This window comes from Aethina tumida, chromosome 4 (assembly GCF_024364675.1).
Source record: "Aethina tumida isolate Nest 87 chromosome 4, icAetTumi1.1, whole genome shotgun sequence".
In the NCBI taxonomy this organism is placed as follows: domain Eukaryota; kingdom Metazoa; phylum Arthropoda; class Insecta; order Coleoptera; family Nitidulidae; genus Aethina; species Aethina tumida.
This window is the reverse complement of record NC_065438.1, coordinates 12,717,311-13,725,797: the sequence shown is the minus strand read 5'-3', so window position 1 is coordinate 13,725,797 and position 1,008,487 is coordinate 12,717,311. Positions and strand designations below refer to the sequence as shown.

Here is a 1,008,487-nt window from a genome sequence, read left to right as displayed (position 1 = left end):
GTTAACATTTGTTTCCACGAAAAATCACAGAGGTAAAATATAGATAAATGCAGGCAATCAAGTAGAAAACCATAAAATTTTATAATTGTTTAAATTCATTTAACTCTCTACTTTTAGTATTTAATATTAGAAAATTGGTTTTAAATAATTGTATTGTTTAGACAACATTTTTTATTACTACTTTTATAAGTAACATTATTTTTGAGTTTAAATAAGTAACTTGACTTATTGTGATTGATAATATTTTAGTAACATCATGATGTTTTGGCTTTGAGTGTAACCAATAATGTATTGGTACTCTTACCCATTGGTTTTTGTATAAAATATGTAGTATAAGCTTCCTAGTGACTTGTTGAGAGTCGCTGGTAGTTGAGGTTTAATAAAAGAACTCTGAGCCGTTTCAAGGTTATTTTACAACATTCTTCGCTGACCGTTGGTTCATTGGAGACTGTATGAAGGCGACCGTTGAATCGCCGCAATTTGAAAATCAACCGAAACACAACAAAATTTTAAAGAAATATTTTTAATCTAAAATATGACGAATTTTACCATAAAATAATATATTTTCAAAGATTGCTTGTTTTTTAGTTAACTGTATTTAAGATTTTTAATAACACTAAGTGACTATATTAAAAAAACAATATACATGTAATGTCTCTCCTCTTAGACTCAGGGACTTGCTGACATTATTACACCGAAATAAAATGATTAATTATTATGATTACATTCACCAAAACCATCAGCACACAATCTAAAGCAGTGTGGAATTGATGTAAATAAATTTTAATCGGATTTGATGCGACAAAAGCCCCATAATTTCCAACGGCCGTGTCCGTTGGTCCGTGTGATTCACTGGTACCGTGTACCTTACGTTTTTGTTTTCATTGTACCTCCCTTACCTGGTGCGAGTCATGATTTCAAGCAGGGCCCCTCAAACTACAAAGCCCGACAACCATCATTCATTTACCACTAGCAACTTTGCATCCGTTCGGCGTTGCCATCATCAATTTCGAAGATTTCTCGGTCTTGTGGTCGAATACACCGCTTGGAAATTGTAGGTGTAAGGAAAACCGGTGAATCATTAAAAACCTTGACTTATAATCGCTATTGAGTCATTGATTTCTACTGATAGTTTTAGGAATATAGACTATAGTTGCATCAGATATGTAGTAGTAAATTTTAATGCTAATGTAAATGTTGTACAAATGTTTTTAATCGATTTACAATTAATATATAAACACTTAAAATTCTTATTTCCATTTTATTGCGTTCTATTAGGTATAGTTTTAATATATTATACATTATCACGTGATAATAAATAATTATACACATCATAAAAGTATAAACCTCAACATATTTTTATCAAAGTTACCAAGTTTATGGGCTGAGTGCATTTACAAACAGCTATAGCAATTACATACATCGTTAAAACTACATTACCCAAACTATTTCCATTTAAAGGTAACCAACTATACATATGGATGAATATACTCTTGATAGAAATGAGACTAATACGTTTTTATAAATTATCACTTTAGTCTTGGAGAACATACTGAATGTTTATTTTAACATAAAACATTATAAAAACCTGTGACGAAAGTATTAAAAATACCGTAATCCAACACTAAAAAGACAATAAAAAAAATATTACGTTATTTTCTACATTTTACTTATTTTTATTTTCGATTTCCCCCCAACATTCGCCGAACAAAGAATTGGCAACCACGTCGGTTGCATCCGCAGGTGAGCGAGCAACCTGGGGGAGGTCAAGTGTAACTCAGGTCACACTTGCCGTTTTTCAAATTTATTCGATCAGGAAAAGGAAATTACCATGTTTACCGTAAACCTGTAGAAAGTTGCGTTCGTACCGCTGCGATTATTATACCGCCGGACAGATGAGAAATCAAATCGAACAAATAAACCCACACCGTTCCAGTAACGATGCGCATTCGATGAAATGCCGGAAGGTGAAGTGGGCATCGAGAATAAAGGTCCGATGTGGAACACTTTAATTTGCAATCGATGTTCTGCGGAATGATTGTTCGACTGTCGACCGCAAACAAGGGAAAATGCAAATCAAGCTTCCACCGTGACTCTGTAATGCTTCTGCGGAGGGCCTTTGACTTTAAGAATTATGATTTGAAGGGATTTTCGTCGTTTAATTGTTTTGCTGTGCGGTTTCTCTTTGGAACGTTAATATTACTCAAGATCTTATGTTTTATAATAAGATTTTAGATAAAAAAATGTGTATTTAGATAGCTGGGGAAGGTATAAAATGGAGATAAACAAGTAAGTAATTAAAGCAATCAAAAAACAAGGATATCATTAAGAAGATAGTAAAAGAAACCTACTGAAATGTAGTATAAATGAGTAAAGAAACCGAATGCATGAGGTAATTAATAGTTGCGACCTAAGAATCGAAGGAAGATGTTAAGGGAGATGAGAGAAGACATAAAATAGGGGAAGTAATTAACCAACAACTATGTAATAGTAAAAGAAACATAATGAAATAAGTATAAATAATAATAGAAGCAGCCGAAGAATAAGAGGAAGATGATGGGTGAGGTTTGAGAAGACATAGAGTGAAATGGGGCAAAACACCAAAGCAATCAACAAACAAGGATAACAATGAGGTAACAGTAAAAGTAGCATATTGAAATAATCATAAATAAGTAAAGAAACCGAATGTATATGGAGAGATCCAACTTGAGGAGCCATTAAGAGACAAATATGCAGAAATCATTAGACTGAACATGCATGCAATCAGTTTAATTAGTGGAATGTTCAATCGCAGTAGTAATTGATAAAAATCCCAATCCACATCGATAAATTATCGCGGACAAAGTACCAGAACAGAATGGCGCATAAAATGGTAGTTTAATGGTGTACCTAGACACCAGATGAAAGTGAGTTAATGTCTTGTATCAGCAAAAACCGCAGTGCACGAGGTGATTAGTAGTTGCGGCCGAAGAATACGAGGAAGATGATGGGGGAGATGGACAGGAGGCAGGGAGGTACGACGAAGAAAAACGATCCGGGAGATTGCCGTGAACGTTCATTATAGATCTTTTTGTGGCTCAAACAATCACGAACAACATCCTATTCGCCGCCTTTACCTTTAATGACTGACAACATGGGAAGAGTGAGCTTGGATTGGAACAGTGTCGGTACATTGCAAAGGTTCAGTCCACGTAAAATCCACCCCCAGTTTTAGAACCACATGGGGGTGATCACAAAAAATCAATTTGCACTTGATATCAATTGGCTGTGGAACTGGGGCGTTGATAAACGAAAGTGTTCAATCGCCAATTAATGACTCGTCATTTATGGAGGCATGCGGGTGAATTAACTATGATTTCACCCCCATTAATATAAATCAGCATCATCAACGATGGCGTGGAATAACCCTACAATACTTTTTGTCTTTTTATTGTTATTGAATGAGTATCCGCTATTATTTAATTATGCTATCGGAAAAAGTACGTGACGCTTGGATGGAAACTTGAATTTATGACAGGATGACTTGAAACAGACCGGTTTTGTTTACTTCCACTTCAAGAAATTGTCACTGTAATGAAACGGTTAAGTATGCACCGAGATAATTGATATATCACCAATTCACTCACATGATTTAGTGTGCAATTAACATACTTGTTATTAGTTAAAATTGACTTTTATTAGGTATATTTATAGTTATTTATTATCACACACGAGCAAGTCTGGGATAATCTCACACATTTTTACCGAAATTCCAGTTAAGTTAATCAGATTGTAGGTAAGCAATTATTAAACGATTTGCTCGAATTATTTTTTGTTGGATTGCGGCATTTCTCACGCATAAATTTACTGGCCTGGTAACCAAGCTTATTAATTGGGGTATGGCTTAAGTGTAAGTGCTGCTTGGATAAGGTTTTCACTTTTCAACGATGCATTGTGGAGCCAGTTGGTCAACTTTCATTTTTTGAAACTCCGTTTCCCTTTTTTCCTTCAGACCCGCATTTATACAAGCATCAATGATGGTACTGGGCTGAACCTGAAGAAGTTACCAAAGCAGCACAACAGTCATAGTCGCGATGGCAACTGAGATTGAGCTGAGCCTTCCCTATCATTATGGAAGCACACACACAGGTACTACACTAACATGCATAGACATAACGAAACAGATAAGAGATCTAAGCTTCCTCGACCATCAATTCGTACCGAACTATAATTTAAATTCCCGTGTGCAACCAGTTCATTTGTCCTGCCGGGCTGCCCGAACAGTTAGTTACAAAGGCGTGCAAAAGAACTGATCCACTCCCACAAGTCGGGCAAACAGTCATTTCTTTTGTTTCACGACGAAAGTTGCTACGCTCGCTGGATTTCGCCGCATATGCTCGGCTCTACGCCGTCGACGCGGTTCCCTTTTTTTATTATCATTTGTTTCGTTTTCTTTTCTCGTCCCCTCCGCGATTATTCTCCGTTGCGTACGCTCGACTGACTCATGTGCGGGACAAGCCACGTGAAAGCGTCTTCCTTGGGTTGTTGTGTTGCCTAAAAATAACTTTACTACCGTTTTAACTCATTGTGAAATTACGTTTTCTATACTTTTCCCCTTAGATCTGGACATTTTAGTTTTACTACTGCTTTGCACAAATGTCAACACTGTCTTTAACCTAGCCTATTAGTTTCTAGAATCATTAGGTTTATTTAGCATATTAACACTCCTCTAGGGCTTTTCAAATTTGTCGAATTATCTTTAAGCTTCAACATGTGCCTTCAGTACAAAATTTGAAACTTCTGTATTAAAATCGTCACTAGACTTTATTTAAACAACGATGCACATTCGATGAAATGACGGAATGAAATTCGGATTCCACCATGACTCTAAAACGCTTCCAAAGACTTCTTTAGTCTTTAAGACTTCTGATATATAGAGAGATTCTTCGTTTAATTGTTTTGTTGTAAAGATTCTATGTCAAATATTAGTATTGGCTTAAGATTATAAAAATAAAAGCATTTGGATAACTATAAGAAATATAAAATAAGAGAAAACATTTATAAGTAACTAATACAATCAACAAGCTTAAAGGACAAGGATGAAAGAAGATATAAAATAGAAAAAACACTTCTAAGTAACTAATGTAATCCAAAAATTTAAAGAACAAAGATAACAATAAGATAATTGTAGAAGAAACTTATTAAAATAAGTAGAAATAGAATGCTCCAAATTATTAGTAGTTATGGACGGAGGAAGATGATGAGGAAGATGAGAAAACATGGGGGAAAGCTCTTATAAATAACTAATTCAATAAATAAACATAACGAACAAGATTAACAATGAAGTAATAGTAAAAGAAACCTATTGAATTAAGTATAAATGAGTAAAGAAACTGGATAAATGAGGTGATTAGTAGTTCAGGCCGAAGAATAACAGGAATATGATGGAGGAGATGAGAGAAGAAAGTATTTAATGCAATCAAAAAAATATAAAGAACAAGGATAACAATAAGGTAATAGCAAAAGAAACCTACTGAAATAAGTATAAACAAGTAAAGAACAGAATGCAAGAGGTGATTAGTAATTGTGGCTGAAAAATAAGAGGAAGATGATGAGGGAGATGAGAGAAGATATAAAATGGGGAAAAACACTTATATTAACTAGATAAACTAAGAATGCACGAGGTGATTAGTAGTTGTGATCGTAAAATAAGAGGAAGATTATGAGGGAGATGAGAGAACATATAAAATGGGGAAAAACACTCATAGTAACTAATTCAATAAAAAAAAAACATAAAGAACAAGGATAATAATGAGATAATACTAAAAGAAATTTATTGAAATAAGCATAAACAAGTAAAGGAACAAAATTCATGAGATGATTAGTAGTTCTGGCCGAAAAATAAGAGGAAGATGATGAGGGAGATGAGAGAAAATATAAAATGGAGAAAAACACTTATAATAACTAATTCAATAAAAAAACATAAATAACAAGGATAACAATGAAATAATACTAAAAGAAATTTATTGAAATAAGAACAGAATTCATGAGGTGATTAGTAGTTGTGGCCGAAAAATAAGAAAAAGATGATGAGGGAGATGGGAGAAGATATAAAATGGGGAAAAACACTTATAGTAACTAATTCAATAAAAAACATAAAGAACAAAGATAATAATGATATAATAGTAAAAGAAATTTATTGAAATAAGCATAAACAAGTAAAGAAACAGAATGCATGAGGAGATTAGTAGTTGTGGCCGAAAAATAAGAGGAAGATGATGAGGGAGATGAGAGAAGGAAACACATGTAACTAATTCAACTAAAAACTAATTTAATCAAAAAACAAAACGAAGAAGGATGAGAATGAGGAAATAGGAAAACAAACCTATTGAAATAAGCATAAACAAGTGAAGAAAAAAAAAATAAATGTCAACATTTACTGTAGCCTAACCTATAAATTACTAGGATCAGCATGTTTATTTATTAACACTCCTTTAAAGGATTTCAATTTCTCGAAATATCATCGAGATTCAATATGTGTCTTCAGTTTATCATCTAGCAAAAAAATCTGAAGGTTCTAAACATTGCAAAATTTATATTAAATTTGTCTTTAGATTTTATTTAAGCAGTGATGATATTTTCAATAAAACGATTGACGAAATCGTCAATGAATCACTTAAGATTCGTAAATTATTCAATCAGCGTCTGGTCGAACGAATCTGCGTGAACGTCTGTCATTTCAAAATTGAAATGAGTTTCGTTTTATCTTAGTGAATGCACGTTTGTCGAGGGCCCGCGATGAGTGATGTGTACAAATAAATAAGAGACATGTGGGACACGCGACCGTTCGTGACTGCACCAATTGAGCCAATTACTGGCTCCTCTCGTTCTAGCGCTGGGTCATAGTAGATCGTCACACGACTACCCGCATTGAAAACGTTACGATCCCGCCAGACTAGAGACGTTATGAGGGTGAGAACGAGGTAAAAAATTGTGCCGATTATCGGGGGAAAACTGGATGCAGGACTATTGTTGTACTAGTTGCAACATTGTGCAACACCAAAGCTGAGTTTAAGAGGAAAAGGTTGCGTCAGCTTTTACTTATTGGCGGGGATGACCACCTCTTGTGTGACTCAACTTCTGCAGCCTATTTTCTCGTGGTTCCATCCAGATTTTGGGCTTCAAGGCACATACGAGAACTGCGTCACTTTCAAAGATAAAAAGTTGCCCGTGGACCTTTTACAATTCCCCTTCAATTCATCCGAATGAATCTAAAGTGTTATTATGCACGATTCAAGCCCACTCTCTGAGCGTCGATCTCGATCCAGCTCTCACAAATCTCTTGCGGTGTGCCATTCGAAGTAAATAATTTTTTTTTACGAGTATTGCGTTAATACGAATCGTGACTTTCAATTTTATTCGAAAACTGCAAGTTGAATAACCTGTTTACACAACAATTCCCAATTAAATTGTGGCAGCCTGTAATTATTGTACGTACACGTAGAACAGTGCGCCGGTAAAATGTTGCCATACAACGCAACTTTCAGATGATTATTATCGAAACCTATTCAGTCAACGTGAACACGTCTCATTCGCTTTTGGTCCTTTCAATTTCGTCTGATCGAGCCGATTCAAAACTTTTTTTTGTTCGCATTTAAACTGCGCTTTCTCTATAAATTTAGATTTGTATGTACAGCAAAATTTGAGGTATTCTATTGAAAGGAATCTTGCACCAAACAAGTCAACACGTCCACCTGTTATTGATGCCGAATCAGCCGAGTGTAAAAATTTAGTTTAGCAGTTTGATACACCTGTGTCTGTTTTCTTTCTTATATACCTGTCTCTCCCTCTCCCCCTGTCAACGTTGTTTATTGCCTACCTGAGTGAAATTCCATTTCTCCTGGTTTCATGCCCGTATTGAATATAAGTTAAGGAACCTCACAATAAAGAATTATGTCAAATGGAGGGATTGCTGTTTTGGGAATACATAGAGTAGAGGTAATATATACTATACAGAGTGTTGCTCATTAAAAGATTATGAAGAACCGAAAAACGTATTGATTTTAATTTTTGATAACAATTATAACTTGAACTACTTTTGTAATTTATTTTGAAAAAATTTCAAGTGTCATCAACTTTGTTGTTTTCGGTGAAATACCCTGTATATTTTTGGCATTTTAAATATAACATATAATTGTAAAAAATAGCTGTCCTATGTCTTTTATATAAATCCAACAGTTTTTAAGTTATTTATATATTTTATTTTTTTCAAAAATTGATAGATTGATTTGACTAAAAAAAGATTCTTTATTATTTTTGACATCTTTTAGTTGTTTATTATGTTGTTTCGTTTTTTGGTACAAGCTTCAGGAATATTACTTTTATTTTAATATTGATTATTATTGATCTATTTTTTATATTATTTTAATAACTAATGTATTTTCAAAATTTTCTTCGAAATGTTAACTAATTCACTAATTAATTATTTAAAAAAAACAGGGTGAATCACCTAACTTATTCATTAGAAATTTATATACCGAAAAAGATATTGAAGTGAAATTTTTATAATGATTTTAACTTGACTTGAACTACTTTTCTAATTTATTTTGAAAAAAATTCAACTGTCATCAATTTTGCTACTTTCAATCGTCTATATATTTTTGGATTTTTAAATTTTATATATAATTGTAAAAAAGGTGGCTTCATACGACTTTTATATAATCCCAATAGTTTTTGAGTTATTGATTTTTTTATTCAAAAACTTTGATAGATTATTGATTGATTAAAAAAATTTCTTATTATTTTGTATGGTCATTGTTTACTTGTTTATAATGTTGTTTCGTATTTTGGTACAAGTTTCAAGAATATTATTTTTATTTTAAGTATTATCTACTATCTAAAACTAATGGATTGTTAAAATTTTCTTCGAATTGTTGACTAATTAAGTAATTAATTATTTGAAATGGATTAATTAATTAATTGATTGACTAAAAATATTTTCTATTATTTTTATTTTATGTTTCAGGAATATTATTTTTAAAATAAAAATTTTATTTATATTCTATTTTCTTATATTATTTTAATAATTAACGAATTTTTAAAATTTTCTTTGAGAACAGAGTGATTCACTTATTAATATGGAAATCTTATTAAATTATGTTATTGGATTTTGAAATTTAACATATAATTGTAAATAAAATGACTACATGATGTATTTTACCTAAACCCAACAGTTTTTGATTTATTCATTTTTTTTTTAAATTTTTGACACTAATGGTTTAGCTTAAATGATTCTAAAAACAACAAAATTTAATGCTGGAAAGTTCATTTCAGCATACACGTTAAATATGATGTATCCAGTAATGAGTCATTATTAGTATTCTCAAATTTTATACAGGGTGTTCGTCATTTACGTTTAACTCATCAACTTTGTTACTTTCAATGGATTACCCTATATATTATTGGATTTTTAAATGTAACATATAATTGTAAATAAAATGGCTACACTATGTATTTTACCTAAACCCAAAAGTTTTTGAGTTATTCATTTTTTTTCAAAATTGTTGACACTAGTGGTTTAGCATAAAGGAGTGTAAAACCACCAAATTTTAATGCTGTAAAGTTCATTCTCAACATATACATTAAATAAGGTCTATTCTATAATGTGACATTATTTGTATTTCCAAATTTTTTACAGAGTGTTCGTCATTTACGTTTAAGTCATCAACATTGTTATTTTCAATGGATTATTAAATTATGTTATTGGATTTTGAAATTTAACATATAATTGTAAATAAAATGGTTACAACAAATATTTTACCTAAACCCCCTGTTTTCGAGTTATTCAGTTTTTTCCAAAATTTTTGACACTAATGTTTTAGCTTAAAAGACCAATTTTGATGCTGGAAAGTTAATTTTCAGCATACACGTTAAATATCGTCCATCCTATAATTAGCCATTATTAGTATTCCCAAATTTTATACAGGGTGTCCGTTATTTACGTTTAATTTTATGCATACTAAAACATCAATAATCTTGTTATTTTCATCAGAAGCATTCCTTATATATAAAATGAATATTATGAGAAATTTTATAAAAAATGTAAAAATAACGATTATTTCCGTATGTTTACTGTTAGTAGTGTACCATGTATGACAATATTACCTCGCATTTTTGGTAAAACCGTTAATATTCAATTTAATCATTATTAAAATACCGTATATATGGTTATATGCATATAAGTTATTGATGTTTTAAGATGTACAAAATAAAACGTAATTAACGAACATCCTGTATAAATGGCTAACAATGGCTTCTTCAAGGATGGTCCCTGTATAACGTGTATGATGAAAATTAACTTTCCAACATTTAAATTAGTAGTTTTAGAGCCATTTTAGTTAGATAATCAATACAGAAACAAAATTAGTAATCCAAAAACTATTACATTACTATTTGCTATTACATGTAGAATTTAAAAATCCAAAAATATACAATTCATTGAAAATAATTCGCTTTAAGCGGAACCGGATATAAAATTTTGTTCAAAGTAAATTAGAAAAGTAGTTCAAGTCAAGTTATAGTGATAATAAAAATTTCAGACCTATATCTCTACAAACTTTTAAGTAGAATAAGCACAAGAAAATAAGATTTTTATTCTAGAACTGCTTTTTATCAGAAATTAACTTGTTTGGATTCCCTTGTAGAATTTTAAGGGCTAAACCTAAATCACAGTAAATATTGTAAAAGATTTATTTTCTGTCGGACAATGTTAACGTATAACATAAAAGGAGCAGGTAGGGACGAAGCCGAGATCGGATGTTGCTTTTGTGACGGTCGTTTCTTATTCCAGCTCGGTTCATTGGCTAAGCCAACCGCGAAATCTAGTGCCCGCCGGCCCTTAGGCCCCTACGCTCTACCACTGCACACAGGGATAAAATCACTGAAACTGCTTTCCAATTTTTCGACTTCATAATTGATTCCAGCTCTCGTTTCTGTTACGTTTTTAACATCTGTAATTGTCACTTTTGAAGGCAGTCTTCGAGTAAAATTCAATAACATTTCCCCTGCCTGAAAATAGTTGTGGCATCCCTCTGTGCGTTAGCCAGGTAGTTCGAGGAACGTTGTTGTTTCTCTCTTTGGACCCCTCGGCCACCTGCTCACCACCCATCGCCATGGGCGTACCACGAACAGGTGGCCGAAGATGCTGCTCCTTGTGCAAAAAGCAGATGCAACATGGACGGAAACGGTGCAGATAAGAAGACAACACACGGACACCATTAACCTTGCTAAAAGCAGAGTTTGCAAACCGCCATACAAGGAATGAAAATATGTTCGATGGGCGTAATTCGAGTAATTTTATTGAGGATGGGAACAATTGATTTGATTTAGAAACATGACTTGACAATTGTATTGAATTGAAGTGAATGTACTTTGTTAGAGGCAGTTTTCTTTCTATGTTCAATAGAAGTTATAACTAAGTACTTCATCAAAAGGCAAAAATATAGTAATTCAATTGATTTTCGACCAAATTGTCTTCAAAAAACAATTCTTGTTTTAATACATTTAAAATTATTCCACAAATAATAGTCAATTAATCAATAGCAGCCAATTAAGAAGGATTACAAAACGAAGCAATATATCCTGACCTGCCACTATACAAACATCAATAAGTCAAAAAGTAATTGTTACGGTAAAGTAATGGGTCCCCTCGATGGTTGGGATTTTGGTCTCTGTTGTAAAACTACCTGTTACTATCTAGTTACGATGGTAACAAATCTATTGTTTTTAACGAGCTTTTTGATGGAACTGTACTGGATACGGCTTTAGGAGATTTTACCTGGGATACGTTCGAATTGTCCGTCCAAAGTTCTTGAACTAAACAACAATTATAAGATATATAAAAGTATCGTTTTGTATTTTTATGAATTTATTTTTATGGAGTACGTACTTATTTTTATGAAATATAAAATTAAAAAGTGAAGGGGAAGAATTATTGTAGACAATGTAGAATTATTGTGATAGTATTTTCAAATATATATAGTTTTATAGCAGACTAAAACAATGGAAAAATTTAATTAAGTTTATTCACATCAGGATAAACATATAATTTTAAATAAATTTTGTACTGTAGTACTAAAATATATTTTTATATCACATTTATAAAATTACTGTTGGATCTTTTACATATTTTAGGATCAAATTTATTCACATCAAGAGAACAAACATAAAATTTTAAACAAATTTGGTACTGCAGTACTAAAATTTATTTTCATGACATTTATAAAATGACTGTTGGATCTTTTACATTTTTTAGGATCAAAATAGAGCAATTGATACAAATAATGAATTTGTTTTGATGTACCCAGTTTTCTTTAGATAAGTCTGGTAGTACCAAAATAAATAGTTTTATTGTAGACTAAAACAATGAAAAAATTTAATTAAGTTTATTCACATCAGGTGAACAAACATATAATTTTAAACAAATTTGGTACTGTAGTATTAAAATATATTTTTATATAACATTTATAAAATTACTGTTGGTTCTTTTACATTTTTTAGGATCAAAATAGAGCAATTGATACATATAATGCATTTGTTTTGATATGCCCAGTTTTCTTTAGATAAGTCTGGCAGTACCAAAATAAATAGTTTTATTGTAGACTAAAACAATGAAAAAATTTAATCAAGTTTATTCACATCAGGAGAACAAACATATAATTTTAAACAAATTTGGTACTGCAGTACTAAAATATATTTTCATATTACATTTATAAAATTACTGTTGGTTCTTTTACATTTTTTAGGATCAAAATAGAGCAATTGATACAAATAATGAATTTGTTTTGATGTACCCAGTTTTCTTTAGATAAGTCTGGTAGTACCAAAATAAATAGTTTTATTGTAGACTAAAACAATGAAAAAATTTAATTAAGTTTATTCACATCAGGTGAACAAACATATAATTTTAAACAAATTTGGTACTGTAGTATTAAAATATATTTTTATATAACATTTATAAAATTACTGTTGGTTCTTTTACATTTTTTAGGATCAAAATAGAGCAATTGATACATATAATGCATTTGTTTTGATATGCCCAGTTTTCTTTAGATAAGTCTGGCAGTACCAAAATAAATAGTTTTATTGTAGACTAAAACAATGAAAAAATTTAATCAAGTTTATTCACATCAGGAGAACAAACATATAATTTTAAACAAATTTGGTACTGCAGTACTAAAATATATTTTCATATTACATTTATAAAATTACTGTTGGTTCTTTTACATTTTTTAGGATCAAAATAGAGCAATTGATACATATAATGAATTTGTTTTGATGTGCCCAGTTATTTTTAGATAAGTCTGGTAGTACCAAAATAAATAGTTTTATTGTAGACTAAAAAATGAAAAATTTAATTAAGTTTATTCACATCAGGAGAACAAACATATAATTTTAAACAAATTTGGTACTGCAGTACTAAAATTTATTTTCATGACATTTATAAAATTACTGTTGGATCTTTTACATTTTTTAGGATCAAAATAGAGCAATTGACACAAATAATGAATTTGTTTTGATGTGTCCAGTTTTCTTTAGATAAGTCTGGTAGTACCAAAATAAATAGTTTTATTGTAGACTAAAACAATGAAAAAATTTAATTAAGTTTATTCACATCAGGAGAACAAACATATAATTTTAAACAAATTTGGTACTGCAGTACTAAAATTTATTTTCATATCACATTTATAAAATTACTGTTGGTTCTTTTACATTTTTAGGATCAAAATGGAGCAATTGATACAAATAATGAATTTATTTTGATGTGTCCAGTTTTCTTTAGATAAGTCTGGTAGTACCAAAATAAATAGTTTTATTGTAGACTAAAACAATGAAAAAATTTAATTAAGTTTATTCACATCAGGAGAACAAACATATAATTTTAAACAAATTTGGTACTGCAGTACTAAAATTTATTTTCATATCACATTTATAAAATTACTGTTGGTTCTTTTACATTTTTAGGATCAAAATGGAGCAATTGATACATATAATGAATTTGTTTTGATGTGCCCAGTTTTCTTTAGATAAGTCTGGTAGTACCAAAATAAATAGTTTTATTGTAGACTAAAACAATGAAAAATTTAATTAAGTTTATTCACATCAGGAGAACAAACTTATAATTTTAAACAAATTGGGTACTGCAGTACTAAAATTTATTTTCATATCACATTTATAAAATTACTGTTGGTTCTTTTACATTTTTAGGATCAAAATGGAGCAATTGATACATATAATGAATTTGTTTTGATGTGCCCAGTTTTCTTTAGATAAGTCTGGTAGTACCAAAATAAATAGTTTTATTGTAGACTAAAACAATGAAAAATTTAATTAAGTTTATTCACATCAGGAGAACAAACTTATAATTTTAAACAAATTTGGTACTGCAGTACTAAATTTAGTTTCATATCACATTTATAAAATTACTGTTGGTTCTTTTACATTTTTTAGGATCAAAATAAAGCAATTGATACAAATAATGAATTTGTTTTGATGTGCCCAGTTTTCTTTAGATAAGTCTGGTAGTACCAAAATAAATAGTTTTATTATAGACTAAAACAATGAAAAAATTTAATTAAGTTTATTCACATCAGGAGAATAAACATATAATTTTAAATAAATTTAGTACTGCAGTACTAAAATTTATTTTCATATCACATTTATAAAATTACGGTTGGTTCTTTTACATATCTTAGAATCAAAATAGAGTAATTGATACATATAATGAATTTGTTTTGATGTGTCCAGTTTTCTTTAGATAAGTTTGGGAGTACCTAAATAAATAGTTTTATTGTAGACTAAAACAATGAAAAAATTTAATTAAGTATAGTCACATCAGGAGAACAAATATATAATTTTAAACAAATTTGGTACTGCAGTACTAAGATTTATTTTCATATCACATTTATAAAATTACTGTTGGTTCTTTTACATCTTTTAGGATCAAAATAGAGATATTGATACATAATTGAATTTGTTTTGATGTGCCCAGTTTTCTTCAGATAAGTCTTGCAGTACTGATAAATTGCTCTGTCGAAACCATAATCTATGTGTGACTTCCTTATAAAAATCCCTGACCCCAACCAGACTAACCTACAACCCGTCCATCTCGCAGGATACCCATAGAGAGTGGAGTGGCGTTTCGCGCTCCTCGCCGTACCAAGATCGGCCGCGGAGAAGAGATGACTGGCCTTGAACTATCGTCGTCGTTCACGTCGACCATCCGGGGGTAACGACGTACGTCCTAACTGACTCCGCCACGACCGATTCGCATTATCTACACCTCGGGCTTCGGTTCTCTTCTTTACCTTCTCCGCAGAGGTTGCCGAACCGAAACAAAGACCCTTGTCTATCCCATTCTGCCGACATCATGGAGAAACTGCTCTGTACGCTCTCCGATGTCGAGAAGGAAGTCCAATAATTGAAATTACGTTTACTAGTGGTAGTACCAAATTGGTACATCAAACCAAAGAAGAAGATTTTTCAGCAAATTTTAGAAGGAATGAAGTTGTTTTCAAATCAAGACTTGGTGTGAAAGACTAAAAAATGATTTTTGGACCACCTGTCAACATCCGGTTCTAAATAAGTAACCGGCATTTCGCATTGAAAAAACAAAATTAACAGTCTCCCATTAATAATAATCATGGCTGTCACTCAAAGTAAATACGAAACTGCCCAACAGGTAATTCGGAATCAGTTCCAATATTTACACATGCAACCTAAGGAAAAATAAAAGAACAACCATCAATGGTCAACATGATGTTGCGCTTTATCATAAAATAATTCTAGATCTGCAACCACGTGAGTTATCATTGAAATAAGCCGAGATTAATGAACCGGCTTCCAATACCATCTGATACCCCCCATCGACGGAAAAAAAATCTAGAACCGAATCAACCGTGACGTAAGAATTAATGGTACAATTAAAATGGGTTCCCGAGCGCGGTTTTTTCTCCACGACTCCGCGTACGTTTATGGTAAGAGGTAGTAAGAATAGTACTAAAATCCGCATAAAATCGAAATAAAACGTTCCAGTTCATTGACAACTTCACCAATGGGGACGATGAGCAACATCATAAAGGAACACTGTTGTCGGTTTTACGGACTTTCGAGTTTTACTCGTTTACTTGGACAAAGGAATCGAGTGTTTTTGAATTAAATCACGTTTTATCGGTCGTTAATTAATGGGCATCAATAGTAAAACACGTACAAATGAAGACTGACTACAAATTTACAATGGGAATGTTTTTGGAAGGAGATAGTTGATGTAACTTCTTGGTTAGTCACAAAAGGAATGTAAACAATGAAGTGTTTTGAATGTATGTACTAATTTCTGTTAAACACCATTTACTTCTGGCTCTTTACTCTTTATGTACTTACCATATAATAACGGGAAAAAATGTGTCTAAAGCATAATCTCAAATTTTATTCGTTATATAAATGATTATTAATGCACATGATTTTTTCCAATGAATAAACTAAATTTTAATTCTCTATACATATTATTCTTTTTTGGGATAAAATATTCACATTTGTGTGAGTATACCACTCACGTTCAAATGAATCATGAATGAATATTTAATATATTTGTACTAATCCGAATATTTATTTAACTAATTTTGTGAGTAAGAGTAGCTATCTCAATGATTTCATAAAAAACATAAAAACAAACGCACAATTCAAAATTAATAAAAAGTCCCAAATTATGTTACTAATTGTATGTATTTTTTACATAATTAAATTTTAAGGGAATGGATAAAATAATTTTTTGTGTATACATATAACTTATTTTCTGAAATGATATATACATTGTTTAACGGACTATAAATGGAAATGATTGTTAAGAATGGTTAAAATAATTATTTAGAGGTGTATATACTAGGATGATATATACATTTTTATATTTATACATTTAACTAGTTGAGTGAGTAAGAATAGATTTTATCTCAGTGATTTTATAAAAAAATTAACAAAAATACAATAATAAAACAAACATTAATGAAAATTAATGTTTAGGAAGAATAAAATAAATTTTTAAAAGCGTATACAAATTATTTATTTTCTGGGATGATATATACACTTTTGAGTGTATACACAGCTCATAATAATTTATTATCAGCGTTGAAATGAATTATAAAGGTTAATAGATGTTGAATATATTTGCATTGATTTGAAAATTTATCTGACTAGTTGTGTGAGTAAGAATATATTTTATCTCAGTGATTTCATAAAAAAATTAACAAAAATACTATAATAAAACATAATTTAAAAATATTAAAGAATCACAAATTTTATGTTAGTAATTGTATTTATTAAATGACTGATTATTAATGAAAATTATTGTTTAGAATGGATAAAATAATTTTTTAATGTCTATACATATTATTTATTTTCTGGGATGATATATACACTTTTGACTGTATACACAGATCATAATAATTTATCAGCGCTGAAATGAATTATAAATGTTAATGAATGTTTAGTATATTTGCACTGATCTGAAAATTTAACTGACTAGTTGTGCGAGTAAGAATATATTTTATCTCAGTGATTTTATAAAAAAATTAACAAAAATACAATAATAAAACATAATTTAAAAACACTAAAGAATCACAAATTTTATGTTCCTAATTGTATTTATTACATGAATGATTATTAATGAAAATTAATATTTAGAATGGATAAAATAAATTTTTAAAAGTGTATACAAATTATTTATTTTCTGGGATGATATGTACTTACACTTTTGACTGTAGACACAGCTCATAATAATTTATTATCAGCGTTGAAATGAATTATAAATGTTAATGGATGTTTAATATATTTGCACTGATCTGAAAATTTATTTAACTCGTTGTGTGAGTAAGAATAGATTTTATCTCAGTGATTTTCTAAAAAAATTAATAAAAATACAATAATTACTAATTATATTTTTTATATGAATGATTATTAATGAAAATTATTGTTTAGAATGGATAAAATAATGTTTTAAAAGTTTATATATATTATTTATTTTCTACATAGTATATGTAGTGTATACTTTTGGGAAAATATACAACTCATAATTAACATTGAAATGAATAATAAATGTCAATGAATATTTAATATATTTACACTAACCTGAATATTTATTTAACTTGTTATTATATTAGTAAGAGTAGATTTTATCTCCATAATTTTATAAAAAAATTAATAAAAATATTCCTTATTTTTTGTTACTAATTGTTTTTATTGTATAACTGAGTATAAATAGAAATTATTGCTTAGTATGGATAAAATAATTATTTAAAAGTAGGTTGATGTATACATTTTTGTAGTGTATAGACTTTAATAATATATAGTCATAATAATTTATTATTAACGTTGAAATAAATCATAATTGTCAATGAATATTTACTATATTTTTACTAATCTGAAAATCCATAACATTTTATTAGTTGTGTAAGTAAAAATAGATCTTATCTCAATGATTTCATAAAAATCAACAAAAATATTACATTAAACACAATTTAAAAATACTAAATTATGTTATTAATTGAAATTATTGATTACAATGAATAAAATAATTTTTTAAAAGTGTATGTATATATTATTCATTTTCTTAGTAATATATACATTTTTGAGTGTATATACAACTCATAATAATTCATCTTCAACGTTGAAATTAATCAAAAATACACTGATTTGAAAATTTATTTAACTAGTTGTGTGAGTAAGAATAGGTTTTATTTTAGTGATTTCTAAAAAAAATTAAGAAAAATACAATACAAATTTTATGTTACTAATTGTATTTATTACATAACTGATTATTAATGGAAACAAATGGATAAAATATAAGTATATACACATATTTATTTTTTAAGAAAACATATCCACATTGAAATGAATCATAACAAATTTAAAAAATTCGAGCTAATCTGAAAGTTTATTTAACGAGTTGTCTGAGTAGGAGTAAACATTATCTCAACGATTTCATTAAAATTTAACCAAAACATAGAACCGAAAACACAATTGACAAAATATTGACATTTAAGTAAAACTACAGTGGTGCAAATAAAAAATATTATCCCAAATACCACAGTTTCATAAATTTCGAACAAATCAACAGAAAAAGGTGACAGGAAACACCGATTATAACACCATAACACACGTGTGTTTACCACGGTTCCACCGAATCCCAGAAACAATACTCCAGTTTGTGTGTCCCACGACAACTCCGCCGTGCACAATTAACGGCGGCGGTCCAAGTGTACGACAATCGGACATTCGAGACAAAGGTCACATTGTTTTTGAATGGGAAAAACGCCGATCCGTTCAAAACACTATCGTGGCGGCGGGTCGCGTTTCGTGATAATTTTCGTATTGTGCAAGCGGTGCGTTTTTCGTGCCAGGATAAAATCACGTCCTGCCGACCGATTTCGCCGCTTCGACGTGGCGGTCGGCCCGGCCGGCGAAAGATTTTAATTTATTTCTATTTATGCCGGTGCGGTGCGTCCGCACTCCATCCATTCGAATTATATCTCTTCTATGAAATTGTGCTGTCCTTTTCCTAGTAATGAATGCAATTAATCGGAGTGCTGATTTGTTTTCTCAGCTGTTTATGAATCAGGCAATGAAATAAATGTTTTATCTTCCAACATGTTCTTCGGTACAAAGTAAGAAACTGAATTTAAATGTAAATTGAAGTGAATAAATGAATCGTCTCTGCATTATGACGTGAAAAAAAATTTCTTGGGTACGAATTAAGAATGAAAAACTTACTTATACAGGGTGATGCACCTAAGGTATTCATTAGAAGTGTATGGAGAACAGAAAAAGGTATTAATCTGAGTTTTATAGCAATTATAACTTGACTTGGACTACTTTTCTAGTTTCTCCAGAAGTGACATCTATTTTGTTATTTACAATTGAACACCCTGTATATATTTCGAATTTTTAAATTCTACATATAATTGCAAATTAAATGGCTATACCATTTCCTATACCTAAATAATGAATTATTTTAATTTTTTACTGAAAATTTTGACAGCTTGATGGTCTGACTAAATTGTCTGTGAAGCCACCAATTTTGTTGTTGAAAATTTCATTTTTGACATATACGTTAACCAAGAACCATCCTATAAGGAGCCATTCTTAGTACCCTCAAATTCTATACAGGGTGTTTCTAACCTACATTTAATTTTGTGTATCTTAAATAATCAATGTCTTTGTTATTTTAAATGGAACACCGTATATGTTTTACCATAATTAAATTAAATATTAACGGGATTTTACTAAAAATGTAAAAATAATGATCATTTTGCTATAAGGATAGTAGTGAGCTATAGATGGAAGTTATTACGTATCTGACATTTTTAATAAAATCTCTGTTAATATTCAATTTATTTATAGGGAATGTTTATAGCAATCGACATTTTTTATTATGGCTTCTTATAACATAGTCCTTGGTTTACATGAACTTTTCAGTATCTAAATTTATAGACATTTTAGTTAGACCATCACCAACCTGTAAATTTTTTTGAAAAAAAAAAAAATTAATAACTGAAAAAATAATGGATATAGGTATGGCACATGGTAATGCCATATTTTTTGCAATTACATGTAGAGTTTAAAAATCAAAAAATATACAGGGTGTTCATTTGAGAATATCAAAGTAGATGTGACTTATAGACAAAAAAATAAATTGGAAAAGTTAGGTGTACCACCCTGTATAAAAACTATGTCAACTATGTAATACGATAACTTTTAATAGGAATATTTTATTAGAACAAGAACCAATGGAATGTTTCGGTATTCCATAGATTATATCCTCATAAAAATGAAAAAGCAATTAGTGGAAATTAAATATCTATATATGTCTATTTAATACGATAACATTTTTTTAGAACTGTTTTAACCAATTTAACCAAGGCTCAGTGGAAGGTTACAATATTTTAAAGATTGTGTACCCAGAAAAATGGAAAAATAAGAAGGGAAAAGTATTTTAAAAAATGTAAAAGCATATTTCAGCATAATAAAACGGTAAATATATTTATTGTATTTTATATATATTTGTATTTTTTAAAGGTATTAAAAAAATAAAAAAAAAAACTGAGAAGAATTAAAATTTCAGTAAAATAAATATTAATTTAATGTTTAGATTTATCCTTATGAAAAATGAAAATTAGTAGATATTAAAAAACATTTTAAAACATACACAAATGTCTTTTTAAAAGGCAATATTTTTATAATACAAGAGTATAAGAACATTTTATACAAATATTTTATTCGGTTTAATCGAGGCTCAATAGAATAACACAATATTACATTCGTATTAAAATAAAAGAAAAAACAAACAAACAAACAAAACAGAGAAAATTAAAGAAAGAAAAATTAAAAACTGATTTCATCAGAATAAAATTATAAATAAATTTATTATACTATTGCTAAAATATTTTTAAAGGTTATAGGTTCAAAATATAATGTTTAATTAACACGAAAACTTTTTATAGGATTATTTTACCTTATTTAATTCAAACTTGGTGAAATATTGGAATAAAAATATAAAAAATCAATTGTACAAAATTGAATAATATTTAAAAACATTAAAATGATAATATCCTTTTAAAACTTTTTAAAAGACTCTATTTAATTTTTAGAAATATTTTAATTGATTTAACCAAGACACAATAGAATGTTGCAATTATTCATAGATTATATACTCAGAAAATTGATACATTGAAGAGAAATTCAAAAGAATTAAAAACATTTAATCGGAATAAAACGATAAAGATATTTACTGCACCCATATTGTTACAATTAAATCCTCTTTAAAGGTTGTATATATTCAAAGTACAATGTTTAATTAATACGATAATTTTTATAGGAATATTTTCCCAATTTAATACGGAAGAATATTGAAATATTCTGCAGATTTATGCTCACAAAAATGAAAAATCTATTATGGAGAATTAAAAAAAACATATTTTAACATATTAAAATTATAAATATCCTTTTAAAACGATTTATATCATATTTTATAAAAATAATAACAACATAAATATAGAAATATTTTAACTAAACTAAAAACAAAGATTCAATGGAATGTGACAATATTTCATAATGTACACAAAAATAAAAAACAATGAGAAAAATTAAAAAAAAAATAAAAACACATTTTTAAAAAATAAAATAATATATATATATATATATATATATATATATATATATATATATATATATATATTGTACCAACGTGAAAAGATTTTATTTTGATAAATGAAATGAATTTAATTTAATAAGTCAACTTTTTATACTCAATTTAATCAAGACTCGATGGTTTGTTGAAATATTCCATAGATTTATCATTACAAATATAAAAAAGCAATTAGTAACAACTTCAAACAAAAACATTTAAGAACATTATATTTCACAGGAACAGTAAGATAAATTTATTTACTGTATAAAGTAAGATAAAGAATTTAAATATAAATTGAGGTAAATAAAATAAAGTTTCCTCATTTTTTGATCGAGGACGAATTAAAAATGAATAACTAACATGCAAACTATTGATGTCAAAATTGAACCCTTCTAAAAGGTAATATTTTCATAGTATAACGTGTAATATGAATAATTTACCAAATTTAACCAAAACTCCAAATATATCCATATAAAAATGAAAAAGCAATTAGTAAAATTAACAAAATTTATAAAACGGAATTATTTCAGCATATTAAATCATTTTAAAAAGAAAACTTATTTCCAAATTGCAAAGTATAATTAATACAATACCATTTTTACAATATTTTACCCAATTTAACAGTACTCCATAGATTATATCTTATATAAAAATAAAAAAGTAATTAGTAGTAGTAGTAAAAAATAACATTTAAAAACATTCAAATGTTAAACATATGCATTACATTAGCGATGCTAAAATTGAAACTTTTATAAAAATAATGTCTTCAAATTAGAATTAATGCGATAACTTTCTTTTCCCATTAAAATTCAAATCCATTGTAAAAAACCTAAATATAAATATGTCGGTATTAAACGAATGCATAAAATAAATATTTACACACCATAGATTAAAAAATGCAAATAATACGAAACAAAACATCTGATCTTAAAGAATTCTGCTTAGTCGCAATTTCCAGAAACCAACCACGAACATTCTAATATTAAAACATGCGATTACGATCCGTGACACGAAAACATTATTGTCGTAGTAAAAGTATCGCATCCTAACGTGAAACCGAAAGAGAATCACACATAAAATATAAAATCGCATTAATATAAAACTGGAACGGATATTGGATGGCAATAAAGCTGTTCAGCTGACCAGACTGGTCATCCTTCATGTCGTGCTGGAAGCATTGAACCCGACGATAATAACCAAATTTCTTATTACATTATTCTGTAACAAAACGTGCCACAATAGACAATCAACTTCAGAAACTAGTTTGAAGATACACGACGACTCTTTGTGACGACCACTACGCTATTAAACCAAGAAAATAGGTTACTCACAATGTCCAATAACCGTGGACTTAATTATTTTCGTTTTTTAAAACTGACCTTATCATTTTTATAGTGGTTTTAAACGAACTGTGATAGTCTGAGAAATGGCACACGTTGGTATCTTAATGTTAATTAGGCAACGCGTACCTCTATTTAAGTAGTTTATATTTTATTTAAAATAATTACACCCTATTGTTTCTCCCATTATTCACTTTGTATCTAAATCAAAACTATTTCTACTTAAATTAACTTACTTATGAAAATTATATGTTTATTAAATAATTTATACACAAAATAGTTAATACTTTGTTGTGTACCCTGTGTTCATTATAATCACCTCTAAATGGTGTGGCAATGACTCCATGAAATATGAGAAATGGTGGTTTGAAATTAAATTTCATCTAAAAATCATCTAAATTTGATGTTTTTCGATATTTAAATAAAGATTAATTATCTTTCCATAAGTTTTCAATTGTATTTAGATCCGGAATTTACATTTGCCATTCGAGAATCTAGACATATGTTTTAACCAATTTTGAACAATTTTAGACTTACTTTCATATGCCTCCAAAGTGGATGGGGTCAATAGATACATAAGAACATTCAGAAAGAAAAATGCAACAATAATTAACTTAAATTAATGATCTTGGTTTTTTCACAGAGTCAATAAGTAATAAATAAACATTATATATTAATAGAAGAAGAGTATACGAAAAATAAAAAGAATGTATTTGTTCCTTATTATAATTATAATTTGCCAAAAGACTGAGACAAACCAAAGTTATGGATTTGGCTATAAAGCGACAAAGTTGTGTGAAAATGAAGATTTGTAACAGTAGAGCCCTATTATATTTTTAGTTTACTGATAAAATAGAAATAATGAATTGGCCTAAATGCTATTAAGAATATCAAATGAGGAAGAAGTAGATATTCTTTACTTTAACATATAATTTATTAAATAAACTCTGATATATGAAATTATGGTATTTTAATTATACCTTACATAAATTGAATTACCTTTAAGAACCCCTCAAATACAAATTTTCTCATCCACCTCTAATTAAATGTAATAAAATATTTAATAGTTTACTTAGAATAATTACACCCTATTCCTCTCAGTATACATTTCGTACCTAAACCAAAATAATTTTTACTTAATTAATAAATGTGAAATGTGGTGGGTCACAAAAATGGTTCATTTTAGAAAAATATATATTTGTTTAATAATTTGTATATAAATTTAAACAAAATTGTTACCATCTATAATAAATTCATTTATTGCACAAATTAATAGAATAAATTTAAATATAAATTGAGGTAGATAAAATAGTTTCACAATTTTTTGATCGAGTACGAATTAAAAATGAAAAACTAACATAGAAACTATTGATGTCAAAATTGAACCCTTTTAAAAAGTAATTTTCATAGTACCACGTGTAATACGATAACTTTTTTATAGGAATATTCATATCCATTTAAAAATAAAAAAGTAATTAGAATTAACAAAGTTTATAAAATGAAATTATTTCAGCACATTAAATCATTTAAAAAAATCTTATTTCCAAATAGTAAAGTATAATTAATACAGTATTCCATAGATTATATATTCATAAAAATAAAAAAGTAATTAGTAGTAGTAATTTATTAAATAATCTCTGATATATGAAATTATGGTATTTTAATTACAACTTACATAAAATGAATTACCTTTAAGAACCCCTCAAATACAAATTTAAAAAATTATTTTTTTCTCATCATCCTCTAATTAAATGTAATAAACTATTTTATAGTTTATTTAGAATAATTACATTCTAATCTTTCTCCCATTATTCATTTTGTACCTAAATCAAAATAATTTTTACTTAATTAATAAATGTGACGGGTCACAGAAATGGTTCACTTTTGAAAAATACATATTTGTTTAATAATTTATATATAAATTTAAACAAAATTGTTACCCTATGTTTGTTGTAACCACTTATAATAAATGGTGAGGCAAAAATTCAATGAAATATCGGTAATGGTGGTTTGAAATGAAATTTCATGACTCTTAAATTAATAAATTACAAGTCGCTTTACAAGTTTTTAATTGTATTTAGATCTGGACTCTACGGTGGCCAATCGAGAATCTCAAACATTTTTAACTTTTAACCAATTTTGAACAACTTTGGATGTATCGCATCATTATCATGCATAAAAATTCAAGTAATTAGTAAAATATCGTTATCAAATGTTTCTGTTTCATTTTTCAAAATGTCTCGAGATAAGGAACAGTCCATTTTACCAATAATTATTTGTAATGGTCATATACTAGGAAAGGGAATCTCAATCTCAAACCAAAACTTTTCCTCAACTGTGTTTCAAAGTTTTTGTAGTGGAGCTTCATTATTTCAGAAGTACCCTCACCAAAATTCTGGAAGACAATCTTTTAGTCTTTTCCTTTGATACCATTGGTACCAACAAATTCTTTTTTGATACCAATGATTTCTTTACTGAAATACTTTATAAACTTGCAAGTTTTGTTCATTCAGTCGACGTCTGATTGTTCTATTAGACACACTGATATTGTATGACTCAATTAATCCATTTTTTATTTATTTAGAGGACAATAAAGGATATCGTTTACTGATTTTTCAAGTTAATCTGTCAATAAGACGAGTTGTTTTCTTGTTAGAACATTTTTATATTGTATTTTCAATTAATAACCATTGTAAACCATTTTTCGTAGTTTTTAGCGATATTTAGACCTTGATGTGTCATGTTAATTATTATTTTCTTCTTAGGAGAGCATTGTTTCATCTTTCTCACTAAAATAAATTTATTTAATAAAATAATTTAAAACATACTAAGAATAAAATTATAGCTATTAAAGAGAATTGTTAAATACAATCACAAAACTTATAACATACATTTGAATGTTATTTCATTTGCCAACCAAATCAGACTCCGACTTGAGTAACAAAAAAAAAGTATTGAATATTGAAATATATTTATTTATTAATTTGAATTAAATACTTTTATGAATTATCTTACAAAAGTTTGATTTTAAATTCTGTACTATTACTCCCCCACCACTGTATTTAACTTTAGATTGAGATTGGAAAAACACTAATCAACATAATAATTGTCTAGGAGTACGAAAGCAATGATTATTTAACAGTGTGCAGATCTCATAATTTAAATTAAGATAATTGTGCAATACCACACCCAGTTTTTAAATTATCCCATGGTGTAATAACAATATTATATAAAACTATGCACACGAACCACACAAGAAAAATAATCAACGACTTAAACAAAACGAAACGAAAACGTTCGAGGAAGTGAAAATTAATAACACATCGAACACATCCCAATGCAAATTTGTCGCAGGAAGTCGTAAACAAATTTTGAAAACTTGAACGTATAATATTTGCATGTCGGATCGTCGTGCCGCGGCCGCAAATCTCCGTCAGCCCGCGGGCAAGAACTGGCCGGCGCCAAATCGGCCTGGATGCCGTAATGAGATGCCGAATAAAAAAGCATTAATTATTGTGCCTAGCTACTGTCCCATCTACCGTTACAATCCGATTGACAAGACTGATTAATGGCGACGATCAACTGTGTTACTGGGAAGATTGTCGAAAGGCACACCAACCTGAAACTAATTTATTTTATTCGCCAAGGTATTATTCGCCGATGAAGCGGACTGAATGAAACAATATTTGCCCGTCAATTATTTAATTGTCATGCAAAATAAAATCACAAGATTAAAACGTATAGTCACAATAATAATTTTTTTAGTGGTGTTGTGTTTCAGCGATAAATATATATAATATCTAATTCTAAGAATTCATTTCTCATCCAAACGACTTCGTTAGTCAACTAAAAGCTTCTCAGACGTGTAATTAAACAATTCAGTTTGTTGACTGAATGTTCTAAATATACCAACCGGAGGAAGTATTAATTCATATTGCAAATATTCCTAAGAGTCATACAGATGTAACTTTCAATAAAATCATGTCTGATGGCGTTCCACATCTGCGTCATTAAGGCGGTCCAATTTTCCGGATAAAACAAATACGGGGCGAAATTATAAAAATCCCGCGGCTAATTTATATTTAATGACATGTGACTACGTCCATCGTTCGCTCCGTTCTCGGAACCAGTTTCTGTTCTCGCTTTTTCACGTATTTTCTTCGTGTTCTTTATGTACCGTGTGGATAATTAGTTTTGAGTACGTGGCGAGTCAGAAACACGGCTAAAATGTGGGAATTATAAACTGTGTTCTTTTTTTTAATCCTTTTGTTTGTGTGAGGAAAATGCGAAGTTTTATCTGCGTCAATATTATCGGGAATTATATCAAGAGAACGTTTTAATTGTCGGTTAGTGTAACTAACTGTCAGTTTCCCAAGGTTATAATTTGTTCAACTAGTTGTAGTAACTAATAAAAATTAAGGAGGAAGAAGTTGTACAATGTTAAAAAGCAGTAATTTATTTGGAAACCTCCATTCTTCTATCTTGTATTTCGAAATGTCCACCACAACATTGCAATAAAAACTGAATAATAAAAGGCTATTGTTGTTATGATTTTCTATGCTCTGATTCAATCAAATGTGTTTTTTAGTTCAACAAAGCGCACAATAATAAATAAAAATTGAAAACAAAGAAAATTTTAACGTCTGCGTTGTTTTTATTTTATTTATTTAAAAAATACCATTTAACATATCCATAATAGTAAAATGTGCACGTGAATAAAAGGTTTATTTTGTATGGTTAATACTTCTAATCCATAATTTAAAAACATACTTTGTTAGTTTTAATTTTAAATCTACTATTGTTAAATTTTTTCACTTTCCCAGGTTACTGATTTGGTCAACCAGTTGTACTTATTAATAAAAATTAAAGTACACCAGTAATTTATTTAGAAACCTCTATTCTTTAAACCTTTTCGCCATTTAATTTGAGGCTTAAAAAGAGTTAATATATTTATGCTATGATAAAAAGATAGTTTATCAGTTTTAATTTAAATTACTTTATTTTCCAAATGTTATTAATAAAAATTGGAGAACACATATTTTAAAAAATTTTTACAGTGTTTAAATATATATTTAGAAATTTCTATTTTTCAATATATCGTTGTTGCATATGATATTCATTTTATTCAAAATAATCTGTCGGTAATAATAGAACAAAATTTGTAGTCAAAAAAATATTCATCAAATACACAACAATATTCATATTTTTATCTATGAATTTTCAAAATAAGTTATAAGATTTTCCATCACTTCATTTTAAAGTTAATGAATGATCATTTATTTTAAAAAATAACATTTAACATATGTATAACAGCCAAAAGTGTGTCTTAAATGGTTTAATTTTATTTCTTAGAGTTAATATCTTTATAATATTTCTCAACGTTCTAATTTGTTCAATTAGTTGTATTTATTAACAGAAATTAGTTGTATTTATTAACAGAAATTAGTAGAAAGTACACAAATTTAAAAAATAAAAGAGACACCAACAATTTACCTAAAAATCTCTATTCTTGAATCTACTGTTATTACATATAATATTTATTTTGTTTAGAATAAATATGTCTGTAATAATGGTACATATTTTGTAGAAATATGAAAAAATCATCATATACACTACAATATTGATATTTTTATATATGAATTTTCAAAATAATAAGTTATTTAAATATTTTTAGCCAGTTAAACTAAAAGTTGATGAATAGCACACAAAATATATAAACATTGGTTTCACAAAAAGTTTATACGTTTCATTTATTTTGCAAAATACTATTTAACATATTTATATTACTAAAATATGCACCTGTCTGGATGAAAGATTTAATTTTATTTCATATTGTTAATACTTTTAATCTATGATTTAAAAAGATATTTTGTTAGTTATAATTTAAATTTCTTCAGCTTCCCAAGGTTCTAATTTGTTTAACTAGTTAAGTATTAATAAGAACTAAACTATAAAATGTTTTAGAATTTATTTAGATTCTATTCTTTTTAAAAAATATTACTTAACATATTAATAATGGTAATAATGCATGATACATTGATTATGTGGGTAAAATGTGCATGTAAAACTGGACAAAATGTTGATTTTTTTTAGATATCTAATGTTCCAATGTGTTCCGAGTTGTAATTATTAGTAAAAATTGTAATAAACATAGTTTTAAAAAAGAAATCGTAGTGCTAAACACCATTAATTTATTTAGAAATTCCTATTACTTTTAAAAAATATTAGTATTAGTAAAAATTTGAATAAATATAGTTAGTTAGTTAGTATATTTTTACACCAGTATTTCATTTAGAAATCTCTAGACTAGAATTTTGTATTTCCATTTTTTAAATCAATTATTGTTACATATGATGTTAATTTTGTAATGTTGTAGGAATAAGAAAATTAATTACAATCCGGAGAATTTTGACAAAGTTATTTCCCGCCATTTAATTTAAAAGTTTATGAAATAGTAACAAAATATATAAACATTAGTTTGACGGAAAGTTTGTATATTTTATTTATTTTAAAAAGTACCATTTAACATATTTGTATGATTTAGAACGATATTGTATCCGTTTTAACTTAAATTACTTCAGGTTTCCAAGGTTCTAATTTGTTCAATTAGTGGTATTTATTAATAAAAATTAGTGTATATGTTGTTCAATGGTAGTTACATTATTTAGAAATCTCCATTTAACTTTTGAAACTGATTAAATATTACTAAACAAAATATATACAACTAGTTTAATTTATTTAAACAATTTGCCTTCTAAAGTATATAGAATTGCAAAATGTACAAGTACAGGGTGCGAAAAAAGTTCCATTTTATTAAGTTTAATTAATACATACTATGTTTTAAAAAATCACCAATAAACTATAAACCAATAATAACTGGATATTGATGGTTTTGCATCAGTAAAGTTTAATTTATTCAACAGTAATGTAATTATATATGTAAGAAAAGTAAAAGGGCAATATTTAAATATACAAAACATACAATAAACAAACTCGTGTTGATCTCATTTTCCGTTTTTAGTTCTACTATTACAAAGTTTAACTTTTAAATTAGTATACGAAGGATTTTTATGCTAATTAGTCGTAATTAAATAATTTGTAAAAAATTAATATAAAAATATTTTTAATTACTAAAAAAGAGAAATTCAACACACAATACTAAAGTTTAATGTCACATGACTAAGAAAAAAAAACATAAATCACATTACAAAGTCTTAAATCTTAACTACCACACGAAGGATTTTAAAGCTAATTTGAAATAATTAAATTATTTGAATAATAAATAAAAAGAACTGCAAATAAAAAATTTCTATAATGAATAAAAATAAAAAATTGAAGCCAAGTTAATAGAAAATTTTAATGTTAATGAGTACGAAGAGCCATTAATCGTTATAAAAATAAAAATCGTTTATGGAAATTTCTAATTAATTAAACAATAACTATATATTTTTAAAACGCAGGGAACTATAATGTAATCCGAAATGGCAAATTTTAATTATTCCACTCCGCAGTTTCGAAGCACATCTGGCAAGTCACAAAGAAACCTTTTTGCTTAAGGTCGGTTTATGATGGTTTTTATGGTCGAAAGCAGGTCAAAAATTATAGGCTTGTTTTTCAACTTCTTCTCGGAAGGTTCTCAATTACTTTCAACCTTTTGCAGCTTCCTGGAATCTGGGTAGTAAATTCTATTCGGAGCTTAGCCACAGATTTTTGACAAAAGGTTGTGCTTGAAATTTGACTATTGTGAATAATGAGTCTTTATAATTTTATTCATGATTTAGTGAAGATTTTTTTAAAGTAAATTTTAAGATCGTTAAACCCAGACGACCTAGAAAATAGATAATCTAGCGTTCATTTAAAGTATAATTGCTGTTTTCAACCAAATCATTTCAGTTAGCAACTTTTGAACAATTAACCAGAAGGTCAAACAATATTTGTCGAATAATTTAAGTCCCAGCAAATTTTAAATTCGACACTCACAAAATAAAAGGTAACGTTTCGGTTAAAATCATTGGTTACAGCATTTTCAAACTTTCCCAGACAAAAGTAACGTTCAGTCCGTTCTTCAGACGCCAAACAAAGAAGAGACGCGTCCGCTCGTCCGGCCCCCCCGAGGCGTTTTGGCGGGAACCAAAACTTCCACACCGGACCGACGCAACATCCGCGACAGGTTCACCGTACTTACCAACAAATAAAAAAGTCACAACCGAAAAAACGCTGCTCGGGACTTTATTCTTGGATGAGTGTGGATCTAGTCACGAAAAAATCAAATAAACGTGCACCAAACCCCCACCCATCGAAAAACAAGAACCACCAGTTCTTTCGGTACGTAGCCCCGGCACACAATCAACCCCGGCGAAACACTGGCGCAAAATAATAATAATAATAGGCATCCCGTCACGTCGGAAAACGGCACCGCGAACCACCGACGTCGAGGTACGAATTCGAATGGACACGGATTTATTTTGAAAAATCGTGCTCGAACGGTCGCCGGGGTGGGGGACGTAATAATAGGTGCGGGCACCAATGGCGTGGCGACGCTCGGCCGCTTGGCGGGGGACGTAAGGATGCTGGGACGCTTGGGTTGCGTATGTCGATGATTGATTTCGTGGCGATTGTGTTTGGGATTTAATCGGTTTATCATTATTTTAACGCGGCGGGCAAAAAACTACACGACCGCAGCGCAATTTGTTCATATTTTATTGTACGGTAAGACAAAGGAGTACAGTTGTACCAACTTTGGTGCGCGGAGCGATTTTTATTCCTCTATTTAATTTACCCGAATTATTTTACATTCGTTTCGACTGCGTTTTGAACGTAAATCGTTGTTGTGCGACAAAATTACGTACTTGTAGCAAAACTATAAACACTTATTCTTACATTTACATTAACACTTCTATAAATCATATATAAGTTAAATATTCTATCCAAGAGAATAATGTAATTTGCAATTTTATATATTTATTAAGCAATTAATATCATTTATGTATGTTATGCTTTATTAATAAGCAAAAATTTTCTGAAATTTTTATAAAATTCGTGTTGATGTAGACCCGATCCGCATTTGAAACGTTCATTATCGGTAGCGTGAACGTAGCGTGACGTCACGATGGTGTAAGTTGGTATGGTTCCGCATCAACCACGGTCGCGACCAATAAAACTGCCAGCGAACTGCAGTTTCCCTTGTAATGCTGTGATTAATTCTGGTACAAAGTTACGAAAATACCGTCTAAAAGCGTGCAAGGAGTAGGTGTGAAGTGTCGCGGACATGGAAAGGTGCCGGGAATAGATTGGATTGATCGTATTTACGCTTGAGAAGCATAAAACATAACCTTACTATATTGACGTTTGGGCGAATATATAAGTGTCAAATTATAATAACAACTATTGGAACGGGCATCGGATAATCAACTGCCGTACTGGCGATTATAATTTTCGTATTACGGGTGAGAAATTTTGGAAATAAATGCGATGTTCAACACACCCATCCCCACCATTGTGACGTCAGCTAGTCAATTTTATAACTTGACCTAACTAAACACATTCACCGAGATAAATATTTCGATGCACTCGTTTTTTTTTAAACAAATATATGCAAATAGCAGTAACCATGGCGTTTTTCCCAGCTATTAATCATCAAATTGATCAAACCTTAACCACACAATATTTTAGGTAAATGTAAATATAAAACAACAACAACAATGTCCACATCAAACCAATACCACCTAAGGGAAACGGGTATGTAGCCACCAATGAGTCCTATATTAACGTATTGCATTCACAAACAAATTCCAGAACACCAAAGGTTTCAATCTACTAGCAGTGCTGAAGAAGAGAATGAAACAGGCTCCGAAGATGAACAGCCAATGTACCAGTTTAATTATGTTAGTGAGAACTATGTTGGTGAACAAAGGACAGTTAAAAGGAGAGGCCATCTGCCAAAAGATTCAGTTAAAATCCTTAAAAACTGGCTTTATGAACACATGTTCAATGCTTACCCATCCGAAATTGAGAAACACATATTGTCCCAAGAAACAAACCTCACTGTTCTTCAGATCAGCAACTGGTTTATCAATGCAAGGAGAAGGTATGTTAGGTTGCATGAATCTTGATTTGATTGGATTTGCTGCAGAATGTCTTATTTATTGAGTTCAATTGATAAAATATGTTATTTTATGCAATAAAATGAAAATAATCACTAATATGGACAGATTAACAGTAGATGACTTCTTGTCATTTGTCACATGACAGGCAGACTTATTGTCAGTACATTGTAAAACTTCACAAATTTCACTATAAGTGACAAGTTTCCTACTTCTAAAATGAAGGATTTGAGACAGTTCCTGTCAAAATGTCAAACAAACCTTTTAAAGCATAAGAAATGGCAAATGGCTCTTATTTAAAATTGTCTCAGAAACATTTATTTTTCTCATAAGATAAAGTAAAGGAAATTATGTTTTTAGTTTTATGTAATTTAAGGCAAAATTCGATAGTTACTTATTACAACGTTTATTTAATATGCATGAGTCACGAAAATTTGATGAGAATAAATCTCTTGTTTTTGCTATATTTCAAAATTGAAAATGCACTGGTGGCCAGAGAAATATCACACATTACTATTTATTGTTAATTAAAAAAAAACAAACCTCTAATTAAATGGATGCAAAATATTTTATATTTTATTTAAAATAATTACAATATATATTTTCTCCGTTATTTATTTTGTACCTAAATCAAAATTATTTCTACTTAAGAAATAGCACACTTTTGATAAATATATATTTGTTAAATAATTACTACATAACTTTAAACAAAATTATAAATATTTTGTACCCCTTGTTCATTATAACTATCTGTAAATGGTGAGGCAAATATTCAATTAAATACCGGCAATGATCGTTTGAAATGAAATTTTACGAGTCTTCAATTAATAACCACAATTCATCTAAATTTGATGCATTTGATTTGTATTTAGATCCGAACTTTGGCCAATCGAGTCATTTGAACAACTTTGGACGCATGTTTCAGATCATTATTATGCATAAAAGTTGTTGTAACTGATGGTAAATTAGAGTTGACAAATGGTACCATTACATCTCTCATAATATCTCTATGTGAAATTGTCTATTTTACCAATAATCTTCGGTAATTGATTACCATCAGATCATAGTCTATTGCACTTGGATCATAACTCCAAAATACTTTTCACCAAAATTTTAGAAGTTAATTTATTTTTGTACAAACTTTAGTCCAGTTCGAATATTCTTTTTTTTATATCTATATATATATCATTTGATATTTATTGAAATATATCCTTGTTCACACAGTCGACTTCTGTTCTACTAGACACGTTGATATCGTTAATTCAACTAATTCACTTTTTATTTTCCTGGGAAACAAAAAAGGATTTCATTTACTGATTCTTCTAATTTATCGTTTTATAAGATCTTGTTAGGATGTTTCATTATTGTGTTTTCAATGGGTGTTGTATCATATTTGATAATAACATTGTAAACAATTTTTCTGGAGTATCTTAAGTTTACAATGATGTTAGCAATATTTAGACCCTGATGTTTCATGTTAATTATTTCCCTCTTCTCTGGAGAGCAATGTTTTTTTCCTCCTACTGAAAGTGAGTTATTCAATAAAATAATACAAGTGTTACTAAGAATAACTTCTTACTGTTAAAGAGTATTATTAAAAAGAGCCAAAAAACAAATATATTTAAATTTGCTATTTCAAATCATACGTTTAAATTAATATCTTCGTCACTTCTAAATTATATAACAAAAAAAAAAAAAACAAAAGGAACAGAAGTAGAAGCACAAGTAAAATTATTTTAAAAAACAGAAACTTGCTAAGAGGTCAAATCCAATATTTACCCTTCCAGATACCTTCCCGAAATGATGCGACGCGAGGGCTACGACTCAATGCACTACACGATCACGCGAAGGCGAAGGGCGGCGGCTCGTCGCGGCAACGGCGATGTGTACCACAAGGGTAGCAAGCTGCTACGAATGGACGGCGGCAGCGAAGACAGCGACGACTATGACGAGACGACGAACGGCTACACAGAGGAGACTGAGGGTGACGAGCAAGTGCGAAAGTTCAATCCGTGGCAGGCCGACATTCATTACGGTCTCACCGTTAATCCTTCAGATAAAGGAGGGTAAGGACTGGAAATGCTTTTTTGATAAGGTGTTTGTGACTGCTGATTTGAACAGGTCTGAGGCGTTAGAGGTGGGACACACGGAAGAAGTGGAGAGTTCAAGTGAGGCGACGACCGCATCCAACTTGTTGGTGGTTAAAACGTCATCGGGGAAGAATGTTTTTCTTAAAGTTTTACCGCAAGGCAGCAAATCAAATTCTAGTGTAAGTATTCTTGTTCGTGTTTTTGCACATTTGCCCGTTGTGATCCATTGTTTTGTACAGTTTGTGTTGCCGAAAACGTACCTGCTTAAGTCTAGCAACTTATTGAAACAGCCCACGTCGACCAATGTGCATGTTCTGCAGCAGAACGAGGAAGATGAGGAGTCGCAAGATGCGCACATCAACGATGAACTGAATTACACTGAGGAAGTGGAGGAGCAGGAAGTTGTGGAGACTGAGGAGGTGCCGCACCTGTTGACGGATGGAATCGAGGAGGAGGTCCTTGAAGATCAAGTTGTACAGGAGGATGGTGTGGTCATAGAAGACGGCACCTTCCTTAGTGAGAACATTTTCGAAACGGCCTTCGTTCCGGAAACTGAAGAAGTGTTTGTGAACGAAGTCACACTGGAGGACAATGTTAATGAAGTGACCATCGAGGAAAACGTAGCAAACGAAGTGACTATAGACAATGATATCTCCAATATCCATGAGATAACTGTAGAAGATGAGGTTATAGTGAAGGAAGAAATGTTAGATATGTTACAGGAATAATTTAGAGCACCTAATTTAATGATTTATTTATTTGATTATGAATTATTTTTGGTTAAGATGCCAGTTGGCTTTTGAAGCCTATGTGGAAAGTAACTGATCTCCAATGGCATCTTGTAAGTCTTTAAATATTACAGTTTTTTATAGAATCACACACGAAATTGAATATTAATGATTTAACAGATCTATTATCAAAAAAAAAAAAAAAAAGAAACTGTCTTATATAAAGGTTCTACCCTTGCTTACATGTATGCCAATATTCAAGAATTATGGAATAATTTATATGGTGTATTTTATTTTGTAAAGCTAGTAAAAATTTTGATGTAAAGTTAATTTGTTTGTTAATGAACGATGCCGTAAAGATAGTGAAATAGAATATTTTTTATAAAGCTGTTATTGATTTTCCATCATTAATTTGTCTTTAAATTTGGTCAACTAACTTGATTGTACAAAGGAGACCGACCCAACAATTTACACAATTATACAATACTATACGTAAAATGTAATGTTCCCATTTTTATTTGATTCAAATAAAATTTTTGGAATGCGTAACGTAATACCGTTTTATTTTATAACCTGAATGATAAGGTAAGTATTTAATATTAACAGATCCAATAAATGAATCAAATATTTGGTTGCAGTGCGTCATTTCTATTTCTTTTATAGAAAAGGAATGTGATGCATGTTTACATTAATGAAAGTTAATTTAATAAAACGTTTCAAGGTCAAAATTTATTTGATTTAAAACTGATTCTATAATAATTATATTATAAGGTGAAGTGGAAAAATGTACTCTTCTATCTATAATTTTTTATTAAAATTTATAACACAATATAAAACAAAATACATATATATATCTTAAGTATTAGTTGGATATAAAAATTTAAACTTCCAACAATTAAAGCTGGACATCCAATATTTTTATTTCTTAATTAATTTGATAAAATTAAATACAATTCAGTAATAAATAAATTATACTATTCTTCAGCAGTAATTTTAGGTTCTAGTGCAATTTCTAGATCAGTCATGGCTTTATCCAATTGGCCAAACAAAATCTTAATTGAACTAGTAATATCATTATATTGTTGTAAGCATTTAATAACATTATGGGTGTATTCTCTATTTTCATCATAGATTCCTAAATTAGTAACTGCAAGCTGTTCCAACTTTCCTGATAACTCTGTAACTTTCATTATGTTCGCTGAGTCTGTATAAGGAGTGAGACTTTCAATAGTGGAAACCAATTGGACAGTGTCCTTTAACTCAGGATACAACTCTAAAAGAGCATGTCTTTTTGCATCAATTTCAAGTTCACTCTCTCCATTGTTCGGATCCAAATAATCATTAATTGTGTTCATGTAGTTCAAGATGGTGGTAATAGATTCACGACAACTGAGGGCGGATTGCAGCATCGTGTGCGTCTGCATTAATAAATCGGTTATAACCTGCGATCCCGTAACATCACCGTTTTTGGGCAAAACTTGAAGCTCTAGTGCTGCAATGCGTTTTTCGAGCAGGTCTAGCACGTCCATTGCTGAAAATCTTGAAATGTACCTCACTAATCATCTAGATAATTTTAAACTTACTGTTATTTGATAATATATTTGTTTACTGATATTTTGACAATCACAAAGTTTGACAAATATGACAGATCCGCAGTAGATCATTTACTGGTAGTGCCATCATATGATAATTGGCGCGCTTTTTAAAATTTCACTTAATCAGCCCTTTAAATTAATTAATTAGCTTAAAAATAGTACAGTTTCTAATTAGTATAAGGTTAAATGTATCTCAGAATTTCGTAAGTAATAATTATTAATATTACATATACGAATTTAAATTGAAATTTAAGCAGTACTATGAAATGTTTAACATAAATTTTTATAATTATTTTTTTTATATTTCCAAGTAATCAAGGAATCATAAATTTTGAAGGACAGTAACATATATTGAAGAGACTAAAATGTAAATCATGTTTATACAAATAAAATATAAATATTTTTTATTTCTCTGAAATTAATAATTTACATTAAAATTTGTTGTATAAATAATAATTAATAATCAATAATGGATGGAAATTTTCTATTACGTTTATTAGTTTATTAATAGTATTCCAACATTATAAAACTTAATTGTTATATTTAGTATACAGTAATGGCCAAAATTATAGAAACTTATTAAAATGTATTAAATAAGTTTATATATTACTATATTGGTTTATAAGATGTATAATATTTTTTTTCTGTGATTATTGTATCCACTATGAAGCTAGTGATTTTAATTTTATTTTTTAAAGAACTACTGATATTTTTTATTTTTCATTGGACATTCTGCCGATTATTTACCAGAGGTTTTTTGTTTATTATAATTATTTAATAATGGGTCATAGTCAAGCAGAATCATGCGCTGTAAGAAACATTTTATTCAGCCTTACCAAGACATAGAAAGACAACTAGATATTTCTATGAGTTTACAGCTAAAAATCAGTGGTTTCCTATATTAAAAAATATGTATATAAACAGAGCAAGCTGCTCTAAATGGAACATGCTGAAATTTAGTTTAATGACTGTGAAAATAAGGTTAATTGATGGGGTTTGTTTGGTTAGACACCTGTAAAGAAAACCATGCTTTGTAATAAGAATTTGGAGGCCTCGATCTCGATTTGCTCAGGATGTGGACTCAATCTAATTATTTAAAAATGATACTTTAGGAAAAAAACTACTTAAATTGTCTGTTGTACTCACTGTGAAACATGGTGGTGGTTTAATTATGGAATAGGAATTCTTCTCTGCTTCTGGAGTAGGCCTCCGTCATCGTATAGAAGGACACATGAGCTCAATTACGTACAGGGATTAAACAACAATTTACTTCCCTATATTGAAGAAACGATGATGTTGAGTGATGTGTTTCATCATGATAACAATCCCCAAACACAAATTTAAAATTGTGACAAATATGTTAAAAGATCAAACCACCAGTGCCTTGGTGGACGCAATCTCCAAATACCAACCCTACAGAAAACATGTGGGAGGCTTGGAGGAATATAGGTCTGTCATATATGGTCGAGTCTATGCCTCGGAAATGTGCGGAAGTTATAAAACAAAAAGTTTATTATATTTGGTCTATAAAAAATCCTTTCAAAATTGGATAGAGTATTAAACAACATTAGTAAATTTATAAATACAATTTTAATAGTTCACATTAAGTAAAATAGTAAATAGTAAATCGTAATATTTAACTTCTTATAAAGTTGTTATAATAATGACCATTACTGCATGTATGTTTACAATTTAATCACTAGATATAAAATGATTAATCTATCCGCAATGAATATAACTACTATACAAACTCATTCGTTACGAGTCATAACAATGGCACCAAAATAAGTTTTTATCATTATCATAAAATCCCCCGGACCCAGACAATTGCCTATTATAACCCTTATCCATTCTCCTTCTGTCTGGGATTTATGGATTATCCAGAGCCTCGTGTATCCAACCAGATCCGTACATTTAAAACTCAAAATCTAGGTAAAACAATCACACATTTTAAAACCGTGCACATTAGTGCACTCGTGCAATCATCGACCCTAACAGGTTGCAGATTTGTTCCGGCTGGAGCAGTGCGAAGCTGAAAGTGCTTCCCCGACCTTGGCATTGCCAATGGACATATGCAAACGGCGGCGGATCGATATCGTTGTAGCATGCGGTAAATTGGCGAAGAACAAAACGAACAGTACTAAAAATAGTTCGAATTAAGAGCCGCAACTCGTCGGTGCATAGTGCCTTTGATTTACGGTCGCCAGTTTTATATTCGAAATAGCCTCGGCTGCCGCTGAAAAGGGACACCGTTCATGCGCAGTTTCTCTCCATATTTTTTTTATTGGTCCTGGATGGTGGTGACGGAGGGTGGTTTTAGAGGTTTGCAGGATTAAAGGAACACATACACGACAGCAATATGATTATATATTACTAGGGAATATAGATAAATATTCTTTATTGAACATTCAGCTCTAGCTGCACTATACAGGGGTGGAATATTTTATTAAAATTCATAAAAAATTAACAATAACTCCAATATTTCATTATTTTGTGGCGTAACTTTTGGCTTCTATCACTGCTTAGCAATCTGGTGGTGCTCAGTGACTGAAACATCCCTTCAAGCACAGTTGGGATCGTTGTCTAGTTGAGATATCCAATTAAGTGGCATCTCTTCCTCAGCAAATGTTTTCCGGTGTGCCCCTGTATTGAAAACAATCCACTTGAGTCAAGGGTCTAACTTTGGATCACGAAAAGTATCTCCAAATCATAATGCTTCCGCTATCATGTGTCACTTTAGGATTTGGTATTTAAAATGGAATCGTTGCTACATTGGTTGTCTCACAAATGTTCTACCATCCGACCCAAACAAATTAAATGTACTTCCGTCACTCCATGAATGATACTCCATTTTTCTTGAGCCAATGTCTTTCTTTGTCTAGAAGAAAGATGTTATTCCCTTAGCGTTTTACCTTGGCCATCAAACTCCCCAAGCCTTAATCCATTAGAAAAAGTATGGATGTATTTTTTATTTAATTAGTAAAAAAAGTGGTTTCTATTTTTATTGCAATAATTTAAAAATATTTTAAGTGCTCCCTGCACACTTTTACTATATTTTTTTTAAAAACACCTTGTAACTGAGTGAAATCGCGAATAAAGCGAATGTAGTTATTTTTTTTAACTTTTGTAGTAATACATCATATCAAAACCTATTTTGATTTATAAATTTTGAATTATTCGGTATATTAAGCACATATAAAAAAACTGGATTGTTCCGATCGATGCCATTCCGACCCTTGACAACCCCGCTTTAGATTGCTCCCCAACCCTAAAGCATCGTGCAACATCGGCAGTTCAGTAGCCGAAGCTCTCCATGACATGGCGTCTTGAAATCATGTTTGCCACCGTCGGATCCGGATATTCGCAAAAGTAAATGGACAAGCAAGTAGAGCAGAATTTAGTCTTGTTGCTAGAATAGTCGGCTTTGTAGAAACGTTTAGTAAACAGCAGCTGTTAGAGCATGACTTTGGTTGACTTGCGAAATTTCACTGTTGCTCGGGAAGGAACACGTGTTTGACCGTTTTCGGCGAGATCAATATCTGGTGGACGGAAAAGTTAGCCGGCTGTTAATGTTTTTAATCACCATCTTAATTTTGATTGATGCCTCAATCTGACCTCATTATGTGGGATTGCAGGTCGAGGGAATTTTTTACTACTAGATTATCAATCAATCGATAAGCTGTCACCGTGAATCATTTCCCGCCTTTCGGGGATTCGCTGGGAAGTGTGACAGGATGCAAATTGAGAATTATCAACATTGCATTACAGAATGTTCCTGACAGGATTAGCGAATCAGAAAACTAACTTTGGTTCCATAGTTCATGCGATTAATCGATTAATCCTCGAACAAAGCTGTGACTTCTGTTGCATTATTTAAAAGCAGAAAAGTTTCTGCTGTAGATTGAATTTTTAAGTAGTTTTCTTATGCAGAAGCAGGCACGAGAGAAATACTAAGGTGAAAATAAAAATATGTACATATTAAATATCCTCCATTTGTTACAAACTCCAACATCAAATATTACAAGCATCTTTAAATATTTCACACATTTCATTCATAAATCAAAATAAAAAATATTTATTTTTAATACTTTATTAGAAACTAATTTGATTATACATCATATCCATATCATAATGACATAACTAATAAAGACATTTTTCAGATCATCCTCATCCAAAATGGTTGTGTATAAAGAATAACATCTAGTGCCATCAACAGAAAATTTCTGTAAAAATATACTTTCTTTATTTTCTTACACACTTTCAAATTCGTAGTTTGGAACAATGTTAGAACCGTACTCACCCGCCTTACTATGGCTCATAGTGTTAGGATTCGTTATCGCTTTTGTTCTGGCATTTGGTATTGGGGCCAATGATGTTGCCAACTCCTTTGGTACCAGTGTTGGTTCCAAAGTACTCACCATCTTCCAGGCTTGCTGTTTAGCCACCTTTTTTGAAGTTGCTGGTTCAATACTCATTGGTAAGTAGATTTCATTTCCTGGTAACTCAATATTAATCAGCATTAATTCATCTAGGATACAAGGTTTCGGATACCATGAGAAAAGGCATTTTGGACATATCTGTATACAATAATGCAGAACTTGAACTGATGCTTGGCTCGTTAAGTGCACTGGCTTCAAGTGCAGCCTGGTTGATGGTGGCAACATTCTTCAAATTACCCATTTCGGGTACTCACAGCATCGTTGGAGCCACTGTTGGTTACAGCCTTGTCGCCAGGGGAATGGAAGGCGTCCAATGGAAAACTCTCGGAAAAATAGGTAACATAACTAACAAACGTTAAATATAACACACCTCAATGAAATGTTTTGTCTAGTTGGATCATGGTTCATTTCGCCGGTACTCAGCGGCTTGACTTCAGTGACTCTGTTGTGGGTGATAAAGACTTGCATCCTTTCGAAACCGGATCCGTTAGAAGCTGGCCTAATGTCTTTGCCGCTCTTCTACAGCTTCACCATCCTCGTGAACGTCTTCTCCATCGTCCATGATGGACCGAAACTTTTGTACATGGACAACATCCCGTTGTGGCTCGCCGCAGCTATAAGCGTCGGCATTGCTCTATTTTTTATGGTGTTTATTTGGCTAGTCGTAGTACCGTGGCAACGAAGAAAGATACTAAGAGAAATGGGCCATCCAAAGTCTCCCGTCAATTTTAATATCGGCGAATCATCGGATACATCTCCGGAAGGTAGTCCAAAAAAATCAAATCGGAACTCTGCGCTGTTAGAACGTCAATTAACTGTTATATCGGAAAATACTGAATTACAAGCACTAGATAACCGTATAACTGCTGCAAAATACATGTTTCCAATTCAAACTAGTGATAAGAACGGTTACATGCCACCTACCGAGACTGAAGTACAAACCAGACCCAAAGAGCTTAAATTCGTAGAAAGTACTGGTAAGTGGAGCTGTATTGTTAAGTTACCTTGACTTAAATAGTTGTTTTTGATTTTTAGGTGACGTTAATCCTACTTTGTCCCCAAGTTCAAGCGGAGTTCCACTAATAATGAACAAGAGCTTCGCCAAACAAAACGACCAAGGCATCTGTGCAATAGAACTGCAGGAAAACCCGGAATTGCTCATGGAAAATAAAAGTGTATCAAAACTTTTTAGTTTCCTGCAAGTGTTGACTGCTATGTTTGGAAGTTTTGCTCATGGAGGTAACGATGTAAGGTAAGACATTTTATTATTTTTTTAACACAACACAACATAATAATACAATAACTTTAAGCAATGCAATTGGGCCTTTGATAACTTTATGGCTTATATACACGGAAGGAAGCGTCCAACAAAAATCCGAAACACCCCTTTACATACTTTTGTATGGTGGTTTTGGTATATCAGTTGGTCTTTGGTTATGGGGTAGAAGGGTCATTGAAACAATCGGTGAAGATTTGACCACTATTACACCGTCTACGTAAGTATAAAATTATTTCAATTAACAATTGCTCAAACATTTATTTTTAGTGGATTTACAATAGAGATTGGTGCTGCGTTTACAGTGTTACTGGCCAGTAAAATTGGTATACCCATTTCTACAACACACTGCAAAGTCGGATCTGTGGTATTTGTGGGATATTTCAGCGCGTCTAAAAAAGGTGTCGACTGGAGTTTATTTAGGTAATGTCGTAGTTGAAAAACGCAAATACATAATATTTATAATGAATGTGTTTCAGGAATATCATCTCTGCCTGGGTAGTCACAGTTCCAGTTGCTGCTCTCCTTTCAGCTGGCACAATGTTACTGTTACGTTTCATAATTTTGTAAAACTAAAACCAAACCTCTAGCTAATAGTGCTGTGGTTAGCGATTAGTCAATGTTTAACAACAAAGCTGTTAGTTTAGATTCTATCAGTATCGCATCGCAAGTTTTTTGTTGCATTTTTCATTATAGTCATAACTTTGTATTTAAAGGACCACTACTGCCATCGAACAGTAATTAGTAGGATTTTATTGTGGGCTGTGTGACCTCTAAGCACTTACAGGGTTGAGTAACTCGGCAGAACTTAAAAGAGTGCAATGAAAAATTTGCCATGGGATATTTTTTAATGATTTAATCAAATTACTAATTTTTATACTTACATTTTTCTATACCAGTATTATTTTGTATATGGGTTAGAACTTAGGAAAACATGAGACTAGTTGAAATATAAAACAGGCAGTATACAGTATGGTTTGTTTCTTGGAATTTCTATTGGGACAAGAATAATGAAATCAAAAATGTACTGTATAATGTATTCCTCAATTACCTAATTGTAAGTGTCCTATGTATTAAAGTTACTAGACATATTACATTAATGTTATAACATTTTTTTATCGATGTATTATTAATCACAAGCATAGTAGAAAATTTACAAGTGTCTGGCATCAAACTTAATTCAAAATAAGCAATTTTATTACTTATATAATATATTGTTAGTATATATTTTACAACTTTTTGATAACAAAATTCTGCATTTTTGTCAATAAATTCACAAGTTGGGTGATTAATAGAACCATATAATTATAAAATTAATTTATTTGAAATGATATATTTTTAAAGAACGGTTTTATACTTGCCATCCATGTTCACATATATTTAGCCAGTACTCATTGTACTTTATAAATCAATGACCGTTTTTAACCCCTATAATGGCATGTCTGTGATTGCAAAATAATTTTGCCAGTGTCTTGTTCTTGTTCAAAAAAACACTAATAAGGAATATTGTTATAAAATATTATATTGTATTTTTTAATCAAACGATTATTTCGCATTACATATTTATTTTTTAAACGTGTACGTACGTACTATGCAAATAAAAGGTATAGGAGTTAAATCTGGTGTTATTTGAACTGACAGTTTCTAATATTTTCTCAGAAAAAACTAAAAACCTAATTATGTAAAAATTTTATTGAATGAACATAATATAAATTACTTATAACACAGAATATTAACACACCAACCTGTAAGAAATATATCGACCAGCAGTTTCAGATGGCCTGATAATCTTCACCACTTGGCCTCTTTTCAATCCAAAATATCTAGCGACAGGATCCCCAGCTTGTATTCTCATCAACATATTTTCTTTCAGTTTGTATCTTGCTAGCAGTTCAGATTTCTCCTCGGGTGTCATCACAACATGTTCAGGTACCAATTCGTGTTCAGTAATATTAATCAACAGTTCAGATTCAAGAAATTGTTCAAGAATATATTTAGGTGCCATGTCCACCAGAGATTGTTTGGCTGAAGGAGTCATACCAGCTTGTACAACAATGATGGCTCGATGAATGTTTTCATCCTGCATTCTCTGACAGTAGGTTTTAATTGTTTTTATACCGATTTTCGGTTCGTCGGGGAAGAATACGAACATCTGATCCGTGGGATCGTCGTTGTGGGCGACTAGTACGATAAGGTCGGACCTTGAGGGTCGTTTTTCACTGGAAAGAAAAAATGTTAGTTAGTTTAAATTGAGGGGATCATATGCAATTAGGTGTTACCTGGGTTTGTCTCCGAATTGATTTTTGAACTGGTCTAAAGTTTGATCCAATTCATCTTGGGTTACTAAATAACCTCTGTCGTGACAGAGCTGCATAACTGTCTTACGGATCCTCCACAGTTTATAAGTTTCCGCTTCGTCATCCATGGCTTTTTTAAATATTCACAATTACGAACAAAAAAATAATAAACAATGTAATTCACGATATATATAATATATTCTTTCAACGAAGACTGTAAAGTATGCGTGAGATCAACAAAATAAAGGTTATGATAATGTTAGTAACATAACCTATTTTCAGTCGTTATCGTTGTATATAATTTTCTAAAGATGTTGTATACAAAAATTTTCTAAATTTGTTTTATTTAGATATAAAATATATTATGAACTTTTGATCGATATAGATAAGATACGTCTTATCGGTACGGTTATCCGTTTAATCCTTTTTTTAAATTATATCATAATATACAGTTTTTTAGTCATAACGTTCCTAATTTCGCATTAGAATTCAAACTTTACATCCACAAATATATCATCTAACTGTAATTTATTTACAATAACCTTTTCCTAAAAATTCATAATAAAATATTATTTATTAATTCAACACTTCTATAAACACTTAACATTTTTATGACTAATGAAGTATTTATATCACTTAACTAACTCTTATCGTTAACAAATATTAAAAAATAGTCAATTTATTGGTTTTAAAAGACGAGTATAACAAATTTAGAAAGGTTTTGTATATACATAACTAATTTAAAAAATATAACAATAATAATAAAATAAGTTAGTTTCAAACTATTCGAAGAAACCTATTTTTGAGAAATGTTTTATGCAGGTTTTTTAAAAAAACTTGAAGCTAAGAAAAGAGACTAAGTTGACGTCATTTAATCGTACAGACTTTGATAAATTATATTTCATTATATAATCAGGCCCAACTTTCGTCAGGCCATACAAAAAATTGTTTAAAGACTCATTTGAGTTGTGCCTCTCCACGGAAATCTTTAGTAAAAGGCGAAAGATTTATTCGCATACTGAAGAGACACCAGAGTGACGAATTTGCGGCGAATACCACTACTTATTCAGGGGCGTTGATATAACGTGAGTGACTTGTATTGCTCAGCGATGAGTCACAGTAACTTGTTCACTAACATGAGATTCTGTTGCCACCTCCCTGGGTGAGGATTGGGCTTGCAGTTGATCCGTCGGCCTCCCGCCACCACTCACTTGTGGAGCGGGACTGCCCGAAGATGATTATAACAAAAAATAAATTACATGTATAAAATAAAATAAACATTTTATATTAATTATAATGTCAATACGACTTATTGGGCATCTTTGAGTACTCTTCCGCTCGTTGTGGAGGTTTTTTTATAAATAAAAATTTTAGGTAAGGTCTGGATCAGTGCCACATTTGCTGTACATAGTAAAAATATTATATTTGATTGAGGTTTTCCTCATCATTCTTCAATTCAGTGTATTTTTTTTTTTTTATAAGGGGAAAGCCAGAGACAGAAAACCCCCCCGGGTACCGATCCTAAAGTTTTTTTTTTTTTTTTTGGGACAGAGAGGGGAAAGTGTAAACCCCTCTCCGGGTGCCGATCCGGAGATCATGACCAATCGGGAACCATATGTGCAAGCACATATGGAGGAAAGAGCGCCACCACTGGCTTGTGGAGCGGTACTGCCTGAATATGATCCTAAAGATCACAACCCAGATGGATAACGCATACGTGTAAACGTATGCGGGTGAGCTGAACCAGAAGACTAAAGCTGACGTAGACGCCAGCCCACTGTCAACTGGTTCGGGAAGAACAAGTCCAATCTGAGGAAGATCTGAGATCTTCCTGGGGATGGATTGGACTTGCAGGTGTTGGATCCGTTAGCTCCCACTGGCTTGTGGAGCGGTACTGAGCCCCAAACCACGACAAGGTGGATCCATCCTGGGGCAATTCAGTGTATGATTCAGAATATTCTTATTCATTTTGACATTACTCAAGTGTTTGTTGACTTTAAAACAATTCTGAATTCTAGATTAGATAAAGACGACCCTTAAGAGCGGCGTTTACTAGACAAGGAATCACACTTTCGGCCAGAAAAGGATGCAAAACAAAACATAGCCCGTAATGTGGTGCCGCCACGAAATCAAACAAACATTCGGTTCTAAAATGTTCGTCTGCAATTTTTTTTGCATGAAACAGCACCGCACTTGAGATCTCATACATATAGTGAATTTACTGGTTGTAAATAGATTATGAAATTTATAATAGTAATGAATTCTTAATATATTTTTATTAATAAAAATTATATAAAATTAATATATAATACAATAATATATATAATACAAAACTAATAAGTTTTGTGATATTTTCTTTTTTGTGAATTCTTACTATATTTTTATTAATAAAAATTATATAAAATTAATATATAATACAATAATATATATTAAAAATATAATAACGTATACAGTTATTAACTTTTTTTTAGCGCTAATAAGTTTTGCGATATTTTGTCGTATAGTTAGTTGTAAACCAATCACATTTTATCATATAAACAAATATAATAAATACGTTATACAAATACGGAAGCCGATTTAAAATCTATTATTATCTATTAACCTGGGTGTAATTTTTTGGGTCGAAATTTAAGTGAAATGTAATAACAAAACAAATGGATTTTTTCTGTTCGTGGTGGTTGAAAAAACATCAGTTTCAAGCAGAGAAACAAATTAGTCTTTTTTAGTCATCAGACGAAGTGTAATTTGTTATAAACTTTTAAAGGTAAGTTTTTTATTCAATTTTAGTTTTTATATTGCTGTATTATTGTTTCGTATGTGTTATGTATATTTGTTAATGCATGTCATCAATTGATTAATTTATTTTTACTTATATCTGTCACAATTTTAATATTATTTCATATTTTTGTGTCCTTGGTTTTCCATTGGAAGCGTCTGGATGGATTTGTATTCCATGTTCATTGTTTGTTGTTAGTTTTTCTCCCCATGAAATTATGAATAAAGATTGATTCATTTGAAGAATGTATTATGTTAATTTCAAATCGACTTTAATGTATTTAAAATAAATATGATAGTTCGTTTTTTTTTTATTTTTTTTTATTAAATACATATATAGTTTTTTTTGTTCATATTATTGGTTCACCAAAAATATTAATATTCCTGAATTATTTCTATTATTTTTTCGTGTTGATACATAACTTGTCTTTGAGCTATTTTGTATTATGTAGTTAAATTAACTTAGATTTTATAAAATTGGAAAATCAAGTGACACGTAATTTTAATATGAAATTTAAAATCAAAGAAGCATGTACGATTATATATTACAGTATACAATAATAAAATAAAAGCAATATTAATTTTAGAAAATGCCAAAAACGCGTAGATTTGCTTCTTGGTGTAAGAAAAAAATCAAAAGTTTACATTTATTTGAACTAAGAAACAGGAAACTGAAGAAAATATGATCATATATTGTGGATAATATTTAGAACGAGATGAGAAGTATAACGAATCTACCCAATGTTCACAATTTATTTTAAATGAGATATTAGATCAATTCAAGATTACTAAAAAAGAACAATTTAAATAAATGAAAAAGCAATTGGCAATTTAACAACCCATATTATTATTAATAAATGCACCGGCTTACTGCTTCTAATTTTGGAGATGTTAAAATTAAAAGTATCTTATGTCAATATAGTTAAAAAATTAATAATTTTTCTACAGAAGCTACGAATTACAGGAAAATTAATGATTTGGTAGCAATAAAAAAATTTGAAGAAGAATGCAATAAAATTGTAAAACCTGCTGGTTTATTTGTAGATGTTCTTCATGGATATTTATAAATTATATTGTGTATTTTTATAATTAAATTTTTATATTTTCAGGAATTATTTCTGAAGTCGAAATTGTGGAAGTCAAGTGTTCTTATGAGACGATTATAATATAGAACTTATAGAATATTACTTTCAGATATAAGATCAATTAAATATTATTGGAACTAATCTATGCTATTTTATTGTATATTCAGGTCCAAAAAATAAACTTCTCATTGAAGTAATTCATAAAGACCAATTTTTGGAATAACAAAATGATTTCGAAATTAGAAAGATTCTATTTTAATTGTCTAGGACAAGAGATACTATTAAATTGAAGAGGGTGAAATTTAAAATGTTTTGATCCACCCTAGATCAGAGAAGCGCAGGAAAAGAGGACAAAAAAATGTCAATTTAATAAAATATTAATTTTTAATTCCATTCAAATTACAGTTTACGCATTAGTTTACTGTAATAATACATCAAAAAATATTGTATATAAAAAGTGTTTTGATTTTAATTTATTAAATAATGAAAATTGTATTGTATTATATTATATTGAACAATAAGCCGAATTTCCTGTTTAGATTTCCAGGTTAAAAATTTATTTGATTAATGATGAATAATCAATTATCAATATTTTTTAAAAAAATATATATTTTTTTGAATTTCTTGTGTGATACAGACTCACATGTCAATGGCTTTCTTACATATGGCCACTTTGTAATTGTGAAATTAGTAGTATTATGAATAATGAGTGGAACACATGACATACCCCCCTTCCTACTCCGCAATCACTTATACTTACAGATTTCTATGATTATTCGGCTTACGTATGAAATTTTATTATTTTGTTAATTTGGAGCAAATCTAAAAAACGCAATATTTTTCTCGGAAAATTGTCACTGTACAGTCTTGTTAAATATCTAAGCTTTGACATGACATATTTTATTTACCAAAATATTCTTTATTTTTTGAGTTATTTGCTGTACAAAAATGGTAGAAAATGACCTAAGTTTGACCATCAATAACTTTGTTATTAAATAAAATTACGACTTTAAAACTATGTCATGTCAAAGATCAAACATTTGTTAATCCACACCCAAAATTTGAAATAGATTGATTGCGTAGTTTTTGAGATTTGCTCCAAGTCGTCGGCGGCGTTTGTATAGAGAATTTAACATAGGGAGACGCCGCTCTTAAGTAATTATTTAATTGAATGTGAGGGGAGGAGTAAGGTACCGAAAGTAACCAATATTAAAAATAATATATAACATACATATGAACACGAATAACCACTTTGATTTAATGCAATATTCATTAAACTTTGTTATAATATATCCCTAAAATGGAAATTTTGTTTAATTAAATATTGACCGGGATAGCGCGTACGCAGTCCCGACTACCAAAAATTGTGCGCCCGAGTTATCCACATTAGGGATAATCGCAGGGGTCAGCCCGATCGTAGTGCAATGAAAGGGCCTCACCCTGGGGGAACCGCCTTATTGATCACGGTAGACCCCTACGCCAGGTAAGTATGCTGATTTTGGGTTCATTCCGGCTACATAAACTTCTCCAACGCTTCAACGACGGTGAGATGTAAATGCGCTTCTGTCATTTAGAGCTTCTCAATTTTTTTACGATAGGAGAATCCAAAATATAAATATACATGTCTATATATACATAGAATATATACAATATTCGTATATATCTATAATACATCTTTTTGATATTATCAATAAATTATTATTAATTTTAATATATTATTAAGTATTTAAAAGCTTATAATTAATATGTAATATTGTTTGGGAATCCCTGGATATAAGGTTATGCAACCCATGTTACTTAATACTGTTTTTAGATAGATAATTAATATGACAAGACTTTAAAGCTCTTAATAACACTGTACGCCAAAATTAAAGGGTAATTTTATTAATAATAATTATAAAAAGACGATACATCTTATTTATTCGGATGAAAATAAATTATTAAATATTTGAATAAAAGTGTTTCATTTTTTCAAAAACCCTTTATGTTCAAGTATAAAATAAATTACTATCATGAATTAACTCCTCTGGTATTAATCAATTATTGAATTTGGTATTGATTGATTTCATTTTAAATTTCGGGCAATCTTAAAAAAGATCATTTCATTCATTAAGAGAATGAGTTCCAACTAATAATGAATAATATTATTAAATTAAAGTTTATTATATAGTTATTTTCCAAATCATGCATTAATTTTGACGCATGTTTTTTTTTTCTAATAAATAAAACAGTTTCTAATTAATTTTTATTTTTGTATATAGTATAATTTTATTACACATTATAGTAATATAATAAAAATAAAAGGAGTATTTACATGGTCTGTACCGTCTTGTTTTGCGCATTGGCACTAAATTGCTATATGACTAGCGATTCAAAAAAATTTGGAAGGACATTTTTTTGAAAGACGGTTGGACCTTCGTTAGCCTGTTTACATACAAATAAAATTCTTTCTTAAATATACAATATTTACAGAATATTGGTGGAGAACTAAATAATAACTAAAAATATATAAATTATTAAATAGGGGTTGCTGATTTGTTTTCCCTATCTATCCAGAACAGAACGGAGAAAACATTTGTTATATAATTATGTAATAAAGAAGTAAAAACAATAAACAAACTGGTAGATCGCATATAACAATTAAAATAATTGGTACTTATTAATACTAAACTCTAAAAGATAATTGAGCTAAATACAAAGAATGGCATAAAAAGACTAATATACAAGTAATTTTTTTGAAAAAATCAATATCTATCATCCGTTAAAGTCTTTACAGTTTTTGACTGATCTGCAATCATTACTTTTAACGTATCAGGTTGCAACAAATTCAGGATTTAATTTATTTATAAGAACATTGAAGGCAAAATAATAGATTTAGGATTCATATACAATTAAATATACAGTCTATTTTCTTTTTACAAAAGTAAGTCGTTCTTAATCTTCATCCTAATTCTTAATGTCCATCAATAATACTACTATTAAGGAACGACTTGCTTATCAATCAAAAAATCACAGCGATTTATCCAGCTACCTCCGTATTCAAACAGTTCGCGTCAGTGCCTTCCTGCCAACTGTGTTGAGAATCCATTGCCTTAGTTTCTCTGTTACCGCCGTGTAAATTGCTGGGTGTTTCGTCCTTCCGCAGTTCTCGTGACTTGAAAGGACTCCCTGAAGTTCCCACGTGTTTGTCGCGTCGTCGAAGCACATTAAAGGAGCTCCTTCATCGTTCTAAAAATATACAATTAATGCAATTAACATCACCACTGAGTAGTTATATCCAAGTCTTACATAGCAAGGTGTTTTGTCTGAATCTGAGTAACCAGCACAAATTTTGTCTTTGGTGAGCATGCCATTGTAATGCTTGGTGGAGTTACATTCCTCGCGGTCAACCAATGGAATGGGTAAATAGTGAAGGTACTGTTGCTTGTTAGATTCTGCAAATATTAATATTAGAATACATTCATAATTTGAAAAGTAAAGGTGTTACCTCCAGGTTGACTAGTTCCCCAGCCAGCAATTACACAAAGTTGTCTTGGTTCGATTTCCTTGTCAGGTAAACAAATTGCGCTTACATTTGTGCTTAAAGTCAAAGCAGCGTTCAAACGAATTAGAACTATGTCGTTATTGTATTGAGTTTGAATGAATTTAGTCTGTAACAAAAACTCCATAAATAAACTGCCTAATATAAGTAAGTACAGAAAATACCTGTGGGTGCGTTATTATTTCTTTCACCAATCTAGTTTGTGTGCTTGAATTATCTCCACTGAAGAAGTTGGTGCTGCCAGCATATAAAACCCATTCTCTTGGAACTAAGCCACTGGGAGACGATTTAGTTGTTATACAACTGTAACTAGCAACAGCCCACAATGGGGATAATACCGTTGCCGTACATTGAATGTTTTGGTTCTTGTTGTATAAAAGTGCAAGGCTAGACCATTGTGTATCGGATGCCTTGCTTCCACCTACGATTCTGGCGATTGGCGGCTCACTTGTTGGAGTTCCACAACCTATTAAAACATATTATTATTATTTAAACTATTATTTTAAAATGAATAATTACAAACTTACCAAATTCTTGACAGTTGAGTAATACTAAAGATTCGCAACTATCGGTCTTTTCTAGTTGGGATAAAATAGGTGATCCAAATGTTAATTGCGATTTTAGTTTGTAATAACTATTAACATCCAATCCCACAGGTTTAGAAACGGATTCCAGTAGGGAAGCCTCCGAATATCCAAGGGTTTGACAAGTCAAATCAGCATATGTGCGATTCCAGTTGTCATAGCACACAGGATACCAAGTATTATTGCTAGCTTGTACCTATAAAAACAATATGATTAAAGATGAACTTAACCTAATGAAATGATACTTACTTGAAGCAATGGTTTGCTATCTATGTCCTCCAGTCTAAGACAATCCCATTCATCCGATCGATCTGAACACTGATAGATACCATCACATCTTTGGTCATGTAAAACACATCCTGCAACTGTAGCACATTTGAATTCGTTTTCTCCACAATCGCATTTCATTTCATCTTCTCCATGTTGACAGTCTTTTTCGCCATCACATAGCCATGTAACTGAAATGCATTTGTTGCTTGCCGGACAGTTAAATTGATCTTCGGAACAGGTGCAATTAACTTCATCAATACCGTTTGGACATTGAGATTTGCCGTCGCATTTCCATGCGGATGGAATGCAACGATTCTTTTCTCCACATGATATTTCATCGTCGTTACATTTCCATTCATCTAAATATGAATAAATGTTTAATTGTTGAATACTTTATGTGAAAATTACTTACCGCAATTAGCTTCATCAGTTCCATCGTTGCAGTTAATGACTCCATCACAGACTAAATGTCTCTTCAAACACTGTCCGCTTGCACACTACAAAATAAGACACATTAACTACGTTAACATAAATAGAATAAAACAATGCTTACTTGGAAGTTGTTGGGACACCCTTTTTCCTTGCAATTGAGTTCATCAGATCCGTCCGTGCAATCGTCAACCGAATCGCACACATCCAAAATTGGAATACAATAACTGCCATCTTTAGTGGACGTTCCATTAATACATTGGAATTCATTGTTGTTACACCGTGAGAAACTCTGTAATGTATAATCTTCCGTAACAGGTTTTACCTCAGAAGATTTAATCGTTGTAGGAATTTCATCTGTTGTTACAACGATCTCCTTATCGAGTTTAAGTTTCTTTTCAAAATATTTATTTTTGTCCTCCAAATAACTTTTCTTATTGTATTTTTCGTATTTGTCTTCCGAAGGTTCTGGCAAATCAGTAACCGGTTCAATTGTTGCTTCTTTTGAAACATCAGTGGTGTCTAAATTATGTAAGTCATTGTGATGGAATTTGTCTAGCACACTCTTTTCTTCATCAGAAATGTCATTAAAATTATTAGAATCAGCTGAGTCTAATTGATTAAAATGTTCTTCATTGTGTAGAAGATTGTCTTTATGCAATGGTTCAACTGTTAAATCTTGTTCGTTAGATAATTCCAAATCGGCAGCTTCTGTGGTGGATTTGGTTGGTACAAAGAATTTTTCAGTTGTAGTAATATCAGTCACAGCTTCATTAACCTTGTATTCATGTTGTGCTTCTTGTGTTGATGAGGCCAACTCAGTAGATGAAGACATAGTTTCATTTGAATTTGTTTCAGTTGAAGCTTCGGATGATGATGATACGACACTTTCAATCGATGATAACTCCATTGGCGGCATTGTTGTTTCAACGGGCGCCATAGTAGTTGGTTGTGCTTCTGTTTCATTCATAACATGAACAATTTCAGTGACTGTGTGTAAAATTTCTGCATGGATTGTAGTTCCAATAAGTTCGTTTGGTTCAGTGTTTATTTCTGAAACAGTTTGAGTATGTTCTTGAGCAATTTTCTGCCCATTTGTTGTAGTTTCTAAGGCTATCAAATCTTCAGTGCTGGAACTAATGTCTTTAAAATTGTTTACGGAATTAGCTGGGTGAGCAGACTCTGGTGTGGTAGTTACTGGAAGAGGCGTTGTAGTAGTTTTTTCAGATTTTAAAATTGCCTGTTCAAAATTGATATTGCTGTGTACGTTATTGATGATCTCAGGAGCAAGAGTTATCTCATCTTCAGTTTCTCTATTTTCTATTGGCGTATCATCTTTCTGAACAGTGGCCACTGTAGTACTTTCTTCACTAGATAAATTAACTTCATTATCTTCAGAATGAGTTACATTATCTGTTTTTTCTTGATTGGATGAAATCGTTTCAGTTTCCATTTTTGGTGGGAGCATAGTAGTAATCGTTTCAGTAGATATATCTTTCTGAACCATCATATTTGGTAACGTAGTAATTTCCTGTTTTACTTCTACGACTTGTTCACTCTTGATGTCATTTTGTGTTTCTGTACCAACTTCTTTCTCAAGCATTTCATTTGGTGTTGTAGTAATTTCTTGTTTCATTTCATCAACTTTCTCACTCTTTTCATCAGTTTGTGTTAGAGGAATTACTTCTAAAACGGTTGTATCAGTAGGCTCCGGATCTTGTGGGTTTGTGACATTGATTTGATCATTGTCCAAACGTGGCGGTTTTACTTCTGCGTCATTTTCAGTTTCATTATCATTGTGTACCATAAATCTATGATCATCAAAATGTTCATCTGTATGAAGAGTATTATCAGTCTCAATGTATGGTAAGAATGGACTCATATCAACAGTATTTGGATGTTCCGTTTCATAAAATCCGTGTGAACCGTTTACTACTTGACCATGTTCTTCGTGACTTACTATTGTAGGTTGTGAAGTAATTTCATAAATTTTTCCTTCAGAGGAAGTTGCGTTTGATTGTATGTCAGGTAAGCTGTTTATGGAGAGAGCGATTGTAACAATTTCTGGAGTAGTAGTAGTAATTCTAACAGTCGTGGTGTGTGTTTCAGAATCCTCTTGACTTACAACTGGAACCAATACATCATGGCCTTCATGTTCTGGTGCGTCTGTTTTTGTCTCCTCAACTTTTGATACTTCTGTTGCTGTTTCTTCAATCAATGTATGGCTTGAATTTTCATGTTCTACAATTTCTGGGACAAGAGTGTTGGTTTCATCTAACACGTTTTGAGTAGTTGAATCATGTCCAACATTGACTGGAAGTAATATGTTGGTGTGATCCATTATTTTATGAGTTGTCATTTCATGGTCATCATTCATTGAACTTTCTTCTATATTTTGAGTTGTTTCGTGCTCTGTAACGACAGGAACGGAAGTGTTACTCTCTTCAACACTCTTGTGAGTAGTTGTTTCGGCAACAACTTCTACTGCTGCAAAACCGTGACTTCTTCCTTCTTCTAGCGGCATTTCGGTATTAGATTCCTTTAATTTCATGAGGGAATCCTCTGGCATTTCAGTTTTATGTTCCTCCTGTTTCTGAGTTGTAGTTTCATGCAGAATAGCTACTGGTACAAATATTCCGTCATGGGGTGTTATAGTCTGTTCCGACTCTTCCTTGTTATTCATAACGGTAACCTCGACATTTTCTGTTACTGCTTCCATCATTGGATGTTCTGTGTCAATTACAGACTTGTCTTCTTCCATAATTTTTTGGGTTGTTGTTTCGACTCCAACTGCAACGGGTATGAAAACATCATGCCCCCTTGCTTCGTTATGTTCTTCAACTTCTTCAACTGAGCTCATCGTTATATGTGCTTCATTATTTTCTTGTATTTTTGGAGTGGTAGTGGCTTCTTGATTGTTTTCATCAGTCGGTTCATGAATCATGCTTTCGGAATTATTTCCTTCTTCTATCTTGGATTTTTCTATGTCTGTCATCACCATAGTTATGGATTCATGATCGTGCGTGGTTGTAGTCTCAGGAATCATAGTTGTAGGTATATGGTGAATCTCAGCTAAAGGAATGTGAACTCTTTCAGTTTCGTTTATTACTGGAGTTGTTGTGGGTGTTTCTTCGACTTCATGTCCATTTACAATTCCACTTGCTAAAGTGTGGGTTTCAGGTTCAGATGTTGGTTCTGGTTCAGATTTAGGTTCAGGTTCAGCCGTTGGTTCTGGTTCCGATTTTGGTTCCGGTTCCGCCGTTGGTTCAGGTTCCGCTGTTGGTTCCGGTTCGGCCGTTGGTTCAGGCTCAGCAGTGGGTTCAGGCGCTGGTACTAGTTCTTCAAGAGGTGGAAGTTCCGTTTCGTGGATATCTTCGTGGGTGTGTTCAGGTTGTATTGTAGGTTCAGGCTCAGCGGATGGTTCAGGTTCGGCGGACGGTTCAGGTTCAGCAGATGGTTCAGGTTCAGCAGATGGTTCTGGTTCAGCAGATGGTTCTGGCTCTGCAGATGGCTCTGGTTCTGCGGATGGCTCTGGTTCTGCGGATGGCTCTGGTTCTGCGGATGGCTCCGGTTGTACAGATGGTTCGGGTTCTGCTGATGGCTCTGGTTCGGCAGAGGGTTCAGGTTCTGGCTCAGCAGTCGGTTCAGGTTCGGCAGCCGGTTCTGGTTCTGGAGATGGGGCAGGTTCAGGTAGAGAAGTTGGTTCTGGTTCGGCTTGGGAATGATCGTTTTCAAAACTTTCGTGTGTGTGGACAATGTGAGAAGTAAACGCATCTTCAAGTTGACAATGTTTTCCGTCTTCTTTCAGAACTGCACCTTGTGGGCAAGTACAAATGAAATCAACAATGGTGTAGTCAAACTGGCATTCATGTTCACAGTTATTGTTATCGATTTTACACAAATCTACGACATGGTTCGATGTTACAGTGCTTTCTGGAATATGGAAGTTGTCCATGCTGCTTTCGCTGTTGCCAAGTTTGGTGCGTACCAATTCGTTCAACGATTTGGGGTCTAAAATGTCTTCAGTGTTGTCATCTGCCTCCCAAGTTATGCGGTATCTAACAACTATACTTCCAGGTCTAAAATCATAAAATTATTAGACATACAACACTAACAATTACAAATCTACAGATTTCTTACCCAAAATCCATGACTTTAACTTTGAAGTTTTTACTTTTCAGTGAAGGATCAGCTAGCAACATTTCTTTGATTTGTTCTTCGAGTTGTTTAGCCATATCTTTGAATTCGGGGCTGTCATGGTAACTTAGGGAAGGATCAAATTGGTGATTGTCTATTATAAATTGTGATTCCAAAACTCTCGGCACTAAAATAATGTTACAATTTGCTGCCATGTTGAACACTATAGTTTAGATAATTTACCTTTGATCATTGAGGTTTCCGTAGATGGTGGTATGCTTGAAATAGTACTGCTAGGTGGTGATGGTGTTTTTCTTTCTCCTACAACTCGTCCAACGTCATTTGGGAAATTTCTTCCAGTTATTGGTTCCGCAGTTTGATTGCTGAATAATCCAACTAAAAATAGTTCATCATTTAATTTTACATTGTAATTAGTATGTAAGTTATTTGTCGCTGTACTGCGTTCTAAACTTGTATTGGTACAGGAAAAGTCGTTTTAGTCACGTTTTTTAAATGTATGTATTTGTTTACATAGCTTTGCATAATAGAAAACAGTTAGACTTTATAAAAAAATCTTAATGTTATTCAAATAGCTCGTTGAATCTTAAGGTCAATGTTGTTCCAGTAATTAAGATATCGGTAAGTTCTACATTCTTGTTGCAATCACATCAGCTAGTGTCATAGTAAAACTCGAAGAAATGACAAAGTGGTGACGATTTAAAATAACAAAACTATTTGACGATCTTCAATATATAAATAATTATAGATGTTAAAATCCATTATGAACTGACAATGTCTAATTTCAATTTTAATGATAATAATTTTAGATACCATAACATTACATAACATTTGTACACAGCGTAATTACTTTAAAATTACACAATACCAGTCTTAATCTGTTATATATTTTTTTCATTCCTACAACATGTTTTCCTTGAGAAACTAAAAATGTACTAATTTCTACACGAACGATTATACGTAGGATACCAGAAGCAGGCTACATAATGATTCATTTACTTGCACCTGGAATTAGCCAAAGAAAAAATCGATTGATTGTATGTTGGTGAGTCAATGGGAACGAAACTTATTTGTAATGGCAACGATAAATTTTAATTAAAACTAGAATTAAAGTAACCCTGATTTGGACGCTTGATCAAAGGCGTTTTAATTAACTGGTATGAGTACACAAATGGTATGCTCCTGCTATATGGCATTAAAAAAGTAAAATAAGGTAACTAATATGCCTTTTTAGATTTGTCTATATCAATTGCGTAAATTACATATAAGCGTTTTTTGATTTTTTTGTCGAAATGGTAAACAATCACTGGAATAAAACACTAACCTGCTGCGCAGATGGCCACAATTATGGCTGCAGCGATTATACAAATGCACAGTCCCCAACAGAGACATTTGCTTCGAGACTTCTTGTTCCTTTTGTCCATGGTCAAATACAGTTTTTCGCCCCTGAAACAAGTTCAATCAGTTATAAATCTGAAAACATCCTATTGAACATCTTGGGATTCAAATGTGAATCCTGAAGATGTTCCTTTCAATGCTTCAGCGGGGAGACTAAACATCTAAAATCCTTTGGAACTTGGCAAATGTAAATGTTAATGCGCATTAGCAATTTTTTATACCGTCACCCATTCATATCCACCATTACCATTTTTCCCATGGAGTATCGATCATCTCTAGTTGTTGTCTGTATTACGTTCGTTTTGACCTTTCCCATGTTACAATATTTATAACTAAATTACAAATCACTATTGGATTTTTCTTTTCGATTTCTCATAGGCAAATGGGCACGTGCAGCGGTGTGACTCAATACCGTGCACGTTGAAAATTTAATAAATCTTTAATCGGTCCATTGGACTTTGTGGTGGCATTCCTGACATGCCTGTTGCCTCAACGGAATTATCCAAAGACAACAACGAGAGTGAAAGTATTGGGTTCGTAATGTGTTGTTCAGAAGTACAGTTACGAACGGACTAGACCGCTGTTGACAACGGTTCTTAGGAAATCGGATGCATATAGGCAGCTGCAATGTGAAAAAAATAATGCTCGGAGCCGAGTGAATGGTCCAATTCCAATATTAATTTATTCGTTAATTATTATCACACTGGTATTGGAATGTAACAATTATATCACTGGTAAGGATAATAGTTACGTTTAAGTTGTGTTGGACAAAATGAAAACAATAAACTCATAATTAACTAGTAAATCATGTTTTAATGACATCTGGACATTATCTTCAATTACAATTAAATATTAATGAGCACAAGGATCATAAACGTTTGCATTCTACAACATCAGAACTTGTATGCAGCTAATAAAATCCTTGCTAACAATTCAGGATAATATATTATTTACTGTTTTACAATTTAAATATCTGAGCTGAGGAAGAATATTTTTATTTTTATTACCGCTGTGAAAATTACTATTACATAATTTATTGAATTATTCAAACCGACAAATGGTTAATGGTGATTCCAATAAAACACCAATGAGTTTCTACACGTGCTAAGAAAAGGATCCCACAATTTCCTGATCATTATGTACAACAAACTTGAAAGTAAATTCATTGGATATTTTAATGGTTTCGAAGGATTTGACAAGTTGGAAACTAGATATGGGACTCAAGCCAAAATGGCTGCTTGTTCATTATTTGTCATCAATGCAGCCGCATTTATATGCTCCATGTAATGGATAAATTTGAAAGTAATCTCTCAAGCCCATTTATGAATGTACTTCTGGTCTAAAAAAATGGCTAATTGTGTGGCATATGAATGAATGCGGTACCGTGGGTTCTCTAAGGATGTCAACCAATTGGGATAGTCCACGACTCCATCGCCCAGCGACCTTAAGGCCACGCCGTCGCCGTCGTCGATTCCCGAGTTACTGCTGGCGATTGTCTCCGCAAAGGTCACACTGCTTCGACCTTTTCTCGTTCGACTACAATAACAATGGAATTGGATGCAGTGAAAATGACGCATTGGCTTTATTAAATGAGGATGGTATGCGTTTGGTATTTGGATTAATGGCTTCTAATCATGATGGACGAGATGATGAAAGGATGGTGACTGTAGGCGCATCTATCTGAATCTAACGGAACTTACCTTACAGTTAGTGGTTTTAGAAAGAAAAATCTCGTTTCCTTTTGAAACATTCAATTTATCAACACTATTTTCTGGTTTATGTTAGTTTAAACTAACTGAAATGTTAGTACAAATGGTGATATTAAAAATATTTTCAATTTTGTTCTTGTACAGCCTTGAGAAATGCCTAGAATTATTGTTAATTTCCAAACACAATCGCAAGTCTTTTAAATTGGTAATGCGTTATACCCACATGCAGTTGAAACTTGAATATCAATTAGTTAACGTAGGATATCATGATGATAGCGAAAGTTTAAATAATCAGCCGTTATAGGAATTCAAGATGCCGGTCTCACTAGGCACTTCCTGATCAGCGAAAAATGGTCATATTGAGAATACAAATAGCCTTTCTACTTATTTCCATAAATAAAACAACTCAATGGAAAACTTGGATAAAAATCTAGATTCACTTTTACCAAGATGAATTTTAGTTAAATCAAGGATTTCCTGTTTGTAATATCAAAATCATGACCAAGAATTATTTGAATTACACCATTTAATAGTAAGAGAATTGAAATAATTGTGCTCAAGAATACGAATTTGCTTCTCATAATGTGCAATTAGTGAAGATTGAAAGTAACCAATTTTTAAGAGTACGTAAACCACGACCTTGATGAACAAACGCATGTAACTCGTTTCTTTTAATAGATTTTGTGGTTGTACATCTAACATTGTTGAGTTGGTTTTGTAACACTTTTCTTGAATTCCAAGCTCAGGATGTTGTTACCCATGTTACGTTATTTTATTGTTCGTGTTCCCATTATTCTATTATTAAAATCATCCAAGCTGGTGTTTACTTTTTTATGATGGTTTTGCACGTTATTATTTGTGACAATTATATGGTTTCTTATTAACATAATATCGTTTCAATTTAATAAAACCGCAAAGATTACTTGAGAATTCCGTAATTAATAGTTTGAAATTAATTAATGAGACATTTCCAAACGGATGTTGCCTTGAAGGTGTTTCAGCAATTTGCCACAAGTGCATTACAAATTTAATAGAAAATTATATTTTATGTCGTTTAACAGAAATCAATTGTCACGTTTCACCAATTAAAGTTTATTGAGAAAGAACCAAACGTAATTGTTATTGGAAATGAGGGAAACAAGAAATAAGCAACTAATAATATTTCTGCATTGCTCATGTCAATGTTAAAATGTTACAATCGTTAATTTTTTATCAATATTAAGTAATTTACCACAACGTATTTCCTGTGCTGATAAACGTTGGTCGAGAATTTCAGAAAATTTCTCGTATTATACAACAAAATATTGTCTTTGTTAATTACTCGACAGATTTCACAGACATATGTCCAAATAGTAAAACTGAAACATTAACTACCTACATTCAGGTTAACATGACTAGAGTGTGAGACAATTTGTTACACGACCATTGTGCCTGGACAATGTAAAAATGCATTCCTGAGTCAATTAATGAAGAAAGTATAAAAAATGCAACGATTAAATGCTTGAATTTCTTTGAAGGAACTTTTAGTTAATGCTGTTTTACTATTATTGGCTTTCTAAAAAGAGTTATAACTCTTTTAATTTGTTAGAATTAATTACTAAGGTTGTTATTTTATTTGTGATGGCAATAAAGCAGTGAAGATTTTTTTAAAATGTTAAATTTAACACTTTTACTGGTCACTTGACCTTAACTAATCTGAATTTTATAAAAGAATATAATTAATACTGTTTTAAAAACCCAACAACAACTGTAATCAATTAAATTAAGTAAAAAATTATACAACAATGTCATTAAAAATATGTATAATTTTCCATAATAATGAGAGATAATGGTTGTGAGCAATTATTCATAAGTTATAATGTCTACTCATGTAAAATTATTGAATTAACTTCCACACAGGATACAGACGGGTGTGTGAATAACATGGATTTGTAATTTTCGTTGGTTAATTATTACCATTATGAACAATACAGCTACCGAGCTTTAGTTAATAACAACTGTTATCAGAAACTGCAATAGTAAACCCATTTAACACGTTTTATGTAATAACATACCTCATGTATTTCTTGTGTTCGTTGACGGGCACAAAGTATTCATCATAGGGATTACCAGGTTCGTCGTTATCTTTTTTAACTGGTATTCCGGTGGTACCATTAGTACCATTAGTACCGTTGGTCATGATGAATGGACCCGTGACATCTTGGCCCGCTCCAGGTCTCAGGTTAATCAACTCCAAGTTCACAGCCTCCGCCATCGGCTCCTCCGCCGGAGGTTTCGTTGGTGACGACATGTTCAGTTCTGTAATTAATTAAATTTGTAACAATTTTGTTGTGTTACAATAAAGTAGGGGGAGGATTTTACCCGGGTAGTTTTTCTTAAGGTCCCCGTTGTAGGGTTTCTTGTTGTCGAAGGTGCTCTTCCTGTTGTCGTTGTTGGGTTCGTCCTCCTGGAAGGCCGGATTGTCCACGCCAACGACCACGTCTTTACCAGTCGGGGGATCGTCCATGTTGAGATAGTTGGTGGACTTGTAGTTCTTGCTCATCTCCTCCAAGTTGCTGTGATGCTCTAGCGTCTCGTTGATGTTCAGGTTCGCCGTGGACAAATAATGGGGTTCTTTCGACTTAGTAACTTGCACGTCATCAGTTTCGTCGAAATTGATGGGTAGGGTGACTTCGTTCTTGTGGTAGAACTGTTGGGGCTCCTGTTCTTGCGTGGGGGTGGCCATGTGGTGTGTGGCGGTTGTGACTTCTATTTCGTTGTGGGGCAGGGTCGTCTCCAACGATGAGTTGGTCTCGTGACCTGAGTGGGAGTCCTGAGCTGTGTCGCTCCCACCGTAACTACTGTCTGCGTCCATGTCTAGAAAATGAGAATTAATTAATATTTGACACTATTTTTTAAAATAATATTAAAAAACTACATTTATTAGTAACCCCTTTATAATACTAATTAAAATGGGAGACAATTAGGTGATTTTTGGACGGAAACAAGTCTCATTATAATTGGTATCTCGTGGTCTACTGGTTTCGTTTCACCCTGGGTTCCTTCGTGACTACTAAGAAATCGTTTGGTGTAGTTCCTTTCGGCGTTATCTTCAATAAAGCAAATTAATTTATTGTTTGGAACAATGAGGCACACGCCACATTGTCCAGCGTAAAAGACGACCGGACGGTAAATTTCCATATAATCAAGATCGATGTTAATCGAAACGAAAGAGTGCTTGATATTTGTCGATATACATCACACGTAAATAGTTTTCAGAAAGGTATACCGCAATTATACTCGAGATACTCTTCAGGAAACGAACTTTGATTTATTAATGATGCTGATTTCGAATTAGAAAGGGAAGATTCACCTCAACATTTATCTTGAGACTTCTTCATATTGATTATTTTTAATTGTCTTATTCAGGTTATTGGAAAGTGGCCGCCTTATGTTATGCCTTAATTAATTACTTTACTCAACAAATTTTGGGAATTACAACTGTATGTAAATACACTGTACACATTTTTTATTATATTAACCACAGAACAGCTTGCAATTGCATTTGAGGTCGAATTTAATGCAATTACCTCCCGATATCACATGGCCACTTTCCAGTCTTCTTAACAGAGTGTCTTCTTCAGCTTGCACCAAGGTCATCAACTCTTACCATAAGAACCCAAAGAGATATTCATTGTCCATATAAAAACTGCAGTGAAACTAAAATTATGAAGTGAACTTCATACATTAAGTTTTAACGTCTTGCCACATGGCAAAAATTATTCACTCCTTTAATTAATATATAATTTCGTTGTTTGAGCAACCGCCGGTCACATTAATTAAGCAAATTATTCACAATTAGAAAAAAATCCTGAGGCATTTGGAAACAACGTTCAACAATGCTGTACGGCAAAGAATTTTAGCCTGTTAAGGTCGTGTGCTGATATTTTGCAATTTTAATTGCTGCAAGTAGGAAGATTATGAATTTATGCAACATATTGGTCCCACATTCTCTCAGCACACGCAAACTTAGCTGTTCGAAAAAGTAAAACACAAATAGAGTTTTAAACCACTTATGTACAATCTAAACATTTGCATAATTACGTATGAACGTATTTGTATTTAAAATGTAGTTTTTTCTTTGTTTTAATTGTTTAATTTTTAACTACATAAAATTTTCTGAATAAATAATTTGGAATTATTTAACTAGTTTTAAGTGCATTAGAAAGTAACAAAATACATATTTTTTATTTTAACTGTTATTATTTAGTCATTTATTATTATTTTTAATTTTTTAACTTTTTTATAGATATTTTTTAAGATATACTCGAAAAACTATAAAAAATAAAATCAAATTACTGATATTTGTTAACTGTTGATATACTTTTATGTATTTATTAAATACACACGTATGTCACAAAAAATTTCATAATAAAAATTATTTTCAACGTTTATTTATTGTGTTATATAAACATTAAAATCAAAAAAGTTGTTGTGCATATTTAACATATTTATGTTAAAATTACTAAATTAAAATGTACCTGTTAATATACTGAACTGAAAAAAAATATCACATTTTTATATCTATTAATATAAAAAATTCTGTAAAATAAAAAATTTTATATTAGTTAACTTATCTTAAATGGGTTAGAAAGTACAAAAAATACATACATGATTTTTTATTTTATCTGCTGGTAATTTATTTATTTTGAATTTTTGTGTTTTCTGGAGATATTTTTCAAGATTTATTTGAAAAACTATAAACTATAAACGTAAAATGAATTTATTAATATTAAATAAGTTTTAATGATTTTATTTATTTATTAAATATGTAAAAATTCACAGTAAACATTATTTATGACGTTTATTTATAGCATTATGTGAACATTTAAAATCAACAAAATTGTTGTGCATGTTTGACATATTTATGTTAAAATTACTAAATTAAAATGTACATGTTAATATAACATACTGAATTGAAAAAAAAATATCATATTTATTAATAATTTTACAGAATTTTCTTAATAAAAATTTTTAAATTAGTTAACTTGTCAAGATTTATTTGAAAAACTATAAAATTAAAATGAAAAATAAATAATAATAAAATAAATCATTAAAATTTACTAATATTAAATAAGTTTTAATGATTTTATTTATTTATTAAATATGTGTCAGAAAAAAATTCACAGAAGACATTATTTAAGACGTTTATTTATAGTATTATGTAAATATTTAAAATTAACGAAATTGTTGTGCATATTTGACGTATTTATGATAAAATTACTAAAATATAATGTACACTTTGATATACTAAATAGAAAATGTTATAACATTTTTCTATTTATACTTTATTATTAGTTTTACAATTTTGTAGCACAAAATTTTAAGCATAAAAGGTGTCAATATTTTTTAAATTATATACTACAACGAAATTCATTCAATCATTTTTTTGTGTTTTAATTGCTTAATTTTATTGCATAATATTTCCTGAATAAATAATTTTAAATTAGTAAACTAGTTTTAAATGCAGTAGAAAGTAAAAAAAATATTCATTTAATTTCACTCTTTTATCTAGTTATTTATTCATTTAAAAATTATTATTAATATTAAATTTATAAATTTATAATAATTAAGAATTTATTTATTTAATAGAATGATTTTTAGTGAGATAAAGAATAAGAGATTTCCTGAATAAAAAAAATTAAATTAGTTAACTAGTTTTAGAAACATTAGAAAATATATAAAGATACATATTTAATTTTTTTATTTTAACTTATACTTATTTATTCATTTATTATCTTGATGTTTGTGTTTTCACAATTTATTTGAAAAACTAAAAAATTTTATAAAATTTAATCGATGTATTTATGTATTTATTTAAATATATTTATTTATTTAAATAAAAATTTTCACAATAAATATTATTTTCGGCGTTTATTTATTGTAGAGTTTTATATAAATTTAATAAAATTAACAATATTTTTATATATATTTAAGAGACTTTGTTAAAATCATTTAAAACAAAATTTTAAGATACTGAATTGAAAAAATATCAAATTTACATAATTAAAAATTATTAATATTAATTTTCTTATTTTATAAAAACCTATAAAAAAATTAATTTAAAAATTTTAATAGAATTGTGTCTAATGATTTTTTAATGTGACATGTCTAAAATTAACATTACTTCTGACATAAACATAGTTTCAAGATTTTTAAATTATATTTTACAACAAAATTCCTTCACATTTTCGTTTTAATTGTTTAATTGTAAACTACATGAATTTTTCAGAATAAATAATTTTAAATTATTTAACTGGTTTTAAATTCATTAGAAATTGCAAATATAGTTGAGTTTTTATTGTATTTGGAAAACCATTTATTAACTTGATAAAAATTCTTCAAGTTTTAATTGTTTAATTTTAAATTGCGCAGTATTTCCTGAATAAATGAATTTAAATTAGTTAACTAGTTTTAGAAGCATTAGAAAATATAAAAAGATACATATTTTATTTTATGTGGTACTTATTTATTCATTTATTATCTTGATTTTGGTATTTTATGAAGACATTTTTCAAGATTTATTTGAAAAATTAAATTATTAGATACCTATCAGTATGAGATGAATTGAATATATTATCACATATATATAAATTATTATTTATAATTTTACAATTTCATAATAATATCAATAAAAAATTTAATTTAAAATTTTTATTATATTTTTTTCTTAACAAAAAAGTTAATATTTCTAAATAAATTTTGTATTTTAAGATTCATTAATCTCTAAAATTAACATTCTTTAGTATAAAAAGTTTAGGAGTAAAATTCCTTAGATTTTAAAGAATTTAAATTTATAATTATTGGACTCTAAAGTAAAAATGGAAGTACAGGTTTCATGGCCTTTCTGTGGAAAACCACAATTACAAGTTTTTTAAGAATTTAAAATATTTATGTTTGTTTTGTATTAAACTATAAATGACAGTACAGTAATTTCTGTGGAAAACTATAATTTCGACACTTAATAATTTCACAGGAAACTGAACATTTTAATTTATTCAAAACACAGTTCATATCTTCCGATATTAAACCCGGTACGTGGCATCACACTCTCACTATTCCTCTTTCAAACTACCGACAATAGTGAATTTTATTATGCAGCCGTACTGCCGGTTTCAATCAGAAAACAAGTAAAAATCCCCTAATTTGAATATTACACTTTCTACTTCAATTAAAAATCAATCGAATCACGCTACTGCATTATTTAATAAACATTTTATGACCAGCAACAAAAATCAACACAAAAACCGTCATTAAAATACGATAAATTACAAAGATCAGTGAGGTCGTACCCCCCGGTCGTTACTTTTACCTCGCACGACGTATCATTTAATTTAATTATACTTAATTATAAACGAACGATGTTTTACGATTGAACACCTAATAATCGATGAATACAGCCGCATCTTGTCAGTTTTAGAAATTCGGAGGAATTTTATCGGAGTGGAGAACGGACTGCACGCAGTTCTGTAACCCAATTATGTCTGCAGTTTTCGTTTCTCTCTTCCGATGATTAAAAGGTGAACATAACTCATTTCGTTACAATAATAAATCGATACGTGATCGTAAATGAGACTCGCGTATTAAAAACTGATAAAAAAATAATTTGTTGTCGAGTAGATGTAATGTTACTGTTTTAATTTTAGATGGATTAATCAACGTCCTCAGTACATGCATAAAAAATTGATTTAATAATGCCATACTGGAAATAATTGACTCTATTGCGAATTCAAGGTTCTTCTTATTTTAAAAATGTGACCATTGTTGTATTAAATGTGATTTAGAAAGCAACAGTTAAAAGATTAATGACTGATCACATACAAACTAATTGGAATAAATTGATCGATAAAAATTAATTAACGTTTCAATAAGGCAGCACATCGGATTTTTTAAAATTAATTAAACATCCCGGGTACACAAATTTCGGTTTAATTGTTTATTAATTTGACAAACATTTGTGCTGCATTCTGGTTTACTTTTTACGGTGACCTAGAACAATTAAGATTTATAGTAAAATTTGAATATCAATAAGCCATATGTTTTCTGTTATTTTATGACAAAATCTGTTGTTAACTCTCTATTTTCTAATTATGTTTCCGCTTTTGATTGGGATGTTTGAGTTATATTATAGGATTAAAATGTGTTGAAATGAAAGGCACTTTTACTGGAACAATTATTATTTATTGATTTAAATGTGACAAAACAACTAAAACAAATTTCTAAACGTCGACAGAAAAAGTAAAAAATAACAATAAATACTTTCATGTGTCGTTAAAGCTGTGACCATTTAAGGTTTCCATTTTATTTATTATTAAAATACTCCATTAACCTTCGTAAAAATTAATGTCTTAAATATAAGCAGTTTAATTTTGTCATCCTCTGAAGTAATTTTTAAATCTACGTCACTGATTTTCAATGCAAAAACCAGACGAACACACACACAACTTAATTCACGCCTAGACTGATGAGTATGACGTCACGTGTGAGCATATAATGGTGGCGGTTACATTACAGCACACGTCCACTCTACCTGCTCAATGTTTTAGCACTCGTACGTGCCTAACCGATGTTTTCCTGCCGAGTCTCTTTGTTTTTGTTTGTACATAAATCCTCTTTTGCTATAAAACGTCAAAAAATACTCGCAGGAATTTTTTAACTGAAAGAAATTAATTTTTTTGTTCGGAGGAATAAGCGACGACTAGTCTTGGGGTTTCAGTCTTGATCCAGCGTTCAATCCCAAATTGGTTGTCTTTTGATGTTACAAGTATTTCTAGACTGGGGAGAGAAAAACTGATTTGAGTCTGCTTCTCAATTTTTTTTTCCAGTTAATTCATTTATATAAATAATATAAAAAGGATGTTGGTGATTATTTATTTTGCTTATATTAAAATCCTAATTTTAAATTCACAAATATTCACACAAAAATTGTCAAACAAAAATTACAACTTTTCAAATAAATTATTGATGGTTAAGATTTGACAACAATAATCAATTGCGATTAATACTATTTTAATTTAATATTTCGAAAAGTTGAAAATATTTAGAATCTTGAAATTTTAGGGAGATATTTATTTGAGGTAAAAGATTATTTTAGGTATACTGTCTGAAAGTTTCACATAAAATTTGTGATGGTTAAGATATGACAACAATAAGTTTGTCAAATATCATAAAATAGTTAATTATAATAAATACTATTTTAATTTTTATTTTAATATTTCGATAACTATCAGAAGATAAATTAAAATATCATTAATTAAAAAATTGAAATTTTAGGGAGATATTTATTTGAGGTAATAAATCATATTTTAACATATTGTCTGAAGAAAATTTCATAATTGAATATGAATATAAAATGTCGGAAAAATCATATTTTCGATATGTTTTCTTAAATTTTGAGATAGTTAATATTATCGCCTATAAAACAAAAAGGAAGATACGGATAATTCATATTGTTTCACACAAAAATTGTGATATTTTCAAATAAATGACAACAATAAGTTTGTCAAATATTATATTTAGCAAATTTAAAATTGTCAATTATGATAAACATTATTTTAATTTTTAATTTAAAATTTCGAAAACTATCAGGAACATCGTTATATCTCAAGTAAAGATAGATAAATTAAAATATCACTATTTAAAAAGTTGTAAATATTTATTATCTTGAAATTTTAGGGAGATATTTATTTGAGGTAAAATCTTATATCAGGTATATTGTCTGAAAAAATATAGATAATTGAAATTGAATATAAAATGTCTGAAAAATCAAATTTTTGATATTTTTTGTTAAATTTCGAGATAGTTAATATTGTCGTCCATGGAACAAAAAGGATGATACTGATTATTCATTTTGTTTTACACAAAAATTGTGATATAATATCCAATTTTAAAATAAATTATTAAAGGTTAAGATATGACAACTATAAGTTTGTCAAATATCATATTTAGCAAATTTGAAATAGTGAATTATGACAAAGACTTTAAATTTTTAATTTAATATTTCGAAAACTATCAGAAACATCGTCATATCTCAAGTAATGATAAATTAAAATATCATTAATTAAAAAATTGTAAATATTTATTATCTCGAAATTTTAGGAAGATATTTATTTGAGGTAAAACCTCATATTAGGTATATTGTCTGAAGAAAGTTCCATAATTGAAATTGAATATAAAATGTCTGAAGAAACAAATTTTTTATATTTTTTGTTAAATTTCGAGATAGTTAATATTATCGTCCATGAAACAAAAAAGATTATACTGATAATTCATTTGTTTCACACAAAAATTGTGATATAATAACCAATTTTCAAACAAATTATCAATGGTTAAGATATGACAACAAAAAGTTTGTTAAATATCATATATAGTAAATTTGAAATAGTGAATTATGATAAACACTATTTTAATTTTTAATTTAATATTTCGAAAACTATCACAAACATCGTCATATCTTAAGTAAAGATAAATTAAAATATCATTAATTAAAAAATTGTAAATATTTATTATCTCGAAATTTTAGCGAGATATTTATTTGAGGTAAAACCTCATTTTAGGTATATTGTTTGAAGAAAGTTCCATAATTGAAATTGAATATAAGATGTCGAAAAAATCAAATTTTCGATATGTTTTCTTAAATTTTGAGATAGTTAATATTGTCGTCTATGAAACAAAAAGAACGATAACGATTCATTTTGTTTCACACAAAAATTGTGATATAATAACCAATTTTCAAACAAATTATCAATGGTTAAGATATGAAGTTTGTCACATATCATATTTAGCAAATTTGAAGTAGTGAATTATGACAAACATTATTTTAATTTTTAATTTAATATTTCGAAAACTATCAGAAACATCATCATATTTCAAGTAAAGATAAATGAAAATATTATTCATTAAAAAGTTCTATTATCTTGAAATTTTAAGGAGATATTTTTTAATTGAAATAGCTGTTACATTATTTCGAAATCTGCTAAAAGTTAGTCACTGATATTTCAGAAAATATCCATATATAATATGGAAATACTTGTCAATGACAACCCATTTGGGCCACTCTGTACAGTAAGTCAGACTAGATGATGCAAATTTAGTAAAATTGTACAACACCATGATGTAATATTAAAGAAAATAATCACTGTTTAGTTTATTACCATAAAACACCCATAAAGCCCACCAGAACTGCAGCTGACTTTTAACTTCATCGCAAACAAAAATGGGTTCAGTGGTCTATGATATCGGGTGGTAATTTATTCGAAAAATGCAAAAATCCCATTTAGAAACTGTTTGCTGTGCCCACATACTGTCAATTAGTTTAGTCGTTCTAAAACCGTATGTAAATTATTTTTCGTAACGTGTCACAAGGACGTGTTCTTGCTCCAATTAGATATATTTAGGTACCATTGGCGAATTTCCTTATTACCCCATCAAGAACACACAAAAATATTCGTTAATTAATTTTTCAAAACTATCTTACCGACTTGCACATGAGTTTGGTCCGTGACATTTACCTGAAATAAAAACAAATATTGTTTTAATATGCGTAAACTTTGCAAGTAAAACATTGCTCAATGTGTACCCAAGAAACAGGTTAATTAAACATTTAACGACTCTTATGCTAATGTGGCGGCTCAGTTATTAAAATTCCTATTACGTTATTCTATAATATTTATTTTTCTACGCCACTGCCTTCTAGGTAAAACAATAAGACGAGTCTTTTAATTACCGTACGTAAAAAATTAAAATCCCAGCCGTCTTTGAACTACGCTTCGTGATCCGCACGTTCATTGTTTGGGGCGACTTCCGTCATTTTGAAAAAGGTTCACATGAACTTGAACCGAGACGTGTTATTTAGACACTAATGTTGGCTGTGACATAACGCAAATAAGTTGCTTTGATGTGAATTTATCGGGAGAAATTTGCGAATATTTTGCAGGTTCGTGCAACCTAGAACCTAAAAACTGCATTCGCCAGTAGGTCACAGTTGAAATTGGCAACGTTTAACCTTATAAATAATGAATGAGTTGATAAACCAGTTAGAACCATCTTGAATCCACACACGTGCATTATTGTTTATTTACTTTCTTCAATAAACAAATGAATCCTTGCGGTCTAACATTTATTATTAAACCGGATTGACTTTAAAACATGTTTAATACGAAGTCGTACCATCAATAGCGTTTGGTACAGCACCAGACAATAAGATTTTTATCGGTTGAAAGATCAGCAATTATATGTGAGTTAATAATACTTGTGTCTCAGTATCTTGATACAGATAAAGCTTAATTGGTTGCCTCAGGTAACAGTGATCTAGTTTTCAACTCTTACTTACTTACAGTACCACACGTGAGGCCAATAAAAAGGAACAATTTCAGCTCCTTTATGATTAAGCAACTGAGAGGACCAAGTCTGGCCACCAAAGTCGAAATCAATTAAACCCAATTGAGCTAGACAATAGATGAAATCAAAAGGTAACAACAGAGTCAAGTTGGGCAAATGTGCTCGCCCGCAGCTTTGGAGAATCGAAAATGTTAATTGTGACCCATTCAGAGCTGCCATCAAGTGTATGGTCAGAGACAAAAGCACAGGTGAATAAAAAAAAACAATGTACCAAAATCGAGGTCAAGATCAGTTGAGAGTCGAACTCATTGATAATAATTTATGGTCGATTATGGGCACAAATTCACCGCTTTCGTTCGAAAAATGGTACGAATGGGTTAATGGTCTAATTAGTTGTAATGGTGCAAATTTGTTGTGATGGGATTAGCGTTCGAGATCTTTGTTAAAAATGGAAAAATATGTTTGTTGTGTTACTTTCGAATGTAATTGGCAATTTTACTTATAATTTACTTAAATTAACCAATCCGTTCCAATAAAATCAACGATGGAAAATGTAATATTAAATCAGTATTCTTCAAAAACGTAATTTTAGTTTTGACGAATTAAAAAAAAGCTTTAAAACCTGAAGACTGAAGTAAAAAAAACTAATTATTTCAGTTTTTTTTTAAAAATAACAAGATAAAATGAAATTTATAAGAATGAATTAATGGTCTAATTAGTTGTTAAAACGATGCAGATTTATTGTAATGGGATTAACGTTCAAGATCTTTGTTAAAAATGGAAAAATATGTTTGTTATGGCACTTTCGAATGTAATTGGAAGTTTTATTTATAATTTACTTAAATTAATCAATCCGTTCCAATAAAATCAACAATGGAAAATATAGAAAATGTAAAATTAAATTGGTATCTTCAAAAATGTAAATTTTAGTTCTGACCCATTAAGGACACAGATGGTCTAATTATTTGTTAGAACGATGCAAATTTGTTGTGTTGGGATTAACGTTCAAGATTTTTGTTAAAAATGGAAAAATATGTTTGTTATGGTACTTTCGAATGAAATTGGAAATTTTATTTATAATTTACTTAAATTAATTTGTCTGTTCCAATGAAATCAACAATGGAAAATATAGAAAATCTAAAATTAAATTTGTAATCTTCAAAAATGTAAATTTTAGTTTTGACCAATTAAAAAAAGCTTTAAAACTTGAGAACAAAGATAAATTATTTCAGTTTTTCAAAAAAATAACAAGATAAAATGAAATTTATAAGAATGAATTAATGTTCTAATTAGTTGTGAGAACGATACAAATTTTTTGTGATGGGATTAACGTTCAAGATCTTTGTTAAAAATGGAAAAATATGTTTGTTATGGTACTTTCGAATGTAATTGGAAATTTTATTTATAATTTACTTAAATTAATTAGTCTGTTCCAATAAAATCAACAATGGAAAATATAGAAAATGAAAAATTAAATTTGTAATCTTCAAAAATTTAAATTTTAGTTTTGATCAATTAAAAAAAAACTTGAAGTCAAAGATAAATTATGTCAGTTTTTAAAAAATAACAAGATAAAATGAAAAATGATAAAAATGGATTAATTAGTTGTTATAACTATGTAAAATTTATTGTGATGGGATTAACTTTCGAAATCTTTGTTAAAAATGAAAAAATGTTTATTGAGTTACTTTCGAATGTAACTGGCAATTTTATTTATAATTTACTTAAATTAATCAAACTATTCCAATAAAATCAGCGATAGAAAATATAAAATTAAATCTGTAATCTATACAATTCTTTATTTTAGTTGCGACCAATTTAAATAAAAGCTTCAAAACCTGAGAACAAGAGTGCAAAAAATTAATTATCTCAGTTTAAAAAAAAATTAACAAGATAAAAGTTTAAAAAACTCATAGTAATAAATAAAATAAATTAGCATGCATATTAGTAAATATATTTTAGTGTCAAAAGAATTTAAGTCAGTATCTGATTAAAATAAAATATATGTTTTTTTTATAGCAATAATTAAATCTAGTTAAAAATATAAAAATTCTTAGTAACAAAGTGCTTATTCATGAAGTAAGGAACTGAAGTATTCTCAGTATTCTAACAATAACCGCATATTTCTGCCGAAGGATAACAACGAGTGTACAAAACAAAGCGTAAACCAGCAATTTTCCGCGCAAAATTTCCAATTTTCCCTCGAGTTCTCCACGTCCAAAACACACGTGCCGGGAAAAAAACTAACGGAAAAAGCCGGGACAAATTGCAGCGGTTTGGGTCGCAAAAATCGTGGCGGATTCCGTCGACTTTTACTCGGTCCGGTTTCGTGTCGGCGAAAGAAAGGAAGAACGGTCCGAAAGGAAAGAAAGAGGAGCGACGCGAGGAAACAAAAAGACGACGACGGTTTCGGTATTTGTGTTTCGGGGTTGGCACGGGCGTGAGACGATACGAACCGTCTGGCTTCGACCGCCTCGAGCGCCAACAGGTGAAACTGCACTTGAGAACCGCCGGCCGAAGCTTCCATTCGACGCACACCGAACGATTTTTTCGAAAATTCTGACAGTTCATTAATTCAATTTTCCTGATTGCACATACTGGATGATCTATTTAAGATGGTCACCCCAATTTTTTATTTATAATGAATAACAGCCTTAAAAACCCAAACAGTTTTCCCATTAATGGGAAAAACTGAATAGGCTATTTTTTATATAAAAAATAAGATCCTCATTGAATTACACATATAAATTTTTTTAAAATGGAAATAAATTTTATAAAAAATATTGCAGATTCTTGACTGCACATGCAGTATGGCCTATATAAACTAAATTTCCTTTTTAAGTTTTATATTTATAATGAATAACTTAAAACATAAACAATAAAAAGAAAAATTGATTAAGCCATTTTTTTATAAAATGTTTTATATTTATAATGAGTAACTGCTTAAAAACTAGACGACAAAAAGCTCTATACATGATAATCGGTTGTATATCACCAGACAATAGTATATTTTATCATTTTTACAGTCTAAAAATGAGGAAAAATTGAAAAATAAATAAGTTCTTCATTGAATTTACATATCTTTAAAGTGGATATATATAGAATTTTATAAAAAATGTGACTAATTTCTGATGATACATACTGTGCGGTCTATTTAAGATGCACATCCCTTTAAGTTTTATATTTAAAAAGTGGACTAAAAAAATCTTCATAAATGACAATCGATTGTACATCATCATTCAGAAGTATATTTTATCATTTTTACAGTCAAAAATGAGAAAAATTGAAAAATAAATAATTTCATTGAATTTACATGTCTTGAAAATGGATATATACAAAATTTTATAAAAAATGTGACATATTGCTAATGGTACATACAGTGTGGTTTATTTAAGATGCACATCCCTTTAATTTTTATATTTATAATGAATAACTGCTCAAAAGATGGACTAAAAAAACTTCATAAATGATATTCGATTGTACATCATCATACAGATGTATATTTTATCACTTTTACAGTCTAAAATGAGAAAAATTGAAAAATAAATAAGTTCATTGAATTTACATGTCTTTAAAATGGATATATACAAAATTTTATAAAAAATGTGACATATTCCTGATCGTACATACAGTGTGGTCTATTTAAGATGTACATCCCTTCAATTTTTATATTTATAATGAATAACTGCTTAAAAGGTGGACTGAAAAAAAACTTCATAAATGATAATCGATTGTACATCATCATACTGATGTATATTTTATCATTTTTACAGTCTAAAATGAGAAAAATTGAAAAATAAATAAGTTCATTGAATTTACATGTCTTTAAAATGGATATATACAAAATTTTATAAAAAATGTGACATATTCCTGATGGTACATACAGTGTGGTCTATTTAAGATGCACATCCCTTCAATTTTTATATTTATAATGAATAACTGCTTAAAAGGTGGACTGAAAAAAAACTTCATAAATGATAATCGATTGTACATCATCATACTGATGTATATTTTATCATTTTTACAGTCTAAAATGAGAAAAATTGAAAAATAAATAAGTTCATTGAATTTACATGTCTTTAAAATGGATATATACAAAATTTTATAAAAAATGTGACATATTCCTGATGGTACATACAGTGTGGTTTATTTAAGATGAACATCCCTTTAATTTATATAATTATAATGACTAACTGCTTAAAAGGTGGACTGAAAAAAAACTTCATAAATGATAATCGATTGTACATCATCATACTGATGTATATTTTATCATTTTTACAGTCTAAAATGAGAAAAATTGAAAAATAAATAAGTTCATTGAATTTACATGTCTTTAAAATGGATATATACAAAATTTGATAAAAAATGTGACATATTCCTGATGGTACATACAGTGTGGTTTATTTAAGATGCACATCCCTTTAATTTTTATATTTATAATGACTAACCGCTTAAAAAGTGGACTAAAAAAACTTCATAAATGATAATCGATTGTACATCATCATTCAGAAGTATATTTTATCATTTTTACAGTCTAAAATGAGAAAAATTGAAAAATAAATAAGTTCTTCATTGAATTTAGATGCCTTTAAAGTGGATATATACCAACTTTTATGAAAAATGTGGCATATTACTGATGGTACACACAGTGTGGCCTATTTAAGATGTACATCGCTTTATGCTTTTTATTTATAATGAAGAACAGCTTATATAATAGACATATGAAGTATATTTTATAATTTTTATAGTCAAAAAATAAGAAAGAATCAAATTTTTTATATAAAAATTGTAAAAAAATTGTCGATTGAAAAAAATAATCGAAGTGAACTTTGTTTTCATAAATAATGTCATGAATTTTTGTTAATTAACAAACATTTTTGTTAACATGAATGACAAAAATTAGTAGTATTTATTAATCATTTTGCATCAAGTGAAATTTCTAACACAATGAGGCCGATAAAAGGCCTAAAAAATTTGATCATATCGTTCATTCATTCATAAAACGATTATCAATTCAATTGTAATGACTAAGGTGGAAGAAAACTACAAACAATGGTGAATCAAATCTGATCTAATCGTATATTTAACAATGTAGTTGGTATTTTTTGAACGTTTTCGTTCTAGTCTTTAATTTCTAGAAAATTTTTCCGTGTGCGTCCTTACCGATTGATGGACGTTTTATCTGACCTGTCCGTTCCATCTGAGGCAGCACAAAAAACTGACCTACCTGATAGATGTTTTTTTGTAATAGCATTATGTTTGAGAATGTAGGAATTTGTTGACTTTTATAATAATAGGGCAAGAAAAATTTTTTATATAATATTAAAAAAAAAAACTAAATTTTTTATGAAATATATAAGAAATACATATCATTTATTTTGAAATAGTTATGAAAAATTGTTAAATTAATTTATTTTTTGCAACAGAATTGAATTAATTTCCTGTTGCTTCAGATTGATCACGTAATAACGACTCAATATTTTGATAATTATATAAGCAAATTGTTGGCCCATATCTAATTAGAAACATAAACTATTTAATTCCATCATGAAGTGTTTCATCAACAGAATAAATATTTCTTTGTCAAGCTCATTATTTACTATTTTAAGATAATATAATATAATATTTTACTGTTTAAAGATTAGATATGAAGTTGATTTGACACCAATCAGTGTTGACTCTCTAAGACTTTGTATTGCTTCTTTAACAAAGTAACAAATACATAATGTAAATCTTATTATTACCATTCACATTGTTGGATATTTAATACAATCCAATTGAAATTTAAACCTCTTTAAACACTTGAAGTGTAAATTTCAGCTTACCACAGAAAGTAAACTTTCAGGCTGTTAATATGTAACAATTGCTTTTAGAGAAATGACTGGCAAAATTTTATTAACATTACATTGACAATTAAAAGTTCACTGCTAAAAGAACACTTATTACCATGTTTTTCATAGATAAAATTTCTTTTCTAATGTCAAATATTTAATTAGCAATTGATGGAGTTTTCATAGAAAGCAAAAATTTGCTGTTAATGTTAAAATTGAAAATGATTATTGATGAAATTTGAATACTGATACTCAATACACAAAAATTTCACTTAACCCCATATTGAAAACTGGCCAAAAATTAGTAGATTTAATCTAGTAAACTGCTTTGAATAAATCTAAAATTTAATTGACTACTGATGAAACTGAAAAAAATGATCTTTATAATTTTTCAGCAGTCAAAATATTACTTAACTGTGGGATTAAAAATTGGCCAAAGACGAAGTAGACTTATCTAGCGAACGAACTAAGTACAAAGTAACAAATACAGTCTGAAAACGCATTTGCGAGGCAAATCCGGTCTGTATGGCGTACGTGTGTTTGGTTCGGTTCGGTCTTCGAGGTCTGGTATCGCCGTGGTGTCCGGAGACCGTTAACCTCGCAACCAGCAGACTATTGCTATCGTAAAACGTAAGCGTTCGCAACAATAAACCTCGTGGGCGGGTGTGCAATTATTCTTTCGGTGTCTTGTTACCGACCACTTGCCGTCGATGGTGATTTTCAAGAAGGTCTCACAGACCCACCGATAAATTGCATGCTGCAGGAGCGAACGTTATCGAATTATAGAATCGATTATTCTGATTGTTTTGCTGGTTGTGTGCGTTTCTTTTATTTTGCTTGTGGATTTAATCTGGGGTGGAGGATGATTGGCTGGGGAGCTTATTGAATTCATGCTTTCCATTTAAAATATTGATAAAATTACTAGTAAACTAACAAAATGCGTCACTTAGCTTCAGATATTTGAATAAATTTAATAGATTTTAAGCCGAGAATTTGTTGATGTAAAAAATTTGAAACAATTATAATAAATAAATTATTTTAAAAAGAAATATGACAATTTTTACAAAAGATGTTAAGATAAAAAATAGAATAGATATATAAAAATAATTTTGGATTGTAAACTTTTCAGAATTTTATAAATTATACGATCTACCTCAGAAAATTTGACATTCAAATGGTCATATATTTGCTTATATATAATTTTTAGTAAAATTAAAATAAAAAAAATATTATTTTTCAATAATTCCTTTAAAAAATAATAAAAAAAACGAAAAACTAGAATATGTATTAATATTTATGTTATTTTGCCTTAACATTTTGAAATTTATAATTTTAAGATAAAAATTAAAATAATAATAAAAAATAGAACAAAGAAATAAAATCTACGACAGTATTTACAGAAAATTATTTTTTACAATTAAATATTTGTTAATTTTTAATAATTCTTCCTTAAAAATACATAACAAAAATCTAGAATATGTATAAAAAATTAAGTTATTTTGTTTTAACATTTTGAAACCTATAATTTTGAGAAACATAAATAAAAAATAATTTTAGATTATATATTTTTCAGTAAATTTATAAATTATACAAACTTACGAGATAATTTACAGAAAATGTATAACATAACAAAAAATTACATTAAAAATACAAAAAATTAGATTTATTTATTTTATATTTTAACATCTATAATCTTAGAAAGAAAAAAAAAGAATAAATAAAAATAATTTTTCATTATATATTTTTCAGAATTTTATAAATTATGCAATCTATGAGGATATTTACAGAAAATGTAATTTTAATATTCAAATGGCCACATATTTGTTCATTTAGAATTTTCAGTAAAATCAATATTAAATAAGTAATTAAAAATTTTCAATAACTATTCCTTAAAAATACATAACAAAAACTAAAATATGTATCAAAATTTAAGTTGTTTTGTTTTAATATTTTAAAATCTATAATTTTAAGAAAAAAATAAGAATAGGTAAATAAAAAATAATTTTTCATTATATATTTTTGAAAATTTTATAAATTATACAATCTACGACTGTATTTATAGAAAAATTTTAACATTCAATATTTGTTCATCTAGAATTTTTAATAAAATCAATATTAAACAAGTAATTAAAAATTTTCAATAATTTTTTCTTAAAAACACATATCAAAAAACTGGAATATGTATTATAATTTAAATTATTTTGTTTTAATATTTTAAAATCTATAATTTTGAGACAATAAAATTAGAATAGACAAATAAAATATAATTTTTGATTATTGACAAAAAAATTAGAATAAGTAAATAAAAAATAATTTTCCATTATTTTTTTTTCCAAAATTTATAAATAATAATAATAATGTAATTTCAACATTCAAATGACCACATATTTGTTTATATAGAATATTCAGTAAAATTAATATTAACAAGTAATAATTCTTCCTTAAAACACGTAAAAAACAGAATATGTACTAAAATTTAATTATTTTGTTTTTTATAATACGAAATCTATAATTATAAGACAAAAACTTAAAATAGGCAAATAAAAAATAATTTTCGATTATATATGTTTTAGAAATTTATAAATTATACAATCTACGATTGCATTTATAGAGAATATAAATGTAACATTCAAATGGTCACGTATCTGTTCATCTAGAATTTTCAGTAAAATCAATAATAAACAAGTAATTAAAAAAATTCAATAATCCTTCCTTAAAAACAAATATCAAAAAACTAGACTATGGATTAAAATTTAAATTACTTTGTGTAACACATTTGTATTTACAATTTTTAGTAAAATAAATAAATTAAAAGTACAACATATATTAATTTTCAATAATTCTTCCTTAAAAATATGTAAAAAGAGTTTTAATATTTTTAACATTTTGAAATCTACAATTTTAAGATGAAATTAGTTGAAAGGGCAAATAAAAAATAATTTCTAATATATATATTTTTCAGAAATTTATAAATTTTGCAGTCTACAATATATTAATACATAGAAAATATAATTTTAACATTCAAATACTTAAGTGGCCACATATTTATTGATCTATATCTATATATCTATAGATTTAGTGAAATAAACATATAAATATATAATAAAAATATTGTTTAAAAACGCAATTAAAATACATATTAAAATTTAATTGAATTTTATAATTTAAAAATAAAAAAATTAATTATATATTTTTTAGAAAATTATAAATTTTATTATATTCAGTGGTAATTATTTCCCGTGACAAAAAGCATTTTGATTACTATGATTTTAAGCTGAATAACTGTACACAAAATGTAATTTTGCCACAAGTTTGCACATAATTAATTGTCATTTTCAAACAATTAATAAAGTTGCATTTAAAATGATTAATTTGTGTTGAACAGTGTGAAATATTGTGAAAGAAGTTTCTAAGTAAATATTTCGTAACACAATTATTAAAAATGCAAATTCCTATCCTTGTTAAAACTGCCACTTTCTATGTTTATTTATCCATCCCAACAATTAATTATCCATTTTAATTATTGTCCGATCACATATTTAAAACAACACAATGGTTTCGCGCGTATAATTAATTAAAAAAAACTGAATAATATTTGTCGAAATACTTCGAACAAACTGGAGCAATAACAGTAAAACAGTGAAAGGTTATTTTAATAGAACGTATGGTACAAGTTACTCATACTTTCGCTATAATATTATGTGCCAAGTAATGTATAAAATATTCAAAACAAAATTTTAACTGAACCACGAAATATCGGTACTGTTTTGTCTGAATTTAACAGTTAACAGAGTACTAGGTTAGTCCGTGAGATTTGGGACTGTCCCACATGTGCGAATGTGGCAAATTCTTGTTGCTGTTTAATGAGAAGGATTGTTAAACCATTTCGGAATTCTTTTTTAATGAACACAACAAAAGGTAATGATTAATGTGAGATACATTTTTGTTTAATAACTTTTGTTAATCAAGAAAAAATGTTGTCGAACTTTATGGACTAACTGAAGATAATAAAGTCTTCATACAATAAAATTGGTTTTTCTAAAGTGTGGAATGTTTTATTAGTAAGAAAACTCATTCCTTGATCTTTTGAACAATGCAGTTGATCTTTAACCTGTGAAAAAATCCAATAAACAACCTATTTTCATTGATTAAATATGCGAAAACCGGTGCAAAAAATTCGAAGACCGCTTCACTTAAATGTAACCTTAAGGCGCTGACAACAAATCATTGTGAACAGTCCTTGTGTTCGTAAATACGCTGACCTGGTTCTAAAAATATAAAATGATACCAATATAATAAACATTTGAGAAATTTTAATGAACGATTAGCAACAATGGTAACGGCTGCTCACGATTAAAACAGTCACCTCGAAATTCCAAGAAAACTGACTTTTATATTGTTAATTAATTTTCGAAACTGAAATCAATTGGTAAATTCAATTATCTAACAAATTCTCACGTAAAATCTCTTCTTCGTTGCTTAAATTAAACAACAATTAGTTTGTTACGCTGTTATTAAGCAGCGAAAAAACCGAGATATTACGTATTCTAATTAAAAGTAATTAAACCAAATAATTGACTTATTTCGAATTCAATTCCGGACACACTTTTTACCAAATTCCATAACAAGCAACGGACAACTTTTACTTTCCAATTGCCTAGGATAGTCATTCTCTGTATCGAATCGACTTTGGTACGATCCGAAGGAAAAAACACGAGACACAAGGTCGCATTGGACAAATTAGCAAATTTAATGATTCATAAATTTTATACCTCTGAATATTTAAATCGTTGACATTTAATTCACTTGACATTAAAAGATGGGTTCGTTAGATTCTCGGAGTGAGATGAATAGAAAGAACACGAGACGAGTTCGTCACTCCACATTAAATATTTATTATCTGAACAATTACGTATTGTTGTTGGCGAAATAAAATATGTTTTATGGTGTCTCTTAAGCTCAGACAGAAGTTCAGAAACTCAACCGTTGGAAATCCGGAATAATTATCGTTATCCAGTCGCTTTCCACGACTGGTGATCAATTGAAGGTTGTTTTGATTTTTTTGTCATTAGCGGAACCGTTATTGATTGGATATTGTGGGCTTGTGCTTAAGATTTAATTAAAGGGCATTCGTTCCTCAACGAACTGAAATTTGTTTCTGTTTGTTTGTTACTTGAGGAAAATTTAAGTTGATTTGGAAGGAGGAAATAGACTTCACGTTTCTCAAAGTCGTTGCTTTAGTGTTTAGTTTAAACAAGTTCTTTTAAAAATATGTAAATTACCATGCATAATTAGCAATATTCCTAATTAAATATACGGTGTAATGTATTAAATAATCATATGCACTTAAACAGTTATTAACATTTATCTTTGTACATTAATATACGTTTATTATATTAAATTATTTTGTGTAAGGCAGTTTCTTTATTTGGTGAACGCTTTCACGACCAACTAATAGTCCAATTAAACTAAGCTCTCTTATCACCCAAATCCACGATTTATTATTTTTACAATCCACGATTATAGATCAATAAAAAAACTTTCTAAAGGTACAACCCCGGGCATATCAGATAGACACACGTCCTCTCCAACGAAAACGCTCCAATTTCGTTACGTTCCGTCGAACCCGCCGATCGGTTCACTGATTCACGAATCAGCTTTTCAATCGTTCGTCTAATTCGTGTGAAAAAGAATTAATCAGATGCGGACCGTCAAACAAAAACGGAATGGTTAAGACGCGACGAATCGGCGTAATTAATTCAAACATTCACTGACACGGTGCCTTGCCTGGAAAGAAGCCCGACGTTAAATAGATTGTTGGCTCGTCTGGCGTACGCGAGCGTGAAGGACACGACGAATTTGAAAAGGGAAAAAAAGGAAAAGACGGTGCTCCATGGGTGAACGCCGAAGACGGGATTTTGCGGGAAGAAACGCCGCCACGTTCGATAATCGAGATAACATCCGCGGTTTATTAATTGCCGGAATCCTGCGTTGAAACCGTACAAAACAGTACCTTCGTATAAGTTACGTACCAACCTCGAGCGGTACAAATGAACGCTCACGACAGATCATTAGAGCTGCAGTTGCAGGACATAAATTGTTCATTAAATAAAATATACATTGTAAACAGCCATTACCTGCGTTTTTTTTTCGTCGACGTTTACGTGTAAAATTTACCGTTAGGGCGTTACAGAAATTGTTACATATACATGAGATATAATCTGAATAAATAGTTCCTGCAAATGGAATTGATAACAACACATTAAAACTTGATAAGTGACAATAAAACGGTATGACCACAATGTTAATTGGTGTTTTTAGTGTTAATACAATCGGGGTATTTAATAAGACAGTAAATGATGTGATCTTTATAATTAAATGTGAGTCATTCAGGGAAACGGACTTTTTGTTTGTTTGTAACTTACGGTTTCTGCCGAGGATTTACGCAGTTTATTTTGTTTTCATCAATGAGTTACTCATACTTTTGATATAGGGGATTTATTCATACATTCTGGTGGTTTCAAGTTTGTGAATGAAAAAAACATTGATGATGCAAGCTGTAGAATTTTATAATACGTTTATATTCTCAACAATTGCACAATTTAATATCATCATAGAAATTGGCATGTACAAACTGTAATAAATATTTTTATTTGAAATTTAAGGGTTGAAACAGTTTTTATTTGTTAATAACTCTTCTCTTCCATTTTTTACATAAACACTTTTTTCACTGAGATATTCATTCTTTTAAAATATGGTATTTAATAATTCATGTGATAAGTCGAATAATCAAATGGATTGTAAAAGATACTTAGTTAAAATATAGGTATTCAAATATGTTATGTTTTTATGTAATTTACGGGTTTTTAGAGGCTCTTTACGACTTATTTATTAAATTTTATCGTCAACTAATTATTTATTTTTTTTTTGTAAATGGGTATTAAATATTATATTTTGTGCTCTTAAGTTTTTGAATGAATAAAATGTCTTAAGAATGCAAGGTGTATAATTTTTTAATATTTTTTTCAATTTCCAAATTTAATAGTACCATAAAAAAATATATATGAATTGTAATGCATATATAATTAAAGTCTGAGACTTCAAAGCCTTTTGTTTGTTTGTAACTTATGGTTTCTTAGTTTTATACAGTTTATTTATTTTGATTTCTTAATTCTCATCAAAATAATTTTAATTTTTCTAAAATTGGTTAATTTAATTTTCTAGTTTAATTAAAAATCTGTTTTATGTAATAAAATAATCTGATTAAAATAAAAAATAATCACTTATCACAAATCTTCATCAAATATAAATTTTTTTAGGACGTTCATTTATTATACGATAAATTACTAAATAAGATATTATTAAAATTATTAGAATAATCTTTAATGCAATGAAGAAATAAAGTTGCTTTCTTTTTCAAAACAAGAAATGTAAATTTATAATACAAAAAAAAATATTTCCTAATTCTTAACAAGATAATTTTAAAATTTCTAAATCAGGTTAATTCAATTTTTTAGTTTAATTTTTAGAAAAAGTATTTTACATAATAAAATAATTTGTTTAGAATGAAAAATAATTATTTGTTACAAATATATTTATTTTCTCTAGGACATTTATTTATTGTACAATAAACTACTAAATATTTATTATTATTATTTGTTTTAAAAGAATTCCTATAATTAAAGCAAAATAAAATTATTAAAACAAACTTAATAAAATTTAGAAATAAATAAATTTTTCTTATTTAAAACAAGAAATACTAAATTATAAAACAAAATAATTTACCTATTTCTACAAAATTATAATATAAAATAATTCATTTATTTCTTAACAATAAAAATTCAAAACTCTTAATACATTTTAATTATTAAAAAGAATATTTTAGATAAGAAAATAATCTTATTAGAACCACAAAGAAATACCCATTGTTCATTTGGCACAGTATTTTTATTCATCAAATATTTATTTTTTATGAAACATTCTTTTATTATAATTTTCCCAATAAGGTATTATTACACAAAAGTATATTCATCAGATATCTATTTTTTTATGGAACATTCATTTATTAAATTTTTCTCAATAAGGTATTATTGATAAGATTTTTTAGATAATTATCTTCAATTTTTACTATTACAATAATAAAAACATAATGACTTCTATAGAAAAATATTTTTCTAATAAAATAATTTGTATTAAAGTAAAAAAAGCTTATTATACATAAAATAAAATATTTGTAATATTCAGTAACCAAATTAATGGAAGTACTATTTTTTATATACAACAGAGTTACCTCATTTCTCCTCGTGCTGAAAACCTAATTTATTCTTTCTCAATGCATTTAAATAAAATATACCAACGAATAATATCCCATACAGAGTATAATCGTAAATTGAACAATGCACATACTTTTATCAATTAACATACTCAATAGACATTCATAAATTCTTAATTATTGTAAACGGATAATTTCCTTATGTACAAACCGCGGACAATATTTACAAATTATATGTTAATGAAATTCATAACTTGTTTAACTTTTAATCGCATTGACTCTCTCCGAAAGGCAAACCCTTTTCGATAAGGACTTTCTCTAAGCAAATAAACGAAATTGATACATAATTATTAATGCATTGAACTCCGAAACAATCAGCCATTCAATTTACTAAACCCGTCAAAGTCGTAAATTCAAGGTGCGCTTTCATAAGTGCACAAAACTTTATCTATTTGCGTCTGACCAAAAAACTTCGCAGCATCCGGCTAGTACGCATTCGTAATTATTGTCTTGTGTAATATTTAATGCGTAACACACATCGATATTGGACAACACGAAACTAGTTCAATGTTCAATCCGTCTGGTTATTTTTACGCCGGCTACTCCGTCACAAACAGCCTTTTGACCGTGTCCTTATCGTAATTAAAATCTGGGCGTCACATCAACTCCCTGTGACTTACGCTCCCAAAGGCAGGAAATTGCTTTCCGATTTGTCCGATCAGAAATTGATTTCGTTGTGTGGCATCGGACTTTTTAATTTGGTGAAACGAAAAATCATCACGTTATAATTGGTGTGATCTCAGTACTTCGGTGGGCGTTAGATAAAAATGCTGAAAGCTATTGTTAGTCATGAGGTTTATCTAGTCGTCATTTTTAGTTTAATTTAAAAATTTGTAGCCGACATCTGCGTATTGATTAATGCAGGAATGTTCTGCAGGTTTACAACCTGTTCAGTCTTAATTTAATACGGAGCCGTTTAGAAAGCCCGCCAATCTTCGAGGAATTTTTTACTCGGGAAAATACATTTTAATTATAAAGCAATAAATCATGTGAATAATCCTATTTGAAAATTAGCATGATTATGTAAGTTTTAAACACTTAAAACAAAAAATTTGGAATACTAGTCTACTTTTTTGCATGTAGGTTATTTGTATCATTTTCCCTTAAGCTACGTGTAAAATTTGAAAGGCGCATACGTACAGATGTTGAGGTTTTTTTATCGTAAAAAAATGTCGAGAAATTTCCCAAATTAATTCGTTAAAAATTCGTGCAGAACAGGGCAATTTACAAGTATCAACATGTGGCCGGTAAAACGGTCGGCTTAATTAATAGCGAATGGTCTTGATTAATTGAAAGGCCTGAAAAAGAAATCCGCATGTTTTACGTAGATAAATGTTTACTTTGTTGGACTTCCACTTTCTGCGGCCAATTAAGCGCAAGGAAACGATACAATCCGGTGATCTCTGGACGAATTAATTATTAATTTGTTAGTGGATTAATGGTATTTATTTACGACGGAAAACCGAACAGAAAACTGGTCTTTGGATTTATGCAAGAACAGTGTTTTATTACTTTAATGTCAGATAATTATATCAAACAGTAAAAGTATATATGTATTTGATTAATGTGGTGCACATTCCCTTATAATTATTGAATATTAAGATTTTTTGATCTTTCAACGTGCACTATTTTAAAAGCGGATCTTTTTCAAACCGGGTGAGTCATAATAGATAAAATCGTGTTCTTAGAATTTAACATTACTTTGGACTGCAATGAGATTACTCAAGAATTTACCACTTGAGGAATGCTACTTTCCAGCATCATAATCACCTTTGTCCATTCACGTGGACTCGAGTGTTTGAACCCTCAGATTTTAACTAAATAACTCGGATTTGGAACCATCACATATTTTAGTGAAGTTACGAACAAAGAAAAAGTGTTTGTATTCCCTCCATAATAATTTTGAAATTTCTTGTTTTAAACAAGAATTCAACCATATTTCTTCAGTTTATTAAGTTTGTTTTAATAATTTCCTCATGTTTTAATTGTAGCAATTCTAATGAAATACTAGAAAAAATGCATATTTGTTGAATATAATTTTTGTGACAAGCAATTATTTTTCATTTTAATAAGATAATAAAATAATCTTTTTCTAATAATTAAATTAGAAAATTTAATTAACCAATTATTCTGTATTATAATTGTGCATTTCTTGTGTGAAACAAGAATTCAAATTTATTTCTTCATTTCCTTAAGATTGTTGTATTAATTTTATTTTATTTTAATTGTAGGAAATTAATAAAATATCAGTAAGTAATAATACCTTATTCAGTAATTTATTGTATAATAAATGAATACCCTAGAAAAAATGGATATTTGATGAATAAAACTATTATAAAAAATTTAATTATTAATTTTAGAAAATTTAAAATTATCTTGTTAAGAATTAGTTAAATTATTTTTTTATTATAATTTCGTTTTAATAAGAATTCCATTTTATTTCTTCATTTCATTAATATTGATTTAATAATTTTATTTTTTTTTAATTGTCTTTATAAAATACTAATAAGTAATAATATTTTATTTAGAAATTTATTGAATCATAAAATGGATTTTCGTTTTAATAAGAATTCCATTTTATTTCTTCATTTCATTAAAATTGTTTTAATAATTTTATTTTTTTTTAATTGTTTTTATAAAATACTAATAAGTAATAATATCTTATTTAGAAATTGATTAGATCATAAAATGGATATTTCGTATGGATAATTGATGAATATAATTTTTGTGGCAAGTAATTATTTTTAATTTTAGTCAGATAAGTATAAAACTTTTTATAATAATTGCGCTAGAAAATTGAATTAATGAATATTAAAAATTTTGAAATTATAATTTTAAGATTTATTTAAATTATTTTATATTATAATTTGTATTTTTTTTCTTATTATTAAGGTTGTTTGATTAATTGTATTTCGTTTTAATTAAAGTTAATAAAATAATATTAAGAATTATTATATTAATGTTCAATAAAAAATATTGATATTTGATAAGTTTTCTGACAAATGAAAATAATGGTAATATTTTTTATTTTTAATTCTAATCATTTAATTATTTTTTCTAATAAATATGCTAGAAAATTTAATTAACTAATTTTAGAAATTTTGAAATTAAGTTCTTCAGAATTAGATAAATTAAGTAATTTTATGTTTTATTTTGTTTTATGTCTTACAGAAAAGAAATTTTATTTCGTTTTAATAACTATTAATAAAATACCAGCAAGTAATAATTATTAAGAAATTTATTATTTAATAAATTAACGTTCCATAAAAAATAGATAATTGATGAACTGAACTGTTATGACAAATGAACAAGAAACATTTCTTTTTAATTCTAATTAGATTATTTCATTACATAAAACCCCTCTTTTAATAATTGTATTAGATTATAATAATACTTTACTTCTTCATTTTATAAAGATAAGGATGGTAATCTTCTTTCTAATCCTATCCAGATTAATTTTTAAAGTAATTTACCCTACAAAATTATGTGTTAACAGATTTTTAAAATTTTAAAGCTTATGATTAAAATGTAAAATGTTATTTTATATTAGAAAATATCTCTTTAAGATTCTCTTGTAGAACATTTACAAGCAACAATACTTTTTCAAGAAGTATATAATAAATGAATGTTAAACATTGATGGGTAAACAAAACTAATATCTGTCCGTTAATATTGTTCAAATGTGAAATACATTGTTAGTTATTGCACAAATGCTTTAAAAATATAATATATTATTCAAAATAATAAAAAAAAAATACTGGTTGCGTAAAAAATAGTAAAAGTGTCATATAATTTTAAGTATATCTATAATTATACGTTGATGATAGCAAACTATTACATAAAATTTATTCTCTGTTAATCTAATCTACACAGCCATTTTCTTATACGTGCTAAACGAGATCCAGCAAAGAATTCCAGTAAACGAGACTCGTCGACAAAACCGGAAGCCATAGAAATTTGTCCGCAAAGCCCGGGAGAATTTTCCAAACCATTTGAATTTATCATCATAACGAGAAAGCAATTGAATGCATAATAAGATTTAAACGGTATTGTAATGTCCGCGGTTCTTTTTTTGTGCTATACATTCAAAGAAAGTGAAATCGGACAAAAAGTCCTTGTTGCATTGTCGCTTTCAGCCGATTTGAATGACGGCGAATGTCCCGAATGAAACGGAAAGTGTCGCATTTTTCAATTGTCGTCGCATTCATAATCGAAAATTTTCTTCCAACACGAGCGAAATATTTTAAGCTTGTCGACTTTCACGTGTCGCACCGATTTTACCACCGCGAGGTATGTGGGCACTATCGGACACACATGATTGGTTCGTGTACGGCACAAGGTTTATCTTGTTGGTGTTATCGTCTAGTAGGAAATTCAATTAGGGCATAAGAAATGGAGCGAGATATCGATATGGGCTGGCTTACTTTACAAATTAACATCCGAGTATTAACCGTGGTACGATGATGTAAAGCTGAGACCAACAATGCACTTTAACATTGTGCCATGCCTTATCAAATTGTCGGTTATTTGTTTACAGAAACTGTACATGGATCGTTTTAAAATTGTGGCAATTCCAAGAGACCCCAATTAAATTTTCATTGTACTTTGTTACGTTATGATCGTCTGGTGTGTTGCTAAATTTTCACACGAAACTCATGCATTAAATCTGTATGTACAGTTACCGTAGAAGATTGCGATCTAACAGTTTTGCGGATTCTGAGACGTCCGTTATTACCCGATATACCTACTCCGATCATTTAAATATGTTTTGTCGACATTTTCGCCGAACGTGACTGAAATACTTCGACAGACGTGCAGGAAAAACCTAAACTTATCAAACGCTCTTAGAATTTTTATTCGTTGTTATGCAGTTTAATTTATGTTAATGACAGTTTTTACGTCATCTCTTGTTAGAAATATTTACTTCCTATTGCCAACAAGTTATTGAGTTTTTTGTTATTAGGTTTTTTAGCAATGAATATTCTTATATGAAATCATTTGGCCACTTATTCAGAGCTTTAAATAAATCAATAATTTATTTGTCCAATAGTAAACGTGTATATAAAATATGAAAAATAATAAATCCCTATAAAATAAATAAATCAAATGAAGGCTTGTTATTTATGACACATCACAAATACGGGTGCACGTCTCAGTATGTTCAATCTTGGTGTTGGTGTATAAAAAGACGATCTTAACGAAGTCGTAAGCATCCAGAATGATAATTTTTAAAGAAGATGAGGGCAGTCAACGTCGTGGTTGATTAATTTATGTAACAAGTTAATTATCTCTCCCTAGTTTTTAGGGGTGTTAAATTGATATAATAAGCAAATTTTGTTAGGTCTGTTTATATTTTTGGATTCCAAGAGTGTTTTCCTTTGAGGATTCCAATTGTAAATGAAATCCATCTGAATTCGTCTGCCAAGGGTTTCACTTGGTTATTGAGAATAAGAAGCAAGATTTGTTGTAGTGGATTGACTACACATAAAACCATTTTGACTTTCCGAGATATATTGTTTGGTATTGAAGTATATCTGACTCTACAATATCTGTTTAAAAAAAAGTTTTGGTGAAATTTGAGGACCAAAGATTTATCTTCTTCAGAAATAATTTTAGCAGTTTTCTATTTTTCAGGAAAAATAGCAGATTTTATCGTAATGTTGATAATTTTACTCAAAGGAGTAGCAAATATACAACTACAATAATTAGAAGCAAACTGGGTCTATTGTCTAGCCCTACTGTAAATTTGTTGAGAAATTTTCTTTAGGATCGACAGTTTTTGGTCTGGTGATAAAGATGATGCCTTTATGATTCTGAAAACGACATTTTATTGGGAGTATTTGTTTCAAACAATTGAAAATAGTTCCAGGGATACGTATAAAGATATGCTTTTGATGAAAATGTTTCCATAATATTTATATAAATAAATATATGGAAAATATAAATATTTGTGTTTACATTTTTGTTTAGAAATGCTGTATTATAAAAACTAAATTAACAATCAGTTTATTATCATAAATTATTATTATTAGTATTAAAAATTTGTTATATTAAAATTTCTCATATTAATTCAATAAAAAAATCCATAATTGTAATGTAACATTCAAATTAAAATTTTGATTAAGATTTATTTTAATCCCACATGTTCCTTATATTCTCAGATTAAATTCTATATTCTGAAATAATACTGGAGCCTTAATTTCAGAAAGAAGTGCTGTAAATTATGGTGATCGTCAGACTCCTCAAATTGCAATTATAAAAATATTTGTGTTTACATTGTTGTTTAGAAATGCTGTATTAATAAAAACGAAATTAACAATTAGTTTATTATCATAAATTTATGGGAGTATTAAAAATTTGTTATATTAAAATTTCTCATACTAATCCAATAAAAAAATCCATAATTGTAATATAATATTCAAATTAAAATTTTGATTAAGATTTATTTTAATCCCACATATTTCCTATATTCTCAGAATAAATTCTATATACTGAAATTAAAAGTAAAAGTAACTATAATGGCATCCTGAAATAATATTGGAAGGTTAATTCCAGAAAGAAGTGCTGTAAAATATGGTGATCGTCAAACTTCTCAAATTGTAATTATAAAAATATTTGTGTTTACATTGTTGTTTAGAAATGCTGTATTAATAAAAACGAAATTAACAATCAGTTTATTATCATAAATTTATGGAAGTATTAAAAATTTGTTATATTAAAATTTCTCATACTAATCCAATAAAAAAAATCCATAATTGTAATATAATATTCAAATTAAAATTTTGATTAAGATTTATTTTAATCCCACATATTTCCTATATTCTCAGAATAAATTCTATATACTAAAATTAAAAGTAATAGTAACTATAATGGCATCCTGAAATAATATTGGAAGGTTAATTCCAGAAAGAAGTGCTGTAAAATATGGTGATCGTCAAACTTCTCAAATTGTAATTATAAAAATATCTGTGTTTACACTGTTGTTTATAAATGCTGTATTATTAAAAACGAAATTAACAATCAGTTTATTATTATGAATTTATGGGAGTATTAAAAATTTATTACATTAAAATTTCTCATATTAATCCAATAAAAAAAAACCATAATTGTAATGTAATATTCAAATTAAAATTTTGATTAAGATTTATTTTAATCCCACATGTTCCTTATATTCTTATATTATATTCTATGTACTGAAATAATATTGGAGCCTTAATTCCAGAAAGAAGTGCTGTAAATTATGGTGATCGTCAGACTCCTCAAATTGCAATTATAAAAATATTTTTGTTTACATTTTTGTTTATAAATGCTGTATTATTGAAAACAAAATTAACAATCAGTTTATTATTATGAATTTATGAAATTGAAAATGGTTCCAGGGATACGTATAAAGATATGATTTCGATGAAAATATTTCCAGTACTGAAGAATTAGACTCAAATGGTTCTTATTCAGATAAAATTTTATTTGAGTTGAGATTTGTGTATTTTATAACGCAATAACTTTCTTGACAACCTGACACTAACAAGAGTTTATATTGAAAACTACATAATGAATTTGAAGAGCGAAATTGAATATTCTTTTGCAATAAATCAGTGTCATGAATGACTAATCTGTAAGTTACACAAATATCTACTTGCAATTGTATTTTTTTTTTTTCAATTGAGGTCAGATTTGTTATTGACACCCGCAATATCTTACAATACCAATCATTAGCACAACAATTCATCTTTCGCAACTATGAAAGTAAAATTTCGATCACACCCGAAGATGATGCCAAAACTCTTCGTCCCATATAATCAATAAATAACGTTGGGTGTCACTTAAAATGAAAGTCCATATTATGTTCCACGTAACCGACACAATATTAGTTACAAAGCCGTAATTTATATACATTTATGTACAGCGTCCGAATATTGATCTCTGATTTCAGTGTGCACCTGCGACGATTTTCATGTGCGATATTCGTCCGTCGAATCAACGCGTGAAAGTGGACATCGGACACGTCACTGGTTTTCATTAATTCGTGTAAAGTGTAAATATGCACTTGTAAAACGCACCCATCAATTTGAAAGTGAAAAGTTGTTTCTATCAAGAACGGTCGGATCGTATTTGGTCACATTAAGTGCACGTGCTGCAGGATTTGCGCTGCCATAAACTCGAATTTATGCGACTTAAAACATTGTTTATAATGTCAAGAATGACTATTTCTGGGATGCGTTTAATCACATTCGTTGTGACTTTGTACGGTGCTAGTATTTAAATTCGCCTGTCGGGCACTTAGCAGTTTTATTTTTTCGATTGGTGTTGACACAAGAGTTTTCGAATGCGGAGAGAGTGTTTGTTTTTTAGAGAAGGTGTCAAATTAGAAAAAGACATGGATGAAAGGCACGTGAAATGTGCAGACGGCCTTTTACAAATATTCGACCTTAACCGGTGATTGGAGTTATATTAAACTGTTGATGGTAATCCAATTTATCGAAAAAAAGTTAATAAAGATCTTACCAAACCGCAGGAAACCCGGCGAAATTTATTGAATTTTTGCAACGCGACTAATCGGTGAAATGTTCATAATTTACCTTGACAGTGGTGGTAATTTACAAAAAGTGAAAAGGTATAAGGTTGTTTTAAGATTTATTTTATCCATAATATGTGCACGGTAATTTACTGAATGATTAAGCAGTTATGTGAAAGTTTATGTAATAAAATGGCAATAAAACATATTAATATAGAGTTTAAAGTTAATTAAAATCCCAATGTTTACCTTATGTCTATAAAAGGTAATACAAGAGGATACAAAATTTTATGATGAATTTATAAGTTTCTAAACAATTAGCGCCAATAAATTTGAAAACGTTTGACACGGATAAATAATAAGAGTCATAGGTTACACTGATCGTGGTTAAGGATTTGCCATAGTGAGAATGTTTCTAACAAACAAGAAAATCGCTAAATTATATATATTTTGATGGCATTCAATTAATTAATAATTTTCATTTTCAGAGAAAGTCAATCTATGGAGATGTTCATTGAATAATTATAAAAATCTGTGTTTACATTTTTGTTTAGAAATGGTGTATTAATAAAAACGAAATTATCAATCAGTTTATTATTATGAATTTATGGGAGTGTTAAAAATTTATTTTATCTTAAAATTTCTCGAAGTAAGTAAGTAAAAAAATTCATAATTGTAATATAATATTCAAATTTTGATTAAGATTTGTTTTAATCTCACATGTTCCCTATATTCTCAGAATAAATTCTATATACTGAAATTAAAAGTACTTGAAATGAGATCCTGAAATAATATTGAAACTTTAATTCCAGAAAGAAGTGCTGTAAATTATGTATGGTAAACGTCAAACTCCTCAAATTGCAATTATAAAAATATTTGTGTTTACATTTTTGTTTATAAATACTGTATTAAAAATTTATTATATTAAAATTTCTCATATTAATCCAATAAAAAAATCAATAATTGTAATATAATATTCAAATTAAAATTTTAATTAAGACTTATTTTATGTTCCCTATATTCTCAGAATATATACTGAAATTAAAAGTAATTGAAATGAGATCCTGAAATAATATTGAAACCTTAATTCCAGAGAGGTGTTGTAAATTATGGTGATCGTCGAAGTCCTTAAATTTTAAGTCACCATTTAATAATAAATTCTGAATAAATACATTGTTATTTTTATAGGACAATTTTGAACTGAGGAAATTATAATCTCACCCATAATATAGAAGAATATGATGTAAATGGAAAAATGTAAGAGGAATTTTTACTAATAATGAATATTTATGTGTGAATATAGAATAATTTTTAATTTGTTTATTGTTAGTAAGATTATCTATGTGATTTACACAGTTCCAAGAAATTGATGCATCACCAATAATTTTGTAAATAACTGTAATGGCTTCCTGAAATAATATTGGAAGCTTAATTCCAGAAAGAAGTGCTTTAAATTATGGTGATCAGCAAACTCCTCAAATTGCAATTATAAAAATATTTGTGTTTACATTTTTAATTCAGAAATGCTTTATTATTAAAAACGAAATTCACAATCACTTTATTATTATGAATTTATGAGAGTATTAAAAAATTATTATATTAAAATTTCTCATATTAATCCATTAATATAATTGTAATATTATATTCAAATTAAAATTTTGATTAAGATTTATTTTAATCCCACATATTCCCTATATTCTCAGAATAAATTCTATATACTAAAATTAAAAGTAACTGTAATGACATTCTGAAATAATATTGGAACCTTAATTTCAGAAAGAAGTGTTGTGAATTATGGTGATCGTCAAACTCCTCAAATTGTAATTATAAAAATATTTGAGTTTACCTTTTTGTTTAGAAATGCTGTATTATTAAAAACGAAATTAACAATCAATTTATTATTATGAATTTATGGGAGTATAAAAAATTTATTATATTAAAATTTCTCATACTAATCCAATAAAAAAAATCCATAATCGTAATATTATATTCAAATTAAAATTTTGATTAGGATTTATTTTAATCTCACATATTCCCTATATTCGCAGAATAATTTCTATATACTGAAATTACTGTAATGGCATCCTGAAAAAAGTTCTCAAACTTCAATTCACCATTTAATAATAAATTCTGAGTAAATTCATAGATATTTTTATAGGATAATTCTAAACTGAGGGATTGATAATCTTATTCATAATATAGAAGAATAGGATGTAAATAGAAGAATGTGAGAAGAATTTTTATTAATAATGAATATTTATGAGTAAATATAGAATAATTTTATTTTATTTTTTATTGTTAGTAATATTATCTATGTGATTTACACTGTTCCAAGAAATTGATGCATCACCATTAAGTTTGTAAATAAATTTTTCTATTTAAATAAATAGTACATTGTTTGATCATATCTGGAACATTCTTGGAAAACCTTTAAGGGACCATTCTAATATAAATTAGAAGATGGGAGCGTCTTCTACTTGAATTTTGAGAGAATATGGACCAAAATGAAATTCGAACCCAGATTTTGACTATAAAGAGAAGATGTGAGGCTGTTATTTATAGTAGAAGAGGAAATACCCCGTATTAAGTTCTATTTTTGATTTTTTTGTAAATATCAAATTTGTTAATTTTTAATTTTTATTAAAAATCAATATTTTTTAAGATTTTCTGTGACAATTATGAATAAAAACCTACATTTAAATAAATATACGTATAAATAAGTATACGTTTATTTTTCCTGTTTTCAGAAAATATTAATAATAATTGGTATGGCGAGTTAATTTCTTAAAATACTCTATTTGGGGTGTGAAAACGTGCGCATTCACCATATTTTTAACACCCTTTTTTCATTGTTCATTGTCGACCGTCATCATCAAGTTCTTTGTGTAGGAAGTAAATACATCTTCTTTTGGGCCTTAGATGAAGTTTTGATCAGGCGAAGAACCAGTTTGACTTAAGATATTAATCAATAATTCAACTAGATTCAAAAAGATAAAATAAATAATCAATTAGACAAATTCGATGTATAATATTTGTAATAATATAATTATAAACAACTGTATTTTGTGTATGAAATTTCAAATATAAATGTGATAAAATAATATTATTCGTAGTTAACTTCAATCAATAAAGTTGACCATGACAACGTAAAAATAAACATAATGGAAGAGTTATTTCGGGTTTGGTTATGACGGTGAACTGACGCAGATACAAAAAGATAGTTCGCCGTCGTCGTCGTCGTTGTGCAGCAGGCCGAGATTGTGTGTGGTGACCTCCGATTGAGGTAGACAAAGGTTTCCGCGCCGGAGACTCGAACGCCCGGTCACGAAACGAACCCGCGATCCGTTTGTCCACTACGATTCTCTTTTTCTCTTACCTTTCAACCGTTCACAGTTCACTTATTCTCAGCACCGTGCAATTTTGACTTGTATTTTGTTTGTTTCATATCGATCGAGATGTTTGCCTACCTGGAAATTAAACAATTCAAATTAGGGAAACAATTAAAAGAAACAATGGGTTAGTTACTTGATTGAAGTTTACGTTCAAATGGTGTCTCCAATTGATTTGTTTATTAACGTGTTTAGAATTATGTGAATAATTACATTTATTATACCATATGTTTTTTAGAATATTTATTGTTTGAACTCTTTACTATTTTTAGATTATATAATTTAGATTCTTTCTCTCTTTTATTCATATCACATTACTGTATATTTTTTTAATAGTAACCTCTAAACTTTTCGATTCTTATATGTTCTTTACACCAATTCAGTCAATTTTATTCTTTCTTTGCATCATTTAGATACCCTGAATTCCTTAGTTTCTATTTCTTTTATCTTAGAAGAATAAATTAGAATTTTTTACATTTTTTATTTTTTAATTCATTTTTAGTAATTTTATTTTTGTATTTCATTTGCAAATAATATTGTTTATTATTGTTTGTAATTTTCAGATTTAAATTATTTACCATAAACGTTTTCAGTCACATAACATGTGAAATTATCACGTGACCTTATAAAAAACTCACGTAACACCATTAACTGAAATTGAAATCACGATGGCAATCTCGAGAATCATAAATATACATTGACATGTATTTCTCTATAAAACTGCTAATTATAAGAACTTATTTCTCTGTTGTGAACTAATTAAAATAATGCAGGAGAATTAATTTTACATCACATTAAAACCCGCTTGTTTGACGTTCAATTAAGTGGAATTATGCAAACGTTAATTGTGATAATCTTACGTACGTATTTCTATTTTTATTAAATTTAACTTTCCACGTACATTTTTCGTAGTAATAAAAATGATTGGTTATGACCGCGTGAAAATGCACTTAATTTATGCCGTTTTATTAAATTATCACGTGAAAAAGCAAAACAGTTATCCGCACTTAGGGGGCAAAAAACGTTTCCTGCTCGTACCATGAAATCAATTACGATCTGGTTAGGAACTACCTCTTCGGTCGTGCACCGCTAGAAACGAAATCGAATCGATCCAAAACGCCCAATATTAAAATTAATACGATACCCTGACGAAATCACTTTCGATCACAATGTAAAACTAGTTTTGGAGCCGTTCCTAAATGCCTCTCACGTAGGCAATTGGATTATACGAAGAACTACTGTTGACATAATGTGTTTGTATAACGAAATATTTATTAATCGGTGACATAAATGGCTACGTCTTCTGAATTAATTCACACGTACGTTGTAAATCGATCGAAAGTCGTTGGGCAACGTTTCAAAATCGGGATTGCCGTATTTTAAATCTCGCCTTTCGACGAGATTAATTTACTTAGATGGTAGTTGTAATTTAAATTTTTTTGCAACGAAATTATGGCGTCGCTGCTTATAAATTCAACAACCAAACACAAATGAATAGACCATACAATTGACGAACGAAATTGCACCTCCGTGTAATAGTGGAACATTATCCATAAACGGTATAACCATTAAAATAAATAAAAAACATATTAGTTTATTTACCGACTGGATTGACAGTATGAGAATGTTCATTAGCGCATGTAAACGTGAAGCAACAATTATATTATCCGTTTTATTTCTTAACCGCCCAACAATCGTAAGAGAAGTTTTATCCTAGATTTGCACTTACAATCATCTTATATTTCTTATATAATGGACGTTGTGCAATTTGAACAATGGTGCATAGAAAAAAAAAATATGGAAACACGCGCATCTTGTTATGTGTACACAAGCTGATTGGTTGGGAGCATCCTTAATTTGTTTCGTTGTTTTTGAGAGCAATTTTTCATTGTTTGTGTTGTTGATATTTCTTGAAGTAAAGTTCAATATAATTAGAATGGTAAAAGAATAAAAGAGACGAGTATACTTTAAAAATGTGAAGAATTAGTAGAATAAATATGAAAAAGAAAAATAAACTAGGGAAAACAAAGAATTAAACAAAATCTTAAGTAATCAAAATGATCTAAATAATATAAAAAAATCAAAAAAAAAAAAAAAAAAAAAAATAAGAGGATTTAAAATATTAAAAATAATAAAAAAATAAAAGATACAGACTAAATATTGTATATAATTTAAAAATTAAATATTATGAAGGTCATAAATAATTATAAGACATAGATAGAAACTATAAAGCAAAGAAACTAAGGAATCTAAGGGATCTAAATTATGAAAATAATGAAAACCAGGAAACAACAAATATAAAAAATAAAATTTGGAGAGTCAAACAAGTTACTGGTTATTCTACTGTATTTTGATCAATTTAAAAATATCAAAAATAATTAAGCTTGTAATACATTTCCATAAATATTTTGTAAATTAATTTAAAGACTGTAATTTACTAAAATAGTTCAAAAGTCTTCTCTAGAAGCTCTGTATGTACCAACTGTTTCACTAATTTATTCCTAAAACATTTCACTGGAAATATTTTCTACAATTTAACGTAATTATTAAATCATAATTCCTAATTAATAAAGAAAGTAAAGAATTATCACAGTTACGTAAATACCAATTAAATTTGATTTGTTTTAAATTATCCTCGCTGAAAATTACCACAGATTCTGTTAAAAGAATGTGAAATCCTTCCTCGACGTTACGTTTCCTCATCAATTAGATGTTTCCTGCAATTCCTGCTGTTGCCATATGTCTTTATAACACTGGAATAATTTTACAGCGACAGTTATCATTTATTGTTACCATTTTAACACATTTCTTGATTAGCAAACTGAACAATTGTTACTTTCTCGAACAACGATTATTGCAACTAATAGATATTATGTAAAAACGGTAAAATCGTGGCCGTTTTGCATAAAAATATTTATGGTGTTCATAGACGTGTTACTAAAGTTTTTTGTAATTTAATTTTGGTATTCTAATTTTAATGTGCATATTTTAAACTAAGTCAGTTAAATGTTTATTTCAACTTAATCTTTTATGTTAACAAATTAAAAGTTGCAATAGATCGTAAATTTACAATTTTAATTCTTCGCCATGAAATGGTAACATTTCAGCGTTTTTATGTCATTGTAATGGATTTGGGTAAAATTGCGAAAATGTTTAAATATTTCAGCAAATGCCATTATAATTTTAAATAGACATTTAACATAAATTGCAAAATATTTGAGCTTCACCCTCGAGTTTTGGGTCAATAAGAATTAATACGGTCTCATTTTGTTAACTTATAGGCTGAATTATAAAAATTACATTTTCACAGATAATTTGTATGCTTGACTATGAAATGGTAACGTTCCAGATATGGTGGTAATACCTATTACTTGTAAATGTGTGCGAAAATGTTTAATTCAACAAAATCTATTATAATTTTAAATGTGAATTTAAACAAAATTGCAAAATATTCATGACTTGTACCATACAACTTCAGCGTTCCACTTTTAATTGTAACAACCTATCAAAAATGTCAATTACAACATAATACATATAAAATATGATGTTAATTTCCCATGTATGTAAAAACATAGATTCAAAATTGAGCATTTTTCATTTGGCCACGAAACGATAACGTTCCAGTTTGTTTGATACAGAGAGAAACCTTAAACCGCTCCGCGTATGCAAAGTGATTGTGTGTCTGCATGGAACAACTTTTAGATTTGCAGTCGACAACAATAGCCAAGGTGTTCCACTCTCCGCTCGGCCGGCGACTATAAATATTGATTTATTTATTTGAAAATCCCGACCGGCACATAAAATTATTTGATTTAAGAGACTGCTACAAAAACATTTCTGGCCGTTGTTGTACGGCTAATGACCGGCTCAGTTTTGCAATTTGGTTTTTGTTGTCGGTTTCGGAACTGTCGAACACTGGAGACGGCGTGGGAGGGAAGCCGTACATCTTAAAGTCGAAGTTTTACAACGGAATTCGTCACCGCACAATCCTTGAACTTAACATCCTTTTTTTATATTTAAATAATCGATACGACATGCGGAAATGTTTTCTTGAGAGGTGTGAAAAATTTGAAAAAATGGCTTTAGAAAGTAGTAAATCTCAAGTTCATAATGACTTCCAAGAATGCCGGGAACGCCAATGAAGCATTAAGATTACATCTATCACCTTTTCACAATATAAAGTATAAATAAGACCTCTGCAGAATCTTAATAATCGATGGAGCTGCATAATTTCAAAACAAAAAGTGTGAAATTCATAAGTGAGTGCATGAAGCTATGCATACAAAGTGTTGCCTGCTAAATAATCACTTAAATATGAGGAAATGTAGTCACTTTTTATGGGTGTGAATAATCTAAGTATAAGCATTAGAAAAAGAATCTTTCTAGGTTTATAACTTGATCTCATTAGTTAGTTTGTAAAAATAATTAAGAAAACAGCTGTTCAATATAAATTATAAACAAAGTATGTGTAATATTTTAATAATTGAAAGGGTTGTATAATTCGAATACTTGAATATGAAGAAAACTAGTTATTTTTTATAGGTGTGAAAAATCTGAAAGATAGCATTAGAAAATGATTGAATATTGTTCTTATTGTAGTTTGGAAGAAGAATTAAGAGAATATCTATAATATTTGTTCAATATAAATTAGAAATAAAATATGTATAATATCTTGGTTATTAAAAGAGTTGGTTAATAGAGGAATAAAAAGATTGAAGATATTAAGTGATTAAAGGAAGATATTGTTGTAAAGAGTTTTCCTTTAATAACGACTTGAATATGAGGGAATGTAGTCTTCTTTTGATAGGTGTGAAAAATCTGAAAAATAACATTAGAAAATAATCAATCTCAAGTAAATAAATTGACCTCATAATCTCGAAGACTTTGAAGAGTTTTATAAAAGTTATTCAAGAAGAATATTTTTCAAATTTGATTGTAGTTTGGAAGAATAATTAAGAAAATATCTGTACTCTTTGTTCAGTATAAATTGTGAACAACATGTGTACAATATCTTGATAATTGAAAGAGTTACATAATAGAGGAACAAAAAGATTTAAAGTATTAAATGAGTAAGTAAAGGATTATCCTTTAATAACCACTTGAATATGAGGATATGTAGTTTTTTTTGGATAGGTGTGAAAAATCTGAAAAATAACATTAGAAAATAATCAATCTCAAGTAAATAAACTGATCTCATAATCTGGAAGACTTTGAAGAGTATTAGAAAAGTTAATTAAGAAGAATATTGTTCAAATTTGATTGTAGTTTGGAAGAATAATTAAGAAAATATCTGTACTCTTTGTTCAGTATAAATTGTGAACAACATGTGTACAATATCTTGATAATTGAAAGAGTTACATAATAGAGGAACAAAAAGATTTAAAGTATTAAATGAGTAAGTAAAGGATTATGCTTTAATAACCACTTGAATATGAGGATATGTAGTTTTTTTTGGATAGGTGTGAAAAATCTGAAAAATAACATTAGAAAATAATCAATCTCAAGTAAATAAATTGATCACATAATTTGGAAGACTTTGAAGAGTTTTAGAAAAGTTAATCAAGAAGAATATTGTTCAAATTTGATTGTAGTTTGGAAGAATAATTAAGAAAATATCTGTACTCTTTGTTCAGTATAAATTGTGAACAACATGTGTACAATATCTTGATAATTGAAAGAGTTACATAATAGAGGAACAAAAAGATTTAAAGTATTAAATGAGTAAGTAAAGGATTATCCTTTAATAACCACTTGAATATGAGGATATGTAGTTTTTTTTTGGATAGGTGTGAAAAATCTGAAAAATAACATTAGAAAATAATCAATCTCAAGTAAATAAACTGATCTCATAATCTGGAAGACTTTGAAGAGTTTTAGAAAAGTTAATCAAGAAGAATATTGTTCAAATTTGATTGTAGTTTGGAAGAATAATTAAGAAAATATCTGTACTCTTTGTTCAGTATAAATTGTGAACAACATGTGTACAATATCTTGATAATTGAAAGAGTTACTTAATAGAGGAACAAAAAGATTTAAAGTATTAAATGAGTAAGTAAAGGATTATCCTTTAATAACCACTTGAATATGAGGATATGTAGTTTTTTTTTGGATAGGTGTGAAAAATCTGAAAAATAACATTAGAAAATAATCAATCTCAAGTAAATAAACTGATCTCATAATCTGGAAGACTTTGAAGAGTTTTAGAAAAGTTAATCAAGAAGAATATTGTTCAAATTTGATTGTAGTTTGGAAGAATAATTAATAAAATATCTGTACTCTTTGTTCAGTATAAATTGTGAACAACATGTGTACAATATCTTGATAATTGAAAGAATTGCATAATATAGGAACAAAAAGATTGAAGGTATTAAATGATTATATTAAGCTATTGTTGTAAAGGGTTGTTCTTTAATAATCACATGAGTATCTTTTGATAGATGTGGAAAATCTAACAAATATCATGAGAGAATATTAAATCTCATATTCATAAAATGATATCTTAATCTAGAAAACTCCAAAGAGTCTTAGCAAAGTCACTCTAGAAAAATACTGAATATTTTATGACAGTTTGGAAGGATAATTAAGAAAACATTTATTACCTATGTTTAATATAAATTGTAAACAAAACCTGTGAAATATCTTAATAATTGAAAGAGAAACTATTAAATGAGTAAATGAAGCTATTGATGATCACTTGAATATGGGGAAATGTAATCATTTTTAATAGGTGTTAAGAACCCAAGACATAATTTTAGAAAGTGTAAAATGTCAAGTTTATAAATGAACCTTACAATATAAAAAACTTTCAAGAATCTTAAAACCTACTATTATTATAACAATAATTGATAAGAGTTGCATAATGCCAAACCATCAAGTGGGTAAACGAAGTTATGCACACAAAACGTCCTTTCAATTTAACATAAAAATGGTCGATTTCTACAAAAATTTCATGTAACTATCACCGTTTTACCATAATGTGCAATTTCTCCCATCCATTGCACAATCGTCGTGGCAAAATCAATGCTAATTGCATTCGCATAACTATAGGCCTGATTGCACTTTCGCTGCTTTCGATATCTAACTGTAAAACGCGCGTACGACGTTTTTCTTATTCGACATTTTATTCGCAATTTATCCGCAACCTTGCGGTGCGGTGTGTAGCGGTACCGTATGCACTAATCGAGGATAATGAGGCCCGCCGCGCCGGACTCTTGGCAAAGACCGAAGGGGGCGCGTCAGGAATTTCGCCAATGACACTCGATGGGATGCATGAAATGTGGATGTGGGTGGGTGACACGATGCCAGGAAATTGCTCACTTACTGCACCACGAACAAATTAACATGTTAATTTTTTTATTGCACTTTGTGTTATTCCTAATTTGGTTGTAAATAACTTGTATAATTAATACTCATGTTTTTTGGACAATGTCAATTATAACGGTTACATACTCTTGATATGAATATCAACAACTTAAAGAAATGATTGGAAAGAGTCTAGAATGCCATGAAGCTTAAAAGTCTTCAATTATGTTGATTTAAATACTAAGAATATTTAAAAAAATGTTGATTTTAAACTAACAAATTAAAGAACCAAAATAAAATCATCTAAGTAATCAACAATTTAAAAGAATCTAAAGATTACAAAAAGGTTGAAGACTGTAAACAAGTAAAGTACTTACAAAATATCTCTCCGGTTTAAAGAATCTGAAGAATTTTTTTATTAAGAGAATAAATTAATCTTAGAATTATACATAAACATGGCAAATCTACAATTTCCGGGAATCTAAAAAATGTAAAGAATTTAAAGAGTCCAAGTAATGTAATTATTATGATTAAACAAAATATGAGTTTAAAGAATTACATAATGATAAGTTTTTTTCATTGAACTTCGAATAATTCTAATTTTCTATAAATAATGTTTTAGCAATTAACACTTACCATTGTATTTTATGAGTTTTTAGGCTTTTAAATCTTATATTATATATTAGATCATAATAATATTCAGAAAATAGAAATAGTAATCTTAAATAATATTTTAGTTTAATCAATATTTTTTAAATATGTGGAATATGTAAAACATACCATTTTGCTATCAACATTTCCACAGGACAATATTAGACTCCTAAATACATGTTTTACACAAAATTAATTATTTTAAATAGGAATAATGAGAATTATTTTTTAAAAGTTGGCCATTTTTATGAGGCGCCATCTAGTAGTGTATACGAGTTACTAGTACGTTGACACATGAAAGAGGTAGGTAATTTTTTTAACATCTTCCAATGTGCATTTGTATTATTTGTAGTTTATTAATGTTAAAACGAATTTGTTGTTTAGTTAATCTAAAGATTATATATTATATTTGCTTTCTATAAATTCATAACGTTAAACAATTTTAAATTTCTGATGATTATTTTACATGCACACAATACAAATGTCAAATATATTGTTGTATGTATTCTCTCTTCCTCAAAACAGATACTTCATGGTGGGTAGGCTCTTAAATACATATTTTACACAAAATTAATAAATTTAAATAGGAATAATGTTGACCATTTTTATGTGGCGCCATCTAGTAATGCGTATCAGTTACTACTACGTTGACACATGAAAAAGGTAGGTAATTTTTTAAAAATCTTCCAACGTGCATTTGTATTATTTTCTGTTTATTAACGTTAAAACAAATTTGTTGTTTATCCACAGATTATATATTATTTTTGCTTTCTGTAAATGTTAGCAACTTTTATAGTGACTATTTTACATTCACACAGTGCATGCGTCAAAAATATTGTATCCATCTCTTTCTATCTCAACACAAATACTTCATAGCGGGTGTACTTCTTTCTTGCATTTAGGATCTGATAAGACAAATCCCAATTCAAGATTGGCTGCACTGTTCGTCAGAAATGTCAGAAATCATTTGAGGTAATTTTTTTTAGACTCTGCAACTTCCACATCAAAGTCAATTTAGTTAGTGACTCCTGTTATTTTTATGTAAGCCTTAATCTTTAATTCACATTAACCTTTATCATTATTGTTTTCAGCGGTAAGATGTCCAAAGATAGATCAACTAATCATCAGTCATCAAGCAATTCTGATGAGGAGTAAGTGCAAATCACTATTTTAAATATTTGTTATTATGACTTTGCGTTTTAGGGGACTGGATGAGGCTAGCGGTTCCAGCTATGTTAATATTCATGGCAGACCCTTGAATGCGATTGAAAATGAAGTAGGGGATATTTATATTCCGCTCAAAGAGCTTGAATCCACTGGTTTTACAATTTTCCACCGTGATGACTTCCAACCCTCGTGTGATAAGAAGTAAGTGTTGTTAAGTTAAAATTATTTTGTATTTTTGATTAATTTTTAGCAAAATTGGCATTGATTTCCACCTGTACATGTTGAGAAAGGCACGCGAGTATATACTCAATAATAAGGCAGACATTGATCTTGATTATGCACTGGACACTATTGAAAAGTAAGTACATAAATATATTTGTTATTGATTGAATAAATTTGTAAGTAATAAGTATTCAAAATTAGCACCACTCACACTAATTTATGGAAATTTGCAGATGTAAGGAACAAGTCTTGGAAACAGTAGTACCAAGTCAAAATCAGGTGAAGGACAAGCCCCCAGGCGGAGTTCCTAATGACATAAAGAATGTCAACAACCAGCAGCAAGATGAGCCATCCAAAACGTCCGCAGACCTTGGCTATAACAATTCACTCCTCTATCCAAGACTTCAAAAGCAACCAAATGCAGGTTTAGTACAGTACCCACCGTCAACAGAAAGCCCGATAAGCGATGGTGTCGAATTAATCAAAAAGAACTTGGGCGAGTCATCTTCTTTCAATGATGGCAAGTACTTCATTCATTTGTTCATGAAGCAGGTTGAACTGGAACCACTTCAGCTTCAAAAGGTGATATTTGCCATAACAGTTGGTGGAAAATTAATTTAAATCGATTTTAGGTGAAAATTGTCTCTATTGAGAAAAAAGGTAGAGGTGCATGGGGAGTACTTGTTAGTAATACCCACATTGCACAAAAGCTTTATTTCGATTTGAACGAGCAGTTTGATAGAATGCCCGTAATTGAGAAACCCACCTCAGGGACCGTGGCCATGGCCCTATTTAAGGATGTTTGGTACGCTTGTAAGTTGTTTAATATTTCACAGTCTACTTGTAAATTGCAGGTGGAGAGTGTTGGTCATCAATGCCAAACCACTCTACGTGCAGCTTGTTGACCGCGGTGTCACATACTGCGTCACGTGTGTGAGGAAGTTACCGAGGAGTTGTGAATCTATACCAGCTCAAGCCATGAGACTTGTTTCACCAGACGTTGGTGACAACGAATGGGTCCTTGGCCAGATCGTAACAGTTATCGCCAGGAAACGAGTACGTCGAATTTGTTTATCAAATTCACTTATTTAAGTTAAGTAATTTATTTTTAGTATGAAAATGGTACTTACTTAGTATCAATACAATCATCACAATCAAAAGAGAAGGATGATGTTAAGGTTATTAAAGACAACAAAGTAATGCCGCCAATAGGAGGTGCTCAGGTGGAGAACACTCCTAAAATGGATAATCCTAAGAGTCCAACCGATTTTTCTGCTGGAACGGAGGTCCAACTTCTTCAATATAAAGCAAATGACTTATTCATGAGAACTAAAGAAGACGCAGAAAAATTTAAAAATATTTTTGATCACATTCAGGCTAATAGCACAGGTGAACTATTTTATGGCAAATATCCACTTAATTAGTCACATAAGTCAATGTTTCAGATGATTTATATGATACCCCTTCTCTCGACTTCCAAGTTGGCCAAATGGTGATGGCACAGAGGGACGCGTCTTCTCCATTGATACTAGGTGAAATTACAAAAATTCTGGACACCACAGTTCACGTCAAATTTATCGATGTAATTGGAGAAGCCGATGTTTCCAAAATATTCGTGAAGAACGTGGATAAATTCCTGACCAAGCAGGACGTCACGCTTATTAAAATGGAGCTGAAGAACCTCGACAAATATTTGCAGGACAAAGAAGTCGTGAAATTCTTGGACAAATTAGTTTTGGAAAAAGAAAATTTCTTTGTCACATTGGACGATGGTTTCGGCTTGTTTATGAAGGATGGTAAAACGTTGTCGGATGTTTTGGAAATGATGTTCAATGATAACTTGAAAAAAGCGACTGGTGATAAAGTTCCGGAGCAATTGCCACGTATTATGTACGACAAGATGAAGTCTGTACAGCTGCAGTTGGGCGAAAATGAGTATATCTGCTACTCATACATAGCTCCAAAACAGATTACGCTTTTGTCTTTGGGAGACCAGGAAGTCGAATGGCTGAATATTGTAGGCAATATAAAAGTCACTGATTCTGAGCCTTACAAACCGACGGAAGGAGAAATGTGTTTAGCTCTTTATAAAGATCCAAATAATGTTGAAGGTAACGAAGCACTTTTCTAAAAATAACTCTTTATTATTATTATTTAGTTTCATGGTGCCGTGGAGTGGTTATGGGAGGGGGTAAGCACAGGTATCACATCTTGTTTGTTGATTTTGGTAATTTTGCTAAGGTTGCCGCAAATAATATTCGAAGATTTCCCAGTTATCTTCAAGAAATTCCAATTCTTGGTGTATTTTGTGAAATACAAGGTAACATTTTCTTCCATTATTAAATAATTATATGGTTTACAAATTGTCTGTACATTTCAGATGTTCCAAACAATCCTGCAATTTCCTGCAGACTTAAACAATTGCTTGCCGACAGCAAGAGAATCATTGTTGATGTAAAAGAATTGGGTAAATTCAAAGCACAAATTGTAATTCCAGGTGTAATGGAGGAGCTGAATAATGAAGCACTTTAGTTAGTTAGTTAGTTTTTACATTGCTCTTTGTCCGGAGGTTGTAAGGCAAATGTATTATTTTGATTGACGGATTCGTTCATTCAATGTTCTGTGATTGGTTTATGACTATAATTTTACTTTATCTCCATCAAGAAGTGCATTTGCTGCTGCTTAAATTACTTCGTTACAAAATATATATTAAAATATATATTTTATAAATTTGATTTAATTTAATTCATCCAAAACCAGTATATTAAAATTAAGATCGTTTGCAACATCTTAATTAAATTTTTTATGTTAATCCATCAGTTACGAAAAGTGAATCTCCTACCGCATACCTAAACACCAAAACCCACAAACAATTCCGTTTGAAAGTAAAACCTACTCCACATGCCAACCTAACCATAACCCAAAACAAGCCAATTAAGGCATTCTTCTTACATAATTTACATTGAAAAGGTACAATCAATAGTTGATGAAAGAGGGAAAAAATGGCTGTGAGGTCCAGTATCTCACAGATACGAAATGTGTAACGGGAACCCGATTGTACAAGTAAAAAGTGATCGGGTAAGTCGGTGTCCTTCAGGCATTGCCCATTCATAACGCTGTGCCCGTTGCTGGATATGTTCGTTATGCGACACGTCACGTCGTTTTGCAACGGTTTTACTTATAATATGATTGTGTGAGATGTGGGATTGGTCCTTTGCGAGGCTGTGCTGTTGATGTTCAGCAACAGCATTCAGTTTTGTACAGTTAAACGTTATGGTTTTGTTCGTGCATACTTGTGCAATTGTTCGTATTATATTTTATGAATTCATTTGGCAAAGTTTAACAGAAAAAATTGAATATTATTTCATTATAATTAAAGAATTATATATACTATAATAAAAAACAGATTATATATAGAAAGATAAAATAAATCTTTCACTTTATTTTTACAAATAAAAGTAAGAGAGACGCCATACTTGTGCAATTGTTCGTATTATATTTTATGAACATTTGGCAAAGTTTAACAGAAAAAATTGAATATTATTTCATTATAATTAAAGAATTATATATACTATAATAAAAAACAGATTATATATAGAAAGATAAAATAAATCTTTCACTTTATTTTTACAAATAAAAGTAAGAGAGACGCCAAATAATCCATCATTTTTTAATAAAAAATTAAAATATTTATTTTTAATATTTCCATATATAATTTTGTAGAAAAAATTGAGTTATATTTCGATAGTTTATACCTAAAGAATAACGTACTAAAATATCAAATAGTTTTTGAGTTACAGGTTTCTAAAGAGTAGTCAAACATCAAATTCATCAAATTTTCCGGTAAAATTGGATGCTTTTTTTTAAAACTTTGCCATTTTTTTAAATTTTTAAATTTTTTACAATCGTGGGTACATGTATAGTCAATATCATCTAGTTAAATAATATGAAGGCCTTCAAAAGTTCTTCCAGTTGCTCTTACACTCTTAGTTTGTAAATGATTTCAAACTATTTTGTTAAATAAAAATTGTACAAAATTTGGATAATCTACTTTTGTTAGTTTCTGAGATATATCATGATAACTACATTTTGAGGTCAAAGTATGTGATTAATTTTTGTGCAGTGGCTTAAGAGACACCCTGTATATGTATTTTTCGATTTCAATAACGGTCCAGTGGGAGAAAATGCAAATAACTCGCTTAAAATATTTTTTTTATTTGAAAATTTCACTGTGTATTCATCAAATCCTTCAAATTTTAAAATATTTGATGCACTAGTTTTCTCAAAAATTTTTTAGACCATCCCAGTAGATGTGCCCCATAAGTAGGCATTAAGAAATTATGAAAATTAACTTATCTATAATTTAATTATTGTAATGTGTAATTATGAAATAAATATTATATTTAAAAATACTTAATAAAATGGTTATGTGAGATGAGGGATCCTGTGCGAAGCTGTGCTTCAGATGTTTAGTGTGACATTTATTTTTGTACAGTTAAATGTTATAGTTTTGGTCATACAGTTGAAATTGTTAATATTATGAACATTTATTCAAGTAACATTAAAAAAAATAAGTATGATGTTATTATGATTTAAGAAGCTTAACTAACTAATATTTTGATAAAATTTAATGCGAGTAAAATAGTATTATTTTTATTTTAATAGTTGTTTTAAAATTAAAATTAATAGTTTATTTTATGTCTTACAAATACAAACAAAACAGACTTTATGTAATTCTAATTTACGTTTTTTAATAGTAAATATTAATTATATATTTATTTTTATTTTTCTATAAAAAAAAATATATTAAAGACTTAATACATAAGTTAAGTAGGTTTTAAATAATTATGAAAATTAACTTATCTGTAATTTAATTACTGCATTGAATAATTATTATCTGAATATTACAAATAGTTAACAAAATGTTTGTATAAGATGTGGGATTGGTCCTTTGAGAGGCTGTGCTATAGTAACATTCAGTTTTGGACAATTAAATGTTATAGATTTAGTCATACTTCAATATTTGGTCAAAAAATTAGACACAATTAAGTGTTATTAGGATTTTAGAACAATATATAACTACTATTTTTATCAAATTTAACAATGAGTAAAATAATTAATAATTTTTTATTTTATTTTTTGTTGGGAACACAAAATTATTCTTTTACTTTGTCTCACAAACACAAATAAAACAGACGTCATACAAATATAAATTACAGATTTATTTTTAATATTTCCATAAAAAATTGTATGGTAAATGAAATATTAACTTAACAAATAAGTTAAGTAGGTTTTAAGTTATTATGAAAATTAACTTATTTACAATTTAATTATAGAATTGTATAATTATTAACTAAACATTACATTTAAAAATAATTAGGAAAAAGAATGTGTGAATTCAGGGAGTGGTCCTTTACGAGGCTGTGCTGTAAATGTTCAGTAACAGCACTCAGTTTCATTTAGTTAAACGGTATAGCTTTGGTCATACTTGTGAAATTGTTCATGTTATGTTATAAACATTGGTTCTAGTGTATTAGAAAATAATTAAAAGCATTATTTTATTAGAATTTAAAAATTATATGACTAGTACTTTTATAAAACATAAAATTAATAAAAAATCCGTTATTTTTTACTTTAATATTTGTTTGAATGATAAAATTATTATTTCATAAATGCAAATAAAACCTACGTCGTGTAATCCTAATTTACATTTTTTAATAGTAAGCTAATTCCATATTTATTTTTAATATTTCTATAAACAATTTTATAGGTTAAGTAGGTTTCAAGTAATTATGAAAATTAACTTATGTATAATTTAATTATTATTATGAGTTATTATGAACTAAATATTACATTTAAAAATAATTAATAATGTACACTATATCAGGAGAAAAAACTACAATGTTAATTTAATTACAATATTAAAATTTAATAATCTTGTTCTGACGTTAAAAAATTAGACATGGTAATAAAAATATACAATTTTAGTTATTTTATTGTTGTGCATTTCATCAGTTATTTAACTTTAATATTTAGTACATAAATTTAATTTATTTTAGATGTAATTTTACATGGGGTTATATTAAACAGAATTAACATCCATATACATACTTATGTGGGTATATAAATATTAGAAATTCTTGAAAATTAATCAAATGTAAAAATAATTAAAACCGTCTTCGGTGACCTTTCAATTAAATATCTATAAAATCCAATGTAATCAAAAACAATCTATAAAAACAAATTCTTTAGATTGTTCAACAAAATCCTTTATAATTCCTGATGTGAATTTTAAACACAATGGCTATTAACTTAACTAATGAATTTCAATCAAAATTAAAACATAAATCGGGCTTCACTTTCGGATGTGGTTGACCTTCTAGTTTAGGTGTACTGCGATTTATCCGATATGGTCAAGGCAAATAACCAATTCAAAAATTCAGTTATTATTAGACATGGGTCTATAAAAAAAATAATAATTTATTCTGTGTTGCAATTTTAGAAAATATTAATATAAGTTTCCTGTGTGATATATCCCATATGTTTACAATTAAATCAGAAAGGAAAAAATTCACACGTTCAATATGTTCATAGTGTGGTTTTATGTGACTGTACAAGATAGAATAGTTTAACCTTGTAATGGTAAAAATACAAAAGAAACTTGTTAACCAATGGTCAAAAAGAAATCGATTTCTGTTGACACAACCAGTTTGCACGAATTCACCAGGATGTTCAAGTGTTAAAAATTATAATGAACAACATGTCACTGTTTGCATTACCAATTGACAGACATGTTAAATCAGGTTCTCGTGTTAATCAGTGATACAAACGCAGCAACGGATTAATTGAAGATGCGAAAAATATTCGACTATTGTCTAAAACAGATAATGGGCACAGTTTCACCACTACTAAAAAATAAAAACTGTCAAATAGTGTTCTTGAATGAAACAATGCCGGTCTTTTGTCTAAACATTTAAAACAGTTCGTTAATTTAAAAAGGCGCATTTTTAACATTACGCAAAAGATCCATTCGAAATTTGAAAGTACAATACGCTTAGAAACTGGCAACAATTACCGCCATTATATTTATTAGAAACTGAAAATCTGTTTAAATTGTTATGTATTAGACAATTATCCTATCGGCCGCACTCTTTCAACGGGGGTAATGCTCTCGAGGTTTTCATTATTACGAACCGAGTGATATTTTAATAAGTAGTAAATTAACAATTAGCAGCTTAATGCCAGAGAAAATTGATAAATAATATGTGCATTGGTTAATTTGCATATTCAATGGAGCTAACTCAATTGTGTGTTAATTATTTGAGAGTATTATTGTTATAATTTATCCAGTACAAATTAGAGATCTAATATTTTTTAAATTTGTACCAGTAGAAAATTATATATTAATATTAAATAAAAACAGTGAATATTAATTTTTTGCGAATTGATAATAAACATTCAGTGACTTAAAAATAAAACAATTTTTTATTGCGTGTTTAACAGTTAAATAAAAAATAATTTATAATTATAAAATTACTTATTAAAATATTAAAATAAATATTTAATAAGTTATTTCACATAATTAACAACCACACAATTTAAAAATAGTTATTAAATATTTAGGGAAAAAATTAAAATATAATAAATTATTTTAATTTTAGATTTTCACTGGACATAAATTATAAATATAGATGTTTCTATGTAATTTTTAATAGCAAAAATAATAATTTAAAAAGTATGCTAAATATTTAGAAATAAATAACAAAAATATAATTAAAACATTTTATAAAATCTATTACAATTATTTTTATTTTTTCACTTTAAATAAATTAAAAAATTGAAAACAGCTCTAATTTTTTGTTGTTAAACAAAATTTTTAATACTTTAAAAATGTATATCAATAAAAAAATGTAGAAGAAAATGTTTGTAAAATTTTTAATTGACTTTTAATAGCAAAAATAATAATTAAAAAGAATATTAAATATTTATGTAAAAATAACAAAAATATAACATTTATTTATATAAAATTTAATACACATTTTTATTTTCCACTTAATTTTAACAGTAAAACGAATATTTTAAAAAAATATTAAATAAAAATATAATCAAAAAGAGTTCTAATTTTTAATTTTCAAACAAAATTTTTAATGCTTTATAAAGTTATATCAACAAAGATTGTGTTGTTGAAGAAAATTTTTGTAAAATTGACTACACTTATTTTTTATTTAGTTTTTAATTAACTTTTAATAGCAAAAATAATAATTAAAAAAATAGGTTAAATATTTATGAATAAATAACAAAAATATAATTAATATATTTTTTTAAAAAATTATTTCATATATTTTTATTTTCTCTAATTTTAATACAATACAAATAAATTACAAGAATTTTTTAAACACTTTGTTATTAATAAAAAGATATGAATAAAATTTACTTCATTTATTTTTTTATTTAGTTTTTAATTAACTTTTAATAGAAAAAATAATAATCTAAAAAAATATGTTAAATATTTGAGATTAAATAAGAAAAGTATAATTAAAATTTGTTTTATAAAATTTATTACACATATTTTTATTTTTTACTTAATTTTAATAGCAAAACTAATAAATTAAAAGAATATATTAAATACTTTGTAATAAATAAAAGTGTAATTAAAAGCAACTCTAATTTTTGATTGTTAAAGAAAATATGTGTAAAATTCATTGGACATAAAAGATAAAACATTTTTTATTACACTTTTAATATTTTTATCATAAAATGATTCAGTGCCAACAAAATATTCAATTTTTATATCTTAGAATTTAAATTTAACAGTTATTAAACAAAATTTTTGTCTTATTACTTCACATATTTTTATTATTATTTATTACTTAATTTTTAATAGCAAAAATAATAAATTTAAAATATATATTAAATCTTTAGAAATAAATAACGAAATATAATTAAAAACAGTTTTGATTTTTATAGAAAATTATGTAAAATGTACTTGACATGAAAGATAAATAATTTTTATTACACTTTTAATATTTATAAAAAAAGTAATTCAATAAAATTACGTTAAAAGTTCATACCAATTTACCATATATATTTTTAAAAATTTTTTACTTAATCTTTAAAATATTTAACTGAAATATGGGAATAAAAAAATAATTTATCATTAATAGAAATATAATAAATATTTTTAATCATCAAAATTCATACCAGTCGTCAGAAAAAATTTAGGGAAAATTTACTAATCATATATTTTAATTGCTTTACTTAATTTTAAAGGCAAAAATAATAAAAAATATGTTGTTGTTAAAATTTACTACATTATTTAATAGTAAAAATAATAAATTAAAAAATATATATTAGATATCTAGGAATAAATAAGAAATAAATAAATACAAACAATTTTAATTTTTGATTGTTAAAGAAAAATATGTGAAAGGTACCGGACATAGATAAAATATTTTTTATTACACCTTAAATTACAACTTAAAAATAATAAATTTAAAAACAATAAATAACAAAATAAAGAAAGTATTGAGTACTTAAAGAAAATTTGTATAAAATTCAAAAGACATAAAAAATTTATATTAAATATTTAACGTTATCACAAAAAATAATTCAACAAACAAAAATGCATTAAAAGTTTTTTATATTTTTAAATATTATACTAATAACAATAAGTTGTTGAAGAAATTAATGAGAAACTTATTATACCATACATGTTGTTTCTTATTTAGTTTTTAATATTAAAGTATAAGGAAAGTAAGAAAATAAATATTAAATAAACATTTAATGTCAAAATATTTAACTAAATAATTATTTCTTTAGGTAAAACTTTCTTTAAAATCAGGTTTAATTATATTTTTAGCATCTACCTCCTTTAGTATTGTGATAAAAAAAGTTATTGACAGTTTCTTATATAATTATGATATTAAATAAACGTTCACTTTGTAACTTGGTGTATCATATGATTAAAATCGTTGCATAATTGTCAGTGTTAAACTTTCCACTTGAGACAATTATCTTATCGTAAAATTATTTTTTTTCCTAAAACCCACACGGTTATTTCTGTAGAAATTCTTTAAGAACCATTTAACCGACAAATCACCGTGCTTATCTAAAGCCACATGCCGCAATAAAAATTCAAATTCGTTCATTACAAAAGTTCTTTTCTGCCTGCCCAACATTATTTCGACAATAAAGATAAACTTATTAAAGTTTTGCGTGAGAACAACTCGGTACATTGTCGAACGTCAAGTGCTTAAACTGTCCATAAATTTCAAGAGCTTTTAAAGCGATGCTTACGACTGCATAAAACGTTAACACCAATTTATTGTACCTAAATATCGGCTCGGCTAATTACGTTTCGTGTTTCCGTCAAACAAAAGCGTCCGACGAGAAGTATTGTTTTTATCGCCAGAACGAACATAACAGAACATCGACGTGTCCCAGAAGATGTCCGTACGGTTCACGTCTTCAAAACACACGCCCGGAAATCTACCTGTTCCCACCCTTGACGTCCGATCGCGGCTCCGATTCACAAAAGAGCGGAAATGAGCAGTTTGAATTCGCGACGGTTGAAGAGGAAGCGGACCTGTCCGAAAGGAGGGGATTACGTAACCCACCGAATTCGGTTTGATTTTTGGGATGGGGCCATTAATGCAATTTGTGTGACAAACGAGCCATTTAAAACGACAGTTATTCCACGTTCAAACACGACAACAACAAATTCTTGACCATCGCGAGTGAATACCGAAATTGTTTACACTCACATCAACGGTTCCGTGCACCATAAATAATCTCCAAACCAGTTTCTTTCCTTTTCCCAGCCGGTACATACCTGATTTTGTTTGCTGTTATCCCGATTCTCCAATTTATTCCAATGTGCACTGTATCATATTACACTCATTCACAAAAATAGTTCCTGGGCACAAATTCGTCGGGGGTGGGACTGAGGAATCTATCTAGAAGAGGAAAAACAACGTTAAAATCACATTTGGCATATAAAATAAAGCGATTTATTAAAGGAGGATTGTGGTTTTATTGCACAGTTGCATCACATCGCCGTGAGGCATCTGCAACATTCAGATATCTTGGGTTAATCTCAGTTTTATTCATGACTTGTTCGTTTATTTATTTGTTTAAGGTGTTTTATGATTTTGATTGTGGCTGATTGAGTGAAACTAAAAGTATTTATAATGGGGCTTACAAGTGAAATGTCTGTAAATATTGGTCCTATCAAGATTGTTCTTAACATTTATCAAGAAAGTTGTAGAAATTGAAGAGTATTTATCATTTTTTACAAAATATCTTGTTCTTCATTTACAGCTTCTCATCTCTCTCAACCTTATGAATATCAAAAGTTATTCAGATATACTCAAGTAATCCTTTTAGTTTCGAGCATGCAATTGTTATTCAAAAGCAGCTTCTAGTAAATATATTCACATCTGAGGAACTAGTTTCACATAAATTAATTGTTAGTTTATATATTTGTTTAAGGTGTTTTATGGTTTTGATTGTGGCTGATGGAGAGAAACTGAACGTATTTATAATGAGGCTTACAAGTGAAATATGTATAAATATTGGTCTTATTAAGATTGTTTTCATCAACTATCAAGAAAGTCGGAGGAACTGAAGGGTATTTTTATTATAATTTTATCAATTTTTCTAAAATACCTAATAATGTTTTTCATTTATAGCTTCTCATCTGTCTCAACCTTATGAATATTAAAAGTTATTCAGACATACTCAAGTAATCCTTTCAGTTTCGACCATGCAATTGTTATTCAGAAGCAGCCTCCAGTAAATATATTCACATCTGAGGAACTAGTTTCACGTAAATTAATTCTTAGTTTATATATTTGTTTAAGGTGTTTTATGGTTTTGATTGTAGCTGATGGAGTGAAACTAAAAGTATTTATAATGAGGCTTAGAAGTGAAATATCTATAAATATTGGTCTTATTAAGATTGTTTTCATCAACTATAAAGAAAGTCGGATGAACTGAAGGGTATTTTTATTATAATTTTAACAATTTTTCTAAAATACCTTGTTTTTCATTTATAGCTTCCCATCTCTCTCAACCTTATGAATATTAAAAGTTATTTAGATATACTCAAGTAATCCTTTTAGTTTTGAACATGCAATTGTTATTCAGAAGCAGCCTTCAGTAAATATATTCACATCTGAGGAACTAGTTTCACATAAATTAATTGTTAGTTTATATATTTGTTTAAGGTGTTTTATGGTTTTGATTGTGGCTGATGGAGAGAAGCTGAAAGTATTTATAATGAGGCTTAGAAGTCAAATATCTATAAATATTGGTCTTATTAAGATTGTTCTCATCTACAATTCAGAGAGTCGGAGAAACTGAAGGGTATTTTTATTATAATTTTATCAATTTTTCTAAAATACCTAATAATGTTTTTCATTTATAGCTTCTCATCTGTCTCAACCTTATGAATACTAAAAGTTATTCAGATATACTCAAGTAATCCTTTCAGTTTCGACCATGCAATTGTTATTCAGAAGCAGTCTCCAGTAAATATATTCACATCTGAGGAACTAGTTTCACGTAAATTAATTCTTAGTTTATATATTTGTTTAAGGTGTTTTATGGTTTTGATTGTAGCTGATGGAGTGAAACTAAAAGTATTTATAATGAGGCTTACAAGTGAAATATCTATAAATATTGGTCTTATTAAGATTGTTCTCATCAACTATCAAGAAAGTCGGAAGAACTGAAGGGTATTCGTTATAGTTTTATCGATTTTTCTAAAATACCTTGTTTTTCATTTATAACTTCACATCTCTCTCAACCTTATGAATAATAAAAGTTATTCAGATATACTTAAGTAATGCTTTTAGTTTCGAGCAAGCAATTGTTATTCAGAAGCAGCCTCCAGTAAATATATTCACATCTGAGGAACTAGTTTCACGTAAATTAATTCTTAGTTTATATATTTGTTTAAGGTGTTTTATGGTTTTGATTGTAGCTGATGGAGTGAAACTAAAAGTATTTATAATGAGGCTTACAAGTGAAATATCTATAAATATTGGTCTTATTAAGATTGTTCTCATCAACTATCAAGAAAGTCGGAAGAACTGAAGGGTATTTGTTATAGTTTTATCGATTTTTCTAAAATATCTTGTTTTTCATTTATAGCTTCCCATGTCTCTCAACCTTATGAATATTAAAAGTTATTTAGATATACTCAAGTAATCCTTTTAGTTTTGAACATGCAATTGTTATTCAGAAGCAGCCTCCAGTAAATATATTCATACCTGAGGAACTAGTTTCACATAAATTAATTGTTAGTTTATATATTTGTTTAAGGTGTTTTATAGTTTTGATTGTGGCTGATGGAGAGAAACTGAAAGTATTTATAATGAGGCTTACAAGTGAAATATCTATAAATAGTGGTCTTATTAAGATTGTTCTCATCAACTATCAAGAAAGTCGGAGGAACTGAAGGGTATTTATTATAATTTTATCAATTTTTTCCAAAATACCTTGTTTTTCATTTACAGCTTCTCATCTCTCTCAACCTTATGAATATTAAAAGTTATTCAGACATACTCAAGTAATCCTTTAAGTTTCGAGCATTCAATTGTTATTCAAAAGCAGCCTCCAATAAATATAGGCACATCTGAGGAACTAGTTTCACATAAATTAATTGTTAGTTTATATATTTGTTATGTTTGTTATTGTTATATATTTGTTTAAAGTGTTTTATGGTTTTGATTGTAGCTGATGGACTGAAACTAAAAGTATTTATAGTGAGGCTTACAAGTGAAATATCTATAAATATTGGTCTTATTAAGATTGTTCTCATCAACTATCAAGAAAGTCGGAGGAACTGAAGAGTATTTACCATAATTTTATCATTTTTTTTCTAGAATACCTTGTTTTTCATTTATAACTTTTCATCTCTCTCAACCTTATGAATATTAAAAGTTATTCAGACATACTCAAGTAATTCTTTTAGTTTCTAGCATGCAATTGTTATTCAGAAGCAGCCTCCATTAAATATATTCACATCTGAGGAATTAGTTTCACATAAATTAATTGTTAATTTATATATTTGTTTAAGGTGTTTTATGGTTTTGATTGCAGCTGATGGAGTGAAACTAAAAGTGTTTATAAAGAGGCTTACAAGTGAAATATCTATAAATAGTGGTCTTATTAAGATTGTTTTCATCAACTATAAAGAAAGTCGGAGGAACTGAAGGGTATTTATTATAATTTTATCAATTTTTTCCAAATAACTTGTTTTTCATTTACAGCTTCTCATCTCTCTCAACCTTATGAATATTAAAAGTTATTCAGACATACTCAAGTAATCCTTTAAGTTTCGAGCATTCAATTGTTATTCAAAAGCAGCCTCCAATAAATATAGGCACATCTGAGGAACTAGTTTCACATAAATTAATTGTTAGTTTATATATTTGTTTAAAGTGTTTTATGGTTTTGATTGTAGCTGATGGACTGAAACTAAAAGTATTTATAGTGAGGCTTACAAGTGAAATATCTATAAATATTGGTCTTATTAAGATTGTTCTCATCAACTATCAAGAAAGTCGGAGGAACTGAAGAGTATTTACCATAATTTTATCATTTTTTTTCTAGAATACCTTGTTTTTCATTTATAGCTTTTCATCTCTCTCAACGTTATGAATATTAAAAGTTATTCAGACATACTCAAGTAATTCTTTTAGTTTCTAGCATGCAATTGTTATTCAGAAGCAGCCTCCATTAAATATATTCACATCTGAGGAATTAGTTTCACATAAATTAATTGTTAATTTATATATTTGTTTAAGGTGTTTTATGGTTTTGATTGCAGCTGATGGAGTGAAACTAAAAGTGTTTATAAAGAGGCTTACAAGTGAAATATCTATAAATAGTGGTCTTATTAAGATTGTTTTCATCAACTATAAAGAAAGTCGGAGGAACTGAAGGGTATTTATTATAATTTTATCAATTTTTTCCAAATAACTTGTTTTTCATTTACAGCTTCTCATCTCTCTCAACCTTATGAATATTAAAAGTTATTCAGACATACTCAAGTAATCCTTTAAGTTTCGAGCATTCAATTGTTATTCAAAAGCAGCCTCCAATAAATATAGGCACATCTGAGGAACTAGTTTCACATAAATTAATTGTTAGTTTATATATTTGTTTAAAGTGTTTTATGGTTTTGATTGTAGCTGATGGACTGAAACTAAAAGTATTTATAGTGAGGCTTACAAGTGAAATATCTATAAATATTGGTCTTATTAAGATTGTTCTCATCAACTATCAAGAAAGTCGGAGGAACTGAAGAGTATTTACCATAATTTTATCATTTTTTTTCTAGAATACCTTGTTTTTCATTTATAGCTTTTCATCTCTCTCAACGTTATGAATATTAAAAGTTATTCAGACATACTCAAGTAATTCTTTTAGTTTCTAGCATGCAATTGTTATTCAGAAGCAGTTTCACATAAATTAATTGTTAATTTATATATTTGTTTAAGGTGTTTTATGGTTTTGATTGCAGCTGATGGAGTGAAACTAAAAGTGTTTATAAAGAGGCTTACAAGTGAAATATCTATAAATAGTGGTCTTATTAAGATTGTTTTCATCAACTATAAAGAAAGTCGGAGGAACTGAAGGGTATTTATTATAATTTTATCAATTTTTCTAAAATACCTTGTTTTTCATTTATAGCTTCTCATCTCTCTCAACCTTATGAATACTAAAAGTTATTCAGATATACTCAAGTAATTCTTTTAGTTTGGAGCATGCAATTGTTATTCAGAAGCAGTCTTCAGTAAATGTATTCACATCTGAGGAACTAATTTCACATAAATTAATTGTTTGTCTATATATTTGTTTAAGATGTTTTATAGTTTTGATTGTAGCTAATGGATGAAACTGAAAGTATTTATAATTAGGCTTACAAGTGAGATATCTGTAAAGATTGGTGTTATGAAGATTTTTATCATCAGTTGTCAAGAAAGTCGTAGGAACTGAATGGTATTTATTATAATTTTATCAATTTTTCTAAAATATCCTGTTCTTCATTTACAGCTTCTCATCTCTTTCAACTTTATGAACAGTAAAAGTTATTCAGATACTCTCAATTAATCTCTTTAGAGTTTCGAGCCCATAATTGTTATTCAGAGGCTGTATCCAGTAAATATATTCACATCTGAGGAACTAATTTCATATAAATTAATTGTTAGTTCACATATTTATTTAAGGTGTTTTATTAACTAAAAGTATTTACGAGTGAAATATCTGTAAATATGGATGTTATCAAAATTGTTTTCAACAACTATCAAGAAAGTCGTAGAAACTGAAGAGTATTTATTAAAATTTTAGCAATTTTTCTAAACTAACTTGTTTTTCATTTACATCTTCCCGTCTCTCTCAACCTTATGAATATTAAATGTTATTTAGATCGTCTTGCTAATCTTGTCTGAGCGTTTCGAGCTTTCAGTAATTATCCAGAAGCCGCATCCAGTAAATATATTCACATCTGAGGAACTAGTTTTACATAAATTAATTGTGTAATTTTAATAATTCCCACATTCCGTTTTATTTCCATCGCACCGACACAAATAAATTGTACAATTTCATAATGGTAACCTTCTGAAATTCAAGAATAAAAGAGGGAATTTCGCAAAGTTTGAATGATGAGCCTAATAGGAAACGGCGCCACCAAAATTGTGCCTTAATTATATTATTTACACACATATTATAGTATTGTAACCTTGAAAACAACAAAAATAATGTATCAAAGCCAATTGTGACCTTGCCGTGATTCAACGACACCACAAAATTACCCAAGACATATCCCATTTGGCAGATGCGATTCATATTTTTATGGTAATTAACTTTTATTATGATTGATATCAAACGTTGCGACGTAGTTAGATGTCCAAGGTCCTAAATGTAGACCTGCAGCAAATTAGCTTCTTGTTGAAAAACACACGAACGCATCGAACAAGAAGGAAACCGACACTCAGGCTTTTCGAAGAAAACATTCGTCGACCTACGAATAACGAAACCAGTATTGCCAATGTTGACATTGAATATTTTAACACATCCGGTTTTCCCTGAAGATTCGAACGACCGTCGTGACTCACCGATTTGTGTTTCGTTAACGATCTAACAAATTAACGTCGTATGACTTTTAACTAAACGATTGCGGAACGTGTCCACCTACCGCACCGCACCAAATTGGCAAAATGGCAAAACAGGACTGGATTGGGGAGACGGTTTAAAGGCTAATTCGACGGTTTTGTGCACGAGAAAGCCGTTCTCATGTGGATATAAGATAAAAGATCTGAAATTATGTTACGTAACGAGATGGCTATTACGGTAACGTCTTCAAATCCCATGCTTGTTTAACAATGCGAACGTGTAATCTTGATTTCACTTCCAGATTTTCCAGGACAGTTTTTCGTTTCTCAAGTGTTCATCAACCGGACGCGTAATCATATCAATTTTGAGATAAGTGGACGTGTGTTAAGGTTAAAGGCCAACGTGGTTTGTTTTGTGGTACTCCGTCATGTGGATTACTGTTAATTACAATCGACAGTGAAAACTCTGACGTGATTACTTTACTGTTTATCCCATTGAATAACAATGCTACGTACTACGAACGAATTCCCTTCAATTCAATTCATCTTTATGGTCGGTGATTCTGTTATTTATTTTTAGTAACAGTCATTGACTGCATAATATGTGGTACGCAGACGGGGAAATTATGTTTTCCGATACAGCAATACCAAAACGTTAAGCAGATGGCAGCTTAACTGTGAAATCCGACAGTTATATATTAAAATTTTGTTACGCTTTAATTGGGATTTATTATAATTTTCCACGCATTTTTTTTGTAGCAATCACTTGATAAATTTCAGCATCAATTGCCAATTATATAAAAACGTGAAAAACAAAAAAAAAAAATTGCATTCCTGAGGGTGAAACTCCGATTAATCCCAATGGTTAACTCTTAATTACAATTTAATAATATTAGAAGATGCAATAACTACCAGTGGTGTATTGTTAAAACGCCAATTAAATGAACGTTGCGTTAAAAATGTTTCTAAACTCAGCAACAATTAACGTTACAAGATACGAATCTCTTCAGCAATTAGTCGTGGTTCACACAAGAGGACATCGAAAGCAAAACGTTCTACAATCCACGACAGAAATTAAAAGTTGCGCCTCCGCCACTTTCGATAAATCACCACACGACACAAAGGAAAACTTATTAATGCCTCAGCTTCTGGTTGTTGGTGGCCTTATCGAAATTAATAAAATTCCATCGGTCTGCGACATTCAAGCTCAACGGCTTTTATTCATACCTCACCTCAATTAATATTCACCACCTGAGACGGACACGTGACCTTTTTTACTGATGAGAGTTGACGCTTAGGTCCTAAAACAAGTTTTGTATTTGTCGGCAGAAGGTTTTCATTGTTTTGTTTGTGTGTGTGTGGACAAAAATCACAACACTGACCAGTCACTCAATAATGGTTGTTACTTAAATAGACCAGAACAAACCTTTTCACTTCAACAATCATAATTATTATGGCGGAGAGGTTTTGGTATGCTCTTGTGGATATTGCAAACAGAACAAGGAATTGGGCTCGATTTCCTCAGTTACTTTATTGAATTCATTAATAGCTTTTGCTGTATGTGTCTTGTTTTCGGAATCGACACTACAATAGGTGATTATCATTTTCGAATTATCTTGGAAGACTCCTCATTGTGTACATCATTGTTTAATGCCTGATAATTTAGACAATAAGTACGAATTAGTCATAATGGGATAATGAAGAATTACTTGAAATATAACCAAACTGTGGTAAAACGTAGTCGTGTCTGGACTCAGGTAAAACGATACTTCCCGAACCTATTTATTTATCATTTGCTAATTAATTTTAAATGTTAATCATTTAATAATATTCATTGTGTCAGTAATTACGTTTATTAGTTGATTAGCTCAGATTGGCTCATAATGGAAGTGCTATAATTAAACTAAATAAATGCTTTTACTTTCAGAACATCTCGACACGATCGTAATTGTACGGTTTCTAAGGAATTTTTTAATTTCACTGTGCCCAAATTACGTTTGATTTAATTGTCTGACATTTATTAATGGAGAGTAATTTGGCACAATCACCGCAAATGATCTGTATGCTTAAGACTTAATTAAGAGAGGTTGGTAAAAATTGAGTTAATTTTGTACTTTCATCTAGTACTACAACAAAATTTATAAATAATCATTAATAAGGTGACATCAAATTTGTTCTAATGGTTTTAGTCTAGTCTTTTATGGACGTCATGCCATTACTTGTTTTTACTTTTTAAATTGTTGTTAAATTGTGTTAAATGGGGTATAATTTAATTTATATTTTTTTTTTAATTTTGCAAATCAATTTAAGACTTCTTAAATTTAAGTTTAATATACAATAAATTAAACAGTTAATAAATAAGATTAAAGTATTTCAAGAAGATTTTTAATTAATTTTTAGTTGGCTTTTTATATATGAAATTAAAATAAAAATAAACTAAAAAAATTAAAACAAAAATGAACAATATTCAATTTTTTATATTTTATTTTCCAATATTTTCTAAATTAATAAGAACTACAATTTTCATAATATTATTTTAATATTAATTTTTTACTTGCAACTAAAAATTATGAACGAAAATTAAAACAAAAATAAGCAAAAAAAATATATATTAAAGGAAAAAATATAATAAAAATATTAAAAAAAATATATTCATTAAGTCATTTTTCTAAAATAATAAGAACTACAATTTTCATAATATTATTTTTTTATTAATTTTTTATTTGGAACTAAAAATTATGATAGAAAATTAAGATAAAAATAAGCAAAAAAAAAAATATTAAAGGAAAAAACATATAATAAAAATATTTAAAAAAAATATATTACAAATAATTTAGTTTCTAAATTAATAAGAACTACTAATAGAAAATTAAAATAAAAATAACCTAAAAAAATATTAAAAGAAAAAAATTTAAAATAAAATATTAAACGTATTATAAAAATATTTTCAAAGTAATTTATTTTCGAAATTAATAAGAAGTAAAATGTTCATAATATCATTTTTTATTAATTTTTAATTTGGAACCAAAAATTATGATAAAAGCAAAATAAGATAAACTAAAAAAATATTAAAGGAAGTATACTTATAATAAATATAAAAATATTCAAAAAAAAATCAAAGTAATCTTCTAAATTAATAAGAACCACAATTTTCATAATATTATTTTTTTACTAATTTTTAGTTTGCAACCAAAAATTAAAATAAAAATAAACAAAAAAAATTATTAAAGAAAATAATTGAAAATAAAAATTAACAATATTATAAAAATTTATATTCAAAGTAATTTATTTTCTAAATTAACAAGAACTACAATTTTCATAATATTATTTTTTATTAATTTTTTATTTGGAACTAAAAATTATGATAGAACATTAAGATAAAAATGAGCAAAAAAAAATATTAAAGGAAAAAAAAATATTTGAAAAAAATATATTACAAATAATTTATTTTTTAACTTAATAAGAACTACAATTTTCATAATATTATTTTTTTATTCATTTTTTATTTGCAACTAAAAATTATAATAGAAAATTAAAATAAAAATAACCTAAAAAAATATTAAAAGAAAAAAAATTTAAATAAAATATTAAAAGTATTATAAAAATATTTTCAAAGTAATTTATTTTATATTATATATATCATTTTTTATTAATTTTTAATTTGGAACCAAAAATTATGATAAAAGTAAAATAAGATAAACTAAAAAAATATTAAAGGAAGTATACTTAAAATAAATATAAAAATATTCAAAAAAAAATCAAAGTAATTTTCTAAATTAATAAGAACCACAATTTTCATAATATTATTATTTACTAATTTTTAGTTTGCAACCAAAAATTATGTGTAGAAAATTAAAAAAAAATTATTAAAAGAAAATAATTGAAAATAAAAATTAACAATATTATAAAAATTTATATTCAAAGTAATTTATTTTCTAAATTAACAAGAACTACAATTTTCATATTATTTTTTTATCTCTTATCTCCATATTTTATTATTATTTGTTGTTAAAATGACACATTATAAAACTTGTTTGTACGAACCAACTTTCATTATCTAAATAACACTTAATTATTATAAACACACATATAAAAATTAATATTTTGTTGTTTAACAGTTTTAACAGAAAGATTGTAATATTTTTTAATGAAATATTTATATATTTTATATAAATATTTTACGAATTACATACATACATAACAAATATTTATAATTACTTTTGTTAAAGATGAAGAATATATTTTAAGTAAAGTTTAGAATCAACACTAAAGAAAGTGAAAATCAAATTAAAAATTGATTTAATAAGTACTTGACATACGTAGGGGTTGAAAAAAATATATTACCAAAATTTGAAAGGTCAGCTTGAATTAAAATCTGACTTAATCATAAAAAAATAAATGATAAAGGTGGGGTTGTAAAAAAAATAGAAAACATATGGATATTTCCGATATTTGAATGCACTAAACAAAGTTATAAATAATAAAGGAAAAATCAGACTAAAAACAGATTTAATAATCATCAAAAATAAATTATAAAAATAGATAATTTATGTAAATTAATTCTATCCAAAATCCAAATACGTAGAATATAATTTTATTGTTCACAATCTACACAATATAAAAAAATCTAAAGTAAAAAAAAAAAGTGAAAATGGTACCCCATTGATTAGTACCACCACCCAGATGTACAAACCGCACGATCGATGCGATCGATTTTAAGATTATAATCCCGTGAACAAGACCAGATCATCCACTAACCATCAACAATAGATCCACACACAGTCACTCGCGCAGGGCACTGTTCGGTATTTTGGAGTGTTCCAAGGTTCCGCGCCGGTACCAACGTGTGTTCGGTCTGCGTTGTGCGTACTATGCGGTTGCCGAAGAGACTGGGTGTTCTGGGTGCAGGTAAGCGGGTTCACCTGTCCGTCCGTCGTATGCCGGCGGAGAGAGCAAGGTGGGGCACCGCGTCGCTCACGATCCAGACCCCGTCGCCCCTGTAACCGACTCTCCGGCTGACTCACGTGGCCGAATTTTTCTTATTTCGGGGGATGATCTCAAGAAAATGAGCGGCGACGATGGAATCTTATCTGTTCGGACGTTGGAGTTATTGTTTTTGAGCGGTGAACTCATGCTTTTTCTAGCAAATTGGTGATTCAAATGTTCAGGTATTTTTTATCTAAGCCGAAAGTCATGTAAGATTCAAGAAAAATATATTGAGCTGTTGTGATAAAGCATAATGTTACTTAAAATAAACAAAAATGGTCTAAAAATAAACTAATTGTTTATATTATTTGTTAAGAATCAACATCTGTAAATTATAAAGGTAAATTAACATAGTAAACTTAAAATTTTCATAACTCTAATGAAATTACGTACCAAGAATGGAAATTACGTGTTAACTCGAACGTCAATAACAACAATATTTGGCATTAAATACTATATTTTAGAGGAAATTCCTAATTCAATTAATTTTTATGACTGTGTCCAGTAATTGCATTTAAGTGACAAATTAATGCTTTTTCTAGCAAATTAGTATTTGAATCATATTCAGGTATTTTTATCTAATCAAAGTCAATTAAGATGTAAGAAAAATATACTGAGGTTTTGTGAAAATACTAATGTTACTTTAAAATGAATGAAAATTGGCTTAAACTAAACTGAGTTTTTATAGGTTTTGTCAAACATTTTGAAAAATTAAATAATTTGCATAAAAAATTGATGTGTTAAGAGAGAGAGAGAGAGAGAGAGAGAGTTACGTTCTTACTTGAATGTTTATATGGGATGTAGAAAATATAAGGCACTAAATTTAATAATTCTAATTTTTGGAGGAAATCTGTTACTAACCTCTGTAGTTTTTGAAAGGAAACAAAAGAGCACAAAGTTTTACAGTTATCATTAGGGGGGCTAAAAAATTGACAATTTTGTTTAACTTCACACACTGAAAAATTGTTTCTCCAAAGATGAGCTCTTAATTTTATTAGGAAGGACCTCCCCATCTCAGTTTTCCATATGACAAAATTCATATCTCGTCATTGATCGTAACAGAAAATTTCTATTTACATTTCTTGAAGGAAATTGAACGTTCTATAAAAATGTATTACATTACAATTTTTTCATAACTCTCACCATTTAGAAAATATAGGAGGTCAAAATTTTAAGAATTTAATAAAAAAATATATTTTTTACATCTAAATTTGTTAACTCGAAAATAAATAAATATTATAAAATGTGCAATATATATTATTGTAATTAATTAAAATCTCTACAAAAAAGGTTTGTTGTAGTTAATGGATTACTATAACCATTTAGGAGATATTCGTATTTGAATACCAAATGGCATTGTTTGTTTTTTTTTTTGTATATTTATCCATTTAAGTGAATTTTGAGCCAATTCATTACATATTTCAGAAAAAATAAACCTTTTTATTTTTAAATAGGCTCAAATTTTTATGAATTTTTTCAAAATTCATGACTTAACCTCATTTAATATAATAATGTTATCTTAAATAATGTAAAATTTAAATTGAAATAAAAAAGCAGTAACAAGAATTGGCTTCTAAAATTGGGGGCATAAAATATTTATGCCGAAACCAGAATTAACCACAGTTAATTGCGTTTTATGCAATATTTCAATCAACTTTTAATTAAATTTCAAAATTTTATTATATCCAGTGAAATTTAAATGAACTCAAAGAGTAAAAATCAGAAAAATAATTAAACTGTTTGTAAATTATATTAGAAGATATAGGAGGTCAAAATTTTAAGAATTAAAAAATATATATTTTTTACATCTAAATTTGATAACTCGAAAACAAATAAATATTATAAAATGTGCAATATATATTATTGTAATTAATTAAAATCTCTACAAAAAAGGTTTGTTGTAGTTAATGGATTACTTTAACCATTTAGGAGATATTCGTATTTGAATACCAAATGGCATTGTTTTTTTGTATATTTATCCATTTAAGTGAATTTTAAGCCAATTCATTACATATTTCAGAAAAAATAAACCTTTTTATTTTTAAATACACTCAAATTTTTATGAATATTTTCAAAATTCATGACTTAACCTCATTTAATATAATAATGTTTTCTTAAATAATGTTAAATTTAAATTGAAATAAAAAGCAGTAACAAGAATTGGCTTCTAAGATTGGGGGCATAAAATATTTATGCCGAAACCAGAATTAACCACAGTTAATTGCGTTTTAAGCAATATTTCAATCAACTTTTAATTAAATTTCAAAATTTTATTATATCCAGTGAAATTTAAACGAACTCAAAGAGTAAAAATCAGAAAAATAATTAAACTGTTTGTAAATTATACTTTGAAATTATTCAGTTGGCTTAAAAATTGAATTTGAATTTTATAATATTTATCTGCGAGACAATATTTATGTCAAGATAACATTCACATTGTTTATTTATTTATTTTAAGTTGTAGTTAAGTTTGTGGCTAAAATGTCATTTTCAATAAATTCTATTATTATGAAAAGTTGTTAAAAATATATTAACTATAATTATTAAATACAAACAAAAATTAATACTTTGCTGGATTCTAGTACACAAATTAATACTCTTCATTTCGAAATAAATTAAATCTTTTATCTAAAAAATAGAATATTGATTATGATAAATGATATTAAAGTAAAATTTTATTATATTTATTCTAAAATGATTTTAGTAAGAAATTAAATTGTGAACATAAAATAATAAATTATTTCTATGTTTTAAAATAAAATTGAGGACATAAAATATTTATACTATTATATACAGAATAATGTCATCAATAGTTAATTAATTGTGTTTTAAGCAATTTTTCAATCAATTGAAGGTTATAATTTTATTATATCCAATGAAATTTAAATGAATCAATGGAAAAAAAATAATTAAATTGGGTATAAAATTATTAAATTAAATTAAAATGACTCACCTGAAATTTAATTTGAATTTGATTTGGTTTACGAGACAATATTTTTGTTAAAAACATTGTCTATTATTTATTTTATTTTATGATATAACTTTAACTAAACTGAATAAAAGAACAAGTGGGACGAAATTCTTATAGTTCACACAAATGAATAATCTGCAGCGAAGACATATTTTTTTACTCTTTTAATTTTGAACTGTTTTATAGATTATTAATTTTAAGACATACCATTGAATACTTTTAATATTATCGAAGAATACATGAAAGAGAGATTTATCTGTTGCTAATCCAATTTTTGTACATTCTAAATTTAACAAGTAATTAATATTATATTATTAATATATATAAAACCTAACATAACCTAAACTAACACTACCTTAAATAACCTAAAAATTGATTGTATCTTGAAAATATATTTAAGTTGATATTGAAGTATTAATTTTTTAATTTCATTTCTGAGAATTTTTATATTATGTTAATATATTTGCGTCACAACAGTATGAGTCATGTATAATTAGTAATTATTGGTTTATCAATAAATTCATCGAATTTGTATATTTATAAATTAACAAATTAAAAGCTAAACAATTATATCAGTTCAATTAGGGACACTTCAAAATTAATAAATGAATTTTAAAATATTTAATTTTAATAAAGAAATTATTATTATTAAACTATTACTACTTTACATCTCACCGTTGTTAAAACTACGACAATAGCTACATGAGTGAGTAGTGTATGCAATATTGGCGGGAGGTATGAGCCACTACGGATAAAGATTCAGTACGAAGTTTAAGCAGTTCAAGCAGTTTATGTAATCGATTAAGAATTTACTTAAGTTTGCACCGTTAGTGGTAGCTGTAACCTTCCTTTTTACAATTTTATTAAATTAGAATTTATAAATGTTATTTAAACAAACTTTCGTTACAATAATAAATTAATAACTTTTTTAAGTTTATGCTTGTTAATTGTGAAATATGCTGTATAAGCAAATTTGTAAATGTGTTATAAATTAATGTTTGATAGGTTAATAGATTAGACATTAGATAATATTGTTATAATATTATTATATTATTGTAATAATTTTGCACTTCACATAAATGTAAATGTCGTGACAAATTTCTATCTAATTATAGTCATAAAATGTTGAAATCACAGTATTATTTTATTAGTTAAGTATCACTTTTTCCTAATAAAATAGCTTAATTTATAAATAGTCATCTAATAATTTGGTATATTTGGTATTAAGTTAATTGGAAGTGATGCATTGAAGCGGTTTATTTTTATAAAATGGAGGAAAGTTTGAGGTTGTGAATGTCAGTTTGTTTTGAAGAAGCTTGAGTACTAATTATAATTGTTGGATACTTTCTCTCCACAATCGAACACTTAGGCAAATTATAGATAATGATTTATTCACCCAAGATTTGTGGTCTCGCATTGTCATCAAGTAGAAATGATCAGTCATTAAAACGTATTTCCTGCAAACACTCATATATTACATGTAATTATTTTTAAATATCCTAATTAAAAATAATCCAATAAGATATTTAATTCAGATATTTGTCTCAACGCAGTAATTCATACAGCATAACGATGGAGCGTTTCAGAAAACCCGCTAATTGTTTCTTTCACCTACCATTGTTCCCCTCGCGTTTGAATTACAGGAAGTGGACTTCTTACTGGAACAGGTGGTTGAATAATATACGTGTAAGAAAATACGTTAAAACAAGATTATTGTTGGGGTCTTCCAAGGTTAAAGAATTGGACTGGCACAAAAGATTTCGTGTTCGGAATTAAATTCAAATTCGCCGCATCCATTCATATTTCCAATCTGACCCGAAAGGTCAAACACATCTCTGGGCATGACTGAGTATCAACAATCACCAGGAAACAAGCCGGAAACCATAACAACACGATTCTTCTTCAGCGGATTGATGTAATGGCCAATACACAAACTGAGTTTTTAATTGCCTCTATTTGTTTTTCGTTCTGTTGTACAGTAATCATGGTTTATAGTTGCCAATCAATCAAATTGTAAAAATTACCGCTTAGATTGGTGGAACCGAACTGGTTCTTAGATTTTAAGTGTACGGTGTGTTTGGAAAGATTGCAGTTTTTGTGTGGCTGGCGATTATTCATGGCTTGATTTAAAATTCCTTAGGAGTATTGTAAAGTAAAAGGAAGGCCTTTCGTTGTAATTTTATTTAAAACTTAACATTACAATAAAACTATAAATAAAATTTACATAAATATAAAATAGTTGTGCGCTTAAAATGTGTAGTAACTTTTGATTGGCGACAAAAAACAGATTCAAAGTTTCTCTATAAAAAATTCATTAATATCACAAGTAAAAACAGCTGACAGATGAACGAACAATCCTGAACTTAGTTATTATGATCTATCGTAAAAATGATACTTAAAACAAGTCTATAAATGTTATGCAACTCCTTGGAGGTACGAAGTAGTGGGCCTTCTATCTACAGTTCCATAACTGTAACTGTATGGTCCCAAAGTTAAACTGCTGGCATCCCTTGTTGGCCAGGCCTGGCTTTTGTAGCTGTTGCAAGCGATCAGGCTGTTCATACCAGGTGGTCGACTCTTTTCTATCGAGATGCCATTGCCAACAGAACGGATGCTAAAACACAATAAATTAATGTAAGGGTTAATGCTTTAGTAATTATTTTTTGAGTATCTATATTTGTCATTTTGAACATTTGGACCATAGAGTATATGGGAAACCTGCACACATTGATCAGTATCTACATAAATTATCCAATCACCATAAAAGTCAAAAACAAGGGTCATCAAAAGATAACCCAACCAAATGAGCCAAGAGGATATGTGCCACACACCACCTCCCTAAAGAACAAGAGCTCTTAGACCAACGGATACAAGAGTATAAGATAAATAATGAGACCTCATACTAATAGGAAAGAACCATTTGTGGGTGACTACGATTGATAAAGCTTTAGGTGTCTTTAAACCAATAAAAAATATTCAACACAGTTTCAAATCCACCAAAATTAAGCTTCTGGAATAGTTAGGGAAGCAATTGAGATCCATAAACACAGAAATAATTTCAATACAAAAGAAGAAACCCATGAAATATGGTCACCGTTCCTCAGAAACATAAAAATGATTAAATAGATAAGAACAACCACTGAACAGAATGAAATATCTTAAACATCAGTTGTCCTTTAGTTCTTAATAATATGTCAAAGAGACATCAACCACTAATTCCAATCAACAAAACATGAACAAATATAGATACACATTGAATGATCTTTAACATTACTAAATTTGTTGAAATCAAACCTTTTCATGCTTTCAGTGACACTATTTTGTGCCGTCCTGACACCGGTATCAACATCTCCGTTAGCTGTCTTCTCGTCCTTGAGTTCCACATAAGTTGGTGGTCGCTTGTTGCAAATCACGAACAGCGATATGATAAAACCGACTAATAAATGTGTGACGACTATGAACATCGAGGCATTCCTGAAGCCTATGTTATCGTACAGTATCCCACTGATTGACGGCCCTATGAAGGCTCCCAGGGCAAAAGTGCTGGTCCACAGTCCCGATATCAAGCCGTAAGTTTCCAGATTGTTAGGAAAACCGTGGGCCCTGCAATGGTTTTATTTAATTATTCAGCGTACGAAATGCATAAAATATATACGTACACACTGGTTTTGAGAGCATCGCTGAATGAAGACACCAACTGTGCAGCCATGCCTAATCCGTGAAATACCAATCCAAGTATGGAGACCCATAAAATTCTGGAAAATGTTGCAACAGTGAATTATTGACAAACAATGGTTTAATCGACACAAATATTTGAGCTGTTTTAGAGAAACTATTTTAAGGCCAGTGCTGAACCTTGGCACACCTTGAACTGTTTCCTTACCGTCTACCGCTCATTAAAAATTGTTGCCTGTGTTCTTCGACCTTAAGTTGCACAAACCGATTTATTAATTAAGCCGTATAGTAAAAAGCACAAAGTGCTGAGGCCCATTAAACTCGATTACACTTCGAAAAATTTGAAATAACAGGTCGTTGATTCGATATCGTTGAAGATGGTCGAGGAACCGAATCCGCCGAACATTAAAACATCATTACGTCTTGCTTATGGTATAATCCAATTTGATTTTGAAGATTTATCTAGAGTCACAATCAGTCGGACAGTGATTTATATTAAATTGTTCCGGGAAAACAAGAATACCGATCTGGCAGATGTGTTTTAAATTATGTAATAATCATTTTAATCCATTATAATATAATAATCATCTATGAATTGAATGAAGTGTCTTCATTAAAGAATTTATCATAGTACTGAATTGTAAGTTACTTTTTTATGCCGATTAAATATAAAAGCCAGTCAATCAAAATTTTTATTATACGGTGTGTTAAATCTGGTACCATCAAGTCTGAACCCCAAAATCAAAGATCAATTTATTAAAACTCACGTCGGTATTGGCAAGAAGGGCGCCGGTCCGACCAATCCGAAGCCGAAAGCGGTGAGGATCGTTCCAAAAATGGTGACGGCTTTCGGGGAGCAACAGGTGTCGCACAGCCAACCGAAAGCGGGGGCTGTAAGTGCGTAAGTGCCGCCGTTTATGACGAACATCAGACCAAGCACAATGGGGGGAAGGCTGAACTGTCTCAGATGGGGTTCGAGGGTGGCCTGGAGGAAACCTATCGACATACTCGTTACTATTATGCTGCTCGACGCCAACAGCACCCCTGGGATTTTGAGGACCTTCAACATTGAAGCTGAAAAAATCCAATTAAATTTAGTTTTAATTTAATAATTAGTTAATTAGGATTAGAAAAAAAATATGTTTTATACTTGTGGGAAACATTGTTTTAATAGCAATAAAGTATTTATTAATAGTAGTATAATAAAAACATAAATAAAAAAGCATATTTTACATATTCTTAGAGTATTTCTAAACATTTTTATATTCTGAATTTATTCAAAGTTACTATACCATATTATACAAGTTTATAAATTTGTCATTATGCAACTCAGAGTACGACAACAAATCATATACTGTGGTGACTAGAAAATAGCATAAAATTCAAAATTAAACATTTTGTAAGTCATTTTATAAAAGGATTTAATTCAATTTGTCCCATATTTCAATATTCTCCACATTTTATTGTTTATTTTCCACACATCTTAAAAAAGACCGATATTTTACTTTAAATCCATATATTAGTTGGCCAAAGAAATAGCTCATTCAAATATATTTACATTTTGTGTCAGTATTTAACAATACTAATAGTAAGACTTTATTCTTAGTAGGAAGTAAAGAAACCATTGATGTCAAAAAAGAATATTTGAAAACTTGAAAAGTGTTATGAAACTGATGATATTTAATTAGAGGTATACAGCTATTTCTTTGGCCACCATTGTAATAATTTACATGAACAATCAAGATCTAAATATTGTTGACGTTGCTAAATGCTTAAGAAGCTCCTGAAAGATGCTTTACAATGTTATTAACAAATATGAAACAATACATTCATTTGAAAATACAATAAGAAAAGATACTATTAAGAAAGCAACTTCTTCAATCAGACATTAATTGAATGAGCCTTACTTTCAAGAGAAGAGAGAAGATTTGTACAAAAGTGGAATATATTAATTATCTTCCAGTCTTTTCACATTGGAGTGATGAATCTAAGTTTAATAAAATAGAATTAGAAACAGTAGATGTTTAAAATTTAATTTAAGTAATAATTATTTTGTATTAGATGTGTGCTAGTTCTCTACCATCAGTATACATGACAATTTTGAGCAGTTTGATAAATGTTGTTAATGTTACCTTTGAATTGTCTAAATCTCTTTAAGAACCTAGAGAATATTTTGAAAGATAAAGAAGCTATATTAAAAAGAATAATTATAGAATTTATTTGTACTTACGTCCTTTTTCTTTGTCTGTTCCATCTTCATGTTTTGGTAAAACTAGAGCAGTTAAAATTGCTGACATGAACAAAGCTGAACCCATGACAGCAAAAGGCAAAGTGTACCCTCCTAACTGGAACAAAGCACCACCTACTGTTGGACCAACAATTAAACCAAGTCCGAAGAACGTTTCCAGAGATGCCTGTTAAAAAATAAAGATTTGTTAAATTAAAATAGAATTTTTTCATTGATGTACTTACAAACATGGTGGCTACATTGTTTGGAAACTCTTTGGCTATGATAGCAAAGCTGGCAGTGAGAAAGGCGGCGTTTCCCATTGCTTCAACTATCCTTATAATAAAGCTTAAGATAATAAACGGATAATGACCTTCCACTTTGTCTAGAAGCCTAAAAAACAACAAAACACAACTATGTCAGTAGGTTTTACTTTAATACTATTATAATTTTATTTATTAAAGTAGGTATTAGGTGTTTACAATAAATACTAAAAACCAAATCCAGTAATTTACATATTTAATCTTAAATAAGTATCAGTTTCAGGACTTTAGTTATAAACTTACCCGAATAAGACGGCACATATCCCTGTTGTGTAAATACCTGCATTAAATGTAAGCTTGAGGCCTATCTTATTTAAGTGCTGCCCATATATTGGGCTTATAAGGAATACTATGAATTCGAAAATGCCGAACACCAAACCATACTCGGTGGCCGTACAATGCTTCCTTTCCGCCTGAAAAAATAGAAACGTGACACTTATCATAGACTTAAAAAGAATTGTTTTGTGTAATTAAATTGCCTAAAAAATTTTAACAAGATGCGTAGTCATAATATGTAATAAAAGATAAGACACAAATTGGCCTTCTCCGGTTCATATCATTCAAAACATTTATAATTAGGTGTTGGAATCATTAATTTGGCAAATTGCAAGAAGAGATTAGAGTTGCGTGTTACATCAGTGGGGTCCAAACAAATCTATTTTTATTTCATTTATCCGTCCTAATCTTTTTTCAGTTTTTTTTTTTCATTGTAAACATGTTATCGATTGTGTTTTGTTGTTGTAAAATTTGCTAAATATATTTTATGGAAAATATTTTTTGTTCAAATATTCCTGCTATCGCTTCAGAGTCAAAGATTATCTGCTGCTGAAAAGTAGGGAAGAAAAAAGGTTCTAAAATTTCCAAGAACCAGCAAGACAATAATTATAGCACCAATTAAAATGATTTTTTCAATACAATCAACTAAGAAATAATAAAAAAACGTTATCAATTTGAAAGTTCAAGATGCGTAATAAATTTCATTGCGTTTTGGAAACGTACACCACTGCGAACGGTGCCCGGAGACACATTAAGATTAATCCTGCAACCGATAACAATTTTTCACCATTAAATGCACCATTTAACGTGTTGGCAAAATATAATTTACATATTAAATAATCTTGTTCTTCAAATGTGTACACATTAAAATTAACTAATTGTAAATAGAGATAATGCGTGTCCTCCAGATATATCCAACTAATTTATTGAATGCATGCATGTCGCCATGTCTGTGTAAACATTTTTAAATGCGTCAATTAACTTTTAGATGTATAATCTAGGAGCAATGAGGTCTGCGACTATCACTGATTTGGTTCAGATGAAGTTGAATTAAAGGGTTCAGAAATTATTTTATTTCTTATCAATATTTTGGATAGTGCCAACTATAATGACATCTTAATTAATGTAATATTAACTTCAAAAATATAACAATTTAATTAATATACGATTATGTAATTATTAATAATTTTGAAAGTTATTTAACGGATTTATTTATTACTTTATGTGGATAGAACTGCTTTTTTAAATTTGTAATTTTAATTAATTCATATTAATAATTTATATTACTTATTAGTAATAATTATATTTTTTCTTTGTTAACAAAGTATTATTTTACATTAGTATTTAATATTTTTTTCAATTTATATTTCTTGACAATAATGATTTGGTAGGAAGAATGCAATGTTACAAAATAAATAGATCTGATCCAGTTACTTTAAAACTTTATTCTAAAATAAAGTTATATTTCAATTTTTTAGAAAATTTACCAAGAAAACAATTATTTCCTGATAATAATTAACTGTTCAATAAGAGTAATAGTTGTGAATATTTTATATGAAAATTTTGAATTAAAGAAATTAATTAAATTGAAAAATTGTTCTATTCCTGTTTATTTTTTTTTGTGTTTTTAATAAATTTGTTTATTAAAATAATATGTATAATAATATTAATTATTTAATTATTCAGACATAAATAAAATTAATTATATTAATCTGGAATAAATATTTAATTATTTCATGTAAGTAATTTTCACTCATTTAATTTTTCAGAGTCATGATCTGACTGATTCTAACCAATTTCTTCTCCAGTTTCCTTGATTTATTGTAACAGTTGTAAATGTGAATACTTTATGTGAATATCTTGAAATTAAAAATTCAATTTTGAAAAATTGTTCTTTTCTTTTCCTTTATAGTTTAATTTAATTAATTATTTTAATTTTTGAATTATTAAAACATATAAATAGAATAATTTATTTTAATCTGGAATGAATATTTTATATTTTTAAGGGGGTAATTCGTACTCAGTTTATTTTTCAGAATTTTGATTTATTTTACTAAATTTAGCAAAAAACAACTATTTCCTAATAATGATTAATTAATTTCATCTATATTTTCTTGATTTATTGTGCCAACAATAGCTGTGGATATTTTTTGTGAAAATCTTGAATTTAAGCAATTAAATTTGAAAAATTGTTCTTTTTTTTCTCCTTTTTGAGTTTTTTTAAATTTAATAACATTTTTATTAAAATAATATGTATAATAATATTAATTATTTTAATTTTTAAATTATTAAAGCATATAAATTGAATGAGTTTTTTCAATCTGGAACAAATATTTTATTTTTTTAAATGGGCACTCTATTCATTTTTCAGAATTATGATTTACTTTACTAAATTTGATCAAAAAACAACTATTTCTTAATAATAATTAATTAATTTCTTCTCTACTTTTTAATTTGTTGTACCAACAATAATTGTGGATATTTTATGTGAAAATCTTGAATTTAAACAATTAAATTTGAAAAATTTTTCTTTTTTTATTTTTTGATTTTTTAAAATTTAATATTTTTTTATTTAAGTATTATGTATAATAATCTTAATTATTTTAATTTATGAATTATTAAAGAATATAAATTGAATGAATTATTTTAATTTGGAATAAATATTTAATTTAAGTGGGTAATTCGCACTCATTTCATTTTTTTGAATTCAGAAAATCTTAAATTTAAACAATTAAATTTGAAAAATTGATCTTTCCTTTTTCTATTTTCTGAGTTTTAAAAATTTGATATTTTTTGAATGAATTATTTTAATCTGGAATCGAAATTTTATTATTTTAATTGAGTAATATTCACTCACTTAATTTTTGTTCTTTCCTTTTTTCTATTTTTTGAGTTTATTATTAATATTTTCTTAATAAAATGATATTATTATTATTATTATTAATAATTATTTTAATTTTTTAAATATTATAATAAACAAATTGAATTTGTAATAAAAATATTATTTTAATGAGTAATAATCACTCACTTAATTTTACAGTTTCATTTGTTTCTAAATAAAAATACAATAATAAAATAATTTTTAAAATATTCCTAAATTCACTTTTAATGTTTTAATTGAATTTAAGGATTATGTAATTTACTTTAAATAAAATTATTAGATAATATTTTGAATCCTTATCTGGTCACCATATTTTTCAGCATTTTTACCTTAAATTCGTTAAAGCCTATACAAAATATTTAACAGTTGCACAGTCATGCACAAAAATCTTTTCTTCTTGATGACATTTCTAAGTTCATCTTAATAACATAATAAACTAAATCAATCTCCATAAATTTCTGTTAAAGAGTTTCGCTGTATCAATATTTCAAGATTGTCTATCTACTCCTTCACAGATAATACTCCCATTCTACGGAGACTGATTAAAAATATGAAAAACAAAAATAAAATAAAAAGCTTACCTCTTGTGGATAAAAAGGCGCCTGCAGTGACACACAAATAGCATTGCAAAAGTCCGCAATACTAATTACAATTAGAGTCGACCACTGTCTTTTGGTAAACTGGACCATGTTAACTGACTAGACAAATTGCCTCACTGCACAGTACGTACAAAAATCGATGCAGTCTTTTTATAAGCACTTTTTACTTATCCGATTCAAGAATCGACACTGGTGCTCTGCTAAAAAATCGCGTAGAAATTCGACAGTTGCATGAAGATTAAATAGTTGTTGTAGAAGAATTTCCTATTTATCATATTGCACGCGACCACGACTCTCTGAAGGCATCGATGGTTTTGCGACCATTTGTATCGGTTGACGAAAATTAAATGAATCTGAAATTATTTTTCTGGAATCCGACTGTTTTCTTCTGATAGTGGAGGCGCCAATTTCGAATGTCCGCTGTCCATTCGTCGTCTTGCTTCAAGCAGGGTAAAAGTTCAAAGATTAGAGGCAGTTCATCGGTTTTAGCGGAGATAATGCTCAACAATGTGGAGTAAAAGAAGTTGTGCCTATTATTTAACAAAAAGATAAACCATTCTTCCTTCGGAGGTAAATATTTATGGAAACAATAACTACGTATTATGAGCTTACATCCATTCATTCATTCAAATAAGAACATTCATTCCCCTTCTGTAAACCATAAGATGAATAAAATACAATTATTAATTAAAAAAAAAAACTATTAAATATTAAAAATTTAATGAATTTTCATTAAATTTTTATTTTTATTAGTTGAAACTTTTACAGTAATCTAATGAAATTAAATTTACAACTGAAAATGTAATAATAAAAAGATATCTTTCTGTGTATTCACATATTAGAATTAAATATGCAAAATTACAAAATAAATTGTTAAGTAATAAAATACTTGATCAAAGGGCAAATTTAGGCGTGTAAGATAAACATTGCACATTATTTACACTGTTGACTTGAATGGCACCATCAGAATCGAAAACAAACACCAAAGGGCAATATAATTTGTCTGTTTCAAGGCATGAAATTATTGTTGCGTTGACTTGAGGAGATTATGCATTTATTTTTAGAATAAAATGAGCGTATTGTGCATCTTAAGTTTATAGGGTCACTCTCACTGGTCTATGAAACTAGTAAAATCTAAATAATATTGAGGATAAATATTGTACTTTTTAATTGTTATCTGTGGTGTAAAGGGGTAAACATTCATTGTCTATTATTACAACAGAAACTGCTGATTATAATTATTTCTCAATTAATTAACATACGATTGTGTCGGTTATTTTTCTTATGTATGTATTCAAGCACATTTTAATAAAATTAAATACAAATATTATATTTAAAATAACATTGGCCATAAAAAGACTCTGTTGTTTTCTTATTTAGTGAAGCATAAAATGACTTTTATCAAGTAACTTGTAATGAGAATTTATAATTACAATTTAAACTGAGATAGACAAACAATTTATTATATTTTTTATTATCTTTATTGCAATAGTAAGCATAATTGCACATTCCAAGAAATAAATATGGTGTCATATGGTACTCAAGAAGTATTATTAACGACAAATGAGCATTCTTTAAAAGTCGTCTGAAGCAACTTGTCATTTAAATTTCGGGGATATCTGAAAAATATAATGAAAGATATAGATTACACTTGTGTACGAAACTTTGATGCCAATTAAACTTAATTAAATTCTTTAATGAAAGTTGTATTTTTGATAAATTTAATGAAATATCAATGTCATATTTTGTGTAGAAAGTGACTGATGTGTTTGTGCAAGTTTAAGCTTTTTCCATTTCATTGATAGAAGTCCAAGCAATATTGTTAAAGGCTTACATCATTTGACACAACTTCAATGTCAATGTCAAAAACATAATGCGATAATACTTTAATAATAGGTCATCATTCTTACTATTAACGTTTTACAAAATTTTAAATCAGACAATTCCGAAATATTTTTTTTTTTTGGCTACTTTTTTCGGAAAATCAATTTCAATTAATTTAGACCCTAATGTATTCCAGATTTTATAAATAAAAGTTCATTTTTAAGAACTTTTGGCTATAAGGAGTAAGAAAATCATAGAATATCAAAACAATTTTTTTTTTGTTACTTATTTTTGGAAAATTAATTTCAATCTTATTTTAATTTATTCTAGATTTTACACATAAAGGGTCATTTTTGGTTATTTTTATCAACAAGGAAATTACAGAATTCCACAATAGTTTTGCTTTGTTATTATTATTTTTTTTTATTAGTTTCAATGAAACCCTAACCTATTTTTAAAAACTTAATTCTACTGGGAGTAAGGAAATTACAGAATTTCACAATATATTTTCTTTGGTTACTTTTTTTGAAAAATTAGTTTTAACTAAACACTAACCTATTCTAGATTGTATAAATAATAGTTTGTTTTGCAGAATTTTTGTGTATAAGGAAATTATAGAATTTCAGAATCAAATAAAATTTAACCTGTACTAGATTTTACACAGCAAGGTTTTAATTTTAGTTATTTTTATCTATAAATAATAAGGAAAATCAAAGAATTCTATAATATTTTTTTTAGTCACTATTTTTGGAAAATTAGTTTCAATTAAATCCTAAACTATTTCAGATTTTCTAAATAAAAGTTAATTTTTGCTTATAAAGAATAAAAAAAATCATAGAATTCCATAATATTGTTTCTTTTTTTTGGAAAATTAATTTCTTCTTTCTGACCTATTCTAAATTATACAAATAAAAGCTTAAAAAATTTTGTCTATAAGGAACAAGAAATCAAAGAATTCCAGAATATTTTTCTTTGGTTACTTTTTTTGGAAAATTAATTACAAATCATAGAATTTTATAATAATTTTCCTTCAGTTACCTTTTTTGGAAAACTAATTACAACTAGACTTTAACCTATTCTAAATTTTAGACAGAATAGTTCATTTTTATCTAAAAGGAGTAAGGGAAATCAAATAATTCTACAATATTTTTTGTTTGGTTACTATTTTTGGACAATTAATTTCAATTAAATCCTAATTTATTCTAGATTATATAAATAAACTAATTTTTGCTCATAAGGAGTAAGAAAATCATATAATTTCAGAATATTTTTTTTTGTTTATCTTTTATGGAAAATTAATTTCAATTAGAATTAAATCTATTTTAGATTTTATACACAAATGTTCATTTTGAGTTATTTTTATCCATAAGGAATAAGAAAATTAAAGAATTCCACAATATTTTTTCCTTGAATATATATTATTTTTCAAATTGATTTCAACTAGACTTTTACCTACTCTAAATTTTACACCTAAGGTTCATTTTTATCTATAAAGAGAAAGAAAAATCAAAGAATTCTGTAATATTTTGACAATTAGTTTCAACTAAACGTTAATTTATTTTAAATTATACAAATAAAAATTTATTTTTAAGAATTTGTGTCTACAAGGAATAAAAAAAGTATGGAATTCCTTCACTAGATCCTAAGCTATTGTAGATTTCATTTTTAAGAATTTTTGTCTATAACGAGTAAGGAAATCATAAAACTTCAGAATAATTTTTCTTTCGTTACCTATTTTAGATAATTAATTTCAACTAGACTTTAACCTATTCGAAATCCTATACATAAATATTTAATTTAAGTTATTTTTATCTCTAAAATAGATAGTAAAAGGAGTAGTAACGAAAATAAATTAATTTTACTTTATTTTTTCTTTGGTTACTATTTTTGGACTATTAGATTCAACTAAACCATAATTTATTCTGTATTATATAAATAAAAGTTTATTTTTAAGAATTTTTGTCTATAGGGGGTAAATAAATAATGAGTAAGAAAATTAAAGAATTCCATCATAAGAGTTTTTGTCATTTTAAAAAAATTCTGAATTCCACAATAATTTTTTGGAAATTTCGTATCAAGTAGACTTTAACCTATTCTAGATTTTATAAATAAATATTTAATTTCTCTGTAAGGAGTTTATATATCCATTTGGAAAAAGATGTTACATTTTAAAACAAATATTATATAGTTATAATTTTAAAGTAAAACTGATTCAAAAGTATTAAAATCAATTACTTAAAATTACGTATTGTATGTTCGTATTTATCAAATATACAAGTTCTAGAATATAAGCAATATTTTTGGACATTTGTATTTATAGTAAAAATCGTTATTAAAACATGTAATTATAGGTTTATCGTAGTAGACCTATAATTACAATTTACTTCTAAATATAGCATCTTTAAAACTATAAAACTGTTGACTACTTCGTCTTTTTTTAGAGGGTCTATAGGTCATATTTTGTAATTCCCTCTAAATTGTCATCTGCATCGTTAATTACTTATTTTATTTACACAAAATTTTAAAATGCGTGTTAAAATTTGATAATTAGACCGAACATACTTTACGATAAAATTCAATATTTACATTTCGAGCTATCAACGGGTCACGCTTGTTCGACCCCAAAAATCGCTGTTATTTTAAAATTAACCTAGTTATATAAACAATCCTGTCAATATATTGATTTACTAAGTGCTATAGTGTAATGGTGGACACTTTTTTTGGTAAAAGAGTGTCAACGACCTAAATTAATCTGATATTATGATGGGATTTAATAATAATAAAAAATTTTGGAAGAATGAGTAAACAAGAATAAATGCTATAATCAAAAATAAATAAATCACATTTTCACTTAGTGTAAACAAATTTAATTTATTACATCAAGATTCATAGAAATAACAAGATGATGGCAGTTTAAAAAAAAGCTTTCTAAAAACATTTTTTATCGTAATTGAACACTTGTAGTCTCAAATGTATTTTGATGTAAATTAAGAGAAGTAATATCACCAAAACTACATATTTGTATGCGATTTATCAAGAGGTCAGTAAAATAAAACAAATTTAATAAGTCTCGCCTCATTAACACTTTGTGGCGTAAAACTGTCCAACAATAAAATTAATCAGAATCGTGCATGAAAATAAAAGACAAATTTAAAAATTAATTAAATATTTATTAAAACTAAATATTACAACATTTAAATACAGGTTTGTACAAAAATATGAAGACAGTGCATATAATAATAAATTAAATAAACGGATCAATAAAACCTTTAAAACCGAATAAATAATTTTTCAATGCTAATGGCAATTTCCTATATTTTTGTAGAGATCACATTCACGTCATAATTAGAAAGGAATGCTTTGACAACTTATTTATCTTATAGAACACAATCATTTTGTCATTAATTATTGATTGGAAATATAGATATTGAATCAAATTGTGATTGACCCGTTTATAAAATTCAAATTTCAATTTTCTCAGTGAAATCTGAAGATCACAAGTTGCCTTCCTTTAGTTTTGGCAGTATAAACTAGCTATATGTGCTTCAGCGCCTAAGCACCTAGCAACCAGATTTGCAGCGGTATCTTCAGGAAGGCGCTGTTCAGGAATCCCTTGAAATGTTTGGCTATTGCCGTTGTGGCCGCCGGTTTCATTTCTTTAATGATTTCTTCCGAATTGTTGTTCAAGAACTGATTCATTGCTTCACCTAAATCATATTTGTTCATTTTATATGAAGACTTGGAAGATATTAGTTGTGATATATTACCTATAACGTTGCCGTGATTGATTATGTCTCTGATTCTGAATCTGCTTTTAGTCAGACGGAAGTCAACCAACATTTTTTCAATCCTCATGTACCTGACGTTGTCGATTTTGACTTCTTTGCCGAAAATCCTTGCAGCAGCATCCACATCCACTTATAAAGAGACACAGTTAGTTTTTGCTGTTTGTTACAAACATGTGTACTTACAAAATATTGCCCAGAAATCACCCTTTGATCTAACTGGGAACAGCAACACGTTTCCGCTTACTTCATACTTTCCTCTGATCTCAATTCTTGGAAGTTTGATTCCTAAGTCTAACACATAGTTATCTACATCAGCTCTGAAACATTAAAGAACATTATTACCTTCTTAATTGTTAATTGTGTGTAAATAAAAAAAAAATGTAGAATTTCTTAACTCTGAGCAAGCACGAGATGAAACACATTAAAATTTAAATACCAAATGGCTCCAGGTGAGGCATTGTATGCAAAATGTTATATAAATTGACAATTTCTCTAGTTGCATAACTTGATATTTACATGCACTTAAAATTTGCGCCTATGAGTTTAAAATTCATTGATTCTTCAGTAAATATTTGTCCGCCATTTTGGTAGTAAGTAAGTTCTTGAATTTTTAAGCAACAAAAATAAACAAAACAAGGCCCTTACTTAATAGTATTTACACTGTAGTTACTGGCACCGGTGGCTGTGACATTGTTGAAAGAGGCCCGTACTCTAAAAGCTCCTTGACCATTTTCCATGACGATCCTCTCAATTTTGAATGGATCTATGCTGGGCACATCAATGTCCTTCAGTCCGTTTATTAAGTATGGCCTAAGGTGGTTGAACGTCCCGACCAAACACTTGTTTATGTTCGGGTCTGTTTTGTTGCATGGTAAAATGTATTCAGCTGAAAAAAATGTGAAATATGTAGTCTTGAAGGCTGCATTTCATGTTAGTTACCATTTGTATGCAGGAAGAAGCAAATGTGTCGCAATAAAATGCATTATCTTGCGTTAAATTAGAAGGCTACCGCAACCACTGAATTGTTATTACAGTTTACGTATAAATTTATATTTATATTGAATAAAGCAAAGGATTTTTTGTAATTAAGCCGTTTACAATGGGATTATGTAAGTTTAAGTAAACAGACATTTTTGTGAAACTAATTAACTTTCATCTCCCAACCTAAATCAGCAAATTGCATTTTAATGCGGTTGTTGCATCCGATCAGATATTGTTTGATGCACTTGTTGCAACATGTGGAAAAATTGCGAAACAACGTAATTAATTTTTAATACATGGGTATGTTTACAAAATAGGAAATGCGTAAAACGCGATTCATTGTATTAAAATTCTAAAAGCATCATTAAACAAAAATGCACCAATTTTTAATACAATTATTTATAATGAGGCAGAATTACCACAGAGAATCATAATCATAATTGTCAAAAACAATTCAAGCCGTCAAATAAACAATACGAGTTTCTCAAAAGTAGGTCAGTGTGTATAAACTTCTTTACAAGAACTAGTTAAGAAGAGTTATATAATGTGGCAGTCGGTACGAGGAATGATAGTGAAAGTATTACGCAGCTTGTAGATGAAATGTTTTCTTAGCCATATTTACGAAAATATGACTTAACTTTATTGAAGATAAAATCTCTTAAGGGGTCAGGTTATCTTGGAGGTATTCCGTTGCGGTTTAAATTTAAATTAGTTGTTATTTTATTAATATTAATTAGTAAATAATAATTAAATAATTAATAACCATTTTAAATCGTCTCAATTTTAGATTAAAATATAGAACAAAAGTTAGATTCGCTGAAATTGGGTTAGGTTACGTCAGATTACATTAGGCTTTTTAGGTTAGTTTAGGTTTAATATTAATAACTAGAAAGTGATAATTAAAAAAATAATGAATTTAATTAATGTCTCATTTTTAAGTTAAAATGAACAACAAAATACTACATTTTTTCTATATATAAATTTGCCTTTAGTTAGAGTTAATAAGGTAAAGTTAGGTTAGGTGAGCTTTGAAGTATTCCTTTAGGACTTAAATTTAAAGGCAATTAATCAATTAGATTTAGTTATTTTATTAATACTAATAATAAGGAAATAATAATTAAAATATTACTAAGAATTTTAAATTAATGTCTCATTTTTAGGTTAAAATACGGAACAAAATACTATATTTTACTAAGTTAGGTTAGATGAAATTGGGTTAAGTTACGTCAGATTACATTAGGCTTAGTTAGGTTACTTTAAGTTCGGTATTAATAGTTAGTAGGTGATAAATAAAAAATTAATACAGATTTTAAATTAATATGTTTCATTTTTTAGGTTAAAATGAAGGAGAAAATACTACATTTTTTCTGTACATAAATTTAATAGGGTTAAGTTAGGTTAGATTAGATTTGAAGTATTTTTTTGGGACTTTAGAGGCAATTAATCCATTTGTTTTTGTTATTTTAATAATAAGTATAATAATAAATGAGTTAAGTTAGATTAGTTGAAATTGGGTTAGGTTAAGTCAGATTACATTAAGCTTAACTAGGTTAGTTTAAGTTTAATGTTAATAATTGGTACGTGATAATTAAAGAAATAAAAAGAAAAATACTATATCTTTATTATAGGGATCTTTAATTATAGGGTTAAGTTAGATTTGTAAGCGATAATAAGGATTTTAAATTAATGTGTCTCATTTTTAGGTTAAAATGAACAAAATACTATATTTTTTCTGTACATAAATTTGTCTTTATTTACGCTTAAAAGGTTAAGTTAGGTTGGTTTAGGTTTAATATTAATAATTAGTAAGTAATAAAAAGAAATTTAAATTAATTTCTCATTTTTCATTTTTCTCTAGTTTAAAATGAAGAACATACTTTTTCCGTATATAAATTTATCTTTATTTAGGGTTAATAGGTTTAAGTTAGGTTAGATGAGATTGAGTTAGGTTAGGCCAGATTGCATTAGTCTAAATTAGATTGATTTAGGATAGGGCAGTTTAGAAATAAATTAAATTAAAAAACATATTAAATAAAAACGGGAAATGGCAATAGTTTAAATATTTTTTATATTTCGTAAGAGTATTTTTTAAAGTTGATACACAAAAACTGATCCTTTGCGAAACAACTTTCTTCGCATTATAATGTTGGTAACGCAATCATCTTTATTGGACATTAATTTTAATATAATCTAGAAATAGACATTAAATTTCGTTGTACAGAAGACATAAATTTAACCAAAAAATATTTGCAAGTTTTCAGCGCAATAAGCACCTCGTAAAAAATCCACGGAAATTACTTAACCAATCCGTTATGTCATTGAGGCCGTTACATGCCCACAAGCTAAAGTAGTTTCGATAGCAAGTTACATTTAAACATTTTGAGCTCATGCAATTAGATTAAATAACGAAACGTGGTGCATTATTACATTTAATAAACATCCAAAGCTGTTTGGTAATGTCCGTACAATGCTTATGTAATTTAATTACTTGAATGACGAATCCACTGCAAAATTTTGCAACAACAACCTTAATAATTTTACAAAAGTTTATCAAAATTAAATAGGTCATATTTTTTTTAAGAAATTAAAATTTTGTGAGGAGATGAGTAAATCTTCTAATCATCATTTCCTCTTCACTGCACAGATTTAAAGATAAAAAATATCCAATTTTGCGGAAGTTTTTTACAAGGCTAATGCACTATTTACACGCATCCGTTAAAAAAGAAATTGCCTGAATTCACTTTCTTCGGTCCAACTAATAATGCTGACATTGACCCAGAGAAGGTTACCTTTGTTGCTTATGTAAATCAATTAGTAGGTTAGACGCGTAGCTTTCGTATTTTGTAACAGAAATGTGCGTTTTCCATTTTATTAAGTAAATTAAACACAGACGATTGTCTAAGATCGAAACAGTCTTCGGTCTTCTCTTCTGGGTTACGTAATTGATGCTTTGGAGACAGGAATTCGACTTATGAAATTGGTTTCCTCTTTGCGGAATTTAGAAAAACTACCAGATTATTTAATTTAAACGTAACACTATATTTAACTTATTATTTACTGGTGAAATAATTTATGATAATATTCTTGATTTTAGAAGAAAATTGGTAAAATTACTCACGTGTTTCAAAAATTTTGGTGGTGTTCTTTGGGGTCTCTTCCGCCAACACAATTTTCATCAAACAAAATGCCACAATAAAAAATTTCTCCATTTTTACAACTAAATGTCACGGGTGTTTATCACAAAGGTATTTCTTCTGCACTGCTTCGTCGTCAAGTATCGTTCAAGGAAGCTGCCAAACATAAAAGTCCAATTGGTTTTTACTTGTTGCGTATAATCTTGTGTGAAATACAGAGAAAGCATGTTACTTTTGGTTTATATGGGGGGCTAGGATGGGGAGAAGGGGCACGTTTCGTACGCACGCAGGACATTTCGTTTATTTGTTTGGGGGGATTCGTTCAGATCTTGAACATTGAATGAGTCACATGTTCTAGACAATTTTGAAATTTGTTGTCATTAAGCGGAGACACAATGGCTAAAATAATGTATGTTTTGTGGTGTCATAATTCAGATACTAGTAAAAATATCTTTAAAATGTCACATAAAATGAATACTGATTTTTTTTAAATAATATTAAATCTTTTCACAAATATTATAAAAATTAAGTATTCTTCATTTAAAAAAAGATGTGGTTAGACAAGCCTTAAATAAGTGGGACTAGAAAATTATGTGAAATAGTAGATTTTTGTGGTTTTTCAAGCAAAAATATATTTTTTTTATTGTGAACAAAAATCCAAATTTTACAGATATTTTTAAATCTTAAAAAATATAAAAGTTATTATTTTTTTGATTTAACATTAACATTCAATAACATTCCATAAAAGATTTTATGTTCTTATAAGATGGTTGAAGGAAATATAGAATTGTGTTCAAATGGGCAATGGGCACTTTGGCAATAAAAATAAATTTCGTTCTTTAACTGAGATAATTTAACTATATGATAATATAATAAATAAAATAAATACAATGTTTACTATTTTTTTAATTTGTAATTTAACAATAAGTATCTTTGTTACAATTCTGTAAAAATTAAAAATATTTTTGTGTGGGGCTGAAAAATTATGTGAATTTGTTTTTTTTTTCTAAAAATGGTATTTTTATTATGAACAAAAATTTATATCTACATATTTAAACTTTACTAATTAACACTATATTAAATATAATGGATTAACAGTAAATATTATTTTTAGAAAGATTTATATTTGAATTAAATAATTCACATAAGTATTATTATTATTAATTAAGTAACTATAGAAAATTATGAAAAATTAGATAGATAGATTTACGTAGTCTTCATTGAAAAATATAATTTTTTATTATGAAAAAAAAAAAATCAAAATCTAATTATTATTATTAACAATATATATCAATTATGATACAAATTATGATATATGTTTTTTGTAAATTAGTATCTTAACAATGTTCTTTGAAGAACTTAAAATTTAAAGAAATATAAATTTTCAAATATTAGTTAATTTTTTTATTACTTTAGTACCAGTCAAAAAATATTATGTTACTTACATTAATAAAGGACATTCAAATAAGTATTAATTCTTTATAAATTAATTTCTAATGATTTTTTTTGCATTGACACTAATTGATTTCCTCAATTACACCACTTAAATACTGCGTATTTATTTAAATCTTTTATAGTTATGAAATATTCATTCACTCATTGAAAATTACTGTCTTGTACTCAAATAACCAACAAATAGTTTCAAGGCGATTTAAATTTTATAAATTATATTTACCAACTAATATACATATTTATTAAGAATACTAAGTTTATAAAAAATAGGAAATAATTTTTTTACTGAAATAGTGTTACAAAATATTATGTTTTGTCAAATACATTCCTTCGTTTTGTTATTGTAGGTATGGAATTACCTAATTTGAAATACCTTAAACAAGATAAAATATGTTAAACAACTTTTGGCCTAAATTTTGAAATAAGATTATATAATTATATTCCCGTTAAACATATCTACAATATTATATTTGTAGAAGTACGCACATCCTGCTAAATTCAATGTAATAATACTATAAAACAAATAATACATTGTGCTTTACATAATGAAAATTCATTGTACAATATTTTCTCAATGACTATGATATAATTGCAAAAAAAGCTAGATAATTAAAGTTCGATTAAGTGAAACCGTTAAATTAGATTAATTTTCAGCTTCTATAACCCTATATGTAATAGTTTTATATAAATTGTTACAAATCAGTGGATAATTTATCATGACTTCAAGTCTTCAAATAATGCGCAAGATGCATTGTTAGAAAATACATTTGAAGAGAATTAATTTTCAATTTCTGTAATCCGATTACTTAATACTCATAGTTTCTTTAATGTTTATATACGTTATTTATGTATAATTAATTGAATATGTTTAATTTTTGTTTTTTACAAAACTATTTTTGTTTTCATATACATTACATTTATTATAAAAAAATATTTGTTTTTATATATTTTTGATGGAAAATAATATATAAATTAATAATGAAAATGTGAATATTCAAAATTTGAATATCAGATAAAACAATCCTCCTACATAGGCAACCCAGATTACACTGAATAAATATTGTAAAATTGTTACATTGTTGAAAAAAATTAAAAGTATATTTGAATCATATTAAAAATGTTTGCCGTTATTAATTTTAAATATTTTTATCTAATTTTAATTTAAAAATTGTTTCTTAAACTAGACAAAATAAAATAAAACGCTGTAAATAATTTGATATTTATTTATAAACAAACTTCTTAGTTACTAATAACACAAATTTTTTATCAAAAACATAAAAACTAATTTGTCATGTGCTCAACAAAATAAATATTATAACTGATGTTATGTCAGTTATCATTTATTTGCAGCTGTTACAGCTTCAGTCTTGTTATTCGAATTCTGTTCTTCTAAATATTTTTCATATTCTTTGTCAGACAATAACCACAAGTCTGTGGGAATTTTAGTGAAAATGTTGTTCATTAGATCTTTGAAGATTTTTGCCAAACTTTCACCAATGGATTCTTCCAGTTCATCTATAATTTCCACGGCGTTTTGGTTAATGAAGTTGTTGACAGTTTGTCCTAAAAATTAAAATTTTGTCATAATTATTGTTTTTATTAATTTATTTACTTCGTTTACCAAGAATTTTGTTTCCATTAAACAAATTTTGGAAGTTGACTCTCATACGACCCACTTTAAATTTGACTGTCATGTCGATTAATTCTAAAACTTCCCGGTTCTCTTTAGTTACGAATTTAAAGTCTGTCGTAACTTTCGTTTTAATTTCTGAGAGTTTAATTTCGCAATCGCCATGGCCCAACAGGGGTAACACCAAAATGTTTCCTTTTAGGTTGTACTGAGATTTTATGTCTAATAATGGAAGGTTGAGTCCGAAGTTCCAATACTTTTTCTCCTCATTAAAACTAAAATAATTCGATAAAACATATAAATGCTTTTTGCATGATTATATAAGACGTTACTCGCTGTAGGTTGGCGTGGAATTGGACGGTCCAACCACAATCATGTCATAAAGACTTCCTGCTAGAGTTATAGCTCCGGATCCTTTACTGATTGACACTCTGTCCAAAGGAAGTGGCTCGAATTGGTCTACCTTAATTTCAGGAATACCTAAAACGTCAAAAAACCAATTAGATTCGTGTTATTAAAAGTAGGAATCATCAACTCACCAACGGCTAAATACGGAAACATATTCCCGAAGAGTTCGTTGACACAGGAACTTATTTCAGGGTCGCTCCTTCTGCAGGCTTTCAGCCACGGGGCTAAAATAAATTGACAAAAATTGTAAAAATCTGCCTAATTATTCCAGTTTCAACAAAATAAATTAGAAATTGGTCACAACTCCATTGATATTAATTTAATCAATTGATGTTGAAAGGGAAAGGTTCATAAAAAGTAGAAATCGTCGGCGTGCAGTACTCAAAATGTGCAACCGTTGTTGCTTCATTGAAGAAGAACAAGTCGCCTCCACTTAAGCGAACAGGATCGGGTTATGAGCGAAATGTTTCCATGCAGTAACAACGTTCGACACATATTTCGTTACCAAAACAAACATCGCGGGCAATGCAATTTCACGTTGCGCAATCGTCCACTAGTTAGATAATGTTGAATAACTTTTAGCATTTTTGTTGTACTTTCCTTTTTCTAGCACACTGACACATTTCGCGTATCGTTTCTTCTCAAATCACAATTAATTCTTACATAATTCGGATAATCATAAATATTCCGAGTTGCTTTGTTAATATTGGATTATTTGTGCAGTCGAGGGTGTTATTTATGATGATTATATGCATCTATAATGGAAATTCGATGAATTATTGCTTAATAATGAATATTCTGAGTGGACATAATCAACTTTTTTACATATTAATTGACGAATACATAAAATAATAAAATATTTCCAAATATGTAGATCTAGTATATAAAAAAATGGATACATATAGGAATTTAAATAATTAAGATTTAAGGAAATTTTTTACATAACCAGAAAACTTTCAAAGAATTATTATAGTATTAATTTTTATATATATTTTTATATGTTGTTAATGAATGGATTAAACTTACCTATAATTATAATAACGAAATAAAAATATTATTTAAAAATATTGATTTATTATTTAAAGGTTTACCTTTTTTATTCAATTAAAATGAACACACTTTAAATTTCTATTTATACGTATTTAAATTATTTACATATTTTTTAAATAAAATTAATCATTGAAGGTATAAAAAAATAAATAAAAACTTACGTCTGTATGTTAAAAGTGGGGCATCCCGAACTTTATATCCATTTACATCTTGATAAATTGCCACAAAAACGAAACAAACGATAATTCGAATATGTTGCATTTTTTTTCTTCTGTCTTGTCTCACCGAGGTGCAACGTTCTCGCGCGAATTCATCTGAATTAGTAATGCAAAATAAAAATAAATTCAAATTTCGTTTCTTCCCCTAACCGCACAAAAGTGAGTAGAGGTTGGGAAGGAGCACAAGCGATTGTGGGATTTGTGTTGGCGGTATTTTCGGTCGATTGTTGCTGAAATCTTGGCCTGGTGAAAGTTCTGGTTAATTTTTCATTTCTCTGCTATCATAACATTGTTATTACGGTTAATATATTGAATCGTCTCAGAACAAGTCGGACAGCCAAAAAGTAAACTTTACTTTGTATATTTCATTTTATATTTTCTTGTTACTGAAACAAAGTATTTTAAAAGGTAATTAAAGTAAAAAAAGTATTATTGTGTCAGTGTGAGGTTATTTGAGTACAGAATAATTAGAAAAAGTTTCATGATTGATCCCAAAAAAATAATTTTTTATCATGACCACTGATTAAATATTTTATTTATTTAGTTCAAAATCTATTTATATTTTTTATTTCTTTCTTTTCTCAAAAAATAAATTTTACAAAATTATTTATTTTTATAATAATTAAAATATTATTAATAAGATGTAATAATTGGAAAACAATTGTATTTAAAAAAATAATATATAAAAATCATTTAGTACTACTTTGTGTTTACTGCAATTGGCAAAAACTGGTATTATTCAACAACAAAGTTTAATTTTAATGTATTAACTATGTGTGTACTTTCTAAATACATAATAAATACAAAAGAATTTGCAAACTGCACATAAAACCAAAGAATTTAATGCCTTATTACAAAATATGCCTTTTTATTTTAGTAACACGAAAATTTGTTTTATCATTAGCACTTTCTCCTCATAAAGTAATCAAGACTGACGATGGTAACGAGTGAAGTAACAGATGAACTTTATGAAAGTAATATATAATGATTTCTGCTTATAATTTGTACTAATTTATTCGATTCAACCTTATAATCAAAAAAATATAGAAGAATAAATAGATCAACAATAAATAAAACCAAGTAAATGAAAACAAGTATGATGCACAGTAAATAGAAACTGATGATGAACTTTATGAAAGTAATATATTATGATTTTTACTTATAATTTGTACTATTTTATTCGATTCAATCTTATAATCAATAAATATAGAAGAATAAATAGGCCAACAATAAATAAAACCAAGTAAATGAAAACAAGTATGATACACAGTAAATAGAAACTGATGATGAACTTTTTGAAAGTAATATATTATGATTTCTACTTATAATTTTTACTATTTCATTCGATTCAACCTTATAATAAAAAATATAGAAGAATAAATAGGCCAACAATAAATAAAACCGAATAAATGAAAACAAGTATGATGCACAGTAAATAGAAACTGATGATGAACTTTTTGAAAGTAATATATTATGATTTATACTTATAATTTTTACTATTTCGTACGATTCAAACTTCTAATCAAAAAAATATAGAAGAATAAATAGGCCAACAATAAATAAAACCAAGTAAATGAAAACAAGTATGATGCACAGTAAATAGAAACTGATGATGAACTTTTTGAAAGTAATATATTATGATTTCTACTTATAATTTTTACTATTTTATTCTATTCAGCCTTATAATAAAAAATATAGAAGAATAAATAGGCCAACAATAAATAAAACCAAGTAAATAAAAACAAGTATGATGCACAGCAAATAGGAACTGATGATGAACTTTTTGAAAGTAATATATCATGATTTCTACTTATAATTTTTACTATTTTATTCGATTCAGCCTTATAATAAAAAATATAGAAGAATAAATAGGTCAACAATAAATAAACCAAGTAAATGAAAACAAGTATGATGCACATTAAATAGAAACTGATGATGAACTTTTTGAAAGTAATATATTATGATTTCTACTTATAATTTTTACTATTTTATTCGATTCAGCCTTATAATAAAAAAATATAGAAGAATAAATAGGCCAACAATAAATAAAACCGAATAAATGAAAACAAGTATGATGCACAGTAAATAGAAACTGATGATGAACTTTATGAAAGTAATATATTATGATTTCTACTTATAATTTTTACTATTTCATATGATTCAATCTTATAATAAAAAAAATATAGAAGAATAAATAGGCCAACAATAAATAAAACCAAGTAAATGAAAACAAGTATGATGCACAGTAAATAGAAACTGGTGATGAACTCTATGAAAGTAATATATTATGATTTCTACTTATAATTTTTACTATTTTATTCGATTCAATCTTATAATCAAAAAATATAGAAGAATAAATAGGCCAACAATAAATAAAACCAAGTAAATGAAAACAAGTATGATGCACAGTAAATAGAAACTGATGATGAACTTTTTGAAAGTAATATATTATGATTTCTACTTATAATTTTTACTATTTCATACGATTCAACCTTATAATCAAAAAAATATAGAAGAATAAATAGGCCAACAATAAATAAAACCAAGTAAATGAAAACTGATGACTACAGCTAAATGATAAAACAATAATAAATAACTCAGCAATAAATTATAAGTACTGCAGTTTTTCGAATTACTTTAGTTTAGTATAGTTTAAGCTTAGGTCTAAGGATGGGTATTCATAAGTTACTTTTAATTACCTTGGTGTGTGTGTTCCTAAATTTAGTTGAGGCAAAACCGAAACTGCGTAAGTTCATCATGTCACTAACGGGACCTACTTATTAAATTTTTTGGTAAATTTCAGCCACGTTTATGAAAGTATGTCACCGTTCGGATCCGAATTTGAAAGACTGCATCAAACAGTCGGTGGAGCAGCTGAGGCCTCTTTTGGCGAAGGGTATTCCGGAGTTTGACATTCCCAGTTGTGAACCACTATGGATCCCCGAAGTCTCCATCGATCAAGGAACGGGATCCGTTGCCCTTCAGTCCAACTACAAGGACATCAAAGTCTACGGACCCTCCAAGTTTGTGATCAAGTTTGTCAAGTAAGTCGATGATCACCTTACGGTAAGTTTGAAAATTATTTGACCCGATTTTTGTTTAGAATTGATGTGGACAAGAACAAGATGAAGATCAAGATTTGGCTGCCACGACTCGAAATCAACAGCAACTACACGATGGAAGGTAGAATTTTGATGATGCCAATCCAAGGAACTGGAACAACCACAGGAAATTACAGTGAGTTGCTCAAATCGCATTAAATTACGTAATAATTTAATTGAACATTTCAGCCGACATTGACGCGACAGTCTTGATGCAAGGAGAAAGAGTGAAGAAAGGCGAAGAAACCTACTTCAACATCAAAGACTTCACCGTCGATTTCAATATTGGCAAAGCCGAAATTCAATTGAACAACTTGTTTAACGGTGACCAAGAATTAGGTATTGATTAATTTAAGTTGTCACGGCAATTGTTTACTGTTCCTTGTTTTTAGGGGAAGCCATGAACCTGTTTTTGAATGACAATTGGAACCACGTTGCAAATGAAATAAAACCTGTTCTAGAAGACACCATTGCGACACTTTTCAAGAAATTCGCCAACAAAATTTTCCACAAATATCCATTGGATCAGCTTTTGCCAGAATAATCCATCGTTTTAGGGATTATGATGATATATTTATTTGCGTTTACATGGGTCTGTTAATGAAGAATAAATTTTTTAATGATTGACATTTGTAGCTTTTTTATTTACCTCTTCATTAGAAAATGTTATCTATACATAGAAGTAATGAGTATTAGTCATAGGTAATTCGGAATGATTAAAATTTATATTCCTCTCAATATGCAAATCACAATTTTCTAGTGATATTTAAAAATGTGGGCAATGTTGAGAGCATAAAACTGGTTTCATTAATGGAAAAATTTTATTATTTTATATTTCTTAGAAATAAATGTGCAATAAATTGTTAATTTGTCGGATAAACATGCAATTAATAATATATAATAATATTTTTAAAAATGTTAATAAACCAAGTTGTATTTTAAAATAATTTTCGAGGAAACGAAGTTATATATTTATACTTCCAAAATATTTATGTGAAGATACAATAAGCAGATTGTGATGATTTTGTTTAAAAACCTACATATCCGTTAACTAAACACACAAATCAATTATGATCAATGAAAAAGCAATTTCTAATAAACGATGATTAGTTACGTGTTTGATTTCATCGACGAACAAGTGCATTAAAAATGAAAAGCAATCAAATAGTAAATATTTTGCTGAATGTGATTTTTGTCGTTGTGCAAATTACGTCGTCTAAAGAATTGCGTAAGTATAGACATTAATTGTTTAATTGACGTAAACATCTCCCACTTTGCATAAAATATTTTGTAACACTAAACAATTTTTTTTGTTACTACGCTTGTTTACAAATCAGCTTCTTGGATAAACAAATGCAGAGCCGACGATGAAAACATAGGAAAGTGCATCCAACAAAATGTGGAAGTGGTCCAGACGAGACTCCTGAATGGAGTTCCGGAGCTCCGGTTGCCTTCGTTCAATCCTTTGGAAATCCAGGAGGCGACCATACAAAATCCCGGAGATTTTAAAGGCCGATTCACCGACATCAAAATCTACTACGCCGATGAGTTCCTGATGCCGTTTTTGAAGGTAAATTTGCCTTCGAATCATGTGGAATTGAAACTGAAATTTCCTAGGATGCGCATCAACTCCACCTACCATTTTAGTGGGAAAGTTTTGGGACTTAACATTGTGGGGGAGGGGCCTTCAGACGGTAACTTCAGTGAGTATACAAAATATTTTAGTCTTGTTATTCAGACGAAGTAAATATTCATTTTATGATTTTAGCAAATATTGAAGGAACATTTGTACTAAATGGAACGAGGATTAAAAAAAATGGACAAGAATATATTAAATTTAACGACTTAGACATGGATTTAGATATTGGCAAACCGAAGTTCGAATTCGTGGACTTGTTCAAAAACAACAAGGAACTGACTGACAGAACCAACGAAGTAGTAAACGAAAACATCGAAAGTATAATTGAGGAACTGCATCCAGTGCTAAATGAAATTATTAAAAACGTAGTTTTGTCATTAATTTCTGGAGTGTTCGATAAGTACTCCTTTAATGAACTGTTTTCATAACATTAATTAATAATAAAACAACAAAAATATAAATAAAAATGTATTAAGTTGATAATGGGTATAATTTTTCAAATGGAACCCTATTAATAGACTTCAGGATCACATCTCTAAATAGGTTGGTCATAAGTTGCTCCACAGCAGGCTTCATCTCTTCCACAACAAGTTTAAATTCTCCTTTAGGGCAGCCTGCGTTGCTTTAGCTAAAAAAATAATTTAAGCACTAGATATTGATAAGGTCTTGAAAAATACCAAGCACTTCGTTGTCATTAAATAAACCATCCAATCCATAATCGGTTATTTCTCCAACTTTTATCCTTGTTTCCATATTTTCAATTTCCATGTGATGCTCCCCCTTCTTTGTCACCAATTTACTTTGTATATCTAGTGTCCCATCGGAGTTGGCTAGCAAAATTTCAACAACAATTATTTTAAAGGACTTAAATAGAACACACCATACTTATGTTGGAGAAAAATATTCCTTCTCCTTTGATGGGTACATTCAAGAACTTTCCATTTATTACGTAAGTACCTTTCAGATAAAGATGAGGTATTTTTACCTCACAATGGAATGTTAAGTTTTCGATGTCAAAACTACAAATTTAATTAACCAAAACTATAAAACCTTAAGTCATAATTTACTTACTCGTTTCTAATAAATTTATAACCATCCAACCCGTACAAGGAAACATTTTTGGCATAGGCTTGGTAGTTTGTGGTGTCTGTCCCTTGTTCCAATGAAATTTGCGGTATGATGAGCGGTGATATTGAAGGAATTCCCAATTCAGGAACACCTTTTTGCAGAAAAGGACGAACTGTTTCTGTAGCTTTTATTAGGCATTCCTCCATTTGTTGTCTTGATAGGTCGCTGTTGCATTTTGGAAAGTAACTAGCTGCAATAAAAATAAATATTGAGTAAAAGTAGAGTACTTGCAGTAATAAATAAAAAGCAATTTAAAATGCCACAAGTAACACACAGTTATCCTTGGTATAAATGCATCAATATATGTGCACAAGATGGCACGGTGTAAAAAAGGCAGTAAACCTTGCATTTGACACACTTACTTTCAGAACTTGACATAAATAATACCTAATTCATAAATAAATTAAAAGACTAATCTCTGTTTTAATTGAGGGAATAAACTTAATTGTAACAAGTGATGAATAAATTTACTATGATCAAAAATTGAAGTACATTATGTAAATTTTAATTAAAAAATATATTATTATAGATTTTGCATTAATTAAGTCGATGTTTACACACAATTTACTTAAACAACAATAAAATTATACCACCACTCCACTGAATATTTTTTGAAGATTAAAACAAGTATTAGAAATCTGCAAATTTTGTCAAAAATACACAAGTTACTCACGTAAATCCTTAACACAATAACTTTGTCCGATAAGAAGGATCAGGACGATACTGTCAAGTAACACGGCCATTTTTAAGTGCACGAATAAACTGTTTTGCGAAAACGTGTTTGTTTATATTACTCCCATTTTATGACATTGAATTAACCTAGTCACATCTTGTAAGTGCATATTCAAGTAAATATAATCGATAATTAGTTATTATATGTAAATTGTTTTATAATTAAATAATAAATAATTTTAGTATCTTTTTTTTATTTTTAAAGCTGTCATTCCATTTTATTACAGAGTATGTAATAAGAATATCATATTAAGTTACCCTTTTAACATCTGTTTTGCCTTTTTTGTCGAAATAATATTAAAGTAAGAATAGAAACAAAATAATAGGTTAAAAATAAATTATAATTAAGAATTAGTTCCACTAAAACAATCTTTTTAAAAATTTAAATTGTTAATTAATTAAATGGGTTTTGCAGTTTCATTTACATATTTTGCACATAATTAGTAAGTAATAAATACGTTTTTATTGAAATACTAAATTAGTATTTTATTTCTTAATAAAATTATAATGTGACCTGATATTTTATATATTTTTATAAATTTTAATAATTAAAAATATGTACTAAAATTTATAAAATTGTATTTTACTAAAATTTAACTTACATTTAGTAGAAGCCATTTATTAAAAAACAATATTTATCAATATAAAACAAAATAAATTAATTAGAAAAAATTAATGCATATTTCATTATAAAATAGTTCCAGTTTAATCAAGTTTCCAATACAGGTTGTTAAACAAACATCCAAAATACTAAGATTTGCGTCTTATATTTTTCGTGATAAAAATATATTTTGAATATTCTTAATCAATGTTAATTTTGAGTATTTAAGTAATAAAGAACCAATAATAATAATAATAACATATTTATTAACAATATAAATTTACAGCTTAGTTTTCTCTTGGAGGAAACAGAATATCATAGGGTATCGTATCCAATTTCTTAAAGTATACACTTTTAAACAAATCTGTTATTACTTGCTCAACTGCCGGCTTCATTGTTTGCACCAAGTCGTTGATGTTGTTTTGAAGTGTGTCTTTAACTGCCTTAGCTAAAAAATATGGCATAATTAAAAACATACAATTTAACAAAAATATTTACACTTACATAATACTTCGTTGTCTTTAAAAAGCCCCTCAATGCTGTGACTAGTAACTGGACCAATATCCAGTTTCAAATCGTATTGGTAATGCTTAAGATATTCGACACCATCTACTTTTTCCACTTTCGAATTGACATCTAATACAGCCTTAACGTGGCCTACAATTAATAATCAGTAAACGTGCTAAAAGTGGGTAATTTGAACTTACTGATGTTAAATTTGCACAGCCCTTCTCCTTCAATGGGTGCGGACAAGATTTTACCACTGATGACATAAAGTCCCTCAATATAGATCCCGGGTATGTCCACGACAGCAGCAGTTTTGTGTTGTTCAAAGTTGAAACTGAAACAGGAATCAACGTTTCATAATTACTTTTACAAAGTGGTTTACTGAACTTACTCTAGTTTTTGAAATTTGTAGTTTTCAAGTCCAAAAACTGCTACATTCTTAACGGACGCTTTATAAGTGGCAGAATCAGATCCCTGTTCCAGGTTAATTTCCGGTATTACCAAAGGATTGAGGGGAGGAAAATTTAATTTTCTTATTCCAGGTATGAGTATAGATTTAATTTTTTCAGTTGTCTCCAGCATACACTGGTCGATTTTGCTTTTGTCACCTTTTCTGCCACATACTGGGAAGTCCTTAGCTGCAATAACAAAATAAGAAGTTATAAATTACTCTATGTTGTAAAATCAAAATTTCTAAAATTTTCAACATATTTATTTAATACTAATTATATTAAATAATGAAATTATATAATCCTTTAATTTGGATACATAACATAATATAATAAATACTAAAAAAATATTTAAAATATATATTTTTAAGCAAATATATTACTATTATGTATCCTTAAATAATATAAAATTTACTTTAATAATTTAATATTCATAATACATATTACATATTTACAATGCATATTAATTTTGTTGTTAAATTTATTTATAAATTTAATAATATACGTACGTTTTTAAATCACTTTTTAGAAATATAGTCTGTAAATTTATTTAATAATTTTAAAATAATACAAATATTTGATTTGATTTGAATTATTCTTTTATACTGACATAAATAAGTACCAAAAAGAATATCTATAAAATATTTTCTTGTAAAATTGCATTAATATATATGATTTTATATAATTTGAATTATATTATATAGATAGAACAATTTAATAATTTAATAAATAATACATATTAATTTAGTTGGTAAATTTAATAAGATACGTGTATAAATTAATTATATTTTTTAAAATTGTTATAAATAAATAATATTAAAAGAACATTTTTTGGTAATATAATATTATTAATATTAAATAATAAATTAAATAAAATATTTTTTCTCAAATAAATATTTACAATAACAAATTATTAAATAATTCAAAATTTAATTTAATAATTTTATACAAATTTATAATGCATATTGATTTTATTGATAAAATTATTGGTAAATTTAATAATATACGTATGTATATAAATTATTTTTTTTAATATAAAATCTACAAATATATTTAATAATTTTAAAATAGAAGGAATTTTACTATTTTTAAATGATTTAATTATAATAATTAAGAAATAAAATAAAAAATTAATATTTTACTTACGTAAAACACTGGCAGTTGACGCCAATGACACAGCAACAAAACAAACAAAATAAAACAAATACATCGTGAGGATGCTGTCCAGCTGCACCAAGTATTTTTGCTAAATCCGTCCAAACTACTGTCCTTACGAATTGCGGTGTCACATTATATAGTCTCAGTCTGTTTTGATTCCACTATTTTATTAGTTTTTGTTTAATGAATAAACAAATTATATTTTTTACAACCTGTTGTTGATGACTTGATATAGGTATGGATCGACAAGCCGAATATGTCAAGTTTTTAATTTATGATTTCGAACAGGGAAGTGGACAAGATTTGTTAAAAGTTTAATTAATTAATCGTCGTATATTCACAGCACATTTGTAAAATATATTGTTTCCGTTAATTTGCGTCAAGCAAATTAACCCTGAGCGTCCGTGATTTAATTTGTTAAGACTGCATTAAGTTCAGAAGTTAGCTTTGGTACACACATTTATTTAATTTAGCTATCAACGTAAATTAATGACCAATTAATTTTAATTTTAATAAAAACAAAGATTTTTTTAAGTTATGAAAAGTGTTTATAACATATGATTTAACAAACTAATAAAGAATCTAGACATATCAAGGATGTTTTACTATTTTGAACTTTTACATTTTATATATAAAGTGGTATATTTTATACTTAATTAATTCTAAAAAGCTACTGTTTAAAAAGTGGGACTATTATTGTCTTTTTGTTTATTTCTAATAATTGAATTTGAAATATATAGGGGTCTTTCAAAAGTAAGTTTTAAGGAGACAATGGTTTAGTTTATATTAAGAAATATGAATGGAAAAAATTGACTTTTTTCAAACATTCAAACAGAAATATCTCAAAAATGGTCGTGTAATCAAAATTAACCTATTGTTAAAAAAATAAGAAAAGCTTAATACTTTTAAAAAATTATTGATGTTGTAGAAAAAAGGGTGTGAAAAAGATAAGACCTCTAGACTATACGTTAGGGTATCATTATGAAAGAAGTTTATTAGATTCAATTGTAGTTTAAAGATTATACATACTAAATTAAACACAATTGAACCAAAGTTTACAGAAATATGAAAAAAAAAATGAAATTTAAATTTGGGAGGCTGTATTTAATTCAAGAAAAAATTATTTAGATTTTCTTTATTGTTGGACTATTCCCAAATGTTGACCCCTATTTTAAAAACACCCTATATGTATTTTTTTACGATTAAAAATTGAGAGAAATTATTTGGAACAATTTTTATGGGAAAGCTGTTTATTTTATAAAAAATATTGCTTATTAATCACAGTATTATTAAATCACGTTTTCTGTTTAATTTTACGTTGTGCCTCCTGATCAAATAATCTGACCAAAGAATTTGTTTTGACAATCACGTTAAATATCACCTGTTAAAATATCTTTAAATGTGCCCCGTGATTCTTGTTGGAACTAATTGTGGGAACTATTTATTATACTGGAAAATTTTTAGCATATATTCCACGTTTTGATTGATCATAATAACTATTTTTAATGTTAAAGATGAAAAATTTTATGTTACTATTTTTTCATAACCAAATCAAATTTTTCCAGTTAAGTATATAAACAACAATTTTTATAATGTTTTCATTTTAAATGAACACTGTGTTTTCCTACATTACATATATCCAGGGTGTACCTTAACTAATGGGTTGTAGATATATTTATGGCTAAACAATGTTACCACTTAACCAAACTTACCTTAGTCAAAAGTATACAGGGTGACACGAAACTAACGGATAATAGTAAAATCTGTATTTAAGAAAATGTTGAGAAATATTCAAAATTGTCCTATTCAAATATTAGTTCATTATAATATAAAAATATGTGGTTAATTTTAAAAATATATTTTTTTTAACTTCTATTTAAACTATTATTTTTGAACAAAATTACGTAAATAGATATTTCTTGGTGTAATTTTTTAAACATATTATTTGTTCAACTATTCTATTTAGTTTTAGTATTTTAAAATGGCACTTTGTGGCAAAAATTTAATTAATTTGGATTTCAAAAAATAAATTTACTAGCAATTTTGTGATAAATTGAATGATGTCACTACTTAGTTTTGTGACAAAGTCGCTGTTTCCTATTTTATACAATATGAAAGAAAACCTCACTGTCAATTTTTATGCCCAATTATTACAGTAATTATTTATGTAAAAATTTGGGAATTGCAGTTTATATTCTCTACAGTCTAGAAACTGAAAACATTTAAGACATACGTATACTCAGTTGAAGCTTTTTTCTTAAAATGAGTCCAAGATTTTTTTAATAATATAATAGTTCAAAAGGAAGACAATAAGAAACTAATATATTCTAAACTGTTTTGTGTATCATCCTAAAGAGGTCTTGTAATTTTTGTCTCAGAATTATAGATCACATTTTTTGATTAATTTTAATCTAATCAACTAATTAATCATTTGTTTTGACAATCATTTTAGTGCTTGGTGAAATATCTTGGCCTAGAAACATAAATAACAATTTTTATGGTGTTCATCTTAAATGAATCACATTGAATTTTGCACCCCTTCCTGTAGCTCTATACAATATATTATATTTGTAAAAAAAGAACAATACGACTAAACCACAGTTACTTTATATAAGAATTACATACAGGATGACACAAAACAAACGGATCAGAGTAAGTATTGTATTTAAAAAAAGATATTAAATATTCTATTAATATCAATCTGAAAATATTTTGGTGAATAGATCAATTTCACATAAAGAATTAATTTTTCAACATTATTTTGAAGTAGATTATCCGGGTACATTAAAAGTTAATAGTGAAATTGGTGTTTCTTGGTAAAACCTGAAAACATCACCCTTTTCAGTCTGAATAATAACATAACATGACATAACACTACCTATCATTCCCAATCTGAATGATAATATCACTACTTGTGTAATAGTTATTTATGAGAATATTTGGGAATTGTAGTTTATATTTTTTACAATCTAATATTTTGTATTTTTTTAAAGGCTTCTAATTAAAAATAACAAAAAAAAAAATTAATGAAAATTATTTAAAAAGTGTTTTTTTTTTTCTATAATTTTAATAGTCGTACATGAAATTTTGTAATTATTTTTATTAATAATAATAATATGAATTTCACAATACCATATCTACAATAAACAATAACTACCTACAACTAAATAAAATTACGAACACATCTGATGCAGACCATATCACACGGGACGAAAAATTAATTGATAATTTAATAAATACATTTTTATACACTTGATTTATTTCTTTGGTGGGTAAAGATCGTCGAAAGGAATTTGGGTCTCGAATGCCTGTAGAAGAATGTTGTTGAGGACATCAGTCAAAATTTTCTCTATCACAGGTCTAATTTCCTCAAACAGCACGTCCACGTTGTCGTTAATGATCCTGTTTGTTACCGAATCTGAAATATAATTTTATCATTAGTATAAATGTACACAGAGGATTATTTTTATCGGTATTTTCGACCTTTAATAAATTGTTGTCATGGTCTCGGGTCACATAATGATCGAGATTTGCATGCGAAACATCTAAATCAATTTCCATTGTCTTAGTAAATCATTAAATTGAAGGATAATACGTAACCAATATTGCAAGTTGCACAAAAACAAATTAATAATACTAATACATATTTGCGATATTTCACAGAACCGTGCTAAAATTTTGGATGAAAAACAACAAAGTTCACCTTAAAGACTGGTTTTTTTTATATTAATTTAAATCGAACTTGGACCAGTTTTGGTAGACATTAATCTTGTTCAAGGTACTCAGTTTGCACTTACTCAGTTCCTCGTTTCCACCGAAGAGTCCGGTCAAATGGGCCTTCGGTTTGTCCACTCGAATGGAAGTGTTGGTGTAGGTTGGTGTGAGGAATTCTATTCCTTTTTTGTTTTTGGTTCGTTGCACTTTTTGGTAGAAGTCTACATCGGCACTCTCTAAAATTTAATCAAAGCCTCATTAAATTATTTCATTTTACACTGAAATGTTATCATATAATATTAATATATGATTATAGTATACTCTATTCAATTTAGGTACGGAATACCCATGACAAGCACGTGACTGATGGATAACTTGCCTGTTAAAGGTCAGTTCGAATGTGTTAAATCGTGTCTTATTGATTTAATTTATTATTTGTATTCATTTTTATGCTAAATTATTAAGTATAAAATAATATTGTTTTGATATTTGTCTAAAAATATTATTTGGATATAATTAGTTTTAAATACGGTCCTGTAGATAATCACGTGCTCTGTGCATGAATGGCGCATGACTATTGTTTACTTCACTCCGTACCTTATGTGAATACACTATAGTTATTATATATTAGAATTTATTTCAAATCTTGTTGATATTTTAGTATTTTAAGAAGAAATTAATTCAAATAAAAATTATGTTAGTAAATTATATTATAATTTAAAAAAATATTGACATATTTAATAAAATATTTATGCACTTATATTTTGTAAGTCAGCATTTATAATGCATCAAATTAGAATATTACAAATATTGAATTAAAAAATTGATTTATTGAATTTGCTAATAAAATTATGCTAATCTCTAACTTTTTAATAATTAAATAAAATTGATATAGCCTTCTAACAATACCTTTCTAATATACTAAGAAAAAAATAATTCATGTTAACTGTATCGTTTTTTATACTCCTATTTGTGTAATGTTAAATAATGATTTAAATATTTCTCACCTATGGCAGCAGTGAATTGACCCTGCCCTTCAATTGGTGCAACCAAAATTCTACCATTTACTTTATAATCTCCCTCCAAACTGATTGGCTTCACAATGGCTTTCGCCCTAAATTCATATTTTTCGACGTCAAATCTAAAAGTACAACAAATTATTTTAATTAAACAAAGAAATTTATATAAAAAAACATACTCGAATTTGGAAAACTTGTAGTTGCCCAAACCGTGGATGGTCGTGTTGTGTAAAACGGCTTTGATGTTCAGGGCGTCGGTTCCTTGTTCAAGGGTCACTTCCGGTATTCCGAAGGGCTCGATTGACGGGATGCTCAGTTCCGGTACGCCTTTCAGCAGGTAAGGTCTGACAGTTTCTGCGGCTTTCATCAAGCATTGGTTCAGTTTTGGGTCGTCTCTGCTGCATTGGGGAAAATACGAAGCTGAAAAAGTTTTAATATTAATAATAAATTTAATATTATTAATTGATTAATTAAAAACATTTTATAATGTTATCACTTTTTTTACTGTGTGAAAAAATTTAATTTTCAGGTACTTAAATTGTCATAAGCAGTATTGATCTACAAATCCAATTACCCTTATTAATGTTACTAATTACTATGATGAAATGTTTATAATTATATATTGCGTTCCCCATTTCTGTTACATAGTCCCTTTCAATTAAATTTATTTATAAATAAAGTAAACTATAATGTACTGTTAAACAAATATAATTTTATAATTAATTATAATTGTAATGTTTTCATCATTAAGATATTTTTTTCCAATGATGTCTTGTGATGCATATTGAATTGCATATTATATTACCTCAAACGTATTTTGTATTCCTTACAGGTAAACTAGATATTGTATGGAAAACCTGTTATTATTAATTCTAGTTTAGTTTTTATATATGCTATATGTGAATAATGTATGCATTTGTACAGTGAGAGGGTTTTGGATTAATTTCATGTTAATTTATTTATATTGTTATTTATATACTCAAAATTACCAGTTTTAATAAACTAATCTACGAAAATATTTTGTCTAAATTGTTTTCAATGCAAAAGAAAAAACTATTAAAAAGTATTTATTGATAAAAGATTTATACATATTTAATTGTGTAGATACGTATATCGTATGGTAACTTTTTTTTTTGAATAAAAATATCAATAAATTTGTTAGTTTTTTTAATTAAAAGTTTGTACATTTTTTTTATTTTAATTAGATCATAATCTGTGGAATTTTATTTTTTATTAATTATGTGTTTTACTTTTTTTTTTAATTTTTAACATATTTAAATACACAAATAATAAGTTCTAAAGAGATCAAACAAAACTCAAAAAATATACTATAAAAATTGCCCTTTTATTTGATGACAAATTTTATTACTTTAATCATCAGATTTTCATAAAATTAAAATTAAAAAAGAAATTTAAAATTTCATTTATTGGACTTATTTCACTTACGTAGTTTTTTTGCTGATTGAACCATACACAAACAAGCACAAACTAATAGGACGTTGTAGAGCTTCATTTTTTCAATATTGTGTCTTAAAAGCTCATAGACGCGAAATAGTAACGCTTTGTCGAAGGTGTAAATATATATGTGGTTCTAGACTGAATGAGCCTTGACATTGGCATTAATAATTGAGAACCAATGAAACTGTAAACACTGATGTTTTATCTTGCTCTGAAGAAAATCCAATGCAGATTTCGTTTAAACTGGCAAAAAGAGGAAGTTTTAAATTTATTTCTTTAACTGGAATTTTGGTTTAATTGAAGGCTTCTTGAAGTTTGTCCTCAACGTTTTATTTACATTTTAATTAATGGGAAAAAAAATTCAGTAATTTATTATGGAAATAAATAAAATTATTAAAAGTATCTAGAGAAAAACAATAAATACAACTCCATTGCACATTATTTTTTATTTAATTTTTTATTGATGATGAGATATTTCTTAATAAATTGTGGAAATTTTGGCGTTGAACCTGTTTCAGATGCAACATTTGTTTAAACACTTAATTAAAAAACGATCAATTCATGGTCAGATTGCATTTAGTTGATTTTATTAACATGGTTTAGATTGTTTATTTATATCGGGGTCGTCTTTCACTCATTTACCTAAATCGTTAAGATAAATGGTACAACCATCTTTTCACTTGGAGACAAAATTTATAACAATATCGATATACAGGGTGATTCATCTTACTTACTCATTAGAAGTTTGGACAATGGAAAAAGTTATTGATTTAAAATTTTTAATAGCAATTGTAATTTAGTTTATTTTATAAATAGTATAATTTACTTTGAACAAAATTTCATTTCAAAAAAGTAATCAATAATTATTCAATTTTTTATGTATTTTTAATAATTAGATCAACTTTTTTTTTTTTTTTTTTGAAAAAATTCTGGTTTTGGTGAGGTTCATGAAGTTAGGTTAGGTTAGGTTAGATCTGGTTTTTATTGTTATATAGTTTTTGTTATTATATAAATATTTGAAAATAATGTAAAAATTTTTATAAATTTGAAAAAATATAAAGAAAAAACCTTAAAAATTTAAAATTAATTTTTCCTTAAGATATTTCCATTTTTGTCAATCTACTAAGACATAATCATCGCGCTAAAAAATATAAAATTAAAAAAATATATATTGATTTTTTATGGTATAAAACGTGAAACCTGAATTTTAAAAAATTCATAAAAATTGAAAAATAACGTTATAGACAATTTTTTTAAAGCATGCTAGTTTGATGACCTTTTTGAAAATATTAAACATATATTTTTTCCAATTTAAAATAATTTTTTCTATAAGAAATCGTATTTTTTGACTCGATCAAAACGTATATATATAATATTTTTTTGTTTTTTTAAAGATAAAAATAGATAGAGATGCGGTTCTAAAAATAATAAAATATTTTAATTTAGATCAATCACACATTCTCATTCTTTTTTTTTTTTGTAACAAAGAATAATTATCAATAACGTCATGTTTTCTAAACAACTATTACTTTCTTATTGTAATTGTATATTACGTCTTGTATTTTATATAATTTTAACATTAATTAAACATGTTTTAATTGTATTAGTTCCAATTTCCTTGAAACTATTTATAAAAGATTTTAGTAAATAAATTGTGTACAAAAATAAAGTTTAATGTGAAAATAAAAGAAATAACAAAATCTAATTTAAATAAGTAAATTACTCAATTAGATATGTAAAGTAATTGCATGTTTACTAGTTTGATTAAAAATGTGCTTATACACAGGTGTTGAAAAAACATATTATTTATGTTCAATAGGAAAGTTACTAAATGGTACCATTTTAATTAATATTCAATTTTTATTTAGTAGCAATTATTAAGAATTTCTAAAAATTATTCTATTACATTAGTCATATTTTTGCAAAATATTAATTCTATATTGACATTACGTTCTCACTTACAATTAGTTAAAAATATATTGATAAATATTTAAATTATAGTGTTATTATAGTGGTTGCAAATTACATATTTTTCTTTTTTTTTGAGTAACTAAGAAATTGTGGTTCGTTGAGTTCAGTGAGCTTGACCTGATCTCACTCGTCTGATCAAGGACTCTTTTCACAATTCACATTAATTAAATTAGTTAAAAATAATGTATTCTAACATTTTTAATTATAAAGGTCATTTTTATTATTTTACGTCAAAATCAACTTATTGTGAAACTCATACAAGAATATATATATTTCGATATATTAAAAATTAAAAAATTCTCGATGACAATCACTTAATGTGTGAAATTCGGATGCATGTTTTATCTCCGATGAATCAGTTAAGAAGGTTAAGAAGTTCTAATTTCTTAATTTTTGTTTTAACATTCTCAAATACTCTAATAGATTTTATTAATTTTTTTTTATTCAAAAAATGTGACAGGTAAGGTTTATCTAAGAAAATTCTAATTTTTATTATTATTCTTTAAAATATTGTTTTATCTAAATATTAATTAATTAATTACTTAATCAACAATAATTAAGTAAGTAAGTAGTAAATAAACTCAGCACCAGTTTTATTTCTAGAAGATTAGCTGTACTTTTTTAATATATTCTTTGGTGTCAACAATGTCAAATACTATAATACATTTTATTTATTTATTTATTTATCTTTAGATCAAAACATTTGATTGACAAGTTTTATTTCCATTGAATCAGAAATTTTAAACATTTTTTTTTAAATATGTTGTTTAGTCTAAACAATTTCAAATACTAAAATAAATTTTATTAATTTATTTATTTTTTTAAGTTAGAATATTTAGCAGGCAAGTTTTATTTCAAATGAATCAGTTAAGAAGATTAGAAAGCTGTGATTTTTTACTTTTACTTTTACTTTTTTATCACATTGTTTTATTTTATAAAAAAAGTTATAAAATTGTAACTTTTTGTTTTTATTATTTTTTTTTAATGTTATTTTGTTTGAACGATCTCAAATATTACAATAAATTTATTTATAAAATTTAAACATGTCACAGACATGTTTTATTTTCAATCAGTCAGTTAAAAGGTTAAAAAATCTAAATAATCCTAAATGCTACAATAAATTTTAATTATTCATTTATTCCATTTTAGAACATTTAATAAACAAGTTCTGTTTTGATTGAATTGAATCATCTAAAGTAGAAAACTGTATATTTTTTATTATTATTTTTTTAATATATTATGTTAACAAAAAATTAATAATAATTTTTTACCTCTTTTGATATCTAGTTTTAGTTTGAATATTTTAACAAACAATGTTTGAGTATTTTAACAATATAAGTACATGTAATGCAAGTTTTATCTTCAACAAATATATTAAAGAGATTAGGATACTGTAATCTCAAGTACTTCAACAATTTTTATTTATTTATTTTTTTAGAACAATTGATTGACAAGTTTTATCTTCGATGAAACAATGACTAAGATAAACAAGTTGTAAATTTTTTTTATCCCTAATCCCTAATATCCCTAGTCCATCATACTATAGTCAATAAAAGTATAGTTAATATGTAATATGTAACATAGGAATAAATAATTTAAAATTTTAATTTTTTAATAATTTAATTAATAAAAGCAATAATTCATTTGATTTGTTCCATTAATAAAATTACCATTACTTAATTATTATCTCAACTAATAAATTATTTTTAAAAATACAGTCAAACATCAATTAATCGAATTTTTGGTAACTCGAAGTAAATTGGTTCACTCCAGTGTAGAAATTATGTTCATTACTATTTTTTTTGGCAATTCATGGTTCGATTGTATGTATAATAATAGTATATAACATATTCAGAAGATGGGATTATTTATCAAAAATAAAATTAACTGTTTGTTTATATAATATTATTGATTATCAACAATTTTAATAAATGTAAAAAGTATCAATGCGACTTGAGTTATCTAAATCCAATAATAATGTTCTAGGGTAAATTTTTACATATTATGTATCTTTACATTACACAGATAAGAAATTGCGAAAATATTAAAATATAAATGGCAATTTAAAATATTAAAAATTAGCAATGAAAATGCGAATTTCTTAATAGAAGTAATGAATTACTTAATTTGCATAATTAATAAAAATTGCCATTAGTTAATTACTCATTGACTTTGTTATTAAATTATTTCTAGAATTATATACATTAAAAAACTTTCATTCTGAGTGTGTCAAATAAAAATATATTTGCTATATGTACAGCAACTTTAAATTTTCATTTGTCTTGATAAAAATGTATGTTTAAATATCCATGTTATTGTCAGTTATACAGTATATTTTTTGATAACAACAATACGGCAATAAAATTGTCTATTAGTAGGTTTAGTTAGGTATTTATTATTATTTGAAAAAACTACAAAAGTAGAGCAACTATAAAATAAAACAACCTTACGTGCATTTAACCTTCCTTTAATCATCATTTTTAATAACTTCTAAACACCTTTTTTACATTGATTTCAGTAGATTTTAAAAATAATTATTCGATATTTCTTTCCACTAATTTTGAACTTCTTTGTAGACTTCATTCAAATTTGAGAGTCTTGACAGCACTGATTTCAGATCAATTTCATTCCAAAGGTTTTCAATTGTAATGAGGTCTGGGCTTTGTGCTGGTCCAGACATTACAATTACTCCTTGAGAAGCAAACCTTTCTTAACTTAAACTCACGTTATCTTTGGCAAACGGTTCACTCTCCCACCTATCTTAAACAGTGGGTCCATGCAAAATCCAGAAAAACATTCCCAAATTTTGACTACCTTTCATTAATTGGTCTTCTCAACCATCAGATTTTAATAATTGGAACTGACTTTTATTGGAAATCAAAATTGATTGCAAATTTTCTGCCATAGAGACAAACTGCTTATAATCTTCATTTTATGATAAATAAATCAATAAAATTGATAATAATATTGTTCAATTATAATTATTCTTTGATGCTTTCAACGTATTCTAATAGTATATAACCAAACTTAATAAATAATTTCAAAACAATTTAATTATATATTACAACAATCAGACTACAAAAATAATTTCATAAAATAAAGCACATTTAAAAATACTACCGAATAAAATTCGATAGCCAAATTATAAAATCAAATAAAACTAAAACATTTTATTTTTCTGGCACCCATTCACTGGCTGGGAGTGTGGCAAGGATCTGATCCATGACAACTCTGAACAACTCGTTGGAGGACTCAACGAAAATTGGATTAACAGCGTCCATCACACGTCTGGGATTTTCATTATAGAAGTTGGCGATAAGATCGGCTACAATTGAAAACAGTCATTAAATTATCTCTCATAATTATACTAATTATTGATAATTAATTGATCAAATACATCTATTGTTATTGTATGTTTACCTCCAAATTGAAGTTCCGGATTCTTGGCGACAAGTTTGATATGACCATCGCCCACAGTGATTTTGGTGTTCAGCTTTCCAACTCTGAAATACTCTTCACCTTTACCGTCCTTTTGGTATCTCCTTACGGATCCTTTTACGTACAATTGGGTATCAGCTAAAATAGAGTTAATTCTTCAGTTTCTCACGTAAAATAACGACTAACGACTTACTGAAGTTGCCCTGGAAGTATCCTTTGCTGTGAAGTGGAATGGAAAGGAGTTGACCGGACACGTCGTATTCCATTTCCAAATCGCAATAGGGAATGCTCAACCTAATTTCTCCGGTACCGTTGATGGCATCAGCTCTAAAAACGATTTTAATGTTTAATCATAGAAATAACAACAATAAGTTTATATTTTACTTCAAATAATCGATGACTGTGTTTCTGGCACCCGTCATCTTGACGTTCCTGAGGACGGCCTTGATGCTGACCAAGTCGTTGATGGTTCTGTCGACAGTCATCACTGGTAATTCGAAGGGGTCCATTGGGGGCAGTCCCAATTCCGGGATGCCCTTCATGAAATAGGGGCGGGCGCTTTCGAAACCTCTGAAGACGCATTTTTCGAATTCCGGATCGTATCTTGTACACGCAAACTCCCTCAGATATTCAGCTAGAATAATTAGTTTAAAATAAATATTTTTCTAATGATTATTAGATTAATAACACCTATTTTCTTTTATTATTATTTATTTGTTTCAATATACTCATGTTTATAAATATATTAAAAAATGTTATACATTATTAACAACAAATATAAATTTAATTTTAAGTTGTTTATTAATTAATCAGCTTTAAGACAAAAAATCTTAATCATTAAATTAAAATATATTTAAAATAAAATTGTTTATTTTACAAAATAATATTATTATTATTTTAAAATAATACCTTTCAAATTTGTCATTAATTAATTTTAGTAATTTATATATAAAATTTTTATCTTATTAGTAGAATAAATAATTTTAAATATTATTTAAATATTATAAAAAAGCTTTTCAACAAAATACAATTTTAAGTCCGGAATTCTTTGAGAAAATTTTATATATCTCATTTCTTTAATTTTAAAATTATTTCCTTTAAATTAAAATTTTTAATTGATTAATTTTAATTTGGAGTAAATATATTTTTATGTATATGTTTTTAAATAAATCAGTTTAATCTCAATATTGTTCAAGCTTATTAAAATAATTATCAGAGTCGTATGTAATTTTCAATTAAATTATAAATTTTAATTAATATTTAAATAATTTTAAATATTTTTTCTTTTGATTCATTTTTAAACATCTTTTAAATTAAATTGTATATTGATAAAGTAAAATAAATTTTTATTTTAAAATTATTTTCCGTAAATTAAAATTTGTAATTGATTAATTTATATTTAGAGTACCTTTAGTTTAACCTCAATTTTTTTAAAATATTATTAAAATAAGTATCAGAGAAAATAAAATGTAATTTTCAATTAAATTATAAATTATAATTAATATTAATTATGAAATAATGTAAATATTTTTTCTTTAAGTAACTTTTAAACATTTTTTCAACAAGAAATTTTCAAAGTAAGTTTTAAAGTTTTTCATAAAATTTTTATACATTTTCTCAACCAACCATAATTTCCTTTTAAAATTAATCTATTTGTGTATTTCGCCTCATCACAATTAATAATATTTATTTCAATATATTTAAAATAAAATTATTTTTAAGACAAATTAAAATAAAGTTTATTTTAAAATTGGTTTCCGAAAATTAAAAGTAGTAATTGACTAATTTTAATTTAGATAAATATATTTGATGCATTTTTTTTTTAAATAAATCATTTTAAAATATTTAAATTGTCTTTTATAATGGACCGTTAGTTTAACCTCAATTTTATTCAAGTTTTAATTTAATTCAATAGTTTTCAATTAAATTATAAATTTAAATAATTGTAAATATTTTTTTCTTTAATTATTTTTGAATTTTCAGGGTGTATTAAAGTTTTTAATAAAATTTTTATACATTTTCTCAAAAGCAAATATATTTTTTATCAACCAATTGTAAATTATTATAATTTCTTATTATAAAATCACTTCCTTTAAATTAAAATTTGTAACCGGTTAATTTTAGTTTTCAAATAATACATTAAGAATTCTCATGGTAAACTTTTGAGGAAAATTTTCACACATCTCCTCAAGGGCATACGTAGTTTTTTGCCAACCAATTCTAATTAACCTTTAAAATTAATCTGCTCGTGTATCTCGCTTCGTTGTAATTTATTTCTTGTACGGCAGTGAAGAAATGTTAACTTCTTTAACATTATTCTCACGACCATTAAATTATATTCAATAAAAAAAGTTAGTAAAATTGCATTTTTTTGCATTTTTGGTTCATACATATTAATAATAAACACATGCAATCGATTTATTGCACAAGAGTGTCGACGATGCCGTGCAACTCAGCCAATATAACGCAAAGTACTTTCCAATTCGCGTATTACATCAGACCAAATTTGCTTTCACGGTGGACCGCTTAAGTTAACCTCGGGCTATTGACAAAAAAATAAAAATAAATCTTAAATGTTACAAAATTCATTTTTTCCGTGTTTTAAATTAAGTGTCATCGAAATGTTATTATTAAAGTCTCACAATAAATCGACATCTTTTCGAGGGCAATTGTTACAGATAAAAATGATTTTATTGACATTTTAAATTTAGCTTTGCGGTTTTGTTTATTTGTTTATACGCCCAAGGCCTACAACATGTTAAAGTAATGTGTTTTCAGTGTTTTCATTCCATAACCAATAAATTAAGTGCGTTCAAGTTGCATCGTACGTGACATTGTTTTTTCAATTTCAAAAAATGGTGGATGCGTTTTAGATTTATTTTAATATTCATGGAAGGTTTTAAGACAATTTGGGCAAGATATTAACAAACAAAAGCAGGATGTTTATAGTCACAAATCATTTAATTATTTATGTATATATGATTAATGTTACTGATAATAATTAATTATTATTCGGGAGGAAAAAGTTCATACAATCAAAAATTTGTTTGCTAAGTGACCTTGAAAATCTTATAATAATTTATAATAATAATTTATAATAATAATACAATAAATAAATAAAATTAAACTGAGAAAACATTGGCATGTTTGGGAATATTTTGTAAAACATTTTAGAAAAACATCAAATTCCAAAATTGACTAGTTCTGTTAATCTTAATCTAATATGGTAAATAAATTTGTACGTTTCGTATTGTTGAGACATGCAGTTTAGCTTAACCCTTACACAATTCATTACAAGGTAAACTTCAGTAATTTACAGTATGAAATTCAATTTAAATTGATTGATCCCATAAATTGCAAAATAGTTTTGATAATAAACAGACAATATGGTTTATAAAATATAGAATTGTGTCAATAGCAAAGTATATTCCAGTAGTAACAATAAATAAAATTATTACTTATTACATAAAAAAGCAAATTTGTTAGTGAAATTATGTTTAACAATAAGCTTTGTATTTTTTTTGCGTTTCCCTATAGCGTTAATATGACAAATAAATATTAATATTTATTAACTTACGTAGTTGCCTCCCTTGTACAGCTACCAAAGCACAAACGAACACAATCAAATACTTCATTTTGTTAGCCGGTCTGTAACTGAGTCGAATATGAAAAGTTAGTAGACAACACAATTGAATTAAAAGAGTACCTGCCACCACTCCCGGTTTTTAAAAGCCGTTTGGGGGTCAATGTGTGGATAGTCAAGAAGAACTCCATAATTATAAACATTTATAATATATATATTTATATAAACTTAATAACTTATATAATTTGCTAAAATTATAATTTGTTGCACTAGGATATGAAAGTTTTGTTGGACGAATTGCATAATTTAACAGCATATTTTGATTAACCGGCTTTATATTTTAGTGAAAGATTTCACTTTGTTTTAAGTAAATATTATAAAATTCCCAACATATATATTTTAATGATTTTAATAGTTTTTTAATAAATATTTTAAATTTATCCATTTAAGAGACGAATTTTGAAAATATTCATAAAAATTTGAATTTATTTTGATAGAATAACAATTAGTTTTATCGTTTATTCCGGAATATATTTCTTTCTGATCAATTTTTTAACAATATTTTCTTTTCATATTTTTTTTCTTTTTCATTAACATATTTAATAATATTTCTTAAATAAAAAACTAATAAAATAAATAATGAACTATCTCAAAATTGACTTCAACGGATAAATTTAAAATATATATTAAAAAACTATTAAAATTAGTAAACATCGGTATTCCAATGGGAATATTCTCTAAATGATTAGAGTAATCGTTTAACCACAAAAGACCTTTTTTGTAGAGTATTTAATTTTCTACAAAGATATATGTTGTGCATATTCATTTATGTATGAATAATAAAATTCAGAAGTAAGTTAAATTCTTCAAACTGTGACCTACAATATCTTCTAAACGGTACGAGTTACGAAAAAATTGTAAGATACCTTTGTTGTAGAGCATTCAATTTCCTACAAGAAATGTGAATATAAATTATCTTTACAATTAAATAATGATAAGATATGACACTGAAGGAAAAATGGAAAGCTGAATGAACCTTCCTATTAAAATTAGGGAAGCATTTTGTAAAATGTAGGAACCAATTTTTCAGTATAGGAAATAAAAAAAAATAGTCCATATTTTTGGCCCAGCCTTAATTAATATTTTTAAAATATTTGCTATAATTATGACCACTACTATACATAATAAATAAATAATATATTATTTTACTTATTCAATAATAAAGGCCTTCCATCTAAAACAATAGAAATCTCGCCTCGAAATAAATGAAATAAAGTTAATTATTTAATTTATAATTTTAATTGTTTATAATGATACTATGTCGTACCAACATAAATCCAGGTTATCAAAGTTGGTATCACAAAATAATTATATTTTGTAATAATTGATATGTTATGTAAAGAATTTCTAAAACCTTCTACAACAATAGTTAATGTGGCAAGAACCCAGTGTTTAACAAAATTATTTAATAGAATCGTGCCATATTCATTGTTGATAAATAATTGTACATATTTAAAATTAATTAAATATCAGCATTGTTCAGCAATATTTTAAATTCGTTTTATATATTTTACCGATTTAATTGGGTTCAACGTTTTATTGGTAATTACGTGCAATTTACTTGATTGGACTCAATTTGCACATGCTTTCACTCTTTGTATTCTCTAACGAACTGTCGCATTTTAATAAGAGTTCTTGTGCCATTCGATCGTTAACTTGCATAAATTTATGCAGGAAATGAAGAAATTTAATGAAAATTTATTCATCACAAATGAAAACAATGATAGTTAAATAAATTTAATTTGCTTTTAAATATTTTAATGTATTATAAATTAAATATGTAACAAAATGATCATTTCGCATTAAATCATGAAATATATAATGATTTACAAAAATAAATAACTCATTCACGGTTTTTTCGATTTTTTTCTTTTAACCTTAATCTTTTTTATGATTTCACAATTCTCATTTTCCCCATATAAACTCTTAAGTTCGTGAGTGATATTGCCCAAGAGCAAATTTGAACTTCTTTCCCAAACGTCATAATATTTTTGAAGTTTCGCGTTACCAGATCCCTGAGCCTTAATTCCGGGTTTATGAACCAAAAAGGCATTATCCAGGATATTAAAATTATACTTCATCAGACACAGAGAGTAAACCTAAAACGTTAATTTAATTAATTAATAACTAATAATTGAGGACTGTTCTTTTTCAAAATTAATTTGAACTTACTTGATCCATTCTATCGCCTGATCCTTCCCAAGGGATGCGCTCATCAAAAAGTGGCTCCTTGTGAGTTTGTACGAAAAAGGGCTCCCAATGTTTTTGTTTACCTTCTCGATAGCCCTTCGTTAGGACGCCCAATCCGGGGGTTTCTTTAGTTTTGATCCACATATCACTACCGATAACGGTGTGACAATGAGCACACATACTCTTATGGAAAATGATTGCACTCCCGTTACTCAACATTGTCTGCAATTCCGTTTTCGAGGTAGGTACTTTTACGTTCGACGCTACCTCAAACACAGGCAGAACGAAGACGTTTTTTTGATCGTCCGCAAATAAATCCGGGTTTTGACGTACCATACCCAGAAATTTGTCTATGAAATTCGGTGACGGGAACAATTCGATATCTGAAGGGAACACGAAGTGAGTTTGGGCTGAATCTCTGGCAATGTTCCTAGCAACATTAAGCGGGTACAAAAGTTCATGTTTAGTTTTGTACATCTTTGAACTATTGTAATTGTAAAAGGGTGCGCCTTTGAAGCAGTCGTACTCATCAACATACAAATCTTTCAAGGCTTTGCTCTTAAATAGTTAATCACTGTTAATTAAAGCTTGAAATTTGTAAATCAACTTACCGTGTTGTAAATCTGGTCTTGTTCGAAGAAGATGTGAAAAGTAACGTACTCACTTACGTCAGGATTCGTGCATTTTCTTAAATAAGCGATGGACTTCAAGGTTATGGATAAGTCAAAACCAGGAGCGTGTAAAGCTATGCTGATAGGTCCCTGCCAACGTTGCACCAATGGTGCTACGTTGTCCAAGAACCTAAAGTCCGCAGGGGCTGTTAGTGTTATGCTTTCGTCACATCTGAAATTCCTCCTAGCCCTAACGTAGTTGTAAAGTACCCAAAACGCACCTCTTTGTTTTATCGACGGTTTGAGTATTTGGTCGTTGCACTCTATGATACGTGTGGATGGATCTTCGTGAGATATTTTTAACACAGGAACTACGTCACAAACTTTAAATTTTTTTTTTATTAGTATTGTTACTAGTAACACCAAGCAACATATAAAAAGTACTTTGTTTATCTGCTTTAGTCTCATTATTGACAAATTGCTCGTGGTGTTTCATGTTTCAATAACACATATCTGATAGGATTTGCTTTAATTGACGACAATACTTAATTTATCTTATCATTTTGAAAGCGGGGGATTATTATACAAGCCAGGCCCGAAAGTCTAGACTACACATGCCAGAACCGAATGTGTAGGTGGCACAGGGTTACTCACTTAAACTGATCACCACATCTTAAAAACCACCGCATGGTGATTTTAAAAAAATCATTGAAAAAGCAACTTAAACTTTTATATTGTTCCCACACATAAGGTGAAAAATACATTTTTTTTTTCTAATATCGAGTAATTCCGCCTCTGCTTCCTATTACAGCTTATACCCTATGTGGCATACTTCTTATCAGGTCATCCGGATGATTTTGATCCAAAGTGTCCCATAATTCTATTTTAATTCTCTGACAGTATGAGCAGGGGAGCAGGGAGCAGGAATTAATGATCTTCCAAGCATATCCTAGGCATGTTGTATACAATTCAAATCAGATGACAAGGCTGGTAAGGGCAGGAGCTCAATTTGAACATTCTTTAAGTAGATGTGGAAAACCCTAGCTCTGTGTAGTCTAGCGTTGGTTCCAAATTCTATCGATAATGTTCAACAATGTTGTCGTTAATGTCTGTCGCATAAATTTCACCTGTCATGCTACGGTCACAGATGTAAGGCTCTGCTTATCTCCTACAAAAATAGCTGCCCAAACCATTATGGACCCACCTTGGTATGCATAATCTTCCTGCACATAACGTGGATTTATTCTTTCTTTTTCTGCTTTTATTTGTAACCATTACAGTACTCCACACTCCACACCTCAATTCCTGCCACCAAGTTAATTTCGCAGCACGATGGACAAGCTGGAGGGGAAGGTGCCTTATGAGTATCCTGCAATAGACTCCTAGATCATTTAACCAATTGTCCTTGGGTTTATGTGACATCCAGTATCCAAAATCAGGTCTGAAGTTTCTTATTGGTTCCGATCATGCTCCTCTGATTAATAACCTGTCTTTCCGGTTAGATGTAACTCTTAGTCAGCCTTTTAGAAACTGCTGTTCGTACAGCTTCTGAAAGGCTGAAGAGTTTTATCTTAACATTTCTATTCACAAAGTATAATTAACGTATACAGAGTGTATAAAAATATATATTTAAATTTATATTTTGGTTGAAATATGCTTTTTTTCGATTAGTTTTGGATGGTTATGATTATTTGATCAAATTTTGTCATTAGACACTTAAGATAAGTGGTCTAGACGTATATTTACATATGAAATTCATTTATTTTCTCTCATCTTAACTTCAAGTAAGTGTCACTTTTTATTTACTTATTATAATTAGCTCCCTAGTTGTCTGAAGTATTTTAGATTTTTATTAGTAATAGTAGTAATCTGGGTTGCATAGATATAATTAACTAAAAGAAAAAAGAAATGTATAAAAAAAATAAAAGAAATTTGTTTTAAAACTCAGTAAATTAAAACATGACAATAAAAAATTTATTTAAAAAAATTATGCAGTAAAAATATTTATATATATACATTTAGACAATATAATTTATAAAATTATTAATCACTTATTCCGCAACACAATGGTGTTTACTATAAGTAGATTAAATATTTGCTAATACATAATTTTCAGAAGAAAAATAACCATAACATTATTTCTTTAAAAAATTTTAGGGAAAAAGTTCGTCGTATGTGAATCGCTTTGTTATTTGATTTGCAATGTTGGTGAACTTCACCGCCAACGAGTTCTCCAAAACTGGTCGAATTTCCTCCAGGAACAAATCACTATTTTCTGAAATCACTTCGTTTGTAGCCTTTGCGATTTGCGGATCTCCGGCAAATATGTTTCCCATTTTCAAAACCGAGTTGGCACCTATGTGGACGTGTATTGCCATTTTTTTGAACTCCAGATACTGCTTGTCGTTCCTCGTGATCCTCTTACCTCGAAGCACGCAGTCGAAAGTGTAATCAGCTGGAATGAGAACCATTAAATGTTTAGCAGTAGTAATTATACCAAAAGTCGCACTTAGATTTCCAGTAATCGGCCCCTTGCCCTGGAACTTCAGCAGCAACAAGTTCAAGTCCACATCGTAGTCACCCTCGAAGTACAAAGACGGAATCGTTGCCTTAAACATGAACTTGTTCTTCTCCAAAACGGGCCTGAAACATACAGGTCAATAAAAAGCACCCCATTAAATCAGCAACGACGTACTTGAGACTCAAAATTTTAAAATCGGACGCGCCCCAGACTTTGAGGTTGGTGATGTTGGCGTCGATCTTTGCGGTTCTCGGTCCGCTTCTCATTTGTATCTCGTCGAGCAGCAAAGGTTCGATTGGTGGCACGTTTAGTTCTTCGATTCCTTCCTTCAGTTTCGGCCTGAGTTCTTCTATGGAGTTAATTATGCAGCTGTCCAAGTTGACGTCATTGGATTGACAAACTTTTATGTAGTTCGCTAAAATTCAACAAATTTGTTGATGTTACGGTTAGTGTGAGGACCGGTGTGCAAAATAATTATTTTTCTTGACGTGAATGCAAATCGACATTAACCTTATTTATTATTCTGAATGCGTGATGATGTACTTGAAAACTATATCGCTGCTCATAATTGCCTTCGCAGTTAAAAAAAATGAACCTTTGCAACCTTCTAATGAATGTAATTGAACTGATGGTATAAACACAATCGGAATCGATTATAATGAGTCACCGTTTATGTACGTATAAACAAAAGAAAAAAATCTAGTGTTTAATTGCAATTAAGATAAAAATATTGGTAATCATTAGAAAGTGGAACCTAATGTGGATTTCAAGATTATATATTGTGTAACATTTGCTACACCGGAAAATTTTAAGATTGCGTTGCTGTTCGAAACGTTTAATATCGATTTCGTTTCAACTTTTTCGGCAATTTTAAACAATTATATGCGAAATTTGATTAGTAGAACCATAAATATTTTTATGATGCTTTTAATGATTAGTTTATAGCAATAACTACACAATTTACATAATATGCACTTATTATTGGTAATTAAATATTATTATTTACATTAAAATGTAAAAGTTCAATTATAATATTTATTAAATTTATTATTATAAATTAAAATTTAATACATGTGCCAAACAATAAAATATGTTTTTTATTAGTTAACACTTATTTGAAACAATTTGAGTAAGTATAATAAAATTCAATTTTAATATAAATTCTATAATAAATTTAATTTTGAAGAGATTTATGGAATTTATTATTAAACACTAAAATTTAATATTTTTATTTAAAAGTTACCAAACAAAATATTCTTCTTAATTAAAACTAATTTGAAACAATTTAAGTAAATGCAATAAAGTTCAATTTTAATGTAAATTCTATAATAAATTTAGTTTGAGGGGGTTTATTAAATTTAATATTTTTGTTTAAATGTTGCCAAACAATAAAATATATATAAAACTAATTTGAAATAATTTGACTAAATATAATAAAGTTCAATTTTAATATAAATTCTATAATAAATTTAATTATTATTATTATTATTATAATTATTATTATTAAAATTATTATTTTTATTATAATTATTATTATTATTATTATTATTTGTAAAATTTATTTGTTTACTTAAATGTTGTCAAACTTTAAAATATTTTTTTAGTTAAAACTAATTTGAAATAAATAGAGTAAATATAATAAAGTTCAGTTTTAATGTAAATTCTATAATAAATTTAATTTAAGGCGATTCATTAAATTTATTATTAAGTAAAATTTAATATTTTTATTTAAATGTTGCCAAACAAGAACATATTTTTTTATTACATAAAACTAATTTTAAATCATTTGAGTAAATATAATAATTATAATATAATTTCAATATAAATTGTATAATAAATTTATCTTTGAGGGGATTTATTAAGTTTATTATTATATAGTAAAATTTAAATTTATATTTAAATTTTGTCAAAAAATAAAATATTTTTTGTTAGGTAAAACTAATTTGAATTGATATAAATTCGATAATAAATATAGTTTGAGAGTTTTCATTAAATTTATTATTATGAAGAAAAAAATAATATTTATATTTAAATTTTGCCAAAGAATAAAATATTTTTTGTTAGTTAAAACTAATTTGAAGTAATATGAGTTAATATAATTAAAAATATATTTATTATAATTATTTTTGTAAATACATATGTTAATTTTAAGAAAATTTGAATTAATTTTACTAAAAGTGCATTTTTTGAAGAAAAAGCAAACAATTTTATCTCTTATGATTTGTATTTCTTGATTATAAATGTCAATCAACAATTACATAAAATTAAATTAACTTTCATTATTTAATATTCGGTTTAGAACTAATATGATAATTTATTAAATACCACAGTTTCTCTAGAGAAATTTTGTATCATAACTAAAAAATTCAACCCAGTTTAAATAAATGTGTTTTTTATAAAAGAAAATGGTACATAATAAGTCAATTAATTTTATAATAATAATTTTTTATTTTATATTATGAATATTTTTTGATAAATTTTAATTCATAATAAATACTTAAATTTAGGCCAGTTTACACAGTAATTATTATAATGTAATTAAATTCAGTGATTTAATAAAGTTGAAAAATTGATTGAAGCCACAATTTTCTTTTTTTTTTTAGGAAAAAGTTTAAAAATTTAAAAAGAGTACTTACGCAGTTCACAGTACACATATGCAAGAACCACTAGTAAAACAATATATTTGTCAATCATTGTTAATCGGTCACTAACCACTTAATGTGAAGCTCAGAAACAGATTGGAACGATGTAGTTTCTTATAACGTGCAGTATTTAGTCCTTGGGTTTAAACGGTATTGCTTTATTTCGCTTAACAACTGTGTCGAAGATTATCCTTGCGCGAGAATTTTCACTTTATTTTTTAACGCATCCCCTCTAACGCCGCAAGAGATTTTACTACGATTGTTGCGTCAAAAAATGGCAACAATTCGGTGTGTCTATAATTTTTTATCGTATACATTAAAATATTCCTGCATGCATTTCGATCCGGATTTGTGTGAATTACGTTGCATTGTGTTGGTAAACAACACATTATACTTATGTGTGTAATTTCACGGTACACGATTAAAGCAATTACATCAAAATGTTTTTAAATAAACTTGCACAATTATCAATTTTATCAAGCTCACGATAATCCATAAAAATGTGGATATTTACTTACGTAAAGTACATTGTACAGCTGCGGTGGCAACTAATAAAATATATTGTTTAAACATTCTTATCAACTTATTAAACTTACAGTTCGTACAGCCTTTTATATGTACTATTCATATAATCAATTATTCTGGCATTACACTATTCAATTTATTTTTTGTGTTTGACAACGTACATCTCATTAGTAATTAATTTAAAACTTAACATGGACGTATATCCTTTGTTATTAGACTAAATTAAAATTGAACTTAAATTTTGCCAAAAAATAACTTAATAATAATAATCAGTAATAACCAGTAATAGAGATAAAAAAATAGTGAAAATAATAAATAATCAGAATCTACCAAATTTAATTAAAATAGATTTATATATTTAAAATTTTATTAAATAGATTTTAAACAATAACTTCAAAGTTATTTTGAATAGTTATTTTGTTTTTTATTATAAACATTATTATAAACTATAAATAAATGACAATATTGTTTGAAATATTTAAATTTAAAATTCGGTGATTAATAAAATAGTAAACAATTTCCAGTTCAGTTTATTTTTGTCAACATTTTTATTAAACTTTATATTTAAAATTTAAATATAAATACTTTGCAAATAGCAAAGACATCAATGACATAAAAAAAATAATATAAAAATAGTTTTTTCTATAATATACTTAAGACAATAATCAGAATTTGTTAAACTTCAATAAATAGATATAACTCAAAGGTTATATAACCGTTTAAAATCTAAAATAAATAAATTCATAAAATCAAAATTTTATTTTGATATAATGAATTTATATTATACAAATTTTTCCAAAGTTTTAACTTTCTAAATTTATAAATTTATTTTCAATTAAGTTAAAAGATCTGTTAATTTGTTTTTTATTATAGTATAAAGACTTTTTAACTAACTTGTGGAACTTGTGGAATAATTTTCCAAGGTACTATCGCGTTCATAAGTGGTCTGCCACTTCAACGACGTCAGGCCGTAAACGGTCACATTCTGTATTACCGTGCACTGCCGAGACAGTAGTGCACGGTAATACAGAATGTGACCGTTTACGGCCTGACGTCGTTGAAGTGGCAGACCACTTATGAACGCGATAGTACATATATTCTCAATAAAATAATCGAATCTATTAAAGTTAATTGAAACAAAACATATAAATACGTTTGGAAAGTTTACTATCACAGTTTCTTGATGTCTGAGTTACATCTATATATTGGATAGTTTACTATTAATACTATAAAATAATGTCTGAAATGTTCAACTCTTAAGTTCAATTTATCTTACCAACGTTTTTTATTAGCAATTATATTTATAATTTAAACATATACGTCTGAATCTTGAGAGAGACATCATGCATGACAAAGGCAGTAAAAGTCTCCCACCACAGAGCAAATTAGGGACTTTTACTGTCTCTGTCGTGCATGATGTCTCTCTCAAGATTCAGACGGGGTAAACCCTTTTCTATTGGTACACTTAGTAAATACCAAGGATAGAAATAAACAGTAATAAACAAAAAAAAAAAAATACTGGAATCATTTTTCTAATTACATATATTTTTAACAAAATAATCAGAATCTGTTAAACATAATTAAAAATGGATTTATAAATTCAGAAAATTAATAACTTATTAAAGAGATTTTGAAATTCTTAATTTCTAAGTTATATGTATATATTGAATGGTTCATTACTTTTTACTATACCGTATCAAAAATGATGAGCGTGTCTACTCGCATATTGAGACGGAACATCAATACCCCTTTGTAAACAAAAAGGAAAGATATACATGCAATTATGTGGGCGGGCCGAACTGACTGGAGGGGATCATTTGGTTTTGCTGCGTTTAGCATGCGGTTCGTCTCCGCAGACGTTGTTTTTAGTATATTTTATTTAATTTTTGGGATACATTTTTATTTTGAAAAAAGTAGTTTATTTTTAGAATACTTATTTTTGTTTTCGATATACCCTCAAAAAATATTTCATTCTACAGATTGAAAATTATACAAAGTTACGGAATTTAAATGGAGCATCCGAAGAACTCGAACTACATCCCTACGCATACGGAGAGTTACTAAATGCATTCGCAAAGATTAATTTACATTGTGCGCCGGCGCGCACCAGCACGGCGCATTGTCTCTGAGAGTAGGGATTCTTACTACCGGGCAAAACTTTTCTCTCTTTGTCGTGCATCCATCTCTTACAACATCCAGACACGAAGAGCATTTTTCGTACGGAATACAAAATAAGGACTGAAATGTTTTATTTAGAAACTCATTGACTAATCAAATAATATATATATATATATATATATATATATATATATATATATATATATATATATATATACATATATATATATATATATATATATATATATATATATATATACATATATATATATATATATATATATATATATATATATATATTGTATATACTGAAAAATCAAAACAATAATATATATAATAATTCAAAATATTGGTTAGGATGTTTAATATCTAAAGTAATAAATATTTTTCATTTCAATTTATTTTTGTAAATATTTTTATTAACACAAAATGTAGGTATAAATTCTTAGTAAACACCGAAGATAAAAATAATAACGAATAAAGATAAAAAGAATAATGTTTGTAAAATGTGAACATTGGAATGGTGCGTCATTAATCAATTTATGGGTTATTCTCTAATTGTCAGCGATTATAAATTGTATACTTAAAAAATATATAAGTAAAACTAAATTACAAACAGATAATTTATCATAAATGTTAACAACAAAGTCAAAAAATAATCACATGGAATAGTTTACTAATTAATTGTTGATATAAGTATTGCTAAAATAATCTATTTAAATGATCCTTCTTGTAAAAGTTTAATATGATCTAGTATTAATTTATTTAAATTTATTAAAACAAAAAGATAATAAAATTGAAAAAGATATTTATAACTTACTTAAAATATCGGGTTATAACCGATTTAAATTTTGAAAACACAGAGTAAACACGTTTATTTTTATTTTATTTGAAAATAAATAGTTAAAAATGTATTATTTCCTTAATTACGATATTTTATTTATGGCATAATGTAGGGTTTTAAATTTAATGAAACCAAATATACAGTGCGGTTATTAATTTATTATAAAACAATTAATATTTGTGGTTACTTCAAGGTTTCTGTTCAAATATTGTCTTTTCGTAATAGTTTTCTAACATTTTTAAATGCACAATACGGAAAATAAATATTTGAATATCGGATGCATTTAACATTTAAACTTTCGAAAAATTATACATATTCAGCACCGAGTTAATCAAATACGTCGAGATCCAATCAGACACCGCAAAAAAACCAGTATCACTACTTCTTTATTAATATAAATTATTTTGTTATAATATATACTTTGCACTCACTCTGTTATGAACAATTACATAATGGCCTTGTTTTTTGCATTCTGTAACAAATATACGTAAATAACTCTGGTTCTTCCATGAATTAAAAATTAAAAATTAATAGTTGTTATTTTTAGGACTACCACACATTTCCCTATAACACTGTATTAAGGATAAATTATCCTTAAATAGGAAATATAAATATTTAATTATGTACATATTTTTGCCTTGTTTAATAAAGGGTACATTGTTATTTACATAAAATAATAGAAATTTGTACCATATAAAAAATTCTTTATAACACCATATTAAGGATAAATTATCCTTACATAGGATATATAAATATTTAGTTAATTATTTATTTTTGTCTAGTTTAATAAAAGGTACATTGTTTTTTTTCATAAAATAATTGAAACATGTACTAGAGACACCGAAGATATTAACTCCGTATTAAGGATCAATTGTCTTTACATAGGAAGTATAAATATTTTATTACATACATATTTTTGCCTAGTTTATACAATGTAATCTTCGTTTTTTTACATAAAATAATAGAAAAATGTTATTATAGATACTTAGGATATACAAAACTAAAAGTTGTTTATTTATATAATATATAATATAGTCCTTAAACCGTATTAAGGAAAAATAGACCGAGCATACATATTGAAATATAAAACTTTATTGATAAATACTTATTTATTATTTATTTTAGTCCAGTTTAATAAAATAAGAATTATTTTTTCACAAAACAATAAAAAATAAACCACATATTAAATGAAAAAACTGTTAGAGTGAATTTATTTATTTATTTTGGGACTTATTTATATTTATACTCCTGGGCCCAAATTTATTAACAACGCAAAAAACTTTAGTTACCTTGAAAACATCTAAAAATTCCCACTAACTAACAAAACAACTTTTTTGTTATTTTTAATTAAATAATATGCCTAACTTATATAATACTATTAATTAAATTAACATCTTCACTAAAATCAGAAAGATGGAATTGAAGAAGGAAAAAAAATGCAATAACCTCGATTATGATAAAATTATGCATTTGCAGTCACGGTCACCTGAAACAATAAAATCTGGTAAAAATACATATTAATATTAACTGTTAACACTTGTTCCGGCAATTCAGATCCCCACCTGGGAATATCCCATAGACCAGGCGCATCCCAAAGGTCGCTTCCATGTTAAAATCATTTTTTTTTTATATATCAACCAGTCTTAATGTGACGTCAGGAAAACGGTCAGTATATATACAAAATAATTTTCCTGTTGGCGGTGTTTTGTTTCGGGTAGTTGAAGGACAACAATCAAGGAAGATGAAGGTGTTCTATTTTGTTTGTGCTCTGATTGTCGGTATTCAAGCTGGTACCATACGTAAGTAGCATTTCATTTTTACAGAATTTTTGACTAATAATTTTCATTAAATTAGCATTTATTTATTAATAAAAAAATTAATAAATTTTAAATGTACATTAGTATATATTCTAATTTTTTATTTTTTAATATATTTTTATGATATCAGTTACAAATAAAAAATTTTGTCAAAAATTTATATTCAATATATTTAAAATTTTAAATGGTTAATTCATTTATTTTTTATTAATTTATTACCAATATAATTTTTACTTCTATATATTAATGACCAACCTAAAACACTTTTATATATTTAGTAAACAATTTAATTTAAAATCATATATAATATATATATTTTTTTATAAATATTTGAATAAAATTTTTCTAAATATATATGTTAAAAATGTAATTAGAAACTCTTAATTGTTTACAAATCAAAAATTAAATTAAATACCTTCTATTTCATTTATTTATTTAATATATTTTTATGAAATTAATTACGAATCAAAAAACTTATAATCATAAAAATATTTGTAAAAATTATATTAATGCATTTAAGATTTTGAATCAATAATATATTTTTTTAATTTATTATCAATATAAACTTTATTTTAGTTTAAGAGACAATTTAGTTAACAAAAATTTAATTTAAAATTTTCTACAATTATAAATAATTTAATACATTATTTTCCAATTCTAAGTATCAAAATTCGCATAAAATAATTAGTAATCAAAAAATATATGTTTATTAATGTTTTAATCTATTTTTGTGAAATCTATTACAAATTAAAAAACTCAATAAATATTTCTAAACATTATACATTTCAGTCTTTAAATTTTTAACATTTTTTTTATTACCACAGTTTTTAATTTTAAGTTAATTAACAATCAAAAGACACTTAAATTAAATTTAGTAAACAAAAATTAGTTTAAAATTTTGTACAGTCGTAAATAATTCTATATTTTTGACAAATATCAAAATTTTATTTAATAGATTGTCTAAAACAAATTTAGAACAATTTTATGACCCTTGAGATAAATCAATATGTTAATTTTTATTCTTATCATTTTTTATATCAAAAATAATTTAAAACGTTATTGGGAATGCTTAATTTAAAAATTTAATAATAATGTTGATTTACAGTTGATAATAACAATGAATAAATTATACCTTAACAATTTTTATATGAAAACTATTGTATAATTAAAGATAATTCCTTTTAATCACAACACTAATGTAAAGAAATTTGTTTCTTGTTGTAGAACTACCTTGAATAAATTAGATGTATCTCTAAAATAATCCAGCCAACATTATAAATTTTTGATAAACTTGTTTTAAAACACGGAAGTGCACCTATTGTCACCCCAACAAAACTAGTTTGATGACCTTAACTGCATAAAAACAAATAAATATGCCAAGCCAATTTTTATAAGAGATCCAGAGCTTCAAGGATGAGTATTTATTCCTAAACGAGCAATAAATATTGACTATTAATCATTTAAATAAATGATAATGTATACACGACAATTATGCCATTATTATTATTATATAATAAACAGCGTATAATTTTTAAATTTGTACATTTCACCACCACAAAGCTAAATAAAACATGTACATTTTAGCCAGCTACATCAAAATATGCAAGAGGAACGACCCGGCTGTGGTAAAATGCATCAAAACGTCAATCGAAGCCATTAGACCAAAGCTAATGAGTGGAATCCCGGAAATTGGAGTGCCAGCAATTGAACCAATAACACTCGAAAAAATCGAAATCATTCCTGCAAGCAACGGTATCAAGGCTGAATTGAAGAATGTTGTGGTTCACGGGGCTGGCAACTTCCAACTTACAAAACTGAAGTAAGAGAATCACCCTTTTAATACTATTGTTGGATTATTAATGTGTGTTCTCCTAGATTGGACATCCCCAAACAAACATACCACTTTGGTATTAAAATCCCGGAGCTGAAACTATCCGGAGACTACGACATCGATGCCACCATTGTTGGAACACCAATTAGGGGAAAGGGCAAATTCACAGCTGATGCCAGTAATTTTCTCACCACCTAAAGTTACTTCATAAACTAGTTCTGTTTTATTTCAGCCAAAATTGAAGGCTACGGTATCTTAAGAGGAGAAATTGCCCAAGGAAAAGGTCACTCCTACCTGAAATTCAACGCCTTGGATTTGGCACTGAAAATTGACGACTACAATCTCAATTTCGACAATCTCTTCAACGGCGACAAAGTTTTAAGTAAGTAGCTTTGACCTACACATATAAATTACTAAACACTACTTTTTTCTGTTAGGTCAAGCGTTGCAAGATTTGATCAGGGACAACAAGAAGCAACTCCTCGAAAACTCAATTCCGTTCATCCAGACGAGACTTTCTGATTTCTTCGTCGACGCCGCCAACAAAGTGACAGAAAATCTCGACTACGAAGAAGTATTTCCAGAAAAATAAACTATTTTTGCGTCAAGAAACGTTTGTGATATTTAAAGTATTTTTGTAAATATTCTAAAAAAGCTTTCTAGATATTGTTATTGGTTGTTTTAAGAATAAAATTTGCAAATTTTAAAAGATTAAAATGTTTTTTAATGTATTTTAAAACGAAACAGTTTAATTTGATCAAAAAATTGTAAAATATGGTGCTCAGAATCAATAAAAGGATTAATGAAATTAATTAAGTTGTCTGGACCAACGAAGAAAGCTAAGCTAGGTTACGTAGGGTAGGGGAAATTAAGCTTAAGTAAGGTAGGTAAAAGTGATAAAGAGACCAAAACCATTTTATAGAGCCCACACAAGACAAAATGGAACGACGTAGTTTACAAACAATTATACAGGTACTGACTGAGCATACAAACATTACAATTAACAAGTTTGAAGGATTTTTGATTATTTTTAGAATATAAAGAATATTATTATGTAAAGTGATTGATAGTTTCACAACACTCAAAACAATATCCAATTTTCAGACTTTGGATTTGTACTAAATCCTGTTCTTCCAAGTCTTCTAAGTTTTTAAGAAAACCCACATGTTTATGCTAATCTCATCTCACCCCCGAAGAATAATAATTCATCAGAAAAAAACCCAAACGATTTCGGTAAACAATAAACTTAATTTTTCATTCATACGGTGCTCACTTCTCGAAACAATTTTTTTTTGGCCAGTCTTTCCTTTGTATTACGGACCTCCTTAATATTCATGGCCAGTAAACCTAATGACACACTTGATTTAATATTAAAATATTAGTAACCTAGCTGATTTATATACAACTAATTTTCACTTTCATTAGCTACATAGATTTTAAAGGCGACACAATGTGGTGGTACAGTTGCCTCTTAATTTTAAGTGGTTGTGGTTTCATTAAGATAACCAGGACAACTGAAATACGTAAGTAAAGTCAGCGCATGTTTGGGGTTTTATAAGGTGAAATGATTTAATTTGTAGCCGATTATATCCACATTTGTAAAAGGTCTGATCCGAAACTGACGGAATGTATTGTCGAAGCTGTGGACTCTCTGATGCCGAAACTTCAAGTAGGCATACCAGAAATTGCGGCTCCACCAATTGAACCTTTTCTTTTAAATAACATAACTATATTTAGTGGGGAAAACGCTGCTGACTTCAAAGCTAATTTGTACAATGTAAGGGTTAAAGGAGTCAGCAACTTCCACATTGATCGTCTTAGGTTGAAAACACCTCCTTTTTGTCGTTCAAAATGATTGTTACAGTTACTTTCAGGATAAGTCTAGGCGAAACTCTTGTAATAAGATGTAGCTTGTCGTTTCCCCTGTTAGATATTTTAGCTGATTATGACATTAGTGGTAGGATAATATTCTTGAGACTGGAAGGAAATGGTAAATTCGTTGGAAATGCAAGTAAGTCACACAAACTAAGTTTTGTTGAAGCAAATGTTTATTGTAACTTTCAGCAAATGTCGACGCCAAAACCATCATGAGAGCGGAAGTCGTCCAAAATGGAGACCACAGACAAATGAAATTTAAATCCATGGATGTTAGGATTAAAGTGGGAGATTACAATGTTGTTTTAGAAAATTTATTTGGTGGTGACCCTATTTTAGGTAAGTACTTCATTAAAACACAAAATGTTTCCATGTACAACCTCATTTACGTTTTGTTTCAGGGAGAGCAACGAACGAAGTCATTAACGAAGCCAAAGATGAAATGTTGGGGGTTGTTATACCTTTATTGGAGAAGGAATTTGCCAAAATTATAGTAGATTTTGCTAACAGAATTACAGAAAAGTTTGACTACGACGAAATATTTCCAGAGAAATAATTCACATTCCTAATATTTGTGTTCTGTACTTAATTATACGCTTCAATTAAAAAAAACTGGTAAATAAAATAAGGATTTATTTAATACCTGTTTTATTGAGGGAACAGCTGGTCAAACGTAAAATCTTTAACAATATCGTTACCAATATTTAAAAATATATCAGACAAAGCTTTTTGTATTCCTGGCATCAGTTCTTTGGCAAACATTTCCAAATTCTTATTGGCAACGTCGTTCATAATTTGCACTGAAAACAAGAACATTATTTAATCGAACATTAAAAAGTAACTCCATTTTCTATCATCATTTTGATTTATATTAATCAGACCACAAATAATGACCACATCTTTCTAAATGAGGACAGAAAACAGAATATCCATATAAGAAGGTGATTTTTTGGTCACTCATTTTTGACCGCTCCGTATTTCTAAATCACAATTGACTATTAATTCCACCTTGGAATATTCCATTAGTTACCCAATTCTTGGCATATCATAACCATGGTTTTCACATCTCGACACATTTATCTGAATGTTTAGCAACGTTCGCTATTTCGGGTTTTCTTTAAAGATTAAAAAAACCAATCAATATTTCTACACATGCATATGTAATTGCATGCGATTGCTATTTCTGTCTGTGATATACTCAAATTATGTAATTAACCATGTCTGTCTTCATACCATTGAGTAATTAATTCGAAAACGCGTATACCTGGTGAGGTCGTTGTTTAACACACTCCATTGAAGCAAGAATCGAAAGATTTTTATGGTAAACTGTTAATTACTGAACTTACTTAGGACTTTATCTGCGCTTGGATTTTCTAATTTCACAACGCCACCACTAAACTTGGCTTTTGTATGGACTGAGTTGTAGTGCATGTATTTGTCGCCATCTTTTTCCACAAACTCCCCTTTAAGATTACTGGTGGAACAAATGTCAGCTAAAATTACACAATTTTATTAACTGTAACTAAGTTTTTATTAAAATTTTTACTAATATTTGCTTGGAACAGCCCCTTTCCGTGAATGTTCAGCATTAGAAGTTTGCCATCAACATTGTAATCAGCTTCGATGCGAAGTTCTGGAAAGTCTATATCCAGATTACAATCCAAAGTTTCCAAATTCATTCTGAAACGTTTGATTAACAGCAATGAATACATTTTCGAATGCATACTTACTTAACACTATTAACAACGAATTTACTGCATCCATAAGCTTTAACGTTAGTGATATTCAACACCAAATCCTTCAGCTTATCAGCAAGTAGGTCACTAATGATCATTGGTTCTATACTAGGGATGTTATACTCAGGCACTCCTAAAATTGTCAATTAACAATTTTGGTGTTTACCAAAGAAATTTACAGCAACCTTCTATTAAAATGGGCCTCAAATCCTCCACTGATTTTATAATACATTTCTCCAAATCCGGCTCGTTTCTGTTGCATACATGCAAGAAGCTGGCTATAAAAGACTAAGCTTCAGAAAGTCTTCAGGTTAAACGAACTTAACTTACGTATCTCTTTGGGGTTTCCACTAGATACATAAAAAATCACCAACAATACGAACAATTTCATTTTTCCTTGCTGAATGAACGTTATTGTGAAGTTGCTTGTTTAAATGTAAGTATCAAAATTATATATTACGCTTCCTGCCTGTTGGCACTAAATCATCTGGCAGGAAGAACTTATTAAAAATACCAAGCACTGTTGTTTTTACTATGGTAATGGTATAATCATAGAAAATTACAAGGGGTTTGATTTTTAATTTATTTTACTGGGAAGGTCACATACGATTTAGTTAATAATAGCTAATAATATGTAATAAAAAAATTTACATGCCAAACTATCTATTTAGTCTGTTATAGATACAGTACATAATAGTATATAAATCAATGACAAGTTTCTGATAGTGCTAAATGATATTAACTGAGATTAACTTAATTTTGGGTTTTGAATTATTAGACTTAGCTTTGAAGATTAGATAATAAATGTAAAATATGTTTTTCCAGAAAAAGATAAGAAAGAATATTTCAATGTTGGATTGGGTTGTAAACAATTTACAAATTCTAAAGGAATAGGGAACTACTAAAATTAATTTATTATACATTTTATAACAACAGATTTGACAATTCAAAGATAAAAAACACATACATTCTTGATAAAATTCGTATAATATTTTTTCTAATACATACATACACATATTTATTTTAAATTGTTACTAAAATAGTTAATTATGTCTAGATTTGTTCTTCTTTCTATTAGACCTGTTTATGTCGTCTCTGTATCTGTTAATACGATAGTCATCATCATCTTCTTCAGAACTGTCAATTACGCTGTCAGAAAATAACTCCTTCAAGGTGAAAGGTTTAGCAATTGCATTAGATATGTCTAAGAGTAAATCTCTAACAGCTTCTTTGACTGATGGAACTAGCTGCACAACAATGTCTCTAAAGTGATCATTTAACATATAGTTAACTGGTCCCTCTGAAAAATAATCATTAGGAAATATAATTCACTTAATTACTTGTACATACGATAATTTTTGTCGCCGTTCTTGATATCCTCAATCATGATTTTGCCCCCATCAACCTTCATTCTTATATCCGCATCCATGAATTTTATTTTTCTGTCTCCATTTTTCATGTACGTTTTGCCGTATAAAATAGCTTTAACCGAACAATCAGCTAAAAAAAATAAATGTGTGTTATTGAAATATTTCAACCTGTAATTGGACAATTACTCATATTGATAGTGATTGGTCCATGGCCTCTGACAGGAATTACTGGAAATTGCATCAGTCTACCATTCATGCTGTAGTCACCCTTGAGTCTTAATTTAGGAATTTTTAATTCAAAAACCATTTTCCTGATGTTATCAATGCTGAAAATACAATCTTTAAAACGTGACTTAATTATAAAAAACGTACTTTACTCTATATCTCCGACAATGTAGTCACTTAACCCATACATATCAAAATCTGACATGTTTATGGTCATCAGAGAAACACGTTGCTGAAATTCTTCGTCAATGGGGATTTTTTCAACACTTCGTATTGAATAATATCGAGAACCTACAAAATATCAAATGGAACTCGTTGTTTTACAGAGATTATTTACTTACCATCCTTCACGTAAGGTCGAAGATCTTCTAAAGTGGCCTTCCAACATCTTTCGAAGTCCAGATGCTCCTTTCGACAATAATCCAATAGAGGCACTAATACGAAAAATATTATAAAATTACATTTTTATCACCATTTCTTTTACATTATCTCACATAAATCATTTGCATCATCATCTTCCCAACACTTTCTTTCGGCTAAGCCCAAAGAGATGGTTAGGCTCACACACAGTAGGTAATTTATTACAGTCATGTTGATTATCAACTTGTCACTGATATTGATTTTTGCATGTAACAGATATTTATATTATTAACGTACTATTTGATTTTCTTTTAAAAACAGTGTTTATCTTCAGAGAAACATGTGATTAACTGATTCAGCTAACTATGTGGTACGGTATTACCCTTCGTCAACAAAATATATTTGAATTTTTCTATGAAGCGCGATGAGATTGTTTTTTTATTGTTTTACCAAAATATTGATTACATTATAATACTGATTTGTTGTACTAATATATACTTAAAATTAAATTAATATTTATTAAATGCAAATTTTAGAAAGTCATTTAAGGTACCATCCTATATTTTTTGAACATAGTATTTATTTATTTTAATAAAAACATGTGATTAACTGATTCAGCTAAATATGTAGTACCCTTTGGCAACAAAATATATCTAAAGGTCGAATAATTGTTTTGCCAAAATATTGATGATTATATGTTTACTTAAATTTCTCTAAACGTTATTCATTTATTTTAAATCAATGTCATTGTTAATAATTACTGTGTAGTAGATAAAATGGGGATAAAATATATTACTAAAAAACTATTAATACATTTTATTAATAACTTAATAAATACTTAAATACATCTTTGTGAAATCAAAAATTCTTAACGAATCTAATATAAATTAGGTACTTCATACGATCCACGCGTCGTAAGGGATCTTTTCAAACAAATTATCGACAAAGTTCTTCATCAATGTTATCAGCTTCTTCTTAAGCGCTGGTTTCATTTCTTTCAGCAACTCTTGGCCGTTGGAGTTGATGAACAGATTCAAAGCAGCTTCTGTAATATACGAATGTTTCAACTAACTTACACAGTATTACCTAGAAGACTTACGTAAAACACTATTTCCGTTATGGACGTTTTCAACACCCATACTGATTTCTTTTACGCTGAAATCCATTTTCAGTTGTTGCAGTCTTAGGTAAGTTCTTCCACCAACATTTATTGGTTGGGCTTTGAAGTAAACTTTGACTTTCACACCCTCTGGAAGTTAAGATTTAGAAAATTGTAATCTAAGAGAATGACCAGATATTACCATATTCTCCCCAATAGTCTCCACCTCCGGAAGCTTGAACCAAGATCAACACCCCAGACGATTCATACTGAGCCCTGGCGGAAATCTTTGGAATGTACATAGTTATTTGGAATTGGTTTGTGTCAATGTCTGACCTAAAATCAACAAGTTAATCGTTTAATTTCCGTGAGGAATTGTATCAGATAAAATTACCTAACGTTAGTGACGGTGACGTTGCTGACGCCGAAGGCCCTGATGTTCTTGAATACGGCCCTGTATCCATCCGGTCCACTTCCCAAAGCTAACTGGATCTCGTCGATCACTATTGGCTCGGGTTCCGTTATCCCAATTTCTGGGATGCCTTGACGCATGTTGGACACCAAGAAATTCGCCGACTGCTTCAGACATTGGTTCACGTTCTCGTCGTGCTTTTGACATTGTTTTATGAAATATGTTGCTGAAATTATTAATTATAATGAATTAATTAATTATTCTAAAGAAAAAATGGAAATTCAAAAGCTTAAGAAATTTATTAAACTATTTATTTATATATTATTTATAAAATTTTTATTTTTATTTATTTTAGTTTATAAATAATCCTATAATTAACTTTTTTTTTAATTTTATTTTAATTCAAATTAAAATGTGATTTTACAATTTATTTTATATTTTAAAAGTTTATTTATTTATTTATTAAAATTAAAAAATAAGTACCAGTTTTAGAAATAATTTAAACTGAATTAAAACTTTACTTTTTCATAAACATAAATAAAAATTCTTATTAATAATTTTAAACAAATAAATAATAGATAAACATTTTTTTTGTAATTAAATTTTAAATATACAATACATACCTAAAAATATATTTTTACTTTTCCCCTTAATATTATTAAATTTTAAAATAAATTTATATTATAATTATCAAAATATTTTATTTATTATTCCATATGTATAATTTTTTGAATTATAATATTGTTAATTTCAATTAATAATGCTCAATTATTATTAAATAATTAATTATTAAAAATATAAATATACCAATGATTTTTTATTACTACTTAATTAATTAAATTTTCAAAATACAAAATATAAAATAAATTTAACATTTTCTCCTTAATATTATTTAAATTTTAAACAAAATTTACTTTAAAATTGCTAAAATATTTTATTTTTTTTTATCGTGTGTAATTTTTGATTCATAATATAGTAAATTTCAATTGATAAAATTTAATAAATTAAAGATATAAATATACATTTTTTTCATTCATAATTAAAAATTATTATATCCATAATGTTCAGTTTGTATTTTATTTTTTTAATATAAAATATTAACATTATTAAAACATTTTAATTATATTTTAAGAATAAAAAAGAATTTACAGCATGAAAAACAATATTAAGCAATGATATTTTATTATTACTTTATTACTTAAAATTTAAAAATACATAAAAAAATTAAATTTCATCTCATTATTATTATTTAAACTTAAAAATAAACTTTTTAATAAAATTCGCTTATTTAGAAAATTTTTATTTTTATTTATTTATTTTATAAATAACCTTGTGATTAATATTTGTTTAATTTTATTTTAAGTAAAAATTAAAATAAATAAAAAAGTAATTTTGCAATTAATTTTATGTTGTAATATTTCATAAATTTATAAATTAAAATTAAAAATTCAATTTATTAAAATAAACAGAAGAATGAAGAAGAAGAAGAGAGAAGAAACAATGTAAATAGAATTAAAACCTTATTAATAAATACAACAATATTTCTTTTTATTAATAATTACAAAAAATCTTGATAAATATTAAATTTTTATTGCATTTATAAATAATATTATAATTAACTTTTGTTTTATATAAAATTACAATAGATGAAAATGTAATTTTTTAATTTATTTCAAATTTTAAAATCTTTTCTATTTATAAATTAACATTTTAAAAAATAAATCTTTAATTTATTAAATTATATATTAAATTCACTTTTAAATTAATTTTATAGGATAATCAAGTTTCTAAGAAACTATATAAACTATCGAAGTTTCCTTGAACATTATTTTTACCTCAATAAATTTTCCTGAAACATATATGTCTTTGATAAATCCAGGTAGATAAAAATATATAAGGTCGCCCTTCGTTTATTAAAAAATCCGTTTAAAAAATTTATAATAGTATTAATTTCGTATTTAAACGAGAATTATATAGGTCATAAGGAAAAGTGTCAATAACATCACGGTAAACTGCTTTGGTAATGCACCAATCAATGTACCATTGTTGCCAATTTACCACTCCATTAACCCATTAAAAGTCAAAATGCCAGTTTACCGTTTCAGTTCGTTGAACTGTACTTACTACCATTTAATTTTACGTTCATTTGGGGCTAAATTTACAGTTAAAAATTTTAATGATTCCATAAATCTGCTGGAGGAAAAAAGACGCATTAATGTTCTATATATAATGCCAAGTTAATTATAGTAAAAATTAACAACACTCGTTAAATTCATGATAATAAATAATTAAGATTAAAGGGTGAGGATTCACGTCTGACCGACCATTGAAGTCTCCACACAATCCTTAACTTACTATAAACGTTAAAATGGTTTGGCAACTGTGCATAACAGTACAATAGATTATAAATAATTGAAGAAAGGTGTTGACGATTGTTTCAATCAGCTGTGGATCAAAGTCCACTAGAAAACACACCGACGAAACTTCTCATAAGTTGTGTCAAATATTTATTCCATGGAATTCCCTTATTACTGACAGAAGTGTGAACGACAATTAATGAGCAAAGTTCACGTGTGGTGAAAGTAAAAAAACTGTTTGTTTTGATAAGTCTAAAAATCAAATTTAATTTCTACTTTCAAAAAGAAAGCATTTGGTAATATTAAAGCACTGGCACTTCTATAATGAGTTTCCTCCCGCAGTATTTTTCATTAATTATACATATTACAGATCACAGACAAAAGTGAAAACGAAATAATTGGTTGTAAGTGTATATTATTTTAGGACAAACGCGTTAGGAGGAAGTGCAATTTCAATTTTTTCAATTTATTACAAAGTGAGAGTATTTGACATTCTTAACTTGTACTGTTACGAAATTTAAAAATGAAATAAATAACTACATTGTGGAGTGACTAAAATTATTTATATTTAATTATTTTTAGTGTGTATTTTGTTTTTAATTTAATATTATCTATAAATATGATAATAATAAATATATAATAATTTGTATAAAAACAATATTTTTAGTATGTATTTAAAATTCTTCTTTTTTAAATGTATTTAATATTATAAAAAACATTTTAACTATATTAAAAATAAAATCGTATTTAAAGCATGAAAGATATTATTTAACAATGTTTTTATTATTACTTTAGTTTTTCATTATTTAAGATAAATTTATATTACAATTATTAAAATATTTTATTTATTGTACTCTATGTATAATTTTTTGAATTCTAAATTTCTTTCAGTTCTAAATTAAAAAGTTAAAAAAACATAATTTTTAGTATGTAGTTTAAATTCTTTTTTATATAAAATATTCATAATATTAAAATATGTTAAAAATAAAAATGTATTTAAAGAATGAAAGAGATTATTAGGCAATGTTTATTATTGTTACTTAGTTAATTATGTTTAAAAATACACCTTTTACCTTAATTTTATTTGAATTTTAAAATGATTTTATATTATAATTATTGAAATATTTTATTTATTGTACTGAATGTGTAATTTTTTGAATCATAATATTGTGTGTTTTAATTTATAGAGTTTAATTAATATTAAAAAATAGTGAAAAATTAAATAAAAAATATAAATACATGTTTTTTAAATATATAATGAAACATATTGATATTAATAATATATTTTAAATATATTTTAAAAATAAAAATGTATTTAAAGAATGAAAAACATTATTATGTTCTTTTATTATTACTGAGTTAATTAAGTTTTAAAAATATAACACCTACTTCAACGTATAATTTCACCTTTCTCATTAATTTGAATTAAATTTTAAAATTATTTTATACTATATTTAGTAAAATATTTTATTTATTGCACTGAATGTGTAATTTTTTAAATCATAATATTGTTAATTTTAATTAAAACAGTTTAATTAAGAAATATTTAAAAATCAAATTAAAAATATAAATATAAATTTTTTATCCTTATATTATAAAATATTATATAAATAGTTTTTAATATGTAATTTAATTTTTTTTGTGTAAAATATTGATATTATTAAAACATTTCAAGTATATTTTAAAATTATAAACGTATTTAAAGCATGAACGACATTTTATTTAAATTTTAAAACATATTTAGAATATGTGTATTTTTTATTCATAATTCCAAATAATATTAAAAAATATTATAATCATAATTTTTAGTGTAACTTTCAATTTTTTTTAATATAAAATATCATTAAAATATTTTCTCTATATTTTAAAAATAAAAAAGTATTTAATATATTGTTTATAAAATTGAATCATGATTTTATTAGATTTAATTAATCTTAAAAATACTGACAAATTAAATTAATAATTTATATAAATATTTTTTTATTCGTATATTACAAACTAAAAAATATTACGTTATCAAATATTATTAATTTTTAATGAAATTTTGTAGATATTATTCTTATTTTTTAGTTTTTTTCTTTAGTTACCATAAAAGTGTAAAATTTATGAAGTAAATTGATCTTAAAAAGTTAATTTTGATAAAACAAATATAATAAAAGCTATACTTACGATAATCCGATAGCGAACAATGCACCAGGACCAGAAAGACCGCTACGTATTTGTACATATTGACTAAGTGACACCACAAACTTCCCAACTACAAACTACCTTAAAGCTTAAAAACTAAGACTCGGTTGTTACTGTTGTGTTCCAATGCCGTTCGGCATCTGGATGAAGAACTCGAGTGTCGTGACCTCCTGCAGTGCCATAAATTGACCATGACACTGAACTTGCTGCGGTGGGGAGAGCTCACTTGGGCGTCCGACTGGAAAAAAAATGAATTTCACCCGTTCTCTTTCGACTTTGACACCGATGAAAGGGATGATGGTTATAACACGTCTGTCATGTGAATTAAATAATTATCATAATTCATGCGTTTCGATTCAGCTCTCAGAAATTAGACGATACATCATCATATGTTGCTGTTGGTCGTAGAAAGTGGTATTAAAATATCTAATAAGCAGTAAATGACTGTGGAGTAAAAAAAAGCAATTTTATATAATTGATGACCAATTTTAGTTGGTCAATTATGTTTGAATCACTGCGTTCAAATAATTTGGTGGTTCCAACTTACTCTAGGTTGTGCTAGGTTGATGGAGAAGAAATTTACTTTGTGGTGAAAACAGGTTTTACTAGTAACATAAAGACCTACAAGATTAATTTGTGTCTGATATGAATTTTAAATTTTTATTGAACGTCCTTTGTGTTTCTTATTTAAGTACAGTGATGCCTAAAGAAATAACACATATTACTATTTAATGTTAATTAGGAAATGCAATCAAATTACTTTATATCATATTTAAAATAATTATACTAATTTTTTCTACAATTATTTATTTTTTACCCAAATCAAAATAAACTCATAAAAATATCACATATTTATAATTATATGGTGGTGGCCATAAGTATAGCAACTTATTAAAATATGTAAAAATGTGAGCTGTAGTACTTGAATTAGATGCCTATAATGTTTATTGTTCTTCTAGTTATTATTTAAAAATTGCTTACTTTTTAATTTTTCAATGGAAAAAATTATAGCAATTTTTTACTTTATGGTCTTTCAATACTCTCTGTAAATTTAGTTGTCAATCAGATATCAAAGTGACAAGAACCAAATGAGACCTCTGAAGATGGTAGCGAAACGTCAAGAAATAATTCCGACAAACGTCGACCTATAAACCTGAACAACTACAGATATTTAAATCGATTATTCACTAACGGGTTTTTTAATATAGTTAGTTAATTATTGGTGGAAGAGAAACTGTAAGAAAAATTATAATTCAGTCATTCAGTCTAAAAGTTTACTGATAAATAAGTCAATCATTTTTCGTATTATCTGAATTCTTTGCTGAAATGTTAAATCTTAAATTTTATGGTATTTATCTTATTGAACAGGATGATTGTAACTCGTTTTAGTGGTTACAGTTTGTGTTATTAAAAAAATTAACTATATTCAAATATTTTCAACATTATTTTTATTTAATACTCTATTTGAGCATTTTCTCCTCGTTACATTATTAATATTTATTTCAATACATGGAAACATAAAAAGAGAAATTTGCTAACATGAGTTGAATTTAATAATAAGTATTAATTACATTGTGGTGTTGAGGTAGAATTTAACCATTTCCTCGTATCATCATCATAAATGTATTCTTCAAAGAAATAAAAATAAATGTATTCTATTGTTGAACAAATTTATATCCTTAATTTCGAGAACAGTTACGACAACTTCTTGTAAGACAAATAAAACACAAAATTTAATGTAACTTTAATAATATACACATATACATATAATACAATGTCATTGCTTAATTTGGTACAAATCACTTTATCTAAATCACATACATAACTGTTTTGTTGAAAACATCCCTCACTAGCAAGAATAAGGCGAATTAACATTCTAATGGTAACTTTATGTATATAATTCTAAAATAATATTTTATTAACATAATCATACTACTGACGCATTCCCTTGCTTGCTCAGTGGCACGTAGAACGTGTGAAGCGGTACGTGAGTTAGAAGTTGATTCGAGATGCTCATGAAGAGGCCAGATAATTTTTTTCTTAGCTGGGGCAACATCACTTTGAACACCTCCATTCCGTTATCACGAAGGAACAGATTTATGGCTTGAGCTACAAAAAAATGTTTGAATAGTCAAGTCATTGTGGTTTAAGGAAAAGTGTGAAAATTTGCACGTAGATAGACTTACTTAATATTTTATTGTTCTTATAAATATTCTTAACCGCCATCCTTGCATTTCTTACTGTTACGTCCACGTTTAAGGCGTCTACGTGTAGGTATTCCAAATTGTCCTTAGTGTGTACGCTGACTTTGCCTTTGACGTACGCACTTAGATCATCTAATAAATAAAAAAGGCATAATCGGTAAATTGCACAAATGAAGAAATTTATATGCAATAATTGTACATCATTTCATTGTTATTGACTAATTTCCCTTATCATCGTAGTTATGATGACAAGTAATTTTTACTGGGTCGTTCATACAAATCCATTTGATTATAACCTAGTGAATGATTTAATTATTGGTTACCAAATTGTCCATTAAATGTGCCATTTCCACTTGCCGGAAGTATGATCAAAACACCACTACTGGTATATCTAGAATTGATACTCAACAGTGGGATGTTAATCTTCGCTTCGAAGGGCTTGCCATCTTCACTTAGTCTGCAAATTTAAAATTAAATTAAAGCTAGCATTACTTTACAAACTCACTTAATCTTTTGGACGGTGAAGTTACTTGCACCATAAATATCAATGTCCTTAAGAGATACTTTGTAACCATTTGGTCCGGTGGTAAGTGACAAACTCAGTTCGTCCATGAGGAACGGTTCGACTGATGGCAGTTCGATTTCAGGAATTCCAGTCTTAAGATAAGGCCGTAAATGTAACAAGGCTGATTTGAAACATTCGATCACCTGTGGATCCCCCTCGTAGCATTGCTTGACGTACGGTGCTGCAAATTGAATATAGGCAACTCAGATAACGCGTGGAATTCGTCTTTGGTGAAAGTATTGTGTAATTTCTTGACAATGATCTTGAGTAAACAGTTGAAACGATAAGAATAAGACAATTAATTCGTATAACTGATAATATAACAATATAATATTGGTATATAAAAAATGTGCCAAAATGTATAATTTTTTCTATCAAAAACATGATAATAAATATTGATTAGATAAATTACGAAAGAGTTGGATTGTATTATAACTTCTGTTTTATGGCTAATTGTAGGTATATAAAGCAGGGTCATAAAATATACATTATCTTGACGTTTTTATCTATCATATATATTGAGTTAATAAATATTAAACCAATATTAATAACGTTAATTAAACGAAATTCAATGGAATTTCGAAATAATTAACGTCTGCGAATTACTTTATACGCACAGCCATATAAACCAATTAATTCTAAACAAATTAACTTATACACATTTGCAAATTTTTATAATAAGATTAAGCAACAATTTCGCAGTTTAATTGGTCATAAAATTAACACAAGCAAAAAGTCAATAACGGCACTGATTTCTCAATGTTGATATAATATAAAAACTAACGTTCGATCAGAAAGTGAAGTTTTTGCAGCTAATTGATACGCCTCTCCGGATTTTATCCTTACGCTCGGAGTCAATGCCTCGAACTTTCTTTCCATTGATGATTTTTCAATTGCACTTCAGTGAAAGTTATGAAATGAATTATATAAACCGACATGAATCTTAATTATTTAATAACTTGACTAACAAAAAATTTAGAGAAGAAATCGCTTTGCGTAAATTATGTAAGCCGTACGAAAATAACAATTTTAAATGTTTATTAATAGAACGTATTGTTATGTTTGTGTTTGTACTGAAGCAGTTTAATTTGAGTGAATTAAGGTTACTTGCCGATTTCAAAATCCAGTAATCAGAGGCTTGCATGTTCACATTGCAGCAAATCAAGTAAATTATACATTAACTTGATTAATTTTATTGACCAAGAGATATTTCATAATTGCTTTGCAAAATAGTTGTTTACTCTAATTTAAATTACCTTTTAAAAAATTAAAGTTTTATTATTATTATTATTATTATTATTATTATTATTAAATATTATTATATATAATAATTTTAATATACAATAATATTCAATATAGTTAAAGTTCAGATTATAAAAATTGAAGTATATTGAAAACTGAATTGTTAATTATGTGTTTGAAAAAAATAATATTAAATAAAATAAAAAATTTAAAACAATGAAAATCGCATTTGAAAATGGACAGAATATATTTTTGGTGTAATTACACCTTTACAGTTCATGATAAATTTTCATAGTCATTGTTTATTATAATTTAATTTACTTTATATCACTTTTATTATAATCAATATTTTATTTTAATATTTATTTCTATTACAAAACATAACAAATTAGGGGAAGATTCTCATATATTTAAATTGCCTTTACATTGAATATCTTACAGAGACATTTTTTATATAATTGTCCATTGAAAAACTCATGGAATGTTTGCATATTATTTGTTTAATAAAATTTAAATTAATTTATGACCCTTTTATTGTTATCATGATTTAAGGTAGGTTTAGATTTCAAAACACAATCAAATAGAGTGAGATATTTAATTTAATAATATTCCCATTCATTTTAATTAATAATATGATATGAAATTAATATTTTAAGATAATTAAAGTTAAATAAAATGTCAATAGAATAAAATTTTTAGAATTTATGTAATTTAACTTTTAATCGTAATTTTGCATAATGGTTGTTTATTATAACTTAAATTAATTTATAATACCTTTATTATAATTAATATTTTAATTTTATATTTATTTACATTACAAAACAAAATAAACTATGGTGAGATTTTTAATTTAATAAGTCTCATATAATAAAATAATAAATAATTGAACATTTAAAACTCCTGAAAGGTTTGCATAATAAATATTATAATTTAAATTAATTTATAATAATTTTATTATAGTTAATCTGTTAATTTAATATTTATTTACATTACAAAACAAAATAAAATATGTGTTTAATTTAATAAAATATTAAAATAAAATTAATATTTTAAGACAATTAAATATAAATAGAATTGCAATAAATTAAAATTTTTAGTTTTTGGTGTAATTGAACCTTTAAAACTCATCTCAATTTTGCAGAATAGTTATTTATTATAATTTAAATTAATTTATAATACTTTAATTATAATAATGTTATAATTTAATATATATTTATATTACAAAATAAAATAGAATATTTAATCTAATAAAATATTTATGAATATAATCAATATGATATAAATTTGATATTTTAATATTATAAATATAAGTAATAAAATTGCACCAGATTGGTTTTTGAAATTTGATTAAACTTGAATAGATTGAGAATTTTAAGAATATATTTTTGGATATAACTGAACACTTAAAACTTACGGAAGGTTTAGATAATAATTCTTTATTATAGTTTTAATTAAAATGATATAAAATTATTGTTTTTATATAATAAATATAAATAAAACAATAATAAATAAATAAATAATTGAACATTCAAAACTCCTGAAAGATTTGCATAATAGTTATTATAATTTAAATTTTTAGAATACATTTTTGGTGTAATTAAACCTTTAAAACTCATCTCAATTTTGCAGAATACTTGTAATCTAATCTAATTCAAATTTACATACCAAAACAATATAAAATAGGGTGAGATATTTAAATGAATGAGATTCTCATACATTTAATTAATAATATAATTAAAATTAAAATCTTAAGATTATAAAGATAAATACATGTAAATATATGTATAAATGTAAAATAATTATCTATTTTGACAGTTAAAAATTTAAAAATATTCCATCTCAAACCAGTTCACAATGATGCAATTATCCGGTAAGCACCAATATGTGTAAGTTTCGGCAACGCTCTTATATAATTGATTTGAATCAACAAACTCCGAGCAATTTATATTATTATATAATCTTATAACCTGCAATTGTGTTCAGCAATTAATGCTAATAACAGTACTTACAAAAACGTTTACCAATTACCAGTAAACTGATTTATATTAAATGCAAAAATAATTACTTACGAACTTCTCCGTCTTTCAACCCGAAAACCGCACCGAAAAACGCTCCTAAAACACAAAAACGCAACATTTTTTCCGCAACTTCAAAAACAAAAATCCGCTAAAATATCTATGCACGTTTACTATTAGACTTGCGGTTGTCAAATGAACCTGCCAAAGACTTAAGGATACCGACTTTCTCTCAAATTAGTGATATTAACTTATAAAGACGCTAATGCACATCTAGCAGTATTCGTATTCGTTCGAACGTAACATTTTTTTTTCAGTTGATTTGTTAATTAAAAAAAAAAAATTAAATGTCTCGGTGCTGTTTTACTTGGTGCAATACTGTCGTCTTGGATGGGGGCACAGGTTTTTAAATCGTGATGGATGAAGGTTAACTCTACAAGGAAATGTAAATTTTGTTTTCATTTTTTTAGGTGTAACAATGGTTTACAAATTTACAAAATTAATATTTACATGTCGACGAAACGTTGCTAATGTTTGTTTTTAATTTAACTTCGAATGGTTTTAAAAGTAACGGGTAAAATGTTAATTTCGTAAGTTTGTGCATGTGTTTTAGCTACCTGTCCGCAGCAAGTGAAAGTAAAAGTGATTTTTTACATCTCGTTACAAGAGAGGCTGAGAAGAAAGGCAAAAGAAATGACTGTTTTCAACAAACAATTGATGTCAACTATAATATAAGAGTAATAGTATCTTGGACACGACTGTACATAAATATAATTAGATTTTATCAATTTACAGTAGCGGAAAAAAATATGGATTATTTATTTACTTGACACAATATTACTTAATGTTTTCTTTATTCTGTTGCAAATCTGATTTACTGCAAGATCGGTCCATTAATCACAATGATCATTACATTCATTGGTTTTTCCTTTTTTTAATAAAACATCAATTTGGTCTGGAAAAAACTATTAAAACTATTTATTAAAATTCATAAAAAATTAACAATGAGTCAAATTTTGCAATATTTTGTGGTGCAATCTTTGGCTTCTATCACTACTTAACATATTTTAACAAAAATTTCAACTACTCTTTTCCTAAATTGAAGTGAAAAGTGTTTAGGCATTATTAGGGATAAAAACCCAATTTATGAAAATACTTCATACTTTTTTCCACCACTGTATATTTTTGTTATAAATTTAAGTAGCATAAATCATCATTTAAGTTTAATTAGGCTTTTATTTTTTAGTCATTTATGGAATATTTAAGAAAAACACTTACGCATCCACCATTTTTTAAATTCCAAAAAAATTGAATAATATTTTATTTAAATTTTACAATAAATTTATGCTTAAATCAACATGATAATTAAATAAAAACAGTAATTTACGCATTACAAGAACTAATTTAAGCAATACGCACGCATCACCAACTCAATTTATGCTTATTAAATTATACTACCACATTTCTAAAAATTACATAAATTTGCTAACATCGTTATCTCAGCTGTTTCGGGGCGTGATCCACGCAACGTGTTAAGTAATAATAACATACCGTCGATTTGTAGAAAGTAGATTCAATCTTGCAAGATAGTACAACTAAAATGGGCTGCCATCCACTGAAATGAACACAACTAGTGGGGAATGCATTGCTAAACAAAATATACGGCTTTTACGTTCATCAGTCGTTCTTAAGATTAAGGTAAAAAATGTTTTGAAAATTTTTTTAACCGACGTCGTGTGTGAGTACTGTTTTCGAAAACGTTGGACAACATGTTGCTGTGTTTGTTTGTATTGGTTGGTGTGGTTGCGGTTAAATGTCAAGTGAATTTAGGTAAGAGATTTAAGTACATGTGTATGTGAGTTTATGTAATTATTTCTACAAGTGTATTACTGTTCAACCTCGCCCTTTTTCAATTGGGAGCAATGTAACCTCAACCAATGTTTATATTTAGAAATTGTTTGTCAACAAACTAATACAAAATTTTATTTTAAATTTTCTCCTAAGTTACAACAAATAAAAATTTAAATTAAACAAGATAATTTACAAACGATACAGGATGTCTCTAAATTGAGTGCACAAAAATTAACCACATATTTTTGACCTCAAAAATAGACAGGAGGAAGTATATAGATAAATTAAGTCGAATAGGCCTATTTTTAGGTCAAAAAATGTGGTTAATTTTTGTGCACTCAATTTAGGAACACCCTGTATACTTTTTATTATTATTAATAACTGAAACAGCATAAAAATCTGATGAATTTTAAGATTTTGTTGCATCTAACCTAATTTTAAGTTAAATTAACATTTATCTATAGGTTGTCTTTATATCAATGTACAAATATTTAATTTTCAATAATAATAATTGTGATGTTAATAAGGAAATAAGGAAGGATTCTTTATATTTAGCCATTTTTAATGTGTTAAAGAGACAAATAATATTTAAATCCCATGTGGGCGTCCTTCATGCTACATTCTCGTACATATTGCACACTCTCTTTGAGTTAGCAATAAAAGTGACTGCAGATGTACATATCCCAGAGTAACGCTTTCTTGTATTGCAAATGGCCTAGATCACCGTTATTTAATACAATGAATTATAGAACGTATTATATCATCAAGTTTGTACAAGAAAATATGACTGGTCAAATATTATTTCTGGTATTGCAAAACTCGTACCGCAGACTGACCAGTCACGCTAACCGGGATGGTTAATTGAACAAAACAGAGATCTCCTATGCAAATTACTGGAATCAACTGTTTGAAACATGCGATTTTATACAAATACATGCATCAACTGTGCAATTTCCACATATTTTTGTGCTTTAAATTAAGGCTTTTCACAGTGACACACCAGACGTTTCCTGTATTATCAGCAAATTCCGTAAGGTTCAATTTCTTTGAATTGTTGCAGAGGAGTATTTTAAAAATTGCAAACTCAACACACCCACCTTCGATGCCTGCGTGAAGGATGGAATCAACGACCTGAAACCCTTTTATCAGTCCGGTGATATTATTAGAAAATTAAGCGTTGCTGTTATTACTGAAGGTATACGTTTACAGGATTACCAGACTACGGAATACTGCCAGTGGATCCATTCTTTGCTGCTGAAGTGCCACAGAAAAGGAGTGGTCCTTTCTTCAATTATAAATTGGTGCTAAGGAACGTCACTGAGTCTGGCTGGACTCAATCACAAATTACTAGTTTTAGGTAAATCACTCTCAGAGTACCAGTTACAACCATAGTACAACTTACTAATTTTTACATTAGGTCTGACTTGAACAAAAATCAAATTCAATACACTCAGTTTTTCCCCGACAAAAGACTGAAGGGTTGGTACGAAATCAGTGGCACGTTCTTGGGACAAAAGGTGAACAACCAGGGTTCTTGGGACTTGAGATTAATCGATTATACACAAACAACGACTGCCACGAGAAAACCTTACAGAGATTTCAATGGCCTGGAAGTCAAAAACCCAGAACTTAAGGTCAAAATTGAGATCAAAACCTGCAAGAAACTGGAACTGCACATCGGAAATCTTGCTGGTGGAAGAACCATTTTCGGTAAGTACTACTATTAATTAATGCTGCCAAATGTAATATATTTCCTCATTTAAATATAGTAAACAAGAGTTTATATTAATGAAATTCTTAAACTAACTAATATGAGCCTTCTTATTAATAATATTATAATAAATAGTAAGTTTATTCATTAAGTATGTCTCAATTAACTTTCTAATTAAACAAACAAATCAGCTTCTACAGTGTGGCCCATTTGAAAGCTGAACACCTCCATCAATTTGTATTTTTGTCCAATTTTGAAAATACTTTTTTTTTCAATTGTAAAACATGTACCTGTAGACAAAATGTACTGTTTTTTTTGGTCCAAAATCAAAACTATGAAAAAAATTGCAGAAATTATTATTACTATCAATATTATAATAATTATACTGTACCTATACTAAAGCCCTTAAAATCTGTCTAAAATACAAATTTACTGACGGTGTCTCGCTGTCTAATGGGCCACACTGTATATATTTATTTAATGCGGGTATTAGATCAGCGTGTTATTTGGGTTGCCTAACAAACGCGCATTAGATTAAAATATTTTTTTGCCGAACAATATCTTCTATGGCAAAATGTAATGAACTTAAATAAACATTGATATAGGATGATAACAGCGTTAATAAATAAATTATTAATGAACTAAATAAAAAAATATTAATAACCAACCAACAAATGGGTCAAGTTATTTATTTAAAACAATTAAATCCGTACGCAATACATTGTTTTAATTAAAATTAGCGAAAACAATCACAATAAATAATAATTACACGGAAAATAATAAACAAACTCACGCTTGTTGAACATGAAATATATTTTCGTACATGCAAAATATAAATAGAAAAAATTATTTTGAGAAGCGGCGTATTTTCACATTGATACGTCCATGAAATCCATATTTACATCTCATATTTACAATAAACAAAAATAAAAAATACACCGTTTATTTTTAACCATTAACGTGTAAATGTAGCAGGCAGCGGTCGCGAGTGAGAACAAAAATAGACGTAAAAGAATAACAAGAATGGAAAGCAAAATAAAACATGTGTACAGATGTTTTCGGTGCGGGTTGGCTATTTTTAATTTTAATTTGTTATTAATTGCCTACTTCTGACACTGTTCCACAGTTTAATATTTAACAGGACTATTACGATAGTTCGGATGATATTTTTTGTGTGTGTTTCAGAAAATATGCTGGACTGGATAATTAACACGGCCTGGCAACCTGGTTTCGTGGTTCTCAGTCCATTGATCAACGATCTAGTCAGCACGGCTTTTACGGAGATTTTCAATAAAGATTTCCAGTACTTCCCGTTCGAAACGGTTTTTAAATAATTTGTTATTCGACTCTTAAAACATGTTGTTAAATATTAATTATAGATTTATTTTTGTACATATTTTATTATTAAAGATATACTAATAAGTTTTAATTAAGAGAGTTTTATTTCCATACAATCCATGTACATACAATGGTGGACAACAATATGGAATATTATTAAAAATTGGATTTTTATCCCCAAGGATTTTTTATATTTGCTGTGTAAACATAAAAAACAAACATGAACTTTTTCAAACCATACTGTAGATATATTGTTGATATTGATAGATTCTATGCCTAAAAGACGCCAAGTAGTTAAAGAAGCCAAAGATTACCTCAGAAAATATTGAAATATTTGAGTTGTTGTTAATTTTTTATGAATATTAATAAAATAGACAGACCAAATTGATTTTCTATTAAAACTAATAAAAACCTGTGAATATAATGATTATTGTGGTTAATGAGCCGATTTTGTAATAAATTAGATTTGCAACAAATTAGGACAAACATCAAGTAAAAGTACTGAATAAAAATATTTTATTTACTTTTTTCCACCATTGTACATTTATACAAGTTTTGTCAAATTTATCGGAGATTTTATAATTATTTGTATAGTTGATTTCTTTCATAATTTTCAACAAAACTGAATATATTGAATTAATTAATATACCTTTATTATATATACATATATATATACTGAGTGGCTCATTTTCGTCTAAAAATGGGCCAAAAAAGCGTGACTTTTTACTTACAATTGAAAAAAAATTTGTTAAAATCGGACAAAAAATACAAATTTTATGAGGGAGTCCCGTCTTCAGATAGGCCACACTGTAAATAATTAAAATAATATTAATTTTTAAAATTTTTCTTTACAATTATGGAAATGAAATAATTTTAAATTTTCTATTTCAAATCAAATTTTTTTCATTTATCATAATATAAATTTATTAATGAAAATAAACCATACAATTTTACATTATATTTAAATAAAAATATATAAATTGAAAAAATATCAGATTAATGAGAAAAAATTTAAGAAACTTATTTAATTAATTCGATAAATTTTATCAGATAATATATTTCAATTTTATCACCTTAATGAGCCACAATTTTTCTCTTTTTATTTAAACAATCTAATTATGTGTACTTAAAAAACCTCATAAAATATATCAACAAGATGAAACTGTTGGTTTTGTTAATAAAATTATGTTATTTTACTAAATTAAAATGTTTAAGGATAATATATAACTCATTTTATTTAATATTTTAAAATGCAGTCCCAATACCTCATAATATACCATTATTACCGAAAACAATGTACACCACACACTTACTATTATTATCAAAGACATTTAATAAAAAAATATTATTAAAAATATTGTATTTTTATTCCCTGGGATTTTTCATAACTGTTGAATATTTATATATATTTATATTATGGTTTGGAAATACATTTCTTGATCCAAAGTTGGGCCCAAAGTGGGTGGTAAAATGGATCGTTTTGAATACAGGGGCATACACCATATTTCCATTTGCCAAGAAAGACTTCGTTAGATATTTCAACAAGATCTACGATCCCTAACACACGTCTAAAATTATTAATGAGTGATTTCCAATGAAAAACTTAACTGTCCTTGAATGGCCTTCTCAGTTCCCCGATCTATATCCTATTGAGCACCTTTGGGAAGTATTAGACCGTCGCATTTAACAAAAAACATCAAAAACAAACAAGAATTTCTTCAAATCATACAGGAACAGTGGCAACAAATTCCTGTTGAAATATTTGAGTTATTGTTAATTATTTATAAACATAAAAAATTATAAAAAATAAAATATATTTTTTCCAAACCAAAGTGATTTTTTATTAAAAAAAAAAAGTAAAATCAGTGAATATAATGATCAGATTTGTTCAGATTAAGGGAAACATTAAGTAACATTTGTAACAAGTAAATAAGTATTCCATACTTAATCCACCACAGTACGTGCAATTGGTTGCATTAATGTAAGAACTAGATGTCTCCCGCAGATTATGAGAAAGTGAATAACTGAAGACAATATAAAATTTGCTACTAAAAAAGGAAACGTGCGCTTATAGTTTCCGTTGCATACGCCATTTGTCATATCCGCCTTAGAACTTTAAATGCTCGTTTATATCGAGTTTCTGGTTAGAAACCCACACTAAGAGGCTATTATTGTCAAAAAGATCATAGAAAATAATGAACGGGGGGAAAACACCGACGAGTGGGCAGCATAAAGGAATTTATTGTTCTTGAATATATGAGAGAATTTGAAACAAACAACAATACAAGAGTCACAGGATCAGATATGCCAATACCACATTGTATTGTTTATGTATGTTATCCATGTTGGAATAATAATTCCTGATTTACTGTACAATTATTGTGTGATAATGTCAAAAACATGTCATCCAGCAACAATTTTATTCAAATTTTATGATCTGAGCGAAGGCAAAAGTAAATAATAACCGGATAAACGCAGCCATTTATTAAGAAATTATCTATGCAAATATCTGTGAATAGAAAAGGAGTAAAATTTTATGTGAACAATCATTTTAGTTACGTGACTGAATGGGGATGACCTAGCCCGTAAGTTATTCTAATTATTTTAAAAACTAATGGCCACTAAACATACAAAACCAGCAACAAAACTGTTAACAAACATTAAACCACCGAACGCGGTGTGGCCCGGACATCTTTAGTGTGCCAGCCACACTATATCAAGCGAAACTTTATTTCCAGCCACCATCCATAACATTATTTGACTTCAATACGTCCACAAGGTGGATAACAAATTACGTGACGATGTCTCGGGACGGTTCGCGGAGGGAAAAAAAGGCTTGAGAGACGTTCGTCGGACTCGACGCAGTCGGTCTGCGGTGCACGGGGCATAAATAGCATCCCATTCATAAAACGGCTTCCGGCGAGGGGCTTCCTTCTAATTTAGCTTGGCTGCTCCCATCGGCAAGTGTTTCCGTCTTGGATTTTACGCCCCCGGTCCACTGGCACCCGCATGGCGCCTAATTCCAACGTGGAATACGCATTAAAACGAATCAACCGGCATTTTTCTCACCTAACTTAAACTATTTTTAAATTTGTGTTATAGTTTTGCTTTATTGTCCCGTTGAGAGGAACACAAAACAACTTGTAAAACTATAAATAAAACGATCTTAAAGTGTGGCTCAAATAACCCGGTCTAAGTGTAAAATAAAATAGTCTGCGTGCACAATACTTAACCCATTTAACAAATAATAAACAATATTCTTATTGTAATGATGAATACAATCGTTGCGTACACAGTGTTTGTGTAAATATTTAATCAAAGATAAGGACTGTATTTCCTGTTCACGTCCACGCTCCATATTTGTTTAACTGTATTTTGCATTCAGATAAATATATCTATATTTAAATCGAATTGGACCACCCAACGTTTTTTCATTGTTCCTAATTGTACTTCCATGAACAAATCAAACTCACCAAAATATTTACATGTTTCTTATGGATTCGAAGATTTTTTTTCAGTGTTCCGAAAACAATAATCTGAATTCAATGCTCAATTTGTTAATGCGCATTTATAATTAATTAGTGATCAATTTCTGGGAACGCCGTTCTTAATTAAAAGGCACGTGCTTCTCGGAAAATGACCGGTGAGTTCCCGACGAGCATAATATATTTGTTTCCTGCCGCTCCACGGTTTTTCTCGGTACATAAAAACCACGAAAATCACGCTGCTACTTCCTTTTAAGTTTTCGACATGCCTTCATGTCTTCAAAATAATTTTGTATTGTTAATATGGCGTTCGATATGAATGTTAAACATGAAAGTAATTACTTTACTTAGAAATAATATTTGGTATTTAAATGTCGTAAATATTGTTAAATGAATTTGAAAATATCGTTAACATCGTGATTAAAATGTGAGAGATTATGTCACACTGCATTGAGGAATGTTGCAAAAACTACATCGCTAGTATAATTTGAAGTTTCTCAATATGACCGATTTCGTCACCGTTTAACTTTCCATATTTATAGGAAACACACTCATTACATGACTGTATCAATTTAAAATAAGTGAAGGAAGATTTTTCCTGCGAATAATTTGAAAATAACGTTCACGGAATAATTGGTAATTTGAACAATTTTGCTTACTTATCATTCTTAAAAATAACTAATATATATTTATTGAAGAAAATTACTTGATAATTTGCATGATTAAACAGTGGATTTTACTAATATTTTTTTGAATCACTGAATTAAAATAAATTTAAAATCATTGAGACTATTTAAAATTATGCATAATAATATAATTAATTAAATTAATAATAATATGAATAAATTAAATAAGAAATCGTATATTTTCAATTCAAAGTAGTACTAGTAATAAAGAAAAACGGAATTATATAGACATAATAAATTAATTATTTTAAGTTTTTACGAATGAAATTAATATTTTAATTACAAAGAACATTTGATATTAAATTTATTAACTGTTTCAATGATCTTCATGTATATGTGATAATTTAGAATGGAATCGATTTTTTGGAAAAAACTTTTGAAAATGACAAAACAATAGAGATAATATCACAAGATTTCTAAAAGTTTCTAAAGATAAATACTTATAATGAAATGTCTAAAATGCACCTTTATTTTGGTAATGAAATTGCCAAATTGAAGTTAGAGATTTTCCTTCCTCCATCTTTAAAGTGGTACTATCACTTTATTTTAAGAGATACGGTAAGAATATTATAATAAAAAATATAACAAATGTTGTCAGAATAAATTTTTAAATGTTTAAAATGCACGTTTATTTGGTAGATTAGAAAGAAAAATCGATTTTTTGATAAGTGAATGAAGTTAGACCCTTTAGTGCCCATCTTAAAAAATTAAAAATGGTCATATTGATATTTCTATCAACTAATGTACATTAGTAAAAATGGTATGAAATCTAGACGATTCATCAATTAAAACTCTATATTTTGATATTAAATGTATTGACTTCTGTTCAGCCAAATTGAAGTTACTGAGTTTTTCCTTCCTCCACCTTTAACATGTTGCCATCACTTTATTTCAAGAGATACGGTAAGAATATTATAATAAAAAATATAACAAATGTTATTAAGATAAATAATTAAATGTCTAAAATGCACCTTTACTTGTAAATTAGAAAGAAAAATTTACTCTTTTGATAAATGGAATTAGTTCCCCTAATGTCTATCTTAAAAATTTAAAAATGGTGATATTGATGTATGTAGCAATTTGATGCAAAAATGGTATAAAATGGATTCTCAAAAAAAAAACTCTTTATTTTGATACTAAATGTGTTGACGTCTGTTCAGCCAAACTGAAGTTACAGAGCTTTTCCTTCCTCCATCTTTAACGTGTTGTCATCACTTTATTTTAAGCAGTGATACGGTAAGATATTATAATAAAAAAAATAACAAATGTTATCAGAAAAAATATTTAAATGTTTAATATGCATATATAACAAATGTTATCAGAATATATATTTAAATGTTTAATATGCATCTTTATTTGATAAATTAGAAAGAAAATTTGATTTTTTTGATAAATGGATGGAATTAGGCTTTCTAGTGCCCATCTTAAAAAATTAAAAATGGTCATATTGATATTTCTAGCAACTGATGTAAAAATGGTATCGAATATAGACGATTCATCAATTAAAACTCTATATTTTGATATTAAATGTATTGACTTCTGTTCAGCCAAATTGAAGTTACATAGTTTTTCCTTCCTCCATCTTTAACATGTTGCCATCACTTTATTTTAAGAGATACGGTAAGAATATTATAATAAAATGTTATTAAGATAATTAATTAAATGTGTAAAATGCACCTTTACTTGTAAATTAGAAAGAAAAATTTACTCTTTTGATAAATGAATGGAGTTAGTTCCCATAATGTCTATCTTAAAATATTAAAAATGGTCATATTGATATATGTAGCAATTTGATATAAGAATGGTATAAAATATAAAGGATTCTCAAAAAAAAAACTCTTTATTTTGATACTAAATGTGTTGACGTCTATTCAGCCAAATTGAAGTTACAGAGTTTTTCCTTCCTCCATCTTTAACGTGTTGTCATCACTTTATTTTAAGTAGTGATACGGTAAGATATTATAATAAAAAATATAACAAATTTTATCAGGATAAATATTTAAATGTTTAATATGCATCTTTATTTGATAAATTAGAAAGAAAAATTGATTTTTTTGATAAGTGGATGGAGTTAGGCCCTCTAGTGCCCATCTTAAAAAATTATAAATGGTCATATTGATATCTCTATTAACTAATGTAAAAATGGTATGGAATATAGACGATTCATCAATGAAAACTCTTCATTTTGAAATTAAATGTATTGACTTCTGTTCAGCCAAATTGAAGTTACAGAGTTTTTCCTTCCTCCATCTTTAACCTATTACCATCACATTATTTTAAGAGATACTGTAAGAATATTATAAGAAAAAATATAACAAATATTATTATCATAAATAATTAAATGTCTAAAATAAACCCCGTGCGTTTATAAATATTATTAAAATTATTATTAATTATTTAATATCAAGTCTTGATAAGTCGACATTTTTCACGCTTCAAATTATCGAAGTTAGTCTATAATTATTTAATTAATAATAATAACGCTAATAACGTGATCAGAACTCATCGATGCAAATACAGTTTTAAACGCGCACATCAAATTAAAATTTAACATTGTTGCACCGATAATTCATCACCTTCCTTAAAAAAGATCATCGATCAATGCGGACACATCAATAATCGCTGCGTGATAAATCCACCTCATTAACAATCTCCGGGGCGCCCGACGCAATCTAAAAATAAACCGACGGAGAGAGAATGTACGTAATATAAATTAAATCATATCTGTTTCAGCTTAAATAAACAATTGCAACAATATCCGGTATTGATTTTTATTCCGAAAATAATATATGGCCGCGCGGCGAACGGATAATACGCCAACTCAAATATTTACTTAACGTTTTTCGCACTTCCGGTCGTGGTTTTAAACTTTCGCTGCACTTTTTTTTTTGTCTCCTTTCGTTCGATTTTACGTTCGCGTGTGGGCGTCCGGCTAAATTGTGCACGCGGTGTAGCACGATTTAATGTTTGTTCGCCATTAACGTGTGGCATATATAAACCTGTCGCGTTATTAATGTCGACGTTTATGTGATTGATTAATTACGGCGGTTTTGCTGATTTTGAGAAATTCCATACGGGTTCTACCAAAGACGAATTTTTGATATGTCGAAGCAAATTGGTCGGCAATGGCGTCCGGGGTGTAATTTTTACTTGATAACTCGAATTTCTATTACACGAATATCCTGATAACTCGAACTCAATTATTATTTGGCACACCCTTCATTATGTCTGTCGTTATCTGCCTCATGACCGAACTAAAACTGTGATCTAATAAAATCATTTTACTTCCATTTTCACTCTTTAGTAGTTTTTATGATAAATTTAAAATGCCCAGATCAATATATTGTCAGTTATCTTCACTGTTTGATTAAAAAAGTGTGAGTGTAATTTTTTTACTTCTTATAATGACTGGTCAGATATAATCATTTTTACAATAAACCTATCTTATTTCCATAGTAACTAAATTTTGGTGAAAATCTGTGAAAATTTCTTCATTTTCAACTTCTAAATTAGGAGAGAGGTAATCCAGTGAAAATCCAGAAGTATATACAGTTTTATAGCTTTTATATAACTAAGAGATTCCGTTCAAACGACATTCTTCTCTGTGAACTCTCTACTTTCAAGAAAAAAAACAATTGCATAAGCAAAATTTTACCTGTTTTCAAAATGTTCTCAAATCTACACCTTCCAAAGTATATGGTTAAATAACTGTTGATATATTTTGTGGAGGTGTATTCTGTTAATATCTGCCCATATTTTCCTTAATTGTCTTAATTTCGTTATTACACAGCCATCCAGTTTTTTAAAAAACTTCTATTTTCATATGGCTTTTTTCTCTGAACTTCGATTTGCTCCAAATTTTCAGAGATGTTTGTCTATTATGTTCCCAATAAGGTCTGAAAATTTCAACCATGGTATTGAGCTTGTATCCGTGGTGTATTTCAAACACCTCGAAAATTGTATTGAAATCAACAAGTAATTTCAACGTATGTTATTATAATTTAATAGTTAAATGATGATGATAACATAACCTCTCAAAGTAGAGAGTTCACATAGAAGAATGCCGTTTGAACGGAATCTCTAAGTTTTATAGAAGCTGAGACACAAATTTTTGAAAATTCTCCAGTGGCCGGATTAGCTTCCTATACCAAGATGGTAAAAAACGAAAACCAAACCTCCATTATTACTCACCTTGATAACAATGAAATAGTAATCTCAATAACAAAGATTCAAGGAGAATTTGGTAAACCTACCTTTCAAACCAGTAATTATTGCATGTAAATGTAAAATATAAGAAGAAATTGATATTTATTAAAAGACATGTTAACAATAAAATTAAAAAGATGATGAGGTTATTACATTTTTTCTAAATTCGAATACTCGTAATTACCAATTGAGCTATATCAAAGTTTAAAATTTTCGATTGCCTTTTCTCTACATTTTAGACTACAATACCATAATCTTTTGTTTATTAATATTTCTAAAACGAGGCTAACTTGAAAAAGGAAAAATTAAAATTTTCGAATAAAATTTATTATAAAATAAAAAATATTTTGTTGATTTGATTCAACAAATTACATTCTCCCATTATTTATTTTCTATCTATTTCTTTAGATTCTTTAGATTTTTTAGATTCTTTAGACACTTTGGATTCTTTGGTTTCTTTGGATTCTTTGGTTTCTTTGGATTCTTTGGGTTCTTTGGATTATTTTGATCTTTTGGATTCTTTGGATTCTTTGGATTCTCTAGATTCTCTAGATTCTTTATATTCTTTAGATTCTTTAGACACTTTATATTCTTTAGATTCTTTGGATTCTTTGGTTTCTTTGGAATCTTTGGATTCTTTGGATTATTTGGATTATTTGGATTTTTTGGATTTTTTGGATTCTTTGGATTCTCTAGATTCTCTAGATTCTTTAGATTCTTTAGATTCTTTAGATTCTTTAGATTCTTTAGATTCTTTAGATTCTTTAGATTCTTTAGATTCTTTAGATTCTTTAGATTCTTTAGATTCTTTAGATTCTTTAGATTCTTTAGGTTCTTTAGATTCTTTAGATTCTTTAGATTCTTTAGATTCTTTAGATTCTTTAGATTCTTTAGATTCTTTAGATTCTTTAGATTCTTTAGATTCTTTAGATTCTTTAGATTCTTTAGATTCTTTAGATTCTTTAGATTCTTTAGATTCTTTAGATTCTTTAGATTCTTTAGATTCTTTAGATTCTTTAGATTCTTTAGATTCTTTAGATTCTTTAGATTCTTTAGATTCTTTAGATTCTTTAGATTCTTTAGATTCTTTAGATTCTTTAGATTCTTTAGATTCTTTAGATTCTTTAGATTCTTTAGATTCTTTAGATTCTTTAGATTCTTTAGATTCTTTAGATTCTTTAGATTCTTTAGATTCTTTAGATTCTTTAGATTCTTTAGATTCTTTAGATTCTTTAGATTCTTTAGATTCTTTAGATTCTTTAGATTCTTTAGATTCTTTAGATTCTTTAGATTCTTTAGATTCTTTAGATTCTTTAGATTCTTTAGATTCTTTAGATTCTTTAGATTCTTTCTTTAGATTCTTTAAATTCTTCAGATTCTTTAGATTTTTTAGTTATGTAATTTTAGAAGTTTTCGAATAAAATTTATTATAAAATGAAATTATATTTTGTTGATTTGATTCAACAAATTACATTCTCCCATCATTTATTTTCTATTATTCATTAATTTCATAATTATATAGTTATTATGGTTACACAGTTGGAAGATTTTTGTGCACATTTATTTTTGGATCAGTTATTTAATACGCTGTCGCAGTTCGAATAATTTGGATGCACTCCGAAGAACCTGTCCGTCCTCCTGTCAATCCGAACGATATAAAACACGCTGGTGCCCACAAAGCGAATTTTATTTACGGAAATGTCACTGGGGAATTCAAAAGTTCAAGTATTCTAATTGGTGAGGCCTGCCAAAAATAATACAGTGACAATCGCTAAACATATCAATGACAGTGTCGCCCGAAGAATCTCAGGAATTACTCCGTTTTACGTTTACCATAAAAAACGTGTTAGAAAAAAAGGCATTGTGTTACTTAGGACCACATATTTATTCAATGTTTGCGCAATATCCCGCATACGTGGATGCATAAAAGTATCGGGTTCGGAATAAAAATTAGAGGCGACCAGAAATAGTTTACCGGATCCCAGTGATTCATGTTCGTTGTATGAGTCAATCCTACATAAAGCAAGCACTAAAAACCACATTAAAGTCGGACCATGTTCATAATAATTTCATTTTAATGTACTGGATGAAATTGAACATGGGTTATTTTTGTCATGGTTTAATGTAAATTCGATTCAAATGGAAAGTTTATTGCTAATTGAACGCTTATGACTTTTAGGAGGTTGGGATCCATGTCGATTGATTTGCAGAAAACGACCGCATCTGTTATGCACAATTGTTAATGTTTGATGGAAAAAACAATTATAATTTGCTAATGAAGATATAGCTAATGGTGAATCGATTTGGCACCGCTATTATTTCTTTCTTCCATTAACACTAATGAATATTTATTGAGCCTGAGCTCGATGTCGTGACCATTTACATAGAATAAAAAAATTAATTCATCATGATTCATTTGTAAATATAGATAAAAAACTGTCTAAAGTTGAATTAAATGTTAATTGTATATTTGAATGTGATTGAGCAATTTAATCAGTCCTGATAACGATAAAACTGAAAAACGATTGTATCTGTGACGTCAGGCTTGTTCATAACTCTTACATTCAACTCAGTGTACCATTACATGTAAGATTACTTACACTTATCTCCCGAAATGTTGTTAATAACATTAAATATACTCGTAATTTATATTTATAAAACAAGCAGAGATGATCTAAACCCAGAATTTCTTCATTGTCCTCAGGTGAACTTTCTCAGTATTACCATATCATTCACCATATTTCACGGAAACATAAAACGGACTTTGATTAACACTAACAAAAAAATTACAAAGAAATTAAAACCTTGTTAATTCAAAGCACAGTAATCAAGGCTCTTAAGACAATGCCTCCAGTTTCCTACGATTTCCATCGACATTTTCTTACAATTATAAACACGTTGACCACGTTTCATCATTAGCAACAATAAAAAAAGATTAGTATCGTGGAGTGCGTGGGAAGACGTTTGAAAGCATTAATTTGACGAATGGATGTGTGCGCGTCGCTGCGAAAATGCGTTATTATTCAAATTTTTGCTTTCGAAATATTCTGCGTGGACTGACGAAAACAAAGAACACGAAATAGGGCAATTGTTTTATTGTGGGAAAACGTGTGACGTTCGTTATTAAGCCGCGGTTGCTCTACTATTTTTGGTTTGTGTCTGACAACAGTTAATAGGACGTTGGGAAATTTTGTGTGAGTTATTTACAATTATCGAAATTACTTCTTTCCTGTGAGTAACTTTGCTGAAACGTCATGTGTATTTTAGTAATCAAACTAAACATTATGACATAGTATTTATTAATCAGCAAATTAAAACGGTATTACCTCATACACTTTTCATTTTTATACATCTGCTGTTAGGTACCAGAAAAAGTACTTCAGCGTTAGCTTTAAAATAACAAAATAATCAAAATGATCAACCTCAACCGTATATTACCTAAATATCTGGTCAGTGATAAGAATAAATTTAGGCACATGGAAATCTGGATTATATGGAAGATAAGGTAACTTTGAGTCTTTGACATATGAGTACTTTTTTAGACTTTTTAGACTTTTAGTAAATGTGTCATGAACTTGATCAATTTGGGTAATATTGATTGTTTTGTCTCTTGGCAGGTACTGTTCCACCAGGATTGTCAGCTTTAAACAATTGTCTTTACCTTTGTCAATTGCATTCTACTCATTTTTCATGCAAGGTGTTTTGTTAATTAATAAATATCTAATTTTGTTGTCTTAACTTATTTATGTTGTTTGTTTAACATGTTGATGAAATTCATTGCATGAAACCTCTTTCTAATGATAAACACACAGCAGTTTGTGTCCAAAATATGCTTTACGAGAATTGTCTTCATTAATAGAAGTTTCAGGACAACTCTGACGTTGATCATCATTGCATTCATTGTCACTGTTATACTAACGAAGCCAAAATTGTGTGACTTCATCACTTACACAAAGAAGAAGAAGAAGAAATATACTTAGTTAGAAAGAACATAAACAACTTTTGTAAGGCTCAATTAGACTGATTTGATTAGCCAAAGAAATATAACAATATCATTTACGTTTTGTGGCATTATTTAAGAATAGCCTTTATTTATATTTGTAAGATTAACATTATCTTCACTTTCTGTGAAATGATATGATAATTTACTTTACTAACAAAAAAGTTACTACTTTTATTGACAGACAAATTGAAGAAATCAGTAGACAACATCCTTTCTTGTCCTCTAAATAAATAAAAAATAAATTAATTGGATTATTCAATATCAGTATTTCAGTAAAATTATACGGAATCGTCTAAAAATTAGGCGAAACTGTGTTTTATAGGGAAAGAAATATATTTAAGAACAAATGTTACTACGTATTTACATTTTATTATTAAGTTTCGACTATTTTTTTTAGAAATTCATTCTTGTCAATACTGCATCTTTTACTGTTGTATGAATTATCTTCCAAAATTTAGGGAAGGATACTTTGAAGTTATAAATCTATGTTCAATTAAACAAGATCAGATGGTAAAAATGTTATTCAACGTTTCCTAATAAAAATTTGGATCCCACATTCACTATAAAAACTTTGAAAGTCAAAGGAGGTATGGTATAGTCATTACAAAAAATGGACTCTATAGTATATAGAGAGATTATGAGAGATATAATGGAAACATTTGTCAACGATAATTTATCAATTACATTGATTTTTATACCTGATAATGATACAAAATATGCATCCAAAGTTGTTAAAAGATAAAATGTTGAGTTTTTCGATTGGTCAGCGTAAAGTCCGTATCTAAATCCAATTGAAAACTTATGGAACAATATTTAATCTCGATTAAAACACCAAAAAGCATATGATTTAGATTAATCGAAGAATTTCCGATATTTCATTGAATATTTGCCTCACCACAGATGGTTATAACAAATAAAAAATATCCAACAAAATATTTCGCATTTATTTTGTTTAAAATTTAATGTAAGTAGAAATTATTTAGATTTAGGTACAAAATGAATAATGATAGAAAAAATATAGTGAAATTATTTTAAATAAACTGTAAAATATATAATACATATTTTAAAATAAATGTTAAAATATAATGTAAATATTTACTCAAATAAATTATGTACCAAAAAACTAAATTAATTCTTGAAATTAAAAGTATTCTTAGTATTAGTAAAAAATCTAAATTTCTTTGAAAAATTCTTTTTAACTCTCTTTTCCTCACATTTCTGATAATTGTGTCTGTTTTATTGAATTTAATTATAATAAGTAACTCAAGTTAATGAACAATGCCTGACTTTGTTTACTGATTTATGACATAAACAAACAAACATTGTGATGAAAGCTTAATGAAAGTTTTCCGCGAATATAGTTATCTTTAACCATGATATAGTTAAATTACAAACAATTGAAATTAAATGTGGATGCTCGAACACCAAAATAAAAATCATACATTGACTTTTAATTTTAAGTTTATTCTAAGTAACTCTTAGATTGTGTATAAATTACATATAATAGTGTCTGATTACAAATTGTAATTTACAATTGAATAATAAGACTTAAATACAATTAATGCAAATCGAAACATTAAAATACAGTTTAATTATAATTTTAAATACATTATGTACCTATATACCTACCGGGTGAAACGTTTACGTCGAGCACCACTTCCGGAGGAAAACAATAAATCAATAAAACCATAGCAAACAACAAACGAACTTATCTTTATAATATTCCATAAACTAAATTTAGAAAGGCCATTTCGATACATTACCGGACATCGTAATTTTTGGAATGCACGCATCATTACAAAACACACTGTGAAAAATGTGCTGAACGGTAATTCCATAATAGAATTTATGAACGTATTATGTTAATAAGGTTGCACGCACTCGAAATTAGAGAAAGTCCGTAGGATCGAAAATGGGACCGATAAAATTACGACTGTGAGAATATTTATTTATTTATACCTCCGTTCTCATATTGTTAGTTAGATTGAAGTAACGAAACGACCCGCGGATTCGGTCGTGCCGATCATTACCATTTAATTGTGGTGTCGTTCCAATCATTAATGAACTTTTTAATGAATCGAATCATTCACTACAACTGTGTAACAGTTATTCAAGGTTATTATGCAAAATTCTAGCGCTTTTTTTTCTCTTCTTACAATAAAGTCGCGGTTTTAATTGAATTGACCAATCCCATTATCTGTTACGTGTAGATTCGGTCATTCACGATGAGTAAACAATAGTTTCGTAGTCAATGGTTTTAGTGTCTATGTGAAATTAGGTGCTACTTTGTTTGCGGTTGAATTTACGTCTAAAATCAATATTAATTTACTTGACAAATAATAAAATTAATAAAATTCACACGATTACTGCTGCAGGTCTTAATTGTTTATGACATAAATGTGTTTGAAAATGTTAATAATGCATTTTACTGTTAAGAAACTTTTCTTTACCTGTCGTGTCTTTGTTCAACAATTTATGATATATATATAAATAACCCATTAAGTGCATGTGTGCTAGAAATAGTTGTTATATTTTTGAGGACGTCTGGTTAATTGTTATTACTTAAAATGGTCACACTGGTAAACGTCATACTTGTAGGGAAAAAATATGAAAAACATATGTATTTATTTTCAATAATAGGACACGTATTAATTATTTTATATTTTCATACTTATTAATTGATTAATTAAATTGCAAAGTCACACTTGCAATAAAATCAAAAAAAGTCAAGTATTTTATTACCATATTTATATTATCCAAAGTACATATTTAAATTATAGGCAATTAATCACACTTTTTTCTGTAAATCTACTGATATTAATTAAATATATGTATATGTATATTATTTCCTTAGTTGGTTAATAATTATTATTTTAATTGACAAATACAGTGAATATTCTTTTGTCATTTTTTAGAATAATTTGTATGTAGTTGATGTAAAAAGTATAAAAATAAATTATTATTATTATTGTATTAGTATTAATAATCTATTTTATATAGTTTACATAAAATATTTATTTTTTTTTATTAGAATCTTTTTTTTTACTGCGAAATACATACCTTTTAATTGTTTGTATATTTTTATAATTATTATAACTAAAAACAATTGTGTTAAACAACAGTTTGAATAGCACAAAACACTTGTAACGGAATTTAAAATTGTGAGAATTAGTAAAAATTTCATTATAATATTTTAAGATTTATCTACACTAATATATGGTACAACAATAATATAACCAGACAAACATTTTTAAACAGTTATTTAATAATAATATAGAACAATACAAAAGTATGATATTAATTGTTTTGCAGACAACTTTTAAACCAATTAAGATTATCAGAAAATACTTTAAAATAAATTATATATATTTTTATATTATTTATAAAAAATACACTTTTTAAAAAATACTTAAAATTAAATTTAGTTTTATTATTATTTACAGCTTTTAGTTAGTTTTATTTATTATAGTTAAAAACACATACAGCAATAATAATTATTTTAATCAACAAAAGTAATAAATATTTTTGGCATTTTTTTTTAATTGTTTGTAAATATGCTAATGGTAAAAATATATAAAAGTAATTTACTATTATTATATTAACATTTATTTTATAAACACTACATTAAAATAAGTTTTTATGTACTTTGCTGGAAATTAGTAAACATTTTAATTTTTAACGTCTGTGTTTTTCTTCGAGGAACAGATCTTTTAACTGTTTATGTATTTTTATAACTAGAAACAGTCGTGTTAAACAGTAGTTTAAAGACCACAAAACACTTTTTATAACTGACTATTCTGAGATCTATATACACTAATATGACCATATTAAAACTGAATAAACATTTAAAGAAAATTGTACAATCAATCAATATACTGAAAGTATTTAAACAAGTATGATATTATCGTTATAACTTATTAATCAATTGACAGACATGCACTTAAACTGTATATCTCTTGGGTACTTGTAAAAGACTTCAAGTTGTTAAAAAACATTATAGATAATTTAAATTGTCAAATTAATCAATCTAGTAAATCTATTTAAAAATATACAAATAAATATCAATTCAAATATTATAATAAAAAACATACATTTTTATTTAAAATACCATATTTTTTCTATTACTTCAAATTCATCGAAAATATATCACAATGTGTGTCAATTTTTATATTTTTTTATGTTTTAAAGAGCATTTTATTTTTGATTCAAAAACTTTTCTGTTTTTAGATCAATTTATTTTCGGTTTTAAAGCTTTTAATGATAAAAGTAATATACTATTAGTATAATTAACATACTACGAGTAAAAATAATTTTTTTTATACAAATTACACTAAAATAAATTCTTGTGTATTTTGCTAGAAATTAATAAAAATTCCAATTTTTAAAGACTGTGTTTTTTTTTACGAAAAACAGATCTATTTATGTATTTTTATGATTAAAAATAGTCATCTAAAAAATGATATAAATAAATAAAATTGTTAAGGTGACAATAATAATTATTTTAATCGATAAAGGTAGTGAATATTTATGTCAATTTAAGTTTAATAATAATAATATTTTTTTCATTTTTGGAATTTGTTAGAGTTTGATAAACCCTTTAATTCTAAAGTTTTTCTGAGAGAATCAGTAGATTTCATTCTAATACTTATTCTATTGTAAGTTATAACAATATTAGATAACGATATTAAAACTACAACCATTTAAAAAATGTGTTATCAAACATTGTAATGGAAGTATTTAAATAACTATGATATTAAATTTTATTAATCAATTTACAGACATGCACTTAAAATATATATTGAACACTTAAACAATTGAAATTGTTTAAAACTACTAAAGATAGTATAAATTGTTTGTTATCAGTTTCACAAATTTAGAATTAGTTTAAGCTATTTAACAATTTATAAATTAATTTCAGTGCAAAGGCTGATAACTTTTTTGTATTATTTAAAAATATGAGAAAATATTTCAACTTTATTTTTTTTTGAGTATTTATAATGTGGGGCAAATTATTAATGGGGTTGGAAATAAAATTGGCAGGTATTTGTGAAAACTGTGATAGTAACTATTAAAAATTAAATTTCGTAAATTTGGAATTAGTTTTTTATTTAAAAATTTATAAATAAATTTCAATAAAAATATTATAAATAAGAAAATATGTTACTGTAAACAAATAATTTTTAAAAACTCTCTGATAACTTTTTTATATTATTTTAAAATTATTGAAAATATTTTGGTGCTTTTTTATTTTTCAAAACATTTATATTTTGGGCCAAATTATTATTAAGATTGGAAATAAAATTAATAGGTGAAAATTGTTTAAATTGTTTATTTATTTATAAATAAATTTCAATGTAAAAAAATATAAATAATGAAAATATGATTTTGAAAATAGGTGTTTAAAAAATCAGGTTGATAACTTTTTTGAATTTAAAATAAAATTAGAAAATATTTCAACATTGTTATTAATTTTCAGAATTTTTATTTGTATCGAACGAATTGTATTTGTGAAAACTATCATGGTAACTATTAACTTGAACCTAAATTACTATTAATGAAATAGTGTAAAAAAACAGTTCATTCATGAAAATGGCGCATCGTTATCATGAATAGGACCCGCATTGAGGTTATGTTTCAGTTTGTTGGCGGGCAAAACCGAATGGCGAACAAAAGAAAAATGAATGGGAAATCGGCGCGCACCAATTTCAGGAACATCCCCGATTAATCATGAGCGAGCGTGGTTTTTCATTCATGCGGACGGCGGAGAGTGCGTATTCGGGCGGCGCGATCATTTCGCGCACTCCCATTCATGAATTACCCCGTGTGCTTTAATGCCGTCCACACGTGCGTTATCAGTCCGCCAGTCGTCGTCGATGGAAGAAAATGCGTCCCGTGAAAAGTCCGCTGTCGCAACAGAAATCCACGCCGAGAGTCTATTGAAACACAGCGTGTCTCTCTCTCAATGCGTGAGCTTCGGTTAGGTTCGACTCTGAACCAGTCGTACGCCGAGTAAGCGGATGTCAGTTCATTCATTTTTTAGAGTAGTGAAATAAACATGGCGGACGATTCAGTCGTTCCCAGGTTGGAGGAACGTTTAAAAATCAAAATCGGTGAGTTACAACCCCAATTAATACGTTATGGTGTGCATTTCCACCTCGTGAACGGTCACACAATCGTTTTACGCTGTTTTGGGCACGGCAACGTGCAGTTTTAAGTGATTGTTTTCGTTTTGCGATCGACTATCTATGCAGGTGGTGTTTTAATTTCACTTCCAGCCGTGATTTTAGGCAGTGCGGCCCAATTCGCTTAATCAACGTGTGTTTTTAGGGGAAGCAAAAAACTTACAGCCGAGAACGGCCAGCTCGTCACAGCCCAGAGATGTGTATTGTACCTTATCCCTTGACCAGGAGGAAATATTCAGGACAGGCACACAAAACCAGACCTTAAGGTAAGTTAATCACAGACACATTCACCACAACACAGCTAACCTAATTTGCGATTTCAGCCCGTTTTTCGGCGAGGAGTTCCAGTTCGAGGTGCCCAGGAACTTCAGATATGTGTCAATATACGTGTATGACAGGGACAGGCACCTGAAGCAAGACCGGGTGCTGGGCAAGGTGGCAATAAAGCGCGAGGACCTCGCCAGGTACAACAACAACAAGGACTACTGGTTTCCCATAAAGGCAGTGGATGCAGACTCGGAGGTGCAGGGCAAAGCCAAAGTGGAGATCATGTTTGATCCAATCTACAGCAAGACCAATCCCACCTATGCAATCAACCGTAGACTCACCGTCAAAGTGGCTGAGTGTCTGGACTTAACATTAAACAACGGGGCTTGCGATCCCTACGCTCAAGTACGTGTCACCTACACAAATGGCAAATGCATCACGAAAAGGACCAAGGTCAGAAAAAAGACCACGAAACCTGAGTTCGATGAAGTGTTTGTGTTTTACAACACCGAGGAGAAGGATTCTATGTCGGTGTGCGGTAGTGATAGCGAAATCTGTGAACTGAACGTGTCTATATGGCATGACACCCCCGGCATGAGTGACAATGTGTTCCTGGGTGAAATCAAAGTGCAATTACAGGGTAACCAACAGCAGAATGCAGCTCATCGGAGTGCATGGTGAGTTTTTCCATTGTGATTTGGTTTTTTTAATTTGTTTATCTGTATTTGATTTTTTTTTTATTAAATGACCTTGATAATAATAGTAAGTGTGTGGTGTACATTGTTTTTGGTAATAATGGTATTATCAGGTATTGTGACTGCATTTTAAAATATTAAAAAAAAATCATTAAACATGTTAATTTAGTAGAATAACATAATTTTATTAACAAAACCAACAGTTTCATCTTGTTTATATATTTTTTGACGTTCTTTAAATACACATAATTAGATGTTTAAATTAAAAAGGGAAAAATTGTGACTCATTAAGCTGATAAATTTAAAATATATTATCTGATAAAATTTTTATAAATATTATCGGATTAATTAAATGTTTTTTAAATTTTTTCTCAATAATCTGTTATTTTTTCAATTCATGTATGAATGATATATATTTTTTTTATTTAAATATGAATGTAAAATTGTATGGTTTATTTTAATTAATAAATTTATATTAATGATAAATGAAAAAAAAAATTATTTGAATTAAAAAATTATTTCATTTCCATAAATTTTAAAATTTAATATGATTTTAATTATTTACAGTGTGGTATATTTGAAGACGGGACACCCTCATAAAATTTATATTTTTTGTCTAATTTTATCAATTTTTTTTTTCAATTGTAAAGCATGAAAAATGTCACGTTTTTTTTGGCCCGAAACTAAAACATACTGGATAATTTTTTAGGTATGAAAATGAGCCACACAGTATATATTTAATAATCTTATATTAGTTAATTAAATATATTCACTTTTGTTGAAAATTATGAAAGAAATCAAATATACAAATAATTATATAATTGTCTCCGATAAATTTGACTCAATTTGTATTATTATTAAAAAGTATTATACGGTGGTGAAAAAAAGTAAAGAAAATTTATTTAGTACAAATCTTTCTTGATGTTTTTCCTAATTTGTTGCAAATCTAATTTATTGCAATATCGGTTCATTATCAAAATAATCATTATATTCACAGGTTTTTATCTTTTTTTTAAATAGAAAATCAATTTGGTCTGGAAAGAAGTATCGAATATTTTATTAATATTCTTAAAAAATTAACAATAACTCAAATATTTCAATATTTTGTGAGGTAAACTTTGGCTTTTTATAATTGAATTTTAACAATAATGGAAAACTGATATGAAAAATCCCAGGGCATAAAAATCCAATTTTAAAAAATATTCCATACTTTTTTCCACCACTGTACACACTCACTTTTTATGTACAATGATTATATAAAGAATAAAACTCTTTTAATTAAACATTATTAGTATATTTTTAATAATAAAGTACCTACAAAAATAAATCTGTAATTTAAATTTAACAATTTTTTAGTGGAAAACAAATATGAAAAATCTCATGGGATAAAAATTCAATTTTTAAAAATGTTTCACACTTTTTTCCACCACTATGTACTTATTTTTTATGTACATGGATTATATGGAAAATAAAACTCTTTTAATTAAACATTATTAGTATATTTTTAATAATAAAGTACAAATATGAAACATCCTAGGGGATAAAAATCCAATTTTTAAAAATATTCCACACTTTTTTCTACCATTATACATACTTATTTTTTAATAGTTTTCATCATTCATAGTTAGTTACGAAATTTTGTTACCATATAATCAATTAATCCCACAAATCATTCATAGCAATAAAAAACTGTAGATTTTTTGGGCAATTAATTACCTTGTTTATTATTTAATGTCGTCTGAAATACTGAGTCGGCTTTTAAATTAATTAAAAATATTAATAGAAGCAGGAGGGGTACTTCTGACACAAATTCAGATTTATAAACATCCAAGACAAACCCATCGAACAGAAATGAAACAACTTGAACAGGTCGAAACAAGTTATGTCCTCGATTTACGGCATAAGTTCCGAGAATGCACAATCACGAGGTACTGAAATATGCATAAAGATTGTCCGGACGCATCCCGTGCATCCGAAATTCGATTCGTCTCAATTAAAATTCACACTTGTCGCCCAAACCGAAGTGATCAACAATCAGAATTGTCTCACCTCATCGGAATATCGTTTCGTTGGGCGGACGAACCCCGCACGAGGGATTGGTCATACGCAAAAATGTTAGTTAGCTCTCATTAATAATTCATCTTACGACGACAAAGACGCTGCTGCGGTGTGCTGCACGTAACCCACATGCCCGAGACAAAGGACCCACGGGCCCCGCGGAAAGAAAACCGAAGAGAGCGGGCGTGACGGGGGGGAAATATCAACAATGACACTGGATTGTTTTAAAAGGCATTGTTCATTGTGTTAATGGCTGCTTTGGCGGATTGTTTTTGTTGCACGCCAAAAGGGTAATAATCTCCCACGAGTTTCGAAAATTCGATGTGAAAAAATGCTCGGTGCACTACTGATAAGTTGGACGTGGTGCCGGAGTACCGGTGCCGCACCCACGTTTGGAAATTATTAAGTGAATTGGGTAAAACTTGAGCTGAAAAAGTCCAGATCATTTCCTCTGTCGACTTTCGAATCTCTGTACTTTGGCAAATCGTTGTTACACCGTTGCGCCTATTGTTGTGGACGCCCACACGGGTAATTAGGGCCCCACGCCTCTAATTTGCGTTTGCGAAATGCAAAACTAGGAATAATTGTGTGTTTGTATCATGTTACTTTCGTATAATAAGATTTGATAACGAGATAAACTGGTACGTCATTAATTTGTAGTTGAAATGTTTGAGTATTTAGGCTTGTGACTTAGTCATTCAACGTTTAATTATCTAATCCGTCTACATATTCCAATTAACTTCAATATTTTTTAACACATCAACACCAGGAAACCCCAAAATTTATCAGACGATAAAAAACTTTATATTTATAACACAATAGTTAAGTACCAAAATTTTGGCCAGTTTTAATCCGATTTTAAAGCACAAACCCCCGTGGGATCCGCTTCCCTTGACTTTTGACCGTGGAACGTGAACGCAACGTTCAAAAATCAGGGGCGGTTAATTGAAATCTTGTTTTTTGTGGGCCGTTGGTCTTGCACAAGGGACGTACATCCTGTGCGTTCGGTTTGAATGCCTTCACTTGGCTTATGGGCGAAGGCAGTCGGTTCGGATATGCGTAATTACAAAAGATTTCCTACTCGGGCACCTTTCCTGTTCGCAAGGGGCATGGGATAGTTTTCGTGAAGCCCCATACGGAACGCCCACCCCGTTTCACGTGTTGCGGTGGGAAGCGTTGGTTGACGGTGTGCCGGTTGTATGGGTTGCGAAAAACAACACGAGATTCGAGGTCGTATTTCTTCGGATTATGAATATGGATTGGATGAGATAAATCTCGTTAATAATATTACAATATTTTTTTGACGTTGGTTTTAACTTAAATATATAAAAAATTAAATTATACCACAGTTTTATTCATAATCGAAAAAAAAACCTTAATTTGGATATAATGAGATTGTTTCCAAATGAATAGTTATATGTATTTTTAATATCGTGGATATGGATCAATGACACTAAATAACTTCGACGTCATGGATTAAACTATAGAAACTTGTTTCCGTTTGTTCAAGATGGATAACTTTTAATTGGTCAGGTGTGAAGGAAATTGCATAAAAATGTAAAAAATGTGAATCAATTACACTAGTTTAAATTTTTTTAAAAATTGGTCTTAATTTAAAAGTTCTCATTTGAATAATTTCTTACGGTTAATTTATCAGTTCATTTCTGATTAATAAATATATAAATTATGGATTCGTCCGTTACTTTAAAGAATTTTATTTTTGTTTTTTTTTTACTAGAGGTCTAATCTATTACAAATAAAATAAATTGGTGACTATCAATGTTGGTCATGTATTTATTTAATTTACAACAATTTTTATATAATATTTTATATATTTTGTTTATTTACTTCTGATTGAAGTCTGATCTATTAAAATTGGTTTAAAAATTTAAAAGGTAGTTAAATTTCCTATTTTTTTAATTTACAATATTTCTTAAATTAAATGATTATTTTATACTTGATAATAATAATAACTATGTCGATATTTTTTTAAAAATTTCACATTCATTTGAATACAATTACTTTAAAGAAATATTTTTTTGTTTCCTTACTTTAGATTGAATCAATCAATATTGGTCAAAAAATGTAGAAGGTAATTAAATATTTTTTTATTTTACAATATTTTTGAATTAAATTATCAATTGATTCTCATTTTCAGAAAATTTGAAAATTAACTTATTAAAAATTTTGGTTTAAAAATGTAAAACGATATTAAATTTTTTAAAATTAATTAAGTATGTCGACATTTTTTATACAATTTCTCAGAAAATTTGAATATTGACCATTTATTACTTTAAAAAAATATTTCTTCTGTCTACTTGATATTGAATTCTGCTCTATTACAAATAAAATGAATTGGTGTCTATAAAAATTGGTCTAAAACTGTAGAAAGTAATTAAATTATCATTTAATTGATTAAGTATGTCGAAATTTTTTTATAAAATTTATCAGAAAATTTGAATATTAACTATTTATTACTTTAAAAAAATATTTCTTCTGTTTTTACTTGATATTGAAGTCTGCTCTGTTACAAATAAAATGAATTGGTGTCTATAAAAATTGATCTAAAAATGTAGAAAGTAATTAAATTCTCTATTGTTTAATTTATAAAATTTCGTAAATTAAATTATCATTTAACTTTTTTTAAAGAAATTCATAGATAAAATAAATTATCAATTTATACTTCATTAATAAATGTCGTTATTTAAAAAAAAATGCTCACAAAATTTAAATACAACTGTCTATTACTAAAATAAACTGGTGTCTATCAAAATTGATCTAAAAATGTAGAAGATAAATAAATTCCCTATTTTTTAATTTACAATATTTCTTAAATTAAATTATCAGTTGTCGACATTTTTTTAAAATTTTTACAGTAATTTTGAATACAACACTTAATTCAGGTTTCTTACCCGGATATTAAGGCCTGTTCTGTTACTAATAAAATAAATTGATGTTTATCAAAATTGGTTTAAAAATGTAGAAATAACATAAACATTTAATCAAAAGTACTCCAAAACGTTGAAGTTGATTAAAACATTTTTTAAAAATGTTTGAAACAGATTATCTGGAAACCTTTTCAACTTTTTAAATATTTGTCTGTTTTATTTATTTATTTATTATTTACAATTTCCATGTGTCTTGTGCATTTTATATGCCATCATTAAATATTAGTCAGCCCATCATTAGTAAATATAATATTGCATTGATACTTTTATTGCTATAAACTTGATATTCATCAGCATTTAAGTTGAAATACATATTAATAATCTGAATCATTTTTAAACAGAACTCTGGTGGTAACTAAAATAAAAACGGGAATTTTTAGAATTGCACGTAAAAATAACAATGAATTTTTAAGAAAAATCAGATATTTTTATATTGTGCTTCATACCGGACTATTTAAAAACTGAGCCTCAGACGTTACAGTAAGTAAAACAATAATGTAGAAGAGTAAATTACATCAAATAGACAACTTCCTCCAGTACACAGTGTCTTCTTTATTACAACATATTAGACATATGAGGTATTTAATTGTGTGTCAGGAAGTGGTTTAACGCAGCGGTTATGCAGTTACACCACTTATCATCTGAACATTCCTTTCCGGATTTATTTAATCGATAAAAGTTTTTTTCGCCCGTTCGATTAATATTTCAATAACGAAATCGACGCATAGTTCTGCAATTTAACAAGTACGTGTTTTGTGCTACGTCATCTCCGATTCAAGTGTCGACTTAATTAACGATTTGGACGATTCATTTGTAAGCTCAGCGTATTTCCATTCAAAAATGATGTCAGAGCGTGCCATTGATGTGTCGGTGTTTTTTTAATATATACACATTCGTCTGCGTTTGTTTCACCTTGCTATTTGCTGGGGTTTTTGATTGACGAATCCCAATTTCGATGTGTTCGTGAAATAATATCGATTTGCATTATTCATAATTAGACGGCGATAAAACTTGTTGATCTAAGCTATAAATAGAATGCGCTATAACAAAAGTGCATTCGTGAAAAAGTGAAGGAACACGGACGAGATCTCGCACCGACACCTACAGTTCATGAAACACTTCTGCATCCGTGGCGCTGGAGAAATTCTTGACAACGACCTTTTCATACAATTGTGGCGATACGAAATTGCGGTCACGGTTCAAAAGGTTGGATTCCCAACAATGATCCAATTGTATTCGTATTTCTAGTTCTCTTCGATTGCCATCGCCCTGGACTGTAGACGGATCTGACTCTGAATCGCCGTCGAATGTTGCACTTCACCACGTCCATCTGTGTTTTAACTATGCTTTAAATTACTTTTTTTTTCAACGATTATCATGGACAATATTTTGCCAAAGTTTTACAGGCAAATTCATTCAAATCTGTGGTCTTGGAACCTAATAAATGATAAATTTGGCCTCCTCTTCAGAATTGAAGGACTGTTTATTATGTAAAACATTGTTTAATGACAAAAATTAGTCATACGATTAAATATCAATTTATTCTCGATTAATTATTATGATATTTTTTATATAAGTTCTCAGAAAATTTGAATATTAAATATTTATTACTTTAGCAAAATATTTCTTCTATCTTTACTTGACATTGAAGTCTGTTTTATTACAAATTAAATAAATTGCTGTCTATAAAAATTCGTCTAAAATGTACGTCCCTATATTTTTAATTTATGATATTTCTTAAATTAAATTATCATTTGATTAATTAAGTATGTCGTCATTTTTTTATAAAATTTCTCAGAAAATTTGAATATTAACTATTTATCACTTTAAAAAAATATTTCTAATGTCTTTACTTGACATTGAAGTCTGCTCTATTACAAATAAAACAAATTGGTGTCTATAAAAATTGATCTAAAAATGTAGAAAGTAATTAAATTCTCTATTTTTTTAAACTATAGTATTTCGTAAATTAAATTATCATTTGATTGATTAAGTATGTCGATATTTTTTTATAAAATTTCTCAGAAAATTTAAATATTAACTATATATTACTTTAAAAAAATATTTCTTATGTCTTTACTTGACATTGGTGTCTATGAAAATTGGTCTAAAAATGTAGAAAGTGATTAAATTCTCTATTTTTTTTTTTAATTTGTAATATTTCTTAAATTAAATTATTTTACTTTTTTTTCTAAAAAAAAAAAATTATAGAAAATTCACTATTTTTTAATTTATAATATTTCTTAAATTAAATTATCAATTTATTCTCGATTAATAAGTATATATATTTTTTATATAATATATCAGAAAATTTGATTATCAGCTATATATTACTTTAAAAAAATATTTCTTATGTCTTTATTTAATATTGAAGTCCGATTTATTAAATAAAATAAATTGGTGTCTAAAAATATAGAAAGTAATTAAATTCCCTATTTTTTAATGTATAATATTTCATAAATTAAATTAATTTTATACTTCATTAATAAATGTCGATATTTTTTAAAAAATGCTCAGAAAATTTGAATACAACTGTATTAATTTAAAGAAATATTTTCTATTTATTTGCTTAAGATTGAAGTCTAATCTATTTCAAATGAAATAAATTGGAATCAAAATTGATCTAAAAATGTAGAAGGTAATTAAAATCCTTATTTTTTTAATTTACTGATTAATTAATTGATTATTTTATGTTAGATTAATAATTATGTTGTTATTTTTAAAAAAAATTCACATTGTTGAACACAACACTCAATTACTAAGTTTTACAAGCAAGTTCATTCAAATCTGTGGTCTTGGAACTGAAAAAAAATATCAATTTTACCGTCTCTTCAGAATTGACTAACTGTTTATTATGTAAAACATTGTATAATGACAAAAATTAGTAATTGTTACACAATTAAATATCTGGACTAGATAGGTAGAACTTTATTTAATATTCTCAAGCTTTGTTTGAATCTCCCAAATTAGAGTTAGAAGGAGCGTAAGAAAATATTTCAACAATAGTAACAAATATTATTTTAACAGTCCACTTTAAATCTTTAAATAAAAAAGTTATGACTAAATTATTTAACATTTTAAAAAGTTACTATATTAATGATCTCCACTATATACAATTGTAAAGTACAATACAAAAATTTACCCAAAGAAATCATAAACCAAAAACGTAAATCACCTTTTCCAGTACCTAATATATAAGGTATTGTTCGACCCTCCAAAACATCTCATTTAACAGATAAACGAGCCCAGCATCTGCCCTTGTGATTTCTTAACGTCAGCCAACCGGACTAACAATGGCCGACTTGAGGCGAAAACACGAGATCAGGCAGCTGCAAAAAAAAAACGACGTCGTGTTTCGTGTGTCCGCATTATCTTCTGTTTACATAGACGCGTGTCGGTTTACTTGATCCGGCGTAAAAACGATACCGGAAGTCGATCCCGTATCATAATGGTGTTATTGGTGTCGGCTGATTTTACCGGGAAACGAGGATGCGGTCTTTTGCTGAATTGTGAGAACTTATTGTCTCTGTTGTTTGTGTTTAATTTTCGTTCTGCAAATGTAACGAGTTACTGGATACATTTTTTTTTTTTGCTGGCTGACAATATATTTAGACTGCTCCTTGAATCTTGGTGCGTTGATTGAGGTTTTGAAAATGCATATCATCTTTCATCTGGCGTTAAATGAGTCAGATAGTCGAACAAGTGGAATATTTCGTTGGCCCGGGCATGTTTTCCACGAAAGCGTTTGATCTAATATCACTTGCGGGAAAAGTTTTACACAGAAGAATTTTTAAAAATAAAGACGTCACTTGACGCACAAACTACATATAAATAGTGTTGGTGATGAAAATCAGGACAAGCATATCATAAACAATTATGAGTATTATAACGATAACATTGAAACCATTCGATTTTAGAGGGCATTATTTTATGATGACCTTCAAAGAATACAAACATACTCTAAAATCTTGAATTATTATTAACATTTTTAAGAGTTATTGGAATTGTATCTTCACATCTTAAAAATTAGTTTTTTAAAAGATTGAATATGTCTCAGAAGCTTTAATGTTTTATGTCCACAGTGTCTTTTAAAGAAGTACTTTAAGAATAAATTATCCAGTAAACAAATAATAAATATACCTATATGGTATTAAGTAATAAACTTAAAATATTTTTTCAGCTTGAGCTAATTAAATTATCTCTTCAATTTTAATGTTCAATGTAGTTTACCTTTGAAAGAAGTGACTTGGTGGAATTGAAATATTTTTTTATAAATCTAAAAATGTTGCAAAAGCTTTAAAAATATATAAAATTATTTTGAGGTAATTAAGTTTTCAGCAATTGTGTTTTCAATTTTCACAATACACAAAATTATTTTGTCATAATTTAGTTTCCAGTAATTGTATATTGAATTTTAATTGAGACTTGTTTATAATTTACATTTGAAAGTAGTTTAAGAATTATTTATCTAATGGAATTTTCTTTTATAACCTTAAATTATTATTTCAACAATCTAAAGCTGTTCAAAAAGCTTAAAAATTTCAGATAATTAAGTTTCCAAGTTTAATTTTAACTAAGACTTATTTATAATTTGTCTTTCAAAGAAGTAATTTAAGAATAAATTGTGAGCTAGAACAGGTCAACCTTTACTTGAGATAATTATATTTCCAGGAATCGTATCTTCAATTTTAACTGAGTACTTGTAGCCTGTTTTTCAATGAATTACTTTAAAAATAAGTTATGTACTGTAATTTTGTCTTAAAAACAAATTGTATTTTTAAAACTTTAAAATATCTCAAAAGCTTTAAGATTAAGTAATAACAATCATCAATCAATTTTTTTTGAGATCATTGTTTCCAGAAATTTTAAATGAGATTTATTTGAAGTATATCTTCAACGAATTACTTTAAAAATAAGTTGTGTACTGAATATTTTTTAAATAAATTTTATTATTTTAAGTGACCTAAAATATAGTTTTAAGATTAAACAGGTTGTTGAGATAAATGTTTCCATGAATTGTATCTTCAATTTTAACTCAGAATTATGTGTAGTGTCTTTCGAATAACTATTTTAAAATTCCCATATCTTTTAGAAGAAATCTAAAAATGTTCCAAAAGCTTTAAAAATATATAAATTATTCAGCAATTGTGTGTTTATTTTTAACTGAGATTTAATTACTTGAATTATTTTTTCATCAACCTAAAAATGTTCCAAAAGCTTTGAAAATATATAAAAGTATTTCCAAATAAGTTTTCATAATTGTATCTTCAATTTTAACTAAAACATATTTATAGTTTATCTTTGAAAGAAGTACTTCAAGAATTATTTGTCTTATTATTATTTCAACAATCTAAAACTCCTCAAAAAGCTTTAAAAAATTGAGATAATTAAGTTTTCAAGTTTAATTTTAACTAAGACTTGTTTATAATTTGTGTTTCAAAGAAGTACTTTAAGAATAAATTGTGAACAGGCCAAAATTTACTTGAGTTAATTATATTTCCAGGAATCGTATCTTCAATTTTAACTGACTACTTTGTTGCCTGTCTTTCAACGAATTACTTTAAAAATAAATTGTGTATTGGGAATTTTTCTTAAAAACAAACTATGTTTTCTAACCGACTTAAAATATCTCAAAAGCTTTATGATTTAGAACAGGTCAAAATTTGTTTGAGATAATTGTTTTCAATTTTAACTGATATTTATTTGTAGTACGACTTTCAACGAATTACTTTAAGTATAAGTGTACTGCATTTTTTTAAACAATTCATATTATTTTAACAGACTTAAAATATCTCAAAAGTTTTAAAATAAAACTGGTTCTTGAGATAATTGTTTTCAGGAATTGTATTTTCAATTTTAACTCAGATTTATTTCGAGTAACTACTTTAAAAATAAATTATCTTCCTCACTTTTCTTCAAAAAACTAATTTTTAACCATTAAAATTGTTTCAAAACATTAAAGGGGAATTGTCTTTTGTATTATTAAAATATTTTAAGAATAAACTGTAATGTTTTCAAAGCTAATTCAGTCTATTTTCATGAGTAACATTTTCCAACATTCTTTCAATAAATAAACCCATCGGAATCCGAACATTAGTTGGAATTAAAGAGGCCATAAAACCGATGCCTTCGATTCAAATTAATGTCACAAAACCAACTAAAATCCATCTCATGAATAATACATCGGCCTCCCGTAATTGAAAGCACCAAGATCATCAGCACAAATTCGCGTGGCCATAAAAACAAAAGCGAATTAATATTTATTTACTACAAAAAGAGTAAATAAGGCTTCATTCATGATAAAAGCGGGTTGATGTCACCGATACGAAATATACGTGGGCCCGATAATTACGTTCTCTCCTCGTTCACACACATACACGTCGGATGAGCAATATTTGTAGTGGCCTTCGTCGTTTGGCAGTGGCACTAGAAAAAATAAAATACGCCCGATTAAAAACGTAACGTGAGAAAGCGGCCATAGTTTTTTGGTACATTCCTTTCGGCGTGACATGTTTAATTTCTGGCTATAAATAGTCCGGGGCCCCGTTTAAATATTGGAAAACGCCGAACGTTTATCTAAGAACCAATTCGATGATTAAGCCGGGACGATTTGAAGCGAATGCAGCACGTTTGTGTGACGTTACCGGATACCCGGCTATTTTCAACAACGGCGACTTGTCTCCCCGACAGTTAATGAATTTATAATACAAGTCCACCATTAAATTGTTGCTAATTGTATCTGCGAGGTCAATTGGTGTCAAATGCGGGGCTGGTGTTAAAGGTGCTCAGCCACACGATTAAAACGAAACTAAAACTGCGACAATAACTTTCACAATTCACAAGATGCACTCATCACTTATTGGCTCCGAACAAAAATCGAACAGATAACCGCTGACCACATTTGTTTTATTAGTGTCATTGCAACGGCGTAAATATAACCGATAAATTTATTACGGCTAATTTTTCTTGTCAGCACAGGAAGCGGGTTATCGGTTTTATCAGCTAAAAAGGTGCCGATACAGCACAAAGTGTCTTCTATATTTTGCCGTTTATAATACATGAATTAAAAAATATTGGTCCGGTTGTTTGCTAATGAAGAACAAACGGGAGCGTGAGAGTAGCGCCAATAAACAGTATCGTGTGTCACATGCATGTTAATAAACTTATTAAATGATACCATTACACAATTATTATTTGTTTTTTTTATCGCACGGATGGTGCCACTTGATGTCCGTTCATAAGGAGCACATTTCTATTCAATAATTTTTGTTGCAGGTATTTGTTGCAGCCGAGGTCGGGCAAAAATCGGCCGACGACGCACTCAACTCCCCGCGGCACCAGGTTGTCGTGCGACAACTCCCTGGGGTCGTTGAGGCTGCAGATCCAGTACACGGAGGACCGGGTGTTCCCCGCCAACGTGTACAACAAACTCAAGAACCTGCTGCTCGAGAGCATTCACATACAGGTAACACTGAACCCATTTAACGAATCCCTTAAGTGCCCGTTTTAGCACCACAAATATTTAGCTCTGTTAATGATTTCGCACTTGATTAAGAGCGGGTCCGAGTGGGGCGATGTCGAAACGGGGATAATAATAATAAAAAATTAAGCTAAACATTGTCGAAACATCGTCTATTTTTATGGTGCCAGATGTTGACGGTTGCCCGGCTAGGTTTACATGAAATGAACCTTCTTAACCCGTTCCCGATTTATCACGCTCCACTCTAATCAAGTGTGGACGTATCACGTCTGAAAAAGAAATTAATCATCACCGGCTAGAGCGGAGGAGATTCGACTTTTTGTTGTTGTAGGACTGAATTTTGGCTGTGGGACGTTTTATAAATCGGGCTAAAAAGAAATAGGCGACATGACTGGTACAGTTTATTGCACCCACTTTGTTCCGGCAAAGTTGTGTTCTGTAGGAAACGTTCATTTTGCTTCGGCGTACAATGTTAATGTTTAAAAGATGATGTAGTTCTTGTACTTATTTTAAATCCATACTATTACGCCACATAATTATTTTACTACATCCTTTTGGTCGCGTTCTCATCGTTCAAACTATGCATTTAATGTCACAACCCGGTGATAGATTATTAAACTTTCCGGTAATTTAAGCAATAATAATATTAAATCAATATTTTTTGAGTTGAAATTATCTGTTAAAAGATTTAATAGATTAAAAATGTCTCAAAATCTTTAAGCTTTAAGAACATGCCAATTTTTTTTGGCTTCATTATGTTTCAGGAATTATATCTTCAATTTTAAACTAAATTTTATTTTAATGTCTTGTCTGTCTGAAATTATCTCTTAAGAGTTTTTTAATATATTAAAAATGTCTCAAAATCTTTAAGCTTTAAGAACATGCCAAATTTTTTTGACTTCATTAAGTTTCACGAATTATAACTTTAATTTTAACATAAGTTTTATTCTAATGTCTTTCAAAAAACTACTCTAAGAATGAATTCTTTATTGAAATTATCTCTTAAAAGTTTTTTAATAGATTAAAAATGTCTCAATCTTTAAACTTTAACAACATGCCAAATTTTTTGACTTCATTATGTTTCAAGAATTATATTTTCAATTTTAACTTAAGTTTTATTTTAATATCTTTCAAAAAACTACTCTAAGAATGAATTCTTCATTGAAATTGTCTCTTGAAAGTTTTTTTATAGATTAAAAATGTCTCAAAATCTTTAAGATTTAAGAACATGCCAAATTTTTTTGACTTCATTATGTTTCAGGAATTATATCTTCAATTTTAACTTGTTTTATTTCAATGTCTTTCAAAAAAACTACTCTAAGAATGTATTCTTAATTGAAATTATTTCTTAAAAGTTTTTTAATAGATTAAAAGTGTCTCAAAATCTTTAAAAATTTTCTACTGGAACCTAAATTAATTTTTTATGAACTAGAAAATATCTCCAAAGTTTTAAGCTTTAAGAGCATACCAATTTTTTTTATTCAATTATGTTTTCAGGAATTGTACATTCAATTTTAATTGAATCTTTACTTTAATGTGTCTTTCAAAGAACTACTCTAAGTATAAATTCCTCATTAAAGTTTTTTTAAATTGAGTTTTTTTGACAGGCTACAAATATCTCAATCTTTAAGAACATACATTTTTTTTTTTAATTTTATTATCTTTTTAGGAATTGTATCCCCAATTTTATTTGAATCTTTATTTTTCTGCGTTTTTCAAATAACTATTTTGAGAATAAACTCTTCAGTGATATTTAAGAACTTAAATTAAGTTTATTAACAGACTATAAATGTCTCAAAATCTTGAAGCTTTAAGAATATGCCAAATTTGTTTTGACTTAATTATTTTCAGGAATTGTACCTTCAATTTTTATTGAATCTGTCTTTCAAAGAACTACTTTAAGAATAAAGTTTCGACTAGAATTTCCTTTTAAAAATATGAGTTAATTATATTTAACAAATTAAAATGTATTAAAAGCTTTAATCACAGATCAAATATCTCTTGAGCTAATTGTTTCTAGGAATTGTATCACCACTTTTAACACAGACTTATTTATAGTGTATCTTTCAAAGAATTATAAGAATAAATTTCGTACTAGAATTTTTTTCTTTTTTGCCATTGTAAATTTGATTATGGAAGTAACGGGGCTAAACAAAAATAGACAACTTGTATTTCTGGTATAGTTTATTGCACTCACTTTGTTCCGGCAAAATTGTAGTCTATAGGAAATGTTCATTTTACCTCAACAACGTAAAATGTTAATGCTTAAAAGATGTATTTCTGGTACTTATTTTAAATTCATACAGTTATGCTAAATTATTATTTTTATTAGCTTCTTTTGGACCATCACCTCTCATCTCACTTTTCATGTCACAACCTTTATACTGGTTTACAAATTTCAACGTCAAACAACTACAAAAAATAACATGAATTACTGCTGTACAATATTCAAATTTCATGCAATTTTCAACTTATATATCTTTTTCTTTTTATAACATTTTTGTTTTTTATCCGATATTAATATGTCAGAGTTCAAAAAGTAATTGGATAATGTGATGAATAAAAATGAAATAAAATTGCTTGAAATTTGAAGAAAAAAAAATTGAATATGATTCCTTAATCTTCGAGCTCATCACCGGGAGTAATTAGCCCAGAATCCGGGAAACACTCACCAAAGCGACAAAATAAACCGGTCAACATTGAATTAACAGGAAAGTGTAATAGAGGTGTATGGTATCTGGTTTTTTGATGGGGTTTTGTTATCGAACAATGAGAAAAACGTATTGTAAAACGCGTCCCATTTAATATGCACGTTTGTTTCAGCCCATAACCGCAACATCCGTTTACATCTTGGGCGAAATAATTAATAAAATGGACATAGCGCAGCCTTTGGTCAGGATTTTCTTGCATCATCAGGAAATCGTACCCATAATCAGGGAGCTGGCGAACGCAGAAATAGCCACGTTGACGTAAGCAAAAGATTTATTGAGACTACGAATTCAAATCTTCGCGTGTTCCCCCTAACCTTTATGCGGAAACAATTATTTGCCGCGATGGTTTTTGCACGGTTGCATCATTAGTGACTAACTGGCAAGATGCAATCGATCCTGTTGCGATTTCACAACAAAACCTACGCTCGGGCAAAATAATCGTTCCACGGTTACACATTCATTAGCCCGTAATCGACCATTACTGAATGACAGGTTTTTATTGCCGTAATTAATTAGATTGTAACAGTAATGATGAATCAGTCGGTGTTTTGATATAGGATGTGCCCAACTGGCAACTTGTGTGTTATTCGTTTTGGTCTTTATTTTGGCTTGGGCTTGATTTAATCTCGGGAATTAATTGACTCGAACTGATCAGTTATTAGATGCATTTTCACCGTTACTAACTGATTAACTTTATTAATCCGAGGATTTCACAAAAATGTCCATAAAATCGAAAAAAACTGTTACATGGCATAACTGAATCGTCGCCCACTCTGGAATTTTATGAATGGACACCTATCGCGTGTCGGGCAAGTCGGTTGCTAGGTGATTTAATGTCACATGATATCGTAACAGCAATGGGCCTCGAACAATGCGAGTTGTCCACCAAATTCGACGGTTACACAATTCAGTTTTAGCCCACGCTGATCTTTATATTTTTTAGTTTACCGTTTACGATTGTGTGGCACAAAATGCTGAATAGGTGTTGTAAAATCATATTGTTTGGCGTTCATGATGCTCCAGTGACGAGTACCTGGTGCCCAAAGTGACCATTTCTCAGAAACAACTAATTGAATAAGTTTCAAAAATGTCTATTATAGAAAGAGTTTTCTATGGATGTTGTAACATATGGTGTGGCACACGTACGCCAATACTAATTGAAATGATAATATTTTATTAAAGAGGAATAATTGAAAATTAAAAATATTTTCCTCATTTGGGCTCCTATTTATTAATAATATAGTTTTATATATTTATTCGTTAACTAGTTTTTGGAATATGAACGACGAACCATCTATAAAAATAAAGTATAAAAAAATTGGACTTTCTTTTATTATCAATATAATTTTATATATTGTTATATACATTTAAGCCATATATAAAAATAAAGTATAAAAAACCAAAGAAATTGATGAAAGTTGCATCATAATATCTGTTTTCATATCGAAGATGTAATCAAAAATTTGAAAATTAAGTACTAAACACTGATCTACAGATGTCAAAACATATAGTATGAGACACATATGTCTGAACTAACTGAAGTGACAATAATTTTACTAAACAGAGAATTGAAAAATCAAAATATTTTCAACATTTGGACTCCTTTTTATTAATAATATAATTTTATATATTTATTACATCCCTAATTTGTGAGGTATGTCCGACGAAATCCAATATTTTGGCCACTCTGTACATTTAAACCATATGTAAAAATAAAATATAAAAAATCAAAGAAATTGGTGAAAGTTGCATTATAATATCTGTTTTCATGTTGAAGATGTAATCAAAAATTTGAAAATTAAGTACTAAACACTGATCTACAGATGTCAAAACATATAGTATGAGACACATATGTCTGAACTAACTGAAGTGACAATAATTCTACTAAACAGAGAGTTGAAAAATCAAAATATTTTCAACATTTGGACTCCTTTTTATTAATAATATAATTTTATATATTTGATAGATTCCTAATTTGTGAGAGATGTCCGATGAAATCCAATATTTTGGACACTCTGTACATTTAAACCATATGTAAAAATAAAATATAAAAAATCAAAGAAATTGGTGAAAGTTGCATTATAATATCTGTTTTCATGTTGAAGATGTAATCAAAAATTTGAAAATTATGTACTAAACACTGATCTACAGATGTCAAAACATATAGTATGAGACACATATGTCTGAACTAACTGAAGTGACAATAATTTTACTAAACAGAGAATTGAAAAATCAAAATATTTTCAACATTTGGACTCCTTTTTATTAATAATATAATTTTATATATTTATTACATCCCTAATTTGTGAGGTATGTCCGACGAAATCTAATATTTTGGCCACTCGGTACATTTAAACCATATGTAAAAATAAAATATAAAAAACCAAAGAAATTGGTGAAAGTTGCATTATAATATCTGTTTTCATGTTGAAGATGTCATCAAAAATTTGAAAATTATGTACTAAAAACTGATCTACAGATGTCAAAACATATAGTATGAGACACATATGTCTGAACTAACTGAAGTGACAATAATTCTACTAAACAGAGAATTGAAAAATCAAAATATTTTCAACATTTGGACTCCTTTTTATTAATAATATGATTTTATATATTTGATAGATTCCTAATTTGTGAGAGATGTCCGATGAAATCCAATATTTTGGACACTCGGTATATTTAAACCATATGTAAAAATAAATTATAAAAAATCAAAGAAATTGGTGAACGTTACATCATAATGTCTGTTTTCATGTTGAAGACGTAATCAAAAATTTGAAAATTATGTACTAAACACTGATCTACAGATGTCAAAACATATAGTATGGCAACATTTATGCCTAAAAGAACTCAAATGACAATAATTCTACTATATTGAAAGTATTAGAAATTTAAAATATATTCCATGATTTTTCAAGGCCGCTTTTATAAATAGTATTGTTTATGTATCTATTCGATTACTAGTTTCTAAGATACGCCATAATTGAAAATCGAATTTTCTATCACTTTCCCAGTTATGCACGAGATCGGCGTCGTGCCGAAAGAGGCGCCGACCCGTGTAATACAATTAAATAAATTCCACATCCAGCCAAGCATAAAACAGCTATTTTTTAGAAAAGCTTTATTATTCAGCCGATAATTGCGCATTGTTTCATTTTGCCATTAATTAACCCACTTCCCAACGACATACGGGGGTGGCGCAAATTGCACTTTCACATTCTGCCGCGGCGGTTCTATTTTAGATTATACGCAATTTTAAATGGAGAGCAATTTTCCGTTTCGTCACGGATAATTTATGGGTGCTGGGAAAATTATCGAACACATAAAGTACCGTTCGTTGCCTGGTTGCCCGTGTTTTGTGGGAACGAATTGAACTAAATTTATTGTTAAATTTCCGAGAATCGCTTATCTGCTCTAACCCACTAAGAATTAGAAACGCATAAATAATTACATCAATTACGTTTCGTGCTGATCGAACCGAGTGTTTCGCATTAAATCGAAGAGAGGCGGTTCCATAAAAGTGACAGAAAACAACACACAAATTTTTATTTAGCCACGAACCTCTTCGGAAGCGAAAAATATTTCGACGCCGATTAATTGCGTGAACGAGAAAGTGTTTATTGACACACGTTGTACGTGTGCATAAACACACGCACGGCCGTGTTGTGTCTCAGTGATAACGAAAATTCGTCGAAACGCGCCTCCCCCATTCGGAACGCAGCGCGGACCTTTCGGAATTGATGAATGGGAATCGGCGACGGATCCGCCGCCCACGCGCCGCTCTCTGGACCCCGCTTTTGCGGGCCGCCCACGCGTCCGCGGCCGTTTCGCGGCCTGAATAATTCACCACGGTGTGTTTTCGTGCGCCCACCCCAATCGATAGTTTCGTGCGGCCGACGGCGGCACGCACCGCCGCCGTTACTGTTTCACTGGGTCAGATGTGAATCTCTTGCTGTGTTACGTGAACTAGTCAATTACGTAGAGAAAGCACAATATGTTTGTTAATTTTGACAAGAAAATAAATTTGAATTAACAGGAAATTTTAAAAATTTGATTTTAAGATCAAAAAACATCAATTTTATAAAAAAAGTCAGTTAATTTTTGTCACGTTTCGGAAAAAATTAAGTGGCAAAAATAATTATAATTAAAAAGAGACATATTTCTAAATTTAATGAAAAAAACTTTGTTAAGTTTTGAAAATTACTTAGAAAACAAAAGAAATTTTTCAAAATTTATCTATTTTAAAGCAAACATCGTTAAAAGGTAACAAACGTATAAAATTTAACAAAAAAATTAATAATTTTGTTTATTATTGGGACATAAAACCTTCAAAATAATAAACTGTCCAGAATTCCAAGTTCAAAATATTTAAACACCAACAAATTTTATAAAAAAATTAAATAATTTTTTACAAGATTTAGAGAAAGATGTTAAAAATTATTACAAAAGTTAATATTACATACACAATTAAGATTTTATCTACAATTTACAAAATAATAATAATAATAATAAATTTTTCTATTCTATTTTTGTCAAGTTTCTGAGGAAGATACAAAAAATTATTATAAAACTTAATCTTATAAAATGTGAAAATATTGAAAAGTAAATAATAATTAAGATTACAATTTCATTTTTCCAAAACTATGAATATTTTACAGCAAAGATTCCAAACATAATGACAATCTCTTAGTTTCTGTGAATTACTTAGACAAAATTGTTCAAAATAAGAATATTTTCAAAATTGGTCTATTTTAATACAAAAATATAAAAGTTTTAAAATAAATCTGCTAATTTTTATCAAGTTTCGAAAGAAAAATTTTTTTATAAAAATGTAAGATTTGCTCAAAAATTTACAACAAAAAAAAACATAAATTCCAAAAATTATAAATTTTAAGGCAAATTGTCTAAAACTTTCTAAATTTAACACAAATATTCTGTTAATATTTATAAATTGTTTTTTAAATTAATGAAATTTTCAAAATTTTAAGACAGATATCCATAAAAAACTACAAAAGATTGTAGTACAATAAAATAAACAATAAAAAACATAAATTGTTCAAAATATGAATATTTTTAAAATTTGTCTATTTTAATAAAAAAATCTTTCAAATATAAAATTTTTTTAAAATAAATCTGCTAATTTTTGTCAAGTTCCGAAAGAAAATCAATTTTTTTATATAAAAATGTAAGATTTGTTTAAAAAGTTAAAACATAAAAACAAAAATCTCAAAAACTATAAATATTAAGGCAAATTGTCTAAAACGTTCTAAATTTAACAAAAATATTATGTTAAATTTTATAAATTGTTTTTTAAATTAATGAAATTTTCAAAATATTAAGGCATATATCCGTAAAAAACTACAAAAGATTGTAGTACAATAAAATAAACAATAAAAAACATAAATTGTTCAAAATAAAAATATTTTTAAAATTTGTCTATTTTAATACAAATATCCTTAAAAAATCAAAAATTTTGTTTATAATAAGATTTTTTAGAAAATTTCCGTTCACATAAAACAATTTAAGATTGTAGTACATAAAAAATAAATTATTAAGATTTTATTCCATAATTTAAAATAAAAAATAAAAAAAAATTAAAAACTATAAATTTTAATATAAATATACAAAAAAAGTTCCAAATTTAATGAAAAAATCAATCAATTTTTATAAATTATTAAGACAAAACCTCAAAATGAGAAATTTTCCAAAATTTTAAGATCAAAATATATAAAAAGCACCAAATTTTATGAAAAAATCAGCTAATTTTTTATAGATACAGAGAAAAATTAATTTGTTCTAAACTTTACAACAAAAAAATTTGAAAATTTTTCAAAATTTTTCAATTCTAAGATAAAAATCGTCAAAAATCAAGTTTATAAAAAAAATCAGCTAATTTTTGTCAAGTTTTAGAAGATAATCAAAAAACTTAAGATTGTAGAATGGGAGGGAATATATTAAAATAAATAAGAAATTAATTTTTTTTCTTAAATTTACAATAAAAAACAAATAATTTTTCCAAAATTATGAATTTAAAGCAAAAAAAACCACAAAGGTCCCTAATTGAATGAAAATATTCTCGTAATTTTTGTAAATTACTTAGACATGATTATTCAAAATTTGTTTATTTTAATACAAAAATCCTCTAAAAACAACAACAACAAAAAATTTACAACAAAAAAACTACAAATTTTAAGGCAGAGTTTAAAAAAATTAATGAAAATCTACTAAAAGTAATAAATAAAATATGCTCCAAAATGTATGAAAGAAATTTAAGTAAAAAATCTTAAGGAATCAGGTAATTTTTGTTAAAATTTTAAGAAAATTCAAAAATGCAAAATTATTATTAAAAAATCATAAAGTAAACAAATAAAGAATAAAATTATATAATTAATTATTCAGTGATATCTTCATATTTGCGTATCTCCGATTATTATCTCCGAAATATTAACCAAATTAATTAAAATGTGGTAAGGAAAAAAATAATGAAAATTATTGCAAAAATGGTAAAACTTATTGAATGTCGAAATTTCTATAATAAATTATTATGTAAATGGGACAAATTTATTAGTTTATTGCCAAAATGTAAAATGTGTGTTTATGATAATATTAAAGTGACTGTTGTTCAATTGTCGACAAAATAAGCAAACTTTCAAACACCAAACCAAATTTGGAAAACGCTAATCGATGTAACCGCGGAGAAGGGGCTTTACAATAGCTCCTAGCCCGAATGCGTCATCCCCAATTAAGGGACCATTCCAACAATTAGACACACGCTGATTAATATGCGTCGGATGCGCCGAAAAAATTCCTTGACGCCTCGTTTTTCGTACGGCAGACGTATTCGACATTTGTCACGAACCGTCCTGCTGAACATTCAAATATTCCTTTGAAGACAAAGCCACACGTAAACGTATATATCATATTCCGGCCGTATTATGCCGCTTTTATTGTCCCGCCACACTCGCTCTGTTAAAACGTTCAGTGCCGCCTTTTTTTTATCTTCTGCATTGTTAATTACAATGCGGCGACCGGACACACTTTATGGGTAAAACAGAAGCTGCATGTAATCGCACAGAAAATAATAATAAAAGGTGCGTTACATGATTCACTGCTGGGCCGGTGACAAAGCGGGGAGAAAGACGGCGGTTTAGAAAGTGGATGTCCAAGAGAAGGAAAGACGTGAGTCAGCCATCGACTCGGTAATTGTATGGTGGTGATATGGGATGTTTCTGCTGTCTATTAATTGCAGCAAAGATCTGGTCATTCTCCTCGAAGCGGACGGTTGTAATTACGATAATTGATTGGTAGTACCGAACACTGCATAGATTAATATTCAGGTTTTGCCATTTTTTAAACGAAAACAGTAATTAGAAACGATCAGCAGTTAGGTTCAGAAATTATTATGTTTATATATGAAACGTTGTGCAAGCCAGTCTTACCTTGAATAATGTGTATTTACATTGAATCAGTGTGTTGGATTTTATTTAACAAAGGAAATGCGTGTTACTTAACAAGTTATTATCCGTACTATACTTTTCTTCCATTGTTATTAAACCCGATGTTTCATGCAGGGATCCGACAACGATATTCAGGGGTAACACCCTGGTGTCCAAGATGATGGACGAAGCGATGCGACTGATCGGACTCCAGTACCTGCACAAAACGCTGAGACCGACGTTGGAGCTCATCTTCAACGAGAAAAAATCATGCGAAATCGATCCGACCCGGGTCTCCGACCAGAACATCAGGACCAACATGGAGAATCTCAAGGGCTACATCCAGAAGATCTTCGACGCGATCACCACGAGTGCCGTGCACTGTCCGGCGTTGATGTGTCAGATTTTTCACAACCTGAAGGAGTGCGCCCTGATGTACTTTCCTGATGATCGGGGGGTGAGGTACTCGGTAATATCGGGCTTCATTTTCCTCAGGTTTTTCGCACCGGCCATACTAGGGCCCAAACTGTTTGATCTCACCACCCAACCAATTGTAAGTTGACAGTTGTGATGAGTTAATAAGGGGTTGTCTTGAACGTTTTGTTATTTCAGGATTCGCAGACGAATAGGACGTTAACGTTGATTTCGAAGACGATTCAGTCGCTTGGTAACTTGGTCAGTTGTCGTTCGATGCAGCAGGTCTGCAAGGAAGGCTATATGGAGCTGATATACAAGGAGTTCGGCACCGAGAAGCACCACACGGCCATGAGGCAATTTTTGGAAATCATATCAGCCAACTCTTCCAATCCCCAAACGATCGACGACACTCCAGTTACACTCAAAGAAGGGTAAGGCTTTGATATTGCTAATTAATCATTATGATGGTGCTTATTAGTTTAATCTCCAATCTGTCTTCAAAGAATAAAATTTATCTTTGATCTTATTGAAAATTCTCTCTTGTTTTCTTTCACGCTGCTTAGAGAGATTACAAGGTATGTTTAGGACTATATTTCTGTAAGAATTTATTACCTGTATTTAAAATAAATGCTATAAATGAATTAATGAAATAATAGAAAAACTAATCAATTTGCAGACTAATGATCAAACGTGCCCAAGGCAGAAAAAGGTTTGGACGTAAAAACTTCAAGCAACGGTACTTTAAACTCACCACGCACGATTTGAGCTACTCTAAAAGTAGAGGTATGTAGATATCAATTTAATTCATCATTTCAATCACATTGATAATTATAAATAAACATGTAATTAATCTTGTCATTGTAATTTATTTGTAATCAATAAAGATTATTTGGTTTATTTATAAATGAAATAAGTAATATCTAATTTATTTGCTCAATTGATAAATTAATTAATAAAGTTTACCTATATTTTTCGAATTATAGACAAACAACATAGAAGATCGTATAAAAGCTTAGATTTAATAATATTTCCGAAAATCTTCTGTAGATGGTTATCTCCCACAGGTAAAACTAAAACTTTCGCTTTAAGTTTGATTTTGAACATGTGTTTTTTGTCTGCTTTTGATGAGTGTCCCATTTTGTGAGATTTTGATCAACGATTGATGATCTCAGATTGATCTCATCTAATATGATTAGATGTGAACTTTATAAATACGCATTCCGATCTAGAATAGGCTGATAAAAATAAATAAAATTAAATGTGGCTACTTCAGTTGTCGTTTTATTTTATTTTCCGCGTAATAACACATTTGTCATCTTTTAGGACGAGACGCGCTGTGCCAGATTCCGCTGAACGACATTTTGGCCGTGGAACGTCTGACCGAGACCTCGTTCAAAATGAAGAACATGTTCCAGATTGTGCAGCCGGAACGGGCCCTCTACGTGCAGGCGACTAACTGTGTCGAGGAGAAGGAGTGGGTGGACCTGTTGAACAAAATTTGCCAGACGAACGCCAACCGTTTGAAAAAGTATCATCCTTGCGCATTCATCAACAGCCAATGGATGTGGTAAGTGGCACATTCCGGACCGACACAAGTGCGGCATTGATTGAACGTTTCAATTTCAGTTGTAAGTCCCCGAACGAACTGGCGCCGGGATGCAGGGAGGTGTCGCGAACGGATGGCAACTACCACATGACCCTGGATCCGGAACGCGATCTGCAACGCATCCATTCGCTCATCTACGCGCACCTCGAGAGATTCGAGAAGGCGATACAGTTGCTGCGCGACAAGCCGACCCAGGAGCCGATCATGAAGGTGCTGGAGCAGCTGAGGGAGGTCGCCTATCAGATTGAGCAGCAGCACCGGTCGTACAAACGCAAGCAGGACAGGAACACCAAATACGGCAGCCTGTATGTCGTCAATCAATTATTTCTGATAGTTCTCTATAATGAGTATTATTTTTTGTAGGGCTGCACCAATTGGTGATGACAACTACCTCCTGGCATCCCGCATGAATCTCGACTCGTCGAAGCTGCGGAAATGCATAACGAACGATTCCAACGGGCCTTAGCGCTGTGCTCTTCACTAATTCCATTTGTTTGGAAGACACAATTTATTTGATATATAAATTATATATTGTACTATTACTTTAGAATTCACGATTCTCATTTGAAAGACTGCTAAACTAATGATTACGGTAAGATGAACACCAGTGTAATTAACGCTGACCTATGATGATTATTCCATCCCGGTCTCAAGCCCAATTTACAAGAAATTGAATGTTTAAGTGTTATATAGTTTGAAAGATTTTAAATATTTTTATTAGGTTAAGTTTTACATAACTAGACAATCATTGTATGCTGTAAAAAATGCTTGTAAATTTACATGAAAGCCTACAATATTAATTAATTTTCTGGTATAAATTATACATTGATATCAATGTAAGGAAACATTTTGAATTTGCATGCATTTTTTTAAATGTAAAATTTACAATATTATCTTACAAATTTGTTTGTATGTAGTACAAATGTGTCTTAGATGTGGAGATTTGAAGGATAAAAGTGGTACCAAGTAATTGTATACATTTAAATCGTATTATTGCTGCTATGTATATTTTTAAGAGATTATTACACAGTTGCTTAGTTCCACTTTATTTTTTACATCTTCAGGAGCATCCCATTAAAAATAAAACAAGTCTGCAGGGTTGTAATTTTAAGCAATAATTGAAAGTGACATTTAGCTGTTGTATAAAAACTATTGTTTCTTCAGTTTTAAAATGTGTTAGTGTTATAGATTTATTATTTTTGTTAATACGCATGTTTTAGACTAATATCATATTGTATAGTGTATATATTTTACTCAAAAATGGCCATTGATTTTAAAGACGGGCATTTGTCTTAACATTTTGTTTGTATTACATATTTATTTGCAGTTTTTTGTAATCCTAAACCATATAATTTTTTTATTTTTATACTTATTCGTAAGTAATTTCTGGCTATTACAGATTTGAATCTTATAACAAACTAAATCCCATTGTATTGTATGTTACTATTTTATCTGAACGAAGCTTTCAGAAAAATATTTTGCTTTAACTTGTTACTTGGTTATTATATCGTTTGTGTATATTTTGTAAATTGTACTGAGTTTTAGTTATTTTCGCATTTAATGCATTTTTATACTTGTTCCATATAACTTATTAAACTTGTAAATTATTTAAAACTTCGTATGTTGTTTTTAAACTAGATTCACTTGTAAATTTTTTACTCATTTTAAATAAATTATTAGGAAATTTTATTATTAGTGTTTTATTGTTACCCTTCCTAAGAATTGCTATAGACGTAAATAACAACAGTGGAGACCATAATTATCCATAATCTAATTTAATTCATTTCCCATGGACAAATTTATAGGAACTCTATGAATTTAAGTCATTTATTTAACAACAGTTTTTTACGTATAATTATTTAATTAGTAAAAGTGGAACAGAAATTATAATATAATTATTATCAAGACCTAGAGAAACAAGAAGCTATGGCTAAATTTAGAAAAATTAGCCAAATGGGTGACTGGATAACTAAAATCTCAAAAAATATTCGAAACTTATCAACAACTGAAATTAAAGGCTTTCTGAAGTTAGTTCAAGGAGTGCGACATGATTGTTAGTGGATGGGGCTTCATTTGACCACAGAGATTTGAAGCTCTCGACTGGCCACCACAAAGTCCGAATCTAAGCCCAATTGAAATATTATGGAATTTAATTTCAAACGGTTGAATAGAAATTATTTAGAAATGAATATGAAATGAATAATTGTAGGAAGATCATCGAGTAATTATCATTATAATTTAAATAAATTCTTAATAAAATATTTTTATTGCATTTGCTATTTCTGTGGTCACCACTATTTGAAATATTGAACTAATCAAGAGTTGCGTCATCTATGAAAAAATGCTTAAACCAACATAAATTTCCTACAATTTTCTTCTTTGTATCAACATTTCATATAAACTTTCTTGTTATTCAACTTATTTATTTCTATACACTTTCATCCCATGAAATAAATAAACAATTCATGTATTATGTATGTGTATGTAATTATCAGCAAATTATTTTTAAATTTCAATACCAATATGTCATTTTTTGAATAATAGATATTCTATTATAATTTTTTAAATATAAAATAAATATATTTAATTGTCATAAATTTTACTTAACATTATTAAATATGTAAATATAAAAATAAATATACACTTTATGATTTAATATTTTTCATAATTATAATGCTGAAATTAAATACAAATAGCAATGTATTTATTAATTTGATAATTAATAGTTCCATTATTCAAATAGGCTAAAATTAATTATACATATTTACTCTATCTATCTATATAATCAATCGGAATTACTGAAATATATCTGACTCAGATCCGTACTTTGATGATTGGTGATAAAAAACAGTAGATAACTAATATTGCATATTTATTTAGAATATTTAAGTTAAAATAAAATTAATGTACAAAATTTTTAAGAATATATTACCGATTGGTACAATCTTTATTTCACCTAAATGTATAATGTAATCCTCAAATTAATTTTATAGAGAAACAAACGGTTATTGTATGTAGTGTCAATTTCTTGTATGGACATTTAATAGATCAACAAGTCCTGCTCAACAATTTTCCTGCTGTCCATTTGTCAACCACACAGTGTAACAGGATCGATAAGCCGCCGCTCATACCTTCCCGCAGGACTACGGTCCTGCTCGAACGGGATTGGGCGGCATCCGTCTCTCCTGCCTTCAGTATTGTCACGGATGACACGCAACGCGCGCTAAAACCACTCTCAGAAATGGAAAACATTTACCACCGCTTCAAAAAGGTAAACCGCACACTCATACCAGCCAAGCGATTTTCAATTACTTAAGCTTAATGGCTCTCCTTATTAAAACGCTATTGGTGGAGGTAAATCACAGTGTTCCGCGAATGATGCAATTGGTCAGTTTTGTTTTGGTTGGCACAGGTTAACTTTGTGGTGGAAGTTGTGAGGGGAGGATGAATGTACATTTAATTTCAATCAACATCAAGAAACTTTTCTTATTAAAATATAAAAGATAACTGTATAAAATGTGTTGTTATTAATTCAATTGTTAAATAAATTAGAGGTGAGTACAGATAAACATTGAAACAGAGACAAAAGAGCTTCCGGATTGACCTTTGTAAGTGTAATAATAGACTGATGTAACATTTAAATATTAATTGTAATTAAGAATTGCCAACGCATAATTCGCGGATTAGTTGCAAGTTGCCAAGATAAAATCTGATTAAGATGTGTTTCCAATAGAGCATGGTTTATCCCGAAAGATTCAGTCTTAACCAAGTAAGTGGCAAACCTATGGCCAGATCTTCATCTTCATGGTGCGATTCAAACATGGAACGGAACCACGTAATAAGATTAGTGTCTTCAAATCCATCAGCCACCCCACAAAGTAACGGAACGGTTGAGGACAATTTTGGTGAACCAATCCACGATAATCAACCAGTTCTTCCAGCTTTGCCGAAAAGCAGCCCCAGTTTAAATGGTAACAAAACAATAAGTGACAATAGTGACAGAGTTAACTCTGCTTCATCCAGCTCGTCTAATGCGTAAGTGATTTAAATAATATTTTCCCTAGGGGGTAACTTGGTGGGTTTCAGGAACGCCAACCAACAGTTTATTCAAGACAGAATAAGGCATTTGGTGTCCGCCTTTTCGTCCAGAGCTCAAGCCGCGAGAGAAAAAATCGACGCTCCTGCCACCCCATCATCAATCAGCAGCAGAGAAACTATAGAGCACACACCTGTGCCACTAAAACCCAAACCCAGCATCTCATTCTCGGATAAATACATCGAAGATGATGAAATCATCTTTAAAGGACGATCGTTATTAAGGAGATTAGATGAGAAAATCATCGACCCCAACGGCAAGTAAACATTCATGTAATAACCAACCAATTACTTAAATTTACTGTAAAATTCCAGGTAAAACATATATGACCTGGATGTCATTCGCGGCGATGGCCGTGCTGTACAATGCATGGGTAATCCCCTTGAGGAGCACGTTCCCTTACCAAACAAAGGATAATAGAGCTATATGGATGACGTTCGATTATATAGCCGATTTTATTTACATTGTCGATATGATTATAATACAGCCGAGGGTTAAATATTTGAACGAAGGGTTCTGGGTCACGGAAAGGCGGTCGCTTAGGATGAATTACATCAAAAACAAACATTTCAAGGTAATGGAATTGGTACTGGCAAAATCTTTACATCTAAAACATCACGTCCCTATGTTTGCCTTCTTTAGTGTAGCAACCAATCAATAGTGTAAACAATATTCATAAAACAAACTCATGTAACCTGTTTTGTTGCAGCTGGACCTAATATCCCTAACACCCTTGGATTTACTTTACTTCCTGCTTGGCCCAGAGTTCGTAATACTGCGCTTTCCACGTTTCTTCAAGATGCACACTTTCTGGGAATTTTTCAGCTACGTAGACAAACTTCTAGCCAATCCCTACGTCATAAGAATCACCAGAACTCTGATGTACATGATGTACTTAATCCACCTCAATGCTTGTGCTTATTATGCCTTCTCTGACTGGGAAGGAATTGGCACTAATAACTTCGTATACAGCGGAAACGGAAGTGCCTATATCAAATGCTTTTATTTTGCCACCAAAACTGCGACCTCCATAGGAAAAAATCCTAAGCCGACGCAAGAAATAGAATACATGTTCATGACGTTCTCGTGGTTGATGGGTGTCTTTGTTTTTGCTCTGTTAATTGGTCAAATACGAGATATTTTCTCGACAGCTCAAAGATCCAAGACTGAATATAGGAAACTGGTGGACGAAACATTGGAATACATGCGTAGATTGAATCTGCCACAAGATATGCAACGAAGGGTGCAATTATGGTTTAATTACACATGGGAGACTCAACACACCCTTGGTAAGAATTTGAATTAATGCAGTTAATTTTAAAACTTAAGGGAAATCAATACTTTTCAAGGATAACTTTATTATTTCTAATATTAGCACATATTCAAGAAAACAGCCATTTATTTTCAATTAATTTGTACCCCCAGTATTAGTTTATAGAACAGGAGTATAATTAATTCGGGTTTATAAAAGGAAGAATTTATGATGTACCTGGTTTTAAACATGCAAATGATAATTGTTATTTATAGTTCCTCAATTGTATTATGGAAAGCAATTAACCAACCTAATAAAGTAGAAGACACAATTAAGTTTGCGTGATGTCTTTCGAGTTTGACATTCTGAAATTAATGTGAATCGCTTTTAAACACGGCACGTTACAACATACAATATTAAGATCGATTAACTGGTTCAAGGAATAACAAAGAACGAATTGTATATTATTTGATTTTCTGATATTATGTTTCTTTCAGACGAAAATACAATAATGGACTGTCTGCCGCACAAAATGAAAACTGATATTGCAATTAATGTGCACATACAAACTTTAAGCAAAGTGAAACTCTTTGCTGATTGTGATGAGGCATTACTTAGGGAACTAGTTCTTCAGCTCAAGTCGGTTATTTATTTGCCAGGTAAACTGTTGTAAACAGCTGTGCAATGAATATTTATAACAAATTCATGTATTCTAGGTGATATAGTTTGTAAGAAAGGGGATGTTGGAAAAGAAATGTACATAATCCAGTCAGGAAAAGTACAAGTAATCGGTCTCAAACAGGATGAAGTCCTGGCAACCCTATCAGAAGGATCAGTGTTTGGTGAAATCAGTCTGCTTGGCATTCCTGGGATGAACAGGAGAACTGCAGACGTTCGGTAATCCAATTATTTAACAATGTAATTTAGTTCTAATAATTATATTACAGATCACAAGGTTATTCAAATTTATTTGTCCTAAGTAAGGCAGACTTAAATGCTGCCTACCCGGAAGCTCAAGACCTACTGAACAAGAAAGCCAAACAACTGATGAAGAAAAACGCGGCACTGGAAAGGAAACACAACGCCATGATTATTATAAACAATCCAACTTCTCCAGAAAAGCAAGCCAAACTGCTGGAAACTGTTCTGAAAGTCTTGCCTCCCGATTCTAAAACCAACAGATTGTTGAGGTTTGGAAGCAGGATGAAACCTCGAGGGAATCCTGAGAACGACATTTTTAAATACAGAAACAGCTTACCGACCATTCGAAGAAATTACGATGATGATGATGATGATGATGAAGACGACAGAACTTTCCAGGCTAAAGTTACAGTTCATAGAACTTTAAGTTAGATTGATTAAGATAATTTCATATTTGGTTAAACGGTATTTACCTAATTTTTAAGACTGATTATTTAATCAATTTATATTTTGTATTAGATGGATAGTAAATTATACAATGTTATAGTTAAAATTTTAGAACTGATTTAGATTTATATATTGTTTATTAAAAAAAGGACCAGCCCAAGTAGTGAGAAGAATAATGTAATAATGGACTGTTCTCATTTCAATTTAAAAAGGGCATATATGTAAATTTATAAAGGGAATATATTCATAATAAATTTTACAAAATGTGTAGAATAATATATGTTACTATTTTTGAAAGCAATTGATTATAATATTTTAATAATTATATAAATGTTATACATTAAAAACTAAATTAAAGAAAATAAAGTTTTTTTGTAAAAATTTTGGTTTTATTTAGTTTAAAGTATGAGAAAAACCAGGACAATGATTTAATAAGAATATTAGAGGGGCCAATTCGTCGTGATTACGACAAATCACTAGAAATCCTAAACTATTAATGAACGTCAATGTTCAATGATCTACAAGGATTATTTATTGGCCACAAAGCTAGGGTTTCATTTAATTTACTGCTTTCACCATGAGGGGAAATCTATAAAACTGTTCACTATGTGATTTACAGATTTCTGTCGAATAATTGAAATGCTGAAACTGAACAGTGGGCAATGTCATCTGTAATTAAATAAACTGGCTCCTGTTTCCAATTATCGATATAATTTAATTTAACGACAACTGTGAATAGACTAGGCAATTCTAAGAAGTAAACTAGGAAAGTTAAATGTAATATTTATACATATAATAACATAGATTAAACATTAAATATAATTCAAGTTTGAAACATCATTTTAAAGCTTTTATGATTAAAAATTAAGTGCTTTTATTAAAAAAAGTGCAAAAGTTTAATAAAATGTAGTTATCAGAGAACTATTTGTTTAATAAATTGCTTTATTCATTAAATACTTAATATAATCCAAATGATAAATATACCCACTGACATTAATTTCTGATATGCAGTAATTAACCATCATTTGAAATTTGTTGTGATAACCAGAAATGCTATTGATTTTCGTTTGATATGTCGACATCGCATGCGGTTTATTGCTTTCAAATAAAAACATGATTTCATATTGAATAAAACGAATATAATTTGACCTTTCATCATGTTACTAGTTTAAACAAATAAGTGTTTCATTGTTTCAACTTCAATGTTCAGAAATACATTAACATGTGTACAAACAGGTGTCATAAAGTTAATTACATTTTGTAAGTATTAAATTTCACATTAATTTTTGGTGAGTCACCACAGCAATAAACAATGCAAAACAAAAATCCAAACCCACAATTCATTCGTAATCCCACATTGTACTCACAAAATTCGGTTGTTCACACAACAACATACGAATCGATTGGATCTTATTAATATTCAATTCAGATTACAATCTTCGTGTTCACAGTCGAATACTCCAGACAGGATTAAAATACACCGCTTAATAATTTCACCGCGGTTGCCTCAGTATAATTTCCCTCGTCGAATTGATTTGCAATGCAATGCAACTGTATAGATCGAGATGGCTCCATCCGGCCATAATTTCCTCAGATTGCTTCGTGCCAGTTGCTACTTCCCAACCTAGGGGAAATTATAAATCAATCTGGATCAAATTGCGTTTTACTCCGTTTTTTTTCTGCCTGACGGTTTACTGACCAAATGGCGGATTAACGAGCTTCAGTTGCAGAGAGGATGTTAATTAATGCTGATTTATGATGAATCTTACAACAAAGCAAACAAAGCAATTAAGAATATATTAAAATTAATTGACCGAAGATTTATGTTTGATGAAACTTTATATTTCAGTGAATAAATTTCTCTTACATTAAAAAATGTGTAACCAAAGAAATAAAAAAATATAAATATCTAAAACGTCTACAGAATCTGAAAAAACTGAAGAATCTGAAAAATATGAATAACCTGAAAAATATGAATAAACTAAAGAATCTGAAAAATATAAAGAAACTGAAGAATCTTAAAAATACGAATAATGTAAAGAATGTAAAAAATGTAAAGAATCTAAAGAAATTAAAGAACCTAAAAAATCTAAAGAAATTAAAGAACCTAAAAAATCTAAAGAATCTAAAGAAAAGTATCTAAAGAATCTAAAGAATCTAAAGAATCTAAAGAATCTAAAGAATCTAAAGAATCTAAAGAATCTAAAGAATCTAAAGAATCTAAAGAATCTAAAGAATCTAAAGAATCTAAAGAATCTAAAGAATCTAAAGAATCTAAAGAATCTAAAGAATCTAAAGAATCTAAAGAATCTAAAGAATCTAAAGAATCTAAAGAATCTAAAGAATCTAAAGAATCTAAAGAATCTAAAGAATCTAAAGAATCTAAAGAATCTAAAGAATCTAAAGAATCTAAAGAATCTATAGAATCTAAAGTATCTAAATAATCTAAAGAATCTAAAGAATCTAAAGAATCTAAAGTATCTAAATAATCTAAAGAATCTAAAGAATCTAAAGAATCTAAAGAACCTAAAGAATCTAAAGAATCTAAAGAATCTAAAGAATCTAAAGAATCTAAAGAATCTAAAGAATTTAAAGAATCTAAAGAATCTAAAGAATCTAAAGAATCTAAAGAATCTAAAGAATCTAAAGAATCTAAAGAATCTAAAGAATCTAAAGAATCTAAAGAATCTAAAGAATCTAAAGAATCTAAAGAATCTAAAGAATCTAAAGAATCTAAAGAATCTATAGAATCTAAAGTATCTAAATAATCTAAAGAATCTAAAGAATCTAAAGAATCTAAAGAATCTAAAGTATCTAAATAATCTAAAGAATCTAAAGAATCTAAAGAATCTAAAGAACCTAAAGAATCTAAAGAATCTAAAGAATCTAAAGAATCTAAAGAATCTAAAGAATCTAAAGAATCTAAAGAATCTAAAGAATCTAAAGAATCTAAAGAATCTAAAGAATCTAAAGAATCTAAAGAATCTAAAGAATCTAAAGAATCTAAAGAATCTAAAGAATCTAAAGAATCTAAAGAATCTAAAGAATCTAAAGAATCTAAAGAATCTAAAGAATCTAAAGAATCTAAAGAATCTAAAGAATCTAAAGAATCTAAAGAATCTAAAGAATCTAAAGAATCTAAAGAATCTAAAGAATCTAAAGAATCTAAAGAATCTAAAGAATCTAAAGAATCTAAAGAATCTAAAGAATCTAAAGAATCTAAAGAATCTAAAGAATCTAAAGAATCTAAAGAATCTAAAGAATCTAAAGAATCTAAAGAATCTAAAGAATCTAAAGAATCTAAAGAATCTAAAGAATCTAAAGAATCTAAAGAATCTAAAGAATCTAAAGAATCTAAAGAATCTAAAGAATCTAAAGAATCTAAAGAATCTAAAGAATCTAAAGAATCTAAAGCATCTAAAGAATCTAAAGAATCTAAAGAATCTAAAGAATCTAAAGAATCTAAAGAATCTAAAGAATCTAAAGAATCTAAAGAATCTAAAGAATCTAAAGAATCTAAAGAATCTAAAGAATCTAAAGAATCTAAAGAATCTAAAGAATCTAAAGAATCTAAAGAATCTAAAGAATCTAAAGAATCTAAAGAATCTAAAGAATCTAAAGAATCTAAAGAATCTAAAGAATCTAAAGAATCTAAAGAATCTAAAGAATCTAAAGAATCTAAAGAATCTAAAGAATCTAAAGAATCTAAAGAATCTAAAGAATCTAAAGAATCTAAAGAATCTAAAGAATCTAAAGAATCTAAAGAATCTAAAGAATCTAAAGAATCTAAAGAATCTAAAGAATCTAAAGAATCTAAAGAATCTAAAGAATCTAAAGAATCTAAAGAATCTAAAGAATCTAAAGAATCTAAAGAATCTAAAGAATCTAAAGAATCTAAAGAATCTAAAGAATCTAAAGAACCTAAAGAACCTAAAGAATCTAAAGAACCTAAAGAATCTAAAGAATCTAAAGAATCTAAAGAATCTAAAGAATCTAAAGAATCTAAAGAATCTAAAGAATCTAAAGAATCTAAAGAATCTAAAGAATCTAAAGAATCTAAAGAATCTAAAGAATCTAAAGAATCTAAAGAATCTAAAGAATCTAAAGAATCTAAAGAATCTAAAGAATCTAAAGAATCTAAAGAATCTAAAGAATCTAAAGAATCTAAAGAATCTAAAGAATCTAAAGAATCTAAAGAATCTAAAGAATCTAAAGAATCTAAAGAATCTAAAGAATCTAAAGAATCTAAAGAATCTAAAGAATCTAAAGAATCTAAAGAATCTAAAGAATCTAAAGAATCTAAAGAATCTAAAGAATCTAAAGAATCTAAAGAATCTAAAGAATCTAAAGAATCTAAAGAATCTAAAGAATCTAAAGAATCTAAAGAATCTAAAGAATCTAAAGTATCTAAAGAATCTAAAGAATCTAAAGAATCTAAAGAATCTAAAGAATCTAAAGAATCTAAAGAATCTAAAGATTCTAAAGAATCTAAAGAATCTAAAGAAAGAATCTAAAGAATCTAAATAATTATTAAAATTCAAATAATATACAAAAAATATTGAAATTTTAAGATATCTGTTTACAATAGATTTAAAAATTTAATTTAAAAACTAAATACTTTGTACGAGACACATTTTTCTCAACCATGAACGTGTTAGAAAAGTTTAGGTGACACAAATTGACTATCGATTAATGAGTCCTCGTTGAATACTACAAACATCCCAACGGTGCGTTGCCGACAACCTGTTAACGAAACACGAGACGTCGACGAGGTAAAAACGTCGCGACGGAGGCCTGAGCGACCTGAGGTTTTGTTTGCGGCCGTTTCCGTAATCAGTTGCCGCCGATTCCTTATGGGATCTCTGTCCGTCCGCTTCCACCCCCGGTTTCCTCGGTCGCCGAATTGTAGACGTTGATAATTTATCGGTTTCTGTCCTGTTCCTCCCATTCATATTGGTAAGCGAAGCTTATGAGGGAAGGGGCCGTCTGATACGGAGGTCGATTTATTGTATTATCGGATACGATTATCACTTTATCAGCTATAGTTGGCACGTTGGGGTTTATTTGCAGAAGCACATTTATCAGTCGTCTGTTTGCTTGTGTTATCGCTTCACTTCAAATTTAATAGGTGCACTTATCACTTACATTTAATCTTAAACAATCTGTTGGAAATAATTTATCACATTGTTTGTTTGCGTTAAGTATATTAGTGTTGAATATCCACAAGAATTTTACGAAGAGGAGAAGCACAAGTAATGATTTTAGGATATTTAGAATTTACCAGAAAAACTAAAATTGTCATTTTTAATCTGTGTGAAATTCACAAGAAAGTGGATAAGAGAATTAGATATTAAACTTACAAATATACTTTAACTTATGATAATATATTGATAATTAATCATTCAAATGTAATTGTAGTCCTATTTTTTCAGTTATGAACCAATTTTTCCTTATATATTCCCTATATATTAATTAAAAATATTAATTAAACTAATTTTTTTTATTATTAATGAGATTATAAAGACATGAAAATAATGGAAACGTAAAAAATATATTTTAAAAATGTTCTAAATTAAATTAGTAAAAATTAAATTATTAGATGATGATGATATTTAACATTTAATTTGAATAGAATAAGATATAACTTTCATAAGGTGGATGAAATATGAACTATTTTTTGTATCTTTTTCAATATCTATTAATTAATAATATATAAAGGTGTAAGAAAAACCTTTTTATTTATTCTAAAGAAAAGATTAATGTTTTATTATTAAAAAAAGTAAACGCGTCTATTCAGAACCTATAAATAGAAAATTCAAAGAGAATATAGTATACTCCTATTTACCTATTAAAACAGACAGTTTAATATTAATTTATCATATTATTTGTTCAAATATTGTTAACGGTTGTTAAGGATTCATAAGATAGTTGGAAAAAGAAGAGAAGCTATTTTGGGACTTTAAGATCAACCTGAAAAATATGTATTAGTTAAAAAAATATGATATTATAATTGACATTTTTAATCTGTAAAGACTTCATAAGAGAGTTGAAAAGAGAATAGATGTGAGGAGAATGTCGTATCAAATTGAAAAATATATTTTTAACAAGAAAAGATGATATTATTATAATTGTTAGTAATTTTAACAATACTATTTAATTTTAATTGTAATAATACATCTTGATTTAGAACGAGAGCTTTTAATAAATAAATATGAAATATTAAATTATAGATTAAATTAGTAAAAATTAAATAATTAATAGGGTTTTAGTAAAATTATTAATTAAAATATATCTTAAATATTTACCTAGTAGAACAAATAGAAAATAGGCAGTATCTATAATTTTAATTTATCACATCATTTGTACGTATTAAGTATTATAGTGTTAAAGACTCACTAACTGAGAAAAAGCACAAACTAATAATTTTGAGAAATTTAGAATCCACCTGAAAAATACATTTTTCTTAAGGAATATGATGGCACTACAAATGTCAATTTTAATATGTATGTAATTCACAAAAAGGTTAAAAGTATTATATATTAAAAATTAAATATGAAATTATTAATTAATTTAATAAAAAATAAATAATTATATTCAGCGACATTTAATATTTTATTTATACTCATTACTACCTGAGATTTAATAATGCAATTTTTATAACGTAGATTAATAAAAAATATTAAGAAAAGCTTAAAGAAAATAATATTTTGTTATAAAAACAAGAAAATACTATAAATAGAAAATTAATAGAAAATACATATTTACCTAATAAAGCATATGGGAAATAGACAGTTTTATTTCAATTTATCACATTACGGTGATTGTATATATTGTAATGTTAACGAGAAAGTTGGAAATAAAAATGACTCATGTTAATGATTTTAATTAAGAAATATAATAATATTACAATTGTATCTGTACTGAAGAGAAGATATGTGAATTTTAAAAATATTATTCAAATGTATTAAAATATTAATATATATATATATATATATATATATATATATATATATTTATTTATATATTTATTTATATATATATATATATATATATATATATATATATATATATATATATATATATATATATATATATATATATATATATATATATATATATATATATATATTAATAATATATTTTAAAACTACTAATTTAATTAATTTATATTATTATCAATGAGATTATGAGCGTATCAATGGATATGAAAAGTAAATAATTTAATAAACTTCTAAATAAAATGAAAATATTAAATATCAATTATTTATAAAATTAGTATTTTATTCAATACTATTTAATATTTTATTTGAATAAAACAAGAGATTTAGTAACACAATTATCATAATGTTCACTGTGTTATAATAATGTATGTATGTGAAAATTTAATATTTTATATCTTCAATATCTATTAAGAAATAATATAAGTATTTAAGAAAATATTATAACTTATATTATAATATAAGATTAAATCTGTAATCTATATACAAAGAATCTTGAGAAGGGAAGAGATGTGAATAGAATTTGGTGTGAATAAGAAAAAAATATTTTTAATTAATAAATAGATTAATATATTTGTTAGTAATTTTAAAAATATTAATTAAACTAATTCCCTTTTTTATCATGGGAAAAATACTATCAATTATAAAGACAAAATGACAATGGCGAAGAAAAGTAAATAGATCGTTGAAAAAAAAAACCCTGTAAACTAAAAAATAATTAACATCAAATTATTAATTAAATTAATAGAAACTGAAATAATTAGTAGTATTTTATTAAGTGATATTTAATATTTTGTTTGTTCAAGTGGTTGAGAGCACATCTAAATTCTAGTATTTTTTTCAATATATATTAATTAATACTATAAAGATTTAAAAATTTTTTATTATAACATACACAAAACAATTAATTAAAAAGCCTAAAGAAAAGATTAATGTTTCGTTATCAAAATAAGTAAACGTATCTATTCAGAAACTTATAATTAGAAAATTAAAAGAGAATATAGAATATTTACCTGGTAAAAAAGATAGGAAATAGACAGTTTTTGTGAACGAAAAAAATTAATTAAGAAGTAAATTAACCATATGATTAGTATTTTATCGATAAAACTGGCATCATAAAGTCTTTTCATTCAGTTTAATATTTTTTTACAATTAAAATATACTCTCAACTAGGTTTAACTGGTAAATTAAGATTTATCTGCAATTAATTAATTAGACAATTATAAAGAAGACATGTTATTTGTCTAATATTGGTAATAAGTAAAGAAGTTTATTGAACAAATTTAATTGGACAGTTAGTCTTGTGAATTATACTTTATCGACAAAACTGCCACCGAAGAATTGATTGAGAAACTTAAAATATCATGCATGGATCGCAATTTTACATATTTTTTTGTTGTTAAGGGTCGCAATTTTAATAAATTACTTTAATTCCCTCTCCACAGTTCGGTACTATGCCCGTCATGACCCAATTCACATCTGATTGCCAACGTCACGTCACACTAAAACAAGGAATATAGCTGAAACAACACTGATTGGACACAAAATTGCATGTATTAAATGTAATGCGATGTCATAACGTAACCGCGTCACTAAAATGTTGATATAAAAATATTGCGCTACCGCAAAACGTTACTCATTAAATTAATCCGTTGCGGAATTTTCGTTTCCCATTTCGCGTAGTTGACTGGAAAATGTTTGATGTTTCTTTGAGTCTCCGGCAAACATTCATTTTTAAGGTAAACGTATTTACAGTGGTGGAAAAAAGTACGGAATATTAATTAACTTGTTACAAATGTTGCTTAATGTTTTTCCTAACCTGCTACAAGTCAAATTTACTGCTAAATCGGTCCATTAATGATTGAACATTATATTCACAGGTTTTTACTTACTTAAAAAAATTGTTAGGTTTGAAAAAAATATGAAGTATTCTCTCAATATTCAGGCGAAATTAACAATAACTCATATTTCAATATTTTGTGATGTAACCTTTGGCTTCCATCATTGCTTAGCATCTTTTAAGCTTAGAAGCTATCAATTCTTGCAATATGTCAACAGGAATTTGTTGTCACTGCTCCTGTATGGTTTGAAGTTAATTTATTTGTGTACAACAATATTTCATATTTTTTTTTTCAGGTTAGTCAATTTTTCCACCACTGTAGATTTGTAACAAACATTTTAATTACCAACCGTGTGGTTGATGTTGACTGAAAAACATTTTACAAAGAAAGCTCACCCTGAAGTAACATAATTAAGTCCGGTCTAAAAATAACAAACATGTTAACTAATAAACCACCCAAAGGATGAATTAAACGTACCACATTTCGCTCATTAATTCACAGTTTCTATTTGCAAGACCGTATTATTTTATAATTATGACTGATATGACGTTTTATTAATAAATTGCTGAAAGCTTTTATACGTTTTCGCATAATATATGGACGTGACAAATTGAATGATTCATTGGATTAATAATTTAATGCAATCTATAAATAAAATCACGTCGGTGGTTTCTGCGAGGAAACCGAAAACGACTAACCCAACCGACTTTTTGTCATTTATTAAATAAACTGCCGGCAAAGGTTTTTTATACAACTCCATGTGTGAGATTAACAATCGATCATTTCGATATTATTTGTCAACCTCGAATTTCGTGCATAATCCCTCTGCGACCTTCCTCAAAATTAAATTTTTGTGATAAATTCGCTTTATATTTGTACGACACGCTTCTCCAGAACCTAATGTATAATCAATTCGAACAGGAGACGAAGTTACAGAAATAGAGAAATAAATGTTAAACATACATCAAACGAGATTTTATCGACGCACATATCGAAATAAAAAGTTTTTAGTCATCGCTTTTTTTATTACACTTGCATGTCTGTAACATTTTTATCGAAAATGCCGTTTTGGAGGTTTCCAGTCGCTTGGGGTTGTTTGTTACGGCACCATTAAGTTTATCCAGTACGAAAAATGTACAATGTTAAGGCCGCCTTGAAATGTGCAAGTGAGTTAAGTAATTTCGAGATGGATAATAGTGTTATTTATTTCCCTTACAAATACTTTATATATGTCAGTATGTCTAAGGTTGTTCAAAAAGAGAAAATACGGTAAACGACAATGGTTAACAATTTAAAAAATAAACGAAATAATGAGGGTAATTAATTAACGCACCAGACATTTAGTAGAAACAAAACCGCACGAAAGTATTCTTAATTTATTGTTTGTTTAGTTCTTTTCTTTTCGTAATAAAAATAGTTCGTTAGCAAATAACAGCTGCATAAAACATTTAGAATTAACAAGGAATCTGGGAAAGTTTCGCTTTGTGAACTTTTATTTTTTAATCGCATAATTATATGCAAAGAGATATGCAAATTATTGCTTAAATCAATTTTTTGAGTATTTTATTATTTATTTATGGAAAAAAATGGAATAAATTCTTCCTAAAATATTTTATATGAGTTGAATTTATTCAAAATTCATAATATTCTTGAATTAATAACCTTTTTAAATATCAAGCGGATTTTTTTGTCCTTAAAATTTTAACTAAGTTGATATTTATTTATTAAAATATGTTGGTGAAAACTGAAGTTTTATTAAAAATATATTTATATATTATGTAATATTTGTATAATTAATTAAATAATCTTAATATAAATATTTTAAAGTAATTAATTTATATATAAAATATTTCTCCATAGAAAATTAAAATACTAAATTTTAATTTAATAAAAATAATATAATTTATTTTCAAAAAGCAATATTTTAGTATACAATATTGTTGTACTTAATTATCTTTAAAGAAAGGAATAAATTTTCCTTAAAATATTTTAACTGAGTTCAATGTATTTAAAATTTATATCTTTATTGAATTAGATATTTTTTGTCCTTCAAAATATACATATTTTTTTCTGAAAAATTATCCATATATTAAATAGATATTCGCATAATTAATTAAATAAAAAATCTTAATATAAATCTGAAAACTTAAATATTAAATAAGCTTTTAGAATTTATTGAAAATTAAATAGATCTTCCAAAAGAAACATATTTTCTTTAAAATCTTTGACATATTTAAACTTATTTAAATAAATATTTTATTAAGTACTTATAGGTAACATGGAACAAATTATCTTTATTATAGTGATTAATTAATTAAAATAATTAAATGTGTTTTTAGAATTTATTGAAAATAATTAAATGACTTTCAAAAAGAAATATTTTAGTTACTTTGTTCAAAATTGTTTTAAAAAGTACTTTATTATTTATTTACATAAAACGTTGAATTAGTCACATAGTTACATTTTTTAAAATGTATGTTATATTAAATAGATTAGACTTTTTGGTGATATAATTTTTAACTAATTTTGAGGTAATTTTTTTAAGGAATTTTTTTAATATCTTGATATAAATATTTTAAACTAATTCATTTATCAATAAGGTATAACAAACAAATAAAATTAAGACTCTAATGAGTTTTTAGAATTTTCTGAAAAAAATAAATCTCATTTTCATATAATTTATTAAATATGGGTACATACTATATACAAAGATGTATTTTATTAATTAATAAAATAAAATATTTATGATAAGTAAATTTAATAATATTAATATTTAATAAATTAATTTAGTTATGTTTTTAAGATTTATTGAAAGTAACAAAATAAATCTAAAATCTTTTAAATGTACAAACTTGTTTTAATAAAAATTTTATTATTTATTTGTAGACAACATGGAATAAATTGTGATTATTGTATTTTTTTTCAGAATTTAATTATAAAAGGTTTTAATAAATCACCAAAATTGTACTTTTTGAATACATTAAATTATATTAAAAAAACTAAATAACAAAAACAAAAAAGTTATACAATAATTCTCAATTTATTTGTATTTTTAGAAAAAAATTGTCTCAATAATACTTGATTTGAATAAATTATATTTATGATATATTTAAGTATATGTTAAAATTATAATTTATAATTAAACTTTTTAGAATTTGTGTAAAATTATTATAATTTAATTTAATAATAATATTAGTATTTAATATAAAAAAATTATAATATATTTCAATTAATAAGAACAAATAAATTCTTCTATAGTTAAATATTTTTAACAAACTTTTGGGTCAATTATTAAAATATGTTACTATATGTTGTCGTTTCATTAAACAAACTATTTCATCCTTTTAAATATAAAATTAAATTAACAAATGTAAATTTAATATAATACAAACATAAATGTATAAATTCTGAAGATATACTTAAAGTTTATTGAATAAATAATTAGATCTTTTAAATGAATAAATAAAATTAAATCTACAAATGTAGTTATGTTAAAGGTTTTACATGTACAAAACCGTTTTGATAAGTATAAAGTTTCATAAGTACATTTTTCAATCAAAAACTGCAAATTTCTTTGTCACGAGCTCAAACTAATTTCTAAAAATCACGGTGGATTGAACAATATTTTGTCAAGCATAATTTTTTCAGAGAATTTCACGATGGACGATCAAAGAAAACGTCAAAGAACCGAATCAATGGTAAAGCTCACAAGTCAGAAGAAGGAATCAAAGTTATGGTACGAGGAGGCCAACAGTCACATCAAAAGCGAAAACCTTTCGAAAGCACTTTACTCATACAATAAGGTATTTATTATGAATTTTATTTAACGTACGGTATTAAAATATTAGCATTAGAGCTTCGCTTTATACTTTAGAAATATCGAGGTGGAGTTACAAGTTCTTTTAAGGGAGCTTAATGGAACAATATACTTTCGAAGTTTTACACCTAACATATACAAAATATAAAAATAATTGTAGGTTCACGTGTGTAAAGTTACCTGCACTTACACGCCGTTAAAATCTATAAAGTTTGTGCAAATAATTAAAACTCAAATAATATTATCGTTTGAAATTATTCATCGTGAACCTTTTAGCAGGAACTAACTGAACACACCACCTACCTTCAGGTGTATATGTAGACATTTACATTGAGTTGCATGCAACGTTCGGTCTAAAATTAAAGCCCTTTCAAGATACAACCATAAAGATACACGGTTCCACACCCACTGCACAATCGGTCGCTGATTTATGCACGTTGCAATTAGAATTTGGGAAAAGCTGCATTCGATGCCTCCGCGAAAATTACGGGCCGTAAATTGTTTTGCACTGTGTCGAAACCGTTGCTGAAATACGAGAGGAGATCTAAATTTAATTTCACGACCATTGTGTTCTTGAAGTTCACATATTGTTCCAGACTGAACGGAATTCGCATTGGGGTAATATTTGTTTCGTTATATTTCTGTTTAAATAGGGTTCTCGAGATACCATTATTACTGGGGAAATTATTCTTGTTTTTCTTTTATATGTTGAAGACGCAACGACTAGCTACGAAAGGTTTGCGTTCGCATCAAACGTTTTGATTGTGACCTCAATATTTGTTCACTTGTCCAATTTCGGATCATCCCCTTTCAGCCTTCACACAACACGCAACGTTTCAACCGATGGAATTCGATTCTGCGATGCAACCCCGTTAAACTTTATCCATTAAAGTAAAACAATAATTTCCGGATGTATAAAACGGATAAAACAACTTACAATTGCACCCCCAACCATATTAGCAACTTTATGTGGAAGAACTAAAAATAAATTCGTTCATTTTGGAAACCTATTCAAAGTTTGATGAAATTCGCCGACGATGCAAAACTGGTTGCGCCCTCCAATTAAATTTTAATAAGTTTTCTGGCTTTCCACTATTCCACAGTCGAAATCGGTGGTCTTTAGTAAATTATGTGAAATGTTAAGCGCCAAAACTCAAGTGTTGATGGCGCTTAAGCCCATAACAGTTTACAAAACAACTTCAACTTTCGGGAAGTCCATTTATCCTAAATTGGGGTTCCAAAACCAAGGTCCGGTCATCCACTATATATTTTATAACGTGCTGAAGCTTTAACCGATGGTTCGGGATAGTTCTCAGACCCTTTTCACTATCTAATGACACGTGTGGGATCGGAACGTCTCACTCAGCTGATAATTCTCCGAAGGTATTATTTTATTTCCACGTACGATTCTCCCGTGGCCATTTTTACCGTTTTCTCTCTTAGGTGGTTGATAAATATTTAAGAGGTAATTTAAGAAGTGCTGCAATGCTTCAATTTTAAAAGGTGTTTTGATAAATATATCTATTACTGCACTGTGCCATAATAACAGGTACATAAATGTAATTCTAAACCTGTATAAACAAGACATTCCCTGTCAAAAAGTAGATATTAGACGTTCAAAAAAATTTAGAAAAAGCACTATTATGGCCTTGAAATATACAACCAGAGAATATTTCACTGTCAGAAAATTTAGTCCAATAAGTGTTGAAGATTTAGAAAAATTCATTGAGTTGAAGAGTTGTTAATCTAAAGAATAATATAAATACATGGGCTGATGACTGAGCCAAAAAGTATATAATAATTTTCGGTATACTAAATATATTTAAGTAGTAATAAGATGATTAGTAAATGAAGATCAAGTCAACCGGTTTCTCATAAACTAACCAACAGACTAAAGAAAATAGTCTCTACAAAGAAGAAATTCATGAACTGATGTAAATGTAGATCAAATCATACATACAGATCCCTTCAATACATCCTCGTTAATTATCCAATGGACTGAAGAAGATGAAGAAAGCCAACTGATTTGCTCCTCATTAACTATCCAATCAGATGATGTGCTTATATATCTATGATCCATGTCTCTATAGAAAAAGTATAACTTTTAACAAGGTTCAGATATTATCAATGCATTCTCATTAACTATCCAATGGGCTAAAAAGTAAAATCTCCCTATAGAAGAAGTATGAATTCAAAAAAGGCTCAAAGAAAGCGACTGATGAATAAAATTCATGAAATGATGTAAATGTAGATCAAGTCATACATACAGATGCCTTCAACACATCCTCGTTAATTATCCAATGGACTGAAGAGAATAATTTTCCTATACAAGAAGATGAATTCTAAGAAGAAAGTAAACTGATGTGCTCCTCATTAACTATACAATTAGGTGATGTGCATATATGTCTATGATCCATGTCTCTATAGAAGAAGTATAATTTCCAATAAGGCTCAAAGATGTTGTCAATGTATTGTCATTAACTATCCAAAGAAAGCGACTGATGAATAAAATTCATGAAATGATGTAAATGATCAAGTCATACATACATATTCCTTCAATACATCCTCGTTAATTATCCAATGAACTGAAGAGAATAATTTTCTTATAGAAGAAGATGAATTCTAAGAAGAAAGCAAACTGATTTGCTCCCCATTAACTATCCAATCAGATGATGTACTTATATGTCTATTATCCATGTCTCTATAGAAGAAGTATGACTTCTAATAAGGCTCAAAGATGTTATCAGTGTCTTCCCATTAACTATCCAATGGGCTAAAAAGTAAAATCTCCCTATAGAAGAAGTATGAATTCTAAACAAGGTTCAAAGAAAGCGACTGATGAATAAAATTCATGAAATGAGGTAAATGTAAATCAAGTCAAATACACAGATGTCTTCAATACATCTTCGTTAATTATTCAATGGACGGAAGGGAATAATCTTCCTATAGAAGAAGATGAATTTTAAGAAGAAATTAAACTGATTTGCTCCCCATTATCTATCCAATCAGATGATGTGCTTATATGTCTATTATCCACGTCTCTATAGAAGAAGTATAACTTTTAATAAGGCTCAAAGATGTGATCAATGCCTTCCCATTAACTATCCAATGGGCTAAACAGTACAATCTCCCTATAGAAGAAGTATGAATTCTAAAAAAGGCTCAAAGAAAGCAACTGATGAATAAAATTCATGAAATGAAATGTAGTCATACATACAGATGCATTCAATACATCCTCGTTAATTATCCAATGGACTGAAGAAAATAATCTTCCTATAGAAGAAGATGAATTCTAAGAAGAAAGCAAACTGATTTGCTCCCCATTAACTATCCAATAGTAGCTACAGAGAAGTACGATTTCTAAGAAGGATCAAAGGAAGTAAGCTGCATACAAAATATTTAGTAAAATGGATATGTTGAAGCTTGGATGCAGAATATATATGTATATAACATATGAAACTAGGTTTTTTTTATTTTCATTTAATTCTATAATAACATCTTTGGCAAATTGAGAATCAGAATAAGATTGAAATTATGGCGAATGCGCAGGTTTATTTCTTTACAAACATTTGACGTTAATTCTAATTTTGAAAATTTTCTTCTTTTCTTCAACATTTATTTAAATTTCAAGCTCTAGAAAATATTCCTTATTTAAATAATTTAAGTCAGTTTATAAATTTTTAGTAACTATTTTTTTTTCATATTATTAAAATATGTCCACAATTTGAATTTTCTAAATACGATCCTGCAAAATATGGTGTTGAAACAGGGTCCAAAACTTACACTAAAAGCGCCAAGAATTGATCACGCAATCCGTCGTCGTCATAGTAACAACCCATCCGAAGTGTCAAGAGTGCTAGTTAAAAAGTGCAAGTTAAAAACAAGTGAAAACAAACGGTCCACCATCCTTTGATTCATCCGGGGAATAAAAGCCACTTTACCCCCCAACCGAATCTTAAGCGTGCGATGATGGCGGACACGCTCCAGCTTCACGCGCTGGATAAACGTCTGAGCATCACCCGCGAAGCCGAACTCCTGCAGAGTTTCGTGCGGATCAATGTGGGTGAGGACGAGGGCGCGGACGAGAGCAGGAGCCAAATTGCCGATGTTAAGAAGGAGGAAAAGCCGGAAACGACGGACGATGGTAAAACGAAACGAGGGTCGGCGGACGATGGCAAAAAGGCGGACTCCCAGACGCACGAAGTTAGGAAAAAAGGTTCGGGTTTTGGATTTCTTTAATTGGTTCGGTGACGTTGGCTCGGGGTTAATTTGTAGGATTTTTTCGACGCTGTTTGTTATTTATTAATGGGAAGATACATTAATCATTGTTTTTTCTGGAGCAGATCAACTAGATTAATTACAGGGTAGTTTAATTATCTCAGATCTTGAGCTGTAAAGGCGAGACATTAACTGTCTATTCATTAAATTCATCTATTTATTCATTTATTAGTTTTGATTCTAATTAACATTAAATTTAAACTGAGATTCTTTCATTACATAGTTAAACATTCTGGAAAAAATGATGCTCAGAAGTTTAATCTAAAAAAGAAATTAAGGATATGGTATCTTCCCAACAAAACTACCTCTTGCCCAAACACAAACTAACTTCCGGGGACGTTCAAAGGAAAACGTCGCCGACGCCGTAACGGACGGCACGAGGAGCTGTACTGCGACAAGGACCGGGCGGCCGCCGTGAACATGGGCTCCAAAGACATCAAGCAGTCGCTGAAGCTGAAGAGGAAACAGGACCGATCGAAGATGCTGCAGATACCGGAGGAAGCGGAACCCAGCACGTTCCTCGCCCTCGGCAACTACGAGATGGGACGCGGCGACTTGGGCATCGCACTTAATTTCATGACAAAGGTGTTTCCGTTCTCCAGCTTTTTGCATCTGCACGCTTTCACGGTTTTTGTGTTCGTTTTCGTAGCTGAATAATGCACAAACGAACGGGCTGAAAGGGAATATTAAAGTTCTTGGGAGTTACATTGAGTTTCCTTTTTAATTGTCTTCGACGACATAATCTTTTAAACTGGCTGGCTGAATTAGGATAATGGTCGACGTTTTAAGATGTTCTGGAAAGTAGCACAATCAAGACAATCAAGTCACGTTTAATGGCATTTCGTGTTCTACAACAGATATGAATTTAAAATTGGACGCTTAAGCTATCAATAATAAGTGTAATTAAATTTATATATATTTATATTAAATGTCTGATAAAATTAAACATATATTATTTTAAATAATGGGATAACGATTTTTTTTAACTGGTTTTTGATGTTTTAATCGAGACTTCATGTCGTTCCATAAGTTTTCAATTGGATTTAGATCCAGACTTTGTGGTGGTCAATCGGGATTTCAACATGTTTCTTTTAATCAATTTTGAACAATATTGGATGTATGTTTCAGATTTTACCAATAATTTTCTGTAATCACGACAAGAATTCTAAAACCACAACATTTCCTCCGCTTTATTTCTCTTCCTTTGAACTTGGAATCATCACTTCAATGTATTCTTCAATATTCTGGAGGATAATTAATATATTATAGTGAAAATCTTTAGTCTTGTTCAAATATTCTTCTTTGATAACAATGGTTTCTTTACTGAAATACACCTTTTTTACAGTTTTAATCATTTAGACAACGACTGATTATTCCACTTGATACAACGATAATGTGTAACTCAATTAAGTAATTTTACACCTTAATTTTTCATGTTAATTATTATTTCTCTTATCTCTGGATTGCAATGCTTATTTTCTCCCACTAAAAATGAGACTTTTATTAAAATAATATAAATTTTACTAAGAATAATCCTTATTAATATTAAAAAATATATTTTTTATTTTGATTATACAATACTTTAATTAAATATTTTTGATAAAATATCCTACAGAATGTTTAATTTTGTGCTAATTACTTTTTATTTCAAATTTCATAGTGAGTATTTTTGAAATATATGAATAAAATCAACAAAATATATTGTTTGTGATATATTTCATTTAATTATCTTTTACTATGAAATAACTGTAGAAAACGGTAAATTTTAACACTAATATTAATGTCTATGTATCATAGAGGGCGTTGTTTTAAAAAACTATTTTTTATATGTACTACAGTGATGAAAACTTGATAAATAAAATAAATTTCTTATTAATATTGGAAAATATATTTTTTATATTGACTAGACAAATTTTGAATTAAATATTTTTGATAGAATATCCTATAAAATGTTTAATTTCGTGCTAATTACGTTTTATTTAAAATTTCGTTTCTGATATATATGTATATAATTATTCGAATTATTTATTTAATTAATTACAAATATAATTTAGTTTTTAAAAAAATACTGCATTATAATTTAATTTTGTATTATTTAACACTGCATCAGTACTTATATATATATGAAACTAAAATATTTTAATTCAATTATTCCAATACTGGAATAATTAAATGTGTTTTGAAGTTATTCTAATTCAATTATGTGCTTTATTATAAATTTTAGTTTATTTATTATAATTGTCATCACTATTAATTATCGATTTAAATTAATTTAAATTAAACATGTGACAATAATAATTTGAGACTAAAAAAAGATATAAACTTATTATGGATCGAGTCTATTGTTATTACACTGTTCAAAATAAATTATACTAAAACAATATAAGTACTTAATAAGTCTTGATAAAAACACTCATTCTTTTATTTAAATAAGGTGTTACGTGCAGACAATGAAACATAAATAACAATAGCTTAAGAAATTTTAATTTCTCATGACATTGCACTCTTAAATAACTATAAATTGAATTTTATAAGCAGTAAATATTTTTACTACTTCAGTGTTATTACTTTTATAATTTCAGCAACTGTAACGTCAATTTTATAAACCGTTAATGTTTTTAGAGTATCATTTCTATTAATTTTATAATTAATATTAATCTAAGAATTAATACGTTTATTAAAAACTACAAAATAATGGTTCATATTCAGCTTAATAACGTCCAAATTTCATGTTAAAAAAATTCTTATCTAAAATTAGAAATCTTATTCAAAAGAACGGAATTTATACAAATTCGCATTTGGAACACATTCCATTTTCAGATATCAATCAAAATTTCTGACACTGACAAAGTTTTAATGGACTTGATTATAACTTGGAAAATCCACAATTTATTAAAACAACGAGGCACCGGTTTTTATTAAGCGAATTCCCGTCGACTTAAATTCTCTTTGCATCGTTACATAAAGTGGGTGCTTCGCAAAACGTCGAGAAAATAATTTTATCTAATTTTAATTAAAGCTGGCTTTATTCACTTTAATTATGAACCGGTCTTGTCAAAGTGGAGAGCTTATTTTTGTCAAGCATTAAATTATTGCCATTATTCAGTCATTCCTCCATTGTGTTGGTCGGTTATGACGTTATTAAATTATTCGCATGCTTTTGGTTGTGAGTTGCCGAAAAAGATTTACGTCGTTGAGATAAGAACGCACTTAATATTCCGGATAGACTACAATGGCTATTTGTATCTACAGACTTCTGTGTATTTTTCTAAAATCAGTGTTTACGTATAAATTCTTTCTAATGACGTTGATAAGTTTGTTTGTATACATGAACGCAAATGTAACCACTTATCTGTAAGTAAATAAATAATGCGATCATTTGTGTTGTCACGTAATACAACATTTGGAATATGCAATTCGAAGGAAAATTGTCCAAATAGTTTCGAACTATTCAGCCTAATGTTTATTACAATAAAAAAGTGAAAATATACACTCGTTTTGGTGTTTTCAAAATCATTTCCATCTATTAAGATTCACAAAACAATAAAATTCAAAATGTTATGAATTGAAGAAAAAAATAATAATAATAATTGTTAATATTAAAAACTAATTCTAAATATAATAATACTAAAAAAAATTCTATAATTAGAAGTTCCCAAGAATTATTTAATTTCTAAAATTACAAAATATTTAAGATTTTTAATTTATAAATTCAACTTATATTCTGAATTATTCATCCTTGGCATAGATAAATTGGATAAGTGGTTTTCAGTGTTTGTAATAAACTATTTATTGTTTATATATAGCAAGCTGAATAAATTTTACATAAGCTGTATGGGAGTTAAAAAATAATTTAAATTCATAATGTATAATATCGATTTGTAACCCTTAACAATATTTAAAATAGAATAAATATTTGGAATTTTAGAATATTCATTCACATATGTAAAAAATTGTTAATAATATTCATGTACATCAATTTCAATAATTAAGTAAATTTTTATTATTAATATTAAATAATTTAATTTTTTAATATAATATTATAGTTCTTTAAATTAATAAATATTTTAATTTTTAAAATAAATTAAATTTTTTTATTAATAATATTATTTTTTTAATTTAAATTATATAAAAAATGTATTATAATAATATAATTTTTTATTTTATTTAAATTAAATATTTTTTATTAAATAAATAAATAAATATTTTTTTAAAATTTTAAATTAAATATTTTTTTTATTTAAATTAAATATTTCATTATTTTTTTTTAATTAAATATTTTTATATTATTTTAATTTTTAATTAAATTAATTTAAAAAATTAATTTAAATATTTATTTATTTTTTTAAATTTAAATTAAATATTTTATTTTTTTTTTAATTTTAAATTAAATATTTTTGTTTGAATCTAAATTATATATTTTATAGTATTTTTTTAATTTTAAACTAAATATCTTGTTATATTTAAAAAATTTAAATTAAACATTCTATTATTTTTAGTAAATTTTTATTATTTAAATTAAATAATTTAATGTATTTAATATATTATAATTCTTTAAATTAATTAATATTTTAATTTTTAATATAAAAGAACTATTTTATTATTTTTTTAATTTAAAATATATAAAAAAGTTTATTTAAATATATTTTTTAAATTTTAAATTAAATATTTTATTTTTTTCTAAATATATTATTATTTTATAACTTTAAATTAAATATTATATTGTTTTTTATTTTATTTAAATTAAACATTTTTTATTATTTTTAAATTTTAATTGTAAATTAAATATTTTAATTCTCATTTAAATTTAATTTAAAATAAATATATCTATTTATTAATTTTATACTAAATATGTTGTTATTAATTTTTGAATTATGTATAAATTAAATATTTTATTTTTAAAATTTTAAATTAAATATTTTTTTTATTTAAATTAAATATTTCTTTATTTTTTTAATTACATATTTTATGATTTTTTAAATTAAATATTTAAATATTTCTTTTTTTAAACCTTTTGCAATATTTTATTGATTAACTTAAATGTTTTATTACTGTCTTTTTAAAATATAAATTAAACATTTTATTATTATTGTTTATTCATTTTAAATTAAATATTTGTATGTATATCTAAATTATATATTTATATTATTTTTTTAATTTTAAATTAAATATCATGTTATATTTTAGTTTTTTTTTTTTTAATTTATTTATTACACATTATGTATATTTTTCTTTAAATTTAAATTAAATATATAATATAATATTTATTGTAAATGAAATATTTTATTAATTTTTTTAATTTAAAATAAATATTTTATTTTTTTTTAATTTACATTGATTTCAATCATTAATTAATTAAATTTTGAGTCAAAGGTTTTTTACAAGAATTTATATTATATAGATTTGTTACCCTTTATAATATTTAAAATAGAGCAGTATTTTCAATTTTACAATATTTTGATAAATTATTGATATTAATATATACTACAATTAATTAATTATATCAGATCTGTCAAAATAAAATATCCACATTTATATTTGTTAATTTGTCTGCACAAACATTTCCATAATTTCTGAGCTATCAGAAAAGAAACCAGACCAAAACTGCTTAGAATATCAAATGGACCAGTTAAATGAATAAAAACAAAAGTAATGCAAGACAACACAACACGAAAGTGAAATCAAAGAAAGCTCGACAAATCGTCACCTCCGTGCCGAAAACAAATCCTCCTTAAACCATCTAACCCAAATCTAGTGACAATACCGTGTGATTCACCGAGCGACAATTTTTATAATTCAGCACACATTTTATCGCGTTGACTGGGTCACAACACGCAATAAACAATTTGCTTTTCAAAATTGTGGGTGTGGCCGACGATTTAAATTAATTATGGTTGTTGTAAATATCCGATGACTAAAACACTCGAAATTGTTGCGAATATCATGAAGAAATGTTAATGCCACAGATGAATCACACGCTTTGCCGGAATATTGCAGCGGTGTGACTAAACTGATTCGTTACATTTTGTTGCAGGCTTTGGAACTGAATCCGAATGAAAAGAACTCTTTGGTGGCGAGAAGTAAGTGCTACATATTGCTGGGACAGCCCGAAAACGCCTTGAAGGATGCCGAAACCGCCTTGAAAGGGGACCCTAAGTTCCTGAAGGGAATCTATCAGAAAGCTGAAGCTTTGTACTATCTGGGGGACTTTGAACATAGTTTAATGTACTATCATAGAGGTCTTCACATCCGTCCAGATCATAGTGACTTTAAATTGGGCGTTCATAAAGCCCAAAAGGCCATAGAAAACGCCATTGGTTCAGCTTTTTGCAAACCTGTCTCTAGAACTAGCAGTGCTGTCAAGCAGACTGCAACAGTCAGTAGCTCAAGAACTTCTAACAGCAGAACTAGTGCCAGTACTACAAGTACAAGTTCAAAGTGCACAACTCCAGTTAGCAGTACTCCGAAAAAACCAACCAGCAAGTCAGCCACCCCTGTTAACGTTAGAGTCAAGTCCTCTAAGAAGAGTAGGTTGTTAAGGGAGTTGGGAGCTGATAAGGATTACTTGGATAATTTAATTAACAATCCGAATATTAAATGCAAATTCAAGGAGGACGATCGTAGGATCGAGGACTGTATTAAGGAGACTGTCGATTTCTTGAACAAAAGACAGGAATTTTGGAGGCAACAGTTGCCACCTAACCTTAAATAGATAATTTCAGGAAAAGTTTTATTATTATTAGGGTTTTATCGAAAATGTTGTAATCTCATTATCCAAATTTATAACAATTATAAAACACCATTATTTAAGTGTGATAAGCATAATTTTAAAGTTTATTGTTCCACTTTTTAATTAATGAGTAATGTATGTTTTTTGATGAGATATAAATCAAACTAAAGTTGTTTATTTAATAATATTTTATTTATGTTCCTGTGTAGGATTATTCATAATATTCTGAGAACTCTTTCAATAAATATATTATAAAAAATTGTTTTTTAAATAAATCTAATATGCACAATAGCTGAAGTGGCGTTTCAAATTTAAAATGTAGTTGAATAAAAATAATAATAAATGTTAATTTCAATTAAAGTTTAAATAAATGTAAATACTAAATTTTTAAATATACAAATTTGTTATTTAATGCCTTCAAGTTATATTATTATTATATTATTATTACTGTTATTAAAATATTAATGCCCTTAAACATAAATTAAACAAATTGTAGCGAAACACATATATTTTTTATAACATAGATAGGAATAATAATAATAATTATAGTTCTCCTACATTGAATTTAATCGATAATTTTTAATTTAATAATTTAATTTAAATTATAGGCTATTAATAAAAGTTAATCATAATTAAGAAAAATAAGACAATTTCTCAAATTTAATTTAGGAGATATTTATATGTAAAAATTAAAAAAAAATATCTTAAAAATATTTTTAACTTTAACTGTCTTAATATAACTTAATAATATTCCATTCCAATTTCATTGGAACACCCTGTATATTCTTGGTGCTTTAATTTTACCTGTAACTGCAAATAAAATAGCCACATCATGCCCTTATACCTAAATCCAATAGTTTTTGAATTATTAATCTTTTCTCCAAAAATTTTGACAGATTAATGATTAACTAAAACGTCTATAAAGTTATAAATTTTGATGACAAATTTTTTGCAGACGCGTTATCAATGGTCATTCTGACCAAAACTGTCAAATTATACACAGGGTGTTCGTGATTAAACTTTAATTAAAATAGCTTAAATTTAGAATATATTTGAATGAAGTAAATACTAATTTCTAATGAAGAATAATTAAATGTAAATACTATTATTTAATTATTAAGTTAAATTTGTTTGAGATTAAATTTAAAATATGTGTTTTGACGTTTTTGTTATTAAAATATTTTTGTTTTTAAAATATTTATACCCTTAAACATAAATATTGTTTATACTTTTGAGACGAAATATTTTATTACAATCCAAAAATAACTTAAATACTTTGACAAAAATTTACTGATTTACTCGTTTAAACAGTGATATTTTATTACAATGCTGAATAACAACTTTTTTCTTTTTAAAATCATAAAGTCTACAGACAGCACATTACAAAATTATGACTTAGGTCCACTAAATCTGTTTAGAAGGTAAATAAATCCGACTTGTTTACAGTCCACTCACAGTGCCGTTATTGTGTATAATTATGAAAGCGCCGCCCCCATAAATTTACAACCCTATGCATAGTCAACAATATTGTGGCGCCATGATCCCCGTTGATAACGAACGTAATTAAGTTTTCGGACAGAGACTCTTCCATTCCCATGTTGTTCAATTTCACTCGAATTCGTAAGTCACCATTCGACGAATTCGATTCTGGAGGCTTCAAATTTCAAGGAGCATTTGTTGGTTGTGCTTCGAATGGAAAAACCGACGTCGCTAGACTAAATAACTGTCCTAATTGCCATGTTCCTGGAGGAATTTGTATTTATCGCTGCGATTGTAATTTAAACAAACAATTTGTTTACACTAGCAGATAACAACAGAAATTAACATTTTACAAATTAAGATCTAATTAAGTTTTGTCTCTCATAATTTGTTTAATTAGGAGTTACGTGATTAACTGATACTGTTAGTTCCCTTTAAAATTGCACATTGTATAAACATAAAAATGAAATCAGTTTATTAATATTCTAAAGTAACCATAGGAAATAATTATAAAAAATTCAATTAAACGTATTCATGACCTAGCACAAAAGAAATTTCGCACACTCTCTTAATAAGTGTTATATAGCACAGCATTTCATTACTTATATGCCTTTGTAAGAGTGCTCATTGATATGCATATTAATTGAACGATTTAATCGTCATAAAATAAAGAATTATTCAAAAAAATTAAATTTCCCTCTTACAGATTATTTTAATTATAAATTTTATTATTATTTTAGATTTATTAAATTTATTGATAAAATGATACAAATATAATAAAAAAAAAATAATTTTTCAAACAGTGTATTAAAAACTATACCTATGATAAATTTAAAAATCTTAAATATTGAAAAAATAAATTACAAATGCATCCAATTTAGATTTTAACACAATATGTTTTTATTATAAATATGCATATCTTAATTTAATCTAATCGATAAACATAATAATCAACAATAGTAGTTATACAATTTTTCAAATAGAACTTTTAATTTAATAATTGAATATAAAAATATTAGTAACTGTTTTTTAGCAACAAAAATATTACAAATAGCTTCAATTTGTACTTTTGCATAATATTTTTATTATAAATTTACATATTCTAATTTAATTTAATAGATATAATACAATAATAATAATGATGGTAAATAAATGATTACAATTAAATTATGAGTAATTTCTCAAATAATGAATACAAAAATTAATTCTAATTTTAATTTAATTTAAGTTATCTATCTACCTTACTGTATCACAATAACTTTTAATTTATATTGACAAAATTAAATTGTTCCAAAAAATATTAGTTGACTGATTTTCTAAGCTTTCTTTTAAAATAGAATTACAAATAGATCCAATTAATATTTTTTATTGTATTACAAACCTTTCATAGATAGAAAGAATAATAATTACTATTAATTATAATTTATATTTGGACAATGTTTTCAACACTGAATTTAAAAAATATATATTATTATATGTAAGTAATTCAAAAATTTTTAATTTAATAATATAATTTGAATTTTAGAAAACAATTATATACTATTTATATAAATATTTTTGTCAGTTTTTTACTAATAAAAATATTTTTTTATCTGTATATATAAAATTTAATAATTACAAAATTGAATATAAATTATTTTAATTTTAATATTAACTGAACATTTTTTATTTGATAATTACAACATTGAATTGTACTAAAATATTAGTTATTAAATGATGTATAAATTTTCTTTTTCAAATAGAATTACAAATAGATCCAACTTTTTTATAATACAAAAAATGTTTTAATCTCCTTTAATTTAATATTCAGATATAATAATAATAATATCAATTAAATTATAATTAATAGTTGAGGACTTTCTCCAAGTTTAATTTATGTGTAAATAACTCAATAATTTTTAATTTAATAATTTTTTATAAAAATATAAAAAGCAATTTTATCAAACTTTTTATAGTGAAAAATAAGAAATTTTGTAAACTCTATATATCTCAATATGTTATAACTTAATTTAATTATAATTAACAATAGAAAGCAGTTCCCTTTAATTTAATAATTAATAAAATATGTATATTTTTAATTTTTAATATTCTACATGTAATTAAAAATAAAATGAATATATATTGTCCTATTTCTAAACCCAATAGTTTTTCTTACCAAAAATATTGACTGAATTTTAACAGCCTAACTAAACTGTTTGTAAACCCATTTTTTTAACCAAGGACCATCCTGTAAGGAGCCTTCATATGTACTACCAAATTTTATACATTGAGATCGATATTTACGTTAAATTTTGTGTATCTTAAAATATAATATGTTATTTTTAATGAAATATCAGGTATGTTTTATTATAATTAAATTGAATATTAAAATACTTTTGATTTTGCTACACATAATATGAATATTAACAGAGATTTTTACAAAAATATTAAAATAAAGCTAATTAACCTATGTATCATAGTAGTGTCAGGGGTGGCATTTATTTTGTATCTGATATTACATTACATTTTTGTAAAATAATACTATAATAATATTCATTTTGCTATAGGGAATACTTACACCAAAAAACAGTAAATAACGAACACTCTGTATAAGATTTGGGTGTACTAGTAATGGCTTCCTATGGGATCGTCTTTGATTAAAGTGTATAGCAAAAATGAACTTTCTAGCTTCAATATTAGTGGCTTTACAGAAATTTTAGTCAGATTATTAATTAGTACGTTAAAATTTTTGAAAAAAAAGTAACTCGGCAGCAATTTTATTTGCAATTACATATAGAATTTAAAATTCAAAAATATGGTCCACTGAAAATAATAAAGTTAATGTCACTTCCAGCGAAACCGGAAATAAAATTTTATTCAAAATATATTGGAAAAGTAATTAAAGTCAAGTTTTAATTGCTTTTCATGAATAAAACAAATTTTTCAATTGATTTAGTATCCCCAAAATGGGTATATATAAACTTCAAAAAAATGTTCAGAACTATGTACATACATATATGTAAAAGAGTCATGAGGAAGATTCAATTTTAAATGGCCCACACCGCATAAACCATAATCCTATCTTTATTAAATTCATAAAGAAAAACTCCCTCCCTACCACAACCAAAACAATTTCCAAAACAAAGCAAAACGATTTTTCACCGCATTTACCCATCCATTTAGATAACGACGAAACACCTCCAGCTTTTCAACTTGGCTTTCCACCTGCGAACATTACGCCGACACTAAAACGGCAGGAAAGGATCAAGGAGGCGGAAACGGTGCGGTGCGATTCGCAATTCGCCCGACATCCTCGAGATGCACAAACATCCACACACACACACACACATACAGCGAAACACACGCGGAATTGGAGAAGATGCAATCGTCACAATCTCCGGATGAGATCTTGGCTGTTGCTCCACGTTCCACTCGTGTCTATTAAATGTTCACGTGCCGCTGCACTTGCAGGATATTTTAATTAGATCTACCGTTAAGCTGTGCCGCCGGATTATGATGTTTGCCGTGACACAGTCCGTGAAATAAAAAATGGGAGGTAAAATGCAACTGCATAATTTTGTTTAATTTCTCAGAAGACGTTACTGTCTTTGGTAAAGCTGGATGGTATTTTAAATGGATTACGAGAATCTAGTAACTGATTAGTATAATATTTCAAGTGCTGCTACACTTTTGGATTAGTTAAAGGGTTTATTATAACACTATGTTAAATTAAAATGGAAAAATAATTTTCTGTCTCTGGTAAAGCTGAACAATATTTTGTAAACATTTTAAGGCTTTAGTAACTGATTAGCACAATATTTATAATTGATGATTAGTTAGGATTTATTGTAATTTAATATATAAAACGGAAAAAATATTTAAAAAGAATCGTGTTTGATAATGATTACAAAAATCAAGTAATATTAATCTTGATACTGCAGTTAAGATAACAAAGGTAACAGATAACAGTACCGTATATGGCGTTAAAAAACCAATTTCAACAACTCGATTAAATCAGATAAGAGGAATTTCCGATTCAACTTATAAATCATTCCTCTTAAAACAAGACAATTTTTCTTTGGTTAATCGTTCCTATTTTAAAACAAGCCGAATTGGCTTGAACTGGTATCATTAATTTTAAAAGTGGGATTAAACAATTAGGTCGCCAAGCCGACACATCGCCATTATCTCCATAATTTAGGAGTCCCGACTCCGTAGCTTAATCCTCTCGCCTAAAATTCGCAAGTCTCTCGGATAACGTTCATGGAAATTCCGTTTGTCGATAATGATAACCAACAATTGACGTTTTTTAAGTATAACATGACGCATTAAACATTTTTATACATCACAAATTATACTGTGGTATAAAACTGGATAAAACTTTTTTCAGCTTTTTTGTCACTTCTTGTTAGAGACAAGTTTGCGCTTATTTTTGAGCATCCCCGCCTGTCAGGTTGACATCCCCGCCGACGTGTGGCAACGCGAGGACGTTAAATCTGCGGAAATGATGAAAAAATCGGAAGCAATTCCCAATTTTCCAGCTATCAGTCATACAAATGAGATTCAACAACTCTGGTTTCCTATGCAAAATGCACGGGCCTGTTATTTTAGTTGTGCCTTTCTATGGCACTACAAGTATTCAAAACTGATCAATTTGCGATGAGAGTTTTTTGTGTGCTTGTTGCAGTTTTGTGTTGGAGTTCGTTATTTTTTAATGAGACGATTTTTAACGGCACGTCGAAATGTAGTAAAAGCATTTAAGCATACGGATTTTATAAAAATTGCTTTCAATAAATAATTTACAAAATTTAATTGAACAAAAAATACAAATTAGGTTATTCAACTAAATTTTAAATGATTTTCGAGGACTTTTGTTAACTATAAATGTTGTGTATCATGTACTTAATGTAACATAATAATTACAAAATTAATTTGTTCCAAAGTAATCAAAGATTTAAAAATAAATTACTTACAATTTAGATTTTTGCACCCTTCTCCTATTAATGTATAATAGATACAATAATAATAATGATTAAATTTTAAAAATTATTCAATATTAATTTATTGCATATAAACTTCTTAAAATAATATTTTTACATAACAAATTAGCTCTTAAAAATAAACAAACAAATTAAAAAAAATATTTTGAATAATATGATACAATTTATTTTTACAACTTCAATTTAATAAACAGATTAATATCAATTACAATTATCAGAGCGAGTGTAAATTAATTATTACTCTTTTAAGTCTATACAGAAAACATATGTATTATATGATTTTCAAAGCTTTTTAAGAAAAAAGCACTTAAAAAAAGTTTAACAATACTTTTCTATTATATATTAATTTAACCTAATAGATATAATACTGCTGAGAAATATTCAAATGGTGAATTTAAATAAAAGAAATTTATGTATAATAAATTTTAAACTCTTCTAATTAATTGTTTTAATCTTAACTGACAATCTTAATATGATACAAAGATATTCACAAAAAGAATTTCGCAGAAATTTCGTTAGTTTCAGAAATGGTGGACATTAAAATAATATTAAACAACAATTAACTTAAATGAACCAAAATTAATAGGTAAACTTGTAAAGCAGTAAATCCAATAACAGAAACAGTTATAATTTTTATTAAAATTATTGTATTTACTCACTCAGAGTTGAAACTTGAATTTTCATTAGATTAAGATGTAATCTTATTTTAAAGAAATGATAATTAATGATATACCATAATGAATGAGAACCAATTTAGAAATAATAATTTAATAAAAAAAATATAACTAATTATTTTTTATTATTAGTTGAATTTGTGTATTTGTTGTTAATGACATATAGGTTCTAAGCTGCTTGTAATTACAGAATCACGTAATAAGCCAACTTAAAATTAAATAAATTAAATTAAAATTTAATTGAACACTCATTCATTAGTCCCTTAAATGTTATTTCAAATGTTATCCCATTTAAAATAGTAATAAACATTACAAATTTAAATTAATGTTAAAATAATTAAAAAAAAATAATAATATTGTATTGTATTTAACTGAAAGTAGTAAATAATCTTATGAAAACAAAGTAAAAATGAATATTATTAAAAAAGTAATGATTACTCATTTAAATTCTGTAACTTTTAGATTAGTTAAAGAATTTATATTAATTATATACTAAATTACAACGAAATAAAAAAAATACAAGTCTGCTTCAAAATTTAAAATTAAGAATTTTTTATATTTGGTGAAGCTAAATACGTTTTTACAGTTAGTAAATAATTTTATAAAAACAGCTAAAATTAATCTGATTAAATAATACAAATTTTATATACACAATCAAACTAATTATTATATATATATATATATATATATATATATATATATATATATTCAGTAATTTTATTATTATCAGTTTTAACCATTATTATTAAATATTATTATTGAGTAGATTTAATTATTAATTAATAATTAATAATTAATATATTAATATATTAATATATTAATTATTAATTATCAATTATCAATTATTAATTATCAATTATTAATTATTAATTATCAATTATCAATTATTAATTATTAATTATTAATTATTAATTATTAATTATTAATTATTAATTATTAATTATTAATTATTAATTATTAATTATTAATTATTAATTATTAATTATTAATTATTAATTATTAATTATTAATTATTAATTATTAATTATTAATTATTAATTATTAATTATTAATTATTAATTATTAATTATTAATTATTAATTATTAATTATTAATTATTAATTATTAATTATTAATTATTAATTATTAATTATTAATTATTAATTATTAATTATTAATTATTAATTATTAATTATTAATTATTAATTATTAATTATTAATTATTAATTATTAATTATTAATTATTAATTATTAATTATTAATTATTAATTATTAATTATTAATTATTAATTATTAATTATTAATTATTAATTATTAATTATTAATTATTAATTCAGTTAATAATATTGTAAATAAATTTTTGGCAAAGTTCCCTTTATGTTCAATAAGCATCGACCAGACGAAACAATAATCTTTTTATCAAACCCCCAACATCTTTCCGACGCATGGGGGCCACGCCGGCCGAAAATTCGCATGTCCCCACCCCCACATCGCACTGATAACCGCGAGCCTCGTCTCAGTTGTCCGTCGACCGCAGCAGTTAGCAGGTCGACTCCGCGCCAAGCAACAGTTGGTCGTCAGCGCAACGTGCTCGTCGGACCTGGTGCATATTCGAAACCGTCTCACCGCTGGGGGTTGATACTCCGGGACTGATTTTCCTTCGTCGTTTTTTTTTTCTTATTTCTGTGTGTCGCGATGTTGGTGCAACCTGAGTGCGTGTGTCCGGCCGTCAGGCCCCGGACGTCCCAATTGCCGCCGGGCATCCTCGACTCCCCCACGTTGGCGAGGGTGGAGAGGGCCATGCTGCGGCACGAGGAGGGTGGCGGACAGGGTCAGGACGCGAGGAGAGCTGGATTCACTCAGGTTGGTGCGAGTTTCTTTTTTTTTTTCTCTTTAATTATTGTTGGAGGTGACTCACGGAGTTTGTCGGTGTTGGAACGGAGTTAATTTTAATTTTTTTTATAATTTAAATTATACCGTGAAGGTGTGCTTTTAATTATTACTGTTTGATGATTAAAGTCCAATTAGAAGTTGTATTAATTGTGCGATTTCTCGACGCATTTTGTTGATGACAATTGTAATTACGAGGAAATCCTTAAAATTGTGCACCTACTAAATTATTCATTACCATTAAAAATATTTATTTCCTATTAGGCAGTAAATATGTAAATGTGTGTATCCTTGTAACTGTATAATTTTTTACTTACTTCATTATTTACTGTTTAATTAAGCCATTAGAATGATTATGTTTTGTACGTATCTATTTTAAAATTACTCGAGTACACATTAAGGGGATTTGTTTTGATTATTTATTATTACAAACATAATCAAATATATATATATATATATATATATATATATATATATATATATATAGAAATAAATAAAATATGATACATAAAATATGTTCTGATGTATAATAATAAATCAATGATGATCAATAAAAATAGACTCGAACTACACCAACACACAGACCTTTATGGTTTTTAAATAAATCAATCAAAACATATAAATATATAAATTATGTATGTAACAACATTTTGCGTTATTTAACACACCCTATCACATTTAATTAATTTATTGTACCGTTTTCTTTATAAATTTCTAAAAATTCTTTGATTTATAAAAATACTAGAATATTAAATTTTATTAATTTTAGAAATTTTTAAATTTTGAATATATATATTTATAATAAATTATATATGCTTAAGTAATAATTTAATATTTTGTTAATTTTTTATAGAATAAAATTATAAAATTGCTGTTTAAAATTTTATACACACATATATACAGTATGGCTCAGTGTAGATTTTGATAAATATAAGTTTATTACTTAAAAATAAATGAAATTATTTATTGTATTTTTTATAAATAAGTAAATAAGTAGTCTACTGAATTTAGGGTACTTTACAATATGCCTGTGACAATAAAAATTCATATTTTTCTGATAAAAATATGTTTCCCAATAAACTAAATTATGTAGATGATTGTACAGAATGGGACAAATATATAAAAATATTCCAATTAGTTTTCATAATCAGTTTAGTAATTTTAACACATACATATATACGTATAATTCAACAGTGAAAATCATATTTAATTTATTTATTGAATGTTTAAAATAATAGAATATTAATATTTGAGTATTAATTAAACTTAATTTTAATAATCTATTTATATTGTTTTATCAAATTTCATTGAATTTTATAGAATATAATTATAAAAATTCTATTAAAAATCATATTTATAAATATATACAGTATGGACCATTAAAGATTTTGAAGAATAGAAAAAATAAATTTAGAACAATTTATTAATTAAGAGAAATTATGATTATTTCATTTTTTATATAAAAAATAAGTTGACCTCCAAAATTAGTATACTTCAAAATATCCATTTTTTGTAAATTATAATTAAAAAAATAATTATATCATTTAATTTTATTCCTTTCATTGATTTTTATAGTTTAAAATTACAAATATGTTACTAAAAGATATTTGAAAATATTCCAATTAGTTTACACAATCAGTTTAATAATTTAAAAATGTGTAACTTATGTGGTGACATTAACATATACAACATAATATTAAAAGTCATCTTTTTATTGTTTTTTGTCAAAATTTCTAAAATAATAGAATATTAATTTGTGATTTTTTTCTATATCACACAAGAGAAAGAAATAATTATTTGAAATTATATATGAATTTTATATGAAAAATAATACAATTGAATTTGCTATACGTGTGACAATTAATATTCATATTTTTCTAATTAAAAGTCCCAGGATAACAAGAGGTAAAATGAGCATTAATGTTTAGAATTTTGGAAATTAGGTACTAAAATACAAAATTTCATTCTAAACAAGTAAAATATCATCAATTAAAAAAATAAAAAAGTTTTTTTCATATGTTAGTCAGGAAATTAGTTTTATTAAAGATTATTTTTTCATTAGACAATATTCATCCTTTAAGGAACCTTCCAAAATTCGAAAAATAAATGTCCATTTCAACTCTTGTTACATCTATTGTGGGACAGTGTATTTTAATCAGAATAATGAATATTAATTGTCATAGGTATATTTTGAAGTATGCTAATTTCAAGGAAGAGGTAGTGACTTAACCCATTACTTTTTATTATCAGTTTAATAATTTTAAAATATCTTTAAAAGTGTATAAAATATGCGTCATTATCGGTGCATATAGTCTGACAGAGAAAATAGAATTTGTGTGTCTCGTTGACATTAAAAATTATATTAAATGTGATAATTAATCCTTAAATGATTTTGAGATATTTTTAACATTCCAGTTTATAGTTTTTTTGATCACAGGGAAAATAAATAAATAAATACAAATACATGTGTTTATGAAATTTTGTGTATTTTCATCTTGAAATATGGACCTGTAGTTATTAGAACTGCCAAAACGTTGAGTCTAACTTCAACAATGTGCACTAAAACTTATTTTACAATATTTTAAATGTCATTGTCTGTAATTTTAAATAAATATACATAAAAATCACATACAACAACAACTACAGCATATAAAAAAGGTTGCAAAAAATTGTTCTTGATACATATCATAATTCAAATCATTTCAGGCAGGATGTTTCGAAACCAGTCTAAAATTCATATTGCCATTATCTCCACAACTGCAATTAATTTTAAATCAGTCAACTTGAATCTAATAAATATTCAAATTTTGCGCCTTTATTTGGAAATACGCAATAGAATCTAAATCATTATTATTGCTTCACCTCGGACTTAATCATAAATTTCGTTCCTGACTATTTATTGCAGCAAGGATTCAATTAACAATAAATACTTGAGTGGGGATTATTTTACATGCCATCTAGTCGTAGTTGTGTTTATCGAAACACCTCCATAAATTAAATTAATCGATTATTAATGAACGTCATTAAACGTACGTTGTTATTACTATAAACAATACGTAAACAAATTAAGTGAGTCTTCCAAATTCTTACTCAACTTTACATATTTGTATGAGGCCAATTGTACAACTCTCGAACGTTATTTTATTGATCAATATTTATTTATATTTTGGAGGTCAAATATGTTGTTAACAATTCTAACCCTAACAAACATTTTTTGCATTCAACGACCAGATAATCATACTTAAGTCTTTTTAAATTAACAAACATTTTTAGTGACTGATAAAGTAGGCATTCAAATAACTTATTGTTATAAGTGAGTCACGGTTAATGTGTTCGTAAATACTTTTTAATTTACGGCGGCATTCCAAAAAAAAAAAAAAGATTGATCCGATTTTTTAATTCACATTGTTGAAATACTTGGTAATTAACGCCGGGTTGTAAATACACATGTTTGTTATTAAAATTTTTGTGTAATTTGCTTTATATATGGCATATTAACCTTCTAATTAAAACTAGAAACGTTGTTTAATTTCGTGTTTGAACTAACATAGTTCCCGTTGATACTGTTATCTTAACTCTTTGTAAATATTATGTAAATATTTTATCTATATTCTAGTTGACAAGAAGTTACTAGTAATAAAATTGATGATATACATGTGTTGATTTTTCACAGGAAGGAAGTTGAGTTTTTTCAACGAAACTAAACATTAATCAAGGTTTGAGAAACGTTAACATGATTACCTAGAAAACTAGGTTAAATAATTTAAGTTAAAAAATGTATTTGTTGTATATAAGTAGGTAAACGATCTCTTACATACATGTTCTCCTTTTATATCTGTATAAATTGTCATTAGTTTGAAAGGCATTAACTTCAAATAGTGATTTTTATATTTATAAATTTGTAGTCCAGTTTACACTTGACAAATCAGTTTAATTGGAGTTACAAAATGATTCGTTGAACTAGATTATCACATTTTAGTTTTATTACAATGAGTGTTTTGTAACCACAAAAATGCAAGGAAAATATCTTACGGTGTAATCTGTAAAAGAATTATACTGTTACAAAGCAAATGGATAGAGTATATTTTAAAAATACAGTGTTATTAATGAACTAATTAAAAATTTAGAATTTTAATATCAAAATTGATAAAGGTTGATGAATTTATGCATATTTTATTATGCATATTATTTATATAATTGTTATATTTATATTAATTGCGGTAGGATTTACACATTACAAATCAACTGGTTTTTTGAAATAATTTGCCTAACTACATTATCACATTTTCGTCTTATTACAATGACTAAATTGTAACGAGAAGAATGTAAGGAAAGGAAATTTTGCTAGATATGCTTATCAAATGTTAAACATTTTTCTATTATACAAAAAGGAGTTTGAGGTAAAAGTATTAATTTATGCATAATTTCTGATAAATAATTTTATATTTATTAATTATTAAATTCATATAAATTATATATTAACCGAATTATCACATTTTCTTATTATTACAATGATTAATTTGTAACGAGAAAAATGCAAAGAAAAAAACTTTTATTAGATTATACTTATGAAAGTTAATTTTATTCCGCCTAAAATAAAGATGATAAGATATAGTTTCAAAATACATTAACAGTAATTACTTAATGAAATTATAAAAACATACTTTTTAAACAAATATTTCAAAAAAATAGTTTCAATTAAAATTTTACTCCATACGTAGTTTGAATGAAGTATAGTTTTATAATCTCAAAAATAGGGAGGATAAGGTATCGTCTCAAAATAAATAAACTGTAATTATTTAATGCATTGAAAGTAAAAAGGAAATAGTCGCAAATTGTCTTAGAATTTTAGTATCAAAATTGGAAGGTAAAAATTATTAATTTTGGGTGTATTTAAAATTAATTTATTAATAAAAAAGTAAAATAATTAATTTATGCATAATTTTTAATAACTACTTTTATATTTATATTAATGTTTAATTAAATTAAATAAATAATTTTGATAACAAAATTGAAAAGTAAAGAAATATTTAGAATTAATTTATTAATAAAAAAGTAATAGAATTTTACTTCGTACCTAGTTTGAATGGAGTATAGATTTATAATGTCAAAATTATGGAGGATAGTCTCAAAATAAATAAACTGTAATTATTTAATGAAATGAAAGTAAAAATCAAATTCTCTCAAATTATTTTAGTATTTAATAATAAAATTGGAAGGTAAAAATTATTGTCATATTAATAAATTTTTAAATTAAAATAAATTAAATAAATGAAATGAAAAAAAAGATAGAAAATAGTCTTAAACTGTCTTATAATTTTGATAACAAAATTGGAAGGTAAAGATATTAATTTTAGATATATTTAAAGTTAATTTATTAGTAAGAAAGGTGTTAGAATTTTATTTCTTACGTAGTTTGAATGGAGTATAGTTTTATACTGTTAAAATTACAGAGGATAAGGTGTACTTTCAAAAGTACATTAACTGTAATTATTTAATGAAAAGAAAATAGTCTCAAACTATCTTAGAATTTTAATAACAAAATTGGAAGGTAAAAATAATTAATTTTTGGGTATATTTATGGTTAATTTATTAATAAAAAGAAAATAAAGTAAAATTTACTCATTATAAATCAGTTTAAATAGTTTGTTTAATCAAATCATCAATACTAGTTAATAAATCATTAAATAAATACTCAAACGTGGTGATGAAGATTATAACAATCATCACCTATCGGTTTCCAAATCGTACGTGATCTAATAATGTAAATAATTTACTAATGCTCAATCAAACAACATAATTGACTAATAAATTTAATATTGATTTCACAGTTGATTTATACGATTGAGTAATTACTGTGGGGGAACAGTTTGGGATCAGAAATTCAGAACATTATTACCATTATTGTATTATTCCCAAACTGGCAAAACAATAGACCTAATGGTTGTTATAATAATTTAGACCAACTGTAAAAATACAAGAAAAAAATACAATTTAAAGTAGAAAATCATCAATTTCCAAAAACATTTTTGCTCATACAGCTCAAAAATAGTCACCAAGTAATATATGATTTAATTCCCTCTGACTTCTAGTTCTTCTCACAACTTAAAAAATCTGAAAATATCTATTGTAAACCTGAAAAATCACACCAAAGACAGAACCCATCATTTCAGGCATTTCTGGAATATACGTGTTGAATTCGAGTTTAAACTGAAAAATAAAAACATTTTTACAATTGTGGGATTGTATTTTAGTGTTGTTACAATGATTACGCTACAATAAAAGTATTGTAAAAAATGTATACAGTTTATTTACTTACTCACACCTAAACCGCGTTATTTAAACACAAACGCCCCGTTTTGCGGTTGATTATTCTCGTCTGGTCGGGGAATCCCGGCCGCGTTCCCGTATTTATGGAATATGTGATGGCCAAAGCGCACGGCAATTTTTAAACCGGCGTGATTACGGTGAACGGGCCCGAAAAGCGTGATCGTGGATGAATTAAAAATCCTAAGCATGCATTTCCGCTACCGCTTACCACCTCGCATAATGTTTAGGACGGCAAACCCCGTGTCCATCGTTGTCGAACAACGCTGTTACACACACAACTTGGTGGAGTGGACAATGCATAAATTATACGTGTGCCTATTAACATTTTTCAGTAGTTTTTTATCATAATTAGATGTAAAAACGGTCCACTTATCCTGTGTAACTTGTGTAACTTAATTAGGATTGCGCAGACGTTGGGTAACACATATTCAACATATTTTTTTTTTTTTAACCTAAATTTGCTCCCTTGAAGATGGCCTGGCGAGCTAATGGGATAATTAAATTACGAAAGTATGTAAAACCGCGTAATTACAAAGAAAAAAATATGTATAAGCGCTAGTCCAATGAATGGTAATTTGCAATCTAGTTCTGTGGGCTTTCTACGGTTGCACGGCGGCAAAACATGGTAAATTTATGATTTTATGAAAGTAAAAACCGTACATTTATAATCTAATTTCGCTTTTAAGAAAGCTGCGAGTGGACGGATGGTCGCACTCCGGTCTGTGTCTCCGTAATTAACTAAAACAAAAGCGTCGAGTCGACAGCTTCTAAAAAAGGGTATATGAATGGCGGCGAATTGTCGATTTGCCGTTGAATTACGGGAATCAAACGTCGAAGAGTTAGAAAGCAACCGAAGCATTTTAATTGGATTTCAACTTTTTAGTTGTGTTTTTGTTGTTCGCAACATTAATGGGTGACCATAGTTTCTTTGCAACACCGTTTTTTCTTCGCAGAATGTGGATGGCAACCGACTAAAATTAGAAGAATAGTCGATAATGACTCTTCGCATTGAACACATTTGTTCGTTTGACACTTCGCCGACCGCCTGTGATCATCTGTTATTTTTTCATTATTTCTAAGCCCGTGCTTTTCACTCGAGCTTTTACGACTTTTTTACGGCCCGTCTAGAAAAGGTGTCTTGGATTTCCAACTGCATAGACGAGTTATCTCTAAATATTTATCAGCCTTTGGGAGGTCTTGTGCTGCCAAAGTGTCGACAAACTTGTACTTTGAATTCTAAATAAACTGCTTTATTAAAGATTTTGTATGACCTGTTTGTGTACAAACCTCATTAACATATTTCATGTTTGGGGGTTTGTGCCATAAAATCGGTGAAGATGACATTTTGCATTTAACCCTTGTTAAGTAGTTTGAAAGGGGACACATTAAAATATTATCAGATGTATAATTTAAGGACTTTTTTGACAATTGAGTGAGGTGGGATGACATTTTAATTTGAAGTTTCTGTTAATGTAGTCCCATTTAAATTTTTGTAAATATAAGGAAAATCCAAAATTTACTTCAAAAAGGGGTTTACTGATAATTATCACTGCATAAATTATGTATAATTATAGAACTTCTTCGACAATTGAGTAAGTTGGAACTTAATTTATGTGAAATTCGTTACATGATACTTCTTTCTAATGTTTGATTCTTTGAAGTTTAATGACTGGTCTATTTTCATGTTGTACGAATATTTTACAGGAGAATTGCTTAATTTCTTCTTTGAAACAGGTTTCTAGTCGACCTTGTCGTTGTTCATCTTCAATGTTTCATTGCCATTTTTAAATTGACTATACCAAAATTGTATAACTTCATCATTTACATCATCTTCCTCAAATATGATACTGTCAGATGTATAATTAATTACCATTAATTTTAAGACTCTGTTGATGATGTTACCATACAATTTTTTTGAAAATATAACTTCATCACTGTTTGTGAAAGTAGAAAATTTGCTTCAAAAATGTTTTACAAATACAAAATTAAGCAATTTAGGAAATTAATTTATGTGGAATCCAATTATACAACTTTCTGGTGAAGTATTGATGATGTATCTTTGTAATGGTTGATGCATTGAAGTTTAATGATTTGCCTACGAAGATTTTGCTTGAAATACTTAATTTCTTCGTTGGTACAGATGTCAAATGAACTTTCAGTGCATTGATTGCCACTTTTGAAATTTAAGTCCCTGTTGAAGTTATCATATAAATTATGTATTTTTCATCAGTTTGTGAAAACGAAAAATAGTTTATGGACTCTGTATTTACAAGAATAACAAGATTAAGATTAAGTTACCAAGAATAATTTCAGTAGCTGATGGTTGTCGCCAAATTTATGGACGGTTGCATCATCGAAACAAGACAAAATAAAACCGGACAGTTTTAAGTAAGAAATAAAGAGTTCCCAAGAGTGAAAATAAGTAGGCAATTTAAAATTTCCATTGTAATTATCCCTCGTTAAAGCCGTGTCACGTCCCGACTGTAAATTAGTGAGTGCCATGTTTTTAATTCGGCCACAGAACATGCCATATCCCCCGTTCGTTGTGCCACTGCCAGTTTATTTAGTGCCCATCTTAATCCGTCCATATTTTATGCCGGTTAATGGAGTAATGCCCGGCTTTGCAATCGAAATTAACGCGTTGGTCGGGGGAGGCTGGTGGTGCGTTATTTTTAACTCGTTTCGAATGTTTGACAACGTGCACGATAAGCTGTGTGGTTGGGCGTACAGGGGGATTTTCTAAGATATCGGCTGGCGGATTTCGCTCTATTTACGCCGGTTGATATGAAACGGGATATCGGGTGGCTTATGGATGGTCTTATTTACAATATGAGCCCGATAGCGGGTTTTCAATAACTGAAAAGGGGAACATCTATTCATGCAATTGATTATCCAATACTTTTGGAACCGTTCCACCGATGTAAAACGACTGATAAAGGCCGTACTCAAAGGAGATTTCTGAGTGGGATAACTGTTAAATTAATTGGTTTGTATTTCCATTCAATTCAGCTTTGTTGGAATTATTTTTGAGTTGTTATTCATAATATGTAATATTTGCCTTTTTATCTTTTGGCCAAATACAAATACGTTGGTATGTCTGGAACATACTTTGATTTTATCAAATAATTTAATGTCCACATACATATTCAAACCAATGTTGACTTTGTTCATTTTATTTCTGTGTTTTTATCTGTGATCAGTTACTCTTGTACCACAAATATATTATAAAAAATTCAGTTAGTTTATTCTTTATTATTATATTAATATTATGTTGAAATTTAATATATTTTAAAACTAATGAAAATACATTTGGAATTTGATATTTATAAAAGATTAGTAAATATTCAATTTTGTTAATTTTATAATATCTCTTTTATTTTAAAAACAAAAATGAATATTTAAAGAGTAACTATTGTTTTTGAACAGGGTTCTAAAAAATTGAAATTTACATTGAATCTCGGATAATTACATTACGTTTTTAATACATCCAAAATTACTTATTTCCTTATTAAAAGGAGTCTTGAATAGTTAAACAAGGTATAAGGTAAAAAATAATTTAAATAATTTATAATAAATACGTTTTATTTATTATAAATAGTACAAATATATAATTAAACTTATTATTAAAAAAATATTACTTATAAAAAACAAAGTCAAATTTGTTCTGAATTAACTAAGATATATATATATATATATATATATATATATATATATATATAGTGGTGGAAAAAAATATGGAATATTTTTGAAAATTGGATTTCTTGGAATTTTTTAGAGTAAAACAAATCGTTTTAAATACAGGGCATACAGTTAAACATTTAGGAGAAACATTAAGTAACATTTGTAACAAATAAATAAATATTCTATACTTTTTTCCACCACTGTATATAGAACAAAAAGTAACAGAAAAATAATTTTCTTAAAATTTTCATATACACTAAAATCTAAATCCTTTTTTAATTCAATTTTTGTGTGTCAATAATCTAATTTTTTTCTGAAGATAATCTGTCGACATGATCCATATAATTGATCCCAAAACTTTATATATATTATAATATCCCTTTATATATATTATAATACCTCTTTTATTTTTAAAACAAAAATGAATATTTAAAGAATAACTATTGTTTTTGAACAGGGTTCACAAAAAATGAAAATTTACATTGAATACCGGATAATTACCGTTTTTAATACATTCAAAATTATTGATTTCTTTATTAAAAGGAGTCTTGAATAGTTAGGTAGAAAATAATTTAAACAATTTATAATAAATAAGTTTTATTTATTATAAATAGTACAAATATATAATTAAACTTATTATTAAAGAATATATTATTTGTAAAAAACAACAAAAGTCAAATTTGCTCTGAATTAACTAAGAAAAATATATATATAGTGGTGGAAAAAAATATGGAATATTTTTGAAAATTGGACTTTGATTCCCTGGAGTAAAACAGATCGTTTTAAATACAGGGCATAGTGTTAAACATTTAGGGGAAACATTAAGTAACAATTGTAATAAATAAATAAATATTCCATACTTTTTTCCACCACTGTATATAGAAGAAAAAGTAACAGAAAAATAATTTTCTTAAAATTTCCATGTTCACTAAAATCTAAACTCTTTTTTAATTCAATTTTTGTGTGTCAATAATATAAATTTTTTCTGAAGAAAATCTGTCGACACGATACATATAATTGGTCCCAAAACTTTCCAAATATCATCGTGGCTAATAATTTTCAAGTCTTACCATATGTTAAGACAACGTCCTTATAATATCAATTGTTTAGATATTACATAGTATATATATAGACTGATTTTTTTAGATTAACAATCGACGAGTTCTAAAGGAACATATTGTTGACTTACAAGATAATAACAGTTTACAATTCAGTAAACACCAATTCTTAATCAGATAAAAAATGTACGTCCGTAATTATAACTCTGTGTAACTGTAACAACCATTAAATCTCGCCAGTTCCAAAGAGCGTTCCGATCGAAGCACCAATCTGTAAAACTTATTTCATTCATCATATAATTATAAACATAGAAGGTCAAGTTATTCCCGGTTGAAAAAACTTCGTAAATGCGTTAGTATCTGGTATCACAACATAATACTGATAACACATAGACAAACAAGAAATTTGCCATTGAAATCGGAGTTGATTTCGCCAAAGTTTAATAGCACCGAAGTAAACGTGTGAATGTACTGGTGGTGTTTACGTTTTTTCGTTCTTTGTTCGTTGTAATGGTGCGTAACGCACAAATTCTATAAAATTCCATTGATGTATTGTACACAGTCAGACATCTGTTCCGATTTAGCTTCGGTTTGGGAAACGTCGGCCTGGGAACCGACGTCTACAGGTTGACAAAAAGGTTTTCGTTTACGAATTTATGACGCGAAGGCGGCCAAAGAAAAACGGTCCATGGAATGGTTGCCGTTCTAAGAAAATATACGATTATAGGTTGCGGTGTGGACTTGAATAGTAATTAGGATTAAAGGTAATTACACAAATGTTTCAGATTGCTTTTGTCCACAGGGTCAGATTACTTAAGCTTACGTTGAGAATATGGTAATAGTCATTTGGTGTATAGTATCTCGATAAATATCGAGATTTTTACTTCTAAAACTCGCCTAAAAACTTCTAGAATAACAGTTTGCCCAAAAATAAAGTGACAAAACATGAAAAATTATATATTAAAATACCTAAGTGAGAGAAACGATTGAATAATTTTCTCATATTTAAAACTTTATTCACATATATCAGACTTGCCAGATATACTTTTTGTAGTAACAGCTGTAAAGAAATGAAAAATTTTCATTGTTATTACATGTACTTTTTTGTTAAATGTAAAATTAAGTTTCATATTAATTAATCTTTAAATGGACGAATAAATTTATTGTTATAAATAATGTACTAAATGAAATAAATAAATAATTTTGTTGACATTGATGGAAATGAAAAGGATCAAAGACAAAAAAGTAAGCAGCGACATGATATTTTTTAAGTTTCAAATTAATTGATATTTATAAAATTTATAATAATATATTTTTAAATTATTTTGTTACGAAATAATCTAAAATTAACGTGTAAAATTATATTTTAAATTCTTTAATATCCTCCATTCTTTTAATTTAATGAAAAAAATATTGTTTTAAATGAAATAAATAAATAAAATTTTAAACATTAATGGAAAAAATACACAAAATTTTAATAATAAAATCTAAAAAGGGTCTAAGACAGAGAAGTAAGCTGTGATATTTTTTAAGTTTTAAATTAATTAATATTTACAAAATTTTTAATAATATTTTTTAAATCACTTTGTTAAAGAATAAATTAATATGTAAAGTTAAATTTCCATTTGATTAAACATCCTTCACTTCTTTAATTGGATTTAATTTTCTAAATGAAATAAACAAATATATTTTTTGACATTAATAGAAATGATACACAAAATTTTAGTAATAAAATGTAAAAAGGGTCAAAGACAGAGAAGTAAGCAATGGGATTAAATTTTTTAAGTTTAAAATTCATTGATATTTACAAATTTTTTAATAAAGTATTTTAAATCACTTTGTTAAGAAATATCTAAAATTATCATGTAAAATTAAATTTCAAATTGATTAATATTTTTCACTTGTTTAATTGAACGAAAAAATTTATTGTTTCAAATAATTTTCTAAATGAAATAAATAAACAAATAAAATTTTTGAAATTAATGGAAATGATACACAAAATTTTAATAATAAAATGTAAAAAGAGCCAAAGACAGAAAAGTAAGATGTGATATAGAAATTTTTAACTTTTAAACTAATTGATATTCAAAAAATTTATAATAATATTTTTTAAATCACTTTGTTAAGAAATAATCTAAAATTAACATGTAAAATTAAATTTCAAAGTGATTAATGTCCTTCACTTCTGGAAGAAATTTATTGTTTTAAATAATTTTCTAAATGAAATAAACAAACAAACAAAATCTTTGACATTAATGGAAATTATGTACCTGAAATAAAATTACAAATTGATTACATTCTCTCACTTCTTTAATTTAACGGAAACGTTTATCCTTTTTAATAATTTCATATCGATTAATATCGATATATTAATATAATATGGAAAATTTATAATTATACTTTTTATATTACTTTGATAAGACAAAATATATAATTAATATGCAAAATTAGATTTCAAATTGAGTAATCCCTTTAAATAGTTTTATACTAATTACTTTGAATAAAAAATCTACCAAATTTATTATAATATATTTTAAATCACTTTGTTAAGAAGAAATCCTAAATTAACGTATAAAATTAGATTTCAAATTGATTAATATTCTTTAACTAAACGAAGTAAATTTTCTAAATTTGTAGTAATACTTTTTAAATTACTTAATTAGTGCGTAAAAATTTCAAATTGATTCGAATCTTTCAGTTTAATTTGACGAAGAAATTTATCCTAATTTATACTTTTTAAATTACTTTGTTGAGAAAAAATATGAAAATGTGCTAAAAAATTAAGTAATCCATTTAAATAATTTTATATTGATTAAGTTGAATAAGTTTTTAATTACTTTGTTAAGAAAAAATATAAAATTAATATGCAAAATTAGATTTCAAATTAAGTAATCCCTTTAAATAGTGTTATATTGATTAAGTTGAAAAAGTTTTTAATTACTTTGATAAGAAAAAAATTTAAATTTAAAGTTAAATCCAAAACCATTCACGCCTCTGCTGCGATAAACAAACTTTATCTTTTTCCAAATGAAAGAAATAATATTTATTTAAATCCCACATAATCATGCCAACACCCATTTTATGCCAGCAAACGCACATTTAAACAATAATTAAAGCAATAACACTAACTTAATTAGCTTGTCTTTGTCGCATATCTAAATTTCATTAACCGAACGAGTAATTTACGTTTCGAATTATGAACCTGGTGCAATATACCTACATTTTACAACTTGCCGACGTCACTAATCGGAACTTTCACGGGGTACGTCGAATAATCCGGTACTTTCGATTTTTTACAACTAATTTAGGAAGTATTTCGACCGTAATATAATCAAACAATTTTTATATTTCATAGCAAATACGAGTAAAATTGAATTGTAACATACCGTAAAATTAATTGTAGTAAAAGAAAGTTGTGCACATGCTGTGACTGAAGTAAAACATCCATTACTTATTTGCAAATGTTTTATAATTATTTAATTAATTGACTATGGTAGAATAGTTGATTTACATGTGCATAGAAAAGCCTTAGTGTGTTATTTCTCTAAAATAAGTTAAGTGTGATAAGTCAAGTCAGAATAGTTATTTAATGTTTTGGCGTTGCAACATGAACAACAATTTATTTTGCGTTGTGCAATTTATAAAATACCATTTATCGTTTGTTGACGATATATTGCTGAGACTCCAATAGTGTTCATTCATCCTAAACATAAATAAAACTATAAATATGTAGTGCAACTCTACAAAACAAGTTGCCTGTTGACAAATAGTTTGTTGTTTATACAATTAATGGATGCTATAATAAGTTTTTCGCTGTTTAAATTGCATAAAATAGTAACGTAATTAACAGTGCACACTAGTGGGAAAATGGCAAAAGCTCGTGTGTATTCAAAAAGCTTTTATCGCGTTTTAATCAGGTTATTTATGTACTTCAAGTACTCCACAAATCCATTTAAAGTTTCATTATTCAATTATCGATTTTTGTAATCTTGATTTTTCCAAGATTTCTCTGTTTTGCTTTGTTTAACTTTAAAATTTGTCCTTTTATAATGTTAGAAAGTTTCGTTTTGGTAATGGAACATCCGTGTTATGACGCCCAATAACTGAAATCCAATAACTGCACGAGTTTTCGTCTGTGAGGCACGTTGTTTATTTTGTTTTTGTGGAAACAGAGAGTCACTTAAGCCCAATAAATTGATGCGATGTTTGGTTATATATGACGTCAAGTTTTGTAAATAAATTTTTCTATTTAAGTAAATAGTACATTGTTTATATTAACTTTACCCTCGTATATGGAGCCTGGTAACTATACTAGGAAACCAGGTCAGGGTACAACTCCTGCTCAATATCATTTTTTGAGACTTAACTTTGAGACAACCAAAGTAAACTGAATTAATATTATGCCTCGTGGAAAAAAATTATTTTCCAAATTAAAAATACGGATTGTATCGTTCTTTCAATTCGATGAAATCAATTTTCAAAATTTGGTAATGTAGAAGGAAAAAATAATACTGGAAGGCCATGAAAAATCAACAGGTTTCAGGAGAAACAAATTTTATCCCACTCAAAAAAAAGATTGGATTTGGAATGGATCCTCTCTTTTGAGAATGTTAGAAAGTTTCGTTTTGGTAATGGAACATCCGTGTTATGACACCCAATAACTGAAATCCAATAACTGCACGAGTTTTCGTCTGTGAGGCACGTTGTTTATTTTGTTTTTGTGGAAACAGAGAGTCACTTAAACCCAATAAATTGATGCGATGTTTGGTTATATATGACGTCAAGTTTTGTAAATAAATTTTTCTATTTAAGTAAATAGTACATTTTTTATATTAACTTTACCCTCGTATATGGAGCCTGGTAACCATACTAGGAAACCAGGTCAGGGTACAACTCCTGCTCAATATTATTTTTTGAGACTTAACTTTGAGACAACCAAAGTAAACTGAGTTAATATTATGCCTCGTGGAAAAGAATTATTTTCCAAATTAAAAATACGGATTGTATCGTTCTTTCAATTCGATGAAATCAATTTTCAAAATTTGGTAATGTGGAAGGAAAAAATAATACTGGAAGGCCATGAAAAATCAACAGGTTTCAGGATAAACAACTTTTGTCCCACTCAAAAAAAAAAGATTGGATTTGGAATGGGTCCTCTCTTTTGAATAGAGGTTATCTTAGATCATTTTATGTATACAGAAATATTGAGGAACAACGTGGAACCGTATTCAGATAAAAATATGTCACTAAAACATAATTTTCAACAACTTCAAAATATTTGAAGCAGTGGATTTTAAGGGAAACAATGAATGTTATGAACTAACTATGTCAATTTCCTGATCTAAACTTCATAGAAAGCTTATGGAAGATAGTGAACAATAAAATAAGGCACAAAGAGTATAGTAATCAGCTTTAGTATAGATTCTGAAAGAGGCCTGGATCCAAATATTATGGATCATCTGTTTCTTTCCAAGAAAAAGAAGTGTTTAAAAGTTATTCATAATAATAGGAATTTTACAATAAATTAGTGTAGGATTAATTAAAATGCTAATTACAAATTATTACTTTTTCCCAGCCCAAAACAAATAATTATCAGTAAAAGTAAACTCTTTATTGTTTTTATTGCTTAACTGTGTAATTGTTAAATTTATAAAGGGAAGTTAATTTTTTAGTATACATATAAATATTAATAATAATCAATTGTTACTGGTGTGGTGCGTTAATTTCTTGGAACAGTGTATGTTCATGAAAGTTAACTGCGACATGGCCTTAATAAATTAAATAGACCTCCTCCTTAAACTTTGAGTTTGTGACCAATTCGGGTCAGAGAGCCTGCATAATTTTATCTAATGACGTCAGTGCAATGAAAATTATTTTTGAAAATGCAAAGGTTGGACGATAAAATGTAGAATAAACACCAGAAAACTGGGTGTCTAGTTTCGAATGCAATTTCTCGATACTGGCAAGGTTTGTTGTTACAACTGTCTGGTCGTTTTGCCTATAATAATAAAGTCAAACACAGAAAAACCGGGGATATTAATTATCCGGATTAGATTGTTAGTGCCAAGGCACACAGGAAAAATATATACCTTGTCAAACCTTACGTAAAAATGTGCGGGCAAACGCTGATTAATGTCGTACGTTTTGTTCAGTTTATGACTACATTCTCTGTCGTGCAATTAAATTCCGGATTTTTTAGAATAAATTCAATTAAACGTGCACTCGACTCGCCGGTTATTTTATAATTAAGACTGGCTACAGTTTTCTGAGCGGCCAACAACATTTCTAGGCATCATATTCATAAATCCGCCGATCTTATCTTCAATTATTTTCCATTAACTTTTACAAAACTGCACATTCTGTCCGCTGGTAGCAATTTGCTGGGCGTGATTCATTACGGTTTAAGCCAAACTGACGGGGTTAAAACACAGGGGTTTTTCTAGGTCGTTGATAACGTAATTAGATCTATTTTTGAAATTCTTTAACATGCAAAATAATTAATTTAATGTGCAACTACAGTCCGCTGCGTTTTTAATTAGTGGGACTTAATTAGAGACTTTGTATAAATTTAATTATTGTTATAACACAAAGGATAAAAATGTTTTGGTGGATTAATTTGCATACATATTCTAATGATCAATCTAAAATAATGTCTGTCTGTAAAATTTTATCATGGGTTTTATTTAATCTTCTTCGACTGATTTCTATAATCTATATAATATGTACACAAAACAAATCATCGAATTAAATAATCCCATTCATTTAATATATTTTAATGTCCATTTATTTTATTTTCATAAAGAGCCTTTAATAAATACATGCAGGTATTATACATCAAAATAAATAATGATTTTAAATTAATTTTCTACTACTAATAATAATTAATTCGTTTGAATAAATATTTTTTATTCACATTTAATTAAATTGCCCCGTCAAAACATTTATTTTAGTACAGTTTTAAATAGTTTAATGAATTTTATTTCAGTATTAATGTTTCACGTTATTTAAATTAATGGAATAGTCATTGTTTTTGTTGCAAGATTAAATTTATTGATTAAATTGTTTTTATACATTTTATATCATATAAAAATTAAACAGACTACTTATTTATATTTGATCATTTACTAAATATATGAAAAAATATTCTTTCTGTATATTTTAATAATTTTGAATACAGTGTCATTCAGAGAAACATTCCTTTAACTTTTTAACTCTATTTTAATTAATAAATTTAAAAGAGAATAATTAAATATGAATTTTTGTTAATATTCATTAAATAGAAAAAATACAATAACTTTCAAGCCTATTTTGATTTAAAATGGGCCACACTGTATATATATTACTCATTATATTTGAATTAAAAATAAAAATAACATTTGAGCTCATTTTTATTTGAAAAGGAACACACAGACCTCTTTCAGGTAATATAGAAAACAATTTTTATGATATGCATATAATTTCATAGGTTTGAGATATTATTCATCAAAATCAAATTAAAAATAAAGTGATTTCAAGGTTATTTTCATTTGAAATGGACCACACTGTATACATAAGATTATACCTTTTCCAGTTGACATACAAAACAATTTTTATGGCATTCATATAATTTCATAATGTCTATCTTTTGAGATATTACTCATTATATTTGAATTAAAACTAAAAATAACATTTGAGCTCATTTTTTATTTGAGAAGAAACATACTGTATACAAAATATTAGACCTCTTTCCGGTAATATAGAAAACAATTTTTATGACATGCATAGAATTTCATAGTATATATCATTTGAGATATTATTCATCAAAATCAAATTAAAAGTAAAGAAATTTCAAGGTTATTTTCATTTGAAATGGACTACACTGTATACATCAGATTACATCTTTTGCAGTTGACATAGAAAACAACTTTTATGGCATTCATATAATTTCATGTCTATCTTTTGACATATTACTCGTTATAATTGAATTAAAAATAAAAATAACATTTGAGCTCATTTTTATTTGAAAATGAACACACTGTATACAAAATATTAGACATTTTTCAGGTAATATAGAAAACATTTTTTATGACATGCATAGAATTTCATAGTATATATCATTTGAGATATTATTCACCAAATCAAATTAAAAAAAAAAAAGAAAATTCAAGGTTATTTTTATTTGAAATGGACTACACTGTATACACAAGATTACATCTTTTCCAGTTGACATAGAAAACAATTTTTATGACATTCGTATAATTACATAATGACATCCTCCGGGTAATATAGAATACAATTTTTATGGCATGCATATATATGTCTATATTTTGAGATATTATTCATCAAAATAAAATTAAAAAAAACTTTCAAGGTTATTTTCATTTGAAATGGGCCACACTGTAGACAAATTCTTAGATTTCTTTGAAGTGTTATAGAAAATAATTTTTATGACATACGTGGAAGTACTTTTTGTCCATTATTTATTAAAATAGAATTAAAAATAACTTTCGAGGGCACTTCCTTATCAAATGGGCCACACTGTGTACAACATATTATACCTCTTTCAGGTAATGGAGGAAACAAAATTTATGGCATCCATAGAATTTAGTATTTTCTATCTATTTAGATATTGCTATTTAAAATTGAATTAAAATTGAAATAGAAACAAGAGAGTTTTCATCTTAAATGGGCCACGCTGTATATAACATATATAATTTTTATATATGTTTTATGTGCAAAAATCAAAGACTTCAAATAGACACAACCATGGTGGAACACACAATTATTATTACACAACTCCCGTCCCGCAAAAGTTGTAAGCTTTGTAAAAAATCCACTAGTTCATCACAAAGGGAAACAGTCGTTTTCGAACTGATTAAAACGAATCCTCCCAGTTGCAAACTGGCCTTTTTACCAACTGATTTTATCACCGTCGGCTTTTCCGAATGTCGGCCTGTGTACCGCGAAATGTTTCCAACTTTCAGGTGGAACGTACTCATCACAATATAAATTCCAGCTTTCGGCGATAGGGGGTTGCTGAAAAGCGTCCGGCCATTCCGGCTAATGACCCCCTGAATTATTTACCGCACACACTTCTGACGTTGATTTTACATTCCGGGATAACATTACAAATTAGGTCGGTCATTCAAAACATATTTCAACTTTTGTGCGGGGGCCAAATTAGTTCCATTCAAACGAAAATCCACACGGAGGTACTTAAAAAAAGAATCCGTACTGTAACCGATGGTGTTGTGGAAACATGTACCGTAACCGTAGTAAAGTCTAATTATAGTTGTTCGAAGAATTCAAAGACTTATTAATATATTTAATACGTATTGAACTGGTTCAGGGTAAAAGTGAGATGATCATTCATTTCCAGGTAGACTTTTTAAATTGGATTCCATTTCAGTTTGCTTTACTTATTTATTTTGTGCTCGTGAATGGAAACGGCAAGTCATATGGGTAGCGAATATGCACCGCGGTTTGATTTCACTTATTTAATTGACTTTAATTGAAATTCACATCGTTAAATTATTATATAGTTATTGTACGACGATGCGGTCAATGTGACATTAATTTATTTTATTTTTTCCAGGTATGAACATAAACCGCAAACTGCACGGTGGTAAAGTATGAATGATGTTTCCAATGTTCGAGAGTTTCTGATCATTTTCACTTTGTGACGTTCGGTTATGTGCGATAGCTGTTGAAACATTTAAGATACGTTCGAGACAAAATAAATACAGATATCTCGATTCTCGAAGGCGAAACGGCCATGCGAGGATGCACGTATTTCAAATGGAATAAAAATATCCGAGTGGAAGCATTGGCAGATCTCCTTAAGGACACACATTCTGCCACAATGGTGGAAACCTCAATTTGAATGCATAATTTGTTTTGTCTGTACCAAGTTCCTCTGTGGTATGTGAATAATATTATTGTTTATGGATGCAAATATTCCTTTTTATTTTAGACCACATTAATAAGTTGATATTTTATTTATTTTAACAAATAAATTGGATGTAAATAACAAAAATATTTTTAAAAAATATTTAAAAGAATAAAACTGTTTAATATTTATATCAAAACAACAAAAAATATTGTCAGTTTATTTTCTAACTTTCTAAATAAAATATTTTTTAAAAGCAGTTAAAAATAAAATAAAAAATAAATACCAGACGAAATTGGTGCAAATTTTCGAATACGTTTCAAATCATTTTAATAAATTGATATTTTATTAATTTTAACAAATAAATTAAATTTAAATATCTATAAAATATTTAGAAAACATTTAAAAGAACAAAATTGCTTAACATATACATAAAAACATCATAAAATAATATGTCAGTTCATTTTCTAAAATAAAATATTTCTTAAAAACAGTTAAAAATCAAAAAAGTAGCAAATAAAAATCAGACGAAATAATTAACTAAATTAAAGGAAATTTTCAAACCACTTTTATAAATTGAAATTGTATTAATTTGAACAAATAAATTAAATTTAATTATCTATAAAATGCTTAAAAATATATAAATTTAAATAGAATATTTTTAAAAAGCAGTAAAAATAAAAAAAAAAATGACAAATAAAAACCGCTTTAATAAATTGAAATTTTTTTAATTTTAACAAATAAATTAAATTTAATTATCTATAAATTGCTTAAAGAACATTTAAAAGGACAAAACTGTTTAATATTTACATCAAAACAACAAGAAATATTATGTCAATTTATTTTCTCAACTTTTTAAATAAAATATTTTTAAAAGCAGTGAAAATAAAAAAGTATCACATAAAAATCAGACGAAATAATTAACTAAATTGGTGCAAATTTTAGAATTCATTTCAAACCACTTTAATAAATTGAAATTTTAACAAATAAATTAGATTTAAATATCTATAAGATGTTTAAAGAACATTTAAAAGAACAAAACTATTTAATATTTACATCAAAACGTCATAAAATATGATGTCAGTTTATTTTCCAATTCTTCAAAATAAAATATTTCTTAAAAGCAGTTAAAAATAAATAAATTACAAATAAAAATCAGACAAAATAATTATCTAAATTAATGGAAATTTTCGAATTAATTTCAAATCACTTTAATAAATTGAAATTTTATTAAGTTTCACAAATAAATTAGATTTAAATATCTACAAAATGTTTAAAAAGCATTTATAGGAACAAAATTGTTTATATTTATATCAACTTTTTAAATAAAATATTTTTTAAAAGTATCAAAAAAAGTATCAAATAAAAACCAAACGAAATAATTAACTAAATTGGTGCAAATTTTAAAATTCATTTCAAACCAATTTAATAAATTGATTTTTTTTTTTTAATTTTAACTAATAAATTAGATTTAAATATTTAAAAAACATGTATATAAACAAAACTATTTAGTAATTTTAAAAAGCAGTTTAAAATTGAACTAAAGTGGTGCAAATATTTGAATTAATTTAAATTTTAACCATTGATTAAATATAAATATCTATAAAATATTTAAATAAATAGTATAAAAAGAAAACATAAATTCATATTTCGACTTTCTAAATTAAATACTTTTTGAAAGCTAGACTAAATATTTAAAGGACAATTGAAAGAACAAAACTGTTTAATAGTCATGATAACATAAAATATCATGTCAGTCCATTTTCAGAACATTCTAAATAAAATATTCTTTAAAAGCGTTTAAAAATTCAAAACTGTCGTAAACAACAGTCACACGAAAAGTGTCACAAAAGTAATTGAAAATAAAGATGAAACTCCGGTAAATATTGACTTTCAATTAAAGATATCGTACGAGCAGTAATGCGTTCTACATAAATAATTAAATACAGGCGCACTAAAGAAAGTCGCGAACGTCCGATAAAAACGGCCAGTTTTCATTTTATTTATAGTTTAACACGGCCATCAGCGTAACGATGTAATAACATTTTCGAACTACAACCAAATACGGTGGCCAAATTAATATTAAATATAAACACATGTTGGTAATAAACGTTTAAATTTATCGTGTTTTGATGTGGCGTCTTTATCAAACGATTGTGAGTGGCTAAAACGACTTAATCTGATTAATTAATAAACATGATCTCACCAATGGTGTTAAGAATGTTTTGCGTGTTCTGACGCAATTTATTTTAAAAATATTATTGATATTGATTTACGCAAATAACACGAATAATTCCGGAAATCAACAAGCAAAACTTCTCGGAATTTATCTGTGGATAAGCACCGCACCATATCTGAAGCCACCCGAAAGCGGTGTTTTCAACTCGCGACGAATTGTGCCGTTGTTCAGTTTTCCAAGAGTTGGTCATTGTCGACGAAACGCATTCATACCAGTCCATTTATCCTTTTTGTCACGTCCTGATTATTACCGTCGTCGCAGCTTAAAAACGTGTTGTGCAGTTCTTATTTGCGAAATAATAGAACACGAGTGCTGTTCCAATTCGAGATGATACCGTTTTTCCTCCTGGCCGTCTTGCACCGTGGGAATATTCTAAATTTATCCCGTCATACCCGCTAGACACATCTGTGTTTTCGCGCTACAACAACGCCGGTTTAATTTATATCAAAGACGTTTCACAAAACAGCTGTACATACAAGTGTATTTGCGGAGAGGATGCTTTAAAAATCTTTCCTCGGTTTAACCTATTTTCTAACGAAATATTTCTGACACATTTACGGTTTGGGACGCACCAGAAACAGCTTTAAACTTGACAATTGTGTTTATAGTTGGTTGAAAAGTAAACTAATTCTAATATTTCAGTGACAAACAAGTGGTTTTGCTGAGAGGATCATTTAACTTATTTTGTACTGAATGTTTCTGACATTTAAGGTTTAGAACACAGTTTTAAATTTGGAAATAATCTTTGTAGTTAACAGATAAGATATTTATCCCAATTTTTTAATAATTTACAAGCGTGCCTACTGAGAGAATTTTTTAAAATTTGTCCCAGAATTTAATCTAGTTTCTACCGAAAGATTTCTGATACATTTAAGCTTTGGGAGGCAACAAAAACACTTTTAATCTTGACAGTGATCACAGTTGACTGAAAAATAAACTAATTCTAACATTTCAATAACATACAAATGTTGTTGTTGAGAGGATTATTTAAAAATTTTTCCTCAGTTTAACTCATTTTCTACTGAAATGTTTCTGACATTTAAAGTTTAGAATACAGCAGAAACAGTTTTAAATTTGACAATAATCTTAATAGTTTGCAGAAAGAAACATTTATTCCAATTTTTCAATAATATACAAGCGTGTCTACTGAGAGAATCTTTTAAAATTTGTACCTGAATTTAATCTAGTTTCTACCGAAAGATTTCTGATACATCTAAGCTTTGGGAGGCAACAAAAACACTTTTAATCTTGACAGTGATCACAGTTGACTGAAAAGTAAACTAATTCTAATATTTTAATAATAAACAAATGTTTTTGCTAAGAAAATTATTTAAACATTTTTCCTCAGTTTAACTTATTTTCTACTGAAATATTTCTGATATTTAAAGTTTAGAACACAGCAGGAACAGTTTTAAATTTAGCGATAATCTTTATAGTTAGTAGAAAAAAACATTTATTCCAATTTTTCAATAATATACAATCGTGTCTACTGAGAGAATCTTTTAAAATTTGTACCTGAATTTAATCTAGTTTCTACCGAAAGATTTCTGGTACATTTAAACTTTGGGAGGCAACAAAAACACTTTTAATCTTGACAGTGATCACAGTTGACTGAAAAGTAAACTAATTCTAATATTTCAATAACAAACAAATGTTTTTGCTGAGAGGATCATTGAAAAGTCCTTCCTCAGTTTAACTTATTTTCTACTGAAATGTTTCTGACATTTAAGATTTAGAACACAGCAGAAACAGTTTTAAATTTGGCGATAATCTTTATAGTTAGCAGAAAAAAACATTTATTCCAATTTTTCAATAATATACAATCGTGTCTACTTAGAGAATCTTTTAAAATTTGTCCCTGAATTTAATCTAGTTTCCACCGAAAGATTTCTAATACATCTAAGCTTTGGGAGGCAACAAAAACACTTTTAATCTTGACAGTGATCACAGTTGACTGAAAAGTAAACTAATTCTAATATTTTAATAATAAACAAATGTTTTTGCTAAGAGGATTATTTAAAATTTTTCCTCAGTTTAACTTATTTTCTACTGAAATATTTCTGATATTTAAGATTTAGAACACAGCAAAAACAGTTTTAAATTTGTCAATAATCTTTATAGTTAGCAGAAAAAAACTTTTATTCAAATTTTTCAATAATATACAAGCGTGTCTACTGAGAGAATCTTTTAAAATTTGTCCCTGAGTATTTTAGAGGAATAAAAATAAATAAGGAGTGAACTGAAAGACTTCTAGAAAATGAGCCTTTTATGAAGATTTTAAATCGGTAATGGCTTCTTCTAACGGTGTCCAAATTTAAGCATTACATCAAACATCTAGACAATTGCATTTCTTTGTAGTTTTCGAATAATTTCCCACAATTTATTCGCACACAATTTTGCATGCCATGCACCGAAACTCCGCATGACATAATCGCCTTACGAAATGATTCACAGCAACGATACAATCAACCCATTTAACACTTATGATCTTTGGCTGACGCCCGATTAAAAACGGCTCGTCGCTCCGTGTCTGTCTCGCGTGCGTGTTCGTTGTTTTTTCCGACCCGCCCGCCGCGAAATCCGGCATAAATGAATAAATAAACGGCGGGACGTTCGCTTCGAAATGCGACTCCGCGATCCGATGCCTTTCGAACGGGATGTCGTCGGTTAATGTCAGTAATTTGGAACCTGCGATCCGGCGACAATGCTAATCACACCGAAAGTCAATAATACATTTGTGCGGGACGAAGGGAAAAAGGGTCCAGACGCCGCAAATGCACGGTTTCAATTGGCAGATTACAAAGGGCGCTGTGGACGTTTGACTACATCATTATCTTTGTATGACAAGTCTGCAGTTGTGTCTCAAATTAAATTGCCAGTGTTCAAAGACTCTGAGAATTAACAATTTTGTAAAAACGTTTACACCCTTTTAAATATACGAGGGTATCTCAAAGTTAACACAAATGTGAACTATTTATTTAAATTGAAAAAATTATTTACAAAATTATAGGTGGTTAATATCTTGGAACAGTGTACCAAGTTATAGATTGAAAATGTCAGTTAATATCAATGTACTAAGCATAACCACAGAGGAAATTGTTTCCCTGCTAAAATTAGTAAAAAAACCAATGAAGAACGAAATGAGATGATGACAAACGAATGAAGTCTAAAAATAAAAAATAATACAAATATTAGGATTGTCTTCATTAAATATTGTTATAAGTATTAATAAAAATGGACAAAAAACAAACGAAACAGTCTCAGTATGTTATAAGCCATGTTAATATGATAAATAAATATTTGAACGCCAAAAAAGGCAAGACCGGTCGTAAAATTTTTAAGTCGTAGTAAATAATGAGTAATTGTCCTGTTTACTTAATTAAATTATTAGGATGAGTTTGCTGCCACGGTGACTAATAGATCGTCGACAATTTGCATTTTCTGAGTAAACCGTGATGCAAAAAAAAAGTTTAACATAAACCATAATTTAAATGATCCACCGCGAACGCGACCTGAATGAGGAATATCCAGGAAATTAATAATAGATGAGTTTCATTGCTCTAGACATTTTTGATTAATAAGTACTCGGAATTAATGAACTGTTCGGTTTTGGTTTATTAAAATTTCGTTCGAAATCACATTCTTTCGACTAGGTACAATGACCGAAACAACAACTGACTCATTCGTTAAGTAATAATTCACGCAATTTGGTCGCGTGTTCGTACCGAAATTCTAAAGAGCAACGCTGACGTACTTGAATGGAGTTATCGAAGTGAGATTGTGAGTCCATTTGTATGTACGTAAGCACATCTTAAATTTACGATTAGGGAAACAACTCATAAAACATTGTTCTATTGTAATACCGTTACTGAAGTTATAGAATTAATTTACTTTAGTTAACTGTAATCGTTTTAGTCATGTTTAAAACTGTTTCCTTTGCATCCTAAACCTTAGATCTGCGAGACGTACTAGAAATAATTTACTTTGTGATCATTGTCATGATTAAAAGTGTTTTTGTTGCCTCACAAAACTTAAATATATCAGGAATCTTTCGGTAGAAACTAGGTTAAATTACCTCAGTTTAACTTATTTCTACTGAAATGATTCCGATATTTACGGTTTAGAACACAGCGGGAAAGGTTTTATATTTGGCAATAATCTTTATAGTTCACAGAAAAAGATATTTATTCCAATTTTTCAATAATATACAAGTGTGTCTACTGAGAGAATCTTTTAAAATTTGTCCCTGAATTTAATTTAGTTTCTATCGAAAGATTTCTGATACATTTAAGCTTTGGGAGGCAACAAAAACACTTTTAATTTTGACAATTATCACAGTTGACTGAAAAGTAAACTAATTCTAACATTTCAATAACAAAGAAGTGTTTTTGCTGAGAGGATCATTTAAAAGTCTTTCCTCAGTTTAACTTATTTCTTCTGAAATGTTTCCGACATTTACGGTTCAGAAAACAGCAGGAATATTTGGCAATAACCTTTATAGTTAGCAGAAAAAAAAACACATTTATTATTAATTTATTATACTACTCAAAAAACATTATTAAAACTTTCATAATTATTGAATAAAGTCTAACAAGCACTCCATATTTCTTTTTATTCCTGTAAAATACTTAGACACAAAATTTTCTTCTGTTTCAGCAAATACTTCTTCTAACGAATGTTTTACTCTGACACTTTAAAATTTTGTCCTTTTACAGCAAACACTTTGATAATAATTATAATGTATTAAACTACTCAAAAAGGGTGTTAAAATTTTCATAATCATTGAATTAAGTCTCATGCAAACAAGTATTACTTATCTCTTTTTAGAAGTCTTTTAATTAGTCTTCCATTCTTCTAACGAATATTTTTCTTTGACATTTGTACATTTTCTTCTTTTATAGCAAACATTTTGACAATAATTATATTGTATTACATTTATTCCACTACTCAAAATCATTGAATTGAGTCTCACGAGTAATTATTATCTCTTTTTAGAAGTCTTCTGACGAACTGACTACTGACTACTTTGACATTTTGAATTATCTTTCTGAATGATTTTTTACAATGTATTAAATTTATTAAAACATTGATAAAACTGAGACCAGCTGCTTGTCTATATAACGTAACATAACCTTTCTGATAACTTTTTTATTTGTTTAGTATCTTTTATGTATCACTAAAATACAATTTTACAATGAATAATGTTGATAGTGTGTTAAAAATAAAGTAATACGATGCGGTAAATGAAGCATAACAGTATTGTATTCTTGGAAATAAAAGTGTAGGCGTACATCCGATATTCCGGCAATATTTTTAGCGAAAGATGAATTCATGACTAACTAGACACAATCAAATAACCTTCATCAGCCCACTCGTTAGGAAAAACCACCGTTGTATATACGAAAAATCAAAAGATCGTAGCGAAAGGGCTTCCGCCCGTATCGCGTTAACAATTAACAGTCGTGCATCTAATTAGAGGAAAAACGGAAAACACCGAACAAAACTAATTTCGCATTGCCAGACGCGTGTGCATTGAGTCGTGGAAATGCGCCAAACTTATAGACCCGACGGTGACTCAGGAAAATCTGATTTGTCATCGGCGAATAACAACCAGACACAATTAAGCTTCCCCGTGTGTCGTTCCCAGAAGCGAGGCAATATGAAATGTAGACGAGCATTATGGGGTACACGGCTTTTGTGATTGTCTGGTGACTTGCGGAACAAAACGAGGAAAGGCCCGTCTGAGATAAAGTCTCGAGTACGGAAATTACATTCATAACATACGATATTTTTTCTCGTTCGTGGAAAAACAAATAAAGATGATCTGTTTGTGCCACGAGGCCAGATGAGTTAGGTGCACAAATGTGGCATATTGTATTGCATGCAGTATTTTTGTATACTTACAGTAGTCGACAAGATTGTAGTGACTTTTTAAAATGTTCCCATAATTATGTCCACAATTGTATTTTCAAAATTGTCTCAGAACATGGTCTAGGCTGTATAAAGAAAGAATGTTAAACAACCTTCTTGGCTAGTCAACAGTTGTATGGACACAAGATAACACGAACAATTCTTTGAAAAGTAAAAGGATGTGAAACCAACTTTTACAAGCAATTTTACTTGTTTATCCATTTTCCAAAGGCAACTCAATAATATAACATCCAAACAGACGTGAGTTAGTGTCAAGTTTACATGGCATTCGTTCCGTTTGTTATATTTAAACATTTACCATTCATAAATATAGTAAATGTCAAACCAGAAGTGAAAACACAAATTGGCAAAACTAGGCGTGTTAGTGCTGCATCAACAAAAACTCCATCGTACGATTTTAATTGTCCAATGCAAGCTCCGATGAATTGTTGCTGTTGTGCGACAATTAAAACAGATAATTGTTATTAAAAACGACCGAAAAGTGTAAATAGAAAATATTTACGTTTTGTGCCGGCGTATTAAAACAGCAGCAGTTTAAATATAGTTCATCACGTTTTTCGCCACAACGAAATTTTCGAATGGAAGTGCATTGTTTCGAAATGTGGAAGCAATTAAGCGTCTGACACCCAACTCTGAATATTTTGTAAAATGCAACACACAGTATTTAATGGTGATGATCAACAGTTGTTTTGTCGAATCATTCAGCAATGGTATAATTGGCGCGAACCAAAAATAGCATATAAATGATGATGAATAAGAGGAAATTTGTTCTAATTCTGTTGTCATATGCAAACGCCTCCGAAATATACAAAAATAAACTTTAAAACAGATGGTTCAAAAATGTATCATTTCTATCCACTAAACGATTCATTGACTTTAACCACGACGTATTTTTGCAACGCAAACAATAGATTTAGAGTTAATTTAAGCAAAAGGTCAATGCAATAATTATGTTTATTTGCACACTACTTGTTTTGATATCAATTGTTTTGAAGTTTATTTTTAGTAACTATTCTTGTTTTTTTTTCGAAAACATAAAAAAATACTTGTGCAACATGGATCAAGAATTGGATTCAAGGAAGTTCAATTTGAGGTCATTATTCTACGCCATTGAATGTGGTTTTGCTTTGATATTAATCTAATTAAGGATTGAAATGTGAGAGGTAAAAATGAGTATTAAATTTCTGGATTCATTTCAATTTTCTAAAACAGTCCTTTATTTGACTTTATTCCAATAAAAACTCCAAAGCAATTTCAAAAAGTATCATCTCTTCCTACCTCTTATTCAGTTCATTTGAACACCATTTGCTTAGAAAAAGTCTTTGACAACAATTTTATTTAGATTTATTATTAGAAACTTCTTACTTTTCAAAAACAAAAAATACTTGTGAAACATGAATTAAGAGTTGGATTCAAGGAGATTCATTATTACTGTGGTACTGAATGTGATTTTAATTTGTTTTCAAGCTAATTATGGTTTAAAAACTGAGTGACAAAAATGAAGTTAATTTTCATAAACGAATTGCTAATACAGTCATTCATTTGCTTTTATTCCAATAATACTTCCAAATCTAATTTCAAAAAGTATTAGTTCTTCCTTCCTCTCATTCAGATCATTTGAACATCATTTGCTTAATACATCAATTTTGTTTAAGTTTAATATTAGAAACTATTATTACTCTTTGAAAATCATGTGAAACATGGTTTAAGTATTAGATTCAAAAAGATTCAATTTGAGGTCATTATTCTGTGGTGTTGAATTTATTTTGTATTTAAGTTAATTATGGTTTGAAAAGTGAGAAGTAAAAATGAGTATTGTATTTCTGGAATCAATTTCCATAAACGAAATTCTAATACAGTCCTTTATTTGCCTTTAAACCAATAAAAATTCCTAATCCAATTTTACAAAGTATCATTTCTTCCAACTCCTCGTTCAGTTCATTTGAACACCATTTGCTTAATACGCCTTTGACATCAATTTTGTTTAAGTATTATATATTATTAGAAACTATTCTTGCTTTTTGAAAACTTGAAAAGCACTTGTGAAATATGGATTAAGAATTGGATTCAAGGAGATTTAATTTGAGATCAATATTTTGTGGTACTATTATTTTATTTTGTATTTCAATTCATTATGGTTTGAAAAGTGAAATACAAAAAGAGTATTGCTTTTCTGAAATTAATTTCCATAAACCAAATGCTAATTCATTTCATTCATTTGCTTTTAATCCAATAAAAATTTCAAATTCAATTCAAGTCGAATCATTTCTTCCAACTACTCAATCAGTTTATTTGAACACCATTTGCTTAATAAACCTTTGACATCAATTTTGTTTAAGTGTATTATTAGAAACTATTCTTACTTTTTGAAAACATAAAACTTGTGAAACATGGATTAACAATTTGGATTCAAGGAGGTCATTATTTTATGGTGCTAAATGTCGTTTAATTTTGTATTTACACTAATTATGGTTTGAAAACTGATAGTTAAAAATGAGTATTGCATTTATAGAATTAATTTCCATAAACGAAATGCTAATACAGCCCTTCATTTGCCATTATTCCAATAAAAATTCGAAATACAATTTCAAAAGGTATCACTTCTTTCGATCCCTCTTTACTTACTGTTTATTTTTGGCTCCTGTTGTACGTCAAAAAATTTATATATTAAAGTTTAAATTAAACCTAAATATAACTTGAAAAATGATTTTTATTTCTAGTACTGATTAGAATTTTCATGAACCAAATGCTTAAGCAATCCTTCGTGTGATCACCATCCAATAAAAATTCCAAATCGAATTGGAAAAAATATCACTCCATCCGACTCCTCATTCAGTTAACATGGGCCGTAGCTCCCACCGCCGCAATAAATTTGGATGTAAACACGAAAACCACCATTAAAACTTGTACGTGATGGAAATTAAGACTGGCCGAGGTGCAGTCATCGATTTTTAAACAGACTGAGAAAAGGTGCCTTACCTGTCCGGTCATCACGCCTTGTACAGGAAGTCTGCGGATTACAAATAGTCCGGGCCCTTCCATCCTTATAAAAATTCATAGTGGTGGACGGGCCCGATGGTGAATCGTGCTTTTTACCAATTGGCATTTGTTGTCGTTGACCCTGGGACCATTGTTTATAGACAACTGAATTCGTGCATTTACGATGAGACGGCGTAGGTGGTCACTTTTATTTATGGGTTTTGTGATTGACACGACTTCACCATTTTTATTAGTTCTCACACTCTCTCGAGACCAAATTGCGCTTAAATTGATAGTTTAGTTAATTGGATGTAATAAATAAATTTCGTTTTGTGGGCTGCATCCAAAAAGGAGACATCCATTTTTTTATCACAATAGAAATTATCCTAAATCATTTTCTCTCATTTATCTTCTTTGCCACGAAACAAATACGCGTGTATTCTATCAATAACCCCAAAACAGCGTGGGATTATTAATCGTCTTGGATCTGGCAAATCCTGAGGGAATTACATGATTATCCTAAAATGTTTCGTCTCCTGTCACGAAATAACATTGAGCTGCCACGTTTGACCTATTTTGACCGGTCTCATTATTTTTTGGAAGACTGGTCTTTCAATTTATATGATGTGTTGAGTTTTTGTGGCAGAGTAAAAATTGGAAATATGTATTTTTATTCATTGATTAGCCAGTCATCCATGACAAACGATCTGTTAACATGAAATATTGTGTTCTGACATGAAACGTGGGAGTTACTCTATTATTTGGGACTTGTTATTCACTTAATTTTTGTTAACTACAGCAGATAGATCTCTTGGATTATTTAATCGAATTGATTTGATTTAAAACTCCTATTTTATCTTCCAAACCATCAATGTAGCCCATTTTAAGGTTATTAAATTATAAATATTATACTTCAATTAATCAAATGTTTCCATTTCCACCACCATTCCACCATTTATATCAAACTAATAGTCCAGCCAATTTTGAAGTTACTAAACTATTAGTTACTAGTTTTTCTTATGAACTGTTCCAATGGACATATTTCTTCAAGTGTTAACCATATTTTATTTATCCTGTCCCCATAACAATTACTCTATTATTTGGAATTTATTTTTCTCTTAATTTTTTTTCTAGAATGTTGATCAAGGTTATTTTGTGAAGTTATATTATAAACTATAGAAGATAAATCTCTTGGATCCTTTAATATAATTAATTTCATTCAAAACTTCCTTTTGGTTACTTGAATTTCTTATGAACTCTTCCAATGAAGATATTTCTTGGTAAAACACCTTTAAGCTCCAAGTCATATCTTCCAAACCATCAGGGCAACCATTTTTGAAGTTACTAAACTATATCATCCTTTTAATGAACCAAATATTGACCATTTTTTGTTCCCTCCCTCTCCATAGGAATTACTCTATTATTTGGAACTTATTTTTCCCTTATTTTTTTTTTTTTTCTAGAATATTTATCAAGGTAATTTTTTGAAGTTATATTATAAACTATAGCAGATAAATCTCTTGGATACTTTAATACAATTAATGTCATTCAAAACTTTCTTTTGGTTAATAGTATTTCTTATGAACTCTTCCAATGAAGATATTTCTTGGTAAAACACCTTTAAGCTCCAAGTCATATCTTCCAAACTATCAGGGCAGCCATTTTTAAAGTTACTAAACTATATCATCCTTTTAATGAATCAAATGTTACCATATTTTGTTCCCTCTGACTCCCTAGCAATTACTCTATTATTTGGAACTTATTTTTCTCTTAATTTTTTTTCTAGAATGTTGATCAAGGTAATTTTGTGAAGTTATATTATAAACTATAAAAGATAAATCTGTTGAATCCTTTAATACAATTAATTTCATTCAAAATTTCCTTTTGATTACTAGTATTTCTTATGAACTCTTCCTTTAAGCTCCAAATCATATCTTCCAAAACATTAGGGCAGCCATTTTTGAAGTTACTAAACTATATCATCCTTTTAATGAATCAAATGTTAACCATATTTTTTCCCTCCGTCTCCATAGCAATTATTCTATTGTTTGGAACTTATTTTACCCTTAATTTTTTTTCTAGAATGTTGATCAAGGTAATTTTGTGAAGTTATATTATAAACGATAGCAAATAAATCTGTTGGATCCTTTTATACAATTAACTTTATACAAAACTTCCTTTTGGTTACTAATTTTTTTTATAGACTCTTCCAATGAAGATATTTCTTGGTAAAACACCTTTAAGCTCCAAATCGTATCTTCCAAACCATCAGTGCAGCCATTTTTGAAGTTACTAAACTATATCATCCTTTTAATGAATCAAATATTAACCATATTTTGTTCCCTCTGTCTCCATAGCAATTACTTTATTGTTTGTAACTTATTTTTCTCTTAATTTTTTTTCTCGAATGTTGATCAAGGTAATTTTGTGAAGTTATACTATAAACCATAACAGATAAATCTCTTGGATCCTTTTATACAATTAACTTCATACAAAACTTCATTTTGGTTACTAATTTTTTTATGAACTCTTCCAATGAAGATATTTTTTGGTAAAACACCTTTAAGCTCCAAGTCATATCTTCCAAACCATCAGGGCAGCCATTTTTGAAGTTACTAAACTATATCATCCTTTTAATGAATCAAATGTTACCATATTTTGTTCCCTCTGACTCCCTAGCAATTACTCTATTATTTGGAACTTATTTTTCTCTTAATTTTTTTTCTAGAAAGTTGATCAAGGTAATTTTGTGAAGTTATATTATAAACTATAAAAGATAAATCTGTTGGATCCTTTAATACAATTAATTTCATTCAAAATTTCCTTTTGATTACTAGTATTTCTTATGAACTCTTCCAATGAAGATATTTCTTTGTAAAATACCTTTAAGCTCCAAATCATATCTTCCAAAACATTAGGGCAGCCATTTTTGAAGTTACTAAACTATATCATCCTTTTAATGAATCAAATGTTAACCATATTTTTTTCCCTCCGTCTCCATAGCAATTATTCTATTGTTTGGAACTTATTTTACCCTTAATTTTTTTTCTAGAATGTTGATCAAGGTAATTTTGTGAAGTTATATTATAAACGATAGCAAATAAATCTGTTGGATCCTTTTATACAATTAACTTTATACAAAACTTCCTTTTGGTTACTAATTTTTTTTTATAGACTCTTCCAATGAAGATATTTCTTGGTAAAACACCTTTAAGCTCCAAATCGTATCTTCCAAACCATCAGTGCAGCCATTTTTGAAGTTACTAAACTATATCATCCTTTTAATGAATCAAATATTAACCATATTTTGTTCCCTCTGTCTCCATAGCAATTACTTTATTGTTTGTAACTTATTTTTCTCTTAATTTTTTTTCTCGAATGTTGATCAAGGTAATTTTGTGAAGTTATACTATAAACCATAGCAGATAAATCTCTTGGATTCTTTTATACAATTAACTTCATACAAAACTTCATTTTGGTTACTAATTTTTTTATGAACTCTTCCAATGAAGATATTTTTTGGTAAAACACCTTTAAGCTCCAAGTCATATCTTCCAAACCATCAGGGCAGCCATTTTTGAAGTTACTAAACTATATCATCCTTTTAATGAATCAAATGTTACCATATTTTGTTCCCTCTGACTCCATAGCAATTACTCTATTATTTGGAACTTATTTTTCTCTTAATTTTTTTTCTAGAAAGTTGATCAAGGTAATTTTGTGAAGTTATATTATAAACTATAAAAGATAAATCTGTTGGATCCTTTAATACAATTAATTTCATTCAAAATTTCCTTTTGATTACTAGTATTTCTTATGAACTCTTCCAATGAAGATATTTCTTTGTAAAATACCTTTAAGCTCCAAATCATATCTTCCAAAACATTAGGGCAGCCATTTTTGAAGTTACTAAACTATATCATCCTTTTAATGAATCAAATGTTAACCATATTTTTTCCCTCCGTCTCCATAGCAATTATTCTATTGTTTGGAACTTATTTTTCTCTTAATTTTTTTTCTCGAATGTTGATCAAGGTAATTTTGTGAAGTTATACTATAAACCATAGCAGATAAATCTCTTGGATCCTTTTATACAATTAACCTCATACAAAACTTCATTTTGGTTACTAATTTTTTTATGAACTCTTCCAATGAAGGTATATTCTTAGTAAAACACGTTTCAGCTTCAAATCGTATCTTCCAAACTATCAATCTAGTCACTTTCGAAGTTACTGTTTCACTATTATTTAGGATTTTTTCCCATAATTTGTTTAACAAAAATATTGATCTAGTGAATTTTATGAGGTTATTTTATAAATTATAGCAGATAAATCTCCCGGATCCTTTAATGTAATTAATTGCTTCCAAACTTTCTTTAGGTTACAACTTTTTCTTCCAATTAAAGTATCCCTTCTTAAAACACGTTTCAACTCCAATCATATCTTCCAAACTATCAATCCGGTCAATTTTCAAGTTACTAAACTATACTATACTTTTAATGAACCCAATATTAACCGTCTGTGGTTCTCTTCCTCCCTTATGAAAAATTTGCGGAGTTTCCAACTAACTTGGGTATTTAATGAACGGGAGCGCTTTTAAAACATCGATCGCTTCGTAAACTTGGATTATTAACCAAACACCACCGCACCAAATGTTGTTGACGGACACCTAATATAAAATAGGTGGGTTAAAACAAAGGACAGTGCTATCAATTACCGTGCGGATTAATTTCCTGCCCGCAGCCAGTTTCGCCGACCGTGGCATATCTATCTGCACACATGCACGGGCCTTATGTAAGAGGAATTAAAACACCTGACGTAATACGTTCGTTTTTGTTCATTACTTCTTCGTTGGATCAATAACAACTAACGTGGTCGCGGTGGTCACGGCACCTGACTACGTTGGAATGCAATTTTAATCGTTCGATCATTTAAAATAATATTTGTAGGTTGATAATCGTGTTTACTGAATGTCTCCGACGTTGTTTTCTTACAAATTGTCTGTGGTGGAACCACGACAAAGGAGTTTGTGCCTTCGGCTCCTCGAAGTAAATTAGGAAAATTGTTTGACCAAAGGAAAACGATACGACATAAAAGATTCACTCAATTAGTTTCAAATCCAGATACAATAAAACCTTTTTATTCCTTTCCGACCAATTAAAGTTCGATTAAATCCGAAGGCAAACTTCGATCATAAAAAGGCTCAATTAAAAAATTGTCACGTCGCAAACAAACTTTATTGTGCGATTAAGTGTGTCGTAAAATGCACTCACTTGTTGTTTTAGTGCCAGTTTTACTGGATGATTATGCTTTCAGAAATGTCTGGGGCTTATGTATACAAGAATTTCGAATTGTGTGATAATTGACGATAAGTTGCATCAGTTTGGGACATTTCCTTTTGTTACGCTTACTTAAGTACTTGCTCAATTTTCGCTTTCTTTCTGTTGCCTTGTCTTGATTCTGAATTTGCAGATTTCTAGATACTTGGTTCTGAAAATTCTGAAGTCATTTGTAAATGACTAACCCATTGTTTAATGACCAATTCATTAATCAACCGATAAAATTAATGACCTAAACTCTTAGGGGTCTAATAAGTGAATTGACAAATTATTTAGACATCTGTTACAAAATAACTTCGTCCCCTGAAGCATTTTTATGATTACAATCTGTATAATCATCCAAACGTTGCCAATTATAAAAACTAATCAAGAAACTAGACTAATTTTGCATTGTAGTTGTCCTTGTTTGAAATCCGTGGTATTTGGGTCATTTTTTGGTTAAATTCCGACCGGTCTCGTAATTCAAAACCATCAAGATCGGTCTTCAAAACGCGGAAATACTTCGCTAAACTGTGACTCATCAAGGTTCAGCGGTTTTGCATACAATTTACAAGTCTAGTCGGTTATCATGGCAATTTTAATAGTTTTTCAGTACCCGTCGGTGCATTCTAACAGTTATCTAATGTTTATTATTTATGTAGCACAAATAATCCACGCGAACTCATCCTAATGAGCCATGTTTTATCGGTGGATTGTGATAAAGTGTTCTACTTATTTTCACATTTTGCCCGAAGAATGTGAATACTAATGGCATTTCAAATACGTTTATAATGGTGCAGATAGAAATGCGTAGGTACTTAAAACTTCATTAGCGTTGATTGACACCTTCGATCTCGGCCGAATCCGCATCCCAAAGATCATTATTAATGAATTCCGACTAGGAAAAAAGAAGGCTTATTTCATCAGCTTCCCCACAATTTATTAACGATGCTAATTAACACAAATATTTGATTAGCAAATGGAGTATCCAATATTTACCAGTTCTCGCATTCAGTATCAATTCTAAATGTGGCCCGACAATATTTGCCATGTTCAACACGGCAATGTCTGAGGCCTAGATGCAGGCTCGGTACACAGAGACGGTGTCATCACGTATGCGGGGGCGGCACAAAACTACAAACACGCCGGGGACCAACTAAAATCAACACGTGTGGGTGGCGTTACGCATTCGGCGGCAGGAAATGCCTGCGGAACTGGCACGGCGGGAAATTAACAAAGGAATCAATCGAAATTGATGATAAACTTCCAAAAACTATAAATAATTTACTGATAAGGTCTTGATTCGTAAGAAGAAACAAAAACGAATTGCAGAAAACTGTAATAAAGTCATCTCATATAAATGGAAGACTCTATTAAATGAATTTACAACTTATTAATAACTATAATTATAAAATTAAATGATAAATTAAAGAAATTAATCAAAATTGATGAAAACTTTCAAAAACTATAAATAATTTAATGATAAAGTCTTGTTTAGTAACAAGAAACTAAAACGAATTGAAGGAAACTGTAATAAAGTCGTTTCATATAAATGGAAGACTGTTAAATGAATTTTCAATTTATTAATAACCATAATTATAAAAATAAATGATAAATTAAAGAAATCAATCAAAATTGATGATAAACTTTCAAAAACTATAAATAATTTAATGATAAAGTCTTGTTTAGTAACAAGAAACTAAAACGAATTGAAGGAAACTGTAATAAAGTCGTTTCATATAAATGGAAGAAGACTCTATTAAATGAATTTTCAATTTATTCATAAACATAACATAATTATAAAATTAAATGGTAAATTAAAGGTATCAATCGAAATTGATGATAAACTTCCAAAAGCTGTAAATAATTTATTGATAAGGTCCTTACTCGTAAAAAGAAACCAAAATGAATTACAGGAAACTGTAATAAAGTCATCACTTTATTACAGTACTTCATTTTGGTTTCTCGAAAATTTATTTAAGACGATTTTATTATAGTTTCCTGTAATTCACTTTGGTTTCTTGTTATGAATGAAGAAATATAGTTTTTGGAATCAATCAATCATTACTATTTAATTTTATAATTATGTTTATTAATAAGTTAAAAATTCATTTAATATACTCCTTCATTTATATGAGACGTCATAGCGACGAAATTAATCGAAATTGATGATAAACATCATGATCTTGATTCATAACAAGAAACCCAACTGAATTACAGGAAACTGTAATAAAGTCATCTCATACAAATAGAAGACTCTATTAAATGAATTTTCAACTTATTAATAAACATAGCATAATTATAAAATTAAGATGTAATGGAACTCGTTGATGAATGTAAGAGGTAGTCATGAAGACACTTGGAAAACTGTCACTATAATCTTTATGGACCAAAAGGACTATTAAAGTATTTTAACGTCTATACCGTGACAGATAAATGTGATCTACGTGGTAGGGGCCAAATACATAAGCTTATATTCAAGAGAAATGAGGGAACGTGGCCATTAAGTGATTATGACTTGTCAATTATTTATAATAGAGTTAGAATTTATAATATTCGAAATATTATTTGGATATAAGTCGTACGGCGGAAAATTAGCTGTGGGATCAAACGAAACTGATAATAATCTTCTAAAATCTGTAAATAATATTAATTAATTAATTAATATTAATACGTGACAACAATCCAAAATCAATTACAGGAAACTGTAATAAAGTCGTCTCTTGTAACTAAAAGGCTTTATTTAACAAGTTTCAGCAAATTAATGTACATAATTATAAAATTAAATGGCGGTTATAAACAAAACGATAATTTATATCATTAAACACAATGTATTTCGGTTATCAAATAATAAATGTTATAATAGCAGTGTGTTTAAGATAAACAAAACAGAGTTAATACCGTAATTACAACAGTTATTAATCACAACTATAAGTAAATAGTAAACGTTGTTAAACAATTCTAAACAATCTACAAATGAGATGTTTAAATTTTGTAATATGATCATGATTTTAGATCTTACAAGTCACCCTCTGTGATTGGATTTAGCAACTAGTTGTTGTTTGACACTGAAAGTGCACGTTTAATTTTCGCCTGGCGTATCTCGTTTTAGAATTTGACGATAGTACAAAAAAGGCACGTCACGTAGCCAATTGTAAAACTGATGGCGGCCAATAACGAATTTCTTGGGAAATTTCGAGGCTGCCGCACTGAAAAGTAGAAAGGAAGTCGTCCCATTCGGCAACCGATTGGCGATTACGTATGCCGTGCCTGTAACGATTGTGTAATAACTGTTTTGTCTGATATTTTTCATTGGGCCCTTATTTGGTAGGTTGTGCCGCATTTTCGGTTATGTAAATTCGTCCATATTTCATGTTGGTCCCCAGGCGGGCCAGCGTTTGGTCACGTGTGAGATGCGGATATTAAAGTCCAAATTTATACTAGACTGCGACTCGTCAATAAAAGGAAAACCTCCTATATTGGACGATCATTTTTTATCTGTCCGAAATATTAAATTCGCATTGTTGGACGTGAAGATGAAGGATGGTGTGATGTAATTTATGACGCGAACGATTACCCCAGTTTTCAGGACCAATTTGAGCCATTATCCAACGTTCGACGTAACCGTCTCGAAATCATTTTTTTTTTTTGCTGGCTTCCATACGAATCGAAGAAGTCGGTCTCGGTGCCGGTCTGGAACGAGTTTTTCGGTTAATCGTTACGGTCTCGGTGGAACAACACGCGACTAACCAAATCGGAAAGATGTCAAGGAAGCCTGCGCTACAATTTACTGCGGTCCGCGTCGCCGTGCGTTACTGTTTCTCGGCACAAATCCATCGGAAAATGGCACACATGACCATCAATGCATTCAATTAGTTCTTGATTCTTCGTATGTCTGGCTTTGAAATGTTACGTTGCATGTTATGATCCTCGTATAACGTTTCTTCGGCGGCTGCAATCACTTTTTTGAACTCTTCTCAGAGAAAACTGTGACAATTATGACTGTTATGGGTAGCAATTTGTTGGAACAGCGTGTAATAACTAACTTTTCGAAAAATGCCCCATAAATTATTCCTGTAATTGTTCCTTTTATGCCACACTAGTTGTCTAATGATTCTGATCCATCAAGAAGCCTTTTTGGTTATGGAGAGTTTGCCATATTAGTCAATTCTGAAGGAATACATAAAAATGAAAATGATTTTATGTCATACCAGAAACCAGTAATGATAATTATACCATTATGCCATTTATAGATTTCAATAAATCCCGTCTTTGTATTGGGCATCTTTCCAAAAATTCCAGTTAATTACTTCTGTAAATATTGAATCTAATGATTTCTCTTCAAATTTAATATAATAATAAAATTATACAAAAATAAATTTAAGATATTTGTGTCACATTAAAAAGCCATTCCAAAAATCAATTACTTTCTAATGACTACTTTACTACTTTGCATCGATCTGTAATTATACAATTTACAGATTTAGATAAATCACACACATTTGTGTGTTTCAGAAATAAAAATATCAAGAAACATATTATAAATTTTCAAAAATTCTTAATAATTATTTCTTTAAATATTGTCTTTATGTCACATGATACCTCTCCATTAAGGAGCCTTTTAAATTATCAAAAGTTTGGTCTAATGATGAATTCTCTGAACATGCACAGAGATAAAAATAATTGTATCAAATTTATGCCATACCAGAAAATCATTGTAAAATTGTTATTCATTATAAAAGACATAAAAATTTAGTATAATAATCCAATTGTATAAAAATAAATTTTAGTTACTATTGTCATTCCAGAAAACCATTCCAAAAATCAATTATTTTTTAATGAAAACTACTTTGCATCGATCTGAAATTATATAATTTATACATTTAGATGAATCTTAACACTTATATGTTATAAAAATAAAAATATCAAGAAATATATTGCAAATTTTCTATAAATATTGTATTTTTATGTCATACTAATTATCTATTGATATCTCTCCATCAAGGACCCTTTTAAATTATCAAAAGTTTGGCCTAATAATGAATTCTCTGAACATACACAGAGATAAAAATAATTGTATCAAATTTATGCCAACCAGAAAGTCATTGTAGAATTGTTATTCATTATAAAAGACATAAACATTTAGTATTATTTTCTATTGACAACTACTTTGTATCTATTTGTAATTATAATATTTACAGATTTAGATAAATCATATCATTGTTGTATTTTAGAAGTCAAAATATTAATTATTTCTATGAATTTTATGTTTTTATGTCTTAGTAATTATCTGATCATTCTTCTCCATCTTTTTAATTATTAAAAGTTTGGCGTAACAATCAATTCTGTAAACCTGCATAGAGATAAAAATAATTGTGTTAAATTTATGCCACATCAGAAAGCCATTATAAAATTGTTCTTCTTTATAAAAGACATCAAAATTTGGTATAATGATACAACTATACAAAAACAGATTTAAGTTATCTGTGTCATACCAGAAAGCCATTCCAAATATCAATTATTTTCTTATGACAACTACTTTTTGTTGATTTGTAATTATGCCATTTATAGAATTCGATAAATCCCGTCTTCTTTGTACCTCAGAAATCAAAATAACAAAAGACATTGTGTAAATTATTCAGGAGATGAAAAGAAAAACATAATAATCAACCTATCATCACAGTGTGAAGAAATTTTACCATTACAAACACACAACAAAGGCAAAATGATGTGCACAAAGTGAAAAACAACCTACTTTAATATTATTCACGAGCTAGATTTGTACGTTATGTAGAATAAACATGAAGCGTTTATTTTCCGAATAGATTAATTCAAAATTATTCGCATCACTTAGACCATATTACACCGAACAAGTTTTTCCAGACGGATGGCACCGCGTATACAAAATGGAATATCATTAATTTACTCCTCGCCTCCATCCGATCATAAATGAAATTACGAATGCATTTTAAACCACTCGCAATTAATTTTATTCTGCCAGCGTCTCGTAAATTCATCGGTCATAATGCAATGCAAATGACTGGCGATGAAAATAGAATAACCGCACAATTAAAAGGGATATCCATATCCAGTTTGCATGTGCTATTCTTGTTAACGAATCATCGGGACGATGGTAAATTGAACGTTACACTCGATCTGCATTTTAGTCGGCCCGATGACAGATAATCACGAAATAAATCATCAATCAAAATTGCCCCGTGTACGGGCTGGATATAAAATGGTGTTTTTAACCGCCGTAAAAAGTGGATTTCTTCTGTTTTTGCGACTAGTCTTGGGACACAGGAAACCGCCGAGAGGAAGTGAAAACATGGACTGTTAATAAAATGTAAATGTCTTCGAGATTTTTACGTGTACATTGTTTCAAGCTATTAACGTATCACCTATAATTTTGTAAATAATTTTATTTATTTAAGTAAGTAGTATATTGTTTGTATTATCAAATTTGAAACACCCTGCAGAATATGTGATGCTGTCATTCGTAGTAGAGGTGGAAATACCTAATATTAAGTTCAAATTTTTATTTTTTATAAAAATGAAACTAATAAATATTAACATTTATGTGTTCCAGAAAAATTGAAAATATCAAAATTATAAAATTAATTTTTAAAAATTTCATACTAATTATCTGATGATACCTCTCCAACAAGGAGCCCTTTAAATTATCAAAAGTTTGGCTTGGAATTCTCTGAACATGCACAAAGATAAAAATAATTGTATCAAATTTATTCCATGCCAGAATGTCATTGTAGAATTGTTATTCATTATAAAAGACATAAAAATTTAGTACAATAATACAATTGTGCAAAAATAAATTTTAGTTATTTGTGTCATACCAGAAAATAATTCCAAAAATCAATTATTTTCTAATGACAACCACTTTGTATCGATCTGTAATTATGCTATTTATAGATTTGAATAAATCCTAACATCTATGTATTTCAGAAATCAAAATATCAAGAGACGTATAGTAAATTTTCAAAAATTCCTACAAATAACTTCTATAAATATTGTGTCTTTATGTCATACTAATTATCTGAAGATACTTCTCCATCAAGGAGCCTTTTAAATTATTAAAAATTTAGTCTAATAATCAATTCTCTGAATATGCACAAAGATAAAAATAATTGTATCAAATTTATGCCATACTAGAAAGTCATTGTAGAATTGTTATTCATTATAAAAGATATAAAAATTTAGTACAATAATACAATTGTGCAAAAATAAATTTTAGTTATTTGTGTCATACCAGAAAATAATTCCAAAAATCAATTATTTTCTAATGACAACCACTTTGTATCGATCTGTAATTATACTATTTATAGATTTGAATAAATCCTAACATCTATGTATTTCAGAAATCAAAATATCAAGAGACTTATTGTAAATTTTCAAAAATTCCTACAAATAACTTCTATAAATATTGCGTCTTTATGTCATACTAATTATCTGAAGATACTTCTCCATCAAGGAGCTTTTAAATTATTAAAAGTTTAGTCTAATAATGAATTCTCTGAATATGCACAAAGATAAAAATAATTGTATCAAATTTATGCCATACTAGAAAGTCATTGTAGAATTGTTATTCATTATAAAAGATATAAAAATTTATTACAATAATACAATTGTGCAAAAATAAATTTTAGTTATTTGTGTCATACCAGAAAATAATTCCAAAAATCAAATATTTTCTAATGACAACACTTTGTATCGATCTGTAATTATACTATTTATAGATTTGAATAAATCCTAACATCTATGTATTTCAGAAATCAAAATATCAAGAGACGTATTGTAAATTTTCAAAAATTCCTACAAATAACTTCTATAAATATTGTGTCTTTATGTCATATTATTTATCTGAAGATACTTCTCCATCAAGGAGCTTTTAAATTATTAAAAGTTTAGTCTAATAATGAATTCTCTGAATATGCACAAAGATAAAAATAATTGTATCAAATTTATGCCATACTAGAAAGTCATTGTAGAATTGTTATTCATTATAAAAGATATAAAAATTTATTACAATAATACAATTGTGCAAAAATAAATTTTAGTTATTTGTGTCATACCAGAAAATAATTCCAAAAATCAAATATTTTCTAATGACAACTACTTTGTATCGATCTATAATTATACTATTTATAGATTTGAATAAATCCTAACATCTATGTATTTCAGAAATCAAAATATCAAGAGACGTATTGTAAATTTTCAAAAATTCCTACAAATAACTTCTATAAATATTGTGTCTTTAAGTCATACTAATTATCTGAAGATACTTCTCCATCAAGGAGCTTTTAAATTATTAAAAGTTTAGTCTAATAATGAATTCTCTGAATATGCACAAAGATAAAAATAATTGTATCAAATTTATGCCATACTAGAAAGTCATTGTAGAATTGTTATTCATTATAAAAGATATAAAAATTTATTACAGTAATACAATTGTGCAAAAATAAATTTTAGTTATTTGTGTCATACCAGAAAATAATTCCAAAAATCAAATATTTTCTAATGACAACACTTTGTATCGATCTGTAATTATACTATTTATAGATTTGAATAAATCCTAACATCTATGTATTTCAGAAATCAAAATATCAAGAGACGTATTGTAAATTTTCAAAAATTCCTACAAATAACTTCTATAAATATTGTGTCTTTATGTCATACTAATTATCTGAAGATACTTCTCCATCAAGGAGCTTTTAAATTATTAAAAGTTTAGTCTAATAATGAATTCTCTGAATATGCACAAAGATAAAAATAATTGTATCAAATTTATGCCATACTAGAAAGTCATTGTAGAATTGTTATTCATTATAAAAGATATAAAAATTTATTACAATAATACAATTGTGCAAAAATAAATTTTAGTTATTTGTGTCATACCAGAAAATAATTCCAAAAATCAAATATTTTCTAATGACAACACTTTGTATCGATCTGTAATTATACTATTTATAGATTTGAATAAATCCTAACATCTATGTATTTCAGAAATCAAAATATCAAGAGACGTATTGTAAATTTTCAAAAATTCCTACAAATAACTTCTATAAATATTGTGTCTTTATGTCATACTAATTATCTGAAGATACTTCTCCATCAAGGAGCTTTTAAATTATTAAAAGTTTAGTCTAATAATGAATTCTCTGAATATGCACAAAGATAAAAATAATTGTATCAAATTTATGCCATACTAGAAAGTCATTGTAGAATTGTTATTCATTATAAAAGATATAAAAATTTATTACAATAATACAATTGTGCAAAAATAAATTTTAGTTATTTGTGTCATACCAGAAAATAATTCCAAAAATCAAATATTTTCTAATGACAACACTTTGTATCGATCTGTAATTATACTATTTATAGATTTGAATAAATCCTAACATCTATGTATTTCAGAAATCAAAATATCAAGAGACGTATTGTAAATTTTCAAAAATTCCTACAAATAACTTCTATAAATATTGTGTCTTTATGTCATACTAATTATCTGAAGATACTTCTCCATCAAGGAGCTTTTAAATTATTAAAAGTTTAGTCTAATAATGAATTCTCTGAATATGCACAAAGATAAAAATAATTGTATCAAATTTATGCCATACTAGAAAGTCATTGTAGAATTGTTATTCATTATAAAAGATATAAAAATTTAGTACAATAATACAATTGTGCAAAAATAAATTTTAGTTATTTGTGTCATACCAGAAAATAATTCCAAAAATCAAATATTTTCTAATGACAACTACTTTGTATCGATCTGTAATTATACTATTTATAGATTTGAATAAATCCTAACATCTATGTATTTCAGAAATCAAAATATCAAGAGACGTATTGTAAATTTTCAAAAATTCCTACAAATAACTTCTATAAATATTGTGTCTTTATGTCATACTAATTATCTGAAGATACTTCTCCATCAAGGAGCTTTTAAATTATTAAAAGTTTAGTCTAATAATGAATTCTCTGAATATGCACAAAGATAAAAATAATTGTATCAAATTTATGCCATACTAGAAAGTCATTGTAGAATTGTTATTCATTATAAAAGATATAAAAATTTATTACAATAATACAATTGTGCAAAAATAAATTTTAGTTATTTGTGTCATACCAGAAAATAATTCCAAAAATCAAATATTTTCTAATGACAACTACTTTGTATCGATCTGTAATTATACTATTTATAGATTTGAATAAATCCTAACATCTATGTATTTCAGAAATCAAAATATCAAGAGACGTATTGTAAATTTTCAAAAATTCCTACAAATAACTTCTATAAATATTGTGTCTTTAAGTCATACTAATTATCTGAAGATACTTCTCCATCAAGGAGCTTTTAAATTATTAAAAGTTTAGTCTAATAATGAATTCTCTGAATATGCACAAAGATAAAAATAATTGTATCAAATTTATGCCATACTAGAAAGTCAATGTAGAATTGTTATTCATTATAAAAGATATAAAAATTTAGTAAATTAATACAATTGTGCAAAAATAAATTTTAGTTATTTGTGTCATACCAGAAAATAATTCCAAAAATCAATTATTTTCTAATGACAACTACTTTCTATCGATCTGTAATTATACTATTTATAGATTTGAATAAATCCTAACATCTATGTATTTCAGAATTCAAAATATCAAGAGACATATTGTAAATTTTCAAAAATTCTTATTAATAACTTCTATAAATATTGTGTCTTTATGTCATACTAATTATCTAAAGATACTTCTCCATCAAGGAGTCTTTTAAATTATTAAAAGTTTAGTCTAATAATGAATTCTCTGAATATTCACAGAGATAAAAATGAAATTTTATTTTTAATTTTTAATTTCTTAAAAAAAACAATATTTTTTAAGATTTTTTGTAATAATTATAAATAAAAAGCTATTTTTAAATAACTATAAAAACAGTATATACGTTTATTTGTCCCGTATTCACAAAATATTAATAATAATAATCAATTCTTAATGATGTGGTGCGTTAATTTCTAAGACAAGTGTATAAAAATGGTACACTAGATGGTAGAGTCGAGTGAAAGGAAAACTCGTTAAAAATGGATCCTTCCACGGAAACTTAGGAAAGCGCCGACCAAGTTTTTCTTCAGTGTCGACACACACAATTGTTTACAACAATAAATTTTCACGGCGCCTCGCGGCCAATAGCATAAATTTTACATCCGAAATGTCAAGAAACAACGACTAAATTAGAAGTGGGTGGTTTGTATTACGTAATGGAAAATAAACAGATGTCACAGTGTCAAGGGCCGTTACGTGTGTGTTGCGATGCCGAAATTGAGAGAGTCGAACCGCGGCACAATGATTTTGTTGGCGGAAAATTATTTTCCAGGTTATCGTGCGTCGTAAAACGTACAAGTTTAATTGGAAATTCTGTGAGAAAATCGAGTCTCAAGACTGGCGAGTTGCCGTTAAATTTGATAATGCTACAGCAGCCGCTTTAGGTGTACTATGCACAGAATGCCGTTATTAAATGCCTCGGAACTTTATTAATATTAATAATTATCACCTGCAAGAACACAATATGTGGACTATATCGCAATTATGTTCCGGGCTTTACGGAATTCCCGACTATATGAAATCTTTCGTGGGGATTAATTTTGGCCGAAGACAATTTAGGAATATTTTAAATATATAATTTTATTTATTACCACCCGCTAAATAAATTATGAAATTTAATAAGCAGTATTAAATTATTTAATATTTAAAGAATGTCATAATTAATGAATGATCTTGTTATCTTTTATGATAATATTTACAAATTGCATTTAAACATACGATAATTTTATGTCATTAACGAATTATCTTGTTTATTTTTAACTTTATCAGCTTTAAAATTTGAATATCTAAATTTAAAATTATACAAATTCAACTGCAAACTAAGTTAAATATTTTTTTGGATTCAATTAAAAACGTAATGTAATGATCATAATAAACACATTTGCTTATTTTTTTTTTTCTTTGACTTTTTTACAGTCCAAAAATTTTAATCTCTAAATTTAAAATTATACTTACTATACTATATTATTAATTCTAATAGTTAATTTAAATATTATAATACACAAATTGAACAATTACCTAATGTGAATATTTTTTGGGAACAATTTGAACAAAATATTGTTAAATACATCATAATTTAATGACTTTAATGGACGATTTTGTTTATTTTTGATTCCTCGATTCAGTTTTAGAGTTCTAAAAATTAAATATTTAAATTTAAAATGGGACAGACTCAAATATTACTTAATTTAAATATTTTTTTGGAGTTAATTTTAACAAAATACAGTTACAAACATAATAATTTAACATATTTAATGGTCACACTTGTTTATTTTTGACAACTTCATTTAGTTTTAAAATTTTAAAATTTTAATATTTTCATTTAAAATTACACAAATTAAACAATTACCTAATATAAATATTTTTTTGGAGTTAATTTTAACAAAATACGGTTAAAAACATCAATTTTTATTGACTTTAATAATTTAAAATTATGTTTGACTCTTCGATTTAGTTTTAAGGTCTTAAAATTTGAATCTCTAATTAAAAATGGTACAAATTCAATCATTACTTATCATATAAATATTGTTTGGACTTCATTTTAACAAAATACAGTTAAAAATACAATAAGTTAACATATTTAATGGACAATCTTGTTTATTTTTGACATCTTGACTCAGTTTTAAAGACTTAAAATTTAAAATTCTAATTTAAAATTACCCAAATTGAACAATTACCTAATGTAAATATTTTTTGGGGTCAATTTAAACAAAATATAGTAAAAAACATCATAATTTAATGACTAATGGACAATCTTGTTTATTTTGGATTACTAGACTCAGTTTTAAAGTCTTAAAATTTTAATCTCTAAATTTAAAATGGTACAAATTCAATCATCACTTAATATAAATATTTTTGGGAGTTAATTTTAACAAAATACAGTTAGGAACATAATAATTTAACATATTTAATGGACAATCTTGTTTATTTTTAACATTTTGACTCAGTTTTAAAGACTTAAAATTTGAATTTCTATATTTAAAATTACACAAATTGAACAATTACCTAAGGTAAATATATTTTGGGGTTAATTTAAACAAAATATGGTTAAAAACATCAAATTTAATGATTTTAATGTACAATCTTGTTTATTTTTGACTCCTCGACTCAGTTTTAAAGTCTTAAAATTTGAATGTCTAAATTTAAAATGGTACAAATTCAATCATTACTTAATATAAATATTTTTTTAGTTAATTTTAACTAAATACAGTTAGAAACATAATAAGTTAACATATTTAATGGACATCTTGTTTATTTTGACATCTTGACTCAGTTTTAAAGACTTAAAACTTGAATTTCTATATTTAAAATTACACAAATTGAATAATTACCTAATGTAAATATTTTTTGAGGTTGAACAAAATATGGTTAAGAACATTATAATTTAATAATATTAATGGACAACCTTGTTTATTTTTGACTTCTCGACTCAGTTTGTTTCAAGTCTTAATATTTGAATCTCTAAATTTAAAATGGGACATATTAAATCATAACTTAATTTAAATATTTTTTTGGAATTAATTTTAGCAAAATACGATTAAAATCATCATAATTTTATGTTAATTTTTTAGATCTTGACTCAGTTTTAAAATTTTAAAAATTAAAAAAAAATGTGTTTAATAGAAAAATATCATCCCTTCAATAAATTTTAAATTATTAATACATTATATCAATTATTTATCATTTGATATAGGATATATTAAAAAACAATAAGGAAGCCCTCATTAAACTTGTGCTTAAATATCATATTGTCCCACATTCAATTTTTTATTGAAACTGGATACGTACTTCAAGTACACGTAATTGTCGGGAAATTAAATTCCCCCTCACCACTTCCTTCTCAATTTTGGCGTTATCACATCCGTTCGACGGGATTTATCGCCGTACCGTACACACGGACACAATCAGCGTTGTAACTTTCGTTTTCACATTAAATCGATTAAGTTATGCCGCTTTCAAAAAGAATCGGAATTCGCCCATTTAGATGCATATTTCTGTTAAAATTAAACCTGCACTCACGCTGCAATTAACACCAATTAGATTTGCCCGAACGCACTGTGATTTTACAATCATTATACAAATGATCAATTAGAAAAGTTTTGCGGGCCGTAAAACGGGACGGCCGGTTTCTAATGCGTGAACGAACGATCAATATTGATCGTTCCCACACTTCGACTCAATTAGAATTGCACACGGTTAAAAATAATTTAATTTTCCTCTTCCGAGAAGCCGTTCCGACAAATTCGTCGCATTTTATAACTGGAAGATAAAATTTTTATCTTTAATAATTTCAAGGTAGCATTAGCATAAATACACGGGGCCCTCAGGTACATAATTCTTTTCATCTCGCACCTTAAATAACGTTCCGCCGGTACATAAACTGATTCGAAGTTGAGTGTATGTAGGGTTATTAAATATTCATCTAACGCTCCCCTAAGTGTAACTAAAGAAGGCACCGGACATATCTCAAGTCTCGCGGGGGCGGGTGGGAGCATCTCCGGCAATATTAGGCACATAAAATTCCACCCTGATATGATTATGTATTACCTGGCGTATCGTTAATTCTCACGTAACACCGCGTAGCTACGTTTTTGGATTTATGTTTACGGTCGTACACGGGTTTTTTACGGCCAACAAGAGATTCGTTGTTGGTTTTTTATTAAGAATATGATTCTGGTGTTTGTCGGATGTTATTGGAAATCTTTCGGGTGATCGGTCGAGTTCACGGCACCCCTTTATGCAGCTAATGAGAGTTTTTCGAACAATGGCAGCATTTCACAGAGACAGATAATGTTACATGTCAGAAGCCACAGTATCCTTCCGCTCCGCACTCTAATCTAACGAGTGATTAAAATGGCGGCTAGTTGAAACGGGACGGCTAAATTTGAAATGTTTGATTAGATTAAGGTTTGTCGGTAGTCGATTCCTTATCTGCACATTCATAAATAGCTACGTGTTCCGCGTTATCGTTGACCTCTACAAATTAGACTTCCTCTTGTTAAAGTACCGATTATTTTTTTGCACTCACTCTTTTCTCCGAATTTCGGTTGCACCACCAAATCTTTGACCGCTTGGTGACTGTGTAATGGGAATCACAGGAGTCTTTTCACCAATCATAATACCACCCTAACACATTACACTTCCACCTCTATATTTGATGACTGCTCTTGTTAAAGTACCGATTATTCTTTTGAAGTCAATCCCTGATTCAGTTTTGAAGTCCTAAAACTACAACTTCAATCATTACTTAATTTAAATATTTATGGAGATAATTTTAACAAAATACAGTTAGAAATATAATAAGTTAACATATTTAATGGTCAATCTTGTTTATTTTTGACATCTTAACTCAGTTTTAAAGACGAAAATTTGAATTTCTTTATTTAAAATGACACAAATTGAACAATTACCTAATGTAAATATTTTTTGGTGTTAATTTGAATAAAATATGGCTAAAATATCATAATTTAATAACTAATGAACAATTTTGTTTATTTTTGACTCCTCGACTCAGTTTTAAACTCTTAATATTTGAAACTCTAAATTTAAAATGAGACATATTCAATCATTACTTAATTTAAATATTTATGGAGATAATTTTAACAAAATACAGTTAGAAACATAATAAGTTAACATATTTAATGGTCAATCTTGTTTATTTTTGACATCTTGACTCAGTTTTAAAGACTTAAAATTTGAATTTCTATATTTAAAATTACACAAATTGAACAATTACCTAATGTAAATATTTTTTTGGTGTTAATTTGACCAAAATATGGTTAAAACATCATAATTTAATGACTAATGGACAATTTTGTTTATTTTTGACTCCTCAACTCAGTTTTAAAGTCTTAAAATTTGAATCTCTAAATTTAAAATGGTATAAATTCAATCATTACATAATTTAAATATTTTTTGAAGTTAACAAAATACAGTTATAAACATAATAAGTTAACATATTTAATGGACAATCTTGTTTATTTTTGATATCTTGACTCAGTTTTAAAGACTAAAATTTGAATTTCTATATTTAAAATTACACAAATTGAACAATTACCTAATGTAAATATTTTTTGGTGTTAATTTGAACAAAATATGGTTAAAACATCATAATTTAATGACTAATGGACAATTTTGTTTATTTTTGACTCCTCGACTCAGTTTTAAAGTCTTAAAATTTGAATCTCTAAATTTAAAATGGTACAAATTCAATCGTTGCTTAATTTAAATATTTTTGGGAGTTAATTTTAACAAAATACAGTTAGAAACATAATAAGTTAACATATTTAATGGACAATCTTGTTTATTTTTGACATCTTAACTCAGTTTTAAAGACGAAAATTTGAATTTCTATATTTAAAATTACACAAATTGAACAATTACCTAATTTAAATATTTTTTGGTGTTAATTTGAATAAAATATGGTTAAAATATCATAAATTAATGAGTAATGAACAAATTTGTTTATTTTTGACTCCTCGACTTAGTTTTAAAGTCTTAAAATTTGAATCTCTAAATTTAAAATGGTACAATTCCAATCATTACATAATTTAAATATTTTTTGGAGTTAATTTTAACAAAATACAGTTAGAAACATAATAAGTTAACATATTTAATGGATAATCTTGTTTATTTTTGACATCTTGACTCAGTTTTAAAGTCTTAAAATTTGAATTTCTATCTTTAAAATTACACGATTATCTGATGTAAATATTTTTTGGGGTTAATTTGAACAAAATGCGGTTAAAAACATTATAATTTAATGATTTTAATGGAAAATCTTATTTATTTTTGTCTCTCTGATTATATTTGACGACTCCTCTTGTTAAAGTACCGATTATTTTTGCAGTCACTCCTTTCTCCGAATTTCGGAAAGGATTCAACGCACGCTATCAAAAGGGGTCTCTTGTGGCAGCAGCGGGATAAGCTCTTCAGCAGATGGAAGGAGAGATATTTCATCCTGACCAGAGACTACCTACATTGTTTCCGGAGGGCTTCCGGGTCCGATCGAATATCCGAAATGGGACAGTTCCTGTTCAAAGTTAAATTGGTGAGTGTACAGCGAAACTATGCTAAACTCTCCGACAAGTCCCGCAATACGTGCACATATCTCATATCCCGTTTCGTTTCAGGTGGACGTCGACAGGGTGGAATGGGAGAACAAGAAAACTTACAGCACGGTGGCTCTGGTGTTGGGCAGGGATGGAAAGATTTACTTGAGGGCGGCCGATGGCTTGGAAGATTGGTTTGAGCTGCTGGAGGAGTGCATGCTGACCAGCAAGGAGCGTCGGAGGGCCCTTCGGTTCTCGCACGACGGCAAACCCAGGGACAACAACAACATCACCAACACGTTGGACGAGTGGTTGGCTGCTCGACAAAAAATACGTGAGTATTTATTATTTCTCGTACTAAAAACGGGTTATTAAATTCGATAAAAGCGAATATTTTAAAAAGGGGTGTTATGAATATAAAATTTTTCAATTTTACTACACATAAATTTGTTTCAACTGACGGTCGACTATATGAAAATACATCAAACGAGCCATATTTTGTAAATCCTTTGATACATTTTTATTTATGGTATTTTATTTGCCATGACAATTCATAAAATACTATTGACTCCGCGTAGTCGGCAGTTTATGACGAAAATAGAATAAATAAAAATGTACAATATCCAATTTTATTGCTTTCCGGTGAGATACTTCAGAAGGAACGCTTTTATTTGGAATAAATGTAAAATATATTTACTGCACTTTTCAGTTTACAAAGGCTGGAGTTTCTAAAAGAAGTTGTGTTCCGTGAATTTGGAATCTTCTGCATATAATTCCCTTGTTATTTAAATTCTTAGAAGTTCCCTCCATTCTTCGGGCACAAGTAAACTTCCAATTAAGTTGCTAATCAATCTTTCAGAACTCTACAACTTCTTGAAAACAACTCAACTATCAAAACATTCATAGTAATTATTTTCACTATTAAAATGAATAAAATGCCTGACACTATACTTCCATTAACCTTTTTCAAATCGGTTTTCAATTACGGATCGTTTTTTGCAGGTCTATTAAAGTATGAATGAAAATGGTATTCTGAATAGACCCAGACGAGGTATTGAAACAAAACGAGTCCATAATGAGACCATCAAAGCCTTCGTTATACTTGCTGTATTTTTAATTGATTCCTCCATTGTTGCTCCAACTCACCCTCGTTCAAAACCTAAAATCAACGTTAATTTCTGCCCTTTAATCTCATTTTTAAATCTCTTTGTCCTGTCCAAGAGTCAACATGTCCTAAGTTATCATCATTTGATGAAAAAACCTGTTACTCCTGAAGGAAGGAAAGTTTTAGAGGGAGGAGACGAATGAACAAATTGGATTTGTAGGGACAATCCGAGAGTGTTTTAAGATCAATCGTGACACAGATGATTGTTTCATCTGTTAGAGTTGTATTCCATAAATTTGAAATCTTCGGCACATAATTCCCTCGTTATTTAAATTCTAAGAAGTTCTCTCCATTCTTCTGGCAGAAGAAAAATTCACAGAACTAGCCCGAATTCAACTCTACAACTACTAAAAACAACTCAATTATCAAAACATTCATAGTAATTATTCTCACTATTAAAGTGAAGTGAGTTCCATTAACCTTTTTCAAATCGGTTTTCAATTACGGACGATTTTTTGCAAGTCTAGATCCAACTCTATTAAAGTATGAATGAAAATGGTATTCTGAATAGACCCAGACGAGGTATGAAACAAAACGAAAGGAGTTCATGATGAGACCATCAAAGTCTTCGTTTCACTTGCTGTATTTTTAATTGATTCCTTCATTGTTGCTCCAACTCACCCTCGTTTGAAACCTAAAATCAACGTTAATTTCCGTCCTTCAATCTCATTTTTAAATCTCTTTGTCTAGTCCAAGGGTCAACATGTCCTAACTTATCATCATTTGAAGAGAAAACCTGTTACTCTTAAACGAAGGAAAGCTTTAGAGGGAGGAGACGAATGTACAAATTGGATTTGTAGGCACAATCCGAGAGTGTTTTAAGATCAATCGTGATACAGATGAATGTTCCATCTGTTAGAGTTATATTCTATGAATCTGAAATCTTCTGCACATAATTCCCTTGTTATTTATATTCTAAGGAGTTCTCTCCATTCTTCTGGCGGAAGTAAACTTCTAATTAATTAATCAATCTTTCAGAACTATCCCGGATTCAACTCTACAACTACTTAAAAACAACTCAATTATCAAAACATTCATAGTTATTATTTTAACTATTAAAATGAATAAAATGCCTGACACTAAACTTCCATTAACCTTTTTCAAATCGGTTTTCAATTACAGACGGTTTTTTGCAAGTCTCTATCCAACTCTATTAAAGTATGAATGAAAATGGTATTCTGAATAGACCCAGACGAGGTATGAAACAAAACGAAAGGAGTTGATAATGAGACCATCAAAGCCTTCGTTTCACTTGCTGTATTTTTAATTGATTTCTTCATTGTTGCTCCAACTCACCCTCGTTTGAAACCTAAAATCAACGTTAATTTCCGTCCTTTAATCTCATTTTTAAATCTCTTTGTCTTGTCCAAGGGTCAGCATGTCCTAAGTTATCATCATTTGAAGAAAAAACCTGTTACTCTTGAACGAAGGAAAGCTTTAGAGGGAGGAGACGAATGTACAAATTGGATTTGTAGGGACAATCCGAGAGTGTTTTAAGATCAATCGTGACACAGATGAATGTTACATCTGTTAGAGTTGTATTTCATAAATTTGAAATCTTCTGCACATAATTCCCTTGTTATTTAAATTGTAAGAAGTTCTCTTGATTCTTCTGGCAGATGTAAACTTCTAATTAATTAATCAATCTTTCAGAACTAGTTCGGATTCAACTCTACAACTACTTAAAAACCATTCAATTATCAAAACATTCATAGTAATTATTTTCACTATTAAAATGAATAAAATGCCTGACACTAAACTTCCATTAACCTTTTTCAAATCGGTTTTCAATTACGGATCGTTTTTTGCAAGTCTATTAAAGTATGAATGAAAATGGTACTCTGAATAGACCCAGACGAGGTATTGAAACAAAACGAAAGGAGTTCATAATGAGACCATCAAAGCCTTCGTTTCACTTGCTGTATTTTTAATTGATTCCTTCATTGTTGCTCCAACTCGCCCTCGTTTAAAACCTAAAATCAACCTTAATTTCCGTCCTTTAATCTCATTTTTGAATCTCTTTGTCTTGTCCAAGAGTCAACATGTCCTAAGTTATCATCATTTGATGAAAAAACCTGTTACTCTTGAAGGAAAGAAAACTTTAGAGGGAGGAGACGAATGTAAAAATTGGATTTGTAAGGACAATCCGAGAGTGTTTTAAGATCAATCGTGATACAGATGAATGTTCCATCTGTTAGAGTTATATTCTATGAATCTGAAATCTTCTGCACATAATTCCCTTGTTATTTATATTCTAAGGAGTTCTCTCCATTCTTCTGGAAAAAGTAAACTTCTAATTAATTAATCAATCTTTCAGAACTAGCCCGGATTCAACTCTACAACTACTTAAAAACAACTCAATTATCAAAACATTCATAGTAATTATTCACTCACTATTAAAGTGAATAAAATGTCTGACACTAAAGTTCCATTAACCTTTTTCAAATCGGTTTTCAATTACGGACGGTTTTTTGCAAGTCTCTATCCAACTCTATTAAAGTATGAATGAAAATGGTATTCTGAATAGACCCAGACGAGGTATGAAACAAAACGAAAGGAGTTGATAATGAGACCATCAAAGCCTTCGTTTCACTTGCTGTATTTTTAATTGATTTCTTCATTGTTGCTCCAACTCACCCTCGTTTGAAACCTAAAATCAACGTTAATTTACGTCCTTTAATCTCATTTTTAAATCTCTTTGTCTTGTCCAAGGGTCAGCATGTCCTAAGTTATCATCATTTGAAGAAAAAACCTGTTACTCTTGAACGAAGGAAAGCTTTAGAGGGAGGAGACGAATGTACAAATTGGATTTGTAGGGACAATCCGAGAGTGTTTTAAGATCAATCGTGACACAGATGAATGTTACATCTGTTAGAGTTGTATTTCATAAATTTGAAATCTTCTGCACATAATTCCCTTGTTATTTAAATTGTAAGAAGTTCTCTTGATTCTTCTGGCAGATGTAAACTTCTAATTAATTAATCAATCTTTCAGAACTAGTCCGGATTCAACTCTACAACTACTTAAAAACCATTCAATTATCAAAACATTCATAGTAATTATTTTCACTATTAAAATGAATAAAATGCCTGACACTAAACTTCCATTAACCTTTTTCAAATCGGTTTTCAATTACGGATCGTTTTTTGCAAGTCTATTAAAGTATGAATGAAAATGGTATTCTGAATAGACCCAGACGAGGTATGAAACAAAACGAAAGGAGTTGATAATGAGACCATCAAAGCCTTCGTTTCACTTGCTGTATTTTTAATTGATTCCTTCATTGTTGCTCCAACTCACCCTCGTTTGAAACCTAAAATCAACGTTAATTTCCGTCCTTTAATCTCATTTTTAAATCTCTTTGTCTTGTCCCAGAGTCAACATGTCCTAAGTTATCATCATTTGATGAAAAAACTTGTTACTCCTGAAGAAAACTTTTATATGGGAGAAGTTGAATAAACAAACTGGATTTGCAGGAACAATCCGAGAGTGTTTTAAAATCAATCCCAACACAGATGAACGTTCCGTCTGTTAAAGTTCGTATCAGGGTGCGAGCGGTTTGATGCTGCATCATCCCACTCCGGTCCCGGATCGATTTGGCGCGACTGCTAATGGGAAACTGGGAAAAATATTTCGCGTTGCAGTGTGCCACCGTCGCAGAGTCCCCCAAGAATCTATAACTACATTGCCGCCGCAATCAGATATTGCGAATTATGCCGCCAGACGAGATAAAACCCCGGAGTGACGGGTTGATAATGGGGCGCGAGCCCGGTTCGGCTGGTTGCGAAAATGCACTTTTGAAATTTTCATGGAGCATTCCGCGCGACAAATTGCGGTAAACGGCCGAAGTGGATTACGAAGGTAACGGGGGGGTTTGTAACGAATTGAATGCTCCAACTACTTTGGAATTATTCCGAGTGGCTTTTATAGGGGAGACGGCTCCAATATTTTAGTGCCAGTTATTAAATTTTCTATAACGGCGTGGAAATTTTAGTTCTGCTCAGGTTGGGGTTTGTAATCTCAATTATAAATCCGTGCAAAGCACTAATTTGCTGGAATGAATGCATTCAAATTTTCTAAACCAAAACAACCAGGTTTAGAATTGTGAACAAAAGAGATTACATCTAATTGGTTATAATCTAATAAATTCATATAAATATATAATTATGTACTTATTAATTGGTTGTAATTAATAATTAAGGATATTGTGTGGTTGGTATGTAGTTACATACATACATGGATAATTAGATAATATAAATTTACATGCTATAATTGATAAGTGTTACATTATTAGTTAAATATCTTAGTTTAAGTGGAGGTAATAACCGTTAATAACATCATGGGTAAAATCATAAATATTGTAAAATTTCTTTCCTAATATTTATTATCTGTGTATATCAATATAAATTTTACATTTAAAATTGCATAATTTGTTCTTCTCATTGTCACATTTTAGTATAAAAAAATAATTAATAAAAATACAGAGTTATTCACCTAATTTATTCGTTGCATATTTATGGAGATTGGAAGAAGGTTTGAAAAATAACAATTATATATTGATTTAAACTACTTTTTTTAATTTATTTAATTTTTGGTTTCTCCCAAAAGGTCATCAAATGTTCAATGGAACACCCATATATATATATATATATAAATATAAATAGTTTATACAGTTAAAATTGCATAATTAGGTCTTCTAATTATCACATTTTAGTATAATTAATAAATATACAGGGTGATTTTTCAATTTATTTAGAAAAAACATTCTTTTCTGGTTTCTCCGAAAGGAACATCAAATTTTCAATGGAACACCCTGTATATTTTTTGGACTTTAAATTCTACATATATATATATACATATATATATATATATATATATATATATATATATATATATATATATATATATATGCAAATATTAATGGCTATACCATTTCCTATATCTAAAATCAATAGTTTTTGAGTTATTAATTTTTTTTTTTTCGAAAATTTTTTTCAGTTTGATGGTCTAATTAAAATGTCTGTAAAGCCACCAATTTTGACACAGGAATATAAATAAATTATACAGTTAAAATTGCATAAGTTGGTCTTCTAATTATCACATTTTAGTATAATTAATAAATATACGGAGTGATTTTTCAAGTTACTTAGAAAAAACATTCATTTCTGGTTTCTCCGAAAGAGATATCAAATGTTCAATGGAACACCCTGTATATTTTTGGACTTTAAATTCTATATTTATATGCAAATATTAATGGTTATATCATTTCCTATATCTAAAATTAATAGTTTTTGAGTTATTAATTTTTTTTCGAAAATTTTTGACAGTTTGATGGTCTAATTAAAATGTCTGTAAAGCCACCAATTTTGACACTGAAATATAAATAAATTACACTGTTATTATCACATTTTAGTATAAAAAATAATTAATAAATATACAGGATGATTCACCTAATTTATTTGTTAGATATTTATGAAGATCGGAAGAAAATATTGATTTGAAATAATTAAATATTAACTTAAACTATTTTTTTCAATTAACTTAGAAATATATTCATTTATGGTTTCTCCGAAAGGGACATCAAATTTTCAATGAAACACCCTGTATATTTTAGGACTTTTAAATTCTACATATATATACAAATAAAATAGCTATACCATTTTCTATACCTAAATTCAATAGTTTTTGAATTGTTAATTTTTTTCGAATATTTTTGACAATTTGATGGTCTAATTAAAATGTCTGTAAACCCACCAATTTTTTTGAGTTTAAATAAATTATACAGTCAAAATTGCATGATTTGTTCTTCTAATTATGACATTTTAGTATAAAAAATAATTAATAAATATAAAAAGTGATTTACCTAATTTATTCGTTAGATACCTAAAATCAATAGATTTTGAGTTATTAATTTTTTTCGAAAATTTGACAAATTGATTATAATTTAGAAAAATTGTTTGTCTAATCATAATAGCTATAAAAATTTAATTTAAAATTAAAGATGGATAATCGAAGCAAAAAAGAGAAAATAAAATTTTATATTCATTATTTAAAAATGTTTTGAATCACCCCCATACAGGGCTAAAAGTTGCAGTCCACCTTAAATTATTTTGACAATTTGATTCATTTATTATCTGTTCTATAAAAGGAAGAGAAATCGGGTCTCTTGGTTCCTTTTGTTGATTTCAACCTTTCTCTAGTATCCATTTGTAGTAAAGTATTATTTTTCCTAAAATGCTTAACCTTCCAAATTTCAATATTAGCTCCGTTTATAAGAAATCTTACAACAGATAATGGAAACAAAGTCCCACTTTCCATCAACGAACAATATGTTACTTATAATGTGCAATTAATATTTTAATGTGGTCGTTGCAAATTATATCTAGATATTATCACCTACTTATTTCATCCTGAATCGTGTTAATGTACCGCAATCTATTTCAACTTAATTAAACATTATATCTTAAATTACCCACAATTACAGTGAACAATTATCTATATGACATTAAATGATTTACTGCGATACAAATCTAACTGTTTTGAAGTAATAATTGATCAGTTATATTAATCAATACAAGCGACAACTGTTTATAGCAACTGTATTGTTTATTGAGCAGTAAAAGAAAGTGCAGAAAGTACAACAATGACATTCAATTCCATTCCATAAACCGAGATAAGGAGAAAACTTTCAACCGCAATACCCCTCACCAACATTGCACTCGATGAATGCAAAAAAAACTGTACACGTAATCTATATTTTCCCATGCATGCAACTTCCATAAAAGTGTGAAGTGTTTGCATTGGTATGCAGATACTCGGCATAAAATCTGACAGCAGTCTAAGCGCCGAACAATCCTCATCAAGTCCTCCATAAATCTTTTTGATGGCCCATTGGGCATTCGAACTATTGGACGTATCACGTCCTATTGATTTTATTATTGTGTGTCTCATTATGTCGATTCTGAATTGAGGTGTTTACATACTTGTCTCGACATTGGGGGCATTTGCAAATTCGTACGTTACCTAGTGAGTTGTTGAAGGCGTGGAAAGGGCGCCACAACCGGGGAACGGTGAGGGATTTGCCTAATTGATTTTGTATGAGGCTTGTCTTTGTTTTGGTGGATAGGAGCTAATTTCTTATGAGTGATTTACAATTAATTTGGTTTTCGGCTTATTAGGTGTTTTCAGAAAGAGAAAGGATTTGATGGAAGTTATTCTGGATAAGAAATCATCAACAATATTTATTATTGATAAAATTTGTTTGTCGTTTCTGTTTTGGGGGAAAGGAGCTAATTTTTTATGAGTAATTTATGTTACAGTCAATTTTGTCTTTGATTTATTAGAAGTCACTTTGGGATAAGAAATCATAATCAATATCAGAAACTCGTCAAACCATCCTCATCAAGTCCTCCTTAATCTTTTCCATTTCCCATTGGGTATTCGAACCACTGAAGAGTTATAGAAGTTCATATCTCTTACTATCAATTTTATTGTTCATTTAGTCATCCCCATTCAGAACTTTGTAGGCTTGTCTCGACACTAGGAAATATTTACAAATTTACACATTATGGGGTAAGGGTGCCACTATCAGAAAACGGTGAGGGATTTGCTCAATTGATTTTGTGAGAGATTCGTCTTAGTTTTAGAGGAATTGAGCTAATTTCTTATAAGTAATTTACAGTTAATTTGGTCTTTGATTTTGGGGATAGAAATCATCAACAATACAAGATACTCAGCTTAATATCTGACAGTAGTCTAACCACCAAACAATTCTAATCATGCCCTCCATAAATCTTTTTCCCTATCCCGCTGGGTATTCGAACCATTGGAGACTATTTAAGGCACGTATCACGTCTCATCGATTTTATCGTCCATCTAATTATCCCGAGTCACAACAGGGATGCTTTCTCGCTTGTCTCAACACTGAGAAACATTTACAAATTTACATTATCTAGTGAGTTGTTTGAAGGCTGAGTGCTCTACCAGGAAGCAGTGAAGGTTTGCCTAATTAATTTTGTATGAGTCTTGTTTTGTGTGAAAGAAGTTAATTTCATAAGAGTAAATTTTAGAAAGGGAAGGTTATAGAAGCAATTTTGGAATAAAAAATCATCAGCAATATCAGATACTCGGTATAAAATCTGACAGCACTCTAACTGCCAAACCATCCTCATCAAGTCTTCCATAAGTCTTTCCATTTCCCGAAGGGTATTCGAACTATTGAAGAGTGTTTGAGGCACGTATCACGTCCCATCGATTTTATCGTCCGCCTAATTATCCCGATTCAGAACTGGGGCGTTAGCAGGCTTGTCTCGACACTGAGAGACATTTGCAAATTGACACATTATGTACTGCGTTGTTTGAAGGCGTGGAAGGGTCCCACCATCAGGAAACAGTAAGGGATTTGCCTAATTGATTTTGTGCCTTGTCTTTGGGGAAGGAGTTAATTTTTAATGAGTTTTGTCTTTGGTTTATTAATTGTTTTCAAAAGGAGAAGAGATGATGCGGAATTCTGTGGAAAGTTACCATCAACAATACAATTGGATATATTGGACTGTATTTAATGAAAGAACATTAGATTAAAATTAATCACATTTTCATTGCCCATAACACATTACAAATTAAACTACATCAAATCCAATTCCTACTATTCTATTATCCGTATATGGTTCGACGTTCCAATGTAAATAAATACAACCAACGTTCCTTATCTAATGCTAACGCTTCGTTTTTAATAATCGTAAAGGTCACTGAATTATAAAATGTCAATTTTTATGATCGTGGCCGTTTAAACTTTTCACGGTCTTACGAGTCCCCGCTAATAAAGTGCTTAACGTCTTTTGTCTCCGGCGTTATCAGTAATTAACGTCGATTAATTTATTTATGGTCGTTATTGTCGTTGCATTTAACAATTTGTTCTGATAACATATGTGAACTCATGTGCGGATACGATTTTTTCCTGCCATAATTTCGATAATCCATTTGGAGCACCGCAGCTGTTATTTACTACACACAATTTTTCGAAACCCACGTTTCCTGAAACTTTGCACAATACACAAAGAGTTAAATTTTTCGACTCCTCCAGGGACACTTTGTGTTATACTTATTGTTAGAGTGCCTCGAATTTGTGGTTTGTTGCAAAAAAATAACAGTTTTTTATGTATTGAAGGGGTTTTTGCGGATTCGTCCCCAGAATATAATGGATCTGGCAAAGTTTCTTGGTCCTCCTGGGACGCCGCCGAAACTACAAAGAGCGATTCAGGAAGTGTGTACCGAAAACTCAATTTATGATTTTACAATGGATGTGCTAATTTAATTCCAGTCCGAAGCATAACGAATCGATCCCCATTCAAACTGTCGGCTCAGATATACACTGTTCCAACAAATTAACGTGCCACCAATAGTTTTATAAATATTTTTTTCTATTTAAGTAAATAGTACATTGTTTGTATTAACTTTGAAGCCCCCATATATGAATTTAATTTGCTAAATTAAAGTTATGGCCTGGCCAGCTCACAGTCCAGACTTTAACCCACTAGAACATATGTGGGACATTCTTGGAAGACTTCCTAAAAGTTCGAATAACTTAAAGGATGTGGAGAGTCTTCGACTTCTATTCGAAGTTTGGAAGAATTTGGACCAAAATGAAATTCGAACCCAGATTTTGAGTGTGAACAGAAGATGTGAGGCTGTCATTCGTAATAAAGGTGGAAATATTAAGTTCAAACTTTATTTTTTATAAACATTTTGTTAATTTTTAACTTTTTTAGAAAAACGTTTTTTTTTTTTAAATTTTTTGTAACAATTATAAATAAAAATCTATTGTTAAATATATATACATTTCTCGTTTTCAGAAAATATTAGTAATAATCAATTATTGGTGTGATGCATTAATTTCTTGGAACAGTGTAGTATACAGAATGTTCGTTCTTGAGTTATTTTTAAGTGGCAGGTTGATGGAACACCTGCAACTTTTAAAAAAGCAACGGAACCGTGCTTTTAATCAAATCTTTAAGAGCCTTCGAATTCGATTCTGCGAAAGCTATTCCCGTCAGACGCTTTTATCCGGCCGAATAATATTGATGGTGTTTGATTTTTGTTGCAGCAATGGGCCAGCGACTGAACGTGACAGACAGCGTGAGCACCGCCTCCAGCAGACAGGAGACGTCGGAGCCGGTGATGAGGCGTCGCGAATGGACGCCTCGGGACGAGGACTGGGAGAATCCGACGCTCGACAATAGACTATCACGTAAGTACATTTGCTCAGCTACAAATCCCCCAAGACTGCCTCTCCACCCCAACAATGGGACGAGGTGGTTAATATTGATAAAAAGTGTGGCTGGATGAACCCCTTTTAAGATATTAAAATACTTATTGTGGTCTTCGGTGTTTGATCATGGTGCAAGAGAATATCGGTAACGGGAACCTTTATCAGCAGTTTCAGAGTTAATTTAACTTTGCAAGCAAACAGTAGGACGATGCCCACATCAAGATAGTTAGAAACTCTGATCGAATTAAACGTTTAACTTGATTTTTAACTTCGGGAACGAACGCTTTGTCGGCAATAAACTACTTTACCCCTATTTCCAGCCACTCCACAGTTTGACTACGACTTTTGTTGTACGGTTAAACATAACTTCGTGACCAGTAAAAGTCATATCCTGCCACTACTGCAATGACTAATCATTTGAATATCATTTATTGATTTTTATCAAAGTGACCATTGAAAAATACGTTCCTTATTCATGGAATTCGACTATTGTTTTGTTTATTGACCAGTTTTACATTGAATTAACGCCCATTTCATCGAGACTGTCGCATATGTAAACATAATTTAATTTTCTATACATATTAATTAGATTTATTGTCCTATATAGCAGTCACAATAAGCGTGTTCCAATTCTCCTCATAGAGACCTATGTAATAAATAATATCCCCAACTACCTACACATTGATTTTGCCACTACGTTGTATTTATGCAAACCGATTTTTCTGGAAAATTAATAATTGATGCTGTATCACTGAAACTGGGTCAAATGCATTAGTTGCAAAATGCGGAGTGGTATTAAATTTTAAATGCTTTTATGCCTAAATTTTCAAAAATAACTTATTTATGTGTAATTTAACCCAATTTTGATGTCATATTATTTTAGTAAAAGCGCCAATTTTTTTTAACATATCACATCAAAAAGTTTCAGACAATTGGATTAGTTTTGAATAGAGTGAGCTCGAACAAAGTTTATCCCCTCATATTTTTAAATGGAACAAGTACAGACCTTGGTAATATTTCTATCAATTTTTCCAACGTGTTCATTTTATCTTACAATTCTTTTTTACGATTAGAACCAACTTACTAATTTAATTTCTTGAGAATAAAATAGTTGACTCTTTTAACAACCTCAAAAAGTGATTTAATCCTTAAATATTAATGAATATTTATGATTAAATTCTGTTTAAAATAATCCAGGCAATTAATTTATTAATTTTGTAAACAAATTTATGCTGTATTAAACAAAAAAGTCTTATTTTCTAATTGTAATTAATTCTAAAATTTATTTTATAAATATAGAATTTGTAATATTTAAAAATTAATAAACATTTAAAATTAAATAGTATTTAATTTTGTTTTAAACAATTCATTCAATTAAATTATAAATTTTTAATTTCATTTATACTGCATTAAACAAAAAAATCGTATTTTCTGATTATTTTTAATTAATTAAATACTGTTTAGTTCTGTTTTAATTTATTATTGTTATTTTATTGATTTTTAAATAAGAAAGTCTATTTTCTAATTAAATATTTCTAAAATTTATGTTTTTCCATGTAATACATGTAATACTTAAATATTAATGAATATTTACAATTAAATGGTGTTTAATTCTGTTTAAAATAATTCAGTTAATTGATTAATTTTTTTAAATAAATTTATACTGCATTAAACAAAGAAATATTTATCTAATTGTTTATTTCTAAAATTTATGATTATCAGCATAATACCTCTAACTCAGTTAATTTATTAATTTTAATTAAATTTATATTGCTTGAAACAAAAAAGTCCTTTTTCTAATTGCAATTAATTCTAATAATTATTATTTTAATGTAAATTGTAATACTTAAAAATTATTAATTATTTAAAATTAAATAGTGTTTAATTCTGTTTTAAACAATTCATTCAATTAAATTACAAATATTTAATCCCATTTATACTGCATTAAACAAAAATGTAATATTTTCTGATTGTTATTATTTCTAAAATATACGATTATTGGTATATACCTCTAATACTTAAAAATTAAAGATTTTTTACAATTAAATGGTTTTATTGTTTATCTATCGATTTTTAATTAAATGTATACTGCTTTAAATAAAAAAGTTTTATTTTCTAATTTTGATTATTCCTAACATTTAGGATTTTTCATATAATACAATACTTAAATATCAATATATATTTAGAATTAAATTGTGTTTAACTATAATAATCTAATCAATTCATTTATTGAATTTTTAAATATATTTATACTGCATTAAACAAAAAAATCTTATTTTCTAATTGTAATTAATTTTAAAAATTTTAATTATCAATTAATTTATTGATTTTAATAAAATTTGCACTACTTTAAACAAAAAAGTTTTATTAAATAATTATAACTGATTCTAAAATTTATTATTTATAATATAATAATATAATATCTGTAATATTAAAATTTAATAAATATTTATAATTAAATAGTATTTTATTCTGTTTTAAACAATTCAATCAATTAATTTATTGATTTTTAATTAAATTTGTGTAATAGCAGTAATTACTGAATTTTAGAATAGAGAATTCAGTTAGTTGATCTATAGATTTTTAAAACACCATAACAAAATATTTCAGTCAATTTTGTAAACATTAAATACAATATTAGTTTCTGTAATAAAAAGAATGGTATCTTATTTGAAGAGTATTTTTGTCCTATATTTAATGGTATTTTAACTTTATGTGTTTATTGTTTAAAATAAAATAGTATGACCTGAAATTCAAAACTTTTAACAACCTCTCTGTTTAACCTTATTCTAAGGAACTAATTTCCTTAAAATTCTTTTGTGGGTGTGAAGCAACACGAACAAACACCGCACTTTATTATAACACCAAGAATATTATGCAAATACATCGAGACGATATTCCTGCAAAAATACCACTTCCCGCAATTAGGCTCACATGTGGCAAGCGTTTTACCCCCGAAAACACGTTACGGTAAAGGAAAATTTCCCTAAAATATTCCCGGGGTAAATAAAAATGGGACACCCCGTGTCGTATCTTTAATAAAATAGAGAAGCCGTTGTGCAGGTCCGGAACGGCATAATATATTGTGGCTTGCATGGAGAACTTAAACTATGCATATAATGTACGGGCGTCGGATAGTTTCGGCGGTGCGAACAGAACGGCCGACGCCGGAAAATGGAAAAACTACGTTGCATAAAACGAAGTTGTTTGTAATTTATGAGATTTTTTTCATGATTTAAATCGAATCTGGCTTGTTTCGTGAGAAATGCATGTTTCAGAATTGAGTTTGTTGGAGCTGGGATCGATTGGATTAAATATGTATTCGTTGGATTTTAACGTTTTTCCTTCAAGTAAGATCTTACTGAGATGAAAGCAGAATATTCATTCGTCTTTTTAACAGAGTATTCGAATATTTATTTGAATGAGTTAATATTCAATAACTTAAGATAGAAATATGACATAAATGTTCCAATATACAAAATGACTTGGATGACAAAGACTAAAAAATGTTTACTATCACCATAAATTCTCATTATTAAAATCACTCGACATGCTAGAAAAGGCCGTTGTTTTATCTTGCAAATATCCATTCTCTCGTGTGATTCTTGTCGTAGTAATCCCGATTATTCGACCTGTTTTTATCACCGCCAGTCTAGACCTTCAGATAAAATTACTTTAACTTTAGTGGAAGGTTAAAAAAAGTCATGGAATGGCAAAAAAACCGTAACGGGGTAGTTTAAGGTTAGCAACCAAATGTACTTTAAAATTGCTGCGATTTATGAGGTACATGTGAATTAAAATTTACCCCCCAAAAAACGAAACGAACGTGGAACATAAATTTTTCCCTTTGAAACTAAATGATTTTATCATGAACGAATTGAATTCACAATTCAAAGGCACACAAAATAGAAAAAAAAATCGTTTGACCTACGGCACAATTTTTTTTAGTACCATCCACATTTATTTTATTTTATTATCTCATTCTGTATTCAAAAGATAAAATGTATAAATGAGTATTTCCTCATTTTTATTTAGCTGAAATATAAATCCTTTTATGTTATGATTTTATACATTTACAAAATTAAATAACTATGCTTTGTTAGATTATATTAATTAAATTAATTTTGAAATTGGTTTTGTTACATGTATTGTAAATATTTGTTAATAATTAAATAGTTTATATTTCAGTTTTAAACAAGCCACTCTGTTAATTTATTAAATTTGAATTAAACTTACATTAAACAAAAGTATCTTATTTTCGTTTGTTTCGGGTTTTAATACCTCTAAAACACAATTATAATATTAGTTTATATATATTTTGATTAAATTTATACTGCTTTTAGTTATGTAATCACATTTTTCAATTGTAATTATTTCAATTACTAAATATTTATTATTAAACGGTGTTTAATTCTCTTTCAAATAATTAAATCAGTTAATTTATTGATTTTTAATGAAATTTATACTATTTTTAATAAAAAAGTCATATTTTTTAATTATAATTAGTTCTAATATTTATGATTTTCAATGAAATACCTCTATTACTTAAAAATAAATAAATTTATAGTTAAATGGTATTTAATTCAGTCAGTTAATTTATTGATTTTTAATTAAATTAAAAAAATAAAAACTAAAGTCTAATTTTATGATAATTATTTTGTGTAGTGTAATGCCTCTAATACTTAATAATTAATAAATATCTATTATTAAATGATATTTAATTCTCTTGCAATAAATTCAGTTAGTTAATTTTTTGATTTTTTATTGTTTTATACTGCTTTACACAAAAAATATCTTATTTTCTAATTATAATCGTTTCTAAAATTTTGGTCTTTCAATGTGATATCTCTAATATTTAAAATTAGTAAATTTTTATTATTAAATAAAGTTTAATTATATTATGAACAATTCAGTTAGTTAATTTATTTATTTTTAAACAAATTTATACTACTTTAAATAAAAAGTCATATTTTTAGTTGTAATTATTTCTAATATTTATGATTTTCAATGTAATATCTCTAATTATTAAAAGTTAGTGAATATTTATAATTAAATTGTGCTTAATTTTGATTCAATCAATGCTGTCAATTAATTTTTTGATTTTTAATTATATTTTACTTCTTTAAACAAAAAACATCTTATTTTCTAATTTTTAAAAATTATGATTTTTAATGTAATATCTCTAATATTTAAATATTAGTGAATATTTATTATTAAATGGGGTTTTGTTCTATTTTAGACAATTCAGTTAATTGATTCATTCATTTTTAATAAAATTTTTACAGCTTTAAACAAACCATGTTTTTTAACTGTATTATTTCCAGTATGTATGATAATCAATTTGATATCTTGATTAGTAAAACATTTTTAATTAAATAATATTTAATTTAGTTATTGATTTTTTATTAACATTATACTGTTTTAAACAATAAAATGTTATTTCCTATTTGTAAATATTACTCATGCTTGTGATATTCAATGTAAATCTCTAATATTTAATAATTAATAAATATTTATGATTAATTCAGGTGAAAAATATTAAAATTAGTTAGTTTATCAATATTTAATTAAACAAAGTTTTAATTATTTCAAAAATTTATTATTTTTGATAAATAAAATTTTACAATTAAATGATGCATAATTCTGTTTCAAACATTCAGTAGCTTTATTTATTTATTGATTTTTAATTAAATTGAAACTCTTAAATAAAAATAAAGAAGTCTTATTTTCTCTTTGTAATTATGTCTAAACAATCAATGACTTTCAATTTAATATCTCAAATATTAATAAATTAATAATAATTTATGATTAAATGATGTTTAATTATATTTTAAACAATTTAGTTAGTTATTTTATTGATTTTTAATTAATTTATACTGCTTTAAACAAAAAAAAAATTAATTTTCTAATTACAAATATTTTTAAAATTTATCATTCTCAATATGATGTATGTAATAAATCTATTTCAAACGATTCAGATAATTAATTTATTGATTTTTAATTAAATTTATACTACTTCAAAAAAAAATTGAATTTATTTGCAAAAATTCCAATGTAATATTTCTAAAACGTAATAATAAATATTTACTTAAAATTAACAGCAGTTGTTTTATTTTAAACAATTTAGTCACAATTAGATTGCTTTAAACATAAGTGTTTTATTTTCTAATTGTAATTGTTTCTGAGTTAAATATTTATAATTAGATATCGTTGAATCCTGTTTCAAACAATTCAGTCAGTTAATTTACTGATTCTTCATTAAATTTGTACTACTTTATACAAAAAGAAATATGATTTTCTAATTGTACTTAATTCTAAAATTTACGATATTCCATTTAATGTCACTGAAACTTTCTATAGTTAATTAATAGATTGGATCCATTCTGTTCAATATAATAAATAAATTTGTCTTAAACAAACCAACCGCCATTGCACAATAACTTTGGCGTACCAATTTAAATATTATCAAACGAAACCTAGTTCCTAGAAGCATGAATTTCCGCCAGGCCCGTTCGCATAGCAAACCGGGCGATGCATGCACATCGATCGTAGTACGGAATGTTCATTCCGACTTAATATAAAAATACCCCATGTCGAACCCTCGTCATATAAAAAATTGAAAAACAAAGACGATCGCCCCTCTGTACGTCGCATGTGTGCGGCAAATTGTTTTCCGCCGCTTCGCGCCTTATGAATAATTAAAATTCGCGGCTCGATGGCCACGCAGAAAGGAAAATGCACGGTGAAAATGCGGATCAACCGGCGGTGACAACCGACAATTCACGTCCCAGCTGGTATCCAATCCGGGAGAAATCAATTCCTCATCGGAAACTTGCGACTTACTGTTTGGTGTGACCGAAAATGTATCATCTTTCCGTCATCGTCGCGAGATTAAAGCCGACCCCGGACAATAAACCGGCCGCGACAGGCGAAGAAGTTTAATTAAAACGTCGGACTCGTTGAATAGAATGTTTATCAAAGATAAATCTCCCATTTGATTTCCAACAAAACGGATCGGTCAATAGAAAGTAAACATGGCGGAAGAACGGAACGCAACGACTGGCAATATTGGCAGGATTAACGGTTTGAACAGATTCACTCGACTGACGGCCATATGTTTAATTGGAAGGTGCATTACGATGCACTTCGTCGGTATTGAATGGTGCGGTTCGGATGCGTCATTTCGCAAAATGCTAACGCTTCCGGACGTGTTTGCTTTTGATATTACCACCCCCCCAGGTAACCACGATCTGTTCAGATAACTATGTTTATTTTCTGCATGAATGCAAATACAGTAACTTTTCTGTAACTCGAATTTTTGATTACTCGAGGCAAATAAAGGATAAAAACTGTATTCTTACTTGATAACTCGAATATCTCCTGTCTCAGGTAGTCTCCTGTAGGTTTATCCTCTCCGATGATACTTCCCAGTCGTTCTTAGATCAATTATCGATTGAGTAGAGTAATACCAGAAACTCCTACAATTTATACTGCTAACAAAAAAAAAAAAACAAAACCAAGATATAATTGAATTATTTTATTTTTCTAAGTAAAATATTAAGTTATTAAGAGTCAGAAGGTACAGTACTGGTAGAAGTAGTTTTTTTTAAATTCGAATTTTTTTGCCCTGAAAATTATGTTCAAAAAAATGTATATTGAAAATTAACTTCCCTTTATAAATTTAACAATTACATAGTTAAACCATAAAAAAATAAAGAGCTTAATTTTATTTGTTTGAGGTTGGAAAAAAATAAAGCAACTTATGTTATTTAAAGTTTTATTACTACAAATAATTTGTAATTAATATTTTAATTAATTCTACACTAATATATTGTAAAATTCCCTTTTTTCATGGAAAGCAACAGATAGTCCATAATATTTGGATTAATATTTTATCAGGACTCTTACAGAACCGTGAATAAATCTTACTGATTATTATACTCTTTGTGTCTTATTTTGTTGTTCACTATCTCCCATAAGTTTTCAATGGAGCTTAAATCAGGAAATTGACATGGCCAGTTCATAACATTAATTATTTCCCTTAAAAGCCATTGCTTCAAATATTTTGAAGTGTGCTTCGGGTCATTATCTTGTTGAAAATAATATATTAGTGGCATATTTTTATCTGAATACGGTACCATAGAAGCGGCTCCTTCCAAATCTCGAAAAGCTGCCCCATATCACTACCCACCTGTCACCCTCTTTAACTTTGGGTTAAACTTTTCATGAATAGGTCAACTTTACATATAAAATTCAATCACAGCTAACCAGATTAAACTTCAGATCGCTCCTTTCCAATCATTTAAAGTCCAATGTAAAAGGGATCTGGTAAACTAAATTCTGACTCATCTGTTCTTCTCTGATAGTAGTTTGGCCTTCTCGCATGAAGACTCCTTTACGGCTCTTGAAGAAACATTAATTCCAAGTTGTGTCTCAAGTAGGCCTTTTATTTTGTTGGAACTCAAAAAAGAATCTTTTTTGGAGTAGGATAAAATTTGTTTACCCTGAAACCTCTTAGTTTTTTTGTCGTCCAGTTTTATTTTTTTCTTCCACATCACCAAATCTTGAAAATCCGTGATTTTAATTTGGAAAATATTTTTTTCCTAATTTATACTATTTTAAATAAAAAGTCATACATGATTTTCAATGTAATATTTCTAATAGTTAAAAATTAGTGAATATTTATAATTAACTTAATTTTGATTCAAACAATTCTGTCAGAAAATTTTTTGATTTTTAATTATATTTGACTGCTTTAAACAAAAAACATCTTATTTTCTAATTTTTAACATTTATGATTTTCAATTTATTATCTCTAATATTTAAATATTAGTAAATATTTATTACTAAATGGCGTTTTGTTCTATTTTAAATAATTCAGATTTATTCATTTTTAATAAAATTTATACAGCTTTAAACAAATAGTATTTTTTAATTGTATTTTATGTTTATATTCCAGTATTTATGATATTCAATTTCAATATCTTTGATTAGTAAAACATTTGTAATTAAATGGTGTTTAATTTAGTTATTGATTTGTTATTAACTTTATATTGTTTTAAACAGTAGTATTATTTCCTATTTGTAAATATTACCCATATTTGTGATTTTCAATGTAAATCTCCAATTTTTAATAATTAATAAATATTTGTAATTAATTCAGGTGAAAAATTTAGTTAATTTATCAATATTTAATTATATTTATACTGCTTTCTTACAACTTTTGTTTGTAATTATTTTTAATAAATATAATTTTACAATTAAATGATGCTTAATTCTGTTTCGAACATTCCGTAGGTTATTATTGATTTTTAATTAAATTTATATTGCTTTAAACAAAAATCTTATTTTCAATTATAAATATTATTAAAATTTATAATTTTCAATCTCTAATATTTAAAAACTAATAAATATTTATAGTTAAATGATGATTAAATCTATTTTAAACAATTTAGTTAGTTAACTTATTGATTTTTAATTAATTTATACAGCTTTACATAAAAATGTCTGATTTTGTAATTACAAATATTTTTAAAATTTATCATTCTCAATAAGATGTATCTAAAAAATCTATTTCAAACGATTCAGTTAATTAATTTATTAGTTTTTAATTAAATTTATACTACTTCAAAAAAAAAATTATTTATAAAAATTCCAACGTTATATTTCTAAAATTTGTAATAATACATATTTATTTAAAATTAACAGCATTTATCAATAATTAATTATATTTATACTGCTTTAAACAAGATGTAATTATTTCAAAAATTTATTATTTTTGATAAGTAAAATTTTACAATTAAATTCTTAATTCTGTTTCACACATTCAGCAGGTTAATTTATTTATTGATTTTTAATTAAATTGAAACTCTTAAATTAAAATAAAAAAGTCTTATTTTCCATTTGTAATTGTGTTGTTAATTTTAAACAATCAATGAATTTCAATTTAATATCTCAAATATTAATAAAGTAATAATAATTTATGATTAAATGATGTTTACAAACCGTTGTCTTAATTTGGAAAATATTTTTTTTCCTCGAAGTATTAGTACTTATCTTAGTTTGCTTTGATGTATACTGTAAAACTAAAAATTATTGCGAATTTTGTAGAAATTAGTGACATTTAGTAAAAAGTTGCTCAACATTTTGCCAATCGAATATTTAGTTTTTTGATTGTAGCTAACAAAATTATTTTTAACACAAGAAATATTCACCTATAGGTTTGTATACAGTGTGTTCATTATTATATTATATTATTTTAAAGTTCTACTGTATCTCTTTGGGATGTAGTATGTTGCTGGGAAAGCAGAAATGTTAAAATTCAATTTCAGCCTGGTGACATTTGGAGTGTTAATTAAAAAGTGTGGGCTTTAATAAAAATGTAACATATGGGGAATGGGAATTCCTGGGAGACGAACAGTCACTGCATCATAATCCTGATTTGTCTTTTTATCGATTTATAAATGTAACGGAATTGCCATAAAAATGTTGAAGGCTTTAAAGAACACAATAGTCTCGTACAAGTGAATAAATCACTTTGTTTCTTAATATCCTGACAAGATATAAGATATAAATATATTAATTATACAAGTAGCACACCGCCTGTATTAGTCCGCAATTAGTTTCATTTTATATACTTAATAAACAAGTCGCAGTTTTCCACAACAATAAATGAGTCAACGCAAAGGACACACTTTCTTCTGCGAACGTATTTTAAGTAAGCGTGAAATGACGTAATCTATAAGGTTGGATTCCTCCGTTCAAGTACGACAAGTGCTACTACTATCCAATACGATAAGCAATGACTAACTGTTAAATAATTATTTAGATATTACGGTTAGCTATGAAAATAATTGTGCAGGTGCATTATTTCACTCTGTTGATTGATTTTTACTGTTGACTTTTCCAGGACTGATTTGTATTTAACTGCCATATTACTGGTTAAAATAATCTAAAACAAATAATGAGTTAATTAACTAATTTATTGTGGAACGTTATTCCAAACAAAGCAATGTTTAAAGTCTTTTAATTAACATCCATTTTCAGTTAAATTAATCAACACACTGCAGCATATATATTAAAAAAATACTTGGTTTATACATACATACAACCAAATGCTCTCTCCGGATGAAACACAAATAAAATACAATTTTAATGAAATTGTACTCTGATCATGTCGTTGGTAAAACGATAATAATTACAAATTTACAAGGCAATAATTTATGGATAAAATATTATGAAATTTAAACGACATAATTTATTCATTTTACACGTTTATTTAATTTAAACGTCACAAATTTAATGAACAATTGCATGTTCGAAATGATAAAATAATAATGGCTATAAAACTTTGTCAGCGGCTTAAACAATTATGTGTCATTACAAAACTAAATTTACTAATGATGTCAACAAAATGTTGATTTTTATCTTTGACGTAATAGATTTGCTGCTGTATATGCATCAATCATCTTTTTTTAATGTTTTATTTATTACCTATGTTGAATCTCTTTCTCAGCTCAATTGTATTTAAGAATTTTGAAATAGGTATCTTTTGTCATTAATAAATATTGGGACAAGTTTTATCTTTACTAAATCAATATTTTTTTTTGATAATACCTATCTGATATCTGTGAAATTTATATATAAAAAATATAAAATTTATTTATAATTAAACGGTGGATAATTTTGTTTTAACCAATTCAGTGAGTCGATTTGTTAATTTTTAATTAAAATTATACAGTTACTTTTATTTTCAAATCATAATTATTTTTAAAACATCAAATAATTCACTCAATTAAATTATTAATTTTTGATTAAATTTATACTGTTTTAAACAGATATGTTTTAATTTCTAATTGTAATTGTTTCTACAAATTAAGATTTTCTTTAAAATGTCTCTAAAATTAATTAATTTTTATATTTAAATTTGTTTCAAACAACTCTAATAGTTAATAGCTAATATTTATAATTAATTCTGTTTTAAACTTTTCATTCAGTTAATTTACTAATTTTTTATTAAATACTTTTAAAGAGAAAAGTTTTTTATTTATTTTCTAATTTTAATTATTTCTAAAATTTAAGATTTTCTTTGAAATATCTCTAATACTTAAAAATTATTTAATTTTTATAATTAAATTTGTTTCAAACAATTCTAATAGTTAATTTATTGATATTTATTGCTTTAAACAAAAAATGTCGTATTTTCTTATTGAAATTATTTCTGAAAATTTATTATTTTCAGTCTAATATCTAATATATAATTGTAATTGTTTCTAAAATTTAAGATTTTCTTATACTTAAAAATTAATAAATGTCTATAACTAATGGCGTTTAAACTATTTCAAACAATTAAATTATATCTTTTTAAAGAAAAAATGCCTTATTTTTTAATTGAAATTATTTCTAAAATTTATTATTTTCAGTCTAATATCTCTAAAATTTAAAAATTAATAAATATCTATAATTAAATTGTGTTTAATTCTATTTCATTCCATTCAATCAGATAAATTATTAATTTCTGATTAAATTTATGATGTATTAAACAAAAAAATATTTTCTAATTATATTTATGTTGTAATTTTAAATTATTTGAGAATTTTTAAACAGGAAACGCTTATCAACAGTAAATATTGTCTCAAGGTTTATTTTCATCCAGCAAATCAGATCTTAGAATTTAAATTAATTAGACTTTATTTATGGTTGTTTTAAGCTTTAATTCTGTCAAAACTCCGATAAACAAAGATTGTTTTAGCCCCAACGAACTTGAACACACCTCTAGTTTCCCAGCCGCGAAACTAAATCAGATAATGACACGGATTTAATCAAAATTAGAATGTGCGACGGTTCGTTCGTTAGCGCCATGTTGATTTTTAATTTAATCCGTATACACTTTAATCAACTTTGCATTAATTAAATCGGGCCGTGCGGTTCAAGACACAGGGTACACATGTTCTTCGCCGTGACTATATATCCACTTTGCTTCCGGTACAAGATCCCAGATTCCGATCTCGGTTGCTCCACACCGCCAGATGCATAATCCCACAGCCCGTTTCCCGACGGTTTTTAATTATTTTTAATGGCAAACGGGAGCGTCCCATAGTTCGGATAGGAATTATTTTCATTAGTCGAAACTTTCAACATGAAAGTTCCAGCAAAAAAACGTTGCATCATTTTAATGGAGGCGCTAATTAATACTTTTAAAGGGTAATGAAAAACGTATCTTTTAATTGGATCAAGACTAGCCCCAAATGGGTAAGTTTTCAGTCGAATTAGTTCGACTTTTTTTAAGGAAAACAATTTCATTTCAAATTGCGGAGTTCCTGAACTTTATCCGCCGGAATGAAAATAGTGTGGGATTTGATGCATCACGGGTTACGAGAAGACAAATAGACTGCACCTGATGTACTCTTGCGGCATTCTAATTACGGCCGGAGAAAACGATTTACAGTTCGGACTGCCGGTCTAGGCTTACTCGTCCGACAAAGTTTTTATTCTCAATTACGTTTCATTTAATTTACGTTACAAGCAGTAGGCTGGGTTCTCTTTGAGTTTCTCCAGTTTTTCATAAGATGTTATCGGAGAGAAACTAATTGCAGGCTTGTTCATGATTATGTTTTGCTAATTTGTTAGTGAATTTTTAATGAACTCTTCGTCTGAAGCCTGAAACAAGTAAACTGTATGTTTTATTCATTCAAGTTGGATAAACGGCTTAGTTTCCCCGATATAATCTTATATTAAGTTACCCCATACTGATCGTGCCATTTAAAACCACCATAAAGCATCTTAGATTCCTCCTAACACCCCTTAATACCACAAACCAAGAGGGTGGGTCCTCCCCCTTCACTAAGTATGAGTCACCACTTCACCGCCCAGACATCTATAAGATAATCTGGCCGATTACCAGCACTAATAATAACCGTTACTGTTACAGTTTTGACCGACATCGATATTAACTCTTACGACGACAGCACCCTGGGCGCCCCTTCAGTCACCTCGTACAGAATGAACGAAGACGTTCTGTGCATCCAACCGCCATCACTCAGAGCTTCAGGATCGTTCAGATCCGCCAGGGACCAAGTCCCATTACCTGTCAGGAGGCCCGCCACCAATGTTCCGGATACTCAGTGTCAGTTCATTAAATTCAGAGGTGAGCAATCAATGATTCAGTGGATCAGAAGATTAATAACGAGTTGCATTTGATTTGCACAAGACCTCTCTGGCACCGTCAAACAGTTATAATGAGTAATGCACACTTGTTGCACAATTCAAATTCACAGAGCATGTAACAACGGTTTATTTATGAGGGAGCACGTAAATCAAATGCCTTGTGAATTACACGTACGATGAATAATGGAGTGACATCTATTGGTTTCAGAACGTTCATACAGCGACATTCAGCGGGTGGATAGGAGACCGTGGCGCGCTCTAGCAATGTGCCAGCGTCAGTGCCAGTAATCGACTACGGGATGACGCTCTAGTCACTACCAAAGCAGAATAAATTGGTACCTTCGCTCCATATATTATCGAATATTTGATATAAATGTTTTTATAATCCCAATTTAGGCGTAATCAGTAGACGACATCAATTTAGCTAAGTGTTTTTAACCCATCCGCTTTTTGCGATCGTGCGATTTTTTATTTGGTAAAGTTGCAGAATCGGTCACTCTAAGGAATATTTGTAGCGCATGCGTCAACTGGATTTGAAATCGTCTGTTTCGGAGATTTTAGACAGCATAGTTGCCAGATTTCATTTTTAACGAAATATGTAGAGAAATGATTTTTAGAAAAATATATATGTAATTTATTATGTTTTTCATGTATGACTTATATTATTTATGTGGTTGAATTCGAAAAGAGATAAAATTCGGCAAATCACTTTATTAATTAGTATATTCATTTTTTATTTACTCTATATTTCTTTGGTAGTTTAACTATCTAATTAAAAGTTCTTTATTAAATAATTAGGTAAATTTACAACATTAATATAAAATTAACAAAAAAGATATATTTATATATTTTATAATAAAAAAAAATTAATTAAAACAAAAAAAACTATTCCACTGGATATTGCTCACTAATACAATTTAAAATGCTCATAAACATATTATGATTTTTAAATTTATTTCTCCATATGAATTCGTGGAGGTACGATGGAAACAGATCTTCCGAGGAACAGTCATGGTCTATGTAACTCGAAAAAAATTGTTCAATACAAATATAGTATAAATTTATTAATAAATTGGAATAAATTAAAAAATAATAAAAATTAAAAACATTTTTAATTAAATACAATACAATTATCTATATAGTAAAATATATTAATTAATTAACGACCCGTATCAATAAATTAAGATTGTACAAAAAAAAATAATAAATGCAGCACACAAATAATCTATAATGTAAGATAACTTAAAATATGACTGCTAACAAATTAAAAATAATCTTACTAAAGGAATAAAAGTATAATATTTTAAAAATGAGAAAGATCTATAAAGTAAAATATATTAAATGAGCATACAAATAAATTAAGAAAGTAATTAGCAGAAGAATAGGAATAATATATTGTTTTTAAAAACGCCATGAGAATATAATCTGTAAAGTATAATATTTTAATAATGAGCAATAATCATCAAATTAGAAGAAATAATATACTTACCAAAAAAATAAAAAGTATAATACATACACAACAACACAACAATAATTCAACCATAAAAAATGATTCGAATATTTTGACCGTTGCAAACCGACAACACTGCACTTCAAAATGTTCAAGAAGCGCGAAATCAGCGCCTTACGACGCATGCGCTATATAATGTTCCTTAGAGTGACCGATTCTGCAACTTTACCTTTTATTTTTCTATCCCATGTACCGAATCCTTTGATAACGTGTTTTTTGATAAGCGTATTTAGGTAATACTGACGTCACGTATGGTTCGTCAATTTATTTATGTGTGTAGACATAAATTTACATAAATATAATACATGCATATATATGTTAGTCATATCTCTTTATTTCTCTATTATGGATTACTTTATAGTTGATATTTATTAGTCGTTAGGCAAAATATTGTTGTGATTTAGCTAATATCTAATAAAATGTTATAATAATTATATAAAAAAAATAAACTAGTTGACCAAAGATGAGTGATCATCTAAAGAAGTGATTTCCTCTGCATGAATATGTAATTTTGTCAATTTAAATGTTTTTCGCTTCTAATAGACAATCTGTATGGATATTATTCAAAAATGTAACTTAAATGTATGATATTTATTGAATAAATTTTTGTGGTTACTAGTTTTGTCTATTTTTAAACCTCTCCCATGATTTTATGTGACACTCATACAAAATTGGAATATCAATCCTTACTAAAGTATAAGTAATAATAAAACATTTCTTTGAAAACAATTGATAATAAAAAAACATACTGTACACTGTAAACTGAACTTTTTCATATATTTACAGTAATGAGAAAAAGTATGGAATATTTATATTCTTGTTACAAATGTTACTTAATGTTTTCTCTATTGTCTTCTGAACTTACTGAAGACCCACATTAATAAGACGAGTTCTCACTTCTATTAACATGGATTAAATTGTGTCGAAACTTTTAAAAATATTCTTTACTTTTTTCACCACTCTTTGTTATTTAGGGCAAACGTTAATTATAAAAAATAGCTTTAAAAAAGGATTCTGTTTAATTTTAATACATAAATTTTGATTCCTATGCCACAAAAGAAATTTTCTTCCCAGAAGCCCATGGTTACAAAAAATTAATAAAAAATTTATACATATACAGTAGTGACCAGAAAAATAGCACATGGTTAATTAGGAAATGCACACCTCCAATTAATTGCAACAAAATATTTTTATTTTATTTAAAATACTTACATAATATTCTTAATATTAATACTACAATTATTCATTTTATACCTAAATCAAAATAATTTCTCCTTAAATTAAACCTTAAACAAAATAAATGCACAATGTGGTTGGACACATAACTAACACACATTTAAAATATATATATTTTTTAGATAATTTATACATTACTTTAAACAAAATTGTTAATATTTTGTTGGGTTCCCTTTGTTCATTATAAGCACCTTTATTATCTTTTAATTAATTTTGAACAACTTAAGACACATCCTTCAGATCATCTCAAATGTCTCTACATTTCAAATTTATTTCAAATTGTCTATACATGACACATGAGTCTATTTTATCAATAATTTTCTGCAATGGTTCTAGACTATGTCAAGTAAAGAAATGCCCAATCATAACTCCTCTTCCACCATGTTTCAAACTTTTGTAATGTATCAAGGGTTCAAACTTTTATGTGGAGGATATGAAAATGTTGTTTACCATCTAATTCTATTCTATTAAACTTCAATAGGTTCATTACACTAAACTTAGAGTCTAAAGTATTCTCCGTTAAAATTTTAAAGGATAATTAACATATTTTTTTGTCAACTTTAGTCTTCGAATAATCTTTTTTTGATATCAATGGTTTCTTTACTAAAACACATTCTTGCAAGTAACATATTGTACATTCAGTCAGTGTCTGTTTATTCAACTAAAATAAATTCTTATTAGTAAAAATATGTTTAAATAGTGCCACAAAGTATAAATATGTCTGAATGTATTAACCAAATCAGACAAATATGTGTATTTAAAGTAATATTTCTGTCGTTATTAAGATATGTGACAAAAAAAGTATCATTTTATGAAATATCTTATAGAATGTTTAATTTTAATTTTACCACTTATCTGGCCACCATTATATACAAAAAATTAAGGAATTAAAGAATAAGTTCAGAGAAAAAACATTATTTTTTGTTAAATTTGTATAATTTATTAATTTATATATTTCCATATTTCTAAGCTGTAAATGTTTAGTGGTGTTTATATAATATTATCTATCGTTTTTTATTTATATATACTTAAAATGTCACTTTCATTTAAATTCATTTAATTATAATTTTTAATTAAAATTCTGAAGGTAGATAAAAATAACAACTGATGTGTGACAAAAAAGAAACATAATGTAAACAATATTGAAATATATTTTTATATTGACTGGACAAAATTTGAATTAAAACCTTTTATGAAATATTTTTCAAAATATTATTATATAATGTATATTATTTTATAATTCTGTGTTATTTCTGTAATAAGCACTAAGGAAGCTTTAAGAACTTATCTTCATTAACCTAGTATCCTTGACGAAAAGCATTAAAATTAATTATGAGAAAACGATATACTATAAATATTTTAAAGGACCTCCTAAACTGTGTATAAACTCTTAATCCTTTTTTAATGTCGTTTTTAAAAAAATACTTATAATTAATAGTATTAATATTGTCAACACTTAACATTTCTTATTTCTAGTAGTTTTTATTTTTAATTTAAAAAGGATTAAAAAATTATTAATTTCTGTAGTAAATATAGTTAAATGCTTTTTTGAAGCTTAAAAAAAAAGAATCAGATAAAAATATATAGATTCTGAGATTTCGAATGTTCCTAAAGACACCGTTTGTTAAAGATGGCATTTGTTTTGTTTCTCCGTTGAAAAATCTCATCGATTCGTTTATATTAAACAACCAATCATTACTTACCTACCAATTCCAAAGCGTAATCAAGGGTCATGTCTCAGAGTCGATACGGAATCGCCGTGCGCCATGAAAAAAATCGAAAGTACTCCATTAAAAAATCATCGTTGCGTAGACTGCACCCAGCTTTCGGCCCGGCACACAGAAATGGATAGTGACGCTTTGTTGGTTGCCTAGCGACAGTGTTGTCAAGCACAGAAGCGCATGGAGATTAGACTGCGTCCGGGCAATACATTTTCACTTGAGCCTCTTATCGGAACATTTCCCAGTTTCTTAACGACTCGATACCGATTCCATTCGAATTATTCGACTGTACCGATGCCGTATTAGGTCGTGACAATGGTGTGTTATTAAATTATTGTGACGGACGTTTCGGTACATAACAAACTACTTAAGCGTGTGCTGCGGGGGCTGAACGAGTGTCGGCAATGGATACGTTCAATAGTACTTGCGTATATTATTTGGGTAACGAAGGAACGTCGAATGAGCAAAGGTAATTTCACTTTCATCACTGTGTGTGGACCCATTAATTTCACTTTTGTTCGTTTCGAATTTGCCGCAGTTGGCAGTCGATTCTTTCGTTGGTTCCCTTGGTGTGTTTAGATGGCGTCCGCATGCACTATTCAAAATGTCATCGGCGAAACGGGCATGAATCGCCTCGATTTTCGTTTTTTCGGAGCCATTCGATGTTTTATTGACCACCCCGTGCCTAATTCGGTTTTAGTTTGTTTGGTACGGTGGTAAATTCGTAAAAAATAAGCCGCGATGACAGGTGCATGGAGACGTTTTGCCCATAACCTTGAATCCGACCAATGAGAGTGGCAGCCGCGTTGTACAGACCAATAGCGAACGTCACTACACCAGGGTCAACAAATCCTTGTTGAAATAGCCGAGTTTTGGAGTCGGCCATGTTGAAAACATTCTTTTCTTCTACGTGTGCTATTTTTCGGTATTTTCCTGTGTTTATGGGTGATTTGAGGGATTAACGATTATTTCAGTGTGGTGTATTGGTTTCCCTAGGGAAATTCGTGCTGTGCATTGTTGTTAACGTTTCTATTTAATGACAGTTTACCATGTTTTGAAATACTAAGACCTTGAATTTGTTTGGCTTCCAAAAGCAGTATTTTTGGTGTTTTGGATAGGTCTCAGTATGCCTTTTAACGATTCAGGTAAGTCTGCGGGCAACGTAGTTGCCGTTTATTACAATCGATATGCTTTATTTTCCGTATTACACCGTCGAAACGTGCTTGAAACATCCAAACCAAAAAGGTTAGGTTAGGTTTCACGACTGGTCCGAGTAAATATGCATGTCCGTGCATTTTGTTTGTATTGAACTTTTCTGCGGCTATTTTAACTATTGCAATGTGTTGCCGGACCTGTATCCTGTGTAAACTGATTAAATATCGTCGTTTTTAATGTGTTTGTTTTCAATGTTTACCTTAGAATTGTTGACATACACAGTGACTTTAATAGTTAATAACAAATGGTAATCAAACACTGTAGTATCGTAACTTTTTATTATTGTAATTTTTTATTCATGAAGTTTGTTCTTATTAGACGCCCTGTATTTACAATTTTTGAAATTTCCTAAAAATACTCGCACTGTTTATCTAATAAAATGCAGTTTTATAGACACTCTGTAATTTAATTTATTGTAGTATGTTTTCTTTTATTTTTAAATAATTGAATATATTAATGAATCATACTAATTGAAGTCTTGAATCTGTTATTTAGGACAAATCGCCAATATTAAATTCTAACTGGAAAAAGTAATAAAACCTTAACAAACCCACAAAAAATGTGTAATGATAATTTAAAGTTATCAATTAAAAATTTAAAATCATTACCATTTAAACGTCAAAGTTTCAACGAGGAAAAATAATACATCATGTTTACGAGTAAGTGTGTAATTACTATAAAAACACAGTAATTAACGTATTTAAAAAACATTACTACTTTGTAAATAAAATGACAAGAAAATTGTATAGTGCAATACTAGAATCACTAACATTAACATGGCCTTTCATGTTTCTGGTCTAATAGAAAGTATCAAATGGATATTTTTTAAAAAATTAAATGTCACTACTACATTTTACCCTCATTTCAAGCGTATATTTAATGTAAGTCATTTGGCTCAATTCACACGTTATTTCTAATTGTATTTCCATCGTTTAAAGGGTTTCTTGTAAGAATTACAAGACATATTAAAACAGTTAGTTTTTATCTGTATTTATTTGAAATAAACATAGTAAAATATAATATTATATTCCTCTTTTTGTCAAATAAGAAACAAACACCTGTTTCTTTAATGGCCTGGCTATGATCTATTATGATGGTCAGAGGAATAGAACACTTTATAATTTAATGTTAATTAGAAAATGCACACCTGTAATTAAATACAATAAAAACATTTTACATTTTATTAAATTATACTATATTCTTTCTCACATTATTCATTTTGTACCTAAATCAAAATAATTTCTACTTAAATTAAACCTTAAAATAAGTGTGAAATATGGCTGGTCACAGAACTAGCACATTTTTGAAAATTATATGTTTGTTAAATAATTTATATAAGTATTTGAAGGTATTTGTGGAGTATATAGGATCCAATTCTTTATTAGGACGATGATGAATCTATGTTTTCCTACATAATATTGTTCTATTGAATGGATTCATCACTTTAAAGTACCCTTGGCCCAAATCGTGTAGGATAATTAATACATTTCTGTGCAAACTTTTAGTCTTGTTTGAACATACCAATGGTTTCTTTACTAAAATATATCCTTGCAAAGTGTGTTCATTCAGTTGTCGTGTGATTGTTCTATTAGATACCCTGATATTGTATGACTCAATTAATTCATTTTTATATATTTAGAAGACAAGAAAGAATGTCGTTTAATTTCCAATTTGTCTATCAACAAAAGGAAATGTTTTTTTTTTGTTATTTATGAATATTTTTTATTGTATTTTCAAGTGAGTGTGTTGTTTAATAAGCATTGAAAACTATTTTTCGAAAAATCCATATGTTTTTAGCAGTACAAGCGATATTTAAACCTTGATATTTCATGTTAATTATTATTTTTCCCTTCCCTGAATATTGAAATAAATATTTTGTATTGGTTGGATAAAATTTAAATTAAATTTCTTTATTTAATTCAATTTTTATTTTAATATTTTAAGTTTAAATTTTGTGCCATTTCTTTGGCCATCACTGTACATGCAAAATTAAGGAATTAACGGTTAAAAATATGAACTGAGAATAAAAATTTTTGTCGAATTTATATAATTTATTAATTTACATACATCTAAGCAGTATATTTTTAGTTGTTTGTATATTGTCTGTCGTTTTTTATTTATATATGGTTAAAATGTCATTTTCATTTAAATTCTATAATAACTATTATTAATTAAATTCCTTTTAAAATAGATGTCGAATAACAAGTTGTTTTATTTTACACAAAAAAGTTGGTATCATAATTATTTCGGATACAGTGAGATTTACCAATATTTCGCCACATAAAAGTTCAACAAAAAATGAACCCAAAGCACATTCAACCCCTCGGGCGGATTGTTTAACCAAAAACCTCCGAAACACGAGTCATTTGGACGTGTCAAAATCGTCGACTGCCATAAAACGTAATGGCGTTTTTTGCGTTCGCAGCCACTTGTTCGAAATTGTTGTAATAATATTTTCGTTCCACCCTCGAAATTTTTTTCCCATTGAAAAAGCAAAAAATCGACACGCCATCGAAGCCGAAACGGCCCCCGTAAATGCCACGTCCATAAACTGTTACCCAGTAAAAATGTTCGGCAATAAAAAGTTTATGCGGCAAACAAAACTCGACGATCTTCAACGCAAACAATAAACCGGCACAATTAAACACGTTTTTGATGGTGTCAAAAGTTCGAATCATTTTCGAGAGTGAAAGTGTGTTAAAACGGAAAAAACGCTCGTTTATATTTATTTTTTACTGTATATGTGTGTTATTGTCGATTGAGCGCCGTATTTGTGTTTCATTTCGTGTCGTTAATTTAATTTTACATATAGAGATTAATTGATAGTAAACTATTTTTATTGTGTTCTGTATTTGGTTCGGGTTTCAATGTTCGGCTTGGGATTAAACGAAAAATTTCGTTTTTAACGAAGTGAATAACGAGGTTTGTGTGACTGTATGTCCATAGTTCTCATATATAGTACAAGTACTTACTTGTGTTTATATCAACACTGATTGCCATTGTTTTTCGAAAACTATAAATTAAATTGTTTGTTCAAATGCATTGAATTTTGAACAGTTCGTTCACATTGTTGGTGAATTGCAATTGTTTACGACTTCAATTTCCAATTTTATTGCTTTCGTAATAAAGTTGTCTTGTAATAATCGTGACTGTTACAATTATTTTCATGTAGAAAACAAATTAAAATTGCGGTGACTATATTGAATCTATATTTATAATCGGGTTAATTATAGACGTTTGATTCAGTTAGAAATGAAAAGGTATGTTTTTTGACATTTTGATTAAAAAAAAAAATAATGATTATATCTTAATTAACTTAATATAATAAAAACAAAATTAAAGATCTTAAGATAAATTAAAGATTTATTCATTAATTTAATATTCCAGTTTATAATTATGTATGTATCTTTTTCTACAGTTAGTTAATTACGAAGCTGCTTTGAGGCAATATTATTTTGTATAATATATCAAGATTACTTTATGAATACGTGAGTAGCAGTCGGTTAAATAATTGAAGGAAATACAGATATTTGTCACTAATTTACATGTGAAACTAGATTACATTTCTGAGCATGAAACTATCAATATATGACCATTAGTATGTTAATTTAAACTTTTAATTTTTCAATTACAAACAATTTTTAGAACTTTTATTAATATTCTATAATTTTAATTCTTGGAGTTTATAATAATAATTCTTAGGATCAAACATTTGATTAAATTTATAATCAATAATAATTATTTTTTTTTTCCAATTTTCATTTTAAAAAATATTTTATTAATATTACATTTTCATAGAATTCTACAATTTTTGAATTACTAATTAATTTATGTTTTCTAATTCTACTAATAAATTTACTTACTATTTTCGCAGATTTTGTCTATTCATAAATAGATAATTAATTTCTAAATCAAAAATATAGAATCCTATTAGAAATTAATTATTCCTTTTTTAATTTTTAACAATATTTTAATGAAATTTATTATTCTTTACTTTTTTAATTATTCTTAATTTAAACTGATGTTCAATTTTTTTGAAAATTTAAATTTCTAATTTGATATGATTAATCACTTAATATATATTCTGAAAATATTCGTGAATTTGTTAATTTAAACAATTAATTTTTACATCCCTGCAATTTCATTAATTTAGTTGTTTAATTTTTGTTAATAAAATAATAAAATTTTGGTGTTACTATTTTAGTAAGTAATTTCTAAATTTAAATTATGTTTCACTTTTCCCACTTTTCATTTATAAATTTAATATGTATTTGATGAATTTTAATTAATTAAAAAATTTTCTAAATATAAATAAATATAAAAAATTAAATTTTTAGTTTTACTTTTTTAAAGAATTTTTTACACCCATTTCCAATTCTTTGTTCAATTAAAATAAATTTTTCAATTTAACATTTAATATTTTTTGATTAAAATTAATTAATAAGTTGTCTAAAAAAATATCCCCTTAATTTTAACATTTTTTTATTAATTTGAACCAATTTTATTTTTCAAATCAATTAAATTAAATAAACTTTTCAATTTTAAAATTAAAACTATTTTTGATTTTATTTTATATTTTTAATTGTCTAAAACTTACTAATTGAACAATTTTTTGTTAATTTTTAACGTTTTTCAGATTTTATTAATTTCCAAGGCAATTAATAATTTATTATTTTTTTCCTTTAATTGTTTTGATTATAACATACGTATTTTTGATAAAATTTCTGGTTTTTCTATTTTAAGCATTCTTTAATTTTAATTAATTATTAATTCGTTCTATTTTCGTAAATATAATAAAATAAATTTTATATCTATAATTTTAGTTAAATAATATATTTTCTTAAATATAGTTGTTATTTTATTATTATAAATAATTTTTTCTTAATGTTTAAGATTTTAGAAAATTTCTACAATTTTTGAATTAGTAATTAATTTATTCTTTTAATTATTAGGAATAAATTTTTATTGAAAATTCTAATTTGTAATGTTTTATGTAAGTATTTTTTAATTTAAACTACATTTTAATTTTTTTAATTTTCTTGTTTAATATTTGTAATTAATTTTAATTAATTAATATATTTTCTAAATATAACTAAATATAGTAAATGAAGTTTCTAGTATTTATATTCTAGAATTCTTTAAACTTAATTTTTAATTTTATTTTTTCTTTTCAATTCAGTTCAACTCAATTCAAATAAATTTTCTGTTTAAAATTTAAACTAACTTTCAATTATTTTTTTTAATTTTCACTTTTAATATTTTTTAATTAATAGTAATTATAAAATTTTCTAATTCGTTTAATTTAAACAATTTTTAACATAATTTTCAAATTTTGTTCTATTCTTATTTATAAATTTTATGTATAATTAATTTAAGTTAATCTAATTTTTATATTTTCGATGATTTTTTCAATTTCAAGGATTCTCAATATTTTTTAGGAATAAATATTTAATGTCTAGTTTTCACTTTATTTAATTCAAAGCAATTTTATTTATTTATTTTCTGATTAAGATTAATTATTACATTTTCTAAAAATATTACTTAATTTATTAATATTTTTTTAAAATTTTTTCTTGTGTTGTATTTTATTGTTGAACATTTTATGAATTTCAAACACACATTTCAACATAATTTATTACTTTGTTCTTTTTAATATATATTAAAAAATATTAATTGAAATTTTTAGTTTTTCAACTTCAATTAATTTTATTTTTTTTTTTAATTCTCATTTAATATTTCTAATTTATTTTAATTTTTTTTTTTATTTTGTAAAATTTGTCAATATCAAGGTAACATAAATTATTTAATTATTAGTAGCAGTAAATATTGAAATTTTTAATTAAGTTTTTATATTATTCATTAATTTAATATTCCTGATTTATTTTAATTAATTAGTATCTTTTCTAACATAATATAATTATTAATTCTATTTTTATTTGTTAACATTTAGTGATTTTGCAACTTATTATTGGTGCTATTATATAAATTTCTAGATTTAATTTCTTACAAGTATTCTCCAATTTAATAAAGCTTATGCATTTTATTTATATGCCGTATTAGATAGATTTCATTTACAAATATTAATTGATATTCGTTTAATTTACAAATTTAACTAGATTTGACATGAAAAGGAACATTTGTTATCCATAATAATGTTGGTTAAAGTTAGTAGCATAGCCTTTAGTGATTGAACAATTTATGCGCCACAGTATATCGTTGCAAAATAGAAATATTTCCCTCGAATCCCTTCGGCAAAGGAACGTTGCGCCGTTTAAGTTACGAGCCGCAGTGACGACGGATCGGCCGTTTGCATTGCGAATCAATCCGCCTCTTGAAATACCCGCGCGGCTCTTTGCGGCAATTGGTGCGTGACAAATCGCTAATTAATCGACTGAAAATGGGCCCGAACATTATTTTCAACACCTGTCTCGGGCGCTAAACAACCAATTTACAATCGTGATTGCGTACCGGCCTATTGCCGATCCAAGACCGTTAAGTGTTTGCCTCGTCCCCCTCGGGCAGATGCAAGAAAGACTCTTTGATGTCGGGACGTGAATTGTGCATTACGCTGTGTGTGTCTGTGGACGGCGTGGGCATCGTAAAATTTTAGTTTCGACGCACGGTTTATGGGGCATACGTGCCCGTTTCTGAATTAAAATTCGCAATCGTACGGAGCAGTAAAATCAAAGTAGTAAATCATCAGAAATTCTTACAACTATCTTTATCTATAAATAGTAATAAAATAACAAGGATATGCACAAACTACATAAAGGCATTAAAATATTGATTGAAGTTTTAAATTTTGTAATAAACAAATAATTTATTGTAATTATCAAAAGTACAGCAAAAATAAAATATTTGTAATATGTACTAACTGTACCTGTAAATTTTATAATCATAACTGTTTAGACAATTGTCAACAACGATATTTAACAAATTAATATGTAAATATTTATTAATTTTCTGGAATTATCTGCCTTTTTAAATTTTTGCTTAATTTACCGATTTTCAAGGTGTTCTTTCCAACTTTTTATTTCTAATATGTATCTTCTTGTAATGTTTTTTATGATTAAATATTTAACGAAATTTTTAATTCAAATTTCTTTTAAATATTCATTAATTTAAACAAAATTTTTATTTTCTAATACTTGATTAATTATAATTAACTAATGTTTTCTAAAAATATTGGTTAGTTTACTAATTTATACAATTTTTTTATGTTTTTATGTATATTTTATTGATTTTCAAGATTTTGCTATTTTTTATTTAATAATTTAAGAGTAGATATTTATCGAAATTTGTGATTTCATTAAAAAATTGTTAATTTTAAATAAATTTCAGTTTTTTCCATTTTCATTTACAAATAATGTCTAAAAATATTGATTAATTTGAACCATTTATTATCAATTTTCAGAATATTGCTTTCTTATTTAATAATTTGTTAATTTAAGCATGTAATTCTTTTGAGACAACTTTAAGGATTAATCCTTAAATTTAACGAAATTTTACCATTTTTTAATTTTAATTGTTTTTAATTTATACTTACATAAAAGATAAATTTTATTTACAAATTAAATATTTCTGATTAATTTTAATTAATTAATAAATTATCCAAAAATATTAGTTAATTTATTAATTTATAAATGGTCTTATATTTCTTCTTTAATTTTTATATATATTATCGATTTTCAAGATTTTACTTTTTTACATAATAATTTTTTAATCTAAGCTTTTAATTCTTTTGTGACAATTTTAAGGATTAAGTATTCAACGAAATATTTAACCTAATTTCTTTTAAGTATCCTAAAATTTTAACTAATACAATTTTTATTTTAATTTTTATTTACTTATTTAATATTTCTGATAATTAATATATTGTCTTAAGTTATAGATTATAATTTATTAATTTGTACTAATGTTCTTGTTTTTTTTCTATAATATTTGTCTATTTTATTAATTTTCAGAATGTTGCTATTTTTATTTAATAATATATTGTATTAATTTAAGATTTTACTTTTTCTGTGGCAATTTTTAGGATTAAATATTCAACGAAACTTTTAACCTTAATTTATTTTAAGTATTCTTCAATTTTAACTAATTTGTACAATATTTATTTTAATTTTTATTTACATTTTGATTTGCAAATTTAATATTTCTCTATAATTATAATTAATTAATACATTGTTTAAAAATATTGATTATTTTATTAATTCTTATGTTTTTTTTCTTCAATATATATATATATTTAATCGATATTTGAGGATTTTGCTATTTTTTATTCAGTAATTTATTAACTTAAGTTTTAATTTTTATTTGAAATTTTTTGGTATTAAATATTCAACCAAATTTTTAAGGTTAATTTCTTTTAAGTATTTTTTAATTTTAACTAATTTGCACAATATTTAATTAATTAATACATTATTTAAAAATATTAGTTAATTTATCCACTTCTACAATGTTCTTATATTTTTTCTTTCATTTTTACATATATTGACAATTTTCAGGATTAAATATTCAAAGAAATTTTTAACCATAATTTCTTTGAAATATTCTTTAATTTTAATTAATTTATACAATTTTTATTTTAATTTTTATTTACATAAATTACAAATTTAATATTTCTAATTCATTTTCAGGATTTTGGTATTTTTAATTTAAAATTTATCGACAATTTTTAGGATTATATAGTCAATAAAATTTTTGACCTTAATTTGATTTAAATAACTTTTAATTTTAACTAATTTATACAATTTTTATTGTAAATTTTATTATTATAATTTAATATTTCTTATTGTCTAAAATTTTTGTTTAGTATATTAATTTGTACAATGTCCTTATGTTTTTTTCTTCAGTTTGTGCATATTTCATCTATTTTCAGGATTTTGATATTTTTTATATTAATTTAAAGCTATTAATTTTTGTATAATAATTTGTGAGATTAAATATTCAACGAAAATTTTAACTTTAATATTTTTGAAGTATATTTTTATTTTATCTAATTTGCACAATTTTTTATTTTTATTTACATAATACATCATAGAACTGATTTTCAATTTTAATATTTCTAATAAATATAATTAATTAATATATTATCTAAAGATATTTTATTAATTTAAACAATTTTTACATATTTTTTTAATACCTTTAATATTTTTATAAATTCTGGGTTTATTTTTTATTTAGGAATCTATTAATTTAAGTTAAAATTTTGTAACTCTGTATAAAAGATGCATATCAACATCTATAACATTTATACGAAAAAAATAAAGACATATTTAATAATTATTTTTGACATAACGTCATTAATGTTTATTTCTCATTAAAATGTCTACAATCTAGGATTTGAAACGACTAGTCATTTTTTATGTAATAATTTATACTATAATACATAAAACAACTTTTTTAAAAATGAATAAAACACTTCAACGAACATTATTAAATCCCATGATTTGCAAATTGCGCATTAGCAAATGTTTATATAATTAGTTTTTTTCTGTCCCAAAATTGTTTTTAATTTTCTGCTGAATGCACATAACAAAACCACCTCAACACATGCTCCAATATACTTTTACTTGTAAAACAAATGCGGAAACCCGCCGACCGTTTTCTCTACGCACATTTACAGTTTCACACATCCGATTAGCATAATGTTCGCGTAACATAAAAATGTATCGGCACCGAAATCTCGGTACCACAACAAACAAACAATGGAAACAACAACCGTGGTACGTAATAACCAACACACCTGAGGAGCGAAGAGTAATTGGTAGCCTTGGTAACCGCCAAATATAGTTTTGAATCGGTTGTTATAATTAAAGGTGAACAGATGTTCTCGAAGGCAAGAAAAAATTGCCTCAACTATGTGGAATGGGCGAATGTTGCGCATACGATTTTCAATTGAAGTGCCGAATTATGTTTATTAGTTAGCCATTATGTTTTCCAATCGATAACATTGGCTTGTAAAAAAAAAACTATAATGGGCAACAAGTGTCTTGAAGGAAGTTTATCGTTAATCATGTGTGTGTGTCGGTCGACGAAAATTTACTTTCATGTACTTACATCATTTTAACTCAATTACACCTCTGATTTGTCCGTACAAGTCATGTAATCTTTTGTTTGTCGACAATTGTTGGTTGTGTTTGAACTATAAATTATAATAATTATAATTCAAATATTTTTTTTTGTTTGCTAACTGGTTTATTAAATTCTTTATTGATAAATGTTTATTTAACACATTGACAATATGGTAATTGTTTCAATATACAGTAGTGGTCATTATTATAGCTTTTTAAAACGTTAAATATTGTGGATTTAACTATTTTACTTAATGTGGACTGTTAAATTAATATTAATTTACTCATATTATTTAAAACTCCAAAAACCAAAAACTATTATTTTCTTATTCTATAAAATATTACATTTATTTTTCTGATTTGAGGTGGACATAAATAAAGCAACTTTAATTTTGAAGGAAATTTTAATGAATATTGTTGAAATTCATTAATACTTTGTATAATACTCTTTGTTTTATAATTTCAGCACGTCTTCGACCCAAAGATTCCACCAATTTCCGAATATATGGCCTGGTTATATCCCTCCAACCTTCTTGAATTGCCATGAGGACTTCTTCTAAATTTGTTTAATATTTATGCCGAATTTAGTTACCAACGTATTTCCACATGTTTTCTGTAGGGTTAGTATTTGAAGATTGTATTGGCCAAGGCAAGACATTGATGGTTTGGTCTTTTAACTAATCTGTCACAATTTTGGATTTGTGTTTGGAATTGTTATCGTGTTGGCAACTTAAAGGCATTGTCTCAATATATGGAAGCAAATTGTTGCTTAGTATATCCCTGTACATAAATTGGTTCATGTCTTCTGTACGATGAAGGAGGCCTACTCCAGAAGAAGAGAAGGATTCCAATATCAATTAAGCCACCTCCTTGTTTCATAGAGGGTGTAACAAATGTTTTGTGTAGTCTTGTCCCTGTAGAACATCTAACATATCCTAAGACTCATCTCTAAGAACTACTTGTACCCATTAGTTTGTAGTCCAGTGGGCGTGATCCTCAGCAAATCGCAGGTTCTTAGTAGAAAGCAAACTAAACAAACTCCAATCCATTAACTTTCTTCCTCACAGCCCTGAAATTAAATTTCAGTAAGCCCTACTCCTTCCAGGTTGGGTATAATTTGGGTTGACGATAAGAATTGATTGTTTTTTGATATTCAAATTATCCATTTATCGATTCTTTCAAGTTATTCGAATTTGCTAAATATTTTTTTTAGCGACTCTTGCCTCGTTTCTCTATTTATTTTTGTATTAATACGGGAAACGACTGACCCATTCTCTAAATTCTTGTCAGTCTCTTCTTGGTGATATCGAATTTGGTAGAGCTGAATTATGTTTCTTAGAGTTTATTCACATACTACGACCCATTATTAAATAATTGTACCAAACAAAGACCTTTGATGGCACAATTTTGTCTGTAAATTTGAATTCTACTCACACAAGTTACTAACAGACTAATAGAAAAAGTAACCAACATATTCTGGAATTTAATTCAAGTATTATATATGACTCATATTATTTATTATTTTAATAAGCTGCTATATTTATGGCCACTACTGTACACAATTATTCTTTAGTAAATACAAATATTTACTAAATAATAATTGTTAATTTTTATATTAATAATTAACTTTTCAGTTAAAACATCCATTTTATTTTGTCACTTAAAAAGTGAAGAAATTAAATATGTAAAAACGAAGAATTTTATTTAGAATTTGATAAATAAAGTATTAGTTCCATTTGTCTACATTCATTTAGTGTTTTATTTAACAAACTATCATTGTTGTTTGTATGTTATTAAGATATCAGACAACTTAATCATTTAATGTATTTTAGATGACTAGATTTTTGTCATTTCCAATATTTATGTCTTCCAAATTTCATTTTAATTGCACTAACTACCATATTGTCAAGATAATTGTGTAGATTATGAATTTGGATTTCGGCAAATTCAATAAATTAATTGAGCACGCGTTCAATCCCGAAAATGCGATTCCAACAAGGCTAATTACCCCCCGCAGAACCGGAACCTTGGAACACGTGCCCGCGGGACGGAAGGGAAACGTTACGCGATCCTGTTTACACAGATTTCGTTTTTATTTCCGGGTGGCGCACTCAGGGCCGCTCTCCTGCGGGAGATCCCGCCGCGAACGTCCTTCCGGCGACCCGTGGGAATCCGCACGCACGTCCTTGCCATGCAATAATTGCATACTGTTTCATTCGATTTGCACACGGCATTCGACTCGTCGAACGTCCTGATTGAGTTACCGCCACCCGGTTGGAAATGGATTTTGTGGGGGCGGTGCAGGGAAAACATCTTTCATCTGGCTTCTGCGTTACATTGTGGGACGTAATAGTGTATAGTGTCTTAATTAATGTATTGTGTTTATTAAGGGATTACTATGTTGTATCCAATAAAGAAAATTCATTGTAGAAGATAAAGTATCATTAATATTTTTCTATATTTTTAAAAAATTTACAGTTTATAAAAGTTTTATATTTTTATTTTTTTTTAAATAGGGTATAGATGTAGATATATAGATTAAAGTTTCTGTTCAAGTGTTGTAAACAATATTTATTATTAAATTTATAAAATTTTCAAAGTTTTGAATATATTTTTTAATTTAATTTTTTTCTAGATATTTTTAAATTTTTAAAATCTTTTTTGTAAACTAACTTTATTAAACCACTTGAATGAATTTTACTTATTCTTACATTTTTAAAAGAATTTTCTTGGAATATTATATAAAATAGCATTTTCAATCTACTATTTTTTTTAATTGATATTTTAAATAATAAAGTTTAATTTTGTAAAAACATTTCTATATTTTATAAAATAGTCTTCTCAATTTACAATTTTTTAAATATATTTTTTGACGCTTACATTAACATTAAACATTCTTTCTATTTTGTTTCTGAATATTTTTACACTTTCAGATTTTTAAAATCTTTTTATAAACAAATTTTGTTAATAAACTTTAGAAATTTTACTTATTTTTACATTTTTGAAAGTATTTTCTTGGAATGTTTTATAAAAATAACTATATTTTTATAAACATAATTTAAATAGTCTATATTTCATAAATCTGATTAGAGTTTATGTTTGTCTTTGTTGTAAACAATTTATGTTATTAAATTTATAAAATATTAATTATTTTTACATTTTATCAAAGTGTTTTCATTAAATTCATTATTATCATATTTTAAATAATTTTATATAAATTTTTCTATATTTCTTAAAATATTCTTTCAATATATATTTTATATAAGTCTTTATAAATGTGATTAGAGTTTCTGTGTATATGTTGTAAACAATTTATGTTATTAAATTTATAAAATTTTAAATATTTTTTACATTTTCTAAAGGTGTTTTCATTAAATACATAATTATCATATTTTAAATAATTTTATATAAATTATTCTATATTTTTTAAAATATTCTATTCAATTTGCAATTTTTTAAATATATTTTCTTGACATTCAGTTTTTAAATTTATGTTACCTTTTCAGATTTATTAGACATTATTTTATTTTATTTTCTGTATATTTTTACATTTTTAGATTTTTAAATTCCTTTTATAAACAAATTTTGTTAATAAACTTTAGGAATTTTAATTATTTAAATATTGTTTTCTATATACTATTTTTTATATATATTTTAAATAAGTCTTTATAAATCTGATTAGAGTTTCCGTTTATATGTTGTAACAATTTATGTGATTAAATTAATAAAATTTTAATTATTTTTTACATTTTTAGGAAGTGTTTTCTTTGATTACTTAATTGTCTTATATTAAATATTTTTATACGGATTTTATATATTTTATGAAATATTTTCTATGTACATTTTTTTTTTAATTATAATATTATTTTAAATATTTTTTTCAATATTTTTATAGATAACACATTGTTTCTAATATCTCACATTTTTATTCGCATCTTGTAGATTTTTTTACATCTTTCTAAAAACAATTTCAGTTATTAAATTATAAAAATTTTATTTATTTTTACATTTTTTAAAAGAATTTTTATTAAAAGATTAAGAATATTACGTGATTTTTTTTTTGTAAACATTTTGTGTTTTTTTATTATTTACATTTATCTTCAAATAATCTTATTTTAGATGTTTATTTATAATAATTATTTTCAATTTATAATAATTTATTATTATTTTTTTTTTTCAACATTTTCTAAATAATTCTTTACTTTTGAGTATTTTTATATGTATATACAATTAACACATTTTTTATAATTTTTCCAGATATTTTCTATATTTTGTAGATCCATTAAAATCCTTTTGTAAACAGTCTCTGTCCTTAAATTTTTGGTATTTTATTTATTTTTATTTTAGAGTTACCTTTGTATAAATAGCAAATATATATTTTATATATTTTTATATAATTTTTTCTTATATTATTTTCAATTTATATATATTTTTAAATAATTAATGTATATTTTTTTCATTTTGAGTAATTCTCTATTAAAAAACGAATTCAATAAAATTAGTGTTTTTCATTTTTTGATATCCTAATATTTTTCATTTTAAGAATTTTAAAATTTTTTAAACTTTTTAGACTTTCTCTCCCGATATTGTTAGAAAAGACATTTTCAGGTAAAAGAGTTTTAAATTAAATAATTAGTTTTACATATCAACTATTATTTTATAACTAGTTTTTTTTCAAATTATTTATTATTTTGTATTTTTAGGACATATTACATTTTTGTATAGTACATAGAATATTTGATTTGTAAAATCCCTTCTTGTAATACAAACGCAATTTTTATGTTTGGTTATTTCAATTCCGTGTATAACTGGACAATGTATTTTCTACCTCAAATACGGAATAATAATAATGTCCACTTAAGTTTGAAATTTATGTGATTTTGTGCCCTTAAGTAACGAGCTTTTTGCCGGTAAATGTAAATAATCGGTGAGAATGTGAAATTTCCGCACTTATTTTCTTGTCATTTCAAATCCGAACGGGCACAGATCGTTAATTTCGATCTCGCGGCGCTCACACCTCCAGTTTTGCATCGTATAACGCGGCAATAATAATAATAATGACGGCCGACCGGGTAATTTTAAAACCGTACGCGTTTCAGAGAGTGTATTCAACCAGATCGCCCACAGGTGCCTCTCTTGGCAGCGCCTTCAAAAGAACTTACGTGTTTTCCCAATTTTTTTTTTCTCGGAAAATTCGACGTCCCTCCCGTGCTCAGATGTTTGTTACGTTGTCGCAGTCAGATGAATAATTGGCCACCAGATTTTATATTAACGGCATGTTAAGTTTTATGTGTTTGCCGAAAATCAACGAACCGAACGACGGATGCTCCCTGTTCCAGATGGGTTTGCGTAGTCAGATTGGGAAATTTGTTTAAGGCTCTATCTAGTAATCGGGTTTTAATGCCATGCTAGATGGGATGGAAGCTTCGAGTCGTTATCGGGGGGTTTCCATTCTGTGAATTTGGCAGGTAAACACTTATCAGTTGGTTTGGAATACGATCAACTGCTCCACACATACCTCCAATAATATTGATGAATCGGGTCGAGAAAATGGATTTTTGTTTATTGTGGATTAAATTATGTTTTCTTTGTTTTTTAGTCTACAGATATCATCTGAGCTAAAACTAAATATATCTAAATCAAAATAATTACAACTGTGATTATTTATTATTATTATTATTAAATAACGCATATTTAAAAGATATATATTTAATAATTATTTTATATATAGCTTAAAAAAATTGTTAATATTTTAGTGGGTACTCCCTGCTCATTGTTCGTTTAAAAGTTGAAAGTTTCTATCTTTGGATCTATAAATAAAATCTTTTAAAACTGTAACTAACAACATATTCCTTCGTAGATAAATATATGTATATATTAATTAAATTATTCAGAAATTCAGTAATTTAATATATTGTATATTTTAATAAATTAATACTTAATTTTTGTTTAGTTAACTATATTTCAAAAAAGTTATAAATTTCGCAGATTCATCCCAGTTGATTTAAAATATATTTCTACTCCTCTAATAAATTTAATATATTATAATTTATATTCAATTAAGATTTTAATTTTGTATAATTAATATATAATAATTTATGGAGTTAAAATTAATTCAATTGTATTATCAATATATAATATATTTCAAATTTCAAAAAAAAACTGAATTTTGTAGATCAATTGATTTTGAATTTTTTTTCAACCCCTCTTAACACATTGTTCTAATAATTTTAATGAATTAGAACAAAGAAATGTAACTAACAATGCATTCCTTCGTAGAAAAATATATTTAAATAATATATTAATTAATATCTAATAATTTAAGGAGGCAAAATTAATTGATTGTATTTCAAAATTCAAAAAATTGAGAATTTGGCAGATTAATGACAGTTGAGTTGGAATATCTCTCAATCCCCCTTAACACATTGTTCCTATAATTTTAATTAATTAAAACAAGGAGATGTAACTAACAATGCATTCCATCATAGAACAATTTATTTAAATAATTTATTAATTATATTAAATTTATTGACTGAATTTCAAAAATTGAAAAACGATTTATATAATATAGAAATTTAATATATTGTGTTTTTAAATAAATTAATACTTCAGTTTTGTGTAATTAATTAATATAAAATAATTTAAGAATTTAAAATAAAATCAAAATTTTTTATAATTTAATTTAAGAAGAAATCAAAATTAATTGCCTATATTTCAAAATTCAAAAGGCGATTAATACTATAATAATAATTTAAATTGTTAAAATTTATAAACTGAATTTCAAAAATTGAAAAACGATTTATATGTTATAATATAGAAATTTAATATTTGTGTTGTATTTGTTTTTAAATAAATTAATACTTAATATTTCAAAATTCAAAAAAAAATATGAATTTGGCAGATTAATACGAGTTGAATTGGAATATTTTTCAAACTCTCTCAACATATTGTTCAATTAACTTTAATTAATTAGAGAAAAGAGATGTAACTAACAATATATTCCTTCGTATACCAATATACGTATATAATATGTTAATTATAATTAACACATAATTATTTAAAATATTAAAATATATTGACTGAATTTCAAATATATAAAAACGATTTCTATAATATAGTAATTTAATATATTGTATTTTTTAATACATTAATATTTCAATTTTGTTTAATAAATTAATATACAATATAATCATTTAAAAAGTCAAAATTAATTGACTGTATTTCAAAATTCAAAAAATTGAGAATTTGGCAGGTTAATACCAGTTGATTTGGAATATCTAATGTTTAAAGTTCATTGGCTGAATTTCAAAAACTGAAAAACGATTTACATAAAACATATATATATATATAAATATATATATATATATATATAAATTTTGTGTGAAATTAATTGATATATAATACTTTAATAAGTCAAAAATAATTTACCATATTTCATAATTTAAAAATTTTGATCATTCGACAGATTAATACTGTCATTTACAATATTGTAAATTTGGTCGGTTAATACTACTTTATTTGTCCACCTCTCCCAACTCATTATTCCAATAATATTAATTAATTGGAACAAGGAGATCGATTTTGTTGCTTCATATTTTGTCTCAGCTAAAACTAACGGTTAATTTATTCTAATATTGTCACATTAACAAATATCATAAACAACAAATTTGTTTAACCTTAAAGGTTGGAAAGTATCTGAATCCTTATAAAAGAAAAAATAGAAAAAAAATATTTAAAAAATCAGTTTCAAATTTATTATATAAAACGTTTGATAGTTTGTGGTAATAATTTATTTACCTTTATTTTGTCCATTGGTAATTTATTTATTTACTTGAATACAGGGTTCGTCTCGGCTGAAACATAAATTAATTTATTTTTATTCTAAAATATTGCCACAAGGGGTGACATATATCTCACCAACAAATTTGTTCTTGTTGTTCTAACTTTAATGTTTGAACAGTGTGTAAGAACTATAAATTCAATCCTAGAAAACAGGAACTAACAATTTAATCTTCCCTAAATAAAATTTATTTAAAAACTATTTGGAATTTTTATTTTTTAGTAACGTTTCATAGTTTGTGGTAGTAATTAACTTTTCTGTTCTGTGGTTCTACCCTAAGTTTTGTCTTATAAGGATTTAATTAAAAATTTTAACAGAGGCGGAAAGACAAATACATAAAAACTTTATATGTCATAGAGGAAACCAATATTTTATTTTGACAACGAATTATCGTTGAAAGATTGTCCAGCTTAGGAGCTATATATTTTGTTTCTATACATTTCCCCTGTCCACTTCATAAAATTGCCATAATTGGAAATAATTTATTTATTGCCCTCGGATATTATATTGTCTAACGTAATCCTATTTCCAGAAGCTTATTAGAGCGTATAAGCCTCCATAAACTGATTCCATGACCTTATTACTTAATTGACTGGTGACCAATTTTGAATTGCAGGGCAAACTCGATAAGCCACCCCACACTTATCTAAAACTGCCCCCCAAGACGGAACGAGGAACCCCAAAAACCCCGTAAAAAGATGCCGTCTCCAAAGCCGCGAGTAATGTCCTCAAAGGTAGTCGCACAGGTAGCGGTAAACTGGAGCATGATGATCGGGGGAGGCGACGACGGGTTGTGTCGTGTGAAACCAGCGAAAGTCTTCGCCGTCTCTGTTCCGCGACCGGCCCGTCCTGGCCCTCTCTTCGCACACCGTCGCTGCTCGCTCTAATGGGGTTACATAAGCGAAAACAGATTCACTCTCGATCGGCGGCGACTTTGTTCTCTCCCTCTCTCTCGCCTGTTCTCGCTGTTTCATCTGGTTCACCCGCGACTCCTCGCCGAAACAATAAATACAAACAAGCAAGTGTTTGTGTGTGTGTTTGTATGTTTGGGTGGCTCTCGTCTCTCTGATGGATGCTGAGGATGGGACTGACGAAGCCAATTACTGGTTATGTCGATACACTCAGACAAGAGTTTTCTTAGGGGAATGTCGGTTTTTATCGAATATAATATAATATACATAGGATTCCTCAAAATACGACCTGCCCCTTTTTTAAATTAATGGATGTACACTATTCCAAAAAAGTAAGGCCACTTCAATAACAATTGATTATTATTAATATTTTCTGAAAATGGGAAAAATAAACGTATACACTCTTTGTATATTTATTTAAAAATAGATTTTTTATTTATAATTTTTAGAGAAAAAATTAAAAAATATTGTTTTTCTAAAAAAAATAAAAATTAACAGAATTTGATGTTTATAAAAAATTAAAATTTGACCTTAATATGAGGTATTTCCACTTATTGTGGTCCAAATTCTTTCAAACTTCGTGTAGTCACAAACCCTTATCTCGAGAGAAAAAGACTTAAAAAACGAACTTGAGCAGTATTTCTACCCTGTCTTGCTCTCCTAGCATGGTTGTACTAATTTACCAGAATCAGCATATAAAAAATTAAACGTCTTGTTAAAACTTTAACACACTTTTTAAAAGTAATATGTGATGTAATTATATAAGTAATTTATACAAAAAACATACTAAGTACCATCTACTTAAATATTTACAAAATTATAGGTGGTGAGTTAATTTCTAGGAACTGTGTATATTAGTGACAATTAGAATAAAAAATGTGTGTGTCAAATCTTCATTGTTTGGATCGTGACGAAAACCCTCAATTTTAATTTTTAATGCCTCGATAAATATTTAAAGGCCCATTTCATATTTACAAAGACTGTATAATGTCGAGTAATTAACATATTGTCAGACGCAGAAAATTGAACATAAAAAGCTGTACGTTTCGTCAATTTATCCATTCTAGAAATATGTAAAATTTATCAATTCATTGTAAAGTAAAGATAAAGTGATTTTCAGAATTTTGTATTAAAAAGTATTTCAAAAGCAAGCCATAATTTTTTCAGTTTCATTTGAATTTATTGAATTGTTTTTGTGTCATATGCATAAAACAATTTATTTGCCTGTCTGTTTCAAACCTAACTTTTGTTTGCATAATGAATCTGTTACATGCACATCTATGCTTTTACGTTGTTCAGAAAAAATGTAATTTTCCCATTATAAATTTAAATTAAATTGACTCCTGAAAACATACGTAATTATTGTTAATGATTGAGTAGTTTATTATATATTATAATTAGGTTGACCTTTGTTGAACTTTTTGGACTTCTTTGGGTAAGTGTACAGGATGTCCTAAATTGACACCTGACATCAGCTTTATTATTTATAAAGACCCATTATTAATACTCCTTAACTTTCTACGAGATGTTCATTATTTACGTTTAATTTTATATATTTTAAAAAGTCTATAACTTTGTTATTCTCAATAGATTATATTTGGATAGATAGATAGATAGATATTTTTGGATTTTTAAATTATACATGTAATTGTAAATAAAATAGTTTATATTTTAAATTACTCATTTTTTCCAAAAATTTTCATACATTGATGATCAGAATCATTGAATTTTAAATTATCTGATAAAATTCAGATTTTCAAAAATATTTAAATTTTGTTATTATATTATCGTTTTTCTAGATACAATACAGGAAAAAAGTATAGAATATTTTCTTACTTGTTACAAATGTAACTTACTCAATGTTTTTTCTAACCTGTTACAGGTTTTTACTTTTTTTTTGTTAAAAAATTAATTTAGTATGGAATATTTTATTAATATTCATAAAAAATTAACAATAACTCAAATATTGCTATAACACAAGAATTTGTTTAACACCATTAAAACACATATGAAAAATCTCAAAGGATCAAAATCCAATGTATAAAAATATTCCTTACTTTTGTCCACCACTGTATATTAGAACCCGACAAAATATGAAAATTTTTAAAAAACTAGAACACAAAAATTTGTTTAACACCATTAAAACAGATATGAAATATCCCAAAGGATCGAAATCCAATTTATAAAAATATTCCTTACTTTTGTCCACCACTATATATTAGAACCTGACAAAATATGAAAATTTAAAAAAAAATAGAACAGAAGAATTTGTTTAACACCATTAGAACGGATATGAAAAATCCCAAAGGATCAAAATCCAATATATAAAAGTAACCCATTACTTTTGTTCACCACCTATATATTAGAACCTGACAAAATATGAAAATTTAAAAAAAAAATAGAACATAAGAATTTGTTTAACACCATTAAAACGGATATGAAAAATTCCAAAGGATCAAAATCCAATTTATAAAAATATTCTTTACTTTTGTCCACCACTATATATTAGAACCTGACAAAATATGAAAATTTTTAAAAAAAAATAGAACAGAAGAATTTGTTTAACATCATTAAAACGGATATGAAAAATCCCAAAGGATTAAAATCCAATTTATAAAAATATTCTTTACTTTTGTCCACCACTATATATTAGAACCTGACAAAATATGAAAATTTTTTAAAAAAATAGAACAGAAGAATTTGTTTAACACAATTAAAACGGATATGAAAAATCCCAAAGGATCAAAATCTAATTTATAAAAATATTCATTACTTTTGTCCACTACTGTATATTTAAAAATAAATTTTTAAAAAACAAACTGTGTTTTTTATATCAGGCCAATTTGGAACAGCAGGATTTCTTCGCAGGCGTGTGTGTATCTATGGTTTTCATTGTAAAGAATTGTATAATTTTTTGTATCCATCAAAATTCACTGAGAACCTCACCGCTCGTCGAGGATAAAGTGCTCAACGTTCTGCGTCGCAGACTCCACGTAAAAACGATATCGGTGTTTACACTGGTGTTGGCGCGAAGACGCAGGAACGGATCTCCCGTGCGCCTCGCGAACAATTCGAGAGATCGTGCAGGGGACAGAAAGGAGAGATTTCCCGAAACGGCATGACATCGCAATAAGCCCGTTCGTGCCGATAGCGTCGGCGAGATATTACGTTTTTGTCACGTAACGATTAACCACACGCACACAACACACGTCCGCGATGCCTACACACCGGCGATGCCGTTCTCCCGTTGCCGCGATCGAAGGCAAATCTCCCGCGACGACCGTGTTATTGCCTTTTCGACGGGGATGTTTACGTACGATTGATTCCGCCACCCAGAGAATGTGTTGCCCCCGTTCGTGTTTAATTAGTTCGGTTCCGTTGCGATGTTTTCCCACATATTTCCGCACTATTTTTAGATGAACTTCAACCTTATTTTATTTTCTAAGCGGTACTTCAAGTTGTTTGTACGGTATTTTTCTGAATCATTCATTATTTTACCTAATTATGATAAACTCTACAACAAATTAAATTTTTATGTCAATAATTTTATTGATAATTTAAACACTTTTCTGGTTATGTGTCTGTTTTTGAGAATTTATTGAATATTTCTGATAATTTTGATCAATTTCAATCAAATTAGAAAAAAAATTTCATACTTTTGTTGGCAATTTCCTAATAATTCATTCAAACAAAAAAATATTTGATTATTTACTTTTGAATATATGATGATAATTTTTTGATAATTCTTTACAAATTGGTTTCTTTCCTTAAAAAATCACCTTTTTGAGAATGTGATAGTTAGTTTTTGATAATTTTGAGGTTTTTTATGAATGTAATAAAATCTATCTATTTATTCAAAAGTTGATCATTTATCTATTTTTGAGAATATGATGATTATTTTAAATAATTTTCATGTTTTTTTATAAGCTTCGTACAACGATATTAAAATGATGATATCATTTTAGTTAATTTATACTTTTTTTGTCAGATTTCTGTTCACTAAAAAAAATCTATTTTTCTTATTTGATCATATTGACGATTTTTTATGAATTTTATTTAAGAAAATTCAGAAAAAAATATTCCCCTGCTTTACTGAAAATGTTTTATAACTAAATTTAATAAGAAAATCATTCCACGGGTTTATTAAAAATTTTTCTCAAAGAAAAAGAGAATATAATTATTCTTTTATCTAATTTTGATGATTTTTTTTAAATTTCCTTTAACAATTTAAAAATATTCAATGATTTATTATGTTGTTGTTTGTTAATATTGTTGTATTTTTTATGTTCCAGTAGTTTTATTGAAATTTCAATTTTGTTTCAATTTTAAGAATAAAACAGTATTCAAAATGTTTATCAAATAAATTTCATCGATAGATTTCTAATTTTTTTTTATTATTATTATGTTAGAAATAATCTTTTGCTTTTTTATGTGTCTTGTAATAAAAATTGAATATAAATCATTCTAAAAGTTTATTGTCAATTTTCTTTACAAGAAATACTTGATTATTTTATTTTGAGAATATGATGATTGTTTTAGTTAAATTTCTATGTTTTTTTTTCAAATTTCTATTAACAAAATTAAAAATATTCTACAGTTTTATTGGCAATTTGCTGTTTTCTTACAAAAAATCTTAGTATTTGTCTTTTTTTGATCACATTGATGATTTTTTACAATTTTTTTAACAAAATTCTGAAAAAAATATTTTACTATTTTATTGCAAATGTTTTGTAACAAAATTTAGAAAGAGAATCATTCCACAGGTTTATTAAAAATTTTTTTCAAAGGAGGAGAGGATATAAATAATAGAAACCTATTTTTAGATTTTTAATTTATTCCTTCAACACAATTAAAAATATCAACAATTTATTAAGGTTGTTTTTTAATATTGACATAACCTAATTTTTATGATTTTTAATTAAATTTTCATTAACACAATTTACTAATGTTGTTTTTTAATATTGACCATTTAAATTTTTTATGTTCCAATACTTTTATTGAAATTTCAATTTGCTTGTCGAATTTGAGAATATTTTTTACTTTAACAATGTTTAAAATATTTACTAAATAAATTTCATCTATGGATTTATAATTTTTACTATTATAATCTTTATTCATTTTAATCTAAAAATTATTAGAATATAAGTTTTTCCCTGATTTATTTTCTAGTAATGTACTATAAAAACTTCTTTTAATTTTACTTCTTATATCTCTAATTTTTTTGATTATTTATTTTGTCGTTTAATTACTGTTACTTTTTTTAAAATCAAATATTGAAAAAAATTAAAATTTATGCTAAAAATGTAAATGATTATTATTTTATAATAGCTAATTTTGATGAATTTTGCAAAATTTATCTCTTTCAAATTTTTGTAAAAATTTATATATAATTTTTTGTTTTCTCTTATAAAATTAAGAAAATAGTTCAAAATTTTGAAATTTTTTTCTGTTTTGAGAATATTTTTTTATTTTTTCATAATTTAAAATATTTAAACTAAGTTTAAAATTTAACAATTATTTAATATTGTATTTAATTATATTTATTATAGAAACATACGATTTTTATTGAATATGTAACAGTAATTAATATAAGATTTTTGGGAAATAATCAAAAAATAAATTAATAAATTTATGATATTAACAAAACATTCTAAATACATCCATGAACTCAGTATATCTTTTTTTAGTGCAGTTCATACATGTATAAACATATATTGGAATATGTATTAAATAAATCTAAATATTGAAAATATTTTTATGCAATAATTGTAATTAAATAGTTCTAAAATAATTTCTTCGTTGGACAATTTTTAAGATTGTTCTTGAACGTTTTACAATGACATTTAAAATTAAACTATGACTATTTCTTAACTTGTGTAAACATTATACTATCCTATTTTTTGTGCTGTCGATAAAATATTGTCACGTAGTACAACATTTTCAACACACTTTCCAGTTTATAATATATTAGTTAATAGTTTGAGGTTGACATTGCATTAATTTATTATTATTAACGGTCGGAACAGGTTTCTGAATCGATTCTCAGTGAGGCACCGAATGGAAACCGGCCCTTGGTGGTTTCTTGTTATTAATTACTTAATTAGCATCGGCAACCGGAAGCAGACATTGCTTATTAATTTACCCGATACACTTCACATGTAAATTACAATCATTTTTATACGATTTTCGAGTAAAATATATTAATTTCAACAGCCACGAAGCGACTGCGACATTAATTGGGCAAGGTGAACCGTTAATCGGTCCACATTTCAAACGTGCGTAAACACAATTTCAATCAGTCAATCCGATTGAACGTCACATCGAACGGGGGAGCGTAAAAACCGCGCCGGCAGCAAAAAGGCCAAAAGAAACCGTCCGTCTGTCGGGAGGATTTGGCAACGGCCGTTACTGAGAGATGAAACGTCGGGCGGAATTACTTCTGATACAGATAAAAGTCAAGGGAGGACTCGTCATTTGGAGCGATCGCGAGATTAGGCGTTCGTCGTCGGTAATGTCTCGGGGGCGTGCATACTTAATGGGGAACGTTGTACCACTTTTTTCCGCCCGTGTTATTTTATTTACGGCCAATACGTTTGTGGTTTGAAATCCACGTGGAATATACGAACAAATACAAGAAACGTTGTGTTAATATGAATATTTTATTGCTTGCGAAACAACGTTCCAGGCATGCTACGTCTGGGGGTGATTAAAGTGCTTAACTATTCGTTTTTTTGAGTGGTAACTGACACTAATAATGGGAGCCGAAGAGTTAAAAGTGAAATTCATAGATCACCAATTCGGATTTTACGGATGAACAGCAGGACCGGGGCGGCGTTTCCTTTCCAATTAGCGAACCGAAATGCAAATGAGCGGGCCCGAAAAAAATGTCTACGACCGGAAACGATGAAAGATACCGATGCAAATTATGGCCGGTCGCGTTACCTACCTCGTACGTCATCGCAATTAAAGCCGACCGATAAATGTCACGAATGGCATTAGGCTTAACTAATAGATAATCCTTGGAAACAATCGTTATTTATAAATGTACGGTGTACTTAAGTTACACCGATAACGTTTAACTGTACGACGTTATAAAAAAGTCCGATAAAACGTTTTTTCTTACTTTTTGTTTACAACGCAGTGATGATGATGGTAACTAAATAATAGTTTATTTAACATTAAAACTGTAATAGTAGAATTCTAATAAAAGAAATGAAGAAAAACGTGGCATCATATTTCTTATTAGGTCATCTACATGATGAAAACATATATCTGATTTTATGAAAAGGTTTAACTTGTATGCTTTGATATTTATTTGAGAGACAGAAAGATTCTTAGTATTTTTGACCACAAGTATTCAAGTATTTTTGTGTTATTAACTTTTAATTAAAATAAGTTGGATAAAGAGAATTTTTGGATAGACTGCCATTCCTAAAAAAAATCTAATTAACCAGATTTACTTAAAATTACTCTTGAAAGACCAATCTTCTGAGATGAATACACTGAAAGAGTAAAAAAGTATAGTACAAAACATATATCTGAGATTTTATGAAAAGGTTTAACTTGTATCTTTGGCATTTATTCGAGGAACACAAGATATTTAATATTTTTGACCACAAGTATCTTTGTGTTATTAACTTTTAAATAAAATAAGTTGGATAAAGAGAATTTTTGGATAAACTGCCATTTCTAGAAAAAATCTAGTTAACCAGATTTACTTTAAATTACTTTTGAAAGAACAACCTTCTTTCACGATAAACTGAAAGAATAATAAAGTATAGTACAAAACACATATCTGACTTTATGAAAAGGTTTAACTTGTATGCTTTGGCATTTATTTGAGAGACAAAGATATTTAATATTTTTGACCACAAGTATATTTGTGTTATTAACTTTTAAATAAAATGAGTGGGATAAAGAGAATTTTTGGATAAACTGCCATTCCTAGAAAAAATCTAGTTAACCAGATTTATTTAAAATTACTCTTGAAAGACCAATCTTCTGAGACGAATACACTGAAAGAGTAAAAAAACTATAGTAGAAAACATATATCTGATTTTATGAAAAGGTTTAACTTGTATGCTCTGGCATTTATTTGAGGACAGAAAGATATTTAATATTTTTGACCACAAGTATCTTTGTGTTATTAACTTTTAAATAAAATAAGTTGGATAAAGAGAATTTTTGGATAAACTGCCATTTCTAGAAAAAATCTAGTTAACCAGATTTACTTTAAATTACTTTTGAAAGAACAACCTTCTTTCACGATAAACTGAAAGAGTAATAAAGTATAGTACAAAACACATATCTGACTTTATGAAAAGGTTTAACTTGTATGTTTTGGCATTTATTTGAGAGACAAAGATATTTAATATTTTTGAACACAAGTATATTTGTGTTATTAACTTTTAAATAAAATGAGTGGGATAAAGAGAATTTTTGGATAAACTGCCATTCCTAGAAAAAATCTAGTTAACCAGATTTACTTAAAATTACTCTTGAAAGACCAATCTTCTGAGATGAATACACTGAAAGAGTAAAAAAACTATAGTACAAAACATATATCTGATTTTATGAAAAGATTTATCTTGTATGATTTGGCATTTATTTGAGAGACAGAAAGAGATTTAATATTTTTGACCACAAGTATCTTTGTGTTATTAACTTTTAAATAAAATGAGTTGGATAAAGAGAATTTTTGGATAAACTGCCATTCCTTGAAAAAATCTAATTAACCAGATTTATTTAAAATTACTCTTAAAAGACCAATCTTCTGAAATGAATACACTGAATGAGTAAAAAAGTATAGTACAAAACATATCTGATTTTACGAAAATGTTTAACTTATATACTTTGGCATTTATTTGACAGACAGTATCTTTGTGTTATTAACTTTTAAATAACATAAATTGGATAAATAATGTCATATAAAAAGAATTTATGGATAAACTGCCATTCCTATAAAAAAAATCTTGTTCAGTCTTCATATAATTATTATATTTACTTGATAATTGTCAAGCCACAAAAATCAAGATGGTGCTCGAAACAAAACCTGTGAAACAAAACGCCATTGAAACCCAAAGCACAAACATAAATAAAAAGCCTCTCGTATACAATAGAGAACGCGACGACGAGAAAACAGAACAAGTAAAACAATGCAATACAGTTTTCATTTCATTTCCTCACTCCCGACTAATTATCCGAAACGAAACGAAACTTCAAACGCGCTTTTTCCGGAGCACTCCGCTCCGCCGTTTCCTCCGGTTTTATTTTCAATCGTCACTCCATGTGAAAATCACTCGCCCGTATTCCGACACTGGCGTGAAAATTGCTGATATTCAATTCGCCGAGAGGTATTTTTCTAAAACTGCACAACAAAGGGAACCCGCCGCGTTCGAATAAAAGGGCAATTTTCTGTCGCGGGCGTTTTATTTGTTTAATGTTATCGCTTTGTAAGACAAGACGTCCGTTTCGTGATCGACGTATCGATTTTAAACAGTCGCAAACTAGAATTTTCTTTATGTTATACTTACAGTGGCCTTTAAATTAGTCCCACATTGTTTAATTGTATATTCATGACATTTTCAAACATTACCATTGATATTTACCTGCGTTTAGAAATTTAACAATTATTCGATAATTGTTATACATATTGAACATTTTGCAATCCTAGTTTAAAGAATTATTAATTAATTAATGAACAATCTTTATGGAAATTTTTAGTAAATTAATTACATTACATTACTTCTTAGGCTGGTCTTTAAGTTTGTAAGCTTCTTGTTTGGAGTCTAAAGTAGCTTGGTATCTCTGCATTTTGATATGGTAGTTTTCGAATTCTCTTATCATATTTTCCAGACTCGCTATGATCATCTTCAACTCATAGTGTATTCTTTGATCGAATGGTTTAATGCGTTGAAGTCGGAGATGAGGATTCTTCTCTACCATTTCACTGTATTTGCCACCACAATTCACAGAACAAGCACTACTAGTTTTGGTATTTTGACAAGTAAACTGCCAAACAAATATTACCATGGATATTTACCTGGATACATAATGATTAAACAAACAAGTTTAAAGAATACTAGATGAAATTAATAAACAATATTTATTGAAATATTTACTAAATTACATTACATTACTTCTTAGACTGCTCTTTAAGTTTGTAAGCTTTTTGTTTGGATTCTAAAGTAGCTTGGTATATCTGCAATTTGATATGGTAGTTTTCGAATTCTCTTATCATATTTTCCAGACTGGCTATCATCATCCTTAACTCATAGACTATTCTTTGATCCATTGGTTTAATGCGTTGAAGTTGGAGATGAGGATTCTTCTCTACCATTTCACTGTATTTGCTACCACAACTCACAGAACAAGCACTACTAGTTTTTGTATTTTGACGAGTAATCTGCCAAACTAAAATTACCATGGATATTTACCTGGATACATAATGATTAAACAAACAAGTTTAAAGAATACTAGATGAAATTAATAAACAATATTTATTGAAATATTTACTAAATCACATTACATTACTTCTTAGACTGCTCTTTAAGTTTGTAAGCTTTTTGTTTGGATTTTAAAGTAGCTTGGTATCTCTGCATTTTGATATGGTAGTTTTCGAATTCTCTTATCATATTTTCCAGACTGGCTATCATCATCCTTAACTCATAGTGTATTCTTTGATCGAATGGTTTAATGTGTTGAAGTCGGAGATGAGGATTCTTCTCTACCATTTCACTGTATTTGCCACCACAATTCACAGAACAAGCACTACTAGTTTTGGTATTTTGACAAGTAAACTGCCAAACAAATATTACCATGGATATTTACCTGGATACATAATGATTAAACAAACAAGTTTAAAGAATACTAGACGAAATTAATAAACAATATTTATTGAAATATTTACTAAATTACATTACATTACTTCTTAGACTGCTCTTTAAGTTTGTAAGCTTTTTGTTTGGATTCTAAAGTAGCTTGGTATATCTGCAATTTGATATGGTAGTTTTCGAATTCTCTTATCATATTTTCCAGACTGGCTATCATCATCCTTAACTCATAGACTATTCTTTGATCCATTGGTTTAATGCGTTGAAGTTGGAGATGAGGATTCTTCTCTACCATTTCACTGTATTTGTTACTACAACTCACAGAACAAGCACTAATAGTTTTTGTATTTTGACGAGTAATCTGCCAAACTAATATTACCATGGATACTTACCTGGATACATAATGATTAAACAAACAAGTTTAAAGAATACTAGATGAAATTAATAAACAATATTTATTGAAATATTTACTAAATTACATTACATTACTTCTTAGGCTGCTCTTTAAGTTTGTAAGCTTCTTGTTTGGAGTCTAAAGTAGCTTGGTATCTCTGCATTTTGATATGGTAGTTTTCGAATTCTCTTATCATATTTTCCAGACTGGCTATCATCATCCTTAACTCATAGACTATTCTTTGATCCATTGGTTTAATGCGTTGAAGTCGGAGATGAGGATTCTTCTCTACCATTTCACTGTATTTGCTACTACAACTCGCAGAACAAGCACTACTAGTTTTGGTATTTTGACAAGTAAACTGCCAAACAAATATTACCATGGATATTTACCTGGATACATAATGATTAAACAAACAAGTTTAAAGAATACTAGACGAAATTAATAAACAATATTTATTGAAATATTTACTAAATTACATTACATTACTTCTTAGACTGCTCTTTAAGTTTGTAAGCTTTTTGTTTGGATTCTAAAGTAGCTTGGTATATCTGCAATTTGATATGGTAGTTTTCGAATTCTCTTATCATATTTTCCAGACTGGCTATCATCATCCTTAACTCATAGACTATTCTTTGATCCATTGGTTTAATGCGTTGAAGTTGGAGATGAGGATTCTTCTCTACCATTTCACTGTATTTGTTACTACAACTCACAGAACAAGCACTAATAGTTTTTGTATTTTGACGAGTAATCTGCCAAACTAATATTACCATGGATACTTACCTGGATACATAATGATTAAACAAACAAGTTTAAAGAATACTAGATGAAATTAATAAACAATATTTATTGAAATATTTACTAAATTACATTACATTACTTCTTAGGCTGCTCTTTAAGTTTGTAAGCTTCTTGTTTGGAGTCTAAAGTAGCTTGGTATCTCTGCATTTTGATATGGTAGTTTTCGAATTCTCTTATCATATTTTCCAGACTGGCTATCATCATCCTTAACTCATAGACTATTCTTTGATCCATTGGTTTAATGCGTTGAAGTCGGAGATGAGGATTCTTCTCTACCATTTCACTGTATTTGCTACTACAACTCGCAGAACAAGCAGTACTAGTTTTTGTATTTTGACAAGTAATCTGCCAAACGAATATTACCATGGATATTTACCTGGATACATAATGATTAAACAAACAAGTTTAAAGAATACTAGATGAAATTAATAAACAATATTTATTGAAATATTTACTAAATTACATTACATTACTTCTGAGACTGCTCTTTAAGTTTGTAAGCTTTTTGTTTGGATTCTAAAGTAGCTTGGTATATCTGCAATTTGATATGGTAGTTTTCGAATTCTCTTATCATATTTTCCAGACTGGCTATCATCATCCTTAACTCATAGACTATTCTTTGATCCATTGGTTTAATGCGTTGAAGTCGGAGATGAGGATTCTTCTCTACCATTTCACTGTATTTGTTACTACAACTCACAGAACAAGCACTACTAGTTTTTGTATTTTGACGAGTAATCTGCCAAACTAATATTACCATGGATACTTACCTGGATACATAATGATTAAACAAACAAGTTTAAAGAATACTAGATGAAATTAATAAACAATATTTATTGAAATATTTACTAAATTACATTACATTACTTCTTAAGCTGCTCTTTAAGTTTGTAAGCTTCTTGTTTGGAGTCTAAAGTAGCTTGGTATCTCTGCATTTTGATATGGTAGTTTTCGAATTCTCTTATCATATTTTCCAGACTGGCTATCATCATCCTTAACTCATAGACTATTCTTTGATCCATTGGTTTAATGCGTTGAAGTCGGAGATGAGGATTCTTCTCTACCATTTCACTGTATTTGCTACTACAACTCGCAGAACAAGCAGTACTAGTTTTTGTATTTTGACAAGTAATCTGCCAAACGAATATTACCATGGATATTTACCTGGATACATAATGATTAAACAAACAAGTTTAAAGAATACTAGATGAAATTAATAAACAATATTTATTGAAATATTTAGTAAATTACATTACATTACTTCTTAAGCTGGCCTTTAAGTTTGTAAGCTTCTTGTTTGGAGTCTAAAGTAGCTTGGTATCTCTGCATTTTGATATGGTAGTTTTCGAATTCTCTTATCATATTTTCCAGACTGGCTATCATCATCCTTAACTCATAGTGTATTCTTTCATCGATTGGTTTAATCCGTTGAAGTCGGAGATGAGGATTCTTCTCTATCATTTCACTGTATTTGATACCACAATTCAGTGAACAAGCACTACTAGTTTTGGTATTTTGACAAGTAAACTGCCAAACAAATATTACCATGGATATTTACCTGGATACATAATGATTAAACAAACAAGTTTAAAGAATACTAGATGAAATTAATAAACAATATTTATTGAAATATTTTCTAAATCACATTACATTACTTCTTAGACTGCTCTTTAAGTTTGTAAGCTTTTTGTTTGGATTCTAAAGTAGCTTGGTATATCTGCAATTTGATATGGTAGTTTTCGAATTCTCTTATCATATTTTCCAGACTGGCTATCATCATCCTTAACTCATAGACTATTCTTTGATCCATTGGTTTAATGCGTTGAAGTCGGAGATGAGGATTCTTCTCTACCATTTCACTGTATTTGCTACTACAACTCGCAGAACAAGCACTACTAGTTTTTGTATTTTGATGAGTAATCTGCCAAACTAATATTACCATGGATATTTACCTGGATACATAATGATTAAACAAACAAGTTTAAAGAATACTAGATGAAATTAATAAACAATATTTATTGAAATATTTTCTAAATCACATTACATTACTTCTTAGACTGCTCTTTAAGTTTGTAAGCTTTTTGTTTGGATTCTAAAGTAGCTTGGTATCTCTGCATTTTGATATGGTAGTTTTCGAATTCTCTTATCATATTTTCCAGACTGGCTATCATCATCCTTAACTCATAGTGTATTCTTTCATCGATTGGTTTAATCCGTTGAAGTCGGAGATGAGGATTCTTCTCTATCATTTCACTGTATTTGATACCACAATTCAGTGAACAAGCACTACTAGTTTTTGTATTGTGACAAGTAATCTGCCAAACGAATATTACCATGGATATTTACCTGGATACATAATGATTAAACAAACAAGTTTAAAGAATACTAGATGAAATTAATAAACAATATTTATTGAAATATTTACTAAATTACATTACATTACTTCTGAGACTGCTCTTTAAGTTTGTAAGCTTTTTGTTTGGATTCTAAAGTAGCTTGGTATATCTGCAATTTGATATGGTAGTTTTCGAATTCTCTTATCATATTTTCCAGACTGGCTATCATCATCCTTAACTCATAGACTATTCTTTGATCCATTGGTTTAATGCGTTGAAGTCGGAGATGAGGATTCTTCTCTACCATTTCACTGTATTTGCTACTACAACTCGCAGAACAAGCACTACTAGTTTTTGTATTTTGATGAGTAATCTGCCAAACTAATATTACCATGGATATTTACCTGGATACATAATGATTAAACAAACAAGTTTAAAGAATACTAGATGAGATTAATAAACAATATTTATTGAAATATTTACTAAATTACATTACATTACTTCTTAGACTGGTCTTTAAGTTTGTAAGCTTCTTGTTTGGAGTCTAAAATAGCTTGGTATCTCTGAGATTTATTATGAAAGTTATGGAATTCTCTTATATCTTCCAGGCTCGCTTTCATCATGTTGAACTCGTGATTTAACCTTTCTTCAATGGGGTATTAATGCGTTGAGGTCGGGAAGGTCGATCATTCTGTATCATTTCACTGTATTTGCTACCACAATTCACAATAAAAGGACTATTAGTTTTTGTATTTTGGCAAGTAATCTGCCATGGATATTTACCTGGATGCATGAGGATTATACAAAATCTGAATCATTTGATATTTCTTATACATATTGAGCATTCCATAACCCTAGTTTAAAGAATACTAAATGGAATTAATAAAGAATCTTTATTGAAATTTTAATTAAATTAATTACACTAAATTACATGTGCTGATCTTCATGCTCGTAAGCTTTTAATATGGACTCCCATAAAGCCTGGAATCTCCGTACTTTGTTTTTGAGGTTATGGATTTCTTCTGACAAATTGTTCACTCTCATTTGAAGTATCCTTAGCTTTAGCTTATGGACCAGCATTTCTTCAATCAAGTCTCCTACATTTTTAGGTCCAAGAGAAGGATTAATCTGTACCATTTTACTGTATTTGCTACAACAATTCACAGCACTGCTAGCTTTTGTATTTTGACAAGTAATCTGTCAAATAAATATTACCATGGATATTTACGTGGATGCATCTGGATTAAACAAAAGCTCACAATTACTTGATATTTCTTATACCTAATGAACATTCTGTAACCCTAATTTAAAGAATACTTGATGATGGATACATAATGATTAAACAAACAAGTTTAAAGAATACTAGATGAAATTAATAAACAATCTTTATTGAAATTTTTAATAAATTAATTACATTACATTACTTCTTAGACTGGTCCTTAAGTTCGTAAGCTTTTAGTTTGGAATCTAAAATAGCTAGGTATATCTGAAATCTGCTATTGATGTTACTGAATTCTCTTATCATTTCGTCCAGCATCGCTTCAATTAATCTTAACTCACGGTTTAACCTTTCTTCCATTGGGTTATTATTGTGTTCAGGTGGAGCAGGAGGATCAGTCTGTACCATTTTACGGTATTTTCGGCCACAAATCACAGAATAAGCACTATGACTTTATATTTTGCCAAGTAATCTGTCAAACTAATGTTACCATGGGAATTTACCTGGAAACATCAGAAAATCTGATAATTATTGGATATTTCAAATACATATTGGACATTTAAGAACCTTCTATAATACTAGATGGAAATTAATAAACAATCTTTATTAATTATTAACTTTATTAATACTTTAAATAAATTAATTAGAATACATTATTAGTTATGTGGATCTTCAGGTTTGTAAACTTCTAGTATGGACTTCATAAGAGTCAGATATTTAATAAATGCCTCATTAATGTTCTGAAGTTCTCTTAAAATATCATTCAGACTCTCTCGAAGCAACCTTAATTCATGCTGTATCATTTCTTCCATTGTGTGCTTATTGCGTTTAGGTCGGCGAGGAGGATCAATCTCTACCATTTTACTATATTTGCTACAACTTGGATTAAACTTTACTAGTTCTTGTATTTTGACAAGTTAATTTTACAAACAAATGTAACCATGGTTAATTTATTTGGATACGCCAATATTAAACAAAGTTCCTCAACTACTTCCGTTATCATTGATAGTAGTATATCATCCAAACGACCATTACCACAGATATTTATCTGGGTACGCCACTTTTAAACAAAATCCATGACAAGTTTCATCAACTGTAGCGAGATTGCTTCAACTTTTAAAGGATTCGTCCGGTCGGAAACAAAAAGGAACGAATCACGGGATTAGTGTTCCTTTTAATTAGTGTCGCCGGACCAGAGCGTCACGGGCGTGTTACATGGGGCGTGAGAGTCCATCCGTCGTGTCCCCAATATCCTTAACGTTACATTAACCGAAAGAATTCGATGTGCCGGCGACGATTTCGCGGCCAATTTCTTCGGCATCGCATCGAGTGTCGGCCTCAGATACACTGTCCGTGTCCACATTCGTTTTACTCCTTATCTTTACAGATGCGGCTCGGATCTCCGGTGGGTTTTTTCATCCACGATGGGGAAGTAATGGGCGTGTTCGGATCAAATCGACCAAACTAAAAGGGAATTGTGCTTTAGAGCCACGCGGCATTGTTTTCGAAGTTTCCACTTTAACTGTGAAAGTAATTGTGGCGATTATTCGATGTATTATTGTTTGATTTACATACGGAACAATTTTGAAATGCTAGAGAAAATTGATGACTGTGTTACAATAATTCAGTACTATAATAATGGTGCCATTAAGTGTTACGATGGCCCTCCGCAAAACGTTTTGACCCGCGTACGAGCCGGATCGTGTCCGTAAGATTAGTAGTTCCTTATCTAACCAAACAACGTATTAATGTTGAATTTATAGCCGATTATCTTCTAAGTAATATTTAGCAGTTGTGCCTTTCATCTGTCAGAGGCATTACCCTCTGACAGTAATAATCTTCATTAGGGCCCCGGATTGCCAATTTACTCATGTTCGAATGCGTGCGAGATGCCTTTACGTAAGATTGGTTACGTGTCGGGTTACAATATCACCTGAAATTGATCCGATACGATGAAACGTTCTGTTTTGAGTTGCAGTAAAAGATATTTTGTGCTTGGGTATCTTTCGAATTAAAAATTTTAATCCACTTGCTGCTTTTCATATGAATGAATCAATTAACTCGACCGGTTTGGGCGGAATGTTGCATGATGAAAACTTTATAAATAGACCCAATTTTAATTGAAAATAATAAACAGCGTTAACAATGACAGGACGACCTAAACATTTAAGCACTAGATAGGTCAGTACATTCGTATTTTTGTAATATATTGCGGTAATCAGAGTTTACGAAAGATTATGTTTACACAAAACTATGTAATTTTTAGTAATATTGGTTAATTGAGCAAACTAAATATGCACAACAATATAAGTTTAAAAATTAGTCCAATTTTGGTGTATTATATTTCAAATACCAAATTAAACATAGAAATTTGTTTTAAAAGCTTTCAAGCAAATTTGTTAGAAATTCTTTATGAAATACTTAAATTTTTAAATATTTAGCATTTAGTATTTTGTATTTATTTATGTTATTATTTTGACTTTATATTTTTCTTTTTAAATAATTTTTAATTTGTTTTTTTATTTTTGTTTGTTTGTTATGAAATTCTAAAAAAAATATATGTATATTTTTTAAATTTTTATTTTTGTTTTTGGATACATACATTTTCGTATTTTGAAAGCTTTTAAGAAACTTATTAGATATTTATTTCTATTTAATTTGTTATCTTATTATTTTTTTAAAAGCGTTATTATTATATTTAGACATTTTTTCATATTTTGAAAGCTTTCAAGTAAATTTGTTAGATATTCTTTATGAAATATTAAAACATGTATATTTTTAACCCCGCTATTTATTTATTTTTTTAATTTGACTTGTTAAAAATTTATTATTTTTGTTTTGAAATATTTTTTTTAGTATTCTGAAAGCTTTTAAGTCAATTTATTAGATATTCTTTTTGAAACCAATAAATATATATTTTTTACATAATATTTTTTATTTTTTTTTTATTTATCCTGACACATAAATTGTAAAAAACCAATTATTATTTTTGGATTTTATTTCGTATTTTGAAAGTTTTCAAGAAGATTTCTTACATATTCTTAAAAGTACTTAAAAATATATATATATTTTTGTATTTTGCTTTTTTGCTTTATTAATTTGAGATGTTTAACTTGCTAGAACTTTATTATTAGATATTTTTTTCATATTTTAAAAGCTTTCGAGTAAATTTTTTGATATTTTTTATGAGATATTAAATAATATACATTTTTTAAATCGTGCCTTTTTTAATTTGTCATTATTATTTTTCTGATTAGATATTTTTTATGGAATACTAAAAAATATATATTTTTACATATTCCATTCATATTTTTTTAATTTGACATGTTTAATTTAAAAAAAAATATATTTTATACTTTTAATTTTTTTATATTTTGAAAGCTTTCAAATATGTGAGATATTCTTCAAGGAATTCATACATTTACATCGTCCTTTTTAATTTATCTTGTTTGATTTGTCAAAAACTTATTATTTTTGATTCTATCTTTTGTATTTTGAAAGTTTTTAAGAAACTTTATTAGATTCTCTTTACTATTTACTTAAAAATATATTTTTTACGTCTTGCCTTTTTATTTTGTTAATTTGACTTTTTTATTTTGTTAAAAACTCATGTTTTGAATTTTTTTATATTTTGAAAGCTTTCATGTCAATTAGTTAATTAAATATTTTTATTTATCCTAAATGATTTGTAAAAAACCAATTATCAATTTTGGATATTATTTCGTATTTTGAAATCATTCAAGAAAACTACTTAGATATTCGTTATTATTATTTATCCTTTTATATTTTGTTTTTGTATTTTATTAATTTGACATGTTTGACTTACTAGAATCTTATTATTTGTATTTAGATATTAAAAAATATACATTTTTTAAATCGTGCTTTTTATGTTAAAAACTTTATTTAACATTTAGATATTTTTTAGTGTGTTGAAAGTTTTCATGTGAATTTGTTAGATATTTTTTATGAAATACTAAAAAATATATATCTTTTTACATATTCCATTTTTATTTTATTAATTTGGCAGGTTAATTTGATAAAAACTTATATTTTGTATTTTTAATTTTTTTTATATTTTGAAAGCCTTTAAGTCAATGTGTGAGATATTCTTTATGAAATACACAAAAAAGTATATATATATTACATCAACCTTTTTTATTTAATACTAAAAAATAAATATTTTTTATATCTTTCATATTAATTTGTCTTGTTTGATTTGTTAAAAAAATATTATTTTTATTTTTGAATATTGTCTTCGTATTTTAAAAGCTTTCAAGAAAATTGTTTACATATGGTATACTTAAAATATTATATTATACATTTTTATTTTTATTTAAAGTTTTATTTAAATGCTTAAAAATATGTGATAAAATATTTAAATGATAATAAATTTTTCTAAATTGTATTTTTTGCTATTTTTTATCTTTAATTGTTTGACTAATAAGTTAGTAAATAAGTGTATTATATCACTTATTCCATTTTTTAGATAAGGTTTTATCAAAATATTTATATTGTAAATTATCAGTTGTCAAAAATATGTATATAATTTATTTTGTTAAAAATGTATCTTTAAAATTACCTTTCGTTTTTAAGGATATTTTGGCTTTTTTGTTGAGAATTCCTATTCCTGTTTTAAATTTTTTATACTTTTTTTAAACAAAATTTATATCTATTTATCATAAGCCTCTTTAAATCTCCATATAAAAACAGAATCTTATCTTAAACTCTTACTTCTGCAGTCCCCCTAAAAGTTAACTCAAATAATCCAAAACAAAATGCTACATTAACAAAAAAAAAAACTTTTTAAAGTTATTGTGACGATGTATATGAATATTCATCCGCCGAAGTAAAAAGCATTACACTCGAAACGTCGTTTCGCAAAGCCCCTCTCATCTCGACCGTTATCTTTATCTGTCGCATTCGGTTTGGGCGGATGAGCGTAAAGTGTCTTTTTCAATTTAATGTTTCAGAAAAGTGAACCGTCCCAGTCTTAGGCATCCATTCCGTTCCTAATCTGCCCCGGAGCACTCTCCCCGTCCATTAGACGGCACAATGCGACACACGTCTGATAGGTATCGCGACAAATGTGACTTGTTTACGTTTGAAGTTTAATTTTCAACGTTATAAAGCAATTCTCTTGATGCGGGACCTCGCGTCGTTCGACGAAATGACACGGAAAATAACGTTTCGCTCTGTCTTACATAAAAACGAATTATATATTTTTTACGAGACGTGGTCAAAACTTGTTGAAACACAAATTGGTCCGAGTTGACGTCGTATGTAATTGCTTTGTGTACGCCGGGAGGCTGTGACATTTCATTGTCGATCTACAAGAAGTGTTCAATTGCTTCTCGCTCCGTTACCTTTTTCCGGAGTGTGAACTTTAATTAAAAACTTTTTTCACTTTGTCAAATGTCAAGCATGTGTTGCAACCGATAGAAGTTTCAATGACGCCTGAAACGCTGCCATTAGTGATTTTTCTCACTCGCATATTAGTTTATTGAAGTGTTGCTTTGAACTATGTGTATATTACATGTTTTAGTTCTAATTATTATAACATTTGCTTGCTTAAATAAATAGTACAACTTTATATTGGATATATGATGTGTTATATTTAATTAAATTTTAATGTGAAGGTTGTCACGAGTATTTACAGATAAGATAAAGAAAATCTGAGATAAGTGCCCGGGTTTTTTTTTTAAAAAAAAAGTTGATTACCACCAACATTTTGTAATTTCTGTCAGTTTATGAAATATCTACATAAACAGATATTTGGCATATTTAGAAGAAAAGAATTCTCGTATTTAGGAACTGATGAAAAGAAAGATGTACCTCAATCTTGACTTCTCTTTAATAATTAAATCGTTTATTATGTAAAAATTTAGACTATAATAAAAGTAAGTACGTCACCTGAAGACATATCGGGAATATACAGGACCGAAAAAATATGGATTTGAAAACTGTTTTTTTAATTTATTTTGAACAAATTTTATTTTCAATTTCGGAAATGACATATTTTTAAACTTTGTACGTTTTAATTTTTTGTATTTGTCTTGATTGGTTTGTTAAAAAAATATTATTTTTATGTTTTGGCGTTTTTTTGTCAATTTATAAAATATTCTTTTTATAAGACACTAAAAAATAAAAAAAAATTTTTTTACTTTTTCTATTTGACTTTAAATCGTACATTTTTTTTTTTAAATTTTTTTGACTGAATTGTTAAAAAATTATTATTTTATTTTTGTGCATTTTTTGGAACTATGAAAACTTTTAGGTCAATTTGTTAAATATTCTTCATGAAATACTACAAAATATATATTTTTTAAAATTATGCTTTTTCATTTTATTAGTCTGATTTGTTAAAAACCTGTTTAACTTTAAATATTTTTTAATTTTTTGAAAGCTTTCATGTACTCTTTCTTTTTTTAAATCGTGTTTGAAAGCTTTTAAGTCAATATTTTGGATAATCTCTTTGGAATACTAAAATATACTTAAAATTACATATTTTTTTTTCATCTTACTTTTTTAGTTTATTAATTTAATTCGTTTAACTTATTAAGAACTTAGTTTTATTTTTAGATATTTTTTCGTATTTTGAAGAAAGCTTTTTAGTCAATTTTTTAGGACAAACTTTATGAAAAAATATATTTTTTACATCGTGCATATTTATTTATTTATTTAATTAATTTATATTAACTAATTTTGTATATTTTTTCGTATTCTGAAAGCTTTTAAGGTAATTTTTTGGATACTCTTTTTGGAATATTAAAATATACATAAAATTATATCTATTTTTTATAACATTCTTTTTTGCTTTATTAATTTGATTCGTTTAATTTATTAAGAATTTTTTATTTTTAAGTCAATTTTTTGGACAAACTTTATGAAATACTAAAAAATATATTTTTTACATTGTACATTTTATTTATTTATTTATTTATTTAATTTGTTTTGTCTGATTTGAATATTTTATGGCTTTTAAGTCAATTTTTTAGATTAATTTTATGAAATATTAAAAATTTATATTTTTTACATCGTGCCTTTCATTTATTATTTTTTTTAATTTGTCTTATCTGATTTGTTAAAAACATATTTCTTTATTTTATTTATATATTTTTTTTGTTTATTAAAAGCTTATAATTAGCAATACTGAAAAATATGTATTTGTTACATTTTGTATTTATCTTTTTTAATTAGTCTAGTGATTTGTTATTAATTTGATTTTTGAATATTTTTTAGTATTTCAATGGTTTTCAAGAAAATTTGTTAAATATATTTTATAAAATACTTAAAATTATATATTTTTTACATCTTACTTTTTTATTTTATTAATTTGATTCGTTTGATTTGTTATTATTATTTTTACTTTTAAATATTTTCATTTTTTAACCGCCGAACTAATAAAGCAAATTCATTTAAACCCAAAAAAAAAAACGACATAAAGCATAAATTGGTTAAAATATATAAACATAAAAATTTATTCTAATAAGTCACGAATGAAGAATGCAAATTAGTTTATTAAGATTTAATAGTGTACACAAATTTATTACTTTTAAGAATTACCGTTTGTCAAAAGAAAGTATGTATGAAAAAGTAATTTAGCAATGTAGTTTGGATATTTACAATGTTTTACACAGTTCAATTACGCATAACTAATTAAATGAACACAAATGAGTAACAATTTCTGACCCAGTATGTAAATAATTAAATAAATCAATGTTTTTCCTAAATTATATTTAATACCGATTAATTGAATATTGCAGGACAAAGTTTATTTCGATAATCAAATAATATGCTGACCTTTAAATGATAAGTGCATTGAATAAATTGAATCGACACATGATGTGAATCAACCGTAACCGAAGATCGAAATTGTTTACTTTATTTAAACCAATATGTGTTACACTGTCAATAAACATGTGCGATAATTTCAAGCACCAAATATTTTTTATTGCAATTCTTCCTTCAACATTTGGGCACGACTTGACCCGGTGTGCAATTGACCCACAGGTCCGTGGGAGCGAAACCGTCGGGCGTCGCGACGCCGACTAGTAAAAGTGATTGGCAATAGTCCTGAGCCGGTTGCATCCGATTGTCCGGCGGCGTGTTTGTCCATGCAATTAGACGGTTCCTGCCGTGTATGTTGATGTGTGTGCGCACAATTCGCACAAACATGTTTACTGGTGACGCTCTCGTTCCGAGACCGGGTCGTAAAAACTGTTTGATTACGTGTCTGGTGGCATCGGGGTCTGTGCTGTGTCGAGTTAAAAATAAATTTGTTGCTGTAGGTCAAGAAGCAAACTGCTCGTATCTATTGCGTTCGATTTTGCTTTATCGCTGTTTGTTTGCGCATTTTGTTTTATTTTATGTGTTTTGTTTGTTTATTTTTTTTTTTTTGCCGCAGCGCCGTCACATTGTTTACTTTCGGGCGGTGTGCGAACTCGGAATTCGGTGTTATCTCGTTAATTGATTGGTTGTTGTTAACTCGTGGGTTGACGAAAAAGGTCAACTGTAATGGGGTTTTGTTTCACGTGTTAATTGTAGCGGCTGCGTGGTTATTATGAAATGCATTTGGTGTGTTCATGATATTCTAATCAGTGAAATTTAATGTTATACAGGGTGATTCACTATGAGTTTATAGGGAAGTTACAAAGAAATGCAAATTGCAAATAATCCAAACCTTAAATTTTGTTTATATACACAGTTAACGTATTTAAACTTTTATTTTGTTGCGTTTTTTAATTTTATTTAAATTTTATAAATTATGAATTAATATAAAGCTAATTTTTATTTTATTTACTTTAATAATAGGTCAATAAAATTGGAAAAATAATAAATGATTTTTTTATTTAACTTGTTTGATTTTATATTTTATTAATTTGACATGTTTAACTTGCTAGGACCTTATTTTTTGGATTCTTAGATATTTTTTCATATTTTGAAAATTTCGAAGTAAATTTTTGGATATTCTTTATGAGATATTAAAAAAAATACATTTTTTAAATCGTGCTTTTTTTGTTAAAAACTTATTATTTTTACTTTTTGATATATTTTAGTGTTTTGAAAGTTTTTAAGTGAATTTATTAGATATTTTTTATGAAATATTAAAAAATATATATCTTTTTACATAGTCTATTTTTATTTTATTAATTTGACTGTTTTATTTGTTAAAAACTTATGTTTTGTAACATTATTTTTATTTTTGAATATTTTCTTTATATTTTAAAAGCTTTCAAGAAAATTCTTAGATATTTAAATCGTACTCTTTAATTTTTTAAATTGACTTGTTTTATTTTTATTTTCAAATAGTTTTTCGTATTTAGAAAGATTTCAAGTAATTTTTTAAAATTTTCTTTAAGGAATATTTAAAAATATATAGATTGTATTAAATTTTGCTTCCTTTAATTTTTTTATATTTTTTTTGAATTTGACTTGTTTGATTTGTTAAAAACCTTCTATTTTTAATATTTTGAAAGTTTTCAAAACTCAAAAATTTTAAAAATTTCTTATGGAATAATAAAAACATATATTTTATTTATTTATTTATTAAATTCACTTGTTTGAAAGTTTGTTTTATTTTTTGTTGAAGTTTCATTGAATTTATTATATTAAGATCAATCAAAAATGTGTGAGTCTTCTAAATTGTGATTTTTATTATTATCTTCAGTTGATTTAACAAAAACATATAAAATATATAAAAGCAATAATGAGTTTCATAATTTTTTTCTAAGCAATTTTTTAGATATTCTCTATGACATATACTAAAAACCATATTTTTTTTAAATGTCTTTAATTTTTTTATTTATTTGTTAAACTTATTATAGAAATTTATTGAACTTTTTATAAAATATATATTTATTATTAAAATAATGCTTATGTAGCATAATTTTTTGATATTCTTTTGAATTTTAAAGTTTCTTGGTGAATATTTCTGAATCATTTTTTATCTCGATTTGTTTGATTTGTTAGTTATTCTATTTTCAGTAACGTTTTGTCAAAATATTTATATTGTAGAAAATTTTGTTAAATAAACTTTATGATATACTTAAAATTATATATTTTTTATATCTTACTTGTTTATTTAATTAATTTGACTTGTTTGATTTGTTAAGAACATATTTTTATTTTTAGTATTTTGAAAGTTTTCAAATTTTTTGATATTGATATATATATATATATATATATATATATATATATATATATATATATATATATATATGTATTTATATAAGTTTCTTAGCGAATATTTCTGTATAGTATTTTTTATAATTTTTTATCTTGAGTTGTTTCATTTGTTATTTATTCTATTTTTAGATAAGGTTTTTTCAAAACATTTATATTATAAATATTAATGATTACTGAATAATAATATTTTGATTATTTTCCTTAACTCTGAAAGTAAATCATCTATCTCATTTTAAAAATTGGATCTTATTCGAATTAAGGATTATAAGAAATATACAATGATTCATATATAATTTACATTATTGATTTGTTAGAAATTTATACAAAATTAAAATAAAATATAAATTATCAGAGGAAAATTTAATGGCTAAAAAAATTACAAAATGGTAATTTAACTGATTTATTAATTACAGAACTAAAAAATATTTTTTCTGGAATTTTAGTTACTATTCCTCGATGACATCTATTTTTCTAGTTTATTAGAATGATTGATAGATGATTAATTGATTAGAAAGATTAATAAATTGACATGAGAGAATATTTCAACACAAAATCTAAATTTACTGCACAAAATTTTGAAATAATATACATTTTTAATTACTTTTTGATTTTTTATCATAACTTTTTTCTGAATTACAATTTTACGCATTTTATATTTAAAACACGATTTTTAAAATGCACAGTAAAATTTGACGTAGATATAATTAATAAAATTTTGATCCTATAACATTTTGAGTGACTCTCCTATATTCACTTGTTTTTGAGATAATTTTTTTTTTAATTTTTACATCTGTAATAGTTAACTAAAATGTCTGTATTAGCAAATGAATATCTTACCAATACTCATTAATAGTATTCCAAAACATTATTCTGCTTTGAATTTCTGTTTACATTTTTTTTATTACTTTACATACCAATAACTCTTATTTTAAATGGATTGACCATAAAATTTTGAAATAAGAAAGTTATTATCATTTAAAATAGTGGAGACACACATCACATCCCTCTAAATATTGATTTCAGCAGAAACCAAAATTTCATATTGTTGTTTTTTAGTTCTCTGTAAACTTCTAATGAATCAGTTAATTGAATCATTCTATCATATTATTTATCAAAAAATTAATAGAGTAAAAAATAATTGTAACAACTAATTACTGAAAAGAAAATTTGCACCTAAAATTGCATATACAGCGTGTCCTTAAATTAAACACATTAAATAATCATTTTTTTTTTTCATTTTATACTTATAAATCTCAAATACCGATTTTTATTGGCTTATTTATTCATTTGATGTATTTTCACAATATAAATTACTGTTACTTAAACATTTAAATAAATTTGTATTTATTATAAAGATGTATGTTTTAAAGACAGTCTTCAATTATGTACATATGTATATTTATATAATTATACATCATTAGATGTATATTATATTGATGACTATCCATAATTAGTAGAATTGTAAAGTTTTAAAGAAAAAATCAATTCATAATAAATTAAATAATGTCTATGTTAATTGTATTGATTTTACAGAATATAAAAAGTATGAATTAATGTTGCAATTGTTGTATTTTCCAATAGATTTATTTTAAATAATTGCTTTTAAATCCAATTATTTTAAAATTTATATCCACCCGTTTAAATAAATGGTTTATTAAATAATTATGCCTATAAAACAGAGAAATTAATTTTTATCAACATATAATTTAAAAATATAATCGATTTTATAACTATCACGTGTCGCCTTTAATGTATTTATTAAAGATGCATTCACCATTTTCTTAAATATGAGTTTAGGCTCAATTATTTTATAAAAATTTCTAAGTATTGATTTTATTAATTAATATATATTTAAAATAATTCATAATGCATAATTTTACTTAACGTTAAAAAGTGGCAGCATTTTTATAATATTTTTTGCTTAATATAATATAAATTCACTATGCAAAAAAGCCATTTTAATTTGATTATCCTTTCATCATTTCAGAAATGCACTGAATTTTTTTATGTAACGTTGCAGCCCCCAGTCAGGATGAGCATTTAATAATAAAGACGTGCGGCGAGTTATTTTCGTCTACGCCTTAAATGACTCGGAATTTATGATTGGATTATTGTGCGAGCAATAAAATTTTCAATAAAAATCCTTTTATTGTTCTTTCGGATTTGCCTGCGAAAGCGTCCGAAGGTCTTAATGAAATTTTTCATGTCGTCACGACAAGAAATGGACAATTACAAAATGAGACGAAGGACAAAATTCAGAAACATTATTTACTCTCGTCTTTTTTTCGTAACTAAATTATTTCGCGTAATAAATTTGTGCTTTTGTCAAGTTTTATTCGTTTAATTAATGCATAGTTGTGGCAATTATTATCATCTCGATCTCGTTGTATCTCGTAGCACAATTATTTGTGAGTGACTGTTATGTTATTATTTTAATTAAAAATAATTTAGATCGATATCCAATTAAATGATAATTAGAGATTTTTGCAATTAGCGTAAAAACAGGAAGCTGGCAATTTTTGCAGAATTCTATAATGAACTGTTTAATCAACGCATATTAATTAGCAATGATCTTGAAAAACTGCCTAATTGGAAATTAATGAATAATCTGATACTGACATCTTTTCATAACTGTGCAAAATTATACTTATTTAAAGAGAAACACTTTTAAAGTATAATCAAGTGCTGTTGTAAAAAACAAAGGAAACATTTAAATATATTATAAAGGCATTTACGTTTATCGTAACCAGTTAAACAAATAAATTAGTTACATTACGTAGAAATATATCTAAATGAGGTTGACTTCTAATCACGTGTTAATACTGATTAATTTCTTTGTTCCATGCAAGAACTAACGATTTCTTTGTTTCAAAAATTCTTAAACCTAATTAATTATCACAAAGGAAACAAACAAACCGCTGCGTTTCGATTTTTATCAAATCGAAATAAAACAGGTCCAAAACTTAACACGCCCACGTACGATTCGCGGAAGTCCGAGACCTTTGTCATTATTTTCGGAATGTCCGATTAATTATTTACAGCTAGTTAAATCTCAAATTTGTTTTGTTGCCACTCGGGAGCATTGAAGGCGGCCAACGAAGCGGATATTTTCGAAAAGTCGTCAACCGTCTGTTCGGACGTGTCACGGATACTTAAATTAATTGCTTTCCTCCAAAGTTCCAATCACGTTAGATCAATGAGGCCCGATAAAAATAATATCGGTTATGCAAATGTTCTATGAATAGCCGTTTTGGAAGTGACGCAAAATGTAAAACAACTCCGAACACCAGTGTTCGTAAATGCGGTGATACTTGTTTGAAAGTTTTCTAATAACTGGAACTGGAAGCTTAAATTTATCTGAGTAAACTGGTGTTTACAGCAAAGATATAGAAACTTTTCTGTTGCATGGTCTCATGATAATTCGGGTGTCCCAACGCTAAAATTATATTGTTTATAGATTAGAATAGATAATGGCAAATTTGTGTTTTTCAGTTTATCACTTTACTTAATGTAGCGTCAAATTTCATACAGTTTTTGACCATTTTCAGTTACTGTAGCCATTTGAGTATCTTTTTTCAACAACAAATAAGTCTAAGGTCCCAAGATTTACATTTTTAATCGTTAGTTTATTCATGAAGACTAAAATGAAATAAAAAGTGAAAGAAAAATAAATGAATATTTATTTATATTCTAAATGTTTAAGTGATTTTAACTGTTTAAAGCTTCGACATATACTAGAAGAGATACTAGAAGTATTTTATCGGTCATATCTTCTCATATAAGAAATCAGCTATACCTTTCTACTATTTGCTCGTCCCTGAAGCTTTGATATATTCTTTATATTTCAGTCCTATGTTGGTGAAATTTGTCACCTTGTTCGACGCTTTGACGACCTAAATTTTCTGGAAAGAGAACCAAATGACTGAAGGGGAAATGGATTTTTAATTGTCTTATATGAAATTGGAATCTGAATTAAATATTTTGGTATGACATGTACTTTAAAGTTTCCTATCGGTCATATCTTCTCATATAAGAAATCAGCTATACCTTTCTACTATTTGCTCGTCCCTGAAGCTTAAATATATTCTTTATATTTCAGTCCTATGTTGGTGAAATTTGTCACCTTGTTCGACGCTTTGACGACTTAAATTTTCTGGAAAGAGAACCAAATGACTGAAGAGGAAATGGATTTTAATAGTCTTACTTGAAATTGGAATCTGAATTATATATTTTGGTATGACATGTACTTTAAAGTTTCCTATCGGTCATATCTTCTCATATAAGAAATCAGCTATACCTTTCTACTATTTGTTCGTCCCTGAAGCTTTGATATATTCTCTATATTTCAGTCCTATGTTGGTGAAATTTGTCACCTTGTTCGACGCTTTGACGACCTAAATTTTCTGGAAAGAGAACCAAATGAGTGAAGGGGAAATGGATTTTTAATTGTCTTATATGAAATTGGAATCTGAATTAAATATTTTGGTATGACATGTACTTTAAAGTTTCCTATCGGTCATATCTTCTCATATAAGAAATCAGCTATACCTTTCTACTATTTGCTCGTCCCTGAAGCTTAAATATATTCTTTATATTTCAGTCCTATGTTGGTGAAATTTGTCACCTTGTTCGACGCTTTGACGACTTAAATTTTCTGGAAAGAGAACCAAATGACTGAAGAGGAAATGGATTTTAATAGTCTTACTTGAAATTGGAATCTGAATTATATATTTTGGTATGACATGTACTTTAAAGTTTCCTATCGGTCATATCTTCTCATATAAGAAATCAGCTATACCTTTCTACTATTTGTTCGTCCCTGAAGCTTTGATATATTCTCTATATTTCAGTCCTATGTTGGTGAAATTTGTCACCTTGTTCGACGCTTTGACGACTTAAATTTTCTGGAAAGAGAACCAAATGACTGAAGAGGAAATGGATTTTAATAGTCTTACTTGAAATTGGAATCTGAATTATATATTTTGGTATGACATGTACTTTAAAGTTTCCTATCGGTCATATCTTCTCATATAAGAAATCAGCTATACCTTTCTACTATTTGTTCGTCCCTGAAGCTTTGATATATTCTCTATATTTCAGTCCTATGTTGGTGAAATTTGTCACCTTGTTCGACGCTTTGACGACTTAAATTTTCTGGAAAGAGAACCAAATGACTGAAGAGGAAATGGATTTTAATAGTCTTACTTGAAATTGGAATCTGAATTATATATTTTGGTATGACATGTACTTTAAAGTTTCCTATCGGTCATATCTTCTCATATAAGAAATCAGCTATACCTTTCTACTATTTGTTCGTCCCTGAAGCTTTGATATATTCTCTATATTTCAGTCCTATGTTGGTGAAATTTGTCACCTTGTTCGACGCTTTGACGACTTAAATTTTCTGGAAAGAGAACCAAATGACTGAAGAGGAAATGGATTTTAATAGTCTTACTTGAAATTGGAATCTGAATTATATATTTTGGTATGACATGTACTTTAAAGTTTCCTATCAGTCATATCTTCTCATATAAGAAATCAGCTATACCTTTCTACTATTTGCTCGTCCCTGAAGCTTTGATATATTCTTTATATTTCAGTCCTATGTTGGTGAAATTTGTCACCTTGTTCGACGCTTTGACGACCTAAATTTTCTGGAAAGAGAACCAAATGACTGAAGGGGAAATGGATTTTTAATTGTCTTATATGAAATTGGAATCTGAATTAAATATTTTGGTATGACATGTACTTTAAAGTTTCCTATCGGTCATATCTTCTCATATAAGAAATCAGCTATACCTTTCTACTATTTGCTCGTCCCTGAAGCTTAAATATATTCTTTATATTTCAGTCCTATGTTGGTGAAATTTGTCACCTTGTTCGACGCTTTGACGACTTAAATTTTCTGGAAAGAGAACCAAATGACTGAAGAGGAAATGGATTTTAATAGTCTTACTTGAAATTGGAATCTGAATTATATATTTTGGTATGACATGTACTTTAAAGTTTCCTATCAGTCATATCTTCTCATATAAGAAATCAGCTATACCTTTCTACTATTTGCTCGTCCCTGAAGCTTTGATATATTCTTTATATTTCAGTCCTATGTTGGTGAAATTTGTCACCTTGTTCGACGCTTTGACGACCTAAATTTTCTGGAAAGAGAACCAAATGACTGAAGGGGAAATGGATTTTTAATTGTCTTATATGAAATTGGAATCTGAATTAAATATTTTGGTATGACATGTACTTTAAAGTTTCCTATCGGTCATATCTTCTCATATAAGAAATCAGCTATACCTTTCTACTATTTGCTCGTCCCTGAAGCTTAAATATATTCTTTATATTTCAGTCCTATGTTGGTGAAATTTGTCACCTTGTTCGACGATTTGACGACTTAAATTTTCTGGAAAGAGAACCAAATGACTGAAGAGGAAATGGATTTTAATTGTCTTACTTGAAATTGGAATCTGAATTATATATTTTGGTATGACATGTACTTTAAAGTTTCTTATCGGTCATATCTTCTCATATAAGAAATCAGCTATACCTTTCTACTATTTGTTCGTCCCTGAAGCTTTGATATATTCTCTATATTTCAGTCCTATGTTGGCGAAATTTGTCACCTTGTTCGTCGCTTTGATGACTTAAATTTTCTGGAAAGAGAACCAAATGACTGGAGGGGAAATGGATTTTAATTGTCTTATATGAAATTGGAATCTGAATTAAATATTTTGGTATGACACGTACTTTAAAGTTTCCTATCGGTCATATCTTCTCATATAAGAAATCAGCTATACCTTTCTACTATTTGCTCGTCCCTGAAGCTTAAATATATTCTTTATATTTCAGTCCTATGTTGGTGAAATTTGTCACCTTGTTCGACGCTTTGACGACTTAAATTTTCTGGAAAGAGAACCAAATGACTGAAGAGGAAATGGATTTTAATAGACTTACTTGAAATTGGAATCTGAATTATATATTTTGGTATGACATGTACTTTAAAGTTTCCTATCGGTCATATCTTCTCATATAAGAAATCAGCTATACCTTTCTGCTATTTGTTCGTCCCTGAAGCTTTGATATATTGTTTATATTTCAGTCCTATGTTGGTGAAATTTGTCACCTTGTTCGACGCTTTGACGACCTAAATTTTCTGGAAAGAGAACCAAATGACTGAAGGGGAAATGGATTTTAATTGTCTTACCTGAAATTGTAATCTGAATTATATATTTTGGTATGACATGTACTTTAAAGTTTCCTATCGGTCATATCTTCTCATATAAGAAATCAGTTATACCTTTCTGCTATTTGTTCGTCCCTGAAGCTTTGATATATTGTTTATATTTCAGTCCTATGTTGGTGAAATTTGTCCCTTTAACGACCTAAATTTTCTAGAAAGTGAACCAAATAACTGAAGGGGAAATGGATTTTAATTGTCTTACCTGAAATTGTAATCTGAATTATATATTTTGGTATGACATGTACTTTAAAGTTTCCTTTCGGTCATATCTTCTCATATAAGAAATCAGCTATACCTTTCTACTATTTGCTCGTCCCTGAAGCTTTGATATTTTCTTTATATTTCAGTCATATGTTGATGAAATTTATCCACCTTGTTCGTCGATTTGATGGCCTAAATTTTCTAGAAAGAGTACCAAATGACTTAAGAGAAAATTAATTTTAATTATCGTACCTGTCATTGAATTCTGAATTAAATAAATATTTTAGTAGTTTTCTTATGTCAGATCTCATATAAGAAATCAGCCATTTGGTCATCCCCGAAGTTTTGAAATCTTCTATATATTTCAGTTATATGTTGATAAAATTTAACACACAATTAAGTTACAAAGAATTAAAAATTTTCATCTAGAACATTTTATACCTGCAATTAATTTATTATAATAGCCACAGCTCCTCAAAGCCCTTTGTCGTAAACCCCTTGTTAACTGGTTATATAGTTAAAACACCATATTTAGGTATATTCAAAATAACACGTGGTAAACGTAACATTAAAACACGGTCGTTTTGCTTTGATAATGAATATGTTAGACGTGGACTCCCCGGGTGCACGTTAAAACACAGAAACGACATTTTTGAGTCGCGAGTATGCGACATGTTCGGGTTGTACGTTTAATTTCTGCTAAGTGAAATGTCATGTAGCCGCGTCCGTCAAAGGGCCTCCCACGACAGCCGACCCAATGCGTGACTCAACCTAACTCCAAATGCTGAAATTTACAATGTACACGCCTCACGACAAGAGTATTTAGCCTCGTAACACAATGTTGTTGAAGCAATCATGAGCTCTATGTTCAAGTTGAGGTGCTCTTTCCATAATTGCGTACGGTGGTCTAAGCGAGTGTCCCAATCTCAACTTGAATAACCTAACTGGCTATTCTACAGTTTTTTCTGTATAATCTTTGTTGTTATAATATGCTTCCTCTCACATCGTAACGTCGTTGTTAAAGAATGGAACAGTTATGTAACAAGATAATGCTTACCCTAATTTTAAAAAGACACCCTTGAAATGTCTTCAATACTTTCCTATAAATTTGTTACCTGGAAGATTGTAAATTGAAGATGTGTGATATCCTCTACAAGAGACTCCTCTTCAGACACTTTGGCGAACCTTCAGTACCAAGTGGAGATGTTAAGGAATTGGTACGACAGAAAAAAAAATGGCCATTTCATTAGATCAGTGGTAAGAGAAGTCAATGAGAGTTTGGATCATTGTGAGTGCCATCTTTAATCTCCATTATCCAAACACTACTCCAATAATCAATGAAATCTGTCCACTGGATCCATGTGTCCCATTGTCCGTGTCACTGCTCATACAAGCATTACATTTTTTAAAACCCAGCACCAAAAACAAAGCTGGATGGCAAACAATACCAGTCCGCGAAAGAATTACTCATTTGCAGGTGTTAAACACCATCATCGTCGCATCGGACGCGGCACAGCCTTGGCGCACCAACAACAAAAAGAGAAACGCGATCCGTAAAATTGTTGCGTCGTCCATTGTCGTCGCGAGCCGGTCATTTAATACCGAGGGAAATCACGCAACGAATTCCCGTCATACAGTGCGATCCGTCGTCACTGTGGAAGGTGCAATTATGCAATTCATAAGCATCGTCGTTACTTATTCACGGTTTGGCGCACGGCAGCTGACAAACCGGAGGCTGGGACCATATTATTAATATTGCAAGGTGCCATTTAAATATAAAGCGAATGGAAATCAGGACGGTGGTGTAAATGCACTTTTCCACATTTTTTTTGTTTTTGTTTTGTTTGCGTTTTAATTATACTTTTATCAAAGCTCAAACAATATTATCTTGCGCTACCGGACTGTTATGGGAATCCCCGGCACATTAATTTCATGCCAACTTCTTTTATCTCTCATTTTATTTAATATTGTAATTAATAATGTTTAATTAAACTGGATGGTTTATGGCCAGATTTGTGCAGCTTTTAACTGTTTTATTTAGAATGTGGTGTTTAGTTTGAGTTAATAAGACGCTTTTGTTTCACGTGCCTGAACATGAATAAGTACAAAATATTTCACTGTACGTGTAAAAAAACAGTAAAAAAGAGCCACTTTGTGAGGGAAGGACTTTAAGAAGCTACTTCTTCTAGTTGTCTTAATTAAGAATTATTGGTTTTAATTACTTACTATTAATAGAAGGTTTTCAAAAACTACCAACCTATTAAACAAATACAAAATACTAAAAACTCACCAAGATTTTAATAGTAAAATATTATATATCATTTTGTACATCGTGATATTGATATCAAATAAATATCATAATTCATGATATGTATCGAGTTACCAACTTTAAAGTTGTTCATAGAGATTTTAATGCTTCTATATTATATTATTACTTTGTATATCGAAATATTTTATCAAATATATATTAAAATGTGTGATATATATTGAGTCATCAACTTTAAAAGGGTTCACCAAGATTTTAATAGTCTCATATTTTATATGATTTTGTATATCGTGTTATTGATATCAAATAAATATCACAACTCGTGATATGTATTGAATTACCAATTTTAAAGTTATTTATAGAGATTTTAATGGTTTTATATTATATTATTACTTTGTATATCGAAATATCTTATCAAATATATACTAAAATGTGTGATATATATCGAGTCATCAACTTTCAAGTGGTTCATCAAGATTTTAATAGTCTCATATTATATATTATTTTGTATATCGTGATATTGATATCAAATAAATATGATAATTCGTGATATGTATCGAATTACCATTATTAAAATTGTTCATAGAGATTTTAATGGTTTTATATTGTATTATTACTTTGTATATTGAAATATTTGTATCAGATATATACAAAAATGTGTGGTATATATCGAGCCATCAACTTTAAAGTGGTTCACCAAGATTTTAATAGTCTCATATTATATATCATTTTGTATATTGTAATATTGATATCAAATAAATATGGTAATTCGTGATATGTATCGAATTACCAAAAATAAAGTTGTTCATAGAGATTTTAATGGTTATATTATGTTATTACTTTGTATATCGAAATATTTTATCAAATATATACTAAAATATGTGATATATATCGAGTCATCAACTTTAAAGTGGTTCACCAACATTTTAATAGTCTCATATTATATATTATTTTGTATATCGTGATATTGATATCAAATAAATATGATAATTCGTGATATGTATTGAATTACCAATATTAAAATTGTTCATAGAGGTTTTAATGGTTTTATATTATATTATTACTTTGTTTATCGAAATATTTTATCAAATATATACTAAAATGTATGATGTATATCGAGTCATCAACTTTCAAGTGGTTCACCAAGATTTTAATAGTGTCATATTATATATCTTTAAGTATATCGTGATATTGATATCAAATAAATATGATAATTCGTAATATCTATTGAGTTACCAATTTTAAAGTGATTCACCAAGATTTTAATAGTTTCATATTATATATCTGTTTATATATCATGATACTGATATCAAATAAATATGATAATTCGTTGTATGTATTAAGTTACCAATTTTAAAGTTGTTTATAGGGATTTTAATGGTTTTATGTTATATTATTACTTTGTATATGGTAATATTTTATCAAATATATACTAAAATGTGTGATATATATCGAGTCATCAACTTTCAAGTGGTTCACCAAGATTTTAATAATCTCATATTATATATTATTTTATATATCGTGATATTAATATCAAATTCTTTGTATCACGTTACCAACTTGAAGTGGTTCATAGAATTAATGGTTTCATATTATATTACTACTTTAATATATATATTATATGTTTATTTATTTATTATATATATATATATATATATATATATATATATATATATATATATATATATATATATAACATCATTAGTAAATTAATATTATTTTAATAATTCATAATAAATATAAGGGTTATGGTATGTATTCAATTTAGAAAGTTATTTTGCCAAAAAGAATAGCAATGAAGTCACGAACATTACATCAAAGGAATTTGAAAATTATTAGAAATTAAAGGAAGAGAAGGAAAAACAAAATTTTAACAACTGCCAATTTAAACCAAGTGTTCTAAATTAAAGATAACTGTTGTACATAATTTAATTCGTCTTTCGTGATATTCATAGTTAATTCTCATTCAAATTTATTTATAAGACTCAAGATAAATTATGATATGGTAGGACCATAAATTATAATCCAATCAACAATAATTTAGTTGATGCTTATTAAACTCAAATGACTATTTTTAACACATATTTATTATTGAATACAAAAACAATATAGTTGTGAATAGTTGTGCAACAAAATAAATTTAAAATTAGTTTTTAACTAGTGATGACCACATAAAATGACTCATTCTTCAAACTCAGTGATTCTCATTCCCACTCCCATTCTATGCTTATCTATAAAAATCCTTCTAAATAAAAATTAAACTTAAGGTTGTATTCTAAAATTACACAACTGGTAAAAGATGAATTCAAAACACAACCACAATTTGGATGATGGACATTCATAAGCGGTATTAGTGAATGTTCCCAGGAAACTGTGCTTAGATGGAAACTTATTAAACCGAAAGAGCTCATCACTTGTAACGGCTTAGACATTAATCAAGATTATGCCAATAAAGCAAGATTCCACTATCGCATTTCTTCCCACTCGTCCAATCTCGGACAGAGATTATGTTGTTCGCGTCCACATCTTCATGCCGCCGCGAAAGCAACGACGAAACAATTGTTTATACGAGTAAACTGAACCGATTTGCACTCGCTGTACATCTTCATAAATATTTATGTTAACTGCGTCGTAGAATTTGGATGGTCTTTGGAGATTATACACCGGTCACATGTGACATTTGAATCGGGACGACTTGGTTGACTCGTATAATCGTTTTCAGTTGCACAAACAAAAAAATCGTCTTCGTCATTACGGAAATAATGATGCAATCACGAACTTGTGGCGAACCTTAATGAGTGTACACACGAACGCCAATTTGGCAGGCCGAATAAACAGTCTAATTGAATAATGAATTTGAGTTGTTTAAGTCACAATCATACCGCTCATTTTCCGTTATTGACTCTTTTTATACTATGAACTTGGTAATCACGATAATTTCGTCTTGAGCAAGTAACGAAAATGGATTATAAATTATAAATTGATTTTAAATTACCTAGTATTATTTCAAGGTATTCACTGTGAACAAACGATTGATGAGAGTACCATAGAGTAACAGTAAGTTGACACTGTCTAATATTAGTCACGCCCCCTCCGTTGCGCACTGGTTTCTGCGCATTTGCCAACTTAAACAAACTATACTTAGCTTAGAACATGTCCAAACTATCGTATTATACGTTTACGAGTGAATTTCGTCGTGAAATTCTCTTATAATTGCGGCGCAGCGCAAACCATAATCCCCGGCATAACAGCTCGACTAATTTAAAATCCAATAACCATCACCAAGACCGAAACGCGGACGAAATTATACGCACAACGTCGAGTCCGCGATCGCTGGCGAACATCGACGGCGGCGGGCACCGGGAAAGCTGACCGTCGAAGACCTTGCGGTGCCCCATGGTCTGCGCCGTAACGAATTGAACCTGTCTGTGTGGCGGCCGGTCGCCTCTAAATTAATTATTTCCCAGAATTAGACGACGACGTTTTGTTGCGGTCGTCCCCGCGTACACGGGATTAGTTTTCCTTTGTTCGGAAGAAGACCCGCTAATTTCGTTTGCCCTGACAAGTAATATTAGACGGGTCGGAATATCTTGGTGGAATTATAGAATTTTTTTTTATCATGGGCGTTTTGTTGGGGAGGTCTCAAGAGGTAGAAATTAGTGATATTGTGAGCTAATAATATGCTAAATTTATTGTAAATAAACGAGATTTTTCTACTAAAAATACACAATGATTTAAGATATATAATGATATATTCCAAGAATGAAAAAAGTTACAATGGTTTTAGAGTGGGTAGGAAGTCTTGTATGTCTCGTATGCAATTAAATGATCAAAATTTAACTTCTTCAGTTTAAAAGAAGTTCCCTTTTAACAAAAAGTCTGCTTAAAGGCTGAATGAAATCATCAATTTCATCATATTTCTGACAAATTAATATATAAATTTGTTACATATCGATTTATTTAAATAGATTCAACGATATATTAATAGTCTCATGTGTATTACGATATGTATTGTGATATCTAATAAAATAAATATCAGAATTCGTGATATATATCGAGTTATCAACATTGAAGTGGTTCACCGAGATTTAATAGTCTCATATTAAATATTATTTTATATATTATGATATTTATATCAAATAAATATAATTCGTGATATATACCGAGTTACCAACTTTGTGATTCACCAATATTTTAATAGTCTCATATTAAATATTATTTTATATGTGGTGATATTTATATCAAATAATTAAATTCTAAAATGTATCAAGTACCATCTTTAAAGTAATTCTTCGTGATATTAATAGCTTCATATTTAATTATTATTTTATATATTGTGATATTTGTGTCAAATAAATATTAAAAATTTTGATATATATCGAGTTACTTAATTTAAAGAGGTTTACCGAGATTTTAATAGTTTCACATTATATTATTACTTTATGTACGTGATATTTATAACAAATAAATATCATAATTCGTAATATGTATTGAGTTATCACCTTTGAAGTGGTTCACCAATATTTTAATAGTCTCATATTAAATTTTATTTCATATGTGATGATATTTATATCAAATAAGTATATTCATGATATAACCAAGTTATCAACTTTAAAGTAATTCTTCTGGATATTAATAGTTTCATATTATATTGTTATTTTATATATTGTGATATTTTTGTCAAATAAATATTAAAATTTGTAATATACATCGTGTTACCAATTTTAAAGTGGCTCACCGACATTTTATTAGTTTCACATTAAATTACTATTATATGTACGTGATATGTACAACAAATAAATATAATAATTCGTGATATGTATCGAGTTACCACCTTTGAAGTGGTTCACCAATATTTTAATGGTCTCATATTAAATATTATTTCATATGTGACGATATTTATATCAGATAAGTATATTCATGATATATACCCAGTTACCAACTTTAAAGTAATTTTTCTAGATATTAATACCTTCATATTATATTGTTATTTTATATATTGTGATATTTTTGTCAAATAAATATTAAAATTTGTGATATATATCAGGTTACCAATTTTAAAGTAGTTCATCGAGATTTTAATAGTTTCACATTAAATTATTACTTTATGTACATGATATTTACAACAAATATATATCATAATTCGTGATATGTATCGAGTTACCAACTTTGAAGTGGTTCACCAATATTTTAATAGTCTCATATTAAATATTATTTCATATGTGGTGATATTTATTTTAAATAAGTATATTCATGATATATACCAAGTTACCAACTTTAAAGTAATTCTTGTAGATATTAATAGCTTCATATTATATTGTTATTTTATATATTAAGATATTTTTGTCAAATAAATATTTAAATTTGTGATATATATCGAGTTACCAATTTTAAAGTGGTTCACCGAGATTTTAATAGTTTCACATTAAATTATTACGATATGTACGTGATATTTACAACAAATAAATATCATAATTCGTGATACGTATTGAGTTACCACCTTTGAAATGGTTCACCAATATTTTATTAATCTCATATTAAATATTATTTCATATGTGGTGATATTTATTTTAAATAAGTATATTCATGATATATACCAAGTTACCAACTTTAAAGTAATTCTTGTAGATATTAATAGCTTCATATTATATTGTTATTTTATATATTAAGATATTTTTGTCAAATAAATATTTAAATTTGTGATATATATCGAGTTACCAATTTTAAAGTGGTTCACCGAGATTTTAATAGTTTCACATTAAATTATTACGATATGTACGTGATATTTACAACAAATAAATATCATAATTCGTGATACGTATCGAGTTACCACCTTTGAAATGGTTCACCAATATTTTATTAATCTCATATTAAATATTATTTCATATGTGATGATATTTATATCAAATAAGTATATTCATGATATATACCAAGTTACCAACTTTAAAGTAATTTTTCTAGATATTAATAGCTTCATATTATATTGTTAATTTATATATTGTGATAATTTTGTTAAATAAATATTAAAATTTGTGATATATATCGAGTTACCAATTTTAAAGTGGTTCACCAATATTTTAATAGTCTCATATTAAATATTATTTTATATGTGGTGATATTTATATCAAATAAGTATATTCACATTAAATTATTGCTTTATGTACGTGATATTTATAACAAATAAATATCATAATTAAAATGGGTTTCAGCGAAATTTTAACAGTTTCATATTATAATAATATTAATAATATTATTAATAATTAGTAATATCACGATATTTATATCAAATAATAAATATATGCCAAATTTGAAGTGGTTCATTAAGACTTTGATAATGTCATTTATATGTTACGACATATATCGTGATATTTATATAAAATAAATATCACGATATATATATAATGTTGATTAAGAATCATGTCACAATAACTGCGGTGGAGTCTTAGAAAAAGTATAGTAACTACCAATATATTTTTTTTAAAAAACGATAAAATTTGTGATTAATATTGGATACTTTGATATTTTTAGAAATAACGATGTTTACCATCATCAACATTAGGCCGAGTCATTTTCTCTCGACTCAAGAGCCATAAAGCCGAAACTATTAATAATTTTACCTCCAACAGACGATTAATTAAATCCCAAGAAACAATTATTGTATGCAGTGGGTGCGTACAAGGCGAAATGAATAGTAATTTGTTTACCCACCTTTTGGACACACATAGGTGCGGAGAGACAATCTCAAGATTGTTTGCTTCTTCAATTCCCAATTAAGTTATCGTTTGTCATTTCCATTACGGAGCCGATGAAACGGACGTGCCAACACAACAATTACAATTACATTGTGCGTCGTCGCCGTGTGAATTTTTGCGTGGTTCCCTTGAATTTTTCACAGGTTCCAACGCCGCTTAACAACGGCAAAAATAATGGACTCTCGAATAACTCAGCCGCATAAATCCAGCCAGTTTAGCCGGTTGACGATAAATCAAATTAAAAGCCTAAAAATATTGTAACTGGAAGGCAATTAGCGCTCACACTGAAAGGCCAGGAAAAAGATTTATGTCTGTATTTTACATCGGGCGGATTTGTTGTATATTTACCAAGTGGATGAGGTGATGAATACCGGCGGCGTAATTCAACCCATTCGTCTAGGCGTTAATTGTTCGCGCCATTCATGGCGTTTAATGCACGAGTAAATGTTTTATGCGAACCGTTCCGGGTTTTCGATTGCAGATTTCAGATTTTGGAAGATAACCCACGAATTGATTTGTTATTCCGTGGTAAAAACAATAAATTATTCATCGTAAACGCTTTTGTCCGAAATCGCTGTTTTGTAAAACTCTGTCGAAATTGTTGCTACAATCTGTTTTGTTTTTTTGTTGCAGGTATGTCGAAAACATAATTGTTATGTAGGTGAGTTTTAAACTTCGTGGTTACTGTTGCGATATAAAATTCGTAAGGTACCTTAATCTCCTTTGAAAAAAGTTTTTCCATTACGTTGTTGGAATATCGGTGCGGGTTATTAAAAAGCAGTTTTAAACAACGATTATAATAATGTTCCAAAAAGTAAACTTGGCTATTGAGGACGCACATAAAAATGTATTTTTAATTTCCTTATTTTGGTTATTGAAAGATGGGCTTTTTGTTTTATTTTATCCATTTGTTTGTATATAAACTGGTTGCTTCGAAAACACTTTAATGAGAATAAGAGCCACGGAATTAATGTCACGGGTACTTTTAATTTGTGGTCATTGTCTGGAATGTATGTTTTTATGGTGATTTATGGAATGTTTTTAATGAAACTACGAAATAATAATTTGTACATCGTTCTTCTTTTCTTTTTATTCAATTAAAAATTACTCTAATCTATTACTATGCTTGGAGTCCTAATTGTTGAGTTTTACTATCTTAAAAATGTATTTTTTAACATCAATTTTGTGGATGAGATGGAAAAGAAACTTAAAAACATAAATTTTAATTTAAGTAGCATACAATACTACTTAGTATTATTCACTAAGGTCACTAAGAAAATTTATTACTACATAGTTAATAATCTTAATTTCTTCTGTGTGGTAGTTTTTAGTTTAATCATTTTTTATTTAAAAATTTGTTATTAAATTTAATTTGAAATGTTTAAAAATTATATAAAATTATTTCATTTTTAAATTTCACTAAAATTAATATTTGCTTTAAAAATACTGAAAATTTAATATTTTTCTTTTTAACTATTTGTTTATAATATAATGTTAATATTTTCAATGAATTTCCATCTAATTCAATTTTTATTTTAAAAATATTTTAAATTTAACAATTTTTTCAGATTGTTTAGTAAATAATATGAATATTTTCAATAAACATTACCTAAGTTGATGATTATTTCAAAGAATTTGAAATGTTAACAATTTTTGAACAATTTCTTTAGTCAATAATGTACTTGTAAGAAAATTGATAATTTACCATTTTTTAACAACTTGTTTAGTGAATAATGTGAATTTTTTTAATAAGCTTCACCTAATTTAATATTTCCTTTAAGAATACTGAAAATTTAATATTTTTTAACATTTCTTTTATAAAATAATTTAATAATTTCAATGAGTTTTCACCTAATTTAGTTTTTACTGTGAGCAAATTGTAAGTTAACAATTTTTTAACAGATTGTTTAATGAATATTATGAATATTTTCAATAAACATTACCTAAGTTGATAATTATTTCAAGGAATTTAAAATGTTAACAATTTTTGAACAATTTCCTTAGTCAATAAAGTGAATATTTATCAATAATGTTCGCCTAACTTAATTCTTACTGTAAGAAAATTGAAAATTTACCATATTTTAACAACTTATTTAGTGAATAATGTGAAATTTTTTAATAAGCTTCACCTAAATTAATATTTCCTTTAAGAATACTGAAAATTTAATATTTTTGTAATATTTCTTTTATAAAATAATGTTAATATTTTTAATTAGTTTTCACCTAATTTAATTTTTACTTTGACAAAATTGAATGTTAACAATTTTTTAACATATTGTTTAGAGAATAATATGAATATTTCCAATAAACTTTACCTAAGTTGATGTTATTTCATATTTGAAATGTTAACTATTTTTGAACAATTTTCTTAGTCAATAATCTGAATATTATGAATAATCTTCGCCTAACTTAATTCTTACTCTAAGAAAATTGAAAATTTACAATTTTTTAACAACTTGTTTTGTTAATAATGTGAATTTTTTCAATAAGGTTCACCTAAATTAATATTTCCTTTAAGAATATTGAAAATTTAGTCATTTTGTGACATTTATTTTATAAAATAATGTTAATATTTTTAATAAGTTTTTACCTAATTTAATTTTTACTTTGACAAAATTGAAAGTTAACAATTTTTTAACAGATTGTTCAGTGAATAATATGAATATTTTCAATAATCTTTACCTAAGTTAATGTTTTTTCAAGGAAATTGGAACAATTTCCTTAATCAATAATGTGAATGTTATCAATAATCTTCACCTAACTTAATTCATACTCTAAGAAAATTGAAAATTTACCATTTTTTAACAACTTGCTTAGTGAATAATGAGAATTTTTTCAATAAGATTCACCTAAATTATTATTTCCTTTAAGAATACTGAAAATTTAATATTTTTGTAATATTTCTTTTATAAAATAATGTTAATATTTTTAATGAGTTTTCACCTGATTTAATTTTTACTTTGAGAAAATTGGAAGTTAACAATTTTTTATCGGATTGTTTAGTGAATAATATGAATATTTCCAATAAACTTTACTCAAGTTAATGTTTATTTTAAGGAAATGGAAATGTTAACCAATTTTTAACAATTTCCTTAGTCAGCAATATTAATATTATCAATACTCTTCACCTAACTTAATTTTTACTCTAAGAAAATTGAAAAGATAACTGAAAACTGAATAATTTTTTAACAATTTGCTTATAAAATAATATTAATATTGTTAATGAGTATTCATCGAATTTAATTTTTTAACAGATTGTTTAGTGAATAATATGAATATTTTCAATATCCTTCGCCTAAGCTTTTTTAAGAGAATTGAAAGTAATATTTTTGCTTATAAAATAATGAGAATGTTTTCAAGTTCTAATTTAATTTTTACTTTGAGAACATTAAAAGTAACAATTTTTTAACAAATTCATTAATGAATATTATGAATATTTCCACTAGACTTGTCCTAAAATAATATTCGCGTAAAAAAATTGAAATTTTTTAACAATTTCGTTAGTAAATAACGTAAACACATTAAAAACGCTCTGCCTAACTCAACCGGCGTAAACATCAATCAGGCGACAACGTGCGTCCATCGATGGGGGGCAGTGGGCCAAGAAGAGCTCGCACTGCGACGGGCCCCAACCGCTACAGCCGGGTGAGGAAGGGGGCCGTCAGCCGTGTGCGTCGCACGGTTCCCGGGCCGGTGCTGCCTCCTGGTTCGGACGGCGAAACCGCCGCGGCGGGTGCAAGCACCGAGCCAAGGCCAAGGCTCTCGACGCCGCGGACCCCAAACCCGAACGAGCGCGGCGACGACGCGATAAACATTCGTGTGCTGGCCATTTTTCTCTCTCGATTCGATTTCTTGTTTTCGTTTCTCGGGGATGGCGAGATCGACCGGAAATCTGGTCCTATTAATTTTTATCTTTCATAACAATGGTGATGTCTAATTTATTCGGGCAGTTTCGGCTTAATTAAATGTTATAATTGTTTTTTCAACCTTAATAATTGTACTTGGAACTGTGAAGTTAATCAAAATTTATCAGACTTTTACTGCTTCATTCGGTTCGTGTTTATGCATAATAAAAAAAAATAGTATTTACATAGTTTTGCATTGAGTCAGATGTCATAAAATAATAACATAAAAATACACTTAACTCATATAAAATGATTTATTAAATTCCTTACTAACAATATACTTGAATTTATTGCATCTATTTCGTAGATATATCATGATATGTATGACGATATACATTTGATGATATTTATGGTAATCAATAAAAATAATAAAATTTCAGGACGTAAAAATCCGGTGTGAAACAAACTTGATTCAATAGTTTCAAATTAAATTCTGTTTTTTGAATCACTTGAGGATACATGGGTAAACACTCAAGATATTGTCCTAAGTATTGTAACGGAAATAGATATTCCAGATAAATCCGATGATGACTTTACCCCGACTCTAATTACAAAAGAAACAAGGTAAAAAATAATAAATTTCGAGACTTAAAAGTATCCTAAACATTTGATATTTTAATACTCTCAGAAAATATGATGATATTTACAATGGTTGATATCAAATCAGTCAAGAGATATAAAACCAAAACTATTAATAATATTCACAGATACATAATTTTAATATATCTCGTTGTTATGACACTGAAATTTATTTTGAAAAACAAAAAGTTTATTTTTTTATATTTTCGATTGAGAATGTGATGATGTAAATATTTATTTGATTATCTAGTTTAATTTATCATTTGCTCTTATTTAAATATTTTCATAGATGAAAAATTTTGAAATATTTCAAAGATATTCGAGATTTCAGTGTATTCTAAATATTCGATATTTTGATAATCTCAGAAAATATGATGATATTTGCAATGGTTGATATCAAATCAGTCAAGAGATATAAAACCAAAATTATTAATAATATTCACAGATACATAATTTTAATACATCTCGTTGTTATGACATTGAAATTTATTTTGAAAAACAAAAAATTTAATTTTTTATATTTTCGATAGAAAATGTGATGATATAAATGTTTATTTGTTTATCTAGTTTAATTTACCATTTGCTCTTATTTAAATACTTTTATAGATGAAGATTTTTGAAATATTTCAAAGACATTCGAGATTTTAGTGAATCCTAAATATTCAATATTTTGACAATTTTAGAAAATATGATGATATTTGCTATCCTTGATAATAAATCAGTCAAGAGATATAAAGCCAAAACTATTAATAATATTCACAGATACATACTTTTAATACATCACGTTGTTATAACACTGAAATTTATTTTGAAAAACAAAAAAAATTAATTTTTTATATTTTCGATAGAGAATGTGATGATATAAATGTTTATTTGTTTATCTAGTTTAATTTACCATTTGCTCTTATTTAAATATTTTTATAGATAAAGAATTTTGAAATATTTCAAAGATATTCGAGATTTCAGTGTATCCTAAATAGTCGAGATTTTGATAATATCAGAAAATATGGTGATATTTGCAATCGTTGATAATAAATCAGTCAAGAGATATAAGACCAAAACTATTAATAATATTCACAGATACATAATTTTAATACATCTCGTTGTTATAACACGGAAATTTATTTTGAAAACCAAAAAATTTAATTTTTTATATTTTTGATAGAGAATGTGATGATATAAATATTTATTTGTTTATCTAGTTTAATTTACCATTTGCTCTTATTTAAATACTTTTATAGATGAAAATTTTTGAAATATTTCAAAGACATTCGAGTTTTTAGTGAATGCTAAATATTCAATATTTTGACAATTTCAGAAAATATGATGATATTTGCTATCCTTGATAATAAATCAGTCAAGAGATATAAAGCCAAAACTATTAATAATATTCACAGATACATACTTTTAATACATCACGTTGTTATAACACTGAAATTTATTTTGAAAAACAAAAAAATTAATTTTTTATATTTTCGATAGAGAATGTGATGATATAACTGTTTATTTGTTTATCTAGTGTAATTTACCATTTGCTCTTATTTAAATATTTTTATAGGTGAAAAATTTTGAAATATTTTAAAGATATTCGAGATTTCAGTGTATCTTAAATAGTCGATATTTTGATAATCTCTGAATATATTCAAAGATACATAATTTTAACACTTCTCCTTGTTAGAACAGTGAAATTTATTTTGAAAACAAAAAATCTAATTTTTTATATTTTTAATAGACATTATGATATTGATGTAAATATTTAACAGTTAACTTCATTACATTCATCGACTCCTATTAATTTAATATTTTCAAAAACAAAAAAAAAAAATTGAGATATACTAAGATATTCGAGATATATGTGTATAATAAATATCTGATACTCTTAGAAAATATCATATAATCGTTGATTAGTCAAAAGATACAAAAGCATTACTAATTTACACAGACATATAGTTTTAATACTTCTTGTTACAACATTGAAATTTATTTTGAAAAAGAATAAATCTGATTTATATATATATTTTATATAAATATTGTGACATTGATATAGAGGTTTTTATGTACTTTTTCATGTTTTTTTTTTTTAATTTTTATTTGAACTTGTTCTACTTATTTTATAGACAGTGTGATGATTCTTTTATATTGCGTTAACGCTATTCTAGTATTTGGCGCATTACACAAGGGCAAATTTATATAATCTTCCCGGCCAAAAAGAAGACACGTGTAACCTACAAAATTTTATTTTCAGCCAGTTGTATAAAAAATACCGCTACCTCTCCATCCAAAAACCAATATTTTTTACATTTAAATACGTTTGTTTTAATTAAGCCGAATTAAAATCGTATTAAAATTGACACGAATAGTGACCCACTGTTGAGTAATTTCAGTTATTATTTTAATGTTTAGCGATTACGGCGCGACGTGTAACGTGATCATTTAAAAAATTTAAAATAATAATAAATTCAATTACAGCCATTGCTCATATGGTCCCCAGTTCAGACGGCAGTAATTACACGGCAGCAGTCATAAATAACGACACACAATACCACGATCTCGAAAGAGATACATTAATGTTCCAGTTTAAAACACAACAATTACTGCCGTTTTGCCATTTCTACACTCACATTTTCATGTTTACGTCGGTTTTAATGCATGGGCTCGTTTCCGTTTCAGATTTAATAAACGTATTAAATTTTTTAATTTATGCTGAATTCAAAGAGGCGTCGGGCTTATTACTCGGCGATTTGGCCAATTTGTAAATTACAATGGGGATATTTCATCTTATCGCGGACGGAGGATCGGCCGTAGGGGCGATTAAAAGCAATATTAATAAACGCGAATGAATAATACGGTTTCACGCATCATTATCCGCGGAACGATTAAAAACGAAGCCGTGGCGCATTTGTCAACAATTATCGTGTAACATTAACGCAGTGCGCCGGTGAAGAGACGAGATGAAGATGAGTGTAATTTACATAAATAGATGCCGGTTGTGGCGAGCGAGTGTTCTAAACATTTTAAAATAATCATTTGTTATTGCCAGGGGCCTCATCAATCCAAGTCCGTTGTATAATTGGCACAATAAAAACAATCCCAACTATTGCAAATGGCGAAAAAATCCAGGTTGATGTATGGGCTCGCTTCGGCATGTTGTAGATGAAAAAGGAATAGTCTTGAAGCGCGGCAAGATTCAACCTGGTTATTTTTAAATTATTTTACATGCGATCTTATGAACGCTATTTATTTTCCTTGCTCGTCGTCTTTTTGTGTTTGTACAAGTCGAATTTTACTTTTACTTGACTTTTACATTTACAGACGAGGGAAATATTTAATTCTTCCTTTAATGTACCCAACACAACTTCTTTGTTAATAATAATTGATACTATTAACTATATGTGAGTTACAATAATTAAATTTCTTAAGTTGGTATTATAATGTATCGCTCCGCCCCTTTTGATGCGCATTGAATTTTATGCATCTACTTCATCAAATTGAGCAAACTTCAATAATTAACTTTTTATTAGGCTATACACTGACGTCAGACATTTATTTATGAATTTTGACTTAATTAACTATGTATGTTTGTAAATTGTTTCTGAGTACAAAACTGGGAATTCGTAAGAAGTATGTGAAACTAAAATTTTTAAATTTAACCTAAATTTACCAGTTAGTTCTGAAATTTAGTTCCGTTTTTCAAGTAAATAATATCAAAAGATTAAAATTGGCAATTTTATTAAAAATTTTTAAAATTTGCATGACGTTGAGTTTTGTTACAATAAATAGTTTTCTTAGGTTGGTATTATAATGTATCGCTCCGCCCCTTTTGATGCGCATTGAATTTTATGCATCTACTTCATCAAATTAAGCAAACTTCAATAATTAACTTTTAATTAGGCTATACACTGACGTAATTAACTATGTATATTTGTAATTTGTTTCTGAGTACAAAACTGGGAATTCGTAAGAAGTATGTGAAACTAAAAATTTTAAATTTAACCTAAATTTACCAGTTAGTTCTGAAATTTAGTTCCGTTTTTCAAGTAAATAATATCAAAAGATTAAAATTGGCAATTTTATTAAAAATTTTTAAAATTTACATGACGTTGAGTTTTGTTACAATAAATAGTTTTCTTAGGTTGGTATTATAAAGTATCGCCCCTCCCCTTCTGATGCGCATTGAATTTTATGCATCTACTTCATCTAATTAAGCAAACTTCAATAATTAACTTTTTATTAGGCTATACACTGACGTCAGACATTTATTTATGAATTTTGACTTAATTAACTAGGTATGTTTGTAATTTGTTTCTGACTACAAAACTGGGAATTCGTAAGAAGTATGTGAAACTAAAAATTTTAAATTTAACCTAAATTTACCAGTTAGTTCTGAAATTTAGTTCCGTTTTTCAAGTAAATAATATCAAAAGATTAAAATTGGCAATTTTATTAAAAATTTTTAAAATTTACATGACGTTGAGTTTTGTTACAATAAATAGTTTTCTTAGGTTGGTATTATAAAGTATCGCCCCTCCCCTTCTGATGCGCATTGAATTTTATGCATCTACTTCATCTAATTAAGCAAACTTCAATAATTAACTTTTTATTAGGCTATACACTGACGTCAGACATTTATTTATGAATTTTGACTTAATTAACTAGGTATGTTTGTAATTTGTTTCTGACTACAAAACTGGGAATTTGTAGAAAGTATGTGAAACTAAAAATTTTAAATTTAACCTAAATTTACCAGTTAGTTCTGAAATTTAGTTCCGTTTTTCAAGTAAATAATGTCAAAAGATTAAAATTGGCAATTTTATTAAAATTTTTTAAAATTTACATGACGTTGAGTTTTGTTACAATAAATAGTTTTCTTAGGTTGCTATTATAAAGTATCGCCCCGCCCCTTCTGATGCGCATTGAATTTTATGCATCTACTTCATCTAATTAAGCAAACTTCAATAATTAACTTTTTATTAGGCTATACACTGACGTCAGACATTTATTTATGAATTTTGACTTAATTAACTATGTATGTTTGTAATTTGTTTCTGAGTACAAAACTGGGAATTTGTAGAAAGTATGTGAAACTAAAAATTTTAAATTTAACCTATTTTTTTTACTAGCTAGTTCTGAAATTTAGTTCTGTTTTTCAAGTAAACAATATCAAAAGATTAAAATTAGTAATTTTATTAAAAATTTTTAAAATTTGCATGACATTGAGTTTTGTCGCAATAAATAGTTTTCTTAGGTTGGTATTATAATGTATCGCTCTGTTCCTTCTGATACGCATTGAATTTTATGCATCTACTTCATCAAATTGAGCAAAGTTCAATAATCAACTTTTTATTAGGCTATACACTGACGTCAGACATTTATTTATGAATTTTGACTTAATTAACTATGTATGTTTGTAATTTGTTTCTGACTACAAAACTGGGAATTCGTAGGAAGTATGTGAAACTAAAAATTTTAAATTTAACCTAAATTTAGCAGTTAGTTCTGAAATTTAGTTCCGTTTTTAAAGTAAACAATATCAAAAGATTAAAATTGGCAATTTTATTAAAAATTTTTAAAATTTGCATGACGTTGAGTTTTGTTACAATAAATAGTTTTCTTAGGTTGGTATTTTAATGTATCGCTCCGCCCCTTTTGATGCGCATTGAATTTTATGCATCTACTTCATCAAATTGAACAAACTTCAATAATTAACTTTTTATTAGGTTATACTCTGACTTTAGATATTTATTTATGAATTTCGACAAAATTAACTAAATATACTTGTAATTTGTTTCTGAGTATAAAACTGTGAATACATTGAAAATGTTTTTTTTTTTCAGGTTTGTACAAGTGAATTTTCATTTTACTTGCCTTTTACATTTCCAGTCGAGGTAAATATTTAATTAATCCTTTAATGTACCCAACACAACTCCTTTGTTAATAATAATTGATACATTAACTGTATGTGTCTTGGGTACGCCTACCCATTCGTTTAATTATTAATTAAAAAATAACACACGGTATCGTAAACCATAAATAAATATTTGACTTTCTATTTCGAGCAACCTTCAAAGCACCTTCGTTAACATCAGCCCTTAGGAGAGAGCACATCCCAACAAACGCAAATACCACGTGTAACGATTATTAAATAAAATTCCACTTTGCCTTTGATCTTTCATAACTGCTCGCGATTTCACGTAATAATGCATGAACGTCGTGCATTGTAATAATTTTCGGGTCACAGCTAATAACTTCCACATCGCTTCCTAGTTTCATGTTTAATGCAATTGTGTGTTCGTAGTAAACAGGAAAGGGGACCTATCGGTAAATGCGAAATTAAATTGTTCCGTGATGTTTGACAAGACGAAATTTTTAACCGCAAATATTCCGGTCGTTTAAATAATAATCTGTCATCAGGCACGCCGTTTTCATTGCACTTAAAACGAGTTTAAACTTTTGTGAGGATGTGATTCACATTGAAAGCATTCGGAACGCGTTTTCGAGGGACCTTCACAAAATTTACATTTTTATTGGGCTACATTGACATCGGAAAGTTATTGTTGAATTATGACTAAATTATCTATGTGTGTTGGCAATTTGTGTCTGTTTACAAAACTGTGTCGATTTGTTGGAAATTTGAGAAACGAAGCTTTTAAATTTAAGCCATTTTGAAATGTCAGTCAAATTTATAATGTAGAAAGAATCATAAATATATTAGAATATGATTAGATTCTGTTACGGGATTTAGTTTTCTTAAGTTGGTCCTTTAAAGTATCGCCCCGCCCCTTCTGATGCGCATTGGGTTTTGCGCATATGCTGAACCAAATTGGGCAAACTTCAGTACTTTTTATTAGGATACACTGACATCAGATATTTATTGATAAATTATGACTAAATTAACTCTGTGTACTTGTTTATTTATTTCTGTGTTCAAAACTGTGAATTCGTAAAATATAAAGGATATAAACGTATTATGGTATGTGTATTTCCTCCCCTTGTGATGCGCACTGAGTTATGCGCACACGCTCCACCAAATAGGACGAACTCCAGCAATGAACTTAAACTCCCCGTTGTCAATATTACATGAAAATCACCTGTAAAACAACAAACAAAACGCGATCCGTGCATGTGGGGCCGCAGTTCGAGCAATCGAACCATCTAGAAACGTGATCAATCTCGGCATCTTTATTGCCGGTGCGCCTCGCCACGACGTAATTACCGGCGGGACGGCACGGGACAGTCCTCAAAGATGCGACAAGAGAGCCACGGCAAGAGTAGATCGGTATCTCCTGCGGAAGACCGTCGGGCGTACGCCGTACGGATCTTGTCATCCGCAGGTCGACACGTGGCCTCTCCGACGGCCACACGTGACCAACAGCCACGCAGGAATATCGATTGTGCGTGATTATTGGGGAAATTGCTTTTTTTATCGTCACGAACTACTACTACTATTACAAAACTTTGGTTACGATCAAGAAATTATTTGCACAATACATTTAGGAGTTGTTTTTTGTGCTAATATGAATTAGTCACAATGAAACACTTCAAAAAGTGTTTGTAACTTTTTATTTAATAAATATATAGAAATGAAATTTTGATTATTTATAGCTAACAGCCGTATAAAAACAATCGAATAATAAATTTACACAATTTAATCACAGTAGAGAAGGGCGTAACAAAAATGAATGGATATTCAAATTAATTTAACATTATAAAATGTCAAAAAATTAAATATATTTGTATATATTTAATAGCCTCTACATCTTCGAAGTTCGACGCAACATTGAAGCATTGATTGTATCAATCACCGGATCAAGTCTTGGACTATATTGTTCCATTCTCTCTGAAGCTGTTGAGCTAATTTTTGAAGTTATTTTTTGGGGGATCCAGATTTATTTTGCATCAACCTAGAATGTCCCAAAGATGTTCTATCGGATTCATTTCGGGATTATTTGTAGGCCACTCCATAACCCCCAAGTTATGTGGTATGATTTTAGTTTTACTACTGATATTAAAAAAATAAAGAAGTTTTTTGTAACATTAAAATGTACTGTAGTGTGTAATCTATGTAAACAAAATTATACATGATTATCTCAAAAAATATGCGGACTGTTTATATTTCAAATATTGATACATATTTCATTGTGACTAGTTTAGTACGAAGAGATCGTAAAATTTTCATTGTTTGAGACGTAGAGAACGAACGCGGACGTCGGGGCAGCACGGATAAGAGAGCTGGAAGACTGGCGCCCGGTTGACGCTTCGGCCCGTCTGCATTACGATCAGGAATCCTGCGACGCCTTCAAGAATGCATCTTTGGCGTTGCACTAGCTCGCATCCAGACGTGGCGGCATCGTTTCTCCTCCCCATTAAAATTTCGCAGCTCACGCACAAACATCCCAGCTGACGTCATCCACGCAATTACAGCGGATGAATTGCTAAACGAGACACGCACCTCGATCAATCCGTGGCGAAATTGCGTAGGACCGAACTGGTCGTGGCGAAAATGTAAACAAATCGCTTACGCCTAAGACGGAGGTGCGCTCACCTACGAAAACAAAAGTTAAACGATTAATAATGTAATTGCAAATCGGTCGTGGCTGTGCAAAAACAAAATGTTTGGCAGGCGTTTGACCTCCGGGCCCCGTGGTACATTTCAAGGTCTCCTGCTGGCAGGCGTTCGCATCGAAAACTATTGCACGCCGGGGAAAATGGGATTTTAATGTGTCATCAATCATTTTAGCCGAACAAGCCTGGTTGAGTGCATTAAATCAGCGTGGTCTTGGTACCGGGACTTGGAACGATGTTGGGTAGTCGAATTGTGGCCAGGAAATGGCTTACTGACATTAATATGTGGCTTGTTCGCCCAGTTAATTTCGGAATCAAACGAAGGAACGTTACTAATTATAAAGTTTCTTTGCCAACTTATTTTTTTTTTTTAAATATCACAATGTATTGACCAAATAATTTATCTATAAACTCTGAATCAACTACAATATTCATTTTATTTGGCTTAGTGACACATACTATATGTTTAGATGCCAAAATTAGTAATCAGAAGAGAAGAGAGACAAAACCTTACCATATGAAGTGATTGTATATATAAAATTTATGACAATGACACTCAAATACCCTTTTTTTCTTCATTGTCTTCAAAATTGATACACTAATAAAAGTTACGACGATATCAATCAGAGGCTCTTTTTTTCTTCATTATCTTCGTTCCCTGTCAATTTTAATTTATATTACATCAAAATTCTTGAATATATTTTTACTAGATTCAAAAATTATGTATGAGAAAAAAGAATTCTTTTTGGGAGTTCTATGTTTTTTTATCAAAAGTCTATTTTTATTTATTTATAATTTATTAACCACTAAGGAAAACCTTTATTAATTAAGAAAACTTATCTAAAATTTATAATCTTTTAACTATTTAAGCTCATAATTTTACTTTTGTTGTTTTTTAACAATGTTTAAGTTAAGGAATTATCTAAAAAAAGCAAAATATATTCTGAATATATCTTAAAAATATTTTTTATACTTTTTGAGACCCATTTTATAGTAAAATATTTAAATAGAAATAATTTGCTTTAAATATTGATAGTTCTGAAGGATTTTAACTTAAAAAATACCATTCCTAATTTATTAAAATATACTTTTATTTCTGTAAAAAATAAAAAGATTTTAATATAAATCAGTAAATTTATGACTATTAGAAATGAGATTTTTATACAATTCCTTTTCTAAATAATTAATAGATATTTATCATAAATATAGGACTTTTTGACTCCTAATTTTTATCTTGACTTATAATAAAATACATAAAGGAAATCTTCAATAATAATAATGTTAGATTCTCTCACTTTTAATTTTTAAAGGAGGAAAGGCAGTTTAAATATTACAAATACCATTCATAATAATTAATACATACTTTTATTTCTGTAAAAAGTGAAAAAAAAAAATTGTGTTATAAATACCAAAAACGTGTTTTCTTATTAAATTTTGCTTTTCTTTTTTTAAACTAATGAAATATAATATAAAATTAAAATAAGCAAGTTTAAAATACGTAAATTTGAACTTCTCTTTTATTGTTATTAGATGGTGTAATTTTTAATTTTCAAAGGAGAAAGGACAATTTTAACATAAAAATACCTAATTATTAATATGTACTTCTACTTTGTTAGAAATATTTGATTTATTAACTCTATTTTGATTTATTAATTTTGATCTAGAATTGTAATAAAATAAGTGAAAGGAAATAATGTCAACTTCTCAGTTACTGATGTTAGATCCTCTCATTTTTAAATTTTAAAGGAGATGGAAGTGTTTACATAAAAAACACCATTCGTTTTAAAATTAAAACACATTTTTATTTCTATAAAGGTGATTTTAGAAGAAAATTATAATTTTATGAACATCAGAGACGTGTATTTTATAATATTTTTATTTATACCTTTTTTAATTAATATAGTCTAATTAAAATAGGCAAAGTAATACTTTTGAATACATCAAAAATTAAAAATTCACATAATTTATTAATTTTTATCTACTGTACTGTAAAAAAAAATAAAGAAAAAAAAATTAATTGAACTTCACAATTACTGATACTAGATTCTTGTTTTCTAATTAGAAAAAAATAGTTTATATAAAAAATACAATTCCTAATTTATTAAAACACACTTTTATTTCTGTAAAAGGTGATTTTAGAAGACAATTATAATTTTATGAATAATGGAAACGTGTTTCTTTATAAAATTTTTATTTCTACCTTTATAACTAATTAAAATAGATATTAGAAATCATTTTGAGAATAGTAAAAATTAATAATTAACAGATATTTTTTAGAAATATTGTGTATTTTTAACTTTTAATTTTTATAACCTTTTAATTAATATAATGTTAGGAAGGAAATAATTAATAAATAATTAAAACAACAAATAAACTTATTAAAACACACTTTTAACTCTATACAGGATGATTTTACAAAGAAATTCTAATTTTTTGAATAAGAGAAATGATAAAAATTTTGTCTACCTTTTTCATCTAATATAATTTCTAATATAATTCTAATATATTTATTAATTAATTTAATTATAATTTAATTTATATTATTCCTAGATTATATATAAATAATATACTTAACACAGCCAATTAATATTTAAAAAACTAATAGAGTATTTGTGTTAGGTGTTATATCTGATTTTTTATTTTAGTCAAAAGCTTAATCTAATTTTGCTATTCCACCAAACTACTGCTACATCATTTTAGATATACAAGCATAAATAGTGACATCAAAGTCTAAAATTTCATTTCATGCATCTAGGTCGTATTAATAGGGTTGATTTTGGCAATAATTTTAAACTCTCTGGAGATGTAGAAGCTAACATGTTTAATAATCTGATTTTCGGGATTGGAAAAAATACTCCTATCGAAATATATTCAACATTGCTCATATTTTTTAGATAGTTGAAAAATAAAATAACGTTGCACTTAAGACGTGCCAAAAAATGAAAGAGCCAGGTTGTAAACAAGTGTATGTGTATAAAATTGATCACTATCAGTCGTTTGTTATGCTGAGAATAAAAATACTCGAGTTTGTTTACTTGAAATGACCTGAGGGTAAAATCTTAATAAAGAATTCTTTCTATTAGTAAAGTAATTATTTAAGTTGCAGCCTTTTATTAAGTAATAAAGATGTATAATGAAATTTTGCTGTTACCAAATAGTATGAAACCATCAGAGGCTTTTTTTTCAAAATTGTAATAAGAATTATATCAGTATGGTTATTTAAGCTTCACTAACTTCACAAGAAAACGGTCCAATTAGATTTTTTATCAACGAAAACGACTTCTTCAATTGTGCCGTCCGTATAATATTTCTGACGAAACGAAAACTTTCAAACGAACATCTAAATTCGACGTGACGGTCCGGGCAGCAACAAACGATGATTTACATGGGTCATTACGCGCGACAAAATTGCCGCTCTCGTCTTTCGTCAAACGGAGATGAATCATCGTTTACACAAGAGTGGAGATTTGCAGGAAATTCAGACACACTGCCGTCTGACAAAAAGAACCGGGCCGGACCGCTTCGCGACAATTTCGTGTTATTTACGATGACACATCGCAGCCCGAAACTGACTCCCAACGACTGTATCAAATTATCCGGGGCGCATTCATCCCCCGAGTATAAAGGGGAATGCGAGCCGGATTGCTTGGAAGTGTTGGCCGATAAAACTTTTCGATGTAGCACCGTGATTATGAAAAACCCGCCGTTTATGTTGAAACTCAAGAATTATTGTTAAAGGCACCGTTCATCAGGCCGACTTTGTACATGTTGATGAAGACGTATTCATCAAGTCGGTGAAGTAATTAATTTAAATATTCATTCCTTCCCCCTGTTTTAATTGCAGTTTCCATGCAACTCACCCCGTCATCAAAATTGTTCCATACAACTTACTCCATTTACAAACTGACGGCTTAATTCCATCTTGTTGCGAAAGCCCCCACATTATCTTGAAATTTGACATGACTCCAGCCCGAAGACGAGGCGAAAATCAAACAAAAGCGGAGCGCACAGCAAATCGTTCCCATGATTATTCATGAACCCATTTAAACTGGTGCGTCTTGAGAGCCGTTCATCCTTGGCTTATTGTCATTGCCGTGCAAATTTTTGCTGGCTTTCAAGTTGTTAATTGCCGTCCAGATGTAATGAAGGGGAAAGACCACCCCCGATCAGTTTATAGAGGCCGACACAGCCGCCCACCGTCGATGACGAGTTGTCGCCGGCCGATTGAAAACAATTGCGGTGGATTAATTGATATCGAGTGCGCCTACACGCGAACCGGCACACATGCATTTAGATAGTAAACGGCTGAAAACTAATTAGTGAAATTAACGAAATGGACGGACGGGGACCGATCGGGCAACGCGACGCATCCGGTTCAGTCGCATGCAACGACCTACTCGGGCCGTGCATGCGTTTCAGGATTGGCATGTGAACTTTTGCTTGTTTTGTTTTTGAAATTCTTTAAGCGAATCTGGACATGAGAAATTGATATTCTTTGAAGGAGGGAGGAAGTTCTTAATGTAACAAATTGCCCTTCCCAATTTGTTAAAACACCTCTATTACTGCTAATTTGATTTTTAATAAAATTTTTCTCTGTCACTTTTTAGCTAACAATCTCTTTATTATTACTGTAAAATATAATTTTATAAAAAAACTGTATTTTATGAAGACTAGAAAAGTGTATTTTAATTAAATTTTTATCTCATCATTTCTAATCTTAAAATGAATAAAATATATATTATAAATATATACAAATATTGAATTCTTTCAACTCTGCTTTTTTCATCTATTATTTCATGTATAGTAAAATACAAAAAAGGAAATAATTTGTAGTTTTCACTTAAGTACATTTATTTTATTTTTAATTTTCAAAGGGGTAAAGAGAGTTTTATAATAAATATTACCATTCATAATTTGTTAAAGCTAACTTATTTTCACAAAGGGTAATTTTATAAAAAAAAATATATTTTTTTCTGAATACTAGAAGGGTGTAGTTTATTTAAATTTTTACCTTATACCATTCCTAATCTACACAATCCCTTTAAAATAAACAAATAATCTTTCTGAATACATCATACATTCATAATTAATTTTTTACAAATATTGAATTCTGTTTTTCATCTATTATTTCTTATATAGTGAAATACATAAACAAAAATAATTTGTAGTTTTCACTTACGTTAATTTCTTTTATTTTTTAATTTTTAAAGGGGGAAAAAGAGTTTTATAACAAATATTACCATTCCTAATTTGTTAAAACTAACTTATTTTCACAGTGAGTAACTTTATAAAAAAAATTTAATTTTTTATGAATACTAGAAAAGTGTATTTTAATTAAATTTTTATCTTATACCATTTCCAATCTACACAATCCCTTTAAAATAAACAAAAAAACTATGGTTCTGAATATATCAAACATTCATAATTAATTTATTACAAATATTGAATTATTTCAACTCCGATTTTTTCATCTATTATTTCTTGTATAGTAAAATACAAAAATAGAAATCATTTGTAGTTTTCACTTAAGTTAAATTCTTTTATTTTTAACTTCCAAAAGGGGAAGAAGAGTTTTATAACAAATATTACCATTCCTAATTGGTTAAAGCTAACTTATTTTCACAGAAGGTAATTTTATAAAAAAACTGTAATTTTTTATGAATACTAGAAAAGTGTATTTTAATTAAATTTTTATCTTATACCATTTCTAATCTACACAATCCCTTTAAAATAAACAAAATAATGGTTCTGAATATATCAAACATTCATAATTAATTTTTTACAAATATTGAATTTTTTCAACTCCGTTTTTTTCATCCTATTATTTCTTGTATAGTAAAATACAAAAATAGAAATCATTTGTAGTTTTCACTTAAGTTAATTTCTTTTATTTTCAATTTCCAAAGGGGGAAGAAGAATTTTATAACAAATATTACCATTCCTAATTTGTTAAAGCTGACTTATTTTCACAGATGGTAATTTTATAAAAAAAAAATGAAATTTTTTATGAATACTAGAAAAGTGTATTTTAATTAAATTTTTATCTTATACCATTTCTAATCTACACAATCCCTTTAAAATAAACAAAAAAACTATGGTTCTGAATATATCAAACATTCATAATTAATTTATTACAAATATTGAATTATTTCAACTCCGATTTTTTCATCTATTATTTCTTGTATAGTAAAATACAAAAATAGAAATCATTTGTAGTTTTCACTTAAGTTAAATTCTTTTATTTTTAACTTCCAAAAGGGGAAGAAGAGTTTTATAACAAATATTACCATTCCTAATTGGTTAAAGCTAACTTATTTTCACAGAAGGTAATTTTATAAAAAAACTGTAATTTTTTATGAATACTAGAAAAGTGTATTTTAATTAAATTTTTATCTTATACCATTTCTAATCTACACAATCCCTTTAAAATAAACAAAAAAACTATGGTTCTGAATATATCAAACATTCATAATTAATTTTTTACAAATATTGAATTTTTTCAACTCCGTTTTTTTCATCCATTATTTCTTGTATAGTAAAATACAAAAATAGAAATCATTTGTAGTTTTCACTTAAATTAATTTCTTTTATTTTTAATTTCCAAAGGGGGAAGAAGAATTTTATAACAAATATTACCATTCCTAATTTGTTAAAGCTGACTTATTTTCACAGATGGTAATTTTATAAAAAAAAACTGTAATTTTTTATGAATACTAGAAAAGTGTATTTTAATTAAATTTTTATCTTATACCATTTCCAATCTACACAATCCCTTTAAAATAAACAAAAAAACTATGGTTCTGAATATATCAAACATTCATAATTAATTTATTACAAATATTGAATTATTTCAACTCCGATTTTTTCATCTATTATTTCTTGTATAGTAAAATACAAAAATAGAAATCATTTGTAGTTTTCACTTAAGTTAAATTCTTTTATTTTTAACTTCCAAAAGGGGAAGAAGAGTTTTATAACAAATATTACCATTCCTAATTGGTTAAAGCTAACTTATTTTCACAGAAGGTAATTTTATAAAAAAACTGTAATTTTTTATGAATACTAGAAAAGTGTATTTTAATTAAATTTTTATCTTATACCATTTCTAATCTACACAATCCCTTTAAAATAAACAAAATAATGATTCTGAATATATCAAACATTCATAATTAGTTTTTTACAAGTATTGAATTCTTTCAACTCCGTTTTTTTCATCTATTATTTCTTGTATAGTAAAATATAAAAATAGAAATAATTTGTAGTTCTCACTGATACTAATTTCTTTCATTTTTAATTTTCAAGGGAGGAAGAAGTGTTTTCAATAAATGTTACCATTTCCAATTTGTTAAAAATAAGATGATTTTATAATATAATTAATTTTAAGAATAACAGAAAATTGTATTTTAATTAATTCTAATTTATACCTTTTTAAACTTACTACTTCTTTAAAATAAAGAAAATAATGGTGCTGAATATGTAATAAACTCAAAATTAATTTATTTTAATTATTGGATATTCATCAATCAATCCTGTTTTTCATTAATAATTTAAAAAGTAGGGGGAAACTCCTCTTCGTAACATAAAAAATTACCATTTCTAATTTGTAAAAACTAATTTTTATTTGCGCAAAAGGTTACCTTTAAAAGAAAATTTTAATTTTATAAATACCAGAAACGTGTTTTCTGATAAAATGATAATTTCATGAACTGACAAAATAACTTAACATAATTTTGTTTTTTGTGTGTGGAATTAAACTTTTGCCGATAAGAGATGCCTTCGCCAGAGAGGTTTTTTTCGCCAGACCAGAATAAATTACCATATTATTCCCCGGCGAAGGTATCGACGGCAAAAACCATTTGAAATGAAACATTTTAATTAAAGTAATCAGCGATTTTATAAAGCAATAATTTTCGTTAATATGCAAACATTCCGCTATCGGACGACAAAAATACCCGCGTTATCTGCCAGTAGTTGACGATAAAAGTTCATTATGCACCGGCCTGAACAGCTAATATGGTTGTTTACCAGTTTGGGCCCGTTGAATACATTATAAACACTTCGCATGAATACATATGCAAATATTTAATACTATTTTAATGAGTACGCCACAGATTGCGGCTGATGCGACGCTACGCACAACACACACACGGCCGGGGACGACCGTGGCCCATTTTTTTTCGTGCAGCCACACCGGAGATTATTGCCTTGCATAATGCAACCGATCAATTTTCCAATTGCCGATCGTACCTTGAATCGGATTGATTCATTACGTGCGGGTAGGGTTTCCGTACGTACGGATTTATCCGGACGTGATTGGGTTTTTAGGGTGTCCGGAGATGTCCCACCGGAATTTGAAAGGGAATAAGTCCGTAAAAATTATATAAATTTTTTGAACACGTGTTCATTATTAGTTATATAAAAAAAAATAAACAAAATTTTCGCAGTTTTTAATATAATTTACCCTTAACAATACACGTAAAAAAATTATCTTCAATATCTTAAGTAAAAAAGTTAATAACAAATTAAATATTTATTAAAATTAAATAACCATTTGAATATTAAACATAAATTGATTTGAATAAAAAATAATTGTTTTATTTGAGTCCAACTTAAAAAAATCAAAAAATATTAATTAAAAATTGATTTAAACTAATAATAATTGTTTATTACAATTAAAATTAAAAATAAAATTTATAATTTAAATAAAATAATTGTTTTATTTGATTTAAAATTCAATAAAACAATAAGATATTAAAAATAAAATGATTTGAATGAAAAATTATTGTTTAATTTGAATTAAAATTAAAAAAATAAATTTTATTTATATTAAAAATAATTGTTTTATTTGACTTAAAGTTAACTAACCAATTGAATATTAAATATAAATTGATTTCAATTAAAAAAATTGTTTTATTCCACTTGACATTGAAGAAAAAACAGAAAATATAAAATAAAAATTAATTTAATTAAAAATAATTAAAAATTAAATAATCAAAAAATTATTATACAAAAATTGACTTACATTAAAAATAATTATTTTATTTGATTTAAAATTAAAACAACAAATTAATAAATATAATTTTATTAAAAATTATTTGTATTAAAAGTAATTGTTTTGTTTAATTTTATAAAAAAACAATAAGATATTAAATATAAAATAGTTTAAATTAAAAAAGAAACAATTAAATGGCAAATATAAATTGATTTATATTGAAAATAATTGTTGTATTTGATTTAAATTAAAAATAATTGTACTATTTGAATTACCATTAAAAAATGTTAAATATAAATTTAAGAAATCAATAAAATATTAATAAAAATTGATTTAAATTAAAAATAATTTTATTTTATTTAAAATTAAAATAATCATAAAATATTAAATATAGTTTAACTTATATTAAAAATAAAAGGATAATTTGAATTATAATAATTTGAGTTAAAATTAAAAAAAATATATATAAATTTGATTTGAAATTAAAAAAGACAATAAATTGTTTTATAGAAAAATAATTGTTTTACTTGAATTAAAATTATAAGAAAAATAAAACATTAAATACAATTTAACTTGTATTAAAAATATTTGTTTTATTTAATTTTATGTAAAAAACAATAAAATATTATCTACAAATTGATTTAAATTCGAAATCAGAGTTTAATTTGAATTAAAATTAAAAAATAATAATAAATATAATTTAAAATAACACATAATTATTTTATTTGAATTAACAATATAAAATACAAAAAAATATTAGATTTAAAGTGATTTTAATTAAAATATTTTTATTTGATTTAAAATTAACAACAAAATATTAAATATAATTTAATTTATTATTATTATTATTATTATTATTATTATTATTATTATTAAAAATAATTGTTTTACTTAATTTAAAACTAAAGGAACAATAAAATATTGAATACAATTTAACTTGTATTAAAAATATTTGTTGTATTTCATTTTATTAAAAAAAAATAAATTATATATAAAATGATTTAAATTAAAGATAATAGTTTAATTAGAATTAAAATTAAAAAATAATAATAAATATGATTTAAAATTATACGTAATTGTTTTATTTGAATTAACAATTAACAAAACAAAAAAAATTAAATATAAAGTGATTTAAATAAAAATAGTTGTTTTACTTGATTTAAAATTAAAAGAACAATAAAATATTATATATAATTATCTTGAATTAAAAATAATTGTTTTATTTATTTTTCTTTAAAAAAATAAGATATTAAAAATATAATGATCTAAATTAAAAATTATGGTTTAATTTGAATGAAAATTAAAAATAAAAATGTGATTAGAAATTTAGTTTTATTTGATTTAAAATTAACAAAATATTGAATATAATTTAATTTATTATTATTATTATTAAAAATAATTGTTTTAATTATTTAAATAAAAATAAATAAATATAAATTTGATTGGAAATTAAAAAATTGATTTATTTTAAAAATAATTGTTTTATTTAATTTTATTTAAAAAACAATAAATAAATAAGGATGTTTAAAATTGAATATAATCGTTTGATTTGAATTAACATTAAAAAGAACAACGACAAATATTAAATATAAAGCAATGTAAATAAAACTAATTGTTTAAATTATAATATCCATAAATTAAAAATAACTGTTTTATTTAAAATTAAAATAACAATAAAATATTAAATATAATTTAACTTGTGATAAAAATAATTGTTTTATTTAATTTGATTTAAAAAAACAATAAGATATTTAACGTAAAATGATTTAAATTAAAAATAATAGTGTAATTTGACTAAAAATTAAAAAGAAAAAAAAATAATTAAATGGTAAATATAATGATTTATAATAAAAATACTTGTTTTATTTAATATAAAAATAAGTAACCAATTGAATATAAAATAAAATTGTTTTAAATTAAAAAAAACAATAAAATATTAAATGATTTCAATTAAAAAAAATCAAATGGTAAAATCAAAACCAATAGATATTAAATATAATGTTAATAAAATTTAAAAAAATGGAATTAAGATTAAACAAAAAAAAACGTAAATTGTTTTAAATAATATTAGTTTTATTTGAATTAAAATTAAAATAAAAAAATCCGGATTTGAGAGATCACTTATCCTGCTTTTCAAAAAATCTTTATGGACACCCTATGTGCGGGAAATCATCTGTGCGATCATGTTCGAACCTTTTGTTCTGTCGGCCACCAGCGCACGAACCCGGTGTGTGGGCTCCGTCCCGAAATCTTTGAAGTCGTCCATCCGTACGCGCCGACAAACGTGTCTGTGTCATCGTCGTAAAGTCTAATTTTATTGTACGGCCAGCGTAACGGACCCGTTTGTACGCCGGACACGAATACTGCATCGCGTTTTATGCAAAACGCTCTTGCAGTTTATTATATTTACGATTTGGTCATGGGGAATTTAAAGGCGGCGAAATGGAAATATTTGGGGCGACGCGTCCAAGAAATTGGTAAATAGTGCTGAAATAAGTTGGTTGTCAACTAGGACAACACGTAAACGTTATATACTAAAATGGGTTTTCCTGCTAGCGTCCATTTCATCTCCGAAGCTCCTGAGGCAGAAGGTTTGTTGGGCAATTCACATTCGATTTATGAACAAAAATACGTTCCGTCATCGGCACGACGAAGCGCATGATTTCGTAAAATTCTGTCTCCAGGACAAACCTGGCAAACTAACTGGGGGAAAAAACGTTAATGAACGGGACAGTCGAGCGTTAGACGCTCGTTTAACCAATTAAATTTCAATAATTGGTGCAAATCACGGAACTGCGATTGGTGCCGGAAGTGTCCGTCTCTGAAAGTTATGTGTTCTTAATCAACTCGACAATTCAGGGAAACATTTTTTTCGACTGACTGGATTCAATTATCAGTTGAAACATTTTCAATTCCAAGTTTTTAATGAGCAATTTGAAATGCCACTGTTAAGTCATTAGGAAATAATTTCATTTATATAGTCAAGTTTGTTTCGACAGTTATGCATGAGATAATAAATTGCTAGAGTGGCATAAAATATTTGTTAATTGTTTTGATAACTGGTTTTACGTGAAAGTCAGACATTCTTGTTCTAATACAATCTTCAGTTGGAGAAATTATATATTCTAAATTATCAATTGCTTCTCTAAGTTAGTCAAAGCAAACACATAAATATTAATTATCAAATTGCCGTTAGGAACTGCACTTTTATAGTCGCTTGAAAAACCTGAAAATTCGTAAAATTTGTAATATTAAGCAAATTGAATGATTTTTTTCATCATTTTTATCGATATTAAGAAATTTTATACCAAAAATTAGATTCAATTATCAGTATATAAGAAATAATTAAAAAATAGTAATAATTTTGAAAAAGAGGAATAGAAAATGTTCATTAAATATAAATATTTAGTTTAATATTAAGAGCAATTTTTAATTTGTAATTTTTTGAGTAATTTCTAAAAAAATAACGAGAACTTATTAGTTCTGAGGAAGAAGTTTGAAACAAATGTTTATTTGGTTTAATATTAATAAAAATAACAAAATTAAAAAAAATATTCTTATTTTTTGTAAAATGTTTCATTTTAAACTCAAAAATCTAAAATAAAAAAATATACATTCAATTTCAATTAATATTAATAAATTAAGGTAAAAAATTAAATATTTTGAAGAAATTCCGAGATATTGAGCCTTTTTACAAAAAAATTGTTTTAAGTTGAGTATTGAAAATAAAGTTGTATTTCACATTAAAAAAAAAGCAATAAAGAAAAATATTCTTATTTTTTTAAAAAATTATTTTTTCAAACTCAAAAATCTAAAATAAAAAAATATATATTCAATGTGTATTAATATTATTAAATTAGAGTAAAAAAATTAAATATTTTGAAGAAATTCCGAGATATTATCATGAAGCCTTTTTGCAAAAAAAAGTTTTAAGTATTGAGAATAAAGTTTAGTTTCAAATTTAAAAAAAAAAATAAAAGTAAAATCAGGCCATTTTTTTATATTTAGTTCTGAAAAAGAGTAATCTAAAAGTTTTAAAACAAAATATTTAATTAGATTTCGTATATATTAACGAAATTGTTTTTGAAAAACTTTTTAAATATGATTCTGAAGCACTTTTTACAATGTTTAGTTACAAACACAAAAATGGAAAATTTTAAAAAGTATATCTAATTTATTTACTACTAACAAAATTGGGGCATACAATAACATTTTATAAAGAAATTTTGAAATGTTTCTAGAAAATCATTTTTACAAGAAAAAAGGTACAAACAATTTAGTTAAAGTAAAATATTTAAATTCTAGGAACAAAATGGAAAGTAAAAACACTTGGTACATTTCTTTTTTGAAAAAATTACAAACAAGTCAAAATTTCTTTAATTTGATTTAATATTAACAAATTTCGGACAAAATTCATTTTTTTGAAGAATTTTAGCAATATTATTAAAAAAATTTGTACAATAAAAAAATTATAAGGTAAAAAAATGTTTTGTTTTACATTCAAGAATTGAAAGTAAGAATATTTGATACAATTTTTTCACATCTAGGTCTGAAGAACAGAAAACTAAAAAAAAAATATAATTTAAGATTACCAAAATTTGAAACAAAACTTTTTTCTTTATTTTTTAATTTACAGAATGTTAATTACTTTCACAGTCTTAAAGTAAAACTAAAAATATCATTACATGTTATTTTATATATATATATATATATATATATATATATATATATATATATATATATATATATAATTAGGTCTGAAAAATTGAACAATCTGAAAAAATATTCATAAAATTCAAACAAAAATTATTTTTGAAAAATTGTTATTTTTTGAAAAATTTCTGAAATGTTATAAAAAAGTTGAAAATGTACAGTTAAAATAGAAAATATTTTATTTACTTTCAAACTCTAAAAAGAAAAGTAAAAACATTTGATATTTTTTTTATATATTTAATCTTGAAAAATTTAACATTTTTAAGAAAAAAATACTTAATTTGTATTAACAAAAATATTTTTTTTTTAAATTGTTATTTATTTGAAAAATGTCAAAATAATCAGTAATTCTACTTTTATTTTGCCCTATAGAAATGTCGTCTAACTTATTTACATTATTTAACTGACAAATGATTTCATACCAAATTACAAAAAGCTAAGGGGAATCCCAAACGAAATTTGGATTTAATGGACGTTCATTAACTGCGATTATACTTCGATATCTAACAAAAATTACATTGTTTTAAATAATTCAACTGAAATGAATTACTGTTCATTATTATATTAATTCTGCTGTGTCTGTTTGAACAAAGAATTTGTTGAGTTGAGTTACATTCGTGTTATAGATTTATTGATTATCCACAGATAAGCCGTAACTGCCGGAGAAAATATCTGTATCTACTTACAAAGGTATTACAAAACGATAAGGAGAATAAAAATGCTTTCAAAGAATAATAAAATGAAAGCTATTTATAACGTCGTTCTTGAGAAAGGAAAAAAAGAACGTGTAGGAAACATGTAAATCGCGATAACAGCACGCTGTCGAACATCCTGCTGGAAGTAGGAAGTAAACAACACCCCATACGCTTGTCTCCAGCCGACGCCAGATAACTCGATCCAGTTGTGGGACGAATCGCGGAAATTGGTCGCATTATTTCGCCTGCCTCGTTCCACACTAACCGACTTTATCGATTGGCCGCATCCCATGTGTTAACTTACGGTTTTGATTATGCTCCTGCCCTCCGACGCGTCGATACCTAACGTTCTTATCCTGCGATACAAAAACAGGATGCCGACAGTCGGTCAACAAGAAACACGAGACCCGGGCAAATATGTGCCGGTGATAACCGGCTGTTTCTTAATTTTACGTCGCACGTTTGTTTTCCTTTTCCTCTCGGCCATCCTTGATTGGTGGATTAGGTGCATGATTGTCCAACGTGACGAAGGAGCCAATATAGTCTGGAAATGGTCGCCATAGGCATCAAATTTATTTTATTTCAATCGGCCGGTACTAAAATAAATTTGACACTTAATTAGTATACAGGATGATCCATTTAAAACGTACCGCCAAGTATTAGAAGCTGGGAAGACTCCAAAAACACGTCGTTTGATTATCAGAAGGACAACTTTCAGCCTCCTAAGTGAGGAGTCACTGCCCAAATTTTTTCAAATGGATATGAGTTCTAATTGTGCCTAATTAAAAAGTGACTTGACGTGTTTGTGGATTTTGTTGAAAAGTTCTTTCCCAGCCTGTAATACCCTTGTAATATATTTTTATAGTGATGGCCATAATTATAGCAACTCATCACAGGAATTCATGAAACTTGAAGGAATAAGGACTTGTTATATATTTGGAAAAGAGTCGAGTATATGCCACGAAAATGGACCAAAATTATAAAACAAAGTGTTTGAAAAAATTCTGATATTTTTCTATAAGGTATAAAAATTTTAAGTCAAAATTTGTTTAATTTGGTTTAATATTAACAAAAGTCGGATAAGATTAAATTTTTTGAAGATTTTTCGCAGTATTATTAAGTTTTTTACAATAAAAATATGTTTAGTTTCAAATTCAAAGAATATGTGATACAATTTTATTATATTTAGGTCTGAAGAATAGAATAATAAAAAAATATATTTTAAGATTATCAAAATTTGAACCAAATTTTTTTTATTTATTTCTTAATTTCCGAAATGTTAATTACTTTCAAAATCTAAAAATAAAAGTAAAAATATTTGATATTTTTATATATGTATTAAGTCCTGAAAAATTGAACAATCTGGAAACAATAATAAATAAATATGTAGTTAATTTTTATTAAGATTCATAAAATTAGACCAAACATAAATTATTTTTAAAAAATTATTATTTTTTGAAAAATTTCTGAAATGTTATTTAAAGGTTGAAAATATACAGTTAAAGTAGAAAATATTTCAGTCACTTTCAAACACTAAAAAGGAAAGAAAAAACATTATTGATTATTTTTTATATATTTAGCCCTGAAAAATTTAACATTTTGAACAAAAAAAAAAAACCAATTTGTATTAACAAAAATTATTAAAAAAAAATATTTGAAAAAAATGTGATATAAAACTCAAAAACATTATTTACAAGATATAAAAATTAATAGGAATTATAATAGAAAAAAATGTAAAATAATTAATAATTTTACTTTTAATTTGCTCTGTACAAATATTATCTAACTATGCCATCAAAATGGGCCAAAATTATAAATTAAAAAGGATATTATACAAAGTGTTTGAAAAAATTCTGATATTTTACTATTAATTTAAAATTCGGCAAGATTAATTTTTTTGAAAATTTTTCGCAGTATTAAGAGGTTTTTTACAATAATAAAATTATAAGATAAAAGATACAAAAAAACGTTTGGTTTCAAACTCAACAATGGAAAGTAAGAATATTGATACAACTTTTTCATATTTAGGTCTGAACAACAGAAGAATAAAAAAAATATATTTTAAAATTACCAAAATTTCAAACAAAAATTTTTTTTTAACAATCTGGAAACAATAATAAATAAATATGTAGTTAATTTTTATTAAGATTCATAAAATTAGACCAAACAAAAATTATTACAATTACTTATTAATTACTTCAAAGTTTAAAAGTAAAAATATTTGGTATTTTTTATATATGTAGTTAGTTCCGAAAATTTGAACAATCTGGAAAAAATAATAAATAAATATTAAGTTAATTTTTATTGACATTCATAATATTAGACCAAACAAAAATTATTATTATTTTTTGAAAAATTTATGAAATATTATTAAAAGGTTCAAAATAAACAGTTAAAATAGAATTTTATTGGCTTTCAAACACTATAAAGGAAAGTAAAAACATTTGATAATTTTTTATATATTTAACAATTTGAAGAAAAAAAAATACTTAATTTGTATTAACAAAATTTATGTAAAAAAAATATTATTTGAAAAAATTGTGAAGAATAAAAAAATATATTTTAAAATTACGGAAATTTGAACCAAAATTTTTTTCTTTATTTTTTAATTTCCGAAATGTTACGAAAATTTGAACCGAAAATTTTTTCTTTATTTTTTAATTATCTAAATGTTAATTACTTTCAAAATCTAAAAATAAAAGTAAAAATATTTGGTATTTAGTTGTACCTAGTTTTGAAAAATTGAACAATCTGGAAAAAATAATAAATAAATATGTAGTTAATTTTTATTAAGATTCATAAAATGAGATCAAACAAAAATTATTTTTGAAAAATTGTTATTTTTTGAAAAATTTCTGTAGAAAATATTTTATTGAAATTCCAACACTGGAAAGGAAAGTAAAAACATTTGATAATTTTTTATATATTTAGTCTTGAAAAATATAACATTTTGAATAAAAAAAAAAAATACAAAAATTATTTAAAAAAAAATGTTATTTGAAAAAATTGTGATATAACACTCAAAAGCATTATTTACAAGGTATATAAATACATAGAAATAAGGAAAAAAATGTCAAAATAATCAATAATGTTACTTTTACTTTGTCTTGTACAAATGTTATCTAACTATGTCATGTAAATGGGCCAAATTTATAAAACAAAAAGGATAAGTGTTAAAGTTAAATTAAATAACACGGATTTAATCATTAAAAATCCCTTTCAAAAGTTGCTATATTTATGTCCATCACAATTCAGAAAAGAGGTATAGTTAAAATATTTTATATTTAAAGAATTGCCATAATAATGATCACTACTCTATATTGATTTGTATCAGCTCTTGCTTCAAGCACCTTACATCACGCCTTGTCGTATTATCAACTTAGATATACTCCACAATTATCATATGTACTTACATTGAGAGATTTTATGCTAATAATAAGATTAAATGTTATTTATTATACATAATAAAACATACGTAATTACTTTGATATTTCAAGCTGAAAAGCGATTTACCAAAGAAGGACAAGCCTACATTGTTAAGTTACCTAAACCGACAATCATAACAAATAAGCGAAATATTCGAATTAAAGCAAATGTAAGAACGACTCAAGGTTGGTAGTGAAATTGACGTGACGGATGTGGATGGTCGGTTGGCTATGTGAAACTGATAAAATCGATTTCTGTCCACTTAATAACTTAATGCCATCGCAGGCCACAACTTCAGATGCCTAAACATGTTTAATTAGCAGTGACAAGTTTTTAATTTTTAGATACTCGTCGATACCTATAGTTATTTTAATCAATAATTCTTGACTTGAATGTTTTACTAATTGTTGTGGTAGATCGTTTGATCACTTGTTGCATTGGCGAGATATAAAATCTGGTCGGCCAACCATAAAACGCTCGTGCATATTCATTAGACCATATTTCAGGTGAACAAGTCCTGCAAAAATTGAATTTCGATCATTTTTGTTGTGGTATTTTGTGGGTCATATAAAACGAATGTCGTAAAACACCATCCAACCAACTGCGACCAACCGTGGATATATAAAATTAAATAGGACCTTGAAACAAGTTTTACTTTTCCTTTTTTTATTTCCAATCCATGTTCCGCGAAATTTTATTAGCTGCAAATGTGGTCGCGGATTTTTACTGCCATTGTAACGCTCATTGGCATGTTCCAATAAAATATAATTTAATAATCCACGTCATATTTCATTTAATTTGTTTTATGGCATTGCTGGCTGGCAAAATACAGGTGTACATTAAGCACATGACATGAACGTACATTCCATTAATACCTCGGTTGAAATATTGTCGTCGTACACTTTAAAGACAACCGGTCATTCGTATTTAAAACAATTTCAGACCAACCCGAACAACTGTCCGTAAGACCACCTTAAAAAAACCCGATACAAAATGCAAAAATTAACTCGCAGTGATCACTCGTGGCATCCATTACGGCAGTTCATCTTGTAATTTGTCTAATTGCGGATGTTACGGATTAGCATCGCCACTTGAACGCCATATTCTTTTGTTCAGCGTGCCCCATCCATTGTTTCACCTGAGCACGACCACGTTCGATTGTTTTATTGTTGCAATAATACTGTTTGCCTATCGTGGCTAATGTAGGTGAGAAGAAACGCCGCCAGGAACGAGCCACGAACAATAATAATGAGTTTCTGCGTTTTAAACTTTTGCAAGATCTCGGATCGAGACACGAAATCTTTAAATGTCCCACCAATTAAAAACAAATTTTTGTTATTTGATAGAGATCACATTTTTGGGGTAATCAAATGGTGATTATGTGGAATTTAGGGATGAACTGGAAGAACTATTTTTATCTTAATAAATCTTGTATACAATTATAAGTCATTCTGCAATTTAATCCCGCAGTCTGGGCAACATACTTATTTTTAGGTTAGGTTATTTTAGTATGTGTAACCTGTACATGTTTGTATACAAACTTTATTTATGTAGTTGGTAGGATTAAAACTTACTAGAAAATTGTCTAAAAATAAAATGTGTTTCATTTGCCAGCCATTTAAAAATTAGCCAATTTTTATTATTCTATTTAATAAATATAAAAATATAGATTATAATTTTATATTATTTAAACCGAAATTAAAAATACTTTTAGATATATATTTCAGTATACCCTAATAATTATATAATAACCATTTTTGTATTCCCTATAGAAAACCAAAAAGAGCAATTTCTCCAATATTAATTTGTCTTTTTACAAACCCTTCTTCTCTATTGTAATTTTTTGAATGCTCTTTTTCTTTAATATATTTTTATATACTCAAATTATTTAGAGTTTAATTAAGTTGAGACTGGGATATCTTAGGTTGTGCAGAAACCTCTGCGCACTAAAAGAGGTGTGGCCATGTAGAACTATTTTTTATAAACGTAATAATTAATATAAATAGATTAAATAATTTTAAATACTAGTCTATCATTTATTATAAATATAAACAATTAAAAAAAAGTTTTTATTAATAAGGCCCATTATAAATAAAATAAAGAAGATTTAGGAACTCTCGTTATTATATAGAGTTTAATGAAGTTGGCGTGTGGCCGTTAGTTAAGATAGACTGGATAATCGATCGTTTAGTTCATCGTGACATTGTGGAGAATCATATACTTGCTGAAGATAACATGTGTTTAAGAAAGAATGGGTCGCTTCTCAAGTAGAGAAATCTGAACCAAAACCTATTTGATAGAGTATACCAAATCGATGTAAGGCATAATAATTATAAATAACAATAACAAGGTATAATTATTATAAATAACAATAATAAATATTTGGAAATTTGGTGGGTGTTATTATTTTAATTTTTAAAGGGGTTGTAATATCATTTTACAATTTATTTTATATTTAATTTTTAATGAAGTTGGCAATGGTGGATCTTGCGCAAAAACTAATGCGCAGTGGAAGAGGCGTAGCCATACAAAACGACCTTTATTTTAATAAATACTACCGTATTTTTTAATTTTTGAATGGGTTATAATGTCATTTTAGAATTTATATTATATTTAATTTGTAAAAAAAACTCGTTTTTATTAATTTAGTATATTTTCACACACAAATGAGTAAAAATGCATATAAACCCGTCCGCCGAGATCGTTCTAATAAAGATCGAGCCGGGATATATTGGAAGCGAAACATCAAGTGTATCGATACCGAGTGGGCGATGTACTACCAAGTGGCTGCCTCCTGAGTGGTAAAATAAATAGACTTCCGTCCCGTGCAATTTCATTACTTGTTCATTTGGTTTTATTGTAATTTAACGCTCCCGGTCCCATGCGAAAATTAAACGCAGGCACCCGAACAGGTTCTTGCTTTCAAATTATCACATCCTTAACCGTGTTTGAAAAGCATTAATTTTTCTCGGACATCATCCGCGCCATATATGTTTTGTGTGCGATGGGAATGCGAGATAAATCCGATGAACGTCACCGAATTATTAATCTTTCAAGAAAACACGACTTTAAACCACACATAAATCTGTATAATGCAAAAATTATTCGCGACCAGTCGAGTACACAAATTTTACTGCTGCATCCTGCTTGTCGAAAATAACTAATGATGCTCACACACAGTGGGACCAACAACAACTGCATTTAAAATAACCATTAAATGAATATTATTTTAGAAAAAGGAAAATACGTGTACTTATTCATAAAATTGCTTCCTGAGGACACGAAAGCAAACCTAAGATTAAATTGAGGTTAATCTACAAGTAAATTGTAAAACTATTATAAAAAGAAAGTTACAGAGAATGGTTGTTACATTAATTTTATACAAAAACACTCAGTTTACATTATTAAAGCTGCTGTAGATTATTAAAGTTTTTGCATGGCATTAGTTTTTCAAATTAAATTACAATAGAATAATGCAGCAACAAAACATCGAAGAAGTTTATAACTAGAAGGGACTAATGCTGTTGCAAAAATTTAAAAGCGTCGATCGAAAATTGTGGGTGCCCCACAATGGGTAGTGACCAAGAGGTCGTTGCCGAGGACTGGAGTCTAGCCGCACGGCGACTTTGAAGATGGGGATCGCGGGGGCGATTCCACTGACGCATTCTCGATTTGGTCAGCGGCACAAGGTCGTCATCTCAGTTTCCCGCGATCATTATGCACTTTAGTCTATCTATTTGCATGTGTGTGTTCGGCTGCTTCAAATGCAATTGTTACGATCCGATTAAGATGTTTTGATTATTTTGAACATTGAACACTACGGATGTTTACATACAAAAATTGTTCATGAGCTAATTAAGTAAAAACTAAAATAAATAATAATCAAGGATTTTTAAAAAAGTCGTAATTATACAGACAATTTTTATATAATATAATGAAAAATATTATTTTGTTTACTTCAAACAGATATGTATAATTAAATAATTAAATAAAACAATTTATTTACATGATTTTTACCACAAATTATAATCTCGCATTATTAAAAAATATATTCCATTTTTCTAAGAAATGAATCAAACAACATAATGAATTTATTTAAAGAAAATTTAGAAAATTTAAAAATTTTTGAACAATCTGGATTTAACTATCAAAGCATAATATTATAATAATGATCATCGTGATAATTATCAGAGAATATTGAAATAAAGAAATAAAAACATTAAAAGTCAGAGACAGTTTTTACATTTGGTTTAAATAACATGAAAATCTAATCACATTTTATATTTATGATCAAGTAGAATTAAAAACAATTAATTATCTACTTTTATTATTATTTTATGATACAAAAAATGTGGTATGATTTATTAAATTAAAAGTCGTTCTGTATGGCCACGCCTCTTCCTCTGCGCATTAGTTTTTGCGCAAGATCTACCATTGCCAACTTCATTAAAAATTAAATTTAAAATAAATTTTAAAATGATATTACAGCTCCTTCAAAAATTATAAATAATTATCAGAGAACTCTGAAATAATGAGAAAAAAACATTAAAAGTCAGAGACAATTTTTACAATTGATTTAAATAACATGAAATTCTAATCACATTTTATATTTATGATTAAGTAGAATTAAACAATTAAAATTGTTTTATTTATCTACTTTTATTAATATTTTAGAATACAAAAAATATGATAATATTTATTAAAATAAAGTGGTTCTGCCTGGCCACGCCTCTTCCTCTGGGCATTAGTTTTTGCGCAAGATCTACCATTGCCAACTTTATTAAAAGTTAAATATAAAATAAATTGTAAAATGATATTACAACCCCTTGTTATTTATAATAATTATCCCCTGTTATTGTTATTAATAATTATTATGCCCTACATCGATTTGGCATACTCTATATCAGTCTATGGAATAAGTTTTGGTTTAGATTTCTCTCCTTGAGAAACGGCCCTTTCTTTCTTAAACACATGATTTTCTTTGGCAAGTATATGATTCTCCAGAATGTCAGGATAAACTAAACGATCGATTATCCCGGGCTCATACCAAATCCAGAACATCTCCATCATACTTCACACTAGGTCTAGTGTACTTGAGATTATACCTTTCATTAATTGGTCTTTTCACCCATGAAATACTGTAATTTGAATAATGGAACCGACTTTCATAGGAAAATAAATTTTGTTTTCCATTGCCCATCTGTTCAGCTCACAGGTTCTTTTGCAAAGAGTAGTCTTGCAGCTCTATTTTTTGCAGAAATGAAGGGCTTCTTTGCTGATGTTCTATGATAGAGACCAACTTCTTTTAGTTTTATGATACTCACCGAGACACTGACTTTATTTCTTGATTTATGCCGGATGCACTGATAGAAGGTTCTGTTAGTCCTTCCAGTGTTTTCCCTCTGTTAAAATTGGAAATCGTTTTCCAAATGATCGGTTTATCATAATATATGTTTTTTAATTTGTTGCTGTCGCAATGTAGAAGACAGTGTATTGGTACCAAGTTCTTGAAAGTGTACATCTTCCCGAAATACACATCACACAAAAGCTGCTGCTCATTAAATGAATTTGGATCTTATATTGAAGACAGAAAAAATTGTACAAAACTCATCTACTTGAAGGTTTTTATGACTCAGAAGATGGTGATTAAGTATTACAATTAGGAAATTGTAAAAACCTGTGCTTATTATTCAATAGATGGTGACTAAGTATTGATTTGAAATAAAAGAAACCTCCCAATGATACATACATAATTTAAAAAGAGATGGAACCATTGTTTGAAGATTAATAATATGTTTTCTTAAGTAGACAGAACATTTGGTAGCCCCATTATTGTCAATTGTCGAACATTAGACCTCCGACAAAGCATGAAGGCCCGATAAAGCGTGGTTTATTAATAATTTATGCCGCCGTTTTCCGCACAGCCCGGCGCAATTTTAATTCATAAATCTGTTCGAATTGCTTGTTTGTCTATGCGTTCACTCCATACAATTACCCGGCGACGGCACTTACGATATTGGATGGATGTGCCTGTGCAGTAGGTTGAATGTGTGTGTGTGTATCGTTGCCGTGTTTGAAAAGATCAATCTCGTGTGACAGCGCTTCCGACAGCCGGAGTGAGTTATAGTTCAATCTAAGACAATTTTCCGCGATCCCGATGGACAACCGAAGACAAATTGCCGGTAGACGTTTGCCCGAAGGCCGGAGCGATATGCTCCGCTCACCAACAATAACTTTATCTATTTCCGAGCCGTTCTCACAGTCGCACTTTTGCCAATTTGCACCGCCGTAACTCCGAACTGCGACGGAATATTGGTTCAATTACTTATTGACGGCGATTATCGTGGAAATGGAACCGATGGGGCGGACCGTGCAATATCGTTTCGCAGAAACGTGTGTTCCGGGCGGGCAATTTTTCCGGATCCGCAACGATCAAAGCTTGTGACGTAGTCTATTGAATGAGCCCAGTTCGGTGGGCGAGTGCGGCTGCAGCTCCGGGGGAGTAAAATGCACACGTATGCACGCCCGCTAAATGTTCATGAGCGAGAGCCTTTTACGTCAAACCATTGAGAAAGGCCGGGCGCATCATCCGGCTCTCTGATGCACAGGCAAAGGTTTTTTTAAAGCTGTGCAATTTTCTGCTGCATCGATAATAGTGTCACTAGGTTTTGACGATGAGTGGGCAATTTCGTGGGTGGGTCGATTCCGTTTTTGTCACTGAGGAAATTTAATTATGGTGTTGTGTGAATGTGTATTTAGTTTATCAATACCTCTTTATTAGAATATGACAATATTTTTAAAGATATTATGTTTACAAATAAAATTACAATTAGTTACAAGTTGTTAATTATGTTTTAATTATTTCATAATAATTCGTATACTGGTATTTAAAAAATATTCAAATAATGTAAAAAAAACGTATGTTAATACTATAAAATTAATATATTAATAAAAAATTATTAGTTTGTCATAAAAAAGTAACTGCCATAAATTATTAAAATCTCTCAATTTTTGTTTTATTATTATTAGAATAACATGAATTTTAATATTATTCAATATTTATCATAAGATATTCATCGAAAGTGGTGAAGATTCAGGATTAAATTTTAAATAATTTCTAAAACTGGATAAATTACGTTTTTATCTAAATTTGCAATAATCAAACGGCACTTAGTTCGTAAATTTAAAAATTATTCAAATACTGTAGAAAAAACACCGTTTATTACTAAAAAATTAATTTATTAATTAAAAATATAATCTGCCTTTTAAAAGAGTATTTATAAAAAGTCTGTTATAAACTATTGAAAGTACTTAAATATTTTTTCTTTTCTTTCAATTTTTGGTTAATTACAATTAAAAAACATGGTTTTTAATATTATTTAAAATCTGCTTTAAAATATTCGTCGAAAATGGTGATAGAAGATTCAGAATTAAATTTTAAATAATTTATAAAACTGAATAAAGTTAATTTTTAAGTTAAATTTACAATAACCAAACGGCATTTAATTCGTAAATACAAAAATAATACTGTAGAAAAACCACAGTTTATTTCTAAAAATTTAATTTATTAATTAAAATATTCAGTTTTTCATAAAAAGAGTATAAAAAATCTGTTATGAACTATTGAAAGTACGTAAATATTTTTTCTTTTCTGTTCTTTCAATTTTTGTTTAATTATAATTAGAAAAACATGGATTTTAACATTATTTAAAATCTACTTTAAAATATTCGTCGAAAGTGGTGATGGAAGATTGAAGATTAAGTTTTAATTTAATTTATAAAACACAAACTCGACAAATTACTTCTTAAGATAAATTTACGATAATGACACTAAATTTCGCACGTATATTTAAAAATTATTAAAAAACTGTACAAAACCCACAGTTTATTACTATGAAATTAATTTATTAATTGAAAATGTCTAGTTTACGATAGAAAAGTATTTTTATTAAAAATCTGCTATAAATTATCAAAAGTATGTCAATATATATTTTTTTTCTTTCAATTTTTGTTTAATTACAATTGGAAAAACAGGAATATTAATATTTTTAAAAATCTACTTTAAAATATTCATTGAAAGAGGTGATAGAAAATTGAGGATTAAGTTTTAATTAATTTATAATACACAAAGATGACAAATTACTTTTTAAGTTAAATTTATGATAATGAAACTACATTTTGTTCGTATATTTAAAATGTATTCAAACACTCTAGAAAAATCACAGTTTATTATTATAAAATTAATTTATTAATTAAAAATATTCAGACTGGCATAAAAAGAATATTTTTATTAATCTATTATAGACAATTAAATGTATGTCAACATTTTTTCTTCTTTTTCAATTTCTGTTTAATTATAACTAGATTAGATAATTTATATAAAATTTACCTCAAAATTTCATCGAAAATAGTGTTAGAAGATTGAGTATTAAATTTTAATAAATTTATAAAACACAAAATTGGACAAATTACTTTTTAAGATAAATTTACAAAAATCAAAGTGCACTTAGTTCGTATAATCAAAAATTAATCAAATAATATAGAAAAACGACAGTTTATTACTATAAAATTATTTTAAAATTAAAAAATATTCAGTTTACCATAAAAAAAATATTTTTTTAAAATCTGTTATAAACTATTGAAAATGCGTCAGTAATTTTTCTTTTTTTTTCAATTTTTGTTTAAATATAATTAGAAAAATATGAATTTTAATATTTTATAAAGCCTGCCTTAAAATATTCATCGAAAGTGGCGATAGAAGATTGAAGATTAAATTTTAATTAATTTATAATACACAAAAGTAGACAAATTATTTTTAAAGTTAAATTTACAATAGTCAAACAGCAGTTCGTAATTCAAAAATTAATCAAATACTGTGAAAAAACGACAGTTTATTACTATAAAATTAAATTATTAATTAAAAATATTCAATTTGCCTAAAAAGAGTGTTTTTATTTAAATATGTTATAAACTATTGAAAGTACGTCAATATTTTTTCTTTTCTATCAATTTTTCTTTAATTACAATTTGAAAAACATGGATTTTAATATTATTTAAAATCTGCTTTAAAATATTCGTTGAAAGTGGTGATAGAAAATTCAGGATTAAATTTTAAATAATTTTTAAAACTTGATAAATTACTTTTTAAGCTAAATTTACAATAACCAAACGGCATTTAGTTCGTAAATTAAAAAATTATTCAAATACTTTAGAAAAACCACAGTTTATTACTGAAAAATTAATTTATTAATTAAAATATTCAGTTTTTTATAAAATCTACCTCAAAATATTGATCGAAAGTGGTGATATAAAATCTGCTGTAAATTATTAAAAGTACTATTTTTTATTTTCATTCAATTTTTATTTTACTTTACAATTACAAATAGAAAAACATGAATTTTTATAATATTTAATATTTAAAATATTCATCGAATGTGATAATAGAATATTGAGCATCATTAATTTGTAAAACACAAAAACAAGTTCACATTACTTTTTCAAATGATTTACAATTAAATTATTATTAATTAATTCGTTTGTTATTGTTATTTAAGAATTACTCAAATAATGTAAAAAAAGGCAAATTTTACTTCTAAAATATTAAGATTATCAAATTGGACGAGTACAATCTGGATAACTTTTCTGAATATTTTTACTATTCTTATACCACATTTACATACATAAAAAACGACTAAATCACCGATTATTGACGTATCTAATTTAAATCTGATCTTGTTGGATTTAAACGACGAACGCTCCGACGTCGATCAATCGCGCCCAACATCGCCAAAGTAACAATTAGAACTAGCTCCAACAAACGTCCCATTTCACGAACGAGCGCCTCGAATTCCAATTCCTGGATGGAATCCCTCGCAAGATAATCGAGGCCCCGGTCGCACTTAATCCGCCAGTCATGTCCGTCTAAGCTGTTTCGCCTTCGTTTATTAAAGCCCATTTAGTTTTGCATGCGAACCGTCACCTACACAACGTCCGAATTAAAATTCCGGAAAACTGCCAGTGCATTTCTACATGGCGCTCGTTCGCCACGGAACCCGGCGGATTAATTTTGTATTCGGTCGTCCGGTTTTCCTCCATTGGGTGTTTAAGATAATGCCTTAAACAGGTGAAGCAGGTTGTTTGTTTTAACGAAATGTCCGACTGATTTCCTTGGGCTTTAATTAGAAGACATGTAAACTGGTCACAATGAAATTGGTATCACTTCAAAAGGTGTTTGACTCCCGTATAAAAACGACTGAATAATAAATTTTAGAGAATTTAGTCTTGTTGGAGAAGGGTATAACGAAAATGAATATTTGCATTAATATTCAAATTATGTAACATTATAAAATGTCGAAAAAACTAAAGGTATTCCTTTATTTAATAGTTATGTCCTCTTCTACTTCTAAATTTGACGCATCTGAGGCATAGATTATATCAACCGGAGGATCAAGTGTTGGAATATATTGTATCATTTTCTATGAAGGTGTTAAGCTAATTCTTGCAAGTTTTTTGCGGGTTACAGATTTCTTATGGGTCCCTCTAAAATTTTCTATCGGATTTATATCGGGACTATTCGCTGGCCACTTCATAGCCCCCAAATTATGCTCTTCAAAAAAATTTTATTGATTCTTGAAAGTTAATACGATAGGTTGTAGAATATCATTAATGTATACAATAGATAAAGGTCCACCAAGACATGAAGGACGTCGATTTGAAGTTTTACCACCCCTTACCATTATAGATCGTCTTCCAAAAGCTGTTCTCTTAGCCATAGTTGTCTTCAAATATCGTTCTCCTCGGTGTCTATAGACTCTTTGTCGTCATCTGTAAAGATAACCTGACTCATGAAGTCTGTTACGTACAGTTTGAGTAAATAAATGTGTCCCTGTGGCCACAAAGGGCAGGTTTCCTAACTGGTGAGCTGTTCCTCTTCTCTCTTAAACCGAATGTCGATCTTCTCGAGGAGTAGTCAGTCTCTGACGAGTAATACGTCTTCTGAGAAGTCTTCTTTGTACAATAAGTCTTCCAAGTGCATCATTGTTCATGACATGATGAAGACGACGAGTCTATTCTGAAGGAATTTTGTAATAAATTAGAATTATTTTAGTTTTTCTACAGATTTAATAAAAAATAAAGAAGTTACAGGGTAATCTCGAAAATATCTACTTCACTGTGACTAGTTTATTTCAATTTGAGCTTTCAGGTAAACAATTTGTTAAGATGGAATTGAATGAAATAAATCCCAAGAAGGTGTGCAGTAATCTAAGAAGATAAAGAGTGAGTTTCGGATTGCACGTCGAGAAAGAACTTCCGTAAACAGTCTCGAGATGCATTATCGATAATAGGAAAACATTTATAGATGTGAAGCCACAACACGAACCGTTTGTGTGTGTGTGTGTTTGTGTGAAAACGGTCAGTTCCTAAGTAACGGTTCGGCCCGTCAGAAAATTGAAAATGATGACATACCGGCGCTTGTAGAGTAGCCACGACGTGTATGTTCGGATCCGGCCATTTCCCACGTTTGTCCGGTCCCGAGGCTCGCCTGGGTGTGTACAGCCCCGAGATAATTCATGTACAGTTAAGCCGACAATGAATAAGATATTTTCCCGTATATTGTGCACGATTTCGACAGTGCGGTCCGTTCTCGCCGACCAGATACCGTCGATGTGCAGATGCCATCTTTCCCAGAAACCTCCGGATTCAGGAATTCGGGACTGTGGGCGGTTTCTGGAAAGTCGACCGTGCAATCGCTTCCACCAAATAAAATTCTTGCTTAATTCGTTTGATTTGCGCTGCAGGATAAGCCGGACTAATAAATAATCCAAAGGCAATTTCGAATGCTGTTGTTTCGATGCCAACTTTAAATTCAAACCGAATCGATACGAGGTTTAAATTTTAAAATCGAATTACCGCCCGACTTGTATCGGCTGATGCGAAACTCAATTATAAATTTTCAAGATCAGCCAAGTTGGAAATTGGAATAATCTTGGCTCGAGTCAACATCAAAGAGATCGGCTGTTTAGTCTCTTTAATATTCGGTCGGTTTAAAGGAGCTTCACAGATTTTACTACTTTATATTTTATGTCACATATGGGGATTCCATTAGATTAATATTTTTGTATGCAATTGCTGAAAAGTATTTGCATATTTAATATATTTATTTGCTGCATGCAGAACGAGACTTAACTTTAATGCATCAATGAAATTCGACGTGCATTTCCATATTATATTCACATTTGGTTCTTTTCCCAAGAAATTGCTTTTCAAGATTTGTCAAACAGTTATTACATTTTTTATTTATGCAGAACTTTCATATTTAAAAAGTATATTATTTCACGTCTTTTTCAAAATTTAAACTTCATTATTTTTCACTTTACGTACGCCTTTATTTGAATTTTAATTAAATTTGTCTTTAATAAAAATTTATTATGTTTTTCATCTACTATTAAAATTATTTTGCATATCACTAAAATCTGTTTCCATTTTTGAATTTTAATTATTGTAACATAAATAAACCTTTATATTCTACGTATCTATTATAATAATAAAAACGGTTTGAATTCCTCTTTGCATATACATATGTATGTGTATGTGTGCAATTATAATTATATCGTTTTAATTTATTTTGTTTTCCTTTATTAAAATTAATATTTATTTTAAATTTTACTGTTATTGTTATTCTCGAGCTTTATGTTTAATATAAATGTACAAATATGTAGATATGATGTTTTTTCATTTTTTCTTCATAAAAAGTATCTAATCTCAAAATAACTTTCAGTAAAAACACTATTTTTCAACTAAATGCAAATCACTATTGAAAAAAAAAATTTGAATTTTGTATTGTTCTTCTTATTCAATTTTAAACCATTTTTAAATAACAATAGATTTTATAAATTTCATAGATTTCATAAATTTCATAGATTTAACAGATTTCATAGATTTCATAGATTTCATAGATTTCATATTTTTCATAAATTTCATAGATTCCATAAATTTTATAGATTTTTAAAGATTTCACAGATTTCATGGATTTCATAAATTTCATAGATTTCAGGATTTCAAAAATTTCGTATATTTCTTAGATTTCACAAATTTCAAAAGTTTTATAGATTTCGAGATTTCATAAATTTCTTAGATTTTACAGATTTCATGGATTTTGTAGATTTCATAAATTTCACAGATTTCATAGATTTCATAATTTTCATAGATTTCATAAAATTCTTGGATTTCATAGATTTCATAAATTCTATAATTTTATAGATTTCATAGATTTCATACATTTTATAGGTTTCATAGATTTCACAGATTTCATAAATTTCATAGATTTTATAGATTTCATAGATTTTAAAGATTTCATATGTTTCATATTTTTCATAGATTTCATAGGTTTCATAGTTTTCATAGATTTCATAGATTTCTTATATTTCATAGATTTCTTGTATTTAATAGATTTCATAGTTTTCATAGATTTCACCAATTTTATAGATTTCAATGATTTCATAGATTTCATAAATTTCATAGATTTCATAGATTTTATAGATTTCAATGATTTCATAGATTTCATAAATTTCATAGATTTCATAGATTTTATAGATTTCCTAGATTTCATAGATTTCATAGGTTTCATAGGTTTCATAGATTTCATAGATTTCTTATATTTCATAAGTTTCATAGTTTTCATAGATTTCATAAATTTCACAGATTTCATAGATTTCATAAATTTCATAGTTTTCATAGATTTCATAGATTTCATAGATTTCATAGGTTTCATAGATATCTTAGATTTCATAAATTTCATATATTTCGAGATTTCATAAATTTAAAAAAAAAAAATAATTGAATTTTGTATTGTTCTCATTCAAATTTAAACCATTTTTAAGTAATAAATTGGACCAATGATAAATATAAATAATAGTCATATGGATTTGGTAGTTAAGGTATAACTTCTCATTATACTTAGTGTAAACACAGCAAAACAATATTTTTAACGCAAAAAAAGTTTTAAATACAATGAAAAGAAAATGAATAAAATGTAAAGTCATGAAATAAAACAGTAAATGACCTTTTTTTAATTTAGTTTTTTATTAATTGAATCAAATTTTACTTGTGCTCCATTATTATAAGGATGACATGTCAATCATGTATTTGTCTCTCTGTAAAATAAAATAGCCAAACGGACAAATCAATTTCGCCCGAATTGACTGATGTGACGGAGCAACGTCGACGCCGGAGACTCACCTGGAGCCGAAAATAATAAAAGAAAAATACGGCAGCGAAATTGAAATCACGGCCCCGTCAGTCCGCGTCGGTGTGTCCGGACGGGCGGAAAAAGGACGTGCGCCGAACGGAGAGACAAAATCGTCTCTATTTATGATCTGTTCAATTTAAGCGACGTTCAAATGTCAAGCGCAATCCACGTTGGGGCCGATATTGGACGGTGGAAGCGACGGAAAACGCGGCGAACTGAATCGATACGAAACAGAAAGTAAATATGTGATGAGTTAAATTAGTTTTCTTTGTCGTGCTTTTGGTTCGAGGTCGGTAAATAATGAGTTTAACACGTTTGCCATCGCTTCGCACACACGAAAAAACATATTTTGTGAGGAAGTTGGGGGGCTTCACACAATATAAAAGGAATCGAACGGCGGAGATTCGTCTAAATATTAGATTTTTTAGTATTTTTTTTCTTTTGATGCCGGAAAGGCATTTAGGACATTTTTAATGTGGTGGTTCCAAAAATGTCTTCAGACATTCTCTGTAACATCTACTTATTAAGGGCTCATTGAAATTAGTTCTGATTATATCTAACATACTTTGGTGTTTATTTGAAAGACCCTCTCATAGTTTTCATAGATTTCATAGATTTCATAGATTTCATAGATTTCATAGATTTCATAGATTTCATAGATTTCATATATTTCATAGATTTCATAGATTTCATAGATTTCATAGATTTCACAGATTTCATAAATTTTATACATTTCTTAGATTTTATAAATTTCAAAAATTTTATAAATTTCGAGATGTCATAATTTTTTTAGATTTTACAGATTTCATGGATTTTATAGATTTCATTAATTTCACAGATTTCATAAATTTCATTGTTTTTATAGATTTCATAGATTTTATAGACTTCATTGATTTCATAGATTTCATAGATTTCGTAGATTTCATGGATTTCACAGATTTCATAGATTTCATAAATTTCATATATTTCTTAGATATATCACAGATTTCATAAATTTCATAGATTTCATAGATTTCATAAATTTCACAGATTTCATAGATCTCATAAAATTCTTGGATATCATAGATTTCATAAATTCCATCAATTTCATAGATTTTATAGATTTCATAGATTTCATAGATCTCACAAATTTCATAAATTTCGTACACTTCTTAGATTTTATATAGATTTCACAAATTTCAAAAATGTTATAGATTTAGAGATGTCATAATTTTTTTACATTTTACAGATTTCATAGATTTCATAGATTTCATAGATTTCATAGATTTCATAGATTTCATAGATTTCATAGATTTCATAGAATTCATAGATTTCATAGATTTCATAAATTTCATAGATTTCACAGATTTCATAGATTTAATATATTTCATAGATTTCATAGATTTCATAAATTTCATAGATTTAATTGATAGATTTCAAATATTTTATAGATTTCATTGAGTTCATAGATTTTATAGATTTCATAGATTTCATAGATTTCATAGATTTCATACATTTCATAGGTTTCATAGATTTCATAGATTTCATAAATTTCATAGATTTAATTGATAGATTTCAAATATTTTATAGATTTCATTGAGTTCATAGATTTTATAGATTTCATAGATTTCAAGAGTTTTACAGAATTCGAGATTTCATAAAATTTTCATAATTTACAGATTTCATGGATTTTATAGATTTCATAAATTTCACACATTTCATAGATTTCATACATTTCATAGGTTTCATAGATTTCATAGATTTCATAAATTTCATAGATTTAATTGATAGATTTCAAATATTTTATAGATTTCATTGAGTTCATAGATTTTATAGATTTCATAGATTTCATATATTTCATAGATTTCATAAATTTCACAGATTTCATAGATTTCATAAATTCCATCAATTTCATAGATTTATAGATTTCATAGATTTCATAGATATCACAGATTTCATAAATTTCGTACATTTCTTAGATTTTATAAATTTCACAAATTTCAAAAATTTTATAGATTTAGAGATGTCATAATTTTTTTTAGATTTTACAGATTTCATGGATTTTATATATTTCATGAATTTCTAAGATTTCATAGATTTCATAGATTTCATAGATTTCATAGATATCATAGATTTCAAAAGTTTTACAGAATTCGAGATTTCATAAAATTTTCAGAATTTACAGATTTCATGGATTTTATAAATTTCATTCATAGATTTCAAATATTTTATAGATTTCATTGAGTTCATAGATTTTATAGATTTCATAGATTTCATAGATTTCATAGATTTCACAGATTTCATAGATTTCATAGATTTCATAGATTTCATAGATAATTTCACAGATTTCATAGATTTCATAAATTCCATCAATTTCATAGATTTCATAGATAATTTCACAGATTTCATAAATTTCGTACATTTCTCAGATTTTATAAATTTCACAAATTTCAAAAATTTTATAGATTTAGAGATGTTATAATTTTTTTTAGATTTTACATATTTCATGGATTTTATATATTTCATAAATTTCTAAGATTTCATAGATTTCACAGATTTCATAGATTTAATATATTTTATAGATTTTATAGATTTCATAGATTTCATAGATTTCATAGGTTTCATAGATTTCATAGATTTCATAGATTTCATAGATTTCATGGATTTCACAGATTTTATAGGTTTCATAAATTTCACAGATTTCATAGATTTCATAGATTTCATAGATTTCATAGATTTCATAGATTTCATAGATTTCATATATTTCATAGATTTTATAGATTTCATAGATTTCATAGATTTCACAGATTTCACAGATTTTATAGATATCACAAATTGGATTTTGTCTCAAAAAAATTAGTTAGGAGCAATTAAATCGTCGACACCAAAATAACAAGCAGATTTATTCGACATTAATTCTATAATTTTTGTTTCAGGTGAGATACCCATCTAACATAATTGGAAGCAGTGAGTCAGCAAGTCTGTTACATTATTATTAATCCGGGTACGTCGAATTTATTTTGTAATTCGTCAAATTTCATTCAGCACCATTGTGTTTTGTGTACACCCATAATAAATGGCAGGTTACGCTGGAAATTGGACGAGATTAGTTCTGGGAAGTCCCATCCATAAGGTCGGGCGCAGTTCGGTGTTACCGGGCAACCGGCACATATCAGCGCAAACGAGACGTCACATTTTTTGGGTCTTTGACCGTCAAAATCGGGGCGTCGAACCACATAACACACAAGATACCACTTGTTTACTTCGCTTAATTCGCTTTATCAAAAATTTAACCACCCAGCAATAACAACTCGGCGTGCTCGAGTAGGAAAGCTTCCCGGTTCAAGAAAAACATCAATGTAATGCATTTGATTTCGTTACTTTCGTACTGTAAAGTTTTAAACAGTTAACCCAGATTCTTGGCGTGATAAGGTACTTAATTTTGAAGGTATGACATTAATAAATGGGATTGCCTGAAACAAATAAAGGATGAGATGTTAAAAATCCGCATCTCTTAAATTAATATACTAATTAAAAAATATCAGACAAACATTATATATTTAAATTATGTTGTGGTTTTGTGTTTAACGAAGGATACAGAAATTAAAACATGAGTATTAACTACATAGACTAAATGGGCTATGAAAAATATTTTTTTATATATTTATAATAACTAAATCATTAGTTGAATGAATGAAGTAATTTTTATATTTCGTATTATCTCATCGATCTATGTTTTTTATGAATTTTTGTTTATATGAATAGTAAGTAAAAATGCTTTAATTAAAAAAATACTATTAATTAATTTTTACATGTAGTTTTATAATTAAAAACGTAAAATCTACTTTAATTTATTAAAAAACATCATTAATTATTAATGTTTTTGTATAGTTTCAGTTAAAAAAACTAATGTGTAAAGTTCAATTTTAATAGCAAATATGAAATAATCTAGTTTTAAATATTTTTAAAATCAATGATATAAATTGAATCTTTTATTACATTTAATTAATTTAGTGATTGTCTAAGGAAATATACAGTCAAAAATTATGTTCCGCCAAAAAAAATAAACAATTTTATTTACTAATATTTTTTATTTGGTAAATGGACAATAACGCAGTCAACTTAAATATAATTGTGTAACTTTAAATAGAAATTGAGTATTAAATTTTTATCAGAGTAATCGTTTATAAAATTATTTATATTTACAGTCATAAAGTTCTGTAAATAGCTTGATAAAAATATTCATTTTCTCATAAAATAATATTATGTTACTGAAAAATACTTTTTTTAATAGTAAGTTGGTAATAATAGTTTTAGATGACTGAATTTAATTATCTTTATTTAAATTGAATTTTTTATTATATTTAATAGAGTGAGTGTGTAAGAAATATATATTTTAATATTTACGTTCACAAATTTATTAATTATTAATTGCAATAATTAAATCTATTTTGAATATAAAAGTAAATAAATAAGTTGATAACAATATTCATTTGACTAATGGTTATGTTATGTTGTGAAGAACCATTTAGGCCATCAAATTTTTTAAATAATTTTATATGTATATATAGTTTTACTTAAAAATTTCTTTTTTTTTAATTGAGAAATAGATAATTCTAATTTACACTAAATTAATTGATTTTTGAATTTTAAATTTTAGTTTTTACTAAATTTAACAAAATAATCGTTTATAAAAGCAAAAACTTATACATACAGGCATAAAATTTCCATCGAATAACATTATTTAAAATTAAAATTTTACATTTAATTTTATAATTAAAAAAGAGGGGGATTTTGTTAATTCATACAATCTTGTGTAATTTATTAAAAAAACATCATTAATTAATGTTTTTTTACGGATTCACAAATGTATAAATAACAAATTACTTAAAAATAGGTTTTAATGATAAATAGGTAATAATTTTTAATTAATTTTAATTACTTCATTCCATTAAATTTAATTTAATTGACTGATTGCCTAAGAAAAATATAATTTAAATAAAATAAATATTTACAGCCACAAATTAAGATTATATATAATAAATAGGCAAATAAAATATTCATTTAACTAATGTTAAGTATTAATGTGATGTAATTTGTAAATTTTAAAAATCATATTAAATAATACAATACTAGTATTTAAAATTCAGTTTTTTATATTTTACTTAAATCTATTTTTAATTAATTCAATAAAGTTTTATTTAAAAACAGTTTTTACAATTCATAAATGACTAATTAAACTGTTTTAATTAATTTTAATTAATTCAAAGTTCATATTTCGTTTAATAATTTCATAAAAAGCTTATTATTTTTATATTTATAAACAAATATTCTGTTATTTCGTCAGAACAATTTAATCGATGTTTTTAGTAAATGAGAATAAACAACAACAATAAAAATTTTCATTTAACTAATGATATAGTTTTGTTGTGAAATAATTTTTAGATTTATTACAGTTTATATAACACAAACAAGAAATTAAGGTTTATTAAGTTGGTCAACTTTTTATTTAATTATCCCTAATCACATCCTCAGTCTCCTCTAAATTATTTACGACTGGTTGGTTCCTTTTTCATTACTTTCTTTATTAATACATAAACCCTTTAATGAATCTTTCAGCAATACAATTTTGTTTACTTTCAATAACTCCGAATTTTAAAAAGCATATTATTTATTTCATTACATTTCAAATGTCACGAAAATTGTGTTAGTCATGATTAAGTCAAATGCGTTTGACAAGTTAATTAAAATTTGATTCAAATTAAAAAGGTTAAAACGGTTAATTAAGCGTCAAATCTTTATAAGAATTAACATTACATACTTTTTAATGATTACCTTACGAAATTGAATTTTTTAATCAATAGTTCCTTTTCGTAAGACGTATTTTTAAAGTCGATTGAAAATTTGCAAAAACAATTCAATTACCGGTGCCTTTAATTACACAACGTTCCATTTAAATTTCCTGCTGATAACGGATTGCGAAGGGAAAAAAAAAACGCCGGGAAGAGTGTTAACAGTTCTGGATTGTTCGTGCTAATTAAATACTTCCACCTAATTAAGTAAAACACCGAAATATTTTCGTTGGCTTTTTGCACCGGCAATTTTCTTGAAAACGCTTTGTTCGAAATTCGCTACTAATTAGTACGTCGTCCTTTGAACGTTCCATTCCGCTCTGTTTTATAAATAACCAAAGCGAAACGGGGGCGGAATTTCGCGTTTCTGTTACAGTCATAAAGTTATTAAATTGATCGATCCTTTGCCTTCGCGAAAAATCTCGTTTTTCCGAATGAAATTCCACGTACGGAGCCCGCATAACCTTCATTCACCTTTGGCGTCGTTCTTGGTTTGGTTCGCGGAAGGCGAGGTCCGTCGATACATGTGCCCGTGTTCGATTTAATTTGCGGCTTCCTTACAAGCCTCGCCCGGCCGATGTTAACGACATAAACGCTTGCTTGTCTATAGGCGAAATCGTAAACGCCTGTTGATTTAATGGTCCCGGTTAATGAGGTACAAACAGCCGAGTTTCTGTTTTCGGGGCTCATATTGTTTTATCAAATTAATTAACGTATAATATTCCGGGCCTCGACGATCTAATTAATAACTGTAGCTTAGTCATATTTTATACTTTGTATTTAAAATTGGTGGATGCGCAGTACGGGGTTATTAGTTATATTTTGGCACCTCCATTTATTTTATAAAGCATTTTATCAACGACAATAGGTTCTTTAAATAGTTTATTTATTTTCATTATTCTTTATACAAAGAGAAAATGTTTTCAAAATTTCAATTGGAGTAAAAGCCATTTTATCAATAATCTAATTATTAATAATAATGACAACTATTTTTATTATCTTTTACATAAAGGAGAGAATATCCTGTTCCATCTGGTCTATTTTTAATACTTTCATGTTTAAACTGTGTAAAATCTATGTATCTATGTATTTCTTAAGTATTTAATAAATTTAATTTTTTAATCAGTAAATTTTTTGAATACAAACTTAAATTGCATAAAATATTTTTATAAAATATTACTATTAGTTATTAAAATTTACATGATTTACTTTTTAACAGTATAGTATATTTTTGCACAATTATACGTATAATTGATATGATTTTTATTAAATTACAAAAAAACTATGTATATATACAATGAAAAATATATTTCTTTATTTTATAAATTTCAGAAATTTATAAATTATTTTAAAATATGTAATTTTTTAATTGCTTCCAAAACTGAATATTTTTTATTTTGAAAGTCAACAAATTAAAAAACATTTTAGTCATATATATAGAAGCTAAAGAAAAATTATAACTTTTGCATAATTGTTACAAGACATCTTATCTTTTTTATATATTTTTAAGTTAAATTATTTTTACGTGTTTAGGAAGTACAGAAAAATGTAAATTTTTATTTTTTCTTTATTTTTTGAAAATATAATTTGTATATATTCTATATTATATTTCCTAAAGATTTCAGTATTTTCCATTTTTTTACAAGTATATAATATAATATAACAACATTACAAGTATATAATAAATAAATAAATTTGTGAATTTTAAATATTCTAGGTAAGTTAATTTAAGAAATTTTTAACATTTTGTTCATATTTAGGCAGTATAAAAATTTAAATTTTTAATTTTTCCGTGTTTTTTGAAATTAAATTCTTCATATGTTCAATATTATACTTCCTAAAATATTTTAGTAATTTCTTATTTTTCTATAAGCACTAACTTTTTTTAATGTAATATTAAATGCTTTACACAAATTAAAATTATATTTATTTATTTTATAAATTTCAGAAATTCATTTTTTCTAAATAAGCTGTAAAAAATTATAAATTTTGGATAATATTTATATAATTTTTAAGTTACTTTAAACGATTTTTAACATTTTGTTCATATTTATACAGTAAGTAAATAATAAGTTTTTTGAAATTATATATAATTTTATAATTTATAAAATATTTAATTATTCACTTTTATATACAAGCAGTATTTTTTTTGAAAATAATTAAATAAATTGTATAAAATGTTTTTTATTCAATAAATTATAAAAATATAATATAATAATAAATTATATAATTTTTCTTATTTATATTAATATTATACATTGTTTCTAGGAATTTGGAAATGTTTTTTGTATCACTATTTTAATGAAAAATATTTTATTATATTATAAAAAAATTAACGAATTTTTTCCTTTACAATAAATTATGTTAAATATTCAATATTTTACGATAAATAAATAAAATATTTTGTAAGAATTTTATCAATAATTAAATTGCTAATAAGAATGGCGTATATTCCTGCTGAAAATACATACTTATTTTTATTATTCCTTAAAATATTTTCAATATCTAATTGCAGTATAAGCAATACTTATCAATACTTTATATACTTTATCAATAATCAAATTGCTGATAAAAAATGCTTATATTAGTGCTGAAAATGACAACTTTTATTTATTATTTTTTACGTAAAGAGAAAATATTTTTAATTTTTTAACTGGCATGTCATTTTATCAATAATTAAATTGTTAATAAAAATAAGTTATAATCCTGCTGAAAATAAACACATATTCTTATCTTAAATAGAAAATATTTTCAAATTTTGAATTGAAGTATAAGCCACACATTTTCTCACCAGATTATTAATCAATTTTGATTTCAAGAGGTATTTTATTTTGAGTCACTTGGTTTTCTTTCAGGAACCATCCAAGAGGTGATAGACAAAGATTAGACAAATATTTTTAAATTTATTGCAAAATCTGTATATGGTTCATCCATTTGAATTATGTAAATAACATCGACATGAACTTTCAGGAGTAATATAATTTTAAGAATTTTCTCTTGAGTGACCTTTCCTGTCAGGTTCTGTAGGTGCTCAAATTGATGACCAAGGTAAAAGGTTTTACAAAATAAATATTGTATGATATTTATTTATTGATCAAGATGTTAAGGACTGTGCCACAGTACCCTAGAATTAGCCATGTGCAATTTTAACTGTTCAACTCAAAACATTAGATTAATTTTAAGCAGAACAAGTGAAGAGACTGAAAACAATCTTTGTAAACTGATCACTTTCAGAAATACTAGTATAACTGCAGTCACATCCTTCGCAGTCATACCCACCGACTTAGTTCCGCCAGAACACTAACCGTTGACAACATAAAGCGATAATCGACCGTTTATTGATCGTGCCAGTCGTAAAATCTATGCCATAAAATCTAAATATAATCAACAGCTATTAATTGGCCGTGTGTACCGTAATGCACACATAAATCGCGTCGGTGCGGCAATTTCCCGTCGTCGGGGGACCCGGTTACTTTATAAAGTGTACTCGTCGACATTACTTCGCGCAACACATACACACACACGGCCACGGATCAATGAACAATTCCGCGATTGCGAGAAATGTTTAGGCCGTGTTTACAACTTCGTGGCTCTTTTATCTGCGTAAATTAATTAATTGGACGGCTGCAATTAGAAATGCAGGCGTAACACACTTGCACTTGCCGCAACTTACTTACTTTCGACCGCATGATTTGTGGTTGGTAACCATTTAAGGTACCGGGATATTGGTTATATTTTAAATCTTTATTAATTATTTAATTATAAGAAATCCAAAAATATCTACTACAGATACATCTGTGCAAGTCGTACCAATTGGTAGACTATTATACAATAAATTAATTGTTTATGCTCATAGTTGGTAAAATGGCTTACACTTCAGTTTAAAATCTCATTTTTTTTTACTTATGAAAAGAAGAATAAAAAATTAGAAGCTGGTTTAATATATAACATTAAGTTAAGTCATTTTTATCCCCAATTTTGTTATTGATGTACTCCACTAAATTTACTGAAAAATAATGAAAAATTGTACCAAGTAGTACCAGTAAGTACAATCACATTATTCTTAAAATTTTAAATAAAATATGTAAAATCAGAAATCATATTTGTTAGGCTGCTAAATTTGAGTATATTTTAAAATAGAGGAAGGGAATCTTAAAGACAATGAAAAATGAAAAAAAGTCCTTACAGTAAGTTCTTTTAACATATTTCAAATTATATTACTTTTGGTTTCTTTTACCAAAATATCCAATGAAAATTTTGAAAATATTTTCTATTAATGAAAAGAATAATAAAAATAAGGGTTTATTTTCAGCAGGATTTTAAGTCATTTTTAATACCAATTCATAAAATGACACCAGTTGAAAAATTGAAAATATTTTCTCTTTATGTAAAAAATAATAAAAATAAGTTTGTATTTTCCTCAGGATTTTAAGCACTTTTTATCAGCAATTTGATTATTTATAAAATGACATAATTAGTACGTATATATTGAATATTTAACATAATTTATTGTAAAGTATTTATTGGTAAATTATAATACAAATTTTTCATTAAAATAGTGATACAAAAAAATATTTCCAAATTCTTAGAAAATATTGAATTTATTTATATTTTAAAATAATGTATAATATTAATATAAATAAGAAAAACAACAATAAAGATATTTTAAAATTATATATAATTTCAAAAGACATAGGAAAAAAAATTACATACTAAACTAAACATGCACAAAATGTTAAAAATTTCTTAAATTAACTTACCCAGAATATTTAAAATTTGCAATTACACAGTAAATTAATTGTTTATGTTCATAGTTAGTAAAATAGCTTATACTTCAGTTTAAAATCTCAATTTTTTTTACTTATGAAAAGAAAAATAAAATTAGAAGCTGGTTTAATATATAACAGTAAGTTAAGTCATTTTTATCACCAATTTTATTGCGTGTGTGTGAACTTATTTAATTAATTTTTGTCCTGGATACTATATTCAAAAAGCCACTGCATCAAATATTTGGAAGTGTGCTTCGGGTCATTATCTTGTTGAAAATAAAGTTTTTGTGGCATATTTTTATCTGAATACAGTACCATATTGTTCCTCCATATTTCTTTATAGATAAAACGATCCATGTTACCCTCTATTCAAAGGAGAGGACCCATCTAAATCCTGAAAAGCAGCTCAGGAACGAATATTTTGATTTTTGATTTATAACTAACAAAATTATTTTTGTACAAGAAATATTCACCGATATGTTTGTATACAGTGTGTTTATGGTATAATTTATAATAGATTTGCATATACAGTTGCTCTACTTTTTGCCAATACTGTAAATAAAAAAAAAAATGAAAAATAGAATATTTAGCAAAAAAACCTTACTGCAAATATTTTCACATTAAAATTTCAAAAACAAAACATATTTTAAAATGGAATATCAATTTAAAAAATATTTAGATTTAGAGAATATTCACTACTTGAATTTAAAAATGAGAAATCTAATCAAGAATTTCTTTCAGTAAATACTTTCACATTATCTATAACATTTCAAATTAAAACATATAATTAAGTTTAACTGCTAAATCTCTTCTTTTTAATATTATGGTTATCAGTAACTAATAAATTAACAGTTATTAACAGATGTAGACTAGTAACATATAACAATTAATCTATTTCAAAAATAGCCAACTTCCTAGAGAATAATTAACAATCAAAATAAATTGTGGTCGTGTCCACCTCCGATCGTTTTCAATTAATTTCTTACATGTCTTATCCGCTCGTATCTCCATTTCAATGTGCGTACGAATTCGTCCGCCTACTGAAGCATAAATACGTATCTGATTTACCGGTGCCATTAAAATAGAAACGGCGGTCGCACACTTGTTTTCCATTCGTAATAGTACTCGACTACTGTAAATTAAGCCGACCTTTAATGTGTCCAAGGAAAACGGGGGATTATTATAAAAACGAGCCTCGCATCACATAGATGTCATCAAATTCGCCCTGATCCCGTCGAATCCCGCCGATGAGAGTGCAGTTGCGGCGTGGATTAAGGCGCCGTTTAAAATATCAGACAATTAAAGAGGTTCTTAGCGTAATTGCTGAAACTTGCGAGCGACTGATCCGCCAATTTACTGTATAAACACTCCTTCTTGGGACCGTTCCTCCAGACCAGACCGGGGCCGGATTAATGTGTGTTCGGCGAGGGTGGATTTGCGAGACGTTCGTCTGCATGCATGTACATGGGAAATGCAAAACTAAGGAGGCTGGATTTCGACTTGGAACCGGATAAGGAGATATACGTGACGGGCTGAACTCGTGTAACCGTCGTCCGGGATAAATTATTACGTCGTGCATTAAATTTTGAGCGGGTCTGCGCTGGATATATCGCCGTTGTGTTGTGGGGCTGCGCCCGGAACGTGAGCCGACTGGACAAGTTAACCCCTTCGTAAAGTTGATGTAAATATTTGTTGTTTAAGACTTAACGGAAATAATATAGTCGGTTGTTTAGTATGCTTTATTTTTCAGTTTAATCTGTCTCAACTTCAGAACGTTGTTACAACGATCCTCCAATTTGTCTACTCTATTTCTGAAGGTTATGAAATATAAAATCTTATCAAAAGGAATATGGCAAAAGTCAGAAATCAGTGGTGAAATTCACCACTTGGTAGTTTAGTTCCGAGACTTTTGCCATGGCTTTTTAGTGACCACTTTCTTTTGTAAACCGAATGTTGTTTTAATTATTTTTTACATGAATTTCCATTTACTTTAAGCTTTTTTATAAAGAATCTAATGATTGTACAACTTTCAATTTGTTTAATTATTGAAAAGTAGACAGAAAGTTTAACTTTAAAAATCTTGTAAACAATTGATTGTCTTTTCTTTCTTCCAAAACCATATTATGAATTTATGAGCCCAAATTTTGTGGTGATGCAGTTTCTGAATGTTCTCCACGTAGATTAACTTTAGTACTTGTATGATCACTTTTAAACAAACCAGTCCAATTTCAAACATTACTTCTAAAGGGGAATACACTTCTAACTCATTCTACCATTTTTTATAAATTTCCATTGCTTTTAAGCTTTTTAACAAGAAATATAATCATTACAAGATGTTCAATTTGTTTCATTGTTAAAATTAGACAGAAAATTCAACTTGAAAGGGCTTATAACGAATTGATTTGACAGATCGAAACGAAATATTGTTTTTTTGACCATCTTCAAAAAACCATATCAGGTATTTTCGAGACTATATTTCGTGGTGATGCAGTTTTTGAAAGTCCTCCACGTAGATTGTCTTTAGTACTTGTATGATCACTTTTAATGAAACCAGTCTAATTTCAAATATTGCTTCTAAAGAGGAATATACTTCTGACTGATTTACCACTTTTTGATGAATTTCCATTGCCTTTAAGCTTTTCTACAACAAATATAATCATTACAAGATGTTCAATTTGTTCTATTGTTAAAAATTAGACAGAAAATTCAAATTTAAAGGGTTTGTAATCAATTGATTTGACAGATTGGAACGAAATTTTGTCTTTTTGACCATCTTCAAAAACCATATCATGTATTTTTGAGACCATATTTCGTGGTGATGCAGTTTTTGAATGTCCTCCACGTAGATTGTCTTTAGTACTTGTATGATCACTTTTAAACAAACCAATCCAATTCTAAACATTGCTTCTAAACAGAAATATACTTCTAACTCATTTACCATTTTGTGATGTATTTCCATTGCCTTTAAGCTTTCCTACAAGACATACAATCATTACAAGGTGTTCAATTTGTTTTATGGTTAAAAATTAGATAGAAAATTCAACTTTAAAGGGCTTGTAAACAATTGATTAGACAGAACGAAACGAAGTTTTGTCTTTTTAACCATCTTCAGAAACCATATCATGTATTTTTGAAGATTTGGATCACTGATCCAATTGAAATTTTATATTTTTGTGCATCTTTCAAATCTATATAATCTATATAAATTTTAAATATTGTGAATGAATTTCTTGTGCATATAAACTTCTTTTAAAATAGTCTAATTTTATATTTTTGACCATCTTCCAAATCTATATTATATATTTTTGCAACAATTTCTCGTGTTGATGCAGATTTTGAACGTCCTCCACGTTGAGTGTCTTCAAAGCTTCTGATTACTTTTAAAGAAACCAATCTAATTATATATATTATATATTATATATATATATATATATATATATATATTCATTTGGCAAATTTATAAGGAATATTTTAATTGATTTGAAAAATCGTAATGAAATCTTATTCTTTTTCTTGTTCTTGTAAAAATTGAAATATTAAAGTGTTTTACTGTGGTCAAATAGTTGGTACTCCACCAAATTATTAAATAACTTAATAGTTAAACGGATTTTTCATTAAAAAACGTAACAAAATCATGTAATAAGTATGGCTGTTACCGAATTAGGTACGAGACTACTTTCACTGAAACACTGTTTGTTCATTGTTGACGAATTCAAAGCCGACGTTATTACACACAATAACGTTGGCAATGATTACATACATGCAGCCTCGAGTGCCCGATTCAATGGTTATGATGTCACTGTTTGGAGGTCAAAGTCTCCAAGGACAATTTTTTAGCCTTGATTCATCATAGTTGTTGCGCTTTCGTCGCAGGTCGAAGTTCACCATGCCCATATCAAAACTGTACTACACTTAATTTTATATCTTTACTTTATGAATTTATTTATTGGTTACTAACTGGTGGTGATGGATTAATTTTTGATAAAGCTTCTTCGTATTATTGTGACCCTTCAATCAATCTGGTTTGATAATTGTGCCTACGTGCCAATGGACACGTAGTCTCCAGTTAATTCAAATCAAATAATTCCACGTACTTTTAAAGACAAGTGAACTTTCCTTATTTATGTGTGCATGTTCCTCCGAGCAGTTCCGTTCCAGATATCAGATTTCAGTAATAATCTCCCGAGACAGGATCGCAATTTGCCGTTTCTTTGTTCGCCGTTCGCGATATTATACACGTGTTCAATATAAATTCCACCATTGTCGTAATCAGCTCTCTAATTGTTCCGCGTTCAGTTTGGCTTGGGCCCCGTGTTTTCGCACGCTTCACAATAAATCCTGCGGCCCCAATCCCCGGGTCTCGGGCGTGCGTTCAACATGAACAGGATAAATAGAATTAAATCCTTAAACGCCCACAATTTATACGTCCTTACTCCACTTCAAAACTGTTTACTTTGTGCATGACCCAGTTCCGGCTCCGCATCAACGGCACATTCAAACAACAATATACGCGGATGAATTTCGAGTGCTCAGGTCCCGACCGCGTCGTCGACGTCGTGTGTGTGTGCACTTTAAAGATCGCAGATTAGGTTCCGGATAAGTGGATTTGCGTATCCTCCGGGGGATCGTAAATAAAATTTTAAATGTTCCGCCTCTGGCCGCCCCGGTTGTATGAAGACGTCAATTTTATTGTTAACCTGCGCCAGACGCAACTGCTGCACTCTCTTCCTTGTTGTTGATCGTAACTTAACTAATGCAATTCCACCAGTCGCAATTGTTGTAACCGACTTTATCTCGGTTTATATTTATACTGGATTTGGCTTCAAGGAAAATAAAATATATTTAAATTGAACAACACAATAATTTTACGTCGACTTTGATTAGATTGTTTTATTACTAGATATTATCAAACCAATGAAGATTTTTTAAAATATTTAAATATAAAGTAAATGTAAATGTACGACATTTGAGTATTATCTTTGAATTTCAACCAATATATTTTAATACTTTTTTCTTCGATAATTCCATTCATTACAAACAAGGTGACCTGCCAGAGTACAAATCAACACGTAATAGGCCAAGATCAGAAAAATATATTTAAATTTATTGAAAATCTTGATACGTTTCATTCATTTTATTGTATAAATAACTTCGACATGAATTTTCATATTATCATTTAGTCAAATCTTTCTTACTAAATAATATATTTTGCTTTAAAATTTTAAGTAATATAAAAGTACTTATTGTAAGTTCATTTTCCATTATTTTTCAAATTTTTAATTAATTTCTCTATTTTAAAATATACTAAATATAATATGTTAAGAGTAATGTGAAAGTACTTATTACGTCTTTTCGTGGTTCGGTCTTTCATTAATTTTAAAATTTTTAAATTGCTCTTCTAATGTAAAATATTCTAAATAAAAAAAATTTTTTTTAAATTTGATTATTTTTCAATTTTTTCATACTTCTATTTTATAATTGTTATATTTCTCTTATTACATAATATTTTGATTTGAAAATTTGAGTAATGTGTAAGGTCTTTTCTTAATTTGATTTTTCATTAGTTTCCAAATTTTTAAATTGTCCCTTTATGTTATGATAAAATATGGTAAATAATATATTTTCCTTTAAAATTGTAAGAGTAATATTAAAGTACTTATTATAAATTCTTCTTTTTGATTCTATTTTTGATAATTTTTCAAATTTTTTTAGATTTCTATTTTATAATTGTTTCATTTCTCTTATCACATAATATTTTGATTTGAAAACTTAAGTAATGTGAAAGTACAAACTATAAGATCTTTTCTTAATTTGATTTTATATTATTTTTCAAATTTTTAAATTATCCCTTTATGTTATGATAAAATATGCTAAATAATAAATTTTGCTTTAAAATTATATGAGTAATATGAAAGTAATTATTGTATTGATTCTATTTTTGATACTTTTGAAATTTTTTCATATTTCTATTTAATAATTGTTACATTTCTCTTAGTACATATTATTTACATTTGAAAATTTAAGTAATGTTAAAGTACAAACTGTAAGGTCTTTTCTTAATTTGATTTTTCATTATTGTCCAAATTTTTAAATTGTCCCTTTATGTTATGATAAAATATGGTAAATAATATATTTTGCTTTAAAATTGTAAGAGTGATATGAAAGTACTTATTGTAAGTTCTTCTTGATTCTATTTTTGAGTATTTTTCAAATTTTTTCGTACTTCATCTATTTTATAATTGTTACATTTTTCTTATTACATAATACTTAGATTTGAAAATTTAAGTACTGTTAAAGTACAAACTGTAAGGTCTTTTCTTAATTTGATTTTTAATTATTTTCCAAATTTTTAAAATGTCCCTTTATGATATGAAAAATATGGTAAATATTATATTTTGTTTTAAAATTTTAAGTGTAATTTGAAAATACTTATTGTAAGTTCTTTTGATAGATTCTATTTTTTATTATTTTTAAAAAGTTTTCTATAGTTCTTCTATTTTATAATTGTTACACTTCTCTTATTATATGGTATATAATGTTTTGATTTGAAAATTTAAGTAATGTGAAAGTACTTACTATAAGGACTTTTCTTTATGTTAAATAAAATATCATAAATAATATATTTTGCTTTAAAATTTTGAGAATAATATGAAAGTACTTATTTTTTGTTTCTATTTTTCATTATTTTTCAATTTTCCTCTATTCTATTTTTATTACATTGCTCTTTTATTTAAGTAATATGGAAGTACAAATTGTAAGGTTTTCTTATATATCGATTTTTCAATATTCTCCAAATTTTTAAATTGTCTCTTTATTTTAAAGTGTGGCTAACAATTAATTTTTAATATTTTGATAATTGTAAAAGTATCATAAAAGTACTTATTGTAAGTTTTTTTTCTTAATTTCATTTTTTATTATTTTTCAAATTTTAAATTGTACCTCTATTTTAAAATATTATAAAATTTAGCAGTAAAACTGAAATTTAATCGGTTATGTGAAAGTACTATAAGCTCTTTCCTTGTGAGCATTTTTTACTGTCTTACAATTTTTTTTTCATAAGTTATGTTATAAAATTTACAAAACTAACATATTCCCATCCCCATTGTTAGTATTGTGATAACCAACTTATATATTGACCTATATTTGATTGTAATTTAGACAAAAAGAAATAAACTTTAAATTAAAAACACAACAATATTATGTCAATTATTGTTTTCATCAGGGATTTTACTGCCAGTCTGTTCTTCAATTACCCCAGTTCTTGGCCGAGTCCAGTGGATTTTATAGTTTTATATTAAGCAAAAATCTAATTATTTCAACTTTATAAAACAAGGTCTTGGTGTGGATAAGTAATAGTGGTGGCTCGTCACACGTGTTTTTAATATGCGGTCGGTTTTACGCTTAATTTCACTTTCCCGTCTGACTCAAACAAGAGCAAAAACAATAACATGCACGGTACAGTGTTTTAACTGCGGTATAATTTAATGAGAATAATGTGACACCCCTCTCATAAATTCAAAGTGAGATTGATTATGAATTTCACAGTAATTATGTCCGTATGATTACCTTCGTTATGTGATGGAAATGGAGATTTAAGTGCCATTAGACCGTTAATAAATTAACCCGAGATTATTTACAGCCCAACATTTTGATCGGGCGAATTGATCGATAATGCAACTTTTACGGGCGTATGAAATTTAAATCGTCATTTAGCCTCCGTCCATTATCAACGGTTGACGTCGGTTGAAACAATTTACCGACTAACTAACCCGTAATTGGTAGTTTACACCCGTGTATGTGTGTTTAGATGTAATCGACAAAGAAACGCCACCAATATCAACCGTTTCAGCGTTTAATGTCGCACAACGACATCGATTTTTCGGATCTGGAACGAAATATGCAACAAATAATAATTCCCCAGGAGAATTTAGTTACGTGCGAATGACAGTTCCATTAAAAACGTTTCACATTGGCCGCATGCCGCTAATAAACAATCCACTTGTTGGGTGGGATGGGTGTGTAGCTGATAGATTAAGTGGACGCCCGATGGCCTGTGACAAGAAGCGATATTTTCCATCTTACGCCGTCGACCCGGTGACTGATGTTATTGCCGGTTGACACCCTGAACCGATTAGTCCACCCCCGCTCCCCGTCGCCGTGGATGAAGATTTGTAAAATTCCTTTAATTAAGTCTAATCCGATATTTACGGCGTTGGGGAATGGCGGAATTCGAGGCAAGTTCATTGAAATTATTTGAACCGTTCGGGCACGTGGGCGCACTTTGTGAATGGAACGAGAGGGAGCGAAAGGATTTTTGTTGGCGGATTCCGAACGCGAGGTAACATCCGACAATGACGGCATCGCGAAAATAATCCCCCCGAGGCGAATATAAACATCTTTGCCGAATAAGGAGTATGCATTTCGATATCTATAAATGTTTGTGTATTGGGACAGTAATTGTCGATAAATATAATGGCTTGCACATATCAAAGTACGAATGCCGTACTGTATTTATTGGATGTTTTGCTTGTGAATTTTTATGTTAATAAATCAGTGACTTTAATCGATTGTATCAATTTTATCATAGACGTGGAAAATAATAATTTTCTCATCAAAAAACTACATAAAAAATTTATACAAAAAAAAAACAGTAAAAATCAATATTATTTTAGTATTTTTAAATAATTAAATAAATCTAATCTATTTATTATATTAATATAAAATTTAAAAAAATTAATATAAAAATAAATATTAACTTGATTATTTAAAATATATAAATTAGGAATTTTAAAGAAATGATAAATATATCGATTTTCTATTAATATTAGAAATTTTTTAATCTAATAAGAATAATTAATTAATTAAGAAAATGGTGGTTTTAAATAAAAAATTTATTTTATATTTATTTATATAAAAATTAAAATATGTAGAAATTTTTAAAAATATTTTAATATATTAAAAATAAAATAAAAAAAAAGAATGTAGACTGTGATTCTGAATTCTTATATTGCCTAACAATATTTTCAATCCATTTTTTTATATATAAATATATATTTTTTATCAGAATTGGAAGAAAAAATAATTTTCTTATTAAAAACTTTCAAAATCTTTTTATTTAATTCTATTAAAAATTCATTCAAGATTTTCGAAAATTTCATAAATAAAAAGACAATATTATTTTACCATTTTTAATTACTTGAATATGTTCATATAATAATAAATTATTAACAAACTTTAAAAAATTAAAATATGGATTAATAAGAATAAAAAATAAATAAATGTAGACTGTGATTCTAAATTTTTATATTACCTAACAATATCATCAAACGTTTTTTTATGCATAAATATTTTTTATACCAGAATTTGAAAAAAAAATAATTTTCTTATTAAATATATCAAATTACGAAAATTTAATCAATTAAAGGACAATATTATTTTATCATTTTTAATTATTTAAATATGTTGATATAAAAATAAATTATCAACTATATTGTTTTTAATTTATTTTATTTTTAAGAAAATTAAAAATAAATAAAATATAGATTTTTTTAATATATGAAATTTTTAAAAATCTTTTAATATAATACGAAAAAAAAATATTAATGTACACTATGATTCTAAAATTTTATATTGTCCAACAATATCTTCAATCTTTTTTTATAATAAAATTTTTATTATCAAAAACTATCAAATCTTTTATTAAATTCTATGAAAAATTCCTTCAAGAATTTTGAAAATTTCATCAATAGGACAATATTACTTTATCATTTTTAATTATTTAAATATGTTGCTGGTTTAAAATATATTAATAATTTTAAAAAATGGTTGTTTTGAAGAAAATATATACTTAAAAAATTAAAATATAGTTTTTTTTTTTAAATTTTATAGTTTTAAAAATCTTTAACCTAATAAAAATCAAAAAATTAAATTTTTTTAAAAACTTATTGAATTTATTAAAAATGCACTCAAGAATTTAAAAAATTTCATCAATAAAAGGACAATATTATTTTACCAATTTTAACTATTTAAATGTGTTGATATGAAAGTAAATTAATATCTATATACTTTAAAATATATTAATAACTTTAAAAATTAGTTGATTTAAAGTAAATATATATATTAAAAAATTGAAATATGTATTTTCTTTTAAAATTTGAATTTTTTAAAGAACTTTAATCTAATAAGGATAAAAAAATAAATGCGGTCCATGATTCTAAGTTTTTATATTAATTAACAATCGAATTTTTTATTCATAAATATATATTTTTATACCAGAACTGGAAAAAATTTCTCTAAACTCTTTTCAAAACTTTTATTGAAGTCTATTAAAAATTCACTCAAAAATTTGAAAAATTTCATGAATAAAAGGACAATATAATTTTATCATTTTTAATTGTCGTTATAATATTAATTGAAAATATAATATAAAAATTAAAATATGTATTTTCTTTTAACATTTGATATTTTTAAAATTCTTTTAATGTCATAATAAAAAAAAATGGACTGGGATTCTAAATTTTTATATTATTATTTTTTTTAATATTCAATTTTATTAATAAATATTTATTACTATTTTTAATTAATTAATATAAAAATAAATTATTAACTATATTATATAAAATTTAATAATTTAACAAATGATTTAGAGAAAATACATACTTAAAAACATTTGATTTTATTTAATATTTGGAATTTCTAATAATCTAATATAATAATAAATAAAAAAATAAAATAAATGTGACCCATGGTTCTAAATTATTTATTCGCTGACTTCAACAGATTTTTTATATATAAATATATATTTTTATATTTGAATTGGAAATGTTAATTGTTCTAATGAAAGTTACTGAAAACTATCTCAAGAATTTTGAAAAATAAAAAAGTAATATTATTGTACTATAGTTAATTAGTTATATAAATATTAAAATAATTTGATTTCAATTTTATATGAAATTTACTTCATTAATAATTTTAAACTAAAAATATTTTTAAAATAAAATAATTTTACTTAAAAAAATATAAATTTTCTTTTACCATGTGAAATGTAAAAACTATATAATAACTTAAAGTAAGTAAAAAATTAATGTTTCTTGGACTATTTTTATGTTTATTTCGATTAGTGACATAAATAATAATAAATTACGTAATTCCGTTAATTAATCATAATAACGGAAACTTTTTAGAAATTCAATCAGACTTAAAACGTTTATTGCCGCATTTTAAATCAGACTTTAATAATGGTTTACACTCTGAATTAGGATTGGCACTCCTGCCACACCCAGTCTGGCACTTATCGACTTTCACTGCTTTTTAAGTTTAAAATATTGTTACAAAATGTCAAATGCGTATGATAATTAACTTCGAGTTGGGCATAAAATGTGTTTTCAAAAAATAGTGCAACGATCATTTCTTGGCTATCTAGATCCCACATTTGTTATCGTTATTTTTCTACTCTGTTTTCGAGATGTTATTTTAAGTGGCGGGGCCACTAATTTTAGACAAAAGCAATAAAAGCTTAATTTAGCGATTCTTGGGTAAAATTATAATAATGACGCATCCAAAAAAAACTTATTACACTGAATTGTATGCGTTGTTGTAGTACGCAAAAGTAAGAGTGGTGACGTCGTCAACGTTTTTAAAGAGCGTGATAAAGGTAATTTTCTCATAAAACAAATTTATGGGATAAATATCATGTACGAGCCCTATAAAAAATTATTTAATTAGTAATTATTTTTTATCCCCATGAGTATACAACACAATACATGTTTGTCTATGTATTTTTGACATTAATGATGGAAAATCTTAGTTAATGTTAATTACCTCGACAATTAATTTAATAAAATTTCATATAAATTATTTATTAATCTTGTTAACTATTTTATATCACATATTTTATTATATTTTATGATACCATAAAAGAAAATTAACAATTAAAATTTCGATTAATAATATATAATGTGTATATATATAAAATATGATTTTTCTCAAAACAACTTCCTTTTTCGAAAAAAAAAAAAAATTGGTATCAAAACTGTGCTAAATGCTTTCGAAATTTAAATTTAAAATTATTTTTTTCATTCTTGTCATGTTTAGAAAAATCCTATTTTTTGCGACTCTATAGGGTGATTCAACTAATACATTAGAAGATTATGGAGAATGGAAAAAGATATTCACTTAAAAATTGTATAGCAATTATAATATATCCTGACATGAATTACTTTTCTAATTTATTTTGGACAAGATTTTCTGTTCCGCAGGAAATAAGTAAATGGAAACTTACTCATTTCCTGCGAAAAGTTATTTTCAATGGTACTGTATATTTTTGAATTTTTTAAATTCTACAAATAAAATGGCAAAACCATATCTAAACACAATAATTTTTGGCTTAATAATATTGTTCCAACAATTTTTTCATATTAATTAAGTGACATTAACTTATTAACATTATTTTCAACAAAACACCCTGTATATTTTTTGATTTTTCAATTCTAGGTGTATTTCCAAATAAAATGCGAATACCATGTCCTATATCTAAACATAATAACTTTTGAGATACTAAATTTTTTCAAAAAATTTTGTCAAAGTGGTCTAAATATAGTGTCTGTAAAGCCTCCAATTTTGATGCTGGATAGTTTATTTTTGGTATACGGGTTAACCAAAAACCATCCTATAAAAAACTATTATTAGTACCAAATTTTGTACAGGGTGTTCGTTATTTACGTTTAGTTTTGTACATCTTAACACATCAATAACCTTATCACGTATAATGGGGCACATTGTATCTTTTAGCATAATCAAAGAGAATATTAACATGAAAAAATTAAATAAGAATATCATGTACAAACCCTATAAAAATGATTTAATTAGTAATTAATTTTTATCTCCATGAGCATACAATGCAATACATGTGTGTCTACGTATTTTGATATTAATGGTGGAAAATCTTAGTTAATATTAATTACTCAATTATTTTAATAAAATTTCATATTAATTATTTATTAATTTTATTAACTATTTTATCACATACTTATCATATTATAAAAGTAACTTAACAATGAAAATTTTGAATAATGTGATTGAGAATCATCATATATTTATATAAAATATTAATTTTCTCAAGAAAAACTTTACAAAAAAAAGTAATGCCATCAAATTTGTGCTTAATGCTATGTAAATTTCATTATAGAATTTTTGGTCTCATTTTTATGATGTTTAGAAAAATAGTCTTTCATATTTTGTTCAAATATATAATACAGGGTGTTTCATCTATCTTATAGAGAACGGTAAAAGGTATTTAGTTGAAATTTTTATAGTAAATATGACTTGACTTGAACCATTTTTCTATTTTATTTTGAACTAAATTTTATCTTGTGTTTCATCGGAAGTGACGTTAACTTTCCATTTTCAATTGAATACTCTGTATGTTTTTGGATTTCTCAATTCTCAATTTTGGTGTTGGGAGATACATTTTTGGCATACCCGTTAACCACTTATTTTTAATTTTGTGCATGGAATAATTAAATTGAATATTAACATAAAAAGTAAAACATAAATCTTCACAATTATGAGAAGATTTGGTACATATGAGGACAAAATTTGGTTAAATATTGAAGTTTCTTGCTAAAAAGTTTACTGCTACAGATTTTTATACAATTTTTTGTTTGTTGAAATCCAAATGATTAATCTTATTATTAAAGATCAAAATTGCTTGCCATTACCACCAAGATTTCCGGACCTATCACCGATTGAACACATGTGGGATATAGTCAGAAGACTCCTTCTACACATACTTCGTTGAACCTACAGCGTCTATCCAATTGAGTTCAACTTTTGTTAGTTTTAAAAAATGTTATGTTCAGTAATTTTGTCTAAATTTTTAATAATTTACTTAATACTCTCTGTTACTAAACTTTAAAATAAAATCTGACCACTGGATTTAAAATAAATGTCCAAGTAAATAACAAATTAAAAGTTACTAATCAGTTCAGTGACTAAAGTTTTAAAAAGACAAATTTAGTTGAAAGTTCTTAAGGGTGATTTGTGTGCACGCCAGCCGGTTCATCAGGTTGGCGATTACGTCACGAACTGACCATGGTTAAGCCGATCAGGCGGTGGACAGGAAGAGAGGAGGCGCTGCGAGGTATCGAGAGAACACAGAGAAATCGTCCTTGTACGAATCCGACTTCCAACCACGTTTGCCTGCAAAAACATTATCATTATTATTGTCCTACCCATTGAAACAGCATATTTGCAGTTCAATAACATCCATTGACACACGTACACGACACAAGATAGCCACAGAAGCTCGAACTGGCCATTTTCTTTCTCATCTACGTTACGTGCGAGCAAATCGTTTCTTGCCCGGCATGAACTATAAAGTTAACGTTACATAATTGAAAAGTTTAAAAAAGAGGCAAGAAATCAATCGTGCCGGGACACCTGCAAATTAAGTTTTCCATTATTGAGCCACGTCCTATTTATTTCCTTTTAATCAATCAACTGAATAAAGTGGCGTAAAATGAACACTATTACCAGAACGCATTATAATCGAGCCATTGATATTTGCAATCATAACATACTTAATAAATATGTAAACTGCACGTTGTTATTGCACTTGCAACTCGAAGTTGGTTATGCATTCTTCCGGACGAACGTGCCGTACACTCTAAATATTGCATTTATCAACATTCAGATAAACTTTATGGGCCGACTTTATTGACAAATGTTAACAACCCATCGCGGATCGTTCCATATGGGTTCGGGACACCCACCGAGCGTTTTACCCTCTTTGTGTCACACTTCCTGCAAATCTGAACGGTGACGTGTCTTAGACACAATAAAACACTTCATTCACAATCAGAATGTCATTATTCATATCTCTTCGGTTCCCATACTGCGTCCCGGACAGTTTTTTAACGATCCCATTTGCACAAAGCAAGCGCACACGCTGGGCACTCGGGTTCATTTAAAACCGTGATGGATTGCTTTTGATGGTACATACGTGCCCCAAACCATCCGACATTATTTCAATTATAACCTGCTCGTACCGCCGAGTATTTATTCCACACGAACCACTCCACGCCTTTTAACCTGTGTGGTTTTTTAGGATTTATTACATGGAATTATTGATTAATATATAACATCATGTTATTAGAGTAAACTGTGATGGATCGCGCAGCGGACACGCCCCTTTTAATGCGCAGCAATTTTTTATTTCAGCGCATGTTCACTGTATTAATATTAAAATTGACAAAAGTTTATTTTAACATTCCCTTTTCTTGTTAAAAGTTTAATTACAATTGTAATACATTTTCAGAATGTAACAAACTTATTAAAATAGTATCATACATTTTTTTTTTAATAATTATAAAGGACATCAAGAATGAAGAAATGATTTTTAAATAAAAATAAAAAATTTTGACTTATTTCACCTAAAATTTTGTGTTATGAACAATGAAATACCAAATTTATTCAAATCTAAGTTGTAAGGAAGTTCTTTATACATAATTTAATTTATATATGATTCGTTTAAGCAAAAGTAGTTACAAAAAAGTTTAAAGGAATGTGTGTGCTAATTATAACTAAAAGTTATGTCTATTTGATCAATTACAAATAACACCAAGAATGAAAAAATGGATTTTGAAATAAAAATAAAGATTAATTTTTGTGTTGCTTTTGATTGAATTTTAATTATAGTTAAATTTTAACTTATTTCACCTAAAATATAAAATATAAAATATAAAATATAAAATATAAAATATAAAATATAAAATATAAAATATAAAATATAAAATATAAAATATAAAATATAAAATATAAAATATAAAATATAAAATATAAAATATAAAATATAAAATATAAAATATAAAATATAAAATATAAAATATAAAATATAAAATATAAAATATAAAATATAAAATATAAAATATAAAATATAAAATATAAAGTATAAAATATAAAATATAAAATATAAAATATAAAATATAAAATATAAAATATAAAATATAAAATATAAAATATAAAATATAAAATATAAAATATAAAATATAAAATATAAAATATAAAATATAAAATATAAAATATAAAATATAAAATATAAAATATAAAATACAAAATACAAAATACAAAATACAAAATACAAAATACAAAATACAAAATACAAAATACAAAATACAAAATACAAAATACAAAATACAAAATACAAAATACAAAATACAAAATACAAAATACAAAATACAAAATACAAAATACAAAATACAAAATACAAAATACAAAATACAAAATACAAAATACAAAATATAAAATATAAAATATAAAATAAATACTAAATTTAAATTATAAAATATTATATAAAATTACAATTGAGTATGCTTTTAAGCAAAAGTAGTTACAAGAAATTTTGAAGGAATGAGGATCAAATGTAAAACTTATTTCCAAAATAATAAAATCTGTTTGCTTAATTATAAATCACACCAAGAAAGAAGAAATGGGATTTTAAATCAAAATAAAAATTAATTTTTGAGTTGAATTTAATTTTTTTTATAATATTTAAAGTTCTTTCTACAAAATTAAAATTGAATATGATTCTTTTAAGCAAAAGGAGTTACAAGATAATTTGAAGGAATCAGGCTCCAAAGTAAAACTTAAAAAAAAAAAAAAATATAAATCTGTGTGCTTAATTATAAATGACACCAAGAAAATGGAAATGGAATTTTAAATAAAAATAAAAATTAATTTTTGTGTTGAATTTAATTATTTTTTATAATATTTAAAGTTCTTTCAACAAAATTAAAATTGAATATGATTCTTTTAAGCAAAAGTAGTTGCAAGAAATATTTAAAGAGTGAGGAGGAAAAATGAAACTTATTTAAAAAATTATAAATCTCCTAACACTAAAAATGAAAAAATGAATTTTAAAATAAAAATAAAAAATAATTTTTATTAACGACAAAGACTCACCACATTTAAAAATAACTCTAAGTTGTAAATTTTCTATTATTAACAACAAAAGCTTTCAATTCAATCAGTTTGATTGAAACAAAAGAGTTTAACATTAAGTGAACACTAGAATATAAATAATAATTTAATAGATATTAAAATTAACCTTTATACATGGCTATTACTCTTAATTAAATTTTTAGAACAATTAAAGTTTGATTTATTTTACATAAAATTGTTAATTATAAACTATTCAAAGTTCATAAATTTAACAACGTGGTTTTCAGAACGTAATAAATTTTTTAATTAAATAGTATAATCAAGTTAAATACTAAACAAAATACATAAGAGTATACAGAAGACGTCCTCTTTATTGCGCAGCAAATTTTCGTGTATCTGCGCATACTTTGCCGCTGCATAGCATTAGTGACAAGATTGACAAACTATCGATTGGTTTATTTTTACACTCCAGTCGTCCGCCACAAGTTTAATTACACAATAAAAATAAGAGAACGACAAAACCGAACGCTAATAGCTGGAAGTTTTTGCTCGTCGTTTTACTATCGCACAGTATTAATAGAGTTATCCATACGATATACATTGTAGTCAATTAGATGTTCCTACGTGCCGCTTTTATTATGTCGGTTCGAGATGCGGAATGGGCTTGAAAAGTACGCAATTTGCATATTCAATGGACATAAAGGAAGTGATAACGGCGAAGCGATGCGCGTTAGGATGCCATGATTATAACATAATCCAGGATAATCTGTCTGCCATATTCGTCCATCTTACCCTCCACCAACTGGATTTCGGTTACGCCGCCAATGTTACGGTTCCGTTCTCAACGCAACACGACCGATTAAAAAGAAAAACTTCTTTGCCCCAAAACCAAATTGCGTCTAATTGAAAAATTAACCGGGTATCGTATCACAACGACGCAGCGTGTACCAGAAATTACCATTCATTAGCCTCACTCCTCTTGCGTTGACGTGTAATGGTACGGCACGAGATGTATCGTCGACATGACTGATCTGCGTCCTTACGTAACTGGTCGGTTCCTCTCGATGGCAATTACCGTCCCGTATTGTCGAAAATGTGGGCGCACCTATATACCACACACACGCACACACTTCGAACGCAAATCGACAATTTAAAACTGGAAACAAGTCATGAGCCGAATACATTAATTTCGTGAAGTGTACTTCGTGTGGATTGATTCGGTTGTTGAGTGATGGATTGTCGGAGGGAAATGGGGGATTGGTTTCAAATCAAAACTGTGTAACGGTGCTATTTATAGTTAGATAGATTAAAATTGCTTTTAACTAAGCATTTATTTTTGCTTCCAGTTTTCTAACATTGTGGTAATGCAAGCTTTAAATGGAACTGAGAAAATGTCCTTCTAAATGAACAACATTCAACAATTTTAAGGGTTTTTTATATGTGTATATGTTTTAATTGGATTTTGAAATAATACAAATAGAACAAAGAATTATAAATGGGTTTTTTTAGTTATAAATTTCAATTGCTTTAATTTATTTCATATTTGGGGAAAATTTCGTTTTATGAAGAATAAAATATTTAATAAAATAACTAAAAAATTAATTATTAACAATACACAAATTGGAAAGATACTGTCAGAAATAAGAAAATATGGAGAGATGAGGAAGTATTTTTTATGTCAAATTATTAATAATTACTATATAATGGTTCCTCAATTTTTTCTCTGCAATTTAAAATAATTTTAATCTTTCAAAATGATCTAAATTCAATAAAATGTTATTTAATTATTTCTAATCTAATATCTAATAATCTTCCAACCACCTAAACCACTGTATTTTACCAGTGTCAAAAATATCTGAGAATATAAGTGCTTGAAATATAGAAAATGCGGACAGAAATAACAAAAAATATTTTTTATCTTCTGTCTTTCGTCTATATTTGAAAATAATTTTGCATCCTTCAAAAAGAATATACAATGGTAGAAAAAAAGCAGGGAATATTTTTAAAAATTAGATTTTCACTCCTTGGGATTTTTCATAAGCGACAAAATATTGAAATATTGCTATGTTTTATGAATATTAATAAATATTTTTTACTAGAACAAATTGATTTTTTATTAAAAAAAGTAAAAACCTGCGAATATAAAGAACATTGTGATTAATGGACCGATTTTACAGTAAATTAGATTTGTTCACTTTTGCAATAGATTAGGGAAAACATCAAGTGACATTTATATCAAGAAAATAAATATCCCATACTTTTTTCCAACACTGTATGTGTAAAATTTATCATATATGAGACATTGTATAGTTTATTCATACAAGGACAAAAAAATAAATGTAAAATTTGTAAATAAATATTCCACACTTTTTCCTACCACTGTATATTAATTTTTATAAAAAATATAATACTCTTCTAATGATCTTCCAGTTAAATGAGCCACAGAATACAGTGTCAAAAAAATATGAGTATGTCAATGCTTAAAAGGCATAAAATAAAGACTGAATGAAGAAAAAGTATTTTTTTATGTTAAATTGCCCAAATTCGACAATTATTGTATCCTATAATGGTTTAAAATATTCGAGCAATAAATTCAATAAATAATTTCTACAAAACTTAATTAAAATGTAAATGTGAAAAAATCCTTAGACGACGCGTGAAAACACCTTCATTAAACTATGAATAGGTATGAGGAGTCTAATTCCAATTAATTTTGAACTTTTACAGACAAACAAAAACCATGCCATGAAGGTTACACGTCTTAAAATCAAATAAATTATTAACAGAATAAAACTTTTGGTGCGGCCATGCTAAAAGTCAAATAAATTCATGCTTACTTAACGAACGTAAAACTCAATATACACATGAATTGTTCTTAAATAATGGTCATAAACACAATACACTCACAATTCTTAATTACGACTTCATTGTGCAGCTTTACATGCTTGCCTTTTTCATCTATTGGCGCATTGTGTTTTTTTTTTTTTTTTTTTTCGTATGTTGCTGGCTCGTTTAATAATGCCAGATAAAATTTAACAGACTTTGTGGCGGGTTGGCAATGACTCGGTCGGATTATTTTTCGTGCTATCAATAAAAATTGTGTCCGGCTTTGTGGAATTTTTTAATAAAACCTTCATTATTTTTTCAGGTACGTTTTCCTTGACATGTAATGGAAAAAGTGAGTCTAGTATTAAATTTACCTCTTGATCTTTCCGCCTTGAATGCCACAATATTAAGTAAGCAACGTTGGGAACTTGTCACATGTAAATTCTCCTGACAGGACGCTTGTTTATGGTAATTTAATTTGTGATTTATATTAGGGTTGTTTAAAGTTCTACAAGCAAGAGGACTTACTTACTAATGAAGTAACTAAATTATAGTTGTGGTTGTCACACTGTTAATCGGGGTTTTTCAAATTTTATTGAAACAATTGCTAATAACAAAGAAAAAAATTACAACTTATGTTGTAACATATATTTAGGGGTATTTAAAGTATTCTAATTACAAATTTATGTTCGAAAATTTCCCACCACGTATAGATGGAGTTATAGAATAGATCAGTCTTTTTAATTTTCTTCTAAATATTTCATGTAACAAAGCATAACTCAAAAATCTGACGAGTTAGGAATATTTTACCAAAAATTAACAAATAACATCCTCTCACCCCACAGTCACAAAATGACTGTACAAAAACACAGTTTGTGTCTAGGAAAGACCCATTAAATATCGAATTTTACTCAACAGACTTTAATCCAATAGAAAATGTATGGGATGCTATGAAAAGAAGACTTTTGAATCGCCAAAACCATTATGGAGACCACCAACAGCTAATTCTAGCGGTACAGGGAGTGTTTATTTGCTTATGTTAGTATTATATTGAACTTAAACCAAATAAATATTTAATATGAGAATATTACTTCCCTAATGAAGGGAAACAAGGAGCCAATTTTGATTCCGGGTACGTGTACTCACCTGTTGTTTCTCACACATAATGTCCGAGTATTTTATCGATTCCACTCCACCAGATAATGTAAAGTTCATTAAATATTTCATTTAACCAGCTGGTGGCAATACAACGAGAGTTAATAAGATCTAAATATAAATACAGATGGGAGGTCCTTTTTTGTTTGTGCACTATCCAGAAATAATTCATTTAAAATGCCGTCTGTATTGGGCAAATTGATTTGAATAAATTATTCCGTTTAATTTGTTTTCCTTGTTAGTGGCTTTTGGTAAGGTTTGATGTCGTGTTGAGAACGCAACCATGTGATTTGAATTCGGAGACTTATCGACCGTGAACGTATAACATTTAATCACAATCAGGGCAAAGTAAAGAAAAATCAATTGATCAAGTGAGCAGTTTTCATTGATTTTTAATGTTCATTTTGGGGTAATATAGAGTGGGTAAATAATCAAAACTGACAAAAATATTGAATGATAAGTTGGACCTCAACGATAGTCCAGATACTCAATAACTCTTATTGACTTTGATCAATTTCACCAATAATAATTGATTATTATTAATGTTTTCTTAAAATGGAAAAAATAAACGTAAACACTCTTTATATATTTATATAAAAATGGTTATTTATTTATAATTCTTACAAAAAAACTAAAAATGAACAAAATTTGATGTTTAATTCACATACAAATTTACATCACTCAATATTTAGTATTTACTGTCCTCATATACACTAAATTTTCTGTGTCATTGGGTGTAATATAATATACAATAATAGCCTCAAATAGAGGTAAAATTACAATTTACCAAAGTAGGCATTTTTTCACTTGGTAGAACGTGTATTATTCAAAATACCCCGACATTCCAACCATGTTATTAAAAGTGTGGCGTGTAATTTTAACGAACCTCTAACCAGTTTCTAATAACACACCGGAGCGCCATTCACACCGCATTAGCCGGTCATTAGCTGAAACATGACAGAATCAATATTTTCCGAGTTTAACCGGTATTTTTGTTCATTTCTCACTCATTAACCCGACAATGGCGGCGACGTTGAGACACACACAAACACACGTATCCGTAAATGGTACGGGGCGCAATCGTGGTACGTCACGATAAATTGGCACGCGGTGACGGAACAAGATGCGGACCTTAATTGCGCCTTGCCCGGATTCCGGGAACCGGACCCGATCAGCTTTTTTCGCCGCTAACGGAACCGCGATGCTGTAGGTAGAAAAATGGTACACTGTGTCGTCATGCTGCTTAAAGTTGTACGTGTGGCTTTATTGAGGGTATTACAAGCGGCAAAGGGGCCTAAAGCATGAAGGAAGGACTTTTTATAAAATTCTTGACGTAAATTATATTCAGGAGTTCCGGAAAACCGATAAAAATCTTAAAAACAATTATAACTCTGAAGGTTTGTTCAATTTTCAGTAAAAGTAATTTCAAACTTAAACTTTTTCTTTTTATAATCTCAGTAATTTTTTGATATAATTATAATCATTTTAGAAGTCAAAAACATCAGTGGTCTTTTACACAAGTTTCTCCTCCTTTTAAAAGTTAACCAGATAAGGAAACTGGTTTTCCGAGCAAAATTTATATTTAATGTTTGAGTTGTTTTTAACTAGATTTTGAATTTATTCAGAAGTTGTAACTTAAGTGTAACTTATTTCCCATTGAATTAAAATTTTTAGTATAAAAAATAAAAACTTTAAATAATTAAAAATGTGTTTATATAATTTTAATATGAAGAATGTAAAAAAGAATTTTCATACTTAAGGAACATTATAATAATATGTATAATTTACTAAAAAAATTCTTTAAATATAAATACTAATAAAAATGTACCAGTAATAAAAACCATCTAAATTCTCTTTCGTTTTCTTTATTCAAATCAGTTAAAAAATTTAGTATTTTACATATATAAAAAAAATTCTATTTATTTAATTTTAAATATTGTCAAAAATGAAAAACAAGAATAAGATTTTCTTGAAAAAAAATTGATTTTTTGGTTATATTCGACTTATATTTGCATTAAAATATAAATGTTTACCAGAAATAGAAATTATTTTCTATAAGTCTATAAAAAATCATATTTTAAACATAAAAAAATCAGTTTTTAAAAATTTGGTCATCAAATTAAAATTTGGGATTATAAACAATAAAAAATGTGTTTAGTTTATTTATTTTGTATTAAAATTTAAATGATTACAAGAAATTGTAAGTTAAACCCAAATATATTTTTAAGAATGTCATATTTTAAAAATAAAAAAAATATTTACTTTGATTTGACGTGTTTTTCAATCGTTTTTTCTGTTTAAAGTTATAGGATAAAAAAAGAAGTTTAGCTTATTTTCACATCAAATTAAAATTTGGTATTGTGAAAAATAAAATATAGAATTTAATCAAAAAATTAATTAACATAAATTTTTAAATATTAGATTAAAATAAATAATTTTAAATTATAGTTTAATAACCTTTTTTTAATTTACATTAGAATGTTAACAAATAAAAATCATTTTAAATTCTATAAAAAATATATTTTTTTGTAAGATTGTCATCATATAAAAATAAAAAAAATATATACATTCTTCAATTGTTTTTTTCTATTTATAGTTAACCAGATCAAAAATGAGTTTATAAAAAGTTTAGTTTATTTAACATCATATTAAAATTTGGTATTGTGAAAAATAAAATCTTACAACAATAAAAAATGTGTTTATTTAATTTTAAATAATATCAAAAGTGAAAAAAATTATTTCCTCGAAACGAAATTTAAAAATTTTAGATATTTAATAGATTTACAACATTAAAATGTTGACGACAAATAAAAACATTTTAAATTCTACAAAGAATTTTTTTTATAAAATTTATAATTATACAATCGTTATTTTTCTATTTAAAATTAACCAGATGAGTTTTTAAAAAGTTTGGTTTATTTCAATTTAAATTTTGGTATTGGAAAAAATAAAATCTTAAAATAATAAATAATGTGTTTAAATTAAAATTTAAAAATTTTGAATAAAATGTATTTAACCCCAACATTTTAAATTCTACTAAAATATTTTTTGTTTATCAAAAAATTAATTACATTTATGATTTTGTGTTTTCAAAAGTCCTTTCTCATTTCACATTGAATTCAAATAATCTATTATAAAAAATAAAGTATTAAAACAAAAAATATATTTTTAAATAATATCAAATATGAAAGAAATTAAACTTTCAAAACGATACGAAAAATGAATATTATAAATAATGTAGACTACGTAAGTAAATAAAATGCAAATAAAATATTAAAAAAAAAAGTTTTTGCATTTTTTTTTAACAAAATTATTATTTCTTTAAAGTGTAAAAATCAACAAATGTTATAAAGAAATTATTTCTAACGAAACAAGTTTATATTTATTATAATTATATATTCAACAAAAAATTGTTTTATAAATTTATCATTTCACATTAGTTACGTATTCAGTTATAATTTAGAATAATCAATTAATTCAATGATTTCTCGTCAATTTTCTCCGTTTAAGGCTAACCAGATAGTAGAACGTTTTGTTTTTAACTTTTACCACAGTCCACAACAATTCGTACTTTAAAAAAATTCAATTCTCAACCATGTTTAGTTAACCCACATCCTGTGATTAATATTTTTTGCACCGAGTCTGCATAAAACATTGATATATGGACCTCTATGTTAATTGTGGTAAAATCGAGTGTGTATTTATGGCTGTAAGTACACAAATCTTCTCATGTACGAGTAACAACCAGATCGTTCATAAAAATCATCTCTGCCACAGACCTGGTTCTGCGAGCACTAAATTACACGACTGTAAATTGTTACTTGGACACGCAAATAACAATCATTATCCCTCCACATTGATGCATTTTGATAAACGATAAAAAAGACGTGCAGGGTTTACGAACCCGCATATACCCAAGTCTATAAAGTGCAGTTTAATGTTATTTATTATACACGTCCTTAAATAGGTTTAAAGAGAAGAAAAGTGTGTTATTTATTCTTACCATTAGTTTCAATCTCCGGATTTTTTTACTGAGCTCTTCCGAATATTTTTAAAACTAGTGAACACATTTTAACTATTTATACATATATATTATGTAATTTTTGTGATCGAGAATGCTCGTCAGAATTGTTGTAGCCTGTACCGTTTTCAACAGCCTCTAAATCTGTACGCCGACAACGAAAGTAATCACATGCTCTTGTAGAAAATAGTTTCGTATGTGTGCACACTAAAAATACCGCGATTGTTGATCGCAATGTTTTCTTATTTCATTTAATTTCCAACAAAATTTAAATAACGATGTTGTGATTGTGCACGGCTCTAATGGACGGCGTTTTTGGCCGGGCGCACGAAAATAAACGCACAGGTTGACGTTGCAAGCAGCATTTCTGGCAGCCCGATGCAAGACCAGATAAAACGAGTGAAAGTGTTGAATGACGATCCCGCCAAGGCTCCCGCGGTCCACGACGTACGTGGCCGGCCCGTTTCTTGTCCGCCCGAATAATCCGCAGATACATAAAGCGCGGTTCTTTAATTAAGTGCGAGTGTGTCGTAAAGAAATTCTTATTGGCCGTTTATTAACCATTTTATAATCTCCATGGGGGAAATTTACGTTTATGGCGGTGACCGTTCCACATTCATGGTGCGGTGAGAGATTTTTTATGGCATGCCTAAATATGTACTTTGAAATGTTGCCAATAATCAATATGATAATTCTCCTGGTACTTGTAGCTGGGAGCTGTAGCTCGTAAGTTGAGAATGGGGTAGCTTCAGACACGCCCTTCACCTGCACATTGGCTTGTGCGCACACATACTCTGTACCAAAGTTAACTTTTACTTATGTATAAAATATCTGTCTTTCCTGTTAATTTTTTTTGATTAATATTTATTATTAAAACTAATCAATAATAACAAAAAATTTAAATTTTATTTTGTTTATTTATTATTTTTATCTTATTACTTTTATTAACTCTGTATAATTTCTGTTAGATAAGAAAAATAATAAAGATTTTTTAGAGTAATAGTTTGTTTTTATGAATAGAACTAATTATAATTTGAATTAAAGAAAATTTGTTTTTAACTTTCCATTATTATTAAGCTCGATCTCTGTAAAATAAACAAAATGATAATTTTCATTATATTAACATCGATAACTTTTTAAAAAATTATCAATTTTTGATAATTTATTATAAATTTAGAACACTGAACAAATCCCATCACATATTTACAAACTGAAAATGGAAGAACTTAGACACACCCCTCAGTTGCGCATTAACTTGTACGCATCAACTTGTGCACAGGGTATTGTACCAATCTCAACTTTTTCTTACATATAAATAAAATATATTTTTTATCGGTTTTGTGAAACATTACTATGTTTTTTATAAATAAAACTAATTATAATTTGAATTATAAAAAATTTATGAAAATTTAAATTATTTTTTTAACTTTTTCTTATTTTTATTAAGCTGGATTTCTATAAAATAAACAAAATGAAAATTATCAATATATTAACATCGATAACTTTTTAAAAAGTCCTCAATTTTTGATAATTTAGTATAAATTTAAAACTCTGAAGAAATTCTATCACATATTTACAAATTGAAAATGGGAGAACTTAGACACACTCCTCAGTTGCGCATTAACTTCTGCGCATCAACTTGTGCACAGGGTCTTGTACCAATCTCAACTTTTTCTTACATATAAATAAAATATATTTTTTATCGGTTTTGTGGAATATTACACTGTATTTTTATGAATAAAACTAATTATAATTTGAATTATATAAAATTCATGAATTTTGAATTATTTTTTTTTAACTTACTCTTATTTTTAGTAAGCTGAATTTCTATAAAATAAGCAAAATGATAATTTTCAATATATTAACATCGATAACTTTTTAAAAAATTCTTAATTTTTGATAATTTCTTATACATTTAGAACTCTGAAGAAATCCCATCACATATTTACAAATTGAAAATGGGAGAACTTAGGCACACCCCTCAGTTGCGCATTAACTTGTGCGCATCAAGTTGTACAAAAGGTCTTGTACCAATATCAACTTTTTCTTGTCTATAAATAAAATATATTTTTTATCGGTTTTGTGGAATATTACTCTGTTTTTTTATGAATAAAACTAATTATAATTTGAATTATAAAAAATTTATGAAAATTTAAATTATTTTTTTAACTTTCTCTTATTTTTAGTTATCTGGATTTCTATAAAATAAACATAATGAAAATTATCAATATATTAACATCGATAACTTTTTAAAAAATTCTCAATTTTTGATAATTTATTATAAATTTAGAACTCTGAATAAATTCTATCACATATTTATAAATTGAAAATGGGAGAACTTAGACACACCCCTCCGTTGCGCATTAACTTGTGCGCATCAACTTGTGCACAGGGTTTTGTACCAATCTCAACTTTTTCTTACAAATAAATAAAATATATTTTTTATCGGTTTTGAGGAATATTACTCTGTTTTTTATGAATAAAACTAATTAAATTTGATATAAAAAAAATAGTAATTTATTTAAATATAATATAAAATAAGCAAAATAACAATTTGGATATACTAACATCGATAATTGTTTAGATAATAGTCAATTTTTGATAATTTATTATAATAAATTTTTATATAAGTTGAAAATGGGACAGTTTAGACACGCCCTTCAGTTGCGCATTAATTTGTGCGCACACAAAATCGTGTACCAATCTCAACATTTTTTCTTAGTCACAAAACAAATGACTGAAATGCAAATACGTATTATAATACGTGTATCAATCATGTCCGTTAATGTTGTGCACCACCCTATTGATGCCGCGATAATCGGTAACGTTGTCAAGTACCACACACCGCTCCCAGGTAAATTCTTCCTGCATGTCAACCGCGATCTGATACGTCCCGACGCAGAACAATGGAATTAATGATCTCGATATAATAAGTGCACGAACGCGATGGCAGCCGTTCAAACGCAAGACGAACCAGGGTATGTGACAAATTGGAGCCGGTCTCATTTTAATCGGCCGCATAATTGACCACTGTGTTCGACCGCTGTAATTGTACACTCTATATATCACGGTGGGTACGTACAGTTTGTCGGATGCACTCGTGTTTTACCAACTCCGGACTTAATTGCTTCTTGCCCCGGGACGCCTGAATTATTGCAGCGTTTCCTAACTGTAATAAACATAATTAGGCTGCACTATGTTATTAATATGTCTGAGTATGAGCTTACAGTGATTTTAACTAGCATAAATCTTTTATAAACTGCTCTTAACTATAACCATTATGGTACATTTTGTGGACTAGTGTTTCGTAAAGTCCCTAATTCAAAATCTGTGGCACGACTTTAAAAACTACGTTTTCCTTTGATTAATGGAAATGTTTGAGAAATTGGCTTTAACTAGTTGGAAATTGGGATGAAAGGATATGAGGAAATCCGGGATTTGCTGATAATTATCTTCATACTCGTGCCTCAATAATTCATTCAAAGAATCTCAAGAAAATAGCAGATTATCCAAGCAAAATCTGTTTATTATTAAAAAATTCGTAACGTAAATATATTTTCTTATTTATTTTTTAAATATCGTAAATTTCTGTAAAATTATTAAAAATTATGTTGATTATCAACAAATTTTCATAATCTTATTCCTAACTACTGAATTTCTCGTAAGATAGCTAAATATGGAATTTTTAATATTTGTGGAACTCCAAAGAACGTCCAATCTATAGATATAGATCATTTGCTTTTTGATTTTATAACAACATAACAATAACTTTGTTTATTATTAAAAATTATTATAATTTAAAATCAAAAAAATTAAAAAATCTCAACTTTTTAATTTAATTCCTTTTTTAACTACGCTGAAAATCTACAAAATAAACAATATATTAATTTTAAGTGTATTAAAAATTGATAATTTTCTTTATAATTATCAAATTGTGATAATTATACCGATAATTATTATAATTATTGAAATTTTTAGTTCTATGGAAAAATCCCAAAATAACATATGGTAATCGAACATTACTTTGCTTCTTGATATTCATAATGTTGCTTTTCTTCATTTTAAATATTAATAATTTAATATAATTGAAATAAAGAAAATAAAAAAACAATATATTTCTTTCTGAATTTTTTTATAAGATAAGCAAAATATTAAAATTTGATTTTTTAAAATTGACAGTTTACTGGATAATTATCAAATTTTGATAATTATCTTATATTTATTATCAATTACGATTTGTGGTGCTCCATAAAATATATAATCTGTTTATAAAAGATCATTTGCTTCTTGTTTTTATATATTTATTACTAAAAATTATTATAATTTAAAATCAAAGAAACTTAAAAATCTTATATTACTTTTTAATTTAATTTCTTCTTTAACTATGCTGAATCTCTACAAAATAAACAATATATTAATTTTGAGTGTATTAAAAATTGATAATTTACTTTATAATTATCAAATTGTGATAAGGAAAATTAAAAAAGTATATTTTTTATCTTGTTTCTTATTTAAGTACCTCTTACTCTCGTAACATAAGCAAAATATTAAAGTTTGATAATTTTAAAATTGACAATTTCGTTGATAATTATCATTTTTTGATAATTACAGATTATCAAATTTTGTTATTATCTTTTATCTCTTAAAATACAGGATTTGTGGTAATCCGAAGAATTTCCAGTATATAGTTATGAAAGACAAATTTGTTTTTGATTGTTCTTATCGATCATTATTTAAAATCAAGAAAATTAAGAAATCTTAGATTAATTTTTAATTTTGTTCCTTCTTTAACTATGTTAAATCTCTGTGAATTAAACAGTATATTAAATTTGATTATATTAAAAATTGATAGTTTCTCTTCTAATTATAAGATTTTGATATTATGGCCATCAAGACCAATTCTTATTTTTTCATATTAATCGAATTTATTATAATTGAAACAAAGATGATTAAAAAAATATACTTATTTGTTTTGTTCCATTTTTAACCATTTGAATCTCCTAAAATATTAAGTTTTAATATATTAATTCAAATTTTGATTCTATATTTATTAAAAACAAGCTTCTCCAAAAAATGCCAATATGTATTGAAGAGCATTTTTTGCTAGTAGATGTTCATTTTCATGTTTTTATTGTGTTTGAATGACAATTATTATTAATAAAATATGTGACATTCAGTTTAAGAATTTTAAGTTAATTTTTTCTTTAACTATATTGAGTCTCTGTTAAAGCGATGTATTAAAAATTGATAATTTTCTGGATAATTATCAATTTTTGATAATTATATGGATAATTAACAAATTTCGATCATTATACGGATACATATCGGATTTTTAGTACTCTGGTAAAATTTCAGCATATGGTCAGTGAAGACCGTTTTGTTTCTTGGTGTTCATAGTTTCAGTTTTCTTGATTTTGTAAAATAATTGTTTAATTTTTATTATCTTATTTCTTTTTTAACTATACTGGATTTAATAGTTGATAATTAGCTAAATCATCCTATATTTATTATGAAGACTGGATTTTTAGAATTCTAAAATTCAGAAAACTTACTTCTTAACGACGAATAAAAAAGGAATTTATAGTTATGAATAAACTTGGAATTTGATAATGAACCGAGCCATTCGCAATCTGGGTTCCATTTTTCTAACCGCAGGATAGTAACCGCCCCACGTCGGGCCGTTGGTCTATTTAATTAAAAATAATTGCAAGGACATAACTACCGTGTAATTTATGTTCAACGCGGTAACGATCCTCGTCAGTTTCGCGTTTTGCGAGGCCAATTCCGTCACTTACCACTTCATTACGGCGAAAATCCCACTTTAATCCGTCAGGAACGGCGGCGGCCACTCGTCCATGTGCACCATTAGCGGACAATTCGAAATCATTAAGAAAATGAGTGGTACCGCGGGCCCGATTTAATGGACGCGTTTTTTGTAACGCCTAGCCGAGTTTATAACTTTATCACTGTCTTAGATCGTCGTCCGGACGAGGCTATCCAATCTCGATGATGGAACATGCCGACGCACGTAAACGGGCTCCATTCAATCATTGTTTGTGCCAAAAATTCGACTTGGCCGCAAAAAAAAATCGCATTCAACACGTTTGAATTAGTGTCAATTACACCGCATTAAATTCGCATTAACATATACGAACGGCATGTTTAATTACAAAGTTGTTGCGAAGGTGAGTGTTAATTAACGTTTAAGTGAAATGTGTAATAGCAATAGTAGCAATAGCATACATAATAAATTATGATGGATCTCTGATTAAGCAGAAATAAACGAATTGCATGGAAATGTTTTCATTAAATTACGGCAAACGGTCAATTAACTGCTACGAGCCGATATTATTTATACAAATGCATTTAATTGCATATACACTATTTATGTTATTTGCATCAACAATTTTTGAATTTTCAATGTTGTTTTTTAATAAAATTGCAGTTTGTAAATACGGAAAAAATATGAATGCGACTCATTTTAAGCGGATATTATCATTTCATATAACCGTTGCTGGTAATCTATATTTACACAAAGCTAATTTTATAAAGTAGCTTTTTCAAATTCAACTTCATTTCAATTTCATGAATTTTTATATTTTACGTGTCTGTTATTTATCATGATATTTGGGCCTTCGTAATAAATTCCCACAGAAGAAGTTTTATGAATTCAGGTAAATAACTTAAATATACTTTTTATATATAATGTATAAGCTTGCCTTAAATAAAGATGTACAGCAATGGCCATAATTATAGCAACTATTAAAATATATTTAGAAAAAATGAGTACTACTTGAATTAAACGCCAGTACTTCTGATGATAATATTGGTCTACAAAAAAATGACTAGAAAAAAGGATGTTTTTTAAGTAATGTAATGATGATAATTTTTTTATTTTAAATCCCTTAATTTTCAAAATGGTGGACAAAATTTTTCATGTTTTTTGTTGTTAAAAGTATAGATTTTTATTTTTACCAACGATTTGAAAAATTTTCTCATAAAAAAGTTAAATTTATTTATTTTAATTTCCTTAATTTTCAAAATTTTAAAATTTTCAAAATGGTGGACAAAATTTTTCATGTTGTTTATTGTTAGAAGTACAGATTCTTATTTTTACCAACGATTTGAACAATTTTCTCATAAAAAATTAAATTTATTCATTTTTATTTTCTTAATTTTCAAAATATTTGAAATATTCAAAATGGTGGACAAAACGTTTCATGTTTTTTTTTGTTGTTAGAAGTACAGATTTTTATTTTTACCAATGATTTAAAAATTTTCTTATAAAAAAGTTAATTTAAATTATTTTAATATCCTTAACTTTCAACATATATCAAATTTTCAAAATGGTGGACAAAATTTTTCATATTACTGTTTTTTGTTGTTAGAAGTGCAGATTTTTATTTTTAACAGCGATCTGAAAAACTTTCTTATAAAAAAGTTAATATTATTCATTTGAATTCTCTTAATTTTAAAAATATTCAAAATTTTCAAAATGATGGACAAAATGTTTCATGTTTTTTTGTTATTGGAAGTACAGATTCTTATTTTTACCAACGATTTGAAAAATTTCCTCATTAAAAAGTTAAATTTATTTATTTTAATTTTCTTAATTTTCAAAATATTTGCAATTTTCAAACTGGTGGACAAAATTTTTCATGTTTTTTGTTGTTATAAGTATAAATATTTATTCAACGACCAGAAAAATTTTCTTATAAAAAAGTTAATTTAATTTATTTTAATTTCCTTGATTTTCACAATGGTGGACAAAATTTTTCATGTTTTTCTGTTAATAGAAGTGCAGATTATTATTTTTACCAATGATTTGAAAAACTTTCTTATAAAAAAGTTAATTTTATTCATTTTGATTCTTTTAATTTTCAAAATGGTGGACAATTTTTTTCATGTTTTCTTGTTGTTAAAAGTATTAATATATATTTTTATCAACGATTTGAAAAATTTTCTTATAAAAAAGTTAATTTAAGTTGTTTTAATTTCCTAAATTTTCAAAATATTTTAAATTTTCAAAGTAGTGGACAAATTTTTTCATGCTTTTCTGTTGTTAAAAGTGCAGATTTTTATTTTTACCAACAAATTTGAAAAATTTTTTTATAAAAAAATTAATTTTATTCATTTTGATTCTTTTAATTTTTAAAATATTTGAAATTTTCAAAATGGTGGACAAAATTTTTCATGTTTTTTTGTTGTTAGAAGTATAAATATTTATTTTGATCAACGATTTGAAAAATTTTCTTATAAAAAAGTTAATTTAATTTATTTTAATTTCCTTAATTTTCAAAATATTTTAAATTTTCAAAGTAGTGGATAAAATTTTTCATGTTTTTCTGTTGTTAAAAGTGCAGATTTTTATTTTTACCAACGATGTGAAAAATTTTTTTATAAAAAAGTTAATTTTATTCATTTGAATTCTCTATTTATATGTACTAATAAATTAATTAACTGAATAGTTACACACATTACATAATATTGATGTAATGACTTCTAAAATCTTTGATAAGGAAATCCTTTATGAGGATCAGAATATTTAAATAGGAAAAATGTCCAATAAGCAATTTTCCTATGTTTATATTTATAGTGATGAGGTTATATAAACTTTCCACGTATTGAACAACCTTTAAGGAAACAATTGCGACTTGATAATCTAACATATAGTTCTTGAATGCACGAAAACCTGTCGAGTCACGTGAATAAACGTCGTACGTCATTCGATCACATTACAATGATATTATATGCATGTGTCGCTGTCAAATCAATATTTCCAGGCTAAATAACATTCGCAAGCCGTAAACTCCAAAAAAACCTCTTAGATCTAAATGAAGTGAAACGAGAAGCAACTTTGATTAGTTCTAAAATAGATTGCCAACAGAGATGAATGAAAGAAATAAGAAGACCACGGACATTGATGGCTTATTATGGTTGCGGAATGCAGGGTCGGTACAAGGATGTTTTAATCCGCAACTTGCCTGGCTTGGTACAAGCCTCGCCAATTTAGTTTGTTCCGGGAGGTTTGGGCAGTTAAAATTTCCCAGAATATGTCACAGGGATGGGACGTCGAATTGCCTCTCTCGAATCAATCGGCCTCAGATTCGGCCCTGCAACCCGAGATGATGAAGGCGTGGGCATCGTTTTCTCGTCTGTCACGGGACCGGCAACGTATTCACTCAGTGCCCCGTACTTACGTATAAATGTGATTGATCGTGGATGCTGCTTAACATAAATTTCCATCAGCCTTCATCTGGATGCATTATCGTTCCGCGGCCGCACGGCCGGCTCTTCATCATATGCATCCCCCGTTCCGATGTCTGATGGATGGTCGCAATACGCCGCCACTTTATTGCGCCGAGTTTTCTCATATTCAATTTTCCTTATACGGGATGCACTCTCGATCGATTCACTCGCCGGACCGTTACTGGTTGTTTTAATGCGGGATTAAATCGTTACCGTCTGCAAAAATGATGGCGTGCAACAAATGTCATCGCGGCTCCAATAACTGAGGACGGAGACGTTGAATTGTGCGGCAATATAGAAAACACAGTGTGCCCATCGTCCGACACGTTCTCTCTGTTATTAAATTTTTTAGAGCCGCCACGGCTCTTACGGAGCCATGACTCGGCATTACACCACGTGATTTCAGGAATGAGACGGTAAAAAATCATGCACAAAGGACGATTTTTCAAAGGATTTCATTCACAATTCAATTCGAATATCGACAACCAAACTCAACCGTGTGTCTGAATGTTCATGCACCATTATTACATCCATTCATTTTATGAACCCTACTGATGACAAAAGGGTGGAATTTTAAATTTGACACATTTTCTAACTTTGTTGAAATACACTGCCCCAAAAAATTAACGTACCACATTGATAACAATTGATTATTATTAATATTTTCTGTATATTCTTTGTATATTTACTTATAAACTGATTTTTAATTAAAATTGTTACAAAAAATCTTAAAAAATATTGTTTTTCTAAATAAATTGAAAATAAACAAAATTTGTGTTTATAAAAAAATAAAATTTGAACTTTATATGGGATATTTCTACTTATTCTACGAATGACATCCTCACATCTTCTGTTCATTCTCAAAATCTGGATTCGAATTTCATTTTGGTTCAAATTGTCTCAAATTTTAAGTAAAAGCATTAATCCTAACGTGGTCGTCCATTATCCTGCAGTAGTAAAAATTATGGACTTATAAAAGGGTAATATGTTCTTCTAGAATGTCCAAAATGCAACGCTCAGCATTATGGTTCCCATTATTATCCCCACCAAGTGGGTATGTGCTGGTAAAGAAGTGCCCCCAGTATCATAAAATATAAAATATGAAATATATAAAATAATATACAAAATATATACAATACATAAAATATACAAAATATATAAAATACATAAAATATGTATAATATATATATATATATATATATATATATATATATATACATATTTATAAAATATATAAAATACATAAAATATATAAAATACATAAAATATACAAAATACATAAAATATATAAAATATACAAAATATGTAAAATATATAAAATATACAAAATAGATAAAATACACAAAATATATAAAATATGCAAAATATATAAAATATACAAAATATACAAAATATGTAAAATATATAAAATATACAAAATATATAAAATACATAAATATACAAAATATATAAAATATATAAAATACATAAAATATATAAAATACATAAAATATATTAAATACATAAAATATACAAAATACATAAAATATATAAAATATACAAAATATGTAAAATATATAAAATATACAAAATAGATAAAATACACAAAATACATAAAATATATAAAGTACATAAAATATATAAAATACACAAAATATATAAAATACATAAAATATATAAAATATGCAAAATACATAAAATATATAAAGTATATAAAATATACAAAATATATAAAGTATATAAAATATATAAAATATACAAAATACATAAAATATATAAAATATACAAAATATATAAAATGTAGAAAATATACAAAATATATAAAATGTATAAGATATATAAAATATACAAAATATATAAAATAGATAAAATACATAAAATATGTAAAACACATAAAATATACAAAATATATAAAATATACAAAATATATAAAATAGATAAAATACATAAAATATGTAAAACACATAAAATATACAAAATATATAAAGTATATAAAATATACAAAATATATAAAATACATAAAATATATAAAATATACAAAATATATAAAATAAAGAAAATACATGAAATATACATAAATAAAAAAAGATGGGGGTGATAAATGAGTTGTAACGAAACGGCGCCCTGCGGCGACAGTTTAACCTGTTGTACTAAACTAAACATCTTGTAAAAACGTTTACACACTTTTTTTAAGTCATATACGAGGGTGTGTCAAAGTTAATACAAACAAAGTACAATTTACTTAAATAGAACAAATTATTTACAATTTATTTATTTAGGTGGTGCATTAATTCCATGGAACAGTGTATTTGACCAGTTTTTAGAAAGGATGAAAGGCTAACAAACAAAAAACTCAATTAACGGTGGCCATATGGCCTCGTGCAACGATTTCCATATTCTTCAGCGGGATTTTGTTCCCCGGTTAATCCCTTTGTCTTTGTTGTTTTCGTTCGGCCGATGAAAACTTGGCGATCATTACGCTGATTAGTAACCCGTAGTTGGAAAAGTTTTAAAAGACGACCATTACACACGAGAGTCGATTACCGCTAAAGTTCTCATTAAAACTGATTGGGCCGAAACAGAATCTGTAAACACGCAGCAAAGACTCCGATTTTATCGCCCACTAAAATAACCCCTACTTTATTACCAATGCATTGTTTACCTTAATTAACAATGGAAAAGCCGAAATTCGTAATTAATTAAAAAGAATGCGTTTTAACATTTAATGGTTAATATTAAAATATCTCCGGGGATATGAATTTGAAATGTCCATCAAATTCCTACAACCGTGACGTGCACGTATCATTAAAAAACCATTTAAATATTTTTAATGGGAAAATAAAGTTCAGTCACACATACGTCGAATCACTGATACGTGAGTGTAATAACTTTATTTTATTTGTTGCACGTCTGGAAAACCAGAAATTAAATAGATTAAAAGTAAATTTGGAGCGCGACACGGACAAAGGCGCCCCATAATAAAATTATACATTAAATTGTCCAGAAAAACTCTCGAAATCTCAGAAATTTATTTAATTGCCAGGCGGTGGCAATGACTTTTTTAAGACCGGCGATTACATTTTAAACAAATCACTACTTCCTTTTCCGTCAACCGTCAACCGGAGTTTTTTCTAGATAAGACGTAAACCATCAGTGATGCACCACCATAAATGACTAAAATTTTATATTATAAGTGACAAAACAGTCCCAACAGGTTTTAACAATAATGTTGCATTAAAATTTAATTTATCTTAAAATGATTAAATTTTATTATCAGTTTCATGTATTTTATTGTTGTTTGTAACAGGTTAGCCTTCGTCGGCGTAATTATTTCTGGAGAAACACATTGTTAACAAATCTTGTTACCAAATTAATTCGACTTAAACTTTAACTTCAAAACTATAGAAACGACTGCTCGTGAATTCAAACTAACGTAATTAATGGTGAAACTAATTGGGGAACAAATTGATTTTGTTAAAATTTGTAGACAGACATTTATTTATAATTATTTCATTTAGTTTTATAGGATACGTAATTTAATTAATTTGTGAATTTTATGTTAATATTAATTAATTTTAACATAAAATACTTCAAGGTAAATGTGTGCTATTCATCTTGTATATATACGTTTTACCTATTTACAGGAAAATCAATTTAATAGATTTTTTTTCTTTTTTTACATACTTTACAATTATAATTATTATTGTGTTTTAATTTATTATTTTTATAATCAGAATTATTCTGTTTTTATATAACATAAAAAGTCAAAATTTATCCTGTGAGGTCATTAAAAGATCCCCTCTTTGAACTTTATATTAACTTAAATTACTTAAATCAAAAATAAAATAATAATAATTTATAATAAATATAAATTATAAATAAGAATAATTTATTTTTGCCTTCAAAAACAAAATGTACTTATAGAAATAGTTTCATTATTAAATCATGAATCAAAATTTGTTCTCAACTTTGTTGAATTTTATTTTTTATTCTTTTTTTTCTTTTTTGAAACCAACTTTTTTAAAATAGCTATGTACAATTAGATTCTTTTCCTTTTTTTCGTCAAATTATTTGTTACAAGATTAACTTAAATTACTCGTATTAAAATTAAAATCCTTGAAGGTAAAAAGATGTATTTTTGCTTTTAAAAACAAAATTGTTCTTGTAATTTCTTATTAGCATATGAACCACTATTTGTACCCATCTTCGTTCAATTTTACCTTTTGAAGAAACCAACTTTTGAGAATATCTGTGACAATTAATTAGATTCACTTGCCTTCTCTTTCTTCTTTCAAGTTATTTGTTATAGAATTACATTAACTTAAATTACTTCTAATAAAATTAAAATTTTTGAAAATAGAAAGATGTATTTTTATCTTTAAAAAATTGCTCTTCTAGAAGCAGTTCAATTTTTTATTGGAATGTGAACCAACTTTTGAAAAGAATATTGTACAATTTGTTAGATTCATTTATCTGATATTAAGTTATTTGTTATAAGATTACAACATTAACTTAAATTACTTGTTCGTAGAAAGATATATTTTTACTTTTAAAAACAAAATTGTTTTTATGGAAACAATTCAATTTCTTATTAATTAAATCTTTTTTCAACATTTTGAAAAGAACGTGTACAATTTATTTTATTCATTTACCTTCTCTTTCTTCTTTAATCAACTTATTCATTGCAGGATTGCATCATTAACTTAAATTACTTGTACTAAGATTAAAATCCTTAAATGTACAAAGATGTATTTGTTACCTTTAAAAATAAATTGTTCTTATAGAAAACATTCAATTTCTAATTGGCATATGAACCATAATTCGTTCTTTGATTAATTGTATCTTTTTTGAAAAAACAAAATTTTGGAAAAAACTGTATAATTTATTAGATTCATTTGCCTTCTCTTTTTTCTTTCTTCAAGTTATTTGTGATAAAACTACAACATTAATTTAAATCACTTGTATTAATCTTAGAGATGTATTTTTACCTTTAAAAACAATATTGTTCTTCTATTTGAAAAGAATAATTATCAGAGTAAAAGTAAAAGTAGATTTATTTGCCTTCTCTATCTTCTTTCATCAAGTTATTTGTTATAGAATTACAACGTTAACTTAAATTAGGTGTATAACATTAAAATTCTTGAATATAGAAAGATGTATTTTTACTTTATTTTATTAGATATATTTATTTGTTTTCTGCTTCTTTTTGCATAAAGTTATTTTTATACATTTACTTAAATTATTTTTTTATTCAAAAATAAAATCCTTGAAGGTGAATTTATTAACATGTGAATCACGTTTTGTGGCTTCGTTTAATTTTATATTTTTTCAAGAAACTGTTTATTATTTAATAAACTTGAACCTAATTTTTAAGGTCTTTCTTCATATTTAAAACAAAAAATCAAAACTTTTATAGAAACAGTTCAATTCCTTATTCTTGTATAAACCATATTCTTTTAATTTATGTGTTTTGAAAAAATCACCTTTTACTAGTACATAAAGACATTTATTATTATTAATTATTATGACATAGTTACATTTTAATTAAATAATCAGTAGCAAAACTAATTTTGTTCAAAAGTAATTACACTATGAAATTAAAATAATTACTATCAATAAATAAATCTACTTCGATGTCAAGTATCTGTAATTTCAGATAATTTACCATTAATAATCTCGTCTTCATGCCGAACGATACCTAATGATAGTTTTGAGAAGAACAATCTGTCAGTTGTGTTGTGTGTGTGTGTGTGTGGGTTAGTCGGTCTTCAAGCCGGCAACTTTGAGCATGTCGAAACCGAATTGCATAAATAATTGTACGCTTACATACACACGACTTTATTACATGCAATTTGTTGTTCCTTGCTACTGTAATTAGGAAACAATGGGCCTTTACCATACGTACATCGGATCATCTACATTTCAATTAACTACAATTGCGAGCTGTGCATTTTTAATTTTATCCCAACATATGTCATAACACACAGAATATAATTGTGGACGCTGAAAAATTGTGACGACATCCATCAGCTTCGAAATGTGAACCTGCGGTGGGAAACATTTGCAGCTTGCGTCTAGCAGGTTTTCGTGCCAAGTTCTGTGAACGTTGTATCGAGCGTTTTTACATCACAATAGACGACAATACGCTGGAAAGAAACATTTAAGAAATGTCTTGTACAACTGGTGTCCTGCAGTTTCATAACCAAACGCTAACTGTTCTCGATATAAAAAAAACTACGGACAAAGTGACACAGTTGTTAATTATTCTCGGAACCGTTGCTCCATATACGAAACGAGTTTCGGTGGTTTAAAAATAATAATAAAATAAACACCACACAGATACAGCACCGCGTCACAAAAGGGTCTCGTTTTAATAAATGAACACTCAAGAAAATGACTATCCATCAGTTTATTATGACTGGAATGCGACATTTTTCAGAAACTTCGGACGGATTACTTCATCTGGCGTAACAATGTCCCGGAGCGAAGACAAAAACAAATAAATGCCGGCGGAATATATTGTTATTTAATCCAGTCCGTCACGGCTGTCAACTATCGCAAGTCCCCTGCCACCACGTCTCACTACTGTCTTTCTACCACAATGGTAGGGGGTACAAATATTGCGTTAGTAACAATGAATGAAATTACAAAGTCATTGAAAATTGTTGAAAGTTCCAAGTGAGTTAGCTCAATTTAGGAAATGTTGCAGGAATTGTAACGAACAGATTAAAAGTTTCCGTACCAACGAAAGTTGAACGTCTGGAAAAGTAACTCGTCCGTGTGTTTGTACGGAGACGTTAATCTAATCAGACGTAGACAATATTTTGATGAATTTGTCGGTGGGGGGGTTTATCAATCACTTAGACGAAGTCGAAGTTCATTTATTTTGGACATCTATCTTGTGACATTCGATTAAATAAAAGTAAAATTACATTTGGCCTTAATAATTTATTAAAAAAATGCTGTGTGTGTAAGAAAACCAATGTGCGGGGAAGGTTCTCTATTTTATTCCAGTTCGGTGACTTCAGTTGCCTTCTTTGTGTCTTTTCAGAAGCAATACGTTTTCTAAGGGAAGATTATTATCTTCACCCCATTGGATAATCACTGAGTAGCATCGACAGCATCTGCATCTTTGGCTTTTTCTACGTTTATCCCATTTTCTGATTCTGATTTTAATATTAATCTCTAATACTACTTAGATTTCTTTTGTTATTCGTCAATTAAATCAATGACAAATTCTTTTCTTTCCATAGTACATGCAGTAATGACTTCTTTAAATATTTTACATTCATTTGTTAAGTCCTTGTATGAATAAACTATACAATATCCCATATATGATAAATTTTACATATACAGTGTTGGAAAAAAGTATGGGATATTTATTTACTTGATATAAATGTCACTTGACGTTTTCTCTAATTTGTTGCAAATCTGATCAAATCTAATTTACTGCAAAATCGGTCCATTAATATCAATCATAGATATTTAAATAAAAAGTCAATTATGTCTGGAAAAAAGTATGGAATATTTTATTAATATTCATAAGAAATTTACTAGAACTCAAATATTTGAATATTTTATGGCGTAACCTTTGGCTTGTATCACTCCTTGGCATTTTTTTGACATCTACCAGTCTCTGCAATGAGTCAGCAGGAATTGGTTGCGACTGTTCCTGTATGATTTGAAGAAGTTCTTGTTGGTTTTGATGTTTTTTGTTCGGATGCGACGGTCTAACACATTCCAGAGGTGCTCAATAGGATTTAGATCGGGGGACTGAGGTGGCCATTCAAGCACAGTTTTTATTAGAAACCACACTTTTATAATTTTAGACATGTGTTTGGGATTGTTGTCCTGTTGAAATATCCAATGAAGTGGCTTCTCTTCCACGGTAAATGGGAACATGGTGTATCATTTTTTATTAATACAATAATTATATTAAAAAAGTGGAAATCACATTTTTCTAAGAAATTCAACCCTTCTGACTAATTTCAGTGTTATTTTACGTCATCAATCTTGTGAAATTTTTAGTCAATTAATATGACCACATTCATACTAATCACGTAATTCTATTGTTCAAAACTTAATTGCGTTCATTTTTCTGATTGTTACAAATAATTTGTTGTCTAATTAAGTGTTTCGTAGACATAATGAATCAAGAACACACAAATATTGACCTTCTCAACTTCTTTATAATCACTGGATAATGTAGTAAAATTGTAACGATAACTTGTAACACAAGATACTCAAATGTGTGCGCAATTACATTAAAATTATGCATACATAGATAATTAATTATTTTTGTCAGTGTGAAAGTGATAATATCTCCTTGTTTGACGTCCTAACACCAATTTGCTTCTAAACGCCTCAGTTAACTATGCCACTGTACAATACGAAAATAATGATTAATTTCTATATTATTATTATTATTTATAGTTTACATATATCAAGTTAACCTAGTTTTGTGTAGCCTTACAAACACAATCTACTCGAACATGCAACGCCACACGAACAAAGGTTCGATTTCAACAATTAATCTCAAACATCGAGACATTTTTCTCCGAATATTTCCTACACGAATTTGTACTTTCGTTAATATTGATTTTAAAATCTAGATCGTGTTTGTTTTAAAACCATTTCAAAGGATAATGGTACCGGCACAAACAAATCAGGACACACTGAACATCATTGAAACGCATTAACAGGGCGGATCCTATTGTATTTATCGAAGATAAAGAAGATGTTTTCGTGACAAAGGCAAACACAAATGCAAAATCCTCGACATATATTTGCCTACTGAGATAATGTGTGCATCTAAAATCAATAAAAACCGTATGTGACTGCATTTCTAAGGAACATGGTGTTTAACCTGCTATGCACGTCATATTCGAGTCATGACGCATTTCAATACCGAAGCCTCACAACGTACACGTGGATAATTATTACTGGAAACCATTTGTACCAGCTTAGAGACTACAATTAAAAAACACCTTTATGAATTTTTATAAGCTATAAGTCATCTAATGTGTTAAGGATCGACAAAATTAATGACAAAGAATTGTATATCACAATAATCATTTTACTAAAAGAACAATTATTTTTTATCTAAATTAATTTTTTAATTATTCAGTTAATAATTTAATTCCCCCCTTAAAGCTAAAAATGTCTTGAGATGAGAAGTCCAATTAATGAAAAGTATAATTCCAAGTACATTAATCTACTGTGAAAAATGGTGGAGGAGCATTATGGTTTGGGGATGTTTTTCTAGGTTTGGCATGATCCCTGGTCAATTAATATTTGTCGAAGATCACATGATTTTAAGGTGGACCTTCCAGCACAATAAAGTTATTTAAAGAATGGTTTGCTCCTCAAGGAGTACGTATAATATCTTAGCCAGCACAAAGCCCAGACCTCAATCCAATTGAAAACCTTTGGGATGAAATCGATCGAAAATACTGCAAAAAGATTGTCAAATTTGAAATGAAGCCTACAAAAATGTGTGGAAAAAATATGGAACGATTATTTTGAAAAGCTACTGAAATCAATAAAAAAAAGGTGTTAAAAATTACAAAAATATTGAATATGCTGCTAGATACTAAATAGAGGAAGGCTAAATGTATGTACGATTGTTTTATTTCATAATTGTTCTATTTTTGACCATTGAATTTTTTTCAAATATTAATAAACACTTAACTAAACCCACTGACAATAAAATGGATATTTAAACGTACACTTTTATCAAGACAAATACAAATTTCTAGTATTAAGCAAATATTTAATTTGATATTAAGATATTTTAATAAATGTTTTCTTAGTATCGCCATAAGTGAAACTAAAATTATATTTATGCACATCGCAATAGCGGAAAAACAACAAATAAATTGTACAATTTAAAAATACATTAAACAGCAATTTTCCTTCACAATTGCACAACGCCTGACTCACCCAACATCACGGTGGAGTCAAGAATATACCGAAACGTCACTTACTACGTAAGTACATCGATGCCTCATTAGAAGTCCTGAAGTGAATTAGACTAAGTCGGTATGTGTCATTGTCGATTTTCTTCCCGTACAATCTCACGACACTGTCCATTATGCCGAGCTGATTACTCCGGCACTCGATTCTATATCGATTCTCTGGGTAGTATCGGTCCAAATTGCCGATTACATGCTGTCGTAATGTCCAATATCATTAACGTTGTGGCATGCCATGACAGGATACCATTCAGTTTCGCAGTTCTCGTGTATTTCTTTTTTTTTGCTCGGCGTTTCGTACGACGATAATCAAGACATTGCATGAATACGCGGTGTACGATAAAAATTTGATCTAGGTTAAATTACAATGTCGCTTGTTGTCAAGGCGCTGCACATTCGCAAGCGGTTTTGTTTATTCATGGGCGTCGAGTAATGATTTACAACGGAAAAATGTGTGAGAGAAATTTGCAATTTGCTTTGCGTTATGGGTTATTTAAAAGAAATTTCAGCATGTTAATGTGTATTGCATTTATAATTTCTTGCCGTACTGGAAGGCTTTTAGAGTTTTGTTTTTGCACGAGGGATTGTAAAAGAATAATTATTTAATGTGTTATGCGGTTTTATGGTTTGTAATATAAAATCGGTTCTCACGTGTCATTAATTTCAGGGATATATTAAAATGATTTTATACCGTTAAAGTCAAAGTTTATGCTAAGAATGGGGCACAGGTGCGCATAAGTTAATTTCTAAAATTGTGCGCAACAAATATATGTCACCTATTTTGTCCCATTCTCAACTTAGAGATACTTCTATTGAACACGATATATTTTTTATCAAATAAAAATTGTTTAGAAAATGTTACAAATAGATATTTCTTTAACTAAATAAACACTTTATATGTGGAATGTATTACTGTAATATTTTTTTTATAAAATATATAAACTAATATTCATAAAATTCGTTTCTTACATCATAAGAATTTGAATAAGTGTTTTATACAATTTGTAGGTATTATTGAACATAATACATATTTTTCATATATGTTTTCAGAAAATTAACATAAATAATTAAACACACTTTTTTGAATTATCAAAATACTTAAGTAACTTTGGTTCATATTATTTTCTTAATCTGTCAAATGAAAAGTTCTGTTTGATGTGCATTTTATTTTCAAAAATTTGTATAAAACAACACTTATATCATAAATACAACTTTCTTGACATCTGGTCTTCAATATTCGATCTTCTTTCTACAAGAAAACGGCTTAAGCTTATCTGCGATGGGCGATTACTAAATAAAATATCTATTTTTCATAAATTTCTTGAAAAAATAAACTTAGGCACTTAATCAAACCATTCTTGAATCATCAGAATCCTTAAATAACTTTGATTTATTTAAATTTCTTAATATTCTCTCTTCATTGTGAGATCCTTCTTTTTCTCAATAAAGAGTTACTTACTTCATCCTTTGTGTGACTTATATATTCGAAAGATATATTATTTCTTCCTTCAGCTGAATGAAAAATAAATAGTGTAAACTTGTTTCAGATAGGTATTACTAGATAAAATATCTATTTTTCAAATTTTTACATCAGAGTTCTTAAGTATCTTTGATTTATACAATTTTCTTTTTCATATTTTTCTTCTGCTAAATGAAGTGTTGGCACCTTTTGTGTGATGTGTATTCTCTAAAGATATATATTTTTCAATCATCAGAATCTTTAAATAACTTTGATTTATACAATGTTCTTATTATTTTGTCTTCAATATCAGATTGCTCTTTGGGTTTTCGGATGATACATATTTTTTCAAACACTAAACATTAGTACTACCCTTTGGATAATAAGAATCTTTAAGTGCTCTAAGCTCATACAACTTTCTTGATATCTTGTCTTCAATATACGATCTTTCTTTGACTAAATGAAAAATAAATAGCTTAACCTTGTCTGTGATGAGTATTACTGGATGTAATATCTATTTTTTATATATTTGTTGAAAAAATAAACATAGATAATTAGTCAAACTATTTTTGAATCATCAGAATCTTTAAATAACTTTGATTTACACAACGTTTTTATTATTTTGTCTTCAATATCAGGTTGTTCTTTTGTTAAATGAATATGATATATGTTTTTCAAACTTTGAACATTAGTACTACCGTTTGAATCATAAGAATCTTTAAGTGACTTAAGCTTCTGCAAGTTTCTTGAAACGTAAATAGTTTAATCTTGAGTGTGATGAGTATTACTGGATATATTTTTCATATATTTGTTGAAAAAATAAACCTAGATACTTAATCAAACTGTTTTTGAATCATCAAAATCTTTAAGTAACTTCGATTTATACAATTTTCTTAGTATTCTGTCTTCAGTATCAGATTCTTCTTCTGCGAAATGAGGAGTAAGTAATTTCACCTTCTGTGAGATCGTAAAATTAAAAACTAAACAGTACTACCTTTTGAATTATAAAAATCCTTGTTTTATATAATTTCTTGATTATCCTGTTTTCAACATAAAATTCGTCTTCAGCTAATTAATAGGCAAATAGGTTGGGTTGCCAAATAATGGAGGTTGTTGGCCATGTACCATAAAGTACTGCTTGAACAGGTTTAGAAAAAAAAAAACATTAACAATAGTGGCATTTAAAAAAATTGAAAATATAATTAATAATCTTCTATTATGGCCGTTAGAAGCTTAATACCATCGACTAATTACTAAAATCAATTTTTCTTTCTCATTTGCTGCCTGTAGAAGAATTTAAGTTATTTGATTATTTATATTGTGTTTGTCATATTATTTTTTTTTTTTGCAACATATTTTAAAATAAAATTATGGGACCATGTTAAACCAGTTTTATTATCTTCTATATTTTATTTTAGCTATTAAAATACTAAATTGACACTATAACTTAGATTTTTCCAAAAATTGTGCTTTATTTTTATACATACTTAAGTAAAGCTTAAAAAAGTTGTATTTTGAAACCTTTTTTCTTTACTACATACATAAAAAAGTGTAAAGGACTTAGATGTGGTCATATAAAAAATTCACAGCCACAACTTGAACACAATAACAAGTCGTTGCTATATTCACCACGTCATTTTGAAATTATGTCGCAGCAAAGTTACAGCAATCAAATTCTGACAAGGCGTTACGTTTCTTTCTCAACGCCAACCTCCTTCAGTTGAGACAATGTCAAAGGCGAAGATTTTGAATAACTAAAACATTTCCAACTCCAACAACAATATTCCGAGAGTGATGACACGTAAAATATATTTAATGCAAGACGAAAAAAATGGTTAAAAGCTCACGCCGACCGCCTGTAAGTAACGAGAGTGCAATTAATAATTCAAATCGCTCAAAATGTAAATTGCAGTTGTGAAATATGGCCATTGTGTTTGCTATTCAATTTGAATAATTAATGGTCTTAATAATCGCATTACGTACTGGAGGTACGTCGTAACTAACGGACAACGATTTTATCTTTAATAACGTTGTTGGCCGTTTGTTGTACGGTCGCTGTTGGCTGCCGTTGTTGTTTGTGCGTTGTATAATTTCAGGGCAAAACAAAAATCCGAATGATTGAATCTACAGCATTATGTCGAGATACACACACAATATTATTACACACTGTTTTGCGTCTAATCTGTTTCGGTTCTAATGAGAAGGCAGTGTAATTAATCTTGTATCAAGGCTTGCCATCATACTTTCGTAACAACTAGAAGGGAAGGAGATTTTAGTGGAAGCCACTTAAGAGTCAATTATGTTCTGGGATTAATAAAGGAAGACGCGCTCGTGTCGATCTTAAATTTGATAAGGATAATTAACCGAACTGGGTACGTTGTCATTAAAAAGGATTCAAAGTTGGCTTGGTTATTAAATTTTCGAGTGTGGCAACAACAAAGGAACAATCCAGGAAATTGTTTATTACACGATTCGGTTGTTTAATTAGACGTACCCATGACACACGTGTGTGTGTGTGTATTGCAATTAAATTAAATTTATTTATAAACATAATAAATTGTTGTAGCGTTAATTATAATTATAAATCTCCGTGCAATATTTATTGATGTGCTTCTTTTTGAGATCCATTCTTTCCAGCTGCGATCCAATGATATCGCCGCATGCCGTACACAGTTCCTTGCGGCGCACATTTTAATTACCGGGGTGTATTAACGATTAAATCTGCAACACACACATACACACACACACACAATCAGTCATGGCCAAAGGGCGAATTCTGGTAAATCTGTTGTCGCGCATCTATCTGAATATACAAAGCGGTTGTAAATTATCATAGACAATGGTAAACATTATAACAAAACCGATAACCTTAGAGGTATATACAACGTGTTGCTTTTTATACAAGATTCGCCATTATGTGCGCTTCGGGTTTCCATCCGCGTTATTTGCAAACAAACAATCGTTGTTTAGATACCGCAGTGTTGGTAACAAATTGAATAAGTGTTGCTAATTTGGTTGCGTTTGTTGGATTTGGCAATCGACTGTTAAAATTAAAATTGATTAAAACTTTGTTTATGTAACTGTTTTGTTGAACGAGGAAAAAGGACAAAAAATTAAACAAATATATAAAATAAAGCTCATGAAAAGGTTTAAATTATATTTGTGTATACAATTAAATCAATATTTGTATTGATACTTTTTTTTCTAATTTAAACGAGTAAATCTCAATAAAAAATATAAGTAAATTCATTAAAATTGTGATATTAATTATAGTATATTAATAATTTATTTTTTTTATTTTTATGTATTGGAGTATTTAAATTTTGCCACAATAATGAACAGATTAAAAAATATTAATTCTTTCTAAAAACAACAGTATTGAATGTCTTAAAAACAAATGAAACTAAAAAATAAAAACAAACAAAAGTAGGTTTATTTAAATTTTTAATTGAAATTGAAACAAATCGTTTTCTACTATATTATTAAATAAATTATAGACAAAAAACTTTTTAACAAAATAATTTACTTAGATAATACGTATATAAAATAAATTGTTTAGTAATTATGTATTTAACATAAACTGTTTAAACAAATTATTTTTTTATTATTTTATAAGCCGTAATTTTTGTTGATATAATTGAAATTCTTATTACAGTAATTTTTATAACAAACATATAATCAAAAGTCATGAAAATTAACTAAATTGAATTCGTATGTAATTGTAATTCTATATTTTACATTTACTATTTTACATTTTACATTTTATATTTTACATTTTACATTTTACATTTTACATTTTACATTTTACATTTTACATTTTACATTTTATATTGCATATTTTATATGTTTTAAATTTTAAATTTACACTTTACTCTTTCCTCTTTACATTTTAAATAATTTACGATTTAGATTTTATATTTTACATGACATTATTATTACTATTATTAATATTATTATTATTAATATTATTTGTTATTATTTTGCGTATTTTACAAATTTTATATATTATTTTCCATATCTACATATTTTACTTATTTTACTTATTTTACTTATTTTACATATTTTACAAATTTTACATATTTTATATATTTTACATATTTCACATATTTCGCATATTTCACATATTTTACATATTTTACATATTCCACATATTTCGCATATTTCACAGATTTCACATATTTTACATATTTTGCATATTTTACATATTTTACATATTTCACATTTTTCACATATTTTACATATATTACATATTTTACATGTTTTACATATTTTACATATTTCACATATATCACATTTTTATTTTATGTATTTTATGTGTACTACATATTTTACGTTTTACATTTTAGACTTTAATTAATTTAAGTTTATCAAAAGATGTTCTCATTTATTCATTTGAAATTGAAGAAACTTACCAACAAATCTTTTATATAATATATTTTATAATAAATATATAAATATATTTTTAAATATCAATATTTTTATTAGTTTTAAACAAATAAGTTGTTTCAAAATTTCTAAACAAAACTAATGAAAACGTATGAGAATTTGAACATTCATTTCATTAAAAATAATGAATTTATTACTAAATTCTGAATCAGGATTGTCAATTATTTTATCCGAGAATTCTTTGCTTATTAAGGGAAAATAAATTTAATTGTAAACAAAATTAAGTTGTTTGTTAAAAAATTCAAAAATATCACAAAAAATCAATGAAATAAGTTATATTTAGTATTTTTTAAATTCATTATTCATGTAAATCGATATTTGTAATAAACTATGTATTACCTTTTTTTCCTACAATAAGTTTCTCATTAAAATTTCATTCATTTTTTAATCTGATCTCATTAAACATTAAATAAAACTGAAATATTTAATTTATAATAAGATACTAACTGTGATTTTATTTAAATATTTAAATTTTTTATCAGTTCCATGAAATACGGAAACAGAAATCTAGCAATTCTTATGTTAAACATTTTTATAAAGCAATTTTCAGCCATCACATGAATGCCTTGTTTGTTTGTCGAGAGTCGAATAAAAGCAGTGTCGCTTTCGAATGTGGAATAAAGCATGGATTACCGTCGAGTATCTTGTTTATGTTTCGATTTGAATATAAAATGTTCTGTTTGGAATTGGATTAACGACGTAACACAGGGGCGTACACACGAAAATAAATCGTCTGGTAACCCCAAAAGCCTTCCAGATTTACTACAAAGACATTTCAGTGGAACAAAAACAAAAACATTGCCACCAATTTTACTTCCACCGGGAGCGAATTCTTGAAAATAATCGATGCAGTTTTAAAACGGGCATTCCTCCGTTTCCGACGTGGATATTTGCTCAAATCAGCTGTGCACCGGGTGACAGTGAAGCTATATTTAGTCGAAATTCCCCCCCGATTTGTCGCTGCGCCCCTGGAATAGTGTCTGGTTGGCATAGTTGTAAATGTTCGTGTGTTGCTCTGCCTCCTTTAAAATGGTGTCTCCCGATGCCGTGCATTCTTTTTCTTTGGATGCCGAGCGGAACATAAGTTTTTTATGCGGAATATCTAGCTGTTATTTTAAATAAAGACGGTCGTCGTCTGCGCCACGAACCGACAATTCCATTTGAACTATCTGATTTTTCGAGACATGGAAACGAGTTGAATGAGAGCTTTGCCCCGGCGCACACACCCCGCCGCCGCCGCCGCCGCCACCCCCATACGAAACATAAAAATGGACGCAATACGAAACGTGCCCGTTCAAAATTGTTACGTATTTATGTAATATTTAGCGTATTTTGCTGCGTGTAAATAATACTGAATTAACAATCAATCGAATCGAATCGTTTTAAGCGGCTTAAAGCTTGGAAAATAGATTTCCACCGTGCATTTTGTGAAAATAAACGGTGTAATTATAAATGTGTTTATGCGATTTTGTGTGTGCCTTGCCGTACTAATGCGTTGTTGAATCGGTACATTAAAATTTAAACACCATTTACAGTTGTAATCGATAGATTACAATTTTCAACCTATCTGAGTAAAAATGAAACTATTTGACTGACAGCATGCAGTTAAGTAGCTGTAATTTAGTGTGTACGTAGATAAACTAGTGTGAACTGTGTCAACTTTACCTTGAATAACAATTGCTCGTGTTTCCTTTTCAAAGTGTATGATGAATCATTTCAAACTGTTTTGTATATTTCTGTATTTTCACATGCACTTTACCTGAAAAATACGGTGGTCTGTATTAAAACTTCAAGCCCCATTCACTCACATTTATCAGGAACGAATTATATGTTTGGAACGTTGTATTTTTGTTTTTTATACAATGAGGCTCTTAGAAATTCTGCTGAACAACACATAGACGTGCCAGACAATTATTTTTGTATGAGTCGATATAGCTTTGTCATAAAAATGTTATAATAAAAATTGTTTAGGACATAAAAAATCTTCCACAATCACATTTTTATAATAGTTTTATCCCTTTTAGAAAAAATGGTTAAAAATACCTCATTGTATCAGATACTGATATAAATAAATATTCTAAAATATTTTTTATATTTTATTCAAAAATTAAGTTAGCTTAATTGATCAGAAGATATAAATTAAACATTGGTTACTTCACTTCACCTTATGTGAATACACTATAGGTGAATGTGGAGGTCGTGAAATTACTTCATAAGCTCCAATTTAAAATACAAGGGTGCAAATTGTAGCAACGTTTGGTTTTATTTAAATCATGACATTCTTGAATACCAATTTTTGTTACACCAGAGACAGAAAATAAGAATATTTTGTCCAAAGTTAACAATTTCTAGATCAACACAAATTGCCCATTAATGGGCGTACTTAATTTGATGACTGGTGCCATTATTTTATATTTCTATTTCATTGTGGATGAATGATGAATATATAAATTCGACTCTATTTGTTAATAATAATAGTAATAATGATATTTTTATAATGATTAATACTTCATATAAGCTAACAATGATTACCAAACTATTAAAGCAATAAAAAAATGACTTACGGAAATTGTTATGAAGGTAATTAAAAAAGACACAAAGCACAAAACGATTATCTAATTAAAACTGTAAAACTGAAATACGGATTCGTTCCTTTTAATAAACATTCTGACGCACTTCGAACGACATTTTTTTAATTACCGTCCTAGATCTGAATTTGCCAGTTTCCCCAAGTACATGTAACATTCGAATCAGATCAGAATTTAAATATTTAAAGGAAGATTTTAATTACTGTGTTTTTGTCAAAGCACGCTCAAAAAGTCTTTGTTGACGGCAATTTTAATAAAACCTTTTCAATTTTCTGAATTTAATGAAAATCCTGATTAAATACTGCTTTGTTATTAACTTTACATAAAGGAAACTGAAATATGAAAGTGGAGGTGAAGTGACGTAATTCGTAAATGAATGTAATATAATATGTACGTATGTTTCAGACTTTTTCGTTCTTTATTAAAAAAAAATATATTAAAAGCAAAAGTAATAAAAAACATTTTTATTTTATTGCAGGAAAATTGAGTGCTAAAAATACTTTGTTACGTGCCTTTTTTTAAAGATCATTAAACTTTCAAATAACGGATATGTACAGGTCATTATTAAAAATGTAATAAATAAAAAAGTTTCAAATAACATTCTCGTTATTTCCACAGGAATTGGAAATAAATTTCTCCTTCTTTGTGTCTCTTTATTTTTATTTTTAATATACAAAAAGCCAATTCTATAGAAATAAATTTATCATATAAATTATTATATTAAAAAATTAAATACTTATAAGCTGATTTCAGTATTACTTGAAGTGTAACATTTCATAAAAGTCGATTTGAAAATTATAATAAATAGTTTCATAAATGTTCAATTTTAATATTTATGTTAATTAATTGAAAATTTTAAAACTGATGGATGTGTTTTTAAGGAAAATATCCATTTAATTAAATGTTAGTTATTCATTTATATTTTCACCATAATTTGGATTTTATGTAAAAATGTATAAATATACACCATATACAGTGTGACTCATTTAAGATGAAATATTGAAAATTTATATTTATTTTAATAGATATTAGCATAAAAGATATTTTTTTATGTCCACTCATTTTTACAGTCAAAATGTGAGAAGAAGTTATTTTATTAAGCAATTTAAATTTGACATACTTCGAAATAGAAACATAAAAAATTGTGTATTAGTAAGTCTGTTATAAATTAAAAAATAACAATTTTTTATTGAAAGTCCATTTTATGGATAAATAAATTAAATAAATCTTAGTACAGAATGTAAAATGGTTTAATTGGTTAGAAGGAATAAATGTGATTCTTTAATGTTATCACAAATATATTAAAATGCTAAATTCAATGGTTTTTTTCATATTTTATTTGTAAAAATGTTTTAATGGAGCTGTGGTTGATCTATTAATAATTAAAATTTAAAAGCTTATGTCAGTATTTCTATTTTAAATTGACCTCATTGTATAAAGACGAAAATACAACTTTCAAATCATAGATTTTATCCTGATAAATAAAGTAATCGAAATTTTGACAAATTTTGGATATCAATAAGTCTATGATTTTTATATTAACATAAATATCTTAAGATACTAAATCCATTTGAGAATTTGTTTTTTAATGTCCTCAGCAATTTTTTTCATTTTTTATTTATAAAAATGTAAAGATATTTATCGACTTATATTAATCATTAAAATTGATAATATTATGGCAGTATTTCTATTTTCAATGGGACCCTTTGTATAAACACGAAAATATAACTTCCAAAGCATAGATTTTTTTCTGATAAATAAAAATGAATAGTTTTGACAAATTCTGTATATGAATAAGTCTGTCTCAATTAAAAAATCATATTTTTCTTACAAATTTACATCTTCTGATCAACTAAGCTAAATTAATTATTGATTATAATATAAAAAATATCTAAGAATATCAAATACTGACTCACTAAGTCACTACCTGATGCAATGTGGTACTTTTAACCATTTGGTCCACTGTTTACTCCGTAAAAAAGAATAAATTCATTAGAAAAATGTGATTTTTAATGTTAACACAAATATATTAAAATGCTAAATTCAATGGAGAACTTATTTTTTATACCTTAAGAACTTTTTCATTTATTTATAAAAAAATTTTAATGGAGCTGTTGGTTGATACAGAGATTTGTTAGCTTATTAATTAAATAATTTAATTAAAATTAAAAAGCATTATTTCTATTTTAAAGGGACACAGTGTATAAATACGAAAATACAACTTCCAAAGCACAGATTTTTTCCTGATAAATAAAAATAAATAGTGACTGAAGTTTTGACATATTTTGGATATCAATAAGTCTGTCTCAATTATAATATACTTTTCTTACAAATTTAATTCTTCTGATCAACTAAACTAAATTAATTGTTGAATATAATATAAAAAATATCTAAGAATATGAGATACTAACTCACTAAGGCGCTGCCTGTGTTGTTCTAGTGTATATAAACAATTAAATACCAAATTTTATCTCAAAAACTAGATTTCATGACACTTTGGATTCCTCACCCACAAATTATTCAGGAACAGTTGAAAAATATATAGTATTTTATTACATTGAAGGGCAAAATTTGAGTTTATTGAACTTTGGAGTATCTACTTCGTCCCCTTTTGCTTCCTACCCTTCCATTCAACCTACACATAATTGGATATTGAATACTATTTAACCTCCTTGCAAAAACATGATTACTTTTGGTTCCCACTGTTCCTTGCATTTGACAATCAAAAAATTTAGCGCACATAAAAGGCTATTTTTTTGAACGTAGCATTAAATTATCAGTGCCAAAACGACGTTATTCATGAGCTGCATTGTGCGTCCGATGCAATTTCGTCCGGCACAAATATGGTGCGGTCTCCGGTGAATGGGTTTCATGGGCTGCGTAGCCGACAAACGCGGAATAACGGGTTCCAAATTAGCATAAGCGACGATTTCGGCAGAGGGCCATCAGCCCGCTCTCACCCCCGGGCTAAACCGCGTCAGTGAAGGGGTTTCTTTTCGGATTGCGTGTGCAATTCGAAACGAAACCCGTTTGCATTCGCCGCGTCCATGGGAATGTGGACGGTGAAAAAGGTTCTTTGCATATCCGACTTCCCCTTGGGAATTTCTGCACGCATTTGGATGGCGTAACGGGGGTGAGGTTCGGACACGTTGCCGCGACGCTTTTTCGCGGAGACCGCCACCCGCAGACGGACGGAGCTGACGAAAGTGCTGAAAACGAGCCCGATTACGCCGCAGGATTGGACGTTTCGGAGGCGTCGCATTTTGTCGAGGCAAACGACGCAGAAAACGAGGAAAAAATAAAATAAGTTGCGGTGCGGTCGAACGCCGCGAAACAACGGGTCCCGAGTCTGCTGAAGAATCGGTCTTTTGAAGTGGGGAAATTGTTCTGAAAGGGAAATTGAATCCTATCCAGCTGCTAACTTTAATTTAAAGGCTCAATTGCCGCTGCTTGTCTTTTTGTTGTAAAAATATCAAGTTACGTTTTAATCTCGGCGATGGTTAATTAAAAACTCTTACAAACTTATTATTTTTGTTGATCTGGGGATCATGGACTTTTGCTAATCGAATATTTTTCTTTTGCAGGTACGAAATACGTTTGTTTTATCGTAGTAAGTAAAATGTAATATTAAATTACAGTTATTAATTAAAAATATTTAATGAGTTTATTACGGATTATTCATGCAAATAGTTGAAACATGAACAAAATGTTGCGTCACACTTATGTTTTCCATTAATTATTGCCCCTTTAGTTGCACAAATCTTCACTTGAGATTTATTATTTTGTCATTACGAATCGATCAAGGATACGCAATACGTCTTCTCACAAAATCTATAAATTATTAATAAATCCTGTAGTTATTTTTAGATGTTTTGGCATAAATCGATTCTTCTCAAGATAATAATGCTATCGGACTGTTTTTTATTGCTAGGAACTAGTTTATGCTAATTCGGCGTCTAGCTCCGTTATAATACACATTATATAACTATTCAATAAAATCAATTCCTCAGATAGATTGCAAAATCTGACGTTGGTGTTGAATTATTTAAATAATTATCCGTTATTTTGTTATTTTATCTAAACTAATCGAAAAATAAGATTTTTTTATTTACACTCACCATTGTGTCTTGAAATTTTTTATAACAAAATAGTAGATCTTGAGGAGTTATTGGAAACCTGTTTTTAACGTTTATTCGCCAAATACAGAGTGTCTCATAACTAACGGATTATAGTTAAATACCGGATTCAATCAAGTCAGAAAGGGCTTTTTAACTGTATTATTTTGTCGTAGATTGTTTTAGGATCATTTCTTATAAACCCCATTGTATTTTAAAATCGTTGCACAAACATTGATGTTCACATTCAGGTTTGACAAGATGTTAAGCAGTGACGTTGTCTTTCAGGTTTGTCAGAATGAACACAAATTTATTAGTTATCTATCAATTTTTTTGTTAGAAAATTAATCAATCAAGTTAATGGAAATATTTCAAAAAATCATTTTAAAATGTAAAACTGAATATTTTAAATCTTATTTGTAAGTTTAATTTTTAATTTAAATTACTGTTTTTATTTTGTGTTTTAATTTCATTATTAATATGAAATTTTTAATTTTTATTATATTTTCTAAATTTAAACAAATTTAATTTTTTGAATTTAAATTTCTAATCTTATTTATTTATTTACATTTAATTTGTTTATTGTAATTATTTTATTATTTAAATTACCAATTTTGTTTTATTTTATTTATTAATTTTATTTTTTTTTTAATTATATAAATCTAAATACCAATTTTATTTTATTTTATTTTATTTTGTTAATTTGTTCTTAATTTTTTATTTTTTTTTTTTAATTTTTGAAATACTGAATTTTTAAATTTAAATATATTTTTTATATTTATTTGTACTTTTTTAAATTTTATAAGTTTAATATGCGAATTTTATTTTTTTATGTACCAATTTTATTTATTTATTTTTTTTTTGTTCAATTGGTTAATCTTAATTTTATTGTATAATCTTAATTTAGAATAGAATTGATCTATTTTTGTTTAATATTTAATTTGTTAATTTTAATTCTGTTTTAATTTCTATAAATTCAAATAACTAATTTTACTTTTTTTTAATTTTTTGTTTGCTAATTTTATTTTTATTTAAATTTGTTTTTTATTTTTTTTTAATACAAATTCTAATTTTTTAAATATAAATTATCAATATTTTTGTTATTTTTATTATTTTTTAAATTTTTACTAGTACTACAAATTTTTTAAATTTTTTTAAACTTATAATTAATTATAATTTTTTACATTTTATGAATTTAAATTACCAATTTTATTTATTTTATCATTATTTAAATTACGAAATTTATTTTTTTTTAATTTTATATATTAAGTTTTTTTTATATATAATTTAATTATATATTTTTACAGTTTATTTGTTAAAATAATATGTTATAATATTCCAATTTTATTTCCTTCTAATCTAATTTCTTTAAAATTTATGGATATGAATAAAAATTTTAATTTTTTAAAACTTCAAATATTTTTTAATTTTACAAATTTAAAACTAATTTTCATTTTTTATTAATTTAAGATTTAATTTAATTTTATGAATTTTAAAATATTAAATAAAGTAATTATTATAATATAAATTTAATCTACTTTATTTTTTTTATTTTTGAGAATTTTAAAATACTAATTTTATTATTGTTTTTTATTTAAATCATTGTATTGTAATTATTTAAAATTTATGAATTTTAAAATACAAATTTTAAGTATTTAAAACTATAAATTTAATCTACTAGTTTTTTTATTTAATTTTATAATTTTAATTTTATGAATTTAAACAACGAATTTTCATTTTTTTATAAAATTGAGTTGCTTATTTTATTTCTTTAATTTGTTAATTTAATTTATAGTAGAAGTTATTTAATAAACTAAGCAATAATTTTAAATTTGACTACTGTATTATAAAAATCAAATAACTATAGGTGATAGTAAATGGTGTGGTACAAGTTAAACGAGTTTGTAAGGTAGTTTGTACCTTATTGTTTGATATTAAAGGTAGGGGTCGTTGAACTTGAGGGGAATAATATCTTATGAATTTTAATTCATAATCAAATTAACCTTCCCATTTTGAGAGGTTAAAATTTTGAAAATATATATTGCAAATATTAATAAAACCTGTAATGTAGAAAATATTATTAACAACAGCTGCAATAGTTAATGAACCCAACCAGTACAAAAGGGAAAAATATATTCCTCTAGATCTAAGAAATAAATAATTCGTTTCCCGCATCATTGCCCCTCGATAATTATTTTTTCAGCAGAATGGAAATGACTAATGGTCTGCCTATGCAAATCGAGTCTCGAGATGTCCATTTTCAATGAACCAGCCTACATAAATTTCAGTAGTAATTAATTGTATTTTTAATGTACTGAGTAAACAAACAGCGTGACGCAGAACCTTGCGTTTAAATTAACTTCTGAAGTTGATTTTTTTGTCCGTTCACACGTGCACACATTTCTTCAGTGTTAATAATAATTCTGTTATCGCTGATCCGATTCCGTGTAATTAAGGTATTAATTTATTCAACGGAAAATGGGCTATTTGAGAAAGAATCCAACAAAGTTTTATGAGTTTTCAAAAGAACCAAAGGGGAAAGTATTTAAATGCCTCTTTCAAACTCCTGCCGTAATGATTCGGGTGAACGTTTTCAGAAGGTTGATGCACGATGAAAAAGCTCCTCTCACAAAGAAAATTAATCTTAATTGGATTCGCGATGGAGTTTAAGAAACTTCATAATATACGTGGATTTATGTTTTTAAGTATTTCAGATAAAAAGTTACGTAAAACTGGCTATTAAAACTGATTATATTATTTCATTTTCTAGTCTTGCATAATAAAACAAAACTACAAAATTGTTTATCTAGATGACACATTTCGCAATCGTAAATAACAAAAACGTTGTATTCTTCCTGTACGAACGTACATTACGACTCGCAATTAATTTTCGTAATTGTTCTTTTTCCTGAAAATCCTGTTTCATTTTAGACGAGATGGTAATTATGCTGATCGCGTTATTAGCACTGTTTTATTAAATTTAAATGCCAATGGTGGCATGCACTGGTTAATTTAAAATTTCATTTTCACGTAATTGCCTCGGCCTTTTTTAATAAGTTTGTTTTTCTTAATTTATTAAACTTGTTTAGTGGGAACAAAAATGAGAGTCTGTTTATAAATATTTCATTTGACTGTGTAAAAACACAATTGTTAAGGGAACAATTTTATTTGTGTCCGCAATTAAACTTAAAAGAGAAAATTATAAAATTTTATTTGTCCACTAGGAACAAAAATAAGTGTTAGTTATTAAATAGTTATTATTTAAAAAATAGTTAAAGGCGTAATTTTATATCTGTCACCAATTAAACTTAAAAGAGAAAAACAATGATATAATTATATATTTTTACTGAGGAAAAAAATAAGAATTAGTTACTGAATAGTTATTATTTATAAAATAGTTAAAGAACTATACTCTTCACAGAATTAAACCTTAAAGAGCAAATTATAAGATTTTATTTATCCACAATGAATAAAAATAAGAGTTAGTTACTAAACAGTTATTATTCAAAAAAATAGTTAAAGGTATAATTTTATATCTGTCATTAATCAAACTTAAAAGAGAAAAACAATGATAAAATTTTATATATTCACTGATGACAAAAATAAGAGTTAGTTACTGAATAGTTATTATTCATAAAATAGTTAAAGGGTCTATACTACTTCTTCCAACAATTAAACCTAAAAGAGAAAATTATAAGATATTATTTGTCTATTGGGAACAAAAATAAGAGTTAGTTACTAAATAGTTATTATTAACAAAAAATAGTCAAAGGTGTAATTTTATATGTCATCAATTAAATTTAAAAGAGAAAATCGATGATAAAATTTTATGTATTCACTGAGGACAAAAATATGAGTTAGATACTGAATAGTTATTATTCATAAAATAGTTAAAGGGTCTATACTACTTCTTCCAACAATTAAACCTAAAAGAGAAAATTATAAGATATTATTTGTCTATTGGGAACAAAAATAAGAGTTAGTTACTAAATAGTTATTATTTAAAAAAATAGTTAAAGGTGTAATTTTATATGTCATCAATTAAATTTAAAAGAGAAAATCAATGATAAAATTTTATGTATTCACTGAGGACACAAATAAGAGTTAGTTACTGAATAGTTATTATTTATAAAATAGTTAAAGGAACTATACTACTTCTTCCAAAAATTAAACCCAAATGAGAAAATTATAAGATATTATTTGTCCACTGGAAACAAAAATAAGAGTTGGTTACTAAACAGTTATTATTTAAAAAATAGTTAAAGGTGTAATTTTATATCTGTCATTAATTAAATTTAAAAGAGAAAATCAATCATAAAATTTTATATATTCACTGAGAACAGAAGTAAGAGTTAATTACTGAATAACTATTATTTATAAAATAGTTAAAGGGGCTAACTACTTCTTCCAACATTTAAACCGAAATGAGAAAATTATAAGATTTTATTTGTGAACTGGGAACAAAAATAAGAGTTAGTTACTAAATAGTTATTATTTTAAAAAATAGCTAAAGGTGTAATTTTATATCTGTCATCAATTAAACTTAAAAGAGAAAAACAATGATAAAATTTAATATATTGGCTGAGGACAAAATAAAAGTTAGTTATAGTTAATGAATAGTTATTATTTATTAAATAATTAAATCTAAATGAAAAAAAAAATAGCTAGAGGTTTAATTTTGTCAACCATTAATTAAACTAAAAGGGAACAAACAATCATAAAGTTTTATTCTTTCCCAGAGGACAAAAATAAGCGTTGGTTGCTGAATAGTTATTTAAAAAATAGTTAGAGGGTTTACTTAATTTATGCCAAACCCAAAAGAGAAAATTATAAAATTTTGTTTGTTCACTGGGAATAAAATAAACGTTAGTTTCTAAATAGTTATTAGTTACAAAACATTTAAAGACATTACTTAATTTCTGCCAACAATTAAACCAAGAAAAGGAAATGGAAAAACGTTATTTATTCACTGTCGACAAAAAAATAAACGTTTGTTACTAAATAGTTATTATTCAAAAATAGATAAACGTGGAATATTTATTTTTGCCATCAATTAAACTTGAAAGAGAAAATCATAAAATGTACGCCATTCAATTAAATAAGTAGCAGTGCGATAAAATAAAACACTGTAAATTTTCTTTCTGCCATGACAACTGAAAATGATTTAAGGTCATAATTTATGGACTTTCTTTCATATCGCCGCGACCCAACAAATGGCACGAAATTGCATAATTAAGTTTGACAACAAACGGACGGTAATGAGTGATTCTTTTGAATACGATCTGTCAAAAACTTCCCACATTAAATTAATGAACCAATTAGTAGGCAAACATTCGATGTAATCATGCACACATACGCTTACACAAAATGAATTTCTTTATTGTTCTGCATCGCGTGGACCGCATCATTAATTCATCGAGATTTACTGTGTCAATGTTTCTTATCTCTTCTTATTATTTATGGTTTTACAGAAAGATACGATGCTTGCCAAATGAATTTATTGTTGGTGCGTCTTATTTTTTACATTGCCTGCTAATTGTCGCTTATCAGTCCAATCAGTTTTCCTATTCATTACAAGATTAGCATAATAATTTTTTCTTTGTTCACTTTTTTATAGCCGGTTATTTAGTTAATTAATATGAGTTATTCATTCATGAATACTTACCGTTAGGCCATGATTATAATTTCTGTTTGATTTGTGGGCTGAAAGCTCACATTCAGTTTTGTACTTTTAGCAAATGAAATCTGATACAAATAATTAATCACGTTGATTGATCAAACAATGTAACTAAATTAATTTTAATTACACCTGTAAACAATAAACGCATGTAAATATGATCGACAAACCGCAAATTAACATATTGATAACATTTTTAACATCCCGGTGAATTATATTATATGCCCGGTGGATAACAAAACAAAAACTGTATGAAAAACATAAAACATAGTCTAGATAAACAGGATGCAATTATAAAATTATACGTACAGCACTTCTGAAATTATGGACTATGAGGATGAGTGCATTAATAAGTGAATGCCAACGTAATTTTTATGTGGAATACGGTGTAATTCTCGTTTCGAAATTTAAATTATTATCATTTTAACGACGTTTTAAATGTTTTATCAACTTTAATTAACTTTTTTTTTTATAAATGTACGTTTTATTTATTTATTCTCCACCTGTAATGTCCGCCTTTGTGAGGAGTCGACTGGTCACAGGGGAAATCACTTAACCTAGTAAGAAGCTGACAAATGCCTCTTGAAATTTTATGTTTTAAACTAGTTTCGAGGAAGTTCCGAAGGCAAAACGTTTAAAACAACGTTACGACGTTATTAAGCAACAACTGCAAAATAAATTTATAAAAAGTTGTGTCATGACAACGTCACGCTGCATTTTAAGCGGGCAACTTTGAACGGTTATATCTTTGAAAAATTTGTTGAAGACATGTTTTCATAACGTTAATGTTAAAAAGTAATCTTATTAAAAATATTCAGGATATCCGATATTTTTAATGTTGATTCGCATTTAAAAAAAGTCAATTTTTGTTATTTTTTTATTTGAAATAGATGTCTGAAATAAAATGTGAGCTAAGATAAATATTATTTAAAAATTATTATGGTTATTTTGCAATTAAATTTTGCTTACTGACCACATCAAATTTTATTTAAATTGAAAAATGTAATTCTTCTAAATATAAATTAAATATTTTATTATTATTTTTTTATTTTAAATTGAAGATTTTATTTTTTTATGTAAATTAAATATTTTAATTGTTTTTTTAAATTTAATTTAAATTATATATTTTATTTTACTTTTTTTTAATTTTTATTTCATTCTTTAAATTTTTTTTTAATTTTGAAAATTTAAATGAAATGGTTTAACTTTTTTTAATTTAAATTTTTTCATAGAGAATTTATATAAACTGAATGTTATAGATCTGTGTTTTTTTAAATATTTTATGTCCATTTTTTTACAGTTTTTTTAATTTCCAAATTTTATTATTTTTTTTTTTTGATGAAATTATAAATTTATTGATGGAGAATATGGAAATAACATGAATAAAATTGAAAATATTAAAAAAAAATTGTATTTTTTATATTGTATGTCAATTAATTAATTATTTTCTAAAAAATGTCAAAATTTCCAATTACAACAATTCCTGTTCTATTTTAAATTAATTAAAATTTAAACTTTCATTCATTTCTAATATATAATTTGAAAGATAATATCTTTTAAATATAAATTATATATTTTATTATTTTTTTTTAATTCTAAATTATTTTTTTTATTATTATTTTAATTTGAATTATATTTTGTTATAATATATAATATTTTGTGTTTTTTTAATAATTTATGTCAATTATTTAATTTTTTGATTTTTTTATAGTTTTTTAATTATATTTAATGATTTATTTTTTTAGTTTTAAATTAAATATAATAATATTAAATATATTATATAGTTTAAATAATTATATCTTTATTTAAATATTTTGTAAATTTTGGATAATATTATGTAGTATTATATATTATTAAAAATACTAATTACATCAGATTTTTTATGTTAATTTACTTTAGAAAGGGAATACTCAAAAAGTAGCTTTAGTTGTTAATTTATTTAAATTAGATGTTTCGAATAAAATGTAGAATAAATCTTATTAATCGTTTTGAAAATTATTATTAAAAATCCGAATTACCAAAAAGACCAGATTTTTTTAAAAAAATTTGTTTATATGAGTTTATTTTTTTATACCCCTTTTTTAGGAAATAGAATTCAAAATTTACAATTACAACTATTTTTTTAGTTATCCCACTTTTTTTAATTATATTCCACATTTTTGATTTTCGATCAATCCAAATTTCAAATTATATATATAGTTTGAACGATTATATCCTTATTTAATAATTTCGTTTGGTAAATTTGGTAATTTTTATGTTGTTTCACATTAAAAAGTAAATATTGTTAATATTTTATTTATATATTTATTTATCTTATTCTAATAATTAAAATTGATAATTTTTTGCAGACAATTTTTTTTCTGACATTAAAAATGTACTAATAGTAAAACTAGAAAAAAAAGAAAAATAAATTAATTAAAATTAACAATAATAAACTAATTTGTGTTTTTAATATTCTATACACATATTTAATTTCTTGTTTAAATTTAATATTATTTAATTTTTTTAATTTTTAACCTTTTCCTAATTTTTTTAACTTTTAAACTTAATAATTTTTTACAATTCTTTTTTTAATTTTATATATATATATATATATATATATATATATATATATATATATATATATATATAACCAGTTGAATGACTATAATATTATACAAAATAATACACAAAAAAAACATTTAACTGAAATAATATGTGGACTAAATAAATTAACTTAAAGCTATTTTAATGTAGTTTTAATTAAATTCAATTCATATTTATTTATTTAATTCTAACAATTAACAGATTTCATTTTTGGCAGTTAAATTTTACTTAGGGATTAATTAATCAGTGAATTTTTACACGTTGTTTATTATTTAAAATATTAATCCATATTTGAGTATTTCAAATGATTTCATTGGATTTCAAAATAATTTGTAATACTTTAATAACGGAAATCATTAGCTATTTAATTAACAACACGATCGTCGTTTCTACAATTTCAATCTTGAGTTAGAATTTTTAAATAGTTAATAAATAATATAATATTAATATACACTTTATATGTATAATTAGGAAATTACATATGCTTGTGCAATAAACATTACGAAACGGTTCATTAAAAACCTCGTGTTTCATTTCAGTATAATTAACGTGCGATGATGTTTAATATTGTTATTACCACTTTATTCTAATTAGTATCCTTTAATTGCAAAAAAGTTTAATCTGATAAATAATGTTCCACCATTGGTGTGTGAATAATTTAAATAATTAATAGAGGATTACCAATTTTAGAGATTCGGCCCGAGTGGAAGATACAACTTAAGGAACGCATTAAATTGGAAATAACGAAAAAAAATCCCATTAAAGAAGGCGACTCCGAAGTGTTATTACCTTGAGAATTTTATTGAAATTCTATTCGCCAACTGCGAATGACGGTGCATAAAACAAATCTGGCAACCATTTTTAATACAACGATAAAACCGCATTGTTTGTTTTCAGCCGCCGAGGCCAATATTTTTCGTGGTGTTTGTGTTTTCAGTTTTATTATGTACACTACCGGTCATATGTGGAGCAACAAATAAAAAAAACATTTATTAAAAGAACGAATTAATTTTATAATTACACAGATACTTTTGGACCCTCAATCCCATTAAAAACCTTTGGGATGAAATTATTCAGGAAACCCTTGAAAAATGACTGTAAAATTTGAATGAACTCTACGAAGAAGTTCTAAATCAGTGGAAAAAAATATCGAACGATTATATTGAAAATCAATCAAAAAAAGGTGTTTAAAATAAATATTTAAAGGCACACTTTTATCAAGACAAATGAATTTTTCTAAAATTGCTCCACATATAAGCACAGTTCAAACCATACTGTTAAACCATTATTTTACACAGTTTTAATGTTAATTGCACATGGACGCGTGAAATTTACGAAATTTCGTCGGGCAAAACGACCGAAAACTTTGCGGCAACAACAGCGAAGATTGGGGGGCGGCTCGCACGTAACGACGTCGGCGGACGGCGTGCCGTTGGCGTCCCCGGATCGATAGCGGCGGCCGGCTTGATTTGAGGGGTCCCCTCGAACGCAACAGACAGACGGACGCGCATCAAATTCCGATACGCCGAACAATGTAGACGGTGCCGGGGGACCCAACCCGGTGTGTGCCGATTGATCCAGAAACGGCGGAACACGGACGCACCGATGTAAACGACGTTATTGTTTTTGCGAAACACGATATGTTGGGTAGTCTGCAGACGATACGGTGATCGGAGGCGATATTTCATTGGCACGTCGAAGTGTAAAAGGGTCTCATCAATTATTAACGCACAATCAGCTCAATTTATTCCCGTACATTATGATGGTGAAAAATGAATGAGTGAAAATTAGTTTAAATGGGCCACACTCTATATGGGGTGTTTGTACGTTGTAGGGAGGGGGTTCCCCCTATTTCAGTACTTGTCCACAAACTTTTGAGCTTATTTGGACAATTCATAGCTGCCTAATTATCAATTGAATTATACTGATTGAAGTAAAAAATTATTTACATACAAATATTTTATTTCTTTTACATTATTAAAATTAAAATAAACATCAATCATATCATATATTCCTATAAGGCCTATTATCTTATAAATAATAATTAATTCAGTAACTGTGGTTCCTATTTGCTCCATCTTTCATTAAAATTATAATTATTTGCCCTCATATTTTGATTTGCGAACAAAGAAATTATTTTGTCATACTTATATTGTGTCAAAGATTAGATTTAAATGCATTATGAAATTTAATCTTTACCATAAGCATTCATTTAATTAAATGCTTACTTCACCAAGTGCCACATTTCTTATTTATTACAAATATAAATTAGATTTTATTTATTTTGTATGTAAGATAGTGGAATCCCTCAATATTTGTTTCATCACAGGTCTACACACCTTAGAATTGATTTAGATTAATAAAAGTATAGAATTATTGAGCAATTTATACAGAATTAAATAAAAATTATTTATCAAATGACTTATTTCATTCATATTATTATAATTAACAATAAATTACAACCAAAGATTTATTTAATCTTAGTTCTGTTCCTATTTGTAATGCATCTTTACCTTTCTTCATATAATGAAATTAATTATTTAACAACAAGCTGTGACTTTTGAACAAGGAAAATTTGTTGTCACATTTAATACTGTTAGCAAGGAAATAATATTATATGATTTATTTGCCTTATAAATTGAATTTTAAACACAAACTTTATTTTTATTAGGTATTTATATCACGAGGTGTCAAACTTATTATTTATTAAAAAATACACTGCATATTCCATGTATATATAGCTGCATTGTATTGATCAATTTATGTAAATTTAAATAAAAATTATTTGCAAAAAAGGCTTATTTCATGCAGATTATTATAATTAACAATAAATTACATCTTCGACAGATTATTTAATCTTAGTTTCAAGCTTAATTAAGAAACAGCAGTTCCATTTGTAATGCTTCTTCATTTTTCGATAATATAATTAAATTAATTATTTGTCATCATTTTCTGACTTGAACTATGAAAATACTTTGTCATACTTAATACTGCGAATAAAAAAATAAAATTACGTAATTTATTTGCACTAGAAAATTGAATTCTAAACACAAACATTATTTTTATTAGGTATTTAAGTCACGAGTTATCACATTCTGTTATTTATTACTTTTTAGTTGATAAAACAATTAAATAATAAAATTTTACCAATTTAGTCAATTGAAGTTAAATAATAAAACTTAACATATTATATCAATTTTCAACTAAAATTAAATATTGTAACCTAAAAATTTATTTGAAATTAATGGAAATATTATTTTAAAATATTAAATATTAAAACTTTCTTCTAAACAAAAAAACAAATAACTAAATAATAAAATTTTACCTATTAATTCTACACAAACACAAACATTATTTTTATTAGGCATTTAAATCACGAGTTATTACATTTTGTTATTTATTACCAAATATAAACATTTTAAGTTTGAAAATTATTTCAAATTGAACTTACTGTATATTCCATGTTTATATGGCATATTCTAGGGGATTCCCCCTTAATCGATGTTTGTTCCATTATTGGTCAACAAACATTTGAACTGATATTAGATTTGGAGGCTTCAATAAAGCAGAATAATTATTGATTAATTTAAATTTAAATAAAAAATATTTACATAAAAGACTTTTTTCATGCACATTATTTTAATCAACAGAATATTAAAATAAAACATTTCTACGAGAGATTATTAATTTATTTTTTGTTTCAAGCTTACTTAAGAAACAGCAGTTCCTATTTCTAATGCATCTTCACTTTTTGATTATATAATTAAATTAATTATTTGTCATCAAATTATGACTTTTAACATACTTAATCATGCTTGTAAATAAATTAAAACTATATGATTTATTTGTAATAGAAACTTGAATTTTAAACACAAACATTTTTATCAAATATTTTCATCACTTATATTTGTTATTTATTAATGAATACAAACTTTTTTAGTCTGAAAATTACTTTAAATTGATCATACTGTATATTCTATGTACACATGATATATTCAAGAGGATTCTCCCCTTTTACCCCTATGTTTGTTCCATTATAGGTCAACAAACATTTGAACTGATATTGGATTTGGAGGCTTTAATTAAGCTGAGTAATATTGATCAATTTACACAGATTTAAACCACTCATTTCATGCATATTATTATTATTATCAGCAATAAATTACAACCAAAGATTTCTAGGAGAGTTTGTTTATTAATTTCAAGCTTAATTAAGAAACAGTAGTTCCTGTTTGTAATACATCTTCATTTTTAATCATATAATTAAATTAATTATGTTATATTATGTCTTATGAACAAAGAAAATATGTTGAAAAGTTGTCACATTTTCTTATTTATTAACAAATATAAACTTTTTAACTGAAAAATATATTAAATTGAGCAGACTATATTCCATAATATATTCTAGGGAATTCCCCCTTAGTCAATGTTGCATTATTGGTCAACAAACATTTTAACTGATACTGTATTTGGGGGCTTCAATAAAGCTGCATAATTGTTGATCATTTTATACAAATTTAAATAAAAATTATTTGTAAAAAGGACTTATTTCATACACATTATTATAATCAACAATAAATTACCACCAATGAGATTATTTATTTAATCTTAGTCTGTGATTTTTGAACAAAGAAAAAATGTTGTCATACTTGTGAATAAAGAAATAAAATTATATATGATTTATATGCGTTAACAAAATGAATTTTAAACATAAACATTTTTTCATTTTATTATTTATTAGGAATTACACAATTTTTGATTCTCAAAATTAGTTTAAATGGGACACACCAACGTGGGTACGTTTGTTCCATCATTGGTTAACAAACATTTGAACTAAATCACTACAAAAGATTTCTGCAAGACATTATTTATTTAATTTTAATTTTAAGCTCTATTTAGACACTTTTCCTATTTCTAATTCATCTTTATATTTTGAGCATAATGAAATTGAATATTTGACATCACGTAGTGACATTTGGACAAAGAAAATATGTTGTCATACTACTGCTAATAAAGGAAAAGAATTATAAGATTTATGTGCATTATGAAATTCAATCATAATCACAAACATTATTTTGATTGGACATTTACATCACCAGGTGCCACATTTCGATATTTTACAACAGATATAAATTAGGTTTAAATGTCGTAAACCTAATAAAATTGCCAAATTAAGTAGATTTACTAAAATTAACAGATGTTCGATATAAAGTCAGATAATAGATAGGAGTAATCACAAAATAAAAATGCACCATCCTTATCCGAAACAGTGTCTATCGCATCTCCAACGCGATTTTGAATAATGGGCGTTGTTCCGGAGGGGCGATGCCGCGATAATCATCTGTATCGGCGGCGGCGTGGCATAGTGCGTTGTCGGCGGGGGCCAAGGTGCGAGAGAGTGTGTTTGGGCGGCGGCAGGCGGCGGTGGATGTTTCACGGTTGTCCTTGACCCTCGACTAACCTGCCTCACGGCCGCTCGATAAGTGGCACTTGTGCCGTCGCACCCGGCCGCTCCCCTCCGTACGCCGCCCCCGACGCCGTTCGCCACTCCACACGCCCGCACTCACACACACACACACACACATACACAGAACGCTCTCTCGACGTTGATTCGGAATTATTATTAATGATGGATTCGGCTTAATATCGTCATTGACAGGAAAGTGAAATTTATTACGTGAGGACTGTTCCAGAAGCGTCTTTGCCCTCCAATGTGTCAAGGAACGGGGTTGCTATTACAGTTATATAACTGGAAGTGGTGAAAATTTACCGAATTGGGAAATCGAACATTTTATATTTAATTTTATTTTAATATTATAATATTATATGAAATCTTATACAAGAAATATGTTATCTAAATTAAAATTATATATCATTTTACAATAATAAAATATATTTGAATTAAACAATAGAAATTTAGAAATCAATATAAATATATTTAAAGTCAATATATCATCAATATAAATTTTAAAACATTCTACGTTTTAGTGGATTATAAATAATTAAATAGCAAAATAAATATTGAAACAGAAATTCATCTGGAAATAAATGAAATATTATTTTATCTATATATCTAAAATATAAAATTATTGAAACTCTCTTTTTTTTAGTGAAAAAAAAAAATAATTAAATAAAAAAAACTGCCTATTAATTCAATCTTTCAGCTAATATTAAATATTATGACACAGAAATGTATTTGAAATTAAATATTATTTTAAAATTTCAAAATATTTTCCAAGATATAAAAATATAAAAAACTTTATTATTTTTTGTAAAAAGACATAAAAGTTTATCTATTAAATCAATTTTTCAGCCAAATTTAAATATTTAACTAAGAAATTCATTTGAAATTAATTGAAATATTATTTTAAAATATTAAATATTAAAACTTTCTTCTTTTTAGTAAAAAACAAGTAAATAATTAAATTGTACCTATTAACTCAATTTTTCAATTAAAATTAAATATTGTAATCCAAAAATTCAGTTGAAAACAATTAAAATATTATACTAAAATTCATATTTTCCAAAATATTAAAATATTCTTCTTATTAGTGAAGAGAAAAAACAAATGAAATGAAATTTTACATACTAAGTCAATTCTTTAGCTAAAAATATTATAACCCAAAAATTCATTTGAAATTAATTGAAATATTATTTTAAAACTTCATAATATTTACCAAAATATAAAAATGTTAAAATATTCTTATTTTAGTAAAAAAGTAAATAACCAAAGTAATAAAATTTTACATATTAAGTCAATTTTTCAACTAAAGTTAAATATTTTAACCCATAAGTTAATTTGAAATTGATTGAAATATTATTTTAATATTTCATAGAATTTTTCAAAATATAAAAGTATTAAAACTTGCTTCTCATTTGTAAAAAATAAATAAATAAAAAAATTTTACCTATTAAGTCATATCTTCAGCTAAAATTAAATATTTCTATTTTATTTTGAAATAATTGAAATATTATTTTAAAATTCATATTTTCCAAAATATTAAAAATAAAAAATAAATTAAATTAAATAATTAATATATTATAATTTTACCTATTAAGTTAATTTTTCAAATAAAATTAAATATTGTGACCCAAAAATTTACTTGGAATTAATATTATTTTAAAAATTAATAATATTTTCCACAATATAAAAAGTTAAAAATTAAAAAATTTTTAATGAAAAAAAATATATTAAAAATAAAGAATTTTTTTTCAATATGTTCTTCAGTTAGACTCAGATTTTTGACAGAGAAATTATTTGGAATTTTTGACTTTAGATCAAAATTAATTCTGTAAAAATATGTGATGTATTTGTAAAGTTATCGTTTTGGCCAAGATTTAGATATTATTTAAAAAATTTATAATATTTTCAAAAATATAAAAATATTAGAACTTTCTTTTTTTAGTGAAAAAAAAAGGAAAAAAAATATTAATACAATTCTTCAGTCAAATTTTGTAAACTGGAAGACCAATTCTAATTTTTCGCTTTATTCTGGTTTTGAAATTACAATTAATTCTTGGTCCTTGGTCAAACTTCTTTATTTATTCCTTTTGATACAAAAATAAATAAAACAGTTTTATTCAGTAGAAACTAAATTTTATCCAACTGAAATTTGTCAAATTAAATTATATATAAAATAATAAAATATAGCCAAATTCACATTTAATAAATTTAATTTCACCAAGATCGAGGGTATCATTACCGGGAACATCCCAGTGTGCGTTGGCAGAGTCTAGATAGGACGGGCGCGTCCCGAGAGCGGAAAACGGGCCCACCCCTTACGCAACGCGGCGTCGTAGGCAACGACTACCGCCGCGGCCGCCGCCCCCTCCCTGCGGAACCTACCTAACCTTGCCCAACTATCCCCCCAAAGAGGACAGGAATCGTCGTCTTTGGTGCCGGGCGCCCGCAAAAAATTTATGGAATCCTTGAACCCGGCCAGTGTTTACTAGCGCCTTACGCACACCCTTTCGCTGCCGGTCGCCTCCTTTTTTTTCCCTCCGTCGATTGTTTCGTTGTGCCGTCGGAGACACGCCCCGCGTTGTTTCTAATTATGTTTATTAAATTAAACGATTGCAACCGTGCCGGGCCGGCCATAAAAAATGTTTTTCTATTGGTTACGGGGATGTTGAAATTTATTTCGGTGAATGTCTGCACAGATAGTCCTTTATCGCTTTACGTCTGGGTGTGTCATTTCGGGACGGTGGTGGGAGTGGGTCCCCCCGGTCCCTGGAGGCTTTAGGCACTACAAAGGTTTCCAAAGCATATTTGCAAGGGTTAGTGTGGTGCTAGTTTACATCCTATTCTAGGAATCATAATGCGATAAAATCAATTACGCTGCAGGTCAAATAACTGCGGACTGGTAATGGAATTATTACATACTCGTCTAGTGAACACGCATCATAGTGTGATCGTATGGGTTACGAGAAATACAAACTAAACGTATCAACGGTCGACACGCCACCCCTCACCTTATTATACGTATCAGCAGTTGTTTTGTACGTCAGCAAGCTTTCAGCATGCACTCGTCCATTATGAGCCAAATTAATTAAAACCCCATGTGAACCCGGAGAGCAATAAGGATGATTACATAAGAAGTTGCTGAACTCCAGACGGCATCAAGAGTGCGGATGGCAAAAACGGGTATGACGCAAAGCTGCAGGGCCGGATCGTATTAAAGGGAAACAGTAGATAGTGTTTTGGCGGTGCGTGATCCAACTGCAAACGGCCCCGAAAACTGCGTCTGGGTCGTCGTTGGAGAGAATCCATTAGGGCGTCTGGCGAGAGCCGACGGGTTGGGCCTGGCAAAACGGGAGGAACGAAAAGGCAGACGGAGACCTATCCCCCTTTCTCCCAAATACATAAATCATGCAATCCCCCCGGATAACACGGACAGGGAACACGGAGAACGGCTCCGGGGGCCCCCGCAGTTCGGTTTGCCTAACCGGGGATTCCCTTTTTTCACGCCGGCTCGGATCAACACTGGCTAATTGATTTTGAGGCGGGTTTTCGGCTGTTCAAGATTTGTGGGTCTGACCAGTTCAACGGCTGCTTTCGGCCACCATCATTCAGACTCGATTTTATTCCGTATATATATGTATTTGGCATTTTCAAATGTATAATATACCAAGTTATATATTTCAAAAGTATATTAATGACATCATCATTGTGAACTGAGAATTAGAAATGAAATTAATAGAAGATAGAGTAGAATGTTTACTCCGATTGAAGTGCTCAGTGATCAACTTTATCCTCTGAAATAAACAAAATTGCTTGAGATTATTTTGAAAAATCCATTACATTGAATTAATGACATGGTTATCTGACCTTGAACTGGGAAGTGGACATTAGAAATCGAATTAATAGTTACCCCTTTGGTATCTATGACCATTTTTTGATAAAAGAATAACAATTTGAAATTACAGAGGCTTGTCAAGTTGGGAATTGTACAAGACACACCCATTGAGGTGCTCAGTGATCAACTTTATTCTACTGAAATAAATGAAAGTGCTTAAAATTTTTTTGAAAAATCCATTACATTGAATTAATGACATGGTTATCTGACTTTGAACTGGGAAGTGGACATTAGAAATCGAATTAATAGTTACCCCTTTGGTATCTATGACCATTTTTTGATAAAAGAATAACAATTTGAAATTACAGAGGCTTGTCAAGTTGGGAATTGTACAAGACACACCCATTGAGGTACTCAGTGATCAACTTTATTCTACTGAAATAAATGAAAGTGCTTAAAATTTTTTTGAAAAATCCATTACATTGAATTAATGATATGGTTATCTGACTTTGAACTGGGAAGTGGACATTAGAAATCGAATTAATAGTTACCCCTTTGGTATCTATGACCATTTTTTGATAAAAGAATAACAATTTGAAATTACAGAGGCTTGTCAAGTTGGGAATTGTACAAGACACACCCATTGAGGTGCTCAGTGATCAACTTTATTCTACTAAAATAAATGAAAGTGCTTAAAATTTTTTTGAAAAATCCATTACATTGAATTAATGACATGGTTATCTGACTTTGAACTGGGAAGTGGACATTAGAAATCGAATTAATAGTTACCCCTTTGGTATCTATGACCATTTTTTGATAAAAGAATAACAATTTGAAATTACAGAGGCTTGTCAAGTTGGGAATTGTACAAGACGCACCCATTGAGGTGCTCAGTGATCAACTTTATTCTACTGAAATAAATGAAAGTGCTTAAAATTTTTTTGAAAAATCCATTACATTGAATTAATGACATGGTTATCTGACTTTGAACTGGGAAGTGGACATTAGAAATCGAATTAATAGTTACCCCTTTGGTATCTATGACCATTTTTTGATAAAAGAATAACAATTTGAAATTACAGAGGCTTGTCAAGTTGGGAATTGTACAAGACACACCCATTGAGGTGCTCAGTGATCAACTTTATTCTACTAAAATAAATGAAAGTGCTTAAAATTTTTTTGAAAAATCCATTACATTGAATTAATGACATGGTTATCTGACTTTGAACTGGGAAGTGGACATTAGAAATCGAATTAATAGTTACCCGTTTGGTATCTATGACCATTTTTTGATAAAAGAATAACAATTTGAAATTACAGAGGCTTGTCAAGTTGGGAATTGTACAAGACACACCCATTGAGGTGCTCAGTGATCAACTTTATTCTACTAAAATAAATGAAAGTGCTTAAAATTTTTTTGAAAAATCCATTACATTGAATTAATGACATGGTTATCTGACTTTGAACTGGGAAGTGGACATTAGAAATCGAATTAATAGTTACCCCTTTGGTATCTATGACCATTTTTTGATAAAAGAATAACAATTTGAAATTACAGAGGCTTGTCAAGTTGGGAATTGTACAAGACACACCCATTGAGGTGCTCAGTGATCAACTTTATTCTACTAAAATAAATGAAAGTGCTTAAAATTTTTTTGAAAAATCCATTACATTGAATTAATGACATGGTTATCTGACTTTGAACTGGGAAGTGGACATTAGAAATCGAATTAATGGTTACCCCTTTGGTATCTATGACCATTTTTTGATAAAAGAATAACAATTTGAAATTACAGAGGCTTGTCAAGTTGGGAATTGTACAAGACGCACCCATTGAGGTGCTCAGTGATCAACTTTATTCTACTGAAATAAATGAAAGTGCTTAAAATTTTTTTGAAAAATCCATTACATTGAATTAATGACATGGTTATCTGACTTTGAACTGGGAAGTGGACATTAGAAATCGAATTAATAGTTACCCCTTTGGTATCTATGACCATTTTTTGATAAAAGAATAACAATTTGAAATTACAGAGGCTTGTCAAGTTGGGAATTGTACAAGACACACCCATTGAGGTGCTCAGTGATCAACTTTATTCTACTGAAATAAACGAAAGTGCTTAAAATTTTTTTGAAAAATACATTACATTGAATTAATGACATGGTTATCTGTCTTTGAACTGTGAAGTGGACATTAGAAATAGAATTAATAGGTACCCCTTTGGTATCTGTGACCATTTTTTGATAAAAGAATAACAATTTGAAATTACAGAGGCTTGTCAAGTTGGAAATTGGACAAGACACTCTCATTGAGGTGCTCAGTGATCAATTTTATTCTACTGAAATAAATAAAAGTGCTTAAGATTTTTTTGAAATATACATTACATTGAATTATTAACATGGTTATCTGTTTTTGAACTGGGAAGTGGACATTAGAAATCGAATTAATAGGTACCCCTTTGATATCTATGACCATTTTTTGACAAAATAATAACAATTTGATATTACAGAGGCTTGTCAAGTTGGGAATTGGACAAGACCGTCTCATTGAGGTGCTCACTGATCAACATTATTCTACTGAAATAAATGAATGTGATTGAGATTTCTTTGAAAAATACGTTACATTGAATTAATGACATGGTTATCTGACTTTGATGTGGGAAGTGGACATTAGAAATCGAATTAATAGGTACACCTTTGGTATCTATGACCATTTTTTGACAAAAGAATAACAATTTGAAATTACAGAGGCTTGTTAAGTTGGGAATTGAACAAGACAGTCCCATTGAGGTGCTCAGTGATCAATTTTATTCTACTGAAATAAATGAAAGTGCTTAAGATTTTTTGAAAAATACGTTACATTGAATTAATGACATGGTTATCTGACTCTGAACTGGGAAGTCGACATTATAAATCGAATTAATAGGTACCCCTTTGGTATCTATGACCATATTTTGACAAAAGAATAACAATTTGGAATTACAGATGCTTGTCACATTGAGAATTAAACAAGACTCTCCCATTGAAGAGTTATTTGACTTTGAACTGGAAAATTGCCATTATAAATCGAATTAATAGAATTGATATTTATAAACAATTTTTGAAAATAATAATCTAAAATTACAAAGAAGTTATTCTGATTTTCTGATATATTTTAGACATTTAATTTCGTGGTTTACTTAATCAGAAGAAAATCAGAATATTATTCCAAAGAATGGCCATAATTTTTCATTTGAAGAAAACAATAAAATTATACAAATGCTTATTTACTTAAGAACAATAAGATTTTTTATGCAAATACTGCACTGAATAATTAATACGATAAATATTTTGCAAAAAAGCACCATTTATCAGTACCTAAATGCAACTGTACTCTTTTCACAAGTCTGCCGCTCAAAGCTCCTAATCATAACGCTAATCTTGGCAAGATTGTTCATTACCAAGCTAAACAAAGGAATTACATCTTCCTTTCACGTTTTACCTTCACTGGTGTGAATAATTATAATTAGCAAAATAAAAAGACTGTTGATGATATAAATAATAATTCATAAATCTTTATCTTAACTATTCCGTTTTGCAAGACGTTTTCAAATTCAATGTCCATTTCAAACAACAGTGAATTATCCCATTAAGTTACATATCCTAAGCAAGGCTTGATAATTGTATGCAGACAATCCCATTAAAAGCAAAAATGAAAAAATTTCTTGAGAATATTGTGCTTATAATAGATTAATTAATTTGCCATCAATCAATCAACATTCGGATTATATAACTGAATTAATTCCCCATCACCCACATTTGCATTGTGAGGTGGCAACTGTTTTTTTTTTCTGTGCTGTTCACGATCGAATCCCACTCGATCGTGAAGGCGTATCGTATTTAATTAAGCACGTCAGTAATGAGCGTTATTTAATTTGGAAATTGTATTTTTAATCGTCACAATTTTGTTACAGGTGAGAACCGGGAAGCCAACATACCACATATCATTACCATCATGAAGGTAAATCCGAAGCATTACTTCATCGTCGCCTGTTCATATGTGCATGTTAATTAATAAAAATATTATAGCATTAAAAACAAGTCGTAAACTCTAGTAAATTATGGTGCGCTTACTTTATTTTTCCGCATATGCCTTACGACAATTACACAATTCTCATAGTCAATTATTTTTAAATTGCTAGGCGGGGGTTTTAACTGATGACGTCCAAAATTATGGTAAATTGTTGCGATACGACTTGAGCAACAGTGGCAAAGCAAGTAACCACTAATAACACTTAACAATGTAGTTATTAAAACAGAAATGTCAATGTTAACTTTCAAACAGTGTATGAATGATGGTCGTCCAAAACGATTTTCAATCATTCCTCACCATAAACGTCGACCCAGGCACCTTTCTATCATACATTATTTTTTCCAATCGGCCCAATAATTTACGACAAACAATAAACAGCGGACAGTAGAATGTGCACACCCTATTGCCGGTGATTTATTATTCGGGCGCTGCTAGTGAAAATTACATGTCGTTAGCGAAATTTCCACGAAAGCACTGTAATCAGCCGGTAGTAAATTCGTATGTAACTCGAGTCCCTCCTCCGTCAAATGTATCGTTCTGCACGGGTTTCTTGCTCCGGTCGTACGTATCAGGTTTCCGATACCCACTGAGAATAATGGTGCCATTGTAATATAAATTGCAAGTGTGATTGTAACTGTAAATTCCATTTAAACTTGCCAAACAGCTTGTGGATTAAAGAAAACGAATTAATAGGAGCCCCTTTGGTATTTATTACAATTTTTTTTGCTGAAGAGCAACAATTCGATGAAACAGGGGCTTGTCATGTTGGGAATGGGACAAGACACTCCCTTTGTCGTGCACAGTGATGTCATTCTATTAAAGACTGGCTTTGAACTGGGAAGCTCCAAAGGGGAATCGAATTAATGAGACCACTTTGGCATCTATGAGTATTTTTTGATGAAAGAGTATCAATTTGAAATTGCACAGGCTTGTCTAGTTGGAATTTACACAAGATACACCCATTGAGGTGTTTAGTGATCAACTTTATTTAACTGAAACAAATGAAAGTGCTTGAAATTTTTTTGAAAAATACGTTACATTAAATTAATAACATGGGTATCTGATTTTAGCTGGAAAGTGATCATTAGAAATTTACTTAATAGGAACTCTTTCGGTATCTATGACCATTTTTTGACAAAAAAATAACAATTTGAGATTACAGAGGCTTGTTAAGTTGGGAATTGGACAAGGCAGTCCCATCGAGGTGCTCAGTGATCAATTTTATTCTACTGAAAAAAATGAAAGTGCTTAAGATTTTTTTGAAAAATACATTACATTGAATTAATAATATGGTTATCTGTCTTTGAACTGGAAATTGGACATTAGATATCGAATTAATAGGTACCCCTTTGGTGTCTATGACTATTTTTTGACAAAAGAATAACAATTTGAAATTACAGAGGCTTGGCAAGTTGGGAATTGGACAAGACTGTCCCATTGAGGTGCTCAGTGATCAATTTTATTCTACTAAAATACATGAAAGTGCTTTAAGATTTTTTTGAATAATACTTTACATTGAATTAATGACATGGTTATCAGTCTTTGAACTGGGAAGTGGACATTAGAAATCGAATTAATAGGTACCCCTTTGGTATCTATGACCATTTTTTGACAAAAGAATAACAATTTGAAATTACAGAGGCTTGTTAAGTTGGGAATTGGACAAGACAGTCCCATTGAGGTGCTCAGTGATCAATTTTATTCTACTGAAATAAATGAAAGTGCTTAAGATTTTTTGAAAAATACGTTACATTGAATTAATGACATGGTTATCTGACTTTGAACTGGGAAGTGGACATTAGAAATCGAATTAATAGTTACCCCTTTGGTATCTATGACCATTTTTTGATAAAAGAATAACAATTTGAAATTACAGAGGCTTGTCAAGTTGGGAATTGTACAAGACACACCCATTGAGGTACTCAGTGATCAACTTTATTCTACTGAAATAAATGAAAGTGCTTAAAATTTTTTTGAAAAATCCATTACATTGAATTAATGATATGGTTATCTGACTTTGAACTGGGAAGTGGACATTAGAAATCGAATTAATAGTTACCCCTTTGGTATCTATGACCATTTTTTGATAAAAGAATAACAATTTGAAATTACAGAGGCTTGGCAAGTTGGGAATTGGACAAGACTGTCCCATTGAGGTGCTCAGTGATCAATTTTATTCTACTAAAATACATGAAAGTGCTTTAAGATTTTTTTGAATAATACGTTACATTGAATTAATGACATGGTTATCTGACTCTGAACTGGGAAGTCTACATTATAAATCGAATTAATAGGTACCCCTTTGGTATCTATGACCATTTTTTGACAAAAGAATAACAATTTGAAATTACAGAGGCTTGTCAAGTTGGGAATTGGACAAGACAGTCTCGTTGAGGTACTCAGTAATCAATTTTATTCCACTGAAATAAATGAAAGTGCTTAAGATTTTTTGGAAAAATACATTACATTGAATTAATGACATGGTTATCTGACTTTGAACTGGGAAGTCGACATTATAAATCGAATTAATAGGTACCCCTTTGGTATCTATGACCATATTTTGACAAAACAATAATAATTTGAAATTACAGAGGCTTGTCAAGTTGGGAGTGGGACAAAGATTTCCTACTAAAGTGCCCAGTCAACTTCATCCGGCTGTAATAAATGAAAGTGGTTGTGATTTTTGAAAAATGCATCACATTGTTTTAATGACATCGTTATCTGGCTCTGAACTAGGAAGTGACAAACGCAAAAACATCTTTCCACTATGCAAATTGCGTTATCAATTATTGCAGATGACTAACAGCAGTTTCATGCAAAGTTTCTAATTCCATTAACGTTTTGTGAGCATACGGCAGCGTCGAATCGGCCTACGCGATCCGAAATGGCTCATAAAACAAAACTGCCGCTTATTTTTAATCGTGTGGTGCGCCGATGTTGGATCGTGCCTAAATGCACTTTCGATTTGCATAAAACAATAAAGACTACAACAACGAACCGTGACATCATTCCCAAGAATTTTCTTAATTATCACAGACAAAATTAATGTTCATTAAAAATTTATAGACTATTAACTACTAATTTGCTTAAGTGCTGATCATAAGAGCCAACGAGGATTCCTGGAAACTGTCTGCTGTGCACTCGACATAAATCAGCTTTATTTTTTTGCTTTACTAATAATTTTAGCATTTAAGGACTAATTACGACTTGAAATATGACGACAGTTCCCACGCAGCCTTCATAAAACATCTTCAGCAAAACCATTTCCAAAGTTTCGATCTTTATAGTTACCCCAAAACTAAATCTGAATAATCTTCCCATATTCCATCTAATTCCGCATTCAAACCTCCACGGAATTCCTAAACGATGAGTCTGTAATATAAACTGTAGTAGTGGCACAGGGGGATCGAGTGATTTACCGTATCGATCTTATGTAAATTGTAGTTATTTTCAATTTATATCGACAGTGTATTATGCAATATTTATTAACTCTAACGAGGATTTATTGATGGACGCCCGGAAATTTATTGGACGCGGTCTCACATTTATTGCACGGTTCTATGATTAAGTGCCACAAAAATACCCGGAAACGATTCTGACCGGAATATATTTTATTACTATTGTTGTCGGACTTGAAAATTTGGACAAATCACGTGGAAAGTGAAGTGTATAAGGAACAGATATGTTACTTTATAAGCTTTAAAATGTGTTATTGAGCTGTGATGTCACTGGTGCCTCTCTAGATAGTTTTCTCATAAGTAATGATTATAATTAATCATTAATTCTTCCACCAAAATCTTTTATTGGAAAATTCAACGAGATATACTAATAAAATTTTGATAGCAAAGTTGAGCAAATAATATTTTTCATGCCAACCCACATAAGAATTAATTGAAATATTGCAATATTGTACCATTAAAAAAACTTCAATCACGATCAGGTAAACGTTTTTGATGAGTTGTCAACGAAATTTGGGTAATAGTGACATTCTTAGAAGATATTCATGATCACTTAAATCACTTAAAATATTAATAAAATTTATTTAATAATTTTACTTCGTTTTATTGAAACTATTAACTTTTATTTTTTATAATATGTATAATTTTGAGGAAATATTTTAAATAATTAAATTTATGGAAAATATTAAATAAACCATAGTTATCTTTTGAATCAGGCAAACAAATATGGTGATATCACTATAATTTTTTTAATCAATAATAGAAAGAGGTTGTTCCTAATTATAATGTAATAAGAGCCAAGGGGAAGAAATGACAGTCCATGGTCTTTGTTCCCGTTCTTAAAAAATGTCTACCAGAATAAATGTTGTATTAAAAAAAAAATAAATTATTTAACTAAAATTGAGAATTATTTAGATAATTTGTCCAAATTTTATTTTATTTACTATATATTTAATTTTCTAACAAAATGAATGACATTATCAGAATCTAATTTCTTAAGTTAAAAAAGACCTTTTCATCAAATTAAATTAAATAATATTGAATAAAATGGAATGTAAAATTTTTTGAATAATGCACAATGGTACATTCAAATTTTAATAAAATTATTTAATATTTTTTTTTTCTCGTTGTGTTTAAACTATTGATAATTATCCATATAATTATCTAAATATCTTTTTATTATATACAATTTTTTGGCAAAATTTAAAACATCTAAATCTAATTTCTTAAGTTATTAACACCATTTCACCAAATTTTGATTAGTTAGGTTTAAATAATATTAAATTAAAAGAGAAATTAAAATTTAATGTTTTTTAAGTTCATATCTTACTTTTTATTATGTTTTAAATAATATAATTTGATAATTATGAGACAACACTGTACAGGATGTCCCAAAATCCCAAATTTAATATTTTGCGGGAATTTGTACATTTATAAATTTGTGGTAACTGGTGTCTTTTGAATAAAACAAATTTGGTAATATCATAATGTCATGTCATAATCCTCCAATAGTGAGATACCCTATACAGGATGTCTCCAAGTCATAGAGAACTGCTGCCTTAAAATTTTAAGAGTAGTATATTCAACTTTTTATGTCAAATGTATTATTAACTATTATTATCACTGATAACTTGTTCGAAAATAAATAATTAAGTCACAATTTTTCAATGAATATAAAATTTAGTTTTCAAAAATTATTAAAAATCGAAATTATCAGTTACGTCTACTTTGTTTCAGAACATATTAATTATTTTGAAATTTATCAAAAATGACGTTTTATCATCATCATTTTAAAGGGATGTTTATCTAAAAAATGTTGTACATACTACGAAATTTTAAAAATATGTATTTTTTATCAAATACTTTATAAAAAGGAGCCTATTTTTACACTTTATCAAAAAAAAAATAATAAACAAACAAAAAGTTACTCCACTTTTTTTAAATATTTTAAATGCCAGTATTCATAGATGTTTCAGAAGCATCCAGATTCATGGATGGATATTTCAGTCGACTGATTAACCTGACCTTTATCTGGTCTGAAAATATTTTGGGAAGCCCTGAATACGTATATTGTATGTGTATATATATATATATATATGTGTGTGTATTTACTGTAGTATTGAAAGTGACTTAACTCTGCAATTGGAATATAATATATATCTAATATTAACATAAAACGGCACAGTTTTTCCTTAGCAACCGCCAGATTAAACGCCGGTTTATTTACCCGCCCAATTTTTCTAAGCCGCACTCGGTTTATTATAAAATACGTTAGATGTAAATATTTTTCATCTCCGCTGAGTAAAGCGGACCATTTGCGAATATCGCCGCTCGGTGTTAACGAACGCTCGGTTTATTTTAAGAGTCGACCGAACCGCGTGCAGCTATGCAAATTTTAGCGAAATAATAATAATAAAAATAAAAACGCGTTTCCGGTTGCATGTATCGTTCGCCTCCCGGCCTCTCGCGTGGAAAAACCGGCTCGCACACACTGAACATCTCCGGGACCCCGGGTGACAATGCTGCGACCGGAAGAGGAAGATCGCGGATGACTACCATGTGTGTTCGACTGGTGCGAGAATTGCACGAGCTGTTTCAGACTGGAATGAAAAACGGCTTTGTTTGGAACGTTTTTCTGGAAGGATGCTTTAGGATGTGCTGGGAGCGAATGCGTGATTTGTTTTTGCTCCGTGGAATAAATTCCGGGTTTAAAAAATACATTTTTTATAGCTATATTTTCTTAATATCGAAAATAGGGAGCGTCCCCAGTTTTGAGACATGTGTTCAATCCGTCATTTTGGACACATTAGTTAGCCTTGCCTTCTGTTAACTGAAATATAAAAAAATTATATGAAAGAGTTTAATATATTTTTTTTTAAACCAGGAAAAAATCAATCACTTGTTGAATGTCCATACAATAAATAAATGATCCTAAACATAGAATTATTATTAATTTTACGTCATATTTTTTCCATTTTTCAAATGTCAAAGTCAATTTCGTCTGATATCTTATTGAAAGTTCATAAGATGAATAAATGATTTTAAATATACAATTAGTATTGGTATAAGTTCATATTTTTACATTTTTCAAATGTCAAAGTCAATTTCATGTGATAACTTATTAAATATTCATACAATGAATAAAAAATGATCTTAAATTTATAATTACTGTCAATTTTACTTCATATTTTTACATTTTTCAAATGTCAAAGTCAATTTCATATGATAACTTGTTGAATGTTCATATAATGAATAAAAAATGATCTTAAATTTATAATTACTATTAATTTTACTTCATATTTTTACATTTTTCAAATGTCAAAGTCAATTTCATGTGATAACTTATTGAATGTTCATACGATGATTAAAAAATGATTTTAAATATATAATTATTATTAATTTTACTTTAAATTTTTACATTTTTCAATTGTCAAAGTCAATTTCATGTGATAACTTGTTGAATATTCATACAATGAATAAAAAATGATCTTAAATTTGTAATTACTATTAATTTTACTACATATTTTTACATTTTTCAAATGTCAAAGTCAATTTCATATGACAACTTATTGAATGTTCATACAATGAATATAAAATGATCTTAAATATATAATTACTATTAATTTTACTTCACATTTTTACATTTTTCAAATGTCGAAGTCAATTTCATGGTGATAACTTGTTGAATATTCATTCAATGAATAAAAATTGATCTTAAATTTATAGTTACTATTAATTTTATTTCACATTTTTACATTTTTCAAATGTCAAAGTCAATTTCATGTTACAACTTGTTGAATGTTCATACAATGAATAAAAGTGATCTTAAATTTATAATTACTATTAATTTTACTTCATATTTTTACATTCTTCAAATGTCAATGTCAATTTCATATGATAACTTGTTGAATGTTCATATAATGAATAAAAAATGATTTTAAATTTATAGTTACTAATAATTTTACATCATATTTTTACATTTTTCAAATGTCAAAGTCAATTTTATGTGATAACTTGTTGAATATTCATACAATGAATAAAAAATGATCTTAAATTTATAGTTACTATTAATTTTACTTCAAATTTTTACATTTTTCATATGTCAAAGTCAATTTCATGTTACAACTTGTTGAATGTTTATAGAATGAATAAAAAATGATCTTAAATATAAAGTTACTACTAATTTTACTTCAAATTTTTACATTTTTCAAATGTCAGAGTCAATTTTATGTGATAACTTATTGAATGTTCATACAATGAATAAAAAATTATCTTAAATTTATAGTTACTATTTATTTTACATCATATTTTTACATTTTTCAATTGTCAAAGTCAATTTCATGTTACAACTTGTTGAATGTTCATACAATGAATAAAAATGATCTTAAATTTATAATTACTATTAATTTTACTTCATATTTTTACATTTTTCAAATGTCAAAGTCAATTTTATGTGATAACTTGTTGAATATTCATACAATGAATAAAAAATGATCTTAAATTTATAGTCACTATTAATTTTACTTCAAATTTTTACATTTTTCAAATGTCAAAGTCAATTTTATGTAATAACTTGTTGAATATTCATACAATGAATAAAAAATGATCTTAAATTTATAGTTACTATTAATTTTACTTCAAATTTTTACATTTTTCATATGTCAAAGTCAATTTCATGTTACAACTTGTTGAATGTTTATAGAATGAATAAAAAATGATCTTAAATTTATAGTTACTACTAATTTTACTTCAAATTTTTACATTTTTCAAATGTCAGAGTCAATTTTATGTGATAACTTATTGAATGTTCATACAATGAATAAAAAATTATCTTAAATTTATAGTCACTATTAATTTTACTTCAAATTTTTACATTTTTCAAATGTCAAAGTCAATTTTATGTGATAACTTATTGAATGTTCATACAATGAATAAAAAATGATCTTAAATTTATAATTACTATTTATTTTACATCATATTTTTACATTTTTCAAATGTCAAAGTCAATTTCATGTTACAACTTGTTAAATGTTTATAGAAGGAATAAAAAATGATCTTAAATTTTTAGTTACTATTAATAAATGTACTTCATATTTTTACATTTTTCAAATGTCAAAGTCAATTTCATGTGATAACTTGTTGAATGTTCATATAATAAATAAAAAAAATGATCTTAAATATATAATTACTATTAATTTTACTTCAAATTTTTACATTTTTCAAATGTCAAAGTCAATTTCATGTGATAACTTGTTGAATATTCATTCAATGAATAAAAATTGATCTTAAATTTATAGTTACTATTAATTTTACTTCATATTTTTACATTTTTCAAATGTCAAAGTCAATTTCATGTAACAATTTGTTGAATGTTCATACAATGAAAAAATTATTATTGTCACATTTTTACATTCTTCAAATGTCAATGTCAATTTCCTGTAATAACTTGTTGGGTGTTTATACAATGAGTATCATAAAAGATTTAGATTTAATATTACTTTTACGTTGTATATTTACGATTTTTAAATGTGAAAGTCAATTTCATGTGATTACTTGTCCAATGAATAAATTGTCTTCAATTTAAAATTAGTTTACTGCGCAATATACATTCCTGTCCTAACGTCTATTTCACAATTTTTTCAGACCACACACAACATTTTATTATTGACCAATTAAATTTTTATGGGGGCTTAAGAACTGAAAAATCTCCATGTTGCGTCTTAGAGAAGACCTATTTCCACACATTCCCATCCAATGCATCTTTGGCGTACTAATTTTTAAAACGACTTTATGAATAATACATGCCCGACGTCCACTCGAATTAAATAGATGGATCACGTGACCTTAGTTATTCAATCAATTTATCAAACGTGTTGGCTGATAAATATAATATTGAATATGTTTATGGGCCGCCCGGAGGCAGCCTCCCTTCCCCCGGCGTGTTTTAATTAATGCTCAATGGAACGTCGATCAAGAGGCCCTGTTTATTTCATTATCGCAGTTACTCGATTGTTAATTAACGACCGAAATTTTATTTAAACCGATTAATTGGAAATTAATCTTGGAGATGGTATTCAATAACGATAACTGTTATTCACGAATGGGCCGAAGTTAATTGCGAGTACGCATTTGATATCGCAAATGGACTACTTTTCTTTATTGGACCGTCCGAAAATTGATGATCGTGCAGCGTTCTGGATAATTTGTCTCCGCGACGACGAAACGGTGCAGTTTCAATTCAATTTCCATCGATTTAGAACAGGATAGACTTTCTAATTGTTGTTAAACAGCTTAAAGGGACTCGCGGTACTATTTATGACCCACCACGTTCCTTATCAATGCAGTATGTCACGTATTATGATTTAGCAACGTGCGGCCCCCGGGGCAACCGTTAATAAACAATTATCGTATAGTTAGATAAAGATTTATTCCGTGTATCCGCACTTTTCGGTACGTCGAGCAATAAGTTTCCGAATCGGCCCACAACCGGTGCGCCGGCCGGCCAAGCGACAAGGCACATTCGCTTTGAAATTGAACGTGCTGTGTACGCGGGGCCGTTATGTAAATAATAATAAAACTGTCCCATATCCCGGCACGGTATGGCATCCGAGCAATGGGCGATTCACTTCGTACAACTCATACGCCGGTTACTGTTAGATTCGTGTTTTTTAATAGAGGCTCGTGATCGCCTTGGAACATATCGTCCAGTGGAAATTGATAGTTACGTAATCCCGATAGGGCCTGGAATAAATTTCATCCTCATACAACCTTTACGTGACATCCATTTGTAAAATTTTTATAGCGTAATTTAATAATTTTATTATAATATTTAAGAGAAATTAAGAAAACTATTTCTCTTAATATTTTCTAATTTATATATTATTTGGATCAGTTTAACTGATTTTTATTATAGTATATTGAACTAGAATTGCTCAGCATATTTTCTTATGGTTATTAATCAACAAAAAATTATTCCAATGTACAATTTTTGTCGATGATTTTATTCATTTTCTTTACTTAAGTACTAATTAAATTTTATTTGACATACAAATTAGTTAAAATTCAGGAAACCTATAACAGGGATAGCAGGAAGATCATTTTCATAAAAAATAATTTTCTCTTTAAATACTCTGGCCTGATTTCAAACATTTAAAAGTACATAACTAAGTAAAAATGTTTTTCTAATTAATATTTCTCTATCTAACTAAACTGACTGTTTCATTTTATTTATTTAATGGTAAAGTTTGTTCTGTATATCATATCAACTTGTCAAACTTTTATATCCTAATTTAGTAATTTTATTAAAACAAATCATATAAATTATTATTTATTAGATTCACTACTTTTTGATGTTTTGTTGATTTTTTTCATTTTTTATACAGTTTATTTGAGTAATTTCAAAAAAATTTTGGCATATTGGATTTCATCAATAGAAATATATTTGCTTTTGTTAAAATTGTCTTCTTATGGTTATTAATCAACAAAAAATTCTTCCAATGTACAATTTTTGTCGATGATTTTATTCATTTTCTTTACTTAAGTGCTAATTAAATTTTATTTAACATACAAATTAGTTAAAATTCAGGAAACCTATAACAGGGATAGCAGAAAGATTATTTTCATAGAAAATAATTTTCTCTTTAAATACTCTGACCTGATTTCAAACATTTAAAAGTATATAACTAAATAAAAATGTTTTTCTAATTAATATTTCTTTATCTAACTAAACTGACTGTTTCATTTTATTTAATTAATGGTAAAGTTTGTTCTGTATATCATATCAACTTGTCAAACTTTTATATCCTAATTTAGTAATTTTATTAAAACAAATCATATAAATTATTATTTATTAGATTCACTACTTTTTGATGTTTTGTTGATTTTTTTCATTTTTTATACAGTTTATTTGAGTAATTTCAAAAAATTTTTGGTATATTGGGTTTCGTCAATAGAAATATATTTGCTTTTGTTAAAAGTGTCTTCTTATGGTTATTAATCAACAAAAAATTCTTCCAATGTACAATTTTTGTCGATGATTTTATTCATTTTCTTTAGTTAAGTACTAATTAAATTTTATTTAACATACAAATTAATTAAAATTCAGGAAACCTATAACAGGGATAGCAGAAAGATTATTTTCATAGAAAATAATTTTCTCTTTAAATACTCTGGCCTGATTTCAAACATTTAAAAGTACATAACTAAGTAAAAATGTTTTTCTAATTAATATTTCTCTATCTAACTAAACTGACTGTTTCATTTTATTTATTTAATGGTAAAGTTTGTTCTGTATATCATATCAACTTGTCAAACTTTTATATCCTAATTTAGTAATTTTATTAAAACAAATCATATAAATTATTATTTATTAGATTCACTACTTTTTGATGTTTTGTTGATTTTTTTCATTTTTTATACAGTTTATTTGAGTAATTTCAAAAAATTTTTGGTATATTGGGTTTCGTCAATAGAAATATATTTGCTTTTGTTAAAAGTGTCTTCTTATGGTTATTAATCAACAAAAAATTCTTCCAATGTACAATTTTTGTCGATGATTTTATTCATTTTCTTTACTTAAGTACTAATTAAATTTTATTTAACATACAAATTAATTAAAATTCAGTAAACCTATAACAGGGATAGCAGGAAGATCATTTTCATAAAAAATAATTTTCTCTTTAAATACTCTGGCCTGATTTCAAACATTTAAAAGTACATAACTAAGTAAAAATGTTTTTCTAATTAATATTTCTCTATCTAACTAAACTGACTGTTTCATTTTATTTATTTAATGGTAAAGTTTGTTCTGTATATCATATCAACTTGTCAAACTTTTATATCCTAATTTAGTAATTTTATTAAAACAAATCATATAAATTATTATTTATTAGTCTCACTGCTTTTTGGTATTTTGTTGATTTTTTTCATTTTTTATACAGTTTATTTGAGTAATTTCAAAGTTTTTTTGGTATATTGGATTTCCTTAATAGAAATAAATTTTCTTTTGTTGAAAGTGTCTTCTTATGGTTATTAATCAACATTATTTCAATGTAAAATTTTAATCATTAATTTTATTCACCATTTATATTCATTTTCATTTATTTTACTTCAGCATAATACGTAAGAAGAAATTAATCTTGAAAGCATACAACATACAGACATAAAAACATGAAGTTTTTCATAAAAAAATAATTATCTCTTTAAATATTTTCACTGATTTCAAAAATTCATAACTAAATGACTATTCATTAAATGTCTAATTGACTATGCATTAAAAGAAGTCAAAAAATAAATATTGTTGCAGATGTTCAAAAATTATTTTCAGTAGTAAAGAATTAATGCTGAAAAAATAAATAAATATATGAAATTTTATTTTTTTGACCCATGCCTAACAAATGAAGTAATTAAAATTCACCAAACTAATTACAAAGATACAAAAATAAAATAAATTGTGATAAAAAGTAACTTTCCATTTTTAAAAGTGTAAATACTCTGTTGATAAGAACAAATTAAGAGTACTTAACTGCATAAAAATGTTTTACAAAAATTTCACTGCATCATTGTTTTTAACTTGAAATGTACTGTTTCATTTTTTTTAATTGGGAATTTTCTTATTATCTTTTACTGCACATTAGAACAAGTAGTCAAAAAAGCACCTTGAAAATTTCCAACAATTTACAAGTGAACAACGAAAAATGTAATTTAAACAAGTATTATTAATATCACATAAGCATTAAATCTATTGTGTAAATTAAATGTTACAAAACTATTTTTGTCTGTCTAAAAGTAATTTTTTATGTACTACATAACATAGTTGTTTTTCTAGGTTGGTAAAACTTACACTTAATGTTTTTTTACTTTTACTATACATTAGAAAAGAAAAAAATCCAAAAATTTTTGTTTCATTTTTTTCTTTTAACATGTACTTAACAAATAAACTAATAAAAACTCATTTTAAGATCGTTTTTAAAATATTATTAAATATAAAATATATACTTATCATTTAAACAAATATTGATCCAAAATTAGTAGTCCCGAACAAGAAAGTTTTAATAAGTTTTATTCCCACTTTATATCTAAATATTAACTGGGAATTTCCAATTAATTTTATGAAATTTTGTGGTTAAATATATTTTACTATATTGAAAAGTGTCAACGAATGTAAAAACTTAGATTAAATTTGTTAATATTTTGTTTTTACTTTGCAGTCAATTGGTAAATTTATTAAAAGTCACAATTTTTAATGAAGTACGTTCTGAAATAGGCAATCTTAAAACTAATAAGTGCTTATAAAAAAACTAACACAAGCACATCAAAAGGGAACGAATCATTATATAAATACTTTGCTTGAGAACCATTTAAAAATTATAATTTTCAATTTTAAAATATATTTTGTAGACTATGACAAGAGGAAATTGTGAAATGCAATTTTAAAACAATTTTCAGTATAAATAATTTACTTTATCAATAATAAAAGCTTTAATATCCTTGACTAAGTAAAGGAGATCTAATACATAAAAGATATTTTAATTTACTCTTAATGTTTAAGTCAGAATTCTCATTAAATATTTTTATCAATTTCATATATCTCAACTAATTAAAAATATGTTTAACAATATTCTGAAGTATACTAATGAATAAAATGTAATCTACAAAGAGTTTTTTTAATTAAATACTTACGAAAAAATTTCAAAACAAACTAAAAAAGGAAGAGACATTAAAAACAATCAATTTATTCAATTTTAAAATATCATTGAATAAACAAGAAGAAGGAAATGTAATTTTAAAACAATGTTCAATTTAAATAATTTACTTTACCGATGATAAAAACTTTAATGTCCTTAACTTTATAAATAAATTCTAATAGATAAAAGTAATTTTCTATGAACTACTTCATAGATTTTTTTGCTTGATCAAGTTTAACCTTAATGTCTTTTCCTTTATGTCAACTAAAATGAGGATTTTGTTTAAGTATTTTTTAAATTTCTTTAACATGGGCACAAATTAAAAATTACAACATTTGCTTTGGTACAATCTGAAATTGAGAAATATTCTCATTTTTTTTAGATAATGAATAAAAGATAATTTTAATTTTAAATAAATATCTACACAAAAACTTACCCAAAAGAGAAAACTAATTAATGACTAAATAACTTTATTTTAAAAGTAATCTAAAAAATTCAACCTATTTTCAATTTCAATTACGAACAATAGTTTTAAAACAATTTTCAACATAAGTGATGTACTTCACTAAAAACTTTAATGTCCTCAATAAAGAAGTTCTAATATATAAATATTATTTTTTATAAACTGTTTCATTGATTTTTTTGTATACTTTAATTTAGTAAGAATTCTGATTAAATATATTTATTAATTTCATATATGTGAACTAATTAAAAACCATAATTTTAATTAGGTACTTTCTGAAGCTTATGTATAATAATATATATTTACTCAAAAATTCTCTCAAAAATATTAAAAAAGGAAGAAACATTAAATAAATAATACTTTACTAGTAAACCAATTAAAAACTACAGTTTTTAATTTTAAAATTACTTTTGTGAACAATGACAAAAAGAATTGAATTGTGAAAAGTAATTTTAAAACAATTTTCAACTTAAATAATTTACTTTAGCCGCCATAATATTCTTAATTAAATAAGGAGTTCTAATACATAAAAGTCATTTTCTATAATGATTCTATGATTATTTCGGATTGTCAAATTTACCCTTAATGTCTTTTATTAAACTTTGGGACTTCGCAACAAAAGAAAGAACTAACAAAACTTTAATCATTTATTTTTAATACCTGATTCATTTCAACAAAGGAACTTAAAAATCACTACTTTCATCTTTAAGTATGTTAAATATAAAAAGCTGTCTCAAAATAGTTTTTTTTTTAATTTGAACTATTTAAACATTACCCAAAATAGTCAAAAAAGAGGAATTATTGAATAAATTAAGAAAAGAAAAAACTCAGAATTAAAATTATAAGTTAATCCATATAAGTTTATATTACAATAATTTTTTTAAATATTATTTATTAAAATATTTTTAAAAGTGGTCCAAAAAGATAAGAGATAATTCAACTTTTTTATTAATAAGGAGTGGTAATTTAGTTATTTATGTTAAAATCATTTTAAATTGATATCAAAATATAAGTCAACGTGAAAATTTTTAATCCTTAATAAATTCTTAATATTTTTTATTCTTAATTAAAAGGTACTCTCGAAACACCTTTTCTTTAATTAATTAAGTACCTTACAGATCACAAAACTGGTTCTTCACCTGAACAGCTAAAAATCAAAAGAATTTTAATCGTGTCAAAAAAAAAAAAAATTAAAAACGTCAATTTTAATAGGCAATCAATGGTTTTAATTCCAACAATGGACCTTCCGACAAGAACGTTTCGACACGCCAATGTCCGAGGGCCCGTTAGTTGCGTCGTTGCCGATCGCACGCACGATTGGTCGTTGTGTCGTTCTGTATGTGTGTGTGTGTGTGTGTGTGTGTGTGGACAAATTCGCTATTTAACTATTAACATACTGCTGAGCAGTCGGCGAGATGCACCGTTATTCCCGCGGCACCAGTTGGAAATTTATAAATTGTGGGTAAATGGGACATGCGTTTATGCTTTTTACACATATGCAGTCGGCGGCGGCCGACTTGTTGCGAGCCGGCGTGTTGCAGGCCCGCAGGAAATTGCCTGCCTAACTGTTCGATAACGGAAAAATTAATTGGCATTTTTATTTTCGTTTGCCGCTAATTGATTCGGCTTGTGAAATTAAATTGTTTAGAAACGTGCCAAACGGTCGTCACACGTTATTCGATGATGTTAATTGTGTAAAATGTGTTTTTGCTGCACAATTACTTGCGTTATAAACGTATTAGTGTTACCGTTATTTTTAACGCTGCCAGAACATCCCCGGTTGTACGTTGAATTTTTTTTTTTTTATTAGCAGGAATTTGAAATTTCAAATCATGCTTTTTTTGGGGTCAAGGAAATGGGATTTCGAATAAAAAATACCGACGTATTTTCTCCGTACTTTGGCTGGAACTCATGCACGACACAATGACGAACCGATGGATAACCGTGTTCGACACGTAAGCATTTTATGTTGACGCGTTCAAATTCACTATTTACCGATGTCCTACTTTGAAACGGTAACCGTGCACAATGAATGAATAATCTTTGAGGATGATAACCACACGGTTGTTTCGTAACTGGAGTTTTCCGCTGAACAATTATGATAATTAAAATTATTAGGTTGGGCAAAAAGAAATCCATCATTTTGTGATCGATATCTCGTAAAGTATCGATCAAACAATTTCGGATTTATGCTCGTTGTCAAGGTTATATTTCGCACTAAAAAAATTATTTTGTTGTTTTTTGTTTGATCCTTTCAGTTGTGAGTTAGAGTGTGTTAAAAATAGAAGTCAACGAAGAGAAAATTCGGCACATTTAACAGTTGTTTTTCGATAAATAAATCGATCTCTTCGAGGACGATTTTAAATTTTAACAGAAGGAATACACTGAGTTCCCAAAAATGGTTGAAAATGCAATACTAACTTGCTGTTCGAGACCTTTTTATCAGTGAATCCCGCAGAAATCAAGAAATAAATGTGTGTCGGTGTCTGTGTCATAAAACGAAGCCTAAAAGAAGGTCTCTATGGTAAAAAATCAGCAAAGAAGTACTTCATTTCTGCAAACAAATAGAACAGCTAGACTACTTTTTGTAGAAGAACGTGTGAACTGGACGGATGGGCAATAGAAAACAATTTTATTTTCCGATGAAAGATTAGATTCTTTAGTTTCTTTAGATTCTTTAGAGTATTTAGATTCTTTAGATTCTTTATATTCCTTAGATTCTTTAGATTCTTTAGATTCTTTAGATTCTTTAGATTCTTTAGATTCTTTAGATTCTTTAGATTCTTTAGATTCTTTAGATTCTTTAGATTCTTTAGATTCTTTAGATTCTTTAGATTCTTTAGATTCTTTAGATTCTTTAGATTCTTTAGATTCTTTAGATTCTTTAGATTCTTTAGATTCTTTAGATTCTTTAGTTTCTTTAGATTCTTTAGATTCTTTAGATTCTTTAGATTCTTTAGATTCTTTAGATTCTTTAGATTCTTTAGATTCTTTAGATTCTTTAGATTCTTTAGATTCTTTAGATTTTTTAGATTCTTTAGATTCTTTAGATTCTTTAGATTCTTTAGATTCTTTAGATTCTTTAGATTCTTTAGATTCTTTAGATTCTTTAGATTCTTTAGATTCTTTAGACTCTTTAGATTCTTTAAATTCTTCTGGCATTTTATGGATGAGAAGACCAATTGGTGAAAGGTATAATCCCAAGTACACGAGACCTACTTTGACGCGTGGTGGAGGAGGCATTTATGATTTGGGGAGGTTTTCTGGATTTCGCATGGGCCTTCTGGTTAAGATTTCGTTTATTGTAACATTCTGGAGAATTAAGGTGGACCTTCCATCACGATAACGATACGAAACACAATTTAGTTAGCTTCTCAAGGAATACGTGTAATGTCTTGGCCAGTACTGAGCCCAGATCTCAAGCCAATTGAAAACCTTTATAATGAAATTGATCTAATAATCCAAAAATTTGAATAATGAACTCTACGAAGAAGTTCAAAATCAATGGAAAGAAATATCAAAGGATTATATTGAAAAGTTACTGAAATTAATAAAGAAAAGGTGTTTAGAAGTTATTATAATGATGGATATGTTAGTAGTTACTAAATAAAAGAAGGCTAAATATATGTAATGTTGTTTTATTTTATTGTTGTTCTGTTTTGACCCTTGAATTCTTTTCAAATATTAATAAATACCTAACTGAATCCACTAATAAACAATTATATTGCTGTATTATTGTTATTAAACATACTAACATAACTAACAGTAATATGGATATTTATACGTACACTATCAAGAAAAATGAAAATTTCGAAAGTTGTTCTTCACATGAGGGAAATTTTAAACCACTTCCACAAAGTTAAATTCAAAATGTAGCTTGATGTTTGGGTGCCACACTAAAAAACATGATGAGTCGAATTTCTGTGAGACATGACATAGTCAAACGAAATGAAATTTACTCATTTCTGGTAAATGAACTAGGGAAGAGAAATGAATGAGCAGCAGCTCAAAATGTGGCAAAACCAAGTCTAAGATCCAGAAAGATTCTACTGTGGAAACTGAAATTAATCATTTATTGTGAGTTGCTTCCATATGGCCTCTCTACTGTCATCAACGGTACCGTTTGAAGCTGGCGATTTACCAGAAACAAAATTGGCCAACTAAAGAGGTGTTGTGTTCCATCAGAACAACTCCAGGTCGAAGACGTCTTTAGTGACTCGTCGGGAACTAGATTGGGATGCGTCCGGCATATAGTCCGGATCTGGCACCATTGTCTTCTTTTTCTTGCATTGCTAAATTTTTTTAGCAAAAAATATTTGAGTTTGAGGTTTTTCGCCTACAAAGACTAAGGTTTCTATGGGAGAGGCATTGTGAAGTTACATTTAAAATGGCAACTATTTATAGACCAAAACGGTGCATAGTTGACCCAAATCGGAAAATCCGAAACATGTTAAATAAAGTCTTGAAGTAATGGATTTCTTTTTCCCCAACGTAATATATATTACAAAAAAAACAATGAACTCTTTCTATTCTCTTTAAGTGACGCAATTTTACTTTTGTAATTTCATTTTTCATTCACCATCATTAATTATCAGTTATTTATAATTTCCCATTATTTATTTTATTTTTTTTTGTTAATTTCAGACTTCTGGAATATTGCCATTTATCAATTCTTTAAACAGTAAATGTAAGTAACTTGGGTTTCCTTTTTTTCCATCATATTATTACAACATACGTGGATAATAAGTGTAATTACGTATCGAATAAAATATTATTAAATAAATATAAAACGAGTTATGCATTATAACAAATTACAGTTAATAAGCCTGCTAGAAACAAGTTGTAGTTCGTATTAAACCGCTAGATGTAAATAACAATTTATTTAAGCTGTTTTACTCTCTAATTGCATTATTGGTTGTTTGTATTGTTTAAAATAATTGCACAATTTCAAACTTTATTACAAATATTTAACGTACTTACGTGGAGTAACGTTTAATCTAAATTATCAAGCTCATTAATTGAAATTCGTTTTACGCACACGATTTTAGTGGCTAAATTTCCATTGTTTCTCCGATGCTAATTCAAAACTCGGTTGCACCTCGTTACTTATACAGTACGGTTAATTTTATCAGATTAAATTAATTTACGTCGCTTTTCGAAAAAGACGTTCGACTCTTTATTGTGCGACTGGTTTTCTTCCTTATAAGTGACGCGCAGCCGGGGAAGCCTTTTTTATGCGCCGCCTCCGGAGGAACGCACATGTTTATTAATTGGTACGGTCTTCCGCAGTTTCAAAGGATACGAAAAACCGACGAATCAGATAAAGTGGGTACGCCTGGAAAACTGAACCGGTGCCCATGTTTGGGCGATTGGAAAAAAAATATATATATATATATATCGATTGCCCGTGTAGCTTGCCCCCATAATGCTTGTGTAATTTCAGAATGTTTGCCTTGCTCGAAAGAAATGCCTCACGACTATTAATAACCCGCATCGTATTTTGACAACAATCGACCATTGCTAAATTACCTTCAAACGATGCTTTGATGATGGGCAATTTTAATAATTAGTCTGGGTTTTGTTGTCGTTAATGCGTTTTTAGAATTTCACGAATTTTAAGCTGCGTGTTTCTGCGTATTGGGTACATCTGTCTGTGCAATGGACAAGTATCAAGTACTTGTAAAAGTTACTTAAGCTGGAATCGTCTTATAATAAATATCCAATTTTGACAATTTTATAAATTCGAACTACATATGTTATATATTGATTAAAATAAAGATAGAAAAATCCAGTTTGATTCACTTAAATATAGTAAAGATGTTTTTACATTTTTAAAGAAAATATTTAAGACAATTTTTCGTTTTTTATTATATGAAGGAAGATTCTCAAAAACATGGAAGTACTGAATTGACAAATAGATAATTGCAATAGAAACCACTAATCGAATACATGTAAAAAATTGTATTAATAAAATGGCCTCAAAAACATTTCTAGATGAGATTACCACAACTGTCTTATCAGAAAAATCCATTTTTTCCTTCTATTCACAAATTAAATAGCACTTAAGATATTTGATGCTTTAATTTGAAAACATTTGCCACATTTTATTTTAAAATCTTTTTACTAGATCTCTTAAAATAATGTTGATACTTAAGATTAATACATCTAACTGGTTATAAAAATCTTTCTCTTTCAATAAGTAAATTAAAGGTGGTCTTAAAATATTTGATTATTTATCTTGGGAACATTTTATATCAAAAATCTTTTTATTGCATCTCTTAAAATAAAATGGTGGTACCTCGAGATACATATTGATTAAAATAAAGTCAGATAAATTCAGTTTGGTTCACTTAAATATTAATAAAGATGTTTTTACTCTTTGAAAGAAAATATTTCAGACAGTTTTTCGATTTTTATTATATGAAGAGAGATTTTCAAAAACATGGAAGTACTAAATTGACAAATAGGTGAGACTGCAACAGAAACCACTAATCGAATAGATATAAAAAATTGTATTAATAAATTGGCCTCAGAAACATTTCTAGATGAGATTACCACAACTGTCTTATCAGAAAAATCCATTTTTTTCTTTCTACTCACAAATTAAAATAATACTTAAGATATTTGATGCTTTTATTTGAAAACATTTGCCACATTTTATTTTAAAATCTTTTTACTAGATCTCTTAAAATAATGTTTATACTTAAGATTAATACATCTAACTGGTTATAAAAATCTTTCTCTTTCTATAAGTAAATTAAAGGTGGTCTTAAAATATTTGATTATTTATCTTGAGAACTTTCGTCACATTTTATATCAAAAATGTTTTTATTGCATCTCTTAAAATAAAATGGTGGTACCTCGAGATACATATTGATTAAAATAAAGCCAGATAAATTCGGTTTGGTTCACTTATATATATAAAGATGTTTTTACTCTTTGAAAGAAAATATTTTAGACAGTTTTTCGATTTTTATTATATGAAGGGAGATTCTCAAAAACATGAAAGTACTGAATTGACAAATAGGTGAGACTGCAACAAAAACCACTAATGGAATGGATGTAAAAAATTGTATTAATAAAATGGCCTCAAAAACATTTCTAGATGAGATTACCACAACTGTCTTATCAGAAAAATCCATTTTTTCGTTCTATTCACAAATTAAATAGTACTTAAGATATTTGATGCTTTAATTTGAAAACATTTGCCACATTTTATTTTAAAATCTTTTTACTAAGATCTCTTAAAATAATGTTGATACTTAAGATTAATACATCTAACTGGTTATAAAAATCTTTCTCTTTCAATAAGTAAATTAAAGGTGGTCTTAAAATATTTGATTATTTATCTTGAGAACATTCGTAACATTTTATATCAAAAATCTTTTTATTGCATCTCTTAAAATAAAATGGTGGTACCTCGAGATACATATTGATTAAAATAAAGTCGGATAAATTCAGTTTGGTTCACTTAAATATTAGTAAAGATGTTTTTACTCTTTGAAAGAAAATATTTCAGACAGTTTTTCGATTTTTATTATATGAAGAGAGATTTTCAAAAACATGGAAGTACTAAATTGACAAATAGGTGAGACTGCAACAGAAACCACTAATCGAATAGATATAAAAAATTGTATTAATAAATTGGCCTCAGAAACATTTCTAGATGAGATTACCACAACTGTCTTATCAGAAAAATCCATTTTTTTCTTTCTATTCACAAATTAAAATAGTACTTAAGATATTTGATGCTTTAATTTGAAAACATTTGCCACATTTTATTTTAAAATCTTTTTACCAGTTCTCTTAAAATAATGTTGACACTTGAGATTAATACATATAACTGGTTATAAAAATCTTTCTCTTTCTATTAGTAAATTAAAGGTACTCTTAAAATATTTAAATATTTATCTTGAGAACTTTCGTCACATTTTATATCAAAAATATTTTTATTGCATCTCTTAAAATAAAATGGTGGTACCTCGAGATACATATTGATTAAAATAAAGCTAAATAAATTCAGTTTGGTTTACTTAAATATTAGTAAAGATGTTTTTACTTTTTGAAAGAAAATATTTAAGACAGTTTTTCGACTTATATCATATGAAGGGAGATTCTCAAAAACATAGAAGTACTGAATTGACAATAGGTCAGACTGCAACAGAAACCACTAATCGAATAGATGTAAAAAATTGTATTAATAAAATGGCCTCAGAAACATTTCTAGATGAGATTACCACAACTGTCTTATCAGAAAAATCAATTTTTTCTTTCTATTCACAAATTAAATGAGTACTTAAGATATTTGATGCTTTAATTTGAAAACATTTGCCACATTTTATTTTAAAATCTTTTTACTAGTTCTCTTAAAATAATGTTGATACTTAAGATTAATACATCTAACTGGTTATAAAAATCTTTCTCTTTCTATAAGTAAATTAAAGGTGGTCTTAAAATATTTGATTATTTATCTTGAGAACTTTCGTCACATTTTTTATCAAAAATGTTTTTATTGCATCTCTTAAAATAAAATGGTGGTACCTCGAGATACATATTGATTAAAATAAAGGTAGATAAATTCATTTTGGTTCACTTAAATATTAGTAAGGATGGTTTTACTTTTAAAAAGACATATATTTAAGGCAGTTTTTCGATTTTTATTATATGAAGGGAGATTCTCAAAAACATGGAAGTATTGAATTAACAAATAAATAGATGAGACTAACAGAAACAGAAATTGTATTAATAAAATGGCCTCAAAAACATTTCTAGATGAGATTACCACAACTGTTTTATCAGAAAAATCCATTTCTTTTCTATTTACAATTAAAAGAGTACTTAAGATATTTGATGCTTTAATTTGAAAACATTTGCCACATTTTATTTTAAAATCTTTTTACTAGTCCTCTTAAAATAATGTTGACACTTGAGATTAATACATCTAACTGGTTATAAAAATCTTTCTCTTTCTTTTAGTAAATTAAAGGTACTCTTAAAATATTTAATTATTTATCCTGATAATTTTTAACTTAAAATGGAATCACGAGATACATATTAAATAAAATATAACTTCAATTTAGTTCAATAGATATTAATAAAGATACTTTTGAAGTAAGGTTTTTCAGTTTATATGTTATGAAAACATTATCTCAAAAATAAATCGAATATATGTAAAAAATAGCATTGAAATTAACACAATTGATTTCTCAGAAAAATTCATTTTTTCTTGCTATTCGCATATTAAAGGTGTACTTAAAATATTAGATTATATATCTTGGGAACTTTTGTCCTATTTTATATTCAAATCAAATTGAATATTGAATTGAATTAATACATTTCGAGTTATGAACTTTCTAAAAAACCTATGTACCCACCCATTAGCCAAACACCGAAGTTCAGTAATTCAAGAACAAATATTTAAAAATAGAACCTCTTCACAGTTAATATTTAAACAGCGTAATGTGAGTCCAAAGACTTTCTTTATAAGAAGCTTTCAAACGAACGTAAGTAAAAAAAATGTTTTTCTCCCCATTTAAGCTGTTTTAAGTCTTCTCGATACGCAGACGAAATAATACGCAACGAAAAAAATATTGCGTAAATGTGTATTTTATAAGATACATGTCAATATTCGGCGAAAACCCGTAAATGGAGAATTCATGTGTATACATTTCCAACACAAATCGGCTCTGATAAATTTACATTGTTAAATAAATACGAGTCGAAAGTACCTTGTGGAATTGGGAAACTTTCGGGGTTTCGTACACATTATTCGCGTTATTCGCGTTTGTATTGTTTATTGTGGAGGAGTCGTATTCCGAGTTGTTTGTTTGCTTTCAGACAATTTCCACATTGGCATTATTCTTGCCGTATCGAATTAGTAATATACATGTTTAATTTTTTTTTTTTTTTTAATGGTCGGTTAATAACAAATGTGTTATCCTGCTGTCGAAGGAAACCTATAATTTTTATGGTGCTTAAGCAAAAAAGACGCCAACAATAAATTACGGTGTTCCTCGAGTCGCATTATTGTTATTAGTATTGAAGTCCAATATGTAAAACGAAGTTTTATGGTTCCAGGCGCGAAAACGGGCCCCGCAATCAGTTGCATTCTTCGCGGCACAATTAGAAAATAAAGTAAAACGTCGTCCGGGAATGCAAGAGATTCCGTGTACAATTGTTCGACCGTCGTAATTCGTTTGACGTAATTTCAGAATAACTCCCGACATTTCGTGTCGTTCCGTCTGATTGTCGCCGTGGCCTTCGCATATTCTTCATCTCTCGCCTCGCACAACAAAAGAATCGGCACCGCGACGATGATTCCGCTCGAAAACAAACTCGGCAAAACAATTAGGAACGACATTGTGTGTTGTGTGTGTTGTAACAGTGACATTGTTCTTTTTCCCCCCTCGATTCCCATTCAATATTCATAAAGTCGGGCTTCGCGATGCGATTGTGCCCGCACAATTGCCGGAGCGGAATCGATAAACGGCGTTGAGTAAATTTTCTGATTGTGTTTCGGTGATGAAATTCATCGCCGTACCGAAAACTACCGCCGTATCTCGTTTGGAATTGTAATTGAATTGATGAAAGTTTGTTCGAGTCTATTATATCAATTGCTCAACTTGTGCGTCACGCTGGAAGTAAATAAATTGGTTGGGCCTCGAGTTTTTCAAGAATTTAGAAGAAGGTCCGTTGCAAATGTTGCTGGTTCCAATCATGAATGGAATCTGTGTTACATATTCAATTTCCAAAAGATTTAGACAACGTCATAACTTTAAGTCTGATTGTTCATCATAAAAGATACAAGAAAGATTGGAGAATATGAGTAGTAGATGATTATAATATATACAGGAAAAGAATAAAGGACTATAGATGTCAAATTTTAAACTATGGAATTCAGAAATAGAAAATTAATGGTGGTTGTCTGATATATATATAAAAAGAGATAATATAAATATTACAAACTATCAATAACAGAAGAAAGAAGATGAAAAAAAGAGAAGACATATGATAGACAACTGATGATAATTGAGAAATCATAAATGTAACGAAGAACTATGAAATTTAGAAATAGAAGATTAATGGTAGATGTTTGATAACTATAACTATAAATAAAATAAATAATAAAAAGATAAAAATATAAATAATTCATAGCATCAATAACAAACGAAAGAAGATGAAGAGAAGAGATATGAAGATCTGTTGTAACAAATTACAAATTATGAATAACTGAAGAAAGAATATAAGAGAAAGAAAAAACATATGAGAGACGACTGAAGATGAATAACGATAAAGGACATAACAATTGAGAAATCATACTTATAAATTGATTAAATGAAGACGAATAACTAAGATCTATGATTGACAAATGTCAAACTGTGAGCTGCAGAAGTCTCTTAAAATAAAATGGTGGTACCTCGAGATACATATTGATTAAAATAAAACCAGATAAATTCAGTTTGGTTCACTTAAATATCAATAAAGATGTCTTTACTCTTTGAAAGAAAATATTTCAGACAGTTTTTCGATTTTTATTATATGAAGGGAGATTCTCAAAAACATGGAAGTACTGAATTGACAAATAGATGATTGTAACAGAAACCACTAATCGATTACATGTAAAAACTTGTATTAATAAAATTACCTTAAAAACATTTCTAGATGAGATTACCACAACTGTCTTATCAGAAAAATCCATTTTTTCGTTCTATTCACAAATTAAAAGAGTACTTAAAATATTTGATGCTTTACTTTGAAACATTTGCCACATTTTATTTATCTTTTTACTAGATCTCTTAAAATAATGTTGACACTTGAGATTAATACATCTAATTGGTTATAAAAATCTTTCTCTTTGTATAGGTAAATTAAAAGATGGTCTTAAAATATTTGATAATTTATCTTGCGTACTTTCGTCACATTTTATATCAAAAATGTTTTTATTGCATCTCTTAAAATAAAATGGTGGTACCTCGAGATACATATTGATTAAAATAAAGCCAGATAAATTCAGTTTGGTTCCCTTAAATATTAAAAAAGATGCTTTTACTCTTTGAAAGAAAATATTTCAAACAGTTTTTCGATTTTTATTATATGAAGAGAGATTCTCAAAAACATGGAAGTACTGAATTGAGAAATCGGTGAAACTGCAACAGAAACCACTAATCGAATAGATGTAAAAAATTGTATTAATAAAATGGCCTTAAAAACATTTCTAGATGAGATTACCACAACTGTCTTATCAGAAAAATCAATTTTTTCTTTCTATTCACAAATTAAATGAGTACTTAAGATATTTGATGCTTTAATTTGAAAACATTTGCCACATATTATTTTAAAATCTTTTTACTAGTTCTCTTAAAATAATGTTGACACTTGAGATTAATACATCTAACTGGTTATAAAAATCTTTCTCTTTAGTAGATGATTATATATACAGGAGAAGAATAAAAGACTATAGATGTCAAATTGTAAACTATGGAATTCAGAAATAGAAAATTAATGGTGGTTGTCTGATAATTACAAACAGTAGACCTATTATTAAATATATGATAGATGGTAACTATAAAAAGAGATAATATAAATGTTACAAACTATCAATAACAGAAGAAAGAAGATGAAAAAAAGAGAAGGCATATGATAGACAACTGATGATAATTGAAAAATCACAGATGTAACGAAGAACTATGAAATTTAGAAATAGAAGATTAACGGTAGATGTTTGATAACTATAACTATAAATGAAACATATAAAAAAAAGATAAAAATATAAATAATTCATACTCATATCAATAACAAACGAAAGAAGATGAAAAGAAGAGAAGAGATATGAAGATCTGTTGCAACAAATTACAAACTATGAATAACTGAAGAAAGAATATAAGAGAAAGAAAAAACTATGAGAGACGACTGAAGATGAATAACGATAAAGGACATAACAATTGAGAAATCATACTTATAAATTAATTAAATGAAGACGAATAACTAAGATCTATGATTGACAAATGTTAAACTGTGAGCTGCAGAAGTTAGTTGTTCATCAAAAAAGACGAATGAAAGGCTTCTAATAATTGTAGGCACAAGAATAGATGACAAACTACCAATAAATTTAGACTGTCATAATAATAACTGAATTGATAATAGTTTGGTGACTTCAATTACATTAAATTCTCAACTACATAAGACTGATTGTTCACCACAGAAGATTAAAGAAAGACTAGATATTATATTATAATTCAGATGACTGCCGAGATAATAGATCGACGACAGATGATATTTTATGAAAAATAGAGAGATAATGGCAAGCAACAGACTGTTTAAAAGATTATTAACATAAAACACGATAAAAATGGATAATAAAGTACGAAATTAAGGAAAGAAGATGAAGGGGAGAAGAGAAACATAAAACGACAAATTGTAGATGTAAGATGATTAAATTCAGATAGATAAGAAACATCTGCAGATGACTGATGATAAAAAGTAAACTATAGGTGATTGATCAATATTTATAAACAAAGAAGAAGGTGATTTATAAATGACAAATTACAAGTTTAAATCGTGGATAGAATTTATGAGCACTAATGACATATTCAACAAATAGGTCAAAGCAGTACAACTATTCACCAATTCACCAATCAAAATTATATAAAAACTACAGAATATGAATGGTACATAACTGACAATGAATCTCAAATTATAGAACTTAGTTGATTATCTACAGAAGTATGAATGATATGTTGACTTACAGATGAATGACCATAAACGATAGACGTAAGACAAATTATGCATGGAAGATGATAAAATGTTGATGAATAACGAAGATCAAAGATTGTAAGATGATGCTCTATGAACAATTGAAGACAATTCAAATCGTTAATGTGTACATAATTGATGATAAATGCCAAATTCTATACTGCAGACCAATATCTATTCGAAAAGATATTTTTTAAATGACAAATTGCAGGTTTCAATCATTAACATGTAATGCTCAACAAATAGGACACAGCAATAAAACTGAACTGATTATTCATCATACAAGTTTCAGCAAGGGCTGTAGGTGGTAGATATCTGTTAATGAATAAATGATAGAAAATGGATGATAAATGTCAAATTATAGAAGTTAGATGACTATATACAGAAGAAGAACTATGAATGTGATGAATTTATTAAAAATAGAAGATAAACAGAATGATGGATGACAAACTGTAGATTTGATTAACTACAGATGAAACACGATGAAAAACATATCACAACTACAAATTAAGAATAATAGAAGAAATAAGACTAGAGAATATGAATAACATGAATGATAGGCAACTGAAGATGAATGATGATAAACCATAGGCGTAAATCGACAAATCCTAGATGTAAGATGATTAAATTCAGTTGAATAAAGAACAACTACAGATGGCAAATGACACACTATGGACACCGGAAGACAATTAGAATCGTTTATCTGTAGATGATTGATGATAAACACCAAACTATATACAACACATCATTATCTGCAAAAAAATATGATTTATTAGTGACAAATTGCAGGTTTAAATCGTGGACAGAAATTATGAATACTGGAGTTATGCTCAACAAATAGGACATAGCAATATAATATATAAAATGTAAAATTACAAAAGGGTGATGATTATTTACAAAAGAAGAACATCATATGAAAAAGACCGAAGAATGTTAATGAATGACAAACTACATATGTATGGGTAACCACAGTTGAAACATTGTGAAAAATAGGTAACAACTATAAAGTACGTGGAACAAAAGAAAGAAGATCAAGGGAAGATGAGAGTGTACGAATGATAGACAAGTGAAGGAAAACGATGATAAACGATAGACGAGAGAAGAAGGCAGAAGGAAAACTATAAACAACAGAAGAAATTAATAACGTTTATCTATACATAATAAACTGAAGGCCGCAGATCATTGACTATGGACAAGAACAAGACATGACAAATTGCAGGTTGAGTCGGGAATGAACTTATGGGGTGTGCCAATGTCCAATACCCAACTGTCCCAGACTCTATCCTAGCAATATAACTGATAAAATAAAAACACTAATTAAATATAAGACCAAACAGGTTGATGAATCAGCTTTCAGGTTCTTAAATAATTTAGGGGAACATCTGTCTTAAAACAGTATCGATTTTCTCGAAAGTTTCGACAACAAGTCCCGGTAATTAACCCCGTAATCCCGACGTCTGTTGTTGAATCACCCCCTGGATACTTCTACGGTTGCCAGGCCAGGAATGAACTTCAAAAGCTGGATATTTTTCAGGGAACGGCACCGAACGAAAATTACCTAAAGCCAACGCACAATAATTGGCTTAATTACAACGGTGTTTAGTGTTGAATTATGCCTGATTTAACATCCTCGTTACCGAAGGATTGCGATCATTGTGTGTGTACCTTTAATTCACCGTCTTTACGCCAGTCGATAATTGGTCCCGGCCCGTCTCGTGTATTTACCGCCGATGGAATTTCATTACCCATTTTGTTGTGTTTGATAATTGTTCGTCGATGTGCACCTCTGTTCTTTCTTTTTTTTTGTTTCTTTTTCGTTATTTTTTACAACAGATTCCGACCGAGTCGTTCACGGGACGCGAGAAAATCGCTTTCAAGTACGGAATTGTTAATTTAATTTCCTATTTATACCATCACAAAAGGCGTTTTACGTGCGGGGAAAATGTTTTGAAATCCACAGGTTCCGTTTAATTATCGTCGTATTTATTTACGAGATGCGGCGTGAAGCGTTCTCCGAGAGCAGAACTGGTGCAAAGGAAAAAAAAATTAATGAAATGGCATTGAAAATAAGGTACCGGACTATTTGTTTAATTAATTGATAGTGTATTAGCGTCGTTTGTTTGGCTACAGGACCGTTTTTAATCACTTAAACAGTATTGATTCGAGTTTTGCAGGCAAAAACACGTTTTAGTTCGTCTTCTCGTTTCTGATTTCATAAGTTATTATACTCTTTTAATTAATAAAAAAATGTCTAACGAAGTGACTCCTTTCTGTTCAACGGAATAACTTTTCTGTATGATATATTACATGTCAGAGGACTACAAAAGAATATATGCAACCTAAGATGTATTGACATGTTAATTGGTACTGTATTTGATTGTTAAAGGTACGTATGACTGCATAATATTATTGCTACAATAGGTTTTAGTATTATAATTAAGTATTATCAAGTATTTAACAATATCCGCCGAAGAAAATTAATGATAAATTATATATTTATTGTAGTCATCATAAACAAGGCGAATCCAGCTAAAGGAACTCATTATTACTAGTAATTTTTTTTATTTTCAACAACAGAAAATATATCATTAATTTATATAATAGTAAAATAAACAAAGCGGGTTCAAGAAAGTAAAAACTATCTTTTACTATTATTAACTTATTTTAGATATCTTCAATTAATAAATAAATAGTAGGCATACTAAAAATGAATGACTTATAGAAAGTGATTGTGGATTTTTCTAAAGAGTTAACACCACATTATTTTAAGAGAAACTAGTAAAAGATAAAATATAGCTAAAGTTTACAAATTAAAGTATTAAGTACTCCTTTAATTTGTGAATACAAGAATAAATGGATTTTGTTGCAGTCTCACCTATTTGTCTATTCAGCACTTTCATGTTTTTGAGAATCTCCCTTCATATAATATAAAACGAAAAATTGTCTTATATATTATCTTTCAAAAGTAAAAACATCTTTACTAATATTTAAGTGAACCAAACTGAATTTATTTAACTTTATTTTAATCAATATGTATCCCAAGGTACCACCATTTTATTTTAAGAGATGCAATAAAAAGATTTTTGATATAAAATGTGACGAAAGTTCTGAAGATAAATAATTAAATATTTTAAGACCACCTTTAATTTACCTATAGAAAGAAAAAGATTTTTATAACCAGTTAGATGTATTAATCTCAAGTGTCAACATTATTTTAAGAGATCTATTAAAAAGATTTTAAAATAAAATGTGGCAAATGTTTTCAAATTAAAACATCAAATATTTTAAGTACTCTTTTGATTTGTGAATAGAAAGAAAAAATGGATTTTTCTGATAAGACAGTTGTGGTAATCTCATCTAGAAATGTTTTTGAGGCCATTATATTAATACATTTTTTTACATCTATTTTATTAGTGGTTTCTGTTACAGTCTCACCTATTTGTCAATTCAGTACTTCCATGTTTTTGAGAATCTCACTTCATATAATATAAATCGAAAGATTGTCTTAAATATTTTCTTTCAAAATATAAAAACAACTTTACTAATATTTAAGTGAACCAAACTAGCTTCATTTTAAACAATATGTATCTCGAGGTACCACCATTTTATTTTAAGAGATGCTTTAAAAAATTTCATATAAAATGTGACAAAACTTCTCAAGATGCCAAAGGTTCTTGAAGTATCAAATATCTTAAGTACTCCTTTAATTTGTAAATAGAGAGAAAAAATGGATTTTTCTAGGAATCTTTTTTGAGGCAATTTTATTAATATAATTATTTATAGAACCAAAATGAAATTATCTAATTTTATTTTATTCGATATTTTATTATTTATTATTTTTTACAACTATTTAATAGTGTTTGTGATATCTTGACTAGTTTGTTCATGGAATACCATGTTGATATGTCTTATATATCTTACAAAAGGTAAAAACATATTTAAACTAAAACGTTTTAAGTAAATAATAAATAAAATGAGTACATGTTTACTTGAAAAATTTCCTACCACATAAAATGTTAAACATTTACATTTCTAATATTGTTTTTAATGTTTCCTCCTCTATTGATTGAATTATGATCATTTCAAAATAGTTTTAAGTGTACTTGATTACTGATTAGTCATTTTTTGGAAATCTCAACGTATGTCAATTACAATCGTAATCGATAAGTGTAACGCCATTGTTGCGAGATGTGGGTCGAATTTTCATAACCCGCATTTGTTTATTTTTAACCTAATTTAATTCGAGTCGAAACTGTTATCGATTCGGCTTCGACAATAGTGAAGCGCAGTAGGAAAACGAATTTTATGAATATTAATTAGCAAATTGAAGGAGACTCGAAATAATGTCACTGTTGTTTGTATTTGTGTTGAATTGGGCCAAACGCTTTTGTTCAACACACACACGCACACATAAAATCTCTGGTGAAAACCGAATCTGTTAATTCACTTTTTAATTACAACGCTAACGTTAAAATTGTGCGTCACATTTCGGACCGAATTTGCTAATGGAATGATTCAAAGCAGCGTTAGCAGTAAAAGTGGTCCCGTTACAGCGTCAAACCTACACCGCACCGCAACTTTGCACGTCCAAATCCAACAATGGAGACATGTGTCCGTCTATTGAAAAAAAGCGCTAAAAACTCGAACCGAACAATTTATCATTTAACTGTAAAGTCGAGAAAACTCGTTTCGGAATATCGTTTGATAACTGTTCCTGTTTCTGTACCATTAGCTGAAATGCCATGCTCCGCACAGATAACATTTCGATGTGTTTACGGCTGAATTATACCTTAATACACCATAAAACAGTGTGATACCAAAAGCACGTGAATGTCTGTTGCGAAGCTCGGTGCAATCTATTCTTATTGGTGCCGGAAATGATAAAAAAATATTCAATCAAATGGCCATTGCGATTTTACATCTACTCCTAGAAACTGTTTAAGTACTCAACGTGTATTAACAACCCATAAATTATGCCATCAGAAATAAAAACGTCTGACGAATGTGATAACCGGTTTTAATGAATTGATTCCCTAATTAGGATGTCTTAGACAATCTTTTAATTAATGGAGGGGGATTTCTGTTTTACGATCACCGAATTTTATTACACGAATTAATTATCTAAGGTGGGTTCCAAAGTAAACAAGACGTTTGGACTTGAATATTTTCTGATGGTACTACACGAATATGATTATTACTTTGGAATGGTACTTACTTTACTGATGACCAGACAAATTTTCATGTTATTTGTTGTTTCAACTGAACTTGGCAGTATGTACAATATGTTTATTTTATGAGTATAAGAAATTTTGAGAATTCAACATTCAAAGAATATCATAAAGGTAATGAAAAATGAGAAAAACTTATTTTTACCATATTATGAGTCGTCACTTTTAAATTTTGTAGCTACAATCTTATCTGGCGAGTCCCTCACTTTGGAGTTAGTTACATGTTTCTTTTTTTTTACCATGGTAAAGGTACATCTGAAAATTGATGAAATTAAAGTATATCTGTTATTTAGAAACTAATGGTTGTCATTCTCAACAAAAGTATAATTTTTCTTGTAAGACCATATTTAATGACTTTAAACCCTCTACAAGCCAAAGACCATCTTTAAATTAGTGGTTCATAGCTTCAACTTTAAAAAGTCAATTTTTTTCATATTATTTTTAAAGATACAATAGAATATTTATCGGCAAATATGATATAATTTTGTTCATTGGTACAAAAATGGCCAATAAATTGTTCACAAATCAACATACGAAAAATACCATTAAGGTGCCAAAAAGATGAAATACTTCCTTACAACAATCAACCGGAAATTGTAAAGGGAAGAACTTTTGAATATCAAAACTAGTTTCTTTAAAAGTATTATTAAAACCTCATCGTTGTAAAGATGCAGCTTCAAAATGATGATGTTGAACAAACTTCTTTCTTACATAAAAATATTTTATAATCATCGACAACAGAACTGTACTTTTACTTTAAGGCATTTACTACCCTGTAATTTAAATTTGATTTCTTCAGCTTCAAAGTGAAGAATTCAATTTTTTCCATTATATTAAAAAATAAAATAAAAAATCTTTCCCAGTAAATACTTAATCTTATTGTAATATAATTTCTCATTATTATTATTATTATAACCTTATCTTTGTAAAGACGGAGCTTCAAAATGATGTTGATGAACATACTTATTTCTTATATAATATTTTATAATCATCGATGACAAAATAGTACTTTTACTTTAAATCTTTAACTATTTAAATTTGATTTTTTCAGCTTCAAAATGAATAATATTTTTTTTTTCATAATACTAAATTTTTTCATAATAGTAAAAAACAAAATAAGATAAAGTCTTTCTCTGCAAAAAAATATTCTTATTCTTAGCAAAACCTCATCATTGTAAAGATGCAGCTTCAAAATGTAAAATATTTTTAAAATGAGCCTGAAATTATAAAGGGAAGAAATATTGTTTTCATTTTTGAATGTCAAACGAGTTTCATTTAGACTGTGGTCCACATTCAAAGTGATATGTTTGTCACTAAGTCACCATTTTCCTCTTGTAACACCATATTTAACGACTTTAAAGCCTCTACAAGTCAAAAACCATCTTTAAATTAGTGATTCTTAGCTTCAACTTTGGGAATTTAATTACAAAAAGAACCATGGAATATGTTATTGGTCAGAAAATATGAAAACTTGTTCATCAATACGAAAGTGGAAAAACAGTTTTCAGAATTCACACACGAAGAATAAGGAAAGGGAAGTTTTTCACCTTTTTGATCTTTTTAACGATAATATTGAACCCTGAGCAAGTTTTGGCTCTTTTGTAGATGTGAAACAAACTACTTAAGAACTTGAGACTCCACTTCCAATGGGCCAAATGTTATGAAATATGCCTTTATATTCCCCAACGATCCAATTCCAAATCTCAATTACTTGTATATAATTATAAAAAGATTTCTTATTAAAAACCACTTACGACGCATCGAACGCAAATTTTTCCACACAAAGGACTCAATTAATGAGAATCACGACGTTCATTTTTCAATGCTGCCCGAATGATAAATGGTTTTCATGTAGTTTTTTTTAATGATCAACATGTGTATTGACGATTTTGACGTGGCGTCTCCGTAACGGAACTCGCACAATCGTTAAATTAGCAAAAGCGTGTGTACAAGTGACACATAATTAGACTTGTTCGGTTGCTAATTAAAAAGCGCAGACTTGGCATAGCGTCCACGTTTATTATGTTCGAGATGAAGCTTCAACCTCGGTAACAAGTCGCTCACTGATTGATGCTGTTAATATGATAAATATGTGTTCTATGTGAATATTTATTCGGAAAGTTGCCACAAAAAATGTCTATACAGGAAATTACATTTTATAATTTATGCACATAAATTGTTCAACTGAAGAAATGTTGTTGTGCACAGCAACATGGTGGAAATAAATTAAATAAGTTTATTTATACTGAAGTGTTTTTATATAAAGTATAATAATAATGTTGATTGTTTTAGATTGTGTTATCGTAAAACATCGCACTGATTAAGATGAAGGCAATGAAAATGTTTGCGGTCGAATATCACAACCTTCTCGTTCAGTTTAAACTAGTTTTCACATAAACGAGCAACGTCGAGGAATTTGGAATATATTATAGCTGATAACGATTGAAACATTAATGTATAATTTTTCTCGATTTTCCGTAAAACTTCAACCTACACCTACGGTTGTTATAAATCAAGGTATTACTTAATCTATATGTTAATGTCTAACGGTAATTAATTGTTATTATTTTTAACGGAGTCACTATAAAAGTTTTGTAGATTTACGAGAAATGTTGGTGGTAAGGTTGTTAATGAACTGTTTGTATTGTGGTTTTATTATATAGTATAATTTATCATTCTATTAAAGAGATTATCGTAGGAAATTAATTTTTGTTTCTGTTCGATTAATTAAAAGAAACGTAGTTAATGACTTCAGCATGATCTCTTATTATAACTGTAATTTATTACTTACATAACTGAATCATTGGAAACTCTCCACAACCCAAAACTATCTTTAATATTGTTGTTCTTAGCTTCAATTATGAGAAATTAATTAACCTAACCTAACATAACCTTTAACATGTTCTTACAATGTTGCTTATTTCTTATTTAAAATATTTTATAATAATTGTTGACAAAATTATACTTTTACATGAAACCACTTAGGAACCAAAAATCATTTGATTTTCTTATCATATTTATCCAACCTCAACAAAATTGCAATATTGTTCTAAGTCTATTTAATGGTCTTAAATTCTCTCTTCTTTTCATTTACATAAAGATCTTTAAATAAAATCTTTAAAAACATATTTTAATGATCATCGGCAAAATTGTACTTTTACTTTAAACAATTTGCTAAAGCAAAGGTCATCTCCAAATTTGATTTTCTTAGATTCAAGATAAATCATTAATATAAAAAAATTAATAAATTGAAATCCTTCTCAGTAAAAGCATACTCTAATTTTATTATAATTTCTTATTATGACTAAAACCTCATCTCTGTAAAGATACAGCTTCAAACTGAAGTTGTTGAACAAGCTTCTTTCTTATAAATTTAAATAATATACTACCCTTAGGAAGCCATCTTTAAAGTTTCTTTTCTCAGCTTCAAAGTGAAGAAACCAATTTTTTTCATAACATTAAAAAACAAAATTAAATTAAATCTTTCTCAGAAAATATTTAATCTTATCCTAACATAATTTCTTATTATTATTAAAGCCTCATCGTTGTAAAGAAGCAGCTTCAAAATGATGATGTGGCACAAACTTCTTTCTTACATAAAAATATTTTATAATCATTGTCGAGAGAATTCTATTTTTACTTTAAGCCATTTACTACTCTTTAAATACCATCTTTAAATTTGATTTCTTCAGCTTCGAAATGAAGAATTCAATTTTTTTCCCTAATATTAAAAAATAAAATAAAAAAATACTCCTCAGTAAATCTTATTGTAACATAATTTTTTATTATTATTATTATTATTATTATTATTATTATTATTATTATTATTATTATTATAACCTTACCTTTGTAAAGATACAGCTTCAAAATGATGTTGTTGAACAAGCTTTTTTCTTAAATAAAAATATTTTTTAATCATGGACAACAAAATCATGCTTTCACTTTAATTCATTTACTACCCTTAAGAAGCCTTCTTTAAATTTTATTTTCTCAGCTTCAAAGTGAAGAAACCAATTTTTTTCATAACATTAAAAAACAAAATTAAATTAAATCTTTCTCAACAAATATTTAATCTTATCCTAACATATTTTTTTTATTATTAAAACCACATCGTTGTAAAGATGCAGCTTCAAAATGATGATGTTGAACAAAATTCTTTCTTACATAAAAATATTTTATAATCATCAACAACGAAACTGTACTTTTACTTTAAGGCATTTACTACCCTGTAATTTACATTTGATTTTTTCAGCTTCAAAGTGAATCAATAAATTTTTTTCATAATAGTTGTTTTTGAACTACTTTCATATGTAAAAACATCTTTTAAATTTTTAAATTATTTTTTCTTAATATTGAAATTAAATAAATAGAAAGATATATTTGCCAGCAAAGATATAACGTAATTTTATCATATTTTCAAATTACAATTTGACAAATATTCTTATTTCTTATGCAATAAATATTGTTCTTACTTTAAACCCACAACAAGGCAAAGAACATCTTTAATTTTTTTTTTCGTAGGTTCGACTTTGAGGAATTATTTTTTTTTCATATTTATAATATAACAACTAATTATCGATAACTGTATTAAATAATCTTGTTATAACATTATTATACCTCATTGTAAATAAACATGTACAAATTGGAATTATCTATGTAATTATTATAATAATGTAATCGTTTAGTTCTTTCACAAAAAACATTTGAAAAATTAATTCATGTAAATTGATTTCATCCACACTAATAAATCTCTCCTGCTCAACTTTTCAATTTTTTCATCTATTTCCTGCTAATAATGACAATCCTTTTGTACAAACAACATTCATAATTGCTGTAAGCAGCCAATGAACTGTTTGTGGATTTTAATATGTTGTATAATTTATTATTTAATTAAAGTGATTATCAAAGAAAATTAATTTTTGCCTCTGTTAGGTGGATATATAAGAGAAATGTCGTTAATGACTTTGCACATGATCACATTATTTCCTGTAATTTATTACTTACATCATTGAGCCAATGAAAATGATTTTTCTTCCCAGCATTATAAATTGAAAACCATATGTTTAAAGATGCTCATAATTTATTTAAACGTGTTAACTTTTACCTTACATCATTGTGTGTCGAAAAAAGAAACGTTTATCTCCAACGTACCTTCCCAAACTTATCCGTTTAATATTCAATTGACGCGATGGAAGCGAAATTGCACGAAATGAACAAAAATAAATAAAAAAAACAAGATTGCCGGACCGAAAATTTACATTCGATAATAATTTAAATTCTGATCATTACCGATGCACTCGTTGCGGAGTCTGTTGCTCCTCCCGATCGTTTTATTATTCATCCATCTGATAAGTAAGTGAACAGTGGAAGGGAAGGTAAATATTGAAACAGGCACATTCCGAGCTCCGTGCCCCGTAATGGGGACTTTTCGATGTTTGTTCAACGTCCGTTGTTTGTTGTACGAATGTGGGATGAGGCGAGTGCACAACACGTTTGTGCGACGTAAAAATTTACATTGCCATCTTGAGCCATCGAATCTATGACAAAATAACCCCCTGTCAGTTTGACGAACGTTTCAATTCGGCCCAAGAGCCAAACCGGTTGCGTCGCAGGCCGCATTGTCCCCAAACAAAATGCGTCGTGATCAACATCTCCTTTCGACGGACCGAAAACGTTGCTGCGGGCGGACGAATTCGATTTCGGCCACGGCGAAGAGCACGCCGGGCAACAGGTGTGTTACGTAACGCGGCCAGCCGAGCAATAATTACAAATATTATTTTAATGATGACGTAACACAAAAGCGTCGTGCACTAAAGCGTGTGTGTGTGTGTACCAGAGAGAGACGGCGTGAACCGGAATGATCTCATCGCGGGCCAACATTGGGGAGAGAAAAAGAACCATCATCCGACCATCGTTTGTAACCTTAGTTGCTTACAGGTGTTGCCGCTCGCAATCGCCGGTAATGGTGGTCTGTGGAACGTTTCAATTGTTAGCCTTGATCTAACAATGTGAGCTGGTGGTTAGACGGTAAAAGAAACAGCTGGCTGGCTTGGCTACAACAATGAAATAATTGTGATTTTCGAGCAAATAGAGGCTTGACTGAATTGTACATCACGGTTTATTTCCAGTTTTGGAAGACAGGTGGAATTATGGGTTACACGATGTTGCTACTAAAGTTGTAATTTTATTCTAACATCATTTTTTAACGTCACAATATAATTGTCTATTGACTTAAAGCCGTTTTTAAATTTAATTTACTTCATATCTTCTATTTAATGAACTCCAAATACTTATGAGACCAAACGGGAGCTTCTGGAGAAGTTCTAAAGGGTGTATGTAAGCTGTGGGATAAATTTCTGAAGACGTTAGAGAGAAGATAGTTATTGTGTTTCTTCTATTTTGTTTTAATATTGAAATTAAATAAATAGAAAGATATATTTGCCAGCAAAGATATAACGTAATTTTATCATATTTTCAAATTACAATTTGACAAATATTCTTATTTCTTATGCAATAAGTATTACTTTTACTTTAAACCCACAACAAGGCAAAGAATATCTTTAATTTTTTTAAACCGTTTTTAAATTTAATTTTCTTCATTTCTTCTATTTAATGAGCTCCAAATACTTATGAGACCAAACGGGAGCTTCTGGAGAAGTTCTAAGGGGTGTATGTAAGCTGTGGGATAATTTTCTGAAGAGGTTAGAGAGAAGATAGTTATTGTGCTTCTTCTACGTCTCACACACTCAAATGGAAGTGGCCTAGAACCGGCTTTGTTTATCTACTTATGTAACTTATTTTTAATACATTATTCATTCTATTTTTATTTTGATTAGAAACCCATCAATTGATTTCATCTAATACTAGAAAGATTATAAAGTTTAAAGTTTAATCTTATATTGATTTTATGTTTGAAATAAAGAATTTAAAAAATTTGAAGTGGTCTATCCGGTAGAGCTCTTCGTTTTTTTCTTCTATGTTGATTAATTTCTAGAAAATAATGGAAACGACTCATAATTAATTTCACAAAAAGTATTTTATAATGTCATTCTTCTTCGCCGTGTTTGAAAAACAATTTCTTCATTACTGTAATAGCTATATTTCTCTATTTTGTTTTATAAGTCTATTTTCAGAAAAATCATAATCTTGTACATGTCATAAAATGATTTTGTTCATATTATTTATGTATGTACTACTTTAGTAAAAATTCACATTAATAACTGGTTTTGATTGCAACATATTTAAAATAATATTTGTTCAGTTTAATTTCTTAGAAATGAATTGCAATCTTCTTGAAGCCATTTATAATAATATTCGACAAAAATAAATTTACTAATTAATAATTTTGGCATTCCAAGGATCATCTTTAAATTTGATTACCTTCATTTCTTCATTTTGAGCCTCAACGGTGATGAATCTATTTTTTCATATTGTTAAAACCTAATTGTTGTAATAATATTATTTTTATTCCAAAAGTCTTGAAATTAAGGTTATTGAAGAAACTTTTTTATACAAAAATCAGTGATAATCATCATCGGTGATGTAATTTTGTTGGAAACCAATGATTTTAATGAATTCATAGAGAAATACATTCTTTCAATTTATATTAATTAACCTCAATTTTGAGGTATGAAGATTTTTCATAATAATTCCAAGAAAACAATTAATTCTTTCTGGGCAAATATGTAATATTGTTCTAAAACGATTCTTTTTGTGACTTAAAGCACATCGTTGTAAGACACATCTTTGAAATTCAAAAATCATTGATGGTAATTATCAACAAAGAAGTAATTTTGTTGAAATCCAATGATTTTAATTAAACCACAAGCGGAAAACCATCTTCCAGTTTATATTTATTAAATTAAATTTATAAATTAAATAGGAATCAAGATTTTTCATAATATTTCCAAAAAAACAATTAAATCATTCTGGGTAAATATGTAATCTAGTTTCAAAACGATTCTTATTATTACATAAAGCACATCATTGTAAAGAGACTTCTTGTAATTGGTGTTATTGAATAATATTCTTTTATATTCAAAAATCATGGATAGTCATTATCAGCAAAGATAATTTTGTTGAATATCAATGATTTTAATGAATCTGCAAGCCAAAGACCATCTTCCAATTTATATTTCTTAACCTCAACCTTGAGGAATCAAGTTTCTTCATAATATTTCTAAGAAAACAATTAAATCTTCCCAGGCAAATATATAATCTTGTTGCAAAACGATTTTATTATTATATAAAGTATGTTGTTTTAAAAAGACTTCTTTAATTTAGTATTTTTTAAAAAATATATATGTTTTATTTAAAAATAATTGGTTGTAATTAACAAGATAATTTTGTTGAAAACCAATGATTTTAATCAATCCACCATCCAAAGACCATCTCTCAGTTTATATTTCTTAACCTCAACTTTAAGAAATCAAATTTGTTCATAATATTTACAAAAAACAATTAAATCTTTCTGATCAAATATATAATCTTACTCCAAAACAATTCTTATTATTATTTAATGTTATTGAAGAATATTATTTTATATTTATATTTCTTAACCTCAACTTTGAGGAATTAAGTTTTTTCATAATATTTCCATGAAAAAAAAAAAAATAATTCTTCCTGGGCAAATATGTAATCTTGTTCCACAACGATTGTTATTATAACATAAAGCATATCGTTGTAAAAAGTCTTCTTGTAATTGATGTTATTAAAGAATATTCTGTAAAATTCAAAAAAAAACATTGATAGTCATCTTTACTGAAGATGTAATTTTGTTTAAAACCAATGATTTTAATCAATCCACCATCCAAAGACTATCTCTCAGTTTATATTTCTTAACCTCAACCTTGAGGAATCAAGTTTTTTCATAATATTTAAAAAAAATCATTGTGTTCAAATATGTAATCGTGTTCCAAAACGATTCACGTCGTTGTAAAGAGACTTCTTGTAATTGATATTATTGAAGAATATTCTTTTAAATTAAAAAATCATTGATAGTTATCATCAGCGAAGATTTAATTTCAATTGAAAACCAATGGTTTTAAAAAATCCGCCATCTTCCAATTTGTATTTCTTAACCTCAACTTTGAGGAATCAACTTTTTTCGTAATATATTTAAATCAACAAATAAATATATCTGGGCAAATATATAATATAGTTTTAATATAATTCTTATTACCATTTAAACCTCATCGTTTTAATGATTGATGTTATTGAACAACATTCTTCTTTATCCAAAACCCATTAATATTAATCAATCCACAAGCCAAACACCAGATTTAAATTTGTATTTTTTAGCTTTAACTTTCAGATAACAATTTTTTTTATAATATTTCTAAATAAGACAATAAAATCTTTCTCGGTAATTATATAATTATATTTGATTACTTGATTGAAATCTCGATTTACTCTAATCATTTTTAAACAATTATTTTCCTCATACAATAACATAATCTCCGTTTTGCACAAAATTACCTCGGTTAATTCATTCAGATCGCCTTCCTCCAACATACAAAAGATCTAGCAATGCAGTAATCTCTCCAGCTGAGCTTCTCCATCTCTTCTTCCATTTAGACTGATTTCCTGTAAATAATGACAAACAGCATTAGTAATTGCTGGAAGCCGGCTCCAAAGAAGTGCCTATGTGTACAGTCGGGCCATGGACAACGGCAGGCAAATGAGGGACGGCAGAAACGCGTCATCGTGACGTAGAAGATCGATAGCGACGCCAGTCTGGTCTTCGCCGCAGTTCGCGCGCCGTTCCCCATTTTATCAATGGCGACGCGATACCGATTAAATTCCACAATTTTTCTTCTCCATCGGCGGAAACTGAATGGGCAATGCGGAGGTAGAAAATCGATTTTTGAGTTAGTTTTACTCCGTTAGTCGCCAACATCAATTAACTCATCTTAGCACGGCGGTCCCTTAATTTAAAAAACGCATCTGTTCAAATCAAACAATCGAACGGATTATTCAAACGATTAGTGTCGGCACAAACGGGTCCGTCAACTGAATTTTAGAACGCGAACTCAATATGACATTGGAAAAACAAACTAAAAATATTTAATTATAGGTAACAAACACCAGCGGATTAAATTACACAGTTGTTTTTCCATATGAAGAAACTCGACGAATTTTTTTAATAAATAATTGTACGTTTCCACCACCGAAACCCAAAGCACAACAAATTCCCATGTTGGAAACAAGTCGAGCGAACATACAGGACACGAACAGCTGCTGAACAAAACCCGGCTCCTCCAACTGATGTATTCATCCAGCACCTGACTTTCTGTCGCATCGTTTTATTCGAGTCTCCGTGCTTGTTGTGACAAGACGAAATCATCTTAACACTTTTGAGCACCGTTCGGGAACGTCCCGAAATCGGATTAGACGATGAATTCGAAGCGGATAAAAAGTTTTGTCGAAAGTTTATGAGGGCATCGACGACAGTGGTGGTGAAAGTGAAATGGATTCTATTTAGGAGTTGGTTAGCGCCATCGGAAAGTCCACGGATGCCAGCTTAGCGATGCATTTCCTGAATTCCCATCATGAAAAACCCGTTCCTGTTCCACTCATCGTAAATTTTAATGTTACCATCCACCGTGACAAAGAAATCTGGCTGCTAAAACATAATGAAGAATCGGGCTGCGGCCAGATGAATAATCACTTCATAAACATGGACTATTTATACATGTTACAGCAATCAGTTTTCCTTGCCTTAATCACGAACGTATACGTGGAAACATGGATAGATTGAATTATGTAAACGGTTTTAATTTATTTGGTTGGCTACAATATTGTTTAAAAATAGCTATAAGTATGTCATTAATTTAAATAAATTCAAATTAGTATGGTAATGTAAGTTAATACGATTTAATTAATTATATATATTTTTTTTTAATTTCAGGTAAGTTTGTCAGGATAACAAGGTACAGTGTTGAAATGTTTTATATATACATATATTATGTTAATTGTAAATTCTTCAAACACAATAAAGCTATTTTTGTCGTAAAATTATTGAACAATTATCATAAAATATTTTAAAATTCATAAACTTATTTTAATAATATAAATGAAACGTCAAACTAAAATTTTTAAATTAGGCATGAACAACTAAAATTATCTTTTTCTAAAATTAAATACCCGTATCTAAATACAGCGTTTACAAAAAATAAGACTAAAATTAAATTAATAAAATATTTGACTTTATTCTATAAATAAAATTAATATTAAGTAAAAAAATAAAATATAATATATAATAGACACACAATTAAATAAAATAAGAGAAATTAAATTAATAAAATTTCAAATTTTATTCAATATAATAATATTATTTATATTATTAATCAATTTTCTATTGTATACAATAGATAAAATAAAATATGAAATAGTATTTAAATTTAAAAATTTAATATTTATGATAATTTGTTTTAGTATTTTTTTAATTAAATACCTATATATAATAGATATACAAATAAATATGAATAAAAAATTTTAAATTAAAAATAAAACTAACTAGACTTTAATCAGTAACAAACAATAATAAGTTAATTTTTTTCTTTAAATATAAATGTCAAATTTTATATAATAAATATACAAAAAAACACTATAAAATTAATAAAATTTTATTTAATATATAAAATTATCAAGATGTTTTTAATAAATTTTCAAAAATTGTAATTAAAATAGAAATACAAAAAAAAATTAAATAGAAATTGTTAATAAAATTTTATTCAATAAATAATATTATTATTATTTAAATTTAAAAAATTAATATTTATTTTATATTTGTTTATTTTTTTAATAACAAATTTCAAAAATTTTATATAAGAGATATATAAAAAAAATTATTATCAAATTAAGAAATTAAAATATAAAAGTATTTATATTTAAAAATTTAATTTTTATTGTAATTTATTTTTATAAATTTTTCAAAATTAAATACTAATTTAATTAAATTTAAGAAATTACAATTTATTTTCATTTTTTAATAAATTTTCAAAAGTTACATTAAATAGATATACAAAAAATAAGAATACAAATTGATTTAATTAAATTTTATTCAATAATTAAAATAATAAGATAATAAATTTCTATTTACATGTAATAGATTTACACAAAATAAAAATAAAATTAATAAAATTTTAAATTGTGTTAAATGAATAAAGTAAAAATTAAGTTAAGAAATTAAACATTTATTGTCAGTTTTTTAATTAAATACCAACAATAAATAAATAAATTTAATATCAATATATCATTTTTTTAATAAATTTTTTACAATTAGATACATATAATAGATATACAAGATAAAAATAAAATTTTATACGATAAATAAAATACATATCTAATAAAAAATAATATTTTTTTAAATAAATTTTCTATAATTAAATTTCAATAAAATTGTTGTTTTCACTTTTTTATACTTTAAATTGTCGATATAAATTACTTAAACTTCTAAAAAATCCATAGTTTTCACTTTTTTATGTATCAAAATAAAATAGATTAGATACATAAATTAAATTAAATATGCATATCTACACTTATTAAATTCACAACTGTCTAAAATATTATAATATACGACTGTAATAACCTATAAATTTTCAAATTTTCAACATATAAATAAAGGTGTGTATTGTGTAAATTAGTTATGCAAAATAAAAAAATACATATTAAATTCTATAAATTTAAAAAAGAAAATATTTTACTGTAAAATTATGAAATACCGTAAGAAAATATTATGCAAAATCTAAAATTAAATATCAATAAAATAAAAATATTATTTTTGTTGTCAAATAATTAAACAATCACCATAAAAGTCTTAAAACTCGTAAATTTTCAAATTTTCATCATTCTTCTAAAGGTGCAATTAATGTAAGCATAATTATGCAAAATTTGGTAAAAATAAATGTGTGTTAAAGTTAAAATTCTATTCTAATCGTCCTGTTGTAAAACTATTAGACAATCATCATAAAATTTTCTTAATATCCATAAATTTTCTGTTAGATTTTTAAATTGGAAGAGACTTAAAACGTGAATAGGGTTAGAACCAGAATTTGTTGGGGTGTTTTGTTAATTGCTGAATAATTTATGTGATACAATAATTATTGATTTGCGGAAAAATCGATACTTTTAATTTGGGTTTTTGGGTCAGTTTTAGCCAGCATCGATATAATGAACGATAATTAAAACTTATTATCTGACCGCAACAGTTTAAATGTCAAGAATTCGTGTAAGCTAGGCGTGGTCTCCTTAATACAAACGACTTTAGTTGTTGGTACCTTCTGATTAATTCCCGATAAAAAATACTAGTAGTTTTAATTGGCAGGCGGAAAAATGGATATTTTGAGCTCGGTTAATTATAAAGTTTACAGATTATGAACAACGTTTTAAAAAGCGTAAGTCAATCTGTGATCCTTAATTAATTTTATTCTATACAATTATTTCCTCAATTATTGGGTCAATGCGAAACAACTTTTAGCTCTAGAAGCGATATTACATTCAAATCGTAGGCTATTACTTCATAATTTATTTTTAAAGTATTACCGTGTTTTTATAATAATAAATTACAATATGTATTTGATAAGAGCAGTATAAAATTGGTATAAAACAAAATAAATCACGTGAGTTTTTACCATGAAATCGAAAAACATTCAATCAAACGAAAATAAAACGACCAATTAATAATGAAGTAGGAACAAGATCTAATCACCATAAATTCCTATCTATTTATAAATTTTTACGATTCGAATGAAACCCAATACATATGTGGCTCATTGACATGCGTAATTACTGATAAAACTGTAATTACACAAGATAAATTGAATTCACGTCTTAACACCAGATCAAATTAATGCTAATTAATCAATTCGCTTCTGGACACGCGTGTTGGGCAACAAATACGAAACCCATTACGACAAAACTTTTTAATAACATCCAGCGTTTTATTAAGAAACCATTCAACACACACGAAGTTTCTTTCTAACGACTGACACGCAAATGCTGAAAATTTCATTGCCAGTCGGTCGGTTGCATTCAGCAAATTTCGCAACGAATATCGCTCACTCCATATTTGGCGACAAATAGTATCGAAAACAGCCTTGTTTGGAAAACGACTTCTGCCCGTATCGATATGTTCGCTTGTAAATCACTGAATTTGTCGGTTGTTAATGATAACAGTCACTGGTTGCATGCGCTAGGAAACGATAAATCTAAGGGGAACGCGTTTATCATACTTTTCTCTGTACCTGTGTCTTTGTGTGTGATTTAAATATAACTGTTAAAACATGGTGTTTAATGCCAAATGCTTTGTATCTAGATATTCAAGCTAGCGACGTTGGAGAAGGAGTTTTCTTTGATCTAGCATCCATGTTCTATATATTTTTTCTACAACAGACGTCTATTTAAAGGTTTTAGGTTTTTATTTATAATTATTACAAGAAAACTAAAAAAATATTGACTTTTCAAAAAAATTAAAAATCAATAATTTGATGTTTATAAAAATATAAGATATGAACTTATAAAATTTATACGTGTTAATAGGTATAATTATAATTCTTATAAGAGAGAAGTCAAATCATTATGACGTCTGACCAATACTAATCAAGATGTCTTCAGTAAGAATGTTTTTATCTGAATTTCTGTCGCTGCAGACAGAAATTCACGATTATATTTCGACGAAAGTACAATTCAGAAAGAATCAAACTTTTATGAAAAGAATTTATATTGCACTGACTCAATTTATGGACAATTATAAAAAAATGGAAGAATGGGAATTGGATTTAGAAGATACGGAGATCGATTTTAGAGAAGAAATGAAAATGCTCTTTGATGAACTAGTAGAAGCTAATTTTCGAGAAAGATTGGTTGTCCGAGAGAACATTCAATTCAAAGAAAAATATGAGAGTAGGAGACATATAGTGTTAAGAATAATGAAGATATATGAAAATGCTGTAAAAAAATCTATATTTTGTGATATAAACATATAAAAATGCTTAAAATAGTTATAGAAATAAAAAATAATATTGATGAAATAGGTTTAACATACGACTGTATATCAAGAATAAATAATAAAGTGAAAAAATATCAATTATTTCGTCCATTTTTAATAAAACAATTTGAAACTTTCCAACTATTGAATTACTAGGTACAATTGTCATTCACAATATGTTTTCTACAACAGACGTTCAAATGTTTAATATTTGACTTCCAACATCCTTTCAGAGATATTTTTTTTTAAAAAATTAACTATTCTAAATTATTACTAATTAGAAATTCCTCTCAAAAATGTGACTTCAAATACAATGTTCAAAGAAATTAACACACCACACCAACAATAATTGATTATTATTAATATTCTCTGAAAACGGGAAAATAAACAAATACACTCTTTGTACATTTATTTAAAAATAGGTTTTTACTTATAATTGTTAAAAAATTATATAAATAAAAAATGTTTTTCTAAAAAAATTATATATAAAAAATTGAATTTGGGATATTTTCCCCTCAGGTGTACAGGTGTGAAGTATTAATGTTAAAAGACTATATAGAAATTATTTAAAATTTATACCTGTTAATAGGTATAGGTATAATTATACAATTCTTATAAGGTGCAAGAACACAAGTCAAATCATTATTACCTCTCACCAATTTTCAATCAAGATGTCTTCAGTAAGATTGTTTTTATCTGAGTTTCTGTCGCTGCAAACAGAAATTCACGATTATATTTCGACGAAAGTACAATTCAGAAAGAATCAAACTTTTATGAAAAGAATTTATATTGCACTGACTCAACTTATGGACAATTATAAAAAAATGGAAGAATGGGAATTGGATTTAGAAGATACGGAGATCGATTTTAGAGAAGAAATGAAAATGCTCTTTGATGAACTAGTAGAAGCTAATTTTCGAGAAAGATTGGTTGTCCGAGAGAACATTAGAAGATATATGAAAATGCTGTAAAAAAATCTATATTTTATGATATAGATATTTAAATATGATTGAAATAATGTTAACGAACTACTGTATATCAAGAATAAATAATAAAATGTAAAAATATCAATTATTTCGTTCATTTTTAATAAAACAATTTGAATTATTGAATTACTATGTACAATTGTCATTCACAATATGTTATATATTTTTTTAACAACGGACGTTTGTGTTTTTGTTAACATTCAACATTCTTTCACGAAGTTCTTTTAAAAAACTAACTATTCTTCTGAATGTATAAAAATAATATTGTTGAAATAGGTTTAACAATATATTGTATTTACCGAGAATAAATAATAAAATGAAAAAAGTCATTTTAATTAATTAATCTATTGTCAATAAAATAGAATTAAATTGTCATTCATAATAAGCTCTATAACAGAGCTTTTTGATTTCAACATGCTTTCACAGAGTTTTTTAAGTTAGCCCACACCAATAGTAATCATTATTAATATTTTCTGAAAATGGGAAACATTAAAATTAATATTAATTAATTAAAAAAAAATTATTATTGCCTCCTCTACTACGAATGAAAGCCTTACCATCTTCAAATTTCATCTACTCAAAAATTGGATTCAAATTTCATTTTAGTTTCCCAAATTTCGAGCAGCTTCTTGGGCACACTTATCAAGAGTTAAATTTCTAGATTGTCATTGCATATTGAAAATTAGCGATAATCATATACGAGGGTGTTCCAAAGTTAATTCGAATAATGTACTATTTACATAAATATTTATTTATAAAATAACACGTGGAGAATAAATTTCTTGAAACTGTTCATAATATTCTGACTTCTATCCGTATCGATATGTGACTAGTAAATCACTGAATTTGTCGGTTATTAATGATAACAGTCACTGGTTGCATGCGCTAGGAAACGATAAATCTAAGGGGAATGCGTTTATCATACTTTTCTGCTGTACCTGTGTGTGTGTATATGATTTAAATATAACTGTTAAAACATGTTATTATTCTGAATTTGTTAAGTCCGCGATATCGGCTATCTTACCTCGAATAATGTTTTTTAAACACCCAATTTCGTGATTGCGATGTTGCGTTGATATTTCGCACTTACGTGCAATTAACACCGTAGAGGTCTTGCGTAAATATCACGTTTCCGTTAAATTTTAATTGTACAAGCCGCAACGAAACTTTACTACGGCTTTAATGGAATTTTGTGGATTAAATTAATTCAGAAAAAGAAAAAATAATTCATCTTCAACCAAAACTATCTGATAAAGTCGGTTTTATAATTTATCCGGATGCATATCAACAAGTTCTCTTCTGTTTAACATAAATAACACACAATGAGTGTCAAATGTCAAGTAACCGTTATTTTTTTCAAATGGGCCACGCTTCTGATTAGATTTATTGAATGTGTATAAATATTTATGTTTTTTTTGGGGATTTGACATAAATAGGAGTATTCGAAAATTTCCTAAAACAAATAACCACTGTCGGTTGGTAAATAAAAATTTTTAATGATGCTAACTAAAATGTCGGAGGTTCTCCGGTTTTGTTTTCGTTCCTATTTTACCTGTGGATCACACACAATACTATAAATAATTTGCGAATATTTGCCAAACTACTCACTGTGTCCTATAAATAATTATCGGTTTACTGTGAACTAGGCCATCGGTTTTTATGATAACTAGTGCTAGTAAAAGTTTTTGTACGATGGAATTTATTTACTTATTTTAAATAAATATGAAACAATTTAATGCTTTCCTTAGTTTGTGACAAAAGTTTGATTACAAATACAGTGACTGTTCAAAAACTCAAACTAGGACTTTTTGGCTAACAGGTGTGAATGTCAGATCTACGGCCAAACCTGAGAAACTATAAATTGAATTTGTATAAAAAACATATTATTAATAAAAGAGATCTTTAAAAGAAACTTTTTAAGTTTCTAAGATTGTCTAAATAAGGTCAGAAAAACTAATGATTCTCTATAAATGTCAATTAAAGGAGCATAAAACATTTGGTATTGATATCCTTTTCCATATTTTTATGATCTTCTTAAAATAAAGTAGTTTTAAGCTGTTAACGTTGAAAAATCTTCGTAACTCAATTTGACTGAACAGAAATCAATACATTTAATATCAAATGAAAGAGTTTTCTTTGATGTAGGGTCAATATTTTATATATTTTTCCTACATCAAACTTTAGATATTCTTGTTGATTTTAAACGTTCTTTCAAATATTTTCTTTTAAGTATTTTACATTGTGACTTCAATTAGAGATTCCTTCCAAGAATTTGACTTTTCAAATATAATGCTAAATATTTTGTTTCAAGATATTCAACTTACCTATGTTCGAAAAAGGTTTTTTTTGAGTTAGCACTTATAGTTTATCAATTTCTTCTACAACAGACTTTAAAGAGAATAATATGATATAATTTTAATGTTTTGTTGACTTTCAACATTCTTTTAAAGAGTTTTTGAAAGAATTTGGGCTATTTTATATTATCTCTTGAATGGTATAATGCAAATTGTCGAAGCTTTGAATTATCAAAGTTCGAATTAAAATAAATAATTACAATAATAATCTTATTATTGAAACAGGAAATTAAAGAATAACTTCACATATAATTAAATAAACATTCGTTCTTGTAACGGTTTTATATTATGCCCTTTCCGTCAATAAAATTGGGAACCTCTGTAATTTAATAAATTACCTGAGTCGTAATTAAACGTATTTTTTTAATTAGAAGGTAATCCAATCATTTTTGTAATAATAATAATTAACTGGAAATACTAATAGGAGTAGTAATCATTGAATAATATCACGAATATTATGTGATTCCGTTAATGTTATATTGATGTAAATTTTACCCAAAGCACTTTAGTGTTTTCATTGCACAATTTTTCCCGTAAATTGAATTAAATTGATAATTAATTAACAAGAAATTTTAAAGTCTTCGTTCCTTTTTTAACCATTTAATCAGCCGTTGTTGCGATTTAATCAACTCAATTGCAGTTCAGATCTTTTTTACATTATGAATTATTACACGCTCCTTTCATCCGACGATATTAACTTCTCATCGTAAAATTTAATAAATTGGCTCGCACGAATGTAAAATTCAGTTACAGTGTTTCAAATCTTGTCACAATAGAATTAAACAAGTTTCCACTGGCTAGCAATTATCGGTATTTGCTTAAAAGCATAGTTACGACCAGCTAAAATTGATTGACCTGAATTTCGCAACAAGATTACCATTGTTTCCTATGCGAAAAGGGCTTCACCTGACGCCAACCGACATTGCTGCGGGGCATCCATGGATTTTGGCTATTTAACCACTCCGTTCCAATAAATTAACGCACCACACCATAGAAATTGATTATTATTATAATTTTCTGAAAATAGAAAAAGTAAACTTATACACTATTTATTTAAAAATAGGTTTTTATTTATAATTGTCACAAAAAAAACTTTAAAAATATTGTTTTCTAAAGGAAATTAAAAATTAATAAAACTTGATGTTATCTGTTGCAAATCTGAACAAATCTAATTTACTTCAAGAGCATTAATCACAAGGCTCATTATATTCACAGGTTTTTATTATTATTTTTTAAAAAATTAATTTGGTCTTATCATAAAATTAATCGAGAATAAACTAGGTAAATATTGTGGTTTTAGAAAAATTAGTAAATATTTATACCTGTTAATATAAATTCACTTATTTCAACACATTGATAACATAACAGGTATAATTTTACAACTCTTATAAGGAAGAAAGAACACAAGTCAAATCATTATTATCTCTCACCAATACCAATCAAGATGTCTTCAGTAAGAATGTTTTTATCTGAGTTTCTGTCGCTGCAGAAAGAAATCCACGATTATATTTCGACGAAAGTACAATTCAGAAAGAATCAAACTTTTATGAAAAGAATTTATATTGCACTGACTCAACTTATGGACAATTATAAAAAAATGGAAGAATGGGAGTTGGATTTAATAGATACGGAGATCGATTTTAGAGAAGAAATGAAAATGCTCTTTGATGAACTAATAGAAGTTAATTTTCGAGAAAGATTGGTTGTTCGAGAGAACCTTCAGTTCAAAGAAAAATTTGAGACCAGGAGATACATTGTTTTAAAAATAATGAAGATATATGAAAATGCTGTAAAAAAATCTATGTATTATGATATAGATATATGAATATTGTTGAAATAGTATTATAAACCACTATATACAATAATAAAAAATTGAACAAAATATCAATTCTTTCTTTCATTTTTAATAAGCAGACGTTCAAGAGCAAGAGAGACTTTGATGACATCCTTCCATCCATATTGCTTCATTAAAAAACATTGGAACTATCTACCTCTAATTCAATCAATTTAATGTTCATCTATATGTATTAACATTTTGTGATTTGTCTTGATTTTTTGGGAGGGTCTTTGAGGGAGAGGCTTCTGATAATTTTACTATTGAGAGGAACAAGTATTTTCTTCCAATTTCTCTTCCTCTTTAAAGGAAGAGACGAGGAAAAATATACAAAATATCAATTCTTTCATTCATTTTTAACATAAATATAATAGATCACATTTTATAAAACTAAAGTCAAATAAAATTATAAGACAGGTTCATATCCACCGTTCATACTCAAAATCTGGATTCGAATTTCATTTTGGTTTTAATTCTTTCAAATTTCAAAGGCACTTTATATTCATAGTTAGGACGATTAGGATGGTCCTTCATCGTCTCCCAAGAATATCCCAGATATGTTCTATTGGATTAAGGTCTGGTTTGTGAGCTAGCCAGTCTATAGCATTGATTCCAACGTCAGCAAGATAATTTCACACAATATGGGCTGTATGTGGTCCTGTATTATCCTGCATTAGTAAAAAATTTCCTTATATATTTACAAAATTATAGGTGGTATCTTATTTCTTGGAACAGCGTATTAGTTTTCAACCTCAGGACAATAATTACTGTTATAATCGATGTATTAGTATTAAATTATTATAATAATATGCATCGATGCTCAAAATTGTGTATGATCTAATATATGAACGTGATTAAAATTCAACGCACATTTTTTATTGGACTTGCCGAATACGTTATGCTAATTAAATTCAACTAAAATATTGAATAGTGCGTAATAAAGACTTAAATAATTTTGGCGGACGTCGACAAAGCAGCAATAAACCGAGTTGTTTTATGCCATCCGTTGTTGCCGTTTTACTTGGTAGGTTTATCCTCATTTTTCTCTTAATAAATTGTCGAGTTTATATGACAATAATTGATTGTACGGAACAGCATAATGGCGATTATTAATGCAAATTTTATTAGCTCGCATTAAAATTCTGTTTTTATTGTAATACATTATGCAGTCAATAGTCCAAACAATAACAAAACTATTTCCATATTTATAGGGAGGTATTACAAATTCAAAATGATGGTAGATTTGCGTGAAAGATGCATTGTTTGATTGAAACCGTATAGAATTTACGGCGCACGAAACAATAAACAGTCGAACGTTCACAAAACTTTGCCACCATGTTAACAACAATAAATCACGGTCGATTTGACAATGAGCCTTTCATCCCCTCGCGATTAACATACAAACAAGAATTAAATCAGTCGATAAGCCATCAGGAAGACGCATGACACTTGCGCCGGCCGCAACAAAACGTCGCACCTGTATCCTGTTAGGAATAGAATCTGTGATGGCACCTGAACCACGGTACCATACGTGCGTATGGGTAAATCACTCCGCCGGCGCCGGCATCTGCCGCGAGCCCCCAACTTTTATGGCCCCCTACCCAACGAAAATAATTGGGTTGCAACAATGCCCCATTACCTGTGGAATGGAACGCAACACATGTTTCGTGTGCAATTGTATACATATGTAAAACGGTCGTAAAAATCGATACGTGAAACGTGTTTGGTGTGCGGGATTTATGGTTATGATAATTAAACGGGATTCTGATAACGAAAATTTAATTGTTTCATTGCGAACTTTGAAATTAAAATTTTCCTCGTGCTTAACGGCATTTTTTCCTCATGGAAATCAATTATTTTCTAAGAACACTTTCAATCATTTAGATGTGAAAATATTTTAGTTACTTTCTATCTTTTCTAATTACCTTCAATTTTGATACTTTGATGTAAAAAATTAGTTGTTTCTGTAACTGAAGTTGTAAAATATGTGAATGAAATAGTCTCATCCTAATTTATGAAGGGATTATAAAATATGTCACTTTTAAAGGTGATATTAATAAAAGACATTTTAAAATGAGTAAAAATCATTTATCTTATTTAATTTATTATAATTTTTATCAATTTTATGGTTTTTCCTTACTTAAATTATTATTTTTTAAAAGATAAGTTATTTTAAAATACTTAGAGGTGAAAAAATTTTTGTTTCATCATCTTAGTTACTTTCATTATTACTTTTAAAACAGATGAAATAACTAAAAAAGTTATCTATTAAAGGATAATCTATTTTAAAATATTTATAGGTGAAGAAATCTTTGTTTCATCATGTTAGTTACTTTCATCATTACTTTTAAATCGGATAAAATAACTACTAAAAAAGTTAAAAAGTGATTTCTACTATTACCCTTAAATGGTTGTTTTGTTATTACTATTAAAAAGACACAGAATGTATCAAAAATAATTAATTATAAAACTTTTTTGAATGTAAATAAATAAAAACATCATTGTTAGACATGTTATTAATTGATTTCTATTAATTTTATTGTTCTTCCATATTTAAATTGTTATTTATTAAAGAATAATCTATTTTAAAATATTTATAGGTGAAGAAATCTTTGTTTCATGATCTTAATTACTTTCATCATTACTTTTAAATCGGATAAAATAACTACTAAAAAAGTTAAAAAGTGATTTCTACTATTACCCTTAAATGGTTGTTTTGCTATTACTATTAAAAAGACACAGAATGTATCAAAAATAATTAATTATAAAACTTTTTTAAATGTAAATAAATAAAAACATCATTGTTAGACATGTTATTAATTGATTTCTATTAATTTTATGGTTCTTCCATATTTAAATTGTTATTTATTAAAGAATAATCTATTTTAAAATATTTATAGGTGAAGAAATCTTTGTTTCATGATCTTAATTACTTTCATCATTACTTTTAAATCGGATAAAATAACTACTAAAAAAGTTAAAAAGTGATTTCTACTATTACCCTTAAATGGTTGTTTTGCTATTACTATTAAAAAGACACAGAATGTATCAAAAATAATTAATTATAAAACTTTTTTAAATGTAAATAAATAAAAACATCATTGTTAGACATGTTATTAATTGATTTCTATTAATTTTATGGTTCTTCCTTGCTTAAATTATTATCTAATAAAGGATAATCTATTTTAAATTATTTAGAGGAGAAGAAATCGTAGTTTTGTCATCTTATTTACTTTCATCACTACTTTTAAAATAACTTTGATATAAAAACTCATTGCTACTGTTATCCCCAAATGATTGTTTTGCTAATTCAATGTGTAAAATATGTGAAATAGGAAATAATATAAAATAATTAATGGTATCTATTGAAAGTAAATTGAATTTACCAAAAACAATTAATTATAAAACTTGTCATTTTTAAAGGTTACATTAATAAAAGACATGTTTAAATGAGTACAAATTATTTATTTGATTAAAGAATATAAAAATATCATTTTTAGAGATATATTTCATAATTTTTATCAATTTTATAATTCTATCTTACTTAAAATATTATCTAATAAATGTTAAAAAAAATTATTTAGAGGTGAAAAAATATTAACTCGGCAGCTTAGTTACAGTACATTTAAATTAGATAAAATTTTATCTAAAAAATCATTGCTACTTTTCTAACTGAATATGGAAAATATGTGAAAAGGGATAAATTATAAAATATACTTAAAATAACAATATTTTATTCAACAAAATGAAAAAATATCATATTTATAGATAATTATTAATTTTTATCAATTTAAATTTAATATTTAATTAAATGATGATCTAAGAATCTATCTAAGAAATCTAAATTGCTTTCATCACCTTTAAACCAAATAAAATGTAAAAAATTATTATTACGTTTTTCATGTAAATTATGTGAAATATAAAATATACTTAAAATAGTATAAAATAATAGTGTCTTTTGAAAGGAGACTGAATTTGTCAAAGAATACTAAACAGTTAAAAATATATAATATTTAAAGGTAAAAATAAAAAATTGTCAAAAATTATTTATGCTATTATAATAAAAATTAAATATATTATTTTAATAAATATATGTATTTATTTTTGTACATAAATATTTTAATCAATTTCAAAGATCTATGTTATCATCTATTAAAAGAAAGTCGATATTAGTTACTTAGTTACTTTCATCACAACTTTTAATTCAAACAAAATAACAAATCAATGTTACTGTTATCATCAAATAGTTTTCTATCGTCACACTATATAAAATATGTAAAATACTATGTATCCTCATAAAATATGCGTAAACAATAAATCAACATACTCTGATTCACTAAATCAAAACCTTGAATTTGACCAAATTCCTAGTTTCGAAACGCTTTGTCGTCTATCTGATCCCGTGTTTTCTGTGACTCATAAATAATGCATACGTCCATCACCTACAGCCCATCCACGATCCTCCAAACCCGTCAAAAAACGCACAGATCTCGAAAAAGGTCGGCCAGAGATAGCGCACCGCCGTGGCGAAAAAGAGTCGTGGCATTGGGCGAGAGATAAGCAACGGAAAGAGAGACATATCTGGTCGGGCCGCGGCGATGTTGGTCAGTGTGATTCGACTAGGCAACGGTGCGTTCCAGTGACATAAGTGGCATGTGACCGTGCCGTAGACGAGGCAACAACGCGACTTGACTTAGCGGTCAGCGTGACTCCGCGTGGTTGGCTGACGACCCGGTGCCACTCAACTCGACGTTGTCCGATCGCCTTGCTGATGTTGAGGTCGGGGATTCGCTTTATCCTTATCTCGTATGCGGTTTCTGCCAGTTTCCTTTTCGTTTATTCTGTTTTTTGTTTAAAAAAACGGTTCAGTTCGTCGAGAGAGCTCGGTTGGGTTTCTGGAACGGTTCCGAAATTTTTGGCGGCCGATTGGTTGACGTTTGTTTGGCTTCCGCACCGGGAAGCTATTGTTTGGTTTGACAACGGGTTACGTCGGGGTACCATACAACGTTGCCCGCATGCGGTTGCATCAGTAATTACACAAATATTGACTTTCGACGATAAGCAAAACAACGTTTCTTGAATTATTGTCGTGTTTTCGTGCCAAGCTGATTTGAATTTGATCGAGTCATGGATTTATATGATAACTGAAAACCTGACGAATAATTTATGTGTGAAACAAGGAAAACACGTCGCCTTGTTTTAATATATTGTTGTTATTTACATATTTCCATTTTCTTATCGTAAACTACTTTTCATTTAACGTGTAGTTATTTCCTAACCCACTAATTTGGGGAAGGAGTTCCTGTTATTTATTAATCATGGTTCCAAATGAGGCCCTGTATAAAAAAGATTTATAACACATCTTCATTCCAATCGTAAACAGAAGTTGGCGAGGAGAAATGTTTGTTATCTGTAACATAATGATCACAAATTAGATACAGCTTTGACATACGCAAGGTTCTAATGAAAGATTAACACCTACACTCTTACAACAAAAACGAAATTACATAAGTATGTTGGTAGTTAAATAATAGCAGATTATATCTGCGTATTTCCAATTATGAATAATAGAAATGTTTCATTAAATATGTATTTTTGAGCAAAAATAGTTACTGTTACTAGGACTTCAAGGTGAATTTACTAAGTACTGCTGTTTCTGTACTGTGTCTTTGGAACAGTAGTTATTACAAAATAAAAGAGTGACCTCAAAGGAATCAATTTATTTCAGGATAAACTAACATGAAGAATAATCCTCTCGTTTGTCTCAAAAAAATGTTGGTACCTCCATTATACAGTGGTGGAAAAAAGTATAGAATATTTATTTACTTGTTACAAATATTACTTAACGTTTTCTATTAATCACATATATTTAGGATTTTATTTTTTTATAAAAAATCAAATTGGGCTTATTATAAAATTAATTGAGAATAAAGTAGGGAAATATTGTGGTTTTAAAAAAATTATTAAATATAATATTTCTGTTAATGGCTTTACATTTTAATTTGGAATTTATTTAAGGATAAAAAATCTTAAAAAATATTGTGGTTTTAGAAATATTAGTAAATATGATATATTTATTAATGACATTACACTTTAATTTGGAATTTATTTAAGGATACAATTTTTTTAAAAAATATTGTTTTTCTAAAAATATAAATAGGTAACAAAATTTTTATAAAATATAAAAAATTTAACTTAATTTGAAATATTTTCAACTCACAGGTGCACAGGTATGCACTATTAATATTAAAAATCTAAATAGAAATTATCTAAAAATTATACCTGTTAATATAAATAAATATAACAATAACAGGTATAATTTTACATCTCTTATAAGGAGGGAAGAACAGAAGTAAAATCATTATTATCTCTCACCAATACCAATTAAGATGTCTTCAGTAAGAATGTTTTTATCTGAATTTCTGTCGCTGCAGACAGAAATTCACGATTACATTTCGACGAAAGTACAATTCAGAAAGAATCAAACTTTTATGAAAAGAATTTATATTGCACTGACTCAACTTATGGACAATTATAAAAAAATGGAAGAATGGGAGTTGGATTTAGAAGATACGGAGATCGATTTTAGATTAGAAATGAAAATGCTCTTTGATGAACTAGTAGAAGCTAATTTTCGAGAAAGATTGGTTGTTCGAGAGAACATTGAATTCAAAGAAAAATATGAGAGCAGGAGACACATAGTGTTAAGAATAATGAAGATATATGAAAATGCAGTAAAAAAATCTATATTTTATGATATTGATATATAGATATGGTTGAAATAGTGTTAACAAACCAGTGTATATAATAATAAAATAATAACAATTCAATTCTTTCTTTCATTTTTAATAAACAGACGTTCAAGAGCTTTTTCCTTCACAGAGTCCACATATTGCTTAATTAAAAAAAACATTTGAACTATTATTTCCACCTCTACTAATTATTTAATAAAAATTAATAATTATAAATTATTTAATAAAAAAATCTACCATACAGTACTACCAAAAAGTCCTCAATAGGATAGTTACATTTTAACATCTCTTTGAGGGAGGAGAGGCTTCTGATAATTTTGTCTATCAACACCGGAATTTAGTAATATTGAATGTTTTCGCCATTTGCCACTCACTTAGTTCAACTACTGCCTAAATTGAAGTGAAAAGTAAACGTGTTTTGACATAATTGTTTAACAAAAATATTTTTAAAAATATACTCTATGTTTTTCGTCATTGGATGTCAAACTTGAAAAAATGAAAGTGGAAGAATATCCTAAACCTAAAATAGGCAAAGCTTAGCTTAAAGAATATTAAAGCTGAGTAATTTTGTATATTGGAAAAGATATTTTATATATTGTTTTACATTATTAATTTTATTCACACAGCATCTAGATGAGGTGAAAACGTTAATTTCGTAATTGAGATGCTTTAAATACCCCAGAAGGCCTGCCACAACATATTTGTTAAGTAGTATAATAAGGAACAAGTATTTTCTTCCAATTTCTAAAATTGCTTATTAAGGAACCTATGTTATTATTCCATTCTAGTCTAAAGTATCAATTCGTCGTCTTTAAAGGAAGAGACGACATCCCACATTATCAACCTCGTGTTTATTGACACAACATCCATATACACTAAAATAATAAATCTCAAGACCAGTATACATAACTGAACAAAGTCGTCGATGAGTCTTCGACTATAGCGACGGCATTATCCAATTTCCTGTCACCAACGACACACAATTTCCGAGAGTCATCAGCTCGAAGCGATGGCCGGGCAATTTGCAGGCTTCATTAAAATTAGAGAGAGTGGCGTCCGTTTCAAAATCATTGCCAAATGCGTGTGTGTGTGTGGTGCAAGTGCCACCGTATCAAGCGACTTTCGTTTTCGTTCGCCTGGCCCGGCCCCTACGCCGCCGCCTTTTTTGTTTTTTGTTCACATCTAATTTACTACATTGGACAATGTTCAATTGACGACGCACACGACGACGCACCGACGGTGTGGGCGCATTCCCGGTCGCCGACGGATCCCATGCGAGGCGTGCAAGAAGAAACATCGGGGCCCGCGGGAGATTTGGAAATTCCCCTTTCGCGTTTGAAAACCTAGACATAATTACACGTGGAATTTCTAATTACCTCAGCATTTATTTTTTTGGTTAACGACATTGAGCCCATCTACGATTCGATTGCTCAATTTTGAGGAAAGTTACGCTCACTTCGCGTAAACGACCATGTGTGTTTGTATGTGTGTTTCCATCGTGTCAATTAAAGAGATTTTCGCCGATTTTTTTTTTGCGACCAATCGCCAGTCAATGTTACACATCGGACTAGAAAACGCGAATCAAACCGATTAATTCGTCGGTGCCGACATTGACACACTAACATTGTAATTATTTTCGGTAACCCTGTTGGCCAGCCACGTGCTCGTCGCATTTAAATTTTCACTTGGTACCTTCGACGTTCCCGTCCCGACAATCGATTGGGCGCAAAAAAAAGTAATTAACTCGCCTCTTTTATTACTCTCCTCTGGTATTGAAAAATAACACATCAATCGATGCAGCCACGTTAAATTGGTTTGCCGATATAACGTCAACATCAGTCTTTCTCCTGCCCATTACTTCGCCTTGTTGAGTTGACGTGATGTTGAAGTGCTTTAAATGATTATTTTTCGGGGGAAATTTGATGTTATTATTTACATCCGACGAATTTTTCGATTGTGATGCTTTTGTCCCACTTCCTAACCCAACTGAAATAACAACGTGGCACGATGCCAATTGTAGATTTTAGGCTTGATGAAAAATTGGTCATAGGTGTTATTCTCATTAGGATGTCGTGTGATGTGTGATGAATATTCGGGCAAATTTTTATTATATTAATGTGAGGTTATATCGAGTTTTAAAGCACGTGTTTCACTCCATCTAAACGTGTAAACTCGTTTTTATTTCAAATCATTTGGCCATTTATTTAGGCTTTGATGATGAGCACAAGAGTCAGTTATCTGATGTTAAGGGCCTTAGTTGATACTAATCCACGTCCCACTGTTCGAGAACTTGTTCCTGAATTAGACGAAACGTAAACTACAATTTCCAACAACCTAACACAAATTGAAAAGTCCAAAAACAAACACTGTTAATTGATCGTTGGAATTCAACGAAATGCATCAGAAAATAAGCCATTGTGCTACGCGTTGATCAACAAAAAGGGCCAAATTCTTTTTTATAACAATCCTCCTCCACACGTCACACAATTGACACTGCTGAAGCTAAAGGAACTGAGATACGAAAGTCTGCCTCTTCCGCCATACTCACCAGACCTTTCTCCAACTGATTATCACTTTTTCAAACATTTCGACAACTTCTACGAGAAATGGTTTAAAAATCAAAATGATCTCCAGTAAAAATCTATTGGGAGGGCCGGATGTGGCTTTCTTACATTAAATTCAAACGAATAAATTTTTTGTAAGTCTATATTTAATCAAGAGATATTAATTAATTTAGTTGTAATTTAAGGTATATATATATATATATATATATATATATATATATATATATATATATATATATATATATATATATATATATATATATGTGATGTATATTTTGATATTTAAATGGAAATAAATATCATAGTTAGTGATATTTTTGAATGATCAATTTTAAAAGGGATTCATGGAGATATTAATGATTATTTTAACAAATTAATAATAGAAATAAAATGTTTCTAATTAAAAAAAACAGTTTGTATTTGATTTAATTGTAATTTAAGGATGGTTCACAGATATGTATCATATGATATACATATTGATATTCAGACCAAAATAAAAGTCAAAATTAATGACTTATATAAAAATTACTTCACTTGTAAATGAATTAGCTGTAATTCCAAGTTGGTTCATAGATATAGATCATGTGATTTGATATTTAAATGAAAATAAATATCAAGTTAGTGATACTTTTCGAATGATCAATTTTAAAGGGGTTCATGGAGATATTAATGATTATTTTAATAATTTAATAATAGAAATAAAATGTTCCAAGTTAAAAAATTCCACTTTGTAATTGATTTAATTGTTATTTTAAGATGGTTCACAGATATCATCATCTTGATATTTATACCAAAATAAACGGTAAATACACATAATTGACTTAATTGTAATTTTAAGATAGACCACAGATATTTTATTTCTATTATTAATTTGTTAAAATAATCATTAATATCTTCATGAACCCCTTTAAAATTGATCATTCTAAATATATCACTAATTTTGATATTTTTTTGGTAGGAAAGAGCAGTAACTTCCTTGACAACCTAATATTATCAAAGACATCTTGTGATTAGAGATTAATGATGAGTTTCTTTAGGATGAAAGTACAAAAATTGGCCACACATAGTGTAAAACAAGATATCGTGTGTCTCAAAGTCTGTTATTCTTCGCATATCACACACACATAATCTTAGCAACAGTCTCGGTACAACTGCACATGTCACTATGTCTCATATTAGTGATATACGATCCATTCTATTAATAATATCGTTCCTGTTTAAAAGCAACGCATTATTCACATCGTTATTTAAGAAAAAACGATATTTACGACGAACGGTCACGCGAGAGCTGCCGCCCATAGAACGGCGAGTCTCTTCCGAAACTATATTAGTGAATAGTGCGTCTCGTTACAGTGCAAAAGTGGGCTCGGTGCACATGTAAAAATAAACGACGTCATCTCTTCCAGCTGTCGAAGACGCGACTTAAAGATGAACAATCGCATCTGCATCTCGGTTTTAACGATGCCATTCCGAACCATTGGCCAGATGACTTGTGGTACGAGTGTCGCATCATCGCCGTAATTCACGACCGATTTAACTACCTACTGCATGTCGATCGACTGCCTTGGCCTTATGTCACCGTCGAAATTATTGCCTTACGCACGATCAACTCTTCCGTTTCCCGCACAGGTGAGACGGCGACGTCCTCGCACACATCCGCACGGAACGTGTGCGGTGGAGAAGTTCGCCAACTCCGGCGTCTCTCGCACCCCCCGAAAAGTTTACACGTCCCATTGTTCCGCCCCGGCCGAAAGTTGCGCCACGTAGGTACCTACGTTCGGCGTTGCATGCCGTCCCGTAATACATTAGAAGGCGGCGGGTGGATTAGATAAGACGGGAGTTGCGAGTGGTGCGAGCTAAGGAAACGGCCGTAAATCTTGGTCGTGTCGTGCAACTGAAAAATATGCGCTCTCAGATGCTCGACGGATTAGAGGCAGTCCATTTTCTCTGTTGCGATTTACGTTTGGGTTTCGGCGGTTCGAAATTATAATACGTCGACGGAACGGGAAGAAAGTACAAATCGGTATTTGATTAGTAAATTGGTGTGTGGTTGAGCGAAGTTGATTCGGATCGGGATTTCTAAACGTTTTTCACGTCTTTCGTGAGGCTTATAATTTGATTTGATTTGATTCTTAAGGCGAATAACGTTTCGATAGATATCTATGGATGTGTTCATAGTGGGTTTTTTATTGTGCGTTATTGTTACATTGTCACAAGCGGTACAAATGGATCGAAGGCCAAGCTGCGTAGTTATTCCACAGATCAGATTTCTCAACAATACAATTTTTTTAAATTAACGAGTTGAATCGAGTCTATTGTAATAAATTCTTCAATTGATTGCAGTGGGTTTTATGAGTCTTTATATTTTATATAAAAGAAAAACATGAAATCAAAAATATAGTGACACTTGAAACGATACGTTTTTAGTATAAGTGAATTTTTTAACTTGCAATATTTTATTTCTATTATTAATTTGTTAAAATAATCATTAATATTTCCATGAACACTTTTAAAATTGGTAATTTTTTTAACTTGAAACATTATATTTCATTCAATATATATCATTAATGTTGACATTTATTTTGTTACAAATATCAAGATGTGTATCACTTGATATATATTTGTGAATCATCTTGAAAATTTAAGTAGTGTGTTATTAATTTTATTAAAACAATCATTAAAATGTCGTTAAATCCCTTTAAAGTTGGTCATTTGATACATATCAATAATTTTAACAATTTTTTATTTAAATATTGACATATGTTTCGAGGTATATCACATGATATATTTGTGAATCCTCTGTGAAATTACAATGAGGTGAATTAAAAATGACCCAAAAAAATAAACAGTGAGTATTTGCTAAACTCATGTGTAACATTTTTTGTATTTCGTCAATAGAAGGAAGTATTGTAAAAAAATCAACAAATTGTTGCTTTTATCAAAAACTTTGTTACCAAACAGTTTAAACACTCGTTGGTATTGTTTACTAAAACAAACACAGACGTTCATTTTGGTAATCAAAAGTCAAACTGTGCTACCGTAAAAAACTCGATTAAAGTGCAACGTTTAAAATGTCGTTAGTTAAAAAAATTGGATAGTAACTTTCGTTTTTACGACGATACGTTAAACACACAAAATTTATAAACAAAAAAAAAATTCCAGTCAATTATTTACTTCTACGTAAGTTATTTCCCATAATCATTAAATTGTTAAAGTTAAAGCTCGGAAAATACTATTTACTAATTAAATAAAATATAGTTATGACGTAATAGGTTGTTTATGTGAATTTTTTAAAAAACCGAATTCCAATAAGAGTGATTTCGTCAATTGAATCTCCACCTCGTCATCTAAAATCCAGTCGGATAGACCGGCAAGGCAATTGCTGATAACAACGCAGATACAAAGTGCAAATCAGATGGTTCCAATGCAATTTTCTGAGACCAAACACGTCGAACAAGTTTTTAATCAAATCCACATCCACAAAAACAACGTATTTTCGCCGACGATAACTTCGGCCAAGCATCCGAACCAGCGTCACCTAGCACTAGATAAACATGTCTTCGCCGTCCAACAGAACAAGTTGCAACCAGAAATAATAAACCAAATATGTGACACGCAGTGAAGGACCGGCGAGAACGGCAGGCGGCGGGAGTCGGAATTTGTCCAAATTCAGGCACGATCATGTAAAACCACCTAGCACAAGTAAGGTCAGTGCAAATGACAAAAAAAGCGTATTTTCGATTCGGACAGCCTTGCACACACACACACACACACACATCCATCGGACAGAGGCACACGAGAGGCGAACCAAGTGGCCGATCGTGTGTTTTCGCGTCTGTACTGCGTCATCATGGCGACCTACTAACCCCATTCGGGAACCTCGCGCCACGGCAAGCTACGGAGTTTGCTACGTAGGCACTGCCATTGAGTCGCCGGCCGTCGAACGCTTCGTATGTGCTCGCGCGTTGATTCTACACAGTGCCGCTCGCTCTCCGCTCTCAGTGCTCCTGCCTCTCTCGTCCGTCGTCGGTTCTGTCTGTTCCTCTTCGTCCGTGTGACCAGTGAGTGTGCCATCAGCATTGCCGCCGCCGCCGCCGCCGACGACGCTTCTCCATCGTTTCCCACTCTTCGCACGCTGACTTAGTTAGTAACCCAGTGCTTCTGGATGTATAATTAATATAAGTTGGTGCGTTGTACTTTGGCGAGTGATAAACGAGTTTCACCAAAACAGTTCTTTGGCGGAAAATGAAACTGGACCTGATTTTACTGTTGAATCTTAAGTTGAAAACCCGACTGTTCGAGTGTTGTGTTGAGTGTGCCAATTTGGAATAAATATACGTCAGTGGTTCGGTTTTCCTAATCCCGTCTAGTGTAAGGATAACAAAATTAGCTACACGTAAAAAATTAAAAGAAATGATTGGGTGTATTGTTGACGGCGCTAGTCTGCCAACTGTTGTTCTAGTCAGTGCTGTTGTTCTCTAACTCACCTGTTTTATGTTCTGTGATAATGTTGGAACATAGTGCTATGTATCTGAATGTGACGCCGCCATATGAAGACGACAATACCTTCTTACCGGATTTCTATACACGGTGGGTGCACCTTCCCCCATTACCCCCTTTCAGCAGTAGTTCTAGGCGACGTGCTTTTGGTGTTGCTTCGTGTGCTTTGGTGGCGTTCGGGGAGTTCTCGCCGCGGCGTCTTGGACCGGTGCCAGGCGACGTTGGACCAGCCTCGGCTTGCACTTCGTCTCTTTTGTTGCTAGACGAAAACGGGTTCCAACGCAATTCGAATTGCGGGTCGCCTCTGCCTCATTCCCAATTGCGGCTTTCCGTTCCTTCGACGACGAAAAATCACTGCGGCGTTGCGTTGTTTTTGCTCGTACGCGACCTTCGTTTATCTTTAGTATTCCATCGGAGTAGTTTGTCGTCATTGTACGCAGTCGGAAAGAACTGAACGGCGAAAGGCTGCAATACGCGTTCGACCACTGGATCGGCAATTAACGCGTTTTGATAACGAACCGTGCCAGCAGTGGCGTGCCACTCTTTCCTTTGAGAGAGCCAAAGAAAACAATTGATGTAAAAATTTTCGTCATACTTTAATTTTTTAGCAAAAGTTACTCAGTCATCCAAGAGGAAGTAATAACTTATCAAGATGAAAAAGTGATTTATTCAATTATAAAGATAATTGATATTAAATAATTTTACTTCAGTTGGGACATTGAGCTTGAGTCATTTTAAGGAAGTCTTAATTGATGAATACAAAAACAAAAAAATAATCTAAACGCCTTTTAAGTCTAAAATTACTCAATAGAAAACCCATCCAATGTAGGCAATAAATATTTTAACTCATTAAACATCTTTGGTAATTACCTCTTGGTGGAAACAATTCCAGAGACTTCTGATGATTCTTGTCTAGAATTTTGTGTTTGTCAAGATATTTATAGTGAAATGTCTAAAGTTACAACTTAGTGTTTGACTTGTTTACAATCATATCATCATACTTTTGGAACTTGGTAGAAAGTTTCTTCTTAATGATGCAGGAGGAAGTAATAACTACCAATTAAAATTATGAAGTAGAAGAGATTTATTCGATTATTTAGAAAATAACCGATATTAAATAATCTTTACTTTAGTTGGGACATTGAGATATTTTAACGAAGTCTTAATTAATAAATACAGAAACAAAAAAAACAATCTGTATGCCTTTTACTTCCAAAACTACTTACTAAAACTACTCAATAGAAAATTCGTCTAATGTATATAATAATAAATGGTAATTACCTTTTCGAGAAAACAATTCTAAAGACTTCTCTTGATTCTTGTCTAGATTTTGTACTTGTCAGGATATTTCTGGTGAAATGTCTAAAGTTACAAGTTAGTATTTGACTTGTTCACAATAATATCACCATAATTTTGGCACTTGATAGAAAGTTTCTTAATGATCCAAGAGGAAGTACTAACTACTAATTAAAATTATGAAGTAAAAGAAGTGATTTATTCTATTATGAAGAAGATAACTGATATTAAATAATTTTTACTTCTGCTGGGACTTTTCAGTCATTTTAACGAAGTCTTCATTGATGAATACAAAAACAAAAAAAGAATCTAAAAGTCTTTTACATCTAATATTACTTACTAAAAATACTCAATAGAAAACCCATCCAATGTAGGTAATAAATGTTTTAACCTAAGAGTATTTACTTTTTTTACATCTTTGATAATTATGTCTTGTTGGGAACAATTCTAGACTTCTCTTGATTCTTATCCAGATTTTGTACTTGTCAGGATATTTCTGACGAAATGTCTAAAGTTACAAGTTAGTATTTGACTTGTTCACAATAATATCAGCATAATTTTGGGACTTAGATAGAAAGTTTCTTAATGATCTAAGAGGAAGTAATAACTACTAATTAAAATTATGAAGTAGAAGAAGTGATTTATTCGATTATGAAGAAGATAACTGATATTAAATAATTTTTACTTCAGCTGGGACTTTTCAGTCATTTTAACGAAGTCTTCATTGATGAATATAAAAACAAAAAAAGAATCTGAAAGTCTTTTACATCTAATATTAATTACTAAAACTACTCAATAGAAAACCCATCCAATGTAGGTAATAAATGTTTTAACCTAAGAGTATTTACTTTTTTTACATCTTTGATAATTATGTCTTGTTGGGAACAATTCTAGAGATTTCTCTTGATTCTTATCTAGATTTTGTACTTGTCAGGATATTTCTGACGAAATGTCTAAAGTTACAAGTTAGTATTTGACTTGTTTAGAATAATATCACCATAATTTTGGCACTTGATAGAAAGTTTCTTAATGATCCAAGAGGAAGTAATAACTACTAATTAAAATTATGAAGTAGAAGAAGTGATTTATTCGATTATGAAGAAGATAACTGATATTAAATAATGTTTACTTCAGCTGGGACTTTTCAGTCATTTTAACGAAGTCTTCATTGATGAATACAAAAACAAAAAAAGAATCTGAAAGTCTTTTACATCTAATATTAATTACTAAAACTACTCAATAGAAAACCCATCCAATGTAGGTAATAAATGTTTTAACCTAAGAGTATTTACTTTTTTTACATCTTTGATAATTATGTCTTGTTGGGAACAATTCTAGAGACTTCTCTTGATTCTTATCTAGATTTTGTACTTGTCAGGATATTTCTGACGAAATGTCTAAAGTTACAAGTTAGTATTTGACTTGTTTAGAATAATATCACCATAATTTTGGCACTTGATAGAAAGTTTCTTAATGATCCAAGAGGAAGTAATAACTACTAATTAAAATTATGAAGTAGAAGAAGTGATTTATTCGATTATGAAGAAGATAACTGATATTAAATAATGTTTACTTCAGCTGGGACTTTTCAGTCATTTTAACGAAGTCTTCATTGATGAATACAAAAACAAAAAAAGAATCTGAAAATCTGTTACATCTAATATTACTTACTAAAAGTACTCAATAGAAAACCCATCCAATGTAGGTAATAAATGTTTTAACCTAAGAGTAATTTACTTTTTTTACATCTTTGATAATTATCTCTTGATGGGAACAATTCTAGAGACTTCTCTTGATTTTTGTCTAGATTTTGTACTTGTCAAGATATTTCTGGTGAAATGTCTAAAATTACTAGTAAGTATTTGACTTGTTCATCATCATAATTTTAGCACTTGATAGAAAGTTTCTTTATGATCCAAGAGGAAGTAATAACTACCAACCAAAATTACGAAGTAGAAGAAGTGATTTATTCGATTATGAATAATATAAATTATATTAAATAATTTTTATTTCAGCTGGGTCATTTTAACCAAGTCTTCATTGTTGGATACAAAAACAAAAAAATAATCTGTACGCCCTTTACGCCCAACATATTAATGTAGCTAGCAAATATTTTATTTAAACCAGGAGTATTTACTTTCCATCCTTGTAATTTCCTCTCGGTGGAAACAATTCCAGAAACTTCTGTATAATTTAATTAGACGCCAAGTTGATTCTTGTCTAGAATTTTGTACATGTCAGGATATTTCCAGTGAAATGTCTGAAATTACAGCTCAGTATTTGCCTTGTTTCTTCTAACCCGGTTCCATACTTTGTCGCTTGGTTACGTCAGATTACATCAATTCGAGCCATTAAACATTAAAAAAATGTTGAACATCTCATCCTATATGGATAACGTGTAAGCCATTCCAAACATGTTCAACAGATGTTCCGGAACACAGGTACCGAGACGGTGTTTATAGCGACGGGACCATGAGAAAGTAATAAAAGGGCCCTCGTACCCTTATGGGCATGTGTAACCAGGAAACTTTAGAATGTCTGACTAGATGCAATCGAACGTGGATACCTGTGCGACGACGGACGGATTCGAGCTTGGGAAAACAATAGATAAATTAACGACATTTTATTATGCGTGCCGACAGAATGTTGATTTTTTCGAGTCAGACGCGTCCTTTCCACATAAAATGTTTTTACCTTCCCGGAATTTGGAACCCTTAAGTTGACGCACGGTGGTCTACGTGTCTTAAGTGCGAGTTGTTGTGAAATTAATTGAAACGAACGGTAAACGCACTATCTTGATTTAAATACAATTCTTAGGCGCTCATTGATATCCGCCGCGAAGACAATCATCTATAAACAATCTGAGCGCTGACTTCATTAGCCGTCCGTTCCCTAGGACACAAACGATTATAAATATCATTATTATTTATTACTCGACGCATTCCCATAACTGTAACCGACGTTAATAATAACAAAATAGACGAAAAGTCAATGGACAATGTCAACCGCAATTGTCTAATTATTACCTACACGTGTTTTACGGTTATCTCTGAAATATTCTGGACGATTAAATATGGAAAAAGTCCACGTCGATATCCTTAGCGTTTGTCACCGGGCATGAATCACTAGGCGCACGTAAATTATGTTTTGGGAATGCGGTCCCAATCAGATAAATATTTTAAAAAATTGTATGTGGTCGTATGGCTATAAATCAATCGTTAATTTATTGCGAAACATTCGTCTTTGCCCATTATCTTTTGACAAAATTCTAGGTAGGTTTTTCTTGTTAAACATTTTTGACATAATTTTTTAGAAGAGGAATTTGAATAATTAAAATAAGGAGCAATTAATGAAAATATTTGTAATACCTTTTTATAAATTTTAAAAGACTGAGAGTAATTAGGGGTAGTACATTAATATATAAAAAATAACATAATATGTATCTTTTTTTTCATTAAAAACAGACTTGAAACAGAAATTGTATTGAAAATGATTTAATAATTTTTCAGAGTATTTAAAAATGATGATATTCAAAAAAGGGTACAATATATTTAATTTTGAAAATTTTCTTTGAAATTATTTTTGAAAAGAAATAATATATTTTTTAATTAATAATAAAATTCAAAAAAATATTAAGAATATTTCTGATATAAAATTCAAAGAAAGATAAGACAAAGGAATTTTTTAAATATATTTTAAGTTATTTACTCGAGAATTTGACTTTTTTATCTTTGTCTGAGAAATATTATATATTAAAAAAAAAAAAAAAATAGAAATTAAAATAACATTAGTAAAATCAAAAAATAAAACAAAAAAAATATATTTTGGATATTTTATAATTTGTTTATTAATTCAAGAACTTAATTTTAGTATATTTTATCTTTTTTCATTAGAAATGTGAGATATTTTTATCAAAAAATAGAATTAAAAATAATATTAACAGTAAATATGAAAAATATTACACAAAATTAAAAAATAAAAAACAAAAAAATATTATATAATTTGTTTAGTTATTCAAGGACTTAATTTTAGTTTATTTTATCTTCTTTTATAAGAAATATGAGATAGTTTTATCAAAAAATAGAATTAAATAGAATATTAACAGTAAATATGAGAAATATTATTTAAAATCAATAAATAACAAAACAAAACAAAAATATTTTGGACATAATATAATTTATTTATTTATTCAAGATTTTAATTTTAATTTATTTTATATTTTTTCATAAGAAAAGTTATATATTTATTAGAATTTAAAGTAATTTTCCTTTTTTTATCTTTTTTCATAAAAAATGAGATATTTTTACCAAAAAATAGAATTTAAAATAATATTAGCAGTAATTATAAAAAATATTACACAAAATTAGAAAATAACAAAACAAAAAATTATTATATGATTTGTTTATTTATTCAAGAATTCAATATTAGTTTATTTTATCTTTTTTCATAAGAAATATGGGATATTTATATAAAAAAATAGAATTAAATAGAATATTAACAGTAATTATGAAAAATATTACTTAAATTCAATAAATAACAAAACAAAACAAAAATATTTTTGGACATAATATAATATATTTATTTATTCAAAAATTTAATTTTAGTTTATTTTATATTTTTTCATAAGAAATGTGATATATTTTTATTAAAAATTAGAATTCAAAATAATTTTAGTTTATTTTATCTCGTTTCATAACAAATTTGAGATATTTTTACCAAAAAATAGAATTTAAAATAATATTAGCAGTAATTATGAAAAATATTACACAAAATCAAAAATTTACAAAACAAAACAAAAATTAGATATAATATAATATATTTATTTATTCAAGAATTTTTATATATTTTAATAAAAAATTAGAATTTAAAATAATCAAAATATATATAAACAAATATATATATATATATATATATATATATTATATTTTTTAATTTTAGTATACTTTATCTTTTTTATAAGAAATTTTAAATATTTTTTTTTGTTAGAAGATATCGCACGAAATTAAGAAAAGAACAAAACAAAAAGTTATTGAATATCTTCTCAGAAAAAAATATAAAAATGTGCAACTTTTGATGACTTATTCTCTTTTTTGAAGGTTAAATAAAGATTATTATTACGAATTTCCTTAAAAAATAACAAAAATAAAACTTAATGTGATGTATTTCCTCGCCTTAATTAGAGGAATTTTAAATAACGTAATTATTCCTTTAAAAAAGACAACATACAGACTGGATTAAGGATAAAACTCGTTTTTCTCCACCGGATATACCGGTTAACCTCATATTAATTCCCCTTACATACATTAAATTGTAATTTATAAAAAATGAATTATGCATTTTTTTACTAATATTGTTCATGGGAGACGATCTTTCATTAACTTTAATGGTCGGTTCTGTAATTTGAAATATTGTTGGCATGAGCATGGAATTTTATATTTATTTATTTCCATGTCACGCATACGTTTTGTCTGTCAGTATTGCACTAAAATTAGTGGCGAGGTTCAAGACACCGAAACCGAACGTTCGAAAAGAGCAACAACCAATTACGACTTAATTCGAAACCCATTACATCCCAAACGAAAATAAAAAACCATCACATCCTCTCGATATTGCGACACACGATGAAAGACCATAAGCCAAAAGAAGAACGCGTGCCGCAATAGAATCGGTTTCGTCGGCGACTCAATTAGCACCGTGAACTCCTCCTCGTCCCACCGAAAACGCGGACCGAATGGGGATGATCCACCGGGTTCTGTGTTCGAGTGAGTGTGCACTCTCTCGGATGCGGCGGCGAGCTTGTGCTGTCCGGTGCCGCTGCCCGCCTCGCTGCGCCATTCGGAATTCACCTTCTCCCATGGACATGTTACCCCGAAAGTCGTTGACATTTGAAGGACAAAACCGAGGCACCGGGCAGCTGGCCGCCCGATCGTGCGATCCCAACACCGCGGCATATCCGACGACCGAGACCGAAATCCGCGAAATTTTCACAGATTAATCACGTTTATCGGGCGGTCGCTTACGTTTTTCGTTTTTCCCGAACGTTTTTGGCCGTTCATCAAGGTCCTCTCTCTATCACCGCCCACCCCCCGTGTTTTTGACCCGTTCATGAACGTCCGTCCGGACGATTTAATGGGTTTTTAACTCACGGATTTTATCGAGGACCGGCAATTAATGTACCAATTAAGCTAATCGAAGTAGCATAGATACAATTAAATAACCAGATAAACGTAAATCCTTTTTTACTTGTTGCGTTCATATTTGTTGACATGGAAAAAATTTAGAAAGGTAAATATTTATGCGCATAGATAAAACAAATCAATAGCTTATTATAAAAATGTATTTATGTTAAACAAATTTATTAGAGATAAGGATGGTTGTTGGCTTCCAAGTTCCCTTCTTCACAATACTGAGGTATCATATTATTGGTTTCAATTATTTACTAGCTTTTTTTGCTTATAATTATTTATTCATTTGTCGAAGTGAAACTAAAAGAAAAATTATAATCCAGGCTAATCGTACTATTCAAAAATTTAGAGAAACGGACCAAGTGGTAGTTACGAAAGAATTCGAAAATTGGTAAAAGATAAATAAAATATACATATATAGATTAAATATTCATATAAAAATATACAAATATATAAATTATATAAAATATACAAAGTGTATAAAATGTATAAAATACATAAAATATATAAAATATTCAAAATATACAAAATATTTAAAATAAATATATAAAATGTAAAAAATATATAAAATATACAAATTACACAAAATATATAAAATATTCAAAATATATAAAATGTAATCAATATGTAAATTATATAAAATATACAAAATATATAAGATGTATAAAATATGTAAATTATATAAAATATATAAAATATACAAAATATAAAAAATATACAAAATATTTAAAATAAATATATAAAATATGTAAATTATATAAAATATATAAGATATATAAAATATACAAAATATATAAAATGTATAAAATACACAAAATATATAAAATATGTAAATTCTATAAAATATATAAAACATACAAAATATACAAAGTGTTAAAATATATAAAATACATAAAATATATAAAATATTCAAAATATATAAAATTTATAAAATATACAAAATATATAAAATGTATAAAATATGTAAATTATATAAAATATATAAAACATACAAAATATTTAAAATAAATATATAAAATACATAAAATATATAAAATATGTAAATTATATAAAATATATAAGATATATAAAATATATAAAATGTATAAAATATACAAAATATATAAAATGTATAAAATACACAAAATATATAAAATATGTAAATTATATAAAATATATAAAACATACAAAATATACAAAGTATATAAAATAAATAAAATATATAAAATATTCAAAATATATAAAATACTCAAATATATAAAAAATATAAAATATACAAAATATATAAAATATTCAAAATATACAAAATGTATAAAATATGTAAATTATATAAAATATATAAAACATACAAAATATATAAAATGTATAAAATATACAAAATATATAAAACATACAAAATATACACAGTATATAAAATATATAAAATATTCAAAATATATAAAATATGTAAATTATATAAAATATATAAAACATACAAAATATATAAAATATATAAAATGTATAAAATATACAAAATATATAAAATATTCAAAATATATAAAATGAATAAAATATACAAAATATCTAAAACATACAAAATATACACAGTATATAAAATATATAAAATACATAAAATATAGAAAATATACAAAATATATAAAATGTATAAAATAAGAATATAGTAGTTTTTATAAATACTCTATAAAACATCAATAGAAAATTAATATTCCTTTAACAGTTCACATTAAACATTTTGAAAGATTGTCATAATAATGACCACTGTAAATTGGGTACGGAAAAAATTAAACAACTGAGGTTAATTTTGACCACTTCTTTTGAATTAAACGGTTATGTAAACAAATTATACAATGACAAAAATAAATAATACTCACATGGGGTAACATTAAGATTATATATATATGGTGGAGAAATAGAACTTCCCATTTAATATGATGAAACCTCCTTAGAGTTTTTAATATTGTCTAAAGAAGTTTTTCATGAACCTTACTCAATTTGTCAGTACTGTCGCATTAATCATTTAGCCTTTTGGTAGGTGGTAAGATTGTTGTTAATTTCAACACACAGCCTCCATACAGTCAACACAATCTTTCTTGGGTTAGACTTTTCTTAAGAACAGTTCCACCATATTCATCAGGTTCAACACATCGACGAGACCGGAGAGAATTGTGGAATCCATTCGTCCAGCTTTTTGGTGGAATTCATTGCATGGAACCTCCTTCTAATAGTTGATTCATCGTAACCAAATGATTGGTCTGTTTCCAAATATGTTGCAGGAGATGTTGCCAAAATTCCTTGCTGACATAGGTTTCAGGACAACCTTGAAGTTGTTCATCTTTAATGCATTAATTATCATTTTAGAATCGAGTTGTATATTTTTATAGAAAGAGCAAAAAAATTCCAAATATAGTTTAAATGCAGAATATACGTAAATGAACACGTTGGAGTCCTTATTTTCTTGGTGTAGACAATAAATCAATTAGAAACTAAAATAATAACTAATAACAAAGTGTAAGTTTGTCATTTGGATTTCATTTAAGTTAGTGGGAAAGTTCTTGTTTATCCACGTAAGTATTTTATGCGAACCAACTTCCATACATATACCGTTTCCTCTCACTTACACAATTTCTATTAGTCAGTTCCATTAAAGACTAAGTAACAAGTATAAACCAATAAAATTATTAATTAATGTTAAACCCGCGACAGCCAGCTTTCGTTCGACAAGTCAAATAAATTTACGGCCAATTAGCCACCGCTTCGATCAGCCGTCAACTCCTCCGCGTACGCTTCGCACCGAAAATCCCGACTCAGTCTATTGCTAATGCAAACGATAAACATTTTCTAACGTAAACACATTAACATAGTGTAACGATCCAAAACAAAAACACGATCGTCGCGATCCCCGTCGTCGTCGTTTTGGTTAACAATATACGTTCGTGATGGTCGGCAGATAGACGAGGGATTCGGCGAATTTTGAGCGTTGATTTTTCTGTCGATTCACGGTCCATAACAATGCGGAATATTCGCGGTGCGGTCGAACGGCTCCGGTCAACTGACGGTTTCCTTAAGTAGGCACGACCGAATCATTCCGGTGGAGTTGGTCGGATATTGTTTTGTTTAAACAAACTTCCCACCGGACTGCTTTAAGCAGCTTATTACTTTTTCAATTTAAGGATCAAGGACGCCCGTTTTGCCAAATTTATAAAAAACCTTCACTGATTTTGAATTATAATTATGGTGATATTTATGTACTGATAATTATATTATTAATCATAAATTTTAATACCAGACAAAATAATTTATATATAAAATTAATGAGACATTTTTCCAAATTTAATATGTCCATAAAAATGTCTATGGAATTATAAATTGAAAAACATTTTAATTGATTTTTTAAATTTAAAAACCAACTACAGAATATTAAAGTGATTATTTTTGATTATCCTATAGAAAACATTGTCAATCAGGGTCCACAGATTATGAATGATAATTATGGTGATATTTATGATTTGATAATTATGTCAAGAATAATAAAATATTTTTGTTTTCTTCCAAAATTCATATAAAAAACCTCCGAAAATAGCAAATTATATAAAAACTTAAATAAAACACGATTATTATTAGTAAAAATAATAAATTATATATAAAATTAATGAGATATTTTTCCAAATATAATATGTCCATAAAAAGTCTAAGAAATTATATATTGGGAAACATTTTAATTGATTTTTTAATTTCAAAAACCAACTACAGAATATTAAAGTGATTATTTTTGATTATCCTATAGAAAACATTGTCAATCAGGGTCCACAGATTATGAATGATAATTATGGTGATATTTATGTTTTGATAATTATGTCAAGAATAATAAAATATTTTTGTTTTCTTCCAAAATTCATATAAAAAAACCTCCGAAAATAGCAAATTATCTAAAAACTTAAATAAAACACGATTATTATTAGTAAAAATAATAAATTATATATAAAATTAATGAGGTATTTTACCAAGTATAATATGTCCATAAAAAGTCTAAGAAATTATATATTGGAAAACATTTTAATTGATTTTTTAATTTCAAAAATCAACTACAGAATATTATTGAGTGATTATTTCTGATTATCCTATAGAAAACATTGTCAATCAGAGTTCACATATTATGAATGATAATTATGGTGATATTTATGTTTTGATAATTTTGTCAAGAATTACCGAATATCTTTGTTTTCTTCCAAAATTCAATTAATAAATCTCCAAAAGTAACAAATTATCTAAAAACTTAAATAAAACACAATTTTTATTTGAAAAAATTATAAATAATATAAAAATAGACATTTTTCCAAATATTGGTTCAATTAGTTTTTTGAATTTAAGAATCAATTACAAAAGACTAGAATAAACATTTGTTTAATTTTCAAAAAAAAACATTGTCAGTTAGGGTCTATTGATAATGAATGATAATTATGGTGATATTTATATATTAATAATTATATTAAGAATTATAAAATATTTTTGATTTATTCTAAAATTCATATAAAAAACCTCTGAAAATGCAAATTATTTAAAAACTTAAATAAAACACGATTATTATTAGATAATAAGATAATTTAAATATAAAAATGGGGCATTTTACCAAATAACATAACCATATTTTAATTGTTTTTTTGAATTTGGGGATTAAATATGATTGTGATATATAACTGTGATAATATTTATGTATTATTAATTATATCTAAAATAATCTAATTTTTTTTCTTCCAAATTCGGATAAAAAGCCTCCAAAAATAGAATTTTTTTAACTGAAAGCAAGCAATTATTATTATTATCTTTTTGTTTTCTATCAAAATTCAAAACTCCAAAAGTACCAAACTATATAAAAACTTAAATCAAATAAAAAAAATTATTTGAAAAAATAAATAGTTAAATATAAAACGACATTTTTCGAAATATACCATATTTTAATTGGATTTTTAAATAGAGGAATCGAGTACAGAAGATTGGAATAAACATTTCTGTTTCATTTATTACAAACATTATCACTGATTAATGATAATTATGGTGATATTTATGTATTGATAATGATATCAAGAATGAACAAAAATATGTAAAAAATCTCTAGACATAACAAGATATCTAAAAACTGAAATCAATTAAATTATGATTGATGTTATAAAATTAATAAATCAAACAAAAAATAATCAGTTCTGCTTAATTTACAAAAAATATTGTAATTCAATTTCATTGATAATAGTGAATAAAAATTATTGGATATTTATGTTTTATCAAATAATTTATGACAATATAATCAAATTTTGATAAATGTCTAATATTTATAATAAATATCGAATTTTTTAGAGCCATGCTGTAGATAATAACATGGTTGTTACCCTCACAAAATTATGAAAACGTTCCGTTGCCAGAAACATCCGGTACATCTTGTGAGACGGCGTTGTTACTGAATTCGTTAACATTCATACAACCACTTTTGTATTATTCATTCGACGTTTACAACGAAAAACGTAAAAAAGTGCCCCAAACGTATTTATTTGAACGCGATAGTACATAAACGTGTATTTACTTCTGCCTGATGGATTTTCACACTCGACTGTGCCACACGAATTTTACCTTTTGTGGTGCGATATTGATTTTGACGATTGGATTTCATGTCTGAAATTGTACACGAAATAACAACGACTGAAAAATACGTGGCGTATCTAATTGTGAACCGATAAATCGACATGCAACCACTTTCGATCTCCATCGCCATTTTACATCTGCGAATTAAATGCGGAATGTCGGTTGTGCACGAAAAAAAAAAAGACAAGAAAAGGCCGTGGTCGAACGACTGTTTGTTTTGTAGTTTCGTCGTCTATCGAATCCGATTTGTAACGTTGAAATAAAAAACGTGATCCAAGCTCCGGATTAGTTTCAGGATTTAATCAGATCGGGATTAAATTTCCGAAAACACCGGCTCGATTTTCGTTTATAAAACTATATTGTTGTGAAAACAAACCGTGTTTATGAACTAAAAATATTTCCGTGGAGATTCGGTAAGATATTAAAGCTAATTTGAATAAGACGCTGCCATCTCCTGCGTGCATCCTCGTCTTTGTTGACTGTGCATCTTTATTCAGCACACGCAAATGATGTATATTTAATGAAATTGTAAATCACCCGAGGTGACATTTTTGAAAACTTACAAAACGGTTTACAAAAGTGTGCCATGTTTCTTATCACACACACTTTCACTTGATGGTTCGAATTATAATACATTCACATCGATAACAAAAATTCGAGTGGTCACGTTTCCCAATTCACAGAAACAATTTCTGATTGTCGATAAGTTAACAACTCGATAATTGACATTTCGTAACGCATAAAAGGCAATTTTCAAACAGTTCTGTTAAGGAACTAAATTTTTTTCAAAATGAGAATATCTGTATGTATGTCTTAGATATTCAATATTTTGATATAATCGATAAATATCACATTTCCAATAGCTGATATTTATAATAAATATATCGGATAATTATCAAACATATACTTAAAATTTAAAGTGTGTTTTTTATCACATACACTTTCACTTGATTCGATTTTTAATACCTCCTCATCGATAATTAAAATATGAGTGATCACGTTTTCTAATACACATAAACAATTTTAGATTGTCTATCGTTTAACAGTTTGTTAATTGACTAACAACAAGACAGTCTTTCACATGTTTTTTAAAAAATTCTGTATATTGATTGTCAATCGTTTAACAATTTGTTAATTGTTATTTCGTATTACATTAAAGGCAAAGTTTAAAACATGCCTCCTTGTTAGAAATATAGAAGTTTTTCAAAAATTCTAAAATTTGATATATTTATATCGTAAAATTCTAATATTTTGATATGTTCAATGAATATCATGATATATTAGAGACATCTTGGATATTTAAAGTTTAATATCTTTCTTATCACAACACACTTTCACTTGATGAATCTGATCAGAATACACATTCAATAGCTACAAAAATAAGAATGATCATGTTTCCTAAAACACAGAAACAATTTTAATTTGTCAATTATTTTGCAAACCGATAATTATCATTTGGTACTTCATTAAAGGCAATTCTTCATGGCATTTTTTACATTTCTGCTTTTTAGAAAAGTAAAATATTTTTGAAAATTAAAAAATTTAATATATTTAAATCAAAAAAGTCAATATTTTGATATTTCCAATAAATATCATGATATATCAGGAAGATCTTGGATATTTAAAGTACAATATGTTTCTTATCACAACACACTTTTACTTGATGAATCTGATCAGAATACACATTCAACGACTTCAAAAATACGAATGACCATGTTTCCTGATACACAGAAACAATTCTAATTTGTCAATTGTTTAACAAATCGATAATTATCAATTGGGTTCCTCATTAAAGGCAAATTTTCATGACTTCTTTACATTTCTATTTTTTAAAAAAGTAAAATATTTTCAAAAATTAAAAAATTTGATATATTTATATCTTAAAAAGTCAATGTTTTGATATTTCCAATAAATATCATGATATACCAGGGAGATCTTGGATATTTAAAGTACAATATGTTTCTTATCACAACACACTTTCACTTGATGAATCTGATCAGAATACACATTCAATGACTACAAAAATACAAATGACCATGTTTCCTAATACACAGAAACAATTTTAATTTATCAAATGTTTAGCAAACCGATAATTATCATTTGGTACTTCATTAAACGTAATTTTTCATGACTTTTTTTACATTTCTACTTTTTAGAAAAGTAAAATATTTTCGAAAATTAGAAAATTTTATATATTTTTATCAAAAGAGTCAATATTTTGATATTTCCAGTAAATATCATGATATATCAGGGAGATCTGGGATATTTAAAATACAATATGTTTCTTATCACAACACACTTTCACTTGATGAATCTGATCATAATACACATTCAATGACTACAAAAATACGAATGATCATGTTTCCTAATACACAGTAACAACTTCAATTTGTCAATTGTTTAACAATCCGATAATTATCACTTGGTACTACATTAAAGGCAATTCTTCATGGCATTTTTTACATTTCTTCTTTTTAGAAAAATAAAATATTTTCGAAAATTAAAAAAATTTATATATTTATATCAAAAGAGTGAATCTTTTGATATTTCCAATAAATATCATGATATCTATATCAGGGAGATCTTGGATATTTAAAGTACTACAATACTTCATTAAAAGCAATTTTTCATGATTTTTTACTTCTACTATTTTTTTTTTTAAATATCTGATATTGTGATATTTATAAATAAATATCATGATATTTCAGTGGTATCTTGCATATGTCGTCCTAAATATTTTAAATTGATGAGCCGAATTATAAAACATCTTTATCGACATCAAAAATACATTTCCTGACACTCGAGAACAATTTAGAACTGTCGTTTAACGATCCGTTAACTAACATAACATATCGTACCGCATAAAAGGCAATTTTTCACGTGTGCCTGTCAAAACCTTGCGTCATTACGTAATAAATATTTATGGGCCCCCTTTAAACGAAACACGACATTCAAATACGGCGATAACGTATTCGGCGGGTGAGTTACAAAAAAAATATTGTCCATACAAACACCCGACCAACATTGTTGTTACAGTCCCGAAACGGTAGATGGTATCGGCGGGTCCCGTGGAAATTTCGTATTCGGCATTACAGTTCGGTTACTCAAGTTTTGAAAGTCGAATCCGTAATGAGCTAACCGGACACGTGGTGGTGTGGTGGCGTGCGAGAGGCCCGACAACGTCGACGATTTATGTTTCCCAGCGGCCATTAGTGCGTATAGTACGTACGCATTCTAACGGTACCGGCGGTGGTTGTGTGCTTTTTTGGGACGCCCGCCGAAGCCCCGCGAAACAATGGATTCTGTTTTGTTGTTGGGTTGCCGGTTCGCATGGCAAGTGATTGTACATGGGGCACGTTTCACGTTGTGTCCGTAGACTATAGGTGCACAAGGTTATCTAAAGCTGGTGCGTACAACGTATTGAAATACGCTGTTCCAAGAAATTAATGCACCACACCAATAATATAATTTGTTGCTATTAATATTTTGTGAAAACACTCGTATATTTATTTAAAAATAGGTTTTACTTATAATTGTTAAATTTTAAAAAATGTTTTTCTAAAAAAATTAAAAATTGCTAGAACTTCAAGGTGAATTTACTAAGTACTGCTGTTTCTGTACTGTGTCTTTGTACCAGTACTTATTACAAAATAAAAGAGTGACCTCAAAGGAATCAACTTATTTCAAGCCAAACTGACATGAAGAATATACCTCTCGTTTATCTTCAAAAAATTTTGGTACCTCCATTATACAGTGGTGGAAAAAAGTATGGAATATTTATTTACTTGTCAAATATTACTTAATGTTTTCCATTAATCACAATGAGCATCATAATCACAGGTTTTTATTTTTTTATAAAAAATCAATTTGGTCTGTGGTTTTAGAAAAATTAGTAAATATGATATTTGTGTTAATGACTTTACATTTTAATTTGGAAATTATTTAAGGATAAACATTTTTAAAAAATATTGTTTTTCTAAAAATATAAAAAATTAACAAAATTTTTATAAAATATAAAAATCATTATACAGTATTGGAAAAAAGTATCGAATATTTATTCACTTGTTACAAATATTACTTAATTACAATGAACATCATATTCACAGGTTTTTATTTTTTTTATAAAAAAATCAATTTGGCCTTATTATAAAATTAATTGAGAATAAAGTAGGAAAATATTGTGGTTTTAGAAAAATTAGTAAATATTGATATTTGTGTTAATGTCTTTTTATTTTAATTTGGAATTTATTTAAGGTTAAAAATTTTTAAAAAATATTGTTTTTCTAAAAATATAAAAAATTAACAAAATTTTTATAAAATATAAAAATCATTATACAGTGTAGGAAAAAAGTATGAAATATTTATTTACTTGTTACCAATATTACTTAATGTTTTCTATTAATCACAATGAACATCATATTCACAGGTTTTTATTTTTTTATAAAAAAATCAATTTGGTTTTATTATAAAATTAATTGAGAATAAACTAGGGAAATATTGTGGTTTTAGAAAAATTATTAAATATGATATTTCTGTTAATGGGTTTTATTGATAATTGAAAAAAATTTTAAAAAATATTTGGTCTTTTTATAAAATTAATTGAGAATAAAGTCGGAAAATGTTGTGGTTTTAGAAAAATTAGTAAATATGATATTTGTGTTAATGGCTTTACACTAATTTGGAATTTACGATTTAGGATAAAAATTTTTAAAAAATATTGTTTTTCTAAAAATATAAAAAATTAACAAAACTTTTATAAAACATAATAAATTAAATAAAACTTAATTTGAGATATTTTCAACTCACAGGTACATAGGTATGCACTATTAATGTTAAAAATCTAAGTAGAAATTATCTAAAATTTATACCTGTTAATATAAATAAATATATAAAATTAACAGGTATAATTTTAAAACTCTTATAAGGAGGGAAGAACACAAGTTGAATTATTATTATCTCTCACCAATACCAATCAAAATGTCTTCAGTAAGAATGTTTTTATCTGAGTTTCTGTCGCTGCAGACAGAAATTCACGATTATATTTCGACGAAAATACAATTCAGAAAGAATCAAACTTTTATGAAAAGAATTTATATTGCACTGACTCAACTTATGGACAATTATAAAAAAATGGAAGAATGGGAGTTGGATTTAGAAGATACGGACATCGATTTTAGAGAAGAAATGAAAATGCTCTTTGATGAACTAGTAGAAGCTAATTTTCGAGAAAGATTGGTTGTTCGAGAGAACATTCAATTCAAAGAAAAATATGAGAGCAGGAGACACATAGTGTTAAAAATAATGAAGATATATGAAAATGCTGTAAGAAAATCTATTTATTATGATATAGATATATAAATATTGTTGAAATAGTTTTAACATACGACTGTAATCAAGGATAAATAATAAAGTGAACAAAATATAAATTCTTCATTATTATTTTAATAAAAAATCTATATATAAAATCTATATAAATAGAAAAATAAAAAAAAAATATTAAATAAATATTATTGTTAATAAAAAAATTGTTGTTGTTTACAACACATTGGACAAAATTATACAAAAAGTATTTTCACCTCTACTACGAATGACTCTGTTCTTCTGTTCATGTTCAAGTCTGGATTCAAATTTCGTTTTGGTCCAAATCCACCAACACACACTTGGTGGATGGTCCATTAATTTCTTGGAAGTATATATGAATTGTTGGTAATACATCTTACCGCTAAATATTTATTTAGTTAGTTAGATTTAGTAATAAACATTTTTTTATCTGAAGAAAATGGTATTGAAGTCATCAAATTCTTTGCTTATCCTTCATACAAAAACATGGTAAAATAGAACCCAGATCCTACAGAAGGCACATTTGCATTACAGCCCGATATCTGTAACAATTATTTCATAAGTTTCGCTTTTTCTATCCATGCCTCCGTCTTAATTATCGTTAATTAGAACAGAAACATGCGAGCCATCGTGCCTCGTTGTTCTGTTGTGCATTCGTTAATGGACGGCCGTACATTTTTATTCATTACTTCGTATGTTTATCAAGCAGCCGCATTAACATAAGATAATTAAAATTTAGATCGTTATCCGCCCCCCCCCTCGCTCTCCCCGCACCGGCGTTGTTTGTCACGTTGCAAATTAAAATTCGGTCCGATCTAAAATTACGTTCTCACATCCTGACCGGGGTGTTTTTTCGGCTTAATCCCGTACGTGGGGTGGACTCACACGTCCGCCGTTCACCCCAGCCGTACGTCTTGAGACATCTGCACCGCATTAACATCTGGATTCTGGGAGCGACGGCACAGCAGCGTTGTGCGACGTTGTTGTGTCTTGCGTTTTCTCGCCGGGCACACGAACTCACGCAGATCAATTATTTATAACTATTTAATTGCACAATCTTGCACGATAAAAACTGGAATTGTTTTTGCACTGGCGCATATAAATAAATTGTTAGTTTGTTGTCGGGGTTATCGTGTGCATTGCCATATTACTAACGATAATGATCCACTTACAGCATGTAAAAACTATAGTACTAGATCACATTTTCAATATATTACAATTAAATATTTTTTCCATTTTTATTTGTATCTTATTTTTCATTTGTATAATGTATGCTCTGAATGAATTAAATATTATTTAATTGTCTTTAATTTAATTTTACTGTCATGTAACGATGATGAACGTCGTGATACATAATTAATTTTGAATAACAAATCAAAAGTAGTTTTCTCCATTTAAGATAGAAAACCTGTGTAAATTTGGCAAGAAAAGGATATTATAATATATTCTAAGTCAAAATTGATCAGTAATAATTTCCTATATTTTTTAATATCCCAATCGAAAAGCGGTTGATTCGACAGTATCTTGAGAGAGACACTATGCACGACAAAGGCAGTAAAAGTCTGCAAATTTACTCCGTAATGGTCATCTTTTACTGTGTCTGTCATATATGATGTCTCTCTCAAAATTCAGTAGCATCAAAGGCTTTCTAATCGGTATATCTATCTTTGTTTATTTATTTATTTATTTATAAAATATGTTCTAACCAATTTTTGCTAATTTTTATCTGTAGAAAATTATATATAACATAAATAAATAATTGAACAAAATGTAAAAATATATCAAAATATTAGGCAGTCACTGCCTAATATCTGATATTTATAGATTTTGTTCCATAATTTAATTAATTAGTTAATTGATCAGAAAATTTATTTTGATTACAAAAACGGAAATTTTTAGTTTTTTGACGAACTTATACAGTATTTTCTTATAATTTTCTTATATTTTTTAATATACCAATCGAAAAGCATTTAATTCGATTGCATCTTGAGAGAGACACTATGCACGACAAAGACAGTAAAAGTCTGCAAATTTGCTCCGGAGTGGGAATCTTTTACTGTCTCTGTCATATATTATGTCTCTCTCGAAATTCAGTAACATCAAAGGCTTTCTAATCGGTATATCTATCTTTGTTTATTTATTTATCTTTTTTTTTCATAAAATATGTTCTAACCAATTTTTCCTAATTTTTATCTGTAGAAAATTATATATATATATATATATATATATATATATCTCATAAATATATAATTGAACAAAATGTAAAAATATATCAAAATATTAGGCTGTCACTGCCTAATATCTAATATTTATAGATTTTGTTCCATAATTTAATTAATTAGTTAGTTGATCAGAAAATTTATTTTGATTACAAAAAAGGAAACGAACTTATACAGTATTTTCTTATAATTTTCTTATATTTTTTTAATATACCAATCGAAAAGCGTTTAATTCGATTGCATCTTGAGAGAGACACTATGCACGACAAAGACAGTAAAAGTCTGCAAATTTGCTCCGTAGTGGGAATCTTTTACTGTCTCTGTCATATATGATGTCTCTCTCGAAATTCTTTCTAATCGGTATATATATCTTTGTTTATTTATTTATCTTTTTTTCTTCTTAAAATATGTTCTATCCAATTTTTCCTAATTTTTATCTGTAGAAAATTATATATAACATAAACAAATAATTGAACAAAATTGTTAATTTTTTGACAAACTTTTAACTGAACCTATATTTTTTTATTAAAGTACTCTAACCAATTTTTCTCAATTTCCGGCTATAGAAAATTATATATTTTACGAGTAAATCATGGAATAAAATGAGAAAATACTGCATATCAGTCATATCATTGTTGTAATGTGGAATAAAAACAATAATATATTTTATATATTTTTTTAAAAATCTATCATTCAATAAGTTATAAATAATAGTATTTATTAAATTGAATTTAGAATGTAAAACATGAAAATGAAAGGGCTTTCTATTGTAAGAAAATATTTTATGTACAATAAAATGAAATTTGGAAAGCAAATGTAATTTAATGTGAGGTATCATTTTTTCATCGGTTTGAAAATAATTGTGCGGAGAGTCTCTCGAAACTGGATGCGGCGATGAAAACAAATCACGTAACGTGGGTATTAAAAAAAAAAAAAAGTAATCCGTTGCTCTCCAAAAGCAATCGAGACTGAAGCGATTATTTTGATACGTCAAACGCGACGACCGCGTATCGGCATGCCGGCCGATTGTATTTGCGGAGACAATTAGCGACGGACCGCTTTTAGAAATAGATGCGACCGATTCGTTGTTTTCATTTTTTATTATTTTTATTCTGTTGCCGTTGCTTTCGGTATTTTTAGAAAAGAAAACAAACCGGCGTCGTGCGGTTTGCGACCGGTCGGAAATTTAAGAATCCATCCGTCCATCGCTTATAATTATCGCGTCCACGTCCACGTCCACGAACACTCTTGCCGGACGTTCGGACGTTCGGACGGATGGACGACGGACGACGGACGAGCCGAGTGTCCTAGAAAATGGATGGGGCAAGAGAAACGGCAACCGCTATTCGGTTGACTTTCTTTCGCTTTTCCGCGAGAATTCCTGTCATTGTTTTCTTTGCTTTATTTAGGCCGTTTTTGCGGCTCGGGACTCGATTGATTTCGCTTCGATCGAAAGCGATTTAATTGGACGTAGATCATCAGCGTCAGCACACTCATTAATGTTTCCATAGATGTGAAGAAATTGAATGTATAATTATTAATTTATCGATTTTTCTTGAACTGCCAAGAATACTTTTGTTAGTCCTGTTATGTTATTTAGTTAATAAATAAACTGCTAGGGTATTTATTTCTCTATGGGTATCTTACCGGATTGATATATTGATAAATAATTTGATTTTCTAGCTAAAATTCTGTTGAATATTTAACTATAAATAAAAAAATAATTAATTGAATAATTATTTTATTATATTTTATTAAAATTTATATAATTTAAATTAGAATTAAAAAATATTTTTGATGCACAAGTTCAGTTATTATTATATTCTTTAAATATCGGTGAGAAACCTGATCAGAAAATTGAAAAAAATAGTGGCTCAATTAAATTAATTAAAAATATTGTATAAGTTTGTCAAAAATTTATATTTTTGTAATTAAAATAAATTTTCTGATCAACTAACTAAGTAAATTATGAAACATAATCTGTTAATATCAGATATTGGAACACTCCGTCACTGCCTAATATTTTGAAATATTTTCACATTTTGTTCAATTATTTATTTGTGTATTATATAATTTTCTATAGCTAAAAATTGGGTATAATTGGATAGAACATATTTTAATAAAAAAATAAAAGTTAGTCAAAAAATATATACATAATTTAATTGAAATGCTATTTTTAATACCTGTTGAATAAATAAACTTTTCGAGTACTTAATTTTATTTATTCATTGATTCCTTACAAAATTATTATTATTATTATTATTATTATTATTATTATTATTATTATTATTATTATTATTATTATTATTATTATTATTATTATTATTATTATTATTATTATTATTGATTTGGTGGATATTCTTGAATATATACTACTTAATTTTCAAATAAAAATGTTTATTTTTGTTACAAATGTCAAATTAATTATATGTTTAATTTAATAATTATTTTATTAGATAATATGTTTTTTATTTTTATAGCTACAATTAAAATGTTAAAATAAATATATATTAAAAAAATATGTATAATATTGGAAAATTAAAAAATATTCTAGATTTAAAAATATTCAGTCGTCAAATTTATTATATCTTTTAAATAAGTCTAATTTAATAGATAATTCAGCAAAATATTTCATTTTAAAATAATTTTACTTGTAACTAAAATTTTCATAGTTTAATTAGAAAGCTATTTTTATTACTTGGTTAATAAATACACAGTTAGAGTATTTAATTTTATTTCTTCATTGGTACTTTGCATAATTCTTATATGAATTGATGAAATTTTTTGATAATATTTCCTCTTAGTTTTCATGTAAAAATAGCTATTTTTATTAGATAAGTATTAAATTAATGATACATTTATTTTAATAATTTATTTTTAAACTAATTCCTATAATTTAAATGAATATAAATATTATCTGTAATCATACCACTTTGAAATACTTCAAATATTTTTGCTAGGAATCATAATTTATATAGTTAAATAGAAAACCTTAATTTTATGTGTGTCAATAAAACAAAACCGCTTAAGTAATCAGCATCGCTTTTTGTCCTGACGCCTTGCAGGACTTTTTTCCACAACAAGCAGTTTTCAGTCGTTCCAAAGTTACGAAAGAGCCAGTCGAACGGTTTCGTGCTCAAAAATCTCCGACCTTCTCGCAAGACTTACTTAGCCTCGTCGTATGGTTTATTTTTTGCGACCGATCATTGCACGTTTCCTGCGATATTTCACACGGACTGTCGAAACCGCATTTTGCTAATGGTGCGTTTTCTAATTTTACAAAACGTCGGGAGTCGGAAGGCCCATTACGGAATCGATCGTTCGAACGTATTCGTTCCAGCGAAATGTGGAACGATCAATACTTTGTCCCTCGTACGAAAGTTTTCACGAAACGTTTTTAGGAGGTTCGCGACCGGAAACCGGCCAAGTAAGCAGCAATTGAGACGAGTCGGAGTGAATTTAATAAACGTCGACGTTCGTAATTTGATTATCCAACAAAAAACTAACTAATCGAACGACAAAAAAAAGCGAGCTTTTGTTAATCGGAATTTTTCTATCGCGCTCTCGATTTTATTACACAACAACATCCTTTCAGAAAACAATGAATTAGATAAAAGTTTTATGGCGACCACTACTAAATTTATCTAACAATCATGCCAACACAAAAACCTGACGTGAAATGGTCTCTATGATAATAATAATATACATTAATTTCGTAGCTGGCTTATAATGAACTCGCCATATGGTTTTAATGATCCATTTGCTTCATAATAAAGAACTGGTTCACTACTCATTCAACGATTTTAATTCGTACTGAAAACGTTCGTTTTTATGTACAGAAACGGGCGTCTTTCGAACGAAACATTTTTATTTGTGAATTGTAGAAATGATTGCCATTGTTTCAGGATTAATTGTCTTTCGGTTATAATATGACGCTACTGAATGGCCTTTGAAAAATGATCAAACAAAATAATACTTTTAATGTCGTAATTTAAATTAATTGTACTGATGAAATCAAATTTTTTTATTGATTTCTGACACTGTTTCAAGTTTATATAATATACTATATAACTTTTTGACGTTTTATTTATTTACTTTTGTTGTTATTTATTGACATTTAATTGTAATATTATTTATTCTCAGAACTCATAGTTAACATTTTTTTCTATTTATTCACATGACATTTAGTCGTAATATTTAATAATAATATTAAATTTTATTAATGTTTATTATTATTACAAAATTTATAATATTTTTACTTTAACTGTTTTTTTATAGTTTTAGAATTTCTAAATTCAATGATACCTTTAAATTAATTTTTAATTAATTAATTCTTTTATTTTATTATTATTTGTATAAATTAAATAATAATTATACAATTTTAATGCTTTTAAATTATCTCAAAGTCACAAATTATTTATAAACTCATTTTTTATATAAAATTTAACAAATTCAATCTATTTTAAAATCACATTTTATAGATTATATAAAGAATTTTTATTTTTTATTAAATTTAAATATTTTGTTTATTTATTTTATAATTTTTAACGTTTTGATTATTTAATTTTATGAATATTGGCATCCATTAGTAGTAGTATTTAATAAACATTTTATTGTAATATTTATTACATATTTTTATTTTATCATTTTTACTTTGACAAATTTTTTATAATTTAAATTGTTCTAAATTCAATATTTATTGTGAAATTTAAATCTTTTAAATCAGAAATTATTTAAATTATTATTATTATTATTTTCATTAAATTATTTAATATTTGACGACTTCATTAACATATTATTTTTTATTTGTTTTCATATAGTTGTAATATTTATTATATATTTTTGTTTTATTATTTTTCCTCTAATCATTTTTTATAGTTTTAATTTATCTAAATTCAATAATAACTGTACAATTTTAATGCTTTTAAATTATAAAGTCTTAAATTATTTATAAAGTCATTTTTAATATTTAACATTTAACGACTTTAATTATTTTTTATGTCGCACATTTCATAGATTAAATTATTTATATAAACGAATATTGATTTTTTTATTGATTTCAGCAGACACTGTTTCAAATTTAAATATCTTAATTATAACTTTTTGTTTATTTACTTTATTTTTTACTGACATTTATTTATAATATTTTACATTATAAATAAACATTCTTGGATCATTTTTCATAATTATCTTCACATGACATTTAGTTATAATATTCATTATATATGTTTATTTAATCATATTTACTTTGACCATTTTTTATAGTTTTAATTTTTCTAAATTCAATGATAATTTTGGAATTTCAATTCATTTAAATTACCAAGTCTGAAATTATAATTATTTTTTATGCCACAAATTTCATAGATCAAAAAAATTAACAAACGAATTCAGATTTTATATTGATTATTTGAAATTTAAATAATAAAAATATATAATATTTTTACAGTTAACAATTTTTATTTATTCACATGACATTTAATTGTAATATTTATTACATATTTTTATTTTATTATTTTTACTTTAAGCATTTTTTATGTTTTTAAATTTTATAAATTCAATAATAATGCAATTTTAATGATATTATTCATAAGTTCATTTTATTTAAATATTCTTTGTTACACATTAATTATACAAACGGATTTATATATTTTTTAATGATTTCAGCCAAGTTACAAGTTTAAATAATAAATTGGGTTCACATTAATAATTAATTTATTTTTTTTTTTTAGATTCGTTTACTTACAGATTTATTGTTGATTCTCAAAGTTTTTAATTTTTTGACGTCTTATTTATGTGTATTTTTTAATATTGATACTTAATGGATAATATTTATTGCATATTTTAATATTATTATTTTTTTATTTACATTTTATTAATTTATTTTTAGTATTGTCACACAATTTTTATTGTTTTATTTTTCTAAATTCATGAATAACTGTTGAATAACACATTTAAATTATTTATAAATTATTTTATTAGAGCAATTATTTTCCATTTAACGTCTTAAATTATATTTTTATGAGCCAACACATTACATAAATTAATTGCACAAACTGAATTAGATTGTTTTGATTGATTTCAGTCACTGTTTCAAGTTTATACAATAAACTGATTCAGAATAACTTTAATCATATACGTATATCACATGAATTTCTTAACTTCAATCAATTAGCATGTATAATTATGCAACCTGTATCGCGCCAGTAACTCTCTAGCGAATTAATAACATACACCAATAAATTGTTAACAACATAAATCAATTATTATTAATCTTTAATAGGAAACATGCATTAATGAAGTAAATTGTGCTAGACTAATTATACTAATTAACGATTTTCAATTAATCAGAGAGGCTATAGGAATCCCGGTGACCTTAGCGCACGAGCGTTATTAACATTGTTTTCTGTGAATTAGAAAATGTGCATTTTTGTTGTCCTTTGCAACGGCGCTAATTAATAATTCAGGCATGCATAATATTTCATACAGATAGTATCCAATTATTGCCGGCGTGTCTGTTCGTGCCCACTAATTGAAAGAAATGGTACTGCTAACGGTACCGCTTGCGCAACGTCCAGAATTCGGTTTCGGTGTTTGGTTTATCATTAACGTGCGGACGAAATGGGTTATGCAAATAGTACTGATTCATTTTCTGGGTCCGGGTCTTTTGGAAACAAATTGTAGAATACACCGAAACTTGTTAAGTGTGGTATCCCCGGCTCGGCTTGTACGTCTCATTAACATATAGTGGTAATGAGACCAGTGTCTATCGCTTTTATAATGAGTGCGTTGCGAAGAAAGTATATCGATTATCGAATTAATTGTTTCATAATTTAATGAAAACAAGTGGAATAACTTTCGAAAATGGTCACGTGTTTTCGATAATTACTAAGTAACTTACACTAGGTACTTATTTTCAATATTTTTTGACCTGGATGGAACGAGATCGTTTACAATTTTATTTCCAATTAGAGACTCAATTTTAAATTAATTACGAATAAAAATTCTAATTTTGTTTTTTTTTCTGTTTTAGGTGAGTTATCAAATTACGATGGTAAGGTATCAAAAAAAAAAATATATGTTTTACTTAAGATTTTTTTTATTTTTTAATTTTTTACCATTATTAGTTTCTTAATTTTTATTTTATATATTTCATTCTATTCTAATTTTCTTAATAAAATTGCGGTATATTTTGACACGAATTTTTTTATTTTTAAAACCTTTGACATAATAACATTAATTTTATATATATATTTTTTTTCATTTTTGGTTCATTCAACTAAATATTTATTATTTTTCTTTCTCAAAAAAGAACTTATTTATATTTAAAAAAAAATTAATTTACGATAAATTTATTTTTTAAAATTTAATTGTCATTAAAAAAAATTTTAATTTTGTTTTTAAAAATTTTTAAGATACAAATTATTAATTATAATTATTTTTGAATACCAAAATCTGACATTGCTTTTCTTTTAAAAAAAAAGTTGGGTCATTATGTAAATATATGATCCATTTAACATTTTTTATCGTAATTAAGTCACTGATCAAGATCTTGTCAATTTTTTTATACTTCTGACTATTTTTAAATTTTATACTACATATTAAATTTATTTTTCTTTTTAAAAACTTGTTTATAATATAAATATATATTTAATTAATATTAATATTTTTAATTACTTTTTCGTTAAAAAAAATTTATCATTATGCAAATTGTTCAATTATCATCTTATTTTTTGTGTGATTGACTCACTGATCAAGAATTGTTTAATATTATTACATTTTAATATATTGCTTCTGACTATTTTATACTATATATTTAATTTATTTTTCTTTTTTAAGACCTTGTTTATATTTTAAATACATATTTAATTATTATTTAGAATTTCTTTTGTTTTTTCCTTTTTAAATATATTGGGTTTTCCCATTTTTTAAGTCTATATATTTAAATGATTTAATAAGACTATTTTTTAGTAATTTTGGGCTTTATGTAAATATTTTTTTTAATTATATTTTTGCCTATTTTTTATATATTTAATTACATATTTTTTTATTCTACTTTTAATTATATTGGGTTTTCCCATTTCCCAAAACAATTTTAATATTTTAATTAATTATCATTTCTTAATATTTTTATGGACTTTTAAAATACATACATTCATTTTTGACATTATTTTTAATATTTAATTGTAATATATAAATATATATTTAATTTACAACCACTTTTTTATTTAATTTTTTTATATTAAACAATAATTACACATTCTACAATAGTTTAATATTTTTAACTTCTAAAATCTTCATTATTTCATATTTTATGGACTTTTAATGTACATACTTTTATTTTTAACATCATTTTTAATATTTAATTGTAATATTTAAATATATATTCAACAATAATTTAATATATTTAAATTACAAAATCTTTATTACTTCAGGTTTTGTGGACTTACTGTGTATATACTTTTATTTTTAACATTTTTCATTTAAACATACTGAATTTTATTATTTTTATCTCATATTTTATCAACAATAATTATTATATTCTCCAATAAGTTAATATTTTTAAATTTCAATGTCTTAAAATATTTATAAAATTTAGGAAGTTTTCAATTATTTTTCATTTTGAAGATTTAAATTAATTTTTCTGATTATTAATTTTTTTGATAATAATAATTATATCTGAATATGTGTAAATATTTCCACATACTTAATTTTACTTTTCAAAACTTTTTATAACATATATTTAATTTTTTTTCTTGTAATACATCATATTGGATTTTCCCATTTTTTAAGTCCTAAACAATTTTGATGTTTTAATGATTTAATTTCCTTTTTATTTATATTGGATTTTCCTATTTTTTATGTCTATGTGATTTTATATTTAAATATTTATGTAAGTTCATTTTTTGTAAATTTAGGCACCATTTATTATGTTGGTTAAATATTAAACAATTTTGATATTTTAATTCATTACTTCATATTTTTAACATGATCTGCTCTTTTTTAATATTTTCATATAAATCTTCTTATTATTTTCATATAAATGTTCTAGTTTTTATAAATTATCAGTAAATATATTTAAAAGTTTTTAAATATTTATGAGTGTATTTTTCTTTATTAAATTTAGTTTCAATTCAATTTTTTTCATTTTACAGATTATATTATATTTTTTATTAAAATAATTATATTTGATTATGTGTAAGTATTTGAGTTTTCCACATAAATGTTCATTATTTTTTATTATTTAAATTAGTTTTTATGTTTTTTATTTAATTTTATTTTCCATGAACTGTTTCTCATTTATAAACACATAGAAAATTTGTAAGTAAATGTTGAATTGAAACAAGGGTGTGGTAAGTTATTTTTATTAACGCTAATGAGCAGGTTCCATCAAACAAAACTCCACATCTACAACAAACAGTTGTTAGATTTGAAAATAATTGCCTCTTATTTGCTAGTTGGCATTGATGCAAAATTAAATCGATAGAAAACACATTATTTCATCACTAAAGTAATCTCGAAATCACCAATTCAATCAAGCAGGAAGTCCCAGCCAGGCAATAAAAAAAGCAAGTCCGTATGAAATCGGTCGTTTAAACGAAAGAGCAATTATTCAAATAATTTCGAAGGCATTGTAAGTAAATGGAATGGCATTCGGCATTGTGAACAGCCGCCGCTTTGCCTCTTCCGAAATTCAAATGAGCACAATGGTGTGTTTTGGGCCCGGTTCAAAACCAGTGGACAATCGTAACGCCGAAATTATGTTCGATGCTCGTCACGCCGTTGCCAAGCCTTCGTTGTGGCACCGTGTTAAATTCGGTCGTACCGGCGTCTCCACGAAGTACTAGATTCGGACTGGGAGTGTGGTTTAATGGTGCTAGAACGACGATTAATAAATACCTTGACCGTTCGCAAGATATTGCGATATAGTTGAGACGAGTGAGCCTTCGACGGCCGCGATCAATCTGTCCCGACACCTAGACAAATTGGTCAGTCCCGGGCCAAGATGCCATCAATCCGACAACGCCGGTCACGGCGATATCTATTCCACGGTTGCTTGCGACACATCCTCCGTCTCGTACCGTACCAGCGGCGTTCGAGTCGCTCCTTCTCCGTCCGCTCCGTTCCGTGTCGGAGATAATTACGTTTCCGCGGCATATCTTGCATATTCATGGCCATAGAACATATAACTAGTCTAACAAGTTTTGTTAGCAACTAAAAAGTCTCGGAACAATTTTTGTACTATAACCGCAACGGGCAAAGTTGGTGTGTTCGCCAAGTTTTCGGTGTGGGAATCCGTAATCGTCGACGTTCCTTTGAACTGGGCACCGATTGCGACACACGAAACGACAACATTAATTCCGTCGTTCGTTCCGACGTTTAATTGTCGCGCCTCCCTGGAAAAAGTGAAATTGGTGGCCACGTCACGGTTTTTAACGACGCCTGGCCCCGTTATTAAAAATGTATTAATCATGGCTAGATTGAATTACGAAATTGTCAAAAAACTAGGGTAATTTAAGGCTGGAACGTAGCAAAATTGGACGTTCACTGCCATTAATTTATAATAATTGTAACGAGGTGTTCACGCAAGTCATTTATTTGGGGATCAGTCAGATTTATCAAATCAAATTTGGAGGCTGAATTTACAAAACGGAACGTTTATTATCATCAATCTCGAATGATAATTAGAATCATTAGCAAGTTATAAAAGTTTGTTGTAAATTTTGCTACATTAATCAAACTTTTTAATAAATTATTATAATCCTATTAAAATTTAAATTAATTAATTGTGTATTACAATTATTTTTTAATCAAAGTATAAGTCATTATTATATTACAATTTTTTCTAGTCTGAAACATTGTATTAATTTTTATATGTATTATTTTTTACTTTTAATATTTAAATTTATTAATCAAAAGAGAGATTTGTTTATAATTATTTTTATAATTTTATTTTTAAGATTCAGTAAATCTATAAATTATTAATACATCAATTATTTTTAAATTTTTGTGATTTTATTATTAACATTAATAACATTGAATTAATTTTTATTATTTTTTATTTTGTTTTAAAGATAATTTTTTTAATTTAATAATTAAATTTTTTATTTATCTTTTTAACATTAATTATGAAATATTTTTTCCATATTTTCCAGATTATTCTTTGTTCTATTTAATTTAAGTTTTTAAATAATAAAGCAATGTCTTATTTATTTTTTCCTTTAATTATAGATATATTTAATTAATTTTATAATTATATTTTTAAGATTCTATAATCTATGAATTAATTTTACATAAATATTTTAAAATTTTTCTAATTATCTTATTAACATTAATAACATTGAATTAATTTTTATTATTTATTTATTTATCTTAATTTCAATCTTTATTTTTTTTTCTATTTTCAAAGATATATTTTTTTTTTAATTTAATAATCAAATTTTTAAATAAAAAACTTTGCAACCTTTATTAATTTTTAATTATTTTTATTATTTAATTTTTAAGATTCTATAATATATTAATTAATATTACATCAATATTTTTTAATTTTTGTAATTATCGTATTTTATTTTATGTTTATTTTTTCATGTTTTTAAAAATTATTTTTTTTATAATTAAATTTTTAAATAAAAAATATGATTTCTTGTTAATTTTTCTTTTAATTAGAGGTTTACACTACTTTTACATAAAATATTTATATTTTAAAAGATATGTTAATTTAATTTTTGCTAATTATTTTATTAATTTAATAATATTGAATTAATTTGTATTATTATTATATTTTTAAATATCATTTATTATTATTAAAAATCGCCAGATCATTTTCTGATATTCAAATTTTCAAAAATATTTTTTTTTTTTCATTTAATATTTAAATAAAAAATTACGAAATTTACTATTTATTGTAATTTTTACATTCTGAAATCTAAAAATTATTGTTACATCAAATATTTTAAAATTTTTGTAATTATAATATTAATATATAAATAATAATATATAATATATAATAAAATTTCTGGGTAAAGTATATGTGTATAAGTATGTCCACAGGAATTATAGATCAATAATCAAAATTGATAAAATTTAGAATAATTGAGTTTATTAGAAGTGTCCCCTGTACATTCAGTTTAATCACAGCATATTATTTTTTAAATAATAAAAATATTTTATTATTAGAATTATTATTTTGGGGACTTAAAATTTGAATTAATTTTTATTGTTTTTATTATTATTATTTTTCATATTGTTAAAGATTATTTTCCTAATTTTTAATATCTTAAATTTTTCTATAAAAAAATACAAAATTGTTGATGTTGTTGTAATATAATTAACAATTTAATTTTTTATTGTTTTTTGATAATATGTATATTCTCTTAATATTTATAAAAAATATATAATTTTTACGTATGGATGTAAAGATCAACAATCTAAACTGATAAAAATCAAAATATTTGTTATTAAACACTGACCCCTTTTAAACTGATAATTGGCAAAATATTTACTATTAAATTGTTAAAAACTATTGATACTGACTAAAACAATTTTTTTTATAATTATTTAATATTTAAATTATTTTTTAATATTTACAACGCATCATTTTATCATGCTATTTTAATTTTAATATTAATAAGAATATATTTTTAAATAATAATGTGCAGTTAAATTAAAAAATTAAAAAAAAATTATAGAATGAACAAATTTTATATTTTTAAAAATGTATTTTCAGCTTTTATTTGTGAGATTATTTTTATTAGTACATACGTACTTGTGATGAAATTAGTTTTAGCATTTATCAATTTAAATGATAAAATAAAACGTGGTTTCAAAGATCGCAATTACAAAATGTGATACGCACTTTTATCTGATTTCAGTTGGATGTTTATATACATAATTATGTACCAATACAAACTGCATAATTATATTGTAAAATTGCCCTCTGTCGGTTACAATAATTTGAATTACTAATTTATTTGGTTAAAAAAATGAAATTTAATTAATGGAATATGTTTATTAACTCTCAAAAATAACAACCAACATTTTAATGAGTTCCATTAGAAAAGAGTTTTTATTTTTTCGGTCGACTGGTTCATGCAAAAAAAGGCTCAATTTATTCAGAGCGGCGTAATGAATAAAATGGGGGCGTGTCCCCGGCGAATAAAAATATAAAATTCATATTATTAAAATGGTAACCGACATTTAAGCAACTGTGTGCGCCGATCTAATGACGGGGCAGTGGACGCCTTAATGCCGCAGATAATGAAATAAATGCGAAATGCTATGTTATTTGATGAATTAAGTCGGCCCCATATTCGTGCATTATTCCAATAATTACACAAATGGACGGCTCCACTTGAAAATAACAATTAGGCGACGCTGGTACCGAGACGACGGGGCTTTTCATGCTAGACGTGAGCCCAAACCGCGAATGAAAATGAACGCGATCTTTTTAAAATAGCTCGCCGATCGGCGAAACTCCACGATTTGACTTTTAAATGATGCCGCTGAAAAAGGAAGTGAGTCGTTTCGGTTTTGTTCCACGGTAACAACAAAAGACACTTTCGATCGCTGGCTACAACGGTATTGCGACCAATTAATTAAGGCTGGAGGAAAAGTCACAATTTAATGAGTTCAGTGATATTGAAAATGGAACGCTTTGTATATATTCATCAGTATCATTCTCGCCTTGGCATTAATCTAATGAAGTGGGCAATTCCAATGGGAGATACATTATTGGATGTCTTCTGTAGTTAATGCTGAAGATCTTCCAAAATCTGTGAAGGGAGGGTTGAATTTTGAAGTATCTCAGAGGTGTCCAATCGCTGGTAAGATTTTACTAGTCATGACAACAAATTTACGTTGGAAACTCTCTAAAATAACTCTCGTAATATGAGATCTGCTAGAAAACTGGATTTAGAAGGGGTTGAAAGTCAGGGAAAGCAAATTGGTTTCCTCTTTTTTTTATTAAGGGGAAAGTCAGAGACAGAAAACCCCCCCGGGTACCGATCCTAAAGATCTCAACCCAGATGGATAACGCATACGTGTAAACGTATGCGGGTGAGCTGAACCAGAAGACTAAAGCTGACGTAGACGCCAGCCCAATCTGAGGAAGATCGGAGATCTTCCTGGGGATGGATTGGACTTGCAGGTGTTGGATCCGTTAGCTCCCCACTACCACTGGCTTGTGGAGCGGTACTCCGGGCACCGATCCGGAGATCATCTACAGCTTTATGTGTAGAGCTCTCCACAAAAAATGGTGACTTTTTCCTCCGTGCCTTCAGACACGTACCCAAACAAAATCGAAACTTATCACTGAAGATGACCTCATTTCATTCTACATCCTAATACTGTCTATACCAATTCAATTTTTAACTACGTGCAACGTAAGAGAAAGCATAAACTGGTAACTGTAAGTCCAAAAGACCAGATATTACAGTAAACTTTTCCCTTGACAAGATGTCTTCCTGTGCTTAGCAGTTTCACAAGTGGTAACAAAGAAATCTCGACGAGGTAAAATTCTAGGTTCTCCCTCTTTTATCAATTCGTAGATGACTGAAATTTCCTGTCATATTGACTATATTCGAAATGAATAGAAGTCATTTAAACCAACAAAAGTGAAATGAATGCTGAACTATACACTACACAAATTGAATACAAAAAAATAGTGTATCATCAAGACTCTTCAACAAACAGCCTTCAAAATTTAATCATATTTTTATTATTATATGGATGAATGGACACATCGATTTGTGTTAAAATTGGACCAATGGATGTTCTAATTTCTACGTCACTGAGTAATAGAAAAGAGTTATAGAAGGTAGCAAACAATTAAAAATTCTGTCAAAAATGTTGACTATATTAATAAGTATCTATTGAACCTATGGAGGCAGGGTTAAATTTTGAAGTATCCTGTCGATAATATCACACACGAGTTCAATCAATGGTAAGCCCAGGGATCTTGCTAGTGATGACAATAAATTTACGTGGGAATATTAGAAATACTCTAAAATAACCGTCGCAATATGAAGTCATACATTATTCTGTTAGAAAACTGGATTTTGATGGGTTTAATCGAAGAACAATCAAATTGGATTCCTCAATTTTCCGATTGTTTGATGTGTATGAGGTCATAGATTATTCTGTTATAAAACTGGATTTTGAAGAGTTTAAATATGAAGGAAAGCAAATTGAATTCCTCAATTTTCCGATTGTTTGAAGTATAAACATCTCCACAAAAAATGTCATCTTTTTCCTTCGTGCCTTCTGACACGTACTCAAACAAAATCGAAACTTAAAGATGACCTCATTTCATTCTACATCCTAATACTGTCGTTGATTACAGCAGTCCAATTTTTAACGATGGTGTTGCAACGTGGAAGGAAGTATGATCTGGGGATGGTAAAGACCAGATACTACACTTCCCATGGCAATAAGTTTTTGTTTATCTCTAAACCAACCCTCGACAGTTGCATCAGTTACAAAGAAGTCCTGACCCTTCATCAAATTCTTAGATGACCTATCATATTATCAATATTTGAAATAAAAAATCATTTACACCCACAAAAAAATGTAATAAAGGTTATAGAAGGTAGTAAAAATTCTGTCAAAAATATTGTCTCCATGAATCAGTACCATTTGAGCCTCCATCTTTAACTCTTTATCTTCACGAATCTAATTTTTAAAGATCAAATTCAATGTTAGTCACTTCCTACAGCAAGAAGTCTTACTTCTTCTGATAGTTGTACAAGTGGTTATAAAGATATTTTGTAGAGGTTACTAACTATTTTAAGCAATTAATTCTCTCCTTAGATCACTAAAATTTACTGTTATATTAACGACATTTGTGATAAATGAAAGAATTCTTTGAGGCAACAAAAGTGAAATGAATACTGAATTGTACATTACGTAAACTGAATACACAAAAAAGCATTACAAAAACTGTTCAACAAATAGCCTACAAAATGTAATCATTTTTTATCTTCACATGGATGAGTGGATAACCAATTTTTGTTAAAATTTAACCCATGGATTTTCTGATTTTTGTGTCAGTGAACAATAGTTGCACAAAATTGTTTATTTTTGTTTATCATAGTAGCAATCCGAAAAATTGTGATAAAAGGCTGTACAAACACACAAAACAACTTACCCAGATAAACTGAAATAATTTCTAATTTCCAATTTCCATTTAACTAAACACAGTCGATCTCCAGCTAAATTATAACATCCATAAATAAGTTAATGGCATCTTTCGTGAAACTAATTAATGTATTTGGAATTAATTATATTCGACTGAATTATTGTCAATCAAATGCACATAACTTTTTGTCGTTGAACAGTAAATGGAAACTGATGTATTAAATTTTGCGTTTCGATTTAAATTAATTTCATGATAAACACGAATCCCATCTCTCAGCTTCAGCAGCGTTTATATAATTTATGACTTGACCTTTTGCACCGAGCATTTTTATCAATTACCATCTCCGTTCCACAATATATTTTCATTTATCAGTCTTTATCTGAAAAGATTAAAATTGGACGTTTATTTTTATTAAAGAATCCTTGGCTTCCATCAAACCTCATTCAGCTTGGTAGGTGGCGAAGATTTGAAGTTTTCTGGGTTTAAATCAATTTCCAACCCCCACAACTTTTCCAACTGGATTTTTATAAGTTTTATCGTAGTGTAAAGAATTTTTTTTTAATTCTGAGGACGATAGCAACAAATAAAATACATTATCTCTTTATTTCGCTTTGCATATCAGTGTTGTCAAGATAACATTTCGAATAATACAATTAAAGATACTAAAACTAAATTCTACTATTATAAATTTTAGGTTCAGTCGCGTACACACCGTCGGCGTGAGCATCTCACCTTCTATCGCAGATTTATTTGTTTTTTAGTGAAGACAAATTATTGTTCTATTATTGGATATGTAGTTGTGTGAGTGCTGTGACGATAAATATTATTTGCAGTTACATAAGTGCTTATCGCCTGTTGTCGTATGTATTTTTTAGAAAACGTGCTTCAGTAAGTTTTATCTAGTGGTACACTGTTTACTTAGACGAATTGTTACACTTTGAAGTCTTAAAACATTTTATGGTCCAATCAATGAGAATTCGAACTTTATGTGTGAGGATATTACATAAAGCATTTATTAATACCTCGTTGGTGTTGCTTAAGAATAGTTACTAATTGTAATAATCACCAGCACACCGTTGCACGATGTAACAACATTTATTACAGTGACACAAATTGTGAATTAGCATTCTCCAATGGTACCACCGTAAAAAGGACATAAGTATTCGTAAAACAATTGCCGAGGAGTGTTTGGGATTTCTTAAACCTGCCTGAAAAGAAAAAACTTTCTCCGGATTATACATCATCATATTTATGTCATTTTTACGGCCCGGTTTTGCTTTTACTTCACGCACTCGGTCCGCCGGTTGCGTATTAATAAACGTAATAAAAGGTTAGGTCAGTTATTTAGAGCTGCATTAAAAGCTGCAGCCCAGTAATAGGGCAGGCGGCAAAAGAAATCAATGCAACGCTATTAAAGGCATTAAATTTATCTTGTCATCGCGTGGATTACCGGGGAATGTAAATAACGCACATACTCGGGGCTCCGCATTAATATTTACAACGCCAGACTTTTCCACTGCAAAAGCAACTTAACCGAGAAACGCATTTGTACGATGAGGTTGATGTATTATTGGTAATTAGTGCTGTAAGTACTGGAAGTTTATTTGACGTGACGTATTTCATTCGAATGTTCCAGTTTATCAATAGTAAATCAGTTTTTAACGTGCTCCAAGTTGGAAGTGTTTGAGGCCCATGCTGACGAGTTGGCACCACAATAAATTCCTTAAATTAACTGCCCAGTTTACTGTTTACCACGTGATTTTTCTCCGTGTGTTTTATGAGGATAATATGTAATTTTTTCTTTGTTGAACATAAATTTCTTTGACTCAGCTACAAAAACCTCCTAACTTATTAAAATATACTTTTTGTAGGTTGATTAACCAAAATAATTTCCAAAAATTAGATAACATCAGAGAAATGTACTGTTGTTTTGAGTATGTTTATTTTGTCAGATTGAGAAAAAAAATTTTACTTCTTCGCTGGCTCCAAATCACATTGTAATATCTCTATTTTTTCAGAGATATTTCGAATATCACACCTTTATACTTCAAATATATATTCCAAAATTTAATTCGTCTTAAAATATAGGAAAAAATCAAAATTTTTAAAAATATTTGTAGTATGGATATTAAAATATATTTTTTTTAGATAGATTAACCAAAATAAGTTAAAAAAACTTGAATGAAATCAACGATATGTACTGTTGTTTTGAGTATTTTTATATCAGATAGAGAAAAACTAATTTGTGTGTCTAGAATTCAAATTTTACTTCTTCATTTGCTCCAAATCACATTGTGATATCTCTATGTTTTTCAGAGATATTCATAAAAAACTTATTCTCTTAGATTTTAAGATAACTAACCTTATTCATTAACCTAATTTTTAAGAAATCATTAACTTTACAATATTTTTAAAGCTACTAATCAAAATTTCTGACAATTATTTTTTAATAAATCATTTAATTTGTATATTTAAGAAGCCTGTGAATTTCCAAATAATTTTATTAATGAAAGAGGTTTCGAATATCAGACCTTTCTACTTCAAATGTATATTCCATAATTTAATTTGTCTTAAAATAACGGAAAAATTCAAATTTTTTAAAAATATTTGTAGTAAATATATTAAAAAACATATTTTTTAGATAGATTAACCAAAATAATTTAAAAAACGTGAATGAACTCAACGATATGTACTGTTGTTTTGAGTATTTTTATATCAGATGGAGAAAAACTAATTTGTGTGTCTAGAATTCAAATTTTACTTCTTCATTTGCTCCAAATCACATTGTGATATCTCTATGTTTTTCAGAGATATTCATAAAAAACTTATTCTCTTAGATTTTAAGATAACTAACCTTATTCATTAACCTAATTTTTAAGAAATCATTAACTTTACAATATTTTTAAAGCTACTAATCAAAATTTCTGACAATTATTTTTTAATAAATCATTTAATTTGTATATTTAAGAAGCCTGTGAATTTCCAAATAATTTTATTAATGAAAGAGGTTTCGAATATCAGACCTTTCTACTTCAAATGTATATTCCATAATTTAATTTGTCTTAAAATAACGGAAAAATTCAAATTTTTTAAAAATATTTGTAGTAAATATATTAAAAAACATATTTTTTAGATAGATTAACCAAAATAATTTAAAAAACGTGAATGAACTCAACGATATGTACTGTTGTTTTGAGTATTTTTATATCAGATGGAGAAAAACTAATTTGTGTGTCTAGAATTCAAATTTTACTTCTTCATTTGCTCCAAATCACATTGTGATATCTCTATGTTTTTCAGAGATATTCATAAAAAACTTATTCTCTTAGATTTTAAGATAACTAACCTTATTCATTAACCTAATTTTTAAGAAATCATTAACTTTACAATATTTTTAAAGCTACTAATCAAAATTTCTGACAGTTATTTTTTAATAAATCATTTAATTTGTATATTTAAGAAGCCTGTGAATTTCCAAATAATTTTATTAATGAAAGAGGTTTCGAATATCAGACCTTTCTACTTCAAATGTATATTCCATAATTTAATTTGTCTTAAAATAACGGAAAAATTCAAATTTTTTAAAAATATTTGTAGTAAATATATTAAAAAACATATTTTTTAGATAGATTAACCAAAATAATTTAAAAAACGTGAATGAACTCAACGATATGTACTGTTGTTTTGAGTATTTTTATATCAGATGGAGAAAAACTAATTTGTGTGTCTAGAATTCAAATTTTACTTCTTCATTTGCTCCAAATCACATTGTGATATCTCTATGTTTTTCAGAGATATTCATAAAAAACTTATTCTCTTAGATTTTAAGATAACTAACCTTATTCATTAACCTAATTTTTAAGAAATCATTAACTTTACAATATTTTTAAAGCTACTAATCAAAATTTCTGACAATTATATTTTAATAAATCATTTAATTTGTATATTTAAGAAGCCTGTGAATTTCCAAATAATTTTATTAATGAAAGAGGTTTCGAATATCAGACCTTTCTACTTCAAATGTATATTCCATAATTTAATTTGTCTTAAAATAACGGAAAAATTCAAATTTTTTAAAAATATTTGTAGTAAATATATTAAAAAACATATTTTTTAGATAGATTAACCAAAATAATTTAAAAAACGTGAATGAACTCAACGATATGTACTGTTGTTTTGAGTATTTTTATATCAGATGGAGAAAAACTAATTTGTGTGTCTAGAATTCAAATTTTACTTCTTCATTTGCTCCAAATCACATTGTGATATCTCTATGTTTTTGAGAGATATTCATAAAAAACTTATTCTCTTAGATTTTAAAATAACTAACCTTATTCATTAATCTAATTTTTAAGAAATCATTAACTTTACAATATTTTTAAAGCTACTAATCAAAATTTCTGACAGTTATTTTTTAATAAATCATTTAATTTGTATGTTTAAGAAGCCTGTAAATTTCCAAATAATTTTATTAATGAAAAAGGTTTCGAATATCAGACCTTTCTACTTCAAATGTATATTCCATAATTTACTTTGTCTTAAAATAACGGAAAAATTCAAAATTTTTAAAAATATTTGTAGTAAATATATTAAAAAACATATTTTTTAGATAGATTAACCAAAATAATTTAAAAAACGTGAATGAATTCAACGATATGTACTGTTGTTTTGAGTATTTTTATATCAGATAGAGAAAAACTAATTTGTGTGTCTAGAATTCAAATTTTAATTCTTCATTTCCTCCAAATCACATTGTGATATCTCTATTTTTTTTAGAGATATTTATGAAAAAGTTAATCTTTTAGATTTTAAGATAACTAACCTTATTCATTAATCTAATTTTTAAGAAATCATTAACTTTACAATGTTTTTAAAATTAGTAATCAAAATTTCTAACAGTCTTTTTTCAATATATCATTTAAATTGAATATTTAAGAAGCCCATAAGTTTCCAAATAATTTTACTAATGAAAGAGGTTTCGAATATCAGACCTTTCTACTTCAAATATATACTCCATAATTTATTTTGTCTTAAAATAACGGAAAAATTCAAAATTTTTAAAAATATTTGTAGTAAATATATTAAAAAACATATTTTTTAGACAGATTAACCAAAATAATTTAAACAACTTGAATGAAATCAACGATATGTACTGTTGTTTTGAGTATTTTTATATCTAATAGAGAAAAACTTGTGTATCTAGAATTCAATTTTACTTCTTCATTTACTCCAAATCGCCCTGTGAAATCTTTAATCTTTACAGAGTCACAATAAATTCTTTAAATTAACTACCAGATTCACCATTTACCACGTGATTTTTCTCCGTGCGTTTTTTGAGTATAATATATAACTTTTTCATTGTTGCACATAAATTTCTTTGACCCAGATTTCGTCTCGGTTACATAAAACTTCTAACAACTAATTATTTTTACGAGTCAATTTGTAACAACATAAAACCACAAATTATACTTACACCTTTACACGCTCCATCATGCATTTTATTCGCTCTTGATAAATTTCACCGCGTAAAAATCATTCTCCTTACGCTCCATTACTTCAAAGGCTGCCAACCCTTTCAGGGCTTTGTGGCTGAGACAGTGGAAATGAAAATCGCTGACACGACGTCCACAACGCCATGCTGGAAAAACATAATATGGCAGCTCCCACAATAGACCCCTCTCCTCGTCGTATGGCGGATTTATTGACTTATCTTGTGGTTGCGCATTTGCAGGACTAAAAGACCGTTTTGTATGGTCTTAACTTGAACCACATGATAGTAAGATGATAAAGGAACAACAAATAAACCGGTTACGCAATAACAAAATGCGTTTGTTCAATCTACTTATGACAAGAACCATACAAACAACAAACACCCACTCGTTTCTATTTCCGCGTGCAAATTGGCTATTTTTAGACATAAACAATATGAAACTGATTTTTTCCAATATAATACATATTGATCGTGGTTATCAATTATGGTGATCTATGCGTGGCGGTTTGCGACCATTTAAACAATAAATCTGTTATAAGTGCGGAATATTTATTGGCATTAATAAATTAAACTAAGTCCCCCGTTCTGGTGCTTAACAACTATCAAAAAATTGACTCAAACATGTCCCGGAGTTGGAAAAATTGGTACCATTGTTCCATGATTTTTTCAACCAATCCAGATATGACACCTCCAACATGTGGTGCCCCCAGCGGATAAATTTTAAATCCGGGTTATTGTACTTATATCAGTGCTTTTATGATTTCCCAATCATAAAAGTGTCATAAAATTTAAAATAGCCGTTATTACTGAGCTATGGAACCAGACACAACAATGCACTGCGGAAGCCTACTTTCAAAATATTTCCATGCAACATACTACTTCGAATTTCACATCCAAAACGATTAAATTTAATAACAAATACTTGTATAAACAAACAACAGGTGTTGTTTTATTTTGAAAACATTGTATTAGCATGCAAATATTGGTTACTAGACAAAGGACGAAGTTGCCTGTTCCCGGAACGAAATCCTTTGTTGCTTCACACAAACATGTTTGCCATGAATAAAAACAGTTTATTCCAAACTAAAATTACCGATTTGGTCTATCAATATTATTCTGGCCGGTATCTATTTATTTACCTATTTTTCTTTATTAACTTTAATCACTTTTGAGGTCGACAAAAATATACACCACTAGATATACAATATCCATTGTGAACTGGCATGGAACGAACAAAAAAGCAATGATAGTATTGAACAGTTGTTTTGCCTGACGAAACAGTAAATTACAATTGTGGGATCTATTATTTGTGAATTATCCACTACGAAAGCCTTTTGCCTTTTTTAAATAATATTAATAACGTATTTTATTTTTCAATTAAATAAAATCTAATTTGACTTTCTATCATGTGAAACATTCTGCCAAATGTAATTCAAGCTTATGTTCTCAATTTGCTTTCACAATCTTGTTAAATTGATAGTGGAAATGTAAATATGTAACTAGTTATTATACTAAGACATTTCTAAACTGTAGCTTATTTACTTGATGTTTTTGTGCAATCATTATTGTCAGAAGTTGAATGATTTACTGTTTTTTGGATATTTTCAGATCAGAAAAACAGGCTCGAAAATATTCGTACAAAAGTACTTTTCTAGTACCAATAATAAAAATTTCTGGTGGTTTTTTTAATTGAACATTTAAATTTTACTATCAATTTGAAAATAATTTGATTGGAGAAAGAGGGTTCAAATAACACACATTTCTACTTCAAGTATATATTTTATAATATTATATCTAATATTCTAATAAATATCCTATAATTTAATTTGTTTTTAAGATAAGGGAAAATTAAAAATTTTTAAATATATTTGTAATATGTATATTAAAATATATATTTTTTAGATTGGTTAACCAAAATAATTTCAAAAATAACATCAATGATATTGAGTATTTTTAGATCAGATAGATAACACCTGACTTGTGTATCCTGAACTCATTTTTACTTCTTCGTTTGCTTCAAATCACATTGTTCAAAAATATTTATCAAAAAGTTAATGTTTCAGATTTCTAGATCACTAACCTTATGCATTAATCTAATTATTAAAGAATCATTAACTTTACAATGTGTTTAAAGCTACTAATCAAAATTTCTGTTAGTTCTTTTGAATATATCATTAAAATTTTGTATTTAAGAAGACTGTAAATGTCCAAATGTTTTATTAGTGAGAGAGGCTTTGAATATAACACCTTTCTACTTCAAATACATGTTCCATAATTGAATTTGTCTTTAACATAAGAGAAAAATAAAATTTTTTAACAATATTTGTTGTATGTATATTAAAATATATATTTTTTAGATTGGTTAACCAAAATAATTTAAAAAATGACGTTAATGATATTGAGTATTTTTAGTTCAGATAGATAAAAACTGACTTGTGTATCCAAAACTCATTTTTACTTCTTCATTTGTTCCAAATTACATTGTGATATCTCCAATTTTTTCAGAGATTTTTATAAACAAGTTAATCTTTTAAATTTTAAGATAACTAATCTTATTAATTTATCTAATTTTTAAAGAAACATTAACTTTCAAATATTTTTAAAGCTAGTAGTCAAAAGTTCAGGCAGTTATTTTTTAATATATCATTTAGGTTTCAAATATCAAACTTCTCTACTTTAAATACATATTTCATAATTGAATTTGTCTTTGAGATAAGAGAAAATTCAAAATTTTTAAAAATATTTGTAGGATGGATATTAAAATACATATTTTTTAGATTGCTTAACCAAAATAACTTCAAAAACGTAAATGACGTTAATAATATGTAATGTTGTTTTGAATATTTTTAAATAAAGTAGAGAAAAACTAACGTGTGTATCCAGAACTCAATTTTACTTCTTCGTTTATTCCAAATCACATTGTGAAATCTTTAATCTTCTCAAATATATCCCTAAAAAATTAATATTTTAAATTTCGATTCATTAATTTAATTTTTAAAGAATCATTAACTTTACAATATTTTTAAAGATAGTAATAAAATTTCTGGTAGTTTTTTTAATGTATCATTTAAATTGTATATTTAAGAACACTATAAATTTATTTTTCAAATTGATCAAGTAAAATATTTTAAAAACGTCCTAAAGTCGTAAGATTCAAGTATTTTCCGTTCAAGCAAATTGACACTGAATATTTTCAGATCAAATAGTGAAAAATTGACTGGAAAGTTGTTCAAATATTTAGTTTCACTCATAAAACAAATAGGTAGAGAATCGTTAATTTTACAGTATTTTAATGGTAAGAAACAATTTTTCTTATTTCAAGTACTTATATTTCAATAAATTTAACCTTTCCTAAAATTGAACAATTTTCAACAATTTAGTTAGTAAAAAATGTTGAAAATATCCAATTTTTGTATTCCAAATAGCTTTAATTAATTTTGTTTATTAAAATTTCGATATCATTATTAATTTTGTAATTGTTTGACTAAAATACTTTCAAAACTTCATAGTCAGAATAATAAATTTTATTATTATAATATTATTGATGTAAATGTAAAAACATTTTTCGGTAAATTACAGTTGATTACAGACAACGACAAAAAATAAACACGGCGACAACACAATGTTGCTTGTTTATGGAGTCGTCCGGATGTATCCCCTAAATCAATTATTGGTATCAATTTTCTGTCGGCCCTCGGGCAACGCCTCGGGTCTACGTGCACCGCCGGGACGGCAGCGTCCGTCCGTCGCGAATGATGAGGACGACGAGACACAGCTGTGCCGCGTCATGCCGCGACCTGCCTCAACCGCGTTGCGATCGCGGTGCGTGGGCGTGAGCGTCCGAAGTCGTCGCGACACCCCTCCGCGGCGCATGCTCCGCCGGGCCTGTTGCGTGTCGCCGCCGCCGCCGACGACGACGACGTCGGCCAGACGCCTCTACCCTTGAGTATTGATTCGCTCCTGCCTGGCCGTTTTCATTTTTCACCGAGGTCCCGAACCGAACTCGGCACAGCACAGACTCCCTCCTCCTTGCGCCGCGCCGCCCCTCCTTTTCGGCGGCACCCGCCGCCCCCTCTCTTTTGTCGTCGGTGTCTGTGTCTGTGCGTCTGTGTCTCTCCCGGTGTGTACGTCCAGACGAAAATCCATAATATTATTTGTTTATATAGACTCGAGACTTTGTTGTCGTTTGCTCCAATTGCCCTCATAGTTTTTTTTTTTTCGTACGGGAGACAATATATCCACTTATCATCAATTGTGTACACTGTATCCTCAAATAAATATTTTCCCCTATTAACGAAGTTGAAACAGAAATGGAGAAAGTACAAACAAATCTTTTTTTCTTTTTTTCTTCATTTTTCCTGATTCCTTAAGTTGTCAAATACCAATTGTATTATTTGATTTCTTTTGTAGAAATTAATTCGAAGATCTAGTTTATGGTACCATTCTGACGTCAGTTCCCTTAAAGCAGGAAGTCGAAAGCAAAAAACCCGACCTGTTAAACAGGCATTTATAAAATAATTAATCAGTTCCTCATGTCTCGAAATAACACTGGTCCGATTGAAAATTTAATCGCGTTTGAAAATTTCAAGAAACTGTACGTCAATCGACGTTGTAATTCACAATGATTTGCATTCAGAACAGCACAAAATAACCGATTAAAAATACATTTTCATACGGCATTTAGTTTAAAGTACAATATCAGCATTATGAAAATATTGCGTAGATATTAAACCTCAGTTGCTCAACTTTTACTTTCTTTCGTTTTACGTTGACTGTTTGGCAACGTTACCATGAAACAAATAGTAATTTGTTTCTAAAATTTGAACACATTTCGTGGAACCGCAGGCCATTATTTTAAAATTTATTACTAAAATATATCCTGTTAATTCTCAAATTATTAATGTTTCGTTTTCAGTTTCAGGAATTTTAGTCAAAGAATTCTAGATATTGAAATAATTTGGAAATTAATGCTCATTTCCTTCATTACACTGATAATGACTTACACGTTTTTTATAAGTAATATCTTTGTCAAATAAGAGATAACAGATATGTGGTTTCAAATAGAACATTTTCATTAAAGAAATTTGTGAAGAACATCCTCATTTCCTTCATTACACTGATAAATGTTTCAAAAATTAAATTTATTCAACATATTTTGGCTTAAATCGAATAAAAAATAACTTTCTTTTTGATTTCTACATTTTTTATAAGTAACCTTTCTAAATTTGACAAATAATACATAAATATAACATACAAATGTAAAGATATGGTTTCAAATAAAACATTTTCATTAAAGAAATATGTGAAGGACATGTTCATTTTCTACATTACACTGATAAATGTTTCTAAAATTAAATTTATTCAACATATTTTGGCTTAAATCGAAAAAAAATTAACTTTCTTTTTGATTTCTACATTTTTTATAAATTTTCTTTCTAAATTTGACAAGTAATACATAAATATAACATAGAAATGGAAAGATATGGTTTCAAATAGAACATTTTCATTAAAGAAATATGTGAAGAACATGCTCATTTTCTACATTACATTGATAAATGTTTCTAAAATTAAATTTATTCAATATATTTCGGCTGAGATCGAATAAAAATTAGCTTTCTTTTTGATTTCTACATTTTTTATAAATAATCTTTCTAAATTTGACAAATAATACAGAAATATAACAGAGAGATGAAAAGATATGGTTTCAAATAGAACATTTTCATTAAAGAAATATGTGAAGAACTTGCTCATTTTCTTCATTATACTGATAAATGTTTCTAAAATTAAATTCATTCAACATATTTTGGCTTAAATCGAATAAAAATTAGCTTTCTTTTTGATTTTTACATTTTTTTAAGTAATCTTTCTAAATTTGACAAATAATACATAAATATATGAATGGAAAGATATGGTTTCAAATAGAACATTTTCATTAAAGAAATATGTGAAGAACATGCTCATTTTTTACATTAGACTAATAAATGTTTTTAAAATTAAATTTATTCAATATATTTTGGCTTAAATCGAATAAAAATTAACTTTTTTTTTGTTTTCTACATTTTTTACAAGTAATCTTTCTAAATTTGACAAATAATACATAAATATAACAGAGAAAAAGAAAGATTTGGTTTCAAATAGAACATTTTCATTAAAAAAATATGTGGAGGACATGTTCATTTTATACATTACACTGATAAATGTTTCTAAAATTAAATTTATTCAACATATTTTGGCTTAAATCGAATAAAAATTAACTTTTTTTCGATTTCTACATTTTTTATAAGTAATCGTTCTAAATTTGACAAATAATACATAAATATAACATAGAAATGGAAAGATAAGTCTTCAAATAGAACATTTTCATTAAAGAAATATGTGAAGAACATGCTCATTTTCTACATTACACTGATAAATGTTACTAAAATTAAATTTATTCAACATATTTTGGCTTAAATCGAATAAAAATTAGTTTTCTTTTTAATTTCTACATTTTTTATAAGTAGTCTTTCTAAATGTCAAATAATACATAAATATAACATGAAATGGGAAGATGTGGTTTCAAATAGAACACTTTCATTAAATAAATATGTGAAGAACATGCTCATTTCCTGCATTACTCTGATAAATGTTTCTAAAATTGAAATTATTCAACATATTTTAGCTGAGGTCAAATAAAAATAGTTTTCTCTAATGTAAAATATTAATTATATTATTATAAATTATTAATTAAAGAAATATTAGAACATTCTCATTTCATATTACACTGATAAATGTTTGTAAAATGAAATTTATTTTGGTAGTAATCAAATAAAAACGTATTGTTGAGTTATTAATGTTTTAATGTGTTGTTTCAGGCTTGGTCCGTGTGAGCTGCAGGACCCGGTGTGGGCCAAGATGAGTGCCTTGGCCGCCGGCGTCAACAAAAAACGTAAAAAGACCGAAACGAAGCCGCAAGCTCAGATGTAAGTACATCCGCACACTTTAAACATTCACGACGGCCGTCCGTCGAATTCCGCTCCTCTGTCTGTTTGCAATAAATTCGATTATTACACCTCTTAAATAATCAAACGTTTTCGGTGCCGGCACTTGGCGGCCGTTCAAATAAAAATCCCTTTCGCAACCGGCAATTTAGTGCCGCATAGTCGTTGATATCGGTTTGGATGTGCCGCGTTCCTTCACCCCCTTTTCCTCGTTTCCTTTATATTCAGTCTGGTTCTGCTCCTTTCTTGGTACGCTCGTTGAAATCCTGAGTGGCTTTTGTGCGAGGACTTTTCAAAAGCGAATGTGCTTGTTCGTGGAAAGCTTTAAGAGGGCGCCACTACACTGGGCTCCGGTGTCATCATTGTGGGACGTATTCATGTGTGTTCATTATTTTTAAAGTTGTGGCACAATATAAGTTTATTTTCTACGTGGATATACGGGTCGCAAAGTCGCGTTTTCTTTTTGACGGGCGATTGTACAAACGGTTTAGCGTTACGGCGTTGGCTTTCACAAAAAGTCTCATACAAGTCGTTCATTGATAATCTCCTGTTTCCAGATGCTAAGGCTGGTGTCGCAACCTGTATTTTTTTTTTTTTTTCAAGAAAAATGCTGAGCTCGTATTTCATGTTTGCCTGTTTCCTTACATAAATATACAGTTGCGGGAAAAAATTCTATTGTGGCATATAATAAAGAAATATTTAACGCTAATAAGCACTAAAAGCACACAGTAAATGTAATATTTGCATAAATATGTAAATGGCGACTCTTAAATGAAAAATACAACTGTAAAATATATTGAATATTCAACAACAAAAGTTGCGGTCGAAGTTATTTTACATTGGTAGAAAGCACCTATAAACTGATGTAGCTTAAAAATTAATATTAATAACTTTTTCATTTTTATTCAAGTTTAATTTATTTATTGTGTAACAGCAAAATTATAATAACAGTTTATTTTTATTACTAATTAACTATAACTTTGTAATAATGGATATTAAATTGCCAGGTTCTACTGTGTGTCAACAATAATTTTGGCATATCTTAATAACGGGGTGTGCTGATAATTATCGTTGATAATAATCTCCCACAATAATCTTCACAAACATAATTGTGTCGTGATAATTATCAAGTGATAATGATCGATTGTGTAATATATTTTTTATTTATCTGAAAAACCCCTGAAATAACAGGTTATTCAAAAACTAATAACTTAATTATTTTATAGATAATATTTTCAAAATTATGTGTATTAAAAATATTTTACCTGGCCTCAAAATAAAATTATCTCTTTCATCTTTTTACAAATTACAAAATTATCAGAAGTTATAAATTTTTAATAAAAAATATTTGATGATTATTTCAAATATCAAATTTTTTAACAAATTCAGAAAATATCAAAATTTAAGTGAATATTTTTTTATTATAAAACAGTAATTTGTAATAAAGATAATTTAGGAATTATTTGGGTAATAATCAGAGTTTGATAAAAAGTATTAAATATATGATATCGGTTTTATTTAACCTTACTTAAGATAAATTTTACCCAAAATCATAAAATATCAAAATAGTCTGTGTTATGTTAGCTCTGTTTATATAATTTCTTCAATTAATATTAAAAATAATTTAACTTTATATCTTTAACTAGGTAATCTTTAAAAAAATAAAATAGTAATTTTGAATATAAAAAATTATAATATAATATTATCTAAACAATTACTCAATTTTGATAATTGTCCAATATAATATGTGATAAATTTATTTTCAAAATCATAAAATATTATAATATAAGTATTTTTTAAAATAATAATTTGTTTTTTATTAATGAGACTAATTATAATTAGCAATAAAGATTATTTAAACATTATTTGTATAATTACCAAATTTTAATAATTATCCAAATAATAATAATAATAAACATATTAAATATTTTAAATTGGATAATTGTCAAATTTTCATAAATATTGTTTTTTTTGCATATTTAATATCATAAGAACAATTTATATTCTAAAACATAAAATATCAAAATAAAATTGAATATTTTAGAATAATAATTTAATTTTTTAACTATTCTCATTTTATTTCTAATATTTTTAAATATAAAAAATTTCATTTATTTAAATATTTATTAAATTTTGATAATTTTGAGATAATTATTATAAACATTTTGAAATCCTTCTTTTTTATTCTTAAAATCTTAAAATATCTGATTATATTTTTTAATTTTAAAATTATAATTTGTCTTTTTTTAAATAGATTATAATTATCAATATAAATTATTATACATTATTAAGATAATTTTCAATTTTTGATAAATGTTGAATTTTTTCCTTCTTAATATCATTAATTTTTATTAAAAATCATAAAATATCAAAATATAAAATTATTTATATTAGAATAATTTTCAAATCTTGATAAATTTTGGAATTTTTCCTGCTTAATATCATAAGATTAATTTTTATTAATTTTTTTGAAATAATAATTTATTATTAATGAAATGATTATAACTTATATTAAAGTTTAAAAAAATCATTTAATTTATCGTTATCTTTTAATAGTTTTGAACAAAAAAAAATATACAATTATCAAGTTATCTAATCATCTGATAATTATTATAAATATTTTGAAATCATACAAAATATCAAAATATTATAATTTATAATAAATATTAAAATCATTTAAATAATCTGAATATTTATTATATTTTGATGATCATCTGATAATATTATTATAAACTTTTTAAAATCCTACTTAATCGCATAGCAAATTTATTGTTAAAATTATAAATTATCAAAATATATTTTCTATTTTAAAATAATAATTAATTAATAATTTTGTTTTTGTGACTGATTATAATTTGTAATAGAAATAAGTATTAATTGTTTATTATCATGAGGTTAATTAATTTACATTCAATATCTTAAAATATCAAAATCAAACAGAGTAAACTATATTCATCTTTACTCATAGAACACTCATTTAAAATAAAAAATACATATTTTTCTTTAGATAATCAAATATATACAACAATCTGAATAATTATCTATTTTTTATTATTAATCTTGTTTAATAACATGCAACAAATTTATTTTCAAAGTCGTAAATATAAAATATAAATATATTAGAAAACATGTAATAAATTATATTTGCTTTTAGTTTTGAACCAATGATTTTATTGATTTGTCTGCACTAACTTTTGATTTTATGGAAATCGACACATTTCTTTCAATAATAACAATTTTAATTGGCTTTCACATAATTTTACATATATGCATATATGCAGTCCACTCATAAATTCCCCCTGTAAATATCATCAATTTTAAAAAGCTAATTATTACCTGACACAATTTCCATAAGGCACCACAATCAGTTTTAATGGCGTTTCACGAATTCGTTAATAACAAAAATGTTCCCTGCGACACAATAATTTTTTTTTTAAATAAAACAACGGCACAAGACCATCTGCTCAAATATTACATCTTCCAGTGTCACCGTTACCGAGATCTAACAGCGGAGGACCGCTGACTCCGCGTTTAGCACAAGATAGCAAGATGTGAATGTAGGCTGATGTGCACAGCTTCCTAGAACGGATGAGACGCAAAAAATGCGAGGCTAATTATCAGTTCTTTTTTTATGAAATTCGCCGCTTTATTTATATAATTAAAAGTGTAGGTATGTAATGTAAGCAAAACTAATTGAACAATTAGAAATCTAACTGATTGCGAAGTCGTAATATGCAAAATGATACTTTCCTCACTATAATTATAAATACTGACTGTAATTTTCTTTTAATGTGATCGCGAACAAACGACCATTGTAATTATAATTGCCATAAAGTTCAGGGGATATAAAGCACTCACAATCCTCTTACTAAAAGTCATTGTTTATACATGAGCATTAAATATTCTGTTGTATCATCAAAACAAGAGACAACATTTCAATGTACACAAGCCTTTAAATTGAAAAGTAATTAAAATATTGATTTTAAAACAATTCCAACTTAACGAATTACATTCAATTAAATATCCAGTACCTATACTAGTTCCTGGTTTTCTGGAGAATCTTCATTCCATGAAAATGTTTACGTCCCCTCCCAACAAACAGTACAACAAGCACCTCTCGATTCAATTAAGAATCGTTCCAAAACCGATAATTGAAAAAATCATGCGTTGGCTTAATGACCACGTTCCTTAAACGAATATGGTAAATTGGAGTAACCGCAAAACGTGTACGGGGCATTTGAGGATTCAAATCGATTGAAGGTGTGTTACGTAATTGGTTGCTTAGATTTTATCGTGAAGGATTCGCATTAAGGTTTTTTCTACGTCGTCATTTCAATCAAAGTATTTCCTGGATGATTGTACGGTTTTTGTACGGGGCAAATTAAGTCAATTTCGACCAGTTTTGGGGGTACTTACGTCGAGTCCTCTTAACTGTTAATCGTTTCGAATTTTTTGGGTCAATGGGTACGTATTCAATTTCAATAAAAACCAACTGCTTTAAATTTATTAACATACTCGGTATTCTAACGACGTACCACAATGGAATTTTAAGTGACTACTAACTTCGTTAACGTGATACTACGAGATATGAAAAACCCAGTTTGATAAAATGTATTCCTGTATGTATGTAACTCCTGCCTTAATTACAAATTTAATTTTAATAAACAACCACCAATACTTGAAGTACTGTTAAGCAATTATTGGTCGAATAAAGAATTCGAATGTACGAATTTCTTGCATATCAAACTGAAATTAAAGTCTTAAACCATTACATCACCACAAAATCATGTTCCCATCTAAAGCTGTAAAACCACAAAACCAAATTACCCGACACACAATCATTGAGTAGTTGATTTCGTTGAAAAATTAACCAACTAAATTAGATTTTGAAGAATCCATCGCAATTTAGTTAATTTATGTTAATTAATAATCGTTTACAGTTTAAACGCACGTCCTTGTTCTATAAAACGAAGGTTCTCCTGCTTTAGCTTTTCCTTTTCACAATGTAGATTTCTGATATCATTGTTTTCGTGTAACTGGTGAAAATGTGGTGGAAATAATTTTTTGTCATTGAATTCGGAAAACGGCTAATAAAGTACAATACGTGTTTATAAATTGCTGATACGGTACCTTGTTACTGGTTTTTTAATAGTCCAGTTTAACTTCAGGAATAAATTTTGTTGGGCGCCGACTAACAAGTAAACTTTTCGAAAGTGCTGCAAAACTTCTTAACAAGCCTAATCACATATTTTGATGTCTTGAATGGAAAGAAGTAGCTGTCTTGGGTGTTTCATTGTTGCGCATTGTTGTCTTATTTGAGGCTGTGGGCGACATCTGCCGGACGTCTAAAACAATAGACGTTCTCAATATAAATCAGTTTCGATACTTCTGACCGATAAACAAACAATTCACCTCGAGACATACCTTACCGACAATTCAAGCAGGTGACACATTCTAAATATCGATAAACTCCAACAAACAATTTTACACCAACACAAAATATTTTATTTATAATTTTTTCCTGAGGCAAGTGATTGATGTTATTAAACATCACAAACAATTCCCCGAGGACATTCACCATTATTCGTCCTAATCAAACGATCCAGACGCATAAATGGTGCATTGTCTCTACTAAACATCTCATTAAGGTCCATATTAATTTCATAGATTTAATAAACAACACCATATACGCTCAGTTTCGTATGATTCATTACCTGGCCTCTGGCACCCTTTTAAGGCGGTTTTTACCTGATCCGCAGACAGTTTCCAATACGATCCGTAATTGCATAATCATTTGATTTGATTTGATGAGGTGACGTAGAACTAGAACTCTTGGTAACGTGATAGTTTATGATACCTGCCAGTTCCCCACCATTTGGTCGTATCTGTTTATCAATGTCGCACAGTAGCGTGTCATCTAATAGGCTCAGGAATATTTGTGGCTGAGCCACGAACGTCTAACGTAATCGCCAATCAGTTCGATAAAAACCTGAGTTGAGGCACCGAGATAATCAGCTCGGAATTGTTGAAAATTGCAATTGTTGGTCAATAAATGGGAGCTTGTGATAAAGATGCAATATTAAATTATTGAACCACTGTTAAAAAGTAATATAAATTTGATACGGGTTTAATGGAGCTTTTCGCCACGATGAAACTCTTGACGAGTACGTGGCAAACAACAAATGGACATTTAATATGAGTTTAATGATTTTCTAAAAAATCTCCTTTGTCTCGCAGCACGTGTTGCACGGACGCCTAAAGAATGCGATGATTTTATTTGAATTTTATTGCACGTACAATTAAACAAGATCTGACGCTACTGAATGGAAAATGCGATTGTGTCAGCGTTTTCGGCGTTAGTGTATAACAATATTGTTTTAACAACAACACAGCGCTAGTGTTCATTCGTTCGTTTGTGGCGAAACAAAACTTGTTCGGCTTAGTAAAGATGGCGGCCGGCTGCTCGGATTCGGTGTCTGATAAATCTTCTTCTTGTTCCAGAAACAAATGTAACAATGAGAAGAGGCGGCGTGAACAAGAGAACATCTACATAGAAGAGCTGGCAGAACTGATATCCGCGAACATCGCGGACATGAGTTCTCTGTCGGTCAAGCCGGACAAGTGCGCAATCCTCCAGGAGACCGTCAACCAGATCAGAAGTATAAAGCAACGGGAGTCGGCCGCCCAATCGACCGATCCCGTTCAACAGGGCGAAGTCAGCTCGTCGCGACCGATTATCATCTCCAACGAGGTGTACGGACCGCTGCTGCTAGAGGCGTTGGAAGGCTTCCTCTTCGTGGTGAACGGCGAAGGCCGTGTCGAACACGTGACGGAGAACGTCAGTACGTACATCAGGTTTACCAAAGAAGATCTCGAGGGCAAGAGCATCTACAACATCATCCACCATGGGGACCATGCAAGGTTCAGCTCCAGCCTACTGCCTATGACCATCGGCTGGAACAGCCCGCCCCCGACCAACAGATCGCGCTCGTTCAACATCCGTCTGCTCGTCAAGCCGCCCGACGATCGAGATGAAAGCGTCGAGGAGAAGCAGCAAAGAGTGAGCGCCTACGAGCTTATGTACATTTCATCCACTCAATTAAGAGACAACGTTTCGGTAACCGACGAGGACGGCAGTGAGAGTGGACCCTGTTTGTTGTGCGTGGCCTCGCGGATTAGCCACCGCGATAAGACCAACTGCTCCATCGAACAGTTCACCACCAAGCTGGACACCACCGGTAAGATCATCTGTGTCGACACGTCGGGTGTTTCCCCGAACATTTCGCATTTCATCAAGAAGGAGCTGATGGACCGTGTGCTAAGGGATCTCGTGTCGCCTCAGGAAGTGCAAAAGGTTACCGCCCACCTAAGGGAGACCGTCACCAACGGTCAGGCCACCAGTGCGGTCTATCGGTTACAAATTGCGTCGGACAAGTACGTGCAAGTACAGACCAAATCGAAACTGTTTAAGACCCAAACGCCGGATACCGATTTTATCATGGCCACGCATTCGATCATCGGGTAAGAACTAGTGCTATTGTTTATTTATTATACGTGCCACCGAAAAATTGTTGGTTCTTTGCCTTATCAGTGCTGTTACAACTAATGAGTTATCATTCTCGGAACACTTAAAGAGGAAGTGACGTTGCGAGACTGATATTAAATTGTGGAATTTCAATAGCTTATTAATTATTTTCAAAATTTTATAAAAATTGACCCCGCTAATTAGCATCAGAACATAACAAATTATTGAACGATTGTGTTTAGAACGTACGTACGTAAATATTTGCTGTTAATAAAGAAATTTTCATATAAACCCGGACCGTGACCGAGCCACTACCACAAACAAGCTTATCTATTTGTACTGGAACCAGTCTCTCCGTCTTATCGAAAGAATGTCATGCTCTCGCCAGAGGGCTACGTAGAAAAATTCAACGACACACGCACTGAAACTAACTGCACATGCACAACTCGATGACTTACACGGTCGGAAATGTTGAAATGATAAAACGTGTCAACTGATTGCAACACGCGTCGATGCATTTTGGCAGATTTATGATGACGTTACTTTTGTTGAAGGTAACGAACCAAGCGTGTTACAATCAGTAAATAATATTCAAAAATGACTCATTAATTAAAATTATAAAAAGTAGTAATTGTTTACTATTGTTACGCGGACAGTATTAAATAAAGTAATCGGTTATTCCAGTGATAATGAAGCAATCGGTCCGACGGACCCGGGAGGCGGCAACACGAGCAGCGGCAGCGTAGGAGGTCCACTGATGACGAGCGTCGTCAACGGCACCGCCCGCAACGGCGGCGTGCCCGTCAGCTCCGGCAGCGACAGCTCCACCACCTCCAACAACATGCTGAACTCGAACACGACCTTCTCGTTCATCGAGAACGACTTCAACTTCGAACTGTGTCCCTCGTCCACGTGGGACTGTCTGGACGGCAACACCTGGACGACCGAGACGCGTCCGGACTCGCGCCAAAGTGTGACACCCGTTTCGACGCCCACACCGAGGCCACCGAGCAACCCGTCGTACAGTCCGGCGGCCACCACCGTGGCCCAGAGCCCCCTTACTCAGTTCATCACCCAGCAAAGCCCCTCGGTCCCCAATCCAGCCACACCCGCATCCTACAACGCATCCTTTTTCAGTCCGCTGACGGAGCAGTCGTTCGCGGCCGAGGAACCCAAAGATACCAAAGCTAATGTGTTAGAGGAAGCCAGCATGATGGTGGAATCAGGTAGGTTTTCGCGGCGTTTAACTGTATCATTTTGTACATGAAGGTTGGTCATTGCAGGTAGGTTAAGGAACTTGCTCACCCAGCCGCCCTCCAATATGGAATCGGCTGCCGATTCGGACAACAACCGAAATCGGGACAGGATATTGAAGGAGCTGCTCAAACAGGATGACGATGATGGGGCGAGAAACGATAACAGGACCAGCCCCAGGGGCCATCACATGTCTAGGCCGATGCAGAGCAACATGGAACAACAGAAAACCTCCTCGTCGACCAACGGCAACAACATGCTCCGACAAGTAAGTTATCCACCGCCATTATTATAATTAACTTTTAAATTCCTACTTTCAGTAGGTTTAATATCCAATATATGAATGGAAATCTCGTTTATATCGAACAAATAGTCTGTGTCAAATCATGCAGAACGAAAATGTAAATTCGATTATTTAAACGATTTACAACGTGAGGCTTGTGTCAAATTAATTTACACAGCAATCTGTGTAATCGAATACATGTTCAATTGGGGGGAGATTAAATCTCAACGAAACTAAAGGAATTTTATGACTTTTTTAGCTTGTTCCAGAAAAGCTTTTGTGTGTTTTACTTATCGTAAATCAATATACCCTTGTTTTTTAACTACAAACGTTTCCCGTTTGCTTTGCGATTTTTTGTACACCTTCTACAAACTATACAGGATGTCATATTTATAAATATATTTTTCACATCCATAGACAATTGCGCAATAATACAATAATAATCAACGACGTCATGGTGTTGATATTGGGAAATTGTACTACGGGAGAATACAAATGTTTCATACTTGTGTTATAATAACATTAAACTGGGTCAAGTTTTATTTAATAAAACATCGAATTAAATATACACAAGAAATGTGAAGTAATTATAGTTTAAAAAACCTTTATGACTAATATTATTAGAAAAAGATATATAATTATTCTTATAAACATTTTGAAATATGATTTCTTCAACAAACTATAATCCAAATAAGTCCCAACAGGACTTTAAGAGGTGTACCTGCGAAAAGTTGTCGTTCTACTTAATTTTGACTCATATATTGGTCATATTATCAGTCCTGCTTTAATGTGGCATTTATGGTATGGTTAAACAGTCATTAGTCGACTTTTATTGTTTCTTTTACGCATGGGAGATTCTTTATTGCTCAACGGTGTACAGGGTCGCATTTATCAGTTTCATTATCACAGACTACAAGACTAATTGTAAACTTCAACTTTGCGGCGATATTTTAATTTTTGAAAAACATATGTTTACAATTAAATGGTGCCAACTTCTTAACAAGTAAATCTAGCCCAGAAGAGTTATATTTTTATGCAGCATACATGTGAGTAATACAAATAAGAAGAAAGAAAAGCATTCTAACTATTAACAGTATTATAAGTATGACGTTTTGTGGTTAGATGTAAAATTATAAATCATAAATATTCTCTTAATCTAATCAAGTTACAGTGATAAAAAGATAAAGCTAAATATATCGTACGTATTTGTAACTTGGTTTAAAAAATATTATTACATCGATTCTTGTTAATTTAATTTCAACACATAAAATTTATGTGACAAATAGTTACAAACAATAAATCAGTTTAATGCAATAAATAAAATTAAATTCGAGTGTCAAAGCGTTGTCGTGGGCCATCTGTGTTGGACAATCGGGGGTGGCCCACGTGATTTCCATCAGGCGTCGCCGGCAACCGGGGCCGTAAAAGCGACAGTGACGGCACCCGTAGCGGGGGTATAATAATGCAGCAGCAGCAGCGGCATCTGCTCTCCGCGGCTCGCCGGGTCCTGCTCTCTCACGTCCGTGACGTCAGGTAAACAAAATCATTTTGCATACCCGGACCTTGACCTTCCCCAAATCGATATTTCACTCCGTTTACGGATAAAAGTCGATTTCGGTCGCGAGGCGAGTACGTGCGGACCCGTCCGTTTTCTCGCCGCGATGCCGGACGGGGTGGTGGTGGTGGCAGCTTTGCACAATGGACGGGGCCAATAAAACTTTTATCTTCGGCCATTCAATCGGTTTACGGCTGGACGGATGGCGGTTCCTACCTGTGGACGCTTCGATGACAAGAGACAAATGTGCTTACAAATATTTCTTAAAATGTTGAGTAATTTGATTTCATGTTTGTGTGCTCAACTCCAAAATGACTTAAAAACAATGTAGTCAAAGTGTGTGCCCAACTCAAAAATGACTTAAAAACAACTAAATTGATTTCTGTACCTGATAAAGACCTTTAGAAACTATTTTAACCCTGTTCATTTAATTGAAAAATTAAATGTACTGGTAATAAAAATATTCAATAAGAGTGAGAGAAAAATTGTTAATCTTAAAGCAATAGTAATTGTGTAAAGAAACCAAGAATAAACCAGGAATAAATTAAAAGTTGTAAATAATTTACGTTTTTTACCCTTAACTTATTAAAACCACGAGAAAAAACTTCTGGATTCTTGGACCTGAAGAAAAAATCAACCTCAGTCATCAAAATTAAGTAATTTATCACGTAAAATATTGAACTATCACAAAAATAAATAACAGTCACATGGAGAAATATCTGGACTGTATGGTGGTTGAGTTAGAAACTCCTATTTAACATTTTGAAGAGTGCACAAATTATTGTACTTAAACTATCATTTTTAACCCCAAAAAAGGTTTAAAATGATTTTATGTGCCTGATAAATATATCCAAAAATTGTTTCTGAAGTCTTTTGTGTGCCCAACTCAAAAATGTCTCAAAAACAATACATTTAAGCTGAATTGATTTTCTGTAGATGATAAAGACCTTTAGAAACTGTTTAGGAGTCATGTTGTGCATTTAATTGAAAAATAGTCTTACTGGTAATAAAAATATTCAATAATTAAAAGCAAATGAAGAAAAAGAAATGATTATTCTTAAAACAACTAATAATTCTGTGAAGAAACCTTAACATTAAAACAAGAATAAATTAAAATGTTAGTTAATTTTTTTATTAACTTATGTAGGTACCGTTAAAAATAATTTACGATTCTAATGTTTAACTTTAATGTTATTAAAACTATGAGAAAAAGCTTCTGAATTCTTGAAACTGAAGAAAAATCAACAACAGTTTTAATCTTGACTTCAAAATTGAATAATTTATTACGTTACGTTTATTTAGTGTTAGACAATGACAAAAATAAATAATAGTCGCATGGAGAAATATCTGGACTGTGTGGTGGATGAGATAGATTATCCTATTTAACACTTTGAAGTTTGCACACATTATAGTACTTAAAACAGTATTTTTAACCCAAAAAAATAAATAAAATTGCAGAAAAATATCAGATAGTATATTTGAAAGATTATAAAAAACTATCAAAAATTTAATACAAAAATGTTAAAATATAACATAAAAATTAATTCAGATAAATCTTGAACTAAAATTGTACGATACTTTTTTCTGTACGTCATATTTTAAAATTTATACTGGAATTAGATAAAACTAATATTGTGATAAATACTTGTTTTGCACAGATCAATGAAATTAATGTGCAGATTAATAAAATCTTATAATTTAATCAAATATAAGGACGTACCTTGATGCCTTTATCTTTTTATTAAAAAAACAGAGCCATCGAGGGTACTGTTACAGCTGGCAGTCACATTTTACGCTATTTATTGTATGCTGTATAAACATTTATTATACACATAATAAATATCAATTAAAATTCTCACATAGTTGCCATGTCAAACTGATAGCCCGTGATCGTGGCACTTGTGGTACCACAACAACAATTGGGTTAATTCCCTCAAAAAGATTACCAAAGTCATCACAAGACATGACACTTTTACAACCTTTAATTCTCGCAATAATCCGTATGAAAGAATATTAAGCAACACGATTTAGATGTGCAACATGAAAAGTGTTTCGAAACGGGGGAACTACAAAAGGTTGTGGGTAAACCCGGCAACTATGCCCCATAGAAAATCTGCGCAAAATCGGGAATCGGCAAGGCACCGATTCGAATCTAGTTTTTCTACCTGCGTGCGGGTGTCCGCCACCCTTAACCGTACGGGACCGTCGAAGAAAGCAGCACCCCCTCCCACCCACCAGAAACATTGCCACATTATCGTCGGATTTACTTGCACAGATTACAATTCGTGTGGCATTTATCAGTTTTTATCTGTGTATGTCTATAGCCAGTTGATGATCTGCACCGCCGTACGTGTGTCTATGTTGTCCCGGCTCTCTATTCGCGCGTGTCAGTGTGTGTGTGTGTGCGACTCATTTCAAGTACGAACTTTTATCAAACTTGGCAGTGGCAACAATTCCTCAAAATATACACGATAAACTGACGTTCACCTAAGTAAGCTGCTTTAATGTGAGTCAGTGTGTCGCGATTTTGCAACGCGTCTCACACTCCCGGTGACGGATAATATTTTTTGTGTTTGTGTACGAAGTTGACCCGCCGTGTCGGGACCACGACCATCAAGATTCAAAAAATCACACTGACCATGGTACGTTCTGTGTTTTTTTCGATGCTTTTGTTTACAATTTATTCCGCTGGGTTATCTCCTGGGCGTCTTATCGTTTGTTTTTTTACGCGTATATGTTTACCGTGTATTCAAAACAATATTTTTGCACGACCTATGCCGGAATTCTTTATTCGGAAACTACAAACCGAATTAATTAAGTGTTGTGTGGTACCACATTTAATAAATATATTATCTCGTCATTCACGCCAGCAATTTAATAAGTAGTTATTTAAAACATTACTAAATGATTAAATGATTTTTTAAAATTACGTAATTAAAAGTGAAAAGTCACTTTATGACAATCCAATTGATGGCTCCTCATCACCAAGAACAATAATGTCGAGTCGAAAAATTCCGGTTCATTGATAAATTTATTTACAAATAAAATTGAGACTTGGATTCTATTTATCTACTTGTCAATAGAAGTTCTGCATCGTGTTTCATAGACGTCGGGCATTTATTTGCTCAATTGTTGTCGGTGTTTGTAATTTTATCTAAATTGTGATAATACGATTGTATTGTGTATTTTTGGATGCCTTAATGTTGTCTTGGACAACTCTTGAAATTGGCTTCAAGGTATCTTATCCTGTTTTGAACAAATTTATTTCACATTAAAATTAAATAAATATCCGTCATTATTTATTATTTACAATTCAATAATGCGATTTGTGTTTAAAATTGTTTGAATAAGTAACAGTAGTATACAAGTTTTATATATTTTTTATTTAATGGATTTTTAATCTCCCTTTCAGTACAAATATTAATTTAGTTCGTACCATTATTAAGCAACTTTACCAATTCGTTGTTTGTTTTTAGCTCTTGAACGATAAAAATGACGATGATGATCTCGAGGCTAAAGCAGGCGTTAAGAAAAAGAGCGAGCTGCTTCAGCAACTACTCAAAACTGAACGGGATGTAGACGACGACAAAAATGCGTCCCAGGACGATAATCTTCTACAAAGTTTGGGATTCAGCAGTAGAGGCAAGAAACGGCCCAGCGACGATAGAGAAGACAATCCCAACAAACGGAATCCCGATGGAACGCAGGTTTGTAACTTGAATACATTCAGATTTGTTTCCACAGTAGTACTTGGAAGGAACTTATGTGTTTAAAATATTTTTTCAGGTGTCATCTTCAGGGCAAACAACCAGCAAACTGTGGGAAAGCAACAAGATGCTGGCGCAACTCTTGGCCCAACAACCCAAGAACCACCAACCTATCCCGCCGATCCCGGCCAGCGAGATTACGGCTACGCCGCAGGACAAACTGCCCAGGATCACGGATCAGAACGCGATGAACAAGAGCCTGCAGATGAACATGATGAACCAGCAGAACATAATGAACAATTCGAGAATGGCTGCCGCTAGGATGCCGAACAGGGCGCCACCAACCACAAACTACCTCAGCAATCAGGTTTGTTTCTAACCCACGTGTGCTTGGATAAAACTTATTGAAGCTTTGTTTTTAGCTACAGGCCCCCGTAAATATACAACGAACGGAAAACAGGCAAATCAACCAGGTGACATCCGGTTGTTTCACATCGCCGGCAACTTCCAGCACTGATAACAACAACACGTGGGACAACAACAACGTGCAGAGTGCCGATCCCGAATTGTCGGTAATTTTGGATCAAGTGATCGACAATATACCGGACGAGTTCATGCAGATCCTGGATACGGCAGATGGTGCACCCACCAATAGTGTGCACCAAACTCTCAGTGAGACTATGGCCATTAATATGATCCAAAGGAATCTGATGCAGTGCGAGAGTGTAGTCAAGAGTCCCGTTTCACCCACTATTTCACTGCCAAATACACCACCCGCCTACACCGCAAGCGTAAGTATTAACTTAATTTATAACTTGACCAATGTGAATTAAATATTCTTTTCCATTGTAGCTGAATAATCAGTCTGGTTTTTCCGCACCCCCTCAATACGCTCAAATCAAGCGACAGATCCGACCTGGTGCCACAGTCTACCCCACCAACAACAACCTCACGCCGCAGCAAATTATGCTGCAGCAAAAGAATAAACTGCAGCAGGAGCAGCACAAGCGTCGCCTCCTTCAGGCGCAGAAGCAACAACATCTCCTGATACCGTCCAACGCCACCTCCGCTGATTTGAACTCCATTCAAAACATCGACAACCTGCTCAACAACACCGTGGCCCCCAACGTTTCCTTGCAGAGGTCCTCAAGTGTGCCCGAATCGCAGCTGTCACCCAACTATCAACAGCAGATGGGCCAGAACCAGAGGATATCCAACCAACAGCCCTACTCACCTCATTCTCAGTTGACGTCGCCCATCGGCCAGCAGTCTGGCTTTCCCCAAACCACTGTAGGAAATTATCCTCAACCGGGTGCTAGGCTGTCACCTCAGTCGCAGTTCAACCAGCAGTTGTCGCCCCGGCAGGCCTATCCCCAAAATCCCAATTGGCAGCAGCAGCAGCGGATCAGCGTCCAGCAAAATCCAATGCTCAATCAGCAATTGGCGGTATGTATTTGACTTTTACATCACCTTACACATTCCGCCATCACACATTGCACTACCATTAATTTGTTTTAATAAAATTCATTACGTCATTAAAGTAAGGCGTTTCATCAGTACGTCGAGCAGCTCACAAGTCATCAATCAGCTTCAATCATCCGTCCATCCGCAATTCTATAAGTTTGATTGAACAACAATTTAACACACTATTGTTCCGCATCTTTCGTAGGGGAACTTTCTAACAGGCGGCCGAAATTTTCAGAGGGCGCCGGTGCAGAGAGGCGGCGGCGCAGGCGGCGGCGGCATGAGCAGCCCGGGTGGCGCTCAAGTGTCCGCCCGCCATTCGCCATATCCGCCGGATCAATTTCAGGCGCCCGTTTCGCCGGGATCCGCCTATCAGCAGCAGCAGCAGAACCAGTACCTGAGGCTACAGCGGGCTAATAGCGCGCCCACCGCCACCACACAACTGCCAGGTGAGATCATCGCATAATTAGTTACAAGTGTTCACTTGAATTTATGGGTCAATCACGAAAAATTTACGATATTTGATTTTGGCAATTTGAATAATTCATACAGTTGACTGTACAAGAATACTTAAGTCATGAACACTATTAATTTTACGTTGTTGACTCAATTAAACTATACTTCCACTGATTTTTACTTACAACTTAACAGAGTGTGTGACTTCTACACAGTTTTTTTGGTTTTGTTCATTTGATTTCGTTTTTATTTTTTGAAAGAGTCGTGAGCCGTTTCTCAAAAATCCGAACTGGTGTTAGAAAAAGTTTTTTTGAAGAGCTGCTCTTTAACACTGTGTCCACGCGTCGTGATAGTCTTTCGAAGCATGGTTTGAATTTTGCTACCCATGCATTAGTAGGTGATTTATATTAGATTACATCCAGTGGTTTTAATATGCATGGTAGTTGAAGTCAATAGGTTTTCCTCCATGGATGATTTATAGTAGATATTTTTCTTTGTAACATGGAGGAAGATCAGTTTTGGTGAGTATAGTTTGAAATTGAAAAACACAAGGTTAAGGCAAACATCCAACAAACACAACTTTTTGAGTCAGCTTAAAAATTATCAAAGAAAAAAACTCTTGAAACACATGAAGTAAAAGTTGGTAATGTTGGTTAGTTTTCCGGTGCACACACAAAACCAATTGAGAACGGGGTACGAAGTCTGTTAATTGAGGTGATCGTTCGTCGAACGAATAACAAACAAATCACGAAAGAATCAACAGCAAGAAAGCGAGAACAGTAAAATTGAGAGGGTTGGGTGTTTTTGCAGGTGGTCTGGGATCCCCCCGGCCCTACCCAGGCAGGGATCACCATCCCCTTCCCTATTCACAAATCCCTCCACCTCAACACAACACCCATCACCCCATGATGTATCAACAAGAAACCCCGCAGTACTGTTACGATCAGTCCGGTTTACAATTACCATACAATGGTGCAGATAGGGGACGTGCTCCCCCCCACCTTCAGCCTGGTAAGTGCGACCAGCTAGGGGCACCTATTATAGAAGACTATCAGTGCTGCCAGGAAACTAGTGCAGTCCAAAGTTTTGAAACAAGCAACAAATGTGCATATTTAAAGATTATTTGACTACCCACTTTGCCTTATTAATAATTTTATGGTACAAAATCCTGAAGCAGCAAGGGAGAATGGCTGGGATTGTTGATAGTCTCTAGTTAGCTCAGTCAGCGAGCCTTACATAACATTTAGTTGACCCTGCACCTCTGACTAATTTGAAATATATTATGTTAATACATGCCAAGTTTTAAGTGAATAAGAAATCACGTCACACTGTGACGTGCGTCTCCCAACAACACACACTTTAAATATGCACAGTTTGAATAAGTTTTGCGTGTTTCTCTGGCACCACTGTTTAGTTGACGGGTTCCAAAATGGCTACAGCAGGCCGGTCATTGTGGAAGCCCCCAAGATATCATGTCACTAGCACTCATACCGGCACATTGCTCCCATTGTGTCTAACCACTCATCAAACATTTACATGTGCTCTCGCCTCATAGCTGTGCTAAAAATCACTGGGGAATATATATCGATCCAGTACCCGACCGTCTGTCCCGATTCCTAAAAAAAATACCTTCCGAACATCCCTAGAAGTAGCATATTACCGCCCATGGTTCGAACTGTGTTTTTAATATCTATTCTGCTATTTTATGTGTTATGCTTAACTTATGTGTGTTATGTGTGCTTTTTTTGTTTTTGTTTGTACGCTATTTGTTTTTTACTGCCACCTGTTTGTTGTTTTATGCTTTATGTGTTTTATTTTAATTCATCATTCACACCAGTTTTGTTCGCTAAACAATTAATGTATGTTATCTGTTACACCACTAGTTTAGTACTTCCTTTGATTTTGTTTCATATTATTTTGGGGATGTGCATGTAAACTATTTTAGACTTACCGTAGGTTACATTGGTAGTAATAAATTTAGGCAATTTTAGAAAGTACTTTTCAATTAGCCACTAGATTATTTTGTTCATATGGTAGTACCGTTAAAGTGCTACAAGGAATTATAATGAGTCTTCACCTACAGTTTTTAAAGAAAGTCTACATGCACATTAAACAAAATTGTTGATTTAATACGGATTATTATCGTGTGTGAACATAAAATACAACAACTTATTGTATGTTCATGTGCATGGTCATTTTGGACAGCATATGACAATGGTCCGTAATTATTTCGAAATAACCGTCGCACAGCCGTTCACCGGAGGCTCTTAGTATAATTGTTGATTTAATTCGTGCAGGTGTCACTGGAGGAGGCGGAGGCGCACCGACCTCGGAATTCGTTCGCCAGGAACTAAGGGCCGTGGTGGGCGCGAGGACGGCGCAGGCGCAGCCGAGCGGTGCCGCCCCCAGGCAGCCGCAGCAGCAACAGCAGGGTATGTTGCAGCAACAGGTGACGCCGGATCTGGATGGTTTGGCACTGGGGTTCGACATGGCCACCGGTAAGTTCGACGATTGGACTGATTGTGCTTATGTTTTTTAAGGGGTTTTACTTGATTGAAAATTGGAAGAGTTTCTTGTATAATAAAGTCCTCTTTGTGAGACTTTTCTAATTTTCAAACCTGTATTATTGTTTAGTCTGCAACGTGAAATGTCCAACTCACGTTGTGTCACTAAAATTTTCATGATTCTCTTTATAAATTATATGAATATGATGAACATTAAGTGTTTAACATATTAACATTTATATTACTTTTTTACACAATATTGTACAATGTATATAAATTTGTTAAACACTCTGTCTTGTTTATTATTTATGTCAAACGTTTTTGGGTTGATTGTTTTACTTATTATTAACAACGATTTTATGCTTCAAAAGTATTTTACTTACTAACAATATTATTCCTTGGTTGATGTACAGCTTTTTGAATTCCCTAAATCTGCATGAATTATTAACATAACCGTTAAGACGATTTCTGTACGATATACATGGTTCATGGTATAGTATCAGGATTTAAGTGCAACAAGCTTAAGAATGAGCATATATGGTTAAGTAGATTTGTGATATTATTTTCTAAGAATGTGAGCGTATATAGTAGGTAAATTTTTAAAATTTTATAGAGTTTATTATAATTTATAGTGTACAACTTTGCATGAACAGTAGTTTGAAAGTTATGAGTTAGCAATATACAATTATTTATTAGATACGTTTATTTTTTGTCTAATAATTTGAAAGGGTTTCTTACTACATAAACTTCTTTACGGTTTAAGTATTTCTTTGCCTAGTTACACCCCCTTTCAAATTAAAACTGCTGTTTAATAATTATTTTTATAAACGTGTATGCATGCATTCTGGCCAAAGTATTTTGTCTATATTTTACTACTAATTGGACAAGCTTACAAACTACATAAGCAATTGTTCCATTGTTAATTTTCTTGTGTTTTATATTCTTGTCCAAAAAGGTTTGACATCAGTAAAATTAAATGAGTCGGTGTGTACGTCGAGGTGTATATCAACAACTTAAATTTACCATTTATGTACATAAAAAACTGTATTCCGCTCCTTTAAATTGGAATCCCTTAAATTGTTGTGTGTTCTGTTTTTACTAAACATAAAAGGGACAGAAAAACCGCCGCTGTTTTGTAAAGAAATTCAAAATAAATGGAATAATTAGAGTATCTCCAACTTCTGAAGTATCAAAACAGCGTGTCGGTCGTTCTGCAGGGGAGTGCGTACAATGATGTCATTGTTGCGTGCAGGTGCGAGTGATAACCCGAAACTTTGGGGTGCAATGGGGTCAGATATGGGCTCAATGTCTCCGCAGCCAGCAACCTCCAGGGTAAGATACACCACCTACCTCTCTCTGTTTCTCTGTTTGCCATTACCCCCAGCACCCACTTTACATTATTTATAAAAACACAGGGTTGTCAAGTTAATATGCACCACGATTGGCTTAAGTTTCCACCAATTTCGTTGACAATTGTGTGTTTAAAACCCATTTACTTGTGCTTTTAATTTTTCTGCTTTTTTCCTAACACTACTAACCCGCTTATGCATGTTTCATTCATGTCCCGAAATGCTTTCCCCATTTATTCCTCGTGCTAAACGATTAACCTGAGTGGCTGAAATATGTACACATTTTCGAAAAAGTTTTGTTGTATGAAATTTACGCAAGAAGACATGCACGCATACACAATATACTATATATTTTTATGTATTAATATCACTATTATCAATTTTATTTTATGGTCTTTGTTTATATAATTTAAAAATGCTTATTAGTGGTTTTTTGTATTTTATAAAAATGAAAGTATATTCAGATTATATTTCAGTTCAGCAGCATGTATACAATACAAAAACCAATAATACCAATCTTAGTTCTTCTAGTAGAATATTGTTTAACAAACGAAAAACTGGGCAACAATACATAATGATTATGTCCAGCTTTTAGTTGGTTTCTTAATATTCATGTACATTATATTATGTCTTCAAATCTCTAGAGTTAACGAAAAGCTTCTTGTAAATTATAGTGTACATAGTACTGAATCATATAATTTTCGCCCATGATTACTTGAAAAAGTATGGAATATTTTTAAAAATTGAATTCTTATCCACAGAGATTTTTTTACCTGTTGCACTGGTGTTAAACTAATTCGTTCTTTTGTAAAAAAAGTAAGAACCTATGAATATAATGATCATTGTGATTAATAGACTGATCTTTCAGTAAATTGGATTAGTTCAGATTTGCAACACATGGAAAACATTAAGTAACAAGTAGATAAATATTCCATACTTTTTTATCATCGTATGTAACAGAAACTAATTTTATATTATGGTAAATTTCAGACTACTATGGAGGAGGCGGTGCGACAAGGTGATCACAAGTCGTCGCTGTTGCAAAAGTTGCTGTCCGAGTGACCCAAGTCGCCCACCAACGGGGGATTGCGTCAGCGCGTTGTAAATAATAGAGATATATACTACTAGGTACCTCATCGGTTGGACCCGGGTTCCGACCAACCGCCAGGCTGTAACTCTAGACAGGTTAGCTGCATCCAAGTGCATTACTACGTTGCTTGTTTCGTTAAAAGGTAGTGCGAAGCATTGGGGGGGAAGAAAGCATGGGCCCGAGTGCAATTGTAAATAGACATTGTTTATATTTATACATATATATTATATATTTTATTATTGGACTTGTTTAAATTTATCGGGTTGCTGCAGGTCACCTTTTTCCCTTTGTAACTGCGCGTAATGCAGGTGGCACACCAAACTACTTTGGTGAAGATCAACATCTACCGACAGAGTTTCTGCACGAATTGTTGAAAATCTACCTATTGTGAATACGATTGTTAACCTGAAACGTAGTTTTTATAAACATTTACAGATTTTGCTGTTGATCTCCGTAATTTTTTCCTAGTAATTGGTTTGTAATAAATCAAAGACACAGTGTTGAAGTTCTCTGTGAGGTACACGTCGATAGTTACCAAGTTTTTTTGTTATTTTAAAAAATGTGTATAGTTGTATTTAGTTAATGTTAACACTGCCACTGCTTTATACGAAAAAGTGATTTAGCTAGAGAGCACTATGCCCAGTTACATAAAAGAACGTTCCCTAAAGCAATCGGCCTCCCTCACTCATTGGGAGGTTTTATTATTTGAATGTGTTTAGTGTTGTCTTCCTTTTTGTGAGTGTTCAAGCTACGCATTACCAAAAAATAGTAACTGTTAATATTTTATACATAATTTAAAGTACGTTATTTGAGATGATGTCGTTTTTAAGTTGGACTTTGTGATAGGCAATAAGCGCCATGTTATAACTGTTGCTAGGACTTACCTCCTAGACCATATTTGAATTATTATACGATACTAGCATTCATACTTCATGATTCTATTGTCAATTACACCCCAAGCCACTAAATTAATGATGAACAAATTGACAGACAAAACATAATTTAATGACACAGATATTTTTTGTACATTATTGGAGTTTTGAAATATATCTATATATTAAAATAAAACTATAATTTCTACCATTGTTTTATTGATTTGAATTTCAATCTTTCCTTTCCTTCTATATACCAACAATGACTGTAAAAAGGTTTTTAGTTTAAAAGCTACAAAGGTTTATTTTTATACAAAACGTAATTGAAATTTTTCTCTAATATAATACCATACACAAAGAAGAGCTATACTTTCACATCTGGGAATAATATGCTATTATTTTTGTGGGTTTTTGATTAGAAATTTCTAAAATGATTCAACAAATGTACTTACATTCGAATATCAAATTTATTGTAATCTGGGTTGTCTAAAAATTGTTAACCTCACAATTGTATCACGTATGTTATAAACCTCATCATTGTTTCCAAATATCCTGGCCATCTTGTGTTTGCAGCAGTCAAATCAAACAGATTACAAAAATAAATTTCTTCACGATTTGGTTAAAAAGAGCTCTTTGATAATCTTGAGTTTTTATAATTCCCCCCCACCCCATACTCAAGATTCTTAACCTCCATAGAATCCAATCTGTCAAACTTAATTGTTTTGATCCCAGAACATATTAATAACAATAAAAATGTTGATATCATTAAGAGCTGACCACAAAGAACATTTAAATTTATTGACATCACAGCCAGTGGGTGTTATTGTGGACTTTTGCAAACTGGCAATAGACTTTTTACAAAATGGCCCTAATGAGAAACGATACAGCACTGCAGCAAGTAAACTTAATGTAGAAACGGATAATGTGCAAAACTGCATATACGGTTTAATCAATTTATTGTTGCTTAGTTGCAAACATAAAGTGAGTAATTTATAAAATAGTACAACTGAAAATGAAATAACTGTTTTTAGTTGAGTGAAGCAGACTTTCGAGACTCTGTTTTAACATTGGGTTTTACTCAAGAGCAACAAGCAGTTTTAAGTAAATTTTATGAATCTAAACAGGCTGAAATTCAGCAAATTTTGGCCAAACTGTCAGTAAGTGAGCCACACTACAATGATCTGCAGTGGAGATTTGAAGTTCAGGTATTATTATAATTTGTTTAATATTTCATAAATATTCATTATTGTTAATTATTTAGGTTGCCTCAAGGTCTTTATTACATCAAGTTACACCTATAGTTACTTTAGATTTATCATTAAAAAATGTCCAGCAAAATGAACAAAAGACTGAACATATTTTTTTACAAACTGACCCAACAAACCTCCTTCATATAGCCAATGAATTGGAAAAAGCATTGGCTGAATCCAGGAGTAGACATTCCAGAAAAATTCAAAGGGCTTTATGTAGTTAATAAGTTTCATATAATTAAATATTTACTGCCTTATGTAAAGAATACCAGTACCACAACAATACAATAAATATAACAATTTATAAAATTGATTTCTGTTATAATGTGCTAGCTATATAGAATGTGAGGTGCATATTATTATGTGAGAATTTTTGTAAAAATACTATAATTTTCCTTTTAACTTTGAATATAATAATAACAATAAAAAACTGACCACAAAAGGCATTTAAATTTATTGATATCTCAGCCAGTGAGTGTTATTGTGGACTTTGCAAACTAGCAATAAACTTTGTACGTAGTAATCCTAATGTATATAAATACAGCACTGCAACAAGTAAATTTAATGTAGAAACAGATAAGATGCAAAAATGGTATGTCTAACATAAAGTGTCTAATTTATAAAATAGTACAATGGGAAATGAAATAATTGTTGAGTCTCAGTTTCAATGTTGGATTTCACTCAAGAACAAGTTTTAATTAAATTTTACGAATCTAAACAGGCAGAGACAGCAAATTTTGGACAAACTCTTGGTAAGTGAGCCACATTGCAGAGATTTGAAGTTCAGGTATTATTATAATTTGCTTAATGTGTCATAAATATTCTTAATTGTTAATTATTTAGGTTGCCTCAAGGTTTTTATTACACACAAGTTACAACTATAGTTACTTTAGATTTATTGTTAAAAACTGTCCATCAAAATGAACATATTTTTATGCTAACAAACCCAACAAATCTACAAATAACCAACGAATTGGAGAAAGCATTGACTGAATTCAGAAGAAGACATTACACGAAAATTCAGTTTATATAATTAAACATTTATTGCCTTATGTAAAAAATACCAATACCAAAACAATACAATAAATATAACAATTTATAAAACTGACTTCTATTATAATGTGCTAGTCACATAACATGTGAGATGCAATTATTAGACTTGTGTGAGAATCTTTGTGAAAATACTTTAATTTTCCTTTTTACTTGTCACTCTTCCTAAAACTTTTTTCCTTTGGTTGATCATGTGCATATACATTTGTGGGAATACTGAAATAAAACAATTATTAATACCATTACCAGAATCACTGTCTAAAATACTTACATGGAATATACAAGAACATTGTAAACCATAAGAAGTATTGATAATTAAATATCATGTTAATTTGGTTTGGCAACTTGAACGACCACATCTGATTGTCGCCTACTTCCTGTGATGCAGCGAATATACAAAGCAGTTCGCCAGTGACTCCAATTGGGTATAATGGATAAAATGTTGTATATCTGAAAGTTAATGTGTGTATATTTATTGTTTACTTATTATAATTGTAACACACTATAGTTCAGTAACTCAACATATATGTTCCAGACATGTAATTTATACTAGTATGAAATTAAATGCATAATTATTCACTTCTGTATTACGTTGTACATGTTCACCATGATGTATTATTTAAAAGTGTCTGCGAAATCTAAGCGTTAATAAACACAGTAATTATCGACAAATTAGATTTTCAGTCTGGTCATGGCATTTAATTGATCTTGGAATTAATTGAAATAAGAAAAACATTGAACTCTGGATAGTCAGGTGTACCCACTCATCTTGCGGTACATATGACGCCAATTGCAGAACGTGCTTACAAACAATTAAAAATATTTGCCGCGTAATGAATTTTACGATAATTAAAATTTTTGCGAATGTGATTTTCTGACTTCTATATATCTGCCTCAAAACAACCGTATTTGACACGTGGATCACACAAGTAAATTTCCACTATGACGGTATTGTAAATTGTTAATAATGATGTGTGCCTTAAAAATATATATATTGACAAATGAAACACACTTGTAAAAATAAAAGGTATATAATTGACATGAATTACTTTGTTGATAATTAAGTTATTATTATTTATGCACGTACAATTACAAAAACATTGTTGAACGTGTTTTTTTTTTAATTAAAGACAAATCTTAATTTTTTAAGTTAATTTGTAATTTACTAATTAGAATTTTACTATTACTATTTTACATGCATAAAATTTAGATTAAAATTCATCAATTTACTTAAATTATTAAAATGCTTTGACTCTGAATTTATTGAAAATTGAAAATTTATTGTAATTTGTAGTGTTATTTATTGAAATTATTTTAATTCACAAATAATAATTAGAATGGATTTATGTCAAAGTTTAAGAAATAATAATTATTATAAACATTTTTTTAATTTAAAAAATATATGTAATTTATTGTATTAGAAACTTTATACTTTCATGTCCCTATAAACTTTATTTTCTCATGTTACTTTGGTATCATTGACTTTAAACAAAAACAAAACGTGAACAACCTTCAAGTTCATACTTAAATTGAATATGTAGCTTGTGTTTAAATCCAGTTTTATTTATAAAAACAGAAGTATCATTAAAAAGCAAAAACTTCCTGTATAAATGTCACAATTTATGTAAATAAGATTTAAATTTTTTAATGAGTATTGATTTACAATTTTAATTTACTTTTTGTTTGACCTACGTATTTACGCTATAATTTAAATATTAACATTGTCAAAGTTCACTACCATAAATATATCAGTTTTACATGCAAATTGTTTGACATAATTGACCTCCAAGATTTTTTTTTCAGATAGTCTTGGAGGTCATATGGTGTGTGTAAATTTATCAAAACTGACAATTTTTGTTTAACAATCTGCACCAGCTTGAATATCCTAGAAGCCCTAGTGTCTAGAAAACACTTTTATTTATTTGCAAATTCAGAATATGCCTTGAACGCCAAAGTTAGAATATTTACCTTAACCACTTGACAATGTATGGCACACAGTTCATCAACGACAACGTGTAATTTCCGTATCTGATGACTTCGGTGATTGACCAGGCGATCAGAGCCAGCGGCAAGCCGATGGTGTCTCTGGCCGCTTGAGTGGCCATCAGCACCCCGCACACCACCATCACCCTGGACGCCACCTGGAACGCCGTAACGGCCGGATTCGAGGGCACGATGCCCATTTGTGCGTGGACCACTTCGAGGACGGCAGCATTCTGGAAGATTATCACCGTCCACTTAACTGTCTCGTATAACGAGACGGAAGTCGGGTAAATGTAATAAAGGATGATCAGGTACAGAAGGTAGCTCCAACTGGAAACGAGAAGGTCAATTGAGATCATTAAAATTAACGAATTACAAAAGAATATTAAATTAAATTACTACTTCGGTGCATTTACGAAAACACTATATTAATATTGTTAAACTTGCGACGAAAACAATTATTTTCATTTTTATTAAACGTGTTTTACAATAATTAAATGGACGTCACTAAAATTTTGTTAATCTATTATTAGATGATACACGTGTTTAAATGTGTTTAAACGTCTATAAATATAATATACTGATATTGCAAAATATTTGTTAAATTTTTATTATGAATTATACATATAAATAAAAATAATTTTCTTTAACCAGAATTCATTGAAGTAACAAATTTTTGCATTTAATTTTATAAATATCCAAAACAGGAAACTGCATTTATTAGTTATTAACAAGTATTTTTTAATATCTATAATACACCTTGAAAAATTTCTAAAACAAAATTTGAGAGCAGTTAGAACCCGTTCAACAATGAACAAAATCTAAATAAATGTTTTTAGTTAGTTTGTCCTATCGAAAAAAACTGAGAAACTGTTTTCAAAAATTGTTTTGTTGAAATCTTTGTTCCAAACCTGTACAAATTTAGTATGGTATTCCTGATTAATTTTAATAAACACAACCATGTCAGTGTTCATGTTTGAAGAAAGAAAGTTAAAGTGATTTTAATGCAATACCATTAGAATAATGTGCACAAATTCTTAATATGTTGTTAAACTGTTAACTCTGGGAGAATGTCATGAAAGTGCACGTGTTGCTGTAAGACGATATGCAGAAAAATATCTCATAATAATAATAAAATAAAAGAAATATATCATTATTCATCATATCATACCTACTTCATTTTGTATGAAAATTACTTTAACTTTCTTCAAACATTGAAATCAAATTTAAACATGATTGATTGGTCCAAAGATTACGGAAATATGAGAAAAAATATATTTTCTTCATTATTAGACATGTTCTACCACCTGTTTACAAATTTTGACCCTATATTTTAGAATAGAATAACTTGTATAATTATATTAAATATAATGATTATATTAATTAAATCTTTGAAGTAAACAATTTTCTGTATACAATTTTTAAATATCCAAAACAGGAAAAAATATATTTATTTATATGGTCAATTGAATATTAATAAGTATTTTTAAATATCTAAGGTATATTTTAGAAATATATTAACAACAATGATGTAATCACAAAATATGAATAAAAATAGTTACATATTCAAAATCACAAGCAACAATAACAGTTTAAAATATATTAATTCAAATAGATAACATTTGGAAAGTTTACAGTTTATAAATTAGAAAATCTTCAGACAAACTACATTAAATTTCAAATTACAAACATTAAGAACTGAATGGATTTATAATTTGTGGAATGTAGGAAAATTTTAATAAATTGTACCTTCATCTACAAACAAAAACAAAAATAAAACAAGAATAAAATAGAAGACATCTACAGAAATATATGTCTTTGACAAAAATAATCATTACAAAATTTAAGGTCAAGATATAAATACGTTGTTGTATATTATGTGAAATAATAATTATTGATCCCACTTTTTATATTGTTAACTGTGTTATCCTTATTTCAAATAATAAGAAAATAAATAATTGGCAAATGTAGTGTACTCAAAATTTAATGAATAACCAATTTACTAATATTAATGAAATATAAAGATAGAATTAAATTAAATAGATAAATTTAAAGTAAATAAATCTTCCAATAAAACAAATTATAATAATTGTATAGATTAGTTACATAAGATAATAAATAAATTAATTTCTTAGTAGAAATTATTATAATAACAAATATTAATTTAACTTACCCTACAGTTTGTATACCATTATAGCCTATCAAATAGTTTGTAACACCTGATGAATGAGTCCTTTTTTCTTGTTTTGCCTTAGCCATACTCTACTATTTATTTTTTAAGCCCACTTATTCTAAACAGATTTGTGCACTATTAAATACACTAGTTTGTCAGAGCTACTAATCCTAAAAATTCCACCAGATAACCTGTCTAGAAAACAGTTAGCAGAACATTTTTGTCGCTTCCACGCACGACGTTAGTTCCCCACTCAAGTGAAACCTACCGCAACTAGTTGCTTTATCACAGACATCGTTTACCTCACATCACCTTATTCCTAACCTTCTATGAATCATAGAAGTCATGTTGTTGTGGACTATTACCGTCACTTGTATGCAACCCATATTACTAATTACAGATTGTCAATCCGTATTTAAACGTCACAAGAGGAAGAAGAACCTAACCTTCAAACGTCTACAACCACATAGTAAACAATGTCGCTTTTTCGTAAACCGAAAAAGAATATAATTCAAAGAAGGGTGTTTACCGAAAATGACGACGATGACGAGCCCATGGGGGTGCCAGAAGTCGCCCCGGTGGAAAAAGAAAACAAAAGCAAAGACAAGTCCAAAAAACAAAAACAGAAATTGCTCAGCTTCGAGACAGAGGAGGAAGGCGAAGTGTTTCAGGTGAAAAAGTCGTCTCACAGTAAAAAGGTGCTCCGCATGTACGAGAAGGAACGTAACAAGAAAAAGGAGGCCAAACCTGAAAAGGAGGAAGTCAAGCCTAAGGATCCGAAAACTGAAATTGTGACTGATGATTTGGTTGTGGTTATTAATTCTAGTCACAAGAAACCGCCCACACCTCCGCCACCACTTATTTTAAGTGGCAGGGATGCTTTATGTGCAGGTAAGGTGGTCAATGTTTTTTTAATTAACATCTATTTATTATTTTTTTAAAGGTAAAGATGATCTGTCATCTGAGGATGAAGAAGGTCCAGTTCACAGATTCTCCAAGCCAGATAATTTTAAAAGTATCCTTGAGTCTGGAGCTATTCCAGATGCTGCAATGATACATGCTGCTAGGAAAAGAAGGCAAAGGGCAAGGGAATTAGGTGATTTTATTCCCACTGAAGAGGAAGAACCGGAGGATAATGGGAGGTATGCATCATTTAAATATCAGCATTATAAAGATTCACATATTTTATATACAAACTTGTACTTAGATTAATGAGAGAAGATGACCATGATGGAAGTGATGAGGAAAGGATGGATATGGATGTTAATCCTGTACTTAGGGATCAAGAAAGACGGCGTGAACAGTTCCTAGCTGCTCAAGATTCAGACCATGACCTTGATGATGACTGGGAAGATCAGCAAATCAGGAAAGGAGTTACAAGTAAGTTGCTTCTCTTAATTGACCTTAATTTTATATGTATATATCATTATAGGTGCCACAGCTGTGGCAATGGCGCAAGAATACATGCAATACAATGACTACCCTAGTGAGCAAGTGGAGTCTCAACCAAATGTTACACCAGTTATGGAACCTGGTGTGCCTAGAACGCCTCAAATGATAGCAGATAAACTCAGGGAGCATTTCCAAAACCTAAAGAATTCTCAAGAAAACAACCTCAAACGGTTAGACCAAATTAGGACTGAAATAGATGAAGTTACCTCGGAGTTGGAGACGTTAAAATTCAAGGCACCCGTTGCTGCAGAGCGTTTTAAATTTTACCAAGAATTAAGGGGTTACATAACAGATCTTGTTGAATGCCTGGATGAGAAAGTCGGCGTTATAACTTCTCTAGAACAACGGGCAATGGATTTAATGGCGAAAAAGTCGGAGTGGCTTATAGAGAGAAGACGACAAGACGTCAGAGATCAAGCTGAAGAGGCTACTGTTAAAGGAGGAATTGCCAGGAAAGGTAATTTACGTTACGTTATTTTTTAATTGTTTGTACATTTTTGATTTTGTAGGAATTGATGATGAGGAGAAGATCAGAAGGGCTGCGGAACGCGAAGGCAGAAGGACAAGGAGAAGGAGAGCAAGAGAAGTGCCTGGCGCACCTAAACACGTCGAAGGAATGTCCAGTGACGACGAAATTTCTCAACAAGACATGTTGAATTTTGATAAGGAAAGAGAACAAATTGAGACAGGTTATATATTAAAAAAATATTAATTTTAAATACCAAACTAAACAGTAATTATTAATTTTTCAGAACTGCAAGAAGTATTTGAAGATGTGGTGGAAGAATACTCCTCAATCGCAAGTATACTTATCAAATTTGAGCAGTGGCGAGAAACCGACTTAACTGCATACACAGAAGCGTACGCCACTTTGTGTTTGCCAAAAGTTGTTAGTCCCCTTGTAAGATTAAATTTAGTATTTTGGGATCCATTAAATGATAACTCAGACATTGAAAAATTTGACTGGTACAGAACCATGGCTCTTTATGGATTACATGATGATGAAACTGAAGTTAGTTTAGCCAAAGACCCAGACATAAACTTGTTGCCCACAATAGTGGAAAAAGTTATACTCCCCAAACTGAACATACTTGTTGACAGATGCTGGGACCCTTTATCAAGCTCACAAACTCTGAGGCTTATTGGAATTATTAGTAGATACATACGGAAATATCCAACATTAGGTCCTGCAAGTAAATCCCTAAATAACTTCTTCAATGGCATTATGCATAAAATGAAAATGTCTTTAGAACACGACGTTTTCATACCGATTACACCCAAACTAGCAGAGAGTAAATCACCCTTTTTCCAACGCCAGTTTGCCAGTGGATTAAAACTACTCAAAAACATAACTAGTTGGCAAGGCATTTTAAACGACAACACGCTTAAAGAAATCGCGATAAACTCGTTATTAAATCGATATTTGCTTAGTGCAATTAAATTTTGTATTATAACTGATGCAGTTCAAAAACTTAAATTAATAACTTTGATTTTGCCTAGAATTTGGCTTCAGGAAAATGCGACCGAACTGAAAATGTTTGGGAATAGCGCAATGCAGTTATTCCAACAACTCGACAAAAATAATCCGTTGCATTTGGAGTCTATTGATATTTTAACAGGTATTATGAAAACTTTACGTTCTAACGTGTAATTTAACTTTTATTTATGTGGTCTGTAAATAAAGTTTTAATTTGTACCTTTTGAGTATTCTTTAAATAATAACAGTAGTTTATTTCTGACCCTAAACTTTTTCATACTTATGTACAAATGAATTGTTGTAGAAAGAATATAGTGTAATACTTCTTAATAAAATATAACATGTTTTGACATTATTTAATTAGATGTCTTCATTTCCTAATTAACATTAAACAGTAATGAATGCTACTTCTCTGGCCGTCACTGTACTTCTGAGGTTTCAAATACTTAAACAAGTATTACTCAATTTTTATTTATATCAAATTTATTTTTATATACATTTTACATATCCATGTATATGGCCTATATTTTGCATAATAGCACTTAATTCATGAGGCTTAAGAGTTTGATAACCAATTTCTTACTCACCAGGCTGAGTTATCAAACTGTTACTTAATATCACAGATTTGTAATATGAAGTAACAAATTCATCTTTCCAGTCTACAAAAAAATGCATGCTTGGATTCCTTAACATCGTTTCTGTAATATTTATCGTAGAAATTAACGACAAATTGTTCCACTTTAAATCCGAATTTCTGATATAATAACAGTGCAGGACTGTTGACAGAAACATGAAGTGTAATGTCCTTGCCCAAACTGGTCTAGAATTAAAAATATACATAGAATGAATAAATCAAAGACTTAAATTATTATTGTTACTTGAATGAGATGATATATCATGAATTTTGCTATACCACAGTTCCTCCATCCAGGTCTGGTGAACACAAACGAAATATAGTTCTCTATGTGTTTTACGTCTGGTACCAAAAAGGCGAATGCCACAATCAACTTTTTGTACAATACCACACAACTAAAATCAGGATACTGCAAACTTTCTGTCACTAAAATAAACTGCATAAATAAACTATTGCTAATATAAATCAATAATTACAAACAATCAATGCCAGGCCAAAAAAACTGATTGCATAAACTGTTGATAGCAGGTATGTGTTCTGGCTGCACATATGTGTAGTCCAATGGTTCTCTTGGTGGCAGTACATAATTTTCATCTTTTTTGTTGACTTTTAACTGCAATTCTGCCATCAGTTTCAACCACTGAGGGAATACTGTAGTGTCCCTTCTTATGTAAGGTTTTAGGTAAATGCCACTGTAGGGGGACAATATCAATTCTTGTCTTATTCCACCTATCAGTTTTACCAAAAGTTGTTCCGACTTTAAACGTGAAAAATCTGTAAAATTTTGTATGTAATAATTTCTTTTAATAAATATAAATACTAACTTTTAATTGAAGTATTGTAATGGCAAAATGGATCAAGCAGTTTAATACTTTCTTTTGGCTCTTCTTTAACTTTTACAGTTGGCTTAGAGGAAGATTGAACTTTGGTTTCTGTAATGCTGAACTGACTGGTTAAATCATCTGATAAAATTGCGGAATGCGACAATTTTAAAATCCTGCAAAACTAACTATTTACCCATAAAAAAGTAAAAATCAAATAAACTCACTTTTTGGAATTACTGTCAATTGAAGGGATAATTTGTGTCCTTTTTCTTGATACAGAGTTTCTGATGGGTGGTACAGGAAGGGGTTTTGGCACAGGAACATGTTCTTCCTTGACTTCAGCATGTATATTTGTTACATTAAATGGCTGTATCAATTCCTCATCTGATATACATTTTTGTAACACTTCTTGGAACATCTCTGCATCAGTTTTCAATTTCTTTTCATGATTAAGCTTTGCCTTTTGTCTGTCCAAACTTAAAATTGCATCTAAAATTTTATTAGTAGTAGCAGGTGTTGTGTTAATAGGAATCTTTACTTACATATGTTAGAAAGTACAATTGGGCTCAATTTTGGATAATTTATAGTCCACCATGCTGGTTCATTAAATACCAGACTTCCTGATAAAAATATGCCAAAACTACTGAAATGTGACAATGTTCCAGCTATGGTACCAGTCCATTTTTTCTTCTTTTTCCTAAAAAAATTAATAAATTATAAAAAATGAGTATAACTTTCATAGCTCACTCACACATCACTTGAAAATAATATTTCCCAATTCTTATCAACAAAAGTAGCAACATGATTCCTCCAATGGAAGAAGCCTTTCCTGGCAAGGCCAGGACTTTTATTTTGTAAGTGGTACAACACCAAATTAATAACTTGTAGCCTAAAAGGGTGAAGATTAAACCAAATAAATCATAAAAAATAAACTCTTACCAGGACATTTTGTTTCTACAGAAGGTCTCCGTATTATTCGACGAACACTCTTGGCAAATTAACGAGAAAAATAGGTCTCCATAAAGTCCACCAGGTGTTGAGCCCCTCTTTAAACACTTCACATGTATATGTTTATTGCACACTGAACACATAAGACCTTCATCTCTACAAAGTTCAAGTGGTTTGTGACAATACTTGCACTCCTTTTTCACTACGAAGTAATCCATAATCCAAGTAAATTAATTTGTTTACTTAATCAAACCAGACACTAAACGTTAAGGTTAGGCAGTAGTTCAAATGCTTATTGAAACATTCACTTTAGGTTAGATTAAGTTTAAAATTTAAGCGGTTACGGTGGTTTCAACGGACAGACACACAAAGATAATAATGAGGACGTTGGAAGAATTTGAGATACCAAATGATGGTGAAATAAGTGTCTGTGAAATAAATGGTCGAATGCAATGTATGAATTTCGAATACGCTCGTGTTAATGCATTTACATCTGCGGTAATTTTATTCATAGGTTATATCAATGCCAGTTTTTTTATTAATAAAACATTTTAGGTGGAAAATTATCCAGAAATCCACATTACAAGGGATTTACTGCACCCCGTGTCATCAGGGGATGAAGGAAGGGCTTTATTTTTACCTGTTGATGTTCCATTCCTTAAGCAGCTCACCCAGGTTTACTATGAACAGGGTTGGGTAGAAGCTTTGAGATTAGCCAGTTCAAGTCATCATATGATTGTTTCTAAAAGTTCTAAGTTGTTGTTAAATGTTTTAAAATATGTAAGAAAAGTTCAAGTGATCTTTAATCCAAATATTCGTTACTCAAGCACTAGTTTAATAGATAACTTGTCACAAACCAAAAACTGGTGTAACAACACAATTAGATATATTGCTTGGCATCCATACTATAACAAACTGGCTGTTGCCACATGTGATGACAGTGTTAGAGTTTACAGCAGTGATACACAGTTCACTCCTTTGCTAAGATGCAAGCAACAGAAAAATGTCACCTGTGTTGCATGGAGGCCAATGTCTAGCAGTGAAATTGCTGTAGCACATGAAACTGGAATTATTGTATGGAATATTGATCCTAATTCACTGGTAAGATGTCTTCAGAAAAGATCAGAATAATTTATTTACAGTTCTTTTATTAGGTGGCAAGGCCTTCAATAAGTAATGCTACAATCTTACACAGAATTGAACACAAAGCTGTGATGAGCATAGCTTGGTCACCTAAAGGTGATTTATTAATATCAGCAGCTGCCTGTGATAATACAATAATGGTATGGGATGTGGAACTAAACAGAACCAGTGCCTTGAAAAGGCCTGCAGGAAATGGGAATGTTTTAATTAAATGGTCACCATCTGGTGAAAAATTGTTCAGTTGTTCAAATGGAGTTGTTTTCAGGTAAAAACAGTTACAACCAACTCCCACACATGCATAATTTTTGTAATATTTTTCAGAGTATGGGATTGTCGAAATTGGGAGTGTGAGAGATGGACAGTTTTAGATGGTAGAGTTCAATCAGCTTGTTGGGCTGAGGGCGGTAATAGTTTACTATTTGCAACAAATAATGAGCCAATAATTTATAATGTAATGGTAAAATCAGACATAGTATTTACTTCGGATATAGAATCGTCGTCCAATAAGGCTCAACCAATTTTCGACGTAACTAAAGTAGATATTGATGGAGTTATGGTTGGTGGTTTAATACAGAGCATGGAAACAGATCCAAAAGGCAGGCACTTGGCTGTTGTTTATCAAGAAACTAATTGTGTTACTGTATTTGGAATTGTCAAACCTGGTGGAGTCCAACTTGTACCAAGGTAAAAATTAGACTTTGTTATGTAATATTATCTATAATTGATTTTATTTTAGTTCTTTGATTATTGGTTTACCAGAGGAAAAACCGAGCGTTATAACTTTTCAACAAAATTTTGAATGTGGTGCTTGTCTAACAATTGGATGGTCCAGTGGGAGAATTCAATATTATCCAATTATATATACGGACCTTAATCGTCAGGAACAAAATCAATCTATAAACGCATCATTACTTTCTACAATGAATAGTTCTATGTCAAGATATTTTTAATTAATTTTTATACAAATGAAATATATTTTTAAATATTTATTTTTTATTTACAAGATTAGTAACATTACTCATAGCTTTAGTTTATTAAAAGAATATTTAGGCATTTAAGGGAACATTATAAAAGTTTTTTACTTAAATTATTTAATATAATACACAATACAATCTTTAAAATCCTCATCTTTTTTTAAAAAGTTCACGTAGGAATGATTAAATAATAACCAAAATATTATATATATGGTAATACTATGAAATTATTTGATTTCATCACCCAAGAGGTCATCATCTAGGTTGATGTCCTAAAAAAGAAAATATTTAAGTAAATTGAAATAACTAAAAATAAGTTTGTTAACTCACAGATGTATCAATATTATCATCAATGTTGACACCATCAAGATCCAAGTCTAGGTCGTCATCGTCTTGATCTATTCTGAGGTTGTTCATTTGAGAAACAGGCAGCCTAAAAAAATCAACCATTAACAACAAGTTTGTATATTTATGTAATCGTTATTTACGTTGTGTCTGGTCGCGATGAACTGGCTCCAATTGAAGGAATTAAGTTGGACAATGCCTCATCTAAAAGGTTCCTTTCTAAATTTGGTTTCACGCTCTGCGCTTTGCAGGCAGGAACAGGTCGTGCAGTTCTCTCATAGTGTTTTTGTGCTTCAATTGCTTCTTGCAATCCTGGGAATAAATTCTCGTAGTCTTTAGGATCGGCCAGGCTTTGTCCGGCTTTTTCATTAGTTTGTGATAACTTCTCTCTCCACAACTGTACTACTTCCGAGATTTTATCGGGAAGGTATGATCTGGCAAAGAATGCTGCCTCAGGCAACCTACCAGTAGATATCAGAATGTCCAAACATTTTCTTAAGTCACCCAAAAGGAAGAACGACAAGAAAGACAAATTATATTTGCCTTCTTCATGTGTGCTTTCTCCTAAAGTCTTGACCAACTCCGCATCACCAGAACTGGTGGATAGTAGAAGTAGGCCACCAAAATCTTGTGCCTTTTTCATACATTCTTTAGCTAGTTGCAAGTTGTTTGTAGAAGCAGCAAGTTCCCCTAATTGACTCCATTTTTGTGGGTTATTAGCCTCTTGTGCCAAAATTCGAGCAGTATTTAAATCTTCCAAAGCAACAGCTAGCTCGAAACGATGTTCTGGGTCAGTGCTGACGGCTAGAGCCTGTTGTTTGAAGCCTTGTTTCTCCAAGAAATGAGCAACGCGTGTTCTGTGTTCTTTGGGAATTGAAGGCAACACTCTGTCAGCAGTGACAAAGTCCCTTCGCATTACGGCAGTTTGGTACTCAAGTACAGAAAGGAGGAGTTGGTAGCTGACCACACCCAACTCTTTGTCAACCAAATATAGTCTGTCGTCTTTCGGCACATAACCGAGTACGTACAAGGGTCTATCTAAATGCGCAATAGTGACCAATTCGCCACCAACAAAATAGTTAATACGATTTACAGCGTTGGTGTATATAAAGCAGTCACCAACCCATAGACCAGTTCTGACAGATTCATTGACTTCACCCAAGACATCAAATGCTGTTTCAACTCCATCTTCTGCTACCTGATTGTTATCTTTTGCAATCTGCACCTGGTCAGAATCGTAAGAAAGAATGTAATAGCTATCTTCAGTAGCCAAACAAACCAATTTACCGCTGTCCGACCAATAAACAGCTCTAGGTTGAATCTCAATCCTCCTGATCAATTCCAATGAGTCCCAATCATAAAAACTCAACCCAGACACCGACTTGACACCCAACAAAAATCCGCCGAATATTCCTTCAGCCCCAAAGTCGGACTTGAAGCTCTTCTTCTCCTTGAAGTTCTTGAAGATCTTCACCGTCGACCCGGACTCTCTGATGGCATACTCACTGGAGTCTTGGGCCCAAACAAATTCTTGTGCGCTACCGAAGGCCTTGTTACGCAACGCCATTGCGGTGTAGATTATGTACTCGCCGTCACCGCATACAACGACGAACCTGCCGTTGGGATTGTGTTGGATTGTTTGCGGATAGATTTCACATGCTCCCATGTCCTTAACGGCGACCGGAAGTCTTTCGCCGTCTCGGATTTCGGCACCTGTAAAAAGAATTTTGACGTGAAAACTCTAAGAACGTTAAAAGAGTAAATTTACCTTCAGGCAGAGCTTTCAAATTGGCTTGCTGTAGTTCAGAGTGTTTGGCCCATATGATCTTTCCACCACTGGCATCCATACTGACTGCTGGTTCCTCCCTGCCCACTTTTACTAAAATACTGCCTTCATCATAACCCAAGGCTACATTGTTGGATCCCTTGAGACAGGCAATGGCCCACACTCTCTCAAATCCATAGTTTAGACTGCTTTCCAATCTGTTTGTGTTGGCATGCCATACTCTAACTGTGCCATCTTCACTTCCTGTTGTTTATAAATCAAGTTTTTAAACTATAATTGGATGTTTGTTTAAATTTATTTTACCTGTTAATACAACTGGTAATTCTGGATGGAAACACACAGCAGATACATTTAAAGTGTGTCCCTCTAGAGTTTGCACACAGGTTTTGTTCTGGTAATCCCAAATTTTAACTAAACGGTCATCAGCTCCAGAAATAAGATAAGGTTTGTCACCCCCATGGTAATAATCCACACAATTGACACCTATGAAATATAAATTGAATGTGCTATGGTCTATTGGGTGTATAAAGGCATACCTTTTTCATGTCCTTCCAAAGTGAAATTGGCTGTGGATGCACCCAATTGCCACACCTTCAGAGTTCTATCAAGTGATGCACTAGCAAATGTGTTATTATCTTTAGGATTAATTGCAATTTGCATGATGTAATGGGAATGGCCCTCAAAGGTCTGCTGACATGCCCAGGCTTTCTCCCAATTCCACAATTTTATAAGCATATCATCTGAAACACTCAATTTTATTATCTAAGTAAAACTAATAAGAACCAGTAACATACCACTACTTGTCAATATGTAGGGCTGTGTAGGATGAACTACAATACATCTGAGGTAATCAGAGTGAGCTTCAAAAGCATGCACCCTATCCAATGTGTTATAATTAAAGACTCTAATTTGAGTATCATCTGAACCACTGACAATCCAGTTTTTTCTGGGCACAAACTTAGCAGCTCTAACAGGAAGATCACATACTTCAAAAGTTTTAACTAACTGCTGGCTTTCGTGATTCCAAACGTTTATGTTGCCGCTGTATAAAGAACAGAGCATCCATGGCTCTGTTGGATGTAAATCCACACATTTTACTCTGTCTGATCGAGCTGTTAGTCTTCTCTTAATATCTAATCTTAAAGGCTGGAAAATAGTGATAATTTATTACCAAAAGGTTCTAGCGGCGAGTTAAAGTTAATACCATTTTTAATTTGTTTTATTTTTTCTATACTTCTTCAAATTTTCGGAATATTGACACGATTTATAAACACATCAGCGGATCTGTCAATGTCAAATCTCAAGACGTGGCTGATGAGTACCAACTACGAAACACCAAAAATGCAAATTTTAACTAGAGGTTATTTGATCATATGGAAGAATTAAATGTCACAATCACATTCAGTTTGTAAATATTATAAGTTTAAATATCTAAACCGTGTTAATAAACAGTTTATTACCAAAGTTTGTTTTTGTATACAATGAATATCCTTAAAATATGTTTTAAAGTTCGGAAATAAACTAGTAAATATAGGTAAAAGTTTTTTAGTTGATTCTTTTACTTCCATATCACAAATTTTAAAGTTATAATAAACAGATGTACAAGCATAATATAGATTGTTGTTGGACCTTTTCCTCATTAGTTACATGTTTGTGAAAATCTTGTGTAATAAAAGTGTCAGCAAAAGTGATAACTCTGATATGGAGTTATCATAATCCCATTTGGCTACAAAATTTGGTTCAATTTACAAAATATTTGCTTTTTTGTATTATTTTTCCATATATTATCAAGTTTTATTCAATTTTAACAAAATATAATAAAACTAAATAAATAATTTAAATGTATATTTATTATAACAACCAGTTTGAATTGTATTATTTATTACTGCTAATTTTTCAATTCAAAAGATTCCATATTCTATATAGATGATTTAAATTAACCTGGTTTAAAACTTTTACCTCAAATTATTAAACTTGAGCTAACATTAATTTCTCTTCATAGGCTCAATGTAAAAAAATATGGAACCCACAGAGAAAGAAGTTGAACATCATAAACAATTAGAGCTTTGTAAAACGAGACCGGCATATCGACAAGGAAGAAAACTTACTGCAGTCAAAGTAAGAAATCAAAATACCATAATAGTGCTTATATAATTTAATGGAATTTATTTTAGGTTTATACAGTAAACAATGAATCTCAACATTTGTTCATTTATGGTGTCCCAAAAATCAATTTAAGACCAGAGTTAAAAAATCTGTGTTCTAAATATGGAAAAGTGATAAAAATCTATGTTACACAAGGATATAAAATTGAAGCATTTACTGAATGTTACCATGTGCAATTTGATAGAATACAATCAGCTAGAATTGCAAAACGACTGATAGATAATAGATCATTTTATGGAGGAATTTTGCATGTGTGTTATGCACCTGAGTTCGAGTCTGTTGAGGAAACCAGGCTTAAATTGTTGCAAAGGAATAAGGATGTATTAAACAGGTTACCAAATCAAAATGAATCTTTTGTGAAACCTATCAATAAAGAGAAAAAATTTGATAATAGAAGAGTACATATTGAAAAACAACAAGCAAATGAAGGAATAAAGTTACAAGACATTTATTCTGAAGATGATCCAATTTTAAGAAAACCTACAAATAATCCAGATGCACAAATGATAGGACCAAAAATGCCTGAACAAAATATTTTTCCTGCAAGTTCAAGTAAAAGGTCATATGAAGATTCAATAGAAAATTCTGAATGTAAAAAACCTAAAATTATCCCAAGTCAAGTTAAACTACCAGAAAAAAGAATTGTATTTAAAAAGGACATTATAAAGAAATAAAAAAAAATAAAATTTCAAAGTGTAACACATTTAACTTTAATAAATGCATATAAATAAGTATATAAAATGGTTTTATTCTTAATTATTAGGTTTGATCAGAATTATCGAATAAGACAATTTGGGATTGCCTTAGTGGTGATCTTGCCTCCTGACTTTGTCAACAAGTTGTTTCCTTGCCACTGAGCTACACAATCAGCATTAGTTTTCAAGTCAACTGATAGTTTTTCCCATACTTTCTTTTTGGGATTCAAGACTTCATCAGGTTTTCCATCTTCATAATTTTCAATCAAAATTCTTTCACCAGGTGCAGCATCTTCTGGTGGGGCAAGAGTTTCTAGTTTTTCCTCCTCTTCAATCTTGCAGCAAAGAACCATTCCATTGGATTCAATTCCTCTAAGTTTGGCAGGCTTTAAGTTACATAAAACCACCACCTGTCTACCTTTCATTTCTTCAATTGGGATGTATTTTACCAAGCCACTTACAATTGTTCTTGGTTGTTCTTCTCCAAGGTCTATTTTGCTGACATACAAACTTTCAGCATCAGGATGAACAGATACATCCACAATTTTTCCGACACGCAAATCTAAACGGCTGCCAACAAGTTCCTCAGCTGCTGCAGGTTGATTTCCGCCCTCTAAAATAATTTACTTATAATAATAAATAAATATAACAAAACAAAATATTTACTTTGTTTTCCTGGAGCAGGATAAGCTTTCTCAGCAAGTTGCTTTAACTTTGGGTCTTGGAAGGTTTTAATGATGGGCTCTAGTAATCTGTTAATGTAGACTTCTACACCAGCTTTTAAATCAGCAGGATGAACTTCCTCTTTACCAAAAGCATCACTTAGAGCTTGGAAGGTTTCAAATGAAATGTCTCCTCCATTTTCAGGTTTCCTTGGTACTATAAACTTCTCATCAGGTTTTGTGTGAATAAGTGGGAAGAGCACATGCTGGGCAAATGATAGAACTCCATTATTTTCTACATTGCCTGGTTCACAGAAAGCTTTCTTCAACTTCTTCTTTACATTGGCAGGTGAATCCAGTAAATCAATTTTACTGTCCTCTTCAGATGAAGACATTTTGTTTCCAGTTAATCCAGGCACTAAAGGAAAAAGATATTAAAAGTTTTAATTAGACATGTATTTAAAACATACCCATAGGATTCATAAGATGAGCCCTTTTTTGGTAACCTAATTGTGGCAAGTATTTTTCAGCAAATGTGAAGATTTTTCGTTGATCAATGCCACCAAACTGAGCATCTACTTTCAGGTACTCTTCATCAAGAGCTTGCAGCCCTAGTTAAAAATAAAAATATATAAAAAGTTTGAGAAAGTTTGGAACATAAGTACCTGGGTAGAGAAGCCCACTGACCAAAGGATGGTCAACTTGTTTAACAACTTCAGCACCTGCTTTTTTCGCGTCATGTTCTGTTATTACTGAACTTAATCTGTATACATCTAGAGTATATTCTTTAGATAATTGGTAAGTTGTTCCCTTGACAAACTTTAGTTTGTCTAAGGGAACCCCAATGGAAGAGAGCATTGCCTTAATGGAGTGTTCATAGTATTGCACCCTCAACTCCAACAATTCCCAAGGAGCTTTCATGTTGTCTAAGTAAGCATGCAAGTCAGCAAATAAAATTGTTACTTCAGCCCCAGCTCTTAAGAAATCAGCTATTTTAGACATAGGCACAAAATAAGCTATATGTGGTTTGCCAGTTGTAGCAGTACCCCAGTAAATTTTTAAATCGCGCTCTTTTAAAACAGCTTTAATTTTATCTTCACCAAGAACTTCTTGTAAGTTCCTTGAAATATAGTTATATTTTTCTTCAAGGGTTAACTTGTCTTCAGTTGCCATGGTGAACTAGAAACAAAAATTAATATTTTAGAACTATTTCGTCACATTGTGACAACTTGTCACTGAAAAGAACATATGGTATAACCTAAAATTTGACATGTGTTAAAGGTACTATAAAAATCTTTAAGACGATTTATTTAAGGTAAAAAAAAATTGTAATTGTAAGATAACTTACATTCAAATTGCTTTAGCAATTAAAACCGATTTAAAATAACACCGCAAAAAACCTTGTGCAGTTGTCAGAGTGACAGCTGTCAAAAAGGAATTTGTAGAATTTTCATTGGATCAAATTATAGAAATTCTGGTGTTATCATATTATTACGTTGGTAATCTTTTATTCTTTCAATTTCGCATGTGTTTACAATATAAACACCACATAAATGATCATTTTGTAATTTTATTATTAATCCTAGGTATAAGCATCTAGGTAATTCGTAATAATTGCAATATATACTCTGGTCTGCATCATTCTTCAGTATATTTTATCAATAAGTCACAAGAGGGCAGACATTTTTAAGAGTGTAATCATGGCAAAAAAATATCCTACAGACTGGGACATAGACCAATACAGAGATGATACAGAACCGGAAGATCATTGGGCTTTAAAAAGGGAGTTCATGAAAGTACATAAAGGAAAATTTGAAGAGGAATATCTTGTGGCTCTTGCAAAAACTTTCGCGAATATTGAATTTTTAGGATGCATGTAAGTTTAACCTTAATTTTGTATTAGCATAAATTTATATTATTTTCACATTTTTAGATATCCTGCCAAACTAATGATAAGGATTGCAGAACTCTCTAAGGAAGTGGCAAAAGACTATAGGGAAGTCAAAAAGACCAAATTACAAAGGACCTTTGTAACTGCTTCAGATGCTGCAGAAAGTAAAGCTAGTAAGTTTCACTTTTTTTACATTAGTAAAGTAAAATATTAATACTATTTTTTATTTTCAGAGAGGCTAAAAACAAACTGAGGCACCTTATAAACATTTTATTATATAAAAACAAAACTGTAAATAAATTATACATATTTATAAAACACAGCCACATATAATAAAAACTTTGCGCCCCTATTTTTTTGTATTATTGTGCAATCCTTCAATGGATAAACTCAACTGCTCCAATCTGCGAATTAGCTGGCTCATATTATTTTTCTGTCTTTGTAAGCTTTCGTCATTCAACGATGGCACAGCGGCGGCTCCTAAATCGAAGTGTAGTCTGGCAAGTTTCTCTTGTTGTTCTCGTATGTTGGTCATTTGTTCCATGGTGCAGCCACTTCCGAAGGCCCGCAATTTACCCGAATGGAAATCATCCAGCAGTCCCAACAAAGCCCTCTCCATGTGCCTCACATCAGGCACTTGTGAAAGAAAAGAATGGTGTTTTACTGTGGTACTAGGATCTAAATTGTGCAGGAAAAAATGAAAATAAAAAAACTAAATAAAATGTAAACATAAAATAAATGTAAAAAGTACAGTTGAGAGTCAGGAGGAAACTATAACAATCATTTTAAGTAAATATATACCTTTATGTATATTCCTTGGTCTTGCTGTGGCAGTTTTATTGGTGTCTTTATTATTCTTCTTCTCATTTACATACTGTATTCTGGAATTGCCCACATTCACTGCAGCACTTCCTTTATGAAAGGAACGATTTACGGAGCTGTGGCTTGTGTTTCCAGATGAGGAGATCTACATAGCAAACAGTAAATATTGGATCTGATACATTATTAGATAACTTACTTTATTGCTTCTGACTGGTGAAACAAGTTTTTCTTCTGAAGGATTGTCATCTTGGACAATGCTATCTTCGTTTTCTGCATCACTGGATACCAATTGTTGCAATTCTGATGTTTCCCCCTTTGTGTCCATTGTTGTCTTTAAAAATTATACATCAAATAGACATTTTAACTTTATTCAGTCGACTGCGACGCCTTCTACATAGCATAAACGTAATCATCTGCCCTACATATAATTCGGGAAGATATAATTTCGACGTTCTACTTCATAGAACTCAGCTTCGCATTACCGAAATTAGAACTACGCCCCACAACATAAAATTACTCTTTTGAACTACTTTTGACATCTTTAATAAAAACATGACATCTTTATATTTGATAAAAACATAACTTTCCTTGAAAATTGTCATCCACAATAATTACAAAAATGTGTAAGCTTACACTATATTCATTGCAAGACAAACTGATTAACAACACATTTCCAGCTTTTAAGATGAATTACAGCTTTGAAGGAAACCATAGAGGTAAACCTGAACAAAACCTATCTGGTGCTAGTAAAAAATTAACACGAGAAGCTTTGTTGCAAAAGACTCACGAAGAACGACGTAAACGACAAGTAAATGTTTTAATCTGTGCTGTGAATAAGTTATACATTAATAACAATTTTAGGAACAAAGACTGAAACTGCAAAGTACAGAATTGTTGCAGTCTCATTTTCGTAGTTATCTCACAAGGAAGCATTTTAAAGAAGACCAAAGGCAAATTTTTGATGGAATTGATTTAACACTTGACAATCTGCATCAGCAACTAGCAAGATTGTTAATATTTTATGATTCCAACATTGACAAAGGCAGACTAGTAATACTTAATTTCTTTACACTTTATGTTTTTTATAAGTTGCTTAAATTTTAGATTGTACTAACCAATTTCATACTCTCCATTAGTTCAAAAATTTTAGACTTGATGCAAAGGGATGAAGCATTTCTATGGGTAATCAAAAGATATCTTGTCATAAGCCTCAAATCTTTAAATGATAGTACAATTAATACATTAATGTTGAATACATTATACACATTATCTAACAGCCCACACATATTAGAATATCTTATTAGAAAAGGTACATAATAATATTTTAGATATAAAAAATATCCTTGATGAATTTGTTTTAGGATATTTTAGTTACTTTCGTGCTCTTTTGGACCAAAGTCAAGCAGAGTTGGGGCATAAGATTATACCCCATGGAATTTATAATCCATTCAGATATTTCAGACAAATGGAACTTCATCATCAGGAACTGGTTTTATCACAGTTTTGTAATCATTTTCTTAGTCAAAACCTAACAGACAATGTAAAAAAATTACTAATTCCATTCCTCAAGTCCCAAAAAGATTTCCCATATGAAAATATAATCAGATATTTAAATAGTGGGTATTTCTTTGAAAATGGAAATAGTTTGTTATATTGTATTTTAGCTCTTGAACCAGATGATTATGGTAAAATTTTAAATATGTTACCAATTTTTATATTGTGTTTTTGAAATTTTAGAACCCAACATGGATAGTATTCAAGTACTATCAAATCTCACAGCAAATTTAAGCGAGTTAAAACCAGTTAGAAATTTAAGTGATGAGAGTGAAGATGAGGAGGATGATGATGTAAATGCTTCAGATAATTTGCAGGATTACTTGGTACTTCTAAATAAACAAAACAGGGTCAGAAAAATTCAGTATTTCTTTGATGTCAACAACAGGAATGAACAACTGTTGAAAGCTTTGATTCAGTTGTGTCAAAACTTGCTTTTGGTTCACAAAAATTCTGTAAGAAAATATCTGTAAGTATGTTTTAATTAATTAATATACATCATTCAACAAATTCATTTAAATGTTTACCAATAAGTACTAAGTGTTCAAAATTTGGGAGCAGGTAGAATATGTCATAGATTCTAGGGGTTTCCTCTTTTTCCACACCACTGAAATTTTTTAAAAATTGTTAAGCTTTTTATATTTTTCCTACAATTTAGAAGAAAAAAGGCACTCTTGATTAATTTTGATTATCACATTTCCATTTCAGTGTGATAACATACCAGCACATAGTGTACCTTATTTAATGGCAATTACTTATTAAAAATACAAATACAGTACAATCTGAGGTTATTACACCATATCACACCTACTTGATTTTATATTGTATGGAAATTACTAATTTTTTTAAATATTAGAACTCATAAACGTAATATTAATCAAAATAATCAAGAGTACCTCTTTTAAATCGTCCAAAGAGTATAAAATAATAATAATAGTTGTACAAATATTCAGTGGTGTAAAAATTAGGCTGATAAAAAGATGAAAACCCCCACAATATACGCAACTGTATTAGTATAAAAAAAATATTACATTGAATTGTTGGTATATATTTTAAGATAATACATACCATAATTAAACACGATTGGCCTAAAGGTTACGGAAATAATAGGAATTTGTAAAATTTAAATTTGAGGGACTTCTTCAGAAGAAAAAAATTCTTCATTGTTGGATGTGTTCCACCTGTTCCCAAAATTTGACAACCCATTTTTAGAAACACTTCTTATTACAACAAAATCATTTTTTCAGCATGTTGCTTGTATTTGGATTGAATCCAGTGTTCCTCAATCGATTGTGGAAAAGACTGGAGAACGACAGTACGATACACAATCAATTAACAGGATCTTCCCTCATGTCTTGGAGGGAATCGCATGTTACATTTTCAGTTTTCTCTGACATGTTCAAATATTACACAGAAACCTTGACTGACACAGGTAACAACTGATGAAAATAAAACAATTAACTTTTTTAACAATATTTTTATTCGTTAGAAAATTCTGACACCAGCGAAACGTTTAGTAAAAATGATTTGTACTCTATGTCTAAGTTGTTAAAAAACGTTGCCGTGGATCTAATCGATATCGCATTTCCAATGAGCAGATCCAGTGCTGTAGGTTTTTTTTAAAATAAGTCAGGTGTATTTTAATACTTTTTCTGGCTTTTTGTAGATCCCGGCAACACAGGAAATATTGCACATGTACAGGGCATGTCTAGATTGCCTAAAAATGCTCTACATGTTGGACATGAGGAAGGAGTTCTGTCCAGCAGGATTTTGGACCCAAAGAAGGATACACATTTCTCAAGATCTGTATCGAAAAAATTATCTTTCAAAGACTATCGAGCCTTTTCGAGGGATTATCACGAAAATGGATGGTGCGGTAACTAATAACTAATCTAATTCACACTTTAAATCATTGTATTTTTAGACGAGGACCATTTACCGCCATTGTCTACAATTGAACAGAGATCTCTTGCCATTCTTCAGGAGTTGCCCTTTGTGATTCCATTTAATGTCAGAGTTTTGCTTTTGAGGCAACTGTGCAGGTCTAGCTTAGGAGAAACCGATTTTCAACGTATGCATGACAGTGAGTTTATGCAGGACAATGTGGTCGTCATAAGACGTACTCATCTGTATGAAGATGCATTCGAAAAAATCTCCAACAAAAGCGGTATAAAATGGATATTTACTATTACTTAAAGCTTTAATCAATTATTTTAGAATCAGATTTAAAACTTAAAGTCAGAATACAGTTTATAAACAGTGTTGGCTTGGAGGAGGCTGGGATAGATGGTGGAGGGATATTTAAGGAGTTTATTAATGAAGTTTTGAAGACAGCATTTGATCCCAACAGAGGATTTTTCTTAATGACTGCAGACAATACTCTGTATCCAAATCCTAATGTTCATCTCATTGTGGAGAATTTTACTGAACACTATTACTTTATTGGTAGATTAGTAGGGAAGGTAAAGTTATTTATAATTTTTAAATGCACATATATATTGATAGGTTTGTTTTTAGGCTATTTTTGAAAATATTCTAGTGGACTTACCTCTGGCAGAGTTCTTCCTTGCAAAATTACTAGTAGATAGAGCAAGCGCTCATTACTTAAAATCCTTAGACCCGGTATTGTATCGCAACTTATTGTACCTGAGAGACTATCAAGGAGACGTCAGCGATTTAGGATTGGACTTCACTAGTGTCAGCAACGACTTGGGTGAAACAAAGGTAAATTTAATCACCAACAACAAATACAAATTACATAATCCACTTCACAGGTTATGGAATTAAAACCTAACGGAAGGGACATACCAGTGACCAACGATAACAGACTCGAATATATACAAAAACTGGCGGAGTTCAAGCTTAATGTTCAGCTGAATAAACAGTGCAGGGCGTTCCGTAGCGGCTTGAACAGTGTCGTCTCTCTGTTGTGGCTCAAACTATTCAATCACAATGAGCTGCAAGTTATTATTGGTGGTGATAATCAAGAGATTGATTTGAGTGATCTTCAAGCCCATACAGTGTATGGAGGTAAATATTAACTTAAGAAACTTATCAGGGAAAACAATACCACATAAATACTGATTTATTATAGGAGAATTTTCATCTGATCATCCAACAATAATACTGTTCTGGAAGATACTTCACAAATTCACTTCAGATCAAAGAAGGAAGTTGCTTAAGTTCGTGACGTCTTGTTCGAGACCTCCCCTTTTGGGATTCAAAGTAATTTCGACACTGACTGGGTCATAAGACATTAAATTGACATTAAATTTTTTAGGAATTGACGCCACAATTTTGCATTCAACCGTCGGGAAGTGAAGATAGAATGCCAACAGCAAGTACCTGCCTAAACCTCTTGAAGATTCCCGTCATTCGTGAAGAAGAGGTTTTGAAAAATAAACTATCGGCTGCCATTGAACTTCAGGCCGGATTCGAGTTGTCGTAAAAATGTACTAAAGAAATTAAAGAAAATTTTTATAACGTCATTTAATTTTAAATGATATACGAGTGTAGAATTGAATTTTATCGTCACTTTATTTTTTTGCCTTTTTAACATTTTTTGTATTGAATTTTATTAAATCGGTTTATTGGATATTAAGTCACCAAACAAATCTGAATGTAATTATTTAATTGTTTGTATATAAGTGTTATTTTTTGAAATAAATCTATTGAAACAGTATATTTTACTAAACTTAATTAGTTCAAATTTTTGTTTATTTATGTAGTCATCATTGAAGAAAACCTTGAATGAATATTGTAATTTAGATAACAATTATATTTATATTATGAAACACACAATGGATTTATTGCAGTTAACTAAATTCTACAACAATAAGTCTTTATTGTATTATTTATATGTCGATAATAAACATGTATTCTAATTACGATCATGTTAAACAAATTAATCACCAATTCGTGTAAATAATTCTTGTTTATCAAGTCATTAACAAAATAATTATTTATCAAATTCCTTAAGAATAAATTGATTAATATTTTTTTAATACAAATTTATAAATTACTATAATAAAAACGCAAGTTGTTTATGTCAAAATAACACCAAAAAGATCAAAATTTGTTTTCAAACAACATCAATAATAATAAATATAATAAATACGGTACCATAACTAAATTAATAATTATCTGCCACAAGTAAAAAATATTAAATCAGATTAGCGTCCCAATTTTTAAGCAAACAAGACCCAATATTAATTATCTTACATCATTGTATTATTTATACAAAGGTGTATTTAATTCTCTTGTGAAATCTAGAGTGTGGTTTGATCTTGACCTTCATTGTTTGCAGTTAGAAACTTTATCGACAAGCGGCGAGATCGATCCACAATCGTATATTATGTACATTGTATTTATCGAAATTACTGGTTGCAAATGTGCAATTTTCCAATAAAAAGGGGAATTCTTATGTGGCGAAGAAAATCAAAAACAATCTCGTGCGTAATGAAATGACAATGACAAATTTTAGTTCAACACAAGTTTTAATTGAAAGCAGCACGATGTGCTTATAAGAAGAACGAGATTTTTCGTTTGATCGTGAGTGAGATTTAACAAACTGAAGGTAAATATTTATATTTTATAAAATATTATAATAAAAAAATTGATAATTTTTTAAAATTTTTAATGCTTAAATATATATTTTTACTTTCTGGAAATACTATTATTTCATATACTTGTAATTATTTGTGGTTTTTAATATATCATTATCACAATTACAGTGGTGGTCAGGTAAATAGCACACATTATTATCTTAACATATTTTATTTAAAATAATTACATTATTTCTCCAATTATTTATTTTGTGTCTAAATCAAAATAAATACGAAATGTGAATGGTCAGAGAAATAGTACACTTCTGAAAAATATATATTTGCTATATAAAAATTGTATTGAATATTGAAATATATTTTTTATACTGACTGGATAAAATGTGAATGTGATCCTTTTATAAAATACCTTACAAAATATTTGAATTTAAATTTTGTGTTTTCTCTGGCTACTACTGTATATTATTATGTCCAGTACTTAAAAAATCAAACATCAATAAAAATCCATGCATGTAATAAAATCTGGGATTTACCCATTAGTAATATTTAGTTGAGTACGGACAAATAAAATTTAAAAGCATTTACTTTTAACATTATCATATAAAATGTGTAGATAATTGCATTTAAGATAAGCAACACCAATGGCTTAATTACGGTACAAATATACATATCCATTAGTTGTTATAGTAACATAAATTATTGCAATATGTAAGTTTTTCTCTTCAAATTGTATATTTCGTTAAATAAATTAACCAATTCCAATCCTAAATTTTGTTCATTATATTAATCTAGAGAGATAATATATGTATTCAATACAATCTGTTATAATAAAGTAAAATAAAAATATCAATTCTGTAATTAGAACAGTGATTTTAAATCTGGCACATTGTTGAAATTATTATCTACAGGAGAACAATTGAAATGCAATAGCATTTTTTATCATTTTAGGATAATTTATCAGTTCATAATATTAAGTGATTAATATTAATCCACCATTATTGCACCACAAGTTTAATGTTAACCAAGCAAATATGTATTGTGGTGCAAATTATGTTAAAACTAATGTTTCAACAACACACAAGACCTTTGTAAAAATCTACGATAACAGTGGTAGCCGGCGTAGAACTGTTTATACTGTATACGATTACAAACACGATAGGTTAATTATATATACAAACATTTTTAAAATCAGTTCTACAAGTGGTCTCATAGAATTTTTCTGATAGTGTATATTTGGGTTATTTATAAAACAATCTATTGGTGTGACATGACGTAGGTGAGATATTCGAATTATTATATAAAAGAGCAATTTTCTGTTGCGTGTAAAAATAATTTCGCTTTTCAAACTGGTGTAATATTTTCTATAATAGTTTAAAACACTTTTGTTAGCACGTAATGTGTCCATGAAACTATGGAACTCAATGTGTATATTAATAACTCACTAAAAATTGATAAAACAATTTAATTTGGCAAATTACATAATGATAAATAATTAAATGTTGTACGAAATTAGATAAAAATCACAATAAAAACACTTTTTAGGTGTTTTTTGATCTTACATTTATCAAAACAAAATCCTATCCTAACATTTATTATAAATATAAACATAAGTATGTTTAGTCTAATTGATAAAGTTTCATTTTAAACTGCAACTTTGTTTGGTGCTTACTTTGTATTCTTGTTTACACTTACCTTCGAACCTATTATTAACCGCACTGAATCTAAATTTGGCAATTGAAAATTGTTTACATGTATTTCTTGTGCCGTGACTGAAAGCTGACCCATTATCATTTTATTGCCGAGATACTGCAGGTTTAAAAATATGCAACATGCAAACGAAGCTTTTTCCTTTCACCATTCTATTGAAGTAACTCTCACTGAAGCTGCGCACACGAGCAGATCAATAATATGCATAAATAATAAGGATGTCAAATAAAATGTTAAATAAATTAGTTTAATATAAAACAAGGTACTTTATTTCAATTACAATATTAGTCGTTATCCAACAATTAATTTTTTTAATTTATATGTAAAATTCATTGACAAAAATATTTCTCTTACACTTAATATGAATGATGATGGAGATATTTGCATTGTTCTTATAAATATGAGAACATGTTTATGTAAAAGAGTTAAAAAGTCAAAGGTGAACACATAGGAATTGATAATCGTTCGTTATAAACATTGCAAAAAATTGTTATTTAGTTATTACAGTGTGTATTCTTGTAATTTTATTCTTATCACAACTATGTGAATCCGTTTTTTTGCCGCAGCAAATTTTATTTAATATTTTTAAAATTCTTGATTACGAGGTGCATATTTTTTACTAACACAGCAAATAACTTTTTATTCCTAGTGAATTTTTTCCATTTCCTAATGGTTATGTGATAATTTGACTTAATTTAACTTTAGTACTTAATATTATATTGTTATAAATTAGTAACTAAAATAAAATTCGCGATATAATATAAATTTCACTATTATCTCACAGAATATAGTTCAGACAACCACTACCATGGACTTCGATGATATGCTTGAGGAGCTCGGTGAGCTCGGTAGATTTCAAATCACCACTTACACATTAGTATGTTTGCCAGTATTATTCGCAGCTGCCAATAGTTTAAGTTACGTCTTTACAGCCGGGGTGCCGAATTACAGGTAACTAAACATCAACATTTAATTGTCTTCGATAACATTTAATGATTGTAGGTGTTTTATACCGGAATGCGAAGAAGCCGGCAACACTCATTATGAAACACCGTGGACAGACTGGGCCATACCGGCCGAAGGGGATTCCAACGATGTCATTAGCACAAAATCGACTCTTTGCGACATGTATAAAGTTAACGAAACATATTACAACGCATCACAGACCTGCACCAAAGACATATTTACTGATCAAATTATACAGTGCAATCAGTGGGTTTTTGATGAAACTGAATCGACAATAGTGAATGAGGTGAGGACAAGATCATGTGTATACGAAAAACTAATATCCTTCTTTATAGTGGAACATCACATGTACAGAAAACCAATGGAAACTATCGTTAATAGGATCTTCCCACTTTGCGGGTATTGTAGTAGGGTCAGGATTGTTTGGAGTATTGGCCGACAGGTTATTTTACTCATCATCTGACTTAAGTAAGCAGTAATTAATAAGATTTTGTTTTAGATATGGAAGAAAAATAATATTCATCGCCTGCATACTAATTATGAGCTTAACTGGAGTGTTACAAGTCTTATCACCGGAATATATTACATTTGTAGTACTGGTTTTCCTAAATGCTTTAGGAACTTCTGGAGTATATCCGTTGGCATTCATAATAGGTACTTCTATACGATATAAAACTGGAATCTTAATTTATTTGTGGTATTTACAGGGGTGGAAATGGTAGGAAAACGAAAAAGAGAGGTAACCGGCATAGTTCTAAATTACTTCTATGCTGTTGGTGAAGCACTGGTAGCTTTGTTTGCTTGGTACACCAAAAATTGGATATATTTGCAACTTATAGTAGCAGCACCCCCATTTTTGTTTTTAATTTATCATTGGTTAGCTTATTTTATATTGATATTAGACGCATATCAAACGATACTTTTTTAGGATGGTGCCCGAATCAGTTAGATGGCTTCTAGCTAATGACAAACAAGAAAAGGCCAAGCAGATTATTTGCAAGGCCGCAAAAGTTAACAATGTGATACTTTCCAGCAATGTGATGGACGCACTAAAGGAAGTGGCTCCTTTACATGTAAATTATTCCATTTTGTCTTAGCCTCGGTATTTAATTAAAATTGTTTTAGGAGATGGACAAAGCTTCTATAACGGAAGATAAAATGTTGCCAGTAATAAAAGAAATGATAACTTCTAAGACATTACTCCTACGATTCGCCATTGTCTACTTTATTTGGTATACCTTTTTGTTACACCAAAACCACTTTGAATAATTTAATTTCTTTTTAGGGCTGTGAACGCTTTTGTGTATTACGGACTATCAATAAATTCCACCAGTTTAAGCGGCAACAAATACATTAATTTTGCGTTGGTTAGTTTAATTGAAATACCAGGCTACACAATTGCTTGGGTATCTATACAAAAAATTGGGAGAAGATACGCTTTAATACTTTCATTAATATTGTGCGGTCTAACTTGTACCTTAACAATATTTGTACCTTCAGGTATGAAGAAGAATGTTACCTTTATACCATAGTTATTGTTATGAATACTTTTAGGTATGACTTGGGCCATTATTGTATTATTCCTATGCGGAAAGTTAGGTATAACGTCTTCCTTTGGCATTGTTTACGTGCACACAGCCGAAATGCTTCCCACAATCGTGAGGAGTGGCGGAGTTGGGTCGGCATCTACCATCGCCAGATTAGGAGCTCTGTTAGCTCCTTTTGTGCCTTTATTGGTATGTTTCATGACTGGTTTTATTTTCTTTAATATATTTCTATTATTTTAGGGAGTCTATTTCAAACCTTTACCTATGTTGTTGTTTGGAGGTACAGCTCTAACAGCAGGATTATTAGCTTTAAAACTTCCTGAGACGTTGGGAATAAAATTACCAGAAACTGTTGAAGAAGCAAAAAAATTATAATAATTTTTATATAAATTTACTGAATATGTATACAATTAGTATATATTTTTTTAAATTTAGATAAATATATCCTTTGCATGTGCAGTGATTAAGACATTATGTTTTTGATATAGAAGAGATTAAATCATTTTTTATAATTATAATTCTTCATTTATTTATCATACACGGTGTTTCTAAGCCAATACAATAATAATATTCTTTATAAAATATATTTTATACAGTGTAACCCATTTGAATATGTATACAGTATCAAAAATGATGAACGTGTCTACTCGCGTATTGAGACGGAACATCAATACCCCATTTGTAAACAAAAAAGAAAGATATACATGCAATTATGTGGGCGGGCCGGACTAACTGGAGGGGATCATTTGGTTTTGCTGCGTTTAGCATGCGGTTCGTCTCCGCAGACGAGTCGGTGTCTTTGAACACTTTATTTAATTATTTTTAGTTTTTTTACTTATGCATTTATTTATTTTATTTAATTTTTGGGATACATTTTTATTTTGAAAAAAGAACTTTATTTTTAGAATACTTATTTTTGTTTTTAATATCGCATATGGAGAGTTAGCAAAGATTAATTTATATTGTGCGCAAGCGCGCACTAGCACGGCGCATTGTCTCTGAGAGTGGGGATTCCTACTACCGGGCAAAATTTTTCCCTCTTTGTCGTGCATCCATCTCTTACAACATCCAGACACGAAGAGCATTTTTGGCACTGTATATACCTCACATGTGACCTGTAGATCAAGAATTAATTAATTTGAGTATGCCAACGAGGGGGGAAATTATACTCTTTTTTAAAATTTTAATTAAATTTATTATATTAATTTCTCAAGGAATTACTGGTTTAAAAGTTCTGTTATTGATAGAAATTTGTTTAATTTATGCAGAAGATTACATTGTTTATTAAAACTTATTTTAGTAGGATATTTGTAGCAAAATTATTCTATTGGTATTCCCATTTTTGAAACGATTCAAATTATGCACATCAAAAGACGCACAGTATATTTATTGGTCCGAACAAAACGGCATCATTATAATCAATGAAAATTCGATGTTTTAACATACGTTTGACATTGACAAGTAGATAGGAATTTAATTTTTAGATTGTCAAACATATTTACCCTGTGTTGATAAACAAATGATGTTTTAATTCCTACTTCTTCGTTTTAAAAAGAAGAGTGGAATATGAATTCAAGCATTACATATCCGAATAATATAAATGACATATGCAGATTCTGCTTAAATGAGGGCAACATTAATTATTTATTATTTGACAATGAAAAAACTACTGAAGTCTGCACAGCACTGAAATCTGTAAATTTAGTTGTAAGCAAACTAATAATGATTCTGAAATATCCTGCTGAAATAATACACTATATTACAGGTAACTTATAATGAAATTTTGCCAAATTCAATATGTGATATCTGTAAGCAACAAGTTGACACATTTATTTCCTTCAAGGAGTCAATAATACATAATGAAATGTTATTGGAAGAAGCCTATCAATTTCAAAATAAAGTCAAAGAAGAAGTACCTTCAGTAGATTTTGTCTGTGAGATTAATCAATTAAATATATCTGAAAAAGAAATTGAAAACTGTGCTAAAGAGAAAATTAGTTCACTAAATTTCTTTGGCGATCAAGAAGAAATAATCAAACAAAGTGATAAACCAGTCAAAAAGAAAATAGAAAGGAAAAGGTCTACAGTGAAATGTGAAACATGCAATAAAAAAATCAACCAGGAAAATGTAGTGGATCATAAAGGGAAGTGCAATATAAATCAAAATAAACAGGAAGAAGTTGTTTGTGAACAAAAACCTAGCACATGTAATATTTGCTTCAGGATCTTCAGTTCAGAAGTTAGATTGGCATTGCATTACATTCAACATGTAATGTATGACAGTGATGTAAAGATGGATATATTTTTATTTTGCAATTATTGTGGTATCATATTTAACACAAACGAGGAGTATATACAGCACTTAAAGGAAACACATAATGAAATAGATGACTGGATTTGCAAAGTGTGTAATTTAAAATTTGAGACTGAATTTTTGCTAATACAACACTTGCACAGCAGTGCCTCATGTGAAATGATCTCAATGAATTTTAAAAATGATGTTTGTATGCTGTGTCAAAAGGTGGTGAAAGAATCCCTTGCAGGTCATGTAAAACAACATCTGTTGAAAAGGTACAGCTGTAAGTTTTGTAACGAGAAGTACATTACTTCAATAGGTTACAATGCACATTTAAAAAACCACCCTCAATACAATAACAAAAATAAGTGTGAATATTGTAATAATATGTTTATATCCAAAAGAAACTTAAGCAAACACATAAAAGAAATACACAACAGTGACCAGTTTGTTTGTGAGATTTGCTCGAAAGTGTTCAACAGGAAACACAACCTCTCATTACACATGAGACAAAAACATGACAATAAAACCAGGAATTTTATTTGTTCAGTGTGTGCATTTGCCACAAAATCAAACAGTGAACTAAGAAAGCATGAGAGACTTCATTCCAATGAGAGGCCTTATAAATGCACATTTGAGAATTGCAATAAAACATTTAAAACTAGCAGCCATTTAAATCTTCACATTAAAATTCATCTTAACATCAGAAATTTTGTGTGCGAGTTTTGTGATAAAAGCTTCTACACGTCGAAAAACTTGAAACACCACATTTTGGTTCATACTGGCGTGAAGGACTTTAAATGCAACTTATGTGAGAGTGAGTTTATGAGGAGAGATCAATTAACGTCGCACATGAGGAGAAGACATGGTTGTTTGGAGTATTCATTTAAAGGAAACTAATCATTCCATATAAAAATTAGTAGCGGTTACTTAATATGAAAATGTTTTTATCAATATTTTTATAAAATAAATTAAATGGATTATTGGATTGTATTATTTTTTCCTTAAACGTGTACGTGTTGTTAAAAAAATACCTCCTCGCACCATAATAAAGTAAAAAATTATAATTTTATCAATTGAAAAGTAAAATAGTACGCCACAATGACAGAAAAAACAATAAACTTATAGAATTTCCACATAGAAACATAAAATTATATTATAAATTTGAAGCGACATGATTTGAAGTAATGGGAATTCGATGAAATTTTAAAAACAGGGCATTTGAGGTTATAAGTATTTGTAAATATTCGCACATAATAAATAATGGAACTTCGTCTGGTTTTGCCAGACAATAAAAATGAAATTTGTCGATTTTGTTTAAATGTTAATCAATCAGTTACCTATCCATTGTTTTATGAAAGAGAACCAACCAAACTGCACGAACTAGCGTCCAATTTACAGTTAGAAGTAAGGATATCAAATATTAAACATAAATATATTTAATTAAAATCGCACATTTTAGATACCTTATGAAGATATCCTTCCAAACAACATTTGTTACAACTGTGAACGACAACTTCAAGCCATCAGTAGCTTTAAACTTTCAATAATTGATAACGAAAAGATACTTAGGTGTGTTTATGTTCAATCCATAGAAAATGAATTACCCAAATCAGATCCATCTGAAATAACTGAACCACAGACTGATGGAGACACTGAAAGAAAATTAGACCTTGAAAGTGATCAGGATCAATGTACAGAATTTTATGAGGATCCTGAAGTTGAGGAAGCAACAACAGTAAAAGATGATATAACAAAAGAAGAATCAATAGAACAACCAGAAAAAAATAATAGAAGTAAATTGGGTTCTTGTGAAAAATGTGGGAAGAGTTTCAGAAAAGACTACTTAAAAAAGCACAAAACAAGATGTAAAGGGAATGTAAAAATTCAAGAGAACGAGAGTTCTGAACAGGAATCAACAACATACAATTGTACAGTATGCAATGAACATTTTGAAACAGAATTAAGGTGTTCCCTTCACTATATTCAGCATTTTTTATATGAAGGCAAAGAAAAAATAGATCCTATAGTATTTTGTAATTTTTGTGGGTTCATCCTGCAGACTTATGAAGAATATTTATCTCATATCACTGAAAAGCATTCAGATTGGTGTTCAAAAACATGGGTATGTAAGTTATGTTCCTATGGTTATTCTACTGAGTTTGAGCTGGTGGCACACATGCACACATCAGAGTTTTGCAAGACAATTCAAGTGGATAATGCTGACAGAAACTGTTTAATTTGCAAAAAAGAATTTGATGGACCACTTTCGAATCACCTGAAAAAGCATTTACTTAAAAGGCATGGATGTCTGAAATGCCAAGATAAATTTATTACACTTATAGCACATAATAATCATCTGGTAAGCCACCCAGAGTACAAACACAAATGTAACCATTGCAGTAGAATGTTCGTCTTAAAATCAAATATGGAAAAACATATCAAAGAAATGCATGAAGATGAAAAATATATTTGTGAAATTTGCTCAAAATTTTTCAACAGAAAAAATAACTTATTAAGTCACATAAGACAGAAACATGACAACCAGTCAATGAAAATAATTTGTCCACTTTGTGGCTACAGCACTGTATCAAAACATGACTTGAAAAGACATGAAAGATTCCACACCAATGAAAAACCATTCAAATGCAATTTCGATGCCTGCAACAAAGCATACAAAACTAGCAGTGCTCTGAGCCATCACAAGAAGACCCATCTAAACATCAGAAATTACAACTGTGAGTTGTGTGATAAATCATTCTATACCTCAAATCATTTAAAGGATCACATGTATATACATACTGGTGAAAGAAACTTTGGCTGTAACATATGCGGAAATGCGTTTAAAAGGAAAGATCAACTGTCGGCGCATCTAAAAATACACAAGCCAAGATCTATTGAAATTCAAATTGAAACGAAACCCATCAATACTGAACACAGTTATGTCATCAAATTTTAATTTTTGATGGTGTTCAATTTTTAAAGTGCACAATTGTCTTTCACATGAAATGTTTCCTACCTCCATCATATGTACATATTTCAATAGTTTATTATTATATTACAAATATTACTTGTTGATTATATACATCTGTATGTATATGAATTATTAATTATGATTTTATTCCATCACAGGTCACTTTATAAAAGAGATCCCATTGTTCCAATTTAGACATTTTTATATAATTTATTAGTATGTTTACTATTTTGGTAAAATTAAATGTAATTCTATAAATATGAAATATTTGTAGTGTAATGCAGGAGAGAGGCAGCATTTTTATGAAAATATTCTAGTAAATATTAATAAAATATTTTATTTGCAAAACAGGTTTTGTAATAAAAAAATATATAATAAATATAACTTTTGTTTTATTTTAATTGTAAGTCCAGTAATTACCCACGTAGTGCCTTTTTTTTTCAAGTTGATTTTTTAGTTACAAAATGTATAATTGTAGAAAGAATTCAGTGTAATTATTTTAAAATATAAAATATTTTGATTACCCTTAATTACATGTATGTATTTCCTAATTGACAATAAATAGTAATAATGCTACTTATCTGGGTACCTCCGCATATTAATTTAAGAAATATTGGAATTTCACAATTTTTGCACTTCTTATATAAATGTATTGTCTACATAATTACCTTCTGCATTCAAACTAACGGAAACGTAAGATAGGGGAATCCCAGGAATTTCTGATTATTTTTTGAATTAAAAACTGTTCACGGAGATTTCGTTTTAGAGTAATATAAGAATATACTTATTTATATCATTATTTCAGTTTTAAAAAAGAAATAATAGCCAATCCATTTAAGTTGTTTAATAATAATATAAGTAAAAACATAATACATACAACACATATGTGTGAAAATGCCTATTTTTATACATCTGAGCTTCTATAACAATAAACAAAACCCACTAATTGTTAATCTTTTGCGTGGGACCCTCTAAACAATAATAAACTTAAACATTTTGACACACTTATAATCCAAATAAACATACACTGTGGTCCATTTTAAAATGATACACCCCTATAAAATTTGTATTTTTTGTTCAATTTCAAGATTGGATGCTCAAATTGCTCAACAAAGTGCCATCAATTATATAAACATTTTAATGTTATTAAAATTATAATAAATAAAATAGTTATTAATAATAACAATCATTATTATTTATTATAATAAAATTATCCAAAAACTAACTTCTTTTGTTCAAAATTTGTACAATTTCCACCACCTTCTGGTTGGCAGTCTCACTGTCCATTTCTGATAAACTGGCAGCTATAAACTTGCCTAACCAGTGAAATTTTCCTAGTCGAGCAGGAAGTGGTTGTTGTGTACTTAATTTTTCATCACTCCCCTGTTGTTTCTTTTTTTTACGTACCTTTGGAGTTGTGCTGCCGACGCTAGAGGAAGGGGGTGACACCTTTAAACTTAAAGTCTCACTTGGTGTAGGTGAGAGCATTAGTTCATATTCATAGTTTTCTGTCTGTTCATCAGGCTCTACCTTTATGTTTGGCAGCTCATTACTTTCCTCAACAAAGTCTATTATGTTTGAACTTGCGGATGCTTGCTTATTCTCATATTCTTGATTTTTTGGTTTTGGAATATAGTCAACCACATAGTTAGTACGTCTAAAATAAATAAACAGTATAAAACAATGGCGAACATATAAACTGGATTTTTATATACTTTCTTGGAAGTATGACGTTGTCAAGAAAAGATAAGCTTGAGTAAAGTTCCCAAATATCAACGTCTCTAATAGGAACCCCTGATCTTATGCATTCATCCATTCGCATTTTTTCTTTACGGTACTTTTCCCGTATCGCCTTGTAGCGGCTCATTATAACTTCAACTAAAAAAAGACAATGGTTTATCATCAAAACAAATTGAATCTGTTCTGCTTACCTGGTTGATTCAACATGGTCGCTATGTTCCGGAACGCATTTTCTTTTTTTCTGTTATCCCGAAAATCTTTTCGGGACCTATCCCAAATTATGGGATAATCTGCTAGAACGTTTACAATTGCTCTGTCAAGTTCCATTCTGAATAAACACCAGGAACCAACCGAAAGATGTTAACTTAGTCAAGAACTTGGCACAACAAATTTAAGGTAAACCGTTTGTATGTCTATGCGCATGCGTGTATAACATATCACAATACAAATACACTACCACTGCACTAATTATGTTTCCGCATGCAACAACGTTGCCGCATCTGATATTTTATTACTTACCCAGATATTTTGTAACATTTTTTTTATATTCCGATATAAAAAGAAAATATACATTACAAGTAAATAATATTGTAGTTGATTTTTTAGATTAATTAATTTTGTGTGTGTGTAGAAAATATACATGATTTCAATAAATAAAACACTTCAATGAGTCAAAAATGTATTGTTATCTTAGGCAAACTAAAAATAATAATATTTCAAACAAATAGGGCTTCCATTTTATTTGCGATAGAAAAATTTGATTCGCCAATTTCCATCGTTTTTGGCTGGAGAGTTTCCTCATCAAATCCCTCAATAGAATCAGGATTGTTAATAAGGTCTTGCTCATAGATTTCCGTATAAAAAGAAAATCTACTACTGTGTGGGTGGAATTTGTTTCAAGTCACTTTTTTAATTTCATCCTGTGTCTTTTCTCTGCCCAATCAATATGATATAAGGAGGGAAAAGACCAAAGTTATCAAGACAAGATAGATTTTTCTAATCACAGTAAAACCAAATATCTGCAAAATCCTTTGAAAATAAAAGACGTGGTCAGCAAAATAATTTATTCAATCCTGTACTAGCAAAACCCCAGTTTTTTGTACCGTATCTGTTAAAGTATCCAAATTAGGAATTGGACGGCTTAATTCTTTAACAGCAAACATTGTCATAGAAATTTTAACTGTAAATCCTCAACGACATTTCTTATTTGGAAAAATTTTTTCGTGTTAATATTGGTTGACATCTTATCGTAATAAAAATGAGATTAAAAGTATTATAAACCTTCAATCTAGTAGAGACATGATCAAGTAGTTTTTGAAATTGAAGAATCGGCAATTTTTGTGTCGGTATTTGGAATTATCCCATTTGTTAGAGGCACGCCTCAGCTTCCCTACCATAGAAACAATACCTTAAAGCGCATGCGCTAATGTTGGAACCAAACACATTTATTTATGAAACGAATTGGTATGAAGAGTCACATTTAAAAGTGTCTCTGAAGAACTTCCACACAAAATATTCTTTGAAATTTGAAAGCTGTTATTGCTCGTTTAATTGTTGATTTTACAACATATTATCCTTATATCTTAGTTTACATATTAAATTATATTGTATTTTAAAGGATAAAAACATAAAAAATAATATATTAATATTAACGTTGTCAATAAAATCATTTTCTTAGTTGAGGCATTGCCTCAATTGAGTAGCTGCTACTAATATTAGGATAAGTATATCATCATTAGTATAATGTTCCAATATTCTTAAAAAATAAGATTTGTGCTATTTTTGACAGTTTATTCCACAGATTACTTAATTTAAAAAATAAATGATTTTTAAATAGACCACACTGTATAAGTATACAGTTTTGAGAGCATTAAAAGTATATACATCTGGTGGTGGATAATTTAAAAAAAGAAATACGAATTAGCATGATTTAAATATATAAAATTGCTACTTATTAGAGGCACGCTCTGCGGACAAATTACTATTAGATACGCTACATGGTACAAGACCACGCGCAGACCGTTAATTGGAACCTAAATACACTCCGTATTCAATCCGACACACAAACTGTATAAACGAAAGCAAAAAAATAAAGCGATTAATAATTCACAGACCGCACGTCAAAAAAGTTATGTGCCGGTGTCCGAAAAAACTTCAAACGTCCCGCCTTCTTAATATTGATTGTTCTGCAAGAATCTTCGCTCTCTCTCGCCGGCCAACAAACACAACAGTCGAAATCGAGATGGCGTCGAGAGTGCACGTACTCTGACGTTTCCGATAAACAAAACGATCGTTGATAATTTTAAATAACCGCGGGGTGCCGTTCGGCGCGATTGGTTTTACCAACGTTTTTTGCATTGCTGTGCCGTTTGTGCAACTTACGGACGCCGTGTCCATTGATGTTAGGTGAGTTTCGACTGGTTTTTGACCGGTGACAGGGCCAAATTCGGTCCGTGTAACAATTAACCTTTTCGGTGCCGGCTAGAATTGAATAAATGTACAACCGCAATACGACGCACCGTTAGCCGGCGGATTGACAATGGGTTCTCGGTTACTTGGGCGATTTGTTGGTGCAATTGTGCCGAGACCATCCACGGACAACGGTCAAGAAGCCTATTGGAATTTTTTTTCAGCGAGTCGCCGTACCCAGTTCACACGATGCGGAGTCGAAATGTTTTCTCGTCTTTTATGATAATTATTTCAACCTTGATAGTCAAAGTTCATGATTCAGATAATTTTCGACTTATTAATCCCGTAAACCGGCTTTAATTACATTCGGAATTCCCTTGTTTTATCAATTTGAATTTTAAATTCGGACGCTTTTTTATCGCAATTGCGAAAATTATGCTGTTGTACTATTTTATTTACGATAAATCGAATTTGATTTTGACGAGGTAATTTATTATGTATTTATTCAATTAATAAATTTCTGAGTTTATTAGTACTGTTTTAGACCGAAAGATGCGCTGTTTTATATTAATTAGTTAAGATATTACAAATACAAATAAATGAAAATACATGTTTTGTGTGGACGTATTTATGTGTTCAGTTGTCATTTTTTATTTTTCTTAAATATAAATTATTTTCTGTGGTTCTTTTAATTAAGGTTTAATTTTATATTTAATTATTAAAATGTATGCAATTGCATTTTATTGCCTACTTGTTGTTACTTTTATGTTATTATTTATTATTTTGTGTTAATAAAATTTTTATTAAAATATACTTATTTAATTATTTAATTTAAATTATATATAAAAAATTATTGTAATTTGTTACATTATTTATTTAAATTATTTTAATTTACAAATAATTATTAGAGTTCTTTTTTTGAATTTTTAAAAAAGTACTCCTATTTTTTACATACATAAAATTTAAATTCAAATTTATTCAAATAATTAAGTAATTAAAGAACAATTAGTTTTATTAGGACTAAATATTGATTGGATAATTTATTATATTTTAATTAGTTTAATTCAAAATTTTTTATTAAAAAGATTTGAGTTTAAAGAATAATAATTTTTATTGGAATAAAATATTTTTTTTGAATATAATTTAATGATATATATAAAAAATGTCATAATTTGATTTTAGAAAGGAGAGTGTTGGATACATGTCAGAATTTTTTTGAATTGGAATACTATTTTTTCAATACATAAAATTTAAATTTTAATTTATCAATTGATTTAAATTATTAAAATAATTGAAGACAGAATTAAATGAAAAATAATTTTTATAGGAGGAAATATTTTTTGAATGTAAGTTAAAGAAATATGTAGAAAATTATTATAATTTGCCATAATATTAATTTTAATTATTTTATTTTAAAAATCATCGTTAGAAAGAATATTAAGTTATATATCAGATTTTCTGGTATTATTTTTTATACTTAAAATTTATATTAAAATTCATAAACTTCTTTATTAAAATTTAAAGAAATATATAAAAACAAAAAAATATTATAATTTGTTGTATTATTTATTAAAATTATTTTAATTTACAAACACTCATTAGAAAGAAAAGGGTTGGATATATTTCATATATTTTTTTCTATTAGTATTACTATTTTTTACATACATATTATTTATATTTGAATTTATCAATTTATTAACGTTTTTAAAATGAGTTGAACGAAAAATAATTTGAATATAATTTAAAAAATACGTCGAAAAATATTGTTGCAATATTAATTTTAATTTTTTTTTATTTAAAAATCATCGTCAGAAAGAGGAGAGAGTTACGTTTCAGATATTTATGGATCAGTATTACTATTTTTTACACCACATACTTAAAATTTATATTAAAATTCATAAATTTATATATTATAATTTAAAGAAGTAAATAAAATCTAAAAAAAATGTAATTTGTTTTATTATTTATAGAAAATATTTTAATTTACAAACTGTCATTGGAAAGAAGAGGGTTGGTTATATCTCAGATTACTATTTTTTACATACATAAAATTTAGATTTGAATTTATCAATTTATTTACATTATTAAAATGATTTAAGTCAGAGTTAAACGAAAAATAATTTTAATAAGAAGAAAAAATAAATTTTAATTATTTTAATTTGAAAATCATCGTTAAAAGAAGAGATTTATACTTAAAATTTTAAAATAAAAAAATAAATTAAAATTCATAAATTTAATTATTATATTTAAAAAAAAACGAAAAAATATAATTTGTTATATTATTTATTGAAATTATTTTAATTTACTGTCATTAGAAAGAAGTGGGTTGGTTACATCTAATTTTTTTTCTATTACTATTTTTCACATACATAAAATTTAGATTTTAATTTATCAATATATTTAAATTATTAAATTGATTCAGATTCAAGTCAGAATTGATCGAAATATTTTTTAAATATAATTTAAAGAAATATGTATAAAATTATCATAATTTGCTATAATATTAATTTTAATTATTAATCATCGTTAGATAGAAGGGGGTATTAAGTATTATGATTTTTCATTTCATATAATTTAACGAATTTTGTAGAACAATATTATAATTTGTTGTAATATTAATTTTATATATTTTAAGTTGAATATGGATATCAGAAAGAAGGAAGTTACATCTCAGAAAATAAGTATTTAAATTTTATGTCCCTATACACTTTATATTCTTCACATCGACATCTTGACTTTAAACAAAAGTAAGACTTCTCATTCGTTTCTATAAAATATAACGTTTTCCGTTTTTCTAGTAGTTTGTATTAAAACATCAAAGTTTTTGTTACATGAATTTTTAATGAAATGAAAATATTTCATTAAGCAATTGTGGATTTAATTTATCTTGTGACCTGGGAAAATACGTAGAATAAACTCAATGAATATTCATATAAGTATTATGGTTTCAAATTATGTTTTTGTTGTGTTACTTATACATATTTGATATATTAATGACGAGAACGGTAAATTATCATAAAAACGACATTATTTAGGTTAAGTATTAAATAATTTTTGACAAATATCGTTTTAATGAAAATGTGTACACATATAATGCATTAACTGAATATTAGTGGTTTTATTGATGAAAACGTGAATTTTTATTAAAATTATAAAATATGAATACAAAAAAAAAAAATAATCAGAGTATTTAATTTACATACCAAATACCTAAATACGGTGTACAAAATTTTATTTCCAATCCTTGGTTATTAAATGCCTATTTTGCAATGTTTGTTCTGTATTCATAATTTTAGTAAAATAATAAAAGGATAAATAAAGCATGATTTAATTAAAACTATCGCATCCGGCCATTTTAAAATCTTTTTCGATTAAAATTCCAATATGTAGGATTTAATATAATTTTTAATAAATCCTCAACTCAACTTCTAACCAATTTAACACACTTCATTCCTCCGAATCTGCGGACTTTAATAGAAACACTACAAAATCTCACGAACAAAACTCGAGTTTCAATTAATTAACGTAACCGTGGTTCGGTTGGAACGTAATAATTTCAATGCCGGAATAAACAGTGCACCGGCAATAAAAACGGTGCAAACGAAAAATGTTTTGCGAAGCGGACCTTTATGATAATTATTTCAGCCTTGCCATCCAGCTAGTCAGAGTTCACGATTCGTTTTAATTTATTAATCTCGTAACAGGCTGTAATTTAATTATAAATGGGTTTTAGCATTGTTTATGGCGGTTACTTTCTTAATAATTACTGGTTCAAGAAATTGAATAATAATTCTCGAGTATTTATTGCTGTTAAATAACAATTCAGCCCTGAAATTTGTATCTTAACTTACAGTAGTGGTCATTACTATAGCAACTTTTTAAAATAATTCTTCCTTAGTTTTATCCCTACAGGATGCTTAACATAAGCAGAGTCATCATTTTTTAATAATTTAAATTTATACTCTTCGTCCCCACTGTTCTGGGTCCAGTGAATGGGATCCTAAGAATGGGTCAAACAAAACCTCATCCACAAACCATCTTCTCACAGTTCTTGAACTGATTTCAGCAAGTTACATTTCCGCCAAGTTGGCTTTAATTTCAGTTGGCGATAAGATTAGATGGTTTTTTGACATTCGAATTATCAAGTTATTGATTTTTTTAAGTATTTCAAACTCAAGATATTTTTTTTTTGTTGCTATCATTTGGCCAGTTTCTCTAAATTTTTTAATAATAAGTGAAACGATTGACTTATTTAGCTGCAAAGTCTTAGCCATCCATCTCTTATTGTGTCTCTTGGTCTCGCTACGCTGAATTATAATATTTCTTGCATTTTTCATTTCAACAAATGATTAAATAATTATAATAAGCACAAGGCCCCTAGTAAATAATCAATTTAAATTCATGAGAAAAATAAGAGACCATAAAGTATAAAGTTGGTATAATTTTGTCGATTTAATAAATAATAATAATAATAATAAAAAAGGACTCAATTTTTAAACAATAAAATTAAATTGAACGGTTGCATAGTAGTTACAACAATAACAGGAAAAACAAAATAACTATTATAGATATTGGCATCCAATTCAATTAGTCCAGTACACCTTTTTAATGTATTTTAATAAGTTACTCTGTATGGAAATTAAATTATTAAAATCACAATTTGTGATTGAAATTATTTATAATTTAATATAAACACAATACTCGTTCCTAACAAGGTTACATATATACTAAAATGTGTAATAAAATCTTCATAATGTAAACATTAATAAACTTATACAGCATAAATAAATTAATTTAGAATGAAAGCACTTACGATTGTGATCAAACCAGACAGACACCTTGAAAATAGTGGTTTAAATTGTGTATAAATTTAAATATTTTACCAGACACAATGCGAAATCTGAAAAAAATATTAGTTGTAAGTTATTTTTAACATACTCTTTTTATTTTTTAATTGCTCTTAAATAACATTTATGATAATATTTACTTGGAATTAATTAACACTGAAGTATATATAAACAATTTGTCCATAATTAGCTATTTGCAATTATAATTTGAGCCAGTTTAAATCTAATTTCTTCCATGTAATGCTATTTAAGCTTTCATTTAAGTTAGCAAACTCAATTTTTTGCCTTTACTGGATAGAAGTGTGTTACTGTAAGTTCATTATCGTTGTTAATAATTTTAGGCTTTCAGCTACGGAGTCAGGACAAAATTTATAATGTTTGCTAAAAATAATAATTAGAAAATTCCTATTAGTATTATAAATATATGAATTATTAAGTAGTTTTCAATATATTAACACATATATATTATTATTTTATTATTTTTTAACCTTTGACTTTTAAACCTTAAATACTTCACATCTCTTGGGCATTTAATTAATTTATAAATTTGCCTCTGTTCTATTGAATACGAACCCTCACACAATTTTTCAAACAAATCACTTTTTTCGTTAAAAACCATTCTTTAACCAATTTTGGGGTACTTTGGATCGTTGTCGTGATGAAAAATATAACTTACAGGCACAATTACGTCTCTAAAACATTACTAAGGACGTCTATAAACGAACTTATCCATTATGTACTCTATACGGTGAAGAAGACACAAAATTGTATTAATTATCCACTTTGAAATAATGCATTCATTTTAAACAGAAGATCAGAAGGTACAATGATACAATCATCGTCCGCCTAATAAAAATTTAACATATAAAAACACGGTGGAGGAAATTTTACTTTGGGGTTCTTTTCCGGATTTCAATATAATTGACATGTTGTGGAACAACATGTAATCTCAATTAAAACATCAAAAAACACCAAATTTTAGTGAATTGTGGTTATTAATTGAAGAGTCGTGTAGTTTCATTTCAAACAACCATTGTCAATATTTGATTGGGTCTTTGCCTCATCGTTTGGAGGTGGTTGTAAAGAGTAGAAATTATTTTGATTTAGATACAAAATTCATAATGGGTTAAATAGTGATTTTCAATTTCCATTTATCAAGCCATCAAAGGGTATATTTTATCTGTGAGTTAAGTAAGTATTTTCTTCGAATATTGATTTTCTATACATTTATAAAATGAATGAATGTTGAAAATCAGATATAGTCGACAGTTTTTATTGTTATTTGTTGAAAATTAGAATTTATGTCGAAAACTTCTTAACAAAAGCATTAAATTAAAGCACATTTTATAAAAGTTCATCCCCATTTCATAATAACCTTGTTGTTGGTTCCACCGTGTTCCCCACGAATCCGCACAGGCTGATTTATTATAATTCAAGTCGGAAACGGGCCACTTAAAATTGTCACATTTGAATAAGAATGATTTAACATCCCACTTAGGAAATCGTCATTAGACGTAACTAAAAATTCGGTCGATAAATCACCGACGAATCAGTTCCGAATTTACCTAAAGCCCAGTCGGGATTCCCTAAATCATTGTCTGGCGGAACAATCGCGTTTGACATACGACCATATTTCCATCAGGGTCGGACGTTCCGTTTCGCCCGATCTCCGGAACTTAGTTCGTACGCGGCGGTGATCTGGGCCACTATTTCACAATTACCGATGCATTCGATTTGCGTGGCCGCATTCACGATTCCATGGCGAAGTCGAATTGTCCGGATCGCGGCGTGCGTGTCCACACAATCTGGAACGGGGTATTGTATGTGCGATCGAACAATGCCAAACATTATTCCGGACGTATGTACGAATTTTCCTTTTGGTGTTTAAATAGACGAACGAATCGAATTGTTCCTACAATTGATCTACAAGAAAATTTCGTTTTTTGTGAAAGAATTCGTGTTATCGCTGTTAATTATCAATTGATAATTGCATCATGATTAATGTATAATTTATGGCAGTTAATATTTGTATCTTGATAATTATCTGTTGATAATACGTTTAAATACTAAAAATTTACGTTTACATTTTAATATATCATTTTGGCTTTTATAAAATGGGTTAAATGAAAATAAATTAAATATGCCACAGCAAAAATTAATTAATCTCCTTAAATGTAATTTCATAATTTAAAATATTGTTTTTATTAATTCAGTTCAAATTCATTATAAATAAATTGTAATGTTATTAAATTTGATTTGGTTTAACGCATATCGATATTATTAATATTTTATAAAACAATACTAATTATTATTTAAAAAGATTTTCAAAATGTATTAAATAAAATAATAGTTATCATTTTTAATTATATATTTTAAAATTTGTATTGCACACTACAGGGAGACCCAAAAAAGAAATTTTACTTTACACTAAAATATTCAAACAAAAATTTCAAATTAATTTGGCTTAATGAAAGTACGCTTAAATTTAATTTTATATTTTAAATTGTAATTTTCACTAATATAGTTCAAAATTATAGCAAAGTCATACCTGTATGTATTATTTCTATAATATCCGCATTTACATTAGCCAATTGATTGATTTTGGTTGGTAAATTTCATTCAAGGACATTGTGAGTTATGGGTATGTGTTTAGAAATTAATTTTTATATATACAAAAATTTTAAATTACTGTTGCCCAATGAATATACTTTTAAATTTAAGTTTATATGTTAAATTGTAATTTTTATTAAAATAGTTAAATATAAACAAATAATTAGTTATAAATTTGTTTTGCTGACAACTGGAAAAGTTTAAAATTATATTTTTTATAATAATTTAAATTTTTTTGTATTAATGAATATAAACTAAATATTTAAATTTACATTTTAAAATATAATTTTGACTTTTTTAATATGGATTAAATAAAAATAAATTAAATAAGCCACAGCAAAAATTAATGCACTTAAATGTAATTTCATAATTTAAAATTATGGTTTTTGTTAATTTAGTCCAAATTCATCGTAAATAAATTGAATTTTATTAATTTGATTTGGTTTGATATATATCAATATTATTAATAATTTACAAAACAATACTTACTTAATTATTCTTTAAAAATAATATACAAATGTATCAAATTAAATATTATCATTTTTAATTATATATTTTAAAATTTGACTATGAATTTCTATTTCAGATAACAGAGAAACTCAAAAACTAAATTTTATTTTACAATATAATATATTCAAATAAATATTTTATATTAATTTGGCATAATAAAAATACATTTAAATTTAATTTTATATTTTAAATAGTAATTTTTACCAATAGAGTTCAAAATAACAACAATTAAATTAAATATGTTTAATTAATTAATAAAATATGTTAAATTAAATTTTAAATTATTGTTGTCTCTTAAATTTAAGTTTATATGTTAAATTGTAGATTTTATTATATAGTTCAAATTAAATATAAACAAATAATTTAGTTATAAATTTGTTTTACTGATAACTGGAAAAGTTAAAAATTATATTTTTTATAATAATTTAAAATTATTTTGCATTAATAAATAAAAACTAAAAATTTAAATTTACATTTTAAAATATAATTTTGATATTTTTAATGTGGATTAAATGAAAATAAATTAAATATGCCACAGCAAAAATTAATTAATGTACTTAAACATAATTTCATAATTTAAAATATAATTTTTATTTATTTAGTCCAAATTCATTGTAAATAAATTGAATTTTATTGAATTTAATTTGGTTTGACGTATATCAATATTATTAATATTTTACAACACAATATTTACTTAATTGTCTGCACTGACGATTATTTTGTTCCGTTTTTAAAATCGTTTAATATTCAAATATATATTAGTGTTATTTGTATTAATATTAGAGTTAAAAATAAATTAGTGAATTATACTAATTAATATACTTAAGTGTAATTTTGCATTTTAAAATTTCAACCATGGATTTTGTGAGTTAGATTAGATTATTATTATATTTTTTATAATAGTTTAAAATTATTTTGCATTAATAAATATAAACAAAAAATTTAAATTTACATTTTAAAATATAATTTTAATATTTTTAATGTGGATTAAATTAAAATAAATTAAATATGTCACAGCACATCATTTTAAAATATAGTTTTTATTAATTTAGTCCAAATTCATTGTAAATAAATTGAATTTTATTAAATTTGATTTGGTTTGACGTATATCAATATTATTATTTTACTAAACAATACTTAATTATTCTTTAAAAAGATTATCCAAATTTAAATAAAATTATAATTACCATTTTTTGAATATATACTTTAAAATTTGACTACGAATTTGATTTGAAGATAACAAGGAAACACAAAAAATAAATTTTACTTTACTATAAAATATTCAAACAACAATTTTAAATTAATTTGGCTTAATGAAAATACACTTACATTTAATTTTATATTTTGAATTGTAATTTTTTCTAATATGGTTCAAAATAATAGAAAATAAATTAAATATATCATACCTGTATGTATTAATTCCATAATATCCGCATTTATATTGGCCTATTGATTGATTTTGGTTAGTATAAGATGTGTCTTCTGTCTTCACTTACAAATTTGCATTTGTTTAGCAAGAGTGAAAGAGAAAGAAATATATGATCACGAGTGTTGGAAAAGGACGAACATAGTGATTGGCGGATGCGCCGTCTTAGTGAGCTGTGCATATTTATGTGGTCAGCGTGTTCAATTGTTAAAACTCAGAATCGCAGTTTTGGACAGCAACAATTATTATTTTTCTCATTTAGTTTCATTTAAAATTGATGTATTAGTGGTATGTATGTATATTACAATTAAATTTAAACAAAAATTAATTAATTTATACTAATAAATCATTTAGTTTTTTAAAATATATTTTTTTTTTATATTGTTACCAATTAATTTGAAGTAATTATGGGTAGTTTTACTAAGATTGTTCATTAGATATTTAAGTCTCAATAATTATCAAGTGATAATTGTCTGTTCTTCCAAACCTAAAAAAATATAAATTATATTTAAATTAAGTTTTATTTTATACCTTCTTCAACAATAACTGTTTAATTTGATAATTTTATGTTGGTTTAATGGTTATAATTTTAGTTTGACTAAAACACTAAAACTATAAATTAAAATAAACTACAAAATAAATGCGCAAGAATTAATTTATTTGCAGTTAATGTTAATTAATGTGTGTACCAAACTCGGAAACTAGAAAGATAATATTTACTACGAACTCTTAAAATGTTCAAAGAGACACACACATAAAAGCATTAAACTTCGAAGACATATTTCAAACGTCTCTCATAATTTCAAATTACACACCCCCCGATGACAATTTGCTTTTACAAATGTTGTTGAGGGCGAGAATTATCTGCACAATCCGGATAAATTAACTGACCGATTGTTACGGTTTTCGAACAAAACAAATGGAAACGTGCGGTCTGACTAAGCGAAGAGTCCGACTTCCACCTAACAAATGATGTCTGATTGGAAATTTCGGCTGGTAAATTGAATATATCGAATTTGATAGATGGTGGATTGGTTAATTGGTTTGTTTTTAATCGTTCCTCGATAACATCTACCATAATCACTTTCCGATGTTTGCGTTAACAAAACGAAATACAAAGAGTCGCCGACCAGAAAAATGGACGCTTTCATTAATTCGTACGGAAAGACCGTACGAACAACGAGAATAAATACATATTTCTTAAATGAGAAACAGAGTGCAAACCCACCATTTTCATGCAGACGTCAGAGCAATATCCACATCGCATTTTGCATTTCAATTTACATTTTAGCATAGTAATTACCACATCGACTCTTGCCGGCACACACTAGGAAATTTATCTTCCCATTTTGCGCCGCTAAGCCTTTCGCCCCGAAAGAAATAAATCCAGTTTTTTTTTCACCTAGCACAGATCCAATTTGTGTTGTTTATAACGCTCTGGTGTGATTTCCCTAGCGGTGGGTCTTCTCATTACCGGGCACATTGTTTTTTCAGCTTTTTTATTTTTGGTTTCGGTTGAATTTGAGTGCAACTGAACGTACAAAACGGGCAATTGCTTTAAGTAGTTCGAAGCTGGTTTTATTAATTATTTTTATAATTTTAGCCTATGCCGTTCAGTACATGAAGTTTTCCCATCGGTTGTTTACCCACCGCTGTTATTTTATCGAAGCCATCCAGAAATAGCAGTCAATTATCTATCATGATTAATTCCAAGAATTTTTGTACTCTATCTAAATTCGTTTAGAATACTTTCAGAAGTACCAAATGATATTTATTTATATTCTTGTCATATCAACTGATTATTGTATCAAATTATAGAAAAATTTTTGTATTCACCTAAAATTGGTTTAAAATTCCTTCAGAAATAGCAGTTTGATATTTATTCCATCACAATTAATTATTTCAATTATCTATCATGACTAATCTTTAGAATTTTTCTATTCTGTTCAAATTCGTCTAAAATACTTTCAGAAATAACAATTGATATTTATATCCTGATCATGTCAATTGATAATTTTATCAAAGTATGGAAAAATGTTTCTATTCACCTAAAATTAGTCTAAAATATCTCCATAAATGGTAGTTGATATTTATACTATGATAAATTCGTCTAGAATACCTCCGTAAGTACCAGATGATATTCACCTAAAATGGATTTAAAATTCCTTCAGAAATAGCAGTTTGATATTTATTCCATCACAATTAATTATTTCAATTATCTATCATGACTAATCTTAAGAATTTTTGTAGTCTCTCTAAATTCGTCTAAAATACCTTCAAAAATAACAGTTAATATTTATATACTGGTCCTGTCAATTGATGATTTTATCAAATTATCGAAAAATGTTTGTATTCACCTAAAATTAGTCTTAAATATTTCCCGAAATAGTAGATGTTAATATTTATACCTTGATAATTATCTATTTCAATTATCTATCATGATGAATTCCAAGATTTTTTGTATTATCTCTAAATTCGTCCAGAATACCTCCAGAAGTAGCAGATGATATTTATATCCTGGCGATATCAATTAATAATTGTATCAAATTATTCAAAAATTTTTGTATTTATCTAAAATTAGCCAAAGATATCTTCATAAATGGTAGTTGATATTTATACTATGATAAATTCGTCTAGAATACCTCCAGAAGTACCAGATGATATTTATATTCTGGTTATATCAACTGATAATTGTATCAAATTATAGAAAAATTTTTGTATTCACCTAAAATGGATTTAAAATTCCTTCAGAAATAGCAGTTTGATATTTATTCCATCACAATTAATTATTTCAATTATCTATCATGACTAATCTTAAGAATTTTTGTAGTCTCTCTAAATTCGTCTAAAATACCTTCAGAAATAACAGTTAATATTTATGTCCTGGTCCTGTCAATTGATGATTTTATCAAATTATCGAAAAATGTTTATATTCAACTAAAATTAGTTTAAAATATTTCCCGAAATAGTAGATGTTAATATTCATACCTTGATAATTATCTATTTCAATTATCTATCAAGATTAATTTCAAGAATTTTTGTATTATCTCTAAAAATATTCAGATTACCTCCAGAAGTAGCAGATGATATTTATATTCTTGCCATATCAATTGATAATTGTATTAAATTATTCAAAAATTTTTGTGTTTACCTAAAATTAGCCAAAAATATCTCCACAAATGGTAGTTGGTATTTATACTATGATAAATTCGTCTAGAATACCTTCAGAAGTACTAGACGATATTTATATTCTGGTCATATCAACTGATAATTGTATCAAATTATAGAAAAAATTTTGTATTCACCTAAAATTGGTTTAAAATGCCTTCAGAAATAGCAGTTTGATATTTATACCACCACAATTAATTATTTCACTTATCTATCATGACTAATCTTAAGAATATTTGTATTCTCCCTAAATTCTTCTAAAATATTTTTAGAAATAACAATTGATATTTATTTTCTCGTCATGTCAACTGATAATTTTATCAAATTATGAAAAAATGTTTGTATTCACCTAAAATTAGTCTAAAATATATCCAGAAATAGTAGTTGTTAATATTTTTACCTTGATAATTATCTATTTCAATTATCTATTATGATTAATTTCAAGATTTTTTGTATTATCTCTAAATTCGCCCAGAATACCTCCAGAAGTAGCAGATGATATTTATACTTTGGCCATATCAATTGATAATTGTATGAAATTATTCAAAAATTTTTGTATTTACCTAAAATTAGCCAAAAATATCTCCAGAAATAGTAGTTGATATTTATTCTATGATAAATTCGTCTAGAATACCTCCAGAAATAAAGATGATATTTATATCTTGGTCATATTAACTGATAATTATTTCAAATTATGGAAACATTTTTGTATTCATCTAAAATGGGTTTAAAATTCCTTTGTCTAAAATTTCTGCAGACATAGCTATGGATAAATATTCCTTGATAATTCTCAATTGATAGTTTTATCAAATTAATTAGAAATGTTTGTATTCCTTCAAATGTTGTCTCTAATATAGTTGATATTTATACTTTAATATAAAGTGATAATTATTTATTTGAAAATTGTATCAAGATTAGTCAAGAATTTTATAATGCCCTAAAATTCTTATAAATACTTTCCAAAGTATTTATTAAGATTATTCAATAATTAAAAATTAGTTTAAATATCTACTGACTGATATTTAGGATTTTATAGTTATCAATTATATCAAATTAATAAAAAACAAAAATTCCTCCTTAAACTCGTCCACTTCCAGAAATAGCAATTCGTAATTAATCCTCCATCACTATTAATTATTTCGGTTAAGTTTGAGTGCCACTGAAGGCAATTGCTTCAAGTATTCCGTAACTGGTTTTATCAATTATTTATTATTTTAGCTTATAAGGTTCAGTAATTGAAACTTTCCCATCAATTATTTACCCACCGCTGTTAATTTATCGAAGCCATTAGAAAATTAATGAGAACATTTCCATGTGTGCAGCAAACAAGCGAAAAAGGTAATGGAGCGAAACGGCAAACATTCAAATATTGAATAATGAACCCCGAGCTCCGGAAGTTTTACGTCCCGAAGTGTACCCAACATCTTCGGCCGATTCGTTTTGACGTAACGGCCGAGACCAAATAAATAACCGAATAGTTTCCGACGTTGAGCAATGAGCTGCACACATTGATATTCCCGGTATGGACCAACAAAAGATCGAAGGAATTTTGCTCATATGCATCCGTCCTACGCGAAAATTGAATTAGTCCGTTGTTCCGGGACGCCTCAGACATTTCATTCTTTCTTACGGAATTTTACAATTTTCGTCGGAAAAACGCCGCACAGATATATGGAATTCTCATCATCCTTTTGAAGGAAAATCGTGCGCGTTCACGTATTTATTATCTCGCGGATCTCGACTAAAACCGTTTGCCAAAAACGCCTATACGGTTCTTCTAAATCGAAACAATGAATGTTTTAGTGCTTCTATTGTTGCAATGCGTTTTAGACATGTCAGTGAATATTTATCAGGAATAAATTATGTATCCTGGAAAACGATTTTCCCAATAGAGTGCCATTCACAGAACTAAAATAAATTAATTTATTTTAGGAAACTGTGAATCAGTGAATGAATAATTATATATTTTAATTTGAAGGACAGTTCAAATGGAAAAGAATAATTTAGAGCAATATTTCTTCGTCTATCTTGATTTTTTTAAATAATGGGGTTCGTTCAGCCCATTTTAGTGGCTATTTTTTGTTCAAATTTGAAAAATAAATTTATCTTTAATATTATAATATACCTGAATAACAAAGTCAGTGCTTTTCATATGTTCACTATGAAGGAAAACGTTCCTGCTTATCATTCTGTCCAATCTCATTCACAATGCCATTATTTGTTACAATAATAATATTGATAATATTGTCACCGATACAAGGTCATTGCTTGTCATTTTCTTCTATCTGAATAATAACATCATAACTTGTATTCTTTCAAATCTGAATGATATCACTGCCTATATTTTGTCCAATCTAAGATACAACATCATTACTTGTCATTCTGTCCAATCTTCTTGTCAGATAATTAACAGCTGTTAATATGAATGAAATGAATGAAACAAATATCTTTCTAAATAAAATTAAGATATACCAACAAGTACGATTTTAAAGTAGACTAGGTGCTAATGGTAGTACCCCATTTAAATTAAAATTAAAATTTTATGTTGTTAGTTAAGATACTTCTCTTTACAAGACTTTGATGAGGTCAGAGATTATTATTTTGTCCAACTGAATAGGTATATCACTATTTGTATTCTGTGCAATTTAAAAGACAACATCATTGCTTGTCGTTCTGTTCAATCTGTTTGTCACATAATTAACAGCTAATAAAAAGTCGAAAGGTGGAACAAATAATATTTTTCTAAACAAAATTAAGATATGCCAACAAGTACAACGATTTTAAAGTAGACTAGGTACTATTCGTAGTACCCAATTTAATATGCAAAAATTAAAATTTTATGTTGTAAGTTAAAGAACTTCTCTTTACAAGACGTTGAGCAGGTCAGTGATTATCATTTTGTCCATCTGAATAGGAATTTCACTATTTGTATTTTGTGCAATTTAAAAGACGACATCATTGCTTGTCGTTCTGTCCAATCTGCTTGTCACATAATTAACAGCTAATAAAAAGTCGAAAGATTGAACAAATAATATTTTTCTAAATAAAATATATAAGATATACCAACAAGTATAACGATTTTAAAGTAGGCTAGGTGCTATTGATAGTATCCTATTTAATATGCAACAAAACAAAAATTAAAATTTTATGTTGTAAGTTAAAGAACTTCTCTTTACAAGACGTTGAGGAGGTCAGTGATTATCATTTTGTCCATCTGAATAGGAATTTCACTACTTGTATTTTGTGCAATTTAAAAGACGACATCATTGCTTGTCGTTCTGTTCAATCTACTTGTCACATAATTAACAGCTAATAAAAAGTCGTAAGGTTGAACAAATAATATTTTTCTAAATAAAATTAAGATATACCAACAAGTACAACGATTTTAAAGTAGGCTAGGTACTATTGGTAGTATCCTATTTAATATGCAACAAAACAAAAACTAAAATTTTATGTTGTAAGTTAAGAAACTTCTCTTTAGAAGACGTTGAGGAGGCCAGTGATTATCATTTTGTCCATCTGAATAGGAATTTCACTATTTGTATTTTGTGCAATTTAAAAGACAACGTTATTGCTTATCGTTCTGTCCAATCTGCTTGTCACATAATTAACAGCTAATAAAAAGTCGAAAGGTTGAACAAATAATATTTTTCTAAACAAAATTAAGATATACCAACAAGTACAACGTTTTTAAAGTAGACTAGGTGCTATTGGTAGTACCCTATTTAATATGCAACTAAACAAAAATTAAAATTTTATGTTGTAAGTTAAGAAACTTCTCTTTACAAGACGTTGATGAGGTCAGTTATTATCATTTTGTCCATCTCAATAGGAATATCACAGCTTGTATTCTGTGCAATTTAAAAGACAACATCATTACTTGTTGTTTTGTCCAATCTGATTGTCAGATAATTAACAGCTATTAAAAAGTCATAAAGATGGATTAAATATTTTTCTAAAGAAAAATGAGATATACCAACAACGATTTAAATTAGATTAGGCGTTATTCATAGTACTTCCTTCAATCTGCAAGAAAACAATAATTAAAATTTTATATTATAAGTTAAGAAACCTTTCATAACGAAATTTTTATAAATAATGTAGATTTGATTTTATTCTTAAACATGTGATTTTGTTACAGCTTCTATAATTATTGGAGGCGTTTGCTGAAGTAAGTAGAATTTTTACCCTAAACGAGCTTAATTTAATTAATTTGGACATCATAAAATGGTACTTGGTACTGATTAATTTAGGTTTCTGTTATTCTCTTCATTCTGTTAAATCTGTCTAATACTGTTATTGCTTGTTATTCTATCCAATCTAAATGTCCCTGAATGTCAACGTCCTTACTTTTCATTCTGAGATATGTGAACGTCAACACAATCAATTTAAAAGTCTTTGTCGTTCTGTCCAATCTGCTTGTCAGAAAATTAATAGTTATTAAAAAGTTGAAAAAGTTGAAAAAGTAGACAAATACTATTTTTCTAAATAAAATCTTTATGAAATTTGATAAATTAAATTGATCTGAATAGGAAGTATTCAATAAAACCGATAATTAACGGTACATTAAATACTGAAAAATGGCAAAATATCCTTAAACACGTAATTCTGTCACATTAACATGTAATCTAAATTTACTGGGACATTTGCAGAAGTAACAGCAATTTTTGCGCCGGACGAAATAACTGTTTTGAATACCGTGCCGCCGTAATTAACAATAATTAAAGAGTAAATCGACGATAATTATTCGATACGTTGTCAACGCTGTTCCACATTCGCCTTTCGCCTTTCTACCATCGGTTCGGCGGCCAGGATCAATTCACCGACCGCAAACACATGCAAATTACATGCATATGCGGTGTTTTTCTTTGTCGCGAAAGTGTGTCCTTTCAATATCGGATGCGGACGGTGGTAAAATTGCAGGAAATTGCAGGACATTTCGCGATTACGTGGGGGGAAACAACAAAATAAAAAGGCGGCTCCATTTTCTTCCATAACCGTTGATATAAAATTGAATTTGCCTTTGAAGGGGCCGTGTAATAAAAACGCCGGAAGAAATTGTCTTTGGTTAACGTCGACGGGGCAAATTCGTGTGTATTTCCACTAAGGGCTTTTCAATGTCTACTTCCATCATTATGGAGTGGATTGTTTGACGAATTTAACGACACCCTGGTTGGCTCGACGGAAATAATTATCGGTTTTGTATCTGTGTGATTGTTAGTGAATTCACCTCTACTTATAAATAACAATTGCACAATCTGATCTGGTCCAAGTTTGATAATTAATTCGGATAATTAATAAAAAGTTGGCGACGTTTTTTCGTCGCGTGTTAAAAATAGTCACGGAAAATGCGAACTATATTTAAAACCAGGAACATCTGTTCATATAGGTAAAACACGAACCTAAATAGAGTCCTTTACGTCGTTTATTGACGTAATAATGTCCGATGTGTGATGAAAGGACCTCCAAAATTAGGTGGCTTTGCCCCATAACATTTTCTCTGAAGTTTAGAATTTAATTACTTCTAGTTAATCAATTTAATTTGTTCCTCTAACGTGGCATGATAAAAATACTTTACGTGACAATTTATACGAGGGCAGTCACATGGTTCACAACACAGATTAAACATTTTGTGAGATATTTCATGAAAAAATTAATTTCCACTTGGCCAGCAAATTCCCCAAACTTTAATCCAATAGAAAGAGTTATGGGTGCTGTGAGAAGATGACTTGAATCGCCAAAACCATTGTGGGAACCATCAGCAGCGTCTAAAGTGGTTAAAAATTGGTTAAAACATAATCATGTTGAGGTCCTCGATTGGCCTGCTCAAAATCCGGATCTAAATCTAATTGAAAATTAGGATTTAAGCTCTTTAAGTTTGATACTTCCACTAAACATCAATTGTTGGTTACTTTCAGTACAACCCCCGTAACAAAGATGAACACTCAACCGAAAATAAAATGCAAAATGCATCATCTTGTAAATACTCACCGTTCTCTACGTATTTTAAACGGATTTTATACGAGTAAGAAAGCAGATGCAGCGTGCTGCTTTTTTACGTCCATTTTAACTGTAAATATAGTTTCCAATTTTCCGTTCGGTGAACAAACAAGAAAACGCCGCTACGGGAGATATGAATAGTTATGCTGGAGTATAAAATTTGTCGCGTTCTCGTTCTGCAATCTTTTGAGGCGGCGTCGTCTGTTGATTTGCACGAGATTGTTGCTCGAGTGACTCGGCGACGAAACCACTAAACAGGAAATTCCGTTTGGATCGGTTTAAATTAACGGGGATTGGGCGTAATTTGGATGTCTTCAAATTCGTCTGGACTGTTGGATTATTCAGTGGAATTAAATTATTCAACGTTCCTAAATTTCACGATATAATTCAGCGTTTCCACTGTTCAGTTTTAGTTTTAGTCTAAAATTGTGTTGCTGTTCTTGAAGAAAATGTAAATTTTTACATGAATAAAATTGTATAATTAGGAAAAGTAAATAAATTACCATTCAGAACAGAGTAATCATGAAAAATGGAGGAAAATGTTATAGAAATATAAAAAAAAATAATTTAGATGTCAGTTATAATATACATCATATATCATCCTTAATCATTAGAAGAAGATTTTTTAGCAATTATAAACTTAACTTAAACCACTTTTCTAATTTATTTTAAACAAATTTTTAGTCTCGGTTTCATCTTTGTTGAAACACTTTGTATATTTTTAGAGTTTCAAATTCTACGTGTAACTAAAATGGCAATACCATGTTATTAATTTCTTTTTCAAAAATATTGACAGATTGATGTCAATCTGGGTCTGCCCATCATTTTTAATGCTGGAAATTTTATTTCTTTATACAGAGTATTCGTCATTTCCTTTTAATTTTGTGTCTTAAAAATTCAATAACTTTGTTATTTTCAATGAAACATCATGTATGTTTTGGCATAAATAAATTAAATATTAAATAATCTTTCGATTGGATTGGTTTCCAAATTATTAACAGACGTTTTATATAGATTTCTTTTATTACTAAGTTAGAAAATCTTTCTTATAATAAAGTTTAAATTACTAAAATTTAGTTCACAACAATTATACAAACTGTAATGATTTTTTAGTTGCTGTTATAATAAATAATCAATATTTTTATATTGATATTTGATGTGATGTACTTGGCTAGTAAATTTATTAAAATTTAAGAAGCAAAAAATATCATGAGAAAAAAGAGAAGTTATTTTTAGTTGAAAAATAATTTTACTTACAAAAAATTGTAATTATTTATATAATTTTGTTTTCGATGTATTTTTGTTGTTGTTTTTCAAGAATCTTGAATATTACGGTTAGTTAATTTTAAAATTTTAATTACTAAAATTAATAAAAATATAAGAATCAATATTTTTAAACTAATTTGTATTAACATCAAAATTTATTTGTATAATGTTACCTTATTGTTGGATTTAAGACAATTCTAAGTAACCAGCGACATCTCTGAACAAATAGATAACAACGAATTAAGATTATTATAATGTAGACTTCTACTTTTGTAATGATGTTACACATAACATTAAACTATTTTAAAATATGACAAAGTAAATAAAGCAAACTAATCATTTGCTTAACAAAAATATACTCTTTAAAAAAATAAATGTTAGTATTAACTTGAATAATTGAAATTTAGTTGTTAACAATTATAATATAAACATGAGATAAGGTTTTTTGTTAATATTAAAAATGAATAATATTAATAATACTTTATGTGATTATAAGAATGTTTCTGAGTAAAAACCAAACACTAATATTTAAATTTATTTAAATAATTACTTGTTATACAATAATAATGTATAATATTTTTGTAACCTTTGGATCTTGATAATTAACTGAGAGTGATTCATTCAATTTATTTGTAATTATAATTTTAATGACTTAAAAAATAAAGGTGACAGAATCTTTCAATTCCTACTTTATAAACAAATATTTAGTTAATTTTAAAATCTTCATTATAATAAAAATTTAATTATTAAATATAATAATATAAGAATTTCTAGTTGCTTTAGAAATAATATTTTTAAACTAATTTGTATTGGTATAAAATTTTATTTGTTATATGTATTTTGAATTGTACTGTGTATTTATTAGTTTTGGAAATTAGGACAATTCTAACCACCCAACAACATCTTTGAACTAATAGATAACAACGAATTATGATTAATATGATGTAGATTTCTATATTTGTAATATTTAAAATATTAAAATTTGACAAAGTAAATAAAACAAATTAGTCATCTGTTTAATCAGAAATATACTAAAAGCAATTAGATTTTTTTATTAATACTTAAAATTATATAAATACTTCATAATACCTTGTCAGTTGAAGTTAATTATAAGAATGTTTCTGAGTAAAAACTAAACAGTTAACAAAGATTTAGATTTATTTAAATAATTACTTGTTGTATAATAATAATGTATAATATTTTTGCAACCTTTGGATCTTGATAATTAATTGGGAATGATTCATTCAATGTCTTTGTAATTATAATTTTAATGACTAAAAAAATAAAAGTGATTACATTTAAATTATTCAAGTAATATAAATACATATAATGACAGAATCTTTCAATTCCTACATTATAAACAAATAGTTAATTACAATTTCCGCATTGTTATTAATAGCACAAATTTTATGAATTTCAAAGAAGTAAATTAAGTTAGTAAAAGTTGTAAACATGGAGTCATAAAACTTAGAAAACGAAGCTAATTATGGGAGTATATTTTTGAATAAAGACCCAAGCATTAAAAAGTTTTTATTGGACTATTTGTGGTATCATAATATATAAAAACGCACCACTTAGTACAAGTTGAAATTTATTAAACATTCACATATTTAGGTTAGTAAATTTAATCTTGTACTAAAGTATTCAAGAGGTTTCCTGCTGACGAGAGTTTTATTCTGACTCAGATTTATATTTACGTTAACGTTTTAGTTATAAATAGTTACTATAATTGAAAACTTAATAACCAATATATTATTAAACAATATTAATAGAACTAATTTAATAAACAACGATTTCTAATCTATACAAAATTATACATAGCACTTCACACCAATAAACGTTTTAATTTATTTTAAGACGAGCTAAAATTAATACGTCCAATTTAATTTCCATTACAGTTGCCGATAAATCAAATTAAATGGCAGATAAATTTCGCAAAACAGTTTATATGTATCAATGTAATCAGTGTTGGAAAGAAAAAGGAGACCAGTTTCATTTTCTAGCGAGTAAACTACATCCTGCGGCTCCGACGATTCGTATTGTCAGCGTATATTTCACCGCTGCCATTTCCCCTGTCCTCTCACACTACACCGAAAGGCGAAAAATCTGGACATATTTTTTCTGTAAATCTTCCATAGATCAACCGAGTCTATATGTCTTCTTTATTCTTTAAACATTTGATGGAGAAATATGAACGTATAAATAAGAATTGAATGCTTTGATGAAGTTAAAAGAAAATGTCTCAATTATATTTTATGCCTACCATTCATTACCTTATCGTTTTTACCTTTTATTTGTACATTGAATGTTAATTTAGCTCTAATTGCCGTCTTTCCTATATAAATGCTTGATAGAGAAATGTGAAGGTATGAATATGAAATGAGTGGTTCGATATAGTTAAGTGAAATTGATTCAATTTTATTCTATGCTTATCATTAGCTCAATATCCTTATCTTTTGTTTGTAACATTTAATGTCAGCTTCAGATGTGTAGTAGAAAAATTCCAAAGGTCACCCACCTCTATTTGTCTTCTTTTCTATTTAAATGTTTTATAGAGAAATTCGAAGGTATGAATAAGAAATGAGTGGTTTGATACAGATAGGTGAAAATATCATAATTATATTTTATGCTTATCACTAGCCCAATGTCGTTATCTTTTGTTTGTAACATTTAATGCCAGCTTCAGATCTGTAGTAGAAAACTTCCAAAGGTCACTCACCTCTATTTGTCTTCTTTTCTATTTAAATGTTTGATAGAGAAATTCGAAGGTATGAATAAGAAATGAGTGGTTTGATACAGATAGGTGAAAATGTCATAATTATATTTTATGCTTATCACTAGCTCAATGTCTTTATCTTCTGTCTGTAACATTTAATGCCAGCTTCAGATGTGTAGTAGAAAACTTCCAAAGGTCAACCACCTCTATTTGTCTTCTTTTCTATTTAAATGTTTTATAGAGAAATTCGAAGGTATGAATAAGAAATGAGTGGTTTGATACAGATAGGTGAAAATGTCATAATTATATTTTATGCTTATCACTAGCTCAATGTCTTTATCTTCTGTCTGTAACATTTAATGCCAGCTTCAGATATGTAGTAGAAAACTTCCAAAGGTCACCCACCTCTATTTGTCTTCTTTTCTCTTTAAATGTTTTATAGAGAAATTCGAAGGTATGAATAAGAAATGAGTGGTTTGATATAGTTAAGTGAAAATGTCTTAATAATATTTTATGCTTATCATTAGCACAATGTCTTTATCTTTTGTTTGTAACATTTAATGCCAGCTTCAGATGTGTAGTAGAAAACTTCCAAAGATCACCTACCTCTATTTGTCTTCTTTTCTATTTAAATGCTTTAAAGAGAAATTCGAAGGTATGAATAAGAAATGAGTGGTTTGATACAGATAGGTGAAAATGTCATAATTATATTTTATGCTTATCATTAGCTCAATGTCTTTATCTTTTGTTTGCAACATTTAATGCCAGCTTCAGATGTGTAGTAGAAAATTTCCAGAGGTCACCCACCCCTATTTGTCTTCTTTTCTATTTAAATGCTTGATAGAGAAATTCGAAGGTATGAATAAGAAATGTGTGGTTTGATACAGTTAAGTGAAAATGTCATAATTATATTTTATGCTTATCATTAGCTCAATGTCTTTATCTTTTGTTTGCAACATTTAATGCCAGCTTCAGATGTGTAGTAGAAAACTTCCAGAGGTCACCCACCCCTATTTGTCTTCTTTTCTATTTAAATGCTTGATAGAGAAATTCGAAGGTATGAATAAGAAATGTGTGGTTTGATACAGTTAAGTGAAAATGTCATAATTATATTTTATGCTTATCATTAGCTCAATGTCTTTATCTTTTGTTTGAAACATTTAATGCCGGCTTCAGATGTGTAGTAGAAAACTTTCAAAGGTCACCACCTCTATTTGTCTTCTTTTCTATTTAAATGCGTTATAGAGAAACTCGAAGGTATGAATGAGAAATGGGTGGTTTGATATAGTTAAGTGAAAATGTTTTAATTATATTCTATGCTTATCATTAGCTCAATGTTTTTATTTTCAGTATGTAATATTTAATGTTTCAAATGTGCAGTAGAAAAGTTCCATAAATAACCTAACTTTAAAATCCACTTAAAATCTTGATAGGTTACTTAAATCAATTAGTCTTCCTTCCCATATTGATGGAGAAATTCAAAGGTGTGAATAAATAATGAGTGGTTTGTTACAGTTAAATGAAAATGTCTTGATTATATTTTATCATTACCTCGGACGTTTTTTCTTTGTTTTTATTGCAGTACTAACGTACAAATAACAATTAAAAGAAAATGTCTTAATTATATTTTATGCTTATTATTACCTCAAGCCAATATCAAGCTTTTTATCTTTTGTTTGAAACATTTCATACAAGTTTAAGATATGTAGCTGAAAACTTGAACCAACATTAACTATGCTTTACCATTGAAAATTTAATTTTGAAAACACCTTGGAACAGTCGCAATAAAGCCATTACAGCGATGATCTTCCTGAAACTTTCGACGTAAAGTGAACGTAATTTAATATTATCTTTATTACCGACGCTAAGGGATAATTTGTAATTACCTCGGTCCCTAATAGTAATAACCGCGTCCCAAAAAGTGGTTACCGAACGATAACCCCGCAGGGTTAACGCAATTAGCGTTCGAATTCACACATTCCTGCTAAATAAAATTTCGTCCGGTTGTCCTGCCGTCGTGTGCAGTGTGCGGTGACCGGCACCGAAGGACGAACGAAAGAAGGAATGAGAGCGGAGGTTTTACGTCCCCGTGAGTTTATTTACTTTACGACCTTGTTGTTCCGCGCTCAGTGTAATGAGTCGGAGACTCTAATAAGCAAAAAGAAACGTAAAAGAACCTCACAATACGGACCCGCTCCGAATAACCGTCACATTTAAATCAGCAGTTCTGTTCGTACCGCCACGGATGTTTTTTGGTTTATGCGTCGCCATGTCCCGATAGATAATTCAGCGATTTCGGGCCGGCAAATGAGTGCGGCTTAATGAGTTGCACTCGGATGCGATTTGTTAACCGGGGGCCCCGTAACGTAATGCATGATGTTTTCGCAATTTTTGATGTTGACGGTCATTAAATCGTTCGCTTTTAAGCCAAAGTGCTTTGCGGAATCCGATCGTTTTTGTTGTGAAATGCGGGCATTAATAATTTTAATGAACCGCTGATTACGTGGCCGCGGTCGAGATTGCACAAGTCGTTTTGGGCATGGATGCTGCTGCGCATGCCCGGGGGCGTGTCTAAGTTGTTTCATTCTGAACTTTTGTACACTCTATTACAGTTTTTTTTTTTGTTAATTTCGATCATTTATTATTTTAAAGTTGTTTATGTCTGTCAGTTTTTAGTTATTACGAGTTAGGCAATAAATTCAATAGATTATATCAAGGTCCACTAATAGTTTTGTATTCTCCTAAAATTAATTTAAAAAATTTTTGAATATAGCATTTTATTAATAAATACTTAAACTTGACATTAAATTATTATTACAAAACATAATACACAACCATAAAAATAAAAAGATATAATTCTAAGTACAACGAAAAATTCTTTAATTGTATTGATTCTAAAATCAACACGTTCTCAAAATTAAATCTATTAAATATATCTATATAATATTTATTATTCAATAAAAACGAATTCTCAAAAGAGTTTAAGAATTTTGATTATTATATAATTTTTGTAATTAATCGATATCCTTTATAAACAATTATATTGGGTGAAGAATTAAAAACTACATTATTAAAAAAAATGTAATTATATATGTATTATATAGTATTATTTTTGTTTTTTTAGAATAATAATTTATTTATTTATTAATGAGATTGAAGTTAGCTTCTAATAATAATATAATATTGATAATTAATTAATAATAAAAATAAATAAAAATATTTTCGAGGGTTTAGATTTTACAAGATTCAGAAATTTATAGGTACATAAAAAATTTATAAAATAATTCGTTTCTCTATTAATGAAATTTATTTTGGTTTGTAATAAAAAAATGAAGAATTTTTTAAATTATTTTTTTATCAGGATAATTATATAATTTTGACAATTATTCAATATTATAAATATCTCATATATTCTTGATTTTATAGAATACAATATTTATAATAGTTGGAGATTTAGAAAATATATTTTAATAAAGGAAATTGATAGTTATTAACTATTGTTTCAATAGTAATTTGTGTTTTTTAATGAGGTTGATTATTGCCTCTAATAAAAACAGAGTATTATTTATTTTTTTTATTTTAACTCTTTTTTAATTATCCAGATAATTATTTAATTATGGTAATTATTTGATATTTATTACAAATACGATTCTTTGAATGATTTTATGGGATAAAGGATTTTATTTCTTTCTTATTATTGGGTTAATTATCTAATTTTGATAATAATTCGATATTTATTATATATATATTTTTATTTTGTCTCCCTTTTAAGTATCCACATCATTTTGATAAATTTTTATTTTAAATATAGGCTTTTTTGAATGATTTTATGGGAGATTTTTTGTATATCCTTTTAATCATTTAAATAATTTTCTAATTTTATTAATTATTCTAGATTTATTATGAACTCATTTTGTGGAATAAAAGATGTTATTTGCAATTATATTTTACTCAGCAACAAAATATTTACAAGATTAAATAGAATATATGTATGTGTATAAAAAATTTTGTTATACATGATAAAATTATTTTAAATACATATTTTTGTTGTTTTTTTAGAATAATGGTCTATTTCTCTATTAATTAAATTGATTATTTTCAGGATTATTTGTGTTATTTTTTATTATGTACCTTTTTTTCTAAGCATAATTATCTAATTTTAATAATTATTTGATATTCATTATAATATAGAATTTTTTTAGATCTTAATTGTATGGGATAAAGATTTAATTAAATAATTTTTTCCTTTAACCCTTTTTAATTATCCTGATATTTATCTAATTTTCATATATTTCATATAAATATAGTAAATATAGAAGATTTATTTGATTTTTTTTTTAAATAATTGATTATTTTAATTTCTAATAAAAGAATTAAGAATTGTTTCATTTATCTATTTATTTTATATGTATTTTAATCAGTATTATCTAATTTTGATAATTATTCGATATTTAATTTGAATATAGGATATTTTTGAATTCAAATTTTACAGGATGAGTTATTTTTTTAGTCATCTGGATAATTATCTAATTTTGATAATTATTTAATACTTATTTTAAATGTAGGATATTTTAGAATCCTGATTTTATGGAAGATGCTGTTTACAAACAAAATAATATTCATAATAATGTTTTTGTTGTTTTCTTAGTTTGTCCCTTTATTTCTGAAATTGAGTTTAATTTCTAATTAAGAAATATAAGAATTATGTAAATTACTTTTTATTTTATATCTTTTTAATAAAATTTTATAAATTAAATGTAAATAATGGATCCAGAAACAAAAAATAATATTGACACTATGTGAAAAAATAAAATAACTTCTTTAATTAATCGGGCAATAATTTAAGATGATAATAATTGATATATTATATTATGAGCAAAAAATGTTATATCCAGAAACATATTATTTACCCTAGTTGATGATTTTAATAATTAAATTTTAATCTCAATTAATTATTTTAATAAGCGAGAATGGAACATATTGTGGACAAAGGTAAAACCAATAAAGGTGGTGTTTAGAGAACGGATTATTAATTTATCGTATATGATAAAATGAGAAAAATCGATTATGAATTTTGTTCAAGGATATGTCTATGAAAATTTCTGTAAAAAATGCAGACTATAATATGTGTTAAGACTCTTAACACTCAACTTAAGTACTTGTTTTTTAATCATAATGAGTTTTTTAATGTTGTGTTAAATTATGTTAAGTTTATGTTGAAAACAAAAACACCATAAAAATATTTCCGTGTAAACTGTCTAGTTTTTGTCTAGTGACAGTAGTAAAATTTAATTATAAACAATTGCATATTTACTTTGCACCATTATCTTAAGAATTCAATCCAAGGAAACTGATTATGAACAATATAAATCGAATTACCACTTTCATTCCGTCTTTTTCACGAAAAGTTTCATGGGAAACAGCTAATCAAACCATTGCGGAGCGGCCACGGTTCATTAGATATTATTTTATTGTAGTTTCGGAGTGCCTTTTGCCTTTTTTGATGATCGTACCGTGACGTTTTACGGCCACTCGTAAAAATGCATGTTTTATGTAAAACGGCCCGGTTTTCTGTCGTGCACGATGGCTCCGTGCAATTTTATCGGTGCCGGTTTTGTTATTTGCGTAATTAAGAATTGAAGTAAAATGCGGACAATCGCTTCAGCAGTCCGGATGTTTTAACTACTTTAATTAATTAGATTTTTATTATATCTGTGATTATATTTTTTTGTGGATATAAAATTTAGTGTTGTCGTTTTTTACGTCGTAAACCAAATCTCTGGGAGTATAAAAATAATCTGGTTACTTTTTTGTGCAAGTGAAGGATTCTCTGTTAAATTTTATGTTCGGGATGACCTAAATTGATTGATTAAAAAGTTGATATTTGTCACTGTTCCTGAAACATACTGATTAACATAGAACATAGAACATAGAACATGATTTTTGGTGTACTATTTGATATAATAGAGATTATATTTTTAGAGAATAATAAGTCAAATTTGTTTTCTACAAAAAGTATATAAAGTATATTAAAATTGAATTATTAAATAATTAGTAAGTAAGTAATAATAATAACTTCATTATATTTTTTCAAAATCTGCCAAATGCCAGTTTTACTATATATTTCAGAAATGGTCACAAAAATTTAGATTTTAAAAAATTGATTTTTTTTTCTTTTTAGTTTAGGACACCTTATATCCTACATAAAGTCTCATATTAAAATTGAATTATCATATAATTAATAAATAACTATTAATATCAACTTTACAAATTTAAAACTATAAGAAATTAAATCTTATAAAAAAAAAATGGCTGAAGAAAGTTATTACAGTTTGTTATAAGAAAATAAAATATTATAAAAAATGTATAAATACAAAAGCCATTATATTTTTTCAAAATCTACCAAATGGCAGTTTTAGTATATATTTCAGAAATGGTCAGAAAAATTTAGATTTTAAAAAATTTATATTTTTATTTTCTATCTGTTCTAGAAATACTCATATCACTCAATTTTTTTAGTTTGGGACACCTTTCATTCTACTTAAAGTCACATATTAGAATTGATAATTAATAAATAACTGGTCAAATCAACTTTACCAATTTAAAACTATAAGAAATCAGGTCTTATCAAGAAAAAAAAAAATGGCTGAAGAAAGTTGTTACAGTATGTTACAAAAAAATAAAATATAATAAAAAATGTATAAATACAAAAGCCATTATACTTTTTCAAAATCTACCAAATGGCAGTTTTAGTATATATTTCAGAAATGGTCAGAAAAATTTAGATTTTAAAAAATTTATTTTTTTTCTATTTGCTCTAGAAATACTCATATCACTCATTTTTTTAGTTTGGGACACCTTTTATTGTATTTAAAATCATATTAAAATTGATGATTAATAAATAAGTAGTAAAATCAACTTTACAAATTTAAAACTATAAGAAATCAGGTCTTATCAAGAAAAAAAATGGCTGAAGAAAGTTGTTACAGTATGTTACAAAAAAATAGAATATAATAAAAAATGTATAAATACAAAATCCATTATACTCTTTCAAAATCTACCAAATGGCAGTTTTAGTATATATTTCAGAAATGGTCAGAAAAATTTAGATTTTAAAAAATTTATTTTTTTTCTATTTGCTCTAGAAATACTCATATCACTCATTTTTTTTAGTTTGGGACACCTTTTATTCTATTTAAAATCATATTAAAATTGATGATTAATAAATAAGTAGTAAAATCAACTTTACAAATTTAAAACTATAAGAAATCAGGTCTTATCAAGAAAAAAAATGACTGAAGAAAGTTGTTACAGTATGTTACAAAAAAATAGAATATAATAAAAAATGTATAAATACAAAATCCATTATACTCTTTCAAAATCTACCAAATGGCAGTTTTAGTATATATTTCAGAAATGGTCAGAAGAATTTAGATTTTAAAAAATTTATTTGTTTTTCTATTTGTTCTAGAAATACTCGTATCACTCAATTTTTTTAGTTTGGGACACCTTTTATTCTATTTAAAATCATATTAAAATAGATAATTAATAAATAAGTAGTAAAATCAACTTTACCAATTTAAAACTATAAGAAATCAGGTCTTATCAAGAAAAAAAAATGGCTGAAGAAAGTTGTTACAGTATGTTACAAAAAAATAAAATATAATAAAAAATGTATAAATACAAAATCCATTATACTCTTTCAAAATCTACCAAATGGCAGTTTTAGTATATATTTCAGAAATGGTCAGAAAAATTTAGATTTTAAAAAAATTTATTTTTTTTTCTTTTTTCTCTAGAAATACTCATATCACTCAATTTTTTTAGTTTGGGACACCTTTTATTCTATTTAAAATCATATTAAAATTGATAATAAATAAGTAGTAAAATCAACTTTACAAATTTAAAACTATAAGAAATCAGGTCTTATCAAGAAAAAAAAAATGGCCGAAGAAAGTTGTTACAGTATGTTACAAAAAAATAAAATATAATAAAAAATGTATAAATACAAAATACATTATACTCTTTCAAAATCTCCCAAATGGCAGTTTTAGTATATATTTCAGAAATGGTCAGAAAAATTTAGATTTTAAAAAATTTATTTTTTTTTATATTTGCTCTAGAAATACTCATATCACTCAATTTTTTTAGTTTGGGACACCTTTTATTGTATTTAAAATCATATTAAAATTGATGATTAATAAATAAGTAGTAAAATCAACTTTACAAATTTAAAACTATAAGAAATCAGGTCTTATCAAGAAAAAAAAATGGCTGAAGAAAGTTGTTACAGTATGTTACAAAAAAATAAAATATAATAAAAAATGTATAAATACAAAAGCCATTATACTTTTTCAAAATCTACCAAATGACAGTTTTAGTATATATTTCGTATATTTGTTGATGATTTTGGTTAAATACAAAAGCAATTATACTTTTTCAAAATCTGCCAAATGGCAGTTTTAGTACATATACCAGAAATAGTCAGAAATACGTACGTTTTTTAAAAAATTCTACATAAAGTCGTATATTAATATTTAAATATCAAATAAGTAATGAAACTATTTTATAAAATTAAAAATGATAAAAACCATTCAGGCCTTATCGAGAAAATGATCCGTTTCCGTTCACGATTTGATGAATATAGAGAGTTAAAAGTTAACAAACATGCATTATTCATCGGCATAAATATAATAATTGCGCCCGTGTTGCGTATTAAAAATTCACTAAGTTGATTCACCCTTATAAGTATTTTAATCAATTCATGCCGCAATCTCAGCAATAAACGTCAATTAAAAAACGTTAACGGTATAATTACCCGCAATTATAAATTATTTCAGCTACTTAATTTATTTTTTAATTAGTTAACCACTAGTCTTGTAAATTGAGATAGTACACTCCGACGTTTTTATTTTATTGCCCGGGTGCTAAAGAGATTGCCTCGCAAATGGTCGAGCGTTTAACAACTAACTACATAGTTGTAAATTATTATTTAATAGTGTCAATAATCACAGTAAAATTATTTAATTAGACGCTGCCACAAGAAACAGGTTGTCGTATCATTAAGCACTTGCACATGATAGTTAATAACACATGAGGGCAGCTCCAATTTATTACATTCACTTTAATACATGAAAGTAATACAAGTGATTAATTCCGAGTTTTAAATTAATATTTGTAATTAAAATACCCTTTTCTAACTAATTATTGTTTAGAGATGCACTTCTTTATTACTCTAGCCTAGTATCAGTTATTATTTTTTTTTGTGTACACTGCACCATTTAATTAATTGTTACTGTGACTACAACATTCTTCAGTTAATGAAGTTTAGGTTTTGTTATCTGGCTTAATACAATTTTTTATTAATATTAACCATTCTGAATTTGTATTTTTTCGAATATATTCAATAATTTAATAATGTAATGTAAGAATCATTTTAGCGAACTTACCAAGCTTTTTAGCTTTGAGTTAGTCTACTGTAAATAAGAATTTCAATATTTACAGTCCGGACGGTTTAACTACTTTAATTAATTAGATTTTTATGTTTACTGTGATTTTTAAGGATGTAAAATTGAAGGTAATAGTTTTCTAGGTTGTAAAATAAATGTACGAAAGTATAGAAATTATGTTTGAGTAAAGTATTTTTCACTTTTTGGCTAAATTGTATATATTCCATAAAAATTATTTTATAATATAGTTAATACATCTTCTAGTAATTTTTTATAATATATTATTTAATTAATTACTTCACTGCGGCTACCAAATTCTTCAATTATTGAAACTCAGGTTATACATCGAGTTTATTACCAGTTTCTTATGATATATATGTGAGAATCATTTTTGTGAACGTATCAAGTATTTTAGCTTGAGTTAGTCAACTCCGAATAAAAATTTCAATACTTACAGCCCGGACGATTTAAGTACTTTAATTAATTAGATTTTTGTGTTTACTGTGATTTTTGAGGATATAAAATTCAATGTAATAGTTTTCTAGGTCGTAAAATAAATGTACGAAAGTATAAGAATTATGTTTGAGTAAAGTATTTTTCACTTTTTGGCTAAATTGTATATATTCCATAAAAATTATTTTATAATATAGTTAATACATCTTCTAGTAATTTTTTATAATATATTATTTAATTAATTACTTCACTGTGGCTACCAAATTCTTCAATTATTGAAACTCAGGTTATACATCGAGTTTATTACCATTTTCTTATGATATATACATAAGAATCATTTTTGTGAACTTACCAAGTATTTTAGTTTGAGTTAGTCAACTCCGAATAAAAATTTCAATACTTACAGCACGGACGGTTTAACTACTTTAATTAATTAAATTTTTATGTTTACTGTGATTTTTGAGGATCTAAAATTCAATGTAATAGTTTTCTTGGTCGTAAAATAATTGTACGAAAGTATAAAAATTATGTTTGAGTAAAGTATTTTTCACTTCTTGGCTAAATTGTATATATTCCATGAAAATTAGTTTATAATATAGTTAATATATCTTTTAGTAATTTTTTATAATATATTACTTAATTAATTGCTTCACTGTAACTACAAAATTCTTTAATTATTGAAACTCAGGTTATACATCGAGTTTATTACCATTTTCTTATGATATATACATAAGAATCATTTTTGTGAACTTACCAAGTATTTTAGTTTGAGTTAGTCAACTCCGAATAAAAACTTCAATACTTACAGCCCGGACGGTTTAACTACTTTAATTAATTAAATTTTTATGTTTACTGTGATTTTTGAGGATCTAAAATTCAATGTAATAGTTTTCTTGGTCGTAAAATAATTGTACGAAAGTATAAAAATTATGTTTGAGTAAAGTATTTTTCACTTTTTGGCTAAATTGTATATATTCCATGAAAATTAGTTTATAATATAGTTAATATATCTTTTATAAATTTTTTAGAATATATTATTTAATTAATTACTTCACTGTGGCCACCAAATTCTTCAATTATTGAAACTAAGGTTATACATCGAGTTTAATACCATTTTCTCATGATATATATGTAAGGATCATTTTTGTGAACTTACCAAGTCTTTTAGTTTGAGTTAGTCAACTCCGAATAAAAATTTCAATACTTACAGCTCGGACGGTTTAAGTACTTTAATTAATTAAATTTTTATGTTTACTGTGATTTTTGGGCATATAAAATTCAATGTAATAGTTTTCTAGGTCGTAAAATAAATGTATGAAAGTATAAAAATTATGTTTGAGTAAAGTATTTTTCTCTTTTTGGCTAAATTGTATATATTCTATGAAAATTTGTTTATAATATAGTTAATATATCTTCTAGTAATTTTTTAGAATATATTATTTAATTAATTACTTCACTGTGGCTATCAAATTCTTCAAGTATTGAAACTAAGGTTATACATCGAGTTTATTACCATTTTCTTATGATATATATGTAAGAACCAAGTCTTTTAGCTTGAGTTAGTCAACTCCGAATAAAAATTTTAATACTTACAGTCCGGACGGTTTAACTACTTTAATTAATTAGATTTTTATATTTACAGTGATTTTTGGGGATATAAAATTCAATGTAATGTACGAAAGTATATAAATTATGTTCGAGTAAAGTATTTTTCATTTTTTGACTAAATTATATGTATTCTATTAAAATTAGTTTACAATTTAGTTAATATATTTTCTGGTAATTTTTTATTTAATTAACTATTTCAACTACTACAAAATTCTTCAATGTTGACTACGATTTTTGAGCATATAAAATGTATAGTTTTTTATATTATAAAACAAATTTATGAAAATATTAAAATTATTTTTGTTTTTAAGTAAATTTATAAATTGTATTAAAATTAGATTATAAATTAATTAATATACTTAGTAACACTTTTTAATATTTTATATGCTGTAGTATTTAATTAATTAGTCCACTGTGACCACAAAATTCTTCAGTTAATGAAGCTTGGACTGTGTTATCGCGTTTAAAACAATTTTCCCATGATATGAATATCAAGCAACTTTAGAAGGATCATTTTTATGAACCCACCACGCATTTTCGCTTTGAATTAGTCCACTCTGAAAATGAATTTTACACCTTTTCGGCACAAAGGCGCGACTGTGAATGAAAGCACTTAAAAATTCATAAACACCGAACGAAGTGCAGGTCTTCGCTAATAATTTAAAAGGATTTTTTCGTTTTCAAGTTTTAATTAAACTTCACAATTCAATAGCGAATGCTGTTCGTTTTAGAGTCGGTTTAATTGGAAACATAATTGAATTTGTTTATAGTCTGATAATTAACTCGTCTACGGGGGGGATTTTCTCGTTATAGCGGGCATCGGTAAAACTCACCCCTTTGATGGGGTGGGGGACTATCAGCATTCATCTTTTTATTGATTACTGATGAACAGGATATTATGTCTCTACAATTTCGATTAAGCCAATAATACACTTTTGTTTATGGAGCTTATCAAACGCAGAATGTTTTGTCATAATAAATTTATTTTAGTAAACTTTGACACTCCCTTACACAATCTTTCAGACGAAATTATAACAGTATTTAATTATTGTTGTTATTATTATTCTTCTTACGAGACAAAAATAGCAAATTACATAATAAAAATCAACAAAATGAACCGGATAAAATTTTTAGTCGCAAATAATATCGACTAGAAGGAGAAATTCGTGTTACACATCGATATTTCGCAAGAATAACCTTTCATTTTGATTTGACAAAGTGCGAAGGAGTTTTCGACGGTCGCTTTCATCCCTCCACTATATCAGACAAAAATAGTTGTGGCGTAAAAGCGCGACGCTAATGTTTGCTATCAATTAGCCGACGCGTCAAAATAATGTTTATGGGGGGGTGAGAATGAGATTTATTTAGGACCCAACCCCGCTCTTCTGTGGTGGAAAGTACTTTGTAATTTAATGGCGGCACAAATTTTGTACAAATTTGGGAACTCAATCTAGTGAGACGTTTGCTTCAGTTTTATTTTAGTTTATCAATATTATTCATGTATTTAGTTTATATTAGGAAAAAGTATATATAATTAAAAATATATTTTTTAATAATTATAACAAGAAATTGTCTATAAGTTAAAGATTATTTTTCTTGACTGTATCTAGTACAGAATAAAATTTTAATAAAAAAATTAATGAATATTAAATTAATATTCTAAAATCACTTTTAGAAATTTACGTTAAGGATTTATTTTTTAAAATTATTATTATTTATATTTACTATATAATACTATAATTATAATAAAAAAGGGGTAAGAAAATTTTTATAAAAAAAATCTGAGGGAACACACAAGAAATTTAAGAAATTTTTTTCTTAATTGAATTTATAATAATATTGTTTCTGGATATATTTTTAAAATTAATTTAACAAAACAAAGAAAAGAATTTTTCTCAATTTAATGGAAACAAATGGTATTCTAATAATTTAGAAAATATGTATATTAAGTTTTATTGGGGTAGATTTTTACAATCAATTTAAATTTTAATTTATAAAATAATATGAAAAATAAATATGAAAATATAATAAATATTTATAATAATATTAGTAATAATAATAATTAATTAATTAATTGAATTTATTGAAGGTTCAAAAATTATTTTGTTTAAATTGTTTAAATAATTGTGATATCAAAATTTTATTAATATTATACATTAGTGTAATTTTATAACTGAATATTAAATTTCAAAAGATGCCCATTAATAGACAGTATATATTTTTACAATTGATTTTCTTAATTGAATTTATTAAGGGATGAATATTTAATTTTTAAAAATATTTTAATGAAATGAATGGGGATTTTTAATTTATGACATTAATGGTATTTTAATATTTTATATATTTATTTTATATTTTTAAATGTTTGTCTGTGAATATTAATAATATTATTTTAATAAAATTGAATAATAATTGAAAATTTTTAATAATAAATGTACAATTTTTTTCAATTTAATGGAAACAAATTACATTCTAATATTTTAGAAAATGTGTATGTTTACTTTTATTAGGTTAGAGTTTTACAATTAATTTAAATTTTAATTTATAAATTAATTTTTCTGTTTAAAATATATTTAATGTTTATAATAACATAAATAAACTATTAACTGTGCCTAAAAAGGAAAAGCAGAATTATTTACAGAAAAAAATTTAAAGAATATTTTTTAAATTTTAACAGGGAAAAGAACAGTTTTGATTAAAGAATGGTATTTTAATACTGTGAATATTAATAATATTAATTTAATAAAAATGTCTATTATAAATAGAATAATATATATAAATAGAATGAAAATCTGTGGAATAGAAGGTAAGGTAGATTTTTACCATTATTAATTTATTAAATGAATTTACCTTTTCCAAAATATGAGGATAATTAAAAATGATACGTATTTTGAAAATATAATTAATGTTTATAATAAAAGTTATTAATTCTGTTTAAAACAAAGTAAAAGCAGCAGCAGCATATACAAAAAAGAAATTTAAAGAATATCATTTTTAATTGAATTTAATGAGGATTCAGAAATTATTTTAAAAAATTCTTTTAATATAATAGGGAAAAGAAAATTTTCAATTCAATTCAAGTTTATTTTAATTAATTTTTATATTATATATTAATTATATTTTATATTATATATAATTATATTAATTATTATTTTATAATTATATTATTAAAACGTTTATTAATTTAATAAAATTGTCTATTATAATCAATTTAATTAATTAATTAACTGGGTTTAATGATGGTACAGAATTTATATTTTAAAATTATTAAAATATTTATAATAAAAATAGTTTACTCTTATTAATTTTATAGATTAAAACGTTTATTTGATATCAATAATAAAATAATAATTTAATAGAATTGTCCATTACAATTTAATGCCCACAATTTTATTAATTTTGTAGATTTGTGACATTTTATAACTGAACTTTAAATGTGAAAAGCTGTCGATTAATAGACAGGATAGATTTTAACATTTACAATTAATTTAAATTTTAATTTAACATATTAAATTCTTTCTATTTCCTGAAATGTGATCATAAATCTTAAATTGAACATATAATTAATATTTATAATAAAAGAATATTTATAAATACATATAATTTAAAGAAAATTTTTCTGAATTGAATTTAATTAGGGTACAATGTTTATTTTTTAAAATTATTCTAATAAAATAAAGAAGAGAAACTTTTAAATTTAAGAATATTTTAAAGAGTTTACCTGAATTGAAATAATAATAAATTTTTAATAATAATAATTGTTATTAATATTATATATTTTAGAAATATAATTTCAATGTTTATTTTTTATAACATTTTTAATAAAAAAGTATTAAAAATATCTGGAAGAAGTAATTTGTTTTTAATGTATATTTAAAAAAAAAAATATTGTTTAATTATATAAGTATATTGAAATTTTTTAAAATATATAAATATAAGTTTACGTCAAAAATTTTATTTAAAAACTTCTTCAATTTTTTTTCATCTAATATACAATATATAATTTTTTAAGCTTATTTTATGAAGAAAGTCTGACGGTGAAAATCCGTAAAGTTCCTTTTTTATTTCCGTGAAGTTTCCGCCCGTATTATTCAGCTTCAAAATGGCAGTCCGCTCCCCAAAAGTGTCCGTAAAAAAAGTTACCACATAAACTGTGTATCGCATTACGAGGCGAAAAGGGCCGAAAGCTAATTTGTGCATTTCGCTCAACGTATATGTGCGGGATTAAAACAAAACTGACCAAGTATAAATATCAAATAAAAACTTCTCGCCTGACATGTTTATATATTTTATTAATGCATTTATGGCCGCCATTAAATTTGACGCTTTGGGCCGTCCGTTAATGGCCGTCATTTTGTTTTATGTAGCGGCAATCGCCATTAAATGAGGTGTATTGCTTTTTATCGTCATTTCTATCTGCGAGTGATACACATAAGACGAGCCAAATGAATAGCCACGGTCGTGTGCCTTTCACTAGATTTTTCTGCGTTTTTATGGCGCCGTGAAAACCATAAACTGAATTGTTATTGGGTAATATTAACTTTGATCGTCGCTATTATATTGAGTCAAATTAAGTTAATGGTGTCGTGCACGTCTAATTAAATATTCTTTTTTCTTTCAGATTGTCCACTTAATTTAGTAAGTAAGTATACTTTATTTAACTTTAAAAATTGCAGTAGAACATGAACATTTTTAATTAAAGAAAACTTGAAAAAGCTGTCTGTGTATTATTTAATATTCTTTTTTCATATTTGTGGAAATATTAATAATTTAATTATTAATAACAAGTATTTTTATAATTAAGATTTAATCTAGTTTCAGGATTTAATTTTTATTATAATAAAATACTGAAAAGGTTAAGTTTAATTTAAAAATCTTGATGTAGTTATTTGTTTTAATTTTGTTGTATTATAATATCTAAATTTTAGAATTATTTTATAAATTTTAATAACGTTAATTACAATTAATTTCATTAATACTTACCAATAAATTTGATTGGTGAAAATTAATAATTTTAGATAATAACAGATATTTATAATTAATCTGAGTACTTATTAATACGTAATTTATTATTTTTTCATTTTTCAATTCATTATAAAAATAATAATATAATTATCAATTATAATAAGTAACAATAAATAATAATTATTATTGTCTAATTAATAATTTAAATTATATTTATTTACTTTTAATTTCAGTATTTAATTTTTAAAATTTTTGTATTTAGTTATAGTTTATTTGTTAATATTAATATAAAATATATTAATTTATTAATATATTAATATTTATATTTTTATTTTTCGAAATTTGAATATAAATAAATGGAATTAAGTTTTTGTTTAATTTAAAAATATCTGTATACATTTAATTATAATTATTTTTTTTTTTTTAATTTTAATTTAATGTTTATTTTAATTAATTTAATTAATTTTTATCCTTTAATAATTCTAATAATATAATATATAATAATGGGTAGAGCAGAATATTTTGGAATTTATGTATATTTTTTAATTTAAAAATATCTTGGTGAAGCTATTTGTTTTTATTTAATTACTACTATCAAAAAAATATGATTTAAATTTAATTAATTTTTAAATTTTAATAATATTGATTTGAGAATATTAATATTAATTTGGGAAATAATAGTTTAATTTGGTTAATTTTTATACTTCAATAAAGTTAATTTGTTAATATTAATATAATTATTAATAAAAAATAATAGTGTAATATTTTTTAATAATATTACATAATTAATAATCATTATTGTCTCTAATTTAAATAATATTTTTTAACGAATTTAACCTGATTTCAATATTTAATCTTTTAATTTTTTGTATTTTAATAAACCACAGAAAATATTTTATTAATTTAAAAATATCTTGATAAAGTTTTTTGTTTTTTTTTTTATTTCAAGATTTATTTTCTCAAATTGTTATATAAAACGAAGAAAATAAAATTTTAATTTAAATTTTTGAAAGTATTGTTTTTAATACAAAAGACAATTTTTATTAAAAACAATATATTCAAATATTTAAATTTTAGAAAATATGTAAATTAAATTTAATTATTTTTTAAATGTTATGAAGATTATATTTTAGTTTAATCTAATTATTTTTTAATGACGTTCATTTTAGAATATTAATTATATTAATCAATCTATCGTTTGTATGATTTTATAATTGAACATAATGGGGAAAGTTGTATAATAATGGTCAGGTACATTTTTAAAGATAATTTAATTCATTTAATTTTATATTGCTTTTTAAAAACGTTGATTTATGAATATTAATGGTATTAATTTTATAAAATGTCCATTTAATTTTTATAATACATGTGTATAAGAGTATCAGTGAAACGAGAATGTTATTTTATTAATGGCCATATAAATTTTTATAATTACAAATTTAAAAATGCCAGTAGCACATTCAAAACAATTTTCCTGACCAAAACGTGTAAAAATTTTGAATTAAAGTTATAACAGAAGCAAAACATTGGAGAATATTTAATTTAATTTGATTTATTTTGCAGAATCTTACAGTAATATCCTCTGGAATTTTAAGAAATATTATCATAGCACAGATTTTCATGTTTGTAAATCATCTGGCTTTTCTTTTTCTTATTAGGTTAATTTTCTGCAGTATCCTTAAGGCAGCAAATATTTGAGATCCTTACTGGCTATATAATAGCACATTTTAATTAAATCCCTACATGTCTACCAGTCTCGTAATTCTCTCCGGATTAATAATATTCGTATAAAATATTTTAGAAGAATTTATTCAGATAAAATCAAAAGTGCTTCTTCAATTATTCCGCCAACAAATTACACAAATTATTTTAAATTAAACCGGCTGCGTTTCCGTCCGGCGTCCAAACTGATCCCCGTCGAAATATATCTTTGCCAAAACTTCCTGTCAAAAAAAAAAAAAAGAAAGCGGTGAATGCAAAACGGCAGGTGAATGGGGAGTCAACCAGTCTACCGTACAGGTCTATAAATACCGGGCATCCGACCTCATAGACCAGACTGTTAAATCATTCCGGGTGTGTGTCGTTTGCACACATTAAAATTCTAATTTATGTTAAGCGTGTCGTTTTATTTACGCCAGTTCTTACGTGAGATCGCGTTTTGATAGATCGTCTTCGGATTGCTAAGAATAGAACTGGCCCACATTGTGGAGTAAACAGTGAAATAAATAGCTGCGCCGTCCCAATAACACGCTTAATATGCACCAGTTTCTCGAGACTTCAGTGGCATCGAAACCATTATTTGGGCTGACGAATTGGCGAAAACATCGATTATGACGTATTATGAAGTGTTGGGGGGACCGGAAAGTAATTTCGGTTTCTACATTAAATTCAAACGGTCTAAATAGGTCTAATCATTATGAAAATATGCGCAAATATTCAAATTAATGTAACACTATAAAATGTCGAAAAATTAAAGATATTTAATAGTGAGTATGTACTCCTTTACTTCTTCGAAGAGGCACTGATCATATCAACCACCGTATCAAGTCTTGGGGTAAATTGTTCCATTCACTCTGAAGCTTTTGAGCTAATTCTTGCTGGTTCCAGATTTCTTATGCGTCACCCCAGAATGTCCCAAAGATGTTCTGTCGGATTCATATCGGAACTATTCGCTGGTCATTTCATAACCTCCAAATTAAGCTCTTCAAAGAAATTTTAAACAACTCTGGCAGTGTGTGGTCTTGCATTGTCTTGATGTAAAGTGAAATTTGATCCATACTGATTCATAAAAGGTAACAGGATAGGTTAGGGAACCGTTCGCTAAGACGTTAAGGATTGTATCCCATACTATGATAGATCCTCCTCAGAAAACTCTTCTTCCAGCTATAGTTTTCTTCGACGTCCATAGACTCTTTGTCGTGCGTCATTTGATCTTAAACAAAACCTGGATTCATCTGTAAAGAGACCAAGTTGACAGTGTCAAACCAATACCGAGATTACTTCCCGGTTCCTCCAGTTTTAAGTACTTAACTGTTGTAGTTACCCTCGTCGATTGATTGAGCCCCTAAAATGTTTAAAAGTCTCTCCATAAAAAAAGCGGGATAAAGTGCAGCTTAATGTAAAGAACAAGCAATACGGCAAGTTAAAGTATCGTGTCGGCCCGTTTTTAAATATTTAACTTGCAGATAATGTTGCCCGGCAGCCCGGCGGAACGATAAAATCAGTTGAACGGCCAAGTTTCACGTTGCACCGCGGAAAATTCCACATTTTATAAAATGAATTTTCACCTGAAAACCTACCCAAATGCCCTCCGAGATAATCTTAATTCTTAAGTTAATTACCGTGCTGAACTGGAAGTTTAATTACTCCTTTGTGTTTTCGTATTGATCCGATATTCGTTTAAAATTCAACGAAACTTACGATTAGAGCACGCTTCGGTCTAATCAAAGCCGTTGCCCTTGAGTCATTTTGGATGAAATCCGATACGTAGCATTTGCCAGAGTGTCAAATTTTCCGATAGTCAATTTGGTGCCTGTTATTATCTAGTTTCAGGCGGCGGTAGCGTTTATGCGGCTCTTACTTTGTAAAATCAGCTTCGCACAGTCAATTACGGGGGCATCTCCAAAGAATCAATTTTAAAAAGCTTAAGGCTAAAGTTTCAGGATGATACCATAATTAATATTTAATTGGCAGCCATTAATAGTGAAGGTCTTGGTGTATTTTGTAACATATAAAAACTTGATTATCGATCTGATTCTACCCTGTCAAAGACCAGTTGGACTTTACTGTGGGGTGTGTCTACAACAGCAAAATATTGATGATATTTGATATATTTCAAACGAGGACCTTCGAGTTGCACAGATGGACAATTCAATGAAGGCCAAATGAGGTGACCCAGTCTGAAATGGTTAAAAGAAAAACATTCTAATTCTAAATTTGCCAAATGATTAGATGGTAAAAGAATTGGTGAGCTGTTCTTGTTCTCTCTAGAAGAGACATCTGAACCAAATTTCGATCTACTCGAAGAGTAGTCAGTCTCTGATGAGCAGTATATGGTCTCTGATACTGATACCAATTTCTCTGCTCCGATTCCACAATCTGTGAATAACCGACTGACTTGTTTGGAGCAAGTTTATCACGTACCTCTGCGATTGACCTTCTTGAGATGTCTTCTTGTACAATACAAATTGAAACATTAATGTACTGTTGCTATAATAATGACCACCATTGTATATAGAACACTTTCTTTCAGAATCTTCTGGTGTTTCCTTTGTTAGGTCGAATTCTTTTCAGTCTGCATTCATAGCAACAGTTTCGTTTCCTTAAATTACCCCTTAAAGCTTCTGATTGTTTCAGTCTTGACTGCTAAAGCCGTACGATTGTCTAAGACTTAAAACTAATTTCAAATAGTGCATCAACATATTCGGACTAAACTTCTCCATATCTGTTGACATATTTAACTGTACAAGTTTATTAAAACACAACTTAATGTTAAAGTTTCAATAATAACGTACTGGTAAGCAACTCGGAATGTTAATTAATGAGCGGATCCAGCTAACGTAAACAAGTCCTCAACTATTTGGAGCAGCAAGTTCCATTCGCCGAAGCAAGCAATAGAATAACATTTTCAAATATGTAATTTATAATTTGTGACGTTAAAACGAAGTAAAACATTGCATAAGTCAATTTGTTTTCGTATAGAAATTTAGATTAATTTAAAGTCGCTTTTGACGTAGGAAAATTGAATACTGTTTTTTAATTTCCTAAGCTTTCTTTTAATGGAAGTATTGATTTTTATATTGGTTTTAAGTACATTAGGGAGTGTGGGCAATAAAATTCCTCGACGATGATTTTATGGCTTTATAATATTTATTACTACGTCATAATCACACAGGAAGGGGAATTGTACGTTTTATAAATTGGATAAAGTTTCTCGATTAAGTTATTTCAATTGAAGTAACTACAGTTTTTAGAGGCTATATAATTTGAATAAAATGTAATATTTATAATATTTGTATTCATATTTATTATTGATTCTTTCTAAAACATAAAATAGTAAAGTAGAAATATATATTTTTAAAAAAGAGGTTTCTGTAATTTAAACAAAATTACAAATAGTATAATTAAATACTATAATACATTTTCAAGACTAAAAAAACATATATATATATATAGAAAATTTATTTTATAAATATATTTTTGAATAATAATAAACAATGTATATATAATAATTTTAAATTATATTATATATAAATATCCTTTTCCCAACAAAACTAAATGCAGACTTTTTTATAAACAAGAAATTATTAGTAATTTAAACAATATTTTTCGTATCTGAATTTAATTATAATGAAATAGAGAAATATTAATTTGTAAAAATTTAAAGACCTTATCTATCTTGAAATAACTGTTTTTTACTAAATATATTAATAATAATAATAATTAAAAAAATTAAATAATATTCAAATATCTAAATTTTAGAAAAAAAAAATACTTTTAATAACGCTGCTTCTTATAAAAAGTTGTTTATTATTAAATTTTTAAATACATATTTTTTTAAATTCGAAAATATCTTGAAGAATTTACTTATTGTAAAATAAGTAAATAAATAATAATTATTTTTTAGATTTTAGAAAATATGCAATTTAGTCTTTATATTTTAAAAATCATAGTTTGGGAATATTGATATTATTAAAACTTGATAAATTATTTTACTTGAAAAAATGTTGAAGAATTCTGAAAGTATTGATTTTAACGAAAATAAATTATGTTATATTTAGCTTTCAAAAAAATTCTTTTTTAATTAATTTATTTAATTTTTATACTTTAACAGTGTACACATTGAATATTCATAATATTGAAATAATAAAATTATTAATCTCAATTTAATTAAATTTATTTATTTTAATTATTTTTAACTAAATATAATGTAAAAAATATGTCCAATGTTTTTACAATTAAATTAAATTATATTAGATTTAATAAAATTTCTAATATAAAAATAATAAATTTTTATCTTGAAAAAATGTTGACTGTTGTTTTTTAAGAAAAAATAAATGAATAAGTAATATTCAAGTAGTCATTTATCTAAAGCAGTATATTAATTTATTTAATGTTTACATCTTAATTCTTAGTATTAATAATATTGATATATTAAAACTCAATTTAATTAAATCTATTTTATAATTGAATATAATATCTAATATAAAAAAAATATATAAAAAATTATAATTTGAAGAAATGTTGAGAAACTGATCTGCTTTGTGAGTGTTTTTAATTAAAAATAATATGTTTTTAATTAATAATAAATAAATAATATTGAAATATCAAAATTAAAAAAAAAAACAAAATTAAATTAAATTTATTTTATTAATGTTAATTATGAATAAAATTTATTTAAAAAAATGTGTCTAATATTTAAATAAATAAGGTTTAATAATACATTATAATAAAAAAATTCATTTTGAAGAAATGTAGAAAAACTTAATTGTTTTGAAAGGATTTTTTTTTAATGAAAAATAAATAATATTCAAATGGATTTTAGAAAAATTTCAAGTTGAATTTATTTAATTTTTATAATAACTTGTTAAATTTAAATATTTTATAATTGATCTATTTTTTAATTCAATATAATGTAAAAAATATGTTTAATTAATTTATTTTTAAACGTTGATTTGTAAATAATATTTTGATTTTTTTAAATGTATTAATTAAAATTTTTAACTCCAAAATACATTCAAAAGTATCTATCTTATTCGAAAGTATGATTTTTAATAAATTATATTTAATATTCAAAAATTTGCATTTTTATTTGTGATAATTAAAAGATTTTAATATATAATAAAAAATTTTACGTTGAAATAATGTTAATATAATAAAAATAAATATACAACATAATATATAATATTATATTATAATATTCAAATACGTATTTGTATTTAAAACAATTTCAATTTTAATTTATTTAATTTTAAAATTTTAAATATCTGATACATTTTTGTTTCTTTCTAGGTTAATTTTCTCTATTCTATTGAAGTCAGCAAATATTTGAAACCCTTACAGGTAATGTATAACATATTATAAATCCCTCATGTCATTCAGTCTGACAATTTTCTCTTTATTCTTGTTCGTATAAAATATTTTATGTTTAATTAAAACTGATATTGTGACTATTAAATTTATTATTAAATAATGATCTTACAAGAAGGCAAGTTATATGTTTTACAATTCGATTAAGTTTCTTGATTAATTTCTTTGCAATAACTTAAAAAAAATAGATAATTTTAATAAAATTTTAAATTTCTGTTGTTTCACTTGATTTCTTCAGAAATTTTAACAGTTCAGTACATCGTAAAGCTCTAAAGGTAAACAGCTCCGATTGTTTTATCCAGACAAAAGTTTGATTCCTTTGTGAGTAGCTGCTTTCCCTATCCCCGTTTGCACTTCAAAAATGATCGGATCCGCTAATTCGTCCAAAACTTCCACGGTCCCCATTGTTCCGGCCATTACTTAGTCACAATGGGACACCTCAAACCGACCGGAATGCCCCATTGTGTGCGTGCCTCCGCCCCGGTACGGAATAGGAAACGTCGGCGGCCAGGACGGTCGGGGGAAGAAGCCTTTGAGCGGTTGCACACGTGCCGGCGCATCTGAAATACGACGGCATTAGGTTTCATTATGTCGCGTGGACCGCGGAGACACCATAAATTGGATTTGCAAATTCGCATTTGCATAATTCATAACCGGGAAAACGAAACAGACCGAAATTGCGAACGGCCGACGCCGCTCACCACTCCGGGACGGTGTTTTGCCGTTCCCGGAAGATGTTTATGGCGAAAGCTGTTCCGGGTTGATTTACACAGTGAGACGCCTCGGTCTGGACGCCTTTTTACCTAATTCATGGGCGAATGCCCGCTCCCTAATGTGCACATGTAAAACGTTCAAGCTCTTTCGGTGTTTAGTTAAGAGCTGGTGTTAACCGCCGGAGCTTTCCACTTAACTGACGGGCTTATTGCGGTATTGTTGCCGTCTCGTTAGAGCTTCACCTGGCAAACACGCCGGAGCCGTGTTTTCGTCTGCTCCAAACACAATTCGTCATCTCAGATATCCGTTAAATTAAAAACGGATCGAAATCAAAGTCTCGCTGTGCCGGGTGTATTAGAAAACTTTATAATTGGGTGAGTGCAGCGGAGTTGCAACGGAGAGGCTGATCAACGCGATAAATAAAATCATAAATAAAAACGCTGCTGAAGCAATTTGCGAGGGAATTGTAGATGCACACTAACGGTCTTAACTTTTAATAATGCAGGCAAAGGAATCACTTCCTTCAGGAATATGAGAAAACTTATATTGCCTTAGTTTTGGATTACTCCGTTACGATTTTATTTTTAGTTGATGCTTTCAGATGTTTGTTCCGAGTAACCTTTTTATTTGCGGGACGCCAAATTAAAGTGTAAGATTGTCAATAAGAGTTATTGGGTTTTTTAGTTATTTGGTTTCTTAGTGATGAATATTCAGTCAAATTTGTCAATGTTGATGTGAGGTGATATACTGTTTTAAAGCACGTGTTTTGCTCTTTCTAAACGTATAAACTCATTTTTATTTATCATTTTTTGGCCTTTAATTAAAAAAAAGTAAAAACCTGTGAATATATTGATCTGTGATTAATGGATTGAATAATGTTCATATTTATAACACATTAGGGAAAACATTAAGTAACAAATAAATAAAAATTCCGTATTTTTTTCCAATATAAATTGTTATTAGGATAACTACAACAAAGTGGAGACGTTTGTAGTAACAATATCTAAAACAGAAGTATGATTACACACAATAATCACAACACACATTATTTAAATTGTGTTTATGACAAAAATTATGATTTCACATTTGTATTCATAAAAAAAATATTTTTAGTTTTATAAATAAATTTAACTTATTAGAGATTGTAAGTCTCTTCTTGTAATGAGAGTATAAAAGCAATAAATTAATTTACAAATATGGTAACTAAAATATAGTAGAGATGTCAATAAAATTATTGCATTTTTTGTTATTTGGGTTTTTAGTGATGAATATTCAGTCAAATTTGTCAATGTTGATGTGAGGTGATATACTGTTTTAAAGCACGTGTTTTGCTCTTTCTAAACGTATAAACTCATTTTTATTTATCATTTTTTGGCCTTTAATTAAAAAAAAGTAAAAACCTGTGAATATATTGATCTGTGATTAATGGATTGAATAATGTTCATATTTATAACACATTAGGGAAAACATTAAGTAACAAATAAATAAAAATTCCGTATTTTTTTCCAATATAAATTGTTATTAGGATAACTACAACAAAGTGGAGACGTTTGTAGTAACAATATCTAAAACAGAAGTATGATTACACACAATAATCACAACACACATTATTTAAATTGTGTTTATGACAAAAATTATGATTTCACATTTGTATTCATAAAAAAAATATTTTTAGTTTTATAAATAAATTTAACTTATTAGAGATTGTAAGTCTCTTCTTGTAATGAGAGTATAAAAGCAATAAATTAATTTACAAATATGGTAACTAAAATATAGTAGAGATGTCAATGAAATTATTGCATTTTTTGTTATTTGGGTTTTTAGTGATGAATATTCAGTCAAATTTGTCAATGTGGATGTGAGGTGATATACTTTTTTAAAGTACGTGTTTTGCTCTATCTCAACGTATAAACTCATTTTTATTTATCAATTTTTGGTCTTTAATTCAGAAAAAAGTAAGAACCTGTGAATATATTGATCTGTGATTAATGAATCGAATAATGTTCATATTTATAACTCATTAGGGAAAACATTAAGTAACAAATAAATAAAAATTCCGTATTTTTTTCCAATTTAAATTGTTATTAAGATAACTACAACAAAGTGGAGACGTTTGTAGTAACAATATTTAAAACAGAAGTATGATTACACACAATAATCACAACATACAATATTTAAATTGTGTTTATGACAAAAATTATGATTTCACATTTGTATTCATAAAAAAAATATTTTTAGTTTTATAAATAAATTTAACTTATTAGAAATTGTAAGTCTCTTCTTGTAACGAGAGTATAAAAGCAATAAATTAATTTACAAATAGGGTAACTAAAATGTAGTAGAGATGTCAATAAAATTATTGCATTTTTTGTTATTTGGGTTTTTAGTGATGAATATTCAGTCAAATTTGTCAATGTGGATGTGAGGTGATATATTTTTTAAAGTACGTGTTTTGCTCTATCTCAACGTATAAACTCATTTTTATTTATCATTTTTTGGTCTTTAATTCAGAAAAAAGTAAAAACCTGTGAATATATTGATCTGTGATTAATGAATCGAATAATGTTCATATTTATAACTCATTAGGGAAAACATTAAGTAACAAATAAATAAAAATTCCGTATTTTTTTCCAATTTAAATTGTTATTAAGATAACTACAACAAAGTGGAGACGTTTGTAGTAACAATATTTAAAACAGAAGTATGATTACACACAATAACCACAACATACAATATTTAAATTGTGTTTATGACAAAAATTATGATTTCACATTTGTATTCATAAAAAAAATATTTTTAGTTTTATAAATAAATTTAACTTATTAGAAATTGTAAGTCTCTTCTTGTAACGAGAGTATAAAAGCAATAAGTTAATTTACAAATATGGTAACTAAAATATAGTAGAGATGTCAATAAAGTTATTACATTTTTTGTTATTTGGTTTCTTAGTGATGAATATTCAGTTAAATTCGTTCATGTTGACGTGAAGTGATATTCTGTTTTAAAGTACGTGTTTTGCTCTATCTAAACGTATAAACTCCTTTTTATTTATCATTTTTTGGTCTTTAATTCAGAAAAAAGTAAAAACCTGTGAATATATTGATCTGTGATTAATGGATTGAATAATGTTCATATTTATAACACATTAGGGAAAACATTAAGTTACAAATAAATAAAAATTCCGTATTTTTTCCAATTTAAATTGTTATTAAGATAACTGCAACAAAGTGGAGACGTTTGTAGTAACAATATCTAAAACAGAAGTATGATTACACACAACAATCACAACATATATAATTTAAATTGTATTTGTGACAAAAATTATGATTTCTGATTTGTATTCATAAAAAAATATTTTTAGTTTTATAAATAAATTTAACTTATTAGAGATTGTAAGTCTCTTCTTGTAACGAGAGTATAAACGCAATAAGTTAATTTACAAATATGTTAACTAAAATATAGTAGAGATGTCAATAAAGTTATTACATTTTTTGTCATTTGGTTTCTTAGTGATGAATATTCAGTCAAATTTGTTGATGTTGATGTGAGGTGATATTTTGTTTTAAACCAGTCTCTTCTTGTCACGAGAGTAGATGGTAAAAGCAACAAGTTAATTTACAAATGTGATAACTAAAATACAATAGAGATGGTTATAGTAAAGTCCCTAAACCACAGACATGATCACAACAACAGTAAGGCAAAACAGCAGAGAAAATACATCATAATTTAAATCCCATTTGTGATAGCACATCGTGGGTTTACATTTGTATTAACAGGAAAAAAGTAACTCTTTGTGCTGAGTGTTATAAATTTTAAATAACTGCGGAAATAAATATAATTTATTAGAGACCGTATGCCTCTTTTTGCGTCCACCGCATAAAATTAGGTGGCGAGAAAAAAATTGAGACCGCTTTCGAAACATCATAACTGGTTCAGCGAAGCGGTGGCAAATGAAATATTTCATTCGAGCAAATTGGCCGGTTAATATGAGAACTGTGGACAAACACAATCGTTATTAACCGTATATTTTGCGAGTCTATACGGACACGCATGAAAGAAGAATGCGAATAAAACCGGCCGCCAGTTAATTATATATTAACAGAAACCTGGAGTGTTTTCCCGCCGGTTATTTAATTTAACAATTTATTACGGACCGTTTAAGGCCTTATTAAGGAATATTTAAATTGAGCTCAATTTTCAAATGCCACGTTATAATTCGTCGGAATTATGTTCACTCTGTTTATGGATAAAACTGGTACGTATTACGAGATAGAACCGCTGGTTTTGTTTTATTTTTCGTGTCGAACCACTTGGGATCGGGCTTTGCAAATTGAGCCGGGATATTTTTACCGATTTTATACGCGGCTGCATCGCGAAATTATGAATTTTAAACGTTGATGTTAAAGATTTCATACCAGAACCAGTGTGGTGGTACCAAACGGGGTACCGTAAGAATTTACAAGGACTAAGAAATGGCCACGTGATTAACTAGAACAACCCTCGTTTTGTGTGATGAATACAAAAAGATTCAAAATTAAAGAGGAAACTCAGGACAAAAATGTTTGAATTTTAAAAAAGTTGCTCTACTTTCTTCCAATACTGTACATATTACAACATAATTTTAACAAAAGATATAATAAATATAAATTATTATACCAATAATTTATTACAAAACAGTACTTACTTAATTATTCTTTAAAAAGATTATCCAAATGTATCAAATAAAATATTAATTATAATTTTTAATTACCAGGACAAAAATTTTTGAAGTTTAAAAAAGTTGCTCTACTTTCTTCCAATACTGTACATATTACAACATAATTTTAACATGAGATATAATAAATATAAATTTTTATACCAATAATTTATTACAAAACAGTACTTATTTAATTATTCTTTAAAAAGTTTATCCAAATGTATCAAATAAAATATTAATTATCATTTTTAATTACATATTTTAAAATTTGACTACGAATTTCTATTTCAGATAACATTATAACATATATCAGTAATATTAATATTTTATAAAACAATAGTTACTTAATTATTCTTTAAAAAGATTTGTCAAATGTATCAAATAAAATTTTAATTATAATTTTTAATTACCAGGACAAAATTTTTGAATTTTAAAAAAGTTGCTCTACTTTCTTCCAATACTGTACATATTACAACATAACTTTAACAAGAGATATAATAAATATAAATTTTCATACCAATAATTTATTACAAAACAGTACTTATTTAATTATTCTTTAAAAAGATTATCCAAATGTATCAAATAAAATATTAATTGTCATTTTTAATTACATATTTTAAAATTTGACTACGAATTAATATTTCAGACAACATTATAACAAAAATCAATATTATTACTATTTTATAAAACAATACTTACTTAATTATTCTTTAAAAATATTAACTTACCAGGACAAAAATTTTTGAATTTTAAAAAAGTTGCTTTACTTTCTTCCAATACTGTACATATTACAACATAATTTTGACATGAGATATAATAAATATAAATTTTTATACCAATAATTTATTACAAAACAGTACTTACTTAATTATTCTTTAAAAAGATTATACAAATGTATCAAATAAAATATTAATTATCATTTTTAATTACATATTTTAAAATTTGACTACGAATTTCTATTTCAGACAACATTATAACATATATCAATAATGTTAATATTTTATAAAACAATGCTTACTTAATTTTTTTTAAAAAAGATTAGCCAAATGTATCAAATAAAATATTAATTATCATTTTTAATTACATATTTTAAAATTTGACTACGAATTTCTATTTCAGACATTATAACATATATCAATATTATTAATATTTTATAAAACAATACTTACTTAATTATTCTTTAAAAAGATTAGTCAAATGTATCAAATAAAATATTAAATATCATTTTTAATTACCCGGACAAAAATTTTTGAATTTTAAAAAATTTGCTCTACTTTCTGGCAATACTATACATATTACAGCATAATTTTAACAAGTGATATAAATAAATATAAATTTTTATACCAATAATTTATTACAAAACAGTACTTACTTAAAAAGATTCTCCAAACGTATCAAATAAAATATTAATTATCATTTTTAATTACATATTTTATAATTTGATTATGAATTTCTATTTCAGACAACATTATAACATATATTAATATTTTAATATATAAATTATAAATATAAATTTTTATAATAATATATATAATATAATAAATATAAATTTGTATACCAATAATTTATTACCCTTTAAAACGTCTTATCAATTCAACAGTTGAATATCAAAGGTCATACCACCACTTCCCATTACTAACTTTGACAAAAAGGTGAAATAATGACAACAAAGAAGAGTAATATTACATTAATTAACTCGAATCCTTAAAACAACGTACAATAATAATAAATATATTTAACAATATTAATAGTTTCTTTGTAGACCGTTGGTCATTTTGATATATAGTATTAGCCATAATAACTGGAATTTCTTAATATTATATATTTTGAAAATTTGTATGGTAATATCAAGTTATAAAATTTAAGACATATTGTATACTATAATGATCAAGAATTCTATGAAATTTAAATTTTTTGGTTGGATATTTAACTTGTATTTTTTTAAAAAAACTATTATTATGGTCAATACTCTAAACATTCGTGTATTAAATTTGTCTAATTATCAGGCATTGGTGAACTCGAAAAATTTGACGGCATCGCAGGCCAGCAGGAATTTAAATTCAAAATCCGGACCACTGCACCAGCGACAGACTCAAAATGATTGTGGCGAAAAAAACAAAGATGGCGGCTTTCAAGGTGTACAACTTCTATTTATAAACTTTTTAAATATAGGTGCATTTTATCTTGTCCATAACTTAAAGGAGCGAGGTGCATTTAATGAATGCAGTTCCTGAAACCCGACATTGTTCCTTTGTAGTTCGAAAGTCGCGTTCGTAAATTCGACTCGATTAAAATTTCATTCGTGGATGCGATATGCAAAATGTACCTTTTAAGCATTCACTTAACCGAAAAACCGCAACACGCCGGGTCCACACGTACACGGCCTTCGTCGACTTTCAAATCCATAATAAATTTAAATTTTCGACGACCAGACTTTAGGGTCAAAACCGCCGGATTCCGCTCCAAACAGTAACCGAATAAATTTTACATGTCATTCCAACAATTACCAAGTCTTTTGATGGCATCATTAACTCAATTTCGCGGGGCAAAATAGGGAATATTAAAAAGTTTCGAAGACCCAAATGAAAGGAACCGGAGTTGTCTCCGAACTCGGGGGTTTTTAAGTACTTGTTAAAAGTTGAACTGGGTCATTTGTCGATGTCGATGTTATGTGCATAACTCACAACCAAGTTGGTAATCAAGAAAGTTATTCCCTTTTTCAATCTTAAAAATAAAATGCACATAAAGTATGGAATATATACTTGTTACAAATGTTACTATGTCTTTCCTAATTGCACAAATCTAATTTACTACAAGATTGGTCCATTAATAACAATGATCACAATTTCGTCTGAAAAAAAAGTGTAAAATACTTTATTAATATTCATAAAAAATAGTAACTAGAATATTTCAAGATTTTGTGGCTTCTGTCACTTCTTGGCATTTTTAAGGCATATAATCAATCACTCTTCAATGTGTCAACAGGAAATAGATTAGAACAGAAATTAATTTCATTTTGGGACACATTATTAAACATATATAAATACGACTAAAATAAAAATGGATATTTGAAATCATATAATTTTATATTTATTTTAAATATTTTGGTTATATACAACTTATGGTTTTTATATTTATAATTATATATTTTTAATCATGTAGATTTTGTTCCAAAGTTCGAATTTTGCATTTGTCCCAGTAAGAGTGAAAGAGAAAGAAATTTTTATTCATGAGTTTTGGAGAAGGACGAAAATGGGGAAATTTTGAATTTTTGTTGTTTGAGAATGATTTCAATAAGGTTATTTCGTGCCGTTTTTAAATATTCAAATATGTATTAGTGTCATTTATATTAATATAAAATTTTAACATAAATTAGTTAATTATACTAACTACTACTACTATACTACAAAAAATTTTAAATTATTGTTTCCTAATGAATATATTTTTAAATTTAAGTTTATATGTTAAATTGTAATTTTTGTTAAACTAGTTCAAATTAATTATAAACAAATAATTTAGTTATAAATTTGTTTTACTGATAACTGGAAAAGTTTAAAATTATATTTTTTATAATAGTTTAAAATTATTTTGCATTAATGAATATAAACTAAAAATTTAAATTTACAATTTAAAATATAATTTGACTTTTATAATATGGATTAAATGAAAATAAATTAAATATGCCACAGCAAAAATTAATTAATGTAATTTCATAATTTAAAATATAGTTTTTATTAATTTAGTCCAAATTCATTGTAAATAAATTGAATGTTATTAAATTGATTTGGTTTGACATATATCAATATTATCAATATTTTACAAAACAATACTTAATTATTCTTTAAAAATATTATCCAAATGTATCAAATAAAATATTAATTATCATTTTTAATTATATATTATAAAATTTGACTACGAATTTCTATTTCAGACAACAGAGAAACTCAAAAACTAAATTTTATTTTACAATAAAATATTCAAATAAACATTTTATATTAATTTGGCCTAATGAAAATACATTTAATTTTATATTTTAAATTGTAATGTTTACCAATGTAGTTCAAAATATCAACAAATAAATTAAATATGTCTTATTGATTAGATTAGAATAGAAATTTATTTCATTTTGAGACACATTGATATAATTACAATTTATCAAAATCTATACAATTTAAATCTAATATATCTATCAACTTATTTTATTATATTATTATTCCTAAATGTATTAAATAAAATTTAAATTTATTTTTATAAACTCATATTTTAAAATTTAGTTATAATACAACTGAGAAAATTAATAATTCTATTTTTTATAATAATTTAAAATTATTTGGCTTTAATAAATATAAACTGAAATTTTAAGTGTACATTTTGAAATATAATTTTGACTTTTATAATATGGATAAAATGCAAATAAATTAAATATGCCACAGCAAAAATTAACTAATGTATATTTTAAAATTCAGTTTTTATTAATTTAGCCCAAATTCATTGCAACTAAATTGAATGTTATTAAACTTGATTTGGCTTGACGTATATCGATATTATTAACATTTTACGAATTTGTATAGCAGACAACAGGGAGACAAACAAAAATTTTAAATAAATTTGGCTTTATGAAAATACACTTATATTTAATTTTATATTTTTGCATTTGTCATGCAAGAGTGAATGAGAAAGATATATATGATCACGAGTGTCGGAAAAGGACGAACATTACGATTGGCGGATGCGCCGTTTTAGTGAGCTGTGCGTATTTGTGTGGTCAGGGTGTTCAATTGTTAAATCTCAGAATCGCAGTTTTAGACAGGAGAAGGGAAAAATTTACGAATTTTGATATTTGGGAAGATTGTTTATTAGGTTAGTTTAGAAATGTATTTGGATTTGATATATAAACATATATAGAAAATATTATTGTTTTGATGACAATTGGGAAAGTTGAATATTATCATAATTTAGACCAAAATATATTAATATATTTTATTGTTTTACTTTTTCATTCTTGAACGTGCTTGTAATAAATAATTTTAGGTATGTAAATGCCTGTTATTGTGATCATATTTCTGTTTTAGTCATTATTAATCAAAATGTCTCTCCTATGTTTTGGTAATTATATTAGCAATTTAAATTGTTGCTTTACTATAACAGATACAATTTATTGCACAGTAATTTAAAATTTATAAAATGAAACATAATTTTTTTATTTATTAATAAGTATAAACCCACTATATATGGTTTTTAAATGCTATTCCGATAAATATTTAGGTTTGACGTCTAAACTATGTTTTGGTTATCATAATAGCGAATTAAATTGTTGCTTTTCTATGCTGCATTGAAACATGAAGGTCACTTGATAAATATTTTTGAATTCGCAAGGAAATTATTTTTTTCAGTTGTAGATACACATTAGTCAACAATGTTCTACAAAATGCCCGATTATTGAACATGACAGCTGCTCCTTCAACAACATTCTTCAAGTACGTTTATAAAAGTTATATCATCGTCGTTTCAGTAATCTTTCTATCATTTGCCGACAGTTTATTCAGTTATCTTGTGTAGATGATAAAAATAATGGAATTTAGATACACATTTCTGCTGATCATCGTTTGATGCGTTCGTTAGCATTCCTATGCAACTTGATGCCATACGAATGTTCCTCCAGATGATTCCAGATGAGAAGTCATAAAATAAGATTGGTATATAAAATGTAATAGGTGTTATGTTTTACGTATGTACATAATTTAAAACGAATAATAAATATTATTGTAGTTTGCTATATTATTAAGATAAGTTAAGTACATGGGTATTTCATACCTCACACAAGTGTTTCCGCAAACACGAGATGTTGTGCAACATATAATTTTCATTTTTTTGCGTTTCTTTTCCTCGATTACCTCAAGTAATTTCAACTTAATTAGAATAATTGATTCGGGTTTTACATAATATCCTGAGCCTGTGGACAGCGTCGTATTCCTGCATTTTTAATCAATTTAAGTGCTCCACTTTTTTAAAATTAACGTTTCACACTATTTCCTTCTGGGATTATAATCTCTTCCTTAATTCATTAAATGCAAATTAGGTTTCTCATTCTACCTTACATTACAGAAGATTGGGTGTTGTAATTTAATTATTGTTTCGAAATTGTATTAATTAGTTGCAAACGGAAGTTGGATTTCTAGAAAATTTTCGCCAGTCATTTTTAATTTGCAATCTTAAATGAAACAAACTAAGGTACGGAATAAGATGGATATTCTATACACTATATTTGAATATTCGTTTATTTCAATAATTATAGATTAGAAAGATAATTATATTGATATTTATGGTTTAATAATTATAATTGATTGTTATATTTAATGTATCTTCTAAACATTGTTGAGGAATAAAGAATATTCAGAAATATTTAAATTATTATTCTAATATTCATTTATTTAAAAATTTGTGACTTCTGAAAAAATTGTTACTTTTTGTATCTTTTTTAATAATATTCAAATGTTCAAATAATTAATATTCAATCATCAAATATTCATTTTTATTTTAAGAATTCTGAATTCTAAAATAATCCTGTCTATTTTGAATATTTTTGAGGAATACTCAAATTCTCCAATATTCAAATAGTTATTGAAATATTCAGATATTAAATATTCACTTTTATTTTACGAATTCTGAGCCTTAAAAAATATGTCTATTTTGAATATTTTTGAAGAGTACTCAAATGTTTAAATATTCAAACAAGTATTTGATTATTCAGATATCAAATATTTTCCTTTATTTTAAGAATTCTGAGCTTTAAAACAATCCTGTCCATTTTGAATGTTTTTGAGGATTATTAGATATTCAAATTATTATTTAAATATTCAGATATCAAATGTTCTCCTTTATTTTAAGAATTCTGAGCTTTAAAACAATCCTGTCCATTTTGAATATTTTGAGGAATATTAAATATTCAAATTATTATTTAAATATTCAGATATCAAATGTTCTCCTTTATTTTAAGAATTCTGAGCTTTAAAACAATCCTGTCCATTTTGAATATTTTGAGGAATATTAAATATTCAAATTATTATTTAAATATTCAGATATCAAATGTTCTCCTTTATTTTAAGAATTCTGAGCTTTAAAACAATCCTGTCCATTTTAAATACTTTTGAGGAATATTAAATATTCAAACATTTAAAAAATTGTAAACTGTAAAACAGTCTCATCATTTTGAATATTTTTGAAGAATATTCAAATGTTCAAATATTCAAATAATTATTTAATTATTCAGATATCAAATATTCCCTTTTATTTTAGGAATTCTAAGCTCTAAAACAATCCTGTCCATTTTGAATATTTTTGAGGAATAGTCAAATGTTCAAATATTCAAATAATTATTTATGTATCAAATATTCACTTATATTTTAAGAATTCTGAGTTCTAAAATAATCTATCTATTTTGAATATTTTTGAGGAATATTCAAATGTTCAAACATTTAAAAAATTGTAAACTCTAAATCAGTCTGATTATTTTGATAATTTTTGAAGAATATTCAAATAATTATTTAATTATTCAGATATCAAATATTCCCTTTTATTTTAAGAATTCTAAGCTCTAAAACAATGAATCCCTTTTAAATATTTTTGAGGAGTACTCAAACGTTTAAATATTCATCTTTATTGTCTCTCCATTTAGAGTATTTTTGAGGAGTACTAATATGTTTAAATATTAAAATAATTATTTAATTATTCCCTTTATTTTAAGAATTTTGAGCTCTAAAACAATACTGTCCATTTTGAATATTTTTGAGGTGTATTTAAATGTTTAAATATTCATATAATTATTTAAATATTCAGATAAAAATATTCTTCTTTATTTTAAGAATTCTAAGGTCTATAAAATTTGTTCACTTTGATTCTTTTCTAAAAAATATTCAAAAAATGTTCAAATAATTATTAAAATATTGAGATATCAAATATTCTTCTTTATTTTAAGAATTCTGAGCTTTAAAAAATCTGAGGAATATTAAAAATTGTTCAAATAAATATTTAATATGGAGATTTTTAATATTTTTTTTAAGAACTCTATACTCTAAAACAATCTGTGCAAATATTCAAAAAAGGATTCAAATTTGTCCGTTTCGAATCTCCTTTGTGGAATACAACAAAACAGAAAATTTTATGTTCCAAAACGAAAATATTGTTTGTGGTGCATTATACATCTCCCAGAAATTGATTATCCGCCGGGGGGTTATCCGGGGCGCAAAATCCTCCGGATCACCGTGTCTGTTGAAATCTAATTCGGAGGCTGTCATTAAACAGGCGCCGGCGGCTCAGCCTCCCCCGGAACACACAGGATCCGATTCGATTATCCTGCCAATGTCCCGGAATCGTAAAGATAGTGAACGGGGATTGAAATAAATGTTTTTACGCCCAATTTCAATCGGTTTCAATTAACCGAACGCAGAGAAACTGTTCGGATGCGGTGCGCACTTTTTATTTTGCACGAGGATAAATTTTTCTTCGGGACGCCTTCGGTTTGATGTTGATCTAATATTGTCGGGATTGATGTGGGAATGTTGGCTTAACCGAACGTAATTGGCTCGCTGTGGGTTTTTAAACAGGATAATCACTTCTTTTGGTGGGACACTTAACTGTTTTCTTTAATGATTTAATTAAGTTTCAATTTTGGAACGCCCATAAAAAAGGGGAAATTGAATTTTAGACTTAAATGAACAATGCTAATGATCTTTTTTTTTCATTCTAAGCTTGCTTTGAATTTATTAATTTATTTTTAAATAAATTAAAATACTTGTTCTATTTATATCATGTATTTTATTACATGATAACAAATAAATTAACTTATGTTCAACAAAATAAAAATTGCATTACAAATATGTTTTGAGTACATTATAGTCATTATGAAATAAACTAAAGTTATATTTTTCTTGAAAATTTACAGAAATGTTTTGTTAATAATCTGAGATTTCTGTCGTCCTTTATTTATGTTTGCGTTATAATCACTTCCTTCTTGCTATTATTATTCTTCCTTCATATTTCATGGTTTATGATCAATTTCTTTTCTTGATATTTTCTTTTCCTTTTAATTTTCTGATTCTGTATAAAATTTATGTGTTTTGAAAACTTCTCATCTAAAACCAAGGCATTTTTTAAATAGTTTTTGAGATATGATTATTATTTCTGCATTCTTTCTATTTTATAAACTGTCGTAAATAATTTTCTCTGATTTTCTTTAGGCAACATTATGTTTGTTATTACTGACTGCAAAAAACATGACAGTTGTTGAATGTACTTGTAAATCCTTTAAGCTACAAAAATGTTATACAAAAACTGTATATTCATACAAAGGTATTTATTTGCACTTAACTTATAATGATTACAACAAAAATAGACAGTTTGAATACTTACATAGGTGAATAAAAAATATCGTATTTTAATGTGTGTACTACATTTATTATTCATAGAATAATTTTTCGTGGAGCTATTTCTGAATTATACAAACATGCAATTTAAGATTCGTTTACATTTAAAATACTTTTATTATTATATTAAATTGTAAAGGATGTTTCCAAAATAGATGGCCAAAATTTGGATAGAATACGCCCAAAAAAAGTTTCATTTGAAGAAAATATATCCCACCAAATTTAAATTTCAATTTTTTTTTTCTTATTTTTCTGTCTCAAAATACGTACGTACAATTCAATGAAATAAATTTTCCCCTTAGTGATACAGTTGCATAGATTCTGGGGGGGTTTCTCTCTCTATTTTCTATGCCATTAAATATTTCTTAAAAATATTAAGCTTTTTATATTTTTCACATAATTTTAGTCATACAGTAGTAGTCAATATTAGAGCAACTTTTTATAAATATTTTAGCCATAACCTAATACAATGAAATAAACTTTTTCCATAACAATACAGTAACGTAGATTCTGTTTTTTTATTTTTCTCATTCTATTTTCTATGCTACTAAATATATATATTTTTTTAATTATTAAGTTTTTTTTTCACGTAATTTTGAAGACCAAAAGGTTGTCTTGATTTATTTTAATTATTACATCTCTTTTTTGATATATTTCAGTTTTAGTGTTTAAAGAAAGTTTAAACAAATTTCATGCTGTAGAAAATAAGGCAGTTTTGATTAGGAATGCCTGTTATAAAAAATATTTTATTTATTCATTTTGAGATAAATTGGGATAATTTCTTTTTTACATTTTTGTATTGTAAAATTATATTTACTGAATATTTATGTTTTTCTTATTTGTTATAAAATAATTAATTTCAGTAATTTAATAACAGACAAAAACTACATGTTTCAATATTTTTAGATATACAGTGGTGGACATTGTCAGAGCAACTTTTTAAAATGTTCAATATTTTAGCCATAACTCAATTCAATGAAATAAATTATTTCTATAACAATACAATAACGTAGATTCTGGGGGTTATCTTATTTTTCTCATTATATTTTTTATGCTACTAAATATATATTTTTTTAGTTATTAACCTTTTTTTAAGTAATTTTGAAGACAAAAAAGGTAGTCTTGATTTATATTATTTATTACATCTCTTTTTTGATATATTTCAGTTTTAGTGCCTAAAGAAAGTTTAAACAAATTTTATACTGTAGAAAATAAGGCATTTTTGATTTGGAATGTCTGTTATAAAAAATATTTTATTTTTTCATTTTGAGATAAATTGGGATAATTTCTTTTTTACATTTTTGATTGTAAAATTATATTTATTGAATATTTATGTTTTTGTTATTTGTTATAAAATAATTAATTTTAATAATTTAATAACAGACAAAAACTAGTTTCAATATTTTTAGATATACAGTGGTGGACATTATCAGAGCAACATTTTTAATAAAATGTTCAATATTTTAGTCAACTCAATTAAACGAAATAAATTATTTCCATAACAATACAGTAACGTAGATTCTGGGGGTTATTTTATCTTTCTCATTCTATTTTCTATGTTACTAAATATATATATTTTTAATTATTAACCTTTTTTTTTCACGTAATTTTTAAGACTAAAAAGGTAATCTTGATTTATTTTAACTATTACATCTCTTTTTGATTAGGTATGTCTGTTATAAAAAATATTTTATTTTTTCATTTTGAGATAAATGTGGATAATTTCTTTTTTACATTTTTTTATTGTAAAATTATATTTACCGAATATTTATGTTTTTGTTATTTGTTATAAAATAATTAACTTCAGTAATTTAATAACAGACTAAAACTACATATAAATATTTTTAGATATACAGTGGTGGACATCATTAGAGTAACTTTTTAGAATGTTGAATATTTTAACCATAACACATTTCAGTAAAATAAACATTCTCCATAACAATACATTACCGTAGATTCTGGGGATTCTCTTATTTTTCTCATTCTATTTTTTAAGCTATCAAATATATATTTTTTAAATTATTAAGCTTTTTTTATTTTTCACATAATTTTGAAGAAAAAAAATTATGATTTATTTTAATTATCACATCTCGTTTTTGATATATTTCAGTTTTGATGTTTGAAGAAAGCTTAAACAAAGTTCATACTATTCAATTATGTGTGTCTGTTATAAAAATATTTTATCTCTTAATTTGAAATTATATTTAACTGATTATATTTGTTTTTGTTTGTTGTTACAAAGTAATTAACTAACAAATTTAGAAGAAAAATAGATGCTCTTGATTTATTTTTATTAACACATCTTGTTTTTGATATATTTCAGTTTTAGTGTTTGAAGAAATTGTCATACTATACAATTAGGTGTGTCTGTTATAAAAATATTTTGTCACTAAATTTTGGGATTGATTTAATTTCTGTTCTTTTTCTTTATTGTATTTTCTGATTTTTTTTGTGATTATTACTATATATATATAAACAAAACACGCTGTCAATAATTGTATTGTTTATTTAATTGTGAACTCAATTCTGGTGGTATACCTCTTTTACAGAAGAATATAAATAAATTTATTTTCCAGATTTATGACGTTGACCCATGAATAAGGACAACATACACATTTAAATTTTAAATACCGGGATTTTATATTCCATAAAAATCATGAATGAAACATGCTTTTTAACCTAATTCCACCAATTTGTGCAATAACAGAAATTCACGAGCATTGTCCAGCTTAAAAATTCGTGTGAATCCTTCTAGTCGATAAGTACTACAATAAAAACCCGAAGTTATCAGTGGAAACACGGCGAATACCATTAAAAACAACCGATCGAAAAATGCATAAAATGCATCCCGATGGTCATGTCCATCGTGTATATCGGGCCAACGTCCCGCAGTAGATAAAATTATTCGAATTCTGCAGACTTGGCGGCGCTCGATCGTATTTTCGCCCTCCAAACATGCGATTTCGGGTCGGGTTGTGAGTTATACGGGTCCCGATACCTTTTGCGTATTCGCGGACAGGAACCGAGATAACGATGTCGTTCTCATAAACTCCGTACACACACACACAGACACAGACACACGAAGCCGGTGCAAATGAGTTATCCTTTCTCCTTACGCTTTGCATGCGCCGAACACCGAGACACATTACTAACGAGTGCGACAAATGAAGTGTAATTTACGTGGCAACATGTACTTACATGTTGCCCGGAGTTTAATGGAACTGTCGCATCCCGATGCAGAGTGTATTGGATGGGTCTGATGTAATTGATTGCGCTCGTTTTGCAATGGAATCTGTCTTGGGAATACTTTTCGAAATGGTACAAATGAATTGTCGTTGTTGTTTTACGAACGAACGGTACGACAATCAGCAAACCATTATAATGATTACTTTCTCTAAATAAGACAAGGGGATGATTTGTTTCGTTGACCTCATAAAATTTAATTGAATTAAATTGTTTTATGTGGATCAAGGATGCGTTTATTAAAATATGGCTTCGTTGGTCTTTTGTTGTGCGTGGAATTTCAATCTAAATGTCGATCCAATTTAATTTTAAATTGAATGGTAGATAAAAATTGTGTGCGGTAAACAATTGATTATTTGGAATTTCATTTTATATTTTGAAGGTTTAAACAAATTCGTTTAGCAATTGTATATTTATTATTATTATAAAGTTGCGTGTTGGGCGTTAATATGTTTTTCAATTTAATACCTGGAATAATGGCTGTGCACAAATTAAAAGCGCTGACTGGGGGTGTATCAAATTTGCACTTCTTGCACTGTGAAGGCTATCAGGTGTCAACTTGATAAGGGGTTGACATTGTTGCAATGTATTATCGTCAGGTCCAATAGGGTCATTGTACTGGAGGGTGGATTATTGATGGCAGTGATACGAACATAAAAGAAAATCAATTTTTTTAATATAAAATAAATTTGCACAATGTTTCTTACAAAATCATATATTTAATAACTCAAATAACTATTTAAAATAAAGTAAATATTTCATTGATTTGAAAAATGTACATATTTTTTAGTGTCAATTTAATTAAATTTATCAAAACAGTCATTTAAGATAATTATATTAACGTAATTTCTAATAAAGTAAATTGAAAGTAGAATTCATTCAAATTGTCACAAATATATAGATAATTATTGTCAGTGTTTAAAAAAATGTTATACCTTTCAAGAAAAGTATTTATTAATTTAAAAAATATTAATTCAGATTGTATTATAGTAATTTCTAATTTTTGTTCAACTCTCTATTGTATATTTTATATGCCATTCAAATTATCACAAATTTGTAGGTAATTAATACCAGTGTGCACTAAGTGAATTTTAGTAAATTTTTCAAACAGGAAAATTATATAATATCGCGGATTATAGTAAAAAATAAAATTTCTAATTTTTTTTCAATGTAAAAATATATACATATAATTTAATTTCTGTTACTAAAGATAAGTAAGTAATTGTTAATCAAAAAAATATTAATAAATCAGATCATAGTAAAATATGAAATTTCTAATTTTTGTCCAACTCTTCATTGTATATTTTAAAAGTTATGATATGAAAGGGAAGGTTTTTGAAGAAAAATCTAATTATTTTAATATTTCTTTGGAATTATCACAAATTTATAGTTAATTAACGCCAATGTGCCTTAAATAAATTTTAGTAAATATTGTATCAGCAGGAATATTTGATTTGATTTTGAATTTAATTTTTGTTACTAAATGTAAGAAATTATTAATTAAAAATATTAATAACTCAGATAATAGTAAAAAATGAAATTTCTAAATTTTGTCCAGTAGTAAATAATTTATTGATTTTAATTTTTGTACAATTCTTCATTGTATATTTTAAAATTTATGATACGAAAAGGAATGGTTTTAGAGAAAAATCAAAATATTTTATATTTTATTCAAATTATAACAAATTTATAATTAATTAATATACACTAAGTAAATTTCAGTAAATTTTGTACCATCAGGAATGTTATATAATTCAATATCTGTTATTAAAACCAAATAATATTAGTAACTCTGATCATAGAAAAAAATTAAATTTCTAATTTTTGTACCAGCAGGAAAATTATATGATTTAATTATTATTAACAAAAAATATTAATAAGTCAGTCATAGAAAAAAATGAAATTTCTAAATTTTGTCCAACTCTACACTGTATATTTTAAAATTTATGATATGCAAAGGAAGATTTCTAAATAAAAATCAAATTATTTTATATTTTATTTAAATTATCCCAAATTTATAATTAATTAATGTCAATGGGCATAAATAAATTTTAGTAAATATTGTATCAACAGGAAAATTATATAATTTAATTTTTATTACTAAAAGTATGGAATTATTAATCAAAAAATACTAATAAGATCATAATAAAATATTAAATTTCTAAATTTTGTCCAACTCTATATTGTATATAGTAAAATTAATGATATGCAAAGGAAGGTTTCCAATTATTTTATATTTCATTCAAATTATCACAAATTTGTGGTCAATTAATGCCGGTGTACAATAAATAAATTTTAGTAAATATTGTACCGGAAGGAAAATTATATAATTTAATTTTTATTACTATAAGTAACCAATTATTAATTAAAAAATATTAATAACTCAGATCAAAGTAAAAAATGAAATTTCTAAATTGTATCCAACTTTGCAACGTATATTTTAAAATTTATGATATGTAAAGGAAGATTTCTAAATAAAAATCATAGTATTTTATATTTTATTCAAATTATCCCAAATTTATAGTTAATTAATGTCAGTGGACATTAAATAAATTTTAGTAAATATTGTACCAACAGGAAAATTATATAATTTAATTTTTATTACTAAAAGTAAGTAATTATTAATCAAAAAATATTAATAAGGTCATAATAAAATATTAAATTTCTAAATTTTGTCCAACTCTATTTTGTATATAATAAAATTAATGATATGCAAAGGAAGATTTCAAATTATTTTATATTTCATTCAAATTATCCCAAATTTGTGGTCAATTAATGCCGGTGTACAATAAATAAATTTTAGTAAATATTGTACCAGAAGGAAAATTATATAATTTAATTTTTATTACTATATGTAACTAATTATTAATTAAAAAATATTAATAACTCAGATCAAAGTAAAAAAATGAAATTTCTAAATTACTAAAAGTAAGTAATTATTAATCAAAAAATATTAATAAAGTCATAATAAAATATTAAATTTCTAAATTTTGTCCAACTCTATTTTGTATATAATAAAAGTAATGATATGCAAAGGAAGATTTCAAATTATTTTATATTTCATTCAAATTATCACAAATTTGTGGTCAATTAATGCCGGTGTACAATAAATAAATTTTAGTAAATATTGTACCAGAAGGAAAATTATATAATTTAATTTTTATTACTATATGTAACTAATTATTAATTAAAAAATATTAATAACTCAGATCAAAGTAAAAAATGAAATTTCTAAATTGTATCCAACTCTGCAACGTATATTTTAAAATTTATAATATGTAAAGGAAGATTTCTAAATAAAAATCATATTATTTTATATTTTATTCAAATTATCCCAAATTTATAGTTAATTAATGCCAGTGGATATTAAATAAAATTTAGTAAATATTGTACCAACAGGAAAATTATATAATTTAATTTTTATTACTAAAAGTAAGTAATTATTAATCAAAAAATATTAATAAGATCATAATAAAATACTAGGTTTCAAAATTTTTTATATTTCATTCAAATTATCACAAATTTATGGTCAATTAATGCCGGTGTACAATAAATAAATTTTAGTAAATTTTATACCATAAGGAAAATTATATAATTTAATTTTTATTACTAAAAGTAACTAATTATTAATGAAAATATATTAATAACTCAGATCAAAGTAAAAAATGAAACTTCTAAATTTTGTCAGACTCTTCATTGTAAATTTTAAAATTTATGATACGCAAAGGAAAGTTTTTAAAGAAAAATTAAATTATTTTAAATTTTCTCAACAAATAAATCTAATTTATCGTTAATGTATATTTATATTTATATTATTAATTAAAAAAAATTATGAAAATATTAAAATATAAGTATTTTTAGTATTTTATTAATATATTGTTTCAATATTTGATATTTTAGTCCACTATATAAAAATGTGATTTCTAATTTCTGGTAGTTTTAATTCAATTTAAAATTCAGAATTCTTAAAATTATTACTAAAAAGTAATTTGTTAATGTACTTAAGTAATTTTAATTTGTTTTATATAGATTTTATTTAAGTGAATACGACTTAAGGAGATTTAATAATTTATTAGATTAATGTATAATGTGAGTTACACATATTTCGAAATGTTTCCTTTACAATTTACACAAAATTCATATTTTTGATAATATCACTTGAAAGTGCAATTTAGTAAAAATTAATTCGAACTGAATAATGGGTCAATATTGGTTATGTTATCTCTAGATAAAATATATCATGTTTACATGTTATAAATTTATAATATGCCATAATACAACCATGACATTAATATCTGTATTATACATGGAACATTAACTAGTCGTTATTCCCAAATACGTGTTAAAATAAGTTAGCACTAATAACCATAACAAATGTTCTTTTAATAACATTACCAGAACTAATTAATTTTGTTGCTTATTCATGTTCCTCGAACGACCAATAAAACGAAACCAAAACAACATTTAAGATATATAAACCACAAACTTTTATGGTTCGTCGATATTTCAATATGTTGCAGCTCAGAAGACAGTCGTCGATCGCCTAAATGATATGGAAATTGTCGGGGAAATTACTCGTCTCCTATTTAAGAATTGTTACAGGGTTATTGATTACATATTTTAACCTCATTATTATTTATTTTAACATATCAATGTAAAAAAAAAGGGTAATGTTGTGTTTGCGGTTGATAAGTATGAACCTATGCAGAACGTACGTCGCTATCTGACCGCTTTACTTCTAATTTGCGGGTGGTGTTGCCAATTTGTGTTATAAGTTGTATTTGGAGAAATTATAATTTATTTTTATTTGACATTATATCATGCCTTTGTTGTGGCAAATAATACGAAAGAAATGAAACGAAACAATAAATACGGAATTAAAATTTATTGTAAGAGAGGATATTGTTGTCTAATGCACTTAAGTATGGCATTGAAATGGTCCCCGTTTCGGAATTTATTTCTCCAAATAAATTCATGCATTTATGAGAGAAATAAATCTTCTGTAGTTGCAAATTGGTGACGAAGTTTCCTTTTGCATCGCATCCACATGTTCTCAACATTTTGAGTGTGAACCATATTATTTTCAAGATGAACGAAATTTTGCTGTAAATATTTTCAAAAAAAAAAAAGAAATGGAAACCTAATGTAACCTAACCTGACCTATTTTTCATCAGTTTCAGTTCATCAAAAATAGAATATAAAAAAATTGTCAATAATGTAATTTGTCAATTTTTGTTGAATTTTTGAAAATTTTGTAATTTTTATTAAATTTAATATTGACAATTTTTTTTGATGAACTTTCTGAAAAAATGTAGGTCAGGTTAGGTTATATTAGGTTTTTATTTATTTTTTTTTTTTTGAATATATTCTATTTCTGTTGAACTTATTGAGAAAAATAGGAACACAATATAAAAAAAATTGTTCATAAAAATTTCAATAAAAATCTCATTAGTCAATATTTTTCAACTAAATCTTAATTTTTTACTTGTTGAAAAGATACTCTTCGGCGCGAGTACAATATTTTGAAAAAAATAATAGGAAGAATGTCTTTCTTTCTATTTTTTACAGCCAAAATTAGGAGCTGCGAGTTTAAACAATTAACAAAAGTTTTATATGAAACATAAAAGTAAAGCTAAACATTACATATAATCTACAATTTGAAAGAAAAGTATACTAACCTAAATAATAATTAAATATACAATAAGTATTTAATTATTTAGGTTATTATTAAAAGATGCTGTGATTAAAGAAAAACTAGTTAGGAATTTTGCTGAAAATAAACAAATAATAATAAGTACATTTTAATAGAATAGACATATGAAAATACCATTAACAAATAAAACTATGTAAAAATACAAATACACAAAACGAGGCACAAGACACAAAAGCGCAAAGACTAATAAGAAAATAATGAAATGAAATGTGAATGGCAACACAGCGTATGAAGCTCACGCCGGTTGTCGGTGACGTACGTTGGGGATATACCCATACTTATCAACCGCAAACACAACATTACCAAAAAAAGGATTTAAATTGAAGTTGAATTAAAATTACATGATTAATATCCAGAATCATAAATTTTCAATTGGATTTAGATCCGGATATTATGCAGGCTAATTAAGAACTTCAACGTTATTATTTTTTAACCAATTTTGGACAACTTTGTACGCATTTTTCGGGTTATTGTCTTCCCAAAATATTCATGTAATTGGTAAATTATCATGGACAAATAGTGGAGCGATAGTTTAACCGGTTAACAATACACTATATACTTAAATAGAAAAATTTATTTACAAAATTATAGATGATGTGTTAATTTCCCTGTATTGTGCTGTACTTAATATTGAATATTGTGCTGTTTCTGTAACCAGTAACCTTATACCCCAACACTAAGTTCATTTCCAGCACGTCGTAGTTGGAAAATCGGCAGTGAAAACCGCCGAAATCAAACCAGTCAACCACACGTGAAAACACCACACGGGCAAGGTGACGGTCGTGTCGCGGCGAACTTCATCAGCTTATGATTTATGATCCGATTGCTTTTTAATAAACGTAAAACGAAACCAGGCTTTACGACGGCCCGGTTAATGGTGCTTTATAGAAAATTGCAGGTGATAAATCACCTGCATTCGCGGTTTAATGTGTCGAACAGATAATTTGATTTTCATAAAACCCGGTTTTATGCCCGTGTGGCGTGTCGCATTCGGATTGTCCGTCCGTCGATTTTGTTTGCGGGACTCGTAAAAACTTCTTTATTCGGCCGCGGCGAACGACTTTCGGACCAATTTTTGTTTGACGTTCGTTCGACAATTTCGGTTTTAAGTCTGTGTTTGTGTGTGTACGGCGGGATCATTAAGATCCTTAAAATCCTGCTGAATGGTAAAAGGTAAATTACCAGTTTCACTTTGGGGATATCGTTGACCATTAAAGTCAGACAATGACTGTAATAAATCTTGATTTGTGTATTTCTTTTGTTTACTTTTTGCTAATTATACGTATTTCAAGGATATCAAAAAAATACCTGTTCATAATTTCACGCTGATTCCAAGTTAATTTGAAGCAGGAAATATAGACAGGTAAGGTCATAATATTATATTGTATGAATTACCATTTGTTGACTGTTATCACGAATAGATAATTATTCATGTAATGAAATTAAAAAATATATATATGTATCTATATATAAATTCACCGTCGAACTGTAAATGTGATGATTTCAATAAATATATTTTATAAAATACACAAGTTAGATTAGTTTTATAATGAAATGTTTTATTAATATATTTTAAATGTTACAAAGTGATTTAAAAAATTCTAGTACAAAAATTTTTTATTAATTAAAATTTGTTTAAAAAGATAAAATAGTATTTTTGTATTATTTGAATATATTGAAGAAATAAAAGACAAATAAATTTAAATTTTCTTCTATAATTATTAAAAACTATTCATTTTAATAAATAAAAATATTTGAAATTAGAATAAACATAAAAAAAATATTATTTTTATTATAACAAATATTGTATGTAACTCAAAGTTACTAATTGTTAACATAAATTTTTAATTTTATTTTAGCAAATATGCAAAAATATACATATTTTAAATTTTATATTTGTTTTTATTAAACAACATACAAATTATATAACTTATAGTTTTTATTTTTATTTTTTTTAATATATTTATTTGTATACATTTTTAATTTCTATTTAAATCTTATAAGTGTACACGTATAAATATAAGTGTATTTTTTTCCTTTCATAAAAGTTATTAATTGTTGATATAAATTTTTAATTTTATTTTAGCATATTTATTTAAAGAATGATAACTTAAAATATTATTTTGTAAAATTGTATACATTTATGTAAAGAGATCTTAAAAAAAAACAAAAAAAATATTATTATTATTTTTCCATATATAAAAGTTATTAATTGTTGATATTAATTTTTTATTTTATTTTAGCATATTTATTTAAAAAATGATTATTTATAATTTTATTTTGTAAAATTGTATATATTTATGTAAAGAAATCTTAATTAAAAAAATATTATTAATATTAATTACGTGTATAATTTTCCTTATATAAAAGTTATTAATTATTGATATTACTTTTAATTAATTTTATTAATTATATGACGTTAATTCTTAATTATATATATATATATATATATATATATATATATATGTGTGTGTGTGTGTATATAATATTAATTATTTTTGATTTTATAATAAGTAAGTTGGTAAATTTATAATGATTAAATAAAAATTAAAAATATCTACAAATACATATATTGGAAAAGTAAAAGATCAATTTTGATCTACATTTATAAGAAGTTTATTCATATTAATAAACTTAGAGTTAAAAATAAATGAATTAAAATAAATAAATGTATTATTTTTATTATTATTAACTTGTATATGAATCAACAATTAAAAGTTTTTAGTTTTTTTTTTTATTTTAGTAAGAATATTAAAAATATATTAATTTTAAATTTTGTTAACTTATTAAATTGTATATAATTCAACAAATTAGATATATATATATATATATATATATATATATATATATATCTAAAATATAAAATTATATGTAATTCAACATATTAATATATTTTAGAGTTTTTAAATTGTATAAACAAAAAGTATTATTTTTATTATTATTGATTTGTACATTAATCAACAATTAAAAGTTTTTTGTTATTTAGTTTGTTTTAGCAAGTATATTAAAATAAAGAATTTAATTTTACATTTTGTCAACTTATTAATTTATATATAATTCAACAAATTCCATTTTAGAAAAAAAAATGAAGTAAAAAATAAGTATATTTAAATTTTGTTCTATAATTATATAAAATATTGAAAATATTTAATAGTCTTTTTAATTAAAATAAAAAATATAATATTAGATAATATTAACTTGGCAGATGGCAGTAACGTTTATTATTAATAACTGATAAATATCAGTGATAAACAACGTGAATTTGTGTAATAAAAATATTCGTTTTGGAGAGTTTATTTTAACGAAACTCCATCCAGTTTGTAAAGCAAGATCACGTGGGAATAACGAGCTTGTCGTGGGTTTTGCGGGGGTAGTATAATTTTTTCTGTCGCCGGTCGTGTTTATGCACAAAAACTCATTGTCATTTGTGAAATGTGAAGACAATTTACAATTAGTTTAGTTATTGATTATTAATTTAAAGTTATTTTATTTTTTAGGATCAGTTTCTTTCTTCTTAGGTAAGTTATTGGTATATTTTCTAATTTGGTCTCTATTAATGTACAAAATATTTATTAATACTCAGCCTGAATGTAAATATTTAAGCTTAGTGTGCTATAAATAAATATAAGATGGGGTTTTAATCAAACATTTCAACACTAAATTCACCGGACAGTTACGTTATTGAAACCATCGTACATTCAATATACTGAATATGGTTCAATTACGTTTCGACACCGTCCACACGGAAATATAAACGAAAAACCTTTTCTCATGGGAACGTCGTCCCATCCGTACGTACGTTATTTAACTCCGCAGTAGATTTCCATCATGATTTGATTTAATATTGTCAAAAGGGTCCCTCTCGGTCGTATGCTACGTGAGAAGATATCAATCTACCAGAAAGAAGACGTGTTACGACTCCGTGTGTGTACATTGCTAAATGATTTACAGACCGCATCGATTTTTTCATGACCCGAATATTTTTTCATGGCTTCAATAATATATGAACGACGGAAAATGACTGAAACTAGTCGGAAATGGTCCGACTTCAGCGGCAACAACAGAGCTGTAAAGTATCATAAGAATCACCGGTCTTTGTTTATGTCAGACCCTTGAACAAAGAAGTTTCGGCAGGTTAAATATCATCGATCCGTTTCCTTTAGTTTTAGTGCTCATTATTCGGGAACGAGGCAATGGATGTGCTTTAAGGCCTTGCCCGAGTCTATTCCAAACGATCGTAAATTATAAATACTCCTTATCCACCGTTGCTCCCACCCGAAGAAACATAGAAATTATTCAGGAACTTATTAATAATGTACGCAGTACGTGCGTGGCGCAGACATAAATTTAAAAACACAATTAACAGCCACTCGAAAAAACGGTCACGGGCTAAACGAAATAATTTATAGTTGGGTTGGTGATAGTGTTTTATTTTATTTTGTTTCATTATTAATATTGCATTCACCAGTTTCGGTTGAGGTCGTAAAGCTCCGGATATTTTAAAGTTCGTGGATTAAAAGGGGGTCCATGCAAGTGCTAATTGTTTGCAATTAGTGGACTTATCTGATAGGGTTAAGATGCTTGTAACTGAATTAATCCAATTAGCACAATGGGAAATGCAAAATCTGGTCAGTGTTGAACGGTTTTTTCTTTTAAATAATCTTTCCACTTTCTTCCCTTCGAATATACTGACAAAATGTAAAAAAAAAAACAAAAAGTTTTAACCATATAAAACATTTATTCGTATTAGCAAGTCTGTAAAGATTTATGTTTTTTATTTGTTTAAAGTTAATTTTTATGGGGCCTAATTTCAGCATGTAAATTGTAATAAAACATACTGAAAGAAACAAAAGTAAAATAATAAAAAATTGTTAATTTTCATTCTATTTCAAAATTTTTAAATAATCCTTCTAAAATTTGAAGTTTAATATAATAATAAAAATATTTAAGTTATTTATTAGTATACATAATTAAAAATTTTATTGCCCCACTTAAAATAATCTAAAAAATCGTCTACTTCCATTTCAAGTAAAATGCTGAAAATGTACTACTACTAAATCTGGCAACACTGAATCATCTCCCGACCAGCACATGTGCGCAAGAACCAATGCGCATTTAAGAGGCGTGTCATTGTCTCCAACTTAGACTAACTTTAACAATAACTTTAGATTTATTACAAATGCTGCCACAAACTCATTTATGTTTAGATGTAAAAAATAATTAGTAGTAGAGTACTTATTCTCATCTTTGCTAATTACTTTTACTCATTAAGCTAATTACCTCCAATTTGGAAAAGGTATAGTAATAGAAACTTCCTTGTCTTTTAGTAGTTTACACCATTTAGATAAATGACAGAATGCATATAATAAATATTAAGTTCGAGCCTTTAAAAGGTATTGAATTTCGCTAAAAGCCCTGAAACTCCGGATATTTTAAGTTCAGGGATTTCCGTGTTAATTGTCGTTTACAATTAGTGGACTTTGCTCTAGTTTATCTGTTAGGGTTAAGATGGTTCTAACCGTATTAATCCAATTGATATAATGAGGAATTCAGAATCTGGTGCCAGTGAGATTAGAACGTGTGTGCAATAAACCAGTGCGCATTTAAGGGGCGTGTCGTTGTCCTATTTACAACTTAATTTAACTCATAATTATATTTATTGAAAAGACTACTAAAAACTCAAAAAGGGATTATATTAATTTATGTGTAAAAGCAAGTAGTAATAAAATACTTCAATTGGAGAAATGAATAGTTAGAAACTTCTTTGTTTTTTTAGTAAACGATTTAGGGAAGCAAGACGATAATAAGTGACGGAATGCAATAATAATAGAATCAAAAGCTAAAAGATGTCGAATTTCTCTAAAAGCCCTGAAACTTTGGATATCTTAACTTCAGGAATTAATGGAAATCACCGCACTAATTGTTTAATCCAATTAGTGGACTTTATTCAAGTTTATTGGTTAAAATGTTTGTAACTTGTACTAATCCAGTTAGCATAACGAGTAATGGCAAAATCTGGCACTTAGGAAAAAAACGTGTATGCGCAGGAAACTAGTGCACACTTAAGGGGCGTGTCTTTATGATATTTATAATTTGACTCTATCAATAACATAGATATACTTGTTGGAAAGTCTATCAAGGAAAGAATATTTAAATTTAAAGGCATAATAGCAATAATTTAAACATAAAAGCAATAAATATTAAAGTAATAAAGTACTTACTTTCTTTATCTTATTTAAGTTTTTTATTTACTTTTATTGATTAAGTTTATTATGAATTGTCTAGAAAAGAAGTTGTTCTTTGCATTTTTACTATTTTAGTGTTTAGATAAAAGGTGAAATAAACAAATCATAAAATGTGCGTAATAAATATAAAAAATTGGAGATGAGACTTTACCTGAAAGACGATAGACTTTGTTTTGCTAAAACTTTGTAATGCTTTGTTTCAATGTTATTTTTTTTGTTATGGAAATCAGTGTACTTTATTTTTCTATTAATGTTTATAATATGCTTGTAACTATGCTAATTCAAGCAAAATAAAGTGTAATGTGCGCAGTTAACTAGTGCGCATTTTAAGGGGCGTGTCATTGTTCTATTTACAACTTAAGTTAACTCTATCACATTATTATATATTATAATGGAAACACTACCGTAAACTCAAGATGGCATTAAATAAATTTACACATAAAAACGGTAATTAGTAATAAAATACTTAAATCATTAGCTTATTTAAATTAAGCTTTTGCTAACTGGTTTTAGTCATTACGTAAATTAACTCCAATGTAGTAATAGTGAGAAATTACCTTGTCTTTTAATAGTTTACACAATTTAAAGAAGCAAGACGATAATAAATGACGGAATGCAATAATAAATATCAAATTCGAAAGTTAGACTCAACCAAAAAGGTATCGAAATTCCCTAAAATCCCTGAATCTTTGGATATTTTAAATTCAGGAATTAAAGGATCACGGCATTAGTTATTTAATTCAATTAACATTACTCATTAGTAATGCTGAATTTGGCTTTTATGAGAGAAACACGTATGCGCACGAAACCAGTGCGCATGTAAGGGGCGTATCATTGTGCTATTTACAACATGAGTTGACTCTATCAATAACATAGTTATATTTGTTAGAAAGTCCACTATAAACTCAAGAGAATTTAATAATTAAAATATAAAAAGTAATAAAATACTTATATCTTTATATTATTAATGTTTTTTTTTAATTTGATTCATTCAATAAAATAACAATTATTTAAGAAAGGAAAAGTTGTAAGAAACTTATTTGCATTTTTATTACTTTACAATGTTTAAAAGAAAGAAAAAATTCGATAATAAATGATAAAATGTGTTTAATAAATATAAAAAACATTGGGGAACGAGATTCTACCTAAAAGACTTAAAATTCTGTGATACAAGTTACAATTATTTGAGCAATTAGTGGACTTTGCTTTATTTTTTCTATTATAATAGTAACTGTAAGTGTAATATGCGCAACAAACTAGTGCGCATTTTAAGGGGCGTTTCTTTGTTTTATTTACGGTTTATATTAACTATAGAACAGTTAGAAAAAATGTCATAAACTGAAGAGAGGTTTATTTAAATTCAAACGTAAAAACAGTAATTAGTAATAAAATACACACATCCTTATGTCATTTATGGTAAGTTTTTGTTAATTGGCTTTACTCATTACGCTAATTACCTCCAATTTGAGAAAGCAAAAGTTACAAGAAACATCATAGTTTTTTTTTGGTAGTTTTACACGGTTTAGAGAAGCAAGACGATAATAAATGACGGAATGCACATAATAAATATCGGTTTCGACTTTGAGATCCTACCTACAAGACATCGAATGTTGCGCGTCGTCGCCGACATTATTTACGGCGACTTTTTGTCCCGAAAATCGGCCAATTATCTTAAATATGCAAACAATTTGTCGTGGACAATGCACATAACAAATGCAGACGGCGGTCATTGATGCGCGTTCCCAGATGCGGTGCGGAGGCTGGGCGGCATCGAGATGAAATGTGCAGGGGGGCATTCACATCACCGGCCGGCGACGCGTCTTGGTTCACTTGTCGCCCACTCTGTCGGTGCCCGCTCAACTGACCGCTCAATCCCGAAACGCGCGGACGGTCCGGCGATTGTTCATCGGATGTGGTCCGGTCTGTCGCCCGCTTTTCATTTTTACCCCGTTCGAATTGATTTCGCGTTCACGAAAACATCAATTTATTTTGTTCGGGTCTTGTTCGGCGGGTTTATTAAGTTGTTACCGATGTGTCTGATGGGAATTTTGTTTGTAACAGATTAGGCTCGGCGACCAATAAATAATATGGGTTTTTATTGACTTTGATCAAGATTAAAAATAAATCAGTCAATCAATCAAATACATTATATAACAATAAAGATAAATTTACGAAGTATTGATAAAATAAATACTTAAGAGAAAGTAAAATATAAATAAATCTTGGCAATATTAAAGATAAATAAATGGCCCATGTTTTTATATTTTTATATATGAATTTTTTAAGAAATTTTGTTGTTTTTAAAAAATTTATATGTATTTCCTAATTACAGTACATTTACTATTTAATTGAATAAGATTTTTGTTGAATAATTTATACAATTATTATTTTTAAAACACACAACTTTAATTATTTATTATTTGGCAAATTGTAAATTTATAATTAAAAATCTATTTTGTTTGCGATAAGATAATTAAATTTAATAATTTAATAACTAAACTGAACAGCAAAATTTTTCAAATATAATACAGTGGTGGAAAAAAGTAAGGAATATTTATTTACTTTTTACAAATGTTATTTAATATTTTCCGTAATTTGTTGCAAATTTGAACAAATCTAATTTACTTCAAGGTTGACCCATTAATCACAATGATCAATCAACCTATGAATATGGTTTTTATTTATTTTTTAATTAAAAATCCATTTGGTTTACAAAAAAGTAACTCTGACTAAAATAATTATAATATTAGATTTATTAATAATAAGACAATGTCATAAACTTATATAAATAATTCAAAATAAATATTTCATGGGACAGAATTTTAGCATGTAAATTGTGATACTGAAAGAAATAAAATAAAATAATATAAAATAGTAATTTTAACAAATTTCCTTAAAATATAGACAAATCTTTATAATATTAATAATTCACTACATCTGTAATTTCAGTAAATTTGTATGTCAGTTCATTTAATTGAATTGGATTACTTTTTATTAGACAAATTCCAATATTTCCAATATTTATATAAAAATATTATAACTTAATAATGAGAGACAACTTGATTTTATTTTAATTTCTTGTAATAACTTTTCCTCAATAAAAATTAATTGTTATTTGCTATAAAATGTATTTTTAATACAATTCATCAGTTGAAGTGAATCTAGATTTTTCAAAAATGTCTCAGAAATATAGATTGATTTTGATAAATTGGGAGTAAACTAATGGTTTATGTTTTTATATTTTTTACATATTAATTTTAAATAAATTTTGCACTAAATGTATGTATCAATTCAATTAATTGAATACATTTTTACGCGTTTTTATTGGATAATTAATACAATTGTAATATTTATTGTAAACTGTACAGTTTGGTTAGTAGTTTATATTTGGCAAATTCCAAAATTAATATTATATTTTACCCCCTATTTATGAGGAACAATTAATAAAGTTTAATTTATTAAATATTGATACTTAAGTGTATTTTAAACATTTCAGATTTTACAATTCATCAGTTAATCCTAAAATATAGATAATCATGGTAATTTAATAATAAACTAATACCCTATGTTTATATATACTTTACATGTTTCAATAAATTTTGACAAATTTCATTTATAACATTTTATTGCTTAGTTATGAGACGTAATTTTATGTTTTTTTAGTTTAATGTGATAACTTTTTCTCAATAATTCTAAAATAATTAAGCTTATGAATTTAATAACTGATCTCAAAAGAAATATTTTTTGAATTTTTGAACAATATATATATATATATATATATATATATATATATAAATATCATGTAAACAAATATTCCAAGTTAATACATTTTTTTATTTTTAATTAATTAGTATTAAATTCTTTACTTTCTTATTCAAAAACAATTTTATTTTTTTAACTTTTCATATAATTTTATATAGGTAATTGTAAAGGTCACAATAAAGTAAAGTATTATTGTTGTACTAAACTTTATTGTTATTACTTTTGAAATATGTTTGTATAAAGTAAAAAAATGTGTATGTTTAAATTAGTTCATAAAGTTCATTATATCTTCTGCTGTTCAGAGAAATTTCTAAATTACTGTGAAAACTGTATATGTCTGAACAATGCAATATTACAAATGCTAATTTTATCATATTTCTGCCGTGCATTTTATTCTTTCTTGCAGAGTTATTTAAAACAATTAACAAACATAATTAAAAAGTAAAGAAATTAATTTGTATTTAATAATACACTAATAGTCCATGAATGTTTCAGTAAATTTTATTATTTTTTAAAATAATAAATATATTTAATGCTGTAAATTTACTTAAATAAATGTTTTCATGTTTTTGTTGTATAATTAATTTAATTTATGAGATTATTACCATTAAAATTGTTCGTATTACTTGAAATTAATTATTTTAATCTTAAAAATATATTCTTTAATAACACTACTTTAAAGAGTTTTAGAAACTTGTACGTAAAAATAAAATTTATATTTATGAATATTCTAGTATTCTATAAAAGTGATTTTTCTATGGGAATTTGCTCAATTTTTTTTAACTATTGTAAAAATACAATTAAATTTTCTTCTCTCTTTCATTATTTTTTAACTTTAAACCACGAATAATTACAGAGAACTAACATAGAGAGGCCTGTTTTTAACATTTTATGTTCATAGGCATTTATCTAGTATCAGGCATTCAATAAATGGAGACATTTAACTGAAAAATTAAATTTTTCTGTGTTTATTTACTGAAATATAATCACATAAAACAAATTCGCCCTTTGTTTTTACCTTTTAGCAGCTTTTATTTTATGTTTAAAACATTATTAGGAATAATACTAGTTTAATACAAATAAGTCACTTTACTGACGATATTGAAAAATGTGTGAGTGCTGAATTGAATGTATTTTTTTAATCCAATAATATGATACCTTTTTACTGTGGTAATTAAATTTTAGTCATAATTTTCACTTCATCATGTTTATCTATTTCTAAATTATGAACAATTGTTTTTAAGGGCATATTGGTACATATAGCACAGTAGTTTTTTAAAGTTTTTACAAAATTATCAATTATCTGGTTACTGAGAAAACCAATCAATCTTAAATAATAAAAAGTTTTCAAAATATAATTAGTTATCATTTATTATTTCTAGGAAAATCACAAAATTACTGAAATACGAAGAATTTATACTTTTATTTGTCCATGTTCCTCCTTATTTTGACTATAATTCATAATAAATTTATACGATTCAATATAAATAGAAAACGTACAATATTAATCAAAATTATTGAAATACGAAGAATTTATATTTTTATTTATCCACGTTCCTCCTTTTTTGACTACAATTCATAATAAATTTATACGATTCAATATAAATAGAAAACGTGCAATAATAATCGTGATTGATGCTGCAACGACGGCCCATCAATCGAATCAATTAATACAACAACAATCCGAAACACAGTTTCAATTCGAACTTCAAAGAAAACTCATAACAGTAATTCAACCGGACACAAATCGAATCGGCGTTATGTACGTGTAATACTCTCAGAAAATCTGATCCGGACCGGATAATCCGTCAGCGGCCGAGGTAGTTGTGTAAATCACTAATTAATATTCTAAATAAACAATAGAATGTGTACGGACCATTCAGCCGGCACAGTTATCCAACATCTCGTTGTTCGAACACGATTTACTCGGTACAATGTCCCGGTTAATTAATTTTTCCGAGCGCTACACAAAATTTTACATCGTCCATTCCCCCTTCGTAAATCGCCACTGTTTTTGTGTCGTACCTGAAAAAATTGTCGACTGTATCATATAGTTTTTATTTGTGCATAATTATCAGGAAATGTTAACGTTGTTATAATTGCACGCTGTGGCCGTAATGTCTATATATTTTCGAGCGGATGTCCCAACAATATGTGATTTATTTTCATTGTTAACGAAATTACAGGAAATTTCAAAAAATTGGTTTTATTCATGTGTATAAATAGTAACTAATTTTGATGTTAATCAAGCTGTGAAATAAGCTTTATATGCAACGATCGATGGGTTTTAATTTACTTTGTTTAAATATTAATTTTGTCGATTAAATTTTAACTGCACGGTTAAAAACAATAACAAACTCGTCAAATCCATTACAGCGGTTTGCAAATTTCAAATTTTTAATTATTGAAATTATTAGGGTAATTCTGGGACGCTGAACATGAAAATTACCGTAGTAATTTTTTTCATTTGGATGCATCATTCACCCAAATAATGGCTTCGGTTTATTATTTTACTTACGGTCTCCAGAACTAACGGAAGGCCAAATTGAGGTGACTAAGATGAAAAGGAGAATAAATTACGGGTCCAACGGTACATAATATGTTTCTATCTAAAGGAAAATTGCTGAATTACTTAAACTTTACGATTTTCTGTTACTTTCGTTATTTGTGCACTTATTTTAACAATTAAATCCAATAACCCAAGTTATATGTTTTTATGTGATAGTTTCTTTATTCAGTTACAAACTTCGAAGAATTACTTGAGATCTATTGCAAAATGGCCTGTCGCATTTGCTTCAAAATTCATTAATTAATTGAGTGAGGTTAACGACGAGTATAGAGAAAGGTTCCACCAGGACATCCTAACAATGGAACAATGAACCAAGGCTGAGGTATTAGTTTAGTACAAATAAGTCACTTTACTGACGATATTGAAAAATGTGTGAGTGTTGAATTGTTTGTATTTTTTTAAACCAAAACCAATCCAATAATATGATTCCTTTTTACTGTGTTAATTAAATTTTGGTGAAAATATTCACTTCATCATGTTTATCTATTTCTAAATTATGAACAAAGTTTTTAAGGGCATGTTGGTACATATAGCACAGTAGTTTTAAAAGTTTTTACAAAATTATCAATTATCTGATTACTGAGAAAACCAATCAATCTTAAATAATAAAAAGTTTTCAAAATATAATTAGTTATCATTTATTATTTCTAGGAAAATCACAAAATTACTGAAATACGAAGAATTTATATTTTTATTTATCCATGTTCCTTTTTTTACTATAATTCATAAGAAATTTATATATACGATTCAATATAAATAGAAAACGTGTAATATTAATTGTGATTGATGCTACGACAGCCCATTGGATGCATAATTCGCCCAAATAATGGCTTCGGCTTATTATTTTACTTACAGTCTCCAGAACAAACGGAAAGCTCAATTGAGGTGACTAAGATGAAAAGGGGAATAAATTACGGGTCCAACGGTACATAATATCTTTCTATCTAAAGTAAAATTACCGAATTACTTAAACTTTACTATTTTCAGTTACTTTCGTTATTTGTGCACTTATTTTAACAAGTTGTATGTTTTTATGTGATAGTTTCATTATTCAGTTACAAATTTCGAAGAATTACTTGAGATCTATTGCAAAATGGGCAGTCGCGTTTGCCTCAAAATTCATTACTTTTTTTTTTCCTCAAAAATTTGGCTGAGGTTAACGACGAGTATAGAGAAAGGTTCCACCAGGACATCCTAACAATGGAACAATAGTAGCGAAGCTGAGGTATTACTGTTGGTTGGGTATAAAATTATTTTATGTCTATTGTTGTAAATAAATTTTTGAATTTGATTTCTTGATTTTATATAAAAAATTTGGAAGAAAATTAAAATAACTGTCTAATTTAATGTTCTTATCCATTCATTGACTCCAACAATTCCAACACAATTAAGACAAATTTTATCTTCAGTCATTTGATTTTCTTTTCATAAGAACTTTAACCAAAACAGGAATAAAATAGAAAGAAAATATCAAAGCTTCAATGAATGACCATCAAAATCTACAAAGCCTCTAACAAAGTAAATAATTCCGTCACGACTGAAACATAAATAAAATATTAAAGATTCAAGGAAGACGAAATGATTAAAGATTATCATTGGTTTGAATATATGACCGATATAAAAATAAAAGTTTTTTCAAATGGGTGAAATTGAATTGAACTTGAGTCTTCTGATGTAACTCCATTTATATTCCAATTGTGATGATGACAAAATAAATGGATAATAAATAAAAGAATGTATATGATTCTCGTGTTCAGAACACCAGTATTACCCTAAAAATGTGTAAAATGAAATTTCTCTCACATATTGTTGTTGTAAAGTAGAGTTATTTATAAAACGCAATAAACCTCGTATTTTCAAACCGTTTCATCCAAACCAATATAACTTTGCTATATAAACAAGATCAAACTATTAATAAAATCACTTTTGTGTCTATTATTAGAATTATTAATTAGGTGTACTAGATTTAAATAATTTATTATTAAAAATCGTCTTTTGGCAATAGATATAAGGTCTGGATTGTCGTCATTTATGACGCATGGTTTTGTAATTGTTTTAAATTGTGGCGGATGCGCCGATCACTTTTTGTTTTCAGTTTGGATTCGTGTTACGCCGTTGTCGTTAAAGTATGCCGCTAATTAAATTCATGTTTACGTGTGAGCACTTGTTCAATCTGTGTTTAAGTGGTGAAAATTTCAAATTACCGATTTGTTTGGTTTATGCTGAGGTTTAATGCTGAGGTGCATGGCAAGTTTGTTTAATATTGGATACCGGAAAAGTAATTTACGTTTTTACCGTTCAACTTTGAAATAACGTATAGTTCTTTAAAGTAACTTTTGTTCAACAGAATAATCACGTTTATAATTCACAATTTTTTACCAACGTTCTACAAGCAAATTCGTGTCGTGGGGAAAAAGGGTGAACGTCAATTTTTATCTCCTTTTCAAAGTTAAACCGTTTATTTCGTGGAAAATTGAACAATGTCAAAAATAAATAATAATTGAAACTTATAACTAAAGTAACGAGCAATAAATTAAAAATGGAAAACGTACAACCAATAAATTCTTGTAAATTGAATAATTGACAAATCTATCTTGGTTCTCAATGAAAAAAGTATTCCCATTCATAAACTTTATTAACCAGTTTGATACGACTCACTTTACAAAGTTGTAAAATGTCTTTGTTAATATAAGTCTTCAGGGAAAACTGTCAAAATGAGTAATAAAGATAAGAAAGTACCAACGACCTAATAGAAAAAACGTCCCATTCTTCGAGTACAACTTACGATTTACTTTCCCGCAATATAAAAACTCCCTCCCCATAGGAAACCATTAATAGTCGTGCTTTTATTTAAATCGAAACGTATTTAAACATCTTCATGTGATCCGTTCGGGCCGTTGCAAGTGGAACTAAAACAGCGTACCTAATTGAAGTTGTCTTCAAGTTAGAAAATTGCCACGAGGGAGATACGACTCGAATTAATGAGTTTGTCCGTGTTTAATTGCCTGCAGGTAATAATTAGTACTTGGGAAACAAACATCGGTCTTTTGATACTGTACACCACCCGACTTTTATATGCTTTTGATTTAAAATAAACGTCAGTCTCGGCGTCGAATTAAATTGCGGACCTTCTGGGTGATCCGAACCCATTCGTTTGTCAATTTGCGTGGGATTAATTGTGATTGTTTAATGGAACGCGAGACGAAATAATATTGATGGGGCCAAAATTATTGGGCGCAAAAAAAACGCGGGCGTCTCATTTTTCATTTGAGCCTAAAGGATTACTTATTCCGCGCCGGTGAGTTTTGCTGAAATTATCAATAATTGGACGAAACACCCTTTTTTGTTTGTAAGATAATTTTAATAGGGCAAAAGAGAGACTATAAAAAAATTACTAATTTTTTGTAATTTTTACAAAAAATAAACCTCAGGTGTATATTATGTACATATGAATATCGCAGTACATTTTACATAAGCTCGTTTTTTTCTTTGTGTTAAATTTATTTTTTCATTTTAAATAAATTATAAATTTCAAAATAATTTCAATATTTAATTAAATATCATATCATTTAATTAAATAAATATGTACATGTTTTCGTTAAATAATTAATACAATACAAATTATACATGTATATTGTGATATGTACAGTTTGCATGGGAAAAAATATAAATAAATAAAATATGTTTTATTGTAACTTTGAAATATAATTTAATTTCTTTTTTAATTTTCTTTATTGTACAACTGTATTTTCTGAATATCTTTATTTTTGGTAATTTAATAAGAGACTATTAATAGTACATATTTGGACATTTTGTGGATAAATGTGTGTAAATGTAAATTTCTAACTGCCTCAAAATTGTTTTTATCGTGATATAAATTGTAAATTTCAATATTATTGCAATATTTAATTAACATCATTCTATTTAATTAACTAAATATTAACATGTTTTGTTAAATAATTAATACAATAGGAATTACGTTTAATCTATATAGTTTGCATGGAACAAAAACATGAGAATAATTAGTAATTATTTACTTATTTGGACAAACTGTACAATTTCTAAAAATATTTTATTCCTAAATTTTAGATTAAATCATATTTTTTTGAATATTTTTTGTTTTTGTTGTATATGTTATTATAAATAAACTTTAATAATGTAATAACAGACTATGTTAAAAGTACATGTATTAATATTTTTTATTACATGTACAGTGGTGGTCATTATTATAGCAACTTTTTAAAATGTTAAATATTTTATTCACGACTTCTTTATTTAATATGAATTGTTTAAATAATAATAATTTACTATTGTTGTTTTATTTGATTTTATAAAACTACTATATTCTTATTCTATAAAATGTTATATATATATATATATATATATATATATATATATATATATATATATATATATTTATATTTATATACATTTATTAAAAAAGTATCAGCTCTTCAATATAAATCAGTCTAAGGGGGTTAATGTTAGAAAAATGAAGCATTTCTCTTTGAGTATAATAAACTTTTTTTTTATAAATTAAATTTAAACTCGTCACTAAAAACTACTTATCCCCTCTGTTCTGTGGTCCAGTGAATAAAATACAAAGTAAGTCAAAATACTATTTTCACATTGACTTGAAGGTCTGGGGATAAATGAACCCTCATTCACTAACCATCTTCTTACAGCCCTTGAACTAATTTCAGCGAGTCTCATTTCCTTCAGATTTGCTTTATTTCAGTTGACGATATGATTGGATTGTTTTTTGACATTCGAATTATCCAGTTATCGATTTTCTTTCAAGTTTTTTGAACTCAGACAAATATTTTCGAAGCTACCATTTGGCCAGTTTCTCTAAATTTTTTAATAATACGGAAAACGATTGATTTATTTAGACGGAATCTTTTAGCCATCTCTTTTTATTATTCTCTGATTTGGAAACGTTGAATTATAATTTTTCTTACAGTTTTACTTCGACCAATGATTAAATAATTATTATAAGCAAAAAACCGCTATAGTAAATAATTTATTTAAATTCGCAGAGAGCAATGAAAGAACAAAATGTAAAAAATTGATATAATTTTGTCCACTGAAAAATACAAACGTATACAATTTTTAAAGGAAAAAGTTGTATAGTAAATACAACAATATCAGAAAAAACAAAGTACATTATAGGTACTGGTATCTAATTCAAGTAGTGTAACTTATTAATATATTTTAATAATAAGTTGCTATAATTATGGCCACCACTGTATGTGCGTTGAGGTAAATTTCTAATCGTCTTAAAATCGATTTTACCTTTACAAAAATTATTGCAATATTTAATTAAACACTATTTCATTTAATTAATTAAATATTTACATGTTTTTTTTAAATAATTAATACAATATGAATTATATATTATAGTCTGGGACAAAAAACATGAGTTTAGTCAGTTATTATTTGACATTTTTGGGGAAACTAAAAATTGTCTAAAAATTCAAATTTATAAAAATATTGTTTCTTCTAATCTTGGGATAAAGTTTAATTTTTCAATTATTTAATTTAATTAATTTGTGAATAATTTTATTCTTATTATTTGTAAAAAAATAAATAACTTTAGTAATTTAAAAATAGAACTTTAGAAATTTTCATTTGTCTTTATAAATGTATACGTTTAAATAAATATGCATAATATTGTCACTTATGCAGTATGTTTGATTACAACAATATGAGAATATAACTTTCTTAGTGGGTTTAGTTAAGTATTTATTAATATTTGAAAAAAATTCAAGGGTCAAAAGTAGAGCAAGTATAAAATAAAACAACCTTACACGTACATTTAGCCTTCCTTTGTTTAGTATCTTTTTTAATTAATCCATTATATTATACGGTTTGGTAGCTTTACTTATGAACCCCTTTAGAAATAAAAAGTTTTATAAAAACTATGTGAATAAGTATATCCATATAACATATAAACTGAAGTACAAAATGTTCAGACACATAATAACTAAAAAATTAATTTAATTCTTTTAATAATATGATTATTATGTTTTTAAATTTGTTGCTGTTGTCTGAGCTAACGTGTAAATTAAACAATTAAATACTAAATATATTTCAAAAATTATAGTTTATGGCTATTTTATATTACTCATGAACAGTTGAAAGATCTATAATATTTTATTATATTAAAGGGCAAAATTTGAGTTTATTAAACTTTGAAGTATCTAGTTCGTCAGATTTGCTTCTTACAATTCGATTCAACCTATACGTTTTTTAATTTGTTGCTGTTGTCTGAGCTAAAGTGTAAGTTAAACAATTAAATACTAAATATATCTCAAAAATTGTAGTTTATGGCTACTTTTGATTACTCAGGAACAATTGAAAGGTATATAGTATTTTATTATATTAAAGGGCAAAATTTGAGTTTATTAAACTTTGAAGTATCTACTTCGTCCCCTTTTGTTTATTACCCATTCAACCTTTACGTAATTGAATATTGAATACTATTTAACCTCCTTGCAATCAAAATTTTTTTTTGAACGTTGCATTAAATTATTAGTTCCAAAACGACGTCTTTCATGAGCTGCAAACTGCAAGATTATAAAAATATTTTATCTCTAAATTTTGGGATAAATTAGACTTTCTGAATATTTTTATTTTTGTGATTTGCAACAAAATAATAATAATAATATTTTAATAACAGATTAAAAGTAAAATTGTAAATTTTTAAATCACTTATTATATCATTATATGTTTTTGTAGCATGAAAGTACTCTAATTAAATGTTCGTAATCTTTTCTTGTATTCTAAACCTCTGTAGGGTGGTGCGGAAAGCAATTACGTCACGCATCTTTGAACCCCAAATTCATTAGAGCACATTTACAAATAAAAAACCTCTTAATACACGTAATACACTTGGCACAAACGAACACACAAACGCATAAATTAGACCGCCAACTTCCCGAATTGCATCCGAACTTTCGGGACATTAAGGTCGCCAAGGTCGCCGACGTCCCCGTGGCGAAGGGGGTCGCGAACGCCTCCGGCACCCGTAATTGGCGGTGTTCCGTGCGTCTAATTGGTTCCGCGGAATGACTTTAATTAGGCAGCGGGCCGCCGCCACATCAAACGCCAACCCGAAACGGGACCGGGACAGGAATGCGTCCCGTCCGCCGTCGGACATTGTTGCGCCGAACTTTTATTTTTCGCCTCGTTTTTTTTCTCCGTCCCGGCGTTTTCTCGTGTCTTCGGGCGTGTGTGAACGACGTACGGCGCGCACCCGTCCGTTATTTATTGCCGTGCCAGTCTTCCCGCCGGTTCCATCGTGCTTTCCCATCGTCGACGGTTCGTGTACGTGGAAATTGGGCTTTTTTTTAGGTTGCGGCGTTTTATTGCGGTTTTATTATGGAAAATTGCCGGCGGCCGGGCCCGAAGACGAATGTTGGGGGATATCGTTAAATCGTAAGTACGCTAGAAGAAAGTGTCCGTCAATGTTTTAGTAACGGTGCCTTAACGTGGCGGGTTCCTTTCATTTATTAATGTGTAATTAGATGTCTGGATAAATTTACGCGTTTGCGTTTTATCACTTTAAAAGGTTTTTATGGTTAACGGAAATTTCTGTTTAGCGTATGGGGACTTCCGTTTTTACACACTTGTATTTATTTATCTTCTCCGTAGTTGATAAATTCATTATTTCCTTTCTTTATTACGATGTATTTTGTTATTTTTAATTTTATATCAAAATATTTTAAATTTGTTGAAATATTTTATAGATTTATTTAAAATTATGATTAAAATAAATATCTATATATTGTAAAATAGTATCTTTTAGTATAAGATGTCTTAAATTTGTTGGTTTTACCAAATATAAGTCACCAAATAAGAAAAAAAAATGAATTTTGATATTTTTATCCGGTTGTACAGTATCCTCAAAAAGTGACATTTGACAGACTTCAAAAATGAATCATATAATATACATCTTTAACAAATAATAAAAATAAATGTATCTCCTTAATATTTCGAGATACAATTTTAGAAAAAAAAGTTTTCCAAAAATATATAATTTATGATTTATTAAATTATTAAATTTCGAGATATTTGATGTGATATCTAAAAAATATGGAAAATATTATTTTTCATATATAATTATGTCAAAGCTATCAAATATAAAAAACTAACATAATTTAATTATTGATAATTTGTTTAAAAATTGATATTTATGTCACAGGTATGTCACATAACATTTGATTTTTAAAAAGCAAATTAAATATCTCAATAAAATATTATCAACAATTTTTTTTATTTTTAAATTGTATATTCTGTAAAATATAGTCACACATTTTGATATTTGTGGATTTAAATATGTGAAATATCTTGAAAAATAAACATTTAACAGACTTTCCAAAATTGATTTATTAAGTTATCTTTAGATAAGATTAAGGTATTTCTGATATCTTTCGAGATATTTGAAGTTATATCTGAAAAATATGGAAAATATTATTTTTCACAGAAGTTAAGGTTACTAAATATGATATTTGACAAATGTATTATTAACATCGTTGATTTTATGGTATGGGTATTTATGTCACAAGTTTTTGTAGTGAACATAAAATTTTGATTTTTAAAGAGCAAATAAAATATATCAAAAAATTTTTTATACTTAACGTACTGTCATAAAATTTAGTCTGTACACACAACAAATATTAATAACTTTTTTTTATCTGAAAAAATATATCTCCTCTACCTTTCGAGACTGTTAAAATGCTATAAACAATTAAGCTTTCCAAGAGTATATAAATTTATAATTTATTAAATTATTTTAAGCCAAGATTTTGCAATATTTTTAATAAATGTCTAATAACAACTTTTTGTGATCTCCTTGATATTTCGACATATGTATTCAGAATGTTAGAAAAGTCTTCCAAAAATGTATAATATATGATGTCAAAAAACTTTTTATTCTTAACATATATTTTCTGTAAAATTTTGTCATTACATTAATATTTCAACCCATTCATGATACTTGTCAAATAATTATTAAGGAATTGGTATCTTCTTCTGGGTCCTGAGATCCTATATATAGGTCCTGAGATAATATATAAAAATATTATTTTGTTTTTGACATCAGAAAACAATATAGTAATACTTTTATTTGTTTATTTCCATAAACTGAATTAGTTAACCAATAAAGAATGAAGGAGATATTTTTTTAAATAATGTAAAAAAGTACTCATTAATCAAATTTATTTTTAAAACCAACTACTGAAATATTTGATGATTATTAACAATAACCATCATATTTGAACTTTAATACATATTAATAAATGAATTTTTAATTAAATTATTCAGTAAATTTTTATGGAGTTATTATATATAAATATAATAGTGTTAACTTTTTACAAAATAATTCCCATATAACGTATAAAAATATATAAAACCTTTTCATTTCAAACAGAAATCGTAATTGAATTTGTCTTTAAAATGCAACAAAAATTATATATATATATATATATATATATATATATATATATATATATATATATCCAAAAATACGTAATTTATGATATATTAAATTATCTTTAGCTACCAAATATAATATTTAACAAAGGAATTATTAATTATTATTATTATTAGAATTTGTCATATTTAACACTTATTTCCTCTATGTTTTACAGACATTATATAAAGGTACTTAACTTTTCTTTTCTTTTTCTCCTTCGTACCACATATAAAATTTAATAATTACAGAATTTTTCAAGTTGATGTTAAGAACCAGAAATAATATTGTATAAAAAATTTAATTTACATTAAATGTGTTCTTTGTCTTTAGACTGATTGAATTGAACTTATTTAAATAAGAATTTAATAAAACAATAGATTAAAGAACATAAAAAACTGTCATTCAAAAAGATTTTCTTTTGAAATTAACTACTGAAGTATTAGATGATCATTATTAATAACCATCGTGTATGAGTTTATGTATCTGATTTTATGGGATACAATATAAGGAAACTAGAATTTTTAAATAAAGGATTCAGGATATTTTTATGGAGTTACTACTTATAAATATAATAATGGTAACTTTTTACGAGTTAATTCACATAAAACTTTTATTTAATAAGTCAGGACATGTATAATAATTTTATTTGACTATGCCTGTTCATGAGTGCTTGTCCAGAATTTTTCATATATTATATATAAATTTATAATATATTAATAATAAACTAATATATAAACCACATTTAATTAATGTATATATGTTTATTTATTTAAAAATAAAAACTTTTAATAAAATATACGAATGTTTTTAGAATAAAATTCATAAAATAAGAATACTTGATTTTCATAAAACATATTTAAAGCGACAATATTGAACAAGAAAATTATGAATCTATTACACTCAATTGATTTGAAAACTTATTGAAACAAAATTATGCTTCATAAATTATTAATGAGGAATATTTTTCTTTCAATAAAAAATATAGTTAAAATTTCTGTAAAACTGTAATAAAATCCCAATATCTCAGTATCTTTGTCAGTATTTAATTTAAGAATTTAATTAATTATTTTAAATAATAATTAATTATAATGACCTGACTTCAGAATGCTTTTATAAAATTATTTATTATTTATCTAAAAAGGTAAAATATGAGAAAAGTATTTGTCTATCTTCCTACGATTCTTTGATTAAGAAATTTATCTTTCTTTGTGTTACATTCAATTAATCTGTGAACTTTGAAGAGAAACTTAGTTGTAAAATTTGTTGTTACTACTTTTAATTAATTCTTCATTTAATTTAGTTTTTCCCGTCGAGTTTCGATAAGAAGTGTCGGCCTTGATAAAAAATAGAATACAAAAAGTGTCTATTGCAAAGATTAAAGAAAAAATGATCATATCTAAAAAACCACTTCGTAACAAGCTTTGTCATAAAAAGTTTGTTCATACCAACACGAAAAGTCAATTTTAATAAAAAAACAACAAAAAATGTTTCAGTCCCATTGAAAATAATCCTCGAATCTCTTCAGGTAACGTTCGTCTCGCCCATTTAACGGCGATGATCATCCCCCAGGTTAGCACTTTTCCGGACCTATTTACCGGATAAGCCCTTTCAGTTTGCATGTGTGACGTGCGGATGTGCGACATCGCAGCCCCTCCCCCCTTTCACCCCGTATCCCTGCACACAGTGACTGTCGCATTAACTCTGCCGAAATTAGATTAAAACATTAGGGAAATTGCGAAGGTGCCAGAGTGTGTAACCTCGCAGTCACGGCTCAGATACGTGGATGTCATCCCCCCATTGTTCTAAATTACGGGCGACGAAATGAGAGAGCCCCGTCCAGGATAAGAACAGTAATGGAACGCAGGTAGACGATAATGCCGCGACTGAGACGGAGAGACTAATGAATTGCAAATGTTTTTATAAAAAATTCAGGCCCGTAATACAGTCGTAAAGCCGAAAAAGATGAAGGACGAGATGGAGCCTTAAAGTGTGGATTAAAATCATCGGCGGTGTACGGCTCCGGTTAATCGCACTTTCGCTGGAATGATTGCCGTGATTTACGTTGTGACTTTCCATTAATTCGCGACTTTGTGTTGTACGGGGTGTCCTTAAATTACGACGGCAATAACTAACTGCAGGTTCATGAAGATGAAGTGTTGACTTCAAATAGTGTAAACACTGTTCAGTATTTATTCGTTTCACTTTTGGTATGTTTCACTTTTACTAACTTTGGTCATTCAAGTCAGTTTGAAAGAGGGTGAAATGTTGAGAAGTAATTGTAAAAATTAACAAACTGGTTAACCAGAGTCGATATACTATCTGGAATTGGAGAACGTGCTATGAAGAAGGTTGTGGCCACTCGTTTACAGAAGAAGGAACTTCCATCTTAGAGTGACCAGTTTGTTCTTCCTTCATCAATCCAACATTGTCATCAAAGATCAGAGTGGTGTAGAGAACGAGAACTTTGGGATGTGTATTTTGTTTAGCAATCTATGAAGTGTTTCCAAATTGTGAGAAAAATTTGTCATAGTCATTAGGATGAACTCTGAACCAATTAAACACCTGTAGAACGTCATAGATAGGGAACATCAAAATTCAACTTGTCCTTCATAGATTTGGGCAGATCTTTATGGTCTAGTAAAGATGACATGATACCTAAGAAAGAAATTAATCATCTCATTGGATCATCATCATCATCGTCCTACTCTTAGTTTAGTTAGTTTAAAAAAATGATCTGATCAATATATTTAACATTTTTATGTTATTTTTTAATAATTTAGTATTCAAAGCTGTATAAAATAATAAACAAATAAATTGTCATCAAATGTCAACTTCGGAGGCTCACAGCTTCAGAAGGAGGAACGTTTTACAGAACTTTTTTACAATGAATCGCCCTAATTTGTTCTTTGAATCTACAGTTAAAAGTTGTCTCTTTAATTTGGGGACAGCTTGTATTTTTTTTTTGTCGTGGGTTGAAAAAATGTTCACTTTACTCTTTCCGAGGATTTCTTTGTGCCTGGAATTCGTTTGTGTTCCGGCCATTTCTAGAAAAATATTGTTGTTTATTTGTCGTGCCCGGATTAATTTCCGTTCCGGTGTTTTTCGATTATCCATCTAACTATACGTGTGACCTGGACAAAGCTCGCGAAAATAGGGGGGATTAAAATTTCCCTGAAAATGTGTTCGCCCGCTCCATAATAATTCAGCTTTGTCCATTTAACTTTTTCAAAAAAAAAGGAAAAAATAGCGTGTACTAACAGACGGTAATGACCGTGTCTGGACAATATACAAACAGGAGTGTGTTACCGGGTTTGAAAGTAGATAACGTAATTTAGTTGCAAATATGGCGCAAAACATTTCTCCCATTTTCTGTAACAATGGACGATGATATAACGATGTCCGGTGCAAAGTTTCCAGTCCGAAACAAGTTTTGTGTGTTCAAAATGGAACGGGTCGTGCTTTAAATGGGAACTGAGTTTTTTCGACACGGTATCTCCATTTAACTAGTAAATTGCATCGGCAATAAATGTTCACAAAATGCGCAACATCATATGTCCCTAAAGGCGGTTGTCAGTTAACTTTACCGGAAACAAAGCCTGTTTTATATTCGTAAAAATTACCACTTTGGTTACTGACCCGTGTATTGGTTAATGTTTACGTTTCAGGACTGGATTGCAATTGAAAACCAAATTTGGAAAAATCTTGCAGAATAGCCTTTTATTGTAAAAGTGTTGTTGTGCAATTAGTACATAAATGGTTGTGACAGTTGCAATAAGTAAACTTTATTGTCGAATGTATGAATACAAACTACTGAAACGTAAGATGCATAATTTTATTAGTGTATAACTATTTATAGACATTAAATCAATAATTATTATTCCAAATCGACATAAATAATGGAGAAAATTTGATATATCATTAATAAAATTAATAAAAATAGTGACCATGTATTTTTGTTTGAAACACATTATTAAAAACTATTACAAAGTATATTAGTAATTATCAGTTAGTTACTATAAATATTATCTTCAATAGGCATAAATGGTTTTAAAAATTTAATTGTTAATTAAACTAATGGTGTTTCTTTTAAGTGCATTTATATGGCCAATATTTTTAATATATTCTATTAATTCTTCAATAATTTCAAGAATATTTATTTATATAACTTAGTTTTGATGTTTTAAATGTGTGATTTAATTTAAACAATAAAAAACATTGTGTAAAATATGCAATTTTTAATGTAACGTTTACTTTAACTCACTTTAGATATTACATATATTTTTAATATATTACTTATATTTCATTCAGTTTCTAATAATTTGTAGTACATTTCTGTACAAAACTTTATTTTTATACTTTAAATATGTATATGTTATTTGAACAATATAAAAATCATGGAAAACACATATTTTATAAAGTAAAGTTTATTTTAAATCACATAAAAGTCTTCATTTCAGATATTAGATATATTTTTAATATATTATTGACATTCCATTCATTTTTCTGATAATTTTTAGTATATTAAATAAAACTTTGTTGTGATACTTTAAATACGTAATATTATTTAAACAATAAGAAATGTCTAAAATACATAATTTTCACATATGTTTTTAATATATTACTGATATTTCTTTTATTTTCTAATAATTTGAAGTACATTTTTGTATAAAACATTGTTTGTATACTTTAAATATGTAATTTTATTTGAACAATAAAAAAATCGTGTAAAACACATAATTTTTAATGTAAAGTTTGCTTTAACTCACATAAAAGTATTCACTTCAAATATTACATATATTTTTAATATATTACTGATATTTCATTCATTTTCTGATAATTTGTAATATATTTCTGCATAAAACTTTGTTGTGATACTTTAAATACGTAATATTGTTTAAACAATAAAAAACGTGTAAAATACATAATTTTTATATATTTTTTTAATATATTACTGATATTTCATTCATTTTCTAATAATTTGTAGTACATTTCTGTACAAAACTTTGTTTTTATACTTTAAATATGTAATTTTATTTAAACAATGTGTAAAACACATAATTTTTAATGTAAAGCTTTATTTAAAGCTGTTTGCTTTAATTCACATAAAATTATTCACTTCAGATATTACATATAGTTTTAATATATTACTGATATTTTATTAATTTTCTAATTATTTGTAGTACATTTCTGAATAAAATTTTCAATATTATAATACTCTTCTTTTTCCAGATATATATTTTTACTCATATTTTTTGAATGTCATATTCATATTTCATTTATTTTTCTAATAATTCTATGTACAATTTAGAATAAAGCTTAATTTTACTGCTTTGAATATTTATGTATGTTATGTTATTTTATTTAGATAATATAAAACATTGTGTAAAACATATATTTTTAATAAGTCATAATAAAGTATTTGTTCAAATATATAAAGTTAAATTTCTTACTTTATTTATTAACATAAGTTTTGATACCAAATAATATTTTTGAATACATTTCATTATACTTTGTTGTTGTTTATATAACATTATTATTGTTGAATTAAATATACCATTTTATTATTTTACCTTACAATTATTTATAATAATAATAAAAACCTCAACAAATGACATTTATTTTTTGACGTATATGTGTTCAATAAATATTATAAAAACTTTTTCAACAATAAAAGTTGTCAATTTTTTAAAAATATTATATTTTTGATTTTTTGCCGGTTTATTTAATGCGTTATGAAACATCATTATATATTTATGAAATTCTAATAGTGTCTTTTTGCTTACAGCTCATCAGCCGCGAAGGCTGCACCACCATCTGTTCCCAGAACAATGACCTAGAGGAAGAAGTAATCGAACCAGTGCTAGAAAATTTACATGAAGCATCTAAAAAAGTGTCCGAATCGTTAGATCTAGATAATCATTTTAACCGTCTAGTCTAAGGCGCATAATCAAAATGACGGTGATGGGAAAAATTTGCAGGCGAATGTCGCCAAAGGGCTTCGCCCTAACGGCCATCGGTCTAACAGTTGTCCTCTGCGTGTATTACACTAGTTACACCTCGGACGTGGGCAAGATTTCCAATCAGACCGGCGACAGATTGGAAGTCAAGTCACAGAGACTTATCGATAAGCTCGGCGGTGCCAGGAGAGTGATGGAGAAGAAGGAGTTCGAGGTCTGTCCCAAATTGACGGCGGCCGAGACCGACGTCAACACCGTCGACGTCTTCAAGGACTTCGAATTTCAGGTGAGCAACGTTCTAGCAGTAGAAAAAAAAAAAAAAAAGAAATGGGAAACGCGTGGAGCATAAAAATCTTAATTCGTTGCGGAAAATGTAGATTAGAAAACAACGCGTGCTGTTTTCAGACGAGCGACGCGATAAGAAAATCTATGCGGAGCCACGTTTCCTGGTGGAAATTTTCGTTCTCACGTTATGATTCCGCGGGTACGACAAAGGCACAAAACGTTTGCGTTGGTATGTACATTGTTTCGGGCTGTGTGCGGAAACGCTGAGGAGAACAACGACCATTGTTTGCGCCACAGAACTGGACAGTCGAGTACTGGTTTTGGACCGTATTACTCGGACAATTAAGGAACAGGATTAGATTGCAATCGGGGGATTCGTGAGAATGGCTATCGAAAGTAAAACTCTTGTCTACAGAACACCATTAGCAATGTTTTATAAATGAGTTAATGATTAAAAGGAAAAGTTGCACTTCTGTTTATTCATTGTTAGCTAATACTAAATTGTTATTTTGATCTCTTATAATTTATATTATTTTATTATATTATATTATATTATTATTTAAAACAATAAAAATAACATTTTATGAAACCAGATGATACAGGGGCACATTTATACATCTATATTAAATTTATCTTATAACATTTTTGGAGATATTTTCTCTGTCAATTGTTGATGACTCTTTTTTATTTAATTTCTATTTCTATAAATAAGTCGAAAAAATAATGTATGCATTTTTTGCATTTTGAAACAATAACCCCTTTTTGCAACTATTGAAAGATAATTGATTCTTGTTATTAGAATTATTGATACCAAAATGATAATTAATTTATTATTTTCTAATAATTTTATGAACATTTTTGTATAAAAGAGTAGTTTAGGTTCTACAAAAATGTAAACAATAAAAACATTCTATAAATTACATTATATTTTAAGGACAACTAATTTAATTATACGATAAAATAAAATATGGAAATTTTGAAAGACGTTGATTGATTGATTAAAATTAATCAAAAAATTTGAAGTAAATGTTGCTTTAACTTACATAAAATTTGCCACTCCTTAATTTTTTTATTTAAATACCTACATTTTGTACTATATTAGATTGATATTTTATTTATTTTTTAATAATTTTAGGGATATTTTTGCTGAAAACATTTATTTCGCTGCTAAAAAAATTTACACAATAAAAAAACATTATTTTTTAAGGAAATCTTTTTAATTTTATGATACAATAAAATATTTGAAATTTAAAAATCGTCTGATTATTATTATTTTATTTATTTCTAATGATTTTATGAACATTTCTAAACAGAATATTAGTTTCTCTAATACAAAATATTTGAATTTTAATAGATTTTTTTATTAATCAAAATTTAATTCAAAGATTTAACCTTTAGATTGTTCTAATTTACTTTATAAAAGTTCCTATCCTTATTTTTATTTAAATTTATATTTACATAAATGTTTAATATATTATATTACTATATTATTTATTCTCTAATAATTTTATGGGGATTTTTACACAAAATAATAATTTCGGTACTACAAAGATATTAACAATAAAAATATTTTACAAATAGAAAATTTAATTAATTATTTTGTTTTTACGATAAGTAAAAAGTAAAGGTTGCTTTCATAAAAGGTCTTCCTCCTTATTAGTTTTTTAAATACATAATTTTTTAATATTTTATATTACTAATTTATTTATTTATAATTTTAGGACAATTTTTTTACAAAAATTAGTTTCACTGCTTAAAAGCTGTAAACAATAAAAAAATTTTACAAATTACAAAATTTTTGAATGAAAACTAATTTATTTTTACCATAAAATACGTGAATTTTAAAAGATTAAAATTTAATTTAAATTTAAAAGATTTAAAATTAATTCAAAGATTTAAAGAGTAAAGGTTGGTTTAATTCATAAAAGGTCCTCCTCCTTATTAGTTATTTAAATACAATTTTTTTTATAATTTTATATTACAAATTTATTTATTTTCTAATAATTTTATGCACAATTTTGCACAAAAATTAGTTTCAGGGCTTGAAAGATGTAAACAATAAACACATTTTACAAATTAAATAATTTTTAAAAAAAAAAATTTAATTGTAACATACCATGAAATAAAATACTTGAATTTTAAAAAGCATTTTATAATTTATGTTTAAATGCATACAAATATTTCAAATATATCATATTGAAATTTTATTTATTTTTTAATAATTTCATGAACATTTTAAGCAAAACAATAGCTTAGATACAAAGATGTATTTTTAAGGAAGTCGACTTTATTGTAAGATAACATAAATATTTGAATATTAAAAGACGTATGGTTAATTAAATAAAATTAATACAAAGATTTAAGGTAAAATTAGCTTCAATTCACTTACATAAAAATTCCCTCTCCTTTTTATATTTATTTAAATACAAACATAAATGTTTAATATATTATATTACTATTTTATTTATATTGAAATTTTATTAATATTTTTATAATATTTGTATTTACATGATGAAAATAATAAAAAAATATTTTACAAATTACATAATTATAAAAGGAAAACTAATTTAATTGTACAATGAAATAAAAATTGTTTTTATTCACTTACATTTTTATTTATTTAAATATAAACATAAATGTTTAATATATTATATTACTATTTAATTTTTCTAATAATTTTATGGGCATTCCTATACAAAACATTAGATTCGGTACTAAAATGATGTAAACAAAAAAACATTTTACAAATTACATATTTTTTTAAGCAAAACTAATTTAATTGACTTATTTGAATTTTAAAAAACATTTCATTAGTTAATTAAAATTAATTTAAAGATTTAGTAAACATACACATATGAAAGCAATAAAACATATTTTATAATTTTAAAGGAAATTAACTTAATTAAATATTTGAATATTAAAAGACTCTTTCTTGATTATTTAATTAAAGTTAATTCAAAGATTTAAAGTAAAAATTCCTTTAATTCACCTACATAAAAATTTCCTCTCTGTTTTTATTTATTTAAATGCATGCATAAATGTTTAATAAAAGCTCCCTTATAAATTTTTTATTTAAATACATCATTTTTTTAATATTTAAATATATTAAAATATTTGAATATAAAAAATCTGTGGTTAATTAATTAAAATTAATTCATATATTTGAAATAAAAGTTGTTTCAACTCACCTATATATATAAAAATTCCTCTCAATTAAATAGACATAAAACGATAGATTAATTTATTATTTATTTAATAGTTGATATCAAATATTTTTATTTAATACATCATATTTTTTATTAATATAATAATTTCATTTACATTTTTACATAAAACATTTGTTATATTCGTGGGAAAGACAAACGAATGTAAAGGTTATTTACAGAACATTATTAGCAACGTTCTTTATAAACGTGTTAAAAATTAAGCAGGAAAATTGTCCATCATCATCGTCACACTTGCGTTTATACAAACCAAAACGCCAACCATTTAAAATAATCGAGTCATCAACCAATTAACCACCTCAACATGTTGTAAAGTTTTTGAAGCACCATCGAACGAGCGGACTCGCAGGAATATTTTATTGAATGCAGCGAATAAGATTGATGATTGCCATTAAGGACGTTATTAATCACTCCATTCTTTAATCCGGTCCGGTCGTAAACAACGGCGCCGAGTCCGGAGCGAATTTTAAAAAGCCACACAGATGCGGTTTTTGTATCGGGAGTTGGCGAACACCGGCGCAGCGTATTTACACAGTTCGAACGGTACTCGATTATGGTGGACGTGGAATTAACGCTCCTTTAAATAGTTTCGGATGGGGACGGGAAGTAAACAATTAATTTGCGATCGAAAAGCTTTTGTTGCGACTGAATTTTGATTGAGAGAGACGTCATGTGAGACGGAGACAGTAGAAGTCTCCCACTAGGGGGCGAACTTGCAGGATTTTAATGTCTCTGTCGTGCATGAGGTCTCTCTCAAAATTCAGTCGGTTCAAACGCTTTTCGATCCAAATAGTGTTTTTTAATATTAAGTAATTCTGTGTAAATTCAATATGTGAACAGATTATACTGAATCTTACCTAAAAAGAAAAGTCGATTATTTTTATTATTATTATAAAATTGCCATTTTATCAGGAGCCCAATTTTTTTACTTAGGAAACTAAAATATTAAATAAAAAATCTCAAGATTGTTGCCCTTGGACCGAAATTACCCCATAAAGGGCCCGAAATTTCAGTACTAAGAACACTTCGAAATCGATAGAATTAAACGTTTAATGATTGACCATTTATAATAAAGTTACACCCCCATTTCACTAAAAAAACTGGTTATTTTTCCAGCCCAAAGTATATAGAGACGGATATTCCCATATAATTGTTATGCCGTTTTGTCGAAGTGCAGCTTTTCCCACCTGGTGTAATAGCTTGTGGTCGTTAAGTCCGTCAAGTGCCACGTTGTTTAATTAATTTTAACGACGAAATTAATGTGACAACAACGAATTTGCTAATTAGCCATTGTCGCCGTTCACTTATTTGCGTGTCCAAAAAGTTTCAGATACGTCTTTGTACACATCAATAGTGTTCCCTCAAAAAAAGCAATAAATTATTGAATGTTATAAAGGGGAAATTCCCCAGACCAGACTGAAAGTATACGATTCGTTTTAGTGGTTCTTGTCTGGCTGCGGCCGCGGTTCCCTGAAATAATAATGCCACACGAACGTTGAACGTTGAACGTCGAAGAACAAGGTGGAATGTAAATTCGGGCATATCAGAAGGCGGCCGCCTTTCGTATGTCAGTCGCGAAACGGCAGTATTCTTAGCCCGAACCCATTTTCGAGTAAATGGAAACATGAAACGAAACAGTTTTCCCCCCCAAACTACCCATGTCCCGGTAATTTACAACTCCGTCATCTTTGCCACATCTAATAACAATAAAAGTGTATTTATTTGACGACTGTAAGCGCGGAGACATCGCTTTTACGACTCCGGCCAACACTCCTACGTTCGTTCGTTCATCTCCACGCTTATGGTGGAAACAGTCGATACGTCCGTAAAAGTGAGGATGGCAAAAAAATACGGCAAGCATAAACCAGGTTCGCTGACTTATAGATTTTCCAATTCTCCAGGCAATTTTCTCTATTACGACGGAGAAGTTTGTTGCAAAAAAGCACAATTCGAAATTTATAAATCGAGTAGTGTGAGAACTTTTCAATCAGTAGAACCGCTAGTTAAAAGTTTAAAGTGGTACTTTCAGATTTTATGAAATATGCAACAAACAGTTTCGTATTTATTGCGTTGGCACTTTGATAATTGAGTTCGAAAAAGTTTAAAAAACGTCTGGAACATGCACGTAGATTATAATTTACAATTAAAGTATATTAATTTTCTTCTTTGTTACCCTTTTGAAATGAAGATAAATAATTTCAAAAATTTAAACTGTAATGAATTGTGTGACAACTTTTACCAGAAATACCACAAGTTACAATTTAAAGTGATACTTCCATATTTTATAAAATAGGCAACAAACAATTTCATATTTATTGCATTAAAACACTGAGAGTTAAGTTCATGAAGTTTGAAAAATGTCTCAAACGTTCCCAGACGTGAATTATAATATTTATAAACATTTACGATTAAAATATACCTTTTTTCTCTCCATTGTTTCCCTTTTGAAATGAATATTTGATTCCAAAAAGTTTAAAAAACATCCGTAAACGTGAAATATAATATGCCATTATCTTCATTGTTTCCCTTTTGAAATGAAAATGAATAAAAATTCGATAATTTAGAAGCATTATTGTGCTTTAAATATTAATTAAATTGAAAGGAATTTTTGTCATGTACCGGAAGAAAATAATTGGAAACGAATATCGCGTAGGAAATGAACTGTAATTAATGACTGAAAATTAAAACCCACAGTTGCACAAGATCAAAAGATAAATCAGTTTGTTACGACGTCAATTTAAAAATAGTTGTGGGATTTATGGTCGAAACAAAGAGTGAATTACATCGTATAATTGTATACGGCACGTCGTATTACTACGTCTGGAGAATTCTAATCGTCTTTTTTGCACTGTTCCACATTATCTTCCGTTACGCGGCCCAACGTCAATCATTGTTTTAAATAGTTTTAACCTCCTTTCCAGCAATTGGATTAAATGTGACACAATAATGCGGCGGTGAAGTGAAACCGGAGACAAATGGATTTAAAGGGGACAACATATTTAAATCATGTCTTGTGATACGTATCATTATTTTATGTGTTTGAATGGATCATTACTAATAATAAACATGAGATTCAAACATTTAAACATTTTTATTTTCAGATTTTGATTAATATTAAGTAATAATATAATTATTACTATTCAATTTTATTTTTTGTCTTCGAAAATGTACTTTTTATTTTCATAAGAAATGAGCTAATAACTTTTTATCATTTTTTAATAATAATGTTATAATTGATATCTGATAGAGAAAATAATGTTTGTGGCAAGAATAATTTTTTTTGTTGAGTTTGAAGTTATGGAAGTGTTTATTTCCAACAAGTGTATAGTGGGGGACGAAAAAAAGTCTCCCTTAATTATTATAAGCATAACCAATAATTGTTAAGTAGATGTCGCTAACCATAAACACGAGGTTCAATTATTTAAAAGATATTTTGAGACTTTGACTAATATTTATATAATTTATTATTAATTTTTGTTTAAATTTGTTATTAGACCCATTTTCAAGAATGTGTAATTCAATGATTTACTGTTTATTCTCATAAAAAGTGCCTTAATATTAATTAATACAATCTGCTCAATGACACAGGGAATAATGTTTGCAACAAAAATATATTTTTTTATTGGCTATCTTTTGAACTATTATTAATCAAATTTGAATTTTAAATAAAAGAAGTTATGGGAGTTTATTTCCAACAAGGACGATACTGTATAGTGGGGAACAAAAAAATGTCCCCACGACTATTATAAGCATAACCAATAATTGTTAAATAGATGTTAATCATAAACACGAGGTTCAATTTTTTAAAAAATATTATGAGATTTTGAAAAATATAATAATTTATTATTATTTATTTCTGTCTAAATTTATTATTAGGCCCAATGTGTAATTCAATGATTTATGTTACTGTTTATTTATTTTTTATTTATTTCTTATTAATTACTTTTAATTGCTCAGTGACAGATAAAATAATTTTTATGACAAGAGTACATTTTTTATTGACTATCGATTGAACATTAAATTTGAAGTATAGATAAAAGATGTTATGGGGGTATTTCCTTATAAAATGGACCATATTATATACAATAAGCTCGTAAAAAGTCCCCCCTTGACAACAGTTATAAGAAAATAAAGTAGATACTAAAACTGACTTCCTTTGACTTGTAATACTTATTTTTGTAGATACAGTTGTGGCCATAATTGTGACAATAACATATTACAAATATTAAACATATTAAAAATATGAGTACTACTTGAATTGAATGACAATATTTGTTCTTTAAAAAAATTCCTTTATTTTTCAATGGTCAAAATTATGGGAACTTTTTACTTTATTGCTCTCTGACACTTTAAATAGACTATTTATTAGCGATTTTTTGCTTATTATAATTATTTAATCATTGATCGTAATTAAACTGTAAAATATATTATAATTTAATATTTTAAAAAGTTGTTATAAATATTGACCACTTCTATATATTTAAAAATATTAATACATGTACTTTTAGTCTGTAATTAAATTGCTGAAGTCAGTTTATAATAATAAAAAACAAAACTATTCGGAATAATCCAAAATTAAGGAATAACATATTTTTAAAAATTTTGCAGTTTGCTGCTAATTTACACTCATATTTTTGTCCCATGCAATATAGACTAAACTACACAATTCCCATTATATTAATTATTTATCAAAACATGTTAATATTTATTTAATTAAATGGAGTGACGTTTAATTAAATATTAAAATAATTTTGAAATTTACAATTTAAATTATGACAAAAACAATTTTGTGGCAGTTAGAAATTTACCTTTACCTACATTTATTTACAACATGTTCAAATGTGTACTTTTAGACTTTTATTAAAATATTTAACATTTTAAAGAGTTGCTATAATAATGTCCACTGCTGTATATTGAATTTTTAAGTAATAAATACTAATACTTCAAATGAGGTATCACATGTCACAATTTATAACAAAATTAAATTACACTGATAACGTGTTTTTTTTCGAAGTTGTCAGGGGGGACGTTTCACGACCCCACAAAAAATGAGACATTTGTAGTGTTATAAATAGTCACAGGTAAGATCACAAGACCGCAATGTCAAAATAGTATCTAGCACATATATACATGTGTAAAGTTGAGTCACCAAAGAGTACGTTTACTAATACCACACATTAAATATAATGACACTGACCTAAGGTTTGTGGTTCGCTTCTATAAACAGTGGTAAACCTGTCCCATCCGTCTTTACACACCCTACGTCTGGGATGAAGGCGCGCAGACGGTGTAGGTGTAGACGTTTAGACATTCATATTTAATGTAAATGTGTTCTATCGAAAACATTCTAATGCAGTTGGAAACAAATTTAATAAATCAGAATACAGACTCGGCAATTTTTCTCCCTCGCCAGACCCGCGAAGTAAGTGGTTACACTGTCGTTTCTCCATCCCCCTTTCTTCCGCTACTTTTTTTCCCATTGCGCCGCATGCTTGAAATATGATAAGACTAGCACAAATGTAATCAGGCACCGACACGAATTTATTTTGTAATAATCAATAAAGGCACACAGTAGGGAAAGAAGACGCTCCGTGAAGAGTTCCTTTTGAATATTTTAATCTCGTTTAATGTCTGTTTACCGGTTTTAAAATACAGTAAGAAGTGGGATTTGCATGTTTATCACGTTTATCAAATCACGTACGATTTTGTAACGGGATATAATTGATAAGTGCAGGTTTGTTTGCCATAAATTCTTCGATATTATACCCTCTTCTGGATTCGCCAACAAAGGAGGCCATTAAAATATTTTAATATGTTTTTTGTACACGTTATTAATTGATTGTTATCTGAAATGTAAAATTATAGTTCGTAACTGCACATAATGGTTTAATTTTTTTGCCCTACGTTAATTATATATGAATATTCATCAATTTATAATATTGTCTACCACTATACACAGTGGTGGTTTTAAAAATTGGATTTTTATCTCCTGAGATTTTTGGTATAATATAAAAATGTTGGTCCTCAAAGGACCTCGCAAAAATTAAGACAAATCAGGGAGGAAATTTCGACGCAATTTAATCTAAATGTTAGTGGAAGAACTGTGAGACATCACCTTATTTATACGGGGACCACATGGTCGAGTTGCAATTAAAAAACCACTGCTATCAAAGAAACACAGACCGTTCCGTCTGGCATTTGCAAAATCCCACTTGACATAGACTCAGAAAAAATGGAACACTGTCCTTTTGAGTGACGAAAGTAAATTTAATTTGTTTGGGTTGGATGGTTTGTGGCTACTGTTAAACATGGTGACAGAAGCCTTATGGTTTGGGGATGCTTTTCTCGAAAGTTGGACTCTTGATTCAAATGGGAGGTGAAATGAATCGTTTTCAATTCAGGGTCACACTGGAAAGCACATATTTCAACAAGACAGCGTTTCCAAACTCACGTCTAAAATTATTAAAAAGTGGTTACTAATGAAAAACTTAACTGTGCTTGGATGACCGTCTCAGTCCCCCGATCTAAATCTTATTGAGTACCTTTGGGAAGTATTAGACCGTCACATCTCAACAAAAAACATCAAAAGCAAATGAGAACTTTTTCAAACTATACAGGAGCAGTGAAAACAAAGTTCTGTTGACACATTTCAAAAACTGGTATATTCTATGCCTGTCAAGCAGTGATAGAAGCCAAAAGTTACAATACAAAATGTTGAAATATTTGAGCTAATGTTTTTTATGAATATTAATAAAATATTCCATACTTTTTTCCAGATCAAATTAATTTTTTATTAAAAAAAAACAGTGAATATAATGATCACTGTGAATAATGGATTGATCATGTAGTTAATTAGAATTATTCAGATTTCCAAGATTAAGAAAAACATTAAGTAACATTTGTAATAAGTAAATAAATATTATACTTTTTCCACCACTGAATAATTTTATATATTTGGGTTTCTCATTGTTAACTTAACTGTTCAGAAATTTGAATTAATAGTGACAAAAATTTCAGGCATTTTACTGTTAAAATCCACATAATGCGTTTTTTGGAAAAATAATAAGATAAAATAGAATGTTGCTTTTTATTCCTATTAAATATATAAAAAATAAAATAAATTTAAAATACTAACAGATGAAAATATTGAAACAATATTCTGGTCAAAATAAATGTTGATGAAAATATTTTTAAATTTGTGTGTAATGCAATGTATTTATTAGTTTGTCAGAAATTGATCAAACTAAAAATAACTGAAATATAGCTGATGAAATTTCTAGTTTCATTCCATTGTCTATTAGAGTCAGGAAATTGATTCATTCACCTCGGTGTGGATTGTCCTTCAGCTGTTTATCTTTGAACATTTTGAAACTTCCTTTGAGACTCTAATCTAATATGTGGCATTGCCTGACCATGAAGGGGAACACATTTTCAGTTGACTAAAGACATCTTTAAGTTTTTCATGTACAGGTATATATAATAGTATTCATCATCTAAATCTTTCTTGGGTTAAGCTTTTTTTATTACTGTTCCATCAGGTTTACCACCTTTTTCAGACTGCCCTTATAATAAAATTGTTATAAATCTAAATTACATTGGTCTGCAAAAATCCTTTTTTTTTTTCATCCCTCCCGATTTTATGCATAATTTATCATAAATTAGACATTTCTGAATTGAAATCTAATATATAAAATTTTAAACTTTTTTTTAAATCACATATTTTATAAATAATACAATATTAGGTACATAAAATCTGATATAAAACATCAAAAAATTTTAAACAATTTGTTTACTAGTTGTTAATAGTATTTCACTTTGTAGTTTTCTTCCTTTTCATATTTTCTATTGGAGTTCACCAAACAAAAATCGACTTCAGACCATGTCCCATGTAGTACCTCTCTATGTGTACTATATCTTAATGAAACGTTTCACTGTGTTCATCTAATACTACTCCATAATTGACATGAAAGAAATCTAATTGTGAGTGTAAGAAATGAATTTTAAGGCATCAAACATGCTCTTCTTGTCCAGTTTCTTACTACGTAGTGCTTATCTCTGTCCCACTCTCATAAAAAAACTATAAAATTTGGTGTAGCTTCCTTGTAGTCCGGTTAACATTGCTACAACTTCATATTTCCATGTTTGTTACATGTGTGAGAGGAGTTGAAGAATGTTTTCAAATACGGACGGAATATGTAAAGCACCGTTAAAAAAATGGGAAGGAAATCTGGATTCAAATTCTTATATTTATCATATTTTATATAAAGGAGGATTTAGTTGCAGACCAGTGTTAACATATTAGTTGTCAAACCTTTTTATTTTTACCGAATTTTATTGTAGTTTTTATTTCAGATATTAGTTACACAGAATAAATATTATTATTACATTTCTTGTGAATCAGTTCAACGTTTGTGCCTTAAATTTTTCTCCACTGTGGAAACCGTTTTTTACTAGAAGACGGCGTCCTCACTCCGGTTTTCATATCTGCATCCTGGATGGTTTATTCGTCAAAAATCTCATTTTTATCTTTATTGGATTTGACAAGATCCGTTGTTGTTAGATAATGGTCGGGTTAAAGGTAGGGAATTTTTATTAAAAATCATATATCAGAATTCCACCACCCGTGTATGTTTTATTACGGATATTGCGAACCAATAAATTGAAACTTACTTGAACTGCTTTCCATATTTCACGTTTTAAACTGCACCACCGTGACATTTTATTTGATAACTTAAATACCAGCAGTTTTTATACGTATTCAAACAAAAATTTTTTTACATGAATGAACGTTCAGTTAATAATTTTTCCCGGACGGAATCCGTACGTTTCGATTTCATGAAATCACAATAAATATTGACGTTTCGAGTGGCGTTTTGGAATGTTATTAAGCCACAGGGTGGTTAATTCAGTTTTAATTTGAATGCACGTAGCCGTTTTCGATGAGGGGGCGAATTGCATGGGCCGTGACGGATGGGGGAGATTGAGTGTCCACTTGAAAATAGCGTTGATGGAAACGAGTTTTATCGAATCGCAGAACAATTAGGACCGTGACGGATTATTTCATTTGTCGAATATGCATTTTGATTTTGCTCGTAATTAAATTCTGATTTCGGTGTTGCTTTTGTTAGTGGCGGAAATAAAATCGAGTCGATTAACTAGAACTCATTAAAAACGTTTGCCGAACGGAATTAATTACGTTCCACCTGAAGAACGGTCTTACGTTCGACAAATGAATCATTAGGATAATAAATTTCCGTTTCTTGTTGCAGCCCGCTTGGATGAAGAGCAAGGAGTATTGGGACAAAACTTTCGAGGATCGATTCGAGAGGCAGAAAATGGATGCAGATCGACCTCCGTTAAAGGTAATTAAATAATAGACATCGTGGTAGCCACAGATGTAGCACGAAATTTAAAATTAAACATTTTTTTTAAGATATTTCATAAATTTAATTTAAATTTTAACCAGTCAGTATAAAAAATATAGTTTATGCATTGTTTTTTTTTTTTTTGCTTTTTTTGTTACACATCTTATAAACGTCGGAGATATTATTTTAAACGCATATTTTAGTCTGATTTGATTAGCTAAAGAATCAAATGTACACTGTTCCAAGAAATTAACCCACCATACCAATAATAATTGGTTATTATTAATATTTTCCGAAAATAAAAAAAAGTAAACGTATACTATTTGCATATTTATTTAAAAATAGTCTTTTATTTATAATTGTTACAAAGAATCTAAAAAAATATTGTTTTATTAAAAACAAAAAAATAACAAAATTTGAAAATTTCTTAAAACTAATTTTTATGTTTTAGATTTGAATAATTTTGACGTTTTTCCTTGAAATTTTTATACTACATGCCTATCTTTTACAGAAAGCTCGTCAAAAATAGAATATTTCAAAAAAAAAAAAAAAAAAATGAAACAGAAACCTAGTTTTTTTAGAAAGTTCAAAAAATAGAATACTTAAAAAAAATCTCATTAAAATAATTTTTTATGAATTTTGGGAAATTTATATTTATATTTTTTTATGATTATCTATATATATTTTTTTATTTTTTAAATACATTATTTTTAAAATATTTTTTTACCCTATTATTAATTTTCAATAGTTTCCAAACAAATTTTTTTGTTATTTATATGATATACTTTTGGAATTTCATATCTTGTTTATTTTAAAAAAATTGTTAACTTTTTGTTATTATATAAATATTTGAAAATCTTATTGTTCAAATATTCACAAATTTGGAAAAAATCAAAAATTTTGATTTAATAAATGTGTTAAATAAAAATTTCAAGAAAAAAGAAATCAGTATTTTTTAAATTAAAAGTTATACTTTCCCTTAAAAAAAATTGAAACATTTCATTATTGATATTTATTTAAAAATACTCAATTTCTAAGTTTCTGAAAAAAAAAATTAGGTTAGGTTAGGTTAGGTTAGATTAAGTCAGATTAGGTTGGGTTAAGGTTCTGTTTCTTTTTTTTTTTTTGAAAATATTCTATTTTTGATGAACTTGCAGAAAAAATAAACATACATACATATATATTTTTTATATAGGTTAAGTTAGGTTAGGTTGGGTTAGGTTGGGTTAGGTTTATGTTCCTCTTTTTTTGAAAATATTCTATTTTTGATGAACTTTCAGAAAAAATAGACATACAGTATAAAAATTTTTTTTCATAAAAATTTCAAGAAAAAAATTGAAAATAGAATATTTCAAAAAAAAAAAGAATGAAACAGATACTTAGTTTTTTTAGAAAGTTCAAAAAATAGAATATTTAAAAAAAATCTCATTAAAATAATTTTTTATGAATTTTTCGAAATTTATATTTATATTTTTTTATGATTATCTATATATATTTTTTTATTTTTTAAATACATTATTTTTAAAATACTTTTTTACCCTATTATTAATTTTCAATAGTTTTCAAACAAATTTTTTTGTTATTTATATGATATACTTTTGGAATTTCATATCTTGTTTATTTTAAAAAAAAATGTTAACTTTTTGTTATTATATAAATATTTGAAAATCTTATTGTTCAAATATTCACAAATTTGGAAAAAATCAAAAAATTTGAATTAATAAATGTGTTAAATAAAAATTTCAAGAAAAAAGAAATCAGTATTTTTTAAATTAAAAGTTATACTTTCCCTTAAAAAAAATTGAACCATTTCATTATTGATATTTTTTTAAAAATACTCAATTTCTAAGTTTCTGAAAAAAAATTAGGTTAGGTTTGGTTAGATTAAGTCAGATTAGGTTGGGTTAAGGTTCTGTTTCTTTTTTTTTAAATATTCTATTTTTGATGAACTTGCAGAAAAAATAAACATACATACATATTTTTTTTATAGGTTAAGTTAGGTTAGGTTGGGTTAAGTTTATGTTCCTCTTTTTTTGAAAATATTCTATTTTTGATGAACTTTCAGAAAAAATAGACATACAGTATAAAAAATTTTTTTCATAAAAATTTCAAGAATTAAAAAATTAAATATTTTTTCTCTAAAAAAAATTTATTTTTTCTCCATTGATCCACACATCATCACGTCTAAAAATTAAAAAAAATATATGAAATATTGTTTTTTAGATTTTTTATATATAAAAATTGTTACATTTTTGAACTTTTTGAAGAAAAATGGTCTTATAGTATAAAAAAAATGTTCATAAAATTTTCCAGTAAAAACCGTAAAAAGTTTATATTTTTTAAAGTTTCTTTAACAAATATTAATTATTTTTTTACTCCAACAAAACTCTTTTATGTGCCGCAATTCTAAACAATTACCAATTTAGTAAAAGTTACTTTGATTTAGGTACAAAATGAATAATTATATAGTGTAATTATTTTAAATAAAAAATAAAATTCTTTGATTGTATTAATTAGAGATGTGCCTTTTCTAATTAACAGTAGGTTGCTAATGCCTGTTTTCTCTGGTCACTTCTGTACACCTCACCATCATTACCGTCATTTTATGTTTCCTGTTTAAAAGAAATTAAGTTGTTGCCAAACTGTTAGTAATCAAATCATCTAATTTTAACAGTTTTATTTTAAAAATATTTTATTACTCAACGTCGAACAGCAAAAATAGACACAAACCAGATCAAATATATAATATAGACGTCTACACTGAACCACCCATCCGAAATACTCCTTTAATCATATTACTCTTGCAACATTCGCCGTCGAAAGTAAACTAATAAAATGACCCAGCCGACTCTTTTCCCACAAGAATCTCGGGACGGTTCTTTTTTTGTTTGCACACACGGTCCCCGTGCGGACGAGTGGCGAGAAAACGCCGCTTTAATGGAGTCCAAATTGGTTGCGATGGATGGATCGCGACCCCGTGGGAGGCCCGACGTATTCGCCGCAGACGGCGCAGTTTACACATCGTCTGACTCATTGCGACGTCGACACAGACGTCTCAGACGCTTCTCACTTATTAAAGCGCACGAATTGGGCTGGATTGTGATGCATGATTTAATGGACGGCGCATATAATCACTTTAAACGCCGATATGCGGGCCGGGCCGGTTGTGCTGTTTAGTGGAGGAGGTTGCAAATTAACCACTTCAATTATGCCGGTCTAAGTACTTGAGTAGTGCTTGTACCACTTACTGCATGTACTTGTTATTAATACAAGAAGTAGCAAGTACAGATTGTTCTCCCAATAGATTAATTGTACCTGTTGCCCCTATAGTGGAGGTCCCCGGTCATATTTCAGGAACTAAAAAAAGTTTCAGAAACTTAAATTTGAGATTTTTCTTCATTTTATTGAATTAACAAGTAATAAGAAATGTTTATAGATTAGAAATATATCTATGAAATTGAACTTGTTGCTTTTTAATACATTTAAAAGTGTTTAAAAATTAGTTTCATGGACGTACACAATGTGTCTTTCAAGCTCATCCCATTTGAAACCAGACAAAAACCTACATAAATCGACTTTTACTTTATCCATAAACAAACTGGATTTACCGTTTATAGACCAGCGCTTTTGTAATCCATGGCGTGCAAAAAATGCGTTCCACATAAACCGTTCATACTTTAATGCTATCTATACGTTCTTGCAGCGGTTGCTCGTATACGGCAACCATCAGCTAGATAAAGCATTTCCAGGTAATCGAAAGAAAGAAAAATGTACGTTCATAACTCGATGCTCACGTGATTGATCTGAAATCATATAAGAACGACGCTTTATGGCCTGAACGCCTTATCTATCGAAATTGCCCTGCGAAAGCGTGCAGTTAACTGCCGTGCACTCGGATATTTTGAGCCACAGTTATATTGTGATAAATGCCTTGCAGTGTGACACACGGGTATGAGATACGACCAACGGGTCCACGGGGAAATGTTCCTGGGCTCTATGTGCCATACCCGACTTTTACCTGGGAATTTAAATTTAAAGTACTACAGAGAACTGGATTGAATTTTGAAAACTGTGTCGGCCCGAATTGAACGATGTATATTTAATTCCGCTTTAAGACGCAAAGGGGATGAATTCGTAATACCACCATTAAAAACAGGAAACGTAATTTCAGATGCGCGCATTCCGTACCACTAGGGAATCTTCCAGGGTGTATAAAAAATTTAACCGCACTGTTAGTAAAGCGGCGTAAGTCGCAATTCTTACCGATAAATTATTAAAATATCATCAGAAGGTAGCACATTAAGTTGTATTGCAAAAATTAATTAACGGCTACACCTGGCTAATTAAAGATGATTATCTTTCCTGTTTCATAAAACAGTAGTTTATTGTGCAATTAGTGTGCAAATTTTTACGAGTATTAATAATATTATTCCAGGTCATAATAGTCCCTCATTCACACAACGACCCAGGATGGCTAAAAACCTTCGAACAGTACTTCCAGTACTCGTCGAAGCAAATCATGAACAACATGGTGGCCAAGCTGCAGCAGTACAAGAACCTGACGTTCATCTGGTCCGAAATTTCGTTCCTAAACGCCTGGTGGGAAGAAGCTCACCCCAACAAACAACGTGCCCTTAAAAACTTGGTTCAATCTGGACGACTGGAGATCACAACTGGCGGTTGGGTCATGACAGATGAGGCCAACGTCCACTTGTACGCCATGGTGGACCAACTCATTGAAGGTAACCACGTTAATTATTAAATTTTTCGTTTATAAATCAATTTATTGTGGTCTAGGACATCAATGGTTGTGGACGAACCTGGGCATCAAACCCAAATCGGGTTGGTCAGTGGATCCCTTCGGTCACGGTAGCACTGTTCCTTATTTGTTGTCCGCTTCCGGCATTAAGGGTACCGTCATCCAAAGAATACACTATGCCTGGAAGCAGTGGTTGGCTCTGAAGCAGTACGGCGACTTCAGATGGGTACCCAATTGGAGCCCGTCCGATTCGTATGGATCCATGCTGACCCACAATCAGCCATTCGACATTTACAGCATCAAACACAGCTGCGGACCGCATCCCTACATCTGTCTCAATTTCGATTTTAGAAAGGTCCAGGGAGAATACACGGAGTACTCACTGAAGGCGCAAGCTATTACTGATAAAAATGTCAAGGAAAAGAGTGAGCTACTGCTGGAACAATACGCCAGAACTGGCTCATTGTTTCCTCACAACGTCGTTTTGATGCCACTAGGAGACGATTTCCGCTACAACGTGGAGGAGGAATGGGATCAACAGTACGTCAACTACGAAAAACTCATCGATTACATAAACAAACACAAGGACATGTACAAGGCGGAGGTATACACGTAATATTTAGTTGTTTAACTTAATTCTCAATTTTGTAACATCGCAGGTTTCATTCGGTACTCCCGCCGATTACTTTGAAGAGATCATGAGAAGGTATGATCAGTTCCCGACACTTAGAGGCGACTTCTTCGTATACTCCGACATATTCGCCGAAGGCAGACCGGCTTATTGGTCTGGATATTTCACCACTCGACCATTTATGAAGTTATTAGACCGCGAATTGGAACACACTCTGAGAGGTAACATAGTATAATTCTCAATGACAACGTAATAATCATTTTTTGTAGGAGCTGAAATTCTGTACACGATCGCATTGAACAACGCAAAGCAAAACAAATTGACGCCTCACTTGAAAATCATCGAAAGAGACTTTGAGAAACTGGTGCGTGCCAGGAGGAATTTGGGATTGTTCCAACATCACGACGCAATCACAGGCACCAGTAAATCATTCGTTATGCGGGACTACGGTTTGAAACTATTCGAGGGAATTAGGGATACGGTCAGCATTCAGCAGAACGCCTTGCAAAGTTTGGTATATCCGTACGTCGTTATGAAGCCTAATCAAAACTTGATACTCAGCGACGTAGAACGGGAATCGTACGACAAACTACCCAAGAAAACTCCTCTACAAATTTCGGCCACCGGAAAGAATGCTATAAGAAAAGTAATTCTTTATAACAGTCTTTCACAAGTTCAGGAGCAGATCGTTCAGGTTCGAACGAACGTAAGCAATGTTAAGGTATTGAATGCTGATAACAGTCCAGTTCTGTTTCAAATTAATCCCGTTTGGGAGGCGTCCGACAATAATGCGAACTTCTGGATATCAGCAGATGAATACGAAGTGGTGTTTCTGGCCAAACTTCAACCATTATCTGTAACGACTTACAGTGTTGTGTACACCGAAGAAAGTCACGAAAAGCTATCGACAATTTATTGCAACAAATGCAAGAAGAAAACGGCCATTTTAAATAACGGCGAATCCCCCGCCCCCACTATAAAATCAAACTTCACCCTCAAAGCAATTCCTGTAGGCGACATTCAATTAGAAAACCACAAACTCAAATTGTTATTTAACGGAAACACTGGTTTTATGAAGACCATTACACGTAAACATAAACCTAAAATTATGCAATGCGCCATTCAATTTGCAGCTTACCGCAGTGCTCAGTTCCATTCAGGTGCCTATTTGTTTATGCCTGATCCTAACGAAAAGGACTATGAAAAAGATGTTCTGGAACAATACAAGAAACAAATGTCCGTTATAATTACCACTGGACCGCTGTCGAGTGAGTTAACAATTATTTATGGGGCCTTTCTGGTACACAGTGTTGCTATCTATCACGTAGAAAACTCGAGCATTAGTGACGCTATACAAATTGAAAATACGGTTGACTTTGAAAACACACCTAAGAATAGAGAAACTGAATTGTTCATGAGAATCATTTCGAACGTTCAAAACAACGAACCCCCTGAGTTCTATACAGATTTGAACGGATTCAGTACCCAAAAGCGGGTTAAGGTCGAAAGGATTGCTCTAGAGGGTAACTATTTCCCTATAACGTCAATGGCCTACATACAAGACGAAAACATTAGGCTCAGCTTACTTACGAATCATGCACAAGGAGCTGCCAGTTGGCAACCAGGCTACTTAGAAGTAATGTTGGAGAGAAGAACTCTATATGACGATTCCAGAGGTATGGGGGAGGGCCTCGTTGACAATCGAAAAACCGTCTCCAAATACTTTTTACTAATCGAAGATATGTCACAGATAGTCGAGAGTAAAGTCCCGCAAACAAAACGATTCGAGAACTCAGACGACACTTACGAAAAAGGCGAAGTGGTCCGGACTTTCAATGTACCGACCGAAAACGCCGAAGTCTTCAGACAAGAAACCTACTCCAGACCTTCTTTATATAGCAACCATTTGTCGAACCTTTTAAATTACCCTGCCGGTGTGTTCATAGTCGATCCTGAATACCAATCAACTGTCAATAACTCCTTCAGGGTGTTCAACAAAAACTTGCCGTGCGACGTACACCTGCTCAATTTGCGGACGCAGCCCGACTCGGTGTATTCTCAATATCCTTCATCGAATGCTTTAATGGTGCTGCACCGACAAGGATACGACTGTCAAGTTAACAGTAATTACACGTGTTCCTCGAAGAAGTTCAGCGAAGGCACCTCGTTCGATTTCGTCACCGTAAAAGATATGGAAGTGAAGTCCCTGACTGGTATTGAGGAAGTCGCCGGATTAAACTCTCTAGGGGACATGTATTTGGAGCCCATGGCGTTAAAAACATTGAACGTGTCGTTCGGTTAATGTGATCATTTTCTGTAGGGAATTTTTTAGATATTTGTGTATAGATTCATTCTCTTTACAGACTTTTATTCAAATTGAATAATCCTGGGTCATGTCAGTTGCGTGCCCATTATTTTATAAAAATTACTGTAGATATTTGTATATAGGAGGAATTTTAACATATTTATATGTGTATTTGTTTTTTTATCAAGGCAAATTAAAATAATAATTTTAGGTGTCATTAAGTGTACTCTGTCATTTTATTTTATACTTTCACAAGCACTGACTGAAATTATGTTAAAGTATAATGGGATTTTATGAAAATTGAAATTTGCAGTGATCTTTTGTATAACCAATTTTATTTATTAATATAATATTTTATTCGTATATTATTTGTAGTTTTATTATACCCTCCACACAGAAAAATTGCTGAAATTTTAAGTAAAACGCTGATTAGAGTCCTGGATTTTATTTCAGTCAAATATATAAGAATCATTATAATAATATATTTTTTTGCTAAATAGGAATGCGAAAAACATTTTTACATAGATTAAAAATAAAATTAATAATGTACATATCAATCACAGATATTTTATATATGGATACAGAAATGAATAGAAAATTAATAGTAAACCATATATAAGCAGTGAAAAATTTGATAAAACAGTGAGTCTATGCATATTTGTGCTAATCCTTATTTCACTAATAATATGATCAAATTCATTTCACTTAATCTAAAAATAAATAATATAATTGCATCAATAAATTAAAATTGAATAGTTACTAATACCTCTAAATCAATTTAATACACTGAGTAATACAGAACCGCCTTAAAAAGCTACAGAATTGTACAGGGTCTTTAGAAACACCCTGTATAAGTCAAATTAATTTTAATTTCGAGAGTAACACAGAACTGGGTTGAAAAGCTACAAACCTGTACAGTGTCTTTATAAACATCACTGGATCATTCTTGAAAAAAGTTCCTTAGTACAAAATAAACTAAAAATTTCGTATGAACACATGGTTCAAATTAATTTATTTCCAAAAATTTGGTGCATAAATATATTTATTATAAATATCCTTTTATGATCCAAAATCCCGACTATAAATTATTTTGAGACATGCGCTTATAATAAATCTTTTCAATTTTTTTTGTTCTAAAGATCATATTCCTAGGATGGTACAGTGATGTTTGGAAACACCCTGTGCAAGTCAAATTAACTTGAATTTCACATCAATACTACACTTTGTAAAGATTACTTTCGTCAAAGTCACAGGATAAATTAAATACTGAATTAGAAATACAATAAAACATTGTACCGACTAATTATAAACCGCAATACGTAAAAGTTATTTTCAAATACAAATTATGACTTTAACGAAACAATACGTTATCAATGGGAGGTAAATAATCACAAATACTACAGGGAATTACGCTGCATAAACTCACCCTAATAGAGATGGAGAACACGAAAGGAACGGGGTTCGAGAGTCGATGAGGAGAAACCACAGACGATAGTGGGAACAGAGGACAAAGGGAACAGGTAAAGTTACATAGATGAGAAAACGTGCTCAGTAGATTGGTATCTTCTTAGTGATCGTCTTTCGGCACATATGACAAGTCTTGAGAGTGTCCGCACACTTCGAACAGGTACCGTGACCGCAAAGGAAGACTACGTTACGCTTACGCTCCATACAAATGCTGCAGGCGTGAGATTCTTCGATTTCCGCTATCTTACATTCAAGATACCTAATAAAAGTACATACATGTTGTATAAATCATAAATTATCAATGTATAAATAATTAGTAGTACCTCATTCTTTCGGCGCTTGGTTGCCTGCTCTTGGCCGGAATGACCCGTCCATCTTTAGTGACCCGTTTTTGAACCGGTTGGCCGCACTGCAAACACTTCTTCATTCGAGACGAGCAATCTTCGCAGGCGGGTTTATGACCGCACGGCTCCAATCGCACGTTTTCCTCGCTGAGCTCGCTGCACACCAGACATTCAACCGGTTTACTGCTCACACCGTTCGTTTGTTGCGGTTGTTGCTGGGCGCATACGATCTCGTTCTGATAGAGATGGTGATTTGGCGAATTTTCTTGAGAGGTGCCACCGCCCATTTCCAGCATCTTTTCATTTTTGGCCTCGCGCCGAGACCTCCGGCCGCCACCGCCGTTCTTTTCGTCCATGATCCTTGCCGGACTGCTTTTCGGTGTGTTGTTATCGGTTAAATTGTAACCGTCCGTGCTTCCGTTTCGTCCAGCCTCGTTCAGAGCCAAAGGTTCCATATTTAGAGTGTCTGGATCGCTGCCGTTTGAAGATTGCACGCTCGTCTGATTGTTGTCCAATACCGGTTTGTAGCTCTTCAGCAGCTCCTGCAGATGTGACTCTTGAAGCAGGCTTAGGGCAGCCTGTCCTTTGCTGTTCAACGCATCCAAATTGATGCCTCGTTGGATGAGGTAACAAGCTATCGCAAGTGCGAGTCTAAAAAGTGAATTATGTAATACTCGTATCAAAGTAACATCATTAAGTCTTGCCTATATTCAGCGACATCCGACAGTTTCTCATAAATTGCATAAATTTCTGGACTGCTTTCTTGTCGGATTTCCCCTTTGATGTGGGTCCTTTTAATCAGTACAAGATGTAGGGCAGTGTCTTCATCTTCATCTTTGGCATTAATGTTTGCTCTTAATTTGACTAAAAGCTCAATAACCCCACAGTGACCTACAATAAATAAAACAAACAAAATTACAATAAAAAATCATTTTAAGTCAAATAAACATACCTTGGCTGACGGCCAACAGTAGGGCACTCTGATTGCGGTTGTTCCTGAGATCGATGTCCGCCTGACCAGCCCTTACTAATGTCTCAACCACGTCGCGGTGACCGTTGAGGGCTGCCAGGTGAAGAGCAGAGAATCCGTCATCTTTCTTGACGTTCACCAATTGTCGTGCAACGCTTAGAAGCTTCCGAGTCGCAAAGTTCTTGCCCTTGAGGGCGGCGTGATGCAGCACGTTGAACCCACGCTTGTTACGCAACGTAAAGTCCGTGCCCAGTGCGACGCACAACATCTCGATTACCTTTCAGAAAAACAAGATTATAAGTGTGTAAAATGTACGAATGGTACGTTGTTGTAGAAGTACCTGGTAACTATCTTTTCCGATGGCATCGTGGAGGGCAGTGTCTCCGTAAAAGTCGGTGCGGTTGGGATCTGCGCCCGCCGCCAAAAGTATTTGAACGCATCTCGCGGGTTGTTTGTGTGCGGCTATGTGCAAAGCTGTACAACCGCTGCGATTTGCTGTGTTCAATTCGGATCCCGACTTGATTAACAGGTCCAAAATCTAAAACAAAGAATATGTATACACTGTTGTACTTGCTAGAGAAATAAATGTTACCCCCGGTTGATTTCCGAATGCCGCGTAATGCAGGCAAGTGTCGCCGTCGTTGTCGCTGGCGTTCACCGATGCCCCCGAGTGCAGGAGCAGTTTTACGATTGGCAGGTGACCTTGATGAGAGGCGACTTGCAGAGCCGTTTTGCCTCCACTGCGCATGTCCACCATGTCACGTGGCACGCCATCCAAAAGACGCTGGACGGTTTCTAAGTGACCCTGGGCGGCCGCCCTCACCAACTGGTCGGCGACGCCGTTCGTCTGGTTGTCTGAGGAGTTCGACGGATGCCACTGGACTAAAATTTATTTTGTTAAAAACACACGTTAAACACGGTACAATTTAATTCTTACTGGAGGGTTTTTGTCTTTGATTTTGGCTCGCATGCATTGTATTGTCCAGTTCGGCAGCACTTCCCGGTATCAGCCGAACACACTGGGGATTTAAAGTCCACGCCTGACCATCTAGTTGGACCCTTAAGTCCCCGTCCGAATAAATCTTCAACACTTTGCCCAGTTTTCCCAATGACTGCAACACAAAACAAATTCATAAATATAAATATATAAAATTGTGAATAACCACTTACATTTTTCATTATTTCTATCCATTCTCCATGGCCCTTTTGTAGCTCCTTAACTTTTTCGACGTCTGTGATTACGCTAACCACGTCGCCCACTGCGATTGTGTTTACTTTGTGCAAGACGACTGGATTAAAAGTCCAACGATTGTTGCATCCCTCGTACTGTACACGGATATCACCTTTGTCGGTCACTCTATGTACAGTACCGACTTTTCCAATGTACTGCAACCATAAAACATTGTTTTACTTTTTTTCTAAAGTGATACGATTCTTCGTATTTTTGTTTTCAAACATATACAGATTACATATATTGAAATAGCATTACGTAAAAATAATCATGTTGCCTATAATGGTGCACAATTACCATAGCAAGGTTTCAACAAATATTTATTAGTTTATGGTTGGTTACCAATTATATAAAACAAATTTGATATTTTATCAATGAAGAAAAAAAAAATTGAGGACTAAGCAATGAAAAAAAAAAAAGAGTTGTTTTGATCAGATTAAGACAGAACAGTACGGAGACTCTGCACCTTGAAGTGATTGTAAAAATACAGGATATTGTGACGATCTGAGGGGGAAAAGAATGTATATATTTTATTCTCTTGATTTGGCTGCCAGAGATTATGTCCCATAGCTTGATTGAATTGAAAGATGATAAAAATAAAATAAATTTACCTCGGCCATTCTGGGGTTCCACCCGCCGTGTCCCTGCTGAAGGGCCTTGAGCCGATCCTCGGACACCGTCACCTGCACCTTATCGCCCACATTGAACGGCGGCGGTCCCAGACGTGTCGGCCGCACCACCGTCTGTTCCATGTTCTGCCCCAAGACCGGCAAATGCTCTGGATAGTACGTACCGCCGGACGCCGGCTCCACGAACTTGATGTCGCAGTTTCCTTTGTGACCCAATCGGTAGACGTTCGTCGATCCGGAAAACCAAGCGACGTTTGCGACCGAACGGCTGCTCTCGTTGTCCCAACCACGGATATCCAACACTTTGCCCACTTTGCCTTTGCCGAAATCGAATTTCGTTAAAGCTATCGCGTCAGCCGCGAACAAATCACATACCTTCTCCGCCATCCTGATTGCCCCATTCCCAGTTGAAGCCGCGGACCACCTTGGCGCCGGCGAAGACGCCTCGCAGCTCGCACTGGCGGGCGTCCGCCCTCTGGGGTAGGTCGACGCCTTGGGCCGTGGCGGAGTCGAAGCGACGGAAAGGATGCGTTGTGTCGTGGGCGCCGCCATGGTAACACGTGTAGCACAGGTCGTAATCGGAACAACTCGTGCATTTATACCGCATGCCCGCTATGCCCTGCCAGTTGCAGCCGTCGCATTTGATGTTGGGATGCTTAACGCCTGGATACAGTGATTTCATCAAGTTAGTAAATAAACATTTACTAAATGATCTTTTCCGTAGTTAATAGGTGCATTAATTATTTACTAATATAATTTAATAATAATAATACTGTTATCATTAAGAATATGAATAATATTTACTTTATGGATAAATACACAAGTTGACATTTTATTATGATTATATTATGAGCTAATAAAATTGCTTACACTTAATCTCTAATACACTAATTTTTGTTAACTCATCTTTAATAACAATAAAAGATAAATCTATTTTTAAATTAAATTTACTACGAAATTATATTTGTTTTTAAAAATAATTCATAAGAATGTTGGATTGACTTTTTGTAGATATGTATACCAAACTTTGGGAATTCCACTGATTTACAGTGATAGCCAGAGAAACAGCACACATTACTATCTTAACATTAATTAGAATTTTATTTTATTTAAAATAATTACACTGTATTGTTTCTCCCATTATTTTTGTACCTAAATCAAAATAAATTCTATTTCACACATTTCACAGAAAGAGCACATTATTGAAAACTATATATTTATTCGTACCTGTAAAGGGTGAGGCAAAGATTCATTGAAATGTCAGCAATGATCATTTCAAATTAAATTTCACGATTCTTCAATTAATAACCACAATTTATCTAAATTTGATGCTTTTTGGTGTTTTAATTGAAATGACATATTGTTCTACAAGTTTTCAAACGTATTTAGTTCCGGTCAATCGAGAATCTCATCATTTTTATCTTTTAGCCAACTTTGAACAGCTTTGGATGCATGTTTCGTATCATTATCAATCATAAAAATCCATGTAATTAGTAGGTTATTATAGGCAAATGGTTCCTTTTACTAATAATTTTTTGTAAACGTCTTATAAAATGTCAATTAAAGGAACACCATACCAAAACTTTTCCTCCATCATGTTTCAGTTTTTGTATTATATCTGGAAGCTAAACTTTTAATAGGAGAACGATGAATGTATTTTTTATCATCTGATCTTGTAGTTTTGAACATAGATTCATCACTTCAAAGTACCGTTCGTCAAAATTCTGTAAGATAATACATTTTTTGTGCAAACTTTTAGTCTTGTTTTTTGATCTCAATGGTTTTTTACTAAAATATATTCTTCCAAGGTTTATTCATTCAGTCGACTTTTGATTGATCTATTTAGACACATTTAATAAAATAATATAAATCCTACTAAAAATAAATTTTAACTATTAAGAAGATTGTTAAATACATACACAAAACGTAAATCCAATTATTGATATATATTTTTTATACTGACTGGACAATTGGAATTAAATTCTTTTATGAAATATCCTATAAAATGTTTGAGTATTTGTTTTGTGCTATTTTTCTGACCACCATTGTGTACATATAAGTAACATTAAGATGATATTTTTGTAAATGAGAAATTAGAATAATGTTTATAAAATATAATTAAAAACACATTAATATGAGTAATACTTATTTATGGGTCACATTTATTATAATTATTTAGTTATAACTGTTCAATATCATTGTTAATCAACGTCAACAATTACCTTAAGTTGTCACTATATGGATCAAATAATTAACACAACACTGTCAGGTAAATATTTACAATATTCAGAAAAACTCTGTGAACAATACTCTCACATAAAACTTCATACACTACTACTCAAGTGTCATGCATATCATAATAATTTTAATTTCTATTAGGCTGTTGCAAAATCTACAATAATAGTAATTTCTTCAGAACCATGCACAATCAGTTTTAAGATCACAATTAAAAATGTTAATCAGTATTGAAATCAAGGACACGATTTTTATATTAGGAAATCATTTCCTAACTCTGCAATTATTTAAATTGTTTATTAATTATAACAAACCAAGGTAGGATTTTTATATTTTAATAACAAGCATACAGGGTCACTCGAAACTGTAAATAGAAGTAAATAGACCCAATAAATAAACCATTGACCATAAACCAGTGAGACAAACATATTGGTGTTAAATTTAATTGGATCAAATTTACTATCTATAAATTACTTATTCAATTTTATATCAAAATGTTATTGAAAACATTAATGACATATAAACTGAAACAAAAAAAGATGTTTATATGTCATTAATTATTAGCACAGTTTAAATGTAACAAATATTGCAAAGAAATGAAAATAAGAAACTTACCAATTTGTGCATTATCAATGACCCTCAAGTCAAACTTTCCCAAATAACCAACCCTATAGTTGGTCCTTGTGCCATTGTCCCACTGGACAACTACAGTTTTGTCAGGTGAGCCCACAGTACCAGATTTTCCAATTTCACAAACAGTCCCCACATTTCCTTCACCACCATCTAAAACAAACAGTCCAATGAAAACAACAAAAGACAAAGGAAATAAAATGCAGTTGTTAACCTTGGTTGTTCCAAGACCAGTCTGGGCCACGGACAATCCTAACACCAGGGGTGAGCATATCAATCGAACTCCGGACGGGACACGGCCAACAAACGTTTTGCCCACTTTATGTAAATTAATTGGGGCCGTTGAATCAATGTACCGTCCGTGGATCCTGCATACTGAACACCACGTTTTCCACCACCGTTTTGGCACTTGGTTGACTATTACATGTGTGTGGGGATTTCTTAGAAATTAATCATGTTCTTCAAAAATCTCTTATATTACGAACAAATTGTTTTGTTATTGTCATTTTTTGACAGACCGTTTAATTTGTTACGTCGACGTTGGTGGCGCTTTTCGTCAGGGTGCGTTCCGAAATTTTATCAATGGGGAAATCACAAAACTATTTATTGGATGTTTTGGGCAATAAGTCGTCGTCGTCTGTGTTGTAATTAAGTTTAAGTTGTTCTAAAAAAAATTATTCATTTAAACATAATTTATGTAAGTTATATTCCTTGTTAATAGAATAAAAAAATTAAAATATTTGACAAATTTGGTTCTCATTATTTGATTTAAATATTTTAATCCAAATATAATAATTTTAATTAATGTAACAGATATTTGTATTCGCACGCAAACATCTATTTCACCAATTCAATCATATTATTGATTTATTACGTATCACTTAGCGTCAATTGTGATACAATTAATGTTTTAATAAAACATACAAATGTACTGACTTATGTAAAAACAATTTTAAAATGCAATTATTTTTTATGTATATATATTTATTTTTATATTAATATTCAGTAGAGGCCATAATTATAACAACTTATCAAAATACATTAAAAATAATAATAATTTTATTGTTTTTCTGTTATTATTGTGTTTACTACAGAACTGATCAATATAATTTTATTCTAAAATTCCGTTTTTTATGTTTCAATGGATATAATTATATCAATTTTTTACTTTATGGTCTTCCATTGTTCTCTGAGAATTTAAATATATTATATACTAAGTCTCAGCTTATTATAATTATTTAATCATTGGTCGAAGTGAAAGTGTAAGAAAAATTATAATTCAGCGTTACGTTCTTGAACTAAACTTTGAAGATGGGATGCTTATTTAACCCCAGATCTATAAGAAAAGATCCAATCTTATCTTCAATTGAAATTAAAGCTAACCTGGACGAAATGGAACATATGATCCCCACGTTTGTAAACAAATTCGACGTACAAATTTAAATGAATGATAACCAGCAATGTAAGAAGCTTGAATGACTATAGGCTGATCGTATGTTCGGAAAATAGTAAAGCCTATGGGCCCAAATTAAAAAAAAAAAAACAAAAAGGATATTATATAAAATATTAATGTTAAATTAAATAACAGATTTAATCGAAAAATTCCCTTTCAAAATTAAGGTTGTTATATTTATGTTCAGCTCAATCCAAAAAAATATATGTAACATTTTACAGAATACAAATATATTAATTTTTATTATCTGTATAAAACAACAATAGTAAATTAATATTATTTTAATAGTATACAAATAAGAGTTATTAATATACTTTTAAAATGTGTATTATTTCTATGGATATTTATTTCAGATTTAATTTACGTACAAATTATTTTGATCTACAAAATGAATGATAGTAGAATTATTGTATAAAATAAAATATTTTAATTGCATTTAATTAAAGGTGTATATTTTCTAATAGACATTAAATAGTATGTGTTATTTCTCTGGCCACCATTGTAAAATCAATATTTATTTTATTTAAGTTTGACATCAATAAACATGTTTACACTGTCATATTAAAAGTATCCTGTAAACAGAAACAATTTAATTAAAACGCACAGTTACTTACTTAACAAATTATTATTAAAAACTACAGAAATACAATAAACAATGTGTAAACTAAAACATATGTGAAAATAGGTTACAAGGATTGGACTTTTGTTTTCAAATTGATGGGTGGCTTCATTTCATTTCTAATGATTAATTCTATCCGTCGCAACATAACATAAGTCCAAAATCCTTCTACCCTAACAAACTCAATGCCTACAAAAATCCAATATGTGAAAATATTATTAGATGATCGAAAAACTATAATAAAAAAAGTCTTATGCTTAGAATGAGTTGTACTGAACTGCAAAAAATTGATTCGTATTTATGCTTCATCAATTTTAATTGCGACCGTCAATTTATCGACGTAATTTTTTGCAAATCAGCTTTAGCTCATTACTAGGAACATGTCAATTTTTTGTACTGAGATTCAATTTTGAAATAGCATATATCGATGCATAAAAATTTATAAAAAAATAAATGAAAAAACAATTCCTAAATATATTATAATCACAAATAAAACAATTAGTGGCATCAACAGTTTCAAAATACTTATTCATGAGAAAAACTAAACAATGTATTGCTACTATATGTATATTAAATTTCGTTGTACAACTTATTGAGTTAATAAATTGTTCTAATTAATTTACCAACCCCAAATATTGTTGAACAACCAAATTAATTTAAAAAAATACGCTTTCAAGATATGGAGTATATTTTAAGTTTATATTTTTATTAAAATATGGTACTTTGTCCTCTCTCCTATTTCTACTTTCACATCCTAAATAAACAATAATGTTATTAATGTTACAATAAGCAACAAAAAAATTTCCGCATATTGCTTAGCTGCAATATTCCATTTACCAATAAATACTTAAAAAAAAACTGATGAATTAGACTTCACTGATAATCACCCATTGTGAATTTTATCAGATGCATATATTACTTGTAACTCAAGAGACAATTATTTTCTCTGAAAATTATTTGTAAAATAAAAAACTCATTAGGTAGTACTTTTCAATACAGGATTATATCACAGCCTTTCTTAATAAAAAATGTTAAAAGTTACTTGTTCATAAATAAAAAGGAAAAATAGTACATCAGAACGTAATAATTAAACAACAAAAACTTAAATAGTCTACATCAGAACGATTAAATTAAAAACATGTAAATGCATTAGAGTGTGATATATCTAGGTCTCCTCAATGACAAAACCATTCTTAGTTATAAAAATAAAGTTGCAATATAAAATAAAATATTTATGTACAAATTATATACAAAACTATTTGAATATGTACATTTACAATTGTAAATTATGCAAATCCATATTCAAATTATTAACCTTAAATAGGCAAGAAATAACTTACTGAGCTTCAGAACTTAATAGATCAATAATATTATCCAAATCAACATTTTCGCCGTTTAAAATTTCAGCGCCATTTACATCCTCTTGTAAATAATCCGCACTCGACATACTCAAATCAGCATTTGTATCCAAATTCATACCTTGCATTAAATTATTCTCTCCTTGAATACTGTCTATTTCATTTGTCAAATTCAGCATATCATCTGGATTGAAAGCAGGTTTGCCATCAGGTTTGTCTACATCAGGTATTTTCGGATCAGGGGGTAAATCTGCCGTTTTAGGTGAATCTCCCGACTCGATTGGTAGTGGAACATTGCTCTCAAACAACTCAAGTAAGTTGGCAATGTCTGTCTGGCTTAATCCACTTAGGGTCTCTTGTACGCTGTTCAGTTCATTTTGTGTGCTGTCCAAGAATTTATTGAAGTTCTCCTTTGATCCAAGTACTTTGTCCAGGGTAATTGAGGTTTTTTCTGTTATATTTGGGATTGCTGACACCACTGGTGGGCTTTTGCTGGTGCTGGGGATGTTCTCATCAAGCACATCTTTAGGTGGTACTGGTTCAAAATACTTTTCATTGTTTGCCATGTTACCAAGGATGTTGGAGCCCTCCATGTCGACATAGTCAGGCTCAAACACTTCATTAATGTTGGGATTCAGGCAGACATTCTCAGAATCATCCTCATCTGGTTCTGTCACTATGTGTTGGCCTGCTTCTGTGTTAGACATTTTTTCATCATACTTTTTCCAGTATTCATTAGGACAATCATTGTGCTCTAGTTCAAATATTGTGGGGCCCTCATCTTTCTTGGAGTTGTGTCCAGTCTTTTGCTTTTTTACTGGACTCAATACCTCTGGATTGTTACCTTTATATTCAAGCTCAAAATACCCTGGCCTTTTTGATATACTTTGTCCTTTATTTTCCTTTGGTAGCCTACCAGTACTCCTCTTCTGCACATTTGAACTGTGCATGTAGTGCACCAGGAAGTGGATGAGTTTGTTGATTATTTGCGTCTGTTTGGCATGCTTCATTCTTAAATTGTTCAACTCACTCCATAAAGCACCATTCTCCTGTTTTAGTGACTTTAGTTCAGTATCCACCAAAGTCTGTTTTGATTTCATTGTTCTTATTGATTTATAAATGGACTCCAATTCTTGTGGGTCCACGACGTCTTTGCTCGGAGCATTTTTGTGCGTCGTTACTTTTCTGGATATGAATTTCAATAATTCGGGCACATCTTTAAGAAAGTAATCATGGAAGAACTCCATCTCACCATCTTTTTCAGAATGTTGTCGTTTGTGAAAGCCATACATATTTAGCTGTCTCACAAAGCTAGACATGTTGTTGTGCTTGAAATACTTAGGTAGTAACTGCATCATGAACTGAATTTGATCGTAGATGATAAATCCATCGCCAACAGCATTCCACTCAATTATGTTGTAGGCGTCATCGTCGTACAGTATTTTCCACAATTTTTTCAAGAATAAAGGGACCTCTAGCTTGCTAATATCCTCCTGTTCGCACTTAACTGCTTTAACCTGTTCCGGGTCGCCTTCCTTATCCATTTTTGATTTTAAATGGGACCAAGTTATTTGCACATAAATCTAACAAATTATAAAAACTACCACTTTACACAACATGTAATTGGCTCTGGTATGGGAAAATAATGTTAATTACATCAGAAATGTAATGAGACCGTAATTTGACAATCAAAACACGTATATTTTCTTTAGCACTAATTTTATTATTTGCACTGGATAAAAATATCATTATTTCAAAGTGTCAAATGTCATAAACATCCGATCACATGCCGCAAATCCGATATAATAGACTAGTTTCGTTGTTTATTCAATAAAATAATATTGTTAAATTGTTCTTATTAAAATAAACATATTTATATTATTTTTATTAATTAGATACTAATATAAATACAATAAACGGTATGCAACCCATGTTACACTCAAATTGGATAACTAGGGATATTCCACATGAAATTTGACACGTATATTTTATATTCCTTAATATGTATCTTGAACTTCAAAAAAATCATCCAGGTAAATTTTTATAATTTTTTTATAAATCATTCAAAATACCAAGCATTTTTTAGTTTCTTTCATGAATGAAAATTCCGTACATTTAATAATTTGTAAGCTTATTGATTCATTAATAAAAAACTTTTATTATTAATAACAATTAAAATCGATTTCTGTTGGACCTGAATTTTGGAAAAATCTTTGAAAAATGAGTCCTACTTAAAATTAACGTATATCAAAAATTCTTTAATTTGGTCGTAAAAATGCCAGTTTTATATGCATAAACATAAAAATTCCCACTATGAACAAAAAAATGAAAAAAATATTATTACGAGATATTTTCGAACTTTTAATTTATCTCCGGGAAATGAGTCTAAATTAACGAAATACTAATGTATATCCAAAATTAAGTGATTTGGTTGTAAACAACCTGTTTTATAAACAAAATTATCAACAATTATTATCAAATAAACAACTAATCAAACTCATTTATTGACTAAATTATAAAAATATATTTTCTTGTTTCCTTTTTACTTGTTTTTAATGGAATTTTGTATATGGGAACAAATTTCAAGAATATAATTTTTATTTTTATAATTTTATTATTATAATATTTTTAATTTATTTGAAATACTAAAATTTAACCATTGGTTAATCATTTTTAATAATTAACAATATTTATTAAATTAATTCAGTTAATTTATGTGAAAATTTTCAAATCCTAAAATTTGATACCGAAATAAAAAATTTCATTATAAACAAATAAAAAGAAATAAGAAAATATGTTTACATATTTTAGTCGGTAAATGAGTTTTATTAATGACAATTTTTACATTTTGCTTATAGAACAGTTTGCCTACAAACAAACCAATTTATTTTTGACATGTAACAATTTATCTTTTTAAAATAGTAAATCAAATAATTTTGATATATATTAATTTTTCATTAGATTACACTCATTTTACGAAGTTAATTAAAAAATTCTAAAAAATAAATGCTCATTTTAACTCTTATTATTTCTATCCAGTGACTATATATGGAATTCATTTAAAATATTATTAGGTGTCTGATATTTTGGTATATAGTAATTCGACAATTTTGAATGCTTTTTTTATAAAAATTAAATATTTTATATATAATTATAATTCAGCACCAGTATTCCAAATAAAAACCCGTGTATAAAACAATTTTTTATTCACAAAAAATAAAACTATTAAAATATATTATTTCAACGATATGTCTTCTTACATAACAATAAAGGCAATTGGTGAATTGTTGTTTCCACACGCAATCATTTACTTAATCCGGATGAGTCCTTATCCAGCATCAATGATTAGGGAAACAACGTTAGTTCTTCGAGTTAAACGATAATCTACAAATCTTTCTACGCTTTGTCGTTAAGTGGAATTCCTTCCGGAGCTACGTTTTGTTGCGGTTCTTCATCTTTGGCGTAGATAAATCTGTAGAGGAGCGCTCCCAAAAATCCGGCAGCCAATGGTCCCACCCAATAGAGCTGAAATATACAAACAACATTTTTATTGATACTCGAGGTTACACAATTTTAAAATACTTACCCAGTGGTTGTCCCAATCTCCGTTAAACAAGGCTGGGGCGAAGCTTCTGACGGGGTTCATGTTGGCTCCGGTGTAGGGACCCTGTGACGAAAAACACATTCGTCAGTATTTGCAAGTTTAATCAGTCAAAATCTAAACTTACGCCAGCCATGGCGAGGACGGCAATGGCGAAACCGAACCTGATTGGAACGGAGTCATGGTGGTTGGAGTTCCTGGAGTCCCACACGCCACAACAAACCAGGACCAAGATGAAGGTCAGTAAAAATTCAACGAGGAGTCCTTGGTACGGCGTAATACTAGGGTTTACAGCCGGCGAACACACACCGATTACTTTCGTGGTGTTTGTTGATGCGTTTATCAGTTGACCGGGAGTTACAGACTAAACAAAAATATTATTAGGCATAATTAAGCAGTGGGAGGTTGATTAAATGATTTACCTTAAGCAATCCAAATCCAAGGAGAGCTCCGAACATTTGTCCAGCGAAGTAAATTGGTATTTGGATAAGTGGAATGTTTCCAAGGGTAGCTGCGGCCACTGTTACGACTGGGTTAATGTGAGATCCTGATATGTGGCCAAATATCTGGAAAAATATTAAATAATAATATTAATTTAGAAAACCACAACAGGAAATTATTATGGTGGCAGCCTACAGACAATTCTGGGAATTTTATGTGAGATGTATGACTAACAAAAATATCTTTAAGGTCTTGTGTAATTAATTATAACCAAGATTTTAATGTGCATAAGTAATAATAAATGTATAACTATATAATGCACAATTATTTCACTATTTATCAAATATTTTCTAGACTACTTCAAAAATTAGATTAAAATAATAATAATTATAGATAATGGGAACAATATCTAAAATATGTTATTAGTAAACACTACTAAATTTATATCAAAAACTTTTTATAGATGATTTAACAAGTTAATTGTTATACACATTAATAAATTAAAATACATTAATACCTAAGCCTTAGACGTTGGCAATGAAATAAAATATAAAGAATTATTGTGAAAAACTCGTTAATATTGTAATTAAATATTTACCAGATAAAGTATATAAATATGTTCACATATATTGCATAAACTCTTTTGTTTTATTATCGTCGATAAACGGCTACAGACGTAGCACACTTATATACATTTATTTTAAGATTTACATTTACTTACATATTTATTTAACTCAAGTAAAACGATTATGTAAACTACGTTTAAAAATTCAAAATTATATTAATGTGATGCACAAAACTTTGCCAGAGAATCTAGGAATACACAAATAAATTAAAAAAAAGTGTCGAGATGAAAATAGAAAATTATGCCAAAAAATATAAATCAGGCGAAACGGGAGTATTATTAGGAGAACGGGATAAATTTAAACTTAATGTGCTGAAAATGTATGCGGGAAACCAAAACAAAGTAATAATTAAACGCATATTTATTGTTTGGACAAACGTACATATTAAATTGTTGATTGTAATTAATGCATGCTGCAAATGTGGTTTGTATTAATTTTCAATGTAAACCTGTTACTTGTTAATACATAATGTGATATAATTATTTTAAAAGATTTTATTACAAATTATCGTTGGCACATTTATTCATCAATATTAACAGCAGTTATTATTAGGAGTTTATAAAAAGATGTTATTAATTATTGATAAATTTATTTTGGGGTGTATTTATTTACATGTTAAGTCCATCAATGTCACTTTTAAATCTTATTGTCTAAACAATTGTCTAGATGTGTTTAAAGAACGGTAATCAGTACAAACTCAATCTTTTATTATAATTAACGACACGTAGATCGAATTATTAATTGACAAAAGTATTAATGATTAATTTTATATTTGTATATAATATATAAACTTAGATCTTTGATTTTTAACCCGTAAACAGATTAATAATAAATTATTATGCATATCTGAAATCAAGTATTATAAAAGTATGGTATTATAAATTAGATAAAATAAATATTTTAATTTCGGAGAGGTACTTATTTAAACAAAATTTTGTATAAAATACAATAAATTATAAAATATCAATATTATTATTTTGGTGAATACTAAATTATAGATTTTTTTTGTCTTTTAACTATTTTGATTAGAGTAAAGAACTGATTAATAAAAAGAAGTATTAAAATATTATTCTCTAATAAAATATATGTATTAAAATTTGGCTTCAAAATAAATTTTTATATCTTCTAATGATTATTTTGAAATGGGAAACCATTAGGGTAATTATTGATAATATGAATAAAAATATTTTAAAAATTAAATTTGAAAAATAAAAAGAATTAAATCGTAAATAGATAAATAATGAATTAATATACATATCTAAAATGAAATATTACTAAAGTAAGTACTAATTATTTCGAAATAGGAAGTTATTAGAGTAAAAAATTAATTAATCAAAATAAATAATAAAATATTATAAAAACTGAACTTAAAAATAAAACTATATCTCACTGAATATTTTTGAAATTAAATATGAGCAGACTACAAAATTGAAAATATATTAAAATATTACGATATATTTATATATTTTTTATACAACAGACGTTAAAAAACTTGTTGACTTTAAACATAATTTCAAAGATATTTTCCAAAGAATTTTTTCTATAACCAACTTTAAAAAGGAAATTATTTGAGCAAAAATTGATTAATGAAAATATGTATTAAAATATTTCAAAAATAAAATTATATCTAACTGAATTATTAGAATATTATTAACTAGATCTGATTAAACTACAAATTTGATTAACAACTTTTGCATGCAACTTGAAAATGACTAAATGTTGAAGAACTGGAAAATGTTGGTGTTGCGGCTTACTTCATCAAAAAATATAAATAAATAAATTTTAAAAAATGTCAGTAATGTTTATTTTGCTTACTGTTTCAAGAAAAATGACCAAGGAGTTTATAAAATTTTATTTACCCTGTATTTTAATAACTGTTTGAGTTATAAATGGTTGCACTTACTTGTACAGCTACCATAACAGCGAGACCGAAAGTCCATGAGATTTGTTCGTGAGGAATGCTGTTGCCGCTGGTGATGCCGGCGACGCATCCCATGCAGCCCAGGAACACCAGGATGGCGGTACCGCCGACCTCACCGGCGAAAAGCACTACCCTGTCGACCGTGGTCATGTTGTCACCTATCTGAATCTTCTTTCCTACACGAATTGCATATATATATATATAATTAGTTTTTAGTTACTAGTATTTTCTATCTTATCTGACGATTCGTGGTTGTATCAGATAAGACAAGGTGGAGTGGATGTGCCCCCCTTCTAAATAAACAAAAGGGCACACGTGCTTGATGTTTTTAACATGTTCAACAGATTTGTCAATTGTTAAATAGATAACTTTACTGAAAATACGAAGTTGCATTAATTAACCAATTGGTCGCCATAATTTTCAATTGAATTTGGTGCAATTTTTTTCAATGATGCCAAAGATGGTTGAATTTAAAGAAATTACAATTTTCCGCCTTTTATGTTTGTAAAATTTCTCACTCTTACTAACACCATTACTAAGAATAGACCAAGCAATTATTTTATTAAGAAGTAAGTGCAATAAATAAATTGTTTAGAATGGAAAAAATTTGTTTGTTGTTACAATACTTTAATTTGTCAATTTATGTGTCATTTAGGTGTATCATGCAAAAATGTTATAAAATTGTTGTTCAGCAGTAGACTCGATTTGATTTCTTCTACACTAATTATAAAAATTACTTTTATGATCATAAATATCATGCGTCTGATCATTATTATTATTATCTTTATAAATAACAGTTAACATTCTGATTATTGGATTTTCTATATTTGTCCCTTGTAGCATGCAAAAGTGTAATAAACATTTTCTTTTGCACAAATTAAATTATGAATGATGATTTATTTTTCTAAACATCAATATTAATTGCTAATTTATTGCTTATCATATAACTTTTTTAATATAATTTCTAAAAAACTAATTAAACTGTTAAAGAAAATATTTAATTTTACAGTTGTGAAATTTATTTAATCAGTTCCGTCAGTAATCTACAAATACTGATTATTTAACTTCTATACGTTTGTGTGTTTTAGGATTTACATTTATAACAATTGTGCTCATAAATGGAGCTACTTATTTAGTTGTAAGGATTTATTGTTATCATAAACGTCGGTTATACTACCACTTACTTAACCCAGTTAAGATAGGCGACAGATGATGTAGAATTTAGGTATTTTATACACATATTTTCAATTTTTATCTTATCTTAATTAAAAACCCTATCAGAAAAATTTCAAAAATAGTTTCTTTAACCACTTTAACAAGTTACAATTAAAATTTAATATAAAAGAACATATTTTCAGGAAAACATAAATAATATTATTTGAATGCACTGTTCCAGAATTTGACCTATTACATAAAAAATCAGTTACAACATATTAAGTTATCATACAGCGTTGTTTTCGTTATATTATCGAAAAAATTCGTTATACATCATTCAATGCTATCATATCATTATCATTACATTAGTAGTGAAGTGGCATATAAACTTGTAACAATGCTTACGGCTTTATTGAAATTTTATTTAGCTCTCCGATAGCTCTCATGTCGTGACCCCTTATTTATTGATAACTGGAGAAAAAAAGTCACAAACAAATATTTATAGTAAAGCATTCAATAAATCACTCCACTGATTAGATTCAAATTACAATCATTTATTTAATAACATGGATGAAATCGTTTATTTGACGTATCATGGTCCAAAATGCATGAAACTAAACGGAAGTTGTATTCAGTAAACCATTAACACATGAATTACTAGATACTTTCCATTTTTTATTGTTACGTGAGTTGTGAACCACTTTTCGTTGTGAACAAAGGTTAGGTGATGGATCTGTATGTAAATTAGCAAAAATTCATGAATTATTTTGATATTAAATTACAAGGCACATTGTTTTACATGGGATAAAGAAAGAAAGAAGTAAATTATTTACTTACAAGTTAAGTTATAAGAATTTGTGCAATAATATCTTAAGGTTACAAATCTTTACCACAACTAAATGGCCGAAACTAAAAAATATATGTCTAGTGAACTGGTTCTGCTTCTTTTTAAAGGACACACGCAGCGACTCAATGATATTAGGGGGGTTGCAAAATCTACTGTCGGTTTAAGACCTATAATAAATATTCGGGTCGTCGTGATATTATAAATTTAAACTACCTTCATGTTATGAATTTTTTAATAAATATATTAATTAAATTTGCTGGTGACAATGATTAATTATTGTTGTTACTGTTATTTAAAATATTTCTATAGTATAGTAAGTATTATAGTAATTTTTATGGACAAAAATGAAAAAAATTGGTTAGTGACGACACTTATTTAGAATACATTTTTAAAAATTAAGAAGAAATTTAAACTCTATAATTATTAAATTTCTCTCACACTCAACTTTAATAATTTACATTAAGTAACATAAATATTTATTATCTTATGCGTCAATTTGTTGGATAGTAAAAGTAATTGCATAAATTTCTAAATTTCATTGATAGTACAAATTTTTAAGAGAGGATACGTTCCCATAAATTTATTTTTTGCTTGATTTTAATAAATAATAGCTCAAAAAATAATATTTTTATAGATACAAATAAGAAAATCAATTAGTTCATTTTTAATTGACAATTTAGACACTGTTATTGTTAATATTCTTATTACACATATTGTAAGAAACTTTAAAATAGTGATTACACTTAAAACATCTCTTTAAAAATTATCATTAATTTTAAATTTTATAATTATTAAATGTATTTCTCAAAAATAGGGACTACCCTTACTCAAAACGTCTCTTTAAAAATATGAAGAAATTTATTATTATTAAAACAACATTTTTATAAATCAAATCACTGAAGGACTTATGAAATTGATCCTACACACAAGGACTACATGTCAAATTAGCCAGTTCAGAAATTTCTACTACGTAAATTATCATAAATAACTGTTACATTGGAATGTATTACGTTTAGCCTAAATCAATCAGAAAACAATGTGGGTTGAATTTTTATTTATATTGTGGGCGTAAAAAAATAAAATAATAAAAAATTAAAACAAACATACCCTTGTAAATAAATATTTGATACTGACACTTGTCTTAACGAGGATATCATTAAGGAAAAATTATTTCTATTTATTTTAGTCACATAAATAATTATGCTTACAAGGTTTTTGCGAAAATGTTGGACTTTAAACTGAAAATGAACCTAATAATTTCCCTTGTTTTATTATGCAATAGAAAAATAAAGATTAACAGTGCAAATTAACTGTTATTAAATACTAATCGCGTCCATTTCCTCGAGTAATTAACAATAATAACACTATTTATTCTCTTTGATGTATATATAAAAAAAACAACGTATATTTTATAAATTATTTTAAAATTGCCTTTGCATAATTTATTTATTTTCATTCAATTTACGTATTGATAAAATATTGTCACAAAGATTGAAATGAAAATATGTCATTGTTGAGGCACTTTATATATTAACATAAATTAGATATGCAAACAACAAACGTGCACGTAAATGCAATTTAGTTGAATAAATAATAGTAACGAAGCATTTTAGACATTACGTTTTATGAAAGAAATTAATTACTATTTTTTGATGGTTGCATAACGTTTAAGTTTTCCAAGACATTCAGGGGACATTGGACTTGGAATATATAATTTAATTATATAACATGATAACAATTAAAAAGCATATAATTTATTTTAGAGGGAAATTAATTATGTTATTATGGGCTTTGACGTATGTTATCATAACATTTGATAATTCCCCAGTTCATGTTTTTATGTGTACTCATAAACAACATTATAATTGTAAAAAGTTTACAAAAACATTATATAAATTAAATAAAGGTTAGGCACGAATGATTTGGATTTTTTTTAATAAAAAATTTACATTTCCTATAAATATGTATGTATATTTTGGGTTAATGCGTTATTCATTTTGATATAAACATATTGGAAGTCATCGTTCTTTAAATGCTGCCAAATGCATTAAAGTAAACTGAATTCGTGTCCCAAGGTAACAATACAATAACTTTAAACATTCTCTTGTTCGCAAAGCAAAGAGCAGACAATTAAACAACAAATTTTAATTATAGCCTATTTAAATAGGATAACTTTTTATTGATATGGACTTTTTTTGTAAAACTAAAAACCAATTAAATAGCAATGGGCAAGTGAACAATCATTTAATTTGAATATTGCTGAATAACATTGCAGAAAAAACTATGTAAAAAAGAATATTCAAGGCCAAATTGGGGGATTTCCCTAGATAAACTTTTATAACCTACATTGTATGTAAGTTTATTTGACATATAAATAGGCCAACCTTGCATTTTCAATAAACCTATGAAGTGTTAAAGTTTTGGGCCACATATTAAAATGAAATAAATGGGCTACATTGGCTGTTGGCTGTTTTTAAAATAAACTCGTGTGTTACTTCTGACAGTTAAACAACATTTTCACGAATGTATTATTAGTACAAATTTTGAAATATTTCGTTTTTAAAATAATCAACCTACTTTAAATTATATAATTTAGAATTATCTAATCTTCTGTTATGAAAACCATGTTTTAAAATAAATAGATTATTTAAATGTACTGGCGGCAAAGATAAAATAATGTGATCGTGATATAAAATTTGTTTAAAAATTATAATGAAATTTATCATAATTAGAAAGAAAGTTCAATTAAACAGTAAATATTCAATTTTAATCAAATAAATTCTTGTAAACAAAATTGAAAAAAATTGGTTAGATCATTTTAGGCACTATCACTGCTAATAATCCCATTATATATTTTATAAAAAATTTTAAATTAGTGACTGTTCTTAATTAAAACTTCTCTTTATAAATTATAATGGAATTGAAACACTATATTTATTTACTTCTAAGATTTATGGTATTTAAAAGAAAAATTCAACTTTAACAAATTATATTAATCGAAACAAATATTTATTATTTTATGGTATGAGTTTGTTGTATAGTAAAAATAACTGCTAAAATCCATAAATTTTATTGTTAAGTAATTTAAAAAAAAAATTGAATTTATATATTTAAGAGGAGACATATCCCTATAAATTTATTTTTAATTGATTTTGATGATTAATAGGTGAGAAAATAGTATTTTTTATAGACAAAAATGAGAAAAATATTAGTTAGAGGTGGCATATTCCATTAATTTATTTTTATCTTGATTTTAATGAATAATAGTATTTTTTATAGACAAAAATGACAATTTTAAAATAGTGACTACATTTATTTAATATATCTCTATAAAAATTATGATGAAATTTAAACTTCAAGTTCAGCTTTAACAAATTATATTAATTAAAACATTAATTACTTTATGACACTAGTTAGTTGAATATTAAAAGTAATTGCAGAAACGCATAAATTTTATTGTTCAGTACCTTTAATACCAGAAAATAGAATTTATATATTCAAGTGAGGCATATCCCAATAAATTTAAGTTTAACTTGTTTTTAACGAACAACAGTTTAAAAATATTAATATTTTAATGTCAAAAATGAGAAAAATTGGTTGAGCTATTTTTAATTGAAAATTTAGTTTCTGTTACTGTTACTAATCTTATTATGCAATTTCTAACCAATTTCAAAATAGTTGAATAACCAAATTAAAATACTCCATGCTCATTTGGAACGTAATTCGAATATTAATGGTGCATTTAAGTTGACTCGAAAGTTATGCATCAATAGAAGAATTAAAACGAAGAGATTGTGTACACGTGTGTGTGACCTTTTGACCTTCATTAAATTATGTAATATGATAAATATTATTTGTTTTAATAAAACAAACAATAAAAAATAATTAATTCAGTTTAAGTTATGAGAAATAGGTTAAGAATTAATAATGTACAAAAACAATTTAATATAAATTAAATAAAATTAAAAAAAAATAAGAAAATAATACAAAATAAAATATAATTGAATAGAATAAAATAAAATAAACAAATTTTGTATTATAAATAATTAATAATTTTCGTAAACTTAATTAAATTAAATTTTATACTTTTTTCAAATATTATAGAAATTAATTAAAATTTCTCTATCACAAATAGTGGATGAAAAATAAATAACAGGAACTAATTTTAGTCAACAACAAACAAACGTTAAAAATTAAGACTTACTAAACCATTGAACCATTCAATTTATTTACAGCTTATTCAAGTAATAAAATTTATGCACGAGAAGGTCAAGGGGGTAGAATTTGAATTTATAAACTAAAAATAAAAGAAAGTAAAAAATAAACGTACCTTTGGCCATTTTGCTATCCGTATGTTTGCTAAACTAATTAAAAAATTAACCGAGTGACAAACTTGGGATGAAAAAAAAAGATAAATGTCAAAGCCAAGTGTTTGTGTGTGTGTTACTCTCCGCACGGTCAAAAGCACATTTCTTGGCCGCCGCTATCGAAACCACTGCGTCGTGTGTTCGAACACTCGACTATATCGGCCACGCACTCTTGACGATATGATCAATGTCGAAAATAAAATGCTCTTTTCTTCGGCTATTTTAGGTCGGCGTCTTTCTTTTTCGGACTCTTTCTAATTTATCACGGTGCCGCTGGATTTCTTGGTAAATGCGGTTTTCGTCATGATGCATTTCTAACTGTTTGATTGCACGTGCTGATCATTATTTTAATTGCGACGATTATGTTTCCCACTCTTTTTTATCGGTGTTTTAATTCAGGTCCGATGTGTGTGCAACAACATTTGCATGGGCGGGAGCGTTTCCGCAACTAAATTTTCCGACTTTTTTAAAACTAATGGGGTTGAATGATTTATTTCTTAATTTTCTGGATATTCTCATTAAATTCTAAAATTAAATAAATATACTTTTGTAATAAATTTATAATTATTTGTTAAAACAATTAACCAAATTTTATGGGACTATTTTTAATTATTTGTGTGGCCAAAAATTTGGGTTCAAAATATTTACTTTTTCACTATTTTGTATGTTTTAATGTAAACATAACCAATTTAAAAAAGATTTTTAAAGATTACTAGAAATATCAAAATTAAGTAAACGTAAAATTAACTTTTTAAATACAAAAAGTACAAAATTTTGTATTTAATTTGGTCTAAACTAATAACCACAATAATTTCTGAATATTTTGTTTCTCATATCATAAAAATTAGACATTATTAAATGTGTTAAAGTTGAAGTTTACATTTTAAACAATAATTTCTGAATGTTTTTTAGAAAATTTTCAATCTCTGAAAAACTATTTCTATAAAATACGAATATTATATTATAAAATTATTTAATCTTTTTAATTTATAAGAAGAGTATTTTATTTCTTATTATATCACCCTAACTTTTTATTTTCAGTAAATATTAGTTTATATAATGGTTAATAATTAAATTTTTATAGTAGATTTCCAATTATGTATTATGATTAAAACTTTTGATTCAAACTAATAACAATAATAATATTTGAATATTTTTTGAAATTGGTAAATATCCTTAATTTACAAAAAAGGACATTTTTAACTTCACAACTTTTTTTATTTTATTATTTTATCAGCTATTAATTTATTTAATGACTAATTAATTAAGTTTGGTATTTCAGAAAATTTAATTAATTTAACATTCAATTTGTAATATTTTTTTAATATCTAATATATAATAAATCACTAATTTTTATTTTAAAAGCTTTCAATATTTTGATAACAAAAAAAAAACTTATGTATTTTTATATGGTTTAAATAAAACCATGGTTTGAATACCATATAATGACAGGGATGTACACAAAAATATGTAAAAGCATAAATAAATCCGTCGTTTGTTATCATGTTGCAGGAATGATATTTACAATTAATAAACAAAAATCGGAAGTGGAAATTGATATACGATTTCACACATAAATTAAAGTTGTTAATTAAATAATTGTTAAATGTACACATTTGTGTTGACAGTCGTAAAAAAATATCACTGATGTTTTCATTGTTAAAGTCTATTAATTTGTGTTTCTTTTATACTATTTGTATAAGTGTTTAACGCGATTATTACATAATCAATAAAATATTTGTATAATTCAAAATATCTATTTAGTATGCTAATAATTCCATAGGTATAAATCTGCGTAATTCAACACTTGAACGTTGTTTATTTAATAAATTATGCAATTTCATTAATTAATTGAATCAATTCTTGAATAAAAAGTTAAAGGTCTTTGTCAATTGCTGTTGGAAATTTCTTTTTAATTGCGTAAGTAACAGTTAGTTCTTAAAACAATAAATTAAAAAATATAAATAAGTTGATAATTAATTTTTACTTGCTTACGGTTCAAGTCAAAGGTTTAAAAAGTTATTATTACTGGTGAAAGTACAGATATCCGATATCTTCTTCTTAATTTTAGACTTGTAAATACATATATATCATTTTTATGTAAACAACATTCTTCGGTTCGCTCGCCAACCAAAAATGAACTTGATATGTTCTGCTGGATAAAATTAATGTCACACGAGTTAAACTCTATGAACTATAAATATTAAATAAATGGATAATGAGTGCTAGAAATTCGAGGCACATTATAAAAAAATTACTAGTGATTAATTATTAAATATATATTATATTATAAATATTATAATATATTGCATACACCTTGAATAACAATTGAATGATGCTAAATATTTAAAATCAACAACTTTGAAATTCAAATCATTAACGTATTCAAAATGATTATAATATTCTGATTAAATTCGAGTGTATTTCCATCTTCAAGACAGGTTCTACGAAAACACTCAACAATTCGTCGAAAAACTTATTCAATACCGACAATACTTTGGTAATCGCAAATCATTGAGCCGAATCGTAATTATGGAATGTAATCTTCCTTAGAAATTGAGAGGTGCATTCCTGATCTTTGAAATTGATTCTCGATACTTCGACTAAGATAAAAATTCCCAAATATTGTTTCGACATCACCTTAATCATTTATTAAACGCGTGGTTATTTTTTATATAAATTGAGTTACGCTTCCGGCGGTGTTTAGTTTAATTGTATAATTTTCGGTTTCGCCTCTTCTATTAGCATAATTGCATTGTTTTTTTATGTTTATGGTGCTTTTCCGTCGTGATTAATGACAACTTCTCAAACAATCATCGACAATTTGCAATTATGGCGAATTCCCCGTCTTTAATCGTTCTAAATGCTCATTAGCGGTTAGTTAGAACACCGTTTATCCAACGACGCCGTAAATTATATGTCTTTCACGTAATAACTTAGTTTTGAAGAAGTTCTAGAAAATAATTTTCAGTTATTACCATCAAGATAAACATACAATTTAAAATTATTATTCACGTCCATTGTTCCGGGGGCCACGGTTAATTTATACCTTAATAAAAGCAATGTAAACAGACTAACTCTGAAATTATTTAGATGATGGGATCAACTGGATATTATTAATATGGTGGGGCCCAAAAGCGGTAGTAGTTGGAAGTTCTAACCTATTAACGGATTTGGCACTTGTGTAATATCCTGCTTGTATTAGATTACAAAATTTCAATGCCGTTCACACTAGTACAACTAACGTATTCCATATGACCGTCATTACGATTAAATCTGTTTTGATTAATATTATGTAGTATAGTCGACGGTTTTAATGCAGTCTAATTAGAAAACGTTACATTGAATAGCAAAACTAAGCTGTTAGAGATGATAGGAATATATAATATAACATTTAACAAACCAAAGTTAGAGAAATAATTAAATAACTAATTTACTAAATTAATGAGGTACGTGTAAAGTAATTTAATCCAAATCTTAAAAAAATACATATAAAATGAAAATAAAATATACAAAATTAAAATATTTAAACAAAACTTAAACATTCTGTATATTTAAGCTTGAAATGAATTAGGGCTGTGTTAGAAATAATATAAAAACTATAAAATAAATATAAATAAAAATTTCTAATGTTATATTATAAAATTAATATCAGAGAAATAATTGATTAATTAACTAAATTAATGAGCCAAGTTTAATGTGTTAGAAGAATTAGAAATATCTAAGGTTGCATTAGAAAGATAAAATCAGAGAAATAATTAATTAATTAAGAAACTTAATGAGCTTAACTTAAGTTTAATATAATTTAATTTAATCTAAACCTTAAGTACAGTAAACCTACATATAAAATAAAAGAAGATATACAATATTGAATATATTTCAGTTGGAAATAAATTTGGGCTCTGTTATAAATAATATAAAAACTGTTATAAGAATTAGAAATATCTAATCTAATTAACTAAGTTAATGAGCTAAGTTTAACGTAATTTAAGCAACTTAAGTGACATATAAAATAAAAATAAATTATACAAAACTTGAAAGATTCTATGTACTTCAGCTTGAAATAAATTAGGGCTGCTTTCCAGAGAATATTAAAACTGTTAGAGGTGTTAGAAATATTTAAGATTGCATTAAAAAAAGTTAATAGTAATATAATTGATTAAATAATAAAATACATATTCATTAGAAGTTAATGAAGAACGGAAAAAGGAATTGATTAGAAATTTTATTAGAATTATAACTTGATTTAAACTACTTTCCTAATTTATTTTGGACAAATTTCATTTCCAGTTTTGCCGGAAGTGACATCAACTTTTTTATTTTCTATACAAATTTAATATTTTTGGTAAAATCTGTTAAATTTCATGTTGGGTTTAAGGAATGCTTATACCGAAAGATTTTTTAATATTAAAACGTATGGTGTATAATTGAAAATAACAAAGTGTTTTTAGATACACAAAAATAAAATGTAAATAACTGTATTAATAATGTTCTCTTATAGGATGATCCTTGGGTAACGAGTATGCCAAAAATTATCATTCCAGTAATAAAATTGTAGACTTACAAGAAAATATTACAGAAATATTCGACTAACTAATTTAATAAGCTAGTTAAAAATAATTTATTTTAATCTAAAAGTTACAATAAAATATACAGAACATTCATAACATAATTTTTAATAATTGAGATGTACACTGATACCGATACTATCTTAAAAGCGACTGCTTTTATTAATTACATCCGGTCTCAAGAAAAAATTAATGTTCCGTGCGTCAATCTCATAACAAATTTGAACAATCTGTAAAACTCCTCTAAAATCACACGAAGATAAAAAACTAATATGTGGTTTTTTATGATCTCCACAAACCGACAAACCTCTTATAAACAATGCCGCATTGTTATTACCCAGTAAATTTAGTATAAGTACAAGTTTCCCGTAATTACGTACTTAAATTAATTAATTGTTGTGAATGACTTTTCAAAGAATAACTACGTATAATTTTATTTTATTAAATATTTATATAATATTGATTAATTAAAGTAAACATTAATTGTCTTGTATTGATAATTACTTATTTATATTTCGAACAAATAAGTTGAAGTTATAATTAATTACGAAATTATTTACTCTTTGTTTTAGCAAATAAAGTGGTAAATATTGTTATTGGCTGGAACGCAAGGCGTGTTATAGCGTCAGGCGCTTTGGACGTTATTCAAGTTTTCCCAGAAATTGATCACAAGTTTTGACTAAAATACGTGTCAAAAAGTGATGCAAAGTCCACACACACCCGAGGAATCTCTATTAATATATTTCTAATTCTGTTTGTGTATTATCCTATTTAAAAATAATTAAAAATATCGAGAATTTATGTTAAATAATATTTGTAGTAGAAGTTTGTAAATAGAATTTTGTGGGTAAGTAAATAAGTGAGATTCCTGTGGGTTATGTGGTTTGAAGATTTTCATCATTTATATCTACCCATAAAACTATATAACAAATTCGATGTTTTCTTTTGTGCTATTGTCGTTAGAAAAACAATTTCAATTAATTAATAAGAAAAATGTGAGCTTGATAACAGTGATAAGTGATCATCACAATTATTATTATATTTGATATGATTAAAAAATTTATTTAATAATGTTTATCTACAAAAGGGTCTATTTAAATTAAAAACTTTTTTTTATTACAAAGAAGAAAACATTTTTACTTTATATTTATAAACTAATCACAATGTAAATTTTAATGTCACAAAAAACGACTTTATTTTTTTTAATAACTGTAGGAAAATTAAAATAATTGAAATTTATCATAAACTGTTTCAGAATGTTAATTTGCAAAAAATACTGTTTATTGGGCGTCTTCATCGTTTATTAAATAAAAAGTTACAAACACTTTTTGTAGTGATACCTATTTCATTATGACTAGTTTATGTGCTATTTGTATTTGTTATAACAATATATATGTGTACATACTTATATTTATTGTTACAACAAATATTTTGTATGAGTTCTTGGTGTTAATAATGGTGATTACAGAAAATCAGATTTAAGCCATGTTTGCCTTCTCAAAAATAAATAAATCTTCCGGCGCCACTATTTACAATAATAATGTAAGTAAACAAACGTTTTGTAAAGATTTTATCAATTAAATAAACTTATTTTTATTTTCTTTTATTAAAAATATTTATAGGTAATATTTATAGTTCCTAAACAACATATTTTTTATTTACAATAGAATGACATGAATTATAATTGGAAAACTTTTCTTTGAATTTTTTTTACATACTGATATTTTTAAAGGAGCTTAATTATAAAAATAAAATGTGCCAATTTTTAAAATTTATAACAATACATAAAAACTTTTTTATAGTTTAGATTATCTGGCATCACAACAAAGTCAATGTACGACAGACAAATTTGTAAAACTCATCTCGGTTTTTGTTTTAAAATTAACTGAATTACTGAGATTGACTTTTGGCAAAATTGTGAAATATCTGTAAAAAAATAAAACGCTAATTGCATGTGATGTTAACGAGTCAGTTATTAATTTTGGTACAAAGCCAATGGTTAATTGAAAGTATGTGATAATTTAATTAATAATAGATTAGATTATAATTTTATCTTGCATGCCCTCTTAATTACATTATTATTACGTATAATAATATTATATCTAATATTAGAAATATATTTTATTTGATAAAATCTAGAAATGTGGGTAATTGAATATTTCCTTCCACTTTGATCCTCCAATTCTTCTGTTAATGAGCAAGATTTGAAGCACTTAATTAATTGTAATTGGTTAAGTAATTAAAAAGCATTTAGATGGTGGTTGCTTTTGATTTGGTACATAAAATTAATAATATGTGTACTAAAAACAAGCCCACTTGATGTTATAAATAAACGGTTTGCGCATTCGAATGCCGATCGACTAAAATTAAATTTAAGAATATTTAGGGTCAAGGTGGTTGATCCGACAACAAAAACAAAAAGGTACGTCCGTCTAGTTAGGGATTAGTTAAATTGATGCAGCGGAAAGACAAATTAATGAACGGCTTCACGCTCCTTATCTTGGATCATCAATTATGTTATGAAGTATTGCCAAACAGGATGTTCACCTAGTTTATCAACTCAATAATATTTTCGAGTGCGCTGTTTATGACGTCCATTACAAGACTTACCAAATATTTTTGTGTTGAAACATATAAATAAAGTAAGATCTTGCAATTATTGTATATTTAAAATATTCTAGCTTAGAATATACTTAAACATTCTTTGACTATGTGCAAAAATGTTTAACCACACATTCGATTTATTTGAAAATTTAACAAGTCGATGAATGGATTCCACATAAATTAAAGTAAGTCGAAGCATGGTCCAAATATTTCTTCATGTATTTTGAACTAACTATTAAGTTATTTTTCATGTGGCACTTGTGAGTTGTTTACAACAATTTTTGTCAGTATGAACAATGGTTGAAGCTGACAAATTTAGTGGAACAGTACTCAAAAATTAATAATTTCAAGAAAATTTTTAAGAGTTTTTATAGTGAACAGAGTTCTCCTTTTTTATCACCATTGAATACTCGTTTGTTGATTAAAATTCTCTCCAGTATGGACAATGGATTAAAACTGGTTAACCGAGTGAAAAAGCATTTAAGGGGTGTCTTCTCCAAAAAGAGACCACCGAATGGTGGTCTGCTGGTGGAATTTTACATACTGGTCCAAATATTTCTCCATATGGTTATTATTGTGGGACGTTGGCGAAAATGTTAAATTGAGAAAGTGTTACTTTAATCATTAAATATTCATAAAAAAAATAAGAAAAAACTTAAAATTAATAATTTTGAAAATTAATTAAATACAGGGAAACATCATAATTAAGGAATTGCATACTTAAGACTAATACATAATTATAATTCCAATAAACATGTAGATTATGTTTTGCCTTGTTGTGTTTGGTAGTGTCCATGATACATTGTATGCAAAAACAATCATGATTTATGTATTCTGGACTGTTTAGAACATGTAGGCTGAATGCACGTGTAGAAGCAAAAATCAGCCTTGTATTTGGACAAGGTTGATGCTGCTCCAGTGAATCACGTATTATTTAACATTTACGTCTGATTTCTTCGAATTAAAGTAATTATTATGTGAACTTTATTGTTTTATTTATTAAATCTTTGAGCGTTACACTAATGTTAAACTAATTAAAATTTTAAATGGTCATTAAAGGTCAAATGTTATCATTGAAGATATATGGTAATAATTGCATATTTATATAATTTATGATATTAATAAACTATATTATGATTAAATTAACATGAGTTGTATCTATATACAAACATCTACTTCAATGCTTGTTCATTCAATAATTGTTATACTTTGTATCATAACATAAAAATACATTTTCTCTATTCTTTAATACTAAATGTAATTTTATTTATAATTTATGCATATTATATATAATGTATTATTCATATAAAGATAATTTAGAAAGTTATTTTTACGAATTTTATATTACTAATAATCTAACTTTGGTATTAGCAGTTAGTAATTTAGTAAAAGTAAAAAATGTTATAGCATCTATATTTGTGAAAATATACCGGGTTATTCACCTAACTGATTCATTAAAAGTTATAGTATATATCATCAAGTTAAACGGGAAGTGATATTTACTTGATAAATGGGAACTTGTAAATTTTATTGAATTTTTTAATTCTTCGAAAAATCCTGGACTATATTGTTGAAAATTTTATTCTTGATATACGCATTAACAAATGTCTACCCTATTAGGGGTCATTAATGGTGTGGAAATTTTATGGTGATTCCATTTGAAATAAGCAAGTTAAGCGTTTATAAGATAAGTGTAGGAAAGATTAAAGCGGAAATACCAAAGATCCTATCTAATATATTGGAATACTATTAATGATTCCTAAACGGGAAGTGATAGTTCAAAAGTTGATTTATTTTAGTTCTTCATAAACCTCTAATAAAATTGTTGTGTGAGCAACCCTGTATACAAAAATATTTTATCTTTAATCTATTTCCAACAATGTAAAATTTGTATAGGTTTTTATGTATTCTTATTCTTATTTTAAAAATATTTACTAAAATATTTTAGAATAGTTTATCAGTAACGTTTAATGAAAAAGTTAGATGAATCACCCTCTCAATATAGTTATGTATGTGTATTAATTTTTAAATATTTAGTATAGTAAATGTTGGTAACTTTAGTTACTCATTCCAGGCTTGAAAAACAATTGAAGATAAGAAAACAATCCAAAATGCTGTAGGACCTGAATTTAACATAGAAATCAGAAATGCAGAAATATATATAGGGTTCATTTCGATAGAGCAAAGTTAATGGCATGGCAATGCAAAACATTTTAGCACAGTAGATAAGATTACGATATAGCTGCACCAAAATTTCACATTGTATTCTTTAGTTTTCTATAAATCTGTAATTAAACAGATGAATCACTCTGTATACATAAATATTTTTTATTTTTATTTAATTTCTGATAAAAATTCTTAGAAATTTTTAATGAATGTTTATTTTTAAATTTTTAGTATAAAATGTTACAACATTACGATTGTTGATAATACAAACATTTTTATTACTTATTCCATATGGGAAAATTTTTTCAAAACAACGATTCAAAATCCAATGGCTATAGAATTTTATGAAGAATTCAAAAATGCACTGATATTTATAGGATTCATTTTGACAAAATAAAATTAATGTCATTACAGTGATTTGAAAATATTTTAGAACATGAGATACGATCACGTTGTAGCTGCAACAAAAATTTCACGTTGATATCTCCTTTAGTTCTTCATGGACCTTTAATAAAATAGATGAGTGCATCACCCTGTATATATGTATATACATTTTGCCTTTGACTTAATTTATAATACAAAATTCATAGCATTTTTTTAATATTTAGTATAAAATATTAAAGCATTACAATTGAATGTAATATAGATATTTTAATTATTTATTCCATGTGAGAAAAATGTTTGAAAAAATTAAATATCTCAAAAATAAATGAAGATAAGTAAACAAATCAGGTCCTAAATTTTACGTAGAATTAAAAAAATGCAATAATATTCATAGGGTTCAATTTGACAAAACCAAGTTAATGTCATGACAGTGTATTGAAAATATTTTAGGACAGTAGTCAACATCACATCGCAGCTGCAACCAAAATTTCACATTGATATCTTCTATAGTTCTCCATAAATATCTGATGAAGTAGATAATAAGTAATCACCATGATTTAATTTATTTATTAATAAAAAAGTTATAACATTTTTGAATGCATGTATATATTTAATATTTACTATAAAATGTTGTGGGAACATTTTTTGAAAAAATTAAATATATCAAAAACAAGTAAAGATAAGAAAATAATCCGAAATGCAATAGGTCCTTAATTTGATGTAGATTTCAAAAATGTAATATGATTTTCATTTCATTTTGACAAAATAAAATTAAAGTCATGACACTGCATTGAAAATATTTTATAATTGATAAAACAAATTTATGATCTAATGACACCATAAATCTCCAAATGGATTCTAAATAAATGTTTGATGCGTATAAAATGATCATTAATCGAAATCAACGACAAATTATACACATTTTATATTCATCAATAATAAAAAGGTTAACAGGTTTCCAAATAATAATATATTTACAACCACTTTAACCCAGATTATACGATTAGTCATCAATTTTGGCGCCAATATAAAACAAATTTGATTAAATGTAGCTATACTTTTATTAGTTAAAAAATTACTCACCTTTTTTGCATTCTTTCGGTTTATCCGTGTTTGTCACTTTATTATTCACCGGAGGATCATTGATCGATGGGATAACCGACGGGATGACGGAGACCGAAATTGAATTGTTGCCGTTCGGTTGCCTTTCAGTCATCCTGGAAATTAGATTCTCACCAGTTCGCTTGAAATGTTTTATAATAATAGACGATCTGTAACAAACAAGGAAATATAGGTAGTGGAATTTTTCGATGAACCACAACAAATATTTCATTCTAAATGCGAAACTTATCGAATATTTATGAAACAGCAAAACCAATGTTAATGTTATAATATATTATACAGCCGAGAGTATCAGGAACGTACAGCAACGTTATTTAAACAATAAAGAAAGTTACAGATAATTATTTAAACGATACTAATTAAATTTGCATCTATTAAACGCTCCGTGAATTTGAATCGAAACGAAATTTACTTACGGCTCGTTTGATGTATGTTAGTAACTTTCATTGATGACACCTTTGCGATCTTACATAAACTAAACGCCGAACGGAAAACGGCGGTCTTCCTACATGCGCAAATTTCGCGTGTCCAACTCCATTTTTTTTTTCAAATATCCACTTACCGTATGACATTTTAACAATAACCATTCTTTGCTAATAACGGTAAATTATATAACGAGTTTGGGAGAATGTGGCTTCAATTTAAAACAACAACCTCACGATCAATTGTTTGTCTTAATGTTTGGTTAAAAACTAATTATTATCAACGATTAGTTCTACCTTTCTCCGTTTAAGTAAATTCTAGTTTTATTTTAAATTTACTCGCCATTGTATTTGTTAGAATGGGGAAATTGAGCTGGTTTATGTATTTTTTATATAATTGACCATAAAGTGTGTTACGCAGAACAATTTCCATTACCCTTTAATGGAAATAATAATTCCATATGTGTATATGAATATTTATAATATACTAATTTAATTTGAATATATTACACTTTACCATTATATATGTTTTAAAGGAGAAAGTAAAATATTATAATGTTAATAATTAGTTAGTTATTTAACAATAATTATTGGAGTAAACTACTAAAACATAAACATTGATAAAACCATTACCGCAAATTTAATAAAAAATGCATTAAAAACAGGAACCAAATAAAGGAAATATGAATTATTAGAGGAACACTTATATACTTACACAAATTGTCATACATGAAAGAGTCATTAATATAATAACAGCTAATATATCCTCAATGAAAAATGTGTTGTTTGCGTTATTCATTAGTGTTAGAAAAATTTAACCTTGTTTTATTTGAAATTAATAAATCACTTTAAAAAAATATATTTTATATTTACAAAAATGTACAGTATATTAAATAATGATAATTAATTATGTTGTAAATAATGAGGGTATTTGTTGTAATTTACAAATTAATCCTTAAAATTATTTCAAGTAAATTTCGTTAAAATGGTGAATGCGCCGGTGTCATTTTCAGGACTAAATACTTCAGCCACATTGAAGAAATCCCTACTTCCATATTGATTTTATGCAATTTTCAAGGAAGCAGTACAATTTATCGCCATTAATTGGTCAGTCTACATAATAAAACAAGATAATTTCCTGCAAAACGTATTTCTATTTTCAGAATATACCAGTTTTAACAGCCAAGAATACCTTCAAATTGTGCAAATGCATGATATTTAGTAAATCCTTAATTATAAGAGTAAAAATTGCATTATTCTTTTTACATTAGTCCAAACAAAGTGCTAATGATCATCTTCCATTAATCAAATTAAACTTCAATGTACTACCTTGACAGCTAATTCATTTTGAGGTTACTCTTTAAGTTGTCAATACAAAGTTCTAATCATATAACAATTAAATAACTGTTGACAACAAAAATCTCACTTTTAAAAACAATGCGTACTTGTGTGAATATACAACTTCATCATTGACAGTTAATAACCTCAAAATAAATTAACTGCTAATGAAAACAAGTACGTGGAAAGTTGTACATTAACCTAAAGAAGTCATACATTTGAAAACACAGTTTATTTTAATCACCTCTAGCTTCTACTTTTGAAGCCAGAATTCTTTATTAATTTATTATTAAAAAGCCTACTTTATCGTAAGATAGGTCACCATTGGCAGTTATATAAAAAGTTATATTGTTAGAACTTTGTAGCCACTAAATAAATATCTCTAATTTTTTTAGTAATTTATTATGCATTTTTATATAAGGAAAGTATCCCTTTAAACTGCATAGATTAAAAATGCGCAGTTTTTAAAAGTTTGAAATTAATACAACACTCAAACTGTCAGAATAATGATACGTGTTCGATAAAATATACGTCCAAATGGATGTTAAATTGTCCGCCTATTTTGTAACAATGTCTGTAATTTATTTTATAGTTTTCTAACGACACTGGAAAAGTTTAACTTCAACAATTGCAGGTTACGAAGAAGGTAATTTTATGCACATGCCAATTTTGCGACTTAATTAGGAAATCGTTGTGTTTTGATCTGGTATAACTCTTAATTGGGGGACGTACATAAACGAGAAAAACAATCATCTAATGTGCTATTGTTTCTAGATATAATTGTCACGGTCGGAATATTCATGGGAATCACAAAAATCCAATTTCGGTTAAGGATTGTTATTTACATACCGGCTGAAATAATTGTACATCCAAATTGAAACGATATGAAACGTTAATTACCGATGTTAAATAATGTGTGGAATGCGGAAAGCACTAACCTGTCCTGATTATTACACATCATCACTGCAAAAGCGTATTGTTGAATGTTGTTTATTCATTGACAGCGAACATTTACTAAAATTTATTTGTTGCATTATTTAAATTATCTGATACAAATTGTACATGCACATGGTTATGGACATTAGTACATTTTTTCCAATTGTGTGATTGAATACCTTCCGATCCTATAATTTGATAACAGAACATCGTAAACAAATTTATTATGACCTGTATCGTCCGCATTATTTGTTGGCGAGGAATGCCAATTGTCTTTCAAATAAATTTGTCACTATTTAAGTGTTTGTGCCAATAATAGGAATACAAAAGCAAATTATCTTACTAAGGAGAATAGACAATTAGTAGCAATAAATTTTATTGTTTCGTGTATACAGTAAAAAATCAATATTTTACATTTTAGGAACTTCACCTCGTGGAATAAAATTAAACTTTCAGTTTTATGATCTGTGATAATTAAATCAATTATTTTTATTTGTTAAAATTACTTTAGAATACAATAAGATTTATTATAACTTATTATTATTTATTTATAACTACAAGCAGATAAAAAACTAGTTATGAGTTTAATGAAAATATTCCTTTTTAATTTTAATTTTAATTAAATTATTTTTACATATTCTACATATACATGATGTTCCAAGTTGGCTATTACAAGTATTTTTAGACCAGACAAGGAAAAGTTGACTTCAGTGTTCAATCCTTATTTTTTTAACTGTTAATTACTTAATTTAATTTAATTTAACTCGTTTGTCCAATAAAAGTGTAAAAGTTCTCTTTAGGCACATCTTTACGTAATATAAGTTTATCTCAAAAGAATATAGATCCCCAAATTTAGAGATTATAAGTTCAATTTGTTTGAAAGTTAAATAGAAACCTTAAAAATGTCGAAAAAACATGATTTTATTTTCTTTATTATTTTTGGCTAAGATATAACGATATTTTTGATAAATTTCAAGATATTTAGAAATAGTAATTTTCATAGATATCTGTGTTAAACTTATTTTTATCGTATCGTAAAAATTGTTAATTTTTAAAATTAGTTTTTATGTCATAATTTTTAGGTGGTTGTTTAAATATAAAATTTAGTTTTTAGAAAAGTATGCACAATTATTTTTAATTTAAATGGAAGCATTTAAAATTTTGAAAAAACATGATATTATTTTAGTAAATTAGTATGAAAAAAAAAAATTAAATTTAAATTTGAAGGGCTGTGACCTGTTCTCAAATTTTAACCAGGTCTTTGATTAATAAAAGTTTAATTAAAATTAGATATTCCCAAACTGAAAAATTTTAAATTATAAAATGTACAAAGAGTCCTATTAAATCTTAATTTAATATTTGATCTTTAATTAATTAATTTCGTTGTTGTATAGGCGTAATTTAACGACACGAAATACCAATTAAAGGAAATATTCAGTCACACAAAGCTTAAATGTTTAAGGTAATTTCAATCATGGTTTCCATTTAAAATAAATAAGTTGCACCTATTATTAAGTTATATTTCATTATACAATATTATATTACGTATCAATTTGCTTATTTGTAGAATCATTTAACAGTTTTTCATAAAAAAATGAACAAAAAAGTTATTAGTTTTAAAATATACCAAAAGTCAGTTTTCATAAATATTTCAGAAATGGCCAGATGTGTCATGATTCAGTTATCAATCAATATCAGTGACAATAAATGTAGGACATCCTGTACATTCATAAATGGACCAATATAAATGCGTAAATTTACTAAACTAAGTCCCTAAAAATATTAGTTATAGTTAATTCAATTTAATATATCTCAAAATATATATTTTTGAACTGATGAATTTTTTTAACATTTTAAAACATTTAACAGTTTACGAAAGAAAAAATTGAATAAAAAAAGTTATTTTTTGAAATCTATCTAAAGTCAGTTTTCATAAATATTTCAGAAACGATCAGAAGTATCACAATGCGGATTACAACAATTAATGTCAATGACAACAAATTTAGGACATCCTATACGTTCATAAATGTACCAATATAAAAGAATTAATTTACTAAACAAAGCCCCTAAATATATTGGGTAAATATATATTTTTGGACTGATGAATTTCTTTTTCCAATATTTTAAATCTAAATTCAATTATGGCTCCAATTTAAAAAAAAAAGCTCAACATATTATCTCCAAATTTTTATATGTATAAAATTGTAGAAATATTTATCTGTTTGCCAAAAAAAAAAAAAAATGATCAAAAAAGTTATTATTTTTTAAATCTGTCAAAAGTTAGTTTATATAAGTATTTCGAAAACAGTCAGAGGATTGTAGAAATCAATGTCAATGACAATCAGTATAATCTCAAATTATATATTTGTGGTTTCCTTTTAAAATAAAAATCTTCAGATATCTCCAAATTTTTACGATATATTTCCATACCTAAGCTAGTATTATGTATAAAATTGCCTGTAAAAACAATTTATCGAAAAAAATTAAACAAATTAAGTTATTATTCGAAATCTGCCAAAATTTAGTTTTTATAAATATTTCAGAAATTTCAGCAATTAATTTAGGATATCCTGTACATTCATTAATGTACCAATATAAATTTATTAAACTAATGCCTTAAAAATGTTTATAAATTTATATGTAAAGTACAATTAGACATTCAATTTTAATCAAGAGTAATTAAGTTGCTGAAGCCATAACTAATAAATATAATAATTTTATGTATATTAAACCATTTATGCACCAATCTATTTATTTCTTAATGAAATATGCAATAACCAAGACTCATTTTTTAGTATTTTTAATAAATCAACCATAAATTTACGAAGATCATTAGAATGTAATGTTTTTATTTTGGTCTCATTAAACTACTTTGCAAGATTCTTGCTTTGCCGCAACAAACAAACAAATTAAATGATGTCTTAATAGTAATTTTATGTAAATTATCCATTGCAAATATTTAAAAAATAAAAAAATAAATAAACATTACCTCAAACAATTTAGATCACAACTGATTTTTAATGGAAACAAACTACCTAAGTAGCAAACATACCACTCAGACTTTCAAGTGGGAATTAAAGGATTCGGATTATTACAAATTATTGTAACAAAAATCTACAGTCACCGATAAGACGCACGTTTCCATGATTGATTAATTGTCAGAGAAAGTGTCCCCAATGTTAAGCAAACACTACATCTAGTGCATATTGTCTTACGAACTCAGATAAAACCAAAACAAAAAAATCCCCCGACCATCATCATTTGCCTGGCAATTAGCGCAAAACGAATTAACCGGTAACGCGATGCGTAGAAAACGGAACGGGTGCACGAAATATCGCATGGAACAATGCAAACTCACGTGTACGAGAATTTTTGCAGACGACGAACAACGTTTCTGGTCGACGGCAGATGAGCAAAACGGACGGACGCACGCACCAAAAAATCGACGAAACAATCCGTTCCTGAGCCGGAGCTTGGCCTTTTCCGCGGGTTTCGCGGGACGTGTGGACTGCTTGCGACTTCACGTCGGCATTTTACTTTTATGTCCTCCCTGCTTCGGCGTCCGTGTGACGTTCCTCCAACCCCGCAAACAAGACGCCCGTTAATTCCGGTTAATGGAGGCGATTATAAATATTTTTTTTTATTTATTTATATGTTTTGATCGATCGCTCTGTTTGTGTTTGACCATTAAATTATCGCATTGATGATTAATAAGCGGAAACGTGTCGGACGTGTTACAAATGATTATGGAATGAAAAAAATGTTATATAATATTGTTAATTTATTTCATTTAGCAAATAGTTTTGTCTTCGTTTATTTAAACAAAAAATAGATATTATTATTATTTTCTGATTACTCCCATTGGGATTAATTTGTATTAATTTAATCCCAACTAATTAAATCATATCAGACATGAGGTTTAAGGTTCAAATGTACAATATTTAAAACGCATTCCATTTTATGACATATAACAATAAAATTTATTTTCTATCTCATGTACAAATTATTGTTTATTAATATGTATTTAGATAGTTAGTTTATAAATTTTAAATAAAGACAGTTTTGTAAGTATTTCTTTTTCAATAATAATCATCGATTTTGTTTTATTTTTTATCTGATTGTAATACAAATTACAATTGACTAAAAATAAAAATTAATACTCTATAATGTACACAAATTATTGTTTAAAAAATTTTAATTTTTAATTTATATCTGGCTTATTAATTTAAAATGGGAGCAAATATTAAATATAATCCGTCAATTTTGTTTTTTATTTTATTTGAGTGTGAAATGTAAATTAATTAAATATAAGTTTAAATCTCTTTCACATGTACTTCTTTGAAAATATCTTAAATTTATATCTAGATTATAAGTTTTAAATAATACCAATGTACTTTTCCAATAATAATCCACTAATTTTGATTTATTTTTTATCTGATGTAAGTTGTACCTTTCCAGTAACAATTCATCGATTTTGTTTTGTTTTATTTGTCTTATCTGACTGTGTGTTGTAAATTAATTAATAATAAGATTTAATTTACAGAAACTTGAAAAAATATTAATTATCAATTTATTTCTTATAGAATTTGTAGAATTTAAATAAAGATTTGCAAGTTGTATTTTTCCAATAATAATTCAACGGATAGTGTTTATTTGATTGCCACGTCTAAACTAACTAAAATTGTCTATTACATATAAAAATAATATTTATAAATGTTAAATAATACTAAGTTTTGTAAGCTGCACTTTTTCAGTTTAATTCATCGAATTTGTTTTATTTATTATTTATTAATTTATATCCAGCTATAGCTATTATATAATTTATATAGCTATATTTTAAACGAATCCAAATGAATGAAATGAATAATTTGTTTTACTTTTTATTTTATTGTAAACTCTAAAATGATTAACAATAAGATTTAATTCTCCATTGTATGTATAATTTGTTGTCTCAAAAAAAAAAAATATAATTACTAATTAATAAGTTTTCTGATTTTAGTTTTCTAACAATAATACATCGCTTTTGTTTTATTTTTTATCTGATTGTGAACTGCAAAATTGACTAACAATAAGATTTAATACTCCATGTTGTTTGACAAAATTTTGAATTATTAGTTTATATCTAACTTTATAGTTACTTTATGCAAGTTGTACTTTTCCAGTAATAAATAATCCATCGGTTTAGTTTTATTTTTTATCTGAATGTGAGCTGTAAATTTAATGAACAATAAATATTTAAAATTTAAACTGTGTTTTAAAATCATATTATTTGGAATATTCTTTTGTTAACTTCAAAATTATTAATAAACGTCTAATTTGATATTTATTTAAGAATTACTATATGTTTGAATTCAGAAGTTTTAAGGTAAATAACATAATAAAGATATCACTATTAAGTTCATTTTTCTGTAATTTATGGTATTTACATGTTTTGTAAATTATATACATATATAATATTGAGACGATATTTTCTATATTTCTGTAGAAAATGACATTTTCGAATCTGATAGTATCTGAAGTTTATTGTAAAAAGGCACATCCTCTTCCTGTTATTGTTGATAAATCGACCAATTATATAAAAACATTGTTTTGACTTCCTGTAAAATTTAAATACATATTTTACAACTTAAAAGTAAGAATTAAACTAAACGAAACTTTTTTTCGCCTTCTTTAATTAAATAATTTTATTTTGGGCTTTAATTATTTTTAACATCATTGTGTTTACTTACTTAATTCATGAATTTACATTACTAGCTTTACTCTACTAATTTAGGTGTTTTATAATATCCGTGTAAAATATTACGTAATACTAAATAGATTCTTATTAAGATAGATACTTATACTATATAATTTTTTAGTAATTTTTAATATAAAAATAAGGTTTTTAAAATGCTGAAAACGTATACAAACCACAATGAAAAAACCTTCCACATAAATTTAAATAAAAGTATTGTACAAATAAATTTTTTAATAACTACGTGCTTTGATACTCATAACACGTTTTTTGATTTCCTTACGTATTACATAAATATCTCCTTCAAGATATCATCTTAAAATAACTCAAGTCGAAAAAACTATACGAGTTGTCATAGTTTTGACAATGTCAGGTGACGGTTATCTAAACAAAATTCACAAACCAAAAAATGCTCGTCTGATCACCCGCAAAATTCTTAGTGTTAATGAACATATTCTTCAAAAATCTCTTCAGGCGTATTCCATGGTACAAGACCTTCAACAGTTATCACTTACATCACAGATGGACAACGTTTAGGAAGATGCTGATACACAAACCCCTCTTGTACGGGATTCCCACGTCGGTGGCGAAGATCTACACCGAAATATCCACGTACGATGTAGAGGAGAACATAGCACATTTAATGACTATGGCCCGGATCGCATTGGAGAAAGGCGACTTAGATCGCGCAGAAGCTATACTGTTGATGGGCATCAAGATTTCTGAAGAATATAAGTCGTACGCGGTGCTGCCGTACATGTACGACATACTGGCATCAATCGCCTTCGCCACGGGAAACTTGAAGAAGGCGGAAACTTTGTTGGTTAATGTTATAGAGAAACTGGTGCATCTAGGTAGTACTCTCTTGATTCTAATACTATTAATGTAGATGTGTTAAAAAAAATATATGCTCGTGTGATGGGGAACCTTGAAAGTCATCTTCGAATTTAGCGGGGCCAATCTGCAATATTTCCATTAATGGAAATATTATGCATACATTACACACGGTTTGTTTGGCAAAGCATTTTGAAAATCACATTACGCTATCTAAACTGCCGCTTTTTTGAACTCTAATTATAATTTGGAAAGATAAACAAATTAAGGTGTGAATTAATCATTATTTGAACGTTTATTGTTATTAAATTCAGTGTGTGAATTTTTTACATTGTTGTTATTATTTAATTTGGACAACAAAAATGAATATTTGCATAAAATAAAATCATGTTTTTGGTATGCTTACGTTAATTGGAACTCCAATTAATAATAGAAGATGTTGTAAACTTGTTTAGTTTAGTTTAGAATATAAACATTGAAAAAATGTATGGAATGTGATTATGAACACACTTATTTTTTTGTATTATGTTCGTTTTAATTTTTTAACAAAAGTTCATACCTTCTTAGTGCACTTCATCAACACAGAAAACTGAACTTAATAACAGCTTCATGAATTTTAAAAATATATATGTACGATTATCTTTATTGTGCGATTATAACCATTTAGAGATTTATTGTGATTGTATTTTTTTGTGTAGGCGTGCCTGAGAATGACAATCAAGTAATAGACTTTAAGCTGCGTTTAGCAAGGATCTATAGCACGTACAACCAGTTGGAGCTGGCTGACATTGGATTCAAAAACTGTTTGGACGAACAACTGACTAAAATACAAGAAGGGGACACTACCACAAGAACTGGATTGCTTTATATCAACTGCATGTTTTGGTATGGGCTGCACAAAGTAAAAAAGAAAGATTATAAAGGTACAACGTTTGTAATTATTGACATTCAATCTCTATGAATAAATAATACAGGTGCAAAAGAATTGATAAATCATGCCTACGACTATTCGATCAAAATAAAAGGCCTAAGCCCATATCAAGAGATGGTGATTTTGTATACGTTGGGGGATTTGAATATGGAACTGGGAGAATACGATTTGGCATTGCAAAATGTGCAGAGTGCGATACTCATGGGTAAAGGAATTGGAAGCCTTGACTTACCAAGGTACATCTATATAACTTGTTTGTATTTCGTTTAAATTTGTTTTTTTCTTTTACATTACACATTATTACAGTTATTAGTAGTATTAGTATTTTAAATCCCATTTAATTTGTGAATAATAAAACAATGCGTCAATATTTGTCTCTACATTTGTACAAAACATCTGAAATCCTTTTCACAATAACTTTTTGAATGTTTTTAGGTGTTACGTTAAACTAGCACGTATATACGCCAAAATGGAAGCTTGGCAGCCGGCTCATAAATCGGCGGAGGAAGGTCTTAGATTAGGAAAACTATTTAACGACGAACAAGTTGTTATTGAAGCCGAGGCACTATTGACAGACATCACTCGTAAAGAAAATGCACAAAGCACATTCTAATAGGAATTTTATGATAAACGAAATGTTATATGTTTTAAACACCTGTTTGATATACACATTTATGTAGTTTACAGTATATTACCCATTATACAATAAAAATTATTCATTTTTTCTATTTACTTTTCCATCAGGTTCCAAGAATGTGGTACTTGGCGAATCATCTAAAAAAATTAAGAAGTTACATTTGTCCTATAACAAGTTCAATAAAAATACTTTTAACAATAACATCAGGATATTTTGCCCAGCTAATCTTCTGGATCGAAGAATGGATCCGGTTTTTTGTATATTGTATGGTCCTTCAGCCATCTCTCAGGTTTGAACTCATTAGGAGCTACAAATCTTTTGCTTTTGGCTTACTACCACTGTCTGTAAAAGCAAAAAAAAATTATTCAAAAACTGTACATAATTAACTATAGGTTTTGTAATATCCTTCCAGTACCAATTGAAATAGGTCTAACAGTGTCATTTAATACTGCCTTGGCATAAACAGCCTCTTGTAAAACTTCTTTTAAAACTTTGCTGTAGCTGTTTGGTAACAGTCGTTGGATTTTTTTAAATAAATATGTTTGAATGGAGGTAGCTTTTGCCAGATGATAAAGTATGAAACTGGTAGTGCAGGTTGTCTAAAATTTAATGTTGAAATTTAGGTAAATTAAACAGTTTAGCTAATATTTATACCGCCAATTCTAGCTAAAATAAAATCACAGGCCATTCTAATATTTTTAAAATCTAAGTTTGGTGCCACTAAACTGTTTATTAGGGTTTCAAGGTAAAGGGCCATTTGAAGAGTAAATATATAGCTACACTTTTGTAAGATACAACTACAGTTTGTCATTCTTAATTTCCCATGTATACCTGAAATTCTTTAATTTCTTGAACTTCTTAAATCGTTGAGGCCCACTGTCAGTTTCAAGATATATTGATATTATATATGTTGGGAAATTTAAATAAACTGGGTGAATACAATTTGCCATTACAAAATATGCATAGTGTGGTTTTCATAGGCAAAGGAATTGGAAGCCTTGACTTAACCCGATACATCTATAACCCGTGTGTACTTCGTTTAAATTTGTTTTTTTTTACATTACGCATTATTGTAGTTATAAAGTATTTTAAATCCCATTTAATTTGTGAATAATAAAACAACTCGTCAATATTTGTATTTACATTTGTCTCGACATTTATACAAAACATAAACGTCAGAAATCCTTTTCACAATAACTTTGAATGTTTTTGGTATAATGTAAAATTGGCAGGGATGTACCCCAAAATGGAAACTTGGCAGCCGGATCATAAATCGATAGAGGAAAGTATTAGATTAGGAAAACTGTTTAACGACGAACAAGTTATCAAACAAAATATATATTTTAATTAAACATATGTTTGATATACCGTTTATTATGCAGTTTACAGTATATTGCCCATTATACATAGAAATTTAATCATTTCTTCTATTTAGTTTTAGAAGTATTGGTCCATCAGGTTTATTAATGAGCAATGATTGAGAGTCCAGAAAGTTACCAGTCCATTGAATGTGGTAGTTGCGGATCATCTAAAAAAATTAATAAGTTTTATATGTTCTATAACAAATTCAGTAAATATACTTTTAACAGTAGCACCAGCATATTTTGCTCAGCTAGTCTTCTAGCTATACAGGATCTGGGCCCGTGTCCGAACGGTAGAACCAGAAATGGATCCGGCTTTTTGTACAATGGATGGTCCTTCAGCCATCTCTCAGGTTTGAATTCGGTAGGAGAGGGAAAATATTCCGGTAAACGACAAATCACTTGGTTTTGGCTTACAACCACCGTCTGTAAAGGCAAAAATTGTTTTATTATTCAAAGAATGTACGTAAATTGTACAAACCTCTTTTGGCACCATATAACCGCTGAACTCGGCGTCGTTTTGTAGTACCCTTCCAGTACCAACGGAAATGGGTCTTAATCTAAGAGTTTCCTTTAATACTGCCTTGGCATAAACAGCCTCTTGTAGAACTTCTTTAGTAACTTTGCTATAGGTGTTTGGTAAAAGTCGACGGACTTCTCTAAATAAGTTTGATTGTACGCCCTGAGCTTTCGCCAAGTGATAGAGCATAAAACTGGTAGTGTAGGTTGTCTAAAATTTAATATTTAAATTTAATAAAATTAAACAATTTAACTAATATCTACAGTGTCAATTCCAGCTAAAATAAAATCACAGGCCATTCCAATAATATCTTTAAAATCTAATTCTGGAGCAGCTAAATAACTTTCTAACAGGGTTGCAGGTGTATTACGTTCTTTTTCATGAAAAAGGGACATTTGAAGGGATAATAAATCTATTGCTACACTAAAAATAAAACAATGTTTAGAAAGATACTACAGTTACTATTGTTGCTTACTCTTCCATGTATTCCTGAGATTTCTTTAATTTCCTGTACAGTGGTGTGTCAAATTTTTTCCATAGTTGAGGTCCATTGTCAGTTTTTAAAATGCAGCTGTTAGTTACCAATGCTGCTTGTATTAGTTTACTGGACCTTGAATAATATTTTCTTTCTCGTCTTGAAAAACTGTTTAACCTGATATCCAAAACAGCCATTACAATTACTAAAACACAAATTAATGTACTTATTGTACATCTTTTAATTGTACATACTTTCTAAATATAGCCTAGATAATTCGGGTAGCATATCTTTGTGCTCATTACAGACTTCATGGAGATTTGACAACCATTCCAGAACAATTTCATCAACCTTTTGTAAAAAATTAAGTACAGATTGTGGACTGCTGAGACCTTTTTGTAGCACAGTACGAATTCTCGACCATTCTTCCCCATTTCTGCACAATTATTCACTATACAGATACAAATTTAAGGAGAAATGGACTTATGTACATACAAATGTGCAATCACCACAATGTGAATTAATTAAAACGTAAATTTACTTACGTTGGCAGTAAGCCTCCAGAATTGTAGACATTAGGTCTGTCCAATCGGTACTTCTCTAATGCCAAATGGCTCCTTCTTTGTGGGTACTTGCCCTCATTTCTGAACATTGTTTCAATGTCTCTGGGATTGAATAGCCATACCACATTCACCCCAGGTACAATTTCTTCCCTGACAACTTCGCCGTATTTTTTATATTTCTTGAAACCATTGTGGTGCAGGGTGGTGAATTTATAGTTGCCTGAAAAAGACCACGTTTTGAGAATTTTGTTGCTAATAGGTTGCGTTACATCTTGGATTACCTATTGCTGGTAAATATTGATATAAAGTTCCTACTGCCGGTAAGGAATAAGGGCCTGGGATGTCCTCGAATTTTTTTGAATAGTTTCGGTGCACTGCAGCTTTATTAAACTCATTTCTTAAAAATACTAGGTAAAATCTTTGTTGTATATTACTTAAAATAGCCATTTTGTATATTATCTATTTACAATTAAAATAAAGAAAAATATTAAAATTAATAAAAATATTAAATAAAGGTTATGTTTGTTTTTTTCCATAAGTAAGCACAAAGAGCTACAAGTTGCTAATTATCAATCTTAGAAAACTTGTTCCATCAACATTAAGTCACAGCTACTCTTAACAGATGTCGCCACTATGAAATAAATTTCGAATACGTTTAAATTATTGAAGTATTTGGATAATTTATGTTAAAAATGTTTAATTATTTTCAAATATTGTAAAGTAATGATGGACAGATTCGATTACTTCTAAGAATTGAATACATAAATTCAAATGCATATACAAGGAGTCTCTAAAATACATACAACAGTGGTCATAATTATAGCACCTTATTAAAATATATATTGTACTACTTAAATTGGCTGCCAATACCTATAAAAATTAATTAATACTTTTCTGTTATTGTTATGTCATCAATGGCCAAAATTATAGCAACTTTTTACTTCAATGGTTTCCCGTATTATTAAAAAAATTGTATAATAGAAACTGGTCGACGAAAAAATTTGCCTGAATTCGAAAAACTAGAAAGAAAATCGATAACTAACTAATTTGAATGTCAAAAAACCATTTAATCTTATCGTCAAGTCAAGTCATTATTAACTTACAATTACCATACTTATATCCACCTCCATTCAGAAAAATATATGTAACATTTATAAAATAACAATGTAGTATAGTGTCAGTGTTAAACACATATTTAAAAGACATTTCTAACATATTAAGTTAAAAAACGTGTAGTAACATATATCCAAGAAAATCATTTCCCAATATTGAAAAATCGTCCTTTGTCACATTCACTTTTCGTGACCCATATTTCAGAACTTTCACCGTTATTCATCAAACACTCCAGGAAGTGAGAATGTCAGATCTCAGTTCGCTTGAATGGAGTCAATTACTATTTTTAGTCGTATAGGCAAAACCTTTTTGACCCTTTTCGGTGAAGTATCAATTCTCGCACCCCGTACGAACGAACCTTTTACACTTAATTAAATAATTACCAGATCCAAGTGTAAAACTGAATTTGCCGGAGCGGTTTGATAAATTAGTTTTACCTGTTTAACTGGATGACATTAAAGTACATCGAATTAGAGTTGGAGCAAAGTCCCAGGTGTGACGGAACGGTTTCAATATTGGTTCAGAGTTGTGAACTTTTCAAAAAAAAAAACTTTGCTATTATGGCGCAATTCGTACTAAACTTTATTATACTAATTGTTTGTAATCCAACGAAGTGGCTTAAATCATTAATTATAAGAGAATCAATATTTTAATATTAAGCTATCAATTAAAATTTTATAACCTTAATTTATTTTTATAATATAATTAGATTTCTTAATATACAGTGCATTTTTCATAAAATGAACGCCCTCCTTTCATCATCCAGCCAGCGAAGCTTAGAAAGCCATAGCAGAACACATTGACGGCAAACTTTGTTTTATGTAATTATTTAGAGCGAAGGGATTGCTGAACTTCGCCGTCGACAAATCTTGTTCGCTGTGAAAAATCGTATTTTCATAATAAATGGGTGAGCATGAACACCAGTCGGAAAAACTCATCTAATCTAAGCTCTCCTCCAGGAATTTTGTAACTACTCTATTCCTCCATGATGGCGTGAATTGATAAAAAATTGTCAGATTTTTTAAGAGTGTAACGTTAGTTTGGAACAATATGGGTGGAAATTAAGTTTTCCACCGAAGCCGTGGGTTGATATTGCAGGGATGAATGCACCTTTTACTACGTTGTCTGGAGGCGATGTAATTAAACGATTACTTCCACCCTTGTAACTTCTTGCAATTATTTAACTGTGTTTTTGTTGGGAGGGTTTTAATTAAGAAAATCGTGATACCAAACTTATCTAATGCAAGTAATTAAACATGTTGATGTAAAAAAATCCAATTACCTCTTCTACATTATAATATTGCGGTGATCACTTATTTTTGAGTAGTTGTGATGATGTATTAAGCCTTCATTGTTTCCAGAAAATGGTTTAAGGATTAAAGGATCAAGTATGTAATAACTGTTTCAGAAAGTTTTACCAAGTAAACATTGATATTTTTAGACCAAAATGTTTCAGCTGAATCCAAGAAAATCTGTACTCATAGATAAGCGACTAACGAGAGAGTGAAAAAATAATTCTTTGGATTGTCCTTAGTGTGATTATCTCGAAACAATAAAACAAAACGAAACGAAACAAAAACTAGCGTTTAACCCGCGTAATTGCATGAAATAGTAATTACTTATATCTGCTAAACCACATCTATAACAATAAATTTTCCCCTTGAACATCTGGGGAATCCGCTTCTTAAATTATCACAATAAAAGTTTCTCGTATCTTCACTTTATTGTTGGCAAGAGACGATGGATCGATATTATCAGGAGTGTACTAAGGATGTAATTAAATTCTGCCAAATAAACACTATGTTTATAGAAGATTTATCAACGTAAAGTCTTATCTGTTGTAGAGCAAGTATGTAAACAGGAGACTCCAGCAACATGTTTCATGTTGAATTAGTGGAATGGGGCATGTTAGAGATTATAGAGACCTAACTTAATTGGCACATCTGAACCATTTATCTTAGAGTTGGTATTAGATAAGTAAATACGCCCACCCATCAATATTCTTTAATTAAGGCTATTAATCACTAATAGCTCTTAGTAACAAATATGAAGGTGAAAATGTACGATCAAGTCGTAACAGATTTAAAGTAACAAATGGCATCATTCCGCACTTCGAAGTACGTTAGAATCCCATTGAAACAAAATTGCATTACGAGACCACGGAGAAGAAATCCACAATAAATAGACTAAATCAAGGGTGTGTGCAGGAGCCACCAGATGTTGGCATAGTTCCCAGTCAATTTGAGTAAATTATTCGGCCGCAGTGTTGACATTTTTTTTTTTGGAAAACCGCTTAAAACCCACGACCAAAACAGGTTTTGAATATGATTTGCGGCTACAGATTACGTGAGCCAACAAAAAAGCAAAGCTGTTTTTACATGTGGAGACTTTTTAGAATTTATAAGCTTTACTTCCACCAGTGGCGCACATTTACCACATTGATATTATAGAATAACGGCGTCAAAGTTCATGGTGAGGAAAGTTTATGAGACACGTTCCACCAACACATCGCCTCCGCCAAACTCGATAAATCTTCTGGAAACGGCACCAGTCGATAAATCTTAATCTGATGCCATAAAATTATAAAAACTTTTTTTCTATTCTCAGCCGACAACTTCTGTACAACAAACAAAAGTGTCGGAGCGGGCCCCGAAGAAACTTGTTCCCTGAGACACAGAACTTTTATAGCTTAACTTCTGCGTTGGAAACTTGGGCAAGGCCTTGTTCACTTGTCTAGCTTAATATCGATCAGGTTTAACTTCCAGTTCCAGTTTTTTCCCCGTTGCCAATATGACATGCATGCCAATCAAGAAGTTTTCCTGAAACGGGTCCATTCAGAAGGCATAGACGACCGCATTGGATATGGAACATGTGAGAGCGGTTATTCGAAGTTCCGTGGTTTGTTTTCCAAGTAGCCATTAGATTAAGTTAAGCTGTTACGATGTCCCTTTCCAAACTACGAAATTGTTTAGAATCTTCTGTGAAATTCCGTTAAATAAGTTGCCTTACTAACTTTTACTTGAACGTTTTCAGTTTGTGTTTAGTTTAAAGTTTAAATTGATACGTTCAATTTTCTCACACTATTTATAAGATTTACTGCAGTTTAACTTTTTCAATAATTGTGTATGATACGGCCCATCGTTTGGACGCAATCCAATATCTTAAATTAAATTTCTTGTTGGTGAATTTGCAGGTTCCTCAACGTTAGTTATTCAATTAGGTAAGGTTTTATGGCTTTTATGGGTCGGCATAAGGAAGTTAATTACGTTTGTGGCCACCGATATCGCAACCAGAGCAGCCAATTTTCCAAAGGCCACGGGAATAACCAGCTTCAAATTACCAATATATTAATGTTAAACGAGAAACTGATAGTTCGAACCGAGACCAAGATAAAGTTTGCTTACTGGGAGCGATGTACATCTGTAAATAATCAATGTTTCTACGATTATGTTCCTTTCACTCAACCGAAAATGGGATTTATGAGTGTTATTTAAAAACATTTATATTATTTATAGTTGAAATTATAAAAATATCTATATTAAATACTGAATAAATAAGTGGTATTAAATCAAATAAATAAAATAATATTAACGAATACAAAACTAATACATCTATATTAATTAAATCGTGTTATGCCCGATATACATAGTTTTTAATTTTATTTTATAATCTATTTTTCATGATTTTCCCAATAAAATGAAATTAGGTTATAACGCGATTATAAAATATTTATACTTTCAACCATGGTAAATGATATTATTTATTAAACTCTGCGTAATCCATTTAATGTACATATGACATAACAGCATGTCATAAATCCAATTTATATAATGTAATTGCTTTTCTAAATTTATCATTTATTACCTGAATATGTATAAAATTGGGATTGTTTTCAAATATATTAAAAAAGGCCTTCAAGATTTTTCTCTGTATCTTTTCCAAAATTTGGTTTTGTAATATTGATTCTAAACTGAAGAACAACATCTGATTTCAATCGTACAAAGCGGTAATAAATAAGTTTAAAGTTGTTGTCTTGCAATCATTAGGAAATAGTAAATTATTATAATTAATGGAAAAAAGTAAATCATTAATGAATATAAGGAAAATAAGATGTCGAAAATTGGATCCTTATGGCACCCCAGAGGATGAGAAGTAAAATCTCGATTTTCATCCATTGTTGCTGACATATTATTCTAATCAATATTACTCTAACAAAATAATTTCAAGGTATCATTGTTGATAAAATTACGAGTTTTTAGATTATTTTAATTATTAGACAATAGTACATCATTATGAATAGAAGAATGGACCAAAAATTGGATCCTGTGGCATCACTCTAGGGGACATATTGTTCTCATCCAATAACCTATGAAGACCATTAAATCCAAAGGAGTTTAATTTGTTGAGAATGGCAAGACTCTTTTGAGAAATCTGTTTAAATAACTTGATTTGATCATCTTTTTCTATTTGATTTGACGCATACTCGGTACTAAGTAAATGTTGAACGAAAATCCTTGCTGGTTGGGAGAGAGATAATATTTCACCTGATGATACAATGATGGATGAGCAGCTACTGTAAATATTTTTGAGACACTGGATAGGATAGGATAGGGTTTGCAGTTTTGGATATTATTTGAATTTCCTGAATTCTAAAATAGGGCAAATTCGAGCAATTTTTCACACGTTAGGAAAGCGACTAAACTTTAAAAATTATATCAAACATGGTTAAATTTACATTTAAAAATACGTTATTGTATCATGATCAAAAGTTGTTTTGCTATGTGGGATTTTAATAGCTTCAATAAGGTTGCCTTGAGTAAACTTTAATACATGATGGTACTGTGAGAAAGGAACTAAGTTTGGTGTATTGGCTGTTAAATCACTGAATTTACAATATTATGAAGAGATCTAAGCACTCTGTTGTTGTAGCTAGAAAAGATAATTAAAATTAAAAGTCTGCTATATTCAATGATATTCTAAACCATAACTCCAGTTGTTTGATGTACAAACCTCTTCACAAAAAATGTAGATTCTTCTATAAATCTATTCTTCTCTATAAAATTCCAATTTTTGATGACTTATTGCCAAGTGAGAGAATGTACAAACTGAGAACAGTGAGAAAGAAATCCAAAAATGTATATTAGAATTGTATGATTTCTTTTTCTATAAAACACCATCATGAAAAAAATTAAAATGAGAGTATAAAATACATTTATAATTCTTGTATTCTAGTCTGTGGTCTTTTGACTCAACTGCTTGCAAGACCAAAACTTGGAGTAGGAGAAGCGTCATTTACATCTTTCTTCAGACTTTCTTCAGTGTCTTTAATAATTCTAGACATTACTGGTTCATCCATTAAACTCATCAAAGAAGACAAACACATAAAATTTCTCATAACAAAGCTGATATTCTATAATAATTCTATAATAAACAAGGACGAACTGAAAATTGTAAGAAAGTTCAAAAAACAAACAAACTTATTTAAACCACGGTCTCCAAAAATTAAGCTAACTGTATCAATATTCTATGTAACTGAGAATAATATAAGCTACTTTTAGACTTTTATAAAATATTTTATTGGAAGACATTTTTAAATTGCTTTCAATAAAGATTGTTGAAGTCTCTTACTCCATAATTACCCTGTTTGTTTCTCCTATTTTTAATTAACGAAATTTTAAATGCCTTAAATAAAAAAAAAGATAAATTTTAAATTAAAACAGGTAACATAACATTAAGCTTGTGAAAGTTACACATGAGTATCTATTACAATAAGCGTTTTGTTTAGTTCCTTCCCATTGTTACTTTAAAACAAAAGGAAAAACAAGTTGAACGCAAATAGTCAGCGAAACGAGACGAGCACACTTCAGTCTGAGCCTTCATCTACCATATGACCAAATTCATCCATCTGTATTTATTTTAGGGTAAATGTTGACTCTGCTTTATCTTGTAAGCATTAAGGCATTAGCAGTTTGCGTTTTATACGAGTGAGTAATTTAAATATTTCACTAACAGCAAACAAGGATTAAGAAAACGTTGTAGTGAAACACGAACGCTTCAAGGGGCGATGTTTACTTAAACGACTCCCATCTCTTCAAAGGCGTCTTCATTATTGTTCGGTTATTGTGTATGTCTGTTTATTTTGGTTTCGAATACAATTTCGCCTTTGTATTGTCTAAAAACACAATTGTATAAAAAACTGAACCGAGACATAATGAGATTAAAGGTGAAATCGATACGGAAAATACGAGCGTCATTCACCATCATCTCGTTTCCCAGCGTCTTAATTCCAGTTGCCTTTCATATAAAAACAAGTAGTTTTGTTCGTGGCGTCGCCATTAACGCTCCCAAAGGATTGGAAATAATCGTGGCGTTCTCTTTCATCTTATTTAAAACTCCAGACAAAGGACCGTTGAAAGTGTATCGAATAGCGACAACGTAATTTCTTAGATAGACTTTTGCAGTCGCATTCAAAAACTGAGTTGATTTCATGATGGGATTTTTCAAATGGCACACGTTGCGATTCGATTACACGGCTGCGATACTTTGCTAACGAAGTTATTGAGTAACAGCTGTTAATGGGCCACTTTGCGGCGGTATTTCCATTCGAGACGCCGTTGTGTGTTTAAACGACAATAGAAATGTGCCCGGTTTGGATTTTTAAACGTCGATTTGAGTAGGAAACTGTAATTTTTGCGTCCGACAGCTGCTGCCGTTTATTATTTAGCCGCTCTTACAATAAGTTACCATCTCATAAATTATTATTGTGTGCACTGTTCGAGTTAATTAAAAAAACAGTTAGTTGCACATGTTGCACAATTTCGTGATTGATTAGAATTTGCAATTTGGGTTACGTTTTCAATTTTGGGTCAATATGCAAATTGATGAATATCAATGTTTGTATGCTGCTTCCACATAAAATTATAATTTACATGATTTAATTCGAGTCAGCAACCAAAATTTATACTTTTATTAGACTAAATAATACTAAGAGTACAGTTGTGGCCATAATTACTATATTATGCAATTTTAAATATTTTTATTTTTTGTATATTATTAAATTATATGCTATTACAAAATTCTTTTAAAATTCGTAAATTTTAAGGATTTTTAGAATTTCTGATATTTCTTCGTAGTTTTGTCAATTTTTATAATAATTTTATAGTAATGATAATACTTATTGCTATAATCTATAATTTTAGATTATTTCATATTCTTCTATAATAATTTAATTTATTTTAAGATAAACTATTTTGTTTTTTCTATGGACAATTTTTATTTAAAAAATATTTCATATATTTTTTTTAATTTCAATATAATTTTAATTTATTTTTTGTATTTTTTTTTATATAAAACATGCAAATGTTAAATTATTTTAAAATTTCAATTTTTTTATGTTTTTCTTATAGTTAATTTAAGTTTGTTAATAGGTTTAAAATATTTTTAATATTTGATCAGAATTACATAATTATTATATATATATTTATATATATTTTGATGTAAAAAGAAAATAAAATCCAACAAATACATTCCATAATTATTTTATATTTTAATTCGTTTCTACCAATTTGATAATTTTAATTATTTTAAATAAAATTCATCATTTAGACAGCTTGAATAGTTTTCATAATATTATTATGTAATATAAAATCACATTGTTTTTAATTTCATCAATTTCAACGTAATTTTAAATATTTTTTTTATTTTATTTATTTTTATCCACATTTTTTAAAATAATTTTAAACTTAAATAAACTGTTTTGTTGTTCTAAATAAATTTGATATATCAATTTCAATTAATACTTAATAATAATATAAATTAGTTATATTAAGTAATAAATTTCATACATTTTTCATAGTTTTATAATAATAATAATAATTAATTTTAATATATAATTTAATTAAAAAATAAATAATTTTAATTATTTTTATTTTTCATACATTATTTTGATGAAAATAAAATTGAACAAATACAATTTTGAAATGTTCATGTTTTTTGTTTTTTCATATGGTATTTCTAAACATATTACAAATTATTCCATATTTTTATTTTTTTACAATTTGTTTCTTCTACAATTATTTCATATTTTTAATTAATTTCTATCAATTTGATAATTTTTAATTATTTTAGATAATATAAAATAATAATATATTCCTATTTTGATACATATTATAAGAACTTATATATATAGAATATATTAAATATATATATATATATATATATATATATATATATATATATATGTTATTTTAACACTTTACATTAAGTAAAATAAAGTTTTAAAAAGTTGATACAATAAAGACCACTACTGCAGCTACAGAATATATTGTTAGAAATCTAATTTCATTTTGAACCAGCTACGAGTTTTAATTAAATTACACGAGTTCCTCGTGGGCGTCTGAAGTTTATCCACATTTTTTCGAACAAGCCTTGTATCGAAAACGGATTTAATATACAATATTAAAATGAAATCCTGAAATTTTATGACGTTAAAAATACAGAGCAAACAAAGGGTAAAGTTTTTGTCACGTTTCCAATCATCTTTCCTCCAAGCAAATAAGCAATAAGTGCACGTGCATCAAGTGATTACAAGAAACTTGAGGGTAGTTATTTAAATGCACTTGCACTCAATTTAAAAGCATGGCGTTTCGGTAAACAAAACCGTAAGCTGTTGAGGCAAATGGACAATTCGTTCGAGTAACTACGAAAGCAACAGTCCATTTGAAAGCCAGAAAGGAGTCGACGCGACGCTCACGGCCCGTTCCAATATGATAACGAGGACGACGGGCTTAAATCATCCGAACACCGTGTCGGAAAGGCGGCTGGAAAAAAAAAGGTCGCGTTCCTTCGGAGTCAATCGATACAGGAAGCATGTGACAAATTGGCGGTCGCTTTTAGCAAGAGGCTCGGGCCGCGATAAAGTTGCACGTAAAAAAAAGGGCGAAGGCAAAAACAGAAAAGGTGGGATGAAAATTGTATGGGGAGGCGCAAATACCTGGCGGAGGTCTTTGATCAATTTTCATGTCGGGTCAGATTTAGCTTTGGACTGGATTTTTTTTTGGGTCGCAGATTCCCACGTGGTTAAATAAACAGGTTATATGAAAATGGATACGGGGGACTTTAAATTAATAAATGTGAAGGCGTGTATTGAAATGGATTCGTATTGCGCTAAATAAGTAAACGTACTATCGCGTTCATAAGTGGTCTGCCACTTTCCGAAGCGCTTGACCTCGACCGTCACATTCTGTTACAGTCTATTATTTCGGTCCGCGTAAAAATTAAAAACTGAATCTGAATAAGTTTTGACATGGTAAAAGGGGTATCGATTTTACAAAACAACATGCTACACTATAAACAGGGTTGTAAGGATTGGATCACGGCAAATTATGAACTAATTTTGTAAACATTAGTTATTCAGAAAATATTTGTTGTGTTTTGTTGAAATTGTAATGATAACTACAATATTTTAAACGATTATTTAAATAACAAATATTAAATTAATCTTAATTAATATTATTTTGATTTTTTACTAAATAAATATTTTTAAAAATGATTTAAAATAGTATTTGAGCTAATGTGATATATTTTAAAAATATTTAAAAGATTACATACAAGAAATAAAAATTAACTATTTTCATAACAAAACCAAGTATTTACGATATATAAAATAGTGCATATTAAAACATTTCAAATGTTATGAAATAATACACACAGTTATTTTTTAAAAACTTTATTTTATGGACAATTTTGTTCTTAATTTTTTTATGTAGATTAAAATTAAAAGAATAAAATAACAATAGTTATTAATAATATAACATACATTAACAGAATTTGGATACATGAATTCAAAAATGACACTTTGGTTTGTTCAAAAAGATCCTCACTCTTGTTTTTCGTTTATTTGAACATTATTTGTTATTGTATCTTATCCATGATCCATGATTTGTAATCTGTTTCTATAAATGGTATTCTTTAAATGTCCAAACAAAATGTAGTCCAAAGGAGTTGAGGGGATCTCGGTGGCCAAATTTATCTACCAGTGGCTCATCAGAGTGTTCTTCAAGAAAACGTTTATTTAAATTGTTTGAGATTCTGTACGTAATATTATACAAATATATAGATATTTGAAAAAAAAAAAAATAAATAAATGGAATTACTAAATTATATACTACTTAATTTTTATTATAATTATAATATTTATGTGTATATGTGCATTTTGTATTCGGAACGTTACTGCTGTATATATTAGACGCGAAGTAAACAAGTGTTTCTTCTTGTCTTTTTTATATCGCATTATTAAAATTGAATATGAGAAACTAACTACGAATCTACAACATTGTTGTTGATACATAATTTGAAATTAATATATGATATATAATTCACAAAATTCATGTCGCGTTTCGATTCGAAAACCAATACGTAGTTAAACTAAAACGAGCACTCGTTCCTAAATCTAAACTATCTCAGACCCCAGAAAGTCGGTTTGCAGAACGGCCATAATGTTTCCAGTTCACAATTCATTTTATAATCACAAAATTGTATTTATTTTATTGTATGGAACATTCATTTGCAATATAAATTTTTAAAATTAAAATACTTGATAACAAATGTTATATTATAATGAAAAACCTAAAACATTAAATTATATATAGAGATTCTCTTCCTTCGCTACATATAAAATTCACTAAACTCGAGATCTTTTTAAAAATATCATGCAGTTTATCCCTGAACTATATGTAGAGGCTCTCTTCCTCCGCTACATATACAGTTCCTTAAAAAATAAATAATAAAAATAAAATTGTTGTACCAAACCGAAAAACAAAAAAAAAACGCACCCAAACTTTCAACAAAGATATACAACACTGGGGACATAAACATATTCTCCCAATTTTAGTTCTTACCGAAATATTTAGCTCTCTAGCTATTTCAGAAATATTCTTTCCTTGTTGATTTAAAAAGACGATTTTAAGGCGTTTTTCCTCGTTTAAATTCATGTTCGCTGTACAAAGGTTCGCATTCAATTGACAACACATTTAGGAATCGCATCTTACGATGTGGTGGGGAGTCGGCACTGCCGAGACGGTAGTGCACGGTAATACAGAATGTGACCGTTTACGGCCTGACGTCAGGAAAGTGGCAGACCACTTATGAACGCGATAGTACACATATTTCCTTTTTTATGCAAAACAAAGAAAAACGTACGTACCCATAAATTTAAGGAAACCATCCATGAAATATTTACAAACACGAATAAAAGACGAATTATTAAATTTTTATGACAATCCGCTGCAATAAATATTTAAATAATTCAATAAAAAGCCATTCTCGACATGGGCCCGTTTTTCTGCGTACGAATGGAAATATTAGCACATTCGAAAATAAGAAGGAAAAAATAACGAGACGCAAAGCCGAATGGAAACGAAAGAAGATCTGCAAAAATGCTATTTTTTATTGTGGCTCATGTATTATTGTTTGTATTTCAACATCCAATGGGGATGGGGATGTTATGAGGGTGGAGAAATAATGTTTATATTTATGTTCTCTTAATGAATATTTAATGTAACGACGGCAACTTATAGTCAAATTCTTCAATTTTAACACGAATTAATTAAATTATTAAATAAGTATAAAATTATTTAAGTTACATGACAAAATCAGTACGGTTATTCATATTTTATTTGCATTTTGAATTGAAATGAATTGAAGAAGTTTCAAAAAAATTATATTCATATTTATTCCCTCTTAATGAATTTTTAATATAACGATAAAAATTTTAGTCAACTTAAATAAATATAAAATTATGTGATCTGTTAAATTATAGAATAATAAATTTAAATTAAATAAAAAAAATTAATATTTACTTAATGAATTAACATACAAAGAGATGAAGCTTGAAAAATTTGCAATAATTCTATTTTTATCATATTTTATTGTTTGTATTTTATATATAAATGAAATGAGAATATTTCAGAGGACTAATGTAAGCATTTTCCCTTAATAAATTATTAATGTAAATACTAAAGAGATATAGCACCAATAAATTGTGTTTTTGTACCTTAATTTGATATTCTATTCAAATCATCACCAAAAACTACTAAATATATAATTATTTTTAAAAATATTTATTAAATGTAGTTGTATAACAATTTCAAGAATCAGAGAATATTCTCTGAATAATTATTGGTCATTCAGTAATTTGGCCATTTCGAAATTCTAGTAAATTAATATGTTTTTAGGAACTTTTTTGGATTGTAGAACATTTTTACATTTCTGGTGAATTTTTACGTTTTAATTACATTTTTGGGATTTTAATTACATTCTACATTTTTAGTGATTTTTCAGAATTTTAGTAATTTTTTATATTCATAGTGATTTTTACGATTTTTTTTTGTAATTTCTATAATAATTTATTCTCTAAGTAAAAAATTACTAAAGATGTGGTTAGTCCAAATTCTTAAATCATAAAATTAGAGATGTATTTTTGACATTACATAGCATATAGAAAACAGATGAAATAATAAAGTCCTAAACCAAAATGTATAAAAGATAATTGCTAAAAGTCATATAACTTTCTTTCGATCCAAAACTAATAAGACCCTTTGTCTCGAATATCTATCGAAAAACATTGTCATAAATACGAAAGCCAACTTCTCAATGTTTCATAAAATGAATGATGCAGGTCCATTTCAAAATTTATTACCTGGGTTTGCCACAAACATAGAGTTTACAATTTTATCCAACACGAATACATAGATATATTTTTGTAACATTTATAGAATGCTGTGACATCCAATTTATTTCAACGTATAAAGTACCCAATACGTTTATTTTAAGTGCTTCAGGGTACATTAAATTCACTTTTAAATTCACGATTAAATTTTAAAAAATAAAATGAATACTCGTGCAAATTAGGATTAGTTTTAATGTTTTAAAATATAAAAAGGTTTTTATGTATATAACTCTCAAACTGAATGATAGTTGTCACATGTAAGTGGTACATTGATGCTTCCAAAATTAGACGTCCCTCCTTTTTTTCCAACCCAAATAAATGAATGCAAATTGAGTGTTCGGAAACGGTTGTCTGTCAGTGGAAGCAATAATATTAATATAATCCCGTTAAGGGACTTTCTTTGCTTTGATCCCCCGCTTTCGCGTAATTGCCACGCCGTATTCTTCGGTCTGATATATATAAATTACGGACTTATTGAGATTTATGGCCGAGTTTCCGCCAAAGTTCAAAACCTAAACTGAACAACGTAGAGTAAAATGATTTTGATTCGTGCGACGGAATAAAAAGCAATAAACAGCAGCAACTTCTCTGTTTCGAACACTCACAATTTAAACCATTTTTTTTTGTATAAAAGTACAGACGATTGTAACTTGCGCCGGAGATGTAAATGTTCAAGATCGTTCACAGACTTGATCGGTTAAGTTAGACGAGAAAAACAAAATGAAAAACTATCCACGTCTCATTTCCATTTTGGTTCTCTGTCTCGTTTTTTGCTGTTCATTTTAAATGCGCTAATATTTCCATCTTTATGCATAAAAGATCAGTGTGTATAATGGAAACCTTGTTAGTATATTGTTTTATAATTTTAATTCGCGTTTAACTACTAAAGAAGTTTCTGCAAAGGTTTTTATGATAGGTTTAGGAAAAAGTAACTTACGTTTTAGGTTTTTGATTTATTGGAATAAATTTTTATGTTATATTTTATTGTTTCTGTATTAAACAGTATATATTATTTAGGAGCCCTTCCTATAACCTTTATATGTTAACTTTATTCGTGTAAATTTACTTTATGTTAAAAAATCAGCTTCAGAAGCTCCAATGTTTTGGTTTCATCGTGGCAATAAAAATGAACAATATCCAGGGCAAAATTTTTTATAGTAATTATAGCAAAATAAAAATGACTTTACTTATAGTAAACCGAAAATAAATATGTAAATTTCTACTTAAGGAATTTCATATTTTTGTCAATTTTTCGCCACTATAACCATTTTAGTATTTTTTTATTTAGAAATTAACTTTAAGATAATTATTATTAGACGTTCCCCAATGATCTTAATTTTAATTAATTTGTGTATGAAATTGATTCATTATGTTATTTTTTAGATATTTATTTGGTAAATACTCTGCCTTTCTCACTTCTTTAACTAATTACTTAAAAGTTTAAGAATATAGATTAATAGAGAGGAATTCAAAGTTTATTTATTAAAAAAATATTTCATTTTGTTTTATTAGTAGTTGAAAAATAAAAGTTATAAACACAAATAACTTAAATTCAAAAACTTCTGTAAACAATTTTATCTCCGTTGAAAACGTATTCTTTAAAACTGATGGCTAAAAATCTAAAGTTTCCCATTGTTACTATTTATCGTCTATAAAACTTCGATGTATCAGCTTTCGAACAATCCAAAACTTCTAAAGCTTCGCTCACCGATTAAAGCTATTGCATAACTCGACACTTTTTGTTTTATTACCGTGTGCGTCACGCTGTAGTGCAGATACTTACCATTCCGGCGATGTTTCAGGACCTGAGCCTTTGATAGTGGGGAAGAATGCCTCCGAAAACTAAATGTCGGTAATGTCAGGTATAAAATTTTACGACGCGGCATGCTGCACAAATTCTCCTGCAAATTTTACACTTTACACCTATCTCCAATTTGACAGCCAGACATTCTTTCTGGTTTACGGCCAAGTCTTCGCGGAACGTTTACGTGTTTAATAAGAACGAGTGGCAGTGGGCGAAACTTTCAAAGGGCCAATCGTCCGTGAATTCCCTCACGAAATTAAACCATTTAACGTCCGCCACCGAGGAAATTTTATCGCGGCCAACGCAAATATTTGTGTTCGAGTTTCAGGAATTAGAATTTCCCAGAAATTATTTTCGATCTGCAGATTTTCGTTTTCGTTTCGAAAACGGGTTGGGTGAGGATGGTGTTTGTCGAAATGTGGTTATAATTAATGCAAACATTGAACATTATGCTGACCCGGTTTCACCTCGAACTACTGAACCCTCTCGTTACCTTTGAATCAATCAATTAGGTCGCACCCACCCGAGATTTTAGTTATTCAGCATTTTGGATAATGTGTGGGTGAAATGCAAATTAAATCTTGGAGCAAGTCAACTTCGCTAATCGACTGCTAAGATGGCAATTACTCTGTATAAATGTCGGAAGCTAACACCTTCATGCATTAAATGGAATCAAATCCGCTTGCGAAATCCATCAGTTTCAGGCGTTGAGTAATCGCCCTTTTATGTAAACAATTGATATATGGCCTGGTGTCCTGGCCACATGCTTTATTATCATACATTAGAATATTATTTTGGAGACAAACACTTTATGTTTATTCCGTTGAAAAGTACATATATAAATATTTAAATTGAAAAAATATTAATTTCGAAAATACACTGTTGCAAGAAATTAATGCTCCACACCAATAATAATTGAACTAATACTTTTTTAAGTAATTTATTAGTGTAAAATAAAAATAGTTTACACACGTTAGACAGTTGGATACAATTGAAATTCAGATTACAATGTATAAAACTAATTATCTTAAAATTAGGTTACAATCCAATCATTATAATTATTACAGAAATATTCCTCTATTGAGTATTGGAATATATGGAATATATGGAATATATGGAATATATGGAATATATGGAATATATGGAATATATGGAATATATGGAATATATGGAATATATGGAATATATGGAATATATGGAATATATGGAATATATGGAATATATGGAATATATGGAATATATGGAATATATGGAATATATGGAATATATGGAATATATGGAATATATGGAATATATGGATCTTTGAAAAAGTGGGTAAAATAGAAATGGGTGTATATTATTAATATCATGATGGTGACCTTTTTTGTGCACTAGAATTACCAACGTTGATTTTAGGTAGTCTTGAAATGAAACAGGAAATAAAATAGGAATTATAAAAGTATATACTCTGTGTATATTTATTTAAAAATATGTTTTTTATTTACAATTGTAACAAAAAAATCTTAAATATATTCCAAACTTTTTTCCACTACTGTTTAGAAATGGTAAATTGATAATTCTTTGCGAGGTGATTATGTATACAAACATGTAAAACTTTTACAGGTACCTTAGAATGGAAAAGCTTCATTCATATTTAAAAAATTCGTCATTTTTCATAAAATCCAAATAAAAGCATCGAATAACTTTTGGCTATTTTATATGTTACGAGTTTTTTTCCGCATAACTGAAAGTGAACTTAAGAAAAAAACAACACTTAGTTCTGGTTAAAGAAACCTTTTGTATAAACATTCCCAAGGTACACCCCCACTCCTCCGAAAAAAAAAATCCAATCTGCACAAACTCACAAAGTTTATAAAAAGAATATTATCCTGCCTATTCGACGAAGGACGTAAACTTCTCAAGGCGCCTGTTTACAACGTTACGTCGTTGTGTTTCTTTTTTTTTCCATTTTTGTGTCTACAATTTCATCGTATTAAACTAAATCGTCTATCGGGAAACTTTTCTTCGGCGTTGCTGTAATAAATGAAGGAATTAAGTTCGACGGAGCGGATAATTTTTTCGTTGGACGTCATAATGCGGATTTGTCCTCCACAACCGGACCATTTAATTCGGCTCGTGCGAATGGCCGTTTCCGAAACTTGTGTACGACACTTTGATAGTTTTAGAACTAGTTTTGCGGCCGCAAACCAGACAGCGATTAATATTTATTACATACGCAGCTTGCGTGATTAAACGTTGCGGTTCCATCAATCGTAATGTCGGTGATGAATGTCATTGACGATTGCCAGAATTTGTGACTGCATTGAACGTTGAAAGAACTCAAAATTCATAAAGTATTACATCTCTTTGTAATTTTGGTGTAGATCACAAAAATTATACGATACGATACAAGTTTCCTGTACAGAAATAATTAGACTCATTAGAGAATCCTTGGAATTGCTTGCATGTAAAGAACCGCCTGATTGTGGTATTGAGAAAGCGGCTTTAATGAGACTGTAAACAAAGCCAAGTTTCACCTTTTTCAGTCAAGTTCCGACGGTCGTCTAGACTAAGATAGCATTACGTGCAGATTATTAAACATCTTCAATGAATCCCAAACATGAATTGATTTTATTAGAAGTTTCAATTATGCAAATAATATTTTTTTGTTAATTTAGCAATTATGTTCATGCCCTGTCTGCTTAGTGATGAAAAGGCTAAATGAAATTGAAAAAAGCACTTTTCATTATAGGCTTATTTAAGAGGATAATAGATGATAATTATCTGATTTTTCTGATCTTAACTTACCACACAAATAATAATTGATTATTATTAATTAATATTTTGTTACAAAAAATAGTATAATTGAACCACTACCATGTTTCACTGTGGATATGATAAACTTTTTGTATAATTTTGTTCCTTGTAGGATGTTTAACATAAGCATAAGTTTATAAATTAAATTTAGACTAAACAAGTCAAAATTGAACTTTCACGTTTTTACTAGGGTTGTTTTATAGGTCTGGGATCAAACAAACTCCTATCCACTAACCTTCTCATGGCCCTTGAACTAATTCTAGCAAATCCCATTTCCTACAGGGTTTCAGTTGAAGATAAGATTGACATTTGAATTATCCAGTTATTTCAAGTTTTTGAACTCATTTGAAACTTTTAAGCATTTGTTAGCAGTTTTTTCAAAAATTTCGTATGCAAAAACTAAAGAAGTAATAATTGTTGGTCCTCAGATTAGGAAGTTATTGAATGGTGATTATTTTTCACACCGTTTATTGGAGAAAGAATCTGCTGCAGCCTGGCAATCTTCTTGGTAACGTTGAATTATAATTTTTCTTATAGTTTCACTTTGACCAATGATTAAATAATTAAAGTAAGCAAAAAGTCTAAATCTCATATTGATTTAATTAGAAGTTTCAATTATGCAAATAATACTTTTTTATTAATTTGGCAATTATTTTTATGCTCTGTCAGCTTATTGATTCAACGGCTAAATGAAATCAAAGAAAGCATTTTTCATTATTGGCTTGTTCAAGAGATTTATTATAGAGATCAAAAGATGTTAATTACCAGACCTTTCTTATCGTTCTCTTAATTTGTAATGCATGAGAAGTTCGAAAAATTTCAAAACGTTATTAATCACAAATATTGGTTTCGTTAAGATTGTCATCGGGGGCATTTCGAAAACAACGGTCTCATAAATTGAAGGCACACAACTCCGTAATTTTCACACGCCGCTGATTTCAAAACCGATGGCCGCATCGAATAGAGATTGATTATTGGAATAGTGGTCCATTTGCGAAGTGGCACAGACTCTGGTGGCGTTCATTTCCTATTATCCTCCTATTTTTCTTTATGCCTTTATTTGATGTCGCCCGCAACTATCGTTTTTATAAATTGCTATAAGGGAATTGTGTCGTGCCGATCGCTTCGTCAGAACTATCCTCCCACCCAGCACGTTTCGAGATGCGAAATTACTTTTGTTTCGCGGGCACATCAATCAATTAGGTGCCTTTTCAGGTGGTCCGACGTGGCAGATACATTACAACGAAATGTGACAAAACACCGAACAGGAATTCGGACGGGGACAATTTAAAAGCCTGATTTATTATGACGCGCGAGATAACGAGTAAAAAAGTTGACGAGAGCAGAAAAAAAGTCAGTTTGGAACAATTCAACGTCAAAATACATTTTTGTTTGTTGAATTTCCGAAAGGAATGATACGGTTAGCGCCGGACCCGGTTTCGTCACTGTCACAGAATTGAAACTTCCCAAATAAATGACTTGAATAATAATAAAAAAAGTAATAGGAGAATTAATTAATCACTGGAAGTTTTTGTTTGGGGGGAGCTGGCATTTAGTTGTTTTGGGTAATCGATTTTTGTTCGTCTCCGTCACTTTTTCCTGATTGAGGCATTGAAGTAACATTTAATTTAAAAAACAGTATGATCATATTTCATTTTAATATTTCAAGATTATATTCAACTGTGATAAATTATTGTGTGTGATAATTTGAATTATTTCAAAAATCCACCGGCTTTATTTTGTAATAAATATATTACCAAATCAATTTTTTATAACAAATAAATTAGGAATGAAATAAATAAAATGTGTTTCTTGAACCGACTGTGTAGAGCAGCAAACAAATAATACTGCTGATCAAAATAAAACGTATCAAACATTGAAGTTATGTGTCTTGTGGACAATTTTTAATATTTATTTCATGGTTTTATCGATCACAAAAATTAAATTAACCTGAATATTCTTAAGGTTTTGTTAGTATTTATTTTTAATGTGCATAGTAACGGAAGAAATATTAAATAAACCTTTCAAAAATAATTTTTTATCTTCTAGATCTATTTAATATGTTTTTAGTATTAATAATTTTAATATAATTAGATAAAATTCTTTATAAACATCTGCGTTTTAATTATTGACAGCTTTTACTTTTTATCGGTTATTTAGTATAAACTAATAATGTAGAATAAAATTAGATTGATCAGCTTCATGTAGATACAACAATAACCAACAAAACAATAATCATTACAGGTACTAATATCTAACTCAAATAGTACTAAAATTAATATTTTATAATTTAAGTTACTATCATTTTGGCCACTATTATAAGCACTAAACGCATCCACCATTTTTAAAAATAGCATTAACGAAAATTAGGCGCATTCACCATTTTTAAAAAATGGCCTTGGCGAATATTAAAGCGCATTCGCCATTTTCGTGTAAATACGGTAGAATTTCGACAAACTATGATTAACCAGAAAAAAAAATCGAATTATCAAGACTTACATTTATTAAATAAAATACATACATAGAAAGTTATAAATGAGTATCTATATTCTGAGTTCTGGTTTATAGGGCGACGTTTGTTGGAATTACTTCCTGACGTTTCGCTAACACGTGTGTCCGACAGTTTTTTTTTTCCTATTTATAAATTAATATAATATTTAAAAACCAGTATCAAATGTATTATTCAGTTCTCATGCAAATACACTCAGTGACTTATTGGATTTATTGATGTGTTGTTGAGTTAGGTAATTAAAAAAATTGATTAATTAATGTTTTACATCTCGAAGTTTTTTTTCTTTTGTTCAGGATAATAATAACAAACTGATAAAAAGTTAAGTTGTTGATAATTATAAGTTGTTGATAATTATAAGTTGTACAAAAATCCATTAGACAATTTAAATGTAGGCAATGTTCATGAAAAACTCATCCTAATTATATAAAATTATTAATACCAAAAACAAATTAAACAGAGCTAGAAACAAGCACAGAAAAAAATATATTTATGAAACGTTTAATTTAATAGTTTTTCTGATAACATGTACATTTAAAAAAATGACTCTATTAAACCATTGGGAATATTCTTATTAATTTATTTTTTCTGAAATAAACTAAGAAAACATGCATACATATCTTAAATTACGTTTCCATAAAATTAAAGTGTGGCTCTTTCGAAGTGAAGGCCAATGGGGTCAATTAGATCTTAAGTTATAACCGAAAATGTCGAAGCAACTCCGAAATATAATAAAAAATTCCAAAATGTTTTCATAAAAAAAAATCTGTTCTTCTCTTTAGTAGACCAAATTGATAGTGAGATATAAAAAGTAAAATAATTGTAAATCAGTCTAATTAATATTTAATAATAACATGGTATTTGGGTTACTATTAATTATTTAATTAAATATATTCACATGACATAAAATTTGTTAACAGTTAATAAATTTTAATAATTAGTATCACAATCAACAACTAACATTTTACACATCCAATTAAAGTTTCTTTTGCGAATTAACTCAGTCGAACCGGCATTAATCTTAATTAAAACAATACGTGCGCACGTGAGTGGCCATGTTAACGAACATCATTACCAAACCGAAAATCACTGAAACATCTTCCAATAATAATAAAAAAACGGGCTCCGATAACAACCCTTTCAGACGTGTCCAATTTCGAAATTCTTATCGTCCGACCGCCAGACAAAAGCACGAATGCCGATGGCGTCTGGGTCCCGGACCGATTTCATATTAAAGCGAACGGACGTTACGGGGCGAAATAACGGGGCCGTGTGTGGTGCGTTTAGCCCGAAACATTCGGTCACGAATTTCGCGTGGTGCCTTTGTTCGGGATCGCCGCACGCTAATTATCTCCGTGGGTGTATCGATCAATTAAACGCCAGGTCGTAACACGCCAACATGCTCTTTCGTCCAGGTTTGTTTCGGCTAATCCGTGCGAATCGTGAATTACGACAATAGTGTGCAATTAATTCATCTTGTTTTTTTCTTTTCCTTAATTGATTATTAATGTGTTGGTTTACTGTGTCACGTTCGACATAAAGAACGGATGTTTGGGGGTTTGTTTCATTTATAAATTGATTAAATGTTGACAGGGTTGAATTGAGGTTATTAAAGGAAGGGATATAATAAAAATGAAAATTCACTTTAAATTGCAATTCGTAAAGAGAACGGAAAACCTTTGAACAAATCCATCGAATGTTTCTATTTATTTTATTTTCTTGTTTGCTAAGTAAATGTATGCTCTTGGCTTCTTTATCAATTTTAGAAATGGTAAATCAATACAAATTCTTAGTATTAAACTGATGTATCTTAAAATAATATTTAAACAACATAGTCAAATATTTTATTTTGTTCTCAAGTATATAACATACACTTGCAAAATAAAAATAGGATCATATTTCGTTGACAGTTAACAGGTGAAAACGTCATTATTTTATTTTTTAATGAAAAATGACTTCTAGGATCTTTTATATTAAGTTATTAAATAATCTGTTTTAATTATTTTTAACCAGGTTTTGGTATTGTTGGTCACTGTCTATGTCTATAATATCTCTACATAAATATTTATAAATAAATTTATAAATATTTATGTATAGATATTATAGTTGAAAGTTTGTGTTAGAAATAACGAATATTAAGTAGCTTCGGTATTATAACAAAACCAACTTTCCGAATAAATTTCCAAACATTATGTACTTTGAGGACAGAATTTTTCTTTTAGAGCTTTCTTGTCACCTGAAAAAGCTTTCGTTGATCTTTAAAGAATTTTTTTTGATAGCCATCCAATAAATTATTTAGAGAATTATCATATTTTAACATGGAACAAAAGTTTAAAAACAAAATTTTATTTTTCTCCAGCCACTCAACTCCTAGTTTATTGAAAAAAAAATATAATTAGAAAAGATTTGTAAAGTGTTTCACACTTTTCTCAATTATATGTCAGAGATTGTTGTTAATTGCAGCATAATTTAAATTACTACTAGATTTACTTTACTTTTAATTACTATTAGGTTCCAGAAAAATAATTTTATCTTTTTAGTTCTTGTTTTATTGACATTTTAAAATATCTTAGAAGCATTTTTATGGTCTTTTTAAGTCTGATTTTCTCTGTGTTTTAGTTAGATCAATTCCTATTGATTTTGGTTAAATGAACACATCAAATTCTTATTAAAATTGGACCACTGAATCTACGTTTCTAAGGCACTCCGTAATATTTAAGTAAGGTAAATTATACAGGGGATTTTTTAATGTAATTTCTTATGTTATACATTATAACTGGCAAAAGATTGACAAGTAATCCTAAATAAAGTAATAATAAACCAGTTTTAATTTAATTAAGGCGCAGACGACAATTTTAAATTATTTAAAACATTTTCGATACAAACATTGTAAGATCTGAGTACATAAGGCAATAAAGAAACTTGAATAAAACACTTATAACTAGGGAAATTCATTCAAGAACTTTTACTTAACTTGTAATACGGCCATTCGGAAACAAACTGCCTAAATTAGGAGTTTAATCGGTGACGTTAATTACATTTTAAAAGGCTCTGGGATATAAATTTTTGATGGGTAAAATCTTTCAGTTAAAATCTCAATTATGCCGTGGACTAAATTCAGATCCGAATCTTATTCAGATACATTTTCGCACTAATTTCGGGCGTCGAAATGAAATTTTAAGTGGACGTAATGAAGTTGAGATTATTCACTTTTTTATTGTCTGGTAATAAAAACAAATTATAATTTTTAAATAAGGAAACAAGATTAAAATTTAATCATAATTCTTAATAATATATATAAAAATCAATTATGTGATACTTTTTGTGTCAAGTGTATTTATTGTTGTCATCAATTATTCAATTTGTCTAAATGGTGTGTTAAATTAAAAATTAAGTACTGTACCTGCTTTATCTCTACGTGTTTGAGCAAGAACGTTCATGTTTCCATTTAGCTTTTCTCATAATTAAGATTAGAAACGTGTTCAGTGTTTTATGTTTAGAATTAATCAATTGAGAAATGAAAGATCATAAAGTAAAATGTTGATCAGCTTCATAGCAGATACAACAATAACAGAAAAAAAAATAATTATTGGAGGTACTGACATCTAATTCAAATAATATTACTATTAATATATTTTAATAAGTTACTATCATTTTGGCCACTATTGTAAGAATTAACACATTCGCCATTTTTTAAAAATAACTTTAGTGAAACTGATGTCAAGAGCTGCAAATAATCAAATAATCATAATATCATCATAATCAAAAAGAAAAAAAGAAAACACTGAAAATATTTTTAAAACTATTTAATCAAGGAAATTCAAATTATCCATTAAAATTAAAGCGCATTCGCCATTTTTCAAAGTGTAAATACGGCAGAATTTCGAATTCGAACTATGATTAGCCAGAAAATAAATAAGACTTAGAGTTGTTAAATAAAATACATACATAGCAAGTTATAAATTTTATGTTGACACTATATTAAAATTGATTGAATTCCTAGTCAATAAATTAGGTAACTGTTGATTAAAATGAAGGAGTATCCCAAAATGTATTGTTATTTGGTGTTGTGTACAACGATATTGGCAATTGGCAATTGCCTCAAATTATAAACGTATTGCCGATCGAAGTCAATCTGCACTACATCCTATTGTTGATTAAACCAGTGCGAGTAATATTTGAGTAACCAATAAAATCAATACATGATTATCTGCTTCAATCACCCTTTGTTAGTGCTGCAGCTACATTAGCAAATTAAATAATCTAATCAGTTTCAAGATTTATGCTTTTAAACATATGCAATTCTACATTGTTTAAATGTTTTTACTTAATAATTTATAAATTAATTAGGATAACAAACTGTTGTGTGCTTCGACTCGTTATTGTTACGTTCTATGACTGTTTTCTGTAAAGACTTGTACGGTCTTGCCTCCCAAAGTAAATTACATTATTAGGTGGTTTCTTTTATGTTCAAATTATGCGCTTGAAGGACTTTCTTTTAGTCGCATAAAATTCTTAAATTTATTTCCTGTGTCTTATTTGACAAGGATTTTTTGGATAGTGAATCTAATTTTTCAAATGTGTCCACACAAGAGATGATAAATTTACATGATAACACTTGTTTTTCAATTTATAAAATTAAATGATTTGATGTCTGTTCCAATAAACGTTAGATGATTATGTTAAACATTATATGAGAATAATAAACGAATATTCATGTATTGATTGTAGAAATTTGAATACTGCATCCAAACGCTATATTAGAGAATTGTACGGCTTTATTAATCACAAAATTTGATTTATCATTACAAAATTAATGAATAATGCTAAATTTATATTTTCCGGTTACAATTTCGTATTGGAACTTACAAAATTATACGTGTTTTATGAATCCAATCAAAATTTAAAAACGGTGATTTATGTTAAAGCACACAATATTGTGTTAATAAATCTTTTTATTAGTAAAATGTGGTTTTATACATATTTTACAATTGCGAGCATAAATAATTTGATTAAAAACCATTTCACATTAGTAATGAATTTTATTCAGAAAAGTTAATTTAAAGTAAAATAACATGTTATGTATTTGTCTATGAATGTAGTTTATAATTTTAAATTTACTTAATTAATATTAATTATTTTAATTTAACAGACAATTTAATTAGCTTTAATAATAATCTTAAAATTTTGAATTAATTTTCTTTTACTATTTTGAATCGAAATTGTTGATAATATAAATTCAAATATTTAAAATTAATTTAGTCAAAATCATTTCTTCAATAATAATTTTAGTATAAATGATCTAGTAAATTTTTATTATTATTATTATTGTTTTGAGCATGAGAAATTGTTTTATTTAATTCATAATTTTGCTAGTAAAATTTAAAAAATAAACATAGAATAGTAAAAATAAAATATTAAATTAAAAAAAAAATTAAATCACTAAAATTAAAAAAAAAAAAATACATTTAAAAATATTGATTGAATTATGACATTAAAAATAATCAATTAAAATAAAATATTCAAAATTGTTAATTCATATTTATAAAATAATAATAATTAAGTATTAAACAAAATAAAAAAAGATTACAAATAACCAAATAAATTTTTTAAAATTGAAATTTAATATTATAAAATTTAAAAATTTAACTACGAAAAATTAAAAATAGTGCTCAAAAAATGAAAATTTAAAAGAGTAAAAATTAATATTTTAATAAAAAATTAAAATTAAAAAAATTAACAAATTAAATGGTTAATTTAATTTTATTAGATTTAAATAATGAAAATCAATCTAAATCAATTAAATCAATAGAGTTATTGCTCTAACTCAATTATTTTAAGCAATTTAATTCGTTTTTATAAATATCTATTCTGTAAAAAGTGATAAAGATTTTTTTTTATAGTCTGATGAAAATATTTTTTTAACTTAGAAAAATTAAATATTCCAATTAAAAATATATTTATGATTATGTTAACATTTTCGAAAATCCCCTAGATAGATAACACCACCTTTAAAATAAACAAAAAGGAATCCGAGTCTGTCCGAGAACTCCGCCAACAAAAGCAATTAGAAATTTTCACGTAGAAAACACGATCATACCTTCGTTATTCCATTACACGCGTACCTGAACGAACCGCAATATTATGGAGCAAAATAATCCAATTCCCAGCGAAATTACGTAATGAGAACCCTCATAAGCTGGCAATTTTCGCAAGGGGGCCGAAAATTTAGCTGCTCCAAACTCGAAGTATTATGAGCGTCCGCATAGTTTCGACACAATATTTTGAATTATTTAATCGGCATCCTTCAAGTACTCGAAGTTAGAACGATCTCGTTAATCGTTAACAGGTTAAGGAGAATACGTGTAACTAACATATAATACAGTAACTTAATTCAAATCTATAATAATAATATATAATTGTATATATAATTTTTAAAATTAAAAATCAAAATGATTCAACGACTCGTTTCTACTACAGACGAAATTGACTCAAATAATTCTTATTTCAATTCATAAAGTTTTCTTTAAACTGAGATTTATGACAATAAAATTATTTTATAATTTTCTTCTAAATTTTCAGATAATTTAGTCATTTTTTTCTCAATCATGTAGAAAAACTATAAAATATGAATATTTCAAAATATATAGACTAAAATTCAATTTGACAATAAAATAAATTATTTTTTATTTTACTAATTATTGTTGAGTTATTTTGAAAACATTTTTTCAATATTAAAAAACGCAAAAAAGTGATTCTTTGGGGTTTGTAGCTTTTTACATATATTAGAGACTTTATTTAATTTTTAGCAACTTTTTGTTATCTTAGTAACTTTTAGTAATCTAGCTTTTTATTAATTTTTAGTACTTTACGTTTTTTAGTGTTTTTAGTGTTTTTCATATAAAATCCCTAAAAATTACAAAAATAATTAAAAAGGACAAAAATCACTAAAACGAAGAAGAAAACCATATGGAACATGGAAGTAAATTTTTTTTTCAGTGATTATCCTTATTTTATTGTAGTATTGGTTTTGTAAACAGTCCGTAAGCCTCTTTCGTAAAGCTGACTGCGAAATTGATCGACATTCCAGGTGTTATCCATATTGATGAATTTTTCCGTATATCACGTCACGTTTTAATCCTCCATTCCAAATGACTCGAACGCTGCAAAGAGAGCTTTTTAATTCCGCCCCTCATATTTACGTCGTTTCGTCGCGAATCAATAACAAAATTTGACGGTGGAAGCAAACGAACCAGACATGGGTAATTAATTCCCGGTAAGTTTTCGGTGGGGATCCATTAATTCCTTGTTATGCGAATGTATGAGCGGGCTCAAGGAAGATACAATTCCGCACAAGCCCCGAGTAAAACAAACCGTGCCGTCGTAATGAAATTATTATAATATCATTTGTATTCATCAAGGCGAAGGCTGAAACGTACGAAATCAGCTACGTAAACTGCTTTTAGTAGATTATTAAAGCAATGCCAACGTGTAGATCTAATGTAATAGTTGCTTCCTTATTGTACCCCAAAACTGTACCACAATGTATGAAAGAAAACTACATTTTACAAATAGTAATGTAAAATTGACAGTGTTGTATAAACTGTATATATTTTTGGGAGTAATATTACAATATTAAATTTTTCAGATTTTATACATTTTTACATTATTTGCTATTTGTATTGTCGAAAAGTTATCAAAATGTCTACGTGTTAACCATAATTAGTAAAATGGGAATATAAAATCGGAAAAAAGGAGAAATGAGAAAAAAATTATAATGTACCATAAGTTAGTTTATCTGTGTCAAGAATTCCACAATAATTTGCTTATTTACCAATGGTCAAAAAATTAAACACCTCAATTCTATATTAATTAGTATTTAATTTAATATGATGAAGAATTTAATTTAATTTTTAAAAATTCCATAAAATATCAAAAATTGTTATTTGAACAAATTCTTTTTCATTTAAATATAAAAGTTGGTTAAAAAAAAAATTTAAACTTCGACGCTGAGCTCACAAATTATGTATACGAACAAATTATATATGCAATAAATATTCAACATTTGCATCGCAGATTTGACAATATTTTACGAAATTTTAAATAATACTAAATCTATTTTATTTCAAAATAACGAATATTCATGTATAAAAAATAGATTTTTAATAAAAACTGTTTACAAAAATAGGAAATTTTCGATTGAATATTTTTAAATATTAAATAAAATAGTGGTAACAAATAAAAAAGTTTTCAATTGGATTGTCTACAAGTTAATTTCAAAATAATGGTGGTGGATTCCATTTTTAACTTAAATCATCCTTATATTTATGGACTACAATTAAGGGGGATAATAATAAGTGCTATATAGAGAGACAATGATATAAATCTAATAAAACATGTAGATTATTTGCAAAAAAAAGTATTTACAAGTGCGTAATTAAATGTTAACTTAACTAATTAATTACACGGATCGGCTACTAACACATATATTTACATCACATGTGCGTGATCATTAATTTGGGCGTGTTTATTATAAACCAAACAGCTGAAACTTTATGATTAAAATGGGTTTTGTGATTAAAATATTAATCCGATGTGAATGCGGTAAAATGTAAATCGTCATTGCAATCCCATTAAACCTCACGCCGATGACTCAATTCAGAAGATGAAACTGGGACGAAATTACTTTTTCACGTGTAAAAATTATTTAATTTTTTTCTATCGAATGCACTTCCGTGACCGGAATTAAAACCGTTGATATCAATAAAATCGAGCTTTATCTGCATGAACAAAAAAAAAAACACGAAATTAAATCCAGACATTGAATTGAATTCATTCCGAGTGTCACAATGTAGATGCGTAAGTTAATACACGGACGTGGACACGCCCTTTAGATGCTCACGCTACCTGGTACGTTTCTCATTTTGTAAATAAATTTTTATATTTAAGTAAATAATACATTGTTTGTATTAATTTTGAAACACCCTCGTATATGACTTTTTCTTATTTGAAATATATCAATTATAAAGAATTTAAAGAAAGTATTTAAAGAATCTAAAGAATCTAAAGACTCTAAAGAATCTAAAGAATCTAAAGAATCTAAAGAATCTAAAGAATCTAAAGAATCTAAAGAATCTAAAGAATCTAAAGAATCTAAAGAATCTAAAGAATCTAAAGAATCTAAAGAATCTAAAGAATCTAAAGAATCTAAAGAATCTAAAGAATCTAAAGAATCTAAAGAATCTAAAGAATCTAAAGAATCTAAAGAATCTAAAGAATCTAAAGAATCTAAAGAATCTAAAGAATCTAAAGAATCTAAAGAATCTAAAGAATCTAAAGAATCTAAAGAATCTAAAGAATCTAAAGAATCTAAAGAATCTAAAGAATCTAAAGAATCTAAAGAATCTAAAGAATCTAAAGAATCTAAAGAATCTAAAGAATCTAAAGAATCTAAAGAATCTAAAGAATCTAAAGAATCTAAAGAATCTAAAGAATCTAAAGAATCTAAAGAATCTAAAGAATCTAAAGAATCTAAAGAATCTAAAGAATCTAAAGAATCTAAAGAATCTAAAGAATCTAAAGAATCTAAAGAATCTAAAGAATCTAAAGAATCTAAAGAATCTAAAGAATCTAAAGAATCTAAAGAATCTAAAGAATCTAAAGAATCTAAAGAATCTAAAGAATCTAAAGAATCTAAAGAATCTAAAGAATCTAAAGAATCTAAAGAATCTAAAGAATCTAAAGAATCTAAAGAATCTAAAGAATCTAAAGAATCTAAAGAATCTAAAGAATCTAAAGAATCTAAAGAATCTAAAGAATCTAAAGAATCTAAAGAATCTAAAGAATCTAAAGAATCTAAAGAATCTAAAGAATCTAAAGAATCTAAAGAATCTAAAGAATCTAAAGAATCTAAAGAATCTAAAGAATCTAAAGAATCTAAAGAATCTAAAGAATCTAAAGAATCTAAAGAATCTAAAGAATCTAAAGAATCTAAAGAATCTAAAGAATCTAAAGAATCTAAAGAATCTAAAGAATCTAAAGAATCTAAAGAATCTAAAGAATCTAAAGAATCTAAAGAATCTAAAGAATCTAAAGAATCTAAAGAATCTAAAGAATCTAAAGAATCTAAAGAATCTAAAGAATCTAAAGAATCTAAAGAATCTAAAGAATCTAAAGAATCTAAAGAATCTAAAGAATCTAAAGAATCTAAAGAATCTAAAGAATCTAAAGAATCTAAAGAATCTAAAGAATCTAAAGAATCTAAAGAATCTAAAGAATCTAAAGAATCTAAAGAATCTAAAGAATCTAAAGAATCTAAAGAATCTAAAGAATCTAAAGAATCTAAAGAATCTAAAGAATCTAAAGAATCTAAAGAATCTAAAGAATCTAAAGAATCTAAAGAATCTAAAGAATCTAAAGAATCTAAAGAATCTAAAGAATCTAAAGAATCTAAAGAATCTAAAGAATCTAAAGAATCTAAAGAATCTAAAGAATCTAAAGAATCTAAAGAATCTAAAGAATCTAAAGAATCTAAAGAATCTAAAGAATCTAAAGAATCTAAAGAATCTAAAGAATCTAAAGAATCTAAAGAATCTAAAGAATCTAAAGAATCTAAAGAATCTAAAGAATCTAAAGAATCTAAAGAATCTAAAGAATCTAAAGAATCTAAAGAATCTAAAGAATCTAAAGAATCTAAAGAATCTAAAGAATCTAAAGAATCTAAAGAATCTAAAGAATCTAAAGAATCTAAAGAATCTAAAGAATCTAAAGAATCTAAAGAATCTAAAGAATCTAAAGAATCTAAAGAATCTAAAGAATCTAAAAAACCTAAAGACCTCTAGAGTATCTTTGAGTGTTACTGAAACCTTCAGTGAGGAACATATATAAAATATGCAGTTTTATGATTTATATTTTTAATTAGGGAAGTAATTTATTGCAAATTAAAATAGGGCTTGTGTGCAATCCGTGGAAAGAAACGCATACAAAGTGTGAAATTAAAAATTCAACTGTCAGGCCCATAACGGGTGATATTAAACTAGCTCTACGTGTGGGCGGAAAATTAAAGCCATAATGATATCCAATCCTTCCCATCCCCACACACACAGACACATTGTCTGTATGGCTGACAGTGGAGCAAATGGACCCGCTAAATCTGCGTTTAATGTTATGATGTTGCACGCTAACAAGGTTCAGGACAATTACTTTCAATGTCAATGAACTTCGGTTAATGTTTTACGAACAAATTTGCTAATTAATGACGTTCTAAATTAAGTTTAGCCGGAGCGAAGTATTTATATTGTGGGGATGCTTAAAATTTTGCACAGTCCATAAGCGCCGGTTAGGAAGTAAAATAGATTCCACGGCGGCCATTCAAAATTGAATTCCGCACTTGAATTTAATATGATAAATTGATTCTCGTCACATCTTCCTTTTTGGGGACGGCCGTCGGAGTAAACACGAGCCTTCATCGCCATTATAACTGGAAACGAGTTTTCAAAAGAAATTTCAAAGGATACGATTGCGGCAGATGGACGTCCATCTTTCGCTCTTCGTTTGAAGTGTATTGATTGGACGATTCGACGATGAAAAGTATCATAATATGTTTCTGGGTGTAAGAAACTTGCCTCGACTGTCACATTGACCGTTTACACAATGACTTTATTTATGGAACTGACCGCAAAAAATCCAATTCGCTTAATGAATGGACTCAATCAGCACTTCACTTCCTGTAAATTGTATTTTCTAACCGAAAAAAATGTTTAGGTGGGGAACCTTCGCAAAGAGATTTATAAAGGTGAAACAAAATTATTGTGAGGCTGCCGTATAATGTCATAATAAAGGGAATGATCTGAATGTTTAAATGCAATAAATATAAAGGGAAATGGCGGATTGCGCAACGACACGCTTTTGGGGTAAGTTTCCTTCTAGGGGGGCCACCCATACATTTTAGATGACCCATAAAAATGTCCGTAAATGCTAATACTATCTAATGCATAAATCTTGGGGGCCCTCCTATCAATTCGATGTAATTGAAAATTTACATTTCCTAATGGGTTTTTTTATGGGGTGGATTGAAACGTTGTTTCAATGGTATAGAGATGATGGTATATTAGAGTAACTGTTGAGGTTGGTTAAAAATCTGTGCCCATTAAATCAGAACAAACAACAGAGTGGTTAACTTTCCTCAGGATATTGTATTGTCAAAAAATCATTAAATGTATAAAAATTATAAATCTCAAAAATTCATTAATAAGTCAAAAAATCAATAAACAAGTCAAAAAAATCACTAATAAGTTACTAAAAGTGTAGAAAATCACTGAATATGTAAAAACTTATTAAATGACAAAAAGTTACTAAAAATTCAAAAAAATTCATGGTCAAATTACCTCATGACCAAATTACCTACAGACCAAATTATCTAATCACCAAATTACATAATAAGTTCATTATACAAATGATATAAAAATTCATCAAAAATGCAAAAGTCACTAAATATGTAAATAATTATTAAATTCCAATAAATTACTAAAAACACAAAAAGACATTAAAAACATTTGTTATAAATGTAAAAGATATTAAATATCGAAATAACAATATGACAAAATGAGGAAATGACCAAATGTCATAATGAGTAAATTATCTCTTGATCAAATTACCTAATTACAAAAATACCTCATGACCAAATCTCTTAATGACCAAAAGAGCTAAGACTTAATGACTAAATTACTTCATGACAAAGTTACTTCTTAATGACCTAATGACTCACTAAAAAGTTCATTAATATTGCAATATGTAAGTAAAATCCAAAAAAGTTATTAAATACAGCTTTATACAATCAATGTTGAATCATTTTTGTTTTGTGTGGAATCTATATTATAAAATATACAACCAAATTTTGAAGAAGTACAGATGAAATTTTTTAGATACCTTTCTTTTAGATATGCCCTTACTGAATTTTAAAATACGTAAGATTTTTGAATTTTTTTTTAGTTTAAAGTACCTCTTAATGGCAACAAAAAGCGCTCTATTTAGTAATTTAATTAACATTTTATTATTAATATAGATAAATTATATATTGGGACAGTAAAATAATTTCCATTTGTACTTTTGTAGCTCATCATTACAATAATATGTATGATCATATTTTATCCTTTAACTGAACATTTATAATCTGGACCTACATCAAAGTTAGTCGTCCATTATATACATTACATTTGCAAATGAATTAATCAAACAGACAATAATGGTGAATGTTCGTAACGGAGCTTGAATAACTCAAACAATTTCATAAAATTTAGTTACAGAGATGTAAATTTAAAATTTCATTTTAAAAATAACATATACAAAATTTAGTTTTGAAATATGTTAGGTTAAATGACATTTATCTTATCATAATCCGTTTTGTAAACACAGTAAATATATAATGCTTAAGTGCAAACGGACTTAATAAATATTTACTTTGGGTAATAAAGTATTATAAAAAATAAATATGTAAATAAATATTGGCACATGAACATCTGCATTCTCGGTGTTAGTTATAAATATTGAATATAAAAATTAATAACAATATAATGTTTACTGTAAACATTGTAAATCATAGTGGATCAATATATTTATATTAAGTACTTTTTTTATTGAGTCACTGCATTACTTTTGCCATTTTAGTAACAAACTAATATTAATGTATGTATTCTTACTATAAATAAATGGAGAATGAATCAAAATATTGACACTTAATTGCGTATGTAAATGTTGCAGTAAATTATTCCGAGTTGAACATAAAATAGAGCCACAAAAGCACTAAAACAGATATAACTCAAACATATTTTGGCCATAAATGAATCCCAACAGTTAGAGAAATGCCGGTTGAAAGTCGCAAAGGTGGCATTACTTTATACATTGTGTTTTGCATGCATTAATGGCGAAACAGAACTGATATTATAAATCAGGCCGAACAGACTTTTATGCCTTTCTTTTAGTGTATTCATCTGCATTTTATGTCTTCGGGGTGCCTTATACTTGGACTACACGAAACTTTAATATAAATTCGATGATTTATGTCGCCAACGTAAAATGTAATTTCCACTTGGCATATTTTAATTAAATTATTCGTTAAATTGTTACTTATTTTGTTAAAAGAAGAAGGAATCGTTTCTTGTTGAAAGTTAATTAAAAGTTGTTAATATTTTTATAGAAGTTTTTCAGAGGAATTTGTATGTAATATTGTCATAAATATGCCAAGTGGATCTCCAATTACACTGCTGCCTTTTGAAGTGGATAATTTAAATTTCCTAGTTTAAATAGATTTAAAAATATTTTTATGTTTTATTATGAATATTTTTAATTATAAGAATATGAATTTACGAATTTGAACATTTTTTTATTCGTATAATTGATTTATATCTTGTATCATAGTAAAGAAGACTTCTTTACTATGAAAATCTGAATCAATAACAATAATGTCCATAAATGTATTTATGTTAAATATTTTATCCCTTGAAATCTGGATCCCACCCACCTAAATAACTCACCCTGTGTACAGTTTTCAATGATAATATTTTAACACAAAATGCAAATATTACGAACTCACTTTTGTGTTGCTTTAAACCATTACTTTTCCGATGCGGTCGATAGTCCAGACATACACCGGAACGATATTCGTCCGGACTATCGAAGTTACACCATAATTAATCAAAGAAAACGTGACTTAATTGTCACCAGTAAACTTTGGGCTGTGTCTCGCCGTCGACTTAGTGGCTCTCAGTGTTGAAACAATTCCCGGGTCGTTATCGCCACCATCGCAGCGGTAAACTTCTGCTGCGCCCGTGTTTTGTCAAACAAACTACATATCGCTTATGCTTGAATAAATCTCTGGTCTTCCGCCACATTATGTGCCACCGGCATTATCGCACTGCCGGTGCCTCATTGTCTCTGAACCTGCTCTGGGGGAAATTTGCTTGTTCAAACTGGCTAGTTCGATGCAAATCAGGCTAAATTTGATCTAATACCACTCGTAAACTGATCACATCGTAAGCAGTCGAAATTAGCGTATTAATTGATAATCATCATTTGATTGTGGTTTACGATCATGTTTGTGATAAGATTAAACAATGGAGCATTCTTATTTATTCAGAGATAAATTCTATTAAGATAATTTTCACTTCACACACTAAATTGACTCTTAAATCAATAACGACTAATAAAGATCAATAATTCTGTTGCTTTATTGTACAAGGCTGTTAAAGGCAACATACTTTTGGAAATTACTATAAGAACTTTATATATATCTAATCCAATTTAGTCATTAAAAGAAAAAAAAAATAATTAATTTATTAATTGCTCTTTTGATTGCCGAGGGTGTTTTAGGACGAAATACATTAATAAGAAATATATCTGTCTAAGGTATCAAGAGGGTGATAGCAAATTTTTATCTCTCAGATGATGATTAAATATTTCAATTTTAAATACTTATCTCGAAAAACAAACGATTTAATACAATTAGGACATTGATTAAATTGCTAAATGGTAGTCTCGTGAAACCAGGTATACTCAGGTATTCGAGACCCCATTTAGATTCTTGGTTTTGCCTCATTATCTCGAATATTATGATTATTAATTTATTAACTTTTTTTGATCTCAGTAATTAAAAATATATACGTATTAGATAAAATCAATTGATTAAAATCAACTGTGTCATTTAAAATTTTGTTTTAGGCAGGATTATCGATGCAAGTGCGTTTTACAGATATCTGTAATTTGATGAAACAATGTAGTTATTAAAAATGTTTATTAATAACGCACATTAATCAAGATAACAAAACATACAGAACAACGTTGTAAGGACGATTGTTGTCTAAAGATATACTTGGAAAGGGGGAATTCCCCAGTGTGCAATATAGATACATATTTAAAATAATTTTTGTATAATTTTTTAATTCTATGGATGGTCAGTGGCAGTACTAAGTATATTAGAAAATAAAAGAATATGGACAAAATGATGAGGTATTCATTTCAAGTTTAAATCTGTATTTACGTACTTAAAATTTATAAATATTATTTAATATTATGGAAAAATTTTACATGTAAATTAATATTTAAGATTTAATTTATAATTTGCATTATGTACCACGTTGATTAAGTATCTAATTGAACCTTATTCGAATTATTTCCTTCGTGAGCAAAGTTGGCAATTGCTTCTTCAATAGACATCTTGAAATTTTTTAAAGTAACATTTTCTCTCTTCATTCTTGAATAATATTTTAATCTGTTCAAATCACGTGATACTGTAATCATCATTCATTGAAAATTTGAAGACGGTTTAGAAGAACCGTGAGAAATGAAAGATGCAGATCAGTTCTGAAAAATACAAGGAAGGTTACACCGCATATGGAGTGTTAGTGATGTCAGAGGCTGAATTTTATTATTTAGTTTATTTCTTACTTTTAATTACTTTTGAAATTTAATGTATGATCTATGTGACTATAAAAAGGACTAAAAACTCGCTTAATTGGCTAAGATTATTTCTCCTTCGTACTCTAGGCATGTTAAACATTTAGTATAAATTACAAATAAAACAAATTCTAGTACACGCTTGTTTAAAATAACTCAAAGATGTGAATGCATTGCAAAAAGACAATAAAAAATCGATAATAGGTTTTTATTAGGTAATTTATGAAAATATCTTAATGCATTTTACAGTTAGTATATTATTGTTTTCCTCTAATACAACTTAATCCAACTGGCAAGGCAACAGACAAAATGTAATTACTTATGTTTTGATAAAAATTCGTTGATATTATTCATATATTCAGTTTTAAAAATTTTGAGAAATTATATCCTCCTTGATATTGTTTTATACAGTAGTAAAGCTGTTTATAACACACAACTAGAGAAAACATAAAAGTCGTTATTTCTTTTAAAGACATTTATGCGTGCCATAAAGATATTAAAACTGGATGTAATATATAATTTGTTAACAGTATTAGTTTCATAATCCACTTTGTTCCAGAGTCCATTTACGGGGGTGTCAGCCCCCCATCTCCCCAATCTTGGTCCAGGGCACGGTGAAACCATCGTGCGTGGCATCGATTAAAGGAACCACACTCATTGTCGGCCGCCAGAAGTCGCCGGGCTGGGACAATTTATCGGCCTAATATCCAGGACGAGATACATAAATCGCAATTAAACGGGGCGGTAGGCGCGGGACGGCGTGGCGCAATTGTTGGCGTGAAGCTGCGCGGCCAGCTCTCCGCGACCGCATTCCTGGTCCGCTCCCCCGAAAATAGGCTGAAAAAGTGGGTCGAGGCCACGGACACGTGGCCCCCCAATTCCATCCCGACGCTAAGACAGTGAACTTCGCACGTCGCGATGGCGAATGTAATAAGGGTGAGTGCGGCAGCACGGATGGTGGGTTTCTTCCGGCACCGGTGGTGGGAAAAGTTTCGGGTTTTCTACCCTTTTCATTCGAGACGGCGTGTGCACAATTCTGGTGATTGAAACTCGAGGGGACATTGAATAGTAACTGTCGTTTTCATGCAATAACTATATTCAATCAGATAAATTACATTGTATAAGGAATATATTATTTATCTTGATGATAAATAATTATTATTTAAAATTATCTCAAGAAGCTCTTGTCTTAGCTCAGGAGTTGTTATTTCCGGGTGTCTCCAAACTTACAAAAACAAAAAGCAGACTTACTTGTACTTGGGTAGTTATTCTACTGCGACTTGGATGTCTTTCTTTTTCGTCATTATGCTCATTGTAACGTCTCCACAATCTGTAATTTAAAATTATTGTTCTTATTTTTTTAACATATAAATAATTTAAAAAAATATATTAATACTGTTATTTATTTAAAAAAAAATGTAAATTGTTTTTTAATTTAGAACTTTTTTAATTGAAAATGTATGAATATTATAAATAATAAAATTAGATACTTTATATATTCATTATAGTTTTCTAGAATGTAAAATTATATTTAAATATTTTACATTTGCATAACGTATTTTAAACTAGTAAATTATACTAATCTTGACACTATCTTATATTGATCCAACATTAAAATTTCAAAGTCTTTCAACTCACGAATAATTAAATTCATAAAAGAAACGCCAAACTATTAGCTTAAATGCAAGCCGTATCTTCGCACAACCTAATTATGATGTTCAGAAGTTTGAAAGAAAATTAAAGCCTTAAATAAAAAGCGCTATCAACTAGTTCTCAATTACTTTACCGCAAGGGTAGTCCAATTAATATTTAATCACTTTTAAGTAACTTTACAGTTTCCTAGATATATGGTTTCATGACGGGAAACTTAAATTTGTTTTACAACTTATTACCTTTATATATGGACAGATCCATTACTTTTGGATGAAAGTGTGCGCGCGTGTGAAACCGATTTTGACGCCGATTTTTTCCTTGAATGTACATCAGATCTAAATATGATCTTACAAATTTGAGCCAGATTCGATCAAATTCGGCCAATGGATTATTTTTTGAAATTTGAAAAAATTCAATTTTTTAGTTATTTTCAAAAATTTATTTCTCAGCTTCTATATAACTTAGAGATTCCGTTCAAACGACATTCTTCTGTGAACCCTCTACTTTCATGATAAAAAGATATTAGCGTTACACTTATTTCTACAGTTTCTAAAGTTTAGGGTTAAATAAATACTGAGGTGGAAGTGTATTCTATTAATATCTACTCATTTTTTCCTTAGTTATGTCGATTTCTTTATTATACAGCCCTCCAAAAATTTTTCAAAAATCGTTATTTTTAGATGGAACTTCGATTTGTTTCAAATTTTCAGGGAAGTTAGTCTATTATATTTCCAACAAGCCCTTTTCAACTAACTACAAAAAATATCAGTAGTTATTTAATTCCAGAGCAATATGAAGATTGATAAAATTTTGCAGTGGTTTAGTTGGTAGCTTCTAGCTAAATCGGAAATGTATTTAACAATAATAACTATTTTTGTTGAAAAGTGGAGGGCTCACAACAGAGAATGCCATTTAAACGGAAACTCTAAGTTATATAGAAGATGAGATAGTTTTTGAAAATATTGACTTTTATCAAATTTCAAAAAATTTTACAGTGTCCGGATTTGATCAAATTGGACTCAAATTTTCAGGATCATCTTTATTTTTGATGTACCTTCAAGGAATAAATCGGCGTCCAAAGCGGTTACCCATGCGTGCCCACTTTAGTCGAAGAGTAATGATAAGTCTAAGCTATAATGGGCACGAAAATTTAAAACGCAATTTTTCGCATTAAAAACCTATTTTCCAATTATCCCAAGTGATGAATACACACGTGAACGGGAAAAAAAGGAAGGCCAACAATAGTCTCGAACATAAGCTTGGTCATACAGAACCCCCCACGAAATCTATTCGATTTTCGTATTGAATTTTATATAAACTGCATTTGGTGCACAAGCTACGGCTGACCTAATTTATCAGTAGTGCAATTAGATCTTATCATGTGTCAAAAACTATAGGTAAGGCAACGCCCGTCCTTGGAAAATCACAGTTTGCGCCAATTCGAAGTGGCAGCGAGACGAGTTCCCGCACTGCACTGTGCTATCATCAATTATTGAATTGAAAGTTTTCTTTTACTACCTTGCGGGCAGTGAAAAATCAGTGCACCTAATATAATATACGTTCCCGAATAAGGTAAATAGCTTATAAAGTTAGTTCTAAAGGTTCAACATCAAAGCCACTGTTTACACGTCAATGATGAAAGAACTTGCGGCTCAGTCCATATTATTCTAAAAATAACTCCGTTTACACTATTTATAAAATCCAACCTTATATGAGTAAATCTCCTTACGTATTTTACCGTCATTCTTTTACTAGGAAACCGCACGAAGCGCAAACTTATGTGTGGTATTAATAAAAATTCATATTTCTGTGGATGAGAGGTAATAGCTTCTGGATGTGATGCGGAAACATCAAAGGCTCTGTTTGCCAGTCAACAAACCGGCATCCTTGTTTGGCTATAAATACATTTCCAAAGACCCATTCATAACATCATACAAATACTGATCGTATGTTTATCTGTAATATTAGTTTATCGATATGTTTGTTATAACTTTGTCAAGTATTATTGAACATTTGAACAGATAGTTTTTAGTGATTGATAAGCTTCCATTATTAGAAATAAACATATAATGGATTTTGTTAATAAGTCATTCAAAACAAAATTAGACAATTAAAATTTAGGCAATATTCATAAAACACTAATACAAATTGTATAAAATTGTTGATACTAAAAATAAAAATTAAATGAACTAGATACAAAATTATTTTTGTTTTTAATCCAGGCAATGCTCGACACATTCCTATTAAATAAAAGTTTAAGCTTTCTTGATTGTCATTTAAAAATTCCTTTCCTGACCTACATAATTTTTTTCTTGTTCTCAAACATATTGTGAATTATGGTACATTATTTTAATATATAATGGAGTAAAAGTTTTTAAACAAATTTGATTTTTTTTTCACCTAGTTCATTTCAAGTGTTCAAGAAATTGTTAATATTATAATAAAAGAAACTTTTCAAATGTAATTTCAAGTATTATAAACATGAGAGATGTTGATTGCACTCGAACAAATTGAAAATTATTTTAATATACAATGGAGCAAAAGTTTTAAAACAAAATTTAATTTTCTTTTTCATTCACTCCACTTAGTAATTGTTAATATTAAAAATAGATTCTGTATTATAATAAAAAAAATATTCCGAATATAGTTCCAAGTTTGATGAATATGAAGGACTAAATTTTTAGTTAGAGCTTTCTTGTCATCCAACAATTCTGTGCCTGTCCTTTAATAATTGTTTTGATTGACCTCTTCAAACAAATTTTTATTTCAGCTATTCCACCTTAAAGTCTGCTCAAAAAATTGAAAATATCAAATTACTCAGGCAATAAGCTAAGATTTATGTAGCATTTTTAACGGAAAGTCAAATATTGTTGTTATTTAAACTGTCAGAAGTTCCCGTCGCTTAAACAGTACCTAACTTAGATGGAGTTTTGTTAGTGTTCCAAGTGATAATGTACAATGTTTAGTCTTGACTTCATTAAAAGATCCCAGCAGCAAAACGCTGGATAGTCTTCTGTCTGGCGAACGTTGCATAATAACGACAAGGAACCATGTTAAATGCATTGGAGTTGTTCGAATTGCCATGGAAGTTGTAACGTGTCACCCCAGGGTGTATCCATTTATTCTATCTGCATACGATTTATAGTGCCTCCAGTTGGTTGCAGAGAGCGAGATCCTTTTCGAAATGAAATATTCAGTTTTATTCGGTGCGGTGCATTAGTAAAATGGGTTGCTTTAGGTAGTGACACAGGAACATATTTAATTATATTAATATTTAACTTTCGTATTTGCTTTATGAATCATTTATTTATTTTTTATATTATTTAAATCATTATTAATATTATTTATTTAAGGTAACAGTAAGAGAAGTCATCAATGCCTCAACATCGTACTTTTAATAAAAATTATAATCATTTTATTAAAAGAACGATAATTCATTTTAATTTAATTAAATTTTATAATTATTAAGTGTCTAAAGACGGTTTTAGATTTGTTTATGGAAACATATTAAAGGACCACATGCTACCTTTCATGGAGGATAATATGCCATGGCCTTCATAGTCACCAGATCTAAACTCCATAGAATTATTTAGAAAGGAATATATGGCAGCACACAATAAAAGATAAGATAGAGCTACTGAAATGGCTTCAAATGGAATGGCAAAAAGTACGTCCTGAATTTGCCTGAAAATTGGTTAACTCCATGAACAAAAGGTGTGAAGTACTCTTACAAGCTGATGGTTATGCAACAACTATTAATTCTTCTATTTGTTTCTGGTTTATTATAAGAAAATTAAATTATTTAATTTTCCAAATTTATGGATATTTAAACATATACTTTTAACAAGACAAATGAAATTTTCTAAAGTAGCCCCACATATGAGCGATAGTGTAAGCTTATCTAGTTAAAGGGGTAACATGTAGAAAACCTTTATATTGATTGTAAATCATTTTGTGCCAAAACCAGGGTGTACCCTCCACAAAAATAAATTTAAAAATCTAAAACACACTTTAACCTTTGTTTCTGACCTCTTCAACTAAACTTACAACAGAACTAATTTAAAAATACATAATATTAATAAAAATGAGTGATGGGACTAAACAGCATTAGACAGAAGGGTATGGTGGTGATGTATGTGCCCGGCATTCCCGTATGCCAGTCACGAAATAACGAGCGACACTGTCAAGGTTCCCCAAGACGAATGACCCAGATTACCATGGAAACCAGCGAGCAGGAGACAATTGACTGTTGCCCTCAGGACCGAACTCAATCTCGTGAGGCTCCAGGCTTCATTTAATGTGTAAACAGAAAATCTATAAATAATACGGCACAAATACTTACGAATAATAATGTGCAGGTGTTTATATTATTTTTTCATTTGGAAAGAAACTTGACCCGGTATATTTCGCAAGGGCAAACAAGAGGGGCAGATCAATACTCCAAATGGAGGAATTATATGTAACGCGAGCTGGCTTCGCATCCTAATATTAAATAATGTTGTTACTATAGTTATGGATATTTTAGCATTCAGCAGTTACCATGGCAATTTCCATTTTCCCCTTTTGTGCACAATGGCTTACAGACTAAAACGGCATTACAAAAGAGTTAAGGAATGTGCATGTAATTACACACATACGTACTCGCACACGTAAGTAAAATATTATCCAAGCGTAAAGTCTCTTTGGGACTACTACACTTAGCACTTAGTCTAGTAGTTTAGCATTTCAAATTGCCGAACTTTATAATTAAAACGGGCTTAGACAATACTAGACAGGTGAAACTAATGGTCGCTTATGCGCCGCAATAAAATTATTCGACCCTAGTGTTTTTATCTGTCTCGGGAGTTTTCAGTAAAAAACCGTATTTTATTCAAATTAACTTCCAAATGTTCAGACTTTGTTTTGTGTAACGTGAAGGCACGTTTAATCTGCATGTTTCAATTAATACAACGAAAAAGTTTCTAACATCTAAACTTTAATTTAGGTGTAAAGTGGTTGGTGCAAAAAGTAACCGGTTAATCTAAAACGACTTTCCATTTCTCCAAGGTTGAACGGGAATTTTTCGTGCTCCCGGCGATATTCGTTCCGCGTTTTCATTACATTATTATCGAAGTTGTTTGTGCGACCACGTTGTCTGGATATTGCAAACTCCATACGTGATACGGACTTTATCCGAGTTCATTTTACCTATCAGCCTTACCCGATGAAAGACCAACGAACTGAAATGGCTATGCCGCAACTCCTTAGCCGCAGTTGAATGTGCAAAAGCTGACTGACTGGAGGAATATTCATGTACGGACTGATGAAGTATGAGGTTCTCGTCTCAGCGGGATTGAAGCACTAAGCATATGATGTTGTAATTCAACTGGCATCATTAGTTAATATGCAGTTCAAGAACTATTTCACATTTATAACAATTTTGGGAGTTTGTTTCTTTTAAATAACAGTTCGAATGTTACATATAACGTACAAATTGACCTCATCAGCATGCAACAATATGTTGTATGCATAAATCTAGCAATATACCATATTGATCCGCCTTATTTGTAATATCTTGTTTGTATGAACACATAGTCCTTCCTTTACGGCCATCGCAAACTATTGGATCAACTAAGCTATAATAAAACGCCGTTCATCTCATCAAACTGGAGAAACATATTAAAGTGTTTCTATTGACATTTATTACATTAAATGTGGACATCGTGACGTGCTCTCCTTAATGCCTAAACGATTTTTAATTGACCTATATTAAAAATGGTTTAGGTCATTAAAAACTTAAATTAATCTTTAACTTGGAAACTTTTGCTAACTTGTATAAAGGCAATATTTAGAATATTATCATCTCTTGTTAAGATTTTAATGTACTTTGTTAAGATGGATTAAATATATTAAATAACTTTCTGTTTCAACTTTCAACAATACATTTATTGAAGTACTTTCACCAATATCAAATAGTTATAAAAATGTTACTGATGAAATATGAGTACTCATTTCAGTGGAATGGAAGCACTAAGCATGTAATATTGTAGTTTCACTGGAATCATTAGATAATATACAGAATATGAATTACTGTATATTTATAACAATTTTGGAAGTCGCATGTCTCCATTTTTTTTTCTGAATAATAAGGTAGAACACCTGGTAGCTGATATGCCACAGTGATCCATCTTATTTGTAATATATACTAAATACATAGTCCTTCCTTTACAACCATCGTAAACTATTAGATCAACTAATCTATAATAAAACGCCGTTCATCTCGTAAAACTGGAGGAATATATTAAAACTTGAAGTGTCTCCATTGACATTTATTGCATTAAATGTGGACATCGTGACATGCTCTCCTTAATTCTGGAACGATTTTTGTCTGCCTATATTAAAAATGGTTTAGTGTAACACGGTCATTAAAAACTTATATTAATCCGACATCAGCCTTAAGCTAGGAAACTTTTGCTAACTTCTACATAATTTTTACAATGTTACCAAGCTTTCTGCTAAGATTTTAATATATTTCAGTAAGATGGATTCAATATACTAAACAACTTTTTGCCCAACTTTAATGCATTGGAGTGCTTTTTCAATGTCAAATAAAGTTATAAAAATATCCCTAAGTAACATAAAGTACATCGGTAGTATTTTATCAAAATTGCTATTTCCAGCTACATTCAGCAGCTTCAATGGGACATCTCGCATTAGGCGAAGTGTGGCGACCGAACGAATCGCAGAAATCTTTTCACTAACACTGGCAGATGTGGTAATGTCAGTTTCTAGTAAACTCCAGGCGCATTTACTATAAATGGCGAAGCGCCCCAATAACGGTTCAAGTTACTCAAGAAATAAAAGTTGCGCTTGCAATTGGGACGAACACCGAACTACAAAACCTACGACACCTTTTTTTCAGGTTCACAACGGACGCCACATTAAAAACATACGTCTCATAACCGATGTCTTTGAGCCCGGCTGCACAATGGTAGACAACACGCCGGTAGAATGCCTTTGTAACGTCAACACAAAAGGACTGAATGCACCGTAAAAACAATAAGTTGATTTAACGGGAATATAAAATGAAACGGTACCCAAGCAACTTTTAAACGTGCACAAGAGAAGCTGTAGTGCTGTCTCCGACTGTGCTTCATCCAGTCATCCGGGTGTTTACGTGAGGACAATGGATTAGAATCTGGTCGGGATGGAAAGTTTCACGGAAATGCAGGCTACTCCTCGCGTCGCGAACAATGGGAGGAAAAAACTGTACATTTTTCATGCACACACGCGCCTTTGTGTTAATATTTTCATTGTCCAGATTTTAGAGGGCTGATACGGGGAAGCTGGGGGAAATGCAGATTTTATAGTGTGTTGAGAAATAAAAATTTAAATAAGCTTTCACGTACTAGGAAGATACTAATTGATATTTGTATATACTAGGTGTTTCTAAAATAGGTAAACAAGTAGAATAATCTAATAACAATTTAATTAAAGAATGGCTCGCTTCCCAAGGAGTACCAACACAGCTCAATGCCCAGACCTCAATCCAAGTGAAAACCTTTGAAATTGGTTTGAAAATCCATGTAAAAAAACGGTCAATTTTGAATGTCACCAGATCTTAATCCATTTGATTTTACAGTGTGGTGCCAAATGAAAGAGCATTAGCAGCCAATAACATTTCAACATTTCAAAGAATCTAAAATGTATTTAATGAAATTAACGAAGGGTAAAAACTGACCACAGAAGAGAGAAGAAGAAATGCAAGTAAAGCTTCAAAGTTTTAGTGCCAGTGTACTAATATGGAATAAGTTTATTACACTGAATTGTATGTATTTTAGGTTAATAATTACCATATTTAAACTTGATTGGACCAAAGGTTATGGAAATATGAGAAACAATTTTTGAAATTTAAATTTGAGGGGCTTCTTCAGGAGAAACTTTAGAAAAAAGAAATATATTTAGATTTTCTTCACAATTGGACATGTTCTATTGCCCCTAAGTTTTGATCAACAATTTTAGGAACATCTTGTATAAACTTAACATTTTGGATTACCTTCCTCTGAACCTCAAGAAAGGAGATAAAGACTGAAAGGATATATCATATAGTAGATGTTTATATATTTTTTTTAATACAAACAGTTTCACAACGTTTTTTGTGTTGTTTTTTCTGTAATTGTCCAATTTTCAGCGAAATTCTATTTCCAACACCTACTAATTCGACATAATTAAGTTATCCTCGTGTAGATTCGTACGTGCCACAATTGCCCCTCACGTTTTTTCTAACACAACTTCAAATCGAATCTATATTCCTGTTAAATTTTAACTTTAATCCGCCCGCCGCAGAAAACGCATTACTTGTTTACAATTGAGGCACAATTTCAATTAAAACCTAATGCTACTCGCCTCATTTAATTAAAACAACGCCAATAAATGTAATCTGAACTTGAATGGGAATTTATTGCCGGGATTTAACAAACAACTACTGCATTTCTTTAAATCATTGGATTTTGTTCAATTTTAAAATTCAATTAAACGACCGTTTGTTTGTTCCCAGTTTTCGTTTTGGTCTGTCGGTTAATGTTTTATTTATTCCGGCTCCACAGGATCGTGACTTAATACGATGGCAAATCAATCTTTAAACAAAAATCAATTGCACACATTAAAAAATTTAAACTGGTTTTTATGCTGTTGGATTTTTTAGATATTTTGCTCTTTATTTCTTTCTTAACTTTCATATATCACACAATATACACAATATTTAAAGAAGTTTTGAAAAATTTTGATGACTATTGGTATGAACATTCCCTATATTTAAATAAAATTAATACTAACAGAGATTTTACCATAGAGGACTTTTATACCAATTGAAAGTATATAATATTCAATTTAATTATGTTCAAACATATGCACGATTAAAAAATTAATTAATAATGGAATTTACATGAAATTGTATTTAAAAACTCTTGATTAAATTGGGGTTTGTAATATGAATGCCCCATACTACAATATTTAAATTCGTTCTCCTAAAAGGAATCTATTGTATATAAATGAAAGCATTACTTTCATATTTCGAATAAGGAGCAATTTGTATTCGTACACGTGAAAAATGCGAAGCACTCAGGGACAAAATGCGATACCCATGTGGACTTATCGATTGTATGGTGGATTTGGGCCCAAATAACCTGTTTGGGGCATTAGGCAAATAGGCGAATATGACATACATTATTCAGCCGTTCGAATTGCCTATGTATGTTAGTATGTGTATAGTGAAACGAAGAACAATATTGGTTATGTGCCACATACAGTATTAGAGATAAGCCAATTCATTTTTGATTGGCTTACTTTAAAATTTTGACAGAACTGCCACGGCAAATGAATAATATTATACAAACCACGACTCTTCTAATTACTTCCTAACTATTTGTGAATTTTCTAATTATGAAATGTAGTGTCCTAAATGGCATTTTCAAATTCAAATAATATTACTATAATTAAACTAAAAAATATATATTTTGAAAGGTATAAGTTATAAAATAAATACTAATTGCTTTTTTACTTAAGAGTTAAAAAATGTTTGACCAATAATAACTTTTAAAAATTATCCCCCTCATAATTTTAATATTAAAAACATCAATATACAACCAAAAACCTGTATACCAATCGAATATTCAATTTTTATAAGCTAAGCCTATATTGTTTCCCATTCTTGTTGATGGCATGTTTCGATAACAATCAAATGGAAGACAGGAAGTTATATGATGAACGTATAAGATGACAAGTGAATTTATGTTACGAGAAAACACAATACGATAATACCATATTGACACGCATATTTCAAATAACCAGTCAATTTTAACGGAAATATGCAGGCTAATTGTTATTTTGTTAAATCAATATTTACTAATAAAGCCATTTTTGTATTTTTAAAATAAAGTAAAAATAACAGGTATTTGTAGTGGAATGTTTTGTTTATAAAGACTAATTACTATTATTTAAAACAATAGAAAAATAGTATAAAAAATGGTTGAATAAAAAATAAAACAAAATTGTCAGTTGATTTTTTAAACATCAATTTACAAATTTTTAATTTTATGATTATAAAAAAAGTGATTGTTCAAAATATTTACACACTATTTTATATTTTTTATGCAGTAATATAATACATAAATTAAATAATAAAAAGGGTAAAATAAGTAAATAATTATTAATTAAAATTAGCAATATCAACAAAATTAAATTATTATATGCAAATCCAAAACAAATAAATGTTAATTATTGGAATACGTTAGTGATTAAATTATATTTTAAAATTTACTGTAAATATTTTGTGTCTACTGAAATAATTATAATTAACCTCATCAATTTAATTTTGTGCACATTTGGAAACATTGAAATTTGTATAATTTTAAATTTAATCTAAATTCTTACTGTTTCAAAATTGTGTCCAAATTCACAAATCAATAAATAAAAGCACGTTAAACGTTAACGTTTATTGATTTTATCTTTTAGAATTTTTTAATTAAAATATAGAATAATTTTATTATTTATTGAATTATTATTATTTGAATTTTAAAAAAAGTTGCTCTATTTTGTGTCATTACTTACTATTACTAAGTATAATTATCAACAACTAACAAATTTTGACAAATACCTGCATCAATTATAAATAAAATGCACATTGCACTGATTTTTTTAAAAATGTTTAATTTTTTTTTTGTGTTGTGTTTAGGGAATATTAATAAAATAATCGTAGACAAGTACAAATCGAGTAATATAAGTTAATTAACTTTTTAACATTTTTGTTATTATTGATGGTTAATAAAAAGTCTATATTAGTCATTATCTTGAAAAATATTAATAAATTACATTATTTCAGTAAAATACAAATTTTAAAAAGCTCAATAAATACAACTGTCATGAAAACTTTTTCAAAAAGTTTTGAATGTGTAAATAAAAAGTGTGTACGTGCAAATTTGTTAAGATTATTTTTAGAACTCTCCATTAAAATACATGAACAGGACCTCCAATTTTTCCTTATTAAATTTAACGTACGAGTATATGTGGAGCAAATTTGATTTTCGGATCCCTTTCACATCTACGTAGTGATTGATGATGGTATGATTGATATTAGTTATCCATATTGACAGATCCGGGAATGGACCTGACGGGAAGCGTATTCAAATGATTTTCCTCCTTTTCCTCCGTCGCATTGTTGTCCCGGCCTTGACCCTTCGCTGACATTTACATTCCACATGTGTCTTTTGTTATCATTTTCTTTTCAACGTCAGATCGAGCCATAGATTGAGCGTGCCATATTGGTCCATTGTACAGGAAATGTATGCAAATAAAATGCCAGTATTTGTTATTAAATAAAGTCGTAAGTTGCACGAGATATGACAAATGTTTCATTGGGAACATTGTCTTGAAAGCTTGTGTAAATTTCGCGGAATTGAATCATCGAGGATCAAACACCCGACAATACACCATGTGCCTGTTCCCACCGAATATATTATTCATGTGTGACGCCGATACCGAGAAGAAGTTCTTGCATTTTACTTTATATTTCGTGTGTAAATTTTAAACAATTTTCTTTTGTTTGAACTTATCCCGTGAAACTTTTCAAATTTGCTCCGCCAATTTCTACGTGTAACACAACATCGAATCAATAAATCTCCATGAACGCGTGAATTAAATCATTTTTCTTTTCGGGCCTTCATTTTCGAAGTGTCTCGTTGTCGTGGCTCAAGGTACACATGAATTGTGTCTTGGAACAGTATGAAAATTTCTTTTGAAATTCGTCAAAAGGTCCTGAATTGTTTATGATCCCGTCTGGGAATGCCTCAGCTGCGGCATGCCACATTTTAAACTAATCTTCGCCCCGAACGTAGAATTCTCGACGTTCACGCAACTACATCGCCCACATATCGCCTCACCGTTCTAAGAACACACCACATTTCTCTGTGGACTGAACTCATAAATCATTAAATAAATACCTATATGTTTAATGGTTTTATATGTATACTTATGGAGGCAAAAGCTTACGGTGGTACTTTAAACGTCTCCTAATAATGTCCTAGATATGTTCTATTGGGTTAAGGTCTGGACTACGAGCTGTCCAGGCTATGTCAGGCTTGAGTTAGGACCTTTTTAAATACCAGGTTTTCCATCTTCAACCCATTGTCCAGACCAACTAGAATTGTCTTAATCAACTCATTTTTTATCGACCGTATGCAAGAAAAAAATTGGTAGTTGTCAATAGCATGAAGCTCTTTCTAATGATTGATTGATGAGACATTTATTTATTTCTTCCTTCGTACAGGTTTTATAGATTATAGAATTTAAATACACCATTTTTTATTCAAAAATACATACCATTGTCTGAAATAGCATAAAAAAGATTTTTTGTACACTTAAAAAGTATTCTATTTGTTGTATTTCTAACTTCAGTTTGATATAAAAGAAGATATCGTAAGTTTAGCAATAATAATTTCTTAAAATTATTCCACACTTTTGTCCGCCCCTGTAGTTTAATTGTTTTAATAGTTTAATACATGATATAAAAATTTATTAGGCATGAACCAAAAATGAAAATTACTTTTCGTATGCCTTCCGGATATTAAACATAACATAAGTAATTAAGTTTATATTTATATTTGTGAGAAGTTTTTGATTATAACTTCTAATTATATTTATTTAGTAATGAGCAAAACCAGGCCTTCTAAGTAAATAAGAACATTTCCGCTTCCCGTTTTCTAATTATATTTGAAAACGTGCACGATCCTCGAGTTTGGTATCCCTTCTAAACTCGTGCACGAAAGAAACTACCCCAATAAACCTTTTGTGTGTAATTACATTTTTTTCAATCTGAAATATTCTCTGGACAATTTAATTAAATGGAAAAGGGAGTTGTTTTTTTTTTATTTAGGAAGACGTCGTCTTTCCATGTTTTCTGGAAAACTTTCTGTTAGTGACTTAAAATCAATTCTCAATTACTTTTATTGTTTGACTTTTTGTATCGCCGCAAAAAGATTGCCCGGATGTTGGCATAAAGTTATTAAATGTTTGCTATCTTATCATTGTCATCTTTTGTTCTATACTCGGTAATAATGTTTTAGAAACAAACTTTCCAGTTTTAGTTATGCATTTCAACATTAATAAACTGCTAAATTTTTTGCTGTAAATTCAAAAACCTTCCAAAAGAAAAAAAAATAAACAAAAGTAAAGAGACTTACGAGGAAAATAATAGCAGAAAGAAAGTCACATAATAAGAATAAAGTTGGGCTTTGTTCAGTTAAGGCATTGATTCAAAAAGAAATTTATTTCGGGTCGAATCATAAAAAGTAAGTAAAAGTCGCAGCCGACCCAGAAAAAACCTAGCCTACGCACATTAAAACAAAAAATATTACTTGTGTATGCCGACTGCATGCACCGTACTAAATATACGACTTATAAAATAAATATATATTTTTTTTTTTCATGTACGGCTCCTTTTCCAGTGGATTAACCATGGTTTGTTAAATCTGGCGATAAAAAAGGCAAATAAAAAAACAAAACTAAGGTACACATACACTAATATTGGTGTGTTTTCTTGAAGTTACTTTTTGTGTCGCACAATAAAGAGCTTTTATCGGATTTTTTACGGTCGAAACTCTCCGACCTAGTGGAAAAAGACCAAATGATGACCCAATAACACAGTAGCGTAAAATATTTGACTTAATGTTGTCTTTATGGGCCAATTTTGTTGTTTTTAGCATTCAATACCTATTTGCAAAGAAATATACGTTTTTTAATAAAAGTGAAATAGGCAAATATATCATTCCAAATATTTCTTTATCAGTAAATCATTGGAATGATTTTATAAAAGTGGAATAGACATATAATGTTTCTACTAGAAACAGGAATATTTTTTTAAAATATATCAAAATATATCAAAATAAAATAATAAATAATTTTCAGGCTTCCTTTATTTATCAAAAAGCTCAATCACAGGGGCCATTAATTTTTCCCATGTGTTATGTTGGTTTTCTTCAGAAATCAATTTTCGTTTCCATTTTAGAAGCTCTTTTAGGTAGTTGTTAGATATTCTAAGATTTCAAATGTGAACTGTGGGCACTTTTATATGTTCAAATTAATTTCATATTTTGTCATGAGTCTATTCTGGTTATAAGTATCATAGTATCAATAATAATTTAAAAATAAGACACAATTGGACTATTATATTTTAAAATATAACAATGTTGTCTGTGTTTCCAGTTATTCAGTTGTAACAAGCAACAGTTCCGTTAAAAATCAAGAGTCAATAATTGTAGTACAAATAAATAATAAATTCGAAAAGTTTTGTAATTATAAACATGTCATAAACCTTGTGTAATTACTCAAACCCAAATTTATCATACATTGCTGGTACTGAATACATAGTTAATTACAAATCACAAATTTGTGCTTAAATTTCATAATTCATCACAGTCTCCATACGGCTAACTTCTCGAACAGTTCACGAATTCAATCAAGTCGTTTATAGAACATGAACTACTTATTTGACTAACATCGTTAATTTCCAACACTAGTCCAAAATTTCAGTATCTCTAAAATCTGAAAATTTGAAATATAATGCAATTTATACAGTTATTTTAACATTTATTATCTAAGTTTTTATATTACTTATTGTCTTAAATATATTTAGAACTTTGATACGTATATAAAGCGTGATTTTATAGCTTCAATGCGGAACATTGGTAAATTATTCATTGCATTTGATCTTGTTTTATAGCTACACATAGAGCATATTTTATTTTATATTCGTATGCATATAAAACATACTACATATTTTATTAATAGCCTCAATAAATTATGTACCTAGTCAAGTTTAAACCCTTATATTTTGAATCAATACCAGTTGTTGTGAATTTAACCAAAATAAACAAAATTGAAACAAGCAAAACACTCGAAACTATGATTTGCAATTGTCGAATTTAAACATTCATAAACCGAGTTGAATATCGGAAATATTGAATATACAAATTAGTATTTGAACAAAAATATTTTACATCAATTAAAGTCCAGCTTGCCGTTACAATTAATTATAATTTTAAACTGGATTTAAACAAAATGTTGACTATTCGATTATCTAATTCAGTTAAAATTAATTATCATTTCTATTTTCTGAGTCCACATAAAAAAATAATTTTATTTTAGCATTGTCCGCTTTTCCAGGCGGATTTAAATTTTAAATTCACGTTAAAAAACTCTTAGTTTTACGTAAAGAAAAGGGAATAAAACATTTTTTAAATATAAAGCGAAATTAATTATTTACAACATAAATTTTTTATCAAAAGACATCCGTAAAGAATTACCATTTAAATTCTAAATGTCGCAGAAAATTAAAAACGAGTTTAATTTAAATTTGAAAAATAAAAACGCCATTTCAAAATTCAATTCTCGATAAAATTGTACAAAACCGCATTACTCAATTAACTCAAATCCCATAATTGGATCGTCCTAAAATCCATCGCTGAATAAACTTGAACATTTGTTTATCCCCAGCTTCCACAGATTAATCCCAAGGCTGGCGAAACAATTGATTATTATTTGATAACTCCCGCTGTAGTGGGACCTGAGCAGATTTGGTTGGCGGTTTTGGATTGGGGACGAAACTTGCTGCATACAGCATGCGGTTTCTTCCTTGCTGTGCTGACACTTTACTTACACGCAAAACCGTTATATCTTTCCAAGTTTGCGAACCGCATATTTAAATGGTTGAGGGAAAATGAGTCTCATTAAGTTAGGGATGTTTGTAGGGAGGAAACGGCCGATTTTCAACTCGCACAAAGATCACTTATACTTTACATGGCCTTTGACATTGAAATATAAAATATGGTAGTAGGACAACAGTACAACAATTTGTTAAGAATTGATCGATTGATTTTTACTTGCATGGGATATACTCTTCAATTCAACAATCTATTTAGATGAAGAGATGATAAGAGTAAAAATCACGTTCATAAAAGTCGTTTTGAGACTAAATAGTATTTTAACAAATGTTTTAATTGAAGAAAAAAGTAAATAAAAACAAGATTCATCCTCGGGACTACCGAGTTAATAGTGAACCAGAAAATGTAAAAAGACATTACTTAGACAAAGTATAAGTCACACCAGTCTCAGCCTGAAATAATCAGATGAACCTTAACTTCGGGTTTAAAAAACAAATAAACAATACTACAATAATAGTAAATGTTTGTTTCCTCAAATGAATAGGTTTCATTCGTTGTAACAACAAATAAAAGTGGGCAAACTAGTTTATTGTAATAATTGTCCAAGAAAGTGTCGTGTAAACACCTTTGTTAATCAGATTTCAGGTTTTACTGCTTAAGACGTATTAAATCCAAGATGGCATTGTCACTCTCGAACAAATGCACAGATACTGACTCCATTTCCTTGAGGTAATAGGTTTTGGCTCGAGTGCAGTTTATACATATTTGAGTATAATGGAATGAAAGTATTAAACCGTAAATGAAGCTGCGGTGAACAGACTGCAAATGGCTCATTCCATAAATAGAACTTTTGCATAAAAGTTTCATAATAAATACTTAAAAGAAAAAACGAGGATGTACATTAGAAAAACAAATCTAAATAATCGTTGAAGTATTGCGAACAGCGAACAAAGTGTTATTTAAATCTCCGATGTTTTCCCGTATTTGTTTTAGTTCCCTTTCTCTTAATTAACTTAATGAAAGTAATTTATATCGCATAATTGCAAAGCGGGATTTCCATTTTCGTCTGCGTTGAGGAAACTGCAATATGTTAAAGTGGTTGTTGCCATTTTATTAAATTCAACGATATTCCGTGTTGCTGTTAATGGTACAAGAATTTAAAGGGAACGGATGCTTAGAAAAAAGAACAAGTGGATTTTAGATACATTGAATCTGGTCGATACTTGTCGGGGATATTTACTAAATGGAATAGGGCGTTTGATACTGAGCTAAATGAAATTGACGTTAAACTGTTTTGTAGCGTGTTTTCTTAAAGTTAAGAAGATTTTAACTATGCTTAAACTGATACGACATCTGAGAGTCTCAGTAACGATTTAATTTAATTTGAATAATTTTGATTTTAATTTAAAATTAGTCAAAATTATTAATTTATTTTATTTTTTGTTGGTATATATTTTTTTAAATTTACCTATATTATAACATATTGTAATGTTAGTTTCTATTTACAAATTTTTATCAATTTGAGATTTGATTGATTGATTGATTTTACATTTCTGTAATGTAATTACATATTTGGTAATCCTTATTACTTTAAGTAACGGTAAAAATATTTTTTTGTTTCATTTGTAATATCTTAATGTTTATTAATTTATACACATATATATGTATGTTTTATTAATTAAAGAATTATTAGCAAATTAATATTTCAATTAACTAAAAGAGTAATTATATTAAATAAAATAAATATATTTTATTTATAAATTAAATTCATACTTTTAATAAATATCAAATCATTGAAATTGTTAAAAGAAAAATTCTGAAAAAATAAAAATATCAAAATATTTTGAACTTAATTAAACATTAAGAAAAAATAAATTATTATAATATAATAACTAAAAGATTTATTAACAAATTAATATATACTTTACTATTACTTAAAAAATTATTTTAAATCAAAATTAGTTTTATTTGTAATTTTTTTTATTTAAATACAGTATTTTTGTATTTTTTTAAAAATTTAATTCACACAATTACTTGCAACTAATATTTTAAATCATTGAAAAAGTAATTATTACATATTAATTAAATTAAAGTTTATGTTTCAGTTTATTTTGATTTAAATACAATCTTTTTGTAAATTTTAATTTTTTTATTTATTAAAAAAACTAATATTTTATTTCATTAAAAAAATATGAAAATTATAATAAGTAATTTCAATTAATTCACTCAAATATTTTTAGTTTTAGATACTTATTTTTTTTTTTTTTTGATACTTTTTCATATATTTCTTTTTTTCTTTTCAATAATTAAAAAAAATTTTAACAAACTAATATTCATATTATTTAAATTTATGCTATTGTAATATTGCATTTGCATTTTAATTAATTAAAAGATAATGTAAAAATTGTAATATTGTAAATAATAATTTAAAAAATTACAATCTCTTTGTAAATTTTATTATTTTTTAATAATCGAATTATCATATAATTTTTCACTTAAAATTATAAATTAAGAAATTAAAGTGAAAAAGAAAAAATTCAAAATATTTATAATTTAATTAAATATAAATTGCAAGTAATATTTTATTTCATTAAAAAATTAATAATATGTAATTTAGTGAATTATATAAAATTATTTCTAAGACATTAATGTCGATAATCGATATAATATTAGACATTTTCTTTTTTCCATAATTAAAAGAATTAAAAAAACATATTTTTTTTTTTAAATTATAAATTGACACTACTACTCCCAAATAATATTTTAATTCATTAAAAGAGTTATTATGAAAACTTTAATTAAATTCTGAATTTTATTCATACTATTACCAAAAATATTTTATTTTACATTTTGATATATTTTTTCACAAATAATTAACGATAATAATTTTATATTATCATCAATTTATAACACATTTACAAAAAATTCTCAGCTTTAGCACTTTCGAGTGAACAATTAAATGTAAATGATTCACTAAAATCGGATTAGCTGCTTCATACCAATTAAAAGCAAAACAAAGAAACCTCCACGGATAACGAAGCCCAATCGAGATCCAGTGACGGATAACAACGCGAGCTGGTCTAGAAATAGCAGTTGTTTATTGTCGCGTTTCACATCCAGCCGTTGACCGCAACCCCCTTCTTCTTCTTAGTCACCCCGACACGCACACGATAATTATAGCTTCCTTTCTGTATATATTTTTTATGGCGGCCAAATCCGGCGTGTGTGCATGGTAGACCCTACCAGCAATGATGGACGTCGGCCGCGGTCGGCAGGTAGTTGTACCTGTTTCGTCGGCGGAAGGCGACCCCATCGTCTTCTACCGCGTGTTGTAATCGTGCAGTGCCGGTTCGGATTTTATGGCATTCAAATTTTGTTTACGGACGTTGCGATAAGACGGGTTTCGAGAACAAGTGCAACGTATTGTGCTCGTACCTGCCTTTATTTTGTGTTTTTCGTTTCACCGCGACTGTGTGCGATTGTTAAGTGTGTGTGTAATTGTTAATTAGACGTTAATTGTTTATGATATGAGTGAGTTATTTGTATGTTATTAATATTCGATGGGATAAAGATGGATATGGATGAAATTCAATAAAATCACTTATTTAGAATGTGATTTAATTTGATACTGAAATTTAATAAGTAAAATAATTTGATACATTTGACTTTAATTTAACTATTTTATTATAAAATATAGTTTACCTAATTTACAAAATTACATATAACAATTTAAATAATATGAATATTTTGTTAATTATTTTTTTATTGAAAAGAAAAAAGAAATATATGAAAAAGTATAAAAAGCTAACAATATTTGAATGAATAAATTGAAATTACGTATTATAATTTTCGTATTTTTTTAATGAAATGAATTATTGTTTGGAAATAAAACTATGAATAAAATTCAAATGAAAAATTTCTACATTATCCATTTAATGAATTAATATATATTTAGTAGTAGTACCGTTTATATTATAATTTCAAGACTGCTTTTTTAATTAAGATTTTATTTGTAATTAATAGTATCGATTTAATTTTTAAATTTCTGATTTCAAATAAAAAATTACATTACTACAGTACATTAATCTGTTATTAATTCCTTTAATTAATGAAAAATTACAAATGGGTTGTATTTAAATGTAATTTGGAAGTAATATTGTTATTTTAATTTCTAAATTTAAAGGTCTGAATAAAAAAATATATATTATTTTGTTTATAATTCTTTTACATATTGAAAAAAAAAGATAATTTACATAATGATTGTGTTTAAATCTAGAACATTAAATTTAATTACTGTAAATTCTACATTATATTTTTTAATGAATTAAAATGTTATATATGATATACAAATTCGTTAATAATTGAAAAAAAGAATAATGAAAAAATATATCAAAATAACTTAATTATCTTTCAATTTAAATTAATTAGTTTAATTATATGTCTATTATTATAGTTTTAAATAAAAATTATATACAAATTTGTTAATAATTCTTTTAATTATTTACAAAAAACTGAAAATTTACAGAAATGTTTTAAAATATACTTAAAACTGAATAATCAGAAAAATATTCAACAATAAATTATTAAACCCTTAATTTAATTTTTATTATATAAAATATTTTTACATAATTTACAAAATTACATATTTTAATTTTGCATTACCCTTTTAGTGAATTAAAATATCTATTGTAAGTAATAGAAACAATTTAGTTGTCCAATTAATAATTTTAAATAAAAAATTATATAAAAATTGTATTACGTTTTAATAATTTGTTAATAATTCTTTTAATTATTGAAAAAAAAAATCGGACGAATTGTATTTAAATCTAAAAAATATTAATTAATTTATACTTTAATGTCTTTAAAATTTTTTTACATAAAATACAAAATTACAATTTCTACATAATTCTTTGTAACTAATAGAATTAAATTAAATTCAAAATGGATTTGATTTTAATAAATTCATTACATAAAATACGTATGCATTTAAATAAATTAATTATACATATTGAAATATATTACAATAATTTCTAATATTCCAACATATCTAGAAAAATATTTATATAAAATTATTATATGTGCAACGTTTAATAAAAGTTACATTTGTGTTTAACAATTGCATTAGTCATTAATTATCATTGTGAATAATAGATAATAGAATTTTAATATTGTTTCCTTTTTAAATTATTTAAAGTGCATTCAGATGCGATTATTTAATGTTGAACAATATCGGTTAATTATCACAGTCACAAAAAGCTTTCAAAGAAAAATATACTTAAAGCTTTCCGATAGTAACTTCCTGCAAACACAGGTAATCACGCATTTGCAAAGTAACTATTGTTTCCTGTTGAACCTGCGTACAATCTTTGTAAAATATATTCGTATTATTCGTCATTTTATGCTCATTGTCATTCGCATCGTATTATAATTAAATTGCAATATTAAAATTGCCGCAGGCCCAATTCGATGCCGATTGTCGTTGAAATATTGTAAATTTATAACCGCCAAAATAAATGGAAAATTCAATTAGGTCGGTCTTAATTTAACATGACGTTCCTGACGTAATATTGTTAGAGTCCACATTCAAATTGAAATGTGAAATCACTATATTATAATCCTATCGGATAATTGGGATTACCATTATTCCGTAATCTATTTTTATATTGTACAATTGGTGAAATGTATTCGATGTTTTTTCTTTCGCATGCCCCGTTGTCAGATTTTGGTGCACTTAAAAATAACGAGTTAAAATTTACGGACCATGTGTTCGAAAATCTGTACCACCTGCTGAATACTGTTATAGTAATGACCATCGGGAAAGATTAACTTGTGTGTGTGTTCCGGTCAAGAAATTCGGCCCGTGGCTCGGCACAAAATTAAACCGCGAAGAGGCAGAACGTTAATTTTTATTTACTTGTCACTTGTTGATTTTTGTAGTTATATACAGCAAGTGATTGTAAGTAAAGTTTTGTTTCATTAAAATACTTGATCACAAGTATACTAAATATTTAAAAATAAAAAAAATTTAAAATTATACTTGCAGTAGTGGTCATTATTTTAGAAACTTTTTAAACAATTCAATATTTTAGCCATAAATCTTATTTAACGTGAACCGGTAAAATAATATTAATTTACTATTGTTGTTTTATTCAGTATTATAAAAACTGGGCATAAATATAGCAACTTTAATATTGAAAAGAATTTTTATTGATTAAATCTCTGTTATTTAATTTAACATTATCATTTTGTATAATGTCCTTTATATTTTATAAGTTTCTATAATGTTTGCCACCACTGTATATACTAATTATTTTTGGTCTCCACTGTATATTATTATATTATCTATATTTATATATAATTTCTATATTTGTACTGTAATATTTAGTATTTCATTTTCTATTAATTTAATAAAATGTTAAAAAATGTATTTATAAGACGTTCAATATTGAAAAATTTATATAATTTCTTTTTTCTGGTTTTGTAATTAGATAAATATCTTCTAGGACATTTTCCTGCACTTGAAATTATTTTAATGGTATCTACTTTTCCCATATACAAATAGAAAAAATAAATTCAAATAAAAACCTAATAAACAATTCAAAATTAGAGTTTCTAAACTTTTGTCCAGGAGTGTAGGATAACACATACCAAACTAAAGCACGAGAAAAAATTAATTTTTGAAATTTTAATTTTAGAGGCTGTATTTTTTTTATGGTAAAAAAATTTGGCCACCTATTTTAGAAACAACTTATTAAAAGGACGTTTTTTTATTAATAAAAATTTAATTAAAGTTAGAATTTCATTTAATCGAAGATTTTAAGCTATAAAATATACAGACATTCCTAATAAATCCTAATTTAAATTTTGATCTTTAATTTATAAAAGCAATTTCGTTTTTGCGTGGGCGTACTTTAACGACACGAAAACTGATATCAACCCGAAGGAAATATTCAATCAAACAGTGCTTAAGTGCTCACAAATTGCCTCTATGAACATAAAAATATGAACGAAAAATATATTGCCCACGCACTTCTTTTAATCGAACGTAACATAATTGTTTTCGAAGTGAATTCTCGACGCACTCGGGACTAGATCGAAAGTGTTAAGTTGAGATATTAGTGTCGTGGGAAATCATAGGAGTGTTTCACTATTTCGCTACAGTTTCTGGAGTGAGAATTAAGCCGACTTCTAATTTAGCTCTATTTATAGGACTCAGGTATCTAATAATCGCCTGATTACGCCATGATATTTTTAGACGATGTTTCCACGACGTCTGGCAATAAGTTTACTTCGGGGAGTTGATACGAATAAATTTGTGCGATTCTTGATTAGTTTCAAAGGCCAGAGTTCAAGTTACATTAAAACGAGTCGTAGACGATACAACAGATCATCAATCAATAGGTTGCTTAGCAATTTTAAGTAATTTCCTTATATTTATTCTATGTTACACACAGTATAAACAAAAATTTTTATATAAATATATAATATTTAACATTTAATAATGAATAAATTATTAAAAACAAAGTCACAAAAGATCACTAAAATTAAATAATAAATATTACCAATTTCTAAAATTATTAAAAACAAAGTAACTAAATATTAAAAAAAAATTAAATTAAATGTTTAAAATCATATCTGTTTTTTATAATTAAATAAATAAAAAATATTATACTTTAATTTATGGAATAGAATAAAATGATTTATAATATATTTGCAATTTTATATTAAATAAAAGTTGAAACAGATGCAAATATTTATATCATTTTAAAATAATGAATAAAATTTAATCTGCTATAAATATAAACGAATTAACAATAAAGATACATCCTCGTTGGTCAAATATAAACTAAAATAATTAATATATATGCAAATAAGTATAGTTTTAAATTTAATTTTGGTAAATATATTCAAACTTAATGTAAATTACAAGTGTTATTTACCGTTATTAAAATATGTATAATAAAATATTATAAACAATTCAAATGTATCAGGATTTAAACACATGCAAATTTTAAACAATAATAGGAAAATTATTCTGAAGCATTAAATTTTATATATTTATTGTCAATATTTTTATTTTAAACATAAACTAGCATTATTTATTTTTACTCAGCAAAAATTAGAAATTCAAAAATTACATTTACACAAATATTTAATATTTATACTAAGAAATATTATTCATATAAATGTATTTTATAAAAATGACGTTTGTTAAATCTTTAATTGTAAAATTTATTGCACCACAACCGAGTGATATTTTACTGGGACTAAAATTTTAATTACAGAACTAAGTCTGTTACTCACTTTACCACTATAGTTCGTTGTTTTCGTTTCCTTCTGAATGGCCGCACTCGACATACTTTTGTTTCCACCCTACTGCAAACACGGAGAATACGGATGACAATGGGAAATGTTGTGATAAGGAATTAAGTGCTCTACATATTTACTCATACATTTAATAATAAATCTAAAATGGTTCTCTTCAAATCTAGACTTAATTAGTTGTTTGTTAAATATTTGATTTTCTTAGTTTATTAATTTTTATTAATATTATAAGGCAATTAAAATTTTTTAAAATTTTTTTTATTTCATAAGAATTTTTCAAGGTATGATTTTGGAACAAGGATTATTATGATTTAAAAGTAATTATTACCAATATTTTAAAGATTTTATTTCATTCTGAAAATAAGCATTTATTTAATCACTTTTTATTTTTAATGTTCTAATGGAATAATCAAATTTGTTGGTATACTAAATTAAAATAGTAGAAATAAGTTGAGTATTTGCCTATAGCATTTTAAGAATGAAAATAAAATAAGCTGTAGAACTTGTAATGAAGAAGTATTTTCTAATTTGCACAGATTCGTTTCTTGGATTTACTGCAAAATATTGTATATAGCTTTAACGTGATTAACTTTACGTTGCTTTATTTGGCTTACAATTAGTGCATATTAAATTTATATCAACCGCAAGTTCAGTCGTAATTAAAATAAATAAAATTACTCTGCTTTCGAGGAAAATTAAATTGAGTTTATCCTTTGCTCAACAGTTACTTGCTTATACGGGAACATTCAATAAACATAAATATTCATTATTCATTATGGCTGCGAGAGCCGAAAATTAAATTTCGACTGGGAAAATTTATAAAAGCCGGCTCGAGAACACCAAAGTGTTTCGCCTGATATTGCTACTTTTATTGTGTGTATATTATACACACAAAAAATCCACCAAATAATTAAATTTATTTCGCTAAACTTTCGTACGTCGACGAAATTTTTCGGCGAGTTTATTATTAAATTCTTTTCGAAACGGAAAAATTGCCTTTCGTTCTTTCAATTTTATAAAATATATTTCGGAGCATGGAGGAGGAGGAGGTATTAAATTTGGTTACGAAGCCTGCCTCTTAAATAATTAACGAGAACTTAAACAAACCCGCCAAATTTAAGTCATTAATCACTCACTTCGTGGATTCCGGCGTCGCACATCTCTATTAAAACTTCGCCATCAAGCTACGAATTCGAACGATTCCTGCTTTTTAATTTCGACGATGGAGTTTATAATTGTATTGTGATTTAAGCTACTTTCTAAGTTTCTGTCGAAGGCGTTCCGTTATGATATTTCGAAGTTGGCGGTTGTAAAAGGAGGTGATGAAATTAAACTTCTTTCTAATTAATGGGGAGATTAAAATCTGAATTCCGATCTTTAAAGTTTTCAGTGAATTATATAACAATGCTGCTCGAATTAATCATAATCATTTGGATTTATTTACCCACATAAAAAAGTTTAATGATTTGTATATATTTTTTATTAATTCTTTATGAAATTGAAGTTGGTTTTAATAGTTAAAGTAACAGTTTAAAATATATCAAAATAAATTGTTATCAGACAAAAAATATATTTCTATTTTATTAGTAATATATTATTTCATTTGAAAAAACTTATATTCAACATATATTACCCTAAAATTTTAAAGAAAATATATAACATTATCATAATTTGTAAAAAGTGCTGAAAAAAGTTTATCAAAAGAAGATTAAATAAAAAAGATTTAAGAGAAAATAATCAAATTAGAAAAAAAACTCTTGAAATTAGGGTGTTGTATTAGTGTTAATAACTATAATTATTAAATTATTCTATAATTAAAGGAAATTTCATATTTATATTGAATTAAATACCCAGTGAATTCACTCATTAATTTTTAACATTTACATATTGAAACTACTAATATTATTTACCAAAATTAATATCATTATAATCAATAATTAATTTTCAAGGGTAACACAAACCGCCTCATCAAATCTATGTATAAATACATGTGACAAATTAATATAATACATAACACATTCTAAATGGTTTTGCGAAGGTCCATCCCTGGTCTAAGTTGTGCAAATTAAAAGCCGGTCTTGCGTCCCTAAGGAGCCGTGCCGTGCGGTTTGGTAGTTTCAAGAGGGATGTAAAAGGAGTTCGGGCTTAATATAGTTGAATAAACTGTATCGGACAGTGAATTGACATAGTCACCTGCAATAGTTGCGAGATGTTTGCTCAAAGCACGAGTGTCTTTTCGATGCTATTCCGACTCTTCTCGAGAACTTTTCGAAGGCCCGTTTCCAATTATTCGATGTCTTTATGCTTGCCAACGCTCCGGGACATTATCTAGAATTTCTCTGGCTGCCGCTTTAATAGACAAAATGCTCGAGGAACTCAATAGACTATCGGGAAAATCGTTACGTTTATTTTTCTACGGAATAATTCTTATTTTAATTTACGTTTTCTGTCCGTTCTTTGTTGGATGTTTCATATTATGGCGGATGCGCTTTGGTTAAGTTTCTTTTATTCAAGTATATTTTAACAATTCTTATTGTATTATTATGCCTTACTGTCATAAATGGAGATGTAATGCTTTAATAGTGACGAGTAGTTTTTGTGAAATTAATAAATTAAATTTATAAAAAAAAACTCTAAAAAATTCAAAATTGTAAAAAATGAAATGTCGCTTAAAATCTAAAAATGCACAAAACTACTAAAAAATAAAGAAATAAGTATAAATTTAAAAAATCACTAAAAGCAATATCAGTAAAATTTCAATAAACACAAAAAATTCAAAAAATTCCTTAAAATCTAAAATAATCTCTAACTATAGTTATTAAAATTAAAATAATAAAAAATAAAACTAACAACGGACAAAACTACTAAAAATTAAAGATATAAAAAAATTTTAAAAATCAATAAAAACAAACAAAAAACTAAAAATCGCTTTAAATCTAAAATTAAAAAAAAAAACTAAAAGTGCTCAAAACTACTAAAAATGAAAAAAGTAATCAGAAATTCAAATAATTATTAGAAACACAAAATTACTAAAATTTGAAATAATCACTAAAATCATAGTTATTAAAATTAATAACAAAAAACACTGACAACGCACGAAACTATTAAAAAATTTTAAATTCAAGAAATATCAAAAAATACGAAAAATGACTTAAACGGAAGAAATCAGTAAACATTGAAAAAAAAATTACTAAAGAATTAAAGAAATAACTAGAAATTCAAAAAATTATCACTAAAATTTCTAAAAAATTCTAAAAATTGAAAATAATTTAAAATCTGAAATAATTACTAAAAATCACTAAAAATTAAAAGAAAAAATTGTTAAAAACTCAAAAACTAATAAGAAACTAAAAGTTAAGGAAATAACATGAAATTCAAAAAATCTCTTGAAACATAAAATCTCTAAAATTTAATAAATATTAAAAATTCAACAAATTATTTAAATTTTGAAATAATTACTGAACCATAGTTTTTAAAATTTTAAAAGAAAAACTAAAAATTAAAGAAATATAAAAAAATACAAAAATAAACAAAATATCACTTAAAATCCAAACTAATAACAAAACAAAGATATTAAAAATTAAAAAAAAAAAACTACTAGAAAACTAAAAATTAAAGAAATAAGTAGAAATTCAAAAAATCATTAAAAATCTAAAAAAGTCGAAAAATCTGAAATTTAAAATATCACAAGAAAACTATTAAACATGAAAAAAATCACTAAAACCACAAAAATACACCAAAAATAGTAAAAAACAACAAATCACTTAAAATCTAGAATGATGGTTTAAACAAAGTCACTAAAAATTAGAAAATCGATAAAAATGTACAAAACTACTGAATAACTAAAAATTAAAGAAATAATTAAAAATTCAAAAAGTCACTAAATACACGAAATCACTGAAATATAATAAACCACTAAAAATACGAAAATTTTTAAAAAAGTCACTATATATTTAAAAAATCACTAAGACATAAAAAAACTCGAATAAATGTATAAAATTTAAAATATTAGAAAAAGTTTTAAAAAAACACCAAAATTTCTGAAAATCAATATTAAATAAAAAATTAATCTAAACGCAAAAAAACATTAAAAACACAAAGTTACTAATTTAAAAAATTACTAAATAGAGAACATTAAATTAATATGACATAAAAGAAAGTTACTAAATATTTATAAAAATCACTAAAACAAACATTCACTAAAATTACTAAAAAACACATCCAAACATAATATTATTTACGTTTTATAGTTTTTTTTTTTAATTTAAACTTTGTTTAGTCATAAAAACAATATGGAGAGATATAAAATATATATTTACAGTTTTGGCGGATGCGCCAGTATCTTTTAACGATTCGATACGAATATATACTTCCATTATACTTTAATGTCAAAGCAGACAATACAGAGAGTCATTCCCTCAAAATTGTTTTTAACGGTAGGAAATGAAAACAAGATCGTTAAGTTTTATAATCCATTTTCTGTTATTAGAACCGTTCGCAACTGGAAAAACTGCAGTCGAGCACCAGTTGCTGAGCGGAATTTAAAAACGACGCCCGTTTAACGCCGCCGAACCATGGATAACATAAAGTCGATCGTAAATTTCGTAAAAGCAATTGTTAAATTTATTCCAATACTTTAATAGCTTCATTAAGCAGTTAATTTATGCGTAATTAAACTCTCAAGACGATCATTTTTCTTAAAGTACACTAGTGTATAAATTAATTGCCGAGCGCAAACGTGTCACTGGTTTCATGCAGTGACGAAGATTGAACCAGACTGCCGCGGAGAGTAATGATAAGTGCTGCAACTTCGACAAGATTTACAGTCGACTGCGACGCCATCAGGACCTGTGCCCCTTTTGGGGTCCCAGCCGAAATTAGGACGTTATTTCACAATTTACATGCGATGCTACACTTTGCGAGTCTCTTACCATTAGACACACTTCATCGGTTTGATGAACGTGGAGAATTAGGACGACCTTATTAAATATAATTTTATTGTTCTCTAATTATACTGAAATTTCTTCAAATAAAACTATTTTTAAAAATGCATTTATAAGAAATTAGAGTTGTAAACGGTTTTTTTTAATAAAAAATATACTAAGACTGTCAAAAATTTTTAATATTCTAATAATTAATACACAAATGTTTTAAATAAACAAATAAACTTGAAAAAAAAAATAGTGAAAAATTTTTCTTTTACATTTGTTTGATATACACAGTATATTTTTTTTAATAAACCAAACAATAAAAAATATTAATTTTAAAATAATATTTTTTATATAATTTTATCCAAAATTAATATTTTAACGTTCTAATAATTATTACTAACGCACAAATATTTTTATTTAACTGAATTTAAACTTGAAAAGAAATAGTGAAAAATTTCTTTTCTACATTTATTTGATACCAATATATTTTTGTTTAATAAACTAAAAATTAAAACATACTAATTTTATCTAATAAAAGGACATTAAAATTGTATGTGGTTCAGAAAATAATAATGATATTTATAAACTTCTAATCGTAATTATTATTAATACACAAACACTTTAATTTAGTCATATATATTTATACACAGTGACATACCAAAATTAAGACATTATTTCACTATTTACATGTGAGGTAAATTTTAATTGAAATATTAATATACATTATTTAATTACTCACCAATTATACGGAAATTTCTTCAAACAAAGTTGTGTTTTAACAAATGCATTTTTGTTAAAATAAACTAAAATTCAAAAGAAATCAAAGTTATAAATCTTCTCAAAATAAAAATACAATTTTCTGGTATTCACTATTTATTTAATAAAAAACTTACTAATATTCAATATGGTTTAAAAATTTTCATATTTTAACATTCTAATAATTATTACTCACGTACAAATATTTTTATTCAACTGAATATAAACTTGAAAAGTGAAAAATTTCTTTTCTACGTTTATTTGATACCAATATATTTTTATTTAATAAACTAAAAATTAAAACATACTAATTTTGATATAATGTATTATTTTTAAAACATTTTTACCTAATAAAAAGACATTAAAGTTGTATGAAATTCAGAAAGTGATAATGATATTTAAACTTCTAATCATAATTATTATTAATACACAAAAACTTTAATTTAGTCATATATATTTATACACAGTGACATACCAAAATTAAGACATTATTTCACTATTTACATGTGAGGCAAATTTTAATTAAAATCTTAATATACATTATTTAATTACTCACCAATTATACGGAAATTTCTTCAAACAAAGTTGTGTTTTAACAAATGCATTTTTGTTAAAATAAACTAAAATTCAAAAGAAATCCAAGTTATAAACCTTCTCAAAATAAAAATACAATTTTCTGGTATTCACTATTTATTTAATAAAAAACTTACTAATATTCAATATGGTTTAAAAATTTTCATATTTTAACATTCTAATAATTATTACTCACGTACAAATATTTTTATTCAACTGAATATAAACTTGAAAAGTGAAAAATTTCTTTTCTACGTTTATTTGATACCAATATATTTTTATTTAATAAACTAAAAATTAAAACATACTAATTTTGAAATAATGTATTATTTTTAAAACATTTTTACCTAATAAAAAGACATTAAAGTTGTATGAAATTCAGAAAGTGATAATGATATTTAAACTTCTAATCATAATTATTATTAATACACAAAAATTTTAATTTAGTCATATATATTTATACACAGTGACATACCAAAATTAAGACGTTATTTCACTATTTACATGTGAGGCAAATTTTAATTAAAATCTTAATATACATTATTTAATTACTCACCAATTATACGGAAATTTCTTCAAACAAAGCTGTGTTTTAACAAATGCATTTTTGTTAAAGAAACTAAAATTTAAAAGAAATCAAAATTATAAATCTTCTCAAAATAAAAATACAATTTTCTGGTATTAATTTAACTAATAAAAAAATTACTAATATTCAATATGATTCTAAAATTTTAATATTTTAACATTCTAATAATTATTACCAACGTACAAATATTTTTATTTAACTGAATATAAACTGTATCTTTTACCAATACATTTTTATTAAAAAGTTATAAATAATTGCAAAATAATTTGTTACTTTCTGGTTTTCTCTGCTTATTTAGAAAAAATAAAGTAAAATTATATATGGTTCAGAAAATTTTAATAAACATTCTAATAAATAGTATTATACATAAATATTTTACTGTTACTGCATATAAACTTGAAAAAATGCAGAGTAGTATAATACTTTTTTAATCATTATATTACAGCTGTGAAAATGAAACAAAAATATAGGTTAATATGTTTATTGTTGTTCGATATTAACAGCTATAATAAAAATGTCATTAAATTTTAACCATAAAATGTTTAAATGTTCATTTTCACAAATTACCCTTGAGCCATAAAAAGGCTCGAAATAAAAGTTTGATAATGTTTTTCATTATTTTAATTTATTTTCGCCGATTTCAACTTAAACCGACAAATTAACTTGATTCAGAAAATCTCAATTAATTCATCGCACAAACCGCCTCCTTTAGGTATCACAACCCCCAGGTCCGAATAATTAGAACAATCCGTACAAATTGTACCCGATCCTCGGTGCTGTGAAAATCCAATCCGGTGTATTTTCAGCCCCCCCTCCGTTGTCCCGATTCGAAACAGTTTCAGCTGTGTCACGCGGTCAAAACCGGGGATTATATTTATATGCGTTCAGGAGGACAAAGAGATTTCCCGTGTTCGAGGCGTCCGGCCAAATTACGTCGGTTCTCCCAAAACCGCTGGACGTTTTAATAAATTTGACACGACATGCATCTCTGGTTTAGCCATTTTCCGGTCTCGGCGAACTAATGCGGCCGCTGTTTGTCACCAGTTTACGTTTTGATCCGTGCACGTCGATTCCGAAACGTTCCGCACACTAAACGGCCTGTGCACAACTAATGAAATTTAAAGAGGAAATATTAATTGCACGAGTAATTTTTGCACGGCGTTTGTGCCGTGACACGAAAAGTATGCGGCGACAATTCAGATACGTTTCCGGTTGCTTTTTTTATTATTATTCGGGACAAGGACACTGGCGAAAATAAAATGAATGTGGGAGACGTAAAGCGTAAAAAATAAATGCAAAAATGCGACCCCATAACGTGATTTTATTTGAAATGTGCCCGTGTTCGAGCGGAAGTCTTTAATATCGAATAAAAGGTGTATCGGGAATAAAATTGTTGCACAAAAGAGGAGTTACAACACGGAAACGTGATAAATTCCGTCCGTTTGTAATTTTGCGAAGTTTTACCTGCTGCTTGTTTAATTAAAATAATTGAAAATGTTTCTTAATTAAGTTAAGCAAATCGTTTGTAAGTTTATGCATTAATTCGGGCAATAAATCATTTCGATATTCAGAATTTATTTCAAGTTTGAAATTAAAACAAATCCTACCTTTTTTAATAAGCAACAATATTTTTTTAAGGTGAGAAGTTTTAATTTTTGACTAATTATATCAGAAGTTTTAAACAACAATAAAATTATCTGGTAAACGCACAAATTGAAACAATAATTGTTTCTCCAAATGTGCAATTTCTGATTTTTCTCAAATATTTTTGATAAATTTAGACAAATTTAGATAGTAATATTTTTTATTATATCAATGACTGTCTCTCTTTAAAAATTAATATTAACTTTTTTATTAATAATAGTCAGGCATTTTAAGACCACTATCAAATTAAATTATAGAATTAACCTTTTAATAATTAAAAATGTTATGTTAATAATAACAGTGGGACATTCAATATTTTTAAAGTGGCTACCATAATTACATATATTTGCTATTATTAAACGGGACAATAAATGATTTTATCTATCTGCAATTAATATAATTAATATTGTTCATAGAAATTTTTCTTATTTATTTTTTATATAATATTTAATATTTGTTATTTTTGGGAAATTATGTATTATGGATAATATTATTTATAATTAATTTTTTTATTAATTAATTTTATGTTTAATAATAATTATTCGTTAACATATTTTGATATATACTTCAATGTTCTTAAAATTTAATTTAAATGTTTTTATGCGAAATAATTTGAAATTGCCAATAACAAAAATGTATATTAATCATAATGAAATATGAAAATATATTCATCAAAATTAATAAAGATTTCTGTACATTAGATTTGCTTTAAAATCAAAATATCAAATACATTAACGCCAATCAAAGTGAAACACGTAACAATAGAATCAATGAAATTACCATTTGTACCACCACTAAGATATAAAACGAAGTCATTCAAATGCACATAATACACATATTTGAAAGAGGCAACGAAACTGACGACTTGAGAATTGCTGTAAAATGCCTGTAAAATATTAGATTCAGTTTTATCAGCCGTCGCACTAAATACATAGGGAATGTAAAAACCCAATAATAGTCATTTTAAACGTCTGACTTTATAAGATTCTCGTTTTGCGCGACAGAAGGTGTGCTTTGTTGATCCTCCGGGAAATTATCTACGGAATTACATTTTCAAGCACGGACCGATTCCCCCTCCGGATAATGGAATCAAAAAATATCGACGGAATCATTTAAATTAAATCCAAGGGTATTGGAACGTGTATTTTTAGTTCGACGAGTATTTGTTAAGTAATGGAATTCTGTTACGACATTAAATTTGTTATAAATTTTTATGGGCACGAATTTATTCGATAATAAAATAGTAACTTAAGCATTTTATTATGCTTATTTTACCATACATGAACAAAATTTAATGCACTCAATATATTTTCAATTATTTTGAAAAATTAAAGTGTTTTGTTGTGTCATTAAAATTATAGAAAAAAAATGTTGGTGACACATAATAAACTGCTAAAGCCTCTTGCGTGCCATCTTTATAAACGTTTATTCCACACCTTTAAGCAATAAATTTGAATAATCTCTACTCAAACGTGAAAAAAAAAAGTTTAAATTGACTTTAGGGTCGAAATGATCTGCGTCTCAATGTCACACCAATTACCTATTAAGGTGGGTATTGGATATCAAGTCTCGTAACAATTATCCCATTGTTCCTCTCCTTGAATAGCAATTTAACATTGTGCATTGTTTTCAAACATTATGTTTGTTGTAATTTTATGCATTTGTCACATTACTTTCCATCGGTAATTGAGAGGAGTTTTGTTACAGTAAACACACGGCTTCGAATTTTATTCCAATTATTTATTTCATGTACTTTTCAGTCGTTTTAATAATTTAAATTTTCGGTTCATGATTTATTAAAATACATTTTAATATTACATTTTAACTTTTTTGTATGAAACTGAATATATTATTTGAAAGCTTTTTAATGCCCTTTATGTATGTGTGCTTTTTATTATTTCTAGATTTTATTTAAAATAATTTTCAAGTTAAAAAATTCAATTCAAGTGATTTAATTCATTCAATTCATGTAAATTTGCTTTACGAGTTGAAAAATTAGCTTGAAGCAACATAAAAGATGAAATTAACCAATAGCTCGTGCAAAATACTCATGCAACCTGTTCAGAAATAGGCCAAGGCTACTGCTTTCAGTTTGACCAAGTTCATGTAAAACTTAATCAAAGATGAGGTTCTTTAATTAAACGAAAGGGCGTTCTACTTTTTCATGATAAATCAAGACCATATTGTCGCATTAGAGACATTGAAGGAGCTTCAAAATGTTAAATGGGTTTAATTTTATCTCATATACCATACAGGGTGATTCACCTAACTGATTCATTTTTTGTGAAGAACGAAAAGATTACAACTTTTTTAATTTATTTTGAATAAATTTTTTTTTCCGGTATCAACTAACTTTGTTATTTTCAATGGTTTCAATGTTATTTAGAAATGTAACATATAATTACATTTATAAACATACACATCAATCGACAAATAATACATTTTTTTGATACAATTTGCACGCAAAAAGTTTATACATTTTAAATACATAAAATTTTATTTTAATGTGTTGAATTGAAGTTCTGTAAGGCTTTTTTGGAAAAACAATTACAGCATGGCATATGTCAATGTTAAAAAAATATTTTTTTTAAATATATTTAATTATATCCGAGATTTTGAAAAGCATAATCCTGTACGTAATCATTGACCAAAATCATAAAAAATCAAATATCTGCAAATCTAATAATTTTTGGATAAGGCGATATGGGATTCGAAAGACTGTAAACAACCTGTAGAATCACCCCCTAAAATTAATGGATCTACTTCTGACTCATCTTGTATAATATAATTCAAAATATTTATATAATAAATTAGGCAATAATAATGCATTATTGTCTTTAGTTTTTAATTTGTGAATCCCCCTGTACATATACACTTATAAGAAAAGTCGAAGGATATTTTTGTAAACCTTTAATATTATATATG

The 1,008,487-nt window shown here is 27.9% G+C and overlaps 47 protein-coding genes, 4 long non-coding RNA genes and 2 other non-coding genes across 69 annotated transcripts; 24 read left to right on the top strand and 29 right to left on the bottom strand.

Annotated features, from left to right (window-relative positions):
- Positions 1-32,688: 32,688 nt before the first annotated feature.
- LOC109595987 (uncharacterized) lies at positions 32,689-37,028 on the top strand. The gene is made up of 6 exons (XM_020011436.2): positions 32,689-32,999; positions 33,226-33,291; positions 33,349-33,640; positions 35,444-35,722; positions 35,778-35,925; positions 35,986-37,028. Exons 2-6 carry the CDS (start codon positions 33,255-33,257, stop codon positions 36,472-36,474), a joined length of 1,245 nt encoding a protein of 414 aa, XP_019866995.1. The 5' UTR covers positions 32,689-32,999; positions 33,226-33,254; the 3' UTR covers positions 36,475-37,028.
- A 238-nt stretch (positions 37,029-37,266) lies between these two features.
- On the bottom strand, positions 37,267-38,177 carry LOC109595993 (dynactin subunit 3-like). The gene is made up of 2 exons (XM_020011443.2): positions 38,058-38,177; positions 37,267-38,005 (listed from the first exon to the last, which is right to left on the bottom strand). The coding sequence occupies exon 2, from the start codon at positions 38,001-38,003 to the stop codon at positions 37,449-37,451; it is 555 nt and encodes a 184-aa protein (XP_019867002.1). The 5' UTR covers positions 38,004-38,005; positions 38,058-38,177; the 3' UTR covers positions 37,267-37,448.
- A 3,096-nt stretch (positions 38,178-41,273) lies between these two features.
- On the top strand, positions 41,274-45,402 carry LOC109596007 (sodium-dependent phosphate transporter 1-B). Of its 2 annotated transcripts, none has more exons than XM_020011458.2 (8): positions 41,274-41,438; positions 42,342-42,546; positions 42,602-42,844; positions 42,901-43,485; positions 43,544-43,760; positions 43,819-44,004; positions 44,055-44,207; positions 44,264-45,402. In XM_020011458.2, exons 2-8 carry the CDS (start codon positions 42,351-42,353, stop codon positions 44,352-44,354), a joined length of 1,671 nt encoding a protein of 556 aa, XP_019867017.1. In that variant the 5' UTR covers positions 41,274-41,438; positions 42,342-42,350; the 3' UTR covers positions 44,355-45,402. The 2 variants fall into 2 exon arrangements, with proteins under 2 accessions (XP_019867017.1, XP_019867016.1); XM_020011457.2 differs by having other exon boundaries at positions 42,230-42,546.
- Positions 45,403-45,457: 55 nt separating this feature from the next.
- On the bottom strand, positions 45,458-46,341 carry LOC109596009 (DNA-directed RNA polymerases I, II, and III subunit RPABC1). Its single transcript, XM_020011460.2, has 2 exons — positions 46,064-46,341; positions 45,458-46,003 (listed from the first exon to the last, which is right to left on the bottom strand). The coding sequence occupies exons 1-2, from the start codon at positions 46,207-46,209 to the stop codon at positions 45,517-45,519; spliced, it is 633 nt and encodes a 210-aa protein (XP_019867019.2). The 5' UTR covers positions 46,210-46,341; the 3' UTR covers positions 45,458-45,516.
- Positions 46,342-46,995: 654 nt separating this feature from the next.
- Positions 46,996-47,119, bottom strand: LOC126265469 (U5 spliceosomal RNA). The gene has a single exon (XR_007547952.1). It is a non-coding gene; the product is annotated as a U5 spliceosomal RNA (small nuclear RNA).
- A 4,149-nt stretch (positions 47,120-51,268) lies between these two features.
- Positions 51,269-51,432, bottom strand: LOC126265453 (U1 spliceosomal RNA). Its single transcript, XR_007547936.1, has one exon. It is a non-coding gene; the product is annotated as a U1 spliceosomal RNA (small nuclear RNA).
- A 747-nt stretch (positions 51,433-52,179) lies between these two features.
- Positions 52,180-131,821, bottom strand: LOC109596010 (cardiomyopathy-associated protein 5-like). The gene is made up of 15 exons (XM_020011461.2): positions 131,696-131,821; positions 120,646-120,769; positions 64,389-64,883; positions 64,082-64,325; positions 60,245-60,366; positions 59,146-59,298; positions 58,906-59,089; positions 54,890-58,844; positions 54,749-54,833; positions 54,316-54,695; positions 54,010-54,262; positions 53,647-53,948; positions 53,429-53,591; positions 53,230-53,375; positions 52,180-53,169 (listed from the first exon to the last, which is right to left on the bottom strand). Exons 3-15 carry the CDS (start codon positions 64,879-64,881, stop codon positions 52,981-52,983), a joined length of 6,669 nt encoding a protein of 2,222 aa, XP_019867020.2. The 5' UTR covers positions 64,882-64,883; positions 120,646-120,769; positions 131,696-131,821; the 3' UTR covers positions 52,180-52,980.
- Positions 109,290-112,544, top strand: LOC109596008 (uncharacterized). The gene is made up of 11 exons (XM_049967012.1): positions 109,290-109,397; positions 109,517-109,576; positions 109,629-109,793; positions 109,843-109,950; positions 110,048-110,396; positions 110,447-110,619; positions 110,669-110,870; positions 110,927-111,203; positions 111,260-111,925; positions 111,973-112,134; positions 112,195-112,544. Exons 2-11 carry the CDS (start codon positions 109,524-109,526, stop codon positions 112,344-112,346), a joined length of 2,307 nt encoding a protein of 768 aa, XP_049822969.1. The 5' UTR covers positions 109,290-109,397; positions 109,517-109,523; the 3' UTR covers positions 112,347-112,544.
- A 5,239-nt stretch (positions 131,822-137,060) lies between the features above and the next one.
- On the bottom strand, positions 137,061-145,208 carry LOC109595988 (MFS-type transporter SLC18B1). Its single transcript, XM_020011437.2, has 8 exons — positions 144,858-145,208; positions 141,363-141,532; positions 141,042-141,189; positions 140,800-140,983; positions 139,337-139,643; positions 138,554-138,649; positions 138,189-138,497; positions 137,061-137,508 (listed from the first exon to the last, which is right to left on the bottom strand). Exons 1-8 carry the CDS (start codon positions 144,963-144,965, stop codon positions 137,310-137,312), a joined length of 1,521 nt encoding a protein of 506 aa, XP_019866996.1. The 5' UTR covers positions 144,966-145,208; the 3' UTR covers positions 137,061-137,309.
- A 4,640-nt stretch (positions 145,209-149,848) lies between these two features.
- Positions 149,849-154,784, bottom strand: LOC109595995 (circadian clock-controlled protein daywake). The gene is made up of 5 exons (XM_020011445.2): positions 154,587-154,784; positions 151,133-151,373; positions 150,671-150,804; positions 150,467-150,616; positions 149,849-150,406 (listed from the first exon to the last, which is right to left on the bottom strand). The coding sequence occupies exons 1-5, from the start codon at positions 154,675-154,677 to the stop codon at positions 150,252-150,254; spliced, it is 771 nt and encodes a 256-aa protein (XP_019867004.1). The 5' UTR covers positions 154,678-154,784; the 3' UTR covers positions 149,849-150,251.
- A 2,473-nt stretch (positions 154,785-157,257) lies between these two features.
- LOC109595980 (uncharacterized) lies at positions 157,258-166,080 on the bottom strand. Its single transcript, XM_049966412.1, has 9 exons — positions 165,902-166,080; positions 165,172-165,418; positions 164,986-165,119; positions 164,778-164,930; positions 159,304-159,456; positions 158,224-158,316; positions 158,017-158,164; positions 157,676-157,959; positions 157,258-157,617 (listed from the first exon to the last, which is right to left on the bottom strand). Exons 1-9 carry the CDS (start codon positions 165,969-165,971, stop codon positions 157,391-157,393), a joined length of 1,509 nt encoding a protein of 502 aa, XP_049822369.1. The 5' UTR covers positions 165,972-166,080; the 3' UTR covers positions 157,258-157,390.
- LOC109595998 (protein takeout) lies at positions 161,979-163,088 on the top strand. Its single transcript, XM_020011449.2, has 5 exons — positions 161,979-162,106; positions 162,164-162,404; positions 162,464-162,597; positions 162,651-162,800; positions 162,854-163,088. The coding sequence occupies exons 1-5, from the start codon at positions 162,031-162,033 to the stop codon at positions 163,003-163,005; spliced, it is 753 nt and encodes a 250-aa protein (XP_019867008.1). The 5' UTR covers positions 161,979-162,030; the 3' UTR covers positions 163,006-163,088.
- LOC109596004 (uncharacterized) lies at positions 163,521-164,577 on the top strand. Its single transcript, XM_020011455.2, has 3 exons — positions 163,521-163,689; positions 163,799-164,164; positions 164,230-164,577. Exons 1-3 carry the CDS (start codon positions 163,611-163,613, stop codon positions 164,526-164,528), a joined length of 744 nt encoding a protein of 247 aa, XP_019867014.2. The 5' UTR covers positions 163,521-163,610; the 3' UTR covers positions 164,529-164,577.
- A 722-nt stretch (positions 166,081-166,802) lies between the features above and the next one.
- On the bottom strand, positions 166,803-168,820 carry LOC109595996 (uncharacterized). The gene is made up of 5 exons (XM_020011446.2): positions 168,664-168,820; positions 167,460-167,706; positions 167,269-167,402; positions 167,066-167,218; positions 166,803-167,009 (listed from the first exon to the last, which is right to left on the bottom strand). Exons 1-5 carry the CDS (start codon positions 168,725-168,727, stop codon positions 166,849-166,851), a joined length of 759 nt encoding a protein of 252 aa, XP_019867005.1. The 5' UTR covers positions 168,728-168,820; the 3' UTR covers positions 166,803-166,848.
- Positions 168,821-171,755: 2,935 nt separating this feature from the next.
- On the bottom strand, positions 171,756-175,001 carry LOC109595981 (protein takeout). Its single transcript, XM_049966953.1, has 5 exons — positions 174,855-175,001; positions 173,588-173,828; positions 173,397-173,530; positions 172,473-172,625; positions 171,756-172,093 (listed from the first exon to the last, which is right to left on the bottom strand). Exons 1-5 carry the CDS (start codon positions 174,919-174,921, stop codon positions 171,933-171,935), a joined length of 756 nt encoding a protein of 251 aa, XP_049822910.1. The 5' UTR covers positions 174,922-175,001; the 3' UTR covers positions 171,756-171,932.
- Positions 173,632-174,137, top strand: LOC126265429 (uncharacterized). Its single transcript, XR_007547915.1, has 2 exons — positions 173,632-173,745; positions 173,938-174,137. It is a non-coding gene; the product is annotated as an uncharacterized LOC126265429 (long non-coding RNA).
- A 4,881-nt stretch (positions 175,002-179,882) lies between the features above and the next one.
- LOC109595997 (uncharacterized) lies at positions 179,883-183,947 on the bottom strand. Its single transcript, XM_020011448.2, has 5 exons — positions 183,853-183,947; positions 180,660-180,909; positions 180,469-180,602; positions 180,258-180,413; positions 179,883-180,162 (listed from the first exon to the last, which is right to left on the bottom strand). Exons 1-5 carry the CDS (start codon positions 183,908-183,910, stop codon positions 180,008-180,010), a joined length of 753 nt encoding a protein of 250 aa, XP_019867007.2. The 5' UTR covers positions 183,911-183,947; the 3' UTR covers positions 179,883-180,007.
- Positions 183,948-185,641: 1,694 nt separating this feature from the next.
- Positions 185,642-187,195, bottom strand: LOC109595982 (beta-1,4-glucuronyltransferase 1-like). Its single transcript, XM_049966951.1, has 3 exons — positions 186,720-187,195; positions 186,091-186,666; positions 185,642-186,017 (listed from the first exon to the last, which is right to left on the bottom strand). The coding sequence occupies exons 1-3, from the start codon at positions 187,185-187,187 to the stop codon at positions 185,766-185,768; spliced, it is 1,296 nt and encodes a 431-aa protein (XP_049822908.1). The 5' UTR covers positions 187,188-187,195; the 3' UTR covers positions 185,642-185,765.
- A 1,476-nt stretch (positions 187,196-188,671) lies between these two features.
- Positions 188,672-192,478, bottom strand: LOC109596002 (uncharacterized). 2 transcript variants are annotated; one of them, XM_049966954.1, is made up of 4 exons: positions 192,401-192,478; positions 189,415-189,655; positions 189,229-189,362; positions 188,672-189,174 (listed from the first exon to the last, which is right to left on the bottom strand). In XM_049966954.1, the coding sequence occupies exons 1-4, from the start codon at positions 192,453-192,455 to the stop codon at positions 188,873-188,875; spliced, it is 732 nt and encodes a 243-aa protein (XP_049822911.1). In that variant the 5' UTR covers positions 192,456-192,478; the 3' UTR covers positions 188,672-188,872. The 2 variants fall into 2 exon arrangements, with proteins under 2 accessions (XP_049822911.1, XP_019867011.1); XM_020011452.2 differs by lacking the exon at positions 192,401-192,478 and adding an exon at positions 191,877-192,256.
- Positions 192,479-197,009: 4,531 nt separating this feature from the next.
- On the top strand, positions 197,010-201,532 carry LOC109596003 (uncharacterized). Its single transcript, XM_020011453.2, has 10 exons — positions 197,010-197,168; positions 198,771-199,005; positions 199,062-199,195; positions 199,250-199,399; positions 199,455-199,606; positions 200,408-200,540; positions 200,598-200,838; positions 200,892-201,028; positions 201,082-201,231; positions 201,294-201,532. Exons 1-10 carry the CDS (start codon positions 197,111-197,113, stop codon positions 201,446-201,448), a joined length of 1,545 nt encoding a protein of 514 aa, XP_019867012.2. The 5' UTR covers positions 197,010-197,110; the 3' UTR covers positions 201,449-201,532.
- Positions 201,509-203,080, bottom strand: LOC109596005 (circadian clock-controlled protein daywake). Its single transcript, XM_020011456.2, has 6 exons — positions 202,959-203,080; positions 202,814-202,906; positions 202,623-202,761; positions 202,439-202,572; positions 202,239-202,385; positions 201,509-201,692 (listed from the first exon to the last, which is right to left on the bottom strand). Exons 1-6 carry the CDS (start codon positions 203,017-203,019, stop codon positions 201,541-201,543), a joined length of 726 nt encoding a protein of 241 aa, XP_019867015.2. The 5' UTR covers positions 203,020-203,080; the 3' UTR covers positions 201,509-201,540.
- Positions 203,081-203,519: 439 nt separating this feature from the next.
- On the bottom strand, positions 203,520-204,839 carry LOC109596006 (uncharacterized). Its single transcript, XM_049966952.1, has 6 exons — positions 204,718-204,839; positions 204,565-204,657; positions 204,376-204,514; positions 204,185-204,324; positions 203,979-204,128; positions 203,520-203,928 (listed from the first exon to the last, which is right to left on the bottom strand). Exons 1-6 carry the CDS (start codon positions 204,812-204,814, stop codon positions 203,672-203,674), a joined length of 876 nt encoding a protein of 291 aa, XP_049822909.1. The 5' UTR covers positions 204,815-204,839; the 3' UTR covers positions 203,520-203,671.
- Positions 204,840-205,384: 545 nt separating this feature from the next.
- On the bottom strand, positions 205,385-210,760 carry LOC109596001 (protein takeout). The gene is made up of 5 exons (XM_020011451.2): positions 210,621-210,760; positions 206,077-206,320; positions 205,885-206,018; positions 205,683-205,832; positions 205,385-205,628 (listed from the first exon to the last, which is right to left on the bottom strand). Exons 1-5 carry the CDS (start codon positions 210,676-210,678, stop codon positions 205,480-205,482), a joined length of 735 nt encoding a protein of 244 aa, XP_019867010.1. The 5' UTR covers positions 210,679-210,760; the 3' UTR covers positions 205,385-205,479.
- Positions 210,761-212,376: 1,616 nt separating this feature from the next.
- On the bottom strand, positions 212,377-216,993 carry LOC109595994 (uncharacterized). The gene is made up of 5 exons (XM_020011444.2): positions 216,719-216,993; positions 213,348-213,588; positions 213,166-213,299; positions 212,825-212,974; positions 212,377-212,747 (listed from the first exon to the last, which is right to left on the bottom strand). The coding sequence occupies exons 1-5, from the start codon at positions 216,783-216,785 to the stop codon at positions 212,566-212,568; spliced, it is 774 nt and encodes a 257-aa protein (XP_019867003.1). The 5' UTR covers positions 216,786-216,993; the 3' UTR covers positions 212,377-212,565.
- Positions 216,994-218,376: 1,383 nt separating this feature from the next.
- On the top strand, positions 218,377-221,655 carry LOC109595999 (uncharacterized). The gene is made up of 5 exons (XM_020011450.2): positions 218,377-218,494; positions 219,576-219,668; positions 219,725-219,872; positions 219,933-220,225; positions 221,412-221,655. Exons 1-5 carry the CDS (start codon positions 218,434-218,436, stop codon positions 221,558-221,560), a joined length of 744 nt encoding a protein of 247 aa, XP_019867009.1. The 5' UTR covers positions 218,377-218,433; the 3' UTR covers positions 221,561-221,655.
- Positions 221,656-239,773: 18,118 nt separating this feature from the next.
- On the top strand, positions 239,774-267,433 carry LOC109596013 (GTPase-activating protein). The gene is made up of 11 exons (XM_020011465.2): positions 239,774-240,054; positions 240,272-240,392; positions 240,450-241,070; positions 253,370-253,559; positions 256,398-256,543; positions 263,857-264,274; positions 264,334-264,569; positions 264,815-264,921; positions 265,462-265,705; positions 265,765-266,049; positions 266,108-267,433. Exons 1-11 carry the CDS (start codon positions 240,000-240,002, stop codon positions 266,208-266,210), a joined length of 2,526 nt encoding a protein of 841 aa, XP_019867024.1. The 5' UTR covers positions 239,774-239,999; the 3' UTR covers positions 266,211-267,433.
- A 1,539-nt stretch (positions 267,434-268,972) lies between these two features.
- LOC109595984 (cyclic nucleotide-gated cation channel beta-1) lies at positions 268,973-272,791 on the top strand. The gene is made up of 8 exons (XM_020011433.2): positions 268,973-269,015; positions 269,478-269,779; positions 269,831-270,096; positions 270,155-270,414; positions 270,550-271,129; positions 271,590-271,751; positions 271,809-271,989; positions 272,040-272,791. Exons 1-8 carry the CDS (start codon positions 268,986-268,988, stop codon positions 272,443-272,445), a joined length of 2,187 nt encoding a protein of 728 aa, XP_019866992.2. The 5' UTR covers positions 268,973-268,985; the 3' UTR covers positions 272,446-272,791.
- A 16,280-nt stretch (positions 272,792-289,071) lies between these two features.
- LOC109595985 (outer dynein arm-docking complex subunit 4-like) lies at positions 289,072-296,106 on the top strand. Its single transcript, XM_020011434.2, has 3 exons — positions 289,072-289,332; positions 289,741-289,979; positions 295,429-296,106. Exons 1-3 carry the CDS (start codon positions 289,083-289,085, stop codon positions 296,104-296,106), a joined length of 1,167 nt encoding a protein of 388 aa, XP_019866993.2. The 5' UTR covers positions 289,072-289,082.
- Positions 296,107-304,767: 8,661 nt separating this feature from the next.
- Positions 304,768-385,762, top strand: LOC109595986 (uncharacterized). Its single transcript, XM_020011435.2, has 6 exons — positions 304,768-305,098; positions 359,495-359,695; positions 359,778-360,030; positions 370,964-371,107; positions 385,059-385,274; positions 385,503-385,762. The coding sequence occupies exons 1-6, from the start codon at positions 304,931-304,933 to the stop codon at positions 385,580-385,582; spliced, it is 1,062 nt and encodes a 353-aa protein (XP_019866994.2). The 5' UTR covers positions 304,768-304,930; the 3' UTR covers positions 385,583-385,762.
- Positions 385,763-390,375: 4,613 nt separating this feature from the next.
- LOC109598477 (nuclear receptor coactivator 1) lies at positions 390,376-725,218 on the top strand. Of its 2 annotated transcripts, none has more exons than XM_049966950.1 (14): positions 390,376-390,906; positions 702,826-702,933; positions 709,453-710,472; positions 711,161-711,706; positions 711,764-711,998; positions 717,045-717,275; positions 717,355-717,642; positions 717,698-718,066; positions 718,128-718,721; positions 718,945-719,188; positions 720,006-720,206; positions 721,493-721,693; positions 722,952-723,031; positions 724,039-725,218. In XM_049966950.1, exons 2-14 carry the CDS (start codon positions 702,866-702,868, stop codon positions 724,108-724,110), a joined length of 4,149 nt encoding a protein of 1,382 aa, XP_049822907.1. In that variant the 5' UTR covers positions 390,376-390,906; positions 702,826-702,865; the 3' UTR covers positions 724,111-725,218. The 2 variants fall into 2 exon arrangements, with proteins under 2 accessions (XP_049822907.1, XP_049822906.1); XM_049966949.1 differs by lacking the exon at positions 390,376-390,906 and adding an exon at positions 653,129-653,788.
- Positions 421,467-425,883, bottom strand: LOC126265430 (uncharacterized). Its single transcript, XR_007547916.1, has 2 exons — positions 424,950-425,883; positions 421,467-424,879 (listed from the first exon to the last, which is right to left on the bottom strand). It is a non-coding gene; the product is annotated as an uncharacterized LOC126265430 (long non-coding RNA).
- Positions 442,208-442,752, bottom strand: LOC126265431 (uncharacterized). The gene is made up of 3 exons (XR_007547917.1): positions 442,697-442,752; positions 442,371-442,446; positions 442,208-442,226 (listed from the first exon to the last, which is right to left on the bottom strand). It is a non-coding gene; the product is annotated as an uncharacterized LOC126265431 (long non-coding RNA).
- A 473-nt stretch (positions 725,219-725,691) lies between the features above and the next one.
- On the top strand, positions 725,692-726,522 carry LOC109598476 (COMM domain-containing protein 2). Its single transcript, XM_020014386.2, has 3 exons — positions 725,692-725,991; positions 726,042-726,215; positions 726,272-726,522. Exons 1-3 carry the CDS (start codon positions 725,764-725,766, stop codon positions 726,482-726,484), a joined length of 615 nt encoding a protein of 204 aa, XP_019869945.1. The 5' UTR covers positions 725,692-725,763; the 3' UTR covers positions 726,485-726,522.
- A 757-nt stretch (positions 726,523-727,279) lies between these two features.
- On the bottom strand, positions 727,280-731,742 carry LOC109598470 (very-long-chain (3R)-3-hydroxyacyl-CoA dehydratase hpo-8). The gene is made up of 4 exons (XM_020014380.2): positions 731,467-731,742; positions 729,279-729,623; positions 727,582-727,760; positions 727,280-727,526 (listed from the first exon to the last, which is right to left on the bottom strand). The coding sequence occupies exons 1-4, from the start codon at positions 731,550-731,552 to the stop codon at positions 727,447-727,449; spliced, it is 690 nt and encodes a 229-aa protein (XP_019869939.1). The 5' UTR covers positions 731,553-731,742; the 3' UTR covers positions 727,280-727,446.
- A 117-nt stretch (positions 731,743-731,859) lies between these two features.
- LOC109598469 (PAX3- and PAX7-binding protein 1) lies at positions 731,860-734,614 on the top strand. Its single transcript, XM_020014379.2, has 6 exons — positions 731,860-732,357; positions 732,410-732,608; positions 732,674-732,846; positions 732,899-733,375; positions 733,428-733,607; positions 733,671-734,614. Exons 1-6 carry the CDS (start codon positions 731,943-731,945, stop codon positions 734,567-734,569), a joined length of 2,343 nt encoding a protein of 780 aa, XP_019869938.2. The 5' UTR covers positions 731,860-731,942; the 3' UTR covers positions 734,570-734,614.
- A 232-nt stretch (positions 734,615-734,846) lies between these two features.
- Positions 734,847-737,169, bottom strand: LOC109598479 (cysteine-rich protein 2-binding protein). 2 transcript variants are annotated; one of them, XM_020014389.2, is made up of 8 exons: positions 736,793-737,165; positions 736,605-736,742; positions 736,396-736,550; positions 736,078-736,342; positions 735,854-736,026; positions 735,510-735,803; positions 735,274-735,455; positions 734,847-735,215 (listed from the first exon to the last, which is right to left on the bottom strand). In XM_020014389.2, the coding sequence occupies exons 1-8, from the start codon at positions 737,017-737,019 to the stop codon at positions 735,042-735,044; spliced, it is 1,608 nt and encodes a 535-aa protein (XP_019869948.1). In that variant the 5' UTR covers positions 737,020-737,165; the 3' UTR covers positions 734,847-735,041. The 2 variants fall into 2 exon arrangements, with proteins under 2 accessions (XP_019869948.1, XP_019869949.1); XM_020014390.2 differs by lacking the exon at positions 734,847-735,215 and having other exon boundaries at positions 735,299-735,465; positions 736,793-737,169.
- On the top strand, positions 737,112-738,933 carry LOC109598480 (aladin). The gene is made up of 5 exons (XM_020014391.2): positions 737,112-737,299; positions 737,357-737,902; positions 737,956-738,209; positions 738,266-738,628; positions 738,681-738,933. The coding sequence occupies exons 1-5, from the start codon at positions 737,180-737,182 to the stop codon at positions 738,892-738,894; spliced, it is 1,497 nt and encodes a 498-aa protein (XP_019869950.1). The 5' UTR covers positions 737,112-737,179; the 3' UTR covers positions 738,895-738,933.
- Positions 738,923-742,353, bottom strand: LOC109598478 (coatomer subunit beta'). The gene is made up of 8 exons (XM_020014388.2): positions 742,254-742,353; positions 741,844-742,195; positions 741,586-741,789; positions 741,353-741,532; positions 741,032-741,292; positions 739,407-740,976; positions 739,249-739,351; positions 738,923-739,190 (listed from the first exon to the last, which is right to left on the bottom strand). The coding sequence occupies exons 1-8, from the start codon at positions 742,254-742,256 to the stop codon at positions 739,146-739,148; spliced, it is 2,718 nt and encodes a 905-aa protein (XP_019869947.2). The 5' UTR covers positions 742,257-742,353; the 3' UTR covers positions 738,923-739,145.
- Positions 742,354-742,436: 83 nt separating this feature from the next.
- Positions 742,437-743,889, top strand: LOC109598467 (RNA-binding protein 48). Of its 2 annotated transcripts, XM_020014377.2 has the most exons (3): positions 742,437-742,583; positions 743,052-743,167; positions 743,224-743,889. In XM_020014377.2, exons 2-3 carry the CDS (start codon positions 743,069-743,071, stop codon positions 743,887-743,889), a joined length of 765 nt encoding a protein of 254 aa, XP_019869936.2. In that variant the 5' UTR covers positions 742,437-742,583; positions 743,052-743,068. The 2 variants fall into 2 exon arrangements, with proteins under 2 accessions (XP_019869936.2, XP_049823010.1); XM_049967053.1 differs by lacking the exon at positions 742,437-742,583 and having other exon boundaries at positions 742,943-743,167.
- A 22-nt stretch (positions 743,890-743,911) lies between these two features.
- On the bottom strand, positions 743,912-746,011 carry LOC109598466 (tyrosine--tRNA ligase, cytoplasmic). Its single transcript, XM_020014376.2, has 5 exons — positions 745,921-746,011; positions 745,238-745,751; positions 745,043-745,183; positions 744,577-744,990; positions 743,912-744,523 (listed from the first exon to the last, which is right to left on the bottom strand). Exons 2-5 carry the CDS (start codon positions 745,743-745,745, stop codon positions 743,991-743,993), a joined length of 1,596 nt encoding a protein of 531 aa, XP_019869935.1. The 5' UTR covers positions 745,746-745,751; positions 745,921-746,011; the 3' UTR covers positions 743,912-743,990.
- A 79-nt stretch (positions 746,012-746,090) lies between these two features.
- Positions 746,091-746,815, top strand: LOC109598473 (partner of xrn-2 protein 1). The gene is made up of 3 exons (XM_020014383.2): positions 746,091-746,448; positions 746,506-746,636; positions 746,697-746,815. The coding sequence occupies exons 1-3, from the start codon at positions 746,273-746,275 to the stop codon at positions 746,714-746,716; spliced, it is 327 nt and encodes a 108-aa protein (XP_019869942.1). The 5' UTR covers positions 746,091-746,272; the 3' UTR covers positions 746,717-746,815.
- Positions 746,719-747,732, bottom strand: LOC109598472 (coiled-coil domain-containing protein 28A). Of its 2 annotated transcripts, none has more exons than XM_020014382.2 (3): positions 747,482-747,732; positions 747,265-747,430; positions 746,719-747,099 (listed from the first exon to the last, which is right to left on the bottom strand). In XM_020014382.2, exons 1-3 carry the CDS (start codon positions 747,608-747,610, stop codon positions 746,813-746,815), a joined length of 582 nt encoding a protein of 193 aa, XP_019869941.1. In that variant the 5' UTR covers positions 747,611-747,732; the 3' UTR covers positions 746,719-746,812. The 2 variants fall into 2 exon arrangements, with proteins under 2 accessions (XP_019869941.1, XP_019869940.1); XM_020014381.2 differs by having other exon boundaries at positions 746,719-747,141; positions 747,482-747,716.
- Positions 747,733-747,824: 92 nt separating this feature from the next.
- Positions 747,825-752,521, top strand: LOC109598468 (ubiquitin-protein ligase E3C). The gene is made up of 15 exons (XM_020014378.2): positions 747,825-747,908; positions 747,963-748,093; positions 748,147-748,335; positions 748,390-748,594; positions 748,647-748,970; positions 749,023-749,308; positions 750,087-750,271; positions 750,329-750,447; positions 750,506-750,710; positions 750,764-751,006; positions 751,057-751,301; positions 751,357-751,563; positions 751,614-751,869; positions 751,934-752,064; positions 752,120-752,521. The coding sequence occupies exons 1-15, from the start codon at positions 747,905-747,907 to the stop codon at positions 752,285-752,287; spliced, it is 2,898 nt and encodes a 965-aa protein (XP_019869937.1). The 5' UTR covers positions 747,825-747,904; the 3' UTR covers positions 752,288-752,521.
- A 608-nt stretch (positions 752,522-753,129) lies between these two features.
- On the top strand, positions 753,130-758,094 carry LOC109608045 (organic cation transporter protein). Its single transcript, XM_049966052.1, has 11 exons — positions 753,130-753,415; positions 755,893-756,059; positions 756,111-756,360; positions 756,410-756,516; positions 756,574-756,728; positions 756,782-756,950; positions 757,003-757,147; positions 757,200-757,306; positions 757,360-757,574; positions 757,629-757,810; positions 757,862-758,094. The coding sequence occupies exons 2-11, from the start codon at positions 755,917-755,919 to the stop codon at positions 757,994-757,996; spliced, it is 1,608 nt and encodes a 535-aa protein (XP_049822009.1). The 5' UTR covers positions 753,130-753,415; positions 755,893-755,916; the 3' UTR covers positions 757,997-758,094.
- A 1,029-nt stretch (positions 758,095-759,123) lies between these two features.
- On the top strand, positions 759,124-760,902 carry LOC109608044 (gastrula zinc finger protein XlCGF46.1). Of its 2 annotated transcripts, none has more exons than XM_020024484.2 (2): positions 759,124-759,328; positions 759,387-760,902. In XM_020024484.2, exons 1-2 carry the CDS (start codon positions 759,188-759,190, stop codon positions 760,815-760,817), a joined length of 1,572 nt encoding a protein of 523 aa, XP_019880043.2. In that variant the 5' UTR covers positions 759,124-759,187; the 3' UTR covers positions 760,818-760,902. The 2 variants fall into 2 exon arrangements, with proteins under 2 accessions (XP_019880043.2, XP_049822119.1); XM_049966162.1 differs by having other exon boundaries at positions 759,124-759,386; positions 759,465-760,902.
- A 278-nt stretch (positions 760,903-761,180) lies between these two features.
- On the top strand, positions 761,181-763,261 carry LOC109598464 (gastrula zinc finger protein XlCGF57.1-like). Its single transcript, XM_049966407.1, has 2 exons — positions 761,181-761,324; positions 761,380-763,261. Exons 1-2 carry the CDS (start codon positions 761,181-761,183, stop codon positions 762,874-762,876), a joined length of 1,641 nt encoding a protein of 546 aa, XP_049822364.1. The 3' UTR covers positions 762,877-763,261.
- A 459-nt stretch (positions 763,262-763,720) lies between these two features.
- Positions 763,721-765,096, bottom strand: LOC109598463 (uncharacterized). The gene is made up of 3 exons (XM_020014374.2): positions 764,823-765,096; positions 764,607-764,769; positions 763,721-764,548 (listed from the first exon to the last, which is right to left on the bottom strand). The coding sequence occupies exons 1-3, from the start codon at positions 764,956-764,958 to the stop codon at positions 764,113-764,115; spliced, it is 735 nt and encodes a 244-aa protein (XP_019869933.2). The 5' UTR covers positions 764,959-765,096; the 3' UTR covers positions 763,721-764,112.
- A 1,787-nt stretch (positions 765,097-766,883) lies between these two features.
- LOC109601623 (alpha-mannosidase 2) lies at positions 766,884-885,878 on the top strand. Of its 6 annotated transcripts, none has more exons than XM_049966943.1 (10): positions 766,884-767,037; positions 805,715-805,731; positions 813,070-813,120; positions 840,433-840,453; positions 864,775-865,232; positions 877,725-877,817; positions 882,256-882,562; positions 882,618-883,183; positions 883,239-883,431; positions 883,480-885,878. In XM_049966943.1, the coding sequence occupies exons 5-10, from the start codon at positions 864,942-864,944 to the stop codon at positions 885,510-885,512; spliced, it is 3,483 nt and encodes a 1,160-aa protein (XP_049822900.1). In that variant the 5' UTR covers positions 766,884-767,037; positions 805,715-805,731; positions 813,070-813,120; positions 840,433-840,453; positions 864,775-864,941; the 3' UTR covers positions 885,513-885,878. The 6 variants fall into 6 exon arrangements, with proteins under 6 accessions (XP_049822900.1, XP_049822897.1, XP_049822901.1 ...); XM_049966940.1 differs by lacking the exon at positions 813,070-813,120 and adding an exon at positions 783,743-783,772; XM_049966944.1 differs by lacking the exon at positions 805,715-805,731.
- A 66-nt stretch (positions 885,879-885,944) lies between these two features.
- Positions 885,945-893,620, bottom strand: LOC109601624 (E3 ubiquitin-protein ligase MIB2). The gene is made up of 12 exons (XM_020017876.2): positions 893,236-893,620; positions 893,007-893,174; positions 890,532-890,819; positions 890,139-890,473; positions 889,467-889,682; positions 889,234-889,408; positions 888,889-889,178; positions 888,637-888,834; positions 888,279-888,573; positions 888,031-888,217; positions 887,306-887,977; positions 885,945-887,241 (listed from the first exon to the last, which is right to left on the bottom strand). The coding sequence occupies exons 1-12, from the start codon at positions 893,291-893,293 to the stop codon at positions 887,064-887,066; spliced, it is 3,060 nt and encodes a 1,019-aa protein (XP_019873435.2). The 5' UTR covers positions 893,294-893,620; the 3' UTR covers positions 885,945-887,063.
- A 1,460-nt stretch (positions 893,621-895,080) lies between these two features.
- LOC109601621 (heat shock factor protein) lies at positions 895,081-898,140 on the bottom strand. Its single transcript, XM_020017872.2, has one exon. It carries the CDS (start codon positions 897,993-897,995, stop codon positions 896,430-896,432), a length of 1,566 nt encoding a protein of 521 aa, XP_019873431.1. The 5' UTR covers positions 897,996-898,140; the 3' UTR covers positions 895,081-896,429.
- A 1,500-nt stretch (positions 898,141-899,640) lies between these two features.
- On the bottom strand, positions 899,641-931,406 carry LOC109601622 (aquaporin AQPAe.a). 4 transcript variants are annotated; one of them, XM_049966729.1, is made up of 8 exons: positions 931,275-931,406; positions 931,182-931,222; positions 920,215-920,402; positions 903,023-903,216; positions 900,475-900,618; positions 900,180-900,416; positions 900,038-900,118; positions 899,641-899,976 (listed from the first exon to the last, which is right to left on the bottom strand). In XM_049966729.1, exons 1-8 carry the CDS (start codon positions 931,365-931,367, stop codon positions 899,848-899,850), a joined length of 1,107 nt encoding a protein of 368 aa, XP_049822686.1. In that variant the 5' UTR covers positions 931,368-931,406; the 3' UTR covers positions 899,641-899,847. The 4 variants fall into 4 exon arrangements, with proteins under 4 accessions (XP_049822686.1, XP_049822687.1, XP_019873432.1 ...); XM_049966730.1 differs by lacking the exons at positions 931,182-931,222; positions 931,275-931,406 and adding an exon at positions 929,199-929,466; XM_020017873.2 differs by lacking the exons at positions 931,182-931,222; positions 931,275-931,406 and adding an exon at positions 926,308-926,544.
- On the bottom strand, positions 931,392-934,541 carry LOC109601619 (cytochrome P450 302a1, mitochondrial). 2 transcript variants are annotated; one of them, XM_049966728.1, is made up of 9 exons: positions 934,286-934,541; positions 933,987-934,224; positions 933,696-933,877; positions 933,442-933,646; positions 933,230-933,389; positions 932,928-933,176; positions 932,666-932,872; positions 932,454-932,613; positions 931,392-931,427 (listed from the first exon to the last, which is right to left on the bottom strand). In XM_049966728.1, the coding sequence occupies exons 1-8, from the start codon at positions 934,449-934,451 to the stop codon at positions 932,500-932,502; spliced, it is 1,521 nt and encodes a 506-aa protein (XP_049822685.1). In that variant the 5' UTR covers positions 934,452-934,541; the 3' UTR covers positions 931,392-931,427; positions 932,454-932,499. The 2 variants fall into 2 exon arrangements, with proteins under 2 accessions (XP_049822685.1, XP_019873428.1); XM_020017869.2 differs by lacking the exon at positions 931,392-931,427 and having other exon boundaries at positions 932,423-932,613.
- A 45,199-nt stretch (positions 934,542-979,740) lies between these two features.
- LOC126265398 (uncharacterized) lies at positions 979,741-981,188 on the top strand. Its single transcript, XR_007547897.1, has 2 exons — positions 979,741-980,801; positions 980,876-981,188. It is a non-coding gene; the product is annotated as an uncharacterized LOC126265398 (long non-coding RNA).
- Positions 981,189-1,008,487: the final 27,299 nt, after the last annotated feature.

Bases quoted from the DNA above. Each gene is read 5' to 3' on its own strand.
- LOC109595987 (XM_020011436.2), top strand. From the start codon at position 33,255: ATGTCCACATCAAACCAATACCACCTAAGGGAAACGG. The intron at 33,292-33,348 runs GTATGTAGCCAC...AACAAATTCCAG, and splicing joins ATACCACCTAAGGGAAACGG to AACACCAAAGGTTTCAATCT. The intron at 35,926-35,985 runs GTAAGTATTCTT...TGTTTTGTACAG, and splicing joins GCAGCAAATCAAATTCTAGT to TTTGTGTTGCCGAAAACGTA.
- LOC109595993 (XM_020011443.2), bottom strand. From the start codon at position 38,003: ATGGACGTGCTAGACCTGCTCGAAAAACGCATTGCAGCACTAGAGCTT.
- LOC109596007 (XM_020011458.2), top strand. From the start codon at position 42,351: ATGTTAGAACCGTACTCACCCGCCTTACTATGGCTCATAGTGTTAGGA. The intron at 42,547-42,601 runs GTAAGTAGATTT...TAATTCATCTAG, and splicing joins TGCTGGTTCAATACTCATTG to GATACAAGGTTTCGGATACC. The intron at 43,486-43,543 runs GTAAGTGGAGCT...TTTGATTTTTAG, and splicing joins TAAATTCGTAGAAAGTACTG to GTGACGTTAATCCTACTTTG.
- LOC109596009 (XM_020011460.2), bottom strand. From the start codon at position 46,209: ATGGATGACGAAGCGGAAACTTATAAACTGTGGAGGATCCGTAAGACA. The intron at 46,004-46,063 runs GTAACACCTAAT...TTTTCTTTCCAG, and splicing joins CAATTCGGAGACAAACCCAG to TGAAAAACGACCCTCAAGGT.
- LOC109596010 (XM_020011461.2), bottom strand. From the start codon at position 64,881: ATGGACGCAGACAGTAGTTACGGTGGGAGCGACACAGCTCAGGACTCC. The intron at 54,696-54,748 runs GTAAGTAATTTT...ATTCATATTTAG, and splicing joins AACTGATGAAGCTAATTGCG to ATGAATGGAAATGTAACGAC. The intron at 53,592-53,646 runs GTATTTTCTGTA...TTTTTGTTACAG, and splicing joins AAATAATAACGCACCCACAG to ACTAAATTCATTCAAACTCA.
- LOC109596008 (XM_049967012.1), top strand. From the start codon at position 109,524: ATGTCCAAAGATAGATCAACTAATCATCAGTCATCAAGCAATTCTGAT. The intron at 109,794-109,842 runs GTAAGTGTTGTT...ATTAATTTTTAG, and splicing joins CAACCCTCGTGTGATAAGAA to CAAAATTGGCATTGATTTCC. The intron at 110,397-110,446 runs GTGATATTTGCC...AATCGATTTTAG, and splicing joins AACCACTTCAGCTTCAAAAG to GTGAAAATTGTCTCTATTGA.
- LOC109595988 (XM_020011437.2), bottom strand. From the start codon at position 144,965: ATGGTCCAGTTTACCAAAAGACAGTGGTCGACTCTAATTGTAATTAGT. The intron at 141,190-141,362 runs GTAAGTTTATAA...GTTGTTTTTTAG, and splicing joins ATATGTGCCGTCTTATTCGG to GCTTCTAGACAAAGTGGAAG. The intron at 139,644-140,799 runs GTAAGTACAAAT...GGATTTTTTCAG, and splicing joins AACAGACAAAGAAAAAGGAC to CTTCAATGTTGAAGGTCCTC.
- LOC109595995 (XM_020011445.2), bottom strand. From the start codon at position 154,677: ATGGAGAAATTTTTTATTGTGGCATTTTGTTTGATGAAAATTGTGTTG. The intron at 150,617-150,670 runs GTAAGTACACAT...TCTCTTTATAAG, and splicing joins TGATTTCTGGGCAATATTTT to TGGATGTGGATGCTGCTGCA. The intron at 150,407-150,466 runs GTAATATATCAC...AATATGATTTAG, and splicing joins CAATCACGGCAACGTTATAG to GTGAAGCAATGAATCAGTTC.
- LOC109595998 (XM_020011449.2), top strand. From the start codon at position 162,031: ATGGGTATTCATAAGTTACTTTTAATTACCTTGGTGTGTGTGTTCCTA. The intron at 162,405-162,463 runs GTAAGTCGATGA...ATTTTTGTTTAG, and splicing joins TTTGTGATCAAGTTTGTCAA to AATTGATGTGGACAAGAACA. The intron at 162,801-162,853 runs GTATTGATTAAT...CCTTGTTTTTAG, and splicing joins TAACGGTGACCAAGAATTAG to GGGAAGCCATGAACCTGTTT.
- LOC109596004 (XM_020011455.2), top strand. From the start codon at position 163,611: ATGAAAAGCAATCAAATAGTAAATATTTTGCTGAATGTGATTTTTGTC. The intron at 163,690-163,798 runs GTAAGTATAGAC...TTTACAAATCAG, and splicing joins TACGTCGTCTAAAGAATTGC to CTTCTTGGATAAACAAATGC. The intron at 164,165-164,229 runs GTGAGTATACAA...TTATGATTTTAG, and splicing joins GCCTTCAGACGGTAACTTCA to CAAATATTGAAGGAACATTT.
- LOC109595980 (XM_049966412.1), bottom strand. From the start codon at position 165,971: ATGGCCGTGTTACTTGACAGTATCGTCCTGATCCTTCTTATCGGACAA. The intron at 158,317-159,303 runs GTAAGTTTTTAT...AATTTATTTTAG, and splicing joins CCCACTTTTAACATACAGAC to CCCCGTGGCTGAAAGCCTGC. The intron at 157,618-157,675 runs GTAAACGAAGTA...TTTAATTTTTAG, and splicing joins TAATGGAAACAAAATTCTTG to GACAAACTGTCAACAACTTC.
- LOC109595996 (XM_020011446.2), bottom strand. From the start codon at position 168,727: ATGTATTTGTTTTATTTTGTTTGTTTTGTTGCTGTGTCATTGGCGTCA. The intron at 167,707-168,663 runs GTAAGTAAAATA...TTGTTATTGCAG, and splicing joins GTCAACTGCCAGTGTTTTAC to CTAAGGACTTCCCAGTATGT. The intron at 167,010-167,065 runs GTAAGTGTAAAT...CATATTTTTTAG, and splicing joins TAAAGACAACGAAGTATTAT to CTAAGGCAGTTAAAGACACA.
- LOC109595981 (XM_049966953.1), bottom strand. From the start codon at position 174,921: ATGAAGCTCTACAACGTCCTATTAGTTTGTGCTTGTTTGTGTATGGTT. The intron at 173,531-173,587 runs GTATGTTTTTTT...TTGTACTTTTAG, and splicing joins TACAAGTTTTCCAAATTCGA to ATTTGACGTCGAAAAATATG. The intron at 172,094-172,472 runs GTAAGTGCAAAC...ATTATATTTCAG, and splicing joins CGGTGGAAACGAGGAACTGA to ATTCGGTAACAAACAGGATC.
- LOC109595997 (XM_020011448.2), bottom strand. From the start codon at position 183,910: ATGAAGTATTTGATTGTGTTCGTTTGTGCTTTGGTAGCTGTACAAGGG. The intron at 180,414-180,468 runs GTAAGTCGTTAG...ACTCTATTTTAG, and splicing joins ATACTTCCAGGGCAACTTCA to CTGATACCCAATTGTACGTA. The intron at 180,163-180,257 runs GTAAACATACAA...TTTCAATTGTAG, and splicing joins TCCGGAACTTCAATTTGGAG to CCGATCTTATCGCCAACTTC.
- LOC109595982 (XM_049966951.1), bottom strand. From the start codon at position 187,187: ATGAGACTAAAGCAGATAAACAAAGTACTTTTTATATGTTGCTTGGTG. The intron at 186,667-186,719 runs GTAAGTTGATTT...TAACTATTTAAG, and splicing joins AAGACCAGATTTACAACACG to AGCAAAGCCTTGAAAGATTT. The intron at 186,018-186,090 runs GTAAGTTCAAAT...TTAACGTTTTAG, and splicing joins CAGGCGATAGAATGGATCAA to GTTTACTCTCTGTGTCTGAT.
- LOC109596002 (XM_020011452.2), bottom strand. From the start codon at position 191,934: ATGATTGACAAATATATTGTTTTACTAGTGGTTCTTGCATATGTGTAC. The intron at 189,363-189,414 runs GTACGTCGTTGC...TGTATGTTTCAG, and splicing joins TTTAAAATTTTGAGTCTCAA to GCCCGTTTTGGAGAAGAACA. The intron at 189,175-189,228 runs GTGCGACTTTTG...TTCTCATTCCAG, and splicing joins GCCGATTACTGGAAATCTAA to CTGATTACACTTTCGACTGC.
- LOC109596003 (XM_020011453.2), top strand. From the start codon at position 197,111: ATGAAGGTGTTCTATTTTGTTTGTGCTCTGATTGTCGGTATTCAAGCT. The intron at 200,541-200,597 runs GTAAGTAAAGTC...TTTAATTTGTAG, and splicing joins AACCAGGACAACTGAAATAC to CCGATTATATCCACATTTGT. The intron at 201,232-201,293 runs GTAAGTACTTCA...GTTTTGTTTCAG, and splicing joins TGGTGGTGACCCTATTTTAG to GGAGAGCAACGAACGAAGTC.
- LOC109596005 (XM_020011456.2), bottom strand. From the start codon at position 203,019: ATGAAATTGTTCGTATTGTTGGTGATTTTTTATGTATCTAGTGGAAAC. The intron at 202,762-202,813 runs GTTGCTGTAAAT...TGACAATTTTAG, and splicing joins GAGGCCCATTTTAATAGAAG to GAGTGCCTGAGTATAACATC. The intron at 202,386-202,438 runs GTAAAAATTTTA...GTGTAATTTTAG, and splicing joins GCTGTTCCAAGCAAATATTA to CTGACATTTGTTCCACCAGT.
- LOC109596006 (XM_049966952.1), bottom strand. From the start codon at position 204,814: ATGACTGTAATAAATTACCTACTGTGTGTGAGCCTAACCATCTCTTTG. The intron at 204,515-204,564 runs GTAAGTAAATAA...GATATTTTGTAG, and splicing joins TCGACCTTACGTGAAGGATG to GTTCTCGATATTATTCAATA. The intron at 204,129-204,184 runs GTAATTGTCCAA...TATTTTTTTTAG, and splicing joins ACCAATCACTATCAATATGA to CTGATTGTTCGGTTAAAGCT.
- LOC109596001 (XM_020011451.2), bottom strand. From the start codon at position 210,678: ATGTACAAATACGTAGCGGTCTTTCTGGTCCTGGTGCATTGTTCGCTA. The intron at 206,321-210,620 runs GTAAGTATAGCT...TAATAATTTCAG, and splicing joins TTGTTCGCTATCGGATTATC to CAACATATTTCATAAAACAA. The intron at 205,833-205,884 runs GTAATATCTGGT...CTTAACTTCCAG, and splicing joins AGACTATTGGGGAGAATATG to AGGGTGTGAAAGTCAAAGTT.
- LOC109595994 (XM_020011444.2), bottom strand. From the start codon at position 216,785: ATGTTGCGTTTTTGTGTTTTAGGAGCGTTTTTCGGTGCGGTTTTCGGG. The intron at 213,589-216,718 runs GTAAGTAATTAT...TTCAATTTGCAG, and splicing joins GTTGAAAGACGGAGAAGTTC to CACCGTACGTCAAGCAATGC. The intron at 212,975-213,165 runs GTAACCAATAAT...TTTATTTATTAG, and splicing joins CACATTTAATGGACAATTTG to ATGATCTAAGTGCGTACGTC.
- LOC109595999 (XM_020011450.2), top strand. From the start codon at position 218,434: ATGTTGCTGTGTTTGTTTGTATTGGTTGGTGTGGTTGCGGTTAAATGT. The intron at 219,669-219,724 runs GTGATATTATTA...ATACGTTTACAG, and splicing joins GAAACCCTTTTATCAGTCCG to GATTACCAGACTACGGAATA. The intron at 220,226-221,411 runs GTAAGTACTACT...TGTGTGTTTCAG, and splicing joins TGGTGGAAGAACCATTTTCG to AAAATATGCTGGACTGGATA.
- LOC109596013 (XM_020011465.2), top strand. From the start codon at position 240,000: ATGGCGGACGATTCAGTCGTTCCCAGGTTGGAGGAACGTTTAAAAATC. The intron at 240,393-240,449 runs GTAAGTTAATCA...TTGCGATTTCAG, and splicing joins ACACAAAACCAGACCTTAAG to CCCGTTTTTCGGCGAGGAGT. The intron at 265,706-265,764 runs GTAAGTGGCACA...TTTCAATTTCAG, and splicing joins ATCAACAGCCAATGGATGTG to TTGTAAGTCCCCGAACGAAC.
- LOC109595984 (XM_020011433.2), top strand. From the start codon at position 268,986: ATGGAAAACATTTACCACCGCTTCAAAAAG. The intron at 270,415-270,549 runs GTAATGGAATTG...GTTTTGTTGCAG, and splicing joins TCAAAAACAAACATTTCAAG to CTGGACCTAATATCCCTAAC. The intron at 271,752-271,808 runs GTAAACTGTTGT...CATGTATTCTAG, and splicing joins GTCGGTTATTTATTTGCCAG to GTGATATAGTTTGTAAGAAA.
- LOC109595985 (XM_020011434.2), top strand. From the start codon at position 289,083: ATGATGGCGGACACGCTCCAGCTTCACGCGCTGGATAAACGTCTGAGC. The intron at 289,333-289,740 runs GTTCGGGTTTTG...GGACGTTCAAAG, and splicing joins GCACGAAGTTAGGAAAAAAG to GAAAACGTCGCCGACGCCGT. The intron at 289,980-295,428 runs GTGTTTCCGTTC...ATTTTGTTGCAG, and splicing joins CACTTAATTTCATGACAAAG to GCTTTGGAACTGAATCCGAA.
- LOC109595986 (XM_020011435.2), top strand. From the start codon at position 304,931: ATGTTGGTGCAACCTGAGTGCGTGTGTCCGGCCGTCAGGCCCCGGACG. The intron at 359,696-359,777 runs GTGAGTGTACAG...GTTTCGTTTCAG, and splicing joins TCCTGTTCAAAGTTAAATTG to GTGGACGTCGACAGGGTGGA. The intron at 385,275-385,502 runs GTGAGCAATCAA...TATTGGTTTCAG, and splicing joins TCAGTTCATTAAATTCAGAG to AACGTTCATACAGCGACATT.
- LOC109598477 (XM_049966949.1), top strand. From the start codon at position 653,706: ATGTTGGAACATAGTGCTATGTATCTGAATGTGACGCCGCCATATGAA. The intron at 710,473-711,160 runs GTAAGAACTAGT...CGGTTATTCCAG, and splicing joins GCCACGCATTCGATCATCGG to TGATAATGAAGCAATCGGTC. The intron at 717,643-717,697 runs GTTTGTTTCTAA...CTTTGTTTTTAG, and splicing joins CAAACTACCTCAGCAATCAG to CTACAGGCCCCCGTAAATAT.
- LOC109598476 (XM_020014386.2), top strand. From the start codon at position 725,764: ATGTTGATATCATTAAGAGCTGACCACAAAGAACATTTAAATTTATTG. The intron at 725,992-726,041 runs GTGAGTAATTTA...AACTGTTTTTAG, and splicing joins TGCTTAGTTGCAAACATAAA to TTGAGTGAAGCAGACTTTCG. The intron at 726,216-726,271 runs GTATTATTATAA...TTAATTATTTAG, and splicing joins AGTGGAGATTTGAAGTTCAG to GTTGCCTCAAGGTCTTTATT.
- LOC109598470 (XM_020014380.2), bottom strand. From the start codon at position 731,552: ATGGCTAAGGCAAAACAAGAAAAAAGGACTCATTCATCAGGTGTTACA. The intron at 729,624-731,466 runs GTAAGTTAAATT...TCTCGTTTCCAG, and splicing joins AATGGTATACAAACTGTAGG to TTGGAGCTACCTTCTGTACC. The intron at 727,761-729,278 runs GTAAATATTCTA...ATTAACTTTCAG, and splicing joins TACATTGTCAAGTGGTTAAG to ATATACAACATTTTATCCAT.
- LOC109598469 (XM_020014379.2), top strand. From the start codon at position 731,943: ATGTCGCTTTTTCGTAAACCGAAAAAGAATATAATTCAAAGAAGGGTG. The intron at 732,609-732,673 runs GTATGCATCATT...ACTTGTACTTAG, and splicing joins GAACCGGAGGATAATGGGAG to ATTAATGAGAGAAGATGACC. The intron at 733,608-733,670 runs GTTATATATTAA...TTAATTTTTCAG, and splicing joins AAGAGAACAAATTGAGACAG to AACTGCAAGAAGTATTTGAA.
- LOC109598479 (XM_020014389.2), bottom strand. From the start codon at position 737,019: ATGGATTACTTCGTAGTGAAAAAGGAGTGCAAGTATTGTCACAAACCA. The intron at 736,343-736,395 runs GTAAGTAAAGAT...ATAAAATTTTAG, and splicing joins AATTGTACTTTCTAACATAT to ATGCAATTTTAAGTTTGGAC. The intron at 736,027-736,077 runs GTGAGTTTATTT...TTAGTTTTGCAG, and splicing joins ATTGACAGTAATTCCAAAAA to GATTTTAAAATTGTCGCATT.
- LOC109598480 (XM_020014391.2), top strand. From the start codon at position 737,180: ATGAGGACGTTGGAAGAATTTGAGATACCAAATGATGGTGAAATAAGT. The intron at 737,903-737,955 runs GTAAGATGTCTT...TTCTTTTATTAG, and splicing joins ATATTGATCCTAATTCACTG to GTGGCAAGGCCTTCAATAAG. The intron at 738,629-738,680 runs GTAAAAATTAGA...ATTTTATTTTAG, and splicing joins GGAGTCCAACTTGTACCAAG to TTCTTTGATTATTGGTTTAC.
- LOC109598478 (XM_020014388.2), bottom strand. The intron at 741,790-741,843 runs GTATGTTACTGG...TGAGTGTTTCAG, and splicing joins CTACATATTGACAAGTAGTG to ATGATATGCTTATAAAATTG. The intron at 739,191-739,248 runs GTGAGTTAACAA...TTTCTTTTTTAG, and splicing joins ATGATAATATTGATACATCT to GACATCAACCTAGATGATGA.
- LOC109598467 (XM_020014377.2), top strand. From the start codon at position 743,069: ATGGAACCCACAGAGAAAGAAGTTGAACATCATAAACAATTAGAGCTT. The intron at 743,168-743,223 runs GTAAGAAATCAA...AATTTATTTTAG, and splicing joins GAAAACTTACTGCAGTCAAA to GTTTATACAGTAAACAATGA.
- LOC109598466 (XM_020014376.2), bottom strand. From the start codon at position 745,745: ATGGCAACTGAAGACAAGTTAACCCTTGAAGAAAAATATAACTATATT. The intron at 744,991-745,042 runs GTATGTTTTAAA...TTTTTCCTTTAG, and splicing joins TCATCTTATGAATCCTATGG to TGCCTGGATTAACTGGAAAC. The intron at 744,524-744,576 runs GTAAATATTTTG...AAATTATTTTAG, and splicing joins TCCTGCTCCAGGAAAACAAA to AGGGCGGAAATCAACCTGCA.
- LOC109598473 (XM_020014383.2), top strand. From the start codon at position 746,273: ATGGCAAAAAAATATCCTACAGACTGGGACATAGACCAATACAGAGAT. The intron at 746,449-746,505 runs GTAAGTTTAACC...TCACATTTTTAG, and splicing joins ATTGAATTTTTAGGATGCAT to ATATCCTGCCAAACTAATGA. The intron at 746,637-746,696 runs GTAAGTTTCACT...TTTTATTTTCAG, and splicing joins TGCTGCAGAAAGTAAAGCTA to AGAGGCTAAAAACAAACTGA.
- LOC109598472 (XM_020014381.2), bottom strand. From the start codon at position 747,610: ATGGACACAAAGGGGGAAACATCAGAATTGCAACAATTGGTATCCAGT. The intron at 747,431-747,481 runs GTAAGTTATCTA...TTTGCTATGTAG, and splicing joins CACCAGTCAGAAGCAATAAA to ATCTCCTCATCTGGAAACAC. The intron at 747,142-747,264 runs GTATATATTTAC...TGCACAATTTAG, and splicing joins ACCAAGGAATATACATAAAG to ATCCTAGTACCACAGTAAAA.
- LOC109598468 (XM_020014378.2), top strand. The intron at 748,094-748,146 runs GTAAATGTTTTA...TAACAATTTTAG, and splicing joins AAGAACGACGTAAACGACAA to GAACAAAGACTGAAACTGCA. The intron at 752,065-752,119 runs GTAATTTCGACA...TAAATTTTTTAG, and splicing joins CTCCCCTTTTGGGATTCAAA to GAATTGACGCCACAATTTTG.
- LOC109608045 (XM_049966052.1), top strand. From the start codon at position 755,917: ATGGACTTCGATGATATGCTTGAGGAGCTCGGTGAGCTCGGTAGATTT. The intron at 756,517-756,573 runs GTTATTTTACTC...ATTTTGTTTTAG, and splicing joins TTTGGAGTATTGGCCGACAG to ATATGGAAGAAAAATAATAT. The intron at 757,148-757,199 runs GTAAATTATTCC...AAATTGTTTTAG, and splicing joins AGGAAGTGGCTCCTTTACAT to GAGATGGACAAAGCTTCTAT.
- LOC109608044 (XM_020024484.2), top strand. From the start codon at position 759,188: ATGAATTCAAGCATTACATATCCGAATAATATAAATGACATATGCAGA. The intron at 759,329-759,386 runs GTAAGCAAACTA...ACTATATTACAG, and splicing joins TGAAATCTGTAAATTTAGTT to GTAACTTATAATGAAATTTT.
- LOC109598464 (XM_049966407.1), top strand. From the start codon at position 761,181: ATGGAACTTCGTCTGGTTTTGCCAGACAATAAAAATGAAATTTGTCGA. The intron at 761,325-761,379 runs GTAAGGATATCA...CGCACATTTTAG, and splicing joins CGTCCAATTTACAGTTAGAA to ATACCTTATGAAGATATCCT.
- LOC109598463 (XM_020014374.2), bottom strand. From the start codon at position 764,958: ATGGAACTTGACAGAGCAATTGTAAACGTTCTAGCAGATTATCCCATA. The intron at 764,770-764,822 runs GTAAGCAGAACA...GTCTTTTTTTAG, and splicing joins GACCATGTTGAATCAACCAG to TTGAAGTTATAATGAGCCGC. The intron at 764,549-764,606 runs GTATATAAAAAT...TATTTATTTTAG, and splicing joins AACGTCATACTTCCAAGAAA to ACGTACTAACTATGTGGTTG.
- LOC109601623 (XM_049966944.1), top strand. From the start codon at position 864,942: ATGACGGTGATGGGAAAAATTTGCAGGCGAATGTCGCCAAAGGGCTTC. The intron at 865,233-877,724 runs GTGAGCAACGTT...TTCTTGTTGCAG, and splicing joins TCAAGGACTTCGAATTTCAG to CCCGCTTGGATGAAGAGCAA. The intron at 882,563-882,617 runs GTAACCACGTTA...ATTGTGGTCTAG, and splicing joins GGTGGACCAACTCATTGAAG to GACATCAATGGTTGTGGACG.
- LOC109601624 (XM_020017876.2), bottom strand. From the start codon at position 893,293: ATGCTCACCCCTGGTGTTAGGATTGTCCGTGGCCCAGACTGGTCTTGG. The intron at 889,409-889,466 runs GTAAGTGGTTAT...TTTGTGTTGCAG, and splicing joins GGATAGAAATAATGAAAAAT to TCATTGGGAAAACTGGGCAA. The intron at 888,218-888,278 runs GTATGTTTATTT...TATTTATTGTAG, and splicing joins ACTGTTGGCCGTCAGCCAAG to GTCACTGTGGGGTTATTGAG.
- LOC109601621 (XM_020017872.2), bottom strand. From the start codon at position 897,995: ATGGATAAGGAAGGCGACCCGGAACAGGTTAAAGCAGTTAAGTGCGAA.
- LOC109601622 (XM_049966729.1), bottom strand. From the start codon at position 931,367: ATGGCTGAAGGACCATACAATATACAAAAAACCGGATCCATTCTTCGA. The intron at 903,217-920,214 runs GTGAGTAATTTT...CAATTCGTGTAG, and splicing joins ACCGAAAGAATGCAAAAAAG to GAAAGAAGATTCAGATAGGT. The intron at 900,119-900,179 runs GTAAGTTTAGAT...TTTTCGTCACAG, and splicing joins CCGTCCTCGCCATGGCTGGC to GGTCCCTACACCGGAGCCAA.
- LOC109601619 (XM_049966728.1), bottom strand. From the start codon at position 934,451: ATGGCTATTTTAAGTAATATACAACAAAGATTTTACCTAGTATTTTTA. The intron at 933,878-933,986 runs GTAAGTAAATTT...ATAATTGTGCAG, and splicing joins TCTGGAGGCTTACTGCCAAC to AAATGGGGAAGAATGGTCGA. The intron at 932,873-932,927 runs GTTTGTACAATT...TTGCCTTTACAG, and splicing joins GTTATATGGTGCCAAAAGAG to ACGGTGGTTGTAAGCCAAAA.